Source organism: Camelus ferus, chromosome 7 (genome assembly GCF_009834535.1).
Source record: "Camelus ferus isolate YT-003-E chromosome 7, BCGSAC_Cfer_1.0, whole genome shotgun sequence".
Lineage (NCBI taxonomy): Eukaryota > Metazoa > Chordata > Mammalia > Artiodactyla > Camelidae > Camelus > Camelus ferus.
This window is the reverse complement of record NC_045702.1, coordinates 10,436,106-11,318,609: the sequence shown is the minus strand read 5'-3', so window position 1 is coordinate 11,318,609 and position 882,504 is coordinate 10,436,106. Positions and strand designations below refer to the sequence as shown.

The window sequence follows — 882,504 nt, the reverse complement described above, 5'->3', positions numbered from 1 at the left end:
GTCAGGTAACAAGTGTTGGTGAGGATGTGGAGGAAAGGGAACCCTTGTGCACTGTTGGTGGGAATGTAAATTGGTGCAGCTACTATGAAAACATTAAAAATAGAATTTCTGGATGATCCATCAATTCTACTATTGGGTATTTATCTATAGAAAAAGAAAATTCTAACTCAAAAAGGTATATGCATCCCCATGTTCACTGCAGCATTGTTTACTGCAATTATTTACTGCAGTAGCCAAGATACGGAAGCAGCCTAAGTATACACTGATGGATGAATTTGGATAAAGTGTGTGTGTGTGTGTGTGTGTGTGTGTGTGTGTGTGTGTGTGTAAGATGGAATACTATTCAGCCATAAAAAGGAAATATTGCCATTTGTGACAACATAGATGGACCTTAAGGACATTATGAAAATTGAAATAAGTCAGAGAAAGACAAATAATCATGTGATCTCAGATACCATCTGTGGAATCTTACAAAATGAGCTCTGGATTCAGAGAACAGATTGGTGGTCGCCAGAGGCAGGGAGTTCGGGGGTGGGTGAAATGGGTAAAGTTGGTCAAAAGGTACAAACTCCCAGCTATAAAATATGTATGTCTCAGCTATAAGTATGTCCCAGCTATAAAATAAGTAAATATAAAATAAACAAAATAAGCTATAAAATAAATAATAAGGGATGTAAGTTACAGCATGGTGACTATAGTTAATAATACTGTATCAAATACTTGAAAGTTGCTGAGAGAGTAGATCTTAAAGTTCTCATCACAAGAAAAATATTTGTAACTATATATGGTAATGGATAATAACTAGACTTATTGTGATCATTTCACAATGTATACAAATATTGAATCATGTGCACCTGAAACTAATATGTCAATTGTATCTCAACTAACTATATGTATGTACATGTGTATATATACATAACTATATGTATGTGTGTGTGTGTAGATAGACAGATGGTGCTGGGTCAATTGGATATCACATGGAACAAAAGGGAACCTGGACCCTGCATCATTCCTTACTCAGAAGTCAGTTTTAATTGGAGTGTTCATTTAAATGAGTAAAACTCTAATGTTTCTAGAATACAATGTAGAAGAATAGCTTCATGACCTTATTATAAGGAAATATTTCCTAAACAAGGTTCAAAAACACTATATGGGAAAAGGTTGATAAACTGCATTACTCTAAAATTAAGAATTTCTGTTCATTAAGACACCATGAAGAATGTGAAAAGGGAAATCTTAAGAGAGAAGGTATTTGTGAAGCATAAGTCAACAAAGGGTTCACATCCAGACTACAGAAAGAACTACAAATCAGTACGAAAAAGGCAACCAAACAGAAAAATGAGCAAGAGACTGAAATAAGCACTTCACAGAAGTAAATATCTGAATGGCCAATAAACTTATTAAATGTACTCAACAGCATCACCAATTAGGGAAATGCAAATTAAAATCACAATGAGATGCCACCATTTATCCACCAGAATGGGAAAAATTAAAAAGAGAGAAAATACCGACTGTCGACAAGGATGTAAAGCAACTAGCTTCTAACACATTGCTGGTAAGAGTGCAAATTGGTACAACCAATTTGGGAAATGATCTGGCATTATCTACTAAGGCTGAACATGTTGTCTTAGTTATAAGAGAATTACTCGAGATGATGGGGTGGCTTTTAAACAACAGAAATCTATTCCTCACAGTTCTGGAGGCTGGGAGGTCCAAGATCAAAGTGCTGGTGGATTTGGTGTCTGGTGAAGCCTGCTTCTGGTTTACAGGTGGCCACCTTCTCCCTATATCCTCACATGAGGGTAAGGGTGAGGGAGCTCTCTGGGGTCTCTTTTGTAAGGGCACTAATCCCATTCATGACAGATCTACCCTTATGACCTAATCACATTCCAAAGGCTCCACCTCCAAAGACTGTCACACTGGGATTAGGTCTCAGCGTTATGAATTGGGGAGGTAGGGACATAAACATACAGTCTGTAGCACAGATCTGTATCTCATTACCCAGTAGTGCTGTTCCTAGGTACATACCTACAGAATGTTCAACAGCATTCAAATAGCTACAAAGTAGAAACAACCAAATGTGCATTATAGTGAAAACGATAAATATATTGAGGCACATGGGATATTATACAGTAATACTGATGAACAAGTTATGGTTCCACATAAAAATGAACAATTCTCACAAACTGTTGAGCAAAATAAGTCAAGGACTAAAAAAACACGTATAATTCCGTTCCTATAAAATTCTTAAAATGGCAAAATAAATGATAGTGTTTATGGATGGATGCTTATGAGGTATACAGGAAAATAAGGAAGAGCTATCACAAATGGATAGCAGTTATGTTTCTGAGGGTCAGGGGGGTACTGATGAGAGGGTGCACAAATGGGTCTTCAGGGGACCTGTGATGTTGTTTCTTTGAGTGGGTAATGGATCTACTTAATTTATGATAATTCATTGAGCTGTACATCTGTTTTGTGCGCTTCACTGTGTGTCTTATGCTTCACAATAAAAAGGACTTAAAATAAATTTAAACAGGTTCAAGCTTATCCCTGTGACGAAGTCATTTCCCCTCTCAATAATACCTACTAGTAACTGACATTTGTTGGAGGTTATTCTGAGCTGGGCACTGTATTGAGCATTTTACATACATTACCTCTGATTGCAGTAATCCTGTAAGTTAGCTACTTTTATTATCCTATCCTTTCCAGATAAGGAAACCGAGGCTTAGAGGGGTTAAGTAATGCGCCAAGGGTCAATACAGCTAGTAAGTGGCAGCCCAGTCCTACCCTGCCCAGAAGTCTAGCCCTTCGTGTTGGCATATTCTCTCTGTGTATGCGTCATCCTGCTGCTCCATCTTTAGGGCCCCTGGATCCCCCAGGCATCCATTCCAGCGCAGTTTTACAGTACAAGTTTTCAATAAAAGTCTAGTGAATAATGAATAAAAGCCCCATTCTTGTCATCCGCTTCCTCTCATGTCCTGGGTGCGGCAGTGCTAGATTTTCTTTCCAGAGTAAAGTGACAGGTTTCCAGCAGAGGGAAGAGTAACAGGAAAGCCTCCTACTTGTGGCTGATGCTACTTTTGCTCGGTGGGGTCTGTCAGACAAATTCCCTACTTTCTTTTTGACTTTCCCTGAGCTCCAAGACATCCGCCTAACGACCTCACGTGCCCTCCCCTGGCCCGACCCCCCGGAAGCAGGGATGCAGAGGCGGCCTGGCTGTGTGCGCGCCCGCTGCTCCCGCCTCCGCCTCCAGAGGGCGTCCTGGCGCAGCTCCACAGGCCCCAGGTGGGCCAGAAGGTGCGGGGTGCAGAGCCCAGGCGTTCTAAATAAAACTCCTAGTCCCACGTCACTGCTCCTTTCCCGAGGTCTTCTGAGGCAAAAAGACTTGGGAAGGAAGGTAACTACCTGTTGGTCTGGAACCAGTTCCTGTTCCACACACAAGGGCTTTGAAGCTGGAGCTCCTCACTGATGCACTTGATACAAAGCAGCTGCGTGGGGCTCAGCCTTTGCCACCTGCCTTCCCCCTGTGCTCTTTTCCTGGTGTTAGAAGATTAAAAATAAACAACAGCTACAAAAAAAAAAAAAAAAAAAAGGAATCAGATTTTGAGAATTCTACACATCTTTTCCTGGATGATTGTGACCACACTCTTAAGTTGTCCAAAACAGCTAATTATTTTTGATTCTGCCCCCCTACCCTCACCTCTCCCAAACAGGCTCCTTCTCCTGGTTTATGACACCCACCAATCCACTCACCTTATGTTCCCATCACCTGAGCCTAAAGTCTAGGGGTCCTTGGACTCCCTCATCTGCCCACCCACGAGTACTATGCATTTGGACCTGACAGTCTTTCAGAGCCAGAGGAACTGGGCCAATCCTTTGTTTTAAAGACAAAATGAAGCCACATAAATAACGTCCCTAGCTTAGAGTGACAATTACTAGGCACTAAAAAAGTTACAGGTGGTCTCTAATATCCTTCAGGAAAATCTCTATAAATCTGTAGAGGGTGATTAAGAGGGTCAAGGGCACTTCCACGTCTTCTTTTCATAATCTCTTACCCTAGAATGTAATGAATGATGTTTGCTGTGGCCTACCTGCACATTAATATTATTCTTTACTGATAGAACCTTGAGTTTGTTCAAATCTCAGCCTTTGAGGAGAAACTAGGCTTCCCTACCCCGCCCCAGGGATCACTTGATTAACATAAGACAATAGTGTAATTCCACTTTCCTTGCCAGTAATTGGTTTTGGAATGTGCATGTGACATAATTCTAGCCAGTGAGGAATGAGGGAAGTTTCCTGGGTGCTCCTGGGAAAGTTGAAAGCGACACTGACGCTGGGTCACATGTCCCCGACGGCCTCTGGTGTTCCTCTGTGTGTGAACGAGGCTGGGAGTGTTGGTGCCCACACTGTGATCATGGAGTAATGGGCCTGTGGACACAAACCAAGACATGGGGTAGGAGGGGCAAAAGATGAGTAGAGTCCGAGCATCAGTTGAAACTGTTCTATCACTGACATTTTGTTACACCAGTTGGTATATTTCTGATTTTCATTTATGTGGTTGGATTGAGTTTGCTGTTACTTGAAGCTGAAATCCTAACTGATTTGTCTGCAGTTGACAAAGTTGTGGTCTTCTCTCCCACTCCCTGTTCTCCTTCCATCCTGAGGGCACCAATGCCAGGCTAGCCTTTCTCTTAGCAGGGGTTGGGCTTTTAATGAGACCCTTATAATCTGTCACCTGAGTCTCCTCATCAAATCCTTATTCAGGGTTAGACTTTTAATCTCTAGTCATGGCATAGAACAGTGTTAAATGAAGTCCCCAGTCAGGTCCATCAGAATCACATGGGAAATAAGCAAAGGATCTGAATAGACCTTTCTTCAAAGATGTACAAAATGATCAGTAAACACCTGAAAAGACATCCCACATCACTAATCATTAGGGAAATGCAAATCAAAGCCACAGTAAGATGCTACCTCGCACCCACTGGGAAGGCTGTGATCAGAAAGAACAACATTATCAAGTATTGGTGAGGACGTGGAGTAATTAGAACTCGCACTTACTGCTGGTGGGGGTGAAATGGTGCAGCTGCTTTGGGGAAGAGTCTCGCAGTCCTCATAATGGTTAAATGTAGAACTGCTATAGAACCCAGCAACTCCACCCCTAGAAATAGACCCAAGAGAAATGAAAACATAGGCCCCCACAAACACTTGTACCTGAATGTTCATAGCAGCATTATTCATAATAGCCCCAAAGTAAAAACAGCTCAAATGCCCATCAAGCTGATGAATGAATAAACAACAAAATGTGGCATATCCACATAATGGATTATTTGATAATAAAAAGGAATGAAGTTCTGGTGCTTGCTACCTTGTGGATGAGCCTGGGGAATATTTCTCGAAGTGAAAGAAGCCAGTCACACAAAAAAGACATACTGTGTGATTCCATTTATATGAAGTGTCCGGAACAGGCAAATCTAGAGAGACAGAAAGTGGATTAGTGGTTTTCAGGGGCCAGGTGTTAGGGAAAGTGAGGAGTGACTGCTGAAAGGGATAGGGGTGAAGAAAATGTTCAAAAATTAGATTGTGGTAATAGTTGCACAGCTCTGAGTACTAAATACTAAAAACCATTGAATTGTGTACTTTAAATGGGTGAATTTTATGGTATGTGAATTATATCTCAATAAAGATGTTTGCAAAAGAGATCCAAGTAAATAATTTTTGCTTTCTGAATTTATAAGAATTGGAATTGCTCCCATTCATCTTTTAGAAAGTAACAGTACAGGCAAAAATCCTTGCTCTCTAGAATAATAGAAAATGTGGTTTTTATGCATTTTAAAAAGGGTCACCTGGGGTGTTTATAGATGCCCTGGCATCACCTAAGAGCTGCAGATTGGACCCTCTGGGAGTGAGCTCCTCAGTGATGCTAAAGTTTGGCAACCAAAAGATCAGAGAAGCATTCTGGTCTTCAGAATAATGGTTCCCAGCTAGTGGAAGGTGTTTATATGCATAAAGGATGCTGAGTGTTCCATACATAACTGTGTCATAGTGCATGACGAACACACAATTATAGCAGAGTTTAGAGTCTAGTAGACCTTGTCTTGAGTCCTGGTTAACCTGAATGTTGTGTGAACTCTGGAAAGTGATTTAAACCTCTTCAAGTCTGTTTTATAATCCATAAAATGGGATAAGGACATCACTTCCATGGGGCTGATGTAATAACAAAAGTTAAAAGCCTAAGGTGCTTCACACAGTTTCTGGCCCCCATAAGCTTTTATCTGAGTGGTATAAAGGACTTGATATATTCTGAAGTCCATCCTTATATCAGTTTAAGTCTTAGGAAAACACTGTATTTGAAGGACATTGGCTCAAGGGCACACAGAAATGCCTTTATTGAACTGCTAGGCATACGGTGAAGTCTGTAGAATAAAAGCCCCATGAGAGTAAGGCTCTGTTTTTGGCTCCATGCTGCATTATCAGTGTCTGGAGGGTAGTGGTTCTTTCCTTAAATGTTTGTTGAGTGCATGAAAAATGCACAGGTTTCCAGCAATTACCGTGAATTAATGTTCCCTGAGTCCCTTGTCATAATGTGAGCCTGATTATGTCTGGTGTCTTTGCTTGGCTACTTGGCTTAAACAACAGATATTTATTTCTCACAGTTCTGAAGACTGGGAAATCTGAGACCAAGGCGCTGACTGACTCAGTTCCTAGTGAGAAATCTCCTGGCTTAAAGACAGCTGCTTTCTTGCTCTGTCCTCACTGCTGTGTCTCCTTCCTGTAAAGCCACTAATCCCATTATAAGGGCCCCACCCTCATGTCCTCGTCTAACCTTCCAAAGGCTCCATCTTCAGTTACCATCACACTGTGGGTTAGGGTTTCAACATATGAATTTGGGGAGGGGGGACACACATTTCAGTCCATAGCACCTGGCATTTCTCCTCCAGCCCCAGCTCCCCAGCAAGTACCTGTGATGCTCCCAGCCTCCCGGCTCTACCTGCCAGAGAGCTGCCTTTCTGCCTCTGCCCACTCCTCCTGTGAGTGTCCTTGACTCCACACTCCTCCCCTCAGCTTTGGCCAGCTTTTCTTCTAGTATGGACCTGTTGATGTTGATCAGCTGTGTGGTGCTCCACCCTGCTCAGCCGACCCAGATCATCACCTGTAAAACCATAGTAGTTTTTTGTAGAGCCTCGTGTCAGCCCTGATAGATCTTTATGTTCTCAAAATTCCTACGAATGCCATGCGGGAGAAAGCCGGCAGACATAGGAATAGCTCTGAAAAAGGTTTTTGCCTGCATCATGGTAGAACCAAGGTCTTTGCTAGAAGAGCTGGCATGCTGTGCTTTGGCTGATCTAAGGGATCCAGATCGCACAACGTTTTCCAACAGCACATTGCCATCTCATTTGCTGTAGATTATCGCCACATCCACACTTGTGCCTCTTAAGTCTCAAGGAAGGGGCTTTACCCTGTCTGTTAGCAGGCACTGTTTCCCAGCACGCCTTGCTTGGTGATCGCTTGCCTGGGTTTCTAACCTCTCCCTCCACAGGTTGTTTGCTTTCCCTCTTAGAGCTGGTGTTCCCTGTGCCTCCCAAATGCACATCATCTATTAATTTCATCACACGCTTTGCCCTGCTTCTCCCGGCTCACTGATAGGCACGAAAATTTAAGATACTGTCCAGCTTGGCAGGAGAGAGCTGAGCTCCCATGAGTGCTGAGGGGAGCTGCCCCCACCTCCTGCCAGGAGCTGCAGGCCTTTCCTGAGATGGAGATGACATCTATCTAGAAGAAGAAAATCTCAGGGACTCTGGTTGGGAGATGACAGTCAACAGTGGGTGATGAGAGAGGACTCCTGAACACCCAGGGGCCTGGTTCTTCCTCTTGAGCCAAGCTTTCCCCAGGCCTGAGCTGGGGCCTCAGAGGCATCGTAACACCCCCTGCTCCTGTGGGTGAGGGAAGAGGCCACATGTCCTGACTGTCTTCTTGACCCAGAGGCTCCCACCCAGCTAAGAGCTTTTTTGACCCATTATGTCTTCATCATTCCCACTTTGTGAACTCAGTCCTGCTCTTTGTCCCCTCGGGCTCCTTGGTCTCTGCCCTCCTTCCAGGATCTCTAGTCTGCACAGAGGTCAGACCTGGGGCCTCAGGACTTCTCCATCCAGAAACCTGCATCTCTAAGACCTGCCTTTCCATACCTGCACATAACTCTGCCCAGGGTTTTGAAAACTTTGTATTCTGTCTGTCCCTGGTGGACCCCATTTGACATCAACGTTCCCCTCTCTGTCTCCTCCATCCCCCACTGTCAACTCTTTTTCCTAAATCTTTAGCTGTTGGATGACAGGTTATTTTAAATTATTTGTTTTGAATTAGGTTATAAATTATACCTATTTGTAAACTGGGAAAGTACAGAAAATAAGAGATAATAAAAACAAAAGCAATTGATGTTTTGTTTACTAATCCTAGAAGTGAAAGTACACTTGCACATGAACAATGACACAAGTTAATACTTTAAGGAGACTTAGCTGAAGTATTTTTAGTGACAAGTTTTAAGAGAGGATTTAACTGTGCTTATTTGGCAGTGATTGTGCTTTTAATTCCTTTCAATTCAATAATCCTTTAGGTCTGGCCTAGTGAGCAAAATGTTCACTGTTTTCCTAGCCACTGACTTTTCTACATCCTGCACCACTTTCTCTCGAGAGCAAGATGCTGCTAGGAAAATGAGTTGTGTTGTCAAATGCTGAATTAAATGTACTCCAGCTTCTTCATTACAGACCTTTTCAGAGCCTTTAATTGCCAACATAATTTCCTAGGAAGGAAAGACTGTCTGTAACATTACCCAAACTTGACTGTAGAACAGCCTCATACTTTGAAAAAAAAAAAAGAGAGGGGATGTTTTAACATCTTGCTAGGAATCAGGGTTCCCTGGAAACCCATTTTGGAAGCACCACTTAATGTCAAGCCAGCCAAGTCTTCACCTGGCTCACTTCACACCCGGAAGCCAGCAGCACAGGGTTCCAAGGCATGGGCTGAGTTGAGAAGTAGCTTGTAAGGGGGTAGGGTATAGCTCAAGTGGTAGAGCGCATGCTTAGCATGCGTCAGGTCCTGAGTTCAATCCCCTGTACCTCCTCCAGAAATAAATAAATAAACCAAATTACCTCCACCCAAAAAATAAACAAAATTTTTAAAAAGAAGTAGCTTGTAGCTAATACTGATGAAGCAAACCTAGGGTGAAACAGAACACAGGTATCCATGTCTTGGTGTTGCTGCTCGAAAACTATGTGAGGCTAAGGCTGTCTCCTTGCCTACAAACTCGGGGGTGAGATCTGCCTCCTGCCCAGGGTTGTTGTAAAGAAAAGATGACATTGTTTAGGAAAGTGCTTAGTTAAATGTAAATGCTTTAGACAAGTAATTTTAAGTGTTTATTAGTGTAGGAACAAAGCCAACAATTGTAACCTTGTTCATGTTGTGTTTTATCAGCTTGTCTCATGCCTCACGCTCCAGAACCCGCAGGCCTCTCTCAGCTGGCGGACAGCACCCTCACGGGGCAGGACCTCCTGGAGAGAAGCACAGAGGCGCCTGCTCTGCTGTGCCCAGCCCCTCCCCGGCCCCACGGGGACCCCTCCATTCGTGCTGCAAGTCTAGCTGCGCAAGGACTGCGCTCCGTCGGTTCTGGAGGGTAAGAAGCAGCCGGGCACCAGGCAGCTGTTGCTTCCCTCCCCACCCCCAGCCCGTCAGCAGGTCTTCACTGAGCCCTGGAGGAACAGAGCACAGTAGCGAACACCCAGAGCCAAAAACTGGCAGCGCATCCCCGCCACAGGGCCTCTCTCCACGTGGCGGGACCAGGCACGAGCCACCAACTTCAGAGCCTCTATTTCTTCATCTGGTAAAATGACATTGTCAACCTCATGAGAGTTTTGCAAACAGGAAAGACAAAGGATGTCAAACCCCAGCTGTTGGGGGCTTGCATTTTAGTGTGGGAGACAAGATACTAAGTGAGATCAAGTGACTTCGTTGCGATGAAGTGGCTGCCTCAGCTGGCCATGGTGGGATGGTGTCTCAGCTCGGGTGGCCCAAACGAAATAGCACAGACTGGGGGCCTTAAACGCAGACATTTATTTTCTCAGGGATCTGGAGGCTGGAAGCCGGAGATCCAGGGCACTAGCGTGGTCGGGTTCTCCTCGCAGTGTCCTCACATGGCCTTTCCTGGGTGCACACACGTGTGGAGAGAGCTCGCTGCTGTCTCCTCCTTCAAGACCAGCGATCCTATCAGGTTAGAACCCTACCCCTGTGACCTCATTTACCTTTAATTACCTCCAAATACAGCTACCTTGGGGTTAGGGCTTCAACATCTGAGTCTGGGAAAACATGATTCAGTCCATTGCAAATGGTAATAAGGTCAGGGCTGTGCATTGTGTTCCCAGGGGATCAGCCGACTCCCCCTGGTTCTGGTTCTGGGCACAGGTAACATGCTACCTGGGTCTGTTCATGATGTGGGGCTGGGTGGGGTGGTGGATTCCCAGCAGACCACTGGAATGGCAAAATGTGAGACCCCTAATTGGGGTCTAGTTTTAACCCTTCCTGTGAAGGATGAGGAGATCACCACTGCCAGAAGTGAAGTGATACTACTCTCAAGGTCCCCCAGTCCAAATCCTTGACTCTCTCAGGGAGTCATGTTTCTAAAGTGTGATTTCTGGGGTAACCATGCCCATTGAAGCCACTTTGAACACTTCCGGGACTGTGTATTTCCTGCATCCTGGGCAGGTGTTCCTAGCTGATCCTGCTTGATGTCAGGCCATCATCAGTAGATTTTTTTTAGCAGCCCCGTGATTAACTCTTGAGACAGAGAATCCAGAACCCCAAATACTCCATTTCTTCTTAGCAATTTCTGGAGCCTCCAAGGAAACCCTAGGGCTCCTGAGACACAGCAGGAATTCTCTTATTCTTGTGTTTATTCATCCTTATCTGAGAGACAGTCAGGCCCAGAGGAAAAGGACTTGCCCAGTTACACAGGAGGGACAGGAAATTATCACCAAGGCTGGAGCAGAGCCAAGGTCTGCACTCACAGCTCTGAGTTTCCTTCAGTCTAGAACACTCCCAGCTCAACCCAGCGTCAGAATCGCTTGGGTGTTTAAAATAGACGTTTTTCCAGGCACCGCTCCAAAGAATTCAAATTGGTACGTCGAGAGTGGGGCCCTGGTGTGGGGATGTTTAGGAAACACCAAGTGAACGACGGGGCTGCGTTCGCGGTGAGCAGACACGCACACTCAAGATATGCGGTGGCTTTATCGCAGATGGGCATGTGAGTCCCTGAGGCTTTTGGGCCAAGTGGTCATTGACCTTGCATTTCCCTGTAGCACCAAGAGCTCTGCTCTTGTCTCCACCAAAGAGCTAGAGGGTGATTCCTAGGGCAGTAGGTTGTGTCTGATCCTGTAGTGTCTCTTGGTAGACTCATCCAGAACGTTCTGAGCACATCCCCATAGGTGGAATGTGTACGTAAACAGTAACAGGTGCAGACCGGCGAGCCCACTAATGATCACCATCTGGATGAATAGATGAAAATAAAAAAAACCCAAAAGTATGTGATGGAATTTTCCCCTCTTTGTTTTCTTGTGTTTGGTTTACATACAGACATGATCCGACCACAAATATTATGGGCAGAAAAGCCAACACAGCAGACTCCGTGGAGTGACTGCTGCTTTCAGGTAAGACATAAGAATAGCGCTTGCTGCGTCTGCAGGTGTGCCTGGCTCTTCTTGGCATGCGTCACCTCGCTTCTCCGTAGGACGTCTCTGGGGAGTTTGTTTACTACCATTTTAGAGAGAAGTAATCGGAGGGGAAGAGTTTTGGCGGCTCAAGGTCACAGAAAATCGGTGACGGAGTTGAGATGGAAATGTGGATGGTGTGTCTTAGCTACGACCAGGTCTAGCCTTTGTTCCTGGGCCTGGGAGGTGGAGCTGAGGAGGAGGACTGAGTTGATGGCCCCTGGAATAAAGGAAACAGGACTGGAACTCCAGTCAACGGCTTGTTCTTGTGATGATGATTAATAGGACCATTTGAAAGGCAATCATCTGTGTAAAGTAGCTTTCAATCCCGCGCCACGTCCTCCTGACCCTGGATGTTAGTTGTTCCTACCTTCGTGGGGACAGCGAGGAGATGATGTTGGGCTCTGCTGTCAGGGCACCCCTGGGGACAGGTGTCTCTGATCATCTGGCCCCTGCAGTAGATGAGAGTTCAATCCTGGAGACCCAGTCTTCGCAGATTGTCATGGTTGACATTTTGTTACTGGGGACTCTGCACCTGGCCTTCGTCTAGGTCCCTAACGTGCTCTCCCCACTCTAGAAGCTAGTGGAAGTGGCCTGACCTAGTCAGGAAGTGAGAACGTGGCCGTCCTCTTTCCCTATAGCTTGGGAGTCAGAACCAGGGCTGAGGCAGCCCCTGGGGGTGCTGGCAATTCCATTTCGATCTGCTTAGCGCCGTTGCACTCAGAGATGAAAAAGGCAAGGTTCCCGTCCTGCCCCAAACTTCTAGGATAATGCCAGGCAGAGGGATAGAAGGGCTGGGTCTGCTGAAGCGGGGTTCCGTGGGAACACAGACGGAGAGCAGACCCAGTTTGCTGCAGAGGGATGCAGCTCAGGTGAGGCAAGGGGAAGCTGGCCTCTCCAGGCTTCTAGCATCAGATTCTGCTGTCTGAAACACACAATCCAAGGCTGCTCATGGAATCTCTTTAGTGTATTTTATGTCTACATGATTCTTGGAGGGTTGTTCGATGGCATAAAGATACTGTACTGGTCAGCTTCTTTGAGTCTCTGCTTCTGTGGGCAGGGTTGCTCTGGGCTAAGAAAACTACTTACGAAAGTGAAAACATCTCTTCTGCCTCTGCTCTTTTGAATGAAGGCCTTAGGGCCCTTGTTAAAGGGAAAACATTATTGGACGATGTTACCGGTTGTAATACCTTAGCTCCATTTGGCAGAGCAGATTGGCTACTTCCCTCCCAAGGCCCAGGAGGGCGGGACTGTGGGCAGGTGCTATTTTAGTTAGCTGTGAGATGGAGTGAGGGAACCAGGAAAGTGCCCATTCCTGAGGTAGAATGGAAGCTTGCTTGAGGACACTGGGCAGATGCCTAGCTGGAGCTGCAGGAGCCCACACCCCTTGCCAGTGACGCCAGCACCCGCCCTCGGGTGCACCTGTTGGAATAAGGTGCACCACCCCTGCATCTGCGTCCTGTCGGGCAGAACCCCACATATCGGTCACCCCCACCTCCCTCACATCCTCCCTCGCCACTCCTGGCTCAGCCAGCTGCCAGCTCTGGCTTTACCCTGTGACTGAAGTCCTCCTCCCTGTAGCCGTGTTCCTTCTTGGTCTGGATTCTCTACCTGACATGGGGAATGGGTGCCTGGGGTTTCATTTGTAAAACTTGAGCATTTTCACCACTTAATGTCAGTAATCTGTAGATTTTACAAATTGGTGAATTCCTTCGATGTAAGCAATGTGGAAAGCTAGGCAGTTGAAAGAAGAGGCATTTTTAAGTGAGTGAAGATAACTGTTGTCTGTTGAGCTGGGGCTGTAAATAGACAGAAAGGAATGAACTGGCTACTCCACGGCGACAGGAGGGATTCAGGACTAACACCCGAATCACGGCTAACCCCCATATGAGTGTCCAGTGAAGAAGGCTGGGGACAAGCCACAGCTCTCCCTGGTGGACTCCACCTTGACCTGCCATCTCATTAAATGTCAACAGTAGGGACAGTGAGCATGAAGTCATCCCCAGTCCCTTGCCTGGTCCCTGAGACAAGAAGCTTTCCTTTCCAAAAGGACAGGTCAGAATTAGGAATGCAGTAGATAGCTGTAGAGTACTCCAGAGCTGAGTGGCACCCCTGGCGCACCATTAGGGGGCGTGTAGTAAGGAAACTGAGCTTACCCAAGGAGAGATCTAGCCTTTGCCCTCAGCTACTCGGAAGTGGTCTCAAGGCCCTTGGAATGTCACACTTGGTAAGAATGTCTTTCCTTTACCTGGGGACCTGGAGCCACATGGGAAAGTGTGGTTTCTGATGGGAGCTTTGGGCCAGATGGTATCCACTCTACCTCCAGAGGGGTCAGCCATGGTGGCAGTGAACCATGGAGCCCACGTGGAAGCTCTGCACACCAAGGCTCAGGGGAGAGTCTCTGGTTAGCAGTGCTCTGTGCATACATCATGCATCATTGCTGGGAGGAGTTAACGCTGTTCATGACTCCCGAAAGCTCTGCATGTGGAACTTTCCTGGACTCTGCTCCATGCACCTTTTCCCTTGATGGAGTTAACCTGCGTTCTTCAGCTGTAATAAACCATAACTATAACAGCTCTCTGTGAGTTCTCTGAGTCCTCCTAGTAAATGATTGAATCTCAGGGTGGTCTAGGGACCCCCTTACCTCCAGACCTCGCAGTTGGTCATTATACGGTAGACTAGAATCCTTTACGTTCTACGAGTCTTTTTAATGCTGGCTATGTGACTAAGCTAACAGGTTGAACATAAACAAGAAAAAAATCAAGAAAAAAGTGCTGGAGATACAGGCTCTTAGAGGCAGATGTCACAGCAGTGACACTGGGCTGTGGGCCCAGCTCACTGCGTGGTGGGCTTCCAGTGTGCATATGAACTGAGATGGCTGAGCTCTCACTAAAATGCTTTTTGCTGCAGAGTGAAGAGAAATCCCAAGTAAATATCCAAGGTTAAAGTGTTATTATGGGCCCAGTGACTCTGCTACGTTCTTGCTGGAGAGCACCTCTGATCTCTAGGGCTAAATAAGCGCCACGTCTGGGTGTATTAGGGATGGAAAGGTGAGTGGGTAACAGGAAGGAGGGGAAGGAACGGACGATGAGTCAGAAGAAGGAGATTTCAATCCTGGTATTGTTGTGGACTGGTCGTGACCTTGGGAGGTCACTGATACTGCTGGATCTTTGCCCCATTTGGCATCTTGCAGGAGACATTCATATATTTGCTAGGATGACAGAGCTAGATTCATGGAAGGTAATGGAGGAGAATGAACAGAGAAGGGTACTTTCTCTGTCAGGGGCTGTGTGAGGGCTTGACTTATTATATTAATCGGGGATCTTCATAGAAAGAGAGTCAATAGTACAGACATACACCCCATATATCTGTATCTGTATCTGTATCTCTCTATATAGACAGAGGGAGAGAGAGAGAGGGAGATAGAGAGGGATTGATTTTAAGGAACTGGCTCATGTGATTGTGGGGGCTGGCAAGTCTGAAATCAGTAGTGCAGGCCAGCAGGCTGGAAACTCAGGAAAGATTTGATGTTGCAGTCTTGAGTCTGAATTCTTCAGTAGGCTGGAAAACTCAGGCACGTTTTCTCTGTTGTAGTCTTGAAGAGAATCTCTTCTTCAGAAAATCTTAGTCTTTGCTCTTAAGGCCTTCAACTGATTGGATGAGGCCCACCCACAGATGGAGGGTAATCTGCTTTACTTAAAGTTGACTGAATTAAATATTCACTATCTTAAAAGCACCTCCACAGCAACATCTTGACTGATATTCACCCAGACACCTGGGCATCACAGCCTAGCCAAGTCAACACATAAAGCTAACCATTGTTTATTTTCATTTCATGCTCACAGCAGCAGTGCCAAGTAGTCAACAGTAGTAAAGAATAGTGCTGGGGCTGGGCCTAAGGTGTTTCTGGCTCCATTCTCACATGATACCACGTGTATCTTGTAGATAATCCCTAAGATCTTCCAACTGGGACGTTTAAATTCTTTGTAAACCAACCAACGGACTCCATTTTTCCAACTGTTCCCACCCTCAAGAGCTGCTGGTGCTAAACCCCTCCACCCTCCCTACCCACCTCCCCACCACACATGTTTTTTTTTCTAACAGGGTAATGGTCTACTAGGAGCCTGGAAAGCTTATTAGTAGCCAAATATTTGTTCTTGTGTCCAGACTCTGATACTTAATCAGCTACCTCTTAACTTCTAAGTTTGAATCTCCACTGAATGGTTCAGGGTAGCTATCTGTTCATTCAACCAAATCTATTAAGTCCTTAAGATGTTCCAGGCATTATGATAAGGACCAGGGATGGATATGGCTAAGGCACAGACCTATTTGCATCACTCAGTCTAGCTGATCTTGAGAAGATGATCACAAGAAGAGCAAATGCTTGGAAAGTGCTTTTGATATGGTAAAAATGCTAGCTCTAAGTTGTTACATGCTTGTTGTAGCCACTGAATGTCCAAGTTTCCCATGATCCTATGAAAATGAATTGGCTTAATTGTCAGCAAGGTCGTGACTAAACATTGAATGCATTCTGATCATTTATTTGCCTTAAAGTTTAAGAAGTTTATCAATTCCTTAACTATGTGTAAAATCTCCAGAATCCCCAGAAGAAATGCTAATGAAAGATCTGAGCTGAAACTCGACAATCAGCTTCACCAAAAGAAAGTATGAGTGGAAATGAGGAGTGATTTTTTTTTAATTAATTAATTTTTAAAAATTGAAGTATAGTCAGTTACAATGTGTTGATTTCTGGTCAGCATACTGTCCCAGTCATACATATACATACATATATTCATTTTCATTAAAGATTGTTACAAGATACTGAATATAGTTCCCTGTGCTGTACAAAAGAAATTTGTTTTTATCTATTTTTATATATAGTAGTTAATGTTTGCAAATCACAAACTCCTAAATTTGTTTTTTCCTACCCCCTTTCTCCTGGTGACCATAAGATTGCTTATTATGTCTGCAAGTATGTTTCTGTTTTGTAATAAGTTCATTAGTGTCTTCTTCCTTTCTTTTTTTAGATCCCACATACGAGTGATATCATATGGTATTTTTCTTTCTCTTTCTGGCTTATTTCACTTAGAATGATGATCCCCAGGTCCATTCATGTTGCTGCAAATGGCATTATTTTATTCTTTTTTATGGCTGAGTAGTATTCCATTGTATAAATATACCACATCTTTATCCAGTCATCTGTCAATGGACATTTAATTTGCTTCCATGTCTTGGCTATTTTATATATGCCTGACTTTTTTTAATGCCAGATGGTCATAGTTAAACTTCCATTAGTGGAGAAGAACCCAGCAGAGGAAATATTACATCAGTGAACTTGAAATTCTTCTCATGCCTAAATGACTCACATTCCATTTGGGAAAGCTACCTTTGGGCTCAAGATTCTAACTAGAACTATGTTAGAACTACCCTGTAATGTATGAATAAGTAAAATATATATTTTGCCAATGAAGAGCAGCACTATTCCTTCACCAGTGATTTTTAAAGATATCCTGATGGAGATCTTATCAATTTATCAATCCATGTATATACTCTGAAATAAAAGTGACCTGGAGTGGAGAAAGAAACCAAATGGGCCCCCAGAAGCCTGAGTTTTTGTATATGAAGCTCAAGGACAGTCTTGCTCAGGGGTCCTTTTGATAACTATGTTAGAATTTACACCCTGCTACTATCCAAAAAGCTAGTTGTCTTCTTCCCTCTAGTTAAAGAATGTCTTTAACTGAGCCTTTTAAAAATTACTTAATAGTTAAGAACAAAATAAGCTATGATTTTAGTTCATATTCTGCCCCTACTTCTCTCTGGGTCTCAGTTTTCTTAATCTGTAAAATGTGCAGGTTTTAAAAATATGGGTTTTATTGCTGCCTGTTCTTTCCAACTTCCTGAAATCACAGCTTCCCCTCCTACCCAACCCTGGCCTGTACCATTCAGCTGTTCAGTGAGGGGAAATGGGGAAATCATAGTTGAAGGGTCATCACCAGCTCTGCCTGGAACAGAAGCTTTGTGCCCTCCCCCCTCTCCGCAGGCCCTGGCTATGGCTGGGCTGGCATGGGCAGGGAAAAGAGACAGTATTCCTGGGGCCGGGTGAGGTCTAAGGGCTGGTTCTGTCTCTCGGAAGTGTCTCTGGGATAAACATTTGGTGAGGAGGCAGGGGGTTGTGCGGAAACAAGGTTGCCATGACAACCCTGAACTGTGTGTGCTCCAGACCTGTTGATTTCTCCCTCTCTGGCCTCATGTGTTTTCCAACGGGAAGGGACAAATATTAGGAGTAAGGTGGGTATATAAGCAAGTTCCCACAAATTACCCTTTCAGCCCCTAGTCCAGACGTGATTCACAGAGGAGGGGCCCAGCACCGAGACACCATGTAGCACTCTAGCTTGCTGAGTCCCATCCCAGAACCAGCTTCCTTGTGCTGCTCAGTCTGTCTTCAATACTCCCAAGTCCACCTGCTCTGGGGGGGTCCAAACCCTAATCCTTACAGCTCTCTCCCCTCCCTGAATTCCTTCAGCATGTATGTTGGTACTGATGTGTATCATGTATTTAAGCAAATCTTCTTAAGTTTTCTCAGCTATTAAAGCCTGCAAGTCAACAGAATAGTCAGCCTTAGTATAAATTATTTCTACTTTTTCTATGATAAACCACGTACATAACCACGCATCAGTAGCATGGGAAGAAATTGCTGGCAGAGCCAGAGATCTGTGCTCTGGTGTAAGGAATAAATAAGCAAAGAAAATCACCTGGAGAAGCCAGGTAGCTGAAGGAAAGGAGAGGGGAGGGGGAGGGAAGGAGGGAACGGAGAGAACAGATGGGAAGGGAGAGAAGTGGGGAGAGGGGCACGTGAGAGAGAGAGTGAGTGAGTGTCAAGGGAAGAAGGATTCGATGCTGTTCTGGAAGAGAGGTGAGAAAATCAGAGGCAAGAACAGGTACAATTTAATTAGGGGAAGTGAGTGTAAATGGCATTCCTAGTTACATAAGGAACCGATCCTGGTTTCTGTTCCTGAGCGCCGGGGCCATCAGGGAGGGCGGCTGTGGAGGACCTGCCCCACGGACAGCAGTCAGGAAGAGCCGCTTCTGCGTTTCCACCCACGGCCTCTTCCGAGCCCCTGGGGTGCTGGCCCCAATGGCCAGAGGGACTCCTGATGGGGTCTTGGGGCCTCTGCTCCAGCCACCGCTGTTTTCCACTTGACTTTGAGGAAGTTAATGAATAAATGTTCAGAATGGCCTCAGCTGCTCCCTTCCTTCTCAGCCACGAGGCTGTCCACGCTGAAAAGCCTCCTGTTGCCTTGGCTGCTCCCCTGCCACTGAGCCGTCAGAGCAGGCAGCTGTCGGGAGGTTATTTGTTACACATGTGAGCTCATTGGAGTCTGGTGTGCGTGGTACAACTTGCACTGTTCCCTCAGCTTTTTTCTCAGACTCTCTGGCTCAGAAGAAAGCTCTGGCAAGAACCTACGTGTATGATATGAAAACAAGATTCCTGGGATGCTATATATAGTTGTGCACAGGTGTTAAGATAAGACGTACATGTGTTATGAGTGTACAGTGTGGTCATAAGACCCAGATGCATTAATCTGTTTGTTCACCGCCACGTGCATCTGTTCACCAGTGACCCGGTGGTCCCTGTCCTTGGTCCAGAGAATTACTTAGGACTGTTCGAGATGAACCATACTTGTCAACACATTCTGAAAGCCAGTTCATAAAGAAGGAAAATGTCAAGTTGCTTCCAAATTGATCTAAGTAGGATTTTTCAAATGTCCCAATGAAAGTTATTTATATAAGACAGATTCTTTCATTTTAGACTCAAAAACCTTTAATGGCATCCCGTTGCCTGTGGTGAACAATCCAGATTCTGGCTGGTCACTCAAGACAGTATTATGCATCTTTAGGACTACGACCTCCATTGCTTGTACCACAGAGCTTATTTTCTGGCCGTGTCCTTTTGGCTAGTAAAAATACAAATTTCTTGGACAATGATATAATTTATGGACGATCGAAAGCTAGAAGGGATAGTGAATTTATTTGTCCAACTACCATTGAATACCTCGACTGGGCTGGGCTTGGTTCTAACACTGAGGATACAGCGGGGACGAAACCAAGCTTCTGCTCTGTGAAGGCTGCTTACTAGTGAGGGAAGAGGACCAAAGGGTTGAGTGGGATAAGAAGAGATACCAAGTGGCTTGTGATGGGGGAGATTGCTGACCTCAGAACAGAGCTTCTCTGATAAGATGAGCATTGAGCAGAAGAGAGCACCAACTAAGGCTGGGAAAACGGTGTTTTCAGGCAGTGGGAAGAGCAGACGCACAGACTCTGAGTCAGGAGTGTGCGTGGAGGGCTTGTGTGACAGCCAGAAGGCCAGCTGCGGCAGTGGTGGAGAGAGTGAAGGCGAGAATTGTAGCAAGTGAGGTCAGAGAGGTAGCTAAGGCCAGCTCTTATAGAGCATCCCAAACTTGGTAATGACTTTGGATTTTACTCTGGTGACATGGGAAGCCGCTGGGAAGAGTTTGAGCAGATGAGATGTATGATTGGCTTATGTCTTAGACTACTCTGGTTGCCGTATGCAGAACAGGCTACTGTAGGGGTCAAGGGTGGAAGCTGGGAGACCAGTTAAGAGGCTATTCTAATAGTCTGGATTAGGGGTAGTGATGGTTTAGATGAAGGTGTGAGTAATGGAGGTAGTGGAAATGGTAGGATTCGGTAGATACTTTGAAGGTTGAGTTGTTAGGATCTGCTGGTAAATCAGATGTGGGATGTGAGAGGAGTGTCAGTGATTCCAGACGTTTTGCACTGAGCAGTCAGGAGCAGTGAGGATAGAGTCACTGTTTATGGAGATGGGGAGAAGGCGTTTGGGAAGAGGAAAGTCAAGGGTTCTATTCTGGATCAATTAAATTTAAGATACCCATTCTCTAATTAGAGATACTCAGTAGGCAGTTGGATATAGGAGTCTGAAATTCAGGGGAGAAATCAGGACTAGAGAAATAGTGTTGGGAGTTGTTCAACCTACAGATGGCTTTAGAGAGTGTGGGTAGATAGAGGAGGGACTAAATCCAAGGACCCAACAAAGACAGAGAAGCATCCAAGGAGTGAGGATGAAAACCGAGAGAGGGATTCCTATGAGGCCAAAAAAAGAAAGCTTCCCCAGAAGGAGAGAGTGGGCAGATGCTGCTGATACATCAGTAAGATGAAGACTGAGACTTCACCATTGACGTTCACAGTATAGAGGCCCACTGCTACGTAGAATTCAGATGTAGAAAGCCCCCAACAGGCCCCAATTATCATGATCATTTTAGTAGGAAACTACACATAGGTTCAAGTGTATCAAGTTTTCATGTGCAGGATTTGGAAGGTGTGTGTGCACAGCAGTTCATAAGCAAAGGCCTATAATTTATGACCCTGAGAACCGTACAGGCTACCGAGTGATGGAGTCGAAAAGCCACACTGATCTGACTTTGCCACATGGATGGAAGCAGAGCATCTAGACCGATGGGATTACAGTCTCTCTGCCAGAACGTGGGTGGGTGTGTTTCTTTACTGAGCCCCACACTTGTAAAAGAGGAGTGAACCAGAGGGCCTTTTGAGAAATCTTTGCAATAGTGAAAATTTGTTGAAGAACTAAAGATACTCAGCTTGGTGAAGACCCAAGAGGGTCTTAGCCATTTAAAGGATTGTCTTGTGGAAGAGGGATCATACTTGCTTTTACAGGTTGAGAGAAATTGAAGGGAAGAAAGTATCTATTTCTGTATAACTAACTATCCCCCAAATGCACTGGTTTAATACAATGATTTATTATTTCTCACAATTTTGTGATTTGATTGGGTGATTCTCTTGCTAGTTTTGCCTAGGCTGATATGATTGTAGGCTGTTGTGGATTGAGGAGGCTCTGGGCTCAGCTGGGTCCTTCAGGTCTCTCTTCTTTAAGGAGGGGAAATTGAACTTCTTTGCATGTTGATGGCAATGATTCAAGAGAGTGAGCCCCAGGCACGATGACTTACCAAGCCTCTTTTTGTATCCTGTTTGTCCCATTGGCCAAAGTTAGTTGTATGGCCAAGCCCAAGGCTGAGGTGGGAAAAGACAATGTTTGTATGCAGATACCAGAAATGTGATTCGCTGGAGGCCTTTTGTATGAAAATCTGTCACTGGCAGATTTTGACTTGATGTGAGAGAGAAGTTTTGAACAGCAGTAGTCCTGCAATTGGCTGCTTTATGAAATAGCTGGCTCCCTGGTGGTGGTGATGTTCCAACTCTAATTCATATTGTCATTCTTCCACTCACTTAAATGTTTTATCAAATACCTGTGACATGCAAGACCCTAGGTTAGATACCATGGGGGTGGAGGGGGTGTAAAAGATGAATAGAATAAAGTCTATGGAATGACTTTTACACACCCTGGGAGAATGGAAAAACAAACCAAACAATGGAGTCGTGGAGAGATACTTACAGATAAAGAACAGTGGGAAGCAGAGAAGAGAGAGGACTCCTGGCTGGAGTCGGGGAGTGGGCGATGAGGAGGCCATCGGAGCCTTTACAGAAGAGGTAACATTTTAGCAGAGGGAGAGGAAGGAGACTAACAGCATGGGAGTGCTGGGGCCAGGCACAGCCCTGGGCTCTGTGTATGTGGTTCACCCTTTACTCCTTATGGCAACGGCCCCATTCCCACTTAACAAGTGAGGACACCGGATCTCAGAGTGTTCACACAGTTGTCAGGCCAGGAATGTAAGCGTTGCTCTGGCTGGTCCAAAGTCTGTATTCTTCACAGGAAGCTAGGCTGCCTTAATAAAATTACCATGCATATTACAATTCAAGTATGTTAAAGTGCTTGATATACAAAAGCACATTCAGTCCTCACAAGAAATATGAGGGAAATATTATCCCCATTTTATCTTTTAAAAAAAAATTCTTAATGTTTTCAATGGAGGTACTGGCGATTGAACGTAGGACCTCGAGCATGCTAAGCACGGGCTCTACTGCTGAGCTACACTCACCTCCTAATCCTCATTTTATAGATGAAGAAACTGAGGCCTGGGAAAGTTGAGTCAGACAGATACGGGACTTTGGCAGTAACTCTTCCCCTGCCTGGCATGCTGTCTCCATGACTTCATGTGTCTGGCTCCTTCCCGTCATTCAGAGCTCAGTTTAAATGTCACCTTCTCTGATCACTGAGTCTGAGGTGGCCCCTGCGTTCTGGGCTTTCACATCATCCTATTTAAGTTCTTTATGCGGCGCTCGTCACTATTTGGATGATCTGATCTGGTGGGTTTTTCTTTTTCTTTAAACTTTGCTAATTGCTGGTTTTCAGTTCTCCCCATTAGGACCTAAACTCCATGAGTGCAAGACTGTTCTTTTTCCAGTTCTCAGCTTGATTGTATTTTAATCCCACACATCAAATACTTACATTTCATTCAGTCACATTTATTTTTATTTGCACACAAATTTATTGTTTCTTATTGCTCAATAGTCCTTCGTCCTTTTTGTTCTTTTTTTCTGATGTCATTCTCTTTCTTCCTAACGTACATCCTTTAGTTCAGATGTTCTTTTAATGAAGATCTGTTGTACTGAATGAACTCTGATTGCATAAATCTAAAAATGCCTTATTTCCTCTTGTTCTTGAGTTATAGCTTCAATGCCTACATTTAATACAATTCTGAATTGAAAATGATTTCCTCTCAGCATTTTGAAGATAACATTCTACTGACTTCTGGCTTGCATTGTGACTGTTGAGGTCAGCTGTCACGCCAATCACTGTGCTTCCCCAGGTCACCTCACCCTCCAGGTGTTTTTAAGATCTTCTTTTTGACTTTGGTTTTCTATAGTTTCATTATGATGTGTCCTGCTTGGAAATCTTTAGAATCCCTGAAACTGAGAAGTGGTGTCAACTCTGGAAAATTCTAAGCCATTATCTTTTCAACTATTTCTTCTTTCTTTTTTCAATTTACATCTTCTGGAACCCCAGTTCTTCTTTTTTTTTTTAACTTTTTTTATTGATTTATAATCATTTTACAATGTTGCATCAAATTCCAGTGTAGAGCGCAATTTTTCAATTATACATGAACATATATATATTCATTGTCACATTTTTTTCTCTGTGAGCTACCATAAGATCTTGTATATATTTCCCTGTGCTATACAGTATAATCTTGTTTATCTATTCTACAATTTTGAAATCCCAGTCTATCTCTTCCCACCCCCCACCCCCTTGGCAACCACAAGTTTGTATTCTATGTCTGTGAGTCTATTTCTGTTTTGTATTTATGCTTTGTTTGTTTGTTTGTTTGTTTGTTTTTAGATTCCACATATGAGTGATCTCATATGGTATTTTTCTTTCTCTTTCTGGCTTACTTTATTAGAATGACATTCTCCAGGAGCATCCATGTTGCTGCAAATGGCGTTATGTTGTTGGTTTTTATGGCTGAGTAGTATTCCATTGTATAAATATACCACATCTCCTTTATCCAGTCATCTGTTGATGGACATTTAGGCTGTTTCCATGTCTTGGCTATTGTAAATAATGCTGCTGTGAACATTGGGGTGCAGGTGTCATCTTGAAATAGGGTGGAACCCCAGTTATTCTTATGTTGCATCTTTTTATTCTCTCATTCCTGAATCTTAAACTCTTAATTTTATTTTTTACCTTTTTGACTGATGCATTCTGGTTAATTGTTTAACTGTATCCTGTAGTCTAACAGGTACATTTTTCTTGTGTCTAATATGCTGTTTAACTTATCCAGTGTTTCTTAAATTTCAGAAATCATAATACTCATTTCATGAAATTATATTTGGTTCTTTAAAACAGGTTTGTTCAGCTTTGCTAAGCTTTTGCTCCTTTGCATTACTATAAACTCCCTCATTGCTTTAACCATCTTAAACCTACTTATTAAAAACCCTCTCTGATAATTCAATCCTGTAGACTCTATGGGCCTGATTCTGTAATTTATTGTTTCTGTTGATTCTTGCTAATATTGGCTTATATTCCCATGTAATTCATGATTTTGCTATTCATTTCTGAAAATAACAAGAGGCCTGAATTTAAAAATCTCCAGAGAGAACTTTTTCAAAGAGAGTTTGTGTTTCTTCTCCCAGGTATTTAGAGCACTGTCCATCTAGGACACCTTTAAGCTAGTTTGGCATTCTCTCTTTATTTCATCCTTCTTGCCCCACAGGTGGTGAGTGAATTCCAGCCCTAAATCCTCGTAAATATTAGTTTGTGGTAGAAAGTGTTAGGGGAAACTTTTTTCTTCCTGCCATTTACCTACTCTGAGGGTCAAGGCTGAGCCAGATGAATCTCCTTTGATGGGGCCACTGTCAAAGGTGGTGTCACCCTGTGCGATGCCCAGCTGATGAAAGTCCCATTCTGCTTGAGATTTTCACTCTAGTCTCTTATATATGGCTCTAGCCCACCGAGAAATGTACAGATTCCCACAAGGAAAGTGACTCTGTAGCTTGGTTACCCTCATGAATTGTACTTCCTTACCTTTGTTTCCTGATTATTTGCCTTCTTCTCCTGCTAGCTCAGCCACACTGTAAAACATGTTTATGTTTTATCCAGAGTTTTTAGTTGTTGTGTACGGGGAAGGTGTTCTCTCCTCGTTTATTCCAACATACTGCCAGAAGCAAAAGCACCTGTTCTTTTTCCACACTGTGCTACTTGGCCTCTGAGCTGGATGAACACTTGTCAGAAATGTAGCAAAAAGTCATTTCTGTTTTGAGCAATGTTATCAGAATCCTCTTCTCTTGATATTAAAAATGTCCCTCTTTTCCCCAGACTGTCTAACCATAAAAGAAAAGCAAAGACTTTCCTATAAAATGAAGGGCCAGTAAGAAAGGGGACGAGAGGCATGAGGACAAGCTGGAGATGTAGACTGGAATCAGACTGAGGGACTGTTGTGGGGAACTGGGTTTTATTCTAAGTCGCACAGGAAGTCATTGAAGGGATGTGAATTAATTTTATTTAAAGAGTATAAATAAAGATGACAGATTTTTGGAGGGCAGAAGAGAAAAAAGGGAGACCTGCTAGGAGGCTTTTGCAGTAGTCCAGGTAAGAAATGGAGGTAGCCTGGAGTAGTGTGGTAGCCAGGAGATGCAAAAACGTGCATGAGTAGAGCATCTATTGTTGTGTAACTAATCACTCCAAAATTTAGCAACTTAAAACAGTCAACACTTGCATCTTACAGTTTCTGAGTGCTAGGAGCAACTAAAGTGGGGGTCCTGGCTCAGGGTCAGCAGTCAGGCTGCTGTCTGGGGCTGCAGTCATATCAAGGCGTGACTGGGCTGAAGAATCCTCCTTCAAGCTCACTCTCGTGGTTGCTGCAAGGCTCAATTCCTTGCTGCCTGTTGGTGAGAGGCTCCTGTTCCCTAACACATGGGCCTCTACAAGGGCTACTGACAACATGGCAGCTTGCAAGCTTACTTCCCTCAAGAGTGAGGGTGGTGGTGGGGAGAACAAGATGGAAATCATAGTCTTTTTATATCCTAATCTCTGAAGTAACTTATCGTTCACTCTTCCATATGCTGTTGGTCATACAGACCAACCCCGGTGCAGGTGGGAGGGGCACTACACACGGGTGTGAATCCTAGGAAGTGGGAATCATCAGTGACCCTCTTGGAAGCTGCCTCCCTTAACGCATATGAGATCTGCCCTGGCTGTAGAACAAACGAGACTTTGCTGATGAGTTTGATGAATGAATTTGACATGAGGAAAGGGAGGAAAATAAGGACGGTGTCCAGGCTTTTGGTCTGAATTATCTACTACAGTGAGGGGAGAGAAATCCAGGGTTCTGCTTTCAACTTGTGCAAAAGCTGCAAATCCTTCTAGCTATTCAAGTGGACGTGTCAAGTAAGGGGTTTGAATGAATGATTCTGGAGCTTGGGGAGAGCTCAAGACCGTAGATTAAATTGATGAGTCATAGCCTACAGATGGGATTTAAAACCTGGGTGCTGGGTGAGATCACTTAGTTGCAGTAATTCTCAACCTCAGCTGCCCATCTGAATCACCTGGGAACCTTGAGAATTTTTTGACACCTGGCCAATCTCCAGATCAACCAAATCAATGTCCCTGGATGTGGCACTCAATCATTGAGATTTGCAAAGTTCCTCAATGATTCCAATGTGCAGCCAAGGTTGAGAACCATTGACAAGGGAGAAGATGTCAAAGGAGAAGAGGAGGGAGCCCGGGACCCCTGATGCATGTGAGGGTAGAGGAGGATGGTGCTGCAGAGGGAGGAACTCACGGCTAAAGGCCCTGGTTTCTATCGCAGTGTCCGAGAACTGGCTTATTTTGTGGTTAGGGTGCTCCTGAGCTGCGGACCAGCCGGCGAGAACAGTTTGTGCACTCCACATGCAAGGGGCTATTATCCATGGCGGATGAAGAACATAGGACCTGTACCTGCACCTGACCAGGGTTCTTTTAAAAGCTATCTCTTTGTCTGTTTCTGTGTCCAGCTATCAGGATCATCAGAGGAACCTGAAAATGCTCTAAAGTTGGAGGCCAAAGTCCCCGGTTCAAGACTGAGCTCTACTTTTGTTGGCTGTGAGCCCTAGGGCAAGCCACTTAGTCTGCTCAGCCTGTTTCCCCCTCTGTAGAGTGGAGGCTCCCTGCCTTACCTCTTTCCTGAGGTCATTGTCTGTAGAGAAATGAGCAGATGGAAACAGCCTCGTCTTGCTGATGTAGACTTGCCACCATCACCATATCCCCTCCTGGGCAGATGCCAAAGCCATTCACCTGCCTGGGATGCCTGCCTTCTTGCCTTCTCACCATCAGGCCTTTCCTTCCTTCCAAATCTCGTGGCACAAACCTCACATTTCTTCAGGATGTCCTTGATTAACCCCATCTTGCTTGTGTCATCCTTCTTGTTTTTCTCCAGTGCTGGAAGAGTATGGTGTTCTCTTTAAATTAAGTATCATTTATTTGTATGTTTCTCTTTAGATGTCTTAAATTTGTCCCAAGTCTTGACTCTGACTCTGCATTAGATTGTAAGTTTGGGGACTTAAGATTGTTAAGTTTGGAGGTCAGAGACTGGTGATTTCTCCCAGTGTAGCAGCACTGATCTATGTGAAAGTTTTATCTGTTGGTGGGGACTGTTAACTTCTTTTTGCATCTGATTTGCATTCCTCACTAATCTTCACAAATCAAGATCACCCAGAAAGCAATCAAGTTTGGGATGTTTGTAGACATTTTCCTACATTTATAGCTCAGTCTTCCCCTTGTTAAAACAATTCTTGGCTACCAGAGTTACAGATAATTGGGCATCAGCCAGTGAGGGAGGGAATGGAAACATCCATTTTGCCTTTCATTGGCAGGAGGATGTCTTCATCAGCATACTCCACCGAGATTTCAACATCACAATCCTTCCTTCCTTCCCTTTCAAGTTGTTCCAAACCCAGTGACGTTCAAAATAATGAGTCATTGTCTAAATGTGGAGACTGTCATTTTGCACGCACAACTGTGCATGCTTGGGTCCCATCCCAGCCTGCGATGGTAAGCATGACTCGGACCTCACAGGGGAGGGTGTTCTGAAAATGATCCTACGTGAACTTGAAAGTGGCATAGACCATGATCTGAGATTTTTGGAACCCCAACAGGCAGGGGCAAGCGAACTCAAGCTGATATTTTGTGGGTTTTATGTGATGAATGTGCATCATAGACTTCTGTGGGGCAGTGGGAGCAACACCGTTCTTGAGGACAGAGGCCCTGAGTGGGTCCTACTCTTTCACTGGCTGGTTGTGAGACCTCGGGCAAGCCATGTTATCCCTCTGGACCTCAGAGAGGAAGCAGGTTGAACTGGATCAGTCTGAAAGCTAATTTCCTTAAAGTGCCAAGGTTCTACTGAGTACTCTGAGATAACGTGACCCAGTCACCAAGGACTTTATAATTTTTTTCTTGCTCCCCTAATGTTTCTGGTGATCTTGAGAGGTCGTAGGGAGAGGGGGACTATTCTGGGATAGCTTTCTGGATGTCTAAAAGATACACATGTAACAGATGATTAAACAGGATCAGAGACCAGAAGGTGCAAATGGGAAAAAAAGAGGAAAAAGAATATTCTCTTGTTTCCCTCCAAGACTGCCATTTTTCTGGTCTAATAGATTTCTGGTAGTTCCCAAGGGGTCAAGGATGGTTGCTGATTGGTATGGACTGAATGCTTGTGTTCCCTCCGAATTCTAATGTTGAAACTCAGATGTGATGGTATTTGGAGGTGGAGCTCTGGGGGGTGATTAAATCATGAGGATAAAGTCCTTATAATGGGATTAATGTCCATATAAGAAGAGAGTCGACCCTTTCTCTCCCGCCGTTTGAGAAGGTGACCGACCATCTGTAAACCAGGAAGACATGCCTCCCCCAAAAGCCCAACCATACTGGCCCCCAGCCAGCCTCCAGAACTATAAGAAATAAATTGTTATTTAAACCACCCAGTCAATGGTATTTATTATAGCAGTCTGAGATAACTAAAGACACTGATATCATCCAAGACACAGAATGAACCAGCTTCAGCCCCAATTCAGGGCTGGAGTGATTCCCCTCAATCACTTGGTTTCAACGATGAATGTTGGTGGGGTTCCTGTCTGCTTGGGGAGGCTGAATCCACCACCCTCGGAGCCCTAGTGCTGAGCCCTAGTCCTTGCATGCTTTTAAAACTTCATATAAATGTTCATCCTGCATGTATTATTCGGAAACTTGCTGTTTTTGTTTTTGTTTTTGTTTATTTTGCTGTCATGGATCCGTGTTGATACACGTAGTCTAGTTGACTCATTTTCACGACTATATACATTTTCACTATAAGAAATATCACTATTGATACATCTGTTGTTTCTAATCCTTTTTCTGTTAAAAGTGGAGCAACAACACACATTTTTATGCATGTCTTCTTGAGCATGTGGAGTTGCAGGATTAAGAATCTCTACATCTTCAACTTGACTTGTTATGCCAAAATGCTTTTAAAGGGGTCTTGCTAATTTAGACTCCTATCAGCACCATAGGAGAGTTCTTATTTTTCTGCATCCTGTCTACACACAGTATTTCCAGACCTTTTAGCTTTTGCCAATCTCTGATATAGTGGGCATTTAATCTGGTTCCAGGTTTTTAAGGGAATGATTTAAATGTTTTCAGTGTTAAGTAGGATGTTCACTATAGAATCTTTGATAGATTTATTAGATTGAGGAAGTTACTAGTCTTATTTTACTATAATTTTTTTAAAACCATGACTAGCGTTGAGTTTTAGCAAATATTTTTGTTCTGCATATTTAGAGACGGTCATCTAACATTTTAAGTAATCTTCCTAATGATATTAGACCCAGGTGGTCAATTTGTTGGTAAACTGGGAGATGAGGTAAAGATTCTTATTAAGACCAATTCCTTGCAATTATTTTCACAACATCAGCTTCCACAGAGCATCTGAAAAGTCACCTCTCACGGTCGGAGGATTGGAAAGGAATGCGGGTATTGTCAGGTCCCACAAATAATTCATCATGTGGTGAGTGGGGATGTGTAGAGTGTTGTTTTAACTGGAGACTGTTACCTAGAAGACCTGAAGGGCAGCGTGCTTCACAGTGGGTTATTTGAACAATATGCGATTACTATGGGCCGACGCCTGGGGCTTGGATATATTTTTGTTAAGGTGAAATTTCCTTTGTAATGGAGTTGGTTATAATGGGATTTGATCTCCATTCATCTCACTTACCCGTTCTCCCTCTGGCAGTTTTGATAGCCTTGCTCCCTATGCAGCAGGCAGCCCAGCTGAGTCTAAGGCGCCAACGTGCCTCTAATTTGTGACCAAAAGCTCTCTCACAGGGCTCTCCTCATAAGCCCCAGATCTCTTTGATTCACCAAGCATTCATCCATCATCAGCGGTCTCACTCACTCTGCCTTCCCAAGGTGTTTATCGTCTTACTTAGCTTATCTCCCTCGGAACCCTCCCACCCTGTTCACACACAACTTGAATTTGCCACCCATTTGGATGGTGAACAGTTATGTTCTGGAGGGTTCTGAGTTCTCACCCCTGGCTAGTGTGAGTGCCCGGTGTGTCTGGTGGGGTGGCAGTCAGTCAGAGGATGAGGCAAGGAAGTCTCATTCCACAGGTTTGAAATAAAGGTGCACCTGCCATCTCCCTTGCAACAGTGTTTGGAGTTCTGTTAGTAAGTTTGGCCTAGAAGGAGGGTGTGCGCCATGCAGTCCACCAAATCACCTCTCCGGCCTACACAATTCAGTAGACATGTCCCACGGGCATTGGGTGCAAATAACTTAATTCCTCTTCTCCTGAGTGCTATGTTAAATATGCTCAGCGTTCGCTGTATTTATTTAATCAGTATGTTCCTTTTCTTATTCTGTATGTAGGCCATTTCTGCAAGACGTTACAATATATGCAGTTCCTTATGGCATTTCACTTGAGGGGTGAGGTGAGGGGGTGAAGGGCCCCCTCACCAGATATGTTTCCTCTGCCTGAGGTCCCACCATTGATGGCCCCCGAGCAAACGTGAGTCTCACGGTGTGTGATGTAAATTGCTGTCACTCTCAGGCCATGATTAATTAATTAATCAGCTCAGCCAGAGATTCAGGTGGGGCTCCCCGGAAGTATAACACTCATTCATTCATTCAGAAAACTTTTAATAAATAATGAGCATGTGCCAATGCTCTGTTAGATTCCAGTGACTCAAAGATGTGGCCTGTGCCCTCCCTGAGATGGGCACATAGTCACGTGGCGTCTCTGAAAGAGACCTGGCCTGGAGCGGAGGGCCTTGGATTCTTGTACCAACCCTCCACCAGATCTGAATGCTGGGTGAGCCAGGGAGTCCCTTTGGGCCACAGTTTGCCCATTTTTGACTGTAGAGGGGGAGAGGGTGTAAAAGGATCCAGGTTGGGCCTGCTGTGGCTGGAACAGGTACTACATCGTGGGTTCAGACCCCGGTGGGAAGCCCCTTCCTCCCGCCTCCTGCCGCGTGCCCAGTTCTGTCTTCCTGCTCAGGCAGGTCACCATGGGTGTTTGTTTCTTGCTTATCCTTTCAGAGATTTTAAAAAATGTTCGTACTAGCCAGTCAAGTCTATAGTCTTGATCCCTCTTTCATTTAATACAGGGTGTAACATGCCATCCACAGTCCTACACCTTGCTTTTTTTTCCAGTTAACAGGATTTCTTGGAGGTCTTTCCATGTCAATATAGAAAGATCTTCCATCTTTTTCTCTTTAAATAGCTACATAGAAGTCCATTATATGCATGTTCAACAATTTAAATCGTTCCATATAGATGGCAGTTAGGCAGTTTCCATTCTTTTGCTGTTTCAACCAATGCCAACATGTATACGGTTGTTTTTACATCCTTTTGCATGCTGGTGAGTATTATCAGTAAGGTAATTCCTCGAAGTGGAGTTTCTGGGTGGATCAAAGACAAACACGTTGGTGATTTTGAAAGTGCGATGTCTTCTGTTTCTGACATCCAATTGTGTGGTATCTTTTCCAACACCGATTCTCTGACAGTTCAACTCAGTTCTCACACTGTTTACCAGAAGTTAGCGTCAGACTCCACAGGGTTAAGGGCTCGGTCCCTCGAGACTGCCTCCACTTCAGATGCAGCCACAAATGGGGTGCCTGCCATTCTCGGGAGCTCCCATGACAACCCACCCCCACCTCCAGCTGGTATCAAGCACGCAAATTTGTATCTCTCGATAATTCACTAGAATGACTCACAGACCTCAGCAAAGGGCTTTACTGCTATTACTGGTTTGTTATAAATGATGCAACCAAGGAGCAGCCAAATGGAAGGGCCGGGGTGTGTGTGTGTGTGTGCGCGCGCAGAGCTTCCGTGCCCTCTCCAAGTGCCACCTTCCCAGCACGTCAATGTGTTTACCAACCTGGAAGCTCTCTGGATCTCATTGTAGTTTTTATAACCTAATCTCTGGCCCCCTGCTCCCATCCCTAGAGGTCAAGGAGTGGGGCTGAAAGATCCCACCCTCTGATCACCATGAGTGTGATGACCAGACCCCATCCTGAGGCTGATTGGGGCCCCACCCCAAGTTACCTCATTAGCATAAATCCACCTGGTTAACCGGGCCTCCTTACGAATAATGAAAGACACTCCTATCACTTAGAAAATTCTGAGGGTTTTAGGAGCTCTGTGCCAGAAACCATCCGAAAAGTAGTCAAAATATCCTAATACATCCATTTGCATCCCTGCTCCCACCATCAGTGAATGAGGGTGCCTGTGTCCACACAGCCTCGCAGCCCAGGATATGACTAAGCCCCTGGCCTTTGCCACCTTGATGGGGAGAAATGCAATCTCAGGGTAGTTTTCATTGTTTCTTGTTCTGAATGAGGCTGAGCATCTTTGTGTGTATTGGAGAGCCACCTCTATCTTGCATAGATAACTTTGGGGGAAGAAGAGTGGAAGTGTCCAGAAATTGGTACTCCTTAGGAATGGGGAGAGAAGGGGCTGGGGCGGGCCTGCAGGTTGGGGCATGAAGGGTCAGAGATGGGCTGATGGTCCCTGAGTGTCTTCATACACACTTTTATTAGCATCCATGCCATTTCTCATCTGCTGGCCACCTCCAGGTCCACAGTGACCCCTTGAGTGAGTCACACTCCCATTGTTAGGACATGTCAGATGCCTGGCAGATCCTCCCAGACGAGTTCTCTGGGTGAGCTGAAGTGACCGTGCCCAGGCCCAGCTGTGAGAGCCTGGCTGCTGTGTTTTGCTCATCACTGTGTTCTGATGCCCTCCATGCACAGCGATTCCAGGGTGAGGAGAGCCCTGGCCTCTGGCCTCACCTAGCTCCTGTCTCTCCCTCACTGTTTGACAGTGGATGGTGAAACTGTCCTGGGGAGCCAGGACCTTGTGCATATCCAAGAAAGGAAGAGAATAATCAGTAAGACTCCTGTCCTTGAAACAGGGGGAAGAAGAGAGAGAAAGAGAAGGAGAGAAAGATGGCAGTGCTGTCCCAAGGAGTGGTATTTGCTGTCAGCCCTAGTTGGTGCAGATCCATTTCTGTCCAGGGCCCCCTCATTCCAGGATGAGCTGCCAACAGGCATCAGGAGAAGCATGGTCAGGGGTTGAGGGGCTGGGAGAGTGAGCTGCCTCTGGGGGGGGACCCCACCTACCCACCCAAGATGTCACATGTCTACTTCTTGAAGACAAGAAACTAGACCCCTCTGGGGCATGGATGAAGGGCAGGAGCCAGTCCCCTGGAGCAAGATGCTGCCAGAAGGGTGACTGGCCTCACACTCAGTACCTCGTCCCTCTCACAAAACTGTTTCCAGTCACAGCTGTAAGCAGAGATGCTTGGCAACTAGGAAGTACAGGGCCCACTCTCAATGGTTGTTTTCACTCTGTCCATTTCAAAACGCTGTCAAGATGCAGCTGTGGTTTACACCTGTTTCTATTCCATGATGCTTGACCCAGTTTCCACATCTGTGAAATGCTTGTGAAAGTTCCTGTAACATTTTCATCTCTGGGCATCTTAAGTGTCCCAAAGACCAGCTGCTCAGCTCTCCTCCAAGGAGCAAAGTGTGAAGTGTTGTTCCCTTGCGGCCAGTGTCTCTGCCTGAGTTTGAACATACCTGGGCCGAGTGATGCCCGAGCCGTGATGGATGGAGGTCCCGGGCAGCAGGCTCCTTTGGCAGCAGTCTGCCTGGAATCTGATGAGCAGCCAGCTCGGAATGAAGATAAAGCACCAGTGAGCTTTGATGGACGATGGGCAAAGCTTGTCTTGAAATTGGTCTCTCAAAACAATACACAAACGAATACACAAATCAATGCAAAGTGTTTAAACTGCCAGGAAAACTCAGCCCATCTGTCACACTTAAGGGGGAGAGGGGGCCATGGAGTTTGGCAATTGCCTAAGTCCCCAAGGCCCTGGGGAAGGAAACTCTGTCCCTGGGCACTGACAGCCTGATTCAGCATCTCACTCCTGAGCATGGGCCCCAGTACGGTGTAAAGTGGGTAAACGGAAAGCATCCTGGCCCTGGCCGCACACCAGGGCTGGACAGGGAGCGCCTCGGCCCGTCTCCTTGCTCCCCTGCTGGCCACTCGTGGAGGGACCCAACCTCTGGAGGGGCCATTGTAACAGGGACCCTGAGTGGGTCGTAGTACTAGGTCTTGTGCTGGTGATGATGCAGAAGACTTGGTCTCAACTCAGGGTGACTAACAGCCCAGCAGCATGGGGACCTGTGACCAGCTGACACTGTTCAGTTCTCCTGTGTGTGTTGAATATGTGGCTTTATTTTTAATAAAAATTACATATATTTAAGGTGTAAACCATCTTGGCAGACATATACATAGTGAAATGGTGACTACAGTCAAGCTAATTAGCATATCCATTGCCTCACATAGTTACTTTGTGGGATGTGTGTGTGTGTGGTGAGAGCACCTGGAATCTACTCTGTTAGCAAATGTCCAGTATTCAGTGGAGTATTGTTAACTACAGTCACCATGCTGCCATTAGATCTCTAAACTTATTCGTCCTGCATAAGGGCCATTTTGTACGCTTTCACAGACGTCTCCCCATTACCCCATCTCCCTGCCCCTGGCAACCACTGTTCTACTCTCTGCTTCTAGGTGTTTGCCTTTTCAGATTCCACATGAAGTGAGATCAATCATACAGTACCTGTCTTTCTATGTCTGGCTTATTTCACTCAGCATAATGTCCTCCGGGCTCATCCGTGTTGTCAAAAATGACAGAGTCTTTTTTCGGGGCTGAATAATATTCCACTGTTTTAAGCACCACAGTTTCTTTATGCATTCTTCCGTCAGTGGACACTTGGGTTGTTTCCAGGTCTTGACTATAGTGCTGCTGGGAACATGGCGGTGTTTCTCAGCTGTTGCTCCAGCCCTGTCCCTCTGCCCATCTGGGGTGACTCATTTCTTTCTTCATTCTCTGAAGGATTATGCTGTCTACCTTGGACCATTTCTTCTATTGAACTCAGAGTCTTAACTTTGTATCAACCTTATTTAATCTAGAAATTTCTTAATTAGTATATATAGGAGGGGAATAAACATAATTTATAGCATGCCTCACAGTTTGCAAAGCCCTTTCATGTACATGGTTGGTAGTTTCATCTCCATTTAACAGGGCAGGAGCTGAAGCTCAGAGAGATTAAACACTGGGACCAGGCTGTCAGAGGGTGACCCTGGTAGGAATGTGGAATTGTCCTTGTATGGCATTTCTCAAACCCTTGATGGAAGAAGCTGGCCTCTGGCAAGGAGCCTCTGTTCATCCCAGTTTCCACAGAGGCTCTGGGGAAGAGTCAGCAGCGCCATCCTTTGCGTCTGTTGTCGTGGTTTCTGACCTCATCGTGGTGGGTGCTAGCAGTGCCGCAGCAGGGCCAGCCAGGTGGGCTTCAGCCCCTGGACCTTCGCAGGACAGGCATTTGGTCAGGGTGAAAGATGGTTACTTTTAAGAATTTTATCTCCATGATACAAAACTGGAAGAATGCTCCTATGTCCAGTCTCAGAATAAGGAGAAAGGATGGGAGAGCCCCCAGTGAAGGGCAGATGAATGCCCGTAGGACGGCTCACTCATCCTCCTACTCCGAGGCTGTATCCATAGCCTCCCAGCCAGGTGTGCTCCTGATTCACCTGCAGGGATTTCCAGGGAAGCAAGGGAGACAACCTTCTTCTGGAGCTTATCCTAGTGACTTTCACAGCCCTTGCTTAGGAGCTCAAACTCAATCCCACCTGGTGTAACTTTGGTCCACAGTCTTCAGTTGGTCTGTGTTGTATGGTGCCTCGGACCTGTGAAGTCTTTCCCCGAGCCCGTGGGCTGCTCTCTGTGCCATTTGGATCTCCTCTGAAGTGTGGGTCACTCCTGGGTGTGCAGCTGTGCAGAGGATGTGGACAAACTGGAGGTCTCCCAGGAGAGGGGGCTGCACATGGCATGGATGGGCCACCGTGCCACCTTGAGAACAGTCCAATGGTCTGTATTCATGGGAAAGGGACTCCACTTACTGATTGGCACTCCATTTGGGCAAATGCAGGGAGGCACAGGGGTAGGGAGCAGGAAGACGGAGAGCTGTGGGGAACATGACTGGGGAGAGAGGCAGGGATGAGGGCACGTAGGCTGAGTGCCATGCCAGGGAGTTTAGGTCCTGAGGGCAGTAGGGAGTCAGTGAAGGTCAATGGATAGCAGCAACCTACTCGGCTGGGTGTTCAGAGGTCAGGAGGAGGCCGTGTGGAGGAGGGCTTGGAGGGGACAAGACCAGAGGCAAGGAGGGCCCTAGGAGGCTGGGGCGGTGTCCCCTGCACCTAAAGCAGAAACTTCTGGCTCTTCCATGGAGCTAGGAGTTGCTGGGCGACTCCTCCCCCTTGGGGCCTGATCTCAGAGGAGGTGAGGGTGTGGGTGTGGGAGGTGGCAGGGGTTGCCTGCAGGCTCTGGTCAAGGAAAGCACTCTGCTTCTGTGTTGGATCACATGGGGTCTGGTCATCTGTCGAACTGCAGTCCTGAGAACAGCCACCATGCAAAAGCCCACATCTGTCCTCTTGGTGCTCTGGTTATTCCAGCATCTGGGCCCCAGGGAGCTGCTGGGAAGCCCAGAGAATTCCAGGATCCCTTCAGGGGAGACGCCCCCAGATTGGTTCACAGAGGAGCCAGCAGCGGGGGTTTTCTAAGTACCTGCTCCCTGGCTTCTACTGACAGAAAGAAAAAACCCAGACTGATTTTCGTGGATGCACAGAAGTCAGAGGCTGAAGCTCATCCCAGGAAAGCCTTTGAGGACAGTGGTTCTGGCCTGCATATACCCTGCACGTGGTGACGCTGGTGGAGGCCCAGGCCTGAACCACCACAGACAACTTTTTTTAAAAATTGGAGTAAAATATACATCACACAAAATTTCCCATCTTAACCATGTCTAAGTGTACAGTTCAGTAGTGTTAGGTAGATTCACATTGTTGTGCAACCAATTTCCAGAATTCTCTTCATCTTGCAGAACTGAAACTCTGAACTCATTAAACAACAATTCCCCATTCTCCACTGTCCCCATCTCCCAGAAACCACCCTTTTATTTTCAAAAGTTTGTCTGACTTTTCTAGGTACCTCTTATAAGTGGAATCATACAGTATCTGTCTTCTTGTGACTGGCTTATTTCACTGAGCACAATGTCCAAGATTCATCCATGTAGCACGTATCAAATTTCCTCCCTTTTTTAAGGCTGAATAATATTCCATTGAATGGATACATCACATTTTGTTTATTTGTTGATAACACTTGGGTTGCTTCCACCGTTTGGCTATCGTGATTAATGTTGCTATGGACGTGAGTGTACAAATATCTCCTCAAGACCCTGCGTTCGGTTCTTTTGGGTATTTACCCAGAAGTGAAATTGCTGGATCATGGGGTAATTCCACTTTTAATGTTTTGAGGAACCACCATACTGCTGTCTGCAGCAGCTGCACTGTTTTAGATTCCCACCAACAGCCACCACAGTCTTTTTATGACAAGTGTAAACTCCAGGGCCGCCATAGGAGGCAGGGGGGCAGACTGAGTTATGGCCACACTGGGCACATAATTCAACCCTCAACCACACAACCGCCAACTTGGGAGCCCTGGGCCTGGGGGGAGGCGGGGAGTGGTGGAATCTGTCAGCCAGCTGTAGCTTAAAATTACTTTTGTTCAGTTTCTGAGCCTTGGGTTTAAATGTAAAAATTACCCCTAAATGTCTATCTAAGAAACAGCAGAAGTTTCGAAGAAGCTCTTCAAATTACAGGTTATGTAGCGGGCTAATTGCCTCCCATCTTTTATTTGTTTCCTTTTTTTTTTTTAATGAGAAATTTCAAAATTTCTCGTTCTAAGCAAAACTTTTTTCTGAGGATCTCAGGAGACTGCATGGACTGTTTTGCTGCTCGGTGCCGTGAGGTTACCTTTGTGGCTGCTATGATGAGAGGTGGTGGAGTGGGCCCTGCCCAGGGCATCCTCTCGGACCCCCTTCCCTGGGAACTCGTGCCCATCCTCTGGGCTTTGGCTCCCAGCATGTTTCTGCTGGTTTCCCTGCCTGCCTGGCTCCTGACTAAGGGATTCACTACTGACACACTGAAACCATTCAGTCTTCTAAAAATTCGAGTTTGTGTCTCAGGCAGAGATCTGCCAACTAGCCAAATCCTGCCTACTACCTGCTTGGTTTTGTAAATAAAGTTTTATTGGAGCCTGGCCAGGTGCCCATTCATTTATGTGTGAGCTGGGGCTGTGCCAGAGACCGTATGGCCCACAGAGCTGGAAATGTTCTCTATCTGGCTTTTACTGAAGAGGTTTGCTAAATTTCCCTTGGTCTAAGGGAAGTCAGTCTCTGAATGGCGGGACCAGTGCGTGAGAACCCCCACATTCTGTGAGTATAGACTGAGGAGAAGAGAAAGCTATCTGCAGAGAGAGAAACCAGAAGCAGAGACGCCTGGAGATAGAAGTTGAGAGGAGAAGGAAATAAATCACAGTAGCCTCTGGGACCTCAGTTCCATCCCCTTCCAAAGAGTGCTGACTTTCATTGGTTTCTTCCAGACCCTTATGATAAAATCATCTTTTATTTTTGCTGAAGCTAGCTCAAATAGGTCTCTGGTTTTGGCCACTAGAGTCCCAACAAATACTCTGGAGAAGCTCTACTTCCTGCTACTCACAGCTCAGTGGTGGCAACACATCCAAGCTCAGTCAAGAGATCCAGCCTTCCCTCCATCCTTTCTCCTGAGCTGGGAGTCTCTCCTGGCCCTGCTAGGGGACGCAGGTGTGCACAAAAGTTGGCAACTGAGCTGACACAGGGAAAAATTTGTTGGTGAGGAGCCCAGGATCAGAGCCCAAGGGTGTGGCCTCTTGCTCTTGACTGACAGCCCCTGGGTCCTCCCAGCAGGAGCTGGAGTGACCTCCAAACCTTGTGCACTGCAGCAGCTGCAGTCAGTGGAAATGCCAGAAGCTTCCAGCCCTGGCCTTTCTGCCCTTGAACACTTTGAAACATTCCTCCAAGTCCACTTGAATTTCCTTTTGTAACTTTTTAATAAAAATGGACTCAAGTGTAATCTTGAGGTGAACACTTCTTACACTGGCAGCCTATTAAAACCAAACCCAGTGTTTGGCACATAGTAGACCACCATTCAGAGTTCCAAGTCATAGCAGAATTCAGACAACTTTTCTATGAGAACTTCTGGTTCACGATGGTAGCTTGAACACAGGCTGTCATCTTTGTCCATTCATAGATTTCACTGGAATCAGACTATAAATAGTGTGTGCAATGGCAGAGAGATTGGGAAGGAAGATTGCCACAAAGCAAGAAAGGTCATCATTTTCCTGGAAGAAAGAATGAGTGGGATTTGTGATGCATGCTGCAGTCAAAAAGGCACTGCCTGGAATAGAAGGGGGCTACAGTGGACATGGGAACCAATAAACCTATTAGAAACCAAAGGGATTCTGGACTCAGAGCTAGCAGGTACACTGGGAGGCAGGAGTAAGAAATGGGATTCACAGAGGAGGGATGGTTGAGTTGGTATGGTCCACCTGCAATACTTCGGTGCAGGTTAACTTGGAATCTGCTCCAAGACAGCATATAAAGTGTATATCTTTAAATTTAAACCAGCCCTCTGGAGAAGGTTAAGGCATCTCAGTGCAGATTTTGGTGCTCCAGAATAGAGCCTCTGCTCTCTGGCCCTTGGGGAGTCCATCACTTGGTTGTTGAGTCAGCTCCTTATCCACTCACCATAAGGCCAGACCTGCCAGCCAGCATCTAACCAGCAACATTTCACACCCCACAGGGAGCTCCTAATCAGAGTTCTAGGTTAGAGACCTGGTGAAAAGTAGATCTCTTTGGTTCCAGTGCAATGCAGGAAAACCCACATCAGCTGCCTAGTCCTTTATAATTGTGGAAGGACAACCGAAAGTCACAAGAATTATAGAAGAACCAGAACCCAAAAGAGATAAATAGACTTACCCCAGTGGAAATTAATCCAGGAAAAAAAATCTTATTATTTATACACTCAGATTCAAGACAGAGATTTAAAAAAAAAAAAGTTTCTTTTGTATAGCATAGGGAACTATGCTCATTATCTTGTAATAATCTTTAATGGAAAAAAATATGAAAACAAATATGTGTATATATATGCAAGACTGGGACATTGTGCTGTACAGCAGAAATTGACATGTTATAATTGACTGTACTTCAATAAAAAAACTATTATACCCATAAACAAGTTAAGATGTAATAAAAATGGAGCAGAAAGAGAATAAGAGACAGTTCTTAGATATTAAAAATTTTTGATTAGCAAAATAAAAAATTCAAAAAAGCTTGGAATATAAAGTCAAAGGAATCTCTCAGAATGTAGAAAAGAAATGTAAAGAGAAGAGAAATACTGGAGAAAACATGAGACATGAGAACTCATCCCGTGGTCAAACATAAAAGGAAAAAGAACCAGAGAGAGAATAGAGAAAATAGAAATCAGCAAAGAAACAGTAGAAGAAAATTTCTCAGGGCCGAAGAGGACCAGAATTTTTGAGGATGTATTCCAGCAGCGTGGGGAAGTAAACAAAGGAAGTGACGTGAGGTCCAGGAGAGGGGAGGCAGCCCAGTCAAAGGGAACATGTAAAGGGGAAGACCAGAAAGGGGGAAGTCTGGAACATAACCAATTCCCGAGGAGAACCAGTCCAGACGGGAAAAGGGAGTGCTCTGCCCGGGAGAGTGAGAAACAGTGCTTGTGGTAGGTAATATTGTTGAGAGGAAAATCTTGAGGATATGAAAAAATGCCCATATTCAAGGAAAAAGAAATAATGTATTCAATTCAGAAACTCCTGGAGAAATAAGAGACTGTACCAGAAAGTCATTATTCAGATAGCAAGAAAAATGTATATGGTGGTAAGCAACTGCTGGAATCTAAGAAAGGGAATTCATTGCACTTCATGCTGCTGGGACCGTTCTTCTGTGAGTGACCCAGGGACTGTCATCTCAGACTTGTAGAAGGGAAATTGATACAGGAGCCCTACTTATTCAGGCTGTGGGCAATGTGTGTAGGGTGATAATGTAAACACTGTTAAAAAATAAAACATTTAGAGTAAAGCTATGGAGGCTTAGAAGATGGGGTCGTGGCTGCATATTGTAATTGTTAACGTCAGTTTAACGTGAACATTCATCTGGGAGAAGGAAGGGAAGGGGCATAAATATTCCCATCTTACATGAAGGAGAATCAAGATACCGACTAAAGGTGATGGGAAAATAAATGGAGGCACAGTGTGTATGTTATTTAATGTCATGAAAGTAACCAAATAAATCTACAAAAAATCTTTTGAAACCACAAACATCGAGCTAGGTTTTAAAGGAGGGTAGTTTAAGTGAGTTTAAATCTTTATATTTTACAGAGGGGAGTCAATGGATATTGTTTAGAGTTGATAAACCAAGAAGTGGGGTTACAGACACCAGTTCAATGAAGACAAGTGCTACTGCTTTGATCCCCTCGGTTTGCCATAGGGCCAGGGGGAGCCTAGAGTGACCGAGCTCCAGGCTGCTCTGGGGCTCAGCCAGCCCTTCCTGCTTCCCCAGGTGCGCTGGGTAAGGAGCATCATTTTCTGCCATGCATTCAGCAGAGCCAGGTTAGGGAGCGCTGCTTTATGAACCTGACGGGTCTTTGCCCTTTCCTGTCTCAGCCACATGGTCTATCCCGGTTGCCGCATGTGTTTGCATTAGAGCTGGAACACTCCTGCGGGGCTCCATGCGGTCAGCAGTGGCCTCCAGGGTGCTGGTCATTAGACGCAGAGCTGCACTGCTCTTCGGAGCCGGGGAGGGCCTGCTGAGTGCCACAGAAATATCTTCCTGGCCAATCCTGGAGCCGCTGTGTGGGGCTCTGCAGGTGATGTCTAGTGCTTGAGACAGGCCCAGGGCTCTGGAGCTTTCCCTGGGAGACCCTGGTTTATACTGCTCCGGTTCCTACAGTAAAGAGCCAGCATTCTTTAAGGAGGGAAAAGAACTAACCATTTTGCTGCCGTGGTTAAAGTGTATCCAAGAGTCAGTGAGAAGGTGGGACTAATGACCAGGTCTGTGAAGCTCTCCCATCGCCTGTGCTGGGGGCCCAGTCCTTTTCAGTTATAGATGCTGCTGTTTGGAAACACTTCATCAAAATCTGGACAGGTCTTCACTTGACAGCACAGTAGACTTTCTTGGAAAAAGACAGAAAAGGGAGCCCTCTAAACTTATACTTCACAGACTGAGGATGGTTCACCTTCAAAGACAGACAGGGTCCCTTGCAGATGCATCAAAATCCTTTCACTCTCAAGTGACTGAAGCAAAAACAAAACACTTTAAAAGCATCTCAGAACAATGGAGAACAACTTCAGAAGAAAATGATGGACGGTTTGAATGAAAACACTCATCTTCAGGAAAGTCTAGAACTGCTTGCCAAGAAAAGCGAAGAGTGTGGGAATCAAGGGATCAGAAAAAAAGCTTGAAAACACAAAAGCATGAATGGAACAGGTCGTGGATGAGAAAGAGAGCTACTTAGAAATCTCTGGCTGAGACTGTGCAGAAGATGGTAGGTTTGCCTGCTCTCTTTAGCGAACATCACATGAATGATGGCAACTTGGGATTAGAGAAAAAGAGTGAAGCAGGAAATGGAGCCACCTGGCCTCACACTTAGATGTTGATTTGAAGAGTCTCATTGATCTGTTAATTTAAAAGTGTCCTTTACAAGACTTAAATCCAGAAAATTACGTGAAGAAAATCAAATGACTGAAGAGCTTACAGGACAAATGAAAAGTCTTCGAACCGAGCAATCCCCTTTGCAGCCTGGAAATTCACAGCTTGAAAGTGAGATTCAGAAGCTTCTGCTGAACCTTGAAGTACGTCGAGAACATGTAATGAAAATGCAGAGAAAAATCAATCGAAAAGGAAATACACTGCTTAAAAATAGAGAAGAAACATCCCAAAGTGTGTAGAAATGCAAACTACATGTCAGAGGGGTACCCTCTGCAGGAAGATGGCCAAAGACATGGAAAAAGAATTGAAAAGAATCACTTCCTGCTATCCAAACCACATTCTCTTCCATGAGAAAGTGCTCGAGAAAGTTGCATGGTGGCTCTGTGGGCAGAGAGAAAGCTTAATGAGCTAAGAAAAGAAAATGGCCAAGTTTAAGATCCAGCCTTTCCCAAGTGGCTCTTTTGCTCTTGATGTCCCCCACAGCGCCACAGGGCTTGCGGGTGTTAGGGGATCCCCGGGTTTCATATCTCCCAGGAGAAAGGAGTGTTTAAGCTGTGGGGGCTCAGGGATCTGGAGTCTCAGGCAGTTTCCATTCAACTTTCACAGCAGCTGACTGCAGCAAGATGGTCTCCTTTTCTCTCTGATGAAGTAATTTTGATTTAGCTCTTCTTAGTTTAGCCGCCATTATTTAATTGATGCTGCAGTTTCTCTTATTAAAGTCTGATAGCATTAGAAGGGGGTAAAAGATAATAACCACCAAAAGAGCTGAGAGTGAATCAGTTTTAGAAATTGCCTCTGGAAGGGGAAGTGAGGGAAAGTGGAGGGGTCAGGTCAGCCAAAGCAACCAATGAGCATGGCCCTGGGGCTCATTTCCTGCCCCCGGGAGCATCTAGTGCAGCCAGGCCCGGATAAAGCCACCTCTTTGGGGGTAATGGGAGCCCAGGGGGCTATGTGCTCTGCCACTGCTCTGACTTGTAAATGCTCCCTCCTAATCTCTGTGTTATATTTACACCACCTGGCGCTAGCCGTTTATGTATGCATGTTCTTTTGAGAAAAATTAAATCTGTAACAACCCATTTGTTGAGTTTCTGTTGTGTGACAGGCATGGTCCTGGGTCCTGAGGATAGGAAGGTGAACAAATAATTGGAGATAAAATATGTTTTGAGCGACTAAAGATCTAAGATTTGTGTTTCATGGAGCTTAACTACCACTTACAAAAGGAAATCTGATTTTCTCACCACTCAGACATCTGCCTGCTCTCCCACCTTGCTCCTTCTGCCTTCCCACTGACAGAGATTTTTGTGAAGGTCCTGGGGTGTGGGCTGCTGAAGTGACCAGACTTTCCATTTGTGTACATCTTTGGCCAGCTGTGAGGAAGACCTGAAAATGGCCAGGTCTGTGGTAAGAAGAGAGGTTTATGGCAAGAATGTGTGTCTGGGTCCAGATTAGTATTACCAGAGGGATAGAAAGATGATACAGAGACAGGATTTGGCTTCGCCTCTTTTATCTGAGTGACTTGCTAGCTTTTTAAGCTTGAAGACCTTCTTCAAAACAAAACCAAATGCAAAATAAACAAACACAGTCCCAACCATTTTTGTTCTGGAAGAGCTGAGTCACTTGGGGTCCATGGGGCCGAGGTGGTGAATTCACCCCCTGTGTTCTGTGTCTGGGTGTTAGATCCCTGGAGCGTTAAGGGCTCAATCTTATTTATCCTTCAATCCCTTGTGCTCATTCGGGACAGTGCCAAGTACATAGTAAGTGCTCAAAAAATTATTGTTAAATAAAAAAGTAATTTGTACTATATACTAAAATAAAAGGTGCCAACAAATAATTCACTAATAAGTTTATCTCTCAGATACATGATTTTTCCTGAATCCATAAAACGGGTCATCCATCCATCCCTTCTCCTCTCCCTAAAAGCTGAGTGAATAAATGACGGGGGAGTGGAGAGCCGTATTCCGAAGTGAGCATTTGTTGTGAGAGGGCAGAAGGTGTAGCCCCCACTCCTCGGCACTGTGGATACATCTACCCGAGCACTCAGAGGACAGAGGAGTCTTGCTACCATATATTTAAGAGAAAGGCAGCATTTTTTTCCACTGTCAATACCACTTCAAGAAAATTAATTTCCTTTGAGGGTTTTTGTTTCTGCATTTTGAGTCTAATGTTGTAGTGCTCAACACACATTACATGATGGTTTTCCTTCTCCTCTCATTTTTTCCTTCTGTTTTTTCAGTAAGCCACGAATTGATCAAATGTTTCACTGCACAGTACCCTGTGTTCTCCCCCCACCACCACTTCACGGTTCTCATTTTATTATGCACAGAGCTGACTTGAACCAAAGCAAAGAAGACACTCACTCAGACCCCCAAATAGGGCACAGATTCGTTTGAAGGTTACCCATGGCCAGCTCCAAAGTTTCTGTCACCAGTGGGTCCCTAGTCATCATAGAGAAGAGGGGCTAGAGGCAGGGCAGGCCATGGTCAGGATGAGTCAGCAAGATCAGAAGGGGCTTTGGGAAGCGAGAGGGGAGAGCCCCGCTGCTCTGTCCTCCTGACTTGGATGCAGCTGTCACCATGAAGTGAGTCAGTTCCCTGCCCACCATCCCCTGCTCTGATCCCACCCATGGAGTTGTAGAAAGGCGTGGACAGTATTTTATTATAGTTGAAGAGGAATGCTTTTTTTTTTTTTTTTTTTTGGTCCCTATGGGCTGAAGGGAAAGATGTGTCGTCTTGGTCCTCTGTTTTCCCCATCTGTAAAATGGGATTCCTTACATTTGCTCACTGAGGAAGGCAAAGAAGTATCCTGGTAAACACTCGCCTAATGAAACTGACTTCATCAGCCACTATGGGAAGAAACTAAGAGTCATGGCAAGGCTGGCTTCCTCCTGACCGAGATCTAAACCCCTGGGGGAGGAAACTGCTTCCTGCTCAAAGGAGAGTGCTTCAGAGGGATGTTTTATGGGCACTGCCGCTAACATAGGGGATCCAGTGAAACACAGAGACACAAGTGCTTTGAGTTGGAGATCTCATCCGCTCTCCTTGACAGATGTAAATTACTGACCAGACTCAGGCATTTCCCCTCTTGGTCATCACCCGACCAAGGGAAGAGCTTTTATTTTCTAAATGATCTATTGATCTGATAAAATGATTATTACATCACCTCTCTTGCCCATCACCGCTCACAATGGGAGAGCATTATAGGGGAAATGAATGCTTCCTCTGGAACGGGGTATGGAGGAGTGTGTGTTTGAGAGAGAGAGAGAGAACGTGTGAGTGTGCAGGCGTGTTTGTGTGTTTGTGTAAAGATTTCTGACAGAGGAAGATAGGGATTTTCAATAATATTAGTTGATGGAGCCCCAGCACTCCATGCAAACCAGGCCCCTCTCCTGGGGCCGTCCTCAGGGGGTTGTAGTGGAAATTGGATGCCGGTGGGGAAAGGCGTGGAAAGGATGTGGTAGAACAAGACCTTCAGGGCTTAAGGAGTGAGTCGGAAGGGCTCTTGTCAGATGCAATACAGCTGCCTTAAAGGAAGGAGAGAGGGAGGATCTGCAGTGTGGAATTTCAGGCATCTGGTGTGTGCCATGCAGGGATGGAGGCTGAAGAACAGGGTGAATGAGTGCAGAGTTCTCAGACTCTCTCGAAGCATGCCTTAGAGCAGTCTTGGGGGAAAGCCTCCTTCACTCGAGAACTAAGGTAGCTCCAAAGATCATGGGAAACTGTCTCCCGAGGCAGGTTATTGGTGGGTTACTGACCTTGAGTCAAGCTGGCCACGTGGAACTGCGCCCCTCTAGGTTGACAGAGGGCTGAAATGGGGTAGGACGGTGGACTTGTCAGTGGGACCCCAAAGCAGGACCAGCTTTAACTACCTGGCCCGTGAAGACGGCCATGTCTGAGTCCTCAGTTACTTCTCTGGGTCCTAGAGAGCTGAGGATTTTAATAGAGAATTTCTCCAACTTCCATGGGTCCAAGGGAACAGCTGCACCAGGGAGGTTTTTCTCTCTTGACTAAATGAACTGTTTTCCCAAAGCGTCAGGGCAGACTGCCATGAAACCTTGGCACTCTTGGGCACTCTGGGATCAAGTACACAACCTCACACACAGAGAAACTCTTACTAAAGATGTAGATGTTGATAGTATGAAGTAGTTATCCTGGGGAAAGTTGTGAACGAGGTTGGACTTCTTACCCTTACGGTTTAGCACTACTGTAATTCTGAATTACACATGATAGGGGCTCATAATGTTTTTAGTGTTTGGGTCCCCGGCCAATTTGGATGCTTTGTACCTGGAGTCCCTCAGTGGAGGGACCTGTGACAACTGAGTTGTCCTCTTAGGGAACCCTGGGCCTGGTAGACTTGGGTGCAGTCTGTTGAGTCATTGACCTCATGGAGACTTGGGGCCCCTTGTCTCCTCAATTCTCATTAACTATCCTTAGAACAACTGAAGCTGCAAGAGGAAAGGGGAACAGTTTATGCTTTTGGAACACAACTTAGTGGAAAAAGACGCACCAGTATAAGTTTAGGTAAGGAAACCAGTGATGCTCTCCTCCCCGTGCCTAGGTCAGTTCAGCCTTGTAATACTTGAACTGCTGCCCAGTCTACATGGCTCTGCCCCTTCAGAATCCTGCCTGCCACTCAGAGGGGAGGGACGGGTGACCGTGGAGCCCCTGACAGCCCGGGAACCACTGACTTCCAGGAATGCTCTTGTGGGTTTCTTTAGGAAGAATGAGGGCCACCAGGCCCTGCTAAAAGGAATCTGTATAAATACGTGATGGTGGAGGATTTGCCCCAGGGAGTATCAGCTTTCCAAACTGGACGTGATTGCCAGTTGGAAAAAAAAAGAGAAGAACCCTAGAAGGTAAAGAGAGAACTTCTCTAGACCTCTGTCCATAGGTTACAACCAAACATATCCTCAGTAGGAAAGGGAACCCTCCTACCCTGTTGGTGGGAATGTAAATTGATGCAGCCGCTGTGGGCAACAATATGAAGGTTCGTTAAAAACTAAAAATAGGGGTACTGTATGGTCAGCAATCCCACTCCTGGGCATATATCTGGAGAAAACTCAATTTGAAAAGATGCATGCACCCCAGTGTTCATAGAAGCACTATTTACAATAGCCAAGACTTGGAAGCAACCTAAATGTCCATTGACAAATGAATGGATAAAGAAGCTGTGGTATATTTATACAATGGAATACTACTCAGCCATAAAAAGAAATAAATAATGCCATTTGAATGGATCTAGAGATTATCATACTAAGTGAAGTAAGTCAGACAGAGAAAGACAAATATCATGTGATACCACTTGTAAGTGGAATCTAAAATGTGAGACAAATGAATTTATTTACAAGACAGAAACAGACTCACAGACATAGAAACAAACTTATGGTTACCAAAGGAGGAAGTGGGTGGCAAGAGGGATAAATCAGGAGTTTGGGATTAGCAGATACGAGCTACTGTGTATATAATAGATAGACAACAAGAACCTACTGTATAGCACAGGGGACTATATGCAATATCTTGTAATACACTAAAATGGAACAGAATATTTAAAAATATCCTCCTCAGTGGCAGAATTGTCTTATCACTCTTTTCCCAGAAAACCTACATTAACAGACCACAAGACAAATGAACTTAGCTTTCGATGTTTTACACCTTCTCAACACATCTTAGCCACACAATAATGCCTCTGTCTCTTTCAAACTCCAGCTCCATTCCTTTTAAGATAGTCTCCTTAGTGGCTTCCATATATGTTGGAAAGTTCCAAAGTTCAGTTCCAAAGTTAGAACTGTGTTCGACTGCAGCTCCACCACTCACCTTCGATCGATCCCCTTCCTCTTGCAGCTTCAGTTGTCTCAGCTGTAAAGTGGAGTTAATAATGGGACCTACTTCCTTAGCCTAGTACCTAGCCTGCCATTAAGTACTTGATCAGTGCCAGCTGCTGTAATATATATAATGATGATGGTGGTGGTGACGATGAAGCCAGCTGATTGAAGACTCCCATGTTGTAGGATGAGTCTGAAGAGTTTTGATGGTGATTGTGGGAAAGAGTGTGGGTTCTGGAGTCAATTACAAGTGCGTGGTGAAAGAAAATGTCTGTGAATAGGCAGACAGACCAGAACCCCTGCATTTTGAGGGTGTGTTGCCTCTAGTTGTGCTAGACCAGCCAGCTCAGTGACATTGCTCACACCGTACACCCTGGCTGTCTATTTTGTGTTGAACTTAAACCATCTTATTTTCACAAACCCAAGAATGTATCAAAAATGGTCTTTGTAGCTATCTTGGGAAAGAGTGATGTGGTTATCTGTTCACTGAACGGTATAATGGCCCTTACGTACGTTGCTTCATTTTTTTAGAGTTATCGTAAAAGTTTCCAGAGATGGGAGGGAAGGATGAGGCTCTAAAAGGAGAGAGGAAACCAACAGAAAGCTGAGCTGAGAGCTCTAGAGACCCATCGTTATGTATGAGCTTTATCTGGGGAGTCAAGACTTGGAAATTCCTAATGTTAAGGTTTTTTCCTCCACAACGGATGATTACATCATGGCCAATTTGTGTGGTTTTGAGAGTTTATTTGATTAAAAAAGAAAGAAGAAAAACAAACTCACAGCTCTAGTGATTGGATGTCACTGGAGAAATTCTTTTTCCTGATGTTCTTTGCACTGCATCAATTTCACAGAGAGGATCAGACACTTCCAGTTGGCGTCTGAGCCTTCGTTCATCCTGTCCTAACTCGTGAGGGTGCCACTGGGGCTGATCTTGGCAACATCTAGAAGGCTCTCTAACAGCCTCCTGCCAGGATGCCAGGGTTATGTCTCCTTCCCACCTCTTCTCTCAACAACCATGGTCAGGCTTGTTTAAAAAGACTGCCAAACCGATTCACCTGGAGGAGTATGTGATTATCAGTAATTTAAGATTGCCCTCTCCCAACTAGGGCTGCTTTTTAAAGTTGAAGCAAGACCTTCACCCAAAGGAATGTCATGTAATGAGACTTTCAGGCCTCAGGTGTGTGCTGTGGCGGGGCAGGCACTGAGGAATGGGTGATTTAGGGCGAGACTCTTCAGAATCTCTCCTGAATTATTGCACACAGTGACCTTTACCTTACCAGTAGTCTAGGATGTAGCAGCAGTTCTGGTCTGCAGAGAGCCTGGCACCTGAAGGAAAAGGGAGATTTGGAAAATACGGCGGAGCCTGGTTGCTGTATCCCAGACGCTTGACATTTGTAAAGGATGTGGCCTCACACCTTAGTGCTTACCAAATTTGAGAATGATACCAAGTCGTGGAATTCCTACCCGCACCAGCTAATAAAGTGTACTTGAGACATCTAGTGCCTCTTTCAGATCCTTGATGATCCCGTAAATCTGGGACTCAGGTCATTTATAAAGCTGCCTTCCGGCCTGGACCATCACATGATTAGACTTCTCTCTCTTCCCCATGCTTGCTGCTGCCTTTCTTTTGAGACCTGGTTTCCCACAAAGCAGCAGGGATTTATCACCTCCCATGAGGTCCTGCCTCTGACTGACAAAGGAGGAGAGCAAAGCCCCCAGTGGAGTGACCTACCCGTGCACCAGGCCCAGAGTGCAGATTCAAGCCTGTGCCTTGGCAAAGTGACTAACGACTCACACCACGTGTCAGAAATTATGGGATCGTTCATGAATAGTTAAAGCCATGAGTGCCAAGCCCTTGATGCCAAAGGCCTCCTGGGCTGATACAGGAATGACTTTAACTCTTTAACTCTTGAGCCCGACGCTGTGAAACATCACCCCAGTCCCAGGGCTGCCCGGGTTGGGGGGCATTCTACCCTTTTGGGTTGCCTACAGCTGCCTTTATCCACTGGCCTGTGTATTCATTTCTTAGGGGTGTTGTAGCGAAGTCCCACAGCCTGGGTGGCTTAGAACAACTGAAACGTGTTGTCTTCCAGATCTGGAGGCTGGTCCAAAACTAAGCCATCAGCAGGGCCGCGCTCTCTCTGAAGGAGCTGGGACGGACCTGTTCCAGGCCCCTCTCCTGACTGCTGGTAGCCTCAGACGTTCCTCCACTTGTGGGTGATTGTTTTCTTCCTGTGTTTCTCCACACCTCTTCTCTCTGTGCATGTCTCTGTCCCTTCATGTGGCATTCATTTTTACAAGGACACTGGTCTCTGGATTTAGGGTCCCCTATGACCTCATCTTTTTTTTTTTTTTTTTTGATGGTTTTCTTCATGGTTTTATTAGCACAAATACAAGGTGCACGAGCTGTCTATTCGTTTTCTTTGCTGTGCAGCCTGGCGCTGGGACTGGTGGCTCCGACGGCCAGCTGGGCTGCTCTTTCCACAATGGCTTTGCGGTTCTTGGAGGAGACGTAGTGAGCAATCTCAGCTACAGTAAGATTTGTTGCACATCAGCAGCACTTCGAGCTCCTTGACGTTGTGGACCAGGAATTTGCAGAAGCTGCTGGGCAGCATGTGCTTTGTTTTCTTGTTGCTCCCGTAGCTGATGCTGGGCATCAGGATCTGGCCCTTGGACCTCCTGCGCACCTGTTGTCAGTGCCTCTGGATTTCCGCCAGTTCCGCTTAATTTTGACATTATCGGTCTGACTGGCGCCGCGTGAACTTCTTGGTCCTCTTTTTGACGGTCTTGGGCTTCACCAGGGGTCTGAGGGCGGCCACGATGCCGACTAGGAGACGGCTGCCACCTCCATAGGTAGCGCCGAGGAAGAGCCAGCATGACCTCAGCCTGACTGCATCTGCAGGTCGTGTTCCGAGGTCGTGGAGGGGAAGGCTTTAACATGCGGACATTGCGGGGACACAGTTCAGCCCGCAGCCGCCTTGCCAGCTTCGTTTAGACTCTGCTGCTGTTCGTGAGGAGGACGCTTTCTGGGGTGATAAACTCTGTATCATTTTACCTCTCAAAAGAGTGATAACCCCCCAGCCTAACTGCTGTTACCATCCCATCACACATGTGCACGTGTGCACATGCACACACACACAGGCACACCCTTGGCTACTTTTGAAGGAACTTTGGCACCTCACACCCCTTGGGGTGGCAGAAGGCTGTGCTGGGCACGTGTGGGAGCCCAAAGCCGGGCACTGAGGGGTTAAATGCAGAGGCTGGAGCCGCCCTCAGAGACCAGCATTCATTCACAACCAGGCCTGAGGGAGAGTGGAGACTAGGACGGCTGCCCTGTGTAGCTCTGCCAGGCTTGTTGTGAGGCTGTGTCCTTGGAGAGAAGGAATCTGATCACCCCAAGAATGGACCACACCCCCCAGGCCACAGGGACACGGAACCTGGGTGCCTCTGCCAGGCAGACAGCCCCGCCCTCCGCACGCTGGCTGGAATGAATGAGCAGTGACACCCAAGCTGCCTCGGCTTCAAGATGTCCCTTTCCTTTTTTGTCCCTGAGGCCGGGAGGACATAAGCCCTTTCCAGGGAATCCTTCCGAAGCTGCTCTTCAGAGCCACAGAGCTGGGCTCCCCCGTCTTCTAGGAGCAGGGGTGCCATCTGAAGCGTGGTGACTGCTTGCACCTCCTGAGAACGTGGATGAGAGGCTGCTGGGGTGGGGTTGAGAGCTAAGAAATGCACTTGGTGGTTAAGGCTCTTCCTCCACCTTGACTCTGTCTGCCCAGAAGAAGCGATAGATTTCCTGTTTTGCCCTCTTCAACTCTCTCACTTCCATTTTCCTCCTGTTCTTAACTCTGCTCCCTGCAAGTTAGGAGCAGCCTCCAAGTTTGAGACCGATACCTTCCTCAGAGTGGGTCAGAGCCACTGAAGTCTTTGCTCTCTTAGAGGACACCCCCATCCCCCACACTTAGGTCGGGATATGAGCCAAGTTGGAGCCAGTCATGAACGCAGGGCCAGTTAACCCAAAGCCTTTGGCTAAAGCTGCCATTTTCCCTGTCACAGTCCAGGTGACGGTCCGTGGGTCGTCTGCACTCATGGGCTATTTATCCTGTAGAGAGTCTGGTGTCACTAGTTAATCTACACTCTCACCGGCCCCCTTCATGGCTGGAGGACAGTAACAGGTCTAAAGTGCGCATGGGGACATCAGACACAGAGTCTCGAGAGTTAACTTGATTAGGCAGTCGCAGCCTTTAGACAGGAAGGACTGCACCATCGAGGGTGCACCTGCTCTGTCCTGCGGCTGCACCAGGCGTCGTCACAGACGTAATCTCATTCACTCCTCCTGGTCATCCTGTGCAGCAGATCTGATCACCGTCATTTTTACAGAGGAGGCTAAACAGGGCACCAGAATCACTCCGGGGAGCCTCAAAATGCTCACTGACCCCACAAGGTCAGTGTGAAGTTAAAAGGAATCACAACCCTATTTTGGGAATCACCCTGACAGAGTTTCTCCCTGGGCAAACTCTGATCAGGCTCCTCTGAACTTTCTTCTCAACTCAGCCCTGACTTTGAGCTTCTGTGTTTGTCTCTGTATTGTCTAATTTTAGGAAGAATCCTGCTAAGTCAGATTTGCCAGAACCCATCCCTCCCTTGATATCTGATTGCCCTAAAATCTAATCGGGTTCCTCATCCTCCACCCCACCCCCCAAGGTGATGTCCAGTCATCCAGTTTGCCCTCAGCAAGAATCCTGTTGGGTCAGTCTGGCCAGAATCCCCCCCATACCCTGATGTTTCCTCATAGTAATTTTCCATCCACTGACCCCCACCCTGTTCCTTGGCTATAAACTCCCACTTTTCCTTATTGTATTGGGAATTGAGCCCAATCTCTCTCCCCTACTGCAGTGGTCCCTGTGCACATTGCAGCTCAATACTTGGCCTTACCGTTCTTTAACAAGTGTTGTGAACAGTTCTTTCTTTAACAATGCCAAGGGGACTACCCGTGCCTTTAGGGATAGGAGAGGAGGAGACACCTACATCCAGGGAAATTGTTCCCAGCATCTATGATCTTGGCCAATGAAACCTTCTGGAAATAATCAGGGAGCAGGTCCCTCACTGCCATTGGCAGAGAGAAGGGAAGCGTTTGCTCCACAGTTCAAAGCAGCAGCAGCTTTTGTGGGCGAAAGGCTTTGGTACCTGAGAGGGAGGAGGAAACAGAGCGGTGAGATGCCACACTGCTCGCCTCTCTCCCTCTGCACATCCTTAAGTATCCAGTTTAAAAAAGAACTCTGATGTTACTTAGACAATCAGAGAAGAGCAACCTGGGCTTTTATTGCTGTGTTTCTCCTTTCCTGAGAGCTTGTGGAGTGCCTGCTGTTAAGGGTGGAAAAATACCACCCAAGCCTCCCAACTAAGGCAAAACCAACCAGCCTGGCATTGCTCTGGTACTTGCTCTAAGGCTGGCAGGACAGGTCTCTGGCAGTGCCAGCTGTGATAAAGTCACTGTTGTGTTGACACCAACGGCCAAGGGCATTTGCTGAAGCTCTGGTGGAATGTGGTGGGGGGACCCCTGTTCTTTAGTCCCCCCAAGATCCAGGCATGTGGGTGCAGGAGCGGAGGGCAGGAGAATGTCAAGTCCTAAGCCAAGGCAGGAGCGTGTGGCAAGCAGAGGGCAGGGTCGAGCACGCGCATTAAAGCCCTGCCACACTTAGAATCCAGAATGTGTGCGACACTGGCGAACAGCAGGAGTTGGCAAACCGTGGCCCCGTGGGCCAGGTCTGACTTGAGGCCTGTTTTTGTATGGCCCCAGAGCTAAGCATGGTTTTTACGTTTTTAAATAGTCAGGGGGGAAAAAGTCAAAAGAAAAGTAATATTTTGTGGTAGGCGAAAATGATGTGAAATTCAAAGTTTAGTGTCCATAACTACGGTTTCATTGGAACACAGCTTGTTTGTCTATGGACTGGCCACGGCTGGTTTTGCACTGTAATAGCAGAGTTGAGTAGCCATGGAGATTGTGTGACCCACAAACCCTAAAATATTTATTATCTGGCCCTTCACAGGAAGAGCGTGTTGGCCTCTGGCTAAGTGGGATTTAAATCCCAGTCTAGCACTTACAGACTGTGTGACCTTGAGCCAGTTCTCCAGCCCTTCTAAGCCTGCAGGTTCCTCATCTATAAAATGGAGATGCTAGTAACAGTTGCATCGTGGGGCGGTAAGGAGGATTTCCTGAGATAGCAGATATAAAGGAAGTACTTAGCAGAGGGCCTGGTGCAGAATAAGTGCTCAGAAAAGGTTTGCTATTGTTATTCTGTTTGTTAAACTTCTCAGGGAAAGGGGTTTGGCCTCTGTGATGGAGATTGCTGGTTTGCTAACCCTATGCATCCTCCCAATCTATCACTTTAGAGTCTGGGAAAGCAAATATTTTGCTTTCCCAGTCTCCCTTGCATCCAGAAATGACCATATGATACAATCTGGCCAGTAAGACATAGATGGAAGTTTGCTTTGAGTGTTCTGGGAAAGCTTTTGCTTTCCTAATAATAGGATAGTATGGTTAAGCACCCTCTTCTTTCCTTGACTCCCTGTGTGATGTCTGGAACTGGGGCAGCCATTTTGGGCTCATGAAAGGAACAGCCAATAGAATTACAAAGGCCACTTGCCCTGACATCACTAAGCTGCTGAGTCAATGCAATCAGCAACCTACCTTCAGACTTTTTGTTGTTTGAGAAAAATAAAACCCTATTTGTTTAAATCATTCTAAATCAGGTTTTCTAATACTTGTAACTGGAGACATTTCTGATTGTTATATCCTTTTGGAAGTTGAGTGGAATGCAGAGGAACCACCTACCAGAATGGAGGGCTTTGAGTTTCGAAATCTGAAGTGACCAGTAGAGGCAGGGGTGTAAAATTCTTTTGAGGGGTCCAGTTTAGGTTAAGAAGACTGCTGTCTTTCTTCTAGAGTTGACAGGGAAGAACAGGGTCTTTGAGCATTCCTGAGGCTGCTAGTCAAAATATATACTATTAGCTTAATAAAAATGTAGAAACTTCTAGAAAACACACCAGTGTTACAGTCCTCCCTGGAGAAAGCAGTCTGAAGAAGACGGTGTGCACACCGGATCCAGGCAACACGAAATAAGGACAACCCCAGGAGGCACCAGGAGAAGCCGCACCGCTGGTCCAGGGAGAGGCAGTTCTCCTCCCAGCTGGCCTTGACCCACTTAGCTTTCTGAGAGTGAAAAGTGGTTTGTGGGAGGGGAGTGTAAGAGAAACAGCCTCAGCGGGATAGAAGTAACGGTTTCCTGGCAATCTTCACAAGTTGTTGGTCCTCCCCGGGGCCAACCTGGGAAGGCTTTGTCAAGGAGGGGAGGTTTTAGTTTAAATGTATGGCTTCTCGTATATTTTCTGTTTAGAGAGCTAATACGTGTTCGTCGTAGAACATCCGCATGATGCAGAGAAATATAAACAGAAAGAAAAATCACCCTGAAATCCCTACGCCCCCTCCCCAGGCAAGCACAGTTCCAGGCCTCCTTCTGGGCGGGTATTCACGTGTAATTAGAAGTTTTGCACACATGGGATCCCATTGTGCTGAACATGACTTCTTTTTATCTTCTCTCGTCTCTCTCCTTTGCATCCTGTTTTTCACTTGGAGAGCTGCTGCTTGTTGGTGACTGTAGACTGGCATTATGCCTCGTACCGTCCACATCCCATTCCTTTGCACGGCTCTCTTGGGGACAGAATTGAGGGCTGGATGGTGGGAAGGAGTGATATGGCTGTTCTCTGGCTGGAGGTGAAGCGTGGGGTGATGGAAAATGAGTTCTTGATGGAGTTTCGAGTGAAGATGGAGGTTAAGTTGGAGACAAGGAGGTAGGTAAGAAAAGGTAAAGGTGACAAGCCTCGTGAAGGAGTGAATGGCCTCTCGTCCTCCTGACCCTCCTTCCCGAGCATAATGCAAACTCATCCCATCTCTTCCCCTCAATGAGCTATTCAAGGGACCCGCCAACTGGCTTATGCCCACCTGCACCTTGGAGAGTCTCTGGCACCTGTTCTGTTGGGCAGATGCCCGTGGTGGTTACCTGGTCCAGCCTGAGATGGTCAGAAGTGGGTCACATGCATCACTCCCCCCCTAAAGCCCCAGGAATCTGCACTGCCAACCAGGACATGAAGTGGATAAACGATCCTGGTCTGAGAACCTGCAGGGTGATTTGCTCCAGGCACATCCTCCCTAGTAAATAGGTCTCTTCTGAAAACCAAATGGTAGGTCAGAGGCTTATTTTCTGGATCCAGAACCAGACCAAAAGGTATTAGAAAATAATTTCCTAGGTTCTGAGCTGAGGGGATATTTACCGTATTGACACTTCAGTATTCCCCCAGACTGGTCTTCGAGTTTATTTAAATCGTTCCTTCTTACATGTCCTTCATTCAGTCTTTTCTTCTGCCTGTATGGTCATCAACATGGCAGACATATCACTCTGTGAAAATTCGGGGTCTGCAGTCCACCCGGTTTCACACACTGGCTCCGTTACCTACCAGCTGTGTGACCTTGGAAAAGTTATTTGACTTCTCTGAGCACCATTTCTTCAGCTATAAGATGAGGATATGAATGTTCCTGTACCACACAGGTGCTGTGAGCGGGCCTTTGTTTTCATAGCTTTGGTTCACACTCAGAGCACACGTTGGTCTACCTGGTTCCCACCGTGCTCTCCTGTCAGCATCACTTTTCAGACTCAGGTGATGTGCACATCGTGACTTGCCTTCCTCTGTGTAACTGTGCTTATGGGTTCTCCTTGTTGAAGGAGCTCATCACAGTGCTTTGGTTTAAAATGCTTCCTACAGGCACCATAAGGGACAGACATGAACACAGTGCAGTGATTCGGGTCACCCCAGGACTTCATCCCTAACTCTGCTTAAATACATTAATGAGAACCAGAAATAAAACTTCAAAACTAGAAGTAGGAGGTGGCAAGCAGTGCTTCGGGCCAATGAGATAACGGACTGCAAGCAGATGTGAGTGGGAGACGAGATGGAGACCTCTCCTGAGCACCGGGCTGGTGGGAGGGAAAGGCGCCGTCCTCCAGCTCTCCATCTGCCCCGCCAGGGGCACGTGTTCCGGTGACACGCCCAGCATCAGTCAAGGCTGCTAAAATGAGTTCCCCGCTTTGCTGGGTTGGTGACTGAGCTTCCTTCCTCCTTTGACAATTAAATGCTGCAGGAAAGAGGGGACCAGAGCACCCCAGCTTGGGGACCGGGACCCCTGGTTCAGAGGCTGAGCAAGAGCTCCCCCGCACTAAAGCCCCCCAGCCTGTGCTTTGCTGGGTAGTTTTGGAGGGGGAGCACAAGGATGTCTCTTTTCCCCCTGGCTCCCCACTTCTCATCCAGAGCCAGGCTGAGGCCTCTGCTGGGCTTGAGAACTGGGCATTTTGAGCTCCTGAGAAGAGTTCTGGCAAAAGAGAGCATAATCAATGTTACTGCTGAGAGCCAGGGTCCTTCTAGTCTGTGGTTTCATGAACAATGAGGCATGAAAAACACATTCAGCTGATTTCTACCCTGAGAATGCCAGTCAGACATCACGGATGCTGCAGAGATCTGGCGCGTTTCAGAGACAGGAGCCTGAATTGGGAGTTGGGGCAGTGGGGGGGGGCTGGGGGGATGCTGAGCCACTCCTCTTCTCCCGGATGCCAGGAACCTCAGCAGGACTGGTTAGAACGGAACAGCCTGGGCCAACTGCCACCAGCAGTGTTTTATTTTGTTTTAAAAAATGAACTTAATCCACTTCAGAATAGAAAACAAGCATTAAACACACTCCTCTCCATCCCTCTCAGTTTTCGTCCATGATTTGTCAATAATTATATACCTTTTTATATCGTTTTAATCACTGTGTGCATAGTGTTTTATGTTGCTTTCCCACTTAACATGATTCAGAATGCGTGTTTTCTGTGTATTGACATAGTTTCAGTTTTGCCATTTAGGTAGCTATATGACATCCTGTTAAATTGGTACCCTTTAATTTGCCTAGCCATGCTGTTCCCCTATTGCTGGACATTTGGGCTGTTTCCAGTTTTTCACCGTGATCAACAGGGCTGGCAGCAACATTTTAAGATGGAACAATGATGATAAAGAGCTGAAATGTTGCTGACTTTATTTGCGTTGGCAACCAAATTTAGAGAGAGCCTTAATATTGCTCCTCCCAAATGCGGGAGTAATTAAACAGCTGCCTTGAAGGATGGCTGGATGATTTATAGGCAGCGAGTTGCGTTCAGTGGGTTTGTCAGTATCCTGCGGCATTAAGGATACGCTTGTTAATTATCTGTGGTTAATATAATAATTTAGGAAAAACAACACCTATTAAAAGCTCTTCATTAGGCAAAGGGCTCCTCATTTTTGCAAAAACAAAGCCTCCAAAATTGATGATCTTTACCTCTGATCTGTTACTGGTCAGGGACAGCAAAGAGTCCCTTTTCTTTTTCACGTTCCCACAGTGCCCTGGGTAAAAAGGGGCTCCCTCCTGGAGACTCCTGCTCGGCCCTGCCTCTGTCATTATGATTGCTTCTTTCCAGAGCCACCAAACTAACCATTGTGGGACCAATTAGTTTTTTCCAGGTGTTTCAGTAAACTTTTTCTCTATCAACGGAATTGAGAAACTTTTACCTGTTAATTTCTGGGACTTCAGTGGAACCAAAAGTAATATTTTTCTTTTGTAGATGAGAAAACTGAGGCCTTAGGCCCAATGGCTTGCCTGGGGTCCCAGAGCCAGGCAGGGGACAGGCAGGGGGACCCAGGTCTCTGGCCACCTTACCTAAGCCCTGTCTTAGCCTCCACCTTTTCCCCTGCAATCTGCCCTCAGTCAGGCAGATCCATCCAACCAGAACCCAGAGCTATAAAGAGTTTCTTTCTCATCAGGAAGCTTCAAGCTTGTTTCAGTCCTGGAGAGGGAGGGGCTGAGCTGAGAAAAAGGACAGCACATCATGCAACTTGGGAGGCAGTGTCTGGGAGACCTGGGGAGAAATAACCCGTCGGCACATAACCTCATCGTTATACTTCAATAAGTATTGACTGTAACTCACGGGCTGTATTCAGTCACTGCTCCTGGTGTCAGCCGGTCATCCTCCAGCGCCCAATCTTCATATTTCATTTTGGCCTGGACAGTGCAAACTCTATCGCAGCCATCAAGAATAATTTTTATAGATGGGCCCTTTGCTGAACCAGCATCTTGCGGTACAGATTCCCAGTTATCCTGTTTGGTGGGGGTGGGGAGGCAGGAGTCATGGGGTAAGTGAGGAGGGAGCTTCCCTGGGCAAGAGACCCCTCTGCGAATCCGCGTGGTCCAGCAGAGCGGCTGCCCGGCTCTTTCCTGGAGGGCAACAGCAGGACATCTTTAGGGAACAACAGCTTTAGGGAAACCCCAGGACATCCTCCAGTGTGTCCTTTTGGAAGAGTCAGGAGGAGGGGAGGGATGTAACGATTATCTCCGTGTGTGGGCCTTTCACCCACTGTCACACTTATCTGCAGAATAAATCTGAGATGTATGTATCACAATTCCCGTAGAACCGATGGAGCAAGTGAGGCTGGAAGAGGTTAAATCCTTGGTCAGGGTCACACCGGGGTTCAGTTGCGCCACTCTTCCCCTGGTGCCACGCCCCTTGGTGACTCTGACATTAACGTGGGCCCGCTAGAGCAGAGCTAACGGCCACATGGTGTCCCGGCAGAAGCTACAGGGCAGAGACAACTTGGTGCGCCTGGGGGTGGGGCGCAGCACACGCCCAAGTTGTCAGTGGTGATGCTGGCTGTAGCCTCTGAGGCCAGACGAGATACTGTCTCCCAGGACTTTGCCTCCATCTGCGTCTGAGTGCCCATTCAGTCATTTTGGGGAACCCCTCGTGAAGTCGGGAGAGAGATGCATTGGACCCAGTTTCGAGTCCCCACTGCTATTTAGCTAACTACGTGGCCCCAGGCAACCACTTAACATCTTTCAGAGCCACAGTTTCTTCTTTGAAGGACAAAGACCATTAGCATCTGTGATTAGCATCTTTTGGGCAGTGTCCCTGGGAAGATCAAATCAGATCAGTTGCAAAGTGACTTGGAAATTGAAGCATCATTACTATAAAAATGAAATAATGCAAGGTGCTGAGAGAAATGATTACATTTTATCTCACAGCGTCCTCTTTCTTCCCATCAAGGTTGCCTTCTGAGAATCCCTTAAATCATACTTTTGCTGGGGTTCTTCAAGTGAGAGACCAACCTCATCTGAGTCGACTTGGAAAGTCTGAGAACACAGACTTCCTGACCCAGAATCTGGGGGCGCCCGGGCGTCTGCCTTGTGAGCTTGCTCCCGGCAATTCTGGTGCGCGTGATTTTGCTGTTCTTTCCAGTAGAAGAGGGTCGTTTCTTTTCTTTGGGATTCAGGAAAGGAGAGGATGGGAGTGTGGGGTGTCCGCGTTCATTTGTCTGCCTTTTGCAGGTGGCCTGCCCTGGCTCCCCATCCACGGAAGTAACAGTTTCCTGACCTCCTGCTTTTCCTTCAGTTTGACAGACCAGAAGCCTTTTGGCCTCCCTTGGCTCTCCCCTTTCAAAGGCACTAAGCCTCTTCCTGGGGGATGGCGTGCTGACTTGGAGAACAGTGCCAGTCGGGCCCAGCCTTGCTGTGTGACGACACCACATCCCTGGAGCTCTCTGTGTGTCTGAGCCTCCCCCCACAGTCAGGAGAGGGATGTGATCCCCTGAGCGGGGTCCAGCTGGTTTTGTGTGTCAGGTTTTCTGGGCTACAATGTTAGTTTTTGGTGGTGGTGTTGTTGGGAGCAGGGAGGTAATTAGGTTTATTTACTTACTTTTTAACGGAGATTTACTGGGGATTGAACCCAGGATCCTGTGCATGCTAAGCACACACTCTACCACTGAGCTATACCCTCCCCCGCCTCTGAAATACTAATTTTCATCACTTCTGTACTTTTTCTCTAATGGTGAAGCCTCCTGAGGCTGTGTAGTTCTAGGGAGCCCTTCCTGGGTCAGAAGGCCCCACCCAGGACGCAGGCATGGGTGAGGCTTTTCGGTTTCTGAGAAGCGTCTGCCCCAAGTGGACACCTTGACTCCCAGTGTGCTGCATCCTGCTTCCTTGGATGAAGATTCAGCATAAAGGAGGGTGTGTTCTCTGCCTCAGAGATCTAGCAAAGGGGCGAGGAGGGGGAGGGTGGAGGTTTGCATTACTCAAGAATCACCAGATCCTCAGAGCTGCGGGGTGTGTCCACATCCCAGTGTGGCATCAGAAAGTTGGTGAAGAGGTGGATTTTGCCCTGAGTTCTCAACGTGGCACTCGAACCCAGGACTCAAGAAGGCAAGAACTGCGTTAGAGGAAGGAAACTGGGTGTGGCTGAAAGGGGCTCAGTGGAAGATGATGTCTAGCAGACGCTGTCCCATCCTGGCTGGTGGAGAAGAGGCTCCGACTCGTCCACTCGACGACAGAGTTTCACCCCTTAGTCCCCAGGAGCCCCACTCCTTCCAGAAAGCCCTCATCCCCTGCAGACCCTCTGCTGGGTGCCAGTCACACACAGGACGCCATCACCACCGCCACCCGACTCGCTGCCAGCCCGACCTCCCTCCACCTGCCAGCGACAGGCGTGTTTCACAGCTGCCGGCACAGTGCGGCCGGGGAGGGCTGATTTCACCCTTCGCTTGTTTCATCTTCCTCCGTGCTCTGTGCCCCGTTCGTCTCTCATTCACAATCCCCTTTTCACCCTCGACTGAGCCAGCCCTCTCCTAATTCTAAAATCTAGTTTTTCCTCTCCCCACCCGCAACCCGCTGCTGAGTTGCGTCAATATCACTGTCTCTCTATTTCTTTTGTAATTCAGCCTTTTCTCCTTTCAGGCACAGCGCTGGGCTTGTGAATAGGGGTGACTCCCCATCCCAGGCCCTCTCTCTCAGACACACCAAGGCAAAAGTCCGACTCTGAAAGGCAGTGTGACGCACCCAGCCACTTAACTTCATAGGTCTTGGTTTCATCATCTGTGAAATTAGGTAACCTGATCATGTCTAAGCTCCCCTGTAGCTTTATTATTAGTCAATTTCATGGTTTGGGGGCCTGGGCTGATGTCACATGTTCACTCTATTTTAATTCATGGGAAAGTAATCAACTCTTAACTACACACATAGAAAGTCTTTAATTTCATGTGTTCTGGTGACACCCCCAGGCATCTAACCACCAACAGGTCAGTGTGGGCTTCAGGGATGTAAATTATTGGCCTAAACCTGAGAGAAGCCTAAGACAGCAATGACCAAAGACCCAAATGCTAAGTGTTTATTGATTCTTTTGTTTATGACCCAAGTGTGTGCTCCACGCGCCCTTCAGGGCTTCTTTGAATCTTAGAAATAGAGCCGCTTGCCCAGGCTCACTCAGCTTGTTCGTTGCAGAGTGGGCACTGAAACTCAGGCCTCAGACCTAACTGAGTGCTGGGGAGGCAAAGCCTGGCCCTGTGGTGGTGGTAGGATGGGCCCATTCTGGGGCTCTTGAGCAAATTGGAAAAGGTGTCCCCTCTGAATGGATGCAGCCCCAGCTGTTGTTCACCATCACGTAGAGGATGGCCCTGTGGCAGGGTTCTGCCCAAACCCAGAACCACCGCCAGCCTGTCACTGCTGAGACAGTTGAGTTCTGCTTCCCAGATGCCCAGTAGGCCTGGGCTTGCCCTCACCCAGGGGACTGCCTGATGGCTTTAGGTATTGTGTCAAATCACCCCGCCGTGAGGACTTCCAGTCTATGTGTGGCCTTTGCTCTTTTCTGGATCTCAGGCTTTTATATTCCTTTTTGGAAATTGGTGGGATATAAAAAAATACACTTACACAACATACTCTGAACTGCACGAACACTCTCATGTGGAGTCTGTACCCAGCTGTTGTGCTAGTTCACAAGTGACTCGGAGTTCCTAAGCTTGTTTCTTCTTTGAATCTTGACTCTTCTCTGAGTTAAGTGCCTCAAAGGACAGTATTTTCCACTAGAAAAAACAGATTCTTAAAATGGTAGGTACAGAGCTGAATTCCTGCAGGTACTGAAATGCTGTTGAAGTTAGTTGAATACGAGATGATCACCCTCAGAAGAAAGGAGGAAGGGTGGCCGTGACCCCACCTGCTGCCAGGAGAAGGTGTCTTCCTCCCGTCGGCCCCCATCTCTCCCCATCTTCCTCCCGCCCTGACTCCCACAAGGGTTTTGAGTGTCTTACGGGAAGACAGTCCTTGGTCTTACTGTCAGTGGAAGTGGATACTGTGCTGAAAATTGACCCCTTAGATGCCTGTCTGACTGCTGTCAGTGTTGAAGACATTTTCCTGGTGGAAAAGGAGGAAGTGAATGACTGAGAAGCTTCCTCCTGGAAGGGGTCCAGGAGCTTTCTTTCCTTCTTTGTCCTTTATCTCCACAACCCCCCGCAGGGCCCCTTGGGTGGGGAGAATAGAGGATGTCCTCCAAGGCTGGTGGAGAAAGGCAGGGTGGGTAGGGGTGTCTCTGTGTGGCTTGTGACCAGACCCTTCCTCTCACTGCTGCTCTGGGGACCTGGAGCTCCCTGGGCCCAGGGAAACGCTTCTCCCCCGTGGGAACGCTGGAGTGGGTTTCCACTTCAGCTGGAGACGGTGGTGTGCTGGAGCTGGTGGTTATACTACTGGTTGCTTGAATTAGGACACAGTGAGAGCATTTACACCATGGAAATTGGAAAATGCTACAGATCAGAACTTTTTTTATCCCGAGAGCTGGTTGACCCGCGCGCCGCAGCCTAGAGTAAAGAAAATAACCGCCAAGTCCTGACTGCATACCTGGGGTTGGAATCACCATCCCAATCCAGTGCTCCCATTTCACACAGATGACTTAAGACCAAAGAGGTAAAGTGACTTCTCCAATTTCAACAGCTGCCGGGGAGTTGACAGCAATTCTGACACTATAGAAAAAGCATTTTTTCTTCTGGAGTGAAAAAGGACCTCCAGGTGGAAGAGACTCACCTCTGTGCCATTTTGTTCCCTTTTCTGCTGTCCTCCCTTCTCCCGTACCTCCCCTCTTCTGTCCCTTCCCGCCCAGGACTGAACTGTGGTCCCTAGTAACTGACACCTATGATGTGGTTCTTGTTCCCAAGTTCGGTGTCTCTGGGGAGACAAGCCACTCAAGAAGCAGAAGAGGGTAGGTAGGGGCAGTGTGTGATTGTGTCCCCACGGGAGACATGCATGGTGGCCCACGACTGAGCAGAACTGTCACTACAGAAAGAGCAGATCAGTGCAAAGGCTCCAGATGTCATTTCCATCCTGTGAAGCCTGAAAAACCACTGGCCTGGGATTTCCTCAGGGTTAGGCTTGTGCCTGTCCTTGAAAGTATCCTGGTCCCTCTGTCCCAGGGCAGCCTCCTTACCTCTGGGGCAGAGGGTGGCTGGAAAAGGTGGTAGTGGGGGCCCTTCTCCCAGGAGAGAATGAGTAATAAAAATAGCTCACAAAGTACTTTCCCTGGCATGATCTCATTTGGGTTGCTGACCGTGGGCTCAGGAATGGAGAGAAGGGGGAGACTTGGGAATTCAAATTGCAGCTGCATTGTCTTGGGAAACCCTTTCCGGCAAATAGGAGTCAACAAATCCCCACCTTGCCATCCCTCTTCTCAGGCCACGAGCATTTAGAACTAATTGAATCACTAGATTAGCTAATGCAGCCTCCATTAGGACGGCGAGGTCCCAGAGGAGAGGCCATTGGAGAGAGCAGAGAGCTCCACACCCAGTCCAAGCGGCTTCCTGGCCCCCAGCACCTCCGCTCTGGTCCCAGCAGTCTGAGGAGGGTCCTCGTGGACCCCAGGGCTGGCCCCTTTGAGGACAGGACTGATTTCTGCCCTCCCTTTGCCTGTTCTCTATCCTCAGGATCAAAAAGCGTATAATAAAGGATGTGTTATTTCATCTCTGGATTTTCTTTTAATGTCAGATCTTCTGATTTGGGGGAAATTGAATCACAAAGTAAATAGCTGACCTCCCCGACGTTATGAGGTGGGCTGCCGGAATGACCAGGACAAAAACTCAAGTCTTGTGACTAATTTTCTTTCCATTCAGCCCAACCGCCTCTTCTGGTGTGAGGCGGGATGGTGGTTGGACTGTCTCAGTCATTCGGTCCGTTTTTCGGGTGTCTGCCAGTCCCTGTGCTAACGGGGTGGGGGGGGACAACGGTGAGTAAGGCTGCCACGGTCCCTGAACTCCTGGAGCTATTAAACTGGGGCACACAGTCCAGATTTGCAGAGTGAGTGAGGAAAGGGGAATTGGCTGGCTTGGGGCAAATACTTCTTTTCTCAACATTCCACTCTCCCCAAAATGGGACGGTGATGGATGTTGCCTAATGTGCTTACTGCTGTGTGTGGAGGCTGAGATCTTGCCCATTCCCTGCAGAGCTCTTTATTGGCATCTTATTCAAATCCGTTCTGTCCTCAAACCACCATGTCACACAACTGGTGTACACTGTTCCTGCCACATACAGCACCTGGGGTCCTCATCTCTTCTCCCAGCCCTCTTCCCCACCCCAGTGCATCTCTGTGTCCCAGGGAAAGCACTTTGTCTGACTTTAAAATCCTCCCTTCCTCCCCTTTCACCTTGTCTCTCTGTGCTGTTTGGGTTTCTGGAAAGTAATGGGTCTTGCTGCTGGAAATGGAGTTTCCCATGCCTACTGGGGGCCTGCCATCAGTCAGTGTTTTAAGTTAACGATAAATTCCTTCAGAGGTTTGATCTTTTAAAAAAAATATTGCTGTTGCCTTTTTGCACAATCTTTCCTCGTGGAAAAAATTAGAAAGGACAGAAAAGAACACACAAAATATAAATATCTGCCACTATCCAGGAATGCCTGTTGATGTTGGTGAATTTCTTTCCAACTTTTTGACTGTATATATATATGTATATGTGTATGTTAATATATTTATACACACATGTATTTACATTTACATATATTTATATACATACTTACATATATATATGGATGATATTCCAGCTCACAGGCACAGGGCTGGCCCGGCCATCTCAGTGAGGTGGACTGTGGTTGCGTCCTCCACAACCACCATCCTCATGGGCCATCTTGACAGGTAGACAATCACTACTGGACCAATCTAGTCCAAGTCAAGCAGACATAGCCTCAGTTTCCTCATCTGCAAAATGGGAATATAAAAGGTACCCACCTCAGAGGGTTGGTGTTTCTATCTGAAATCAGTACTTGGAACAGGAGTTGGATATAAGTGGTTTCTTTGGGAGGTGATTCCCAGAAGCAGGAGGAGGCAGCAGAGAAAAGGGAGGCCCTGGGGTTCTGTGCTGCTTCCTGAGCAGCTTCATGACGACTCCGGAGGTGTCTGCCTGTGGACTGGGAGCTGGGGCATTTCCCAGCTCCTGTCCCATTGGTTGGGAGTTGCCCTGGAGACATAAACTCCCCTGGCTTCAGGCTGCCCCCTGCTGCAGGTCACACCCATGGTGACAAGGAAGGCCCTGGGGGTGGAAAGAGGCCAGCTGGACTGCTCCTGAGGCAGGACGTGGTCAGTGTGGGGTGAGTCTGAGCTTACCCTGGACTCTCTGCTGCAGTGGGGGCTGGAATCAAAGGTAGGTCAAGCATGTGACATGGGGCACTGGGCTTCTGCTGCGTCCCCTTAAAGCGGCCTGTGGCCTCAGGGTGAAAAGCCTAATGCCCATCAGAAGAGAGAAGAGTCAGGCTGTGAGAGGCGCGTGTGCACACACACACACACACAGCCTCAGGAGGAAGACTTCAAGGCAGTGATTTTCTGAGGCCGCAGACTAGCAGAGAGGAAAGAGCCAGGTGGAAGGGAAAAGAGAAGGACTGCACTGGGACACTGGGAAGAGCCCTCCTCCTCCCCTCCCCCGACCCTGACTCTTCCCCAAGAGAAGGCACATTAAACATGGCAGGTGGACTGTGGGCAGGGAAGAGGCTGGGGCTGCCTGCCTGCCCTGTTCCCAGCTCTGGCCTCTGCTGGACTCTCAGATCTCAGGCAACGTGACTTCCCACGTGAGGGAGATGGAGCATCCTCGGCATTCCACGGCCCATTGAGAGGGGCAGTGGCGTTAGTCTCAGAACTGGCCTCAGTTTGTTCAATTGTGAAATGGGCACAAATTCAGAAGAACATCACGGTTCGCTAGCACTGGTGTGTCTGAGTCTGCTCCCACCCACAGAGCCCATGGAGAACACCTCTTCCCATGTCTGCTGACATCTTGAGATTGGCATGGTTGGAGTACTGACACCAGGTGATGGGCAAACGCTACACATCAGGGCTTTTTCTTCGGAAAACCAGAGGCTGAGTATTTACCAGCACACCCCTGCACTCTAGGAAGTTATCCGTCCTGCAAGGAACTGGCAGCACCTGACCTCCCATTCACCCTTGGGTGGCCCCAAAGGAAGGAAATGGGTGAAGGGCTCCCCTTTGTGTCAAGGGCAGAAAGGTGAGGCTCAGCGAGTCCCTGGGGGAATCAGGGAATGGAATCCAGGAAGCTGCTGCCCACTCTTGCACTTTTGCAATAGTTTTCACTGTTGTCTTGAGCCCCGCTCTCTCGGCCACCAGCACCTCCGCTCCCCTCTCAGGCATCTGCACCTGAGCCTGGGTTTTGCGTCTGCAAGACAGGGATACTAGCATCCTCAGGACTTAGTCTGACAGTTTGTTGGGGGCTCAACAGAAAAACAAGATGATACAGGAAAGGATTCTGTGAATGGTGACTGTCACGGGTTGCCGGGTGACGAGTATTGTGATCGATTTTGCGGGCAGCGCTATCCCCATCAGAAGGAGGCACCATGGTGAAATCTCACCTGGTGGAGGCCCTCAGACACCCCAGTGGTTTTGTCTGTTTACTCTTCACTTTAAATGCATGATTCCCAAACACTTTGCTGCCTTTTACAAGACTGGCTGAAATGCCCCCTTGGTTCCCTGCTCCTTCTCCCATTCCTCCAGCCCCACCCGCCAGAAGCCTGCTTGCCACCAAATTGCCATGCCAGCAGTTTTCTCAGCCGCTTAAAAGGCCATCAAGACTGCGTCAAACTGCCTGTACATGCTAAACCCAAATGCTTATGGAGCAGAGCCCAGAGTGGGATGCTAAATTGGATTCTATCAAATCAACATCAGCTGCGTGCAAGCCGCTGATAATGAAAGGCTCCTAATGATGGCGTTCATCGCTGTAAGAAGATGACTAAGAGCTGAGAATGGATGGCTGCTGGCTCTGGCTGGGCTGGGAAGGAGGCACTGGGGAGAAACCACATACGGAACTGTCCCCAGGTGGATGCTGGAAGGAGCAGGCGAAGAAGGAAGGCTCTCTGTTCCTAGAATAGGGATGGATGTAGGAAAGGCATTCATCGTCCCTTTTGTAGTTTACACACAAAAACCCAGAAACACGTCGAGCTCATGACGGTAGGTCAAGCTCCGATGTGGATATAAATTCTGAATTCTGGTCTGGAAACAGCTTTCCCATTACTCCCTGCCCTGACACCTTCCTAAACTCTTCAAGACTGGGTAGTGATTTACCTGAAGAAAGGAGGAGGGATAGAAGAGGCAGGCTCAGGGCTGGTCTGTTAACTCCTCGACCTTCACTCTGGGTCGCATGAGCTGCTTCTTCCTTCTTCCTCTTGGCATATGTGTTAGTTTCTTTTTGTGGCTGTAGCAAATTACTACTGCACACTTAGTGGCTTATAACTACACACATTCATTATTCTATGGTTTTAAGTCACAAGTCTGACATGGGTCTTCCCAGCCTAAGATCAAGGTGTGGGCAGGGCTGCACTCCTTTCAGGGGGCCCTAGGGTGGGGTCTGCTTCCTTGACCTTTTTCAGCTTCTAGAGGTGCCCCCATTGCTTGGATCTTGGCCCCCTTCCTCCACCTTCGAAGCCGACATTGTCACATCTCCCTCTGACCACAGCTAGGGAAGGGTCTCCACGTTTAAGGGCTCAGATGGTTAGATTAAGTCCACCTGGGTGAACCCAGGATACTCTCCCACCCGAGGGCCTTAACCTGAATCACATCTGCAAAGTCCCTTCTGCCACTTGCGGCGACATGGTCACAGGTTCCAGTAGTTAGCACTTGGAGGGCATCCTTTTGCCCACCACAGTGTGCATAAATTAAAGCCTTGATCTTCAGATTCCTTTCATTTGGCTGAAAGGATGGAGCCAGATGTGATCTGCATTCACAGCCTTAGGTGCCATGGCCATGGGCAGACAACACTGTGGAAACCGTGAGCATCACTGCCAAGGTCTGCACCAGCTGGGATGGGGGAGAGAGATAATCCTGTTGGATGGGAATTATCTCGAGCTCTTTCCTCAAACTAGTAAGCCAATGAGAATGCCACACATCTATGCAGTGCTTTATGGTTTCCAAAGCATTTTCATAGACGTTGAAACTAGGTAGCATGCAGCTGGGTGGACTAGTAGAAATTAAACTCATGTTGCAGAAGGAAAAACTGAGGCTCCAGATGAGTCAGTGATTTCCCCTGTGTTAATGGCTTCCTGCCCAGGATCCAGGACTTTTCATTTGTAGTCCAGGGCTTGGTTCAGCTGGAGGGAGCATCCAGAGATGGTGACAATGGCTCAGCTTGGATAGGAGCTCAGTAGGGCAGCCAAAGCCCGCTATTCCAGCCAGGAGCAGGGAACAGCATCAGCCTCAAATGCCTATCATAGTTCTTTGCGTTCTATGCTTCTGGCCCTCTGCCCCAAGATGGGGTTTTGGTTGCACCTGTGCAGAGAATGTCCGTGTACCCCCCCAGTCACACTCTCCTGCTGGGGCCTGCATCCTGCAGTCACCCACATGGTTTGCCGGCGACTGGCCAGCTTAGTGTCTGCAGGCTTGTGTTGTGATTGGCCTGGGAACTGAATCGGGGGCCTCAGTCTCACCTTCGCCATCCCCTGACCAGCTGGCTCTTGACCAATGCTTGAAGGACAGCTTCCTAACATGGCAGGGTGGACGTTGTGAGCAGGCACTGTCTCGCCACTGAGAATCTTCCGGGCCAGAATGCACTGACCTAGACTGCAGCTGGTGAACACGGAGGTATACGGGCTCCCAGGGAAGAATGTCATTCCTCTGGGCATCTCCTCCTGCCAGGAGCCAGCACTGTCTCTGCAATCATGTCTGCACTGTCTTATCACAGGTGCACTTATATTTTAGCTAGCAAGTATTCATGAGCACTCATGACATGCTGATGCGTTGGGTGCTCTGCCTGTGTGTGTCCTGCCCTCCAACTGTCTTGTCTCCTAACTTACCCTCTGTCCTCACCTCTGCTCAGAGGCTGCAGCTGCTCAGGATTAACTAATCCCAAGGAGCTGTGGGGAAGAATGAAGGGAGTCTGGCAGTGGTGGTCTTCGGCAAGTTTCTTTACCTGCATGAGCCCTAATTTCCTCATCTGTATAATGGGGCAATAATAATTGCAAACATTTACTGAATGTTTATTATTATACAACAGGAACTGGTTTAACTGAAGTTCTATGTAGTTTACAGTCATCGCTTATTTAATTCTCACAATGCCATTGTGACGGTTAATTTTATGTGTCAACTTGGCTTGGCTATGGTGTGTAGTTCTTGGTCAGATACCAGTCTAGATGTTGCTGTGAAGGTATTTTGAGAAAAGGTTAACATTTAAATCAGTAGACTTTGCATAAAGCAGATTGCCCTCCATAATTTGGGTGGGCCTCATCCAATCAGTTGAAGACTTAACTTAAGAGAAAAGACTAAGGTCCCTGAAGAGTAAGGGATTGTGCCTTTTGACTGCCCTCAGACTCAAGCAACCTCAACTCCCACCAGAATTTCCAGCCTGCCAGCCAGCCCTGCAGAGTTCAAACTTGCCAGCCCCATAATCACAAGCAATTCCTTACAGTATCTTTGTCTGTCTGTTTGTCTGTCCATCTGTCTGTCTGTCTGTCTGTCTATCCATATCTACATCTCTATCTCTAACTAACCATCTATATTATTTCCTATTGGTTCTGTTTCTCAAGAACCCTGACTAATGCAGGGACTATTATAATGTCAGTGACAGAGATGAATAAGTAGGACAGACTATTTTCCACTCATAGCATACTCCTTAACATTTCCCAAGCTTCCTATGTATTGAGATTGGTCATGTGACTAGAATGTGGGCAGAATGACATATGTCAGAACTGCGCCTACTCTGGGATTCCCTACCCTCTCTTTGCACTTTGGTTGGCTAAAGACCCAGTGGAGGCCTCTGAGGAGGAACCACTAGATGCCAGGAGTCTGGGTCCCCAAACTGTCCCATGAAAGGCCACCTATGGGATTGGACTGTGATGGGAGCAAGAAATAAACCTTCATGGTGTTAAGCTGTTGATATTTTGGAGTCATTCATTGTAGCAGATGACCCACTCTGACTAATCCACTGTCTAAGATTACCTGGCCAGCAGGTGCAGAGGCAGGACTCAAACCCAGGCAGCCTGGCTTGGTAGCCACTACCCTGCCCTGAACTGTGCTGCCTTGTGACGTTGTTGTGAGGGTTAAATGAGATGAGGGTTAAATGAGTGCAGTAGGCTTGGCACTTGGCAGTCCCTCCCACCATGATGATTATTGATATTGCAAGGATTTTATTTGGGCCAGGGATTTGACAGCGCCTCTTATAGTGTCGTTGTGAACAGAGTAATGTGGGCTGCATGGTGGCTTCCTTACTGGCTGAACAGTTGTCCCTAAGATGTGTTGATTAATGAACCCATGTCAACTGGGAAGTTCCCAGTGCTGGGTCATGAGAGTCTTGTCCATTTCCCTAAAGAACCATACAATGTGTCTGTCTTCTAAGACATTTTGTCCTTAGATACATGAAGACACTGCAGACATGATTAACAAATTGATAGATGGAGCAGGGCTAGATGGGAGAGCTAATATGTTGAATGACAGAGTGAAGATTAAAAAAGAGTCTGGGCAGGCCAGAACAATGGACTGAATCTAACAAGATAAAAAGTAAGAGGGATAAATCAAAGTCTTGCCTTTAGTGCAAAAATGAACTGAAGGAGGGCGGGATAAGGGAGGCTTGTTGCTTACGTGTGAAAGTCCTGCTGTTCTCATTGTCTGTTAGCCTGATATGAGTCAACAGCATGACATAGATTCTTTAAAAAATGAAGAACACCTTAGGCTGCATTGATAGAGCATTATGCCCAGACTTCGGTCCTTCACTCAGCAAGTGTCTAGTGAGTGCTTACTGTGTGCTGGGCATCGTGCTGGGTGCTGCGGAGAGAGCAGTGAACAAAACAGACAAACCCTGACTTCAAGCAGCTGATATTTAGGGATGTGATTATCCTGAGCTCTGTGCTAACTGGCTGATACCATCTTTCTTCACCTCCTACATGCATCCAAATGGTAAAAGGGCTTAGAAACCATGTGATACTGGAAATGGCCCAAGGAACGAAGAATGATGAGATTTAGGGAAGCTTAAAAAATATCAAGGGTCATCCCCTCAAATGAATGCTGCACATTTCAGAGGGAGAGAGGACTAATGACTGACTAAGAAAAGATGTTTGATGTTTTTGGAGCTCTGGGCAAGACTCTGTACACTCACTGTCTCATTAAATCCTCTCAACAGCTCTCTGAGGTCAACAGTATTTCCCCATTTCACAGATGAGGAAGCAGAGGCTTGGAGAGGTTAATGTAACTTGGATGTGTTCATAATGCTGGCAAGTGGCTAAGATAGGATCTGAATCTCATCTGTCTGAAGTCAAAGCCCCATGTTCTTTCCTGTTCACCGCCTGATACATTTTTCACCTGAATTTAAGGAAGAAGTTTCTACCTATGTCAGGTGCATGTAAGTGGACCACAGTGTGCTTTCATTTTAGGCAGAAACTGGGCAACGGTCTCCTGGGATTCCTCACAAGGGCTTCTCCAGGGGTGTCTGTGGGATGGGAGGGGCAGGGGAAGGCAAGTTGGGAGGCACAACCTCCGTGCCTCCGTCTCTGGCTTCATCTGCTGCATTCTAGCCTCCCTGGGCCTGGGAGTTCCTCAAACAGGCCATCTTCTTTCCCAGTCTGGGCCCTTTTCACACATTAACCCCATCAGCCACTTTCCGTAACTAACTTTGGTCCATCTTTCTGGTTTTAACCTAAACCTCACTTTCACAGGAAGCTGTCTCTGCTGCTCAACACTGGATTAGGTGCCCCTACTCGAGCATCTCCTGGCCCCCTGCTCTCTCCATGGGAGCACAGGGCACCCTGCTTTGCTGTCAGCCCTCCTTGGTAAACTGTAGGCTCCCTGAGGACAGGGACTGGGACAGAGACAAGGTCTGTCCTATGTTCTGCTCAGTCCCCACTGCCTAGCACAAAGTGGGTTCTCCTTTATAGTATGTGTGACATCTCCTAAGATCTGGCGACTGTTTTGGTGCCATGGGAACGGCCAACATCCATTGGGTTTTCCATCTTGCCTCTGTCTTCTTAGCACTCAGCGGGACTAGAACTGGGCCGGGTAGGTTCCGTGTGGACTCTGCGGTGGGAATGGGTTGGCAGCAAGCAGCAGCGTCCACTGTGCTCTCCACTGTGCTAGAATCCAGGCGAATGATGGCTGTGGAGCTGGGCCTGGCAGGGGAGGGGTAGTGAGCTGCCCTAGTGACCTCAGCGATTATCCAGGCCTCTGTGGATTCTGGCCTGTCCGGCAGACTTCCTCCCTCTTGCAGTGTGCGACCTCTGAACATGGGGTCTGCAACTCGTACCACTCTGTTCCTCAGTGTGATCCTGGCTTGACTTCCTGACCAGCAGGCAGCTGGGAGAGAAGGGGGTTAACTCTGAGTCGGGGGAATGCAGGATGATGTCAGCCTGGCTGCCCAGCAGAGACAAAAGCCTCTAATTGCTCTTTTCCTTCTTGTCAGAAGGCTGACTCCAGAGTTACTGTTATAAAGGCCTGTGGGTGGGGAGGAGGCCGACTAATGAGGGAGCCAGTGTTCGGAGGTGAGAAGTGGGAGATAAGAGACGGCCCAGGGGTCCAGGAGCCAGTCCCCTGAGGGAAGACGGAGAAAGGCGATTGGATCACGTGGTCTGGGCTGGTGGGGCGTGGTCAGGAGGACTCCTGGTCAAGTTGCATTTGAAATGCCTTCATCGTGGGAGCAGCTGGTCCCCTCTGTGCAGTGACAGACTTCCAGGCCCTCACTGGGAGAAGGCTCTGTGGAGAAGAAGCTTCTGTTACTTTGTTAACAAGCAGTGGTGGCTTCCTTCTTGGGGCAGATTTGAGAAGCCATTCTGTTTGCAGGCAATGGCCCCGGAAACTTTACCTTCTCCTATAAATTGGTCATGATTGATTTCAATTGAGCAATTCTCCTTCCAGAACCTACCTTAGAATCAAGACTCCCAAGAGCACTAGGGAGGTCTGTTCTTCCATCCATAGGTTAGCTGGGTCTTTCTTTATGGCGTAATCTGAAGGGATGACTGTCCTTGCCAGGCTACCGTCCCCGAGGCAGAGGGACTCCACCCCGTCCAGGCACCAGCAGGCCCAGGATCTTGTCTATGCATAATCCCCCTGGGCCTGCTCACCCATGAGGAACCCACACTGAGCCATCCAGCTGCCCCACCCCCCACCATCATTCTTCACATCTGGATTGTACCCCTCTCCCCCTGGCCTTGTAAACCTCACCTCTGGCTTCCGCAAGAAGGCCTCCTGACTTCTGTCTCTTCTCCGAGCATCTATGGGGCTGACCCTGGACGCCCGATGTTTGCACCTACTTGAACACCACCTGGACATCGGAGCTGCCAGTTTTGGTTTGGACCCTTGTCTGTTTCCCCTAGATTGTGGTCCCATCAGAGGCTCTGCTTTTGTAATTGTCATGTGTCCACGCAGTGCTGAGAACTTAGTATTCCGGAAGCACTTGCTGTACTGGATTAAACTGAATTACATTGAATCTGGTCTGAACCCTCACCAGAAAACTGGACTTTTCACTTTGAGTCATTAGGGTGGCCAAGTTTTTTGACAAAACAGGTTAAAACAACGTAAATCCTTATTAAATCCCTTGGAGCCCCAGTGCTCAGAGCCAGTGCAGAAGAGGCAACATGATGTTGTTTCGGGAGAGAGGCCACTGAAGACAGGGTGAGGGGTGCCAGGGCACGGTCTCCAGCTGCATCTCCCAGGGTGGGGAAGGGGTTCTGTGTTGAGGTAGCTTCGGGAAACAGAGTGAGCCAAGTTAAACGGGTCTGTCCACAGCGGGACTTCTAGGGCCCTAAAATACGAATGTGCGTGTGGCTCTCCAAGAGGCCAATATGGTATGTGCTGCTGCCCACGCGGACATCACCCTGCAGTCTCCTTCGGGAAATCCTCTCCTGGGAGCTGTGTTTCATGGCTCACTCTTGGGGAACCCCCGTGTACGTGGGGCTCCACTGGGTAGACAGAAGGCTCCACACCCTCACATTGGGTCCAAGCCCTGGAGGACTGAGAGTCTTACGTGTCTGTTTCCTCCACCTGCCTCCCCGAGTGCCCTCTGGCTGGCTGGCTGTCCTGGTGCACACCAGGGCGGCTGTGGGCTCTGCTTCTCCCAGATCAGCCTCATCTTCCTGTTCCGCAGCCCCAGCCCCTCCCACCCGAAGCCACTCTGTCTTGTCTCCTGGGCTCCTCCTGTTCCCTTTCGCCCCCTGCCCTGGCCCAAGCGCTCTGACGGATTATTCCCAGTTCTGCATCTCCACCTCGCTGCTCCCAGTCTCCCATTCCATCGATATTCAGTCTTGCATTATTTAAGTCTAGAAAATGTTCTGGGCTTGAACTGAAGAGGAAGAGACTCATTAATATGGACCTTCTGTATTTATTTCTAACTCTTTGGAGCTTCAGAGAGCTCTGCCACCCTGATCCCAGTGGCTCTTTCTTCGGTTAGAAGAGCAGCAGCCCACAGGAGGCCGAGCGGGCTGAGATGGGAGGCCTGGGCCGTGGCGTTGCTGCCAGGCAGGGCTCCACTGCGATTTCAGAGGGCGCTGGCGATGGCCCGATGATCTGTATGCAGAGCCTGGCTTTGCTGCTAGCCACCTGTGCTCTTCTGCTGGACCCTGTCCTCTCGCTGGCCCTGGTGTCCTCCTCGGTGGAGTGAGAGCATTGGACTGTGTGGCCTGAGGTCCTTCAAGCGCACACGCCTCCTGCCCCTCCACGACACCGAAGGGGAAGAGTTGAAGGCAGGCAAATCCCTCTTGTTGACTTACATTTCAAACATATTTTAAAAGTCATGAAGAACAGACTTATCACAAAATGAGTTCATCGTTTGAAATCATCTTGCAGCAGTAGGAAACCTTACAACGCCCAGTGTGGAGTGTGTTTAAATCCCTTATGTTTACATAGCAGCTTTATTTCCAGAGTGCCTGAATCACATGTTCATATTTGGCCTTCACAATCTATTTCCAGAAACTGAGTAGAAGAAAGTGAGTATTCTGGTTCACAGATAAGGAAACTGAGGCACAGGGAGGCTAAGTGCCTTCCCCTAAGTGACCAAGCTGCACGGTGACAGATTGCTGGGACTTGGACTTAATGCTGCCTGGACGTTCCTCCATGAGGGTACACCACCCCACCCCCCAAGCCCTTGGGCTTCATATGGTCAAATGGAACCCATCTTCCTCCCAAGTCTTTCTTCCTCCTGGTCGTGTTCCCCCCAGTCTCCTCAGGCCAGAAATCTGGTAGCCATCCTTGTTTTTGTGACTGTCATGACCTGTACCCAGTCAAGCACCAGCTTTCTCTCCTGAGGATTTCGCCAGTCCTCCCCTTCTCTCCACCTTGGAATCAGCTGCCCTGGGTCAGACCTCTGTCATGTCTCGTCTGGACTGGAATTTTTGCCATAGCTTTGTAACTGGTCTCTTTGTCCCCAGTCTTTCTCCCTCAAATCCATTCTCCAAAAATTTAAAACTGTGTCATCCCACCTCTTACCCACTCCCACCAACGCCTGTTTGAAACCCTTTGGTGGCTCTCATTATTTACTGGATAAAGTCTGTGTTTTCCAGCATGGTGTTTGGGAACTGCTGACTTAACCCTGTGAGTTTATCTGCAATGTACTTCATATTTTCATAATACTGGGCCAGTCGTCATTCTCCAAATGAGCCACGCAATTTTCCACCCCCATGCTTTTGCTTGTGTTGTTTTCTCTGCCTCGAACAACCAGTGCAGCTCTGTTCTTTTCTTGGCTAATTCCTGGACCTTGTCTTTCAAGACTCGACTTACATGGCTCAGTGACTCCCCTACCTTCCCTGTGCCTGGATTAGGGTCCACTTTTCTTTGTTCGTGTAATATCCTATACCTTCCTGCAACATGCTGTTTACTTGTCTCCATCATAAGATTTTAAGTTTTTGAGATTAGGAACCACAGATTCATTTTTATAGTTTCAGTGTCCCTACTACAGAGCACTAAAAAGTGTGTGCTTGGTGTGGGTTTTAGAGAAAATACTATCTTTGGTTGTATTCTCCAAATAGTGGCGGGAAGCAAAATGTCCAAGGAAGTAGGGTGTTCGAGTGAAGATGGAGTGCTTTCTTTGTACTGATCCCAGGGGTCTTTTCCTAAATGCTTCACTGAGGGTCAAGGTCAGTCAGGGTCAACCAGATCTGCTCAACAGGTTCTCTGGTTCTGAGTTCAGGGTTGTGGACTCCACTGTCCAAATGGAGCTGTTTCCTTGGCCTAGAGAAAACCTCCATCCAAAGCCACAAATGTCCCCGTGACACTGGGCAGCCATCTGGGAGATCTGTGACCTTGACCACGAGGAAGAGCTGGTGAAGATCGTGGAAAGACTAGTGGAAACCCATCCTTTCTGATGGAGAGGACACACATCAAACTCCAGGGAGGCCCTCAGCGTCACTGCCTCCTCCCCAGCACTGGTGGTGGAGGAAGGGGGACAGAGAGTAAGTGTCATCTGAGGGAAGTATGTTGTATGTGTGTGTGACACACTTGTTTTCCCTGCTGCTTAGGGAGAGTGAATCAGTGTTGGGACAGAGTCCAACAGCAGACAAGGTCTCCTAGGCGTAGCAATCGGCTTTCCCTCCCAGGAGGACACTTCATCCCTGTATATCCATGGGCCTAACAAAGCAATCACTGCCTCCCACTGTTTTAATCTTTTACTCAATCACTTAATTATTTCTCAGGTCCGAGTGGCATGCCACTGCCCTGGTATTAACCCTGAGTATAATTACCCATCCTATTTCTCCCCACCGCACCTCCTGTTTAGAGCTTTTAACTGGACCAAATTTCACCCATCTTCTTGCTGTGGGCATTTAAAGGACGGTGGGCCTCTAATCACTGCCTGGGGCCTGGGAGCAGCCAGCCATAAAGTGCAGTATCTGCTGGTTTATTCCTGTTCATTCAGTTGGCTCCAAATTGCTCTGAACAAATTCTTGGGCTGCAGAAGAAGCTGTGTGGGCTTTTTTTCATTAGCGTGGACACTGAGCAGGAAGAGAGGGAGAGAAGAGAGGGAAAGAGAAGACTCTGTTGCCAGAGTTTTCTCTGTTCCTCACCCCCTACTATGCCGCCCAGCTCCTCTGCACACAAAACCCCTGGCCACACAGGAGACAGGCCACTCCAGGTGCCTGAATCTTCTGCTGAGACCCTGGATCTTATTGGCATAGACCGCTCACCTCTATGAACTTTATGACTGGATGAGTCCATGATGAGAAGGAGATCTAAACCTGTGCTCCCCTCCAGCAAAGTCGTGCTTCAAAGAGGAGATGCTCCTTCTGACCATCTTTTTATCTCTCTGGTGGGAGCTGGAGGAGCTTGGTCAGGGGGGACATGGTCCCAGTGTGGTCATCTGAGCAGGACTGTGGAGTCAACTGTATGATCATCCTAAAACATTAATCATTTTTCTTCCTCTTACCATCGGAACTGTCCTCACAGGACCAACTCATCCTCATACCCTTGGGCTGAAAGCAGTCCTCTGAGGTCAAGGCAACTGATTTCCCTGCCCTGTGTTCTTCCTTGACCTCTTTCCTTATTGCTTTTACCGTCTGGAAGTTCTCAGGGGTGTCTGATCTGAATCATCCTTATGTAACAGAAGTCTATTTCTTTTTGGTTCTTCTTTGCTTGGTCATCTCTGTCTATAAGTCTTTTTAATCTTAAAGTCAGTTCTGAAAGTCTTATTTCCCTTGATCTTCTGTTCTCCAGGCCAAGTCATTCCAATTCCAAGAGTCACAGAACCATGAAACTTAACAGTGGGAAGGATTTCCTTTACTCAACTCTCCCAGCTTGACTTTTTGCCCTTTATGCAGATAAGTGATTTCCTTGAGATCCTGTCCAATTTCTTGACAAGACTTTAAAAATGTGGGTGGTGAGCTGCTTTTTCTAATGGTCTATCGGTTCTGGGGGCTGAGCTGAATACTTTAAAGAGGGGTTCTTGTTCTCTCATGATTTCCTTCTACAATCGTAGGATGGGCAAATATTCATCATACTTCACTTTTCTCTTGTCTAAAGGACAGGGCAGAGGGGACGGGTTTGGTGGAAATATGGGTTGTCAGAAGCTAGATTCCCCATTTTAGCCTCATGAAGAAGGGTCTCCCAGAGGAGGCAGGGCTGTGATGGAAGGAATTCTCAGTTTGTATTCAGGGTGCTTGGGGTCTAGGACCAGTTCTCTTCAGTCTGGCCGGGTAACCATGGACAAGTCACTCTGCCTGTCTGGGTCTCAGTGTCTCTGTCTATAAAATGAGGAAACCAGAGCAAATGAATCCTAAAATCCTCTCTGATTCTGGCCTTTATGAGTGAACAGACTTGTAGAGAAATGCTCAGGGGGCAGGGCATGGACTGGGTGATGAACAACGCAGGGTAAGGGACACTGGTGACCTGGGACAGTGCTGCTGAAGGAACGTGGATAGATGGCACTCCAGTGAGACAACAGAGAAAGTGGTGATGGGAAAGCTGAGAGGGATGGTGTCAATTTGGGAGGCTGATGTGTGATGTGTGTGTGCAGGGTGGTCAGGCCCAAGGCTGCTGGGTCAGTGTAAGTCTCCTCTTTTTTCTTCTAGAAGGTGCAGTCCACTTCCATAGTGCTGTTTATCCAAACACTATCCTCCAAATGGTGACTCTCTGATGCCAGCAGCCCATGTTTGAAAGAGGTTGTTTAAGGCTATCCTGATCATCTGGAGACCCCTTTGTTCTGCAGGGTTCCTCTCCACCTGGTCAGCCAGCAGGGGGCAGAAGCCTGTCTAAGGACTGGGCTCATCTTGCAGATAGATAATAAAACCTTGCTAGACCCAAGCCAACCTCTTCTAACAGCCAACATTTTCCACTGCTTTTTTGCTCCAAATGTCATGGAAACGGTCCGTTAGATGCAGGAGCTGGAGTGATTTGAAGAAGGATCAAGACCGTAATTTCTGTGTCTGTAAAAACATTTTCCCCTAACCCTTTTTGACATGGTTGAGATGTTCTAATATCTCGGACCCTGGAGAGAAGAGTGTCCACTGCAGTAGGCTCATCTTTCTGTCTCTCCTGGGCTCAGCCCACTGCCTCTAACTAACAGAAATGCACATTTCTTCTAGTGACAGAGGCTGGAGCAGGCTTGGAAACCTGTAGCTTACCAGATAATGCTGGGCAGTGTTGCAAATCTGAAACCTACCCCACGGGCAAACGCAGGAGAGAGACCACGTTGACTCGTGGCTGCTTCCCAGAGCTGTAGATTTCCTAGCGGCTGAGCCAGATCCACCTGGTAAATCAGGAGGAAGGGCTGGCCCGAGGGCTGAAGAGCGCATTCCTCTTCCCACTCTCAGTAGAATGCTCTGGACACTGAGGCGCAGGACTCCTAAGGCCAGCTTCTTTGTCTGTGTCCTTAATTTTACTTGCCTTCCCTCCCCTTTTCTCTTGGAAGCTCTTGCCATCTCCCCACCTCCTGGTTGATAATTCCAGCTCCAATTTACTTACTGCTCTACGTACGTGATTGCCTTTCTTTGTGGTATGTCTATGAGATGGTCATTGTTATTATCCCATCTTATAGAAGAGGATCCTGAGGGCCAGTAAATGTTAAGTCATTTGTCCCAGTGCTCACAGAAAGTGAATGACAGAGCTAGGACTCAAACCCTAGATGATCTGACGCTGAAGCCCATGCTTTTGCCACCACCATGTAGCAAAGATGGGATCCTGCATGGCAAGAGACTAAGGACAAATATCCCTCTGTAGTCCTGGTATCTAGACTTGAGGCACTCCCTGACCCACATGCTCAGCTTCTCAAAGACAATTTTTCTTTTAAAGACAAGTTCCCATGCATTCTGGCAAGACCAAGTATTCACTGGGAAAGAGCTGGGAACACAGATTCTGGAGACCTTGTGTCTAGTTTCTGGTTCCACTGCAACTCACATGATGTGTGACCTTGGGCAAGTCACTTGATTTTTGTATTTCTGTAAAATGGGGACAATATCTCACCCCTGATTGTGACCTGCATCACCTTCCCACTTGACAGAGCAGAAAGGATCATGGACCCGGAGTCAGACATCTGGGTTCTAGTTCCAGCTCTGCCACCTAACCACCTTGTGACCTCAAGCAACACCTTTCCCTCTATAAATGTCAGTCTCTTCCTTTGCAAGATGGGTTTAATGATATTTGCCATGACAGTAGGATTTTGTTAGAGTCAAATGAGATAACAGTGCTTTGAAAGAGGAGAAGTCTCATTCAGAGATAAAGTAATGCTAATAGTGTGGACATGTGTAGGAAATATAATGTGGAACGTTTGAGTTCTTCAGCAGAAAGGACGTGTATAAGGCTGGGCATTGGAAACTGTGTGTTTAGCAAGCAAGTGAGTATGTTAGACCTTCTCTATGGAGCTCAGGGCTCCGTGCTCTCATTCTCATTTGTTTCACTATCTGTTGGCATCTGGGAAACAATGAACCATTAGGACTGCTGAATCCCTTATCTAGTTATTCCTCTGGCCATCCCCATAGAGGACATTTTGAGGAGGACAGGAGGAAGAAGAATAAAGTGAGGAGGATGAGAACCATCCAAGCTTCTGGTTCCTGGAGGTCACCTTGGCCCCCCCCTCCCCCGGCGGTCTTCTGAATTCACCAGCAGCTTCCCCAGGCAGACCTGAAGCTACAGTGGGAGGATCCACTTGTTTATGAACTAGGTCCTGAAAACTGGGCCATGGATCATAACCTTGGGAATGGGAATCCTGGAGACTTTGTGCCAGGGTTGACCAACTCTGAGCTAAACCCCTGGGGAAAGCGTTGCATGTCATGGGTATTTCATATGGACGGATAACCCGGCTGAGGGTCTGTGCATGGGCAGAGCTGCTTTTTAAGCCATTACTAACATTACACAGGCCAGCTGGTGCCTGCCCGTGCCTTTCAGGTGTTTCAAGGCTGACATGTATCACATGGATAGATAGCTAGACTATCCTTTAAAATCTTCTGTGAGAGGGGAGTCCAACATTGCCCTAAATGAGCCCTTCAAGTATTAGCAGATTCAACGATCTAAAAGCCTGGATCCATATTTTCTTTTCTACAATTTAAGAGAATATGCTTTGATTCTTAGGAAGGGAAAAATAAAATTTGTTGACCTCTCTTTGAAGACACACACCATTCTTTTTATTGAAACTTGTTCTCTAGGGTATTAATGTCAAGAATTGCAGGGTCTGAGATTTTACTCTGTTGGCAACGTAATGAGTTTTTGTTTCAAGTTGGTCGAAGACATGAGATTCCTGGATCAGAGGCGAAAGACTTTACTATTCATAGCAAAAGCAGTAGCCGTATTGTCAGCATAGTTGTGTTGGCTTCCTGAACCCCGATTCCCACGGGGTGGGAATAAAGATGGTCAGATGATACCTGTACACACAGGGAGTTCCATTATGAAAGAGGAACCGTGAGCACCGGGAACCCAAATCTTTTATAATAGACAATAAACATGCCTGCCCTTTGCTCTAGACAGACCCTATCTCTGTCTTGCAAGGCTATTTGCCATCCAGAAATTCTTGAAAAGGTGTCTGGAACAAAGGACAGTCAGCACCCTGCTTGCAAGGCAGGCAAAATTCTCACAGAATGCTGCCAATATTTATCAGTTTTATTATAGTTAGATGAACAAATTCCAGTTTCTATCATTCTGGCTTGGGTTTTGTCTCCCAGCCTTTTCAGTTGTTAGGCAGTCATTCCTGTTGGGTCTCTGGCTTTCTTGAATTCTATGTTCTCCTCCCTTCTACGGCAGCACCATCCAGATGGAGCTGATGCTCTGCTGCAGGGGGTTTCCTGGGGACTTCCTCCTGTGAAGGAAGAAGTTTATTTCCTTGTTTGGGGGGCTCCAAGGAAATTGCACCTGGAAGACATGTTGCCATAATCTCTTCAGTTCTTGAAAGCTGAAGATAAATTGCAGGCAATTTAGAGACAAGTAACTTAGGTGATTAAGGGTGATGTCAGGGGAAGGATGAAAAGAACTGCACATGCAAGCGTCTGCTCAGATTGTGTTGCAGAAACTGGAGGAAGGGGATGTGGGGACACTTTCAGGGTCTGCACGAGTAAGGTTATGACTGCTTTCTAGTTACTGACCCCTGACTCTGTTCCTCTCTAGCTTGACCTCTCTATGCATCAATTTCCTCTTTTATAAAATTGAAATGAAAATGGCATGTTGTTGGGGATTATAGGACAAAATGCATGTTAATCACACAGAGCAGTGCCTGCCACGCAGAGGGAGCTCCAGGAATATATGCTTTTTAATAACACAGAAAATGAGAGGCTCTCAGAGAACCTTATATTAAGCATCTGAGTCTACAGAGGAGGAAACTGAAGCTCAGAGGGAGAGGTGACTGATCCACAGACACGGAACTAGTTACAGGAAGAGTAGGACTAACTAGAAGCCAGGTCTCCTGACATCTAACTTGGTGCTATGCGAAAATCAACTTCTTTTCTGTTGTTTAGTTTCTCAAATGAAGGTGTAATTTTCTAGGCTAGAATTCATCCACAATATTTAAGACATAACAATATTATGGTTGCCTGTTATTTTTAACATGTTTTAATTGTTCATATACACACTGAAAATAAGCAGTTACCAGTCTATGGGGTTTCAAGTTCTCCTTCTGAGTTCCTTAAAAGAGGGTAAGGTCATCCGTGATGACTTTTCTGAGATGAAACCTCTAGTTCTTCTTTCAAAGGCCTCCTGCTAAGTTCATCTTCTTGCTTACTTTGGATGTTGACACCAATGGCTAAATGTATATGGGCATTTCTTCTGGGAGCTAAGTCGGCGCAGCCATAAGTTCTTCATTTTCTCTTGTAGGTGTCTGTAGATGTGGGTGAGAAAATTTATTCTGACTTCCCACAAATAAGTTTTCTATTACAACATCGATCAAGGGTGCCTATGCTTTTCACTCTTAAGGAACCTCGTAAGACATTTTCTCAATCAAGATTTATACTGATTAAAGGATGCTTATTTTTCCATCTTATGTGAATCAAAATTAACTGCCAGCCAGAGCTTCTGAGCTGCATATGACTATTGCTATCCCACTGGGTTGAAATAATTCTAGGCCATAAATTGAAATATGATTTTTTTAGGGTGTCTGCGCAAACTTATCGCCAACAAACAATTTCTGTTACATTTTTGGAAATATTGAAAATAGTCTAAAGATTCTCATTACTATTTTCCAGAAGCCCTAGGAACCACCACCGTTAGCTAGAGGATAAAGAAGCAGAAGAGATCTTAGGAATAATAAAGTCCAACTTCTGACTTTACAGAAGGGACGAAGGCCCAGGGATTGGGTCACTTGCCCAAAGACTCTGGCAGAGGCCTCTAGGAGTGACTCCCAGCTCTGCTGATCTACTGATGTCCCCCTTTTTCTGGGACATCAGTTTAGGGGCAGGGCCCCAGGGCCACATCTGGGCTGTTGTCCTCTTCTGGTGTGTCCCTCCTGTGTTAGACCTCAGAAACAGCTAGCTCTCAATCCTGGTCTAAAGCTGAGCTTATCAATCTCTTTCTTACAAGTCTGATATTTGAAACAGAGCCTGAAGGGTTCTTGGGGTTATATCCGTGAAGGGCAGCACGACTGGAAGGGATCCCACACTCTCCCGGTGCTGTGTGCCTGGAGTCCCTCCTGTGCCTTCTCTTCATGTGCCATGTTGTTCCACTCTTCCTTCAGTTTCATTAGAGACCCCAATGTCCTTCCAGTGAATTCTTCCTGAAAAATATTAAGATCATTTATAGTTGATTTCTGTGCTGGCAACTGAAAGAACTTGAACTAAAAGAGACAGAATTAACAAGTAGCAATACTCATGTTGAAACTTAGGTCTCAGGACTTTGATTCTCATGCTCTTGCTTGTACAACATGCTGCCGCAACTCAAAAAATAATCTATAAATCTGATGTAACTCATGCTTTGAGTAATATGATAATTATTAGACAGTGGAAGTTCTAAGAAAAACAAGTTTTTGGAGGGGAATTCTTGTTGAAAGCTCTTTTTTCAAATTAGAGAAAAGAGAAAATTACACATGTACCTGAATACTCTATTACATGAAACTGGAATAATAGATTCAGTTTACTTTAAAATGAGATATTATTATAATACAATCTCTACGGCAGATTCACCAAAGCATTAATATATAAAATAGAAAGACATTCTCTGAATTTTGAAGTGTCTTTCCCTGGTGTGTTTAACAAGACCACTTCGTTTTCTGTGAGTTCCTAGAGGATGCAAATCATCACACTATAGACAAATGAAGATGCTTCTCTTCAAGGCTGTAAAGGGAAAAAAAGGATTTTCTATTTTACTACTGTCCCCATTTTATCAACAGAGAAACCAAGTCACTGAGCTCATTGACTGGCTCGAGATCCACTGAGGAGAGGGAGAGGCGGGGTCAGGGGAAGCAGTAGATTGAAAACTCACTTTTGCTGCTCGCAAAGTGTGAGCTTAGCTTTTGAAGCATGTTTCGAATGAGAGGAGAAAGGTAGCTTAGGTTGTGTATTATTTATCTTTATTGTCCCAGTGCCTAGCACATAAATGGGTGCCTAATAAACCCAGAAGGAAATAAGAATAGAGGGAGGGATGCTGGAGAGGACAGAGGAAGGATGGATGGAAAAAGAGAGAAGGAAGAAGGGAAGGCAGTCAGGTGCAGCATGGAGGCTGTGAAAGGAGCATCATTTGAAAATGGTCCTGTGACTCCTTGGGACCCACGCTCAGGCTCATGGGCAAACAGGTTGGGAAACCTGTAGCCTCCAGGACTGAAATAGGGTGAAATCCATAGAAAGTGGGAAAGATGCACAAGCAGCAGAGGTGAGGAGGGATAAAAGGGGAAATCAAAGCAAACCAGAGGAGGAGGTTGAGGTTGGCAGCTGGTGCGTGTTGGGCTCTCGGCCGCCTTCCTCAGCTGCTCAGCTTTTTTCTCCGTTGTGCTTTTTAGCCTCTCTCCTCACCCAGGGTGCCCACCGCTCTCCTGCTCTGGATCAAAACCAGCCTCCTGGAAGTAGAAACACTGTCATAGTTGAGCAAAACCGACTTCTTCTTAAAGTGTCACCAAGACCTTTGTGACTTAACAGGCTTAAACCTTGGCCTGCAGGACTGACTGTACAGTGATGGAATTAAGACCATCAGCCGGAGGAGTGGCGGGGGTTTGGTGCCCTGAGATGAATTCACGGAATGACTCTCACTGGGCTCTTCCTGCTTCTTCCCCAGACTTCTGTCCTTTCCTCCTCTCGACTCAACCTCCAGATACCTGGGTTCAACTAGTCCGTCTGCTTAGTTTCCTCCATGCTTCTTGCTGGTTGGTGAGCCCAGCACTAAGGGGGTTCAGGCACACACACGGAGGAGGGATGTTTGTTCCATTCAAAAGGAGGGTATGTATTGTTCAGGCGGAACGTGAGGGGTTCCTCCTCTGGAACCCCAGCTGGGCTTGCTCCTGGAATAAATAAGAGTGTGCTTTGGCCGCAGTGTGGCATGTTCTTTCTCCTTGAGATGTAACTGGTGCTCACCAGTGTCACAGATGCGTGGCATAATGGGAAATTTTAGGAAGAAAGTGTTAAGAAGGGCAGTTTGGGGATGGATTGAAGTGGATGGGAATAAGAAGAAAGAGAGGAAAGTTAGTGGGATGAGGATGGGTCCTCCTGGCCACAGTGGTTAGATGTCATCGGGCACTTGCAGATGTTCCCCAGAGAGAGGGTCACCTAGGTGGTTCCCACTTTGGTGATCTGGGAGCAAGTGATTAGGACCCAATGGGAATAATTTGAATTCCACCTAATGTGACGATGACTGACTGGAGAGCTTTAAGGGCAAGCAGTGTAGTTTAAGGGAATGAATAAACTGTGTGTGTGTGTGTGTGTGTGTGTGTGTGTGTGTGTGTGTGTGTGTGTGCGCTTTCCAAATTGATGGAAGACTAGCCCTTGCGACTTTGTTGAAGGCCTTCTATGTCAAGAAACTTCGACATTTTTAAAATCCGTATCAGCTTCTGTTCCAGCCATGCTGAGGACTCCTCTATGATTCTGAAATCAGACCCTTTTAAGGCTTGTTGGATCAATACCTTCGTCACTTGGTGCCACAGTTTCCCTTCCAAGTGAGCATTCAATTTTTTATTTCAGTTTTGCTTGGCCATATCAAGCATGTAGCATAAACAATTCAAATTCATGCCTTAATAAAACTGTAAATCACAATGGATGGTAGACTTTCTGGGTAAGTCTGTAAATGCCAAATTTCTGTCTGCAGCATGGAGGTTGGCTTCCCTATGGAGTGCTTTGGTGGGGTTCCCACTAGGCTCGGTCCATTTAAAGCTCTGAGCTGCTCTGTTTTGCGATGAAAGGAAGGAGGTCCTTCACTGAGAGGGGAACCTAGAAGAGAATTCTGAGGCCGAGGAGCCAGCTGCTATAGTTTCCTGTCCTCCTGGGACAGGGGAGTGCAGCTGCAGCCTGAGCCTCTGCCGGCTCTGAGAGGGACGCTGGCTTTGGGATCTCAGCGGGAGGATGCAGACGGGGCAGCCCAGCACAGGATGCATGCGAGCCAAGCAGAGGAGGCACTAGCATCTGCCAGGCTGATGGAGAAGAGCGCTGCCACGGATCCTGGAATCGCTGAAAGTACAGAAGAGTGGGGAGAGGGGAGGGAGCCCAGTGTCCCAACGGGGGATCCGCAGCACTTCCTTTCTGGTGTGATTCCCGTTAGACATGGCAGACAGAATCATTCAGAGAAAGAGTGGGGGCGGCGGGAAGGAAGTCAATTGTTTTTCATGTTTATTGATCGCCTTGAATGAACGTCTGTGGTAATGGGGTGGGAGGGGGGAGTGGAGGAGAAAGGGTCAGTCTCTCAGGGTGAGTGAGTCGCCATCCACTGTGGCAGTGGAGGTGCCCAAGGCCACGTGTCCCCCAGGGACATGGGAGTGGACGTCAAGTCTACCCAGGGCTGGGAGGAAGGACTTGAGATGCTTGTTTCAGTGTTTGGGGTTGGAGTCTCATCCAGATGCTTTAGATGTTTTCCCCCTATTTTAGAAAATAATACACATATAATTGCAGAGAAGATGGCCACAGAGATGAGCAATATGATAGAAAAGTGCGTATCTTCACCTGAGTGCTGTGACCATTCCAATTTGTTCTGTACACATGGTTTATATAGTTACAGCTACATGTACTGTATCATCGTCTGCTTTTTTTTTTTTTTTTTTTTTTGCTTATCTATAAAGTGCGTTTTCCACATTATTAAAAGCACTTTAGAGCATGCTTTGAGAAAGATTTTTTTTGGGTAGAAAAAATTAAATGACCATTACAGAAAATTTGGAAAAATACAAAAAATATAAAAAAGCAAGTAAAAATATTCATAATTTCACTACCCAGAAATGACTTCTCTTTTTATTTTGGTACATTTTATTCTAAGCTTTTTTCCTATGTGTGTATAAACACACACACACATATATATAATGTATTTTCCTCCATGAAATTCCAATCGTATTCCTAAGTGTATATAAGCTTTACATTCTGTTTTTTCACTTACATGATTAAAATTTTTTATAATTGTGATTTTTAATATTTGTGTAAGATTCCATCGTGTGTGTCCACGAGCCTTTATTCAGCTGATCTGCTGTTGTTTCCACTGTTTTGGTTATTATAAACAAGATGATGGTTTTCTTTACATCTGTCTTTAATCTCCTGTCTCTTGGTATCTAGAAAAGAAAATTTTGTTTTTTGGAAATGGATCTGGATTTTTCCCTTAGCTTCAGGGAGAAACTCCCATTTGCATAGCCTGCTGCAGTTTTACCCATACAGAGTCCTTGAACTTGGCTTAGACTCTGCTGGAAGCCTCTAGTAGTGGTGGTCTTCCTCCAACAAAACTCATCTTTTTAAATTAAAAAAATTTTTTTAGTTAAGTATTTCTTTGAGCTTTGTTGCCTAATGCATTGATATGTAGCCACTAACTATATTTGGCTCTTCAAATTTAAATTAATTAAAATAAAATAAAATAAAATTAGAAATTCAGTTTCCTGGTCACACCAGCAGCATTTCAAGTGCTCAAGAGACACATGGAGCTCATGGCTACCATCTTGGACAACAGAGATACAGAACATTTCCATGATCTCAGAAAGGGCTATAAAACAGCACTCAAGGACAGATTACCCCAGGCCCTTCACACCTGGTTTCCTTGTCGTGGGGTCTCCCTGAGTTTGCCACCCCATTTGAGCCCCTCTCCCGAGAGCAGAGTTTGAGTGTTCAGCTCCAACTCATGGTCCTCTCCCACCCTCTTCTTGGGCACGACCATATTTCAGCCTTCTCTTAGTCTGAGTAATAACTAATCTTTGCAGGCAAAGGTGGAGCTTAGATCAGGTTCTTTTTTTCTCTAGATGAGTGGGAATTTATCCTGAGATCAGAGTGATAAAAACACAAGTAAGCTTTCTTAGTGCTATTCCCGGAAATCTTGAGACTCGGTAGGGGAGAAAACAGAGACCCCTAGTTGAAGAGGAAGTGATGGTCCTTGGAGAGCTGACTGGACCCTTTCTCCTCAGCACAGAGGAGGGTCAGTCTTGTTGGTGGGTCCAGGGCAGGTCTGACAGCAGAGCTTGGGTAGAGTGAGGTCATCAGCCACCTCTTGCCTTCATGCAGGACTAGCTCTATGTCATTGGACTCCGACAGTGAGTGGCAAACGAGTAGGGACTGAGAGGCCTGGTGCATCAAGGGAGACCAGGTGTTTAGGGTGCGCTGTTAAACACACTAGCTAATTGAGAGGGACAGGGCTTGGGACACAGGACACACACCAATGCTTGTAAAAAACACAGCTCCGAGCCACTTACATTCATATTTCAACAGTAGCGCCAGTATCTGAATTCCTAGCAAATGATATGAACCAGATGTAAAGAAAGGCCCTCAGGCTTAAATCACTTTGGTGGACAGCCTAGTGGCCAAAGAAAGTCTTGCTACAAACTAATATTTGTTTGGGAGACAGATTCTAGACACCAGAGGGATTGTGTTAAAGGCCCTTCCCCAGCCTGGCCCTCATCCCTGTCCACTGCCCCTTTTTGGAAGACAGTAGCTCAGTGGGGAGGAAACGGAGGCCTCTCACCTCTCCAGGCCTCCGATTAGCTGCTAGGCTCTTGGGTCCAGAAGAACAGGCGCAAGGACCGCGTTTGTCTTGCTCAGGGACAAACCCGCAGGCCAGACACAGTGGGGTCTCCCTAAACACTGTTGAATGAATGAATGATACTTATTTTATCACCTAAATTCATGACTTTAAGCAGTCTCAGTCAGGCCCCAAAGGACAAGTAAATGTACTTTATGGAAAATTACGAGATTTTGGACCCCAGATGGCCTTTCCTTGGCTTCTTTCTTAATACTTTATTTTTATTATTTAATACTTAATATACACGAAATATTAATATATTTTAATATATTAATTTATTAATATATTATATATAATATATTAATATCAACACATCAATATTAATATATTTAATACATACAAAAATATTTGTAGCATCTACATAGTAAAGTGATAAATAAAGCATGGCAATGAAACATACACCAGTTAATGCCACCACCAAAATTAAAAACCAAAGTTTTAGCAGCACATGGATGCTACCTGCATTTTCAGGTGCATCCCTGCTGTCTGACAAAGATAACCACTATTTTCAATTTTATGTTTACCATTCCTTGGACTTTTAAAATACAGTTTTACCTCCTCCTTTGTGTGAATCCTTAAACAATATGTTTCATTCTGTTTGCTTTTGAGTTAAAAAAGTATATTGCTTATAGTCCTTTATGACTTGCCTTTTATTCAACATTATGTTTCTAAGATTATCCTTATGGCTGCAAGTAGTCATGTGCCATGCATTTTTCACTCCTAGTTAATATTCCATTTCTGTGAATATACCAGAATTTATGTATTTACTCTCTCGCTAATGGACATTTGGGTGGTTCCAGACTTCTGATTATAATTATTATGGTTGCGAACACCTTGTATGCCTGATTGCTGTGCAAGAATTTCTCCAGGATGTAGAGCTGGAGAAGAATCACGCATTGGTGAGTGGTGGTGGGTGCAGTTTCAACCTTCAAGATGTTTCCCTATTGTTTCCCAGAATGACTGCAGTAATGTTTCCTCCCCACAGCAGATTTCCCATTGCTCCACATCCTCACCACCACCTGTTACTCACCTAGGTTGAATTAGGTTTTGTCATTTTTGCCAGTCTGGGGAGTATTGTGTGGCATCTCATTGTGCTCTTCATTTCCACTCTCCTGATCATTAAGGAGGCTGATCACTTTTCATATATGATTTGGTTTTTTGTATTTCTCCTTTTGTGACATTTCTATTCAGGTCCTTTGTTCTTTCTCTTTGGGATTATTGTCTTTTTCTAGACTTGGAAGACTTATTTCTGTGTTCTGGATTCTAATCCTTGGCTGATTAAATATCTTTCAAATGTTTTCTCCCCGTTGCTACTTACTTATTTAATGGTGTTTTTGGATAACTCAAAATTCTGTTTTATTTTTGAACAGAAGTTCTTGATATTAGAGTTGCCAGCGTTTCTCAGTCTTTCAGTTTTGTTTCTTAAGAAACCCTTCCTTATCTTGAGTTTGTGAAAATACTCCCCTAAATTATCTTCTAAATGTTTTAACATTTCTCTTTCATATTTAAGTCTTTGATCCACCTGGAATTGATTTTTATTTGCTATGTGAGTAGGAATTCATATCTTTCCCTCCTCCTCCCCTTCCTTATTTTGGACAGTCACTTAACTTAGCAACATTTATTGTACATTGATCTTTTTGCCAGTGACCTGAAATGCCAATTCAGGCTCTGCATAATGAATCTTGAAATCTGGTAAGGCATGTCCCTCTACTTTATTCTTCTTTTTAAGGAGTATCTTTCTCTCATTCTTACTGATCTGAGAAAGGATGGCGGTGCCGGTGCTTTAGATCATAAATGCCAGGGACTCGCAACTTGACAATTTGTGTGCAAAGCCTGCTTATGAAGGCTGCACCATGTAGACTAAGCCCAAAACATCTGTCTGTGATGCTGAGGTCCCCTATTCAATGTAGAACATTCTGAATCTCTTCTAGCCTTGGACTATCCTTTCAATATTCTTCTGAGTCCTAAATTCCTTAGACAGAAGAACAATCTAACATGAATGTTAGAGTTTACTCAAAGGCAGGAAAAAGATCAGTGTTTGGCTTGTAAACCAGATTCTCTGGAAGTGAAAGTCCCAGGAGGGCAGTGGCATCGTCCCAGGCTGGGTTGTAGACTGTGGTTTGTGCTGTCATGCATTAGGGAAGAAAATGGAGCAGAAACATCCTGCTTGAGATATACACGCACAAAGCATTTTTTCATCAAAGCCTTTGCTTCTTGACGAATAGACTCTAACATGCATCTAGGGAGCATCTCTGACGTAGAAAAAATCCAAGGTCAGAGACATATCACGAGGGAAGAATCCATTCACTCTTCCAACTACTTATTGGGCACCTGTAGTATTCCAGGCACTGTTCCAGGCTCTGGAGACACAGTCCTGAGCAGGGCAGATAAGGGGCTGACATTCTAATGGGGGGAGGCAGGCAATATAGATCAATAAATAAACAAGATAATGTTAGATATGGATAACACCCATCTGGAGATGAACGCTGCACGTTCCTGAGAGAAGCTTTCTCTGAGCAAGTGTGAATGGCAGGAAGAAGCAGCCATGGGAAGCTCTGGGTGGCTCATGCTCCTCCTGGACCAGCTAGTGAACAGCCTCGAGGTGCCATGTGGGGACCTGAAGCAGACTTATGAGGCTGGAGAATGAATAGAGCGAGGAAGCAGGATGCAGATGAGGTTAAAAAGATAAGAAATAGCCAGATCCTCTGGGGACACTCAGGCCATGGTCAGGAGCTTGGGTTTTATTTTAATTGAATGGGAAGCCAGTGGAAGGTTCAAAACAGGGAAGTGAGGACCATCTTCAAAAGATGAGGAAACAGATATGTAGGGACCATGAGAGACTGAACCCAGAATACTTGGCTAACAGGCAGCAGAGTCCCCGGACCCGAGCATCTCAGATTAGCCCAGCAGTCTTTAGGCCCCCACGTGCTGCATCCAGCATTGTTCCCGGGCTGTTGGTCTGGCTTTCCGTCTGGCTGGCTTCTCATAGCAGGAAACTCTGAGGTTTGCTGACTTGTCTGCCAGGAGAGGCTTGGGGCCATGGGAACAGAACCATTCAAGCCTAAATGGATGCGGATTTTGACTGCCTGTGTGTATTATATCATACCTGTCTGTTACAGAAGGTTTGTTTGGATCGATTGGAATATTTATCAAGGAATTATTCAATTTTTTATAGAATTTGGATTGTGGTCCCCCTGTGTCTGCCTGTCTCTGATTATCCTCTTACAGTATCAGGGCCATCCTCCCATGGCCTCTGATGTTCCCTGTAATCCAGCATCTGTGTTTCCCCTCTCTCTTTGTGGAGGTAATACTATAGCTGATAACTCAGCCCTTCAACAAGGGCTCGTCAGCGGAGCAGCTGGGCGCAGCTGTCAGCACCTCTGGTCCCTCCTCCCTGCTCTTCCGTGCTCTTCTGGGTGGGCGTTCACTCACCAGGGGCCTCACAACCCGCCCCCCACCGTCTGACACCTTCCTGCTGACTGCAGTGACCTCCTTAGGAAGCTGTCTGACCAACATCCTTCTTCAGAATGCCCGCTGTGTTCTTCCAGACTCGTGGTCCCGGTTGTCGGTGAAGTCAGGGCTCCATCACGGGGCCTGCCCTTGACCTGTCCACGGTGCAGAGAGCCCAGGACAGGAAGCCAGGCAACCCGGGTTCCCATTCCAGCTTGCTGGGTGACCTTGGGTAAGCCTGTCAGGACACACACCTATCACATCAAAGAGTCACCCCCGTGATTCTCAAACTGCTCTGTGGGACCGCAGGTCTCTCTCTGCAGAAGCAGTCTGAATTTTATTCAAAAACTATTTTTATAGCTATAATAGAAAAACACAGCTCCAATGCCAAATATCAACCAGTTACGAACCAACATGGTAATTTGTTTTGCTCGGCTGACTCATATTGCACAGACCTTAGGATAGAGCTTTTTCTGCCATCTGTGTGTGTGCGTATGTATATGTGTGTGTATGTGCGTGTGTGTTTGTGTATATAGCTGTACACACATATACTACTTTTTAACATGTCATTGGTTTGGAAGGTTGTAATTCTGCACTGATTTGTTTAAAATTCAGGCCTTGGCATATCTTCACCCACTAAATAGTGCCAGCAAGTGCATTACTGCAGCACGTGCCCCCCGTCTCCCCATGAGCATTAACCACCAGGCGGGGCTCAGACACACGTGTGCTAGGCATGCGCTTGTCATACGTAACCATCAGTTTACTGAGTAAAACATACGACACGGTGCTTTGTGGTAACACAGGCTGGGCCTGCCTTTAATAAACTTTTTATTTTGGAATAATTTTATTTTTTTATATTAAATTATTTATTGAAGTACAGTTACAATGTGTCAATTTCTGATTTACAGCACAATGTCCCAGTCATGCATATACATACACATATTCATCTTTATATGGAATAATTTTAGATTTACAGAAAACTTGCTGAGATGGTATGGAGAGATCCCCTCTACCCTTCACCCAGCTTCCCCCAGCAGACGCACAGCACCATTGTCAGAACGGGGCAGTGAACATTGATGCAGTGCTATGAACCGAATTACAGACTCGATTCAGACTTCACCCGTTCTCCCCCTGCTGTCCTTTCCCTGTTCTGGGAGCCTCGCTGGCAAGCCACGTGACGCTGGGGTCTCATGTCTCCTTAGGCTCCTCCGCTCTGTGACACGTTTTCAATCCTTTCTTGTGTCGATGATCTTGACACTTTAGGGGAGTGCTGGGCATGTAGTTTATAGACTCTCCCTGAGTTTGGGTCTGTCTGATGTTTGCTCATGATTAGACCGAGGTTATGAGACTGCGGGAAGCAGACTGCCTGGGCTGACCCACGTCAATGCGCTGAGGTTTTGCCCACGAGTAGCCAGATTAGTATTTCCTCTTCTTGAGCTGGATTGAGGAGTGATGAGCCATAATGATCAAAACCTTGAATACTTCTGCTTTCATTCCCCAAAAAAGATATGAAAAGGATTGAGTGGAGGGGGCCCCTCATCAGGAATCACTGTGACCATCGAGCGTGTGAAGGCAGAGGGACCCTTGAGAAGCAGCTCTCAGTAAAGTCCCTGAGACCTTGGCCAAGGCCCGAGGGGGAACAGCTGATTCCGTATTTTGTGTCACTTTTGAAAAATTGGGGAGAGCTGGATAAGGGGAAAGATCTGTGAGTCACTCATCTCAATAATTAGGAATTACTTGATACTGTTGGAAACTGAATGTCTGAGGAGGACAGTCATACTGTGTGTGTGTGTGTGTGTGTGTGTGACAGTGTGTGAGGGTGTGGAAGTGTGAGTATATATATATATGCATGTGTATATGACTGGGATTATGTCAGTGTGACTATGTGAGTGAGTGTGTGTGTGATTGTGGAACTGAAAACGGGTGGGAAATCAGGACTGAGATGTGGTCCTCGTCTGAGCCTGGATCCGAGTCCTCCCTTCACTTTATTCAATAACTCTACATCTCATCTCCTTCCACCCATGAGAGGAGGATGAGACTACCTGCCCCTACCAACCCCACAGAGTTACCATGGGAAGAAATACGTGTAAGCACGCTCGGGAGAAATGTAACGTGACAAGCATGTGAAGGATGGTATTATCACCAAGGACAGCGAGAGGAGCAGGAGCCGGCAATTACTGGTCAGAGAGGTGAGGGAGAGAGAACAGGGACTGGAAAGAGAGTGAGGATCTAGAAACACAGGCTTGATTAAAACTCCAGTGTAAATTTTGTGCTTGAGTCGGTGCTTTGAATTCCAAGGTCAGAAAAGCCTTCTGTGTAGATCCAGGGAGCCACACACTTGCTGCCTGGCTTCCCCGTTGCTGGCCTGATTTCCGTTCCTAACAGTGACTTGCTGCTGAAGTCCAGTATATTATAGACTAATTAAGGCTGTTAATGATAATGGCAATCCAGTAAGTAATCGACGATATTATCCTGATCTATCTCTGTCACCCTTCTCTCATCAGGCCATTAAGGTGACAAGCTTCATGGAGCACAGTAATCTTCCTTCTGTCAGCCCCCTTGGTGCCTTTCTCCCTGGAACAGCTATGGAATCTCTGGGGCTGAGTCATGTAAAGATGTCACTCGTGGGCCAGATGACCTAGCTCCTCCATCCAGAGTCTGTGCCATCCTGAGACCTGGGCATATGCAGTCCTCATTTTTATGCTCCCGTCCCCTCCCCTAGTATTCTTGCAGAGACTTGGGATATGAAATGAGAGCAAAGGAAGCAATGTTTTGTCAGTAAGGACTGGTTTAATAAATGAGGGTCCACCCAAACAAGAATTTCTAGAGAGTCTCAAAAAAAAGAAGGTGGAACTCTTTATCTATTGATACAGAGTGATCTTTGAGATATATTAAGTGCTAGATGCAAGACAGTGAGTATAATATGGTACCTGGTCATAGTGTGGCATCCTTAGTGACAGGTGGGTCACCCTTGTGAGCCACCCTTAGCTCTGCAAGCTAAGCCACACGTAACTGAGAGGGCATTTCAGTCCTCCCTGGTCCACAGGCATTGGATGAGGTCCTAGCTCAACAGGAAGCATCTAGTGGTTTCTCCACATCCTCAGGCTCTTGGCTGCTATAACCCCCTCTCCTTACCTATGTCCCAGCTGGACACACAGTGTTGGCAGCTGGTTTGGAAAGTGCAAGTTGGGGAGGGAAGGAGGCTTTGGGATTTTCACTAAAAAAAAGAACTCGAACAAACTCTCTCCCTTGTTCAAAGGCTAAAACTGGGAACCAGGAGAAAGAATGTCTTATAGTCAAAGGCCCCCGTATAAAGCACTTTCTTTCACTCTCAGACATTGATTCATCACCTTTAATTTTGGATGGGGACATGCATATCATATATTCTTTCAAACCACAAATCAACTGCCATCTTTCTCTTCATCGTCTTCCTCTTTCAATCTCCCGTGAAGGAGTGATAGTGGCTGGGGACCATCTATTTCCCTGGCATCAAGGCTGAAAGGGGCCAGGATAACAAATGTCCCATCAGAACCATGTAATGTTCTCTGCTGAATTGAGACGTGCCTTCCCCGTCACCCAGCTCTTTTGATGGTCAGGAAGCAGGGAGCTGCAGAGCCAGCTGCTGCCTGGGTGACCCAGACTGGGGAGCTGAGGAGAAGCTGCTGGTTAGGAGGGCTCTGAGGGTGGCCAGGAGGATGGTGTTCCTCAGAACACAGGCCGCCACACAATCTCATCACGGCCAAGTCTGTGGTCTGCCGATGGGGCCAGGAAGCTTGACAAGGGGAAGGGAGTAGTTCCTGCTGGTGACAGTGATATTCTTTTTCGTTTTTGTTTTTGTCTTCATGTTCTTTTTCATTATAGTTACTGCAAGATGTTGAATACAGCTCCCTGTGCTTTACGGTATAAGCTTGTTGTTTATCTATTTTATATACAGTAGTTAGTATCTGCCAATCTCAGATTCCAAGTTTATCCCTTCCCACCCCCTTCAACGATAGTAATTTCTGAATGTTGACCATTGCGCTAAGCATGGCACAGTAATCCCATGATGCACTGCTGCTCCACTTACCCAGGAGAGGAGGCTGAGTCAGTCTAGGAGCAGAAGTCGTACAGGTGGGGTTTGCACCATGCTTTGTTTGAATCCAGAGTCCTTGTGCTCACTGATTCCTCTAGACCACTGACTTTCAAATATTTTTGGCTGCAACCTGCAGTAAGAAATGTATTTTACCTCATGCACATACACATTTGAAATTAAAAATTTTCACAAAGTATTTACCCTTACTAGTGTGTGATGCATTCTGATTTTTTTTTTTTTAGTTCTATTTTTTTAAAGGCTAGTTAGCACTAAATTGGTTTCACAACTCACTGATGGATTGTGAATCCTGTTTGTAGACGGCTCCTCTTGGCGTGTGTGAGAGTAATTTTAACTACAAAGAGCAATTCTGATCAAGGCATGTTTCTCTGACCCTGGGACCTGCTTGTCCTCAGCTTGTTTGTGCTGCGCTGGGTTGGGGAGACTCCAGAGGCCATTTTAAGGGGATGGATACGAGCCAGCAATCTGGTGGTAGAATTGACACCCCTTGCTGTATCCAGCACGGTGTTAGGCTCTGTGGAGATTCCGAACCTGCACACTCAAGTTCCTGCCCCGGGGGAGTTTGTAATCTTCCTCAAGGAGCATCATCGTGTGAAATAACTGAAGAACAATATCAGATAAAATCCTTGAGGGATCTGAAGGAACATGAGGGATCTCCACCATTATTTGTCCACACACAAGCCTTTCCGGAAACAGCCGCAGACCCAAATGAGCTTACACTTAAAACATCTTACTTCTCCTTTATCATCTTCCCCCTCCTCCTCCTTCTTAATAGGCACTACATTTGTAAGATTCAAGACTTCAAAGGGTCCAAAGGGCAGGTCGTTATAATTCCCCCTCCCATCCCTATCCTCAGCTACCTAATGCCCTATCTGTAGGTAACCAACTTTTCTAGTTTCTTGTTTATCCTCCCAGAAATAGTCTGACACCCGTAAGAAAGGGTAACTTAATTTTTCTTTTTTAAAAACACAAATTATATCATATTTTACTCATTGTCTTGCATCTAGTACTGAATATATCTTGGGGATCACTGCATATCCACAGATAAAGAGTTCTACCTTTTTTTTTTTTTTTACAACTCTCTAGAAATTCTTGTTTGGGTGGACCATCATTTATTAACCAATCCTTTATTGATAAAACATGGAGAGTGTTTCTAATCTGGTGCCATGACAGATAACAGAGCAGTGAATGACCTCCTTACATTGGGTTATGTGTCTAGATCTGGTCCAACAAGGTGGGACCCGTAGGACCTCTACCTACATCTCCATCCTTGCATTCTGCCATGCCCTCCCTTGCTTGCATCCTCAGCTCCAAGTCTGTCAGCTGCCTTCTCAGTTGTCTCCAACTACTAGGCCTCTGCACACTGCTCCTTCTCCTTGGAATATGTATTCCCTTCTCCCCTGCCAACACCCAACTCACCCTCCAGGTCAGCTTGAGAAATACTTCCTCATCCTCAAAACATTCTGTAATCAATCACTCAATACTATACAGAATGGCTCTAAAAGTCCTTACACAGATTGAAATTTTAATAAATTCACTTCCGTATATGATATGAACAATCTGCAAGATAAAACACAGAGGGAATTTAATCATAATATACTATATTTAATTACAGAAATGTTGCCTTTTGACATATCCAATATCATTTTAGATACATTTGGATATAACCATTCCATATAGTGTAGTTTATTACTTGGAGAAAGAAAGAAATGAGAACAAATGAATCATAAAAAATTCCACTGAAATTTTGAGTAAATTCCTTCTCTGTTGCATTTTGCAAATTGTTTACATATTATATAGACATGAATTTATTAAAAATTCAAGCTGCCTAAGAACTTTATGGATATCCTAAATTAAGTTGTTTTTTACCATATTTTGTCTAACATGTACGCATTACATTTAACAGTTCTAAAATTAGAATCTATCTTTCTGTTAATACCATCTTGCAATGTTGTGGACTGGGCAGCAGTCTTGACGCTGTTATCATTGTCTGAGCAAAGCACACACTTGGTCATGGTTGTTCATACTGCTGTCACTTCAGTTGAGTTAGGCATGTTATTGATATTACATGTTTCGGGTTTAATTTATATTTAACATATCTTCAAAAAGATCACACTCTGATTTGGCACCGCAGCGAGCAGCTTATGCAGAGAGGCAGGGAAACAGAACAGCAGGTTGTCAATTTTATATTAGCAAAGCAAATTTTTATCATTGGAAAGATAATATTAATTTAATATATTCTTGCAGTGTAATAATCAAATGCTCTACAATACAAGGCTGTTACGGGCTAAATTGTGTCCCAATAAAATTCACATGTTGAAGCCCCAGCCTCCAATGTGACTGTATTTGAAAACAAGTCCTTTAAAGAGGTAAATGAGGTTAAATGAGGTCATAAGGGTAGGGCCCTATTCCAGTATGACTGGTGTCCTTATGAGAAAAGGAAGAGAGGCCAGGGGTGCATGTGCACAGAGAAAAGGCCGTGTGAGGACACAGCAAGAAAACAGCCATCTGAAGAGGCCAAGGAGAGGCCTCAGGAGAAATCATCCCTGCCAACACCTTGACCTTGGACTTTCAGCCTCCGGAACTGTGAGAAAATAAACCTCTGTTGTTTAAGTCACCCAGTCTGTGGTATTTTGTCACAGCAGCCCTAGCAAACCGACACAGGGACCTAAGAAAGAAAGACTCCCACAAGTAGATGAAGCTATGTTACATTTTGTTGCTGACATGGGGGTGAAAGAATTGTCTATCACAGGGCAGGCGTGAAGACATCCAACATCTAGTTTGCATAACAGGTGTCAGTGGTTTGGAAGAGCCCAGGAGGCAGTGGTGGCGCGTACTTTTAAGAAATGCTATTTCATCCATCATCCATCCATGGCGCCATTTTCAACTCCCAGTTGAAAAGTGATTCAGTGGCGCTAGACTCTGAATAACACGTTTTAGAAACACCGTAACCAGTTTATCTCGATTATCTTTCCCTTTTTGTCTGCATGAGAGTAATAACAACAAAAAATCTATCTGAATGATTCTAAAAGTCTTCCAGTAAGTCTGAACGTTCCAAGTGATACCAAAGCATTGCACTTAATTATCAGTGTGCTTTTTAATTTATTTTTCAGTGATACCTAAACTAATGGCATTCAGTGGCATCCTGGATTTGATGAAATATGGTGTATTAGTTTGCTCTGGCTGCCATAACAAAATACCACAGACTGGGTGGCTTAAACAGCTGTTGTTTTGTTTTTTTTCCCCACAGTTCTGGGGGCTTTAAACTATATTTGGGAAGCCTCATCTTTTATTCTGCAAGGCCCCCTGAATGGCACCTTTGGTTCTGTGGAGTGGCACCCACCTGTGCTGGGGAAACTGCGTGGGTGAGGGGAGGCAGGGTTGACTTAATGCAGATGTAAAGATAAGGTCACCATCCTCAGAGGTGAACTTTGATGAAGACAGGGATGCAGTGAGGTTGCTGCTGGGGAGGCCAACCTCATAGAACACACGGGAGGAGTACCCACTGGAACTGGGAAGGCCAGGACGCATGGACCGATTCTCAAGGACCTTAGGAATCGTTGGCAACTTGGAAAAGAGAAGATGACCTGCTTGTCAAGCAGGCGGGGCTCAGAGGCGCTGCTGTTTGTGTGCTGAATGTAAATGAGCATTTGTCCCCACAGGCTGAGACGTTCCGGTGACACACACACCAGAGCATCTCTTGCTCCCTCTTAGCTCAAAATGCTTCCCTAACATCATTCTTTTTTTTTTTTTTTTTTCCTTTCCTTTCATATCATCAGGGTAAAAGAGAGGAGCTAGGGTGGCTCAGTAACCATGAGGACTAATGTCCCGCATCATTTTTGGTATGATTTTTACCCAGGTACTTTTATGTAGTCTCCAACTGTCCCAGGCCCAGACTTGCCATGATAAGTGTGATCTGCTCATGACAACATGGGGCAGGCAGGAAGGGGAACAGGGCTGTGCCTGGCGTGAGAGCTTCCTCCAATTGAGGGCCAGAGATGGGGAACTGAGAGGCCGACTCTGCTAAGTTTGGGCCTGGTCACTCCGTCACTTCGGCGGGACAGTGCTGCTATGGGTGACAGCAGTGCCCAGCTGGCTGTTGGAGCTCTGGGCAGGCTCCTGGATGGGAGGAGACAAGGGGAACCCCTACACAAGGTAGAAAACTTTACCGTGAGAGAAACGGGACAGAGCCACTGTAAGCTTCCTGCCTCGGTTGAGATTGGGAGACTGGCTCCGGATCTGGGTAGGGGCTTGGGGGGTGGGAAAGCCCAGTATTCAGCCTGTAGGAGAAGGGAAGGCAGAGGCAGGGGAAGTGAGGGAAGGCCTGGCACTCGTGGTTTGGGGGAGTCCTTTTCTTATTTTATTTATTTGCTTGTTTATGTACTTACTGCCAGAGGAACTACAACATAGCAGGGGTAGGGAAACTGAGGTACAGGGCGGGCCAGTGCTAATTCTGCCAAGGGTTTCTCACAGACTTGGAAGACAACTTTGACCTCTGTTTGTCAGCCTTCCAGAATCTTCTTAGGCAAGAGCAGGAGTGGAGGGCAAGAGGCAGCTGAAAACAAGTCTGAGGGCGTCTGTGCTGATTTTCTCCTCCCGGTTAAAGGGCCCTTTCAGTGTCTCAGAGCCCCGCGTGGCCTCTCCCTTGTGCATGATGTGGAAAATTGCCTTCTCGTGCACTCAAGGCAGCCAAGGAGGGCATGGTTTGTGCGGGGGCCCTGTTCTCATCTCTTTGTCAATTCCTCCGTGACAGCTGCAGACGCAGAGACCACACTTCAATTATGTGCCCAGCAGGTGAGGGGTGCTTGGACAGGGGCCATCACGTTGAGATCAAGGAGGTAATTCATCCTTTTTACACACCCGTGGTCTGAGCGAGGATTGTGCATACAGATTGTGGCCTTGGCCTGGGAGCAGGGGAGAAAAGGTGGAGGGAGGGAGGGAAGGAGAGAGACAGACAGAGAGAGAGGGAGACAGAGAAAGGGAGGAAAGGGCAAGGTTGCTGAGAGCCAAGGGAATGATCAAAAGGCCCTTAGGGAATAAGCTTGTAAACCATGTGTGTCTGCATTCTCTCCCCCTCATCCCGTCATTCTGGGCATTTCTGCAAAGGACTGCTTCTGCATCAGGACATACCAAGAAGACGTGAGGCAGTTGCTTCAAGGGAGGGTGAAGACGTGTGTTGGGGCTGCTGGGTGGAGCAGAATTCTTCCCGCCTCACTGCCTGCTCCGTCCTTTGGGTTCAGCTAGCTGTGGTTTTTTTCAAACTTATTCAAATGCTAGACGTGAGGGCTGGCTGGGGTGCCCCCAAAGGAGACCTGGATGATTCAACGTGTGAAACCAGTTGCCTTTTGGGAAGAGAATGATTCATAAGGAGCTAGTAGGGTGAGAAGTCTTTTCTCTTATCAAGCAAGGCCGTCTTACTGGGGTGCGGTGGGGGGAAGGATATGGGTGGCAGCCGTGGAAAATCTGACCCTCTCAGGCTTGAGGTGAATCCAGGAGGGCGGCAGCTGGAGCAAGATTTTGGCAAGTGGCTACTGCTGCTCCCCGGGCTCGTGGTAGCCTTGCTTTGGAGCCCAGGTGAAGGGCGCTTGGACGTCTGCACAGCGACCATGGGATGCAGGCAAAGGGGTGGGACAAGAGCCACTGGCTACAAAGTCCTGTCAACCCTGGGGTGTTGCTCTGTGTGTCTGTGTGTGTGCGTGTGTGTTGGGGCATTGTTACTCTGTGTGTATGTGCGTGTGTGTGTGTGTGTGTGTGTCGGGGCAGTGTTGCTGTGTATTGGTGGCAGGGGATGGAATTTCTGTGTGTACCATGCTCGGAAGCTCCGACCTGATTCTGCTGGTGGCAAATGAGAAGATATTGAAGGGAGGGGTGAAGACAGGGAATGAAGTGGCCAGGTTTGCATTTTGGAAAGCCTGGTCTGGAGGAAGACAGATGGGCTGTGGGGGACACTGGGCAAGGCGGTTGCCGTGGTTGACCAAAGAGATGACGAGCTTGAGTACAGGGAAGCCGGTGGGGGAATGTGAGAAACCCTGAGGAGGTGAAATTGTCAGGAGCACAACCTCACCTTTAAGGATTCAGTTATGGAGTGAGTACTTGTTGGTGGGGGTCCCAAACCGAGGAAGGAATAACAGGCCCAGGATGAGAGCACTGGGGCCCCCTGCTTCTCAGCCACCTTGAGCAAATCGTGTTGTCTGGGGCAATTAGCTACCCTGCTTCTTTTGGAGACCTTTGATCTCTGCAGCCACTCAGAACACTGGCTTCGTTGATTCAGTTTCTCTCTCTCCATCTCCGCACCCAACCTCCCCCCACACACTGTCTCCTCTTGGCCCGGGAGTATTTTGAGTTGAAGGGAAAGTCTGGTTAGGATGGAGGGAGCCTTGAATAGGACCAGGCATAGGCTTTCCTTCCTGTAATGTTCCCAGGCTTGAAGCTGAGGGTCTCTGTGCCCACTAAGCCCCCCACACCAAGTGGGTCTGGGCACTTGGCTCTGGGTCCCAAGACGAGAGAGATCCAGCAAGCTGATCTTGGGCTCCAAGTGATGTAGAATGGTCTCTGAGATTCCTGATTGTTTTCACTGGTCATCAGCAAAAATGGAGAAGACAGGGAGGATGTGGCATTTTTCATAAATCTAAATTTATTTGGTTTAGGTTTCTGCTTTTATCCTTAGATTATGTTATCCCCATTTTGTGGTGTTAACAAGTCATTTGAAAAATGAAATGACAGTGATAATAGGATTTATTTTTAAAGTGCTTATTTGGCAAAATATAAAGTTGGCAATCCTGTGTTGATCTACCCTCCCCCAAATTATTTTGAAATTTTCTTGGCATGTGAACAGTCAGAGTCTGGGAACTATGGAGATAGAGGCTACATTTCTGCTTCAAAAGATAGTGTAACGGGTGAGAGCCTGGTGGGGCTCAGGACACGCCACCCCCAAATATGGCATCTTGGCACAGTGAATATTTCAAGCTGAAGGAATTTGAGAAATAGCAGGTGCAGGAGCGACTTTTTGATCTCCCCCTGAAGCAGGTCATAGACCCTCGTGTGAGAAGTGCCCTCCCTCTATCTAGAGAAAAAGGAGCATCCTTATCTCTGAAGACAGAGGGATACCAAGAAGAATCTGAATGAACAAGTCCTTGTTAAGTTTCCCCCAATTTCCTATTCTTGGTCCATTCCCCTTGTCCTACCATGTTTTCCCACATCTTTCCTCTCTTCATCAAACCAAGCATGAAAACGCTCAGGTTTAACCACTTCTTTGGGTCTTTATTTCCTTATGAAGTTTCCCACGTCACATAACATTTATATTAAATAAGTCTATATGCTTTTCTCTTGTGAATCTGTCTTGTTACAGTGGCCCAGCCATGATCCCAAGATCACGGAGAGAAAGATATTTTTCCTCCCCTACAAGCCCAACTCTGGACCCAGACAGTCTAGGCTCACACAGGGCTCCCACATTTGCTGTGTGTCTCTGGGCTTCAAGTTCCTGCTCTTTGAAATAGGAGTCATGTAGCACCTATCTTATAGGGTTGTGGGAGCTAAATAAGTTTATACATTCTCTATTATTACTTCTAAAGATTTCCATTAAAAATAAGATTTCCTTGCCTACCAAGTGTTTTAATTCCAGATATTCTACCCGGGAGACTTGGACTGTTTCCACTCTGGTGGATTAATCCGATCTCTCTCCTACTCCTTTGCCATTTAGGGCTTTGATGAAAGGAAGGGGCAAAAAGAACAAGAGATCGAAAGGAGAAAAAGGCAAGGGGATGCTCTAGAGCTCTGTGCATGGACTTAAAGTCATGGGGCCAACAGAAGAACCTCTTTGAAAGACAGTTTGGCAATATCAGTCAGAACCATGTTTTCTCCCCATTTCACCCAGCAATTCACATCTTGGAAATGATTCTGTGCATGAACTTACACATATACTTAAAGATATATGAAGAAGTACATTTACTGAATCATCTTTTTTTCAAAACATTTTTTTATTGAGTTATAGTCATTTTATAATGCTTTGTCAAATTCCAGTGTAGAATCATCTTTTTACAGTAACAAAATCCTGGAAAGAAATCGAATGTCCATCAAAAGTTCTCATTAAAATATTGGACATCCATGTGGTACAAAATCACACAACTTAACAATGAGGCATATTTATATCATGATATGGAACAGTCTCCAAGATAATTAAGTTAAAAAAGAAAAGGAAAGGAAACAAAGAATAAGAAGAGAATGATTAGTGTGTTAACATTTACTTTTGTCTTTTATGGGAAAATATACACATACATTCTTGTCCATGTGAAAACTCTCTCTGGAAGGATTCCCAAGAAAGTGGTGTTACTGGCTGCCTCTGATAAAAAAGAAGGGATTTGAGAAGCCCAAATACAAGAGTCTTAGTTTCTATTGTTCTTATTTTTCATTTTATTTGATTTTTTACCATGTGCACGTATGACCCTGTAAAATAATACCAAAATACTTTTAAAATGAAATTTTAAAACTAAGGTATGGGGCCAAAATAAAAGGAGAAACAGAAGAACAGTAAATAGCTGCCTTCTCTTCCTAGATGCTGTTTAGCACTTTTTTTTTTTTTTTTTTTTTTTTTTTTTTTTGGTACCATTAGACCTGGCGCTTGGCTGTATTACAAAGTTGAAAAAGTCTGAATCAACTCCAGTAGGAGTTTCTCCCATTCAGTGGTTTTGATTTCTCTTGCTGTTCCTGGAAGACAGGTAGCAGCTTGTACATCTCTTCTCTCTGGGATGTTGAAGAAGATCCCCTGTAGACCTCTCCTAGGGCCCTTTGCACCGTGAGAGAACGGTGATTTGGGGGAAGAATTCCTTTTTTTAAAAAAATTTTATGATAGTGTCATTTTATTTTATTTTATTGGATTTTTAAAAATTGTACTTTAGTCAGTTTACACTGTCATGTCAATTTCTGGCATACAGCATAATGTTTCAGGCATACATATACAAACATATATTCATTTTCATATTCTTTTTCATTATAGGTTACTACAAGATACTGAATATAGTTTCCTGTGCTGTACACTATAAACTTGTTGTTTATCTGTTACATATATAGTAGTTAGTTTCTGCAGATCTCAAACTCCCAATTTATTCTTTCCCACCCTCTTTCCAGGTAGAGAATTTCTGACTTCAGTAGGAGATTTCTTAAGTGAGAGGACTGTCCTCACAGTGCTTAAAGTTGAAAGGTCTGTCTATGCCCCTCAGTAAGACCAGCCCTGTTTCCAAGAATATAGCTTCTAGCACTGGTTTGGTCATGTAGCATACGTTTAATCTTGCCAGGAGCTATGAGGATGGGTGAGTGAGGAGCAGCTGAGAGCACGGGGCAGGGAGAGGTCCAATGGAAATAGACGTGAAAGTGGAGACACCTCAATGACAAGGCTCATCCAGGGACACAGCTACCCTGGGATCTCAGGGCAAAAGATCAAATATAAGAACATCTGGAAAAGATCCCCAGCCCAGAGTACTACCCAGAGCATACTCACTAGACTGTATTCATTCGTCCCTCTAGAACTTGGCGTAGCTAAATAGTCTACTTGATATGCCGTATGTGCCCCCTCCCTACTCCCCTTCCAAATGATACTCTTCCTTCAAAATCATTCAGTTCATTCATCAACACTTGTCAAGTATCTTCTAAGAGCCAGATACATGCTGGGTGTTGGGGGCATAGTAAGAATAAGGGCTGGGCCTCTGAAATTGAGGTATGTGTTTCAGGGATACACAAAGCAGTGAGATAAACATGGTATCTTCCCAAAGCATCAGTTTTACTTGAAGATTGGGGTAAGAAAGTAAAGGAAAGCCACTTAAGTGCCAATAATTTAAAATAATATTCTTATATTAAAATAAACAGCTCTATTATGGAATAGGGGCAAAATTTGCATATATTTAAAAAATAAAACTTGAGATTTCAAAGAAATTGCATGCAAGTAGTTGACTTCTTTGGACTATATCCCAGAAACTTGGGAGTACACGTGTTAATTTTCTTCTGTCATGATGGGTGCATTGACTGAAAAGTTTCAAAGTCCTTATTGCATGTCGTGGGGGGAAATTGAAGAGTTTTCATTAGAGAAGAGTTGCAGTTTAGAAATGTCATTTTCAAGGAATGAGAGGTATATATACAGGCCAAACACTTGAATTTATTTCTCCTTCCTCCTGAAACCCCACTAACATGACCATAAAGCATTAGGGAAAAAAGGGACAAAAGACAGGAGAGGTAATGACAAAAGGCAAAAGATGTCTACAAAATTGTGAAAGCTGGAAAGCGATGGGCGAAGGCAAATGATTTATGAGTAGAGAAAAAGCTGAAATATTGTTGGGGGAAGTTAAGAAGAAGCAAACTTGTTTGCACAAAGAAAACCAGGAACCAGAGGTATGGCTTCCTCGGAAGTCTTCTGGGATAGACTGTGCTGTGGGCTTTATATGTGGAAACTCTAACCCCTAATGTGAATGTGTTTGGATGTACAGCCTTCAGGAGGTAATTAAAGTTAAGTGAAGTTGTAAGGGTGGGTAGGGGCCATACTCTGATAGGATTAGATTCCTTATAAGAAGAGATACCAAAGAGTTCTAGTTCTCCCCACCCTCCCACCACTCCCATCCTTGGCCCCCTCAGGCACACAGAAGGAAGGCCATGTGAGGAGGCACAATAAGAAGGCAGCCATGCACAAGTCAGGAAGAGAGGTTTCACCAGGAACAATGATCTGGGACTTCCAGCCTTCAAACTGTAGGCAAATATATTTCTGTTGTTTAAACCACCCAGCCTGTGGTGTTTTGTTACGGCAACCTGAGCTCACCAAGACACACTAAGGCAAGTCATGAATTTTCAAAATGCCATAGAAAAATAGCCTAAAAGCCAGGGAAGTAAAGAGTAAGGAATATAAAAGAGCAGGAGTCAACATGATGTGGGGCTTCTCATCAACAATATTGGAAGTTAGAAAACTGTGGAGCCATGACTTCAGAGTTCTAAGGGAAATTGTTTTCAAAACTAGAATTCTGTACCTAGCCAAACTACCTCTAGTATGAGGATACATGCTGCTTAATTTTATGTGTCAACTTGACTGATCTAATGGGATGCCTAGACAGATGGCAGAGCATTGTTTCTGGGTGTGTATATGATGGTGTTTCCAGAAGAGAGTAGAATTTAAATCCATAGACTGAGTAAAGAAGATCACCCTCACCAGTGCTGGTGGACATCATCCAGTCCACTGAGGCGGGTGGAGGAAGGGTGAATTTGCTCTTTTTCTTGAACTGGGACATACATCTATTCCTGCCCTTGTACACCAGCTCTCCTGGTTTGGGGGCTTTCAGGTTTGGATTGGAATTACACCATCAGCTTCCTTGGGCCTCTAGCCTGCAGATAGCAGATCATGGGATTTCTCAGCCTCCGTCATCATGTGAGCCCATGTCTCATAATATCTGTATCCTATTGGTTCTGCTTCTCGGAGGAACCCTGACTAATGTAAGACAGAATACATTTTTAGAAATAAAAGTCTTAAAAAACTACTTCATGTGTACCCTTTATCAGGAAGCTACTAGAAAATATATTCCATAAGGTTGAGGATAATTGAGCAGGATTAGAGAGCTTCAGTCCATATGAGAAAAAGAGGAGGGAGAGTCTCAAGAGGGAAATCTCCTAGAAGAAAAATACTAAGTGGGCTGATTACCAGATGTGTTTAAACATCTCAGGAAGAGATACTCTGGTAGAGAGCTGGGAGAGAAATTAGTAAGGGGTACATCCAAAGTTAAGCAAATAAGAAAACATGGCAATTATGTATTCCAGGAAAAATAAAAAACCTGTACAGGAAAAGCAATGCAATCATGTGGATCAACTGTGAATAATATTATAGAGTGAAAACAACAAAAACAATGTGAAATACTGTGTGTAACAGTCTTGGGAGATGGAGAAAGAAAAAGTGTGTGTGTGTGTGTGTGCGCGCGGTGTGTGTGTAAAAGACCTAAACTCTCATCTTCTGTGGTAGGAAGTCAGTAAATATCTTTAAAAATCAGCAACGAAGAGAAGCCAGCAGATTATTTAGAATGTAAAAGTCGGTGCCAGAAAGTGATGGTGATTGGTGGGGAAAGGGAATACCATTCTTCATTATAAGCCTTGAGTAACATTTGATTTTGTAAACTTTGTAGAACTTTGATAAAATTAAAGGGAAACTAAAAAAATCAGAAATATCACTTTTGTAGTTATTCAGAGATAAGATTGGTGAAAGATTAAGTGGAAGCAGAGAAGGTAGTCAGGAGCCACTGCACTTATCTGAGCATCCTTGTTGGGTTCTGACATGCAGGCTGTTTACTGAGGAGGACCCTTGGGATCAGCACCTGTGGGAGGGAGTTGGGGGTAAAGTGGGAGTGGGCAGAGGAAAATGTCATTCTGTGATGCAGGCCCAACAACAGCCTCAGCTGACCCCACAGGGAATTCTGGAGTTTGAATAGCTCTTCAGAGTTGTCCTGGGTTGGGCTGAGATAGATGAGCCTTGGATAAGACAGCTCTCTGCAGCTGAAGCAACCTGATTGCTTGAGGGGGTTGATAGCTGAGGGCTGGGCACTAACAGCATTCCTAGAGCTGAGACAGCAAGGCCTTCACTGGAGGAGAATCTGGACTGTGCATGATAATGTCTACTAATTACCTTTCTACAGAAGGTAAGAAACGATGAAAGCTCAAACTAGGTTGTGCCAGTGGGAATATGGAGGAAGGAACAGATTTCAGAGGTAATTAGGAGGTAAAAATCTACATGACATGCTGATAGATTGTTTACGGCAAATAGAAAGGAGAAGTGTATCAGGACCATCTGGTATACCTTCGGATTTCTTGCTCGGTGGATTGTGATGATGACTGTGTTCACGGAGAGAGGGCCTCTTATATAAAAGAAAAGATGATAAATTCAGTTTGGGAAAGCTGAATAGAGAGGCTTGGGTGGGAGAAAGCCTCCTTGAAGCTTCTGCCTTAGCTCACCCAGATCTCTTCTCTTCATTACAGATGACTTTTATTTTCTTACCTCCACAATCAAACCCTCAGTTATATTTCCTACTAGAGAGTAAACTTCATGAAAGCAGGGAATTTTGTGTGTATGTCAGTACCTAGAGCAGACCCTGGTATTGAGTATGCAACACATGTAGGGATTTCTGTTGACCCAGTGTACTGTTCCTAAGGTTGTCTTTTTGTGTCCAGCCACCTCAATGAGAGTTCAACCCTTCTGCTGCCTGATATCACACATTATTTTACTTCCGTACTCCCCGCAGCACCCAGCACAGTGCTGGGTACAAAGCATGCACATGCCAAATGCAACTGATTGATAAGTGGCCAGAGGGTCTCAGGTATGGACTCTGTACACCCCACTCTGCCTCCCAGCTTGTTCCCACCTTTTGTGATGTTCTCTCTGGTGCTTGGTTTCTTTAGGGCCACAGAAATCAGAAAGGTAGAGTTGGATCCCCTGATCACCATAACTCTGCTTCTTCAAGCTTTACTTGTTGTGGGATGCCAGGGAGGTGGAAGAGAGGAGGTCTCTTGTTATGTGGTCATATAACTCTCAACCCCGGGAAGCTTGGTTCAGCCCCTCCCCCCCCGCCCCGGGCATCAATCATTGGTCTGCACCCCATCAGAGAGGTTTAGGTTCTTGCAAATTGCCTAGCCCTCACTTCTGAGATGGAAAAAGTAAGTAGAGAGGGAACTTGAAGAATGAAAGGAAAAAAGATCTTGAAGGCCAAAAATTGCTTTATTTTTGGGGCTGTTTTCTGCAGGTGAAAATGCATTCATAGCATTGGCATTCATGGGAAGGAGTTATCTTACCTATTTTATATAAGGAGAGTAAATTGGGCGACATAGAAAGTAGAAGAAAGTCCCCTGGCTTGGGCTTTCTTCCTTTCTCTTACTCAGAGCCTTCTGTGCGCATGCCTATTGCACATGCTTGCCCGTGGACCGACTTCGAGGTAGGTGAATTTCTGAGAGTTTATGGTGAAAGTCATTCTAAGAGTGGTGGGCAGGTTATGGAGAGCCTCAGTAGAGCAGCCCTCAACAATTTGCTGGTAGGGACTGGTATTTAATCTTTACATCACTAAACACCAAATCAGCAACGTGTGAGTTACACAGACTAAGTTCATGACTTCTCCCAGGACACACAGGAATTGTAGTTTCCAGACTCATGCTTCCTTTACCAAGACTAACTCCCATTTGTGACTTCCCACATGAAGGAGGGCTTGGAGTTTGAACTGGTTTCCAGCTCATGAAACCAATTCTTCACCCCATGTTCTTCATGCTCCTGGAGATCCCTGGTCTGAACATTCAGGATGACTATCTGGTTTTGGATCTGTGATCTGTGCTCATGGAGCAGGGATTGCTCGCCTCGATGTAGAGAGACAGAAGCTGCAGCCATGTGAGCTAATCAGCAGGCCTGTGCTTATGGTCAGGGACTGGAGTCTGTATTTTCTTTGCATGTTGCTGTGATTGTAATAATATTCCAGCACCATCACCACTGATGGTCACCGCTGTTATGGTGGGAGCAGCGAAGAATCTCAGTGGTGAAGGGCATCGGCACTTAGAGCCTGAAGATGTGATTCTAATCCTGCAGTTCCCCTTGACCAGCTGTGTGACCTTGAGCATGTTACCTGACTTCTCTGAAATTCAGTTTTTATTGAAAGAATGATCATCACTGTCTTAATTACCTCATAGTGGATTCTGAGGACTGGATGAGACAGTATAAGGGAAAGTGCTTTGTAAACTGTAAATTGCTATGTGGCCAGTATGCCATAACCGTTGCTGATTGCAATGCTAAGACCAGGCTTCCTGTATTCTCTCATTCTCTGGATAGTGAGTGCTGCTCTGTATCTAATGCTAAGCCAGGTACTGGGAGTACAATGGACAGAAAGCAGTGAAGTCTCCAACCTCAGGTCTTTATGTCCCAGCGTTAGGATTCCCACATCCAGAAATGCTGGTCTGCCTCCCTTGGGCATGCTGCTGCACACTCTGGAGCTTGCTTCCTACCAGACCTTTGGATGGGCCATCTGGAAGGGCCTTCAGAAAGGAGCTTTTCAAACTGTATTCTGGGAGCCCAAGTGTCCCAGGGAGAAATCCCCATGAGTGAGGGACAGAACCAGCAAGAGGGACTCTGAGCCTCCTCCCTGCCTTCAGCCAGGGTTGCTTCTCTTTCCTTGCTTTATTTCATTGTTTGAAAACTTCTCCTTTGGTGGAAGGAGCTGGATGGCTTGACTCCTTGATCTTTTTTAACTTTAACATCTGATTCATGAGTCTCTTTCAAAGTCTCTTTCTTCCCCTCCCAGTGGTAGCCAGAGGCAGAGACTGCCAGTTGCCATTATTAGAATGTAACCAAGGTATGATGACTTTAATCTCAATAGTTACATAGAATGGTGGAGGGGCGGGATGGGTGACAAGTCACCTGGAGGGGTGGGTTGGCTTCCTTCCCTAGCCATAGGACAACAGCCTGCACAAATAGTTTTGACAGCTCCCCAGCAGGGACTGCTGTGCTTCCCAGGAAATGCTGGGTCTGACTCTACTGAAGGCAATTTCTCTCCTCTGCAGACAGTCGTCCCCCAACAGGTAACCTGGTAATCACGTGGTGGTTCACCCCTGGCCCCGAGCTCATGGGTGGCATTCTAACAGCAAATGGCATTCTGAGTGGTCTTTGACCTTGGAGGAAACAATCCTGCAGTGTCTAGACTCTCTGCAGTGGTTGACCCCAATAGCTGAAAGAACATTTTAAGGGAGCAGAGCCCCCTAGGCCAAGTGCTGACCAACAACTAGAGTTTCCCCAGAAAGTGGTCCTTTTCAGGCCACAGCGGGAATGAGAAGATGGATGAAATCCTTTTGCTAGCCAAACTGCAAACTCAACCATTCCAGAGGTGGTGTTGTTGTTGGTTTTGTTTTTGTTTTCTGCTTTCAGCTAGTTCCTAAGTATTTAGAGATTTTCCAAGATGGAATATTCTGCCCTGCGAGATAGCCCCAAATGCCCAAGAACTGTTCCCTGATTTTTAGCACCCACAGTCATTTTAATGAGTTAGTCCTGCCTGTATTGTATCAGTGTGCTGAATGCTCAGACATGCTAGAAGTTTGTTTCTTGTTCACACTAAATCCAAAACAGGTTTAATTTGGTAGGTATCTCTTCTTCAAGTGGGCATTCAAGGACCAGGCATCTTTTCTCTTTGGTTCTGTCCTCTTCAACATGAGACTTCTAGGCTCACCAGAATTATTTGCATCAAACTAGTGGAAGGGAAAAGAGCCTGGAAGATAGTGTGTGGAAAGTTTGTATAGGCCCATCTGGGAAGTTGTATGTATCCCTCCACGTGTGTTTCCAAGGCTAAAACCCAGCAATAAGGCTCTAACTGCAAAGCAGTCTGGGAAATGTAGTCTAACTGTGTACCCAGAAAAAGAGATTTGGTGGACAGCCAGCAGTCCCCGCCACTGCTGTCTGCTGAGGTTATGTCTCCCTGTTTATCGGTGGGGTTAAGAAATAAAGCAGAGCGAGGAGACCTGTCTTAAATAGCAGCCATGTAGTTGACCTTCCACGCCCAAAACTCTATGGGGCAAGACAACAGTGGAAAATTATTTTCCCTCCGCTGGTGGGCCGTCATTTTAATGTTTGAAGCTGATGGCAGGAGTTTGCTGAAGCAGGTTCTCTCATCCAGTACTTGTGGTGGTGCAACCACTTTGGAGAGTTATTTGTTAGTATTTGTGAAAATTTAAGTGTTCATACCCTTAGACCCAGCAAATCAATTTCTCACTATGTTTCCTGAAGTAGGACTCTCATAAGTATAGAGCGAAGCATAAATAAGATGCCCATTGCTGTGATGTACATAAACCAAAAGATTAAAAACCATGTAAACATCCAGCAGTGGAGGACTAGGTGAGTATGCTGTGGTATATTTATGTTATGGAATACTGTGAATGGTTAAAAATATAAAGTAGACTTATATGGACTGACATGGAAAGGGCTTTAAGACATATTCCAAAAAGAACAGTGGGAGAAGGGTATGGCTCAAGTGGTAGAGCGCATGCTCAGCACCCAAGAGGTCCTGGGTTCAATCCCCAGCGCCTCCTCCAAGTGGAGATCAGTGAATAAACCTAATGACCTCCCCCTCATAAAACAAACAATACAAGCAACCAAAAGAAAGTCATAGAGCACAAGTAACAAGTTATACTATTTATAGAAATAAGAATAAGAACAAGATAAAACTGTAAATGTCTCTAGGTGTGTATACATTTATATGTAAAAGAACAGAAAAAGATCTGGAAGGATACAAGCCAGGGAAAAGTTGTTGCTTTCCAGGAGAGGACTGGGTTTGAGGCAATAATCAAGGGGGTTTTGGTTTTCATTGTTTGGATTTTGATCATTGTAAAGCAGCATTAATGTGCTATTTATGTCATTAAAAATGAATTAATAAAAATAAGGAAATAAAATGCATAAATAAACTAAGAAAACAAATTTTAAAATCTAAGTATATTGGACTTCGCAAATATAAATAATAATGTCATTTATTATATTTTTTATTGTTATCATGATGTTTTAAGATCTTGAACAAAGCAACAAAAGCTAAGCAAAACAACAAGAATCCTCTCACGGATCCTACTTGGAAGTGAGCCCCTTATCCATGGTCACTTCCAAAATCACAGGAGTTCTTGGGATTAGGACTCATGCGTACCAAGTTATGTTATTCAGTCTTTCAGGACCTGCAGGAGTGATGGTGGCCCTGGAGCCTTGAACATATTTCCCAACAAAAAAGAGCTTATCAAGAAAATCTGGTGACAGGGTTGCTATTGTTCAGCAGTTGTCAAATTAGGCTCCGGCTAGGAGTGAGATGTTCTGCAGCTAAAATGAAAGAGCTGGTCACACACGTTTGTTTAAGTTCTGCAATGTGTTGGACACTGTCCTAGGAACTGAAACAGAGCAACAAGTAAGACAGTCATTGCCCCTCCCTGTGTAGAGTTCGCAGTCTAGGGATATCCTCCTAATTTAAGGAAACATTAATGCATAGAATGTTCTCCATTTTCAGTTTTTCCTCCCATAAACTTTCCCTTTGATTTTCGATATTGCTTATATTACCAGCCAGCACAGACAATTGCAATAAAGATGGACGGGTAGCAAATGAGTATTAACAGGGAAATTCAGAAATAGTTTTTTAATGTTTAATTTGACAACTTATCTTTTTGGACCTGTATGCCTGGATATGATATTATATTTCATGCATATGATATAATTATATTGTCTCCTACTAAAAGTGTTGATTTGTAAAATGGAATTAAAAATACAAATATCTTAGGGAGCATACAGAGAATATCATGATTTCTAGGCTGGTACTACCTGAAAAAGTTTGACAACCACTGACATATACTTGGCTCTTTTGCAGGGTTGTTTATTTTTTCCTAAGAAGTCAAAGCAGGCAGAAATCGTTGTTAAGGAGGTTTTCTGGGATTTACACTTCCCTGACATTTTCCTGGTGTTCTGAGTTATTTCCTTCTAAACCACAGCTTGTCTAGTCACCAGGCAGTTTCTGGGTCATAGAAACACAGTCTAACTAGTTTTGAAAATTTCCGAACAGTTTCTGTCCTGTCCTTGCATTCTTCATGCCGCGATGCGCACAGTGATACTTCTTAAATTCACTTTTCTTTCCCAGCCGCTTCACTCATACAGTACAGTTACTCAAAAACTTTCCTCCCAACTTTAGCTTTCTGCTTCTTTTCTCTCTCCTCCTTCCATTCCTTACAGTCGTGCATCACGAAAGCCCAAAGCACTAGGTCTGGCCACAGTGAGCCTAGCCTAGAGGAGGCGAGGGAAAGGCCAGGAGTCAGGCAACTTGAGGGCAGTAGGGAGGGAATGGTAGAGAACAGTCATAGCTTAATAATTACTGCCCCATCACATAATCATCTGTTTATTTACTTAGGCAATAAATATTTATTCAGCACTAAGTGCCAGAGCCTGGGGATAGAGGGTAAACTGAATGAACACAGCCTCTGCTTTCATGGAGCTTTGCTAGTGGGGCACAGAGATGAGTAAGTGGGCATTTACAGCACATCAGGCCAAGTGCTGTGGCCAGCTGTGCAGGGTACCATGGGAGCTCATGGACTCGGGCAGAGGGAGGAGGAAGAGCTTCCTAAGAAGGCCACACAGCACACCAAGAAGCCAGATGCTGCTGGTTGTCCACCAATGTTCCTTCTCCTCATCTTCCTTTAACAATAGCATGTACCAAAGCATGCTGTTCAGCTGCTCAGTGTCTGCTCAGCCAGAGACTACCTTCCCTAGGATTCCTTTCAGCTGAGTTCAGCCATGTGACTAGATTCAAGTCATGAGATCTGAGCAGAAGTGATGTTTGCCACGTTTGGTTTATGCCCCTATGGTAAAGGGTGTGCCTTCCTTCTCTGATGCCTATTGTCTGAAAAGAGGTGGTAACTGGAGCAGCATTCTTAGACCATGAAATGGAAGGAAGCTCCGTGGTAAAGGTGGGGGAGGAGAAAAGTAGAATGAACTCAAAACAGTGCTGGCCAGCAGAGTTGCCCTACCAGCCTAAGACTGGTAGACTGCTATGTGGGAAAGAATAAAACACATTCTATCTGGTGTGAGTTACTGTTATTTAGTCTATTTTAGGGCAGCTGGACCAGTGTATTAAACCATCTATCAGGTTTAAAAATTTGAAAGGTTTAAAAGAGTTCCAATTTCTAGTCTCCTCTTCTTAACCACTTGGGATCTCGTGGTGTAACTCAAGAGCAGTCCTTGCATCAGCCGATCTGTGAGGCACTTGTGAAATGGGCTGTTTAGATCCAATAGAACGGTGGCTTCAGTGGTATAAGTACTTTTCCAATTTAATCCCCCTAAACTTTTCTTAAAGACAGAGAGCCACTGCCTTAGGAGCTGAAAGAGTAACCTAAAGGAAAAGGATTTATGTATTTGGCCCCAAATGAAACTCCTTTCTACTAAGAAGACTCAGGACACGCAGAAACCAGGAACACAGTGTCATTTTTCCCTCTCTGGCTTGGAGATCTTCAGGCCAGAGTTCAGGAAGGGATTTTGGATTAGAGTGGAGACTGCCCATCATTTCCTGGGCAAGTCTGCCCAGACGGTGCCTTTTCGGTCTCCAGGTTTGCTTGTCACACTCTGGGCCATTTCTTATGTCTTGACCCCTTCTTAGCCCAGTTCTTCCTCCCTTTATGACACTATGGCTGGCTGTCACCACCAAGGAGTGCCCTCTCAGTAATGCAAGTTGGGAGGGACCAGCCCTCTGAGACAAACTCATGACCACGATGGCATCTGGTTCTTTACAAAGAGTGTCAGTCAAGTTAAGTTAGGTTGTTCTGCAGTAACAAGCAAACAACCAAACAACCAAACCTCAAACCCAGCATGGCTCAGTAGTGTCTGTAATTAAACCACTTGAGGGTTCCCTGATAACCATCCATGCCACCACATTTCAACACAAGGCTTCAGGCTTTGCTGTGGCAAGAGAAGAGAGGATGTGGCGAATCATGGTTCCTGCTGCTTCCAAGCTGAAGAGAGCCATTTACTGGATGCACAAGTCATGTAGCCACTCCTACCATCAAGGGCTGGGGAATGCAGTCCTTCCGTGTGCATCCGGAAGGGAAGGACAACTGGAAATGCTGGTGAGCAGCAGCGATGTGCACCACAGAGATCACACTATGAGAAGGCTGATGGATGAACAGGGAGTCTGCAAAGTGGGTGTGCACCCCGGGAGGTGCATAAGATGATCCACTGGGTTAAGGAAGAACGTAGTGGAGGAACTTCCAGTTATACTTATGTTACCTTCTCCTTTTTCAATTTCTCCTTTTTGAGTGTGTCTTTTGTACCTGTTATAATGAGTATGTCTATTTATAAGGTACATAATGTAGTGGTATGTGATTATAACTTATAAGTAAATAAATATGCATATACAGGGGTGATGCTCAAAACAGTTTTGTGGATGGGGAAAGTAATCAAATATGTTTGGTGACCACTGGGCTGGAGTAAAGACCCAAAGACCCTTAGGCTGTGAGTGCTGAAGTCTCTTTGAAAATAGGGCCTGGAGCCCTTAACCCCAAAGTGACTCAGTTTCCTTGGCGGTGGAGCGCTAATCACGATTCCCTCCTCAGAAGCTTCTAGGATAGATACCCCAAAGGTCCTTAAAGCACAGAGGCTGAGACAGGGTAGAATTAGTTAGGAGGACTGCAGAGAGGCGACGTGCAGCCCTGAGCTGGGTGTGTGGTGCATGGCGCAGGCGCGCTGGGCACTGTGGTGGTCAGTGTCAGGTAGAGAGCACTGCCTCAGTCGGGAGGGCCAGGGGAAGGATAACAAGGGGTGCCACACATTATCTGCCGCTGCTTTCCCTAGAGAGGCTGAAAGTCTTTGAAAGGGTCACTCTGGGGAAGGAGTGTAACTAGATGAGTCTGGCTGATGGAGAGAGAGAGAGAAAATACATGCATGCGTGTGCGTGTGCGTGTGCGTGTGCGTGTGCGTGTGTCTGTTAGTTTTTCTTCCTCTGGTTAAAATAGGGTCTCCCAGCTCTGGGACATGAAAAGAAAGGGAGAAAAACCACAAAGGGGGAGATTAGCTCAGGGAATAAGGGGCAGGTGCTAGTGGCAGAGATGTGGAGAGAACGTGTCAGAAGACAGATCTGCAAGTAAACAGCAGAAATGACTATTTGTTGTAGCCAAAGCCGTCAGCAGACCGTGAGATGAAAGCCTATGATCCAGAGGCCTTTGGGGACCCTTCAGACCAGGGTACTCCTGACAAGCCTGCGGATGGGCCGGAGCATCCACACTCAAGCCAGGAGCATGGGCCGCCCGATGTCTCACAGCCCCAGCCTGGGCGGAGAGGCCCTGAGAGAGCTCAGTGTCCGTGCATAACGCAGCATCATTTCCCCTTAGAGGCCTGCTCCTGTCCCCTGCCCCTCCCACTTTTCCCGTCACCCAGGCTCAAACCCTCTGCCTTCTCCCTAACATCCCCTTCCCATCCAGTCTGTTGTTGAAGCCTGACACTTTCACGTCTCATGTGGATCCCCTCCGCTTCCTCCCTGTGCCTTTTCCCCAGGTCTGGGGGGGAGGGGGGAGACAAACATCACATGTTATAAAACCCTGTACTAATGGTACTTCTTAGGACTCCTAAAGCTGCAGTTGCATGGAACAGAAACCAGCGTTCTAGAAGAGAAAAAAGAGAGCGGGAAAGGGGAAGGGAGAGGGAGAGATTTTAGCCTAAGAGTAAGGGACAGCCTGAGGGCAGGATTTCTGGGGAGGCTCAGAAGACTGTGGAAGCCAGAACTTGAAAGCCTGTGGGACCCAGGCAGCCTCCTCACAGCCATTTGACTCTGTGTCTCTCTGCACATCTGCTTCCCTCTACTCCTCAGCTTGCTTTTCTCTGCTGCTCAGCTGGTGTTGGGACGTGCCTTCCTGCATCTCCTCAGTATTTACATCTCCTCCATTCAAGAGGCCTGAGTAAACTAACTAGTCTCAATTTTCCTTGGAAATTTCTTATTAGCCAAGTAAATGTGGCCAGGCAGACAGCTGTGGCCGCTGGGGGTCTGTGGCTGTGATATCCAGCCTTGCCTCAGTGCCATCCCCGTGGGCCTCACATTTATAACCTCCCCTCTTGGCTGGGCTCCCGCAGTCTTCTGTACCTCCCTCTTTCGAGCTTTATTTTGGTAACTCACAGCATAAAACCGTAGTATTCACCATGCCCGTTCGAACGTCCCCCTCTGTCTGCCACATCCTCTTATCTTCCCCAGCGGCCTGCCCAAGCCCGCCCCACCTAAGTGCACTGGCCTGTCCAATACTGTGGCCTCCAGCTACCCATGGCTACTGAGCACTTGAAATGTGGCCAGTTGGAACTGACACATGCAGTTAAGTGTCCAATACACACTCGGTTTTTAACACTTAGGAAAAAAGAATAAGAAGTATCTCATTAATCATTATTTATATTGATCATATGTTGGAATGGTCATATTTTGGATATACTGAGTTTGATAAAATATACTATTAAAATTAATTTCATCTGTTTCTTTTTACTTTTTTTACGAGGTTACTAGAAAATTGAACATTACCTATGTGATTCACATTTCATTTCTGCTGGACATTGCTGGGCTAGACCACATTCTTGGGAAAGGCCTGGACTTTCTTGCTCATTGCCTTTATTCAAGCCGTTTCTCCCTCCAGGAAGATTTTTCCATCTTCTGCCTACCCAACTCCTACCCATCCTGCAAAACCTCCCACCAGTGCTGTCCTGTGAAGCTCCATGTCTACAGGTAGAAGTGAGCTGTTTACCCTCAGAAACATTTAAGTCTTTTTTTTCTTTTACTTTTTTTTTGTATTTAAAAATACAGTTTTGGCACATTTTACCTTTATTATAAATATTAGCATGTGTGTGTTATCTCCTATATTCTATTGTAGGTCCTCACGGCCGTGCTTCATTTATTTGTCTATTCCAGGCAGAGATACCCTATGCCTATATATTACAGATCCGTACCTCTGACTGACTGTGTATCTACCCTGTGGCTGTATATTATAGATGAGCACCTGCAACTGACTGGAAATACTAAGTCTGTGGAAGAAAAGCACTCTGGCTACAGATTAGTTATTGTGAGCTCAGGTGAGGCTTTTGTCCCAGACTGTGTCCCATTTCTCCCCATCCCTCCCTTACCCACTCCTTCACGTACCACACATGCACTCTCTCTCACCTCCATTACCATCCTCATTCAGTCATTCATTCATTTATTCATCAAGAATTTAATGGTACTCTACCGCCAGGTGCTGGTGAATCCCGGTGAATAAGGAGACATGGTCCCTGCCTTAAAGGAAGTGGCACTGTAATGGAGAGTGATCACAGTGAGCAAGGATGCACTTATGAGCTGTGCTGTGGAGGATTCAGAAGAGGAACCAGTCAGTGGGGAGGGCAGGTTGGCTGAGATTCGTGATCAGTTTAAGACCATGATGATTAAGCAGAGGAGTCAGCTGTGTACAGAGCAGAAGTGGGAGGAGCCCAGGCAAAGGGAATCTGGTGTGGGGAGACCCAGGGAGGAAGCAGAATTGCTGCGTGAGGCCAAAGGACATAATCTCCGCAGCTCCAAGCTCTGGATGGGCGAGAGGAATCCCTGGTAGGTCAGTTTCTGCTCTGTGTTCTGAGTTTACTCTTTGGAACTTTGTGAGCATCCTAGGGTACACTTGACTCTTAAAATCTCTCGAGATGCTTTTCAACAAAACATAGAGATTCATTCTGTTTCTTCTCATAGTGTTACCCTTAGGTGAACAGGGGTAAAATTCCTAGTCTTTCTGTATGAAAACCATGTCTATCATCTCATTTTAATGCTTCTGATGTACATTAGTGGTTCTCACTTGGGGGTGATTTTGTTTCCCTGGGGGTCATCTGGTGATGTCTGGAGACATACTTGGTTATCACAACTGCTGGGGGTGGGGGGATGGGGTGGTGTTACGGTCATGTAGTGAGTAGAGGGCAAGGATGCTGGGAACATCTGTAATACACAGGACAGCCTCCCACAACAAAGAACTACTGGCTCAAGGTGTCAAGGGTGCTGAGGCTGAGATATCCTGATATGAGCATAGTCAAGATAGAGATTTTCTTTGCTAGATGGAAAGGTGAGTCTGTGGCAGAGGCTCCAGTTGCCACCTCATATTCAGTGTTCCCTCTGTCCTTAGCAGAAGAAGCCCATTTTTTTCAAAATCACAGTGCATCCAGCTAAAGGGTGCTATTTCCCAGCACCCTGTGCATTTAGATGTGGCCGTGTGACTGAGATGTCAGCAGAAGCATCGTGTCCTTTGGGAAGATTGCTAAAATGGAGTTGACATGGCTTGTGCTGGTGTCAGTGGGGACGTTTTACTCTTGCTTTTCCTTCCTTTTGCTACGTAGAACATAGAGTGATTGCAGGAGCTCAAACAGCTATTTGGAAGACCAATGACCTTGAGTATGGAAGCCAGGAAGTGGCCTTGAGGTGACCTTGAAGATGTCAGAGCACAAAGACAGAAGGAGCCATGGTCTCCAGTGGCTTCATGGAGCCCCTAGACTCCCTCCCTCCAGACACGTTTTACATGAATCAATGAACTTGTGTGTTCATGTCTCTTATTTTGGGTTGCCTGTAATACATGGTGAAACCTACTTCTATCTGAGAGATGGTCACCGAGGAGAATGACGGTCCATGGCACTTGCTACTCCATCTCAGGGACTCTTGTCTTACTTGTCTTTTGCCACGGTCTGCTTGCATGCTGTTATCAGCCAGCCTCAGATGCCGTTTTCACAGTTTTTAAAGTTCTCAGCCAGACTCTACCTGTGGAGAGACTTGTGTGTAGCCTATCCTCCAGGATGGCGCCCCGGGTTGTTTAAGGAATTCCCCACCTCTGAGTAAAAGTTATCGTGCGGGCTCGGTACAGTAGCCTCCTGGTCCTCTGATCCCTCACAGGAGATGCTCAGAAGTTGTGAGTGAGCCGAGTACTGAGGAATGTGCATGGGGCCCACCCCGCACTGTCACTTTTGAAGTCTGAAGTTCTGTGCCGAAGCTTGGATTTGGAAGTGCTAAAACGTGTTTGCCAAAGGCTGGAGTTTTGATGTGGAGTGGAGAAATAGCTGTTACTTTGAGGGGGAGAAAAACGCCTTTCATTTCTTTAGGGGAAGATAAGGAATGCAACTTTGTGGTTTCTCACTTCTGATCTTCTGGAGAGCAGATGTTCCTGGAGAAATGGCTGGTCCAGAGGCGACATATTTAAGTTCGCAAACACCACACGTTGGGATGTTAGACATTTCGGTGTTGCTAAAGAAAACCACCAAATTAAACAGCCGACTTTCCCTCTTGGTTTTGTCAGAGACTTTTTAAAATTAACTTGGCTACTGGCAGTGGGACTGGCTCATTTGCCAGTCTTGGTGATGGGGGAGTGAGGTGGGTGTGTGCCTGGGGTTGGGGAGAGGAGTGACAGGAGGAGGTGAGGGAGAGGGAAGTGCCTCGTGGGACAGGTAGGGAACCGCTCCTGTGGGCCATGAGCATCCTTGCTTACCACCTCCCAAGTGGCAAACCTCTGCTCTTCCAAGAGGTGGTAGCATCACACTGAAGGGGAAACCCACCCCTTTGCCACATGGGTGGTTATCTGCTGAAAGATGCCCCCTCCAGGAGGGGAGAAACTGGCAGGAGACGACCGCTTTAGGTAAATACATGGAAAGTATTTCTTCAGATAAGAATGAATGACGCCTGGGGTTTAAAGGGTACACTTTGGGTAAATTGCTTCCCTTTGAGCTGTATGACCCTCTTCTCATTTCCACGCACCTTAGTTTTTAAAACACAATGGGAGCTGGATGTTGGGAGAGGCTCTTGCAGAGAGCAGGGAAGTGGAGCTTCAAGCAGCTGGATGTATCCCTAGCTGTGGTATGAATATGATGAAATTCAGTCTTTTATTTTTAGCAGGGGTTGGGGAGGCAGGGAGAATCTGTGATGCGGGGTTTGAAGAGCTTCTTCTGGAGGATGCGGATGAGGACGTTGAGACGGTCCCTCCAGACACCCACCCGCAGCACCAGAAGGAGCAGCAGCAGGGGCAGGCCTGCACACAAACAGCAAAGCACTGCTTCCTCTTCGCGGCGGCCCCGGATGCCAGTGCCCTGGAGGAGAAACTGAGGCCCAGATTGCTGCAGCGGCTTGTTTCCCATGGCCCAGCAATTCCCTGGGAGGAGCGGGGCCAGCCCGGGTCCCCTGGCGTCGAGTTTAAGGGTTTTGTCTGTGTGATTACTCTGGCCTCATGAGCTCACTTTCTACTCTGGTACTTGGATGCGTTCCATCACTGCCCTGCTCCGTGAAGCTCTTTCTTAAAATAGGAAAAGGATAAGCTCATCTGAAGGGATAGAAGGACCTTGTGAAGAGAACTGGGCATAATTACAAGTCACCCTGGTTTCACTAGTTCAAGCAGGCAGATGGTAGAGAGAACTGAAGCCAGACAATTTGCACTTACCAAATTAGCACCCGTCTGTTAGTCTGCAGAAATGGGGGGGGGGGGGGAATGGGCATCTCTCTTTTCACCATATAAGGTAAATAAAAACTAAAAACCGGTGCTCACAGAGTGTTGGCCCTACAGGGCGCAGAGCCAGTGTTCTCCGAGCTGCCCCTCCATCGGCCACACGCTCCCCACTCCTACTGCGAGTAGGAGGCAGCCCCTAGTGATGGACAGGACTCAGACTGTGGAGTCAGACAGCCAGAGGTTCAAATCCCAGCTCTGCTACTTTCCACAGTTAGCGTGGGCAGCTTAACCCCAGGGAGGCTGTTTGCTCACCTATGAAATGGGGATAATAATATCTATTAATCTAAGTAAGTAAATAAAAGTAAGATCAACAGAACATTGTAGGCCTTCTATAGTGACAGCCCATTGGTAGTGGCCGCCAACCACACTCTCATCCCAACTAGTCTTCACCTACATGACAGTGGACACAAGAATAGTGGCCGAGGAGACCAAGGAGTGTGTCGGGCCCAGGGCAGACTTCCTCTCACTCCAGACCCTCTGCAGTCCACATGTTCTTGTCGGCCTTATGTAAAGGCAGGATGGGGGCTTCATACAAACTGCAGGGCTTAGATCACATGATAGTGCATCTCCCGTACCTCGAGGGGAGCCATGGGCAATTTCAAAACAGGCAGTGTATTGGGTTACCATCCCTCCCATGAGCCATTACTGAGTCCCCCTACCCTATGTCAGGCCCTGACCTGGCACCGGGGAGACGCCCTGCCCTCAGGAATTCAGAGTCAAAGAGGTAAGAGAGATATTTAAATGAATCCTTATGACAAAACTTTAAAAACGCTGCAATAGAAGTGTGATGAATCCCACTTGGTGTGAGAAGGAAGGCATTGGGACAGGTCAGGCACGCAGACGTGGAGCGGGACCTTTAGGAAGGGTGGGGGTTTCGGCAGGTAGCCAAGGGGGCAGAAGTGACAACATTCGAACAAGGCTCTGGGCTGTGGCCATGCCTGGCTTTCCCAGGGAGCGGCGAGAACTGCAGGGTGATAAATATCAGGCCACCCAAGTGCATCGGACGTGAACTGATGAGTGAGGCCGGGTCCCACCCTGAATGTGGGCCTGGAGACAAGGGGGTTTTTAGTCAGTGGAGTGACACCTTTGGGTTTGCATGTGGGAAGATCAGTTTGGCTGCACTGGGGAGGGTGGACCATGAGTGGAGGCAGGGGGACTAGTTTTGGGCCCACTGCAAGAGCCAGGAGGGCCAGAGCCAAGGTGGAGGCAGAGGGACTGGCTGCCTTATTGATGAGTTGGATGTGGGGGATGAGTGACCAGAGGCCAAAGATGATTACCTATTGCTTTCTTGGGTAACTGGAATTTGGGGCCAACTTTCTCTATGGCACTTGCTTAAGCTATAATGCTTTCAGTTAATTTCTCCTTTGCCCTTAGACAGGGTGTTCCCTGAGTGTAGACACTGAGTCCTATTCATTCCAGCTGTACCCTTCAAGCTAATACAGAATAGGAGACAAATAACCATAGAATTAATATGCTGACAAATGAATGAATGAATGAATGAATGAACTCTTCATTCTGCTTTGTACTGCTCACCTCTGCAGGGAGAGCATGTGCCCAACTGGCTTATTACAGCTCCTGGCATGGGGTCTCACGGATGCCTGTGACACCCCATGGGATGAAGATGGGGATGATGATGATGAGGGTGATGGTGGTGAGGATGCCATTTTGCTCACCTTCCCCTTCCCAGACAGAATGTTCCCTGGGGGAACACAGGGGGCCTAATTAATTAATGTGAGCAAAGTGTCCTGATTGGAACTTCTTGATTGGAAGAAACCACAGACTCAGGGACCATTGCCATTACACAGCGATCACTGCTCTCGTAGTTCGCAAGGGGCCCCGTTAAGGCTCTTCTATCAAAAGAAGATAACAACTCCAATCCCCTTAGCCTGGTTATTACACTTCAGAACTATCCATCTCTCCATCTGTAAAATTTTCCCTTGATTCCTCATCTGCTCAATATAGATTTGCAGCTGCTGCTCTGCTGTGCTCTGTGCTGCTGCTGGCTGGGTGGGGGGAGCTCCCAGGTGAAGCAGGAAGAGATCAAGGCTTGGTGGAGGAGGGGAGGTGGGCGAGAGGCAGCATCACCCCAGACAATTGGAACCACCTGAGCAATTGCCCCAGCATTTTAAGCTGTGATACATCTTGCATGCTCAGAGAGTACGTCTCCTGTGAGCGCGGGTAGGTCATCCTCTGGGTGCTGGAATGCTTGGACCATGGCTTTTCTGGTTAACTGAGGATTATTAAAAAAAAACACAAAAAACTCGTGTTTTGGTTACCCTTCTTAAACTCTTTTTCAGAGGCTTTGGTCTATTTCCCTTCCCTAAGCTCTTTGAACACTGAACACTGTTTACTCTTGATTTCGTGATTCAGAATGCATTCAGGATCGTGATTCAAATCCCAGTGCTGAAATGCCAATTTTTATTACACCTAACCACAGGTGTGGAAGGCTCAGGCACTGGGTAAATCTCATTCCGGGACACATTTTTTATTTTACTTGGCTTAACTTCCAGACCTGTTTGTTTCCTGTGCTTGGCTTCTTCTGAGTGTTGAAAACAGATCATTCTAAATATATGAGGGTTCGCGTTGCTTTCCCCTTAATGCAGAGGCTCCTTCCTATTTTTTCTCAGGTTATAAGTGAGATGTGGCTCTGCCATGTCAGGAGAGTTTGGTGTAAACTGTGCCTGGCCCTGGTGAGGGGAGAGTATAGCTCAGTGGTAGAGTGTGTGCTTAGCATGCACGAGGTCCTAGGTTCAATCCCCAGTACTTCCATTAAAAAATATGTATGTTTTATATACAGAAATAAGCCAAATATCCCCCTCCTCAAAAAAACCCCCAAAACTGTGCCCGGCCCTATTGCTAACTTCCTGTGTGAGTTTGGGTATAGAGTGGGTTCTGCTACAATGCTTGTTTGGGAAATGCAAATTTGTTCCAATGCAATTGATGTTTTAGGGAACAATTTGGGCATAACACAAATTTCACATTTACTTATGTGCCATTTAGCCTGTGAGAAATACTGGGTGGATGCAGAAAACTGTACCCAGCTGAGCTGAGCAGCGTAAGAAAGTGTAGATGCACACGTGCCTCAGACATCTACCAGCCCTTAGTTCACCGCGTCTTTTGAGCCACGCCCACCAACATTTGTTGTTACAACTCTCTGTTGACTTGATGTGATAATAATTCACAAGCTGCAAGCTCTCCCGTGCCTGTTTCCGTAAGCAGACATCAGAACTTTTTCAGAGTAAAATGCCATATTTATTGTAGTATTTATAGATTTCTTAACCATTTTTATGTGTAAAATTGGGCTCCCATTTTTGTTAGATTCCTCTTTTTTTTAATGTCATTGAGGAAGTATTTGAGTATTGTGCCTCTAACCTCAATTTTTCCCCATAAACCCTGTGGTTTTTAATCGAGCAATTTTGCACATCATGGTGATTTTTAGCAACGCATATGTTGCGTTATAGCAAAAGTAACTGTTACTGGGGGGCTCTAAGCCTCACTCTAACCAGCTGGGAAAGGAAGATAATGTTGGTCTTGGCGAGAAGGGGCCTTATTAGGTATGCGAGTAGCATTTGATCTCCTTACCACAGGCCACTTTGATTGCTCACCAAAGATACATAACTTACAGAGAACACTTCTAAAAGGCTGAGTATGTCTTCCAGTTTACAGAATTGGAAAACTGACAAAACTTTAAAAACAGGTATATAAGGTGGTATCACTTCAACTTTACTTATGTGGTATCTCAAGTATAGAAGACGTGTCTTCCCAGTTACAGAGTTGTGCTTGAAGGGGCAGGACTAGCACGGACTAAGTCTTTCCTATGGAGTAGATGCACTATATACATCATCTCTTTCCATCTTCATACCATATGGTTGCCATATTGAACCTTGCCATGTAGTGAGTGCTAATCCGGGCATGGGGTTATATCAGTGAACAGATCACACTGCTACCCTCTGGGAGCTGAACTGCTAATGGTGAGCGATAGACAGTAAGCCAACAGACCAACACACCCTCAAGGGCCATGGGGTGATCAGTGCCATGGAGAGACAGAGTTGGGGGAGGAGTATTCGGGGCAGGGGGAGCAGAAGGGACATCTGAGGGGGCCCTGGGCAGGGCACAGCAGGACTGCTGTCTCCATTCTACAGGTGAAGACACTGAGCTAGGTGGCTCAGAGCCTTCAGCAGGACTGTGGGAAGTTAAGGGGAGGGAGGGAAGGAGGACAGAATTTGTCCTCTGGTCTGCAGGGAGCAGTAGACAGTATAGAGACGACTGGGCTGAGTCTAGTTTTACTTCAAAGTCCATTTCTTTCTCTGCCTCTGAGCAGTTTTCACTGTTTAAGCTTGATCTTCCTAAAACATGGCTTCCCTCTTGTTACCCTAACCTTGTTCAAGGACCTGGAAAGTTTCTCTGATGGTGGTGACTATTGTTAGTTTCCTAGGGCTGTGTCTGGGAAAAACTCAGTGTGTTTTCCTTTACTTTCACAGTACACTTCATTTCTGAGGCCAGATGTGTGGGTTTTCCACACATCAAGCAATTTTCTGACACCAGCTGGGTATTGTACAATTCAATTCGGGTCTGACACTATCTACCTGGAGTTAGTGTCAGATCCTACAAGTTAAGGGCTCGGTCCCACCAGTGCCCCAACTTCAGATGCCAATCGGAAGTCCCAGCTGCCACTTGTCCTTCTGACCAACCCATTATAAAAATCAGGATTCTTGTGACCCCCTCCTTGGGTTCCATTATCTTCTAGAATGGCTTACAGAACTCAGGGAGACTCTTACTTACGTCTACCAGTTTATTATAAAGAATGAAGAATGAAATAAAGGATACAGAGGAGCAGTCAGGTGGAGACATACGTAGGGTGAGGTTTGGAGAAGGGGCATGAAGCTTCTGTATGCTCTCTGGTTGTGCCACCCTCGCAGCACCTCCATGTGTCCAGCAATCTAAAAGCTCTGTGAACCCCATCCTTCTGGGATTTTTATGGAGGCTTCATCACATAAGCAGGATGGGTCATTAACTCAGTCCAGCCTCTCACCCCTTCTGAAGGATGGGGAATTAGGCTGAGCGTTCTAAGATTCTAGTCATCACTTGGTCTTTCTGGTGACCAGCTCCCCATCCTGATGCTACCCAGGAGCCCACCAAGAGTTGTCTCATTAGAACAAGAGACACTCAGGAAATTCCAACAGATTTAGGAGCTCGGTGTCAGGAAGCGGGTCAAAGACCAAATATTAGGACAAAAGGTGCTCCTGGTGTTCCTATCACTTGGGAAATTACAAGGGTTTGAGGAGCTCTTTGCCAGGAATCAGGAGCAGAAACCAATATATATTTTTCTATTATTTCGTAGGCTGACATAACAAAGCTTCACAAACTAGATGGCTTAAAACTACAGAAATTTATTGTCTAGAAGTGAGAAACGGCTTTGTATGGCTAGAAGTGAGAAACCAAGACGTCAGCAGGGCCACGTTCCCTCTGGAGGCTTTAGGGGAGCATCCTTCCTTCCTCTTCCCAGATTCGGGTGGCGGCCACCACGCCTTGGTGTTCCTGGACTTGCACCTGCACCATTCCAGACTCTGCCTCCAGCCCCACAGGCATTCTTCCTCTGTGTCTCTCTGGGTCCAGACGTCCCTCCTCTTAGAAGGACAGCAGTCACACTGGATTCAGGCCCACCCTAATCAAGTATATCCTCGTCTTAAGTACATCCCCAAAGACCTATTTCCAAATAAGGTCAAACATGCACAAGTATTGGGAGTTAGGACTTGAACATATTTGGTGGGGGAGGAGGAGGCTACAGTTCAACCTATTAGCAATAACCAAACCAAGTCCCAACTCTCTGCCTGGCTTTTTATGTCACCAGAACTGACCCAAATCTACCATTGTCACCTGCCTACTTCCCAACAAGCCCTCCATACACAGTCATACCTCTGGGCGTTTGGCCTTTCCACCATCTGTCATGTTCCCTTCCCATTCTCCAGGGCCAAAAAGTCTGGTGCCTTGTCCCCATATCCTGTCTAATTATTCCATCACTCTTGTCAGCTCATACTGAATTCCTTCTCTGAATTCTTCCAGCCATTGCTCAGACATAGCATTATCTGTGTGGTACATAAAAACAAACAAACAAACAAACAAACAAATAAATAAATAAATAAAAATAAAACAAAGCCTAGCTTGAATGTTCTAGTCTAGTAGGGTTAAGAGGAAAAGTTCCTGGACCTTGGTGACACAGCATGGATCTGAAATTAGTTCTGCCACTTCCTAACTGTGTGACCTTGAATAAATTACTCCTCCTCTCTGTGCCTCAGCTGCTTTGTCATTAAAATGTGGGTAATACCAGGGCCAATCTCATAGATTGTTGTGGGAATTAAATGAGATGATTCCTACAGAGTGCTCAGTGTGGGGACAGCACATTAGCTATTTTTATTGTGAGGATGGGGAAGCTTGCCTTTTAAAAGCATCTCTTTCTAGGTTGGTGCCGAGCCTGGGATGCTGTGCACAGCCAGGGCTGGAATCGACAAAGGAGGGCCCATGAAGGGCTGGGACAGGGGGAAGTGCAGGACCACACGGGCTGAGTCCCAGGAAGCTGCGGTGGCTGGGCAGGGTGGCGGTGGGGGGCAGAGTCTGATGTGAACAAGGTCATGTTCAGCGGACAGGGGTGAGAGATGTGGCCACTTGCGCATTGAGATAGAGATATGTCAGGGTCCCTGCCCTCGTATGGAGAAGCAGCTTATCAAATGAACAAACTGTTGAATAATGATAAATGTGGGTCAAAAGTGTCATAGAAAGAGATATGGGTAGGGTGGGGCTCCCAGTAAATAATTACTTCAAGTCAGAATGTGGAAAAGTGGGCGAGAATCTGTGGCATCTTGTGGCCAATTCTGTCATTTTACATTAGTTGGTGTGTACTGGTTATTGAATGACAACTGTTTACCAGATTATTAAGACTCTTCTCCATTGCATGTCACAAGAACCAGCTCAAGCTAATTTAACATGAAAAGAACTTTATTATGAGGATACAGTGGTGTGAGCTTCCTGGAACCCAAGGGCGGAGATGAACTAGAGGCAGGGACTAGAGTGTTGTCTGCATGCTGTCTCTTTTTTCCTCTCTGTGTATGTGTCCATCTCCTCTCTTTCCATTTGAGCCTGCCTTTTCCAGCTGTTCCAGGCTGCCTGGCAGAGCACAGCGTCCCCATCAGCTCCTGGGCTCATGGGTGTTCGTGGTCCTGTATCTCTCTCAGTACCTATCTGATGCCAAATCTTGGGGGAGGAGACTCATAGTGGCATGTTTTGGGTTAAGTGCCCACCCTGGACCACAGACTGGTAGTGGAGTCAGGTATCCTGACACCCACCCCTGGGATTATGCAGAATGGAGACACAAGGGCGACTTCCCAGAAGAGGGCGGTGCACAGTGATGGGCACAGCTGGACAATAGCCCACATAGAGCCTCAAGTAAAGATGGTCTGCTGTGTACTTTATGTACATTATCTTTTAAATCCTCATCACGGGGGAAGGGTATAGCTCAGTGGAAGTGTGCATGCTTAGCATGCATGAGATCCTGCTTCAATCCCCAGAACCTCCATTAAAAAAAAATCCTCATCACACCTTGCAAAATATGCATTACTATTCCCAATATACTGCTGTAGAAACTGAGGCTCGGAGTGATCATGTAATAGAGTCATTATTAACATGTAATGGATGCAGAGTTTTAACGTAGATCTGTGTGCAGCTAAGGTTCAAAATTAAATAATTAGCCCAGAGCCAGAATTAATTGGTAGCCGGAGATGGGCTAAGTGGTGCGATATAGTCTAAAAAATACAAAACCATACCCAAGAAAAACTCACAAATAGACCGCAGTCTCGCAACTGGGAGCCTAGTGTACCTGCTGCCAGTTGGCTGCCCTGTCTCTCAAGTCCTCATGGGGGCCCTGCCCTCCTCCATGCTGTATGAGCTGGGCCCTGGGGCCTGGGGCCCTCTCCTGCAGCAGAGGCCCAAGATGTGCACCTGCAAGGCTGAATCCTGGCTCGAAAGTGGTCACAGAGCTGGTCTGTATTGGCGCTGGGCTCCCCCCCTTCTTCCTGCAGCCAGAGCTGGTACCAGAATCCTCTCAGGGGAGGTCAGCGAAGCTTCTGCTCAGAGACCAGACACAATCACTGTCTGGATTATCTGCAACTCAGGGCCACAGAGTAGCTGGGCAGAAGTGATTTACAGAGGAATAATTCCCAACAAGGGATTCTGGTGACCTTATAAACCAAGAGACGGAAGCTGCTTGGCTTGTCTCTTCCCAGGGTGGAATTAATTCCACCTAACTCTCTGCAGTCCATTTGATTTTTTTTTTTTCAAGAAAAAGAATACAGACCTCAGTGGTCTGTGCTGTTTCTTTGAGACATTTAAACCACCAGTTGCATTAGTGTGGGAGTTACTTGGAGGAAGAGTGAAACCAGCAAACTGGCTATGAGAATAAAAATATGGCATAAAAAGAAAGAGAAAAAATGTTAATACTTCTGTTTCAAGGCTAACATCTCTTTTCTGGGTACTTGGGGGATTTTTTTTTTTTTTCCATTTTTGATTGATTGATTGACTGACTGACCACAGTTGATGGGTATATGTATCAGAAAGTTTTGGTTCTAATAAAGGGAAAGATTTTCTTTCTCCATGCTTTTTTTTTTTTTTTTGGTTCATAGAAGTGTACTGACACTTCCTGATGGTATCAGGAAGAAGCTTCTTTCTACCTCCTCCTTCTACTCCTCCAACGGGGGAGGGAAATTCCACTGACAGGTTGAGATGGTGAGAGTCTGACATTTTTGGTCCATGTGTCCCTGTGGGGCAGGATCTGCATCAGACTGATTCCCGTGTCTCTGGTCTCTCTTGGACTCTCTCCCCTAGCAAAGATGAGAAACAGGCCCTTGTCGCCCAGGGTTACCATTCTGCTGCTGAGTACATGTGTGTTTAGCTTACTCATACGTCCCCTGTGTGTGAGCACTAAGGTTGGGGCTTGGGAAGAAAGAGTAGGAAGCTTGTTTTGGTCTTGGGTCTAAACCATGTCTTCTGCTTTTACCAGTTAAAAAAAAAAACCAATATTTTTATTCCTACTTAACTCCTGTTTAACTCTGTTATCTCAGTTTATTTTGAAGTCAGAGGTGAGAGGGTTATGATCAGTGGTCACTTCCTCAAAGGACAGGAGTCCACTATATAGCACAGGGAACTACATTCAGTAGCCTGTAATGAAAAATAATATGAAAAGGGATATATATATTTGTGTGTGTGTATGTATATATATGTAACTGAATCACTATGCTGCACACCAGAAATTAACACAACATTGTAAACCAACTATATTTCAATTAAAAAAAAAGGACAAAAGTCCATTTTCATTTAGTACCACAACCACTAGCTATGTTAGTGACCTGGATAGTAAGCTCTTTCCTCATTAAGAGTGCTAAAGTGTGTCTAGAACCATCATCTGGGGAAGGATTGGCTTTCTGGAAAATGACTGGGGCAAAGAGTGAGGGGGTCGGAGTTAGATGAACCTGGATTTGAATCCTGGTTTCTCCACTTAGTAGTAGCTAAACTTGGGAAAGTTATTTCAAGTCTCTGACTCTCATATTTCATATCTTCATTCCATAACTTTATTAGGGACGTAAGAAAACCCATTTCCAAGTGTCACCGTGATGATTGACAGCAATAGCCCACAAGCTGTTACCGAGAACTTATTATGTGATAGGCATGGTTCTAAATACCTGGATTGCATCAACCTTACGAGGAAGGAACTATTTTACCTCCTTTGTACATGAATCTGAGAGAAGTTAGTAACTCACTCAAGATCACACAGCTATTAATTATGCTTAATCATTGATAGCACCGTATCACCTTTCAGCTGAACAGAGGTTCAGTGAGAGATGCAGGTGAAATTACCTGCCATGGTGTCTGGCACATGGAACACTCTCAGTCAATAATGTGTCCTTTTCCCCCTCTATGCTGGGGAGACGTCTGGGTCAGAGGCTGCACTGGGTCCAGCTCACTTTTAAGAGCACAAAGCCGTCCTAAGTCCTAAGTCTTTTCTATCAATGCCCAAAGTTCAGCTAAGACGCTGGATTCTTTGCCCTCCATACCCAGGCCCTGGTGTGCAGGGGATATAACCTCTTGTCCGGACCTAGAACTGTCTGTTTCTTTTCTGGAGAATTCTGGGATCCATCCAGGGCTGATGTTGAGCGTGGCCATTGATGGTGATACCACTTGAGAGAGAACCCTCCAGAATCCCTTGATAACAGCAAGGAGACCATGAAGACATAAAGAAGCTGGTGGTGAGACAGACGCAACATGGCCATTTAATTTTATAGATGTTAGAGCATGTAGGTGTCACCCATGAAGCTTGCTCTGGGGCGGGCAAAGCCGTGCTGAGTGTGGACCCCAAACCACAAGTCATGGAGAGACAGGCAGAACAGCACTGAGAGTCAAGGTCATTAGCTACGTGGAGGGGACAAGGCTTTCATATTTTGATTTAATTGTGTTTAACCTTCATGAAAGGAACTGAGACCCCGATTCTGTAATAAACCAGAGTTATGCCTGAGAAAAATCATACCGGAGTCTGAAAAATTGAGGTTTAACTGGAATTTACCCAGACAATCACTGGGGCTGCAAATTATGAGGAGTTCGTACGAGAAACCCTAGATTCTTCTGTGATTTGAGCCTTTGGAACCAGCCCTCTTCTAATTGATTTGGTTTAGAGGAGTAAATTTTGCCAGCAAATTGAGGTCTGAGTAAGAATGAGAGATGAGTCCTTGTCTCGGCTCCCTGATTGCTTTTCCCACGAGTGAAATGGGGATTTTATCGTCACCTTCTTTCTTAGGGCTTTGTTGTGTGAGGAGAGACGTGCTTTAGAAAAGGACTGATGTGTACCCCTGAATCAATTGCAAACCTAATTCTACTCTAATCAGTTGATATGTTCAGCTACATGTGCCCCTCCCCCAAGGAAAGACCCCAAACAGTGCCTTAAACAAGGTAGGAGTTCTCTCTCTTGTAAAGAATCCAAAAGCGTTCATCTGGGGCTGCCGCGGAAGCTTCCTGGGGTGAGGAGCCCAGACGGTTTACTTGTTCCTCTGTTACGTGGGCTTCTGTTCCTAGGGTCACCTCCTGATCCATTATGGTTCCTCAAACCCCAACCATTGTATCCCCCGTTCTAGAAAGCAAGGAGAAGAAAGAAATACACATCCCCTCCCTTGAAGTACACTTTCTCAAGTTGTACCTACCTTTTCACTTACATCCCTTTGGCCAGAACTTAATCACTTGGTCTTTATTCCAACTAAAATTAGGAGTTCTATCACTAAAGAAGAAGAAAAGAATAGAGCATCACTAATGTCACTAATGGTTGTCCTTTTTTTTTTTAAACAGAAAACTCAGTTAGATGACCTCTGGAGATTCCTTTAGGGAGAAGTATATTTCTTTATATTAACAATTCCTTTAGTAAATATTCTCTCATTACTTCCTGAGGCCCATCCCATGTGCTCAATGACGTAGGAGGTGCTTTGAGGACTATGACGATGGATAAGACAGATTATCTGATTTCAAGATGCTTACAGTTCACTCATTTATTCAATAAACATTGGATAAAAAGCTCCTGTGTACCAAGTATGTGCTCACTTCTGGAGATATAAAGCAAAAAAGAAGTATGGAGCTAACCTGAAGAAACAAGAATAAATGAAATAATAAATATAATAGAAGAAATGAAAAATTGGGAACAAAAAGTAATAGAAAAGATTAAGAAAGTCAAATAGAATTAAATAGTTAGACATCTGAAAAGACTGATCAAGACAAAAGAGAGAAGATACAAATAAATAAAATGTGGAATGAAAAGAGAAATAACCACAGACAAAGCAGAGAGTAGAATAATAAGCATATTATGAATAGTACTAGATGTAACAATGGATGTAATGGATACATCTTTAGGAAATATAAATGCCAAAATTAGTATAAGAAAAAGAAATTAGAGAATATAATTAGAACATAAGTACTAAAGAAATTGGTGTGATAACTGAAGACCTCTTATCCCCTCAAAATCCAGGCTCAGATAGTTGGGGGGGGGTTGTAATACGGCTAAAATTATGAATTGTTTAATACTACTTCAAAGTGAGTTTTTTTTTTTTTTAAATATAGTTGATTTACAACGTTGTGTTAGTTTCTGGTGTACAGCAAAGTGATTTATACATACAGGCTATATATATGTATGTATGTGTGTGTATATATGTTTGTGTGTGTGTGTGTGTATACAGGTTCAGATAGTTTTAAAGTTCCACTCTATCAAACTTATAAAGAACAGTGAATTCCTGCCATGCATATAAAAATATATATTTTATTCTAGGACCATGAAGCATATGACATTATCTATTTATGCAAATAAAAATTTCATGTACATAAAAACACACACATTTTATAGGAGTGCATAAAAACAAGAGAACCTCATAACTTCATTAGGCTGGTAGTCAGTGGTCAAGGTAACAGGATGGGGAGAGGAGAATTAAGGGAATAAATAAATACAAGAATGAATGAATGGAGAGAGGCCATACATGAACAAAAGTGTCATGAACTAGGAGTATGGTTGCCCCAGTTCTCTGACCTGAGACCTTGTGGAATAGAAAAGAAAAAAGATGCTCAAATTATGGTCACTGGGGCTTACAATATAGTAGAAGGAGATAGACAATTTCATTTGAGAAGTGAAGTCATAAAGATATTTGGGAACAGTCCTGCCCATGGTAGGGTTGGGGCATAAGTCATAATGTAGTGACTTCTGCGCAGGTGGGGACCGGGGAGATGAGAGTGTTGAGGGGACAGTGACACACCAGTGGGTGAGACAGGCATGGCATAAATGATGTAATTCAAAGAGCAATAGAGAAAAAATTAAAAGTGAATGTTAAAAATAAATCCAATGGGAAGGCAATGACAAAGGGGGATACTCCTGTACAGGGAATAGAAGAAGGCATCTTGATGCCAGAGCTGGGCCCACAGAGCTGGGCCCACAGAGCTGGGCCCACAGAACTGGGCAAATGACTCAGACCGTCCACCAATCTGGGGCCACAACCCGGTTCAGAAGTGGTTGCTGATACTGGCTTCAGACTGTCCACGGAGCCCAGATTAAAGCTCCATACAGTCATACACCTCACATAATTAGTGTGACCTGAGAGCCAATCAGACAGTTAGTAAGAAAACATAAACTTGACTTTGCTTCCCCAACTAGGAATGATAAATAAATCCCTTTAAACCAGGTCCTAGTGCCTTTTTTTCCCCCCCAGGACCATGGCATTTAGGTTCTGCCTCCAAATTCGCAGATGTAATGAGATAATTTATCATGGAAAATTATTGCATGATCATCAAAAAGTAATGAAAGTTGTCACAGCCTATCTTAATGGTGGTTCTCACTGACCTCCTCCCCCTACCCTGAAAATGAGCTCTAAGGGCAGAGTGCGGAGCCAACCCAGGGATCTGATGCTGTTTAATTCACTCAGGCAGTCAACCATGAATGCATTTTTTCAGAAGTAAAGGCAACTTCTGTAACTTTTTAATTAAAGCATAAAAGCCCTTAATTAAGGAGACATAAATCACTGAGAAACCTTTACATCTTCTTAATCTTTTGTGGCACTGCTTGTATGTTTCCAGCTGTGTCCACTCCGACCTCAGAGGCAACAGGGTATGGAGAGAGACAACACTGCTTGGCAGTGGTCCTGGAGCAGTGGCTTGGCAGGACCAAGCATTCAGTGGCCGTGCTATGGCAGAGATGCTGGTGAGGAGCCTGCGCTTGGAGGCTTTGGAACAAGAGCATTCAGCCCCGTTTCTCTCTTAACCTGAGTCCACTCTGAGAGTTTTTGGTAGGTCAAGATGGCAGCCGCTTCTGGGGGACAGAGGGACGAGTCACACAAAACCACGAGGAAACAATCAAACAGTTTGAGAATGCAAAACGTTCCATAAGGCCATCAGCCTGGGTTACCCAAAAAGTCAGTGTCATGAAAGACAGGAGGTGGAGAACTATGCTGAATTAAAGGAGACTCAAAAGACACAACAGTGAAACACAGTGTGTGAACTTTGATTGGATCCTGATTAGAAGCAAACAAACTATGAAAGACATTTCTTAGGACGATGGAAAAAATTGAGTATATACTTGACATTAGATGATATTATGGAATTGTTATTCATTTTGTTATGTATGATCATGGTATGGCAGTTAAGAGAATGTTTTATTCTCAAGAGAGTTATGAGGAAGTATCTAAGCGCCATTTCATGATGTCCACAAATGATATCAACTGTTGGGCAGAGAGTGGAGGGTATCTGTGTGTTCATCTTGGTAATGTTTTAACTGTTTATGTATGTATGAAACAACGTTGTAACAAAACTTGAAGGAAGAAGGAATGACAGCCTCTGTTTCTTTGTCTCTTGGAGACCTCCCACTGCATGGGAGCCAGAGCTCTACTGACGTGGGAGCAGAATCAGGGTGGGCAAGTATAGCTGGGCCAGCCTTCCTCTCTGCTGTGACACGGAGTCTGGACGTTGTACATGCAGCCCCTTCCAGGTTTTAAAATAATCTGGGCCTCAGAAGGGGTAGCTCTTTGGGTCTCCAATGGTAGCACATACGGTTTGTCCACCTGGATCTGAAGATTCAAACCTGAGGGGCACAGCAGCCCCCATTGGCAGGAAGCTCTCAGCCTAGCATGGGAGACAGATAATCAGTCAGTTCCCACAGTGTCATGATCTCATGTAGAGGCTTCTGATATGCATGTGATCAGGCCTGGCATGGTGCCTGGTACCCCCAAATATTTATGACGTCATAATCCTTTTTTCTCTGTTTAAAGATAGGAACAAGGACAGCATATACTTCTCAAAGTGGTGCCTGTTGTTCTGTGCGGCATTGCACACAGCCACTGGATGCTGAGGGTGGATGCAGGGAGGTGAGGGAGTGGTAGGTCTTAGAACCTTTTGACTGGCTGGATCCCCTGTGGATCCAGGGTCTAGAATGGGACTGAATCTCCAGGATCCAAGTCCAGCAAAGATGTATGTGTCTGAGTGGAAATGTCGCTGGGCTAGACCAAGAAACCTGCAAACTCTCTAGCCCCGCAATGAAGCAGCCTCATTCTCCTAGGGCTCCGAGGCTGATAAAGCAGGTTGGATGTGTGTAGTATGGAGATCAGCATGGGGCCAATTAAGGGACTAGCCTAGCCACACAGCTCGAGATGAAAATGACTCTGGAACATCCTTTCCAAATCATTGAACACTCCTTTGCCAAAACTGAAAAAGAGTTTAATGTAGAGAGTGCTGGAGAGAACTTGGAGAGCACCTGGCCCCATGGTTTTCAAAGGATGCTGCCAGGAACTTCTAGGACAATGAGGAAGTTCAAACTGAAGTCAAGATTCAGTTGGAAAGTCACAAACCGAATCCAACCCACTCCTGTTAGAGGAGGTGAGGGCATCAGCTTCCTAGGGCGATGGTAACAAAGTACCACAAACTGTGTGGCTTTACAGAAATGTGTTGTCTCACAGTTCTGGAGGCTAGAAGTCTGAGATCAAGGTGTCAGCAGGGCCACGCCCCCTCAGACGGCACTAGAAAAAGATCTGTTACAGCCTTCTCTCTGAGTTTCTGTTAGTTCCGTGGCTTGTTGCAGTGTAGCTCCAAGTACAGACACCATGACATTTTCCTCATGTGTGTCTGTGTCCCAATTTCCCCTTTTTATTAATTATTATAAATTAGGGACCCACTCTACTCCAGTATGATCTCGCTTTAACAAATTATACCTGCAATGAGCCTGTTTTCAATTCAGATCCCATTCTGAGGCACTGGTGGTTAGGATTTTAACTTAGGAATTTGGGTGGGGGGTTCATAATTCAACCCATCATGGTGAGCTGGAGGGAAATGGACTTGCCTCAGCTCAGATGGACCTGCCTGGCACCCGAGCCTAAGTCTGGGTCTCCTGATTGATCATTAAGAGCACTTTACATCATTGCAAGCTGTCTCCTCCTTGATGCTCAGACTAAACAAGGGGCACCAAGCATGTTTTCTTAGCTCTAGTATAGGAGTCATTTGCCAGTTTGGGAGTGCCCATCATTCCACCTCTTTGTTAGCAGCTAATCTCCCTCTTGGAGTCTCTTATGGTGTTGCACTTCCTGGGCAGGTAGTACGAATTTCCCATTCTCAGATTTGAGCGGGCAGACCCTCCCTTTGTCTCCAGGGAGCCAGATGGACACATGCCTTAGACTCAGGCCGTTAAGACTCATTCTCTTGGGCCTTGCCCTCTGAGTAAGCGATGCCACGATGTGGAGACCACAGCAATACTCAGGCTCGCCCATTCCTGCAGGCTGGCTCTGCTGCGCTTCCTCCTGGTCATCCTCCAGACCCCCTGGCATCCCCACTCCTGTGAGTTCCTGATGTTTTTCCTGTAAATTCCATTTTTGTTTAAGAGAGGCAGAATCCATTCCTGTTACTTATAAGAACAAGTTCTGATTGATACACCAGGGTGTCACGGGTTACCTGGACAGGTGTCACTCAATTTACTTTAATTTAAGAATAGGGGGAGGGGGTTATAGCTTAGTGGTAGAGCACATGCTTAACATGCAGGAGGTCCTGGGTTCAATCCCTGGTACCTCCACTAACAGATACAAAAATTAAATTTAAAAAAATGAATCAAGTCTCATCACGAGACCCCAAAGATCACCAGTTACCTTTATGTGGATTTTTTTTTGAACCCAGGATTTGGGCTGGGACCTCAGGCCCACGCTCTTTGGGCATCACTGATGCAGCCTGGGTGGGGCAGGCGTGAGCGGTGGGGGTGGGGGAGGTGACCGCCAGCCAGCCGCCGCTCGCTAATCCATATTCCATAACAGCCCCCGATGCGTGTCAGGCGTGCGGTGAACGGCCTCACCAGGCAGATCACAGGGCCCACCGATTTTATCTTGTTTAAAATTGAGCCTAAACAAAACAGATAAGCGCTGTATCATCTCCACGAATTAATGCACAGTTTATCTTCCAAGAGGTTTGCTGTGGTGTCTTTTGTGTCACTGTAAACATATGTTGGGTGGGTCACTCTTTCTAATTTAATTTGCTTCCAAATGTGTGTGTAGCTGGGACCTCCCCTAAACCAAGTAATTTGGAATAACAGCATCGAGGGAGTGAAGTAATACACGTGGCAAACCAAGGTCTTGGGGGATGTGTGTGTGTGTGTGTGTGTGTGTGTGTGTGTGTGTGTGTGTGTGTTTTCTCCAAAGGAAGAAAAAAGGACGTGTAGGGGGTTTATTTTTGATTAAATGCCTTAGCCTTGCTTTGGTATTTATCTTCCTGTGGCAGCCCCTGATCCAGTCACAATGTGTAATTCCATTAGCATTATCTCTCAATTCATTTGAGAGGGCCTTCAGCCTGGACAGCAGCAGCATACAGGGCGACAGTGTTCGGGAGGCTTATTTCTTATTTCTTCTGCAAGTTTATTCCTTTATCGGCAGCTCGTTTAAAGGGAGCTAAAGGGGAGCCGGTCAAATCGTTAAGTGAGAATTTACTGTGGGTTTTTTAAGGCAAACCCAAAAGCTTTGAGGGAGAGAGGGTGCGGGAAAGGTTAAATTAAACAAATGAACAATGCCTGCACGGCCAGCAAAACTGATAGCAGCGGATAATATTTAAGGACCTCATATTTATAAAAGAGGCTCTATCTTTGTGCTTTTAATGAGAAAAGTGATTTCGATCGGGTGTCAGAACTCCTGGGTGTAGTCTAGCTGAGCCACTGCGTGACCTTGTGACTCTGTTTCTCTGCCTGTGCCCACTGCAGAGGTGATGCTGGGAGACCTTCCTAAAGTGCCCCGAGTCCCTGCAGAGAGAGATGAGGGCGGATGAAAAGGAGATACAGGCACTTCTCATTTGTCCATGCTATTGGGAGGCAGGGTTCACAGGAGGAGATGAATTGCACCGAAAATCCCCAATCCTGCTTTTGAGTTTTAACCCTCCCCTCCCACAGGGGCCTTTCTCTTCATGTGCCGCAGGTCCCATCCCCGGCTTTCTTGGCCTCCCCTCCTCCTTGCCTCTGCTCACCCCTTCACAGAAGTGCCCACCTGCCCAAAGAGAAGAAGATGCCAGGGGGTAGGGGAAGCGACATGATGCCGGCTCCTGGGAGCTGCTTGTGTGGCACCCTGCTTGTAATCCTGTTTTCTGGGAGAAGGATTTGAGATGGCAAAAGAGTACATGACATGCAGCATTTTGAGAATGGAGTTGGGAGCAACCGTGACAGATGCCTGCTCGTGCCATTAAAAATCGCAATCCTACTGCATCCGAAAGGCAGCTCGGGGACCAGCCTTTTTTTGAGGCTCAGTATATGCCCAGTCCTGTGCTAAGTACTTTACATGCATTATGTTCTTTAAAAAGTGTTTCCAGACTGTTTATTTTAAAAACCTGGAGCCTTATCAGTCAATTTTTTGAGCACTCCCAACATATGTACATTTATTTATGTATAAGCTATATATATGCTATTGTAATGTATTATGTATAATACATGCACAACTGTACATATTTTTAAAGACTGAGAAAAATAAATAGAAATAGAACTTACTATAGTACTTTCTCCCCACATTCCCATAGAGTCTTAGGACTACCCTAAGTGCTCACAACCCACTCCGACAGTTTCAGCTCCTCACCTGGCAAGTAAGTGTTGTCACTTCCATTTTATAGATGAAGAAACTGTGGCTGAGATGGTTTTAGTCATTTCCCCAGAGCTGAGACTGTAACCCATGTCTTCTGATTCTAAATCCGGGGTATTTCCATAACTCTGCACTCCCTCCTTCTCCCCTCACAGCCCTGCGTTCCTAGGACCCACTCCTTTTCCCTCCTCCTTCTGTTTCTGCGTTGATGGAATCTGCAGAGGAGACTCTTTGAATCTTGATTAGTCCAAATCATTGTTCTTCTTTGCTAGACATTCGTTTTTCCAAACACCCTTGCAGCCTGGAGTGGCCACGTGCTGCAGTTCTGGCCAGTGAGACATACAGGAGCATCCTGAGAGGTTCCACTTGCTATTAGAAGGGAGAGCCACTGCAGAAGAACTTTCTGGAAGGCACTGTTTCTTCTCCTTTCTTCGAGTCTTGAATGTGATTATGTGGAGGGGATGCTTGGAGCTGAGGCCAGACCTCTTATGGCCATAAGGAAATAAGTCTTAAGGGCAAAAAACCAACTTGCTAAGAATGAGACACAGACAAAATAGAGACGGGGCCCTCAGTGAGTCCCTGCACTAGGCCAAGAACTACTTACCTCCAGGCTACTCATGTGAGATACTAGATGTTTTTTAAGCAGCTGGACGAGTACGTTGTTACTTGCAGACCAAAGCCTTCCTAACTGACACAGTCTCCGTTTCTGTGTCTCTAAGTGTCTTATATCCTCATTTCATCATTTTGTCAGTTTCCTCCTGGCTTTTGGTCTACATATTAACTTCTATGGAACCAGGCTTTAGTCCATGTAATGGCATAAGCAGTCATGTGATCCAAAGACCTTTTTAGAGCTATGCATTATTTTCCTAACTCTTTCCTACTTTATTTTCCCCAGTGGTGTTATTATGTGTGTTTGTATGTTCTGTTTCTTTTGCTTGCAAAGTTCTGCTCTCTCTGAGTCTTTCATTGTTCCCCAAACTTGCCTTCTTTGGAAATGAGTATTTTTCTTCTCTGCATCCCACCTTAGGATCCTTGTATTGGCTACTTCCTCTCCCCAGGTCTTCCCCTGGCTGGCTCCTTCTTGTCCTTCAAGCCTCGGCTGAGATGTTCTCATGTCAGAGAATCCTTTCCATCTGGAGACCCCTCAAAACACCATATTCTAATATTATTCATAGAAAAGCCGCTACCTGAAATTGTCTTGTTAATTTACTTAATTTATTCATTCTTGCCTTTATGCTCAGTTCACACTGCACAAGAGCAAGGACCTACTCCATCCTGAGCTCCGTCTTATCCCCAATACCTAGAACGTGGGACCTAGGAGGAACTTGGAATATATTCATAAAATAAATGAATAAAAGAAAGAATGCATAGGGGACTCCTTTTTACCTGTTAGATTGGCTGCTGACCAATCCGTTAATCACTGAATAAAAGCCAGTAAGATCTTCAACATTAAAATAAGAAAAAAAGATGGATGGATATGAACTACCTGTTCATCTGAGTCTTTGGCTTTATTCCCTGGGGGAAGTTTTCAGTACTTACGAAGCAGGGTTACTCAAAGGTAAAGCGATTAGCAACTCAGTACAAGTGCTAGGTAAATATTTTGCCGTCATCAAATTTCTGTAATTTAAAATTCTAAACTTAGAAAAACATACATCGATGTTGTTAGTATTTCTCATTGAGATGAAACTTCTTTTAAAAATGTGGTGACAGCAGTGGCACTGTTAGTAAAAAATGAATGATTATAATTTGAGTATGGTGTTATGATCAGAATAAAAAAGAATTGCTTTCTGAATTGACACTCTCCTTAAAATCCCCTACTACTTAGCGAATACTTGTATCTTAGCATCAATAACATATTACTGTACTTATTTGTTGACTGTGTTGTCCCCCATTCACCTGAAAACCCCTAAGGCAGGAACTGTGCCTGAAACGGCTTTGATCCACAGCACAGTGACATACGGCCAGCACTTTATAAATGTTTTTTGAATGGGTGATCCTAAACATGATATGAATTACAGAGTATCCCCTTGGCATAGTTAACTCTACAATTACAATGAAATAAAAAAAGAAAAACATTTATAGTCTCATGAAAATCTGTGATATCTGGTTTTGGTCTTTGGAAGAAATCTTTATTGTTGTTACCATCATTATCACTTCACTCTTTCTTTGTTAAGATGTATTCTCTCTTCCTGTAGTTTTATGCCTGAATAAGCATGACGAATCAGGAAGAGAAATTACGACCAGGCCTGAAAGGTGTTGATGAAATCACTGGAGAGGAAGAGATAGGATGCTTCACTTTTATTTACAGAAGAAAATGATGAGGTGTCAATAACACTGTTAATATGGGAGGAAGCATAATTAGACAGAAGGACAAATGGAAACTTTTGAACTCCTGCAGAAGCAGCAAGCACACATTCCTTTACCAAGAAGTGCATTTGATGATGGAATCATTTCCTTCGGAGGGAGATGAGAATGCTGTTGTTCAGGTTATTTAAGACAAACTTAGAGGATGAAGGAGCAGTCATTATGTATAGCCTGTTGGATGTCCACAGTGTAGTTAGATGTAGGACAAAAGCCTGTCCAGCCCCCAGGTTTATAGTCCATGGGACAAGATAACACAAGTTAACTTCGAGCCCATTACCTGCAACTTCTCTGAAACACTAGGATCCTTGGCCTGGTTGTCAAGTCCTTAGTAGCTGTAGAAAGCTTCTGAGGTTAAAAAACAGACTCATGGACATAGAAAACAAACTATGGTTACCAAAGGGGAAAGAGCAGGGAGGGATGAATCAGGAGTTGGAGATTAACAGACACACATTACTATATACAAAATAGATAAACAACAAGGACCTACGGTGTAGCATGGGGAACTATATTCCATTTCTTGTAATAACATATATGGAAGAGAATCTGAAAAGAAAAAAATATGTATGTATGTATATGCATAACTGAATCCCTTTGCTATATATCTGAAACTAACATTGTAAATTAATTGCACTTCAGTAATAAGCATCTCCCCACTGGAGTAGGAAGAGACTAGGGAAATGGCAGAGAAAAGCAATCCGGGCCCCCAAGAAGAAAGACTGGGGACTCAGGGAGCAAGGAATGGGTTGGGGAAGTAGTTTGAAAGCCAAAGAAAAAAAATGAAAACTCAGAACCCTGGATTTTATGAGTGTTCAATGAGCGAATGATAAGGCAAATGGTTCCACACAGGCCTTCGCTGAGCAAAGGATGGTACATATGGTGAATGAGGTGTGCCGTGCAGAGCAAGGGACATGCAGGGTTTAATTCAGCTCTGTGTCTACTCATTCCCTTCATCTCACTCTTTGACCGACTATGTGTCTGACTTCATCCTTGACTCCTCTCCTCGGTGATGGTCTTGGGAGGGATGTTGGTTATCTTCTCTAGATATTACCCCAAAGCATTCCAGTTTAATTCAGTAAACATTTACAGAGTCAAAGCAAAGCCCGTGGCACTGTGGAGGATACACCAGTAAACACAAAACAAATCTTGGACCCTTAGAAACATCAGAGTTCATTTCGTACAAACTCCAGTCGTCACCTAAGCATCACTGACTTCCTGTCTGAATGCATCGTGACAGAGAACTCACTACCACCCAAGAGAATCTATCCTGTCTTTAGAGAGCTCTATTAGCCTGACATTCTTTATATTGGACCATAATATCTCTACATGAGATGAATTCTATTCATTGATCCTACTTTAGTATCTTGAAGTTACGGAGCTAATTCAGCAACTCTTCTTGCTAGCTCTTCAAATATTTGAAGCCGTCATATTCCCATGAGTCTTACTTTATTTTTTTTTTAACATTTTTTTATTGAGTTATAGTCATTTTACTATGTTGTGTCAATTTTCAGTGTAGAGCACAATTTTTCAGTTATACATAAACATACATATATTCATTGTCACATTTTTTTTCCACTGTGAGATCCACCACAAGATCTTGTATATATTTCCCTGTGCTATACAGTATAATCTTGTTTATCTATTCTACATATGCCTGTCAATATCTACAAATGTCAAACTCCCAGTCTGTCCCTTCCCACCCCCCTCCCCCTTGGCAACCACAAGTTTGTATTCTATGTGTATGAGTCTGTTTCTGTTTTGTATTTATGTTTTGTTTTGTTTTGTTTTAGATTCCACATATGAGTGATCTCGTATGATATTTTTCTTTCTCTTTCTGGCTTACTTCACTTAGAATGACATTCTCCAGGAGCATCCATGTTGCTGCAAATGGCGTTATGTTGTCGGTTTTATGGCTGAGTAGTATTCCATTGTATAAATATACCACATCTCCTTTATCCAGTCACCTGTTGATGGACATTTAGGCTGTTTCCATATCTTGGCTATTGTAAATAGTGCTGCTATGAACATTGGGGTGCAGGTGTCATTTTGAAGTAGGGTTCCTTCTGGATATATGCCCAGGAGTGGGATTCCTGGGTCATATGGTAAGTCTATTCCTAGTCTTTGGAGGAATCTCCATACGGTTTTCCACAGTGGCTGCACCAAACTGCATTCCCACCAGCAGTGTAGAAGGGTTCCCTTCTCTCCACAGCCTCCCCAGCATTTGTCATTTGTGGATTTTTGAATGATGGCCATTCTGACTGGTGTGAGGTGATACCTCATCATAGTTTTGATTTGCATTTCTCTGATAATTAGTGATACTGAGCATTTTTTCATGTGCCTATTGATCATTTATATTTCTTCCTTGGAGAATTACGTGTTTAGGTCTTCTGCCCATTTTTGGATTTGGGTTGTTTGTTTTTTTCTTACTAAGTCGTATGAGCTGCTTATATATTCTGGAGATCAAGCCTTTGTTGGTTTCATCTTTTGCAAAAAATTTCTCCCACTCAATAGGTTTTCGTTTTGTTTTACTTACAGTTTCCTTTGCTGTGCAGAAGCTTGTAAGTTTAATTAGATCCCATTTGTTTATTCTTGCTTTTATTTCTATTGCTTGGGTAGACTGTTCTAGGAGAACATTTTTGAGATGTATGTCAGATAATGTTTTGCCTATATTTTCTTCTAGGAGGTTTATTGTATCTTGTCTTATGTTTAAGTCTTTGATCCATTTTGAGTTGATTTTTGTGTATGGTGTAAGGGAGTGTTCCAGCTTCATTGATTTACATGCTGCTGTCCAGTTTTCCCAACACCATTTGCTGAAGAGACTGTCCTTATTCCATTGTATATTCTCGCCTCCTTTGTTGAAGATTAGTTGACTAAAAGTTTGTGGGTTCATTTCTTGGCTCTCTATTCTGTTCCATTGGTCCATATGTCTGTTCTTGTACCAGTGAGTCTTACTTTCTTGAAGCTGGACATCACCAGCTCCTTTGGTTGTTCCAAATATAACAGAATTTTAAGTCCCTTTTGGACTTGGCCACTCAAAGTATGGGGCCTGGAGGCATATGCAATAATCTAGGTATGGTATAGCTGTCTTGAAGTAGAGCAGGACTAGCACTGCTCTCTTTGGGGCTCCATTCTCTAATAATATAGCTTGTGATTCCATTGACTTAGGCAGCTTCTCAGTGCTGATTCACAGAGATAGCTCACTGTCAACTTCAGCTTATGTTTTAAAGAAAATGTGGTCACATCGCTCTGATCCTGTATTTGCAAAGTTGTTTTCTGTAGCCATATATAGGACCTTGGTAGTATCCATATTATATCTCATTTTGCTAAAAATTTCCCCATAATTTCAGCATGCAAAATTATTTTTGAATTCTGAAAGTCTGTTTTATGTCGCTAGGCTTTGATCATGTGCTTGTAGCCTGAACAAAACAGGGTCTTCTTGATTCTGCCTTAAGATCCATCCCAACTTGATGATATATCCAAAAGAAATGCGAAATCAACCTTTTCAAAGCATTGAAAAATTACAAAGTTTTATACTGACGGTCTCTTGAGGAGGCATCAAAAGAAGGAATTACATCATACACTCCGAGAGACTTTCTAAAATCCCTTCTTTTTGTGACTGATGCTCATGTCCCTCCAGGGTCACCATCCTTACAGCCTTCCTCCCACCCGGCCACTCTCATCCTGACGTCCCCTTCCCTCCTAGGCTGCTGCTCCATTTCTTCCTCTTTGCCAAATCCTTTTTATTCCCCCCAGGAGAGTTCCATATATTTCCAAATGTGGGTCAGCTCAGCTTTTCTCACTTTTTCATTTCTCAGCATGGTGCCCCAGGTCCACATCAAAATGCCTTACTCACACCCAAAATGCCCAATATTACACAAAGGTTTCTTTCTCCTTAGAAGGGAGAAAGGTTGTAAATACTTATATTTAATACTTTTTAATTGCAGTCATAGACAACGTTGATGGCAGTGTCTCTTCCATCTTTATCCATGTTATGATTAAATCTGTTGAACAGGGTTCGTTTGAGAACAAGCTCTGATACAGATCCCAAGAAAACCTTCCTCCATATCATCTTGATGCCTTCAGGAACATCTTTGAGGTTTTACCTTTCAGTCGGTTCATCCATCCAGCCTTACCCCATGTTCTACAGGGGTTTTATTAAAGAGTCCTTGATGCAATTCAGATGCTCTGTCTTAGATTTCCTTGATTTGAGAGCCTCACCACCTTGTTGAATTAAGGGATGAGACCAGCCTGCTAGGACTTGTTCCTGGCAACGCCCACCTTATTCCTAGTGCTCAGCATATCATATTCTAAATAATCACATGTCTGCCCTTTCCTGAGCCAGGGGTCGTCTCTGGGCCCAGCTCATTTGTTTATAGTTTTCAGAACTTATATTATTTTCACTTTTTACAAAACTGTCATGAGCTTTGCCTGTCTCTAGTCCTTCACCTCTCCCTACACAGTTCCTGATGAGATTAATAACTCGGCATGGAGATTTTGCCTGTTAATATCTAAGTGCTTCCTGGCATCAACATATACGTAGCCTGTACCATTTCTGGATACTAGTGTCCATGAGTTTACTGACCCCAGTGTAGAAGAATTACTGCCTTTGACTTGATCTAAAGTTACTTGCTTTAACATGGAAGGGAGGTACTGGATCATTCCTGGAATCTCCCTCTAATCAAGTAGTGCCAAACAGAAGTCCTCAGGCCAAGTAGGACCCTGGCTGGTCTTTAGGAAATGAGAGATGAGAACTCCTTCTCTGGGATGTTTACCCCACTGTGTTGGGCAGACAGGCTGCTCTGTGACCTTCATGTGGAGCCCACAGAAGGGGAGCAAGATGGAGCAGATAGTCAGAAAGTAGAACAAAAGCAAGCTTGACTGTGATACAGATGGGGTGGAGGAGTGGTTGGCTGGATTCGAGAAGAGTGAGTGGTGTGATGAAGATGCTTTTAGCAGGAGTATTTTTTGGTTCCTTTTTAACTAGCTTTTTTTTAAAAAATGGAGAATGCAATACTTGCGCAGCGTAAAATGTCAAAAAAAACATATTCAATGAAACAATAAAACATATATCACCCTGGCTCCCACTCTCGGGTTTCTGCTGGTCAGTGTTTCTGTATCCTTCCAAAATGTTCTGGGTATATATAAAACTATATAAATATGTATGCGCTATTCTCTCTATTAAGAAATATGCAAACATACATACAAATACCTTTCTGCACTTTCTTTTTCAGTGCATAGATTACATAGATTTCCCTCATTTGTTTAAGATCTGCACTGTGTTCTATTGCATGGGGGTACCTTAATTTCAAAAGCAGTGCTTTGAGGGAATGAAAATAAAATTGTCCCCAAACCCAGAGTATTCACCTTAAATTTGAAGTGGAGGGAGTAAATGACACAGGTGTTAACAGGCTCACAGTTCAGATTCCTGGGTCACCCGAGGCATGTCACTTCAACATCCCTCGCCTCAGTTTGTCTAGCAGGGAAAGGAAATCACTCTCCTTAATTCCAGTGTCAAAAAATATGAGCCAACGCTCCTTAGACACGGGACTTGGGGAAAAACAGCAACTAGAAAGGGTCTGTCTTAACAGTTTCTCCTCATCAAGAGGTGGGGTGTGGGCAGAAGGGAATCCTCGCTCTGGCCACAGCGACACTACATTGGGCTGATGTGGGTGTTGTGTTTGCTGGGTGCCCACGGACAGTCAGCTGAGCCCCCCGAGCAGGCCTGGTCTGCAGGGACCCACCTGATCTTGGCCCTCGCTGGCCCTGCCCCGAGGCATGCTCGGAAGGGCCTAACAACTGGCCGTCCACAAAAGTAAAAGGCCTGGTGTGCGCTGTGCGCTGACCCTCGGGGTATAAAGCTGATTTCTGGCTCTCAGAGCGGTGTCGCGGAATGCAGGGTGGGGGAGAGATGCCCACTGGCGGGGCCTCCCCAGCTCATAACTGCCACACACCATTGTGGTCCTGGGGCTGTGAGGGGGCTCCAGAAGGGACACCCAGGCTTTGCAAAGCCTGCAGACAGAAGTGCTTTGGGAGGAAGCCCTTTAAAAACAGAGGAAGGAGAAGGGGCCTGAAAGAGAATGGAGGGAGAGGTCAAGGAGGAAAGAGGTCACCTTGGGTCTGTGCACTGTCCCCGGCAACTCCGAGTCTGTGGCTGGCTTTCTGCGCTTAGCATCAGCCCCTCTCCCTTCTTATTATTCCTCGTGGCCTCTTTCCTTCCTTCCTTTCCTCCTACCCCTGTCATGCCTCTTGCCCCGCCTGACGACCCTTAGGCACTGCTTGTGGCCGAGGATGGCTAGCTGAGGGCCAAGGAGATTCCTGGAAGCCCGTGACAAGTGACGTGAGTCCTCACAGGACGCTGTGTGGAGGGGAAAGCGCGCTCTTGGCTCCCAGCTGCTCCCTGTCCCCCATCTCGTCTTGCTGAGCCTTCCTACCGTCAACAAGATGAGGCCTGCTCTGCAGTTCGGGGGGCTCCCTGTGAAGGCGGGTGCTGGACAGCTTGTTAAAATAAATGGGATCCAGCCCCAATGCGTGCGTGCGTCTGGGCTGGGTGTTCCGGAGGCTGACCCTCTAGGACTGACCACACCCACTTCGAGTGAGCAGGACGCCAGCATTCGGTGTGCTGTGCCTTCCAGCCCCCTGGCTGGGTTTTCTCCTTTCCACTTGACAGGTGCGCTGCGGGGCTTGACCCTGGAGCTCTGAAGGCGGTTCCTGGCAGGGCACGTCCTGGTGCCCGGTCCTGCCTAGTATAGCCAGTATCCTGCATCAAGCATGCCCCCCTCTGTCTTTCTTATTCTGAAGACAAGTGGGCTCAAATAATAGGAGTAAGAAGCTAATGAGGCCAAGGTCAGGGGAACGATTTCCGCTCTGTGAGTCACTGTATTATTAGTTATCTACAGCTGCATAACAAGGCACCTCCAACCACACCTTGTTTCTGCTCCATGAGGTCTGGGACCTCAGCTGGAAGATTCAGAGCTGGAATCATCTGAAGACTTGACTGCAGCTGGAAGATCCACTTCCAAGGTGGCTCGCTCCCGGAGTGCCAAATTGTGCTGCTCTTGGTGAGAAACCTGTTTCTCTCCTCAAGGCTGCTTGAGAGTCCTCACCACATGGTGGCTCATGTCCCCCAGGGTGAGTGGTCCAGGAGACCAACCTGGAAGCTGCAGTGTCTTTTACGACCCAGCCTCAGAAGTCACACACTGTCATTTCTACAGTAATCTCTTCTTGGTCACCGAGGTCAGCTCTGAGTCAGGATGGGAGGGAATTCAGGGGGGCATGGATACCAGTTGGCAAGAATCATTAGGGCCATTTTGGAGGCTGGCTGTCAAAGTCACTGAGAAGATGATACTCAGACCACCAGGCAATTACCTTGAAAATGGGCGTTACCAGATAAGGTACTTAACCCATTAGCACAAACCCACCTGCATTGCAAAGAACATAACTGAGGCCTTGTGGTCTTTGTACCCCAGTGAGAGGGGCGAAGGGACTTGCTTAAGCTACTTGGTAGGTGAAGGAGGCAGAGGCAAGTCGGGGCCTTCTTGTGGAAGATACGCTAAGGGGCCTGACCCAGGAACTCTGAAGGGAGTTCCTGGCAAGATTGGAATTAAAATTCAGGTGTGCTATAGGACCTCATGCCTCCTGGGACTGAACCCCCAAGAAGGGTCACAGGAGTGTTTACATTTTCTTGTTGTAGGAAATACAGAGCTGGCCAGAGCTGGGACTCTGCTGTTCGTGGTCAATTAAGTTAAGTCATATTCCACATCCCCAGCCCCTAGCCCCGCATCCTCCAACTTCTGGTTCCTGCAGTTAAAAAGACAAGTTCGTTCATTAGCTGGAAGAGAAGGAAGAATTCTGGAGAGAGGTGGTAGATGAAAGGGCCCTGGGGGTTAAGTTGGACACAGGAGGCATAGGAGCTGCTTCAGGGCCCAAATGGCCAAGATCCACACAGTGTGTGAGTGGGGGGCAGGGGGCAAACATCCTCCCTGCCTTGGCACCCGACCCCTGGTGTGGCCTAGGAAGCCACAGCAGAGCGCGGGCTGGGCCTTGTCCAGCAGTGTAGGTGGGTGGAAGCGATGCAGAGATGTCCTCCCTTCCATCAAGTGGCTTGTGGGCGGTGGACGTCCATGACGAGACCTGCAGAGAATAACATGATCAGATTTGCTCCTAAGCACAACCACCCTTGGGGGGCTCTGACATAATAGTGGGAGACAGGGAGGGGGCTGTCATTGGAGGCCAAGTCCCCATGGTCAGGAGAAGGCTGGGAGATGAGATTCAGGTGGTAGGATCTCTGTGTCCTCGCTAGCATACTGTCTGGAGAAGGCTGGGACAGTTTGAGTCTGCTCACAACACCCAGCCACCAAGGTCAGACTACAATGAGGTGGTGACACAGGGATGCTCCTCCCCCACCGTCCTCCAGGGCAGTCAGTTCTCTGTCTTGTTTTACTGTTTGATGGCCTGGAGTCTTGGAAATAGAACCCTTGAGTTAGAAGCTGACTTAACCCCTTAGGAAACAGGAAAGAATAAATTTGTTTCAATGGACTGAGAATCTTGAGAGCTGTTGTTGATCCCTCCAAATGGCAGCTTTCAGGAGGATGCAGATTGAAGTCCGCTGGAGTGCGTGGTGGACATCTGGTGACACACCTGGAAATCAGGGGTCATCGAGGAGTTGGGGCCCTTCCTTTTGTCTGGAACCCTTCCCTCCTTCCCGTATCCAGTGCAGTGTCACCGCCGAAGACTTTCCTCCCCGTCTCATCTCTTTTTCCTCCCGGTCTCTGCTGAATTGGGATAGTGTTGATATTTCTACTCTCCTGCAGGTGGCGCCACAATTTAGGTTTTTAAGCTGCTGTCTGCCTGCGGTTTTATATCTTGTGCACCGTACCTGGTTTGAAACCCAGCCATGGGGCCAATTATTGGGGGGTAAAATTTCTCTATAGCACCACCAGGCTCTGGTGATTTATTTAATGAGCAAATCTGGCTTTTATCAACTTAAATCGCAGTTCTGTTCCTAGACTAATAAAATGGTGGTAGCTAAGTGATGGAAAACTTAAGGATTTCTTCCCCTCTCTCTCCTGTTAAATCTGACCTTTTATTCAGCCTGAAAGATGAGCCAATATTGTTCTCCTCAGACCCCTCAATAAACGGCAACCAAACTGCCACAAAAAAATAGCCTCCTTAGAAAACAGGACTTCATGAAGCAACATGCCATTTAGTTTCTCCCTCTTGTGGCCGTAAGCCAGGCAATGACCTACTCAGCGTCACCACCAGCACAGGAGTAGAGTGAGTGACTTACAGACTTTCAAGGGAAAACTTGAGTCTCTCTTCACTCCTCCCCAGCTGGCAAGGGGACATGAGGGCATGTGGGAGCTAGAAGGGTTTGCACCTAATACAGAAACCCACTTTGAACGGGTGTAGAGGCTGCCTTTCCCAAAGTGTCTGTTCACGGAGAAGGGTCAGGACAGCAGAGGACCTTCCCGCCCTCACTGTATGCTGCTCCTTTAAAAAAGGTGCGTTCTTCTGAAAAGCCATGCTAATCCCTTGTGTGTGTATTGCACTTACCTTAAAGTTTCCAAACGCATGAGTAGGTAGCATCTCCCTTGAATGTCACTATCTCTGAGGGGTACATGGGGCAGGTGAGAAGACAGAGTGTCACTGAGAACGTATGATCCACCCCAAATTAGAGGTGGTGGGTGGCTGGGCCAGGATTGGGACCCAGGTCTTCTAACTTCCAGTCCTACTCGATCTGAGAGAGGAAATCCAAGGGGCCATCATAATTTAAAAAAAAAAAAATTGGGTCCTACACGGTGGCTGATTTGAGCCTTTGTGTTCTACCTTGCAATGACATGATAGCTGCCCTTTCAGCACCCCTGTCACCCGGGTTATTAAGTGGAAGAGGGAGGAAGGAAAAGGCCATTGGCCATACGGAGGGTCGGTGGAGGCCCCTCACCTGCCCACTGTTGGGCCCGCTCTTTGCCTCACTTCTCTGTCATCTGGCTCTGTTATTACTCTCCGACATCACATGGCATTCATTTCTCTGAATGAAAATAAACGACGCCACACACTAGGCAGCAGATAAAGAATAATAAATACATTTTATTTGCTACCTCTAAAAAAAAGTCTTTGACTTCCCATCCATCCATCCAAAAATGGACCTGAGGCTTACCAGCAATATTCACACGCGCGCACACACACACATGCATGTGCACATACAAGCTACAAGTGAAGAAAATCAAGTTCTATTAAAAATACATGCTGATGGCTGAGAAGGGAAGCAGAGCTGGTTTTCTCACTTCCCCCTACCCTTTCAGCATTTTCACGGCATACCGTGAAAGCTGAGTGGCAAACAGACATTTGAAAGGATGCCCCTCTACATACCCCCTCCCCTGCTGCTTTTATGGAAACATGTTCTGTAAGTAACGCATTGGGGTTTTCCGTTTAGCTCTCCGGGCTGTCACCTCTGGGAAAGGGCTGCGATGGTCCCCTGCAGCAGTTTTAGGGAGATACCTGGAAGCAGGGCCAGGATCAGGGTGGGGACAGCCTTACAGGAAGGAGGCTAAGTGAGAGCGCCTCCTGAAATTTTGCCTCCTGGGTGTGCCACTTGTATTTCTTTAGTCTCGGTCCTGCCTGAAGAGACATTTGGCCCTGGACTTCCTCAACTCCAGATGGAGGTCTGAGAAGCAGCAGCATTGAGTTATTTCGTTATGTTTCTCTGGACTTCTGAAACTAACCTGATATTGTGCCTTATCTAGAGTCTGGGATCCAGGGTTTCTGAGAAGAGAGGAGCCAGATCAATGTATTAACGCAAGCTAATAAGATAACTCCGTGCTGCTTTCTGGGCCATGAGATGCGCAGCTCTGTTTCCTGGAATACTACCCTTTAGCCAAACTCCACAACGTCTGGTTTCCTCCTCACTCTGGCTTGGCTCTCTCCCCATGGAAGCGCCCACCTCTGCAGAGCAGAGCTTCAGCAAGGCCCTGTCTGGGCGGGCCTGGACTGACCTGAGTGCGCTGTCCGCCTTGGAGCTTGTATAGCCCATCAGCTCACAGCTGGCTCCAGTCTCCTGGGTTTACAACTCTGATCTCTGCAAAAATATAACCCCTACAGGAGGGTGTAGAAATGTATGCTGTTGTCAATCATCTCCACCTAATAGGAAGATTCCAAGAAGATGCTTTGATGGGAGGGACAGTAATGGACAGGAAGTTGCTGGCTGTGGGGAAAAGGAGAGTTGAAGACCAGACATGAGGGAGGAAGCCAGATACCATGGGGTCCTTTAGAAGGCCAGCCTGGATTGTTGCCAGTGTGAGGAGGTACTTAGTGGGCACAGCTGACTGTGCTGCCTTCAGAGGACTGTGGTGGTGTGAGGGTGAGGAAAGTGTACCTGGGAGCCTGGGGGTGAATAAGCGTGGGAATCCCTTCCGTTTCTCTTCGCGGGTGGAGTACAGTCGCAGGGCATCTAGGCAGAGGTTTCAGAGGTAGTGCTGCCAATCTCCATCCTCACATACTTGCTCCCTGCACGGCGGCTGTCTAAACCAGAGCAACATCATGAGCTCTTTCTTTGGACTTCAGAAACTGCCCTGACCTGGACATTATCTGTTTTTGCTATGGTCTAGGATCTAGGGTTTTAGAGAAGAGAGGCGCCAGATCGGCCTCTTAACATAAACACGACTAGATCAGTCAGGTTGTCAAGGGAGCTCTAGGGCCCTTGGCTATCCATGCTCTCTCACCCAGGACTTCCGTCCTCGGGTGGCGTAGGGGTCCTGGGGTGGGGTTCTGATTAGGCATAGGTGCTTGCGCCAATGTCGGCTCTGATCACCTGGGGGTCCCTCCGACCGTAGGCGTCCACATCCCCACCTTCTGGGGCGGCGGCGGCTCAGTGTGTTTCATCCCGACTGCGCGCCTTGCGCCATGCAGCCGAGTACGCACCCCTCTCCGCCCCACATCGCCCCCGGCAGGGTCGCTCGGTGCGGGCCGAGGGGACCAGGCGGGTGTCCACAAACGTCGAAGCGGGGAGCGCGGGCGAGGCGGGCGGCGGCGGGCGCGGGGTGAGGGAAGGCGCCCCCTGCCCCCTCTGCCGGCTGCTCTCGGGCGGTCTAGCTGTCAGCCGAGCTCCGAGCCAGCCAGCGCGAGCCAGGGAGGGAGCGGCGGCGGGCGGCGGGCGGCGGGCGGCGGGAAGGGGCGGGGGCGAGGCGAGGGAGGGAGGCAGGGAAGCGGGGAGGGCGGGAGGGAGGAGAGGAGGACCCAGAGAGCGCCAGGCAGCTGGAGTTTTTGCAGCGCTTGGCCGGGCTTCAATGCACAGCAGCAGCGAGCCGCGGCGGCAGCAGGCAGCCCGGGAGCTCCGGCGGCGGCCGAGCCAGCGGCGGCCCCGCTCCCTGCCCCCTGCAAACTTTGCGAGCAGCCCGCCCGGGGGGCCGGGGGCGCGCCCGGGAGGCCCGGCTCGGCCCGCGGCCGCTCTCTCCGCCGCCGCAGCGCCAGCGGCCGTCGCCGCCCCGCACTTCCCCGGGGAGCAGCCGGCGGCTCCCGCAGCCCCCCAGCCCCGGCCCCTCGGCCCGGCCCGGCCGGTCCCCCGGCGGGTGCGGGGACAGCCGCAGCGCGGCCGGCCGCGGGTGGCCGGGGGGCGGCCGCCGCTGCCCAGGGAGGCACACGAAGGCGCCTAGAGCGCTCCCCGGCGGGTCCCCAGCGCACTCGCCGCGCCCGGGCAGCGGCCCGACCGGGCAAGCATGGGCGGCGCGGAGTGACGCCGCCGTGCCCGCTTGGCATCAAGGACATTCAGCCCGCGGGGGTGGGGACGAAGGGGGGCGGCCCCGCGTCGCCACCGCAGCCCCCGAGAGCCGCTGCTGCTGCTTGGGCTCCAGGGTTGAGGGGGAAAGGAGTGCTTGGAAGCGAGCCGCATTTCCCGACCTTTTTGTTGGACATTCCGCCCACCTTGGACGCCACCAGAGGAACTGTCAAGCCCCGCAGGCTCTGATTTCCCCCTTCGCTTTCCTGGCCTCCCCCCGGGTTCCCCGTGCCTCGGTGGAGTATTCGCGTTCGGGGCTGGGGCTGGAGGAGGCAGCCACACGCGCGCACACGCACACGTTCAGAGGAGGGCGAGAGGCAGCGGCACCGGCACCATCTGCAGTGTCAATGCGGCGCTCCCGCTGAAGCAGGCAAAAGCAGCGCTTGCAGGTAAGGAGCCGGCCGGGCAGGCGGGCGGGCGAGAGCAGCGCGGGCGGAGATACCGACTCGGTCCAGAGTCCTCGGCTGCCCCGGAGCCAGCCCCCTGCACTCACGCACAGACACACTCGTGCACACACACACACACACACACACACACACACACACACACACAGAGGCACCTGCCCGCGTCCCACCTGGACACCCGCGTAGGTGCCGCGCGGCCAGGGCAGGTATTTCCCGTGTTCTTTCTCCTCTGACACTCCCGGGCGCAGACTTCTCTTACCCAGGACTTTGGGGTGGGATTCTATGCATTACTGCCTTTCCCTCCCACCCGACTAGACTGAGGGAGCGATTTTTCAGTTCCCAGCCGCTGGCATCCCTAGCTGGGTTTCAGAAACCGGAGAAGTAATGGTCTTGGGAGACCCGCCCAATGTAATCTCTACACCGTGGCCTTAGCGCACCGCGGGATTTTAATGAGAAACGGACCGACGGATATTCAGACAGATCTTTGGAGAGCGTGGCAGCCCAGCGCGCGGGGAGGAGGCCACAGAGGCGGATGGGGCTGCAGTTCTGTAGGGCGGCGCATATGGAACAGACACTGCATTTCCCCAGTAAGAGGCAGCACAAACGCCTTTCTGAAGGGTGGCACTGCTTTCCCGGGAATGCGCCAGGATTTCGGGCAGGAAGGGGCTTAAGCATCCCTTTGAGTGTGTTGCAAGTCTAGGGAGAATGTGTGGAATCAAATCCTCCGTAAAAGGTGTAACCTACTCACATCTCCTGTCTCTGGGCAACAGCAAGCCTACACACGCTTGGATCTCTTTAGCCTTCCCTCTGCACTGTGCCGGGAAGCCTGGGGCTGCTTCCCCTGTGCCTGCACCTAACACCTGCCACATGCCTTTCTAGGTATGTGTCTGAGACATAGACTAAAAGGGGAGATAGAGCAGGGTGCCGTGCAGGAAGGGAGGAGGGTACCCCCTCTCATGAACACCTCGGCAGCGTCCACCCTACAAGGAGACCAGGCATTCTTGGGTCTGGTAGCGTCTCCCAGAGCCAGGCTGCTCCTGACATGTAGAATCACTCTCCAGAAGCCTTTGCTCCAAGGTTCTGTTTCCCTGAAGCTTGTCCTTTCTTTTCCTCCCTGGCTGGAGTTTCACAGGCTGCTCATGTTCAAACTTTTTCTGGAGGAGGCGGGAGGTGTTTGGGTTCCAGAAGGGCTTTTCCACAGTTCCCATTAGGGGGTCAAAGACCAACTCGCTCAGGGTTCAGTCGTAGGGAGAAGAATGTGAGCTCCAGATAAAACATTGTTTTGGAGTTGAGTATAGATAGAGCAAAGCTCTAGGTTTCTATAGCTGTCCCTTTTGGCGTAGCTTGTTGGGCAACTTGGCAAGAAATGGAAGCAGCTTGTACTCTCTATTTAAGATCATGTGTTCAGAGTGTCCTGCAAACCCACCAGTGGGAAAAACATGTTGGGAGTTTTCCAGAACATTAGGGGAAAGGAGGCAACATTCTTTCGAACAAGCGGGCCTCAGTGCTGGGCACAGGATTTGGCTGGTTCTGTAAACCCTGGGTGCTGAAATAGCCCCATCTCTGCTATTTTCAAACTTTTTTCAGCTCCTGTAAAGGTCTCCGACTAGGCTGGGGAGGAAAGGAGCAGACGGCCCCCGGGAGGGAGATTGTATTCCCCGCTGTGTGCTGTGTGAGCTGCCCTTTGATTGATTGAAAAGGGTAGATGGAATAAAGCAAAGCTCTCACAATGGGCAGAACCCAGTAGGGAGAAGAGACATCATTTTCTTTTTAAGAATCGTGGGTGTGTGTACACACACTGGATATACACTTGCCTTCTCAAAAAGCCTTGCTGTACGTGGTCAGCTTGTCCAACCATGTGTGATGATGGGGACCCACGTCTATCTCTTGGGCTGTGGAGGAAGTGGAACATTTCACACGTGTGCCCTTTGGGAGGACAGGGAGGTCCCACATAAGTGCAGAGCATGATTTTCTACAGAAAGAGTGAGCTCCAGCAACAGTGGGTGGCTCCCAGGTAAACGTTCCCTCGCAGGACCTTGAAGGGGCAAAGAGGTGGGGTCCAGAGCTTCCTGAAATGTCTGTGTGTCTTCCCCATAGACCTCTACTCCTGGCTCTGCTCGCTTCCCTGCCCTCTTTCCTTTCTCAAATATTTGCAGCCTCAGAATCCATTCTGTTCCTGCTAAGCCAATAGTCATTATGCTGGTGATAAGCTAAACCTTTTTTTTTTTTTAACATGGGTTCAGAAAATCCCCACACTTTCCGAACTTAGTGTTAGCTACCAATTTGGTTTCTAGGACAAAGCAGGCTTTAATTAACATCTGTGTAACGCTGGCTGTACAGCTTAGTGTTTTCCTGGCTCTCTTGCCCAGCCCTGGAGCTTGTCACGTTGTCACTCTCCCTCTTCACCACTCTGCAGCCTTCGTTTTAAGTTCTCTGGGGTCTCCCTCGCCCAGAAGGGCGTCACAGTAGAAAAATCCCAACCGCGAATGCTTCTTTTCTGCAGACCCTCACTGCCGCCGGGCTGTGTGCTCCCGGCGGCTCTGCTCTGAGCACATGGCGTGGGTTGCCCATGAGCTGTTCCCTCTTGCCTGATAATGTACTCTCGGGCTCTCCTCTGTCCTCCCAGCATTTCATTCTGGATGCCCACCGATGCTCTGCAAACATTTCCGGAGGAATCCGAGGCCACCAACTTGTTTCCTTTCCCCTTCTCAGCACCTCTTCCCTCACCCGGCAGCCTCTGCTGATGCCCCCTACAGATGGGGAAATCTGTATGGCAGTCTGCCTGCACTTGGCCTCCTGATCCTCGTAGTAATCACAACAAGGGCTGCTGGGAATTAAGTGGGGGCTTTCTAGGGAGACAGCAGTCCTGAAGTGGAGAGAGCTGGGGAGGGGGGGAAATCACCCGCTCTCAGCTCCTAGTATTCACCAGGCTTTGATGCAAAGAAATCGCCGCCAATCTTTCTTCCTCGCCAGCTAGGGGGCATTTCTCAGTCGTTTCTCCTCATCTTCACCCCGAGAAGGCACTACACAGACAATGCCACCTTGGAGACCTGTTGGGGTGGCTCAGTGATGAGCTGTGATAGGTCAGCAGCCCTATAGGAAACCAGCCATGACCTAGGCTGTGATGGATCTGTGCAACAGATGTGCCCGTCTTTCTCTGTTCTCCTCTCCTCTTCTTATCTATGTCCAGCGCTACCCGATGTGAAACTGGTTCAGACCCTCCAGCAGCAGAGCAGAGCTCATTTCCCTCCCTGGACACCCCCTCCTCCTCCCCCACCTTTCTCCCCTCCCCCTCCTCCTTGCTAATCCACCTCTTGGCTTTGTGCACACATCCGCCAGCCCATTCGCCCTCAAATTTGTGGCACTCCAAGAAATCAATATAACATGAATTTAACGACAGCTGGATGATTAAGTGTTATTTATATTTAAGAGCGGCATTTTAAAAAGACGTCGCGCTAATAAATCAAACGACTGTTGGGGAGATGCACATGATTAGGGTAATTGCCCTCCTGGTTCTACTGAGTAAGGCTTGGTCCACGCGGAGCCCTGCGGACGCTACCTCTTTAGAAGCTATGAACCCCACTGCTCCCTACCCTGCACCCCCACCTGATCCCCTCCCTTCGTCCGGACTTGGCCCCGCTTCCTGCTCCCCTCCTCACTGCCCAGGCTGTAGCCTCCCAGTTGTGGCAGGGACTCGGGAGTCAGCAGGAAGACTGAAGGGGGCTCCGCTGCTAAGTGGTAAGAGATGGATCTTAAAAGCGGAGGCAGGCAGGGGGTCCTAATTCCCAGAGCAGAGGCCTTGTTCCAGAAGGAGGAGGCTGCTTCCCTGCTTGGCACGAAGCAGCTTGGAAGAAAAGCTTCCCAAGTCCCAGGGTGAGTCTGTGTGAGCCCCTGGACCCCTGTGCTTACGATTGATCATGTGCATCAGCCTCCCCAGGGAAGAGGCTGTGAGGACGTTGGTATTTGTCCTTGTGAAAACACGGAATGGGAAACAATAATGATGATGATGATGATGATGGCTAGCATTTACTGAGCACTTATTTGGCTGAGGCATCATGTAAGGGTTTGCACAGGTTGGCCCATTTCTTACATTCCAGAGTGGCAGTCACTGTTCCTATCCTCATTTCCTCCCCAAGGAAACTGACACGAGGAAGGGTAAGGACTTTGACCAAGATCACACAGTGGGTGCGGGGTGGAGCCAAGTCTCAACCCTAAGCAGACTGCCCTCACTCCTGGTCACTGTGCTGTTTGCATCCTTAGCAGCCCTCGAGAGGTTTGTGGGAGAGTGTGCTGGAGCAAAGTTTAGAATATCTGGGTTCTTTCTTGGACTACCTCTGTGACCCCAGGCAAATCTATTCACTCTTTGAGCCTTGACTTCCCCATTCATCCAACGGAACTGAGTCTTATCCTTGAGTGCCAGTGGTTGTGAAATTTCAAGGATCATTCCAGCAGAGTGCTCCGTTCCTGAGGGTGACTCTTGACTCCTTTGCCAGCTGCTGAGAAAAACTCAGGAGGAGTGAGTGAGTGCAGTCCTGATCTCTGCTTTTGATTCTGTGAGGCTCTGAGTCTCGTGCTGGTAAGAATCAAGTTCTCCCAGCGGCTGCTTCAAAGTTGCTGGCGTTGTAGAAACAACGCTCTCTCATTTAATCCTTCAAATCACCCTTTGAGGTGGGAATTGCTTATTCTCATTTTGATGGTGTGAGAACTAAGACAGAATGCCTGAGGCCCCCAGGCTGCTATGTGGTGGACCGTCTTTTTGCTCTTGGGGAAGGATGCTCACAGTAGGTGCTCAATACTTGCTCCCTCATTCATTGATAAGCCCTAGGGTTCCAGATTTCGGAAGCCAGAGGCAGGGAAGGAATCTTTGCTTGTGGATGTCATGCTGTGCTGGGTGCCTGGACCACATGGTGTTGGAGCAGAGACTCATTGGAAAGTGATGCAGATGGGCTGTGTGGGGGGAAAGTCATTGTGCAGGCTTAGTCTAGCACTTAGTTACGAATTCCATCCCGACCCAGACCTGTGGGCAGTGAGGCCCTGATGGAGCCTGTGCACCTGGTTGGGTGCTGTCCCTCCCAAAGTCAGGCCTGTGCTGCCCCACTCGGTCTCTCCGACCTGAACGTTTCAGGGAACATTTACAGGTGATCCTCTTGTGGTTACTTGTTTGGGTTTTTCCCTCCGAATGACAAACTTTTATCCTGTACATTGTTTACTTGGCTTCTCCTCTACCCTGAAGTGAGTGAAGCTTCTGCCAGACTTGAAGTGGCTAGAAGGGCACGCCTGGATTTCCCCACCTCCCCTCTGGGCAGCATTGGAAGCAGCTGACTGCTGTTGTTTTGCTCAGACTCACGCCAGCAGGTGTGGGTGAGACCTGACCCGTCCTCTCTTTGCCCACCGAGCTTGGCTGTCCCCCTCCCTCTCCCTGGCGCCTTCTCCATGAACCAGGATTTGCAACAGCAAATTGGATTTTGGAATGTTTTGTCACTCCAACACAAAACAGATCACTAGCTAAGAGGATCTCATCTCTGCAGCCAATGTGCTGAATGCAGACTAACTGAATCAGTTCCCGAGGTCTTCCAGGGAAGAGAATTTTCATTAGGAAGCATGGAGAGAGAAGACGTGGAGGAAGAAGTCATTGGAAACACAGGAAAGAAAAACCATAGCTGGTCAAAGGCTTTCCTGGTCTTCGCTCAAGAGCAGGTTCCCCTGTGACATATTCAGTGAACTTGTCTGCAACGAGCCCAGTGAGATTTCCCTCTGGGTGGTGTGGGGTCTGGAACCAGAGGGTGAAAAAACCATTCCTTGGCTTTGGCCCAGAGGTCAGGAGGAGGGTCAGTGCTGGACCCCAGAAACTAACACCACATTGTAAATCAGCTATATTCCAATAGAAATAATATTTTTTTTTAATAAATAAATTTTTAAAAAGAGGAGGGGCAGTAAACTGAATGGAGCTGGACGACTTTTTGTTTCTCCTTTCATGGAGGGAATAGACAATTAGGGGAGGGCATGGCAGGGCGGCAGCCCTCAGGATGTAGGATTGAACCAGCCTGCACAGAATATTGGCTAACTTTGAAGAGATGATTAGAGCTGATTTTTCTCCCTCTCCATCTCAGTCCTGCTTCCTGAAGGTAACACCGAAAATAGAGCAGAATTTCACAGAGCACAGTCTGTGAAGAGGTGTTACACACACCCAAAGTTTCCATGGCCAGAGGAGTTTGAGAAACCTTGAGTGTAAAGCAAAGTGGAAGAGCTTCTTTGCTGCAGGACTTCTCAGAGCCTTTAAATACACTAACATGGATTAGTAAAACCACAAGAAGTAGTGCCCTGGGAATCCCCCAAGAAACGCTGGACTAAGACGAGCACTTTCATTTGCCTCCTCCCTGCTGTGAATGAAGGGGTGATTCTACACTAAAAGTGTTAGCCAACTTTTGTGCTGAGTACCGGGTTCTGGTGATTATGTAGTTTCTAGGGTTTCAAGCAGAATTTCACCAAGTGGGCAGACAGTCCAACTCCAGACTCAATGTTTGCCCTTCGTCCTTCCACGGCAGCTGAGAGGTTCTCAGACCGGAGTGAGATCCAGGAAGGTGTATATTTTCTCAGATTCCTCGAGGATTCTGGTATGTTCCCCTGGTTAAAAAGCACTGGTGGTGTGGGGAAAGCTGGCTTTTGGAAACAGAGGTAGATGACCCCGGCTCTGTTACTTACCAGGTCAGGGGTCTTGGGAAACAGCACCTTATGTTTTAGTATTAGCACTTATAAAATGAGGGAACGAGTCTAGATCAGTGATTTAAACAGCATTTTAATATGTATGCAGTGAAATTCTCTATTCAAATGCAATTTCATGTGTTATTCTAGTGCACAGAATGGGTGCAAGAAAGGCTGCTCTGGCGGAAGCTTTAGAGGAGCCCAGGGCCTGGCACACTTGCCCTGTGTCCTCACCCCAAGTCCTGGCCTGGGTTCCCTAGAAAGCAGAGCCGGGGGCAAAAGCTGATGTGGTAATGCTTTGTATTGAGGGGAGGACTCCCAGGGCAGCAAAACTGAAGGAAAGAAGGAGGGTAGGGAGGGAAAGGATGTACAAAGAATGATGTGTTGCCAAGCCAGCCACAGCTTCCCAAGGATACACCGCTGATGGCTCGGGTGCTGGGGATGTTCCAAGAAGAGCCTGATGGAACACGGTCTCAGAAGAGTCTGGAGGACAGGCATGGTCAGCATCCATCTGCCTGCAGGGTCCTTCCTGCTGTAGCTCCTTGGCCACTGTTCAGCCCAGGATGTGGGAACTGCCCCTGCTGTCGGGGTGGCAATGCCAGGCCAGACTAGACCCTGTGTGGTCAGGCCCAAGGACTGGGGCTTCCGTGGCTCCCCCACGTTGGCCCAAAAGTGCTAAACCTGCAGGAGCCTGGCCTTCGCCCTGAAGGAAGAAAGGAAGCAAGAACTTTAGGAGCAGAGGAGTGGGCGGAGGCGTTCCTGGGGCCACTTGGGCAGGGATTTGAAACCCAGAATTGGGACTAGGGGTGGGGTGTTAGGTGGGGCTGAGAGGATCTAAGAAGTTACATAAATTGGGGATTTGGGATAATGGGTTCCATGAATGGAACATATGGTGCTACTGAACAAAGTCAGCAGACCACAGTGGGCTGCTCCACTAAGGCATCATTCAGCCCCCAAAAGTCATGACTGGCTGAAATCGCCAACCACACTAGGGATTATTTATCCAACTGAAACCCCAGAGGAACCACATGAAGGTTGCATTCCAGCCAGGCTTCAAGAGGCTTTCCTGACTTCTAGGGCTTATTGATCAAAGGAGTGCCTTCCACATGGTGGTGTGTGAATATCTCAGATATTTCTGTTTGTGGTGGCAGAGGGGCTGCTGGGAAGCTGGGGACATGCAAATGACCGCTGCCTCTATTCCACTTTTAAAAAACATTGAAGTAAGCATTGAAATACAAAGCAACAGGGGACATTTCTGCATAAATTATTTCCCCTAAGTCATTGCCTCTAGCCAGCACCCCCCCCCCCTTTTTTCCTAACAACTCTTGTGCTTTGCAGCTCCTTTAGAGTCAGCTGGGGCAAAGGACTGATGGCCACGCTGTGTTTCTGACCCCTTTCCCCGCTCCCTTCACCATTAGATACTGACCCCTGTCTTCCTCCCCTCAATGCACTTGCCCTTATCCGCTGATTGATGCCAGCATCTCACAGGCTTGGAGACACATGTCTGAGTTAGCACGTCTGCCCGAGGTTTCCAGCTCCCAGGGGTCAGGAACGGCCCCCTGCTTGAAGCAGTCTCTTCTGTAATCAGGAACTTAATTCGTACTTTCTAATGGTGGCAAAGAAGCTGCTGTTGGCTGCAGTGATGATGACAATAACAGGGAATGACTTGTTTCCTTCTTTAGACTAGAGAGACCATGTCTTCCCTCTCGTAAACTCGGCACCCAGCCTAGGGCCTAACTTACTGGAAGCAATCGATCAAACTTTGTTGAGTAAAGAGAATGAATGAGTGGAGGAGGAGGAGTGGAGATTAACGACCTATAAAGGGCAAAATGAGGGAAGTGCGAACCTGCAGCTCCGGCGGGTGCCTGCTCTCTGGCCAGGGCTGGGCTGGGCTGGGACCACATTGAGGCTGGCGGCTATTTCAGAGGATTGAGATGAACCAAGCCGAGTGCAGGCTGAACCCACCCATCACCGTGGAGTCTCCAGGGTGATGGTGGTCTGGGGGCAGGTAGAGACTGTGTCTTCATAGTGATGCACAGGAAATGAATTCTTCCTTTTCATGTAAAACTCTATGGGTTTAGATGCCCATAGACTGGGAGGGACGACCAAACTGCATTTCCCAGAGCATTCCGAGGACTAGGCCCTCCCTAGAAAGAGCATGTGTGGCCAAGTTAGTCTTGCAAACACTTTATACTGTGTCCTCCTCTTGGAGATGCACATTAAAGGCAAAGGAGTTTGGCTATAGAGAATCCTGGTTAATTATTCTTCACCAACCATTTTTTCAGTGGAAGGATCCCTTTGTATATTCAAGCCTGTTGACATCTCTTGGAACAAATGTTCCCACAAAAGCATTTTAGGAGATGCTTGCCTTTACCTGGAAGCTTTCAGGTTTGAGTTGAGTTTGGAGGAGAAAGAACAGGAGAACAAATTTACTGTGTTCTTAAAATAGGGACTGGTGAGGTCCAGCTTCCAGAGGAACTGTCTTCCTCTTGGTCATTTGCTTTTGGGAATCTCAGAAATGGCTGTGAATTGCTATGAATGTTGGCGACCATAGTGCCGTCAGACGTATATTTTCTAAAGGGACTGTTTCAAGGAGTGTGATTGCAGTTCTGACAGGTCTGCAGAAATGCTTCCAACAAGTAGCACTTTTCAGTTGCACGTAATAGATCAAGATGGATGTCTGCAAAACTGTATGAGTAATGACATTCACCTTCTCAATATATATATTTTTTCAGCTACACTTATTGAATAAGAGGCTTCAAAATAACTGGCAAAGAAAAATATTCTGAATTAACAAAGAATGCTTGAGTTAGGGAGATACAGCTCCCTAAATTTTGGATGGTTGAACCAAATTTTCTCTCAGGGAAGAAACTTTGCTACCCTAGAGAGGCTGAAGATTTCTCGTTATGCTGTAAATCCATGGTTTCCACCTTTGGGCGGTGACCCACAGAGCAAAATTAGGCATTTCCCATGGGAAGCATTTCGCCAGTATTCATCTTACATAGGTAATAGCATGTGTGTGTGTATTTGTGAATCAGAGTTGGGGAGGATTATCACCCCAGTGGGACTCGGGTTTGGATCAGTGGGGGACATCAAGGGATAACCCACATGCCCAGTGCTCAGTTATAGGGCCTCTCCATGCTTTCCCCCAAACCGTCTTCCTTTCCAAAGTGAATGACTGTTGCTAACATGCGCTTGCTAACACAGTTCCCCTGACGCCCATTCATAAAGCGTGGAGCTGATGATTCCAGCAGCATTAAACTGTTTGGCGACCGAGTTTAGAATTATAGGAATCGGAGAAATGAATTAGCAGTAAATCAAGTCCCAGCTGAGTTCGAACCCAACTGCAGTGAGTTTTAAATTAAAACTATCTGGCTCTGATGAAGCGGCTGTAAGTCAAGCACTGGAGCTCCGTCACTCTGGACTTCGGAGAAGCGTAGCAGGCACCCTCTGAAAGGAAAGACACTGAAAACAGCTCGCGTTGATTCCCAGCCATGCTGGGAAATTGCCACTTCATTTCTTCTTCATAAACTTTTGGCTTTCGTTTTTTATTTCTTTAAAGGGATCCTTTGGGCAGGGAGGGACATAGCAGAGCTCTGGGAACAGGGCAGGTGGGAGAGGGCTCGGGCCCAGGGGAACCATTCATAGCCTTTCTCTTTGGTCCTTCTCGGAAGGAGGCTTGTGGGAGGGGAATGTGGGTCTGCGGGGCAGTGTGGTTTGTTTTCCTGATTGGGCCATATTTGATTCTTCTTTCTGGGGGATCTGTGCAGAAAAACCACCCAGTGAACACTTGAAGGAGGCCGCCAGACTGTCAAGTTTCAGTGACAATTGCGGTGTAATAGGAAATCATTTATGTAAGTTACGGTGCCCTCTGAAGAGAGCTGGTCGGAAATGTGGCTACAGCTTCTTGAGGCTTTTTTTTTTTCTCTCCTGCAAAATAATCCTGAGGTTTTCATTTTCGGAGCAATTGAAGAAGTATTATGTGCTGGCCAGGGAATTGGGAGACCCGGCTTCCAATCCTAGTTTTGCTGAATCTCTTTCAGCAAGTTCCCTCTCTGGGCTGGGCCTCTGTTTCTCTGTATTTAAAGCCAGAATAAGCCCTTGTTTTTCCAGACCTGAAGCCCGGGAGGTGAGGATGAACATGGCCATGCATATTAAAGGACCAGGTGAGCATCAGAAGTAAGCTTCTATTTACACGCAAGGTTAGAGAAAATCAAGTAAGAGATTCTTACTTTTATCATGACTCCTTTACCAGCGCCTGTGTGTCTGCTGATCTGAAGAACTTTAAGTGATAAAAGCACCTTGCGAAGAGTCAGAAAGGAGAATGAAGGTGGGACAGCAGGGGACCGTGGGAGGGGATGGTTAGTGCAGGAGTCCAGAGGCCTCGGTAAGAGGGGGAGTTGGGATCCTGGCAGCAGTAGGTTAATGGGGACTTGGGAAAAAGGAAAAAGGTCCTGATTTCCCTTAATATCTACCATTCACTTTGCTCTCTGCATATATATTTACATATTTAATTAGGTAGATGTGAGACTAAGGAATATTTAACCAACAAATTGATCGATCCGTCAATTAGTCATTTCAGTCAATATTTATTGAGTGCCCCCTACGTGCCAGGCACATTGCAAGAGTTTGGTTGTACAGAGAGGAAAGGCGCAGTTCCCTCCATCAGAGGACCCACGGCTTGGTGTGGCCACAGCACACAGGTTAACAGCTAATTAAACACAGGGTGTAAGACATGAGCTTTGCATGCAGAGGGCCTCCTGAGAAGATGTAAGAAGGGGCACCCGTCCAGATATGACAGGCAGGTGGTGGCGAAGGTCTTCTGCAGGAGAGGGCATCTATCAGAGCTCTGAAGGGTATTCTGAAGGATGAGCAGGATTGTCCTCGGGAATGCATGGGGAAGGATGCCCTGTGGAGGAAGCAGCATGGACAGATGTGGAGAGATGAGAGCCCACAGTGAGGTGGGAAGTCAGGCCAGATGCAAACACTGGTGGAGGCTGGGCCAGGACCAGGGGGAAGTGTCCAGATAAGGGTTTTACCAGGCAGGCAGTGGTGAGGCCCTGGGGATTTCCAAGCAAGAGAATGAACAAGACCAGCTTCGCGTCATGGAAAGATCGCTCTGGGGCCGCGTAAAGAGAGCATCGGAAGGGGGGCTGTTATGGTCATCTGGGAGACGTGGGAGAGGGCCGCCCGAGGGCGGTGGCAAAGGAGAGAAAGGGACAGACTGACAGGTACGTAGGAGCGAGGTGGACAGATGGTGGTTATGGCGGTGGAGATGGTGGGAGGGACGGGCGGGGGAGTTGGGGACGTCTTGCAGGTGTCCAGCTTGGGCTGCTGGTGGGAGGTGACAGCGGCCGCTGAGCTGAGATTCCTGGACAGAGACTCACTTGAGGGGGGGAGGATGTGTTCTTTTCCGGACGACGTGAATTGAGGGGCGGTGGCATTGGCGGGTCGAGGTGACCAGGAGGCAGTGTGGCTGTGGTGTCGCTGGCGGCGTCACCCCTGGGCTTGCTCTGCTGTTTCCTCTGCTCCCATCTGTAGACTGAGGAGTTCATTTCAGGATCTGGCAGAAGCTTGGTAAAGAAGCAGGAAAACCCACATATAGATTTTTACATTTTTCAAGTGGTTCATGTTTTGAATTAAACATACTATCTTGAACATTTTGCTTGAGATTGTTCTGAAAACATCCAGGCATTCACCTTGCCTTAGGAGATCCCTTCTGTTTTCCAGTGGAAAAAGCATGGTCCTGGGAAGTTGAGTTGTGTGCAGGCGATTATGGAGCAAGCTCGGGGTAAAAGCGGAATTGGGATTCAGCAAAGGACAATGACCAGACTTTGTAGTGGGCTTGCTCCCTTTCTTGGTATGTTCACCCCATGGTCAATGTGGACATGCTCAAAACAGCATGGTCTGGTGGAATGAACTTCATCCTGAGCTGCGAAGTGGTGATGAACATTTTGACCTTGCCCTCGAGAAACCTAATGTCTTGTTTGTCTAATTTTGGGTCCTGGGCGTAAGAGCCAGTCTGTACAATCCAGATCTTCAGGTAGGATCTGGCCACTAGTGGGGTTTTGTGTGGCCCAAAGAGCGTTCAAGAAAAATCTGTGTGATTTGCATGGTGGGACCTGATGGGACATTAGGTGGGACATCCCTCTCCGGGGATCCACAGGTAGTCACATGTTTGCTTCACACAATTAACATACCAGCAGCCTAGTACCTAGTAGCTACTCAGCAGGGTTCCTTTCCCATCTTGGCAATATGTGGGGGGAAATGAGTCTCAGTGTCCAGTGCTTTGCACTCTGCAGGGATGCTTTGTCATTTAGTGGTCCCTGTTAAGCACCGGAGATGTGGAAGCGGCTGGTGGCAAAACTTTTAGGTGGTCTCTGTTTATACTATGGAAACTTTAGAAAACAGGTTTGAGCAGAATGTGGAGAGAAAAGTACCCAACTTGTTCAAGTCCATGCAGACTCTTCCAACCCCCAACTCCAGTGTGCTGCTGCGGAAGGTCGCTGGTCTCGCCTGGGGCCAGAGGTCCGCAGACAGGTCGAAGTGTCCGGCTAGCACAGGCACGGTTAGGCACCAGCCCTCTCGAATGAGGGATTCTGGGAGTTCAGCCCCAAAGAATGTCTTCAGATGCAAACTTGCAGTGCAGTTTCTAGTGAAACAATGAGGCTACTCTCTTCTCTGGATGGCTCCTGGGTATCTCGGAGCTGCTAATCAAAATGGCTTGGACAGTGGTCTCTCTTGTGAAGAGAGAACAGGGGGCAGGGTAGGTATTTCTGAGCTCTAACCTTCTAAGAGCCCCACGGAGATGGCAGGGTTTCTGTTCTTCCTGCCCTGTGCGTTTGCATGTCATCCTTGTCTGTATTATCAGCTGCACTCAGGACATGATATATTTATGTAGCTGCACTGCTGGTCTCAGGGAACTCAGCAGTTTTTCCCACTGTATCTGGTGGCAACTTGTTTCCCTAGTAGGAGGCAGAGGGTAGGGCCCGGGGTCCTAAGAAGGGAAGTAATTTAACCACAGTGATGTGTGGTTAAGACGCCCAGGGCTGTGCTGCTGGCCTCCCCTGCTCCTGACTCTGATCTGGGGAGCGGGGGACTCCGGGATTGGTGAGTCAAGTCCCCTCAAAGGCAGCCTCAGAGTCTGGGACAAAGGCAGGGCATCCCCACTGCGCCTGCTTTCCTGCTGCACTGCCCCTTATGTTTCATCGGAGAGACTCCCCCCCCCCCACCTGCGCTTAACAGATGTCCTCAAAGGGGCTCTGGTTCTGTGCTCAAGTGGGAAGATCCAGGAAAGATGCGGGTACTCCAGGTGCCGACCACGTGTACGGTGCTGACCACGTGTACAGTGCCGAACTGGCCAGAGAGTCTGGGCTGTTGACGGGCCCAGGGTGGGTGGTGGGGGCGGTGGGAGAGACCCAGCTCTGCTAACCCCTGGCCTGATTTCACAAGGAGGTCACTGCTGCTCACTGTGCCCTCCTCATTCCTTCTTCTAGGACTTGACACTAGCAAGACCCAATACTTCTTGGCAAGTACTTAAAAATAAACAAATTAAATATTTTTTAAAACCTGTGTTTATATGTGTGGCTGCCACTATTGGATGAAATGGTATTTTCTTGGCGTCTACAATTTGGGATGTAAATAGAAGTTCTCATGCTTTCATTTGAAGACACCGGTGTTTGGAGTGTTCCAGAGAGTGAGAGTGAAAAGCTTGAGGGATATCATGTGGCCAAAGAGAGAAAAGTAATTCCTAAAAATGTCAAGCAGCATTTCCTCAGCTCATATTGTTTCTTGAAAGGCAACAACTGTCTTACACCCGTTTGCAGTTCCGCCTGGCCCCAATAATAGTGGTTTGGTTTTCTTCTTGGTTTCCTGAGCTTAAAAAATGGGATGTTAAAATGGCCAGACAGCAGAGGGCATTGCACGTAACGAGACAAGTGGGAATCCACAGGAAGTGGGAAGTAGCTTCACAGGAAAGTCAGCACGCAGTGGTGGCTATGTGCTGGTGTTGTCTTCTGTTTTATCGTCCTTGCCCAGTAATTGTGAACGGAGCATCTGCTGAGCTGGAGTCTTGACCACACACTTACTGTATTTCCTGGAAGGACGTAGGAACTGCTGCTACTTCCTTTCCAAAATGAAAACTCCATTCATAGGCTGCCTTCCTACGGCCTTTGGCCAGAAGGTTCAGAGGCTTCACAAAGGAGAAAAAAATAAAGGATAATACCAAAGTGAAATTCAAGGAAATAAATAAATACATTTTTATTTAGGGGCACAAATGGTTGCCACGTGGTGGTTAATTACCTGCTTTTATGTTCTCTTTGCCCCCCCATTCCTTCCATCTTCATTAAGGAAATCTTAAATTCCAGGCTTTTATCAGCTCTCCTTCCACTCTTTTCTCTGAGCCACACACCTGGGCTGGGCTGACAATTGGGCATCTTTGCCAGGGATGTGAACAACTCCACTTTAGTGGCACATGGTGGATTCTTTCTCTTCTCATTACCTTTCCACATTGCTGCTCCTGTGTGGTTAGGCTGGCTCCACGTCTGCCTTTGGGCCTGATGTGTGGGGAAGGTCAGAGTCTATAGGAGGTGGGGCACCAGATCCCAGTGTTAGAATTCACCCGTGTCAGGGTTGTTGGGCACAGGTTCCCTGAAGCTGTAGGGGCAGCCCTGTCCCACCACTGGTCCATAACTGGTGGGTCTCTAAGCTCCTCCCACATTCCTTTGGTATATATTTTATGTTAACTTCTGCCATCTGGTACTTTACCCATCATATATTTTTTAAACCTACATTTTGAATTTATGTTTATCACATTCAGTTTCATTTTGGAGTCTAGTTTAGACCTGCTAAAATAGTTTTGAATTATGTATCATCATCACCAATAGGAAAAACCTTATAGTAATACCACACGACTTCTCCCGCAGTATCTCACTTGACCTTCACAAGTCCTGGACTTCGTCATCTGCAAATCTGAAAAGTCTCTTCATTCAAATTACTGATAAAAATGTGACGCTGTGGAGCACCCAGGACAGACCCCTTTGGCATGGTGTTTCCTGGAGAGCTTCCCTGTAGGTTTGACAAGTAACCATTGATTAAGCTTATTTGTGCTCAAGAAGCAATAGGGCTTCGGGCACTCAGCAAAGACTTCGGAGTCAGACAGATCTGGCTTTGCAACCTGGTTTATACCAACTTGGCTGTTCCCAACAAACAGATGATTTGGGGCATCAGTTTCCAATGATTATAAATAGATGAGAGCTGTAAGCCTCCTCCCCGACGATGTTCCAAACAAAGCACATATCAGATTGGATTCCACCACACACACCAGTCTTGGTTAGTAAGCAGACACGGAAGCAGTCACACTCCTGTTCTTGAAGCTCAGAGAAGACCCTATCTTCTGTGCCAGCTAGGGTGCCAGGGGCAGCGAGTCCCCTCATCCTTGCTAGGGGACACATGGGGCTGACGGCAGGCAGAGCCCCTGGCCAGCCCTCTCTAGGTCCAGCGTGGTACAAATATTATCATTTTCTGTGTGTCAGAAAGTGGGCAAACTTGGGGAGCAGTGACTCAGTGACTGTCTTGGTCAGGTTAGGCTGCTACCGTAGAATGCCACAGACAGGGGGGCGTGAACAGCAAACGTTTCTCACAGTTCTGGAGACTGTAAGTCCAAGATCGAGGCGCCAGCATGATTTAGTTCTTGGTGAAGACTGCCTTTCTGGTTTCCAGGTGACTATCTTCCTCTTGTAGGAGAGAAAGAGAGAGAGAGAGTGTGCGAGAGAGAGAAAGAGACTTGTTCTCCTCTTGTAAGGACACTAACCCTATGCAAAAGGGCTCCATCCTCATGACCTAATTACCTCGCAAAGGTACTTGCACCATCTAATACCATCATATTGAGGATTCGGATTTCAACATACGAGTTTTGGGAGGACACAAGCATTTAGTCCCTAACATGACCCCGAGAGGTTTGTTTGAAGGAAGATTTTCTTGTGGCAGATGCAACAATATTTTGGTTATAGGTTTCAGTTCACCTCCTAGTGGGATCAGAGGACAGAATATTTTGAAAGATGAAACATAGATCTGATAGAAGTGCTAAGCAAAGAACGGAGACACAAATGCTCTGGGCCTGCCGGGTTCTTGTGACCACCTGGCAGAGGCACCTGGACAGTATTTCTAACCAGTCGTCTACCTTCGACACCACTTAATTTCCCACTGAAAAATTATTTGTAACATCTCTTACGCTTCTTAACAAATCCAGTAGTGCTAATCAAGATAATATAGTTGAAAGACTCAAGGTAGACTCCAAGGTGAGTCTTTCAAAAGCCAACTCAGCAGCACTGGACTGTGCATTTTTTTAAAAACATTTTTTTATTGAGTTACAGTCATTTTACAATGTTGTGTCAAATCCCAGTGTAGAGCACAATTTTTCAGTTATACATGAACATACATATATTCATTGTCATTTTTTCTTTGGACTGTGCATTTTTGATGTCAGTACTACAGATGCTGAGTAACCATCCCTGAGTGGCGATTAAAACCAACTTCCACGCATTATACCACACTGTTTACACTGAGGTGTTTTAAAGTAAGTTACAGACATCATCAGACCCTGGCTCCTTAACTGTGTGATGTTGGGCATGTTACCCCTCCTTTCTGATGTTCAAGTTTCTTATCATTAAAAAGGTAAAATAATACTGACATGCCAGGATTATGGGGCCAAATAAGTGATATACTGCTTGGCACGTATTAAATACTCATAATACTGCTGGAAATTATCACCTGCTCTTCAGATACCCAGAACTTGTTTGTTATGTGTCTTGCCGGTCTGTGTTGGGTTAAGCACTTTAATTTTCTTGGTTGACAAATAGTGACATCTGTTTCTAACACTGGGCTTCAGTGTGCCTACCGCCTTGGGGTTCTACACGCACGTGAGAAGAGAAGAGGGGCAGGAGGCTGGTCCCTTGCATCAATCCTGACTCTCCTTTGAAATATGACCTCTTGAAAAAAGATTTAAAAGCATCTGTAGGGATTCCTTCATTTGCCTGGAGTTTAGATTGAACAGCATGTTTATATATTCAATCTGTGCTCAGTTCAGCCATCCATTTTGCCAGTGCACACCTGTAAACATCCATTGTTTTGATATGACCTTCTGTAATGTTTTAGATAATGTGTTTTTCTTGCCAGGCGGTGGCGATGGTTGCTGGGTTTTTTTTAGGTTGCCCACTCAGGCCCTGAGCTTTGGTTTAAGGGAGAGTGAGTATGTGACTCTTGGCTTTAACTCAAGGCAGTGACTAACCATTAGTGGGTAATTATTGCCTGGAGCCTACCTGGTAATTACGGTAAGCACTGCAGGATGAGGCATCTGCTAATGTTTGCCTGCAACCAAGTCGTAAAGCTGACATGGTCCATCGGAGGCCAGAGGGATGGGTCCGGTGTCCATGGCACTGACATACCTGGGTATACTCACCTGGATCTAACAGGGGATGTTTATGAAAATAGCTCATCTCAGCTGTCTTCAGGTCCAGACCCTGATTTCCTGGTAAGATAGCCATAAACTGGATAGTATGGGACTCCAGGATTTTCCCATGTGGTTTTCACTGCATGTGTCTGATCATCCAATCAGAAGCCATTACCCTGTGGCAGCCTGGTTGTCAGAGCACGCTCAGTTCCTCCAGGCCCCTCAGCTCTGAAAACAGTAAAAATCTCTGCAGGATGACAAATTGTTAAGCTTGAAACATTGCATTATTCCCTGCAACACTCTGGCTGAGGGAGGAAGGAACCGCTGGTTAACTGTGGAGAAAGGTGATTTGCCACTGTGGAGAGGGGACAAAAGCTTGGGGAGTCTGGGAACTTTCAGCATGTTGGTGGCTTTTGAAGATGATGGGGCCTCTGTGAACAGAGAGTTCGGGCCCGCTCTGAATGAGATGGTCCTTCCACGGCAAGCACACCATGCAGAGACCTGTCACTTCTCCCCTGTCCCCTGAAGGAAAGGAGGCACCTCACCGGCACACGGGCACCCCAGAATCCTTGTCATAGCCATCCTCCGCACTTCAGCCTATCAATAGTGACCACGGGTTCTGGATTTACTAGAACAGCTTTCATTTCAGGTGTTCTGTGTCCTTGCCAGAGCATATGTCCTGATATATTTAGTTTGAAAATAGTCACTGTATAAATATAGGTATATGGTGTATGTATGTGTGTGTGTGTGTGTATATGTATATAGTGTGTATACACACACACACACACACACACACACACACACACACACACATATGTTTGCCTATTTATCTATCTACCTATATCTCCAAAGGATATCCTTAGACAAAACTGGGAAGCAGTTGCCTTTTCTCCTAAACACTGCATTCCTAGTGAAGCTACTTCCTTTCTCCCTCTCCTTTTCTTTCTTTAAACAGGGCCTCGGGACTCTAGTTTGTGTACCTGTTGCAGGAAAGTGGGGCACGAGAGGTTGGTCACATCCCAGGTCTCAGGTGAGTCCCAGGGATGTGCCCAAGTGAGAGTCTTTGATTTTGCGTAGGAAAGAATTCAAGAATGAGCCATAGTAGAGTGAAGGTGGACTTACTGAGAGACATACGTGCTCCATAGACAGAGTGCATTCTGTCTCAGAAAGGAGAGTGGCCCAAGGTGTGGGGGTGGTCAGTTTTTATGGGCTGGGTAATTTCATAGGCTAACAAGTGGGAAGATTTTTCCAACTTCTTTGGGGAAGGGGCAGGGATTTCCAGGAATTGGGCCCCTGCCCACTTTTTGGACTTTTATGATCAGCCTGGGAACTGTCAGGGCACCTGTGGGTGTGTCATTTAGCATGCTAATGTATTCCAGCGAGTATATAATGAGGCTCAAGGTCCACTGGAAAGTGAATCTTCCACCATCGTGGACCTAGTTGGTTCTAGCCAGTTTATTCCCTGTCCTGTTTTTCTTAATGGCTGTGTCAGTCTTTTAGTGATTGTGCCCTGCCCCTTTCCCTCCTGTTTCATACCCAGGACCCAGGGGTGAGTGAGAGCTGCCATTCTGCCTGTGTTCCATTGGCCAAACATTGTTGCTGCTCCTTGCTGAGGAAAGGTTGTCTTTTTCTTCCACCAAGATGCCTTCTGCCTACCAAGCTTTGGCCAACCAGAGAGGACACTTTCCTTAAGTCTCACCAGGTAGCCTTGTAGACCAGTGAGCCCTGTCATTTAACCCCTCTCCAGTCCCTTCTTTGGCCTAGTCCTCAGAGTCCCCTGGGCCACAGGGAAAGGGCGGTGATGGAAGAGCCAAGTAAGGAATGGGTTGTTGGAAGAGAGAACATAATTGACCCCAAAACACGGAGTTCCAGTGGTGGCATTTCAGTGGAGGGTAAGATGCTGATTGGCACAGGGGAACTTTTCTGGAACCTCTCAAACCAGACAGGTAGCCCCTGACCACCAGCTTTAGGTATCTGTGTTTCAGTTTTGGCCTGGGGACAGTTGTCTCTGGCCCCTCCTTCTGCGTTTTATTTCATGGACCTGTCAGGAAGCTCTGCCCCTGCGCTGATGGCTGTCACCTTTCGGCTTTTTGGATGGGTCTGGGGAGGAGATCTTTCCAGCAGTGTTATGAGCCTCCTGGGGTAAAGCAGCATTAGCAGTAATGTGGAAAACAGCTCCAGGGCAGCTGAGAGCTGCCTCCCCCCACGGCCCCATACTTCCTTTTATCTGTCTCCTCACTGTCATTCCAGGAAATGCCGACTGCAGGGTGAGCAGTTACAGGCCACACCTGGGGCTGGCAGAAACAGACCTCAGGATGCATATTCTGCTTCTAGACCATCCGGTGTGGATGTGGGTGCCGGAGATAGGTGTTCAGAGCAGCAAGATTTCTGCCTGGGAGGTAACTCAGATACACTGGCTTCTTCAGGAACCAGAATTAGGAAGATCCTCATCTCCACGGCATGGGGGCCCTGTAGCACCCAGAATCCTGGGCCATGCACTCCATCCAGAACTAACAAGCCAACCCCCTGACTCCTGGCAGGACCACCGCTACGGGGGCTTGTTGTGGGCAGTGCCAGACCCAAGGCAAGATTTCTTTTTTGAGTCTCACCAGCATGCGAATTCCACTCACTTCCCCTCGCATCACTTAGCCGGTGCTGGGGGCGGGGCTCAGGCACCTAATCGATTCTGTCCAGAAGGGTGTGACTCCTGGTATTAATCTGCAGGGAAATGAAAACCCAGCTTTCCTGAGTTCAGAGTTTGGGGGCCCAGTGGGGTGTGTCTCCAGATGGAGGAAATGCGGCTAGAGTATCAGTGCTAACCTGAACTCCAGCAAGGTGGGGGCGGGGGCTTGCAGGTAATCGGATCACCACGTCAGCTGGAAACCTCACACCTGCCAGAGAATTTCCTCTTCTCACCTTCCTGAGCCTTCCTGCTATGAGGTGTGCTACGGGAAATTGAGGGCTGATGAAGGGGCAGGGTCTGCCCCATTCCCATCCTCAGGTCTGTCTCTAGCCCTCCAGACCCTTGGCCTCCCAGTGCCCCATATCTTGGGGCAGAGGTACCTTTAGCTACTCCTTAGGGACCAGGAATTTTGAAGGGGAGTAAGACGAACAAAGAGCCTCAAACAGATGACTCCCATCGTGGCTTCTTTTTTATAGCAAGTGTTTGCTGAGAATGAAATCAACCCACCTAGCTTGTTATTTCTTAGTATTTTAAATAAGGGTCTAGGAGTCTGATCTCCAGCACTGTAGTTCTGGATAACTTTGCCAGCTGTGATCTGGACACGATCTCTGAATGGCTTTTCCAGCCCCAATTAACGTCCACCCTGCTAGTCCCATTAACTCTCACCAGGAGCTTTCCTGTCCAGAGCAGGGAGGCGGGCAAGCACTTAGCCTTACATACACCAGTCACTTGGGCTGCATCTCAGTTGCATGTGGGGCATTGGTTTTACATGTCCCTCCTCAGCAAACCTGCTAATAAGATTATTTTCCCTTCCTCTCCCTTCCTCTCCCTCCCTCCACCCGCTTCAGCCTGGCCCGACTCCTGGTCAGACCTTGATTACATGTCTCATTGATTCCATTCAGCTATTTATTAATACACTAATTAGTATGTTCATTTAAAAAGGGTGACACTGCTTTTTAAAAATAAATGTACAGAGGTGCAGGTTAATGGAAATTTCTGTTTATTTAACATTGATGTCTGGTGTGAAGAGGATTAGTTTATGACACAAGGGTTTCTCCTGGGTTTAAATCACTGTCACTGACAGTCACTAACACCCTTTGAAAGGTGACACCTAGAATCATACTGCATTTTCCTTCAGTGATCACAGGCTCTCTCCACCATTCGGGTAGGTAAGCTTGCGGGTGGCCGAGAGGGTGTGGGGCTGGCTGTACACAGTCTTTCCCAGATGGCTCTGATTATCTGTACGATGGCTGGTTGTCACGGCATGAGACAAGTGAGGCGCTCTCACTGCTCTGCTTGTAGGGCTGTCTGGAACTTTGTAATTAAAGGTCTATGAATGGTTGGACATTGCTTTTCTATGGTAGCCTTGTTCTATTTGTTCTTGAGTTGCTCATGAATGATATATTAGTCAGGGTAGGTGATTTCTGCAACAAACGGTCCCGAATATCAGTGGGTTTCCACATCACAGTCCAATATTGGTTAGTATGGGGTGGGGGCGGGCATTTTGCTCTGTGTAGTCAATCAGAAACCAAGGTTCCTTCCATCTTATGGCTCCACCATCTCTAGGGCTTCTGAGTTCCCCCTGGCACTTCTGTGTCTGCTTAGGAGAGGAGGAAAGAGAAAGCGTATGAAGGTAGTTCCAGAGCTGATGTGGGAACCTGGAGGCACCCAGGCTCACTGTCTTTAAGTCCAGCAGTCCTGGGACAAGGCACTGAGAGCCTTTCTCTATGTACAGGAGCCAAGTGCAGCTGCAGACCAGCCCAGAGACAAAGCAGGGCTGAGAGAGCTGCAGGACACTGCCCATCAGGAGAGAGAGTATGCAATGCTGCCTACTTTAGATCAAGGTAGACTTTTCTTGAGAAATCTTTCCTAACCTTGGTGGACAACAAAACAGAGTTGTAAATTGAAAAAAGAAAGAAAGATAGCAAGTCAAAGAGAAGTTCATGAGATTCCAAAGGGAGTAGATCTGTCTTCCCGAAGTCTCTGGGGGAATATTTTCCCTTTGGTTGGCAGGTGCTGGGCTCCTTGCACTGGGGCTAAATGGTGTCTTTATGTTACAGAGAGGAAAGCAGATTGATGTGTATGGGATGCTGGGAGCTGCTAGGGAACCTTCTTATTATGGGATGGACTGGTTTGGAAAGAGAGGAACTTAGAGAGGATGCAGCATCATTCATCTTTCATGGCCCTGGTGTTAACGAGTGAGTCTTAGCCGAGGGCACCATTATTGTGACATGGGCCCCTCCCTTCTGCTTTTCTCCAGTGACCTTCTACTTTTCCCCATGGCCCCTGGCAGCTTAGTGTATAGTTCTTGCATCCTGTCTCACTTCCAGATCATACATACCATATACACTCTGGCTGCCCTATGATAGTCTCCCTTAGTAAGCAGGTGTACCTACTGGACCACTGTCAAGGGTTAAGGCCACTTAGGAAGCTGACACTAATTGTGTTGGGAGTCAACTGGGCTTCCATGAAGAAGGCTGCAAAAATGCACGCCGCAGTCTGGCAACATCTGCTAACACACAAAAAAACACAATTCCTGCTCCTGAGAATATACGTCTTGGAAAGAACAGTACTAATATATAAGGATGCATGTACAAGGATGTTTATAATGGCATCAGTCTTTGAGCCAAAAAATGGGGAATGGGCTAAAGAGGATCTCATACCCATCGATGGGGGAATGGCTGAATCAATGATGGTACATCCACAGCATGGAATACAGCCACCCCAAAACGAGATCACAGCTAAACCAGGTGACTTGGGGGGTTTCCAAGGGAGGGAGAAAAAGCATGTGGAATATGGCTCTGTGAGTCTGTTTGATTCTGAGCGTGGAGAGACACATGGAAGAGTACTTGGATGTCAGCATTCTCCTGGAGAAGGGAGGTGAGAGAAGGGGGGGACAGGAGAACGGAGAAGCCAAATAAATTACGAGTTTAGACTTCTTTCGTGCTGTAGAATGTGGGTAGCTATGGAAAGCACTGGACAGGGAAGAAGCCTAATTCAGTTTACTTCTTAGAAAGATCAGGCTTGGGGGTTTGGTAGGTGGCGTGCAGAGGGAGGAATCTGGCATCAAGGAGTCAGGGAACTGTTACTGCAGTCTGGAGAAGAGGTGATGAGGGCACTGGGCTCAGAGTCAATGGAAGGGATTGGAGGGAGGGTCCAGAAGTGGGTCAGAGGTTAATGAGCAGGACTTGATGGTAATTAGATGAGACAGCTACCAGGCTGGGAGGACCACCTAGGTGGCGCTGCTTCAACAAAGGCAGAAGGAGCAGGTGTAGAAGAAACAGAGGCTGGTTCTTGATGACCTGAGTTTGAGGTGCCTGTGAGACACTGAATGGAGATGTGCAGGGTGTGATGTGCACATGGACTGGAAGCCAGCAGGAAAGAGAACTGAGGTCCAGATGAGAGATGGGACGAGGGGCTGGAGGCAGAGATGCAGTCATTGCATGTGATTTAAGCCTTGGGCCAAGGTGGACTGCTGGGGTCACATCTCACTCTGCCTCCCAGTGAGTCTCTCTGGCAGAAACCTCAGGGAGGAGGCCAGAGGAGGTAATTGTATATGGCAGAACTCAGTGCCTGTTGAATACAAAATAAAGTCATATTTTGGTTAAAACCCAGAAGATGATGATTTTTTAAACCAGTGATCTGCACTCAGGTCTCCTTTGAGTGTCCACTGATTGTCTCCTGCGGTTCGGGAAATGCCCACTGGCCCCTCATTGCTGTGCACCCCGGGAGTCCCAGCCTGCAGGAGCCCTTCCCCCAGTCCCTCCCAGAGACGAGGCCAGAACTCTGAATGAAACTTTTCTGACGGGTTAAGGTTAATGAAGGGAACAGGAGAGTAACACGAAGTGTAACTTACCCTGCTTCACAGTGGAAGGGTGGGCCCCTTACTTACGAGGTGCTTCAGGCCTCATTTCTGGGCAGTCTGACCACCCCCCACCACCAATCCCCAGAAGAAGGGTGTGGTCTCGCCCTGCTGTGCGGTGGGGGTACTCTGAGCTCCAACGGGAGACCCACATTCCAGCCCTCGTTTTCTTCCTAGGGAACGTGCACTCCTTTCAGAGGACACCCCCTCAGGTACAGGGGTGGGGTATGGCCTTAAGGCACCGATATGGCCACAGGAGCAAAAGCAAGGTCGTCCAGCACTGGTCGGTTCCCGAAGTCTGGGACGGTGTTTCGGGCTGCACCTGGATCTGGTTGCAGCCTCCCTCCCAGGAAAGGAGGCCCCGCCCACCTGTTCTGGCTCATTCCTAGCGCTCTCTGTAACTCACACTCCACACCACTGAAAATGAACTGAGCGTTCAGCAATCATTTTAGGGGAAAAAAAGATCCCAGCCCCCAGGCTGCTCCCCAAACAAACAGAAAACCCGGGAGTGTTAAAGATGTAGCAGCAACTTAACCGTAATAGCAGTTTGCAAGCCTACTGAGGACATCTCCCTGCAGTCAGCGTCCTTTACTGTTTCCATGACACCAAAGGGGTGGTGATTCAGGCAAATTCCTCCCAGAATCAAGGAAATCAGCCCCCAGGGGTGTGTTGCTGTCCACTCATTTTCAAGGTTTTTCAAGAGTCTGTGATTCCAGGTTTCAAAAAAATCTCAGGAGGGACCACATATACCAAAGTCGCTGGGGTGGGGGCCCAGGTGGCCCATGGTTTAAAGTCCCCCAGGTGATTCTCACGTAGTCAAGTTCAGAGCCGTTCTGTGGCTGAACTAGGCAGTTCTGCTCTGCCCTCGGTACCTCAGAGGAAGTGAGCAGCTGATAAAGAGTTTGTGAAAGGTGAGATTAGGGTCCCTGGGGCCCCACTTTGCTGTGGCGGTGATGAGGATGCATTTTACTCATGCAGATTAGGAAAAAACAGATGGGTGTTTTGCACCCCATTTCTCACTTTGAAAAAGGCTAGGTTGGGTATTTATTGGAAAGCGTGGTCTTGGTGTTTGGCAAGGACATGCCCAACTTTGAGTCAGAATAGGTGCTTCTGGGATGGGTGGTGGGAGCAGAACCCAGACTGCCTGGTGTCCACCCCGCTGTTGTCAGTGTTGTCTGTTTCCACTTCTGTGCCCCGTCGCCTGCCCTCTCCGCCAAGCAAAACCTACAAAGCTTTACAGAATGATGGGACGTTACAAAAGCAAATAAATAAGAACCTACCATGCACTTGAAATGGCCCTAGGCTTATCATAAAAATCCTTTCTCTGTCATCTTGAAGTTAGAATTACACTCTACTCTGAATTAATTTTGTACTAGGATTTAATTTGATGAAAGACGGAGGACCAGGCGAGCCTAGAACTCCACTTCCTACTATGACAACGAAGTGCTGTTTAACACCCGGGGCTCTCCAGACCCCTCGCAAACCCCACCGGATTTGGGACGTGGTATTCCTAGAAACTCTTTTGAGCCCTTCCAAAGTGAGGCTTTGTCTGGCTTCACGGTACCCCCCCCCCCCCCCGCGGCCCTGGAATGAAGCCACCAGTTCAGAGGGCTCTGTTTGGCTGGGGGTTTTCTTTGGTTTCACGTTTTGTCCGACAGCATTAGATGTGCTCCCGCTCAGACTCCCTGGGGCCCGGGTGTGCGTCAGTGACGGCTTTCTGTCCTAATTTGATCATGGCGATCTTGGGATCTAGAGTCCTGGCTACAAAGAGAAGTGCTCTCAGTTTCTCATCATCCCCAGGGCTCATTTACGAGCTGCTGCATAGGCTGGAATACAGAGCAGCCAAAAGAATAGAAATCCAGGCGACCAACAAACTCTCTTGTTATCTTCACCCCTGGTTTGATTTTCCTGGTGGGTGTTGGTGGGGTCCTGATGGCGTTTACCCCTCCCCTGTCTTCTCTGTGGTTCTGGAAAGCCCGTCTTTTGGCTCTTCTGCACGGTAGACCCATGAGTCAGAATCCCTGAAACAGCTCTGCTTCTCACAAAGCAATCCCACGAGGAGCCCTATATATAGCTCCCAGTCTCTCCTCTTGACCTCTGCTGCCCGCCAAGCCCTCAGCCATCCCCACATGCCTTCAGGAGGACCTTGGCAAACGGATGGGAGGAACTACACTGGCATGGAGGGGATGTTTGTTAAGTGATGTTCAAAGACCTAGAAACAAGCAGAGATGTAGCCGTGGGAAGGATTAAGGAAGGAGCATGCTGCAGGCTTAAAGGCAAAGGCTCTGGGGTCAGATGTGGGTGCCATTCGGTCCTACCACGTCCTAGCTTGGGCCAGTTACTGAAACCTCTCTGAGTTTACTTCATCTGTGAAATGGGATCACGATCATTTCCTTACAGGGTTAAGTGAGATGATGCCTGTAAAGCGCTCAGCACTGATGCCTGGCCCAGAGCAAGCATTGTTTGAAGAACATGGCCTAGTACCTCTTCCCTTTGGAAAGGATTTCCAGCTTTAAATGATCTCTGTGAACTGGAATCAGGGAGAATATATCACCATGGGGCTAGTCCGCTCTAACCCAGTTTACTCTTTCAAGAGAGGAAGCATTTGAAAAATAAAAGTGTTTTTCAGGACACTTGCAACGAGGTGGCAAACTTCAGGACTCCCTTTTCTTGAAGAGTAGAACCAGATGGGCTATTCTGGTATTTGATCTGCACATTCTCATTTTGTGACTCTCATGGGTTGACCCCATGGTTTCCAAGCCCTGTTTATCCTAAGATTCTCCTAAGGAATTTTTAAAAAAATTATAGATTCCCAGGCCTGATCCCAGGATGACTGAATCAGAGCCTCCAAGGGTGTTGAGAGTAGAGGGTGAGGATGGACAGCCTCTTGGAAAGGGTTTCAAGGAGCCCCTGACGATCAGTCAGTTTAGGAAGCCCAAGGCGAGGTCCCTGTCACAGGAGTCCAGGACACTGGCGAGGAGGGTGCTTTAGCCATTCCCGTCAATGGCGTTTCCTCTCCTCTGTTCTCCAGTGTCTCCTTAAAAACTCCGCAGTCTAGGGGTTATCAGTGTCTGCCCGCTTCTGGTCCTGAATCTAGAAGAGTGTCTGGTCCTGAATTGATGGTGGCCCTTTGGGGCCACAGTAGTACTGTGTTCTGGAGATAAGCTTACAGATGGCTTCTACTGGCATTTGACTTTCACCTGGACTTGTAACTCTGCCCTATGCGTTGGATTCCCTTCTCTTTCAGCAGTGCAGCAGTGGGGAACCCGCTGGGGCTGGCAGAGCGGGGACGAGAGACCAAGATCACCTCAAGCAAATCCATGTCAGCGCTGTGCCCTTTCTCCTCTTCCCCTTTTCTCTCTTGTCTTCAAATCTCCTTGTCAAGACTCTTCCCAGATGAGGCCCTGGAGAGCAGGGAGGGGAAGAGGAGGAAAAGCATGAGGTTGTGTGTGGTGTGGGTGTCCCACCTCGACCCTTTCTTACTTCCTCTTCATTTTTCTGCTCAGGTGGAAAAGAGTGACACTCGGGCCTGATGCTCATGGCTCCGCTAAAGCAAGAGTGATTACTCTCTGCTGATCCTTCCAGGAAAACGCGTCTGGAGGGTTTCCCTGATGTCTGTAAGAGCCTCTGCAGGGAGAACAGACTCTGGGAGATACACTGGGTTATTTTGTCCCTGTTTCCTTTTCTGCTTCTCAGAATAGGTTTTAGATGTTGCGAGGAAATATTTCGGAATCATATCAGTTTTATCCCTCTTACAAATTCTGGAAACTCAAGGGAGAGACATAAGAGCCTCAGATCTATGAATTTCCAAGGGTCTTTAAGGACTCTGGCAGATCAGCAAGGACCTCAGTAAGGCATATCCCCTTCTCAGCAGTGAGTGCCCTGAGCCAGGAGGGTGTGCTTCCTGTGGGAGCGGTGGAGTCCGCCCCTGACTTGACAGCGGGAAAGTGAGACTGGATCCCTGTGAAGGGTCGTGGAAATGGGGGTCTTCCTCCCCCTTCCTGGGAGGAGCCAGAGGGCTATACTTAATGGACTAGGGGGCCACTGGCTCCTTTTGCATCTGAGGGTTGACTGATTCTATTCTAAGATAGGAAGGAGAGGGTCTTTCCAGGTATGGCTGAGAAACATTCTAAAGTTTAGTGAGTCTCAAATTGGTTCTAAACCAGTGGTTCTCAACCATGACTGGTAATTGGAAACCCATGAGCCAGAGCACATTTGGGTTTCATTTACGTGAACGGAATATTTTGCTGTGGCCAACATTTAAAGATCAAGAGATTTCATGTGAAATATGGTTTTTACATGTCTGTAGAAATATAGGCATAGCTGAGAACTCGGAGCCTCTCTTCCCACATGGCAACAACCGGAAGTAGCGAGGGGCTGCTGGAGGACACACGGTCTCCAGTTTGCAAGGCTGCGCGCCCTCTGCCCAGCTCGCTGTGTTCATTTGAGCTATTTGCCTTGCTTGCCTGGAGCCCTGGGTTGTTACTTGAGTTTGGGAGCCCTGCCAGTGTCACAGGAACCACCTACAGGTCTGTTATCTAGATTTCTGATTCCTTATGCCCTGAGTGGCTCTGATTCTGCTGCAGGAAATTGCACTTTGAGAAATACTGGCCCAGAGCTCAAGGCACAGTTTCCCCTGAGGTTGAGCATGTGACCTCCACAAAGAAGTGCAGGCGAATCCCACCCAGGAGAGCGGCTTCAAATCTCCCCATCAATTCCGGAGTGGGAACAGATGCAAAGGCATCTTTCCTTTTCCTTCTCTGGAGCCCAGGGGTCTCGGTTGGGGGTAGAACATAGGTCACACAGCTGAATTCTGTTTGGGCACCTGTGGGTGTGGGCTTGACACTGCCACCTTCTTTGTGGCTCTGCTTAATAAACAAAACTTGCTTCAGTGAGGCTTCCAGGAAAAACTGAATGCCACTCATGCCCCACTCACTGATCAAGATGGAAGCCCAACTTTAGGGCCCAGACAGCTGGGGAGTGATTTCTGAAGAGTCAGGAGTGTAGCCCGGCTTGGGCCAGAAGAAAGCAATGGAGGGAAGAACAACACATAGAGATTTACTGCTTCCTTCATTGGCCAGGGGCTTCCGGAGGAAATTCTAAACTCTATCTGGGGTAGACAGATGGAAATAGAGAGAATTCACACTTCTTCAGGGCCCAGAGATTAGAGGAACTAAGAGAATAAACCACACTATGAAGATCTCTAATGAGTGTCCCCTCCCGGATGCTATAATTTTTTGTGGTCCTGGAAGCATCCATTTCCACGCATCTGCCTTCAAACTTTTTCTTTGCAGTGTCACTATTGCTTTGTATTCCCAAGATCAGCTTTGTATTCCTGAAGTTGGAGCTGGAGGAATGGCCCCCGGTCCTTGGGTGGTGCCCAGAACATCACAGAGGGAAATGACATATTTCTGTGTGCTGTCCTAGGTGCCTTGTCCACTGAGGACAGTTTTTAAAGCCATGGTTGGACTAGCTAGTGGTGACTGGGGTTATCAGAGATGACTGGCCACAGCACTATTCAGTTTCCAGGGTTGGTGGGTTACTGGTCATCCCCTTCCATGTCCCAATCCTTACCTCTGAACAGGCAGAGTTATTCCATCAGTCAGCAAGAATATACTTGCTGGGTCCTTGCCCTTGGGTTCTGGAGAGCTTTGTGGTGGACGGTGTCAGCCAGTCTGCCAACATTTCCCGACCCCAGCAACACTCTTGACTTTTCTTAGCCTCTGCTATCCTATTATGCTTCTTAACACCTTCATCCCAACTTAATCTCTTATCCTCACCTTCCTTCCTTTCCTGCAGAAAACACAGGAAAGTCATGTAGCCCTCCCTTTCTCAGGAGTCTGGAAATCCAACTGCTATTTTGCCTTTTTATGGAATTAAGGCTTTGAGAGGAAAAAAGTCAGAACACAGTCACAGGGGCGGGAGGACCCTCATTGGGACTATGTCATGGGAAAGTTAGAAAAACACTGTGTCAGTCCCTTGCCTTGCTCTCGGTTGGCAAAACGTTTAAGAATTATTTGAAGAGAAGTGATGCCTGGCTTACTCTCCTTATCCCAGCAATCTCAGTTCAACAATTCTGGTGTTTACTGAGTGTCTCCTATAAGCCGGGCAGGGTGCCAGGGGCTGGGGTTCAGTGGTGAGTCAGCATTATGGTCCCACCCTCAGGGAGCTTATGATCTATCCCTGGGACATTTTGGCCCAGGCCTCACTCCGCCTCAGTGTTTCCCAACCCTCTAGCACACCTACATTCTGACTTTCCTTGGGCTAAATTAAAGCTGCCCACAGGAGCCGAAGATGTGATGGCAGGACATGGGGTCCTTTTGGGAGAATTAGGAATTTTTTGAGCCCAGACGATACTGGGAGAGGGATCAGCATGCTCTTAAACCCCAGGTCCGAAGAGGGAAAGGAATCCTGGACCAGGACAGAAAGAGGAAAGCACATGTGCTTTTTGCCGATCTCATTGATTTGGTGCAGACAATAAAAAAGGCAGGAACAGACAGGTTACGTATGCGTGGTGAGCTCTGCCTGATGTGGCCGTGCTGCTCTCCTCCATCCGTAGCACGATCGATGCCAAGCTCGGTAATTTATTTATGAAATTATATAGCCTTCCTCGAGTAGTATTTTACTTTTATTTTATTTCATCTCCCAGATCCCCACAGTGAAAGCAGAAGCTATTTCCTCACAGGTAGCTACCTTTTGACACTCATTCATATAAATATGGAAGGGAGGATGGGAAGAAATACCTGGGCAGACATCTAGGCTGAGGAAGACGCGATGATAGTTTAAAGGTTTACGTTTCCATTGGATTCGGTCTCTGCCCAGAAACCTGGGAAGTTAACCCTAGTGAACACGTGGTAGCACTCAGTGGAGCCGATGATGACAGTCCTAGGAGTTCCCGAGGACCACCTGTCACATGGTGATAAGTGTGTACCTCTCGCCGCCTGCACACTTCAATCCATTTCCGTGCACTTTATTGTCAGTGCAACTTCCTGGCTTGCGTTCCGATGCCCCAGGACCTCTGGTTATTAACAAAAGGTGCTGAGAGCCTTCTCCTTGCCCCAAACAAGAATTGTGCTGCCAACTAATGTCACTTTGACAATCTCTGATATCACAAAATGGGGTGACTTCCTTCCTCTCAAGAGCTTGTCCCCCGTGCCTGATCACATGGTGCTGTGAGTGGATGTATTCCAGTGGCAGGTTCTGTAGTCTCATCTGAGTTTTCTGGGTTGGAGCATAGCCACTGTCACTAACTTCAAACCGAGATTCATCCTTGGCTTATCTCAGGACCATGGGGAGGAGGGGTGAGTTATGGCTTAGACCCTCTACTCCCTATTCCTCTATGTTTGAGTTCCCACATTCAAAACCTCAGCACCATCGTTGGTTCTTCTTTTTCCTTCAACCCCACTCTCAGTTCATGGCTAATCATATTCTACTTTTCCTCCTAATTTCTTTCATCTGGTTTTCTCCCCATGTTTTAATTCCTGTCTCTGGCTTCTGGTTGATGCACCCCACGCACAAGGACTTCCCCCTTCCGTCTTCCTAGTCTCACCAACACTACCCTGTTCAGATATGCTTACCTCTTCTCTATGAGTTTGATAAAGCCTGTTAACTTTCTTCCCTGATTTTAGTCTCATTCTCTGCAATCTGTTTAGCGCTTAAGTGCCCAATTCTTCAAGTATAGCTTTCAGGTTACCACACCTTTGCTCAAGAATCTTCAATGGCTCCCCGAAGATTATTGAATATCTTTCCTCTTAAACCTAGCATTCAAAGTTATCCATGTTTTGGAATCAGCCTGTACTTTGGCTATATCTTTTACTTCCACCCTAACATAAATCTAATGTTCCCGTCAAATCATGTACTATTTATGGGACTTTTGCTTCTGGTAATGGCAGACTAGGTAATTCAGACTGGCCCATCTGCAGAGGAAAATTCAGAAAGTAAGAAAGTATTTTCAGAAGTATCCTTGAAGACATATAAAAGCTAACAAAGTGGGGAATTTTTACAGGGCCAACTTTTAGAAGAAGACAGAAATCAGGAGGTAAGTTACCTGAGGGGTAAGACTTTTTTCTGATTTCTAGAGACGTAGCTGAGGGTCTAAGAATTGTATTTCATAGCCTCCTGGGGTTAGGGGACAAAAGCTGGAGTTCAAGGCCTATCAAGGTGGGGGTATTTTACGGTAAGACTACAAGTAAATCAGCCCCTGCAAATTCTCAGGTCTAGCTTTGAATCACTTGAGTAGCTGAGAAAAATCTCAGTTCCTGAAATGGAATTAATGTTACACCATATTGCAAGGCAGAAGCATTAGAATACTGCCTGGAGTAAGATAACATTATCCTAGTTATCAAATTATTCCTACCAACAAATCTTTGAATACAATGTCCAGTATACAATCAAAGATAAGCTAGTATGCAAGGAAACAGGTAAATATGGATGAGAACCAGCAGAAATTTTAGACTTGCAGGTTTTCTGGATACTGCAATTATAAGGCACTAGCTTTACCTTGCTTACTATGTTCAAGTAGAAATAAGATAAAATTAAAAAGCCTGGCAGCAAGCTAGAAACTATAAAAAAATACAGATTTGAAACAAGAACCAAAAAGATAATCCAGAACTGAAAAATACAGCAACTGAAATTAAGAGCTCAATGGATGGGTTTTAAAAGAATTTAGACATAGCTGAAGAGATAATTAAAAAGTGAGGGCCAGAGCAAAAGAAACCATCCAAAATGAAGGATAAAACATACAGAAAGTGGGGTAAGAGATAGCAAGAAGGTCTTAACATACTTAATTGGATTTCTACAAAGAGAGAGAACGGGGAAGAAGTATTGTTTGAAGCAGTAGTGGCTAGGAATTTTCTAAAACTGAGGAAGATATCAAAACATAGATTCAAAGAGGACTGCAAACTTCAAGCAGGATGAATAAAAAGAAATCTACATCCAGACGTGTCATAAGTGAGGGCTACTGAAGACACGCTGTGCTATTTGTGATTTCCTGAGCAAGCCCCAGCTCCTTGTATCTTTACCATCGCGTATCCTGTTTCCCACTCCTTCATCTTTGTCCAAATGCTACCTTTTATTTATCAAGTTTTATCTGATAATCCTTCTGTTCTTAACTGCTAACCAGATTAAGAATTAAAATTGTAAAAAATCGTGTAATGTCAACAGTATCAACCTTACGCCCTTGACTACTACTAACATATGGCACACTTAGTTAGTTCCAGGCACTGTACTTGGTGCACATCATACACCATCTCATTTAATCCTCCTCAAACTCACCAGGGATTTCCACACAAGAAAAAAACTGAGGCCACCCAGCTCTCCTCTGAATTTACAGCATCTGATGTATCTTGTACCATTTATACCATTTTCCCTTGAGCTACTGTAATCTGTATGCAAAGCCCATCTCGTCTAGGGGAGGAGCCCCATCTTTTTTGCGTCTCCCGCTGTGCCTAGCACCTGGCTCTTGCACATGTGTAGCAGATGCCCGCTCTTTTGTTGAATGAGTCTTGCACGTGGCTTGTCCCCCAAATGCCGTAAGTGCCTATGGATCTGTTAAAAGACTGAGCAGAAGCACCAGTGGAAGCTGTGAGCCCGTCCCCACACCTTATCATCTCTGCCTGCCTCAGCGGCTGCCGTTCACACGTTAAATTGAAAGCAGCGACCGAGGCTCTATTTAAAGTGTCCCCGAAAACGGTACTCAAGTGTGTAGCACAGCTGTTTCACTGACTTGGGCACGGTCTTTGTGAAGAGGTTGTTTTCCCTTTGGATAGAGGGTGGTTTAACCAGAAGCCATTATAGGACACCTGTGTGGATGTCAAAAGGAAAACAATGTAAAAAGCCCCTGAACTCCTCTCCTTGTTACCTCCATCTCTATCAAGACATCATCTCCCTGGTTATTTTCTCCATCAAGTCGTGTCTCTTCCATCAGCATCCAAAGATCACAAAATATGACCCGGGGCCAGTAAAGTTGAAGCAGGAATTGTCCAGAGCAGAAAGAATAATTGCAGTGTTTGCCATTAGCATTCCAGCTCTGGTTCTCTCTGGATTTGTTCGCCACCTCAGCTTGACAGCTTAATGGTTTGCGGGGAGAAGGAACGTTTTAGCACAATCAGTCTCTTGCCCTTGCAGGGAGGGGTAGCTGGTGATAGTACTAGGTGAAGTCTCCGGAGGACCGGGGCGCTGTGCGGGAAAAGAGGTGTTCAGTTAGGGCAAATGGCCAGCCTCATCAGAGCCATGCGCTGGCCCTGCTTCAGGCAAACCGATGATTTGTGTGTGCTGCTGCGGCTACCCTTTCCCTCCCTGGCTCTCTGTCTGGGCACCTTTTCACTGGGCATCCTCTGAAATAAAGCTTTATTGATTCTACTGATTAAATCCATTGCTTGCATTTTTGACAGCCAGGATTTTTTACTTCCTGGACAACACCGACATTCTGCTCCCTTTCTCTCCTCCCTCCTCATTCTTAGCAGCAAATAATAAGTAGCACAAAGTTTCTAAGGCAGGTCCCCACCGTGCCTTCTAGTCTCTGGGCTCAACATCTGTTTCTGGTATGAGCTTCTGAAGAACAGTCGGGGAATCCTCAGTACCACAGTGCTGGACAGTGTTTGTCTAGGTCATGGAGGTGGAGGCCTCATGTAGGTTTGGTGGGAGGCTTTGAACATTGCATGTCAAAGTGAGAGCAAAGTGTCAAGAGAGTGAATGCTAGCTCTCACCACACCTGGCGTAGCACCTCTGGGAACTCCGGCAGGAATCATGTCCCCTGAAACTTCCAGCCCTTTCCTGCAGTTACTGTGATTTGATCATTGAGGTCTCCAGGCAGTCTCTGACACAGAGTCCTGCTCTGTGCAGCTCTGGACCTCTGGGGCAGCCGCTGTTTCTTGATGGAGTTGCCACCGGGCATTTTGGGCAGGACAGTTCTTGGTTATGCAGGACCATCTTGCAAGATGCAGGGTGAGCATCCCTGCCCTTCTGGGTGCTAAAAGCCAGGAGCCCCTCTCCATTTCCAGATGCCCATGGGGATGGGGAGATGCTCCAGACTGAGAACTTCTGCTAGTTTCAGAGGGAGAAGAGCATGGTTGATACCTGCAGTTTGACACCTGTGCCTCTTCCTTGGGACGTGGGCTCTCACGATATCTTTGACAGCTGAGTGACCTTGAACAAGTCACTTCAGAAACTCTTTGAGCCCTCAAGGTCCTTGCCTGTTGCATGGAGATAGTAGTAGAACCCATCTCTTAGATTTGGGAGGAAGATTAACATTAATGAATGTTTCTGAGTGCTGCCAATGTGCTAGGCAATTTGCTAAGCATGTTATGTGCAAGGTCCCCCCTAATCTTTGTAACCAACCACCCGATGAAGTGGGTCCCATTATTTTTCCCATTTTACAGATGATGAAACTGTTTTTTGTCCCACCTTACAGATGCAAAGACTCAAGATTATGCAGCTAGATGGGCCAGGTGGAGTGTAACTTAGGTCGGTGGTTCTCAAACTTCAGCACGCTTCAGAATCTCCTGGAGGGCTTGGGGAAAGGTGGGGACTCACTACCAGAGATTCTGAATCAGTAGGTCTGGGAAGGGCCTGAGGAGCTGCATTTCTAACCAGTTCCCAGGAGCTGCTGGTGCCGCTGCTCCCGGGACCACATGTTGAGAACCACTGACTTAAGTCTTCCAGTTTATAATTCCCAGTAATTCATGATGTATTGCAAGCTCTGAGAAGGCAGGTGGAGAGCAACCCCTACCCCCATTTACATGCAACACACCCATCAAGGGCTTTTGTGTGTTCGATGTGTCCTTCAACAGGGCTCAGCCCCGGGGGCAGGGGATAGAGTCTCACTTGGGTTGTCAGTCTGCTGAGGCTCCACGTGTCCCTGAGCCCTGGATGGAGAGGCAGGGTCCTGAGAAGGCCCTTGTAGTAGGAGAGAGAAGGGGAAGGTGGGTGATGGGTAGCAGTGGCCACAAGGAGACAGGCAGGGGCTAGGAGCTTGGGAAGCCTTCTCAGATGTGAGTTATTTCAGGTTCCAAGACCTGTGCTCAGGAAACTTAATTGTTTCTAACGTGCTTGTGTTTTCTATGTCTGTTGGATTTTTATTCTGCTCTTCTGGCAAAGTCAGCCTGTGCACAGAGGGGACAAGGAAAGGAATTTTCTCCTCCACACTTGGGCCAGGGTGTTAGGGGAGGAGCGTCTCCTTGAGGCTGGTCATGATGGTAGCAAAGTAAGGGAAACCCAAAGATGGGGGGACATGGGGCAGGGCAGCTGCCAGCAGCACCCAGACTCCCCACCTGGAGAGCTTGCCAATAATATTATAACCACTGCTCCTAGTTATTGATCTCTTACTGTGCGCCAGGGCTTATGCTGGCACTTTATAATAGTCCTGGGGTTGGATCCCATTTTCAACTCCATTTTACACATAAGGAAAATAAGTTCGGAGAGTCAGAGATTTGCCCAGGTTCATGCAATGAGCAAGTGACAGAGCAAGACCCGAGGCCCAGGGCTGCCCAAGGTAAAGCCAGGGCCCTTCACCCTTTCCAGTCGATGCTCAGTTAACACCTCGGCACTTGCTTGGTCTGAACTGGGGAAGACTTCCCTCACTGCAGGGACACATTTGTTCCACTCACTGTGCCCAGAAGCAGGTACTCTTCAAGTCTTGTGGAGCTGGTGGTGCCCCAGGCTTCAGACTAGGTACTACTCAAGACCCTGCCTGTGAACCTGAGCTGGTCCCTAGGCCTCACCGGCCTGAGTGTCTCCCCTCTGTGAGCACCAGGACCCTGCTCCTCTCCTGCGGGGCTGCTGTGCAGGACGGCTGATGATGTCCAGGCTCCCGGGAGGAAAGGTGGTGGTGGTGTCTTCCATCCATAGCTATGCAGGGGTAGTCATGGGGGCTCCAGCTGCCATCCCTGGTGTCTGCAAGCCTCCCACGCACCTGCCTCCTTCACATGGGCTGCCGCACCAGGAGAAGGGAAGTGAGAGGGGCTCGCAGACTAGGAGTTGAAATGCAAGCAGGTCCAGGGTCAGGCAGGATCAGCGATGCCCTGCATCCTGTAGAGGAGCTGCCCTGTGCTGGGAGACTTTCTCCTCTGCTGATTTGACAAGTGATCCAGGGCTGGGTGTCCAGGCCGAGCACGTGGGTTGTGGTGGCCCCCATTGCCCGTGGACTTCCCCATGATACTGACAACAGAAGCTTCTGGCTTGTAAAGGGCTTGATCCAGATAAAGACTCTTTTTTTTTTTTTTTTAAGTTTCCATTCTTACCAGAGGTTTTCCTGTCACTGTGGACTTGACACCTCACTCTCAGAGGGCCTTGGGCCTCCGTTTCTCTCTTCCCCTCTGTGTCTCCCCCTCCCTCTTTCTGATACAGCACAAGCTGGAGACAGTGTTGGAGGGAAGACCCTCCACCCCTCTGCTGAGGCCCATGACCCTTGGTCCTGGGGTGCCCTGCAGTCCTGTTTCAGGCCATCTATTCCAAATTAGGGAATCTCAGTGAAAGCCCTTAAAAAGGGTCTTAACTTCCTTGAAATCATATTTTGGGTGCTAAAAGTGATCTCATTCAGGTCAATGAGTGGACTTAAAGGATTAAGACCCCTTCTGAAAAGGCTGGCTTTATTATTTTTGGCCAAAAAAGAACCGCAGTATCTTATCATTGGATTAATCATCTACCATGGAAGCTCTGATATACTGAGTACTTGGTAGGTGCCGGATGTCGCTAAGTGCTCCTTTCATCACTTGGTCCAACCTCCTGCCTCTTGTGCACAGCATCCCTGTCAGATGGACACTTGGCTTCTGCCCGAGTATGTCTGGGTGGCCCATCCATTGCTGGGCTGGTCCCCTGGACTCTGGATCGAAGTCTTTCTCTGCCTTTTGACCTTCACTCGCACGCCCCATTTCTGCCCTTTGGAGTAACCCAGAAAGCTCACTCTCTCCTCCCACTTGCAACCCCCAAGTTCAGCTTAAGCACCCCGGTCCCTTCAAAGACTTCCTGGTCCTCTGTAGTCTCTTGTTTCCTTTTCATCTTTTTAATCAGCCTGATACCACTGAGAGTACAGTCAGCTTAGTAGCTCTCCTTTGCAAGAGGCAGAGTCTGAGACACAGAGTAGGAACTCAGCAGTTCATTCTCAAAAAGTAACTTGCTCTTCTTCTGAAATACTCCTCTCATGAATATCTCTGCCCCCTGACTTCTTAGAATGAGGACCTGTGACTGGGCGCAGTGAGCCATCGCTGTAGGGCTGCTTCTCCGTGCCTGGGGGATGGTTTACGAGTTTTGCTGCCCCGCCACAGCTGCTGGAACAGGCAGCTCCTTGGAACGGCTCTGGGATTGCAGCCTTCCAGCTTCTCTCAGCAGCTGCCTCCTGTTGGGTCCTCTGCGCTGATTTGCCCGAGGACTGGCTGCCTAATTAGTCTCCAGGTGTCTGGATTCCCGGTGGAGCAGCCTATATTGGGCAGACTTCCTCGGAGAAGGCTGGCTGTGCCAGGTGGGGGCCCTGCAGGGGCTGAAGGAGGCCCCGGCCAGAAGCCTTCTTCTTTCTTCTGCTCTAGTCACGTCCTGGTTCCTTTGGTAGAGACCGGGGTGTGGCAGTGGGGTGGGTGAGAGGTAAGATGGGAGCGGGGAGGGTAGTTTGGTCTTTCCCCTCTGTGTTCAGGCGCGGGACAAGAGTCAGGACTGGGATAAAGTGATAAGGATTAGTCTCGCATTGGGAATGAGAAGAGGAGGGACTGGGGGTGGGTGGAGCTCAGTGGTAGAGCACGCACGAGGTCCCGGGTTCAATCCCCAGCACCTCCATTAAAAAAAACACAAAACAAAACCTTGGATAGACAAGTTAAAAACAGAAGAAGAAGAGGTACTGAGCCGACTGGGAGAGCAATCTAACACCAGAATGATGGTGATAATCATGGCGAACACTGATACAGTACCTGTGTGTGCCCAGCACTGTTTGAAGCATTTACACCTATTAACTCATTTAATCCTCGCAAAAGCCCCATGCAGTATGTGCTGTTATGACCCCATCTTATACGTGGGAGTCTAAGGTTCAGAGAGCAACTTGTCCAAGGTCACAAGACAGATACAAGTTTTTCTCCAGACTCGGCATTCCTGATCCCCTTGAGAAGCGGAAGAGAGGTGGGGAGCAGAGCTTCCAAGGCCGGGATGGAGTCTGGGCTCCAGCACTGGAAAATGCCTGCCCTCTGTGAACCGCAGTCCAAGGGCAAGAGTAAGACCTACCTCGTGGTGTCGTGGTGAGAATTAACCGAGATGATGGGGCCAAGCGTACAGCCCAGTGCTGGGCAGGTGCCGAGGTCTCGGTAGTCAGCTCTTGCTATGAAGGGGAAGATGCCTTGATCTTCAACCACAGAGAAAATATTCTGGCTGTGGGGCCTGCCGAGAGGCTATCCATCAGGGCATAAAGGAGAGTCAGGCAGCAAAGGAACCAGAGTGTTTATTCTCAGCATCACAATTTTTTTTTGTTTGGCTCTCTTGGGTGAACTGGTAGGGCAGTGGGGCGTGGGCCATACGGTGGCTGCATGAAGGTAAATGAAATGAATGCAGTACTTGAATAGGAAGGGAGCCCTTTGCTGTTCCTCCAGGGCCCCAGGCCCCAAATCTGCAGCCAAGGTGAGGAAGAGGGTGGGAGAAGAAATGAGTCAGCTGGATGGTCTCAGCCCAAAGGCCTTTACGAACAGCAGGATCTTGAGATCCATGAAAATGTAAGCCTGTTCCTTCCTCATCCTCCCACTGAAGCTCACCAGCCAGACCACGGGCCCTCCCTGCCCAGCCCTGCAGGGCAGCCCTCAGCAGAGCAGGGCATGGACTGTGATCTGCCACATTTTGGCTTCCATTGCCAACCGTGAGGCAGTATCTCAGAATAAATTCTTAATTATGGGGAGGGTCAGCATTCATGATGGTGAATATAAACCCAGATATCACAACAGTCTTCCTAATAATTTTGATTTTTTTCTTTTTGGGGAAGAGAGTGATTTCTGGCCTGATTAGTTAGCCCTGTGGCTTGTAATGTAAATGATGAAGAGTTTGTGCCAGGAGCAAAAGGATCACCTCTTCATTGTCTTATTGATTGCTAGCACTTGCATTATTTGTATGATTTTCTAGCCACATTTTTCTTATGGGAATCTTTTAAAGCCACCTGACTATTTTTAAAAAACACTGGATTGTTAAAACGAAATGACACAGTGAATCATAAATCCCCTTAGTCGGCACACATACGCGGCAATACCTTGCACATATTGCTGGCAAATTAAGGTGTGAGGGGACCACACCAGTCCCTCGGCATCATGAGAGCCCTCCTCTGCCCTCGGGACACCTGCTGTCCCCTGCAGGACACAGGCTTGTTGACATATCAACCCGTGGGCATGCCAGTTCTGTAGACTGAATATTAGTAGAGCTGTTATCTTTCATTCTTTTGAGATAAAAAAAATTTAAATAGAAATTCTAGTATTTTCTTCCATCTCGCCTTATTTTGGAGACCACTAAAATAAAAGACCTTGCATGCCAGCAACCCAGCAACCCAGCACCTGTCCCATTTGCTCTGACTCCTGACTGTCCTCGCTCTGAAGACTCAATCCTTCTGCCTTTGCTCTCTGTACCCCTCCCCCACTGCTATATCTGTGCACACGTGCACACACGTGTGTGTCTGCGTGGGGATGTCCCTTGTAGCCAGGCTCTGCACTGTGGTGGGGACACCAGCATAGGGAGGGCTGGGGTGGGAGGAACCTCAGGCCATGCCTCCATCTCCTGGAAGATGAGATGCTCCTAGAAGATGGGACTCCTATAGTAGGAATGAGTCTAATGGTGGGAGGAACTGGTAGGACGGGCAGGCCCCATGGCAGGTTAGTTGGGGATCCCTGGATTAGGGTCAGAGAAGAACCAGAATTGCTGATGGGATCTCGCTGGGTATCCCTATTCCTGCCAAGAAGCACTGGAAGGCTTGCCTCCTTCCTTTGTCTGTGCTGACCAGTTTTCCATTTCAGTGTGAGCGCCTGCTCCCCGCTCCTCTTCACCCCTGTGCACATCAAGCTGTGGCTTCCTCCTCACTGGCCTTTTCCTCTAAATCAGCTCAGCCCTGGGCATCATCACAAAGTGGCCATTTTGTTTCCCAGCCTCCCTCTCTTCCACCTTCCTTCTTCCCCCCATCGGAGGACTGGCCCTCAGTCTCACTTTTTCTGTTGCCTGGGGAGTTGCCAGAACAAACAAACAAACAAACAAAACCCCTTAGTCTGTCCTTTAGAACAACCCCACAGGGGTCTGGTTCTCAGGCAGTGGGCCCAAGCCAGAGTTCTGGGGTCCCAAGATGATGTGGCTTTGTTCAGCGAGGTAAGTTGGTCTGGAGTGATGGCACCAAGGCTGCCGAGCAGGCGGTGAGCGAGGGGAGGCTTGGTGCTGACAGGACAGCAGGTGGGGAAGGGAGCCAACGGGACCTGCAGCCTGTGTCTGGGAGAAGCCCGTGGACTCCGCGGAGTCTGAACCCCCCAGGTGGGCAGGGCAGCTGCAGCTTCATAGACTGGCAGAGCAGAAGGAGAACAGAGGCCGAGAAGCATCAAATGAGAGGAAAATGGTTTTCTTGTGAAGCCAAGGTTTTTTGTTTTAACTAAGCACAAGGGACTCTTGATGTGGAAGGGAATCTTTGAATTATTGGAAGATGCTTTGGGGATGGAAAACTGGGCTGAAGCTGGCCTCTGTGGATTTGGGGGAACTCTTTGAACAGGGGTGTCTGGAGACCCTTCTCCAGAGCTCAGCGACTGGTTCACAGGACAAGTTAAAATCTTTTCATATTGGAGGCCTTGCACCCATCTGATTCCTGAATTTATGTCTTGCCCAAGGACTTGGCCACCTTTGATGGGGCAGAGAGCACTGGGAGGATCATTCTAGGGTCCAATGAAGGTCACATGAAACTGATCATACGCCCTTCCAACTCCTATTGGGCACTGACACTTTGCTGAGTGCTGTGCATTGAACTACGCACAGAAGCACATCTTCACCTCAGTAGGGCTTGTTTAGCTGCCAAGTGAATACAGGTGTAAACATTATGGCAAATGCAAAGTGGAAAGTGATAAGCTCTGATACTCTGATATTGCTTTGGAAATTCAGGGAATGGGAGAGATTCCTTTGGCTTGGAGGTTAGGAGCGGTTTGTGATGGCAGTAACCAGCTACACAGGCGACCTTGTTTATTCCTCTCCACAATCTAGAAGGCAGGTCCTGGGGACCACACTTTGAGAACCACTGATACACAGACTCTCACTTCACCACCGTGGCATGTTTCTCACTTGCGTATTGTAATCCTCATCTTGCAGGTACAGAAACTCAAAATCACAGATCACACATCCTAGAACCACAAGAGGAGTTATTAACGAGACCTTCAACCTGTGTTCAGTGCTCTTTGCACTTAGCAACCACCTCCCTCAAAGCCAATAAATGTCTGAAGGTATAAAAGATGGTGTTATTCATCCCAATAAACTGGTGTTGGAGTGATCTAGAAAATAACTGGCATTGGTGCCAAAGAAATCCGGTAAGGAGATAGAAAGAGGATGGAGCAGTAATGACGAGAGTCTAGTTTGGGGGTCAGGGTAGATGGAGGTGGAAGGAACTGAAATATGGACCCTTTCTTTTCATTGTTACGGAATTAGTTAGCTCTTATCGAAATGAGCCCTGCAAATCAGAAGCCTGGGTGGTCTCTCCCAGGGATTCTGTGATGCATAGTCATGTTTGAGAACCATTGCTGATCACAGCACTTGAGCATTCAGGCTCTTACCTGAACTCTAGCTTCTCTGTTCCAGGGGTCTTCAAACTCGAATGTGCCTCAATCACCTGATGGCCTTGTTTAAATGCCCTGTATGTCTTGAGCAGGGCCTGAGATTTTGCATTTCTAGCAAGTTCCCAGGTAGGAGCCCCTCTCTATCACGTACTGGCTTTGTGGCCTTGAATAGATGTCTTGTTCTCTCTGTGACTCGGTTTCTTCCTCTGTAAAATAAAGAGCAGAATGGTATCCACCTTATAGAGTGTTACGAAAAAATAAAAGGAGTAATTCATGTAGAGTGCTTAGCACATTATACCTCCATAAACAGGCTTCTTGTTACTAATGAATTTGTAAGCTGCTTTATAGGTACAGAGAGTCACTGTGAAATTTGGATGGCAGAAGACTGCAGTGTGCCTATTAAATTTTTTTATTGTGATAAAATATATAAAACATAAAATTTGCCCTTTTTAAATGTACAACTGAGTGGCTTTAATTACATTCATAGTGTCATGCAACCATCACCACCATCCATCACCAGAACTTTGTCGTCTCCCCCAGTTGAAACTCTGTACCCGTTAAGCAATAACTCTCCATAGTCTCTCCCGCAGCCCCTGGTAACCTCTGTTCTACTTTGTCTCTATGAACTTGCCTATTCTAGGTATTTCATATGAATGGAATCCTACAATATTTGTCCTTTTGTGTCTGCTTCTCTCACTTAGCATAATGTTTTTAAGATTCATCCATAGTATAGCATGGGTTAGACCTTCATTCCTTTTAATTACTGAATAATGTTCCATTGTATGGATATACCACATTTTGTTTATCCATTCATCTGTTTTTGGACACTTGGGTTGTTTCCAGCTATTGGCTCTTGAACATTGGCTAAAATGAACATTAGCATACCTGTATCTGTTTGAGTCCCTGTTTTCAGTTTTTTGGGATCTATACCTAGGAGTGGAATTGCAGATTTCATGGTAATTCTTCTTTTAGCTTTTTGAGGAACCACCCAACTGTTTTCCACAGCAGTTACAGCATTTTACATTCTTATCAACAATATTCAATATTCACATCCTTGACAGCATTTGTTATTTTCCATTTGATTTTAGCCATCCTAGTAGGTGTGAAGTGATACCGCATTATGGTTTTGATTTTCATTTCCCTAATAACATCTTTTTATGGGCTTATTGGTCATTTGTGTATCTTCCTTGGAGAAATGTCTCATCAAGTCATTTGCCCATTTTTAAAATTGAGTTATGTGTCTTTTTGTTGTTGAGTTGTAGGACTTGATATTTTCTCAATACCAGACCTTACCAGATGTATGATAATTGCAAATATTTTCTCCCATTCTATAGGTTATCTTTTTTTGGTCTATTTTTTACAAATTTAGTTTATTGAGGTATAGTTGATCTAGCATAAACTGCATATTTAAAATACGTGATTTAATGAGTTTTGACATATGTAAATTCCTGTGAAACCATCACCACAAACAAGGTAATAAACATACCTATCACTCCCCAAAGTTTCTCAATGACACTTTGTAATTCCTCCTTCCCACCCTTCCTCTCTCTGTTAATAATAATGCTCTAATAGGGAGACACCTAATCTGGGACTCAGGAGACGAGGCTCCCAGTGTTCTGGCTCTGTTGTCAGTGGATGCTGATGTCCAGTAGCCTTTTCCTTGGTCTTGTTTCCTTACCCGCGTGGGGCAGGATCGCTGTCAGTGGTTCTTGTCCACTCTGGCTGCGTATTAGAATAATCCCTTGGGAAGCAAGTGAGTATTGCTTTTTTTTTTTTTTTAAAGCAACATTTTAATGATTATTTTATATTAATTTTGAATAATTATTACTTTTTTTAAAAATACTGATATCTATCCCACATCTTTTGAATGAGTTTCTGGGGGTGGGATCCTGGTGTCTGTGCTTTTTAAAAAGCTCCCCCAGTGATTCTGATGCACAGGGAGTTGGGATGATTTCCAACACAACCCTCTTATCCAGAATTCTGCAGTTTATATATCACTTTGCATTCTTCATATTGATTTTGTTTCACTCTCAAAAATACCATGAGGTAGGTGTGGGAGATGTAGCTTGTTTACAGACAAGGACACAAATATGTAGAGTGGATAAGGGACCTGGGTACATGTAAGGTTGAGTGGGGACTGGAAGGGAGCATATGTTTTCCATTATTCCCTTCCATTGCTCTTAAACAAGGTGATACCAACATGTGGGAGGCCCCTGACTTCCAGGAAGGGTCTCCCAGGATGAGATTATCATGGACCAGAGTCTGACTTTGCCAGTGTATCCAGAGAAGAACAGATTCTCAGGACTAACTCAGTCTAATTTTCTGGGATATTGGTAGTTCAGGTAAAACACCTTATTCATTGGAGTGGAGTCGGTTCCTATCTAGTTAATGAAAGAATGGTGGCTGCCCTCCTAGGCACCCTTCTTGGCCTTCATGGTGGCAAGGTATCTGTAGAGCACATCTCTAATCTGAAGGTTTACTGGGTGAGTCAGTGAGATGTTCTCAGCTGCTATGAACAGAACCTAATAATAGTGTGAACAATAAGTGAATGATCATCTCACATGAGAAGACCACACGGTGATGTGTCCAGGATTGGGTCATTCATTGGCTCAACATCATCATCATCCCCCAGGTGCTTTGTTCTTTCTGCTCAGCCATGGTGGATGCATTAGTGATGTCTCCCCTCATGGCCAGGAGAAGCCTACAATAAGCGATGGCACTGGGAGTGGTAGGCGAGTAAGGAATAGGGGTGCTTCTCTATGTGAAGTCCCTGAAAATTTTCCTATTTGGTCTAATAGGCCAGGTTTGAGTCTCATGGCTATTTGGAAACTTACCATTGGCAGAGGGAAGGTGACTACCTTGATTGGCTTAATCCAGTCGTGATTACCACCAGGGCTGGGAATCACTGGCTTATTCCAATCATGGTTGGCCCCCTTCCAGGGTGGGGCTGCATATGGAGGGTGTACTCCTGAATGAAGTTGGGGGATACACCAGCAAAAAAGAATTGGGGGGGTCAGCTGCCTCACTGGGGGACTGCGGAATTGGAACCAGGAGGCTGGCGTTTTTGAGAACCACGTCATCCTGGCTGTGGAGAAGCCTAATGACCAACAGCTGTCCCTTCTGAGAGCACGCTTCTGGTGGGTGAGCCCCGTACTCATGTCTGGCAGCCACCACCACTCTCTCTTTCTCCCTGGTTGGTATGAGATTAAGACCCAGCAGTTCTTGCTGTCTTGCTCTGTGCTCCAGGCCGCCCACCCTGGTTGGTTAATACCTTCTTTATTCAGGCTGCTTAGATGACAGTCTCTTTGAGATACATTCTTGCCTGGAGGAAGAAACCATGTCACCCTGAGTGGGCTTCACTTCCCTGCTGTTTCAGGAGTGACTTAGGGACACTTTTCCCCCATAAAGTGGCTTCTGCTGATATCTGGTGCTACCGTGAGGATGTCTTGATTGTTACTAAATTAACTCTCAGAAGGTGACCTTATCTCCTCGTTCCAGGGGCTTCTTTCTGTAGCCTGTGTGTGCAGACTCCATCAGCCACCTCTCAGGGCTGTTAGAAGATGCTGTACAGATCAGGTCAGGGGGGCACCTCGGTGGAGGTAGTATCTGGTACCCAGGCAAGATGCTGGCAGGTGGCATGGGGGTTGGCTCGGGCAAATACAAACATGACCGTGATGTGGTCGGGTGTCAATTCAGGTGGGAATACGGGTCACTAGTTGGTTGCCTCATCGATCTTTACAGGCTGAGCACTTTGCCTCATTGATTTTTCACTGTCGACTGAATCTTGTTCGTCTTTCACTTAGAGATTGCTTCATTTCTTTTCAATTCATTTTTCTGTGCCCGTTTGACACTTCACCACATCACATTATCCTTACTCGCTGTAGATGCTGATCACCCCTTCCCTGGGACAATCTCTGTGACGTTTGGAAAGGCTTTTAACCTCCCTGAGCCTCCGTTTCCTCATCTGCTAAATAGAGAGGGTAGTTCCTGCCCAGAGCATCTAGAAGTTGGGGAGGCAGGTGGGCATCAAGAGAGTAGCTCCTGAGAGGCGGTGGCAGGATTTGCTCAGTCAGGGAACGATGGCCTTGCTCAGACTCGGCACTGAGGAGGTACCTCCACTTGAGGAGGGGTGCTGAGATCCCACAGCCCCAACTCTGACCCAGGGGTAGGGTCTGAGATTTCTCCTGCTAATAACTGCAGCTGCGGCCACAGTGGCTCCCGAGGACGGGATGTCTCTTCCTTAGAACCTCAGCCCAAGTATGGATTTACAACTGTCCATTAATACCTAATAGCACAGTTGAGACAGGGCTGGACATTTTAACAGGACTTTGCCTGGGGCCTGGGGGTTATAAAAGGAAAATAAATAGAGTTACTATGACAAGTCAATGTGGCGTCCAAGTTATGGTTTATTTCTCTTCATCGGTAGATGCAGCCCCGGGTTAACCCCTGATGTGTTGCCATGGAGCACTGTCCTTTTTTGACCCTTAGCTAGACCCTCGAGACCCCTTAAAGTTTAGGCATAAAGACTGAGGTCCAGAGAAGGATGGGAGTCCCCTCTCCTACCTGTGAATGTGTGCCATCCTGTGACCCATTTGGGGACCCACCTGTTACCTGGATGAGGGACACCACGACGTTCCCGCTTCTGTGAGCATAGCCTTACACCGTAGACCAGGACAGAGGCTCATTTATCCCCCATAAAGCAGAAGCCCCCACAGGAGCACCAGGAACACCTGCCTTATAGGCAGTGAGGAAGTGAGCCATCGAGGCAGGGTGCCTTGAAGTTGAACTTTCTCCTTGGGTGTGAGGACGGAAGGGCCTTTGAGCCTCGGAATGAGTTAGGAATGGATGAAGCAGAAACCCAGACTTTGTGCAGATAGACCCATTCAATGCGTCTTCCTTTCTCTATGTTTATTTTGTTTTCCTGTTGGATTTCATATGATCATAGAGAAGACTGCGACCTCTCTCAGCTGTGCTAAGAGGAAGCAGGAGAAGGGGGCTGTAACAGGTGTACAGTCTTCTGTCTGCAGGTTAAGGAGAGAATGCTGTGTCTTGGGGCTGTGACGATGGTGGACACAATGTGTTATGAAGGTGGCCTCTAGCAGAATGGGGACATCAAGGGACAGAATCTATACCACTTGTTCCAGATGCTTCCTTGCACCTGGAGATTTTCCTTCCAGACCTAAATCTTGATAGCTTTGGGGTTTTTTTTCCCCCCAATAAGTGAAGCAAATTACTTTAACTTTCTCAATCTACTTGGCAGAATTTTGATAAAGACTAATTGAGAAAATAGATGTTAAAGTGTTTTGAGGCATGGCAGCCAGTTTATCAACATTTCCCAAAGTGTGTACGATGAAATAGTGTTCCTGGAGATATTAATATGTGTTAAGCAGTGAAAGGGTTCCTTAGTCAAATGTGTTTGAGAAACCCTGGTTAACAATCCTTCAACAGGTGTCTTTATCAAAAGACTTCTCAGGACTTTTAATAAGCTCATGTGCACCTTGGCTTTCCCGGAGTGTGATCTGGTGTTTCCCAAACTTGCTTCCTCAGGGATTCTTTTCAGGCAGAGCTCTGGGACGGATTGATGTTATTCTCAGGGCTGTGTTCGTATAATAACTGTGTCAGTTTGGAGTTGCAGGTGGTAGGAGGGGGCGTGCTTTCGTTCCGTAAGCTTCAGTAGGCATTTTTCCATTACATTTTCTCATTTCCATGTTTCTTCGCATTCTCATCAGTGTCCATGAAGTGACAGCTGTGAGCAGGAGTTACTTAAAATCCAGAAAACTTTTCTTGGGGGGAGCTAACCCATTTTTTAAGATTAAAAACTGTCTAACTCTACGTACTACAATATGGATGAATCTTGGAGACATTATGCTAAGTGAAATAAGCCAGACACAAAAGGACAAGTACAGTATGATTCCGCTTACACGAGGTACCCAGAGTAGTGAAATTCATAGAGAGAGAGAGTAGTTGCCAGCGGCCTGGGAGAGACAGATTGGGGAATTAGTGTTTAATGGGTACAGGGTTTCAGTTTGGGATAATGAAAACATTCTGGAGATGGATGACGGTGATGGTTGCACAATAATCTGAATGTGCTTAATGGCACCAAACTGTGTACTTAAAAGTGGTTGGAGTGGTGAATTTTCCATTATGTAGATTTTACCACAATTTTTTAAAAAGTCAATATTAAAAAGTCTTGTCTTCAGTCTGAGTTCTTTTGATTTAAGTCTAATTTCTTTTGGACTCTGGCCTTTAGCCCTTCCCTGGTTTGCATAACCGGGTGTCCAGGGTGCTCTTTATAACTTGAGTGAAAAAAAGGCTCCTTTCTGAGAAGTGTATCCCTGATGCTGAATATCCCTTGCCATTTTTACTCCTTTAATATTATTAATTTTGGCTGGAAATTTGTGGAGGTTTACAAATTAGCCCATATTTCATAAGCATTTGCAATTTCCCTGTAGTAAAATGGAAACTCTGATGTGATAGTTCTTCTTCTGCAAAAATATAAGTGTAAAATGCTAGGTCCCTTGGGAAAATGTTTTAGTTGGCACCCCTTTCTTCCCGCCGAGGTCCCTTGGTGCAGCCTCTGCCTCTCCCAAGGGACTGGCACAAGCAGAGGGCCCTGATGTCTCCAGGGCTTGCTGCAGGCTTAGGTTCGGATCTTAGCCTCACTTCATATTAGGTAATGAGAATCAGTTCCGCATCTAGAAATAAGGACAGCATTAGCATCCTCTTGGAGCATTAAAATGAGATGCTTTATGCAGACCACACAGCTGGGTGCTCTGTAAGCCACTTCTCTCTGTCATTCCCTTCCATGTCAACCTGGCCAGAGGCGACTCTGCACACAGCCTTGCCCATGATGTCCCAGACTGGTCCCTGGACTTCCTTGCTACCTCATCCTGTTCCTCCCTGGTCTTCCCCATGTCAGTTTAATGACACTACCGTCCACCCAGGTGCTAAAGCCGAAACTGAGGAGGTATTGTGAATTTTCCCCTCATTTCCACGTTCACCAGCAAGCCCTACTGGGGCAGTGATGTCCCTGTTTTCACCCTCGTCACCTGAGCCAGGCCACCATCACCCCTTAAGGAACCCCTGCAGGTCTCCTGTCCCGCCCACAAGCGATTCTCCACCCAGAGCCAGACTGAGTTTGCCAATGATAAACTGATCATGTCACTTCCTGCTTAAAACCTTTTCGTGGCTTTCCATGCCATTTAGAATGAAATTGCCATTCCTTCCCATGAGTTTGAATGTCCTTTGTCATTTGCCCCCTGCCTTTGCCTCAGACCTCATTACTCACACTTCCCTGCTCACCCAGTGCCTTCTGGCTGCTCAGCCTCCCACCTTTTCCTTGCCAAGGCTGCCCTGTCCTCAGAGTTCCTGCACTCACTCTGTCTTTGACCTAGAATGCTCTTTCCCCAAATCATTGCACAGCTGGCTCCTCCTTGTCATTTGTTTAGTCCCCTTGCAAGGATCACCTCAAAGACACCTCTACTGGTCACTACAGCTAGGGAACATCCTGCCTGGCACTTACTCTGTATCAAATAACTGTCCTTCTTTTGTTTAAGGACATATACTCTCTGAAAATAACTGAATATCCTCTTTATTGTCTGTCTTCTCCCTATTAAATGTAAGCTCTGTGACTTAAAAGACCTTTTGTCTTATTCACTATGTATCCTTGGAACATGGGTTCCTGGTAGGTAGTTGCAGCTGAATAAGCTGAATAATAATCCATGTTGCCAAATGGCTGCCTGCATGGATTTGGGTCCGTCTCCTTGCTTGCTGCTTGGCCCCTTATATCATCCCTTGGCCACCGAGAACGTGTCCAATTGTGCCACATCCTTGGGCTATAGGAAAGGGTCCTCTCCATCACATGCAAGCCATCAAGGCCTGTGGAGGCAATGACAGTCCAAAATAGTTTAGTTTTTGTACTCTCACAGGCTAAAAGGCCTTCCTCTGCTCCCAGTTAACCACTGTGCATTGGTCCTGAGGGTCTTCTAGACTTATCTCCCCTCCCACTTTTGATATACAGTCTTCAGTGATGACTCTGATGGGTGGCCTCCTGGTTTATAGGGAGGTGTTGGATCCATCAGAAGACCTGTGTTGTGGACATATGAGGAGCTGGACTTTGGGCAACTTAACGAAATTCTCTGAGTCTCGGTGTCCCCATCTGGACGATAATAATCATGGATTGGATAGGGATGGATGTATATTTTTGGAGTCATGAGTGTTTATTGCATGTGAAGGAGTGTGTGGAAGGCAAAGTATAACACACAAACGAGAGGTGGTGGCAGTGGAATTTCAGGACGTGTAAGAGGAGGAGGTGGCCGGAGTTGGCAGGTGTTTTCCTCTCTGCGCTCAGTGTTGAGTGTTTCCATCCACTGAGTGATGTGCAGAGCAGACTCGTAGGAGCTGCAAAATGCACTTCAAGGCCTCCTGGGTTTTACAGTGGATTCAACCCTCTGTCATACCTTGGATCCATCTCTTGACCAAGAGGTGCCCCACGGTGCCCCCAGTGACACAGCTTCTGAGCAGGTCCTGAAAGGAGGTGTCAGCAGCTTCCAGCACAGTTCCTTCCTCTGCCTGGCCTTGCCCCGGGCCCCCCAGGACCATGCCCCGCTCTGTATTCTTGTCACCTGGAGAAGGAGGAGGGCGTGACCAGCTCATAGGGGTGCTTTCCGGTGATGGGCACCTTGGAGAATGGTGTCGAAGGGTCTCTGCCATTCTGTGCCTCACTTGAGAAATGGTGTGGGATGGGGGTTAAGATTTCCTGCTCCTTGCTTGAATGTTGCTGGATAAATACAGAAATGAGGTCTCAGCAGAATGGAGTGGGATGGGCAGGGGCAAAGGACTTGGGAGATAAGAATGTGTTAGTTAACTAAGAATCATAGCCAGAAACTGCATGTGTTTCCTTGGTCCTTTGATTCATAAATGTGTGCCCAGCAGGTGGGAGAGGCAGGATGATGGGGTGGCACAGGTCCCCAGAGCTAGGGACCCAAACACTTAAAGCACCGGGGAATAAGGAGGGGGTGGGCCAAGAACCACCTCCTTGGGAGGAATGACATCATATACTAGCGTACCTTGATCAATACTAAATATTTTTAAAATTCAGGGTCGTCATGGTGATAGAGCTTATTTCCAAACTTTAAGATGTAAAATACCCTATTTTGCTACCTCCTTGCGTATTTCCAGGTAATAGTGCCTGGCCCCCAAACTTGGTTGCAGTCAATTTGGAGCATTTTTTGTTTTTAAGGAGTGAATATAGCTCTGCTGGGCTTCCGGCTGCAGGGTAGATTTCTGCCAAGATCGGCGGCACACAGCTGAAATATGTTTTGTATTTTATGAGCTTTGGCTCACCATGGAATTAAATAGCACTAATTACATGAATATAGACCAGCAAGGGAGACAACTGTTCACTTCCTGATTTTCCCGGGAATTGAGACAGACAGGGAGGAGGTAGAAGGGCAAGGAGAGGATCAGGGAGAGAGCCCTCCCACGGGACATCAGATGACAACAGAGTGCTGTCATTTGGTCCACATGTGCCCCACATTGCCTGCTCCGTCCTGGTGCTGCCGTGTGGTGGAATCACTGGCTTCCTTGCATGAAGACGCTGTGAGCTGGAAGCAGGAGGCCGGGCTGTGGGAAGCAGGTCTGCTCCTATGTGGGGGCAGTGACAGGGGCTGTTGGGCAGGGAGGGAGGCATTTTGGAAGCAGAGTAGTCACTGGGGGAGATGCTGAGCCCAAGGACCTGGGTTCCCCTGGCTCCCTGAGTCTAGCATCCTTTCCAAACCTACCAACTTTTCTTTTTTTTAGTTAGAAAAGTCTATTTAGAGAGTTCCACCAGTCTAAAGAAGGGAATTTCCATTCCTTTTTAAATTTCTCCTCTTGCTCAAGATAGGAGATGAAATAAATGGGAAGAGTCACCTTCTCGTGGGGTGTCAAGCCCTGCGGTGGGTGAGGGAGCTTCAGAGCTCGGAGGCCTCCCGCTGATCCTTCATGCAACTGTCAAGTGTAGGGGTCCCTGAGGCTGGAACCAGCGAGGGCCCCTCCTCGAATGGTTGACTTTCTCCCCAGGATCTGATTCAATGAACGGACCAATGCCTGAGCGGGCAAAGTGTGCCAGCTCCTGCAGGCCTTATTGTGAAAGAGGAGATAGGTCCTAGGGGTGTGATGGAGGCCCGCTTAACAGCTGAGGACCCCGCCTTCTCTAGGGGCAGGCTGTGGGACTGGACCGCAGCAGGCTCTCCCAAGGCATCTCACAAGTTAGACTGAGGCCACTAAAAAGGGCCAATTTAAGCGAAGATGCAGAGAGACTTGAGAGAGAGGCTATAGCCCCAGCCTTTTTTTTCTGCAGTGAACACCACCCCCAGGTGTTGTAATTCTCACCGTTTCATGGCTCTGCTGCAAAGGCCATTTGTGGAACCCTGCCCACATCTGTGATGGCCTGTGTTCTGTGAAGCCTGAGATGGTTCACCCCGACTTCTCCTAGATTTAAGCCAGAGAGGAAACATAATGGTCTCTCTTGCCTCATCACCCTATTTACAGAAACGCCATTTTACAGATGGGGAAACTGAGGCATCAAGAAAGCGGGACTGTGGCCAATGAGGATGACCATTCCTGACGTCTGTAGCATCCTTGCCACTGAGATTCAGATAGAGGAGGCTCCTATGGGTGCCTTTGGCTGGCACTTCAGTTACTGTGAACTAAGAACATCCTCAGCCATGGCAGGAGAGGAGGGCCTTGAGAGAGAGGAGCTCATTAGTGTGAAGCCCACATGGTGTGTCTTTGCTTACTGGTACCAGGCTGGTAGTTCAGGAGGAGAAGATGTTGAGTCTAAGGGCATGGGGGAACAGGTGGCTGGGAGAGCTGCAGAGAGCCTCCATTCCAGGTGAAGATCAGTCAGCTAAGCAAGCCTTCATTCCACTTTGCCACAGGCTATACACCCGAGACAGACTGCACGGATAGATGACTATCCCCAGTGCACAGTGGACCCCAGGCCCCTTCTCTGTGATGCGAATGTCCATCCAGATCCTGGGGCAGCAAAAGCGATGGTTAATGCTCCCTTTGCCACAGTTTTGGGGTGTGTTGAGCACCTTCCCATGATGTGCCTCCATTTCTGCACATCCAGAGGCCAGTGGGGGCCCTCAGAAGAAACAGGGAGCCAGCACCCTGGACAGGGCATTTCTCACAGGCTGGGCCAAGGCCTGGGGTGGGAGAGAGTGACCACACTGATGCCATGTCAGCTGGGGCGTCTGACCCCCAGTTCCTGGCTGGCCTGTTTCTTTAAATGAGACCCTGGAGAGAAGTTGAGTCTGTGCTCCCAGCCCAGGCTGCTATTGAGAGTGTTGTGTTTTTAAAGCCTCACAGCCAGACTTGGAGTAGAGAGTCACTGCTCAGCGACTCCCCCGCCCGAGCACAGCGCCTGGAATATAAAGGGCTGCCCGTAGTATAATAATAGAGTTCCACCGTGGGCTGCCTGGGCTCGCTGAAGCTCCCGCTTGGCTCTGCTGGGAACGGCAGACTTGGCCAGGGAAAGGTGGTTCTGCACCCTGGGAGGCTCCCTCAAGGCCACGGATGGGAAGGCCTGGGGGAGGGGAAACCATAGATGGGGGCCTCAGGGGTCCAGCACGGACCTAATCTCTGAATGGGGCAGCTCTCTGACTCACCCTCCTGCGGAGGCTTCTTCCAGGCTGGTTGCAAAGGCTCTGTCCATGGTAATCGCTTCCCCCAGCCCTCTCTAATAAACGGGGAAGTAAGGATTAAGAGCCCCGAGTAGCTGAGCTTGGTGCTGAATTTCCCAGGGACCAGGCTGGTTGCCTGGCGGCGGTGGGACTCTACGCCTTGTCTGGCTCCCCATGGCTCCCTCTTCTCCATTCTTTATGCCCTTCTCAGCCCTTCCCCCGACCACCGACCACCGATGTCACATTTCTCATTGCTCAGAAGAGCAGAAGCAGAAGCAGAGGGAAAGCAGACTGGAGGGATTGACTCCTGGGCTCGTGACCTGCCCCAGCTGTTGTTGCCTCCTGGTTTGTGATGGGTTATGGCTAGGCTGGGCTGACCCTTCTGGGTCCCCCACCTGCACATGAGACTGTCCAGTGACAGCACTGTGACCTCCTCTTGGGAGGACAGTTACTCTGACCTTTTCCCCAGTGGTAGTGATGGGTTGTGCTGTGACACCCACAGCCTGGGGCACTTCTCCTCTCGTGAATGTGGCACTCATTTCTGAGACATCGACAAGGAGGAGGGGTGGCGGCGTAGGCCAGGACTCGGCAGTGAAGCACGTAGGGGCCTGCATGCTCTCCTGGCTTCACAAGGCAGGCACAGGTGTTACATGTAAATATCATCCTCTAGGAAAAGGAATAAAATAATTCATGGCTCTGACTTCTAGGAACCAAGAGTTTAAAGTGAGAAATGCAGACAGGAAAAAAATACTGGTTACTTTCTGGGGATGTTCTTCTGAATGCATAGATTACAAAGTGGAGTAGAAGTCTTAAAAAAAAAAGGACTTTGCCCATTTTGCTCATTTGGATCAATGGCGGGTGGGTATTCATTGGATGAAATAAAGAGAAAACCTGTGCCATGTCCCCCATCCCCTCACTGCCCTCAGCTGCACACACATAGGGCCTCCCTGGGCCCAAACTCCAGAAGGGCCACTGAGGAACAGGAAGGTTTTCCTCCCCTGTGGACATTGGCATGGCCATCTCCCAGCTCTCTGGGCATGGCGACTTGCAGTCTGGGGACAAGGAGGGGGCTACCGACACCTCAAGAGGACTTTCCCTGGGCTCAACCTGATGCATTACAAGGGATGGAGCCCCCAAGGGCCCAGCCTTGGGTTTGGATCTGGCTCTGAAATGCAGCGTGCTGGCTGTGTTTCTGCCTGTGCTCCTCAGGATGGTGCCAGCTGCAGGTGCACACAAGCCCACCATTTCAGAGCCCTGGCCCAGTAGGGGTTTATTTCTCATCTGACCTGGATGTCTCCAGTTGGTGGCTGGGTCCTTCCATCTCAAGGCTCCACCATCTTGTAGGGCCTCAGACTCTTCTTCATCCAGCCAGGGAAAGGATCTGTAAAGAAGACATACCTATTTCTTACCTGCTTTGATGTGGAAGTGTCACCACGACACTCCTTCACCATTCACGCGGCCACACCTGGATGCCATGTGCAAATGGAGAGGCCGGGAGACGTTGGCCATAGCTGGTGCCACCTCCTACCAACTACTTTGCACCAGCAGCTGCATGGATGGGGAACCATGTCTTTGATGGGTAGCAAGCTTCCTGTCCCTGGGCCTCACCTTCACAAGGGATGAATTATCTCTAGTGCAGCCCAGTAGGAAGGCCTTAGGGGAAAGAGGTTCCTGGTTTCTCGGAAACCAGGAGGGGCTGGGAGGTGGAGCTCTGCACAGCTTGCTAGTGACTGTGGATGACCTCAAAGGGGGACAGCTGCAGGGCCCAATAGGAGACCCTCAACCACTGGGGGGAAAGCCTGCTGTTTCCTGCTTTGGAGCGTCCGTACCCCTTGCACCCAGTTCAGAACCCCTCACATGGTACACGTTCGATCAACACTCATTGGCCTGATTTCCAGCAACTGGGTCTCCTGCATGGTCTGTTTTCCTCGCTGCACTTTTGTTTTCAGGCCCAGGGCCTTCTCCTCTGCGCCGATTTCCTCTGCTGAGTAGGGCGGAAGTTCTCCAAGTCTAATTTGTGGATGCAGGGCAATTTGTTATGATATTACAGCTGGTGGACTGGCAGCTCTCATTGTAAACCGTGTCCGAAAGATGCATTTGCCCTGGTGCTTCTGTAGTCATGCTTTTAACGGGCAAAATGGAGTATTTTAGGTAGTTGTAAGCCCTGGATTAGAGCCCGGTAAAATCAGCACTGTGAGCTTGGGCTGAGTGGTCCAGCACCACAGTTTACTTGGTACTTCAGCTGTGGGTGATCTCAGCTGCCATCTCTTACACTCTTCTGTGAAGTTGTCATTCATTCATTATTTGTCCATTCATAATTCATCCACCCATTCATTCATGTATTTCCAAACATTTGTTATATACCTACCACGTAGCAAGATCTGGGCTTGGAACTGGAGAGAGTAATGTTGGAAAATACATAGTAATTTCTGACCTCCAGAAGCTCGTGTTTTTTAGAGAGGGGGCAGCATCTGTGGGCAAATAGAACAGTTTGTAAGATGTGAGATGCTGGTGGGCACTAGTGTGAGTTCCTGTGCTAACACACAGTGGGGGCTGTCCTAGGCCAGTACCAGGGTCAGGCGTCCTTCATCTGAAGAATCAGTCCCCAGCTGAGGGGGTGGGGGCAGTCACCCTGGACAGTGTAAAGCATCTGTGTGGAAGACAGCGAGGCATGGACAGGTGGAGAGCATCCCAAGAGACCTGCCAGCACAGCCCTCAAGGCAAAGACCCAGCAGACATGCCCCCGAAACTCACCTGGATAAAGCCCCACTAATTGCAAAATTCTAGTGTATCTCTGGGGGCAGCGGGGCACAGAGATCTCTTTGGCTGTGAAATAACAGTCTATTAGAGAGGGTTTAAGAGTCACTTTACTCCTTTGGCTAGAAGGCTGCATTTTTCTGTATATGGGTTAGGATTTTTTCATTAACAAATGCCGGAACCCTGACTGGCTTATGTAAAAGGGGAAGTTTTGGCATGTAGCTGGGAAGTATAAGCATGGAGCTGGCTTCAGTGTGACATCACTGGGACCCAGAGCTCAGTACTTTCCATGCCCTGGCTCAGCTCCACTCTCCTCCGTACTTGGCTTCCTTCCCTTCAGGCTCCCCGCAAACTACCCTGGTTGCAAGAAGGTTCCCTGCAGTTCTTAAGCCTGCCCCTCTCCAAGGCCACATCCAATTGAAGACCTAGAACTTTTTCCTCAGCACTCCCATCCAAATTCTTTTGTCTCCCAGAGATTTTGATCCAACCAGGTCCCCATCTCTGAACCAGTCACTATGAGCTCCCTCCAATCTGTGCTGACTGGTATGGGCTCTGGTTATGTGTACTCCTGTGAACCAGGGGTGGAGTCAATTTCCCCAGAAGGCTTTGGACTGAGAGAGGGCAAAGGAGTGGATCATGGGTCCACAGAGGATAAATGAATGGTTTCTCTAACAGTGTCTTTCAATTTTTTTTTTTGATCATGACTGTATTAGTCAGGGTTTTCCAAAGAAAGAGAAATTATATATATATATTAAACTTCTCTTTCTCATATATATATATATATAAGAGAGAAAGAGGGAGGGAGGGAGATAGATTTATTTTAAGGAATTGGGTCATGAAATTATGGAGACTCCAAGTCCAAAATCAGCAGGGTAGGACCACAGGCTGGAGACTCAGAGGAGAGCCCGTGTCATAGTTCAAGTCCAAAGGCATGTCCTGTAGATCCCCTCTCCCTCGGGGAGATCAGACTTTTGTTCTATTCAGTCTTCAACTGATTGGATGGCCATATACTTACATTATAGGGGGGAGTCTGCTTCACTCAAAGTCCACTGATTTAAATGATTAGCTCATCCAAAAACACCCTCACAGAAGCATCCAGAATAATGCTTGACCACATATCTGGGCACCGTGGCCCAGCCAGGTGGAGACATCGAATTCACCATCAAAATGACCAGCAGTAAGAAGGACGCGTACATCACATTCATGCATATATATTACCTGGCTGAAACAAAAGTCTCACGGAAGCCTTATCCCTTCTCAATGTGGCATACTCTTGTTTTCCCTTCTATTTTAATTTAGTTCATTAAAAAAAAAAGCATGTGTGACCCACTCAGTTGGTTTCTAGACTCATGATGGATTGGGACTTGTGTTTTGAAACATCATCCTAGAAGACATTTTCTGAATGTTCTATTATCCCATAGCCAAGGTCCTAAGGAACAGGATTCTGTCCAGAAGGTCAGGGAAGGTACCAAGAGATGTCCAAGTCCCGCCATGAGTGCATGTGACCCCGGCCAGGACCAGCACCTGCTCGTGCCTCTGTTTCCTTATCTGTAGAGGACATATACTTACAAATACCTCTTCTGCCTAACGGGGTTGCCACACACAGTACCATCAGAACGAGGTAACATATATGAAAACGCTTTGTAAACTCATTTCGGGAGGTAATTGCTATTTTAAACTACTCCGTAATAACTTTCTTCTCTGCCACTCAGGAATCTGAGAAGATGGTGCTATTTCATGAAAATTAGTGTGCGCTCTTCACTACTGGCCATGTAAAACAAAGCCTCAATTTCTTTAATCAAAATGATGATCAGCTTCTAAAAATGATTCCCATCTCCCCTGAGATGATGCAGAATTAAAACTTGATTTCCAAGAAGGGAAACTGGCAGTGTGTCTGGGTTTGACGCAGAGCCTTTCAGTTCTGTCTCCGCACCCCTTTCCCCCTCTGCCTAGTGCGGCGAGTCCTCCGGGGCCATCTTGGGGTGACTCGGCCACATTCCTTGCCTTGAGGAGTCAGAGTTGGGCTGAATGCTACCTCCGATACTTTGTTTTAAAAACCAGCTAAACGATGACCCAGGCAAGAAATGGTGGGTGGGACCTGGGATGGCGATGAGGTTTCCTACTTTGGGGCATCACTTAGGAGGGTTGAAGGATTGATGTCCTGGAACGGAAACCACTGGGGAAGTCCAGCTTTGCCAGGACAGAGCAGCCTCAGGCAGCTCTGGGGGGCGGGGACAGGCAGCTCAGCCCACCTGTGGGTCCGGAGCTGGGGTGGAAGGGCTGCCGTTGGCTCACCCCTGTGGTGATACCCGGTGGGGGCTCTGGGGAGGCAAGCTGGCGCCCACCTCCCTGCGAGTTCCTCATTCTCCTCCATTTCTCTTATTTGTTTTCTAATCAGTCCCTTTCGTGGTGTGTAAAATGAGAGGCTAGTTATTCCTATCACACGTTATTGTTTCCTGTGGGTTCCCGCCTCTCCAGGCGCAGTAATTCTACCATCCCCAGATGAGGGTGACAAGTGTTTGAGATGCATAACTGTGTCTCATTTCAGCGCCTAATGGAAGATGGAGAATGAGCCCTGGCACCTTTATGCTCAGTAAATTTATAATTACAGGCTTCCTCGTCTTGCCTCTTGCAAACTAGAGAGCTGTTGATTGGCTTGTGGGTCCGTGAGTGTGTACAGTGAGGCGGGGTGTGGCAGGCACACTTCCCCCAGTGCTCAGCAGGTTCCAGTATGGGGACTGTAGAGGGCCAGTGGCTAAGGCCTGGCCCGCACCTGCCTGTCTGGAATGAGGATTACCAGCCCTGCTGGAATTTGGTTGTTGGCAGCAGTGTCCTGAGAGTCGTGTTAGCCAGGAGAGCATGTGGCACTCAAAGAATAGGCTCGTCCAGACAAAGGCCAGGGAGCCGATGGGGAAGTGGGTTCAAGTAAAGTCAGAAGACGGGCCGCAGGCAGTGGAAAGAGACCTGGGTTTGGAGTCCAGGGACGTGAGCCTAATCCATCTCTACCTTGAACTCACTATGTGACCTCCTGCAAGTCAGTTAACTTCTCTGGATCACAGCTTCCTTAGGGAGTTGTTGATTGGCTTGTGGCTTTTCCCCTGAAAAGCAGGTAGCACCCTCCTGACCCCAGCGATCAGTGGTCTGGTCAGTGCGGTAATGGGTGGGCATGTTTGCCTGGGGCCCGGGGCGCAGTAACGGTTCCGCAGGTGCTGGCCCTCTCCATGCCTCTAGCTCCCCTTCCTGCCAGTCAGAAGAGAATTCTTGAGTCTCCACTCAGTCGGGTGTAGCCCTGGGGCTGTGGACACATTAGTGAGCAGGGCAGTCGCTCCCCGCCCTGACGGAGCTCAGAGGCCTCAGCTCTGTTCTCAGTTCTTTTGGCAAAGGCTAAATCAACAGGAGCACAGAGGCTCCTCTCTGGGGGTGGAGGCTGTGCTCTCTTCCTCCCAGGGCCACCCTGACAAGGTCCTGGTCCCTTGCCAGCCCTGTCTCCTCCTGACTCTCACGAACCATGCTCTGCAGACAGACTCCTCCCAGCGTGCGCCTGGCTGAAATGCCCTTGCTGTGGCTCTGTGGACCCTTCCCCAAGGGGGCCCAAATGCCGTGGCCTCCCCAAGGCCTCCCACAGCCTTCTCCTTGCTCCTGCACCCCAGGTTAGAGGCCAGCTGTCTTCACGTGAGCTCCTGAAGTCTGTCCTGTAATGTTTCACTGTCTGAGTAACTGGGGTTCCTGCAGCATCTGTCTCCCTGACTCCGGGTTCTTCGAGGGCCCGGTCCAGCCTCAGCCATCCTTGGATCCTGCAGCGTCTTGCCCATTTGGAGTGTGACCTGAGCATATGTTTGCCATATGGGGGAGCAGATGAAGACCCTCGACTTGCACGACTCCTGTCGGTCGTGGGCATGCTGTCTGCTGGTTCCCCTCCTCTGCTATTTTTATGAGAAGACTTGTGGTTTTCACTGGGACTTTAGTTGACAATGTCAAGTCTTTGCTTTCTTCTTTCTTCTCTTGGTTTCCATCTAACCTGGCACTCTCCCTGCTGGGCTGGGGGTTTCTGTGGTTCAGCCATCTACCTCTTCCCATCACCTTGTTTCTGAGTTGTTTCAGGGGAAAATGAGAGAAATTCCAAAGAGCTGAGATGTCCCCAAATAAGACGTAGGCCATTTCTGCCCAGATCTCTCCCATACCGGTAAAAAATATGAAACCATCCTCTGGAAACACATGCAGAGAAAGCATCTTGAATAGAAATGAATGAGACCACTAGGACGGAAAGCTATTTCGTTCTTCAGGGAGTTACTTATTTATTTATTTACTTGACTACTTCTTAAAGCATTTGTTCTCTGCCTTTAATGAAAACCTCTCAGAGGAGGCCCCGCTGTGGGTGGCAGCCAAGATCTGCCTCATTAAAATGACGTCAGGGCTCCAAGCTGGGCAGTGTACCCGAGGGCCTGGTGCCGCCACGATGCAGAGGGACCCAGGATGTGGGTTTTCAATTTGGCCTCATGCACCCTCTGGCGGGGGCAGGGGGTGTGCACAAAGGAGAAGTTTCCCCTGCAGTAGGTGCCCACCCAGGTTTAAACTATTCTGCTCTATGAACGGCCACCGGAGGACATCCCCATCTGTGCCTGGCTGGGGTGAATTGAGATGGTCGAGCCGTGCAGCCCGAGAACCTGCCACACACTTGGATGGCCCTGGGTTGAGTCTGCCTCTAGGGCTTAGCAGTGCGACTTGGGTAACCCCTCAGCTGTGAGGTAGGGGTGTCAATAGTACTTACTTCAGGTGGCTGCTAGTCAGGGTCCCAGCAGGAAGCATCACACATGCAAACTGGGCTGTTCGCACAAAGGTTAATAGAGAGGCTCTTGACTTCTAAGAGGCTGGGCAACGTTTGAGGGTAGGAACGTTGAGGCCCGTTAGCTCCTCTAGGACCAAATGGAGGCAGGCAGGAGGTGGTTCACAGAACCTGGGGATGGGGAGGCCCCAGTTCGTGCGGCTCCCCTCCCCTCCCCCTCTCACCAGGCTTCTGCTGATTCTCCCCGGTGGCTGCATCTAACCAGCCAAGGGCAAGGAGCCCACGGATGTACCGTCCATACAGTCAGCCTTCTTGGGCACAGAGAAGGGTGGAAGGCAGATCTGGAGGGGCAGATGGAAGATCCCCAGCACTGAAAGGTTTATTAAGATGAAATGAGAGTCTCTGGAAGGTGCTGGACGGGGGCTGACACAAAGTTGGGCATTCTGTGGACACTGGCTGTTTCTCACCACCGTCAACATCATCACGATTGTCTTCGTAGTCACACTCGCTAGTGTTATTACTGAAATGCCCTCCTGCTGCCACCCAGCTCGGGCTGACCCACACCCATGCTGGGGACCAGCCCCCTTGGCCCCAGCTCCCCCCAGTATCATCCTCTGTTTCAGTGTGTGCAGAATGCTTTGGGGATCCAGCCAGACAAGCTATGGGGGGAACGAAGCCTCTGCCTTTATGACGCAGCATCGCCTCTTTCCTTTTCCCGTAGGGAGCCTGCAGTCCTGAGTCCTGGCCCTCCCAGGACACTGCTGTGCCGAGTGCGACTGTGCCCCAAGGACACGTCTCTGAAATGAAAGCCATGCCTTGGAACTGGACTTGCCTGCTCTCCCATCTCCTGATGGTGGGGATGGGCTCCTCCACTCTGCTCCCCCGGCAGCCACCCCCGCTGCCCCAGAAGCGGCCTTTTGTCACGTTCCGCGGGGAGCCCGCCGAGAGCTTCAACCACCTGGTGGTGGACGAGAGGACAGGGCACATTTACGTAGGGGCCGTCAACCGGATCTACAAGCTCTCCAGTGACCTGAAGGTCCTGGTGACCCACCAGACAGGGCCGGACGAGGACAACCCCAAGTGCTACCCGCCCCGCATTGTCCAGACGTGCAACGAGCCCCTGACCACCACCAACAACGTCAACAAGATGCTCCTGATAGACTACAAGGAGAACAGGCTGATTGCCTGTGGGAGCCTGTACCAAGGCATCTGCAAGCTCCTGAGGCTGGAGGACCTCTTCAAGCTGGGGGAGCCTTTCCATAAGAAGGAGCACTACCTGTCAGGGGTCAACGAGAGTGGCTCCGTCTTTGGGGTGATCGTCTCCTACAGCAACCTGGACGACAAGCTCTTCATCGCCACGGCCGTGGATGGGAAGCCGGAGTATTTCCCCACCATCTCCAGCCGGAAGCTGACCAAGAACTCAGAGGCGGACGGCATGTTTGCTTATGTCTTCCATGATGAGTTTGTGGCCTCGATGATCAAGATCCCTTCAGACACCTTTACTGTCATCCCTGACTTCGACATCTACTACGTCTACGGCTTCAGCAGTGGCAACTTTGTCTACTTCCTGACCCTTCAGCCTGAGATGGTGTCTCCCCCAGGCTCCACCACAAAGGAGCAGGTTTACACCTCCAAGCTCGTGAGGCTTTGCAAGGAGGACACGGCCTTCAACTCCTACGTGGAGGTGCCCATCGGCTGCGAGCGCAGCGGGGTGGAGTACCGCTTGCTGCAGGCTGCCTACCTGTCCAAAGCTGGGGCCGTGCTCGCCCGGACCCTCGGGGTCCGGCCGGAGGACGACCTCCTCTTCACCGTCTTCTCCAAAGGTCAGAAGCGGAAGATGAAGTCCCTGGACGAGTCGGCCTTGTGCATCTTCATCCTGAAGCAGATCAACGACCGTATTAAGGAGCGGCTGCAGTCCTGCTACCGGGGCGAGGGCACGCTGGACCTGGCCTGGCTCAAGGTGAAGGACATCCCCTGCAGCAGCGCGGTGAGTCCTGGGAGGGCCTGCGGGCTGGGACGGCATGGTGTGGAGGCCTCGTCTGTGGCCTCCGTGGGGTGTGAATCATCTGTCCCATTTTGCAGATGAGACAAGCACATCCCACCTCTGGGTCTCCTTGAACTCAGATCATCACCAGCTCACACATGCTGTGATCGTGGCACTGAGCTTATAAGAGTCATAGCTGGAGCTGAAACGTAGCTTTCCTCTTGGCCCTTTTCTCTATCCTGACTGGCTTGCTGGCCATCACAAGCAGGGCTGGTGTAGGCAGGAATCATGTGATGTTGATACCACGTGCCCTAGGTGTTGTTGAAGGCTGGATTGTCGTGTCCTGTGATACGACTCCTGCACCCGCCTTCTTACCAACCATATCTGTGAGTCACTTCCCTGGGAGCTTAGAATAAAACCGCTCCTGGGAGTAATGGAGTCAGTCAGTCTACATTTGGGATAGATACAGAACTTCAGGGGATTTATGTTTTTAGCCCCTTGTGTATCTTTAGGAAATGGCAAAAAGAGAGCAGAAGAACTAGGGTGAGAGTCCAGTGAACATGGAGGGGAAACACAGAGCTTTCTTAGAAAACTGTATTTGTTTAGCATCTTCTGTGTGCACATTTCCATGGAGGAGACATGGCACAAAGTCCGGAAGCAGCCACGGAACAATACTGGGTGGCAGAAGAGCTGAAGGGAACCAGAGGAAGGGGAGAAGGAAGATTGGTTTAGGAGACCTGCCCAGGGCCTGTGGGGCCTGAGGGACAGAGCGGACTACAGGTGCCACGGGTACCACAGCCTCCTGCCTCTCCCAGCCTGACTCACTTGTGACCCAAGAGGAAAAGCATCTGCCTTTCTGTGGCTTGACTTCTGTTCATCTTTAAAATGGTCCAGTTTTTCCTCAACCATTCTTCAGGCGACATGGAAAGTTCAGCTGTTGGCATCTTCTATGCCCTATGTTACTTACTCTCCTTTCCCTTTTTCTTTTTTATTGTCCATTGGAAAAATTACAATCCTAGTTTGAGAAAATCAATTTTATAATCTTAAGGTAGGGAGAAGAAAGGAAAATTCACTCACCGAATAGAAGTACGCATTTGCATGGACGTGAGTCTTGACTCCTAGTAAAACTTTGGTGGAATTCCATATTAGGAAAATGAATTTGGATTGCTTGCCAGGCAGATCGCAGAGGGCACTGGCACCCCCTCCCTAGCATGAGGTAAGAAGGCCATTCCTCCAGGCATTGAATTTGGGGTGGGGGCAGGGAGAAGGAGGAGAAAGAAGGACCCAGTGAAGTGTGTCTTTGGTGCCCTCACATTTAAGTTCAGGCTGTTTTATAGTGACAAGTTTTCCAGGTATCTGAACTGGAACTAAAAGATGCCATTTCTTCTTGGAGGTCCTGAAAAGCCAGGAGACCCCTAGTGTCACCTAGGAAATGGGAGAGGCATCATGGACCAGAGAAGGAAGCAATACACTGACCATCATTGCCAGACCAGAGAACTGAGGGGATTCCACTGTATCCGCTGAGCCCTAGTAGGTGACATATCTTTTGGAGACCTTGGTCTAGACAGTACATGATCCACTCAGGAGAGTCTATGAGACAGGTTTGTGAACTTGGGTGGGGGAATGGACTGCTCCCAAATGAAGGCAACGAATGACAAGTCAGATGCTGTGCAGTGCGTGTGTACATTACATACTCAGACACGGGTCCCTGGGGAGATGCCTTAAGCATGTCGGCATGGGGAAGGCACCTAGAAATCCCCGTCTGTACATTCATTCTGAGGCCCATCAAGGTGACTGAGTTGCCCTGGGTCATGTATCTTGTGAGTTACTAGCAGAGACAGCATTTCAGGAGAACCCCCCTTGCCTCTCATCACCACACTTGCACGCACGCACACACACCCCTACACACATGCGTGTGCACGTACACAAGAATTACCCCCGCCCCCGAGCATGCGCATGTACACCCTGCGTTAGGAAATAGCAAGTGTTTGCTAGACAACCAGCTGTTTTGAGATCAGAGGGGTTGGCAGTTTTTTTCTGCGGAAAACTTGCTCAAATCCTGCCTTTTGGGGCGATGCTTTGGGGAGTAAAACCAGCTGCAGGGATCATTCTGGCTGCCCATGGGCAAGTGTTTGTCCTGCCCTTGCTCTGCCATAATACAAAAGGCAAAGTTCATCATGAGAGTCTGCAGAGCTGCAGGTCCTAACATCCCCTTGGCGGCCTTGGAGAGAACAGAGGAAGGCAGCTTTGCAAGACTGGCTGATGCCAGGACTGGGAGTAATGGAGCCAGATAACAAGCTTTTGATTTTTCTTTGGGCTTTAATTAGCCCTTTCAAGTTAGAGGCAAGTTCAGGGCTGAGAGCAGAAAGGAGGAGGCCAGAAACTCCGCACAGGGCTGGGGCTGTGTCCCCAGCCAGTCTAAAAGGCCACTCCGGCTTTTAGTGCGCAGTATCGGTTTCCTTTGATTCAGCCGATACTCGGGTTACTTCGCTCGGGGGCTCAGCTATGGTTCTTTTGGCCTCAGCTCAGACCACACGTGTTTCACACGCCTTCAGCCAGGCCGGGCTCCTGAGTGGCCCCGTTGAGGGGGTCTCGCAAGCACACCATTTGCAAACCCAGCGTTCCCTCTACTCATTCATTCACAAGACCGCTGGCTCCCTTTGCTTTTGGTCTTCTTGCCTTGAGGTAGGGATGGATGAGATGAACTCTGGAGTTCTTTTCTGCTCGAGTCCGGGATTCCCTTGAGGCCTGCAAAGGGGAACCAAACTTCACTCGGACTCTGTCCTGTGGCGTTTCCCCTGCAGGGAAGTGGAGGAGGGAGGGAGGCCCGGGAGGCTGACTTTAGGGCCTGTTTTTTGTAGAGTTGGGGTCCCTTGTGGGTTTTTGTCATAGTTACAACTCGAAGATCTTGAAAAGGGGCTATGATTTGTGGTTCATTTTTAAATTGAGATGTAATTGACATGTAACAGTATTTTATTCACAATCAACATAGTGAATTGATACTTGTATATATTGTGAAATGGTCATCACAAGAGTCTAGTTAACATCCATCACCACACATAGTTACACAATTTTTCTTATAATTAAGAAATTTTAAGACCTACTCTCTTAGCCACTTTCATATATACAATATAGTAATTTTTTCTTTTTATTAATTTATTTTTATTGAAGTATAACTGATTTACAATGTTGTGTTAGTTCTGGTGTACACCCAAGTGATTCAGTTGTGTGTGTATATATATATATACATATAATTCTTTTTTCATATTCTCTTCCATTATAGCCTATAACAGGATACTGAATGTAGTTCTCTGTGCTATATAGTAGGACTTTGTTGTTGATCTATTTGATATTTAGTAGTTTGTATCTGCTAATCCCAAACTCCTACTTTATCCCTCCTGCCCACTTTCCCCTTTGGCAACCATAAGTTTGCTTTCTATGTCTGTGAGTTTGTTTCTGTTTTATAAATAAGTTGTGTCATATTTTAGATTTCACACATAAATGATATTATATGGTATTTGTCTTTCTTTGTCTGACATACTTCACTTAGTAATAATCTCTGGGTCCATCCATGTGGCTGCAAATGATATTATTCCATTCTTTTTTATGACTGAGTAGTATTCCATTGTGTATGTATGTGTGTATATATGTATCCTCTTTATCCATTCATCTCTCAGTGGACGTTTAGGTTGTTTCCAGGTCTTGGCTTTTGTAAATAGTGCTGCTATGAACATTAGGGTGCATGTATTTTTTCAAAAAAGAGTTTTCTCTGGATATATGCCCAGGAGTGGGATTGCTGGATCATAGGGTAACTCTATTCTTAGCTTTTAAAAGAACCTCCATACTGTTTTCCATAGTGGCTATACCGATTTACATTCCCATCAACAGTGTAGGAGGGTTCCCTTTCCTCCACACCCTCTCCAGCGTTTATTATTTATAATACAGTATTATTAACTGTAGTCATCATGCTGTACATTGCACCCACAGGACTTACTTATTTTATAACTGGAAGTTTGCACCTCTTAACCAATGGCTCATTTTTATTGTGCTCCTGTTGTCCTGTTTCCTTAAACTAGAATGCTTGTCCCGTGGTACCTCTCAGGCTTTTCTGGCCCCTTCCATTTCCTTGGACCCATATTCCTTAACCTGAACTCGTGCCTCCAGGACTCAGAACAGAGAGCAGTAAGAGCCCTGAGACCCTGACCCGCTCACTAGGTCCAAGCTGTGTTTGGCTGTGCTCAGGGAAGATGGGGTTGGGGCGGGGCGTCCCTATATGGGACATCTGTGGAATCACACGGTGGCCCACACCCTGGTGACGAGGCGGAGGGAGAAGCGTTGGACTGGGATGCTGAAGCCTCAATCTGCAGGCCCCAGAGAGTGACCTGTTATCTTTATTCCAGGTAAACCAGGAAAGGCTGGCTGAGCCCACATCAGAGTTAAGGGTCAACCGGCCAGGAGAGGCATTCTCATGGGAACGTGTCCCTGGGGACTTCAGTGCATGTTACAAATGCAAATTCCCGAGGGGGCATTGGGTGTAGAGGCTGGCGAAGCAGACCAGGTGTTTGCTGGTGCTTGGGGGAGATGGAAACAGCTTCTGCCTTTGCCTTCGGGCCATACTTTTTTGTGTCCTGGTTTTTCCCAGCCTGGATGGAAAGAGGTCTCCAAGAACAAATGATCCGGCATCTGAAAATTGCTCTAAGGACCTCAGAAGAGCCTGGGAAGAAGGAGGGTCCTAGAGGGGTCAGCCAGGGCTCCTCCCAGTGTGTCTTAGGATTTGGGGGACTAAAGACCACCCAAGACCCTGAGCTAAGGAGCATCATTAAGGATAATGATGTAATTTCTCCATTTCTGCTGCTCAACACTGTGGTGGTCTCTAGCTTTGGTCCCTTTGAAGGCTGCTGCTTGGGCTCTCCAAGCCCTCTGTCTGCAGAGCTGTGATGATTGGGACGAGGAGCTCACAGCCTGAGGCTCCTGTCGTGTGCCATGGCCCAGAGGTGGGTGACAGCTCTCCCTCCATCCCTTTCTGGGAGTCCCTGACCTGGAGTGGGGCAGCTGGGCTGGAGAGTGTGCTATTGAGGGCCAGGGCTGCTATGTTCTACGTGGGCTGAGAGGCCTGGCCCCTAGGCATGGCTCTCTATACATCGTCAGCCTCTCTTCAGCCTTCTGGGATAACCTCACAGAACAGTAGGCTTTCTCTCTTTAAGTGAATTAATGAATGGATGAAACACTTATGAGGCCCTTGGCAGTGTGCTCTCTCCTGGTTGATGCCAAGAATCATGAAACGACATGGGTCTCCAGGAGCCTAGGAGTCCAGGAGAGAGACGCACCCGAGCAGGTCCATATGGCCCGTGTGATGGGAGCAACAGCTGTGGCCATGCGAGTGACCATAACTCACGCCATTTAAATATTCCCTCAGTTTGGAGCCAGTTGAGAAGTGGACGTAGGAGTAGGGCAGTGTCAGCCTTAGTGCTGACAAGGCTGGATGGGGCGAAAATCAGCATCTTAATCTTCTCCTTAAGACTTGAACTTAGAGTGACCTTCCAAAAGGAAGTGTAGGTCCATGGGGCAGAAACTATTATCCAGTATCGCCACCTCACACTTGTCCAGCAGAGCGAGGTGGCCTCCGAGCTGCCTGATCATCTCCCTGTGGGATTCGTGCGGCGCAGACAGTTTACAGAGGGCTCCATCGCTGCCTCTTCTCTCAGCAGTCCCGCAGGGTAGCAGAAAAGGCAGACATCCTGTCCAGCTGAGGAAACGGAGAAACAGGAAAGTCAAGTACTTCACTGAAGGGCATGTCATTGGTAGAATAGAACATTGCATGCATCCTAAATTCCCAGCCCAGTGCTTTTCCCGCTCGTGTTTCTCAGCGGTGCGCCAGCGGCCCCTGGGGTGGGATGATTCACGCTGAGAGGGCTCTCTGGGCGTTGCCAGGCATTCACACTGCTGAGCCCTGCAGCCCTAAGTGCCAGTGGGACTAGAAAAGCCCCTTGTGTTTCCTGAAGCCTCTGATTGAAAACCATTGCTAGACCAGGTGCCTGACTTTAGGGTTTGCTCACCAGCCCTGCTCAGTCCCACAAGGTTCGTAGAGGCACACAGGACTGACCTTTTATTTAACCCCAAGCTTCACTTCGTGTCTGGCGGCAGGAGTGGTGGAGAAGAACCCCGTTCGGGTGCGTTGTTGCTTTGAGTCCTATCCATTGCTCTCAGGCATGGCAGCCCTGGGAGGAGACGGGGTTCCCCCCTGGACTCAGGCTGGCCTCCCATCCCGGCCTGGATGGTCACTCAGATTCATCTGGCGCCTGGGATCCTGAAACTCCACCAGAGTGCATATCCGGAATGGCCAGGCAGCCATCCCAGGCTCCGGGCGCTGCTTGCTGCCAGTCTGCTTGGGCTGTTTTCTTTTCCTGTCAGCAGGAAGTGCAGCTCTGACTAGATGGGTGTATCCTGTTGTTTATGGCTCGAGGCAAGGTTTTCCCTTTCTGCTCAGCCACAGTCCAGGAAGTCCTCCTCCTGCCTGCCCCATCCCTCCGTTCTCAAGTCCACTGCATTTGAGACACACGCGCACGCACACACACACACACGCACCAGGGCCCACAAAACACGCACACCGTATACCACACTCAAGTCCCCGTGACAGTGCACATCACAATCTCCTTTCACATCAGCCCATCACCCCTCACAGCCCACTGACGTTGGGGGCCTGCCATATCACAAGCCCAGTCTTTCTAGATTCAAGTTCCCCTTCTCCTCTTGAGATGACTTCTACCCCAGGGATCCTGGAGAAAAGGCCAGCTACCTCCCTCTTTTCTGCCAGTGGAATTTGCACTGAAAGTTGCATCCCAGCTAAGGAAGTACACATGGTACTTTGGGTTACAGGGTGGTAGCTGAACCCTGGCGGGTATGCTGGGCCTGGCGAGAGGAAAGGGCTTGAGGCTGGCCTCCCCGGATGCCACCCTGGAGCCCATCGGGCCAGCAGGAGAGTGACGGGACCCAGGAATCACATTTGCAGAAGGTTAAGACAGACAGCTGCATGACCTCTGTGCAGGGTTTACCGAGTGGGGGATTAGGATGTGGGGCAGGCAATGCCGTGTCCTGACGCCGACCTCATGGAGCCTCACACAAAGGCCTGCACACCTGTATACACACCAACGTGTGCACACTCACTCTCTCTGCTCTGGATGGCCAACGCACTTTCCCATGGTGTCTGTTCCCCCACATTTCTATCTGTCACTCTGCTGTGTTTCACTGTCTCACACTCACACTCTGTGCACAGTCATCCCTCAGCCTCCCTCTGTCTCCCTCTTTCTGTGATTTATCCTCCCTCACTCCCACACCCTACACGCAGCAGCTAATTCAGTGAGATTCCTCCTGCGTGTGTGCACACATCCCAGGCAGTGTGCGGCGGTCCAGCCAAAATTGACAGCCAAGCCTCTCATTCAGTCAGCACTCAGACCAGCGTGACTTAACCACCCAGGTCTGCATTTATGGGCCTTTCCTTCAATTCCTCTCTTCCTCACAGGGTGGCGTCTTGGCCGGGATACTGGCCTGGGGGCTTGGACCTTTGGGTCTCAGCCTAGTCCTGGCTCATACGAGGTCATTGGGCTGGTGAGTGGTTTCCTTTTTGCTTTGAATTATGCATTTCATCTTCCAGAAGGAGGTGATAAAACAATATCCCTTTATTAAAGTGTGCTGAGGCTCCCAGGGAAAGAGCAATCGTAGACGTTAATAAGTAACGATAGACACAGGGCGCCCTGTATTTATTTGCAGGACACTGAAACATCTCGTTGCACCTTCAGTATATCCTCCTCTGGTTACGACACCCACCTGATGGGACAGAAAGGGACTTCGTAATATTGCTGTGATTTTATGCTTATGCATTTTTCTTCACCAGTATCTGCTTTTGAGAGGTTCGGGCTGTGCCGAACCCAGATGTTGCGTTCAGAGTCCCAGGCCTCGAGCATGCCCCGTCCACCTTCCCTTCCATCCGGCACACGTTATGAAAGCTCAGTTGAGGCATTTGAAGAAAAGGATACATTCACAGCCAGACCCTCCCGGCCGTCACCTTCCCGCATCCCTTAGTTTTTGTAAGGCCAGAGAGAATGACTATCCATGGGCACACGGCGCTTGCTTCTCTTCATTAACAAAGTTAGTGGGGAGAAGGGAAGAAGACAACTAATGGAGTTCTCTGTTCAACCTCTCAATTTAGTTTTTTCCTAGTGGATCAGCCCTCACCCCCCCCCCCCACCACCACTGGCCACATACGTGAAATGGGATCAGCAGGAGAGAAGAAAGCCCACACCTTTTCCTAGTCTCGGTGTCATTACCATGTCTCTGTCAGTGTTCCAAAATACAACGGCATTTGTTCAGCTGATTTATCTTGCATGCAGGCAGCGTTATCCAGACCCACTCTCGGGCCTGAGGAGCAAGCGGGGATGCTGCACAGCAACACGAGGGGGCTCATAAAATTCACTCCCGCTGCAAGGGAGTGACCTGGCCTGTAATTCAGCCTGGTGAGCGGGGCCACTGCTTCCCAGCCCCCGCCCGCAAACACACAAATTTAATCATTGTGGTGTGCCCCGTTCCAGTTACAGTGCCAGTGGCGGCTGAGGTTGTCTGCAGAAGATGGGGACAGAAGTGGGAACTTGGGATTGAGGCACTGGGTAGGACTTCGTTGCCCTTGACAGCTAGCCACTGGGGACCTCTGAAGCTTAAGGTACAAAAGGAGGACGGCACCCAAGTGGGTTTTGCTGGGAGCCACCCCATGGCCTTCCCTGGTCTTTCCCAGGGATCCAGTTTTGGCTTCTGAACCAGCCCCATCACGGTGGGTAGCCATCTGTGGAACTGGACTGGTGGAGTTTGTTCCTGTGCCTCTTGATTGGCCAGCCTGTATCTCTGGTCATGGTGTCATGGCCCTGCCTGCTTACCAGATTGAGGGACCCGGGGCTCTCAGCAGCTGAACTAATGAGGAGAAGCTTGGGGGTTCAGTCCCCAGGGTCCCGACTCGGAGCTGCTCTTTGTCCGCTGGGCTCAGCGACTCCCGGGGGGGTGCATTGCTGCGGCTCACTGTGGGTCACAGCCCCGGCAGCAGAGTGTGTGCGGGGCTCAGTGCCCCTCTCCTGGGGAAACACTCACGTTAGTGGCACTAGTTTCCTATTGGAAGGATAGCTTGTTATCGTGATGAGCGAATGACCGCTTAGATATGTGGTGGGACAGGGCCCCAGACAGTCTCAAAACACCATAGAAATGTCAAAGTGAGTATAAAAGTAAGGGTTGCTTTTAGCAAATCACTTTCAATATTCCATAGGCAGTTAAGTGCATTATAGCAGTCCCCCCTTATCCACGGAGGATACGTTCCAAGACCCCCAGTGGATGCTTGAAAATGCAGATGACCAAACCCCATATATACTGTTAGTTTCCTACAATATACTGTGATAAAGTTGTATAAGTCGGGCACAGTAAGAGGTTAAAACAGTAACTAATAATACAGTAAGATACTTGTAACAATATACTGTAATAAAGTTATGTGAATGTGGCAGTCTCTCAAAATATTGTATTGTACTTACCCATCTTCTCGGGAGGACGTGAGATGATAAAATGCCTACATGATGAGATGAAGTGAGGTGAATGGCGTAGGCATGGTGATGCAGAGTTTGACTGCTGTTGACCTTCTGATGATACGTCAGAAGGAGGATCATCGAGCCAGGGAGATGTCGATGGTTGGATGTCAGGAGAAGATGATGTGGATGGTTGGGGATCCTGGGCGGGTCAGAGCTGGATGGTGTGAGATTTCATCACACTACTCAGCGTGGTGCGCAATTTAAAACTTGTGAATTGTTTACTTATGGAATTTTCCATTTAGCATTTTCAGAGCATAGGTAACTGAAACCACAGATAAGGGGTTAACTACTGTAATTCAATCAGTATTTACATCAAAAGACCCTCCCCTGCCCCCCCCCCCGCCACTGAGCTCCTAAAACATGATGACTTTCTAGCCCATATTTTGGTGCCCGTCCTTTTGAGATGCTTAGAAGAGGGCACATGGCTCTCAGGTATCTTGGTGCAATTTGTTGGGTTCTTTTTCCAAACCTGAGACATGTTTCTTGAAGCCCCTTCAATAACGTTTGTCTAACTAGGTTACTGTGGCTGCGGTTTGCTGGTTTCCCCTCTCTTTCTCTGCGCATTCATTTCTCATTGAAAAAGACACAATAAAGAACCATTCTGAGATAACGCATTAGCAACTAAGTGGATGAGGCCTCCTTCCCACTCCTTTCCCAACGTCTGTGTTCACAGCCGAGGTGTGGGGCCAACCTTCGCTCTATCAGGACTTTCCTGGCTCTCAAGAGAGTTCGACCGGCTGGGGTCAGCACAGGCCATGGGCAGAGCTTCAGGGAGGGTTGGAAATCATAAAAGAGAGAGGAAAGTTTATGCAGAACAGTAAAGCAATCAGTGGGTGGTATCGTCCATGTTTGGGGATTTCTCTCTCTGTTACAGAAACAAGCGCTCAAGCACGTGGGAGTATTTTATGGCGTCACAAGCTTTCTGATGAGAGTAAACTTAAGCCAACCAGAGCCTCCCCAAGAGGTTCCTACCCGCCTGAGGACTCTCTCTGCAGGCCAGAGGGCACACAGAGTCATCTCCAGGGGTGCATACGCTGTGGGCTTTGGACCCTAGTGTGCATTTCTGAGCACCTTGAGGTCAGCCCCACATTTGAGATCTGGCCCCAGTAAGTGGAGCCTCATTATCTTCCTGTGCTGCAGAGGTTTACAGCTGGAGTCTGTACTTAGACATGAGCTACTGCACTTACCTAGATCAATATCTCCCTTTAAAAAGAAACCCCACATGCATAATTCACTGATTCCCCATTTCCAGCGGAGTTCTGCCCTGGTCCGCTCCCAGTGTGTGTGTGTGTGTGGGTGTGTGAGAGAGTGTAATTAACTAACGGGAAGACGTTTGGGGCTGCTGAGGACGGAGACTCTAATGACCTTTCTTTTCCACATCAGCGGGCACTTCATGGGCTTCTGTCTTCCTTTTCTCCTAACTTACATTTCCTTTCAAAACTTCAGCTTTCACTTTCCTTTGGGACAGATCAGCCCAGGAAAGGAGGAAACACACTCTGATGATCGGCCACGGGCCTCCCCAGGACAGGAGAGTTATTTCCTTCTAGAGATCCCAGGAGGACAGAGTGCCATCCTGGACAGGGACAAGCAGTGGAGGCCTGTCTTAAGCAACTTCTCCTTCTGGGAATAGGTTCTGATCCTGGAATTGGTTCCTTTGGGGCCACCCTCTAGCAACCCTGAAGGCGGCCATGGAATACCAGTTTTTCCCTCTGGACTGGGAATTTCAGGTTCTGGTAACTCTTCTCACTTACTTGCCAGGTCATGAGGGGGTCGTTTTACTCTCTAGCCTCAATTTTTCTCTTCTGTGAAATGAGGCTGTTGAATTCTAAGATCTTGAGTCATTTTCCTCTGAAACAGCCCGATGTGTGCCAGCGTGGCCGTGCACTGTACTGGACAGAGAACCCAGAATTGAACCCAAACTTCGCCTCTTCTGCGAAGCCCTGCTGCTTCCCACAGCAGTTATGGCCCTGCCCTCTGTCCCTCCAGCCCCGGGTATATCACTGAATCTGGGCACACGGGACATCGTCTAATTATGGATCTGGTCTGTCTCCCCCACTGAGAAAGGAGCAGAAATAGGGATATTTTCATATTCATATTATTGGGTCCTCACCTGGTGTTTGATGCTTAGTGGGTCCTCCTAAACGTCCTTAAGGAAAGTAATGAATGAGAAGCAGTAAATAATGTTGTCTTCATTCAGTGCCTCAGTTTCCCCTGATGGAAACAGGAAGTTCCAATAGTCCAGGGGACCAAAAGTTTGATGGAAAAAGGCCCAACTGAAGACCCCACAAGTGGGTGAGCTTGGGCAAGTCTCCAACGCCTTCTCCCCCTTGATGGCCTGGCCTCCCAGCTTTGGGGCTGGGCATGGGGGTGCTTGGGACTCCTCTGCCTGAGGCTACTTTTGTCTTCAGGGAGGGCCAGAGAGCTGGTTTTCTCCCAGATGGAAGGACTCCTCTCTCTGCTGGACTAGGAAGTGCCTACAAGCCAAAGGGAGGACCAGATCTGACTTTGTATTTTCTGTTCTGAGCTCAGAGACGGCTGACTGCTGGGCCCAGAGCAGTCGGCAACTGCATCCCCAGTTGGAGGCAGTTGGCTGCATTCGTCCATCCCTGTGGGCTCACCTGGTCGGCCTCCTTTGAATCAGTTTATGATATTTGTAAACAGTGGATGCCTTGGGTCGGAGGGGCAGCCTGTGGCTATGGAAGAGACTGTGTCCCAGAGCTGAGCTAATTGGCCCACAGGGGGATGGACCTGGTGACATTTACCTCATTAGCATCTGCTTTTGGACCACTGAGCTCTGGCCTAGTTCTGACCTTTCCATAATAAGGACTCAAAGTGGGGTTTCTGCAAAAGTGGGGCAACTAAGGGCGGGGTTAAACCAGCTCCATCTGGGGGTTGCCATTAGGAACCAGTCTTGAGGCCATGCTAGCCAGGATGAGGAGTGATTTCAGGATCAGGTCCCCAGCCTACCTCACCACCTGAGGCCTTTGAGCTGGATTGGCTCAGGTGTCAGGGTGATGATGGTTCCTAATGAGTGTGTCAACGGGGCACAGGGTTAGAGGGTGATGCCCCCACTGTCCCCCAGTTCTGCCCCCTTCTTCAGGCCTTCTCAGAGGGACCACCGGACACTGCCAGGGTCCTTGGCTGGCCGCTTTGCAGCTCTACCCTGGAGCCTGGGGAGACTTCGGAGGAAAGAGGCTGGCAGCATTTAAAATCCCCTTTCCGTGGAGATGATAGAGCTTTTCAGAGTGCCAGTCTCTCTGCAGAGTGGGAGCAATTTCCCTGTAATTGGTAAAGTAACCATAACTGCTCTGTCATTTGTATGTAGCGACACGTAATTGCACGGTAACCTTTGCCGCTGTGTGCGAGGGAAGCGCGGTGAGCTATTAGATGGTAATTCGGAGTGTCACCTCCGGCTCCCCACGCCACCTCCACCACCAATGCTCTGCTCCGGGAGGCCACCGTGGGGCCCCTCCACCTCCAGGCCCAGGGGGTCCTGCTCCAGTGGTTACACCTGTTACATGCCGTTCTCTCCCCTGCCTGGTCTATGGCACCCTCAGCAAGGAAGGTGATCTGGGACAGTGCTTCTCAAACCTAGTAAGCAGCTAAATCACTCAGGAAGGTGGTAAGGTAGAGATCCCCGAGCCCCAACCCCAGAGTTTCTGATCTGGTAGAATGGCGCTGGGGCCCAAGAATTTGCATGTCTAATGAGTAGGGCCACTTCTTCTCAGTATTAGACCATTTCTCTGCTCCTTTGTTCAGCCTCATTGGCCTGCTGGATCTTTAGGAAGTACCACCTTTGCTATTTCACCTTGATAATGTTAGCCCCTTTGATCATGATAACCTCTCTCTGAGGTAGATTCCATGAATTTCCCCAACGACACAAAGAGTCACAAAGGTTGCCTGAATTGTCTAAGGATGACGAACAGTACTAAGAGCTAACACTCTCCCAGCATTTGCTAAGTGCCAGACAGTGTTCTACATGCATCAGTCTTTTAACCCTCACCACGGCACTGGGAAGTAGATGCTATTATTATTATCCCTATTCTACCCGTGATTAACTGGGGCACAGAGAGGTTAAATAACTTGCCCAAGGTCACACAGCATTAAATGGTGGAGCTGGGATTCACACCTGGGCATTCTGTCTCTAGTTCCACGGTGTGAGCCATTACGAGACTCAGGCTTTTATTTAGTCGTCTGTCCACCCATCCATCATCCATTTAACACATACGTTTTAATCTGCTGTGAACACGAACCAAGCTAAGGCTACAAATGTGCACAAACCACGGTCCTGTCCTTGTGCTCATGGTCCCTGGAATCCAATGGCTCACCAGTCTTAATTAGAAGCCAGGTACCTCAGGAGGACATTTGTGGGAGGCAGATTTGTTAAAGGGGACCCCAGAGGATGTGGCCCTGTCTCAGGCTTCCAGGTCTGGTCACAGGGTTGCCCACCACACATATTCCATGCAGCAGAAAAACCCTAATTTCTTTCCTTGGTACGAGTGAACCGGCTCACTGATGTATGAGCACTATATGGTGGCCTTGGTCACCCCTGGGTGTTTGTGGACTGGCGGAGGGAGAGGTGAGGCCCAGGGCCCACAGGCGCTCTGGGCTCCTGGTTGCAGCAGTGTCCAGCCCCTTCCCAGCTCCACTGGCTGCCGCTCTAATCTTGCTGTTAATAGGGCCCACAGGAGGGCTCGGCCGGGCCAGAGCAGACAGGCTCCTCCCCCACTGCCCTAGGGTGCTCAGGAATCCGTGCCAGCCCTCACCTGTCCAGGCCTTTCACCAATTAGCCTTCCCTTCCAGGGCCCACACGGCCCTGCCGTCTGCTCCCTTCACCTCAGCCTCCTGGGGGCTGCGGGCCCGGTGGGACCCTCCCCCCTCTCTCCTCCTGGTGCTGTAATTGCTCTGTGGCCTCAGCTCAGGCTTCGGCTCTGACTTGGCAGGTGGTGTCCTTGGAGAGCTGTGCTCTGGCCAGGGGCGTGCAAGGGCCACTCCCTGCAGCTATCCCCATCCTGCTCTGGGCGGAATTTCCATTAGAAAAATAGAAAAATTAACATGAAATACCCCCTTGCCTTGATGAAGTGCTCTCCAGGTCAGCCAGTGCCTTCACATCTAGTCCTCACGACGGGCTGTCTCACTATTTTACAGTCATAGCAAGTGAGGCCCGGAGAACAGGAGGGGCCTGGGCCAAGTGGCATAGTTGGGAAGTACCTGAGCTGCTGTCGGAACCGGAGTCCTGTGTTTTCTCCCACTACTTCAGTGTTAAAAATCCCTCCACCGTCACCCCTGCTTTGAGGAAACGGGGAGTAAGGCCCCTGCCGCCGCAGCTGGGGGCCGTCAGCATCCATGCAGACCTGGGCTGCTCCTGGTCCAAGGCCTTGATCACACCTTCATCACCTGTGGAGCATCTCCTCTGTTCAGAGGGAGAAACCGAGGCACAGAAGAGCCCATGCGGGAGGCCTGTCGTTGTCCCTGGAGTCCCGGCGCCATGGTAGGAGCCTCAGCGGTGGCCTTTGCCTCAGTTGAGCCTGAAGACAATACCACGAGGTCGGCCGTGCGGGATGACTGTCAGGTACAGATGAGGAAGCCTGCGACCCGCCTCCTGACGGGCCCCGCAGGGAGCTGTCCTGAGCTGAAGCCAGCAGAGTCCCGGCCGCCAGGCCACCAGGCCCGGCTGTCCTCACTTCCTTCAAACTAAAACATTCCTCGCTGGGCCCTTTCCCTCCGTGTGAGATACCACCGTGGCAGAGACTCACAGGTCCCTGATTTTCTGCCTCTGAGCAAGCAAGGATTTAATGCTGCAGTTGGCTGAACGCATACTCCTATTTTGTAGGCGGTTGGTGTTCTGCCCAGAGGATGAAAAGAATGGTATTCGGGAACTGACTGCCCAGAAGTGTTGTTCTGGGGGCGGAGCGACCTAAGCCTCATCAGATCGATGGGGCATGAGTTTGAGCCGAGGGGTGGTAGGGAACATGGGCTGCCTCCCTCCCTGCCTCAGTTTCACCTTGTGCAGAGCGGACAGTCATTCAGCCTCAGCTACCTAAAAAGTGGTTCATAATGGGCGAGGTACTTATACTAATGGCAGAGGTCTCGGCAGGGCTGAGGAGGTCCAGGGTGAGGATTCCTTCTGAACCAGAGGCAGGAACATGCAAGGCCGTGACGATTCCTAAGCTGCTTTCTGAACGCCTGGCAGGTCACTGCAGTCACGTCCAGCAGGGAGAAAGCATTGTCTGCCCTTAATTTGGATTTTTTCCTTCCTCTTCTCTGTCCATCTCTTTTGCTTTGCACCCTGTCTCCTCCCCTATTTCCTCATTTTAGGAAAGAACCATGGAGATCAGACTAGACCTTGAAAACTTCATCCTACCTTTGACTCCTATGGCTGTTTTTTTGCAGGGGGAGGAGGTAGGGGTTGTGTTCGGTCTGGGCTGTTTGGCCAGACCATGCAAGAGAGGCCAAAGGCGATCAAAGGCATGGGACGGACATCTGCTCTGCACGTGGTCTGCCAAGCCTGCCCGTGCTCTCCCCCTCCCTGCCCTGACTGCCCCACCATGGTAAGAAGAAAGGGAGGGGTCTGAGAGGGGATTTAGATGCTCAGCACGTTGTCTTCCTTGCCTATCCCAATGCCTATCCACCCCCCCCACTTCTGGGAGGGAGCCGAGGGGACCCCCCAAATCCCTGGAAAGCTCAGAGTTGGCCACTTGACACAGCTTTGCTGGCAAGAGCCTGCCTGCTGGTTCTCCAGATGCCTTTTCCTTTGGCTGGATCGAAGCCTTTAAAAAAATGACACCTTGTATTTTATTTCACTCCTTTCTCTGGAAAGTCCAAAGACATTTACAGGTCATGGGCTCTATGGCTTTATGGAAACCCATCAAAAAGCAGAGGTTGTTTCCTTCATCTTTATAGAGTGGAAAATAAAAGCACAGGGAGATGGAATGACTCTTCTAAGAGCACACTGTTCTTCTGAGAGAAAGGGGGAAATCCAGCGTAGCATCCTGGAGCTCGGGGATGTTGGTGCCAGCCCAAAGCTGCCCAGCGGGGGGCACTGGGGGCTCCTCACCAGCCGTTGTCAAGGTCTTCGTCCCTCCTCAGTTGGACCCCCTAGCTGTGACCCTGTGCTCACATGGGGCTCTGGGAGCCTGGTATAGAACAGGGAGGAATTCAACTGAAACACTGGGGGTGGGGTGGGGCGGGGAGATGGGCCAAAAGCTGCTCTTGTCAGGTTCCCTGACTCCTGAAATTGTCCCGGAGTCAGGAGCGAGAGCTGGGTCAGTGTGTCTCACAGGGCACCAAGGGATCCAGGGAATGTTCTCGTTAAGTAATGCTAATAAGTGTTTGGATCAAAAAAATGATTTAGGGAATAAAATGCTGGAAAGGCTGAGAGAATTTTAAACAGACTTCTTCTTGCAGGGCTTTCCTGGCCTTTCCTGTAGCTGAGCATTAGGAATCTCTTACCTGGTGTCAGAGCATACTGTGTTCTAGTACATTCCCCAAAACTGCTTGCCCAAGGAGCCCTTTTATGGTAGAATATCTTGGGGAACTCGGGTTCCATGGAAGACACTTTGGGAAATGCTGGTGAAGGCACAAGGTCAGGGCTGCCCTTCTCGGCCACGCTCTGAAAGAAACAGGGGCCTGCGATGGGGACATGGTGAGGCACCCCTGTGGCCTGCTGAGTTCATTCACAAACCTTCCACTCCTGCCGTTCCTCCTTTCCCCAGATTGTCTGTACGTCTTTGCATGGTGTTGTCATACACGTATTAACACTTCTGGTTCTCTATTCCACATGTTCACGTCCTCATCTGTGCAGTCTGCTCCACAGTAAGTGTGTAGATGTGGAGACCACGCCTCCCCACTCCCCAGCAGGGCCGCCTGGAGGCCATGCTCATGGGTGCCAGCCCAGTGCTTTCCCAGTGATGGTGGTGATGGATCGTCTAAGCTACCAAGATGGCGCCTGGAGGGGGTGGAGGAGGGGCAGAGAGACCACGGAGTATGGTGAAAAGAGACTCCAGGGATCGGTCATTTTTTGCCATGGTCCTGCAGCCTACTCAGCTGACTGTTGACAGGTTACCTAGTGTGCCTGGAACTGAGTTTTTCATGCAATAAAGGAGGGATTTATACCAGATGATTCCTCTGTAAGGATTCTTCTTGCTCTGTAGTTCCCTGACTCAGTGCCTCTGCCAATTGCCCTGGTGCTCACCCCTAATGTTCCTCCCTCTTTATTTTCAGCTCTTAACCATTGATGACAACTTCTGTGGCCTGGATATGAATGCCCCCCTGGGAGTGTCTGAGATGGTGCGTGGCATCCCCGTCTTCACGGAGGACAGGGACCGCATGACTTCTGTCATCGCATACGTCTACAAGAATCACTCCCTGGCCTTCGTGGGCACCAAAAGTGGCAAGCTGAAGAAGGTAGGACAAGGTGTAGTCATTTCGGTTCTTGTGAAGACAGCCTGGTCCCGCCCTGGGACAGGGTGTTTTCTTATGCTCTTTTACTGCCTTGGGCCTGGCTGGCGAGTGATATGGTTTGAGTTAAGGAGCTGTGTTGCTGCCTTCACTTGGAGGGCTGTTGTGGGAATCACACTCGGTGAGTGTGTGGATTCACCTGTTCCATGGGCTGAAGGTCTCTGAGAGGTGTGCGTCTCTAAGCCTGCTAGGCCATTCCAAATGGTGTTGGGGAAGGCAGACACGGGCAAAGGTTATGTCTGTTCCTCCCCCTGCAGCCCTTCTGGCTGGTGTGTCCATCTGGAATCCATTCAGGGAAACAGATGGAGAAAAGTATAGGACCTACTGGAGTTGCTAATAGCCAAATCGTGGGACAAAGAAACCGTGGATGTTGTGGGAGGCACAGAAATTCCTTAAGGTGGAGTAGAATGGTGTGATCTGGGGACACGAGCTTTCCTGCTTGTTCTCCAGAAGCTTGCTGGCCTCAGGGGTACTGGGTGACCTTGGCCCATCAGGCAATATTGGGGACACCCGTCCATCTGGAACTATTTTCTCGCCCACCTCTGCTTGGGTGCTTGGGTTCTCATCTCAGTGAGTTAGAGCTGGCCTTGTTATAGGGTGTCCTCCTTGCTTGGATTAAAAGCCTTTGTGAGACTGTTGCCAGTAGGTCCTGTGGTCTGTTGGCTGATAGTCGTACTTCACTCTTCCCTGGGAAATACTGACAACTCCGTGTGGAGATCCTGCTTGTTTTAATTAGGCTTCCCTTGGAATTCTCTGGACAGCGTGTGATTCAGACTGATGGAGCAGCTCTGCCTGATCTGAGACTGAGCTTTGATGCCTCCGTCTCCCTTGGCTGTGTTTCTGGACATTCGCCTGACGGTCAAGGGGAAATGTTCTCTGCCCGTCTAAAAGACTGTGCCTGTTCTCCCAACCTATGTGACAGCCCGTTTCAGCAACTGTTTCTTTTCTTAAATTGTGCATCCCTGCGGAACAGGCAGTGGGGCTGGGGTGTGAGAGGGTGGAGGGGGAGAGGCAGGGGACAGAGCGTGCGTGAGTCGGGGCCGTGCGGCGAGTGGTTGCATGGGTATTAGCTGGGAAAGGAAACAGCGTGTTGGTGAAACGCACACTGCAAGATGCTGTGGGCAACGCGGCACACTCCCGGGACCGCCCACCTCATCCTAGTGTCCTGCCGTAAGTGTTAACAAATAATTTAGCCATCACCTATATAGCTTTAAGAATTGTATTTTAGTCTCTTGCCTTTCTGCGAAGAATATATTAAACACAATTGAATGTTTTCTTGCTACCTTGGCTTTCTTCTTGTGATCATTACTTGTGTGTTGAACTGAATTTGCGGGTGCCCAGGGGAGACGCTGGGAGCTGCAGGCGTGTTGTCCCCGCATGACTCCTGTGTCTGGTGGCTGCATCCTTCCCGGATCTTCCTCTGGTGAGCATTGTCACTCACCACTTCCAGCCGCTGCCAGGAATCCTGGTCCACTTCAGCGCCTCTCCTCCTCCCCGGGTCTGCGGCTTCCAGCTCTCAGTGAGCTAGGAAATCAGATAACCAAACTTGCTGAAATTGTGTCTGATAAGCCTTGGTATAAACCAAGGAGGGAAGTGCTTTAGAGCAGGACCTTGGGCACGTTTCCGTTGGTTGCTCAGATGACTTCATTCTTCAGAAGAACTCAACAAGTTCAGGTTTGCTGGCAAAGTGGATTCTAAATACCAAAGCATTCCCATATACAGTTCGTACGATGAAATGTCTGTTGCTCTGTTTTGCCTGCCCTGGTGGATGAATAAGCACTGTTGAGGGAAAAGTAGTAAGCAAGGGAGCTTGGGGTGCTCCAGCTCTTATCTCTGCTTTGCCTGATCTCGGCACAAGGGAGAGGTGGCTTCCTCTAAAGCACTGAAAGATTCCCACCCCACAGACTTCCTACCAGGTGCCAGCAGATCCTTTACTTGATGGCCCAATGAAGTAGACACTGTAGATGGATTTTTTTTTTTTTTTGCTATCGTCTGAGCTTGTTAGTATATGGTGTCAGTGAAATAAACATTGAGACTTCCTGTGCCCATAGCGGAATAGAAAGTTATTTTCTCTTGGGGGAGAAAAGGTGTTTCCTGGCCATAGCTGCATCGTAAACTCAAGACGGTCGACTTGCAAATGCATGCTTTCGGTCACTGGGTGGACAGAGGCTGATGGGGCCTGGCTCTGTCTCACCTGTGGAAGCCAGTCCCCTGATGAGGGTGGTCAGAGGGCAGCCTGTCTCGAATGAGGGCTGAGGACACCTCCAAGAGCCTGGGTGGGCAGAGTGCACACATACAACCCCCATGGGGCAGGCTGTGGGCAGAGCCTTGCCTTCAAGTGTCCCTAGAGGTCAGCCAGGCCTGCAGTGACAGACAACACCTGACCTGGGAGCCTTGGAGCTTTATAAACTGCGGGCTAGCGCTTCTCATCTTTTACTTTGGGGGTTTTATGTAAGAACAGTTCTGTTTCAGCCACCTGGGACATTACATTTAATTTCCAGAACTGTAGTGGGACTGGTGGAGCATAAACATTTGAGAGGTAAGACCAGAGGGTCATGTCGGGGGGAGTGAGCCAGGGGCCCCCCTGGGGAAAGTCAGGCTGTTCGGGCAGCCAAACCTTCTGCTCCCCGAGCTCCAAGCAGCAGCCTCTTTAATAGCTCTGCTGAAGCCCGGCTACTGCTCCCTCAGACTCACAGCCTGCCCAGGGGGACAGTCTGAGCTCAGAAAGGAAGGCCCGGCCGCCGAGTCTGTTGTTTGAAATAATAAAAAGCGAAACTGGCCGGCTTATTTATTTTTTCCTAAACAATAGAATTTCCCACCACCCTTGCTCGCTGAGTACCACTCCCCTTTCCTTCTAATAACTCTGTCCTGCTTTTCCCAGAGGTTATCAGGACCACATTCACTTTTTGGGCAGAGGCCCAGCCATGGAAAGCTCTGGGGCTGCAGGAGGGTTTTGCGGGAAGTTTTGTGAGCTCCTGAAACGGAGTGAGGATAATGGAAATCATACCATAGCCGTAATTACAGAGTTGGCTTTTCTGAGCCCTGTAATAATCTCCTGTGTGTATCAAGGGCCCTTGCAGAGTTCTTTGCAGTATGACAAGGGACTCGAGGTGGGAAGGGTGGGTGGGAGGGGGCTGGGGCGTTTGCTAAGAGTAAGGGAGTTTGCTGCGAGTTTCAAAGGTCCCGCAGCTAGACTGTAGCTATCCATGGGCTGCCCTCAAAATTACTGACTTTTTGTTTTGTTTGAAAGATGTGGGTCTCCATCATTTGCAACCTTGTCTCTGATGACCATAATTTCACGCCTCTAGTGCACACATCACATGAGGCAGTGGGAGAGAAGGTGAGGCAAGTACCAATTTGGATGTCTTTTATGTGTTCTGATGCGTGTATTACGGCTGGCATTGGCATCCTTTTCTGTGCGACGTTAAGAAATGTGGCACATAAATGCTACAGTCATTAGGAGGTGCCTAGGAACTTAGGAATAAGTCACAGAGCGTTACAGTTTCAGCTCCAGGTAAACCTCTTAAGGCAGATGCCACCCTGATTTGCTTTAAGGTGTCTGTGTAAGTCTGAAAACCTCTGACCCAAGTTGGGATATCGAGGTCCATGTTGCCTCAGAAGGACAAGATCTCTTTGCTTAAATATTCCAGCCAGAAGTCTGCCCCCCCACTTTCTCTGCCTCTTGCATTTTTACCACTAAGTGATCATATTTTATGGCTGCTGCTCAGCAGTGAATTACTGCCTGACATTAGTGGGAGAGGCTAATGTTCATTGTGAACCAAAACATCATAAACTTCCACTTGAGGTGTGATTGCTCCTTTCATTTTGTGATTGCATCTTCCCTGGGTGTTTTGTTAGGATTAAATGGCTCACACTAACGGGACAGAGCACTTGGTGGATGTTGGTTAAGCAGAACCCTGGCTGGCCCTGCTATTGGCTTGTAGTAGGATATGTGTGTATGTATGTGTGTGTGAGTGTGAGCACAAAAACCAAGCTATACCAATCTCTCTGGATAGGAATTGGGTGTGTATCAGCATGGAGGGTCAATCGGAGTAGATATCACAAAATCATTCTTATTGGAAAATTATCATGCAGATTAATTCAATCTTCCTAATTTTTTTTTTCTTGAGCCTCTTTTGAAGTCGATTTGCTTGTGTTCCATAGGCTCTGACTATAGGCCCCAAAGAGCAACCAGCCAGAGGTAGAGGGAGACCCACCTGGGGCTGTGTCATTCTGAACATAAGTTCTCAGGAATGGATGCTCTGTGTGCATGTGTGTGCGTGTGTTTTTGAGATGCTTGAGTCACACAGCAGTACCAGATCAGGGATGTGCAGTGTATCTGAGAATTCTTCTTAATATTCACCTGAAAGTTTATGTCAACTTTAACTAAAGAAAAAATTCATTCTATGGAAAGCTCTCAGGATGGCTGGAGGCATCACAAAATCCAATGGAGGTACGGTGCTGGAACTCCAGCTTGCCTGAGACCCTGCAATTAGAGCAGAGGTTGAGTGTACCTGGTGTAGGGTTTGGTCAGTTTGCTCCGTTATGTTACAAGTTTTTCAAACCAGAGCTGCTGGCTGGTGTGCATGTGGTTAGATACCCACACAGAAAAGAAAAGAAATGTGGAAGAATCAATGCTGGATAATTTCTGCTATGGGGAAAGTCCACTGAAGCTTTTTTTTCTTTGGATTATTTTTGTTATTGTTTTTGCACTGCCCACCCCTGGCTTTGCAAGTCTTAAGCCTGTGTGGGTCTTAACCTGTGGGTCAAGTGATGGGAAGCTGAGAATGAAGGTGCACAGTTGATGCTTGGCAGTGGGGGGCAGGGGGTGCCTCCTTCCTCTGACTTCACGCTAAGCAGGGACAGAGAGATGGCTGTTCGGTCATCAGTCCTTCAAGCCTGGGGACTGGGGACTGGGGACAGGCCTTCAGACCAGCTTTGCCTCGTGCCAGCCTGTCCACTTCTCACCATCCTCCTCCCACCTTGTCTCAGTCTCCTCCTAGGACTTTTGGTCCATGTTGTACCTGGGAGGTATGGAAACCAGCTAAGCCGGACAGTGTCCTCTTGGACATATCTTATATTCTTGAACAATAGCAAGCTTGCACTCCATCATCCTTTTTACACAAGTGTGTCCCCATTGGCACTATTTTCTTATCCTTCCTATTTTTCACTGCTCAGCCCTGAGGCTCATCCACTGTCCCTGCATGTCCTCGTCGGGGATCCCAGGTGATCCCTCAGTGCTGACCCCTGGCAGGATCCGGGGCAGGATCCTCGCAACTGAGCATCTGCCGCAGCCCCTCTCAAGGCAGCTCAACGCCAGGAGCTGGGGCTTAGTCTCATTCTCCTCCTGGCGGACTCTTGAAACACACTTTGAGATCCCCAGAAAATACTACTCCAAGCACATTTGTCATTCTGTTTTCCAAATGATCATTGCTAGTGCACATGATTTAAGGAGATGGTTTTAAATGAGCTTTGCCAATTCAAGATTTATTGATACATGTGTGCCATTTTTTTGAATCATATGTGTGTGTATATATATATACATTTGTGTAGAATGATCCTGATCATAAATTAAAATGCAGACATTAAAATTGAAGACATTGTTGCAGAAACACCTCAAATCATCGAGCACACTCAGTCAGCTGATGCTCAAATGCCAGACATGCTGGAGAAATTTATCCAGTGACACATGCAATTGAAGTAAAATATTGTGCTTTACAAGAACATATCATTAAAATGAAAACTAGCTGAGTATCAGGAGTCTGGCCATGTAACCAAGACAACAAAGATGGGAAAGGATGAAAGACATGATGTACCAGAGGAAGAGGGTGAGGCAGAAGGCAAGAGCAGGAGGTGGGCCCCAGCTGTAAGTGGTCCCCTCACTACTGAGCTCGCATCTGATAGCATCTGGACAGGAAGAGAATAGAAGCTGTGTGGTGAGACCGGAGAAGGTTCTCGGAGAGGGCAGGCCTGGGGATGGGGAAGGCGGTGGTAGCCAGGCTGACCACGAGTTGAAGCTGTGACTGGGGGTCTGCTTATAGTTCCTACTATTCTCAAGTGACTTCCTGTGAATGTGGCCACTGGGCTTGCTTCCTGGTGGTGTCATGATGCTTTTCCCAGTAGCTTTGATTTCTCTTAGAGACATTGATGGTGACTTCTAAAATAGCTCCCTCAAGTCTCCCACATTCACTCCATGCCTTCTGTCCTGCCCCCAGGGGACACAGATGTATTGGTTATGGATTGCCATGTAACAAATGACCCCAATACATAGCAGCTTAGAACAGCATTTATCTCATGGTGTCTGTGGGGCAGGAATCCAGGCCTGGCTTAGCTGGGTCCTCTGGCTCAGGGTTGCTCACAGACTTGTAGCCAAAGTGTTGGCTGGGGCAGCATCATCTCCAGGCTCAAGGCCAGAATGGGGGAGGATCCTCTGCCCAGATCATGCACATTGCAGTTGCAAGGCCTCAGGTCCTCACTGGAAACATCAGTCACTTGCCACATGGGCCTCTCTGTGATGGCCACTCACACAACAGTGACATCTCATCACTTCTGCTGCATTCTATTCATTAGAAGCCGGTCACATGGTCCAGCCCACACTCAGGGGAGGGGCTTCCACAAAGGCATGACTAGCCAGAGGCAGGAGTCATTCAAGTCATTGAGATCATTTTAGAGGCTGCCTGCCACACAAGGGCTTGGTTTCTGGGCTACCGAGAGCACCAGAACCAATACTTCTGAAGTTCAAGTTAACTTTTAGTGGTATAGGAAGGGGCACAGCCCTACTTAGGAACCAAAGTGGCCCCAGCACTGAATCCTGTCTACTGGCTCCCTGAGGTTTTGATGGACATATTAGGGAGTCCAGAGGATGAACAGGAAAGGGCAAAATGGCCAGCCACATCCACAGGGCCAGAGGTGCCAAACCATCCTCAGTGGGAGGTCTGGGAGCACCTGGAGGTCGTCCCAAGGGCTCTGCTCATCTTAGGGAAACAATGGTGGTTTATGATGGTGGATGAGAGAGATTTGCATTTCCGTTTGGTAACTGACAAGAGCTCTGAGTCCACGGAGAATCCATGCCCCATGACTTTGACCCCTTTTGGGAATCACCTCACTTTTAGGAAGGGGTCATTTTCCTAGGGATTGGAGCTGCAAGAAAGAGGATGGGAAGGTAACTACTGTGCTTTGAACACCCGGTAGGTACCAGGCACTGTTCTGGGTATTTTACCTGTGTTATGTGCATTGATCATCTCGTGTAATCCTCAACATGTCCTTCTGGGTTAGAGACTACATCCTCCACTTCACACAGGAGGAAAGGGGGTGAGTAACTCACCAGTGGACACATGATTTGATCTAAGGTCTACCTTCATTTATATAGCAAAATATGAACTGAGGCTTTTGCTCTCGGGCTGTGGGTTAACCTCACCTCTACAGCCATGAAAGTGGTGCCTCCTGCACCTGGTCAGCACACCTGTTGTCCAGAACCTTCCTACCTTCCTTTATTTCCCTCTCTGCTCCTGCCCTGGCTCCAGGCCCCTGTGTTCAAGCGTGGATGGTTGTAACTGATTTCCCCATCTCAAGGCGCTCCCCTCTTTAATTATCCTGTAAATTGTGCCAGGATCATCTATCTAAAACGGCTCCAGTCCTTTCACTCTCCTCATTAAAAAAAATATATATCTTCTCATCCAACCTTCTGTGGCCCCCACCTGCCTATGTGTCAGTGGCCCAGCCAAGGACACAGGTATGTGCTTCAGCCCTTCTGCCCCGGCATGCTGCCTGGCCCCTCATGATTTGACTCAAGGATCCTGGCTAAATTTAAATACCAAGGAGGAGGCTCCCACCTGAGAGATGATGGGGTTCCCACCTATGTGGCAGCTCGAGCATCACCAACCCCCCTCCATGGGCAACTTCCCTCTGGAGGAGCAATTATGCTGGAGGCCAGCCTGCAGCCCAGTGGGCGGTGGCCTCGGGGAGGGGCCAGAGGTTTTCTGGGAAACAAGCTGTGCTTTTCCACTTACCACTGACCTGCCACCTGGGACTCACTTGGGGTGTCTGTCTCACTGGAATCCTCTCTTCCCGCCCGTGGGACTGTGTGTAGTGATTCTTGACTATTTTTCCTGTTGCTGGTCAACCAGGGTCCCTGTCTTTACTCATTTGCTAGGTGGCTGCTTCTACTTAGTTATATCCCATGCTGCTTTGCAAGCCCTCTGCAGCTGAGGACCTAATTACACCGTCTCCTTGGACCCCTGGTCATTTTTAGCAACTACCCCACCAGTCCATCCAGCCTTCTTTTTCTTTCTAAACGCCTGTCCCCTTCACCTGAGCTTCTTGCCCCACGTTTGCTTTTTCAGCTCCTGCCCGTCCTTATTTGCATTGTGCTCTTAAGGTGGGAAAACCCACTCACAGATGTTATCTTGACCAGTTGCCCAGGGTGACTATGGGGTAGTTAAGTCCCGAGGCAGCTCTGGCTCCACGATTTCTTTATACATTTGGTGACTTGAGAGTCAGTGATCAGATGGTTTACTCTGTTGACCTGCTTTGCCCTGCTGGCGCCTGTGTGAGTCTCATTAGGACAAGTGGGCCAGCGAGTGGGTCTGGGAGCAGTGGGTGTCAGCTCACAGGTCCTCCCCGCTCTGCAGGCTCTCCCTTCCTTGGGGCCACTCTCTGGCCTCTCCAGTGCCTCCCCTCATCCCAGTTTTTTCTGTTGAGACCTCCTTTGAGTTCCCTTCCAGAAGTTTCCTTCCCCCTACCCCCACCCACCCAAATGAAGGCTCCTGAGGCCTTGAAAAGAAGGGTGGAAGGAAAGGAACACAGGAGAGGCTCCCTCATTCCCACTGTAGCCAGGGAGATGGACTGTATTTCTGCTTAACCACTCACATCACCCACCAGGCTGTTGATGTGCTGGGGGTGGGGGAGCCGAATTTGCACGTGCCCTGGGATGGTCAGACTTGACGGGCCAGAACGATGCCGAGGCCACCTTACGACTGCATCCGTAAGTTACACCAAATCCTGCTGCTTTCCGGGTCTTCCCGGTGGGAATCTCAGATGCTGAGTATTGTTTCAGGCAGGATTATACCTAAGATCACATGGGTACTTTACACGCTACATGGTTTCTGATAACAATAAAGATGGTTGGATACCTTCGGTTCATTCTCAAAGATCTGTAAGTGAATAAATTCTTTAACTTGGTCTTTCTGCTAAATAACCAACATCCCCCAGTGATCATTCAGCTATTTCCCTTCTGTCCTACCTTCCTGCAAAGAGCAGAGCCAGAAACAGAAGCCCTTTACAGATGTTTCTCACGATGGGTGCACAGGCTTTTTGAAAGGTTGTATATACTTATAACCATATACTAAATGTTTTCGATTAGCATACATAGAATGTCTTTCTTAATCTTTGTGATTGAAGTTCTTCTGGGGCTTACCCCAGACATACCAGGCCTAAGAGAGAAAAATACATTTTAAACCGCACGCACAGAATCTGTCTTTCTTAGATCCCATGAGGTTTAATCAGGCAGGGTTTGCTCAGGCCCTGTGTGGACCTGCACCTGCACACTGTTGGCCTTAAGTGCCGCTGTGGCAGCTGGGGCGCTAGCCTTCTCTGTGAGCCAGGCAGGGTCAAGGCCACCTTGGCGCTAGTAGACTGACCGCTTCATTGCTTCAAGTAGGCTGTGGGCTTCTTCACCCAAGGGAAAGCTCAGGGGCTTTTGGGTAAGAGAGATGAGTTCATCAAAGGAACCAATGAGCCCTTTTCTAAACTGAAGAATCCTTTTCTAAAATTAATATCCTCAGAATGTATCTATTTTACCAACCTGAGTTTTTATTCAGTCACATTTTGATTACCTAGAAATCACAGGAGAATAAGTTTCAAACTCTGTCACTGAGAATTTTGTCTGAGAGGGATTTGTTCATTTTCTTTGCATAAAAAATAGTTTATTAATACATCTGGATCTTTTCCCCAGCATGTCTAAGACTTTCCCAGCTAGATGTAGGTGCCCAGCACAGTGCTTTCCTGAAGGTAACAAATGCTAAGTAAGAAATGTGTTTGAAGATTGACTATTGGGGCTTAGGGTCGTTTAGTACCAGTGTGTGTGTGTGGAAGTGTATCAGCTAGCTTAGGCTAAGTTATGTTGCAGTAACAAGTGACCCCCAAATTTAAGCAGCTACAACAATGTGAGCTCATTTCCAGCTCATGTTCATATGTATATGGGTTTGGCAGCAGCTATGCTCCAGGTTGTTTATTTGGGACAGAGGCTGAAGACATGCCAATCTGCTGGCAGAAGGAATAGAGAGATGGCTGTTAACGCTGCTGCTTGGAAGTGGTACATGTTATTACTCCTCATACTTTGTTGTCTAAGTCAAAGGGAATGAATGGGAAATAGAACCACAGGAAGAGGCCTGGTGCATATATGGGTGGGGAGGTGGGAGGGAGGAGCAGAGAATATTTTGTTAATAATACAGTTTACTCTAAGGATTATTGCTGTGGACATTGCACAGAGTCAAGACTTACCTACTTGGCCCATCCATAATGTGCTCAGTGTTTCTTGGATTAAAGAGCTCCTGGTCCCTTCTTGCTTAATATTGGAGAAGATGTATGAAAAATATAGGATATGCAGGAAAAATGTTTTGTAACAACTCCAGATACAGTGTTGGAGATTTTTAAAAAACAAAATCTACTATCAGCTTCTTTTCCTGTAATTTGCTTTTCTTTTTCTCAAACTGAAGTTAGAATTGTTCAGTTCCTCCCATTAGTCAGGCTCCAAATGTTTATATTTCCCTGTATCCAGTTTTCCTTCAGAGTGAGGGCACTTTTCTCCTTAAATACAAAGATTAGGTTGTGCTCAGCAGATGTCTCTTGGGGTAATTAAATTATCCAAATTTATTAAATCATTTCTCTTAACTACAAGTAAATGGAGCCTTCCAAATTAATTTTCCCTGTGTAGTTTAGCCCCCAAACGTTCCCCCACTTCCCCTCTGAACTCTGCTTTTCTGACTCTGAATTCCAAAAATTCACTCTGGACACAGGCAGGACCACTGGCCCTTGAAGTCCATCCTCCAGGCAGGGAACCCAATCTGGGAGTTCTGTTTCCAAAGCTGGCCGCTGACTCGGGACCAGCTCACAGACCTCCTTGACAGGGTTCCCCACCATCTGCTCCTCTCTGGAAAAGGCAGAAGTACAGAGCTGGAATGCTGAGTGGAGGAAGCCATCCTGCAGATTGGTTTGAAAAAACATTGATTTTTTTTTTTTAAGCCTTCAAATTCATTTCACAGATTGCCAATTTGGGGGCTGGCATGTCTTAGACTTATATCATATTGATGATGCATGAGGAGTCATTGAGCATCCATAACTGTAAAGTGATATATATTTTCATGGCTGAGCTAGTGGCAGTGATTGGGAGGACCTTGGCCATCACAGGAAGCTCGTAAGGAGTGGCCCTGTTGCCGATATGCTAGGAGGAGCCCTTGGATCCTTTCTAAGCTCTACATCTTCTATTTTCAGGTAGGTATGGGATATACCCTCACATGCACGACTGTCTGCCCTCTCCAACACCTACACACACATTTGCGTCATAAACGTGCACACGTACCTAATCCCATGCATACCTGTGTGCACCATGCCTGCTGAGGTGTAGCTGTGCATGCACACTTCAGAACCAGACCCTCTCTTTGCACTCAAGCCTGAGGCTGGTCCTCCCTGTTCTCTGCCCTCTTGGCCTGAGCCCCAGCCACGTCTCTCTGGGAAATTAGCAGCACACCATCTAATCAGTTTACCTCTGACTCGCCCACTTTGGCTTCGAGATGATGACAGAGTGGAGCTATTTAGCTGTCAACTGCTCTGACTATCGCCCAGATGGACAGCGCCTCAAACATCAGAGTGGTTTCTTTCTCCCCCATGTGCCGGGGGTGGTAATGAGCCTCCCAGTTGCTTTTTTAAGTGCTTCATGCATCTGCCTTTAATTTTAATGCCTCTTGCCTGCTGACCTCGCTTCCCGGCAGCCAGCCTAAGTGTGATTCCCATAATTAGCTTAGTGATAATTTAATCTCTCTGCTTTAAATTTGATTGTTTTTGAGGGACTTGGGTCTGAGGATAGGGGAAAGGGGAACTTTGCTGCTTGCTTGACCTCTGTTTTTTGTCTGGACTCTTTCTCTGACCAGGGCAGGATCAGAGGGAAATAGCTGGGTTGGGTGAGGAGACACAGGGAGAGAGAGGCTCTTGGCATCATAGATTCTAGAAAGGAAGCAAAACGAAGCTTTTTCTTCCTTCCCTTTCTTATAGGGAATTCCCTTTCTTTGTCCCCATTTCTCCCCCAGAATATGAAGGAGTGTGAATGAGGGTAGACAAAGCACTTTAAGATGCTTGGTGAGGAGTAGTTTCAAAATGGAAAAAATAATAAACTTCCTCAGTGGTCACGGCAACCATTCTCTTAAGCCGGAGGAAGGTGAGAAGGAACAACGGGAGCCATCAGATGCCTCCCTGCTGCTTCCCGCATCTGCTCCTAGGCATCCCCGTGATCCTCACACCCAAGGGTCTGCCCAGGTCTGTATCAGGGGATGCTCATGCCTCTAAACTGTTAAAACCAGGCCAGCACATTACAGGAAGAGTTGGAACTGACAGCTGGGAAATCTCAACTTTGTTGCTAGCTGCACTCCTGATTTTGGACAAATCGTTTATCTACACATATTTCACCTTTTCAGCAACGAGCATGTTAATATACGCTCCCTCCGTCTCTCATATGAATGAGCTGAGGGTAATAGGACTTCACATCTGTGGAGCATTCCTTGATTCAGTAGGAGGAAAAAACAAATAAAAATTAAGAAGATGGTGAGGATCGAATGATTTTCTGTGCTTAGTAAACCTCTAAAGAGAGTCTTCAGGCTCCATGGATATAAAATAAACACCCATGTGAACCCAGGCAGGGCAGATGAGCAGAGGGTAGAAGGTCTCCAGGGGCAACCTCAGATGCTCCCAAGAGATGCACTAACCAGTCCTTGTGGGATTTATGTGTGTGTGTGTGTGTGTGTGTGTGTGTGTGTGTGTGTGTGTGTGTGTACGTGTGCACATACACATCAAGATCTCTTTGGAAGAACTTCAGGAAGCCACCCTCGGCTACTCCCTGGGTTGCCACTCCATGCAAGATGCTGTAACAGGGTGAGTACCTTGGCAAAGGGAAGAGGGCATGGACAGGGCACGCTCAGCTCTGAAGAGCTTGGGATTCCTCCTACTGCCTCCTACAGCCTGGAAACAAGGTCTTTGATTTATGAGCTAACTTTTAATTAAAAGAACAGCAGAAAAAAAAATCTCATTTTGCCTCTCCAGGATAAATGGTTCACAGTCTGAACTAATTTTGTCTCTTCTCCGAATGCCCCAGTGCTGCAGGAGTGTGTGCACGTGCGTGTGTGTGTGCATCCGTATGTGTCATGGGATGGTGGTCCCCCTCTAAGGATTCTTTGCTACCATGGCTGACCCCACCTCTACCCTGTGGGTCCTGCTGTGAAACCCGAACACAGCTTCTTGCCCTGTATCACAATTTCTCTTTGCAGATGTTTTTCTAACATCTTTACTCGAAAAGATGCTATTAGTTCCGTTCTAAGCTGCTTGTAGAACTCTCTTCTCTTTCTTTCGGCCACAATGATGTCTATACTGTCTTTGGCGGAAGAGATTTTATTTTGGTGGTCACCCAAAATTCTCAGTACATTTTGATTTATTCCTCTGACGGCCCCTCATTACCTCCCATCGGCACATCCCAGTATGGAACTGATCAGACTCATAGCCCATCTTCTCCGGGAGCTGATCTTCTCTAACATGACTGAATCTGACACGGAACTAACCCCTGGTGGGCTTGAATATCAACTTGGCCTTTGTTGTATCACAACATTTATTCTCCATCACTGTCCATCACCTTTAGCAGTGTGATATGGACTGCTCTGTTCTGTGGGTCCTGCCTTCTAGAAGTACCTATGTTTATTTGATATTTAGAAATATATTTCTTTCTATTTGAGAGGCCTCAAGTCCATTCTCTTAGTATTTTCATACCTCCCTCCATTAGGAAGGTTTATGGAGCCCTGTCGACTGGCAGGAGAAGCAGGAGCCAGGGGTCCTCAACCCAGACAAAGGTCCCACCTGCCAGTGCCTTCCTGGGACTTTGGGGCAGCACTGGGGGAGTCACTGGCCTCTTGGCTCCAGAGAGAGAATCTGCCCATGAAACACACTGAAAAACCTCAGGAGAGCTGACCAGCAAAAATCCCCAGCTAAGATAAGCCAGAAGACCAACTACAGGGCCACGGAGAGGTGGCCTGAGCCAGTGGCAGGAGTTTGGGTTTGCATATGGTGATGAATTCTCATCCTTCTTTACCGCTGACTCACTTCAAGGGACAAGGGACAGTCACCCCCCTCCCATCCTTTGCAGAGCTTCAGTCTTATTTGCAGTGAACAACAGAGGGCATGAGCTCCAGCCCTGCCCCCTGTTCTGCCGCCGCTGCATTTATAAATACTCTATCACAAAATGTCCTGGTATCAGCACGAGGGGAGGTTCACAGGGCCGTCAGCCACCACCTCACAGAATGTTCCTGCTCGTCGCTCATCTCAGACAAAGCCAGTTGGTATCTGTGGACTCGCCTTAAAGCGCCAGCTCGCAGTACCTGGGGTCTCTGGGCTGGGGGAGAGCAGGGTGGCAGCACCTCAGGCTGCACCCAGCCTGCCACCTGCCACACGCCGCACACCCTGGCCGTCACCTGCACCTGCTCCTCTTGGGTGAGCTGAGGGAGGGACCCCCACGCCCTTCACTTACTTTATGGTACCAGCAGTGACGTCCACTTTCCAGCTTGTCAAAGTGATGTTTCCCAGAGCGCTTTGAGGCCCTGGGGCTGTTCTGCAAGATGAGATCATTGGTGCTAAATTTGTCTTTGCTGACAGCCCAGAAATGGGTTCCAGGGACCCTTGGCAGGCTTGGGAGGTCGGCGGCGGGGGGCGAGTCCCGCATGGGCCCCAACACCTGCCACCACTGTGGTCTGTCAAGAGGGGCTTCCTTCTCTGACAGTTCTCGCCTCTCTGCTTTCAGCTTCCCAGGTGCCCTGTTCTGAAGATTTGCTTTTGTGCCCACGACCCCACCTCAGTCCTGGCAGCTTAAAAAGCCAGCACAAAAGCCAGCTTAGAGAGTTTACCCAGACTTGGGAGAAATGGCATGTGGCTCTCTGGTTTGTCCTTGCCCGTGGACAGTTGTCTTGCATTGCAGGCACTGATGGTTGAGGTTTTTCAAGTCCACTGCTAAGGATGTGAGTGGGGTTGGGTACCAGAGCCTCCTCACACTCCTGGATGTCTGTAATCTGTGGTTCGGACAAATGAGCTTGGAGCTTGAAGGGTCCCAGGAGCTAGAATCAAGACTCAGGAGTTTCGTTAAGGAGCCAGGACCACTTGAAGCTGGAGGAGAGGACAGGCTGCTGCTCTCCTGGCCAGGGGGCTGGGCCAGAGCTCCATGGTACCAGGTGAGGCCCACAAGCTTCCTGGCTGGGAGGACTCAGCCCGCCGCACCTTCAGAGGAGTCGAGCCCCCGGGGAATGAAGGGAGGGAGTGCAGACAGCTCACCAGGGCGCAGCGCTGCAGTGTATGCGTTTCGTTTCACTGCTGTGACAGGCTGCATCAAACTTGCTAACTTAAAACAATGCAAACGTATTGTCTTATAATTCTGCCCCAGGTCTGACACTCACTGGGCTAAACTCAAGATGCCAGTGGAGCTGTACTCTTCTGGAAGTTCTAGGGGGAGAATCTGTTTCCTTGCCTTTTCCAGTTTCCAGTGGCTGCCCACATTCCTTGACTCATGGCCCCTTTGCTCCGTGTTCAGAGTCAGGCACGCGGCAGCTCTCTGACCCTTCATCTGTAATGCGCCTCCTACTAACCACAGCTGGAGAAGGGTCTCTACTCTTAAGGACCCGTGTGATTGGATTGGGCCCGCTGGATAATCTAGGCTACTCTCCCCATTTCAAGGTCCTTACCTTCATGACCCACCAAATCCGCTTTTCCATGAGAAGTAACATATTCTCTAATTCTGGAGATTAAGATGTGGACATCTTTTGGGGGACCGTTATTTTGTCTACCACAGCAGCAATCGCTCTGTCACATCTGCAGGATTGCTGGGGAAGAAGTGTGCGGTTGGAGATTTGGGGAGGCATTTGGGGATCAAATATGACCAAGGGGAGGTCCACATCCAAAGAGAAGATGAGAACAGTTTTTAAAAGACTGAAAATCCCAGACTTTTCCATGGCTCCCAGGCAGAGCTCCTCCAATCCCAGCCAGATGGGGTGAGGACAGCTCGCCATGTTTCTGAGCCCAGGGAGTTCCACCGATCAAGACAACTTTTGGCTTCCTCTCTTGGACATTGGGATGAGAGGGGCCCCTCTGTGAACTTACCAGTTTCAATGACTTTGGGGTCTCGTTATATGTGAGTTTGCTTTTCCTTGATTTCAGGAGAGCTTTTGAAAAAAAAAAAAAAACTTTCGGAAAGCTCACTTTTGTCTTAATTTTACAAAGCAGAAAAGGGTTTGGTTCCTCCAGCGTGTGCAGCAGCTCCCAAAGCCCAGTGGGAAGATCTGGAACAAAACTTGTCAGCACATAGGGCCAGTTGTGACAGCTGCCAACAGTGCCCCCTCCCCCAAAGGGGAGCCGCCATTGACCTTGATTATGTACCAGTCAAGGGAAACCGTGAGTGGCCGGGCTCGTGTTTGTGTGTTTGTTTTTGTTTCCTGCCTGTAATCTCCCAGCACCACCAGCAGCTTCTACTAAGGTTCATTGTTGAGTAAGACATGATTTTAGGCCTTGTGCAATGACCAAACAAGAGGAAAAATGGCCTTTATGTCCTTGGTGATTTGAGATGGGCAGAGTGAGTTAGAATGGACTGATGGATTATTTAGAACAGATTGAAATCTGTCCTCAATCCCAGGCTTCATCCGTCAGGGCTGGGGAGGGACCAGAGCGGCCAAAAGATGAGAAAAAAGTGAGCTGCTGCCGCATGTTGCATCCTTGGCTACCCACACCTTACAGGGAGCAGTAACCTGGCCCTCGCAGCAACCCGGCATGGTGGTGCTTTGGCTGCAGTTTCACCCATGAAGAATCTTAGATCCAGAGAGGCAGGGTGCTTGTTGGCACAAAGACTCCAAAACCCATGCCCTTCTAGTACATTGTGCTATCTCTGCCTTTATGGATATAAATGACTTTTTTTTCCCTTTTTGCCTATGTACATTTTAGAGCTCAGTCTGGCTTTCCCACCAAATATCCAGCTTTGTGTAGGGGTGAAGTTGGGGCGTATGGGGAATGTGAGGCTGCAGAAGGGAACACTTGGTACTAATGTTGTTGGGTAGCTTTTCATGCTGGAAGCTTCTAAGTGTCCCAAGGCCTGTGTTCTGAGCCTCCAAGAGAGGGGGCCTTTTCTCTCGAAATCCCTGGACTCCCACCACAGGCTTCTGTGTTGCGGGATTGATCTCAACCGGGCTTGTGAAAATGAACAGCTGACGTGTTAGAGAGTGCCTTTTCTCTTCAAATGTGTGTGTGTAACAGTACGTGCGTGAGTGCAGTGTGTGGGGGCAGGGAGCGTCCCTGGAAAAGCTGAAGAGGACCTCTTTCCCATTTTTAGTGACTTGTTTTACAGCTTTGCTCCGCCTTGCTTCTCATCTCTTTCTACTTCTCCTGTTCCTGTGGGCAGAGGGAGAGAGGTCGGGGGGCAGCAGGCATAGAAAGGGACACTAGAACATTGTTCGGGCCTAGGACCGCCTCATCCACTTTCTCACCATGAGGCCCGGACTTCCCCATCTGACCTCAGCTCTTTGGATTGCTGAGATGAGAAATTTTTTCCCCTTCGCCGTTCACTGGTGTTGAGTGTGCCAACCAACAGCACTATTAGGAAAAATTATTTGTGTAGAATATATGTGATGTATGTATAAACATTCATTTACAAAATGACAAATAGGGACAGTTTCTAACTGGAGTCTTGTTTTTTTTTTATATTCTTTTTCATTGTAGTAAGTCAGTTTATAATGTGTCAATCTCTGGTGTACAGCATAATGTTTCAGTCATACATATACATACATATATTCCTTTTCATATTCTTTTTCATTATAGGTTACCACAAGATATTGAATATAGTTCCCTGTGCTGTACACTATAAACTTGTTGTCTATTTTATATATAGTAGTTAGTATCTGCAAATCTTGAATTTGCAATTTCTCCTTTCCCACCCCCTTTACCTGCTGATAACCACAAATTTGTTCTCTATGTCTGTGAGTCTGTTTCTGTTTTGTAAACAAGTTCATGTCTTTTCTAGATTCCATAAGCAATATCATATGATATTTTCCTTTCTCTTTCTGGCTTACTTTACTTAGAATGATGATCTGTAAGTCCATCCATGCTGCTGCAAATGGCAATATTTTATTCCTTTTTATGGCTAAGTAGTATTCCATTATATATGTATGTGTGTGTTTGTATATACATATACATATATGTATATATGCACACACATGTATGTATATATATGTACATACACCCACCCCACATCTTCACTATCCAATCATCTTTTGATGGACATTCAGGTTGTTTCCATGTCTTGGCTATTTTAAACAATGCTGCTGTGAACACTGGGGTGCATGTGTCTTTTTGACTTATATTTTTCTCTGGATATATGCCCAGGAGTAGGATTTAAATAGAGTATTCTTAATATGACTTAAAAGTTTTCAACAATACCCTGTGTATGTGTGCATGTCAGTCATTTAAAGCCTTACAGTTTGAATGTAAAGATTTTCCTAACTCCGTGGTAATTACTTCAAACTTCTTTAAGCCCAATTGATACCAGACTATAGAATTTTCTGCCAGCTTTTCCAGAGAGTTAAGAAGGAGGGGCTCTTCCAACTCAGTCTTGCCAGGATTGATGGGGGAAGCACACCCAGGTGTACCCAGGGAAGCCGCCAACCAGCCAGGTGGAGTCTGGGTGTGTATGAGTGTGTGAGAACCATGTGTAATTACCTCAGATGGCGTTAGAGGGGACAGGTGTTTCATTAAGTCTGAGGGATTTGGAACATTTTAACTACGCCGTGGTGGGATGCTGGCATTCCAAAGTGAGCTAGCAAGGATCCCACTGCCAAGAAGCTGTATTTCTCAGCAGCACTGTCATCCAGGGATGATATATTTTACCACTTGGATACCACTGTCCTGAAAGATGAGATTATTTACTAGAAAGACTCTGAAACAGTGTCCTCCCAGACCACCTATGGGAGTGCTCTCATGGGCCATACTGGAACAGACTGAAAGTCTGGTCCCTGGCTCACCACTTTTACACTTCATGATCTGGGGCAGTAATCTTGGCCTCCGTGTGTTAATTTCCCCAGCAGAAAAGGGGCTTGTGAAGCAGATCTTTGAGGAAGCACTTGATGAGAGCAGCCTATGAGTGGACCAGTTTTCAGAGCCTGGGATTCATGGGCCAAGTTGGCTGAAGCAGGGAGGTAATGAGGCCAAGGTCTTTCACGTGCCCCACTGCAGGGGGACAGCAAACAACTCTGGCTCGTGGCCTCAGGCAGAACCCCGAGCTCTTGCCTAATGGGTCACAGAAGTCTGTGACTGATGCAGCTCTGGAAAACGAATGCAAGCCCTGTGCCCTGTCCATGGCAGCCAGGGAGCCTCGCCTCCTTTGGCAAGACCAGCCACTTTACAAAGCTGGGTGGATGACTCCAGGGCGGGGGACTGGGAGCACCTTCTCTTGTTTGGTTACTTGATGAATCAGGAGACAAAGGAACAGACAGGAGAATCAGGGGCTATGGGACCTCAGCCTCTTCCCCACCAGTAACTTCTCAGGCGGACTTGCAGGTTTCCCATGTATAAAACAAGTGGTGGGTGGTTGACTGGCAGGGCTGTTTAGGAAGCTGCTAATAAGTATGATGGCCAGCTAAGGGAGGGTGACATTGCAAGTTTCTCAAAGAGGCTACAACACATTCCAGACAGGTCATTCCCCTCACCACCACCCCCACCCTCCTCCCCTACGGAAGTCTCCTACTCAGAAAGCGGAGAATTTGTGAACAGGCAACTGCGTTCAGGACCATACTCATTTAGGCTTCTTGATAACTGGCTTGGCAGTTTGACTTTATGAGAAGAGCACAGAGGGGAACTTAGAAAATGCTTACAAAACCACCAAAGGAGGACCATGGAGGGGTCAGGGAAAGGAAAAGATGGAAGAGATTGAAATGGGGTGAATGCCCCATGGGAGGGGGTTGCACCTAGAGACGATTGCTTTTGGGGTGCCGTTCACGTCCTGTGGCCACCTTGGGAGCCTGGGTTACCCACCCCATGCTCCTCAGTTAGTGGGGCTGAACCCAGTGGGGCTCACTGCAGGGGAAATTTATCTGGGACTTCTCAGGACAACATTTGATGCATGCTTGCTAAGCGTGGACACTGCTCTGAGTGATGTGCATCTATTAATTGATTCAGTTCTCAAAACTGCCCTACAAGATATATATGCTTGTTACTTCCTAGGGTGCTTGAGGACACTGAAGCCCAGAGAAGTTAAGAAGCTAACCCAACACTATGTGACTAGAGCGGGGAGGCAGGATGCAACTGCTGCGTCCTCCAGAGCCCATGCTTGTGCCCACCGTGCTGTGTTGGTCTCAGGCTGGCCCACTGTGCTCTTCCATGCCTGCAGCCTCCCAGAAACATCAGATGTTACCCTCTGCTTCATAGTCGTCCCTCCAACTGAAACAGACCCTCTTCCTTGCATTCTCCTTGCCCTGAGATCTTTGGTAGCCAAGTGATGATGGATGACTTTCTGCCTTTTGGTTGATGGCTTCAGTCTTTCCATGTCCTGGGGGCAAAGCTGGGCCAAGTGGCTCCCATTGGCTGCCCTCCAGAGGTTTCCCAAGTTGAGACCCAGCCCCGGCCATGTGGGTACCGGGGACGGTAGCCTATTGTTGCTCGTGTGCTTTCTATGCCCTTTGAAGAGGATGCTCCTTGGTTCTAAGCTGGCATCTCTGCTTCCGGAGAACCCCTCCTCTTTTTCCGAAACTATGCATTTCAGAAGAAGCAGATGGGCTCCTGGGTGCTATTCCAGCCCCTCTCTCCTCCAGCTCCACAGGGAGTTTTCTCCTTTTGGTCTTTCTGCTTTCTTTCCTTCCCCCAAATCTTCTGCCTCTGTATCTTCCAAGTCTGTGAGAGCACTTTGCTCATTTGGGCTCATCTGGCCTGAGCTCCTGGTCCCCACGGTGTGGTACCACAGCACATGAGACAGGAAGAAGGGCTTTTTCTGTGAATGAGACAATTCCTTGTCCTCAGGTCCAGAGAAAATTTGGATGGTGTACTGTTGGACTGCATTTTCTCCTTTGGAAAGCACTGTCATTATTTGGGTGGGGGAAGAGGCCCTTAGGTGACTTCAGTCCAGGGACCAAGAACCTCTTTCTCCAAACTTCAGTCATGATTCTTACAAGCCTCTAGAGCAAAGATTTTGAAGCTTTTTAGACAGAGAACTTTTTCTTCAAATAAAACCTTATGAAGAAGTCGAACATAAAACTGACTAGGTCAGGTTGAAGTTGGTGGAGTAAGTGAGGGGAAGAGGTAAGTGATTTTAGAGCTTCCCTCTCCATCATCTTCCCAGTGGCTCTCAAGGCTCCTAGGACACCTCATGGATTGTAGGAAGCCCTACGGAGTACAACAGGAAGCCCCCACCCTACAAAGATGCCTTGTGGGTGGTCTGGACTGGATGATGAAGTCATCCTGGTGTTTGGGCTGTGTCCTGTGTCCTCTGGGCGGAGGTGGGGAATGGGGCAGGCATGTCTATAAGGGAATGAAAAGAGGGAGAGGACCTTCCATTGATTCTCCGTTGCACCTTCACAGTAGGTGACACTTGGGGTCCCTGGGGCTGCATCAAGCTTTGAGTGATGGTTTGTTTTTTATTTTAAAGTTAAACAGTTCTTTTTGCTGTGAGCTACCACAAGATCTTGTATATATTTCCCTGTGCTGTACAGTATAATCTTGTTTATCTATTCTGCATATGTCTGTCAGTATCTACAGATTTTGAACTCCCAGTCTGTCCCTTCCCACCCTCCTCCCCTTTGGCAACCACAAGTTTGTATTCTATGTCTATGAGTCTGTTTCTGTTTTGTATTTATGTTCTTTTTTTTTTCTTAGATTCCACATATGAGCGATCTCATATGGTATTTTTCTTTCTCTTTCTGGCTTATTTCACTTGGAATGACATTCTCCAGGGACATCCATGTTGCTGCAACTGGCGTTATGTTGTTGATTTTAATGGCTGAATAGTATTCCATTGTATAAATATACCACATCTTCTTTATCCAGTCATCTGTTGATGGACATTTAGGCTGGTTCCATGTCTTGGCTATTGTAAATAGTGCTGCTATGAACATTGGGGTGCAGGTATCTTTTTGAAGTAGGATTCCTTCTGGATATATGCCCAGTAGCGGAATTACTGAATCATATGGTAAGTCTATTCCTAGTCTTCTGATGAGTGATGATGGTTCTTAAGGGGAAACCAGCCCTCCAGAAATGTCTTAAGTGTGATTGGGTATCTCTCTTAGCTGGGTATCTCAGGGCTATGAGGACAGTGGCTGTTGGCCAGGCCACATTTGTCTTGAGAATGAGGAGTTTCCATCTGAGAAACATCCTTGAAGATGGATTCTGGGCCATGAGCCAATCAGAACGGTGTCTGCCGAGCTTGTGCAATAGAGTACCTGAGCAACTAGGGTTCTTTTAACCCTGCTGAGAAGGGCGGGGCAAACTTGGGACAATGTTCATTTTGGTAATCAGTAAAAGTTGTGTTGGCAAATGTCACCTGCATCACTACCACCACCAGACGCTTAGGGACCCCCTCTAACATTTCAGTCCCATGCTACAATTTGCAAAGCTGCTTCGTAGGTTACCGCATTTAAATGGCACACCCACCTGTGAAGTAGGTACTGTCATTCTTGATTCTCACTTTACAGATAAGGAATCAGCTTAGAGAGGTGACCCACCTCAAGCAATGCCATAAAACTAGTTAGTGGCAGGCAGGATGGGAACTCAACCATCAAATCTCCAGTTGTGATTCCGAGTCCAGTGCCATTTTCACCATCCCACAGGTGCCTTCAGTGGGCACGTCGGGCGGCTCAGGTCAGAAGAGGAGCAAGGTGTAGGAAGGCAAGATGAATCAAGGCATTCCAGCAGGTTCTCTGCAGTCCCCTCCGAAGTCCCCCTTCATATTCCTGCTTGCCTCCCCTCCTTCCTGAGTGAGACAGAGCTGGGCTCTTCCAGAGCACATTCCCATTGTTATTTTTCACATCCCGGCACCACGTGTATTGCTATTTTTATCCTGTACTAGAAACTACTGAGTGGGGGAGAAATGTTAATTGGTATTATTACAGCAAACTGTGTCCTAGTAACACTGCAATTCAGAGGTAAGCTCTCTGCTCCCCTCCCCTGCCTTTTCGGCGAAGATGGGGATTTTGTTCATTTGGCTGACAGCCAGCACAGGGTTTTGTGGCTGGTGCCGGGCCTGCGGGGAGACGTCTCCGGGACTTGACATACATCGCGCAGGCTGCTGGACCTGCGCTCCGTGGTTAGTTTATGAGGGAAGGATGCAGGGGTGGGTGGAGTTGTGATGAATTTGGTTCTGTTTTGTGCCCTGAAACTAGACTGGAGGGATAGTCTGTCTGCTCAGGAAGCTCTCATGGGGTGCAGCTTGCAGGGTCTTTTGTGCGAGAATCTGGGGCATTTATATTCAGGGTCCAGCTGAAAGTAAGAGATAGCGGCCCTCACAGCTGGGCCCTCCTAAGCCAGAGCGGAGAGTGAACAGATTAGGAAGTAACAGCCATGGAGTCAGGCGAGTTTTGCTGAACTTCCAGGAGGAAGACAAGAAAGGGGCTTCAAAGGACAGGCTGTCCACTGGCTGCCAGGGTTCAAATCCCGACAGCGTTCCTTCCCAGCCACGTGACCTCAAGCAAGTCTCTCCTCCCCTCTGGCCTCAGTTTCCTCATCTGTAAAAGGGGGCTAGTAAAATCTGCCTCTCTGGGCTGTTGTGAGAAATAAAGTACGTGGCACAAAGCATGTAGTAAGGACTCTGAAAAGTAAAGCTTTTGTGATGAGTTTTTTCTCAGGTGTCCTGAGACTCCTAAGGGCTAAGAGTGCAGGAAGCATTGGAAGATGGAAAAATCCAGATTCCAGCCTGGTGGTGCCTGCTGATTGCTTGAACCCAACGCTCAGAAGATAATAGCTTACAAATCCTCCAGGTCCTCACTTCTCTACCATGGGAAGAACAATCAGTTTGATTTCATGGCAGCCTAAATGTTTTTATTTTTTATAGTGTTTATGGCTTTTAAAAAATTATTATAGCAATACATATTGCTTGTGGAAAATGTAAAAAAAAAACAAAGAGGAAATGCAAAAATGAGAAATCATCTGAAATCCTACCACCTTCAGAAAATCACTCCTGACACGTGAGTGTATTCCTTTCGCATCTTTTTCTATAAACATGTACTTTATATAAGTAGTTGAGATAATGTAACATATGTAATATATACATATTTTTATATTGTGCCTCTCACACACACACACTTTTCATTGTGAATATATTTCCATGTGATTGAATATCCTTCAAATGTGATTTTTAATGACAGCCTGGTATTTTATAATGCCATCCTTGCTCTTCTGTTCTGTCTTTTTAAGCTTTCTGGTTTTCTTCTTATTGCATTTATACCCTGTTTCCTTTTTATCCATTAATTTTTGCTCTGTGGATTGGATTTTCTCTGCCTTCTTTCCCTCTAGTGATTTGGAAAATATTCACCCTATTTGAACCTGAAAGTGATTACCCTTAAGTTTTTGAAAGCATATTTAAACCCATAAGCATCAAAGTTGAGACTTAAACGGCATGGTTTTGTTCTTCCCCTCCCCCAACTTTCTAATTTCTGCTAATACGACCTCGGTTTTGAGACTTATACTAATATTTTTACATTATGATCATTTCAGCATTCAGTCATCCCTTTCAAACATTGTTTTTAATATTTTCATCAGTTTTCATTGAAATTATACTAAATATTTAGATAGTTCTAATAGCTTATCATTGCTCATGGCTCGGTCACTTAGCCAGTCACCACCTGTGAGTTCTTAATTTTGATTTGGTAGATCAGCATTCCCCTTTAAGACTTTCTTTTTTCTCTTTTTTCATGAAGGGAATACCGGTAATGTGATTTTAAGCCCTCGAATGTCTGAGCGTGTCATTTTGTTGACCTTACATGTAAATGGCAACTTGGTTGAGTATTTTTCTTTCATCAAAGTTGTTGAAACTACTCCACTGTCACTGAGCAATGAATGCCAGAGAGAAGCCCAAGGCCAACTGGGTTTTGATTCCTTTGTAGATGATCTTTTCCTTTTGCTTGTCTAAAGGTTTACAGAGTGTTCTCCAGATACCAAAGAAGTGTTTCTGTGTGTGTATTCATGTTGTTTTAACTTCCTTTGCATTCCATTTCAATATGCTCGCTCTTTCTTTTTCCCAGTCTTCAAATAGGTGTTTATTTTTTTCTGAGAAATACTAAAACAATTTTGAACAGCTGTCAGCGTGCTCTTTCAATGTGCAGCCTCAAATTTTCAACTCAGGAAAGACGACAATGATGATGATGATGGTGACTATATGTATATATAGATGTTCGGTCCCTTGGTTTTGTCGTCCAGGTCTCATTTTCTTCCCCTCACTGTCATGTAAGTTCTGGGAAAGCTTTTCAAGTGTATCTTTACTTCTTTAACCTGATTTTTTGCAGCATCCTTTCTGCTGCTTACTGCTTTTGGTGAGGTTTTAACTTTGGCCATTCATGTAAACTTACCTGACTTTAGATCTCCCCTTCTAGATCAGATGTGGAGGACACATTACAGCTGAAGTCTAGATCTGTTTTTATGCATTTCCTGGACATTGTCTACTGCTTTTGGGGGCCAAGTTGAGTAGCTGCGAAAGTTGAGCGGTTGCCAAAGAGACCGTGTGGCCTTCAAAGCCATTCATATTTACTCTCTGGTCTTTTAAAGGAAAACTTTGCTGACCTCTGCTCTTTGCTTTGATTTTTTCAGACAAAAGTCCTCTTGAATCTAACTGAAAATCAAATTAGAAAATTTCCCAAGCATTCTCTTTCTTCCTCTTTTTTTCCTTATAGTAAATCTGTCTCTTAAGAAGATATTTCTTATGAGTCTTTATCTTTTTGTTTTTATTTTTTGGATATCCTTTCTGCTATTTTTTGTTTGTCCAGCCTTACAAAGAGAGGTTGTGTGGGGAGGTATGGTGGACATACAAGAGAGTGTGATATGGGCTTCATTCCAAAATGTTTAGATTCACAATCCCACTCTCTCTTTCTCAGTCTCTCTCTGTATTTCACTGAAAAGCCAGATTCACCCCCATAGTGAGTGATCTGTGAGATTAGCAGAGGATAGGATTCATTCTTACCATTTTATGCAGTAAAGGAAAGAGAGAAACTGAGGCACAGAGAGGCTATGACAGTATATACAACAATTTTGAATTTAAACACGGCCTTCCTGCTTTGAAGCCCCCAGTCTCACTTCCCAGCTGGTAGCCCACCTCCAGTTGTCCTGACCTGATTTAGTTCCACCTTGGTGAAACCTTGTCTGGGGCCCTTTGACACCTGAAGCTCTTGAAGGTTACAATGCTGTCTGTCATTCCGGGGGTGTACTTGAGAGAGCCCCAGGAGGGAGGGGTGGCCATGCAGCTAATTTTTTTCCACGCAGCTCTTTTTGAAAATATTTGGAGAACTTATAACTTGAATTCTTTTTACGTTGTACATGAATTGTACGTAGCCATAAGTATTTTTACCAGTGGCCGCCATCTTGTAATTCCCACACCAGGACTTTCAGAAGGAGAAGGTGAGAATGTTTACCTGCACAAAGCTGGGTATATTTTCTGTATTCCTAACTGAACATCAAATGTTGTATGAAAGCGGTACCCTTCCCCTATGCATGTCCTCGCAGGCTGGCAGGGCGACTGCATTATGTGCGTGTTTGTAAGTGTGATCCTGGGCAGGGGACAGGGGCAGAGAAGGGGCAGCGTGTGGGTGCGCTTCTTGGTACAAACGTGAATTTGAAAATCAGGCATATTTGCAATTTAGTCAGCTCCAGTTGTCTGTGCTTCTGGAAGGGAGATGTGATGCGGGTAATTGAAACCAGCAGATGATTAAAGCATTATTTCTGCTTTGTTCTGGGATAGTTTATATTAAATGCAGAGGAGCCTTCCAGTTTCACATCGGGCTTCCCGTCCCCCACCCCGGCGGGTTTACCCTCTGGTCTTTGCTTACTAGGGCTGGTGGTAAAACAAGCCCGGACTTTCCCACACACTGACCATCGGCCTGAATGTCTGGGGGAGCAGGACTCTGAATTGCAAATTCTCAAGGGGAAGAAGCCCACACAAGACCTCCTTTCTAGACCCTCATCCATCTTCTTCCCAGGACATCACTAACACCCTCTTGTGCTTCACCTGAAAGAATCTTACCAATCAAATTACTCCAGCCCGCTTACTGCTCTCTGCTCTGTCCCTGGCTTTCCTCTCTGTACTGCCAAGGAAATGTGATCCCTTCACTCCACATTTGCTGCCATTCAGTTCATTCTCAGCTTCTCTTGAATGAGAGATTATGACCAAGGAGGCTGAATTTCAAGGCGGGAAAGAAGATAGGGAATCTCTTCCTAAACAGAAAATCTTACTGGTGTTCAAAGCAACATCTTATTTAAATTCTTGCCCTGGTCTTTTCCATGCAATTTTTAAATAAGGGATTCTGTCCCAGAAAATTGTCTGCTCACGAGAATGTGTCCCCAGAGTTGCTATCCTTGTTCAGGAGAGCAGCCCAAAGGGTCCAAGAGCTTTGTGGCTGGATGGCTGGTGGCTGGTGGAAGCCGGGCCCCAGTCCCATTTGGTCAAGCCATGTAAGTGCACATGCCTCACCCAGCCCCACGGAGATGTGTGCATTTCTGCTTACTAAGCTGCATATTTGAGGGCTGTAATTGCATCCTGTGTCCCCACAACATTATAGACATGAAAGGAAAATGAGGGCTTTGCACGTTCCCAGGGATGTAATTATGGTAATAGGCAGACCTCGTTTGCTGTGTTGTCCTGTTGGGCATGTAGCCCAGCTCTCCGCGGCAGCAGCTCTGGGAGTGGATGGGCTTGGCAGAGGGACCATTTCCCAACTTGGGTTTCTTGGGTGACTTTTGATTGAACTGTCACGTTGATACAGGAAAGGGCAAACATCCTAAGTATATACCTTGGTGAGTTTTCATGTGCTGGACTCCTCCATGGAACCTGTACCCCAATCAAGAAACGGAATCCCCAATCCCCAGAACCACCCCCCAACGCCATTCAAGTTACCGCCCCCGCCCTCCCCAGGGCCACCCTACTGACTTCTCACTGCACAGATTAGGTTCTCCGATTTTGTGCTTTTTTTGTGCTTCATACAGTCACGCAGCACACACCCTCTCGTGTCTATTCATTTTGCTCTCCTTTATGAGACTGAGCCACCACACTGCGTGGAGTTGTAGTTTGTTCATTGTTGTGTTTCCTAGCATTCCATTGTGTGCCTCTACTAAAATGTATTTTTCCGATTTATCGTTGATGAGCACTTGAATGATTTCCAGTTTTTGCCTTTTACTCTCGTGTATGTCTTCTGGAGACCATGTATTCCGCACTTCTACTGCTGATATACCTAGCAGGGAAGTTGCTGAGTCAGTGCACGTACGAATTCAGCTTTTGTAGACACTGCCAACTATAGACTAGATGTATTTAAAGGGCTTTGTAGTTGTGAGAGGCTGGTTAACATCCTCACCAGAAAATAGCAGAAAGGAGGTTGCTTTTCTTTTTCAGACAGCACAGTGTAGTGGATCTGGGTGGGAGACAGACCTGACTATATCAGTTGGATAAGTATATATTGAGTGTCCACTGTTTTAAATGCTGGTCAGTATTAGCTTCCTTTGGATGCTGTAACAAATTACCACAAAGTTGGTGCTTAAAACAACACAGACTTATTCTCCTCCAGTTCTGGAGGTCAGGAGTCCACAGTGGGTCTCAGTGGGCTGAAACCAAGGTGTCCACAAAACCGCGCTGGCTCCAAAGGCTCTGGAAGAGACTCATTTCCATTTTCTTGCCTTTTCCAGCTCCTAGAGCCGCATCCCTTAGCTCACGGCCCCTTCCTCCAACTGCAAGGGCCAGCAGCATCGCAGCTTTAAATCTCTCTGTTCTGTCTTCACATTCCCTTCTCCTCTGTGTAGTCAAATCTCCCTCCACCGCCCTCTTTCAAGGACTCTTGTCATTGCATTTAGGACCCATCCACATGATCCAGGATCATCTCAGGGTCCTTAATCACATCTATAAAGTCTCTTTTGCTGTATAAGGTAACAGTCACAGGTTCCAGGGATTAGGACCTGGATGTCTTTGGGAGCCACTACTCAGCCTTCCACACAGGGAGATGCCATCATCTCTTGATTTTCACCATGTCATCCATCCACAGTACCCACCTTCATGAAGCATCATCATCCTACATCACAGAGTCGCCCAGTTGTCCTGCTACTCTCTACGATGCTTGTTGCATTATGGGAAAAGGCCACTGGATGGGACCAGAGAAGTGTATTTAAAGGATAGATGACGATTTGTTTCATCAAATTGTTAATTTACTTTCAGTGATAACAAAAACTCTCAAATGGACAGGAAAAGAAATATCAAAATACAAGACACCTTAACTGCAATGTGGGATCTTGGCTTGGGTCCTGGAACAGAAAATGGACACCAGTAGAAAAACTGGTGAAATCTGATTATAAGCCTATAACTTAGCCAATTTTGTCTTAGGAATTGTACCATTGTTATGTAAGATATTAACATTAGGATGAAGTATGTGCAGAAGCTCTGTATTCTCTCTGCAGCTCCTCTTAAGTCTAGAATTACTTCAAAGTAGAAAGTTAAAAAAAAATGCAAGGCACTCAGGTACCAGTGGATAAGCTCCAAATTCCATCTGTTTATGTGACATAGGAGACAGGGTCCAGTGTTGGCAGAATAAATTTAGAAGATCTGAAAAGTAATGATGAAGTTTAAAAAATGCATGACCATTTAAGTATGAATGGAGGTTGGCAGGATGTGAGACAAATAAGCTGGTGTTCGTTATCTTGGTGGGAAAATGTGGGTCCTCTCCAGTCCCACCCAAGTCCTCCTGAGGGACCTGGAGCTGAGCTGAGGGTGGTCCTCAGGTGTGAGTGGAGAGGGACTCAGTCTCTGATTGATTCATCAGCTCCTCCCCCGCCTTCCTCCCCCACCCCTCCTCCCCTCTCTCCCTGGCCCCATCACTGACGGAGCTCAGTCTAAGGGCTCCCTGGTGGCCAGCCACCTCACAGCTGAGTTGTTATCTTCCTGTCACACACTTATCTGGGCACGGTTAGAGCTTCCTAATAAAATTTGTCACTGACTGTAATCCCATCACTGTCCAGACCCAGTTGATCAGCCCCTCTGGTTGTTTTGGCTTTGCTCTGCACCTCCAGCCTCTTCAGAGGAAACTGGTAGAGATAGGAGTTCAGAGAGAGCTCTTGGCCTTACAAAGAGAGAACAGAGAAGAAGCCAATGAGGACCACCAAATACTTCTACGATAATTAGATACAAATGGCTTGGCCTCCCTCCTGCCGCCCGATCAGCCCCACTTCAGGCCCATCAGGGACAGAAGCAGGAAAGGGAACGTCTTCTGTCGTGGGTGTCATGATCCCAGAGGCTGGGCTTCCCCCAATTCTCCTGACAACGCTGTGTGTTCCCCACATTCATTCTCAGTCTCCTGAGCTGGGGGGAGGGGATGATGGGGGGCAGGCACAGAGGCGTCTGGTCAGCTTACTCGGAACCAGGCACCCACACCCCACACTGGCTGTGGAGTATCTGGGCCACGTGCCCCTCCCCTCTGCCAGGCTCCAGGGAATGTCCTGGCAGGCTTCTGTGATTGTATAACTCTCTTCACAGCTGCGTGCTTGACGCACAGTTTTAAAGCCTGGAAAGAGAGAGCATGTGGAGAATGCAAAGGGGAAATCCTCTGAGGGGCACCTTCACTCTGCAGCGAGATTGTGGGTGCCCCCAGCAGACGACAGACTGTGCCTGGCGTGTGTGCACGTGTGCGTGTGTGAGTGCGTTGGGATTTGCTGCGTCTGTAGGTGTAAAGGCAAACAGACCCCCCCGCCTGGCTGTGTGTGTATGGGGGGTGTGTATGTGTGGTGTGTGTGTGGTGTACACACCGGCCCGCTTGTCTGGAGCTGGCCCTTTCTCCCCTCTCTTCGTGTTCTGCTTTGCCGCACAGCTGCTCCCTGTCTCCCTCTCATCCTCGGCACCATCCTGGGAGCCAGAAGCCCCTCCTGGTTCCTGAAGGTAACCCTGTTCTCTGTGACTCTCCATTTGTCTCTGTAGTTCTCCTTCCTCAGCAGTCAGGAGGGCTTCATGCTCTGTCTTCAGGCACCTGCCAGGCTGGAGGCAAACACTGGAACGGCCAGAGCAGCCGTGGCGGGTACCTGCTGTGTATGTGCAGACGGAGCCCGGTGAGGCTGGAGAAGGGCAGGTGGCACTGCCTCTCAGAGCTGCCTGTCTCCCTGAGGTCCTGCCACCTCTGCAGTCAGGAGGTGGCACCTCTGCAGCCTCCAGTCATGGCCCAGGGCCAGGATTCAGGGAACCGGCACTGCTGGCCGGAATCAGGCCCCTGCGGGGGCACAGCAGGAGCTGTAGGAAGGTGGACAGCTCACTGTGGGGACAGGAAGAGGGCTGCCCTAAAAGAGCACCACAAATCAAGTGGCTTAAACAACAGAAATGTATCGTCTCATAATTCTGGAGGCTGTGTCCCTGGACCAGTGACATCAGCATCATCTGGGAAGTTGGCAGAAATGCATCTTGGAAGGTCCAAGATCAAGGGGTCAGCAGGGTTGAATCCTTCTGGGACTTTTCTCCTTGGCTTGGAGATGGCTGTCTTCTCCCTGTGTCTTCACACGGTCTTCCCTCTGCACCTGTCCGTGCAGATTTCCTCTTCTTATAAGGACGTCCACTGTAAGGCCCACCCTAATGACCTCATTTTAACTTAATTATCTCTTGCAAAGATCCTATCTCCAAATACGGTCACGTTCCGAAGTACCGCAGTGAGGATTTCACCATAAGAATTTTATGGGGCACAGTCCAGCGTATAACAAGGCCCTCTCTGCTCTGCCTGCTCTCTGTAAGGCCGTTTCCCAGCCGGCTTCTGGCTGGAGCCGGGGAGTGCCCCGCGCTGAACCCTTGATCTTCCTCCTGCATGGCTCATGAGGCAGCTTTTGGTTTTGTGGCTCGCAAATTAACTGCAAAGAAAAAGAGGAGTTTTGAGGGGGGTGCTATTCTTTTAATAATTTTGGAGAAGGAGAAGGAGAAGGCAATGCAACGTAGTGGCACGAACAGGAACTTGGGGGGAGACAGGAGTTGTGTGGCCTCCATCAAATTACTCCACCTCTCTGCACGTGTTTTCTTATCCATCCAGTGGGGCTGTCGTGAGAGTTCAGTGGGATCATGTGTATGACACGCCCGGGGCAGGGCTGGCACATAGTAGGCGCTCAACATTAACTTGCTTCCTTTACTTTCTGGTGCTACTCATGCTGCTACCACCCCTGCAGACAGGACAGTGTGGTGATGACAGACACCTTGCACCCAATAGGCTTCTGGTCAAACACCTGCTGTCCACCCACGAAAGCTGGGACAAGCATGTGCCGAGGGCTCAGGGCAAAGCGAATTCTGCTGCTTCTGAATAAACCATACCCAAATGTCATTTCTGCTGATGCAGTCAAAGGTAAAACCTCTGTACATAAAATGGTGATATTTTCATTGAAAGCAATGCTCAGTCTCGAGGGGAGGTTTGAACACAAAATTTGAAAAAACTCATTGTGGGCAAAGAATGGAACCAAAAACTGGAGTCCCTTTTCTCTACAGGGGTGGTTCTCAAACTTTAATGTGATTCCAAATCACCCAGGGGCTGGTCAAAATACAGACTGCCAGGCCCCACCCTCAGAGTTTCAGATTCAGAAACCTGAGGAGGTGCATTTCTAGCAAGTTTCCAGGTGATGCTGATTTTGCTGGTCCAGGGGCACACCTGGAGGGGCCCCGCCCCACAGTATTAGCCCCCGGTTAGGGTCTGTAACACATTTTTCTGCAGCCTGTGCTGTTTTTGCTGTTGTCCTATCTGCCTGATCTGATTTTTCTGCTCTCATCCTGGGGGTAGGGCAGGTTTGTTGAAACTTCTCCATCCTCTCTTGATTGACATAGGATTTCCACCTGTTAATGGACAACTGTTTCTTGGCTGCCTTCTCTTTTCCTATTTGGGCCCCCAGCTACTTCACTATGACCAAAGAGTAGACCCCGTGGGCAGCTCCCTCCCTGATGCCTGTGCTGACCCCAAATAGGTGGAGTCACTTGCAAAAGCAGCATCTTGCCCATCGCCATCTTCATCTTCTGCACCCCCATGTGCCTCTACCCCGGCACATCAATTCCCCGGCCCCAATTCCCTAATCACTTTGCCAGAGTAAATAGTTGCTGGTGTGTGGTGACCCAAGGTCATAGCCAATGGAGGAATGTAATTAGGGCCTTCATTTCTGATCATCTTGGGAGCTGCCTTCCAGCTGATACTGGATTCTCTGGTTCTCTGCATGGATGCTCATATCCTCCCCAACCCTTTTCCTCCTGAGACCAGAGAGCTTGGGTTGGAATAGAGTTGCTCATGAGCAAATGCCAGTGTTGTCTTCCTTTGTGTCTTTCCTCACATGGAGGGAGAGGGCAAAACATCGTCTTCCCAGGGGCTGGGAGCATGGTCCTCACGCCTCTTATCCTGTACCTCATTGTATGAGAGTGCCCTTCAGTGACCATTTCTAGGAGGAATTTGAGCCTATAATCTTGCTCTGTGCCACATCTTTTGGACAACTCAGCACCACGTGGCCACCATTGCTTTTCCAGTGTTGGACCGCCTTATGATCTTTTTCCTTTGCCATTGGAGCGCTACTAATTTGTACTTGCTAGGGATGGGCCTGGATGAGCTCCCTGGGCTGAGAAGGCCTTCAGGTCTTGGGATGTGTCATGGAGGAACCATAACATGGGAGGCAGAAGCCTTGCCTTTTATTCCTCCATCTTCCATCTCTTGATGCTGGACCGATGTCCCTTCCTCTTAAGTGCATGGTGGCAGGATGCTTTGGTGGGGGAGATGATGACAGATAACTACTTTTGACTTCTTTGGGAAACATTCCCCCTGGTCAGAACAGGGGAGGAAAACATCTTTTTGCCTTTTCTCTGACTCCTAAAGCTTAGCCAGAATCACTTGTGTGTCCTTCCGGCATGCCTGTTCGGAATGCGGAGGGGACTACTGGGGAAGAAAGAGGGCGGTAAGTGTACTGTAATGTTTTAGTACCTGATGCCCTGAGCTTCATTTCAGAAGAATGTCCAGTCTAAGCCTGAGGGAAGTAGAAGTTGTACTGATTTCAGAAAAGGAGGCTCATTGGCTGTCATCTCTAGGAAGGTCATTGCTGCAATAAACTTGCACAGCCCACACATGCCACCCCTGTGTCTGTGCTGAGACCCCAGCCTGCTATTCCCAGTCAGTTCTGGCTCACTGAGGCAGCTGAAGGATGAAAACTTGCTCTCCCTGAGTGGGACTGACACAGCCTTCCCTTCCAGGCATCCCGTTGGGTCCAGGAATCAAGCTCTCACTGACTTCTAGTCCTAGAAAACTCTTTACAGGCAAGGATATGTCCTTGAGAGCTCACCCCACTACCCTCTTCCCCCTGGACACATCAGGCACTGCTAACAACAAAATGCAAGGGGGTCCACAAAAAAAAAAGGCCTTCCCTTGTTGGAGAGCAGTGCAAGAGAGCCCTCTTTAAAATTTTGATATGGGAGTAGGGTTCTCTGTTGCATAATATTTGTGTTTCTGTCTGTTCCCACGTGTTGGTAAATTTCCCCAACTGTCAGAGGACAGGAACCGTCTGCTCTTTTAGACTCTCCACCACAACCACCTCCTAAGCTGTCCAGCACATCGGTTCATGTTGGTGGAGGTGATGCCGGTTGGCAGGGCACTGGCCACTGCCTCCAGCTCCCATCCTGTGGAAACCCCCAGAAACTTCAGTGTGGGAGTACAGTGAAGAGGGACCTTCAGCCAGTGGACGTGGAGGTGGGCCACTGCTCAGCAGGTGGGTTTCTGGGCCAGCCTGGATAAAGCAGCGGCTGTGAAGGGTGAACACTGATTCCATGTGGTCTGGTCTCACTCCACCTGGCCTCTCCCTTTCCTTCTGTGCATGGCCTCCTGTAGATATAGGAGCTAATGGCCATTTAAAAGAAAGGGGGCAGGTCTTGGTGAGTAAGGGCTTCCCCTGAATTAGCAACCAAGACCTTTGAGTTTGTACAACCCCTATTTTGAGGGATGGATACAGAAGAGAGTGTCATCTGGGAATTGTCCTCAGGCTTGAATCATCTTTCTGAGGCCTCTAAGATTTGGCCTCTGCCTGGGGTCCTGAATCATGAAGCAAGACAGGGAAAGAATGACTCACTTGGGCCTCTCTGGGCCTCCAGTTTGCCCAGAGCAGCTCCAGGTCAAAATAGAATAGAGTCCTCACTCAAGGACATGCAGAGATTGTTCTGGAAGTTCAGAGAGAGGGCTGAAGAGGCCCTCTGTGGGCATCATGAGTCCACCCTGGCTGCCTCCTTGGCCATCGTCTCTACGGCAGGCTGAGCGGGTTCCTCCAGCCCCGAGGGTGCTGCAGGGAGGGGAGGGCAAGGCAGGGGAGGGCAAGGCAGGGCAGGGTCCTGGCCTTTCTGGCTGCCCCAGTCAGCTCTCATCCCTGCAGCTGCCTGGTGGGGAACAACTCTCCTCAGCAGCTAACTGGTGGGAAGAGTTGGGAGACGGGGTGAGGGGAGCGTGTCCACTTGCTGCTGATGGAACAGGATTGAAATTAATGGGCTCTGAGAGGTCCCCCATTAACGCGGGAGTCGGCGGTGTGTCAGAGGCATTTCTGGTATCCGTCCTTCAGAGGTCAGCCCGGGACAGGCAGAGCTGCTCTCTTGTTCTGCCTCGTCTATGGCGAGACCTGCCTGCTCCCCAGGAGGGGCACTTCCTTCCTTTTTGAAACCTTTTGGTGGGAACTCATAGTTGAGGAGGAGAAGGCCAGGCCTCTGATGTGGCTGTTTCTGAGATCTATGGAAACTGTACTACGGAGCAGGACTGTGTAGCTGCTTTGGGTACCGGGAGAGCCTCCTGGACCTGCATCCCAACCCCATCTCCTTAGTAACTTGCTGCGTGAGCCTCTGCCTCTTACACAGCCTCTTTGATGTCAGTCTGTTCATCTGTAATGTGGACGGCCCCCAGGGAGCAGTCCTCTTCCTTCCTGGAGGAGGGAAGGGACTCGGGAGGTGAAAAATAGGAGCTGGTGTCCAGGAAGGAAGCGGACAGAATGACTAAGAGAGGCATGTCATCTGGTGTCCTTAATCTGGAGCCACTGCCCGGGGTGCCCGGCTGGGCTTTTGGAGGTTTATGAAGTCTCTGAAATCATCTATAAAAACAGTGGGTGAGTGAGAACTTTCCAGAGTCTTTGGGAAGATTCTCAGAGGGGACTCAGTGCCCACAGGTGAACACTGGCAGCTTTGGCTGAGAAGAGCTGCCACTCAGTTAGAGGATGGGCCTCCCTTCCAGGCAGCGTCTGGATCAGCAACTGAGCCTCTTGTCCAGGGGACTAAGGGCACCTTGCTCCCGATTCTGGGTCAAGTTTGGGGAAGACAGAGAACCATGAGAAATAGAGGCTGTCATGTGTGACAAAGAGGGACAGACTTCCAAACAAGGTACATCTGCCTCTTTGCCCCTTTGTGGGCACAGAGCTGGGGCTGTGAGACCAGGGTATGTCCCTCCATGTTCCTGGGCCCTGGTTTCCCTGCAGCGGGTCAACCTGGGGGAAAGCACTGATCAGGCAGGGGGTTCGGGGGCAGGTGGCTTCTCTAGCTTCTGAGCCCCTTTGGGTGTGGACCTGGCAGCTCCTCCTTTGTTCTCTTGGCCTAGCTCAACTTTGGGCTGCTCTTATTTGGGGGTGTCTCAGCGACCCCATTGAATATTATCAGGGACCAAGTTGGCTGCTTACCGGGAATCACAGTCTCAAACCATATGGCTCTTCACATGAGCCAGGAGCCTGGAAACTGTGAAGGAAGATGGTCAACCGGGAAAATGGGAATGAAGTAGAGCCATAGGCCTGAGCTTATGTGAAGTTCCAAAGTCAAGGTTAGGTGTGACCTAGTGTCTGTCTATCTAGTCAGCACCTAATTTTCACCTCATTAGAAAAAATGGGCTTTGAAAAGGCTTGACCTCTGATAATAAGCCAGTGAGTGGTTTGTCACCAACTCAATTCAGTTCAAAGCAATTCAACTGAGAAATTGTGAGTTGCCTGTTGTGTTTTTAGCACTTTACCAAGCACTGTCAAGGATGTAGAAGAAATGAAAGGCACAGCCTCTGCTTTCAGTGAGCTCATTGATTCACGGGGTAGAATAAACATTTATACGAGGAACAGCTGGAGAGAACCACGGCAAGGCTACGTGTGAATGTACATCTACAATTCACTCTCTGGTCACGTGCTCTTTGCTGGTTCTTATGTTTCCAACTCGTGGCTTCTGAGAAATGAAGGAAGCCAAAGTCTCACCTGTCCCTGCAGCTTTCCCATGTTAGGTCTGAGAGCATCACCAGTGATGGCTTTGTAGACAGATGGGTGCAGGGGGAATGAGGTTGCACCTGGTTAAGAGGTGAGAAGGAGGGATGGTTATTAGATCAAAGGCTGTTCTTTCCGAGAGTATGGATTCCTTGTCTTGCCTCCATCCCTTCCACCTTACTCCACCGTTTCTGTCTTCTGCCTCTACCTAAGCTGACCACGTGACTGGGCACGCTCTTTAGTAAACCCCTGGTTCTCCAGGGTAAAAAGCCCTGGTTTATAGCCTATGCCATTTTCTGTGCTGTAACTGTTCCCAGCATGGTGAGCTCCAGCTACCAGTGGTTTAACAACCAGATCACAGAACTTCTAAAATTTAACAATCAGCTGTCCTGAGCTGGCACACCACTGCGAGTTCCCTCCCTGTTGGTCAGCCCTGACATTGCACAGAGCACTGGGTGCTGATCTGATTGGCAGAGTGGTGGCTTCCATGAAATACCAGCTCAGATACCCCCAGGCAGCATCCACTGGGGACAGGAAGTTCAGGGAAGAAAATGTAGCTCCATTTGGTACCTGGTATCCCAAGAGAATGATTAGAGTCAGAAACTGAAAACGGAGAGAGAGAGATGGTTGGTGTGGTTGTTTGAGTTCATAAACTTAGGAAAGAAGCTAGTCTTTTTGAGGTATGCTGTGTGGCCTGGACAGAGGACTGGCTTAGATGACCTCTGAGGATTATTAAATCCACTTTTGGAAAATTTATATGAAACCTTCTGATTGGTTAGGGATCAGGACCCCTCTGTTTTCAAGATGGTGACCCCTCACCTTTCCACCCCTTCCGCTGAGCCCATCTTCCTCATACTTTTCAGTCCATTTTGCTCCTGGGTATCCCATTCCTCGTCTACAAGACGTCAAATTACCCCAGTTTCAGTTGAAAAATCAGTACTTAAGAGATCAAAGCTTACCTTGTCCCACCTCTCCCTGCCTCCCCTCCACACTGAGATCCCTGAAAGGTTGGGGAAGAGTGTGTTCCCATCCACTGGGTACAGTGGGAACAGAGTCCAGGGGGCACTGACTCTTGGTGCCTGTGAGCAGGGAAGGAGGGCAGGAGGTCCAGTTCAGTTTCTCCAGGTGATGTGCTGTTCCCTCCGGGCTCCTGAGGGAGCCGGGCAAGCCAGCTGAAGGTCTCTAAGGCGAAATCAACCAGAAATGTCAGTCAGGCAGTGGAGCGGGGCCAGAAAAATCAATGCTGAATTCCTGACGCCAGGAGGGCAGGAGAGGAGGGACAGATCGAGAGCATTTGTTTGCAATTCTAATGTAACAAATCAACAGATCACTGGGGAAAGATGCCTAATGAAAGTGCACGTGATGGATCTGGGTGGGCAGAGAGAGGAAGGGATGGATGGAGACCAGGCACGGGGCCTGCAGAGGAATTCAAGGTATTTGTGTCCGTGGTAGTCCCCTGCTGCCAAGGGCACTGGCGCCCCGACCAGCAAGCCTTGGGCTGGAATCCTATATCTGCCATTTATTCATCATGTGGACTTGGACAAATTACCTCATCCTCTTGTTCCTTCATTTTAATAAAATTCAGACTAGGGAGGGGTTTTGTGAGGATAAAATGAGGTCGCCAGGATAGCTGATGCTTGCCATACGGAAACAGCTGTTATTTTATTTTCTTATTTGAAACACATATTATAGTGACTGGGCATATATACTTAATTTCCTTTCCCTTCTAGGGGTAGTTTGAAGGCTAAGAGAGAGGGAGAGTCTGGAGTTCAGATGTCATCAGCCAGCCATTTGAAGGCCTTCATCCAGTTTCCAGTCTGGGCGCCGCAGACGGAATCAACAGATCTCACTCTTCCCTAATTCTGCTTTCAAACCCTGTTCTCGCTGTGCGGCGTGGGGCAGATTTTAATGGCATGGGGCCTGCCCTTCCTCATGTGTAAAGTGATGGTGGCGGTGGGTGTCAGCTTACTGGGCTGCCGTGAGGTTGAAATAGAAGACGTCACGGGGATGTTGGTGGTTCTGACCTCGCCTTTACAGCTGTGCATGAAATGCAGTCTCTGGTCTAAGGATGCTACACATAGTACCTACTTTAACTACAAACAACTGTAAGCACCCAGTACTGTTACTCATTTACAGCTCGGGGGAGGGCAAGTCAGTCTGACCGGTTACGCCGAAGACCACACCCGGCATTCTCGTTCTCGGTCTCCGGCCACTGGCCGCCCTGCCTCTGGCCTTCTCTTCCTCCATCTGAGCTGGTGTGCGCTCGTTAACCTGATGCAGAGCTGAGTTGGACCAGTCAGGTCCAACTCAACTCAACTTTCAGAGTGGGCAAACAATCCCCCTTGTCAGGAACTTCTGAGTTTTACCCTTTGACTATGGCCTTGATTGTACCACCTTATCATGTGAGCCTGCGAGGCTGTGGAAAATGTGGATGTGAGAAATGCCATTATCTATTCAGAAGGGGTGTCACAGTCATACAGGGGTGACCGTGTGCTGTAGACTGAACGTTTGTGTTCCCCCAAATTCACGTGTTCAAACCTAAGACCCAGTGTGATGGTATGAACGTGGGGCCTCCGGGAGGGACTGAGGTGATGAGGGTGGAGCCCTCGTGAATGCGATTAATGTCCTCATCAAAGAGGCCCCAGAGAGCTCTCGCCTGTCGCTTCTGCTGTGTGAGAACACGGTGAGAAGACGGCCGCCTACAGACCAGGAGGAGAGCCCTCACGCACTACAGGCCGTGGACAGCCGAGTCCTCGATGTGGAGAAGACAGGGAAGGTGTATGGTTGGGGGCTGCATGCCCACGAAGAGGCGCACCCTCACTCAAACCGCCAGTCCCTCTCTCCCCTCACCAACACCAGCCGTCGCACAGCCCCGCTCCAGGCTGTCTGGGGTGGCTGGAATGTGCCTCCCTTTAGATGTCACCACCATTCCGCAAACTCCAAGTACGGCACCTGGTCCGCTTTGTCTGAAAGGGATGCGACTCCTGATGACAACGCCCAAGGAAAAGGCGTTGTTCAGAGCGGGAGAAGGTGCGGGTTTGGTTTGGTTTCCTAATTTGAAGGAGAGAAGTCCGTGTGGGAGAGAATTTCAAAACAAAACTGTCAGATTCTAGAAAAGAATATTTAACGAAGGCTGAAATTTAGCAAGATGATGCTTTTAAGTTCATCTGAATGTTTTAGATCGGGCTCAGTTTGTAAGCAGGGCATTTGGGGAGAAAGAACAAAGTCGGGGTCCCTCCCAGTTCATGGACATGTGTGTGGCCCTGTTGGTGCCTGTTTTATTCACGAGTAGTACTGACGCCAAACGGGTCCGTGGTCCTCTCTGCTCACTGATAGGATCGGCCTATTACTGTGTTTCTTGGATTGGAAGCACACATTTTTAAAAAGAAGCCATGCCAGAGATGTTTTAATTTGAGAGAAGTGCCAATTTAGAAAATGAAGGGGAACCCTGGAGATGCAGGTCTTCGGAAATTTTCTCTGCTGAGTCCTTCAGTGACAATATTTTCCCTTCCATGTCATAAAGAAAGGATACAGACATGAGGTTAATTAAGAGGGATGTATCTAAAGGAAGGCTGAGCACAGAGCAACCCAGGGGAAACGCGGCCGTGAACACCAGCAGCATCGCCGTCACCACCCTTGATGCCTATTGATTCCTGCACCTGCAGGGAGACAGACTGGGGCCCACTGGCAGCTGCAAATTGACTCCGGAAGCATCCAGGGTGAGAGGGCACAGGAGGCACCATCATGAGACCGTCAGTTTCTCTTACCATTCAGAGGGAAGAAATGGTACCCAGGGTGATGGCGGAACTGGGGCCTAGGGAAAAAAATGGCCCAGTGGGCTTTAACTTCAGGGAGCATGACTCCACTCTCTGAAGGCTTGAGTCTTTAAGATGCAATTGGGAGCAGCCCAGAAGATGGAAGTCTTCCCTCAAAGGGAACTGGGTGTGAAAAAATGATGCCGCGGATGGGATTTGCTGTTGCTGTGGGAAAACAGCCACAAAGAAAGGAGGGGCTCTGAGCATCAGTGAAGGGGTGTCTTCCAGTTGGGGAAACCATCCTGTTCCTGCACAGAACCCGAGGGTGCTGGACCATGGGAGGTGCCAGGGTGTGAAATGAGGTGGAGGAGTCTGCTCTCCCTGGGACCTCAGCCTCCTCCGTGATGAAGCCCAGAGTAGTGGTCAGATGCAGACAGGACGGCTCAACATAGGGATTTGCCCTCTCAGAGCCATGCCGGTCCCAACAACTCATAACCTTAAGTCTATCAGATCAGGTAAGGGGAGACAATTGAAAGAAATCAGGAGGCAATAGGCACTGCTTCTGGGGGCAACCTGGTTCCTGTTCAATGCTCTCTTTCATACTAAACTGAAAGCTTGGAAGCCTGGGACCGTCTTTGTCTTTGCCACCATTCCACGCATGCCCGGTACTTCACCCAGGGCCTGGGGCTCAGCGTGTGCTTAATAAGTGCTAACTAAATGCATGAAATGAGTTTGCGGAGGGGGACTTCTCTGAGTGACAACTTGTGGAGGACAAAGGTCAGCATCTAAAAGAAAAGCGAAGGAAGAGTCCTATGGAGAAGCAGCAGATTGGAATCCAGAAAGCAAGCGTAGGTAGTGGGGAAAGCTGCCCAGTGGGGAGAAGGAAAAGTCTTGAGGCATTCCCAAGAAGGAGGGGGTGGAAGGGACATCTGCTAAAACTTCTGAAAATGGGTTGGGTGCTGGGGCGATGCTTCATTTCCATCTTTCCAGGTTTCCTCCCCTTTGTTTCCTGTTTCTCTGCTTGCTTAAAGCAACCTTACACACAGCCTGCAGGCTCGCCCCGGCTGCTGGCGTCCCAGGCCTCGGTGGCCCTGAGACTTGACATCCAGACTGGGGACACCAAACACGTTCCTTTCATCTCCAACTCTTTGCTCCTGACCGATAACATTTCTCTACCTCTTCAGATGTGTCCTGGATGTGTCCTCGCTTTGACCCCGGGTCTCCGAGGCCAGCCCTGAAGGCAAGTGTGAGCACTTAGGGCTGGGCTCCTCTTCAGACAGGATGAATCAATGGTCTCCAGCTTCAGTAGGTCTGGGGCCCCTTTCACCTCTGACTCTGACAGTGTGATGACTGGAGGCCGGGATTGTCACCCTCGCATGCAGTCTCCACCCAGAATGTTGGTGACGTGCTATTTTGCTAAACAGTTGGCACTCCTTGCCCTGAAAGGCCTCTTTCCAAATGCAGCCGGATGGAACCTCTGGCCTCATTAAGCTGGGTCTGTCTTTGGGATCTCCCGTCTCTGACATTCAGCCTTTGCTGGCCGTGGGCAAATCATTCTTTGAGAGGCTGTGGTTTCTCCAACTGGTGGCCTAGCAATAGGATTATTATAGGACTGAATAGGTTCTTTAAATGTAGTAGATTCAGGATATTTATGTTTATATGTACATAAATATACACTGAGCTTAAAAAATCCATTTATTACTACCTAAAAAGGCAGAGTTTAGTAGAACAAGCACACGGACGTGCTGCCTTCTACAGCCTTGGGATCCGTGGGCGTGTCCTGCGCTTCCTGGCATGTGTTCCTCGCTCAGGGACATCAGTAGGAGGTAAGCAGATTCTGTTGTTGTTCTCAGTTCAGTTCAGTGAGCAGCTCTGAGGCACACAGTCCAGTCCAGGCACCATGTTGGACACTCCAGACCCCAAAAGAATTAACCATGGCCTGAGGGGCTCCCAGCCCCACTTACAGCTCAGTCTTCCAAAATACCATAATGGGAAGCATCTTGTCCAGGATCTCATAGCAAGTTCAAAGACAAAGCCAAGTTTAGAAATCATTTTTAGAATTTGCATGTTGTTGCAATGCAGGCGAGATGCAGTCTCATGGAGCAGGAGCTAGCTGGGGAGATTGTCTGGGACGAGTCAGGAGACGTCGACCCTCGCTCTGTCCCTGATGGGAACTTACCATGTGATGGCAGACAGGCCGCACCATTGTGCTTTACCAGGGGAGGAACCCCAAATCCACTATTCCTATGATGTGATCAAGGAGGATGAGTGAGTCTTTAATACTCCAAGCTTTGGATTTTGCCATCTACAGTGTAAAACGGAAACAATAATGGAATGCTGACCTTCCCTGCCTTACATGGGTTTTAGGAAATAAAATGTGAGAACTGCCGTCAGAATATTCTGGAAAAATAAGCCCATAAGGCGTCTGGATTCTACTTCTAGAAGCAAGTATTATCCTGTGTATCCACTTCTTTGCTCTTCCTTCCCTTTGTACCAGGTGCCCCAGCAAAACCTATAAAGCCCAGCATGGTGGCGGCAAAGAGAGTCAGATACAATTTTTAAAAACATCCTACTTACGGGGCAAAAATCCCTTGGCAGCAACTGGGCCCTGACCTCTGTAGAGTTGGCTCTTTCCTCAAACAAGTGCCTGATAATCACCCTTCACGGTGAAATATTTGATTTATTCGATGGAGGTTCATTGGAGGGCCTTTAGAAGAGGAAACTGTAACGATATTTGCTAGCAGCTTCAGGGACAGGGAGGAAGGAGCAGAGAGAATTATGACCACACACCCTTGGAATTGTTATCATATTAAACCCGTGTTCCACAAGTGGATAGGTTTTCTGATGCAGTTGGGTATCTTGCCTCTGGACAGTGAAATTGCTATCCTCTGCCACAGAATAAATTACCTGTCAGGCTCTTTTAAGCAGTTTCAGGATGGTTAGTTTGAAGACAGCAGCACACGCTGGGGGAGGCAGGTGGGGCTCGGCGGGGAGAGCGTACTTCCAAAAGTTGCCGGTTGCGTGTCATAGTGTTATTTGCTGTGTCATGTTGAGCTGGTGCGATGTGACAGCTGCGCGGGAGAGGCAGAACCTCAAAGGCTTGCGAACTGCCTGCCAGGTGTTTGTCTGTGCACCTTCGTCGGTGGAAGGCAGTGGGGAAGGTAAACCAAGGCTCTCTTTTTAAACACAAGGATCCTGGCATTTTCCTGCAGGTTGAAGCTCAAAACTTATACAGTGTCCGCACTGTGTGGAAAAGGGAGAAGGGAACTGATCCTGTAAAAACAAAAGTGTGTCCTAAGGCAAGAGGCCCAACCTCATGCAGATCCACACACATGCACGTGCGTGCACACACACACACACACACACACACACAGAGTAATGTTTTCCAGTTAGCCAGCCAGCATGTGTTACACTAGTCCTATAAAGCTTCAGAAAGAACACACTTTTTATTTGGTTTTAGGACATTTTCTGCGGTCAGGAACCAGATGCTTTTCACCCTGGTAATCCCCCAGCCAGCGGGACCCACAGGTGAAAAGGCACCTGTATTAAAACATTTCCTCGTGGCTTTAGGGAAAGGGAGGAGAGAGCAGAAAGAATTATTACCCCGGACGTTGGTTGACCATCTATTGCATGATCTGGGTTCAGGACTTGCCCCCTTAGCCAGTGGTTTGCAGATATTTTGATTCCAGAAGCTGTTTGAGCCACAGAAAATGCCTTTCCTTCTCCCACAAGCATCCCCAGCAAGTGTATCACCCGAGGTGGATAGTAAGTTTAGTCACACATTGATGTATGCATATGCATGGGTGTATGCATATGCATGTGTACGTGTTGTACATGCACATGTGTACATTCTTGTATGCATGTTTGTGTATACATGTATATAATATGGATAACTAAATACATTACTCACTTTTGTGTTCTAAAGTGCGGATGGTCACCCCTTTGGGGAGACCTGTCTGCAGACAGCCTGGAGGATCTTGTGAGGCTCCTAGAGATGATCTCTTTCTCAAGGGCTGGCCCCCGTGACCACCGAGCCCCAGCAAGGTGGGCCTGCAGCATCTGTGGTCCATGCGTCTGAAGCTCCCACACCTGCCAGCTGAGGTGAGAGCGTCACGGCAGCTGGATGTCTGGCAGAGCCTACTTTCTGCTTCTCAATTCCCTCCAGGCCAGAGATAAAACGAGTAGTGCAGTTTGTGAATGAACCAGGGACGGTTAACATTCTGGCTGATAGTAAAGCACGGTATATGTGGTAGTAATTGTGAGTCAGTGCTTGCTGCCTGCGATAGAGAGTTTCAGAGGGACTTGACAGTTCGTTTCAATCCTGGTTGAAGAATGAATACGTCCACATGCTTCCTAGAATCGTGGCCTCTTAAACAAACCTTCAACACCATCCTGTCTTTCAACAACTTACTGTTCAGCAGTGGCCAGCTGATTTGAAACAAAACTTTTTGTTTTGATATGCTGACCATCAGTCATAAGGACATTGGGGGGAAAAAAAAACCCCATGAGATCAAGAATAGAATTGTCAACATAAAATACATCTAAAACGATACAGAATTATCATTTTTTCCCAGGATTATTATTTTTTAAAACATCTATTGGGCTGTTAGTAGGAGCCAGGCATTGGGCTAAGCCAGGCCCGTTGCTAGCAAGTGGTAAGGATCAGATACTACCATGGTCTAATATCAGAGTCCTTGCTTTTCCATTACACTGTGTGACAATTTAAATGTACGTCAGACTAATAATGAGATTTTTCGGGCTAGAATTATCATCCAATGCTAATCCGCACTGCGTGTTTAGGTGGGGAGCCATTCCATGTGTAGCTGGGTAATGTGAATAGGAGCTGTGCTGCAAATAATAACATAGTGTATCCAACACCCCTTTTATGTTTGCTACGTCATTTTAGACCTCAGATGACAGGGGGCTGGAAAATAGTAATAAAAGAAATGAGTGCTTATTAAGCACCTATTACATGCCAGGCACTGTGCCCCACACTTTAGGCATGGATTGCGTCAGAAAAGCACCCAGACAGTCGCTTGGTATTACCTGCATCTCGTAGATGAGGAAACTGAAGCTCCACACCGTTGCATTTTAACCAGTCTTTAACCTCACATTACCAGCATATGCTTTCGGCAGGTTGTGTGCAAACCCACACATGTGCTTTCACATCAGCAAGTTGTGCTGAGATGTTCCTGCAGAGAGGGTCCCAAAGACAAGCTTCTCGCAGCCATGACCAGACCCCCCCGCCAGCAGGCCCCCGGGTCAGGACTGACTCCCTGTCAGGAGAGGAGTCTTCCTCCCACCGCTGCAACCACAAGCTGCGTGTGGCTCCTGCTGCGTCCCCTTGGCTGGCCTCCAGCCTCCCCTCCAGAGAGCCCTTGGCTTTCTCTTTGCTCTTGCCAATGCCACTGTCCTCATCTTCAACTCTTGTTCTCAGCCTGCTGACACTGCTCAAGGTGGCTGTCATCGTGGTCCCCACTCTAGGGCTTCCTGTATTTTCAGGTTGTGGGCACTTAGGGGCTTGAGTTAACCTGGGGACAGAGAAATGAGGGAGACCTCTGTCTACCTTGCACTGGGCGGTGACAGAGGGAGGAGCTGGAAGAATCAGTTGGGACAGAGGGGGCTAAGGATCTCTTGATTCGGAGGTTGAGATCTGGGAGCTTTTTTTGCCTCAGGTGCAGCTCTCCTCCCATTCTTGGTCCTGAGTTGCACAGGCACAACTCACACCCACACACCACCAATTATTGCTGCTTCACTTGTGCAAATGCGTGCATCTGTGTGCACTGCACACACACACACAACGCACTGTGGCCACATCCCTCCCTGCTAGATTTCTGCCCCTCATGAGTCAGTTTCATCAGGGTCTCTAATGATTTTGGCTCAGGACCATGAAGGAGAGGAAATGTGAGCTGCTTTCTGGCAATTGACAAAGACCCAGAGTTTTCAGGATCTGACTTTTGATGCTCCGTGCCCTGAATGTTGTGTTTCTAGAGGGTCTTTTAAGAGTGAAACAGCCAATGCTAGTTGGTGGGTCACCTGGATTGGATTCTCCTCCACAGGGTCAAGTAGTAGCCTTTTTCATCTGAGGACTCAGGGAACCAAGGAAGGAAGGACCTGGAAGGGGGACCTGGAAGGGAAATCCACAAGCATGGTCTGCACCCAGACATTCAGTCAAAGTTGAGAACAAGTCACACATGTGAAGTGGAGCATCCATGGGGCACTGCAGCCAGGAAGCCCAGTCAAATCCAAGCTGGGTGCTCCACACAGCTCCTGTCATGGTGCCATCTGAGTGGCCAACAGTCCAAGAGACCTTAGCCCTGAAATGCCCGTCTCCGTGGGTGGAGTATGGTGGCTGGGAAACCCCTGCATAGACCCACGCCCCAGCTCGAGGGAGGAGGTGAGGATTTCAAAGGTCATCCCTAACATGTAACAGCCACCCTTTCGCCTCTCTCTTCCCCCTCTCCTGTTCAGTGACCTTCTCACTAATTTCTGTCCTGTGCTGATTTTAGGTCTCCCAATGTCTTTTGGGTGGTCAACTGAAATTCAGGGCCCTGATTCTTCATGTAGCAACTTAGAAGAGGGCTGGAATGGGAACTTTTCTCAGGGAATTGCCAAGGGCTGAAAATTGAGGGGAAGACAGCCTTGCTTTGACTGGGACCTTCCACCCCTCTGGCTCCTCCTGCTGTGTTTCCAGTAGTGGCGGCAGCCCTTACAGCTAGGGTGCAGGTGGAGAGCTAGCGTTCCTGGAGCGGCTGGCTCGGTCCCCACTGCTCATAATCTATGGGGTAGGCCTTCCCCTGTGCCCTCTTCCCGGGCTCCAGGATGGCGAGGCGACGTAATTATCCTGGGCAGCTGCGCGGTGTTCATTGCCATGGCCTTACCTCATCAGTCCCCTGTTTTTCACTCTAGCTGCTTAAAATATAAACCAGATCCCTTGTTCCCCCAGTCGGACTGCCTTCAGAGCGGGACGGAGTGAGGTGTGTCATGTGTCCTCTGATTTGCAGCGTGTTTGGGTGATTGCCAGGTGGGCACAGGACGGGGGAGGGCAGCTCAGAGTGTGCAGAGGGAAGGGAGTTTGGTTTTCTGGGGACACCAGACCCAGCGGGTGACTTTGACAAGTTGTTTGCCTCTGAGGCCCCATCTGTGGATTGGAGCAAAGCCTGTAAGTTGCCAATCATTTTTGTGGGAATTTGAGGAGTCTGGAGTCTGTGCAGAGGCCCTGAGCCATAAACCCTTCAGTGTGGTGTAACTCTGGAGAACGTCGCGGCCACTGCTGTCTCTGTCCCGAACCCACTGAGCTGTGGTTGGAGGCTGGGTGCCTGTTTCCTGCTGGTCTCTGACCCAGCCCTTGTCTCTGCCACACAGGGCTTATCCTTGGGCGTCAACTCAGAGCTTTGCGAGAGGCAGGAGAGGGCAGAGAGTAGGGGGAGGGAAATGTGTGCGGGCTCAGCTGATGCGCCCACAGGAAGCCACGCTGGCGTGCTGGCCAGTGCCACCACGTATCCCGCGGGTACCCAGGGGCTCACCAGTGCACAAGTGAGCATCCCCAACACAGGCAGTCCCAGCACACATGCAGACACGGACAACTCCCACACTCCGTCAGGCGGTGGCTCTAAGTCTTCCTGCCACTTTCCACTCTCTGGGATGCCTCTGATCTTCCTTCTTTCCCCAGCCCCTCTTCCCTTCCTAGGAGATGGGGTGACGGGAGGGCGTTAGTGGTCCTCCTGCAGGGGGAGGAGCTGGCCCAGGCGGGGGCCCCCACGGATGGGGCTGGAGGCTCCATCAACAGCACTGATTAGAACAGGCTGCAGCAATACAGAGCGTTGTCACGGAAACAGGCCCTTGATGTTGTCCAGATTTCAGAATCTCTCCCCTCTCCCCACCTTGGTTATTTTCCTCCCTTCCTTGTTTTTATGCCCAAGGCTATTGCTACACATTTGACAGGAGTTTGTGGGCCCACAACCAAGAGTGAGGACCACAAACCTCCATCAGCCTCCCCCACGCAGCCTCCCTTCTAAATGGGGACGTGACCCTGCATGGCCAGGAAGCCTGAGGCAGGGCCCATGTACATCCTGCTCTGATCCTGAGGATACAGCCAGTGTGTCCGGATGCCAGAAGCAGAATCTGAGGCCCTGGGATGTGCTCTCTGTGCATGGAGGAGGGTGGGGGAGAAGCAGGTAGGCTAGGAAGCTGGACCCCAGCTCTGCCTGCTCCCCAGTGTGGCCCCAGAACAGAGCAACTGGGAGGTGGATTTGGGATCCTCATCACAGGTTAAAAACCAGAATGGGGACTCTGGTTATCATCACCCACAAGGCCAGAAGTCAGGTGTGACTCAACTGCTCCACCTGCGTGGGGGACACATCCTCTACCTGCTCTGCACCTGCACCTCGTCAGGGTCACGCTCGTGTAGCCGAGGGAGGTGAGAGCCACGCAGGGTGTGCCATTCTGACTCAGACAGCATCACCCTGCCTGTGTGCCTCAGTGTCCACAAACAGCAAGATGGCGATCGTGTCCTCAGATTGACGGCATCCATCCCAAGGATGGTATCAGGCTCAAAAGAGACAACAGAGGGCAAGCTCTTTGGAAAGGAACCAGTCTCATACAAAGGGAGGAAGGCATCGTCACTAGGAACCTACTGTGAGGTGGACTTGGAACTGCAGGACTTACAAAGAGCCCCAGGCTGGCTTTCGTCTTGGAGAACCTGCACTTCTCAGTTTGAGTTTTGCTAAATTTCTGGGAGAGACACTACACAGTGCCTACAAAAGTACCTTCACCCACCTTCCCTCCCTCTTTGCCTCCCGCTGTGGGCAGCAGGCACGGGTGTGGCAGAGATGCCAACAGGCTGGCTGATGTGGGCTGAGCCCCAGCTACAAGCGAGCTGGGTACTCAGGGCGGTCAGAAAACTGTGCAGCTGAGGGTTGGGTGCAAACTGTGGTCAAAAGGAAAAATTGAAATTCCATGCTGGAAACACCAAATCTGATGCCAATGAGGGAGCTGGGAATGGGGAGCAGGGGACAAAAGCACAATGTCAGGACCTGAGGAGACTTGGGAGCCAAAGGGGAGGGGAGATCAAAGGCGGATGGTGTCCTGGAGTGGAGTGGAAGGTCTGCGAGGTGGGCGGGCCAGCCCGGGTTATCGGCCAGTCACAGGCATTGTACTAACAGGTGGTGAACAAGCCTGCGTTGATTGGTTGAAACAAGCCATCAATCCCTGGGGATTGGATCCTCAGCATTTCTGTGTATCCTTAGCCTGGGTTCTGGCATGGTGAGGGGTGCATTTTGTTCTAATTTTCCTCCTCTGCCTACTCAATTGAATATAATGAGGAAATGGAGGGAATTCCCCAATGCGGCAGTTTTGCTGGAATCCAGGGACATCCTAGATGAACTACGAGGAGGGCAAAGGATGCCCAAATCCCTTCATCTCATTTCTCGGGAGGTCTGGGGTATCCCAGGTGGGCTTTCCTGTCTGGGGGCCTCTCCTTCCAAGCAGTAGAACGTGCCTCACTCTAAGTTAGGAAGGTGGTTAAAGGTAAGGGGGTATCTGGCTGATTCTCTGTTCTGAGAACAAAGAGGAAGCTTCAGACACAAGCCAGCCACTCTCTTCTTTCAGTGGTGTCTGTGCTGTGCATAAAACCCAGAAGAACAACCTATTTAGATCTGTTCCGCCCATGGTCACATGTGTCCTGTCCCTGGTGTTTTATTTGCGGTCCTTTTACCTCCAGCTGCCTGTTTAGCACTAACTAGCAAGGTAAGCACTGAAGCCTTTGCTGGTGTTGAGGGTGGAAGGTGTTGAGGATGTGCCTTGTCCACATCTGGGACCCCAGAGGCATGTTTCCAGCATCACTTTGGTTGTTATGATGAAAGAGTGACATCAAACCAGTCGCTATGGTAACAGGTCACAACACAGAGTTATCAAAAGTCATGATTTTCACAGTCAAAAAAGTTGATCTTTTTTTCCCAAAATTTTACTCTGGTAAGGGGATAGCCATAGAATTTTGGAAGTTAAATATAGCTCGTAAATTTCTCAACCCAGTCAAATGCTTCAATCTTGTCATTTGTGTCCCTGTTGCCCGTCGAGCACTGGTACCAACCAGAACTCAGAGAAAAATTACCTACATAAGAGCAGCAGTAGAATGATGAGCATTTACAGTGGTGTGCTGGCTGCGCGAAGAAGAGATGTAATAAGTCTAGGAGCACATGATAATTCTTTGCAGAGATGTAATGGGGGAAAAAACACTAAAAGGGAGCTCAAAAGCCCCACTTCCAGCTTCAGCAAAGCCATTTCTAGCTGTATGACTTTGGACAAATCACTTAATCTTACGAGGCTCCTCTGTGAGTGGATGAAATGAGCCTACCTCCCAGAGATGGAGTGAGAAATAAATGCAGAATATATGTGAAAGCACCATCACGTGCCAATCGCTGTTAACAATGCTCTCTTCTCAGGGGCAGTTCTTCACAGCCTCCCCTTCTTACCCCTTCCCTCAGTTTTTCCATCTGTTAAATAGAGGCTGTGGCTCAGTCCTTCCCCCCTCCCCCGCATCCGCACTTCCTCCCTGAGTCTCCCCCACGTTAGTGAAGAAAGAATAATAGATGTGAAAAGCTTTGAGTTCCTTGAAACCAAGGAGTGGGATAAATACTCTATATTGATTATGATGATTCTATCTGGGACCAGAAAAATATGATTGCCTGGTTGCCAATGGCAACCAGATGGCAGTGCGGGAGGAGGAGCCGTGCTGTGCTGTGTGGAGAGGTGCCCTGGGAGCCCAAGAACGTTTCTTTTCTTCTCTTTTTAAAAAATCTCCATTCCTACTGCCTTGGGCTGGCATTCCTGCTCTTAGGAGCCATGGTCAGTTGTGAATGGGATTGGAAGCGAGTGGCCAGGAGGGCTGACTGAGGGCGTCTTTGGAGATGGCTCACAAGTGGCTGGTGAGTCTTCCTTCAGAGTCACATTTCCTCCTTCTCGTGCAGAGATGGAAGATCCAGCTGGTGGGCAGGGAGGAGTGTGGATAGAAACTGGACCAGGGCAGAGAAGAGGCTGGACCATATGGAGAAACAGAACCCCCAAGAGGAGGGGGCCATCTGAGAGTGGGTGGGTGGAGCCCAGCACAGAGCCCCGGGCTGGGTTAAAGCCACTTCCTCCTTCCGGGCCCCAGGCAGGCGTTGATTAAGGGAGGAGACCCCTCATCCTCACCTCCGGTGGTGGTGATTGCGGCCTCAGTCACGGCGCTGAGTTCCAGCGTCCTCTGCCTTTACGCCAGAGGTCCCAGCGCTGGGCTGCAGTGTGTACCGAACACACATTATCTCACATACCCTCACTGAACTGCTCTCCTTGTTCCCGTAGTTACAGGGCCAGGCAGTGGGGACACCAAGATCAGAACTCACGGCTGCGGCCGCCAGCATCAGCAGCCTGTGCTCTCTCTGCCGGGATGTTGATCGTTTTCCCGGCCGGTCAGGGGCTCACCAGAAGCTGATTGCTAATGTTGAGCGTGAGGGATCCCGAAGGACAGGCTTGTTGTGTCAGAGAGCCCCTAGACTTGCCTGCTGGCCAGAGGCCCTGGCTTAATCCCTCTGTAACACCTCTAAGACAGAGGGCGCTTGGCCTGTGGTCAGGACTTCCTCCCTCCAGCCTCCCTCCCTGTGTTGGGAGCTGTGAGTTCTCTGTAGCGCACTTGGGACCTTGGTAAAGGTCTCATGTGGGGCTAGACATTTCTGGTTTCTGGCTGCCACCAGCTGATTCTGGGTGGTGGTGGTGGTGGTGGTGGACGGTGGCTGGGAGGGTGTTTGTCACCTTCTTGAGGATGTGGTGAGGTCTCTACCATCCAGGGTTTCCAGGGTGAGAAAGGAGGCAGGTAGAGATTGTAGAACACTGTCGGCCACCCATCTCTCTGCTTGAAAGAAGCTGCTCTGGCTCAAATGTGACTCCTGAACAATGGACACGGTCTGACCGCTGGTCATATAGAAATTTGTAGTATTTATCACAGCACTCAAAGAGCATTTTTATGAGTTACGAATCTCCCTAGCATTGCAGAGTTATTCTGGTATGAAAGTCACAGTGACAGCTAATGTTTACTGAGCGTGTAGCACTTCACACGTGTAACCTCATCTAAACTTCACAGTGACCCGGCCAGGCAATCACTCCGTTTTTCCATTTGACAGATGGGGAGGCTGAGTCCCAGCAAGGACTGGTCATTGGGCCCAGCTTCTCCGAATCCAGGGTCTACACTCATAACCACTCATCACTTTGCAGGTCCCACGTCATCCAGGCCACTTCTGTTCCTCCTGGGAGCCCGCCTGCTTCTGTCCTTCCTGCTCGCTCCTGTCCGTATGTACTTGGCCGCCATGTTAATTTTCCTAATCTCACTGCCACCCAGCCACCTCTGTTCAGAAGGCACAACACCTCCTGCCACCTGCACAAGTTAAAACCCCTTTGCCTGACATTGTGGGCACTCGGCGATCTAGATAAAGCTCACCCCTGGGCTCCCAGCACTCATGGGCACTCCTCTAGCTGCAGACGGGAATGAGCAGGCCCAGCTCTCGGTGTTCTTATGGATGTCATCATGCCTGAGGCCCCTGCTGGTTATTCCTTCTGGCTGGAATTTCTTCTCCCCTCTTCCTCTAGGCCCCAACTGTACGTGCCCAGATCTCACCCACCTTATCAGGCTGAGCTCAGCTGCCTCCATTGTCATTGGGCCTTTAAGTTGATTTCCTCAATGAGGCACAAATTCTCCCTCCTCTCCACTCTCCCAGGATTCCATCTACCTTTCTTAGGCCGCTAACCATTTCCATCTTGCACGTACATTCATTCACTTACACGGTCAACATTTTCTGAGCCTCTCCTGTGCAGTACTAGGTGCTGGGGATAAAAGAGGAATAATGGATCCCAACCCTTAAGGTCCTGAGTGCATGGAGACTTAGTACCCGTGTGTGCTTGACATCCTGTGCCCGACTGTCACCTGGCATGGTGCCGTAGTAGACATTCTACATGACACATCTGTTTTGAATGAATGAAGGTGCTTGATACTCCCTGACGCTAAAACAAGAGCTGCAGGAGGACACAGGGCTAAGTTGGGATGTGCTGTGTAGAAAACCAGGAGGCTGGTCCTTTGTCATCTTATATACTAGGACACCTGTCTTGCCCAGAGAGGGGCAGATTGGACCACAGTCCTTCTTCCATCCTTTTCTGAGCAGGGACTACTTGCTCAGCTGGGGAGACCTCTCCTCTACTTGCTTGCTCCTGGGGACCAGGTGCTCACAGATGGCAGGGATGTCTTGAGCAAGACTGGTAGAGTGATTTCCTTCCTTGGTTAGCATGCCAGTGGGATCCAGCAAAGACTGACGGCTAAGACTTTCCAAATGTCGTGCTGAGTCCACAGGGTCATGTTTAGGCTCTCGGTTTGGGAGCCCTCAGAGAAACACCAAATTTTCTAGCAACATTCTAGAGCAGGGGTCAGCCAGCTCCAGTGCCTGGGCCAGCTCTGGCCTGCCACCTGTTTTTGTACAGCCTACAAGTGAAGAATGTTTCTTACATTTTTAAATGGTTGGGGAAAAAATGTCAAAAGAAAAAGAAGGTTTCATGACATGTGAAAATGATATGAAATTCAAATTGCAGTGCCCATAAATAAAGTTTTGCTGGAACATGGCTCCGCTCATTTGTTTACATCTTGTCTGTGCTGTAACAGCAGAGTTGAGGAGTTACAACAGAGATCACATCGCCCACGAAGCCTAAATATTTATTCTCTGGCTGTTTACAGGATACATTTGTGAGCCTTGAGCTAGAGGATGAAGTTCTTTCTATACCCATCCTTTTCGGTCAGGAATAAAGTCAGCTGCTGGCCTGGGGATCAAAGGCCAGAGTTCAGGGGCCTGCAGATGGACAAACCCTTGGCTTAGGGTTTGGCATTTTGAGTTCTGTGAGGTATGGAGTGAGACCTTTTCTTCTCTGGGTCTTTGGTCCTTGTAAGTTTGGACTGCATGGTCCTCCAGGTGGGTGCGTGGTTTTGGTCTGTGGGGCCTGACCTGAAAAATGGTCTGCATTGCCTGAGTAGGGCTCTGGGCCTCCAGAATTTGCTTCTAAGGCTTTGGCCTTGGGAGCTGTAAGGACCCTCGCTTGGCCGGCTGGTGGACGCAGTTGCTCCTTGGCTGCCCCACCGCCGTCCCCAGTCTCCCAGCCCTTGCACACACACACACACACACCCCACTTACCACGAACGCCATCTTTTTCCTCACATTGATCCCTGTTTGGACTCAGTTCAGCCTTTTTTTTTTTAAAGCACCCGAGATCTAGGTGGACTGTAATTATGTAATTCATCCTCGTTATCGTTTCTAATTGTTCTCAGAGCTGTTTCCTAAACTGATTGGAAACAAATGCAGACAGGGAATGGAGTGGGAAGCAGGCGAGGACCTGGAGGCTGGCCAAGGCCAGGCTGCCTGCTGGAGTCTGCATCTGAGGGGTGGGCGCAGGGTGGGGATGGAGAGGGCCCCCCCTCATTGTTCCTTGTGCCTGGGTCCTGGGGTGGCAAGAAGAAGCACTCCTGGAGGTGCCAGGAGCGTTGCTTGAATCATTCACAAATAACGACTCTCCTCCTGCTCCCGGCCCCACAGGCCAGCTGTTTTCCCTTTCTCTGCGGCCTCCGTGACGCTGGTAAGACTCCCTGGGGATTCTGCCAGTGGCCCACAGGGAGCACAGCCCTTCCCTCCTGGCTTTGAACTGTTTATGCTTTCTTGACAGAAAAAAAAAATGTAACTGTTGAGCCACCCATCGCCCCCAGAAAGCCAGGGAGGGCCCGCGGAGGGAGAACATGGGGCTTCTTGCTGATTCGGGTCTGAACGTGTGAAACAGGGCTCCTGGTGGAATCTCCTGGGGAGGACCGCAGAGGGGCTACCCTCCTTGGGCCAGAACCCCAGGAAAGGGACCCAAATAAACATTCCCTGGAGGACCCTGCTGTTAGGAATATGTCCCCCAGCCGCACAGTGCTCTGTGCCCCGTGGGACCAGAGGACAGCACATGAGGGGTATTTGGTGGGGGCACCCAGAGCCATCTCTCCCCACCAGGTCTTCCTGAGATGTGCCTCAGTTTCTCCATCTGTGATTGTGTCATCCCCCTACCCTGTTCCTTTCCTCACCTGCCTGCAGAAATGACATGAGACAACTTCCAATTAAAGTGCTGAGTTTCCTAGAAAGGGCAGATGAGCAGCTACGGGGCGGGGCGGGGGGCAGGGAGGTGGGGAGACGCCCACCCTGCCTGGTGCTTGAAGAGATGCCCTTCCCGGCACATCATCAACATCATCTCTGTTAACATTCACAAAACCCCTCTGAGGGAGGGGAGGCTATGATGCCAGTTTCCCTGTTGGGAAAACCCTTGAGGAAGAAGGGTTAAATCTGATTCCACAAACATGGCTGAAGCATCCCCTGTGTGGCGGGCACTAGTTGGGCACGGAAGGTGGAGGCAGACGGAGCCCATCTCCGGGGCCCTGCATTTCCAGGTTCCCACGATGTTGAACGTGGGTCTGACACCAAGCTCTTCCCACCAGACCTAAGCTGCCTGTTGAGGCTGAGACTGGTCAGGCATAAGCTTGCTTGGAGGATTCAGCCCAGGGCCACTTGGGGTGTGCTGTGGGTGGGGACCCGAGGAACCATCCCTGGTGAGTGTAATGAGGGGTCCCTTTTCCTGGCTATTTTTTTTTCTCTCTCTCTCTCCTTCTTTTTCAGCCTCTGAAGCCAGAGGTGGAGGGAAAGGGGAGTTGGAGAGGTGCCTGTGGAGAGCTGGGGACCCAAAGTCCCTCACTCCCCCTTGGTCCTCCACCTTGAGCACCAGGGATCCACTGGTGGTGTTCAAGGCCCAGACTCTTCTCAGCCCCACACCCTATTCCTGTCCCAGCAGGCCGCCTGGCCAGTCCACCTGCTACCCCATCTCTCTCAGGGCCTAAGGTCTGGGGTCGGGGTAGGAAGAGGCCTCCGAGGTGTTTTGTGTTCTGGAAGCTCTTCCCTCTGCCCTGACAGGACACACAGCATGGCAGCATCGCACACAGGCTCTGTTCTGGTGCTGTTTCAGCCCCCAAGATTGCTGGAGTCTCCTGCCGCCTCTAAAGCTTGGGATTGCCTTTGTTGGGACACCTAGGGATCACTGACCTGCTTCAGGGCAGAGCCCGCTCCTGTGCCCCACTTCCTGTTTAGTCAGTGAGCTCGGTCGATGTCCAGGGGGTGGATGTGAGCGGATCCAGCCTGTGTGGCCATGAACTGTGACCTGGGGCCCCTGCCTAGGCCAGCGTTTCTCAACGTTTTCTCCTTATCACTTTCTTCCACTAGGACAAAAAACAAACTAAATTCAAACTCTTCCAAATGAGAAGGTATGCTCAGGGATGTGAATTTGAGCCTTGGAGGGCCACAGACCATTGCAATATCCAAGAGGGTTTTTTTTTTTTTTTTTTTTTTTTTGTCCTCAATCTTCTCCCTCTTGGGGGCGCTATTGCCCCCCTTGAGAATGCACACTGGATGCTTTCCAGAACATGTTTCCAAACTGTAATTTCTCTGTTGTCTCCTTTAACATATAAAAGCAAGGGTCTTCACGAAGGAACAATATGGTTTCAAGGACTGAGTCAGACATACAAATGTGGTACTAAATCTGCTACTGGAGCAAATGACTTTCACTTTTTCCCAGGAACCCCCCCAGGAACCAAAGCCCCACTGGACTGCCTTTCTCCAGAATGAGGAACCTCAGAACCTCTCGCCTGCCCTTTATGAAGTGTTTTCTCCGTTTCAGGGCCAGGGAGTTTGGGGCCACAGGGCAGGGTGAGCCTGCAGGCAGCGGAAGGCTGCAGAAGCCCCCGGCGGCCTCCAGTTTGGAACAGGCTGAGCAAATCACCACGTTGATGTGCAACCCAGAGTCCCACCCGGTCACACAATGCGTGGTTTAATGGGAGGTGCAGATGAGAAACAGGCTCCTAGAATCTGGCTGTGGCTCCATCTTCTCCCAGTTTCCTCCAGTGTCTCTCTCCTCTCTTTTTCTCTTCCCTTTCTTCTTGTATCTGTGGCTGGCTGGGTGTCCGCCCGCTGGCCTGCCTCTCGTTCAGCTGAAAGGCAGGCACCTCTGACCAACGCAGGGCTTGAGGTAGGGATGGAGGGGAGAAGAGGAAGAGGAGGGTGAGGAGGAGGAGGAGAAGGAGGAGGATGGGGAGGAAGAGGAGGAGTGAGGAGGGGCCCATCTAGTCCAATAAATAGAAATTAGAAATTAACCCTTCTGGCCCCGGTCAGTCTACCGCTTCCCTCCCCTTTCCCACAAAGGTCATAAAATCCACTGCTAACTTTTACCAATTCCCCTGTTGGTACCAGAAACACACAATTAGCTTTAAAAGTGTCTCCAAGCTGTGGCCAGTTGGAAATTTATGACTTTTTTCTTTTAAAAGAGCGTTCCTTTAAAGTGGCTAATTAGGTGTATTTTCTCCAATGGTAATTTTAAAAATGCTAATTAGTCTGCACTCTGGAAGGAGGAGAAAAACTTTCCCCCTTTATTATCTTGGCACTGGGGAGACATAGAAGAGACCAGCTCAACCCTAGCAGTCATGCAGCCTCCAAAGACAGAGGCCAGGCGCCGGCCCTTTTATGGCTTTGGCAGTGAGGAGGGGGCCGGGGAGAAAGGTTTTCTGTGTTCCAGACGGTTTCCTTGGGAAGGGGGTGCGACCCGGCGTGCCTGGAGGAGGTGGCCAGGGTAGGGCAGGGGCCGTAGTGGTCCACCCACTTGGCGCGTTTGGGGCCTAGACACCCAGCCCTAGGGTGGGACTGAGAGGAGCCTTCACAGTGGCTTCCAGGGAGGATGGGTGGGTGGGGAGGGTGCATGGGAGGTGGACCCCAAGTGGGACTCACACACCCCAGCCAGGGACACAGTCCTAGCACAGAGCTTGACAGCCGCTAAACCACACGCTGGCAGAATAATGTCATTTCAGGGAGGCTGTTTATTCTGAGAACAATCCAAATTGAACCGAAACGGGGCAGAGTCCATGGTGTATGGTGTCCTCACAAACCCTTGGCTCCTTGGCTAAATGGCTTGCCCAGGAGATGGTCTGGGGCAACACAGAGCTGGGAGGTTGCCCTGGGTGTTGTCCCACCGGGCATGGGGGGCCCAGGGATGCACAGTGCATCCTCCTGGAGGGATGTCTCGTTTTCCCCTTGGCGCCGGCACTGACAGCTCTAGTCCTGCCATCCCTGTGCGTTGCTATGTGAATAACACAATTACGAAGACACAGGACAGGGATAAACAGAAAACATTCTGCAGCAGAGAGGGGGAGGAAGGACCAGTAACAAAGAGATATTTTGTTATTGGATCATTTCAGGGAGGAGTAGAATTCTTTAAAACCCCGTGCTATCGCAGAAGGGAGGAGTGATGATCAATTAAGCAGATTGCTCAGGTTTATTTTTCAACATCAGCTTTTATCAAGGATCTCTCCCAGCTCACCTCCTCTCTTTGGCACCATTACCATCTCTAGGAAAGCCAGATGGAAGTGTGCCTGGGACTCTGGCCCTAGGTCTGCAACCACTGTACTGCTCTGCTCATGGACTCAGTTTACCTATCAGTCAAGTGGGAGGTGGGACTGCCTCTCCATAACATCTGTGGCAGAGGACAGATAGGTTAGGGTGGGCAGAGCATGGTCTGAATCCTGACTCCACACTCCCCAGCTGGGTGAGCTTGGGAGGATCACTTTACTTTATAAACTTTGGTCTTTGGGGAAGAATCAAATGAAATAATGCACAAATTGTGCAAAATGGAAATACAGACTTGATATAATTGTTATAAAAATGAATTGAGGTGATGGATGCAAAGCACCTAGCACGGTGCTGGGAAAGTGGAGCCCTCCGGGGGGCAGCTTTTACCTTATGACTAACCCTTCTTGGATAATTCCGCCGTGTTCCCGCGGGAGGCGAGAGAGGATGAACACAGCTCGGGAGTTGTGTAAGGAATTCTGAGCCACCTCAGGGGGCTGGAGGGGCAGGGATGATAAATGATCCACTTGCCTCTCCCCCGTGTCTCCGAGGCTGATGAAGCAGAGAGGCCTGGCGCCCTCAGCTGTGGGAGGATTTGCCCGAGGGTCTCACCTTCAGAGGTTTCCCGCGGTGCTGGGCCACCTTGTCCGTCCACCTTCTGGGTTGTCCGGAGTTACTTAACCTTCCTGTCCAGTGGGGTAATATACCACTTTACAGGGTTATTATGAAGATGAAGAGAGCTAATGTATGGCCAGGAGTTCCTGGAACAGGGCTGGGGTCTTGGAAACCACTCAATGAACGCTACTCTTTCCCTCTGCGAACCCAGTGGTCAATAAATAGGCAACTGGATGTTGGACTGAGCACATCACTAATTAGCTTGAGCCATAAAGGAGTCAGAAAGGGAATGAGAGCCAGGCCATTAGATAGGACCCGTGTGAATCCATGTCTGGATGGATTTATGATGGACATTTAGGATGGGTCCTTCTTAGCATGGCTGCTTAGGAGAGTGGAAACTTTATAGATTTCGGAGGCAGACAAGACTGGGGTTTTTTGTATATATAAATACTATTTTGAAATATAGTCAGTTTACAATGTTGTGTCAATTTCTGGTGCATAGCCTAATGCTTCAGTCATACACGAACATACATATATTCGTCTTCGTATTCTTTTTCACCAAAGACTAAAAACAGGCAAACCTGTTTGTGATCTCAGCTTTACATGACACCAGCTGTGTGACTTTAGTCTAATTGCGTATCCTCACTGTACTTCTCCATGTGAGCTCACGTATGGGAAGGATTAAATGCCACTGTGGGCGTAGAATACCTGAGAGCACACAGTAGATCCCCAACGGATGTTCACTTTCTCCCCTTCCTCCTCTCTGAAGTGGGTGGTCAGCTTGGTCCACATAAGTCAGAGTTGTTGTACATTAAATCATAGTCTTTGGATCACACAGGTGCACAGCCATGGGTGGCGATGGGCACTGGGGTCACTAGTTAATCCTTGTTTCCCAGCCCCTCGGATGGATCATGGCATTGGCTGAAGGCTCAAAGCATTCAGGGACCAACTGGGTGAATTAGTTTCCAAAGTACTCGCATTTGTTGTAACCACAGGTGTATACTTGACAATGACTTCCCCGTGAAAGGCTCAGAGCCATTTGAAGACATTGACTCGTTGTGAGCAAGATTTTAGAGGCATTATTTGATGAACTTCACAGAGGAGGAGGCCGGGGGATGGAGAAATATGATAGCTTGTCCAGGTCACAGGAAAGCAGTGGCGTATTTGACATCTGAGTCACAGGCTCTGACTGTGGTACTTTTTGTGGTAACTCAATGGACATCTCAAAGAAAAGGCTCTGGGATTTTCCTGGGGATCTCCAGGGTTTGTTTGGGATACTAGGAAGCAGACTGTGACCCTGGAAATTATTAATTGGGCTAATAATAGTTATAATTCAATGTACTAAGTTCTAAGCTTTATGTTAGATATTTTGTTTTTCATCTCATTTTATTTTTACAACATGATTACATATAAGGTAGATGAAGCTCTGGTCAAAGCCTTTAGCTAATAAAGTGACGGAGCAGCTAAGATTTAAATTTGGGAGTGTCGGCCTCAAAGAAAGCCTGCTCCCTCTGCTGGACTCCATACTAAACAAAAATGAGAGGGTGAACAGGCTCAGGAATAGTTCTAAGAACAGAGTAATGATGAGGAGATGGAGTGGTATCCAATCTCAATATTTCTGGGGGGGAAATATGAAGAGAGTCTGTCTTGAAATTTATCATATGTTCAATCTGGGGAAGGCCAGTGATGCTGTCACCTCCTAGGAAAATTTGGGACCCACCTTTTAAAAGCGAGTGTTCTCTTACTCAACTTTCAGAAGGAAAGAAGCTCTGACACATGCTATGATATGGATGAACCTTGAGGACACCGTGCTAAGAGAAAGAAGCCAGTCACGAAAGGACCAAAACTGTACGATTCCACTTATATGACACCTAGAGTAGTCAATCCATAGAGACAGAAGTTAGACTAGTTTCCAGCGGCTGGGGGAGGAGGAAATGGGGAGTTGTTGTTTGATGGGTCCAGAGTTTCAATTCTGCAGGATCAAAAGAGTTCTAGAGATGGGTTGCCCAACAGTGTGAATGTGCTTAATGCTAGTGACCTGTACACTTACAAATGGTTAAGGTGGTAAATCTTACGTTATGTGTATTTTACCGCAATTAAAAACAAAGCAAATGTTCCCTATCCAGGTATTTGGAAGTAAAGAGCCTTTTGTTGTGCTGGGGCATCTGAGGGTCGCCTGGGGACCCTGTGGCTTTAGGCTAGCTGGTGGGGTGTGGTCAGCCGAAGCCCAAGAGAGGAGCCCCTGGGAGTGAGCCCCTGGGAGACTGCATACAGGAACCAGGAAGAGGGTTGGAAACTGGACCAGCAGCTTCTGGGATCTGGTAGCTCACGGAGAAGATAAGCAAGCAAAGAGATATTTCAAGGCAGTGTGAGAAACCCAACACAGAAAATACACTATCTGAGGAAACTGTTTAGAAGAACAGGAGCCATCAATTGAATATTTTCGAACGCAGGTTCTAACCTAGAGGCACAAGATCAACACGGGCTTGGCCCTGACTGAGGGTGGCTGTGGCAGGGTTGCTGGGGCTCCCCACACCCCAACCTGATCATGGATGCTGGGCCCCTTGGAAGGAAGGGTTGGCAGCACGCCCTAAGCCCTGGTCCACATCATGTGGGCTGGGGGCTGGCAAACTTCAGCCCACAGGCCAAATCTGGACCACCCCCTGATTTTGTACAGCCCACGAATGAAAGTGGTGTTTACGTTATTTAATGGTGTAAAAAAAAAGTCAAAGGAAGAACAGTATTTCGTGGCACATGACAAGTATATGGAATCTGAACCATGGTATACACGAGGAAGTTGTGCTGGAGCATGGGCACACTTGTTCGTTTGTTTACCCATCCTCTGTGGCTGCTTGCTGCAGCAGAAACCTGAGAGGCTGCGACAGATAATATGGCCTGCAAAGCTGAACATATTTTCTGCCTGGCTTTTACTGAAAAGTTTGCTGACCCCACTCTAGTCCAGGAGTTTTTCAAACTGTGGGTCACAACCCAAAAGTCAGTCGTGAATCAATTTAATAAAACATGATCAACATCAAAAAAAAAAAAAAAAAAAAAAAAGAATGGCTGGAAAGTGTCAGAGTGCATCATCTGTTGTAAGGGGATTTTTCTCTTTAAACATTTTTTTTTCTGTCCTTAAGCTTTTATTTTCAGTTAAGTAGGCAGGATGCACATCAATCGTGATGCAAACTGTTTCTCTGATTTATGAATCTTTGTTCAAAATGTTAGAAAGCTACTGGTCCGGGTAGCTTTCTAGGAACCTAGGAAACTGACTGCTGTCTACCTGGGTATCGGGGAAAAAATCTGGATGCATGTCTCTCAGCTGCCTTTGCTCGGGGTGCAGGCTCAAGCAAGCCCGGGGCAGGATTCCCCGCCACATGCCCCTTCCCCAAAGCACAGGTGGTCCACAGGGGCCGGGATGAGATGCCTGACCCCAGGTAGGGCTGCTTCCTTGTTTCCGCCCAATTTTCTCCCACTTGTAGAGGCAGGTTTCCATTTTCCCAGAGGCAGGGAATGAGGAATGTTCACTCTTGGGCAAAAAGTGAAAAACAAGCAAGGCCCAGGACCAAGGAAACGGAGCTCCCTTCCTGACCCCTTCGACTGACAGCTGATACGGAGTGACGAGCGACAGAGGACGGCTCTCGTGCAGGGGAACAGAGCAAGATCCGAGAAGGCTTTGTGTTTACAAACATATTGCCAAAAGTGTCACGGGTATAATTGAAAAACATCAATAGCGATCGATGGGAACAAATCACTGGCCCTAGCCATTAAAAAAGAACAGAAATCAAGCAAGGAGGAAGTGAAGGGCGAGAATGTACAAAGGATGGAAACACTGGTGCATTCTCCCCTCCCGACCTTGCTTTCTCCTTTTTCCTTTCCCTCTGCTTCTCCACCTGCTCATCACTGCCAAGTTTTCCTTATGCAATGGAAGGAAAGCTGTCGATTTGTTGAAGAGCATCTGCCTTGGTCTTAGAGACAGAATTAGAACTGGGCTACCTGCTTTCCCTTTCTTTTCTCCCAACCGAGCCCAGTATGTCTGTTGACTTTAAAAGAGTGAGTCTGTGAACTAGTCCTGAAGCCAAGCTTCACTTTCTCAAAGCTGTTTATCATCAGCATCCTCTGTAAAGACCTTAAAAACCGGATAAGGAAGACTAGGATGATACAGTAGGCTTTGTTGGAAGCAGTCTATTCCAGACCTTACGAGCTAAACTGGGTTTGGTCCATGATGGTTCTGAAACTTTGGGAAGGCTGGAGGGACATGTTCAGCAGGAGGATTTGACCCTCATATCATAGTAGGGAACAAATTGCACCATCCTATAAGGAAGAGCAATCAGGAGGTATGGATTCCGAGAATTTGAGGTGAACATGCCTTTGCAGTTTGAGGAACCAGAGCAGAAATCTAGGCTGGAGAACCTTAGGGCAGGATGAATGAACCTTGATGAACAATGAGGAGAACTTTTCTTCGGTTCAGGTCAGCTTTAGGACCTGAGAAAGGGTGTGACCTTTCTTTAACGGAATCGAATCAAATAATGTAATAAAACAGAACTGACAGCAGCAGAAGGATGGCTCAGTGCGAGTTACGGGGCTGCAGAGGAGTCCAGGAGGACCCAGCTTGGCTATGGGTGATCACTAAGATTCTTTCAGGGCCCAGAATCTCTAATTCTATATCAGCTCAAAGGGTCTTAATAAACAAGGGACACTGGGTTCGGGGAATTTGATCCAAGTAAACCAAAATGACCTAAGAAGAGAAACTCTAGAGGATGACCATCAGGCAGTTACAGAGAAAGCAGTGTCACCTAGATTGGGGACCCAGCAAGAAAGAAAAGGGACTGAAGGACCAAGAAGCAGGCCAGCCTTCCTGAGAGGAAACAGTGGCTGACTGGGTACTGAGCCAGAGTCCCAGGCCAGTGCTGATGGAGTCTCTGTCTCTCAGTCTCTCTCTGTCTCTCAGTCTCTCCCTCTTTTTCCCTCTCTCTTATTTATTCATTCATCCAGTCTGCTGATGGTTTATCATAGGCCAAGCGTTTTTCTGCACATTGGAATTTCAGATGTTAAAGATTCAGAAATAAAATCTCTGCCCTCCAGGAATTTGTGAGCTAAAGCATTACCTCATTCCTTCTCTACGCGACAAAGTCTATATCCTGAGATTTCTCATTTTGTCTCAAAACAGTTTAATCTTTCAAATGGCTGAATATGTCATTTGAGGGAACATCATGGAGAAAGGGTCTAGAGAGAGGCGAGAAGGGCAGCCCAGATCCCAGGCGCAGTCCCTGTGAGGTGGGGAGCAAATCTGGTCCTCTACGGATGGAGAAAATAATGCCCAAGGGCCTTCAAACAAGGGGTGCCTTTTGCCATTTCATCTCCGGCTGTCAGAGGCTCCCCCACAGTCCCGGTCACTACGTGAGATGTCAGGAGGATGGATTGGCCTCGCACAATAAGATAGGTAATGATCTTTGAGGCCAGAAGGGAAGCAGGGGTCCCCGTAGAGTGGTCACGCACTTAGCCTAAGGGACAGTCTATGGATTTCTAGTGCAGGGAAAACAGCATCCCACAACATCGCTTTGCAGAGACATAAGCCCCTTCTGTGTCCTTATATCATCAGTAAGATTATACCCGCTCTTTAGTATTGGGCTCTGAATTGCAGTTGGGTTTGTTCTCTATTCTAAGACACTTTCCCCTTTCCGTGGCTTGTGGAGAAGCACCCGTGCTTGTGTGAATAGCAGTGGGGACGGGGAGGTTGTGGCACCAGTCTATGAAGTGGTAAAAGGACTTTTAGACAGATGCCATCCATCCATCCATCCATCCATCCATCCATTCATCCACCCAACCAGCCATCCATTGGTCTACCTGAGAAGTGTTTACTGACTTCCCACAACGTGCCTTAACCCACAGCCTAGGGGCAGAGCAGAGAACATGTCCTACTTGGTGGCTTCCCAAGCTCCAGATTTGCCATCTGTCTTTCCAATGGCTTCTCTTTCACAACTTTTCATTCTTGGACAGCCTCGTGCCATCATAAGAAGGGGAGATGCAGCAATAGGGGCAGTGTTTGCAGTCAGAATAGGATGAGATCATGATGAAAATCGCCTCTTGAATACACATCTCAAGAGGGATCAAGAATGAGGACACTGGGAGGACCCAGGGTGAGGGGCTGGGTGGGATGGGAAGAGCCCTGGACTTAACTGACTTAACTGACCGTGTGACCCAGGGCAAGTGGCTTCCCTAGCGGCCACTGGGCTCATTTGTGATGGGAAGGAGTTGGATGTGTGAATCCTCAAAGGTCCCTTCCTTCTACGACACTGAATGAAGTCGGTTGATCTGTGCCTTGCTCCCTCCACTCTCTTCTTTCCTGTCTCCCCATTTCTTGTCCTTTCTAGATCTGACCAGCTCACAGGTTGATGCAATCCTTCCTCCAGGTGTTTTTCCTGAAGGGCATACCATTTTGCCAACATCTTGCATTATCCTCTAACCCACCATGGTCCGACAGGACTTTCAGTGATGATGACGGGGGTCGTGGCTGCGCTGGTCATCATGGCAGGCACAAGCCACACTGACTGCTGAGCACTTGAAAGGTGGCTAGTGTGACTGAGGAACCTGACCTTAAATTTTATTTAATTTTAACTTGATACACATATCTAGTAGCTACTTTATTGGACAGCACAGCTCTAAAGTCTTTCCCATTGCTGTTTGGTCATTATTGTGTATATCTATTTATTTATTCTTAAATCATTGGTGGAGAACTCAGTATCTGTCGTCGAACTTCCTTCACTCAAGTCCTGCATGATCACTCACTAGACACGGGACTTCGGGCAACGTATTAAGCCTTTCGAAGCTTCAGTGTCCTCACTGGTAAAATGTGGGTACTAGCAATCCTACCTGCTAGGGCTGTTGAGGGTATTAACCGAGGTAATGAACAGACAGCACTTGGCACAGTGCCTGGCACTTCGTAACTACTAGCTGAGAAATGAGCAGCAAGAGGAGGAGTGGGGGAGGGGGGAGGAGCGGGGATGTGTTTCATCTTTTCTCTTCTATCAGAGTGAAGTCTTAGGGCCCAAGACTGGGTAACCTTTAATTATTACTAATTAGCATATGGAGACAATAATGCCTCCTGGGCTCACATAGGTGTTCTTTTCATTTGATTACCAGTCTCTTTGTCCAGCTACCAGCTCTCCTGCGTAGATCCCCAGATACCCCTGTGCTCTGCCCCCAGGCAAATACAAGCCTCCTACGGTGCCTACACTGATGTGGGCTGAGTGACTGTCACCCCGCCCTCACACACGCACACACGCACACTTCTCATAAGGTAGACGGACCTGGGACTTCATTCCATCAGACACATCTGTGTCTCCTGTCCCTCACTCCTCCTCCTCTGGATGATGGGGAAGAGGGCAGTGACCCCATTAATTCCAGGCAGACCCTTGCTTCTCTGCAGGGCTCCGACTCCCTTCAGACCTCCCCTCTGGCCAACTTGATCTCCCAAGTGACATCTCTCAGTCCTGCCCCAGGAATCAGATATCTAAATAGCAAATGAAAGATTAATGCCAGTGGCCAGGATTGGAGTGTGAATAATTTAAAGGGCAGAATAAGAGCCAGCTCCACTTACCAATAGGGCTGCCTGGGCAGAGGTCGGGGGGAGGGTAAGGGCCAACCCCGGCCAAGGATGGGAGGTTGTGGATGCTAAGGAATTGATCCAGGATAGGATTTGTTGTCACTGGTGTTGGGAAGAATTTGTCGTGACAACCAGAAAATGGGTCCTTTGGCATTCTTATCAGTCCAGGGACTGTGGGTGTCGTGAGGAGTGTGGGCAGTTTCTCAAGTGGGTGCCATGTTTCCATGGATACTGTAAGGCCAGCGACTGCCCATGGGGTGATGACCCCTCTCACCAGTGTCTCTGTCCTTGGTGCCACCTTGAACCTATTGGACTCCAGGAGTCGACATGACTGGGATATTTGGTGGGCTGCTTTCTGGGGGGTATGGGATTTGAGGTGAGGAAGAAAAAGCAGCCTGGTGTTTGTGAATTGAACAGATATTTTGCAGACAGTGTGGCTCATGTCCAGGCAGGAAACCTCTATGTGGGTATTTTCTCCTCTCCCTGCCACCATGGTCACCTCTGCTACCCCAGCTTCCTGTTAGGTCTACCACTGTCTCTCCTCTGATGGCTTGGGGTTTGGTAAATATTTCCCCCTCCAGAAGTCTTTAGCAGTGCAGCAAGAAGGTTGCATGATGGATTCTCCTCATCCCTTAATTGAAGCCATAAAAAATGAAAAGAGAGTTTCCAATAAACCAAACCATTACTCACTGGTGGGTAGAGAGCGGATCCCAGAACCGGGCCCTGGGAGGCGCAGCTGGGAAGCCCTCCAGCTGCCTGTCTATTATGATTATTAATTACAGCGGCAACGGGGTTCATCTGCACGGAGCTTCTTAATGAACTTGGACTCATGTCCTTACAAGGTTGTAGCCATTAGAGCAACCAGGGCCTGTTGGTTTTGAATCCCTGAAGGCTTGGTTGACTGGGATGGATGTCCAAGTGGGCGTATTTGCCCTGGTGGGTGCATTTGTCTTGGTGCTCCCTCAGATTATGAGATATGTGTGGCTGTGTCTAGGTCTGAACAGCAGAAAGGAGAAAGCTGTGTCTGCTGAGATTAGGATCCTCAGGTGGTGATTAGGAACATGAACATAGCTGGTGGCTGTGTGCCTACTATTATGTGTACATAGTATTTATGTGTATGTATAATGCAACCATTATAGGTTAAGGGTTGCATGCTGTGTTTGGGGTAGTGAGGGTTTCGTTTGGTGGGTGGCCCATTTGGGGGTGGGAATGAGGCGTGTTAATGGTAGTGGGCATATATACTGTAAAGTAGCATCGTCTCTATGGAGATTCCATAACATTTGGGTTTCCAGGTACATTACAAGTAGGAAGACCTTAGAATTTATTGTCCAAACTAAAGAGTTTTAAAGTAAAAGGGGGCATTAAAAATATTTCTCCCAGACCACTCACATAATCCAGGACTGTTCCAGGCAACCAGAGACGTGTGGTAAGTCCACTTATGAGCCACCATTGACTTGCTTTAATATGTTTTCCATTGCATTTGAGTTTATGTTGAGGGTGAGTCTTTCCCAGTTAGAACTTAGAGGCATGGGCAGAGGGTTGCCTCTTGGTGGCATAATAATCGCTGGAGTCTGCCCTGACTGCTGCTGCAGGGTGGGAAAAGTAGCCCCCTTGGGCCCTTCCCTGTCTCACTGGTCCTGTCTCAGAGATGTCCTGGCGGTGTGCCCAGGTCTCCGTACCTGGGGGACTTTCGGCCCCCACTGTAGAGACCTGATTCACTCGAGAGAGAAAGCGTGGCCAGTGAGCCTGTGGGCTGCAGCCTCTCTGCTCTGCGGGGGAAGTGAACCAGCCCCCGTGCAGGGACTCTTCAAAGCCACCATCTGAGGGTTTGCTGTGTGTGCCTGGGTCATGGTGCAGTGAGTCAGGAGCCAGACTCCATTCCATTGTGGTTGGGTCTGTCCTTGCGTCTTCCTGGGCCTCAGTTTACCTCTGTGTGAAACTCAGGGAAGAACAGGAACTACTAACACAGGTATTGCTGCTTCAGACAGTGTTTAAGATGAGTTGTGTTGGGGGCGGAGGCTGTGGCTCAGCCTGGCGAGCGCAAGGTTCTAAGTTCAACCCCCAGTACCTCCATTAAAAATAACTAAATAAATGAAGCCTAATTGCCTACTCCCTAAAAAATAAATAAATAAAAGATGAGCTGTGTAAAAGGAAAGCCCTTTTCTGTTTCCCTCCCTCCTTTGCCTGCCCCTCAGCCCTGCAGTTCTTTCGTGTGGCAGGTGACTTTGCCTGTAAAACCCCAGACTTTTGTGCTCTGGCAGCCCTGAGGTTTGGGAGGGAAGAAAAGGGCCGCCCCACTCAAATCTTGGCCAGTGTTTTCCGAGTGGAGGCCCCTCCCCAGGGCCCCTGGTTTTCAAGCAGTGGACACGCTGGAATAACACCCGAAAGAATCATGTCTGGGCTGCTCTCTTCAAAGGCCTTCTCTCCCACCTTCTCCCTGAAAACCAAGAACTCCCCATGCCACCGACAACTAGATGTAAACAGAAATTAATCCATCTGCAAAACCTCAACATGTCACCTGATCCTTATCAGAGACTCATCATCGCCTCCAAGGAAGATCTTATTATATTAAAAAGCAATTGCCCGCCAAGCTGGTAACGCTAATAGATTTTCTGTGATATTTATACCAGATTTAGCTTTCAGCTTATGAGATACCGTTCCCTTCCTTCTGCCTCTGTCTAAGCCCTTCCGTTTTGGCAGAAGCCTCCCACAATTTCAGTTTGCTCTAGGGCCTCTGTCGGCAAGACGCTAAGCTCCACGAGGGCATCTGCCCCTTGAATGTTGCATCACCGACACCGGAAGGGTGCCTGGCATGCAGCAGGCGTGCAGTTTCACCCACCCAGTTTATTCGTTCATTCATTCATTCACTCAACAAATGGAGCCAGGGTCCAGAGGGGGAGACAAGACAAAAAGCAAGTAATACATAAAATAATAGCAAATAGTTATAAGGGCTTTGAGAGAAACAAATAGGGCATTGAAATAGAGGAGAATCAGGTGTGAGGGGGTGTCTGCTTTGAATGCAAGGCGGAAGCATCTGCCCTGAGATCTGCAGGACGATGAGGAGCCATGAGCAAAGCAGAGGGAAGAGCTTTCTAAGCAGAGGGAGCAGCTCTGTTGGGGTGATGAGATGGGGAAGAAGCTGAGCACCTTTGAGGGCCCAGGAAAGGCTCCCTATAGATAGAACTTTGTAAAAGGGGGTGTTTATTGGGTTTGGAGAGGTGGGAAGGGGCTGGGCCATTTCAGAAATATCTGGGGTGGTCAAGACACACAGGTATGTCATTGGTGGATAGAATTTGGGGATTCCTCCTACTCCAGACATAAAGATCTACGTGATCCAGAGAATAAGGCCCTGGAAAGTCTGGGGTATGGAAATGGAAGTGAAGGTGCTTAGGGGTGTCCTCTGAGCAAGAATGCCAGAACTTCCAGGTTTCCTTTTCTGCTCACACTTTGATGGACACATTTTTTTCCTTGTGTCTTCTGTTCCTTTCTGTTTATAAAGATGACATAACTATAAGCAGGGCATCTGCACTCGTGTGGCACAGAACTTGAAAGCAGGGCCTAGCTAAAGCCTTGGGATGAGTCGACAAGACCCAAATTTCAAAAACTACCATGCATGTAACCATGGCAATAACAGCCCATGCTTACCTTCTGGGCCCTTTTGGCAAATTGAGAGCAGTTTCAATCTGAGATAGATTTGGTGGCGAGAGCCAAGCCCACGAAATGTCCTTCACAGGTTATGGGCTTGTCGTTTAAGCATCAGAGCCAGTTGTTGGTGAGGGATTTCAGGGCTGAGGCCCAGGAGGGTGGAGAGGCACCAGCACGCCATCCAGTTGGTGGCAGTTGCCTGACAGAGCCCAGGGACACATAACCCGTGTAGAGCATCACCCTCTCCCGGAGCACATGGGCCTTCGTCTGCAGTGAGGGGAGAGATGGGAGAGTTGTTTGGACAAACGGAGCAACTCATTAATTAGAAGTTAGACGTCCTCCTTTCTCTGCCAGACCCGAACACATTCAAGTGAAAACACATGAGCGCAAGCTCGTTTCTTTCATTCTGTTTCTAAACATTTCCTTGCGTTAAAACCCCCTGAGTTCCTTTAATCCGTGACAGCCAGATCATATCATGGGCAAACATAATTGGGATGACAGCCAAGGCACCAGAACTTTTGCTACAAGACGCTGCGGAGGACAGGGGTTTGCCTCCTGGGCTGTTATTTCCTGAGGCTCACATCTGAGGGCTTGGCTCTCAGTGGAGTCCCTGCCCAGGAGGGATGCTAGCATGCCATGAAGGGATGGACAGATGGACGGATGGACAGTCAGAAAGGGCAAGACCTGGTGCCCAGAATCCCTGGCCTCTTCTACACCTCCTGATGGAGGTAAGAGAAATACAACATGGTGGTGGCCCTTCCCACCAGGACCTGGGGGTAGGGAAGGCAGCCCAGAAAGACAAAGGCTTTATTATTAAGAAGCAGCACTTTGACCCCTCCTCCCTCCATGAAACCAGTCCCTCTGGCCTCTATCTCATAAACTTGGCTCCCACTTACAGAGAACAAATGCAGTCCTGCCAGAGGTCTTCTCTGCTGACCTGAATGGAGATGATCATCCTACGATTCTCCTATGAAGGCGAAAAGGCTAAGTAGGGGTCTATTCACAACTGTACATGTGACAGACGAGGTGACCTGAGGCCACCTGCTCAGCATCTCTATGCCTCCCCTCCCCTTAGAGCCAGGAAAAGCATCTCTTCCTCCCTCTGCCTTCTGAGGTTGCCAGGTGGGAAACGCAGTGACTGTTCAGTAGCTACTTGAAGAGCTTGAAAGTAAGGGCTGTGATGCCCGTGTGACCCTGCAGGGTTGGCTTCCTCTGAAGGACTTTCATCACAGTCTGTAAGAAGGAAACATGAGCCCTACAAAGAAAGCAGGGGGCATGGGGCAGATGGACGCAGCCCACCTTTCCCTACCTGTTTGCCCATCACGATGCTCTCTTCCCCACCTCCCCCAGGCCATAGGGACAGCTGGGTGATCCAAACCAAAACTTGTCCTTATTACTTTCAAATTCTCCCAGTTATCTCATATAACTCTCCCCTCAAAGATTCACAGCCTTGGCTTCTCTCAATCCAATAGGCTCGATTCAGGAAGAGGGAACAAGAGGAGAAGTGAGACTTGAAACATTTCACCACCAAAAGCATAAAGCCTAATGCTGGGTTGAGATCCTGGAGGTCCCCTGCAAGGCCAGGCATTAATCTTTTAGGTGACAGATCTCAGGGAGGTCCTTAGGCAGCATCCTAGGGGAAAAGCCTGGGCTGCTGGGGCAACGGGGGAGTGTTGGAAGTCACTGGCTATTTACCAACCAGTGTGGAACTATTTCGCTATTTTAACTTCTATGCTTCATACTGGCCAAATATCAGGTCCAGAAGCAAGTCATATTTTCTCAGGGTTGTGGGAGAGATGGCCAAGAGGAGAGATGCAGTCGGCCCTCTATCTGCAGCTGTGGAACCTATGGATACAGGAGGTCGACTGTGCTACGTCATTATGTATAATGGATTTGAGCATCCATGGATTTTGGTACCCATGGGGGGTCCTGGAACCAACCCCTTGTGGATCCCGAGGGATGACTATACTATTGCATGAAATTGTCCAGTTGTGGAATTCCACCTTGGAAGAGACCTGAGAAATCCATTCATCCTCTCATTCCAGGTGGGAAGCTAGTTCAGTATGTGAATTCTCCTCATTTCTCTTCCCTTGAGAACCATCCAGGTGCTGTGGGATTATCAAGAGAGGGACAGACTTCAAGGGCTGCCAGAAAATTCCACTGAGGACATGGGACTCAGGGATATGAGACAGTCCACTTGTGAGGAGGTGCTCCCACGCTCAAAACAGACAAACACCTTCCTGGAGTTTGGGCAAGGAGAGACGCTGGGGGCTGGGGCTGCCAGAGGAGGCTGTAGGATATGAGATTTGCCTGCTGTCCCAGCGGGGATCGTTGTGCTGTCTGCCCTGAGGCCTGGAGATGGGCTGCCGCCGGGCTGGCGCATAGAGACTCAGGGCTGAGGCCCTGCCTCCCCCACAGCCATTCCTGGCTTCACAGCACAGCTGCCAGCTGACCCCCTTCTTTCGGGTGTTTGGCTCCAGATGTCCAAACCCGAGGACATCATGTCAGCATGTTTCTCTGCTGACTGTAAAAGAACAGCTGCATCTTCTAGAAGACCCTTCCAAGTCCATCGCCTGTTAGGATGATTATAGTGTTTTACGCGTAAGTTGGTTACGCCTCTTGGGCCCCTTTTTTGAGATTCCGTTCTCAAACACAGGGGGATGATATTTTGAGACACAGAATGTTAGCACAGAATGGGTTTTAGAGATCATGTGATCCCACACACTTAGTGCAGAAATGAGAGGGAGGGTGACGGGTAGGGGAAGAAGGGAGGCAGAAAGGTCACATAACTTCCCTGAGGTCACCTGCAGATGTGGTGACAGAGATGTGACTGGTCTTTTCCCCTTTAGAACATATTTTCTTGTTCAGAGTTTTAAAAAAATGAATTCAAAATGAAAACTTTCAGTCTTGTTTGGAAAATACGGAAATGGATAAGGAAGATTAAAGAAACTACATTCCCAGAGTGCTACCATCCCATAACCATTGTTAATATTTCCTTTCAATTTTTTATGTTAATTATTTCCTGTAGTTAAGGTTATACTTTCTGTCTGTCTATCCATCTATCCACACACACACATATGTATATATTCACTGAATAGGCTGGAAAGAAAACCGTATATATGTACATACATATGTGTATGTATATATATATATATGAAACCTTATAACTCAAGTAATTTCCCCACTTGTAAACTTTACATAAACATAATTTTAAACATGTGCTTAATACTCTATCATGTGAATGTATCATAGTTTACTTACCCACTCCCTTACTGTTTTATATTTAAGTTACTTCTCATTTTCAAATTATAAATAATACTAATATGAAAATGATTATGCGTAAAGGCTTAACTTTTCTTCCTTTTTAAATCCCTGTATGTCAGGCTGTTTCCTTTGGCTGGAGTCCCAGAAGTGGTGTTTCTAGGTCAGAGGGTATAAACACGCTCAAGATTGGCTATCTGTTACTAAATTGTTTTCTAAAAGTATTGTTCCAATTTATGTTCCCACTAGAAAGCTATGAAATTTTATTAAATCTTTGCTAATGTGGTAGACAGTCCTCATTTCCGATGTGAGAAATCTCAGTGCTCTAAGTTCAAGGGTGGCTGTGAGGCAGCCGGGATATGAATAAACTGTTCCGCTGAACATTTTTGAAAACTCAGCAAAGCCCTGGCTCCACCCTAGAAAGCAAAGAATTAGCTCCAGTTAGCTTGGTTGGCTAGGACAGTCCTCCAAACGGATGCCTGTGCCCCGGACCGGGAGTGATGTGTTGATACAGACCCAGGAATTTTTTTTTTAAGTTGATTGGTCTCCTGGCACTGTGCTGGAATGTAGGACCTGAACGGTCCGTGTGCATGTGTACGTATGTGTGTGCACGTGCTCCCCCAAAAACATCTTCATCCCCAGAGGAAACCAGAGAGCTGGATCAATGGACTCGTAAACACATGGCTCACAGTGGAAAATGGGATTGATGCACCGTCCTGTGAAAATCACCAGGGTGACTCACTGGCTTCTGTGACGAGCCACGTCTGCCCATCTCAGCCCTGCTGTTCAGAGAATGGCCCAGTCCTGGGGGTGGGGTGTGCCAGCAAGGGTCAGGGGAAGACCAGCTGTGATAATGAGCCCCTGCTCATCTCAGGAGGTCTGGCAGGCAGGGACCACTTGGAACAAGTGAGAGTGTCAATATCTGTTGCTCCAGGACCAGAAACCCAGGACTGTTAGCGTAGGTGACTCTGGAGCCCCCCACCCCACCGCCTCCTCTCCCAGCAGCTCTGTCCGGATCGTGAGGATGCTGGGATGAGTGGTTCTTACAGAAGCAGATACACCACTCGGGCTTGCTTTCCTTCTCTTTAGAAAAGGGGGGAATGAGGCCTGGAAGGCTGGGTTTCCCCCTCAAAATCATCACCCACTTCATTTCAGTTCTCTTGGGACATGCCCAGCCTTCTCTGCCAACACATCAGGGGTAAGCCCACGAGTATTGGAGACATGGCCCCTCTGGCTTCCGTTCACGGAGAGTATGTGTGGGACCCTGAGGCCAGGGAGGCAGATCCCCTGAATTCTGACTCCAGTGATCTGACTCTGGTCACCAACTTCCCTGGGCCTTGCTCTTCTCAGCTGAAAACAGGAGTCTGGATTTGGTGAACACTGGGCCTTTTTTTAAAGTTTATAAGTTTGTAATATGATTTTTTAAAAATCAAGTATGCCTAAATAAGTGACATGTTGGCAAGAAGGAAGCGACTGCTCTGAATCCAAGAGGCCAGGGAGCTGGTCCTTTTCCTCTGTCTCATGTGAGCAGGGGGCTTCTGGGGGTCCTTCAGCATCAAAAGGCAAGCAAGAGGGGTTAAAGCTGAACAGCGGGTGAATAAGAAAGGGCCTGGGTTACTGCATTCCTGAAAGTCGTAGAAGTGAGGTGAAACCTCAACTGGAGTAGTTTAGTAACTGCGGTTCCCAAGGAGTTATTGGAGAGCTTGTGACTTCCCTAAGGCAGCTTCAATCAGGACCCACAAGGTCCCATGGGTGTGGAGTCCCGTGGCAGGAGGGGTGTGCCATCCTTTTCAAGTGAGCCAGCTGAGGTCTGTGCTGAGAGCTAGTCATTGGAGTGACATGGATGCAAGCCTTCCAAAGTGGCCCAGGCTTCTGGAAAGTCTGTGTCCCCCTGTAGTTTAGCCCGGGGGATATTGTCTCTGAATTTGTCGGGCAGTCTGTCCCTTGGACAAATGGAGTCTTTGCCTACAGTGCAGCCATGTGGAGTCATTGTCACTTCCCTGCCTCTCAAACAATGCTTTCCAAACCAGGGTCACAACCTCTGAGTGAGTCATTAAGTCCATTTCGTGAGCTGTGATCAATATTGTGAAAAATAGAACAGGGTAAGAAAAGATCAGAGTGCACTGCAGGAAGCAAGGGTGAGACTTGTTTTCCTGAGAAGTTTTGTTTCATCCTGGATTGCAATGTGAATGAGATCTCTTGGGTAGGTCTCAGTCAAAAGAGGTAAAACCACTCTAAAGGACAGGGAATCAGGAATAAGGAATCCGGAGGTTCTCTGTACACCCTCATAGTGTGGATTTCATACCAAGTGGGTATGTGTGGTGAGAACCAGAAATCCCATCCAGGCTGTGCTTGTGATGGGCTGTGTGGGGCCTGGGGTGCGTGCGCTCAGCCCAGTGGCTCCTAGCTCTGTGGCCTGGGCTCTGGACCCCGGAGACCTGCCTCCTCCCCAGGAGGACAAATACCTGTCACCAGTCCTTTCAGGCTGGCAGGTAACTCTCCTTTTCCCTTTATCCTTGCTCCTCTTGCTACATTCAAGACTAAGGGGGTTGAATTGAGGAGGAGTAAAATCAGAGAGAAAAAGGAGTGAGTCGAGCATTTCAAATGTGAGTCAAATGTGGCAGGAAGGTCGTCGCAGTTCCTAGATTTAATAACTAGAAGGAGCTGCAGAAACAGCCTAGTCCTGCCCGTCATTTTACAAGGGACCTGATACTCAGGGAAGTCGTGGGCAAACAACTTGCAGCGGGTGATTTAAAGCCCAGGTTTTCAGTCAGCAAAGCTCAGGCTCCACCCGCTCTGCCGTGCTGTCCTCATCCTGCCTGGCGGCTCCACATTCTAGCATATTCATGGCTTCGAGAGCTTTCGGGTTGAGCATATACCCCTGGGAGGGGAACGTGGATAACATCCCCCTCCCCAGACACATGCGCCCTCCTCCAGCTGCCCCGCTCTTACTGTCCCCAGAAACAACCCATTCCCTGAGGTTCTCAGAGCAGAATGGCAGACTGAGGTCCCACCCCCACAGCAGGACCAGCACTGGGGCAGCCAGTGAGGGAGACAGGTGAGAGGAGGGCCTCTGGCATCCCTCATTCTGGCTGCTCCCTCACACAGACCCTGGAGCCCCATCGACCCGCCCTCTGTGCCTCTAGCCTCAGCTGCCACGAGAGATAATAATAGTAATAATAATAGAGTAACAAGGAAATCGTGGTGATCAGGAGAGTAATCAGAGCCTGCACCGGGCACCTGTCCAGGCTTGGTGCTGTTCCAGGCACTTGACATGAATCGCCTCCATTAACCTTGTACCTCTGTGGCGTGGTGCTTTTGCTCTCAACCCTTTTAACCAAAAAGGGCACAAAATGAGGCACAAGGAAGTTAAAGAAGTCATCGTCACACAGCTCATTGGATCCCAAGCGTGCAGTCTGGTTGGCAACCCCATTCGTAACCACTGCCCTGTAACATTGTGGCCTCCCTGTGGCCAGGTTCACGGCCGGGTGCAGCATGATGGGGCCTGAGCAGCCTCAGCTGAAACCCAGCATAAGCCGCGCTGGACGGGCAGCGTCCTAGTTCTGTCACCGGCCAGTAACGCCTGCCCGGTGCCTCCCCAGCTCGAGGTCTGTAAGAGCAGGTTTGCCACAGTGAGCAGTGAGTGGATGCAGGCTGCTCTGCTCCCCATCCAGCCTCTTCGACCACCCCAGGAGGCCAAGGGGCAAGCCACTCGTCCCCTGGGGGCTCGGTGGCGACGTCACTAGGGTGAATGTCCCATGGCTCAAGGGAGAGTCTTTGGGAAAAGTTTTGGGGATGTTTCCTGGGGTTTGAGGAGCACAGCTCGGCAGGGAGGTGGCGTCACGTGCAGCCAGCCTCCTGTCACCCTGCGGGATGGTTACATAAGGTGCCGGTTCCCAGGGAGCTATTTAGGGTCAGGCCTCCGGGTGAATCCCCCAAGGGGATCTGACCCGTATTGCATCACGTTGGTGCTTGGAGACCCGTGGAAACAAAAGAGGTGGAAGCAGCCCTTTTCTCCCAGCCGCCCTCGGAGCCTGGGCCCTTCTTTCCCTGAGGAGCGACAGGGCCCGCGCCAGGCCCTCCCCCGCTCAGCAGCGAGTCCTGTTCCCCTTTGCGCACGGGAAAGTGGCATGGCACCTGGCCGCCCGGGGGACTGAGACAGGGGTTGCCTTGGAAGACACACTGGATGGTGAGAGTTTGCAAGGTGGTCCAGGTGCCACCTTCTCCATCCTGGTCACTCAGGTTCTGTCCCCTGACATCGGCACCCAAACACCCTCTTCCTTCTCTCTCTGCATCCCCACCCCCACCCCCAGAGTGAAGCCACAAGCCTACTGTTTGGAGTTTGTGCTCCTCTGTCATCACTTTCGATGGCGATGGGGGTAGGGGAGGAGACTGGAGAGAAAGAACAGAAAATACTAGGAGGGAACAAAAGTCTTCATTTAAACTCAGGCCGATGCGGGAATCGGCTGACACAGCAGGAAAGCGAGATTAGTAACAAGTGAGAGGGAGATGATTTATGTTTTGTGCCCGACGATCCACGGAAGGCTTCCAGGTGTCACCCGGGCTGCCCGGCGACCTTTAGCAGCAATTAGAGCCGGAGACTGTGTGTTGGCCCCCCTCCGCTTACCTGCCTGCCTGGTTTTAGGCTAATATTTTCATCTGCTCCTGCCTGCATGGGGGCTGTTAAGAGCCTCTCTTCCCTGCCTGATTTCTCTTTCTCAACTTTCACCTTTAGATGAAAGCAGAACATGGCATCCCGAGAGCACATGATTGGGGGCTGGGCTCTGAGGACACTGCATAGTCACACAATAGGATGCCTGGGTTTGGAGCCTCCATCCCCCTTCCCTGCCACTCTTGGCTCTGTGTATGTGTCCAGGCCTCCGTGTCCAGGGCCGGGATCTGGGGGCTGTTTTGTAGGGGAGACCTGTCTTCTCTGTAGTCTCCACTCTGAGCGCCGCTTCCTAGGATGTGGATGTGGCGGTGGGGGACTGCCAGTCTGCCTGGCCCCCTCAGGGGCAGGCCTGCCCTCTATGGCTTTGACCGACATGAAAAGCAAAGGCGATGCAGCCGGCCTGGGAGATGCTCAGCGTCAGCCCCGAGGGGAGGAGAGTTCTGGTTACTGCACATTGGAGTGCTAGCACCCGGTCAGCTAAGTGGTTTGTGTTTTGCTAACAAGCTCTTCTACACTAGCTCCCGGATGGTGGGTCAGTGGGTCGGGGTGCTCAGCACAAGAAATTAAGCAACTAGGTCAAAGACCCACAGAATTTCTGACCAAGCCAGCGCTGGAGTTCACAGTCAGATCTATCACATGCAAAGTGATGGTTTCTCAGTCGTGATGTGGGAGGTGCTTCTCCTGGTCCTTGGATGCCTGCCTGTTAAGCCTGACTGACGTAAGAGACCGTCAGTTTGAGAGCAGCCTGCTGCGTGCCCTGGGAGGGCAGCGGTGGGTGTTACGAGGGAGGAGAACAAGCTTCACCATGGGCGCTAGTGCTTTTGGTTCTTTGGGTGCAGAGGGCGTTCTCTGGAATCAGAAAGGCTGGCCAGCTGCCCCTCACCTCCGGCAGCCTGCAGGACACAGCCACTCACCTTGTACATACACTGGATAAATTAGTAACAGACACAAGGGAAGTGCAAGGAGGGCTTTGCAGGGCTTTTAGAACTTCGGCTTGAGCATGCTAAAGCTCTTCCTGTCTTCCCCGTGGAGCCCCTCAGCCTTGCTGAGGTGGCCTTCCCCTGTTAGATGAGCAGCCCAGGTTACTTAGTGTAGATTTCTGTCTCCCCTCTGCTGCTGGGGTGTCTGACACCTGTCACCTGTCACTGTTGTCCGTGATGCGGACACTGTCTGATGTGTCACCCGTTTAATTTTGTTTTGAAATCTTCTGTGTGCTTGGAAGGAGATCATCAAGCTTATTAGACTTGTGTGTAAAATAAGGGTAAAGAGGCAGTGAGTGAGCGCACAAGGGACCTGCTCAGTCCAGTGCGTTAGCTTTGGTGTGTAGGCACTGAGATTTCTATTTTAGCCATCCTCAGGCCATTTCTGATATTTTCTGGCACTTGGCTGGGTTCTGGGTTGGAGATGTCTAAGGCCAGCTGAAGTGCAGATAGGCAAGGAGTTCTGAGCCGTGATCAGGATGGCTTATGTTTATACCCATTGGTGCTATATTCTGAAACCTCTCCAAGTTCTCCACATTGTGTTACCCAAGAGAGGCCATGCGTCTTCTGGAGAATTGTCTCTGCTGGCAATTGCTTTTGGCAATTTACAGGGACTTAAAGCTGGCTCAGATGGTCGAGAAAGTCACCTGTCCCAAGACAAGGAGAGAGCCAGCTTATTACCACTTTTATCCCTTCTCATTCCCTTCTGTGCCAAATTCCGTCCTCCTCCTCCTCCCCCTTCTCCCCCTCCTCCTCCTCCTCCCCTTCCCCAGAATGGCCACGCCATCTCCAAGCCCTTCTTTGCTGACCTGCAATGTCCTTCCCCGGCTCCTCTGTCTGAATTCTCCATCTCTGTCAAATCCTGGTTAAATCCTGCTTCCTCCGCAAAGCTTTCCCTTGTATTCCACCTTTTCCTTCCTCTGAATGCCTGTAATGCTTTATTCAACAGTTGAGCCGTTCATTTATTTATTCAACAGGTATCAGTGAAGCCTTTAGAACAGGAGTATATGCGGATTGTTTCCGAGTCTCACCTATTTGTCTTGCCTTCTCAATGAGCATCTTCAGTCGGGAGCGGTGGTTCTCAACCTTGGCTGCACAAAGACTCACCTGGAGAGCTTGGAGAACCCTGGTGCTTAGGCTGCACCCTAGATCCCTTAAGTCAGAGCCCAGCAGCAGTTTTTTTTAAAGCTTTCTATTTTGAAATCTTTGTGGATTTGCATGCAATTGCAAGAAATTGCACAGAGAAATTGTCCGTGTGCCACACATTCAGTTTTCCCCCAAGATAACGTTTTTACATAACTATAGTCCAGCATCACAAGCAGAAAATTGACATCAGTGCAGTCCACCAAAGTTGCCCATTTAGATTTTGCCAGTTTTTACATATACCCATGTGTATGTGTTTATGTGTGTGCACGTATTCAGTTCCACGAGATTTTATCACATGCATAGATCCATGTAACTGCCTTTTGATAGTTTTTCCAAACTCACGGGTGATCTCCCTGTGTGACCGAGGTTGAGAACCATGGCTCTGTGAGCCCCACCCCATTTGCATCCGACAGTGCCCAGCAGGTGATGCTCTGTACAACCTTTCTGATTCCACGTTTCTTCCCCACAGATGACTCACCCGGGCCCCGGTGGCCCATCAGGCTGCTCCCACCCTCCCAGCTGCAGCCCTCCCCCTTTCCCTCAGCCCTGAGACCCCCAAGCTGGGACACGCGTGTCAGGTTGCCCAAGTCCTCCTCTGGCCCGCTTGCACAGATAGCTATTTCCAGGGCTCGGGAATGAAATTGAAAATAGACCAAACAATGTGACAGTTTTCTGCTGCTATTTTTTCTCCCATGAACAGAATGTTCAGCATTATTTTTTTTTTCTCTTTGTGCAATACTGCAAGTGAGAAATAATCTGATTGGAATGCTGGCTTCTGCTGTTTATAAGCCTGCAGTCTCCAGCAAGCTGTGCAGAGGGAGCTTTCCCAGGGACTGGGACGATGTTGGCAACTTCGGCCACATCCAGGTGCTGATGAGGCCAGGAAGTAAATGGGCCACATGCATATGGATGGTCCTTCCTGAAGCTTCTCTTGGTCCTGGAAGCTTTGTAATGCTTTTTGCCTGAAAGCTGTTAATGAGTAGCCTGGCCCTTCCACATTGGGAAGGAGCTTGGAAAAAAGAGTGATGGTGTCTAAGGTGGAGGCACATTTTATCTCAGACGTTGTACCCTGAATAGCTTAGGGGCCAGATAGTCATTCCTTATGCCCCAGATCTGCTTTTCTCAAGACTCTGGCATTTGAGGCCTGAGATGGGCTGGCTCTAGAAAGCACAGTCGAGTTCGGGGCTACGGGGATAACAGGAAAATGCTCTTTTGTATCCTGCTGGGGACTCCTCTCTAGTCCCAAGAGACAGGACAGGAGGTTTCATGATTGTCAGTGTCGTATGGGAGCTTAGAGAAAGTAGAGTCCCGTTATTTCTCTGAAATGTCAACCTGAGAGTGTTCATTCTTTCCCTAATTTAAGAAATATTGTATGGATTGTCTTCTCTGTGCCGTAATCGTGGGCTTGGTTCTGGGGACACGAAGATGAGAAGCACAAACGCTTGCTAGGCATTTATCTCTCTAGATGTGGCTTTATTTTATTTTTCCTCCTGGGATGGGAGGGTGGATCAGAGTTGGGCAGGAGAGGAAGTTGATCATTTTGACTTATTCCAATCTGCAAATGCCCAGAAGATGTCAGGACAGAAAAATCAGATTTGAAAAGCCCCCTTCTTTCTTCGTCAGGACCCATGGAGGTGTCTAGATCTTGACTAGGGTGTTAGTTGCACAGGTGAATACGGTTGTTGAAAGTTCATCGAAGCGTAACTTCAAGATGGGTACATTTCCCTATGTGTAAATATTACCTTAAAAAAAATCACATTCCAGAAAGAAATGGAAAAGAAGTGGCAAAGCCATTGTTAAGAGAAGACAGCTTTCATCAGAAATAAAACCCAGATTGTGAAATTTCATCCTACAACATTTTCAGAGGTGGGAGCCCACCACACATGGCGGCCCCAAGTCTCTGCCTCCAGAGCAGAGGGACGTGCCCTTCAGGGGACTGGCTCTACCACGACCTGGGTGTGCCTTCTGCTGCTTCGGGAACATTCCTTCTGTACTCCAGTGGGGCCAGGCTGGTCCTGCCTCTCCCGTGAAGCCTTTCTCCATCTCCAGTCTGTCTAAGTGACCTTTCCCTTTTCTGCTTCACCTGCACTGACTGCCTTCATGTGACTTGACACTAGATTACTCAGTGTCTTTCATATTATTTACTAAGTTAGTACATTTAAAGAGCTTAGAATAGTGCCTGGCACATAATAGGTTCTCAATAAATGATCATCATTATTGTTGTCATTGTTATATTTTATGCTGTGTCCCGTCTCCCTAGCGCCTGTGTCCTTGACGGACATGCAAGTCTGGTGGGGGCTCGATTGTGTCCCTTTGGGGATCAGCAAGATGCTGGATGCTTGTGCTTATTGAAATCTGCACAGATGTGTGTAAACTCCAGGCAAACTCTAAGCCCATGCCTTTGGGGAATCTGACTATATCAGAGACCTGAGTGAGTAACCTTCTAGCAGAGACTTCTGCACTCAGATGCAGCACCAGCCAGGTGGCATGGGGAGGGAAGGCATGCCAGGATTCACAGACCTCTATCCAGCCCCAGGGTTGAGAGACCTTGAGAAAAGCCTGGTCCCCAAACAGCCCACAAGAGTGTGGCCTCAGAGGGCCTGATCTTTGTGGATGGTCTCTCTTGAGTCTCCCATGGCACCCCAGGATGGGGTAATGAGATGCCACTTGATGACAACGCCCTGCCCTTCAAAGTGACACTCAGCCAAGGGGCAGCATGACAATGACACCTGCTCATCAGCCCCGCCCACCTGGAGTCTTCGAGGGCTGGGCCACCCTGCTCATTAGGTCGGCATCTGTCCCCATCAGCCTGCCTGCAGCTGATGCTCATTAATCCTGGGGCTCCAAGCCTGGAGGGCTGGGCGAGCCTGAGCATTTAGAGCCATTTATGGCAATGGGCTTGGCGAGAGCTGCTAGATAGATATATAATTGAGCTGAGGGCCCCTCTGCGTCCCTGGAGCCCAGGCTCCCGAACTAGACCAGTCCAGGAGGGTGGTTTGGGCTCGCTGGCTTCATGGAAAGGCCCAATGCAGGGGTGAGGTTCCCACCAGACCAGCAGAGCAGATTCCAGCACATGCTGGGGGCCTCCTGGCTGGCTTTCCTTGGGCATGAGGATTCTGATTTGGGAGACTCAGCAGAACCCCTGGCACCCTCAGGAGGGCAGGACACTTATCAGGGTTTTCACAGGCCAACTTTGGGATCAGCCTTCTGAACTCACAACAGCTTTGCCAGAGAATAACAATAATGAAAGCAGCCGGTGATGTGTAGCGACTGCTTACTGTCTCCTTGGCGTTGAGCTAAAGGCTCCAAATGTATCATCTCATTCAGATGAGGAAACTGAGGCACAGAAGGCTAAAGAACCTGCTCAAGGACACCCCTTGGTAAAGGCAGAGCTCAGCTGTGGACCAAGCGGCCTGGCTCAGATTTGGTGTTTCTGCTTTCTACTGCCTGGGGCCCAGGACTTGGCATTGCCAGCCTAAGCAATGGGTCTGATGGGTGTCAGAGATGCTGGGACCCTCCACCGTGAGACCAAAAGCCTGGGCTGATGGAAGAGAAGGTGGTGGGAGTCAAGAAACTGGGATTCCGACTTCATTCGAGCCACTAAGCAGCCGTGTGATGTTAGGTGTGTTACTGCCTTGCTCTGTGTCCTCAGCCAAACAGGCATACTGTTCTTAGTTGTTGTTTTTAAATAAAGATCCCAGGGTGCAGTAAATGTGAAAACACTTAGGAAAAATTAATAATGGCAGCAGTCACCGCCCTTGGCCCAGCAGGAAGGCCCCACCATCAGGAGCTCCCACTGGGAGAAGAGCAGTGCATGTCGGTGGTAGAGATGGTAGGCGCTGCTCCAGCCTTCTCCAGGGTGAATCCCCAGCTCTCCGTCTTCCTTCTCTTCCCTGATGTGGCTGTGATGTGGCTGGGCTTCCAGGAAGCTCACATCTGCCCACCTTCTCTCTGGGTCTCTGCCTGTGGGCGTGGCTTTCCTGAGCAGACAGTGGATGATGGGGAAGACATCTCATCTCACTCCCCTCCCCCTGGTTCTTCCTGCTACCTTGTCTCCACTTCTGGCCTCGCCCTCTTTCTGCTGGTTCACTGTCATCAAAGATGGGTCTCAGTATCTGCACTGTGAACCCAACCGTCTCCATTGCTGCAGCTTTCAGAGCAGCGGCGTGACGCTGGCGTGGTTTTTTTTTTTTTTTTTTTTAACGGCACCAGAAGCTGCTGATGCATAATTCAACAAACAATCCAGAAATGCATCAGAATTCAAATGACTCACATCACAGGGATCTGGATGTTAAACACTGTCTCTTAAAAACCCACTCCATTCATGCCGGTCCCTGAGCTTTTATCTTCCAGTGTTTGTAAAATTTTCGGTAAGGCTGGGCTGCAGAGGAGAGTTTCAGCCTAAAACTGATGGCTGGGGATCCCTGTAGAGAACATGGTGGTGTGAGGTCCCAGCCCCCATCCCTGACCAGCTGTCACAGTGGCAGATGCCCGGGGGCTGAAACTTGGGACCGATTCCCCCAGGCCCCAGGTGGATGTGGGCCAGGGCTGGCCCTGAAGTCTCCAGTCCTTCCAGCGGGTTCACCCCTACAGAGGCCCGGCCCCGCGCTGAGGCAGACAGCTCCCTGCTTCACTGCGGAGAGGCTGTGCTGCGTGGTGGTTGAGAACACAGGCTTTGGAAAGAGACGCCTACGATTCAAAGTCTGGCTCTGGCACTAATCAGCTGTTTGAACTTGGGCATGTTACTTAACCTCTCTGTGCCTTCCTTCCCTTATCTATAAAGTTCGGGGAATAATAGTGCTTAACTTACAGTGCTGTTGTGAAAACTAGAGTTAATGTATGTGAGTACTGCATAAATGTTGGCTATCATTATTACTCCAGACACTTCCACGGATACCTAGGAAAGCCCTGGGTCTCCCCATTCCTCCGTGGCATCTTCAGATTTCAGGGCACTCTGGTTCTGCCCCAGTAGTGTATGAGGAGCCGCGTCACCCCGGCGTGAACCCTGTAGGTTGGACGTGCCTGGCTGCCTGCGATACTTTGTAAAGGACTCTGTGTCCCTCGCCCACTGCTGCGTTCCCGGTCATGGCCAGCACCCTCCCTCAGCGGGATTCTCTCTGGGGTCTTCTCTTCCAAGGCTTTAATTTATTTCCTCCTCTCACAGGGCCTCAGAGTCTAAAGAAGATTGCCATCCATCTTGCCCCCCTCCTCCACATGCCCTTCTCTGCCTGGACGGCCGCCCACCAGCCATGCCAAACGGCCTCCATTGCCCAATCTTCTTGTAGCAGACACACCTGTACATTTTCTAAGAGGCTGGAGGGGCTTCTCTGGCCAGCCTGCACTCAAGTCCAGACCTGAATGCCTAAGTGGGTGTTTCTCCACTATTTCTAGGAGTGAAAAGTGGGGTTCTCTGATCAATAGTACCAGTGTTTGTTGTCGTGGGCTGTGCAGCTGCAGACAGGCCCAGCATCCCCTCTGCCGAGCGTGCAGCCGGCCTCACCTGCCCCTGAACGGCAGGACCCTGTCTGCACAGGGTGAGGACTTAGGTCCCTGAAGGTGAGAATTCCCAGAGCGGGTCCCGGAGGTCCTGGCTTGGCGGATCTGAACCACAGAAGGCTGCAGAAAATGCGGGCTAAGCGGAGGGAGATTTGTAAGGGCAGAGGAAGGGTGGGAGTTCAGAGGAGATACTGAACACAGAGCAGGTAGACCAGCTCCTTCCTTGGGCCTGGAAGCCCAGGGCAGGGGCAGTGGGAGAAAGTGAGGAAGAGCACTTCATGGATCCTCATGGTTCCCTCCTAGGTTCAGTGTGACCCTGGCTTTATGGCAACTTAGTTTTAATCCCACCGTATGCTGCGTGATTTATAAACTGTGGCTAACTTGATCACAGAGAGGTGAGGAAATTCCCCCAGCGCCACACAGTAAGGTAACAGTGGAGGAGAAAGGAGGACCCAGTTGTCTTTTCTTTCAAAACAGCAGGTGCCATCCTGACAGCTAGAATCTTGGACTCAGACGACAGGAACACCTAGGCTCAGAGAGGTGAAGTGACTTGCCCAGTGTCACACAGCTCATTAGTGGCAGAGTTGGGACTAGAACCCAGACTTCCTTATTCTTAATTTGTGTTTGTTCCATTTCCCACCACTGATCAGTTTCGCTGGTCTCTTCACCTGCTCCCCTCATTAGCTGGGGAGGAGGGGTCCTCCCAGGGACTGGCATCTGCTGGTGCCATCTGCATTGAAATCGGCCTGGGTGTCCCAAGAGGGTAGGACAGAGGCAGCCCAAGCGCCTGGGCAACACTTCAGAGGAAAGCCGGCCCCATCCGGGCACCCAGGCTGAATGGAAGAGCCGGCTTTGCACAAGCACACACTGCTCACATCCCCCTCCTGCCACCCCCGACCCTCATGTGTGGTGAGTCTCAGCCAGTGCTTGGAAAAAATAAATTCTGGATGGCTGCTAGCCAGGCAGACACCCAGGTTGTCAGGGGATTGGGGAAGGTCAGACAGGGATGCCAGTTAGCATGAAGGAAAAAAAAGAGGGTGGGTGTAAATTAGTGGCCTGTGTCTCAGCAGCTCTGTGCCTGGAATCTGTAACAGGCCTCCCTACAAGCTGGCTGGAGACTCTGGGATTCTAACACAGCCCTCCTTCCCAGGCAAGCCTGGCTGGACTGCCACTCACTGAACCCGCCCAGATTCATCCGTACTTGTAGCCTCGAATGACTCCAGGCTCTCTGCTCCTATGTGCAGCCAGGTGCGTCCTCTGTGGATCCGACTGCCCCTCTGTTTGCCCTACCGTATCTGTTTCCTTTTCCGTCTCTCTTCCTGGTCTCAGGGTTTAGAGAGTCAAAGCTGTATCTTGTTCTCTGCTGAATTCCCAGTGCTGAGCACACAGAGCAGGTGCTCAATAAATTTTTCAGATGAATGAATGAAAGAAGGAAAGAATGAATGAATGAATATCTAGCTGACAAAATCAGGACCTGAGAGGTGAGTTGGCTGGAGCTTCCAGCAATAATCAGCCCTGTCCAAAGCTCCTATGTGGTACTGTTTGCTCTCCACGTGTTGGTGTGACATCCAGGTCAGAGTCAAATACACCACCTCTGATTTGTGGATGCTTAAGGCTAAAATCCTTCCCATAAACTGCTAAGTCAGGCGCCATCTTAGGTGCTGGTTGATAATAAAATGAGAGAGACGGTTTCCCTGACCTTGAGAGGATCACAGACTGGTGGGGAGTACCACATGGAAATCACCAGGCTGGAATGGAGGGGCTCACCACCTGCTGTGGGAGCTTGGATGGGAATGAAGCTTCTCCTGGGAAGGAGGGCTGGGTTAGGCTCTGAGGTCAGTGCTAATGGAAAGGGGGGCTGATAGAGAAGTGGGCAGTGAGCTAGACCCCGAGGGGAGATGAAACTTTCCAAGTGAAAAATGGGGGAGGGGGAACATCCCAAGCCAACTCAGAGGCATAGACTGACAGCCTGTACAGGGACCTGGCATATTTTGTTTGGCTGGAGTGTGGGCTGAGGAGGGGTGGGTCAGGGCACAGCTGGGGAGAGGCTTGTGAAGTGATTCCATGCCAGCCCAGGCACCTTCCCTGGACCTGACGCTGGGTTCTCAGACAGACCAGTAGAAGCCATGTAAGGTTTTGGGAATGACTGTGTCTTGTCTGCTGACCGACCGCTGGCTCGACAGGACACTGGCGTCTGTGTCCAACCCTGACACAGACACCCGGAACTGCACAGTGAACAGACGACCCTGGTTTACAGAACCACCGCAGCCTCTGGCAGCAGGGCTCCACGGGACAGTCTAGAGGAGGCTGAATGCTGGCTGTTGCCACAGTAACTGCTGAGCAGGGCACGTGGCAGCATGTAATGCCTGGTTCCACACCTCCCCACAGAAGGGCACTGAGGCCCGACAGTGGCTGCCAGGGTCTGTAGGGCACCTGCTACCTGTCCAGAGCATCAGCTCCCCAGGTGAGGCTCTTTCCAGCTTGGAGCAGCATGACAGATCTGCAAGAGACCTGGGGAGCTCAGGGAGTGGTTTCCCTGGGAGGAGTCAGAGGACAGGCTGGGAGAAACAGCCGTCCACGTATTGGAAGGTGAACCCAAAAGAGAGATTACAGCCTAATGATAACCGGGTTCACAGATACTGTATGAGGAATGGTTGGGTTTATTTCCACCCTTGGTGCCATTCCTTCCTACCTTCATACACCCACTTGTCAATGTAATAAAGGTTTATTGAGTGTCCATTGTGCGCTGGGCACAAAGACCTTGTCCTCAAGGAACCTGTGGTGCAGAAGGAAGACAGGAATGTACACAAGTAGTCCTGGAAGGTGCCCCTGTCTCCTGTCTTTTGTTTGTGCTCCAGATCCTCTACATCCTCTATAAACCATAAAGACACCTCCATGGCCCCCTTGCCTCTCACTTCCCATTGAGGTGGACAAGGAGGAGCCGTGGCAGGAGACTGGGGTGGGAGAGAGCCTTTCCAAGCTCCTGGCCAGGGACACATGCACCTTCCTGTGCTGCTAACTCTGTCTGGGGGAGGGGCAGAAACAAGATCTGTCATCCCTTCGCTTCCTTCAGAAGGAGAATAGGGCGAAAGGGGAACGTCCTAAAACTCACTGGAGGTTCTTGCAAGAGACAACTCGGGCTCACGCTCCACGTTCCTTCCCACCAAGTCTTCTCTTTTTCCTGGCTTTTGAGTCACCAGAAAAGGATTTCCCTTTTCATTGTAAGCATCATTTTCTCTAAGATTAAAAGCACTGAAGGAGGACGGGCGAGCCTTTGCCGGTCTCATGCCCCAGCAGTATGAGGAAGTAAGAGCTGAACTGAATTTCCAGGGAATCCCAAGCACATGCTGCGATGCTGGGTGTGGATGGGCATTTCTCAGAAAACACTGAGGACGGGATGCTGCTGGTGAGAACGGGGGTGAGAGCGCATGGGCGAAAACACTGGGGTCGCGCTGTGACGTATCCCAGAGCTCACCCTGTCCAAGGGAGAAGTTAGTGATAGCTGTGTCTGCAGCTGGCCTTTCCTTTTGAGAACACTGTCACTTCTGGCCTGAGCTCGGGAAGGCCATTGCCTCTGCGCCAAGCTGCTTGTCACTGATTCTGTGACTCCGGTTCCTCTCATGTGCTACAGGACTTGGCAGAAAGCAGCCTGGCTTTGGAGCATGGAATAACTAAGCTAAAGCTCCCTGGAATCTCCCGGAAATGGAAGGGAGGGGAGGAGGGGTGGTCTGATGAGCCCCTGGCTTGCGCAGGTCCTGGATCCCACACCTAGAGGTCAACACAGTTCCTGCTGTACCACCCTTGGAGCGGGTGTGACCCCACCTTGGCCCCTGAGGCCTCCCGGGACCCCTTAGAGAAGTGGTTGGGTGAAACTGCGTGACTTATTCTCCAAAGGGTTGGGTGGCTGGACCCTTTTGTTGGGTAGGTGAAAAATACATGGTCAGGACCAGAGGAAATATATTAATAATGAGACCTTTTTTTCCTGAACCAAAATTGAGAGTTGAGGTGGATTATTATGACATAATATTGAGTACAGAAACTGTCACTGTGGTGAAATATCTGGGGGCTGGGATTGATAAGAGTGATTGACACAGATCACCGATTTTCTTGTACTATCTTAGCAATACAAACCAGCTGCGTAACTTTGGGCAAGACACTTAGCCACTTGGGACCTCGGTTTCAAAGCTCTCTCAGCTCCAGGAATTGATGATTTTTGGTGGAGGAAAAGAGGACCTGTGAGGATCTGAAGTGAGAGTCACGGTGCAGGTGGGACACAAAGGGGTAGGGTGACACTCAGCTGGGGGAACCCAGTCTGCGCCCAGAGACAAGGTCCCTGGTGAGGCAGTGCACATCCCTGGCGATTTCCGTGGGCTGGACTAACAGGGCTGTGACTTCTCCCGCCCTCGTGTGCAGGTTCACTGTTTTAATTAAGGACCTGGGCTGCTTCTGAGTGAGAATTTATGGAAGGGGGTCTGCAGCTCCAGACAGAGACAGAGACACTGGAGGAGGTGCAGAGGGGGGCCCCTGGGGCCGCCAGCCTCTCTGGCACTCTGCTGGAGACAGAGCAGGGCACAGAGAGCCCTTAATGGCCAAGCAGATTAGGAACATGGTTCCGGCTGAGGGCACAGAGCCCTGGAGAATGATAATCAAACTCCTCGCAGCCAGTCAAGCAGCTAAGCAGACAAGATCTAAATAAACATGCTTCTGTCTCCAGTCAGGCTGGCCCCCCTCTCCATGGTGGAATCAGGTTTTCTGCTCCAACATCCTGACCTTGGACTCCCTACTTGACCCTGGTGAAGTGCCAGATTTCCCAGCATCAGATTCACAAACATCTCTCATCCTTTGTGCTTACTCGTTGGGGCTCGTTTTAGATCTGGCCGTCATCAGATGTGGCCGTCATCCTCAGCTGGCTCCTAAGCCATGGAGTTACCTAACCATCGATGGGCTGTGCAGCTCAACTCCCACGAAATATTTCAGCCTGAAGACTCTGCTGAGTTTGATGCCCCACCCCTCCCACTCTCCAACTTAGTCAAGATGCTTCAACATTGACGTATCTCCTTGATTCAGAGGCATCATAAGAGTTGAATGTAAAGAAAACATTTGTGATCTATTAACGTGTGAGTCTGGTCTGTCCCAGCACTTTTCAAACTTGAACGTGTACACAAATCATTTGAGAGTTTCATGCAAATGCAGGTTGCAGTTCAAGAGGTCTGGGGAGGGGCCTGCTATCCTGCATGTCTAATGAGCTCCCAGGTGATGCTGATGCTCTTGGTCCTTGAACCACAATTGTAGGAACAAAGGTCTGGGTTGGTGATGTTCAAAATGTAGTCTGCGAATTGTTTGCTAATGGTCTGCAGTGAGATATGTAGACAGAGAATGAGCTTTTAGAAATTTGTAAAGCATTTCAGCATGGCTGCCACAATCCCAGAGCCTGGTCGGTGCATTTGCATTTTGTGTTTTTAAATTTCACTTTTCTAGTAATTTGTTGTTATGGTATTTAACAAAAGTGTCCATCCACAGTGGATTGGAAATTTTACAGAAAGGCTCTCCACCGCAGACAGTGTGAAAATCCAGAGACTAGGTGACTTCTGACCTGCTTTGCAGGCTTTGAGATTCTCTGATTCTCTGCAGCTCGTGTACAAAGATGTCCTGTCCGTGGAGGACAGACCGTGGTGGCATGTGATCCCTGTGGAATCCCCGTCCTTGGCATTGCCTCTTTTACAAGCTCAGTCAGTGTTTTGTTTCCCAGACAGTATTCTGGGTATTTCAGACAAAGGTTGAACATATCAGGGGAGTTCAGCCTCTGCTGATGCCAGGAAGTGCCAACTAACAGGAGAGAATGCCAGCCAAGGAGCCTCTGAGCACCGAGTGCACCCGCTTGAAGGCATCCACACCGGGTCTGGGCAGCCCACTCCTTGATCCCTGAGCAGGATTTGACTCTACTCTGGCAACCACCTGCCCCACTTCTGAGAAAGAATAAGCCAGGCTGCAAAACAGGCCAGTGAGAAGGCTTCCTGCCACCAGGGAGGGCCGGGTGTTAATGAACCAAGTGCAGTCGCAACAGGAATGGGGCCAACTGGAGCCCACCCACGTTTGACCCCGGTCACTTGGCAGGACCCGGGCTGCTGGGGACGTGGCCAGAGATGAAAACGCAGTTAGCTTTCTCCCTGCAGCGGCGATCTCTGTTGGTCTTGGCCCACTGCGGGCTGTCACACACGCTGGACAGTTCTGGTGGGGGATGACCCTGGGCAGGCAGGGCGGCAGGACCTGTTTCAGATCTCGCCTTCTTTCTTCTACCCCCAACCCTTGATGGCTGGTTCAGTGCTGGGCAGCTCGTGGCCGCCCCTCTCCAGCAATGCCTTTTCACAGGTTGATTTTATATGCTCCCCTATTCTGAACTGATAATCCCTCAAAAACAGAAGCTCTGTGCAACATCTCACCATCTTTACTAAACGCTAATTAGGTTGGAAAATCACAGAGAAAAGAGGTTGATATTGAATAACCATGTGTTGAATGATCTTCATACATCCTTTGGAAATCAGCCACTCCAGTGTTTAAAAGGGATATGATTTCAGCTAAGCTGGATTTAATTGAGTGGTTAGATTTTGGTTTGTGCCTGCGATTTATTGGCTGACCCGAAGCTGCTTTGCCTTTCAATTGGTCTAATTCGTTAATGAGGTTCTCGTTTGGCCGCAGGAGGACTTGTCACTGAGAACGTTTATGTGTGTGTGTGTGCGCGTGCTCACCTTCGTATGAAAGGGGCTGCTTGATTAGTTGAGACTTGTGAGTTGGTCTTCCAGGGATGGAGGCGAACCAACCTGCCCTGGCTGCTCTCCCTTGCTGTCTGAGATGCCACCACACACCTTCCTGAGACAGGTGTCTGGGGCTGGGGGTGTGGTGTCCATGTCCGAGGAAGCAAAGTAGTTTGGTTGATCCAATGTTTGGATCCACGACTGTGACCTTGTTGACCCCATTCCATAGCTGTTGGGTCTCTTAACCCATTTTATGAAACTGAACTTTAGTACAGAGGTTAACTGAAAACGAGAAGGGGAAGAAGGGTCTTTATGGCCACATCTGTGCACCATGGTCCAGATCTGTTAACACTAAAGGGGTTCGCCTTGTTTAGATGCTGGTGCCAGCCTCTTCCCTGCCCGCCAGCTACGGTGGGCCCCAGCTCCCCAGAGCCACGATTGCTCTGCAAGTCCCCCTCTCTAGCTATGGCCAAACTGAGACAGATTTCAGAGCGGCAGGGACGTGTTTAGCATATTACCTGCCTTGGATGTTGGAAAATGGAAACAGAGGAGCCAGGCGTCTACTCAGGGTGACCCAGCCAGACATAGCTCAGATCCGGCCACCTAGGGTCTCCCCACTTAGGTTGGTTGGGTAGTTGGTCTGTTTTTCCTGCCTCAGGCACCCTGTGGACACTCCTGGACACTGGATGTCGGGGATGGTCCACCCTTGTTGTATTATCACTCGTGAAGTTCAGCAAAACGGACTCCCTGATCAGAGCACAAAGTTGTCTCTTAGACCTGGTTTATATCTTCTCTGATATGGCAGGATAATCTCATACTCATTTGTCCACTTCTGCAGCCAAAGTCCCCTGGACACTGTGTCTGTGTATGTGTGGGGTGTGTGTATGTACACAGGGCAGAGTGGAAGGAGTCCATCTTATTGCAGAATTAAGTAATTAACTCATGGCTCAGAACCAGGAAAGAAAGGGGAAGCTGGAAGTGCTAGCTGCGGCCCATCATATAGGCTAAAGCTCTGTTAGCATCTAGAACAGGAGGCCCCCAAAGAGACGCTAGTCTCATCCACTCTTCCTTCCTTAACAGGATGGGCTGCAACCGTGCATGTCTGTATCTCCTGTGTGAGCAGTATCCAGTACAATTCCATGATGCTCAATCAGGAAAGCTGGGGAGGAGGAGTGGAGTGGAGTAGGAGGTGAGAACTCCTGGCGTCACATGCTCCCATGATTCTACTCGTTCACTAGGAGATAAAACGTGGTGAAGAATGCATGAAGGCAAAGTGTAAGGTTAGAGACTGCTGTGACCTGATTATTCAAATATGAGTAGTGAAAGTGCTGTGGAGGATTCATTCTCATGCTAAGAACGACCATAGGACACCCTCAGATGATTCCCGTGGGAAGTGCATGGGTGCAGTTCTTGTTACGGCAGGCCGTAGCTTCCTGTCCCGTGGCAGGTGATGGGTCAGGAGGGTGCTTAAGAACCTTGGTCTGGGTGTTTGCTCCAGTTGGAAATAAGTCCCAATGCTGGAGATTTCACTGGAGGGGTTACCCCCTCTATGCCAGATTGTCTATGTCTGGAGGGTGGAGGTTCGTCACAGGCCATCTGAGCCTGCACAGGGACAGGTAAACAGGGACTTCGAAGGAGTCGAAACACATTGTAAACAGGTCTTCAGAAATGAATCCCAGGAGTGTGATGTGAAGCTGGCGCTGTTTGCACTGAAAGCGTGGCTGCTGGGAATTCTTACTAGTACAACACTGTTGGAAAACAATTTGTAAATATTTAGCAAGAACCTCTGAAATATTCAGGTCCTTTGAACTAGTGATAATTTTTTATAGAAATCAATTCAAACTTTTAAAAATGATGCTAATCACCAAGATACATATTTCAGCATTATTTAGCTGAACTGGAATTGATCTAAATACCCATTTATAGGGGAATGGCTAGGTAAATTTGGCATGTTATGCAGCCATTTAAATTTCAGTTTATAAAGGCCAATATAATAACCAATTTCTTGTGTAATAACATTAAGTGAAAAAGCATGATACAATTGAAACTTTTTACAACGTGTAAACTAAAAACTCGGAAGAAATCCACCAAAATGCTAATAATAGCCATGCTTGGAAAATGAGACAAGATGTGATTTTTTTCTATTTATCTACCTTTTTCTAAATTTTTAAATGAGCATTTATTGCTTTTATAATGGAAAAAAATAAAATTTTCGAAAGAGAAAGAACTCCAGAGGATTGTTTAGATAGCCTATAGATCTGAGGTCAGAGAGATTTTAAAATATCGACAATGAGCCCAAAGGTCTTCAGCCAGCCAGTTAACTCAGTGGGGAGGGGGTCTTTTTTCTGAGTTAGGTCAGTGGGTTTGCTTGGTGGCTGGACCATCTCATGGCACATGCACCTCCGAGATGGCATGTGAGTGGAGGGGTCAGCATGAGCCTTCACCCACTGCTGGGATAGATCCAACAGCCAACCAGAATTTATTAAGAACTTCTTATGAAGGATGCATCCTGTTATGAACTAAAGATGATACAGAAGAAGTGCAAAGGAAAAATGTTGCCCAAAAGAACTTGCATTTTTATCTAGGGATAAAACACTACCAAGACATATACACGTAAAACAGTTCATAAACATAGCTACTTTTTTGTACATATACTGCAAATAACTACATTTTTATGTATATGTTTGTGTGTGTATATGGGTATGTATGAATACACACACATATATATATGTTCATTCGCACACATACATACTGCAAACACTCTCTCAAATGTATTGGTAGCTCAGACAATACATGGTAATTGTGCAATGGAAAATAAGCACTTATTGTACTGTGTTAGTAGCATTGTCTTTGAATGCAAAGGACGGTGTATCATTGCAGATCATTTCGATGGCAATGACAGTGATTGCAGACCAGGCCCATACTCTGCTCTCTTATTAATGAGCTGATGCCATAGTGATCTTCATTTGCAAAATGCTGCACGTAGCAATTGAAAAATCATGATCGTTTTGCCAAAATTGACATGGCATGCGTAGAGCGAAAGGCTTGCGGTAGGCTTGGGAGACCCAGCCACAGGTGTCTCACGTTTGGTTCTCACCTGGACCCTCCAGCTGAGTTGGAACAGCTCTCTTCGTTTTCCTGCTCTATGCTGCGTGACAGATGGGAGCCCGCAGCAACGTGATTTTTGCTTCTATCGCTGTGCTCCTCAGCTGGTCAAACATTACCAGGCAGGCAAGGCAAACAGCCACTGAGAGGCTCTCGCTCGAGCCAAGGAAGGCATTGTTCTGACCTCTGAAACCTGGCTGGGGTCTCCTCCTGTTTCCTCTGCTTGGGGCTTCAGGGAACGAAGGAACCCCCAGCCTATTGGCTTAGTCCAAGAGGGCAAATGCACGCAACTCCTTAGAAAGCCCATCGAGGGGTCTGCCCCTACACCTCTCACAGAAAAGAGGCTCCTGGCTTCCTTTTTCCCCTTCTCCCCTGTGTTTTCACATCCCCATGACTTTTTTCTTTTTTCTGCCTCAAAGCAAGCAAACACAAGTGTGATTGAGAGAAGCTGCAATGACTAACAATTCCGGATGGAATCTCTCGCTCAGGAAGCCTGGGTAGGTGCATGGGGAGGTGATCTGAATGACAACCAGGCCCCTCTGGCCCCTACCCTGGAGGTGCTGCAGGGGGGCCCCCTGAGCCCTATGACCGCCTGGCTGGGTCCCGACCCTCAGATGGCATTGGGGAAGAGGTACAGGATCCTGGAAAGTTCTCCTCTGTTCTAATCTGACTTGGATCACCCCAGACACGGTCTACATGCTTACCCCAGTGTGTGAGTGTGTGTGAGGCAGAATATGGGCTAGTGGTGTAAATTCTTTGCCTTATTAATATAGATGCTAGATGTCACCCAACTGTGTTCTACACGACTGTAATGTCTCTTGAAATTTACGTAGTTGTTTCTAATAAGAGTCTCTGGTCAAATCTGGGAGATGCTACCTAGCCTTCTCTTTGAGATTCGCTACACATTTAAGTATATTCAAAGACCCTTGGAGTCTAGCAGTACATTCTTCAATTACATTTGCTTTCTCCAGACTTATTTGACCATAGGACCACATTGTGTATCACTCTTTTTTTTAAAACATCTTATAACACACTGACCCACAGTATACAATTTAGGGAAATATTGGTACATGCAGCTCTGCCCCTCACCTCATTCACCGATACTGGAGATGTGAGTTTGAATCCTGTTTCTGCCTCATACCAGCTGAGAGACTTTGCAGTAGTCTCTGAGCCTTAGTTTCCTCATCTAAAACAGGGCTAAAAACCAACCAGCCAGGGGGAGAGTATAGCTCAGTGGTAGAGCACATGCTTAACATGTACGAGGTCCTGGGTTCAATCCCTGGTACCTCCATTAAATAAACAAATAAACCTAATTACCCCCAAAATAAAAACAAACAAGAACAAAAGAAAGAAAGAAAGAAAAAGAACAACAACAACAAAAAACTCCCCTAATTAAAAAAAAGGAAAAAACACCAACCGACCAACCAAGCCCCCAGCGTCATGTACTATTGTATGTATTGTATGTGATAGTTCCTATGACAGCGCTTGGAAGGTAGGAGACTCTCTGTAATCTCGTATTGGAACTGAATATAAATATAGCCCGTGGTAGATAAAGTTACCTTGGAGCTAAGCAGAACTGATTGAGATCCATTGTGGAAACGTGAGTATCCAGCTCGAGAGACTTCCGCCCCGTCCTCAGTAACCTGATCTCCTGCCTTATTCCTAACTTTCTCCGTAGGGAGTTCTTCCAGGTATCTTGCCTAGTTCACTCTAGTTGGAATTAATGCCATCTTCCCCTGCGACAGTGGATCCTGGACCAGCAGCCTCGGCATCACCTAGGAACTTGTTAGATGTGTACACATTCTGGACGGAGACTTACAGAGTCAGGGACTCGGGTTGGAGATCAGCCTTTGGGGTTTTAGTAAGTCCTCGAGGTGATGCTGATCCTTGCAGAGGTTTGAAAAACACTGCCTTAAGGGCTTGTCTCTATTGCTTTTGCCAAGAACCGTCAGAGCTGCCTCCCGCAGGGCCCGTCTCCTGATGCTTTACATCTGTCCTATCTCCTTTGCAGCCTCCCCACAAAGGACAGTTGTCTATTTCCTGGGTTCTTGAATGTTGGCAGGTCTCTTAAAACCAGGCTTATGAAATTGTTCAAGGCTGGCAGCCTTCCATGCTTAGGCAACAGACGAAGGGGTGCAGGGCCACATCACCTCATCTGATCCCTCCACACCTCCCTCTGTGTCTCTGGGCAGGTTCTCAGATCCACTCATCTGCTTCCAGTGCCTCAATCCTGCCAGGCACTGGGTGGGTTGAGCCAAGAGGGCCTCAGTATTGCAGAGGAGGAAAAAACAAGCTCTCGGGGGAGAAGTGCTGGCTAAGTATGCCTCCTGGTTATTATCGCGGGGCCTGGTGCTGCCCTCTGCACGTGACTGCATTGCTGCAAATTCCACAGGCTGCTCTCTGCGGGGAGTTGGGCAATAGATAACAACTGTCCGGAGGGTTATTTCTTTGGTATTTTGGTTCATTAAAAAAGTTGTCTGTGGTTCCCAGAAGCCCCAAAGGGAGGGGCTGCTTCTACTCCTGGAATCCCATATGGGGCCAGTTTCAGCAACTCTCAACCAATTCTCAAGCCATGAGTAAGTCAACATCTTTATATGATGTAGTGAGCCTACTTTGAGGATGGTGGTGGCTGGCTCCAAGGTCATGTGTGCAGGCAGTAAAGGTCAGGCAAGAATTCATTAAAAAACTAGTCTTTACCCAAAAGCCTTGAAATCTAAAGACAGTGTGCAGACTAAGAAGGACCATTTTTTGGATGCTATCTTTCATTGCTTGTGAAATTTGCCGAGTTAGTATGGATTTCACGGAGCCGGGGTTCTAATATAGACTTGGTCACTGATGGTTTGGGACCTTGGGCGAGATTGTTTCTTCATTCATTCTTTTATTCTTTCCTTCCACATTGGATTAACAGTGATTATGCTCTTGGCACTATGCTGGTTGCCGGGGGATGCATCAAAGAGTGTATCACACACCCTGTTCAAAAGCAGCCCGCAGTCTAAGGAGGGATACAGAGCCAGCGCTTCCACAGAGGTACTCACAAAGGCCAGTGTGAAGCTGGAGGACAGAGCCATGGCTGCTTTAGAGAGAGAAGCGAGTGCTTCTCTGTCAGAGCTTCAAGATGCTGCCTCCATCCTTGTTCTCCTCCAGTGATTCTGTAAAAGCCTGATCTCATCAGTGTAGTCCTGGTTCTCTCTTGTGTATCATAGGCTCCCCGAGTGAGACGGGGGATGAAAAGTTGCCTGGTTTAACCAGCTTTGGATACTTCCATACCCCCTCCTGCAATACACGCTCACCCTTGCCTGCACACAACAACTCAGCCAAATTTCTGTCCTGCCTACTCTTGAACATCTGCACCAGATTTTATGGACATCTGTTGCAAACAAGAGAATTAATGGCCATTTCAGAACTTTTAAACAAAAGGATGGGTACCCATTTCAGAATCGTGTTGGCTGCCATGTTGGTTTAAAGGAGACTGAATCCAACCAGAGGTGTATCCTGATACCCTTGAGAGGAATTCCAAGTTTCAGTGGCCCCAAGAAAATCAGAAGTGGGAGGGGCTTTTGGTTATTCTAAGTCATTCTCATTCTTTCTTTACTTAAACCCCATTTTACAAATGAGAGATCTACAACCCAGAGAAGTGAATGACTGGCCCAAGGCTGGAATTTACCTTGGCTATTATCCATGAAACCTCTTGGAATGTCTGGTCATTTTGCACGGAATGGGGAATTTGTAAGGGCACTGCTCTGGCCTCTGGTAGGCAGGGATGAGCAGAGTCTACAGAAATACACCGCTGCAGGGGAGCAGGGACAGCCCACGGTACAGCATGCCCCATGCCTCCTCCTCAAACCACCCAAATCTCCAGTGGTTACGCCATACTAGAGAGGGTTTGCATTAACCAAAAACTCAGAAATAATCACCCAGAACATTCCATGTGCCAGCCATGTGCCAGAGGCGGTGTGAATCTGGAATTCCAAATTAAATACTCCTCCTCTTTGCTCTAAAGCATGTCTCCAGTCCTACATGGGATGAATAACTCCTTTCATGGCTTAAGAGCACAAGACCTCTGGCACATGCAAGAAAAATCAGTTTTGCGATGTCAGACGCTGAGCTGTGGCAGTTAGTGCCTACATGCAGGTGCCATCGTGACTCTTGAGAACAACTTCGGTGCTTCTGACAGAAACAAGATAATTGGAGAACTTTAGTCTCAGCCTAGATGACTTTACCAGGAGCACGTGATGATGGGGCCAGGGACGGAATCACCCAGCTGTCGCCTCAAAGCAGTGCTGCATTGGCAGAAGTTGGTGGATTGTTCTGAAAGCCCCATGAGCCCCTCCCGGAGTCTCAGCTCCCTCCTCTCAGCACCCAGCCCAGCTGTCCTGAAGCCTGAGTGTGTTTGCTCTTCTTTTCTCTCCTCCCAGACAGTGTTGTGAGAAGCAGTCACGCCAGCTGCCTCAGCCGTTTCCTCTACTCAGCCCAGGTCTCTCGTCCTAATTGTTGCCTCCAGCTGCATCTTCCTGCTCACAGATGCCTCCTGGAAAGCAAAGGGATTTTCAAGTAGAAAGAAAAACCTATTCTGCGGGTTCTGTGCTGGTGGCCACTGAGGGGCAGGAGTAAATCAAACAGTCTCTCCAAGCAGCCAAGAGCTGAGGCGGGGAGGGGGCACGATGGGCAGTGGGAGGGCAGAGGCTGGCTCTGCGGATGCCGTGAGGATTCAGTGCTGGGCCTCTGGTGGGATGCCTGGCACCCCCTGTCTCACACGCCACCTGGGTACCACAGGTGGGGAGGAAGTCTTGTCTTGCACCTCAGTCTTTCTCCCTACGTGGAAGTGATCATCCCAGCGCTCTTTTTTCCTTTTTTTTTTTTTTTTCCTTCAATTTTGAGTTTGAAGAAATCTGGGTCTGGAAAAGTTTGTGCTTATCAGAGAAACACATTCTTGAAGTGCCATCCTATGAGAGTCTATAAACAGGAGGCAGACGGCATTCTGCTTGGAAAAACATGATCTTTGGGCCTGAGATCATTTGAAACGTTTTTGGTAAAAGGAAGAGAGAACTTACGTGTTTTCAGGCCTGGCTCTCTTCCAAGTGGGTCCCAGTAAACCAGGCTACTGGGCACTGTTTAATAACAAGCATCTTCCTAAATAGCCTTTCCTAGCCGGGGGGGGGGGGGGGAGAGAGGTCCTCTTATTGTCTCATAGAAAACATCTGGGGGGTACTACGTAGAATTTTTTTCCTGTGTTTTGTTTTTTACAAAATTCATGAGTCTGGGAGAGGAGTCTTTGCTGGCATCCATGTTTGATGAAGAGAGAGCAGTGCAGGCAAGATAAGTTTCTCTGTAAGCAAACATTGCCCAGGGCGGGATTCTGCTCTTCCCAGCGAAAGCAGGGAGGTGATTAACCCGGCTTCGCACCTGAATGCCAAAGGTTGACCTAGGGGGACAGAGGCACAAGGAAGTTGGGGTGCAGGCGGGCCCAAGTGGGGGTGATGGTCAGCTTGTGTCCTTTCTAGGACAGTCGCAGGGACAGTGTCTTCTGATCTCAAACCCAGACCAGAGTCACGGGTGGGGTCCACTGGATGAAACTCAAGGTGAGGGGTGCTGACCCCACTGCAAGGCAGAGTTATTAGGAGGCTGGGAGGCCCTCTCTCCTGCCTGTGTGGTGATCGATCAGGGCGCCTGACAAACGGTTATCGCTGAGCAAATCACTTCCTGCGAGTGGAGATTTCACAACAGTAATTTCGTTTCCTTATGGTTGCTTCTTGCTGAAAGCACCTTGCCTGACATCACTGTTTATAGTCAGAGTCTGAAGGGCCTTCAGAAAAGCAGATGTAAAGGAAGGTATTTGGGAGAGTGGAGCTGAGTGTAAATGAGGAGAAACGGCCACTCATTTGGGATGCAGTGGGCGCAGGGGCGCAGGACCCCTGCATGGAGCAGCCGCAGAGCCTGGGATGCCTTCCTCCCTCCCCTCCTGAGTCCCTGGTTGGCTGTGCTCTGCCTCGTGGTGCAGTGGATACTTCCCTACCCCACGCCCCCCACCCCCGCCCCAGCTGTAAACCCCGAGGACTTTTCCAGGACCTTTGACCAGTCCTGGGCTGATGCCGGCATACCTGGTGATGAGTAATAATGCCTCTTCATGAGTAATGCTTTTAAAACCTTACCTGAATTTGATTCCCATGGCGACACTGTGTGGCAGGCATGGCAAGTGACCATTCCTTTTTCACAGATGAGGAAACTGAGGTTCTGTAAGTTTCAGGCATTTGTCTCAGTTCACACCCACAGAACGGGGTTGAACGGGGACTCCAACCCCGCTGTCCACCCCTTTCTGTCACATGAACCGAAAGGAAATATTGCTCCCTGCCTCTCTTGGTTCCTGTTAACCTTTTTCTTTTCTAAATTGCTTGCAAGTTCCCCCTACTCCATATACTTACACGCCAGTAATTATAAGTTGTGTTTTGTTCTGTTTCCCACCTCCCTGCTGAATACATCTTGCCCTTGCCCTTTCTGTCTTCAGCATCTCTCCCAACCTTCTGACTGTTCTAGGAGCCCCTTCTCAGCTCATATGTCACCTCCTCTCAGAAGCCTTCTCTGGTCTGTCCCTCTCTCCCTCCTCACCCCAGAGCAGAGCACATCACTCCATTTCATGGACTGCTGCTGGGTCCCTCCATATCCCCATGTTTGCATAGGTCCCACTGTGTTATGGTCATTTGCTCAAGGGTCTGTCTGCTTTTCTTACTGGGCCCTGTGTGAGATGCTGTGGGGCAAGGACAATGACACCTGTCTTTCGTCTCCAGTGATACCCAGTGAGAGTATTTGGTGAATAGAGTTGAGGGCTGGGGAGCTCGGTCTACATGGCATTTTCCTTGAACCTCCAGAGACTTTCCCACTTCTTGGGGGACAGCCAGACTTCCGGTGCCTCAGGAAGTTGTCTCCGTAAATAAAGTTAATGATGTTGTCCTAAGTTCTTTTGAGAGCTGGCCCAGGCCAGAGCTGAGTCTCTAGAGAATGCTCAAAGGCGAAGACCGAGATGACATGGATCTAGATGAGTGAGTCTCATCAACATCTGCTCCAAGAAGTCTCTAACCAGGTACCTTTCCTTCCATGGCCCTGTCCGGGCCTCCACCAGGACTCAAAGTCCCTGCTAAACTCTCTGCTTTGGGATACGGACCCCAGACTGTGGGGCATCCACATCAGGGGCCTTGCTAAAGTGAGCTTGTGCTATTCCGGACAGAAACGGGCAGGGCAGGGCACAGTCCTGCCTCTGTCGATCTCTCCCATGCACTCTTGAACACATTGTTTATCGGAGTCTCTCTCTGACACCTTGGAAAGGACAGATAACTCGTCCTGAGCAGAGATTAACTTGGTAGGAAATGGCTGGAGCTGACTCTCGGTGCTTTACCACCTCGCGGGTTTTTCCCCTGGAGAAAGCTGGAACATTTTTGTGGGTTTAAGAGCAAGTGTGCCTGTCTGAATTGACACTAAAATTGCAGATGGAAGTGAGGGCTCCCAGTTGGTACACGTGCTTCACACAGATTGGTCTAGAAGTGAAAACCGTGTTGCTGGTCATGATGTCTCTTCATCTTGGGGCTAGGGTTCAAGGGCTTAATAAGTGGTGCTCCTTTTGCAAAAGCGGAATAAAAGCCCAGAGCCAACACCAGCTCCCGTCACCCACGGAGACTCTGGGCGTGTTCATCTCTGCGGATTTCTGATGGATGTGTTCTGATACCCACCGGTGACTTCTAATTACCAGCTGCTCACGCTCCCCCTCCCTCCAGCCTCTGCTGGCTCACGCCTGGCATCTCCCCACAGCTTCGCCGTTGACATCCTGCTTGTCTGGTGAAGGAGTCTGTCGGGCAGTACTAGGTGTCGTGGATCAGCCCCTCAGAGCTAAGAGTGAGACCCCCTGATAGAATTGCATGTGACAGGAGAGTTGAATTCACCACCATGCACAGGTCCTAATGAACACAATCACCCAGCACTGATGGGAACCGTAAGGAATGAGGCATAGATTAAAGCCATGGAGCCTTTCAAATGCAGATGCTCCCTAATAAATCACATGCTGGAACTGCTCAGCTTACTCCTTGGGTCCACTCTTAATAAAGACCAGGATGAGCTTCTCCATCCTCAAAGCAGGAATGCACAGGAGCTGGGCTGCCATCTTCGCTCGGCCCAGGTCAGCATCGAATGGCTCGTGATTGTTCTCTGATGTGTAGTGACTTGTGTGTTGCCGGGCCGGCCGCTCGGCAATCAATCCCAGCTGCGGGGCTGGAGGGTGGGGGCGCCCAGCCACCTGAGCCTCAGGTTGGAGTCATCGCTTATATCCCCATTAAACTCTGGGCTCCTACCACATGGGAGAGTTTAAGGGGTAAATGAGATTTTATTAAAGCCAGGGGACCTCCCTGACTGAGCAGAAAGCCTAATAAGAGCCTTAAGGGTTTCTTATCTCAGATGAAAGTTTCCCGTTTTCCCAGATTCCTCTCGTTGCCGCGGCATCACCCCCTCCCCCTCCCCCTCCCCCGCCATGGGTGCCTCATTATTTAAAGCCACTGCTAAAATGCCAAAAAGCAGTTAGTAGCCAAACCATCCAACAGCCTTTTCTCCCCCTGGTGAAGACCAGCAGTTTTGTGTGTACATATGAGGTTTACAGTCTGAACACAGTGACTTCAAAATGCTCCTGAATTTCAGAGCAACAGTACAATTGAATTTCCAGGAAAAAAGAAGACAGACCAGAAAGGTGCGTGCACCTCTGGGTCTCCTGCTCCCGGAGGTGTCCGTGACCCACACACGCCAAAACATCCCCCCTGGTCTCAGCAGCTCACTCTAAGTGCGTCTAGAACTTGGTGGCCTGGCTCCAATCCTAGTGTGTGAGGGGTGGTTGCCGTTTCTTTCCCATCCTCTAGACTTCTCCTGCAGACCTTGGGGAGGATGTTATGAGACTGGGCATGGCCAGCGACTGGGTCACTGGTTGCTGGGACTGGGGATGAAGTCGGCAGTGAAGTCCGGGCAGGACTCACGGGTAGCCAGGGCCCTTCCTATAGGCTTTCCCATTGCTCCCACTGTCAGGCCACATCACGCCCTCAGTTTGATTCTAGAAGCCTCCATCTTTCCTACTCATCATGCTGGTTTCCAGTCTGCAAGATACTGGAGATAACCAGTAACATCTCCCGACCTGGGAGGTTATCTAAAGATAGAGGAGACACCGGGGTTGCCTTCGGAGCTTCGACGCCTGCTGGGGGCGGCAGGGTGGACTAGCCATCACAACGCTCCCTTCATGGAGTTCTGTTCAGAAATAGGCTCTCACATCTGGGAGGTACTGAGGTTGTCAGAGAGAAATGTCGCAAGAAGTGATTCACGACCCTACAGGTCAGAAACCGGCAGCTGAGGACGGTGGGGCCGCTTTTCCTTTCAGGGTCCTGGGCCATCTCTGAGGGGCTCCTGGGCAGTTTTCAGTGAACTATTTTCTCATCCATTCAAATGGTCCTTGTCTTAACTTCATCCTTTCCTCCTCTTATCTTCACTGCATCCCTTCCTCCGCCACCTTTGTGTCTACTGCCTACACGCCATGGAGCCAAGGAACATATAACCTAGCCCGTCCTTCCCTCCCCTGCAGTCCCCACTCCCTCTCCACCCCAGACCGCCTCTCCACCCGACCTCAGAGGCACATTCTTCCACAGTCTAATCCGAACCCCCGAGGCGTGCCCGCCCCAGCCCCCTCTTCTCCCCTGGGGTTTCCTCTCTGCTTTCTGGATCCTCTTCTGCCTTGGGCTCTGCCCACCAGTGTGGCCACGCACACGTGGCCAACACTCATTCAGCGGCCCCTGCAAACCAGCACCAGCACTCGCTACCTGCCACGAGCCTTATGCATCCTCACTGGGGACCCTTGGGGCAAAAATGGCCCTTCACCTCCTGGGACAGTTTTGCCTTTTTGGGAATATAGTTCTCCCTAAATGCAGGGGATGGCCGAGCTCAGTCACAGCACCCAGGGGCTGGAGCAGGTGGGGAGAAAGACTCTAAGAATGACTCAACAGAACCCAAGAAAAGCGTCTGCTCATGGCTCCATTGAGTGAATTTGCTTCCTGCAGGCATTTATTTATGTTCTCTTATATTAGTGATCCGAGAGGAAGGCAACACACACGCTCACACACACATACACACGCATACACACACACACACAGAGTCCAGAAGAGCTGGCACTGCCAAATATAGGCAGAGCAAGACAATTTTTATTACCTAAATATAGACTTTTCAAACAAATGGATGATTTTATCAAAGTTATTTGCAAGGGTTCTAAACAAGGCCAGGGGCATCACTGAAGGCCGTGGGCTGGATGTCCTCCAGCATTTGAAAGCCCACTTCCAAGGTAAGAACCCCTGGTGTCTCTAGCCCCAGGAGGCCTGTGGGTTCTGGGGTGACCCCCTCCCAGCTGGCTGCCCTCCACGTCCCTGGAGTCCCACACTAGGGCAGCCCCTACAAAAGAACCATATGCAGTCTCTCTGCATCCACAAAAACAGCACTTTGGGCAGAATGTGTCTGGATTTCCTATCCTCTAGTTTCCAAACAGGGTTGAGACCGGGAAGCAAGGACACCCAGGTGGACTCCTGTCACTTCAGGATTAAAAGCTTGGACTCTCCTGCGAAGGAGCCGGCCTCAAGCTGGCTGCTCTGGCCATACTGCAGACACCCCTTTGTACCTCCTTCCCAGCGGGTCGTGATGGACAGATCAGGCATCAAAATCATTCCTCAGCAGAGAGTCTGTAAAAACTCACTTTCTTTGATGAGTGCATTGTTCAAAGCAATGGTTTCGGGGCAGACACGGAGTGCCTGCTTTGCGGCTGCGGCTTCAGTGGAATGTTTTTCTCTGTCAACACCGACGTAGGTGCTGTCTTGGTGGCGAATGCTGTACCCACCAGGGCTGCTCCTGCTAGCAGGGCCAGAGAGCTCGTTGTCCTGACCCCCTTGGAAGGCTCCTCCAGACGGTGGCTGAGAAGCGGGAGCCATCGACGCACGCTCCTCCGTCCTCACCAGGCTCGGGGAGTGCTGTACTTACCTCCAGGCTGAAGCCACGTCCCGTCAGTTTAGCTGAGAAGGGGAACAAGGCGTATGACACCAGCAAGGGGTCTGGTGCTGCAGCTTAGCAGGTTGCTGGCGCCTGGGTGGCTCTTGGGGCCTGAGAATCAAAGGAGGGGTCTTAGGCCGCTCAGCTTAACACTGTCTTTGCTGCTGATTTTGCCTGAGGGGAAGACAGAGTTGAAAGGGGCTGTCTTGGTCAAATGAGAGAGGGGCTGGAGATCTCGGCTCCTGTTCAAGGGCTGGAGGAGGCTTGGGCTCCCCTGAGCAGCCGGGCTCATCAGGCCCCTGGGCAGATCTAAGCAGGTGACCCAAAGGAGGAGCCGGCTACTCGGGTCGGAGCATCGGAAGGTGTGAATGAGGGCCTGGGAGCGGACTGCCCACAAGGCCCCTCAGGTGGTGCTGTGAGCTACAGACCTTCACAGCGCGGGTGTGAGGTGAATGCAGACGCTGCCACAAATGGGCTGTGAGCCCAAGGTCAGTGCTTGAAATCCAATGTCATCGCATGACTTGACACTGGCAACTGTAAATTCCACTCTGGTGACCATGCCGCTTGGGGTCCCAGGCTGAGATCCTTCAAGACTGTGCCCGCTCTTGGGCAGATGCATGCCTGTCAGCTCCCCTCAGCTCGGGCCTTGTCTGTGGCTGTTGGCTGAGCTGGGCATGGTGCCCAGAGCAGAGTGAGGCATCCCTGAGCCAGGCAGGACGAGCCACACCTGTACACAGGTGTCTGTGCCCTCACGGCCAGGCAAGAGCTGCTGAGGGCCCAGCCCTGGACCCCTCGGCATGCCAGCTGGAGCAGGGGCTGGGGTGGCAGGAGAGAGCAGGGCCATGGCTCCTCCTCTGGTCCCCAGGTCAGTGGGGTGTCCGACCAGCTGGACTTGGGCTCACACAGCTGCTCCTCTGGATGCCTGACAGGGCCCCAGGGCTGCTGGCAGGAAGCAGGGTGATGGGGGACTGAGGCCAGCGCGGACCCGGCCACTTCTCTCCCTCTCCCCTCCCCGCTACTCCTTCCTTCCAACATTGTTACCTCCTTGCTGCCTTTCTTTTCTCTCAGATCTTAATAATTGATCAAATAGGTTTTGTACATCCAACTTAAAAAAAAAAAAAGCCTAACTAGCATAGAATAGTCAAAACGCTCCCTTCCTCTCAGGGCGACCCCCTTCCCACCCTTGATCATGCTCTCAGGATTAGCTGGCTCCATCAACACCCTGCTCTGCAGCCCACTTCCAAGACCTGCTCCTCTCTTGCCCGCCTTCCTTGCTCTGTGCGGGTGTTTTCTATGTCATCGCGGAAAACTCCTTGTGGCACCTTTTTTTTTTTATTATTTCTGTCTTTTGTGGGTCTGGAGCATGAAGAGAAAAGTGAGCCGGTGGTAGGAGGGTGGGCTTTGGCCTGCGGACCTGGATGGGGCTTGTGGTTCTGCTGCTCACCTCTAGGGGACGTCAGCCCTTCCTGCTCTCAGCTTTCTCATCTGAATACCTGTCTGTTGTGAGGACTCAGCTCACTGTCAGTTGAGCTAAAGGGCTTGGGTCCTTCAGCTCCTGTTAATGCCCCTTTGCTTGTCCCCTGCGTCCTTGTCTGTGCTGTCCCCATGGACATGTGTCCTCCATGGACATGCTGCCTCCTTATGTGGTCATCTGTCCAGCCACATGGGTTCTTCATCCAGACCGAGTGATTTGTAATATTCCCTACAGATGGGGGTTCATTATTGGTCCCCTCTCCTTCTCCAGGTCCTGCACAGCATCTTCTCATCTTCACGGCTGTGCGCACAATGAGCGTGTGTAAGGGGTCACACCCGCTGTTATCTCCCAGTTCATTCCTGGGTTACAGATTGCCTCCAGTTTCTCTCAGTGTGAAGCTCCCTGTGACCAGTCATATTTGGGACAGGCTCACGCCTTCTAACTAATCTCACTGTTTCTCTTCGGGAGTCACCAAGCTCCCTGAGAGACAGGAAGATACCCAGGGGACCGAGGGGGTGAAGGGGCTGCGGTTAGTGATACTGAAAGGGACAGGGCCACCCAGCTTTCCTCTTGCAATGTGGTCTAATAGCTCAGTTTTTAAATTCTCAGAGGAACTGAGTTTCAACAACGTGCTTAGGGATACGGGTTTCTGTCTGAGACGACTTGGCAGAGGAGCTATTTCCTTGCTGGTGCCTGTCCTCTCTGTCTCTCTGAATCTCCTTCTCCTCTGTGGTCTGATCGTCAGGAGTTCTGGATCTGGGCTCCGCCTCTACCCTCTGCCTTGTGTAAGTAGCCTTCCCTTCCTCTCCTGTCCCTGCCTTTACTGGTGTTCCTGTCCGTCAGCCGCCATCCCAGAATCATGGATCCATTAAACTAGAAAGCATTCCTGAAATGAATTTGTGCAACCTCTTGTTTTAGAGATGAGGAACTTGAGCTCCAAGGTGGGGTGGCTTCCTCCAGATAGAGGTATGCCCAGAATTCCATCAGCCCCCTAAAGGCCCCTGGAAAGATAAGGAACAGGACATGGAAACAGTCTGAAGGAGGTCTTCCCCTGTGCAGGCAGGGGCCATCATAAACTAGCATTTTTATTAACTCACTACTGAGTGCTCTCAGGTTATTGATGGAGCTGTTAAATGAGCCAGATGCAGACTTGGATGAGACGAAGCTTCTGGTTGGATTCCTAGACCTTCAAATTTGGTGAGAAGCCGTTGCCATCCTGCAAATGCCCAAATCCAGCTCTTGGCAGCACTGGTGGGAGGGCATCCCCTGCAGGTGGACATCACTCAGTGAGATAAGGCAGGCATTCTTGTTTAGCCCCAGTTTACAGACGAAGAAGGTGAGGACTAAACAATGTAGTCATTGTAATAATTTCCCTAAATTCATAAACTAGTAAATGTGAGCCCTGGGAGTCCTCTTGAGTTTGCTGGATCCCAGACCCTACCTGCTCAACCGCAGCGTTAGACTGGGAAAAGGGTGTGGCAAAGGGAACCATCATTCTCCACATCCTCAGAGCAAGGCCACAGACTGGGCGTCTTGGTAGTAAGAAAATCCCTGCTGGCTTGGAATGGTTTGGCTAGTGTCCATTCTAGGCAGGAATGTGGGCTGAATGACCCCCCTCAGGCCATGTTAAGTCCGGTGACTTTGAGACAACTCTGTGGAGAAAGAAAGCCCATTGGGCCAGTTGCCATTCCCAGATGCCAGTGGGGCCCTGGCCTGGGAAGTATCCAGGCAGCTCAGCCACTTAATGGCTATGAGCTGGCATTAAACCACTGCCCATCATAGGAAGGACGAGAACTCTAAACCTTTGTACTCTGGCAGGCTAGCTGTGGTCTTGCCAGCTGCCAGGCCTTTGTGGAACAAAGAAAGGCCGTGCATTTCTTCCTTTTTAGTCTGTTGTTTCAAAGCTGAGTCTCTATCAGAATATCCTGTTATTTGCTCCATGTGACAAAGCCTGAGCATAAATATGTCATAATCAAAATGCTAATGGCTTCTTCCCACCATGGCTGTCCATCCTTCTCCATCTTTCCCTCCCCCTGGCCCTTCCCACGGAAGGCTCTGCATTCCAGGAGGCAGCATCTGAGCCGTCCCTCTGCCAAGGGAAACATTGCAGCCCGTATGTGGATGTTCTTTCCCACTAGAGAGCGGGTCCTGGCCCAGGGACCATATGCTCCCTGCACACCAGGCTCAAGCTGGTTCTCCCCCATCCTGGGGCCCTGCTGGAGCAAGATGGTGGCCAGTTGCAGCCGGGGCAGCAGCGAGGAAGGGGAATGAACCATGTGCCCTTGGCTAGGCCCAGGTCAGACCTGGCTGACTTCAGTTTGAGATTCATCAACCTTGACCTCTTTGTGATCCTTTAACTTCTCCATGAAGTATCCCAAACAGGCATTACTAATTGAAATTTAAAAAGAGGTGGTGACAGTATGTTGGTTCCTCAAATAAATTAAACACAGGTATCATATGATCAGCAATTTCTTCTCTGGGGTATACACCGAAAGGAATTTAAAGCAGGGACTTAAATATATTTTTTGAGTATTTTAAGATGTTTAATCTTAACATGCTTTGTGATCATTACTACTACTTTATGGACAGTAGTCAATATCTCCTGTAAAATGACTGGATAAAATGCATTCAAAGTTTGATTAGATGCTTACTATGTTAAGTAGATATTTTCCCACTCAGGTTTATAGCAGCATTATTCATAATAGCCCAAATTTGGGAGCAACCCAAGTGTCCCTCAACAGATGAGTGGAAAAACAAAATGTGGTCTGTACAGACAATGGAATGTTATTCAGCCTTAAAAAGGATATTCTGATATGTGCTACAACCTGGTTGACATGGATGAGCCTTGGAGACATGCTCAGTGAAATAAGCAAGACACAAAAGAGTAAAAACGGTATGATTCCACTTTTATAAGATCCTGAAGTAGTCAAATTCAGAGACAGAAAATGCCATGGTGGGTGCCCCAGGCGGAGGAGGGGAGAATGAGGAGTTACTATTTTATAGAAGGAGAAGTTCAGTTTGGGAAGATGAAAAAGTTCTGGAGATGGATGGTGGTGATGGTTGCGTAGCAACGTGAATGTACATAATGCCACTGAACTGTACACTTAAAAGTGTGTTAAAATAGTCAATTTTATATTATGTGTATATAAAACCATGATTTTTAAAAAAGAATAGTATATGTGAACATGTTTCACAAATTTCAAAGCCCATTTACATTTATCATTAGTGTTATTCCTAGTAACAGGGCACCTGTGGCTCAGAAAACTTTTCTAAGGTCATAGGTGATGGTCTTTTGACTCCATATCCAGTACTCTTTTCAATTCAAGGATGGCATATACGTGACATATGGTACCAGTGCCTTCTTCTACCCTTATAGCAGACATCAGTCAATTGATCACTACACTTTTTCTGATGAAATTCAAACATATCCTCAGAATCATTCTTAACACAGTCACCATCAATCAGTGAGAGTTATCATGCAAGTTGCAGCTTATTTCCCATCTCTGCATTTCTAGCATTTGCCTTAGTTCCTTAATCTGGGTGACCCTGATTCATCACTATTTCCTCATGAAATTTTGAAGACTCATAACTGTAGAAAGGGCATGACCCTCATTGGAGAGCAGTGGGGCTAGTTACACAGATTCCTGACCCAGGAATGGGTCAAGTGCTTTCAGCCCTGTCTCATTTGAACACTGCTGCCTTCGGCCACCTCTTCAAGGCTGGTGTGGCATCCCTGTCTGCAGGTGGGTACCCCTTCCTGCAGGTAGCTCTGCAGAAAATCCACTCGCAGTGGAAAGATGAACTGAAAGCCTCTTAATCACTTCCCTCCCATCTTGGTCTGACTTGACCATGCGACCAGATCTTCTAAATTGTCTCGTGCCTTATGTGGAGGCCAGCCAAGGGGAGAGGAACTGTGATTGAGAGGGGGTCCTTCGTGACCTAGTGGCCTTTTGAATACCTTCTAGTTACATGTTCCTGGTTTTCATTTGCGGATATCCTGGGCTCAATAGCTGGTCACACCTCACTTCATATCCAGTTGAGTTACTGATGCAAGTAAAGAAAGGAAACAAGATGGGTGTCGATTTCTAGTCTTCTTTTTCTTTTTCTAGTGTTCTTCTATACTTTGAAAGATCAAAGGAGGGCCCAATAGAACTTTTTTTTACAGCCCCCTCCATCATAATATAAGACAGGAGGGAAAATTCCAGCAAACAAAATTGTTCTCAGACATCTTTTTATTTTTCCTTTCAGTGGCTTTGATTTAGGTCCCATGGCTTTAATCAAAGTGTTCAGGAGGCACAGAAATGATTCTGTTAAACGAATTCCTTGCCTCACTCACGCTTCCTACTCTAACCCTTCCGCCGTCCACATTTTTCGTTATTGTTTTTCATTAACGTGGGTTGGAAAAAATATTCTCCCAATGAAGGATTAAGTGAGGCTTGGAGAGAAATGTTATTTTTTCCCAAACTAATAACGGGATGCTGGCTCAGCCACTCCACAGCTGACAGGCCATCCTGCAAACCCAATTGTCCCCCCTCTCCTTCCCTCTTTACTGAATTCATCCATCACTCTGGGAAAAAGAAATAAAAGGCCCAATAAACAAATCAACCCATCCATCATTTTCTATGAGCTCACGAGGCACCTACAGTGGCCACACAGTAGGTTTCTGTTCTCACAGCGGTGAGTCTCACACCAGACATCTCGAGCCCACAGGGGCCTTTGGGGGTGCTGGCTTCCATCACCGGACGGCACGGTGAATGGCCCCCGTGGTTGTCATCGCTGCCTTGTGCCCACTTGGAACAATCCTTTCTCTCCCAGCTCCTCCCTGTCTTCCCCGGAAGGTAGCCTGTGAGGTCACACCTAGGGTGTGACAGCACCCCTCCCCCTGGGGCTCATTATGGCTGACTCCTTGGGGAGAGGGGAAGGCACTGAGGACCATCGTGCCAAGGGCAGCATCTTGGAATAGGGTGTCAGGCAGCTTGCAGTAATACAATACGTTTTACTCATCTATGCGCTCCATTTAGCATTCATTCTGCAAGTGTTTACGGAGCACCTCTACCAGGTTAAGAACAGGGCCAGCCACCAGGGATAAAATGTGAATGTGGCAGTTGTGGGCTCTGTCTTCTTGCCGCGTGCATTCAGCAGACTGACGTAGAGGGGCCCAGGGCTAGACAAGGGTGGAGTCCACAACTGCGCATGCTAAATCAGCCAGACACGGAGGGCAGCACCCACCACCTGCCTCTCCAGGTAGACCTCTGTGCCATCGCCTAAGCTCCATTGTGGACAGAGGCACTGGCCATTCTGCAACAGCCATGAGTTTGGGCGTCCTCTTCCAGATGTGTGTGTGTGTGTGTGTGTGTGTGTGTGTGTGTGTGTGTGTGTGTGTTTAGTTGTAAGATGCATCATTCAGCTCTGAAGGCTCAGCCTGTAAAGAATACCCTGTATGCCTGCTAAAGGAAGGAAATGAAAGGCCCTTGATTTGTGTAGTCCTGTAGTCTGCAGAGTAACTGAGTATCTTTGATCTGTATTTTTAGGGTGAGCCTCTCCTTTGCACTGATCTTCACAGCCTTCTGTCTTGGTATAACAGGGAAGGGATGGCGCCTGGAACCTGGGTGGGGGAATAAGTAATTGAGAGAGCATATTTTCCCACGCCTTCTCAGAGTTCGCTAGGACGGCCTGAGGGACACCAGGAGCTCCCACAGGCCATTTGTGGGTGAGGGGCAGACCCACCTGGAGCGCCTTGCTTTCTCTCTTGCCCCCTGAGACCTTGTGGTTCTGAGCATCTGAACTGGCAGAAAGGTGAGCTTATTAGGAGGGGAAGATGCCCATGTTTCTGGGGTTTGTAGCCGTGGTCGTGAGAGCTGGGTAATTTGGTAAAATGAGAAAAGGGATGTTGTGTCTTTTACATCAGGTCCCTAAAGGGAATATATTTGTTAAACATTATAATTACCCTTCAGCAGCTGAACTCCATGGCAAATGAGAACTCAATAGCAATTGAGAACTATATAGCAATTGAAGCCACACCGAGGCCCATTACTGTTCCTCAAATGATGCTTTCATTTAGATAAGGCGGATAATTATACATCTTGATTAGGTCACTGCTCTCAAGGGGATACCGCAGTTTCAGGATTGCCCCCCCTCACCCCGTAAATAATGCCGTAGAGCTGCAGCCGACTCCCAACTCTCTTTCCTCCTTTCTCTCTAGATGCAGATGACGAGATAAAGCCACAGATGCACAGACACAGACGTGTATGGACGTCCACATATGCGGGCACAGCTCCAGCTCTCTGTCTGTCTTAACACTTAGGGACACTGAGATGTGTGAGTTTGTGCCCAGGATGGGAGAGATCAGAACTAATTAATAATAATACCTTAGGTATATGTTGTACTCTATTTTACAGAATGCATCTGCAGGCACTATTTCTTTTGATCACTGCCACAATCAAAGAAGCAGACAGAATGGATATTAGGAGCCTTGGGGGGGGGTTGTTTTTGTTTTTTTTCTTCTGAACTAGGAGGGAGCAGGACCAAAACAAATGAAACAAAACTCTCAAGTGCCCTCCAGCTCTGTCTTGAGTCGTTTGTATTACCCTTCTACAGATGAGAGGCCTGAGTCTGGGGAAGTCAGAAGGCTTTCTCAGGGCTGCCTGGCTCATTAAGACATCGACCTGAGTGTAGAGTTCAAGTCTTCAGAGTCTGGTGCTTTTTCCTCTGTGTGATGCTCAACCCTTCAGTGAATTCTGACTGCGTTCAGGATAAAACCAAAAGCCGCCTACGTGGCCTGCAGGATCCTGGGCTGCTCCAGACCCTGCTTTGTCGGGCCCCGCTCCTCTTCCCCCTTCAAGACGCAGCTTACCTGCTAGGCAGGTGAGAACGTGCCATCAGTACTCCTTGTCATAACTCCTTTCACGTTTTCGTCACAGAACTTGCCACAATTGCAACAACTCATTTGCAAAAGTAAAAAAAAAGAGAAAAGGGGGGAAAAAAATCATGTTTCACCCCTTTATCTCTAACACCTGCCAGAGTTCCTGTCACATGGCAAGCATCGAATTAATATTTGTTGAATGAACTTGTGTGTTAAGGAATTAACTGTGAATAAATAATAGCCTGGAACCTCTGAAGTCGCCATCCCTGAAGGTCCTGTACTGCTAATTACTTCCAGAGAATTTAATAAAACACAATCATCTTCCTCACTCTGTTTTCTTCTCCCTCCAAGGTCTTTGGCCAATTGCTACTATATTTAGAGACCCAGGCCGCTATCTAGTTAGACTGACAGTGCTTCTTCCCGTTTTGCTCTTCCCAAAGCATGTGGGTGTGTTGTTTCCGGGTCACGTGTTCATATAAAGGACGTTCCTTTGAGACATTTGGGCTTAAACCCCATACCCTCCACCCTCCCCAACACCCCTACCCCCGTTGCCGGTTTTTAGATGAGAAACCTGAATCTCGGACAATCTCTACAGATGACAAACATCTGGATTAAATTGGAAGCGGGGGAGAAGGAAAAAGGACTCAAATATTTCAAAATATCTGGATAATTAAATAAACTTCTCAATTCCCTTCCAGATGGTTGATGCCACAGAGAGGCAACCCCAGAAAGATTTGGTTTCCGAGTCTAAAAAATAAGTTAGTGGTGGCAGTGGGATTTGAATCTTGTTCACAAATCCTCATCTCCACGGAGATGTGCTGACTGGGAAAATAAATACAGATATATAGCTGTTCTTCCCCGAGTAGGGTGCTCTGTGTCCCACTCCTGCTTTCTGGCAGGGATCTGCCTCTAATTCCTCTCTCTGACTTTGGCCTGACAGAATCCTTCACTCTAACTCAGGCTCAGCCCAGCACTGTTATTTACTTACTTGCGTCGCCCGCAGAGTTCTAAGACCACTGGGCCTACGCACAAATCTATAAAAACACATCATGCAGTTGCCAAACACTGCAGTAAACTCCCCCGAAGGGTCCGCCGTCAGCGAGGATCTTAGACTAAAAAGGATTGTGTTGGAGGCAAAGAGAAGGCTGGCTTTCTATGAATTGAACAGGGAGGGAGATGTGAAGCCCTCCCATTCTTTCTTGGGAAACGTTCTGAGCCCCCCACCTGCCTGAGATGAACCATCAAAGGCTCCTTCTGAGCCCTTCCTCACGGCAACCTGGACAGAGAAAGAACACGTGAATTTGGGTGTCCTAGTATCTTAAGATTCCCCAAAGTGGATGTGGATTCAGAGCCAAGCTACTGCACAACTCCCAGGGGCGTCACTTACAAAAAAGGTATGATTTGTGTCCTCAAGAGCTATGCGACATGGTGGCTTTGGGGGGACTCCTGTGTGGCTGGGGTCCTGGATATGAGCATCATTCCTTGAGTCACACACCCCCGACCACCAGCAGAAGGCAAAGGAAGCCCTCTGCAGAGGGGGGATTACAAAGGTGAGAGGATGTGGAGAAGAGGAAGGGTGCGGGAATGCGGGGCACAGAGCTTTGTGCTCAGCACAGCATCGTGGGTAACAGGTGCACCTCCCTTGCTCTCTGCTCGGCAGCTCTGGGGCCCCAGCTGCCTCCTGTCTTTACACCCATGGGCTCTGCAAAGATCGGCATTTCCTGTGGCTGCGGTAAAGAAGGCTGAGGAGTTCTGCTGTTTTAGATGGAGGTGTCAATGGACACAAGTAAAATTTCAAGGCTCTAACGTCTGGAAGAGATTTCTGGCTGAGAAGCATCCCTTCCCTGCTGCCAGTCTGTCCGTTCGGTTGCTGCCGCCCCTGTAAGCAGGGATGTTGCCTAGAGTGTTGAAGCCCTTGAAGACAGGTGGATTCACAACCTCTCCTTGGGAATCCTTCCCCGTATCCCTGTCTTCTTTGTTCTCTAATGTGAATCCCTCCAGGAACATTTTTGACTCTCTAACACATGTTCGAAGGAAGAAGATTGGTTGCCATCATTCCTGAGAGAGCCGCACATACAGAGAAACAGTCCTAATCGATCCTGCCTCCGATTTTTGGTTTGGGTTAAAGCTTTGATAGGTTCTCTTTTTGACCTTTAAGAATCTCCTTTGCTTGCCTCTGAACTTCTCAGGACTTGCTGAGAATAGGCAACCAGTATTTCCTGGGCCAGAAGAATTATCCAGCCATGTGCTTGTTCCTGGGGGATTAGTTCTGTAATACCCCCAACCTGGGTCTCACCGGGTTATGGTGGCCCACAGTGGTGAACTTAGATCTGTCCCCACCAAATCACCAAAAACAGCTACCGGTGATAAAGAGACAAACAGGGCTACTCCCACGCAAAGGTACGTGTTTATGTGTCATTCTTGGTTCAGAGTAGAAGCGAGAATATAGGAATATTTAAAACAAAAACCCCTCTACTTTTGTTTTTTAAAAAACAGCTTTGACTGAATGCAGGAAGTTCATCTTTGATATCACTGTTTATAAGCTGTTCGGCAATGTTTACTGTGGTTATAATTGGTATCATTAAGCTTAGGTGACACTATTAATGCTGCTGATTAAATCACTATAAACCTAACTTCACCATTTACACAAACAGCCGCATCTGAGCTGCCAGCGTTCATACTTGAGCACCGGGGGCAGGAAAACAGGCTTGCTGGCAGGCACAGTTGGGAAGGAAGAGGGAACCCCAATTTCTCACCTACCTGTCAGGGCTTCTCAGAAAAGCCAACTCTCCAAATATCTTCACTCAGTGTTAGTAAAATGTTTTCACTTTCTAAAGCAGTCTTTTGAGAACTGGACATCCTGATGCTGTCAGTGCTCTTTAAAAAGGGATGTCAAGTACCTCCCTGCTTGCTCTCCTGTCCCTGAATCCCCATGTCCTCCGCCCTTCAACCCAGCCTCCGCTGCCTGCTGCTGTGTCGTGGTCATTTCTCAGTCCTTACTCTAGTCCACCTGTCTGCTGTTCTTGTCACTTAGCAAATGATTATCTCCTTTTTGAAAAAATGTATGTGTTAAAAGCCACATAATATGAAATCTATCTTATTAAGAAACATTTTAAGTGCACAGTACAGTATTAACAACAAGCACAATGTTGTTCATGGGGTCTCTAGAACTTTTTCATCTTGCACAATTGCAGTTCTATACCCACTGAACAGCAGCTCCCCATTTCCCCCTCCCGCCAGCTTCTGGCAACCACCATTGTACTTCCTGCTTTTTTGAGTTTGACTACCTCTTGTAAGTAGAATCATGCAACGTTTGTCCCGTGGTTGGTTTATTTCACTTAAGCATAATGTCCTCAAGGTTCACCCATCTTGTAGCATATGATAGGATTTCTTCCTTTTTGAAAGCTGAATAATATTTTTTTCTATGTATCTACCACTCTTTCTTTATCCATTCATCCACTGATGGACATTTAGAGTGTTTCTTCCTGCTCTGTGAATAATGCTACTGTGAACGTGGGAGAGCAAATACCTCTTCAAGATATTGTCTTTAATTCTTTTGGGTAAACACCCAGAAGAGGGATTGCAGGGTCAGAGGGTAGCTCTATTTTTAATTTTTGACTTTTATACTGTTTTCAGTAGTGGCTGCACCATTTTGCATTCCCACTAACATAGCACAAGGGTTCCAATTTCTCCACGTCTTCACCAGCACTTGTTATCTTCTGGTTTTTTGTTTTGTTCTGCTTTGTTTGTTTGTTCTGTAGTGGCCATCCTAACAGGTATGAGGGGACCCTCTCATTGTGATTTTGATTTGCGTTTCGCTGATGAGCAGCCTTGCATCACCAGTTGGCCATTTGTATGTCTTTTTTCAGAAAAATGTTTATTCGAGTCCTTTGCCCATTAATAAGTTGGGTTATTTGGGGGTTTTTGTTACTGAGTTCCTTATGTAGTTCGGAATTTCGGATTGGTTCCTTGTATATTATCCCCCTTATCAAATATGTGGCTTGCAAGGTTTTTTTTTAACCATACTTTAGATTGCCTTTTCATTTTGTTGATTTTTTTATTGAAGTATAGTCTATTCTCAGGAAGGCAACCAGAGAAGACCTTTTAAAACATCTGTGGGATCACGTTACTCCTGTGCTTAAAATGTTCCAGTGGCTTCCCATCTTACTCAGTGTAAAATCCAGGGTTCTTACGGGGGCCCTTGAGGTCCTTCACCAGCCGGCCTCCTGCTCTCTCTCCAGGCTCACCCTCGCTGTTCAGTAGTCTGCAGCCACATTTGGCCTCCTTCGAACTTCTTCAACACACCCCAAAGACTCCCACCACAGAGTCTCTGTATCTTCAGTTCCTTCTTCCTGGAATTCTCTCCTCCCACCTGTCCACATAACTAGCTCCCTTCCTCCTTCAGGTCCCAATGTCACTTTACCCTGCTGAGTTAAGCAGCCATACCCTAGCTCTGGCACTCTCTGCCCCCCTTTCCCAGGTTTATTGTTTTTCACAGCACTTATAAGAGCTTGACACAGGAGGTACTTATATGCCTATTAATGATCGCTTGTCTCCCCCACCACCAGGATATAAACCACATTAGAATAGAGATTTTCTCTTATTCGACAATGTATCCCTTGTACCTAGAATAGGGCCAGGTGTATGGTTAGTGCTAGATAAATGTTAAGTAAATGAATGAATAAAAGAGTCTGCTGAGCACCTGATGGTCTCATTTGTCTGGATGTTATATGGAAATGGAGATTGCTGTTGGGTGTATTTCTTGCTCATAGCCAGTGGGACTCGCCCTTCAGCTAATGAAATCTGATGTCAGCTGTCTTGGGGATTTATCAGTTAGGATGTTTCAGTTGCAACTAACAGAGATTGACTCAAGTTATCTAAATCAAAAAGAGAATTTACGGGCAAGAATATCAGGGCTCCCAGATTGATGGGTACTGGAGGAGCGGGCTTGGACAATATACAGGAATCAGGGCACTCTGGTGGCTGGAAGAGTGACAGCCATCTTTTAGCAAGAACAGTCTGCAGGATGTGCTGTTCCTACTGTGACTCACCACTGCCATCCTGAACAATTTCTAACCGTCCTTCATGTGCGTTGCCTGCCAGAGATGCAACGTCTTAGAAGCAAGACTCTATTGACCAGCTCAGGGCCTAGCTGCCAGAGGCAGGAAGGGGGAGTGTTTGGCTCTTTCTGCTTCCAAAGTAGGGGCGCTTGGTCCTGCCTGCCACCAAGACCTCCCTTAATGGGGGTTTTCTCCAAAGGAGGGGGCACTTGGATCCTGGACACCCCTGAAATAAGTCCAGTAGAGGAGGGCATGCATTTGCTAGATCTTTTAGCAATCATTGTTTCAAAGCCGCTCAAAGACTCATTCACCCTAGAACCACACCGGTGCTGAAAAGGAATGCAGGCATCTTCTCCACGTTTTCCTGGGGCTGTCAGCAAGTTGCCTCTCAGGAGGCCTTTGTGGAACTTCAAACCATTTCTCTAATTCTCTGCCTCTGCCGCATCTATACGTGCTGGTTGCTAAGCAGAGGGAGGAGCTAGAACATCTTCCTTTTTGAAGGGATGGAATCCGTCTCCAAGAGCTTTCCTTGCCCAGATTAATTAGAACCATCTGCAGAGCAGAGGTGCACTAGGGACACACATATGTGTACAAACAAACAAGCCCACGGAGCCATGCACTAAGCAGCCTGCCCCCCATGTCAGCAACCTACACATATTAGTGCTAAACAATGCTGATGATCATGACGGTACATTCTGATCAAAAGTAATTTTTATGAAAAACACTAGCCTACCACCCTCCACCATCTGAATATTCTATTCCCTGATGGGAAGAGAAGAGCTGTAATGGCACGGCAGAAAAATGTGACTGTAAAGCACATCTCTTCCAGATACCCAAGCCCTAAAAAGATTTGAGACCCTAGTGCGTTTCAAATAAAAACTCTTCATGCCTTAATTGTGAGGGCTTGAGTCTCTAATGACACAATACATGTTTGTGGATTTGAGCTCATTCCTGATTTAAACCCCTTACTATGCGCATGCTTAGTGTGCGCGCGCGCACACACACACACACACACACACACGCAGCTGGTGCCCCCAGCTCCCAGGCATGCACAGTTCTGGCTGTAATAATTCAGATGCCATTAATCCAATCCCACCAGGACAGTTAGTTGCTCCTTTGATGTTCCCTTGGGGGGGATCATTCCAGGAGGTCCCCTCTCTTACTGATGTGGAACTCTCTGGGGGTCAATGAGCAATGAGGGCATGTGTTGGGGTGGGGGAGTGAGGAAAAAAACCTGGGCTCAGTCTCCATAAGGAAAACAGATCTGACATGAAAAGAGCACAGACGTTTAGGGGATGCAAAGCCCTCAAGAAGCACAGCAGACTTGGTTAATGCCAGACTGGGAGGGCCTTCTCTGCAAAGAACAGGACAGAGGGGACCCAAGATACTCCCTGGGCTCTGCCTCAGTATCCCCCCCTCGATCGGCAGGGGGAGTACATGCTTTCTCTGCCTCTCAGAGATGGAGCCAAGTCTTTCATAGACTTAGTCAAATAAGAACAGTAAAGGAAGCTACACGTGGCGGAGATAAGATCATGCTTGTTTGTTTCCCTTTGTTTTGTAATAAGGCTTCCCTCCAGCTTCAGGAAATTCAATATCCCAGATACACTGAACTTGCCAAACATATTTTAAGGTGTAATAATGTGTATTGGGGGTGGGGGGAGCTTCCTAATGAATATAAAAAGAGATTCAGTTTGTAAATATTAGACTTACAAGCGACTTTTCTGACATACATCCGTCGCATAGAATTGAGTACAGAAACATGTGATTATTAACAATAAGATGATAGCAGTTGGCATCACACCGATGCTAAATTTACACCATAACAATTAGCCCTTAAATGTGAGTTAATAGGGGCATAAACACGTAGTTAAGAATAGATTTAAGAACGACTGGAAGTAGTCACAAAAAAGCATTCTGGGATGGAGCCGGCAAAGCCGGGCCAACGATCTCCACCAGCCAACCAGACATTCTGTTATTTGATAAAACTAATAATGCAAAACTTATTGCTATAGCAGAAACGTCATAAAAATGTAGTAAAAAATAAACAAGCACATGGCTCTGGCAGAAATGCTGAAAACAAGTGTGGAAATTGAAGACATCAAAGTAAAGCCAAGAAGCATCTTGGCAAGTGGGAGCAGGAGATGTTCACATATATGAGTGGAAAATCCTAAGGAATTTGGGATTTTTTTTTCGTGTTTGAGCAATATTTTGGGAAGTGGTATTTCATACATAACTTCTCTCTGTACCAAGATATTTCTCTTCCCAACATTATTTTGCAACGTACTTGACTGATGAGGTCTGTTACCATTATAAGGCCTTTTAGTAGAAGTATTTGGAATTTTTAAAGCTCAGAAAAGGGGAAAAGGCACTCATGTTATTAAGCCTTATACTCACCATTTCCCTGCATTGCCTCAGTTAATTCTGAAAGCAATCATGACTGGAAGGAAAGGTTTCCAGTCCTCATTTTACAGAGGAGTAGCTCTGAAAGGTGATCACACAGCCAGGTAGGTGGCAGAGAAGGGTCTGATTACAGAAGCCAAGGGCATAGCCATGACACGCCTACTCTTCACTGCAAATTGCAGAAGAGGAAATAAGGTGATTCCTGTGGGCGCTGTTCCTAGCATCTGGGACCCACTACCTGCTTGGTGAATGTTCAAGAACAAATCCTCTCTCCATCCAGTGTGGCCTCCTTCCCACATTTCTTCCCTGTTCAAACTCTGCCACTGCCCTGAGGGGCAGTCAAGGATTGCCCAGGGGGAGTTATCTCCCAGAATCTAACCATCAGGAGAGGGGATGGAAGGGGACTCGAAGGCCAGGGCCAGCACTGCTTCCAGCCCCGAACTGCCCTCTTCCCCAGCTACCATGAGAACTCCCACACCTGCCACTGCCGGTCAGGTCGGGAAGGGCGCGGCATCCTCTCTGCCTGGTGCTCACTCTCACTCTCAGCGTCAGAGGCTGTCTGCCCAGCCTCGGGGCCCTGCCCCCGAGACCCCAGTCAGTGATGGGTGCGCATTCGCACCAGAGGGGCCCGCGCTGGCCTCTGGGCAGTTTATCAAAGGAGCAGGAGAGGGCGGAGGAAGAGGAGGAGGCGGACAGCTGTGTTTGGGGTCTGAATGGGTGACGGCCCCCTCGGGCCTCGGCTGGCCGCCAGCAGGGGAAGTGGGGAAGCTGTGAGGAGAATACCAAGTCTCTCCTCTCAGGGGCCGACTCCAGCTGAAAGCAGCCTCCTCGCCCCTAAATCCAATTAAAGGCCGATATTATGTCAGTGGAAATGTATGCCAATCCTGATATAGTCTAATAAGCCTTAAAATAGCACTCTGCAAGTGGAAAGCCCTGTAGTTTAATGTGATTCGCAGCCTAATAACAGGCTTAATAAGAGGGAATTGGCCCCCTTTTATTTTCCAACTGGTCCCTGCATGCGCTTTTCTTCCCTTCTTTCCTTGCCCCCTCTTCCTCTTTCTCTGGAGCTCCGAGCAGTGACAGGGCGAGGCGGGAGCTGGGGAGGTGAGCACTGCCTTCCCCGCAGAGCTTCCGGCTGAGAGGCTCCTGGTCCTGCTGCGGGAGGGAAGGCGGTTCTGGCACCGACTCCGGGTCCTCCACCCTACGCGTGACTCACTTCACGCCAGGACAGGTGCTTGCTTTTTGCTTTCCTTCCCGTTGGCAGTGGGCGAGATGGAAGTGGGATCCCTCAAGGAGATGAGAGGGGCCTCATCCCTCCCTTCTTCCGAGGCCTGGGGTCTTCACTCCCAGAAAAGGACCGCCAGTGGCCACTCTCACACACCCACCTCTGGGGCCGACGGGATGGATGGATAACTATGGGCAGGTCTCATAAACATGGTCTAGAAATTGCTTCAGGACCTGCTTTATAGAACCTTGGTCCAGTTCTTGGGAGAGCAAAGGATTTCCAAACATTTAAAAAGCAGAGTTTGGGATTTAGTGTACACTTTTTTTTTTTACAGCTTTAATGAGATATAATTCACATTCCATACAATTCACCCATTTAAAAAGTACAATTCAACGGCTTTTAGTATAATTACAGAGTTGTACAACCATCACCACAATCAATTTTGGAACATTTTTAGTATTCTGAAAAGAAACCCCACAACCCTTAGCCATCACCCTCCCCAACCCCCATGCCTTCCAGCCTTAGGAAACCACAAATCTGCTTTTCACCTCTACACATTTGCCTAGTCTGGATGTTTCATATAAATGAAATCATCCAATATGTGGTCCTTTGACTTCTTTCACTCAGCACAGAGTGTTCAAGTTTCAGCCATGTTATAACATGTGTCAGTACTTCATCCTTTTTTATTGCTGAATTATATTCTGTTATGGGTGTAGCACAATTTATTTAGCCATTTCTCGTTTGATAGACTTCTGTGTTGTTTCCACTTTTTGGCTATTATGAATAATGCTGCCATGAACATTTGTGTGCAGGTTTTTGCATGGAAATGTTTTCACTTCTCTTGGATATATATCTAGGATTGGAATTTTCAGGGTAATACAGTAAATCTGTGCTAAACCATTTAGGTAACTGACCAACTTTCCCCCAGTGGCTGCATCATTTATATTCTCACCAGCAATGTGTGAGGGTTCCAATTTCTCCACCTCCTCGCCAATATTTGCTATTATCTATCTTTTATTATGGCCACCCCAGGGCGTGTGAAGTGGTACCTCACTGCAGTTTTGATTTGAATTTTCCTGAGTGGAATTAATGTACTTTTGGTCTCAACTAGCCTGTCAGCTAATATAAACAGTGAGTGATGAATTCAGACCTCAGCTCTGGTGATTACTAACCAGATAATCTTGAATAGGTAACAATTTCTCTGAGTCTCAGTTTCCAGATCTGTTGAATTTGAGGTTGAGATACCTCCTCAGGTTGTGAAGATAACGGAGAATGTAGGGGAAGCAGCCAGCTTGCAAAGGGTAGGCTCACAATTCACGTTCCTTCCCTCCCCCCACCCCTGATACTTATACCCCCATTTTCATCCTGGCACAATAGGAATGATATTGATACGCACTCCACCAATTTTACAGCAAGGTCAGGAGGAAGACTATAACTTCAAAAAGAAAAAGAGGGTGATGATGGATTGAGTTGGGACAAAGAAAAAGTGCGTTTGATGCCAAGATAAAGAAATTGAAGTTTTTTTTTTTTTAACAAGGAGAATCAAAAGGTGAGGAGTGACATAATAACCATCTTCAATATAAGAGAGGTTATTATGTGGGGATGGTGACCAGCTGTTCCCCATCCCCGCTAAGGACATCAGAAGGAAAAAGGCATTTAAACTGTGGGAAGTAGCCTGTAGCTTAGTTATTAGGAAGAGCTGCTTTGCTGTCAGGGTCATGAAACATAGGAATGGGAATTTATCAAATTTCCTGTCCCTGAAGTCCTCTCCAAATATGATAAACTGCATCCAGGAGCATGAATGAGATGCCCCGAGGCAGGTCCTTCCATCACAAAAGCATTGTAATTCCTGGCAGTGCCCACCTTTGGAGGCCCTCTCTGTACCACCCTCCATGTGTACCTGGTGGTGTTGTGGGGACTCCTCCCCTCCCCACCCCTGCCCCTCCCCCTTCCCCACCCCTGCCCCTCCCCCTTCCCCCTACCTCCATCACTTCACCCCACCCCCACCCTGGTTTGGGCTGAATCTTCCTGCTCTCTCCTCACCCTTAATTGTGGGGGAGTTGCTGCTCTGTTTTAGTAGTGAGTGATGTGGTTTCTATACATAGCCCCGGCTTATAACTTCTTTGGCAGCTCCTGGGTTGAAAGGTGCTTTTAAGAGAGAGGGAGAAAAAAAGCTAAATAACCCTTTTATTTAAAAAAAAAAAAACTTTCAAGAAAAGCTCAAATGTTTGGTCCTTTAATTGATGGCTCGCTGTGGCCATTATTGTCCTTAGCAGGTTTTTTTAGTGGGGGAACTTGGTGGCTACTTCTGTTTTACAGATGAGCAGATCAAAGTACCTGTTGGGGAAGGCATAGCATTAGGGTCACAGAGGGAACATATCCAACTTGGGCGCTGCTTCCATGAGGAACCCTATCCCTGTCTCTCTGTGTGGGGCACGGTTGTAGCTTTCACTGCGGTCATCCCACCTGGCTCCCATATAGTATAGTGATCTGGAAATGTCAGGAGGGTTGTCTCCACCCCCAGGACCACAGCTGGACTCCCATTGGCCTGAGCTTATCAGGGTAATCCTCTCTGCCTTGTCTCACAGGGTTTGGTCCAGATAATCCTAAACCAATAAGTGCCCAGAATTTCCCTGGTCCCAGAGGTTGGGGCTTCCTCCAACCCGCCTCCACCCCTGCACCCCCATATTTTGGGCTGTGCTTTCTTTGCCTTCTCTTGGCTGCAGTGCACCTGGATAGGGCTCCCCACAGCCCCAGGAACATCAGGAGGGGGGCCTGGGGCAGCCAGAACCCCTGAGGCCATCTGCCCACCCCTGTGAGTAACCCTCCAGTTTACCTCAACGTATTCTACAAATGCAACTTTACTGCAGGTGTCGTGATGTGAAAAGGTTGGGGAACTCTGAGCCGAAGAGAGGACGTTTAGAATGAGAAGGGGAGATGGGCATGCCTCAGGCCCTCGCTCACGTCCTCGAGGATTTGCCGGCTGTTTCCTCGGACTGAATTCCCTTAAGGAAAGGCAGGAGGGTGGCCTGAAACATCTTAGGCCTATATGGGTTTTGTTATTGTGTTAAATACTAGGAAACTGAGGCAAAGAGGTTACCTGGGCAAGGGGATTCAGTTAGCAGTGGCAGGGCCAGAGTTTCACCCAGGCAGCCTGGCTCCTCCACCCTCATCTCTCCAGCTGAGTGATGGCAGGCAGGGGAGGAAGGGCAGGTTTAGAGCTGACGCCTTCTACCCCAGAAATCACTTCTCTAGCACCAACCGAAGGAGAAACCATGAAGCAAATGAAACTTCCACCTCCTTCCCTGGCATGCTGTCTCCCATGTCTGTCCCAGAAGAACCACACCTGGGAAGGCTGCCAAATCATAGTGTCTGGCTATCCCATGTCCATGCTTTTGTGGGGGGGGGGGGAATCTGGTTCATGTGAACACACTGGTGGCACTGAAGTGCCTTGGAATGTCACATGCTACCTGGAAAGACTGAAAAAGGGGAGAAGGAGAGGGTGAAGCCAATGAAAGAAACAAGGATGGCCCTGGCACGGGAGCTAGAAGCATGGCATGGAATCTGGGCTCTGTAGCTCTCTATGTGATTCTGGGCAGCTGTCTTCCCTCCTGGAACTCGGGTGTGGTTTGCAGACTCTTCCAGGAGCATACAACCCCCTGTCCCTCTGGGTGACCTGCTCAACACTAGATGGCCTTCCCTTCTGTGACCCACCCAGCATTTTCTGCTTGGCCATCTTGGATGGCTTTCTTGGGCAGCAAAACTCTTCCAGAAACACCTCTTCCCTGTGCTGGCATTGATTTTTGACCCATTGATTTTGCTTTCTAGTCCCTTTCTCAAATCTTTTGTTCCCCTTCCCCGCCCCCCAACACCCTCCCACAAACACACACACTTGCGTACAAATGGGCTCATGCTTTGGAGAATTCAAACTTCCCTACAGATACTCCCTCTGTCTGCATCTTGCTTAGTTTCCAGGTGATGAAACTGGCCTTGGGCCTGGTGGTTGCCATGGAGACGCATCCCTGCTTCCCACCCCACATCGGCCCTTGAGCTCTTCCCAGCAACCTTTCTGGGCTAGAGAAGAAAGATCAGGCGTTGCCCTCTGTTTCTCCTTCTTTGCAAGGAGGGGATTCAGCAGAGAGAGCTTTGATGCTACCTAATCCCAGTCTTCCCACCAGGGAGAGGGCAATGGCTGGCAAAAAATCCAGGAGGTTTTCAGTTTTCCTTGGTGTGTTAGCTAATTATCCCAACCAGTGATCAGAGAGAAAAGGAAAACAATGGAATCAGAGTAACGTCCATGTTACTTATATTTTATCATCTTTGGCGAGGTCAACAGAGGGATGCAGTTTTACTTCTTTGTCTGACCCTTCATTTAACGTCATCTTCTTACTGCTGAGCAGATCTTACTGTCTATTGATATCATCATCAAAAATACCTCACCTTCTCATTCAAGGCTCTGAATAGACAGCTCGTCAATAATATGTACCTTCACCTCTGCAAGGGCACTTCCTCCAGGAGCTTAGATTGGTCCAGATTTCCAGTAGAATACGTGTGTGTGTAATTTATCCAGAACTGATCTCTAAGCATCTCAGAGGACTTTAGCCAGTGCCTTAGGTAACCTAACCCCTGTCAGCAGGAGAGGGCACCTGCTCCCTGCAGTGGGTAGATGAAGGAGTCTGACATACACAGTGTAAGTAAGGGATGCGTGTCCTTCCCGAGACTCCAGGAAATTAACCAGGTTGAAATCTAGTGGCCACAAAGGGAAAACAATCTAGGTTTCCTGATTGTTCTGAGGCCTTGCCGACGTGTTTGAAAAACAGGCCTACTGCAAAAATTCTAGCCGCAAGACTTGCTTTACAGAGAGTGGGATGGGATTAGCACTGGATGGGGAACGCGGTAACCTGGGCTTTAATCTTGCCTCCTCCATTACTGACTGGGCTGAGTCACGCAATATTTTTGAACTCTGGTTTTTAACTTTTTTCCTCCCCCTAAAAAAACCGATTTAAAATTCCTACCTGCCTCCCTCTAGGGGGATCCAAAGATGTGAAGATACTTTGTAACCTTCATGCCAGAAATGCTAAGTTTAATTAAAGCTCTGAGACATCTCCTTTGGTGCTCACGACTGTCCTGTGAGGCTGGCATTATAGTCTAAGGTGCAGAGAGATCAAACAACCTGCCCAGAGTCACCCAGGTAGCAAGCCACAGTGTCTGGACCAGGATCTGCTGACTTCAACTTGAGGGCCTTTCATCAGCCCACAGCTGTCTGTGGGAACAAGGTTAAACCAGCGCTGAGACTCGGGCCCAGAGACAGGGTCATTTCAAGGTCATCCCAACAAACAGCCTGCTGTACCAGCTCTGCAATGGTATGCAGCTCCGCTGACCAGGAATTAGAAGAGCCTTTTGGTTGCTGCAGCAGATGGGGAAGGGGAGAAAGGGTCAGCGTGGAGAGGAGGAAGAGTGGAGGGGGCCACGTGAACGCCCGTGACGGCCTGGAAGAGGGGAGGGTGATGTACCCCGCTGAAGGCCTTTGAGCCCAGAGCAAATGTGTGTCTTTATCTTTGTCTGTACAATTTATGGTCCAGCTGGGCTCTTCCGCAAGGCCGGGGCTGTTCTGGCACTGCCAGAAGAGTTACTCTCGGGGTGAGACACTGCAGCCCTGGGGCCTTGCCAGGAGCCTGATGTAGTCATGGTTATTGGAGGGAAGTTCCCAAGTGGAGGTGGCTGGCAGAGCCCAGCAGATTTAGAGGGCACGACTCTGTGGAGTTTCCAGAGCACCTAACTGACCTGAACTCACGTGTGATGGAACCATGCATTGTATCATTTCCTTCCCCCATGGGTTTTGACAGGTGCTCCTCTTGACTCATTCATTCATTCATTCATTCAGCAGCAAGCTGGGTGGTTGTTATCACTGTAGAGGGGATGTAACGTGTCTTTTCTACAGGGGAGCTCAACGTCCTGGGTAGACTTGAGCTTTCCTGGCCTCAAGGGATAAGGAAGAGCAAAGTGTTCATCTTTAGTGCTCAGGATGACAAGCACCCATGGATGTAAAAATTGTTACAGTTCACCATTATCTATAACAACCACCCATGGACGTAGAAATTATTACAGGTCACTATTGTCCAAAGAACTCTTTGGAGCTGTTCAGTTACTAGGATAAAGGATGATCCTTTGTCGTGCTGAATTAGCAGAAAAGTGAGTTAACCAATGCCGTAGTTTTGCATGTCCTGTTAGCTCTCTGATATCAGAGTAACCAGTCTAAATGGGATCAGCCTCTGGACGTTAATGCCTGTTTTGTTGGTTATGAGTTTAAACACTCTTCTCATCAATGGGATATCCTACGCTCACACCTACACCCGTTTCCAAAAGGAGTTATTGTAAAGATTGAAGACCTATCCAAATAGACGTATGCGTTTCCGTTTGTTCATTTCACCAACATTTATCGATTGCTGGTACCTATTCTGCTGGGGGAAATATTTATTATGTACACATTTCCAGTGAGAAAGCTGAGGTAAGCTGTCCTAGAGGGTGCACCCAATCCCCAGTGCCCCCTCATTTCTCTTATTAGGGAAAGGGTCCTCCTGCTGGGTTTTGTATTTCGACACAGGATCCCTGCACACCTTGGAGAAATTATTACTTCCCCGAGTTTCACTGAAAAATGAGTTCTTCTCAACTCCTCCCTTCCTGGAAACATAATTAAATTGGAATATCGAAACTGACAACACTTTGAAGACAGAGGCAGAAATGCAAGATGTTCCGATAAACAGCTATTGGGAACCTGCATCAAACCAATCATGTAGATGATGGAAAAACATAAAAAGGAGAGAAGAGGAAGGAGAAAGCGGAAGACTGCCCCTGAGAGAGAGTGCGAGGGGTCTGGACGCTGGCCCTCGCTTGCAGGGGCCAGTGCTGACTATTTCTGGGCACCAAAAGTAGGCAAAGCACAGTCCTTGCTCTCCAGGTGCTGAGACTCTAAATGGTCCTTTACTGCACTGGCGTCCCCACCCTACCCCAGTTCCCCCACCCCGAATGCTCAGAGTTCTTCTGATTTTTTTCTTGAAGATCCACATGTCCTTTATCACATCGTAGCACAGACGGGAGGTTATCATTTCTGTGGGGCATGCTGAGGCAGCCTCCCCAAGAGCTGAGGGGGAAAGCCCTGTCTTGACACACCTGTGGCCCCTTCCCAGCCTTCTGTGGGTGCCCTGGATGCTGCAGGGACGTGCTCATTCCAGGTGACTTGTCTCACATGTGAAAGGACAGGTGCCTTCAAGAAGGCATGGAACGTATTCTCCTTCCTTCAGGCCACAACTGCCCTTGGTCGTTCCAATAAGGCACAGCAGTGAAGTTGTCTGTGGGGTGATGGGAGTTCCTGTGGGAGTGAGGGAGGGTGACCAATGGGTGTCTGTGTTTGTTATCACAGAGGTCGCCCTTGCTGGTGCTCCTCCTGGTTGTGGGCTCTCAGGCAAGCCTCAGTTTCCCTCTTGTTCTCCTACCAGTGTCTCTCTAAGCCAGAGGACTCTGGAAGGATGACCTTTCCCTTTCAGAAGGATGGAAGCTTCAGAAAGACTTTGGGCTTCCCGGGAAGAACAGTGCAATAATGATTAGGAAGTGGGCCATTTAAAAAGAACATTCCAGACAGAAAGTGGAAGGGTGGTTGCCTGGGGCTGGGGGGAGGGAGGTTTTTGCTTCATGGGTCCAGAGTTTCAGTTTTACAAGATGAAGGGTTCTGTGGATGGTTAGAGGTGGTGGTCGCACAACAGTGGGAATGCACTTAACACGATGGAACCATACACTTAACAAATGGTTAAGATGGTACATTTTACGTTTTATGGGATTCACCACAATTAAAGAAATTTTTTCAAAGGGGCTTTCCATGGAAAGCGCACCCCATGTATTCTTTATTGTTTCAAAGTAGCTTCCTCTCTTCTTTTTATAGTATGTTTTTCTAGCCTTTGAAAAAACAAAAAAAAAACCCCAAAAAACCTTAGTCTTTTAAATAGATCCTCAGCCCTGGAGCTTTGAATTCTGCTCTCCCTCCCCTTTCCCAGGGGACCTCTGCCAGACACGAGGGCCCCTCAGCCCTATCATGGACATCTTTGGAGGGAAAGCACCTACTGGGCCAGTCAGGCTCAACTAGGCTCCCTTCTCCTTAAGCCATCTTGCAAAAGTCTCGGTCACATGAGGTGATCGGCAGAATCACGGCCTCACGTCTGTGCCCCCAAATCCCTGAGCCCAAGAAGCAGGAGGCGGGACTCTTGCTTTGGACTGTGCTTTCGAAAGTATATTAAAGCACACATTCGTCTATAGCAGGAATTTTAAAGCCCGGCTTAATTTATAATAACAGCAACAATCACAGAAGCTTCTTATTTTGTAGCCAAGATGAATCTGTTTGTAACTTGTAATATTCACAGACTCTTTATTTGCCTAAGTCTCTTACGATGGCTTGTGAATTCTATTGTTATTATCGGCACTGTTACTCATACCTTGATCCATGTTACTGTTTTTATTGAGTTGCCTTCTTCTTTGGTTTTCAGTAACATCTTAATGGCCTTATTTATAAACTCCTTAATTTTTCTGATGTTATGGGGAAGAGGAATAGTAAGAGACAGAGCAAGGCTAGCTGACCTCCTCGAAGCCATGTCGATGCCAAAGGGAAAATCCATGACAGATTGATTCATTCATGTCACACACATTTAGTGAGGGTTCATTTCATGTCTCACGTGATGCGGGTGCTTAGGCCACTAAGATCCAAAATGATTAAAAGTGGGGCAACAGTGTCACCCAGACCTGGGTTCAAAGAATTCCATTTCAACTAAAATATTTAGTCAATAGCTTGTGTGACTCTGGCAGAGTTACTGTTTGTATCTTGTTTCCCTCGTTAGGTAACAATAGTACCCCCTTGCATATAAAATGTATATAGTAAACGCTTACATTATCTGGCATGTAGTAAATACTCAGTAAATGTTAACTGCGGTTGGTTTATCCTCCTCAAGGAGCTCATAACCCAGAAAAAGGGCCGGACCCTGGAAGGCCCAGGACTGTGCTGTTAGGGGTGGAGTCAGGGCCATAATGAGGATGAATTAGAGTGTGAGAACTAGTCCAGGCAGAGAGGGGAGCCTGGGCCGAGGGGCTGCCTTCCAGGCAAAAGAAGCAGCATCAGTCAGGCCCAGAACTGAACCAGGGTGAGCATGTGAATGAATGGAGGAGAATCTGGCCAGAGCACTCCAAGGGGGGCCAGGGTCTGAGGCTGGAATGTTGCTTAGGACCATTCGGGAAGGGCTTGAATGCCATCTTAAGAGCTTTGGGTTTTACTGTATTTTAACAATTCTAAGACACATTTTCCTTCACATTTTAGCATCTCTGAACTGAATGCATCTTACAATATGTTGTCACAGTTAATTGCCAGCATTTTTTCCTTTCTCAGTAGTACACAAAATTATAGTGTACCATACGATCGGTGCCCCAGAGTAAGTGAAATATGATGTAACACAGTGAATATGATGTTCACTTTTTTCCTTTTTTATCAATGCCCTGCCTATGATATGTACACAATAAGTATATGTGAATGGAAGAACAGAAGAAGGCTGCAGGACCCGAGGCCCGATTGGAGAAAGTTTCAAACTGCTATTGTTTCCTTTCTACTCCAGTGATTTGTTCAGTGTGGTAAATGCCCAGTTGTGCTCAGATGTAATTTGGTGCTGATAAAGGACATGAGTCCTTCCAACTCTTAACAACCATCGTCTCAGTGGAGGGGCCCTGGCTGGGGTTGTGTCCCCAGCCAGTGTGAACTGTCTTTCCTCACAGGGCCACACGTGGAAAATCAGAAGTGCAGGCAAATCAGCAACAGTGCTGAGAAAGGGGCAGCGTGTTCCAGGATGACTTACAACACTCAGACGCCTGCTGTCTCCCCATCCCCGCACTCCCTGAAATGTTTACCACTTCCTCCAAGACTGGATCTCGCCGTCTGTATGCAACTGCTATCGCTCCTGCACAATTAGTTAAGAACCTGGGCAGAAAACTGTACTGAAGAGACAATACTAGGAGAGAGATCTTGTATTGCTTTTGGTTTCTCCATTCTTTCATGTGCCTCCCTATCTCTTCCGTCTCCTCCCATGCTTCGTTATGCCCTTCTTTTCTGCTTCTCTCTGTTGAGCAGAGCTGTCCTTGGAATACAGTCAATGGGTCCCCTGTGGTGGGACAAGGATGGGGAGACAGACGGTAAAGAAGAACCTGGAGGTCCCACCAGCTGATGCTCAGAACTATCTGAGGCTTATCTACATCCCGCCGACACAAGCCCCACCCCTCCGGTGGACCAGGCTGGTTGCCTAGCAACAGTGCCCTCTGCTCTTTTCACACGGGCTTCTCAGCATCGTCTCTCTTTCTCTGTGCTTCCCTTCAGACCAGTGCATGAAGTTCATTTTGATCCAGTTTTGATTTATTAATATAGTGCAGATAGGTGAGAGAAGTGTGTGGTATGATTTTCCTTGGATCCTCAACCCCTTAAGTTCAACCAGGCCACTAAAGGCTCTGAGTGGAATCCACTGAGTTCTCCATCTCATCTGTACTACAGACTCACTGTGGGATTGGTTAAGAACAAAGGTCGTGGACAAGACCTAGAGAGTGAAAAAAAGTCCACTTGGGGTCTGGAGGGTCCAGAATTCTGCTCTCTCGCTGTTCCCCTGCCAAGGCCAGACAGAGAAGCCAAGTGGGTGTCTCCAGTCCTGATCTGTATTGTTTACTGTATATGATGGGTGTGTACATTTCAGGGTCTCTGATGGAAAGAAAGTCTTCATTATTAGATTCAGCCTCTTTGCTAGGTCCTTTCAGGTCAGAATCATTGGAGTCTCTTTTCAATGCTTTCAAAGAAGCTTCCAGTGAAAATCTAGTCTTCTGTAGTCTTGTTGCAGTAAGCCTTGAATGCAGGCGTGGCATGTAATTCAGCATCCAAACCAAGTGTGGGAGCCCTTGAGTATTCTGTCCCAACCTGAAAAGGTGGAAAACTCAGGTCTAATCAGTTCCAATTATTGTATCCAAAGAAGAGATGGGGTGGAGGGGAGACAGAGAAGGGGAGAGGGGGACGAATGCTATGTTATTAAGGTTTATTTGTTTATATGTGAGCAAATACATTCATAATTGCTGCTTTTCACTTTTTTTCCTTTTTTATCAATGCCTTACCTATGGTATATACACAATAAGTATTTGTGAATGGAAGAACAGAAGGAAACTCCAGCTTGATGGTTTTATTGAAACAGATCTTTTCATGGGCTAAATAAAACATGGAAAGTTGATCTGTGGAGTCCATGCTTGAGAAGTGATATTAAGTGTAAGCTGAGGAATTATTTCATGAGCTAAATGTTCGTGTTTTTCTGCTATGGTGCGGTAGAAAACTTGAGATTGGAGATTGGGCAATAGAAACTAAGTCGTATTTCCACCCTTAGAATTTTCACTTACACAGTGTGGCATGGGTAGCAGACCCCTGAGCTCTAGTTCAGCTCTCACATTCTGTGATTCCAGGAGTGAACCACTTTCTCTTGCCGGGTCTCAGTTTGTCTGGACTGTAATATGGCAAGGATGCCGCTCATTCAGTATTACTAGCTGAGCAATCACCTGCACCAGGACAGAGCCCGAGTGATCCCTCTCTTCCCCAGGCCGCTCTGCAGTCTAGGCGAAGCTGCATCTCATCATGGAAGGGTCCCTGGGCTTCCATTCCTCTGCTTCAGCGATCCATCCCCTGAAGGGGCCTGGCATGGAAAACAGCTTCGTATGGTCATTGTCCTCTAGAGAGAGTGACGTGAGCCATCCTTCCCCCCTCGTTTGGCAAGTGGACAGCCCAACATCCAAGTGTCACTTTAGGATGCTGTTGGGATGCAGAAATGTGTCTTCTTAGGGGAAGAAAAGGACTATTTTCTGGTCCGGAGGATGGGATGAGTGCCAGATGAGGGAAGTGGGTGGCTGGGGTCATCAGTTTCCACAGTTAGTATCTGAGAGCAAGTCATGTTCAGTGTTGCATTCCCAGAGCCAGAACGTCCCCCACACCCCAATATTTACAGAGTGGTCACTCAGGAATTATTTGTTGAATGTTGAGCATTATAAGACATTCCACAGCTAGACTAAAAGGATATCTGGCTGTCTATAGAACATCCTCATGTGATTTGGAGGGTGAGGATGTTAATCACTGTGTAAATATCTGAGTAATTACTGCACTGGCAGCATTTTTAAGACAATTTGTCCTAAACACGTGGAGCAAGTCGTTCTTACCAGTTACATTTCATCCAGACTTAAGAGCTGGCTGGCTTTGACAACATCAAGAGGTGTTCTTTTTTTAAATGCTCTTTTCCATAAAAGAGGAATTGACATCTGCCTTTTGTCAGTGGATTTCAAAACATTTGGGAGTCACAGAGTTTGGAGGGGCCTCCCTGAGCCGCTCAAGTGTCACTGCCTCATTGAGAGGCTGAGAGGAATTTGAACTTGTCAAGGTCCCTGTGCTGCTGGCAGAACTGGCATAGAGCCAGCCCTCCTGACTCCTCGCCCAGTGCTCTTTCTCTAAGGCACACAGAAGGCTTCAATCCCATGGTCCTTGCAGACATTAGAAGTTTTAAGAACTTGTCCTCACCACAGGGTGCAGCTGGGATGTGCGATGGGTAGGGGCTGAATGTGTTAGTGAATTTCAGAGAGGACCTTGAGAGGCAGATGAATGACAGGCTTCTACAGTGTGTACATAGAGAGTGTAATCAGCAGCCGTTCTCCCTCTCCACTGGAGGAAGTGGACTTAAATTGCTCTAGGAAGGATGGAGGGCAGATAGTCAGGAGAACTTCCTGGTTCTGTGAACTCATCAAAGGCAGATCCTATCAGCTGCCGACTCACTCAGCTGCAGGGAGTGTTTTCTGTTCTCCCACACCTGTTTTCTCCCAAAGTTCAAGAGAAGCCCTGTTAATGAGAGAGGCATGTTTACTCAGCCTGGAAATATGTTCTCAGCAGATCCTCATGTCCCCTAAGCTCATTGTTTTCTGCTCTTCGCTAAACAGCCCTGGTTGTGTCATTTTGGATCAAGCCAAGCCTGCCGAAACCATGGAAGCTGCTTTGGCTGTCTTTTCTTAGCAATAGGTCAGGAAGAGCGTGTTCTGGCTTTTGAACACTGTTACTCGGAAATGCACTGAACTTGCTGCTCTTGGGTTGCAGTTGATTGCAGAATTGTCCAAGGTGTTGACTGGTGATGTGTCCATTTGTATACGCATGTTGAGCGTGTGTGATGTGTACGCCGCAGATATACACGCACTGGGTCAGCTGTTTATTTCTGCACATGCATCTGGGGATTCGTTGCACCATCATACGTGCTTCTGCAGCCAGGGGACACATATGGATATGGAAAGCGTATGCGTATGTGGGTGTGTGAACACGGGCACGTGACCCTCATCAGTGACCCATGGCTGCATGTCTGTGCAGGTATCTGCAGCACATTTGCAAATGTCCATTCTTTTTGCTCATGCTATTCTCCTTGCCTTTATGGGGGAGAAATTGCTTAATGTTGGCAGCGCAATAAAGAGAAACCGATTTCAGTGGAATGTTCCCTTGCCCTGCAGACACATTGCCACCGCTTTTATGCTGCACATTACACCATGGTGAAATTTAGTTAATTTTATGGTTTGTTATTACAACAGCAGAGTGGATTGAGAGAGGCAGCTTTTGTTGGCTCCATGTCCCAAATTTCCTGGGTGTGACGAGAGTCAGAGCAGGAAGCTAGCAGCGGTCAGAAACCAAGTCCGCGCAGAAGCAAAGGGGCTGCTCTAAGTGGCTTTTAACTTGTGTAACTTATGGGTGTTAGTTAATTGGTCAGCAGAGGCTTGGCTTCCGCCCTCACTGAGTGCATATCTTGGTCAGGGAATCAAAGGAGCATTCCTAGACAGTGAGAAAACAACCAGGGGCTCAACTGTTTTGCTGGAAAGCAACGTGTTTTGGTGAAGAGAGCCTTGCCGTCTAAATGTTTTGTGTTCAACTCCCAGCTTTGCCATCTATTGGCTGCTGCATCTCTGACCTCAGTTTCTTCATCTGTAAAGTGGGATAGAAATAAATGGCCACCCTCTGAGGTTCCTGGGAGACAAGCTCCTAGAACATATTAGGTGCTCAGTAAGTGTTCCTTCCTCTTCTCCCCTCTTGCCTAGGAAATCTCTCTGTTTCAGAATCTCTCTGGAGGTGAGAGAAAGCCAGTGTAGGTGGGGTTTTGAAATCAGACTGAGTAACAAATGGGAAGAGATGAAGAGTACAGAGGTGGTAGTGCCCATAATTTCTGAACCCCCAAATCAGGACATACAATCTGAGAGCTTTGAAAGGATTATTCTGGAAGAATAGGTGCTGCCTGGATCAGATGCTGAGCACCTAGACTGGGAACGTGACAGAAAGCCACTGGCCTGTCGGGAGGCCCGCCGTCAGTCACTCTGAATGAAGCAGAGCTATGAGCATTCTTATTTATACTACTAATGAAGCTAATTAAATCTTAAATCCGAAACAGAGTTGGTGTGGACTGGAAAACTTGGAGAGCAGAAGCTATTTGCACAAGAACATGGCTTTCCTTGTATTCTTCTCAGCTGGGTCCTTGGATCCCGCCACCAATGGTAGGGCAAGCAGATGACAAAGAATATGTCAAGCTCACTATCATTCCTCCAAGGTCTGGCAGCTTCTTCCCCGGGCGGGGAGGCTGTTTATCTCTCTGCTAGTGACTCCCTTGTTCTCAGCGGGCTGGAGCCCAGCAACTCCCATTGGTCTTGCCAGTTGGCGTGTGCTAGATGGGACGTACCACCTGCAGGCCCCTGCTTCCCGCCTAGGATGGGGGTGGGGGAAGTCTTGAAGTAAGGAGACTAAACAGACAAAGACCAGCCAATTCAAGTGCTTGGGTCAGCAGTTTTACTCCTCCATTGATCCAGGCTCTCCTCTTTGGGAGCCTGTTTTCTGGAAGTCTCCTTGCCCTGTCTTAGCAGAGCTCTGGGAGCATTGACATACTATCAATTCACTTCTATGATAGTGTGGATGAGAGAAGAACAAACAGTGAAATCTTTGTTTCCAGAGTTGAAACTCATCATTTCATGGATTATGTCAGAACTCACCCATTTAAAATTTAATATAGGGTGACCTTGAGCTGTAATGCTAAAAAAAAAAAAAAAAAAAAAAAAAAAAAGTTTCTATTTTGGTCTAGGAAGCCCCAGAATGAAAGTATTTGAAAACCACCCAACAAGACTGACTCATTGAAAGAGAACTGAGTCAAGTGCTTTGGGGTAGTGGGGAGAGGAGGCTGGGACTTGGGAAGGGACACCCTCTGGAGGAAAAGACAGGCCTCTGGGTCACAGCATTAGAGAATAATTCGATTCTGGCAATTTTCGCCATCAGTAAACCAACCCCCTTATTATAGAGAAGGGAACTGTTTATTTAGTGTTCTCCCTCCAGCTCAAAATACTCGTACTGTCCTTAATTTCTGATAAAGCTCATGATCACTGTGGAGGTTGCTGGAGAGAACCGCGTGTTGTGAAGACTGTTTAGGGACTAAGGTTGGGGTTTTGCAATATTGTGAGTCATTGTGAGTCACTGAAGCACAGATATGGGGCAAGGGGTGATGAAGTTTTGAAAGATTGAAAAGCAACAAGTTTTCCTTCACAAAAAAATCTATGCTGAATATAATCTATATTTTTTTAAATTATCTGGAAGTAGTCAAGATTTTTACAGGGCTGGAGCAATCACCCCAATATTAACCCATCAATGTAAACGTGCAGATATTCTGGTTCATAGAAAGATCTGGTAAATAGAGTAACAAAAACAACACATGGTACTGCATTTTTAAGGTGTTTTGTAATCTGGTTTATTTTATGATTGGAAAATTAGACTCTAATGAGAGGCACCTGTCCTACCCCCATTCAGTCCCAATGTCCCAGACACTGGGTAGTGGGGTCTCTGAGGGTGGTAGCTTTGAAGAAATAACCCAACATTTATACACATAAAGGAGCTTCAGCCCCGCCCCCCCCCCCCCCCCCGCATTCCCTCTTGTTTAACCCACAAAGTCCAATCCTGATCCTGGGCCTAACATAGTGAGTGGTCCCTATATCTTGACTTCCTCGTTGTTTGCAATCAGGACACAGAAACTGAGGTGTCACTTTCTAAAGTAAGCCGAAGTCTCAGAAAGCACCAGAGAACAATTCTTAGCAATCGATCTGCCTCTTTTAATATACAATCAGCAAGACCGTTCTCTGGGAGAGGAAGGGGGGGGGAGGAAGGCTGCCTTCTGCTCCCTACCGCTTAAATATTTTACACTGAGCCACAAGAATTCCATTAAAAAGATGCTACATAGTATAAAAACAAAGAGTTGTAGATGTTATAAAATCATCACAATTATTAAATGCACTTAATTAGTGTAACAACAGTGGCTAAGTATGTGTACACAGCTATGCTCAGAGCACCTTATAAACAGGGAAGAATCAGGGCTTACAGGACCCAGGAAAGGGAGTTACATACAGTCTCTCCGTGTGGGAGAGAGAGGAAGGATCTGAGGGGCTGGCAGTTGGAATGAGTTTTGTGCTGTGCCAACAACTATTTTCCCACCAAGCTCTGCTGTCAGGGTTTATGGGACGAGGCATGGTCAGTGGCAAGGCCTGGGACGTCTCCCTAGCAAGTCCCCACTGGACCCTTGGGAAGTGGGTCACTGAGCTGATTCTCCAAACGAGAGGAGAAAGGGGCTTTCCTCTGATCTCTTTCTCCCAGAGCCCCCCAAGCTTTGCTTCTCCCCCTCCCCCCTTGCCTCTTCCCCCCTCCCCCTGGGAGAGAAGCACCCCTCCAAATCCAGACACTTCCTGGAGGACCCCCACAGTGGACTCGCCCTCCGGCAGCTGAGTACCAGGCACAATGAGACAGCCCAGTGCTGCTCCAGCCACACCTGCTCTCCCTGCGGAGCTGTTAGCAGCAGGAACCAGCGAGGAGTTGGGAGGTTGGGGGGGGGTGTCCATCACCTCCCCTTCATAGCCTCCCCTGGCACCCACCCTTGCCAAGGTTGCCCCACAGTTGCTTGGTGCTCCTTCCCGCCTCCCCAGTTTCCCTCTTCCTCCTCGCTGAGGATCCAGGGGAGTACCAGCTCTGGGCTGGGAGCAGGTGCAGGATGGGGAGGAGCTAGGGGAGCCCATTATCACTCTGCACACACGTTGTCTAATGAGCATCAGGCGGGGAATCCCGGTAACAAGCCAACGCCAGAGACCCCTCTCCACAAACCCCCCACCAGCCTTGCCCAGGGAAGGCTGTTGTGGAGGAACAAGCAGACAAGGACGGCTGCCTATCCTAGTTTCGAACCCAGAATTGGAAACTGGTCACGTTCTTTTGAGATCATTGAATCCAATGACTTTTAAATACGGGTGTGATACCCATTAATGTGTCATGAAAGCAACTTAGTGGGTCGTAACCAGCATTTTGCTTTAAAAAAACAGGAAAATATCAGAATACATGTCACATATAAAGGGAACTTTTCCTTCTGTCACCTATAAGTATGTGTGTCCTGGGTTGACATGTATTTCTGACTATAAGTCTTAAAGAAAAAGCTGGAGAAAGACGATGGTAGCCAAGCCCTACCCCTTCCGCTCTGATTTCCCTCCAAGTTCCCTGAACCAGTGGGAACCACCCAGGATGCAAAGATTTCAGCTGAGGAAACGCCTCACTCCTGTGGGCCAGCCTGTCCTGGTTTCACAAACACACCACACTTCTAGCAGGTTCTTCCCTGCTGTCCCATCTGAATACCAGTTGACACCGTTTCTCTCACTTGGTTATAGAAATCTGGCCACCCTTCATGTCATAATCCTGATGAAATTCTCCCAGTGAGGAACTTAGAAAGCCCAGCTCCTCAGCTGAGAATTGAGCACACCTCCTAGAGATGGCGCTTGGCCTTCCTTCCTCATTTCAGAGCTGAGCGGGTCCCAGGGACGGACTAGGGAAAGGCCGTGTCCCAGGCAATGCATCAGCGGAAGTTTTAACTTAAATGACAGGAACATCCATTCTCTGGCCTGAGGGTCTCAGTCGTTTTGTGCAAAGAACTGTGACGTCTTTACACCTGAGGTGGACACAGTGATGCCCATGCACCCCCTTCACAGGAGCAGGAAGGCACAGAGATGAGTCAGGGATTCCAGAGGCTTTGGGGAATGGTCTCTTGATTAACAGTGAACTTCCTATGAACAGGATGTGAGTGCCTGAAGGACGATTAGGAATCATCTGTGCCTGTTTACATAGAAGATAAACCTGCTGCCCATTGAGTTCAGTGCCTTGCCCACAGGTGCCCCAGTCCTGTGGCTGAGCAGAGTCTAGAACCCAGATCTCGACACCCAAGTGCTCCCTGCATCTCCAGGGATCTTTGACTGTCACTTTCGGCATTCATGGTGCTGCTCCTTCTCCTGCAGGAAGCAGTCCTCGCCCCAGGGGACCCTCACTGCACACTGTTCAAGGCACATGGGCCACTCCTGGTTTTGTCATCACCTTGTCCAAAGATGGTGCTGGGGCCGGTGGGGTCCAGAGCTGCTGCCTTGGGCCCCTGAAGGGAGGCGCGGATGGAGAGCCGGCAAACAGTGGCCTCACATTATTATGAGGGAGATACTGTAAACTTGAGGTTATTACTTTTATCATTGTTATTATTAGATTTAATGGCCGAGTGAGCAGTTCGCTTGGCCCTAGTAGAAAATTGCTCCTGACAGCTCTCCATAAGTGAAGGATCTGGGGAAGGCGATGGCAAGGAATGCTCTCACCTTTGCTGGGATGTGACATGTGCCAGCCTTGGGCATGGACGGCCCAGGTCCCTGGGGACAGCTGGGCAGAGCATCTCGCCCCTTCCCAGGCCTGGCACTCTGGAAGGGATGAGGGCAGGGGGCAGGAGGCTGCAGGCCCCGAGGGCTCTTAGCAGAGGCAGATGCTGTCCTTGGCAAAGGTGAGATATGTGGTATGTGCCCCAGTCGGGGGGTTCAGGCCTCAGGGCCCTGAGAGACTCCCATATCCGTCTCCTTCCCACGCTCAGCCGAGTCCATTAGAAATGTATCTCTGGTTCCCAATTGCTCTTCTGTGCTGTTAATTTGTGGTCGTATTAATTCCTGGTGTTATTATACAGCCAGGTGATGCAGAACAAAGCTTCTCATTAACATGGCCAGGGAGTTGTTGCTCCTGCCAGGGTCGATCCCCTCCCCAACCCTGCCCCACTGCCATCTCCGCTCTGTTTTGACTTGAATGGAGCCTTGAACCTTGGAAAATGACTGGCAGATCCCGAGACCCAGGCAGCAATTTGGGAGTCAAAGGTGACTGAGGGGATCGCAGGAGGGAGCAGCTTTCCTCTGTCACTGCCCTTTGGTGCCCTTCTCCTTTATTTAAAAAATGTTTTCTTATGTTTTTAGGCACCACCTGCAACCCCTGTGACAGGTGTCTTGGGCTGCTTTTGTGATGAGTAGGGAGGCATCATGCACCAGGTCATTGGCAAGGTGACTGCCAGGGTTAGTGGTGCTGTGTGGTCTCGGACAAATCCCTCCCTGCGAGCCCTGTTGACTCGTGACCCACAGGTCAAATCCGCAGCTCAAATCTGCAGCTCAGCTCAGGCACTCGGCCCCTAACCCACCATGGCATTCACATAAGGGGCCCAATTTGGGCCACTCCCCTCCTCACAGCCACAACTGGGACACAATTTGGAATGGCAAGTATCCCCAGTGGGGCTCCCTGCACAGAGCAGAGGGCACATTTTATTTTTAAGGACTGTAGGACTTCTCTCCCCTTCCTCAGTTCCTGTCCCCTCTAAATCATTCATTGGTAAGCGGGTTATATTTCACTCTGAGTGGTGATTACTGGAAAGGTGTAAAAGCGTCATTCTGGTGGTTACTCTGCCACTGTGAGACAGTCAATTAAATCCCTGCTGGTGTCCCAAAGCGCCCCCCGCCCCCAACGGGAGGTGGGCAGCATCCTTGAGGCCTCCCCACCGCCCCCAGCTTCATTTTCTTTCCACCAGCCCCTCAAGCATCCACTGCTCAGCCAAACGCTGCAGGTCCACCCACCTCTAGTCTTTGCACATGCTGTTCCCTAAACTAGACTGTTGCCTCTCTCCATCTGCAGAAGGCCCACTCCTTCCTTAAGAATCAGCTCAGGGGCATCTGCTCTGTGACCCCTGCCCTTGCCTCTCTGCACACCCACTTTCTAGATTCCAACTATAGCCCTCAACACACAATGCAAAGCACCCCTGGAAAGAGTTAGGTCTCATATAGATTATTTGTACCCAGCGCCCAGCACAGCACCTGACCTCCTGTAAGCTCAAAAAATATCTGTTGAATGAACGATGGAATCCTCCCTGTTTTGTAAACAGAAAATCTTCATCACAAGGCTCAGAGAGCTGGGTCAGGGGCAGCGGGACTGGAACCTGGGAACTCTGGTTCCTGGGTGCAGTCCCACTCATCTGTCAGTATCCTCAGACTTCCAGAGTGCCTCCAGAGGCCAGGAGTCAACCCATCTTTATCTCCATGTCTTGTGATCCCTGGAGAACGGCTGGTGTGAAGGGCTTTGAACTGTCATTATTTTGTTAATTAAAAACTACCCATGGAGCTGGAGGCCTGTGATGCAAACGAGGCGAAGCAGCTGTAACTGGCTCCGGGCTCTTGGGCGATGCTGCCACAATTAAGGGTTGTGCTCAACCAATTCTCTCTGGCTTCCATCAGGGCAGGGTGTGAAAGTCACTGAGTCTCAGGGCCAACAGCAGGGGGACAGACAGCTGTGGGGTTGAGCACCCTTGGGCAGAATCTTGCGGACGCAAACCCAAGGAGCTCACTATTTCCTTGTATAAAAGGGGAAACAGGAAAAAGACCTAAAATTACACCAAGAGTCAGTGTCAGGCATGGGGTGAAGGAATGATGGTGGTGGTATTCCCAATGATCAGAGTGGGTTTGGGGTGAGGGTTTGAAGGGTAAGGTTGGGGCTGGATTCAAGGACAGACTCCACAAGCAGTGAGGGGCGGGGTGGGGGCATTCGGACTCTGCCTGGAGGTTTCTTGTGTGGGCTGACAGTCAGGTGTCCTGTGAGTGACGTCCCCAAGCTTGAGTGAGCCTCAGGCTTCTTACAACATGCACTGCTGGCTCCACCCTGGATTCTGATTCTTGTCTGGAGGGAGGCCTGAGAATTTGCATTTTGAACCAGCCAAGCGATGCAGATGCTGCTGGCTGGCCCCAGGACCACCCTTTGAGAACCACGGCCTTAGAGAAACCAAACCGACTTTCCCCTGGGAACAAGACCATGGGAATCTCTGGCCGGGTGTGGCATCCTCCGTGGTTGGGTCTAGGTGAAACACAACCTCTCCTTGTCTGCAGTGCTCTCTACCTCTTAGAGTTGCCGTGAACGTGACCTGAAATAATGCACGCGGTAATTTTGATTACTATCAGCTTGTTCAGCTGTTTTGAGACAGTCAGTTGGATTGAAGGTCCGGTTCTAACCTGTGCTCTTCTCCCCTCACTTGAGTCAACGTTCTCGTAAGGACGGGCAGTTGGTGGCCCCGGAGAGCACGTGAGTGTCTCCACACAGGCCGTCCCAGAGGAGGAACGCCCTCTCCGTGAAAAGCCATCCCCCACCGAGGGCTGTGCCCTCCACCCCCAGCCATCAGGAGCCCTCCTTCTCAGCGGGATGCGGCGGTGAAGGGCTTTATTATACTGAAAGCAGGAGCCTGAGCGCCTCTCTCCCACAATAGGTGCTGCCAGCAGCACGACTTAAGAGGACAGAAGTGCCGTATTTATTCTACATGTCAGATAGTCGGTTCAGCGTGCGCTGCGGCTGATGCCTGATGACACACCCTGTAGCGCAGCATCCAGCCTTCACCTCTTAACGCCCGCTCTTTCTGCTTTGTGAGCTGGCTCTGTCCCCACAGCCCACCCCGCCAGCCCATCCTTGGGGCCCAGTCCCTTGCTCCCTGCGTGCCCCGACAGTGCCAGGAGTGCTCAGTGAGGGCCCTCTGTGGGGCCCGTATGGCCCATATTGGGTGAGCTTTGGAGGTTCAGGTTGGCGGGGTGTGACATGGGCGGGGTGATGAGACCAGTGCTGGCAGCTCTGCATGGCGGATACTTGGGACGTGATGGACGTCTCCTACGGGCCGACTCATAAACCTTCCCCAAGGACACCTTCCCCTCAGGGCTGAGGAGGGGAGCTGTTCTTTTCTGGGGTGCTCGTCCAGCTGGCATAGTGCTGGGGACTCATGGACCATGTGTCCCCGGGAATCCTGCGGAGCAATTCTAGGCAGAGAGAACACACCTTCTCTTGTTCTTCATCCTAGTTTGGCTCCCATGAAATGCTCTCTTGGGAACTGTCACTCTTTACTTTCTCCAAGGCTAGGACCCTGTTGAACCTCATGGCTTCTGGTACTAACCCCTCCCAGAGTCAAGACCCCACACCCTCTAGTCATTGCGCACAGCCCCCTGGACCAGAGGTAGGACGGGTGGGGCAGGGTCAGGCAGCTGCCCCAGTGCCGCCAGGGGTCGAGCATCTTGCACAAAAATGCTCCTTTTGTGTAGCTCTCCCCAAGACCTACATGCCTCAGTGATGTCATGATGGAGATTTGGTGGGGAGGGCGATGAATGGGGGAGGGTGTCATGGGCCAAGAGGATCAGAAACGCAGCTGAGAAGGTGGCTCAAAATAGCTCATGGAGAACAGGCTTCTGCTTGACAGGCTGACAAGGATGTGCCTGGAGCCAAACACTCCTCTTTTGAATGCTCTGTCTCCTTCTAATTATGGATCTGTCAGGAGGAAGAGAAGTCAGTGCCTGCCCGACCCCCATGACCCTTCACTTAACGTGGAGACGGAGACGGGAAACCCAACCCCCAAGAGCAGGGCCAGGCGCCTCACTGGGGAGACATCTCCCACCCCCGTCCCTTCCATGGGGAGCGGAAGTATCTGCCACCACTGCTGGTTTCCTTCCAGGTGGATGAGAGAGCTCACCTGTGTCCCCAGCAGGGACGGGTCTCCCTTTCTCAGAGTCCAACGGGAAGAATGGGGAGCTCCATCCATCCTGCAGGTGGACGAGGGGCCTGGGTTTGCAAGGCTGTTCGCCTCCCTCCCTCCTTCCTTCTTCCAATCCCTCTTCACTCCTTTCCTGCCACAGAACTTTCCGAGACCCTGGGCACAGATGCTGGAGGAACAGTGGGCAATGAGACAGACATGGTTGCTGCCCGCAGGGAGTTTCCGTTCTAGCAGGGGAAACAATAAACCAACAGCTAGAAGTGCAGGTTGTGTTACAGAGAAAAAATGATGAGGGGATGGCAGCGGATTAGGGGTTGGGGCCACGGGAATCAGAGGAGTTGGGGAAGATCTCTCCCAGGGGAGATGCCGTTTGAGTAAAGACCTGCAAGAACCGAGGGGCAGCCCCATGAAGTCCTCCAGGAAAGCATCCCCAGTGGACAGAAGAGTCTTGAGGCAGAGACTGAGGTTGGAGGCTTAGCAGGAAGGCTGGAGAGATGGGAGTGAAATGCGCAAGGGGAAGAAGTGTGGATGAGTGTAGAGGGGCCCAGATCACGTCGGCCACAGAAATGCCAGGGGCCCTTTCTTCAAGGGCTTTCAGGCATCTGATTCCAAGATGCATCAGTCTGGGTTCTCCAGAGGAATGGAAGCAGGAGATAGACAGAGAGACAGATAGATAGACAGACAGCTGGTAGACTTACAGATGATAGATAGATTAGACAGATAGAGTAAGATAGATGATGAGAAATTAGCTCCCAGTGATGTAAACTCCAGTCTCTGAGCACAAAGGCCTAAGAACCAGAAGAGCAGATGGTGTAAGTTCCAGGCTGAATCTGAGTCCAAAGGCAGGAGAAGACTGATGTCGCAGCTCCAAGATAGGCAGAGAGAGAGAGAGAGAATTCTCTACTGCAGCCTTTTTGTCCCATTCAGGCCTTCAGCTGATTGGACAAGGCCCACCCACCCTGCGGAGGACCATCTGCTTTACTCAGTTTATCTAGTCAAATGTTCATCTCCTCCAGAAACAGCCTCACAGACACACCCAGAGTGTGGAAAGCTTGGGGTCCAGTCAAGTGGACACATACAGTTAACCATCACACAAGGGGACTCAGTTCAGGGTCTGTGGAAGAGAAGAGAGACTGGGCAGGGGTGATAGGTAGGGCTGCTGTGTCCAGTAAGTCAGCTCCTGTGGCGCCTACGGTCTTCCAGGCCTGGGGGCTCTGCGCCCACGTCCCTCCCTCCCCTGCCACACGGCCATCTCTAACGTCCGAGGATGGCCTGCGGGTTTACAGTCCTCTGCTTCTAGGACTGCTGTAACAAAGTACCACACACCGGGTAGTTTGAAACACTGTCTCATGGTTCTGAAGACTTGAAATCTAAAATCAAGGTGTTGGCAGGGCCACGCTCTCTCTGAGACCCTGGGTAGATTCCGTCCTTCCTCTCCCAGTGTCTGGTGGTGGCCGGCCATCCTTGGCTCACAGCTGCCTCACTTCAATCACCACCTTCATCTTCCCATGGCATCTTCCTCTTTCATAGGGACACCAGTAATACTGGATTAAGACCCACCCTATTAACCTAATCCTATCTTGATTACATCTGCACAGCCCCCATTTCCAAATAAAACCACATTCATGGATACTGGGGGTTTCGGACTTCAACATATTTTTGGAGGGACATAATTCAACCCATAACACTTGTCTCCCTGAGCTTCCCTGAGAAACCAGAGACACGTCTGGGGGCCCTGATTATTAAAATTTCAAGAATTCCACTGCCATCTTTCCATTACCAGCAAACCCACTGGCTATAGATGGTCAGGCTTTCTAAAGCATCTTATGCAGCTCCACACCCCAAATCCAGGGGAAGTTTTAGATACCCTGCAAGTGACCCTGAGAAGCTGGGTGGTTAAATTGGAGGCAGAGTGAGGGTGTTTTTCTTCTCCTGGGTGGAGCTAAAAGCTACCCAGAAGAATGAACCAGTTTGAGAAGTCTTGGAAGTGAAGGTGGGTGGGGGCAGGTGTCTGAGTGTATTTTGGGCAGTTTGAGAGGCCAAGGACCCCACCAAAATTCCAGGCAGAGAAGAGAAGGCTGCTGTCCTGTTTTGTTCTCAACGGAGGGCTTCTGTTCTTGGTTTTAACCTTTTTCCTGAGGACACAAGAAAAGCTCAGAAGTTGGAGTCTGTCCCCAGCATCCAGCACCCAGACACCTTGCCAGAATCCATAATGGCTACATTTGGGCAGAATTCGTCCATTTTCTGATGCCCCGGCCACCCTGTGGTATCCAGAGAAAATCCTGCCAGAATAAATTCTGGATGCAGGCATCTCTTCTGTTAGCCCCAGGGAAAGGCAGCTTAATCTGCAAAATTACTTTAAAGTTATCAGAAGGGCTCTCCAATTCTGAACACTTTAATAGCCAGCAGTCACTTCTTTCCCGATGCAAAAAGAAGAGATTTATTCTGGCCAGTTTATCCCAAGTAAATCTTGGGTATTTCAGTTTTACAGTTTAACGAGAAACAAGGACTTTACAATAACTGCTCAGATTAAACTCCAACATACTCTCAAACCATTAACCTGAAGGAATTGTAACAATAAATTAACCATATTAATGAAGATGTACTACAAGCTCAAAATCTGTTAGGTAAATTGTAGCGTCATTAACAACCAACTTGACTTATCACAATCTATCATTGGAGGGAAATGAACTAAAACAGTGATTATATGACATGCAAACCCTGACAGAATAAATAAAAATAGAAATGACTGTTAACAGGAAATTCAAATCTGCTAGGACAGTTTCATGTGTCAACCCGGGCAGATCTTTTCAATTTTTCTCTTTTTCTCTCCCATGCTCCTGTCTCTCCTTTCTGCTTTCTCCTCCTCTTCCCTTCCTATCCGTTCCTTTCACTCTCCCCTTAGGAAGGCCTTAGAGTCCCAGTATGGGGACTGGTCGACATCCTTGTCCCCCGTGCTCCACTAACTTTGGAGAAGGAGCCTGGGTTTTGTACGTTCCTCTTCGGGGCCCTCGTAACACATGGATTCCCCGTCTCTGATCATCCCTGCGTGGCTCGGCTCGGCACAGCCCAGCTCCTCAGTCCCCAGGCGTATGTTGTGATTACTTGCAGCTGACTTAGTCTGCACCTCTCGTAGAATGGCAGCATCGTGTGCTTGGAGGAGCCGCAGAGCTACGAGGCCCTCACTTCCACATGACAGAGCCGAGGCACAGAAGGTGACAGGTCTTTCCTGCAGCTGCTCAGATAGTGAAGTAGCAAAAAAAAGTGGAACTTACAAGTCTTCCCAGCGTGACACATCTAAACATGAGATCACCAACCCTCCTTTCTGGATTCAGAACTCTGGGCGGAGTCTGAGGAAACCCCACACTGTAGTGACCTCGTAGGGGCCCACTCACCCATGTCCCAGAGGAGCCCCTGGTACTGTGACCCCCTGCCCAGCAGAGCCCACCTAGAGGGAGGGTCTGGCAGACCCATTCTGGAGGGAGGGTCTGCCTAGAATTGTCCCGAGAGAGTTCAGGTAGACCCAGGTCCGTCCTCTGAGTTGAAGGCTTTGCTTTTACTGCCCCCTCATAGGCCTTGGGGATAGTGATGGTTAACTCCTCATATCACTGTGAGGACTGACTGAGATACTACAGGTACTCCACCTTGTAAAGCTAGAACCTTAGCGGACCTCATGGTATCACGGTGATTATAACTGCACATCAACATATCCCATCGTTGCTTTGTCTGAAGAACTAGGAATTAATGATTTCCACCATCAATCTGTCCTCCTCCCCTCCAGCAGAGGTAAATGAAGGCAATTTATTGGGAGTAAGGTGATGAGAGAGGAGGAAATGTTAGGACAGTAGGAAGGAGGGGAGAAGAGCTGAGAGGGCTGGTTGGGAAGGAAAGCAGTTGCAGGACTGGGGAGACACGTGTGCTGTCTTCTGCTGGAGCAGACTCTTGGCCACCTTCACCCAGCTGATGGGAGCCTGAGAAGCCAGCAGTTGGAGAAGACAGGTCCTCGGGCTCTGGAGGCACGCAGACAGGGAATGTGGAAACCACGGTGTCAGAATCCTGGAATCTCCCCCATGCACACCTCCATCCCTCACCTTCATGTTCCCACCAGGGCGCCTGTCTGTTGGGTTTCATGAATCACCCACCAGCCCTCAGCAATGTACACACACAGGTGATTTACAGCCAGGCTTGGGGTGGGGGAGTGGGAGGGAAGAGGGGCTGGAAAAGGTGAACTCGTGGGGACCACAGCTCAGTGGCCACCTGAGTTATGAGTCTCTCCTTCCACAGATCTCTTCCCTCCATGAATTTCCATTATGTCACCCAGTGTATTTCATCGGTACCAGAGGAGAGTTCACCGATATAAATGTGCCCTACTCCCCAACCCTTGTGTTTCTGATCTTAAAGCCCCTCTGGTTTATTTTGTCTAAAGGAGACACCGGAGAAGTGATGGATCAACTGTCCTGTTTAAAGTCTAAGTGGATCTGTAAGTCACAGGAAGTTGATCTGTAGATCAACCCAGGACAGTGAGTGTCTCTGGTTGTTTCGGAGAGGGACCCAGTGATCTCCTAAATCCCCAAAGCAAAGTAAGTCACAAAAGTTTAAAAATGCATTCGGTACATGATGTGCTTATGAAGAGGGAAGGAGTGTTTTAAACTAAATGAACAACAGTGATAGAGTGATGGACCCTGAAATGGCCAGGCACTGTTCCAGGTTTGAGGCTGGAGAATGGCCCCGAGACGCTGACACGTCTCGTCGTGTCATGTGACACGTCACATCGGTCTCAATTGCTGGGGAGAGAGCTGTGGCTCCGGACACCCAGCCCTGGTACCTTCTTGTTTCATGATAGAAAGATTAGGGTCACAGCCTCTTACATTCTGATGCTCCATCTAGAAGAACGGAGATAAATAAGGCAACCGTTGTAGGGAATTTGAACTCAAGCCTTTTTCTATCTGGTTTCCAGACTCAATGCAAATTGTGTCTCAGACGAGAGTGCCTGCATGCAAAGATTTCCAGATTTCTCTGCCATGTTCCTTTTGCAAACCCTTTCTGTCACCGTATTCATTTTGATTGCATGGATTTTTTTTCCTCACTATGATTCTACTATAATTGTGCCCAATTTGGCGACTGGGGGGAGAAAAAGCATGGAAATGGGATGGTAATTTGCCCAGACATCAACACAGTTGGCTAGACAGGCAAATATACCAGTCTCTGCTTGTTGCCACCTTCTTCTAGGGTGCAGCTCTGGGGTTTCCTCCTTCTCCTCCTCCCAATACTTACTTCCTCCCCCATGCTTAAATGGACTGTCTCTCCAGGGACTTGGAACTGTCCTGGAAGGTGGGTCACCAACACACAGGTGCCCCTGGACTTGCATCCTGGCTCTCGCCAAAGTGCTTTCTGCTCCTCCCCCGCAACCCACAGAAATAGCTTTAAAATTTTGTCTTGAATGTTCACCAGACTCCAACACATGTCCCCCAGGGCTCCCTCCTGCCTGTCTGTCTGCCTTCCTGCAGGTCTGTCTGCTAGTGCATTCCTACGTAGCAAACACATGGTGCACCAGCGCTTCAACTCAGCATCTCTTTGAACAAGCCCTGCCAGGGGGTCAGCCGTGTGGAGAGTAGATGTCAGAGGTGACCCACCGTCTGCTGTTTATGGGAGTCGCTCCTTCCCCAGGTCAGGGAGTGTGTCACAGCCAGTGCAGTGAACATCCAAGAGGTTGTCACCGGTGTCTCTCTGGGAGTTGGATCATGATTTTTTTTTTTTTTTTAATGTGAAAAGCTGGCCTAGAACACAGACACACTGGGGTAACTGTAGCTCTGACGTTCACGCAGATCCTGGGTTTGACGTCCTTGTCTTCAGCAGCTTGGCAGATAGAAAAGTAACAGTTTGTTTTGTGTGTGATCAGAGTTAACTTAACCAACCTCTGCCAAGCCCTTCTCTTTGTCAAGAGAAAGATCCAGAGGGAGGGGAGGGCATCCCAGGGGTGTGTGCAGGGGCAGCAGGAGAGCCAGGAGGGGAGATGGCGAGAGGAAGACACTGAGAGAAAGGCCGGCCAGTGAGTGTGGAGGGAGTCGATGTGCTGGCACCCTACAGCTGCTCAAGGATGGAGATGCGGCAGGTGGCTGGGAGTGGGCATTGCCAGGAACAGGAGGGCAGAAGAGCAGGAGATTTGGCGAACAAGTGAGACAGCCCATTGCTGGCTCTCCCTGGGGAGGCCCTTGTGCCCCCTCCCACCGGAGTGATCATTCTCAGCCTTCCCCGAGCATCAGGCTCACCAGAGAGGGTTTGTTATTTACAGATTGCTGGCCTCACCCTCAGAGTCTCTGATGCCGTAGGTCTGCACTGATGCTGGAGAATTTGCATCTTACGAGTTCCCAGATGCTGCTGATCAGGGCCCCGCACTCTGAGAACCACTGCTCCAGGGAACCCACAAAGCTGATGTGCTTTAAGTTCTCCTAATCCAGGAAGTCACAAGGGGCTGTGTGTTACCTGGGCTTCCTTACTGTGTCCACCAAAAGAAGTACCTTTATACATGTGAAATGCTTGGGGGAAGCGCTGGACCCCTAAAGCTGCTCTCCTCTTTCAATCAGAAGTTTAGCTGTGAAAGGTTTCTGGGGTGTAATAGGTTGAATTGTATGCCCCCTCAAAGAAGTGCTGAAGTCCTAACCTCCAGGACCTGTGAATGTGACCTTATTTGGAAACAGAATCTTTGCAGATGCAGTGAAGTTATTTAGATGTAATCCAAGTCATGCTGGATCCGGGTGGGCCCTGAATCCAACCTCTGATGTCTTTATAAGGGAAAAGAGTGGGAGATTTGGATGCAGGGACCCAGGGACACAGGGAAGGATGCCATGTGAAGTCAGAGGCAGAGATTGGCCTTACGCTGCCATAGCCAAGGAATGCCAAGGATTGCCAGCATCCACCAGAAGCTAGGACAAGGCCAAAAAGGACACTTCGCTAGAGCCTTCAGAGAGCATGGCCCCAGCAGCGCCTTGATCTCAGACTTCTAACCTCCAGGACTATGAGAGAATAAGGTTGTTGCTTTCAGCCAACCAATTTGTGGTCATGTGTTACGGCAGCCCCAGCAGATGAATCCATGGGGTCTGCAGAATTTGTGTTGTTGCCTTAGGAGCACCCGCATAACTGCTCTGGGGCGGGGGAAGGAACGCGGGGGTCTTATGTCTGCTGACTTTTGGGAGATGCCCTGTTCCCCAAGCACATCCGTGGGTCAGTTTCAGGTTGCTTGACTGCGAGCCCTGTTCAGAGGACCCCAAAGGAATGGAACCTTCCACCAAGGCAATCCCACGGGGGATGGAGAGTGGGAGAAGGATGGGGCGTGGCCACTGGCCTGAAATCCCAGCAGACCCCCTGACCACCAAGGCAGGGGAAGTTGCTTGGATTCTCAGGACTTTAGACGGAATGAAAGAAAAGTTAGGATGAGAGCTCTGCAGTCTGAGAAAACCTTATTAAGGAACAAGAAGTCCAGTGATCTCAGAGCACCAGGAAATGAACACAGGGAAAAAGAAAAGCGACCTCTTAGGAATGTGGAGCGTAACCTTCATGGGGGAGGAGGGAGGTGGCAAGACGTTTGAAGTGTAAGAAACCAGTGGAGAGAATGAAAAATTACGTGAGGTCTGAGGACAGACCTTAGTATGATGCCCTCACCAGGATACCTGGGATGTCCAAATTTTCCGTTGCTCAGTTTGGGGTTCCCTGGTCACTACATGGGAACCACCAGACACGCTTATTTGAAATGCGAGTTCCTGGGCTCCACCTTAGCCGTGCTGAGTGGGAATCCGAGGGGACAGGGGAAGCCGCATTTTCACAGACTCCCACGAAATCTGAAAAACATTCATGCAAATGCTTCCTAGATGTTAATAGGCTCTCCCTTTTTTAGATAAAATTAGGGGAATACAGAGAAACAGGAGAGGAGGGGAGGGGGTTTCAGAAGAGTTTTAGCTCTCCCTCAAATCATCTTGCTCTGGACCTCTGTGTGGGCCACCCTGGGGTGTCTGTGGACACACTTTCCTCCCACAGTGGGACCAGTTCTGACCAGTGTTGCTGGACCAACAGCCGCGGGAGTGGGATCACCGACCTGTTGCAGCTCTGCCACCTACTGGCTGTAGGAGGAGGTGCAGAATTCAACACAGCGTTCACTCTGGTTAAAGAGCAGCTTCAGAAAACACACACATACGCACGCAGGCACGCAGGCACGCACGCACGCACAGGCACCGTGCCCACCAGGTCTCCTCTGGCCGCGGCTGGCCCGTAGCTGATTCACCTGTTGTCACAAGTGCAGATGCCTCTGATTTCTCCGTTCAGGGCTGGATGAGGTCGGAGGGGGACGAGACGGAAAAAGGAAAGAAAGTAAATGATAACCAGAGGCTCTAAAATACCCTTTTCTTCTTTCCTTCCTGTTCTTCGGAACAGAGGAGGTGAAGACGTTAGTGAGACTGCAGGGATGGGGGCGGGAAAGGCTCCCAGCCCCCAGGGCAGGGCAGGGAGGGAGGGAGGGAGGGCTGCACGTCCCTCAGCCAGTCCCCCGGGGCCAGAGCTAGTGAGCACAGGCTGATGACTCTCCCCTCCCTGAGGCTGGGGCTGCTGGCCCATATTGAGGTCTTTTCTGCCTCAGTTTCCTCTTTTGTGGTGTGAATAAATGTGCACACTATCTTCAGAACCCAGCTGAGTCTGACCTTCTCCAGTGCTCGCAAGGGCAGGAAAGTGCGCAGCTATCCCCTGTCGGGCAAGGATGGGCTCCAGAGGACCCGGAGCTGCTCAGAGGGGGCCGACCTCTGACAACCCGCCCTCCCATCCGAGTCCGATCACTTGCGGGCCCACTTGCCTTCAGGGATGAACTTCTGACCTTGCCATGTCTGGGGCCATGACCTTATGTCAAAACCATAGAGCGGGTTGCCTCAGGTCTGCAGGGAAAATAGATCAACAGATCCCAGTCATTGCCAGGAGTCACAGATTCTCGAGCTCCTCCAGAATGAGGATGCTCTCCAGCTGCGTGCTCTGCCCTGCCCTGCCCTGCCTACCCTGCCTGCCTTCGCTCTGCCCGGCTCTTGTCCTCCACGCCTGTTCTTGGCTTCCTTCCCGACCCCTTCCTGAAGCTGCCTGGCTGGCTGCAACCGGAGCCAGCTGAGGAGGGGCAGGCTGGGAGGCCCCAAAGCTGGTGTCCAGGCAGCGAGTGCTGACTTTAGCTTGTGGTGCCCACTTTGCTCCTGTCGTGCATGACTTAGTGCTTGGTCTTTGTGAAACCTCTGTGGTTTGGCAAGGGCCAGCAAAGGGACATCACATACCACAAAGCATGAGCATCAGGGCAAACTTTGGATTCCACGCTACTGAATCACAGACCAGTAAACCCAATCCAATCCAATCCAACACAACACAACGCAACACAACACAATCCAATCCAACCCAGTACAACACAGCACAATACAAACAACCCAATCCAACACAACACAACACAGCACAATACAACACAACACAACACGATAAAATAAACACACACACACACACAAAATAACTAAGCCTGAGCAACAGGCAGTTTTATAGCACCCTATTTACTCATCTCACCCTGCATTGATGGAACCAGGGAAGTGGGGAACTAAGCAGTGGATTTTTCTGGTCATACCTCCATCCCTGACTTATGGGATTGTAAAAGGAAGTGAACATCAAGGCAACTTGGTGAGGGCAGCTGGCTCGGAGTGAAGAGACCTGATGGAACTGCAATGGTGATGTGGGCTCGGGGATCATCGAACACCTGGGAATTCATTCCTCATCTGTTGGAGGGCAGGGGCTGAGTATGCTTTGCCAACCCGGCTCACGACACTGATGCAGGATGCACTGACATAACGGTCACAAAATCTCTTTTCAAAGTTTAAATGCGAAGCTATTGTTAGTTGAGTAAGTGCTTTATAGAAAAGTGAAATCTGTCTTAAAATCTTGGCCTGGAGGCCTGGGAGAGCTGGGGTCTCTGCCCCACGGCGACTCTATGAGGGAAGTGCCAAAATACAATGATGTGTAATGTGTTCACCATTTTCCGTGAGTCTACATTGGTTGATTCAGTTTGTATTAAGAATATCAAAGTTTCCCAAAACTCCAGCTAGAGAGCTTGGTGCAAAGAAATGTGTTGTTCCCTTAACCCGAACACTAGACGTGGTCCCCGGAGAACTGGGGACCGTGGATGATTCAGTACCGCCCACTCTCAACACAAAGCAGGCAGCCTCACGGCTGGAGAGGAGGATTTTGTATTCAATTATGTTAGACAATAAGCAGGTTCTTACCTTCGTGAAAGGAATGAAAATGCTCCCCTGCAAGGGTCTTATAGCAGGTTCTCCAAGTAGGCAAAGTGGAGTAAGGATTATTAGGGACATTTTGCCAAAGTCAGATTGTATCAGTTCCCACCTCTGCAACATACAACACTTCCCCTTTGCCTACAGATGACAGCCTAGTGTTTGAAGGGCATTCGAAGCTCTCTTGTACCTGCATCCACCCTACTGGGCTGCCGTCCCGCTGTGTCCCTCTGCAGTCACGTGGCCTGGCCACAGTTGGCCCCTGCCCACTGCACACCCAGGACGCTGGCCTCCATGCCTCATGCCAGCCTGTCCTAGGACACGTTCCTCCTTACAGCCGCTGCTGTCGGAATCCCATCCTTCTGGAAAATTCAACTCCAATGGCTGCTCTTCTGTGAAGAGCCCTCATCTGCATGACCGTCCCTCCCTTTTCCCTGGCCACAGACAGCCTGCTCTCTGCATGTGCATCACTCAGGAGGGGCTTGGTGTGGGGGGCAGGGCACACTGGCGGAAGAGCTGGTAGAAAAGTCTGACATGACCACTTGTTAGCTGTATCTGACTTCAGGCATGTCCTGTCTGAGTCAGTTTATTTACACATGAAATGTGTGTAAAAATAACGGCTCTCCTAACCTCATCGGATTGTAGCTCGTTTCTTAAACCAAGTGTTTATTGTGCACCTGCTCTATGTAGTGAATTAAATCAGAAAATAAATGTGGAACTGCTTTCTGAATTGCGTTTGGCATCTGAGATGTTTTAGAGAAGACCCCCTTGAGGGTGGGAACCTGCCGAATTCCCTTGACTCCTTTGCAAGCTTCCCTCTGAGTCCTCCGTAGCGGGAGTTCATGCAGCAGGCTTGAACTAGAGACCCCCAGAGGTGACACACGGCTGGCCAGGGTGGGACCCCACTGGTCCTCTGGTTCCCAGGCCTCTGCCACAGAAATACCTTCCTTGCACCCACTTATTTCCAGATCCTCCAACCTGTTCGTCTTAGATGCCAAAGGAAAAAGTCAGGGAGGGGAAACTATGGAGGCAGAGCTTGGTTTTCTGCCGGATAAAGAAAATGCTTGGGAGGGTCGGGGGTAAGATGATTTTTAATGATCTGATACCTCTGTTTATGTAGTGTCTGTAATGATAACAGTAATAAAAACTCCCCCAAGACGCTGAGGAAACAATTGCCTGTTTAGAAATCCGGGAGGAAATTAAGTGATGGAGACCGTCCGTTGCTGGCTTCTTTTGGTCCCTCTCTCACTGAAGTAACACGCCAAGCCGAAGCGAGCAGAGTCCTGCTTCTCACTGGTCTCCCTTGAGGGATGGGAGATAAATCTTGCTGCCTAGTGATCGCGGCCCAAGTCCAGTTGGCAGACTCCAGTCTGCAGTCTCGGGATGGAGGGACCTTCTGATCTAGTCCCTGGGGCCTTGTGAGGTGGGGTGGTCAGTGGGGCCTCTCTTGGAGCCTAGAGAGTAACACCTGGATGGTCTCCTTCTCCTTTCCCAGCCCTCAGCTTCCAGACCCTTACCCTCCTCTCGCCATTGGCTCCCTTTCCCCTCCCTGCTAAGTGGGGCAAAAGCAGGGAGTCCCCATGGAGCAGAAGGGAAGCAGCGACCCCTGGTGGTAGGCACGGGCATGAGGCCGACCAAAGGCAACCGTCTTCCTCAACCCTCAGAGTACTTCACTTGGTTTTAAGTCTTACATCAGGGCAAAAGATAAACCCTGAGAGTTGGGGGGTTTTTTTGTTTGTTTTGTTTTTTGTTTGTTTTGTTTTGTTTTGGTGGGGGTTAATGATAGATAAATTCAGATTTTGAAAATGACACAGACTTTGGAGAGAAATTCCTGAATCAGCCCCAACCAAAGTTGGGAAAATTGTGGTACAAAATGAGATTTCTCTTTAGTTCCTCAAAAATGCCCCCCGACTTCCCCATTCTGAACCATCCAGGTTTCTGTTGTCATCTCGTTAACCTTTCACTGGGCACCATTCTCTCCTGTCATGGAAAAATTGTAGCTAACAAAATATATACAGCCATATAATTGTATAACCTGGACCTCAGAGAGCAACTAAACTCGCCATTTTGCTGATGGTGCCCTAAGGGATGGGGAGACTTGGCCAATGGGACCAGACTCATCTCCTGGACCCCTTCCAGGCCAGGACCTTTCACTTTAACCCCACCCCACTGCACCAACCAAAAGTAACTGCCCCTCCTTCATCATCACAATATTTATATCATAAAAGATGCTTCACCCAAAGAAAAACTTCTCCAACACTGGAATCCAAGGATGGTGGTGACCGTGTAGAGAAGATGTGGAGATAGGCATGTCTGTCGTGTGTTCCTCAAAGTGACTGCCTGTGTATTTGTGAGTTCATATAGGTTAAGGCATGGAGCCTATTTAAGCGGCTGAACTGGGGAATGGGAGAACGTTCCCACTTCTCACCTGTGCTTTTCTGGGGGCGACGTAAAGGGAAGTGGGAAATGTGACTGTGTGTTCTTCCCTTCACCACTGGCTTTCCAGTCTATGTTCTGTAATCCATGAAGTGTGCCAGACTTGACCCTCAGAGGGAAGGCGAGACAGTCAGCCGGGTGGCCTAAATTCTGGCTCAGGGAAGTGTCTCGTGTCATGATTTCCCAGTCCACCTCTAGAATATCAGTGACCAAAGGCAATGACCTTCCACTTAAGCATCATTCCTGAGTTCCAAAGGCAGCCAGACAAGGCCAGTTGGCCCTGTCCCCATCACTTCACATCCTGCAGGTCTCAGACTCACTCTTCCTCTTCCCACCCATACCAGTGTTTCCTCCCAACTTGCCCCTTGATCCTACCATTCCCTTGGTCATCAGGCGTGAAAATCCAGAGCTGTCACTGATCTGCAAGCTCTGTCACCTCTTACCGCCATCCATCCTCTTGATTCCCAAGTCTGGAGGCTACACCAAAGTGGACACTGCTCTATTTCTAGCCTCTCCACATCCACACCATCCAATGTGAGAGATTACGGCACAGGAACATGCAACTTGCTATAAAAGGTTTATGAAGTGGAATATTTCCACACGGTCCCAGACTCCCATCATTCAGCATATATTACCCTTTAACATATCCTCAAAAAATATTAAATAATATGTCAAACGCATTTCATAAATAAGGCTTTGTGCAACAATTATTCACTTAATATTGACTCTGGGCTTGAAGAAAGGTGATGGGGCCATGAGGGCATGTTCCCGGGGTGGAGGGTGGTAGGCAGACGGGGAGATTGGAGCTCAAGGAGCACCCCACCCACATCTAGATGGCCAGCCGGGAAGAGTGGTCAGGTGCAGCTCCTGCCTCAGGGCTATCAAAAAAAGAATGGAAAAAAGAACTAGTGTCACTCATCTTACTGCAAATCTTAGTGTCGAGACTCATGGGAGACCAAGCCTGCCCTCTGTCCCTCACCAGTGATATAACTGTGAAGCGTGAGTTCTATGAGAGGCATCCTGGGCGAATGAGCGTCCTGTGGACATGCTGTGCTGACAGTGGAGAACTTGGCTTTCACACTGGTGTTTTGTTAGGTTCCAGCCCGTGTGCTAGATGCTTTTCGTCTCCTAACTCAGAATTCTCCACATCAGCTAAACATGGTAGGTACCGTTATCATTCACATTTATGAATGAGGACACTAGGAGTCGGAGAAGCTGACTCATTTCCCAAAGGTCGCGTAGCTAGTTCATGGTGGAGCAGAGCTGGGAGCCCACGGCCATGACTTCTGGAACCCATGCACATATTCACTCACTACACCATGCGATTTCCTGGGCAGGCCTGAAGCATAGCATCATGACAGACTGAAGGCTGGTCGGACGGAGAAAGAACATATCACTATTACTATGTTAGTATAACATTAGCATATTATACCAATATGTTGATTCTTAACATTCACCTTCCAATCCCTGACTCTTCTGCGCTGAGTTACTTCCTGCTTGGTCCCAGTCTCCACATGGAGCGTGGGGTCAGACAACTCTGCGGGAGCAGGAGTGGTGGCTGTGGGCTTTGCTCAGTGCCTCAGAGCTGCAAGATCAATAGTTTAATTGCTGTGAAACACACGGGCCGTGGTGATGGCGTGTAAATAATTGTAATAACTGTGGCCGGTGACGGAGAGGATGGTTTTCCAATATCTTGTTTTAAAATGCATTTCTCTACAATTAACTCCACATGCTTCTGGCAGAACGAGTATCCTACACAAGTACTGATTATTGTGGGTTTTTTTTTTTTTTTTTTTTTTTTTGTCCCTTTGAGGCTCTTCAGCTCTGAGACCTCCTGCCTTTTCCAGGCTCTCCCTCACTGGGGTGGAAGGTCACCCGTCTGATTTAAGGAGAGTGTCTTTAGGCCCCTCTGCTAAGGGTGGGGGCTGCTAAAAGCAGGGTCTCTGTGGTTTTCCCGGGAGGAAGGATGGTCAAAAGACCCTTTGTGATATCACAGCCAAGCTCCCTCCAGGCCCCAGGGCCCCTCGGCTTTCTGCATCTATGCATTCCAGCTCTGTCTGCTGATGTCATTCTCAGACAGGGACGCCCTTCTCTGCTCCAGAATTCTGAGCCTGGGGACGGCCGTTCCCCACCGTGTCTTTGGGAACGGATTTTCTGACTGCAAACCATTCACATGCCTCACCCAGGGCTCCTGGATTCCTGGCTTCTCATTTGAAATAGTTCCAAGTGTTTCTTTATCAGGGTAGTTGCTGTTTTAAAAAAAAACAACAAAAAACAATGTCAAGGCGGGAGGGCAGTGGCTGCCAGTGGCGATGCGTGGGGGCAGAGAGAGGAAGGATTTAGCACTTGGGGATCTGTGAGGCGGCACTGAGGGAAGTCCACTCTTCCAAGAGAACCAGATTTTTTTTTTTTAACTAGATAATGGCAGACGTCACAATAGCACACAACACCACCTACTTTTGTGCCAATTGTTGTTTTATGTCAATTTATGTCAATTGTGTGTTTCATGTTAGTTGTTGCTGAGTACAGATTTGAAGCCAGAAAACTTTAACTCCCGTCTGGGGCTCCTCTCACTGGTTTTGTAGGTAAGATGACGAAGACAGAGCCCTGTGCTCAGCCCTGTGTGGGCAGGTGGAAAACTGGGAAAGCTGGTCATTACCCCATTTTGTGAGGCATCACAGGAGCCATGGTCCAGGCAAGCCGGAAGGAGCATGGGAGGGGGCCTGGAATCTATCCTGAGACAGTGGGGAGAGTTCCTGGAGAGAGTGATGCTGCAGTTCAGTTGTCTTGAGTAAACGCACTTACTTCTGACCCCTCATTTTGGCCACAAAAAAATCCTAGGTGGCCCAGGAGCCGGGGAGGCTCTGAGGTCCTGGTATAGATCCCAAGTGAGCAAAATTTGAATCTCTGCCTGCTTCAGGGCTTTTCAAGTCCACTGACATTTGAAAGGAACCCTCAGCCATTCAGCCAGGAGCCAGGTGGTGCCACTGACCAATGTGCTTCCCAAGGGGAGGTAGCCTGTGTACATCGGGTGAGCTGTTGATGGGGATGCCAGTCCCTGCTTGAGGAACTATGTTCTCCACCTACAAGGAAGCTGGCACCTTAGCCCTTTGCACTCAGTAAACACAGGCTGTTCTTCAGCTCATAAAACCACACACAGCTGTCCTTGGATGGTGCCTGGAGAAGTGGCTGATGCCCCAGAAACCTGATGAGGCTGCAGGGAATGAACTCAGCAGAGCTCATCAGAGAGAGCAGATGTCGAGGTGATGTGTGCTTGTCTGATGCTCCCTGGGTTATTTATTTGTCAAGGAAATTGACAAACAGTGCCTAGGGGCTGAGCCGTAGTCCCGTGGGGCTTCCTACAGACAGCTCAGAACTGAGTCTGGAGAGGGGCAATCATATAGGGCTGGCTGCCACTGCTGCCCTTGGTGTTAGAAAGACGACTGGATGTCCTTTGGAGACAGGACATCAAAGAGATGTAAGCTTGGGAGAGTCTCTGAGGATGCTAGAACGCTTTTGAGCTTTTTCCATCATTATTGGAAGTCATATGTTCACTTGTTAATTTCCTAAACATCTATTAAGCAACTCTGGTGTTCACAGAGCTGTTGGGGGCTGGGGACTGTGCTCTGCTACATTATCGCCATCATCACATTATCTCATCTCCATCTTCATACTAACTCACCGAGCACAAATGAGTACTAACTAGCCACAACTAGCAGTCATGTGCATTACTTATTTCCAACATACCAGGCATTTTAGTAAGAGTAGCTCGTAATGCAGCTGATGAAATCCTGACAGCAACCTTGAGCTTGGAATTCTGAGTGCCGTATTTCAGCTGAGGATATTCAGCAGATCTTCAAAATTCTGCCTGAAGTTGGAAATGCTAATAATGGGCAGAAGCAGGATGCCAGCTTGGCTAGTTACACAGCCCTGTGCTTAAACTCAAGGCTGCAGACTGGCCGTCAAGACGCTGACACTCGGCTGAAACAAGCACAAAGCACGAGAGCAAAGAGGAGTAGACTTCCACGCGAGCCGAAACACGAGACAGCTGTAAGTGACTGCATGTGTGGTCGAGGGTGATGTGACATGAGCAGGCGATCAGAGTGGTGCGGGCATTATGGAGAAAGCCTTTGGAGGAGTATCCTGGACCAGATTCAGAGGGACAGGTGCGCCTGGGTTGGGTGAAAGGAATCAGAGAGGAAACTATGAGAGAGGATGGATTCGATTCCTCGAGGAAACAGGAAAGCACCAGGCCTGGCAAGAAGTGCAAGGCTGCTCAGAGGAGTGAGCAGGATGCTGCAACTGCAGATGCTTTGGTCCATGTCAGGTGGTTGCTGGATGATGAGGTGGAAGATGAGGAGGTGTTCCTGAAGTGGGCGAGGGCTGAGAGGGGACACTGAGAATGGAGAGCTTGACTCTGTTCTAGGGCGAAGATGACAATACGCAAAGGACGGTCTGAAGATGGAAACACTTGGGGTCAGGATGAAAAAGTAGCTATAAGACCGCAGTCTGGATCCCCAGATGAGAGGAGGGCTGGGACTTAGGAAGTGGAGGAATGGGGCATGTGGTGTCCAGCGAAATCTAGGGTATGAAGGAATGGGGGAGGCGCAGCTGCTTCTGAGCCTGGGAGAAAACCTAGACAAAGCTCACTTTCCTCATTCGGTCAACGCTGAATTACTGAGCCTATGCTCTACGCCAAGCTCTGTGCTAGGACCCGATCAGTTAGGGCTCCTGAAATTCCTGTAAAAGCTCATGCAAGAGTCTGTCCATCTCCAGCCTTCACTCCACTTCTGGTTTCTCTGGGCGTTCCAGCTGGACAGGGTTTCCCCCTGGTTCCCGTACAGCTGCATTGAGCAGCTGCTGGATCCCACTCCAAGGAGGCTCCATTTCCAGCAGGAGAGAAAGGCTGACTTCACGTCAGCCCCCTGCAGTCGTGATGCACCTCTGTTCATTAACTCATTGGTGACGGCAGCAGTTGTGGGGGTACAGAAGAGAGAAGGTCGCCTCCCCATTTGGCAGGAGGACACTCTGCTTCCTGCCCTTGAGACTTGCGCTTAAAAAAAAAAATTCAACAAATGTTCAGTAAGTTTCTGTAAGTTTTGGTAATCTCATTGATTACTGTGAGGTCCTCAGAGATGCCTCTCCTCTCTGTGACCCAGACTCTCGTTCCCCACATCCCCTCCTGTGGCTTGCCCAGACCATACGCAGGAAGCTGCTTTCATCTTTCTCCATAAAGTTGCTGGCTTTCTGAATCACACCTGACTTGAATCAGGCTCAGGGCTTCCCAGACAGTTCCTCCAACCTCAGGAATCTGTGTGATGGTCTCTGGTCCATGTGGGTGGGATGCCCTTCTGAGCCCTCCATCATCAGTACAGACTCTTCTCGGCCTGGTTCCTGCCCTCTGTCCATCAGTGCCCATTTTCTAGTGGCCCAGATGGTCCAGAGCTGAGCCGTGCAGCCTCTTCTCTCTTTCCAGCCCTTAGGTGACCTTGTCAGGTGCTGGGAGGCCAGCCTGTGGGCCATATCCCCTAACCTCTCTTTCTAAAGCACATAAGGTAGCTGCTTCTGTTGGGGATGAGTGGAGATCATGGAGACCGAGTCACTAGAATTGGCTCCATAGTAATCAGTGAGATTACTGAAACTTACTGAAATTTACTGAACATTTGTTGATTTTTTTTTAAGTACAAGCCTTATCTATCTATCTATCTATTTATTAAATGGAGGTACCAGGGATTGAATCCAGGACCTCACACATGCTAAGCACACACTCTACCACTGAGCAATACCTCCACCCCACTGAACATTCATTGAAATTTAACTATTACCCCCTCACTTTGCTAAGTATTTTTCATGCTTGGGACATTCTCAGACTCCCACAATAACAACCAAGTTGAGGCTTTTTAAAATTTTACTTTGGAGGAGAGCAAACTCAAAGAAGTTTGGTAGGCCGTCCAAGGTCCCACAGTTCCTAAGTGCAGAGTTGGGATTCACACCATCTGCTCATGGGCGTACCCATGGGCCATCCAAGATTGTGGGGCACAGGCTACTCTAGGGTCATAGTGTGGCTGACCCACCAAGTTCCAAACCAGTAACTTGTGCGTGCGAGTGTCTCCAATGAGACTCTTTGGAAAGATGCAGCAAGGGAGGCTGATTTTAAATATTTTGCATTTGAAATACGCTGGTTTGAACCTTTTTCTGGCACTTCCTTCATATCAACCGTGTTGTCTTTCCTTTTTATTTCATCAATATCTTATTCTTCTGGAGTTATAGCCTGTTCTTCGTGTCACGACCCAAGTGGGTGGTGGAGGGACGGATACCATTGTCCCCAACTTCTCTCATTTGGACCACACAGGGCAAGAAGTCCTAGTGGCAACCTAGACATCATCATTCAGTTTTGTGTGTGTGTGTGATGAGAGACTCAAAGGGACCCGTCGTCCCCCGGCAGTGTTTGGTAACACAGCGCAGGTTTTGCACGCACATAGGGCTTGTCTAATTAATTACTGTTTACACGCCTGCAGTTCCTTTTGCATGAGTTTTCTCCTGGCTGGAATCAGGAAATCAAAACAAAGCGCCCTCACTGTGCTATTCTGGGGCGGATTAAGCAGGGTGAACGCAGAAGCAGGGGCTCTGCCCGCTTGAGTCCTGGGATTCAAGGCAAGGAGGCGGGGCTGTGGCATGTGGCAGAATCCTCTCTGCTGGTGGAACGGGCACCACAGGCCCCTTGGGTCTGGGCTGGATGGTTCCAGCTCCTCTCCTGCTGCTGAACTCCCAGTTAGAACATCCCCGACTGATTCCCTTGCTGTAAAATAAGGAAGAAATCTGCATCATAAGGACAAATTAAGACATTGATGAGTAGTTTGAGCTACTCAAACTACTGAATGAATAAATTCATTCATTTATTAAACAAATAAATTTTTTTAATTGATGTATGTTTGATTCACAGTGTTGTGTTAGTTTCTAGCATCCAGCATAATGATTCAGTTATACATATATATTCTTTTTCATTATAGGCTATTACAAGATATTGAATATAGTTCCCAGTGGTATACAGTAGACATTGTTGCTTATCTATTTTATATGTAGTAGTGTGTATCCGCTAATCCCAAACTTCTAGTTTATCCTCCCCTTCCTCCTTTGGTAACCGTAAGTTTGTTTTCTATGTCTGTGACTCTATTTCTGTTTTGTAAATAAGTTCATCTGTATCATTTTGTTAGATTCCACATATAAGTGGTATCATACGATATTTGTTTTTCTCTTTCTGACTTACTTCACTTAGTATGATAATCTCTAGGTCCATCCATGTTGCTGCAAATGGTATTATTTCATTCCTTTTATGGCTGAGTGGTATTCCATTGTATATAGATACCACAGCTTCTTTACCCATTAATCTGTGGATGGACATTTAGGTCACTTCCATGTCTTGGCTACTGTAAATAGTGCTGCTATGAACATTGGGGTGCATGGATCTTTCTGAAGTAGAGTTTTCTCTGGATATATGCCCAGGAGTGGGATTGCTGGATCATAGGGTAAGTCTATTTTTAGTTTTCTAAGGAATCTTCATACTGTTTTCCATAGTAACTGCACCAAATTACATTCCCACTAACAGTGTAGGAGGGTTCTCTTTTCTCCACATCCTCTCCAGCATGTATTGTTTGTAAACTTTTTAATGATGGCCATTCTAACCAGTGTAAGGTGATAGATCCCTCATTGTAGTTTTAATGTGCACTTCTCTGATAATTAGCAGTATTGAGGATCTTTTCGTGTGCCTGTTGGCCATTTGCCTGTCTTTGCTGGAGAAATGTCTATACAAGTATTCACTGAGCACCCACTATGTGGCATGGCTCAGGAGTTTGGGAGACATCCATGAGCACAAGAGATAAAGATTTCTGCTCTTGTGCAATTTACATTCTAGCAATGGAGATAAATAATAAGCATAATAAATGAATAAATACGAGAAAGCAGTCAGTGCTGTGGCAAAAAGAGAAAGTAGAGCAGGGAGAGGAGATCAGAGAGCCAGAGGAGAGAGAGGGGCATGATTTTAAAAATGAAAGCAGTGGGGACAGTTCAAGTACAGTATGAGTGAAGGTTCGTTTTCAGATGTCCTTGGTGTGGGGTTATAGGAATAGTGACAACAAGCGAGTGCTTGGGGCCCTGAAGGAGCTGCCCTGGGCAGAGGATAGACTTGCGCCCCTGGGAGTCTGGCGGAAACTTCGAGGTCATCCCATCCACCACCTGCCCTGCGAACCCGGCAGCTCTAACACCGGGATACGGAGACTGTAGAGGGGCCTCTTGCTCTAAGGAGATTTAACCCCACAACCAGCAAGTTGCCAAGATACTCACACCTCATACTTGTGTCTGTTTTCCTGCTGGCCCCCTGCACCCTTCCGGTTCCTCCTCATCCATCATTTTGTCTTAGAATTGTAAGTGGAAAGTTCTAGAGGCCGTGTTTGAGTTGAGACGTGGCCTCATCTGCAGAGACAGAGAGAGCATGTGTGTTTGTGCCTGTGAGTGTGTACATGGGTCTAAAGTTTCCAACTCTGGCAGCTCAGGCCTGGAGTTAGCATCTCTTGTCATTCATTCATTCATTCATTCACCAAGGAGCTAGACCTACTATGTCCCTGGTGTGGGGGCTCCTTGTTCCTTTCACCTGCTTTCCAGCCTGTGTGGCAAGATGCTGAGGGACACTGACCAGGGTGGCCTCACTCTGAGCCTTTGGGGACCAACTGCATAAACTACATAAACGAGATCCAAAAGGTTCCTTATTTTTCCATCCTGAGAGACCCCGCAGCCCTGGAGGTGCCAGAGGAGCAGATCGTGGCTGCTTGTTTGCCACCAAGGGTCCTCACTGCTGTTCTGTGTCCGCCTCAGTGGGAGACGGGTCGAGCCCAGGACACCTAAGAGACCCAAAGTTGCATGCTCAAGGCTTCTGAGGGGAGGGGCAGAGCCTGAGTCCACACACGTCTGGTCCTCCACACATCTGTGTTGGAGGTGCAAGAGTCTAGGTGGAGAATTCGGAGTGTCCCGGGTTTCGTCAGCTCCCAGCCTGCCTCTCCAGTCCCAGCTCCATATCCCTGCCTGCCAGATGAGACCCCACCTCGCCTTCTTACACCGGGGTCCTTCCCAGAGATCTGGCCCTTGTAGATCTAGCTCGGAAGTTTGGGGAGAATGTGAAAGGAGAGAGGAAAGAGGAATCCAGGGGTGGCTTGCATCTCTAAAGATGAATAGCACTGTTTGCTCATTAGGAAGATTATTTCAAGCAAGACGGCAGCCAGAATGCTCCATGCAAGCATCTGCCTGCTACTGGGAGACGGTATTTATTGTTCAATCCTTCAATGGATGTAAATAAACAGCCCGGCCCAGATAATGTTCCAATAAACAAACAAGCAGCTGCCAGGAGCTCCCCGGATGGCTGACCTTTGCGGAGGCCACCCTGCTGATGTTTTAATAGCAGTCTGCCTGGCAGCGCAGACGCTCACCGTGCCAGGGATGGAGAGAGGTGGCGGTGCTGCCTGGGGGATGGGCTGGGGGGGAAGCGGGGCCGTGCTGCCTAGCATCATCGCAGGCTGAGGCCGAGTGGCTGGGGAGGCCAGTGTGTGCCCTTGGCACGTGTGTCTGTCCCAGGTAGGACGTGTGAAGCGGGTGGTGCAGGGCCTGCTGCACGCTTGATGGAGGTTTCCGCGTGGTACAGGCAGGAGTGATGCTCGGTTATTCTGTCCTCATGTGGCCTTCCGCGTTGTTGCTTTTCTCATCTTTGTTGAGGTATGATTAACAAGTAAAAAGTGTGTATATTTAAGGTGTACGACTTGATGTTGTGATATGTATCTGCATTTTGAAATAACTGCCACTAGTGAACATCTCCACGGGCTCACACAGTTACCATTTCCCTTCCTGTGTGTGAGTGTGTGTGAGATGAGAACATTTCAGATCCACCCTCTTAGCAGATTTCAAGCATCCAGTGTTGTTGGCATCGTTAACATTGCTGTACTTTAGATCTCCAGAGCACGCTCGTTTTGCAGAACTGAGACTTTGTACCTGTTGTCCGTCATCTCCCCACTCCCGCCTCCCCCCATTCCTGCCACCACCATTCTACTCTCTGTTTCTGAGTTTGACTATTTTAGATTCCATGTATAAGTGGGATCATACAGCATTTGCCCGTTTGTGTCTGCCTTATTTCACTTAGCATGATGTCCTCTGGGTTCATCATGTTGTCACAAAGGGCAGGACTTCCTTCTTTTTTAACATTGAATAATATTCTATTGTATGTATCTGTATATGCAGATGTAGTGTGTGTGTATATATATATACACATTACACTGTATCTATGTGATATATGTGTCACATTTTCTTTATCCATTCAGCTGTCAACAGACATTTAAGTAGTTCCCAAGTCTTGGCTATTGCAGATAACTTCCCAGTTGTTAAATATTGAAGTACATCCCTGTGATGGGTAGGTAGCTGGGCCCCAGGCTCCTGAGTGCCCACACCATCCAGGTCCCTCCCTTCACCCCCAGTAGTATTTACCTGGCGCAGCTGGGAGCCTCTAAGACCACCTGACCCCACAGCACCTCTTCCAACTGGCTGGTCCTCTCCCTCTAGCAGCTGTTAAATGTTTTGACCATCGTCCAGGATACAGGAGTTTCTGACACACAAGAGGTGTGTCGGGAGTGCCTGCAGTCTGGGTGTGGAAAGAGAAGGTGTGGGGATGTCAAATGACCCTGCTGAGGACCAGCCTAACCCAGATTGCGCCCACACAGCTGCGTTTGTGACTCGCTTGGGCTGATGCGGACTGTACAGCTGGTTGGAGCTGACAGCCTGTGAGCTCCAAAAAAGTGAAGATGATGGGGCACACTCATTGTGTTATAAATTGAAGGTTCTGGGAGACATGGGGTATTGTGCAGGGGAGGGGAGTGGGCAAAATCTCAACTGAGGGTACCCCTAGGAAGAGAGTCACCAAGCCAAATTACTGCTACTAACAGGATCACTTGGTGAGTGCAATATCAGAACTCAGGGATGATAATCATCTAGAAGTCAGAAATGTGCTGTCCAGTATGGTGGTCATTGGCCACACATGGCTGTTAATCACCTGAAATGGGGCAGGTCCCAATTGAGTTTTGCTTTAAGTAGAAAATGACACATCATACTGTTTTCCACAGTGGCTGCACCAAACTGCATTCCCACCAGCAGTGTAGGAGGGTTCCCTTTTCTCCACAGCCTCTCCAGCATTTGTCATTTGTGGACTTTTGAATGATGGCCATTCTGACTGGTGTGAGGTGATACCTCATTGTAGTTCTGATTTGCATTTATATGATAATTAGTGATATTGAGCATTTTTTCATGTGCCTATTGATCATTTGTATTTCTTCCTTGGAGAATTGCTTGTTTAGTATGGAGATTCTACTAGGAATAGGCTTACCATATGACCCAGTAATCCTGCTCCTGGGCATATATCCAGAAGAAACCCTACTTCAAAAAAATACCTGCACCCCAATGTTCATAGCAGCACTATTTACAATAGCCAAGACATGGAAACAGCCTAAATGTCCATCAACAGATGACTGGATAAAGAAGATATGGTATATTTAAATGATGGAATACTATTCAGCCACAAAACCCAACAACATAATGCCATTTGCAGCAACATGGATGCTCCTGGAGAATGTCATTCTAAGTGAAGTAAGCCAGAAAGAGAAAGAAAAATACCATGTGAGATAGATCACATGAGGAATCTAATAAATAAATAAACACATACATACATACATACATACATACATACATACATACATACATACAAAACAGAAACAGACTCATAGACATAGAATACAAACTTGTGGTTGCCAAGGGGGAGGGGGGTGGGAAGGGACAGACTGGGAGTTCAAAATTTGTAGATACTGACAGGCATATGTAGATTAGATAAACAAGATTATACTGTATAGCACAGGGAAATACGTACAAGATCTTGTGGTAGCTCACAGAGAAAAAAACTGTGACAATGAATATATGTATGTTCATGTATAACTGAAAAATTGTGCTCTATACTGAAATTTGACACATTGTAAAATGACTATAACTCAATAAAAAAAAGTTGAAAAAAATTTAAAAAAAGAAATTACACATAAAGTTTCAAAGAGTTAGTATGAGAAAACAAGTGTAAAATATCTCATTGACAATTTTTTATACTAGATACATATTAAAGTGATAATATTTGGAGCACATTAGGTTAGTAAAAATAGATTATTAAAATTCATTTTACCTGCTTCTTTTTTTAATGTAACCACCACTAGAAATTTTAAAATTATCCACGTGGCCCACATTTGTGGCTGGCATTCTATTTCTGCTGTCTAGTGCTGGTCCAGAAGAACGTGCCATGGGGTCTACGGTGTGGCCTGAAGGGACATGTTGGCACTGTCTCCTCAGAACGGTGTTGCCTAAAGGTGATCACATTTTCCCCGTGGACCCCCTTCTTCCTGTTTTTCCTCTTACCTCCCTCTGCCAGCATATCTTTATAAAATCTGTTAGTGCCACTAATTGTGTTACTTGAGGTCAGTCTTCCTACTGACTGAGGCGAGTTTGTCTCTGAAGGGGGCGTTTGAGTACAACCCACTATGTGTTGTAGTAGTGAACCCCTCCGAGCTGATGGTGCCAGACGGGTGGCCCTTTGTTCTGTAACAAACACATGCTCCCTTGAGCCTCCCTTGGGGCTGGGCTGATAATTCCTGGCTCCACTCCAGTCAGTTGGCCGGGTCTCTTGGGAAGAAGGAACAGGCCTTTTAACACCTCTCTGCCATAGCGTTAGCCACTTGGCCTTACTTGCATGAAACCTGAGCCCTTCAGGAGACTGGCCTCGTGGAGGGCCGGGCTGAGACTCACTGTTCTTCTCCAGAAGCTAGCTCGGAGCCTAGCATACAGTGGGCCTTCATAGATGCATGGTGGGTGATGAATGAGGGTGGAGTGTCACTCAGTCAAGGGACACACAGAGTGAGGGTGCAATTTTCTCCTCCGTATCAGCCCTGGAGAATAACATTTTCTAAATACCGACATTTACATTATATTTTCTACCTTAAAAACCATCAGTGTCTATTTTCTTTCCTTCTCATTGCTTAGATGATCCACGAGGATCGTCTACACTGCACAAAATAATAAATCTTCTTTGTCCTAATGTGTACGATAATAAATCTTGTTTGTTCTAAGCTGTCACCTCCCAAGCTTCAGGGTGTCCCCTGTAATGGTGACTGAACCACAGCCACTGGCCACCGTGTCTCCTTTCAGCTCACCTGTGTGTCTTTGTGGCCTGGGGAAGATCTTTCCCAGGCTGTCCTGGAGTTGCAGGCGTCTGGGTGGTTTCTGCCTCATCAGGGCGGACAGAACATGATTTTCTGTGACTACGTAAACTTGGCTTGTCTGTTTGCCCAAATACAGCTCACCTTCCTCTCTCATTTGCCTCAGAGGATGCACCACCTTTCTACATTTCGACTCCCTTCTTGCTATTCCAAAGAGCTTAGGATTGGCTGTAAAAGCTCCTGTTTCCTGCTGCAGACCATTTATAAAAAATATTAAATAAGGCTATCATAACACTAGTGCTTGAGGAGGCCCCCAGTTCCCACTTGTCCATGCAGGAATGTGTTTTTTTTTCTGTCTCTAAGTTGGTTCTCTCTCCATGGCCAAACTGCCCAAAATCCCATGGAGACTCATTAGTTTTAAATACCTTTTCATGTGGAACCTTGTCTAAGGCTCTTGGAAAATCTAAATTGCTAAGTGGAAAGCTCTGAGCTAGGAATCGGGAGACCTGGATTCTAGTCCTGACTGTCATTGGTTTATCACTGAACTTTGGACAAGGCAGAGAACAGCCCTAATCTCAGTTTTTTCATTGGTAAAATGAGAATGATTAGGCTGGCAGTCAACATCATAAAAATTTTACAGCCATCAGATGAGACAATGTTATTTAAGAATAACATTCTCAGCAAGGTATAAAACAAAAATATAAGGGATCGTTATTTTGAAAATTTATGGCTGCGTCTTTTTCACTCATATGCATGATTCTTTCCCAGAAGGACTGCAATAGATACAGACATGGTTCCTCCAGCACTCCCAGGGTGTTGTCTGTTTAGCAGTAACTACTTTCACTCCTTGAAGAGATGCCGGTTTATATAACTGGGAGAGTCTGGTTCAACGTGTGTTGGTGTAGTATGTAAGTGCATAGAAGTGTGGACGCTGAAATCGGTCAGACCTCAAGAGGTGGAGGCCATGCTGACCATTAGGAGTGTGACCATGGACAAGTTCTAACCTCTATGTGCCTCATCTGTAAATGAGATAATACTACTGCTTCACGGAGTTACGCAGTTTAAATGAGACGGTAAATACATGTAGAATGCCCAGCGTCGTACCTGACACATACGTTCCTCAGTCACAGCAATTCTCGTTGCTGTTGTTCAGGTAACAGCCCAAGAGCCAGCAGCTGGTCCAACCTACCTAAGTTTTATGATTGTCCATCATTCAGTGCATCCCACCACCAGCTCCTTTCATCCATGTCTCGTGTGGGATTCCTTCAGCAGACGGATGAATGGATGCTTTGCTTTTTGTTTTCTGAAACAAGGAGTGGAATGGGGTGAGGTGGGGTGAGGGGAAGAACCACCTTTTCAATGACTGATTTCCTGCCCTGGCAGAGTGTTCGAGAGGGGGCTGCAACCCCACCCTGCCTCCCTGGGAAAACTTGCCCCATCGGTGCTCCCGGGTCCACCCCTCTGTCCCTGCCCTAATTCACCTAGTTTCCTCTGATGTCCACCTGCATTCAGCTCATCACTTCATCCTAAGGAGCAGGGACGTTGGAACCAAATGATAAAGACAATCACTCAGGCACTGAATCCAATTTCCCTTGGAGCTCAGACCACAAGGTACTGGACGGGACTCAGTTCTGCCAGCATTCCCGAGGGGCACCTGCTCCTGCCGGTGGCCTTAAGGGGCTGGAGCCCAGCCAGGCCACGCAGTATCACTCTCGTGCTGCTGCTCCAGGGATGATTCACAGCTGGGGATGAAGCCCGGCTGGGTTGGGGGCCAAGGCCATCACCACGCAGTCAGACTTGGGTGGTAATCCCAATTGGTTTTACATGAGCTCTGGTTTCGTTCAGATTAAGGAAGGACCTGGCTGGGGTGGACATCTGGTGGCTTGGGGGTGGGGACAGAGGAGGACGGCTGTTGGAACCCAAGGCATTTTGATTTTCAGGAATAAACATATCTCTTTTTCATTCCTTTGCCAGTTTTTGTTGTTGTTGTTTTCATGAGCTTAACAGGAAACCTGTAAAGAAGAATTTGAATTTCATTCATTTATTTCTTCATTTTTAAAATAAATATTTTTCAAGCTCAAGTGTGTCCGCTTTAGAATCAGGAATGACTGGCGAAAGCCTCCAGGATTGGATAGGCCAGAGGCACACGCCAACCTTGGCCCCCACCTTTCAGTGGCACCCCCAGGAAGCAGACGTGAAACCCACCAGGGAACAGGCTTCCTCATGTAACTAGAGCGGTAGGAGAAGCGCAGACTTCAGAGTCAAGCTGGATTCTCATTCTGTCGTCAGGTTGAATACTCAGGCCAGTTGTCTGATGTTCTGCGTCTCATTTCTCTCATCTATTGTATCAGTGTATTAGCTGGGGCTTTTGATGTTGCAGAAAACCTTTTTCTTACATTAACAATAAGGAAACATGTCCTGAGTAACTAGAAAGTCCATGCCACATGGCAGGCTTCAGTGGCTCAGGGACGTCACCAAAGACCGGTGTTTTTCAGTCTCTGTGTCTGACCTTCCCTGGCTACAGCTCCCCTCCTCCCCTTTTTATAATGAGAGAGCTTCCAACAGTTCTCAGAGCTACCTGTTTCTCTGACCCTCTCAAGGGTGAGGAGAGATGCTTTCTTCCCCTGTCACGAAACACAGTCCCTGCTTTGCTCTAATTGCACTTGTTGAGTGGTTTGGGTCCGCTTTCTCTCCATCGCTGTGGCAAGAGAGTAACGTTAAAGAGACTTGTTTCTGCTCATGGAAGACCACCCCAGGAAGCGGGGTGGAGGGGGTCAGTCCCATTTAAAAGGTGAGAGAGGGTGTGATGAATGCTGTGGGGGCAGGGCGCATGCAAGCCATGACAAACGAGCACTAAACCCATCGGGCTGAGAGGATTATATCAACAAGGAATTATGTGCAAAACCATCTCCCAGTACCTGACGTCTAGGAAGGGCTGAAAAATCATGCTTAAGAGGAAGACAAGCAAACCAACAGGGGGATCAAAAGCCTAAAATCGAATACATGAGTCACACACTACCCCGGGGTCAGAGTTCACTGAACTCAACAGAAATGAGAGGCAGCAGACTTTCAGATGAATGGATGCCATCGGATGACACTGATGTGATGTACCTTCTGTAATTTCGTTCCTCTGAATAACTCTTCTGTTCTCCTTGATCTCGTGAGAGACTAAAAATTAAATATTAAAAATTTAAAATAAGAGTATATAATGGGAAATATTTGGACTGTGATTTTTCCTTTAGTTTTGTTATTGAAATCTCTACAATTACACTGCAGTATCTTATACTTAGACAGATGGCATCTACCCAGGTTTAGTGATTCCCCAGCCATCGTCTCTCCCTGTCTCCCTCTGGCTTTCTCACCCTTCCCACATTCTGGGTAATGTTTGGTCCCAGCTTACATGGATGGGGTTATTAGCTCTGCGCAGTGGTTGTGGCAAACCTATGAGCTCAGACTTGTGATGATTCCAGAGACCTGGGCCAGGCAAGCATCACATTGGGTTGGGGAGCCCTTGTCTTTTCTAGACTTGGGGACTGTGGACAAAAATCTTTCCTGGTTGTCACATTATCCGAGCAGCCCTAGGGAAAAAACCTGTAGATGGCCAAGAGATGACCTAGTCTGCTAAGTGTTCTCGGAAGATTGAGAATGACTCATGCCCAAAACACATTTTCCTGGAATGCCCACATCCCCTTCCCTGGAGACATGAATAGAAACTCTAGGAGGTTTGGGGACCCTACATCTTTTCCACAATCTGAGGCATAAGCCAGTGGGTTAATGGCCACAACAAGCCCACCTGGTATGAAACTTCTGGGGTTGGATCCTTGCTGGGTCCCCCCAAGGTACAGCAGTGATATTGGGTTGCATTTTCAAAGAATCAACACACATCCTTATATCCAAATTTTTTCTGCTAACAAATGTGGCAAATAATACTGCCTTTCTGTTATAGGATGATGTTTTGATCTGAGGCAGCTTCAATTATCCTCTGTTCACCCAAGCCCCAGATTCCTCTCCCCTGCATCAGCCCCGTCTTCTTTTCCAAAGATGTACAAGCAAAGCCTCAGAGACTCAAGCGTAAGGCACAGTGAGCCAGAGAGAAGAACGCCAGATTCTCGGTGCAGCCCGGCTTGGTCTCCCCCTCTCGCCTTCTCATTGCCGTTCTCAACACGAGGCCCGTGGTGGGCGGGCGTCACTCCTGCTCCTTTGGGCCTGGCCTCTGGGCACCATGGAGGCAGAGCTCACTGCATCCCCCTTGCCTGTGGGAGGGGCTCTGGGCTGAAGCTCGACTGTGGGATCTGAACTCACCTTGGTGTCCCCTTCCTCTTCTCTGCAGATCCGGGTAGATGGGCCCAGGGGCAACGCCCTCCAGTATGAGACGGTGCAGGTGGTAGACCCGGGCCCCATCCTCCGGGATATGGCCTTCTCCAAGGACCACGAACAGCTCTACATCATGTCAGAAAGGCAGGTAAGGCTCGCTGAGCTCTGTCGGACATTTGTCTTGCAGCTAAGGACTAGGCTGTGGCTCCTGGAAACCTGCAGGAGGCCAGCTGCAGAGAGGGGATGTGATTTATTTGGCTCAGTGTGTATCCTTCTGTTCTGCTGCCTGGGGACGGAGGCTGAGAGCGCTGAAACAGGGAATGAAGCATTTCAAATAGCAAAATATCCGTGAGTCGAGAACAAATCCACTAACTTCAAAATGATGGTGTGTAGAGGTGCAGGGCCAACATCTGCTCTCTTTTGAAGTCACGTGGTACAGTTGCCCAAGGTTTTGGTCCAGATCTCCCTACACACTGTATAATCTCCCGCCAAGGTCACCTTCCTGGATCCTGGAGGTCTATGGTGGGCGAGGATTTGTTGGCCGAAAAACTTAGTTGAGGGAAGAGTCAGATGGACAGAGTCAGAAAACAGGGCCTACGCATGTGAGAGGACATGATGTAGCCTGTGTCCCAAGCCTTCATGCAGCTCTAACATGGAACCTCCAGCAAATCCCATGAGGTCACGCCCACAGAACAGACATGGTGCAGGGGTTGCTGTTAGCTGATGTGGAGTAGGAAGTAGCCAAGTTGGGTTTGCTTCTGGAACTCAGCTGAGAACTAAGTTCTTCAGGGGCCCCTGAGCTCAGAGCAGGACTCACATCTTTGCAGCGGGCAAAGGAATCCATTTCACCTGGAAAATTCTGTACATTTAAGGGTATTTCCTGGAGGGTCCTAATTTACTGCCCAGAATGTTCCATCCCTCAAGACACAGCCCACCCCAGGTGTGGATTAGCACTGCCTTACCTCTGCCCCGCCGTGTCCGTGTGGGGATGGGTCATTCTGGGAGCTGGCCTTCCAGCCCATGAATATGTATACATTAGCTCTGAGTAGCAGAGGCAGATTCCCCCGTCTTATTCATCTTCATTAGCGAGGCCTGAACTCCCCAGAGGGCCTTGCTGACAGAGTCTGGATTGTTCTGCCCGTTCCCCTCTCTGCTCCGTGGGGGAGATAAATGCCACATTATGCCACCCACGGGGCTTGTGCATTATGCCTTGATAGCCCACAGCAGCTCCACCCACCCCACGAGCTCGATGACATCTTCTTGTGGTGCGGGACCCCCCATTCAGCCACACTGGGGCCCATTGTGGTGCCTCTGTGGAGGCTGCCATGGCTTGGGAATGGCCCTATATGGGGCCGAGAGGGGAGCATTTTATGCCAGAAGTCAGGACCGCTGTGAAGCTGGTCCTTTACTTTCATTCCCTACTCCTTTTCAGCGGGACCATGCCCCCCCTCCCGGCCTACCTCCAAGGCCCCAGACACTGAGGGGAAGCAGCTTTCCTTGCTGGAATGAGTTCTTTGGAGAAGACTCAAGACCTCCTCAGGCACTGACGATTTCAGGATTTCTTACCTGACCTGAAAGCCAGGATTTCTGAACCTGGGACTTAAAATATCTAAAAACTTCCAAACAGGAAAATAAAAGAGCTATGCGGAGCTCCTCTGGGTTGGGATTCTGAGCTCCCTGACCTCAGTGGTTGCACTTCCCTGAGAGCATGGCCAGTGCAGAGCAGGCTTGGCTGCAAGGCACACGGGGAGCTCTGGATTATGGGCACGATGGGAAGGAAAGGAAGGTACGGAGTTCACAGAGTCAGGGCCTTCATCCATTATGGAGCTGCTCCTCACAGAGGAGGGGTGGCCTGCCTCCAATCACGGTCCCAAGGCCCCAACATCTGGGCAACACTGACATCCAGCTGGGTTGCACGTTCTTTGTGGGGAGCAGTAATACAGCACGATGGGTCATGCTCAAGCCTCAGTGTCAGGACATTGGAGCATGAACCTTGGTTCTACTATTTACCAAGTGTGATCTCAGGTCAGTTCCTAACCTCTTTAAGGTTCTTTGTTCTCAGCTGTCACATGGGGGTAATAATAAAACCCAATTGCTTTGTTCCAAAGATCGAATGGCATAATGCATGGAATCAGCATGAACCAAGCCTGTCACAGAGTGTGGGCTTGCTAAACGGAGGCTCCTATTCTTGTGACATTGCAATGGGAGTGTCTGGAAATGGCCATGTTTGGAGTCGGGCAGGTGGTGGCATCAAGATTCTGGGTGATCTGTCAGGGTGGAGCTCAGGAGTCCAGGTCAAGGCCGAGGCAGGCTTTTTACTTAGCAGGGGTCCAGTCCCAGAGGAGAGCAAACCCACGCCTGCTGTTTTGAGCGGACAAGAGCAGCTTGGTTAGTCTGTCTGGAGGTATACCAGACCCGAGCGTCAGGACGAACACCTGCCCGCCTCCGTCAGCCAATGGGGCAGGCTGGGACTGCAGGCTGAGGGTACCTGCTCAGCAGTGATGTCAGCTCTGCCTGAGAGGCACTTCGCTTTCTCATCTGGTGAATTTTTTCTGGCCCCTTGAAACTTCGCTCTGCTGTCACATTCTCTAATGAGCTCTTCCTGACCTGTGGTTTACGCCTCTACGGTAGCTCTTCTCGGACTGAGCTGAGCTTTCTTGTCTTTCCTACCAGACTGTCAGGAGCTGGAGGACAGCCTGTGTCTTCTTTGTCTGCCTAAACCTCACCTTATAGGCCCTCGATATTTCTTTGATGAATAAATAGGTGAATGAAGGAATGAATGAATGAATGAATGAATGAATCCCCAGTGTCTTCACTGAACCAGAACTGGGAAAGAGAAGGATTGATACAAATGATGTATTGCCTATCTTAACCCCAAGTTTGAATTTATACAATTAAAAGACTGCTTCAGATACAGGAAGCATCTCCCAGTCTTCAGTGATCTGTTTATCACTGCCATGACTTCCGCCCTGTTCTGAACTATTTCTTGCTTTGTGTTTCCATTTACATAAGTTTGCTGGTTAAACTTAAGTAGCCTACTTTAACTAGTTCTTAAATAATAATGTTATGCATCTGACGTGCTGGTTGTATATAATATACCTAATTGTGATACTGTGATTTATAGTAAGAAGTATATATTTGGTCTTCATCCCCATTTCTGGCACAGAACCACCACCACAATCCTTGGAATTTCCTGAGTGATAAGAGCAACAGGAGCTATTATTACAGTTATTTGCAAACTGAATAATCCTATGGCTGGGATATTGTTTCTGTAGTTATGGATGTGTGAGTTCCTCTCGCTTTCTCACCCAGCAAGGGCTGCTTTCCATGCACCCTTTTTCTTGGAGTGGTTGAGTGCACCCTGTTAGGTATCAGTGTCATTTTGTCAGGGTCTGCCTTCTCTTGCAGTGTCATATTGTGTTTCTATCTTTTTCCTTTCTTCTGCATAACTCTGGGTGTCTCCCTAGGGTGTGTGTGTGTGTCCATGCGTGTGCACACATGCACACCTTTCCTGTGTCTGTCTCTGTGTGTCTCCATCAGCCTCCTTGCTTTTTGCACATCTGCATGTATGTCTATGGTGTGTATTTACTACAACTGCAATCCTCCCAGAGGAATTTCTATACACACTGAAACCAGTGCGATAAAAACCTGCCAAGCTGATGGGAGGGAAGTGAGAGGAAGTGTCAGTGAGGCAGACAAATGAGGAGATGGGGTGGCAGAGCCGGGGCTATCCTCCAGTGCCCTGGAACGACCACCCCCTGCCAGGGGGTGGGGAGAAGTAGCTGTTCCCCCCCACAAGGCGAGTCTCTTCTTTGATAGACCTCAGAGCAAGTGGCAGATTTCTCAGTAAATTTCAGCATCCCTGCCACCCCACACACCAGCTCCCCCCTGCCTGAGAGCCAGAGGCCTTAAACACATGTTTCTGCTTTGAGACACACTTTCAGTTGTGTCTGGGCGAAAGCCATCTCTCATGGTGTTCTTTGTTTTATTGACACTTGTTGACAGTGGATCTGCTTCCAGGTGCCTGGGAACATCACAGCCAGTCTCCCTTATGAGCAGGTGGCACTCAAGTCCTAGCTGTGAACCAGGACACAGCCATCCGCAGGAGCTGAGGAGGTGGGTCCACCTGTGGTCAGAGTTACCTAGGAAAGCACGGCCAGGCAGGGGCAGCTCTGTTTGGCTTCCCAGCATAACCCAGTAGTGAAACAGCAAGGGCCATCTTGCTTTATAACAAATCACCAAGTCTGATTCGTTCATTCACTCAACAGATATTCACTAGGTACCTACTATGTGCCAAACACCAGCCTAGGCGCTGGGGACTCAACAGTGAAGAAACAGGTAAATAGCCCTGACTTCAGGAGCTTGCGGTTTTCACAAGAGGAAGGAGCCAAGAAGAACCAACCTGCGGGATAAGCCCTACAGTAGGTCAGCAGGTGATCAGTGCTGCGGAGCAGGGGCAAGGGGATCAGGAGGACTGTTCAGGGTGCAAGAGTTTACATTTTAAACAGCATGATCAGAAAAGGCTTCCCAGGGAGCAAGGGTGTCAAAGTGAAGGAGCCTGTTGAGGACCCCGATCCCCTTCCCTCTTTTTTGTATTTCTTTTCGAGCTCTTTGCTTGAGGATGTGAAACTGAGAGATGGTGAAGGCTGCATGGGGGGAGAGAGGGGGTTGGTGAGAGGATGCTTTGTGAATGTGATTTGTACCATGTTGTGAGTTTCAAAAGGAAGCTCAGTTCAGGGGAAGGTAGTATTGGGGTTCAAGATAGACAGGCTTCAACCCCTAATTGAGTGGAGCCTCTGCTGGGGACTCTCCGTGTGATGAGGGGACCGTTACTTCTCCTCTGTGCCTCAGTGGCCCTTCCTGCCCCCTGCCTGCTTCCCAGAATGACCCAAGAGTAGCCAATGTCAGAAATCTGACAATCTTGGGGGTCTATGGACATGGGTCTCAAACAAGGAGCAGTGGTGGAGATAGTTCCTGCTGCCCAAGGTGATGGGCTCCTGTAAGAATGATTCCACTCTCTTGGTGCTGGGTTCCCGGGCACATGTCGTCCCTCCTGCCACCTCTGCAGGGCTAAGCTGTCCGCTCCAGTTTGCATTGGGATGGCTGACACCTTGACAAGCTCATTTGGACATTTGCTCCCGGCACCCAGACGGGGCTGTTTCTGATAGCTCCTGGGAGAGGGGACTTGAAGTACAGTCCTGAGAGTGAGTGACAGCAGGCCAGCCACCTCAGGCATTCGCAGAAAGAGAAAAGCTGTTGCCGTGTTTCACCCAATTGCACTCAGGCGGAAGCCTTCCCGTTTGTCTGGAGCTGATCCCACAGATTCCTGTGCATCATTACTGAGATGCTCCACTTCTCCCTTCCTTCTTAATAAATGCAGAATGTCTCCCTGGAAGGGACCCAGATGGGAAAGATGACTTCCTACTCCAATCTCCTGCATTCCTTCGGTGCTGGTACCTGGATTCTCCATAGCATCATAAAACTTTAGAACTGGAAAAGCCCTTTCAAGACTTCTCAGGTCCCACTCTCTCTTGCTGCCTTTCTCCCTATGATTGATGAGCAAACTGAAGCCCAGAGAGGTGCATGGCTTGTTCAGAGTCACACAGCAGGTTGGCAGAGGAGCCAGGTTAGAACCCAGCTCAGCACCTACTGCAGTGTCTGTGCCAGGCCCGCATTCCAAGGAGGAATGTGGCGCTCTCCGTGGGTGCAAGAGACCCTCTTCATCTCCGAGTCTACCCAGCAAGACAGTTCTGTACCCCAATCCTCGGCTGCTGAAACAAGCCTTAGAAGGTAAAGGACTTGCTGGCAGGTGGGACAGGCTGAATGGGGTGCTGGGGTGACAGGAAGAGCTCAGAACCACCACGCTGCCCCCGAAGAAAGACCTGTGGTTTACTCTTCCTTAGCCCCAGCCTGATGCAAGTTGGGACAAGAGCCCCCTTCTATTCTAGAACATATTGGGGTACACAGGGCCATAGACACAACCGGGACACCCCATAAAGGCTGTAGGCAGAGAAGCACCCTGCCACCAACACACTCCTTTCCCAACAGACGTGCTTCTAAGGGGTCACCCGAGAGGTCCGAAGTCTCTAACATCTGAATGTGGTCAAGGTTAGTAGCCTCCCTGAGATGAAAAAATGACCGTGGCCTGACATTTCTAAGACTGGTCATGGGGGTGACTGGGAGGCAGAAATGTGCCACAGGATGGTCATGAATAGACGTGAACATGAGGTTTCATCCTGACCCTCAGCACTCACCAGCTCTGCCGCCCAGAACAAGGCACTAGAGCAGAGTTTATGCTTCAGTTTCTTCATGTGTGAAACACAAATGATAATAACCAGCTTCCAGGGCTTTTAGGATTAAAGGTAATACGTGTGACATGCCTAGCGTGGGTGGGGTCATCACTATCGTGACTGTGATTACGAGTACTCCCGGGAAATGGTTGCTGCTGGGGGGAGGGACACCTGGACAAACTGCTGTTTGGTGGCTAAGGGCCAGTTCAGCTCTGGCCACCAGCTCCCCAGGATTCCTGGGTACCCCCAGTCCATTTCAGAATCCCCCAGAAAGGGCTGAGCACTCCCTTCCCACCTGTTAGCACTGAATCCCAGGAGCCTGAAGGGTCCGGGGCCTTGGTCTGCCAGCCCCGTCGGACAGAGCTGTTCTCTCCGCAGGGCTTGGTGGGTGTTCCTTTGCAGCTCTACTTCCACTCTGGGGAAATAATTTAATTTGAGTCCAGCCCCACTGGACTTGATGTTATCACAGACTGGCACCTGAATAGCTTCTGGCTCCGCACCTGCCAGGCGTTCTTGAGCAGGTGAGAAAATGGCTCGTCCTCCTTCTCTGTGCTCCAAGCAAGAGAAGAGCTCATATATAAAGGCAGAGTGAGGGTGGAGCGGGAGGAAAGACAGGAAATCCAAGGGCCAGGTGATTGGGGAAATGCCCTGGCGGCTCTCCGATCTTGAGCTCCATTCAGCATCTGTCTCCAGCAATTGCCCTGACAGTCACATCTCCTTTCTACACTGTGTGGTGTCCCAATACTTTCTGAGCACTTGAAGTGCTGTTGTGAAGACGACCACCTGGATGTCCCACTTAGCAGCTCATGGGAAGACTCCACAGTGCGGGCAGGCCGTGCCAGGGGCCGCGTCTCTGCCGCCTTTCAGGCCTCTCCCCATGTGGATTTATTAGTGCCCACTGTCTGGCTCTGGGCAGCATGGAGAAGAGCAGAGGAGGGGCTGTTCTGGAAGCTCTGTTGGAGCAAGGTGGGCACAAACTCCAGACTACAGGGCATGTAGGGAAAGAATGGGGTCCCACTGTGGGGACTACCTGGAACCCCAAACTCTTTGTGCAGTTGGGGCTTGAGAAGAGGAGGATGTCAGCCCGAAGGGCCACTCTCCTCCCAAGTGGGGTGGGTATCACGAGGACTCTGGTCCAGAGGCTGGAGCTCTTGGGGTGTTTCCCAAGATAAGCCGCAGCTCTGTGGGTGCCCCATCCCCTCTCACAGTGGGTGCAGACGGGACGGCATCTAAATGGAAGTTTTTAAGTTTGGTGAGAACTGATTTGATTTGTGCTTGAAGTTCTGCAGAAAGAGAGGCTGGAAATACTGGATACTTAAATTGTGTACTCAGTCTGAATATTGATGAGATTTTTCAAAAGTAAATACATATGTGTTAATTTGTGCCATTGTTCAAGATGACTTTGTTAGTGTTAGTGATGTCACAAGACATTACTAAACACAATATAGGTGTAAAAGTAGACATTACAAATGGCAGAATTAGATCTGACCTGAGTCCCTTAAGTGCATTCCACTATCACGTGTAAACAGTGGAGACATGAATTTGAAACTAACTCAGAGAGGATGTGATCGTTTCAAGGGAGTGAATAATGGTTGACGTGGAGACTGTCTGGATATTCATTTAAACAAAGTTGTGCAAAACAGTGAAGGAGTGGAGAAACAGGTATAGGAAGAGGTATATCCTCCTCGAAAAGGGTTCAGTGCTGGTGCTGAAGCCTGTCCCATCCCTGCTGGGTGACTTGAGAGTGTCCAGAGCATGAGCTGGAATCACCAGCCCTGGTTTCCAGTCCTGGCTTTGCCACTTTCTACCTATATGACTTGGAGCAAATTGTTTAACCTCTAGGTACTCCAGTTTTTTCAGCAGTAACATGGGGAGGCCAGTGCCCACTGCCTGGGTGGTTACAATGAGTGAATTAGAAAATGTACATGCAATTCTTAGTGCAGTGCCTGGCGCTTAACAAGGGCTCAACAAATCCTAGCCTTTATTATTTTCAGTATGCTGGTCTGTTAGAAGGATGCCTGTAATTTATTGAAAAAAAATTCCAACTATAATATTTTTACTTCCATCATTCATACACCCCTATCTCCTCCAGGACATATCAGGCGCCTGGTTTGGTTTGTTTGTTATGGTGCCCAAAACGGTGGCCTCCGCGGGCCACACTCTCGGGTCAGCTACCTCCCAGCCTGAGTCTGAGCCCCTCAGCTGATCCCGCCATGGAAAGGAGGTCACCACTCACACCTCAGGTGCCTTCAGGGTGAGAGGAGAGGCCCCTCCAGGGAACCCTCCTCCCCTGCAGCCACTTTTAATCCGCAAGACTTGGAGATAACGCTCACTGTCATTACGGCGAGGGCATCTCAGGATGGGAGCAGGACACACCTGACGTGTGACGTGTACACAGAGCCTCCCGCCTGAATCTTCCCTCAGGACCACATTAGATACCACTGTAATCCAGGGCTCCCCACATTTTATTCTCAGAACCAAAGTTTTTCAGGATATTAGAAAAAATAAAAACAAAAGCTTTCTTTGATCAAATGCATTTGGGGAAGTCTGAGTTAAGCAGATACCTTGACTGGCATTTCTTAAACCATCAGTGTGCTAACGAGCATTGTAAATCTCCAAGCTAGGGGTGGGCGGCAAATTTAGGAGACTATGTCTCCCAGATTCCTTTGACCACAGAATTCACTTTACCAGGAGCACCCTGAGCGGAACCTTCGTTGGGGAAGACTACACTTTTATCCTTTCCCGGCTTTTCCCGTTTCTCTCCCTTCTCATGAACTGGGCTCTTGGGCTGTAGACCTGACCCTGGTCCCTCTTCTGTGCCGTTCCAACTCTAGGCCCAGACTGAATTCTTGGTCTGAACTCTTCTGAGTTCAGGAAAGGAGGGTCCTTTTGATCTGAGCCTCAAGGTCACAGCTGGGCTTCGGGGTCAAGTTTCCTTCCTTCCCGCTCCCTGCCCCCCCGGGCTCATTCGGCTCAGTGCTCCCGAGACTGTCTCTCCTCTATCCCACGTGCTCGGAGGCCTCTTCAGCTCCGAGCTTAGCTTCCCCTGCCTTAATCTGTAGTTCCTTGTCCTTCTCTGAAAGTCAGCAATTTGACTAAAATTACTCAAGTTCTGCCTCTTGCCTGCTGTCACCTTTCAGACGTATGTACGATTCTTACCTGGGTTCCTGGATTACATCGTTTTGCATCTGCTCAGGTGGTTCTTAGCGTAGGAGCCATTGTTTAATCTGATTTGATTATTCCATCTGTAACAATGAAATGAATGCTGACAGCTCGATACTCCTCAGTTCACAATGGTGTAGAGGAGACAGTTCATTTTCATATCGTTTTGCTCCAGAACACTGAAGACCAAACTCTCAAACATTTGGCACCCTTTTTGCTTCTCTAGGGTAGCAATTTTAAGCTGCATTTCGAGACTAGGTGGTGCTAGAATGATCGGATGGGGCAAGGGAAGAAATGGTTAGAACACCTAATTATTTTTCTGTTTAAAATAAGAACTTAGGCTTCACTCCTACGTAATATGCAGTGGATACTGGGTGTTCTTTCGCTGCCTTGGTCTGCATGTCAGCTGTCCATGTGTCAGGAAGGCATGGAGGGACATGGGAAGGCCACATCTCCAGGTGTAGACACTAGTGATCTTCCTGGCTGATTTAGCTTCACTACATGACAACAAATTTGCAATTTCTGTGCAACTGATGTTATCAATACTGTAAAAAGAAAAAAAACACAATCCCTTAAATACAATCTTTACACTATTTTGCAAGTGAGCTGGGAGGGAGCATGAAAACATTTTGTACAACCCAGAGGTTTTCTGGTTATAGAAATATAAAGATTTTTCTTTTAAAAGAACCAAAATGTTCCACATTTGCTGACCTTTTCAGTTCTGACAAGCAGCTGTCAGAACTATGCCACTTTGCTGATAACTTTGAAAAATTAAACACTTCATCTGCCCCCTCAATATAAAGGTAATGTGTTAACAATGAGTTGGAAAGTAACTACTTTCAGAAAGAATTCATGGCATGGAGAGACCCTTTTGGAAGGGGAAAAAGGATACTTGGAAATATTTTCACTTGTATGTGATTTGATAATGAGGAAATGTGACACTTTAAAAACTCGTATCTCAAAACTTTAAAAACTTGGAAATAGAATCTTCTATCTCCCTAAAAAGCTTCCAAGTAGTTTCAGAGACTTTTGACCCATTTGTTAAAAAAATATAAAACTTCAGCATCTTCCAATTAGTTGAAAGAACCCTGATTGACATCAGAGAAGATGGAAATCTACTACTAGCTGAATTTCAATAACAATCTTCGCATAATTGGTGCATGAAACTGGAAAAAATATATAGCTTGATTGAGTCAGCATAGCCAGCAATGGGCTTTTTTGCATCTCTGTGTCTCTGTGAGGTGTCTTTTTCTGTTATGACAGCCATTAAAGCAAACTATTGAAATAAATTGAACCTTAGACCTCAAAACCTCATAATACTAAGTGCTAAACAAAGATTTTCAAAAATAATGATGCCAATCATAACACATCAGCCTCATCATTATTAATAATTTTCATGGTGACAGTAAAATGTTTGTGTCATTCATTAATAATGGAAAATGAAAATTAAGATGGTATTTTATCTTTATCTTGCTTCATTCTTTCCTAATTTTGTGTATTTTTGATAATATAATGATGTTAATAAGTAGAACATGTGTAGTCTTTATAAACAAATATCTGTCCTTCGTAGGTGCATGCTCAAAAATTGTTTTTTACCATGGGGCATGCAATCAAAATTCTTTAGAGACCCATTGGCCAGTGGAATGTGTAAATTTGCAGCTGCTTTAAAAATTATTCTCAATCTCTGATTTTTCACTTTCCTGTTACCTTACAAAACCACCTCCCTTGTATCCAAGAGTTTGTTGTGCCAGCTCAGACGTCCACAGAGCCCCCTGTGTGTTGGTGCATTGGTGTGGGTGGAGTCATTGTGGTCGGTTTCCTTATTGCTGGATCATTTACCCAGTGACTTCTAGATCTTTCTAGGGCCCAGATCTCTGAACAGCAGACGGAAAATCCCCTGTGGGAGCAACAGTAAGGAATTTGAGATGGTGCCGTCAGATAGAAAATCTTCAGACCAGCAGGTAGCTTTACCATGGCCGTGGCCGTGAAAGCAAGTGGGAAAGATTCTTGTATAAATAGGGCCAGAATGACCATGGAGCTGGAGAACCATTGCGTGGACATAAATCTGTCAGTCCAGAGTTAGCCTTTTCTCATCATGTCTCCCAATCCCTACTCATTTCTCCATCCCCATTCTTTCCTCTGTCCTGTTTTTTGGCATTCCTCCCACTGACCTCCTCACTTTTATCCCAGTCTCGTATCTCACTCTTCCCCTCCACATTCACTTTCCACGTTACCCCTCTCTGGGGAGGGCGGGGGAGCCAGAATGGGGTCAGGCCAGTGTTTTTCAAACTGCTGGTCATGACACATTAGTGGGTCGAGAAATCAATTTAGTGGGTCATGAAATCAATTTAAAGGGTCATGACCAGAATTTTTTTTTAATGGAACAGAATAAAATCGAATAGAACAGTGTCTGTCAAACATAGTAAGGATAAGTACTCTCTCTGTGAAACTACACATGTGCCCTGGGTTGCAATGTAAAATATCTCTTGCCATGAGTCATGGTCAGAATGGTCGCCACTGGTCTAGGGGATAATGTCTTGCATACACTGGCAGTAAGTTGACTTCAGCTTTGAGCATCCAGCTCACGTCTCAAGCAGTGCTAATAACATCATCTGACCCTCCACTAGCTTTTAGGCCAGTGATTTCTCAGTTCCGACAATTTGGCTTCAACAGCTGTTTGCTGACAGTTTAGTGTGACAGCTGTAGGGTGGTGGGTAGGCTTTGGGCAGAGTAAGGCTAACTGGAATCAAGCCTTGGCTTGTGGGATCTGGACCTCTGAGTCTCTGTTTTCTCATTTGTATACCAGGTCAACATTTTCCAGCCTGTTATTTTGTTAAGGAACACACGGGGAGTGAATGTATTTATAGAGCTCATTGGGGTGATGGAGGTCCCCTCTTGACTAGAGGGGACCAGGCTCTGGGGCACAACTTCTCTAGTCATTTCCCGACTGCCCCCAGGGCTGAATGGATCAAAATGGTAGCACACCTGTGGCCCATCCACAGCATCACTGCTGTGGCGTGCCACCACTCAGTTGGGAAACACTGTCCAGATGACCACAGCATACAAATAGGCCTGGAAATCTTTGTCCCTGCCACTCTTTGTGTAGGTCCCCATGCTGGAAACGTACAGATGTGCATGACATCAAGCTTCTGGAAGCTTACTATTTTTTTTCCCCATAAATTTTTTTTTATTGAGTTATAGTCGGTTTACAATGTTGTGTCAATTTCTGGTGTACAGCACATGCAAGCTTATTATTTAGTGGTTGTCCTCACCACCTGCAGTGTGCAAGAGACATTATGTGGTCCAGGGCCAGCGGAGTCATAGTCAGCTTTCCTTTGCAGTGGCTTCTTTTGCCTGGAGCCTTGACACTTGAAAGTTTCTTTTCTTTCTGTGGGAACTGAACACAACCCCTGAACTTCTTAGTTATAATCATAAACCTGAGGCAAGCCAAGATGAGAGGGACAGACTCCAATGGCTCTCCAAATGCCAGATTCTGCGGCATTCACTGTGGGTAGTGAAGGGAATAAAACTAATTACTACCTTCCTAAAGAGCTGAGCATGGGTGGGTACGCCCTTGAAAGTGGCCAGCAGAAATGCTTCTTGCAAACCGTTCTCCCCATGCAGCTGCCTGCAAGTCTTTCTGCTAGAGCCTTTGCTGCCCAAGGACCCTTGCCTCGGGCCATTAACGAGGAGGCTGGTCATTATTAACTAGTTGGCATTGACTGATGACACCAAGCTTTTTTTTGGCTGCACACAGGCTGGTGGCAGGCGCTTAGCTGACCCCTGGAATTTGGAGTTTATTCTGCCATGAAAACAAAGAAATAAATTAGAGCAATGAACAGAAGCCGCCATGATTAGGCACACTGGTTAGAACCAGCTCAACAGCCTCTGGGTCCCCTCCCCAAGGCCACACCCACCAAAATAATCCTGCCTCCCATTCCCTTCATTCTCACTCCCAGATTCCTGACACTCCTCTTCTAGACCAGTGAAGTGAGGAGATTCCTGTCCTATTTTTTTGCCCTCTGGAGCTCAGTAACATGGAAAGAGATCATGTCTATGTAATATCTTGCTTACTAGAGAAGATTCAGAAATTCCGATTTTATGTAAGGGACTAATTCTTTAAAATATGCATATAAAACAGATTGTATGTTAGGAGTACCATGGAAATCTTTCTGTATAAAAAATAACTCTTTTAACACATTCAGCAGTCATTTACTTTGTCAGGTCATATTTGATGTTTTTGACAAGTATGATGCACATGTTATTAAATGATAGCCTTTCAACTCACTTCAAAAAACACTTATTATTGACCTACTAGACAAACTGGCAAACTACAATTCAAATCTGATTGGCCACTGCTTTTGTAAATAAAGTTTTATTGGAATCCAGTCACACCCATTCATTTACATCTCATCTATGGCTGCTTTTACTACCACAGCAGAGTTGAGTAGTGGAGACAAGCCATATGGCCTCTCCAATGTCTGAAATATAAACTAGCTGGCCTTTTATAGACAATAGAGTGATTTCTCCTGAACTGCTACCTGTTAAGCCTCAAGGTCAGGGAGAAAAAAAGGTGGGTACAAAAGGAAGAAGTCTGCTAAGGTCCTTGTCTTCAGGGACCTTACAAATCCATGGGGGAGAAGAATCTTCTCCATAAAGGATAAACTGCCAACAATTTCCAGTTTTCTGCTCAGCCACACGGTGTGTGTCCTCACTCAAGGCATCTGCTTCCATCCTGCTGTCTCTCCAGGGTGTCCTGTGATCTCTCACCAGGGAAATTGTGTGCATGCTTCAAAGCCTACATCCCCCTTTGAGTTATCCTCACCCACAACCTCTGGACTGCACACTCCTTGTTTGTCCCCACCTAGGAGACCCGATTTGTACCATGCAGACTCTCAGTGAACACTTGGAGCGTTGAGATGGATCCTCACATTGATTTGGGAAGATAGGGGAAATCTACATGAAGTGCCTTTCTCTTTGCCAGTTTGAAAAAAATATCCCAAATGGCGCCTAGGCCAGCTCATGAGGTCTCCTCCCTACATGTCATCTAAGGCCAAGACCTTGGCATTGGCTTTAAGCCAAGTGCTGAGAGTTCCCCAAATAATTAAACCGTGTTGGTAATTGTCTTCTAAACAAATCGCTGTCTCTGAAGAATATCTTTTGTACATTTTTTTGTTGTATAGGAAAAAAAAGGGGCCCAATAACTTATTCCTCTCCTGCTTTCCCACTAGTGTCTCCTAAATCCCACCACCACACAAAAGGAATTTTTAAAAAAATCAAAATGAGAACAATAATTTTATGTGACAGGATTATTTATATGGCTATTCTCCCCATGATGAATCCATTCAGGGGCTCAGTACCTCCCCCAGATACCAATTCATAAATCAGGAAATGCTATTACCCACTGGCCATAAAAACAGAGCCCACCCCAACACAGAGGACTCATTTCAGAAGCAGCTGCCCCATTTCCAGGGCAGAAATGAGTTCAGAAAATCCACCTGGCTGTCCAGACAAAGGAGAATGTCTTTTATTTGATAAATAATCAGTCTTTCCTTCCTCTCAATCCCTTCTCCCCTAGAAATATGTAGAATTAATGGCACAGATATATGCCATTCCACAGAAATAATAACAGAGCTAACTAGATTGAAGTGGGGCAAAGGGCAAGAGTAAGGGTGGTGAGGAGCCTGCAGATTTCCAGGGAAACCTTTCCTATTAGCTGAAATGCAGTCCATGAACCAGCAGCTTGGAGACAATTTAGTGGAAGTCCTCCTTTCTGGGCATTTCTCCTGTAAGCGTCCGTCAAGGACAGGAAGAGAACCAAGGAGAAGGGTTGGGAAGGAGGGAGTCACTGCAGAAAGGACTGGAGGGAGTAGTTGCTGGATTCGTTGGTGATCCCTCCAGTGTAATCACGGACTTCATTTTTATCTCAGTGGATATGTTTTGGGATGGGGAGGGGCCATAAAGAGAGTTCGAGGAAACAGAAGAAAGGAGAGAGAATGAGAAGGGAAGTGTCAGGAAAACTCTTCTGGGAGTACGGCCAAGGTCACTTGTCAAACAGTAAGGTTACAGCAGTAGAAAAACAGATGGTGCCTGTGCATTTATGGAGCTGGCATTCTACAGGGGTGGGGGTAAACAATAAACAAGTTGACCATAGAAAATAAACTTATGGTTACCAAAGGCGGAAGGCGGTGGGGAGGGATAAATTGGGAATTTGGGATTCGCAGATACAAGCTACTATATATAAAATAGATAAACAACAAGGTCCTACTGTATAGCAGTAGGGTGGTATTCAATATCTTGTAGTAACTTATAATGGAAAAGAATCTGAATATATATATGTTCATGTGTAACAGTCACTTTGCTGTACACCTGAAATATTGTAAATCAGCTATACTTTGATTTAAAAAAATGGTTACAATGGTAAGCAATATGAATTTACTGTATAATACAGGGAATTATATTTAATATCTTATAATAACCTATAATGGAAAGTAATATGGAGATATATAGGTATAGATATGGACATAGATATAGATACAGATATATAACTGGAAAAACAAACAAGTCAGCGAATAAACAGCCAAGATAGTTTTCTTCTGGTGGTAAGTGTCCTAATGGAAATAAAACAGAGTCACATGATAGAGAGGAGCTGGGACTAGCGATGGCAGGGGCAGGTTTAGGCTAGGTGGCCCAGGAAGCTCTTTCTGATTAGATGACATGTGAGCTGGCCACTGACTATCGGTGGGGAGAACATTCTAGACAGAAGGAACAGCAAGTGCAAAGACCTGAGGCAGGATGTACCTGGTATATTCAAATAAGAGAAAGATAATCACCATGGAGAGAGAAGACAGGGGCAAACAGAAGCCCACACTGATGTGCAGGAGGCAACTCTGGGAACCCCCAACAGTGCTAGGGTAGTGCTAGCCCCAGGTGTCAGTGACTAACTTTGCTCTAATTCATCTAGTATAGCAACAGTCAGGGAGTCAGGCAAAAAATGTAGAGGCCTCTTCTCTCCTTTTATAGCCTGGACTGGCCTTTGCTTGAACATCTCCTAGCGCAGGAAAGAGATGCTCTTTGATGAAACAGCAACAATGATGAGAGCTAATAGTTGCACACTGCTTAATGTTATCCTGGCAGTGTTTGGGGGTGGGGTTGTGTCTTGTGCCAAGTATCATCTTTTTAAAGCGTACAGCTTTAAAAGTGATGGAACAGTTCTGAATCCTGATTGCAGTGGTGGCTACATGAATCTATACATGTGATAAAATGGCAGAACTATATATGCACTTTACAACAATGTCTTTTTTTTTTTTATACTGGTATTACAGTTTTGTAAGATGTAATCACTGGGGGAAACTAGATGAAAGATACATGGGACCCCTCTGTACTATCTTTACAACTTCTCATGAGCCTACAATTATTTCAAAGAAAATTTAATTAAAAAGCAAAATCAAATTTTTTTAAATGTAAAAAGGAAGAGAAAAACAATTTGAATTGCACTACAGTAATCATTGTTGCAGAGAAGATCCACCATTGGATACAAAAATTAGTGGGCAAAAGTTGGAGGAGAAACAGGATATTTGCATAGTCTCAAGATATTTATTCCAAATATTTATTAGCTACAAAGGGGAAAACAGTAAATTTATAGTGGAGAAACCACCTTAGCCAAGTGACCCAGATTAACATTGTTAGTAACAAGACACATCAGTATCATGAATTCCTTGATAAAATGCACTGAGAAGGACATAAGATCTCTTCTATAATATTCTTGCCCAAAATGCATAAACCCACTCTGTGCAAATGCCTTGGACAAACCCAAAATAAAGGCATTCTACAAAATAACTGACCAGTATTCATGAAAAGTGTTAAAGTCATGAAGACAAGGAAAGATTGTTAAAAATTAGAGGTGACTAAGAAGATAGAGTAACAATAAATTGGATGTGGGATCACAGAACAGAATAGGAAATTAAGTAGAAGAACTGGTGAAATTAGAATAAGACTTAGAGTTTAATTAGTCGTATTTTACCCATGTGCATTTCCTGGTCTTCAAAGATGTAACATGGTTACGTATGCTTTTAACATTAGGGAAACCTGGGTGAAAGGGATGGGAAATCTTTGTACTATTTGTGCATCTTTTCTGTAAGTCTAAAATTAGTTCAAAATAAATAGTTCTTAAAATTGAAGAAAATGTACACAATAATGCAGTCAAAACTATAGTTCTAATATAGACATTCCACCTCCAAAAGTTCTTTCATGCTTCTTTGCAGTCGGTCCCCTCCCCCATCTCCAGCTCCTGAAATCACTGATCTTCAGTCTTTCACTATAGTTTTGCCTTTTCTAGAAGTTCATTTAAATGGAATTATGCAATATGTAGTCTTTTGTATCTGGCTTCTTTTACTCAACACAATATCTTTAAAATTCATCTATGTTGTTGCTCCTTTTTATTACTGAGTAGTATTCTATGATGTGATTGTACCTCAGTTTACCCATTCACCTATCGAATGATATCTGAGTTGTCTCCATTTTGGGGTGATTATAAAGAAAGCTCCTATAAGCATGCTCAAACAGGTTTTTATATGAGCATAAGTTTTCATTTCTCTTGAGTAAATACCTAAGAGAGGGGTTTCTGGGTTGTATTATAAGAAACTACTAAACTGTTTTCCAGGCTGGCTGCATTTTGCATTTTCACTAGCAAAGTCTGAGAGTCACAGTTGTCTTCTCCTATCCTCATTAACACTTAATATTATCTGGTTTTGGGAGTTTGGGTTTGTTTTGCAGGGGATGGTTTTGTTTATTTATTTTCCATTTACATAGGTATGTAGGGATATCTCATCATAGTTTTAATTTGCATTTTCTTACAGACTGATGTTGTTAAACATTTTTTCATTTGCTTATTTGCCATCTATATATCTACATTGATGACGTGTCTGTTCAGATCTTTTGCCTTTTAAAAAATGAGAATATTTCTTTCCTTATTGTTGAGTTTTGAGAATTTTTGTATATTATGAAAACAAACCCTTTGTCAGACACGTGATTTTGTGTCTTTGTGTCTTTGGCCCCTCTTAACAGAATAGCACACTGAGGCACAGACGGGTTAAGCAACCTCCCCAAGATAACACAGTTCATGAAGGATGAAGATAGGATTCCATCTCAACAGTCTTTACCCTTAGCCATTCCCTTCTACTGCCTCTGTGGATTCTCAGTGTTCTAGGTGGAGACAAAGTTGGATAATCAGCATGACCAGGCTTACTCCCTGGTAGCCCTTTCCACCTGAGGAAGTTTCAAAGTGACCCTGGAAGAGCCAGTGGGAATCTTTTCAGTGGGGCCAGCTAGCAGCCCTGATGCCTTTACATGTAGAACTTCATTCCAGAACATTTATCTATCAGTGGAGGATAAGCCTTGGCAGGCTTCTGGATTCCATAAGGATGATCACTCATTAAACTACATTAACCACATATAACAACCACTTCTTCAGAAAATACAAGGGAAACTGTTTTCTAAAGATAGCCATTTCCTGGGCTTATTTTAGTCTCTACCTAATAATTTTTATGGAGCCGAGCTTGGCAGTCCTAATTAGATATTTCCTCGAGTGTTCAGAAAGTCAGAGCCTGTCGCGCATTCCTGCAGGGGCTGCAGAAGATGACAGACTCTTCTGCAACTTGCGGTTCTGCAGGTGGGACTCCTGGAACCCAGTGCCTTCCCTCATCTGAGATCCAAAACCTGCCTCTTATCTTTTGGGATCTCTGTGGTTAGGTGCAATCTAGAATTATAGAATTCTCCGCATTTTATATGTTAGGAAAAATAAGCCAAAAGTCATGGCTGTGGAGAGGAAACATATCCAAGGGGTCCTGGGTCCTTGGTCAGAGCCACAGTTATCAGCTTCCCTGATGGGAGGTAGTCATCTGCTTTCTCTCTCTTCTTCGCCTCTAAACCTGGATTATCATGCAGCATGATAATACCTCAGCAGAAAATTAACTGTAGATTCTGTTACTCATTAACATAGCTTTTTATATATCCCAGAACCAAGGCCTCAAGTGAGAGGGAAAATTGAGAATTACACATTTGAGTTCAGTCATTGACAAACCTAGATGCTGTTCTCAAAGCTAGAATAGCCTATGATGTGATTCTGGAGGCAAAGTGACAGAAGGGGTGTGTGTGTGTGCATGTTCAAAAACAATGAGGCATGAATTAAAGAATGTCAACTGTGAGCTTAGTGTATTGTATTTCCCCTAATTTTAGGCCCAATGTCTCTCCTTTCAATAATCCCAGAAACACAGACATCACTTAGAGCAAATGAGGTCTGCTCCATGAAGATGTAGACTATGTGTGGATGATCTTACCCCTTCTACCCTTTGTACAACTTGATCACTTTATTATCACCCCATGCAGGTAAATGCATTCATTCAGTCATTCATCAAACACTTGATGGGCACCTACCCAGTACTAGATATTGTTCTAGGCAAGGAATGAAATAAAAAACAGCCCTTCCTTCAAGAAGTTGATGATGTATTGCCAACCAGCATGTAAACATGTAAATGACAATTCAGTGAGTTAAGTGTGACAACAGAAGTGACTACATTGTAGAGAAGGAGCACAGAGAAGGGAGTGACAAAAGAGGACCTGAAGGAGGACACACGTGAGCTGGGTTTCAAGGATGAATAGTAGTTTGCTGAGAGAAAAAGGACATCCCAGGCAGAAGGAACAGTATTGCAAAGTGGAGAAAGACTTAGAAACATTATGAAACCTTAAGGGAAGCTCCAGGGAGTCTAATGTTGTTGGAACGTAAGTTGAATGGGAGATTGGTGAAAGCTGAAGAGTCGGGCAGAGATGAGATCATACTACGTTCTAAGTACCAAATTAAAAAAACAAAACAAAACAAAACTGGATTTTACTCCATAAACAATAGCAATACATTGACATTATTCAAGCAGGGATGAGACAGTGAAAGACTTGAATGTCAAACAGATGATTCTGATAGCAATATAGTGAACAAATTAAAAAATGGGAAATCCAGAGCTAGTGAGACCAAGTAAGAAGTTTTTGCTCTTACTGTGCCAGGTACTTATTTAATTTAATCTTCACAGCAGTGCTGCAAAATAGTTATTTTTATTTTTATTTTACAGATGAGAAATTGAGAGGTTTGTGATTTACCTGAGGTCATCCAGCTGGTAAGAGGGTAAAGCTGTGATTATGATAGCTCCATCAGAATTAAGGGCTTGATTTAAGGCTATACAAAGCCATTGGTTTAAGGGATACTGAGGAGGTTAAACAGCCTTGGTGATAACAGCACGTAGGGGAGGCTGAAGGAGATAAAGGGGTTTAAGATGATTCCTGGGGTTCTTAGCCACCTAGCTCTCAGAAACTAGTTGTATGATGATGCCATGGACTCAAATAAGAAATAAGAAGTACAGAAGGAAAGCCCTTCCAAACTTCCATGTTTTCCCTCTCTTTGTAACAAGTGTCTTCTACCTATTCTCTGAATCCTACCCTCTTCAAATATACAAGGGATTTTCTATACACATTTTTTTATCTTCCATTTCTTCTTGTCATCTTATTCTTCCACCTTCATCAACTCAAGTTTTGCTTTTTTCCTTTTAACTACCATCCTGTTTCCTCCCTTTACCACAAATACTTTGAGTCTGTAGTTTAGACTTTCTTTTTTCATTTTTTCACTGCTAGTTCTTTCCTCAATCCTCAGAAATCTGGCTTTTCCAATGAAACTACTCTCTTAAAAAGGTAGCCTGTGATTGCCTCTTGACCAAGTCCCATGGTCTCTGTTCAGTTCTCATCCTCTTTGACCTCTGCTTGATGGTTACATCCATCATTTCATGGCAGTGGTGTTGACCTTAACTTGGCTTCTTCATACATTGTAGAACTCTGGTCATCATAAATCCAACATAGATTCTTTCACGATTTTAAAAGGAAGTTCAGAAATATACTTCTATACCAAGTAGAAACCTCGGCCTTTGGAAACATTTTTTTTTTCCATAGCTTTCCCAAACAAACCAACTTGGGAACATTGTCAAGTATATTTCATTTTTTGTCCAAGTGAACAAACTACACTACATTTCTTCCTGGTGTATTTATTTGATGTCTTTGGTAGCAGCATGAAGTTTATTGTGGTAGTCTTTGTTTTAAGACACCAAAATGGCTAAGTGTATCAATTAAAATGGGGTAGAATAGGATAAGCTTCAAAATTTCAGAGACTTGACACATTACATTTTATTTCTCATTTATTCAAATCCCAGCAACTCTCCAGAGAAGATCCTTTCCAAATGGGAACTTGGGGATAGAGGCCAATTCCATCTTGCCTCTGCTATATCAGGCACGGTCTATATCATTGTTGCTGCAGAGAAAAGAGAGCTGGGTGGTTACATACCTTAAGTGCTTTGGCACAGTAGTTACACATATCACGTCTCATACCAGACTGACCAGAATTAGACACATGGGCCCACATAACTGCAAGGAGGCTGGAAAGTTCAGTTTTTATGTGCCTAGGAAGGAAAGAACCAGACATGAGTGAGCACTACTCATTTCTACCACATTGAAAAGTTCCAAAGAATATTTTCCCAGAATATATTCCCTAAAACTTCATCCTCTAGCTATGGCATAAGTACTTTTTAGCTTTACATTGGTCAAGGATGGTTGAGCAGCAACTCTACTCAGTGCCAGGAAAAAAGCATTCCTTCATATTGTGGAGGCACTTCATAGGATAAAATTGGTGGCTCTATATTTCAGCACCAGAAGTTGAGGACAGCTCCCTTACAATGTAAATGATTCTGCCTGGGTATCAGGTTTCTTAGCAGTACTGATTTCCTGAATTTATATATAAGTATAGACATACACACAGTCAAATATTGCAGGTAAAATCCTCCTTACTCCCATTCCTCTGTGCCACAAATTTGAGCAACTTCTTTGATGAGCAGGAAAGCACAGAGCGTCAAAATTCCATCCTAAGTGTTTTGTTGACAAATCCATCTACATTTTAAGTGACAACCACTATTCTCTGCACTTGTGAGGTTACACTACCTTTCACCCTAATGAAACTGTCGAGTAATTTTGGAACCATGGGGGCAAAGTCTGGCTCTAACCCCCAGGGGATATATTGAATAACTTGTTTCTTGCTGACCTCAATCGGTCTATAATTTCTAGACATTTTTTTCTATCATCTGTGAATCTGTCCCTCTCTCCAGGCTCTTATTTGGAAACCATCTCCGTGGTACACACAACTTAAGGAGTCACAGGCACAGCAATTACTGATGAAAGAAATTCACATGTGGCAGCTCCCTCCATATGTGGCATGGAAATTAATAAACATTTATTTTATGGCAAGGTAATAACAAAACTGTAGGTAGACATATGTCTTCATTTCTCTGTGTATACATATCTCTTTACAGGTAATATTTTCTCTCCAAATAAGCATTTAGGGAGATGAGTTCAGCTTTTAGAAAACCTAAAGGTGAACAGAATGGATTTCTGAGCGTGCTGGTGTTCTAGATTATTCCTGTCAACCCCTCGAGCACGTTTCTTTGTGATTCCCATTAAAGGGTGGGGGGCTCAGCCCTGACTTCCCATCATGCACCAAGGGCAGCTCCTGCTACCCTCTGCAGGCCTCCCTATTTGCCTCATTCCTTTCTCTTCTCTCATGTGATAGAAATATCAGACATCCCAGCAGTTTGTCCCCTTTTCATCCAAACCTGGCAGCATCTCAGGGAAAAGAAAAGGACAACAAGATGAAACCACTCTCAGAAAAAATAAAAATAAATTAAAGCCAATAAAGGGACATGTTTTTGGAATGGCAACAGTTGGCCAAAAAAAAAAAAAAAAAAAAAAAACGCCTTTTTTTGGCAGGAAAAAAAAAAGTATCAGAGTCATATCACCAGGTCAGTGTTTTGTTATTTCTACAATAGGGCTGCACCTGCACCTTCAGATCGTACTGGCTTTTTCAAACACATCTAACCTCTCATGAGAACACTGCCCAGTTCTGAGGCAGAGCCGATGTTGTGTTCTGCTCTAGGCATCAGCAACAGCATTCTTCAACTCCTTCCAATCTGTAATGTTTGCTCACCAGTTGGCACATCTGGACACATTCCAAAAATTAAGAACATAAGCTAATAGAATAATAACACCTTGTATTTATATAGCACCTTCCTTGGAGGTACTCCAAGTGCTTTACCAATTGCATCTCACCAAGACCCTCACCAGCTCTCAGTGAAGGATTTCTCCCTTTGCTACAAGCAGGGACAGCTGAGACATCAGTAGGAGTGACTCAGGAAAGGTGGCATAATGCTCCTCTACCACACATTCACCAGCCAGGCCGGCAGGTGACATGCCAAAACACGTGCCTCAGTTGACTGAGGAAGCAACAGGTGACTATCCCAGAGAAGAGGGCTGAGACCTTTGCTGCACTAGGTCTGGCAGCCTTCCTCTCCCTGGAGGAACCTGCTGTACGGGATGGTCAGTGAAAGTGGGTTATTCCACAGACTCCTGCGCTGTGCATATGCGGCCAACAGCACAGGGCATATAGCTACTTCTCTTAGCAGCCTGTGGATCGGTCCTTTCAGCCCCCAAGTAAGTAAGTTATGTGTCCCTTCCAGTAGCTACACTTGCTTTGCTTCAAGTAATTCTTCAGTAAGTATTTCATGATCAGATCAGTGATTCAAACACATTTTCAAACTTCATGAATAGCCTGATGAAACAAAGGATTACAGAGAGTGGGCTGGGAAGCAGTATTACAGTTGGGATTGAGGGAAGGGAAGCAAAGGAGAAGATGATCATGACAGTCCCATGGTAGTGTAGGCATCCCTCTCTGCTACTTTACAAAGGATCATGGCCAGCACAGAGGGGGCCTGCCTGCAAGGAGACACCACCCCATATATTTGCCTGTGTAATAATTTTTTTTTCACCAGGAGACCAGGGCAGTCATGGCAGGTTAGGGAGTTCCATGCCAGCCACATCGTATCTCTAGGCCCCACAAACCATGGAGTGGTACTAGAGGCTGGCAAGTTCATAAATTATCCTCCCAGTCGATTGCATTTTTAATCAGGGTGTGCACCGTGATCACTAATGGCACTTGCTTATGGGACGAAGCCCCAGTATTTATCTTGTTTTAATTATATTAGAAAGCAGTGATATTCAATTAACCAACTAATCACGCAAGCCAATCAATGCTGGTCCTGGCAGGATTCTCCATTGCCCAGCTCCTTGTTCTGGGTGGCAGCCCGTGCTTCAGAGCCAAGTGGAGTTAACTCTTGATGGCCAGAGAGCAGGGAGGCCAGGATTTGGCTTTCAGACATGGGCAGAAGTCCTGCAAGTTCTTTTCTTTGCCCAATGACAGTGAAGATTTGTAGCAACCTCCTTCCGGGTTGAAGTGTTATTTGTTCTACAGTGTGTACTGTTTTCCAAGTACATATAAGGAGCCATTTTTCTCATCCTGTGGATCAGAGTGCTAAGGTACTTGTATCCTGTAACAAGCTAATGGCAGAGCTCTACATTTTAAAAAGACCTACACATGGAACCATAACATGAAGTGTCTAGCCTTGTTCCCAAAGACTGCCAGGTGTTTCCTAACTATGCCAAGTAGTCCTAACAGTAGGTGGACCCACCTGAAAAGTCTTCACCAGAGACATTTTGGGTTGTGTGTCTGGACTCATGAGCAGCTGGGAGACAGAGTTAAGTCAAGAGCAGAGCTCCTCTCAGGGCGAAGCCTCAGTGGGCCAGGCATACCTCTGTGTCCCATCACACCTGTCCAGGGATGCCTGGCTTTGAGACTCTGTGGTGGTCCAAGGCTAGCTGGGGAGTAGTTGGTGGCCAGAGAGAAAAGTGTTTCCCTTGCGCTGTGCACATTATCCCTTTGCCTTCCTCTCACTTCTCCTGAAGGCACACACGGAGCTCACCTAGCAACACCATTCCGAGGGTAAACCCCTGACTGAACTTTGGGCGGTGTTGCCCAGCCACCTGATTATCTTTTCTAACTTGTAGGGTAAGAGGCAGTATAGAGTTTTCCCCTGGATGCTCCCTAATTGGGTGTTGTGCTATTCACTGGACCCCAAGTCCTGTGATGGTTTCAGGATTCCCCCTCCTTTGCAAAGCTGAGGATCTCGATAGGAACCTCTGTAAATGTCCTGGATGAGAATGGCATCAGGAAAGAAACAATGTCCAGAGAAGACAGGACACTGGGTTCCAGGATCCCCATCCCATCAGCTCACAGTTAGCTAACAGGCAGCATGGCCCATGTACAAGTTTCAGCCCTTTGCAGACCAGTCAGGTTGCCCTAAAAGGGGAATTAAGTCTGTATGATGACCACAGACTGCACCCTAGTAAATGTCTTCAAATGCATCAGAGTTCTCAAGGCACCCTCAGAAGGAAAGTAGGAATCACTTGATGTAGCCAGAGAGCCAGTGCTTACGCAGAAGGACAGCACATTGCCCATTGGAGGAACCATCCAGGCACTCAAGTTCTTGTGCTTCCTTGGGCAGCTGACGCCCTATTGCTTCAGGTGGGCTGAGGATCAAAACCTGATTCCCTCTGTGCAGCTGTCTGAACCCAAGTGAGTGTTTGGGAAAGTGAGACGTTTCACACAGGGATGCATTAGGAGGGAGAGAATCTTAAGACTGCTATTCGTTTCCAAACATTTGATGAGCTTCAATTCATTAAGAGTTTTGTAGGCTTGCTAATTTAATAAAAGCAAATGGGGCCCTAATGTCAGACAACAATCAGTAATTTAAAGGGGGCAAAAAAGCGTAACAAGTAAAACAGTCATTACCTAGCACAATGTTTAATCAAAAGACGCCAGAAACTTCCAACTTCACAGTAATGTTTTCAAACGTTGGAGATGTCAGATGCACATAGTTTTTGACTCTGTCTGGCAGGCTGGGAAAATGGACATAGCTGTGATAATTGGCTGTGATGGAATTTAAAAGTCTAACCCCCACCCCTGATTCTCTCTCTCTCATACACACACTTACTCACTCTTTCCCTTGAGCTGGATTCGTTTTGAGTTCCAGCCCAGCAGACTTCGGGAAGCAGGGCTACATCATGACATCTGAGGTCTGCTGAGCCCCACGTTGATATTGAGTCAAGTCGTTCTTGACTTTGAGCCATGTAAGACCTCCCCTCTTTCTAATGAATTTTTTTCCTTATTCTCATTTCATCCTTTTCCATGCTATCGTTAGGACCTCTGTGTGTCTCCGTGTACCCTGTTTTTCACTAACAAGCATGTGAGCATGTGGTCTAAGGATTTCCCAGGCTCTCTGGGCCCTCCATCCTGCTCTGGCTCATTGCCTTTTGTTGGTTGCCCAGGACATTCATGCCCGTGTGCGTAGCCTGGCAGGATCATGGTGCACAGCACTTGCAACTATGTCTTGTTCCTCAAGGGCCGTCCAACTCACATGTCTACCAGCCAGGACCTGTGTACACTTGCCCCAGGATGTTTATGCTGGGAGTCAGAGATCCCACCCAGGGAGGACCACATAGATCTCCTCTGCCCTATCCTGACTCACTTCTTTGCCCACAACTGAAAATGACCCCAATCCTGGCTTATTGCTTTTTCCTGCTCTCCAGTCCTTCTTACGTAGCATATTGCTGCCCTATTCTTAATTAATCAATTCGTGATGCCAATTGACCATCCCAGAATGAATAATGGCTCCAAAGGCTTCTCTTTGATTTTTAAGATGCCTTCTTGCCTGACGTGATCAATTGTAACACGGTACTTAGCCTGGGATAAAGATCCAATAAATGCTTAATAATTGATCATTGATAAGCAAAATATTATTTTAAGCATATGGACTCCATCCATCCATTTTAATCTAGATGCTTTAGAATACACATATTTATGCCTGAATTAGGCAAGACTCAGCTGACCCCTAAGCACAATTCACAATCAGTAAGTGGGGCTTCCCAAAGTTATGAACCTAGAAAATGGTGTGGTTGGGACCCAAACCTAAGTCTCTTCGGGGCTTTTTCCACTTTATCAAACTGTCCCCTGCTGCCCCCGCTATTTACTTCTGGGATCCAGCTGCTATGCTGGCATCAGAAGAGACAGACCAGGCATTTCTTATAGCCAACTGGTGCCCCCCCAAACAGGTGGAAGTGGCTCAGGGACATCAGGAACCCAGCAGGGTCAGTGGTTTGGATCGTGTTAGAAACCCAACTCCCTTGCAGAGAGCAGAGCAGTAGAAGGGCTCCAAGAATGAGGGTTACCTACTTTACGTGTCCCTGATCACCAGCCCTAGGAGAGGACTCACGTGGCCCTTTTGCAGAAGGAACGAGTGAGGTCCAAGTCAGGGAAATTCAAGGACGAGGTCAGGTTGGGACCAAATTGTTTGCTGCTTCTACCCAAGCCCCACACTAGACAGTCTCCCTACAGTGATCTCTGGGCTCTGGAGCTGTATCTGCCCAAAGATAGAAGCGATTTTAGTGCCCAGTAGAAAGTAGAGGGAGCAAACTCCAGAGAAGGGGGTTCTGATGGGATATGGATTTCTTAATAATTACCATAAGCACCAGAGCTTTCAGTTTAATTAAACTGACTCTTCAGCTTAGGGATCTATGTCTGAGCTTAGTTGCTTTTTCTTCTTTCATTTTTGTTCTTTCTTTCTATTTTTTTTTTTTTCTATCATGTTCTTGTCTCCTCAGTCTTGCATCTCAGTGTAGCAGGATATATGAAATGATGATGAGTGAATGAAAAAAGAAAAATGATTTCTCTTCTGGTGCCTTAATGGAAGGTAGTGAAAGAACTGAATCAAGAAGTTAATAGTGACTATCATTTATGCTCCCTAGAAAGCTTGATACAGGCGAACTCTAAATTATCTTTGCTAATGGGACAGTGGTAGCAAATGAAATGATATCATGGATCTGTTTAGTACTTGCCATCTCCACGGTGCCTTTCCACACAATACCTCATTGAACCTGCCCAGCGATGCTTTGAAGTTACCATCATTATCTTTATGTAACAGATGAGAAAGGTTAAATGACTTCTCAAAAGTCACACAGCTGACATGTGGCACAGTTAGTGTGAAATCCAATTTTAAATTTTAAGTCCCATTTAAATTTTAAATGCCTCTGCAATGACTCTAGAAACAATTCTAAATTCTCATTTGGGGTGTCCCTTTTAATTTCCCGTCCCACAAAATCAACGCCAGCAAGCAGCCAGTTTGGGAGGCCTTGAGTGTTACCTCTTTCGGAAGAGATGCTGATGAGTAGTAAAACATTCCAAACGAGACCTACTATGTGCAAATCTCTCATAGCAACTGAGGCAGGACCAGAACCCCCATTTTATAGTGAAGAAACTCAGGCTCAGAGTTTCTAAGTTACTGCGTTACCTGCCTGAGGGCACAGATCTGTAAGTAGCAGGTAGAGCGGCCCCAGCCTGCTCACTGTGATGCGCTGGGTGGCTGTGGTCTGGCCAGTTGAACATGCTGTAGGTGCCCACTTCCTGGTAAACCTGTGCCAGGAGGGCAGTGAATCAGGTGACCGGGACGCATTCGCCTCGGTCAGTCCTGCGGCGGGTCAGCCACCCAAGCCTCCCTTCCACGCCGGCCCCCTGTTTCACATCCCTCCTGTCTAGATGCCTGGCAGGGAGGACGCGAAAGCCCAGGTACCCAGAGGGGAAGTTCACCCTCCCCCTCCCCTCTGGACGTGCCATTTTCCCCAGTGCTCCTGTGCCGACTGCATGAACGGCCCAGGGACCCAAGCTTGACTGGGGCCTGGGGTTGAGCCGCTCCCCGTGAAGGAAGTGAGGCGCTGGTCCCACTGCTGAAAGGACTTGTTTCCGAGAGCCAACTGTTGTTTGCTGACTGCCCTTCCCGTCTCCGTCCGAGTCGGGGGTTGCAGTGTCACACAGAGGTGTGTGGACTTGAACCCTTGACCTTAGTCGGGGTGGGTCTCAGATGACAGGCGATGTCTAAGGCTTAACAGCCCCCTGATGTTCTGACCCCCATTATACCCAGTCACTTTTACCTTCCTTCCCGAGTGTGCTATAGAGCTCACGTCAAGACGGGGTCTCTCCCTTGCCCCCACGTGGCCATCTGAAGCAGATGGTCCCTCTCTCGTTAATGTACATAAGAGGTAACTAACTGCAATAGTAATTGATCAGTTAATTAATTTAAAAGACTCACAGCCCTGGGAACCTGATATATAGATACGCTGTGCTGTCTCTCCCCGTTTGTCTATGCCGCTGCCTATTTCAGGCCCCTGGACACAGAGCCACCTCAAAGGACAGTCCCGCCCCCCATTATGCATCGTCTCCCCGCCAGCCGCTGGGAAGGAAGAGAAAGCCCATCAGGATCTCCTGTCAAGGGGTCGGCTGGAAATCAAGTTACAACCGACACCATGTGTTTCAGAGCATCTCAGCTCCCGTCCCTCCACCCAGGGCATCATTAATAATCCACAGCCTAATGACGGAGATGAATATGGGAGCAGGAGCGGTGGGGGCGGCCCGGTGCAGCGAGGCAGAGGGAGAGAGTGACTTATTAGCCCTGCGCCAGGTGTAGCTTTCTCCCCACAGCCAAGTCAGGGCCAGGATGATTTATTGGTACAGTAAACGGATTTTTATAATTAAAATTGATTTTCAGTTTTAGCCTGGTCTGGAAGGACCCGGTCAAGTTCAAGAGGGGAGAGGGAGGCCATCTAGGGAAAGGAAGGGAAATGTGCTCTCAATTTTCCATATGTCTTAGATTGTTAGAACAGGAAGGAACCTCTCATTTTCCAGGTGAGCAAACAGCAGCCCTGAGAGGTTGACCTGTTTGGCCAGTCTCAGATGGTCGGATAAGTCAGAGCTGGGATTCAACCTGGGTCCCCTGGATCCCTGGGATATACTTATTTCCCTGGGAGACGGTTTGTGCACACTCTCACAGAGCCTCGATGTTCTGTGCTGTAGGTTGTTCACTGCACAAGCACACAGAACCAAGGGGATTCGTCATGGGAGCCATGTCTCATGTGCTCGGGCAGGACTGCTGCCGCCCAGAGGATGTATTCAGTCCCCATCTGGGACTGTTTCCTTTAGAGGTCAGCTCTTGTCAGTCAGCAGCTGCCTGCGTCCTGTGGGCCTGTGCCCATTCGGTCCTTATCTCATAGTCCGGTGCCTAGAGGCTACGTGGGGACTGTTTATTGAAAGACCTGAGTGCTCTCCTGTAGATGGTGGAGACACACTCGGCTGCCATGTGTCCAGCCCAGGGTCATTCCTCAGGCAGGGAATTTGTGACACTGGGAGTGGCAGAAGCTCATTTATAGATGATGTGAGTGTGCCTGCCTATTCAGGAACACAAATCTGGCACATCTGGGAGAGTTGGCCAGTGCTGCTGACACTACCACATGTGCACCCTGCTCTGGACCATTCCCTCCAGCGAAGGCCCATTGAGAGAGAGAAGGTGAGTCCACGTCCATTGTCAGAGTCCACTAAGCAACGTGTTCCCTTCCAGCCCATCACAGGGCATCACAGCCACAGGGCTCTGAGTCCTCCCCTCCCCTGGCTCTTCGTACCAGGCCCCTCAGCCAGTGCAGCTTCCCGATGGCTCTTGTGACAGCGTGTCCCCTGCTGCTCCTACTCCCCTGTCCCCTTGGGCGTGGATAAGACAGCAGGGAAGTTTTCGTGACCATGGGCATATTCTTTTTAAAAGCGACAGAAGAGTAGTATATTGCCTCTTTTCCTAGTTTAGTATGTTTTTTTAAATAGAATTTATTTTTTAGAGCAACTTTAGGTTCACAGCTAAATTAGCAGAAAGTATAGAAACTTTCCCCATATCGCCTATTCTCCTCTCCTTTCAAACAGCCTCCCCGACTATCAATATCCCCCACCAGAGTGGTCCATTTGTTACAATCAACGAACCTACATTGATACATCATTATCACCCAAAGCCCAGAGTTTACATTAGGGTACACGCTTGTTGCTGTACATTCTTTGGGTTTTGACAAATGTCTAGTGACATGTAACTGCCATTATCGTATCATAAGGAATATTTTCCCTGCCCTGAAAATCCCTGTGCTGCACCTACTCATTCCTCCCTCCCCACTGACTCCCGGCAACCACTGATCTTTTTACTGTCTCCATAGTTCTTCCTTTTCCAGAAATGCCATATAGCTGGGATCAGACAGTATGTGGACTTTTCAGATTGGCTTCTTTCACTTGGTAAAATACATTTAGGCTTCCTCCATGTCTTTTCATGGCTTGATAGCTCATTTCTTTTTAGCACCAAATAATATGCCATTGGTCTGGATGTACCACAGTTTATTTAGCCATTCAGCTACTGGAGGACATCTTGGGTACTTCCAGATGTTGACAGTTATGACTAAAGCCACTATAAACATCCACGTGCAGGTCTAGTTCTTCAGCTGGACTACCACCCACTGTAGGGGGAAGACCCAAGACCCAGGTGCAAAGACTTCAATGAGTCCAGGTTGGCAGAAGCACCTTGGGAGAACGCACCTCACCCCGCAGGTGTCCAGCCCACGCCCTGCACTCAGGAGGGGCTCCATGTCTGTCTGCTAGCAATGGAGGAGGGGCCTCTTTAAAAGGCTAAGTAACCGGAGAAATGTAAGGAATGCCCCCCGTCCTTTGTTTTTGTAACCATAAGTTGATTATCACGGTACATGAGCAATGAATTAGGGCACCAGCACAGATGAGCATAGTTCAATTCTGCGTCCAACTCCTTCATACGTCGCGTCTGATTACATTTAATGATGTGTACAGCTCTTATCATTTCTCCTCCGAACTGGATGTAGCTGGCAAACACATTGAGTAACTGACTGCAATGTGTGCTTGCTTCAAACTGATGGCAGGATTCGGTGGCCTGAAGGTATCACCCGACGCTGGGATTCTCTCTGCTCCTTGTGCCGGGTCTGAGCAGCCAAGCTGAGCTGTTACGGGCACCTTACTCATCTCCCTGTGTGCTTCCTTGCAGCTGTGCTCTGGGTGGGTGTGGGTAGAAGCATCGCAAGATGTCCAACCTTCAGCTCATGCAGTCGTGCACGTGAGAGGCACCGGGAGACTAGTCGTAGGGAAGAGGGAGGAGGAGATGGGAGAAAAAGTGGTTTCCAAAGGCGGAGGCTGTGGTCAGGCAGGGTCCCCCACTCTGGGTTCATCGAGAACACAGGGCTCTCACTCCTGCCCCCACCCTGCTCCCAGAACCCGGCCTTTGGCAGCCACCACTACGGAGAGCTCATTCACGCAGAAGTGTGAGTGAGCGATCCTGCCAGGCAATTTCTGAGAAAGAGTGAAAGGGAGAAAAAGAGGGAGAATCAAACTGGGGCGGGTGGTAGTGTTGTGGTGGGAGGAGCCGTCAGGGAGGAGCTGCCCATTTTCCTCTGTGGCATTACTGGTGCCAGCCTTCGTTCTCAGCCTTCCTTCCTTGGACATGATGTTCTTTGGTTTGCGCTGTTTGCCTCTTCCCTTCACTCCTTGGAGCCATAGACAGAGAAGCAGCAGGGTGGGGCGACCCTCCAGGCTTTGCTGAGTCTCCTGAACAGGATGTGAGGGCCAGGGCTCTTGCAGGGACTACTTGGGACCTCTGTAGGGGAGCTTTCTCATCAGCTTTTCTGCCTTAAATGCTCTCCTCTCCAACTGTCCCCTCCACCCCTAGAGGGAGATTCATGAAGCCTGTGCTGGCGAGGATGCCCATGGGTGTTTATGGTTCCACTGGATCTGTCCTCTGTTGAAGAAGCAGAGTTGACAGGACCAGCTGAACAGCACAGAAGTCCAGTACAGGGGTCGCCATCTCCAGAGAGCCTGCAGGGTCAGACTTATCCCTCAGCACAGCTGGGAAGACCACTCAGAGCACAGCCCAGGAAAACCAGTCCACAGTGTCCCCTCACAGCTCTAGGGCCACAACTGAGCAGCTGAGAGCGACTCTGGGTCAGAACAGGCTGCCCACCCAGTCCTACCATGCTGCAAGCAGCATGAAGTTTAGGTTATCTTGGTGTGTTGGCCAATTGGTGGGCCCAGGCTGCTCCAAGCCCCTAGACCATACACTGGGCCACAAGACAGGATGTGGATTCCTGATCAAGTCCTGGAAGGCAGCCGCCTCAGGACATGGGCCAGTTCTGAAATCTGCAGCCCCCGGAGCCAGTGAAACAATTCCATACTTGGTAAGGTCTCACGAAGCCAGGCATACCATACCCTCCCTGCTCCTGCCAGGATGACATCGTACCGCACGGAGAGATGGTCTCACATCCTGCCCAGCCTGAGATGATAGAAGCCTTATTTGGCAACGTGAGTCGTGTCTGTTGAGACAAATCTTGCCATGGAAACGAGCTGGCCAAAGAATGATTCTAAGAGATATTTAAATGAGACCTTCCAACCCAATTCTGCCTTCATCAATTTCCATGATGTTTGGAGCTGGTTCAGGCATTTGCTGCTGCTCTTCACAGGGGAGTTATGGCCACTTGGCCCATGCAAGAGAGGAGATTCCAGTGGAGGAGGGAGGCTGTACCAGCTCTGGAGCAGTCAGAGGCCATGCACTCAGAAGAGTCCCAGCTCTGCCACTCCCTGGCTGCATGACCTTGAGCAAAACACTTAACCTCCTCCAGCCTGTGTCCTCAGCTGTAAAATGGAGACTGTCATCCCTGACCTGGCTCCCTCGCCAGGTTGTGGTGGGGGTCACATGCAATCATGCCTGTGGAATTGCTTTATAAATTGTGAAGCCAAGTACAGGGGTCTGGTATTATGTGATGCCCATTCCACCTGTCCCCGTGCTCCGGGAGCCTTAGACTGTCTGCATCTCTCAGACTCCAGGGCAGAAATACATCATCCTTGGATCCCCACTCCTCTTCTCCCATGGCCAAAGCCAGTTGTCCCAAACCCAGCCCATCATTGGGGTCATTGGTGGAGGATGAGAGGAGTATAGTGCTTTGAGACAGTACAGGTGCCCAGCTCCTGGAAATTCTGATTTTGCTGGTCTGAGCTTGGCCAGGGCACCAGCATTTTCTGAAAGCTCTACAGTTGATTCCAATGTGCAGCTTAGGTTTGAGTCGCTTAGCCTAGACCCCACTTCCCTGCCTGCCCCTCCTCCCTAGCACTTACTCTGTCCCCGGATTCTCCCTGTGAGTTGTAAGGTTTCCGGAGGGCAGTCCACTCTCAACAAATGTCGAGATGGGTCACTTGCAAAGGGAGTCGTACAACCAAAAGCAGCCCCTGGCGTCCCCCAGATTCTCGTCCAGGTCAGGCTACATTCACAGCAGCATCCCAAGCAGACTTAATGGAGGAGAAAAGCTTCTGTAAGTGAATTCTGCTGATGGCACGCTACCTGCCCTAAATTGTCACATTTTGTTTCCTGGCTGCGGCGTCTGTCCTGCGTCCTGGCGGTTCATTTGCAAACTCAGCAAACGCCCCGTGTTGAATCATGTCTGGAGACCGCATCCTCGCATCCCTGTCACAGCAGGGTCTGCTGGACTATGTGCCGATACCACCACGCTGGGCCTCGCTGCCGGCCCCTGGCCCGCCAGGCGTGCCATGCTGACAAGTGAACCCACATGCCAGCACACAGCACGGCCACTTGTGTCTGGCCTGGAGCCAGCACGGTTTCCTGTCCCAGCCCCACAGCCGACTTCTGATGATGCCTGTGAACAGAGGTCAGGGGAGAAAAGCAGGATACACCGGAGGCCGTAGGGGACTCTGACCTCGTTTCATCTCCTGGTTAGAACATGGTTAGAACCCTAGCTTCACCTCACTCTTCTGGGTGCGGTGGGCAATAAAATTAATTCCCTTGTTTTCTTCCTCCTCGTCCTGCCCTGCTATTCAAAGGCAGAGGAAAGGCTATCAGAAAAGCTGGAGAGGAGAGGAGGCAGGGAACCGGTTGGAAAGTACTAGGCTGGCTGTAAAACCAAACTCTCTTAATAGAGAGGGGCTGTGGTCCTGGGGACCATGGAGGGGGGTCACTCAGTAAAGTTGGGGGGGGTGGGTGTTGGCCAGGAATAAGAAAGATCATGAGGTTCCAGCACAAGCCCTCTCAAGTTCAAACTCCTTTTCCAGCTGGGGCACATCTGGAAGCCTTTAAAGTTGAACTTTAAGTTTCAAGCTGAATTTTTCATTTAGGAGAACATTATCTATTCCAGAAGGAGAAGCAAACCAAAAAAATGAGTCGGCCATGGTTGTCATCACTGTAGTGATAGCTGCCACTTACTTGGTGTGGATGCTTCAGGAAGAGTGTGGAATGTTTTACCTGTATTCTGTGATTTAATCTGCATAGCCTTTTGGAGGCTGGAAAATGTTAAGTGCCTGACCAAGCTATTAAGTGTCAGAGCTAGAATCGGAGTGGCAACCCTCAGATGGCAAAGCCCAGGTCCCTGATGGCTGCACTGCCTGCTCCCTGGGGGCCCCCTGCCCCCGGTGGGTTCTACGCTCCTAGATTCCTCTCCCAGGTTCTCTGTCTGCTGAGCTTGTTGGTCACAGGCAATGATGTTTTGATGCTAGGGGCTGTTTGTTGCTGTAACGGAGACCTGAGTGGACACAGACAAAGCTCCTAGCTTTCCCCTGGCCACACCGCACACAACCTCTAAGAAGGGGCACGGGCCAGCAGGGATGAGATACCTCCTCCTCCCCACCCCCATGCCGGGCCAGCAATTATGTCTGACCTGGCTGAGTCCCCATCTAAATACAGCCCTGACCAGCCACTCATCAGTTCAGAAGGGGAAGTCTACTCCGAGTCTTAGTCTGATGGAGATCAGGTTCCCCAGCTGCATGCCGTATGAAATGAGAGAGTTACCCGCTCCACCACCGCTTGCCCCTTGACAATGGACCTCCTAATGGGAACCAGGTGATCCACAGCTACAGTCCAGCAGGGTCAGCTCCTAACAAATGGAATTGGGTGCCTCCCCATGACCTCCTCAGCTCTGCTGCCTAGAGAACATGAGAACTGGCAAGGATGGATGTTTCTAAACACTATGTGCTGAGATCTAACTGTCACCTAACAGCAGAATACTTTGTTTATTTGCATTATGCATATGAGGAAACCAAGGCTCAAAGGCATAAAGTAGCTGTCCCCAAGTCATACATTTGACAGGTGGCTGAGCCAGGACTTGAACCTAAGGCTAGATTCGAAAGGCTGTGTTCTTTCCATCCCATCAGGCTGGGCTCAGTGCAGCCACCCCTCCTGAGCATCACCAGTCCCCACTCACCCCACAGTTGCTTATATTAATGATAGAAGTGGTACTAATGAACACTGGTGATTTCGTAGTTGGTGGTCACAAGTCGTGGTCATTTTCTTATGATAATTCAAAGTACATTTCAGGTTGAATCATCTAACTTTTTCAAGATAACAAGAACTAGGGGAGGGGCAGCCCTGAACCTCCCTATTATACCACATTATCAGCATGGACTAAAATGGGGAAAGATCCTGGAATGAAATTCCTGGATGCTTCCCTAGCCTGTAGGTATTTAATTATGGTGAAATCTTCCAGCTAAAAAGGACGATAGAGATCAAGGTATGTCTGAAAACTGAGAGCCTGAGAAGTGAGAGCCCTTGCCCTCGGTCTCACAGCAAGTTTGGGGCAGGTCTAGGACTAGGGTCCAGGTTTTAGGACCGCCAACCCCAAGATCCTCCACTACACCAGGACCCCTCTTGCTGGAAGCTAAGCTGACCCAAACCTAAGTGCATGATGGCATCTGAGCACATGGGGACCACAGACAGAGTGCCCCTGGGCCTTGCTCAGGATGCCCATGAAGAGATGGAGTCCTCTCTGTAGGCTGGGTGGGGATGAGGTGCTTTTCTTGTGGGGGTGGGGGGTCTTCTGGGTGGGCAGGTGAGCTCGCTCAATAGTGAGTTACCTTCTCAAACAATGCCCCGTGACCTCAATTCAAAATGAGCTAGTTAACTTCCCAAGTGAGAACTCTTCTGTGGCCTGGTACATCCACTTCCAGGGTGCTGGTCATCGTGGGGCAGCCAGAAGGGACAGATCAATCAGATGTGGGCCTTTTTCATAGTCCCCAAATGTTAGAAATCACATGGGTATAAAGAAAAATAAAAACTTTGACCCTCAAATATATTGGGAGCTGACTAGTTAATTTGGTTTAAAAGACTAAAGGTGAAAGCATCTTTTGCAAATTAATTTCCCAAGACAGAAAAAAAATTTTTTTTTTAATTATACCCTGTCTGTGAAAAATTTAAACTCCCCAGTTGACCACTGTTAGCAGTTTTACTACTGCTGCAGTTGCTGTTGGCTGCACAAAAATATGTCTGTGTATTATGAATATGTAAGTCCAGAGTTGTCTTTTAAAACTAAAAATGGATATTTTTATCAACTTTTAGTCAACTTTTTATCAAAAAATAGTGTACTTTTTCTGAAATTTACTTTTTAACATAGAGATAGGTAGTGAATATCTTTCCATGTCAATGATGCAGACATGCTTTATCTCAGAGTACGGATATAGCATGATTTATTTAACCAGTCCCCTGTGGATGGACATTTTAGGTTATTACAAAATAGTCATTGTCAAATACAAAGCCACAGTGATTATCCACAGCCATGCTCCTGTATCCAAGTGCTATTTTTTCTATGAGAAAGATCCTAAGAGGAAGACTTGCTGGCTCATTTTAGATTTTAGTAATAACTACAAAATTACTCCTCAAAAAGGTTGTACCAATCTAAACCCCCACTGACAGTGTATAGAGCATAAGAGCCTTTTAAAACACTGTCATTTTAACTATAGTCCTTTCATATTTGAAGAACTACCGGAAAACGCCCTCAGGGCAGCATCTCTTAATGAAAAGGTCACATTTGCCAGCATGGGCAAAGATGACCCACATCCAAGGATGCCTCAGACATCAGAGGACCCCCTTCTGCTTCCCCCAGCAGCAGGCTGACCCCTGGCCCCACCAAGGGAGCTCACACAGGTTCGAGAGGGTTAGATGGCTACACTGAGGCAGGAGGTGAGGGTGGAGGAAGAGCATTTAGGCTTCTTTGGGGCCCCTGTGGCCCCTGTCTCCTTCCAAGGCCAGCAGCGCCTGGCTGCCTGAAAGGGGCCCTATGTTGATGGCACCTAGAAAGCTCCCGCTGAGGGATATCAGTTTCTGTTTATTTAGGCACTATGATTTTCCCCAGGGTCAAATTCCATTTTGAAAGAAGATGTTTGCTATCCAAAGGAGCCACCTACCCAGACAGGGAAGTCTGCAAAAAGCTGCTCCCTCATCCCAGAGCATTTCTGCCCATAGCTGTGAGCAAACACCACCCCTCTTACCAGGCACGCTTGTCTAGGCACACGGGCCACTGTGTGCCCTTTCATATCAGCGTGCCATTTGCACACAACCACTCTTTGGTTTGAACAATTAGACCATTGCTGGGGCTGCTGCCGGCAGTGCTCTTGACAGAAGGCAGTCGGAGCGAAGGTTGGGTGCTGGGTGGAGAAGGCCTGCCCTGCCACTTCCCACAAAGAGCCGTGCCAGCGAGCCAGAGGGTCGCCGCATATGCCTCGGAACTCACTTGGCTCAGCCGCAGGGCCTGGATGGAGGTGTCACCGTGCCAGCCCCTCCTCCACCCACTTCTTGGCTGCTGGAACAAAGGCCCCCGTTGAGCAGGCTGAGTTGGGGAAACTCACACCAGCAGGTCCCCAGTCCCAGCTCGGATGGGGCCATGGGCTGTCAGCTGCACTCAGTGAAAGGTGGCTGGACTGGGAGCAGCACTCTGATCCCCAGGACAAAGGCTCCTTCCCGTGTTCTGGGCTTGGGGGTGGGGAGGGAGGCTCACATTCCCCCTGGGTGTGGGTCCCCGGGGCTCGGCCTCCTTCATCCCTGACCTTAGTCTTGGGTCAGGAGCAGATATCTTGGGCAGGCATCTGTATCCAGGGATTGGGTATCAAAAGAAAAGTGTTGGTAGCCTTGTGGCCTTGGACAAACCCTGCTGCAGCTGAGCTTCACCTTAAGAGTGAGGGCTGGCAGCTGGATTGTTTCCAGGCCCCTTTCTGCTGTTCACTCTGTGAAGGCCAGAACACTCCTCCCATCCTGCTCACCTTCTCACCCGCATGCTGGGTGCAGGGCCTCTCTGGGCAGGATGTGGGTGGGGCTGTCAGTCTCCTCTATCAATTGTAAGGTCCCTTGAGCCCATGGTGTGAATGGGAGCAGGGGGGCCCAATAGGGGAGAAAATTTGACCTTTACACTAAGAAGTGAACTTGTGGCAAGAATCCAGAAGTCATAGATTTGGGAGGAAAGCCAAGACTGTCAAATCAGTTATCTCCACGGGGTCCTTGGAATAGATTGGAGTTTGTCAGGAACCAAATTTATTTATTCATTCATTCATTCATTCATTGCAAGCATTCACTCTCTTGCTCATGAGTTCTCATGTGCTGTGCCTGAGCTGAGTGCCAAGTGTGGTAGGAATAAAGAAGACTTCACATCACCCCTCATGGGGGCACCTGAGAAAGATGCTGGAACCACAGAGTCGTTCTTGGCTTTGTACTGACATGTTCACATGTGTCATCTCAGTGCATCCCCAAAACAACCCTTCGGGGTGCTTACTGTAATCCTTAGATAATGGAAAGGAGGCTCAGAGAGGTTAAGTAAGTTGTCCAAGTCACAGAGGAAGTGGTAGATCTTGAATTAAAACCTGGTTCTGTCTTTCCCCCTGATCTCTTCTATCTGGCTTTGAGATAAAACTATTCCAAATTTTGTTTTCCTCCCCAGCCAAGCTTGAAGAAGCTGGGGGGGTGGGCATCTCCCTGGAGGAGGCTGACCTGCTGTCAGCCTCTCTTTAGGGCTCCTTTTTGCCCACTGAAGGGGCCCCTCAGTCCCTGAACTCAGCCCAACCTTCCTGGTTTGCAGTAAGTAGCCTGCAATGCTATGGAATTTTCAATGCAGGGACCTGGATTCAGTGGAGGAAGCAGAGGTTTCTCAATCCCCTGGCCTGGATGAGGGGGGTTGGTGTGCGCTGGCCCCGGCTTCATTTCAGTTTCCACCTTTGCCACCGCCCTGCTGTGTGACCTTTGGCAAGCTGCTCAGCCTCTCTGGGTTGTGTTTTTTCCATCTGTAAAGCAAGGAATAGGATCACTCCTCACTTGGCGAGGGAGGGGTCTGGTTGAGTGGGACGCAGGCCGATCCATGCAGCACAGCCCACACCGGGAGGCGCGAGGATGGGGTGATTTCTCAAGGCTGCAGAAATCGCGCGGAGAGCTCCTGGCCCAGCTCCTGCCATTTTCTGATGAAGAGCAGCATATGTTGACGATTCCGGCGTCAAGCTCACTCCTTGGCTGTCTGAGTTCCCAGAGCAAACTGGCTTCCTATTAGGCATTTATACTTATTAATAGCAGCAAATTTCAGCCCTCCACAACATCTGCTACTTTTTATTTGCAAAGAGCTTCCCAGACCATTTATATTAGTAGTATTTTGTGACCAATTCTCCGAGGCAGAGGAGGCCTGGGTTTCCTTATCTGAAAATGAGTCAATGAAGGTCTAAGGAGGGGAAAGGATTTGTTCAAGGTCACCCAGACACCCGGAGTGGATTAAAGCTCAGGACCGCACTCCCCAAGCCTGGTGCCCTGGGGTTGCTGTCCTTGCTGTCCTGACTATCGACGACCTTGAGCCCAGAACTCCCTAGAGGCAGGTGAGGACAGTGTTGACAGCCACTGATGCTGCCCTTGCCCCCGTGCACCAGTCTGCTCTCACGTGAGACCCCTGATGAATTAGCCCCCTGGCCGGAGCCCAAGCAGGAGAAATTGCAAAGTTCAAGGCAAATCAGTCCTGAGGAGCTTTTATGGCTGCCAGGTAGATAAAATCATTTCCTGGCACTGGGCTACCAGGAGGTCAGTACAGAGGGTTGGTCCTGCAAGCATCCTTCCCTCCAGTGAGCTCTCCATATCGGGAGAGCCATGTTCTCTTTCCAGGGTCTTTTCTGATACTTTGCTCAGGGACTAGGCCTCTCTGAGATCTATAGATCTATGTCATAGAGAGTTTGGTCAGCATGGGAGATAACAGGAAGATTCATTTGTCATGTTAGACCCAGTTTGTGATAATCTCCTCCACATGGTACCAGGTACATATAACCTCAGTGTTTATCTAGGCCTGTTTGGTGCTCAGGATAGAAACTACCACCCTGCAACCTTACCCCTCCCCATTATGCCTCACCCCTCTCCCCTTCACAGGACCTTTGCACCTGGGTGTGACTTTCTGCCCAACACCTGTGTATCAGTTAGCTCTTGCCTCCAAAATGCTGTGTGACAAACCACCCCAAAACTCGGTAGCATACAACAGTAAGCACTCATTCTTATTCTCACGGACCTACAGATCTGTTGCATGTCAATCAGTCTAAGCTAAACTCAGCTGGGCAGTTCTGCTTCAAGCTGCTGCACCAGCTGGGCTTGTCTCCTGTCTGTGGGGTGGGCTCAGGTCTGCTCCGCATTGGTTCATTTGGCTGAAGAGGAGCAGCTACTTGGGGAAGCTATGTTTGTGGCAATGACAGAAGCACAGAAGGCAAGGCCAAGCACATGGGGACATCTCAAGCCTTTGCCTTGTTCTTATTGCCACCCCATTGACCAAATACAGTTCTGAAGCCAAGTCCAAGGTCAAGGGGTGGGAAGGATGCTCCACCTCTTCAATCACCACGAAGCCAGGTAAGGGTGGGCAGGGGGGTGTCAGAGGCTACCTTAGGGCACTGAAGAGTTGGGCTTCACAACACAATCTGCCAGAGCCTATGACTGGACTCCTAGCCTTGGTGTCTCTTGCCAATCTGCCAAGTTCAAAAATACCTCTAAGCAAAGAGGATGTATATGATTGTGTTCCGGGTACCCAAGTGACATGAAATGAACACAGCTTCCCAAGCCAGTGCTCGGCCACTACAAGTTCAGATCCTGGCATTGAGGGGCTTAGAGGCCGTCACAGAGAGACAGAATTCTACAAAACCCTTGCCTGGCCCCAGGCCAGCAGAAACCAAGTTGGGAAAGGCAACCAAAGGCCACCAAAGGAAAGGCCCCTGGAGAGGCTCATTTGAGAGGCTCCCCAAGACCCTGACTCTGAAGCCCATATGTACTCCTGAGTTAATAATTTGCTAGAAAAGAATTGACTTTTCCCAACTCTGCTTCCTTTGCCTGGGGACAGGAGATGGATAGGATGGTACTGGGGACGGTGGGTACCAGGCACAGCATCCACACAGCTTGACAGCGCCACAGCAGCCTCTCGGAGTTTCTCAATGCATTGTCTTGCCTCTTTTTTTTTTCTTCTTCTTCTTCTTTTTTTTGACAATCTGGAAGGAAATTGGGTACTTAAGAAGCCTTTTGGACATTTAAATTAACTCCCACCATCAAGCTCAGGGTATCCACTGTAGCATTAGCATCCAATTATAAGAGGAGAGATGGAGTAATAACTCACATTTTGACCAGAATGCCAAATGCTTAAACAAATTAGAGATACACAGGGAGACTGGACGTTATATCTCTGGAACATTCCTGAATGTAATCAGCACAGCAGCAGGCCCCCTTGGGAATGCTAACGGCAACAGGCAGAGTAGGACTCTGTTGCCAGAGGAAAGCATCTTTCAGAATGCCAAGGAAACCTGGCAGGGGCTGGACAGCAGGGGCCAGGACTCAAGGAACCTGAAAATTCCTCCAGCTGCCATGAGCACATCCAGGCCCCAGGCCCTCCAGGGAAAGGGTTCTGTTGATCCTTGGCTTATAGAGGCCAAGGCCATGAGCTGGAATCCTGTGTGGGCTCCTTTGCTCTGTGGTCAGTCACTCTTTGTCTTCCTGTCCGAGGTCATTGTTTTGTAACTTCATGTCCTCAGTCATGGAGCTGGAGAGGCGAGGGAACAGAGGTGATGCTTCTATTGACAGTAGTTCAAAACCAGACACGCCTACACTGTATTATTTAGGGAAGTTTACCTCGGTGGCAAAAGGATAAAGCAAACCAGTGTGATTCCCAGGAAGGTAATGGAGGGGGAAAGAGAGGTGGGATGGAGACGGGCGCACAGGTGCTTCTGGTCATAACTGGGGATGAGAAGTGCTGGAACAGGGGCTGAGCAGTAACAAGAGGATTTTTATAAAACCAGGAACCACTGACCTCACAGGAAGTACGTGAATTCCAAGCCCCTCCCCTGTGCCTCCTGGAGGGGCTGGGAGGTGAGGGACGGCTCTGGGTAGAACAAGGGTATGACATTATTTTTCCAGATCAGGAAATGGAGGTCTAGAGCTTGAGAGTGACAGATCCATGTACATAACGACAATACACGATAAGAGACATTCATCCAAACCCTTTTGTCCATTTGAGATTAAATTTATAAGAGTAACGATGCCTATCTTTTCACCCAAGGATCTCAGAATGTTTCATACACATGAGTGTATTATCAGTCTACCAACAGAAAGCTTCTCCCCCTTGACCCAGGCTGCTGAGCAGAGAATAGGTGTTTTTTTTTCCTTTACATTTTTCTATATGTATTTTATTTTATTGATTTTTTATTAAGGTATACTTGATTTATAATGTTGTGTTAATTTCTGGTATACAGCACAGTGATTCTGTTATACATGTGTATTTTTTCTTTTTCCTGTTCTTTTTCATTATAGGCTATTACAAAGTATTGAATATAGTTCCTTGTGCTATACAGTAGAACCTTGTTGTTTATCTATTTTGTATATAGTAGTTATAGTATCTGCAAATTTCGAACTCTCAATTTATCCCTCTTCACCCCCTTTCCTCCCTGGTAACCATAAATTTGTTTTCTCTGTCTGTGAGTCTGGCTCTGTTTTGTGGAATAGGTGTCCTTATATCTGCCCAATAGGTTTTTTTTTTTTTTCATTATTGTGGTAAAATACGCATAACCTGGAATTTGCCATCGTAAGCACTGTAAGTATTCCATGGCATTAAGTACATCACACCATGCTGCAACCATAGCACCGTCCTTCTCCAGAACTCTTTTCTTCTTCCGACCTGAAACTTTATACCCATTAAACACTACCTCGCCGTTTCCTCTCCTCCAGCTCCTGGCAGCCACTTCCTACTTTCTGTCTCTGTGATTGACTACTCTAGGTATCTCTTATAAGTGGCATCATACAATATTTTTTTTGTGTGACTGGCTTATTTCACTTAGCATAATGTTTTCAAATTTCACCCACATTGCAATTTGCGTCAGAATTTCCTTCCTTTTTAAGACTGAATAATGTAATTGTATGCATACACCACATTTTGTTTATCCATTCATCTGTCCATGGACATTTGGGTTGCTTCTACCTTTTGGCCACTGTGAATGATGTTGCTATGAACACGGGTGTACAAGTTCAGTTCCTTGCTTCCAGTTCTTTGGGGTACGTACCCAGAAGTGGAATTGCTAAATTATATGGTTTAATTCTAAATTTAACTTTTTGAGGAACTGCCAAACTGCCCAATAGGTTTTTGCACAAAGTCGACAGAATATGACAAGACTAGCCTACCCTAGTCCCTCCACCCAAGGAGCCCCACTCTCCCCCAGCACAGTGCAGGCACACGCAGAGGTTCTGCGAGGTGGTCTCCTGTCTCTGGACACAGTGAGGGAGCTGTTGCAGCCACATCAATCAGCACCTCTCCTGGAGTCCAGTGGCCAGGGGACAGACCTCAATTGTTGGTGTTCTCTGACATCATCCATCACTAGGTTACATTCATCTCTAGATAGGTCACATTGCCATCTGATTTGTTCTCCGAGCAGAAACTCCCTCCATGACTTTCTTTTTTCACCTCTTCCTGTGGTCTGAATTCCCTCGCTCAGTTAATTAGCATTCCTGGCACTGTGGCTTAAGACTTTAATCAGCGTGGGGTGGTTTTAATTAATCGTGTGCCTCTGCATCTGGAGTGGTTTGTGTTCCAGGGTCAGGAGAGGAGCTGGAGATGGGGGACGAGAGAGGCAGCTTTGTCTGGTGTAAGGTGTGGGAGGAGAATCTATGTATCTGGGGAAAGAGAATTGTAGTGCCAAGCGGGCTTGGAAGCCATCCGGCCACCTGTACAGCTTATGAACAAGGCATGGCAAGTAACCAGAGCCATTGGGGTACAGAATTGCATCCAGATAAATGGTGAACTAAATCTAATTTTCAAAAGTGATTTAAAGTGTCAGGAGATTTTCTGATGCTCTCGAGAATTACGCATGGGGTAGGGAGTGAGCAATGATATAGCCTGGGAGATATGGGTAAGTCTGGGAGAGCCGGCCATGCTGGAGGGTACTGCCTGAAGGTGGGACCTCGGACATTTCCCCTGGCTGGGCCTTCTTTGGGAAAGTCCTGGAAAGGTGAAGGGGTGGGGAGTGTGGCATTCAGCTCTCGAATAATGGTACCCCTTCTACATGGATGGTCAGAATCCTGGTGGCTCCCCAGTTTTAGCATCCACGTTTTGAAAAGAAGGGAGAAAACCCAGATAAAGTTCAGAAGAGTAATAACAAATGATTGATTGTATAGATAGGAAGATCCTATAAGGAGAGGTGAAAGAAAGTTGGTTGGAATTTATTTCCCTGTCTTGCAGGGATCCACCCTGATGAAAAGCAAAGAAGTATATATAACCATTATAGTAAGTGGTAAAAGCACTAAATGAGTTTAGGAAGCTGGGCCTAGATGAAGCAATGAATGGTTTAGGGGCAGACATCATGGTTCAATGAGGAAATGATGTGGTCAAGGCACTAGAGGTGAAAAGTTCCTCCATGAACTCTTGACCAAGTTCACGAGGCCTAGGAAGACCGTCAGAGCAGTTTTTGGTGATGGGGGAAAAGGTAAAGTGACAGTGCAATAAAGAACGGACATTAATGCCAAAGATAACAGTAATAAAAGCTGTCACTGGCAACGTGCTCGGTCATTTACAAGGCAGTTTCATACCTTTTGGGTCGTCCGTGCTCTGTGAACTGGGGGGGGCGTGGGGAGTGTCTTTACCTCCATGTTGAAAGATGAGAAAAAGTGAGTCTCAGAGACAACAGGGTCTCATCGCTAATAAATGGTGAAGCCACAACCTGAGCCTAGCTCTACAGGCACCTACACGCTTTCCAACCAAATGAAAATGACCCTTGTTTTAAATAGAGAGAGGAAGGACTTTATAATTCCAGGTATTGACGTTATTAAATACCAGTTCCAAGATATTTTTAGAAATCTGAATGCCAAGGCTTTGGAGAAGATCAGATTCGCCAAGCAGCTGGCTCTTCGTGTTGCCCACCCCAGAACCCCGTGGTCCAGCCGTCCAAGACAGACTATAGAACACGTCGTTGGTAGAAACCAGGGAGGATGTTAATTCAGTTTAGACCAAGAAAATGCTTTTGACTGAACGAGCCAGTAATTTTTCTCTTTAAGCCCATGCAAAATATGGAGTGCTAGACAAGCAGCTGGAACATATGAAAACAATATTATGTACTTATGTTACCAACTTTCACCATCCATGGCCCCTTTTATTACTTTTTTTCATCTCTAGGCATCACATTTTGAAAGCTCTTTGCCTACTAAACAAACTGCATTTATTAAATAATAGTATATTTCCTGTTTTTAATATGGGAAATACATCACTGAGTATGCATACAAACAGAAAACAGCGCCAGTCCAATTTCTATTAGGCTTTTGGAAATACTGAAAATAGCTGTAGACCTCATTACCACTCACAAATTCCTAGGAGTCCAGGTACTGTGGGTTGGGTGCCAGTATTCATATGCTTACACGATCAGCATGTCCGTGCCCATTTAAGAGGTAGGGAGAAGAATTAAAGAGGCAACAGGAATAGAGTCAGTTCCCTGCTGTGTATAGAGTCAGCAGAGTAATTTGTAAGAAATTTTGTCAGGATTATGACAATTATGAAATTGGGAAGGTGGTATGTAGGCAGACCTGAGTCATGGCCCAGGCTGATTGCATGAGCAGTAATAAAAGGAAAGTGGAGAAGGGGCCACGAAAGCCAAGGGCAAAGCTATAAAAATGGGAGCAGGAAGCTAAAAGGTAATTTGGAAGAAGTGAAAATACAAGGTGGACATTAAGAATGCTCAGTGAGCATTTGAGAAAAAACAAAAAGAGGCATATAAAGGGAAGAGGAACATTAAGGTAGGAAGGGAAAGGAAATCATGTGGGATTTGAAAATAATTATTATTAATTAATTCCAAAAGAAGAGTTTTGAGACTAATTGAGCAGACTCTGCTGCCAGTTCGCCTGTGCGTGAGTTACGAGGAGACCCTGCCAATTGGTACTTAATTTTAAGGAGGCAGATGCCCCAGGAAGCAGCAGGGAAAACACAGCCCCTGCATTTGCCATTGAAGAACAGAGGCTCAGTCAGGTCAGCGGGATTTATATACCTCTCAGTGTCTACTGTCTGATGGCAAGAAATTAGAAAGGAGGACCACATCGAATTCTCCTAGCTCAAGCTGAAAGATTAGGTAAGAAGTCCTCCACTGAGATAAAAAGTTATCCCAATGGAAAAGAATGACTTTAAAAAAAAAAAAAAAGCTTTTTAAAAGGAGAAACTGGCAAACGTGGAGAAAACCAAGGCTGTAGAAGGAAACTTAAAGTTCCATTTGATCCTGTTTATCGTTATTAAGTGCCTCCTATGTATCATGCCCTGAGAAATCATGTGAAAAAGACATCAGGGCAAAGCTACACTGGAGAACAAAGAAATTCCAAAGATCTTTAGGAGTAAGCAGGAAGTAGAAGCATTAGGGCCAAGCCAAAACGTCATGCGGAACATTTTACATTAACAAGCGGCTGGTGAAAGCTAAGATAAAGTTCTGGGGTTGGAGAGGAAGCCTCTAGTCATGAGAAGAGTGTGGGTAGAGAAGAAATAGAAGCAGCTGCTCTTTGAAAACACCAGAGTGAACAACTTTTAGAGCCAGGTGGCCAACAGGATGAGAAAGACAGAGCAGGCGAGTAACAGTGCCGAAGCGAGTTTATTATACCTTGGTGAAGAGAAGGAGAAGGGTCTTGGACTTGGGTTCTATGCTCTCTGGAACCGCAAAAATGGTGAAACCTGAAGGAGGAGGACCGGGAAGGGGGCAAAACACTTTAAGGTAAAAGCGAAACAAGAACGGAGAAAGAGGAAACCGTGTTTATTACATTGGTAAGAGATAAACATGTGATGAATTGCATGTTTGTAGAGGTGTTCGGGGGTTGGTGGTGGGAAAATTTACATGTACACGGTATAAATATCTTTGATAACAATGTGATGTGAATCCTATGGAGTCTACTCCCAGACATGTCTAAGAAGATTGTTATTTTCTTTGTTGGTTGTCGCCCCCCGACGCTTGTCCATCCTCTCAGATATGATCACTCCAGGTCCCTTTTCGGTTCTGGGGCTCTAGGCCCCCTCCTGCTTCTACACTGTTTTAGGTAATATACCCGGGATGTGATAGCACTGCTTCCTGATCAACTACTGGGTGTTCTGTAAAATCTTAACCACTCTCTCTCTTGTGGTCCTGTCCTAGCTCACCAGAGTCCCTGTGGAGTCCTGTGGTCAGTATCGGAGCTGCAGCGAGTGCCTTGGCTCGGGCGACCCCCACTGTGGCTGGTGTGTGCTCCACAACACGTGAGTACCACTGGGCAACCTCCTCCTGCTTCCCACTTCCCCCTGTAATCCCCTTCCTGCTTGCCGTCTTCGCTGTCACCACTCTCCTACGCTTTGATCTCTCTCTTCTGTCCCTCTCTTTTCTTACTCTTCCTTCCTTGTATCCTTTGTAATCTTATCTCCCTTCTTTTGTTGTGACTTCAATTTATATTGCCAAATTCCTGTAAAAATATATGGCAATGTCAGCACGGGAATGATGGTGGGTCAGGATATGGAATCACAGACAGGAAGGCTGGAGGGAGATCTCTGGACATTTCTGGCTGTAATTTGACTATAGGCTGACATTTCAAGGCTGAACGGCAGGAAAAAGGCATTGGACTATTTTCTCCAGGCTCACATGGACCACTAAGTCACGTATGAGCTATCTCCACTGTTCACTTGCTGATTCAGCGGCCACTTAACAGACTCTTCAATGTCCCTGCCAGAATCTTCTGGTAGTTGAGGTGTAAGTTCAAGTTCATAGCACCCAAGAACCCTCCTCTGCTGTCCTGACACTCGTCTGGCTGTCAGAGCACTGGGGTCACTAGACCAATGGAGCCCTGTACCTGAGTGCTAGGCACTCCCCTCCATGTGCCTCTTCCTTGCTGGCTCCATTTTGTTCTCTAGAAGTGGGAAGAAGACAATGGTATACAGTGGAGATAAATGGTAACCTAATAAATGAGCTGAGGAATGGAATGTAGGGTACAGACAACCAGCCAGACACAGAGGGGGAGCTGAACGCCTTTTACTTAGGGGGTCCAAAGACCTTGGCATCACTGACTGGAGAAGCCAACAGTAGTTGGGCCTCACTCAGTGGAATTTGGTCCCAGTCAAGCTGTTGCTGCTGGAAGCCCAGGCTTCTACTCAGCACTTGAAACCCAACACGTTGTGAGCTGGACACGAGTGTTATAAATTAAAAAGGACTTAAGTTTTCCTACTAAGAGCCTAAACGGTGTGTGACCAATGAGATTTACCGATCATTTTCTACTGTAAATTGGCGGGGACAGGATCTTGCCTCACCCCACTCCAGGAGTGCCTCTGAAAGTTAGAAAGGCCCCCCTTAGATTCTAACACATTCTCTCCAAGGGCTCTGGTTGGTACCCTCCCTTCTCTGGGTGACAGTCTCAGGCATAGTGAGTCCTTGAGTGCCCTAAGTTAGAAGGTCTGAAGTCCCTTGTGGTGGGAAAAAATTGAGACCTACTGACCTACACTGAAAAACACTGTTAAGTCAGAGATGACCGAAAACTGGGTACAGGAGTGTACCCCAAACTGTATATGATAACAGAGAGCAGTGGAGCCTAAGCCTGGCCGGCAGACAAGAGGATAATAGAGATTAGCATTCAGAATCCACATCAGCTCTGATGGACCCAGGAGAGTTGCCCAGATGATGCTCTGCAAGGCAGAGTGAAGCCGTTTTCTTTGTCTCACACAGTGAGGGTTCTCAGAGAGGGACCATGCTCCGGATCCATTGCTTCCTTGGGGGCTTTAGGCCAGCTGGCTTTCAGCTTGGCCAAGGATGGCTCCACTGCCCCTGCGTGAGGCTCTCACACCTGGCATCATTCAAGGGCCATCAGAAGAGCTGCCCCCACCCCCGACACTCTATGCCTGTGGGACCCAAAGGCAGGTCTCTGTGTCAGCTTTGATCTTGCCTGGTGATGCTGGCCAGTCCCATGTAGCACTGAGCCCTGTGAGATAGCAGCAGGGGGGCTGCGAGTACCCCACCTCCCAGCCCCAGAGCTGAGATCAACAGGAATGAGAAAAGGATTACCACAGACTAGTTCCTGCATGGCCTTGGCCTCCCCTCAGTAACCTCATACCTGCCTCCTGTCAAGCGACAGAAAACAGGGTGGACTGGGGCCAAGGTGAAGTCCGGACAGTTCATGAAGGAGGCCATGAAGCCTGCACTGGGAAGCCAGCCGCTCTACTCTCAGCAGGGCCAGAAGAAAACAGCCATGGACGTGAACTTTGGGCATCAGCCATCAAGTCCAAAATCCACATCCCCCAGCTGTGCAGTGGCCTGGGGCAGCATCCCCGCTCCAGGGTGCTCTGCCAGGCTCGAGCTGTGGTTCTCTGTAACCTCTCCTGCTTGTGTGAAGAGCCTGGTGCCGGGGGACTTTGCTGATGGATCAGGGAAGGGCCAACTGCCCCAGGGGGATTCAGCTCATGGGCACCCTAGGCCAGGGCTGCCTGCCCACCATGACACTCAGTAACTCCATCCTTCCTCTCTCCCCGCTAGAGTTAATGACCAGGAGAACCCCCTGGCTCACGTGGCCAGGTGAAGGATCTTCCAAGACATGTTTAATCAAGATATAATGTTTAATTAATATAGATAAGCAGAACCTAAGTATACAGTTTGAAAGTTTTGACAAATGTAAAACAGGGGTAATCCCCACCCTCATGGATTTATACAGTATTTCCTTCATCCAGAAAATTCTCTCATGCCCCTTCCTAGTTCTTCCCGGTGGGTCTTTCTTAAGCTCAGGTCAAAGCCAGGTATCGCTACTCTTAAATGTCTAGTTTGCACCCCTTTCATTTGAAATAGACGCCAACTGGGTGTTCATGACGGGGAGAGATGCATGAGGGCGAGGACCGAGCGGGAGGGAAGGGAGCAGGCTGGGGCAGGCAGAGGCTGGTGCGGGAAGGACGAGGACAGCCAGAGAGCCTGCAGACGATCACCCCCCCTCCCCGGGCGCCTGGGTTTACTAGGAAGGGAGGGAGGTGAAAAGTGCAGGGGATTTCATCACTTTAGGGGAGCGCTGTACCCGCACACACAGACTTGTCCCTAGACCTTTCACAGGGGCCGTGCCCTCTCTTTGCCAGGCACTGTGCTAGGCTCGGGGCACACAGGAGGCCCGCATGAGACCATCAGCCCTGAAGCAAGCTCTTGGGAACCAGGTCTCCGGTCCAAGGATGGGGTGCGGGTTGCAGTCTGGACTAGCGCCAGCGCCTGTGTCAGGTCCGCATCCCGGGCGAGACCCCGTCCATGCTAAGTGCTGCAGGCCCAGTGAGCCCGACCCCGGGGAAACCCGAGCAAACGCGCGCTGGGAAGAGGGTTCCTTGTGGTGTCGAAGTACATCCACCTTCTCTGTCGCTTTGCCACTTTTCCCAGGGTTGTAAGGAGTGAGAGGGTGGGGAACTTTGTGGGTTGTGAGAGCCTGCGTGCAGTTCAAGGCGGCCCCGCCAACAGGTGGCTCAGGTGGCTGAAAGGGCCGCTTTGTACCAGCAAGGGCACAGGTGGGTCGCACAGTGAACAGGCTTAAGAAATGTTCATGTAATTGAAACCCTCCCCGCTGTTACTCACCCTCAATTGTCCTGAAGCACAGGCCTGCCAACCCAGTATCACGGGAGGGACACCCCATCGCCCTTCCTGGCAGCCCCAGGCCCCAGCCCACAGGCTGCCGGTTTCTAATGGCAACAATAGCTTCTATAAACTGGGTATCTGTTCAGTCCATGACCTTGAGACTTTGTTTGCAGAGCCTCCACCTTGGGCCTGAGCCTACCTGTTTTGACTCAGGTGAAGGAAAGGAAAGCTTACAGCCCAGCCTGGCTTCACCTGTCCTGGGCCTGGAATGATCCTTCCAACCACCAGGTCCCCAGCCCCCTCTCCGTCTTCCCCTCCCACACTCAGGCCAAGAAGCCTATTCGTCTCGGCAGGTAACGGGATCCCCCACAGGCCCAGCCCCATCGATTGGCCGAGACGTTACCTTTCTTCAGAAGGGTCATCGGCTTCACTCCTGGGAGGCTCGAGTAACCCAGGACATTGACAGGGAAAGATAAGATCAGCTTTTATAAAGCCTTTCCCTTCCCCGCTGGGGACCTCTCCTCTTTGCAGAGTTCTTCTCTTGGAAGAATGCCCTCCCTGGGCTGGGTTGGCATAGGTCACTGTTCAGGATTCACTTCATATAGCTTCTGCCAAGATGGAAGGAAGGAAAGGAGAGGGGAAAAGAGCAAAGGAGAGGAGAGGAAAGGAAAGGAGAGGGAAAGAAAGGAAAAATGCTGCCACCTGGAGCAGAAGGGATGGGTTAAAACTAAGAACCCATCTGTGGATAGATCCAGTCTGGGTTCAGTTTCCTCAGCTATGAAATCACAATGAAAAGAGCCATCTACAGCCACGCTGTGAAAATTAAGAGAAATGATGTGCATGCAGCCCCTTGAGGGGCCTGGAGGTAGCCCCGACTTCAATGGCTGTATAAGCAGAGGCCTTGGGTCGGACCCAGGGTCTTCTCCGTGGTCCCTCTCCCCTTCCTGTCCTCCCCAGGACTGGAGGGCTGTGGCTGGGTGGCTGGGACAGACCCACCACTGGAAAGTCTTCCTGCCTCAGGCAGCTCCAACCAGCCCTGCTCAGTCTTCAGCAGCCACATGTGCCTGGGAAAGGGCGGAGAGAGCAGTTTGTCCCATAGCCATGCTAAATGTCCCCTTAGTCACTTACAGACTCATTCTAAAATGCAAGTCTTTTGGCGCTTCTTCTTAGCATCTCCTATAGCCTGGTTTTCTGTTTATCTTTTTAACCTGTATCCAAGGGCTACTGAATACTAACCTGCTAAGTGGATGATGGCTCCTCTCTCGGGCTGTTTGCAGGATTTCCACACAAGCAGGCGGAATTGTTAGGATCCCCTTCTGCCCAGCAAACTCTTTGCAGTCTCTGCTGTGGTCTTCCCTCTTTGCCAAAAATGTATCAGCCTCTGGCCCAGAGGAGAGAGTCCCAGACGAGATACCAGTGTATGTGAATTTTTCTCTCCACGACTCAACAGATCTAGTTGTCCCTTGGTATCCACAAGGGATTGGTTCCAGGACCCACAGCAGATACCAAAATCCATGAATGTCAGATCCCACAGTCGGCTCTCTGTATCTGTGGTCCCACATCTGCAGATGCAACCAATCACGATCACACAGTACTGTAATATTTATTGGAAGAAAAAAACACATATAAGTGGGCAGCAGCAGTTCAAACCCATGCTGTCTAAGGGTCAGCTGAATTAAGGAAACTTGCTTTTTTTTGTCTTAACCACCGCCTTCTCCCTGCCCTCTCCACATACAGTATGTATAACACATGCTTTCATGACCAAAGCATGGTAAATCAACAGTGCCGTCTTCTCGTGTGAACTAGAACAAGCCTGCAGTCTGTGCGAGCTCAGAATGTCCCTCCCAGTCCCAGGACTTGGCTCCCTGGGGCAAGCCTGAGGAGCTGGGCTACCTCTGAGGCTCAGAGTCCAGACATGCACACCCATAGACCAGCGTTCACATGCTCTGCCCAGTCATGCCACCAGGGGTGTGCAGTGGCCCAGCTGACCACAGAGCTGATGGCTTCCCGGCACCAAGCCTGCTGACCTGGTGACATTAATAGGCACAAAAGCTCCAGACTATTGGATGGAGTGTAGTGTGAAGGCTGATAAGGAACAGAGTAATTGTTGAATGTGTCTCGAGCCTCCCCTTGTAACTGACTTGATTGTGCAGAGAACGATTAGCCTGCAATGGTGCACGTTTGCTTTCTCCTCTTCCTCCTCTTTCTCCTTCTCTTGTCCTCTCTCCCTCTGTCTCTCCACTCCTGCTCTCTTCTGTACCTTTTCCTTGCTAACCTTGCCTCAACCTTATAGGAACAAATAGTTCCAAACAGTGCCCCCTACTGACAAAAAGAAGGCAAGACAGCCCCCCTTCACCATCTCTTTTGGCAACTGCTAAATGTAACCTCTCTTCTGTGAAAGCAGGAACTAGCACCTGAGGTTGGTGTTCAATGGATCACTCATTTTGGGAGGGGCCAAAAGAAAGCCAAGGCAAGACTCCAACCTGGGACCTGGGCAGAGCATGGCTTCTCTGCATAGACAGCAGGCCCAGTATCTGAGCCAGTCGTGGTGGGACAGGACCACTTGGTTGCTACAAGAGCCCAGAAAGGTTCTTAGGCCTCCACTGCACTCGTGCACCTGCTGGTTCCTGTTAAGTCCTGTGCTCTCCTCCTGCCTCGTGATCTCACCCCCTGAGACCTGGGAGGCATGGTGAATCCAGCATCCACTGCCCAGGTTGGCTTTGGATCTTTAGAGATGATAAAGGGGTGCTGGATTCAGTTGCCAGCAGCTGGTGGCAGACGGAAAATTATAGTACAATTGTGATCTTCCTGTTTTGGAGTTTAACCAAGAACCACCTGAATGCTTAGACTTTCCTGAGACCAGGGTTAGTCGCTGGATCCTAGAATCACGGACCTGAAAGGACTCATCTGGTCCATGCCCTTCATATAAGAAGCCCCTTACACACCCATCTGCCTAGGAAGGTTCCCTTTACTATCTAGTCCACTTTCCTCCAAGCTGCACACGCACTGGCCCATGTCAGTGGGCATTCCTAAAGAGGGCAGGGGGAGTGAGGTTAGGGAATCCAGTCTCTTCCCTCGTCAGCGTTCCCAGATGTGGAGCCCCAACAATGCTCGAAGAGCCCCCCTGGTCTCCAACTTGAATCAGGTTTCTCTTAACTTTCCAATAAAGCTCATTTGGGAAGCCCCACCTCATTTTTTCCCAACCTCCTCGTGTTCTAAACACAGGTTCCCCAAATTCTGCACTTTAAGCACAGGTCATGACCAACATGAAATGTTACAGATTGGGGATCACCCGTGGAGAGAAGCAGGGAGCCAGTTCTGATATCCAAGGCTGGCAAACCCATGCTGGAGGGCCTGGGGAGATGGGCCAGCAACGACTCCCCCCGACTCCGGCCTGGAGGCTCACCCAGGCTGTACTCACAGAGAGCCCCACTTCCGAATTGAAATTTGCTTGCCCAGCCAGCAGCACTGGGAGTTAATATTTCTAGCACTGTATTTAGGAATTAATTTCTAGAGAACTTAATCACCACCTCTTTCTCTCTCCCTCACCCCCTTCTTTTCTCCATTCCTCTCCCTTCTAATTTTCCACTTGGCTGGGAATTCTCCAGCAGTGAAAGTTCAGGCTTAGGGGAGGCGGTAGTAGCTGCTTCATTAGAGAGGATAATCTCATTGGAACCACTGACTTGAATAATAACCCCTCCAGGGGCCAGGGCCTTTGTCCCCAAGGGCTTTTAGCACCTCTGAACTGGGGCTGGAGGACCAACCACAGAGAAAGTGGAGTGGGGTGGGGAGGGGAGCTTAGGAGTGCCAGACTCCAATTCCGGAGCGGGGATGTCTTCCTCTGCTGTTTCCTGCTGGCCACCTGCAGGTCTGTGTTTGGTGGAGGTGGCAGTGGTGGTGGCAGGAATGAATGTCTGGGAACTCAGAGTCATATGGTGTGCGCTTTTTGAGTCCTGCCTGGAAAATGGGTGAAGTAGGGTCTTCCTCCATGTCCAAAGAGCTCTCACAGCAGAATCAAGTAAATGCTTTGGGAAGTACCTGGAGCCCCTTTGAAGGGAACATCTAAGCCAGCCCCCTACTCCTCCCACCCCCAGGAGTCATGAATCAACCCTTTGCACATCTCCTAGCTCTTGCCTGGACTAATGGGAAACCACAGTCCCGGAAGAGCAGGAAGCTATTACCCTGACAGACCCCGTAAGAATTCAAGAGGAATCTATTCTTCCTTCTCCATTTTCCAATCACTTCTAAGGTCAATTGTCTGTGCTTCTGGACATTTGCAGCTTCTGCTCTCATGGGCCCTGAGAGATGGTAGAAATGTCAAAACATCCCTGACAGTGACCTTAAACTTGACTTTCTACGAACAGAGCTGAGTTCTCAATACCCTTTGACAGCTAGGAAGAAAGCAGAGCTACAACCCAGACCATTCTTACCCTCTCTGCTCTCTCCTGGCCTCTGGGGCTCCCCCTCCCTCATTAAGAGGAAAAGTGGAAGGGGGAGGGTACAGCTCAGTGGTAGAGCATGTGCTTAGCATGCACGAGGTCCTGGGTTCAGTCCCCAGTACCTCCATTAAAAATAAATGAATAAACCTAATTACCTCCCCGTCCCCCCTAAAAAAGAGGAGAAGTTGGGCAGCCATCCCTGTCTTTTTGTTTTTGATTTGCCCCATGGGCCAGTCTGGGAGGAGATCTGTGCTTCCCCGTTAGCTGCAGTTAGGAAGGGCTGGATGAGGAAGGCAGAGAAAGGATGGGATAATAATACTAGCTTTTACTGAGGGCTTACTATGTCTGAGCTATGCTCTGTTCTAAGTGCTCTCCTTGCATAATCTTTTAACCCTTATAATAACCGTATTAGGTAGATAGTATTTTGTCCTGATTTTATAGGTGAGAATACTGAGGCAGGAAGAGGTAAGTAATTTACACAATTACACAGTTAGATGGGATGTTTAAAACTGTGAGCTAGAGGTGGCTGCCCTGGTAAGACCTGTATCTGGGAGGAGACGATAAATGGCTAGTTGGGGGCTCTCAGGAGCGAAGACAGGATGCAGTCTCATGAGCACTGGGAGCAGCAAGCCATGCAGATAGAACTTGTCTTGAGATTCCTCCATGCAAGTTCCTTTATACCCCCTGGAAGAGAGAGGGAGTCCACCTCTTTTCTCTCTGGACTCTTATTTAGTAACTCTGGGTGATGTTTGGGCTGCAAGAAGCTTCATTTTTCCTCTCTTCATAATTTAATCAAAGACATTTTTCAGATCTACTGATTGCTTTTGGAAATAGGAACTTCAAAGTTGGGGAGTCAGTGAATAATTGAAGCCCGTACCAGCTCTCTGGGTCTGCTGTTAATGGGAGTAATAACACTATTAATAGCGATGTCAGTGCAGACACCCTGGAAAAGTCCATAACATTAGCTTAATGGCTGGAGGTAATGAAGTCCTCAAAGAGGAGCTAGCCTGGTAAATTAACTTCCTAGACTTTTAGGCAGATGCGCTTGTTGCCATGGGTCTGCTGGAACAGCCCGGCAGTGCCTTGGAGAGGACCACACTCAAGTCTGACCTTCCACCCTTGGGATGAGATTCCTAGAAGGGTCCTGGAGAATTCAAAAGTCTCAGTAATATTCAAAGTGCTTCCAGTGGCAGGCAGAAACAGCGATTAGCCTAGACAAGAAGATTGAGGGGACATTTTAAAATTGGCCTAAGCATATAAGGGACATCAGGATGGCAAGGAAAATGGGCTTCATCTAGAAGCTTCAGGGAGGTAGAGCACAGTGGATAAGAATGGAGGCTCCAGAGTTCATCTGTGATCAAATACAGGCTCCCTCTGATTAGCTGGTGACCTTGAGCAAGTGCCTAACCACCTCTGCAGTTTCCTGATCTGTAAGGTGGGGTTTAAAATGGTACCAGCCTCCCAGCATCGTTGGGAGATTCAGTGACATAAACTGTAAGCCCCTTATCACCGTGTCTAATGAGAGCTCATCGGCTAGGAGCCATGATGAGTTTATTCAGAGTTGTTTTTCACTTTTGCATTACACATCCAATTTACTCCAAGGTCATCCTTTTTGTCCGTATCGCCCCTTTCTTCCTCTAGCCCATACCTCCAGTGATTTCTCAGTGAAATTCTCCACTGTTAGGCTGTCTTTCCCACCAAGGCCAAGGTGCCTTCCTCCCCCGTGGCTGGAGGAGAGGCCCCCACAGCTGTCCTCTGTGCCTGAGAGTCACCCCAAGAGCATCTCCAGGTATCCAGACGCCTCTCTGCCTCCATTTTTTATCCCACCCCCAACACTCTTCTGCTTCTTGAGGCAGATGTCCTCTGCCAAGAGCTTCCTCCACAGATAGGTTCCGCATGCCTGGCTGTTTCATTCCCTACTCGACTCTTCACCCAGTGCTCCCTCCTGTCCTGCAACAGCCCCTGACATCCCCCTTCCTCTGCAGTCTACTCTCTTTAACCAAAAGAGATCAGTGATCAGGAGTGATTTCCCTGAAGTCCCATCCTATCGCAACTTGTCCCTCTGAGGACCCTGCTTTCCCTCACCCCACAGCAGAATCAGTAGCCCAGAGGTTCCAAATCATGGCCACTCAGCGAAACCCCGTGTTCACAAGGTTTGTCTGGCTTGGTTTGCATACTGTTCCCTGAAAGTCAGTTTACTCCCAGCAGTAAACTCCTACTGTAGGGCAGGGCTAGCCCCAGGGCTGTAAGATCTCAGGTCACCTGGATGTGATCCACCTGTGGCATGGCACACTTTGAACAACACAGGACACTAAACAATAATAGTAAACTTCCTATGGCAGTTACCCTATGCTGTGGAACTGGGGTTCAGATCCAGCCCCGACTGGCTTCAGAGCAAGCCGTGAACTACCACACTCTGCAGCTTCCATCCTCCCTCCCCTCCCTCCACCTACCAGTGTTTCCCTTCTGTCTGCTGGGCAGGAGGCAGGCAGGGGGGTTCCAAATAGGTCAGGCACAGTTTCTCCTTTTAAGAAGTTCACTCTTGGTGGGAGAGGGCACCACTTAGCCTAAGAACTGTTACATAAGCCGAGAAGTTCTAACTCAGTGCTCTCCACTTTGCCTGGCGTGGGAGTGGGTTGGTGGGGAGAGGGGAGCACTTGTAGGTGCATAATAGTTGAAGCATGTCTGGAAGGACAGGTAGAAGCTGGACAAGGGAAATGTGGGCAAGTGGGCGGTTCAGATAGAAGAACTGGCAAGCCCAAAACGAGGAGATCTGCAAGAGGAGATACGTGGAAAGAAGAGTCTTGGTTGGCTAAGCAGGGGCTGAGGCTGAGTCGGGAGGGACAACAGGCAGGACTTCCAGCTCTTTCTGTGAATGAGGAGGACCCGCGGGCACTTTAGGATGACTCCTGAGGTTTTGCGTTCTGAAATCAGCCAATGGTTGGAATTATTATCTGCTTCCAATTCAGGCATGATGGGGGAGGACCAGGCTGGAGGGAGGAAACCGAAAGGTTAGTCCTGGGCACGCTGAGTTTGGACACATCTTAGGAGCTGCTGGCGGTGCCTGACCTCCACGCCGGCCCCTCGCTGAACCTGAGGCCCTCCCCTGAGTCCCTCGTCGGTTGGTCTGTCCTTCCCAGGTGCACCCGGAAAGAGCGCTGTGAGCGGTCCAGAGAGCCCCGCAGGTTTGCCTCCGAGATGAAGCAGTGCGTCCGGCTGACCGTCCATCCCAGCAACATCTCCGTGTCTCAGTACAACGTCCTGGTAAGGCCGTGGGACTGGGGTCCAGGATGTGGGAAGAGCCCTCTCCCCACCAAAAAGGGCCACAGGTCTACACCCCTCCAGAAGGCCGGGCCATGCCTGGCCAGCAGAGCTGCTCCAGAGCAGGGCAGAGATGCCAAAGAATGTGTCCCTGGGGATGGAAGAGGGGGACGTGCACAGAAATATTGGGGAAGAGGCTCTGTGCGTGATGGCAGAAAGACAGGGAAAACTGTGACACCAAAGGTGACTGAGAGAGTGACCAAGAAAGCGAGAGTGCTGGGAACACCACCCTTGTCTATAACGTGGGAAAGAGGTGCAAGCAGGGGAGAGAAGGGGAGATGGCGCCCACGTTCCTGCTGGGCACTTGATGGTTGGCGTTGCCGTTTTCTAAAACTGGGGGTAATGGGGAGGAGCTTGATCAGCAGCGCCTCAGTCCTGCCCCTCTTTCTACCTACACATCCCCGAAACGATCCATTTCCTGGGGCCAAATCCATCCAGACTCTAATTTCTTTTGTCTCAGTCTCCTAACATCCCACCACCTTCTCTATATGCTCCTGTAATAAATAGGATCTCTTCCTCTCCATGTCAATATTGCCTCATGCGTTTCTCTTTTTTTATTCTCTCTGATCTCTCTTGCTCTCCCTCCTTCTTCCTTTATTCTATACCTTCTTTCTCCCATTTCTCTCTCCTCCTCTCTCTCCCCATGCTGGGCTGTTCACAGCTGGTCCTGGAGACATACAATGTCCCCGAGCTGTCAGCTGGCGTCAACTGCACCTTTGAGGACCTGTCAGAGATGGATGGGCTGGTGGTAGGCAATCAGATCCAGTGCTACTCCCCGGCAGCCAAGGAGGTGCCCCGGATCATCACGGAGAACGGTGAGCAGTCCCCAGAGGCAAAGCTTCTCGGCGAGTCCTTCTTCTGCCTGGATGATGAGAACTCAAGACCGACATGGGGGACTGAGGGAGCGCACAGGAGGGGAGGGTCAGAGGAAGGGGTGTGCGTTGGTGGGTATGTTACAGGAAGAGGGGCATGAAGTGTTCCTCCAACCCTGCTGCCTTTGGAATTGAAACCAGGTGAGCAACTGTGGGCCAACATCACCCTAGGTGAGGAGCAGCTGCAGAGAGAGCGGGAGAGGGAAGGGCCAGCACAGCATCAGAGCATACTGGTCAAGTTCACAGATCGTGCTAGAGCATGACAGGGCTGGCCTGGAGGGGCACAGGAGGAGGGGAAGCCGGTCTGGAGCAGGGATGGAATGTGGGGGGCATCTGGCTCCTTACCCACTGCCTGCACTGCTGGGTCTCGCACCCTGGACCGCTGCCCCACTTTGCCCTGCCTCCCCAGAGCTGCCTGTTCATGGCCAGCTGCTCTGGAAAGGATGGTGTGGACAGAGGCCCAGCGCTGGCAAGTTACAGGCCGGCCTAGGCAGCCTGATTCCATGCTGGCCCTCCCATTTGGGCTTGTCACATTTGTTCCAAGCTGATTGATTAATGAGGCTCTCGGGGAAGGCACAGAACAAGGGGCCTGGGGTCAGGGCTGTGAATTAAACATGGGCCCCAGCTCCTCCCTGGCGCCAGCTGAGGATTCCAGGGACGCCTGCCCGAATGGAGCCCTGAGCCCATCAGAGGAGGGGGCGTCAGCACAGGGGCTGTCTTGGTAGAGACAGGGAATGAGCTCGCATGCGCACACACAGACATGCAAACCCTCTTGTGTAGTTTGTGGCAGCATTGCAGAATCTACATGTTTCTCCTAGTAGCTAATCAACGTGTGCATTTGTAATTCTGTGAGTCCGGCAGGCACATCATGCATGTGAGTGCACACTTGAATACCTGTCACGGTGTGTGTGTGTGTGTGTGTGTGTGTGTGTGTGTGTGTGTGTGAGAAAGGACCTGGTGAGCAAATGAGAGGTGAGTGCCAGGAAGACAATGCAGAAGGAGGAATAGATCAGAACTGCCCTCTGTAGCTGTTCTTAGGGTGGTCCTGGGGACAGGGCCCAGCTGAATCCGAGTCCTGTTAGAGCTGAGAGCACCCCTGGGGAGCGGGCTCCCCTCTCCCACAGTGCCTTACTCTTGGTGGGACCCTGACCCGGGGCCATGGCCTTACCCCTGACCTCATGACTGGCTCCGCCCACAGGGGACCATCATGTCGTCCAGCTGCATCTCAAGTCGAAGGAGACGGGCATGACCTTTGCCAGCACCAGCTTTGTCTTCTACAACTGCAGCGTCCACAATTCGTAAGTGCTCCCCTCCCCCACCTCACTCAGCTCCATTTCTGGGGTCAAGGTTCATCCAAAGAGAGAAGACTTCCTCTTCTGGCACCCACAGGGTTAATGGAAAGAGGCTAGAATGAGCTTGGCTCTCTGGGGTCCCCAGTAAGAGGCAGCCCGTCCCCCCTGCTAGATTGCTTCAACACTGGAATTCTCTTCCTGCTTCTTCCCACAGAGCTTGCCATGGCTTTACCACTTGGTGACCTAGGAAAGTCGAGTAGATAGATGAAATCATGTTCGAAGTTTCCATCAGTCCGTAAAATGATTTTAAGCATCTACCATGTGCAGGACAATGTGTTACTCATTGGACAGGGAGGATCAAAAATTAATAAGATGCAAAGACTCATCCCATCCATTCAGCCTAGTGGATGAACAGGACGTGAATAAGTAAAATATAATAGAGCAAGACCAGCACTGTCCCAGAGACATACACAAAGGGACTAAGGGGATAAAGGCCCAGGGAGACCAAGTCTCTGTTGGTCAAAGAAAGAGGACGAGATGGTGAGGCAGAGGAAATGGTACTCCAGGCAGAAGGACAGCATGGGGAGAGCATGGCCTGTTCTTGGCTGAAGCACCAGACACACGTGGGGACAGTGGACCTGGACACCATGAATGGCTTAGCCTCCATGACATGACCCTTTGGAAGAAGGGAACCATGTTGGATTCTAAGCAAGTAGGAGCTTTTATAAGGTTGCCTGTGTTTCCTGGGAATAATGCGTAGAGGCAGGGTGACCAGCTCTGCCGGAGCCCTCGCACTGAGGGAGCTGCTACAGGACCTTCCCCTGCCAGGCTGGCTGCATGTGGGTCCCTGTCAGCCAAGAGCCTGGAGTCAGTTTGAATTAAAAGTCAATTTCACTGCTTGCCCTAACTCTTAAGCCCCCTCTGGGTGAGCCCCACTACTCCAGACCTCACTGTTCCCCAATTCAGCAAAGACAGCCTCATCCTTTAAAAATGGAGGGTGGTTAGTGAGGCTCTGGGGGACCAGGGTGTCAACCACCTGAGTGAGGGGGAGGAGGCCAGGGGCTCCTGGCTTCCTGAGGACTGGGAGAGAAAAGGGATGGGTTTTTGTAAGATCTGCTCTTCCTGAGTGTTTGAAGGTGGTTCCTCCCGCTATTAAAACATTTTTTGCTGGGCTCTAGAGTCGTAGGCTTTCTGCTTTGGGTTCATGCAGGTGCTGTGACCTGTGCCTCTTCCCCCTCTGTGCGCAGGTGCCTATCTTGCGTGGAGAGCCCGTACCGCTGCCACTGGTGTAAATACCGGCACGTCTGCACCCATGACCCCAAGACTTGCTCCTTCCAGGAAGGCCGGGTGAAGCTGCCTGAGGTAGGTCCCGCAGCCAGAGCACTGAGTGCCACTTGCTGTGAGCATGGGACACACAGGTAGGCCTTCCCTTAAGAGAAAACAGAGGGAAATACCGCAGAACCCCCGTCTTCCTCCCCAACCCCGACTCTTAAGGGTCCACGTCTCAAAATCAGTAAACAAGCAAAGCTCTGCGCTCTGGGTCAGTCCTAGGGGTTCAGTTACAGACAGAAGTGCATTCCAGGTCACTGTAGCCAGGGGAGTCCCGGACCATTTCAGAGAGCTGAGTGTGTGTGTGTGTGTGTGTGTGTGTGTGTGTGTGTGTCCTAAAAATAATCTTTAAGTACACGGCAGGACTGTGTACAGACTCCTCAGCTGTCCCTCGGAGCACTGTCTAAAGAGATCAAAGAAGTCAAGTTGAGTGAAAGGGAGAGAAGAACAAGAATGAAAGGATGGTCACTCACCCACCAGAGAGGTGGTCCTCAAGCTGTGGTCCCCAGTCCAGCAGCATCAGCTTAACCAGGAACTTGTTAGGAACGCAGAGCCTCCCACTCCACCCAGGCCGGCAGGGTGAGAGCCTGGGGTGGGGTCGGCTCTGTGTGCGATTCTGCTGCACCGTCTAGTCTGGGAACCACTGAGACAGCGTTGGGCTCCGTGGCTAAGATGCTCCTTCTGTTCCTGCCTTGTCTTTAGTCTTATCCTTGAAAACTATTCATCACCGTAATAGAAATACTCTACGCCTATGTAGTTTCCTCTCTTAGAATGTCAGTGTGTGGGCAAAGACCTCAAAGATAATGGGTGTAAAAACACTTTGGAAAAGTCTGGTGTTGTTCAAACATAGTGCTTGTGTGACTCCAGCCATTGGGCGAGTGGTTCTGAGCAGAGTGGCGGCTTTAGAATGCTGTTATTTAGAATAGAAGGATAGAAAGATTGTATTTCTATATCTGTATCATGTTGGTTAGATGCCACTGGGTGCAGGGACAGAGCACTCTCTCAGCCAACACTGGACTCAGACAGGCTCCAACACCCCCCAACCCTGTGTCTTGGGTGTGCCTTCCAGCCCTGTTTACACACCCACACGGGTGCCGTGACCATGCGGCAAACCCCATGGCTGTGAGGGCAGGGAACTGTCCGGGCTCAGGAAGCACAAGGGCCGTTTGGGGGACAGGAGGGCCCTGATGAGGACAGAGGGGCCTGCCACAGTGCCCTCATCCCCTCCCCCTGACTTCCACACCACTAACTTGGACCCAAGCCTTAATGGCGGTAGGGAAGCTGCCTTGTCTATGAGGCTGAAAGGGAAGCAAGATGGACACGCCACCCCCGGCACCTGCTGCGCTGGGCTCGCCTCACCCAGAAAAAATGCACCTGATGATGAGAAACTCCGAGCCCCAGATCCCATTTCCCAGGCTCTGAGGGCTGAGCAGGAGTGATTCCGGTGGAGAAGGGCCAACCCACCACTGTGGCCCTCCAACTCTCCAATTTATGTGAGCCATTTTATGGTGAGCCTGGCAAGGCATCGCTGTGACAGGCTCCCAGGTAGCTTGGAATCACCGTGCCTCCTGTATCACATCACTGCATGGAATTAACTATGGCTTCTCTTTTTCTTGGATGCTTATTCATTCTAAGAGAAGGAAGTTTTACAGCCGTACTTCTGGAGCGAGCTTGGAGGTTGCATTCTACCCGGCTCAATAATGGGCCGTTTTGAATATGTCACAGAGGAGAGGCCAGAGTTGACCACCTCATGATGGTCATTGTAACAGTGATTTCCTAGAGACTGTACCAAGGGGAAAAGAAGTAAATGAATATTTGTGGACTTTTGGCCAATTCCAGACATTTTAGGACAGCAGAAGGAGATAGGTCATTGCCCTCAGAGCTTAGACGAAAGCCCCTGACTGCTAACAGAAATAAGATGATTTTTTTTTAATGTCATTGTTTTGTTTTCTATATTTTTGTTTCTGGAAAGGGCTAGTAGCAGGGATGAGGGATAAAAAAGAAAACTGCACACTTGAAAGGCGATTTTGTGGAAGCCCCCAGACACGAGCGTCCTCCCTCCACGCCAGGGGAAGGGCTTATCCATAGCATACTTGGAAGCGTTGCTATGTGTCACCGGTCATCCTACGTCACCCAGTTCCTGAGCATTTCCCATATTTGAGGCATTGTGGGAGGTTTAAAGGTGTGTAAGAGATCTCTAGATCTGTATTTAGACATGTGTAAAATGGGACCATTGGTCCACACGATCTCTCAAGTTCTGTAGTTGTCAGCGGAAATAATCTGGAGAGCACCGCAGAGAAATCCACACCCAGAGCGTGGGTCTTACCAGGTGAGTGTCCAAGTGCAGCCTGGGTCTCCCAGCTCTGCCCAACAGGGGGCTCACATGCAGCCTCAGGCCTGCAGCTCCTCTGGGTTTCCAGGCCCAGACCCATGCCAGGAATGAGGGGGAGACCCAGGCCCCGTGATTCTTCTGGAAGTCCCCGGGTCTTCCTTTGCTTTCAGCCTTTGAGTGTGGGGATGCAGACGGGGGCCTTTTGCTGGCCAAGAGGGAGGCCACCAGGTGGGCTCCACCTCCCCGGCAGCATCCTGTATCCCCAGGAAGGCCTTCATCCCGGCGTCTTCCAGTTCCAACACTGGCTTTGTTGACTATCACCAGGCATGTTGAATTACCTCTTTATTTTCCCCCTGCACAAAGCCTGCATTCAGGTGAAGTTATTGGTCTGGAACAGAGAACTGGTTGATCATTGTTGTTAGTATATTAATGGCAAGTATTCCTGCATAATTACAATTATTAGAAATAGAGTGCCCAATAATATATGTCGTTTATAGTAACTATATTCCAGTTACAAGGACTGATTTTGTTTCAACTAATGATGGCATTGTGATAACAACCCTCGGTCTTTAGATCAGCTGCCAGACCCTGGGTACCAAAAAGAAGAGGGAGAGAAAGGTAAGGGGAAGTGGGACCACAGAGCCTCCCTGCTCTCAGTCCTGTTCTCCCGGTATCAGCTGAGACTCCTTGCTTCCCACTGAAACGGCCTTTCACCGGGGCAGCCACGGACAGGGCCATGCTCTCACCTCCACCAAGCAGGGGGGCCACTGGTCTCCAAGTGGCTTTGGAATCCGCAGGCTCCTCTGATGGGGGACCTGAACCCCCATCAGGCCTACACACTTAATAACAGCGATCCCTTAGGGAATAAAGGTGAAGTTCCATGGAAAAACAAATCTATTGACAAACATTTTTCCATGATGGACTATTTTGCTGTTATTTCTCATCCAAACTGAAAAGCAAAGTGAGCTGAAGGCAAGGTACATCTGGCCTACTGTGTACAGGCTCCGAGAGGAGGTTCCCGCAGCCCCTCTCTTCTTGAAGTTCAACCAGAGTGTTTACTCCAGAGAACAGTTGTAAGATCAGAAGAGGCAAAATGAATTCTATTTGATTTCCAAAGCTGTGCTTGAAAGTTCCTCCCCAAATCCCCTCCCACCCCCATACCCCTGAGATGAATCTGTAGCCAGGACAGGTATCAGGAAACCTGCCAATCCCAAGGTCAGTCCTCCTTGGGAAGGCTGGTAAGGCAGGGAAGGTCCGGCCCCAGATGGCTGCTTGCCCCTGGTGCTGAAATATCCCCATGCCCAGGGACGGGGCGGGCCAAGGGCATTTACCCCAGACCAGACGTGAAGGAGATCAGGCCAGCTGGCCTTGGCAGTGACTCCGCTCCCCCTCGTGCAGAGGAGCCATTCCTGGGACCCAACCCGAGGACACAAAACCACCCTTGCCGTGCCTTTCACCCTCCTTTGAGAAAGCAAAGCCAAGCCCAGCTAAAGAAGCTGCTTCCACCATGCGCCACCCCCGCTGCAGCTTCCATTACTGGGCTGCCATTTCTCCACTCAGCTGCACTTTCCATCCATCTCATCTGCCCCTCCCCAGCTTAAGGTTATGGGTATTTCCTTTCTGTATTATTACTTTGCTCTCTCCATAAACCAGCGCGTCATAGATCACGCTGATGGCATTATGAACTTGGGGAACAGCAAGAAAATATATGGCACATTGCCTTTTTGCCTTGGGCACCACGGGTCTGAGAAGGGGAGGGTAAATTTGGGGGGTTGGTTGGGGCTGGTGCTGCCTTGTCTTTGGAATTGATGCGGGCTGTGGTGACATGGTGGGGAAGGGTAACTTGCAAATCACTTATTCCTTAGCTGCCCCTCAGTGCTGCCCCCGCCCTGTGCCCTGTCCCCAGAGCTTCACATCCCCCCAGTCTTGCTGTAACAACTGGGAGAATTAGAGCCCTCATCTTGTAAACACACTAAGGGCTGTAAATCCACAGCCTACCTACCACCCCCTCCCCAGGCAGCACCAGCCCTGAAGGCAGCTTTTCCTCTCCCAGCTGGGCAGCATTCTTTATGTTCCTGCTCAATTATTTAAATATGCAATGAAATCTCTGTATAAAGCAGCCACTGACATGGGACATGGTAGACGGAAGGGCATCTTTTTTGCTCTCATGGGTTGGCTTGGTGTTCATGCTCCCCCTGCAATTAGCAGTGCTATCTCTACTTCTGTGTGCGTTTCAGTGGAAACTAAAATGTGCCCAGGGCTGGGCAGTGGACCTAGAGCTCGCTGGAGCCATCCCTTGAAAGCCAAGACCTTAAAGATCTTCTTGTGCCTCAAGCCACCCCTCTCCCCACCCCAAAGTCCTTTCTTACAACTGCAGGATGCTGCCATGGGCAAAACAGCCTCCAAGGGAACTGGTGCTTATTGCATGCATTTGTCTCCAAATAATCTTGTTAAATGCAGGTGTTTTCCACCCTCCAAGAGCTGGCCCTTTCAAATGATTGTTCAGAGAAATATCTTCCTTGAAAAGAGAAGGGCAGTATGTTTTTGAGGAATTCTATAGCAGCGAGATCATCATCTGGGGATAAATGTCAGTAGGATGATGGTGAGAATGTTTTACTCATGGTCATTGTGAGAACTGAGCGAGGGAACTGTGTCCTTAATTTCTTTCCCGTGGACACGGGAGTGTGTTGTACCAAGAAACAAGACAGCACATGGCAAAATACGTGCAAGGTAATGGAGGTGGTGGAATGCACTGGGCTGAATCCTTGTACCCCTTGTGCCGTGTAAATTGTGCTAGCTAGAGTAACAGTATCACACACTGCCTAGCAGGGCCATACCCACCTGTATGACTATACCTTGCAATATAACACTTATTAAGATATTAAAATACTTCCCTCCTGGTAGGTTAAATGGTGCTTTCAGGAGACCAACCTCCCCCACAAAGCCCCCCGCCCTCTCCAGCGTGCAGTGGTTGATCTTTTGAATACCACGCTTGGAGCTAGTTGAGTAGACATGGTTACCCATTTTTGAGACAGGAAAACTGAGCTTCGGAAAGGATGTATCCCAGGTCATCTACTGGGTTAATAATAAAACTAGGACCATAAAATTCATCAAATCCAAACCAGCTTCTTCATTTATGGATGAGGAGACCCAGAGGGTTTAGGGACTTGCCCAAAGCCACATGGTTGTCTGGTGGAGGTCCTGTCCCAGAGCATAGGGAACATTCCAGAAGTGGGGACTGATGTTAGGTGAGCAGTGGCTGGAGCTGGGACCTCCCTACCCATCCCCCCTGTGTTTGGGGCACTGGGAGCTGTTGAAATTGTTGGGCTCTGAAGCCTAGGAGGGATGGATAAGCTGGACGGTGGGGGCTGACGGGATGTTTATGGAAAGGCACACATTGGAGGAAGCAGGGGAGATGGATCCTTGGGAAATGAGGTAGGAACGGGGAGTAGCTGAGGGACAAGGTGCAGCCTGAGCTGAGGAGGAAGAGCTGGAAAAGAAGAAATGTTTGTTGAGTGCTTGCTCCCTCTGTGCCAGGTGCCTTATATGCGGTCGTTCATGGACTGCCCCCAAATGACCCTGTGGAGGATGTTTTTAATCCTCATTTGTAGTGAAGCCAAGCAATGTTTAGAGCTCTTTCAAGACAGAAATTAGCAGGAGGAAGATGGACTTGCCCTCATACTTATAAGATTCTCCAACTAGGTTCTTTCGAGTTAAGAAATCTCAAAGGTAAGGACACGACCTGCATGGCCTGAGCCCCCGACGATGACCGCAGTGCTGGGAAGCAGGGCATGAACGCCAGCCATGGAGAAACGTGGAGTTGCTCTGCAATTCCCCGTGAGCATCAGACTCAGAGGTGGTTTGGTACCCGGGATCTCAGCATGAGCCAGGCAGGGTCTGGGGAGCTGAGGTGGCAGGAGGGGGCAGCACGGTGGCAATGGTCCCTTCTTGCCTTGTTGCCTGGGGAAAAGTTGCCATTTTACATTCCAATTAGGAGGGACACTGGGGTCAATCAGCAGTGCCACCAGAGGAAAATGGGCCCAGCCCAGCCCTGGGCTTCTCCAATTATTATTAATGAACTTAGTCTCAGAGCCGCCAACCTTTTTATATGCAAACTAGGCCTTTATGGGGCCACTGGCAATCAGGAACTCATTAGAGAACTTGGTGAGACTCTTCCAGGGGAAGAGAGAGAGGCTTAGCTTCTGTATCCTGGACCAGAACCAGTCTAACCCCTAGGCCCACCACAGGAGGGGTCTGAAGCCCCCTAGTCCCACCTCTGGGAGATCCTTCTGACCCACCACCCCATCCTAAGGTGGTCCTCCCTGCCAGTGAGAACTTGCCTGTTTGGTTAAGGGGAGGAAAGAGGATGGGCTGGCATTCGAGTTCTTCAGCTGCTGGCACGTCTGCTGACACTGAACCATTTTTTTTTTTTAATTTTATTGAAGTATAGTTAGTTTACAATGTTGCATTAATTTCTGGTGTACAGCTTAGTGATTCAGTTATATATATATATTCCTTTTATATGCTTTTTCATTATAGGCTACTACAAGGCATTGAATATAGTTCCCTGTGCTACACAGTAGGACCTTATTGTTTATCTGTTTTATATATAGTAGTTGGTATAACTCCAAACTCCTAATTTATCCCTCCACACACACCCCCTTTCCCCCTGGTAACCTTAAGTTTGTTTTCTATTTTGTAAATAAGTTCACTTGTGTCATTTTTTTAGATTCCACATGTATGTGACATCATATGGTATTTTTGTTCCTCTTTCTGGCTTACTTCGCCTAGTGTGGCAACCATCATTTCCCTCTCCCCGCCTTGGTTTTTCTCCTTTGCAAAGTAGAAGGGATCCTTAGTTGGTTCAGAGGACTCAGCTTCAGACACCCTTGGGGCACCAGGGTTGCCACATCTCCCTGTGGGCCGTGGAGATGAGAGAGCCCAGCACACGTGCTGTTCCTCCACATGCAACACACCGCAGGCTCCCCTGCAGATGCGGATGCAGCAGGGGGCAAGGTCAGGCCAGGTGTGCTTTAGGGGAGGGAGAGCTGCCGGGGCCTCAGGTAGCAGGAAGCGTGAAGTCAGGGCTGGGCCGGACCCTCTGGCTCACTCCCCACCTGTCACAGACCACCCCTCTGGAGTCTCCAACATCACACACCTCCCCCACCCCCACCCCCACTTAGTCCTTTGCAGAGATTACTCTTGTCTTCTCTGGGTCCTGAGTTCTCATCTTGCCTCAGCGAGGAGCGGAGAGGGCGACAAAGGCAAGAGTGCGGGGTGAGGCTCTAAGGCCCCCTCTCTGTGCTGGACCTCCAGGTCCCTAGAGTCCCTGAGCCCCAGGGCCATAGGCGGGCTTCAGGGCATGTCCTCCATCCCCTCTCTCTCCAGCTGGCCTGCCTCCCTGCTGCTCCTCTTTGTTTTCTGTATTTATTTTAAACTGTGGTGAAATGCACAAATCATAAAATATCCTGCCTTAGCCAGTTTTAAGTGTAGTTTAGTGGCATGAAGTGCATTCACGTTGTGCAACCATCACCACCATCCATCTCCAGAGCTCTGTTCATCTTCCCCAGCGGAAACTCTGCGCCCATTGAACACTAACCTCCCCTCTCTACTCCCCCAGAAACCACTATTCTGCCTTCGGTCTCTGAATTTGACTGCCCTGCCTACCTCGTATGAGAGGAATCGTGTCGTGTTTGTCTGTATACAGTGACTGGCTTATGTCACCCAGCATAATGTTGTCAGTGTTCATCCGGGACATCGCGTGTTAGAATCCCTTCCTTTTTAAAGCTGAATCATATCCCATTGTATGTATATAGCACGTTGTGTTTACCCTCCGTCTGTCTTGGTTGCTTCCACCTTTTGGCTGTTGTGAGTTTTGTTCTGTGACCTTGGGTGTCAAGTTCAGACCCTGCTTCCAGTTCCTTTGGATGCAAACCCAGAAGTGGATTGCTGGGTCTGCGGCTCCTCACTTAGCTGCTTTTCAGGATCAAGGCACGGGCAGCCTGGAGGAGAGTTGGGGGTTGTTTAATGGGCCTGGAGTGCTCCCTGAAGCAAGGCTACAGGGTCAACAGGAAGCACAGAGGTGAGATGACCCAAATCATGGAATCAGGACTGGTCAGAGCTGAAAGGGTCCTTGGATCCCGCCCAGCTGACAGATGAGGACGTTGAGTCTCAAAGTGGGGGTGTCGTGTGTGATGGGCTCTGGGCTCCCGAGCTGGTCAGAAGCGCAGCTGCCCTAAAGCTCTTCTCCCTCCCAGCTTTCAGTGACAGAGGGGCTCACCAGGAGGGCCAGCTGCCCAGTGCCTGATTGCCCGGGACCCCTCCCATCTGCCCTTCCCCCGGCCACCTTTCTGCCTCACTCTGCTGGGGAGGAGTGCTGGGGCTGGGGGGAGAGTCCTCGCAGGGTGTGTGAGCTGTGCGTCCCGTGGCCAGCCTGCCCAGAAGCACGCCCCAAGCAGTCTGTCTCAGTCAGCGCACCCCAAACAGTGCCGCAGCTGGAGGAGTCTGGGGATGGCGGGACCTGCCTAACACAGGGCCTCACTCCTGCCTAGGCTGTCAGCCTGGGGTACCTGCTCCCTTCCACCTACTCCTGAGCATCCAGCAACACACAAGCTCCCACCTCTCATCTGAGCAGAGTACCACACACCTTATTTGATCTCATTGTCCACTCCCCGCCACCCCTCGACAGAGCTGATTGCCCCAGCAAAAGGGGCCCAGTGACTCGTTTCCTCTGTCTCCAGATGCATTCGGGGTCCCCTTTGGCTTGGGAATGAGCATACCCATCTGGAAGGGGCTCAGTGTGTACCTGCTCTGAGGGGCATTTCCTTGGGGTCAGGCCCTCCCCAGCTCTCGGTCAGAAGCTTCTGGACTTAAAAGGCCTCTGGGGCTCATTCCAGAACATTCCCGAATGCCAGACTCAGTCTGCCTATGGAAGGTCCTCCTATCCCCTCCTGCTGTGGCCAGACTCACATTCCAGAGCCTCGGCCCAGGGCTTTGCATCACTGTGGAGCTGCTCACATGGGCCCCTCTGTCCCAATTCTTGGCATCTGGAACAGAGGCAAAGGGTGGTCAGCCCAGAGTGGGATGGGATGCCCAGAAAGGGGGTCAGATGCTAGGATAGAAGGGGTGCTGAGAGGGGACCAGCAGCGGGACTAGCCACAGGGTCTAGAGTGCATTAAAGTGGAAGCTGAAGAGAGGCAGGGGATGACCTCCATGAAGAGCGGCCTCAAGGCAATGGTGCTGGGACCTGGGGTTCCTCAGTCTCACTGCCTCTCCCACAGTCTGGGGTGGAGGGTGGGCAGGCCAAGTCGGGGTGAGCCCCTGGGAGGGTGCAGCAGGCGAACATCTGGCTGATGTCTGGATGTCTAGGGGGCTCCTGCACCTTCGTCTTCCTGCTCCCCAGCCTGAGCCCCACTGTCTGTCCACAGGACTGCCCCCAGCTGCTGCGAGTGGACAAGATCCTGGTTCCCGTGGAGGTGATCAAGCCCATCACTCTGAAGGCCAAGAACCTCCCCCAGCCGCAGTCAGGGCAGCGCGGGTACGAGTGCATCCTCAGCATCCAGGGCAGTGAGCAGAGGGTGCCCGCCCTGCGCTTCAACAGCTCCAGCGTGCAGTGCCAGAACACCTCCGTGAGTGCCCCCCTGCCCCTCGCCGGGGCCCCTTCCCAGGGTTGGGTCAGCTCAGCTCGGCAGGACTGCCCCAGACACCCACAAAACCACTCCGCTCCCCACCCAAGTGCTCCCTCAACCCTGCCCACCCAGCTGAGTTTATCAAGTGTCTGCCCGTAGGTGTGGCCCTATTGTGGTGATGAGGGGCCTCTGCCCAAGGCAGGGGCTGTGGTACAAGGGGCTTTGGGGCCACTGAGTGCTGTTCGTGGGCAGATGTATTTGCAGGGTGTGTCCATCCTCCTTCCTGAGAGCAGCCCTGGGAGCCCTGCCTTCTTACCAGGGCTGATCTGAGCCCACAGAGGCCCACTGTGGCCCGTGCACCCACACAGAGTCTGGGTCCCAGCACACGAGGCTTCTGAGGCAGACCAGCACCTGCAAAGGGAGACTTGGAACAGGAGGGAGCTGGCTCGGGATGTGCTGCATGAGTCAACACAAACCCTGCCCAATATTTAGAAATCCACGTTAGGACCATGTAGGACCAATGACAGGTCAGCAGCCTCTTGCTGCCAGCGGCCTTTGCCTGATTCCTCCTGCATCACGCCGTGTATGTGACTATGCACCACCTGTCTGTTCCCCCGCTGGCCTTGTGGCCTTCCCAGCCACTGCTCTGCCCTCCCTCATTCTCTCTTTCTGGGCTGCTTCTCTGTACCCTGATGCTCAAACATTAGACTTATAGACTTGGAACATTTTCAAGCTGTAAGAAACCTTAACATTCTTCTTACCTATAGAGAAGAGAAACTGGAGGTAGAGAAGCAGGGCCAGAATTGGGATTGTGGAGCTGAGAGTTGTACAATTTGGAGGACCTTTTTTAAGAATGAAATACTTCAGTACAAATGAGATACACAGGCAGGCCTTGGGAAGTCAGCAGTGCCTTTCCTTGTCCCACTGGTACTGACCAGAGCGCCAGCATCAGGCACCCCAAGGGGACACCTGGTGGGAAGAGCCATGCAGGCAAGTGCTGGGCCCTGAGCTGACCCTGAGGCGCCAGAGGGTAAATGACGTGCTCAAGGTAACATAGCTAGTGAGTGGCAGGGCCAGACCTAGATCTGGGGTCTCCTCCTGTACCACACTGCCTCCCATTCATCCTTGTCATTGCTTCTGGGTACTTATATGTAGTGACTGTATTTGGGGGTGTGGTGTGGGACCAGGAGAGTCGCAGATAAAACTCTTCCTGGGAGTACCTCCTCTTCCTGCAGAAAGCAGTCTAGGGGTAAGTGGAGCTCAAAGAGGCCCACACGCTGCCCCAAGGATGCTCAGCATTACAGGGACTGAACGGATGGTTGGCTTCCCAACCTCTGAAACCCCAGATGTGTCCCCACCGCTCCCATCTCCCTCCTCCCCTGGTGACCAGGCTATGTTGCAGATTTCTGCAGCACCGCAGATTAAACCTGCAAACAAAAGGGACATTAAACACCTCCAGCTTCTTCGTAAATCCCAAGGCCGAGCAGACCAGCCCCAAGAGTGTGGCTCAAATGATTCTCCCCAAGTGAGAAAGCCCTGTGGGAAGAGTCAGCCTGGACCCACATTTGACTCAGCAGGAGGCTTGCGGGATTTCAGGCCCCGGAGAAAACAGCCTCGCTTCCTCAGAGAAGCTGCCCCAGGGATCCAGGCCTGAGAGGCGCCAGGAGGGAGGACAGAATCTGCGGCCTCTGAGTTCCCCTTAGAGAGACATGTGGGTGTCAGGAGACTGGGCCTCCAGCGCCCCGGGCTCCACCCTACTGTGTGAAGTAGAGGAAGGTACTCCAGGTACTAGCTGGGCAGATGGGGGCCAGGTCTCCTCCTCTGTGGGGCCCTCTTGGGGTGCCTGGTGCTGGCGCTCTGGTCAGTACCAGTGGGGCTAGGAAAGGCACTGCTGAACTCCAGCGTGGGCATTTGATGTCAAATTCTTGGGGTCTAAGAAATCAACAGGTCCCACAGCTCCTTGTGTGGGAGTTTCACATCCTGAAACCTCAGGACGCAATGGCCAGTTCTGCCTCGAGCCCCTGGAGGCTCCAGTCCCTGGACAGGGGTCCACGGGCCCTGCGCCATCAGCCAGCCTCCAGTGTTTGCAGGCTTGGCGCCTCCAGACCTGCCTCCAGGAGACGTGGAGGCACCAGAGCCACAATGGGAACATGACACTGGGGCTGGAGCCCGGGAGCCCAAGGCTCTGGCCACCAAGGAAACGATGTGACCTCTGAGCCCTCAGCCTGCTCCCCTGCCCTCCCTTCAAGAGGTGGGGAGGGCTGTACTGAGCTCTGCCCCCCGGACTAGGCACCCCCTGCCCAGGCCTCCGTCCCCTCCGTGGACCCCAGTCAATGCCCCTAGGGCGCTGCTTCCTAAGCAGCTCAGCCCCTCAGCCGACTCCGCCTGCCTTTTCACTTCAACACCCGAGTAAGGACAGTGATGGGAAAGTTTGTCTCTACCATTTTAAAGTCTTAGAAACTGAGGCAACAGGAGGTGTGCCCCACCAAGAGCGGATTCTAGGAGGCCCCCCCTGCCTACCGGGGCCCTCTGGAATCACACAGTTGAGGAGGGCTCACCCTGACTTCCCAGGAGCCTGTCTTTTCAGGGGCTCAGGGGGGTCCCATTTTAATGCTCTCTCGGCCAGGGTGCCGCTTGCTGTGTCAAGTGACTTCCTTAAAAAAATGCTGGGCTCATGGTCAGGGGCAAGCCTCCCTTACTGTAATTACGGAAAATAACACACCATCAGGGCAGGAACAGACCTGAGAGTATTTGCTTGATCCTGTGACAGAGGTGGGGAGGCGTCTCAGAAGCCCAGAGAGGGCAAGTGACCAGCCCCAGGTCCCACAGCAAGTGAGCAGCAAATTCAGAACTTGAACCCAGCTTCGTAACATGTCCCCTCATGAAAGGTTAGGCCAGAAACAGCAACTGAGCAGTTCATACCCCAGCCTTGGTGTTATTCCCGGGAGCAGGGTCTGATCTACCTCAGAGAGGATTGTGGAGGAAGAGTTACTGTTGTTTCATTTCCTAAATGAGCTCTCTGGAATGAGGGGAGGGGAGGGGAAGGATCTAATAGAGAAAGCCCCCTCCCTGGTTTATGACAGCAGAGGGAGGTGGGTGACCACGAGTTCTCAGGGGAGGGCAGAGAAGGAAAAGAGAGACACAGGAATATTCTGCACGGGCACAACACAGGGCTGCATGGGCAGGCAGGTCACTTCCAGCCCACTGTTTGGGGTCAGGCCATCGGCCAATCACTGCCGCCCTCGGGGGCCTATAGAAGGAGAACAGGGCAGCTCACAGGCGGCAGTTGGAGGAGGGAGCCACGGGGGGTGTGCGTGGCCTCCTTTAGACCAAGGCTCCAGGAAATGTCAAGTGCTGCTAATAATAGTGCCCGGTGCCCGCCTCTCCCTCACCGGCAATGGCGTGAGGAAGTGGGCCACACCGGGCCCTGGGGCTCTGGGCCCAGCTTCCACGACCCACGTGGCCTCATGGTTTCTCGGGGTGTCCCAGTTTACCACATGCAAAACAAGGCTGGGGAGACCAACAGGGGCCACTTTTCCCCTTCCTGCTTTACTGGAGCACAGCTGAGCCCTGCAGGGTCCTGGAGATGGGCATCTTACCTTGAGAATAGAACGATAGAATTTTCCAGCAGAGTATCTCAGACAAGAGGATGGTTGGAGGGAAGAATGCCTAAGTTATACAGAAGTTTTCTCTTTGCTTTTGGAGGTAGAGAAGCTGAGGCTTACACTCTCCCCAGGTGATGAGCAGCGCCATCCACAAGCTGGGCCGTGGTGTGCCAGAGCTTGATTGAGACACTTAACCCCCTGGCCCCTGGGAGCCTGAAACACTCTTTCCTCAGCTCTGGGCTTTGTGCAGATTAACTGCCCACTGATTACAGAGAGCTATATAAATGCTAAGTGGAGTGGAGGTGGGGAGTCTGGGAGATGGGAGCCAGTGGTCCTGGCTCCCCAGCTGTCTGCCCCTCCCCCTGCTGGATGCAGGTCATGGCGGGGGGAGGAGGGGGGACATCTCCAGGCAGGAGGGTGAGTTCTCTAGAGACCAAGGGGTTCGGGGGGAGCACACAGGATTAATGATTTCTGTAATATTACAGAATCAAGATCTCAGGAATGGGGTGGGGAGAAAAAGGAAGCAATGCCCAGCATATTTGATCCGGAAGCCTTTTTTATTTTCAATTTTCTTCAAAAAGGAAACACGTGCACACAAACACACATGCACATCTGAGCACATAAGTGTTCTCGTCTGCGTACATCTCCATATGTACGCGTGTCTGGCGCATAAACACTCAGTAAGGGCTGCTATTATTATTCCACATAAACGTAAACACAGGGAACACAAGTATGTTTTTGCACAGCATCCCCAAGTGTATACACAGAGATTAAATTACACAGTAATATTTGGGTGCTCATTCTCTGCGACAGGCACTGTGCTCAGAGCATCGGATGGTTATCTTCAGCCCTCCCAACAGCCACACGAGGTTTGCACTGTGTGTGATTCCCACTTTACACTTGGGGAGTCTGAGACTCAGATCGTCTGCCCACGTTCACATAGCCTGTACTGTGGAGCCACTTCATGGCAGCACATGTGTGTGCCCGTGTGTGCTCATGTGCACATGCATGTCTGAACGAGTAGGTAACACGGATGTGTGCACAGACCTCTCCTGGAGTCACCATGCAGACACATTCGTGCATGCAGACACCGAGATGCGTACACAGGCAGTAGTTCTTGCCTTGTTCTCTGGGGGATTTCAGGTTGTTACTGTGAGAGGCCTGATGATTCTACTGATCTTTGGCCAGCACACCCCTGGGCACCACCTGTTGCTTCCACTTTGGGTCCTGGCCAGGACCCAGAGAAGCAGGAGCCTGGCTCCAGTGGTGAGTTAGGCACCACCAGCATCCCTCCCAGAGGCTGGAGCAGCCTGACACCAGCCCTCGTCACCGCCTGTGCCTCACGGGGCCCTGGAGAAGGGGGGTGAGAAGATGGGCAGCGGAGCTTCACTAGGGGAGGAAACGGGGAGGGGGCGTCTGGAAAGTGTTCTCCCCCTCCACCCGCCCTCCTTTTGCTCCTACATGCTTCCCCCTTGGCAGTCCTCTGTCTCCCTGCTGCTAGCCGATGGCCAGGAGCACTGATTCTCTAACTTTAGCGGCACCAGACTCACTAGAGTACCTCCTTGGAAATACTCCTGTCTCGCGAGATGCCGATTCAGCAGGTCTGGTGGGGCCCTGGAATCTGCATTTAGAAGACCTCACCTCCCCCCAACCACGATTCTGCTGAAGGTGGCCCATAGGCCACCCTGAGAACCGCCAGTCTAGAGCAGAAGAGGCTTTTTGAGAAAACTCAGGACAACTTGCAGTGACCCACCCAGAGGCAAAAAATTTGGTCTCTGGGCAGTTGGTTACTGGGCTACATGGTGAAAAGCTTGAGTCACCAGCTGAGTTACAGGATGATCCAAAAAAATTCTTCCCTGTTGTTCCTGCAGTGGGTGGGGAGCTTCACTTTCTTCTGTGGCTGAGCCTAGACCCTGGCCCTGGCCCTGGCCCAGGTGTCATAGGTCTCAAGGGAGATTATATGAGAGTGTGGATGGTGCAGTGCAAACCACCGCCATTGTGAGGGAAACACCCAGTGTGGCTTCCTGGCCTGGCATCTTCACCAAGGAGTTAGTGAAAACTTTTGGAGCACTAGGGCAGAGCCTGAAGCAGGCTGGACGCACGTCCTACTTATGTTTCTGTATGAAGACGGCGTCTCAGCATATTCACCATGGAGCACATTCTATAACTCAGCGTTATAGGGCAATTTCCCAGATGAGGATGGTAACAGCTCCTTTAGAAGCCTCTGCAGATGCCTGAGACCCTCCCCAGCTGATGCACGCCCCCGGTTCTGCACTGTCCTCCTCTCAGTGAAGGAGGGAGCATCAGCTGCCTACCCAACATCCATGAACATCCCCATGGCCCCGCACCACCAAACCTAATCACCAAGTTAAAAGAGCCCTCTGGCTCTACAAACACAACTTCAGACCAGGTCCCCTGGACTGACCTTTTCTAACAAATTGCCTGCCCTCAGCCTCTCCTCTGCAGAAAACCTGTCTCAGCTCTGACCCTCCATCCCACCCCCTATGGTGGGCAGAATCCAGTGGAATAATGAGAAATCACCAGGTAGAGATTGGAAATGCTGCCCAAGACAGGCTGGGAGTTCCTGCCGCCTACCCTCCTTCTCTGGGGATGGGAAGTGTCTGCTGTCAGAAGGCAGATGGAGGCTGGCATGCCAGGGACTGCTCCTCCACTGGCACCCCTGAGCATACCTCCCCCCTCCCCTCCTCCTCACTCCTTGGCACCACATTCCCAAGGCCTGGACCAAGCCGGGTGGGACATCAGACTCCGAGGAGAGCTGGGCAGGGAAGCAGCACCCAGAGGGCAGCTGCAGAGCTGGGCCCGGGCTCCGTCTTGGAGCCTCTGGAGCCTCGACCCAGATTCCTAGGTGTGAGCCTCAGGGTTTCCCACCTCACCTCTGAGCTTCCACCCAGTCCTCTTCGCTGGTAACCCTGAGCCCCTCATCCCCTGAAGAGGGCAGCCCCTTCATTTCTTACCCTCTGTGATCACTATCCCTGCTTGGGAACTGATCAGGTCTCTGGTAAAGCACCCATCTCCCCCAAACATTTCCTAGAAATTAAAGTTCCCAAATCAACTCAAGGGCCTGGTAAGGCCCTAAAGGCCAGAGTTCCCCTGGGCAGCCGGGGAGGAAGCAGGCACCTCCCTCAGTTAAACCTCCGGGGGAAAGCCAACTGGTGGGAACAGGCCTCCAGAGAAGGTGGCCAAGCCAGTTGCTCAGATCTACCCTGTGAACCCGCATTCCAGATGGGCGTCCCACTCAGGCCTGGCCCTCCCCCCTTAGCTTCTGGGCCCCTTGCGGTGTGCTTCCCCACCCTGCCTGTGCCTACGTGCTTACCCGTACCCACATACGCACACACGCACACACACAGCCTTGGCCTGTCCTTGGCACCCCGTGCTCTTGTGGGCACCAGGCCGAACACTGGGCCCTCCCTAGAACCCTTTGTGACCAGCTTTCTCCTTTCCTCCCGGACCTGCTGCAGTATTCCTACGAAGGCATGGAGATCAACAACCTCCCAGTGGAGCTGACAGTCGTATGGAACGGGCACTTCAACATCGACAACCCAGCTCAGAATAAAGGTGCAGAAGAAGGGCCGGGGGAGGTAGGGGAGCAGGTGGAGGGAGCAGCTCGCCTTCATGGGCAGTGCCATTTGTCCCCAGCCCCTGCCAAGCCCGCCCTCCAGCATCCCCACCACTGTGGCTGCTCAGCATGGGTGGGTGAGCAGGACTGGCTGGAAGAAGGGCCCCTGAGACTGGGGGGGACTCCACCTCCCAGCCATGTTCCCCTGCTCAGGCCTTCTCTGTATCCAAAGGGCTGAGAGGACACAGCTGCCCTGTGTCCCATCATCTGAGGCTGGGACTGCACTCCTGGTCCACCTCCCGGGCCCCTCCCAGCCCCCTGCACACACCCCCAAGTACCACTTGCCCTCTGCCCGCAGTTCACCTCTATAAGTGCGGCGCCATGCGCGAGAGCTGCGGGCTGTGCCTCAAGGCGGACCCAGACTTCGAGTGCGGCTGGTGCCAGGGCCAGGGCCAGTGCACGCTGCGGCAGCACTGCCCCGTCCACGAGACCCAGTGGCTGGAGCTGTCGGGCGCCAACAGCAAGTGCACAAACCCCCGCATCACAGAGGTGAGCCATGGTCCGCTGGGCCCGCTCTGGGCTGCTGAGCCCTGCCCTGCCATTGGCTGGGTCCCCAAAGCCATGCCTGGCATGGTATCCGTCACCCCAGTGATCACCAGGTTCCCTGGCTGGTTGCGGGCATCCTTGTTTTCTTGCAAATGCACAGAAGCTGTAGGCTTGGTTCAGAGACCCTTCCCTTATCAAAGGAGGTCCAAAGCAGAGAGAGCTCAACTATCCTGCTGGAGTCTCTATGTGAGCTGTGTCGGAAAGGACTCAAAGTCTTCGACACCCCCCTTCTTGGTCTCCAAGTCTCCGTGACAAGGCCATAAAGCTTCGTCAGCGGCAGCCTCATTAAGCAGACAGCCCATGGGGGAGGCTGCGTGGGGGGCAAGGGCGCAGAGCCCGGCCCTGGAGGTGGGAAGCAGGTGGAAATGGAGAGGCCTGAGGACCCACACAAAGCAAGACCTGAGCTGTGAGATGACAGAAACAGACCCGGAGCCCAGTTAGGGAGGACATAGGGGACCCAGGAGCAAAGAGCAGTAATAGGGTGGGGCAGAACTAAACATGCAAATATTGGGGTCACAGAGAACAGCATTTTAATCCCCCTCCATTTGCGAATCCTAACTAACTATTGGGTCCCCTGGGGCTAAGTCATCGCTGTCTCCAGCCTCAGCCTCCTCACTTGTACAATGGGTCTGAGCATTCACCTCACAGGGGAGGCACAGGGAGTGTATGAACGAATACATACAAAATGCTTGGCTGCATGCCCAGCCCGAGGGCATCTCGCCATTCTCTTCCTCCTCAAGGTCATCATCAACATGGTTAAAATCGTTGCTAAACCACACGTCTAAGCCCATCGCTGCCCTGGTGTCTTCGTCTCCCCACTTCGCACTCCTGGCAGAAAGCCTCCCCTTAGGGAGCCCCCACTGTGGCTGGAGCCCCTTGCTCCTCCCGTAAAATAAGGGAGAGACGTGCACGTCTCAGCAGCAGGACGCTGTCTGACACGTCTGCACCTGCAGCTCAGCACTTCTCACATGGTGGGGGCTCAGCGCCTCTTTGCCGTGGTTGATGCTGATGGTAATCATGGCTGGGGGGTGGGGGGGCAGAGGAAAGAAGAGGAGAAGGAAGCTCAGTCTGCCCACACACAGTGAGGGGAGATAGCGTCCAGCTCTGCGCGGTTTCACGAACTCCTGCGTCTGGTGCCCTAACAATGGTGGGCACGGTTAGAGGCCGAACAGTTGTGTGGGGCTTCAGAGTCTGTGCGATACCCCCACAGCCCTCCCTTCATCTGGCCTCACAACAACCCTGTCCCAGGAATGAAGGGCCCCAGACCGGGGCCTGAAACAGCAGAAATGTCTTGTCTCTCGTTCCAGAGGCTAGAAGTAGAAAGCAAGGTGTCACAGGGTTGGTTCCTTCCAAGGGCAGGGAGGGAAGGGTCTGTTCCAGGCCGCTCTCCTTGGCTTGTCGGTAGCTAGTCTTCTTCCTTCCTTCCTCTGTGTCTCTTCACGTCCTCTTCCTGCCACATGTGTCTCTGTCCGAATCTCCCCTTTCTCTAAGGACACCAGCCACCTTGGATTAGGACCCACCTGAATGACCTCATTTTGACTTGATTATCTCTAGACAGACCCTTTCTCCAAAGATCACAGTTCTGAGGTTCTAGGGTTTACAGCTTTAACGTATGAGGTTAGAGGGAGACAGTTCCACCCACGATGCCCGCCACGGCCAGGATTATAACCCTTCCCCACATAAAAGACCACAGCTCAGATTTTCTCTAACCAAAGTGTAAATCAAATGGGCCCTGAAGGCCAGGTCTCTTGATTCCTGATTGATGGTCTCTGTTCTCTGCCACCACGGAGGCAAAGCAGCCCTGTGTTCCCCCGCACCTCCCCTCACTGATTGATGCACACACACCAGGGATGTGTAATGAGCAGGAAGGAGCCCTTGACTTGTGAGCGAAAAGCTCCCTCCAGCGAAGCAGCCTCTTGGGCTCGGCTCTCTAGATGTGCCCCGGTGTGACCCCTTTGCCCTCCCTGTTCCTGGTTTTCCAGACACTGGGAGCCTCATTTGGCCCTGACTTCAGTCTCCTGCATGGGCAGGAATCTCAACTGTGATTCTCAAACTGGGGAAAGGTACTTGTGCATTTCACCTACAGAATTATCCGGAGAAGGAAGGCAGGTGGGTGCCCTCGGCCCCGCACCTGGGTGGAGCCCCCTTCCCTCCTTTCCTGTCGCCCCCCACCCTCAGAGCCCGTAGCAAGAAGCCATCCCCGGGGGCTGCCACGCAGGACTGCTAATGGTGTGTCTGGCAAAAACAGTAGGACTTGCTTTCTTCTTGGCCTGAGACCAAGAAAATCACAGGGAGGAGATTGGCAAATTAAACAAATCTCCCTGCAACGGAGGCTATTTACTGGCTCCATACTGGCATCGGCCCTCCAGGGGACCTGGGGAACCAAGGACTGGGCCAGAGATAAAACTCCTCTTTCAGGACGACAAGCCACGGCTGGAATATCATGCAGATGCTGCTGCCAGGTGCCAGCGGCACTTCGGGGACTGGCTGGGCAGGCATCTGGGAAGAGCAGGGACTCCCCCCACCCGCTCCCCCTCTGTCTGTCCGCCTCCCTCACACAGAAATGGGCCTGTGTCTCCAAAGAATCTGTTTTTTCACTGCTGTGGGAACCTGCATGTGCAAACCCTCACACTCACGCACGCTCACTCACAGACACGCATGCCTGCAAGTATGAGAAGCAGGAGGTATCTTGACTTTTGTAGGTGAACAGCCTCCCGGGCAAAGCTGTCACCCCTCCCCCATCCTTCACCCTCCCCCAAGGATAGAAGCCCCAGGTGTAACCCTTCGTGGGGGGGTGGTGAGAGTAGAAAATATTAAGAGCTGGCCTATCTGGCTTCTCCGATTGTGATGCCATTGACACTGGCCAAGATCCAGGGGCTGGTGTTCAGAGGCACCAGGAATAGGAGATGGGCCGTCCTTTGGTCTGTCAAATGCCAGGGGAGACTGGCACAGAATGTCATGTGCCACCAAGGTCACTACTGTAGGAGGTTATAATTAGATGCTGTGAACTGTATGGAGCCCCCACCTCAAAGCAGGATTCAAAGTGGTTGAATCCTAACATTCCAATCATGAGTTTGTAACATCAGCAATGACGTCTTAGGAGGGAAAGCCAGGCGTTCTGGCCAAGTGTATGAGGGTAAAGTCTAAATTAAACCCATCTCCTTAGAAACCAAGCCAAACAATGAAGGCAGAGGGGCTGTGACAAATGCTCTTTCTAACTCCAGGCAGATGCTTGAGATAGCTGGGGTTTTCAATACCATTATAACTCAAGAAATAAACACAATGCTGTCGCTGAAAAGTCCACACGGAGAAGTGAAACACCACCATCCCTGCTCTCAGAGACTCAGTTCCAGAAGAGGAGGGGTCAGGGTGGCAGGATGGGGAATCAGACACAAATGTTACCGTGAAAAGAACACAAAGAAGGCGTCCAGGAATTTCAGTGGAGAGAGACGGAGAGAACATCTGGTGATGGGGAAGTGACTTTTGACAAGGATCCTTGAACGACGGATGGACGCCATCCTCTGGAGGGCTGTAGGTGGAGAGGAGCCTTGTTCATTTTCTTTGAGAGTGGAACCAACACAAGCAAACGCTGGCAGGCTTTAATCCCAGTTTTCTATGAATCACCCAGTAGCATTGTAGATCACATTCTATCTCTTCTTCTGTGAAATGGGAAAAGGAGCAAGGGACTTTGAACCTTGCTCCTAAAACCACACACAATCACAGACTATTCTACCAGAAGCTCCTGTCCATTGACAGTCCCAGACCTGGGTGCCCTCGTGGACTTGGACTCAACTCAGGGAATGAGGTGGAGAGAGGGACGAGCCAACAGCCTCTCCTTGCCCCATCAGCAGGTGGGTGATGACTATATCTTGTGTCTGATTACTGGGCTTCCTCCTTCCAGATAATCCCAGTGACAGGCCCCCGGGAAGGGGGCACCAAGGTCACCATCCGAGGGGAGAACCTGGGCCTGGAATTCCGGGACATTGCCTCCCATGTCAAGGTGGCCGGCGTGGAGTGCAGCCCTTTGGTGGATGGCTACATCCCTGCGGAACAGTAAGTGGAAGCCATCTGAGACATGGGGAAGGTGCAGGTCCATAAAAATAGATGAGTGATACTGACTTTTCTTCCCGGATCAACAACAGACTGGTCTTAAAGCTGGTGGACAGAAAAGGAGAATGCTCCTAATGTTCTAGAGTGTGGTGGGACGCCACAATTCCCCAGCGCTGCACTAGCCAGCTGCTGTATCTGGGGAGGTGCAGAATGGGGAAGCGGAGATGGCTGGGAGAGAAGGGGAAAGTGATTGTTACCTTCTTGGGATGTGAGGTGTATAGGAATGAGACGAAGCAAAATTAAAATCTGCAGAAGTGTGAGTTCAGTCCCTGACCCCAACTCCCTCCACTGTCCCTAACTCTCTACTCATGTCCTCCCCCTATTACAAAAGAAGCTGACCCTGTGCCACTCTCCATGGAGACTGAAAATGAACCTCCACACCCACTCTCAGGCCTGTGAGGACTCAGATTGTTTTTGTCCCTGACAAGTCTGCTGGTCCACTGAGAGGGCCACTCAACAAGTGACCTTGACCTCTAACCTACCTGGCAGGGGAGGTTTGCAAGTCATGTATCGCCTTATAAATAAGTAAATACAATTTTCCAGCCCAGCAAACACAAGCATAAAATGTTCACCGGCACGAGAGAATCGATACCGTGTGCCTCTCTGCTGCCCCTCCCAGAGTGAAACCTTGCCACTTGTCCCTGTGTGCATAACTTATTGACTCTTTGCAAGGTCTCGTGTAGGTAGGTGAGTGCAGTTTACACTTGTGCTGGCTACGTCTTGCCTGAATTTCATGATTCTGGAACCATCAGTCCTGCCATTGTCAATTCTTCCTGATTTCCATCCAGATCTTCCTAAGGTACTCATAGTAGATCAGATGACTGACAGCTTCAGGCTTGGTAGGACGTATCCTGGTCCAGCATCACTTATTTACCTAAAGATCCTTCTGTGGCTCCTTCAACTTTCTGAGTCCTTCCTAGAGCAAAGCCAGAGCAGGCTGCTACTGATATATTGTGATTTGGAGAACTTTAAAATGCCCTGCTCTGGACTTGCATAGCCAGATAGAAAAAATATTAGAAAGCCACATGATTGAAATATTGTGGTACTAGTTTGATCAGTGGAATAAGAACACCCAGAAAAAGAATCCTGATACAGGAAAATTTAATATGTGATAAAGGTGACATTTCAAATCAGCGAGGAAAGAAAAGCTCATTCAGTAAGCTGGTACAATTTCACTCCCTGGGAAAAGCACCGTATCAGACCCTTACTTCACATTATACACCAAAATAAATTCCAGATGGATTAAAGAATTAAGGGGAAAAAATGAAACTGTGAAAGGATTAGAAGAAAATGCAGGTGAGAATTTATTTGATTTCAAGAAAGAGATGGTGATCTAGGTATAACTGCAAAAGAAAAAATTATAAAGGAAAAGATTAGGAGATGTAAGTCCGTAAGACTTAAAACTTGTGCAACAAAAATTGTATGTAAAGTGAAAATATGAATGAGAAACTGAAAATATGGTTCTGCCTTTTTACAGTGTGCTTTTTCTTAACATTGATAAAGGGTTCTACAGATAAAAGACAGACATCACAAAATGAGCAAAGAGCATCAATGTGCAGTTCACAAGGCAGACAAAGAACCAAAGTCATACATAAAAAAAATGTTTAGCATCAGTAGTAACCAGCGAAATGCAAATCAAAGTTATGGGGAACAAATTTTAAAAGTTAATGCCCAGTGCAGATGAGAGGCGTTAAGAAACAGCACGTTCATACATTCCCATTGGGAGGGTACATTGGGACGACCTTTCTGGAAGGCAATTTGGAAATGTAGGAACAATGGGTGGTTAAGTTCCATTTTATTTTTTGAGTCACGTGTATGTTTCTGTGCGTATATATGTTTGTATATAATTGTATGTGCATAAATGTTATATATAACATTTATGTTTATGTGTGTCCATAGTATGAGACATAAATATATACACCGTGTGTGTATATGTGCAAATATATATATTTGGGCAAGTTGCCTAACTTTTTTGTGCCTGTTTCTTCACTTGTAAAGTGGAGATTTTATATATGTAGTATATTTGTACATATTATAAATATATGTTTTATATATATAATATATTTGCATAGGTCTAGAGAGAGATCTGCAAGGATTTATACATCAAACATTTGAGAGAGATTAGGAGTGAAGAAAGGGACATTTACTCTTTACTGTCACACTTCTGTACTGTCTCATTTTCAAAGGACATGAACAAATTTTTTAAGTGAAACAATAAAAATGTTTTAAAAGGGAAACATTTACAACCCTCCCCTTCGCCCCAGCGTGGATATCTGCCTCCTCCCCTGCCAGGCCCCCAGCTGGGCTGGGGGCAGGAAGCCCTTCCTGAGGCAGTCCATTCCTTGGGAGCAAAGAGCTCCTAGGTGAGGGCCTGAACCCTTAGGTTTGCTCCAAGGTCCCTATCTGATGGCTGTGTACCCTTGGGTAAGTCACTTTACCTCTCTGCGCCCAGCCAACTGTATTCCCTAAGCTGTTTGGCTGAAGCATTCCCTGCACTCTAATTCACAGCTGAGTGTACAGTTTATGAATTAGGGACTGAGTGTCCAGGGTCAGAACATACAGGCCCTCCCAGAGGCACCCCCTGTTATGGAGGGCCTTCAAGGAGACCCCATAGGTCTCATATCCTGAGAACCAGGGAGGAGCCCTCACACTGAGAAATGGAGTAACTTTCACCTCCTCCTCCCCTGCCCATCCTTGAGATTGTTCTGCAGAGAAGGAGGCTGGGGTAGGTGTGGGGCCCCAGGGTCACTGCAGGGAGGCCTGTGACCCTCCTGTGACCCATAGGGTCTGTCCTCTCCTCTCTGCAGGATCGTGTGTGAGATGGGGGAGGCCAAGCCCAGCCAGCACGCCGGCTTCGTGGAGATCTGCGTGGCCGTGTGTCGGCCCGAGTTCATGGCCCGGTCCTCGCAGCTCTATTACTTCATGGTGAGTCCTGGCCACGTGCAGGGCACAGACCTCTTTACCATGATAGCTGGGCCCTTCTAGACTTCTGTGGACAAGCCCAGGCCAAGGTCAAGGGAGCCCCGTCTTGAGAGCACAGCCTCGGACGTCTGGAAGCCCTGGATGCAAATCCTGACTGTGCTGTGCCTGGGCTGTGGCTCCAGGGAAGTTGCTTTGACTCTTGGGCCCCAGTGTCCCCTTCTGGCTGAGTGTCAGTGTGACACGGTGGGTGGGCGTGTGGGCTGTGCTTTGGGACTCCTGGGATGTGAGCCCTGGCTCTGCCACTTATTAACTGGGTGAACTTGGGCAAGTTGTTACCCTTTCTGTGCCTCAGCGTCTCCATTTGTAAAATGAGGATGATGGTAGTAGCGTCTACCCACGGTGTTGTTGTGAAAATTAGATAAAATAGAGTTATCACTTCTAGGATCACTGCCTTTATGGTTTCTATGATGCCACCATGACAACTGTGCCCTGCTCTTTCCCTGTGCACTGGCACCCCACCATTTAGATACCACCTTCCCCAGTCAACATCATCCTATCCATGACCCCCTTAACCCCACCAGTTTACCCATATCTCATCTGCACCCACACTCCCCCTTCCTCTGCCCACCCCCTCCCACCCCAACACCCTTCACCACACCTCCCTCCCCATCCCTTGCCTCTCTGCAGATCTCACCCCTACCCTCACTTTCCCTCCAGCCTGGACCCTCACTGGCCCCCAGCAAAGGATGCCTGGCTGGCTCCCAGCAGCCCCTGGGGAGGGGTTCTGCGGACAGAGGATTTCAGAACCTCTCCACCTTGTGACACAGGGATGCTGGAGACATGAGCACGTCCCCTGCCACACACACCACCTCATTTCCAAAAATCTTTTACCATCCAGTTAACGTCTGAGGTTAATGACAGATGTGATGGGACCATCTCCTCATGATTCTGGGCTGTTTTTGGAAGCTGGAAGCCTGAAGTGATGGATTTTATGCCTGGACATCAAATGCCCTGGAATATGTCACGGGAGCTCATTTTTCCTTCTTTCCTTCTTCTCTTCCTCCCTCTTCTTTCATCTGCCTGCCTCCCCTTTTTTCTCCCTTCTCCCTTCAACCAATAACCACGTGTCACCGTGGACTACCTCTCACTAGCTTATTTGATAAATACTTGCTTCATTGGTTGAATTTTATAATATAATTTGATGGGCCTGGATGCAGGTGTTATGGTGATGAATCAGACCCCACTGAGCCCCTCCCTCAGGAGGCCCACAGTCTGGAAGGGAAGATGGAGGAGTGGCACGCGACGTGGCCGTGGTGGGGTGAACCTCAGAGGAACGCACATCAGAATGTGCCCCTTCCTGCCTGGGTCCTGACCTCTCGGCTCCTCCCGCTCTGCTCTTGGAAAACCCCCGACCTTGTAAACACAGCTGGCTGTCGCCGAACACACAGGAGCTCACACAGAAAAACACACTCATGTCTTGGATTTAGTGGATGTGTAGTTTTACCTATTTGGTTAGGATTTGTACCCTACCTTCTTCTGAAAGGGTTTGAGAGAATTTCCAAGTTAAACCCAATACACCTTAAGACAATTAGTGTTAAGTGTAGATATTCTGCATAGAGTTTATTGTATATTATATATTTATCTCTATATGTTTATATCTATTTCCGTATACATTGTTATTCCAGCAGTTGAGACAATAAGAGGGGGGAGAGAGACTGAGACGGAGAAGCAGGGACAGGCTCCCCAAGGGTTTGAGAGGCGTGGCATGGTGCGCTCACACCGGGCGTGGAATCTGGCTCTGAAAGTGCCTGGCAGCTGTGATGGCAGGGAGGACACCGCTGCGTGGCCAAAGCAAGCGCTGGCCTTCCTTGGCCAGTCAACCGCCTGCAACAGTTTTATCCTGTGGTCTCCCAGCGGTGACAGGCGGATGGCGCTGGGAACAGCCGCTACCTCATTAAACTAATGTTCTGTTCCCTTTGGGTCTCCGCTGTCTCTGCTTGTCTCCAGCCAGGTTTCTCACCTTTGCCACCAACTCAAAGGCCACTGCCCCGGAGGTCTGGCCATCGCCTCCCATGATCCAGCCAAGCTGGCAGCTCCCGCAAACAGTGCATCCCCCTTCCTTGAGCATTTCTGTCAGTGGCCTGTCACCTGGGCCCACAATCTTGGTGGGCTGTGACTTGGCTTTTCCTAATTCCTGATGTCAGTCCCTCCATCACCATGTCCTGGAAGCTTAGCTTTCCTGTCCCCATTGCTACTGTAGTGGCCTCCTGAAACCCATGCCTTTGGTCTGAACCTGTTCGAATCCAGCCACACCGTGGGATACGACTTTCATCATGTCAGCCCCCAGCTCAGGAAGAGCCCAGGACGCCCACGGCCTCTAGACCTTATCCAAGTTCCTCGGTCTGGCCCGCCCTGCTCCCCGAGTCCTTTCTCAAGCCTTCGAGTGGCCTGACTCCCTTCCCCTCTCTAGCTCTTTCCCCACGTTGCCCCAAGCCCTCCCCTCCTCATTCTTCCCCACCCAGCTCATGACCCACTCCTCAGCCTTCCCTGTCCCCACCTCCCACAGCGCCGTGGTGGCCCCGCTCATGCTCCTTGGGATCCCATGGTGTCTGCCCCCAGTGGCACTCTGTGTTGCCTCCTGGTGCCCCTGCTCCTCTGTCAGACCAGTAAGTCTTTGGAGATAAAGCCCAGGTTATTTCTTTGCCAGCCCCTGCAGTGTGGGGGCACTTCTGAACCTCCTTACCCACTGGGATCTCCTGGGGGGCTTTAAACAAGATGCTCTGTCCCCAAACCACCCCCCACCAAAAGCTAAATCCCACTCTACAGGTGGTGCACAAAGCTCCCCGGCCAATTCAGCTGCAGCCTGGGCTGCCCAGGAGTAACAGTGTCTGCTGAGCAGAGACCACGTGCCTGGGGTTGACTTCTCACAGCGCATCTGCGTGGTAGACACTCGAAAGCCCTTTCTGCTCTCAGGGAAGGGCAGTCTAGCCTGCATGACTGTGTCTACCCGGGAGCAGAATGTGGTTGGATGTAGGGTATTAACGGAAGGCTTCATGGAAGGAGCCAGAAGGAAAGGCAGGATCTGTTTAAGACAGAATACACTTTTCCATATGGATTCTGAGTGGCAGGAGGCTGTTCCTGGCACAAGGTGTGCCGTGGAAGGACACCAGAAGACGGGAGCAGAAGGGAGAAGAGAGAAGGAGGAGGAGAGACTGGAGCGGACGGGCAGGAAAGATGCGAGTTGTCCCCACAAGGGAAAAATGCTTTGGTCTGATGGGTCCTTGGGACCCAGACTTGTGTCACTTTTCTATTTGAGGGACTGTCCTGGTGATCCATGTCCACTTGGGAAGACTTTCAAGGAGGAGGAATGGTGCCAGGGACCCCAGTCTCCTGCTCAGACCCCAGTTTGTATTGAAGGGCCTGGTCATTGAGCCCCCCTCACCTAACAGAACTCCTAGAGGTTCAGTGCAGGAATGAGGGGCAGAGGAGGCAGGAAGGACAGAAAGCCTCTCTCTCACCACCCCCTCCCCCCAGAACCTCAGAGCCTGCACTGCCTCCCCGCTCTGCTGGCCTGCTTGCAAGTGAAACTCTCGGGGTCCCCGCAGAAGTCCCTGGCTCCTCTGGGGACTCGGGCATATTGGGCAGCCCCTTTTCAGGGGTGCCTCTCAGGGCCTGGGATGCTGGGGAGCCCCTCCCGGTGCCGAGGTTGGGGCAGGTTTGGTTCTGCCTCAGTTTCCCTCCACAAATCAGGCCAGACACTGATGTGTGAGTTTCTGACCCAAAACCCAGACGCCAATGCCAGTAGACCTAGATCAGCACTCTTGGTCTTGTCATCAGTTCTGTCCCTAGGGATCTCTGTGGAGGGAACGATTTTCCTTCCCCTCCGCCTCCATCCAGGGAGCCTAGGGAAGGGGTGGCAAATAATGCAGAATGTGATTTCCCAGGCAGACCCACTGAGAAGTACTTATGAAGCAAGCCTTGAATAATTAATAGTTTCTTACAACTTTAAAATATGCCTCCATATCCTCCTCTCCCCACCCCCGGAATAACTGGGCACCCAGCTGGCCCCACACAGGAGTGCCACTGCAGAGCCGGCAGGATTCCTCACTTCTCCCCCTCCTATGACCCCTACTCCCAGGCTGCCAGGGTGCCGGTTCTCCTTTTCCCGTTGCCCCCACACTATCTGCGTTTCTTAACGTCCCTGGTTTTGACTGTGTGTCTAGGACCACCTTGCCTCCTAGCCCCTGTGCAAACACACTGTTTCCCTTTCCTCTCCGGGGAGGTCAGCAGGACCCAGGTGTGAAAGCTCTCCCTCTACAGACAGTGGGGCAATGGCACTGTTTGTGGGAGATGAGAACCTGAGAACCGCCTAGGCGAGAACAGCTTTTTGATTCTCTTGATCAGAGAGGGTCGGTGACTTGTGCCGAGTCACACAGGCGGTCTAGGCAAAGCCGAGAAGCGAAGGCTCTTTCAGTCTCATCCCACCCTCGCACGGGTCTCTGGTTGAGCCAGTAGCAGAGCCAAGATAAGCCGTTCTTCAGCTTGGTGGGTGCCACGGGGCTGCCAGGCCCGGGATCCTCAGGGACCCGGTGGGTGGGCCCCGCGAGCACGCCTGCGCGGGGCTGATGCCGGGTGCGTTTCCCGGTGTGCCCTCGAGTGTGCCCTTGTGTGGGAACCCGGGCGCCAGCGTGCCAGGCCGCCAGGCTGCGGCCTCCCTGGGGCTCTTCTCCTCCCCTAATGTTATCGATCGAGGCCTCTCCGAGGGGAGGTGGGCTGCCCGCTCCCAGGAGCTGAGTGGGTTCAACTTTGGTGCAGAATTCTTTAAGGGAGTAGAGGAGAGAGAAATCTTCATTTAAATGCAGATACAGTCTTCACACCTGGGACTGAGGAAAGTTTTTTCCATTAAAATGCTAATGAAAGAACAAACTGCGACTCCAAATCCTCAGCTCAGTGGTCCTCCCCCCTCTCCACTCCCATCCCCAGTCTGACTCCTCACTCAGCACACTGACCCTTCTTCACGTCTCCTCCTGGGTTTCCGTGGGGCCCACACGTCCCATTACTCTGGCCGCTGGGTGCTTTGGGCAGCTCTCTGGAGAGGCCTGTGGAACGGGCAACTCACCTTCTTGAAAGCAGCCTGCGCTGGAGACAGGAGAGGTATCGGAGAACTCCAGCTCTGGAGTCAGATCTCAGGCCACTTTTTCGCTGTGTGACCTTGGCAACATTACTTAACATCTCTGAATCTTGCCTGTAAGATGGGTAATAATACTTACCTTGTAGACTTGGTTGGGCAATTAAAATACAGATGAAGAGATAAAGCCTGCCACTTACAAAGTCAGTACATAGGAGCTACTATTATTAGGACTGTTATTAGTATAGAGGTGCAAACACTCGCCTGTCCACACGGTAAACTGCGCCTGCTCTCTGCGAGGCCGCCATGACTAAGGATTCCAGAAGGCAGCTCCAAGAGCCGGCTGCTGCCTCTGGCCGGCCCAGACGCCTCCTCAGGCCAGATCCTTTCCTACACAGACGCTGACTCTCTTGGACCTGAAGCCCAGCCGGGGACCCATGTCCGGGGGCACCCAGGTGACTATCACAGGCACCAACCTGAACGCAGGCAGCAACGTGGTGGTGATGTTCGGGAAGCAGCCCTGCCTCTTCCACAGGTAACTCACCTGAGGCCAGGCTCCAGGGTTCCCAGGCAGCAGACTTCCTGACTAACCTTTTAGCAGTACTTCCTTCTCCCTGAGAAAGTGGCCATCCTCTTTGGGAGAGGACTTTATGGGCGCACTTCGCTGTGGATGTTTTGGCCTAGGAGACCTGCCAGTTACCCCCTCCCTGGGTGGTCCCCGCCTACTGTTGCCCGCCTTTTGTTGGTGCCCCCATACCACCCCCTGTGCAGAACCCTAGGGTCCCACAGGACACAGTTTGGAACCTAGGGCCCCTCCCCACTGGGTTAGCTCCTCACCAGCAGCCGCGGAGCCAGCTGGACTGCTGAGTGCTGGCCGAGGTTGAACCTCCACGGGCAGCCGACTTTCCCTCCCCTGGTTCACCATCCAGTCCCAGAAGGGCTCACCCGCCCTGAGCCAGGAACCGGGATGAGTTGGTGGGAGGTTAGGAGGGAGGCAGCAGGTGCATCTAAAGCAGGACTAGAGATGTGGTAGGGGACCGTGAGCAGGCGTGAGTTTCTGCCAAGAGAGGTTTTCCCCGGGAGAGAGCTATGCTGAGGGCGGTGATAGCTCTGAAGTCGGGCCAGGCCAGGCCTTGCGTGAGTAGTCAAGAGAAGATTGTTCTGACGCTCGGTGCAACAGTAAGGAAGAGTTTGCTCAGAACTGTTGCAGTAGGTGTCAAGACTACCGCAGTGGAGAAATAGGTCGGGCTTGACTCCAAATACAGCAGACAGCTGGGGATTTATAGCCAGGGAGCGGAGCGAGGGAGGCAGTGGATGGAAAATTACTAAGAGAAAACAAGGTTAGGAGGATTCTTGCCAAATCTACTTAACAGGACTCTTGCTGAAGGCAGGTCCTGGTGATCAGATACCAAGGGTGAGGAATAAGGAATTGATCAAATATCAAGGGTACTCAGATATTGGTGTGTGGGGAGGTGGTTCTTGATAAACTGAGTTAGCAGGATTCTTGCTAAAAATGGGGCCTGACGAACAGGAGGGAGGGGTGTGAGAGGGCCCTGACCCAGGACTACAGTCCCTCCCACACCCAGGAGTCCAGCCTCTGCCTTCCCTCCCTCTAGGCGCTCTCCGTCCTACATCATCTGCAACACCACATCCTCCGATGAGGTGCTGGAGATGAAGGTGACAGTGCAGGTGGACAGAGCCAAGATCCACCAGGACCTGTTCTTCCAGTACGTGGAGGACCCCACCATCGTGCGGATCGAGCCTGAGTGGAGCATCGTCAGGTAGGGACTGCCCCGACCTTGGGTTTCCTTCCTCAGCTGTCAGAAGCCAAGGAGAGCTCAGGGGCCCAGTCCTGCTGTGGGGACTGATGAACCAGGGGTGGTTCTGAGGACCCCTCGATCAAACCTTCTTGCTGGGGCTCCCTCTTTCCACTGAGAGCACCTCTGAGCAGGACCCGGCCCTGGAGGCCAAGCTCCAACCAGCTGACAGCCCCCGACCTGAGGACTGGAGGGCACACTGGGAGGCTGGGAGGGGCTGCAGAGGGCATCCTGATGGCAAGGCCCCTGGTGATCATTGGGAAACCGCTGTATCAGGGGCAGAGAAGGGAATGGAACAAAGACTTGGGGTCAGGAGGAGTGGGTGCAGCCCAGCTCCACTGCTTAGCAGCCAGGCAACCCCCCTGGGACCAGGGTTTCTCATCAGTCAACTCCCTTACCAGACACTGAGAGGACTGAGTGAGGTGCAAATACCCAGTGCAGCGCCTGGCTCGCCTCCCACCTTCCCCTCACTCCCGCCCAGTCCCCAGCCCTCCCCACTATCTGCTTCAGCTCCGGAGGACATCTGGGGTCAGGAGAGGGGGCAGAGCATGAAGATGTGGTCTCCACAAGCTAAGACAGGAGTTAGTGATCAGTCCAGTCCAGAGAACAACCTTTTAAACCAGGGTCAGCAGATTCTAGTCCCGGGGAGCCAAATCTGGCTGTCTGCCTGCTTTTATAAATAAAGTTTTATTGGAACACAGCCATGCTCATTTGTATATGTTTTGTCTCTAGCTGCTTTCTCACCACAGCAGTAATTGCAGCCGACCATATGGCTCAAGAAACCTAAAATATTTACTCTCTGGCCCTTTACAGAAAGAGTTTGCCACCTGGCCTTACACCCAAACATAAGGCAGCCTTTGAGAGATGTGACCTGGTCGTCCTCAGCAGTTACTCTCTTATAAGCTTTAGCCACAATCTGAAAGTAGATAAATACAAGGCACAGAGAGGGGCAAAGAGCCTATAAAAGCTGTTCTAGGATTTGCCCACAGGGCCTGGTGAGTCCAAGAAGTTGGCATGGCCCCCTGTTCTTAGACAAACTCTGTGACTCCCGAAGGCCTTCACAGCCTGGTTTGATTCACTTCTTCCTCGTGGCACTGTCAGAGAACTAGCGGCGTTGTCCTTCCTGGCACTCAGCAGCCACCCCCAGTGACGCTCACACCAAGAAGGAAGGCTGGAGGCATGTTCTGAGTTGGCTGGGGCTCCAGGCATGTCAGAGTCTAAGACGGGGTGGGGCTCTGCAGAACACATGGCTTTACGCTGCTCACAGCAGCCTGGGTTTCTAGGGAACGGTGATGGGGCATTCGATAAATGTATGTTAAATTGATGATTGAGAAGATCGGAAGATGGCTCAACACCAGCAGCTCACTGGCCAATGCTGCCAGGGGCGGAGAGCCTCTCTGGGTTTCACAGAACTCTCCCTGCATGTGCGTGTGTGTGGGTGAGTGCGTGTGTGCTTCAGAAGGGGCGGGGGAGGGCAAGAGGAAGGGAAGGCAGTAATGAAGTATAAAGACGCGCAGATGGATAGAGGGGTAGAAATGAATGTGGGTGTCAGGGACTCTACCCACCAAGCTTTTAACCACTTAGTTGTTTAGATGGTCAGATTCTTCTCAAAGATACTCCCTTAATTGTAGATAAAGTGATTTGTCACTTTCCTTTGAGTAGCCTCCAAGGAAGATAGCCTACATCCCATGCCAGTTTCTCAGTGGCCCTGAAGATAGGATAGTGGGGTCCAGGGTTCCACTGAAAAGCTACCCAAAGGTGAATCTCCTAATTGCCCAGATCAGCAGTCCTCTGACTGACACCCCGGGGTCGGGGGTCCCGGAGCATTTCCTGTTTGCATTCTTAGAGGAGGTTTCTGGGTGTCTGGTCCTCCGCCTGTCCCAAGTCTCAGCCGACTGAAGCCTCTAGGGTGGAAATTTCTAGCATGATTGTCCTGGGAGAGGAGGCTGTGCTCAGACTTTGGAGGACAGTCTGGAGTGAGGCTTCCATAAGGCCAAGGCCAATATGAAAAAAATTCCCTGAGACTGATGAGGGCGGGGAGGGAGACCCCAGGGGGCTGCAGAGAAGCAGCTGGCTGAGGTCAGGAGGCCTGGGGGGCCAAGAGGACCATGCTGCCAGCCCAGCCTCCACAGGGTGTCCACTCGCCGAATGAGCTTAGCGCAGGACGGCCACCGACATCTGGCCATCACTGTCTTCCCCTTGGCTGCAGAGAGCTCATCCTTATTATTATGCAGTCAGCTTGTCATCGTCCTTGTCCTGGGAACATTATCATGCCTCCCGGGTATCATTGTCTTTAATGCCGGAGCTCAGCCTGATTGATTATCATCTTCATCATCAAGTCGGTTGCTATTCCTATCCCTGTGTTTACATGCCTCCTTCTTTCTTCCTGGTCAGTGGGAACACACCCATCGCCGTGTGGGGGACTCACCTGGACCTCATACAGAACCCCCAGATCCGTGCCAAGCATGGAGGGAAGGAGCACATCAATGTGAGTCTGGGGCTGGCAGGGGTCTTGGGGCTGCCCAGTAGGCATGTGGCCTCCCTAAAGGGTATGGGGCTCCCCGAGGGCTCAGGCAGGCTCATCCCGGGCACTGGCGATCCATCACTGGGTGTGATGCCCCTGAACACTGGGAAGGCGGGATGGGGAAGCAGGCAGGAAGACACTTTCACACCCTGGGGTACAGGCATGGAGGAGCAATTGCCTCTGGGTTCCTGGGGCTTCAGACCCTTATTCCTCCAGCCTTCTGACAGCCAGTTTCACTGCTTAGCTTAGAGATACCCCCGTCCCTGCCACACCCACTGTGGGCAGAGAGGAGGCAGGTGCCCACTGCAGAGCCTGTCCTTGAGAGCCCGTTTGTGTGGTCCTGGCTCGACCGGAGCCATTGTGACCCATCCAAGGCTGTCCCGTGTCACCACCACGCTGTACAACAGCACCGAGGGAGAGCCGGTGGTGGCTGAGGGGGCACGCTGCATCATCCTCCCTCTTCGGCTCCCCCCCAGCTCTGTGAGGTGCTGAACGCCACTGAGATGACTTGCCAGGCTCCCGCCCTGGCTCTGGGGCCCGACCACCAGTCTGACCTGACGGAGAGGCCTGAGGAGTTTGGCTTCATCCTGGACAACGTGCAGTCCCTGCTAATCCTCAACAAGACCAACTTCACCTACTACCCCAACCCTGTGTTTGAGGCCTTCGGTCCCTCCGGAATCCTGGAGCTCAAGCCAGGCACACCCATCATCCTAAAGGTAAAGTGAGGTGGGGGGAAGGAGGCCGCTGTGGGCAAGGGGAGGGGCTTTCCACATCGCAGAAGAAAGCCGGAAGTCATGGACCCCAGCCAGACCTCGAGGCTGGTGGCCGTACCTAGCGGAGGTTGTATTATGGCCCAGACTATGGGAAACGCTCTCTGAGTCTGTACTGAGAGGTGCACTCTCTTTATGGACCGTAGAGACCTGGTCAGGGCAGCCGGATCCAACCTGATCATCTGACTTCCGACTCTGTTCCCTGAGACCAGGACCTGGGAGGTCAAAGGCTCATGCTGCTTCCTCCTGTGTAGCCCTTTGCAAACCACAGTATAGGACTTCTTTGGAGCACGGACAGTAAATTAATTTTAATTCATGTAACAATTTGGAACAACCGGTAGTGACTGACTACAGCTCTGTGTTGAGAAGGATTCTGAGGCTGTGTTTCGGAAAAGCTAAAAAGAGTGCCTTGATTATTGATTTCCCACTGATGAAGGGGGAATAGTAGTATATGTGTCGCAAATTTGGGGGACTTATTGGGGAAAATAACCTCTCCACCAGCTCCCCAAAAGGATGGGATCTCCAGATGGGAGGACATGACAGCCAGCCAGTAGCTGTGCCCCTGACTCTGGGGTGGGAACTTGGGATTTCCTGTCCATCTAGGGCAAAAATCTGATCCCACCTGTGGCTGGGGGCAACGTGAAGCTGAACTACACTGTGCTGATCGGGGAGAAGCCGTGCACTGTAACCGTGTCAGATGTGCAGCTGCTCTGCGAGTCCCCCAACCTCATCGGCAGGCACAAAGTGATGGTGAGGCTGGTGGGACCCCATCCTGGACGGGGTGGGCGCTAGGGATGCAGGGATGCTGGGGGATGAGTGGTCCAGCTCCATCCTGGACCACTAGGGCTTTCCGGGAGTGGGGGTGGTTCTGGCCTGCTTGAATTTCCTCCCAGCTAGCCCACAACCCCATTTCCTTCTCCCTGTCCCACGTCTGACTTCTTTCTTCTGTATTGTCACCCTCTCCATACTGGCCGGTGCTGCAGTAAGGGCAATGCAAAACAGCACTCAGTGATGTGCTAAATTGCCTGTTAAAGGCAAGAGACCTTTCCAGGAGAGGACCATCGTTGGCCTGGGCAGGACGGAATATCATGTCCTGGCCTCAGTCACAGTGGGATGCGTCTTCGGGGATCCAGTCTTTGATGTCATGTAGGCTTTTCTAGATCCTAGTTGAGTGCTGTTTCCTCATGAAGACAACCATGTTCGCTCTTGAGTAAGAAAAGGTAGGGTCTTTCCAGTTGTGGGGGTGGCCTGTGCTGAGCCATCCATACCCCTCCCTCGGGCCCTGGATGCCCTCTTGTCTGCTGTCCCTGGAGCCGTTTTCCTCATGCAGCCCTGGTCACCAGCTCACCAGTGGCTCAGGGCAGTTCCCTAGGATGCTCTGTGGCCACACCCAGCCCCCTCTCGCCTGGCGTGTCCCCTAGGCCCGAGTCGGTGGCATGGAGTACTCCCCGGGGATGGTGTACATCGCCCCCGACAGCCCGCTCAGCCTGCCCGCCATCGTCAGCATCGCCGTGGCTGGCGGCCTCCTCATCGTCTTCATCGTGGCCGTTCTCATCGCCTACAAACGCAAGTCCCGTGAAAGCGACCTCACGCTGAAGCGGTTGCAGATGCAGATGGACAACCTGGAGTCCCGCGTGGCCCTGGAGTGCAAAGAAGGTACCAAGCGGCCAGGGCCTGGGTGTGCGTGCAAGCGTCTGTCGCACACACAAGCAACAGTGCGCTGAGCTGGGCCTGGGTCTCCTGCCTCCAGCACCCCCACCTCTCGTGTCTGAGCCCCTGCTCAGGCCAAGGCCATCCCCGCAGGCCCCACCCGAGCGAGTCCACATGAGGCTAAGGCCTCCCCTCCCTTCTTCCCCCAAGTCAGGCTGGGATCATTTCAGTCCCCACGAGAGCAGTTTCCAGCCCGGGATCCTGGCCGGGTGGGCTCTCGGGGAGACCTAGGCATGACACATTCAAGCAACCTTCAGAAGGAAGGCAGGGCTAGAGGGCTGATCTGAGATTTAGAAGGGTGAGCAGTTCACAGCTTGTATTTTTAAAATTACTAACACCACCATGAAGTGAAATCAGCCGTCCCAAATCCAAGAAGGAAATTTAGGAGTCAGACTCTTGTCACCCCTAGGCTATCATTCGTGAGTCACCCTGGGAGGGTCTGAGCTGGTTCTTTCTGTAGATTTATACCCGGAATGGAGGGCTCCGCTATACCTGGGGCTGCCACATGCCTGCTGGGGAGGCCGCGGCTCTCTGATGGGGAAGCAGGTCCCTTCCATCCCCTCTCCACATCCTCAGCTGTCAACACAGCATCCGCCTCGTGGGACTGTTAATTACGGCCTTTTATTATATTTACGCTGCCTAATTTTTTTCTCCGCAATGTACTCTTCCCTCTAATTAGGTGTAGTGATTAGAATCTCTTTTATGTGTGCCAGGCGCGAGGCTTTGAATGTTGGAGGCACTCGGTGACTTGAAGGAAGGCTGCAGACCTATAAAAAGCCAGCTCCCTCCTCCTCCTCCCCACCAGCTGAGCACCCCAGCTGGGAGGGGGCAGAGGGGGAGTGTGAAGCCGGGTTCCAGAGGAGGAACTGGTGGTCAGACAGCGAGTCCGGACTCCAGGACGCCAGGAGAGGGCCTTGGCTTCCGGCTCCGGAGAGGGCTGTCCTGGGGGGGGTGGAAAGAGAGACATAGGTTAGCCTTGACAGTATTTTCCCAGGGTGCCCAGAGCTGGCTCGTGAGCATTTAAAGGACAGGTGACTTCCTGAAGACCCGACAGTGAGGCAGGCCATCGCCCACCCACAAGTTCAGCAGAGGCCCAGGCTGTGCCCCTCACAGGCCTGACCTTCCCCCACACACACGCACACACCCCTGCAGATATGCACTGACTCACATTCGGGCGATCACTCGTGCACTCACACCTCTGCACTCGTGCCCACGTTCCCACAGACACACACACATGTGTTCCTGACTCAGCACATACATGAGCGCTCACTGGGACTGTAGTAACAGTCACATCCCCAAAAGGCTTCCTGACTCCCCTTTCACACACAACGTGCACACAAGCTGGTGTAAGTTCCACCCAGATGTGTTCGGGTTGCTCTGCCTTTGGAGTCTTTTCTTGACAAGGCTTCCCTTCCCCGTGTCAGTGGGAGGTGGGGCGCACAGAAAGAGCACAGCACAGGAGGGGCCTGCAGCCGCCTCCCCATTGTCCTGTCACACAAGCACTGGTATCCTCAAGGCCCAGAGACCCAGTGTCCGAAGGCCGGAAGTCAGCACTGCGGGGTGCGGTGTGGCCCCCGCCGACAGCACCTGGGACGGCCGTGTTGTAGTCGTGCCATCAGCAGGGCCCACTGGGCGAAGGGCTGGCTTTTCGAGGGCCCTGGAACCATATTGGGCTTATGGATCCTTTCTGAGCCCCCAAAGTATTTTTTCCCTATTCTTGTCTGTATAGATGGAAGTACAGTTTAATTGACGTCCGCTGGCTGTTCTTCTTTGCGGGAATGTGTTCATCCATCTCAGTTGTGTGTGTGTGTGCGTGTGTGTATGTGTGCATTTGCATGTGTTGAGGAAAAAGGTGGAGGAGGGAAGGACCTCAGACTACCTCCCAGGGCAAACCGCAGCCCAGGAGGAGGGCTGTACCCAGGATGGAGTGTGATCGCACCGCTGTGGGACAGCCGGGGGGCAGGTGTGTGTGCGGGATTTTCTTGGGGGCCGGGGCGGGGGCACGGTCTCGCAGTTCTGTGACCCTCTGGAGGCCTGGGCTGCCTCCACAGACTGCGGGGCCCACACGCAGATCATAATTCATCTCTGAGCAGCATCACCTTGAGGAAGGGAGGACAGAGGTGCACCCTGCATATTTGTCCAGGAGGGATGTATTGTTTGGCAGAGCCTTCATCTGGCCCCGTTTGGTGGTCTGATGGCTCTGGTAAGCTGCATGGCCCAGACTGGGACTTTCGACCCCCCATCACTGGAATTTACTTGTTCACTGGCCCCATCCTTCCATGCCCTCCTACCTGCCAGCATATTTTGCAAGCCAAAGCCCCTAATCTTCAGAGAGCAAGGCCATTCTGGCCCCAGCAGCAGCTCAGACCTGGGACAGCTGGCCCCGCATTCATGCTTTGGAAGGAATTTGGCCCAAGACAAGCTTCCTTGTGCCGCCTCTTTCTCCCGTTCCTAAACCATTCACTTCAGCTACTTAAAACATCCCCCCTTCTTATTCCTGCACTGCTGTAGTCTGCTGCGCGTGTCTCCAAGGGCCTGGGAGAGGGTTTTGAGTGTTCCGAGTCCGGGTAACTCTTGGCTGGCCCCATCCAGTGGTGTCGTGGTCTTCTCTTTGTGCCAGCCTTTGCCGAGCTGCAGACTGACATCCACGAGTTGACCAGTGACCTGGATGGAGCTGGGATTCCCTTCCTGGACTACAGAACCTACACCATGAGGGTGCTCTTCCCAGGAATTGAAGACCACCCTGTCCTCCGGGACCTCGAGGTGAGAAGCAGTCTTCATGGCCAAGCCCTTCCCCCATCACAGTGTTAGTGCAGAGAAGGACTTGGGTGACCTTCAAGTCCAGCCACCTCATTCAGAGGAGAGACAGTACAGACTAGGGAGGGGACGAGACTTGCCTAAGGTCGCCCCCTTGTTGGCGCCAACCTGTCCCTCGGGAGGAAAGGGAACTCAGAGCAGAGGTGGGAGTAGGGCTTTGGGTCTTAGGGGGTCATGGATCCCTTGAGAATTGGGTAGAAGCTGAAGACCCTCTCCCCAGAGAAACTGTATACACAGAAACAGGAAGTCTGGCAAACAATACAGGGAGTTCACAGACCCTTGTGTAAGAAAGTGCAATATAAGGGATTTTACCACTTAGTTGGTGCTCAATAAGTAAATGGGGAGAAGATAAGCGATGTGCTCAGGAGGGAGGTGGAAATGTGAATGATAAGAACGTAACTGCCTTTGTACCAGCAAGGACCTCAACTTTTGAACATTTTATTCCACTTACTGTCTACCATAGTGTCTGGCTTATGCATACATTCATATTATGCTTTGTTCTGAAAGGGATTTGGAATGACTTATAAAGACAAATACCAGAGAAAAGCAAAAAATATAAATGAGGAAACCTGGGCAAGGGGAGAATCGTAAGGAATGATCATCCTGAGTTGACTGCTGACTAGTATCCTGGTCCTGTCATAATGCTTAATGTGTCTGTGCTCATTTCACCCCCCAAGAGCCCTCAGAAGCAGGTGCACCCATTTCACAGGTGAGAAAACTAAGGGCATGGAGAACTCTGGGGCCACACAGCTGGGAGGGAGCGGGCCAGGATGTGAGTCCAGCAGTTAGACTCCGGAGTCCGGACTCCCAAGGACCAGCCTGTGCCCTTGGCTTCTGACGTGCTGTGTCCGATCCACACCTAATGGCTCTGGATATTTATCTGGATGGATCAAAACTCTTCAGCCAAAGCACCAACGGAAAATAAGACTAATTCCAAACTCATGTTATCCACAACATAGAAGGAGACCTGTCGCTCCAGCGTCTTCTGGTTATGCAGGTGCTGAGCCCCGTGGGAAAGCCTGCACGGTTCTCCAAGGGGACATAGGGAGAGGCTGTGTACTTGTGCAGGGGACGCAGCAGGTCCCCAGGGCACTCAGGGCCCACGCGCATTTCTCCAACTTGATTATGGGATGAATCGTGTGTGTGTGTGTGCGCGCGCTTGCATGTGTAGATTCTGCCCATACCTAATTTATCTTTGTAATTCTGGCTTCCAGCAGAGTGCTTGGCATGTAGTAGGCATGCAGGAAGTGTTGAATGATTTGAATAAATGAATGTCTGTGTGTCTGCATGAAATGGGGTGGAAATGGCAGCCCTAGGAAGGGAAGTTGTATTTGAATGTCCCCACACCCCTCCATGGGCAGGATGGAGAATAATCAAAGTAAGAATTCAACTAGGATGAGTATATAAAGTTTTTCTTTCTTTTCCACTAGTTTAAAATTCCAAGTAGATTTCCTCTAAGCATTTAACTTTTAAATCAGATGTTCTGAGCCCACTTCCAAGCTGGCATCCCTGTAGGGTGGCCTGAATACTTCGGAGCAGCCTGGGGGACAGGCTTCTCCCACGTAAGTTGTTTCTCTTGATGGACGCACACATTCCACATGGCTTTCCTGAACATTCCTATGGCCCGTATTATAAATCATGCCACATCCTGCCATATGGTCTTATTTCTCATTCAGTCCCATTCATTCTACGGCTTTCCCACATGCCCTTGTGTTTCTGTGGATCCTCAGAGTCTCGGGCCTGGCTTGGCACCTGTTTCGCACACACCCCAGGGCAGCACGCTCCGAAGAACTGCTCAGGGCAGTGGAGGAGAGCTACAGGGCTGATCCTCCCACAGGGTCTTGTGGGTGGTAGTGCAGGTTGTGCACTGCCCCAGGTGGCACTGTTCATATGTGACACTTCCTGGAGTCATGCAGTGCGCGACCTGTCCCACTGCCTGTAGCAGCCCCAGTTCACCCAAGACCAGAATCCTGATGATTCTCTCTCATGGCCTTTCTGGACGGTACCAGGCCCCTTGCTGAAAGCTGGCAGCATCCCCACCCAGCTGCACTTCCCCGGGCCTTTCCACTAGGGTTAGTTTTCTGAGAGGAGCTGCTACCCAACTCCTAGGCTTATTCCTCAGCAAGGTGCACAGCCCAGGAGCCCTGCCCAGCAAGCCAGGCTGAATGGATGGAACCCCTGGGCACCCCCGCTCCCGACCTCAGAGCCCTGCGTGGAGCCAGCTCCCTGCTTCACTGGGTGTTGCCCTGGCCCCACCCGCCTTGTTCTCCAGCATCTCAGGCACCACTAAACAGAGGCTTTGGGGGCTACAGAATGAGCTGCAGCAAATGTGTCCCCTGCCCAGAAAGTTTCAAAAAGCCTGGTTCAGTGCAGTCTCTGAGATGCGCGGTCTCTTCACATCACGGTGACACCGCCCACCCCACCAGCTGGACCACCAGGACTCAGTGCCTCCCCTCCCCCACCCGTCTGCAGGGGCTGTCGGATGAACTCAGCCCTCAGACAGCTGTGGAAGAAGGTCTCTGAGAGTCAGGACTGTTGGGTTCTGACCGTCACCCGACCAGACTGTCGGACTCCCTGATGCTCTCTAGGTGGACACCCCACCAATGCCTGAGACCATTCCTATGGCCCCCATTACCAATCACATCATGTCCTACCCCGGCTTTATTCCTCATCTGGCACCTTAAGATCTCCCCTCAGACCTGAGTCTTCGCTCTTTTCCTTGCCTTTATCACAGGGGAAGAATTTCTGTCCCCCCGCCTCCTGCTCAGGAAGGAGTTAACAGCCAGCTTCTCTGGTTGCCCTGAGTTGGAGGCCACGAGGTAGCTAGTCGTCAGGCATGGGCTCTGAATCAAGCCAGTCTCAGAGATTTCTGTTTTAATTCTGGTAAAATATACATAACATAAAATTGACCATTTGACCCATTTTTAAGTGTACATTTCAGTGGCATTAAGTTCATTCACATTATTGTGCAACCGTCACTACAGTGCATCTCCAGAACTTTTTCATCTTCCCCAGCTGGAACTCTGTACCTATTGAACAATAAACAACTCCCCATTTCCCCCTCCCCCAGCCCCTGGCAACCACCATCCTACTTTCTGTCTCCATGAACTTGGCTACTCTGGGTACCTCGTATAAGTGGAATCATATAGTATTTGTCCTTTTGTGACTGGTTTATTTCACTTAGCAAAGTGTTTTCAAGGTTCGCCCACATTGCAGCATGTGACAGAATTCCTTTCCTTTGAAGGCTGAATAATAGCCTGTTGTATATATAGACCACATTTTGTTTATCCATTCATCTCTCATTGGACACATGGGTTGCTTCCACCTTTTGGCTATTGTGAATAATGCTGCTGTGAACATGGGTGTACAGATACCTGTCTGAGCTCCTGCTTCCATCTTTTGGGCATATGCCCAGGACATAGGACTTTTTCATTTCGATTAGCTCATTACTTAATTGCTGGTGGACAGAAATCAACTTTTACCGTTTCAGTTAGCTTGGGGCTATGTGAGATCTAGCTCCCTATGCAAGACCCAGAGACCTTGTGTAGATCAGTTCTTTTCTTATTTGTCCTCAACTTCTCCCCGCCACTGGAATAGTTTCTCTCTGTTGGTTTTCCTGGTACGGAAACATCCCCAGGGAAGCCACTGAGTAATCTAAAGCAGTGTTTCCACCTTTTCAGGCGCCGGGATGGGCATGAATGGGAGGTGCGTGTGAGGAAGATGGTGCCCTCTAGTTTTAGGCTGTCCCAGAGAGATGGCCACCAGGTCCTTTTTTGTGTGACCATCTGGGCGTAGTCTGAGCATTTGGGAAAGGGGCTGCCTAGGCACTGGCACACCTCAATCCTTTAAAAACCGAGAGCGAACAATACCCATACACCTCGTTTTCAATCTATCATTGCTTCGTAAACTCTAACCTATTGGGTTACAATTAAAATTTACTATCCAGTTTTATACTCACAGACTTCAACTAAATTATTTCACCATCTGGTGAATAAAGAAAGTCTTGTTTCAGAGTGCCATTTGCTTAGGGGGAGGGGGTAGCAAGTTACAAAGGGGAATTGTTCAGGATACTCTTTACCAAGATACCTTACTTCCATCTCCCCTTCGTAAAATGGGGAGAAAATGCCTACCTTCTGCACCGGGACACTGTGCCAATACGTTAGGTATCTTGGAAACTCTGGGGCAAAAGGGATCAGTGAAAGCAGCCAACGGAGGAGAGGCAGGCAATAAAACCGCCGCTGTTTAAGTGCACTCTGCGTGTGCCAAGCACTTCACATACATTATCTTATTTAATGTTCATAAAACATTATGACACAGGCACTCATATTCTCATTTTGCAGATGAGGCAATAGAGCCTGGAGGTGAGAGAGCTTTCCTCCACGTACGAGTCTGTTGGTCTCTGATTCCAAAGCCCACGCTGCTGACCAGGATGCTCTTTCCCTGAAGGTGGCTTTGCTAAGGCTTCCTTCCCCAGTGCCCCCAGCCTTGCTGTCCGGAAGGTGTGTGCAGCCAGAGCAGGGAGTCCAGAACATGTCCTCCCCTTCCTCTCCAGATGCCACAGTCCCAAGCCTGCCCATGGCTCCCCTGGCCTCGATGGCCACCCTGAGCTCCAGGAGGCCCTGCACAGGAAGCTGCAGGGAGGACTCAGAGCTGGTTTCCAGCTGCCTCCCAGGACCAGGGGGAGGACGGACACGGTCAAGGATGTGGAGGATGGATGGGGGCTCGGGAGCCAAGCAAGCTGTGGTTGGGCAATCCAACCCCGCCCTCCACCAGGTGGCTGGCCTTGGCAAACCTTGGTCGCTTCCCTGAGAGGCCATTGAAAGGGGGTCACAACTCATCCTGGCAAGGTCATGAGATGGCTTAGCTGGAATAATGAATGCAGTGCACCAGCACTGTGCTTCGATGTGGCAGATGCTCAAAAAGTGGCATTATCTCTTATTATCAGGACAAATTACAGAGATGCTGTTCTGAGGGGTCTGAAGGCCAGAGGAAGTAATGTGTGTGTGTGCGTGGGAGGGGCTGTCGCAGCTTCAGGAGGGAGGTCAGTAGGAGACAGATAGCTGGGCAGATAGAGTCCCCGCCCGATTGCACGGTGAGGTGGCCGCATTTCTCTTGCCTTTGCCTTAAGAGTCACCGTGGAGTGGGGAAATAGAGGAGCCAGGCATGAGAGAAGCCAAGCCTGGAGACCTTGGGGAATGAGGGGGTCACCAGGAAGGGCTACGCCAAAAGCCAGGAATGAGCCGCAGGGGCACCTGGCCAGCACCACCCTGGCCCTGGAGAATTCCCACCTTTCGAGGTCCCGGCCCTCCGGGCATGAGCACTGCAAGGGAGATGCACATGGACCCAATTTGGAAGCAGGCATGTTTTCCTCCCAGCTTCCTGATCTGTGGGAGCTTCCAATGCCAGGCAGTGGGAGCTCAATGGGAGTGCTTCTCTGCAGAGTTCAGGGGTGGGCTCCTGGCTGACCATCCAAGGGCAGGGCCTGGGTCAGATTGGACCCTGCCCTAGCCAGCACCTTGCCCTGAGCCTGGAACACAGGGTGGCGCCGTAAATGAGTGACATGAACTTTCTGGTTCTGCATCCATGGACCTTGGCAAACAGGGTTTCTCTGGCTGCATCCGTCTTCCCCAGCTTAAAATCCCTAGAGTGAAACAGGATGAAATCACTGCCATTTGGTGGCTGGACTGTGATCCTGCCGAGGCTTTTCACACATCTCCTTCAGGGCTCTCAGGAGCCCCGGGGAGTAGGGGCAGGACGCAGTGCCGGCTGCCCAGGCTCATGGCCCGGCTCTGACACGTCTCTGTCTGGGGCTCTTGGGAAAGTTCCTTATCCTCGTGGGGCCCTGGGGTAATAATGGCACCCACCTCACAGGCTGCTGTGTGGATTAAATGGGCCAATATTTCTAAACCATGCAGAACCGTCCTTGGCACAGAGTAAGATCTATATACATACTAGTGGTACCTTCATGTCGCTGATGAAGAAACCGAGTCTACTGAGGGTCCTGCAACCATAAGCAACTGTGATGGAGTTAACACAAGCTGGACGGACTCTGAAATTGCTCTCTTTATGCTCCACATGTCACCTTCCTTCCCAAGCACCCAGTGCATCTGCCCCTCCCCCCAGGGGGACACATCCCTCAAGATAAGGTTTCAGTGTCACCTCCTTCAGATGCCCCTGCCTCCTCCAGTGCTCTGTCCACACCAGATACCCTGCTCCATGTTCTCAGAGAGCCCTCCCTCCAGGGCAGAGGCTGTGCTTCATTTTTGAAGTGAACTTTGTTTTAATGTAAGTATACAGACAGAGCAATGCACAAATGATCAGAACACAGCTCAGTGCATTTTCCCCGAGTGAACACAGCCATCAAGCCAGCACACAGATCGAAGCAGAACACTGCCAGCCTCCAGAAGTCCCCCTGTGCCCCCTCCCAGTCACAGCCACCCGCTCAGAAAACTCTTTTTTTCATCATTGATGAATTTTAATTGTTTTTTTAAATCTTGGTTTAATTGGTACTGTACAGTGTGCTCTCTTTCACTCCTGACTTTTCTCTTTCAATATGTTTGCAAGATTCATCCCTGTTACTGTGAGTGGCAATAGGTCCCTCATCCTCACTGCTGGGAAGCATTTCATTGAGTGAATATAGCACAGTGCGCGGAGCTCCCCTATTGTTGCCGGACACCTGGCCAGTTCTGGTTTGGGCCGCAATGCCTGGTGCAGCCGTGCTCGTTCTCATGCGCCTCAGAGGCGCGTGCCGAGCTCAGGTGCTGGCTCATGTTTGCTGAGTGGATGGTACACCCTTACATCCTTGCACGACTCTCCCAATGAACAGAAGATGCAGGCAGAAAGATAAAAGCTTCTACCTCCCCTTCCCTGCATGGAGCAGGGTCTCACAAGGAATCTCTAAGGAGACACCAGATGCTAGAGTTAGGGAGCGCCCGAGAGACTTTTGGGCTTAAGCTCCCTCTTTTTTTCAGGGGAATGAACTTGGGCCCGCAGAGGTGTAGAGGGACTTGCCCAAGCTTGCATGGCATGGTAGTGTCAGAGCCCACGTGGAACAAACCCAGTATCCCTGACTCTGGGGCCACTATCTGTCCACAGGACTCCCAGGGCCAGAGACATTAGGGGTCAGCATTAGGTTAGCCAGAGGCCCAGGTTTGGTGACGCGCTAGCCAGGGTGTTACCCACAGCAGCCGCAGCCTCCTGGAGTCCCCACCTGGGGCTGTGGCGTTGGGCTGCCGTGGCGTGGGGCCCCCTCCCTAATTCCGTGCTAACGGTGACATTCTCTCCATCTCTAGAGACAGTGACTCGCCTTGTGGGCTGTGATGGAGGTTAGGTAGGCACCGAGTGTAGTGCCTGGCCCTAGGTGGGGACTTGATGGCATGAGCCAGGCGGCCACTCATGGGGGAGTGGGAGGGTCAACAGCGTGCACAGCCCCACCCCCTGGGGGGCGATCCCTGGGGCCCAGCCCGCCTCAAGACTCCCCCACCCGGGTCTCCGCCGTAGGTTCCCGGCTACCGGCAGGAGCGCGTGGAGAAAGGCTTGAAGCTCTTCGCGCAGCTCATCAACAACAAGGTGTTCCTGCTGTCCTTCATCCGCACGCTGGAGTCGCAGCGCAGCTTCTCCATGCGCGACCGCGGCAACGTGGCCTCGCTCATCATGACGGTGCTGCAGAGCAAGCTGGAGTACGCCACCGACGTGCTGAAGCAGCTGCTGGCCGACCTCATCGACAAGAACCTGGAGAGCAAGAACCACCCCAAGCTGCTGCTCAGGAGGTAGGGGCGTGGCCCCGGGGCGGTGTGGGGCGGTGCAGGCCACAGGGCCCCGAGCCGGCCCAGCACACCAGCCGGGCCCTCCTGCTCTCAGGACCAGGGCGGAGCTTCCAGAAGGAGCTCCCAGGAGCAGCAGCCAAGACTCCCCAGGTTAGGCACTGACCTGGCCAGAGACCAGAGTGCATCCTGTGCACTCTTAGAAGACCCTGTCCATCATGTCGGTGCCTGTAACTCAGCCCCGACCCCTCTGCTCACCCCATGGTTCTTCTGCCACATGTCTGCTTCCCTTCTCCTCCCTCTGCCCTTGTACTCCCCTGATTTGACCCTCTCTACCAGAGTTTTTCTCTTATGGACTCTTCAGAGGTCTTTTCCCCATCCCTGGCCTTATCTAAGTCAACTTGAATTAGGAGAGATACACTAGGGCCTCTTTGGGAACCCACCCCACCATCTCAAGATGGGAAACTTTAGCCCCTTTAGGCTCTCACTGCTTTCTGGGACCAGCAGCAGAAGCACCACCTGGGAGCCTGTTGGAAATGCAGACTCTCAGGTCCCACCCCACACCCACTGGATCAGAATTGGCATTTTAGAAAGAAATCTAAGGGCTCTGAATGTGTATTAAAGTTTAAGAAGCACTAGTCCAGTCTGTGTTTGAATTAAAGCTCTTTAGAGGCAACTTGATGCAACATAGCAAGCATTTCCTGGCACCTGCCGTGGGCTTTGCCCAGGTCCAGAGTCCACCTCTCAATACTGTTGGATGCTTCATCCTTGACACAGTTGAAACATACATGGTCACATGTGAAGACATAGCCATATCCCATGGCTTCAGCCTTATAAGAAATATCTGTGCTGCCTCTATCTATGCTGCCATTCAAACTGTCCATGTACTTGAAGGCTATTTCTCCTCCAGGCTGTTGTTCAATGTTTTTAGCCTTCATGTAGATGAAGGCGGAAAATGCCCACATCAGGCCATTATGTCCTGCTCTCTGCCTGGACCATCCATTTACCGTCTGCCTTTGCCGGTTCCCTGCCTTCCGTCCTTGGTCTCTGGGTCTGAGGCAGGGCCTCCCGCTTGGTCCAGAGGATAGGTTTAGCTTTCAGAAGTGTTTACTTCAGGCTTTTTCCTGGTGCGGTGGGCATTTGCCTGCACAGCTGCAAAAGGTTGCTACATTTAAGAGCAATCATACAGCTTTGGAAACAGCAAGGTAGGTCATTTTGATTTTTGTTTTACTTTCACCACACAGCCACCCACCAGCATAATTCTAGGGTTGCCACCGGCTGCCAGAGCTCCCACCGACAATTTCCCGGCATGCTCTCGCTTTGTATCTGTGTCTCCTCCTCTTGTCTTCCGTTCGCTAGCTCCCAGATGCCCTCTCTCTCTGATGCTCTCCTCTGTCTCCTTTTCTTCTTCTTGCCCTTGGCTGCCCCCCTCCTTTCAGTAGTTTTCCTTCTTTTCTCTTCTCAGCTTCATTTTGTGCTGGCAGCGGCCCAGCTGCCCTGGGGCTTTATTTATTAGTATCTTCTGGCAACTGCCACTTTCAACTCTATCCAAACATACCTGGATGGGCTGCTTTCTCTCTAAAGCTGACCACACTCTAACTGCAAGTTCAAATGAAGTTTTTCTCTAACTGGAATGTGACCACAAGTGTCCTTTGGCTGGTGACACTGCTACAGTGTCTTTACTTCCAAAGTAAAGGAATAAATGGGTTTGGGTAGCAGCATGAAAGATGCAAATTAGACTCAAGAATGAACTTCCTGTCATTGCAAATAAAACACCAGAATGGTTCCCATGAGAAGTTCCAAAGTACCTGGAAGTCTTTTAAATAGGGCAATTTGGGCATCTGCTGGAATGAGCTAGGTATCCAGCTCCATGCTGCTGCCAGCTCTGGGAGTCTTTAGCTTAGGGGATGGGCTCAGTCTAGTCTATCTGGCCTTTTACCATGACCCACTTCTGCCATCTTTCTGTCTTCTGCCAAATTAGGATCTCCCAGGGGTTTTCTTTTCTTCTCTTACCCCAAGGAACACACCCATCCTATACAGGTGTCTAAGGCTATGCTTATCCACTATGATAGCTATGAGTCATATGTGACTATTTAAATCTAAGTTAAAGTAAATAAAATTAAAAATTCAGCTCCTCAGACACGCAAGCTGTATTTCAAGTGCTCAGCTGGTGGCTACCCTGTTGAACAGCATAGAAAGTGCTATTGGATGTCTTCATCATCACAGAAAGTACCCTGGAAGTCGGACAGCGCTGCTCTAACACATTCGCACAGAACCTCACCCGGGAGCCATCACCCAGCTTGGCAGGCAAAACTTGTCATATCATCATGGAGTGTCTAGGGTCCATGGACCTCACGTATTCCTTAGGGACTCAAAATCTGGCCTGGAAACCTTAAGCAGCAAGATCCCCGCAGACTCCCCCTGCCCTTGAGGTCTGACCGGCTGCTTCTGTCTTTGTCTTGCTCTGCTGGTTTCCTGATGACGGGTGCCAGGACTGAGTCAGTGGCTGAGAAGATGCTGACCAACTGGTTCACTTTCCTGCTCTACAAGTTCCTCAAGGTACGAGTGGATGGGGGTGGGGGGTAACCTCTGGCCCCAGCTCGGTCTCCCTGCCAGCCTGGGCATGAACCTGCATCCTCCCCATTTCCCTCCACTGCCCCCAAGTCCACAGAGCCCTGGGTCCTGGCTCCTAGAACCCCACCGAGAGATGGAGTTTCCCTCGTCAGTGAGGGCACGGGTTCCGGACCATCTCAGGAGGTAGAGCCCCACAGCCAGACCTAGCTTGAGAGACTCGATCCCGGTAGACAGCCTTCTCCCAGGTTGGGGAGCTGGGCCTCTGAGAAGATCCTAGATTCCCATTTCAAGCTCAAGACAATTCACCCCTTATTTCCTTGCCTTCCGTCTTTGCCTCCTGCTCTCCCAGCCCCAGACTTACTGAGGCCGATAAGGGTCCCAGGCAGGTACAGAAGCTGTGTGTGGTAGCAGATAAGCCAAGGACATGCCTGGGAGGTGGACCAGCTGCTCGACTTCCAATTACTAACTTGTTTTCTAAGGAGTTCATGCCACCGAGGACTGACCTCTGTCTCTTGATGGGGCTGCAGAGAAAACAGAGTGGAGTGGGGATGGGGATGGGGCGGAGAGGGGGATGGGGCAGGGAAGACGAACAGAGAGCTCTAGAACAGCGGCGGTGAGAAAGCACAGATAGGAGCAGGAGAAGAGAATTAAAACAGAGGCGTGGAAAGCAGCCTTTTGGAGGGGCAGAGGCTCCGGGAGGCTGGGCTCTGCACACCTGGGGTCCAGAATTCACCCAGCGTGGCTCCTCTCTGTGTCCAGGAGTGTGCTGGGGAGCCCCTCTTCTCCCTGTTCTGTGCCATCAAGCAGCAGATGGAGAAGGGGCCCATCGATGCCATCACAGGAGAGGCCCGCTACTCCCTGAGTGAAGACAAGCTCATTCGCCAGCAGATCGACTACAAAACCCTGGTAAGCCAGCCTCCCAGCGGCTCCCCGTGGCTCCAGTGGGCAGGTTCTGGTCCTGCGCAGCTCCTGCCCGACCAAGAGGACGGTGGAAAGGCTGACAAGCCTCCCCTCCAGGTGCCCACTGCATGAGCCAGCCTGGTGTTCCACCTGTCCCAGTCACCCAGACTTCCTCCGTACCACCACACTGGGGCATCTGGGTTTGGGGACCAGTGGCTCAGATACATCTGAGCAACAGCAAGAGACTAGTGTGCGTCCAGGCCAGTGCACCGGATTGTGGGGTGGTACCCCCTTGCCAACTGCTGGCTGACTGACCCCAGGGAACGAACTCCTTCTCAGCAGTTCTCCCAGTGGAGAACCCACTCTTTGCAACACAGCTCCAAGCAGGGAGCAGGCAGAGCACAAAGCCCACATGTGCATGACCGGAGCTGTAGGATGGCAGGTCTGGGTGACCCAGAGCTTTAAGGTGTTCATCCAGGGAACGGGGGATCCCCTCAGTCAAGGTCAGACTCCCTTTTCTGCTAGCAACTGCCATCCTAGGAGGCAGCAAAGCTCAGCATTTAGGAGCATGGGGCTTGGAATCAGGCAGACCTAGATTGGAGGCCTATTTCTGACCAGCTGGGTGATTTGGGGCAGGTCTCTTTATCTCTCCAAGTTTGAGGGGTTTTTGTCTGAAAAAATGGGGATCCTAGTAAAACAGGGATAATGACAGTATGTACCTCCCAACGTTGTCCAGAAGATGGAGTGGGATAAGGTGCACAAAGCCGTGAGCCCAGGGTGAGCACTGCCTACTGCTGGCTCATGTGGGCTCTGCCTCTTCTTTCCCACCATGACTGTGCGCTGGTGCCCACTGTCTCTCCAGGCCAGGGGGCTCACTGTCAGGCTTTTTTTGGAGAGTTGTAATCTCCCACCCGGCCTTTTCCAGGAAAGAGGAGAGGAGGTAGAAGAAAGGAGTAAGAAAATAAGATAAAAGATAAATGTTGGCGTGGTGGAGTCCAAGAAGAGACAGCAAAGGCAGTGAAGAGGACAGAGAATAGATGGCATTTAGAGTGCACTTATGGGAGGTGACACATGGCCAGCCGGGCAGGAGCCGTGAACTGGGGATGAGGCCCAGACCCCGTCACAGCCAGCTGCAGAGACATCCCTGCCACTCTGCACAAAGCCGGCCTCGCTGGCTGGGCATGCTGCAGCCGTAACGTATCTGTCCCACTCCATCCTCGGAGGGCCCCGGGAATCCCGGTAGGCATCTGAGCAGATTTGCCGGGATTGGCTCAGTTGATGCAGCTTCGAAGCAGCAGCATGTGAGTGAGGCCCCTGCTTCCCTGCTAGTCGTGGCCTGTTCCAGGGGAGCGAGTTAGAGGCTCTGATTAAAATGGGAGAGGGGGAAAAAAAACCCTTCCAAAAATAGAGACCTGAATAGATTTCTTAATGAGCTAGAACTACCATTGAAATGTCTTCTGCCTGATCTCTCCCTCTCTGCTCCCTTTCTCTCCCTTCTCATCAGAGGCTCCCCAATATTGAATCCAACACAATGAGTTGTAATAACGCTCTGTCCCCAAATTGCAGCATCCTTTATTCCGGAGGCCAAACTATTGTTAGCACACTCAGCCTGGTTGCAGATGACTCAACTTCAAGAGAATGTGAGGAAATTGGAGTGGGTCAGGCAAGCGCATCCACTGAGGTGGAAACACGGGGGGAAGAGGCACCGCGAGGAAAGGGGAAAGAAATTACAAGTGTTTTGCCCAGAGAAGAAATGGCTGCAGGGAGATTTAATAGCCACCCTCAGGCCTGTGAAAGGAAACCCTCACTTGTAGAAGGGAGAGCAGCTTGGTGCTTGGTGGAGGGACAAGGAAGAAAGTGTGTTAGCAGCAGACAGGGCTGACTTGAGACTGAGATGAAGGGGTCAAATAAAAGACAGGATGGCCTGGAATTTGGCACTGGCTGGAAGAGCCCAGAGCATTTTGGGCCAACTGATGGTAACCTTGTGCTGGGCGGGAGGGAAACCACAAAGAGTGAGGCAGGCACTGAGAGGCTTAGCAAGCATCACTTTATGGTCAGATGCACCTCCATCAAATTAGATTTGATGCTAGAACTTGGACCAATGTGGCCTAGGGCCCTGCTGCTGGGAGTGCCCAACAGCATAGCTGGGAGCCTGCCCGAATGCAGAGTTCCAGGTCCCATCCTAGCCCTCCTGAGTCAGAATCGGCATTTTAACAAACCCCCTTAGTGATTCTATTCACATTAAAGTTTAAGAAGCACTGACCTAGCAGAACAAACCCCAGGCATTTTGCTCTGAAACTAGCCGAGGGACATGGGTGGGGGTGGAGAAGGGAACCTCAGGGTGGAGCTGTGGCTTGGCCAGTGGTCAGGGAACCCTGTCCCTTGGTGGGGTCACTGCTGCTTCTCTGGATGCCCTAAAGCATCCCACCACAAACCCCAGGGGCAAGCAGAAATGTCAGGAGAGCAAACTCAGGTGGCAGCCTCTGCCTCCTGGTTTCTCAGCCCAGAAAAGGCTGTGTTGCTACCTAGGAGAGGCTGGGCCACCTCGCCACTGGCCCTGAGCACAGAACAGCAGGGCAGCCCAGGACAGCACAGAGCACCAGGCTGCGCTTGGCCCCTGGGGGTGGGGGGCAGGCAGGAGGGGTCGCAGGAGACTCTTAGAAGAAAGGAAATGGCTAGGCTAGGGCACTCAGAAGGGACACGTGGTCCAGAGTCCCCTCCACCATTGTTTTCAGTTTAGGACATTTTGAGGGTGAGAGTTTGGTTTTACAGATTTAGGAGGTTTTCTTCTTAATGCAAGAAGCATGTTCCCGTTTGCGCTCACAGCAGTCTGGTTGCTAATGAAAGGCAGGCGTCCAGGGGCCAGGGTCCTGATTGCCACCACATGGGGCAGGAGGAGGCAGGGGTGGGAGGAAGGCTGCTGTCTGAATCTGCAAACCAGACGTGCAGTTGGGAAATGGTTGGGGAGGTACAGTGAAAGTCCGAGAAAGAAAGGCAGGATGGGCTCCAGCAGCAGGGTCAGACAGAGGCTGCAGGAGCCCAGGATGGCAGGACCACTTGGCGGCACCTGTGACCCACAGGACCCCCTCCCCTAGATCCATTCGGCCTCCCACGATCTCATCCATGTAGAGAGGCCCATGCTCAGAAGAGCAAGAGAAAAAAGCCTTTGGAAATGGCCCATAACTTTTTAAAGCATAAAATACAGTTTGGTTCTTAAAGCTTAACTTATCCTAGTAGGACTTAACTAGTTGGGACTAGTCTTAATTTATCCGACTAGTTCCGAAAAGAGAAATTGAGGTCCTGAGCCAGGGTGGCCTCTACCCCTAACACCAGGTTTCAAGCTCGGAGCCTGGAAGGGATCTCAGGTGCCCTGAACCTGTAATTTTTAAAGGGCAACTTTTTATTTTTAAAGAACATATTAAGCTTCTTACAGATTCTCCAACCTTCCCTCAGCCTGGAACCCTCACAAAAATTGAACCATATGAGATCTTCAGAGAAAGGAGCCAGATTACTATTAGTGTGGGTGTGTGTATGAGATGGAGTGAGGAGACAGACAGACTGACACACAGGGATAGGGGCAGGGAGTTCAGAGGCGGGTGAGGGTCTGGGTGTGCTGCTGCGATGGTGCCTAACTGGGGGTAGGGGGTGGGCATGCAGTAGTGTCCATTCTCAGACAGGTTACCCTTCACTGCCTCCGCCTGCTTGGACATCATTCCCTGTGATAAATCCAGATTTTAATGGAGTCTGTTGTGAAGAGGAGTTAAATGTGCAGCTCCTACTCCGTGGCATCTTCCTGCTGTTTGTCTGGGCAGAAGGGCAGAGGGCTTGGCAGGAACCTGGTCGGGCTGGGGTCGCTCCACCCCTCTCCACGTGCACCTGCAGAGGCGGAGCTGGTCAGGATAGGACCCCAGGATGCTGCTGGCAATCCCGGAGCTCTCCATGCTGCCCTCCCCGACACGCCTCCTCTCCCCACTCCCCCAGGTCCTGAGTTGTGTCAACCCAGACAACGCCAACAGCCCCGAGATCCCAGTGAAAATCCTCAACTGTGACACGATTACTCAGGTCAAGGAGAAGATTCTGGACGCCATCTTCAAGAATGTGCCCTGCTCCCATCGGCCCAAGGCTGCAGATATGGACCTTGGTGAGTAGGCTGCCCACCCAGGGGGATGTCCTGTGACTGGTCAGAAGCACCTGTTCCCTACCAGTGGAGCCAGGTCAGGGTACAGGAAGCAGGCATGTACAGCCCCCAGGAGCCCAGGGGGTGTGCCTTCATGGCCACTTTGTGAGCAGTAAGCAGAGAGAGGACCACACAGTCTGCTGGCGATCTGACTGCCTGTGGGGCCTTTTGAGGGGTGGGAGTGGAAATGTCACAGTTGCAGTGAAGAGGATTTAGTCCGAAACTGTGTGGTCGAAGGTCTCGCCACCACCATCCGTGTGCCCCTAGGCCCTTCCCTTCGCCTCTGTTCTGTGCCTGTAATTCTTTGCTGACTGTTGAAGGCATGAGGGATCTGGGTCAGTGATGGAGGATGGAGAGAAAGAATAGAGAAAAATAAGATATGACAGCTTACTGGGGAGCAGGATGACATTTTATTTGAATGTTCCGCGAATAGATCGCCTAGCCTATATAAACAAAGGCCAGCTATTCTTAGATCCAGCTATAGCTCGCCAGAGTATTTAATAAGATACCGTCCTGGGGAAATCCTGGTGGGGAGCCCCAGGCTCCAAAGAGGCCAGGACTGAAGACAGGCAGTTTGGCATTGTGGATCACCATCAAACATGCCTGGATTTGAGTCCTGTTGCCACCAAGTCCTAGCTGTGTGACTTTGGACTAGTTACTTAACCTTTCTGTGCCTTAGTTTCCTTGCCTATAAAATGGATATAAATAAGAGCGCCTGCCTCATTGTAATGACGAAATGAGATGATGCCTGTAAAAGTCTTTTAATGCACTGCCTGGCCCATGGTATATACTCAGTAAGTGTTGGCCGCTGCTATTTCTGATTATCAAGCTAGCACTGGGAAGGAAAGGGTATGGGTCTGTTTGTTGATACTGGGCATGGAGGAAATGGCGTTTAGGTGTGTGTGTGTTTGTGTCTGGAGATTTGTGGCAACATAGAGGTGGGAGGACCTCCAGACGCCCCTAATCCATCCATCTGGCCTCTAAGCTGGCTTCAGCTAAGCCATCCAAGACAGATGGGCATCTATGCTATTTTCTGAAGTCCAAGGGAATTGTCATCCCCTCCCACTGCCTCGCCCGACCTCCTCCCAAATTCTGATGCCCAACAACTCAGGATCAGGAAGTTTTGCTCACTCACCTCGATTCTTACCGCTTCCCTTCCCCCATCTCCTCTTGGTTGGCTCCTGGCGGGATGTGTTTGGCCCAGTGCCTGGAGCTCTGCGGCCGGAGGAGAGAGACTGGCCGAGCACGTGCTCCCCTGTCACTGTGGAGGTGTCTCTGTGTATGTGGTTTCTGGGACAAGGAGGAAGCATCTGTGAGAGTCTGTGGGGTGAGGGGTTCCAGGCGACTGTGTCCATGTGTGTCCCAGGCACTGGCCCCTAGGGTCGGAGTGGGCATTTGTATCTGCATGCAGGTGATTTTGCTGCCATGAAAGTCCTAGACTGTTGAAGCAAAGGGGTCTGTTAGGAACCAGTGGGAGAGAAAACGGTTACCAGAAAGGAAGACCCCTGTGTGCCCCACCCCCAAACAATTCAGCGAGCTGCTCCGTAATGGGTCTTGCACGGAGAGTTGAGTTCACCAGCGTACCCAGCTAGCTCTCACCATGCCTTTTGTTGATCTGCGGGAACCATGGCAGGGTCCACCCCTGACTTCTCAAAGTCTTTATCTGCAAAATGGGTGGGAGGAGAACCTCGGCGTCGTGGGGCCAAGAGGAGGAGCTGTTAGAAGAACCTGTGTCTTCATGCTGGAAGGGGACTTTGGAAAGGTTGTGCCAGAACACGGAAAGAGCTCCTGTGTGCGGGTGCATATGGCTGCTGCGTGCTTCTGGTACTTGGGGACGGGGGGACGAGCCAGACCATGTCATGGCTGGTGGATGCCACTCAGGCCCAGCCCTCCCCACCTGGAATCCACACACCCAGAGCTTGAGAGCGGAAGGGGCTGCTTATTAACTTTAGAAGATTTTCTGGGTGTGTGCCCAGCAAAACAGATGGTTCATGAAAGGACAGAGAGCATTCGGCATGGAAGCAGCAGCACTCCCAGCAGCCACGGCCACATCCTGCTGACCGCCATGAGTAAAGGAAGCCTGAGGGCAGCGTGGCCACCACGACCCACCCAAGAGTCACCACCCTCTCAAGCCAGAGGCCGCTCAGGCCAGGGGAAGGCCTGCTTCCTAGGACGGGACGGGCCTCCAGTGACACATGCTTGTCGGGTCCCAAGAGAGCAAAGGACCTACTTTCCCATCACAAGAGCCACTGGGGAAGATGCAGGGGCCACCCTGGAGGAATAAGGCCACCCAGCAGGGAGGATAAAAGAAAGGAGGCAGTTGGAGCCCCAGGGCCCCATCCCCTTGCGAGGGGGATCACGCTGAGCTTTTCACGAAGGCTTCCCACTGTGGGTGCACTTTTGAGGAATTTCCTTCTTTTCTACTAGGTGCAGGGTCTGGAGCTGCCCCATGGCTCTGGTCCTCTTTCTGCCAAAGCCAGATCACATAACGAGGAAATCGGGGCCTCCTCAGAGACCCAGATGCATCTTCCACCAGATTTGATTCAACTCAGCCACGTGGCCCCCAAGGGGAGAGAGAGGCAAGGCGCCTTTTTCCCCATCGTGTAGGTGAAAGGGCTTTGAAAGCCTAAAAGCAATTTACAAATATTAAGGTGTGATAATTATCAAAAATTAATCTATACCAAAGGGGAGCATAGCGCACAGGCGTGGAGAGGGCTCTGGTCACATTCCTTGCACAGAGACGAGACAGCCAAGCACCCACCCTGGGCTTCATGCCCCTCTTCCTCTTCCTCCCATAGCTGAGGGCATTGGGCAAAGACTGCCTCCCCCTCCTGATGCCCAGCCCCTGGCAAGGCAAGGCATCTGTCCCAGGCCAGCCCAGAAGGCAGCACAGACATTTTAAGCCACCTCTGTAATTGTCTCCAGTAAAGCCACCTCAGCCTCCTCCATCTGCCTTTCATCGTCACTGTGGCGCCTGGCCTGGCCTGGCCCCTCACTCTCAACACTTCTATTCATTGCTCCTCGGACTGAAGCTTTCCCATTCCTCCCCCTCCACCCCTTCCCCAGCTTTTCCAGGCACTGGAAAACCAAGATGGGGAACAGTAGTCATCAGGATTTTCCAGAAAAACTGAACCAGTAGGATTTGTTTATACATAGAAAGATTTATCAGAAGGAATTAGCTCAGGCAGTCATGGAAGACTTAATGAATAATGGACCAGGAGTCTGTCTGGGCTGCCATGGCAGAATACCAGAGACTGGCTGATAAACAACAGAAATTCATTTCTCACAGTTCTGGAGGCTGAGAAGTCCACGATCAAGGTGCAGGCAGATTCAGTGTCTGGCGAGGTCCCACTTCTTGGTTCACAGATGACCCTCTATGTGCTGGGACCACACAGGGTGGAAGGAGGGCAAGAGAGCTCTGGGGTCCTTTTTATAGGGACACGAATCCCATTCATGAGGGCTCCACCCTCATGACCTAATCAGCCTCCAAAGGCCCCACCCCCACCTCTCAGTGCCATCACAGTGGGGGTTAGGATTTCAACATACGAATTGGGGAACATAAACAGTCTCTAGCGTGGAGGCTGGCAAGTCTAAAATCTGCAGGGTAAGCCAGGAGGCTGGAGACCCAGGGAGGAGCCATGTTGCAGTTCAAATCCAAAGGCATCTGCTGCCAAACTTCCTCTTGCTCAGGGGAGGTCAATCTTCTCTTCTACGCAGGCCTTCACCTAATTAGATGAGGCCCACCTACATCATAGGGGGTAATTGGCTTCACTCAAAGTCCACTGATTTAAACAGTAATCTCATCCAGAAAAACCCTTATCCAGAATCATTTTTGGCTACCTCTCTGGGTGCTGTGGCCCATACAAGCTGACACATAAATACTGACCACTGCAGGAACCAAAGTGAAGGACACAAACCTGCCTTACATTATTTCAGTCTGTTGCAGTCTAGGGAAGGAAAGATATCACAGGGCAGGAGTTGGGGACTGTGCCGGGACAGGTGGGCCTCGGGAGCTTTCAAAGCAGGGTGCCGGGGGCTCCTCGCTCTGCTGTACGTGAGGCTGTCCGCGCCAAGTCGATGTCTCTTTCCACCCACCACCAAACTCTTCAACCAACGTATCGTAAGGCACAGGGGGGCCAACGTGACTAGGAGTTCCTCACTTCTTTGTGCAGTAGCAGAAGGCTGAACACTCCTCTTTCTGAGCCAAGGGACTGTCTCTTCCCTTCAGTCCCCAGAGGAAATAATGGATGCCATTGTGTTCCACAGCACAGAAGGAGACTCTGCAGCTCAGAGAGGCACAGTGCTTGGGCCCTGGTCACACAGCAAGACTGTGGAGAGAACACCCATTCTCTTCCCACGCAGGCACCTCCGCAGGCCATGACCTCTAGAGATTCCTCCAGTTTAACTAGACTGCTCCATCAATAGCCCCCAGAACTCCGCCCTCCACCCCCACCCCCAACCCCCGCCCCGTCTTGCTGTTCAGGTCGCACTGAAAGGGTATATTTTTTCAAATAAGTAATTCCTGTATGCAATAAAAAGATACACTATCTTCCAAGTGAAATATAAAGAGTTCACAGCAGCTGTCGCCCCAGTTTGCATTTTCCGCTGCACCTGATGGGAAGGCAGATAAAGATAATGGGATTTTATTTCTTTTTTATTTCACCTCCCTCTCTCCCTGGAAGGTGGGAGTGTAACAAATTGGATTGTGAGTGTGTCTGTCCTTTGTGCTTGGAGCAGGGCACTGGGCTGTGGGGCCAGAGCTGCAAGGGAGGGGTCAGAACCAGCAATTCCCCCCCAGTGCCTTGCATATGAATGCCTGGGTCACCTCTCCTCCTTCCCACTGCCCACCCTCTGCCTCTTTAACTCTTCTTTGACACCGCACACCACATTGCGTTCTGTATTCAAGAATATCCACTAAGCTCTAGCTCACCTCTCTTAAATCGAGTGGCAGAATGCAGCCCGCCTCTTCCTTTAGCTCTCCAGACACCTCCGAATAGCGACAACAAGCCAGTGTACCGCACTTTACAGTTTGCAAAGACCTAGCACCTTAAAAGCAGACAGCACAGTTCTATTTAGGAATTTCTCCTTTAAACACCGCATCTCCTAGTTCAATTATTTTGTATTTTAGAACTTGCTCTCACAATGAAATTATCCCTTTAAAAAAAAATCCTATTTAGATGGTCCTCCCTCCCTCTCCCAAGTCAATTTCCTGACCTTGTTTGCTGTGACACTGATTCTGTCCTGGCTTCTCCCTGCACTTCTCTGCCGCTGATTCCACGCTTGGGAGCGGCTAGGTGCCGAGGGTGTCTGGCTCTCCACCAGGTGTCTCCTTGGGGCTCACTGTGGACAGGTGTGCAGCGGTAGAGTCATATCTCCTCCTCCAGCCCTCTGCTCGGGACCCCGGTTTGAGAAGTAGAGTGGGCCCCACACAGGCTGGCGTGTGCTGCTGGTGGGAACCTGCTCGGAGCCCCGCGGGGAGGAAAGGTGGCCTGGGCTGGGGGTTGGGGGGCAGGCAGCTGGCTGGGCAGTGGGCACCTCGTGGATCAGGAGGGTTGACTCATTCAGTTCTCACAGCCTGGTGGGCACCTCCTTCCTCCCTCACCCCTCCAAGTCAGCCCCTCCTAAAGCTTCCTGGGATGGGTCTGAGAGATGCTGACAGAAAGACTGGACTGGGGAAGTGGGGTGCATGGATGAGGGGCGGTTGTTGAAAAACCTTAAGAGTCCCCGCTTGCGATAACATGAGGAACTTGTGTGAGCGTGTATGTGTGTGCGTGTGTATGCATGCTCACATATGTGTGCCTGTGCACCCACTCCGGAGGCCAGAGCTAGTGAGGGGTCGTGTTCCCCAGGGAGGGTTTGCCTCCTAGTGTGGCACCTGCTGGTGGGTAGGGGACCCTCCAGGAGCCGGGCCCGCAATGTGCTGGGTGCTAGTGTTTCTTCCAGGGTTGGTCTGCAGATGAACTCCCTCCCTCTTCTATGCCCCAGCTTCTCAACTGTTCTCCCAGACACCTTCTCTCAAACTTTGGGGCACACCATGATGCTCCCACCTCCTCTTCCCTGAGAATCTCCAAGCACCATCCAGCCCATCCCGATCTGTAAATCTACACCTCCATCCCCACTGCCGTAGGCCAGGCCCTCCCTTTCTGCCATGGCAAGGGCAGTGGTCTTTGTCAGGGCTCCTCCTCCTCTTCTCATCCACCCAGTCTCGGTGTTCTCAGCCCAACCCCAAATGCCTAAACATGGTATTCCAGACCTTTCTTAACTCAGTTCCCAACTTGTGTGTGTCTCTCCAACCTCTCCCTCCCACTGTCTCCCCCAAGGACTCATCCTCACGGATCCCTAGAAGTGTCACAGAAGTAGCCCCTTGGAACCAGAACCTGCCCTTCCCCCTCCCCCCCCCCCCCCGCCCTCCTTGCCCTCTCTGTCCTCTGGCTCCATCAGCTGGGCCCATGATCCTTTGTTCTCTCGCACACCTTCCACAGAGAGAGCCCTGCAGGGGCCAGGGCTTTTGTTTTGCTAAGTTTCCTTGTTTAGCTGCCTGATGTCCCGCTGGCACAGTGCCTGGCACCACTGTGGGCACTCGGGAAACGGTTTTGAATGAGTGACAGTGGAGCTCTGTGTCTTTCTGGGTCTGGATTTTCAACATGGTGGCTGCAGGCATGCTGAGGTCACTGTCCCACGTTTCCCTGGGGCTGTCACCAAGCTCAGTACCTCAGGTCATTTGGTGTCTTGAAGCATTTTCCAGTCTCTCACTGTGTCGAGGAGGCTGGCATTCACCTGGAGGATGCTGGCCACTGGCCAAGCTGTCACATTGCCCCTTGGCCATTCTAATGGGGTCACCTCAGTGTGTAACAAAGGGTGGACACAAAAGAGAGACATTTTTAGTGCTGTTTTTATAGGCAAGACAGAAGGCGCCTATCTGGTGATGAGAACGCTGAACTTGGGATGAGGAGACCTGGGTTCTGCTGGTTTGCATTACTGGCATTAAAACTAAGCATATGTTGAATATGCAGCATACCCAGAGCACAAAATTAGATGTGCCTGTGCTCGGGGGGGCCTCCTGACCTGAGAGCCGCACACACCGCCAAGGGCACCAGATCCGAAGGTGGCAGGCCTGCCTCGCCCTCAGCTGGTCCAACCTGCTCTTGGGGTTCTTTACTGCTAAGTAGGGATGAGGGTTCATAAAGCCAGCCGTGCAGTGTGGGGGCTGGACTGCTCCTGGGACAGAGAGAAGCTAGTAGCTTTGGCCTTCGACCTTGACCTTTCCCGGTCCCAGGCTGAGCTCCACGGCTCATACCTCTGTCAAGAGAAGTCATGAGTTAACACAAGGGCGCTCCCGAGAGCCCAGCCCGCCCCGCTGTTCTGGTGTTTGTCTTGAGACATCCCATGATGAGTCTGGGGGAAACAGAGGCCCTGGCTGGTCTGGATTGGGGGTCAGGAAAAGAAGGAGAGCAGGTAACATGGACATGAAGTGTGTTCAGGCCACAGGTGAGGTTAAGGGCCCTGGGCAGCGAAGAGCGAGGTTTGGGGATGCGTTTCTGCACCAGCTCCCTTAAACCACTCGGCGCTGGGGCATCCCTGCCCAGATGCTGCATCCACACTTTCCCCTTCTGGGTCAGCTGGGCAGGCTGCCCGTGGCCTTGCCTCTTTCCTGCACGTCCCGGGGATGGTGCTCCCAACACCCGGCTCCCATCTCTCTGGACTTTCATTCATCAGGACTTGTTTGGGGATGGGACATTGAATTTCACTTTTTTACTTTTCTGGTATTTCAAAAAAAAAAAAAAGCACATAGCAATTTTCTTGTAGAAGAAGTAACAAAGATAACAGGCTTGAGAAATCTAAAAACAGGGCTAAGCGTTCTCCTTGACTCCAGTTCACTATCCTCATATTGGAATTTGGAGGAATGTTCTTGACTTCTTGAGATAGTTGCCAAAAAAGTCAACAGTTGCTGCCTCCCTGCTGCCCGCTGGCACCACTTTGGAGGCAGGGCCTGGGCTGAAAGGGCTGTAGGACTGGGACACCAGGAAGCCTCTTACAGTCCCTGAACGTGTTACTGAGTGCTGACCGTCCTGCTGCCCACTGCACATCACCGCTGCCCACGAGGTTCAGCCGGTGGGGTAGGCAGGCGACCACCCCATCAGCACAGTTTGATTTTGTGGAAGGTTAAGTGTTGTGGCCCTCTTGGATTCCTGGAGCTCAAAGTATGAAGTGGAAGGGAGGCAGCTACCTGCCAGCATCACAGTGTGGCCACAGCCCAGGTTCCAGTCCAGCCATCACTGTCCCTCCCTGATGCTCCCGGCCCTTGGGTGACTCACGGACATGGTGGGTGCTGTGCCACGGAGCTCTGAGTTGTGCCCACATCTGCCTTCCCTGCCAAGAACTCCCGGAACGCAGGGACTCCTCTGATGTATCTTTGTATCCGAGTGCCAAGTCCAGTGCTCTGCCCAAAGGAGGAGCCCGCTCAGGGGCCACGGAAGAGAACTCAGTTGGTGAGGAGAGTGCACAGTGACCTGTGGATGGCGACCTCCATATCTGTCTTCCCAGCCTGTTTCTTTAATTTCCCAGCTTTCAAATTGGAAGAATGAGTGATAACTTCAGAGAGCTGGCAGTGGACATGCCGAGTTGTGCCTCTGGAGTTCAGACCTTCCTTTGTCCCAGGTTCTGACACAGTGGCTCACAGCTCACCTCTCACTGCCGCTTGCGGCCTGCCCACCGCGGAGCACCAGCACACAGGCAGAAAGTCCTTACACTGCTTGGAAAATAAGCCACCATTCCTCACTCACCCTTCTCCTTCCTTCATTCATTCACTCATTCACTTATGTATCATTCATTTAATAAATATGCGTCGAAGTACTTGCTGCATCCCGGGTGCTGGGCTGGCCCTGTTGGTGGACATCTAGCAGCAGCATTTTTATACTCCCAAGGACAAGCCAGCATTCCTTGACTGCCCTGGGGGAAGCATGGCCACACTCTGCCCTACTTTTTTCTGTCCAGGGCAGAGAGGCAGACTGACTTTCATTTGCTTACATAACTACTGGACATGATTCTGAGCCAGGGCTGCTGAGTCTGGCTGCACAGGCTGCGCACTGCACAACTTCAGGGCAGTTGTGTAACCAGGAATTCCTATATCTGGCTCCAGAATGAGTCACCAGGTGTAACGACAGGTGGTTCAGGCCACCAGGCTGTGTGGCTTGTTAGATTCCTCCTGAGAGGTGCTACAATGCCATCAGCAAGGGTGCCAGGGCGGCTGCTAAACCAGAAAGCTGGCCTTCAGCTGGTACCTCCTCCATCTAATCCTAACCAGCCCCATGCACCCTTCACTGAAGGCGACTCCCTTCTCCCTTGGGCCTGGCCAGTAGGCTTGGTGTCCAGAGCCCGTTCCCTGCTTCTCCTCTGGCTCCCATCGGGGCATGCAGAGCACAGGACTGCCTTCTGTGCCCCCAAGCTGTCTCTACTGTACCCCCCAACAGCCATGGCCCTGGCACCATTCGCCAGGCCAGCAGGGGAGAGCCAAGAGGCTTTATCTTTCAGGACCCGCTGTGGGACGGGGACAAGGCACGTGGCTGCTGTGGCGCCATCCCAGGCTGGTCTTCACCAGCGTCTGCTGCACTGCATACCCAGTGCCTGACCAGCGGGGAGATATTCCGCTTATTTTGCACCAGCCACGTCAAAAACAGACATTCGTAGGTGCCTACATAAAATCGAAAACAAAAAAAAAACCCACAACAAACAGAACACTGCTGACCAGGTGCCCCAGGAGAGCATCTCACCTGTCGTCTACCTCCCTACCTGCCCCAAGGCCTGACCTCCAGGATCATTTCCAGCCGGGCCATCAACAGCACTAAGTGACGGGTGGTCCCCAGAGACCTCTCAAGGCCCCTCCGCTGCAGCGAACACGCGCGTCCTTATGTTTTCATTCCTGGGACAGCCCGATGCTACCAGAAGCACTAGCCCAGGCAGCAGACAAGCCCCGGAGCTGGGGGCAGAGACGTGGATGTTAGCCACCCCCCTGAGGGCAGGTGGCTTCCTTTCTGGGCCTGATTTTCACCTGTAGTAGTGGCCATGCCCAGTGCACAGGGCAGGGAGGAATCAGTCGTGGGCCCCCAGCTCAGCTTTGACACGAGGATGAGCAGGGGGAAGGAATCCGAAATACGTGTCTGTGGGCCAGAGGGAAACTCCCAGGCGAAGTCAGGCAAGGACTGCGGGTAACTGCTCCCAGCACCCAGCCACGCTCTGCAGAAGCCCGGTGCTCTTGCCCATCTCAGAAGTTTCAGCATCTGTAATACGTTGACTGAGGTCGTGGCTGCCTGGAAGCCAGATTCCTGGCTTCCTGACAGGAACGCATGTTGCGTTTGAATTTGAAACGCCGGTTTTCCTTTCGCGTGTGTGCGTGTGTGGATGTGGCTGTGCCCGGGCACGAGAGCTGGAGTGTGTCTGGCGTGCACCTGGGTCTCCACTTGCAAACATTTCAAGGCAGAAATGTGCGTGTCTCCATCTCCGTGTGATTTGTACAATGTGTGACGATGAGGATTTGGTGGATGAGAAACAGCCCGGTTTCCCCATGTGGGAACCATCAGCGAGCCTGCGTATTGTAGGTGTCTGGGCCCAAGGGGAGAACGTGGGGTGTAAGCGTATACCTGCGGCATCAGGTAATTAGGTGTTGGATAGATCAGCAAGATGCTGTTATCCACATCAGCTTTGCGTGGACAGGGCTGTTCTGGGGCATGAGGTTTTGCTGGTCTCTCCACACACTTTTACTCAGTCTCTCTGCCAAGGGTGGCCCACCTGCCAATTTCAGGTGCAAGACACACCCCTGGAACAGGGATAGGGTGCACAGTGACTGAATCTGCAGCCTTGGTCTCATGAACTCCACGCCCTTATGATCAAGCAGAGGAGACACAGACCAGCTCCCAGGCATGGCAGTGATGACGCCACCTTGTATTTGCTTAGCGCTTTCTTAAGTGCCTTGTTCATTCAGCTAATTAGCACTGACTGCTTTCTATGTGGCCACTCACCGGAAACAGGTGGGCAGGCTAGGACAGGCGATGTGACTCCCACTTCTGTCACACAGTTTGTTGCGATGAGAACCAGAACTGAACTTCAGGGCCCCCCTTGTGCTGAGAGCTTCCCCCACCTCCTCTGGGAGTGTCTGCTAGCACCTGTATGTGGATGCACCCCTGAGATGGGGCCGTGTAGGTGCCTGTGCAGGGGGCCTCAGGATCCCCATGGGATGGGCCAAGGGCTTCTCTGAGATGCAACTGCTGTCCCTGCAGAGTGGCGACAAGGCAGTGGGGCGAGGATGATCCTGCAGGATGAAGACATCACCACCAAGATTGAGAACGACTGGAAGAGACTGAACACCCTGGCCCATTACCAGGTGAGGTGACCGTGAAAGGGGGAGGGACTCGCTCCCTGGGCCCCTGGGGGTCTCGGTCCTTGAATAACAGGGTTGCCCTGAGGCTGTGACCGAGCCCTGAATCTGCTTCTTCACCAGCACTTTGAGTTCCCTTAGTGACCCAGGGAAAACTGACCTCTGTGGAGACAGGATGTGTGCCTCCTGCAGGGCAGAGGCAGAGACCCTAAGGAGAAGCCCTTTTTTGAATGATCCCTGGAGTTTAAGTGTGGGTGCCCTCCCAGGGAGGCACAAGGACAGAGGATACTCCTGAACTCTTGGCAGGGTCGCTCCAAGCCTGAGCCCCAACACAGACCAATTCCACATTCAGAGCTGTCTTGTTTCATCAAAGGAAAGCCGACAGCCCCCCAGGTCCCCTGGCTCTCTGTTGAGGCACTGATTGCCCCCGAGGACCACACTGTCCTCATTTCCTGGGGTGGCAGAGTCTCTTTGCCCAGGCCCTTACTTGCCTTTACCCCGTAGGTGCCAGATGGCTCTGTGGTGGCTTTAGTGTCCAAGCAGGTGACCGCCTACAACGCAGTGAACAACTCCACAGTCTCCAGGACCTCAGCCAGTAAATACGGTGAGTTTGTTGAATTGTCCTGGGGAGGAGAGGATGCCCTGAGCAGCTGTTGTCACGATGGCCCCGCTGCTGCAAGGCAGTGGACGCCTGGGATGGGGAGTGGGGAGGGGCGGGGGGAGTCAAGCAGCCTGGCCATCGGAGAGGAACGCTGGACCTGAGAGGAGGCTCCTGGTTCCGCACAGGGGCTCTGATGCAGGAAACGAGAAGAAAGTCTAACCTTCATGAGCGCTCTACAGTCTATAAGATGCTTTCACATTTGTGATGCTCATTATTGAAACATCAGGTTCATAATAATCAGTGAATTAAATAATTATTATTTCCCCCCATTATGCAGATTAGCAAATTATAACTTAGACGCACAGAGGCTAAATGACGTGTAAAGGTCGCCCATTACGAAGCAGTTGAGGGAAGGTTCAGACCCAGGTCTCTTCTCCTCGGGGTGGGGGAAAGGGTGATGGATGTTGGAAGCCCAGCGTGCTTTCTTACCAGCACAACAGGGATTGAAGAAACTACCAGCTTCGTGGGGTCGTTCTGGACAATAAATAGAAGACGGCATGGAACGGTGCCCGCACACAGTGGGACCTCCCTCTGCTTTTTCTGATCTACACTCATTCGTCTCAACACACCTCACTTTTCAGCAAATAAGTGGCCCAGGAGAGGTGGGGAGGATGAAGGAACGCAGGTGACAAGGCCATTGCTCAGCCGGGTCCACCGTCATTAGGGGAGACAGGCTCCCTGCTCTTTTGTTTGTACTTAATTGGCTACACAGAACACATCCCGAGAGCTCTTACAAGGCAGAGTGTAAAGAAGGACGAGCTTATATTTCTACGAACTGAGTAAGGGCTGGAGAGATGCAGGTACAGGAGGGACGGGAATCCGAGTGGGTGAAGTAGCCACAGAGAGTTTCCTGGAGGTGGTGGGAAGGGCATCCCCGTTCCAGGAATGGACTGAACTGAGGCGGCAAGGTGACAGCGCCTGCAAATGCAGGAAGGAACGGGCAGTAGCTGGTCTGGCTGGAGCCAGGGATGTGTGTATAAGTAGTGAGCTGGAAGGCTGGGTGGCCTCACCCACATGGGGTCATTGCGTTGGCAGAAAACATGATCCGGTACACGGGCAGTCCCGACAGCCTCCGCTCACGCACACCCATGATCACCCCCGACCTGGAGAGCGGAGTCAAGATGTGGCACCTGGTGAAGAACCACGAGCATGGGGACCAGAAGGAGGGAGACCGGGGGAGCAAGATGGTGTCTGAAATCTACCTGACCCGACTGCTGGCCACTAAGGTACGGGACTTCAGACAGGGGCAGGCACATGTGGGTCTGGGGGTGGGACTTCATCACCTCACAGAAATGCCAGAACGGGCAAATACCTAGCACCTGTGCTAGTGTCCCCGACATCCACTCACACAAGCACTGCTGATCAGCCACACCTCTCTCCCAGCACAGAACCTCAGAATCCTTCTCAACCCAGTGCTTCCACAGACCCCACCCAGACGTCAGTGCTGGCGTCCAGTTGGAGGCTGGATCCCATCCCTGCCGATGCCCTTGCTCAGATAGGGACCCACGCCACATCTGTCCGTGTCCTTCTGCCATGCCTGATGGAAGGATGACTGTCTCTCCACAGTCGGCACAATCTCTAGTGTCGTATAGAATCTCTAGTGATGGAAATCGGGGCTCTGGGTGACTTTCCAGACACCGCTTCTCAGCCTGGGTCTGGGGACATCTTGTGCCTGCAGTTAGTCCCTCCCTCCTGAGGCTGGCCTGGGCTCTGCTCTCCGCCCAGCCCGGGGAGCAAGTGTTCATCAGCCGGTGGCGCGAGTGATGCCTCCACAGAACCAGCAGGTTGTGTTTGTCTGCGCTGACCGAGGGAGTTGTCCATTAGCATTTGTGAAAAGTGCTAAAGTAACACCGCCAAAGGGCGTTAAACCAAAGCGTGGTGTTGGCAGCGGCAGGCTTCCTTCCTCAGGCCCAGTCATCAGTGTTACATCTGTTCTCCACGTGCAGAGGGAACGTAAAGCTGTCAGAGACAGAGGCCAGCGGGCAGGGCGAGGGGGCAGATTTAACTCACGCACTTACCCGATTGCACGCAGGCAGGCCTGCTGGGGGCTCTGCACCGCCCTCCCCTCCCCAGTCTGGGAGGCCGATCTTCAAACCATCCTCGGAGCTCACGGGGTGGGCCGGGAGGGCAGGCTGGGCAGGCGGGCCGGCGCCCGGGGTCTGAGCCTGCGCCTCCCGCCCAGGGCACGCTGCAGAAGTTCGTGGACGACCTCTTCGAGACCATCTTCAGCACGGCGCACCGCGGCTCTGCCCTGCCACTGGCCATCAAGTACATGTTCGACTTCCTGGACGAGCAGGCGGACAAGCACGGCATCCACGACCCGCACGTCCGCCACACCTGGAAGAGCAACTGGTGAGCGAGCGGCGAGCAGAGGGTGCGCGTGGACAGGCCGGCCCAGGGCCCGGGGGCTCGGGCAGGGCTCAGGCCTTAGAGGGAGGGAGGGGGCCGGGGTCCACCTTCGCGGCGGGGGCTGTGTGCAGGGTCTCTGGGCTACCGCCTTCTGTGCTCACTTCCGCCCCCGCTCCCTCTAGTCAAATCATCCTTCTTTCCTCTCAGTCCCTTAACAAACATTAACCAACGAAATGAGCAAAAACTAACGTGCCGAAGTGGCAGCCAGGTCCCTCTCACGTCCAGGTACCTCCCCTGTGCCTGACACGGTGCTAGACTCTGCGGCTACAAAGACTATTGGGCATGGCTTCTGCCCTCCACAGGCTGACAGTCCCGGGTAAGAGATGGGAGGGCAGCTGTTTGGACACGAGTCACATGGGATGCTAGAGGATGTGTGTGTCCGGATGGGTTGTAGCAGGCAGCATCTCACAGCCACTCTTAAGTGGAGTTTTGAAGCCCACCTAGGACTCGTTAGGTGAACAAGGAGAGTTTCTGTTCTACTCAAGAAGTGATGGGCTTCTTTCCACAAACTCCCTCTGGGGAAGGGACCCTCCCGTAACTACTTGAGACAAAGGGATTCTCCAAGTCCTAACTGACACTCTAGGTGCCTCACCAGGGTCTTCCTCTCTCCTTCGGCAGACAGCATCCTTTCCCCTCGTCTGTGTGTAACGGGTGTTGCGGTCTGAGACTACAAGGTCAGACATCAGTATTCAGCTCTCGTGACGGAAACTTACTCAAAGCCAAGACGCAGTAAATACTGATGAAGATGTGGGGCCCAGATGGACTCTGCTGGAGAGTTCTACCCCAGGCACAGCTGCCCCAGATTTAATCCCTTCAGCTCCAGAGTAGCCTCCCTGTCGCTTTTACGCGGTCCTTGTCCCCGCTTCTCCTCCAGAGCATTCTTCCCAGGCAGCACGAGCCTGCTGCCCAGAGCCTGCCAACCAGGAATGACGCAGCACCAGGGCTCAGCCAGGCGCCCTGCCGACCAGCCCTGAGTCCCAAACCAAAATACAGACTGAGGCAGAAGTCAGCCTGTGGCACTGGAACGTTATTTAATGTAGGGTGCTCTGGCTTCTCCTCTCTTTCAGCTGGAGAATAGTGCCATCTCTACTAAAATTGGAAAATCGGGCAGGAACAGAGCTTTGGACCATAGAATTAAAGAGTAGGGTTTCCTCCCTGTTTAATGCTGGGCAGGAGAAGATTTGCATGGTGGAGTTCTTGCACCCTTTCTGAACCAAGACCCTTAGACTCTGGATTCCCCCATGGAGCACAGCAACACTAAGTGAAGCCTGTTCCCTCCTCCGAAAAGCCTGCCAGGTCCGGTCTCTCGCAGTGCCCACCTCTAGGTGAGGTTGAATTTAATTCTGCCCATCTTTTTAGCTTGACTCTACAGAGCTGTTCCAAGGGCATGTCCCTGACCTCTCCAATCTGCTTCTCTCTGCCAGTGAGTCATCTCACTTACCACCCCAGTTGAATGTCAGCAGCCTTCAGAATACAAGGAATGCCCTGCCCAGACCTTATCCTGGTCCCAGCGACGGAGAGCTGCTATTTCCAAAACACGCCTCCGTGCCCTTGTAGCCCTTTACAAGTACATCACCTGCAACGGTATCTAAACCACTTGTTTTCAGCCCTTCCCTTCTGCGGGGGTCAGGCCACCTCCAATGATGCCCTAGTGTCCTTCTTTTCCACCAGCTCTTCCAAATGTCAGATGTTATCGTAAAGGACTCCAGCCCCAGTGAAGGAAAGCCAGGCCGTAGACAGCGGTACTAGCTCGGGTTTTCCCACCAAAGGACACACTTCCCCTGCCCCTGATCTTGCCCCCTGGGCAAGATGCAGTTACAATGTCATGAGGGCTGCATCTTGACTTGCAGTTTATTGTCCCTGATTGAAAGGAGATTCTTTCTTTATTCTGGTCCAAGTTGTAACTCTCCCTCCCCCTACCCTCTTCCTCCACATTCCCCTGCCTTTTCTCTTTTAAATAAACCCCCTGTTCATTTAGCCTGAGTGGCTGCAATCAACCAGAGATTAGTGCCACCACTAATGTTAATAATATGCTAATATTTCATTAGGCAGGAGCGGCTGTGGTTTCCCTGTTTGATTTGCCTGTCAGCACAACAGGCTGAAGGAAGGGGAGTGTCGGGGAGAAACAGCCATGCAGCAACTATCGGCCTCCCAAGTCTCCTTCTGGGTGGGACTTCCGGAAACTGGAAGATGCGGACCGGAGGCTTCATTAGATGGGCAGCCGGGAGTCCTTCATCCTGGGCTCTGAGCCCAGCTGTCATGGTCTCCCCTGGGCAGCTGCAGGAACCCTGACTTCCCCTGAGTGTCATGACTCTCTGTTCCATCCCTTTATTTTTGCTTCTGCGTTTCCCAGGATAAAACAAGTGCCACTCAGCATTGTCAGACCTTGATGCTGCCTGCGCGGCACACTTTGTAGGAACTTAATGAATACCTGTTGATTGATTGGCAGCCTTGAATATGAGGTCTTACTGTATTTTAGCATTTGTTGTACATACACGCTGGCTGCTGGGAGAGACAACAAATATAGAAATCTTACTCAGTTTGGATTGAAATAATGTAATTCAAAGAGTTTAAGTTCTAAAAGGCATGTCAAATGTGTTCGAACATTATAACCATTACCAACAGTGGGAACAGCAAGCAAAACAACAATAAAACATCAGGGCAAATGGCAGGAGGCGAGGAGGTGGGGGCGGAGGGAGGGAAATAAGCGATCCCTTGCTGGGTGCCACCCACTTCCCGACCTGCGTCCCCGCGGGCTGGGTGGAAGCCACAGAATCAGAGAGGCTGCAGGGCACAGCCAAAAGGGGCAGGTGGGCAGGTTTCACCCGATGCCCCAGGACCCTTTCTAGCAGCAGATGGGTGACTCACGGTTACCAGGATACACTGCACGTTTCGTCCCCTCCTTGTCTTTGTTTAGCTGATTCCCCATGGGCAGTACTTTCCTCCCCTCTTCCTCCAGGCCCCTTCCGGCTAGGGAACTCCTCGGTCATTGGAAGCCGCACTAACATTCTGATGAAAGAGCGCATGTTTTCTTGACACTTCCGTCACCCCATCTCTGTCTTGGCTATTGTTTATATTATATTATTCGGCCACATTTCTAGGCACTCTGTCTAACTTTGTAACTCAGACCACCAGGTGTCATCCCCTCCATGAAGACTTTCCGGACACTCCTGTCTGGGGAGACTTGATTCCACCTCCCTGTGTCCCACACCGGACCCCGCACATCCTTCAGCCCCAGCGCCCATAGTCCTCGGAGCATGTACTCGGTTGTGTGTCTGTCTGGTGTGCCCGCGAGCCCACCAGAATGCAGGCGTCCTGAGGGCAGAGGATGGGTACCCCCAGCTGCTAGCATAGCTCCTGGTATACAGTAGGTGCTACCTGGAAGACAGGGAGGGAAAGGAGGGAACACAATGGGGCAGGTGAGAGCCAGGAGTGTGGGTCTGTCAGCCTGCCCACTTGGAGGTGAGAATCAGTCAGTGCCACCTGAACTGTTCGGCCCCAGACCCTCACCACGCAGGAACAAGCTGATGTGACCAGGCAGGGACGAAGGGCGGGACTTCTTCCACGTTGCACAGTGGAGGGCAGAGAATCAGATACAAAGCCTAGGTTCCAGGCTATTCTTTAAGGTTTGCCGACTGGCTATGCCTTGTATCTGGCATAGGGGACAGACAGTGGAACAGAGAGTGAGAAACTCCACTTTCTAGTACCCGTCATGGGTGCCTGGGACCCCAAAGCTTTGTGCTCTCGGGGCAGACTGTGAGTCCTGCGGTCCAGGCTGGGCATCGAGCCCGCTCCAGTGCCCGTCAGCGTTGTATCTCAGAATGGATTGTTCAGCCTTGCCAGTTTCAGTTCCCCGGGAGGTGAACTGATGCATAGAGAAGGCCCGTAAGAACCCTGGGTTCCCAGCCTTTTCTCTTTCTCCAGAGAACTCTCCGGGCCAACGTACAGCACCCCCACCCCATCTCCCTTGACCATCTGCCTCTTTCCCCCACACAGCCTGCCCCTGAGGTTTTGGGTCAACATGATCAAGAACCCCCAGTTCGTGTTCGACATCCACAAGAACAGCATCACCGACGCCTGCCTCTCCGTGGTGGCCCAGACCTTCATGGACTCTTGCTCCACGTCGGAGCACCGGCTGGGCAAGGACTCCCCGTCCAACAAGCTGCTCTACGCCAAGGACATCCCCAGCTACAAGAACTGGGTGGAGAGGTGAGTGCGGGGCCGGGCCCCTTGCCGCAGCAGGCAGCTTCCCTGTGGGTTTGCAGTGGTCCCCTTCCCCCCTAGATTTGTGCAGACCAGTCCTGCACAAAGCCCGATGCTGCAGTTGCGACAACCCCGCGAGCCCAGTCCCGTCAGCTGGAACAAGAATGGGACGGGGCTAGAAGTCGCCACTGCGCTCTGCTCCCCAGCATGGAGAGCCCAGATCTGAGTGACTAAAATACTTTCTAGGCCCAGGAAGGACATAGAGTTCCCTGCTCTAAACCCCACCAAAATAAGAGAGAAAAAAGAAACGAAAAGAAGAAAAAGACTTCAAGGGACTGAATAACATCTTGCCGCAGAAAGGCTGGAGGCCTGTCCCCGTCTGCCCCGTCCATCTGGCAGTTCTCCCCGTGTCCTGTGGGGATGTCACTGTCACTCTGAACAGCTTCTCAGTGTCCCAGTCCCCTGACTGTCACACCGTGAGCTCTGGATTCCCTGGGCCTTACAGCACTTTCTCGGCCAGCGTGGCCCTGATCTGATCACAGGCTCACGCAGTGTGCCTGTGACTGGAGGGCCCCCTGTGCGCTGTGGTGCTGGGTCCGTCTTGGTACAAAGCTGACTCATGGTAAAGAACATGGCTTGTCTGGGCCACGTCGTCCCCATATGCCACACACCTGAGCTTGACAACCCACTGAAGCTTTATTTACTTACTCATCACAGGAGCTCTGGAATATAAGAGAACAGGATTTATAATCTCATTTTGTGCCCATGAAGGTGAAGAAACATACATAAAGAATGGCTGAGTAATCGGCCCAAGACGACTTAAGTGTCCAAGAGGAAAGTAGATCCCCATTTCAGCTGACCCCCTATTCTCTTTTCTACTATTTCTGATACTTTTAGACAGGGCCTCTGCCAACCATATGGTGTCTCTGTGAATTAAGGAAGGTGCCCCTTCCTACCAGGGGATGTCGCCCCACGCCAGGGTACATGCTTTGTTGAGTGACAGGCTGGTTGCCAGCCCCAGCTCACTTTCTCGACCAAGCACCTTTGTGCAGTGAACAACCTGCACAACTCTACATGGCAGTCCTGATTTTAGAGCCCTTTTCTCTTTTTTTTCCAAGTAGCTTAAAGATAGGAAAACTGGATGGAAGGTCAGATTTGGTTCCTTTTTGAAAAGTAAAAGAGATCAGAAATTGTTCTTGACTCGGTGACTTAGACGAAATGAGCATTATCATTTTGCCCATGGCAGACAGACAGTCTCCGTCTCTATACTGGAAAATTGCCCTCCCTTGCACAGTGGGAATAACTGAGAGGGGGTGGGATCCTGGCCATCTCAGGAACATAGTTTTGCTGAAAGAGTTGCATTTGGATTTTCCCTCTCCCTCTGTTCTCTGGTATCTCCCCACCCCTTCCTGCTGGTCCATGTGGTGGGCATCCAGTCTTGGCTGTCAGAGACATAGAGAGCTGACTCTTTTGTCCTTGCATCTGATTATGTCTGAGTCACCAAAGAGGCTCTTACCTCCCTCTGCATAGACAGTGGCTCATTCTTCTGACTACGGAGCTGCCGGGAGCAAGATCTCCTGTGTGGTCAGGTGGCTCTTCAGCAGAGAGAGAGAAGGCAGAGGCAGCACTGGGCTGCTGGGTATCCTTGCACCGGTGCACCGCGATGGGACCTCAGGCAGGGAAGGAGAGAGCAGGGTTGTGCAGGGCCGGGAGCATTTGTGAAACATCTGTGTAGAGGACACTTCCACCAGAACAGCCCGGTTAGTCAGAGGTGAAAATAATGCATGTGCCGAACTAACGGCCCCCCTTTCACTTGGTGTGAAATGAGATTTGTGCCACACAGCTGCTGCAGGTCACGAGTAACCCCAGTGCATTTGGTTATTTTTAGGAATGCCTTGATGGTTTCCATTTCTTATCCCGCCAGTTTCTTAGCAACCGGTGGCACTCTCAGGAAAGTCATCTTTCACTTGCTTGAGGTCCCAGATCCTTTCTCCTCTCCTTCTGGGACGAGGGTACAAAGACCGAGGGGCTGGGAAGTAGCAGCGACAGGTCTGGAGATGGAGCCTAGAGTGCGTCTCAACTCGGTGATGAATGGATCAATTCCACTCTCCCTCTCCAGGGAGGCTGGCCTCCGAGCTTGTCTGGCTGCCGGGAAGAGAAGTCCAGCAGCACGGGGCTTGCTCAGGATGCACAGCAAGCCTGATCTCCCACCTCCGCCTGCCAAGGGCGTGGGCAGCCTCCAGTTCAGAAGAATGAGCAGCCCAAATTGCTCTGTCATACCTACGCTGGCTTGTATCTCTGGAAGTTCTTCATCTACCCATCCTCCCCGGCCCCTTCCATTCTCCCAGCCACCCTCCTGCCCCTCCTCCCTCCCATCCTTCTGCTCATCTCATCCGTCCTTCCATCCCGTTCCTGCCTCCAAGCACCTTGCAGTGCTAGTGGTTGGTGGCCCCACCGCAGACTCCCAGTCTTTGCTGCTTCCCTCTAAGTATTAGGGGTTTTGCTCACGGCCACATCTAGAGAAAGGGAGAGCACTGACTTGGTTCCTCAGGAGCAACCGATTGCTACCCTCATCTTACAGAGCAGAATTCAAAAGCGTTGTCATCAAACTGCTGTGTCACAGTTGACACTCATTTCTATTCCATTACCAAGAGCAGTGACCTTTTCCTGTAACGTAGTGATTGCCTCTGATTTTAAATTGGAATCAGCCTCGTGGCAGCATCAGCCTCACTCGCAGTCGCGGGCTTTCCACGGAGCGGGGAACAGAGGGCAGCTGCAGCTGGGCCCCCGGGCATTGGACTGGGGCGTGTCACATGTTCACATGCCGTCTGTCACATATGTCACCCCTGAAAAAGGTTAAGATTTTTAAATATCTTAAAATGCCTCCTAAGGAAGCTATCCATTCAAAATATAAAACTGTGGCCGTTCACCCTAGGAGCAGTCTGGAGATGAAGGATGGACATTTCATGGACTTCATCATTAAGCCACGAGTCAAACATTTATGGTGTCCACCATGGGTGTACTGGACACGGGGATATATTAGACTTGATCCTTCCCCTGTGGCTCTTGTGGTCCAGGAGGGCACACAGACAGGCCCTCAGCAAGCCCCCAAGCTGTACTAGTGGGGAGCGCAGGGAGTGAGGGCCTGATTCTGCTGGGCCTGGAGAGGCCAGTGAAGGATGCACAGAGTAAAAGACTTTTGTGCAGGGCCTTAAAGGGCAGGTGTCTGTACATCAAAGCATCAGGCTCTAAATGCATTTCACGTCTACACCGTTGTCCTTGAGGGGTTTGAAGGGATAGGGATACCTGGCTCTTCTCTAGAGTTCAGGGCTCTGGAGACCACCTTCTCAACCACTAGCGGTCCTACAGGGAGAGATAGGATGCCCACTGTCACACACGGGGCCCATCCCATAGAAACCCACGAATGGAAAGCACTGCAGACTGGTCAACAGCAGAGAATCCGGCTCTCTGGGGCCCCGCCCTTTACAGCAGCTCCTGGGGACCAATGTCAGGACCACAGTGGTGCTGGCTTCCTACCTGGTATGAGCAGAGACAGCAAAGAAAGCTGGGTAAGGCCAGTGGTGGGACCCAGACCTCCCCCATGGGCCAGGCCTTGGCCAGCTTGTGGGGCAGGGGGGGTTCAGTCCCTTCTGAAGAAGACATCTGCAGGAAGAAATCCCACGGGAGCAAGTTCAAGTACAGGAGCCCAGGCTGACCATTCCCTTCCTTGCTGCCCACCAGCTGCTAAGAACACTTGTCTGAACTTCATTAATGGGGCCTCACTGCGTTCTTCACAATCAATAAGGCTTTTCGGTGGCAGAGCCCAGTGCAGAGCTTCAGCACAGCCGGTGCTCGGGGGGAAGCTGTTGTGCACCTAGCACAGGGGGGCCGGAGCAGGGCCACTGTCAGGCTCAGGGCTGCTGGGCAGAGCCCTGGAGAGGAGGGGGAGAGGTTGAGGCAAAGGTAGCAAAGATCTGCAGGGAGGCTGGGCCCACTTAGCCCCGGGCAGGCCTGGGGACAAGGATCCGAGACCCACACTCATCTAAGACGTCAAGCTATCCAAGGCCATTTAGCCCAGCCATTTAGAACGTGCTGAAGATGAGGACACGTGATTGATCCATGCATGGGCTTGTGGGTGCACAGACGTGCACCGGTCTCGTCCAGCGCCCTCTGCACACAGGCAGCAGAGGAGGGACGGCCTCCCAGTGCAGACCTGCCCTCCCCGTGAGAGGGAATAACACACAGCATGTCCAGGAGGGTCGCCTCCGTCCCTTCCAGTGAGAAGTCAGGGCCCTGCCCTCCCCGACTCCACTCTCAGCCCCACCCCGACGCCTCTCCTTCGCCTTCTCACACACAGACACACTCTCTAAATATTCTCTTGGGAGAAATGGACTGGGCATTTAGTGCACTACAAGGCGGGCCACAGCAAAGGGACAGAGTGCTGGGTGTCTGCTGTGTGCAAGATGGTGGTCCCTAACGTGGGCTCTCAGGCCCTTCAGGGACCACAGAGGTCGCAGTAGGAGCCCTGATGCATTTGCAAAAAAAAAAAAAAATCTCGACAGAGCCACCCACCTACCTGCAAGGTTTCACAAGCAAGTAATGCAGATGGTGGGAGTTTTTGCTTTTGATGACAGTCCTGTCCCATCAGGGGGAACCTGGGGTTTTCCTCCTGGTCAGTGGCTCTGACTATCCATGGGTGACAGAGAGCGACTGTCTGGAGGAAGCCCTGGACATAACCGTGTTGCCAGAGCCACGTCTGGCTGCTGGCCGTGGGACAGGGTGAGAGGAGTCGTTTGGTCATATTTTCCCCCATATGACCTGCGGACATAACCCTTTATCTGACAAACGCTCGGTAGGCGTGGAATGGTGAGGGGACAGTGGTACAAATCTCCTCGGAGTGGCTCACACCCCTGGCCTCCGTGATAAAATGGAACATTGCGCTTATTGCCTTCCCGAAACAGTGGCAGTGAATCAAGTCTCTCACTTGAACTTTCATACCTAGGGATGTGATGACTTATGTCCCCGAGGAACTTGAAGATGTTTTGGGGTGGGTTGCAGGCCTGGAAGAGAGTGGGTGCTTCTGGGATGGAGCAAAGGAGCCAAAACGAAACAGGACAAGGAGCTGAGGGGCCCAGGGCTCTGGAGGTGAGGAGGGGCGGGGGAAGGGAAGACCCTACACTGAAAGAAGGTTGTGAAGAGAGTTAGTCCAAATGGGACCGGGGACGGGACAGCCTCAACGTGGGGCTGTGGGCTGTGGCAGGGTGGCCCGCCCAGCCCTTGCCGGCCTGGGGATGCTCTGGCGCAAACTGAAGTGTCATTCCATTGCAGGCCCTTGAGTCTGAGGGCTGGAGTAGCGCACAGGTGCCACCTCTGCCAGGCTGTCACCCAGCTCCTGGGCACGGACGGGGAGGGGTGGAGGTGGGAAAACAGGCACAGGACTGATGGATTCACGGTGGGTGCAGTGAGGATGCAGATGGGAGAGACACAGGGTGGGGGGCCAGGGGGAACCAGAGGCTTTGAGAATACCCCCTACACTCTCCTGATCTGGGAGCTCTGGGAAGGGCTTGTCCTTGTCGCGTGCACTTCCACGCGAGAGTGAGTGACTCTCCTACAACTCTGTGCCCCAGCTGCCCCACCTGCCCCACCTGCCTCACCCTAGGTCCTCCCTGGCGAGTGTCCCCGCACCCTCCTCTGTTCTAAGTTATCAAGTTCCCCTTCCCCAGCACTGAAGCCACAGGCATTCGGCGTGGGCTGAGCGGGGACACCGCAAGGACTCCTGGGTGCGCTGCCCCACTGTCCTGATGCTTCCCCGCCTCTGCAGGTGCCTGGGTCACTTTTCTGTAGCCCACAGCCCAAGGCACCTGGGAGGGGGTGGCTGTCTTTGGGGCACTGGGGCCCTTCAGTTCCTCATTAGGAAACTACACAACTCCCCTCCGCTGGGGGAGTTGGGGGTTGCTGCATAAAATGTCAAATTGCAGAAATTAAAAATGTAAATGTTGGCATCTAATTAACCAGTTGACAGCAGTGCACAGCTTCAAGTGACAGTGACTGATTGCCTTCTGCCAGCCTCTCTCCGCAAGCAGCCCCCAGCCCCACCCTTCTCCTGGTTAACCCTCAGAGAGGGGAGGACGTCGGGGGAGAGAACTGCTTAGAAGAGCCCTCGGGCCCTGTGGATGGGACGTCTTGTGTCTGTGGGAGGGGGTGTTAGAAGGACCCAAAAGGTAGCCTGGACCACTCTTGAGGAGCTGGGAGCAGCCCCTCCTTACTCCGGCCCCACCCTGTCTACCCCCTGACAGTCTCTAGGTCACTCCCAAATCCCTTCCCTCGGTGCCTCCTGCATCGCGAGCCGCAGAGGGCACTCCCTGGGCCAGACCCAGAAGCCTCGCTGGAAGAGAGCCCACCATGGTCCCCGGGGCGGGGCGGGGCCCGCACAGGCATCCACCTCCCCTCTACTCCATACGCACGGTTCCTCACTCCCATCCCTCGGCAGGTATTACTCAGACATCGGGAAGATGCCGGCCATCAGCGACCAGGACATGAACGCATACCTGGCGGAGCAGTCCCGGATGCACATGAATGAGTTCAACACCATGAGCGCGCTCTCCGAGATCTTCTCCTACGTGGGCAAGTACAGCGAGGAGGTGAGCCCTGCCCTGCTCGGGGTCTGCTGGGAAGGACTGGGGCAGAGGTCCGGAAACCCCTGCCCGCAGCAGCCTCGGTGCACAAGCGCACCACCTGAGACCCTCCCCACCTCTGCTGGGGAGACTCTACCACCCAGGCCTCGGGGCTGTGCTCCAAAGACTGGGATGCTAGGAAGACTCCATTCTGCAGATTCTACCTTAATCCCTGTTCTTTTCAGACATGTAGATCGAGTATCTGTTTTTTTCGTTTTTTTTCTTTTTATTTTTTCTCTCCCGCTATTCTCTCCTTTATTTTTTCCATTGCTCTCTCTAATCTAATTCTCTTTAAATAAACAGTTTCCCACTCCCATGGGAAGATCATAAGGTGTGGAATGGAATGGAATGGAATGGAAAGGAAAGAGGAAAGGAAAAGAAAGGAAATGAATGGAACAGAACAAACAAGATAGAATAGAATCAGAACAGAATAGATACAGAACAGAGTAGAATGGAGTCTATTTCGAGTTGCTGGATTCCCTCGTTAGGAAATCTCACTGGGGTCATTGCCCCTGCAGACGCTGCCTTCTTTCTGACCAGTACAAAAGTGCTTATGGGAGTTCCCTTGGTCATACCAGCATAGACCAAGTGGGTTCAGAATCCAGGCTGCCCACATCTGGGCAGCAGCGTAACCACCCTCGCTGTGAGTGGAAGGCAGTGACGGGAGCTGAAGCTGGCACCCCGGGTTCTTGTCCTCCTCTCAGCCTCGTCACCGGGCGGGGGGGTGGAGTGGCCTAGGAACCCCAGGGTAAGGAAGGAGCCCCCGCAGAGCCCAGGGCCTGGTGTCCGCAGGCCATGAGTAGCATAATGCTGTGAACCCCAAGTGAAGGGAAAGCCAGCGGCGGGTCCTTTAGGGGAGGGACCGCGAAGCCAGCTTGCAGGCCAGTTCAACTGCCCTGGACCAGGGCAGTTCCAGCTGCCTGTGGCCACGTGAGAGGTCAGGACGATGTAGAGTATGCCAGCGTATGTGTTTATTTTTCCCTTAAGCCATTTTTATTACACTCAAGTTATTAAGACAAGCACAAAATAACCTTGCATACTGGATCACTCATTAAAAAAGGAGAAAATATGACCATATGAAGAGATTTACAAACGACACATATGTAAGCTGACAGAAAATGGGCAACTTGAATGGGCTTGCTTTTTTTCTTTTAGAAATTCTAAGTTTTCATCCTGAAAAAAGGACAAATAAAATACAATGCTCTACATATGTGTAACCTTGAAAACAAGAAAAGTGTGACTGTCTTATCTTGGAAAGGACTATCCCTTAGTCTGCAAGTACACTCATCTACTGTTGGTTTTAAAATGTCCCACCTTTATGAAATGTTGGGGCCAGTAACTGATGGTTCTTGGCCAGCTAAGAAGTTGGCAACACTCTTGGTCTCCCAGTTAAAAATATATTAACTGGGCTGGGAAGTCCAAAGCTCTGGGAGCTTCTCCTCCAGCCTTCAGCCTCCTCTTCCCTCCTGCCCCTCCTCCCCCTGCTCCCTGAGACCCCCACACCAGTAGGTACCACCCCTCTTTGCTCCTGGAGTGGGCGTGGTGCAACAAGCATGCACGTATGTTATGTGCCTCCCCTGGAGCATCCCAGAGAGTGGGTCGTAGTTCCCACATTTCACAGATGAGGAAATGAGGGTTCCTCGTGTTCCCCCCTTCGCCCAGCTAGACACTGGGGGAGCCGAGATTCAATCCTACAGCTCCAAGTCTGAGTCACAGTCTAATCCATTTTCCTTCATGTGCCCACAGTCTTCCCATCATTGTCTTCCCTCAACCATCTGACCTCAGAAAAGGCTAGTAGACACTGTCCATTAGGTGTCAGTGACCAGTAAAGCGTAAGACATAAGTCTTCAAGGGACATTTGTTTCTTAGCAGACAAAGTGGAGCCAAATAACTCTCTAAATGTGGAATTTCAGGCCTTGATTTGCTGATGGGGGAAGGTGTTCTTTTTTCAGAAGTCAGGGTGGGATGTCTTGATATCGTGAAATTACAGTCTCCCTGAGACCCTGAGCACCACACCTTCCGTGGGGTATGGACCTGCCTGCTGGCTAACCTGTAGGTAACGGCAGCATCTTGGCGCAGTGTCTTCTGCCCGGTGTTGGCTGTCTTACACAGGCAGTGAAATGTGCCCGTTTATTCAGACATGCTGATGTGTGCGCTCGCATCCGTGCTCACTGATACGTGGGTGCCCGGAAGTTCATTCCCCAAGCCCGAGTGCCCCCCATGCCTCCCCATCCCCGTCACCCAGGCTTTCTGCTTCCCCAGCCACTTCGTCTGTGCAGCTTCACCTGCACACGTCTTCCCAGACCTTCTGACCATGCTCCCCATCTGTGTGTACCCTACGAACAAGACACAATGCACGCAACTAGTAACCTCCCCGTTCTTGGCTCTTCAACAGATTCTCGGACCTCTGGACCACGATGACCAGTGTGGGAAGCAGAAACTGGCCTACAAACTAGAACAAGTCATAACCCTCATGAGCTTAGACAGCTGAGAACCGTCCTTCCAGGGCCCCCCCTGGAGGGAGGGACACACCAAGCCGTGCCTCAGTCTAGATTATCATCTTTACCAAGTGCAAGTTCCGACTGGCGTCAGCAGCATCCCCTGAGCAGCGCTCTCTCTCTCTCTCTCTCTGCCTGTTTCCGTCTCCCTCCTTCCTGGACCCCTTCTCTTGCAGTTGCTCTGCTAATACGACTGAACCAAGCCGCCGACCCTCAGTTAGTCCAGAAGGCCCAGCCTCCGGCGAGGGACCTGACCGGAAGACGTCAGAGGGCGCCCTCTTTCTCAGCGGACCCCACGTGTCAGCTTCAGGGCCCGAATATGGATGAGGAGCCGTGGATGGAGGATGTCTCTGTGCTGCTCCCTCACCTTCCACTTTGTGACAGCCCCATACTTGTCCAAGTCTTGGCCTGGGGAGGAGGCAGTGCGCTCAGTATACCTTCACTGGGAAGATGTCACCTGGCCCACATTTCCATCTCCAGAGGGTCTGTCAGTGGTGTGGTCCCTTTGCAACCTTGAGAAGAAAGACTGTACCTCCTGCCTGTGGCTAGAGTCGGGGTGTGAGGAGTTGAGGGGTGCCTCACAAGCTGCCTCCCTCTTGTTGGATTGGCATCCAGTGGCCTCCTTGTCCCCTTACAATGTTCTTGGAGCCTTTCCAGGTACCCATGGGGCCCTGCCTGCCCGGTCCCTTCTCTGCCTGTGGGTAACCAGACAGGAGAAGGAAGAGCAGTTACAGTCCACCGTGGAGATACTCACACCCTCCCAATCTGGCTCAGAGCGGCAGCGATGTAACATGGAGAGGAGGAAAGAAAAGATTTGCATCTACCCTGGAAGCAGAATTGGTTGTTTTCCATTCACCCCCACATGTAAACAAGCCACAGCCATCATCCTCGGTCTGATCCACTGCAGATCCTTGAGTGCTATCTAGAGAAAGCGCCTCCATCCTCCTCGGTCATCGCTCATCAAGGGTCAAGGTAAAATGCAGAGTGCGTCCAGGAGATTCTACCTCCAGCTGTGTCCATGTCTCCATTCCCACCGTCCTTCCTGAGAGCTCTCTGGAGTGAACAGCCTCAGCCCCTGTCCCCCAGCAGAACCTGGTGCCCCTGCTATGCAGATGACGTCGCCACTGGACTGTTCAGACCCCCTCGGGAGTCATTTCATCAACATCCCAGCTGTCTCTTTAGTGGCTCTCCCCCCTCATCTCCTTGGCAGTCATCGCTGAAAGAAACACACTCAAGCACAGCCTCGCAGAGACAAACCGAAGTGCCAGCCAAATTCAACCCCAGGCTTGTCATGTTTGGGAAGGACCAAAGAATCAAGAGGAAGGACCTGGCTGGAAATGGGAGAAGGGACATACAGCTGACCTTTGCCCTGGCATCCGTCTTTCCATCCGTCCTTCCATCTACGGACACATCATTTTAGCCAGCAGGCGAGTGTGTGCTCAGCCATGCGTCCTAGATGAGCAGGGGCTCTGGTGAGAGATGGTCTGATGGAGGGCGCTGGAAACCTGTAACCTTGAAGGGACCTTAGATGCCGCCTCTGTCCGTGGTCCAGTCTCCACCACAGACTCTCTCCTGGCAGCCCCAGTGTTGGGCTGTACACCACTCTGGGAGACAAGCAGAGGCATCGGCTGAGGTGGAGTTGGGGATGCGGGTTCCACAGTCTTGCCTTCACTTCCTGAGCATCAGTCATCCTTCCCTGCCATCCATTCAAAAGGTGCCCCACGTGGAAAGAGGAAGGAACCACACCGTTGCCAGCAACGCCTGTGGAGCAACTTGTCCTTAAAGATTGCTGGCCCCTTGCATGTGAATACATGTGCGTGTGTGTGGATCTGTCTGCCTCAGGAGCAGGCAGAGAGCTCAGAAAGATTTCTTGTCCTATGTAGGGGGATTTGAAGCATCTCCCTTCCCTGCCCTTACTCATCACTCATCCTGCAGCTTTGGGATATTTCAACACTTGCTTTCTATGCTGAGTGCTGGGGGGGTGGGGGGAGGTGAGGTCACCTATCTGTAGGAAATCAGGGTGGGCACTGGACAAGGGAAGCCTGGACCTGACTGGCAGCCGGGCAGTGGTACCCAGAGCAAGGCATGATGTGGCGTCAAGGAGAACAAATGATGGGCAAACACAAGTATCCTAACCAGCGGGAAGAGGAACATGGGAACAGATGTGCATCAAGGGGGGAAAACATAACCAAAGGTTTTGGCAAACGAAGTGCCAGGTGGAGAAGTGAGGAATTTTTACCCTTGATCATTTGATGTCCTCCCCGGAAGCCAAGGGCCCTGGCAGGCCAGGAAGGAAGCATGCGAGAGGCAGGCTGAGGGAGCGCCCGGGCCATGAAAATATTTTTTTGCACATGTGAAAGATTGGGGAGAAGAAAGACACAAACATATTTAACACAGATATGCTGAAATGGAAGCTGTGTGTGTGAGTATGTGTGTGTGTGTGTGTGTGTGTGTGTGTGTGTTTTGATTTATTTTTTAAGTTTTGCACAGTTAGAGGAGAAAAATGAACAAGCAGGAAAAAAGAGACTGTTAATCCTGGTTCTGCTGAAGCTTTTCTTTCTTTTTTTTTTTTTTAACCGGATTATTATTATTGTTGTTGTTGTTGTCGGTACAAAACTTTTTTTCCTCCACATTTTTGTTGTAAGAGAAACATTAAACACCTCAGAGAAGCATAAATGTCAGTAAGAAAGAGAGGAGAAGGATGGGCCAGTTTCCGTGCTCTGCTCATTTCTCCTGGAGGAGGGGTTGGGGCAGAGTTGACTTTAATTGGTGGGGTGGGTTGTAACTGGTGCTTTGCCTGCAGCCCTGCGGCTGCTGGGGGATGGAGAACTGGAATAGAGTCACGCAGACCACAGCCCATCTTGCCCATAAAAGCTCTCTTTCCCTTTGCTGTTTGTTTTCCATTTCTTTCATTTGGATTCTTGGTGCATGTGTGATACATTTCAATGTAAAGACAAGGCAGCATTGTTGAAAAGCTGCTCTTTGCCCCAGATCTTCGTTCCAAACCTCCCCTTGGAATCCTCCATCTCCTGCTGGCAGGCCAGAGAACCCCGGCTGGCCAGCACGCGACAGAGAAGGAACTTGGGCAGACTGGGTCCTGTGGAAGAGAGGTCCCCTGAAGGCCCCCATCCATGTCACAGTTAACGTGCAGGGTGACAGTTCTGTTCAAGGTGGGACCTTTATCTGACTCCTTGAGTCCTGGGCAGAGAGCAGGGGAGAAAAGGCCCTCTCTTCTCACCTCTCCTTCACCCCACCCCTTACTCCTTGAAACCACCAGGGTCCAAAATGGTACCAGGAGAACACACAGTGAAAGTAAGTGACTGGGGTTAGATGGGGACTTTGAATGTTGGGAGGAGATGGGATGGTGCCGGGTGGTGGTGAGAAGCAGGAAGAACTTTACCAGGTCCTGAATTTAAAAGAATGGGTGGAGAGACACTGGGAAAGTCAGCGGCAGGCTGGTTGTCTCTCCCAGGGGCACAAGTCTCCCCAGGTGCGGGCTCTGCTGTTCTCTGTCCTTCCTTGTAAGGAGAGACCCTGACATTTCTTGGTAACTGCAAATAGCATCATTAAGTGCCGTTGGCTATTGTGTCAGTTACTTCCTCAGGAACATTTTTTTTCTTGCCTTCTTTCTACGTGGTTTTGAAGTCAGGGACCCAGGAGAACCTGAGTGTCCCATAGGCCAAGGTCTGTTCAACCCCCTGCGGGATGTGCACCCCGGAAGCCAGCCCTAGAGCCTCCCTCTCATGAGCCTGTGGGCCAGTGAGTGAGTCTGGAGATGCTTGAGAGAGGGAAGTCAGTTTAAACAAATCCTGACAGCTGAGGCAGACTGTCCAGGACCATGCCCAGGCAGCCGCGGAGTGAGGTCTCCGATCTCTTCCCCACAGGCCCAGCTCGCACCTCCCAGCAATGTCGGTGGGTTATCCCAGCACCACCACCCCCTTCCCACGCCCCAGGTCCTCGTGCTTTTGTCCCCTTTGCATGTCTGGCTCCTGAGTGTGCCCCCCGACCCCATCCCTCTTGCCCACCTCCAGCACGTGTAGCCTCTGCCCCAAGGCCATGTATCCACTAGAACACAGAAGCTGCTCAGCCCCCTGTGGACACCTCCGCCCTCAGTCCAGCCCCTGGGACTGCTCTAGCCCCCTCTCACCCTCCAAAGCTGCCTCGCTGAGTGCTCGGGGCTCCCTGGTCCAGCCACGGCCTGGTGGGTCCCCCATCAGAGAAGCCACAAACCATCATCTCCCAAATTCTACTACTCCATTCTACGAGGCAGGTGTTGCAGATATTTCCAGAACCCTTAACAACCCCTGGCTCTGACCTAAAAGGGAAAGCCCGGTATCCCACCTTCCTCCTCTCTCAGGACTAAGGGACACGTCCTTTGGCTTCACAGGATGCGAAGTCAAATATTTAACCTAGTGAAGGTTAAGGTTAATTATTGTTAAGAACAGACTTTCCTGCCTCCCAGAGAGCTGAGAAGGGGGAGATGCTCTGCAGGCAGAAGACTGGTGGACACGCCTTTCTCGGCCCCGAACCACGGCCCTTCCGGGAACAGCCACCCCAGTGAGCATCCCAGCGCCAGTCTCTGAGAGGCAGTTCTGTGAACGAACACTCTGCAGGTACCAGTCCCTACTGTGCCCCCAGCGGACCGGACCCCGCCCCAGGCAGATCCTGCCTCTTCCCTGGCCTTTCCTCTTGCTTCTAGTTCACATCGTCTAGAACCCTCTCTCAGCCCCTCACTCTGCATCACCTCTCAGGACAGACCCCTAAGGGTCCCTGATCCCTCAGCCCTTCCCTTCATCTTTAAGCTGTCGGTGGGCTGAGATTAAGGAGGGAGCCCAGGTGTGGATGTTAAATACAAATTACTGGGGTTGAGGGGACAAAACTCTTCACCTGCGACTTCCAAGGCGAGGAGGAGGAACTGGAGGCAGGGGGCCCTGTTGTGAAAGAAATGGGTCAGGACATCCCTGGATGTGGCCATGGCAGGGACGCGTCCTCTGTGGCTGCTGACATCATCGGTGTTTCCCCTGCGCCTTCACTGGCCGGAGCCCGCAGCGCCACCTCACCCCACAGGTGTAGCAAAGGCGTCTTATCTTACAGAGTGGGGAGCTGAGGGGTGGCCGCAGGTGACTTCGAAGGGGCCACGCCTGAGGGAGGCTGACACACTATGAGCCTCTTCTTGTGGTGCAGGAACACTGAATGGCAGCCTCCCATTCAGAAGGGAAGCTCTGCAGTAAGATCTCAGACGTTCTCAAGAGACCTTTTTTTAAACTCCAAATCTTTGCTCCCCAGTAAAATTATTCTTTATTAGGGGGAGTATCCAACTTTATAAAATGTATAGGATTTTTTGGTTGTAAAAAATGGTTGTAAAAATAATTCACACTCATTAGAGTTCCAATTAAATTCCTTGGGTAGACCGGTGACTACCCTGAATCAAAACTAAACAAAACAGAAAAGTCCCTAATGAATAAAAAGAGATCTCTGTTTGTACTGGCAGAGACAGTGAGCTTGGCCGGTGGGACGGCGGCGGGGCAGGGGGATCTGGGTCCTGACCTTGTTCAGGGAAGCCCCACCTTCCCTCCGCTCTATCCCCTTTCACTTCTGTCCAGGCTGCCCCTGGTGTTGCTGACTCCTACAGCTTCCCCCAAAGGGCAGCAGGGAGACCCTATTAGGGATTGATCATGAAGGGACCCCTCCCCCGAGAAGACAGATGCTCATGGCAAATAGGTCTGTGCAACTCATCTTCCACCAGTTTCTTTATCTGGAATTAGAACTTCTTTTGTTGGTACCTTTGATCTTACAACTCAAGCACATTTTGGAAAGGCTCCCTTACAAGAGCAGAATTCAAAACAGAGGCTACAGTTACAGAGCAATGCAAAGGACACTTAAGAAACTGAGATGCCATTTTACCAAACAAGGACTATTGAATGCAATTCAGGCACACGACTAGGATGGTGTACGTGTCCTTGTGTGTTCTCCTTCCCTCATCCCTCCCCGATGTTGCCGTCAGCTTGTTGGCTCGTTAAACTCTCTGTTCTTTAAAAAGAAAAGCTAGTTTACCTCAAAGAATCTTGTTTCCATTTGGAAACCATGACTTTGTGTTTTAAGGTGGACGACCGTCCCCTCCATCAGTCCCTGCCTGGGCCTGGCGTCCCTGAGGCCGGAGGTCCTGGTTTAGCCATGTCTTGGCTGTGCTGACCAAGAATGAGAATCCCAGGCCCTGAGATGGGAAGAAGGATCGGAGGCAGCTGCCCTCCTCCCCAGTTTAGCTTGTTGAGACCAGCCTATCTCTTCCAGCAGGGTCCTGCCGAGTTACCATAGCAACCAGCAACTAACTCCAGGGTACCACAACAGACAATGGCTCAGTGAGCCTGGGGGTTGGGGGAGAGGAGTCTGGCCTGGTCAGATGACCTGGAGTTAAGTCTCAAACACTGAAGAGAAGAGGAGGAACAGGAAAAGATGGATGGGTGGTTTAAGGAACAAGCAGTGGCCTCTGGGTCTCAGAGATAGGCCACTGAAGGAGGGAGGGCAGTCATTCCTGTTCCTGTCACTCGCTTCCAGCCCTGCCCCACTTCTATTTCCATAAAGCTCCCACCTTGAACACCAACCCTTTGTTAGAACAAAGCAAAATATATCTTTAGACAACAGTGTTATAATGAGCCTCAAAGATATGTGGATGGAATCTGTTGGAGGAAGGAGGGTCTTCTGGTTTTGATTTTTAAAGAAGAGTATCCTAGTAAGATTTAAAAAAAAAAGATTAAAAAAAAAGTTTTTAAAAAGGAAACCTATGCTATTTAAATTGGAGCCCAGTTGTAACTTGGTAAAGGCAAGCTTCTGTACCTTTGTTATAATTAATTGTATACCTGTGTATGTAAATATAAGGCATTCCTATTTTGCAGTTCAGAACAAAAAAAAAAAAACCTATTTGTAATATAGAATAAAGTTTATTAAAAAATAATAAAAATGCAGTTGGGTTTTATGTTATATGTGTGTGTGTGGAAGGGGGAGGGGGAGAGGCTGGGCCATGAGGACGTGATGGATGGTGGTCTCCATGGTGCAGATACAGCACCTTCTCTCTCCAACTATGGGATGTCTTAACTCAGCCACCAGAGATATATCCTTTTCCTGAAGGCTCTGTCCTCAGCTACCAAGCAGGCATCTCAGGAGGCAATAACCCTGCAAAGCTGGGGAAAACATACTACCAGTCAGTGCCATCAGCAGACGTCACGTTAGCACGGAGCCTCTGAATCTGTCTCAGCACAGTTCTCCAGGCACACACCTGTGTCCTGGAGGCAACACAAGGATCACCATCCCTGCTTCAGGTCTTCTTGGCAAGCTATGCATAAGTATAATGATTTGTGGGTCCCCTTGCCCCCATTTTGATAGAAGGTGGAGCTCTTGAACCCAGATGTGCCTCTGGGATAGAAACAGGATAGGGAGAAGAAAAGGAAAAGGGTGGCAGTGGAGTTGGGGGAAGGGAAGAAGCCAGCCCATCTGCCTGTGCTCACGTCCCCCTCCGGCCCGCACCTACGGCTGCCAGGTGCTGGGGCGAGGGGCGGGGCAGGGAAGGCCGCTGGAGCAGCAGAGCCCCGGTCTCGACCCAGGAAATCTGTGTCCTCTGCTCTTCCTTCCACTGGCTGCCCTTGGGCAGACGCTTTCCTCAAGTCAGCAGGTGGAGAAGCTGGGCGGGATTTCTCCATGAAATTCCAATGTTCTTCTTATTTAAAGGAAAAACCATGAAAAAAGAGAATTGCCAAGGAAGCAGGGTAAGGAAGGAGAGACAGGAACACACGGAAAAGGGAAGATCAAGTAAGAAAGGTAGGAAGGAGGAGTGTGGGGCAGATGCAAGACAGACCCTGGGAACCCCAACAGCAGAGAGACTTCTGTGTCCTCTGTCTCCCTGCTACCCCTTAACCACCAAACCTTAGGCTCCTGGGAGTGAGTGACCTCAAGATCTAGCACAGACTGAAAAGACTGCCATCAGCCAGAGGTTTTGTTTTTTATTCTTTGGTAGTTAAGACTCACACAGAAAGTAGACTTCATGAACAGGAAGGAGGAGCTGTTTTTCCTTCTCAATAGTGAGGCAGGCTGTGGTAGAAAGCTCAGACTGGGACTCCACACACGACCGAGTTCCTGCCCTGTCCTCAGGCTCCGTACCTACATGATCTCATACTTGACCACAATTAGCCACCCTGACCCTGAGCAGCTCACATCTCTGTGATTTTGTTTCCTTACCTGTGAACTGCAGACATATCTAACTACATTATGAAACCCAGAAGATGGAGGGTGGATTCCTGAAACTAAAGTGGGAAAGACGCAGCACACTCTGAAGGGTCATACATGCGTGGGGTGCTATTAATAGACATACAAATGATACTGCACGATCAAGAGTGGATTGAGCTTGGACCTCAACAACAAATTTGGAGGGAATGCTGCATTCATCACCTTGGGCTGCCAGAACAGAAGATCAGACTGGGTGGCTTCAACAACAGACATGTATTTTCTAATGGTTCTGAAGGCTGGAAGTCCAAGATCAAGGTGCCAGGTTGGGTTTTTGGTGAGACCTTTCTTTCTGGCTCAGAAATAGCTATCTTTTTTTTTTTTAACTTCAGAAATGCATTTATTCACAAATGATCCGTGCAGCCACACTGATAAACAAATCTCTTGAGTGTCATACACAGCCCTTCCCATGTCGTGGCCTTAACACACGGGGTTAAGAGCAAATAGCCGTCTTCTGTGTCTTCACGCAGTCTTTCTTTCCTCTGTGCATCCCTGGAAGGAGATCTCTGCTGTCTCTTCTTACAAGGATAGCAGTCCTATCAGATTAGAGCCCCACTCTTAGGACCTCACTTAACCTTAATTACCTCCTTCAGGGTCCTATCTCCAAATTCAGTTACATTGAAGGTTTGAGTTTCAACATATGATTGGGGGGGGGGGGAAGAGACACAATTCATTCCATAACAGATGCCTTATTTATTCATTACAGAAGAGTAAGTATCTAACACCTTAAGAAATACATATTTTTTTATCATTAGACTATGAGATTATTGAAGGCAGAGCCCATACCTCAGCTGAACTTATGTTACCCAAGTTTAACAAGTGCCCAGTACAGAGCAGATCACAGTAAATCGTGAACAGATGGAGGAAGGGACAAGGGGAGTAAGACTAGGGGAACACAACCAGCCACAAAGTTGGTCACTGTATTATCTTCCCAACTGTGACCAGCATGCCCTCCACTATCTTTCCTATTTGGCCACATACCCCCTGCCATGAATGTTTTATCTTTAGGAAGCCGATCCTTGAGTTGCAGCTGGTGGCTATCCCTGGCAGGTGAAGAGAACAGATGTTGTGGTCAAAACCTCTCCCGGACTGGTTGAGCCGCCCCCGGCTGCACAGTGGTAGGCCGTCACTGTTCAACAACACACACTTCCCTGCCCTGAACGAGCATTTCACCTAGTTCCCACCTAATAAAGGTGGGCCGACCAAGCCACGTTGCTTTGGGCCAATGAAATCTGAACGTTAGTGATGTAAGCCACCCGCAGTACTCCCTCAGGTGGACCATGGAGTGAGGACGATGACACAGAGCAAAGCCACCAGATAACCCTGACGGTTATGCAGTATGAGTGAAAAATAAATCTTTGCTGTTTTAAGTCACTGAGATGTGAGGGCTGTTTGTTACTGCAGCATAACCTAGACTATCCCAATTGTTACAAAGCACAAGAAATTTACCCTGGCCAATAGGTTGCCCCTTAGCTGACAGCTGGACGTGTGGAATCTCACCTTTCACCTACAGAGAGTTATTCTTTTAACCTAAGTCCTTTATTTTTTAAAGACATTATTGGCTATTTGTATACTATGTGAATCATTTTGTGGAAGTTCCTCATTTTCCTAAGCTGAATTTTGGACAGATTAGGGAAGATGGGGAAGACTCAGAAAAAGAAGAAGCAAATCCATAAAGAAAAGGAACAAAGGAAGCGGAGGGGAGGGGAAGGATGGGGAGAGAGAAATTAGCAGGAAGAAGCTTGGGGAGGACAGCACCTTTCGCCAGCTCTGTGCTGGAGGTTTCTGCCTGGTCCTTCACCCCGCCTGCCTGCCGTGGTAAGAGTGCTCAGCCCCAGGTGGAGGTCACAGCACTCAGATCCCACACTGCTGCCATGAGAGGCCATATGCACCACCTAAGGATGAATCCACCAAGGTCGTTTTAAAACATAACCTACAGTGCTCTATGTACTTTGATTTTGATCAACGATCAACTTATCAAGAAAGCAGAGAACTCATCCTTACTGGTGCACAGACCGCGTTCTCCACCCAGGTCCCTGCTCCAGATGCCAGCAGCCTCTAAGCGACCATTAACGACAGCTCCTCGTGACGCCTAGAAAGGCCCGTCCACACACACAGGCTGGCCTCTCTCAGCAGCGCCTGGTACTGCCGGATTCTAACAAATGGGTTTGATGATCCCTCTAAGATACAGGCAAGGGAGGAACTCATGCCCCAACGAAAGGGGGGCCCTTCTTACCCCTGTTCCATATTGAAGGACCAACCTGGGCTGCTACTTCTCCACCTGCCAAGTTCCCCAACCATCCCAGGTTAAGACTGTCCAACTCTGCAGATGCAAAGGCAGGGCATGGGGGGACAGGATGCACAGCAGTCAGGGAGGGGAGGCTGGCCGGTCACTAGGGATACACTCTCAAAACCCATCACCCGGAGCACATCAACTAAAAGGACCAGATCACAGCGTCCCCCTGGGTGTGCCTGCCTGCACTGCCCCCAACACCTCCAGTGCCCTTCTTATTCCTTCTTCCTCTGCAGCTTCCCTCCAGCTGTGTTATTTCCTGTGGGCAGCACAGGAAGGATGTGCCCCGGACCCAGAGCTGTGTGAGCACCCTACCTGTCCAGGCAGCAGTGACTTCGATCCTCCTTGTGTAGCCTGAGTGTGTTCTCTATGTCGAGTAATGGTAAACCTGCCCATCACTGTCCAGCCCTGTCACCTGGGGCAAATTCCTAACTGTCTCCAAATCTTGGTTTTCTCATCTGTAAACAGGGGAGTCATAATGCCTCCTCACAGAGTTGTTCAGAGGCTCAAGTGAGATAAGTCTTTCAAGGAACTTAGAGCGGGTCCTGACATCTTGTAAGCTTTTTAGTGGACAGTGGCTTTAGTATTGAGCGACAGGCTCCTGAAGGGAAAACACCACATGTGGATCTCTCCGGCCCTAGCTCATGGGACAGTACCCAGCACAGAGTAGTCGCTTTAAGAATGTCTATTAAATGAATGAATAAAGTTTGTGCAAGAATCTCTCAACTGCCCAGATCCTGAAATGCAAGTATAGAATATAGCTTCCCAAGAGAGTACAGAAATGGATAACTGAAAATGATGTGTCCGAATTTTCCTCCAAAGCAGAGCCTGAGACAAGGGCTTATGAGCAGGGGGTTTATTTGGGGAGGGGTCCTGAGATCCAGGAGCGGGGACAGGAGAGTGAGGACGAGCCGACTCAAGGGTGTATTATCAAGCTGGTCTCCACTGTGAGCAGCCAGGACTCAATCCCCTTTGGTCCTCAGAAACGGTGCACCTCAGGATGTGGCCTCTAGCTCCCATCCCCCAGTGCTGGAAGGTTCATTCAGACTTTTAGATCCACAAGTGTATATGAATGGTTTGGTGGCTCCCAGCAGTGACCCCAGTGTTAGGAGCAGCAGAGTCCTGGGACAGAGGCAAGAGGGAAGCAAGTTCTGTCCCTAAAGAAGATGCTGTCAGGCTACATGCATGCCACCTGGTTCCTATGGGGTTGAAAGGCAGGTCAAGAGGGTATCAGGAGGGGCACAAGGGACGCGTACAGTGCCACATGCAATCCTTTAAAACCCTTAGTAATTACATTAAATTAATTAGGTTAAAGTCATTTCACAAAGTCTTTTCTTGGTTACGCACCCTCCATTTGCTCCCTCCTCTTCACTTTTCTGTTACTGCCATCGCCATCCTCCTTTCCATTATTCACAATAAAAACAAGAATTTCTTCCACCGTGAAAGCTGTGACTGACACACGTGAGATAAGGACATCAAAGTGACACTGAAAGCCGGACGCTGGTGAGGGCTGGATTCGCCCACTGGCTCTGTGACTCATCACAGGCACATCTCAGAGGGACCTGTTGCTGTTCAAGCTTCCCCAGCACCTCTGCCTTTCTTTCCTGAGCTGCACAATTAGCACCTTATCCTGGATGGCTGTAGCCTCTAATTGCCTGTAAAACACCACTCAGCACTTTATTTTAACAGACTCAATGCTGATCTGTACATGATAATTTTATTCCCTAATAATTTCACCTTTTTTATGTCCTGTCTCCTCCACTCAGTAACAGACCAGGTCTTAACATTTCTTTTATTCTGAACTCAATGCTGGATACACGGTAACAAGATTGTTTTCTTTGTTTTCTTTAAAGCACTAGGCCACAGATCCTGAAGACAAGGTTTTCTAAATGAACTTAGTCTTTTGTATCCCAATAATTTAAAAAAAAAGAGGTTTTTTTTTTGCACCTAATGATGAAATATTTTATTCTGCATCAAGTTATCCTTCAGACTAGGTATTGCTGATAAGATACAGGGAGGAGATAAAGGAGAGAATACAAGTTTAGGGCAGGACTGTGACCCTGATTTAATGCCCTGTGACAGAGGGTCATCACCTTTCAGGTCACAAAGAACTTCCTCAGAGAGATGATTTCAGGAAGTGAGTTGATATACTTCTATTACTTCCATACATTACCTCATTCAGTAGGTGTCACTGCTACACCCATTTTATGGATGAGTACATTGAGGCTCAAAGCAATAACAACTCCAGTCCCACAAATAGCAAATGATAGAGGTGATGGAGCTGGAACGTGAGCTTAGGTTTCTCTGATTCTTAAGATTACACTCTCGATTATGCCATACTACAACACTCGCTAAACAAAAAGCTTCTCTCCCTGCCCACCCCCAACCCATCTCTCATTTATGGGTTGATTATCACCATAGTTGTGGAAATGCAAAGGACACTGGAGAGAAAATAAGAAAGATAGGCATTGTGCAGCAACATGGATGGACCTAGAGACAGCCATTCTAAGTGAAGTAAGCCAGAAAGAGAAAGAAAAATGCCACATGATATCACTCATATGTGGAATCTAAACAAAGGAAAAAAAGAGGACACTAATGAACTCATCTACAAAACAGAAACAGACTTGCAGACATAGTAAACAATCTTACAGTTACTGGGAGCAAAGAGGGTAGGAAGGGATAAATTTGGAAGTCAGATTTGCAAATGTTAACCACTATATATAAAAATAGATTTAAAAAACCAAGTGTCTTCTGTATAGCACAGGAAACTATATTCAATATCTTGTAATAACCTTAAATGAAAAAGAATATGAAAATGAATATATGTATGTATATGCATGACTGGGACATTGTGCTGCACACCAGAAACTGATACATTGTAACTGACCACACTTCAGTAAAATTTTTTTAAATTAAAAAAATAAATAAGATAGGCATTGGATTGCAATTGTTAACTAAAACAGGGATTGAAGAATAAAAATTGAATGGGAATTTAGCCGAAAGACACAGGACCTGACATTCACAAAGATGAGACCTTAGCATGCTCCCTGGTGGGGTGCACAGGAGGGATCTGGGTTCTAATCTCCAACACCCTACGTAGCTGTGTGTGAGTAGCCTCAGACAAACAGATTTACATCTCTATGCCTCAGTCCCCTCATTTGTGAAATGGGAATAATCTGTGAGAAAATTCAGATAATCGGTGAGAAAGTGTTATTAGGTGCGTGATGTCTGACATGCAGTAAGCACTCCTCAAGAAAGGTAGCTATTTTTTAATTGAGGTAGCATTGATTTATAATCTTCTATAAGTTTCATGTGTACAACATTATATGTCTACTTCTGTATGCCACTCCCCTCCCCCGCCAGTGCACTCACCACCAAAATTTAGTTTCCAGCCATCACCCTCCCTCCTGCCTCTTCCCCTCTGGTAACCACTACTCTGTTCTCTGTAGCTACGCATTTGTTTGTGTTTGGTTTGATTTGTTCATTCATTTGGTTTTCATTTGTTTATTAGGTTTTTTCTTTTAATTGAAGTATAGTAGTAGATTTACATTATTACTTAGTTTCAGGTGTACAGCAAGTGATTCAGTATTTTTATAGCTTATACTCCATTAAAAGTTATTATAAGGCAATGACTATAATTCCCTGTGCTACACAGTATATCCTTGCTGCTTATTTATTTTATACATAGTAGTTTGTATCTCTTAATCCCATATCCTTCACTTGCCCCTCCTTCTTCCTTCTCCTTCTTCATGACCGCTAGTTTGTCGTCTGTTTCTGTTTTGCATATACATTCACTTGTATTATTTTTTAGATTCCACATGTAAGTGATAACATACAGTATTTGTTTAGTTTCCATTGCCTGAGGAGACATATCTAGAAAGACATTGTGAAGACTGATGTCAATGAGCATATTGCCTGTTTTTTTCCCTAGGAGTTTTATGGTTCCAGGTCTTACATTCAAGTCTTTAATCCTTTTTATGTTAATTTTTGTGTATGGTATGAGATAATGTTCTCGTTTCATTTTTTTGCATGTGGCTGTCTTAGCACCATTGATTGAAGAGATTATCCCCTCTCTGTTGTATGTTCTTTGCTCCTTTGTCATAAATTAATTGTCCATATATGCATGGGTTTATTTCTGGGCTCTCAATTCTGTTCCATTGATCTATACATCTGTTTTTCTGCCAATACCATGCTGTTTTGATTACTACGGCTTTGTAATGTAGTTTGACATCAGGCAGTGTGATGTCTCCAGCTTTGTTCTTTCTTTCTCAGGATTGCGCTGGCTAGTTGAGGTCTTTTGTTATTCTATATAATTTTTAGAGTTTTTGTTCTATTTCTGTGAAAAATGTCCTTGAGATTTTGATAGGGATCACACTGAATTTGTAGATTGATTTAGGTAATATGGACATTTTGACAATGTTAATTCTTCCAATCCAGGAGCATGGAATATCTTTCCATTTATTTGTGTCTTCTTCAATTTCTTTCATCGATGTTTCACAGTTTTCAATGTATACGCCTTTCACCTTCCTAGTTAAACTCATGCCTAGGTATTTTATTCTTTTTGTTTTCTTTGTTTCTTTTTGCTAGCTCATTGTTAGCATATAGAAATGTAACAGATTTTTGTATCTTGATTTTGTATCCTGGAACTTTGCTGTGTTCTTGCTGTGCAAACTTCTAATAGTTTCTTGGAGTCTTTAGGGTTTTCAAAAGGTAGCTATTTTTAACAGTGCGTCATTGACTTGCTATTGGAGACATGCTTCCTGTGACCTTTTTTTTAAACCCTGGACAGGACAGAGGCCACAGCTAGAGCCAGGGGGATGGTAGGCATCTTGTCAGCCACCCCCTGCCTCCTCCCAGGGGCACATCTTCCCAGCCAGAGGAAGCTCAGTGCTAGCTCCCTCAGCAGTTGCCTGCTCTCAGTCTGTGAGCATCTCTGTATTCACTCCCCAGTGAGAGGCTGGTGAAGGCCATTTTGCCAAATGGCCAACTGGAGACACGGCCCAGACAAGGAGAAACAGCAGGGCACCCTCATGACACGCTACCTCATCCAAAGACAGAGAGGATGTTGTGAGTCATGTCCCAGCTGTGTGGGTCCACAGGGCCTTGCAGAAGGTGGCTGCCTCCCCATGGAACCCCCAGAGCCCCCTCCATCTGGGGTCTGGGGCCTGCAGCTCAGCTGGCCTCTTCTGTCATGGTCCTTTGGATCTCACATGGACACAACCCCACAGAATCTCCAAAAATGAGGCCCAGCTGCAGGCACCCAATGCATAACAGGCAGATGGCCACAATGATCCCCACGCTCCCCAGAGGGCCTAAAGGGGCCGCTTAAGGCCTCCGCCAAGCAAGTCCCTCATCGTTGGCACCCTGATCGGCCTTCTCGGGGGCCCTGAGTAAGAGCTGAGGCCCAGCTGGGGGAAGGAGCAGGCCCCGGTGAGTTATGAGGCTGTAATTCCATCAAGGGCTTCTGGAGAGATCGTAAACTCACGTCCCACGTCTCCCCGTCCCCCCAGCCCTTTTTCTCCCCAGAGTGATTTACAAGCCTATAATTCTGAGGAGGGCCTGCTTCTTATTTCACATAATCCAAATGTTTTCCTAAAGCAACATCAGGCCTTCTCTTGGCGCCCAGCTGCCTGCCTCAAAGCCAAGGAGCAGCAGCCGTGCCCCCTGGTGGCTGGAGGCCCAGGTGGGCTCCGGGGTGGAATTTCCTGAGCACAAGGAAAGCCAAGTCCTGCCTGAAACCCAGTGGGTGTGAAGGGCCTCAAGGGCTCCCTCTGGGGCTCAGGGACCTGCAGCTGTGGCCAAGAAAGCATTGATTTCTGTGGCTCCAATGATGCAGTTGACAAGCATTTATTGAACCCCAGCCTGTGTGGCACTTGCTAGAGATGCTATGAGATCCCATGAGCCAAGCCCAGTTTTCATTCTGTGGCTGTGTTTTGGCCCTTCACATCCCTTCAAATACTAAATACTGCATGTGTTTCTGCTACAGCCCCAGCCCCTCCTGGCCCGAGGCAACACCGTGAGGCCAATGGGAGGTCCATCACCTCCCAGTGTAGTTGACGCTTGCACTATCTGTCTCTGCCATTAGAATATGAGCCCCGTGAAGGCAGGGACCTTCTCTGGTTGGGCTCTGCTGTATCTCCAGCATTTAGAACAGTGCCTGGCCCCAAGCAAATGCTCTTGAAATGTTTGCTGAGTGAAGCATGAATGAAGGAATGAGCAAACAACTGAACACGTGAGGTGGCTAGATGGCCTGCAGCAATGACTCCAATCGATGACAACGGATGAGAGGGGCTGGCCTCAAGTCCTAGCCCCAAGCTTGAGCGTGAAGGCTGGTGGGCTGGAACAGGAACCTTCCTGCCACCTCTCCCCTATTGCTAAGTTTGCTTTGGGTGGAGGTCCATAGACAGTGGATTGCATGGTAGAGTAAGAGGGGGACGTTCCTGGAGCTGCCATGGGGACAAGGACATAGAGCGGGACCCCTGAAGGGTAATCCATCCTGCAGCTGTCATGAGGGCCTCTTGTCTGCCTGCCTTATGTCTTTCATGGGCAGCTACAATGGTGAGTGTCATCACTGGGTCCCCAGGGCATCTGCCTCTGGGATCAAGACAACAACTAATGGCCCCAGCCAGGTAGCCTTGTGATCACCTTCTCTGGCCCAGATTCCTTCCAGGCCCAGCATCCTCCCCACCTTTCTGACTTCTGCCTGTGCCTGGCTTTTCCCTTTAAAATCTGCTCATGTTCTCTTCTGTGGTGACTGGTAACTATGGAAACTACAATTAGGCTGTTTTGCTCAGTGTCTCTAAAAATTGCCAAGCACAGGCAGCAACAGCGCCTGACTTATCTGAGACCCTGCCTGGGCTCTTCCATATGTTCTTTTAGGACACACCCTCTGAGCATTTAAGAAAATGCTCCTCCAGCTACCTGAGATGAAAGTTCAGTTTCTCTTTGTAAAAACTTCCAAATCATCGCCATCCCATGTTTTTGTAAAACACAATGAAAGCAAATTAGAAAAATGAAAAAAAAAAAAAGATGCACAACATATAAGCCCCAATTTTATGATGGTAAATTCAGTAGACATAAGGGTACCCTTTCTAATAGCTATAAAAGTTTCTCAGTGCTTCCTCTTAATTTCCTTACTAGATCATTGTGGGTATCAGTTTGTGGCTCTAGTCTTGACTATACTTTGAATAGCTGTGGCCTGGAACCCAGGAAGACAGCCCAGAACGCCACCCAGAGTCTCACCCCAGTCCTGATGCCATCTCTGTCCAAGCCTGCAGACCCTGTCCAGCTTGGGGCCTGTACCCAAGGATTCCTCGGGGTGGAAGGTGGGGCTTCACTGGGCACACTGACAACCCACGGAAATGCCTGCACTTAAACTTGAGCAAGTGTGTGTGAGGAAAGCAGCTGCAGAGGTTTTCACACTTTCACAAATGGAATGTTGCTTGCGTGCACTCTGAGGCTCTCTCAGCAAAGGGAAAACAGAACCTCAACGTACAACTAAGGTGGAAATGACTCTGCCACATACACGTCTCGTGGGTCCACTGGAGTGCGCTGACTCAGGGACGCGATGGAGCTGGGGATGACCCAACAGGAGACCCCATGCCTCCATGACTATACCTCCATCTTGGTCCTGATCTGTGCCACACTTTGGGGTTGATGTAACTGGTCACTGATGATTGTCACTGTTAACAGGCAAGTTATGGACGTGACACCCAATTCAAGAGACACCAAAGGGGCTCCATCCTTCCCATGTTCCCCAGCCACCAATGCCCTTCCCTGGGGGCACCGCCGTCACTGTCCATCTCTTTCTTTTCCTAAGGGAGCCCACGTGTCCTTTGTGATGCAGTTATTTAGTTTGATGTTTGCAGGGAACACAGGCTTGAACTCAGCAAACAACAGCATGAGTAGTTAAAGCCTGTCTAGCTACATACAAAGCTGGGGGTTTTGTGGGGTGTTTTTTTTTTTTTTTTTTTTGAGATAGTAGGGGAAGGGTGAGTATTTTCTCAAAGGAAAGAATGACAGGGCCACAGGAAAAAGAGGTAAGTAAGACAAGCGAGTGGGCATGAAAGGACGAGAGAGTCTGCTCAGTAATAAAACCATCCATCCCCCGGCTGGCTCCCAAGGCCGGGTTCCAGAGTGTGAGCGCTCAGCTGGTTCCCAGGGATCAACCTGGACTTGGCTGGTGATGCGTGGAAGCCATTGCCCATGACCCAGGCCCAGCCCTCCTCTGTCAATGGCTCTTCCTACCTCTGTGCTGAGGAGGAACTTACTTGTTTACACTGTGCTCCTGGAAACCTTGGCTTTGTCTGACAAGTTTCGTCTTCTTTGTTTTTAAAATATAATTATGGTATAGGCTGGAATCTCTCTCCATGCAGTTTAATTGAGAAGCTAGCCCTGCCTTCTGGGGCCAAGATAACAGTCTGCACGGGGCAGGGTGGGGATGGAAGGGAGAGACAAAACAAAGCCAACTTTCTAATCATGGGTATGTGAGAGCAAGGGAACATCTGGGGAGAGGCAGCCCTCCCAGGGTTTGCCACTGGGAAGCTGGGAAAGCAGGATCAGATGCAAGAGGCAGAGCTGGATGGGCTCGCTCAAGCCAGTCCCACACACGCTGCCAGCCCTGGACTCTCTCCTAACAGAGGCCGTGACCTTAGAGACAGCCACGGAAGGCTATCTGGCTCCCAACTCTACTTCCGGTGGTCAACTCACCCCTGAACGTGAGCCGCCTCTCCCCTCCCACCTGGAGCAAGAGTGGAGGAGGCCACACCCCAGGCAGAGTCAGCATTTACTGGACCTTCGCACGAAACACACGGGCTTCACTGTTCTGGGCACAGAGTGGGATTCTAGACCATAGAAGGCCTGGTCTTCGCCCTTCAGAGCTTACAGTATAACTAAATAGACCATAAAAGGGAGTTAAACAGATGACTTCACCACACTTTTATGATGGCAGGAAGAAATGCTACAAGACAGATCATGATTAATCGGTAAACGAGCAGGAGAAGTGTAATCGCACAGGAGCCCCACGGATGGAGTGGACGCAAGGCGCTGCAGACGACTGAGGGGCAAGCTGAAGCTTGACGGATGGAGAGGTCGAGAACTGAGGAGAGGCAGGTGACCGAGCCAGTCAGAGAAGATCAGAGCCCCCAAGAGCTCAGAGAACCCGTCCCCCCACCCCCACCCAAATACACTCCGGCCCTGACATCTGGGAGCAGTTGAGACCTTGCCCCAGGTCAACAGTTGGAGCAGGCCAGGTCGTAGAACTTCCGGTTCCCTGAGCTGGCCCCAGTGATGCCCCCATAGCACCTACCCCCTGCGGTGGCCTGACAGGCAGTGGCAGGCAGGCAGCCATCCTAGAGCTGGTGGCAGGAGGGGGATCAGCAAAGCTCTAGTGTGCGCACCTGAGGTCCTTCCTCTCAGTTCCTCCTTGCCATCTGACGGCACCTCAGCCCGCCCCTTCTTCTCACTTACCCACAGCTAAGTGGTGTGAACTGTTACTGCTTTTCTCTTTCTTCTTGTTCCCCCTCGCTTTCAAGAAAAAAATAATCAAAGACACAGAAGAAAATTGCCGCTAATGTTTCCTCCTCTCCCTCCATTAGAGCTGATGCTTATAAATATTGAAGAGCCAAGCTCCACCAAACTCGGTGAGCACCACTGTCTGCTGGCTGTTCACTCCCCTCCTTCATCTCCCACGGCAACCCCTCCCTGGAGGGAGAAGGAAGGATCTCGCTTCGGGAAAGCCAGGGCGGCAGGCGGGGGCTGTCTGAGCGGGCTGGGTCATGAACAGGGGTCGGGAGCCCCTTCCTATTGGGGTAGCTGGGAGCCCAGAGGGGGAGTGGCCAAAAAAGCTGCAGCCCTCCCCCCATCCCCCTGGAGAAGCACATGGGAGCAGAGGTAGAGGGCAGAGTCAGGGACCTTGAAGGGGAACTGGGGTTCTCTGGAGGACATTTGGGGAAACAAGCTACTAAAAATAAAAGAGCTCTGAAATAAAGAAAAAAACAAAACTTGCTCACATCCACCCCTCCCACTGACTCACAAGTGAGATCTGGAGCGACAGAGCTCAGGAGGTGCTTCTGAACTCTGCCATTCCAAAGACTTAGGAGAGGACACCCCAATACCTGGGGAACGGGTGTGGAACTGCTTGACACCCAGGCCTCCTTGACTCATAGACTCAAACACTGAGGCCAGAGTAGGACCTAGGCCCATTAGTGGCCACGCCCTCTCCATACATAAAGATGAGATGCAAATGGGTAGACTTATGGCAACTAGACCCCAGCAGCCCCCACACGTCTCTCCCCAGCTCAACTAACTTTCTAGTTCTTCCACTCATGCAGTCAAATTTTTCTGTTCAAAAAACTCAATGCCCTCCCCAGGCCCTCTCCTGAGGTGTTCTCGAGCCCAGCTGTGACCGTCTGGACAGTAGCACATCCTCTGAGGGCAGGTGTGGAGCTGTCAGGACACACACTGTACACCAATAAATCAGTGGTCCTAGCCCAAGCTTGTGCTCACATTAGCTTGGCGTAGATTACCATATAAATTGGATTTGACTGCCATTTACAGTCTCCCTTTCCTAATTTACCCTTTTCTACTTCCCTCTGCCCCAGTGAACCTCTCTCTCAAAATTCTTTTATTTTCAGAGGAAAAGAAATCCTTTCTGTCTGAACTCCAAGCCTGCCCCACCCAGCTACAGTTTTCCTTTTCTCACCAGTCCAATCCAAAAAGTGATGCCCATGCCTACAGACTTGATGTGAATTAACCTGATCTATCTTTCTCGATGCCTTTGTGTTTTGTAAAGTGCCCTTGCAGTCTGTTTTACCGTTCACTGCCAACCTAGCAATATCCATCGTCTCAGTGTGGATGGTCTTGATGCTAACCATAGCAGTTTGGGCGCTTTTTCCCATAAAGACTCAGGTTGCCTAGATTTAGGGATGGCCAGTGGGCAGAAGGATTTTTGCCACCCCTACCACCTTAGCCCCTCCAGGACTGAGCTATCTCACCGCAGCAACTAGCCACAAGCTGTCTCTGCTGCAAGGAAAGGAAGACGGCTCCGAGTTGCAAATGGATGATTGGAAGCTGGCACCCAGAGGTAAATGAGCAAGAAATACAATATAATGAACACAGGGCTCTGATGATTCCCATTCAATGCTTTGTCTTTTCCAGGCTACCAGGGGCTTTCATTTTCTCCCCCAGGCATTGAAAACTGTCACTCAGACTAAGGCCCACAGTTGGACTCATAGAGCAAACAAGGAGAGGCTTTGCCCATCACCTACCACCTACCTCTTTCCTATCTCATCAGCTAGAAGACGCTGAATGTTGAGTCTAGGAGGCAAGGTCCATGGAGGAAATTTCAGCACTGATCAAAAGAATGGCGGGCTCTCAAATCAGCAGCTTTTTATCTCGCTCACTATTTGACAGCCAAATCAATGCTTCCTCTTTTGCAATAACTTTTACTCTCACACTGATCGGCTCACAGCTGGTGGAGAGAGATGCTTTTCTCCTAAAGCGACTTCCATGCTCTTGATGGGGGTCGCTTAGGAAAAGGGGGAGAGGACCCTGACGGCCTGTGGTCATTCTGGTCTGGCTTCAGGAGTCATGATGGGTGGTAGGGTCTCAGGGAAGCCACGGAACAAAAAGCGCTCTAGAAATTGGGCCCCAGTTACTACACCGGAGGAGAGAGTGCCACCGTAAAACAAGCGGAAGCAAAGAAAGACGCTGGGAGAAGGACAGTAACTGAGTGTTTACCGTGTGCAAACTATTGAAAGACAATGTATACGAATAACAGGAATAAAACTTATTAATGTATCAGTTTACCGTCTCTTTCATCCGTCAAACTTCCAATCATCCAGAATTCCCTGTGTTTACTGCCCACCTCCGACCTCCCACTGAACACATGGACACTCTGAAGGAGAAATTCCCAGAAGATTCTCAGGTCTTTCTGACGTCATCAGGAGAGTGGGTGGTTAGAATCAAAGAGGCTAGATGCAGGGAGAAAGCAGGAGGGCCTAGCCCTGAAGACTAAAACCACATACACAACAAACAACTAGAAAAGCGGGAGAAAGCCAGAGAGAGTGAGAGAAGTCCAAAGGAGTCTGGCTTGAGAGAGAGTTTGGGAGACTGACATGTAGGTTCTGGAGAGGCAGGGGAATCAGGGAGAATGGGACGGAGGGGGCAGAGCTCTTGAGGGCTGCAGTGGGTTTGGGATTGTATTCTCCTTAATGTTCTTTGAGGGAACTAAGTGAAGTCTGAATCCCTTTCCAGTTGCCGTTTGGCTGATGTCTACCTGTACTCCTTTAAATGCAGTTCTGTACGAAGACTGCGCTACGAGGGTCCACAAATTTATTCAGGTTATTTATCAAGATGAATTTTGAACCTAAGGTGCATTCAATTGCGTTATCAAATAACAAACTATCCTAGACTTGAAGAAAGAGCACAACTTCTTCCTGTCTGTTCACCCACCAGAGTCACCCTGAATAGGGGAGGCAGGTAGGTCAGCTATTAACCCAAGGGGCAGACTAGCTGCCTAGAATGAATCTGAACTGATCAGGCATTGATACCTTTTCACTTCTCAAAAAAGATTCCAGTTTCTTAGGAAAGTCAATTTACTGAGGTTGGGATATAGATGAATTTCTCAGTGTCATAATGGATTTTTCTTTCTTTCTTTCTTTTTTTTAAGTATCTTGATTTGGCGATCTCACATAATACCACCTGGAACATCCTGTTCCAAACCCTCTGTTCTCCTGCAAATCACAACGCTGGCTTCACAGTCATCTCCCTGATTCCTCTGACTTTGAGGTTGTACCGAATGAGCCACATGGGGTCTTAGGATTTATTTTGGTGACAGATGCATTTATCCCTTAATGAGATGACAATACAGTTCTGTCTTCACAGTCTATTGTTGGTACTGGATGCTTTAAAATAAAACTGTGGCATCCAATCCTTTGGAATCCAGCAAAGCTGGGATAATTACGAATTTTTTAAGTTTCAGCCATGATATACAAAAATGAAAAACCATTAGAAACTGATTTCTCTCTTACCCCAAGCTGCCTATCCTATTTCGTCCCAACATTTATTTATGAAAGAAGTCACACATAATGGAAAGGTGACAGAATTTTACAGTGAATATATATATATATATATATACCCAATTAACTAAATCTTCCATTAACATTTTACCAGACTTGTATTATCATGTTTCTGCCCATCTATTCTTCCCTCTATTCATCCATAAATCCATCTTTTTTTAAAAATTTTACTACTTATCTTTATTCTTTCTTATTGGAATGTAATTGATATGTAACATTGTGTGAGTTTCAAGTGTAAAGAGTATTGATTTAGAATTTTATATATTGCAATACGATTGCCACCATAGCATTACCTAAAACCTACCTCACGTCATGTTAACGATCATTTCTTTTTGGCGGCGGGAATATCTAAGATCCAGTCTCTGAGCAACTTTGAATTTTGTAGCACAGTATCGTTGCCTATAATTGCCATGCTGTGCACTAGCTCTCCAGAGCTTATTTATTTACTAGTTGCAAGTCTGTACCCTTAAACAACTGCCCCATCCCTCAGCCCCTGGTAACCGCCATTCTGCTCAATGTTTATATGAATTCAGTTGCTTTAGATTCCACACGTAAGTGAGAGCACACAGCATCTGTCTTTCTCTGCCTGACTTCTCTCACTTTGTGTTTTGCCTTCAAGGTCTTTCCACGTTGTTGCAAATGGCAGTATTTCCTTCTTTCTCAGAGCTGAATAATATTCCACTGTATGTATGTGTATATATGTACAGTCACACTGTATCCATTCATCCGTTGACAGACACTTTGACTGTTTCCACATCTTGGATATTGTAAGTAATGCTGCACCGAACATGGGAGTGCAGACATCTATTCGATATCCTGTTTTCATTTCTTTAGGGGCATATACACAGAAGTGGAATTGCTGGATCATATGGTAGTTCTATTTTTAACTTTTTGAGGAACGCCATACTGTTTTCCACAGTGGCTTAAACAATTTACATTCCCACCAACAGTGCATTAAAGAATGAAGGATGACTCAAGGGGAAAGGAAAGTCTCTTCCACAAATGGTGATGGAAAAGCTTGGTAACCATACACAGAAAAGTACAACTGGGCTTCTACCTTACACCGCCCACGAAAATTAACTTGAAGTGGATTAAAGACTAAAACACGAGGCCTGATAACATAAATCTTATTTTGCACAGGCAACCATAGAATAACTTCTCTAATTTATCTTATTTTTGATGCATTTCAGAGTAAATCGCAGACTTCAACACAACTTTCCCTAAATACTTCAGCATGGATGTCATTAACTAGATTTCAAGATTTGTTACAGATTTCTTTTATTTTGAGGTAAAATTTACCTACAAGGAAATGCACAAACCTTAAGTGTACATTTGCTAAGTTTTGACAAATGTGTACACCTGTTGTAACCCAAATCCATACCAAGGTACAGAACTTTGCCTTCACCCAGAATATTCTCTAATGCTCCTTCTTCATCAATTTCACTTCTGCCCCTCAGGGCAACAACTGTCCGGATGCTTTTTCCCACCACAGATTAGCTTAGTCTGTTCCAGAGCTTCATATAAATGAAAACATACAGTATACTCCCTGCTATTTTACTTGCAAAATGAACTAACCTCTAGCTCCCTTCAGCGTAGGGAATACTTGGGTAATTTTCCTTGCGTGGATCTAGAAAATGGCGATTTGCTTGAACATTCATTATAAAGATCAGGGTTCTGTGGGTGATCAGTCCTCAAGCTGGATGGTCACTGCATGTAGAATGAAGTGGTTTAATGGAACTGTCCAGAACAGGAGAGGCCTCTGAAAACACAAGATCTCTTTAGGTTGAATGAGCCTCATGGATTCCTGGAAGTCTGCACTAATCTGTGGGAAACATTTCATGAGGTATGTTTAGCATCTGGATCTTCTGGAGCTTCGAGGGACTGTTTCGGCTGCTGTGGTGCCCGAGGTTGGGACTCAGGGGGTGGTACAATCCACTTGGCCTCTAATAAGCCCAGCCTGGGTCTGATTTGCTTCATCTCTTTGACATGGGGATTGCAAGCATCCTATCTTGGCTTCTTGGTCCTGGAATCAGAGCTAAGCTGTGATGGCTCTGCAGAATTTGTGAATTTGTATCTTGTTTTCCTCGTGCTCTCTATGGGAGGGAGCAGCCAAAGGAAAGAGCTGTCTGCATTGCCTGTGGTGTAAGACCACCCACCAGCACAAAATAGGAAGCAGAGGGAAGTAAACAGACCAAATTCTGAAATGTGCTCATCAGCGCAATCTGTCCTCTGAAACGTTTCTGCAGCGAGAGATCGTCGGATGCAACTGAGCGGAAGGAACTAATCAGCTAGCCTCGATGACAGCCTTAGAGAGAGGGGAAGAGGCATCCAGACGGTGGTGTCAAGCCCTCACAGGCATGTCAGGGCAGGATGCTCTGCCTCTGATGCAGAGAACATCAGCCTCAGTCACGTGACTTCCAGGCACATGGAGGTTTTCCATCAGTCACTCCTGCTTTGAGTGCCAGCACTGTGCTGTTGTGTGTCTGGTGCTAAGGCGGGGTGGCACAGACGGGACACAGGATGATGATGACACTGATGATGGTGATGATGTTGATGATAATGTAAAATGAGGCTGTAAAGTGAGGATTCCTTTGAACCTCCTCTGCCTGTATCTCAGTGGTGGGTGAGACTGGATATTCACAGCAGAGTTCTGCAGAGCTCACTTAGAGAAGAGGAAATGTTAATCCAGATGGTCAACAGAGGAGGAGGAGGAGGAAGAGGAAGGATCTCCTCTCTCTCACACGGTTAATTGGAAATAGTGTAATGTTCGTAAATATTAAGACCCACATCCTGCCTCAAATAGGCTGCAGGTGCAGAGATGGCTAAAAAAGCAAGAGTCCATGGGTTCAGAGTTTCTGGTTTGGACCTAATAAGAATGCTAATGGAGGTAATTAGAGACCAATTGATTATCAAGGATGAACTGAGGAGTGTCATGGATTGGTATGCATTAAAGCTTAAGGACCGTGTGTCCTAGAAGCATGAACAATACTGTGAAATCCCCAGCTTTTTAGGATGGGGTGGGGAGACTTGGAGCCAGGCGTACCCAGCAAGCAAGTGAAACAAATCCACAGCAGGTGGCAGCTGCGGATGTTCCAGTAACTTTACCTGGAGGAAAGGGTTGATGGGAATGTAAGAAAGATATTTTTTTCTATGTCTTCCTGACTGTAAATCCCAATTTTGATACAAACAGTCAAGACATGGAAGCAACCTAAATAAATGTCTATCGACAGATGACTGGATAAAGAAGTTGTGGTATATTTGTACAATGGAATACTACTCAACCATAAAAAGTAATAAAATAATGCCATTTGCAACAACGTGGATGGATGTGGAGATTATCATTCTAAGTGAAGTAAGCCAGTAAGAGAAATACCGTATGATATCATTTATATGTGGAACCTAAAAAAAAAAAAAAACAAACGAACTTATTTACAAAACAGAAACAGACTCACAGACATAGAAAACAAACTTCTAGTAGGGGAAGGAAGTGGAAAGGGATAAACTGGGAGTTTGAAATTTGCAGATACTAATATATAAAAAATAGATAAACAGCAAGTTTATACTGTATAGCACAAGGAACTATACTCAGTATCTTATAGTAACTTATGGTGAAAAAGAATATGAAAATAAATGTATGTTCATGTATGACTGAAGCATTATGCTGTACACCAGAAATTGACACGACATTGTAAACTGACTATACTTTAATAAAAGATACATACACACAAAAAATCCCAGTTTTGAGCCATGGTTCTCCTTAGAAGCTTCATTCAACACATATGCAATGACCTGGTACCCCAGCCCTGAAAGGACTTTGTCCTTGTTGCTCATGATCTAACATGTGGACAGCAGTTTACCTACTCCCTTCCTACTTCCTCACCCACTTCATTCCCTTCTTCCCCCTTGACACAAGAACAGGAAAGAGGAGGAACCTCAGTATTTTTAAAGTAAGGCAAAGGAAAGGGAGGGCAGAATGAGATTGCTCCGCCTCCTGTGCTCTGGACATATAATAAAACACACATGGTTACAATCCTCAAGGAACTTACTACCAAGTGTCAAGCTAAGAAACAAACTGCATGAATCAAAAGTTTTTCAGGTGGGGCATCTGAGTTGGGGATTAAGGGACTGCTCCAAGTTTCAACGGCAAATGCCAAAGCCAAGAACTGGTCCCAGCATTCCATGGCATATTTCAAAATACAGAACCCTCCAGGGAAAACTGTCTTGATAATTGACCCACCTTACCCCACCCATTTCCGCCTTTCTTCACCTGAGTCCCAGTCTCCTGCTGCCTCTCTATTGGTTCCATCTGACCCGATCACACTCTTTCCCTTCCTCAGGCTTGTCTAGAACTCTCCTTCCTCCTGGGCCACCTCTTCACCAAGCCCAGGGACTGGCTGAAGAAGTCCCCAGACTTGTGCATATAGGCAGGGTTTTATATTTATGTGGGGCACCTCCTGACTTCCTGCCGTCCCAGCCCCAGGCCAGCTGTCCAGCTACCCAGGTGGCGTCCCATCCCAGCAAGAGCCTAGAGACATCAATGCTGGGATCGCCAGGTGGCACGGCCACATGCCTCAAAGGGGCAGAGTCATGTGATCTGCTCCTCTGGTACCCACAGAAGTTCAGCTGCGTCAGCTCAGCGAGTGCTGGCCCCAGACGACGCGGCCAAGCTTACCTTCCCGGGACCCTCATGGCCTGACTGTCACATGGCCTGTCGAGCTCATGTTGGTCACCCTGCCCCATCTAACTGTTTGTCTCTCTGTCACTATTTCATGCTCCTTGAACATTCATGGAGGCAGAGGTGACTCCGAGCGGGGTCCCCCTGCCCTCCCAGCAGCTGCAGTTCAAAGCACCTTGCCTTCCTTGACAATTTAAAGAGCAAGAACTGTCATTTCTCAGGTTTCTGTGCTCAGTGAAGCATTGCCAATTAAGTCTCCAGGGAGGTTGCATCTTCAGAGAGCCACTCACAAGAGGGCAGAGTCTCCAGGGAGGAAAACAAGGAGCCCCTATGTGCGGGGGCTGAGGGGCCAGCTCCAGAGCAGGGATGCTGGGAGCCTGAGGGGTTCTCTTGGGCGTCTCTAGAAGCCTGGACACTGATCCCTTCTTCTGGGCACTTGAACCCCTAACCAACCAGCTCCCTTCTAACCACACACACACATGCACACACGTGCATACTTACACATACACACACGTATATACACATAGTTTCTACTATCTTCCAGGTACCATTATCCCCAGTCATGCTTCACTACCTGAGACAGTTCACAACAAGACAACTGCCCCACAAAAAGCTACAAAAGAACTTAAGTGCAATTTCTCAGTGTGCGACCACATCCTTGTCAACGTCCTCTGTCTATGGCGGGTGCTCTTAAAGTGTCCTGCCAGTGCTCTACACTGGTAACTCAGTGCCCGTGCAAGTCCACTCACAGTGGTCCTGATGAAGCAAATGAGGACAGAGCTAGTCCTAAAAAGAACGTCCCCCAAATCACGCTAATTGGATTTTAAAAGCTGGATGGGATTTGGTGGCAGATGCTTTACTTAATATGAAAATGGGTTTCAGTTCCCACAGTGCACAGTGGCTCCTGGGATGTGGTTTAGGGGGAGGCAAATGAGTGCACATGTGCTCTGGGAGGAGGGAAGGAAGCGGCCCTGGGACCAGGAGAAGCCCCAGGTGAAGGATTTCCTAGGAGGTCGCTAAGGGCTTTCCCACTGCCTGTGAAGATGGGAGGTCCTGGCTGGGCAGTGTGGGGAACCACAGCAGCAGACTGGGGGGTCCTCTTCCAACCACTCCCCATAAAGACAAGGACCCCAAGCCAGAGGGGTTAGGACTTGACGAAGGCTGCGAGTCAGCTAATACAAGGCCGGACTGGGACTGGCCTCTGGACACCGCACTTGGTCCCGCTTCCCCCACAGCACACAGATACGTCACAGTGCACGGTTTTGCCCCAGTACAGCACTGTGGCAGAGCCTCCCTCAATGTGACAAGTGGAAAAGGCAGATGAGTCATGTCTCATCTCAACCCTAGGAGAGTGAATAAGCGTCTCTGTTTCCCTCTGGGCAGAGGGTCTTAGTCATCATATCTGCGCATCTCCTGGGTCCCAAGAAAATCCATCTGCCTCCAGATTCAGCATAGCCAGTGGCAGTGTGACTCCCGAGAATGGTGGGGAAGAGAGTCCTGCCTCCCTACAAGTAAAGTTATCTGCATTTGCCTCAGTGCCACACACCGCCACTGCCACTATCCAGTCCCCACCGGACTGTCAGCTCCTCGAGGCGGGACCACGCACTCTCTGGTAACTCCAAGGCCCAACCCAGAGGATTCCACGTGCAGGTGCTTGATATATATGGACTCAAGCTGGGCTGGATTAGCTGGTAAACAGCAGCTGGCTTTGCTGCGACTTGGATACATCGACAGTGGCAACAGTGCCTGGAGGCGGAGAGACAGCCCTGTGCCAGGCCCCAAGGACAGAGGAACAGAGCAAAAGGCTGAATCAACAGTGAGCGGAGGGCCACAATCGAGGAACCACGTCCGTTCAAAGGAAATCCGGTGTGAAGTGCTGGTGGGGGCTCACACCTGCTGGCCCGTGTGTAGCTCAGAAGTGCAGTCAGTTGAATTCCCAAAAGAGAGTCGGGAGGCTTGCGTCGAATAAACGCAAGGGCTATGATGTGGATCTCGAGGAAGTTTGAAAATCCAGCCATACTGAGGATGGAGGAACCTCAGGACTCATCTCGTCAACCTCTGCCCCTTCACAGGAAGGCACTGTTGGCGGGAAAAGGGAAGGAGATGCTGAGTGAATAATGCTGGAGCCGTGGTCTCCCGCCGCCTACATCAGCAGCTCCTCCCCACTCCATCCTGCTGGGTAAGGTGGGATGAGACACCCGCGTGACGGCACTCTTAAGGTGACAGGGCTGATGGATGGAGTCCGTGGAGGTTTGGCTGGGTTAAAGTTAAGCGGCCCTATAACAACCCCACAGAACTTGGGTAAACAACAGAGTCCGAGCCAGACTTCAGAAGAAAACAAAGAGGGCTGGAAAGGCCCAGATCCTTCTCTCCTCCCAAGTGCCGCCTCCTGGATGCCTTCAACTGGCTGCCACACTCTCCCCTCTTCCACGCAAGCGGGGAGGGAACAGAGATGAAAACATAAGGGGCACAGGGGCAGACTAAGCAAGGAGGCAGGACAGGCTGAAGCAAGGTCCTTCAGAAAAGCTGGAGCTGCAAACACCGTGCCCAGGACTGGGTGGAGAAGTGGGGAGCACGAAGGAATCCTTGTGCTGGAGCCCTCACCGTCAGGGCCCTGCAGTCTCTCCTCCTGTCCCACCCTGAGACAGAACCCCACATTCTTCCCCAGGACACAGCCCAGAGGGGCCAGGCAGGGAGCATGCAGCTGGGGGGAGGGGTCCTCAGCACTGCCTTCCTCCAGTGCAGCTCCTGACCTCCACCCCGGGCAGCACGGCTGCAGCCCCTCACGGCAGGTGAGGCAAGCCCCACCTTAGGCCCAGCGGGCGCGACCAGCTTCGCAACTCCCCAGAGCCCTCCAGGCAAGGCAGCGGAGCCGGGGGCAGAGGCCCCCAAGGGGCCCGTGAAGCATGAAAGAGATGAGCAGGGTCCAGCAGGCTGGCTATCAGCACGCCTCTCCCCTCTGTGATCTCAGGGTCCATGGGAGTAGGTGCAGCGGCTGCCTTTTCACCCTTCCATCCATTTCCCCTCCTGCTCTCAAGAGGATGCAGTAAAATGTAGTAGAAAGAACACCGGACTTGAAATTGCATACACGGGTTCTAATCCCAGCTCTACTCCCTACCAGCTGCTGTGACCTTGGGCAAGGACCCCGGACTCTTAAACCTCATTATCTTCATCTTTAAAAGGAAGATAATGCGTCCTCTCTCAGGTTCCTGGAAAGGATAAAGGGAAATACTGAAACAGATGTGCAGACGAGCCTTGGCCCATGGAAGATGCTTCATTTCCTTTCTTCTTCCTTTAATGGCCACTGGAAGCCTTGGCATTGCTCTCGAGAGCCTCCTTACCAGCCTAAGACAGAATGAGAGAGGAAAGAGGGAGCAAATCGTAACACTTACAGAGAATTTACAACAAGCTGGACACCATGCTCAGAGGTTCATAAGGATCTCCCATAACTCTCTGGACACAGCTTGTAAGCGGGGGAGCTAAGGTTCTGCTTTTCGACCGTCAGTAAGAGGACAAGGCAATGAAGAAATGGTGCCCAAGGAGAGAGGCAAGTACTGCACTGGGGCTGCCTGGTGCCTGCAGCCTTGTGCCTGGACTCTGCATGTGAGCAGAAGGTGGGGGACAATGAGGATCACTCCGGTCACCTCTGTCCCTCCAGGAGCTGGGCTGCAATTAAGCATGTTTGATGATGGATATTTGTTATGGAAATTACCTAATGAGCTACAAGATTGTTATCTAGCACCCAAACAGTATTATCATAAATATTACAAATTAAATTAGGCCCCCTTTGCTAAATCAAACAAATACTAAGAGTAATTGAAATGCTAATAAACCAAAGGATTCCAGCCCACTTGTTTCCTCAAGATGCTCTTGCTGATTTATGTATTCACTTTGGGCCATGTGGGCTGGAAACAAAAACTGATCTGGTCATCTGTCAATCCTGTTGTTTTAATGAAATTCTCCCCGGGAACAAAGTGACGTATAATGCGCTGCACAGGCTTGTAAATGAGAGAAGTTACTCTCTGGTTCCACACTGTGAAGTGATATCCAAGGCCTTGGTCTTCGACAAACTTACACCATTCTCTGCTTTTTACTTGCAGACGGAGATGTATTTCATTGTTGTTTTTTTTTTAACATTTTTTATTGAGTTATAGTCATTTTACAATGTTGTGCCAAATTCCAGTGTAGAGCACAATTTTTCAATTATATGTGAACATATATATATTCATTGTCACATATTTTTTCACTGTGAGCCACCACAAGATCTTGTATATATTTCCCTTTGCTCTACAGTATAATCTTGTTTATCTATTCTACATTTTGAAATCCTAGTCTTTCCCTTCCCACCCCCTACCCCCTTGGCAACCACAAGTTTGTATTCTATGCCTGTGAGTCTGTTTCTGTTTTGTATTTATGTTCTTTTTTTTTTCAGATTCCACATATGAGCGAACTCATATGGTATTTTTCTTTCTCTTTCTGGTTTACTTCACTTAGAATGACATTCTCCAGGAGCATCCATGTTGCTGCAAATGGCGTTATATTGTCGGTTTTTATGGCTGAGTAGTATTCCATTGTACCACATCTTCTTTATCCAGTCATCTGTTGATGGACATTTAGGTTGTTTTCATGTCTTGGCTATTGTAAATAGTGCTGCTATGAACATTGGGGTGCAGGTGTCATCCTGAAGTAGGGTTCCTTCTGGATATATGCCCAGGAGCGGGATTCCTCGGTCATACGGTAAGTCTATTCCTAGTCTTTTGAGGAATCTCCATACTGTTTTCCCCAGTGGCTGCACCAAACTGCATTCCCACCAACAGTGTAGGAGGGTTCCCTTTTCTCCACAGCCTCTCCAGCATTTGTCATTTGTGGACTTTTGAATGACGGCCATTCTGACTGGTGTGAGGTGATACCTCCTCGTAGTTTTGATTTGCATTTCTCTGATAATTAGTGACATTGAGCATTTTTTCATGTGCCTATTGATCATTTGTATTTCCTCCTTGGAGCATTGCTTGTTTATGTCTTCTACCCATTTTTGGATTGGGTCTTTGTTGATATTTCTGTCCACAGTTTGAGACAACATTTTCTATGGGGATTGGGTGGGGTGACCAAGATGATTTTCTTTATCATCATTAAAATGTTGAAGCGCTAACTTCCAATAATTTATTGCAGGAGGAGCTGGTCTTCTCTTTCCATTACTGAGAGCTCCCTCCCTCTCTCCTTAGGCTTCCAACTCAACCACCATTTGAAATAATCAATATTTGATTTTCAAACAAAAGCACTTAGTTTCATTTTCACCAGCCCAGCATTGGATGGCACTGAAAAAGTTAGTCTTGAATCCACAAACTTCGGTGAAGATGGTTCTGCAGAGATTTTGCCCTGCACTCACTGCCGTTTCCTCTTTGTAAACACCAGGAAGGCCCTGTCTTCCAGGCTCCCTTGCTTTTAGGCTGAGGCCACGTGAAGGAGCTCTGGCCAATGGGATGTGAGCAGAGGGGATGTAAGCCGCTTCCGGGCCTGATCTTCCACCACGGTGACCTCGGAGGTTACGTGCTCCAGGTGTTATATCTGCAAGGTGAAGATCTTTGTGGCCCTTAACACTGATTACTAACTAACGCAATCATGCTACAGCAGGTCAGAGATCATATTCGGCTAATATTTGTAGACCTTCCTTCATGTTCTGGATAATAATGTATCTGAGGTTGAAAAGGTCTTTGTGTCTATCCTTATCACTAAATAATCTAATCTCTCCAATGCTGATCACACTTTTTTGGTCAAAAAAGCAATCACCTTTTGTTTGTCTTTATAAAACCTCATTGAGAACATGTCTCTTTGTCATTTCACTTGGCAATAAAGAAACAAAGTTTTCACCCCCATGTAATAATGAGATGGCAGCTGCTGGTTTAGTACAGCTCTCACTGTAATCCTCACAGCAGACTCACAGATAAATTTTATTATCCCCACTTTATAGAGGAGGATATGGAGGCTCAAAGAAGTTAAATAATTTGTCTGAGGTGACATAATTGGGTAGGAAGAGGAGCTGGGATGCAAACCCAGACCTTACTGATCTCATGCTCATTTCCCTTCAGCTACATTGTCTCTTGACTTTAGAATATTAAAATAAGATAGAAGAATTCACAACAAGATGAAGGGTCTCCTTTGTCTCTTCAAACTGAACTCTAGGCTGAATTTAAAGAAACGCACCTTGAGGAAGCTCACACACATGTAAGCAAGTCAGACTTGTTTTACTCTTTTTTTTTTTTAAATTGAAGTATAGTCAGTTACAATGTGTCAATTTCTGGTATGCAGCATAATGTCCCAGTCATGCATATGTATACATGTATTTGTTTTCATATTCTTTTTCATTAAAGATTATTACAAGATACTGGATATAGATCCATGTGCTATACAGAAGAAATGTGTTTTTTATCTATTTTTATATACAGTGGTTAATATCTGCAAATCTCAAACTTCCAAATTTATGTCTGTGAGTCTATTTTGTACATGAGTTCATTAGCGTCCTCTTTTTTCTTTCTTTTTTTAGATTCCACATATGAGTGATATCATATGGTATTTTTCTTTCTCTTTCTGGCTTACTTCACTTAGAATGACAATTTGCAGGTCCATCCATGTTGCTGCAAATGGCATTATTTCATTCTTTTTTATTGCTGAGTAGTATTCCATTGTATAAATATAGAACAACTTCTCAATCCAGTCATCTGGACATTTAGGTTGCTTCATATCTTGGCTATTGTAAGTAGTGCTGCTATGAACATTAGGGTGCATGTTATCTTTTCAAATTAGAGTTCCCTCCGGATATATGCGCAGGAGTGGGATTGCTAAATCATAAGTTAAGTCTATTTTTAGTTTTTTGAGGAATCTCCATACTGTTTTTCATAGTGGCTGCACCAAACTGCATTCCCACCAGCACAGGAGGGTTTCCTTTTCTCCACACCCTCTCCAGCACTTAACTGTTTGTGGACTTTTTAATGATGGCCATTCTAAAGTATTAAACATTATTTTTAGATCATTTTTAGGATTGCAAGAAGAGTGGAAAGTAATTGAGTTTCCATACCCCCTCTTGCCCACCTTATTATTAGCATCTTACATTTGTGTGGTGCATCTATTGCAAATAATGAGCTGATATTGATACATTTTTATTAACTAAAGTCAATAGTTTACATCTGGGTTCACTCTGTGTCGTACAGTTCTTTGGGCTTTGACAAAAGGGTAATGACATGTACCCACTGTGATAGAATGATACAGAATAGTTTCACTGGAGCGAGAATCAGGCTTCACAGAAGGAGTAGAATGCTGAACTTTTAAAAATAGATGAGATTTCAGATGGACCAAGAATCCTCAACAAAGCCAAAGAGGAAGGAATGCACAACAATACTTGAATGTATTATTCAAGAGGTAGTGGTTAGATCAGTTTGTCTTACGCTAAGGGGTCATATTTGGGGAAATAACAACAAGAGTGAACATTTATTTGGCACCACTACACATCAGGCAATCACTGAACATTTTACATCAACCAAATGATCCACAGAACAATTTATAATATAGGTGCACAACTACCATTTTGAATAACAGATGTGCAAATTAAAGCCTGGAAGGGTTTTTAAAAACTTCTCCGAAGTGACATAATAGATATTTGGAGGATCTGGGATACAAACTGGGCAGAATGAAGCCAGAACCCTTTGACTAAGCCACTACACTAGAATGAATGCCTCTAAAATGAAACCAAAAGAAGACAGCAGATAAATTAGAAAAGGTAATTTGGAGACCATTTGAGATTGACTTGGATGTCAGGTTAAAAAGTTGTTTTCTTTCAGAAACAGTTTTCAAGATAAGTATATTCTAGTATTACTTTTGGTAGTTGAAACCAGTAAAAAGGGCAGATATTGATCTGCAGAATTTTGTCTGCTTCGTAACAGCTTATAAAAGCTAAAAAACCAAAACCCTGCTGTTGAGGAGAATGTTACGAAAAAGTTATATTTGGCGAGAACATCATGAAGGTAATATGTCAAGTAGATTAGAGGGAAAGACAGAGACTTAAAGGAGAATCACTTAGAAGTTTACTGACGTCCTTCAGGTGCTGGTCCAGAAACGTTTGAACAAGAAATGGCAGCTGTATGAATTAAAATAAAAGGATGGTTATGGCAGGATATGTGGGGAGGAACTGACGAGTCTTGGGGATGAGGAAGATGTCTGGAAAAGATACGGGTGACTGGGAGAATGATGGAACTATTTTGAGAAATTCTAAAGGTTAAGGGAGGGGATAGTATTAAAGAACACGGAACTGTCTAGCAGAGGGTTGGAAATAACGTCTGAAGTTCAGCAAGAGGGTCAGGTCTAGTTATGGATTTGAGAATCGCCTTCATAATAGAGATGAGAGTGAAGGAAAGAGAGAGAAAGGAAAGAAGAAATGATTCGGCCACGCGTGGAAGAAGGAAGACATCTCTGCAGAGACAGGAGAGGGACCACTCAGAGGGGGCAGCAGAAGAATCAAATAGGACAGAGACGTTGGAGTCCAGGAGTAAGAGGGCTTCAGTAGGAAACAAACGGAGACAAAATTGTCAGATGTTACACTGAGATGAGAGGGGAGAATGACCAGAACAGGGCCTTTGGGGTCCTTTAACACGAACTGGAAAACATAGAGGAGTGAAAGAATGGAGAAGTGGATGGTTGGAGAGTAGGGAGCAGTGCCCAGGGATGCTCAAAGCACAGGAAGAGCGTGACTTTTCTCAGGCATTGAAGACCCAAGAGGGTAGATTTGCTTAAAGCTGTTGTTCAGATGCCAGGGGAACGAGCTCAAGTGACTGGGAAGAGAGCTGCTTGAAACCAAAACTGAGCAGCTGACTTAAGGAGCAGCAAGAAGAGACTGTCTTCCAAACAGTCTGCAGAAAGCACTGCAGGGGTGACTCTGGAGGGAAGGGGGCGGTGCGCTGGGAAGGAGAATGAATTATCACTGTATTTTGAGTTCCATACCACTAACGATTATTACCCATTTAAACAAATTAAGTGTTAAAATAATAAAAGATGGTAAGAAATACGGAGTAGGACTAAGAACCTGGACTGAAAAGAGTCCACAGGCTGCAGAGTGAACAGGTGAGAGCCTACCAGCATCCCCTCATCCTTGCAAACTAAGCCGCATCGTGATGAAATCAGAGACTCTAAGATCGTATGTGGAAAAGGAGTTTTCTTCTCCGAGCAGAAGATGTGCAGTAGGCTTAGGTCCTGAGGTCTGATTCTGCTTTTCATTCCTTCACTATCTGTGGCAAGAAAAATCCAGTGGAAGCAAAGGTGAGGCTCTTCCTCTATCACCTTCTTTGTCTTTTAGTCTTTTTTCCCCTCCCATCTTTGTTTTTGTTTTTTTTTTGTTTGTTTTGTAAGGTCTTTGCATCATATGCCGTGGATTCAACAATGTATTCATAGCTGATTTTTTCATTGGAAAGAAATGTTAGTTTTAATATTAGTCCAAGGAGAGAGCCTGATTAGGAAGGCAAATCAGCTCCCGAGAATGATCAAATGGTACATTTCAAAAACAGATGGTAATGATTTAGGGATTATCCATTGGCTTCCCATGCTTTTGCTCACCTCCAACAGCACCGCTAACCACGAGGTGACTGTGGAATCCATAAAATCCTTTAAAGCAAATGCAAAAGTCCCAGCCATCACCTAAAGTCTAGCTTTCCCCCCATGGGACTGATTTAGACTGCAATCAATTGTGTGTTTGCTCAGAGGGGGAGAATGTTAGAGTTAGCACTTGCCAATAGCTAATCAGAGTCCAGGGTTATTCTGTTTTTAAACTAATTTTGTTCTCTCTCTCTCTACACACACACACACACACACACACACACACACACACACACACACCCCAAATGTGGAGAAACCCAGGCTAATCTCATTGCTGAGCACTGGTGTTAAGGATGGAATCACTCTCTTGAAATCCAAGTCAGTGTGTTATAACAGCCCTGGGCCCTGGGCCCATGCGAAGGGGAAGCCACTTTCCTTGATAATGATTGGATGCTGCTCTTTGCTCCTTTAGGCATTTCTATTTTAGGTGTCTGGAGTCTTTTGAGCTCCAGAGTCAAGTCCTTAAAACAGAAGAAAAAAGCCCATGGTGGAAAAGGCAAGCTATGTATCAGGTTCTGCCAGGAAGCGCAGCGCTGGGAACCAGGGGCTGGCCTGGAGACAGCATATAACGCATCAGCTCCATTGTGTAACCCCACTGTGGCAGCCCCACAGGGCAAGGCCACCTGGGGCCAGGGGAGGAGAGGGCAGGAGGCTGAGGTCCAGCTGCCCTTTGGGGGTCCTTCAAGGCACCAGGACCAGGCTCCACGTCAAGTACCTGGCTTGTGGTCAGGCAAAGATTTGGGGTATTCTAAGTGTGAAAGATAGTCTTGGAGATATAGTTTGTGAGCCAAAAATTCCAGAAGTTGAGGGACATTCTGAAGGTTTGTAGAAACAGCCAAGCAGCCTGTTTGAAATGCTGGCCTGTCCTGGGCACTTCAGGATGTTCACTCATTCTGCACTGAATTCACTTCTCACTCATCACATTTGTCTTTGACCTCACGGTTCCTGGAGAAGTTCCTGGCAGCGTGGACCAGCATCTGCCAATTACCTTCAGAAGTGAGCTCAAAAGTCAAAATTAGGCTGTGTTTGGACTTACAGGGCTGGAAGTGGGACAGTCTGCTTCTTTGGATGATTCTACCAACTGGAGAGGAACCAAGTCCCCTGCTGACACCAGGCAGCAGGATTTGGGACGTAGGATGTTCTACGCATTCTGAGAGCCCTTCTGGCACAAGAATGTCAGAAAGGGAGAATTCCTAGCATTAGTGTTTAAGATTTTAGCACCCACAAAGGCTCTTGCATTCAGAAAGCTCTGGCCCACCATGAAAGTAGTCAGCAAGAGAGAAGTGGGTCAGACAGGGAGATTTGTCTCCCTCCCCAAGAAGCCTGCAGAGCACCACAACGCTCATCTCTTCTAGATGGACCTGGGGCACTAAGAGTTCCAAATTCCAAGATGGCCCCACGTACCTGGCCCAGGAGAAAGTTGCTGTACCAGAAGCACTGGGGTTTGAGCTTAACTGTCCTGCTAAACCTTGTTAGCTGTGTGCTCCCCAGAGGCCTTGTTTCCCCTTGAAGGGAGAAAATCAGACTCTCCTTCCACGAAAAGGAAGCACACACTTCTGCCCTGGCTGCCTGTACCACTGAGACAAAACCACCATCCTGCCAGAGGGTGCCTGGCAAGAGGCCAGCAACAGACGAGCCGGACTAGGATTACCAGGATCCAGATGTAGACCCAAGAACGGCAACCCAAGAGGGTGAGAAGCATCTGGAAAGTTCATGCCTCCCTCAAGGTCTTCAGAGGATGGGAGCTGCACTGTCTGGTGGCAGGCAGCCATCAGCCACAAGGCCCTGGTACTGCACTGAGAAGAGGAAGACAGGACCCAGGGAGGGAGGGCAGAGGAACAGGCCTGGGAAGAAGCCCAGAACCCCAGCCCCAAAGTGGGTACAAATTCAGGACTTGGACAGGTCAGACTAGACACCAGGAACTGGGGTCAGGGAATGAAATCAGCATGGGAGCAAAAAGGGTCACTTGATGTTGAGTTGGGTTGGGGAGCTATTAGCATAGGACCAAGATTGTAACTTAACAGCCACATGCAGCACCAGTGGTGAAAAGAGGGGTTCATTCTTCTAACATTAAACAACCTTTTCATGCTCTGGAGACCCAGGTAAACAAGACCCCTTATCCCCAAGGAGTTCCTAGCAAGGTGGGGGAAAACAGCCTTGCAAACTAGTAATTTTAACAGAGCAGCTAGAGTGTGCAGCCCACCCCTAGAGCACAGAGCATTGGAACTGAAGAAGAGGAGGAGGGCAGACAGGCTCTCCAAGTGAGCCAGGACCAAGCCGGGGGTGTCCGGACAGCAGGTCTCGCTCTGGACCTGACCCACAGACGGTGAGGGGCCATGGAGAGGCTGCTGACATCAGTTCAGGGTGTTTGGCCAGAAGCAGCAGAAACCTGTTCTCACTCAAGCAAGAAAACACACGTAGGGGAAGGATGAAGTTTGCTCACCCACCTGAAGCACAGCCAGGAGTTTAGGAAAAGGACTGAAAACCAGGGCTGCTCTGGGAGCCCAGAGTTTTAGGGAGCCACCAAGGGAACAAGTCAACTACACCCCACTCCACCAGAAAGCTGGAATCCAGGGAGGGTCTGACACAAAGCTGGGGTCACGTGCCCACCCTGACTGACAGTCCCACCAAGACCAGGTAAAGTGGGTGGCATGTCCCTAAAGGGAAATCAGGGTTCCAGAGCCAAAGAAGAAGGTTGACTCCTGGGTGGCCAAAAATGAACTGACAGCATGCCTTGATTGTGTAGGCTGGGGAGTGACATAAACACACCTATAGTCTGGAGCCCTCTCGCACAGGGCCAGACAGTAAACATCTTCAGCCTCATGGGCCACATGCTCCCTGGTACGTGGACTCGGCGCTGATATACAGCAGAAGAGCAGACAGACAATACGTGCATGAACGGGCATGGCTGTGTGCCTATAAAGCTATACTTACAAAAAGAGGCCAGGGCTGCTCTGGACCGGACCGACCTCTGATTTATGCCAAATTAAAGTAAAAGAAAGATACAGGGGAGGAGAGAAAGAAAGCATAGAGAACAAGTAAGAAACCATTCTTGCTCTGAAATTGTGTCCTGTGAGTTTCCTAGCTAAGTGCAATCTACTGGGAAAATTTCTTCTCTTTGGGATAAAACTACCCATAGGTTAAGAGTCCCTTTACAAACTTCATCTTCCTGAGCACCAAGTTCTGTTTCCTCCTGTATTTAACTTATTTCTTAATTGTCTGTTTCCATAGGGGGTTCTATTTGTTTGGTATCTTTTGTAGGCTTTTGGTTCTGGCCAAGGTAGCAGCAGTCCCCCTCAGCAGGATACCAACAATGTACTGCCTTTTTTTTTTCTTTTTCTTTATCATTGTGCTGGAACCATGGGTTTCCCAGTGTGGTACACCTGCATTTATTTGAGTCCATTTTAAAAAATACACCACCGCCATCACACCCGCACTACCTGGGTGGCCATCCAGCTCATGGCTGGCAGCCCTCAGAGCCTTCCTCTGTAGCGCATTTGAGTCATTACAGAGCAGCCAAGGAGAAGGGGCTGGGGACTTGGAGATGGCAGGCGGGAGACAGCAGCCATGGCAAGGCGAAAACCCAGCCCCTCTTTTGTAATCACCTCTTCAGGATGAGGCAATATGCTATGAATTAGTGTGTTCCAGGCCTGGAGTGGTAACATATGGTGTATCTCTGCTCATTCTACATTAAATCCTGACATTTTGCAGCTGTCAAGATAAAGCTGTTTATATGAGTAACATTGTAGTTTGTTTATAGGGAAATAATGTGTAGCATGTTATGATTAATCAAGGTGTCTAAAATCTGCTGGAGGCTTCTAAATAGATTGTTTTCACTGCTGTGCTTTTTGTCTCCTAAAGCGGGGGTTTAGTCACCCCATCCCTCACCCCCTAGTACCCCACCCACTTCTCCATCCTGTCCCCTGGGAGAAGGGGGAGAGGGAGGCTGGGCCACTGAGAGGTATGTTTGCAGAAGCAAGAAAAGTCAGCATGGGGCGACGTGACAGGAAGAAATCACCTGGAACTCTTCTGAACCCTGAAAAGCCCCTCAAAGAGCCACTGTCTTCTTCAACCCTGTATTTCTGCATTTGGAACTCAAATCTCCAGTTGAATTGTTATCATGCAGAGCTGTGAGGTTTTCCAAGCTCCATGACGTCATGGGGACTTGAGGCAATGCAGATTTGGGGGGTGGTTCTCATCTTCTAGAGGTCATTTGATCTCCTCCTTATGTCTGTGGCTCTGGGTTCAAATTTTCTCTTTGGAGGAAAATTGTTTAGAATCCAAGGCTCTTAAAAGGAAAGGCCCTCACACAGCCTCCCGCTGAGCTTCCCTCCCAAGGCCAGACTCCTTCTGCTGACAGCCAGTCTCTGGTCCTGCCTGATCCTTCTTGGCAGGAGAAGGAAAGCCACTTGCATGATTTGGGGAGGGTCAAATTTGGGGAGGAAATCAGTCCTCCGATCCTGGGCTTCATCCATCCTAGTTTTGCCCTCTGGAGCAACCTGGAGCTGGCTGATGGCTTCTCTGCATGAAAATCCTTCAGATCTTGGTCAACAGCCACCATCTCCTCAGAGGCAAAGCTCACAGCTCCCCAGCAGTGCTTGGAGTGCCCAGCCCCACTCCACCCTGGCCACGCTACCCCCAGCACTTGCTGGCTTGTCTTTATTCACCCAGGAACATGGGCTCCAGAATGGACCCATCGCCGTGTGCGAGGTGGCTGGCAGCACCAGCTGAGCTCTCTGCCCCCATGTCCTTCGGTCCCAGGCTCACATGGGGGTGTGGTCTGATGACACCGTGAGTACCAGAGTCTCAGAAGAGTGATCATCATTATTATCAGCCCTGGCATTTCTATAGAACTTTGTACATTTCAAAGGACTTTCCTTTGGTTCAGGTACAAAACTGCACCTCACTACCAGAATGCCTCTTAGGTACTAGGTATACTTATTCAGAGCCTTTGAGCCAAATTGCAAATATGGCTCCAAAATGAATCTCTGCACGCAAGACGCATGCTTGGATACACACACGTGCGTGCACGTGCATCTTTCAGTGCTGGGAAGGCAGTGATCCTTGTCCCGATGTTGGCCAAGTGGAGAAGTGAGAAGCCAGCTGCCACCAAAGGGGCACGAAGCAATCCAAGGCATTACAGGGGCAGCCTCATGCACTGACCAGAAGACGCATAAGCATACATTCTTGCAGCTCTGTTCATGGTGCAGCGTTGAGGGCCAGCTGCCTCTTTGACCATGGAGGCAGAGCCAGCAGTAGCAGCAAAAGGCGGAAGCAAGTTGCTGTAGCATCACAGCCCTGCTGTGTCTCCTGCCTTCCTGGAAGCGCAGAAGACAGCTGGCAGCAAGGCAGGCAGGAGGTGAGGCAGGGAAGGTAGGAATTTGCTGCCTGAGAAAACGGGGCAATTCCACGGCTAAGGAAGAGACACTGAGTCACCACCCAACCCCTCTTCAGCAAATAGCCTGCCCTCCTCCAAATCATTTGCACCTTGTATGTGCTTCTACAAGTGTCCACTATGAATGCTTATAGACAAAAAGCAAGTGGCCCAGGCTAGAAACTTAGGAGACACTCGGGTTCAAAGTGGAGGGGAGGAAATGAAGCCACCGGAGGAGCCTGGGCAGGACTGGGCAAGGGGCAGAAGGAGAACATGGGGGCAGTTTTGAGGATTAGCCAGGTATAGTCAGTCCAGAGAACTTGCTGGGGTCAAGGGGTTGAGCCTGAATTGGAAGGTATTGAGTTTAGCATCACTGAGCCCTCCCTCCTGGGGTTTGGAGATTATTTCATGTCCTTAACTGGAGAGCTCAGAGATCCTCTCTAGCATTGCCATGTGGCAGGGAGAGGAGCACTGAGGTTCCCATTTCACGTGTAAGAGAACACAAGAAGACCAAGCACATCCAGCCAGGGAGGAAGGATGCAGGAAGAAAGGATGACTGTAGAAGGCGGTGCCTTCTGAAAACAAATAGAACAGACAAATAAATACAGAACTGAAACCAGTCAGGAACCTGGCACTCTCCCTCCACTCCTGCCACCTCCCCACCTTCCTTTTCCTGCCGAGACAGCTGACTGAGCCTCTTGTCAGAAATTAATATCGCACGGGACAGTTAATCAAAGTTGAACCGCCCCCCACCCCCATGAGTGAGCGGTGCCTGGAGCAGAGCTGACAGCCTGGCAGATGAAGGAAGGAAGAGAGGCACTCCCTCCCCCAGCCGAGTCCACCTGCAGGGGGACGGGGTGCGGGAGAAGCACAAAGCCAATTTCTTCCCATAAAAAATGATATGAGGTGAAAAACCGTTTACTGCACATTAGGATCCACGGTTGGGCCATTTGTATGTTTTACTGGGATGGTTATGTCACCAAATGAAGCCTGAAAAATCCATCATGGGCAGGGAACCTGACAGTGGCCCAGTCAGGGGAAGGGGGGGAGGGTGGCAGCTGGGCAGGAGAGGAGGAATGGGAAGGGATAGATGCTTCGTTCTATGGGGGACCACGTGCACTGTCCTCAGATCGCTCAGGTTCACATCTGATGAATCCCGCAGCAGCCCTGTGGTTACTCGTCTTTCTAAATAGAAAGCTCAGGGGTCCCCTCTACCCGTCTGAGGTCCTTCTTGGCTGCTTTGGAGGATGCACTAATCCACTGCCCCCCAGTTCAGTGGGTGACTTTTAATTAAATGCCTATGTGCTAGGCTGGGAACCCAGAGGTGATAACTGCCCTGTCGTCCCCATCACCTGGCAGGACCACACATCCATCCTTTAATCCTTGCCTAAACCACACTCAAGGTTAGAGAAAAATGGGACTAAATACCTTGAAAATTGGGGAGCTGGTATCCAGGTATCGAACGGAGTGGAACGTGGCAGGAGGGAGTGTGGGAAGGTCATTTGAGTGAATGCTATCAATCAGGTGCTCTGCTAATGAATGCCACAGCTGGCACCGGAAATGCCACTTCTCACTCACTTTCATGGCCTCTCCCCGGGACCTCTCCCCTTATATCTGAGCATGGTGTCCAGCTCTTACAAACTGATCATCCCCAGGCAGTGTAATTCTAGGAATGAGGTGCCTTCCTGGCTTCCCTATTATACCACTGACCCCCTGCCACCTGCGACCCTTGGACTTCAGAGCCAGAAAAGCCAAGAGAATGTTTGAGCCCTTTGTTATCCAGGTGAAGAAACTGAGGCTGGTATAACCACAGGGTCTCCTAATTCCCAGCCCACCCCTCCACGCCCGGCTGCTGCTCGAGGGCCAAGCTTTGCAAGCACAAGGGAGTCCCAAATTGTTAACATCGCCTTCCCTGACTACCTGGAGTATAATCCACATCTCAGTCACAGGCAGCGAGGACATTTGCTAGAATGGATGTGTTCTCATCCCAGCCTCCTGCCCCACCATCTCACTTTCCTCTTTCGTATCACATTAAGAAATAAGGATACAAACTGTGAGGACTGGTATATTACACGCAATTGCCAGTGACTGAAGGAGAGGGGAAGGAATGTCACTAGATGTCAAAGGAGTGGATGGGCTGTCCAAGATTGCTGCCTGGATTCCCAGAACCACAAACAGCCACGAGATGATCAAGAACAAGATGAATGGAATAGTCGATGAAGGTCCTTGACCACAACTGGAAACGATGCGTGGCAGCCAAGTGGACTGGCACGATGCTGATTTTTGTTACAAGTTCATCCGAGGACAAATCAGATGCTGCATTGACACAGCATCAACTCAGCTGTTCAGTTCATCCTTCCAGGTTAAGGAAATGGATGCCAGAAGGAAAAAAATCCCATGTCGGGTAGCCAAGATGTGTGTCCAGTCCCTGACACGTGCAGTGTCCTGTGGAGTGGGAGCAAAGCAAGAGCCTCGCAAGGACGTGAGTCCCAGAGTAGGTGTCCACAGTGGAGAAACAGGACCCCCGGGGCTGGGAGGCAGCCCGGGGCAGCAGACAGACACGCAAGCTTTGGCACCACCAGGAGGCTTGAGTTTTAAAGCCTGTTCTGCTGCTTACTAGAAGTGTTACCCTGAGCAATTTCATGAACTTCTCCTCACTTCAGTTTCCCATCTGTAAAATGGGGACAATAATAGTGCTCACCTTGTAAGGCTGCTAAGGATTTAATAGATGATTACTTGCAAGTGTTTCAAACAGGGACCAGGCACATGGTAAAAGCTAGAGAAGCATTAAATGAAATTCATGAGTCTGATGTGAACAAAGAAAACAAAAGCCCTGAAACAAAAGGCAGAAATATTTCTCAATCAAGAATTTCTTTATAGGTAAAGCTGGAGGTGAGTGAAGGGGACGCTCCAACCACACACCCCATGCTTGACAGGTACGCCCTCGTTTCTCGAGTCCTGTCCCACGTGTGCAGGTTCACTCTGCAGCCGGAGTGTTGCCTATGAAACAGGATCCTCCGACATGCATCTTATTTTCTTACTCAGTTTCAAGGTAAAATTAGGGTTGTGTCCCTCAGGGAGAAAGTCTGCCCCCCAATACCAGAAACTCCCTAGAGAAATCCTGTTAAAATCACGTATTTAAAGGGACATCAATATTCTTCTGATGGAGTATTAGTAACAATAAATAAATTGCCAAATAGGACTGCAAACTAGCAGGACTGCTCGGTACTTGAGTGACAGTTAACATCTCATGGGAAAGAGCAGTGACAGCTGAACACGTCACCAATGACATGGTCTTGATTGCACAGAATATGAGGGGCTCCTGCCAGGAGCAGGGGGCAAACTGGGGTGACGACAGCCAGGGCAGGGGAGATCCAGGCTGCAAGGGCGGGCTGTCCACTGCTGGAGCAGCCTGCAGCCCAGAGCACTGTGCCTAGCAGGGACAGAGGGCAAGGTCCAGGGCTGGGGGCCTTGGAGACGGATCAAGTTGTCCCCAGCCTGGTCCTGGTCCAATGAGCCAGAAGTTGACCTGAGTGGGGAGGCAGGACACTATGACAACACTTCTGGAGACTGATGTGTTTACATCAGGTGGACATTTGGACCCTTAGTGGAACAGATGTGGGAGAATCCCAGAAACCGCAGCTAGCTCTGGACAAGGAACCAGCCAAGAGGGGTGGAACTCTGGGGTCAGGAGGGGTGGAGCCCGCCCTCTTCCATGAAGAGGGGAGAGGGAGAAATGAGAGTGGGGAGAGTCAGGATGCAGAAGATCCAAACAGAAGACCAAACGGTGGGGCTCATGTAAGGAAGCTGCCATCCTCAGGGGGACCACATCCAGCCCAGGGGGTGGGTCAGTAGGATGATCTAAACCCTTCCAGGTGGTGGGGCAAGGGCAGAATGAACAGGGCTGGGGTAGCTGGGGACAGAAAGACTGACTGTGAGATGCAACGATTGAACTCTTGAGGTCTTGGAGCTTCTACCAAATTTTCATCATGGGCTGATAAGTCATAGCCTAAAGCCTGTCTCCGGGGACTCCCTGGAAGCAGCTGCGTTTTAGAAATGAGTTGGTCACCACCCTGCAGATGCAGAAATCCAGTCCAAGTCAAACATTCCTGACACTGAAGGAAGAAAACAGTAGAGGGGTGCAAACACTGGGCCCTGACAGTAGGACACAAAGCAAGCGGGCATGTCCTTCCCAGTCACAAAGCCCATGGCACCTGGAAAGGGAATTTCCTTTATCACACTGACTGAGCAGGAGAGTGTGACTCATCAGCTCATCCCCTGATCCCCAAACCTTGCTTATATAAATTGCTTTAAAATGTCCTGTGGACATAAAACTTGTTAATGGACTTTTGGTTGGTAGAGAGGTGAGGGACACTGATTATGGAGTGCAGGGGACCTCTACCTTTTATATTATACATTTCTTTCACGTTTTACTTTTTACAGTAATCATGTCTTACTTTTATAATAAAAAGTTATATTAAAAGAATGTGTTATGAGAAGACATACAGGACTTTTGGAAATAACCTCTGGAAAGCTTCTGTAAGAATCAAATTTATATGAGTTGCTACAGATTTGGAGCCATTGTCATGTTCAGAAACAAGGAAATTCTTGACAGGAGGTTGTAGTGGGAACTGGACTCTCCACCACCCTGACTTTCTTTCTGCCTTACCCTGGTAGCTAGGAACTTGCACCCCGGCTGAGCTGTCAGGAAGAAACTTTCCACCCCATTCCAACCTGTCCCGTGAGTAAGCACCCCCTGCTCTGAAAGAAGAGTGATGTATGATTGGACCGGCTGGCTTCCAACCTCCGGGAGCTGGAGTCCCCTTCCTCCACTCTTCTCATGATGCCATGGTGAGGCTCGGAATTCTGCCTCATATCTGGTCCTACCGACTTTTTTAGGGAACATCCGCTTTGGTTTAGGCACTGAGATACCCGGATGGGTGGGAAGCCCAGCACTGACAGCAATCCTAGCTGCCGGTGTCCAGCACAGTTAATGGGACAGTGGCCATGCTGCAGGACACCGCAGGTGTGCGTTCAGCCCTTTGGACTGGTAAACACACCTCTTAACCTTGCAGGGTATAAACAGATGACAGAAAATGTGACAGAGGAATTGAAGGATTGATTTTCTGAGTCAAGAGCCCCTCCTAATTTATACACTCTATAATTGCCAATATTCTAGATCTTGATAGACATCCATTCTAGCAGCTCAAAATACGATCTTATCTCCCGCTCCCCCTCCTCTACCCTAACACACCGCCGCCGACAGGCTGCAGAGGGACCTTGCAGAGTTCGATAGTCTTTCCAAGGTCACAGAACAAGCCAAGGGCAGGACAGATAGCACCGTGTCCAACTTTCCTGGTCTCAGTGCTGCCCCTTCTCACATTACCTCGCCTCACATAGATTTCTGTCATCAGACGAGAAAAGTCACTCAGTCAGGAACTTCATAAGTCGCTGGAATGAGGAAAGACATGGGTCTCATCCCTGGGGAGGCCCGAGGCAGGCAGATAGAAGCGGAGGAAGTGAAGCGTGTCCCCAGGCCAGGCGGTACTGATTTAACGAAGGCTTTACAGGCGATGACAAAAGAAGACCCCAAACTCTGCCCCTCCCCTCATCTAAGCCTCCCTGCTGTTCTTTTAATAGAAGCATTTCCCCTCCCTCCAAAAAAGCCTCACAAATATGGTGTGTGAAATATCAGAACTAATTAGACCGACTGGTGTTCGTGTCTGTCACTGGTTTTTCTGGGGGAGAGAAGCCTGTGTCGTGGAGGGAAATTTCGTTAACTAATTAAGGACCGTTTTTAGGGGAGAGTGTCATGTTGCTGTGGGAAAGAGGAAGGGGAGGACTGGAGAGGGTTCTCGGATGGGCTGATTAAGGAAAACCAAGAATAGAGATAAAAAGCGCAGTGACCACAGGGTGACCGGGAAGATGATGTGGGAGAGAGGGAGGAAGAGGACTGAGTCAGCCTTGGAGGCAGCCAGTTTTATTGTTCTTATCGTCAAAAGAGGACACAGTTTGCACACCAGCACAACTGCGCTTTCCATACCAATAAACAAATTCGTACGAAAGAGGAGGCAGTTTGTCCAAAGTTGATACTTAGCGGTTGTTAATATCATTATTACACGACCAAGAGCAAAGACCGCATCTCATTTTCTTTATATTTTCCAGCTCTCAGCACACTACTGTGGTGTTGGTAGTTACCCTCAAATTTTCCAACCAGAAAACAGCAGAGGAAGAAGAGGAAGTATTTATATGAGCATAATTTGTGCTGGAGACAATCTTTTGATATTTTGAGATCAAACTAGGACTGATTAGCAGAATTTATCAGGAGGGAGGCTTTGATCCAAAATAAAGAACTTTTTAATTATTAGAACCATTAAAGCAATGAAACAGGCTGCTGTGTGACAGAGGTGGCACCCAGGTTCCTGTGTGTTTGAGGTGAGGCCATCAGGCATCAGGCAAAGATGTTTGGAAAGGGGTTCCTGCAGTGGGGCATTGACTTTGGGGTCCCTTAAGCATTGAGATTCCATGAATCTATAGATTTTTGAGCTGCAACGGGCTGTCTATTTCAGTTACAGACGATGAAGACTATTTTGCATGAGGAAGTAGTAAGGCAAAGCCCTGGGAAAAGCTTTGAAAGCCTTCATACAAAAGTCTTTGAAATGGGAGTAGGATCAGCAGGAATCCTTCTGGAAATGTCCACGTGCTGCATGGCCCTGGCACAAGGTGGGAGTGCAGGCAGGTAGGGACACAACTTCAAGAGTTCCTCCTTCTTCTCACCTCCTCTGCAGTGCCCACAGCTCCCAGGCAAAGGCATGTTTGGGGGACAAAGGAGAACTGAAAGGATATATTTTGTTCAGTTGATGAGCACACCCTCAATTGCTTTAACAGTCCTCCTGACCCACACCAGTGCCACAAGGCTGCCTGGGCATGTCGCCTCTGGCCAGAGAGCAACTTCTGATGATTTTTCCACTGACCAGCCTGGAGGACCAACGGTGCTTGAGGAAAGGGCGAGGGGCAGAGGTGGGGAGAGGCAGCCAGACGCAGTGGGCAAGAGGTAAACCCGACCCCAGACTGGACGGGAATTCTGGCCCTGCCACTTACTGGTTACATGGGTACATTTCTCGGCTTTTCTGGCCTCTGTTTGCTCTTAAAAGAGGACGATATCATCCTTAGTCCGTAGGATTGTTGTGAAGATCATGAATTCACCCGGCAGGTGGATGCTGAGAACAGAATGTGGGATGCAGTAAGTGCTATGTGAGTGTCCTGGTCCAGGAGGGCCAGTGACACTGCCCTCCAAACTGACACCCCTGTCCTTTGAGGGTGTGAAACAGAGAAGCCACAGTGGTCTCAGATTCCAGGAAGGCCTCCTCCAAGTGGCTGAGACATTGAGTGTTCAGGACTGTGATGAGGGTGGAGATGGTTCAAACAAACCAAATTTCAAAGAGAAAAAAAAAAAACAGGTCAGGGAGTGAGGGAAGGAAGACCAGAGCAAAACGTTCCCTGGGGACTGGGGGATTGTCTGTGTACCATTTCTCTGACTGCTCCCCCCGCCCTAGAGATCACGTGGCCCTCCTCAGGGGGCTGCAAGGGAGATCTCCAGCTCCTCCCGGGCCCCACACAGTCATCCCCTCACCGGGCTCTCTGCCAGCAATGGCTTTTCTCCTAACAACTTTTAAGCACCTCCAAGATAGACTTTGCAACTCGCATAATGGATGGGGGACTGAGACAGGCAGCTTCAGCTTGCTCAGAGTCACAGCATGAGTGTGTTGGGCCTGGGGCCAGACCCCCCCTTGTCCTGCTGTTGCCAGGCCCCCCAGCCATGGCTCCCCTCCCTGCCTGCCGGTCTGCTCCACACCCTCCACCAGCATTTGTTTTGCTGGTCTAATAACGCTGCCCCTGCACTTTGGCTCTGCTTGCTTTAATATACACATAGATTACAGCTACATTAAAGAAGCCCAAAAATACCAAAGCAGAACTAAAGCAATTATTATAATGCAGCCTTAACAGCAGCTGTAATGAGACAGAATTAAAAATGTGCCAGCATAAACACAATTAGCTGTTCCCAATGACCTTCCAGAACTGCTTTCATTTGGAAAGTAACATCCAGTCCTGAACTGTCAGATGGAAGGGAGAAATTCAATTGTGCCTCCCAGCGTGGCCTGGTCCCTGGCTACCGGGAGATCTGGCTCTTCCGTATGAAGACATCTGTCCCCTGGCTGAGGCTACGCGGTATTATCCATTTGCTCAGTGTGGGGCAGAGGGAAGGGACATAGGGGCTGGGTGTTCCTTCGATGGCACAGGAGGCTGGCTTATTCCTCAGTCCCTCCATTTGTCACTGGGCCTGCTCATTCCACACGGGAGCAAATCCAAGTCTGAGCAGCCTCGTGCCTGGCTCACTGCATGTGAGCATGTTGCAGACAACGGCAACTCGGATCATTTCTGCTGATCGCCACCATCACCCTCGGAGGCAAGTTCTATCATGTCCCCAGTTTATGACCAAGGAAACAGGGACCTAGAGAGGTGAAGTGACCACCCAGAGCCACACCTAGTGGGTACCGCAGCCATGACTCAAATCCTCACCTTCAGGCTCCAGAGCGTGAATCCTCACCCCAACTTTGTGGAGCTGATATTCCAATAGAAGCAAAAGAGAAACCTATACATTACTTCATTTTGATGCAGGGGGCCGGAAGGGGAGGGGAGCCTCGAGGGTGAAGAGATGGAAGGAGACAGAAAGCACACCCCGCAGGGAAGTCTTCCCGAGGGAGGCCGTTTCCGGCTGGTGAGTCACGGGCATCAGCGCAACAGAAGCACTTACTCACCCCTCTGTCCAGGTTCCGTAGGGAAGAAAAGAAGTGAGAGGGCACAGTGCCAGGGGACAAAGGAGATGGCAGAGGGGACAGGGGAGGACGCAGAGAAGGTTCAGGCTCCTGTCCTCAAGGATGCTTAGGAGAAACCGCTAGCGCTCAGTGGCTTTGCCAAGCCTGCTCCCAGCCCCAAAGTGAGCTCTCTGGAGCCTCTCTGTTAAGACAGAGATGGGGAGTTACCTGGCTCTTCTGTTGTGTTTGGTTTTCAGAGTTGCCTTCACGTCTGTAAACGTGAGCTGGCTTCCCTCGGGGCACGCGGAGCCAGGAGCAGGCGCAGCAGGACGGACGAGAATGAGGAGCCACTTCCTCATCCTCTTCCCAGCTGAGCCAGCTGTGGTTCAGGGGGGGTCAGCCTTCCTTCTCTCCCCCAGCCCCAGGGAGGTGGAGCCCTTCAGCTCTGGCGCCGGAGAAGATGTTCTGAGGATTCTGGTTCCGGAAGCCCAATAGCCTTGAAAGCCTTCTGACGCGTCAAGCAGGTGCTGGGTGTACAGAGTGACTCTCCCCTGCCAGCCTGGGCTTCTGGGGGAGGGTCTCGCTGCCCACGCTGCAACCTCTCATGGGCCCACTCTCCACACCCACCTCAATTAACTTCGTGAATAATGATCTCCCCACCTTAGGTAAGAAATGGTAACAAAGCACTTTATGATTTGACAACAGCTGCATTGAAGATTCATCGCCGTTTCCAGGCACCTAGCTCTAAAAGGTCGTTACCAAACTGCGTGGTTTGCTGTATCAACATTGCTGGGCCCCAGCTTGCCTGGCTCCCTGGGTGGGCAGGGCCCCAGAATCAAGCTGCAAATGCTGGCACGTGGCTTGTCTTTGCTGAGAAAACAAGTCACCTCAAGAAGCCACTTCTTGTTCTTCCCCGTAGGCTGTCACCCCTCTCTCTCTGTGAAAGTCCTTCCTTCACCCCATCCCTATTTTCTGGAAAGAGAAATGTGCAGGCAGTTTGACTCAAATAGAGCAAGACAATGGGCCCTAGTTGCTGCTGGCGTAGGACTAACTGGGAGAAACAATCTGGGGTACGTGAGAGGGCAGGAGGGTCTCCAGAATCGGAGCTGGATGGGGCTACTTTTTACCAGCCCCCGCCGATGCTCCTTCGTGAGAGGACAGAGGGGACTATGGCCTCTTCACGTCTCACTCCCAGCTTCCAGGCCAAGATGAGCTTTCCCAGAAGCTTGGGAACTTGGGAATGCAAACATGAAGAGATGAGGAAACAAGTAGGGAAAAAAAGGAGGGGAACACCTGAGGATATTTTTGGTCTGATTTCCAGCATGGACTTGGCCTCTGGAGGTGAGTGGTGTCCAGCTGTGGCAGGACTGGGGTGTCTGCTGACGTCCAATCAGCAGTAGGCAACTGCAGGAAGTGCAAGCCATGAGGTCAGCTGACAACAGGACTCTGGTGATTCACCTTTCTTCATAGGATAGAGAAATCATATTAAATCCCCAAGGTTCAAAGATGTGGAAGAGGTCTTCAGGCACTGGCTGGTTCGGGAAATATAAAACTAGAAAATTTCCTACACAAAAGAATTCAGGAATCTGACACTTTAAAAAAAAAATTCACACCCAAGGGATCAGGTAAACAAGCACAGCATCTGAAAGGCCTTTTGGAAGCTGAGAGCTGGGGCACCGCCCACTCCACCCACCTCGGCAGCCTGCACTGGCGTCTGCACTGGCCTGTAGGTGGAGGCTGTGCCTGCCAGCCCCTCTCCTCCCACCCCCGGTGCTGATGAGATGCAGGGAGGGTCTGCAGCCCCGATGGGATGACTGGCAATTTTTGTTGCTGTTGTTCCCAAAGACCTCTTTCTCTAGGGCTCTGCTAACAGCTTGTCGGCACATGGTGAGGGAGGAGGCTCGCAAGATGGTGCACTGCCCTGCCTCAGCTTCTGACAGGGTGTTCTCAGGACACTTGTCCACAACGTCCCCAGACAGGTGCCCCAGAGTCTCCAGCAGCCACTGTCACACGGGAACCAGTAACGCAGGCCCCCTGTCCATGGAGCCAGATTTTAAAACCCACCCCTCACCCGAAGTTTCTCTTCCCCATCTGTCTTGCAAAGGTTTGAATGGATCTGACAAAGGATGAAGAAGGAAAAAGGGAGAGAAATTAACTGCACCCTCGTATTACCACATCATTATCACCACACACACAAACACATACACACACACACTCTCTCTCTCTCTCATACACAGGCAGCCAGACATCTGCCAAAGTAGGCTGTGGCCAACATGCTAAGACCAAAAGGGCAAGCTGGCCAAAGCTTTCCTACTACTGTGTGAAGTGTATATAAAGAGTGAGAAGACCTGGATTCGGGGCCCCAGCTCTGCTCCGAGCTAGCTGACCTTAGCCCAGGCCCCTGTCATTTCTCTGGACTTCCGTGTCCTTCTCACACACTGTTAGTGGTCCACACTTTTCTAGAAGAGCACTGTGATGGTTCCACACCACCTCTGACCGAACGCCCAGGCCCACACAGGACCGTTCATCCACAGGGGGCACAACAGAGCTGGAACATGTTGCAGATTTGGGGAGCAGAGGAAAACACATAGGCTTTTATAGGGATGAGATTTCGGACCTTAGTCACCCAACGCCAAGATCCCGATCTGCCCAATCACTGGGGTCCATGCTGCACTGATTTCCTCCCTTTGTTTATAAAGTCCCAACGTACCTATTTCAGTGTCTCAAACAAGCTTGAGTTTACTTGTTACATGCTTCATGGGCCACCCTCACGTGGCATCTATCTAAAGCAGTGGGTTCTTTATCCGGAACTCATCTCTGGATCATTTCACGTCAGAGCCATCTCTCCCTTGTAGGAATTCCTAACTTTTGCTGTTTGAACTCCTCACCTAACGCTCATTTTATGCTGCCTTATATTGGATTTGGCTGTTTATGTTTCCTCTTAGCTAGACTGTTCTGTTTGTCGCAAGGTAATGATGTGCTTCATTCTCAATCAATGGGAAGGTTGTTGTTTTTTTTTTTTTAACCTTAAACATATTTGGTTTGCTGTTTATTTTAATGCATCAGTTTTGTTTTGGTTAGTATTTTCACAGTATGCCTTTCTTTGTTGCTACTACTTTCAAATGCTCTGTATCTGTCTTCTAGAGGTGTGAATGGATTTGACAAAAGATGAGGAAAGAGGGAAAAAGGAGAGAAATTAATTGCACCTCCCCCCTCACTAGCACAACAGCATCACCACCAACACACACACACACACACACACACACACACACACACACACACACACATTACACAAGCAGCCCGACATTTTCTAAAACAGAATGTGGCCAAAGCACTAAAGCAAAACCAGCAAGCTATTTTTCAGGTGTTTCTTATAAATTGCATATTTTTGAGACCCAGACTTACAAATTCTGTCTTTAAAAAGGCAAATGTAATCAATTGCTACTTGTGATTGCTGATGTGTTTTTAATTCATTTCTGTCACCTTGTTTTGTGTTTAGTAATTGTTTGGAGAGAAACTCCTCACTGGCTTGTTCCTGCTTCTCCACGTCTTGCTGGGTATGCCAAGGATGTAAGGCTCGGACTGCTCATTACCTGGGTCATTTCTCAGGGTTGTGTCTGCATCAAAAAAAACTTGTAGAATGAGGTAATGTCTCCCTTTAAGACATACAGCAAGTTTACTGCCTGCTAAAAGATGGAATCCCTAAGCACAGTATTCCTCAGCTGCAATACAAACTCACCAACCTATAACATCCATCGAGGTCCCTCTGTGTCACCTTGCATGTGACTTAGGGGCCTAGAGGAACTGAAGCACATTCGATGCTCGTGGTGGCCACCCTGTGTGAGTATTTGTCTCTGGCCCCCGGGTCTCATGTCTTCTGACGGCATCCATGAAACAGTAAGAGACTAACTTACTAGCATATAAGTAGGAGTTATCAGATCCTAGACCCTTCACAGCCCTGATAATGATTACCATGGCTATTTTCTCCTTAGTCATGCCTCCTACTGGAATGATCTGCTTTCTTTATTTCCTTTCTGGCCTCTACTGCTTTGAAAGCTACACGTTGTATTTCTCTTCTTTTAGTGGTTACTCCTAAATTGCCACTTAAAAAAACCCAAACCCTCAAGTTTAACGTTTAAAGGTAATGGATATCTCTGCTCCCCTTTAGGACAGTAAGTACACCTCCCCACCGCCACCCCCACTTCTAGGCCACCCCTGTCTTCTATGCTATTTACCGTGATTCAACATTTTAGTTTCATGTTGTTTTTAAACCTACTCTTTTTGAATTATTGATGTTATTACAGTCAGTGCTTATTTAGAATGACCAAAAAGTTTCTCTTTTCATTGTTGCTATGTTTCTCACCATTGCTTCCGGCTTTCTACTCCTTCCATCTGCTTCAGCTCCACCTCACTGACTTGTATCCTTTAGTTGTTTTTTTTGTTTTTTTTTTTTTTCAACTGGGATCTGTGAGTCATAAATTCTCTTGGGCTTTGTTTGTATTAAAAACTCCTTCCTCCTCATTTTTGAATGATGGATTAGTTAGGATTTGAATTTCAGGGTGCTCGTTATTGCTCTACAGCAATTTGAAGATGTATTTCCTGACGCTATTTTTGTGGGTGCTAAGTTAAGTCTGCTTTTAGTTGAATTGTCATTCCTTTATGTAATCTTTTATCTCTGAAACCTTTTAAAGATTTTCTCTTTATTTTGTATTTTCTGTAATGTATCCACAATGCTTCTAGATGTGCACTTGTTTTTATTTATTACTCATGGGACCTTGATAGTCTTCAATTTAAGAATTTAAATTTATTTAAATTCTCAGCCAATACTTTTTTGGCTGTTATCTCCCTCTCATATTCTCTGTTCTCACCTTATGGTACTTGACTAGATGTATTTTGATGACATACATGTGAACTTCCTTTCATGTTTCTTATTTCAAATTCTGGGTAATAGTCTCAATGTATCTTCCAGGTCCCTTAATTCTCTCTTTAGCCATGTCTAATATATGACTTCTCACATCTCATAAAGTTTCTATCGTAATGATCAAGTTTTTATTTCTAGAAGCACTCTTTGTCTACTTTTCAAATCTGTTACTGTATTGCTCTGCCCTGTTCTTGTAATTTTTATTCCTCCTTTTTATGTTTTTAAATAATTCAAATATACTTAAATTATAGTCTAGTTAATGTTGTTCTGTTTCCTCTAGAACTTGGAATGCTAATTATCCTGTTTTCTGCTCCTTCCAAGTGTCCCACATGATAGAGTGTAGCTTTCCATAGATCCTGTTTTTTTTTTATTATGAGTTCTTCAGTGGTGTTAGTTTTCTGAGGGGATCTCATGTCCTCTGTATAAAAAGCATCTTTCCAGCATCTGTCTATATAATATTGTATCTTTGCCTTTTTCTAGCAACGTACTGGCTTTGCCAGTTCTGGACCAATATTTATGTTAGTTTCTAAGCATTACTTTGGTGGTATAAATTTATACAAGAATTACAGGCTAAGGTGTCCAATTTCTGGTACATGACTCTCTTCTACCCAAGACCCTGGTGGATGGCAAACTTTGTTGAAACTTTCCACAAACAGATCTGCTGAATTTTTCTACTCCCCTCAGAAGTTCTAACTATATGCCAGAAGGTCTCTATGACTGCCTCTCAACTCACCTAGACTTGAGGATAGGAGTTCTATCCCTGGATGGATGTTAAAACCCCAATTCAGACCCTAATACCCCATATATCTGGAGGGAACTCAAATTCAAAAAGAAACATGCACCCCAATGTTCATAGAAGCACTATATACAATAGCCAAAACATGGAAACAACCTAAATGTCCATCAACAGAGGATTGGACAAGGAAGTTGTGGTATATTCATACAATGGAATACTATTCAGCCATAAAAAAGTAATAAAATAATGCCATTTGCAGCAACATGGATGGACCTGGCTAACATCATTCTAACTGAAGTAAGCCAGAAAGAGAAAGAAAAATACTATATGATATCACTCATATGTGGAAACTAAAAAAAAGAAGACACTGATGAACTCATCTACAGAATAGAAAAATACTCAGAGACATAATAAACAATCTTATGATTACCAGGGGAAAGGGAATGAGAAAGAATAAATTTGGGAGTTTGAGATTTGCAAATATTAACTACTATAGATAAAATAGATACAAAAACAAATTTCTTCTGTATAGCACAGAGAACTGTATTTGGTATCCTGTAATATCCTTTAATGAAAAAAATATGAAAATAAATATATGTATGTATATATATGACTGGGACATTATGCAGTACACCAGAGATTGACATGTTGTAACTGACTATACTTCCATTAAAAAACAAACTAACAAAAAAAACCTAAGCCCCATGTCTGAGCCTTAACCCACCTTGGCCTAATATGGTTTCAACCCCCACTCAATACTCTGGTTCTGAGCTCCTCCCTCACTGCTGACACTGGGAAGTTCTCTCTTTCTTTGAAGCCCTGTGTGTAACTGAATTTATTTTGTTATATTGTATTCAGATTTATATACTTGTGTGTGTGGAAGGAGCACCTTTCCATATGTTCTCAGTCCATCATACTGGCTAGAAGTTCTCAAGTTAAATTGAACTAACTGAGAGCAGAAACACTGTCTCATCCTTCTGGGTAAGCCTATCCTGTGAGGGCCAGGCTCAGAATCAGACACAAGGTCAGAGCTCAAAAGGGGTTTGGAAGAACCTCAGGGTCTAACAATAGGGGCTTTGTTAACTAGACCATGGTACAACAATGCAGTGGAGTGTGGTGCAGCCACATTAAGAGATATGGAGAAATTTTAAGTGATATGGGAAAAGGTCATCAACATCATTTTTAAGTCCAAAATACAGATTAGAGAATAATATGCACTGTTCTGTTGTATAGACAACAGACTGGAAGAAAATATACCAAAATGTTAGCACCGTTCGATCCCTGCATAATGGGAGTACGGGCCATTTTTATTTTCTTCTTTGACTTGTATTTCCTATAGTTAACATTTATCTTTACATAATAAGTATAACAAATATAAATTTAAGTTAAAACCTGGTAAAACCCCAAATGCCAAATAAGCAGAAGATCTGAGATGATCTCCGGAGTTCCTCCATGCTCACAACATTTACCGGCTTACAGTGTCTCAAAGGAACTTCCGTGTCACGTCTACACCAGGTGGGGAGGTTGCCGCCTTCTGAGCAGGTTCACCATGGCCCCGCTTCTCCCTGCCTCTGGAGGACGGTCCTGGGCCTCCCCAGGCTGGCCACTGCCCACTAGCCCTTTGCCACAGTGCCTCCTTGGCCCATGTTCCCACGGTAGCCTTCAGGGAGGATGATCCCCAGGGTGCTCCAAGCCTAGAGCCCCTCTTTAGTTCCCACACCCACCTTAGTTATGCCCCAACGTGCTCCCTGGGGCACAAGTGCTGTGCCAGGCTGCTGAGTCCTGAAGGGCTTCTGATCTCAGCCACCTGCTACACACAGACCTGCCCTCCTCTGTCATCCTGGGCTCTTCCTCAGTTGGCCCATGTTCTTTCGTTCTTCAAGTTTTTTTTTTTTTTCCTGGACCCTCATTGCTCCCCCTCTTCCAGCAGGCTTGGATGGGAAGCTCTCTAGTTTATCTTTAACAGGTTTCCCTGGCTTTGAACTTCAGGAAGCAGGGATTGGGGTGTCTGTCCTCCCTATGCAGAAGGCCCTCTGTGCTCCTTTGGGAAATGAAGTCAACTTCTGCAGTGACTTCCAATTCCAATTCCAATTCCAATTCCAGCAGAGGCATCCTTGCTTGGGTCACAGGAGGTGTTTTTAATACCCTGACTGCAGAAAGATGGTTTCCTACTCTCCATTCAATTGCCCAATTAGAAGATAACTCAGGTAACCCTATGCTAGATAAAGGACAGCATTTCTCATATACATAATAAGCTATGAAAATAATAAAGGACTACAAAGTGGCTAATCAGGACAAGGATGTGTACAATGTCCTGCAAATAAGGGTGGAGCTGCAGAATGCAGGACCATAACCCAGGGAGAAGCCAGAGGTTTCACCCTGAGATCTCACCCCGGCTCAGTTATCTGCATCACCCACCTGCTCAGCGGAGGCTAACGAGCTATGTAGAAATTGGTAGTTTAGAGGCTCCCTGTGACAACATCCTTTTTTCCCCAGCTCCATTTTTGGCTCTTTTAGTTCCCTGAAGCACCCTCTAAGCAGGGATCAATTAAAAGTGGGGGTGAGGATGGACTAGGGAAATAGATCTCAGAGGCCCCGGAGTCCCTTTGTCTGAGAAATCATTTTTTGCCCTACCTCTCTCCACGTCTCTGTCCTCCCACTCCCAACTCTTGCCTCTGGAAGTCAGGGAGGGGCAAACACTGAGCAGGTGGCCCTGGCTGGTGCCTGAGCTGGTGGCAGGTTGGGCAGGAAGATGCTTGTCAGCGTATGGGCCAAGGGAACACATGGCCCAGAGTTCCTGGGGACAGGAGGGGAACAGATAGGAGCAGATGAACTGCTAAGCAACAGGGTTGGTAATTTCAGCCAGGGAACTTTCCAGTGATAAGAAATAAGGGAAGGCAGCCAGTGGGGGAGCACAGGAAGCGAGGCTGGGGACTCAGTCGCTCATCTCCGCACAATGATATCTCTATTTTCTTTTAAAAGTAAAACGCTCTTCTGGTAGGATGCTTTTGCTTTTCCCAACTTGCAAAGCCAGGAACAATAGAAAACCATCAACACACATCGTCACAGTCCCAAGAGGATAAAGTTCCTCAAACTCGCATTTAAATGATTTCTGAGCTAGAGGAGGCACAGTGGCTGAACTTAAACACAGATCAACATACAGGGAATGGAGCTGCTCGGGGGCGGTTAAAAATAGCACAGAAGGAAGAGCACCAGGGTGTTCACGGTGGTTGTCTCCGGGTGATGGGATCTTGGGTGATTTTTCTTCCTTCTTTCATACTTTTCATGTTTTTATGATGTGCACGTGGGTTTTTAAAAATAATTTTAGAAAGCTGTGTAAAAACTTAGACAAGGCAACACCAATTAATAAAAAGAGGAACATCTGTGGATGGGGGCTTCCAGAACCTACCATGGGGCAGAATCTAGGGGGGATCTTTTATGTCTGTTATTTGAGTCAATCGTCACAAGCACCCTGCAGTATTAATCGTACCCCCTGTCCTGAGGAGGAAACTGAGACTTGGGGGATGTAATGAGTTTGTCTAAAGTGACATAAACAATAACTGGCCAAGTGAGATTTCGGCCCAGGCCTGTCTGACGTCAGGTTGTGTCTGGGAGTGGCCAGTAGTGTCCATATTTGTCTTCTTGCTGGGTGTTTATCCTTAACAAATAACTTCACAATAAAAAGACCTAGGTAAGGACTCAAAGTGCCAAGGCCCTGAGTGGAAATGTGCCTGGTGTGTTTGGGAAGGAGCCAGGAGACCAGGGCAGCTGGAGCAGAGGGAGCAAGAAATGATAAGTAGGAAGACAAACCAGAGGCAGTGCGGCTGGATCCCGCAGAACCTGACGGCTGCCAGGAGAGTTTTGGAAAAACTCAAGGTTTCCACTCCTGCTGATACGCCCGTAGCTCAGCATGGTTTCCTCGACACCCTAGGTTTTCGTGATCTTTCAACACAAACACCTGCCAACCAGAAAGTTCTGCTTCTCTTTACTACAGATTCCCAAGAGTGGGTGTCTCGTTGGCTGAGCCCAATCCAGGCACTTCATTAAGTGAGGTACTTGTCCTCTTGGCCAGGGTTCTGGCTGTGGACTGGCTGCCCCATCTTTGGCTGGGACTCTGGCTGGTCAGGCAGTGACAGACATCCCGTGAGGAGAAACTTTGAATGGGACCTGGATTATTTGTGGGATCTGGGCAGTCAAGTCAGAGCCAGAATCAAGTCCATGGGAGAAAGTATCACCTTCTGTTTCCCATTCTGCACTTGTCCCTGGAGAGTACCTGTCAGAAGGGGCACTGGAAAGGGACAAAGTCCTCTGTATACTGTGGGCAATTTGATTCTAGTGAAGGATGAGACCAGACAGGGAGAAAACATCTTCATCTGTTGATCTACTTGAAATTACAATAAAGACGAAAACACACCCTGATGGATGGAAAATATTCAGTCTAAATCTGCTGCATCTATCTAAAACAAAACAAAAAATTTTTTTCTACTTCTTATCACCTGGTCTCTCAAAAACCTTGTCCCTGAGTTTCCTTATGTAGCACACAATTAATTTTCTAAGCATCAAGGAAAAGCTTCTGTGAACCCTGGGACTGAATACTCATTCTAATTTTCTCAGCTGGGAGATGGCATAGCCTCCTGCCTCTCATACCAAGCCAACTGCCCCTCAGAAGCCTCTACTGGCTGAAAACAAGAGACAATCAGCATAGAGCAAGGGGCTTGTGAAGGTCGTGCACAGGGCTCAGTCCTTCCTGCCATCCCGGGGCCCAGGCCCTGCATCAGGCATCCTTCCCCTGAGCCCTGACAGACACCACCCAGAGAGAGAGCAGGGCAGGTCAGCAGAAGGGCAATCGCCTCGTCTGTTCTCCCCCTTCCCGGGAGCCCCCTCGTCAGGCAATCCCTGATCTCCCCCCAGCAGCGCGTAAGTCCATCACTTGCCATTCTGGTTTTTACCAGGTCTGAATTTCCTAGTGTCGAGAAGTCTCACTTTCTGTCTATCAAGTTCATGTCTCTTTTTGTGGAGGGAAAAGGACTCAAGTCTTCAAAACAGTGTTTCTCTTCATACAACAGCGGGTGCCTCTGTGGCTGCTCTCTCTCCTCCCCAGCGCAGAGCCCAGATTGACCATCGTGGAAATGCAGAGCACTGCACAGCAGCCCTGGCGAGGTCCCACAGCCTCGTTTAATTACTAGCCATGCTGCCCGGCTCACTTTCCCCACCCACCTGGGCCCTGAGCCTAACCCCCAGCTCTCCCCTCATTGACTCAGAGTCAAGCCCAGAGATCGGACCCCCACTGCTGAATGAGGAGCTCAGCTGTAGAACAAGGACTAGGGTGGGCAGCTGTCCCTGGGACACGACAGACCTTTGGGTGCCGTGCCCTGGGTCAGACAGGCCCAACCCCAGCCAAATGGAAAGACATTCACCTCCCAAGACGCCAGGCTATTTCTCTCGCTCTCTTCCTGGCCTCCCCCGGGGAATAAGGTTTTGATAGCTTCTGTGACACCCAGCCCTCCCCAGCTCATCCCCATGTAACACACAACTCTCCTGGCTGTTTGCACTTTCAAGACAGTATCCTTGAGTAGCAAAAGATGTGCTTTGCTTTACGATAAAGGAATTGCAAGAGAAGACATGTTGAAGAGGTGCTTTGAAGAAGAATGCTTTCTCCACAGTTATGAGTGAAAAGTGCTTTAGTGAATATATACATACATTCATAAATACATAGTATATCTGCATACACATAAATACAAATATAAATATAATACTGATTACTTACATAAGATAATTACCCAGAAGTGGGGCTGCTGAATCAAATGGCATGCCCATTCTTTTAAAGTTTTTGACTCAGTCAAGATTGTCCAATAGTCCTTCAGAAGGATTACACAAATTCACCTTCAAAGCAGGAGAATATGGGTACACTTTTCCCCACAGCCCGCTAACACGGACTATGGTTAATGGAGGCTTTTCCTCTGTCTCTAAAAAAGCTTTATTGATGAACAACAATATTTTGCTTTAATGAGAATATCTTCCTTTACTTGTAGAGTTGAACATGTTTCATTTATTTGCTGTGTTAAATCTCTTTTTAAATTGCCTATTTCTTTCCTTTGCTTTTTCTATTAAGATGATTCATCTTTTATTTTAAAAATAATTTTAGGAGATCTTTTTATAGTAAGTATATTCATCCTTCGATATGGATGTTACAAAAGTGTTTTTCAGTTTATCATTTGCCTCTTTATTTGTTGATGGCATTTCCACATACACAATACATTTATGTCATCAAATTTATCAGTCATCTTCTTTATGGTTTCTGCCTTTAGAATCACACTTAGAAAGTCATTCTACACCCTTAGATTATATTATAATCATATCAATATTTTCTCTTAGGACATTCACTTTACATTGAAAGCTTTAATCCATCTGGAATTTATTACGGTAAATTATGCAGACAGAAATCTTATCACATGCTAAAGTCTGGTATATATATTTGGGGCTGTTTCTGGGTTTTAAGTGAAATCCATTGATCTGTTGAACTATTAATATGTTATTATTACAATCCTCTAATTTTGATGGTTGAATAATACATTTAACATGAAGAGTTCCATTTCAGGAATGACGCTGACAAAAGCCAGAAAGCACTTATAAAAGTGGAGCTAGAAAACCACTTCATATAGAAAATAGTTTTAGAACTAAGAACATTTAACTTCCTGTCAAAAGTAGGAACTCAACAAGTAACCTAAGGGGGCTACTTCATAGCTAGTTTTCAAGTAGTTAAAGGTCCGTTATATGGATTGGAATAACTCTGGATGACTCTGGAGGAAAAGAATGAAGGCTAATTTGTAAAAAATACTGGAAGAAAAATTTGATTCATCAAGGGACCCTCAGTTGTTCAGCAAGAGAAAAGGCTGTCTCAAAGGAGGGCAGGGACAGAGGAGTCATCTCCTCTTCAATAAAAAGATTAAAAAATAATAGGTAACTAATTTTTCCAGGATGCAGTAAAAGGGTCATTTTCCACACATACGTGTCTGGGCTATCTGAAGGACATTCAAACTCTGAAATCCTGGCATCTACAATCTTATTATCATAAAAAAAAAAAAAATACAGAAACCAACCTCATAACGTTACTGACATCAAGCCTCAGCACTGAGGGATCCCTAAGGCAGCCCGGCTGAGCCATTTGTTTTCCGAAACCTTAGAAGCGGTGGTTCATTTTTCCTTTATGAGGTGGTGTGTGCAGGCCTGGGAGTGGGCTGCAGGATATAAAGCAAATAGAGGTTCCCACAGAGCCCTCTTCCTTGTTTACACTTTTAGGTGTGTCTCAGGGTGCGACAGGGTACCAAGGGCCATGTCCCCAAACAGCAAGAAAACTGTGGCCCCAGAAGCCCGGGATCTCATTTTCCTCCTGCTTCTCCAGACACCACGGCACTGAGCAAAAGTCCGATCTGTCCCCCATCACCTCCGCCGGGCGTGGGGAAGAGAACTTCCTTTAATGCCTCAGTAAAATATCCTGAGGTCTCGGAAGCTGTCCTATTCAAATGCAGTGGTTTTATCTATTATTTATCTCATAGCTTTCAGAGAGGCCATGTCTCAGCGGCACCAAGAAGAGAAGCAGATCTTTGAAGCAGCCCTCTTTGGGCTGGTTTCCCGTGGGAGTACGCAGGAGCCCGGAACGGGAGAGGGGAGGTGTCTTCCCTCTGGGGCTAGCATCCCTGTGCAGGGTGAGGACACTGGCACAGCGAGTGTCCACTCACCTAAGCGCTGTGGCTGTCATCTTCTGAAGACCCATGGTTCTGACTTCAGTAAAGGCGTTAAGTAGACAGGGAAAGCGCTATATAGTCCACCACAGTCACCAAAGCCCATGGGCCGTCTGGGGTAAAGATGCTTTGTGGGCACAAGGCAGAAAGTGAGCCGTACAAGATGCTACAAACTATTAAGCTGGAAATAATTTAGTATTAAAATATAAAGAGCAAAGTATATGGGCCTTATAAACAGAAGGCCAGACACAAAAGATCTGTATTAATCCATGTATATAATATGTTAAAACAAACTAATTTATGGTGTTGGAGTCAAGGTTATCCTTTCAGGAGGGGAGATGGCAGAACGTGGAATGAGGGACCTGGGGTTTCTGGGATGCTGGTAATATTCTGTTTCTTAATCTAAGGGCTGGTCACTTGGGTGTCCTCGATTTGTGAAAATTCATTTGAGTAGTGCATTTATGATTTATGTACTCTTTTGGATTTGTTATACTTTAATAAAAAATTCCAAACAAGAGGGGGGTTAAAAAAAAAAAGAGGTAGGTTTTTTTCCCCCCATAGGGTACTGATTAAATTGGCAAATACAAGAAAAATGAGGAATTTTTTTTAATAATCCAAAACAAGAAGGCAGCGGTAATTGGCACTTCTCAGCACTGTTCTGAGGGCTCCCACAGTTTTGTGCCATTTCAATCTCCTAACAGTATAAAGGGAGTGATGCTTTCCTCAATTCTGCAGTGAAGGGTACAGAAACGCTGGGAGATTCTGTGAGAGAACAGAATCACACGGCTGGTAAGTCTGGGTCTTCTGGACCCAAATCCGAGGCTCGAGTTTTCATAAATATTTACAATAGAGAGAGCAAAGTTATTCCCCCCAAAAACCCGAGAAGGAGAAGAGAGCTCGATTTAGACCCGCTCCAGGCATAGAAACTGGAATCCGTGGCGCCAAGGAGATTTTGCAAATCAGGGAAGAGTCCAAGTGCTCCCAGGGACCCACCCCTCTTGGCTCGGTGCAGCGCTGGAAATTCACCTTTGGGGGCCCTCTGTCACCGGACCGGAAGGATCCCTCCAGCTAGAACCACAGCTGAGTCATGGTGCTTCACAGACTCCTCTCGAGCCAGAGAGGGGGAAGGGAGTAGGGAGAGATGCAGAAAACGCAGGTGGCCTGTCCCAATTCAGACACTTAATCAGATCAGTTAAGCAGAAACATGGGCCTCCGACAAAATTAAATTATGGCTTCTTCATGCCCTAATGGAAAGTTCATTGCCCCAGGCTTCAGGAAACTGTTCCAGTTACTGGCTCTGCCATTACGTATCTGTTCTAACCTCTCTGGACTTCATTTCCTTCATCTATAAAATGAGAAACTTAAAAGGGATTTTTCTCTATGTCCTTTCCAGCCCAGATTTACGACCTAGAATACTGGGGTTCAAGTTTCTTCCTGGGAAAGGATTCTAACCCCAGGTTGGAGCACAGGATTTAGACTCAGGGAACCTGAGATTAAGTCTTGACTCAAAGTAGGGTATTTTGTGATTTTCTTTGGCCTCAGTTTCCTATTCTGTAATATGGGCAGAAAAACACTCCTAGAGGATTGTTAACAAGATTCAATGAGCAGCAACAAGTTTCTACTGTATAGCACAGGCAACAATATTCAACATATTGTAGTAACCTATAATGAAAAAGAATATGAAAAATACTATGTATGTATATGTATGACTGAAACTTTATGCTGTATACCAAAAGTCGATACATTGTAAACTGACTATACCTTAATTAAAAAAAAAAAAAAGATTTAGTGAGCGAGGTGGGGAGGGTATAGCTCAGTGATAGAGTGTGTGCTTAGCATGCACGAGTTCCTGGGTTCAATCCCCAGTACCTCCATTTAAAACAACAAAAAGTAAATAAACATAATTATCTCCCCCACCCTAAAAAAAAATGAATAAAGATACATTTTTTAAAAAGACTGAATGAGTTAAGGAATGGTTCTCAAACTTGACCCTGCACAGAATCAGATGGTGGGGCGAGGGAAGTGAAGCTTATCAGGGCCCTACTCCCAGTACTTTTGACTTCTCAGGCCTGGAATGGGGGCCAGGAACTTGCATTTCTGTCACATCCCCAGGTGATGCTGCTGCTGCTGGCCCCAGGATCACACTTTGAGGACCCCTGAGTTAATGTATTTAAAAGCTCATAATAGAGTATGAATCTGAGATGTTCTGGCTCAGTCTCAATGGGAAATGGTTTCTCAGCGCTAAAAATACAGCCATACTGGTGATTCATGTTCTCATCTGACAAGCAGTTGGGGTATAAACCAATGTCCCCAGGCTCTTCCAGCCTGTGGGTTCTGTCGGGATAGTATTAACACGGATAACCAGTTTTACTCTCACAGCCCCCAGCCTACAAAGTCTGGACCAGATATTTATTTGGGAGACTCCGCCTGCCTGCACACGGGTCTCATGTTCTTCTCTTGAGGTTCTTTCCTTGTCGATGTGGCTCCTCCCTACACCCCAGACCACTCAGTAGCATTCCCTTGTCACAGCTGGTATGCTCTGGAAGACAATGCTTTCCTGGGGGCTCTCTCTCCAAGGTGCTGCAGCTTCAAAACCCTGAATGCACTACATCCCCTGCAGCCCTCCCAGAGGCATCATCTCCTCAAAGAAACGCAAGAATGGCCCTCTGTTCTACGCTGCTGCCCTTGTCACCCGAGCCCTGATACAACACTGTTGGTGTCCTTCATGGAAATATTCCACGGCAGAGACCATATTTGTCTCACGAAGTCCCCTTTCTTTTCCCATGACTGTATTCCAAGTTTCTCTTGCAATTAAGTTGGGGCCATGTGATTAGTTTGGGTTTATAAGGGGCAATGATGTGTGTGCAACTTCTGGGCCAAATCACCAAAGGGGAGCTGTGATTTCTGCATGCCCTCTGCTCCCTCTGCAGGGGTGTGGGCACTACATAGCAGATGCAAGTGACCCGGCTTCACTCCCAAGTCGCCGACAGAGTGGAGCAGCCTCGGGGACAGACGGCCAACATCGGCTTAGTGAGAAACAAACCTTTATGTGTTAAACCACCGAGATTTTTCTCCACAACACAATGTAGTCCAACCTAAGACAGAGTTCCTTTAGCTTTGCTTACTAATCCGTCCTCTCTAGGGCTTGGCCAAAAACTAAGAACGAGGCCAGAGAACAGACACAGTGAAGTCCTTCCCACCTCCACATCTTTCCCATTTTCCCCTTAACACGCTTCCCTCTTACTCTACACAAATAGCACCTGCAGAGTCCCAGGGGGGCAGCGTCATATGCCTACTGCTCAGGCAATCAATCATATTTTAAGTCTCAACAGGGGCTGGTTTGTGGTGGTTGTAGTGGTGGTGGTGGTGATGTATATGAGTGTGTGTGTGTGTGTGTGAGAAACTGGACAATGGGGTGATAATAGTTTAGCACTGACTATAAACCAATCCCCAGAATATGATGCCTACACCTGAGAATGGTCTCTGTACAGAGAATCACCTGTTCAGAAGTGACTGTATGGCTTCCTTTGGGGGACAGTCCCACCACAGAGATAAAACATGCTAATTCCCTTCAATCTGCAGTAACGAGGCAAGAAGGGACGTTGGGATTGCTCATCACCTCATTTCAACATCCTTCAGTGGAAATGCCCTTAGTATCTTGCTGAGATCCTGGCACATGTGCATGGATCTGATTCTGGTAAACCTTTACTAGTAGTAAATGGTCTTCAGAGTAAAGAGAAAATGAATGCATGGCTGAACAAATGAAGTCTAGACTAAGAACACCATAGCCGAGAGTGCTCTGACCCAGTAGACGTGGTGGGGCCAGGGACAGATGTGTGGGAAGAGAGTGTAGGTTTTCCAGAGTTTGGGCCAAACAATGGGTGGGCAAGTTCAGCATGTCTGCAAGAGGCCAACAGACAGACCCACCATAGTTAGGCCACATTTCTGCTCAGTCATTCCTTAGGTCAAGGGAGGTGGCCGCATCTATAAGACAGATAAATTGCTGACAATTTTGCCTTGGGAATAGAAACTGTTCATCATCTAATAATACTTCACTTTTTAAAACAGTTTTCTTCCCTCCCTTCAAAAACATTTTGCATGTCCTTATTATACCTTATCCTTACAACTATGCTGTCTGGTAGACAGAGTAAAAAAGAGGGGCAAAATAGGAACTATTTACCTGGTCTTCAATAATGCCAGGTATTTTGTGCAAGACAAATGAACTCATTTAATCCTCATTTTGTGAGAAATGTGATCTTTAGTTGTACATTGAGAAACTACAGTCCAGAGATGGTAACTCACCCACTGTTACATAGGCAGGGATGGCGGGACCCAGATTCCAAGCCAAGTATGTATGGCCTCAAAGTCCATGCTTTTTCCATGGACATTATTATATTTGCTGTCATATAGCAAATCACTGATGCAATCAGGTCCAGGAACAGTTTCTACTAATTCCCCTGATACTTAGTTCTGAGCAAGTCGTAGTGCATCTTACTGTAAACCAAACAGGTTCCACCCACCACCACCCAAACAAGCCCCACAGTGCCTGATGGTGGACGGCAAGCCCTTGCCCGCCTCCCACTGCTTCCCCACCCCCGCCCCACCCACTCCCGGTGCCTACAAGCTCCAAGGTACAGAACAAAGGCATTTTAGAGACCACTTACATAAAACTGCACCCAGGACCCAGATTTTAAGATTATATCCATAACACTTTCCTATTATACTACTCTCATTCAGAAAGAATAAAAATTAAGGAGTAAAATTGTTCTACATTTTTAAGTGAAGCATTTGTACCCTGAATATTTCCCAAGTTCATTTGAGATAGTTTATGAAATAAAATAGTATATGAAATAAGATAATGGGAAAAAAAAAAAGACATTCAAAAATCAGGTAAATAGGGGTTATCAAGCACTCGAGATGAGTTAATTACCACTGCTGAGCCTGAAATTTCGCTGCATTTCCTAGCAGGTAATTCATAAAGAGGAAACATGGCTCTCATTACCTAATGATAATAATTTTTTAAATAATTAGTCTTTTAAAACTGCATGTGTATGTATGTATGTGTGTGTGCAAGCACATCACTGATTTCAAGGAGAAACGTTCCCTGTGATTATTTGTATATGAGACAATCGAACCACGAGTACTAGTTTTTCTTTCCTCCATCCTTCCTTCTCCTCCTTTCTCTTTCTCTTTTCTTTCTTCCTTTTTCTTTCTTCTCCTCTTCCTCCTCCTCCTTTTTCTTTCGTTTAAGAAACGCAGAACTGTACAAAGAGTAATAAATACCGCATGTTCAACATCCAGAATTTATGGTTTATTTTCTAAAATAAGAGAAATGGAACAATTCTAGAAAAAAAATGGAAGCTGCTTCTCTCATCATCCTTAATTCCATTTCCTATCCTCCCTCCTCAGGTACAATCGCTATCATCAATTTTGTGTGTATTTTTCCAAACTTGTTTTTATATTTTATGTATAAATAAAAATAAATATATATAATGTATATGCCTATAATAGCACTGAGTTTTATGTAAATGGTATCACTGAGCACAGCATTCTACAACTTACATTTTTCACTCAGTATTATGCATCTGATACCGATCCATGTTGACACCAGCAGATCTAATTAATTCATGTCATCTGCTGTACAATATTCCACTGTATGACTATATCACGATTTATTTATCTCTTCATCTACTAAATATGTTGGTTGCTTCCAATTTTTTAGCATTACAATCAAATTTACTATGGTACTCTTGTACGTGACTGTCTGCACATACGTTGGAGAGTTTTTCCTTAGGATATATACCTGGACATGGGATTATGTATCTATTTCAAATTATCCTAGGTTGCAGACAACAGAATTCACTATAGCTTCTTTAAGCAAAAAGCGGCACAATTAAGTGATATTAGATGGTCCATAAAAATTCTAGCAAGACCAGAAAAGTAGGCTGGAACACTATCGCCAGGGACATCCCAGTTGGAAACATACTTCTATACCCTACAAGATCATTCTAATAGAAACACCAAAGCGGCTGCTTAGAAACCACGACTCTGTGACCTGAACATCAGAAATTTGAGTTTGGCTGCCCCAGAAGAACCAGATGCCTTTCTTTCCCTATAATTTTATAATGCCTCCTTTATCAAGGAGGACCTATAACCGGTTGAATCTATTTGGACTCTCTGTTATGTTCTATTGATCTATTTGTCTACTCCTGTATCAATACCACATTGACTTAATCACTATGGCTTTATAGCATGTCTTTGTATTTTGTAAGACAAATCCCCTCTTCTCTTTCAGAATGATTTTGACTGTTTTTGTATGTTCATTTTATATGAATTTTGGAACCAATTTGTCAAACATGAAAATAATTATGTTGAAGTTTTTACTATATGTGCTTTGACTGTATAGTCTACATATCTTTAAAATAAAGTGTTCCCATCCGCTAATGTGGTCTGTCTCTCAAAGTGTTTAATTCTTGCACATTACTTGAATTCTTACTACAATTATTCACAGGTATTTTTTTCGTTTTTCTTCCCATTGTAAATTGCATCTTTTTAAATTTTAATTTTCTAATTTGGTTAATACTAATGTGTAGAATGCTATAAGTCTGGGTATATTGATCTTCTATCCAACAAAGTCAAACTTTAAAAAATATCAGTAGCTTTTTCATAAGTCATCTAGGTGTTTGTTTTTTTGTTTTGTTTGTTTTGTTTTTTGTAGAAACAATCAAATAGCGTGTAAATAACAATTACATTTTAACTTTCCAATTCTTATCCTCTTGTTTTAACTTTGTGCTTAGTTTCATTTGTTAGAACCTTAAGCACAACGTTGCCACTAATGGTGACTGACAGTGGACATTCCTGCCTTCTTTCCTTTAATGGAAATGTTTCTGATCTTCTATAATTAACTATAGTATTTGCTGTAAATAGTAGATGCCATTATTAGGTTAACAGGCTACTCCTAATTTGCTAAGAGATCTTTTTTGAATCATGAATGAGTACTGAGTTTTATTAAATCCTTCTTTCTGCATCTATTAATATGATCAATTTTTCTCCCACTTCATCTTTGAAGAAAACAAACTGTTGTAGCCAGGACAGAATCATAGAGTATCAGATTACTAGAGCTGGAAGCATCCTGAGATCTCACCCAGTGTTCTCAATGGGACACTCTTGGCATCTGAGCTGGGGAAAATCTTTACTGTTACAGACTGTTCCATGTATTACAGGAGGGCTAGCAAGCCTGGCCTCCTTGTCAGAGCCACATGCTCTCTCTAAGACATCTGGAAATCAAAAGCTGTCCCCACATATTTACAAAGGTCCTTGGAGCTGCCAGCACTTAACTTCGACACCACCGGGACCCACAGATGCCCAAAGACCTACAGGGATTGTCCTAAACCTGAGAGCTACCAAGTTCTCCCTTCACACTCACATTAGAGCTATTTTGACTCTACCCTGCTATGAAATCTCCACTCCTGCACCCCAACCCCCAACCTTGCTAAAGAGTTGCTGACTTATTCTGATTCCTTCTAGTTTCCTTTTGCTCCTGCCCTAGGCAATCCTTCCAGGGAGCCTTATTTCATCTCATTGTAAATCACACTAAAGACTCATCTCTTCTGCCTGAGCTTCTCTGGAGAGTCCCGCCTGACTTGACACCAAGCAGTCCCACCAGAGATCTTCTTGAATACAGCGCACCTCAGCGGTGAGAGAGGAAAGGAACCAAGGTGCTGATGCGTTCCGCCCCTCCTCACTTAGCCATGGGCTTTCCAGCAAGAGAGAGGCACCCAGCAGCTCCAAGCTCCCTCCACATCTCAGGCGCACACCTTGGGCTGCAAGACACAGTGCTAGCAGATATCCAGGGAGGCTCTGCTCAGGTTGCTTCAAGCCTGACCTCCTGTGGGTATTGGGGAGGGCTGCCCACAGCCTCCTGGCAAGAGAGAAGCAAAGGTGAGTCCTTACCATATGTCCATACTTTCCAAACCACTGCAGCCAGGGCAGTGGAGGCTCTGGGCTGGAGGGGTGGGGGGAGGGGGATGGTGGTGGCATCACAGGTGGGTGGACGAAGTTCCGTCCAGAGGACAGACTTCATTGCCTTCCCCTGGGAAAGGAAAGTCAGAGCAGCTAGCTTCACTGGGATCTGAGAGTTCCCCAGGAGCCCTGTGAAAGCATCCTGCCTGGTCCTCCCAACCAAACCATCACGCATTCATCAGAAGATTACTTTGGTCTTAATGCATTTCACTCCTGTCACCCATATATTCAAATATGTATTAAGTATCTGCTTTGTGTTCAAAGATAAATCAATCAGCTTCCAAGCTCAAGTGCTTCCCAGTTGGCTGGGGAGAAACCCAGGACCAGCGATTTCAGGAGAGCATGCCCAGGGTCCCAGCAGCGCGTGAACTTGAGTCTACAGGACAGGGGTTCTCAGCAGGCTTCCCTGAGGGGAGTGCTGCTTGCACCTCTGTCTGAGGCTTGTTTGGGGGAGTGGGCAGGCCGGTACAGGCACCCCAGCAGACACGTGGGGGGGCGGCACCCATTCTGCAGCTCTCCGCTCCCATCTCTGCCTGCCCCTAGGAAGCATTCTGCTTCAGCCACACTGAGGCTCTAGACTCTACCCTTCAGTCAGTAAGCATCCAAGAGAGGAGGTGGGGGGCGGGGGGAGCAGTGAGATACAACCCCAGACGCCTGCACCAGGGAAGGAAAGAGGTGTGTGTGAACAGGGCTCAGCAACGGAGCACTGGCCAGAGGTGGATTCTGAGTCCAACATGGGCTTCCTTTGGCTCTCAAAGTATGTACATTTGAATAACAGATACAAGAAACTGAAAGATATTTTAGAAATTATTATTCCAGTATTTTCTCCATACAAAAGCTGCCATAACAATTTCCTAAGTTTCAACTGTCTGATTTCTTGACAGTCATGAAATAAATAAGGATTGTCAATGAGGAAGAAAAGAAAAAATAAAATGCGTAAGCCCCCTACTAATTTACCTTGATGGACAGCACGACACAGGGGCATTTCTCTCCTGCCACTTGCTAGCTGTGTGATTCAGTGCAAGTCAGCTAACCTCTCTGAATCCTTTACTCATTTGTAAAATGAGGATAAGACTATATACCATGCATGACTGTGGAGAGGACAAAACCTATGTGCTTTTGGCACGTGTTTGATAAATGATAGCTAGTATTGTTATTCCTAGGAACTCATAAGCATGGAGATAGCGCCCGTGTCTACCATTTCTAAGAATAATTTCTAAGCCAGAGCTGTTGTACAGACCAACCCCAGCAAGGATTATATTCCAGAGTAAACAAAAACAGGGATTCACTCAATGGAAGTCTTGCCAGGTAAACAGGGCAGAGGGGAGTTACTATCAGCTTCCTTGTTATGCATCTGTCAGGGGACACTCCAGGAAATGCTGCTCATCCATCCATTCATCCATCCATTCACTCATCTATTCCCCCATTCATCATTCATTCATTCACTCATCCATTCATCCATCCATTCATTCATTCCAGGAAGGGAATGTGGATAAGAATACACAAATGCTATGAGATCCTGGATGTCAACACCATGCCCTATCACAGAGGACATAAGTAGGAAAATCAATGAAAAAGAAATAAAAATTTTAAATGTTTATTTGGATTTATTAGCAATTTAAAATTTTTCAATAAAAACATCATTTTTTCTGACCTAACAATGTGGCAAGGGTTTTTAAAATGAGAATTCTTGGTGTTTATACGGGAGATTGGAACCAGTCACTCTCAAAAGTGGTCCTGGGAATCCAGATTGATGTAACCTTTCCCGTGGGCGGGGCCCAGGGAGGAGGGAAGAGGTGGGGGAGGGGGAGGGGCTGTCAAACAGGTGCCACTTCACCCACGCCGCCTCTGCGTTCTGCCTACCCCTGCCCCCAAACAAATCTTCTAAATCCATAAAAACGTGTACTCACTTTGACGTCGCTGCTTCATTGCTAGAAATTCATCCTTGAACATAACAATGACATGTGCAAAACATACAGCTATAAAGACGTTCTTCACAGTTCTGTTTGCAACATTTAAAAGCCAGAACCAATCTAAGTGTCAACCAAGGATGCTTGGCTGAGGTGGCCAGGCAGCACAGAACCTGGAACACTCAGGAGACAGAGAGAGTGCAGTGGGGTCCAAACCCCAGCTCTTCTGCACCCTCCATATGTGACCTTGGGCAAAATATTGCCTCCAAACCTGTTTTCTCATTTATAAAAGTTAGATAGTAATAGTATTTACCTCATGACTCTCCGGTGAGGAATAAATTAGATGACGCCTAATTTACTCCTGTGGGCTGTGTAACACTCGACCCATAGGAAGCATTTTATAAATATTTGCTATTATTAAATAAATTATGCTATAACCACATGATGAAATTCATTGCAAACATAAAAAAGATGCTGTAGAAAACTATCTAATGATACTGGGAAATGTTTATGGATATTGTTAAGTGCAAGGAGCAGGTTATATTACTGCATGAAATCTAGTTTTTGCTAAATATCTATTTTTTCAGCAGGAAAAAGGGTAAACTAGTTACATCAAAATGATAACTGCAGTTAGTTCTGAGTGATAGGATAACAGGAGATTTTTGTTTTCTTATTTGGGCTTTTCTATATTTACCAATTTTTCCTCAACAGGGAGGGAAAAAGAAGGTGTCACCAGGAACGTGACTTTGCTTGCTATTCGTTTTCTGATGAGAAAGATGGAACAAGAATCGTGTTTATCTGTAAAGACGCTCTAGAAAATGGAGGTAGAGAATGGTGCCCTGCGAATTCCCAGCAAGGTGTCCCTACCCTACGCCCTTCCTGGGAGAAAATAGCCTAAGAAACCCCTTAACCCAGAGGACGGCAGGTTCCCCAGCCTGTGAACTCATCCTGGGGGCACAGCAGCCTCAGTCCACCTACAGCATGAATGCAGGTAAAGAGAGCAAAAGGGACAGGAAAGAAAGTGAAGAGCGGAGGGACGGGGCCAGGGAGGCAGGGGACTCTCCCTTCCCTTTACAGTGCCCCCCCCCCCGCCCTCTTTCCCCTGGACAGTGTCAACCTCTTTGACCCAGCTTCCCCACTCTAACGTTTTCATGTGTTTTTCTTGACTGTGGGATCTCCCAGGGCAGAGCCAACTTGTCCCCAGCACCATGAGGGAAGGTCCAGGGTAGGACTGGCCATTTCCAGGCTATGCCCCTTCTAGGTCAGGCCAGAGCAGCGCTGGAGGGGAGAAAATAGAAAAAGGCCAGCCGAGCAAGCCGAGGAATGCGGGCCTATCCCTTCAGCTGGACGAAAGAAAGACAAGGTGAGTTTAGGGCAACCCAGAAATGAAGTCAGCTGGCCTCCACCCCCCTCTCCAAATCAACCCCTCAAGTAAACAATGTTTTCCAACAGCACAGAGAGGTGGAGGCCCCCTGGATACAGATGGATATGGAAGTAGCCTTTGGAGACTGGTTTTTAGGCTGGAAGCTAGGGGCAGGAGGGGAGCCCTGCTCACTCCCCCAGGCTTTATCATTACTGCTTTGCATTTATGCTGCAGGGCCTGGCCTCGGCCACAGAGCACCTGCCCTGCCCAACACACTTCAAAGGTATTTGTGGAGCTGCGACTTCCCAGCTCCCTGCCATGACTCTTCAGCTCTCCTGGGGACTGGCACAACTTTGGGATGGGAGGGTTAACCTTTGATTTTTCTGGAGGGTTAATCTACATAATTGTGATATGGAGTGATGCTCACAGAGGTAAGAGAAAGCTTTTCTTCTGTGTCTTTAAAACAGAAATGATACTGTTATTTGCTGACTTGCCAAAACCACAGGACTACCGGTGATGAATGAATGGGATTGTCCGAGAAAGATTTGAAGGGCCCCTGGAAAGGAGGTATTTAACACAGAGAGAGGGTTGAGGCCTGATTCTGACTGCAAAGCTCTGCTCTTAACTGCTACATTCTACCATCTTGGGAATAACTGTAGCTTGCAGACTGAGCTGACTGCCACGCCCCAGGGGACCCCAATTGGAATGACCGCATTATAGTTGCAGCCTGGACTTTTTCAGCTTTGAATACCTTGAAAGCCCAAAGTGCCCCTATCTGTACCATCCCCACTCGAGAGCTTTGACTCCCACCTGCCTGATCCTTGTTGTTTCTTGATTTCAAGGGAAAAGTGGCAAAAGATACTGTTTGAGATAAAGATGGAAAAAGGGAAGACGTTCTAAAGCAGGGCTGCATGGGGGCTGGTGGTGGCCATTCCCTCGGTATGAACCCATCTTCCACCCCATCATTCTTCCACCACTGGCCCCGCCTCCCTCCCAGCACTGGCTGGAACACAAAGCAACTCTTGCATCCCACTCTGACTAATAAAAGATTCCTTCCTCTAGGCGGGAGCTGCATCTTTTGTTCCTGAGAGCTTCGGGCATTTTGGAATGTGAAACTGTAATGACAGGACTCTGAATGGTCCTACTTAGGACACTTCACGAGTGAGTCAGAAGCTGTGTTTGCCTGACTCAGTTAGGACCTGTCAGTCATCAGTTATGCTATAAATACACGGAGAGCTAGAAACTCTTCTCAGACAGGAAATAAAAGGCTATGCAAAGTAGATCTGGGGTTTTAAGGCAGAACAGGTAAAGAGAGGCTGCAGGTGAATCAGCAGATGCCTGTGTGACCTCCAAGGTACCCACCCAGTACCACAAGCCTCCCTCTCTCTCTACCTGTTCCCACTCCCCTTTCTCGTCTTGCACCAGAGTGAGTGCAGGATTCACAGGTGGGTGGGGACCCGTTCTTGGGCATGTTTGAGTCAAGGTGTTGGCAGATATGATTCTAGAGCAAGCTCCTCTCCCTCAGGGACCCCTGAACAGATTCCCTGTTGGCAGGAGAGGAATTTCCCATCATCCTCCCTTCCTCTTGTCAACTGCCAGCACTGTATGAGCTGGAAGGCAGCCTGACAAGGTTAAGGGGAGAGAAGATCTGATATGCTATCATGCTTCTCAGGTCCATGATAGGCAGGCTTGTGTGGAGTGGGCCCCTGGCTTCCCTCTGCTCCCCTCCCCAAATAACCCTCCAATATGCCAATCAGAGACTAAGATAAGAAGCTGACTCAGTCCTCTTTCCAGAGCCTAAACCTCGAGGCAATTATTTATGGGAGCTCCGCAGTGTCTATCAACCAGTCTCCAGCCTGGGGCCTCCTTTCCACATGAAAGCTACCATGGCAGTGTGGACTGCAGTCTGCAGGGGACAGGAGGTAGCTCTTACCCATAATCTGTGCATCATTCTGGTCACCATCCCTTGACCATGACACCCACCGAAAGTTCAGGCCATGTCCATTGCTGAAACTGCTGGCTGTGAGACAGACCTGCCACCTGTGGACGGGGGTCCACACTCCCACCCAAGGTCACCTAGACCAGGGCTACTCAAAGTGCGAATCAGGGTCAAGCTGCACATTGTTTGCCACTGCTCCGCAGTGAGGGAAGTACAGAAACTGAGAGTAAGCATTTTGAAGCTTTTATAGAAATCTAGCAGAGTAATTTAACATGTTTATTCTAATAATTAAAAAGGGACTCAGGCGAGGGTGTAGCTCAAGTAACAGAGCACATGCTTAGCATGCATGAGGTCCTGGGTTCAATCCCTAGTACCTCCTCTAAGAACAAATAAATATCTAAACCTAATTAAAATTAAAAATAAAATAAAAAATAAATTAAAAGGGACTCATATTTTCATACCTTTCTATTTAATTTCCCCAGAAATGTATTCTAAAGAATACATTTTTTAGAAATATATATATTGTATAAAAATATCATGCTGCAAGAAATTGTCAAAGAAAAAGTCTGCTCCTTCATCCCAGATAGTCTGAGAAGCACAACTCTAGTCTCACATCTACTGCTCCACGAATACAGCATCGAAAACTCCAGGCTGCTGACTGCTCGTTTTGGAGGAATTCTGGGAGGGAACCAGAGCGAGAGCCCAAGAGAGAAAGAGAAGGCAGAGGACACAGAGAGGCCGGCTGGCGCATGAAGAGAAGGTGCACCCTTCCAGTGTAGCTGGCTCCACCAAAAACTGCACAGTCTGCACTTCAACAAACGGACACAGTAAATCCAGCCCTTTCTGGCTCTCTTTCCTGAGATTATGGCTATGGAGTAAGTCCGAAAGAAGGCGGTTCACCACAGACGTGCCTCTCCAGGGGGCTGACCAGGAAGCCCAGGGCAAGGCCACGGCCATCTGCATGCGGGCGACCTCAACAGCAGTGCTCTGCTGGTCTGGTCTGGCTGCCCCAAGGCCCTCTCAGCCCCACCCTGTGCATCTGCAGTCCTCCCATTGTAGAGTACCAGGAGACCAGAACCCAGCCCTTCCCACCATTCGAATTGGGCAAGACTTCCTGAGGGAACTGTTCAGCTCAGGCAGGGTACCCAAGGCTTAAGAACAAAAGCGTGTCGTCAAACAACCTTGAGTCTGAGTTCTGGTCCCTCCGCTCCCCACCTATGTGACTTTGGGCACACAAGTACTGTGGCCTCAGTGTCTGCATCTACAGAATGGACATCACAATACCTCGTATTTACTGATGGTTATACTATATGCTAGATGTTGGCTACTGGCTTTATCTGGAATATCTCAAAATAACCCTATGAGATAGATATGTTTAGTTCCATTTAAATGGAGGTTAAGAACTTGCCGAGTCCACACAGTGAGTGAAACTCAGGACTCAGTCGTCTGCACTCCTCTTCCCAGTTACTGTGTTTAATCATTATAGGATACCTAACTCGTAGGATTGCTGTGAACATAAAATAAGATGGTGCACCTGCACGGTGCCTTTCTCAACATGAGTGGCTACTGCTTTCGATGTTACTTTCCCAGGGCTACTCTGGGGTCTTTGAATGTCCCTTGGCCTCAAGGCGACAACCTAGGGCAGCAGAAGCTTGGCAAGCTCCAGAAGGAACCAAGCCAGGGATTCCCTGGCCACTGGCCCAGCCTACACATCCTTTAATGGTCCAGGGTCTCCTATAAATATGCCAACAGCAAAGCAAAGGCTCTGAAGCAAATCACAATAGTTACTCAATTTCAGGCTCTAAAGCATCTTCAGTCTCGCACTTTTCATATCAGCTAAAAGGTTCTTCCAGTTTCCCAGGTCCTGGATCCCTCCGCCTCATTTTTCTACATGCTGAGCCCCTCTCTGCAGAATACTGTAGATACCACCTATTGAAAGAAGGGAGCAGGGCCAAAGGGTAGGGAAGACATTTGCTTGACTCTCAAATATTTATGCCACTCAGTGAGTCAGTGTTGGAGCCAGGACTCTTCCCTTGGCTTCCCCTGGAGGAGTTTTAGTGTAGGATGAGGGGAAAGCCGGATGCCAGCTTCCATCCCCCCAGGGATGCCCTTGAAAACCTCAGACCCGGGCTAATGGGTACCTTCTGTCGAGGGTCGGCTCCATGCCAGGCAAGGTGACCTTGCTTATGTCTAATCCGTGCACCACACTGCAACGTTAAGGATTAGTATTCTCATCTTACAGATACAGAAACTGAGGCTAGAGCAGGCGGGTAGCTGGCTTGAGTGACACGGCCAATCAGTGGAGGAGGCAGCATGCGGCCCAGGTCTGCTAAGTGCGAGTGTCTGAGCCCCTCCCCTCCAGGAGGCCTGTGTGATCTCCCTCTGGGACGAGACCCTGGGTCTCCACTAGCTCTCAGTTGCCTTTCCTCCCTCCCTCTTCTCTGAGCTCCAGGAAGGGCTGCTCCACTACCAGCATCCCGAATGGCCCCTCGAGAGTTCTCCCCTCCACCCCACCCCACAGGGGTGGCTGTGTGCTCTCTTTACCTGTCCCTTTTGGGGTCTCACTTGTTTTATTTCCAAGGTGGTGATATGGAGAGGAAAAGACGAGCTCCTTTACTGGGCTGATACAGGGTGACTGGAACCCTTGCTCGTCTGTGCTTCACCACCTCCCAGTTTCTAGGAGGGGCTCATGTCAGAGCCCATATTGGAGGCACCCAGCATGGATTTGTTCCAGGCTTACAGGTTTCTGGAAACACAGGGAGAAAAACGCACAGCCCTTGTCCCCTGAGGGGCAGTGACGGGTATGTCAGACACAGTCTAAGCCCCTGGGTAACTGTGTCCCGCGGGGCACTGTGCCCAAGTGCCACCCATATCAGAAGCCCATCCAGTGCTTGCCGGTTAGAACACAGACTCTAAATCAGAACACAGTCTGCGATGGAAGCCGGGGATATTCCCAGGCTCCCGGGTGATTCTGGTGGTTACAGAAATTGCACTTCACCTAGAGCATGGGTTTTGGGTCAGAACCATTTGGATTGAAATCCCATCTTTGGGCAGACTGCCTAACTTCCTTTGAGCTTCAGTGCTCCTCTATTATTATCTAATAATAATAATTATTATTATTATTATTATTATTATATTATATAATAGTATGTTGTTGTTATTATTATTACTATTATTATTATTATTATTATTATTATTATTATTATTATTATTATTCCTGCCTCCTAAGACACCAGGAAGAGACAGAGAGAACAGACTTGGTTTGTGGCAGCGAAGAGCTCTTCAAAGTCTCCCAGCTTCAGAGTCCTTCCATCCAAAATTTGAAACGTGGTAAGTATTCAAGACATGATTTGGATTTGCTCTTGTAAGTTCAAGAAAATTAAGAAAACCCACCGATAAGCTCACAGATGAAGGAGAGTGATTAGAGAGAAATCTTCCCAACTCTACGTGATTAATCAACAGATCTGCAGTGAGCATCCGCAAGGGTCCAACATCACAGAGCAACCTAAGATCTTACCTACAGCAACTCAAATTTTAGTCGAGGAGATGAGGTGAAAACACACAAGTTTACGTCAAATCAAAAGTTACTAAAAGAACAAGACAATCGTCCAAAGATGTTGCATGTTCATTTCTTTGTTCAGCACATTTATTTTTAATTGCCTCTGGTGTACCATGGACTGGACTGGAAACCAAAGATACAAGGTTGAATAACAGGGTCCCTCCCTCAAAGTATTTAAAGTCCAGAAAAGGAGACTGATGAGCAAATCAATGTTCATGATTAATTCACCCTCTTCTGGCTCTGAGGACTGAGAAAGGCTAAGTTTCACAGTATTTTAAATACTTTCTTCAGAGTCTGCTTGAATACTTGAAGCAGGAAGGTAATCAAGGTCTGCTTTCCTACCTCAGAGCACTCAGAGCTTCAGCCCCAACATCTAGAGACAAATGTACTACGTAGACCACTACCACAGTAGTGACGGCAGGCAGTTTTGAAACTCTTGTCTAAACATAGCTGTGAAGTGTGAAAATACAAGTAAATCTGTTCAAAATGGTTAGTCACAATGCAAGGAGAGGGAAAATACAGAGAACTCTCAGTCCACCTTCAATCACCCCAATGGTGTGAGGAGGTGGAGGCAAAACTAGAGACAAGGGAATCCAATCACGTTCACACTTCCTGCAAAACTCATGCTTGGTTCCCTGAGGGGAGGACCCCCTCCCCTTGAACATGACGTAGCCGGCACCTATCAGAGTGACTGCACAGTTCTCTAATAAACATTTGTTGAATGAAGAAGTGAATAAATGAATGAACAATGAAATCATCCACTTCTGAAAAAGCAGCGTGGTCAGTATGCAACCAACCATCAGACCAGTGGATTGGCAGCAGACAGCTCTTTTTGGAGAGTCCAAGTTTCTCCAGCCTCTAGATCTGTGTACCCAGTTGTCTACTTGTCAATCTCTCTGCAATGGCTCAGTCACCTCAGTTTCCGAAGGGATGAACTTGTGATCTTTCCTCACCCATGCTTTCCTGCGACTCCATATCTCAGTGAATGCCACCACCCTCCGTCTAGTATATAAACCAGAAACTAAGGACACATCATTCCACAGCCCTCTCCTTATCACCAATCCATCTCTCAGTGCTGTCTGTTACTTCCTAAAATTCCTTCCAGTGCGTCCCCTGCTAGCATCTTTCTCCTAGGCTAGTACGACTGCCTCCTGGCTCATCCACGTCTCTCCTCCCTAGCATCTCTCCACCTTGATCCTCCCTCCCTCTACCCTCAACATCCTTTCTTCCCATCTCCACGTCACTAATTCCTTCTCATCAAGCAGATCTCAGAGACACCTGCCCTTCCTCGTGGACTAGGGCAAAGCCCTCCGCCATGAGCTCTAACATACTTCTCTCTTGTGACACATGTCACAGTTGCAATTTTATAGTCTACTGTCCAGAGGCCAGTGGACAGCTCCTAACCCGGAGTGGCCAAGTCCACATATTTGTAGGTCTGGTAACAGGCAGGATGTTAGATGGGAGACAGTTCCCATAGCAGGAACTCAGTTTAGGCTAAAATCTTTTTCAAAGAGGGATAGGGAAAAACAGTCACTTTATGCTGCAACAGCTGGGGGGGTTAAGAAAGGAGTGAGCTCCTGGCCAGTGGTCTGCTTGGCTTGGCTTGGTCCCATTGACAAGCAAAGTGGGCTCAGAGCAGACAAGATAAGGGTGGGGTGGTGCCAACAGGAAAGGACGGCCACCTGAAAGGCAGCTCCCGCCTCGTGCGAATGCCTGTACACAGGTCTTATTTTATTTTTTCAAGAGAAGTCCAAAATCAAAATTTTATGTAAAAATCTCCTGATTTTTAAATGCTGGTAACTGATTTAGAAATTATAAAAACAATTCCAGAGCCAAACAAAACATATCTGTGTTCTGGGTTCTGCAGGCAGACTTCAGTTTGCCACCGGTGCATTAGAACAGTTCTCTGTTTCCCCTGCCCCCGCCCTCCACAGCTTCACGATTAATTCCTCCTCCACCCTCCAAGGACTCCGCACAAACCGGACCTGCTCTGGCTGCTGCTAAGCACAGCAGTAAGTTCTTTAACTTTGTCCTCCGTGGGTTCTCCCCACTTGTCCCTCCCCTCCGCTCCCTGATCCTCCCCCACAAATGGCACGCAAACCAGTTCTCCAAGACCAAGCTGGTATAAGAGAGCCCCCTCGCACCATGAAAATGATACCCATGAATACCCCACCCAGCCGTCCTCTGAGCCCACTTGTGAGGGTGCTACTGCTCAGAACAGGGGAGGGCAGGACCCAGATGCCGCCTACTTCAGGAAGCGGGAGTTAACAGCCAAAGAGAAAGGGGTACAGCTCCAAACTGTCCAACATCTGGATGTCTTTCAGGCACCTCAAACCCTGCACGTCTTGATGTGCCCCACCTCGTACATCCTGAGCCCTCCCTTATCCTCCTCTCCCCCTCATCTCTGAAGATGGCAGCACCGGTCACCAAATCTGACTCTTGACAAGCCGCACTGAAATAGTCACTCAGTCACCAAGTTCATGGACTCCATCCCTCAGGATCTTCCAGATCCATCTCCTTTTCCCCGTCCTCCCACCCAGAGCCTAGCATAGGTCACAGTCCATTTACCTCGATGACTGTCTTGCAAATGATCTCACTTCCTCCAGTCTCCCCACCAAATCATCCCCCACACGACGCAGTCCGAGCAGTCTTCCCAAAAACAAATCCAATCACGTCATTCTGCTGAAAACACTCCAGAGATTCCCCACTGTCCTTCAAAATATAATCCAAACCGGTTTGCATAGCCTGGCACCATCCTGCCCCAGAGCTCTCACCTGAGGCACATCCGCAGGTGCCCCCAAGCATGCAGCCTCGCAGGACTGCTGGCATTTCCTCAGAGCCCGCCCCAGGCCCTCTCACCGCCACATCCTTTTCCTTCCCTCCTCGTCAGCGTGATAATGCCTGTTTGTCCTTCCATGCTCAGTTAAGGTGTCTGATTCTGTAGAAATTCTTTCCTAACTCCCGACCCCTATCCACCTTTCCCTGCTTTCTTCACTACACGGTGACTTTGGATATTGTCATCAGATTACATATCCCGTGATCCTGGGACACTCTCTGTGCATCTCCCACTAGAGACTGCAAGACTATAGACTTTAAGGCAGGGACCATATCTCAAACACACACTGGAAGCTCAGTGTCTAGCACAGAGTAGGCGCTTACTGTAGTCTTGCTGAATAACTGAAACGTTCCAACCTCTGTGTTGTGCCTGGAGTCGGCTGATTCCAAACCGCCCCTTTCTCAGCACACACGGCTTATTTTTAGCATTAGTAGTTTATCTCCGGGGAAATTTGGTGCCAGCTGTGGTCACCTGTTTGACTGCTCTCTGAGCTCTGCCTTTAACTAGAAATTAATTTGGATTACTTAAGCTTTCCTTGCCCAGCGGAGAAACTCCGGCTGGGTAAATCCAAAGCTGCTGGCAATTTTACATCTTCTGTTTAATCTCTTTCTCTCATGCGCCAACTCCAATTTTGTGCTCTCTGGCTTCCTCCTCCTCGATGCCCATTTTTCATCTTCTATCTCCGACCCTTCACAGATGGTGACTCACCTTGGATCTTCACCTGCCCACCTGCTCATCTCAGGGGAACTGAGGCCAGCCTTGCCACGGGAGATCTGGAACAGCCCTGAGAACGGAAACCAGAAGTGAGAAGTCCCGACCCCTAGTCAGGCCCAGACCTGCCCCAATGGTTCAGAAGGTCAGGGATTTAAAAAACCAACTCTTTGGCTAGAATAGAAGGTCTGACCATCAGCAAAGAGGGCACAGAGCATAGTAAGGAAGGTGGGGATGGGCACAGAACCTGGTACTCACCAAGCCGTAATTTTGGTAAGACCATGTCCTCCCCGACCTGGGGTCTCTAAGGGTCTGTACCTAAGAGGGAGCACTTCTGCTTCCCAGCTGACCAGAGAACCTTTCTTTATGTCCAGTCTCATCATTAACCCCTCCTTCTCCCTGATCACCCTTCCCTACCCCCATCAGCCTCCTGTCCTGTTCTCTTGACAAGAGTCCATTCACATCTCACACAGGCTCCAAAAGCAAGATTGGCATGTCTCTGAAAGTTTGCAAAACCCTAAAGGAGGGCTAGGATAGGGGTGTGGGGACCTACTGCTCCCACATGGGACTGAGAACCTGCCAGAGACTTTAGGGAATCCAAGGGCAAAATCCACGGTGAGTTGTTCAGGATACTGGAAAGGTAAAGAACTTGCCCAAAAGCAGACAGGAACTAAGCAGAGGGGCCACCAGTTCCAGGTTTTGTTGTACAAACAGGAAATGATTTTATACACACAAAGTTCATGGCCTCTGCTACATCACCCTGCAGAAAGTTCCTGTAAAATGAATGTTCTTATGTGGGGAGAAGGTTCTGCAATGTCAGATCAGATCAGAACTCCCTGCTTTGAGCAATCGGCAGCTGCCAGACTTCGGTGATGCTCAGTGAGTAGACAAAGGTCTCCCCAGCACCTGCCCGGGCAGTGCACCCTGCTCCATTGTCACAAGGCCACCCTGCTCTCAAGGAGCTCACAGTCTTGTGGGGAGGACGTCAGAGGCATAAACAGAAGTGTGAACTGTGAAATTAATGTAGAAGATTGATCTGTTAAACCAAGTTCCTAGGTGTAAGATTATACAATCCTCGGGAGTTCATAAAAGAAACCATCAGGCAAATTAGCCACCTTGTCATTTTAACTAAAGTGCCTACACCAGTTTCAGTCCTGAAAATAGGGAAATTCGAGCTTCATACTTGTTTATAAGTATGCAGGGCAGTGTGCAATTTACCTTTAAAATTAGCAGCAATAGTCAGAATCTGTAAATTCTCCTTTCATTTATATTTAAAAGGGAGAAATCCAATTTATTCCAAATTCATTATTCACAAGTAGACAGAATGTGCCCCTTGCTCCACTCTAGTTTTAAAGGTTATGGGAAATCATAGAGGAGATATGTAAAGTGTATTGACCATCAGTTCACACGCAGCAAGAAATGGCGAGAAAGGGGTCGTTCTGGCTTGCTGATATAAAAGTCACCGTCACAATTTTACTTTAGTAATCCCATAATTAATTATTTAACTCCTGACAGTTCCAACTGAATATAAGATCCCTGAGGGCTTAGGATAGTCTTTTCTTCCTTCCTCATTACATTCTGAGGGACCAACAAGAACTAAGCCATCAAGGAGTGTATGTAGAGTCAATTGAATTTATTTCAGCAAAAATACTGAGGGGAATAGAAAGAGAGCCATTGATAAGATGCACCAAGAGGTCTAGACTCAAGAGAAAGTGACGTTCAAAGGGGGCTGAGTTACTGTGGAGCACAGTTTAGGGAAAGCAAAAGAGGAAGCAGGTCCAAATAATAAAACATTTTATCAGAGATTGGCTAGTGTTTGATGTTTAGTGCTCCATTCAAAAAAAAAAGAAAAAAAAAAGTCACCATCATTGTATGCAATCCCAACCATAAGGCAAGATTCTAATGAGTCCCCATCCCCACTCCCAAAGCTCAGGAGCAACAGATAAACCCCCTCCAGCACACTGTGACCTAAGGAGTTAAATTTAAGTGATAAAAATGCTAACTTGAATTTGCACATGTGATGCAGTCCCTTCCAAAGTCTTCTAAAAAGGTTCTCCTCTCCTGGACCCTTGAGTTCCTGTTCCTCATCCTTATTCATTTCCAGTATCTAACTCTTCTGGGTGAAAAGAGGCATTTCTACTTATGTGGTAGATCAGTGAACCCAAAAGAGGGCGAAAATCGGTGGCCTTGATTTAGCAACCCCAATTAAATGTTTAAAATGTTCACACCTTTTAACTCCAAAATAACACTTTTAGGAATTTACTCAAAGAAAACTGTCAACCATGAATATAAATATATATATGCAGATATTGTTTAAAATAATTTAAAAATAGAAACAAATGTTCATAGATGTTGGCTTTAAGTAAACTATGATACGCCTATACATTGAATCAAAAGTGATATAGACACTAAACAAAAAAAAAGAATAGATTTGACTATAAAAAACATGAACATTTTCTATGGCAAAAAAATATTTACAATGTCAAAAGACAAATGAGTAAATTATTTGCAACACATATGACAGGCAAACTAAATTAGTTGATATAAAAAGAATTCTTTACAAACAATTTAAAAAGAATCCAATTTTTAAAAGGCCAATAACCATGCAAAAAGATGTTTACCCTCACACAATTAAAGAAATGTACACCATATTAGTAACTAACTTCAATTTTTCATCTATAATATAGGCAAAGTCCAGTAATAGCCAGGATTTCGGGGAAAAAAAGAAGTTCTCACTGATGTTTGACAGAAGTGTAAATTCGAAGGACAATTTAGTAATCTACCAAAATTTTAAATTCTTAAAGATTAAATATTTCCTTATGTATATACAAGGGTATTCGCAGCAGTGTTGTCCATAATATCAAATACCTGGAACAAAAGAAATAAATGATGGAATTCTATGCTGTCTTAAGCAGGAGGAGGTAACTCCATACACACTGATACGCAAAAAAATACCCAAGATATACTGACACACCGATTGCTAAGTGAATACAGAAAGCTGAAGAATATCCAGTACAAATAATGTCATTTGTGATTTATATGTATATTTTTTCACATAAGCATAGAAAATATCTTGAAAGATATGAAAGACATGTCAACAGTAGCAACTTCTAAAGGCTAGAACTTGAAGAGAAGGGAGATTTTATCCTTTATTTCATATCATCCTGAATGGTTTGAATTTTTTCCTTTTGATGATTATATATTCTTCTTACAACTTAAAAAACTAACTTGAACCATTAGCTGGACTTTATTAATCACCTCTCTGCTACGAGAATTGTTTAGACACTGGAGCTACAGTGGTGGGTGGATATCTCTAGCCAAGAGACAGTTGGACTAGGAGATCTGGTCCCAAGTAGTAAATAATGACATGAAATGAAAGAGACTGCTGCAACAGGGGAAGGGAGGTACGGCACCAGGAAGAAAGCTCTGCCCAGAAGACCTCTGAGATTGTAAGTCAAGCAGAAAAGGCCTTTACTTTTACAGGAACAGCAAACAAGAACTGCGTGTGGAGGAGCAGATGAGCAGGGGCTGTGTCAGACAAGGCAGAGGGGCAGCTTTTCTCTGGGGTCCACCTATTTTCAGGAGGGGCTGTGAAGGAAGGGCTTCCAATGCCTCCAGTGCTGAGCACGGGTCAAAGTTCAGGGGGTTGGGGGGTGCTAAATAAGTTGACCAAGTTAGCAGGTATTTTGTCCAGATTCATCAGTGGGAACAAACAGGTCAACTAATCATTGATGAGACAAAGAATTGAGATTTGGAGGGTCTGTGCCTGGCCTTGTCATAGGAAAACAAGGGGGTTATCCTATCCCTGCATCTCATCTAAGTCATATTTGGTAGGTGGTTCTTTGTGGTACACCATTTCCGTGGAGAACGTCTCAGACACAGTTAAACATTGTTCAGGACAATCACTGTCCTCAAAGAGCTTTAATTTGTGGGGATTTAAGAATTAAACAAGGAAATCAGTAAATAAACCAAGCTCGTATAATTGCCCTCAGATGCTCTCAGACAGAAAGTGACTCCCCGTTCCTGAAGAGGACATATCCAGTCTACAGTTTGCACCTTAGCTTTGCAGTTTCAAAAATTCATCTGCATGTGCTCAGGACCAGACTGAGAGATCACTGTAACTGAACAGATGGCACTGAAATGGACCCGATTATGTACAAAGATGTAAGATTCATTACAGCTCAATGAGGGGAAGAAAGGATTGCCCAATAAACGATGTCGGGACAATTAACTAGCAATTTGGAGACACAGTAATTTTAGAATCTCACTTTATGTTATGCACTGAAATAAATTCCAATTGAGTGGAAGAGTTAAATGTGTTTTTTTTAACATCAAAATCTCAGAAAAATAGCGCTGAATATTATCCAAACCTCTTGAGAAAAGATAACTTTATAGGCTTAGAAGCAATACAAGGAATAAAAAAGAGCAGATCTGTAAGTTTGACCACAAAAAGCATAAAGTATAAAAGCAAACCACAACCAAAAAATATTGCAGCAAATGTTAACAAAGGGGCACCATATTGGTATTTAAGACCTCATATGTCTCAGTCAGGAAAAAAAAATTAAGACTCTGAAACATAGAAGGGCAAAAGATACTTACAAAAGATGCAATGTAACCAGCAAACAAAAATTTGAGATATTCAGTTCCCAGAGAATATAAATTAAAACATCAAGTTACCATTTTCTCTGTTAAATTAACATAAAAAATTTTAAAAATACCTCTGGGGCTTCTGTTTCTACTAAGGATGTGGAAAGCCACAAGTGACCGTGGGGCCCGCCCTGGCAATGAGAACTAGGTGACTAAATAATGATTTCTTTTTTGTTTGTTTGTTTGGGTTTTTTGTTTTTTTGTGTTTTTTTTGGGTTTTTTTTTTTTTTTTGGTATCATGATTTTTAAAGCCATCAGACTGCTAAGGATGCAAAGAAACGTAAATACACTAAATTCCAGAAGTGACAAGCTCTTTCTAGGACGGAAGAGATATGTGGCTGCTTCGATCCATGAAGTGGCAGGGAGGGGCCGTAAACTCAGGTGAAGAGCTATCGGCCAAACCTGTAACAATATTTAATGGCTATGTTTGCGCTAACGTGACAGATTAGAATCCCAAAAAGCCGCAGCCACAGAGCGAGTCTACACCCACCCACATGCCCATGCTTCGGTATAGGTCTCCATCAAGCATGCAGGAATAACAGACCGAAGGCTAAGGATGAGGCAGGAAATCTGAGAAAATAACCTTGAGGTACGCAGAATCTTTTCCAAGTGACCCAAGAGACCTGCAGGAGACTGGGAACAGGACAGAGAGCTGAGAGAAGTCCCTTCAAGGGACACAGTGCCTCCACCACATGCTGCGCAGTGGCAGTCCTAAGACTTGGTGCAGGGCAGAAGGGTGGAGAGAGGTCTCCCAAGTTGCAGAAACCCGGGGGCAGGACCTAAAACTCAAAGCTGGCAGCTGGCTGCCAAGCAGAAAGAGAAACCTTCCACTGTTCAGAAAGCTGACGGCAGGACTATGAAGCATAAAGAGACCTCTTAAGTCTCACTGGTGCTCAGAGCCCAAGCCCTGATGAAGGGAGGATCCTGACGCCTTCTCAAAATATTTGAAGCCAGAGGTGAACTGGATCAAATGGAAGCTGCAAGAAAGCCCAGACTCTCCTCAAATACAGCTTTAATTGTCTCAGGCATTCACACTGGACTGGAAGGGACATAACCTCTTCTGTGCGCAAATATTATTTACTTCAGTCTCTACTGATCAATTACACACAATAGCCAACATAAATAAAGAATCAAGAGATCATAAGATAGCAAGAAAATATGACAGGGTTAAGAGAGGAATAATAAACAGAAGAAGACCTGGAGGGGAGGGTATAGCTTCAGTAGTAGAGTGCAGTGCTTAGCATGCACAAAGTCCTAGGTTCAATCCCCAGCGCCTCCATTAAAAAATAAAACAGATAAACCTAATTACCTGCCCCCCAACAAAATGTAAATAAAGTAAAAATAAATAAAATTTTTAAAAACACTCAGAGATGGCCCAGAGGTTAGACTATCTAGACAATGATTGTAAAATAAACAGAATAAACAGGGAACATTAGCAGAGAGGTGGGAACTATTAAAAAAAAAAAAAATCCAAAGGGGCATGTTATTTATTCTCTAAAAGACCATTAATTTTGTTTAAAACAAAAATTAAAACAATGAATTATAGCATGGTAGCCGCAAAATAAATAACAACAGGCACACAGAGAATGGTAGTGAGGTAAGTGCAGTGGTGGTGTTGTAGAGTTCTTACACTGTTCATAAAATAGTACATTGTTATTTGAAAGTGTATATTCATAAATAAATGATTCATAGGGTCATCTAGAGAAATCACTAAAAATAGCAAAAATAGGTATATTTTAAAAGTTAATAAAGGGATAAGATGATACATTAAAGTATTTAATTCACATACAAGAGTGCAGAAAAGGGCTAACAGAGGAAAAACAAACAGACGGGACAAACAGAAAACAAATACCGAGATACCAGACCCAAACCTAATCATGTCAATAATTGTATTAAGTGTCAGAGAACTAACTGCTCTAATTTAAAAGCAGAGATTGTTAGACTGTGTAACAAATCAAGACTTAACTATAGCCATTTGTAAAAGACACTTTAAACAAAAAGACACAGACTGATTAAAAATAAAAGGATAGGGGAAAATATACCACACAAATACTAAACATAATGTGGTTACATCAATAACAGAGAAAGTAGTCTTCAAGACAAAGATTACTATTGAAGATAAAGAGGGACACTTCATAATGCAAAAGGTAAACTCAACAAAATAACATAACAATCATGAATGTCTGTACACCTAATAATGGAGCATTAACATAAAGCAAAATGACAGAACTAAAGGGAGAAACGGAGAAATACAAGTTATAGTTTAGGATTTTAACATATGTCTCAGTAATTTCTAGAATAAGTACCCACAAAAAATAAGTACACAAAAATAAGAGATCACAAGGGAAATTAGCCATATTCTGAACTGAATGGTAATGAAAACACAAAACATCAAAATTTGTGGGATGCAGTTAAAAGAGTGTTTAGATAGAAATGTATAGATTTCAATACTGATATTTGAAAAGAAGATATAAAGCCAATAATCTAAGGTTCCTTATTGAGAAGCTTGATGAAGAAGAGCAAAATAAATACAAAGCAGAAAAAAAGTAAATAATGAAAATAAGAGTGGAAATCAAGGAATAAAAAACTGAATAAACAACAGAGAAAATTGAGTCATAATTAGACTCTTTGAAAAGATAAATAAAATTGATGACTCTCTAGTAAATCTGATCAAGGGAAAAAAAGAGAACACAAATTATCAGGAATGAAAGAAGTGCTATCATTATAGATCTTTTAAAAATTAGAAGGAAAATGGGAATATTATGAACCCTTAATGTCAGTAAATTTGCCAATGATATAAAAGTTAGTAAATTTGACAATTGATATAAAAATCCCCTTAAAATACAATTTTTCAAAAATGACACAAGACAAAATAGAAAATCTAAATAGTCCTAAGTCTATTTTAAACATTAAATTAGTAACTTTTTAAAAAACACTAAAGAAAACTCCACTCCCAAATGGCTTCACTGGTAAATTATGTCAAGCATTTAAGGAATCATAATACAAACCTTACACACTTTAAGAAATGTTAACGAAAAGGAAACCTTCCCTTATTTGTTTTATAAGGCAAGCAGAAACCTGATACTGAATCCTAAAAAATATTTTACAAGAAAAGTAATTATAGAGCAATATCCTTCATGAGCATAAACAAACAAAAATCCTTAACAAAATATTAGCAACAGATCCAGCAGCAATATAAAAAGAAAATATCATGACCAAGTGAGATTTGCCCCCGGAATGCAAGGTTTGTTTACCATTCAAAAAATAATCTATATAATTTACCAAATTAACAGAATATAAGAGAAAAACTCTATGATTCTTTCAATAGATGCAGAAAAAACATTTGCTAAAATACAATACCCTGACATAATTTTTAAAGATATGTAATCTCTAGGATTTTTTAAAAGCTAGGAATATAACAAGTCTTCCTCAATCTGATTTTTTTTAAAAGCATTTATAAAAGCTACAACTAGCATCCTACTTAGTGGTGAAATAAAATTAGGAACAAAACAATGTCCAGTTTTACTACTATGAAATATTGTACTCAGGTCCTAACCAATGCAATCAGACAAAGAAAGAAATTTTATACAAATTGGAAAGGAAGAGGTAAAGCTATCTTTCACAGATGGCATGATTTATATGTAGAAAACCTTTAAAAGTCTACAGACATATTCAAGAAATAATTAGTAAATTTATTAAGGTTGCAGGATACAAGCTCAGTATACAAAAAGCAGCCTTTATTCTCAGTGAATACTCTGGGTAAATGACTGGAAAATAAAATGACTAACATACAAAAAGCTGTATATATTAATTCTTCCAATCTGTAGACACGGACTGTCTTTCCACTCATTTGTGTCTTTCAAAATTTCTTTCATCAATGTTCTATAGTTTTCAGCATACAAACATTTCACTTCCTAGGTTTAGTTTATTCCTAAGTATTTTATTCTTTTTGATGCTAATGCAAATGAGATTGTTTTCTTGATTTCCTTTTTGGATAGTTCACTGTTAGTGTGTAGAAACAGAAGTGATTTTTGGTATGTTGATTTTGTAACCTGCAACTTTACTGTTCGCTCTAACAGGTTTTTGTGGAGTAGCTAGGATTTTCTGCATATAAGATCATGTCACCTGTGAAAACAGAGGTTGTTTTACTTCTTCCTTTTCAATTTGGATGCCTTTGATTTCTTCTCCTTGCCTAATTGCTCTCACTAGGATTTCCAGTACTTTGCCTTATTCCAGATCCTAGAGGAAAAGCTCTCAGTTTTTCACCATTGAATATAGTGTTTGCTGTGGGCTTTTCATACAGTGATTTTATTGTTTTGGGGTAATTTCCTTCTATCTCTAATCTGTTGAGAGTTTTTACCATGAAATTGTGTTGAATTTTGCCAACTTTTTCCTGCATCTATGGTGATTATCATGTGATTTTTATTCTTCATTCTTTCCATGTAATGTATAACACTGATTGATTTGCATATGTTGAACCATCCTTGCATTGCAGGGATAAATCCCACTTGATCATGGTGTATTATCTTTTTCTTGTGTTATTGAATTCAGTTTGCTAATTTTTTTTGAGGCTACTGCATCTATGTTCATCAGGGATCTTGGCCTGTTGTTTTCTTTCCCTTTCTTTCTTTCTTTCTTTCTTTCTTTCTTTCTTTCTTTCTTTCTTTCTTTTTTCTTTTCTCTCTCTCTCTCTCTCTTTCTTTCTTTCTCTTTCTTCCTTCCTTCCTTCCTTCCTTTCTGCCTGCCTTCCTCCCTCCCTCGCTTCCTTTCTTTCTTTCTTTCTTTTTTTTTTTTTTTGTGATGTCTTTGGTTTTGGTATCAGGATAATGTTAGCCTCATAAAAAAGTGTTTGGAAATATTCTCTCTTTATTTTGGGGGAAAGTTTAAGAAGGACTGGTATTGATTATTCTTTAAAAGTTTGGTAGAATTCACCTGCGAAGGCATCTGGTCCTGGGTATATTAGCCCAAGATTGTAACCAACTCAAATGTTCATCAACTAGAGAATAGGTAAACAAACTGGTGCAGTCGTTCAATAGAAAACTACTCAGCCATAAAAAGGAGTGAACCACTGACATGTACAAAAACATGGATGGATCTCAAAAATGTGTTGAACAACAACAAAAGCTAGACAAAAAGAGCACTGTTAATCACATTTATATGAACTCCAAGAACAGGTTAAAAAATTTTTCTTGGATGACAAAAATATTCTCTTATGTTATTTTGGGTGGTAGTTTTAAAGGCGTATATAATTGTCAAACCTCATCAAACTGAATTCTTAAAATATGGACATTTCATACAACGTACATATTACTGAAAAATTTTAACATTAATACCTTTTACTGATTAGGGTGTAGTGAAACCCATACTCCTCTACATTGGACAATTATTTTAGAAATCATTTGGGGAAGGATAATCAAGAAAATTCTAAAAAGTCCAACTGTTTTAATTCAATGATTCATTCAGGCAAATCTACTCTTAAGAAATAATTCAAATTAACAAAATGTAAGAAGCACAAAAATGTTGACAATAGTATTTTTGTAACTGTGTAATCTGAAGTACTTCAAAATCCAACACTGGGTAAAAATTAAACAAAGTGCAATAAATATACTTTATAGAATATATTTTAGCCACTAAAAGTATATTTATTATGACTATATTACAAGCTGAAGACATATTAATGCTACAATCCTTTATATTCCTATAAAAATATACATATGGGAAAACACTAGAAGGAAATAAACCATAATGATAAATTGTTGTATTTGGCTTGTGAGAGTACTTTTTTTTCTTTTCAGCTTGGTATTCTGAATTTTAATATTTCTCTTTCCTTTAAAATATTTTCAGTGTGTTTGGTTTTTCTTTTTTCTTGATATTTTTGCAATATTGCTTTTTTTTCCTGCAAGAAGAAGGTATTTTTCTCCAGTTATTCACATATCATTTGTGTCCTGCTATCATTTTCCTATTTCAAATTGGTTTTTTATTGCACAAGAAATTCTTGGTTACATTTTCATTATCTTTCATATAAAAGGGCTTCAGTTCTACCCAGAAAGTTTTTAATTTCTAGAAAATAAATTTTTTAACTGAACTTTAATTTTTTAATATAACAGTTGGGATAGGCCTTTCCAGTGACCCAAATACTCATGCCCACCACACAGAATTATGGTATACAGCTAAATATTACATTATTGATGTAAAACATTAAATATATTTATTTGAAAGCATCTGAAAATATTAGCAGTGGTTAGTCTCTGGGTAGTGAGATAAGGTTAAACTTCTTTTTCCTTGGCTTTTTTTTCTTTTCCTACAGTGAATATATATTATTTTGAGATAAAAAGGAACGGTAAACTTAAATCCCAATATCAAGCCCTGGGCCCAATCCTGATCCAAGTCAGGGTCAGGAAATTGCAGAATTCCCCAGGCCAGAAGCTTCCCCATTGTGCATTTCATCTTGCTGTTAATGATCCAGTTCTGGTCACTTGACATTAAAATTCCTCTTCCTGTGCTGCCCTCTTGATCTTAATAACCTGATGCTCTGGGACTTCATTTTCTGGCCCTTAGCCTTGCTTCTACCAGTCCCACTGTCCTCACACCACTCATGGGGTCAGGAGACTTGCTGAGCAAGTGCAGGTGGCAGGGACCCTCAGTCTGGTCCCTCTTGGTCCCTCGATTCCTTGGTGTCACACAGGCAGCTGGAACAATAGCTACAACTACGCTCCCTCCCGAAATCCCCAGCACCAGAGCCGGCTACGCCATCCTAGCTCCTGTTCCTGCCAGATCTTTATCAAGCGTGACAAGGGTTTGGAACGCCTGCGAAACATCATAATCTCCCCGTCTCCCTGTAGAAGCAAATAGAGTTAAAGGAGGCTGTGGAGGGTGGAACAGTGGCAGACGCATCCCTGGAGAGCCCAGCTCCAGCCTGCCTCACCTGTCTGTGTCTCCCCCTCTCGGCTCAGATCTTCTCTCAGGAGCCTGGCCAAGCCTGCTGAAGGGGAGCTAAAGAGGTGACTGCAAATTGAAATGAACATCCCGCTGAAGAGAATTCAGAGTGGTGATAAATAGCTTTATGGGGCCCTGGCGTATAGCAGACAGCAGAGGACTCTCTCCCCATTCGCCCCTGAGTATAAATTAGAGAGGGATGTAAGTTCATCATTCCCTCCTGGGAACTCCTACAGCACTCTGAAAGAGTGACCACGCCCAGGGAGGAGGGGCAAGGAACAGCTCAAATTAGAGGGAACCTTATTAAAATATGTCTCCTCATAGCTATTCAATCACTAATTGACTTTTCCTCCTCACTTTAATTTTGACGCTGGTGTCTTAATTAATTAACTCTGTCACCAAAGCCCCAGGGTGCCACAGTAGGACTCACCAGGAGTTTATCTCTCTACCATCCAGCCGGTTTGACAGGTAGGCTCTCCCTGGCCAGCTCCCTGGGTAATGGCCTGAGCCATCTCGGTCCCTGGAGGAAACAGACGGAAACAGACATGCACTGTAATTCTTTAACCGTTGGCCACAGGGCCCAGCCGGCAGGAAAGGAAGCAGAAAGCTCTCCCTATCTGATAGCATCATAAATTGCCTTCTCTCCTCTGCCTTCTCTTATGTATACAAGGTTCATCACCAAGAGCGGCCAGTGAGAGAGACAGGTCACAAATATTGCTTTTGGGGTTGGGGGGAGGTAATTAGGTTTATTTATTTCTTTACTTTTTTTTTTTCTTTAGAAGAGGTACGGGGGATTGAACCCAGAACCTCGTGCATACTACCATTTTGAGCTATACCCTCCCCCATCAAGTATTGCTTCTGAGTAAGCCTTCTAGGAAATCATTTGTTCACTCACTTGTCCATTCATACTGGTATTTCATTTGTTCTTGACTGGCTTGTGCTTGATGTGTATGATTGGGGGATGGGGGGCAAAGAAGTATAAATTATGCCATCTGTCATTTTAGTTGAAGAGATCTGTTTTCCCTCCTTGGAATAAACACTCCATGAAAGTAGAGACCTTGTCAATCATCATCACTGCTGTATCTCCAGACAATGGAATGTCACCTGACACACAGTAGACACCAAGGAGGTATTTGTGTCATGAATAAATGAACGTCTCTCCTAAATTTTAAACCCATTTTCAACCACCAAGTGGACACCTCTTCCTGGAAATCCTCAAAATCAACAGATCCAAAGCAGAGGTCATAATTCTGTCCTCTCTTCCTTTACCTTAATGCCCTCCTCACCCTCTATTCCCTGATGATGAATGACAATATCACGTACTTTGTCACCTAAACCTTGTCACCTAAAGGGGGTATTTTCCATGCCTCCCTCTTGCTCATGGCCCCCACTCCCAATTGGTCACCAGGCTGATTCTCCTTTTCAAATCTCTCTCTAATCCACTTCATCCTCATTCCCACCCACCTGCCCTCACCCAGGCCCTCATCATCCTTGTCTGGATTATCACAGTCTTTGCAGAACAGGGTTCCCTGTTTCCAATTTTCTCCCTGCCCATCTGTGCTGCACACTGTCACCAGAATTATCTTTCTAAAATCTGATAATGTCACTCCCCTGTTTAGAAGGATTGCAAAGGAGCTGTAGGATAAAGCTTAACTCCTTAGAGGCGGTGAGATACCTTGGGGTTCTGGCACCTGCTAAGTGCCCAGGGTCTCTCCTGTTGTTCCCTGTGGGACCCTCATCCCATCCAGCCACGATGGAGGCACCAGGGTAGCAGTCCCACTGGGGTTCTGCATTCCTGCTGCCGCTCCCAGAATGCCCTTCCCCATCAACCCCTCCCCCACCCCTAACACCCACACCCACACCCACACACGCACTCACTCCCGTCAGCATCCACCTACTGAGAGCTTTCTCTGCTGCTCTCCCTGTTCCCACAGTTATCATCACTCCCTGTGCATAGCCTCTCTCAGCTCCTCCCTCCCCTCCTCCTGTAAAAAAATGGAAATAACTCTAATGATGAGCTCCGTCCTCTTACATCCTTTAACCCTCAGTGCAAACCTCTGTTATTAAAGACATCACGTGGCACCATATGCTCTCTGGGCCCTTCCTCAAGAGCCCAACAAGAAACCTTTCTTGCTTGAGTCCTCAGCACCTCACATAGCGCTGGATGGACACATAGTATCTGCTCAATAAACCTTGCTCCAGTGAATAGACGGTATTAAGTACAAAGAGAGAGACTCATAGACAGACGAAGCAGATGACAAGCTGGAGCACTTGTTTGCATGATGTGACCAAGAAAAAGAGTGGAATCAACTCTCAGTCTCAGCTCTGCCCTAATAAAGCTGCCCCACACGATGGAGGATCACCTGGTACAACTGGAAAAGGACCCCGGGAGTTAAGGAGCCCTGTGCGCTCATTTTAGCTCCAGACCTCACTAGTACGTGGACCTTAGCCCTGGCTCTTAGATTCTCTGTCCCAAGCCTTCTATATAGCCTCCTCTCATGCGTATGTTACAAGAAAGAGCTTTACTAGTGCTGCGCCCGCTTAACACATTCTCAAATTAGAATTAAGTGATGTCCTCCAGTCAAATTAGAACTTGAACTCAGAGCCTCTGTAAACTCTGTGACCTCCTCCCCGGGTTGGGCTGTCTTGCCCTCAAATAAGAGCCTTAGTAAGTAGATTATCTTGAATTCCCACCACCTCTAAATGCTTCCATGGCAATACTCTCTTCCTCCAGGACATCCTGAATGGTTCTTCCCGAGGAGTGGGCCAGGACCACTGCCCCTCACCCAGGACACCTGGAGTCTCCCCTCTAACAGGGAGCAGAAGGACCCCCAGCACAGCCAGTCAGAAATCCGGCTGTCATTTTTAGGAGATTCAGGCAACCTACTACTATTTGAGGCTCAAAATAACCCCACCAGTCTTCCTGCTTATTTCTTAAATGCAGATCTTAACAGTAATGATGGTACCTGTTGGGGAGGGAAAAGAAGGGATTTGGGCTGAGAGTTGGTTTCATGTCACCTAAAAGGATTATCTTATACCATCAGAAAGATAATTCCCCTCCTAGCAGGGGAAGATGGATTAGGTCTTTACTTCAGATGGTACTTTATGAAAAGATTATTTAAAGATTTTAGGACAAAATGGATACATTTGACAGCATCTGCTAGGGCTGGGTTTTTCTGGCTCCTGAGAAACAATTATCATTTATGCAATTAGTAGGTTGCCTGCATTGGTGCCAATCTAGAGGCTGTCTTCATACAGATGTCCACACGCTCCTGTTGTGGAGCTTCCTTCCCCTTCTCCTCCCATCTTTGAGAGTGACACAAAATGCCACCACCCCCACGAAGTCTTCCCTGGTTTCTCCACCCAGAAATGGTCCCTCTTGCCTCCTGTCTCCCTCCCGTCTTCAAAGGTCTTATCACATGCTGCTTTGTGCAGGAGCTCTACCTGCCTGTGCCAACTCCTCCTGGACCCGAAATGTCTTACACGAGTTATTACTCAGGCCCCACGAGACCGTGCATGCAGTAGGCAGTGAGAAATGTAAAAGCCTCTCTGTGACCCAGTCTCAGCCGTCCACCCAGGCAGTGCCCTGAAGGAGGGTCTTGGGAGTGGGGTTCTGCAGATCCGAATCTCGCCATGTTGTTATCCACATGGAGCTTTAGGGCTGAGGAGCATGTGGTACGATGTGCCATCCTGAGGGGCTTCTAGGAAGCACTGCTTTCCAGAGCAGCTTGGTCAAACTCCCCGGGACTCTCTTATTTTATGGTGAGGCAGTTTTGAAAACAGTACTGAGGAATGATGCTGGCATACTAATCTGAACAGCCCTTGGCACGGTACAACAGAGCAAGTCTAGCTCTACTCTTGCAGAAGGCGGTCTCCTGAATCTGCAGAAATCTGTGAATGGCACCTATATTGCTTTGGAGCATGCCATCCCCAGTGGCTACTGATGCTTCCAGCCTCTTCCCCCATCACTTCCTCCCACCTGCATTCAACTAGTGCCAGCAGCCCTCATGCTTCCCGCACTTCCCTGCATGAAAGAAACACAGTTTCTTTTCCCTGGACTGCTCTCCCCTCAGCCTTCCTCCATTCTATGAATTCCTCCTCCACTCCTTTAGACTCAGCTCAGATGTCACCTCCTCCATGAAGCCCTCCCTGCTGCCTCCGGTGGATGTAGGGTATCCTTATCTTCCTAGGATTCACTATCTGAGGTACAGAGAAGCAAAAATCACCATAATCTGAAAACATTCACTAATAAATAGACACTCATCAGAAAAACTCGATCAACAACTATGTATTGAGTGCCCATCATGTACCAGGCACTGATCTCTGCATGTGGAAGACAGCAATGAACAAAACAGACAAACAGTCCCACCCTTGTGGGGTGTGGCAGGGGGCAGGACATCAATACACAATGAACGTAACAGGAAGTAAATTATATAACATGTTAGAGGTTGACAGGCGCCTGCAGAAAGGAAAAGTCAGAAACGAGTGAAGATGAAGAAAGCTGGAGCAACAAGAGAGAGGACAGAGCTGGGTGAAGTGAGGAGGTCTGGACAGGCCTCATAGTGAAGGTGACATTCAACCAAAGACTAGACAGAGACAGGCGTGGTCCAGTAGATTTCTGTAGGAAGAACTGTGGCCCGTAGGTCAAATCCAACCTGCCACTTATGTTTAGATGGCCCACTAGCTAAGAACGTTTCTGACATTTTTAAATGGTTGGAAAAAATCAAAAGAATAGTAATATTTCATGACACATGAAAACGACATGAAATTCAAATTTGAGGGCCCATAAATAAAGTCGTACGGGAACACAGCCACCTTCATTCATTTACGTATTGCCTGTGGTTGTTTTCACGCTGCAATGGCAGAGTTAAATAGCTGTGATGGAGACCCTCAAAGCCTTAAATATTTACTGTATAACCCTTCTCAGAAAAAGTGTACCAACCCCCGAGTAAGAGCAAACAGCCCAGGACAGGAGCCAGAATGGGAAGGAGACAGCAGCGCTGGAGTGAGCGGGGGCGATGAACAGGAACAGGGAGAACGCAGTGGGGACAGGCTGGGGATGGAGCGCAGATCGGGTAAGTTCTGTCAGACCACTCGCTTTTAACTCAGGCAGTGGGGAGCCACTGCAGGATTCTGATTAGAAGAGCCACACAGTCTGGATTAGGTTTTAAGAGGATGGCTTTGGAGTCTCTATTGAGAATAGACATATCTTAGCAGGTTATTGCTGTTGTTCAGAGAACAAAGGACAGTGGCTCGGACTGGGGTGGTAGCACTCAGTGTAGGTGACAAGAGGTGATTCGATTCTGGATATGTTTCGGACAGAGAGCCAACAGGATTTCCTGATGATTGGATGTGGGATGCGAGAAAGGATCAAGGAGGATGCGGAGGTCTGGGCATGAGCTACTGGAAGGTGGAAGAAGTCTGTGGGGAAATGCAGGTCCAGTTCACCACGCTGGGTTCGAGGCGCCCATTAGACAAGCCGCTGAGTGGCTGACGCTGAGTGACAGTTGGCTCTACGAGTCTGGAGTTCAGGAGAGAGGACTGGAAAGAGCTTTACACATGGGAGTTGTAAGCATATAAGGGGTATTTAAACCATGGAACCAGCTGAGGTCTCCAAGGAAGTGCATACACAAAGAGAAAGAGAAGAGGACTAAGGATGGAGCCTGGACGCTTTAGGAACTCAGAGGAGACAGGAAGAAAGCAGCAGAGGAGACAAAGACGTTTCCAATGAAGTGGGTAGAAAAGCAGCCGGCGTGGAAACCAGGTGGGAAGGAGAGATTACCGCTGTCTGATGCTGCCGCTCTGTAAGCTGGGTGAAGACTAGGAGTGGCTACTGATCCAGCAACGTGGAGGGCGTGGGGGTGCTTTACGCAAACATGGGTTTGGGGAGAGGCTGGGGTGAAAGCTGATTGGAGTGAACTGGAGAGAGAGTGGGAAAAAGAGAAATTGGAGACAGTGCAGACTACAGTTCTGAGGAGGTTTACTGCGAAGGGGAGACATGGGACATCAGCTGGAGAGGAGGTGCTCGTTGATGAGCATAATCTAATAGCAAAACACCGACGCCATGGGGGAAAGGGGGGATGTCTACAGGAGCAGGGCAGGCTGGAGCAGATCATGGGAAGTCCTCACTCCCCACAGAAATCCAGCGCCCGTCCACACTCACCATGGTGGGGACTTGGTCACTCTGCTCTACTTATTCTAACTGATTTATTCATTCAGCCAACTTTCACTGAATGCCCTCTATGTGCCCGGTTTGATTCTAGGCACTGGGGATCCAAAGCAGGGAGAAAGTCCGATGGTCTCTGCTCTCCTGAAGGTTCCATGCTAGTGGGGATGTTTGTGGGGTAACTGAAAATCCCGAGTTCAACTAATTCAAAAGACTCAGACGTTTAATATCTCCTGTGATGGAAAGTCCAGATAAATGTTCACAGTTATGCCATGATTACAGCCTTAGTCATCCCAGTCATGCAGTTATTATAGCCTTAATCAAAATGCATCACCACTGTCTACTTATCAATGCCCTACACTGACAGTGATTTTCTTTAAAGGGACAATATTTATAACTCCAGCACTTAATGCAGTTTCGAATAGAGGGAAGGGACTTTTAAATGTTCACTGAGTGAATACATAAATAACCTGAGAGACAGGGGAAACCCTCTATTAAAATTTTTCCATAATATTCACCCCTGTGAGTTACCAAGCTACAATGATTGAGAGCAAAACATCCCTATGTTGTCCAGCACCTTTGTACAGTCATTCACACTAAAGTATGAATTAGTTTTCTTGGATACTTTTAACAGCCAGATAAGATCAGCTGTCCCTTATCAATTGGATATTCCTATGGAGGGGGATGAAGTGGAGATCTGGGAGGGATGATTTGCAAAGTGAGGCACTACCAGGAAATATGAGACTAGTTGTCCTGACCCAGTGGTTGGTCCTGGTGACTGCATGAGGACACCAGATACATATCATTGGGGTGAGAGGAGGGACACAAGAAAGGGTACAGAGGGAGAAAGAAGGTGAAAGGGCTCATTCTACCTGAGGCATTGCCACTCAGAACCCCCTTGGCTGACTGTCCTGACCTGAGTACCAAGCCAGTGGAGGGGGGGTGGGGGGAGGGAAGGGGTGGTTACTGACACAGTCAGAGCCCAATCGCCAGGTTTCAGGAGACAAAGCTTCTAACATTAAATTTGGTCTTTGCAATTGTTTTAATTAGTAGGCTGTCTATCTCTGATTAATTTTCCACCCTTCCAAACGTTCCATCAGTATTTATTAGGGATGGTGGGCGGCGTTTCATGTGCTTATTGGCCCTATGAATTGCTACTTTACTCTTGTAAGGAAAAAACCTGTGTCCAGTGAAACTGCTTAAAGTCTAACAAATTATAGGAAGACAGAAGAGTTACAGTCTTAGCCCCATTTAAGACATCTGAGTTCGTTTTGTTCTCTCAATGTCACAAATCTCCCTCTTTGTAACCCAGCGGGATTTTATCATAGACCATCCAGGAAACCTCAAGTTTCATCACACCAGAGGCAGCCTTCCAGCCCCTGACTTGGTTGTCACTTCTTTCTTGGTTCCCATAACATAACCCCAAATCTCTTCAAATGTCTTCCTGTAGGTATCTCATCAAGACCAGCCCATCTCCTTTCTTTCCTCAGCCGCCACTAAGGTGCTCCAACCTCCAGAGGAGGCTAAGTCGGAAAGCACCACTCCCAGCAGCTACCGCCCAGCACTCACCACACGGTGGCCTTGGTCGTCAGTTCTCCTGCATCTTCTCGGCCCTCATCCTGCATGACAATGAGGTGCAGTGACTGGGGGGTAAGATCAATGCCCTCATCAAAGCAGATGGAGTGCACGTTGGACCTTCCTGGTCTGGCTCAGCTGCAAAGGCCCAGGCCAAGGTCAACATCAGGAGCCTCATCTGCAGTTGGGGTTGGTGGCCCTGTCCCATTAGCTGTCGCTGAGACCAGCAGGAGGACCATCCTAATTAGCCATCTTTCCTGTCTACACTCTGATAATTTCTTTCATAGCATGCATTACAATTTGTGTTCAGTTGATCATTTTAAAATATTTTTTACACCTTCTTAGCGTCAGACACCATGCTAGGCCCAGGGGATACAGTTGTGAGCAGAATCTGATATAGCCCATCCTCTCACAGAGCTTTTAGCGTCCTGGAGAGAACATGCATGGATTTCTTTTAAAATCACAACCATGGGTATATCACACAAAGTGACATGAGTACTATGAAGAAATTTCTATTTCAGAGTATAACCAGGAAGCTAGCACTGGACTGGGGTGTGTGGAGGCTTCCCCAGAGAAGTGATGCTCCAGCCAGTATCTGAAGGATTAGTAGGGGTTAACCAGGCACAGGGAAGAGGGTAGCCTTCTGGGCTGAAGGAAGCACATCTGCAAAGATCTTCAGCAAGGTGAAGCAAAATGCTAGCAAGTTCGGGGGGGGGGGCAGCTGTGCAAAGAATGAAGTGGGGAGTGGTGCACAATGGGTCTGGAAGCTACCAGCAGACCCCATGCCAGGCCTTGCAGACCATGTTAGAGAACTTGGTTTAATCCCAGGGGAAAAAGGAAGCTGTCCAAGAGTTGTAAGAAGGAGGTGGGTTCAAGGTTGGAAGTCACATGATCATATCCAGTTTTGTAGAAGATCATTCTAACTATGGTGTGGAAAATAGTTTGGCAAAGGCATAGAAGAGCTGGGAGACCAATTAGTAGTCTGGGGAGAAAGGATGGGAGCGGATTGGTGGGGTGGCAATAGGGGTAGGGAAAAGTGGACAGATTGGGAAGATACTTAGAAATCAAATCAATAGGAATTTGTGACAGCTTAAAGAGATACTGAAGGTGAAGGAAGTTTCAAGGAAAATTTCTAGATTTCTGAATTAAGAAACTGAATGGGTTGTGCTGCCACTCACTGAAATAAGGAAAACTAAAGTAGAAAATCAGAAAATTAGACATGAACCAGGCAGAGGCTCCCAGAGAAAAGGGGGTCATGAGTTTGGTCTCAGACTGTTAAGTCTGAAGTACCTTTGAAAGATGCAAGTGGAGATACAGTAGGATTCAGAAAAGCAGTGGAAGGCTACACTTGGGTCAAGAACCCAGCAGAGAGGAATGAGCTTAAAATCTAACTTAGGGGTTCGTTATGTGTATGCAAAGAACTGGATGCCTGCATCATCCCCAAATTCAAGTATTCACATTCTAACCACCAGTATTAGGAACTGGGTCCTTTGGGAGGTAATTAGCTCATAGGGTGGAGCCCCCATGAATGGGATTAGTGCCCTTATGTCATTAAGGCAAACTCCATGGTGTTGAGTCTGAAGAACTGAAAGAATAGAGTTTATCTTTAGCTGGGATGGGACAGTCTGTGGAAGCAGTAAGTTTTTGGGTGAATATCACCAGCTCAGTTCTGACCTAATTTGGAGGTACCTTCAGAGCTGTTAAGAAGCTGCTGGAGAAAGGAGTTTTTTGAAGAGTCAGGGCTGGAGAGAGAAAGTGTTGAGCTGTCAGCACACAGATGGTATTTAAAGCCAGTGGGATGAGATGAGGTCACCATGAGAATGAGGAAAGGTTAAAAAGAGAAGAGGGCTGAGCCCTCGGCCCTGGGACATCCCAAGGTTTAGAGGGCAGGAAGATGGGAGAAGCCAGCACGGGAGCCTGAGAGGGAGAGACTGGTGAGGAAGGAGAGCCGGAAGAAAGGGGTGTTCTAAAAGCCACGATAGAAAATGCTTCAAAGGCGAGACAGTGAACCAACCGAATTACATACAGCTGGTAGGTCCCTTTAGAGGAGAACCAAGGAAGGACCACTTGAATGGCAAAGTGGACATCACTGGTGATCTTGAAAAGATTAGTTTCCACTAATTTGTTTCCTGAGTCCAGAAAAGGCTCAGGAGAGAACTAGAGGAGAAATCTCGGAACCAGTAAGTACAGACAACTTTGCTAGGAGTTGTGCTGTAAAGCAAAGGAGATAAATGGGGTGGTAGCTGGAAAGGAGATTGAAGCCAAAAATGAATTTTAGGCTTTTTTTAAGTGGAAGAAATAGCAACATATATGAATGCTAAAGGGGATGGTCAGCACAGTAAAGGAAGAAAATGAGTAGGCAGAATAAACATGAATAATTCAGGAGAGAGCAGTGGAAATTGCTGTAGAAATGCCTCTGAGTAGTAGCTGGGGGATGGAAGCAAGTGCTGAAGTCGAAGGGCTGGTCTCAGGCTGCAGCAGAGACCACTCATCCGCAGAGGCAGGAAAAAGCCAGTGATGTGGGTAGCTGGATCCAAGTGCCGATGGGAGCTCTTGCAAGTTCTCTGCCGATGTAATTTTCTCAGTGGCATAGGAAGAAAGATGACCAACGGCAAGTGAAGGGGGAGATTCGGAGTTGAAGGGGTGAGAAGAGAGGAGGAAACACAAAATGATCATCTAGGAGAAGAGGGGAGCAAATGGACCAGAGAAAGGAGGACAGGATAACTGCTGGGCGGTATGATGACTCCACATAAGCTAAGTGATCAGATACTTAAAGTGACTTTGAAGGTTAGGAGTTTTAAATTAGTGACCTTGAAGGTGGGACAGATACAGGTGGTGCTGCTGTCCAGTACTTGTGGCAAGGGGCAGTTAAGAGAGAATGAAAGAGGGCATTAGATATTATTATGGCTTTGCTTACTGGTTCGTCTCCAGGACAGAGAGGACTGGTTATCTTTCTTCCTATTCTAGTGAAAAATGAAATTACCATGTGTGCAGTGCCTACACTGGGTACCTGCCACAAAGGTCGGTGCTCAATAAATATTTGGTAAAATACATTTCATACATTACAAAATACTTCATATATTACATTCCGCCCTCCTCCCCTCCCCACGTCTCTCTCTTCTCAGTCTTCTCCACTGACTCTCAAAAGAACTCGCAAGTTCAGCTTCACATTTAAAACACATCTGTTTTGCGAATGGTAAGGGCAGTTTCTCAGACAAGAAGCCCGAAGACCTAGATTTATGTGTAAAGTTAAGGAAAGGGCTATTGATTCATCCTGGTCCCTTCTTTTATACTAACGCAAACCTTTTTTACAGTGCCTTTATGGACTAAAGTGTGTTTACAATCACCGTCTCCTCTCATACTCAGAGCAGGCCTGAGAGCCGGCTGGTGCAGCAGCAGCATCCCCATTTCCTAGGCGAGGGAACAGAGGCAGTGACTTTTTCCCTGGACACACAGCAGTTTTGAGGCAAAGCAGGCATTAAAGCATCCTGTCTGGCTCCCACGCCCAGCTGCCTGGTCTATTCACCTTTGGCGGCTCACCTGATTTTGCTGCTTCCTATGGCCCCCACTGCCCTTTAAATTTCTGATCTCCTCCTAGTATCTGCCTGCATGATCTCTTTTTCCCCCTCTTTCCTGCCTCCCTCCCAGTGATGTGTCTCAGGCTTGGGAAAAGGAGCTGGAAAATGTCTGTATCTCACTCCAGATCTCAGGAACAGGGGTAAGACCAGTTAGCAGGACATGTGTCCACATGACAATTCAGCAACTCTAAATCCAGCCACGCTTCTGAGTTTACACCCCTGGTCACCTTGTTCCAACTCCCCATCCCATCCAAGGGTGTGGGTGGATTCTGACATCCATTCCATTCCCAGAACCACATTTTAGGTGCTTCTTACCATTTACTGTGTGATCACTGGGTGGGGCGCACTGTATTAGGTACCACTCATATTACAACTTTAATTCTTTTACAATGAAAACACTGCAAAAAGAGTATTCTTACCCCATTTTTACAGATGAGGAAACAGATACATGGCGAGGTTATAACCTGCCAAGAGCACACAGCAGCTGACAGGGCTGACACCAGAACCCAAGTCTAATCCAAAGTCCTTGCTTTAATTGCCATTATAGCATCTCGCGATTTCTCACTGAAGAGCAGGACAGAAACAACTTCAGTTTAAAAAAACAACTCATAGTAATTTTCTCTAAAGTGACGTCTCAATCCAGCCTTGAAAGGAGAGAGATCTGCATATGAATGGCAGGTCTGGCTGGATATAACCAGTTGAAATGCTAATGCTGCCTGCTACTCCCAGGGAAGTGGGCTGAGAGGTGAGGGAGGAGGGAAGTTAGGGAACGCCACTGTGGTCCAGGTGACTGTGGTCCAGACGGTGTGTCCAGGACCAAGGTGAGGAAAGTGAAAAACAAGAACTGGAATCTCTGAGAGGAAAGGATGCTCCACAGTTTCTTCCTCCAGTGAGCTCCCCATCACGGTATCTCCCCAAATGCATGGTACTTGCTACCCACAGAATAGTTTCTCTATTGCCTGCAATCCCAGCCTGGATCTTGGTCATGATCTTTCCAACAAAGCATTCCACCTCTTCTAACTGGTCTTGTCACAGCATGATGGCCACCTAGATCATTCTCAGAATAAGCTACTATTCAAAACTGTCAAAGAGCAAAGCACTGACTAAACAGGATGAAGGAGAGGAAGCCTCAGTGGCAGGACGGTGGAGAACCCCTGAGGAGTGCCATGAAGGCAATTCCTGGCTCGAGATCCCGGGGACCAAGGCAGAGAAGAGACAGATTATTAAATTCAAAGATTGCTTACTTTTCCCTAATACACATTTCCATGAAAAAAAAATCTCATCATCTTTTAAGTAGACACATGTTTTTGATTCCTTTTCTTACTGAACTTAAGCCACACGACTTCAAATTGTATTTTATTTTTCATCATTGTCTGTATTTCTGAAAATTTTTGCAATAAGCATATATTGCATTTATAATGGGGGGGCTCAATTTTCATTTGTTTTTCAAGGACAGTATGGAAATATGATGCTCAAGAAGGGAATGAAACGGTGGTGTGCAGCAAGCAAGAAGTCGGCTCTGGCAGAAATGCCTCACCCAGGCTGGAGTCCCTCTAGCTGGTGAGTCTGATGAAAGCAGATGCCGCGGTAGCAGTTTGGATCATTAGGGGAAACGTGCTGGGGGACTGTGCTAGGCTCAGAGCTGGCAGGAGATATACTGGGCTGGTCCCGGGGCTCCAGGAAGAGCAATTCCACTCATCTCAGGCTCCTTAGCAAGGAGAGAATTAGCCTACACAGGGCAGCAGCCTACAAATGCATGAGTTAGTCCATTCCTGGCTCTCAACGCTCTCGGAGAAGTTCCCTTTTCTTTTCAAGGGGAGTGGTGGATTTCTAGACATCCGAAAGGAATCTTACTGTATTTAAAGAACATATAGACTGCACACCAGAAATTAACACAACACTGTAAAACGACTATTTCAATTAAAAAAAAAAACATATATTCTGGAAAAGTTGGTTTTTGTCAATTAAATTTCCATATACCAAATCCTACTTTCCCATACTTTTTATTATCACATCAAGAAATCTTCTTGAGAGAATTACAGTCACTCCACCCTGTGGATTATGACACAAGCAAAAGGCAGCATGCTTTTTAAAAAAAAAAAAAACATACATTTTTTTCAAAAATGATAAGACTCTCAAAATAAGGCACGAGTGATAATGTTTCCAGAAATAAGTTACAAAATATGAGTATAAGTAGACAGAAATATTTGTCTCCTTGCCAGCAGTTTCGCGGCTCAGAGGAAACCCCAGGATGATAGCTGCACTGAATAAAAGACTTGAAGGTCTCCAGAGGGACTTCTCAAAAGCCCAGTGTGTCTGGGTATTGAGCTAATGTCTCTCAGCTCCAAACTCACCCTCTGCTTTGTGAGAGGAGGACTGGGGCTCTGAGAACCGCCTTTCCCCTTTGCCAGCTGGATCTCTGTCAGGCTCGGTGATTTGGGGGTGCTGGGGAGAGACTGGGTGTCTTGATCCTCCATGCTTGCTGCCTGTCCCTGTCTGGGTCACCCCAGCAATGCTGCTCCAGTCTGGAAGTGGAAGTGGCAGCTGGTTCCAATTTCCAGCTCTTTCCATGCTCCCAGGACTAGCCTCACTGTGCCCCTTTACTAGCCGTGGTGTGTTGGCACAAGCTTGCTTTAGAGAACTGCAGGAATCTCGGGAACTAATTTGAAGCACAGTTACCATTAGAGACTAAACTATATAAACTTACTGTATTCGTTTGTTGAGGCTGCAGTAACAAAGCACCACGAACCGGGTGGCTTAAGCAACAGAAATGCATTGTCTCAGTTCTAGAGGTCAAAAGTCCAAGATCAAGGTGTCCGCAGGGCTGGTTCCTTTGGGGTCTGTGAGGGATGTTATGTTCCCAGGGGCTTACTGGCAGTTTGACATTCTCTGCTGTCACATTCACATGGTGTCCTCCCTGGGCCATGTCTGCCTCCAAACCTCCCCTTTATATAAGGACACCAGTCACACTGGATTAGGGCCCACTCTAATGACCGCATTTTAACTTGATTACCTCTATAGAGACCCTGTCTCTTAACTCCAATTTACCACTTACGGGGATGCAATTCAACCCATAACACTTACAATTAAACAAGTTCTATTTAAACTTTAAAGACATGGAGAATAGACAGTGGTTGCCAGGGACTGGGGAAGGGAAAGGAAGATGTGACAATAAAGGGGCAGCCGGAGGGAGTCCCTTTGTGGTGACGGGACGCTCTTGTATCTAGATTGTGGCGGTGGTGGTTATACAAATCTATATATGTGACAAAATGTCAGAGAATTATATACAGAGACATAAAAAATGGGCAAATGCAAAAACTGCTAAGATCCAGGTCTATAATCAAATTAATTGTGTCAGTCTAGGTATTTTGTCAATCTATTACCTGCTTTCGACGACATACAGATGTCACTATTGGAGGAAGCCAGGTCACAGCTACAGGGGTACTGCTTTTGCAGCTCCTTATAAGTCTATAATTATTTCAAAATTTGAAAGTTTAAAAAAAAAAAACTCCACAGAAGTAATCAATACCTCAAACTCATTACTCCCTAATTACATGCATTTTATTGTCATCTCTGCTCCTGAGGTCCCAGCTCTGCAGGTCCCTTCCTCCAGGCCTCCAACTCCTTCCCTCACTCCCCCAGCTCTAGGGACGGCAGCTGTTTGCTGCAGTTATGATCTCTGCGCTACCTCAGTGTTCCCCCTTTGCTTCTGCAGTTCCCTAACACCTGTTTAAGTAAATCCTTATATTAAATTCTCTCTGTTAATTATGTTTGTCTTCCTGACTGATAGAACCAGTCAACACGAATATTCTCCAAATGATGCAAATGGCTCACATGACAGTAGAAGATAAAGCATTTTCATTTCCCAAAACTACAAAAAGGCCCAGACCTACATGCCTCTTCTGATTATCCTAGGATTTTATTGTAGAAAACTGGCATTCCCAAAGGATGCCGGGAAGCAGAGCTTGCCTTGGCCCGGAAGGCAGTACGGGCAACAGCTGTCTAAGGAGCCGAGATATGAGATGATAGAGCAACCGCAGAAAGTAGTACTGCATTTTAAAATATTAATAATGCCGTCCTTCCTGAGTATAAGGGTAATCCATGCTTGAGTAGTACACTGCAAAGAGTATATGCCCATAGATACAATGCCAACAGCAGAGCGCTATCACTGTTAATATTTGGATGCACTTACTTCCATCATCCTTGCAGTATATAAATAAACAACTCGTATCATTTAAATGTATAAAATGAATTGGGTTCATTTATAGAGATCACATTTTTTGAGATAATTATCAGTCACACTTCTTTCCTCTGATGAATAAACATAGGTTTTAGGTAAGGATTCTGGTATAAGAAACTCAGAGAATATGGCTGGGACTTGGGGCCAGACAGGCTTTCTAGCTCACGTCCCATTCCCACCTCAAATTTTCAGAATGGGGTTCTCGAGGCAGACACCTCACCAGTCAGCTGCAAGTGGGAGGATTTGCTGCTTTGAAGTCTCTGATCCCCAGAGCAGAGGCACTGCAGACCTCGGAAGGCACGTCTGGCCCCACCTTCTGCGCACACACCTGGAGGCAGCAGCAGGGCAATTCCCCCCTGAGGGGCAGGCCTGCCCCCAGCATCCAGCTCTATTCGTTCTGGGGAGCGGTCACAGTACATTCAAACTCCCTAAGAGGAGGGATGAGGAGCACTGGGATTCCAAGCTCATTACCTTACCAGCTAAGAAAATCATTCCTTCTCTCTTGCAGAGGAGTGAATGAAAAAAAGGGGGGGGGGTGGGTAGAAAAACTGAATGCGTTTTCCTGCCAAAGTTCCCTCTTGAAAAGATGAGTTTCAAGGAATAGGGAAACCCTCAAGGACACGATTTGTATCTCGTTCTTTTCTGGTAGTTTGAATTTGTGAGCATCTGTCTGTCATCAAAATGTCTTCAAAAACATGATTTTATACTTTAGGGTCTTTTTTTTTTATTGTACAACAATACATAGTCATTATAGAAATTTGTGAAATAAGGCAGCTAAAGAAAAAAATGAGAAGTAGAGTAATTCCACCGTCCAAAATAACCACTGCTAGCATTTCAGCATAAATCCTTCTAATCTTCCTTCTATGCATACGTACACCTTATTTTTTAACCGAATTACACAGTAGACTGTTTTGTAACATGTTTTTTTTTATTTAATGTCTCTGAAATATCTTTACATATATTTTCCCATGTGTCTGTTGCTGTGTAACACACTATATCAAAACTTAGTGGTTTAAAAGAATAATTTGATTTTCTTATAGTTTTGTGGTTGAGGGCCTAACCACATTCTGGAAAATGGAGAAATGGTCTCCATCCCTCAAAGGGAAGCTGCAAGGTCACACTGCAGAAGAACACGTAGGATGGAAGATATTTTTACAGCCATCTTTGGCAAATACAATATGCTACATACGTTATTAAAGAGTCTCTTCATAACTGAAATGATGGAATAATGTCTGTTTTTAAAATATGTCATCATTGACTTAACAAATTTCAATGTTTGCGGGCTTAGAGACTATATTATCAATACCTCCATGATGAATATTCTTGTGCATAAAACTTTATCTGCATCTCTGAAAATGTGTATTAGGATGAGGTATCAGAGGCGGAATTACTGGCGTAAGGCTGCTTGATATAAATGACCAAACTAATTTCCAGGGAAACACTAATTTAGATCCACTTCACTTAAAAATGTTTTACTCTCTGAAAGAAAATAACCCCATTGATCCTAGTCTTTAAAAATACCGTTCACTATTTTGGAGTTTAATTATACCTATAAATGAACCAGGGCCTCTCGTCAATATTCAGTCTTCTGGTCTGTTAAGTCTTCTACTCCGGTCCTCCTTTATACTCATTAGGAGAAGTTGATAACATTCATTATTGGATTACTCCTAGCACATTACACTTGTGTAATTGTTTTAAGTAGAATCATTTTCCTTATTATATCTTTAAACTGATTATTGATAGTAAATTGGGAAAGTGCTTATTTTGTCTATTTATTCATATTCAGACATTTTCTAATTTTTTATTAGTTCCAGTAGTTTGTCAATGGATTCCCTTGGGCTTTCTGGGTAGACAAGCATATTAACATCGAGTAGTGGTACTTTTGATTCTCTTTCCCATAGCCTGCCTAATGTCTGTTTCCTATCTTTTTGCATTGGCTGGGATATCTGGTACAAAATTAATTACTATAGCCCAGGCATTTTCATCTTATTCCTGATTTTAACTAGAACATATCTGATGTTCTCTCTTTAAATATGATAAATGCTATTGTTAATATAAATATTCTTTATCATTAAAAAAAATCCTCTATTTCTAGTTTACTAAATTTTATTTATTCAGAATTGGTACAGAACTTTTCTGAAATGCCTTCTAGATACCTGTTGAGATCATGCAGATTTTCTCTTTAGAATTACTAATATCATATTATATTCTCACAATATTAAATAATTTTTGTATTCCCAAAATAATCCAATAAAATGATCACGGATTGTTCTCACATACTATTGAAACTGATTTGTCAAGCACTTTAGTAAGAAATTTTGTGTCTTTATATACAGTGAGAATTATTTGTATTCTATTTTATGTCATATTTCTCTGAGTCTGTTACAGGATTATACTTGTTTTGTAAAGTGAAATGGGAAGGTGTTAATATTTTTCTCTACTCTAGAACAGTTTAAATGGCATAGGAATTATTTGCTCTTTCAAAAGTTAAAAGCAAAATCATCTAAAAATGGAGCATGTTTAGATGTCAATTCTTTTACTTCTTAAGTATTAATCGAATCAGATTATCTGATTTTTCTTGAATTAGTCATTAGTTTCAGGTAGATTTTAAAATATATTAGCACAAGGTTGTTTTTGTTTAATTATCATCTGAAATTATTGTATCTGCTAATTTATTTTCTTTGCAATATAAAAATACATGTGTATTTTTATCTCTGCATTTTCTCTTGCCATGATAGCTATAAATTATCCATTTTATGATTTATTAATACAAATTCATTCTTGGGTTTGTCTATACTACTATTTTTGTTTTAAAATGAATTAATTTTCAAATAAATTTCTAAATACTGATTTCCTTATGTTCAATTTACTGTTATTTTTCTAGCTTCTTGAGATTATTACTTCATTCATTTTATTTTTTCTTATTTAAGTTTTTAGAAAAACGCATTTTTAAAGTTATGCATTTGTCTTCAATTACAGCTTTGGCTATATCCCACAGATTAAGATAGTGATTTCATTTCTGAACCCTAAATATGTCCTCTTTTACTTAGTATTTTTAAATTTCCAAGTGCTTGAAGAGTTTGTGTGATCTCTGAGATTATTTCATTATGGTAAAGGAATGTGTTCTATACATGTCTGCTTTTATCACTTTATTGGTGTTTATTTATGATCTAAAGCTATGTATCTGTTAAATATTCTCAGCATACCCCCCAGAGATCAGGATAAAGCCAGGAAGGCTCCCTTCCACCAGAGTATTAGGTCATTAAGTCCCCATCCCTCTGCTGCCATTTCCTCTTCTCTGCCCACCTTAGAAAGGAAAGCAGACACATGGGAATAGATGTGAAAGAGCAAACATCCCAGGTACCCTGGGTTACTAGGGAAGGCTTGTATTATTATGATGAAAATCATGCCATGTTCTCTGGTCTCCCCAGCGACCCTTCATAGTCTTCACCCAGTCATGGTGTTTTATCAGAGCTTCCATCCCAGACAGGCTCCTGACTCCCTAAGTCTGTTTAACATTCTGCTTGGCATCTCAGCTCTTCGGCCACATCTTCTGGAATTGTCAGACACTCTTAGGAGAAAACTAGCCAGAAAATCCAAGCTCGCCAGGTTTCCCTTTTGTCGCAGAAGTTGGCCCAATAATTCTTCATTGACTTCTAATCTCTCTGATACTTTCAGACAGATTTCTAAAGATACACTGCGTCTAGTTTTTCTAGCCAATCTCAGCAGAAGGATGGGTCTGAAATGCCAATGCAGCTACTATTAGAAACAGCTCTGTGTCAGCCATCACATCTGCAGGGAGCTTGAAGCAAGAGGAGAGATGACAGGAAGCGGGGCACCTCCCAGAGGGGTCAGATACTTTGGGTGAATCTTCTGGATAACCCACACAACAGTTCTGTTATCTCATCGACCAGAAGTTAGTCACATGGCCCGGCTGGCTTCAGGGGCAGGTAGAAAATACCAGCCATTAGCACAGCATATTGCCACCCCAAATAAAATCTGGGTTTTATTATTATGGAAAAAAGAGAAGAATGGATATTGGGTAAGCAATCAGTCTGTGCCTTGTTCCTCACCTATAAAATGGAAATAATACTAATACTTAACTTCTAAAGTTGATGCGAGGATTAAAGGATACGATGAAGGCAAACCTCCCGGCACAGTGCCTAGTATACGGTGAATAGTCAATAAATGTGAGCAATGATACTAATTATAGTGCAGGAATTTGAATAGAATAGATTACCACATGAAAAACAGGGAAAAGAACCCATCCTTTGGCCTTCCTTTCTCTAGTTTCTCACACTCATCTAAAGCCTCTTACAAATTCAGTCAGATAAACTTAGGGATAAAATTTCCATTACCATTGCTTTGTTTCAAATAGTTGAATATTTGTTTGAGTTCTAATAGCTGCTTATAAATTTAGCCTACAGTAGGTATTAAAACACATGTACATTTTCCTTATAATTACACTCTGGATTATCCTGGACTGTCCACTTTTTAAATATAGTTTCATTCTTGTCAATCTAACAAATGTATAAATAAATGTGATTTACTTTTCAGACCTTCATTAACACCCATCATATTAAACCATAATATAAACCACACTTCAAATCAAATCCTTTGGTCAGATAAAGCTACTAATTTTTAGTTGCACATATATATATAGTATTCATCATGCTCATAATAGCTTCTTACGGTATTTGGAGATATTTTGACAGTTCTCTGCTGTTATTTCTACTTCTTATGACAATCACACCCAGATGTCTTATACATTTGGTAACGGATAAATTTTAGGGGTCACAGCAATTTTCATTCCAACAGCCACAACAAAACCACAGAAATGATGGCATCCACCTGCTTCCAGGGATCAGACGGGAGTGAGTGAGTAAGTTTGTGCATGTGTGTGTGAGTGTGTGTGTTGGAACCCCAGCATGGGAGCAGTGTCACTGTTGGTGATTAGGAGAAAGAGAAAAATTACCGGAGTGACACAAATTACTAATTACTTTATTATGCAGCGAGAAGAATAAGAAGCTGGAAGTTGTTTCAGCAAATTCTATTTTTACAAATAATTGTTGGGTTTCCAGTGCTCTAAATTAAGTAATTCTCCTCAAGACCTTCCTTAAGTCTCCCTCTCTGAACTCTAGTGGCTGGCAAAGAACTGCAGCTGCCTCTGGGATGGGCTTCGGATTTCGTCTGTGGTTTTTTTTTCAAACGTGCTATTCTCAAAATGAGACAGCTTCAGAGGTATTCTTCCCCTGTAATTAGGAGTGGTTTTACTGAGTTATCCACAGCTTTTCCATCCATCCTAAAGGAGGTGGCACTGAGTAATATAAAGATATTTAAAGGGGAAAAAAAAGAACTTGGAACCAGTTTTAAGACCAGACACTTCTCCCTCCTGACTTTACGACCTTAGGGCATATCCCGTAACCATCATCTCTGCTGCACAAGTGAGGCAGGATGTTAGCGCTTTTTAAACCGAGAAGCACTCTGTGCATATCTATGTATTGTTATTAAGATGACTGAGAATGGCAAAAGCAAGATAGCTGCATAATAAGAATTATAAGAGCTCACAGTTTTTAGGGTTTTGAGGATTTATCAGACGTCTGGCACAAGTCTAAGGGCTTCACATGCATTAACTTATACAACCCTCACTACAACCCTTGGAAGCAGGTACTAGCATTTCCCCGTTTTACCCATCAGCTGCAGAAAGGGTGAGGACCTTGCCCAAGATCACAGAGCTGGGGAGCGGCAGAGCCCCAGTTCGAAGTCCAGACAGTCCACGCCCAGCTGCCCCACACCCACCGCCTGCCCAGAGCTGGAGGCGACATCGGGCCACATACTTGCACATGTGGGCTTAGTCCTCGGGCTCTCTGCCTTCCAACCACAGGCTGAGGCATCCCCCTTAGGGCAGCACAGAGATGTCCTTCATGCAGTGACAATTACAAAAATGGCAATTTTAGCCAGAAGTAACCAAGATGGAGAGAAAGGATAGGGGGAATTAAGTCATTAAGTCTTTGGGATGTGAGGCAGTAAGAGTGAGGCACTGAGCTGGTAAATAACTAAACAAGCACCTGGGGCTGCTCATGGCCCCCCGATCCTGCCATCAACACCCCCAAGAGGGTAGTCATTCAAGATAATTTACCTCTCATTTTTAGATCGGTTTATCTGGTCACCAGCAGACTCAGAGCCTGGAGAGATAGGATCAGTAAGATTTGATAAGGACAAGCAGGAGGGAAAGCCTGAGTGGAGGGACAGACACTCAGTGGCCCAGGCAGGACTCCCATGGGGCAGGTGTGCCTATCGTGGGCAGCTCTGTGGTCTGGAGAAAGCCTGTGTGAAACAAAAGGAGTTCAGGGGATAGCAGTGGGCAGAGCGGGAGGGCTGAGAACAGCCTGTGTCCCCTCAGTGTCCTGTCTCCATCAGATCTCAGAATCAGGAGCTACCTTGTTCCATTAACAAGGGTTGGTAGCTAGTGCAGAGACTGAGTGGCAGGTGTACAGGGGGCTGTGGGAAGTGTAGGAGGCATAGAGGAGAGAGCTTGGCTGTGGACAGAGCTGGGTTACAGCCTGTACATGGCCTCAGGGAACCTCAATGAACTACAACTTCCCCTCTACAAACTAGAGATAATTATCCCCAGCCTGGCTGTCTGCACGCAGTAGTCAGGAGCAGCAGTGAAGACAAGGTACGTTGTAAATTGCATCAAGGAGCCCAGTGAAGATGCTGACCAAGAGGGAGATGCCCTGGTCCTCAATGCCTGGACCCTGGGCCACAGCATTTCTGCCCGGCCAGACCTCAACCTAGCTGCATATTTAAGCTTAAAAGATGGAACAGAGGAGCGACCAAGTAAGCCAAGCTGCACACATGGAAGATCACCTTGCTTGCATCCCAAAGTCAAGGGAGCAGAAACCGTGCAATGCAGCCCTTGCAACCTCAGGAAACAGGGTCTCACTCAAGGGTGGTGTTAAATAGGAGAGGTGTTCCTGGGCCCGAGGTGGCTTAAAACCTTGGCCAGACTGGCAAATATGTCAGCAGGAGGTTAGCAAAATTGGTGCAAACCTAAATGAGCCTCCTCTGCGGCTCTGCAGGGGTCCATGTTTGCTCTGCGACATTTCCCGTTGCTATGTATAGAAAAGAGTGTTCCAGCACACAGGCAGTGCAGGCATCAGTCAGCTGGTGCCCGACACAGAGGTGGGCCACGCGCAGGAAGAGGAGCTCCGAGGCGGTGGGAACACAGGTGAAGCTGGTCAACGCTGGGAGAGCCGGGGAAATGTGTCCAGGCTGGCAGGGCATCATGAGGTGGCATTTCTGCAACAGTGTGAGTACCCTCAGCAGAACAGTGACGCTGCTAAGAATGCGAACTGGGGGTTCCAATCCCAGGCCACCAGGATTGGTGTGGATGTGGGAGAGCAGCTTCACCTCTCTGAGCCTCCACTGTCCAATGAATGACATTAATATAATAAACTAATCTAGACGTTAGTCCGATTCAACATGCCTCTGGATAACGAACGCCCAGATATCCGGATTACGTGATGACTGAGGGGACGATGCTATGTGCTACATACAGCCTAGGACGTAGGATACGCTCGGTCATTCCTGGTACCCGTGCCTGCCCCTGCCCAGACCACCTGTTCGGTTAGAATTTCTGACCAGTAGCAATGGTCAGACGTTAACAAAGTGGAGCCACTCTGGAGAGAGAGATGGGTGCTTTAGCACGGGCTTCTCTGGAGAGCCTCAACCCCAGGGGAGAGCAGCTGGGTGGGTGGGTGGTATGCAGAGACCGAGCCCAGGAAGTCCTAAGCCTCTTCTCTGTGCCTTCAACCCTTTTCCTTGGTCTCAGGAATGAGACTTGGAAGAGAAATGGAGAAGGCAAGGAGGGTAAGGAGTCGATGGGCTCTGAGGGCCATCAGAGACGGGTGTCAAGCTTCTGCGGGCTGAGACCCCAAGGCCCTTCTCAGCGAGGTCTCTGGCCCGGGGACCCCAGTGTTCAGACAGCCCCGGCTGGGGGAAGGGGGCTGCTGGACAAACACCTAGAGGCCAGGGATGGGCGACCAAGAGAAGGATCCCACCTTGCTGGCATTTCAAGGACCTGTCCCCCTGCAATGTCTCATAGCACCTTCACCTCCCACGGACAGCCTGTGCTGTTTAGCCCCCTCGAGAAAACTGACAAATTGATGGGAGTGGGGAGATGAGAGGCTAAAGCTGGGGAGAGACGACGAGAGCTTGTCTACACAATGAAAGCATCTCTTTAAATAATGGAGCATAGATGAAGTGGTCGTCAGGGTATTTACGTCGCATCTGTCCTCAGTCACAGAGGTCCCTAGGGGCAGAAGTCTGTAGTCCGAGGGCCACCATCAGAACTGGGACAGAGTAGGAATCAACAGAAAGTTTGATTTTGTGACTCTGGAGGGCTCTCTGTTTGCTCTGCAGTATTTCCCATCACATAAACAAATGCAACAGCAGGAACAAATGACAGAAGCTCTTATAATCTGTCTATGGGTTGTGTCCAAGCTACGAACCACCTGAAGGAGGTTAGAGGTAGAACAAGTGTGGAAAAGGGTCAAAGGAAAGCCAGCCCCTCCGGCCTCTCTCTTTCCCTCCTCCCAAGTCTCAGACTTCTCTGCTCACCCCTTACCAGCACTCAGATGCCTAAAATACCATTTCATCCTGTCTCTCTCTGCTTGACAAACTTCCATGGCTCCCTATTTCCTTTTGGGGCTTTTAAGCTTTTGCACTCCCCTCTTCCTGTTTCAATGGTCCCTCATTCCAACCAGCCCCTCCCATGGGCTACCATCCCTCCTGCACCTCCCTCCTCGATTCCTAACCAACCCAAAGAGCCTCCAAGATATGCTTGTTTAATGGCTCCCGCTGCTGCTATGGATCTGCTTGCCCTCTGAAACCTCCAGGCGTCCGTGGTCCGGGCAACACAATTTACCGCTGACAGACTACTGGTCCTGTTCTCAGGGTTAATCCTTCCACACCAAGGAGACTAGATTCCTAGAGGAGAGGGAATCATGTCCCACATCTATATCCCATCCCCCGCCCAGAACCCAGCTTGCAACTGAATGATAAATCATGTCCAAGATTATAAAATAATTGATTAAACTCAACTTAGCAAGCACCTACTGGGCTCCAGGCACTGGGGACTTGCAGATGCAGAAACACCGGCTCCCTGGGAGGAAGGAAGGGATACCAAGAGCCAACTCTAACGTGGTGGTTGGTGCTCAGATGGGGTGAGCCTGGAGGGGAGATACTGAGCTCACCCCATAGAGATTGAAGAGAATGCTTCTCCCCCAGGAGGTGACAGCTGAGGGGACTCAGCAGGCAGGACATCCATAGGCAGGGCCACCGCTGGTACAAAGGACAGGGATGAGGCTGGACACTGCAAATGGGGCAAGTGGAGGTTGATGCAATAGTCAGATGCCTCACGTGTCCCACCTCAGAGTTTCCACTTTATCCTGAAGCTTATGGGATATTAATGAGGGAGATTAACTCATTGGCAGATACTTGATTTACCCGCAACTTTTAAAGGAATAGGCCATTTCTTAGGGTTCCCAGGAATAGTGACAGGTTTGAGGAAGAAAATTCAGGAAGGGTCTCTGAGCATTCTGTCCTCCAGCCAAGGATGTCTCCCCTCTCTACCTGAGATTACTTTTTTAAAAATTTGGTTGGGGGGTAATTAGGTTTATTTATTTATTTTTTAACAGAAGTACTGGGGACTGAACCCAGGACCTCATGCATGCTAAGCATGCACTCTACCACTGAGCTATACCCACTCCACCCTCAAGATTACTTTTCAATATCAAAACACGTTTTACAAAAGGCAATCAGTTTTGATGCCAAAAATGGCCTCGACCAGAACTGGGAAGTGGCCACAGGCTCTTTCACAGGCTTTCTGGACCCCCTCACACCAGTCACCTCCAGCTCAGCCCCACATCTCTCCCTCCCTTGCCTACCCTGATCAAAACTCCTTTTCTCCATCCCACAGGTCACGCCTTCAGTTTTCGTAATTCTCATCTCCCCTGCTGGATTTGGGCAAGTTGCTTACATTTCTAGGGCCTCTATGACCTCATATGTGAAATTATTATAATAAACCTAACTCTCATCCTAACCCCAGCCCTAACTGTGCTCTGGGCAGAAGGATGAACCATTATCAGAATTAGGTGATGATTAAGCCATATAAAGCACATGCCACACTTGGGACACGGAAGTGTCAATCATTATGGGGTCCTTTGCCCTTCGCTATTCAGATGGCAGACCTCAAGTTCAGGGATCCAGCCTTGTTTAGCTTGGACTGGTGCCCAGTGTTTGTGGAACAAGATGTCCAGAGAGTAATTTCTCAGTTCAGCAGTTGTTCAAGTAAACTAGGGTAGGTCTGCTTATCGACTACAATGCCTAAGACCTGCTTTAAAATGTATGTCCAGACACAGATGGCCAACAGGCACATGAAAAGATGCTCCACATTACTAATTATTAGAGAAATGCAAATCACAACTACAGTGAGGTATCACCTCACACAAGTCAGAATGGCCATCAACAAAAAGTCTACAAAAAATTAATGCTGGAGAGGGTGTGGAAAAAAGGGAACCCTCCCATGCTGTTGTGGGAATGTAATTTGGTACAGCCACTATGGAAAACAGTACTGGAAATTCCTTTAAAAACTAAAAATAGACTTACCCTATGATCTAGCAATCCCACTCCTGGGTAGATATCCAGAAAAAAATGCTACACAAATATCATATGATATCACTTAAATGTGGAATCTAAAACAACTGATATAAATGAACTTACTTACAAAACAAAAACAGACTCACACAGAAAACAAGCTTATGGTTATCAAAGGGAAAGGGGGGTGAGGGGTAAACCAGGAGTCTGGGATCAACATATACACACTAAAATATAAAAAACAGATAAACAGGGTCGTATTGTATAGCACAGGGAACTATATTCAATATCTTATAATAAATTGTAATGGAAAAGAATCTGAAAAAGAAGACATATATATGTACAACTGAATTACTTTGCTGTACACCAGAAACTAACACAACATTATAAATCAATTATACTTCAATTTAAAAAACGCCTAGAAAAAGAAAAAAAATGTATGTCCAGAAAGGAAAGACAATCAATGGCATAACTGCAAAAGTGTCAAGGACTTTATGTAAATGTTTTGGTCTAATCCTCCTAAGAATCACGAAAATGGTTATTACCCCCATTTAACAGGTGAGGAAACGGATGTTTGCAGAGATCAAATGTGTCTCAGTCAAGTCACTATGTCTGGCCAGGCTCATTTAGGAGAGAGACGTGGTTATGTTTTGTGTGTCTGTGTGTGTGTGTGTGTGTGTGTGTCTGTGCACGCGCACGTGTGTGTGTGTGTGTGTGTGTGTCTGTGTGTGTGTCTGTGCACGTGCACGTGTGTGTGTGTGTGTACACGTGGGTATACTAGCAGCCTTTTAGTGACCATAAGGTCACATACAGGAAGCACCATCAATTCTCTCATTTCTCAGGTTGGCTAGAAGACGCTGGACAAATTATGACCCCTCCCTGTGGACCTCAGAGTTTCTGTTTAGTTTTTAAACCTGTAAAATGGTGGAAGTGGAGGTAGATGGGGTGGAGGGGTGATATCAGATAAACGAACTCCTTATCAGCACCAACCTTATAGGATCGTCTACAAGATTTCTCCTAATTTTTATACACATCACATTTCTCATTTCCAGAACTGATTTCTTGAAAGCATCCTCCAAATCAAGCCCCAAGCTGTATTTCCTGACTCTCAATCCACGCCTTCATTTATAACCGGTGCTACCCAAATCTGTCGAGTAGTTAGCTGGTCAGGGCTCACTGCCCTCCCACCCTGAGGACAGTCATAAATGTCAGGAAAGGAAATGAAAAGAGAACATCAGGGCACGTTAGAGCTGGCAGACACCACCGGGACCATCTACAATCGCCTCATTTTACAGGTGAGGAGCTGGGGTCGTGGAGGAGCTGAGATCCTCAGTCAGCTCCACCCGCCAAGACGGAGCCCTCACACTTGCTTCTAGGCATTCATGGACTAACGGTGGATCGTGATTACATGGACATTAGGTGGATCAACAGGCAGTAGGAATGGAGTGTAGTGAGCCATGGCCATGGGGGCCGTCAGGAAAGAAATACTCAGAGTGATTGCAGACTGCTTCCTGAAATAAAGGACTTGTGAAGCAGGCACTGACACGTGGAAGAACATGGAGAAGTTTGCTTGAAGACTTTGAAGCAGAAATATATCTCAGGGGCTGTAGTGTACCATTGTTTGTGGCTAATGTCTGAGCGCCTCTTCTTTCTTAGAAATAGAATTTCCTTTTTTTTCTGCCAAGCCCAGGAGCACCCGGAATTAAAATTATGTTTCCCAGCCTCCCTTGCAGGCAAGGATGGCCAAGTGACTAAGTTTTGGCCAATGAGATATAAGATGGAAGTGCTGCTGACACTTCCAGGAATGAGCATGGCCTTCTCTCTTCCTCTCTGCCAACTCTAGCGCAGATTAGATGGCTGGCCCTGAGCAGACGTCCTGGACCACAAGGTGGCATGCTAATGATGGCGGAGCAGGTAGTTTTGGACTGCCTGTCGCCAACTTCTTTACATTAGATCTTCTATCTTGTTTAAGTCACTTGTAGTTGGTCTTTTTCCCTCCCAACTGAATCTAAGTCTAGATAATACAGTGATGGAAGAGAAATAAATTCAGAAGCCCCTTATAAAATCCAGAAACCTAGACAGGGAAGCTGGCCTTGCAGAGAGTTAAAGTAGATTGAGACGAATTCTGACACTAACATTCTGGTGGACCTAGTGAATGTTCTAGATAGACCAGCAGTTTTCAAACTTGATTGTGTATTAGAATCACCTGGACAACTTCTTAAACCACATACTGCTGGGCCCCACCGCAGAGCTGCTGATCCAGTTAGTTTGGGAGGTGAGGCCGGAAGATGTGCACGTGTAATGAGTTACCAGGCTGCTGATGCTCCTGATTAGGAAGACCACACTTTGAGAACCGTTGTTCTAGACTTTTCCAAGATACCTATCCAAACTCATTTTTCTTGGGTGGGTCTCAGCTTTGCATCTCTGACAAGTGATGATTTTTCCACTCCTTTCAAAGATGAAGGAATGTGGGAGGCAGGAGAGGGTCTGAGCAACAGCTTGGGTGAGCTGAGCATCCAGGGAAGAGATTTGTGATGCAAATGATTTACTGGTGTTCAGCTGGGAGCAGAAGGGATTTCAATATGGTGAGCCAAATCGAATTCATTACCTGACAATTAGCTCTAAATTAATGCAAGACTGTGCCGCCCGAATGTGCTCTAAGGAAGAGGGTCCCTGGCAGCTTGAGATGGGCAGGATCTGAGACATGGATCCTACCTGAACGCAGGCAGCGCTTTTTCCCAGTTTGCCAGTGTACTCTAAGCCCAGAGAATGGCCAGCACCCCACTCAGAGGCCCTCTCCAATCCCCGCCCCCGCCAGATTTAGCCCAATTAACCCAACTCAACTCCACCCAGAATGGACTTGATCTCCCAATGCCCTTGCACCTTCAGCTTTGTTTCTCCAGAGACTGCCTTGGGCCTGCACACAGGCTGGCTGCAAATTCTTCAGCAATGAGCTGCTGCAGGTTGAGGCTTGTCATGTTTTCAGCATTGTCTGAGTATATCTGACCTCTTTAATGGAAGCTGCAAATCCCTGGAGGACAGGAATTATTTCCCCTATTTCTTTAGGTAATTTTCTCCCCATTCCCCACCTCCTTCCCACTCTTCTACTGCTTTCCCCTGGGGCCCCTAATAGGGGGCACACAAGAATATGACAATGATAAATGATGGCCAGTGGACTGAGCATCCGTGGGACTTCCTTCATTAAACATTATGTACAGATACAGGTCCTGATGGCCTAAGACCACACAGAACTCATAGGCTGGTCTAAGAGACAGGCAAGGAAGGAGGGAAGGAGTTTTAAAACACCCCAAAAGTTGTGCCATGTGGTCTTCATGGAAGGTATATGGAGTGAGGCACAGGTCACTCTGCAGACCACTGTTTGCCAACAGAAAAATCCTGTAAGCATTCCAGCTCAGGATGTGGACCCTATCCTCCTTCCTGGGGCAATCCTCAGCCGTGCCATCTGCCCACAGCCTCCCCACCGCTGCTTAGAGGACAAAAAACCAACGTCCAAGGGCACTCTCCCGAGCCTTATCATGCCCCCAAATCATCAGCATCACTGACTCTGAAAAGTCAAGTTAAAGCAAAGTAAATGAAGCAAGGGGGGTAGGAACGCCTCAGAGCCGCCCCAGTTCATCCTGACCGCCTGAACCACGCCCCTTCCAGTGGGCATTTACTTCCCAGTGTTGCATTTTAACGAGTTCCCCAGCCTCGGATTTCCATCCTTGAGAGACCTCATTTAAAGTATTTAATTGGTTTTGACACGTGGTACCTGATTTTTTTCTCTTCTTGCTTGAACTGTGCTGAACTGACATTCAGAGGAAGGAAAACCAAGCCCATTTCCACCCGTCGGTCATACTCTCTTCTCATAATAGTTATCTCAGATAATCTGTGGACTGAATCTGGGCTCAAAGGAATTAAGGATACCAAATTACATGTGTATGTGGCTTTACAAAATGCTTTAACTTCCATTACCTTTTTCCTTTTTAAATTGAAAAAAAAATTCTAACTTTATTGAGGAATAATCTACAAATATAATTGTACATAGGTAAAGTGTACAATGTGATCATTTGATATACATATGCATTATGGAATGATTACCAAAATCAAGATAATCAACACATCCATTGTTTCACATAGTTCACTTTGTGTGTGTGTGTGTATGTTGTGTGTGTGTATGGGTAGTGAAAATGCTTAGGATCCACTCTCAGCAACTTTCAAGTACATGATACCATATTATTAACTATAGTCACCACGCTGTGCATCAGAGCCTCAGAACTTACTCTTCTTATAACTGAAAGTCTGTACCCTTTGATTTACATCCCCCACTTCTCCCCACACCCCCAGCCCATGGCCACCACCTTTCTATTCTCTGTGTCTATGAAATCAGCTCTTTTTTTCTAGATTCCACATGTTAAGTGATATCATACAGGATCTGTCTTTCTCTGTCCGCAACCTTATTTGGTTACCCTCATCATTCTTGGGCTCCTCTCCATGTTACAGGAGAGCAGTAGTCAGTCGCAGAACCAAGGCCTCCACTCTGATCTCTGACCCTCAGCCCGGTGCTTCCCCATCAGACCACGCCCTCCTGACCGCCTGTAGCAGGCAGGGCACACACGATCTGGGCTCCTAAAGCATGTGTGTGTGTGTGTGTGTGTGTGTGTGTGTGTGTGCGACAAGCTCACCTTCCATCCACTTCCACCACCACTGTCATCACACCTGTTGAACCCCTGGTTCAAGAGTTGTCAGAGAGAATAAAACATGTCAGGACAACACGACATACTCAGAAGAGCATCTGTATCAGGCAGTGTTCTCCAGAGAAACTGAGCCAACAGGAGATGCACACATATGTGTGCATAAATATGGGTGTGTGTGTACATGTGTGTATCTATATACATATGTGTGTGTATAAATATGGGTGTGTGTGTATGTGTATGTATCTATATACATATGTGTGTGTATAAATACGGTGTGTGTGTATGTGTGTGTATCTATGTACATATGTGTGTATAAATATGGGTGTGTGCGTATGTGTGTGTATCTATGTACATTTTTTTTTTAAGGAATTGGCTCATGTGACTGTGGGGCTGCTAAGAATGAAATACATCCATATGAGCATGGACTCCAGCATCAGTCTGGTCCATTGCATCATCACATCTGCCAGGTCCAGATGATAACACGCTGTGGCCTGGACCACACTTTCTGGCTGGCAGTTGTCCTGCTGATGTTCTTTAGCATCTACAAGGTCTCTGTCACAAAGACCTTCATCCCCACTCTGTTCCCTGGGCCGCTGGACGGCACTGCTGGCCCAAGCCATGGTGATGGGTCCTGTGTGTCACCGCTTGTCAATGGGTACTCCTACACTTGGTGTTCCAGACATTCACATCTTTCCCTGTCTCTGGGTTTCAGTGAAGTCAACCGTATTTGGGAAAAAAATGTTTGGAAACTTAGGTAGGATTTGATGCTGGGACAGTTTTTTTTAAGCTTATAAACAACACAAACACTTTTTTCTTTCTCACATTTCTGGAAGCTGGGAAATCTAAGATCAAGGTGCCAGCACAGTTTTGAGACAGAATTTTTTCTCCAGGAAACTTTGGTTTTTACTTTTAAGGACTTCAACTGATTGGATGAGGCCCACCCACATTATGGAGGATAATGTCCTTTACTTAAAATCAACTAATTGCGGATGTAACCACATTTACAAGACACCATCATGGCAACAGCCTGGCTAGTGTTTTACCAAATAACTGGGTACTTACTGGAGCCTCCTCAAGATGAGACATAAAACTGTCACATCGTCTCAAACAATCTTCGGTCAAAGCTGGAAGAGCTTTGGGGATATAAAAGCACCTCTTCTGACCAGAAACCCAGAGGTGGAATAGAAAAAAGAAGATAAGTCCCCTTTCTGTGACTTAAGAGGAGGGTGGCTACTTCCATCCCATCTTGCCGGGATTTTGACAAGCAGGTTCCTGCTGGAGCGGGGCCAGTTGAGGGGGGCAGGAATCTGGCTAAAACTCCCCTCCCCACAGTACAGGCTCCTGCACCCACAGATACAGGAAAGACAGGAAAAAAACACCTGCTACATAATAGGCTCAGACCCCGAAATCTGCTCACCATCTAGTCACCTTCAAATCCTGGAGCATCGATGAGTCAAGTCCCCACGCTTACCCTCGCCCTCCTGTGAAACCGTCACCCCGGGATTGATTTTCTTGATTAGCTTATTTCTCACATTTGATAAATGACACCTGCCCTGTTCCAGTGCTTTCCTCCGACTTTGTTTATTAACAACGTTCGAGATTTTTCTTCTCTCATGATGGGTACTAAAGGCACAACATTCAAACCAATCACACCGAGGGGAGGGCTCCAGCCATCCGTGGCTTTGTGCCAGGCAGTGACATTTTATTTGTCAAGGGCTGACCGAGGCAGCACAGCTTTCATGGAAGGGTCTGGTTCTGGAGTCAGACCGGGAGTCATCCTGGCCCTGCCTAGGCCTCTGAGTGGCTGTGAGGAGGTCTGTAACCTCCCTGAGCCTCGGCATGAAGATCGTTCGAAGAGGGGGGTCTTCCCACCTATAAAATGGGAATTATTGATGGGTCATTAACAGGAGAAAGCACCTTTAAGAACCCAGGGGCTGAGCCACTTCCATCCTCACTGCCCCAAATCCCTTCTGAGCCTCGTCACCCACACAGACACAGGCAGCCCCGCTTTGGGGCTGTGCTGGTTACTATTGCTATGGACACACAACCACAAATGCACTGGCATTGGCAACAACTACTTCCTCATGCTCAAGGATATTGGGCAGAACACCTACACCTGGCCCCTCCGTGGGACTCGGGCTTCCTCACAGCATGGTGGCCGGGTCCCAGGCGCAAGGGTCCCGAGGGAGCCAGGTGGAGGCTGCGTTGCCTTTCATGGCCTGACCGCAGGAGTCACGTAGAATCACTTCAGCTGTAGCCACACATCTACTCAGATTTATGGGGAAGGAACAGAGGCCACCACCTCTAGATGGGAAGTCCCACTGTAAGAACTGTATGTAGGATGAAAGATGCTGTTACAGCCATTTTTGGAAAATTCAATCTACTGGGTGGTCTGAGTCACTAGATGAATGAACAAGCTGGCAAGTTACGATTCTGGACTAGAGGTAGAACTTGGCAGATGTTGTACCCCTGTATTCCTGGTTACTTCTGCCTCAAGGCATCCGGGGTGGGGGCAGCCTGCACGACTGCCCTTTCCTCCCACTCCTGGCCTCTCTGCCTCCCCGACAGCCTGAGCCCATCTAGATGTCTACACCTCTCCATTTCCCAGAATGATCCCAGCCTCCCTGTTCCACGGGCAGCGCACCCCAGGTCGGCTCCGTCGAGGTATTTGTAGAAAACTCCCGCTACTTAAAGTGTGTTCCACGGAGGGCAGCACTGGCATCACCTGGGAAATCACTAGAAATACAGAATCTCTGGCCCCAGCCTAGTCCTAGGGAACCAGAGTCTGCATTTTAACAAGATCCCCTAGTGATTCTGATGTTATAAAAACTGGAGAAAGAGAAGGTGATTTGAAAAACACAGGCTACTGGGTGTTAATTTTGGCTTTGCTTATTTAATAGCTGGGCAAACTCAAACAAATTATTTAACCTCTCTGAGCCTGGAGGTTCCCTAAAATGTAAATTAGGTATCACAGGCGCGCGCGTGCGTGCGTGCGTGCGTGTGTGTGTGACTATGCCTCCGCTGGCAGTCAATAAAGTTCAACCTTGAGGGCCAAGCATAGTTGTCAGCCCCCCCTCTTTGCTTGGGCCTCCGCTCTGCCAGGGCTTCCAAGAAGGGACAGCGGTCAGAGTGGCCCAGAGGTGTGGTCAGCACTACAGCGGGCTGTAAGGCTCAGGGACCCCCTCCTAGGAGAGCACTGTTTCCTTGAGAGGTGAGAGGGATTTGAGAGGCCCGCTGTCCTTTGGGGAAGTTACTTATTTTTTCTAATGGACACTGTTTATCACCCACTTACAGGAGTTCTGACTGGGGCCTTTGTCACCCTTTAGACTCTGGAAATTAGGTCAATCCCCTCCAGAATTTACTTGCACTAGGAAACCTGACTGGCTGCAGCAGTAAGGAGGCCCTGCCAGGGACTAGGGGCTTGGTGGATCCAAGGAACCGTGGCCCCTGCACCCATCAGCAGTCACCAAGGTCACAGAGCTTCTCCCACTGCTGATGCCCAAGTGGGTGTGCTGGGGGCTGTAGGGGAGGGAGGACTTTACGTAAAAATCATGCTTCAGTACGATCCTGGAAAGCAGAAGAAGGGCTGGTAAGAAATGTTAACAGGTTATTCATATATTCAGTACCTCTAAGCCTCTGTTTAAAATGTACACCAAAACAATCCTATCCTTCCCCCGTGCTACTAAGCTTTCAAATGAATTTTTTAAAAAAATCGTAAGTAACGATCAGGAGAAGCAGTTCTGACTCTGGCAGCACTGATAGCTGCAAGTCCTTCTTTATGTCTAACTTCAAGTCTTACTGCTTTAAGTGTCTGCATCTAACTCTGCCCAGCACCATGAATACAGTAACTTCTCAGCAAGTACACAGTGGGTTTTTGTTCCAGAATACTATGCCCTGAGGTGGGTAGGAAAATCTCTCCATCTCTTTCAATTTCCAGGGAGGTCTGGTTCCCTAGAGTCAGATGGCCCAGGGGTGTTCAGGGTCTTGCTAAGTCCAGTTGGTCTCCTCCCCAACCAAGAGTCTACAGACAGTCACCAATGCTCAAATCGCCCCTTAAAGATGGACACAGCACTGTGCGGTTATTTGATTTTGTTTTTCAGAGGAAATTGGCAACGAGGTTATCTAGTGAAGTAGAAACAAAAATAGGGAAGTACTGAGCCACAGAGAGGGGGGACTTTCTAGAAGGAGTGTTATGGAAAATGATTCTGCTTCTCATCAGCGGGATGACCAAGCTTCAATCTCCCTTCTGTACCTTGATCTTTATGCCAGCATCTAGCCGTTCTGCGAGCTGCCCTGCCTAGTTTAGAGGGTCAAAGCTGCACGATTCTCCAGACACTGTCATTTATTAGAATATTTCAAAACATTTCAACTGAATGCACAGGCACAACGTAAATGTTCACAATAATTCTCTCACAGCAGAGCCGCCGGAATGGAGCGTTCTGGGAGGTCTCCCCAGGGTCCGTGGAGGGGGCACACAGAGATCCAGACGCTCAGCCTTCTCGGACTCACCGTGGGGCTGTGGGCCAAGGCCCTTCCCCATCGAGGGCTGTGAGAGGGAGCAACCATGCCCACCTCCACCAGTGGAAACGCGCCAGAGACAAACTGCTAAAGTGCCTGGAAGTGGAGATGCTGACAGCAGATCACACCTCATGCGGCAGCTGCCCTGCAGGGGAGCCAGGCCTCCTCCGCTCCATCTGGCTGATCCACAGCCACATAATCTTGTTCATACAGATGAGTTCTGATGATTGGGTCTCGCAGAGCCGTGTAAGGGCCGGAGCGGATCTCCTGGCCAGATTCAGAGAGGCCCATCTCCTCATAGACCTGGACTTCACTTTGGACTTGAAGGCCAAGGTCAAGGGGTCTCTGAGAGTGAGGTGGGGGGGTCTCAGGTCCCACCTGTCTCTAGGCAAGATTTGGAGAACTTGCTAAACTTCCCTCGCAGACCCGGGGCTGATTATGGGCTACAATGTGAAGGGACCAAACTGGCCCATGGCCGACCAGGTTCCCCTTTTCCAGAAATGTCTCCACCTTCCTGTCCATACTCCCCCGATTTCTGGCCTTAACTCGCCACTCAGCGTCTCTGTTCCTCTGGGGTGTGTCATCTCACCTGCCAACAGGCCGGCAGTCCTCAGGCCCATCCCTGCACGTGCTTGTGCCAATGCAGCAGCCTCCTCTTCAGTCTAGGGGCTTGTCACAGGCAGAGTAGGACGGAGGGCAGGACAGGAGGGGCGCATGTACCGCTAGGGACCCAGGGTTGAGCTGGCTGGGAGAAGGGAGGAGAGGGCTCCACGACAGAGCCGTGGAGGCGACGTGTAGGAGGGATGGGGCCTTGCCAGGTGATGCCCATTCCTCGTAGAAGCCAGAGTCAGACAGTCGAGGTGTCTGCAAGAGGACCCAGCTCCGGGAGCCATCTGAGAGAAGCTATAAATCCTCATGCATCCTTTCACGTGTTTGTGCATATGGGTCTCCCAGGGGGTGACGCAGGAGGAGGAAAGCTCACACTGCCCACTACAGGAGTTCCTCTCCAGGATGTGCCTGTGGAAGTTTCTGGCACCCCCAGCCCCCAAAGAACCTCCTGTCCTCTCCCCCTGCCCCAGCCTCCCCACATTCCCGGGGAGCTATGCATTCTCCCCGCTCCCAGTTGAAATGTCCAGCCCTAAGTTCTCCAGCTTGGTTTTCATCCTCAGCCCTCCTTAGGGACTTCCTTGCAGGGGAGTCCCTGTTAGAGCAAGCTCGCGTGTACCGTAATCGCAGTCACTCGGCAGCAGCTGGCGAGTGTTTTCAATGAGTTGGAAAATCAGGTTGAACGTATCATGAAATATGGCGCTTACACTGCAGCCCAGACATGTGGGCTAAGTGCTTGGTGATTAGATTTGCCTTGGCCCACTCCCCCTCCGGCCCCTTCTCTTCACCCTCATCTCTCCCTCTCCGGGTTTTTAAAGTTAAAATCTGCCTAAGTATTGTATTAATATGTGGTAAGAGATGCATCTTGAAGAAAACAGTCCTTTGCCTTAGGGGTCAATGTGATCTTTTGCGAATTAAGATTTGCTGGCTTGTGCCCGAGCTTATGAGGGCATCCCTGTGTGTTTATTGCTTTACATGTTGATGCCAGTCCACACAAGTGTCGCCATGCTTGTATTTCTGTCCCCTGTGTATTTGTGCCTCACATGCGTGCACGCACACGCACACGCACCCGCACACACAGACACACACACGCCCTGGCCTCCACAGCTATAAGTTCTCTATTTTCAGTTTCTGCATGTCTCAAGCAGCTATATTCTGTCCAGATGGATGGACAGAGATGGCTCCCAAGATGTGTGCTCCTGACTGACCAGAACCCTCACTCTACCCACCCACCCCCAGACTCAGGACTTGCAACACAGGGTGGTCAAGTCTTCAAAGGTCAGCTATCTACTTTGAAGCAGACACAAACTGGTCCAGCACATCCTTCCTTCTTTCTGTCCATCCCTGCCTGTCTGCCCTCCTCCTAACAGTGTCTCTTCCCTCCCAGCCTCCTCCTTCATCTTCCCTTCTCCGAGGAGCCAGATGTTAGAAAGCTTGACAAGGATCCAGAGAGCGCAGACATTGGGATGCGAAAGAGCCATGGAAACCATCTCCAGCCTTTCATTTCATGGATGAGCAAACTGAGGCTTGCGGACACAGAGCGATTTCTCCCAAGCGTCCCAGGTAAGAGCCCAAACCAGAGCCATGGAAAGAAATGATGAGACAGTTCCAGCATGAACCTCAGCTTTTAGCCCTGGCAGGGGGTGGAGAGATAGACGACCATCTAATTCAGCCCCTCATGTTATGCAGGAACTCTGCACACCAAGGCTCGCCCACCTGCCCAAGGTCACACAGGTAGGTCCAGGGTTGCATCGCCAGAGCAGCCTTCTGTTTACAAACCCTTTCAAGACATTGTCCCACTTGGAGCTGGTCCTGACGACACTCCTATGAGAACAACGCTCGGCAAGGTGCTCAGATGAGGACACTGATTTGAGATGGCTTGCCCATGTGGCCATTAGTGTCCCCACAAGCCAGCTCAGCTGTTTCTCCTCTGTCTATCACACTCTACCTCCTGTTCCTCTGCTCCCCTGGAGACAGAGCAGATGACGGAGACACATGGAGGGAGGACGCAGAGATCGGGGATACAGGTGTGCCCGGGCTCTTCAGTCTGCCCGGGACTCCCCCGCCCCAAAGCAGTAGCCCCCCCTGCCTCCCACCCTGGCCCCGGGAAGCCAGACCGACGCCAGGGCTGAGAAAGGGGCGGGTATGCTTCGTTCTCCAAGGTCAGGAGCACCCTCTGCTGTTGGCATGGTGAACTGCGGGGCCGCAGCCAAGCTCACAGATCATCCTTTGAAAAATCAGGCAACTGGCCTGCGTCCTCCAAGAGGAAAGGCTTACAGAAAAGGGTCAGTGGGAATGGAACCTGAAGCCCTTCCTTTTCCTGGGTGTCTCAGCTGAGTGCATCCTCTGAGGACTCAGATGGGGAGAGTGTGGGAATCTGGGAAGAGAAAGAATAGAAAGCTACCTTAATTCTCTGGTACAGGGGAGCCTTTCATTTGGGATTTAGGGCAAAGGCAGAGGCCCCTCCCCCTTTACCCTCTTCAATTATTTCCAGAAGCTCCTCTCACTTCTTCAAAGCCAAGCTGTGCCGATGGCGTGAACGGCCCAACAAGGAGCCCCTCGGAGCCACAGCACCTGGGGAGATTTTACTCAGATGCCCACCAGCCTAAGAGTTAAGAAATGTTCCCTTTAGCAACTGAGCCTGGGTCAAAGCAGAGGGTAGCAGCAGGAAGAGCACAGGACTAGGACACCTGGGGTCTAGTTCCATTTCTACACTTATTACTTGTCTTTGACTAAGCCTTTTCTCTCTGTGCCTCAGTTTCCCTGCCTGGAAAACAGGCCTTCTAATACCTTTCCTTACAGCTCACAGATACGTCTGGAAAATTCACTTAGGTGGCAGACTATGGCAGCATTAGCACAGGGTGGTGATGTTACCCTGATCCGTTTTCTTTCCCACAAAACGGACAGTCATGGTGGGAAGGTGTGGACAGAGCCAACACCACCTTCCCTGCCTGGACTCTGACTCTGAAATGTCACTCGATGGCCCATCTTAGCTCTTGCCACTGTCACTGGACTCTCACCTGAAGGCAAGGCATTCCCAAGGTCATATAAACAAAAATGCTGCTAGTGGGGCAACACGGTAGGTGACAGGCAATCGTCTCAGCCGTCAGCCTCCTGGAAAGCAGGGCTGTGAGCAGGGACACTGCCCGAGCTCGTTCCAGAGGGCCTAGAAGGACGAGGCGAGAGGAAGGCTGCTCGGGAAGGCAGGAAGGAGCAGGCTCAAGGTCCCAGAGAGAGCATGAGGTCTAGGACAGGGGTATGAGGCAGGGAGGGAAAGGACAGCTTTCTCTGAGTTCTGAATTGCCCTGAGTTGACTTTACCTGGCAGAGAGGTCAAGAGCATTAGTGAAGTGGGAGTCTCTCTGTCCTCGTGGCTGGGACAGCTCCCGAGCCTCACTGACCTCATCCATCCGTTGGACCCTTGCACCTACCCCAAGGCAGGCAAACCACTCCACCAGCAAGTTATCATCCAGCAAGCGCACACAAAATATTACTGTTACCACTATTGTCATGACCATCATTGCGGTATCAGCCCGAGCCCTCTTATTTCCTGCATGATGTCCCCTGATTTGAATTTCCACTTCCTCATCAACAAAAAGGAGAACGATCTCCCTTCCTCCTCGGCTCCCGGGGCTGCGGCGGGGAGAGGGAGAGAGTATCCCAGGTGTGTCTGAGGGGGAAGGTTCCAGAGGGACTCAAAATGCTATTATTGAAGGCTAAATGTTCCGTGGCAAAAAGCCGCTGTAGCAATCTCTGCATCTACTTGATTTGAATGGGCACATTACTGTAATGTCCCAGTGCTGCCGTCAGCACGGGGAAGGGTGAGCTATTTGTAACCATGAGACGCATGAGCAGCATAAAGATCAAATGGCGGAGGGAAGCTTGTCTGGCTACCTGAGGAGACAGGGCTCTGGGCTTTGAGCACGACTGGAATTGACGTGCGGCCACCTCCCTCCCACACTGCTGCCCAGGGCTTCCGTGGGGAGGGCAGAAAGACGGGGGTAGGGGTGAGGAGAGACAACAGAGGCCAGCAGAGCGTGCATCCTGCCGGGGCACAAAGAGAGAGACAGAGAGAGAATCCAGTTATAATCCCAGCCCCAGTGCCATTTCGGATACTAGGAGCCCCATTCTCCACCTGTTGCTCTGAGCGCACCATCTGCCCTCCTTGAAGCTTCCTGGGCCCCCAGCACTGGGGTGAGCGCCTGGTCCTGGGGTTGAAGCTGTTGCCGTGGGCAGCTCCAGGCTATTCCGGAGGGAGAGGACTGCAAGGCAGCAGATCTCAGGGCTCCACTTGGGGTGGGGGTGGGGGTCAGGGGATGCCCTGACTGGATTTGAGAAGTGGCAGGAAACGGAAACAAGACTGGCAGGACAGAACCCTGTCGAGACCCTGATAAATGTCCTCTCCGTGCTAGGGCTTCCTTTTAGTTACCTTGAGCCCTCTTCCTCCTCAAGGTCAGTCCTCCCAACCTCCCAATCAACGCCTCCCTTGATGTGTGTTTGTAACTGTTTCCAGTATTGGGAGGCTGCTGGGAGGGGGGGTCATCTGGCCTTAATCGAATTCCCCATGGGATAGCCAGCTGCTCACCCCCTTTTTGTTTTCCTTCCAGACCCTGGGAAGCCTCTGGGCCATGGTTTGTCATCTGTATGATAGAAGTAGCTGTCGATGCTCTCTGAGGCCTGGCTCACTGGTGTCCCGCCTTCCTCACTAGGCTCCCTCTCCTGATGCCAGCAAAGCCCGTGCCCCTCAGCGTGGGGATTCTGCTGGCCACATCCCCCTCCTTGCCCCCACCCTATCACACTAGGCATTTCCGCCCCTATTGCTTCTTCTTTCACTTGTCTGTTGTGGCCATATATACATATTTACCACGTTAGCTATTTGTAAGTGTACAATTTGATGGCATTAAATGCATTCACAATGTTTTATACTATCACCACTATTGATCCCCCAAAGTTTGTCATCCCCCCCAAATAAATTTTATTCCCATTAAACAACAGCTTCCCAACCTCCCTGCCTTCATCCCACATAACCACTATTGTACTTTCTATCTCTATACTTTGTCTATTCTAGGTGCCTCATAGAAGTGGAGTAACACAGTATTTGTCCTATGTCAGGCCTGTTTCATTTAACATAATGTTTTCAAGGTCCATCCATGGTGTAGCTTAGATTAAAATTTCATTTCTTTTTATGGCTGAATAATACTCCATCCTGTGCATACACTACAATTTCTCTATCCTTCCATCTGTCCAGGCACACTGGGTTGTGTCCATCTCTTGGCTATTGTGAACAGTGCTGCTACAAACATGGGTGTACAGATAGCTGCTTTGAATTCTCTTAGATACGTAAAGACCTAAGAGTGGAACTGCTGGGTTATATGGCAGGTATCTGTTTCACTCTTTGAGGAGCTGTCACACTGTTTTCTCCAGTGACTGAACTCACCAGCGATGCACAAGGGTTCTGATTCCTCCACATCCTCACCCACACTTGTTATTTTTGAGCTTTTAAAATTATAACTATCCTAGTAGCTAAGTGATTTCACTTCACTCTTAACCCCCTCAATGCCCAAGATGCTTGTAGTTTTGTCTATAATGGTCCTGATCTTACAGTGCATTTGGGGTAAACAACGCAGTTTAAGAGGGAAAGCTTGCAGAGGGCAGGAACTGAGTATGGCTCCCTCAAGACTATTTCACTTCCACCTACCACTAGGTGGTGACCAGGGTGACATGCGGAGGAAATGGCTGTTTTGGTCCCGGTCCCAGCTCTCGGCCTTGAGCTGCGCCCGCCCGTCCCACCGACAGAAGCTGGGAGACCAGAGGCCCTGAGGACAGCTTTTGATGAGCACGGAGAAGGAGAAATAAAAGAGAATAAGAAAAAGCTGGACGACCCTGAGATTGAAAGGGCAGGACCCAAGAGTGAAAACGGGGAGAGGAGAAGAGAGATTGAAGCAGGGATGTAATCACAGAGTCCAATCTCCCGAGAGGCAGATTTTGTCGGCTCCTTCTCAGCCACCGATTCTTTGCCTCACAGGTCTGAGCTGGAACATTACAGCGATTCTGCTGTTCAGCTCTCTGCGCTCTTAGCCCCAAACAGGCTTCAGCCGACCAGCGGGGTGCAGCTTCCCCTGGGGCTCCTGCTGGGGCCAAAAGCAGCCTCAAGGGCCCCCGAGAACGCCAGTCAGGGCCCTGGCAGACTGGAGAATACAGCTGTTGTCAATATAGCTGATGCTCTGGGCATCTTCTAGGGGATGTGTCACGGTGGGTGTTTGGAGGTGTGCAAACTATTCTGGGAGAGGGAGGGCTCGGGAAGGGGGCCCCTGCGGAACCTGGGAGTTGTGGTCAATGAGTCAGGGGCTACGTCCCTGTGTCTTCGTGTCCAGACAGCTGTGAAAAGGCAGAGATGCTGGGAGGCTCACTCGCCCAAGGGCAGGACAGGGAGATGAGTGGAGATACACATGAAGAACCCCAGGCGGGGCTGGGGGTGGATAGGAGAGAGGACTGGGGGCAGAGGGAGGGCTGGGGCACGTTGATCAAATGTAAATCGACTGTGTAGGTCTAAATTGCAACACTTTCCCTTCTCGGCACCCTCTCTCTTCCTCTCTCCCCGTCTCTCTCCCAGTTACTATCAAAGCAAAATTTATGAAGGGCTTGAGGCACTGGATATCCCTTGTATTTCAATCTAACTTTTTGCAATCTCAAGTGAACAGCTTGGCTGCTTCTGCTTGTCAGGGAATTTAAATTGCAGATAGGATGGGGAGCCGCCGCCGCCCAGGCAGCAGCAGCCCCTCTGGTGTACACCACCATCGCCTAGCAACGAGGCTGGGGAGAACTTTAAGAAGCAGCAGAAAGTTCCACTCTGGAAAGTGCCCTTGACCCAGGGCATCTCCAGGGAAAAGAGAGGGAGTTTCCCGAAGAGAAGAGACAGCCAGGTAAGAGGTCTGCTCGTGTCAAGGACCACAGCCAGAGAACACACCAGCCCTGCTCCCCGCAACCAGTGTCACCGGTGTGTCCCTCTTCGATGTACAGAATCCCCATACAAACTGGCCTCTGCATGGTTTTTGACCTTCCGTTGTTTTGGAGATTGTTTTCCAACCAAAGATGCCTCCCTTTTTTTCTGTCTGTTCCCTCACACCTCACACATCGGCAATGTGTGGAGAGAGTCGGGAATGAATAATCCAACACAGAAACACACAGCACAGACACACACACACAAGCACATGCATAGACAGGTAGGCACTTACGCTGCTAAAAACAAACCACAGCAGTTAAAGGAGGAGCGAACCCGTTACATTTCCTCCTCGTCGGACCTCAGTTCTGTAGGATGGAACTGGTGTGATTATGGCCTTCGGTCTTAATCAAAGTTGGTGTCAACTCCGTAAAGCATTTGCTACACTTAGCAGCCTAATCTGAGAGGCAAGAACACCGCAAATGCACTTAAGGCTGGAATCAAGGTATATGCTTTTGCTTAAATAATTGACTTGGAAAATAAAAATGTTAAATAGTAGCCCAATGTGTCTGTCTGTCAAAGTCTACACATACTGGTATTTCATCCACTTTGAGGCATCACAGACACTCCTCACACACTCATGAAAAGACACACCCATCTCTAGCATGTGTCCAGGAGATACCTAAGAATTTTCTGGGTTCCTATTGAATTCTGTCCTTACTCCAAAAAAAAAAAAAAGGAAGAAGAAGATATGCAGAAGTCCTAATCCCTCAGAATGTGACCCTATTTGGAAACAGAGTCAATGCAGTCTAATTAGCTGGAAGATGAGATCATACTGCACTAGGGTGTCCATAGGACTGGTGTCCTTCTAAGAAAACAGGCTGGGCCATGTGAAGACAGAGAGACATGGAGAGGATGCCGCACAAAGGTGAAGGCAGAGGTTGGAATGATGCAGCTACCAGCAGGGAACAGCAAAGATGGCAGAAACTGGAAGAGGCAAGGGAGGAGTCTCACCTCCTGGTTTCAGAGGGAGTGTGGCCCTGCTGATACCTTGATTTTAGACTTCAGCCTCCAGAACTGTGAAGACAATACACTTCTGTTGTTTTAAGCCACCCAGTTTGCAGCCCTGGGAAGTAATACAGTCCACTTTCTGCTACTCTGTTGAAGGGGACCAGAAAGCCCGTTTGCAGGCAGTGACAGCTCTATGTGAGATAGAAATGGGTCTGCATGGGAGTGAGCTTGGGCCTCTGGATGCCGATGCTGGCGTGAAGTCAGAGGGTTTGAAAATCTCTGTGACCTGCAGGAGAGACCTGGATATTGACTTTATAGCTAAATTGTGATTTTTTTATTAAGAATTTGTTCAACAACCTGTGGACTGGGAGAAAATATTTACAAATGCTGCAACTGACAGGGGCTTAATTTCCTGAATATAGAAACAGTTCATACAACTCAATTAAAAAAAAAAAAGCAAACAATCCACTCAAAAAAAAAAAAAAAAAAGGGCAGAAGACCTAAATACACATTTCTCCAAAGAAGATATACAGATGGCTGATAGGCACATTAAGAGGTGCTCAACATTGCTAATCATTAGAGAAATGCAAGTCAAAACTACAATGAGATATCATCTCACACCAGTCAGAATGGCCATCATTCAAAAGTCCACAAATGATAAATGCTGAAGAGGCTGTGGAGAAAAGGGAAACCGCCTACACTGCTGGTGGGAATGCAATTTGGTGCAGCCACCATGGAAAACAGTATGGATGTTCCTTAAAAAACTAAAAATAGACTTACCCTATGATCCAGTAATCCCACTCCTAGGCATATATCCAGAGAAAACTCTAATTTGAAAAGACACCTGCACCCCAATGTTCATCGCAACACTATTTACAATAGCCAAGACATGGAAGCAACCTAAATGTCCATCAACAGATGACTAGATAGAGAAGATGTGGTATATACACACAATGTAATACTACTCAACCATTAAAAAAGAATGAAATAAAGCCATTTGCAGCAACATGGATGGACCTAGAAATTACCATAGTAAGTGAAGTAAGTCAGAGAGAGAGACCAATATCATATGCTATCACTTATATATGGAACCTAAAAAAATGATGTAAATGAACTTATTTACAAAACATAAACAGACTCACCGACATAGAAAACAAACTTATGGTTACCAAAGGAGAAAGGGAGCTGGGAGGGATAAATTAGGAGTTTGGGATTAGCAGATACACACTACTATGTATAAAATAGATAAACAATAACATCCTACTGTATAGCACAGGGAACTATATTCATTATCTTGTAATAGCTTATAATGAAAAAGAATATGAAAAAAATATATAGGTATGACTGAATCACTATGATGTATACCAGAAACTACACAACACTGTCAATCAACTATACTTCAATAAAAAAAAAGAGTTTGTAGAGTGGATGTTCCATGGCCCATGAGTGTACTGTGGGGGAGCAGGGCTTTGCAGAGTGCTCAGGCCGGTGCCCCAGTGCCCTTGACCTCATCTTCCTCACACCTGTCCACCCCCTCACGGGGCACTTCTTCACTGCTGCCTGGTCCTGTCATTTAGCTTGTCCTGCCTCTCAGGGGAGGGAACATCTTCCAGGGCCAGCACCATGCCAAACCCTTCACTGGATCCCGCAGTGAAGTAGGTACATTATGCACATAGTAGGTGGTCAGTAAATATGTGAGAAATTGATGCACAAGGCACACAAATATGAAAACCAAGATTTGCACAAAGATGCCTAGTGAGTCACCATCAGTGGAATTAGCGCACCAACCCATCCATTTCTGAGTTGTTATCACTGCTGTATTATCAATGCCCCATTCAATGTGTCAATGGTCATAATTTTTCCCTTTAACTGAATCAGTTACGTTCACCTTGGGTATCCAACGGTGTCTTCCTGGAAATTCCAGAAGGTAGGTATAATGGGTGTGATCACCCCAAAGTTCAGAGATGAAACAAAGGTGAAATCTGAGCACTAGACTAATGGAGTGGACCAAGTGGAAGAAGATGGTTCTGGACTCGACCACTGATAGAACAAGTTACTTCACCTCCCCTGACCAACTACTGGGGTCAGCAACTGTTAAATGGAGGCATTTACATCTCAAACAATCTGCAGATGACTCTGACCTCTGATTTCCCAACCATGGTAGCCACAGCAAAGTGTGACTCAGGTCCCCTTCCATGGTCCTTGGATGCCAGCTTCTCCTGAGGGAACTGAGCCCATCAGGTCAAGGGAAGAGCAAGGCATGGGTACCAAAGGCCAGATCCTTTTGTCCTGATGAGCAGTTCTCACTCCAGAACCCCCAGGCTTTGGGGACCCTCATCCCAGATTCAGTCCAACTTCCTCCTCTTCCCAATCCTACTACCTCCTCCTTCCTTCAGAGGTGTGGATCCCTCTGAATCATCTTGCAGCCCAAACTCCACCCCAGCGTCTGCAACCAGAGGCCCAACCTATGGCACCAACTTGCCCCTCTGCAGACTTTAAAAATTATGACGAAATACACATCACATTAAGTTTATCATTTTAACCATTTTTAAGTGTACAGTTTTGTGGCATTGAGTACATTCACACTGTTGTGGAACCATCACCACCATCCATCTCCCCAAATTTTTCATCTTCCTCAACTGAACTTCTGTACCCATTAAACACTAATTCCCCATTTCCCCCTCCCCCAGAAACCACCATTCTATCTTCTGTCCCTGTGGATGTGACTATTCTAGGCACCTCACAGGAGTGGAATCATACAATACTTGTCCTTTCATGTCTGGCTGAGGTCACTCAGCATAATGTCTCCAAGGTTCAGCCATGTGATAGCATTTATCAGAATTTCCTCCCTTTTTATGGCTGAATAACACTCCAGTGTATAAATACCACATTTGGCTCATCCATCAATGGAACTTAGGTTACTTCCACCTTTGGCTATTGTGAATAATGCTGTGCAGATATATTGTTATCTCACACCAATTTATTCCCATATACAAGTGGGCCTTTCTAGCCCCCTTCAGGATGACCAAGAGCTGGGAGCAATGGCAGGCATGTTCAGAATCTTCCAATCATGGGGCAAAAAGGGACAGTTTCTCTAGCTCCCCTTGCCTCAAGGATGGTTACCTAGGTGGAGTCCTGGGCAGAGGCACTGGTGTAGACAAACAGACAAGGCAATATTTGTTTTCCAACGTGCAAAAAGTGCCCAAGATACAGAAGTGAGGAATGACAGAAAAGCACCAGGGCAGCCCAGAAAGTTCATGTCCTCTGTCCTTTCTGGGCCATATCCCATATAACACTGCCTGTGACATTCCCCTCAGAGACAGGAGGTGAGCCAAGAGTGCCCCACTCTGCAGTTTCACACAGCCAGGGAGAGCCCCGGGAAGATGGTTAATAATCCCTGACCTAAAGAAAAACACGACTGAATGTGTTAATTCAACCACAGCTTCTGAACACCTTCTGTGTGCCAGGCTCAGTGCTGGGCACATGTGAAATCGCCATTGAGACCATCCTTCCAAGAGTAGGGGGACTCGCTAATTGCATCTCCAGAGATAAGGGGGCAGAATAATGCAACCAAGTACAGGAAAGGTGTCCTAAAGGGCTGTCCTCTCTGGGAGGGAGGCTCTGTCCCTGCTCTAAGGACCGGGGCTCCTTGACATTCAGGGCAAGTCCCAGTTCCTCTGGGCCATCCAGTCATCCATCCAGTCATCCCACAGTTGTCTTTTCATCCACCAGGCATCAGGCTGGGGAAGCAAAAGGTCAAGAATGCCTCCCAAGTGGGTAAGAGGAACCCCCTCCACACATACACATTGTGAGAAATACTGCTCAAGGATGAAGATATGCCCCTCATCAGAAAATGAAAATGGAGCCTCTGACCCCACTCCTGTAGGAATGTAAGCACATCGTCCCCTGCCCCCATGGGCCAGCAGTCAGCAGGTTTGGGAGTGCTGTCTCTGGCTACTCTCTCTGTCAGAGATCTTGGACTGATCAGCATTATTCAACCACCAACAGAGCAATGGCCAAGCCCCCTACTTTCAGAGACCCCCTTCCACTACATCCTTAACACCCACCTCAGCACCAAGTGGCCCCTGATGAAGCTTCAGGGACCACCCATCCAAAGAGGGACTTGACTGCAAGTTGTCACCTCAGGAATGAGGAAAAAAAACCCAAACCAAAGGCACGTGAGCTTCCCCTCTGTGCCAAAAATCCTGCTGCCTGTCACAAGCCAGACATGATGTATAGGAATAATAAGGCCCCTTGAATTACCCATTAAGTGCTGTCAGCAAATCACATGATTTCTTTTTTAATATTGCACATATCTGGCCCCTGGAAAATGATGACGATGTTATCTCCGCCCGGCTGGATGATAAACAGACTCCCTCCCGTGCCAGGGAGGCACAGCCCTTCCTCCAAAGCCATCTCTGAGCAAAGCGAGGAAAGGAAGGGAGACTCAGCCCACACTCCCATTCCTGCATCTTGGGCTTCAAGCCAGAGCTCTTCCGGCTGCCTTAGAAGACAGACACAGGAAGGTCCACAAACTTCCCTATCTTGTACCTCCCTCCAGGCAACTTTCCATGGCTTCCTTGAGGGCACAGCTGCTGCAGAGATGTCACCTGCTCATAGCAGCCTTCCCCATCAAACTAAACCCGGTACCCTCCACGATTCCTCCTCCAAGCCCCTGCAGTTTCACTCCTAGCGTCCCACTTGTTTGCTTGTTCAATGCATCACTCATGAGACAACATGCCCCAGGAGGGCAGGAACCACAACTGTCTCGTTCACAATTCAACCCAACAACTGGCACACAGTAGGACCTCAGGAACCATGTGCTGAGTAACTCGGTAGGAAAGACTCAGTAACCCCTGCTCGACTGAACTGAGTCACGTTTCCTAGAGCAGTCAGCGCATCTCGAACTTTGGCGTGCACCAGGATCACCTGGAAGCTTTGTTAAACCGCAGACTGCTGGGTCCACCCCCAGTTTCTGATTCAGTGGAGGAGGGGGCTGCAGATTTGAATTTCCAAGCACCTCCCAGCTGACGGCAGTGCTCCTCGTCCAGGGACCCCCCTATGAGAACAACCTGAGAGAACGGCCCCTAAATGCAGAAACCCATTTCCTGCACTTCTGCCTTCTAGTCAGATTTATCAGCGCTGTCCACATGAATACAAGTTCCAAGGGCAGAAAACGGGACTCTCCAGATCCAGTCTGTCCAGTCTGAAGGCAACTGTTCTCGTCCCTAATAGTGGGAAGGTAAATCGAGGCCAGTGGATGCAAAGTAAGGTGGGCTGTTCCGCAAGTCCTGGCACAAACAGCGCAGAACCCCGCACACCAGGCACACAGCTTCCTGTTCCAATCACTGAGCTGCACTTTTCTCACACCAACTGTAGAAATGAGTTGGATTCCAAGTGGCTTATTAGAGAACAAATTATTCCCTGTTTTGCTACTCTTTCCATTTGAGTTAATCTGCAAGTCTAAAGTCCAAGCAGGTGCCAGAGTTATTCCTGCAACTGGCACCAAACTGCATCCAGGAAGCACAATTAGCATGTCGCTAATGCGCCTCGGAATGGGGTAATCTACATATTACCCAAAGGCGGCCTTGATCCCCACTGCACTTCACCTTAATGTGCCAAAGTGCAGGCTGCCCTGCTAACAGACCTCTGCAAATCCCACATTTGCCAGGCAGCTGTCCCAACCTCTGCATCTACGCAGAGCAGGGAGGACCCCCGGTGATAGCAGTTAAGAATCTGAGATGCGGCCTCTCTTCTCTTTCCTTCCTATTCTTTCTCTTCCCCAATTATTCAGTCCACAAACCACCGGGGAGGGGGCAGCCTAGAAAGGTGGGCACCAGTGCCAGGGCAGAGGGGAGACTTGGTGGCGCAGAGTGGAGTGTTGGAGCTCAGGTGTAGAGAGGAGGGCCCAACCAAGGGGCAGCTCAGCTCAGGGTCTGGCGCCTGAGCACCATGAGAGGTTTCTGCATGGGCTGGGGGCCACAGTGGGGAGCCTGGTGTGGGGTGTTGGAGTTCCAAGGGGGTAAGGCGGGAGTCTCTGCAGGGGGCAGCCAGGTGAGGGGTGTGGGTACCCAAGATGATTGGGAAGGGCTTCTGCACCAGGTTGAGGGGGGCAGCCTGGCACAGGCTGGGAGGCCAAAAAGGGTGGGAGGGGCATCTGTGCCAGGAAGGGGTGGTGGAGGCAATGGAAGACTGATTATATAAGGGAAGAGCGATCCAGTAAGCAAGATAAACAGGCGCCAGATTTCCTACTGTTAAGAGAAGGAAGCTACAAACAAAATGGAAGCAAACTAAGTGAATCCTGAGGTGTTAGAGTAGAATTTGGGGTGTCTATGTGAACTGATGGTTTTTAGTATTTAGTTAGATAAATACAGAAATATAAATGCAACTGTATGTATAGACATACATGCACCTATTTCTCCACTCTGCCCACCAAGAGGGCCTGGGAGGGACTCCAGAACCCATGAGCACACCTAGCCCCCAGATCTTGGTTTCTAAATATCATTCTCCACTGAAAGGAACCAAGGCTCCCCAGAAAACGGGCTGATTCCAGACCAGGGTAGGGAAAGTAGGAGATGAACCTGGAATATATTACTTGACTTCGAGTAAGGAAGTGTTCAAAGAATGGTGGGGACATGTGAAAAAGACCCCAAAGCAGCTTGAAGGAATTCCCACCAGGCAACTCAGAGACATGTCAGCATCAAAATGAATAATGATAATAAGGTACAATCCACTGAATAAAATATGAAACACAGTATTTCTCCTGATACAGATGAATGAACAAATTGAAGTTTGATAAGGAATGGGGTATTTACCTAATCTCAAAGCATCTCCACGCACAGTTACTTACAAAGGGGAAAAGGGTAATTAGCCATGGAGAAGGCTGGTGACACCACCTTCAACACAAGTAATCCAAGTTCGTATTACCAGGTCCGGGACAAATCAGAATCGTGTGCTGCCTGACAAGGTGCAACAAGAAGACCGCAGCATCACTTCCGAGAAACTCCTGCCAAAGATGCACAGGCTGAATCTAATCATGAGGAAACACCAGACCAACCCAGCGTGAGGGATATTAATCAAAAGAGTTGGCCTGAAGGCTTCAAAAGTGTCAAGGTCTTGAAAGTTAAGAAAAGACTGGGAATCTGTGCCAGACAGAAGGAGATTCGGGAGACACGACAACAAAATGCAGTGTGTGATCCTAGACTGACTGGTCTTTTTACTGTAAAGACCGTCACTGGGGCAGCTGGCAAAACTTGACAGGGGTCTGAGGGTTAAACGTTAGTAATGAATCCATTCACTTCCTGATTTGGATGACTGTTTTTGGTCACTTAAGAGCATGTCCTTGTTTGTAGGCTGTATAAACTAAAGTATGCATGGGTGACGGGCATCCTGTCAGCAACATACTCTGAAATGGTTCAAGAAGAAGAAAGTTTTTGCACTGTACTAGCAGCTTTTTGATACTAATGGGGATTGTTTCCAATAAAGCCTTTAGGAAGTTATAGCAATGAGGACAGCAAAAGACTTGGGTCTCCTTCAGCCAGCATTGTCTGGCCACGCTCTCAGTGAGCTCAGCCGGCTTAAGGACACTGTGTGAGTCAGCCTCACGCCACTGGGGTGAGGTCATCATAGCCGTGCCTGCCATTTTAAATAGCCTGAGTGGGAGAGGGGGTTGAGGGAGGATGGGAGATCGGTGGGTGCTGTGCCCTCTGGAGCCCTGCATTGATTTTGGGAAGGATCCAACCACTCAAATCAGGAAGATGAAAGTCTCTACCACTGATGTGAGCACTAGGTCCCTGGACAGGAGAGCAGTGTCCTGGCTTCCGGTCCTGGTTCTGGTCCTCATGGGCACTACTCTCTAGGCTCTACCCTGAGAGGTTTTGCCTCCTTCTCACGAGGAAGGCTGGCAAGGCAGGAATGTCTACATCAGAGCATATCTTGGAAAGTGGATGTGGTCCTCTCAGGGGTCTGACCTCCTCACATGCCAAGGATGAGAAGCTGCCTTCAGTGTAGATGAGTTCACAGCTGTGCACGAGTGTAAACACAGCAAAGACTAACTGAGTCACACCCAGGACAGGGTGACCAGGTGGTAAGGGTCCGACAACCGTATCGTGAGGACAGCAGAGAAGACCCAGGCGGGATGGGACTTCTGTCTTTAAATATTTGAGGAGGTGGTCCTTGGGGAGACTGGATTTATCTCCTCTTGCTCCAGTAGAAGAACCAGAACCCAGGATAGAAGACGAGAGAAAGTGGAGTTCAGCTCCACGTAAGGAAGGAACTTTCTAAGACTGGATCTATCCAGCACAGCCCAGGGCCACTCGGGGGCCTGGGACCCTGGAGGTGGGCAAGAAGACACTGAAAAACCATCTGGGAAGGGAGCTACAACAGTGACCTCATCAATGTTATGACGGTTCCAGGGAAGACCAGATTATCCCACATGGCTCTGACTAGGAAAAGGAACCAGAGGTTCAGTGAGCAGAGCAAAGGCAGACATTCCTGGACTTTGCTTTGGCCAGGACAGTCCCACCATGCCAGAGCACCTCTCTCTCCCCAGCCACTCACCTTCTGCCCTCTAACCCCACCTTTTCCAGCATCTAAGGTAAACAGATACAACATAAACCCTAAGAAAGGACTAACACATCACAGCACCATGATGCATTACGTCTAGGACTTCACGGCCTCCCAGATGTGTGGCTCCCCCATCACCCGAGTTCAGTCTAGGCCACAGTCCCACCTGTTCCCAAATATCTCTGGCCTCTCCAAAAGGCACGATGGGCAGCCTGCCTGGTGAGCCTCCTCCTTCCATTACCTGTTTCTCTTCCTCCAACCCTTTGAGACAGGCTGGGACCTGGGACCTGGGCCCTCTGCTGCAGTGCTTGCATCAGGACTGAACAACAGAACACAAAGAAACTACAAAGGAAAAAAACAACTGTGTGCATGCGCAGTTGGGGCGAGTTATAAGCAATCAGATCCAAAAAGACCAAAAAGCCAGCTGCCACTTCTGAGGTGTCAGAAGCAAAACAGGGTACTGCACGTGATCCTGCACACAGCACCACCAAGCGGGCGGGCAGACCACGTAAGCCACCCCTCCAGCGCAACCCCTGGACACGTCCCTACCCTCACCCCATTTAAGGGACCAGCTCGCCCCCTGTCAGGGAGTGAGCAAGGGAACCTGTTACTTGTTTTCACTCCCTTGTGCAGCAGCATGAGTCCCAATAAAGCCCTGCCTGAATTTCTTGTCTAGCTTCTCAATAAATTCTATTGATTAAGGAGGCCAAGAACCCTGGTGAGTAACATCTTGACCCACGGTCCCTACATCACACAGGTGAATAAGCCTCAGGCTTCAGGTTATAACTCCAAAGTGGGACAGGAGAGCTGTGCTCTTCCTCCAACTTCGCCAAGAGCTGGTGAAGAAGAAGAAAGGTCATCAGAGCCCCTGGGAATATAGAGCAGGGGTTGCGAGTTTCCTCAGCATCACGGTTCACCTGGAGACAAAGGTTAGGTCAGCGGGGAGAGTTTTCCATGGAAAAAGCCATCATCCATTGATGAGTCCGACATACACATGCGGTACCGTTTCATCACCCGCATTCATTGCTCTAGTTGGATTTATTAAAGAAGGAGACAGCGATTTTTAAGAAGGCAGAGGGAGGGGCTTTTCAGTAGCACATGGGGACGATGTTCAAGCTTATTGGGTTGTCACGTTGGATACATTATTCCCCAGGGGCCTGAATGAAGAATTAGACCAGCGAGATCTTATTTGACATTTGATGTTTCAATTTCTCAAGGAACATTACGCCTGTTGAATTTTCAGCTTGGATGCAATACTGAGCAGACCCAGTGGCCAACCCCTCCCTTCTCAACACTCCCTGTACAAGTTTTAAGACATTTTTTCCTACGAGTTTTGAAGACATATTTAGACATTTTTTTATTATTCAACGTATACCCCACCCAGATCCACGGGCACAAATCACTTTTAGAAAACCCATGCAATCACTCACATACAGTTAGCAACTTTGTGTCTCCAAGTTTAGCAGCAAAGCTCAAAGTTGAGAACAAGTGACAGCCAGTCTTTTTTTTTTTTTTTTTTTTAATTTCTGGAAACGATGCTTAATTTATTTACATGCTATTTCTGCCAGGCTGCATGTTCACAGTACTACTAACTGATGAGACCTCTCCACGGCCTGATCTGCCCAGTGAATGTGCTGTGGGCAAGGGTGGACGGTGCACTGGACTGGCAGACCCAAGACCTGGCCTCTGCACTGGCCCTGCTGCTAACTCACTGGTAACCACTGAAACGTCCCCGAGAACTTTCCAGGCTCTGTGACCATACCTGTTCTGTATACTTCACGAGCAATGGGGAACAGATAATGAGATTACGGGTAGGAAAGCGCTCAGAAAAACAGGAAGTGCTTTAAATCTATAAAGTTAGGCACCACAGAGTTAGGATCAGGTTTAGAAAATGAGGTCCGAACACAGGGCTGTGAAGCACACAGAGATCTGGGTCAGGCTCTGGTCTCACTCTTCATTTCACAGGTAGGAAAGTGGGCACCATTAGGGTTGCAGCTACTCACTGGACAATGGCAAGATCCCATACGTGAATGCCCACCCAGTGGCCACCTAGCCTCTGCTTGATTATCTGCATTGATGGGGAGCTCACTTCCTCAAAGGCAGTGCCTTCCACCTTTGAAAGGCTTAGGAGACTTCAGAAACAGAAGGAAGGGAAGTAATTTCTCCGGCCTTTTCTCTACCGACCACTTAGCCCAAGTGATACTAAAGATGCCCGATTGGTCACCTCTGCTCCCATTTCTGCACAGTATTTGGTCAGTGAGGTTGTTCCCTGGGATACTTCTCTCCTCCCGCCTGTGCGTCCCTGCATCCCTGGTTCCACTGTTCACCCCTCACATCAGTCTCTCTGTCATCCTGGCTACCCTGCAATCAACATGCTCTAATTTGTCCAGAACTAGCTCCTAGCTGGTCTCTGAGGCGTGGCCACCTTGTCCTTGGCAGCTGACAGCCTGAATATTAAGGACCTCTTTAGGTGCCTTCCATGAGAGCAGCTACTGTCGGCAGCTCTTTATATTTAACAGTAGGCTGAGGGATCAGATCTAGACAGGTAGACCTCCACATACTCCTAGTCCACTGTTGATGCCTGGCAAAAAAAATTAAGGCCTTGATAAAACCCAGAGGGGCAGACACAGAGCCTGCAGCTTGGCTGGGTGCTGGTCAGGGGCCAGCACTACGGCAAGGAAGCACCCTGCACAGTAGAAGACGGGAAGAGAGACCCGTTGCCATGGTGACTGTAGGGCAGCCTAGACTGCTGCAGCCTGTGAGGAAAAGGCACTAGGAAGGACCACAGTGAGATGCAGGAATTCACCCACGACCACTACCCAACCCACCAGGGGCGTTACCAAGTCAAGCAGTGCCTGGGCTGTTTCCCTTGTGGTCCAGGAGGAGGAGGGGGCAGGGCTGACTTTAACCATCCAACAGGAGACGGGGGGGGGGGGGTCTTTAGGGATGTGTGTGTGCATGTGTGTGTGATTTGTATGTCTGTGTGTATCTGTGTGATGTATGTCTCTACGTGTGTGATAAGTGTGTCTCTGTGCGGTGTGTGTATGTGTATCTGTGTATGGCATGTGTGATGTGTGTCTGTGCTAATGCGTATGTCTGTGTGTGATGTGTGTGTCTGTGTGATGTATGTGATGTGTCTGTGTCTGAGTGTGTAATGAGTGTATCAGTGTATGACGTGTGTGATGTGTCTGTGTGCAGTGTGCGTGTGTCTGTGTGTGTGAGATGATACACTGAACTGACCCAGCATCATTGTCCCCTTGGGCAAAGCCTCCTTCTCTTCAGGCACAAAAGCGACAAGAAGACGTGAACTCTCCCCAGCAGCTGGAGGGGGATGACTTGAGGCTGAGTCAGTCGCCCCTCCTCCTCACCCCGGAGCAGCATGCCTGAGCCTCCATTAGCACTAATTATATTGTGCTCTAATCATTTGTTTACACATCTGGCTCCCCTACTGGAGCAGTTCCAGCCCAGGGACTGCGTCTTACTTTCATGTCCCTGAGTACCCCCATATGAAGTAGGTGTCCAGTAGGTTTCCAGTAAGTGTCGCCTGACTGAATGACTCTCTGCCAAGGACAAGGTCAGAGCATCTGAACTTAAAATAGCCGCATGCAAGATCAAGGCTCGTTCGGGCAGCGCCTGGGTGGCTCTTGTTCCACTGGGGCGCGGCGCTGGGATGCAGCCCTATTGCCCTGGAGCTCACACCGGGTGAGAGAAACACGTAGACTGTGGTCCTCCTTCCTCTGTGGCAGGGACACAGCCCCAGAGGCAGGCGCACTGTGTGCTGGTCAGTGACAGCACTGGGAGAGGAGCCCAGAACACCTTACCACCAGGGCATCCACCAAGAAAGGACTGGTCTTTTTTTTTAATGCATATATACAATTTTATTTTGATATTAAATCATACAGATATTATACAAAGAAAAAGAAGTTATAAAATGAGGTCATTTTTTTTCCAAATGGTCATTTTTATTATTTTTATTTTATTTTTTAATTTTTTGTGGGGGTCATTAGACTTTTTTTTAATTGAAGTAGAAGTCAGTGACAATGTGTCAATTTCTGGTATGTAGCATAATGTCCCAGTAATGCATATATATAAATTCATTTTCATATTCTTTTTCATTAAAGATTACTACAAGATATTGAATATAATTCCCTGTGCTATACAGAAGAAATTTGTTTTTATCTATTTTTATATATAGTGGTTAACATTTGCAAATCTCAAACTCCCAAATTTATCCCTTCCCACCCCCTTTCCACCAGTAACCATAACATTGTTTACTATGCCTCCGAGTCTGTTTCTGCTTTGTAGATGAGCTCATTAGGGTCCTCTTTTTTTTAGATTCCGCATATGAGTGATATCATACGGTATTTTTATTTCTCTTTCTGGCTTACTTCACTTAGAATGACAATCTGCAGGTCCATCCATGTTGCTGCAAATGGCATTTTATTATTTTTAATACTGGGTAGTGTTCCATTGTATAAACATACCACAATTTCTTTATCCACTCATCTGTCGATGGACATTTAGGTTGCTTCCATGTTTTGGCTATTATATATATTGCTGCTATGAACATTGGGGTGCACATATCTTTTCAAATTAGAGTTCCCTCCAGATATATGCCCAGGAGTGGGATTGCTGAATCATTGGGTAAGTCTATCTTCAGTTTTTTGAGGAATCTCTATACTGTTTTCCATAATGGCTACACTAAACTACATTCCCACCAACAGTGTGGAGGGTTCCCTTTTCTCCACACCCTCTCCAACATTTACTGTTTGTGGACTTTTTAATGATGGCTATTCTGAATGGTGTGAGGTGATACCTCATTGTAGTTTTGATTTGTATTTCTCTGATTATTAACAATATTGAGCATTTTTCTCATGTGCTTATTGGCCATTTGTATGTCTTCACTGGAGAATTGCCTGTTTAGGTCTTCTGCTCATTTTTGGATTGGGTTGTTTGGGGGTTTTTTTGTTGTTATTAAGTTGTATGAGTTGTTTATGTATTCTGGAAATTAAACTTTTGTCAGTTGCATCACTTGCAAATATTTTCTCCCATTCCCTAGGTCGTTGTTTTGTTTTGCTTATGGTTTCCTTTGCTGTGCAAAGCTTATAAGTTTAATTAGGTTCCATTTGTTTATTTTGCTTTTATTTCTATTGCCTGGGTAAACTGCCCCAGGAGAACATTGCTAAGATTTATGTCAGAGAATGTTTTGCCTATGTTTTCTTCTAGGAGGTTTATTGTGTCCTGTCTTGTATTTAAGCCTTCAAGCCATTTTTAGTTTATTTTTGGATATAGTCTGAGGGAGTGTTCTAACTTCACTGATTTACATGCAGCTGTTCAGTTTTCCCAATACCACCTGCTGAAGAGACTGTCTTTTCTTCATTGTGTATTCTTGCCTCCTTTGTCAAAGATTAGTTAGTTGACCTTAGGTTTGTGGGTTTATTTCTGAGCTCTCTATTCTGTTCCACTAATCCATATGTCTGTTTTTGAGCCAATACCTTGCTGTTTTGATTACTGTAGCTCTGTAGTATTGTCTGAAGTCTGGGAGGGTTATTCCTCCAGCTTTGTTCTTTTTCTTCAGTATTGCTTTGGCAATTCTTGGTCTTTTGTGATTCCATATAAATTTTAGGATTATTTGTTCTAGTTCTGTGGAAAATGTCCTGGGTTATTTGATAGGAATTGCATTAAATCTGTAGATTGCCTTGGGCAGTATGGCCATTTTAACAATATTGATTCTTCCAATCCAAGAGCATGGGGTATCTTTCCATATCTTTACTTTAAGTCATTTTTAATTTCCTTAATCAATGTTTTATAGTTCTCCATGTAAAGGTCTCTCACCTCCTTGGTCAGATTTATTCCTAAGTATTTTACTGTTTGCAATTTTAAAAGGGATTGTTTCTTTACTCTTTTTCTGATATGTCATTGTTAGTGTAAAGAAATGCAACTGATTTCTATATGTTAATCTTGTATCCTGCTACCTTGCCGAATTCTTTTATCAGCTCTAGTAGATTTTGTGTGGAGCTTTTAGGAGTCCACCAAGACTGAATCAAAAAGAAACAGACCACTTGAACAGACCAATCACTAGAAATGAAATAGAATCAGCAATAAAAAACCTCCCTACAAACAAAAGTCCAGGACCAGATGGCTTCACTGGGGAATTCTACCAAACATACAAGGAAGAACTCATACTGATCCTTCTCAAGCTCTCCCAAAAGACTGAAGAGGAGGGAATACTCCCCAATTCATTCTGTGAAGCCACCATCACCCCCGATAACAAAATCAGACAAGACACTACCAAAAAAGAAAATTATAGGCCCGTATCACTGATGAACATAGATGCAAAAATCCTCAATAAAATATTAGCAAACAGAATCCAACAACACATAAAAAAGATCATCTACCATGATCAAGTTGGATTCATCCCAGGGACACAAGGATGGTTCAACATATGGAAATCAATCAATGTGATACACCATATCAATAAAAGAAAGGATAAAAATCACATGATCATCTCAATAGATACAGAAAAAGCATTTGATAGAATTCAACATCCATTTATGATAAAAAAAACTTTTACCACAGTGTGTATAGAAGGAACAAATCTCAACATAATAAAAGCTGTTTATAACAAATTCACAGCCAGCATAATACTCAACAGTGAAAAACTGAAAGCCTCCCCATTAAAATCTGGAACAAGACAAGGACACTCACTCTCACCATGTCTATTCAAAATAGTTTTAGGAGTCCTAGCCACAGAAATCAGGCAAGAAAAAGAAATAAAAGGGATCCAAATTGGAAGAGAAGAGGTAAAGTTGTCACTATATGCGGATAACATGATATAATATATAGAAAACCCTTAATTTTATTTTTTACTGAAGTATAGTTGATTTATAATGTTAGTTTCAGCTGTACAGCAAAGCAATTCAGTTATACATATACATACATATATATTTTTTCTTTTAAGATTCTTTTCCATTATATATTACAAGAAACTGAATATAGTTCCCTGTGCTATACAGTAGGTCCCTGTTGTTTATCTATTTTGTATACAGTAGTGTGTATCTTTTAATCCCAAACTCCTAATTTATCCCTCCATTGCCCCATCCCTTTTGGTAACCGTTGTTTATTTCCTATGTCTGTGAATCTGTTTTTGGTTTGTTAACAGAATTTGTCTCATTTTTTTTTAATTCCACATATGAGTGATATCATATTTGTCTTTCTCTGTTTTACTTCACTTAATATGATAATCCTTAAGTCCATCCATGTTGCTGCAAATGCATTATGCAAATGGCATTGTTTCATTCTTTTTTATGGCTGAGTAATATTCCATTGTGTACATACCATATTTAAGGAAGGCCCGGTCTTATTTCATGTTTACTTAGTTGTTCTAATTTACATATAGTCTGCCCCTTACGTGTTTTTGACAAATGCAGAGAATTGCACAATTAAGATACAGAACGATCCCATCACTGGTCTGTTTTGTTCTGTTAAGTAACCACCCATATTTTATCTGGCCCCTTTTTTATTTCAGTGGAGATGTGTTAACCAAAAACTGAGTCAATTCCTTCCAGTAGCCTAAGCAGATTTGCCCACCCTCTGAGCCCTTTTTGATATTTCAAAGCAAAAGAGGGCAACACAGGAAAAAGTAAGGTGGGATTTTCACCAGCTTACCCTGGGAACAAGTATTTTCTTCTAGAATCCCCCTTTAATCGGAGGGACACACAAGCCAAAGAAGGAATTCTGTGAGGACAGACTTTGCCATACACCACTGGTGCACTCCTGAAGAGCTGTACCTAATTCCAATTTTATCAAACAACTTATCAATCTTTGTTTCTGTGGGTCACCAATCCTTGGCCCCATTTCCCTCATCTTTCCACTACTCATCCACCCCTTGAGTTTCAGATAAGCAGGAAACTGATTTAAAAAATCACTTGCAAATAAACTTATCATAGAGAGATTGCTATTATTTAGAAGGGGACTTTAAAAATATTTTTAAAGGAATAAATATTATCCTAGGAGAATGAGCATATGTGAACATTTTTAAAAAAAAACATAACAGGTTGGAATTTGTCCATTCATATTACATTGCTCTTCAAAGCAGTTCTGTAGGATGTTGCTGACTCCTTCCAAGTTCACTGCGATTACTCTGAACGCTGTTGGAACTTGGCCTCTGAAATTGCTTTCCGAGTCAGTATCTGAGACAGACAAGAAAACCAGCCCCACTTTTCAAGTCACATATGTTTTTGTCAAATATATTCCCCATCCCTAATCCTTATGGGCTGGTCTCCATCAATTGTCATTACCCTGATGTCCAACCTCAAAGTCACGAATGGAGCAGTCAAGCATCATTAATTTGGAATCCCCTATTTTGGAAAAAGAAATAATTCAGACGATAAACTTCAGCCATGCAATTGCTCTCTTTGAAGGAAGGATTTCTTCAGGAAACTAATCGTATATAAAAATCAAAAGGAATCTATTTAAAACTACTTAAGAGAATAAATGTCTCAAGTGTTCTCAAGTACACCTTAGATGAAAGCACCCTTTACCTAACATATTTGTAGGCTCATTATAAACTGTCTTTATTAATCAGACATCCCTCCACGGACTTATACAGACAGTACTTTTTTTGACGTATTTCCTATTACTGTCAGCACTGGGGTGTAGTAAAGTTGCACCTCTTTAAAATGATCTCATAATTCAGACTTTTTGCAGCATTCCAGCAAATTTAGACAAATCTTCCTCAAATTAGTCTGAATTAATGAGGTTTGATTGTACTAGATTGAACCACATGAAATCTGCGATATTCAACCATTTTGACCTTTAAAAATGGTGAGTTTATATGTTTAATCTAATGTATTCCTTTTCTAAAAGGGCTCCTTCCCAAGGAACCAAAAGCATTCCACATGTCCATGCTTTCTTCATATATTTTAAAAGATACAAATAGGAGAATGGGATTGACTATCCCAGCCCCCAACTCCCTGCCCCTCAGCTCACAAGTTCAGAAACTGGGAGTGTTAATAGAAGGAAATCATTCAAAACACAACTGCTGCAAACTGGGAAGAAAAAGTACTAAAAAATAAACAGAACCTTCACAGACATAGAAAACTAACTTATGGTTACTGGGAGGAAAGGGAGGGTAGAGGGATAAATCAGGAGTTCAGGATTTGTAGATACTAACTACTATATATAGAACGGATAAACAGCAAGGTCCTACTGTATAGCACAGGGAACTATATTCAATCAGTATCTTGAAATAACCTATCATGAAAAAGAATCTGACAAGGAATATATATGTATAACTGAAACACTATGCCATACAGCAGAAATTAATGTAACATTGTAAACCGACTATCCATCAATTAAAAACAAAATCATGTTAAACAAGAAAAAATAAATAAATAGGACTTAAGAAAAGTACCACAACCACTTTCCCATCATCCAAACTCTCTCCCTCTCCTTTGGACCAGTCTGCCAACCTAGAAATCACTTCGGGGGCAAAATATATCTTGCCTGCCCATGAGTGTAATCCATTAGAGTCCAAGAGATTCTGACTGTGTGAAGAAAATCTCCAGTGTCAGACTTCTGAAAAACTTGGGGTGAGAGGGGAGCAAATTAAAGTTTAATAGAATGGAACCTCACGAAATGGGCAAATGTAAATTAGGATAGAGAAACAGAAATGATTCTCCTCTTTACAAGGCTCCTCATTAATGTATTTGATAGCATTTTGAGAATTTGTTTAAGAAATGCAGGAACATGCAAACTCAAGAGTGCAAGAATGACTTGTCTCTGCTTCCGGGCAAGGAAATGGATTAGCACTGCAGTAAGAAAAGGTTTCTGATGAGGAGTAAGAACTTCTGGATAGTGAAGTCTTGAAGAAGCTGAGGAGGGGGAGGACAGCAGACTGTGAAATGTCTTTGTCTGGGGGTATTATAGTGGGGGAGTCCCATTCTGAGAGATGAGGGTTGATTCTGTCCTCACATGACACACCTCACCTTCTGCCAGAGCAGACTGATCCCCCTTAGCCACGGGGTCTTCCTTGAAGTGTCCATGACCCGCGAAGCAGGCAGGCAAGCATCAGTGTTTCCTCTGCAGGGCTCGGGGGCTCACCCAGCCCTCAGGAGAGCTCCTCCAAGACCATCCTCCCAGAAAGACCCTGTCTGTAGGAGTCAGGTGGGATTTGCCACCACCAAAGCATATGCTTCCTGAAACAGGGAGAAACGGCTACCTGAGGGGGTATCTCCTCTACACCAAGGCAGAGAGTAAGTAGGGAGAGTGATTTATGTTTAGTTTATTTTTCACCAAGTGACGTACACACAGGGAGGATGGGAATAGAGCTAGGTTTGAAGCTGCAACCTTTCCCAGGGGAGCTCCTGCAAGAGGCGCTCTCCAGGGACCAGCTGGGTCTCATACGCCCGTGTTACCGGAAGGGCACCCTTTCCACTCCTGTAAAGCCAAACAGACCTGCCACTTGAATCTCCCTCTCCCAGTGACTTGGGCACAGAGTGGTAGTTTATGGCAACGGAATTAATGCGGCTCTAAAGGTAAATTGAAAACGCCAAGAGTAGCGAATTATCACATGAAAATGCAAATTGTTCCTTATCTGGGCTGTTCCACAGACGCTATGATTCATCACTGACTGTTCAGCTGTATTTCCAAGTAAGATCTCAGTCAGAAGGGTAGAAAGGCAGAGCCCAGCCACATTCTGCCTGGAGAGATTTATAGTTCTTTTTATCCAGATGTAAAGCACACGATGTTGGGAGGGAATATTAAACCTATAAAATCTAAATCTATCATGTAGTCTTTATTTGAGGAGGGCCAAAGGACACACAAGCATATACTTATATCCTCCAAATTTTCCTCTCTCCAGACATGTCCACACCTTTCATGCAATTCACCTTAAAGAATACTTCTTACCTCAGTAAAAGTAAACTCATCCATCCACCCATCCGTCCATCCTTCCATCCATTCAGCATTTCCTTCATCCATTTACTCATTTTTAGTGGATGTATTGAGGAATCCATCAAGCCTTTACTGCTGGCCACAGTTTCTGATTAAGAAAAGGAATCCAAGGGGTTTTCCCATGTTCTCTTGCACCAGTATTTGTAAAAGGTGCTTGTTAAAGAGGAGGCACCAAACTTGAGCACTGGACCAGGGCTCAGAGTGTGAACCAAAAGCAATTGTCTGAAAGCTGGAACTCAAGGCGAGCCATCCCTTAGATGGGTCAGGATGGAACAGTTGGATAGCACTCCATGTGCCAGCCCAACTGAGTGTTTCATGAATATTAATTAATTTAGTGAGCCCCATAGATGAATGTCCCCCTGAGTGAGAGACCCTGACACTTACACTCTACTTCTGGAAACTACTGTGGAGGAAAAAAACCTACTTAAGCTCAGGGTGCTTGCTCCCTGATGGGGCCGCACTCTGGGTTCTATGTGGAGCCTCGGCATGTCCTATTGCGGGACAAACTAGGATCTGGGTAACTGGGCTGCTGCATGGGTGGTTTTCCCGGCCTCCCCAGGTTCCCACCTATCCTCAAGATTCTCTGTGTGTTTCTTCCTTTGCATTCTGAGAAGCTTGATCAGTAAACAACCATGCAAAATGTTATTCCACAGATAATCCCCTGGGTACCAGTGTTTTGAGCAAAGAATTTCTGCAGGGGAGGGGTGGAAAGGGAGCTGGGGCCAGCGCCTACTGGTTTTTGAGAGCTGCTGTTACAAACTGGGCAGCTTAGAACAACAAAAATATACTGTCTCAATGTTCCGGAGTCAACAGACTTCTTCAGGGGCAGAAGGCGTGCTCCCTAGGAAGGTACTAGGGAAGGACCAGTTCCCAGCCTCTGTCCTAGATGAGCAGTTCACTGGCTTGTAGCAGCATACCTCTAATCATCATATAGCATTCTCCCTGTGTGCATGTCTGTGACCAACTTCTCCTTTTTAGAAGGACACCAGTCATACTGCCTTAGGGGCTCACTGTACTCCAGTCTGACTTCATCTTGGCTAATTACATCTGCAACTACCCTATTTCCAGATAAGGTCACAGTCTGAGGTCCTGGGGGTTAGGGCTATAACATATGAAATTTGGGGGCACACAATTCAACCCACAGCACTAGCTAAAGGGTTTGGATTTTACAAGAGACTGTCTTGGAACTGCAGCCTCCAATTATGGGGCCCCCGCATCTGAAATTTGGCCTTGAAAATCCTTGTCACTAGCTTTTCAGATGTCTAGAAACAATACTGAGTGCCTACATTAGGGGCCTCCTACCCCAGGTACCGGTGCACATTTCAGCAGGAAAGACACGATGACTGGCATTCCTGAAGCCCAAGGGCAGCTGGCAGAGTTGCTCATGTACGCCACTTCCCACCCCTTCAGCCCTTTGATACTCAGTTTTAAGAAAGGTACAGAATTTCTCCTTTCCTTAACCACATTGGCTGTCCTCCCAGGATGAGCTGAGGATGAGTTTTTGACCATCCTACTCATGCAGAGATACACACCCCTCCCAGATCTCCACATTCCACTCCACCCCCACCTCCAAGGACCACTCTGCAGATATCAGTATTTCACAGCACAAGGAATTGAGAGCTGGCTAGACCATCTGTGGAAGGCCATCTATACTTCCTTCAACTCCCAGAATCTCCACCAGGCAGAGTAGGCACCTAATTTTTTAATCAGCTTCTATGAAGTGTAATTTATACACGAGAAAATTCACCATATTATAAACGTTATTTAGGGAGTTTTGACAAATATACAAAGATGTGGAACCATCACTACAATCACGATATAGAATATTTCTGTCCCTGTAAGTTCTCTTGTGCCTCTTAGCCATCAATCTCCTTCCCCTACCCCTCTAGCAACCATCACTCTGCTTTCTGTCTCTGAAGTTCTGCCCTTTGCAGAAAGTGATATGAATAGGATGATAAAATATGGAGTCTTTTGTGCCTGGCTTTCTTCACTTGGCATAATGTTTTTGAGATTCTTCATGTTGTTGTTTATTCTAGTGGCTGATTCCTTTTCAGTGTTGAAAAGCATTCCACTGTATGCGTTTGCCACAGTTTGTTTATGCGTTTACCTGCCAGCAGACATCTAGATTGCGTCCAACTTGGGGACAGTAAGAATAAAGCTACTATGAACAAATGAGTATAAGTCTGTGTGTGGATATATATTTTCACCTGCCTTGGGAAATACCCAGGAGTGGCATTTCTGGAAAGAAGAGTAAAAGTATGTTTAACTTTATAAGAAACTGCTAAACTGCTTTCTGAAACGGCTGTACCACTTTGTATTCTTAGCAGCAAAGAATAAGAGTTCCTGTTGCTCCACATAATCAAAACTTAAAAGTTGTCGGTTTCTTAAACTGTAGTGATATGGGTAACACACTGTGGTATTAATCTGCATTTCCCTAATGACTAGTAAAGCTGATCATCTTTTCATGGGCTCACTTGCTCTTCATTTGTCTTCTTTCGTGAAGTGTCTGTTTAAAATCTTTTACCCATTTTCAGTCAAGGCATTTGTCCCCTTAATACAAAGTTTTAAGAATTTTGATCCATGAACATGGTATATATCTCCATTTATTTAAGTCTTTAATTTCTTTTGGCAATATTTCATGGTTTTCAATATGAAAGTCTTACACATATTTTGTTAAATTTCCCGTAACTTTTTCATATGATCCTACAGTTTTTCTTTTTTAGACTGATTGATTTTCAAATGTTAAACCCATCTAGCATTCCTGGGATAACCTCACTTGGTCATGATATAGTTTCTGTATGTTGATGGATTTGAATCTGTGAAGATTTTGTTAACTGTATCTATGTTCATGTAGAATATAGTTTTCTTTTCTTGTAACATCTTTGGTTTTGGTATCCAGGTAATGCTGGCTTCATAAAATGTGTTGGGAAGAGTCTATTCTCTGGAAGAGTTTGTGTAGATTTCACATTATTTTTCTCTAAATCTTTGATAGACTTAATCAGCGAGACCATCTGGGCCTGGAATTTTCTTTCTTTAATTTTTAAAAAAGTTTTTGCTTTGTTTTTGAAAGATTTTTAACTATGAATAAACTTCCTTAATAAATATTGGGGTATTCAGGTTACTGCCTTCTTGTTAGGTGAGCTTTGGTAGTTTGTGTCTTTGCAAGAGTTGGTACACTTCATCTAAGTTATCAGATTGACTGGTATAAAGTTGACTCTTTCTCCTGTGAACCTGGGGTCTATTTCTCCTTTCTATCAGTTTTGCTTCACATATTTTAAAGCTGTATTTTTGGTGCCTAAGCATTGAGGATTTTTATGTTTTCTTGATAATCTGATTCTTTTATCATTCTATAATCTTATTTTTTATTGTTGATGATTTTCCTTATTTTGTAGTCTGATCTGTCTGATATTAATAAAGCCATTCCAGCTTTCTTTCAGTGTTAGCACAGCACATCTTTTTCCAGCCTTTTACTTTCAACCTATCTTTGTCTTTAAAGTGGATTTCTTGTAGGTACATATAGTAGAGTTTTGCTTTTTTTAATCCAACCAAACAATCCTTTTATTTGGAATATTTAAACTATTTACATGTAATATACGTATTTATAGGATTGAGTTTAAATCTACTACCTTGTTATTTGTTTTCTATCTGTGCCATCTGTTCTTTTTCTTTGGTTTTTTTTTGTTTTTTTTTTTTTTTTGCTAATTGTATTTTTATGACACCATTTTATCTCCAATATTAGCTATATAGCTCTTTGTTTTGTTTTGTTTTTTTAGTGGTTGCTTTGGAGTTTGCTAACTTATCCCATTTTGCTTCCCAATAACATTATGCCTCCCACATACAGAGTAAGAACTTATAATTATTTTCATTACTCCCTACCTCTTTTGCTATTGGCATATATTAAACTGATGCTATAAACCATAAATTCATTGTTATTATTTTTGCTTAAAATAGTCAATTATTATATAACACATTTAAAAATGAGAAACAATTTATTTATATCTATTCATACATTTATCACTTGCAGAACTCTTCATTCTGCTGTACAGATCTAAATTTTTATCTGTTTTCATATTTCTTCTGCCTGAAGAATTGGATTTTTTTTTAAATTTAGGTCTGCTGTAATGTATTATCTCACCTTTTGTTTGTCTGAAAAAGTCTTCATTTCACCTTCATTGTCAAAAGATATTTTGGTTAGGTTAGATTTCTAGGTTGAGAGTTTATTTTTTTATCATAACTTTAAAATGTTGCTCCATTACCTCTGGTTTGCTTCATTTATGATAAGAAGCCTGCTATCATTTTTATCTTTGTCCCTTTATACATAACATGCCTTTTTTTCCTTCTGCTGGTTTTGTGATTTCCTGATTATCTCTGGCTTTTATCACTTGATTATGATGTGCCTTGGTGTGATTTTCTTTATGTTTCTTCTACTTTGATTTTGTTGAAATTGTTGGATCTATGGGTTCATATTTTTTTATTGTACTTTAGAAACTGGCTATTATCTCTTGAAACATTTTTCCTGTCTCATCCTTTCCTCTTTTCCTTCTGTGATAAAGTAACATACAAGAGGCCACTCAATATTGTACCATAGGTCATTGATGCTCTGTGTATTTTTTTAGTCTTTTTCCTCTGTGCTTAATTTTGAATCACTTTTATACTGTTTCTTCAAGTTCACTGATCTTTACTTCCGTAGTGTCTTATCCACAGTAATTTCATCCAGTATTTTTCTTTTCATTTCAGATATTATTTTTCACCTCTAAAAGTTCAATTTGACCTTTCTCTATAAATCCCATTTTTCTCCTCATGTTTACATTCTCCTATCCTTTTTTGAATATATGTATAATTTTTATAATGATGGCTTTAACATCCTTATCTACTAATTTCATCATTTCTGTCATGTCTTGGTCTATTTCTATTAATCAATTTTCTCCTCAGTTATTAATCTTATTTCTTTGTTTCTTTTAAAATCTTATAATTATGTAAGTGTGTGTTGGATTTTGCTCTCATGTATTGTTAAGTTACTTGGAATTAGTTGAGACACTTTTGAAACTTGCTTTAAACTTTGTTAAGCAGGTCCACAACAACCATTAGTCTAGGGGTGTTTTGGCTCTACTACTGAGAAAATACTCTTCTGAGGATTCTACCAACTGCTTCATTTATTAGGAGATCTTTCCACTCTAGCTGGTGGGAGAATGAATTACTCCTACCCCTTTGTGTTCTAGTGATTGTTGGGTCCACTGCTCCCCAGTGGGTTCCCCCCAGCTGTAGTGAGTTTCCTCTCACACGTGTGCAAATCAGTACCCAGCCAAAGATGCAAGGGGACTTACGCAGACCTTCACAGCTCTCTCTGTGCAATTCCATTTCATTCTCTGTGCTACCCAACACAGCAAATTCCAGGTACTTTGGCCTCCGCAAACTGTCTTCTCAAGCCAACAAGGTCACCAAGCTATGTTTTGTTGCCCCCACCCTCACCTCACACTGTGGCCTCAAAACTGCCTCCAGGAGTAAGCTGGGATCATCACAGATTTCACCTCTCTTATTTCCCTTCTCTCAGGTATCACACTCCTGTACTACCTGCTGTCCAATGTCTGAAAACCATTGTTTCATACATGTTGCTTTGTTTATTTAGCTGTTAAAAGTGAGAGTACAAATCTGGTCCCAGGGACTGTTCTTGGCTAATGGTAGAAGTCAATACCCACGTTTGAGAAGTTTTGAGGGATAGATGTCCACATTTCCTGCACTGATCAGTCCTATTGTCCCATTTAACCTCACTATTATCTCTTGTCTCCTGCGTATTTTCTCAGAACTCTCTTCTGAACTGCCATATTTTAGATCTATGGGAAAGGACTCAGCACAAGTACAAGTGTCCAGGGTACTGCCTGGGCTCTACCAGCCTCGAGCCTCTACTCTCCAGGATGCAGAAAAACAAAAACTCAGCTTAACACTATGCTCCCTTGATCTCTCGTTACAGAGAAAGGTGCATTTGGTCAAATGACTTGACCCTAATCACTGGGGATGCTGAACAGAGCCCTGGGATGGAAGTTGAGGATACCAGGGGCTAGTTCCATTCTGTGGCTTAGCAGCTGTGTCCATCTGAGCATGTCACTGAGTTCAGTCTTCTCACCTGGATATTGTAGGTGTTGAACTAGATGACCTGTAAGTATCCTTCCAATTTTAAGTTTATGATCCTAGGATCTATCTACAAAGTAAACCTGACCATGGTCCCTTTCTGTTTCCGTTTCTACACAGACAAGTTATGCAAGAACCAGTTATGCCCTGGTTCTGAGCACCATCACCCATCAATTCTCTATAAGGCAGAAGAGGGTCTTCTGGGTTGGGGGACCCCCAGTGGAACCATCCTGCTTCCATGCTCTCATATGACTGAATGTAGGACCATTATTAACAGGACCCACTCCGTATTTTGTTTACTCAAAAAGACATATATGCATCATTCCATTTTCCAACTTCTTCTTTCCCATCAGTGTGCCACCATATATAAATACATATTCCAAATCCCTGCCAAGTCCAACCCTGACAAATCCAGTCTTCACTCCCCTCCCCAAATGCCACAGGGTGAAGGGTCTTTGCTTCCCCACTCCACCTGTTCCTACCCTGACAGCCATCCACTGGGTGCTCCCATCATTACTGCACTAGAGCTTGGAGCCCAGCATGAGGAGTAGAGGAACAGTGGGGGGGGGCCCAGCAGGGGGGGGTTGCTAAGACCATTATATCGTCCCAATCTCTAGTGCTCCCGGGTTTGGCAATCAAGTCCTGAGAACACATCTTATTCCCAGCAGAAATCTAGTGGAGGAACCTTAGAAAGCAGATAGTCATCTTCTGCTCTGGCCAATCCATCCTCTCCATCCTTGGGTGACCTTGGGCAGGCACCTTCCTCCCTGGACCTTGGTTCTCTCTTATCTAAAATGGGGTAAACCATTTCTGGACCCTCCATGAACTCAGGATTGTTGACAGGACAAACAAGGTCATAATGAAAAGGACAGAGCTTGCTGAATGCAAGGTGGTGGTGACAGCACTAAGATAATTAGCTTTCCTGTACTGAAGAGCTGCAAATATACACACAGGAACTTTCTTTTCAGGCTTTCAGACTGTTAAAAGATACTGTGATTTCCCAGTTCACCCCTAGAGTTTGTGTTGTGCTGAAGAAAAAGAGAGGGGAAGGAGGTTGCTGGGGTTGGGGGCAGGTTTACTCCACAGTTGCTATTTTAGCATCCAGAGGAGCCAGGCTTGCTGATTGCAGAGAGATTGTTATCTCTCTTAGGGCTCAATGAAGGTCACCTTCAAACCAGACGCTCCTTTCCCCCTAGTGCTCGGTGCAGGTAGAACCTGGGATAGTGGTGGGTCTAGAAAGGGTGGGGGATGCTGTGCAGATGATGCCCTGAGAGCTAAGAGAAGAACCCACTTGGGTGGGGAGGAAGGGAAAGGAAATAGGGTGAGAGGGATTTTGAGTGCCACTTCCTACAGTAGACACAGTAGATGCCTAGGAGGAATCTAACTGAGAAGTCGCTTTAAATAATAATAACCTTGTCTGCCTTGGCTCTCCCTAGGGAGACAGTGGGCCAACAGGGAGGAAAAGGTTATACGTGGATGTCATGAATATTCCATTGGACACAGCCACTGCTCAGAGGCAGGGGCTAAGGAAAGGAAGAGAGCCATCCAAAGAATTCCCAAAGATGTGATGTTAGTTGCAGGAACAGAGGAGAAAGAAGCCATTCAAACGCTGATCCAGTGCCCCCCACCCCGCCCAGCTTTAGGAGGGAAGAGCAGTGGGATGCAACCCATGAGGAAGAATAGACTTCCTGGGATCAGATTCATCATCACCCGCCCGGGAGTCCAGACTCACATGCCAATATTTGGGGGAAGGAAGAAACCAGGCTGGTGTCATCCCTAAGGAACAGTCTGAGCCAGGCTGCCCCTCATTGTCCAGCCTTGTCCCTGTCACTCTCTCCCTCCCCACATGTCTCTCTGTTCTGCTGTCTCAAGGTTCCCTAGGTGACCCCCACCCACCCCTCCTCCAAGACAAATCACACTGCACTGGGCTCTTCCGAGCAAGCCTTTGTGGACCATCTCCATGCTCCCCAAGGAGGCTCTACATCTCTGTATGGAGCCAGCCAGTTTGCAAGGAGTCCTAGAAGAGAGGACACTGTAATGGGATCATTTTCTTACTGGCAGCAATGAGGTGTTTTTTCAAGACCCTATTTCAATTTTAAAGCTTAAGGAATTCTATCTGATGCTCCCAGTGAACCCAGGGATGGATCGGGTTGGGGCGGGGAGGGGACATTAGTAAGAATCCAATCTAATGCACTGTGCTTTCATGCACCCCTGTTTCACCCAGGGTCTCTGGGCCTGTCCTCTAGGAGCCTGGGTTTTATTTGTGGTGGTGGTAGGTAGAGGGGTGTGTGTGTTGGTAAGTATCTGTGTGTGAGCTCAAATTTATGTACTCACCTTGCCCCTTGGGTATCACTGGCCTTCAAGTGTGATGCCTTTGATGGCTGAGTCTTCTCCCAGCCTCTTGATCAAACTCTACCCTTGGTGCAGTAATCTGTCTTTAACAACTCCCGCTGCAAGTCAATAAAATGTCAATTTGGTTCTCCTTTTGTTAAATCTTAAATCTATGTAATACCTTTCCTTTCCTTGGCCTGTTAAATCAAATTCATGTTGACCCCCCACCTCCCTTTCCCTACCTCCTCAGCAGGGGTACCTGCCCTTGAGCAGGGGAACAGAGATGCTCAAAGTTGACACAGAGCCTTAGGAGACTGGAGACCAAAACGGTGGGACCGCTTGGCACCTCCAGTTTTCTTCAAATCTTGGAAACACTGAGCAAATCAGCCTTCTTCTGCAGCACTGAATTCCTTGATTTTTCCCAATCTGCTCTTCAGGTGAGTGGTAATAAAGTGGACGGCCATGGGCACTAAAAACCAGACTCTGAGCTCCATCACTCACTAGCCATATGATTTAACTTCCCTCGGTCTCAGTTTCCTTATCTGTACAATGGACATGACAACAATATTCTCACTGCCTATATAGGAGGATTAAAGGAGTTAATACATGCAAATGCCCTTAAACAGTGGCTAGCACATTCTGAGCAGGGAAAGAGGTGGACAAGTGAGGAAGCTGCATGACACGAAGGAGCGATCTGAGGTTCTGGGGTCATAAACTGTAAGCAAGTTACGTAGCTCACAAGCTTCAGTTTCCCTCACACAAAACTAAGGATTCTGAGGCCTTGGGCTTGTTGTGAATGGTAAAAAAAGATGGCGTTCATAAGGCTCTTGGAACACAGTAGGTGATCTCTGAATGAGGTCCCTTCCATATCCACTTCCCCAGCCTTCCCCCTGGAATAGACTCCTGGGACTCCCTGAAAAAAAAATTTTTTTTTTTTTTTTTGAGTAGTGATTCTCTGAATGTGCTTCTGGGCACAGGGACCCTGGGAGCATTTATCAAAACTCAATTCAAGGCAAGTCACTCATCACTTCTATTTTACCAAATGGTAATTTGGCTTCCCATCAATTCAGTCTGGGAAAAATTATTTTTGGCCAGTGAGCCTACCTCCCAAAGGAATTCTCTAGGCGAACTGGGCTGGTTCGGGTACAAGTTTGGTGAGTCCTCGGCTCAGAAGTAGGAAGCAGTTTGCTTTCCACATTATACGTGGGCAGCTGAGCCCTGCCCTTGGTGGCTGATGTCCTGTGAGGCCTCCTATGTGCTCTGTGCTGTCCTAGATGCTTACTTACATAATCTCCCACCTATGAGGTCAGGACTGCTAGAGATTAGGGGACAAGGGCCCCAGCACTTCCCAACTCACTCAGGGCCACACAACCCCCAAGTGGTGGTGACAGGTTACCCAGCTGAACTGTCACTTGCTTTCTTCTCAACAGCATTTTTGCCCATGTCTTAAGACTCATTTAGTTGTACACCTGTCACAAGTAAGTAAATGAAGGCTCTGGCAGGAGGAACAGGTGGTTGACTTGGTGTCCCAACCAAGCAAGCCTTTGTTTTCCCTGCGGGAGCACATGTCCTTCTAGCTCAAAATACTTCAAGCCTTTGGTCTCTGTGACCTAACATATGATCTTCTTCCCCTAAACGTAAGGATTGAGGACTTGCCTATTGCCAAATTACCCTCTAGGACTGTGGTTCCTCTAAGCCAACTCCCTAATCCATTTGAAGTTCTCAATCATAAGTCAGCCTGTGGAAGCAACCAAGACAACTGATTGATGGGCTGTGTCAGAGGAAACAGATCAGACCAAGCTCAGGGGTCTGAGAGGCAGCTGCATCTACTTCCCTGAAATGCAAACCCCACCCCCAAGCCACTCCAGCCTCTGGATTTCAGCAGCATCAGGACCCATATGGGCTGCTTGACTTCCCTTCAACATCTGCAGGCTGTCAGCAGGGAGGGCACCATCAATTGGTCCATCAATGAGTGGGAACCAGATATAAGGTTGTAATTGCTCTGGGACCCACATTAAAGTGTCAACATTCTACAGGAGGGTGACAGGCCCAAGAGTCTGGACCAAATAGAGATTGTGGCTCTAAGAAAAATGGTAGTCGCTATGGAAAATACAAAGTTCTTTACCTCCTGGATGTCCTGCTGTTAAGGAAACTAAGTCTTATCAATTCCTTCCCTTAAACTCTTCCCAAATTCTTAGCCTCCTTCCCTTTCCCAGGACTGCCCTGCAGGCTCGCATCGTCTCTGGCTGGGAGTACATCAACAGCCTCCTAAATGCTCGAGTGTATCTGACTTCCATATGCCAAACAGGTGGTCCATCCAAATGAAAGTTGGCTTAAAATTCCATTTGCTCAGGGCAGAGGCAGTACAAACTTCAGGGAATCCAGAAGACGCATTGAGGTGTCGAAGGAAAAAAATTAAACTTCTATTTATTTTTCTAAAAACAGATTTAAAGGAAACTAAGCTTTACTAACATACAATATTCATCTTGGTACCAACACCCCTGCTCCGTCAAGGGGTGGAGAAAGCAGGGGAGCACGGAGGCCCCACAACTAAGGGTTTGACAGTGAGGTCCTCATTTAATCCTTCCTCCTTGCCTTTTTTGTATAATCGATCCAAGCTGCGCTAAATCTGATTAATCACAATCCCTGATCCATAGAACATTTCATCATCAGTCATTAATTCAGTCATACATTTATATTTTTTAAATAATGGAATAAGCACCCATAAATCCACCACCCAAGAGTAAAGCTAGGACCTCAGCGATAATTCCCACCCAGCCATGTGGCCACTCCCCACCCCATCTTCCTGCCGTCCCCACCGAAGGGAGCCACCAGCCTGAATCACAGGTCCACCACCCTTAATATAGGAACAGTGTTCCTTTTAATATAATGCTAATTCACTTGTATGCATTCCTTTAAAGGTAAAGATTTTGAATTTAGTGGCTTTTGCCACTCTAAAGAAGAGGCACTGTGCTATATACAGTCTTCTGAGCCTTTTCTTCCTCCACTTAATATTGCCTTGCTAAGATGCATCCACATTACCTCATGTCACAGAGGTCCCTCCAGTTTCACTGCTGTGTGGTATTCTGTTATGTTACTACACCACAGTTTATTCACCCACTGCCCTGTTCATGGGCACTTGGGCTGTTTTCATCAAGAAATAAAATTAAATTTTATTTTAAAATTCAAATGAAATGCAAAGATCCAAGAATAGCCAGGACAGTCTTGAAAAAAATATATATATATATGGAATATGTAAATATATTCTCTGAAAGGACTCATATATAGGATATATAAAGATATAAAAATTCACTATAAATAGGGCAAGTTACCCAGTTAAAAAATGGGCAAAAGACTGAAACACTTCATAAAGAAAACTATCCACGTGACCAGTAAATATATGAAACTTCATTAATCTTCAAAGAAACTCAAAACCCAAAGTGAGATATAACCTCAGACCCAACACAGTGATGAAAATTTGAAAGACTGACAACACAAAGTGTTGGTGAGGATGTGGAAAAACTAGGACTCTCACACCTGCTGGTGAGCGCACAGGTTGGTACCGCCACTTCAGAACACGGGCACCATCTATCAAAGCTGAACATACCTATACGCTACAATAGCAATTTCACTACTAGATACACAGCCACAGGAAATGTACACATATGTACACCAAAAGATACGTGTAAGAATGTTTATAGAAGTGATATTCATCATAGTTTAGTACCAGTTATAAATGTAAATTCGGCCCCAGCAGCATGCATACTTTGTACATCCTTCAGCCTACCTACAACAGATGGAAGAGAGACTGGAATTTGCCTCTCCCCAGAAGGGCGTGTGATGAGGGTATTTCTGTGCACAGTGGGCTACAGAGAGGCATCCCTTCATCCCCCTTAGAAAAAAGTTATTGTCTTTCTAGAATATCAACTTGGGGGATCCAGTACTAAATATCCACTTAACATCGGACTTTAAATGGGAAAAAAAATGTTTTTTGGACTCTAGGTACTCAACTGGAACTAAACATAATCCTTGCTTATGAGCCAAAGCTAGTGTTGTTCCACACACGGCCTGCTGGTCCACTCATTCATGCATGCGTGCGTGCATTCATTCTTGTTCACCCAACTCCAAATCCAGAGCAATATAAATAACATGTCTGGGTGTTCCTCACCTAGCCTGGCCCCCTCCCTTAGTTCTCCCCAACCTCTGCCAGAGGTGACCATTACACTAAAGTCTGTGCTTATCATTCCTTTATTTTCCAGTGTATCGCCCGAATGCCTTATATATTTTTTCATTTTAATTCTAAAGTTTAGAAAACAGGTAATGTACTATACACAGCCTTCTAAATCTTGCTTTTTTTTTTATTCATGTTACTTAGATTCGTGTCATTACGTGCAATTCATTCATTTCCACTGCTATAAAAATATCCATTTTGTAAAGATATCATAATTCATTTATCCATTCTTCATTCTGTGGGCCTTCAGGTTGTTTCCAAATAGTGCTGCTTTGAACACTGTGGTGTGATTCCCGTCCTAACACTCACCATTTCTCACACTATGGTTAAGGCTATGTTATGCTTCTGGACATGTATTTCTGGAAAGGTGGTAATGATGATAATAATAATAATGTGATGATGACAGCTGACATTTGTGGGATGTGTCACCTGTTACAGAGCACTTTTATCAATGTGATCTAACTCTAGGCACAGGTCGCCTCCCACAGGGTTGGGAAGTGGCTGAATCCATGGCCTCCAGGTCTTGTTTAATGAATTATTCTGATCTACTTTCAGGCCTCAGGACTTAATTACCATTTATGTCCCTATAAAGACTAGTTTCACTGCAATACAATATTAAAAATGGGTGGGATATGTTACGTCAGTGAGCATTGGAGGAAACTGAGGTGTAGACAAAGGTCATCGGTGAACAGCCAGACCTGGTACCACCCAAAGATTCTTTTCCTTCTCCAGCCACAGGTGAGATGCTGCAGGGCCTATGGGAGACCCGTGCTGCCAGGTAGGTAGGATTCCTCCTAGATTGTCCACCCGGAACCCCTTCTCCCAGGATGAGAGCGAGTTGCCCTTGACCCTTTCCCGGCTGTCTCTCTCTCCCAGTTCCCGCGTCGCCGCCTCTCCTGGGAGGCCAGGCTTGGTGGCAGGCTGCCAGCCCTTCTCAGCTCCTCACCCCCATCACTGAACAATGAATGCCAGCTAAGTGACGGGCTGGTGCCAGTGACCTCCTAGCAAATCTTCCCCTTGGAACTTGGATCAATAGCACTTAGCTGCTCCTTTTCAAGTTGGAAGGCAGGCAGCAGGACACCCAGCCTGGACCCTTCCCCTCAGGGAGACACTGCTCTGACAGCCCCCAAGCCCACCCTCCCAGGCTGTTACTGATTCCCAAACTCCCACGGGGTACAAGTGCAGGACTGAAGCATTGTGTCGACCAAAGACTGATACCCCTTCTGTCTGCAGCCCAAGTCCCCATCTCCCATGAGGAATGATCGTTACTCTCCACCTCCAGGAAAGGGCTCTCATCCTGGGAGCTCTGGCCTGGGCAGCCGCAGGAGCTAAAGGGAGACTGTATTCTGGATCTGCTGGGAGCCATCAGCCAGCTCATAATCTTGAGCTGCTTGGTTTGGGATTAGAGAGGAAGAGAGGGAAAGAGGCGGTGTTTCCACATAGACGGTCAATTCAACGACCTTGGTTGGGCTCCGTATCTGATCGAGGCACTGTCAGGTCCAGCCTGGTTCTAGGAATCACATCCTCTTGTCTTTGAGAATTCACACTGCAGAGTTAAAGGAGTAATAAGAGCCAACACTCACAACGTGCTTCCTTTGTGCAGGCTCAGCTCCAAGCCCTTGGCTTGTAACTCTTTGAACCTCACAGTTACCTGCAAGGTGCATACTATCTCCTCCACTTCAGAGATGAGAAAACTGAAACAGAGAGGTTAAGTGACTTGCCCAGGGTCACAAAGCTAACGGGCAGCAGAACCAGAGATTGAATGCAGGCAGTCAAGTTCCAGAGTGCACGGTCTGCAACTCTACACCAAGCCTCCCGTACTCCACCACCTGGGAAAACACCTGGGGTTTTAGAGACAGATGTTCCTGACTCTGAATCCAGCTATTATTTACCAACGATGTGATGGGCAAGTTTTGCAATCTATTTCCCAGAGTCTCTTTTTCCTTATGTGAAAAATAGAGATAACACTTATCTCAAAGGGCTGTTATAAAAATAAAAATGAAATAAAGTACAGACTAGGTGTTCGATCGGTATTAGTTTCCTGATTAAGAAGCTGGAGCCCCTTAGTCCTCCGTACAGAGGGAGGACTTCTGATCTGGGGCAGGAAAGCCCTGGCTCATGTTTGGGGTCCTGGTATCACCTCCCTGGCCTGGTGTCATAGCTTCTCCTTCTTCTCTGGTCGCTGTTTCCAGGTTCCTCTTCTTGATGCCTCCCCCAGCATCCCAGCCCTCTTCAAGAGTCTGGCAGGGCGGCTGGTGCAGGGCGCGTTCACCACTCCCCTCCTGCTCCCCTGCCAACCTCCCTGGCCATGGCCCACACCTGCCTGGGTGGCCTTCTGAGGCCACGCTCCTTAGGCCATGCCCTTCTGAGGAAGGCTGGGCCACATCATCGGGGACACGCTGCTCTGCAGATGCACAGCTTAGATCTGTGCCACATGAGCTCCTCAAAGCATCCTTCCCCCTTACCTCTGAGTTAAATGTCTCCCTCCCAGCAGACCTGATGCATTAGTTATTCAACGCTGCACAACAAATCATCCCAAACCTAACAACTTCATACAACAATGATCACGTATCATCTTGTGCTTCTGGTGAGTCAGGAATTTAGACAGGCATGTGGAGGATGCCTCATCTCAGTTCCACGATGTGTGGAGCCTCAGCGGAAGGATCTGGAGGCTGGGTGGCTGGAATCACTGAAGGCTTGACCGGGGCAGGAGGATCTGCCATCAAGGTGGTTCACTCACATGACCCACAGGTCGGTGCTGCCAAGTTGCTTCCTCACCACGTGGGCTCTTCACAGGCTGCTTGAGAGATGTGTTAGTCTGCTAACCAAGTACCACAGACTGGGGGATTAAACCACAGAAATTAATTTTCTCACTAAGCTAGAGGCTAGAAACCCAAGATCAAGGTATTGACAGGATCAGTTTCTTCTGCGGCTTCACTCCTTGGCTTGCAGATGGAATCTCTTCCTGAGTCCCAACATGGTCTTCCCTCTGTGCATGTCTGTGTCTAAATCTCCCCGTGTAAGGACACCAGTCATATTGGATCAGGGCCCACCCAAAATACCTCATTTCACCTTAATTACCTCTTGAAAGGCCCTATGCTGAGGTGCTGGGGGTGTGGACCTCAGAATATGAATTGGGCGAGGGGGACACAAGTCAGCCCATAACAAGTGTCTTTGTGAGGTGGTGGCTGGCATTCCCCAGAATGAGTGACCCCAGAGGCCAAGGGGGCAGCTGCCACGTCTTCTGTGGCCCTGGGCACAGGAGTCACATAGCATCACTTCTGCACTCTGCTGTGGGTCACTCAGGTCAGTCCCATTCAGTGTGGGAGGATGCTACATAAAGACATGGGTTCCAGGAGGGTCCGTGGGGCCAGCTGGGAGGCTGGGCACCACAGCAGAGAGAGCAATGGCCCTGCCCTCCACTTAGCACATGACCCAGGAGGAGAACGCACAGGTGAGACCAAGCTCCTGAAGGAGAGACCTGGAAGGCACACAGTCACTTTGCCAAAGGCTCCCATCACCATCTGCAGTCAGGACAGTGGCTCCAGAGAAGGAGCCAAGAAAAGGGACTGGAAGTGTTCCTCTCAAACTGTTGCCTCTTGGGGAGTAAAAGTGCCATTAACCCTATGAAAACCTGAGGCAGTGTCCCCATGATGGAGACAGGTTCCATCCCGCCCCCTGGTTCGCGCCTCCTGCTGCATCGTGTGTCAGCCAAGTCTCGGGGCAGACTGGACACAGCCAGGTGGACACCAATAAATAAGATCCATGCCATTTGCCAGGAGCTTGTAACGCAGCACAAGGCATAGAACAAGTGACAAAATAACTCACAAGACCGACTGCATCTGTTCCTCCTCAAGGCGCGGGGGACCACATCGTGGCCATGGAGGAGAAGGCTCCACCCCTTTGTCCTGAGTAGAAGGGACTTAAAAGCAGTATTGTGCTGTTCTTTCTCCCTTATCTGTTTAATCCACAGAAAAGCAGAATTGATGCCATCCAGCTACTATTGACCAGAGCATCAAAGATCCATGTCTGGGACCCCGGTGACCTACAGTCCATTTACTGAGTCCTCACTGGGTGCGTGTCCCTGGAGATACGGAATGAGCTTGAGATGAAGTCCCTGCACAACCCTGACTTAGAAGCAGCCACTCAGCTCTGACAACCACTGTCTTTTCCAAGTGGATGTGGAACTGGTACTGGAGTCCTAACACACAGTTCTCAGTCCCGCCTTGGCGTCAGCCCTGCGCGGGGCTACCAGCCTTCCCCTCCTCCCTCATCATATAGTCCTGGGGCTTCACACCAGAAGAGCCAATCGTCCCGTGCTTCCCCACTACCTTCCTTCTGGGCTAAAATCCCCTGGCCCACGTTCTAGGGGAGAACGGCACCTCCAGCAATGGTGCATTCCCTCTCTTGGAATCTTTGGGCCTGATTTAAACTTCCTCTGCCCCCACCCCCTTGGAGGGAAAAGGAGGATTCCTCCAGCCCCAGCTGGCCACATCTCTCATTCACCTCATCCATCATCCCAACAGATGGGCCCTAGAGAGAAGCCACAAGCAGGACAGGGGTAATTAGGATCCATTAAGGAGATGAGGCTGAGCTGCAGGGGGCACCATTCATCCCCAACCCCCTCTTCTAAAGGGGGCCATCAGCCACAGTGAGCTTGCCCCCCTGCTCCCCAAGTTCCTGGGGAGGATGAGGCCACAGTGGGTAAAATGAGCATCTTGAGGACAGAGAGGCTTGGATTTGAGGCAGGGACCCACAGGCCACATTCTGCCAGAGAAGGCAGGGAGCCGGGAAGGGGAAACAGGATCCCCAGCAGGATCCAATGTAGGAGGCCGTTCCTAAACCAAGGCCTCAGCTTAGGAATGCTGCAATCAAGGCTGCTGTCAGCGGCCTCCCCACGTGGCCCACCCAGGGCCAGAGGCCCTGTTCCCTGAACCCTGCTGCCCAGAACTCCTTGGAAGGCACTTCTTAGCTTCCTCTTTCCCAGGGCCCTCACAAAGCAGAAACGGATGAAACCTGAATCTTGGTTGCCGGGGTCTGGCTGAGCACCTGGCAGAGGCTGAGCTACTTCTGTGTTTCTTTGCTGGTTTTAGTCAAGATAGCAGTTAAGCTCCCATGAGACCAGGAGATGGGAGACGACAATTACTCGTGTGCTAAGACAGACTAGATAGATAGAGGCCACAATGGTGGCCTCCCCATGTGGCCAGCCTTTGCAGTGGCAGAGAAGGCAGCCCCGGGTGCCGGGGTAGCACTCTCAGAGCCATCTCCAGAAGGCCCCTATCAGAGAGCAAATATGCTTCTTGAGAGAGGGTTACAAATTAAACTCTCAGCGGTTGCATCAAGCACCTTCCTCCTGATTAATCTGTCAGACTGGCTGCCTCCCTGAGAGAGTGAGAACTCTCAATAGCCAGGCTTCAATTATTTTTTTCTACTTTGATCAGATCAGAAAATTTGGGGGTTGGGGGGAATGGCAGATGGTGATGGGGTGGGACTTAAACAGAGGGGTAAAGTGTGAGAGGCACCCACTGCAGGGGAATCCGTGCTCCCCTTTCTCCTGACTCAGGCTTGACTTGTTGGAGAAAGAGGGGGAGGACTTGTCCCAGGACATCAGGTCAACCCTGGAGAGGACCTGGGTCCCGCACATCCTCACATGCTCATAGGGTCCCCTGCGCTCAAGGCCATCACTGGAGATGGAGCTCCCAATCTTCAGATGATGCCAATCACCAGAAGCCCTCATACCCTCAGCAATAGACTGGTTGTCTTGTCCCAACCAGACACTCCCTCTGGGACAGTGAAGACAGACAGGAGAGCATTCACCGTCCAGATACAGGTGCAGAGAGAAGATGAGGGCAGTGAGTCCTAAACCGGGGTGTAGTGCTTTGCCATCTGTGACTGGCTCCCTCCTTGACTGAGGAGGTGGTTAACAGCATTTATCTCCATCTTCCCACCAGGAGACAGGTTCAGAGATTCTGAGTGACATGTCCAAGGTCACACAGCTGGTAAGTAGCAGACTTAACTAACCAGTTCCTATCCCCCTTTCAGCAGAAAGCCTGTTCTTTAATACATGAGACCTGATCATTACCATCTAAACCCCAGCAAGTCATCCATTCCTTCCTAATACAGTCCCTCCTCAGGAACCCTAACTTGTCACTCACTCATTCATTCACTCAGAGCTGGTAAGAAATTGGTCCTATGATCTCGATGCCTACAGGCCATGCCCTCCACAGCAGCGCTCACCCAGTGGTGGGACGGCTCACTGGCTGAGCCCTGATCTACACGAGGTCATGTCGTTGCTGGGACAAGGTCTGGTTGGTCAGGGCCCCAGAGCATTGCATTTTGTGGCTCAATAAGAGGCCAGAAACAAAACTTTCCCCTTTTAGTCATGTAGTCAAACCCTGTACCCCTTGGGTAAAAAAGCAAGAAGTATTTTGAATACAATTCTGTGTTTTGGGTGCAGCACAAATGCTGACTGAAAAGGGTTTGTTGGGTCTCTAGCAGCTTGTTGTTTGTTTGGGACACTGAGTTCCCTGATGTCTATTAGGTCATGTCTGAAAGGAGCTAAGAGACATTGTGGTTCAGGACCACAGACAGCAGCTCCGGCAACCTCCCCGCACTGTTCCCTGAACCCTGCTGCCCAGGACTCCTTGGAGGGCACTTCTTAGCTTCCTCTTTCCCAGGGCCCTCACAGAGCAGAAACGGGTGAAACCTGAATCTTGGTTGCCGGGGTCTGGCTGAGCACCTGGCAGAGGCTGAGCTACTTCTGTGTTTCTTTCTGGTTTTAGTCAAGATAGCAGTTAAGCTCCCATGAGACCAGGAGATGGGAGACAGCAATTACTAGTGTGGCAAGACAGACTAGATAGGCAAATAGATTAGATAGATAGGTAGATAGGTAGGTAGGTAGGTAGGTAGATAGATAGATCGATAGATAGGCAGGCAGGCAGACAAATAATTGTAGAGGCCTGATATTAAGTATCAGTGGGACTAATCATTCAGACAGGTAGAAACTCTGGAATCCACAATGAGGTTTCCCAGGGCAGAATGCAGTGAATGGCCGCACATTTGCATAATAGCTTTCTTGTTGTTCCCTTTGTCCTTTTGTTGCTTCAGCTAATTTCTTCTAAGCTTCCTGTTATTTCTCTCATTCCCCTGAAAGGACCGATCTATAAAATGGTAACACATTCCCCAGCACAATGCTGTCATACATTTGTAAATTTGGGAATACGAATGGACACAAAGCTCTTGATCAAGACAGCACCAGGACTCTCTCCTGCCCCTCCAGGAAACAGGTTTTGGGGCTTCCCTCCGGGCTGGCTTCACAGGTGTGCCACCTGTACAGCTGTCCCATGCTTAGAGGCCCTGTGATTACAAAGACCATATGCTTGCAAACAAATAAGAAACACATTAATATATACAAAATAGATAAACAATAAGGACCCACTATATAGCACAGGGAATTTATATTCAATTTCTTGTAATAATATATAATGGAAAAGAATTTGAAAAGAAAATATATACGTATGTAAATGTATAACTCAATCACTTTGCTGTACACCTGAAACTGACATTGTAAACCAACTACACTTCAATAAAAAAAATTTTTTTAAATAAAATGTGCAGTCACTGTTTAGAATTTCTCAATCATGTTTTAACAAGGAGCTTCGTATTTTCATTTCATACTTGGCCCTACAAATTATATATGCTTCTCTCTCTGAGTCAGGTTTGTCCAGGATATGGCCGAACTCCAATGGCAAGTGGACAACGTGTGACCACATCTCCCTAAGAGTTAATCCATCCCACCATCTCTGCCTCCTCTGGTTCTCACCTAGCTCCCCAGCACCCTCGATGGCCATGAATCATAGAAGAGGGACACTGTGGAGAAGAGGGAACCCTCCTACACTGCTGGTGGGAATGCAGTTTGGTGCAGCCACTGTGGAAAACAGGATGGAGATTCCTCAAAAGACTAGGAATAGACTTACCATATGACCCAGGAATCCTGCTCCTGGGCATATATCCAGAAGGAACCCTACTTCAAAAAGACACCTGCACCCCAGTGTTCCTAGCAGCACTATTTACAATAGCCAAGACATGGAAACAGCCTAAATGTCCATCAATAGATGACTGGATAAAGAAGATGTGGTATATTTATACAATGGAATGCTATTCAGCCATAAAAAATGACAACATAATGCCATTTGCAGCAACATGGATGTCCCTGGAGAATGTTCATTCCAAGTGAAGTAAGCTAGAAAGAGAAAGAAAAATACCATATGAGATCGCTCATATGTGGAATCTAAAAAAAAAAAAAAGAGAACATAAATACAAAACAGAAACAGACTCATACACATGGAATATAAACTTGTGGTTGCCAAGGGGGGACAGGGGTAGGAAGGGACAGACTGAGAGTTAGAAATTTGTAGATACTGACAGGCATATGTAGAATAGATAAACAAGATTATACTGTATAGCACAGGGAAATATATACAAGATCTTGTGGTAGCTCACAGCAAAAAAAAAAAAAGTGACAATGAATATATGTATGTTCATGTATAACTGAAAAATTGTGCTCTACACTGGAAATTGACACAACATTGTAAAATGACTATAACTCAATTTTAAAAAGTTAAAAAAAAAGAAGAAGAAGAGGGACAAATCCTATTAGCCAGCACACAATCTGAAGCCACATTTCCTGAGTTCAGCCTACAGACTAGTTTGGTTCATTTATGAAGAGATGGAACAAAGAGAAGCACAAAGACTGTTGTCTGGATGGAGCTTTTAATAGTTGAAGTCACTTCCTTTGTGCAGAAGCCCTGAATGAGTTGAGAGTGATTCCTCTGGTCCCAAGGATTCTAATGGTCCCATTAAAGAATTATGGGGCTGCCCTGTTTTTGCTGCCCACTCCTGCTCCCTCCCCACTTCTCCATTGTTCCAGATAACCGTCATTCATCTGTTCCAGACAACAAGCATTACTAGATTACTCCAGGCTCTCCTAGGCGTTGGGGATCCAAGTGTTAACAGAGACACGGGGTTTATGCCTTCTTGGATCCTACCAGCTCATCACAAATGAGACCCAAATGCCACATCATCCATATGCACACTCACGTGGGAAGGACTAACAGCCACATTCCTGTCTTGGAAACTATTGTTACCCCACTCGGGGTGTCTGTCCTCTTTTCTGCCAACCCATGCCTAGTTAAGTGGGTGTCCAGGATCCAGCTCAAAAGATACTTTTTATGGGGTAGGGGAGTCCTTCCCTGTCCAACTCCATGCTGATCACTGCTTTGTGCTGCTCCACTCAGCTGCCTCTGCACTGTATCCTACCTGGTGAGTCAAGTGTTTCTGTGGCTCTGTGTTTGTTAGTTCCCACGAGGATTACAGAAGTCCTGGCTTGACAGGAAGTACAGGGATCTGGGGTCTGTTTTCCCCTGTACCCTCATTATTGTGCCTGAGGTAGCAGGTACTGTTTACTGCCCACACAAACCCATCACCCTCTTCTTCCTGGCCAGTGGATTCCAGTTTGGTTTCCATAATCTCACTTTTCTTGGGGCCATCTCCTCGAGAAAGGTGACCTTATCTCTATCCTCCTTTCCTAGGAGGGCAAGACATGGATCTCGATGGGTCTATGGGGATCCCATTCTTCTTCCATCATTGGGTTCAACAGGGTTGTGTGACCTAGTCTTAGCCAATAAGATGTGAGAGGAATGATAGGCGGCTTCTACCAAAATAAATAAAGAAAGAAAGAAAGATTTTCAATTGATAATTGAAGCAAGAAATAAATTAAAAATAGAATCCTGGGAGAAAATGGCCCCTTCTCTTCAGATGGATGATGTCATGTCTGCATGGGATGCTTGGAATTATGGCAGCTATCTTGTGACCATGAGGGACAAGACCATAGGGATGACAGTGAACAATGATGAATAGATTCTGGGTTCCAGATGACATGATTGAACAGGTATTAACCAACCTGGAACCACCTAACTTACTTTCAGGATTCTTGCTATGTAATTTAAAACTTTTTTTCTTCACTTGATATATATTTATTTAGGTGTTCATTCTTCATAGCTGGACGTATCCTAAATGATAAACAGGGTTTTGCCTATTGTAGGTGTGCCTTATGGGTTTTCTCCAACTAAATGTTGGGCACAGGGCAGACAGGCAGGCAGATCCCCTTGTAACTGAGCTAACTAGACTGCTTGTAAAAAATGTGAGTGGCCCAAAAGATTAAAAAAATAGGGGCATCCTGATGTTTCTAAGGTCCAATTCTCATTCTGTCCCTGAATGTGACTTTGGCAGAACAGAATACAAGAAATAAGGCATTGGGGAGAAAAATCTTGACCTTTATTGCATCACAGACTAAAGAAACTTAATTTAGACCACCTACTTGGAACCAATCCCAAATAAAATTGGGACATAAGAAAAGTTTGTCTTTGGTGAACCGAAATTCTTCTGTATAAACCTGTACAACTCTTTGATGACAAGTTCATCCCAGGTAATTGTTCTGTGTCCCATTTTCTATCCCTTATTTTATGCTCAAGAAAAAAAGGGGGCCTACCTACAAATAGGAATATTTGCATTTTAATTATTTTAAAGACAACCTGTATAGCCAGAAGAATGAATCTCTAATGGTTGAATTTCAGACTGTCTCAGTTCTAGATGGTATACTTTTAGACAGACTGATGTTCCTAAAATCCCATTATATCAGTAGCCACCAATTTCTCCTGCTTGAGGGCAGACCTCACTCCTGCCTTACTTTGCTGTGAGAGGTAAGCTTCTTAGCTGTCATGACTCTTTGCCCACTCTCTGCCCCAAGTCAGATCTTGGCTGACCCTATTGGCTAGTGGATATTTTTGTCTATCCCCATTAAAAAGGTCTGAGCTGGTAAAAGGGAAAGAAGCTGGTAAGAAGGCCTGCAGGCAGGGGTCTCACAGTGACCTATTCCCTCTCTACCTCCCAGAAGGAAGAAACTGCTATGGGACTTCTTGCCCTGGAACCAAAGCCACTGGAATGCAGCCCTTTGTGGGGTTACCGCAGGGAGTCACATTTCCCATTTTAGCTCCACTAGACTGGGTCCCCTTGGCTTCCTGTACAGTCCCTATTATACCCATGAGGCCTTTGAGGGCTGCGGGCTTCCTGCCCACCAGCCCCCAACTTAAGGTGCCTGGTGGTTCCCAGTCTCTAGGAAGCATCATTTTAAAGTGGAAAGATCCTGGGCCACAAACCTCTGGTCCTATAGCTTTCAAGAAATACCTGGGCCTGCTGGGATAAAATTCCACTGTCCAATACAACTTTCTGTAATGACAGAAATGTCCCAACCTGTGCTGTTCAATACACAGCCACCAGCCACACGTGGCTATGAGTGGTTCATGCAGCTGAAAAACAGTATTTTTAGCTTTATTTAATCTTAATGAATTAAAATTTGATTCAAAGACCCACACGTGGCCAGTGGCTACCATATTATGCGTAACAGGAAAAGTTAAGGCCTCCCGCAGCCTGTACCAGGGAACCCCAGGCAATGGGGGAGAATGTGCCACCCGCCCAAGGAAGAAAACGTCGAGGAAAGACAGCTAACTAGGGGAAGTCAAAAGTCCCTCTCCACTAAGTGCCCTTTTCCTGCTAAAAGTTCCAAGCACCACTGGGCTACACAAACCCAGAGACATGTAGACAAAGAAATGCCTACACATATATGTCACCTCAACAAGCTGAAAGAGTGGGACCAGGGCTAGGGAAACACACTCATCAGGTCTACAGAACAGAGAGCCTACAACCCTGTCATTTTTCACTTAAGTCCTGCAGGGATTTGATGCTGTAAAAGAGACGAAGGTAACAATTAAACCTCTATGTGTACAGACTTTGTGTATATGATGAATTGAAAACTTGCCTGCCCTCTGCTTTGAGGGGGGTCCCCGCTGTGGGACCATCTTACAGGTCGAAACTTCAGTGTAATAAGATCCTTCTGGTTTTCAAAGTGCCTGGGCTGGGATCCAAGTCAGCCTTGTCTGCTATCACATCACATCAAGGTAAAGCGAGGTGCTGGCAGTTCTGAGGTTGGTGAGAGCAGAGGCATTAGCCTCGCGTTTGCACTTAGCGCAGGTCATCTATGTGATTTCGGGAGACTGTTCCAGGAAGGAAGGCTGGGTGTTTGGCAGACGATGAGTGTGAGGCACTCATTCCAGGCAGAGAGAGCAGGGAGAGGGTACCACGATCACTGGGGGAGACGACAGCGGGATGGGGCTCACACTACCCAACCTCCCCCAATCTGTTCCCCATCTCAAGAAGCACTCCCCAGAGAGAAATCCGGCAGGCATCACCTCAGATGCCTCCTGGACACTTCCTTTTCCCTTACTCCACATCAAACCGGTCTTCGAGCCCTATTGGTTCTACATCAGGAATGTCTCCAAACCTCCCCCCACCCCATCCTGGACTGCACTGCCTCCTCAGGGACCGTGACCATTCCTCCCCCAGGACTCCACCAGCACCCAATCACCATCTTCCATCTCTCAGTCCATTCTTCCTCACTTGCCGGAGGTACCAGACTAAAAACATTCTCGTGCTAAACTGAGGTTCCATTTACCCTAAAGGACAGTGCCAACACTCCTCCGTGTGGCAAGCAAGGCTTCTAAGGAGCTGGCCACAGCGTTTCTCTCCAACCTCCCCTCAAGCATGTCTGCCCACATGGACAGTCGCCAGTACTTCTCACCTCCACTCTCCATGCGTGTGTCTCTGCACACGCCACCCCGTGCATACTCTTCTCTTCCCCACGAGCTCCTATTCATCCTAATACCCAGCTCTACTGTCCCCTCCTCTGGGAAGCATTTTTGGATACAGCTAGAATTGGATGCTTCCCTTCTCTGGGCTCCCACAAACACCTGTGCAGATTGTGTTTATTTGTTCCAAGTTCTGTCTTCTTTTATGATGGGGACTCTGAGCTCCCCAATGCCTGGGAATATGGTCTCTTAGTCACTTTTATTTCCCTCCTGCCCTGCATGTGCCTGGAATGTAATGGGTACTTGATGAATGAATGAATGAATGAATGAACAAACGAACACATGAAAAGTAGGTTCATTGGACTAAAACCACAGGGCTGGACCTGAGCGTCTCAAGCCTTAATATGCCCATGAATCACTCACCCAAGAATCGTGTTAAAATGCATATTCTGACTCAGTGGGTCAGGGTGGGGCCTGAGAGTCTGCATTTCTATCAAGCTCACACGTGATGGTGACGCACTGAGCACACATCACGTTGAACACACTTTCAGTAGCGCAGACGGAGCCCCTGTAGGTGGGGGAAAACCAAAGCCAAAAAAACCTTGTCCATCATTCAGCCTTCTAGCAGAACACCCCTTGGCTATTCAAAATGCTGCTCTACACTACTCATCCATAAAAAAGAATAAAATAATGCCATCTGAGCAACATGGATGGACCTAGAGATTGTCATACTAAGTGAAGTAAGCCAGAAAGAGAAAGAAAAACACTATATGGTATCATTTATATGTGGAATCCTTTAAAAAAAAAAGACAAATGAACTTATTTACAAAACAGAAACAGACTCACAGACATAGAAAAACAAACTTACGGTTACCAGAGGGTATACGGGGTGGGGAGGGATAAATCAGGAGTTCGGAATTTGCAGATACTACTATATATAAAATAGATAAACAGCAAGGTCCTACTGTATAGCACAGGGAACTATATTCAATACTCTGTAATAGCCTATAATGAAAAGGAATATATAATTATACACATAACTGAATCACTATGCTGTACACCAGAAACTAACACAACATTGTACACTGATTATACTTCATTTAAAAAATAATAAAACTAAAAATTAAAAAAATAAAGTTAGATTTTAACTGTTGATTTAAAAAAAAAGAAAATGATGCAATATTTCAAACTTTTTCATTATTATTTACTGATTATGTGATCTGTGGCCAGTGATCTTTGATGTTACTATTGCAAAAAGATTATGACTCCCTGAAGGCTCCGGTGACGGTTAGCATTTCTTAGCAGTGAAGTATTTTTAATTAAGCTATGTACTTTGCTTTTTAGACCTACTGCTCTTGCACACTCAATAGACTACAGTATAGTGTAAACATAACTTACATGTGTACTGGGAAACCAAAAACGTTGTGTGACTCGCTTTACTGCACTAACCACTTTATTGTGGCAGACTGGAACTCAACCTACAATATTTCTGGGGTATGCCTGTGATAGAATCTATCAGAGAGATGGAAGGAAGGAAAGTAGGAGAGAAGGAAGGAAGGAGAGGGAAGTGGGAGGGAGGGGGATAAGAGAGAGGAGAAAGAAAAAGGCATATTTTATCAAAGTGTTGATGGTGGTTATCTCCAGGGGATGGGATTGCAGGCACTTAAATTTTTTTCTTTGGAAGTATTTGAATTTTCTACAGTAATCCTGCATTCTTTTAAAATATTAAAGTTATTTGTATCTTTAAATGAACCCTCCCATTTGCCTAAGAATACACTTGCTGTTTACTATACCTCTTAAAAACAAGGTGGCAGCTTACTATACCTCTTAAAAACAAGGGGGACCAGCTCAGGTCGGTCCTGGGCCCCCATCAGGGGTCGGCCCTGGGCCCCCCATCAGCGGTCGGTCCATAGCCTTTTGAGAAGGGATATTACAAGGTCAGGCAATAGCTGTGAGAAGCCCCAGTCCAAGCAGCTGCCACTTCCCAGAAAAGATGCTCTGAGCTTCCCAGACATGTGAGTCGTCCATCCTTGCCACTGACTGTACCACTTGTGGGGTACCAGTGACAAGACAAGAGGTGACCCTGGGACCTAGGATGGGGCCAAATGCTGTAGCTAAAATAAACCTGTGGGTTTACAGAGGGATCCGCGCCTGTTCTCATCCCTGACTGACAGGCCCGTTAAATTTGCATTCCTGTCATGTCCTCTGGCTTCTCCCCAGGGCTCCTTCTTTCTGCACCACATTTTTTCACTCCCTCCTCCTTTAAAATAGTTTATTTTAAGTCCCTAAGACATTGTCCTTAATAAGTCCTTCTTTCTTATACCACAGGAACACAGATCACCCTGAATATTTCAGCTTTTCAAATGGGAACACAGGCAGAGCAGAGTAAGGACCAGGGACAGAGAGGCACGAGGGTCACGTTCTAGCCCTGAACCTGGGAGATCCGCGCTCTGGAAGAAGACCTCTGGCCTCGTTTCTCTCTGTGCGTCTCTCTCATTCCTTTGGAAACCAGAACCCAAGGGTCTTGTAAACAGAGGTCTAAAAGAGGGGAATGCGCATCCAAGAGCAGATGGGCTCTCCTGCCCAATCCAGCACCGTGGGCTCCATGAGCTGGGGCCAGGGTGCTGATAAACAAGGCCCACGGTCACACAGTGAGTGTATGTTGGGGGCACCAAGCTGCCGTAACAAGTAGACATAGCATTCAGTTGCTTGAAGAATAAGCTGTCTATTTCTCTCTTGTGCAATGGTCGAGGGCCGGGCTCTCAGGTTGAAGGCACAGCCCTGCTCCACTTGGTCACGCGGGACCCAGGCCAGCAGTTGTTCTACCACCTCCAGTGCCTGGCTTTCAAGGTTCCCCCGGGCATGGCTTTTCCAGGCAGCCAGAAGGGAGGAAGGGTGTGGAGGAGCACAGCGGGAGGTTTCAACGGCCCAGGTCGGAAGGGTCCCTCCCTCATCCTTTCTGTTCAAGGTCCCATGTCCAAATCTAACAGCATGAGAGGGAAACTATTCCAGCTGTGAGCCAGGAAGGAGAGGGTACATTTTGATGGACAGATACACAGTCTCCACCATACTTCATCACCTAGAGTCAGACCCCAAATTTTAGGTTCATAAATGATTACTGAGCACCTATTATGTGCCAGGCACCACTCGAGGCACTAGAGACTCAAAAATGAATAAGACATAGTCCCTGCCCTCAAGGGGTCCCTACACAGGGGAGGCTCTCACTGCGGAGAGTAACTGAGACCAGCAGCACAGGGTGCGGGAAGGAGGGAACACAGGCAACCCAGCCGTGTACACTCAGCATTGCACCACAGACAGTAAGAAAGGAGATCTGTGCCCCACAGGAGGGCAAACAGGGACTTGTGGAAATCTGTGGGCGATTTCCTTGGGCACACATCTGTGAGCAGAGTGCCACAGACGAGGAGTGTGTGTGTGTTTGAATGTGCATGTGCCCACATGTGAGCACGCAGGTACTCATGGGCTTGAGCGTGTGAGCTTGTGAGAGAAAAGAAATTAAATGTCGGTCAAGACTATTCAACATCCTCAATTAACACGAGCATTTCCTTTGTATTCTGAAGTCCAAAGGCTGCAGCATCCTGATCTACAGGTCTAAGTAGTTGGAAATGAACTTGATTCCTCCCTTTAATCTTCTCTCTCATTCTGATGAAAACACGAATTCAAAAAGACATCTGCACCCCCATGTGCACAGCAGCACTATTTACAACAGCCAAGACATGGAAGCAATTGAACGCCCATCGACAGATGACTGGATAAAGAAGTTGTGGTATATGTATACAATGGAATATTACTCAGCCACAAAAGGGAATGAAATAATGCCATTTGCAGCCACATGGAAGGACCTAGAGATTATCATACTAAGCGAAGTAAGTTAGACAGAGAAAGGCAAATATCATAGGACGTCATTTATATGTGGAATCTAACAAAATAATATGAGTGAATTTATTTACAAAACAGAAACAGACTTACAGACAGAAAACAAACTTATGGTTACCAAAGGGGAAAGCAGGGCGGAGGGATGAATTAGGAGTATGGGATTAACAGACATATGCCATTATACATAAGACACATAAATGACAAAGATTTACTGTATAGCAGAAGGAACTACATTCAATATCTTGTAATAACCTATAGTGGAAAAAGAATCTGAAAAAGTATATGTGTGTACATATATCCTCCAATCACTTTGCTATACACCTGAAACTAACACATTACAAATCAACTATACTTCAATTTAATAAATAAAGAGGCTACAAAAAATATACATATGTATGTATATATTCTGTCTTATTCTTGGATTTCTTCACAGAACGACTCAGTTCCACATTCCAGAACTTAATGAGATCCTCTCCCACAACCCTCTAACCAACGTCTCAGCCTCTCCTTGTGCCTCAATCCTGCATCACGACAGTGAGGGAACAGCCGCCGCCACCGAGTGGGGCGTAGTGACCAGTGGTCCAGGCCCAGGAGGAAATGTCCGGTCTCCACAGGAGCTGGAAGTAAATGCATCTGTTTTCGATGTTTTTTCAAAGATTCAGACACATGGGCCTCCTGGGAGGGCTCACAGCTCACACAGCATCAGCCTGGACCAAACTATTTCCCACAGAGCAGGCAAGCAGACAGCAGAAACAGGAGTTAAGATGTAGGAAAATAAGAAAAGTCCCAAGATGAGGGAGGACACTGCACAGCTTAATAAAGTCAGGGAGAGTCGGGCGTCCTCATAGGAGGCTGGGGCTGGAGGAGTGGGCCACAGAGGGGCAACAAGGGGTAACTGGTTATAAGCTGAGGGTTTCATGAACTTTCAGTATTTGGGGACAAAGAGCAAAGGATCTGAGGCATTTGGTTCCAAGGCGCAAACAAAAGCCACTGCAAGATAAGATGAGCCCTTCCCACGCAGGCCCCTCAGAGAGATGCTCAGGTCATCTCTCAGTGACCCTACTCCGACCCCCAGCACTTCCTGCTGGCCAGCCTCACACTACCACACAGGCTTCCTCCTGCTTCCAGGCTGAATGATGGAGAAGCGGGGGGAAAGGGCACAGCGCCTCCTCGGCGATCAGCCAGGTGGGGCCACCCTCACCTCTGAGTCTGGTTGCTCTGGGGGAAGAGGAAAACCCACAGTCATACTAATTGAATAATAGAAGTAATCACGATTCTCCCCACCTGCACAAAGCTGTTTAGCAAGACCCTATTGTTTCTACTGTCACCCCCACCCCCACGTCCCTGGGTAGCTGGCCAAGGAAGGGAGGAAAATCTCCCCACTCCATCCTTCATCTGCCCAGACTCAGGCCCACGAGGGGCCCTCCCCCTCAGCAGAGGAAGACTAGTGCACAGAGTCCAGCCCCTTCCACCAATGGCACGTGTGGCCTTTGCTGGGCTGTGCCCTTCCCATTTTCTAGCGGGCAGTGTGCTCCTGGGATGGCCCTGCCCTGGAAGGAGGCACTGTCCATGCTCCCTGGGGCTGGAGGGATCCTCAGAGGACGGTCAACAACTGCTCCTGCCTCTGGGAAGGACAGGCAGCTCCTGAGTCATTGCGGGCAGATGGGAGCCTGTCCTATTTTTTCAAAATATCCACAAGAAATGCCACCATCTGCTTAGGTAGTCAAATGTGTCTGATGATCTGACAAGGCCAAACAGGAAACTGCGATGGCACCGTTTGCTGCTGGGACCAGCAACCCGAGGGAACACGAAGAATCCTTTCTATCTGAATCACGTTTTCCAAGGCACGTGGCAATGTCTGGAGACATTTTTGGTTGTCACAACTGGGTGAGGGGTGCTCCTGGCATCTGGGGGCAGAGGCCAGAGATGCCACTAAACATCCCACAGTGCACAGGGCACCCCCCTCACAGCAAAGAATTCTCTGCCCCCAAATGTCAGGGATGTCAGATTGAGAAACCCAGCTCTAATGGAACTTCTCATCACCTGAGAGGCCCCAAGGATAACTTTAAAGGTGGAGGTGCTGAGTGGGAGTCCTGACAGGCTTGAGTAACCACTGCCCTAGAGAAATTTCCCCCAAATTTCAGTGACCATGAGAATCACCAGGGTGTTTATGGAAGCTTCCGTTTCTCCATCCCCTTCCCAGGAGATTCTGACTCAGATTTTTTTTTCCTTTTTTTGTTTAATTTTCTTTTCTTTTTCCCACTTCTTTTTCCTGGGAAGGGCCAAGAGGGTCAGGAGGGAACCACGCAGCTCCTCATAAGCAAATCCCTGGGGGGAGCATAGGTACTCTTCTGTGACCGATACACTTCCTTGTTCTCCTGTCCAAAGCCTCTATGGAAGAGCTGAACAATATTACATGGGGCTAAACCTTCAGCACAGATTCTGCTAAACACAGGTTTTCAGCTCAGGGTAATAATATCCTACCTGCCTGTACCACAGTGATAAAAAGCCATCTAGACGAAGGTGTGCTTTCCCAGTGTTTAATAATCAGTATTTCAGCAGAACCTGGTTAGAAACTTGATTTTCTGGAGAGGGCCCCTGAGGACCAGTCTTTCCGTAATAACTGAAGAGCCATATGCCACACAGGTGACCCTCCATGGACACAAACAAATGAAGACACAGCGTGGGTCCTGAGAACAGCCTTGACCTACCGATCAGGCACAGTCCTGCACAGTCCTCCGTGCTGCACCACGTGCAACCCCATGAGTCAGTGCTGCTGTTACCTTCAATGTCAGTGAGGAAACTGAGGCACAGGGAAGCCATGAATCTTGCTCAAGGTCTGTAGCTAGTGAGTGGCCAGACCAGGATCTAAAGCCAAGGCGCGTGGACAGTCTGAGGAGAGAAACCGAGTCCTGTTCGTTCGCGCTGCAGCCCCTCCCCTCCCCCCAAGGCCGGGTGCACAGACAAGACTCACTCATGTCACCTAAGCAGTTCCAGTGTGAGACGCACCATGGGGTCGAGAAAAGAGCATGAGCTTTGGAGTCCGATGGACTTGGGGGGAATCCTGGCTCCTCCATCCAATAGCTGTGTGATCCTGGACAAGCTTACTTCTCTAACCCTTAGTTTCTTCGGCTGTGAAAATGTGAACACATTCCACACACTATTTTAAGGAAAAAATGGGAGAGTACCTGTCATAAAACCACTAGCATGGGACCAGGCTCTCAAGTTCCTCACTGAACATTTATTCTCTTCCCTCCTCCTCACTTCTTGTGGAAGAACTTTGTCACCAACCCCTTGACAGCGAGGAATCTTCCTCTCATGTCAGAAATCATCCCGCAAGACCATCCGTTTGCTCCAACACAGGCTGACTGGTGCACACAACCAGGGGCTGGTTATTCTCTGTGTTGGATTTGGCCTCCAACCTTCCTTCAACCCACGTGGGAGTGTCTACTATGTGCCTGACTGTTCCAAGCCCTTGGATACTTCAGTGGACAGACCAAGATGGGCTGCCGTCCTTCCAGAGCACACAGTCCACACTCAACAGCAAACTGTGGCTGGCTGCTGAACCGTGGAGTAGTTCTGCAGGGCCACACTCACATGGAGGGGTGTTCTGGTCTCTGGGGATTTGAGGGGACTTGATAACCACCCTTGGAGCCATTCTCTTGGTTTGGAGTTTCTTTTGTAAGGTCCAGAGTTAGGCTCGTATCAGCTGTTAACACCTGGTAGTGAAAGAATTTATGCAAGAAGGAAGGCAGCACCACACCCTGTCTCCTATCCACCAGCCCAAGACCTGTAATGTGTCTCCCAAGTGACAGGGAGCTGGGTCACCATTTCTGTCACAAGGGGGGAGAGGACAGGAGAAAAGGCCTCCATCTGAAGTGGGTCTATGGCCATCACTCTGGTGCCTCAGCCTTGCTCCTGTTCCTGGACCACGTGAGAGCCGGGGCCAGAGCCCTCTCACTGCTGTGAAGCAGATGTTTAAATTTAAGTTTTAGAAACCAGGCTCCTTTAGAAACCGCGGTACCTCGCCCCACTGTCTCCGATGTCATGGATACAGAGAGGAGTCGTTCCTTGCCTTGGGGAGAGAGAGAAATTGAATCTAGAGACATCACATGGATCATCGGAGCAGCGTCCCCTATATTAAAATAAAGAAAAAAACATCCCATCAAAGAGGCAGCGCCAAATTAATTGTTTTCCTGATGAACAAAACACAATTAAGCCCCAAATGCTGCTGCTTGGAGGAAGGCTGGTCTTGATTTTTTTCTGGGGACCTTTCTAGCAGCGGAGCAATGACAGCTTCATTCTGATTCCAGCAAGGGGGGCTGAGAGAGAAACAGCACCGCAGACTCATTACCGCCACACTGACTAATTCCTCTCCAGGGAAGCTGGGCCCAGCCTCAGCCGAGGGACACAAGAGCAGAGGGAGTGCCGTCACTGGGCAGCAGTGAGCACGGCCAAGGGGCAGCCAGCATCCCGGGAGTGGGAGTGGGGAGAGGAGGCGGTGAGGGGTTAGGGCTCTTGGAGGACAGGGATCCTAAAAGTCAGACTGCTCCTTGTGGAAACTCACCTCTCAAGGAATATCAGTTCAATTGGGAAGGAAAGAAGGAAAGGAGGAAGGGAGGGAAGAGGGAACGGAGGGAGGAAGGGATTCATTGATGTGCCTTTATGAAACTGCAGAGTGGGGACACTGAAGCACACGTCCCATTTTTTTTCTTAATTAAATGTCTATTTATTTTTTAATTTTCTTAATCGAAGTATAGTCAGTTTACAATGTTGTGTTAATTTCTAGTGTACAGCATAGTGATTCAGTTATACATATATATATTCCTTTTTATATTCTTTTTCATTATAGGCCATTATAAGGTACTGAATATAGTTCCCTGTGCTGTACAGTAGGCTCTTCTTGTTTATCTATTTTATATATAGTAGTTAGTATTTACAAATCCCCAGCTCCCAATGTATCCCTCCACCCAGTCTCCCTTTCTCCCCCGGCAACTACAAGCTTGTTTTCTATGTCTGTGAGTCTTTCTGTTTTGCAAATAAGTTCATTTGTCTCATTTTTTAAATGCCATATATAAGTGACAGCATATAGTATTTTTCTTTCTCTTTGTGGCTTACTTCACTTAGTATGACAATCTCCAGGTCCATCCATGTTGCTGCAAATGGCATTATTTTACTTTTTATGGCTGAGTAGTATTCTATTACATAAATATACCACATCTTCTTTATCCAGTCATCTGTTGATGGACATTTAGGTTGCTTCCATGTGTTGGCTGTTGTAAATAGTGCTGTTCATACTCCCCAGTTTTGAAGGCAGTAATTATAACATTTATTTGCTGAGCATCCACTATATGCCAGGTCCTCTACTAAAGGCATCCATTGTCTCATTTCACCTTCCCAACAGTCCTGCTCATTTTAAATATAAGCAAACCTAAGCTTACAGAAATTGAGCAGCTTGTCCAAGATTGCACCTAGGAAGTAGGTTTGCACACTGCTCTCAGACTCACACTCACATGTTGTCAGTCAGAGGCATTTTCTCCTCGAGGCTACCAGCCGAGGTGGGAACTGACACTCTCAGGGGCGGGGCTGAAGGCAGGGGGATCAACTGCTCCATCTGCTTCACCAGCCCCTTTCCACTGGTCCAGGGAATCTGCAGAGCTGGATCACAGCAGCTGGGAACGCCCTCAGGGTCTGCCTCAAATGCTGGAGGTGACTTTCCACCATTGATTTGGAGCTGGTGGGGTGAGAGGCAGGATGAAAGAGAGAGGGAGAGAGAAGGGCAGAGGGAGGCAAAGAAGCAGGGTGAGCCCAGCAAGCAGATGCTGTTTGGGTTTTTTTAATCAGCGGGGACCCAGAACACGCCAGCAGATCCTGCCACACCACATCCTGACCAGCCAGGGCTCCACTCCCTTTGGTGGGAGGATCTGGAGCACAACTGTCCGCAGGTGCTCCTCACCAATCCAGCACTCACTTATCCAAAATCCTCAGCCACATGGAGAACCTCCAAGAGCCAGGTTTGGAGCTGGCAAAGCCTCCCAGGGAGGAAAGCACAGAGGTTTAAATAGATGAAGGCATAAAGCTGAGAACTCCAGGCGCTCAGCTGGAGCTGTGTTTCAACAGTGCAAAAACATCTTAAGCCACTTGACTGCATCTTAGCTCTTCAGATATTTTATGCATTAAATAACAGCTAGACCTTAATGAAAGCTAGTTACATAAATTTGGAGAAAACAGCAACAAAAGCACTTCTTATAACACAAGACATCAGCTCCTTTATTGTTTCATTGCTCTTGGTATGAAAGCAAGTTACTGAAAGCAAGTACTTCACAGGGCTACATAATTTTGGTATTTTTCACCTTACCATCAGGGTACTGACCCCAAAGATCATTTCCATTAACAAAGAACAATCCATCGCCCATATCCTTTTCCCCCCCCAATCTCTTTTATTGATTTAACACTTGTCAACTGATAGGATGCATCACTCACCTTTATCCACAGCTCTGGAAAACACACATGCTGCAAAAATTACTTGGGCCACTAGACTCTAGACTCATGAAAGTACCACTACAGAAGTCAAAGGAGGCTTTGTACAAATGCCATCAAGTCCAAGGAGATGTACTAATATGTGGGGTTGGGGGAGCAGTACAGCGTTATAACTAAAACCCATGATGTGGAGCTGCACTGCTCAAACCCTGGTTCTAACACTCGGTGTTTGTGTTTGAACAGCCTAAGCATCTTAAGCCGCTTGACTTCATCCCAGCTCTTCAAATATTTTATGTACCAGAGAACAGCCAGATTTTAGTGAAAGCTGTGAACCTGGGACAAGCATCTAACCCAGGCCTCAGTCTTCCTCATCCACAAAATGGGGTGGTAATGGTATCGACCAGAACAAAATGTAGGGATGTTAAAATGAACCAATCATTGTGCAGCACTTGGCACAGAAACCACTTGATAAAAGCAAGTTATCATTATTGGATTTTTGTTATGATAAAAAAAACTATTGAAAATAATTTGGCTAATCAGTTAGGATTGCAAGTGTTTGTTATTATAGTGAAATCTATGACCAAGGTCAGAAACTAGGCATAGTCATGAATGTAATAAAACTGGCTTCTGCCCCTAAACCTCCCGGGACATCATTCGACAAGAGCTGCCTCAATCACTCACTCAGTCTGGGCCCTGCCCCATCCCTCTTCGTGAAGTGGGTTAGACTACACACTCTCTAACGGCCCTTCCATCTCTGATGTTGTGTCCACTGTCGGGGAGTGGGTTGCAGGGAGGATCTACACAGCTGCACTTGGGAGGGGGGAAAACTCTGCTTGTAATTGATCGTCTTACCGCTGGCTGGCTAATGTTCTTCTAATTCACACTCTCCCCTCCTGCACGAGGCTGCCCTAATTTCCCCTAGTGGGAGCTGGGACGATGGGATGAGGACCCCATCGCCCCCTCACATATGTGCACAGACACACACGCACACACACCTCCTCTTGTGCCTGATACCTCCGTTGCAAAGGGCAGGATGATCTAAGTCTCCTCTCGGGGCACTGTCTGCATCAACTGGCGCATCCAATAGAAGATGCTGTTAACCCTCCCACAAATGGTCTGGGATGGGAACAGCTGGATTCCTGGCAGGAGGAGGAAGAAGAGAGAAAGCAGACCTACTCCACCCCACCCCCACCCCACTGGAGCTGTTCTCTTGCTGCGCTTTCTCCAACTCAGGCACTTAGACCAAATTCAGGTGGCTGCTGGGGCCCAGCTGGACTGGAGGCAGGGAAGCCCTGTGCTGCCTTGTCTCCCTGAGAGATGAGCTGCTCACTCAGGAAGGGAGATCCAGGGAACTGCGCTTGGCATATGAATCCTGAACTCTGGCTCACTGTCATTTCAAGCAGTCTCCCTGGGCCTCAGTTTGTCTCGCTGGGCCTCAGGCCGGCTGCTCAGGCCCTCCCACTGGGCGATCAGGATTGAGATAACATACAGGAAGTGTAAAAATGGTTCAGAGAACCAGTCCCAAACCTCCAGGTGAGGAGATCAGAACCTGCCATTTCAAAGCAGTAGCACCCGGGGCTAATCTGCCACATTCAGTTACAGGATTTGAAGACAGACGCCTCCTCGGGGCGCTCTGCCTGCCCCACTGTTCCTCCGGGGCTCCCTCGGATGGAAATTCAGGCCTCTTCCTCCAGGCCTGCCAAAAAGCTCATGAGTATCTCCTTCCCGTCCTGCACTTGCTGAGTCCCCTGCTCCCCCACTTCCTACCCACCAGGAGCCCCACAGAGACGGAGGTGAAGGCAAGGGGGCTCTCCTACAGGGGCGGCAAATCGCCCGTTCTGTTCCCTTGCTTGATAAACAAGCACTATGAGTTTGTTTCCCTGCATCCAGCACAGCCTCTGGGAGCAGGGCCCTCAGAGTCTCCCACCCAGCAGTGAGAGTCAGGCGCGGGTCCTGAGTCTGGGGCTGCCCCATGACCTGGGGTAAATCATGACTCCTTCTCTACTTCAGTTCCCACATCTGTAAAATATGGACAAGAATCTCTATCCTGCCTAATTCCAAGGGATGTTTTAAGAAGAAAAATGAAGGCACTTTGGGTGGGAAGTTATTATTTAAATGTAAGTATCTATATAGGTTTTATAACTCGCTTGTATTGCTTTTGTGTGTAATTATTTTGGAGTGAGGAGACCTCTTTAGGGGTTCCATTATCCTATTGGAAATTAATGAGCCAGAGAAAAGTAGTAGTAAGACTGGGGAAAAAAACAAAACAAAAACCCCCTCTGGAATCTGGAAACCTAGTCTTCCTGCCTCCTCTGGACACGGTTCTTCCTTTCTTGGATGCTACCTTCATCCTAGGAGGGGTAAAGGTATGCGGGGGTCATATACTGCCCAAAGAGTCCCTGTAGGACTTACCCTCCTCTCTCTCACAGAACTCTGGCCACTGGTCCAGAGCTTGAACAAAAAGCTAAGAAAATAAGAATGTCTAAGGTCAAGTCTCCGCCCCCAGGTCTTAGGCATCCCCTGAGAGAGCGAGGTCGAGGCGGGGGTTAAAATGCTACACTCTTCTGAGCTGTGAGCCACACGTCTCTCAAGCTAAGAGGAACTTTCATGACGATCATGATGACGAGCCACTCTCACGGCCATCACTTACTGAACAGCTCGCCTGGCCTGTTTTCATGATAAGCTTTACAACCTCCTTGCAAGATTGATGGTATCATCAGTCAGAGCAGCAGCTCTCACACAGGCACGCGCCAGAAGCACCTGGAGGGCTTTGGGACCCAGACTGCTGGGCTCCACCCTGAGTTTATCAATCAGTTGGTCTAGGGTAGGGCCCAAGAATTTGTGTTTCTAACAAATTATCAGGTGGTGCTGATTTTGCTGCTTGAGAACCACATTCAGATGTTCATAAGAGACTCTATTCAAATGAAGTCATCTACCCAGAGTCATCCACACAATTTAAGAATAGCTGCACTGAGACTCAAACCAAGTCTGCTGATGCCAAATCTTGCACCAGTTCCTTGCTGTCTCATCATCTCTTGGGGCTGAATCAGCGTGGGGGAATTGTGCAGGCTGGCCCTGAAGTTATCCAGTGTCTAAAGTCTTCTGAAGAAGGTCCGAGGACAGGGCAAGGGAAGGAGGCAGAATCAGATGTGTGAAACTTGGAAGAGACCTGGGGGCCACTTGGGCCAAATTCTGCAGACAGGAGAGGTTTTCAGAAGTCATCTGAGATGCTTTATTTCCATGCCCATTTCCATCACTCGCTGGATGTGGTCCTCACGGAGACTGTGTCTGAGCTCCCAAGCCCAGTGGTCACCCCATAAACCTGCTGTGATGTCGACCTTTAAAACCCAGGCCACCACCACATGACAGAATGCAAACTGCAGTGAGGTCAGTCCAACTAAGGATGGTTGTGACTCAGTTTCCTTGTTTATTAGAAAAAAGAATGATTCCTGTCACCTCAAGGCCCCAGCACAACTGTGTAAACAAGTGGCACTGAAAACAGCCCCCCAGTGCTGGCAGCTCGTTCGCAAAGGGTGTTCTGTAAACACCAGGCGACATCACCGACATCACCGTATCGGTGACGGGGAGCGCTCTGTGAACTGGAAAGTTTGCAAAGCACTTTCCAAATGTGCTCCTCATTGCGGATGTTGGCACAAGCTTTAAAAGCTTTCTGGATGGAAGCATTTCCTGTAGATTTTAACTCAGTCCTCTCCCCTAAAAAATTTCATTAAAAGAAAATAAAATGACAATTTTGCTTACTGGCTCTCCCTTGTCGACAGCTCCAGCCCCTGGTCCCAGCACCCCTATACTTGTCGCCCCGAGAGATCATGTCAAGCGTTCATTAAAAGCAAATTGGGTTTGTAAAAGATAGTGAGACATCTGCATATGATGTTGTTTTATCATTACAATTAGGCAAATTGGCTTCTAAAACAAATGCCAAATCATTTCAGGAGGATTTATAGTCAGCATAAGACAACAGTGCAGGGCAGGCCCTGGACAGGTGGGCTGCACCCCAGTGCATCACCCAGCAAAGATACTGGAAAGGGAGCACAAAGGGGAATTTTGACAGCAGCACCTCTGCTCTGTCCTCGTCGCGTTCACAGTCCCTGTGACTCTGTGTGGAGTGATTCCTGGCTCTTAGAACTCAACCTGCAGAGAAGGTAGGACCCTTTCTTTCATCTGTGTCCTGGGATCCTTCAAACCTCACTCGGCAGGGAAGCACCTATTCACTCTACCCGTGGGAGGCAGCAGCCTGCCACTAAACCCTGGGCAGCAGGCATCTCTCTTCATTCTGCCCCACAGAAGCTTTCAAAACTCCAAAGGCAGTTTTCAGAGCCCATTACATAGAAAGAAGGGGTCAGTGATCGTTATCAATAAGCACCTGCTCAATGTCTTTTACGTTTATTATTCCCTTAAACAGCTGATATTCCCTTACAAAGAGGAGTGCCTTCTCAAATCAGACAGTGAGATCCGTGTCATCCGTTCCAGTCCCGTTTTTTGCCATGGCTGCCAGTCATCTCAAAACTAAATTTAATATTCAATTGCAGTCACTCAGGTAGCCTAGATTTTTTAGTATAATTACCTTCATTCCTTCTTCTATATGGTTTTGAGCTTTTATTTTATGTCTTATTGAACACGTGCCAGGCTCAGAGCTAACATCAACCCTCTACTTCAGCAGGGATGGAAAGGAGCTTACAATGTTTTAGGGAGCTGGAAATGGCCCAAATTCATGAACGAGCTGCACCATAGACCAATATTCCTAATCAGGTTTCTTACGGTGTCAGAATGAGCCCAAAAGGGAAGTGGAAAGAGAACTCTGATTCTATTTATTGAGTGACCTCTCTGTCCCAGTCACCTTAAATATCTTATTTCATTTAATCTTCACTAAGACCCTATGAAATTGGTTCAGTCAGTTTCTATCACCCTCAGTCACCTCATCTGTAATCTGGGAACAGGCTTCTTCTTCAAGTTCTCATGGTTAATTAATGGAGCTGAGATTAGATTCAAGATATATCTGACTTCAGAGCACACACCAGCCTCGGCTACACAGTGCTTTTGTGTAAAACAGAGCAGGGCATACCTCTAGGAGGACAAAGTCCTACAGTGACAGGGACACCGTCTCCCTGTGACTAGTGTATAAGCAATAGAAAGGGCCAGGTTAGAAGTCCTCTACCTACTTCTCAGAAACAGCCTGAGACAGGCAGAGGCTGCCAATTCTCACCGAGATTCCTATTCTCTTTCGGAGACACAATGTTGGACCGTATTTCCCAGTTCCCAGGCACGTGACCACTCCTGTTGCATGAAATGAAGGCAGGCATTATGTACATCACTTCCTGGCTGGACCAGTAAACGCTAAGCAGTAGTTCAACGCTCCCTCCCTGTCCACTGGCTGAACGGAACACACTGAGGACAAGGGAAGGATGAAACCAAGACTGTGAAGGAGTCCTGAGTCCCGGAATGACTTTGTGGAGCTGAGCCCACTCCATCTCCTTCAAACTGCATTGGACTGTGACATGAGAAAGAACTAGAATTTTATTGTGTCTAGGCCCCTGAATTGGGGGGTTATTTGCTAAGGTACTTGACTTACCCTACTGCAAGCCTGTCTTGCTTCCTTTTAACAGGATTGCCTGAAAAGGCTCCCATGACCTAAGTTTAAAAAGTCAATAAGGTTCTGATTCAAGAGGATGGAGGCTGTGGGGAGAGGATTCCATTTCCTTGTGCCTCTAAGTAAAATTGTCCACAAATCACCCCTACTTGAAGCCCGACCTTCAAGAACATTTCAAGTTAATCTCGCTTTCTGCTCAGAGCTTCAGTCGTACCTGAGTCATAGAACTACAGGGTGTTCAAGTTGAAAGGCACTTCTGAGATAATTATTACAAATTTTGAAGACAGGAAAATGAAGGCCAAGATGTGTGGCTTGCCTGGGGTCTCAAGGGCAGAGGCTAAAACCCAAGGCTGGTGACTCCAGATCCAAGGCTTCTGGTCTCCCTGGACAGATGGAAGCCAGGTTCAGGCAGCTGAACAGAGGAAGTCAGCCCAGCCCTGCCTGTAAACCCTCCTAGGAGAGCAAGCAGTGTTCAAAGGAAGGCTGCTCTGTAGACGGAGGCCGCTGGCGCCCTCCACTGGACAGACTTGCTACGTCCTCCACCCCAGGCCACATCCAAATGCTCCGATTTCTAACAAAGAGTGATGGAGCCACAGCAGGGCTCTCTAGGTGTCCATGGCCACAGTCGGTGCCTGTGTTAAAACTCCTATGAAACTGTGAGCTATTCCCTGGCAGCTCCCCATGTTTTCCAGTGGATCCTGCCTCCCATACAAACGTAGTATCACATCAGGCAGGGACACTTGAGTCTACTTCCCTTTCGCGCCAAGAGCAGGGGGCACAGCTTTCCGAATTACAGCATCCCCTCTTCCTCCTTCGAGTTCACTGCTGCTGTGAAAATAGAGAATGTCCTCCCTCTAAGGTCCCTATTTCCTTTAAAAATTTTTTAATCTCCAGTTCTCCATGAATTAGCATTGGTCCTCTCTAATTGTGTTTGTGGCAGCATCGGAATAGGAAAGAAAGAAATCCAATTGAAAAAGAGGCCATGAAAGCTTCCATCTAATTGACCCCCAAGTGGAAAATGAGAAGCGGGACCCAGAGGCCAGTGGGCTCATTCCAGCCTCTCTGCAGGCTGCTTTGAACAAAAGCTTGCTACGGACAGAGTGTGGTCTGGCAGTGGTGAATAGGGAACCAGTGAGCAACTGTTCTCTATTCAAAAGGCAGTTTTCTCAGAGATGGTGAGAAGGCTTTGCCTGACACTGAGCCTATATGTCTCCAGCTCTTTCAAGCAAATGATGAAATAATCGTGGAAAGTCAGAGATGACATTTAATCTCACCAGTTCACTCTGCAGAGGCACAAACCCAGGCCCAGAGAAGGACAGGACTTGCCTAAAATCACCCAGCTGAGAAGGGGCAGGGGTGCTTGGCCTGCCTCCTTTTCCTTACACAGGAAATGCAGCTCTGCGCCTGCCTGGGCACAGTCCTATCCATCTCCAGAGGGACAGAACAAGCAACATTTTGGAGCACTTCAGCCGCAAGATTTTAGGAATCAGGAGTTTGGGTGTACGTTGAACATGTGCGAAGGGGCTGACTCTGGATGTCCTGGATGCCTGGAGGTGTAAGTCAGGGGACTCCAGGCTCTAGACAAATGTACCATTAATGCCCTTTGTGGGTAATGAACCTGGCCACCCTACTCTGTAGGATTATCATGAAGGGTTAATGAAATAATATAATCCAAAATTTTATTTTACTTATTTTCTAGAGAGGAGACCCTTAGAGGGCATCTCACCCAAATACTTTATTTTCTTTCAGTACCATTTTAGAAAAGCAGAACTCAGAGGAGATAAATGGAATGAACTCTGCTCTCTAAGCCAGCTTGGCCCTTGAGTAGCAAGCCCCAGGCCTTGGGGAGCACACAGGAAGCTGAACACCCACAGACCCCAGGACACTCAAAGCATAAAAGGAGTCTCAGTGCCCAGACAAAGGGGAGCGGGCGTCTGGGCTGCTCGGGGGGGGGGGGGGGGGGGGGTCCTTGCCTGTGGTTCTGTCATATATTTACCCAAAGCTTCCTGCTGTGCCGATCCCTCCCCTAAATTGCAGGCATTTGCGTAAAGCCTTAGTGGTCACTCTAGGATCTACCACCACGAACTGTTCACAGACTCCCTGCTTAGAACCATCTGGGGAGTATTTGGCAGATTTCAAGGCTTTATACCAAGCCCACTGAATCAAATCTTCAGGAGAAAGGTCCAAGAAATTATGCACATTTATTCATCCTAAACCAATAGCTTCTTTGCATTTAAAATGAAATAAAATAAAATCCAAATGCCTTAGTCTCACCTGCAGGGCCCCATGGGAGCACCCCACCCTCACCTCTCTCCACTGCCCTGACCCCCACTGTAGACACACTGGCCTGCTCTGTGTTCCTCACGCCAAACTCTTTCCTGCCTCAGGGCCTTGGCACTTATTTTTTTCTCTGCCTAGAGCAATTCTCTTCCTGATCCATTCACGGCTGGCTCCTCTTCATTATTTATAAAATAACTATTTGTTCGAGTATCATCCTTTTCATTATCTAGGTCCCAGGCAGCTCCTTCAGGGATACCTGCACCCACTATCCCATCTAAGACTGCATCCCACCCACCAGGGCCTTTCACATCATCAGAATGCCTTGAACCCGGGGTCTCTGTCTTGTTCCCTTCTGTATTCCCAGCAACGAGAACATCTAACACGTCATAAGTACTCAATAAATATTTGTCGAAAGACTGAACAAATGACGTTACCCTGTCTTATTCTAAGACTCTCTTCGTTGTGTATCCATAATTATCCACCCATCACCCACCTCCCCAACTAGAATGAGAGTTCCCTGAGAGCAGGTCCCCACCACATCCTCAGTGCCTAGAACAGCATCTGACCCATTACAGGTGCTCAATAAAGAGATGCCAAATGAATGTTGGAGAATCCTTGAGCTGGGAATTCCTTTTGGGCTGGGGACAAGGTGACTGTCTCATTCCACAAGCATATCTCCCTCTAGTCATGTGCAAGTAGCTGGGGAACCTTTTAAAGGTATAAAACATGTACCTTCCCCCCAGAACTGCCCACAGATTCATGGGAGAGATAGAGGCATGAACAAATCATTGCAGGTGCCTCAAAAAGGTGTGAGCAAGACGTTCTGGAGTACAAAGCAAGAAGCCGCCTCTAATTTGAGACCAGGAAGTCTTCAGAGAGGATGTGATGTTTGAACCTGGCCTTCAAGTAAAGGGTGAAGATGAAGATGAAACGGGATGGGGGTGGAGGGCGGACATGGAAAAGGACATTCAAAGAAGGAATGGTTTGAAGGCAAATGCATGTTGAACAAAGAGTGCAATTAGTGGGGAGTGTAGAGGGGATGAGGCTAGAATTTCTGGTCGAAGACAGGTCATGCCAGGAAGTTTAATTCTGGTCCGTAGGCCAATCGTTCCCAAACTCTCTAAGTGGGAACAATCTCTGCCCATTTTAAAGGCTCTTTGTAAACAAGCTGTAGGAAGATCAAGTATTCATTCATACAGAATAAAGAAAACTTCAAAGTCCGAAAAACTATTAAGTCCGTATTTGTACTCCAGAAGCATGAAGCAAAGATCAGCAATCACAATTTTAAAAAGCCAATAATTTCTGTGTCTCACTGGCCATGATTTGATAAGTGTATTTTTTAAGTTGCTTGATTAGAAAACATGAGAAATGTGTAACGATATGACATACATAGAGCTTTTAAAATGAAATTGTTTTGTGGGGAGGGTATAACTCAAGTGGTAGAGCACATGCTTAGCACGCATGAGGTCCTGGGTTCAATCCCCAGTACCTCTTTCAAAAAAAAAAATAATAAATAAACCTAATTCCTCTACCCCCAAAAAACCACATGGAGTCACCTAGAGAGCTATTTAAAAAAAAAAAATCGGTGCTTAGGACTCCCTCCAGGGATTCCAATTTAAAATGATTTCTTTTGTATTGTATGGATGGCCACAGAATTTACCTGTATTAAAAATGACACACATAGAAACTAACACAACATTGTAAATGAACTATACTTCAATTTTTCAAAAAAAAGAAAAAAATGACACACGTGTCTGCTGGATGCACTGACAGCACGGAGCACACGTGGGTTACCGAGCCCCAGCTCTCCAGGGCATCTTCTGCAGATCAGGAACCACTGCTAAAGGTAATGAGAAGCCACAGAAGAATGGTGAGCAGGAGCTTGTTTTGACGGGATTTGGGTGTTAGGAAGTTAAGCAGTAGTTAACTTGCAGATGGGAGAAGGGTGCTCAGTGGTGCAAGGACAGAGCTGTGGTCATCTATAAAAGATACAATTTTATGAACAGAGGCAAGGCTCTCACCCCCTCCTTTCTCCACACCCTATCCCAGCTCTGAAAAACGACTAACAAGTGACGGCACATAGGTAAAAGGGAACCCCGATCACCAGAAAGGGAGAAGATCTTAAATGATTCGCGTGCAGTCCTGTAGGCTGAGCCCCACACTCTTGCAAGCACCCAGACTTTGGTGAATTTCCTTCCAGAGGTTCCCTGGGTGTATGAGGATCACACTGCCGTGCTTCCTTTGGCTTCCCACTCTATTTTTCATACTGCTGTCATAAAACATTTTTTGAAAACCACGATTTTTAGTTGTCACATAATATTCCACTCTAGGAATGTCCCATAATTTACCACACTCCCATTGTCGGACGCTTAGAGAGTCTGCAATATTTCACTATTACAAATAGCTCTGCGACGCACATCCTCGCACATAAATCTCTGTGCTCATCTCTGATTATTTCCTTGGGGCAGATTCTGAGGCATGTGATCGCTGGAATGTTTGCCATTTTGATGGACCTCACGTCGCACTGCTCCCCTCTGCCTGGTGTTTTAGTGGCAAAAGATAAATACCCATGAAGAGATGCATGTAGGAAAAAAAAAAAAAAAAGGAGCTCTAAGTGAGCGCCGGCTGATGCATCCCAGCAAAAAGGAGAGACTTCCCAAGGCTTAATCTGGGTGACGGGCAAGGTTATTTATTTATTCATGACACCTACTCGACCCTTTCTGTCCAAAGGGGACTGACCTAGAAGAAGAAGAACTAATATGTCACATGAAAATGTCAGAGAGAGTGGGGAAGAGGAGGCTGCCAATGGTGCAGTGACTTAGCTGCCCAAGACAAGAGGAGAATGACAATGGAGGGGGAGTAAGAGGGCTTCCCGTTGTCTGTTCCCCAGGCCACAAGGACTGCCAGATAAAAGACAGGATGCCCGGGGAAATCTGAATTTCCAGTAAATGACAAATAATTATTTTAATAAGTGTGTCTCATGAAATATTTGGGACATACTATCCATATATATGTGTGTGTGTGTATGTATATATATACATACACACACACATATATATACATACACACACACACACACACACACACACACACATCGCTCTGAAATTCTAACAGAACAGGCAAGCTAGACTTTTACTGGCTAAGTCAGGCAGCCCTACGTGCTGCACCATATGACACAGGAGCTCTTAAGAGAGGAGCAGCAACCACACCATTTGGGGGGGCGAACATGAATTGAGGGGCGCAGACTCGATGCCCAGGAAACTGAGAGCACTAGTTAAAGGAGGCTGGGCTGTAGCTTTTGAGCAATGAGGGGATTGATGAAGGATTTCAGCTCAAGGATTCCCGCCCTTTAGAAAGCCACAGAGAGGTCCAGAGACATGGAGGTGGCACTGACTGCAGGCTCTTTGGGGCGCAGGGCTCTGGGTGGGCACTGGGACCACCTGGGCAAAGAGCGCACATGACTGTGGGGAAGGAAGGCTGGGCCCATTGCTGTTTTTCCAGGAGAAACACCAGGGAGGCAGCTGAAAACAGGCTGATGCTACAGACCCTGAAAATCAGTCCTCTCCCTGACCTCACTTCTGCCAGCAAGCTGCTTTATTTAAGGAAGAAGGGAAAGAAGGCTCTCTCTACACACACACACACACACACACACACACACAGCACCTTCCTGTGTTCGTGCCTCAGCAGTCCCTCGCACAATATGCTCTAAATTAATAGCTGCAGGGAGATAATGGTTTATAAAGCAGGAGTTTGTATGCAACCAGGGGAAACGTTCTGCTCCTTATTATATAGCCGGGTTTTTTTTCGCAGTCAGATTATAAGCAAACAAGGTTAAATGCACACACAGACACACACACACATAGAGGCAAATAGGCCTCAATTTTCTGCTCCGTGACCCGCTGCTCAAACTCCCTTCTTTGGCTTTGTTTTGGTTATTTTTTTCTTGCTTCCACTTTTCTCCTTGTCCTACAACCCTCCTTTCTTTCTCCTGCTCCTTATGCTTTGTCCTTGTTTATTTTCTTTTTCCTTTTTCCCCCTTCTATTTCTGTGCTTTTTTGGTTTTCTTATGATTCATCCTTTATCTTTCTCTGTGAGGCAGGAGAATGGCGCAGTCAAAAACAAATTTAAAGTCATAAAATGTTAGAATGGGGTGGGGCCTCAGATACCATTTTGCAAACAAGGAGAATGAGGCAGGTTAAGGTGAAGGGATTTCGTCAAGATAACATGGCTTCTGAGTACTTAGGATTGGGGTCCAATTTCCTCTCTCAGAATTCGGTTCCCTTTCCACTATATCAAACCCCTTCTCCTAAGGTCTAGCACCATTTGGTACGTTGAGTGGCTTTCTGTTGTGGGGTGAATTGTGTCCCCCAAAATGATTTGTCTGTGAACTAACCACCCCTTCTCTCATACCTGGGAATGTGACCTTATTTGGAAATAGGGGTTTAGCTGATGTGATCAAGTTAAGATGGCGTAGAACCAGAGCAGGGTGGGCCCTAAACCCAATGACTGGTGTCCTTGTAAGAAGGCTATGTGAGCAGCACTATTTACAGTAGCCAGGACATGGAGACAACCTAAATGGCCATAGACAGATGACTGGACAAAGAAGTTGTGGGGGGACTGTGTGTGTACACAATGGAATACTAGTCATATATATATGGAATATATATAGTCAAATACTGTATTTTTTATATATAAAAAATAATAAAATAATGCCATTGAAGCAACAGGGATGGACCTGAAGATCGTCATTCTAAGTGAAGTAAGCCAGAAAGAGAAAGAAAAACACCATATGATATCACTTAAATGTGGAATTTAAAAAGAAAAGATACAAATGAACTTATTTACAAAACAGAAACAGACTCACAGACGTAAAAAACAAACTAATGGTTACCAGCAGGGAAAGGGGGTGGGAAGGGATAAACTGGGAGTTCAAGATTTGCAAATATTAACTACTACATATAAAATAGATAAATAACAACTTTCTTCTGTATAGCACAGGGAACTATATTCAGTATCTTGTAGTAACCTATAATGAAAAAAAACAGGAAAAGGAATATATGTACGTATATGTATGACTGGAACACTATGCTGTACACCAGAAAGTGACACAGCGTTGTAAACTGACCGTACTTCAATTAAAACTAATAAATAAAATACATTTAAAAAGTACGAAGGCTCCATGAAGACACAGGGACCCTGAGACACACCAGAAGAGGGCTTGTGAAGTGGAGGCAGGGCTGCGGCAAGGTGGCTGCAAGCCAAGGGACGCCGAGGGGCCGGCCACCGCCAGAAGCTGGGAGAAACGGGAGACAAGCTGCCCATCAGAGCCTCCAGTAGGAACCAACCCTGCCAGCACCTTGAGTTTGGACTCCTCGCCCCCAGCATCCCAAGAGAACACACTGCTGTTGTTTGACGTCGCCGTGTTGTGCTCATTTGTTACAGCAGCTGCAGGAGCTAACAGCGCTTCTCACGCTCACACGCGGCAAATACCGCGCAGACCGGAGACTACAACGCAGACCTGCAGCCCGTCGGCCCCAGGCCCGCTCCTCCACCATCAGGCGCTGCTGTCTCACCTAGACAAAGAGCACCACAGGAACATTTCCCGTGGGCAAGAGGCTGGACCTGGGATTTCTGAGATACACACAGTGCAGGACACGGTCCCTGCCTTCAAGATGCTTCTGAAGACTCAAATGAGGAAGGCCATGCTAAGAGATGGCTGTGGGGCTGTCCCAAAGGGGCCGGGCTGCTACTGCCCCAAATCACCAGAACCTAAAGCTCCATCCAGAGGGAGAAAAAGGCAGCCTCCTATCTCCAGAGCAGGACGCCCCTCAGACCCTGCCTCTGCAGGGAAGTCAGCTCTCCGGGATGGTGAGTGCAGGCCCGGCAGCGCCCCGTGCAGACAGATACTCTGGGAGCCAGCGGCTGCCTGAGGCCTGGCTATGCAGGCTGGGGGCTGTGTGCCCCCGCCGTGGCCCCCAGGCACCCGAACACGCCCTGGGCTCGCCTTGGCTTGACCTGAGCAAGTGAGGAAGGGTGGGCAGAGCCTTGGAACACCCACACCCCCAGGCCTGCATTTTGGCCCAGCTTCCGAGCCCTTTGGAGGTGGTTCCCCCAGGCCCAGAGGGGAGCTCTTCTTCCTGTGTTGAGGGGGAGCTGGGGGGGAGGGGGCCGGGCGCTAGGGCTCTGCCAAAGCCAAAGCTGACCTTTGTGTCTCCAGAGCAGCAGAAAACAGGTGGCAGGGCCCGGAGCTCTGGGCCCTGTTCAGTTGTGACTCTGGGTGACTTGCCTGTTCTTAATTTGCTTCCAGCAATTTAAAATGTCCTTTATATTTATAACAGGGACAATAATCCACCCCAGGTTTTGAAGTCAAGGCAGAATAGAGTCAGTTCTGCTCTCTTGTCAGATGCTAATCTGACGCGCTGATAATGAAGAAAGGAGAAGGAAATCAGAGGGGAAAACCAGATTGGTCTGTGTAGTGAGAGGATTTGCAAGGCAGGTGGAGCGGGGAGCTTCGAATTAAAATTCAATACGAGGAGGCAGGGAAATCAAACGCAGAGAGACCGGCCTGAAAGCGATTCAGGAGTTGATGGGAGAGAGAGACATAGAGAGACAGAGAGACACAGAGACACAGAGAGACACAGAGACACAGAGAGACACAGAGACAGAGAGACACAGAGAGACAGAGAGAGACACAGAGACACAGAGAGACACAGAGACACACAGAGACAGAGACACAGAGAGACACAGACACAGAGACACAGAGAGACACAGAGACAGAGAGACACAGAGAGACAGAGAGACACAGAGACACAGAGAGACACAGAGACACAGAGAGACACAGAGACAGAGACACAGAGAGACACAGAGACACAGAGAGACACAGAGACACAGAGACAGAGAAAGAGACTGAGAGAATGACAGCTGGGCTGGCTTAAGCAGAAAAGAATTGGAAGAAACAATAATAATGCGGTACATCTGAAATCAGATTATAGCTCCCTCTCCTGAATTAACTCTGGGGAGAACGCTGGGGGCGGAGCGGGGGGGGGTGCCCAATGATAACTGTGGCTCGAAAATTTATTTTTTATTTTAGTTTCCCTGTTTAGTTTGAGAGTTTGGGCTCTTCTGGGTGGGGAGGGAGGTTGGTAAAGCATTAAGAATTAAAGGAGAGAAGCAGGGGAAAGGGAAAAAAAAAAGGTGTCTTCTGTGTATAGCTCCAGAGAAAGTTCAGAACCAGTTTAGGCTGCTTTTGCCCGTGGTCTTGAATAAAAAGACTAAACAGAAAAGCAGTGTCTTTGTTTTCTTTCCATCCAGAAAATGGAGAGTACAAAAAGACATTCTATTTCCAAAGTTTGAGTTTACACCCGGCATGCCCCCCTCCCAATGGATGTCTCTTTGTTCCTCGGTTTTGGGGGCAGTACAAGCTCTGTGAGATGCTCTGGAGATCCCCCAAAGTACATCACGTGACCCCCACTTTAAGGCAGAGCTTCCCAAACATGTCTTCCAAATTCACTGAGAACTCACCTAGCTGTTTCCCTATGATGTGGGAAAAATTAAAACCAGACATAATTTTACTGATATTAGTAAAACCTGTCAAAGGATTCTAAGTGTAAGAAAGTGACTCCTACTCTGAGCTTCAGCCAGCGTCCTCTCCCTCTGCCCACTGGCTGTCATTTTCTAGACCACAGCTACTCCCATGCTGGAAAGTACCTGTCTCGCCCAGTACGTTTCTCCATGTTAAATAAAACCGAGTCTCTTGACTCCCCTTCACTCTCTTGGTCAGCTCGGGTGGCTATACCAAAGTACCACTGACTGGGTTAGTCATGAACCACAGAGATGTAGTTCTCATAGTTCTGGAGGCTAGAAGTCTAAGGTTGGGGCGCCAGCACGATGGGGGCTCAGGAGCCTGAGCTGCAGGCTGACTTCTTCTTCTTGTGTCCTCACAGGGTAGAAAGGGGGGTGAGAAGCACATGAGATGTAAGTCAGAGCAAGACAAGGTTTAGAATACCCTTTCATGTCCTCCTGCACCCAGCCATCATCAGCAGCGTCATCATGACCCATTTGCCCTTGGTGTTCCCTGCCAGAGAGTGAGCCCTGGAGGACAGGGGTGCTGTCAGGTAAGCCTTGGGTCCCCAGCACCTACCGTCACTCCCATTCCAAAGGCAGGAACAGACTCCCCAGGACCTGCACTCTGCCTTGGCTGCTTTGGGCCCAGTGATGCTTTGCATCCACACAAAAGACCCCCTCCCGCCTCTTGCTCAAACGAAGTCCTCCCATGGAGAAAGCCCAGCATTTACTGAGTGCCACCTGCCACATGGGTTAATCCAGCCCTCCATTTTTCCTTCATGGCCAACCCCATTTCAACCACAGCTGATGTCCCATCTGACCCGTTGAGAATTGAGGGGTGATAGATCGCCGTCTGCTGGCCCAGCCCTGGCTCACCGCCACCACCACCGCCTCTGCCTCCACACCTCAGAAGAAAGACTCACAGGAGCCACAGATGACGCTGAGCTTCAATTAGGCCCTGCTGGCAAATTAGTCACGCAGGGTGACATTTTCCAATCACAGAACATTAGCATCCTCCCTAATTATGAAATTGTGGAGTTGACATGTTTGGGAGCAAACAAGACCAGCGCTCTCAGCATCTCGAGTGTGTGCACGCAGAAGCTCACATGCCTGCATGCACACACACGTGCAGGCACATGGAGCCACGGGACGATGGGACCTGCTTCTCCTCTAACGATGTTAAAAGTGGACTTTGCATTTTGCTTAGGAGAGAAGAAAATGATTATGAAGGAAATGCCTACATCTCAGGGGCCATTTCTAAGAATTTCACAGGTGAAGAGAATGGCAGAAAACGACAGCTGTAGTGCTAAGAGTGTTACCCCAGCCTAGACAAAACCGTCTGCTCTTTTGATTCAAGCCAAGTAGCCACTCGCTTAGGGGTGAGATGCAGCCACTCACTTCCTCTGACACACACCTACCTTTGTGGGACTCACTGGACGTGACCTCCCCCACCTCACCTGTCACATGGAAACATCTACTTCTCCAGAGTCCTTCATTCAGCAACAACTTACTGAGTGTCTACTGCATGCCAGGCACTGCTCGAGGCCCTGAAGACAGTGGTGAACGAGGAGCTACCTGAACACATCTGCGCATGACTGATGCTCTTACAACTGTAACACAAGGATGCCGGCTTGGGGGTTTCCCTGGTTGAATAGGCAGCTCTTCCCAGGTCAAGGGTCTATTCTGAGCCGCTCTTCCTGCTGGAACCTCCCCATCAGTGAATAGTAGATACAGTTTGTGTCACCAGAAAGGAATGAAGGTTTAGAGAGTGTGAAAAGTATATAAGTGAGTAGGTATAGGCATGTCCATATTAAAGATGAGGGAAATAAAGAAAGAATAAATGATTTGTGCATTATATATATTACATGTATTATGTATTATATACGTAAAATAAATATAATACATGTACATATGTATATACATGTGTTTATATAAAGGTGTACATTCGTGTGTGTATATGTGTGTGCGTGTGTGTGTGTGTGTTATGCATGTGTGTATGATCCACTTCCATATTCTGTTTATTTCAGAGTTACTCGAAGGGACAAATAAGCATGCGTTAATTTTCTAGCAAAGCATCTAGCACACAATGGACATTAGTAAGTATTATCTATCATTCATCTTGCTGCCTTCGCTCTAGGACAATCTGAGTTGATGACAAGCCGGCTCCTCCACGCTGCACCATCCAGGCTGCATGTCCGAAGAACACATCTGCACTTGCAGATCTGCTCAAATAAAGCCTTGCCCCCACACCACCTCTTCCTAAAACGACTGCCTGATCCAGCCTGGTGATGCCACCTGCCTCTTTCCCAGCCTGTCTTAGGGGTGACATGGTCAAGTCAATGCGGCAGAGACAGCCACCATCTTGCCAGCAAGCCCAGCACTGCCTTGCATGGAGATGTGAAATACAGTTTCTCATTTGGATTTACACTTCGCATGTCCTCCATCAGGGCACAATTACAGGAGCACTGCATGCGATGGAGCTGGCTCGGGCTCCGGAGTGCCCTGGCATTAATTCCTGTCTGCCACTCTCCAAGACTCCAAGCACACCGGCTCTAGTCATCAGCCAGCGGAAGGACTTCTCGGCCAGTGTTTGTTTGACTTATTGCTCTCTCCCGTTCTAAGCTGCATCAGAACAGAATATCTCAGACAGAGCCCAGCCCCCTCCCCGTGGCGTGCTGCCAGTCATGAAGACGTCATTGGAATGTCTCGTCTTTTTTTTTTTAATGCCGCTCCTTGTCGCCATAGATTGATCTGCCAGTTAAATATTTAGACATGCTCATCTGCCTTTGTCATAAAACACCGCGTGACTTTGAGCGATGAGCAAGGAGGCACTGAGGCTGTAGCTGTTCCCTGCCTGGGACATGGGGAGAGATGGAGGCTGTGACACGAGGAGAATGCCACCCCCTGCATCTACACGTCTCTGCCAAAATCCAATCAACTGACTTCAGCAAGGTCACCAAACTCAACCTCCGGAGCTTGAGAAGGGCTGAGAAGGGGTAGCCAGTTCCTATCCTCAGACGGCCAAGTTCCTGGGTTCTGCTCAACCAGATCCACTGGCTGCTCTCAGTCGGTCTGTCCTGCCCCAGCCTTCTCAATTATCAAATGGCTTTCATGTGAGTTAGCTTGACTCATCTTCATAGCATCCCTGTGAAAGCTAAAAGTGCCAGCAATATGGCGCGACACTCATTATCTCATTTAATTGTCACAGCAATCCCTCGTGAGATGGGAATGATTGTCCCAACTCACTAGTGAGGAAGCTGAGGTTCATAGAAGTTAAATGAATGGTCGGCCAGGGTCACTCAGGAGGGAAAGAGGATTCTATAACTAGAACTCAGGCATCCCAACTCCCACGGATGTGTTCTTTCCACCAGATATTCATAGAAAGTCACCACCAACGTGGTGTTTGATCAGCTCTGCCAAAAAGACCCTTTATTACTCGGCAACTTCTGCAGAGGCACAAGATCTTTCCTGGGAAATCTGGCTTGTTCCTGTTCACAGGAAGAAGTCAAAGGCCAAAGAGACTGAACCACTCAGCTCCCAGCTTGAACACTTAAACTAGAAGGTACTTTTCAGAGCTATGGCCATCAAAGCCCCAGGACCCTGCTCTGCATTGACTGCAATAAAGTGGACTTCAGAAGATGGGGGGTCATTAGTAACTCTCCCAGGGCAGCCTGGAAGGGTCTTGGGCAAGGTGAGGGCAAGGTGGCCCCACATGGGCCACAGAGGACAGCACGGTGTGGAGGCTGTTTGAATGCTCCCGAGCCCATGGTGCCTCAAGCCCAGTGTCTGCTCTGATGGCGAAAGAAAAGTGTGCAAAGAAACCCTTTCATTCCCCTGTTTCAGAAACAAGCAGGTGCTTTTTCATCTAAGTAGTTGGCAGAGGAGGAGAAAGGAGGGGAAGGGAAGTTGGAACTGTCCGAGAAGAAGGCTAAGTTGAGGACCACACAGGATCAAAGACTCCAAGCAAAGAAGCAACCACTGCTGAGAGTGTTCACAGCTCTGCAGGGAATAGCCAGAGAGAAGGGAGTGGTAACTGCGTCCCGCTCTCTCACTTTCCAGGTGAGAAAACTGAAGCTTCGAGAGAATCATAAGTGCCTTTCAGAGGGTCCTACGCTTGTCTAGTAGCAAGAACTCAGATTTTCTAACTCCCAGTCCAGCTCGCTCATGCTCTCTCCCTCCCCCTCTCCAATTCTGTCTCTCAGCTCTGCTTCTCTCTATGCACTGATCCAATTTCTTTCCCACTGTGAATGCTCTTCCATGGGATGGATGGGGCTCCAGATGGCCCCAATTTACACAACTTTTGTTGGTGACATACAAGAAAAGGGAAGACTTCCCTCTCCTGGTCCACAGATTAGTGTTGCTTGAGCCACACCCACAGTCCTTGGCTTAAAAAAAGAACCTGTGAAGGGGGAGGCACAGGTACTAGAATCAGCAGCCTCCACCAGGATGACAAGAAAAGGAAGAGAGGCAGTTTCCCAAGAGAAATGGCAGTGCTCTGCCCAGAAACAAAAATCAAGACAAATACAGCCAATGCCCGCGTACGAAGGCAATCCAGCCATTCTTGCTTCATGAGATGGGTTTTTAAAAAAGCAGTCTCAGAATTTTCTATAGAACGTTTTACATTCTATATTCAAGGAACAGGGAAGAGAAAGCCTAATTTGGGCTTCTTGTCCTAACTCATATTTTCCAAATCACATTTTTTCAGAGAAGGCCTGCCTCTGGAGTAATCGGGAGCTTTGCCGAGGTGCTAATAAAATGGCATGTTTTCCCATTTGACTACTGTTCCTTGTGAATATCCTTCTTCCATCAGGAACCTTGAAGGAGAAGAAGGTGAAAAAGAAAAGAATCAGAGATAATATTCCATCCAAATCGTTTGCATTTCCTTAACCCTCTGTGCCCCACCACCTGACGATAACCAGTTTGCAATCTCCTCCTGAGCCTGCACTTGTAAAAGTCAATGGAAGAGGTCAAGGAAGAAGACAGGGGAGAAGAGAATAAAATGGGACGTGCAGTCAAGAGAGGCTGGCACCTGCTTGCACCTGCTCCCACCTGGGTGGCAGACTTCAAAAGATGCTAAGCCAAGCATCAGAGTTCTTCCCCACCACCCTCACCTCTACATCAGCTCCTTGGAAGGCTCTGTATTAGGAGTCTCCAAGACCACAGCTGACGATGTTGATAATGATGGACGGTAGTGTGTGGACAACCCAGGGACCGGTGTTTGTCCCACCACTTACCAGAGGAGTGACCCTGAGCAAGTCACTCAACACCTGTGATCCTCAGTTTCCTCATCTGTAAAATAGGAATAGTGGTTGTGACCTATCTCCCAGAGTTGCCTTGAGAAGTAAATGAGACAATGTCTTTAAAATGTGTAGAATGGTGTCTGGGACACGGTAAGTACTCAAAAAGTATTAGGTGTGCTGTTGTCATTAGCAGCACTGTGTATGTTGAGCCCATAAATGGAAGGAGAAGTATGTTTCAATCATATACACACTGTTTTAATGAATCAACTACAAGCCCATTGAAAACAGGCACTGAATTGAAAACAGTGTCTCCTATAGGAATTAAATGTTTTCTCAATCAGTAAGCACTCAGAGTTCAGCTACTCCCATACTGAGTTTGTTTCTTTTTTTTTTTTTTAAATTAAAAGAATCTGCATACTCAAAAAAGGCTGAGAGGCACAGTGCACATCACAGTGCGGTCTTCACATTGGCTTAGATTCTACAGAAGTTATGACTCAAATCCTAAGATGAGTACTGGATCTCTGTCATTTTCAGAGAGTGATGCTCTTTCTCTATTGCCCTTTGCTACTGTTGCTTACAAAGAAATTAGGTAGAATTCATGGCCTCAGCAAGCATTAAATATCCCCATCTGTCCTGCCTACCCTAGGAGTTTTGCTCACCTGGATTTTTCTCTCCTGCCTGTGATGGATGGTCAGGAGCCACACTGTCAGATTGACTTCCAATCCATAAATAGCTCTGCCATTTAGATGCCATGGGGATAACATTAATACCAAACACAAAGGCTAAATAAAAAGCCTTTAGCAACTGAATGGCCCTTAGATTTCAGAGTTATTGATCCAGTGGAGCCTGCTAAGTTATTATGGCTACAGTTTAGCTCAGGGAAATCTGTGCTCCAGAGAAAAGTTAGCAGAAGTCACAGTCACCTTTAACTACAAAGGACAGTAAAGGGGCTGTGGGGACAGCTCATTGCCCCATCTATATAGTTGTATTCTGAGGCCTGAATTCATTCCTCCACATTCAGAGCGAACCTGGGGAGCCAGCCCTGTGACTCAGTTTCCCCAGAACAACAAGAGCTCAAAATTTCCAGCACTTCTAACTTTTGTTTTTCATCTCACAAAACTTCTCCAACAGAGAAATGCAAATCAAAACTACAATGAGGTTATCACCTCACACCAGTCAGAATGGCTACCACTAAAAAGTCCACAAATGATAAATGCTGGAGAGGGTGTGGAGACAAGGGAACCCTCCTACATTGTTGGTGGTAATGTAGTTTGGTGCAGCCATTATGGAAAACAATATGAGTCTCCTTAAAAAAAACTGAAAATAGATTTACCATATAATCCAGCAATCCCCCTCCTGGGCACATACTTGGAGGAAATTCTAATTCAAAAAAATATATTCACCGCAATGTTCACAGCAGCACTATTTACAGTACTCAAGACATGGAAACAACTTAAGTGTGCCTCAACAGATGACTGGATAAAGAAGTTGTGGTATATTTATACAATGGAATGCTACTCAGCCATAATAAAATAATGCCATTTGTAGCAACATGGATGGACCAGGAGACTGTCATTCTAAGTGAAGTAAGCCAGAAAGAGAAAGAAAAATACCATATAATATCACTTATATGTGGAATCTTAAAAAATGACACAAATGAACTTATTTACAAAACAGAAAGAGATTCACAGACATAGAAAACAAACATAGTTACCAGCGCGGAAGGGGGCTGGGGAAGGATAAATTGGGAGTTTGAGATTTTCAGATACTAACTACTATATATAAAATAGATAAACAAGGTCCTACTGTACAGCACAGGGAACTTTGGTCAGTATCTTGTAATAGCCTGTAATGAAAAAGAATATGAAAAGGAATATATATATATACACATACATGTGTGTATATATATATAACTGAATCACTATGCTGTACACCAGAAACTAACAGAACATTGTAAATTAACTATACTTCAGTTAAAAAGATAAAATAAAATAAATTTTTAAAAACCTCTCCAAGACGGGGTAGATATTATTACACTTCTGTATATGAGGAATTTACATAGTGAAGAAATTATCGTCCAGTGACTAAGCGTTATGTGACTGATAGAGCTACGCCAAGAAGGGCAGCTTTCTCCAGGCTATGGAAGCCCCCAGATTATTGGCTCCTGTACCCTGTATCCATCCCTTTGCATCATCTCTTAAAATCTTCCCAGATTGAGGGCTCAGACTCCACCTGGCACTGGGAGTTGCTGTCACTTAGTATTGACACCCCTTTCCCTTAATAATCCCTCCACACTCCAGACCTGGACTAAGTTTATCACACTACCTCAGACTTAAGATGGAGCCAAAGGCTTGGGGGTGAACACCGGCCAGCGTTGCTTGGTGGCACCTGGAGCTCATGGTGGAAGGCATTGATCTTACCGCCATTCTCCAGGCATTTTGCACAGGAGCAATGCTGGGCCTGGGCTGCAGATTAACACAGGGCGGGACTGTGTATCAGCAGAGGGACCCACACCCTGAGTTTCTCCTTTTATGGGGCAAGCATGACAGCAGCCTTGAAAGTAAGGTAAAACTTGCCTGAATCTCGGTGCCAAATGCTCTCAGTATGGGTACTAGCTATTTACAGGAGTCGCCGGGAAGTCTGGCTGCCCGGCACCTGGGGAATCTGGAGGCTGAGGATGCTAAATACACACAGCTCCCCCTGCTGGTTGGGGGAAGGCAGACGCTGGCCCCAGTTAGATTGTTACCAAACTACCTGAAGTGACCTTGGAGACATTCAGTGGCCAATATTACTTGCTCTGAACACTTGGGTTTTTGGACTGCTGGGCTCTTCCTGTGGTGGTGGTGTGGGGGGTAGCATAAGGGAGAAAGAACAGAAAAGGCTCTCTAGGGCTCCCATGAGATTCTCTGTCTCTTCTTCCCAGGAGAAATTCTCCAATAGGTTGTATGGCTGGGCCATGTGATTCGCCATCAAGGCAATGTGAAGAAGCCAAAATGGGCAAACACAGAGGAGCGGTGACCACTCACAGTGATTCTCCCTTCTCTGAGAGTCGTCCTGAAACACGGAGATTTGATCCAGTACCCGGCCATGGCTGGTGCATCCATTTGTAGACCCCAAAGCAAACTCGGACCAATCACATTTTCTTCCAACTGGGGATTCATGTTCAGGGTGGTCAGGACCCAGGCTGAGAAATGTAAGCACTGAGTTGCACAGTGGCAGTGACCAGCGGGAGGAGGTCCAGGTCTCCCTCCCATGGAGTCTCCAGATACACCCCAGTTTTTTTCCCCTTTCTGGCTCTTGGTTGTTTAACATGTTTTTTTGAGCCAGAAATCCCCCATTATCCCTCCAGAAAATTCTCCTTTTGCTTAAACCAGCCAGAATTGGTTTCTGTGCTTCGAAAACAACTCTCTTAATTAGTGTGCATGGAATAACTGTTTTCAAACTCTTCTGTATTGTTCTCATATGTAAACTGCTCTGAAGGGGAGATAAAAAATAGGTTCCTTTCATAAATTTCTGGGACAAACATCTTAAAAAAATCAAAGACCTTTTTTACAATTAGCAGAGGGCCGTGATTTCCCGAAATTTCCATTAATGTAAAAACTATGTTGGTAAAGAAAGAGAAAAAGAGTTGCCTGGGAAAAATTGGTCATAAGCTCAAAAACTCAGCCTTTGAGGGAGTCTTTTCTCTGTTTGCAATGAGTGGGAGCAAACAAGGGAAGGAGGGCGGGCAGAGCTCTGGGATGGAGAACGTGGTGTAGGCTAGGAGATCCAGATTCAAACGCAAGCATCTCTCACCTGGCTTGATTTTGGGAGGCAGTGTGGGGCATGAGCTTGGTTGCCACTTCTCAGCTATAAGATTTTGGTCATTCTCAGTGGCAGGTTATAACAGCTTCTGTTTGCATCTGGAGACATACACGGTGCCTGTCATCACAGCCCAGTGGTTAAGGATAGGTTTGAGTGACACTACCCACATTTGAATCCTGGCTCTGCAAGGACCTGAAGAAGCTATACTTCAACTCTCTGAGCCTCAGTATCCTCATCTTTACAAGGAGGGAAGTAGCAACCTACCTTACAGGGATTCTGTAATAATAAAGTAAGATTTAAAGTGCTAAGTGCTTAGAAATCTAACTACCAATAAGTAAGTGCTCAGAAAAAGGTTGGCTGCTGATATTATGACATTATATTCCAGCACCACTCTAAACTAGATAGCTAGAGAAAAAGAGATAAGAAGGCATTCTAGAAGCAAAACTTAGGGAATGTTTTTTGAAAAATGGTTTATTTTTGTGAAGGAGCTGTTATTATCCTCTAGAACTAATTAGAGAAGTGATGAAACACTTAACACTTTGCCTCCTCCAATAAATGCTAAGTAGGGTTATTAGGTGGATCAGCAGGAGAAGAGTGAGAAGTGACTTTTTTGAAAAAACTCTATACCAGGCTAAGGACATTTTGGACACTTGAACCACCAAAAGAAAGTTAAGTATTCTCCTGATAGCCGAGTAGGGAGACCAAGATGAGGTTAAGGTGGTAATTAATGGCCTAAGAGGATGAGATGAAAAGGTACTTAATTTGAAGACAGACATTTTTATTTTCCTTAATATTGTTCTATACTGTTTTCCCTTGTTTTAGCTCACAAATTAAGGACCCATAGTTATATTGACAAGGAGTTGTGTTTTTGTAGGAAAATGTATGAGGCTGGATCAAACAGTACATTTCTGTTTCCTTCCGGTAACTCATGTGCTGGATCTCGTGGTAAGCTACACCACCCACCTGGTGAAGGCTGACACCTTAGGTATTTTATCATTTACCTCATTTCATGCCTTATTTCACTTCATTAGTTCATTTAGTACAAACAACTCTATTATGGCAGGGATTGCTTTCCTCATTTAACAAGTAGTCGAGATACAAGAACCTGTATCAATTCATCCTAGTAGGGCAGAAACGGTAAAAGCTAACATTTTATGGAGAGCCTTCCATGTGCCAAGCACTGTGGAAGGCATTTTTCCAAATATAACCCCTTTTCATCTTTATAACAACCTATTATTATTATTTTAGTTTTTTTAACAAAAAAATGAAATTAAGGCTTAGAGAGGTTCTGTAATGTATTAACTTCACACAGAGAGGTGGGGGCTGGATTTGAACCTGACTCTTAACGTGACTTGATGCCAGCGCTACAGGAGAGCAAGATTCAAGTCCAGGTCTCTAGTGAGGATCCCTCTCTCCAGCTCCTCCATGCCTTTCAGGTCCCAGCAGAAACAATCTGCCTATATATTCTTGGTATTAAAAATGCTACAATATAGCATTGTAAATTAGCTACATTTCAATAAAAATAAATTTGAAAAATAAAAATAAAGCTATTCTCATAGCACCTAGACATCGTGGTGATCTTTTTGAAATGTACAGAAAAACTGAATCAATCCCCATGTTCCTTTGTACCAGGAATTAACACAGTGTTGCAGGTCAATTATACTTCAAAAACAAACTCATAGAAAAAAAGATCAGATTTGTGGTTATCAGAGGCAGGGGGAGAGAGGACAATTTGGTGAAGCAGAAACGTACAAACTTCTAGTTATTAGATAAATAAGTACTAGGGATGTAATGTACAACATGATAAACATAATTAACACTGCTGTAGGTTATATGTGAAAGTTGTTAAGAGAGTAAATCCTGAGTTCTCATCACAGGTTAAAAAAATTTTCTATTTCTTTAATTTTTTTTTAATCTATATGAGGTGATGGATGTTCACTAAACTTACTGTGGTAATCACTTCATGATGTATGTAAGTCAATCACGATGCTGTACACATTAAACTTAGACTGCGCTATAAGTCAATATATCTCAATAAAACTGCAAGGAAAAGCAATGCTATTCTTCAAATGATGGCAAACAAAGCTATTTCCAAAAAAAAACATTTTCAGAGTATTTTGTGAGTAGCTCATTCTGTTGCTCAGAGGAACCTCAGGGGCCCTGGGCAGAGCTGGGCAGTGATTGCACAAAGTCAAGGGTGCTTAGCAAGAAGCCCAGTGCTTCCACAGCCATCGAGACCACAGATGGGCCCCGTAGGAGTTGCACATCATTTGCTTCCACTCTCGTCACTGGTTCGGCAGCTGCAGCGGGAGCCGATCAGAGAGAACTCATGGCGATCTGGGCCCTAAGGAAAGAGCTGAGACCTGCCTTTTCAGTTAACAAACATCTTCGAAGGATGAATATGGAGGCTTGAAGTTTTTTTACACTTTGAAGCTAAGACCATAACAGTAATGACGCTAACACCAGTCTAAGCTCAGGCTCCAGCAGAGCGTTTAGTATCATCCCCCACCGGAGAGCACCCCTCTTCATTTGTATTTTCTTTTAATCTTGCTCTTCATTGTGTCCCCTTATTGCCTCTTATGCCTAAACTCGGGCTATGTGGCCTTCAACAAGGGAAATATGTTATTATCTTAATGGTATGCAATTTAATAGGAAATTGGGAAATAGGGAGGAGGAAGTAGGCATGTTTTCCCGTGACGGCTGGCCTGGGTGCTGTCGAGGGCACTGGTGTGGGCTCTGGGCCTCTGGGAGCCACAGCAGAAGCCGACCTGTCACTATGGCTGCCTCCTGCTGGGAGTGGACACACCTGAGAGCTGGCTGCATGGATGGGAAGGGAGGCTCCCGTGTTGGAGATCTCATACCTGCAAAGGCCTGAATGCTGGGTCTGTGGCAATCAGTTGTATTCCACAGGTGGGATGGAGGAGCCATTTGTTAAAAGTCCTTTGACCTACAGTCAGCCAAGCCGTCGACTGCAGCTGAGGCTACCAGCTATGACCCCGACAGAGCGCTCAAGGAAAACCTGCCACCAAAGATGGGCGGAACTCTTCGGCTCTTCCTCCATCCCTAACGCAAAAAAGCACAGGCCAATTAGTGCCCCTGAAAATGTAACTGAGCAGGGGAAGCATGGCCTTCCAGACAGGGTACTGTGAAGGTTCACAGGACCCGGGGGTTCAGAGTTAGGCTTTCTCCAGGATCCTGCAAACACAGCCCGCCCGGAGCAGAAGCAATGCCTCCCAGATCGGAGGGGGTGCTGACAGGTTAATGGCAGAGCTCTCCCCAGCACTCCGACACACAGACACCCGCTCACTCTCGTCCCCTCCCCCAGGACCTCTTGCTAATGAGAATAGATTTATAAGGCTCCTCCTGGGAGAGAGCTGCTTAGCTGTCAACCTGGCTTCCCCCAGGTTCTCAGTGGGGCCTCCGGTTCCCAGAGCCAAGAGGCAGGGTTTGACTCAGTGCTGACATGGCCAGATGCTATGCAGAATTCCGGGGACACCAAGAAAAACAGGTTCAGTCTCTGAGGAGCTCCCGGGTAGCCGCGAGTCAGACGCGTGCATGAATTACCTTCAGACCAGCCACAGTTGACCTGCCTGTCCTGGACTGGTCAGAGTTTCCCCTGAGGCTAAGGCTTGTGTCCAAGTTCTATGAAGGAGCTCATCAGGATGGTACCAAGTAAGTGAGCTCTGCTCTGCCCTTCACTTTGCTCCACTCAGATATGAGCAATCTGTTCAGCAAGAAATTGGGAAGGCAAGACACAAACCACTGTGTATAAAATGAATAAGCAACAAGGATATATTGTACAGTGCAGGGAAATACAGCCATTATCTTGTAATAATTTAAATGGAGTATAATCTATAAAAATATTGAATCACTATGTTGTACACTTGAAACTCATATAACGTAAATCAACTATACTTCAATTTAAAAAAAAAAAAAGAGAGAGAAAAGAAAAGAAATTAGGAGGGCGATGTTTCACATCTGTCCCCAAAGCACAGTTTTTCAAGTTGACACTAAAGCAAAAATTATGTATCAAAAAGAGACCTGGTGTAAATCACTTCAATCAATTTGAACTAATTCAGATGGATGAGCCTCTACTGGCTCTGAAAAATAGAAAGCCTGCATGAAATGATGAAGTCAAAGCAGACTGGTTTCCATGTGATTCTCCCCATTTCTCAGAAAGGAGACAAAGGGTCAGTGCTGGACCATCCCTGCTTACTCCTACTCCCATCTCCAAACTAAATTCCCCAGAAGACCCTCCCTTAACCACCTTCACTTCAGCCTCACTTCAAACTTAGCGCTGAGCACACAGAGACTATTTTGAAGATGGGGCTGTGGCTTTGCTGAGGACGGAAAGAAAAGGATGATTGATGTGCTGTGTGTATATTTCCCTGGGAGGGGTGGAGGGAGGCTCCCTGGAGCCCTCCCTGGGGCAGAGGTGGCAGGTAGAGCAGAGTGATCAGGAAAGGCAGGCGATGAGCAGAACTGACAGGCCACCCGCCCCTGGGAAGGCAGATCCTCCTCCTCGACCTTGCCTGGCCCTACCCTACCTGTCTCGAAACCTCAGATAGTCAAGGTAGCTATGTCATGCCACCTGGATCATTCACCTGCCATAGTCTTCTTTCAAATTAGGTCAATTCATTTTCTATCCCATTATCAACTTCACAATAACTTTGCTTTACATGAGCATGTCAGGGAAGGACCACTTTCCTGAGGAGAGAGGTTATCTCATTTTATTGTCGCAGCAAACCTGGGGGATGCTGGGCTTTTTGGTAGGTTATTCTCCTCACCTGGCCAAAGAGGAATAGAGGCAGAAGGAGGCTGAAAAAAAAATTAAATACAGTCAACCCTCCATGTCTGTGAGTTCTGCATCTGCAGATTCAACCAACCACAGATGGAAAATATTCAGAAACCAAAAGTCCAGCAAGTTCCAAAAAGCAAAACTTGAATTTGCCACATACAGGCAACTATTTGCATGGCATGGACATTGTATTAGGTATTCTAAGTAACCTAGAGATGACCTAAAGTACATGGAAGGATGTCCATAGGTTATACACAAATATTATGCCATTTTATACTAAGGGACTTGAATATCCTTGGATTTTGGTATGATGGAGGGTGGTCCTGGAGCCAGTCCCCATGAACATTGAGGGATGTCTGTTAAATGAAATAAAATAAATAAAATAAAATAAAACTTCACAGATGTAAGACTAGAACCTCGGTCTCCAGACTCCTAGCCCTTTGCACTTATCGTGGCTGGCCGTGTACAGCCCACCCATGGAGATTATCTTTCACTCCTCTGCCTCTTTCCTCCTCTTACAGAACCTCAAGGACAGCTAAAGATGCGACCCACATGCACCTGTGCCAATGCCCAGCTCTTCATGAGGACCTCATGGCTTTGTCTGAGCTTTTCACATGGACTTGCTAATGCACTGTGGGCTGTTCTGCATGGGAAGGGTCCAGGACAGAAACTAGCAGCAGCAACAGGACTTCAGGGAGACGCCCAGGGGGCAGGACCTGAAGATAGAGGTGAATAGGAGGGTTGAACAGCACCTGTGGGCTCACAAGCACACCTGAGGGTCCTGCCGGAGAGCGAGCAGCAGGAGTCGGGCAGGAGGCAGGAGGCTCAGGGCAGGCCTTGCCTCTTGGGTGTGCCTGTCTGCGAGCTGGGAAGCATTTTGCCCAGAAGAGCTGCTCCTCTCTTCTGGGCTGACTCCTGGAAATGTTTGGATTAGAGCTTTCTCTCTGATTTTAGCACCCTATTCTTCCAAAATCCTTAAATGGCCAAGCTCACCAAGTGGGTTGCTCCAGGAGAAAAGAGATGGGTGTCGTCTGTGTTGAGGGCAGAGACAGTCCCCAAAAGGGGAAAGGAGCAGAGAGGGAGGGGGAGATGTACCTCATGGTGACAATTCACTCGGAGACCATCCTGTTCTGGACCTGGGCTGGACCAGGGTTGGACAGTAGTTTTACCTGATGCTCGAGGTCAGGGACCGGGGACAGGACTGCTGTCCCAGGAAGGAGAAGCAGGTGTCCAGGCAAGACCCCCAGCCCAGAAGAATCAAGATAATTGTCAGGAAACCAGGCAGAAATTCAGCCCCAGAGGAACAAGCCTGTCACAGTGAGCAGAAAAGGATCCACTTCTGCCCGCCAGCAGGACAGGGCTCACATCAGGCTGACCTGCTTAAATATCTAAACTTCTGGCCCAGGATCCTTTGGTCCTGGAGAGCCACCCCTGCCAAAGCCTTCCCTGCCCGTGTCCTTCCCTGGGGGCCCCGGGGCCGGTTTGCGGGCAGCCTAGGCCTCTTACATCTCTCTGCGGAGAGCATCCTCTGGCTGCAGGAGCTGCTGCGGCCTCTTCTGAGGCAGGTGTAAATGCCTTCCTAGTGACCCTCATCTGAGGGATAGACACCCCACTTCCATGCGCCCAGGGACAAAATTCCAAGGCACATTTCCCCGACCTCTCAGAGAGTTCCAGAGAGACTGAGCCCCAATCGCCCACAGTGACACAGTGCCCCACCACTCATTAACTCACTCTTCACTGCCCCTTCTTCCTCCCCTACATCCTGGGATCATTTCCCAAACAAACTGCTTGCACCAAAATACTGCTCACCTCAGGACTGGTTTTCCAGGGAATCCAAACTAAGACATCTGTTATGGATTGACCTGCGTCCCCGGAAAAGGTAGAATTAAGTCCCAACACCCAGGACCTCAAAATGTGACCCTATTTGAAAATAAGACCATTGCAGACATAATTAGTTAAGATGAAGTGACACTGGTGTCAGGTGGTCCTTAGTCCAGTATGACTGGTGTCCTTATAAGAAGAAGAGAGGGACACAGAGGCAGAAAACAATCATGTGGCAATGGAAGAGCGATTACAGGGATGCACCTACAGGCCAAGGAATGCCCACAATCACCAAAAGCCAGGGGAGTCAAGGCAAGGTTCGCCCTTACAGGTTTCAGAGGGAGCATGGCCCTGACAACCCCTTTATTTTGGACGCCTGGGCTCCAGAACCATGAAACAATAATTTTCTGTCCGTTGTTTAAGCCACCCAGTCTGTGGTCCCCCTGAGACAGCCACCCCTACCTCACCAGTCACCCTACTCAGTGGGAGGACAGAAGCTACCAGGCTTGCACTGGCTCTAAGAAACAAAGACAGCTGCGGCCGTGGGCGCGGGGGAGTCCGCAGACTGTCTGCACCCCCTCCCCACTGCCATCTCCAGCCCTCTTAAGCCTAATACCACAATCCCTTACTGATATTAAAAACTGACAAGGAATTTTGCCACCGGCACTAGCATTTTAATATTGAAAGGTTGTGAAATCTAATAAGAGCTACACGGAGGTTGATGGGGGTGGCGTTATTTTTTTTTCCCCTTTTGAGCTTCAATAGAACTGGGATTCAATAAGCAAATGTGACAGAATGTGTAATTTCCCCTTGATCCGCCGTGGCCAGGCATTTCCTGTTTAATAACCTTAAGCCAGCAATGCCCCGCCTTCCTGGAGCGTCCTCTTCCCCCGAGCATCTCCCCTCTCCATCTTATCAAAATAATCCTTCATTTGAACGCAGCTCAGACTGGCACTTTGGTGGCACCTTATCACCGCTTGAAGACACAAAGGGAACACGTTGAAATATTATCTTTCCCCTTTGTGGAAAGGTGTTAATGAGACCTTCCTGCCACTGCCCTGCCTGAGACGGCAGGAGATCCCTGATCCCAGCCTTTTCTGGTCAGATCCCAGCTTTAAAAACTGTCCATAAAAGAAGGCGTTCCTGGCCCATGCCCTACCCAGATGAAGGGAGACCGGGGCAGAAAATTTCCAGCTAGAAAGTGACAAACAGTGGGAGGAGCCCACACCTGACCTGGGAGACTGGGCTCCGTGTGTCCCTGTGGGATACATGTGACAATGACAGAGAGGCAGCGGAGAACTCCAGGGAGGGGTCTGGGCAGGCTGACAAGCACAGAGCGAGTAGGTACCCTAGGGAAGTGTCCTACAGCCTGCTGTGGCCACCGCCCCCAGCCTCCAAGTGGGGCCCCAGTTCCGGAGAGCCAAGACCGGTGCTTTCCAATGAGCTGAGCCCCTGCAGAGACAGAATGAAATCCTTTGTTCCTGTTTCAGTTTTCCGGAGCAAGTCAAAGTGAGCTTTGCGAGTCCTCAGAAAAGTGGTTTGAAGTGTGTAAGTGAAACCACCTTTTATGGGATGAACTGTGTCTCCCCAAAATTCATGTGTTGAAACCTAAATCCCCAATGTGACCATATTTGGAGATAGGCCCTTTAAGGAAGTAACTCAGATTAAATGAGGTTCAATATGGTCCAATAATACAATATGACTAGTGTCCTTATAAGAAGAGGAAGAGACACCAGAGATGCACAGAGAGAAAAGGCCGCATGAGGACACAGTGAGAAGGTGGCCATCTACGAGCCAGGAAGAAAGGCCTCAGGAAAAACCAAACCTTGACCTTGAACTTCTAGCCTCCAGAACTGAGAGAAAATTAAATTCTGCTGTTTAAGCTACCCTATGTGTGGTATTTTGTTACAGCAGCCTGAGCAGACTAATACACTATCCTTCATTCTTACCCCAATCCTCTCACTAAAGCTCAGAGAGGGTAAGTTACTTGTCACAGATCACACAGCTTACTCATGGTAAAACCAGAATTAAAACCCAAGGCCCCGCTCTCAGTTCTGTGCTAATTCTGCTCCACCAGATTCTTCACAAAAGAACAAAGGACTTGCACCAGAAGGTCAGCACTACCCATTAAACACAAACACACACACACTCAAAAGCACCTTAATCTTTAATAAAGGAGTAAAAATCCCTGACCGCCACTGTTCTGAGTACTCCTAGGCAGGAATGATAGAGCCTCTTCATTCTCTGCTACACAAACCACCATGGTGAGGACTTGGTATTTACTTAGATGAACAGTAATCTCCCCGAGAATGGCAGCCAGCCTCTGAGGGTCACCTGACTGATAACATTTGCAGTTGCTATGTTACTCAGCTCCTAATTTACTGTCATTTGTTACTTGGAGTTCCTGGAATTCCCTGCAAAGCTAAAGGAGGCAGACAAGGAACCACACTGGCTGAAGTGGGCACTGCCGGATTCCCAGTCAATTACACCCTGGCCAGGTTGAGTGTCCCAGCCAAGGTCCCCAGTTCTGATGGAGAGCAAGCTTCCCCCATGCATTCCCTACTGGATCCCTTCTCCTTGGGCCACAAAGGGAAAGGATGCTAACAGGGGTCGGGGAGCCATGGACACTGCCCCAGGTAAATGGAACAGGATAGGGCAGACCAGAAGGCACCTGTTGAGGATCATCTCATGTTCAACATCAGTAGCCAGGAGGCAGAGACCACATACTGAATGGAAAAAAGCACTAGATTTGAAGCCCAAAGACCTGGATTTGAATGCAGGCTCTACTAAAAATAGCCGTTTGCCTTGGGGAAATGTTTAGACCTCTCAGAGGTTCAGTTTTCTCACCTATAATGAGTTTACAGAATAATGTAATGCACAAGGGAGCCTGGTCCAGTGCATGATGGGCTCTATGTAAATATTTGGTCCTTTTAGTGTCCTACCTGCAAGTGTGCCTTGGATGAGGGGTTGCCTTCAGTTCCCAGAGGGCTGGGAAGGAAGAGCTAGGACGACCACAGTGACAGACGAAGGCAAGAGAGAAGCACAGAACGACAGAAGTCAAGTAGAGAGACAGCCCCCAGCGCGTCCTGGGAGTCCCCGGCTTTCTCTATTTCCATGAAGTCCTGGAAGACTCTTTCGAGGGAGAGAGTTTTCACTTAGAATCGCTGCTGGGAGGTGCAGTGATGATGCCAAGTGTGGGAAGTTGATGGGAAAGTGGCAAGGGGCAGGTGCATGCTCATTTCTCCTCAGGGCCCCTGACTCCACCCCAGGGGCAGTCTCAGTAGAAGCCTCCTCCAGCCCTGTCCTCCTCATCCACCCTCTTCTGCAAAGGCCCAGAGAAGCATGGAGGTGGGGGAACTGAGGTCAGGGGTTGGGGGTCGGCATTGAGATTCTTCCGGATCTCCTCCGCCAGCTCTGATAAATCCAAACTTGGACCAATAATGTGAACCGGCCCGTGTAGAGCAGAAGGCTGCATGCAATTCTGATAAAGTGGATTATGTGGAGCTCTGCTGTAGGGATCTCATTTACCCACACTCTTCTGCCGAGCCTGTAGGGCTTCTGTCTGTATATGTCTGTCACAATATTTGGGAACAAGTTCAAGGAAAAAACCCTCCTCCTGGAAGGGTGTAGTTTGGTTTATAAGGTAATTTACTTGAAAACGCTCAGTATAAATCAGTAAATCAGTATAAACAAGATGGGATGTATGTAAAACTATCCTCTGAGTACACTTCAGTGGTGGTGAGCATTTGAGGCACCCTAAAATTAACACTCCAGAGGGCGCAACCAGCACAGAGAGGCCTAATCAGGAACCATCCTCTTCAGAGCTGATTATTAGCATTTACAACATCAATGTCAAAAATCTCCTAAGTCACTTTGCCATGTGAAGATTACCATCAGGTGGATGTGCCTGGCCATCAGCATAAGCACCCATGCAATAGCTTGGAGACTGGAAAACAGCCAGGTCTGATCAAGGTGACCAGAGCAGTTCTCAGGACGGGCGTGCAGCTAATGAAGGCTGTGATCTAATCAATGCCCTGGCAGATGCTCCTTTCTCTAGATTCTCCAGATAGGATCACGCTTCTGTAAGCTTGTCCCTCCTTCAAGGCTTCTGCCAGCACTGACCAGGGGAGAGGGGCTCCGCTCACACCCAGGTGCTCTGGTCCACGTGGTGGGCAGCTGGAGATGCTGTAGGGTGTGTCGTCAGGGACAAGCCCTGTAATCAGACTGGCTGCTTTAAATCCTGCCCCAACCATTCATTAGCTGTGGGCCCTGGGCATGTGGCTTAACCTCTCTGTGCTTCAGTTAATAGGTAAAGAGCTTAGAATCATGCTCAGCAAATATTAAGTCCATTATTAAGCAGTGTTATTAATTATCAACCCATAGAGGACAGTTGAACAGCAGGTCATCCAAGTTCCAAGATACCATGTTTTATTATGATAATAATAACACCTACTTTTTAAGGAAAACCTGTATCAAAATAAGCACACTCCACTAGCTCCTTTACATATATTCACTGTTAACTCCTAAATCCTCACAACTCTTTGGGGGTAGCTATTGTTATACCCATTTTGCAGCTGATGAAGGTGAAGTCTAGAAAGGTTAAGTGACTTGCTCCCTGCCACACAGCCTAAAGCAGGGGAACCAGGATGTAAACCAAGTCCATGTGACCCCAGAGCCTGGGTTCTTAACCACCACAAAGCCCACGTCTCCTAGGAACACCTCACTGCTTTCTGGGAGAGGCTTGGCTCTTCATGTTGACTTTTCTACCAGGGAGAGAGAGTCCTCCCTCCTTGGCAATTCGATCTCCCATTCTGCATGCACACATGAGCATTCGGGTATATTATGCGTCAGTCTCTATGACCCCGTGCGGGTAGGGGTGCCTGGCCTTGGCTGTACATTAGAGTCGTCTTTTAAAAACCTAGTGCTAAGGTCACACTCTGGACCAATTAAATCCAAATCTCAGGGACTGTGATCCAAGCATCTATATTTTTTACAGCTCCCCATGTAATGACAATGCTCCTCGAGGTTGTGAACCACTGGATTAGGTGAACCAGCAACGCTGAATCTAACAGACTCCTGTAGAATTAAGCAGCTGATCCTACAACATCCAGGGCTCTGAGTCCAGCCACCATGACTAGGCATGCTCCCGCTGACAACAGCATCACCCTCTCAATTCTCAGAGCGGGGATACTGGGGATAAGCACGCAGCTCAAATCGAGGCTTTGCCTCCCTCCCTACAAAAAAAAGAATGGTCTATGGGAGCCTGGACTCTCCCCCTCACACCCCTCGAATCCTGCCCTAGCATCAGCCCCTCCAGGCAGCTCATATCAGGCCCTTCATCAGTCTCCCCAACTCACACACCACATTTGAATCTGGACATTTGGCTATTATCCTCAAAATGAAGGATCAGGCTTTGCCTGAGACATAATGAGTTGAATACAATTTTATGGGTCTCTCTGGGAAGACCAGGTGGGGGGCTGGGGCAGAGAGGGAGGGAAGGAGGAGGGCAGATGGGTAACAATTCCTGAGTCTCTCTCCAGAGGCAAATAGAAAGGCTAAAGCAGAATCCTCAGAAGATGCAGGCAATCAGCGACATTAGCATACAAACTGCCTCCTCCAGACATCAGCTCTTGGCAGCCAAGGACCCATCAGAGGCAGCATGCTCTTATCCCTGCAATAAATACTTATGAAAGCTTGCTGATGCCAAACCTCTTGGGAGGCCTGCAGGGAGGGGAGAGCTGCCCCAGAGCTGAGGACTCAGGACTTGAGAAATGGTCAGAAAGAGTGATGGGCTGAGGGTAGAGGGAAGATGGAGAAGCCAAGGCAGATACGGGAACCATGTTAGTGCCAACAGAGCACCTGAGTGAGGAGTGAAGACCCCACTGGCCCGCTGTGGGATGCAGAGCCTGGCACTACCTCTCAGCACACCTGCTTTGTAAAGTCAGAGGACAAAAGCCCCTGCCCCCTAGAAGATGCTATAGAGCAGGGCTCCCTACAGTCCTCACCTCCAATAGCATGTGTCTGAGACGGCCTTGACGGTCCCTCCGCTCTGCTAACCTTCAGACATGTTTCTTCCTGAACAGAACCCCAGCCTCCCTTCTCTTAGAGCACTTACTCTAGAAAAATGCTAGAAACATGTAAATTCTTGTAACTAGAAAATTGTCCATTCTTTCCCTGCCCCTCTGAGATGTAAGTCTCCCCACCACCTGCCACTTTTACAAACCAAGAATGCCTTTTTCAAGGGCCTGGAAAGCATCCCTTTGAGATGATATTACCTAAGGAGAGAGCACACTCCTTTCTCCCAGTTTCCGTGGGAGCTGAGGAGCCCACCTTCGTAAGCCACAGTTGGCAATCACAGATGTCCTGATCACATGAACCAACCTCCCCTCTAAAGTCCTGGAAGACTTTCCCACTAGTTCTTCCCAGTGCTTAAAACTCTCCTGCCTTTTGTTTCAACAGAGTCATGTTTAGTCTCTCTCCTCTATTGCATTAGTCGTAAATAAAGTCTTCTTTTCCTCTTTAACTCTGTCTGTTGCAATTTTTCTCTGACACAAAGAAAGAACTCCAAAAAAATAGACAGGCCAGAGGCCTTTGAACACTGGGAATTGTGGTCTGGCCAGTTAACTTCTACAGACCACCTTTGGGGAAACCTGGTTGGCCATGGATGGTCCCTCAGCAAAGAAATATGAGCCCCAGAAGTTACCTCAGAGATCATTTAATTCAAACCCTACCTTCTTATGAAGGAGAAAGCTGGAGTTCAGAGATGCAGACCAGCTACAAAGGTGCAGGGCCCAGTGCCAAATGAAAACATAGAGCCTCTTGTTCAAAAAGTAGGAACGACACCCTTTTCCTTTCACACACAGTCTCTTTCTCAGTGGGTCTCGATTTTCTTATGTGCTATTTGTCACCCCGCCTTGGAAACGAAACACTCACTGGATGAATACAGACCCTCCCAGGGGGTGGGGTAAACACACCCAATGCCGTCTGTCACTGCACCCACACACAGGCCCCTACCAGGAGCAGAGGGCAGCAGCAGAGATCACTGGGAGGGAGGGGGAGCAGGCAGCTGATAACTGGTCCCAGTGCACACTCCATTGTCCCATGGTCTTCACTTACAAAACACAAATTCCGAAAGAAAATTCTTAAGACTATCAGAAGAACACTGACCTCCAGGCACAGGGCCCCCTTCTGAGCACAGGGCCTTGTGCTGCTGCAGTAGTCACATACCCATGAAGCCAGCCCCGCAGACACAGTCCTCAGGTCATGGCGGTGCCTATCTCCCCCCAGGATTTTCCAGAACCCTGCGTCACAACACCAGGGATGTGCTGATATCATGCTCCACTGGGTCAGCCCTAAGCCATGCCAAAGCAAGGATGGACATTCTCTGCAAGAATGGAAATGGGGCTAGAGACAAAATAAGGATGGTCACCAGCGATAAGAGTTGCCACCCCACCAGAGCCTCAGCTTCAAGCCCCCAAGTTCTACCACAAGGATCTAACCCTCTGTTCTTTTTAACTCTAATTTAATGAATTGGATTTTTCACAGCTTACAGATGTGGTCATACGACTTCACTACCATATACTTCTCAGTCAGTTATTATAGACCAGGGGAAAGGGGTACGGGAGGAACACATTAGAAATTGGAATTAACAGATACACACTACTATATATAAAATAGATAAACAACAAGGACCTATTGTACAGCACAGGGAACTATATTCACTATCTTGTAATAAACTATAATGGAAAAGAATCTGAAAAAGAAGAGATACAAATATATGTATAACTGAATCACTTTACTGTACACCTGAAACATTATAAATCAACTATATCTCAAAATAAAAATTAAATAAATAAAATGAAAAAAGTATTCTAGACCATCTCTGTCCTTACTAAAGTTGGAGTTTAACTCATCCAGGAGTGCAGCTGGATTAAAAAAATAACAACAACAAAAACCTAGTGTGTTAAGATATTTAGTGAGAGAGTGAGAAACTAAAATGATTAAAATAGCAAGTTTTATTCAGTACTTTCTATGTCCCAGCCACTGTGCTAAACACCTTACATGGATTATCTCATTTAATGTTTTCAACAACCCTGTGAGGAAGGTACTAATAAAAATCTCTCTGCTATGGAAAAGAAAGCTAAGAAAAGTTGAGTGATTTGCCCAAGATCACATAGTTAAGTGCTAAAGTCTAGACATGAGCCCAAAATGCAGCTCATGTAGTCAAATGAACTCGTAGTCATTGCATTCTACCACCTCCTCCTGATTACAGTGCTTTAATGTTTCTGTCCCCTAGATTTAATTCACCTCTCCCACCAGAGTCAAAGCACATCTTCTTGGCATATCTTCCTCTTGGGCTGCTTTTGCCAAGAGAATCAGCAATATCTAAAAGATCCACTGTTTCCACTGGACTCATCAAACAGAAGATGGCTAGGTCTACTGCTGGTATTTGTATATTGTTATCACCACTCTATCCCAAAACATAGTAAATCAACTGCTTTATAATACTATAATGCCCACGTGGCCTGGATTTTCTAGAGTAATCTTGACTTCAACATTGTGACCTATTTTCTACATAAGCCACACAGTTAGAGAAATTATAATACAGTCACAACCAAAATAGATTCCCCACTCAGTTTCTTGCATCCAAAAGGGTCCCAAATTCCTCTGTCAGATTTCCTTTGTCAAAATTCCTTGGGCTCTGAAAACAGGGTCCTGGAATCAAGTCGACGGAGGAGTTTGAGCTCACTTCCTACTTGTGGCTGAGGCTGTTTACATTTCAGCAAAGCCATGATGCCATGTGGTGTCATCACCACAGCTGAATCAGAGCGGCTCCTAGCCACAGGCTCTGGTGTTTAATTAGCCTCCATATACCTACTGACTGCAGTCGTCACCACCGGGCCAATTCTTATTCACAGGGGCTTCTGGTGGTAGTACGACTATTTTCCAGCTGCCTGATTTTCTCCCCCAGAGAACAGAGAGCAGACTGTCTTAAAGCACTGAAGTAAGTCCTGACCACTGCCTGTGTCGGGCTGCCGTACCGTGGCACCAGGCCTGTATGAACCTGGCCAGGTCACACAGACTAAAGGCCTAATTGGTGCCAGGAACACATGTGGCCAGGCATTCTGTTGTCCTGGAGTTTATAGACTACACACACCTTGGCCCACCCACTCATTCCAAACATGTGTTTATGCAACCCTCCTCTGTGTCATGTCCAAGAAACGTGGAAAATATCCTTGGCCAAGAGCCATGGAGACCTGGGGTTCCAAATGATTGATTCTCAGTTGAAGGCAGGCAGAAGGCAGATACTTGTATCTCCTATCTACCCCCTTGGCCACTGAGCCTTTCGTTGATATCACCAGTTTCCTGAAAGCTGTCCCACTCTGTTGGATAAAGCATTGTGCTCATGACACAAGGACCACTGGATGTGTTGCCGAAAAGTCCTGGACTCTCTCACCCACTCTCCAATAACTCATGTATTTTGATAGACATGAAATTACTTAGCTCTTCACTTTTAAAGTAAAAGGAAGTTTATATTAAAATATTATCAGCACATGTCAAGGTATTAAATAAAGATCACAGGTGCTCTGTGTTGGACTTAGAGGAAAAGACAGTCAGGGACCATGTCCTGCAGAGCAAGACCTCCCAGTCTGGGAAAGAAAGGGTGGAGGGCAAACAAATGGTCTGGGGAGACAACAGATTGAGGCCAGCATGACTTTATTTGGCCACCAATGATCCATCACACAAGTTCAAGCAGGTGCATCTTCTACACACCAGTTGACCTGTATGGCCGTGTAGTGGAGCAAGACCACTGCAAGCTGTCAGCACTGAGCCGCGAGTAATGAAGGCAAGACCAGAAGGTGAGCAGTGTGGTCAGAAACTCAGAGAGCAATAGCTAGGTGTCAAAGCAGAGTGGAGTGCTTAGACACCAAGAGAGCAAAGCAAGAGATGCCGAATCCAATAAGGGCACATCTAAGCAGGAGCCAGTGGGATTGCAAGGTGCTGAGATCGAAGGGAAAGGCAGTCCAAGTAAACTCCCACAGAGTCACTATTTGGAGGGGTGGTCTCTCTCACTCCCTCATAAGCAACCATTTTAATATGTTAATATGCCTCCTTTAATTTGCATATATTTCTGGAAAATGCATATTGTGGTTTTGTGTGCATCCACTTTTCATTTACATGAATGTTACTTGTGCTATAGGTCGCATTCCCTTTTTCTTAACTCTTCTCAATCAGCACCCTGTTTTAAGATCCTCCACACTGCTCTGGGTACATCCAGGCTCCGTTTCTAACCACTGCACAGGAGTCCATGGGGAGCACCTGCCACACTGTGCTCTGCCTTCCCCTGACGACAGAAGCCCATATTGCCTCCAGCTCCCCACCGCCAAGAAACAATGAGGCTGTGCGCAGCCTCACAAGTGCCACTAGGGACCTGTGAAAGAATTTCTCTGAGAAACGTGCCCAGGAATGAAATTGCTGGGTCATATGGAAAATCTATTCTTAATTTAACTAAATAGTGTGAGAGGGCTCTCCACAATGGCTACACACGCTATTTGCCCACCAGCAGAGTAAGGCAGTTCCATTCTCTGAGGGTCCTCTTTCGAGGATCTGGGGCTCTGCCTGTTTCAACCCTTCTCTTTCCATGCCAGGCACCTAATATCAGTCAGACAGAAGCCCCAAACAAGACTTGTCATCAACTTCTTCCCCCTGTGACCACGTAAGTATTCTAAGAGACAATGCATGTTTGCCCACAGCTGTGAAATTCTTCTAGGTCCTCCCTAAACATTTCCTCTTTATGGTCAGGATGTTATAGCATGAAATAACCAAGGCATATTTTTAGGCAATGTGTTTCTAGTCTGTCCCGAGGCCCTTGACCCAGTGGCTGAAACTGCCAGCATCAATAGACACTCATAATAAAGTGACTGTTCAAAAATCTATACTGCATTAACTATAGCTTTGTTAGTCCAATAAGATTCTGTTCCGACACATCGTGCTTTATATTGGCAATTCACTTAGTATATTTTACTGTCTTTCTCATTGTGAGTTATCTTCTCATGGCTTTCTTATTCTGCCTTTGATATTTTCCTTTTATTATTCTACTTTCTTCTAGTTAAATATATGATATGTGTGCATGTATGAATAACTGCAGTATATATAGGTTCAACTTGGCTTCTGCTGTCAAGACCTTAAGGCACACAGTTCTGTCTCAAATCTCTAGTCCTGGGGCACATAGGTCTTTTTCCAACCTCTGTTTATTGCACCTCTCTCCGATTGCATTCTGTCCTGCCTAAACGTGACCACCATCCTACGGAAAGGTAGAGAACCAGCCAGTGTTCGGCATTCCTTTTCACGTCTTAATCACAAGTGAGCCTGTTGCGGAAGATTCTAGTTGTTCCCCAACGGCCATTCTTCGTGTTTTCATGGCAATGGGATTTTTAGCTAGCACCTGATGACCAGGTAAAGTCTGTACTTCTAGGTTTCTTGTAGGTGGGTGCAGCCCTGTGAAAAAATCATTACCAGTGGGATATGTGTGACTTCTAGGTCACATGATTAAAATAAAGGTGCTTGTGTAACCCTTCCTTTTGTCCCTCACACTGCCTGGAGGGGGATGCAATGATGAGAGCCGGGCACCATCTTGGATCATGATAATGATACCATCTTGGATCTTGAGGATGACAGAGAATCCACAAGGAAGGACCTTGGGTCTCTGATGGTTGTTGAGCTACCCCAGAAGACCTGGAAAGCTTACCTAGCCATTCCAATGGGAAAAACAAACCATTCTCTTATGGAAGCCACTAATATTATATATTAGCCTAACTAATATACATATATACCAGGGGCCAGTCAATCTTTTACATAGAGGCCAGATAGTAAATATTTTAGATTTTGCACACCATACTATCTCTGCTGCAACAATTCACCTCTGCCTTTGTAGCAAAAAATCAGCCAGAGATAACAAATGGGTGTCACTATGTTCCAATAAAACTTTATAAAAATAGGCATTCTTTAATCAGATTTGGCCCACAGGCTACAGTATGCCACCCCTGATATATAGTAGTATTCACGTATTTTAAGACTTTATGTAAATGGCATCACACTATATGTATCCTTCTGCTACTTGCTTTCTTTGCTCAACATTATGTTTTCGAGATTTCTCTATGTTCTATATGTAGATTTATTTCAATCATTTCCATCGTCCAAAACTATACCACTGAATGAATGTTTCACAATTTATTCACTCATTCTTCTGTTGATGATCATTCAGGTTGTTGCTAATTATTACATCGTTCTCACAATCAGTGTTCTAATGCACACTCATGTAAATACCTCCAAATGCATATGTGAGTTTCTCCAGGATTCACACCTGGGCATGAAGTCACTGTTTCCATAAGGTATGTGCGTTTTCCATTTTACTAGCTGTTTCCAAACTTCCTCTCCATGACTATACCAATGGAACCTTCCCTCAGGGTTTGATGGTTCACCCTGCTCCACAGTCTTAGCCATACTTGCTATTATGAGATTTCCTCAATTTTGTCAATCTGACGGGTCAGAAATGTATCTCACTGTGATTTTCATGTGTATTTATCTGTCTACTAATAAGGTTGAGCACTTTTTCATATATTCACTGGTCATTTAGATGTCCTTTTTATAAAAATCTCTAGTCACATCCCGTCTCTTTTTCTGTTATGTTATTCGTATTTTTCATATTGATTTGTAAGAGGCTTTCTCATATTCCAGTTACTAAGTATTCATCTTTTATAAGCTTTGCAAACATCTTTTCCAAGCCTGTAATTTGACTTTAAACTTATATTTTGATGTGTGAATATTTTTAGTTTTAATATAGTCAAATCTATCAAACTTCTTTGGGTTATGCTTTTGGCATTTTGTTTAAGAAACCTTTCCTACATACAAGGTCATGAAGATATTTCCTTGTAATTTCCTCAATATTTTGAAGTTTCCCTTCTCTCATTTAGGTCCTTAAAGGTCCTGGAATTTATTTTAGCATAGGTTTGAAATAGAAATAGAATTTTTTTCCATTATGGATTGCAAGAAATCCCACTGCCATTTTTTAAATAGCCTGTGCTTTCCTAACAGATTTGCAGTGTACCTTGTCTCATATCAAATTCCCATATACTTGTGATTTTATTTCTGAGCTCGTTTTCTGTTCCTTTGATCTCCTTTTCTCCTTCTGCCCTAGTCACTTGGGCAATCTCTATAATTCACCTTGATTTCTGGTAAGTTGATGTCCCTGATTCTTGTTCTTTTTCCTCAAAATTATCTTGGATATCCCTGGTCCTTCCTTTGCTCTCCCAAATAAATTTTAAAATCAGCTTACCAGGTTCTATGAAAAAAAGTTGTTGGAATTTTGCCTTAAATTATATTCCTAAGGATTCATCCAGAGATAACTGACATCTTTACAATACTAAGTCTTTCTAACCTCTGTCTCTTACACTCCCACAGCATCAGATGATAAAAATTTGAGGCAGATTTATGGCCAATTGAACTGCTGTAACCAAAAGATTGCTGATTAATGGTTCTGTGTCAATACCAAGAAAAGTTTTCACTGCCTTGCTACAGAATTCTGTCCTTGGCCCTGTCCCTTTGAAAATATGTCAGTCAATTATTCAGATGATACCAAGCTGGTGGGGAGAGCACATGCCACAGATGACATAATCACAATTCAGAATGATCTCAGGTCTAGAATGCATGGCCAAAACCAAGATGATAAAATTTAACAAATACAAATGCATAGCCCAGCAGCAATCTCTGACATTCACTTGCACAAATGCAGAATGATTGCAGAGGTAGTAGCAACTAGGCAGCTATTTATGTGAAAAGGATTTTGTGGCACAAGAGAGGCAGTTAGGTAGTCATTGATCACAAACGTAATAAGAAGCAATAATATGATGTGGCCATTTAAAGAGCTAATGCAAATATATTAAGGTACAATATCCAGTTCACGTGAATTACGGGCTCCCTGTGCTCTGATGTAAAATGATCACATCTGCGGGACTTGCTTCATCTTTGGATGCCACACCGCCATATCTCAGAAAATCTAAAGAAGGATAAACAAAATGGTGAGACATGTGGAAAGCTTCCCATTCAAGGTCAGGACAATGAGGCATCCATGCTATTATTGCTCTTGTGGTGAAGCAACAAAGTGAAAAGCTACGGCTATCCAGCCTATGCAGGAGAAAGCCATCTAACTTACCCTGAACAGAAGTCGTTGTGCAGGAGGTAATGATTTTTCTGCTGCTAAAGTCATACAAGCAGATGCTTAGTGGCCATTTCCCAGGTCAGATGTAGACAGGACACCTGCACTGGGTGACTTTTCACTCCCCTTCAGGATTAGTGACCAGGGCTTTAAGATTATACTCTCTCTCGTTTCTGCCTAGTCCAAAACAAGCTTCCTCGATCACAGATTCGGGGAAGAAACAATACACATGTAGGCAAGTCCAGGAATACAGAGTAATAATGAAACCTAGTTTCACCCAGAGTAGGAAGGATTTCATTATCTTTTTTACTTAAAAGAATGCATTCATGAAATATTCAAAACATACGAAAATTACAGACAATAATAAACACCCATGTATCCACCACAGAGAATTAATAACTGCTAAGCTTTTCTATATTGCTTAAGATTTTTTAAGAGAAATAAAACATGACAAGTGCAAAGTTCTCACCTCTACTCTATCCTATTTCCTGTAAGAGACAAGTCCCTGAAATCAGTGTATATCCTTCTTGTCTATGTATTTATGTCTCACTACACAAGTTCCATAAAATAATGTAGTATTTTATATGCTTTTTAAATTTATAGACATGGCTTCATGCTATTTATAATATTCTGCAACTTGCTTACTTAGGACACCATCATGAACAAGGCTGCAACAATCATCTTGGTACACATCTCCTTGTCTACATATGACTGTCTGGGGTACATACAACTAGAAGTGGAACTGCTGGATCACGGAGTCTGTGTATCTTAAATTTTACTAGATACTGCCAGATCGGCTGTACCTCCCAGGATTATAAGAGAATTTCCATTATCCCACAGTCTTGCTGATGTTATCACACTTTCAAATCTTTTCCTAAACTGAAAGATATAAAATAGCATCTCATTGCAGGATTTTTTTGTTTTCTGGATACTAGTAAGACTAAACATTTTTCATATATTTATTGGCTATTCAGGACTCCTCATCTGTGAATTGCTTTCTCTTTATCCTTGGACCATTTATAGTGGCTTGTTTATCTTTTTCTTACTGATTTGTGGTATTCTTCGTGTGCAGTTGTCCCTCAGTATCTGCAGGCAATTGGTTCCAGGACCCCCTGGAGATACCAAAATCCACGTGGATGCTCAAGTCCCTCATATAAGATGGCGTAGTATTTGCATATAACCCATCATGCACATCCTCCCCTACACCTTAAATCATCGCTAGATTACTTACACCAAATATAATGCAAATGCTATGTAAATAGTTGTAAATACAACGTAAATACTATGTAAATAGTTGCTATTGCACAACAAATTCAAGTTTTACTTTTTGGACTTTCTGGAATTTTTTAAAATATTTTTTATTTCCTGTTGGTTGAATCCACAGATGCGGAACCTGCAGATACAGAGGGCTGACTGTATTCTGGATATTTATTCTTGATGGGTTATATGCAGGGAAATACCTTCTCCCGCATGACTCACTTTGTTCTAGCTCAGCTTTGATTCTAATCTCACTCCACACTGAGCCGTTCTTCCCAAGTCTTACCCGTAATGTCTGCTGTCACTTGGGAAGCATGGTTATACCAAGCAAATCCTCTGGTGGTTTTATCTCTGGCATGAAGCTTGCAATTCTAGGGACTTCCATAAGGAGTGCTTTTGTTTGTGGTGTGAGAATTGGAGGATTAGCCCATTGAGAGCTTTTCCCGCATACTAACCAACCAATTCTGATCCTTCGACACAAACTAGGTGTCTAGATTCAATGAATTCCACCACCAAGTACCTGAATTTAGCTTCAGACACCACAGATTTAAGGGTTCAGTCCCAGAAGACTACATCGACTTCAGACCCTAGACCCCACCCAGTATCAGGTCCCCAGGATACCCACACTTCAGTCTGACTTGGCTACAAATTGAGAGGTTCCCACAAGCTCCCTTCAGGTTCCATAATCTGCTAGGACAACTCACAGAACTCAGGAAAGCACTTTCCTACAATTACTGGTTTACTGTAAAGGATACAACCCAAGAAAAGCCAGATGGAAGGGATGCATAGTGGAAAGGATCATGCAGCGTCCATGTCCTCTTTGAGCAAGTCACACTCCCACCACTTCAAGGTGTTCACCAACCCAGAAGCTTCCCAAACCCCATCATTTAGGGGTAGTTCCTTTTCGTAGGCGTGACTGATTAAGTTCTTGGCAACTGGTTATTGAAAATCTTCATTCAGCTCCTCTCCCTTCCTGGGAGGCTGGGGAAAAATGGGGCTGCAAATTCCAATCCTCTAATCACTTGGTTGGTTCTCTGGTGACTGGCCCCATCCTGAAGCCATCTAAGGGCCCACCAACAGTCAACTCATTAGCATAAAGTCAGGTTTGGTTGAAAGGGGCTCATTATGAATAACAAAAGATGCACCTATCATTCAGGAAATTCCAAGAATTTTAGGAACTCTGTTCCAGGAACCCAGGGCAAAGACCAAATAGTATTTCTTATTACACCCTAGCCATTAATGAGAAAGATGAAATCAGGTCAATTTTCATCTATTTAGTTTCTTATTAAAATATTACATTCCTTGTTTCATAATTAATGAGTAGTTATTTAAAAAATTAAGAGTAAAGTTTAAAGAAATATGACACCAAGGAACAAGTCATAGATGTTATGACAACCTCAAGAAAAACAATCATTTATTCAGTACCTCTAATTCTCTTTTTATGTGGATTAACTGTGGTTTGTGCCAGCCTTCCCTGTCTTTGGTTCCACGACCAGAGCGCCTACTTGAAGCTGCTGTCTACATTGAGACTTCAGGTCATGAGGGCTTAGAAGAGAGAAGAGAAGGAGTCAAAGCTGAGAATTATCAGCTTGCTTCAATGATCTGAGTTAGGACTTTTCTCCATTCCCGCTTGGGGCTGACTTTTATCACCTGTATAGAAATGCCCCTGTACCAAAACTCAAACAAAGCTGGGCAGAGTTGTGCTGGTTTATGGGTATCTTTGGGTTTGTCCATCAGAGAGGTTACCACTGGCAACCACATTACAAGTTCATTCACTCAACCTAGTCTTACTAGTAGCCTTCACTGCCGTGGGACACAACAGCGCCCATCAGTGGCATGGTGATACACGGGTTGGTAAAAGAATTTACCAGAGATAAAGCATGAGAAAAGGAAAGGAGTTTATTAGGGTATGCTGTCATAACAACAGTGGGCTACACAGAGAAGAGGTGCCCGTGTGAGCACCAAGGGCTGGTTGTTGGGGTCTTTTATTATGAGGTGGGGTCACAAGGTGCCTGATCGGCTTGTGCACAAATCTCTGATTGGTTGTATGTGAGGTAAGAGGTTTAGGGTCCGTGATGGTGGTGGGGTTTATGACTCTGATAAGGTGGGCTGAAACAAGCCAACCTGAACTATTGTGAGATTAGGCATTACCTAGGGCTATTAGTTTGTTAGGGCAAACGTGCCAGTAAAGAAGGTACTTTAACAGTTGAGGAATCACAGGCAGACATCTGACAGCCCAGAAATGGGGGTCGTTGGACTTTGAAGGATGTCGTTAGCCCCATGTTCACTACCTGGGTTTGTGTTCTAACTTCCATTACCTAGGTTGGACTTTAGACAGACACCACTTTTGCCACACATTTTTCTTTTCTTTTCTTTTTTTAAATAGAGGTACTATAGATTGAACCCAGGATCTCGTGCATGCTAAGCATGGGCTCTATCACTGAGCTATAGCCACCTCTGCCACACATTTTTCTTAAAGTGAATGTTTGTTAAGTATTCACTCTCTGAATGCTTAAATTTACAATTTGAACACAATATTGGTTTAATGTCTAAGAAGTATGATATATACCTTCTGCAACCCATCCTATTCCCAGACCAGACAGAGCTGTCCCCTGATCAACCCAGCCTCCTTCAGAGCCATGGGCCTGTGATCTCCACTCCCACTGGACCAGCTCTCTTCCCAATTTCTCCTTCTGCCTCCCATCCTATCAGTTAGCTTACTTCGATTACTCTGGAGACCCAGAGCAGGAAGGAGTCAAAGCAAGACTTCTTTTATATCAACTGGTGAATAACAATGAGTTAGAGATATAGCATGATGAACACCAAGATAGATCAACTGGAATCTTGCTCACCTTATTTTGACCAAAGCAAAGCAAACACTTCTATCCACCCCAGCCAAGAGTGGATTCTGAATACCTGGCTCAAAGGTGCTGACCTAAGAGAAAATAAGCAACAACACAGGAGCAGATTTCCATCACTAGCAGCATAACTGAGAGAATGAGCCCCATTGTTGCTGGAAGAAAACACGGTAAGCAGTTACTGAACACTTGGAATTAGGGAATACGATGCACTGGGCCCTTCTCTTCAGATTTCTGCCTTGGCCCACCATGAGAGAAGGCTTTAACCTCTCCCCACAGGAGAAGCAGTGCCAGTCAGATGGGTCACAGTCTGAGACCCCCACAGTGTCCAGTCCTCTGGACTCTGAACCAGGCAGTGAGGATTTATAAATATGTTCCCTATTCCACCTGGGAATAGGTAAAGTTGGGTGGGCCAACTGGTCGGCTAAGACCACAGGCTCTGAGTTAAATGTCTTACAGGCATTACCATCGTTCACAAAATGGAAACTAGACACTGTTTCTCAAGTACCAGAGTGTAAAGGAAACTTTTTACCACCACCCTCCACTGTCCAGCTCCTGAAACCTCTCCCCAGCCACTTCAACTGCTGTTCCCATCTTTCTGTCCCTCACTCCTACTGTCCATCACTCCTAGAGACCTGGGAGCAAATTTAAACTGTTCACCACTTTTTGGCACCCATCTGTTTGGGAATCGCTGTCCTGAATAAATGTAACTATTTAGTCTGACCCCAATGCTGTCATTTAGGAGTGCTCGGTCCTAAGATGCAAAGCAAAGCCCAGGAAGGACAGGGACCTCCTAGAAACTGTATGAGACTGTCCCCTGTGCACCATTCTGTTGTTGTGCACTGAGTGCCTTGTGTAACAGGCTGCTTTGTCATTTTTCATGGCTCTCCATATATGCTGTCTTTCATCTTATCGAGACATTTTTAAAAGGTCCATGCCCTTGAAATATTATTCAGCCCTAAAAAGGAAGGAAATTCTGGATCCTGCTATAACACAGATGAACCTTGAAGACATTATGCTAAGTTGAAATGAGCCAGACACGGAACGACAAACACTGTACAATTCCACTTATGTGAAGTATCTACAGTAGTTGGATTCATAGAAACAGAGTGTAGAACGGCAGTTGCCAAGGGCTGTGGGAGTGAGAAGTGGGGAGTTGTTGTTTAATGCGTATGAAGTTTGTTTTGCAAGATGAAAAATTTCTGTAAGATTGGTTGTACAACAATGTGAATGTACTTAGCACTACTATACTATGTACTTTAAAATGGTTAAGATGGTAAATTTTATGTGACGTATATTTTACAATTTTTTAAAAAGGGTACATGTCATCTATTTCTTTTGTAGTTTCCTCAGTAATGCCTAACACAATGCACACAAATGGTACCCATTCTTCATCAAAGCATTTTTATCATTCATTGCAGACATTTCCACTGCCATCATCTTATATAGTGTAATTTAATCCTCACAGTAACCTGTAAGTATTTTAGCCCAATAAATATATGTGGAAAGGGAAGTTCATCGACATTATGTGATTTTTCCAAAGCTAACTGGAAACAAAACAAGGGGAACCCACATCTCCAACTCCAAGTGAGCATTATTTCCACAGCAATACCTCCGTTGCTTTATTGACCTGGAGATCCAGAACTGAACTCCTCAGGCTCCGACTCCCAGGCAGTGTTCCAGAAGCTCCTCCAACATCAACAGCTGAGGATACATATTCATATGTGAACCAAGGCTTGGGAAGGGACTGCTCGTGCGTGTGTGCGACCGTGTGTATATGTGAATATTGCCAGAAAAGAAAATGACCACTTCATGTGCAGGGAGGGAAAACCTGCAAAATCTCAAATCTCAAAGAAAGTGCAATAGTTCTCAAATACAGGCGCAACCCAGCCGGAGGAGAAGACGCCTCAGAATCGGTTGCCATGGGCAACGTAACACAATTCAATCCGTGTCCTTGGCATATACGTGGCTTGCTGTCCTCAGGCCTTACAGCCTGAAGTAGCTGAGCAAGTACCACAGACACGGTGAGAGGGGACAGTTCTTCCTCACGGAGCCCTTTTAGCTTCAGGATGGAGACAACCTGAAGGTAAAGCCCTCAAGCAGAGCCCCATCTAAGAAAGCAGAGGGGAGAGATTGGAAGGCAAAAGAGAAAGGTGGACGTGGGCCAACAGATCATGCTCCAGTGGGCTGGAGCGTGTGAGGCTCTGAAAACTGGTGGGAGGATTCTTCTAAGGCAGACAGTTCTGATGGAAACCCCGAGTTCCTGTTGCTGACACAAGGTCACACAGTTGTGCTTCAGGGGCTTAGGCAGGCAATTCCAGATTTTTTCATGAACGACCTCTATTTCAGCACCTTAGTTTCCTCTAAACACCCAGGATGACTCACTGCCCCCGTCCTTCTCCTGAGCTCTTTCCTACCCGTCTTCCCCGACCTGTCTCCCTCCTTGTCTGCTTCCCTGACCTCCTCTACCCTGGGAGGAAACCATGGAGGTGAACTGGAGAGGGGCAAGGAGACAGGCCCCAGGAGATAACAGAAGAACGAGGTTCCTGTCCTGGAACCTTCTAGGCCTTCTCAGAGCCTGCCTTATGTCAGAAAAAGTAAAGCGAAACCTTGAGGTTTTCAATTTCCAATAAAACCCACTGTCTTCATATCCCTTTGCACATCCTCTCCTCTCTCACTCAACTGCTGAAAATACAAAATTAGGAAAATGTAAGAAAATAGCAAAGTGGGACTATTCCAATCAACAAGCAAATCTCTTTGAAGTCCCTAGGTCCACCTGGGAGGTACTTACACTACGCTCTGGTAGACAGGGTTGATGCACAGGAAATATATCTTGTCCTGGTAACCGTGTTACTAATGAGTTGTGTGGGTCAGGATCCAACCAGTGACCTCAGGTAAGTCACGTCACCCCTTTGAACCTCAGTTTCCCCGTAAGGGCGAGCAGAAGCCTGGCTGGTGAGATCCGTGGCCCTTTGTGTTCAGGTAAGGGCCGTGCATGAAGGCCCGCCTCACTGCAGGCAGACACACTGGGGGCTGTAACTTGTCCCTCCTGTTTCATTGTCCTTTATTAAGGAGACCCCAGCTGAACCCTCAAAAACGGCTTTTTAATGGCTGTTATTCCATCCAGAGCAGAACGAGGAGGAGGGGGCCTTGGGCTACATCATATAGGGCCACCCCAAGCAATACCAAGCCGCCTGCAACCCTACAGAGATGTCTGAGGCTAGTCTGCAGGCGGTCATGGCAAAGCAGGTCAACCAGCTGGTTATTTCTGTTCATCTGTCAAATAAGACAAGTCATGTTACCATGTTAGACTGTTTTCTAGACAACGGAGGTATCAGGGTCCCTCACCCCTCAGGATGGAAGGGATGTTCCTGTGTTATTTAATCTCCCCTCCTCCATGCATCTAGCCTCTTTATGAGTAGAATGGCTTGAGAACTGTAGGCCTCAGGCTCTGTACCTGGTGGCATGCTAGGCAATGATCTAGAAGAAAAGATACCAGTTTTTCACTTTACTACAAACTGGTACTACAAACAATAAAGGCAGCTAACACTTTTATGGCCTTTACTTGTACCAGCTTTCTTCCATCTTTCTTTTCACATATTAAACATGTAATCCTCATTCCATCCTAAATGATGACCGTCCATTTCAGAGGTGAGGAAACTACTCAAGAATATTTATCTTACTGATTTTCAGAGAGGTATCTATGATCAAGAAGCCCGTGAGGAGTTCCAAGCTCCTTGCTGGGTGCAAATGCTGATATATTTGAGGGGAGATCGTGGGGGTGCCAAGGCAGGGTTAATCCTGAGCCCCTCCTGCGTGCTGTGTTGGCCAAAGCTAGCCCATCCCCATTTAGGAACCAGCCTAAATCACTCCGGAGTAAGGGCTAACTCCCTCTGAAGATTCTGCTTCTAGGTCTGCACACCGCTCACGTGAGCACAATTCTTCCTGCAGCTGAACTGGAAGCCAGCTCTTTGGGTTTCCATTGTCCTGTGCTCATCAAGCTAGAGCAGCCGGCTACCACGCGACGGGCAGCAGCGTATTCCACGTCCAAGGAGGGTCATGCCAGCTCCTGGCCTACTGGCCCGTGGGTTGGCCAAAGTTGCAGGGTCAGAGGGGTGGTTGGGCAGCCCGGGCAGTCACCATGAATCCAAAGGAAGAAGAAGAGTTGTATTTCTAGCCCCAAAGCCCAAGGCATGTGGACAGCACAGTGTCAGAGACCAAGGGATTAATGCAGCCTCTGAACACAGCAAGATGTGGTTCTTAGCTGGAGGTGCATTGACAGCAGCGTGAGGGCTTCTGTTGCTGGTTTCTTTCTTTTTTTTTTAAAGCTATAGTACCAACAGCCTGCTGTCCCAACCCCTCCTGCCTAGCTGGCGGGCTGGCCAGTCCTGGGAATTGAAAGGGACTTGCTGGGAGACAACCGTGCCAGCATGATCAGGCCCCTTGGGAACACAGGTTTCCAAACTTACTAGGACATTTTAAAAATCACCCTTGTGTTTGTTTAAATGTGCATGCCCAGATTCCCACGCTCAGAGATCAGAATTCAGTAGGTCTGGATCAGGGCCAAGGAATTTGCATGTTAACAAACATCCCAGGTGATTCTGATGCAGGGAGTCTGCGGGCTCTAGAGGCAGCCTGTTGAGTGAAGCAGAGCTCTCTCGCTCCTCAAACGTGACCAGGGCACAAGCAGCAACTGCATCATGGATTCAAAAGCCCTGGCGCCACTCCAGACCTACTGAGCCCATAGCTACACTCCAGCGTGATCTCCGGGTAATCTGTAGGCACACTGCTGTTTGGGAAGCCCAGCTCTGGAGCAGCGGTTGGCAAACCAGCACGAATCAGAATCACCTGGAGGGCCTGTGCGACTGCAGACTGCTGGGCCCCACCCCCATGGTCTCTGACACGGAAGGTCTGGGGTGGGGCGTGATAATTTGCACTCTTCCCAGTTTCCCAGGGGATGCTGATGGCGCAGAGATCGCACTCTGAAAAGCACTGCCCTAGTCTAGAACAGTTGTTCTCAGCCTTGCTGCACACTGTCGTCATCTGGAGACCTTTAAAAGCTGCCGCTGCCTGGGTCCCATCCCCAGAAGCTCTGGTTTAATAGGACTGAGGCCCAACTTGGGCATCTGGATGTTTAGAAGCTTCCCTGGTCCTTTAATTTGCAGACAACGTTGAGAACCATTGTTCTGGAGTCAGACAACCTGGATACAAATTCCAGCTCTACCACTAACCAGCTGGGTGGCCCAAGAAAACTTAGGTAGCCTCTGCCACTGCCCAAAGCCCCCCACTCAGTGGTCTGCCGGGAAAAGAGCTTCGTTACTCTGCCCAGGAGCCAAGTGGATGAGGATGGCATGGAGATTTAATGTATAGGCTCCAAAGGGTACCAAAGAAGATGTCAGTGGGTGACTCTTTCTCCATGTCTGGTTCATACATATCTGGTGCCCTGCCTTCTACTTGTCTATCCACTCTGTTTCTCTCACTGTATTTGAACTCTGCACATCATGAAAAGTGACTCTTGATTGAGTGCTCACCATGTGGCCAGTGCCTTAAGTATACTGTCTCATTTAATTTAGTCTTTACAACAGCCTCATAGGGTTGATACTATCATGCCCATTTTCCTGGTGAGGAAATCGAGGCTCAAAGAGGTCAAGTGACTTGCCCAAGCCAACAAGTCTAGACGGTGGAGAGTCAAAATGTGAATTTCAGACAGTTAGCCTCTAGGGTTGCCTCTGAGGACCATTTACTACACTGCCTCCCCTCCCCAGTGGGACTGCTGCTTCTCCATCTAGAAGCTTCTGCAAGGGAGTGGGCCAAGGAGGCAGAAGTCACCCCCAAGGACATATCCTCTCCTCCCAGGTGAACCTGATGTTTTGAGCACCACCAGCCTGCTTGAGACTTGAGTTGACTTATCATCATTTCCAGCCCAGGGACACAGCCCCAGTCACAGATAAGGTTGCATTTCCCGACAGATACAGATTTTTTTTTAAGACATCAGAACAAAGCTGCTCTGCTAAGTCCTCCATGAAGGTGCAAATTGCTAATCTGATCTGAATTGTGTCGCTGGTTTGCTTGGGCTTCATCAAAAGCTTTTGATACAAGAGTCAAGGAATAATAAATAAATTTTCCAGTATGAGTTCTACTCATTCTTGAGCTTGAAATGAATTCTTAGTTGTCTCTTGTGGGAGCCAATTTCAGTCTCAAAATGGGGTTGGCAAGCAAGACAAGAACAAGACAGAAATGAACCAATAAAATCAAGAGCAGGGATTAATTAAGGCCCTGGGTTGCCACAGAACAGGGACAAAGGAAAGACGCTAATAGCGCTTCTTCCAAGAAAGACTCATTGGATTTTTTTTATATATAAGTTTCTGGAGAAATAATTTAATTTTGACACCGTCTCCACAAATCAACTGGGCTTATCTTTCTCCCATGGAGAGAAGAGATTGCCCTTTCTCTGGCCAGAGGGGAATCTCATTTCCCCTCTTCTTATCATTTATTAGAAATCAAAATATTGTTTCAAATGGATGTGTTTAATATTTCAGACTATATAATGTGTCCAGCGCAAAAGGGCAATATGGTTAAGCAACATAGAGGCAAGAGATGAAAAGGGTTCCTGAATCACACGACCAGAGATTTCTCTCCAGTCTATCCTCGTTCTGTGAGGCTTGGCTTGTTGGCCGTCTCCTCGTTCTTGAACTTCCTTAATCCTGCAAATGGAGAAAAGTAACATAAGGATTTCCCCGCCCTGCTCTACAGTATAGACGTGGCCCCACAACACTGATTTTCTTAACATTTACGGCATAAAGCAAATTTCCAACGATTCCAAATGATTTTGGTCATATAGAAACTAAGATATGTCCCACTTAAAAGTCCAACCCATAAAATAGGTTGAAAATTCTCACGACAAAAACTTATGACCTTGATCACGGCTATTAGTAATATGGTCCCAATGAGTGGCTTATTTTTCCTTTGTGGCCTTTTCTGTATCCTAGAGGTGCCCTTGGTCATTGGTTGCCACCTTCCCTACCTCCTTATTATCTAGAGCTCTGATGGCACATCTAAACTCAGCTCCCCTGTTTGTTCCTTCCCGGTATTAATACTGCCTGATGGAGCCAGCCTCCGGTATTGTGCTGTACAGGTAGCTACTGCCAGTGAGCGCCGGATGAACCCCAGACTCTGAGATAAGTGAAATGTCATTCCGCTACGTTAGCAACGTGGCAGATTTTTAAACTCAGTGCGTCGAGTTTACGTCTAATGAGCAACACCTCCACTAACCCGCAGGACAGGATCCGCATGAGAAATAGTGACAAAGCAGCTAACTCAATTACCAGGCGTTCCTAGAGTGTGAAGTGCGATGTGAATGCTAAGTGATAATGTGATGGTTTCATCTGAAAGATGTGCGTGTCACCCAGGAGCGTCCGTAAGTCGGTAACATCATTTGCAGTAAGTCATCGTTAATTAACGCTAAATTACTAGGCCCTGCCTGGGGAAGCCGCGTATTAAACTGACATCAGGATGTGAAGAGTTCATTATGGTTAATGTTATGAGAACACAAACTGAAGGACTTAATAGTGGATTAGAAGGTGTTTATGTCCAAACACCTCAATGAGGGTTGCACAGCTGCCACACACTAGCAAAGATACTGGCTTGTTGCTACGGGGGAGCAGGGGAGACTTGGAAACTTGAGAAGAGGCTGTCCCAGCATGGGATAACGGGGTAGTTAAAGCGCTGAAAAGAAACAGGAGAGGGAGAGACCTCACCCACCCTTCTCCCCATCCGTTCTCTTTCACACCATTTCCACCAGAGCAGAACACGATGGAAGCAGTGAGCAAAGAGACAAAAAGGGCAGTTGTCACCTAGGGCAAGTGTCCTCTGGGGAACAAGATAGGCATGGGTGTCAGGTAAAGGTAGCTCTGCAGGCGATTCAGTTTCACCACCCCACATGCCTACCCGCCTCCCCTGACCCACCTACTCACACAGTGAGTGGTCTTGCCGTGTTTAGATACTGCTGAAAATATTAAAGCAAAATGACCCTAGCGTGAATGTGTGAGGCATAGGATTAGACCTAATATAATCACTAATCTATAGATACATTATCATAAAATAAAGTGAAAGAGTGTACACGACACCAATGCCGATTCTCCACACTTCAGGAGCTGTAAGATGGACGACAAGAAAAAGAGCTCCTGATCCACACAGCAACACTGCACACAGTAGCTGCAGCCTCGGGGTCCTCCCTTTAATCCCCCAAAGTGAAAGGACCTAGCCGCCAAGTACAATTTATTCCCAAGTCTCTCTCTTCAACCATAGTAAGTGCTTATTAAAAAAAAAAAAGAAAAAAGAGGCTCATATCTTTTGCTACTAACAAAACAGCATAAAGACAAAAATTGCAAAGCCTCTGCATGAGATCTATTGTTTTGCATGCATTCATTCACTCAACCGGATTGGCTGGGCACTGTGCTAGCTTTCAAGATACAAAAAGGAGAGAGACAAAAGGCTTGCCCTCAAGGCGCTCGCATGCTAGAAGGACACAGTCAAGGGCACAGGTAAGCAAACAGTGACAAGACAAAGGAGGAGACGGGGGATTGACAGGTTGTGCAGAACAGGTAGGAGCTGAAGAGGCGAGGGACGTGGCTGGGGATGGCCTCTCAGAGAAGGATACCTGTAGGCTGAGGATCCCATGGGGAGTCAAGGCTAAGGCCATTGCAAATAAAGAGAACAATCTAGGTGGAGGTACAAAGATACAAATCCTTCTAGACCCTGTGGGAGGAAGCCCTTTCTACCAACAGAAGTGACAGGACCAGGTGGACACCAGGCTAGATGTCCTCTTCTAGGATCATCAGACTAAAGGAACTGCCTGCCCTGAATCTGATAACTCAAGTGTCAAGGCTGCTATTTGGAGGCACGGACCCAGAGACACAAGCAGAGAAAGAAGTCTCTAGAGAGAAGCAGCAGTAGGAAATAAGTGCACAGAGAAGGGGAGCCCCAGGAAACCGTGTGATCCCAAAGCAAGAAAGAGAGAGAGAGAAACTGATGGCTTCCCCAGACCCAGGTCTCGACCTCCGTGAAGTTTCAGCCATTGTTATGGGTCTTGAGCTCTATGAAATACTCTCAATTCCTCTGAATAGAGTCCCTTTAATTTAAGACTGCTGGAGTAGGATTCTGGACAGGGCACACGTGAACAAGAGACGCAGGCTATCCTCCCCCTGGTCTACAGCGCCCACTACCAGGATGATCGCGGACCCACTCATGTCAGTCGTCATCACCAGAAGGAAGTCAGAGGACTGTGGGCAAAGAGATTGGATTAGGGATAAGGTCTTCACACCTACTCATCAGCTTTTTATAAAGATAAAATCTCTGAAGCACTTGCAATTCCTCTGAAGAAAGACGTGAGATAAATACAAGGGCCTGTTAACAAAAAAGGGTTTTTCTTCTTTATTATAAAGCTATCCGAAAGGAACTGCTTTTCCAAGCCACAAGGGAGCTGCAGTCCTATCTCAACAGGTAACCTTGAAAATCAGACACAATAGCTGTCCCCTTTGCTCAATTCTTTCCTCCTGTACCCACCATCCCTCCAAATCACACTTATCCATTAATAGCCTTTTTCCTGTAATGAGATTAATAACACCTCCTCCTCTGCAGACAGAGCAATCCTGGCTGCTGGCTGGGCTGGACCCTGCCCCGTCGTCAGCTCAGCACCCATCGCTGCCTGTCCCAGGCTGCTGCTGAGTGGGAGAGCAAGTGAGATTTCTCACCTATTTCTCCAGCAAGGACCAGCCTCCTGAGCTAAAGTTTACCTATAGCAGCTTAAGGCATTCTGCTTTCGAAAGAACAAAGGATAAGTCCCTCCTGTGTTGCATAATTTCTTCAGAATTCTTTCTGTGGGGATAGGATGTTTGCATCAACAAAACTGTACTTAAATATTTCAAATGTATATTGTCATTGGAATGCAAACTGTAGGACCTACAGATGGACACTGACAAAGAAGGAAACATCTGGCACAAGGCAGATGAGGGTGCCTAAGAGGAAGGAGTTAAGATATGTGGGCTTCTTAGAAGCTGAGACCAAAGTTCGGGGATGTGGGAGGATGGAGACCTGGACTGAAGAGCCCAGCAAGCGTGTTCTCTGTACTCAAGGATGATTAGGGAAAACTCCACCCTGGGGGCAGAAGCAGTAAGAAACTGAGAGTATGTTTCTCAGGACACACTCTCTGACCGTGGGCTTACTCTCCAGTAGGAGAACTTCCTAATAGATCTGTGGATGCCCTCCCTGTAAAATAGTGTCAGGGAGAGGCTGGACGACTTGAACACTCTAAGACCTCTGAGCCTAATCATGCCTGCAGTGAGACTCTGAGATGCCACAGTTTCCCATGTCTGACTTCTCATCCCAGGGATATTCCAGAAGACTGAGGCTTCTCCTCTGGTCCACACCAGCCATACAGGGCATCAGCCATAGGTGCTTGGCATCCATAGGCACGGACTCAGATTCATCGTCATTTGGAGTTGAAAAGGACACTTGGATTCTTCAAGTGCAACCCTCTACCCATCCCAGATACTGCAGCACAGGTTGAAACATCTGGCTGTCACCGTGGTTCTCTACAATGGAGTCCTCCGGGTTTGCATTTTATACATTTAGGTTGTCGCCATTAGAACCTAACTTCTGCGCAGCTGGCCATGTGGGAGACATGGACCTGCCGCACTTGAACCACAGCGGCGGACGGCTTGGCCTACACAGGTTCTCCAGAATAGCTCCTTGGGTCACATCACCTCTTCCAGTTTGTTTTGAGGTGAGTCTGGGTTCTGGGCTTTAAAAACAGCATTATTTAAGAGTCCACATATATATTTGTTACCTATTATTATGCCAAATTAGCCCCAAACTTAGTGGCTTAAAACAGTATCTCACAGTTTGTGTGGGGAAAGAATCCAGGCATGACTTTGCTGAATGTTTCTGCCTCAAGGTGTCTCACAGGCCACAGTCAAGGTGTCTTCAGGGCTGCGGCATCTCCAGGCTCCGCCAGGGAGAATCCCCAGCTTCCCAGGTTAACTCATGTGGTTGTTGGCAAGACTCATTCCCTCAAAACTGTTGGACCGAGGCCTTAGTTTCTTGTCGCCTGCTGGCCAGAGGCTTCCCCTAGTTTCTTGCCACAGGGCCTCACTGCAAGGGCCACTTACAACATAGCATCATTTCCATCACAGCAAGCAAACAAAAGCCTCAGAGAGGACACAGGAGATGGAAACCAAGCCTCTGGCTGGTAACCTAACTCAGAAGTGGCAGCCCATTAGCTGCGTTGGAGGCAGTGAATCCCCAAGTCCCCCCAAACTCAAGGAGGAGGGGATTCACAAGGCCATGAAGGAGACAGAGATCATTATGGGTCCACCACAGAGGCGGCCGACCACAGACTACCTTACATCATACCTTCTCCATTTACATGTCTCTGTTGGGGGAGTGGCCAAAAAAAGAGAAAAAAATACCTTTGACCAGATTCTGTCTATCCTTGCAGTTGTCCACCCCCCTCGCTATGCTTGTGCTCAAGGGGTAGCGAGGCCCCAGTGGCCATGTCGCTATATTTGACCTCCCTTGCCACCACGTCTGCCAGGAAATCTGACCACAGCTGGGCCAACTGAATTCCTCTCCAGGGAATGTGTCATTCAGACGCAGGACACAAACTGAATTGTCCATCAGAAGAAAGGGCAGAGCCAGTACTGATCAAAACCACTCTCAGTGTGGAAACCAGACGTGAGCAGAAGGAGCCAGGCTGCAAAGGAGAGGCCAAGAGGCCCGCACGGAGACAGGCCAGGACAAGAGGTCAGAAGGCCCAAGGCAGGGAAACCGCCTCAAGCCTCGCCTCTTTTTACTCTTCCCTGTTTATTCTGTCCTCCCCGCGTACCCTCCACCCTCTATTTGAGCCAGCCTGAGTGGGTTTTGTTTCTATGCAATCAATCTCTGCCTCAGCCAAGTCCTCACCAGTCTGCTTCTTCTTCTGGAAAACGGTTCATATCAGTTCAATTTCATCCCAGAAAGTTACCTTCCAGATGTGAAACAGTGTGCAGATTCTAAGCAAAGCACGTTCTGGTTCAAAGCACGGATGGGATTCAATTCATTTCCACAGGCCTGTATTGAGATGGGGGTTAGAGTTGTCTCCATGCATTAAGGGGAAGAGGTAATTACAGGAGTGGGAATTGGACTGCTCCCACATCAAACTGCACAGTGGTCCTCACACTAGAACTAGAGAGAAAACGCACCTAGTCCTTCACACACACAGTCACTTACAATGTACAAACACGCCACATGCTCATACAAACATGGCCACAAACACGCTTTACAAAGCAGGAAAATGAATCCCAGGCACAGAGCAACCTCTCTTCACTTCCCGTGATGTATCACAAGATGATGTGTCCCCCTCGAGTCAACTCCCATATGGATTTGCTTTCCCAAGCACGTTTGCTAAGCATTCAACAGCCTGTCAATAGAGAAGCCAACTCGTAGAAGAGTGTACAGGACTCCCCCAGGCAAATCACGTAAATATTGCAAAGAGCAAGTTTATACTGCAACTCACCACAGAAACCCAGAAGAATATGATTTTACAAGTTCTCTTCCCAAAGGAAATCAGACTGAAAACACCGAGTGATAGTAGCTGGAGCGGGACTGCCCTCCTCCATAGAAGTAGCCTGAAGAAATGTCTTTTTTACTTTTTTTTATACAAATAATGAATTTTTTTAAATTACAAAGATAATATGTGCTCACTGTGGGGAATTTTGCAATTCCAAAACGTACAAAGGAGAAAATAAAGCTGCTTATAAATGCTACCACCAAGAGACAACTAAGGTTTGTTTTTTATGTATTTCCTTCCAGTCTTTTTTCCATATATATGGCAATATATATATGAATCATGTTTTTGTTTTGCTTTTTTTTTCACTTAATACACTGCATGAGAGGCATGGGGAGAGATGGCTAATGGGTACAAGATTCCTTTTGGTGAGATAAAAATATTCTAAAATTAGATTATGCTGATGGTTCCACACATCTCTAAATATACTAAGAAACACTGAACTATACATTTTAAACAGGTGAACTTCACGGTATGTAAACTACGTGTCAATAAAGCTGTTTTTTAAAAGACCATAATGAGTTACCACTACATACCTATTAGACTGGCTAGTATTAAAGATAAAAACAAAACCAAAAAAAAAGAATTTTTGAAAACCCTGAAAATTTCAAATACTAGTAAGGATGTGAAGTCACTGGAATTCTGATGGGAATACAAAATGATGCCGTCACTTTGGAAAAGGGTTTGACAGTTTCTTACAAAGTTAAACATGTACCTACTATACAACCTGCCAATCCTACTCCTAGGTATGTAGCCAGGAGAAATGACAGCATATGTCCATACAGAAACCTGTACACGAATGTTCATCACAGCTTCACGCATGGTAACCCAGATCCAGCAAAAACACGAAAGTCACGGAGGGAGGGTATAGCTCAAGTGGTAGAGCGCATGTTCAGCATGCATGAGGTCCTGGGTTCAATGCCCAGTACTTCCTCTAAGAATAAATAAGTAAATCTAACTACCTCCCTCACTAAAAAAAGAAAAAAAAACACAAAAGTCCATCCACGAGAGAATGGACACACAAATTTGAAATACTTACTCCACAGAATACTTTGTAGCAATGCAAGAGAGCTACCCATAGCGGCAGCAGCATCAATGCATCTCAAAAGCACGATGCTGAGTGAAAGAAGCTATACAGAAAAGACAAAATACTGTATTGTTCCATCTACACAAAAACACAGAAAAGGGAAATCGAACCTATCATCACAGAAAACGGATCAGTGGTCTCCTGGGCCTGGGAGTGGGGAGAGCAATGAAGAGCAAAGAAGCGTGAGGGCGTCTGGGGGAGGAAGGGGAATATTCTGCATCATGACTGGTGGGGATTACGTGACTGTACACATTTTTCGAAACTCATCAAATTGTACACTGAAAATTGTTAAATTCTATTTTTAAAATCAAGTTTATTTTTAAAAATAAAGAGAAAATTCATCAAACTATACACTTAAAGTAGGTACATTTGTTTCTATGTAAATTATACCTCAATAGAGTGGAGTTTTTTAAGTGGAAAAAATATATGTTATATTGTGCTCATTTTCATGGGCCATTAAATACTTTTCAGAAGTACCTTAGCTTGAATATTATGCAGCTGTCCTATCCAATGTTATGGATGTGCCACAATTTAATTAGCCAGTCCATCGTCACTGACGGCTTAGGTTCTTTTCTTTCTGTTGTTGAAAATAGAAAATAACTTTGCAACAAACATCTGTGTGCATAAAACTCTGCCTGTGTTTTAGATTCATAGAGAAGGAACAGTCGGGTCAAAGAGCAGGAATATTTTCAAGGTACTCAATATATTTGGAAAAATGTCTTCTTAAATTTGATTCCCTTTAACTGTGGGGGTAGGAAGTCACAGTAATGGAAAGAGGGTGGTCACTTGGTCACTTTTTTCTACAGTTCCTCTATTAGTGAAGAGACCTTTATATGGATCCCAGTGAAAGAAGCATGAAGCAAAGAGGTCATGGGTCCTTGTCCTGGTCCTGTCACTTGAGTAACCCTGAGTCATGTTTCCTCTTTGGATACTGTTTATTTAATTTCCAGAATGAGCATAGTGACTTATGGTAGGTCAGTATTTCCTAAACAGGGCAAAAAAAGCACTAACCATAAAACAAACAATTGATAACTGAAAACACAAACTTGTGTTCATCAAAAGACAAACCATGGACTGGAAGAAGGTATTCCCAAAAGATGTATTCAACTAAGGACTTGCATCCAGAATTCCTAAAAACAACAAGAAAACAAAACAAAAAATGGGCAAAAGACTTAAACACACACCTCACACACAAACACAGGCACACAAATATCCAAACAGCCATCATGCAGATGAAAATGTGCTCAAATACTGTTAGTTTTATGGGAAATGCAAATTGACACCACATGAGATACCACTATATACCTAACAAAATTGCTAAAATTGAAAAGCCTGACAGCACCAAGATTTGTGAGGAGGTAGAGCAACTAGCCTCTTTCCCACTGCTGGAGGGAGTATAAAATGGTACAATCACTTTGGAAAACTGGAAGCGTCTGCCAAAATTAAACGTCTACACCCTTGGACTCAGCAAGCCTACTCCTGAGTGTGTACATACTCTAGAGAAATCAGTAAACATGTTACTAAAAGGCACGCACGAGAAATTTCATAGCAGTTTTATTCATAATGACCAAAAACTTAAGAAACCTAAATGTCCATCAGCAGATCAATTGTGACAGATCTATTCAATAAAATACTACATGGCAAAAACAAACTTATGCTTAGTGCAATAACATGGGTAAATCTCTCAGACAGAATGCTGAGTACAAGAAGCCAGACTCCAAAGAAAACAACCTGCATGATAAGATTTATATAAAGTTAAACAGGCAAAACTAATCTATGCTGATAAAAGTCAGACTAATGATTACTTCTGATACTGACGGTGATGGTATTGACTAAGAAGGGGCCCCTTCTGGGGTCAAGGACTTGTTCTGGGTCCTGCTCCTGGTGGTTGCTACAAAGATGTAGACGTGTAAAACTTCATTGATTTGTCTCCCTAAAGTGTGTGCACTTTCCTCTGAGTAGCTCATAAGCACCATAAAAATAAATGCAAATTAAATAAAATGAAAGTATTGGAATAGATGTTGGCTAAGGTTTTTCCCAACCTTGTAGGGTCTCTTCACACCCTAACCTCTTTCCCTCTTTCCCTCTATTTCCCTCTTTCTCCTGCTCTAAAAGCTTTAACTATCACTCCACCTGGTGAGCCCACACGTTTGCATTTCTCTAGCGGAGCTCGGACAAGCTCATCCTGTCTGGATGTGCACTCTCTGTGCCTCACCCACACCAAAACTTATCCAAAGCAAAACTTATCCTCAACCTCCTCTTCACCCCTCACCAAAGCGGGCATCAAGCAGTGTGGTCCCCTGGTTCCCAGCCATTTCCTGTTCTCCAGGAACAGCCCTAACATTCAGGGGTGAGCTGCAGAGAGCAAGTCTGTACACCATGAATCTAACTCCAGCCATAGCTCCTGACCCAGGAGGAGGCACCTCTGCCTGCTGGGCCAGATTCTCTCCCTTGTGAACTTAAAATCTGCACTGAGAGCCTAGAGGTTGCTGAGGCATTGAAGACAATGTTACAAAAGAAAGGTTCACAAATCCCTTCCACTGAAGTGTTAGACACTTCCCTAGGTGGTCCCATTGGGTGTTCAGATCTTCTTTTTGTCTTTGAAGGCTCCCTACTCTGTAGTTTTGTATTAAATATCCTTGTTTACTTCAACTAGCTCGAGTCAGATTCTGCTGCTTGCAATCCAACGCATTTAACTATATTCCCTCCCCGAAGCCAACCCTGTGCTCTCTAGTGCACTGTTCTCAGGATTTATGCATGACTTTGCCCTCCTCCTATTCACCTAGTCATCTTCAACTTGATTTCCCCTCCGCTTCCACTGAGTCCTGTCTGGATCCATACCTGAAACCTTTCTCGTATCGGTCCTCTCCTTGCAGCCCTCAAGACAACTGCCTATATTTGGACCCCTGTTATTGCTACTCTGAGCTAATCTGAAGCAAGCTCCTCCTCCTTGCTCTTGCTCCAGTCTCTGACCTCCTCAACTCGTCCTTCACAGTTCTATTAGAGGGAGTTTCCTAAAGCCCAGCCCTGACCATGCCATTTCCTGTTCATCAGCCTTGCCGGCTCCCCATCACGTACTAGGACACAAGTGTAGGCTCCTTAGTGTGGCATGGAGGCCCTCCACAATGGCCCCAAGTTGCCTCTCTAGTCTCATCTCAGGTTCTGTTATTCCCCCTCAAGCCATATGTGCTGCCTTCCAGTTGAACCAGACACTCACATACTCCCAACATGCAAATTCACACCTCTGAGCCTTTGCTAACTCTGTTCCCTCAGTTTCAACGCCCTACCACAGCCTTCCTACCTTCACAACCTCTGTGATGGGTGAAACTGCACCCGTTCTTCGAGGCCCAGATAAAATGCAGCATGTGTATGAAGCTTGCCCTTCTTAGAAGTCATCGTCCAAAGGGCTTTATTCATTCTTCTATTATGGGTGTGTAATTCCTGACCTGGAGGGACAGCTAATTTGCATCTGTGTATGTCTCTCTCCTCCAGCAGACTTGCTTCTTGTGAGCAGAGACCAGACCTGTTTCCTACTGTGACTCTCCTGCCCACCACAGTCCCTGGCGTGGAGTCAGTGCTCAGTAACTAGGGGTGGAATTGATTTTCTGAACACGCAGTGGGAAGAAAATGGGAGAGGGGGGACATAGGCAGAGGCGCAGGGGAGCACAGCAACCTAAGAAAATGAAAGAACAAGGAGTAGAGGGAGAAAATCATTTAGAAATGGATCTCTCCTCCAGGACAATTTTATGATCAAAGGGGAGAAATGCTACCCAACTTATCCAGCTCGACCCTGGCATGGGTACTAACGGGAGATGAGACAAGGTACGGATGCCAAAGCTGAAAACAGAAGCACAGAAGAGAGGCAAAGGGCTCCTGTTTCCCTAAGCCTAGCTCAGAAACACCAGGGCCCTGAGGCTAGAAGCATCACTTCAGCTGCCACCTGTCCTGAGGGACGGGTTTGCTCTCCTACGCCCAGTGGCATATCAACCAGCTCTTTTAAAAACTGACAGAATAAAGCAGAAAGACAAATCCTTCCATACTGTTGCCACTCCTGGCAGAGAAGTGATGGAGATAAAAGAAAGAAGAAGGGAACGGTAAAGCCAATCTGAATCTCAATAAAATGCCCACAAGCCCTAAGACTGCCAGGTGATGGAAAGTCAGTGAGCACGGGACCAATCTCCCTGGGAAGGGGGTTATAAAGGGGGAATAAGGGGGGTGGGATCGAATGGTTTTGTATAGCCCCTAATACCTCTTCTGACAGCAGTCATCATGGCTTCCACGTGCTAGAACTCTGGGAAGATGAATAGATTTGTCTTTCCATTAAGCATCCATTAGCCAGAGCACTGGGGAAAATGAAGAATGGGTTGCAGGCTCACATCCCAGCGTCCATCTTTTTCTTCTAATTAAGAGAAAACTACCCAAACAACTCCCACCTATCCTCCCCAAACCATCCCCACTTCATACAACATAAACTCAGAGGAAATAGGGAGCCCATTGAGCTACAAAGTCTGCCTCCCAGCACCAATGCCTAGCGCATCGCAGGTCCTTAGGAGCTGAAGTTCAAATCCAGCCCATCAGCATGGTCAGGTTCACATTAGGACAGTAACATACTTCAAGATCCATTAAGTCCCTTTTAGGAGTCTGTTATCTTTAGAGCCCAATAGAGCTTTCCATTAAGAGGAATTGCAAGGGTTCCACTTTGCCACAGGTGCAAATGATTCTGCTTCTTAATGGGACTCTGTTACTCAAAAGATCTGAGCCATCCACATGCATTACAACAAAGGAAGAAAAACAAATACCATTGTGGTCCCACCTCCAGCAAGGCTGATGATCAGAGTCCCTGGACTAGTGGTCCTCAGCCTTAGCTACAAAACCAAGTTACCCGAGAAGCTTAAAAAACCATGGTGCCTGAGCAAAAAATAACTGGAAAATGAAATGATTTTAAAAGATTATTTACAGTAGCTTATCAAACAAAAAATGCTTAAGGATAAATTTTAAATATATGCAAGATTTACACATTGAATACTATAAATTTCTCACCATTGTGAGAAATGTAGAAATATTTCAAGTAATGGAAGTAGTATGTGAATTTGGCAAGGTCATAAAATACAAGGTTAATGTAAAAAATCAACTGTATTCTTTTATATCAGCGGCTAATCAATTAGAAAATGAAATTTTAAAATAATCCCATGTAAATAGCACTCAAAACAAAATACTAGGAATAAATCTAGTAAAAGTTGCCTAAGACCCCCCCTCCACTGAAAATCACAAAACATTGCAGAAATAAATTAAATAAGACCTAAATAAATGGAGATGACCTATATTCAGTTTGGAACACTCAATGTTGTTATGATACCAATTCTCCCCAAACTAATCTGTAGCTTCAATGAAATCTTAATAAAAAATTCCAGCAGGCTTATTTTGTGGAAATTGACAGGCTGATTCTAAAATTCATATGAAAATGCAAAGGATCTAAAACAGCCAAAATAATTTTGGAAAAGAAGAATAAACTTAGAGGTTTTATGCTGATTTCAAGACTTCTCATAAGGCTACAATAATCAAAGCAAAGTTTGTATGTACAGATGTATAGACGTACAGATTTATATGTATAATGTATAGAAGTACACATCAATGGGCCAGAAAGCAAATCCAGAAAGAGACTTACATATATATGGTCAATTGATTTTTTTTACAAAGGTAACAACATAATTTCATAGAGAAAGGATAGTTTTTTCATAAATGATTAGGGACAATTGGATAGTCATAGAAAAATAATAAACCTTGACCTGTCCTTCACACCATACACAACACCTGAAATTGAATTTCCATACCATATACCATATACTTGAAATTGATCATAGACCTAAGCATAAAAGTTAACGATAAAACATCTAGAAGAAAATATAGGATAAAAACCTTTGTGGTTTGGGGTAGGCAAAGATTCCTTAGGACACAAAAAACATGATCTCAAAAGAAAAAATTGACAAATTAAATATTATCAAGATTTTTAACTTCTGCTCTTTGACACTGTTAAGAAAATAAAAAGGCAAGCCATAGGAGAAAATATTTGGAGTATGGGGAGGTGTAAGTATAAATATATACCAAAGAATTATCAAGAATATGAAAAGAACTCTTGGTACTCAATAATACCAAAACCCTTCAATTTTTAAAAAGACATGCCATAAGATATATAAACAGGCAATAACCATATTAAAAGATGCTCAATATCATTAGTCATCAGGGAAATGCAAACTAAAACCAAAATACACTACCACTGCAAACCCACTAAAACGGCTAAAATTTAAAAGACTGAAGACGTAAACTATTGGCAAAAACGCAGAATATTCTCAGAGACTGCTGGTGAGAATGTAAAATGAATTAACCACTTTGGAAAACAGGCGGTTTCTTACAAAGTTAAACTTACACTTTACATAACACCTGTGGATTACATTCTAAAATACCCAAGAAAACTGAAACTCTATGCTCCCACAAAGTCTACACAAAGTTGTAAGATTGTGTATTCATAATAGCTAAAAACTGGGGAAAACCCCAATGTCCAACAACAGGTAAGGAGTAAACACATCCATACAATGACTACTACTCATCAAGAAGGAGAAAAGAACACAGATGAATCTCAAAAACATTTTGCTATGCAAACGAGGTCAAAGTAAGATTGCATTTACATGAAATTCTAGCAAAGGCAAAACCAATCCAAGTCATAGAAAATAGATCAGAGGTTTCCTGGGAGAGGGAGGAAGGACTCAACTGCTATGGGGCACGAGGGAACTTTCTGGGGTAATGGAAATGTTTGATCTTGACTGTAGTATGATGCTTTCACAGGTGTACAGGTTTGTCAAAACCCATCAAATCATATGCTTAAAAGGATACATTATATTGCATGTTAATTATACCTCAATGAATTCGATTTTTTTAAAAAATACTCATATGTGAATCTCAGAGTCATAGATATTAATTATTTAATTGGTCTGAGATGTGTCCTGGGCATCAAGTTATCTGAAACTTTCCCCAAAGATTCCAATGTACAGCCAAAGTTACTACTCTAAGGGCTAAAGGGAAAAGTGAATGACCTGGTGTTCTGAGACACCAACAGACGGCACCTGGCTCTCTTGGTATGACCACAAGTCAACATTGGAAGTCACAGACTACCTGCCATTGTCACAGGCCACTACCAGAGGACCTATGGCTCCCTTTGGTTCACTGCTAGATAACATGCCACTCTCTACAGAGCCAGGTCATGCAGTGGCATGGGTCCAGGGCAGATGCTGCCTTCAGAACTCCCTTGTCTTGTCTAGGAATACAACCAGGTAAGAGTCACTCCAGTTCCCAGCTAGCAATGTGAGAGCAGGCATTAGCACTGGGGTTCCAGCGTGATACCAAATGCACAGACCAAGCAGGGGGCATCAGGACGGCCTCTCGAGTAATGTACACTGGGGGTCCCTCCTCCCTGACCTGGCAGCAAACAAAGGAAAAAGGACTGCCAGGAGAAACCAGTTTCCCGAGGGCTGTATTTAGGTCAACAGTCAGAGGCCAAGCTGGAATCTCCAGGCTGAAGCTCACAGGAGTGGTTTCCCACGCCTCATTTTGCCAGCTCTGAAACGTCAGTGTCAAGTTGTGGATATTTTGTTTGTAAACGATCAGTGGCCTCTCTAAGGAGGAAGACACTTTCCTCCTGGTGCAGGTCAAGTGGGGACCATCTCGGTGTGGAGCCATGGAACTCAGAATGAATCCTTTTTCTCCCTGCTCCCTCCAGCATTATGATTTACACACTTGTTGATGAAGCAAGAGCTTTCCACCTGCCCACCATTCTCTCTGGAACCATCTAGGTGTGCAGTGGGCCACATGAGACACTTTAGCCCAGTGTTCCACCCTGCACCCCCAAAGTGAGCCACCCACTACTCAGGATGCTGGAGTTAGACCTGGCTGACTCCTAATGAAAAAAGTTACCTCGCTGGTAAAACCAGATGCTGACCCTGAGCTTCAATACCACCTAAGGAGTGGACTCTACGAAGATACAAAAATGAATACAGTAGACTGCCTGCCCTCAAGGAGCTCACAGTCTTGTAAGGGAGCTGAGAGAAACAGACAAATCTTGTGATGGTGAGTAGACTGTGGCTGCGCGGTGGGAGACAGTTGGGAATGCAGACCACGGGAGGCCTGAGGAGAGAGCATGCACATCTCCGTCGCCAGCCTCGCCTCCTTCAGTGGGTCCCGATGTCTCAAGGGATGAAGCCCAGGTTCTTTAGCATGGGACCCAGGGCACTCTGTGGCCCTAAGCTTGCTGCCCCTCTCTGAGCATGCCGCCCCAAACCATCCCTAGACCCCTGGAAACGCACTCCCTTCCCTCCATGACTTTACATATGCTCCTCTCTCTCCATAAAGTGTCACCAACTTCCTTCTTATCGCTTCTGTATCACTCTGAGATGAAACACAGAGGTGTCTCACTGATGAAGTCTGCCCCAATCCTCCCCTCACAGCCCTGCACAGAATGAGGCGTTCCCTTCCCTCCCTTCCAGAACACACAGGCCTTCTTCTGTTAGGGCAGACAGTCGGTGATTGTGTATCAGCCACCCCCACCAGACCACCACCTCCCACTGGCAGTAGCTAGCGCTTTCATCCATGTAGTTGTTCACTCAGTTACTTTTCAACAAATAGTTAGTGAGGACCATGCGCTGTTCCAAGCCCTCAACAGACAGACAAAGTCCTTGTTTCTATGGAGCCTACTCTGTTGTAGGAGATGGAGATAGAAAAAAGACCTCCTAAAATAAGTGAGTTTTTAAGAAGCATCAGAGTGATAAGTACTACGTGGAATATTATTTACAAATAAGGTGACCTGATAGAGAGTGTCAGTATGGCTACTTTGCATTGGGTGGTAATGGAAAACTCTCTGAACAGGTGAGATTTCAACAGAGGTGGGAATGACAAGGGTTCACCCATTGGGAAAACTGGGGAAAGAATTTACCAGGTAGAGAGAACAGCCAGTGCAAAGGCCCTGTTATGGACTGAACTCTATCTCCCTTAAAATCATATGTTGAAGTCTTAACCCTATATTTGGAGTAAGGAAGTAATTAAGGTTAAATGAGGTCATAAAGGTGGAACCCTGATCCAATGAGATTAGTGTCCTTAAGAGGAGAGCACTGGTCTCCCATGGTGTGCTAGCTCTCGGGCTCAGTTTACAGAGCAGAGAATGGAGTGGAGACTTGGCCTGTGAAAGAAAGTGTAAAGTTATCTCTTATGAGAGAGAATGAGCCATCCACTAGCATGTGCTCAGGGCTGTTTTCCCAGTAAATTCCATAGCCCTCCACCTGGCTCTCCCTGAGGCCAGTAATCCACATTCCAAATTCCAGAATTTCAGAGGGAACATGGGCCTGAGAGAGCATCTAGACCAATTCCTTCCCCCTGGAGATGAGAATCCTGAGAACTGGAGCTGGCTGAAAGCAAAACCGGGACTTGAAAATAATTCTGGCCCATTACTGTTCTATCAGAACACGTGGCTTCTTTCTTATTTTTTTAATTTTTTTTTTAATTTTTAAAGGTTTTTTTTTTTTGGAGGGGATAAATTAGGTTTATTTATTTATTTCCTTACTTATTTACTTACTTATTTTTTAATGGAGGCACTGGGGATTGAACCCAGGACCTCGTGCATGTTAAGCACACACTCTACAACTGAGCTATACCCTCCACCACTGAGCTATACCCTCCCCCACCAAATATTTTTAAATTGCAGTAAAGTAAACAGAACGTCAAATTTACCATCTCAACCATTATCAGTGTACCGTTCAGTGGTATTAAGTATAGTCGTATTGTTGTGCAACCATCACCACCATCCATTTCAGAACTCCTTTTGTCTTATAAAACTGACAACATTGTAAAATGACTATAACTCAATTAAAAAAGTTAAAAAAATTAAATTAATTTAAATAAATAAATAAATAAATAAATAAATAAATAAATAAATAAATAAATAAATAAAACTGAAACTCTGGATCCATTAAACAGTAACTCTCTCTTACCCCTTACTACAGTCTGCTTTTTGTCTCTGTGAATTTGAATGTTCTAAGTACCTCATGAAATTAAATCAAACAATATTTGCCTTTTTTTTTTTTTTGGACTGGCTAATTTCACTTAGCATAATATCCTCAAGTTTCATCTATGTTGTAGCACTTGTCAGAATTTCCTGCCTTTTTAAGGCTGAATGATATTCCGCTGTATGTAGAGACCACATTTTGTTTATCTGTACACTTACTGATGGACACTTGGGTGGCTTCCACCTTTTGGCTGTTGTTAGTAATGCTGCTATGAATATGGGTGCAAAAAATGAAAAACAGCATTACCAAAAGATCCATCAATTCCACTTCTGTGTACTTTTTAGCAATTTCCATACTGCCTTCTACAGCTGCTGCAGCATCTTACATTCCCCATTTCCACAAACAGTGTGCAAAGGTTCAAATTCTCCACGTTCTCACCAACACTTGTTATTTCCTGTTGTGTTTATTAGCAGCCATCCCAGTGTGTGAGAGGTGGTATCTAATTGTGGTTTTGAGCGGCATTTCCCTAATGATTAGTGATGGTGAGCAGCTTTTCATGTGCTTATTAGCCATTTGTATGTCCTCTTTTGAGAACTATCTATTCAAGTTCCTTTGTCTATTCTTTAACAGAGATGTTTTTGTTATTGCTGTTGTTACTGTTGAGCTGTAGGAGTTCTTTATATATTCTGGATATTAACCCCATCAGATACATTGATTCACAAATATTTTCTCCCATTTCATAGATTACCTTTTCCATAGGTTACTCTGTTGATTGTGTCCTTTGATGCACAGAAAAGAACATACAGCTTTCTATGCAAGAAGACTTCATGGGATTTGGGGAGGTGGGGGTGGGGGAGCAGAAGCTAGATAATACAGGATTTTTACTATGCAGAGCTAAAAGATACACATGCATATCAAATAGAATTCTTCTTCTGACATAGAGGCCAAGGTGAGGGTGAAAATATTAAGGAATGAGCATGATGAACAGTAGTCCAGAGGCCTTTGTCATGGTATTTTGTGCTAAATCCTTTAATTATTGAGTGCTAATTCCGTACTGAAATCTAAATTACGCCGGCAGCATAATCCAGGGTCCCCGTCCTCAGGGATCTCATGGTCAAACTGTAGAGATAGAAAACAAATGCCATGACACTGAGGGAGCTATATCCTAAAGATACTGTGGATCTGTTAAAGTTCACGATCAAATGATCAGATTGGGCTGACAAAGGTCGTAAATGGGGTACACTGAGGAGAAGAGGAGGTGGCAGTGAGGCATGAAGAGGACAGTGAATTTAATACTATAGCAAGAGTCCAAGTGAGAAGGTCCAATCCTTGAACTCTTCCAAGAGCAGTACAGAGGATGGAAAAGGAGGCTTTGAGAGAAACCGACATGATTTCATAACTGAATGGAACAGAGGACAATATAAGGTAACAACCACTTTCTGGCTCAGTTTGTCACAAGCCAAGGCAAAGACTGTAGGAAGGAGAACCGAGTCAAGAAAAGATGGTTCATCTGATTTTGGTCATTTAGAGTCTAAGGTGCCCATAGGAGATACAGGGGGAAACACACAACAGGCAATTAGCAGTATCGGTCTGGAACTAAAGGAAACATGAGATAAATAATATGGTTGTAAAAGACGTGAGAGAGGATAAGCTCACTGAAGAGACTGGTCCAAATGGGAAGGAAGGAAAGCTGAGAAAAGAGCCTACATTTAAAAGAGGGAGGAGGGAAGAGGAAGAGGCCCCAATGAGGGAGACTTTGAATTTGAATGGCCAGAGGTTTACCCAAAGTACGCTAATACTTAATCAAGGTGATCAGATAATGAGTCGGGCAACAGGACCCTTGGGGTCCAAGCCTTTCAGGGGAACAGTAAACGAGACCTTCCTTTATGCTCCTATAAAAGTAGAAGATGCACTAGTTCTGTTAGAGCAGGCAGATAGCTAGATATGAGCAGAGAAAGGGGGACACAGGCCAAAATGGCAGGCATTGGGCAGAAAGGAGTGGCACAAGCCAAATGCAGGGAGACACACATCATGTAAGCACCAGGGGTCCCTGGGCAGAGAAAGAAAAGCAGGAAACTTTGGGCTGATAAGGGGCCACACCTTTTGGCCTCGAGACCAACAAAGAAAGGTCAGAAAAGGCAGGAATTTCCAGTGTCCGAATGTAACCTTTTGCTCATTATGCCCTCATTTCAATAAAATTAGCCTTGCAGGTCAGAAGTACCCATCATGCACCAATGCCAGGACACTTCTGATCCAGACTAAATAAGGACAAAAATCCCTCCTCCCTTTGGGAAGTCCGCGGAGTTGGGATGATAATCAGGGAATACAACTGCAAGCCCTTCCCTCCCCAATGAATATTCCACCCATTCATTTTTACACCCTATGTAACTAACTTGCCAAAGAAACTCTGGGGCAGCTGCTCACCTGAGCCTGCCCGCTCTCCCCTGGAGAGTGTACTATCCATCCTTTAATAAATCCTCCCTTTACTTTTTTTAACCTCTACGTCTTGTCTCTGAATTCTTTCTGGAACGGGACAAGAACATGGAACACCGGTTGGATCCACTGGCAATAGTTTCAATTCTTCAGCTCCCAGAGAATTTGTGAACATGAATCAAGTCTCACGAATCTTTTTGGAGAAGGGCTGACATGGGATGGATGTGAGTGATCCCAGGAGAAGGAAGCCCAGAGGACCCCGACTGTCTGCATTTCTGTACAAGACCCGAGAGACTCTTAAGTACAGAAATGTTTCCCCTTCGATTCAAGATCAATACTCACTTTTCCCTCATGGGCCAAATATCTGTGTATTTTTATTAAAAAGGAAGAAAACTCAGCCCTGAGAATTGCGATTCACCTAAGCGTGAGCCCTGAAGCTGCAGAACCATGACTAGGAAATTACCACCTCACACAGCTTTCGGCTTGATTATCAGGGCCTCACAGAGTCAGTGTTCCTGAGATAAGTGACGACACTGATGACCTATAAAGTGTTATATGAACTAAAGCGTGTCCCACAATCTGTTATATTATCTCCCGAACCAGAGAACAACCTGGTTAAAGTTTTTAGGAAGGGGCAAGCAGGCCATTTTTCAAATGAATGACAGGGCTCCTCTTCTGAATGACTCAATTAAGAAGGTCAGAGAAATGAATAGGAAAAGCAATGAACATGAAACCCTCCTTGGTCCTGATCCAGGTCCAAAGGTACTGAGAAATCCCCACCATGCACATATCACCATGACTGATCTGTCAGAAACACCAGAAGCTGAAATGAGGCAGAATAGATGGGCTTCCAAAAAGAAAAATAGTAATAATAATAACAGTCTCACACTTTATAAATTTAGAGTTACGCTTTCAAGGAATAATGTGTAGAGATGATTATTTCACTGAAAATATGCACATGGCAGAAAGCTGGCCTGACTGGCATTGACATGGATATGATGCAGGCTTACATACTTATTTGCAAAACACAATGGAATAGAAATGGACATCACACTTTGCATTTATATAGCAACTATTTCTCTAAGGACCTCAAAGGATTCTGCAGCCATTACTGGATTCATAGCCTGTTACACGTTTGTAAAATGAAGGAGAGGCAAGGATTACTCATCCAATTTTATTAAAGAAGAAGCAGACGCCCCAAGAGGATACATGGGTTGGCCAAGGGCATATTGTGAGTCATTTACTTGCTCAAAACCATGTAGGGACTGAAATTAGTCCCAAATTGTCCTTGTACTTGCTGATTTTCACCTATAGACTTCTGGAAAGGAAATGATTCTGTTTCTCACCTTTGTGTTTGTGATTCAGACCATCAAATGGACAGGGTATGAACTGGGGAAGGGAAGCGGTTAGCAAGTGTTTGGCATTTCACTTTTCCTTCAGTGGGCTGCTGCTGGCCATGTTCTGGTGGACAGACCCAGGGTTCTCGACAACAAAGAGGGAAAAGTCTTCCTACCATCATTACACTGGAACCAAGAGACATGGCTCCATAACAGCTGACATTTACTGACTTCCCACAATGCACGTTTTTAGCATTCACTAAAATACATTGTGTCATTTATCTTACAACAACTATGGGACCTATGCATTATTTCCTTGTAAAGGTAAGAAACAGGCTCAGAGTGGATGACTTGTCCATAGTCACATAACTAACAAGTTTAGGCTCAGGATTTGAGCACATTTCTACTAATTTGAATAGCTGTGCACCTCCACCATGTTTTATTGACACGACTTCACTACTGCACACAGGGGTGGGTCCTAGAGTCATAGCCTAAAGACTTTGAGAAAACTAGAGCCAGTTTGGGGTTCCACCCCCTCCTACCAGTATTCCAAAAGACGGCCCAGGGAGAGAGCTGATATCACTCCACTCTCCCTGGACAGATCCATTGGATATGGCCCAGCTGTGGGTCACTCTGAGCTCCAGGAGAGTTTGGACCTTCCTGGTCCCAGATTCACATCTATATCTGACCCAGAGCTGAGCTAATGGTGGAGCCAGATGAGTTCCACGAGCAAGGGAAGGACAGGAAGATGATAACCTGGAGGCTGCCCCAGTGCACCCTTTTTCCCACCCACGCTGAGCATTGCTAGTTGGCATCTGAGTTCCAACCATGCCTGGGCAGCATGAGCAGGATCAGTCCTCTGGGGGCCTCACAATCTTCACAGAGAGAAAAAATGAGCACAGACTTGTCCCCAGTTACCAAGGAAATCAGGTAGTCGAAAGGCAGCAGGGGCCATTTCCCCTGATGTTTTCTCTAATGTAGACTTTGGTCACCAGAACATGATATTACAAGTGGTAGAGAAAGCCAGCCTCTGAAAATGGAGGTTGGAAGGAAGAGGACCAATGTCTTTAGTGGAACCTTACTCTGCTTTAAGCACTTCATATGCAATATCTCATTTATCTCCACAACTCAGAGGTGTAGGCATTATTATTCCCATTCTCCAGATAAGGAAAGAGAAGCTCAGAGTTTAAATAGCAGAGCTAATAGATATCAAAGCCAGGATTCAAACATGGATCTGTGGGGCTCATGCTCTTTCCAGGACGCCACACCAAACTTTGAAGAGTTTGATGGTCTGCCCTTCTCCTAATGACATCATCCCAATGGTGGCAGGGAAGGTTCTAGCTCATCACTGGAGCAAAGATGGGAGTCACAAACGCACACAAGGCCAAGTGGGGGTGAAATGCCCTCTTTGCAAGGCACTACTGTCACCAGGGCTGTGAGTGAGGTGCAGCCTCAACAGACCCATATGCTCAGGTTCATCTTCCAACTGGCAACTGATGGCACAGAACAGGGCTGTCCACAAATGCAAGTCACATATATAATGTTAAATATAAAGTGAGCTACAGCTGCAAGCAATATAGGCTACCTTAAAATCCTGGCAGTTAACAAAAATGAGTAAAAACAGAGATGAAAGTAATTGTGATGATATATTGTATTTAAAACAATACATCCAATAAATTATCACTTCAACTTGTAATCAATACAAAAATAATAATGAGAAATATTCTTTGGGGTGTTTTTTTTTTTTTTTGGACTAGGTCTTTGAAACCCAGAGTGTGTTTTACACTTACATCTCCATTTGGACAAGCCACATTTCAAGTGCTCAACAGCCACATGTGGTTGGTGGCTACCATATTGGACAGTTCAGATCTAGAAGAAGAACGCATGGATGGATACTTGGGACCCTTGGATTGTGTGTCCTGATTCTGATCAACTAGCAGAGCCACTCAGTGCAGTGGTTGAGAAGCTGGACCCTGGGCCAAATTTGCCTGGCTCTGGATGCCAGTTCTGCCACATGCCAGTTGTATGTCCTTCAGCAAGTTACTTAGCCCTGTTGCCTCAGTTTCCTCATCGGTAACAAGGAGATGATAACAATGCCTAACTCACAGAGCTTTGTGAGAATGGAATGAGGAAGTCCTTACAACGGTAACAGGCATAGAAAACAATATAAAGGCATTGATTATCATTATTATTATTATTCCTACTGGGACTCAAGTTTCCCTATCTGTAAAAAAAGGATGTTGAAAACATGATTATTGAGATCTCTTCTTGCTCTTTTGTTTCATGGAAAACTTGGGCAGGAATCCAATACCATGTCTTATTTCTGAGCATTAGTCCTGAAGCATGCACTGGGCAGGGCCTCAGGTCCAGACTGTTTCTACAGGGGAGGCTTGCAAGATGCTCTTATGGCTGGCGGGGTTGGGGAGAGGTGGGTAGAAGAATTTGCCACCTCATCTGTCATTGGTGTTAGAAACTCGCTCCCTCCATCCTGGGCACATGCTGACTTGCTCCCTGGACATACGCCACACTCTCACAGGTGTCCTCCACAGACACTTACAAAGGCCCCAGTTATAATCCCTCAGCTAGCTGAACCTCTGAGCTCGAAGAAATCCAAGCTGGGCTTGAAGTTTGGAGCAAAACTCATCCTTTTCCAAGTACATCCAGCATCTAATAGAAAAGAACCCCCCAGGGGATGGTGACCCTGTGGCTTTGCACACCAGCTGTCCTTGGGGCTGAGAGATAACTGGGAAGCTGGGTGGTCAAAAGGCCAAACGCTTGAAAAGCTGTGAATGAAGATGCCAAAATCGTAGCAGTAGCTGTCCCAGGGGCCACAGCTCAGGGAATCCTAGCTGTCTGGCTTCTTTCCCCTGGAGACCAAACTGACGAGTTGTAGAAACTCAAGGTAGAAACAGCCCAGTAGGTCAGGCACCTCATCTCCAGGGATGGCGCCAGTCCCTCCTGGAGTGACTCAAAAGCTGGCATCTGTGCTAGTTCTCTTGGGGGACAGGAATCTGCAGTCTAAATGTCTCAGCACCAGAACTTCTTCCTCCCCAGGACACCAAACAGAAGGATGACAGGGCTGCTCATCTCAGAAAAAGAAACGCAACCATCAAACCTCGGCCCCTCCTGCTGAGCAGTGGTTTCTGGCCAGCTGTTCACGTAGATCTGCTGAGAGCCGCGTTCTCCCACATTGTCGAGCCCGCCCCAAGAGCCCACCCCAGAAAGAGAGATGCCAAACAAGGGGAAATCACAGGCCCACCTGTGGGAAAGGCCTCAGCACAATCACTGGGCAGCGTAACGAGAACAAAACACCATCCTCAGTCCCAGAGGAGGCGGGAACAGAACTCAGAGACCCTCAAATTCAGACACCTTTGGCTACAGGGAGCACAAGGTCCTGAGTTCCCTTTTTTCTCTAGGATGAACTGGAGGGATGTTTTTTCACCTCCCAGACACATAGACTGAATATGAGATATTTCAGTATTCTGGGCTGGTTGAGTGCTCTCAGTGCCCATTGTTAAGGAGCACGTTCTCCCTTTGTGACCTGCTGATAGCTCCTTAGTGGCTGAGCTGCACCCATCAAGACGCCAGAACCCCACATCTGAATCAAAGGAGCTGGTTCTGGGCTAGCCGAGCGACACTGCCACCAGGCCTGCAACATCAGCACCATTATGTCACACTCATCGACTTCGCCCCACCCACACCCCCTGTAGCACCTCCCAGAGGAGCCAGACGGACAGGGCTTCCTAACTGCAGTGGTCAAACGAGGTTACCCCTACCCAGGCAGGTCCCAAAGGGAGCTTCCCATCTGCCCCATGGAAGGAAATGAAGGTCCTACAGGACCTGGACCAGGGAGAACTGAAGCATGGAGACAGAGGGCAGAATTTTTCCACCCAGCAAGAAGAGGAAGAGTTTGTCACTCTGAGGCGACCTGTGGATCCCAGCATCAGTGCCTCTCCAGGCCTGCTCCTTCTGCTCATTAGGTAAATGTGCCAACACAAGAAAAGAAATCAAGGCCTTCTTAGCGTTCCCCCTGGCCCTGTCAATCGTTTGGAGGAAAACAATTCCTGCCACAGTCAGGAAGCGGGCCCCAGCGGGCCAAGAACAGCTCCGTCCCGTAAATGTATTTACACAGCACAGTGCTTGTTCTTCACGTTTCGCCAGGAGCCCCCCTCTCCCGAGTGCCCCGGGGAAGTTTTATCACCTGGGAAGGCTCTCAGCTGCTGCTCTCACCAAGTCCCTCCTTGATCATCAGAACAGACAGACTGTCTGGCTGTGTGGAGATGCCGCCTCCCCCAGCGAGCCGTCTCTGTGGCTGACAGAAGGTTCTCCAGCCAGCAAGAGGCAGGCTGGGCCAGGCGGCCCCTGCAAAACATCCTCTGAATACTCACTGCGCTCCCTGGCTGGGGCTGCTTCCTCGAGCTGCCTGAGATGCTCTCCTCAAGATGGAGAAGACGAAAGCTCAGATTACAGCATCTTTGACAAAAGCACCACCTGGAAATGTGGGGACTGCGGAGAGGTACTGGGGGCAAACAGGTCAAGCTCAGACAGGCAAGACTGCACAAAAAGGACTAGATATGTTCCAAAGAGTTTCAGAGCTGAAAAGGGAGTTCAGAGACCATCCAGTTCTACCATCCATTGTACAGATGAGAAAACCAACGTCCAGAGGAAATAAGTAAAAGCGTTACATAGTTAGAAACAAGGGCTTTGGAGTCGGTCTGAACTTGGTTGTAACCTCAGCTCTACAACTTGCTTGCTCTATAATCTTTGACCTTCTCTCCATGAGTCTCCCTTCCCTCATCTTTAAAGTGCATATCATAAAACCTACCTCATATAATGGTTTGTGAGGCTCACATGGGATAACGAAATAAATAAAGCATTTAGCACAGTAACTGCATAATTAATGGCAAAGTATTATCACTATTACTAAGTAATTTGGCCAAAATCATCCAGAGAATTCGTATCAGACATAGAACTCAAATTCAGTTCTTTTAATTTCTGTATCAGTGTTCATCTTCAGATGTCAAAAGAACCTTCAAAGCTGAGATGCTTTGTGTGTCAGGACTTCCACTTGCTGGTTAATAACAATGGCTTAAAGAAATCAGGGGTGTATTCTCTCACTAAGCAAGACCAAATCGGAGAAGCACATCACTGGTAAAAGAGCCTCTTGAACATGGACTCCTATTTTGCCACCATTCTTAACTCTTGACCTTCATCCTCATGGTCATAAGATAGCTGCTGGACTCCAACCATCAGGAGAAAATGGAGTAGGAAGGGGCAACAAGGAACTCCTTCCAATAGGGTCAGCCCCCTTTCAAAAGACTTCCTGGAGGCCCCATTCTGTGAGTTTTGCTTATTATTAAACACCCCTGGCTGCAAAGGAAGTTGGACAACACCTGATAAAGCCAAGGTTTTGTTTACAAAGAAAGGGAGAGTGGATATTGCAAAGGTAATGAACAGTCTCAGCTTTTCAGCCACACTCTTTGAGATAAGGGATTAAGTCACCTCTCACATCTGATTGCTATCCAGGAGATCTGAGAGAGATGTTCTCCATCTGTGCCTGCAGCTGCTTTAAGGTCCCAGACTGATCCAGAAAGGGTGTCTAATACCCTACAGTGCCTGGACCATGCCTTACTGCTAAAAGCTGACAAAGACTTTGTAGAAGGAAAGAATGAACGAAGTAGGGGCTGCTCTGGGTGGTCCCTGCATTGCTCACAGCTTCCCTTGGTGCCTGTGGGTTTAGAGGTTACATCCCTTTTCCTCTCTGATTACAGCAGATCTGAGCAACACTGAGATGACACCTTGCAAATCAATGTGCAAGTTAAATTGTGTCTCCTGCTCCAAATCCTCCAAAGGGGCCCCATTTCTTTCATAGTAAAGTCAGAGTCCTTCATGCTAAACTGCCAGGCCCTAGACAATCTTTAGCTTCATTTTCCTTCACCCATTCCCCTTCACTCAACTCTGCCCCTACGACAAAAGCCTCCATGCTGCTCCTCAAACATGCCAGGTGCATTTCAACCTCAGGGCCTTTGCACTTACTGTTCACTCACCTGGAATGCTTTTTCCTCAGGTATTCAATTGGCTCCTCCCTCACCTCCTGCAAGGCTTTGTTTAAATATCACTTTCTCAATGAGCCCTACACTGGTCACTCTATTTAAAATTGCAACCACCTTTGCACTCTCAACTGTCACCCTCTTCAATCACCCCCATAGTACTCATCACCTTCTAACTCACCATGCACTTCATTTATTTATTATGTCTGTCATATTGCCACACTATTCATTTCTTGTGTTCATTTATTTATGTATGGTGAGGGCAGGGATTTGGGTCTGTTTTGTTCACAGCTGCACCCTTAGCACCTAGAACAGAGCCTGACACACACAGCAAATGCTTCATAAATATTTGTTGAATAAATGTGCATGTTAATGTAGCTCTGACTTGGGGCAAATTAGAATTGCCAATTAAGAAAGGCCGTTGACAGAAAAGGAATAGTATGAAAGTCTAAAAACCAGCAATAAAGACAGCAGCATCCATATAAAGTCAGACCAAGAAAACAAGCATTCTGGGAGAAGACAAAGTTAATGGTCTAGGCCCATGCTGTATCCTTCCCAGCCAGATGGGTAAACACATTCTCTCCCTGTCCTATGGGCAAGTGTTATCATCCCCATTGAGTGCACAGGGAAACTCACTCCCAGGAATGGTGAGCCCAGTATCTCTTATGTTCCTACTAAATGACTCAGAACTTAGCCCTAGTTCAAGGTCCCATAGCCTAAAAGGAGATAACCTGCTTTCCAAACCAGCCACCACCAGGATAACTGACTATATTCTTCTACCTACAACTTTCTGTTGACTGTCCCCTTCTCCGGAGTGTTCTACTGTGTAGTTTTCAAAACACTCTTTCGCCTATGGGGGGCACTTTTCAGAATAAGACCACCATGCTGCTGAAAGCAGAGGAAAGGACTTAGTATGAAAGTGAACGAACAGTCAGGTCCAAGCCATGTCTCCTTCCATTCATATGCCTCCACACCCACATCCCAGGGATGCTGAGGTGACAACCGAATCAATTCTCTGTCCCTAAATCTGCTGGAAATGCGTTTTTTCCTCTCTTGCTGAATAATCTGGAAGTGATTTTAAAAACGCAATGCAAGGAGGGCCATCTTGTTTCTTTCTTCTAGCCATGAAGTACACACTGCTTCCCAGAGCCTGATTAATGTGAAATATGACCTTTTGCAAAGTTTCTTGGCAGGTTAATTTACGATACTTTCAGATTCTAATGAATCAAGCAGTGGCTGTTTATGTGTTTGATGAAGTGTTCTTTGTCCGGAGTTGATACGTTTTACCAGAACTTCTGTGGCTCACTGTCCCTTTCTCTCTCTTGCTCTTCCAAGCTCTTTCACTCTAACTGTGGGCTTGGGTGTTTAATCAATCTTACTTGGAAGAAAACATGAATATATTGATGAATTCTCAGTCCCTAAGTTGCCATGCACACTGTATTAGCTTATTACTGTATCTGCAAGATAATTCTTCCCTCTCATTTCACTCCACCTGTGCTTCTGAGTTCAGGGAGATCTCAGCTCAACTAAAATTACTTTTAATGTTTGGTTTGCTACAAGAGCTGCTTTGAGGCTCGCTGTCTGGAACAGGTGTACCTTCTCCTTACATCCCTACTGCCCTTGTCTTTGTTCTTCTCTGTCTCAGGAAGAGAAATCCAGTGAATTAGACTGGAGCCCCAAGAGGTTGCTTCAGCCCAAGAAGATAACTAAGCTTAATGAGCATGTAGATACATTTCTGGAGGAGAGGCCAACGAATATATACCAGGGATGGAGGGGACTTAGGAGGCACTCCCCGCTTAGGAGGTGTGTTGGGTATGTCAACTATTACTTATGTGGAAGTTCTAGGATCTCAAAGATTTTAGCCTTCCTTCTACAGAGCCTAGAACAGTGCTTGTCACAGAGTAGATACTGGACTTTCACTGAAAGAAAGGAAGGTGAGATAGCAAGGGAGCAAAGAGGCAGGAAGAACATACACTCTAATACAAAGACCCTCAAACCCTTTATCAGAGGGGAAGGGACAAGAGCTTTAGCCTACAGGGCAATTTTTAGATTTTTATGAGAGTGGCCCAGAGAGCTGCCAGCACCTCCTTGACTGTCTGTCTCCACCTGAGAAGCTGTACAGATGCTGAGAGCCCCTTTCCCCCAGACCTGCAGCTCCCTCTAAGCTATCAAAGCAGGCACGTGTATTGGGACTGGCATTTTTGAATGTCTTTACTATAACAATGATGTTGGGAAGAAGCTGGCCACCAGATCAGAGCAAAAGGACCACAGAGCTGCATCAAAGGTCCAGATGAAGCAAGAGGACATGGATTGTGGGGTTTCTCCAGAAATATTCTGTTGCCTGGGGAAAGAGCAAGAGAAAGGGGATGGTTGAGTTTGTCCAAGATCAAGAGTCAGCAGAGTAAGTGCAGCATGGGCTCAAGAGGACAAGGAATGGGTGGAGCCAGACTGAACATGGGGTCCAAGCTGCACAGAGCGGGCAGAAACCGGGAGCTCAAGATCTCTCATAGCTGGTCCACGAGTTTTAGACATGGGAGCGTATAACTCATTGATGGGATACTTTATTTTCTAGGCATTTTGGTGTCAAGTACGTACATCCTGACTTTCTGTCCTCCCAGGGAGAAAATGGAATAGAGCCGGCCGGAGCTTCCATTCATACTACGCACCTTTGGAGGCTGCTTTGCAGTGTGACAGTCACATTCCAGGACCCCAGAGCTGATGAGCCTCATTTGTAAGAAAAAGAGACAGGTGTCACTGCTGTGGTAGGATCTGAAGGGCATGGAGAAAGCCGCATAGCCTCCCTACCCCATGCCTTCTGTCAGCCTGCCATAGTGCCTGAAATTTCCCTGTTATTCATTGCTTAGGTTTACTGTACAGAAATACTAATGAAGAGCAAATGTTACCTGAAGGGAGTCATGCAGCTGAGATGGTACAAAACACTTGAGAATCAGACCAAGCTGCGGTTTAGGTCTCAGCTCTCTCTCTCTATAGCAGTGTGATACCCGGCAAATTGAGGAGCATCCCAAAGACCTGTGTGCTTATTTATAAAAATGTGAATCCTATCACCCTTGTAGGGCTGTTATAAGGATGGATTAACTGATATGTAGAGAGCAAGTAGCATGGAGATTGACACACAGCGGGGACCCAAAAAATGTCCACTCTTTTCATCTTTATCGCTGGGGAAGGTATGGTGGGAAAAGCACTGGGCAAGAGACAAGACCACAGGTTCTAGTCTCTGCCCTTCCATTAATGAGCTATGTGACATTTTTAGGCTCATTTTACTTCTTGGCTCACTGGGCTTCAGTTTCCAGAGAAACTTGAACTGGATTCATTCATTCAGCGAAAGTTACTGAGCTCCTGATATGTGCCAGTTACTGTCCATCTGCTTGAATAATCAATAAATTACTAAATATATGCTGACACAGTGGTAAGTAATGAGCAGATCATTAAAATGTAGCCTTAAGATGGAGAGGTACTGAGTACTTTAGATTGAGTCAGGGAAGACTCACAGGAGGCGGTGATTTCTATATCGAGGCCTGTAACCACAAGAAGGTGCCAGCCAGAGGAAGACCAAGGGGAGATGCCATACAGGCAGAAGAAATAGAAAATGTAAAGGCTCCCCCAAAGAAGCAAGCTTAGAAGCTTAGCTTCTAAAGTTCCTTCTAGGTCCACTATCTTTACCTTATGTTCTCTCTGACTTTTGTTTATGACTCCAGGACAAGTCGAATGACAGTTCTGTGATGGAGGATCACTGTCATTAAGAGGTGGAGTGTGACATAGTTAGACTAGTTCTGCTAGGGCCCAAATGAGCAACAGGAAAACCAGAACCACAACTGGGAAGAGAAAAGTATGGGTAAAAGGGCAAAGAAATAATCAAGCCAGAGCTAAAGGGGGGACTGTGGAGACTAGGGGCAGCTTTCTTTGAAAGCGGCCAGCAAGTCCTCATGAGACCTGGAAAAACAATGTCAGAAGCTGGTTGCCAGGACAGCTGCTTTTTTGAAGCCCCGTCAGTAAAGCTGAAGGACGGTGGAACTGAGTCAGGAAGAAACTCCTTTAGTGAACACAGACGTTAGGGTCTAGGCTGGGACAAGTCTGGTCTCAGATGATAGAAAAGAGATATATTTATCCATCCACTTGCTCATTCACTCATTCAACACACATCTTTGGAGGGCTCACTTCTCCAGGCCTTGTTCAAGTTGCTGGGGCTGCATCACTCAACAAGGTAGACAAAAATCTCTAGTTTACATTCCGGTGGGGGAGACAGACGGGTATTGAGAGGCCAAGGTCTTTAACTCAGACAAATGTAGAGTCTTTATTTGCTCTAAATATCAAGGAACCAATCTGTGCCTCGTGCTGGGTCCGCTGCTGGGCTCTCTGCTGACCGTAACTGGGCATGCGGACACATCATAACATTTTATAGTCTGATGGCTCTCAAAGCACTAATCTCCTTTCATCCTCACACCACCCTACAAGCTCAGGAAGGTAAAGGGGCCTGCTCAGGCTCACCTCACTGAGCGTTCTAGACTCCAACCCGAGTTATCTTGTAGTCCAGTTGTCTTCCAGTTATGTGCTTTCTTACTTAGGACAGCAGACGTCATTCTGTGGAACTAACCTACATGCCCCCTACCAGACTTTATAGTGGAAACAAGGACTGTGAAGAGGCAGGAACTGAGAGACTCAGTTCTGTGCACATGTGGCAGCAGCTGTTTCAAGTTTCCCAAAGCAGCACCAAGTGTTGGTGGCATCTGCAGGGCAGTCAGCAGTGGCAGTGCCCCATGGCAGCAACAGTGGCATTTTGGCTGCCTTAACTCTTGTTGAACAATCTGGAACAGTGTTTCAGGTGTGTAGCCCACAATCCAGGTACTCCAGGCCACCTGAAGTTATTTTGAACAATCCAATGTTCATTTGAATAAATTCCTTTTGTGTTTAAATTAACCATATTTGATCCCTGTTGCCTAAAACTAAGAGCTGTGATTGCTACACTTACAAAATCTTTTGTCCCCTTTTACCTATAAGATAGGCTAATTTTTCTACAGTTAAAAAAAGTCCTTAGTGACTTAAAACAACAATGTTTTCTGTCTTGATCACACCTCTTATGGATTAAGTTGGCTAGATTTTCCCAAGAGAAATTTTAAAATATTTTGAACTGAATGAAAATATACTAACTTATCAGAATTTGTAGGATGCAGCAACAGCAAGGTTTAGAAGGAAATTTGTAACACTGAATTATATATATCGGAAGAGAATTAAGACCTAAAATCAATCACCAAGACTCCACCTTAAGAAATTCAAGAAAAGAGGTAACATCAACCTAAAGAAGCAGAATAAAAGAAATAATAAAAGAAAGAAGAGAAGTCAATACAATTGAAAACAGGAAATCAATAAAATCTAACAAAACCAAAAACTGATTTTTTTCAAAAGATCATTAAAATTGATAAACCTCTAGTCAGGCTAATCAAAAAAAAAGAAAAAAAGAAAGAACACATAAATTACTAATATCAGAAATGAAACACTTGCAGCGAAAAAAAAAATGTGACAATGAATATATGTATGTTCATGTATAACTGAAAAACTGTGCTCTACACTGGAATTTGACACAACATTGTAAAATGACTATAACTTAATAAAAAAAGTTACAAATAAATAATAAATTAATTAATTAAATGTCAAAAAAAAAGAAATGATACAAGGGTTATCTCTACTAATTCTAGTAACATTAAAACCATAATATGAACAATTCTTTGCACACATATTTGATAACTTACATGAAATGAACCAGTTCCTTCAAAGATATAAACTACCAACACTTACACAAGGAGAAACAGATAACATGAACCAACCTATATATATCAAAGAAGCTGAATCAATAATCAATAACCTTCCAAAAAGGAAAGAACCAGAGCCAGATGGCTTCACTGCTGAATTCTACTGAACATATAAGGAAGAAATGATACCAATTCTCTATAATCTCTTTCAAAAAATAAAAAAGAGGAAGTATTTCCTAACTCACTCTATGAGGTCAACATTGCTCTAAAACCAAAACCAAATATAAACATTACACAAAATGAAAATTAACATTACTCATAAACATAGATGCAAAAATACTAGAAAAATCATATCCAACAAAGCATAAAAAGAATTATACCCCACAATCAAATGGGATTTATTCCAGATATGCAAGGCTGGCTCAACATTCTAAAATAAATTAATGTAATCAACTAATGTAAACATCAACAGACTAAAGAAAAATTATATGGTCACACCAATAGATGCAAAAAAAAGCATTTAGCAAAATCCAACACCTATTCAGAATAGAAACCCTTAGCAAACTAAGAATAGAGGTAAACTTCCTAAACTTGATAAAGAACATCTACAAACCCCTACAGTTAATATTATACCTAATGGTGAGAAACTAGACACTTTCCCCCTAAGATCAGGAACAAGGAAAGGATGTCTCCTCTCACCACTCTATTCAACATCATACTAGAAGTCCTAGCGAATGAACTAAGACAAGAAAAGGACATCACATTTATAGAGACAGGAAAGGGAGAAATAAAACTGTCTTTGTTTGCAGATGACACGACTATCTATTTAGAAAATTGCAAAGAATTAGAAAAAACAAGAAAGAAAATACCTCTGAAACTAACAAGCAACCACAGCAAGGTTTCAGGACACCAGGGTAATATAAAAAATTGTTTTCCTATAGACCGGCAGTGAATAATTGGAATTTGAAATTAAAAACACAATACCATCCAAATGAGCACCAAAAAATTGAAATACTTAGGTATAAATCTAACAAAATAAGCACAGATCCCTATAGGAAGGAAAACTATGAAATTCTGATGAAATAAATCAACTATCTAAACAAACGGAGAAATAGTCCATGTTCATGAATAGGAAGACTCAATACTGTTAAGATGTCAATTTTCCCAACTTGATCACAGATTTAATGTAATCCTAATAATAATTCTAGCAAGTTATTTTATGAATATCAACAAAGTAATTGTCAAAAAGTGATTCTAAAGTTTACACAGAGAGGCAAAAGACACAGAATAGCCAACACAATACTGAAAAAGAACAACAAAGTGAAAAAACTGATATTACCTGACTTCAAGACTATTCTAAAGGTACAGTAATTAAGACAGTGTGGTACTGGAGGAAAAACAGACAAATAAACCGATGAAATGTAACAGAGTTCAGAAACAGACCCACACAAACACAGGCCACTGGTCTTTGAAAAAGGATTATCAGAAATTCAATGAAGAAATGATAGTCTTTTCAACAAATGGCACTGGAACAATTAGACATCCTTATGCAAAAATTTAATATAGATACAGACCTTTTATCTTTCACAAAAACTAACTGAAAATGGATCATAGATCTAAATGTAAAAGGCAAAACTATGAAACTTCTAGAAGATAACAGAAGATAATCTAGGTGACCTTGGATTTGGAGATAAGCTTTCAGAAACAATGCAAAAAGTGCAATACATGAAAGAAAAATAATGGATAAGTTGGACTTTATTAATATTAAGAACTTTAGATCTGCAAAAGACACTGTTAAGAAACGAAAATACAAGCCACAGATGGGGAGAATATATTTGCAAAACACCATCTGATAAAGGCCTTGTAACCCAAATGGAAAAGGAGCTCTTAAAAATCAACAGTAAGAAAACAAAAAACCCAATTTAAAAATGGGTGAAGGATATAAACAGACATTTCACCAAAGAAGATACACAGACGACAAACAAGTATATGAATAGATTTGCAACATCATATGTCATAGGGAACTGCAAGTTAAAACAATAATGAGATACCACTACACACCTACTACAATGGCTAAAATCTAAAGGAAACTTGACAACACTAAATGCTGGAAAGGATGCAGAGCAACAGGAACTCTCATTCATTGCTGGTGGGAATGCAAAATGGTACAGCCACTTTGATTGACAGTTTAGCAGTTTCTTACAGAGCTAAACATAGTTTTACCATATGCTCTGGCAACTGCACTCCTAGGTATTTACCCTACTGAGTTGAAAACTTACGACCACACAGAATTAGCACAAGAATGTTTATGGCAGCTTTATTTACAATTGCCAAAAATTGGAAGCAACCACAATATTCTTCAATACGTGAGTGGATGAGCAAATTGCATCCCATATGATGGAATATTATTCAGTAAAAAAAAAAATGAGTAAACTATAAAGCCATGAAGATACATGAAGGAAAGTCAAATACATATTGCTAAGTGAAAGAAGTGAGTCTGAAAAGGCTGCCTACTATATGATTCCACCTGTATGACATTCTGGAAAAGGAAAAACCACAGAGACATTAAAAAATATCAAGGATTGCCAGGGTTCAAGGGAAGGGAGGCAAGATAAACCATCGCATAGGGTTTCTAGGGCAGTGAAACTATTCTGTAGGATAGTGTAATGATGGATACATGACATGCATTTGTCAAAACCCATAAAACCGTACAGTACAAAGAGTGAATCAATGTAAACTATGGGTGTCAGTTAATAATAATATATTGATATTGGCTTGTTAATTGTAACAAATATACCACACTAATGCATGATTTAATAATAGAGGAAACCATGAGGAGGGAGGTACATGAAACTCTCTGAACTTGCTGCTCAATGCTGGAAATCGAAAACCATGCTAAAAAATAAAGTCAATTGATTTTTTTTAAATACCTTAGTGGCTAAAACAACAATGGTTCCTTTCTTGCTCACACTTCAAGTCAACATCAGATTAGCTGCCATTTCCTCACTGGGGACAGCCCATTTGGTGGAACCTGCCTATCATGAGTATCACCAGGCACCATGGCAGAAATAACGCAGAAAATCACACAATGGCTTTCAAGGCTTTGCCCAGAATGGGTGCATTCATTCTGCTCACATTTCACTGTGCTCAAGTCACTTTGCTACAACTACCAACAAGGGGTGGGTAATAAACTCTTACTATGTGCCCAGAAAAAGAAAACTCAGGATGCCAGTCATTAGTCCTACTGACCACCACTCCCTGCTGCCTAGATCCTGACCCCTAGCCCAACGTCCTCAAAAGGACACAGGCAAGACCCTTGTGCACAGGGAACTTCAGGCCAGTGTATGAGGAAGCACCAGCTGCCCTGAGACAGAGGCTCTGTCAGTGCACTAATCCCTACTGGTGGCATCACTCTGCTTCAGTCAAGCTCCACCTGCTTAATAGCTTCTTCACTCAGAAATCCCTCCTGAAAAGCCTAGGTCTTTTATGAAGACCTCCCTCAGCCTCATACCCTCTGCATGAATTTGCAAGAGAGGAAAAGTCCAAATAGAGACAGAAAGGAGGCTGAGAAAAGTGTGTCTTTCAAAAAGCCTTTGTAGGTAAAAAGATCAAGGACCTTGGCACCAGATTTCGCTCCACTGAGTATTGCTCAGCAAGCTGCTTGACCTGTCTCTTCACCTGCTGCCACCAAAGCAGATGGCAGGCTACAAAAGGACACATTAGTTGTAAAGAATTATAAAGTTTTGTTCTGTGCATGGTGGCCAAGAATGCCTTAAGCATTCTAAAGCTAAGTGGAAGAAAGGGTATTACTAAGGACTATTGGATGTGTGTGTGACAAAAATTTAATTCCAACCATTTGAAATGAAAAAAGAATAAGCTGGTCTGTACAACCAAAAAGTCCAAAGGGCAGGTCTCATTTCAAGAAATGTCTAGATTCAGGGACTGATTTAAACAATGTCATCAGATTTCTCTCCCTCTGTCCCTCTTGACTTTGCTTTTCTGTGTTGATTTCATACTTAGGTAATTTCCTCATATGCTACAAAATTGACCACATGCACCTCTAAACTTAGGGAATTCAATTTATCTCAGACAGCTCTTGCAGGAAAAGAGAGAGACAGAGACAGAGAGACAGAGAGAATACTTCTGCCACTGGCAAAAGTACCAGAAGAGTGCTGACTGAATAAGCCTAGGTCGTGTGGCCATCCTTGAACCAATCACCATGGCCAATATATTCTAAACTCACTGGACAGACATGGAATAGACTTCTTGATAGAAAAAGGATTTCTGTTTCCGTTGGAGAGGAGAAGGGGAAGAGATGATGGCTACAGCTACCAGAGCCTATCACAGTGGGGAGACAGGTTCAAGAAACAAACACACACACATTCAGACAGCCCTTCCATCCTCAAACTGCCCACTTTGAAAATGGGTGACTGCTTCAGGATCATCTAAGAAGGAAGAAGATAGGATCATTCCTCCAGAGCTGCAGCCCAGCTCCCATCCTCCATGATGGTGGAACTAGCTATGGACACTCTTACTAGCCTTTCCTTGGTTGAACACTTCTGCAGTATACATACCCACCCTATGTGCCAAGAGCCTATGAATATTTTGGGGAGAGGCTGGTCTCTATTTCTCTTTGCATCCCATCAGATAGCCCAGGAGTAGTTGTTCAACCAGTGTCTAATAGATGCCTGGATCTATGGATCCATGGATAGACAGAATAAGGAGTTCCTAAGAAAGTAGAAGACGTGGTCCCTGACTCCAGGATTTTTTCACTTTGTTAAGGACAATGAGAATACCTTTTAACATAACAGAACAGATTTACAAATAAAAGTAGCAACAAGTGTAAACTAACTCCATATGACTTGAATTGGAGAGTGATCAGAGGATGCCAAGTAACAGAGTAAACAAAGTCAGGTTTGCACAGATATGGAGTTCACTCAGAGACAGCTTTTACTTCTTGTTTTTTGTGCTCAAAATTTAATCACGCTCAGTAATGTGATCCTCAAATGAGAGGGACACATGGTGGATGCAGAGAGCAGCTTGGACTGGAAGGGCCCGTGGCGCTTTGATTAGTACAGAGGAATAAGCCCTCAGGTTTTAATTCCGACCCACGTCTAGAAAAGTCTATGGCTTCCTCCCTTCCTTGGCCACCGGTGTCCCACTCCTCTCAACCGCCTTCCATCTGGGATGAGGGAACTTCTCCATTTATAGAGAGCAGAAGTCCCTCCAATCCTTCCTCCTCTGACATATGCATTCTGCACATTTGCATGGTAATGTCTTATGCCATTAGTGAGTAACGTGCTGAATAATTAGGCTATGAAAATCTAACGGCAGGGATTTTTGTTTTATTAGCAATTTTCCATCCTATTGTGTTAATTTCATCTCATGTCAGCCGGTTCTCTGAGTAAACAATGATCACAGGCAGACATCATTTCCCAGCACATTGTGCTGCTGTGGGTGACTTAACAGACCAGAAGACGGCCTAAGTTGCCTTTTGTCTTGCAGTCTCTGCCTTCTGTTGATGTCACAATATCTGAAGTCCCTGGTTTCTTAAGGCCCTGGAATATTCATCTCCTTTTTGTCTGTGTGTGTCTGCCTCTGCCTGTCTGTTCTCGGTCTATATCCACGTCCATCCTTGTTTTTCCTCCTCCTTCTGCCATCTCCTCTCCCATACTTCTATATGCCTACCTGTAATGGTATTTCACTTGTCCAGGTTCTTAGTCTATTCAAAGAGTTTTCACATCCATCTTGCATTCTCTCCCTCCCCCTTGATTTTTTCCATATACCTTTCATTTCTTTCACTTTCCTCCCCAATTCACCTGCTATCTTCTCATCACTCCCTCTCCCCCACTCCTTCCACTCCTCGTTCCACCTATCTCGAAATGCTCTCAGCTTCTCACCCCCTCCCCAATTCATTCTCTCCTTCCTGCTCACTGAGATTCCTGGCTGACAGATGATTAATATTTGGCCCAGCCATGTTGGAAAGTTTAATGCTTTTCCTGTGATATCCCCACAGTCATCAAACATCTGCAAGTTTCTCCCAGAGCTGAGAAAAAGTTCTGTTACTTAGGGACATCATTGCTGTCTAAGTTACAAAAGCAGCTGCCAAGTCCTTGAGAAAGATGGTGGAGAAAGATAATGGCAGCATTTACCTGGGTCACCATGTGGGACAGATCTGGTGAGGGGGGGTTGTGCTGATCAGTGGCCCTTCTTCCATTCTGTTTCTTTCTTTCTGACTCCAGCAGAGTATAAATCTGGATTCCTCCAAGGCAGGACAGTGCTTACTGGCTCTACTCAAATATCCAGGCCAAAAAACTGAAACAATGAGGTGATATCTATTTTTAAAAAAGATATGGCCAAATCTCAATTACTCAAGTGCAAGATCTATGTATCCACAGAAGACCAATAACCCAGCAGGCTGCCATCTGAGGCAGCAGTTTGGGACAATCCAAAGTAATTTCATGGTTTTCAAAATTAACCCACAAAATGCAACACAGTTACTCTCCCTGCTAAGGAACATAAATACTATCCTTTTTATTTTACCCACGTTTGAATCCTCATCATTCAGCCACATTTCTCTACCCTGCCTCTATAATGCCCCATACATATATGCCCTATTTGGCCTCTTAAAAGAAAAACTGACTTAATAGATAAGATTTTAACCCTACAAAGCCTAGCATGACTCTTGTGCAAAAGAGATCCAGAAAAGGTACAAGGAGCTTTTAAAAGCACAAAGATCAAAAAAGATCTGATATTTTTGTGAACCTATCATATGCCCAGAATTATGCAGTTGAAGTACAAAAGAAATGAAGAATAACTTCTGTGGCCTCAAGAAAATGTCAATTAGACAATAGAATAAGAATAGGTGACTGTTGAATTGTGCAAAATAAGCTACACATATAACTGTACTTCAAAAGAGAAATAGTTAATGTGGTTTCAGGAAGTCAGTGGTGATTTAAGTCAGGTTTTAAACATTCCTGGATGGAGAAACCTAACAATCAAAACACAAAGGTGGAAATGTACATGGTCTGGGGTCAAAGAAAAGGCAGCTTTGCTGATGCCAACAGTTATCACTACTGGGCAACAGGACGCTGGTGGGTGCTCCCAGCTGTGAGCTTGACACAGCCACTTAGCAAACATCACCACCGGCCTGGACCACTAAGCCCATTATGTTTAGTTCACTGCAGACCAATCTCAGAATCAGAATGAGCCACCCCTCACTCCTGCCACACCTTCCTTCTTTCAGCTCTCACCACCTGTCCACATCAATATCCTGCACCAGGCACCCACCCTACGCTGATCGCTGCCCCAGCTAAAATCATCAGCCACAGATGACTTCTCCCTGCGCTCCGCACATCAGCATTCAGCACCACGGCCAGCGCCTGAGGCAGCCGAAGGGAGAGAAACTCAGGAGGGGCAGCCAGGAAAACATAATTATTCTCTCCTAGTCAGCCATGGAGCCCCTGGTTCTTCTTTTTGTTTCTGATGCTTCTTCCCTGGTCCACTGAGGACCACTGTGTCTGGGTGTCCATAAATATTGACTGTGTTATGCTAACATATTCACTGATAAACCAGCAGAGGAAGGAAAGGAAAAGCTACGTATATACATAGCTCCCTCCCCTCTCTAAGAAGGTGATTGCATTTGACAACAGCTGAAAACTCCTCTCCATCCTCTTCCACTTGGTGACTAGGGGAGCAGGCCCTGGAGTCAAGCTGTCTGGACTGAGCTCCCCACACAGTAGCTGTGTAACCCTGGGAAAGTTCCATAACCTCCCTCATCGGCAAAGTGGAGAAGACAATAGTCCCTACTTTACTGGATTAGTGAGGGCTAAAAAACAGGGTGTCTACAAACCGCTTAGCAGAGCGCTGGGAACTCAGAAGTGGCTTTGTTGCTATTATTGCTACTCTTATTACTATTATCTGTTGGCCTCCTTTGCTGCTGGTTTAGCATCCTCCTGCCTCAGAGCCCTTTCATTTGTTATTTCCTACGATTAGAAACTTCCTCCCAAAATCTCCACATGGCTGGCTTCCTCACTTCTTCAGATGATGAGGGAGGCCTTCCCTGACCACACCCTGGAAAACAGTACCTCCCTCTCTGCTAGGCCCAACCTCCATTTCTGCTCTTTATGTACATGCCTGCTTTATTTCCCTTCCTAAAATATATCACATTCTGACATATTGAATATTATTCTTCTGTTTTTATTTTCTCTTTCCCTTTTCAGGACATCAGCTCCATGAGGGCATGTATTTTGTGCACTTCTGTATCCCTAGAGCCATTAAACAGTACCTGGCATGTCACTGGTACCCAAACCACTTGTTGAATGCATTATTATTATTATTGCTATGGAGATTATTATTCAGGGCTGGGGGCGAGGGTATAGCTCAGTGGTAGAGTGCCTGCTTAGCATGCACAAGGTCCTGGGTTCAATCCCAGTACCTCCATTAAATTAACAAACAAACAAATCTTTTTTTAAAAAGATGATTAATTAAGGATGATTTTTTTTTCTATTTCATATGGAAGCAAACTGAGACATAAATAGAATGTGGTCCACCTACTAAATGCAAGTCAGTAGAAGACTAGAAAATAATGAATTGAGAGCCAACCTTTCAATCTATTTCATTAGAACAACCCATAAGCTGACATGGTGTTCAGACACAGCCCTCCCAAGAGGGAGGTCCCCTTACCCTGGGTAACAGTTCCTGATCTCCCCCATGCACACCCAGAGACCAGCCTAGGACTGGGGGGAGACTGCAGAAGGCTGGCAAAGCCCTAAGGAGGTCCCAGGAGGCACAGTTAAGAATCCTGCCTCACATGGGTCTGCCTGGCTTCGGACCTTTGACATGGGGACCTAGCTAAAGCTAGACAGGGCTCAGCACAGAGAAGGCTGAGCCAGCAGGGTTCTGATATATCAGGGTTCATCCCAGCTTCTTGTCCTACAGCAAAGTGTCTCCATGAACCACCGTGTCCATGAACCTCGGTGCTGCCCTCTGCTCTGAGGAGGGACTGTGGATGTAAGACACATGCTCCTCCCTCAGCCAACAGGTTATCAGTGTGGAAGGCATACAGCGGGATCACTCTGAATCTCCTGCAAAGGAATTTGCTTCCCAAATGGCCATAGTCTTTGATCGAACCTGTTTATGTAAGTCCTCGTCTCAGAGCCAAGATGAGGGAGGAGATGGGCCTGACCTCCTCACAGGGAGGAACTGTCGTAGTGAAGAAGGGGTTCAATGGGGACAGAAGAGTCCAAGCTGGGGCTGTTACAGCCAATCTGGCAGGTACTTTTTCCAAAAGCTAAGCTTAGGGGGTGAGATAAGAACACTCAGACAGGACAGTTCAGAGAATGGATGAGGGACGGAAGCCCTGGTTCTGCTATAGGAGGGCCTTTAAAACCAAGCTCAATCGGGAAAACCTGAGTCCTGTGAAGAGCAGGAAGACAGAGTCACAACCCAGATCCCTCCCCGCCATGCCAGGCACAAAGGACACCTTCCACTAATGAGGAAGTCAAAGGAGAACCCCTCCTCCATGGTCCCAAAGCCGGGGGCTCCACATCACACAAAGAAATGGCATGCCATGATTTGTATAGCACCAACTGGACAGCCTGTTTAAAATCCTGAATCAGAAGTTCGGGGATGGGCCCAGGAATGTGCATTTTGACCCTGCTCAGAGAATTCCCATGTACCCTGAGTTTTGGAAGTGTTGCCATAAATGGTTGGCTCTATTGAAGCAGAACAATTCAAATCACTCTGGGAAACTTTTTTTCCCTCTTTTGTTTAATTTTTTTTATTGAAGTACAGTCAATTACAGCGTATGTGTATGTATATGCAAGACTGGGACATTGTGCCGTACACCAGAGATCGACTCAAGGAATCTTTTTGTGAGGCCTTCCATGCTCTGGACTCTGTGCTAGCAGTTGACTTTCTTCATATACGCAGTTTTGGGAGCTGGAGGGGATGACTTGTGTGGTCTCTATCCATACATCGGTAGAAGTAGACCCGAGGGAAGGCTGGACACATCGGTGGAGAAGCTTCACGGATTAGGGCAAAAGAAGGGAAAAGCTGTTGCTTAGTCCAGCAGAGCCACCTCCAGAGTTAGAAACTGAGTGAGTAAAGTGTGAGGCCTTGGCCTTTGCATCAGACTGGAGCTCATCCTAAGTGCACTGTGGGGGCAGCAGGTGGGTGAGAGGAAGAAGCCAGGTCACCCTAGGAAACTGGTACTAACCCACTCCCACATCTCACCACATCCATCGCTTTCACGTTTATCTCTCTCTTCCTTCCTACTCAACTATTTACAGATTCCTAGAAGCACAGACACTCATGTGGAGAAGGCCAACTTCAGAGGTCACCCACCTCAGGCCCCACTCGATATAGTCCTGTTGCTCGTTTCTCTGCTGTCTTCTTCTCCCTGCTAAATTATGAGGTCTGCCCAGGGTCATCCAAAAAAGGCACACACTTGTCTGCGTTACTTGGCAGCTAAAAGGTTGTTGATCTATATTCCAGAGCCAGTAATAGCCTCAGTGAGAATCTCGTATATCCAAAAACTGGCACCTAAATGGCTGGTAGAGCTTCCTCCACTTCCCCAGGAAGGACTAACAAGACACTGTGGAAGTCCAGCCTCCCCCAGAGAATGCTGGGGGCATATTATGTTGCCTTATGCAATTTTGATGTCCTTCAATCTTGCTTTCAAACTTTGCTTCCCAAAAGGCCCTAATACTAGAAGCAGAGTCGCTTCTGACTTCAGCTCATCACTTCTAAACACCCTCAGGAATCACAGAAAAGTCACTATTCATGTGCCTGTTGAGGGGAGGGGCATGGAGAGGGAGTGGTCAAAGATCAAAGCCCAGCCATCTCATCAACCTTGACCTTCATCACTGCAGATATGTCTGCTGCCCAAGTCATGTGCTCTCTTGTTCAGAGCACCCACTCAACAAGGGCAGGGCCATGTCTATTTAGGCCATGCTTGGATTCTTCACAAACACTCAATGGCGACAAGAGGCAAGAGTCTGAGAGGCAGAACTTGGAAGTCGGGCTCAGCAAACAGTGCAGAAGCCATAGTTTAGACCAATTTCCCACCTGAGCCACAGAATAAAGACTAGGGGCCACCATAATGGCTTCCATCAATCTCACAGATGACATCATCCAGCACCATCAGCAGTTTAGCAACCACTATGAGTACGAGCCATCTGCTTTGCGTGCTAAGCAGTCCTGGTGACACAGGGTCTCTTAAAAGAAGCTTAAGCTCAAGATCCTATTGAGTTACGGAATTTCAATGAAGGAGCAATGGCTTGGAACCAGAAACCTGATTTAGCCATTAACACGCTGTGATCTCCCTAGACTCTGTGTCTGAATCTGAAAAACGGGGGGGCTTGGTAGTGAGGATAAACAAAGTCATGCCTTCACTACCATCAGAGTTCCCTGAAGAAAGTGTGACCTGCATGCAAAGTTGTGTTCTTAATGACATACTCAGGTGCTTCCTAAAGTTTGGAACTAGTATTAAAGAGTAATGGCTAGCTGTTTTCTCTCCTCAGGACTACATCAAGCAGAATGTCCTGGCATTAAAGAAATGACCTGCTCCCATCTTTCTCTGGATTTTCACCATTTGCATTGGCTTCCCAATGGCAGGAAATATTGCTAAATTAGTTGGTCCCGAGGATATAAACTGACTTCCCAGATTGGTGATGCTTACTTGCTCACTCCTCTCACTCTCTCTCCCACTCCTCCCTCCACTTTGCAGAGTTGATACAGGCAACACCGCAACAGCTGTCGCCCCAACAGCCACAGCAGAAACAGACACCAGCAGCCGACGCAGGTGAGCGGTGACACTCTTAGCAGAAGCTTTCCCTTGTCTTCATTTCAGGAAGTATGAGAAGCTACGCCAAGTGATGGGGAAGGATCTGGCCGCTCTAGAATCTCAGCTCTCCTCCAGAAGCCTGGCACTGGGCACAGGAGTTGCCATGAATACACACACCAGCCGGGTGGCTTCCAGCTGGCACAGGGAGAGGGACCCTCAGCACTGCTGGGAGGAGCTGGGAAGGAAAGGGCCAGAGCCAGCTCCTGGCTAGGGCTGAGATGCAGCCACAACAAGAAGGGAGGATCTTGAAGCCATAAGGTAGCCCCGTGGAGTTGGACACAATCTCTAACAAGGAAATCCATCTGTCTTCGAGACTCAGGGAGGGAGAATCCTTTCCTGAAGGTCACATGGTGGTGGGATGGAAAAGCCAAACTTTTCCAAAGGACTCAGGTTCTACTTCAGAGAGCTGGAAACAGAAACAGTCAGTAAATAAACACAAGACAGCAAAGTAAACAGGTTCTCTCCACCCTCTATGCACCGCCAACCTGAGCTGTGATTCTGGACAAAGCACTTAGCCAATATTACATGTCCTCGTAGTACACAACATTTGGATAAAGCATTAGATTTGCAAAAGCCTTCTAGTAAAGACTTTAAGCGTCAGTCAGTACTTTTGCTCAAGATTGTAGATCCTGCTTCCCACCGAAGCATCTCCAATCAGTGCATGCCCCAACGTCTAAGACTCTAAGAGCAGGCAGGAGAGGCAGGTGAGTCTCTCCTCTCTCTCACCCCTCCTCCTCCCTGCTCTGAACATCTTCCTCCCCCAGGTCCCCGACACCTGTTGGGGTGAGCGCCAAGTCTTCCCCGGCATGCACCCCTCCCTCCACCCTGGGATCCCCCTCCCGAGCCCACACCTGCATTTGTTAATCAAGCCGCGGAGGACGCAATAATTGCCCAGCAGAAAACACGGGTGCAGATGTTAGGGAGCGCCGGGGCAAAAGCACTAAATGAGATTCTTGTTTTCCAAACAGAACCCGAGATTTAATTACAGCCTTTCCAAGTGCTTATTAAAAACCCTTATTTTTTTTCCTTATTGTTTTCCTGCATGGCGCATATTGAATCAGCCGCTGCTGTTGTCTTGTTTTTGGAGTGTTCATAAAAAGAACCGATGTGGAAAATTGCAAACACAGATTGTACCCAAACAATATCTTCTCCCTTTGCTTTTCTTTCTGGTCTTCCTGCTGAATAACAACACCGGAGGTGGTATGCAGCACACATCTGGGCTCTTTCCCAACAGCTAAAGGGGGTCTTTTTGACACGCAGGGACCACCCCTCCACCTGCCTGAGAAAAGAGCGTGGAGGCCACTGAGCTTCGCTCTGATACCGGGAGGAGCAGGAACACAATCCTGAGGGAAAGGGGAGGGGACAGGTGAGCAGGAGACCTGGAATCACAGACCATCAAAGCCTAGAGGGCCCTCAGCAGGCGTGGCCGTTACCTCCTCAGACAGGTGTGGAAACAGCTGGCCCAGAGAAGGGAAGTGATGGAGCTAAGACAAAGCCAGTTCTCCTGCCCAAATGGACTGGAGAACTTTCCACTAAAATACACAGCCCGCCCTCTTGCTGCTGGGGGGGGACTCGTATTTGGAAAGACCCACAGGCTCTTCTTTTTAGCTCATAAATTTCCTCATCAGAAAAAAGGGAGCTGGTCTCTGGATGTCTTCTCAAGTGGAACGCCCCATCCTGACAGCCCCATCCTGATAGCCAGCTGTGCCCCCTACAAGTCCCACCACTGTTTCAAGGGGACCAGGCCCAGGTCAAAGCCAGACACGGTGCCACCTAGGTGCTCACATCTTAATTGGCCACTCACCTCTGAATGATGCTATCTTTCTAAAAACTAGCCTGTTTCCCAGGCTTTTCTCCCAAGGGGGTCCAGGGACAAAGTCCTAAGGGAAAGAGACTGGAGCCCTCCGGGTGTCCCCAGGTGTCCACCCTCTGCTGCTCACCCCCATTGCCGCCACTGCTGCCGCCAACTGGATCAGGGCCCAGCTTTTGAAGGAGCAGTATCTCCTTACTCCCTGGCATCTTCCCTCCCTGCTGCTCCACTGACAGGAATGGGAAGGGGGGGGGGCACCATTAGCGCCAATTTAGAGGAGTGATATAGGCATTGGGGAAGTTTCTCACTGAACAATGTGTAAAATTCTACTCCTTCTTCTGTCTCCTGATCCTCGTAACCCACCACCAGCAGCCAACCTCCCATCCTTCATTCTACTCATTATCCCTTTTGTTGTCTGGAAAGCAGGGGTGAGCAGGGAGATGGACCTGGTCCCCTCTGTCCCTGCTCCATGTCAGGACCCCACTGAACTCAGCCTCTGCCCAGCTGAGGAGGGGGCTGTCTGCCCGTCCTTAGACAATGGGGCCCAGGCCCTGGCCATGTGACTCCAGAAGAAAGCTCCTAATTTCCTCCTGAAGTTCAACCTGAACTTCTCTGTCCTCCAAATCCTATTTTTCAGTCTCACACGAGGATGGGAGTTGGGGCAGGAGGGACCCTCCCACTCCCACGGAGAGTGGAGGTCAGAAGTAGACCTCAAGGAGCACCCAAGCCCAGTGCCCTGGCATGCAGGGCACCTCATGCTTTTGAGGCCAGGGGCCACTCAGGAGCCTGGGTAAAGTGTGGCAAGGCCAAGAACAACTTCGAAAATCTGGTATTTCTGCTGGTAATCTCCCCAGCAGAATCACCAGCTTCAGGGCAACAGGGCTGTGTCCGAGGCTCCAACTGATTTTCCATTTCCATGTCATCTTCTATCCCCAGAGCTTGCAAAGCTAGAACTACACTTCCCAGACCATCTGGTAGCTCAGCCCAGGTCCTGCTGATTAGATACATTTCTGCAGCTTCCCTAGCCATGGAAGACTTACTTCATTTAGCTCTTCCAAACACTTTGTAAAGTCTTCAATCTCTGTATAAAATCCCTTTCTGCTTGAAACACCTAGAGTAATCTGTTTCCTGCCTTAAAGGCTGACTGCAGCATTACATATAACCAGGGTTTCTAGGTCTTTGTATCCATTTTGCAGATGAAGCTCAGAGAAGTAAGTGAAGCGACTTCCCCAAAAGCCCACAGCAATTTAGAAGCAGAGCTGGGACTAGACCTAACCTTTCCCACTCTCAGAGCTCATTCCAGAAGCAGGTGACAAAGGAAGTAACTGTCCCTTTAAAACACACCTTCCTCTCTCCCCTCAAGCCCTGCCCTCCCAGCCCCCGTGGGTGTGTGGACAGGTGAGCGTACGTGTAAATTCACAAGCTTAGCCCTGCGTCCGCCCTGGCACATATTCACGCAGTACACGCCAGTACTGAGGAATCTTGTCCCTGGTGCCACCAAAAGTCCAAGTGGCTCAGCTGCAACCTCTGGGCTGTGGCTCTATTAAAGTTCTTTCAGGGAACAGGCTTTCATTTCATGGACAATTCAGAATCTCCATTCAGAGGAAATAGATGTTTTGCCAGAATTTTCCCACTTGAGAGACGGTCAGAACTCACGGTAAGAGCTGATAGAGACAATGCAAGTCCGCAGCTTAGAACAACAAATAAAAAAGCTGAACCGATGAGAAGAGCCTCTGAAGGTGACGCAGCTAAATATGTGTGTCTTCCCAGGGGAGCTGTTACCAGCCTGTCCCCCAGGGCCCAGGGCAGAGGTCCACCAGCCAAAGGCACACCTACAGGCAGGGTTCTCCTCCAGGGAGCGGCTCCCAGGAACTGTGGACGTGGGTTTCCCAGCCAGGCTCCACTGGGGCTTTAGGAAGTTGTGGCCACGCCTTTGGCTTGGGCAGAGCTTCCTTCCAAAAATGGGAAACTTGACCTTAGGGAGATGACAATGGCCATAGGAACAGCAGACACAGGAAGGGTATGTAGAAGAGGAGGGGGAATGGAAAGAGATCCTGCCAGGGAGCCGTGTATGTGAACTTTAAAGGGTCCATTATTACTTTCCCCCTCCTCCAGTTCTCCTTTTCTGAGTCCAAGATGTGTTGCATTACAAGAATTAATGTACCCTGCTTGGCGAAGATGCCCCAGCTATACCAGTCCCGGGGGAGTAAGGCAGGCCAAAGACTGCCTTCCTGTTTAAGCCCTCCCCTTCCTTCTCTGCACCCTACGGCTCAGTGAGCCCCGAGTCCTTTGCCCCAAAGCCAGTCTACAGACCAGGCTCACTTACAGGAAAGCTTTCATCAGGCTTGATAAACACGAAAAAATAAAAATAAGGATAATGCAGGGTGTGTGTGTGTGTGTCTGTGTGTCTGTGTGTCTGTGAGTGTCTGTGTGTGTGTGTGTGTCTGTGTGTGTGTGTGTCTGTAAAGTTACCAAATGTCCTTTCTTGGGAAGAACTGTCCTTCATTCTGAGATTACTCCCTCCCTGGGAAGAGTCCCTTTTTCATGTTAAAATATCTTTTTTTTCTATGAACTGGTAATAATAGTAAGAGTAGTTTTGTTGTTGTTTTAAGTCAGTGTTTCTTTTCCTTTTGTTTTTTAACACTCTTTTTTGACAAAAGATGTCAGCTCCCTCATGTTAGCCCCAGTTGGTTGGTTTTTACTTTTTACTGGTCTGTGCAGTGTAGAGGCCAAAGCCTCACCCCTTCCGTCCCCCTCACCTTTGCAAGACTCAGGTGTGGAGGCCCAGGGTGGATTCTGCCCGTCTCATGCCTCAGGGGGCCCTGTTCCAATGCAGCAGGGAACCAGGACTAGACCACTGGCCCTGGCTACCTTCCTAAGAAAATGATGGGTACCCAAGACCCCATCACACTCAGGGGACTCGGCTTCCTGCCCACCTCTACCATCTCTTTCCAGACATAAACCAACAGCTTTGGCACAGTTCCTGGAAAACCACATCACTCATGCCCTCAAAGAAAGTTCAAATCACCACAAAGGTATTGCTGAGTGTGTGAGAGATGCATTCCATCTCAAAACCAAGCTTGTCCTCTCTTAAGAAGGCTCTTGACTCCAAGTGAGCCAGGCACCTCCCCGGCAGATATAATACATGTATGATTAGGCTCTTTTTTGCCTCTGCCCAGGCTCCCCACTGCCTGCAGGGTTCCCTCTGCTGCTCCCAACTCCTTCCAGCTTTATCCCCATTTGTAATTCAAATGCAACATCAGCCAGAGAGCAGCCCCCTTCCTGGAACCAGCAATGCCCCAGACAGGCCCAGATCCTCGCCACTGCCCCCATCACATGTAAGCTGCTGCCCCGATCCCTGCAGGCCCCTGCCCGGCCTGTGTGGCCCCCCGGCAGGCAACTCCAGGAGCGGGCCCGCCACAGAGGGGTCCCACTAACGGGGCTTTTCCCACTTTCACCCTGCAACCAGCCGCCCGGCAAGCTGCGGGTTCGCCCACTACACGAGCAGGGAACTGAGGGCGGAAGCAGGTTCCCTGTGGGTCGGGGGTGGGAAGAGATGCGGGGACCTTTCTGGGGTTCTAGCCACTGTCTGCTTCTTCTCCCCAGGCTTTGAAACACTGTTGGGAAGCCCTCCCACCAGGGCGTCAGCACAGCTGGACAAGGGGCCTGATGACCAACAGGGGGACAAGGGAGCACGAACCCCAGAGGATTCCAGCCTCACCAGCGCCCACTGCTGCAGCAGAGCAGAGCAGCGCGTGAGAATAAAGGGAGGTGTGGAGGCTGTGGCCGGAGGGGCAGGGAGGACAGGCTTGCCAGGACTCTATCCTGGAAGCTTACTATGGAAGCAGCAGATGATATGAGAAGACCCCACAGAGCCAGGGGCCCAGGGTGTTACAATAATATATCAGTGGGCAGCACTTGGCTGCCCCTCACAAACTCCCCAGCCCCATCGAGAAAACTCTCTTGGCTCTGGAGACAACGCCTCAACTGTCTATTATCTGTCATCCATTGCTGCCCATCCCTGGGCAGCACCTACAGGCCAACATATGTACCCACAGGTCCAGCAGGGTCAAGCCATTCTCCACAGTGTCATGCCATTTCTGGTTGCCATAGTTACCATTGCCCTTCCCAACACCTCCCACCGGGTCTGAACTCAGACCATCCTTCTCCCGGGCAGCCTGGCCTCCCTGTTCAGCCTGGCAGGTTGTTGCTAGACACACAGAGCAATGCGCTTCTCCTCAGCTTGTGTCAGAGAAGGCTCAGAGCAAACACTCCTTTCCTCACAGCCTTTTTGCCTCCATCACTCACCTCCAATCTGTTAGGCCAAACCCAAACTTGCTCCGGGTTGCCATGGCAACTCATCTCACAATCACATATGCCCTGGCCCCAGAGCTAAGGGACTAGGATCTGTGGTTTTAAATCTTTGAGGTGACGTGGAAGAGGATGGTAGATATGCCAGACACAAAGGAGACAGAGGAGCTGTTTCTACAGGAAAAAATGAGCATAATCAAATAAACAAGACTTTTCTTGATTCTACCTCTAGTCTTGATTGGTGCTAGCACATTCCAGGCCACCACCTTCTCTCCCCTGGGCTAGCCTAGTAGCAAACAGGACATAAAAACAAGGGATCAGCCTCCTAGCTGGTCTCCCTGACTCCAGGAGTGACCCCTATAATCCGTCCTCCACCCACAGCCAAGGGTTGTTTTGTAACTGGGAACCAAGTTGGATCAGCCCCTGCTGGACAACCTCCAGGAACTGCCAGTTCCCTCAGGATAAAGGCTCCTCCTGGAGCCAGGCCCTTCGTGATGGGGCTCCAGCCACCGCTTCATCCCTGGGCCCTCAAACCCTGCCCTGCTCTCTATGATCTCATCACCCTGAACTTCCTGTAATTTGCCAAATGTATGTTTCTCTGCCTTCTGGGCCTCTGCACATGCTGTTTCCTTTGCCTAGACTGCTGATCCCCTTTGTCTAGCTAATTCCTATTCAGTCTTCAGGGCTCACCTTAGTTACCACTTACTCCAGAAAGTCTTCCCTGATACCCCACAACTAAGCTGGGTGCCCCAGCATGTTCTCTCATGGCCCCTTATCTTCCCCCTCTTTGAGGATTATCATATGTGTGAGCTGGTCCACCTCCCCACCCAACTATAAGCTTTCCAAGGGCAAGGATGACCGTCTTCACTCTTATCTGTATCCCTAACACTAAGCCCCTTGCAGGTCACAAGAGCCAAGGAATTCAATGTTAATGAATGAATGAATGATACGAAGATGGGAGGGAAGCTTCTGCATGTGTGACAGTCAACATACCATTTCAACTCCAGAAAGTAAATGTAGGATTTGCTGAATGATACTCCTCCAGTTGCCTTGGCTTGCAGAATCACAGCTAAGGCCTCAAACCTAAAAATAATAGGCACATTGTACATCCTACATTCTTACAGAAGCTTCCAGAAACTTATGAGAAGGCCTTATCTCCAACTTTTCTCACACCTTCTTCCCCAAACACAGTTTATATAAGCTGGAGACAGGAGAGAACTCAAGATAATTTTCAGAAATACAGAGTTAAAAGGTCTGGTGGAAAGAATGCTGTGGATTTTTCCTCCCTTTCCCATGGGTAGGGGAGGAAGACATGTCCTTGAATCTGAGTCAAGAGAAGGCGGCTCCAACAGAATCAACTGTAGAGACCAGAAGCGCCTACAAGAAGGGGGTTGGATCTCATTCAATCCCAGCAGGAGATGGGCTGGGACTGCCCCAGGTCTGTTTGGACAACTCTAACCCCTCCTCCCCAGCCCCCAGGGCATGGACAGCCCAGAGCCCACTCCTACAGCACTGCTAAGGAAAAAGACTTCCGATCCTAAGAGAGCAGCCCAAGAGCGCACTTCTGGGAGGAGGGCAGAGGAGCGCTGGCTCAGACGGGTGGTGGAGATACGAACTGAGCACTGGACCAGACCAGGAGCCTTTTAATTCCTCAAGGGGGCCAGAAAGTCAGGGCTCTGTCTGAGACGTCACTAGAGATGGGAAGGGAGACTTGTCCTGCATGTCCTGTGTCCCTCTTTGTATCCCTCTCAGTTCAGACTGTTCAATAGGCCAGTTTCACCAGGAGAGAGGGTAATTTGTGCATCATTTGGGTCTGAAGAAATAAGGACGCTGGGGAGTATAACCATGGAAAAGTTCTTCCATGAGCTTCGAAGCTCCCCCTCCCCATGTTAGTTCAATCATAAACTATTCAGCTTCTGGACGAAGGTTCAGCATTAAGGTCAGTCATGCCAATGCTAAATCTGCAGCCCATGCTGCTTCCAGACAGGCAGAGAAGAAGAGAGGATGGGTGCAGCTTCAGGCTACGATGTTTCCTCCTTGGCTTTGGTGTGCTTTGGCATCCTGAAGGCAAAGCATGCACTCAAAATGCAAAACAAGTCCGACTTAGCCAGCACACATGACACCCCCGGCTCCACTCGGCTTTGGACAAGAACACAGCTCACAGCTCTGAATCTTGAAATCGCTTTTCTGCCCAACCAGCCCCAATCCAAGATGAAAATTTCATCCCTTTTGATTCCTAAAATGATCTGTTCTCTCTCCCCTCTTCCCTGCCTCCAGCTCCTTCCCTCTAAATATTTATGACGTCATGACTCATTAACATTCCTCCCAGGATATCTTTAATACATACGCTGAGAAGGGAATGCTCCTGCTTGAATATTAAAGATTAAATTTATAAGACATATAATCCTCCTAATTAAGTTGAATTTAGTCTGTGCATTAGATTAAGAGAAAGACAGTGAAAAGGGGAGCAGTGGCCACCAAAAAGCCCAGGGACCCGGCTGCAGAGCTGAGCTCGGCCATTTTAAATTCGAGCAGTTTCATCCTCTGCTCCTGGGGACATAGAGCCTGGCAGCATCTCTGGGGCCAGGGCCAGGAGCCAGGCAGGCTCAGAAAGTCTTCCTTCTTCCACATTGTCCTTGGTCCCTGCACACAGGCCAGACGCCAACCCTTAATGTCTAGCCAGAGAGCTAGAACCTCTAGAGCATTCTGGGGGCTTGGCCTTGCAACCCTCAGCCCAAAGGTGAGGCCCCCAGCCCCTTGGCCACTGCCATCCTATCCAAGACCTCCCTCCAGGATTCCCATTCCCCATGCTTCCTTGGCATGGGGGTCCCGGGGTGCCCACACGTTTCCATAGTTCTGGGTTGATTTCACAATGGAATTTGCCCAAAGCATTTCCACTGCTGTTAATAAGGCTTGTTCTTCCCCGGCCTGTTTATTATCCCCCCAGAAATGTCCCTCCCACAGTACCTCTTCCCGTCTTTCACACACACCTCCTGGGACAACCTGTGCCCCTTGCTCCTCTCCATCGGAAGAGTCATGCCCTGGGCATCACTCTCTTACTCACTCAGTATTTGTTGAGGACCCACACATGCCCATCATCTTTCAAATTCTGCAAGGAGTAAAACACACCCTGCTCTCTGAGAGCTGACTGTCCACAGGCTGCCTCCAAAGTTGAAAAAAAAAGGGTGACCAGCACTGTGGACTACTGTGCCCTGTGGAAGCATCATGGCTGGAAGAGGACCAGAGAGAAGCGTTTTAAAGCAGGCCCATCACAGACCTAGAAAACAAACTTATAGTTACCAAAGGGGAAAGGGGGGAAGGATAAACTGGGAATTTGGGATCAACAGATACACATTACTGTATATAAAACAAACAACAAGGACCTACTGTATAGCATGGGAACTATATTCAATATCTTATAATAACCTATAATGAAAAAGAATCTGAAAAAGACTATATACATGTATAACTGAATCACTTTGCTGTACACCTGAAACACTGTAAATCAACTATAGTTTGATTTTTAAAATGCTAATGATGATCTGTTTTAGATTCTTAGAACTGAAATTACTAGGTGAAAAGGATGAAGATTTTTAAGGCTATACATTTTGTTAAGCTGTATTAAAAAACATTATAGACATTTATTACTAATGTAAAAATAAAATAAAATAAAATGAAGCAAGGCCCAGAGCAGGGGCCCTAGTTATCTGGCTCCCAGGGTGGTGCTGCTGGGGCCTCTCTGTGCTGAAGGGTTTCAGAGCAAAGGGTCAGGAGGAGTTGGGGCAAGTGTCTAGAGGGAGGGAGAAGTTGAGCAGGGTGTGCATGGGTGGGTAAGACCTGGAGAAACAAAGGCGACAGAGAGATTCCAAATGGGGTCAGCTGGATCAAAGGAAGAGACCTTAAGCAGACATGACACAATCAGCTCACTGGTGGAGGGGAAAGGGGGAGATCACTTTCCACACGAGGCAGCACAGTGGGGCCGAGGGCGGGGGCAGAAAGGACCAAAGCAGCCTTCCCTCCTACATCTTCAAGTGCGTTAGTCCCTGCTGGAGAAGAGGGTGACTCTGTAAAGAAAAGCCCTTGCCCACCCGTGCCCTCGTGTGACATTGCTGGTCTGGCGGCTGCTTTCCTTGAGATCGATGGGAATGACTGCTGGTATAAGCCAGCTCTCACTGGTAATGGGAGAGAAAACCGCCTCTGGCCCTTTCAGCAAAGGAGAAAAGCAGAAAAGTGCTCTGAATGCTAAATGGAAAAACAGATCAAAAGAAGGTGGGGCATCTATGAGACAGAGAAGAGGGCACTGTGTCTGCTCCCTGGGACCCAGGATCCAGGAGATCCTTGCTGCTCGAAGTCAGGTGGGGACAATGCTACTGCACACAGAATAAAACTGCCCCCTCTCAGGGGGCAAGCAAGTGCAGGCAGAGCTCAGCCTGGGTAAGGGCTTGAAGCCGATGAAACCCAAAGAAAACACAGATTTCTTAGTGCAGCAGAGTAAGCAGGATCCGGTCTGGGATCAGGCTGGCTTTGTGTAGCCAGACCAATGTGCCAGGAGCTGAGGCATCTCTGCACAAGACTTGCAGAAGGAAGCCTCTGTTTTCTGCACCTATCCTGCCCACCCAGAAGCGTCCTGGGTGAAAAGTGAAATCAACAGTATGATCACAGCAATGCTTTATAAATATGCATGGAAAAGAACTGGAAGGAAACACACCTCAGTGTTTACAGTGGTTATCTCTAGGTCACAGAATTGTGGGTGATTTTTATGTATCTTCCCATCAGCTCTCCCCTTAATTACTTTATTATTCTTAAGCATCTATGCGCTACAAATCCTTAAGCCTGCAGGCTCTTGTTGCATTTTAAATGACCAATCTGAAAGCATGTTGTCAATAACTTCCTACTGAGAGAGTAAGGAGCAGACAGACACAGGCTGTGACCGCAGGAAGCAGCTCCAGACAGGCCCTGCAGGAGACAAGAGGCTGGTGGCTGGACACAGGGTCAGCTGGTCAATACCCCTGGAGCCAGGCCCAGCCCTCTATACCTGGAAATGGCAGGTAGAGATCACACCAGTAAAGGAAGCCTTTGCCAAGAACAGGGAGGAGCCAAGAAGGCCAAGAAAAGAAAACACTGATCTTAAGAAATTCTGCTTGAGGAACTAAGCTGTCTAGGAAGGAAATCTGACTTTGAGGGGAGGGGAGCAGAAGGGTACAGAATTAAAGGGGCACATGCAGAAGAGTGGGGTGCACCTGGGCCTGATGGGGCACCCAGGAATTAACCCTGGGAAAGAAGAATGGCATCTGGGGGTGGGAAGGCCTGAGGCAGAGCTGGGCCTTTCTCAAGTTCATCCATAAGCGTCAGGGAGGTGCTCATTTGAGCTGGGCTGGGCAGGGAGCTGGCGAAGCCCTTCTGGCATTTCCTCTGACGTCTGCATCCATTATGTTTGTTGATGTTCTCAGGGAGTTGGATTTTAAGACTCCTGGGTGGGAAAGGACAGGGATAACAGGATTACAGCACTCCCCCTGCCTACAACACACACACACCACACAGAGACTCACAGCAGGGAAGTGAGCTCCTGAAGGAGTCGGCTCAGAGCAGCAGCTGAGTCCCCTTCCCCTAGAGCCACTCCACCGGGGACGTGTCAGTGGCTGCCTTCTGAAGCTGTGGCCTCTGGCAGCATCTCACAGGGCTCCTGGCTCCTCTCAGAGGGCCCCCTCCCAGCTTTCAGCCCCCAAGAAGCGACTTCAAATATGATGGAAGGGGGTGGGGGAGGGGGAGGATGCCAGAGTTCTCCCTCACCACCCACACCAACTGAGGACTGCAGGGCTGGCTTGGTGCGGATCTGCGGCACCCAAGTAGGCAGGCTTGCCAACACCCCCTTCACCGTCTGAGACCACTTGGTAGGTATAAAGCTTTGCACTGATTCATCCTACAGATTCTTACTGAGTAGCAGACACAAAAGGTCACTGCCCTCACTGAGCTTACATTCTAGTGGAATATAGGAAAAAACAACATAAGCACAGACATGAACAAAATCTTATCTTCCCAACCTCTTAAGGTTAGAGTGTCCTGGGGCTCAGTCCTTGGACATCATCTCTCCTCTCCTGTCCCTACTCCTCTCTTCCCTCCTGTGCTGTCCTGTCTTCTCTGCTCCTCTCCATCTATACCCACTGATGTCTCCCATATGTACATGTCCAGCCTAGGTGTCTCCCGAACTCAGACTTACATCCAAATGGCTACTAAAAATCTCCACTTGGATATACTCATATAACCTTAAATTTAATATACTCAGAACTGAACTCCTGATCTTTCTCTCCCCAACCCCAAATCTGCTCCCCACTAAATCTTCCATCTCAATTCATGACCACACATCCTTGCAGTTGCCTGGCCTAAAATCTTGAAGTCATCCTTGACTATGTTTTTCTCACACCCCATGTCCAGTTTGTCAAGAAATCCCATAGGCTCTACCTACAGAATTTAATCAGAATCCAAAACAACTTGGCCCTACTATGGAGCACAGGGAACTATATTCAACACTCTGTAATGGCCTATAATGAAAAAGAATATGAAAAGGAATATATGTTTGTGTGTGTGTGTGTGTGTGTGTGTGTGTGTGTATACACACACACACACATATATACATATATATATATATGTATATATAATTGAATCATGATGATGTATACCAGAAACGAACAATAAAAAACAAAAATAAAAATTCAAGCAAAAAAAAAAATTTAATCAGAATCCAGCCATTTCTCCCCACTTTACCACTGCCGTCTGCAGTGAATTACCACCTTGTCTCACGTGGATCATTGCAGCAGACTCCCCAATGGTCTCTGCCTCCAGCCTTGCCCCTGGAGTCAGTTCTCAACTCAGCAGCCAGAGGGATCCTACGTGGTGGGTACCACATCTCAGGAACTGCCCAGGCACAGAGAGCTACTTGCAGAGGGCCAGGCCAACCAGGAGGGCTCAGGATCTAATACTAACTCCATCTAATGGGATAGAACAGCCCCTTGAGAAAGTGCTCCTGTTTTAGGAGCCAGCAGACAGAGTTCTGTCCAGAGGGCAAACTCCGTATCTCAAGGACACAACACCCCTGGCAGAAGTCCAAGTAACAGAATGCAAAGGGAAGTCTGAGACAGAGATATGGGATGTTCTAGGGAAGATAAGGGTACAATGATGGGACACTTGCTCAGGTGATTCTCAGCAGTGTGGAGTGGAAAAGGGCCCTACGAAAAATCATTAGCCTCCCTGAGATTGGAGCTCCTAAGGAAATCCTCCGGGTCTCTTCAATACTGACTTACTCAACCCTGAAGGGGACCAAGATTCCCCATCTGCCTCTGTCTCAAGGAGCCGTAATCCAGACTGAGACCAAGGACAGTCTCAGGCCAAGGGGCTGGGGGGAAAGAGTGATGCGGAAAGAGGTAAAAGACTAGCACCTGAAATTCTGATCCTCATTCTTGAGGATATGAGGGTCTGGGCCTCTTGTCTTTTCCTCTAAGATAGTTATCTGCACCTTCTAGTCCCCCAGTCCTCCAAGAGGTCTGCAGTGAAATGGACCCAGGGCTTCCTCCAACTCATTTTCCCATGCCCCACTGCCTAAAAACAAAGCAGGAACCAAGGTGAGGCCAAGAGAAAGGAGGCATGAGCAGGAAAGCTCGGGCTTGGAGATGGGTGGGCCTACACCCATCTGTGGTCTGACTTGACTTCCTGGGACCTGGGATTCTACAGAGGCGTTTAGGGCCAAATCCCTGTCATAGTAACCAACAGTGTATGGGTTATACGGTCAACACAGACCTCCCTACGGAGCCTGGCAGGGCAGTGGTGACCAGTTGGCATCTGGCTAGCTCCTCACTAGAGTAACAACTCATGCTTGCAGTATAAGGCGTGTGTGTTTGGCCTGCTGACTATCTAATTGGAAAACTAGATGATGGAGAGTCAGTCTGCGGTCTCTAATTGTCTGATAGTCAATGCCACATCCATTTGCACAGTTTAAACTCCTCTCCTAAGCACCAAATGCGAATATACAGACACTGTAAACCACTGCTCCCCAGAGCCTGTCTGTCTGAGTGAGTTAGAAGTAGCCTCCCCATGTCTACCCCCAACATCATCCACAGAGAAAACTCTATGTCCCTTTTGTCCCACTCTCAGCATTAAGGTTTACCTCCCCTCCCCCTCCCCCATCACTCCATCCTCCACTTGCTGCCTCTTGGATTGCCCAGAGAGACAGTGTGTGGTCAACACCATCTCATCCAGAAGCTGCCTCAAAATATCCATCTCTCAAGTATCCTGGAGAGGACATGTGGGAGGGGATTATGTCTGGCAGCTGCTGGCTCTGTTTTCTCTCAAATCTCCACTCTAGCTGCCTTGGAAATCTCTGATTAACTCCCATGTAGGTTGGCAATTAACCAGTGAGGCCTGGCAGAGCCTGAGTACTGGAAGCTCCAGGATTACCCTTCCTCTGCTTGGTGGGGAAGGGAACCCCATAGGAGGGGGTTGCAGGAGGACAGGAAGTTACTGGAGTGCCCATTTCCCAGGGGTTGTATACCCAGCAAAGTGTTCCTTCTGGGCAGGCAAATGCCTAAAGATAGCCATAATTATTTTTTTACCCTGTATATATATATATATATATATATATATATATATATATATATATATATATATATATATATATATATATATATATATATACCTGTGTGTGTGTATTCAAGCAGATGAGCACACGGGGAGGGGAGGCGATGGTGTACTGTTGTCAACACTGTTTGCTGTAATCATGCTGCATTGGGAGATATCCAGTCTACAATTACAGAATAAAAATGTCCACATGTAGACGTGGCCCAGGACAGAAGTCATGAAAATGGAGGGAAACAGCCTTGCTGGCCACCTGATTTTTTATCTATATGCCAGCATGTGTTTGGATGTAGGGAAAGCCTTAACACTCATGAAGTCAGAAGAAACTTTCTGGACAAATAAAAGCACTCGCATCAGATGTCTGCATGGGAACAGTTTTTAGATTGGCTGAGACATTTTATTTATCGATGTTTAAAAGTGAGCAGTGTTGAAAGAACAGCAAATGACAGGCTCTAGATAAACTTCCTATTTCCTCATTTTTGAAACAATTATTGGTACTTTATATTTAGGCATGAGAAATATAAAGAATAAATATCATGAGGTCCTTGTCTTCACTATTTTCAATCTTCAAAAATATAAGTCAAAAAAATTTTTCTTTAAGTATTCAAATCAGATACGCGACATCACGTAGATGCTCCCTTAAAAAATGACTGAATTAACATCAGTTTCCAGGATGCAGCAGATAAGATAATTGAAAAGCTTCCCATTAACCAAATACTTTGAAATGCTGCATAAAACAAAATAAACATTCTTTAAATGCTTGGCTGATCTTATTTAAAAAAAAAAAAAAAGGAAAATCTCTAGACGGAAAAAAATAGGAAGAAGAAGGCGAAAACCAGAGTGGGAAGTGGTACTGAGGCTGTGGCTGCACTTGGAGCACTTTCTGGTGGTGATTAAAAGAAAAATAAAGAAACTTGGGCTTGAATAGCCATCTAGGTACAAGAGACAAAGCTATGGGCCAGGATGAAATGAGGAATCACATCTGAAAGACTACAACACTTGGAAAGCTATGGTCTTTGTGCAAGGATAAACTAGGAAAAAAAAAAAAAACAACCCTATGCACTGTCAAAGCAAAGTGGCACAGAAGGCCATATATCGGGGCCTGGGGTCTGGGTAGCCAAAAAATGTCTTAAAAATGCGTAACTGTAGGCCTGCCTTACACTACCTGCATAGTCTCAGAACCTCCCAGCTGAGAAAGTCACACAGAAGTGGCCCCTTCCAGCAATGCCCTGAGCACATGACAGAAACAAATGTAAAGCACCTCTAGAGGGATATACACTTACACGCACTGCACAGGATGCACTGATAAAGCTCCACTACGTAACAGCTGATCAGCCCCCAGATCACCTGATCAGCCCAGATCACAAAATACATGAGGAAAAAAGAGAGAGTAAACAGGAATCACTGGCAACAACAAACAACAGAATCTGACCCACAGGGGTTTTAGTTCATAGAAATATTCAATGCAAGCTGTAACATCATTTATAATATAAAATAAAGTGTCAAAGTGAGAAAGGAGTAAGATAATTTTTTAAACTGCATGGAATGTCTATAAATAAATTCTGTAGTCATTAAATTTTAAAATGCAATAAAGTCCACTGTTTCTAGTACAAGAACTTGCAGGATGGCTGGATAGATTTTTCTTCTAAAAAGAAAAAAAAGAAAAGCTAGATAATTTTTTAACTTTCTTTAAAAATCTCAAGAGCTGACAACTAAGGAGTTATCAGGTCAAAACCTATGTGACAAAAAGAATCAAGAATCTTGAAATTACATTTGTCCTGAAGGCATTTGCCAAAGTAAGAGAACTTGAACCTTAACTTTGCTCAGCCTTACGAGGCTTAGAAGATAAAAGGCAAAGCCCCAAACCTGCCCAACATGGGAAGTCCAAGAGTGAAGCTCTTCCTGTAAGGTTGGGAAGAGCCCACAAGAAGTCAACAAAATCCTCTCTGGAAGAATGGACCTTTATCCTAGGACTCAAAGAAATACCACAAATAATTACCTATAAAAATGTTGCCACTTTTCATCAAAAATAACCAAGTACACAAGGAAGCAAAGCACTGTGAATAAAAATAAGCAGAAATAACATGCCGCAGAAAGAGACCTTCAAAGGCATCATATAGTAAAATTACAGTGTTAAATTATAAAAGAAATACTTGTTCTCTAAATAAATAAAAGATAAGCTTGAAAAAGATCTGCAAGCTAACAGAAAACTTTTCCAACTGACTAAGCATATTTGAGAAAAAAACAAATTGGAACTCTAGCGTTAAAGATAAATTAGAATTAAAAACTCAGTGGATGAATTTCACAGCAGTTTACCCAATCTGAAAAGGGACTTAGTAACATAGAAGATGTATTAGAAGGAAGCAACTCCATGGAAAAATGGGATTGTGAAACACAGTTTACAGAAAAAGAAACGGAAAGGCTTCAGGCTTCTGCCTAGGATACAGAACGTTGGAAGAAGCATCATTCCCACACTCACAATAAAAAATCACCAAGCAGTCTGAAAACTATTTTTGTTGAGCCCATCAGAGAGTTGAGTTCACAGCATACAGGAGGCTGGGGAAAATAGGAAGAGCCTGGTAAAAGGGTACAAACTTTCAGTTATAACATGAAGAAGGTCTGAAGAGCTAATGCATAAGATGATGACTATGACT

General features: G+C 47.8%; 1 protein-coding gene and 3 long non-coding RNA genes across 7 annotated transcripts; 1 reads left to right on the top strand and 3 right to left on the bottom strand.

Moving 5' to 3' along the window:
• Window positions 1-9,489: 9,489 nt before the first annotated feature.
• On the top strand, window positions 9,490-574,700 carry PLXNA4 (plexin A4). 4 transcript variants are annotated; one of them, XM_032483354.1, is made up of 34 exons: window positions 9,508-9,664; window positions 10,113-10,258; window positions 11,617-11,690; window positions 223,674-224,939; window positions 242,777-242,959; window positions 421,572-421,703; window positions 470,303-470,403; window positions 481,302-481,425; window positions 482,144-482,297; window positions 483,553-483,652; window positions 484,894-485,008; window positions 494,735-494,935; window positions 502,020-502,116; window positions 502,476-502,666; window positions 506,625-506,776; window positions 509,641-509,758; window positions 515,282-515,418; window positions 516,500-516,664; window positions 519,095-519,188; window positions 519,701-519,940; window positions 520,598-520,744; window positions 521,416-521,650; window positions 524,325-524,467; window positions 532,022-532,290; window positions 534,777-534,843; window positions 535,618-535,764; window positions 539,740-539,899; window positions 551,209-551,312; window positions 551,811-551,910; window positions 553,003-553,193; window positions 554,150-554,319; window positions 558,373-558,585; window positions 565,070-565,220; window positions 567,649-574,700. In XM_032483354.1, the coding sequence occupies exons 3-34, from the start codon at window positions 11,619-11,621 to the stop codon at window positions 567,742-567,744; spliced, it is 5,835 nt and encodes a 1,944-aa protein (XP_032339245.1). In that variant the 5' UTR covers window positions 9,508-9,664; window positions 10,113-10,258; window positions 11,617-11,618; the 3' UTR covers window positions 567,745-574,700. The 4 variants fall into 4 exon arrangements, with proteins under 4 accessions (XP_032339247.1, XP_032339245.1, XP_032339246.1 ...); XM_032483355.1 differs by lacking the exons at window positions 9,508-9,664; window positions 10,113-10,258; window positions 11,617-11,690 and adding an exon at window positions 104,240-104,505; XM_014561902.2 differs by lacking the exons at window positions 9,508-9,664; window positions 10,113-10,258; window positions 11,617-11,690 and adding an exon at window positions 159,749-160,289.
• LOC116664807 lies at window positions 401,625-403,822 on the bottom strand. Its single transcript, XR_004321267.1, has 4 exons — window positions 403,812-403,822; window positions 403,174-403,176; window positions 402,034-402,044; window positions 401,625-401,732 (listed from the first exon to the last, which is right to left on the bottom strand). It is a non-coding gene; the product is annotated as an uncharacterized LOC116664807 (long non-coding RNA).
• LOC116664805 lies at window positions 544,413-550,080 on the bottom strand. Its single transcript, XR_004321265.1, has 4 exons — window positions 546,647-550,080; window positions 545,150-545,275; window positions 544,866-544,981; window positions 544,413-544,546 (listed from the first exon to the last, which is right to left on the bottom strand). It is a non-coding gene; the product is annotated as an uncharacterized LOC116664805 (long non-coding RNA).
• Window positions 561,242-654,295, bottom strand: LOC116664806. Its single transcript, XR_004321266.1, has 3 exons — window positions 654,214-654,295; window positions 653,635-653,710; window positions 561,242-561,425 (listed from the first exon to the last, which is right to left on the bottom strand). It is a non-coding gene; the product is annotated as an uncharacterized LOC116664806 (long non-coding RNA).
• Between the last annotated feature and the right edge of the window lie 228,209 nt (window positions 654,296-882,504).

What these genes read in the sequence shown, in the direction of transcription:
- PLXNA4 (XM_032483354.1), top strand. Translation starts at nt 11,619, where the DNA reads ATGATCCGACCACAAATATTATGGGCAGAAAAGCCAACACAGCAGACT. An exon ending in CCTGAGTGGAGCATCGTCAG is followed by an intron (nt 516,665 to 519,094) that starts GTAGGGACTGCC and finishes CTTCCTGGTCAG; the next exon opens with TGGGAACACACCCATCGCCG. An exon ending in AGATCGACTACAAAACCCTG is followed by an intron (nt 535,765 to 539,739) that starts GTAAGCCAGCCT and finishes CCACTCCCCCAG; the next exon opens with GTCCTGAGTTGTGTCAACCC.